Below are 1153433 nucleotides of genomic sequence, written 5' to 3' on the forward strand. Positions count from 1 at the left end.
TTTAGAAAGCTAAATCCACGCGGGCGAAGCTGCGGGCATCAGCTGCTAGTAACGTTATACAATTCAATTCAAATGCTGTTGTCGTGCGTATTTCTTATCCTTGATTGACGGCACTCCCAATGGTTTTTTGTCTACCAAATTAGAATCAGGGGGCACGGCAGTGCCCCCGCCAAGACGAGCCAAACAGCGGCCGGGGCGCTACGTAGTACCTTTTTCTCGAAGTGTTTCGCCGTATTTTCGACCCGTCATAACTTCGGTCTGGATGACGCTAGAAAGCTGAAATTTTCAGTATAAGGTGTCCTCAGCAAATTTACCAAATATACTAAGTATCAAATATCTAGCTTTTATGGTTACAGATTTATTGATACCTAAAATACGCCGTTTTCGTCCCTCACTGATGATCATCACAATTCATAGTCTGTAATTCTAGGGTACTTCCAGAAGTCCTAGAAGGCTGAAATTTGGTATGTAGACTAGAAATTGCATACAAACTACAGGAAAATTAAGAAATTGGCAATGCCCCCCCTCTACGCCTCTTATGAGAAAAGCAAATCTGTAAATTCTGTCGCTAGAATGCTGATATTTTCAGGATAAGATGTCCTTAGCAAATTGATTAAACGCATTGAGTATCAATTGTCTAGCTTTTATAGTTCCAGATTTATTGACAGTCAAAACTTCTAGTCTGTAATTCTAGGGTACTTCCCGAAGTCCTAGAAGGCTGAAATTTGGTGTGTAGACTAGAAATTGCATACAAACTACAGAAAAATTGAGAAATTGGAATTTCCCCCCCTCTACACCTCTTATGAGAAAAGCAAATCTGTAAATTCTGTCGCTAGAATGCTGATATTTTCAGGATAAGATGTTCTTGACAAATTGATTAAACGCATTGAGTATCAATTGTCTAGCTTTTATAGTTTCAGATTTATTGACAGTCAAAACTTCTAGTCTGTAATTCTAGGGTACTTCCCGAAGTCCTAGAAGACTGAAATTTGGTATGTAGACTAGTAATTGCATACAAACTACAAAAAAATTAAGAAATTGGAAATTTCACCCCTCTACGCCTCTGTATGGGGGAAGCAAATCTTTAAATTCTATCGCTAGAATGCTGATATTTTCAGGATAAGATGTCCTTGGCAGATTCATTAAACATATTGAGTATCAATTGTCTAGCTTTTATAGTTTCAGATTTATCGACATTCAAAACCTCTAGTCACAAATTCTAGGGTACTTTCTGAAGTCCTAGAAGACTGAAATTTGGCATTAAGTAGGAATTTCAAGAATTATGAACAACAGATAAATTAAGAAATCGGGTCCCCCTTCATCCCCTCGTATATGAGATGCATATCTGTAAAATCTGTTGCTCGAATACTAAAGTTTATATGATAAGATGTCCGTGGCAGATTTATCAAACGTACCAAGTATCTGTGTTTCCTGAAGTCCTAAAAGACTGAAATTTGGTATATCTGCTTCAAAATTGAGTTGCAAGATTCCACCCGAACAAACATACTTACATACGAGTACATTGCAAGTTGAATAAAAGCTTTTAAAAAAAGAGGTAACGATAGAGAGTGGGCCATGAAAATGATGTACCTACAAGAAATAGATCCAAAAAAAATTTAGGGCACCTGCCAAAAAGAAATGAAATCCCACCAAAAACATTTCATGTAAAAAGTTAGCCAAGACTCACAAGTTCATAATGTTTTCACTGTTAAAAAGTTATGAGATCTCTAGTAGAGCCAAGCCCCTAGCTGAGCTTAGATTTGTGCTGGCCATGGGACCTATCCCAAGTCCAAAGTAATATAGCTCTTAAATGTTCTTGACTATATCACATTTATAACAATAAATAACAAATCACTCTACTTACAAGCTCTGATTCTACAAACCCTATATCTTGGTAAAAAAAGTACGGCTTGGCCGTTTAATGTTCGTAAAACTATTACATGACATAACATATTAAACGTTAAAAGTTATTAAACGGCCAACGTGTAGTCGACCACGCATTCGCTAGTCGAATCGTATATATATCACCAACGAACGAACGCTCGTCCAGTCGAACGACAACATTGTAAACTATAAGATCGCAGACACGTATTAAATATTAAAATAAAACACAAAAATGCGTCAGTCCTGAAAAGTAGGCCTTTTGAGGACCGACTAGCATTCACCAGTGTCGTTATTCGTAGCATACGACGAGTGAGTGGTCGAAAATCTTTGTGTGGACAGAAATGAAACGAAGAACCAATATTTTACAATAATAATTTATATATTAATAATCTAGATATTTGACATGTATTGTATAATATTATGTTTAGGCAATGCTTAGGAGTGCTAGCAGCGCGGCGGCGCGTCCACGGTGTCCCGCGGTGGCGCGTCCACGGCGGGCACACGGCGTCCCACGGCGCTGAGCTGCGTGAGGCGCGCGTGGCGGCGGTCGGCGCGCTCCAGCGCCGCGTCCACGGCGGGCGCACGGCGTCCCGCGGCGCTAGCAGCGCGGCGGCGCGTGGCCGGGCGGCGCGTGGCCGGGCGGCAGGAAGGGCGGCGGCGCGTAGAGCGCGCGCGGCGGCTCACGCATCAGGTCGTGGTAGAGGTTGAGCGCGTCCACCAGGTCGGCGCTGAGCTGCGTGAGGCGCGCGTGGCGGCGGTCGGCGCGCTCCAGCGCCGCGTCCACGGGCGGGCCGACGGCGGCGGCGCGCGCCTCCAGCGCGGCCAGGCCCGGCGCGTCGGGCCCGGCGGGGTCGGCGTCGTGTAGCGCCGCCAGCGCCGCGTCCACGGCCGCCTCGTCGATGCCGCCCGGCGGCTCGGGCTCGCTGAACTGCACGCTCTTGCCGGCCGGCGCCGCCGCCGCCACCGCCTCTGCACAGAGCGACCGTCGTTACCACACGCACGTACTAGCGTAAAAGATCCGACGAGAACAGCCTCCACGGTCGCAGTGTCGCACTGTGACCACCGATCAGGCAAAGCTCATGCGCGGAGTCGGCCACAAGCGGATATGACAATATAATATATTTTATAATATAAATATTTAGGTAATATTTAATTTAGTTGTAATTCAATCTAACATTTATACCAACCAATGGGGCACAACTCTGTGGAATTATGCCACTATGGCATTTGTGGCTGTTTTTATAACAGCTTTTAATGCTTTCATGATCGCATTTTCAGACGAAAAAGGACACAACCGCATTTATGATCCAATGGAAACGATTTGGTTCCGTGGAATAAAGTCCTCATAATTTTAATGCTTGCAATTGAAGAAGAGCCCTTTATAATAACGCTAAAAACCTTACCAGCATTGTGAACTATAAGATTGCTTACATGTATTCAAATAAAACACAAAAATGCTTGTCCTGAAAAGTAGGCCTTTTGCAACAGTGGCGTTATTCGGCGTAGGATACGACGATATCTTTTATATTTATCAATATACTTATAAAAAACAAATTCATTTGGATGAAGTAGAGGGCATTATCTGTGTGCTAGTTGCACAGGGCGGTTGCTGTGGACAAACATATACACTACTCTAAAGAGTAGCTATATAGAGTTTTCTTTGGTACGACGGATCCCTATACTAATTCACTCTGCTATCTGTCTGTCGGTCAGTATGTAGCGGGTCTCTAGTTGCTAGATGAAATGAGTTAAACACCTGAAGATTCGGCATTAGGTGTTAAATTAATATTGACCCAAAATCGAATAATAAATTAGAAATTCAATTATTTTCAAGGGGGCTCCCATACATAAAAAAAAAAAAAATCTTACCCTAGCATATGGAATATCATTATCAAGAGCCAATTGAGTACAGTACTAAATACTAATACATTTTTATTGTTTTTTATCTAAAAAAATAAAGGAATGGGTGGCCGTCAAGGTTGTCAGTTTGCTCCTTCCACCAGTTGGGGTCGCTGCTCTCCGTCACGTGCACGTCGTATAGTACTCACCGGGCGGCGGGTCGGCCAGGTCGGCCGTGACGAAGTTGGCGGGGAACAGCCCCTCGCCGCGCTCCGTGCGCCCCTTCCACCAGTTGGGGTCGCTGCTCTCCGTCACGTGCACGTCGTATAGTACTCACCGGGCGGCGGGTCGGCCAGGTCGGCCGTGACGAAGTTGGCGGGGAACAGCCCCTCGCCGCGCTCCGTGCGCCCCTTCCACCAGTTGGGGTCGCTGCTCTCCGTCACGTGCACGATCTCGCCGGCCGCGAACGTCAGCTCGTTGTCCTCGGCCGCCTCGAAGTCGTACAGCGCGCGCACCTGCCGCGCGGCGGGCGGCGCGGCGGGTGGGGCGGCGGGCGGCGCGGCGGGCGGCGCGGCGTCCATGCGCGGGTACAGCGCGGCCGGCGCGGCGCCCGCCTCGCGCAGGGACAGCGCGATGGCGCGCGCCAGCTCCTCCTGCTCGCGCGCGTCAGCGGCGGGCGCGGCGGCGGCGGCGGGGGCGGGGGCGGCGGGTGCGGCGACGGGCGCCGCGCCCGCCTCGGCCTGCAGGCGCGCGTGCAGCGTGGGGATGAGGTCGAGCTGCGGGTCGTCGCGGAACTCGCCGTCGGCCCACTTGCGCAGCAGCGCGCGCAGACGCGCCTGCACGGGCGGCTGCGCGCGCGCCAGGAGGCGGCGGAACTCGGCCTCGAAGTCGCGCGACGCCACCTCGAGGTGGAAGGCGCGGCCGCAGTTGGCCACGCACGCGTCCAGCAGCGTGGCGGCGTGCACCTGCACGTGCGGGTCGGCGTGGCCCAGGCGGCGCAGCACGGCGCGCAGGCAGTCGCGCGCGGCGGCCGCGCTGGCGCCCGCGCGGTCGCAGATCTCCAGGATCAGGCCCCACTCCTCGCTGGTGTTGTTCTCGCTGGTGGCGCGCTCTGCGGACCAGTAACATCATATTATTGTCTCTGTCGATATTATCAAAGTCAGACTCGGTCTAAGGGAAGCAGTAGTGTTACTTGATATATTTCATACTAATTTATACCCGCGACCTTGTCCACGTGGTCTGCACAAATTTCAATCAAATTGAGGATTGAATTTTCAAAAACCCTTTCTTGGTGAATTTCTGTATGCCAAAGGACCATGGGCATTTTTGTATGAAATCTGGCAATAAGTGATAGCCGATAGAGTTGTAACGTATGTTCCTTTATTACTAGCTAGAGCTACTGTCACACAATAGTTTATCTCATGAAATCACGGAGTATGTACAGTTGAAGACATAAACACTTGTAATTTTGTTTTGATTTATTTTCTTGTGAAAATTCAATCAACAATGGAGAAGTTCTTGCTGTGCTGCATGTGTGGCCAGCATATCGCTTGGGCAATTAACCTGAGAGGAAGCTAAGCAGAACTGTGCAGTGCGGAACGCGGAACATGTTAGTGATTAGTTGGCTTGAAGGGTTAACGCCCACTGAGATTGTAGCCGCTATCAATTTGCGTGGGATTACATAACAGAGAGAGCGCTATACAACTTCTTTCCGTGGAGAGGGATAAAAATATCAAATCCAAGATGGCTGCCACAACAAAATGGTGCATTACTGGATTTAAATTGTAACAAACTAACGGGAAAGAAACCTTGTAATGATGGGACGCTAAATAACCTAGATAGAATAAATATATAATAAATAGAATGAGAAATATTAAGTAACTAAATAAAAGACTAAAAACTTGCAAATAAAAAAAAGTAAAACATGTTTTTAAATTGAAGGGTTTTATTTTTAAACATAATAATCTATACTAATAAATAAAATTGGAGTGTCTGTCTGTAATTTCGAAATAACTACCGCATATTAAGGTCATATGGTTATTTGAACAATACTATAACTGAATCACACGTTTTTAAAATTTTTGTCCGTCTGTCTGTCTGTCTGTTTGAAAAGGCTTATCTTGGGAACGGCTGAACCGATTTTGACGGGATTTTCACAGACAAGTAGAGAATTGATCAGGGCTACTTTTTTAACCGACTTTCAAAAAGGGAGTTGTGTTTTTCTACCTATGTACACCGAAATCTCCGAGATTTCTGAACTGATTTGCGTCATTTCTTTTTTAATCGATAGAGGAACTTTGCGACATTGTTTCATAAAAAATTTGGAGTCCAACTCCTCAATCCTGGTGCTGCAGGGGATCTGACCAATCCACGCGGGCGAAGCTGCGGGCATCAGCTAGTTTATAATAAGGATGCAGATAATGTACTAAAAACTATTAAATAATCAGGTAAGTACTGGGCCTTAGCGATCTAGAGCATTTAGCAGACTAAAATGAAACTGTGGGGCGAGTCAAATTTCTATCTTCTACATAGGATCGCTCCTACCACTGTGGGTATGGTTCTATTGGATGCATCTTCTCAGCAGACAAATCACATTTATTAAAATTTACAAAAGCACAAATACATTTAACTAAAGCTATGAAGTTTGAATTAATTTGAAGGGAAACATTTGAACATCAAAACTAGTCAAACATTATAAAAATTCCATACAATTAAATTAAAATTCCCTAAGACCGATTCATAGTCATTAGATTCAAGATGGATAGTTCATAGTGCTGACATTGGAAGCGGGTCTGAACCCAGCATGCCAGCTCTCAGCTCAGTGAAGCATGCCAGCTCTCAGCTCAGTGAAGCATGCCGGCCCTCAGCTCAGTGAAGCATGGCGGCTCTCAGCTCAGTGAAGCATGCCAGCACAGCAGGCCATGGACACACTACATTCACATTACATATACTACAGAGTTTTGAGTAATAAATAGAAATATTTTCTAAATCAAACAAATAAGTCTAACAACAAATGCTTCTGAATCGTCAACTGAATCTAAATGGGCGTCATAGTCTCGGTGGCTTCCAGAACATCATCCTGCATTCAAGGAGCATGGTGTGACACGGAACTGTCAGGCGGAGGTGGCCGGCGAGTCACACCCCATGCTGTAACAGTGTGACTCCTAACTCTTGTAAACATTACCATAGCTTGATTCATACATTTCACAATATCTCTAAAGTACCTACTGACCAGATACTACAACATGAAATGACTAACTGATACACTTGAGGTGATTACATGTTCTTGTAAAGCATCAATGTACAAACTGTCAGCTCCAGAAACTTGAGATGCTACTCCTCCGCCACTCAGGATGAGCTGTATAGTCTATACAGTGCATTGTGGCTTTGTGCACACTTTACTTACAGTTGCAACAAGACATGTGAGATATTTACAACATACCTACATACATGTGACACAACACACTGGAAGATGGCGATCACTAATCAAGCGAGGAGCTGCACGTACCCACGTCCTGGTCGAACGGCGAAGACGTGCCGAAGATGCCCATCGCTGCCTCCGCCGATTGCCCTCCGCGCGGTGACACAACACACTGGAAGATGGCGATCACTAATCAAGTTATCACTTTACTCGCTCAAACAACAACTGACACGCAAAACTCTCCTTTGTTACACGTTATCTTTTCACTTTGTCTTTGGTTAATTGTTTATAATCATGTTTCGTCCATTGGGCAAGATCGTTTTCAAGCAAGGCAAGAAATTCAATGGTTTATTAATTTTCTAGATCTTCACAGATCACAATGTTGTTATGTTATTGATTACTACTACTAATACTTTGGTCTTTGTTTCAAAATTCAAAGGATCTTTTGGAATTGGCCATGAATTGTCACTTGATTGAGTTTTGAATGACATTGACACTTGACAATGACAGTGACAGAGGACGTACTGTTGTAAAACAAAGGATGTTGGGACTTCGTCTGTGATGGCGTTTGCTGGCGCGCGTGCTGTGCTTGTTTGGAGTGTTTTTTTTTTGTTAAGAGTGGCTGGTTTTTGTGTTAGTTGGTGTTTTTTGGTGGTGGGACTGACTGGGAAGCGCTCTAAATGGGCGCCGCGCGTATGTCGGCGGGCGCCGGCACAGACGGAGTCCATACTTGTAAATATCACATAAATTCAATAACTTGAAAATATCACAAACTTGACATTGGCTAATCAGAGTAAAGCCAGATTTATAGAAAAAAAAAAAAAAAGGATGTCAGCCCAAGATGCCAGCAAATAAATCTCGGTGTGAACAAGGCTTGAACAAAGTGTGAATTCTGGCCACGTCAGTCCTGTCATTATTTTCCCAAGTGGCGTTAGGTTTTACGGCTCTGGGTTCTACCTCTTTGGAGCCTAGTCATCTTTTATTGTTGAAATCATGTTCAAATTATAGAGTACCTAAATGTTCAACTAGAGATTGAAGTAACTATGAAGTATTAAGGCGCATTTTCACTAGGCGACGTGTCGCAGATACTTGTCGCTCGACATTCTCGTAGTTGTTTCTGTAAAAGTTGTGGGACAATATCCCGCGACATATACCTAACTCGTTTTCATTGGCCAGTCGTGATCAGTATGTCGCCCGAGGAAGTAGTGTTGTTCACTGCAGTGGAACACCAAGCGACATCCGTTCTCACTGCTCAAAGCCTGTCCAGCGACTGTCGAGGGACACGAAGGTCCAGTGTTGCCAACTCGAATTTTTAAAAAGACGTAGACCACAGTGAAAAAGACGTAGATTTAGTAAAAATTTCGGATGAAAAGTTCGTAGATCTACGTACTTTTTTTTTTCGAGTAAAATGAAGGGAGTAGGGTAGTTATCTTATAGTAAAATTTAGAAAAATATATATGTGAAGGCAAACTATTCATAACGTGATTGGCTAAAAGCAGCATATAATATGTAAAATGGTAGTTACACAAATATATTAAAATAGAAATAAGTATACATATATGATAAAATGACGTAGTTACGCGCTTACGTGCCAAAAAACTAGTAACTAAATAAAATGAGTGTTTTGTTAAACAATCAGGGGGCACGGCAGTGCCCCCGCCAAGACGAGCCAAACGGCTGCCGGGGCGCTACGTACCTTTTTCTCGAAGTGTTTCGCCGTATTTTCGACCCGTCATAACTGCGGTCTGGATGACGCTAGAAAGCTGAAATTTTCAGTATAAGGTGTCCTCAGCAAATTTACCAAATATACCAAATATCTAACAGTTCGTGGATTTTTTATCTGAAATGACATTTAAGCCCGGAATAGCTTCTGCGACCATCACGAAGTACAATACAAATTAGTAATTGTCGAACAAACTATTCCTTAATGCCTTAAAATATGTTATGTCATGTAATAGTTTTACGAACTTTAAACGGCCAAGCCGTCCTTTTTTTACCAAGATGTAGGGTTTGTAGAATCAGAGCTTGTAAGTAGAGTGATTTGTTATTTATTGTTATAAATGTGATACAGTCAAGAACATTTAAGAGCTACATTACTTTGGACTTCGGATAGGTCCCATGGCCAGCACAAATCTAAGCTCAGCTAGGGGCTTGGCTCTATTAGAGATCTCATAACTTTTTAACAGTGAAAACATTATGAACTTGTGAGTCTTGGCTACCTTTTTACATGAAATGTTTTTGGTGGGATTTATTCATTTTCATTAATTTCAGCCAGGCAAATGAAACTTATAAGTACATAGGTTTGTTAAAAATTTTAAGGTGCTCTAGCGAAGGTTCGTTGATTTTTTATGCTACTTTTTGTAAAAAGTAGGCCAGTTTAGCGTTTCAGTGGAAAGTCTGTTTCTTATGTTTATGCGACGTCGGACGACGTCGCATGGGATGCGTAAATTTCGCGTCGAGCGACAGAGTCGGGCAACAAATGTCCCCTAATGAAAATGCGGCTTAAGGCTCGGCTAATGGAGGCGATTCTTGGTTTAAGGGGCATGAGACGGGCCTGCCCGCGAAATTCAAATTTAATTTGGTTTTTTGCAATTTGTAAACTAATACGAAGGCTTATGACATTTTAATTGCGACACTGGCAGTAGTTACCTATCTGCTCCTCCAAAAACTATTGAAATGAATATTATGCCCACCCGACTTAATATCAGTAACCCTTGAGGTGATGCAGGTAAGTATATAACTCTGCTAAATAATTTTTTGATGATAATAATATAATGAGCATTATTTTCAATCAGGTAATTTATAACAAACACTATAAATTTTGACGTTCTAGATTTCGTCTCCCATCGCGTCGGGCGTCGCGTCGGGCGGCAGCGGCGGCGGCAGCGGCGGCGGCAGCGGCGGCGGCAGCGGCGGCGGCAGCGGCGGCGGCAGCGGCGGCGGCAGCGGCGGCGGCAGCGGCGGCGGCAGCGGCGGCAGGAAGGCGGCGCGCACGGCGGCGGGGCGCGCGGCCAGCGCGTCGGCCACGCGCGCCGCGCTCGGGCGCCGCTCGGGCGCGCGCTGCCAGCACGACAGCACCACTTCGCGCCTGCAACAATGGGTGTATCTTAATCCAAACGGTTAACGTCGCTACAAAACATTTCATTGTGTTACGTTAAAGTGGTGACGTTGATATATGCAGGTACAGGTGTCGTTGATGTCGTAGAAGTTTATTTTATTTTTTATTCAATTTAGAAAGCGGGTACCGCAGCCTACCATCGATGCGCCTACCGAACATAAAATGTTACAGCTTTCTGTCAAAGTGCAGTTCCTTTGTCTTTTTACGAAGACCACTTGAGTAACATGTTTTTCAACACACTTGCTCATAAAATGGCTTTAATTTCACCGCAAATAGGCACATAATGACACCTATAATCAAACTGTGACTTTTTCATTACTATTATTCACAAGTGAGGTAGGTATAGAGTTTTTTTTTTTTAATTTTATTGGTTTTTTTTTCTCTCGTCTGGCTTTACACTGATTAGCCAATGTCAAGTTTGTAGTTACATATTTACAAGTTAGGGAAACTATTTGTATAAGTATGGACTTCGTCTGTGCCGGCGCCCGCCGACATACACGTGGCGCCTCTTTAGAGCGCTTCCCAGTCAGTTCCACCACCAACAAACACAGCAGAACACAAAAACCGGCCACTTCTAACATAAAAACACTCCAAAAAGTCACAACACGCGCGCCAGCAAACGCCACCACAGACGTAGTCTAATTTTATTGGTTGAATTGATTTGTTCTTAAAAAAGTTTCGATACAAAAAAGTTCAATAGTAACTAACTACAAATAAATTAATTTACCTATTGCTTGCTCATTTCATGCAACTTCGTATTTAAATAGTTAATTTCAACTTGTAAGTGTTTAATAAATAAAACTTTCACTCAAACATAACTTTCGTTTTTTCTGTAATAAAAAAACTTGAAATTCCCCATTTTGTTCGTGACTAAAACGTTATCCACAAAAAGCCAAAAAAAAAATCCTCATTCTTTAGTCTATGGCCGATCGCCATTACTAAGATGCGCGCGCATGAAAACTGATTCATTTTTCCCGCCATTGCGAAATTTTTTTCCCAACTCGTTTTTTTTTTCATTCACTATAGGTAAGCGCTTGACCACAATCACACCTGATGGAAAGTGATGATGTGGTCTAAGATGGGACGCGTTTACCTAGAAGGTGCCTATTCACTCTTGTTTTAAATAATCATAATCATAATCATAATCATATTCTTTATTTGCTGAATACAGGTAAAAAAAGTTGTACAAAGAGCATAAAATGAGTCCAATGTATTCACCATTTCTGGCATGCAAATATAGTAATTAATATAATAATTAATTGGTCAAATAGTACAATGTCAAAAATTAAAATATGTTAAAAATTAATATTATGTCACAATAAAATTATTATTATACCTATATTATTTTACAGTGCCAACATGTCATTTATTGAATAAAAACATTTATTTATCAACCACGAAAAAAGATCTTTTTTGAAACGTGCTAAAGAAGTTAACTGACGTAAGCCTGGGGGTAGTTTATTATATATTTTTATGCACATGGCATGACTACACTTTCGGTATGCTGCATTATTGGCTCTATATGTTGTTACTAGTCGATCCCTATTTCTTGAGTTCCTCGGATAAATATCACGTGCTTTGCTAAACAGATATTCGTGTTGTTTAACAAATACACAAATATCAAATATATACATAGACGGGAGTGGGAGAATGTGTAATTGTTGAAATAATGGTCGACAGGAGTCTAAGTAGAAGGCTCCTGTCATAGCCCTTACACACCTCTTTTGTGCTATAAACGCCCTATTAGCTTCACTAGAGTTTCCCCACAATATCAATCCGTATCGGAGGACGGACGCAACGTATCCATGATAAGCTGCAAGAACCGTATTTGGTAAGGCCGTTTTACGCAATCTATAAAGCACGTAAACATATCGATTAATCTTTTTGCATACCATGTCAACATGTTCCTTCCACTTAAGATTTTTATCTAATAGTAATCCTAGGAACTTAGTATGCAGTGCTTCTTCAATTTGATAATCATTATATTTTATATTAAGACTGAAGTTATTCGATCTGTTACTTATACTGAATTGCATGTAGGAAGTCTTGTTGATATTTACTTGTAGGTTATTATCGTTTAGCCAGTTCACGATAGTATTTATTTCATCATTGATGTCTTTTTCATATTTATTAATTTCAGCATTATTATTACCTGTCACGACTATAGATATGTCATCCGCAAATAAATAGCAATCATTTTTAGTCACACAAGGTAGGTCATTAATGTAGGTCAAAAATAGTAATGGTCCAAGGACGCTTCCTTGCGGAACACCAAATCTGTTAAGTTTAAAGTCAGAACGTTGGGGAATTATAGTACCACTATTGTTAATAGAATTTATTTCCACACATTGCTTGCGATTTTTTAGGTATGATTCTATCCAGCTAAGTGCTGGTTCTCTGATTCCATTTTGCTCTAACTTGTTTAAGAGGATGCTGTGCGAAACGAAATCGAAAGCTTTACTCATATCAAAGAATACGACACATGTGGGTTTTTTAGAATCTATGTATTCTGATATTTTGTTAGTTAATTGGAATGCAGCTAGGGTAGTAGACTTGTTCTTTTGAAATCCAAATTGCTGTTTGTTAATTATATTATTTTTTGTAAGAAATTTCGATAGTCGATCATACATTGCTTTTTCGAAGATTTTTGAGAAAATAGGGACAAGTGTAATTGGACGGTAGTTATTGAGATTCTTTCTATCATCTTTTTTATGTAATGGTTTTACTACTGATATTTTGAGAGCATCGGGAAATTCGCCGTTTACAAAAGATAGATTAACTAAGTGTGTCAAAACTGGTACAAGTTCATATACACATGTTTTAATGATTTTTGTAATAATTTCATCATAACCTACTGATTTAGTGTTGCGTAATGATTGTATTAGTTTTATCATTTCATTTTCAGATATAGGAGTAAGAAATAAACTAGCTCCTGTTTTATTTTGGTTTATTTTACTGTTTATTTTGGATTTAGAAGCTTGTGTTTTAAAGGTTTTATCACTATTATTTGTCAAATTTATCCAGAAGTCATTAAAACTATTTGCTATATCTTTAGCATTAGTAATTTTATTGTTATTTACAGATATTGATTCTACACATGTGTCTTTGTTGTCACTTTTTGTCTCATTTTTAATAATTTTCCAGGTGGCATAGCATATATTTTTACTGTTTGCTATATATTTAGTATTAGTCAATTTTCTTGCCGTTGTGATACAATATTTTAATGTTTTTGCATAGCTAGTATACTTACTCTTAATGTTGTCGTCATTTTTTTTAAAAGTTAAATATCTTAATGCTCTTTTTTTCTTACAGCTTATTCGAATCCCTTTTGTTAACCATTTTTGCTTTCCACTATTCTGTACACTTATTTTTAGTCTAGGAAAACAAAGTTTATATAATACAGTTATTAGGGAATGAAAGTTATTAAACGCTGTGTTTAAATTTTGTTCTTCAAAGATCTCTCTGAATGACAAACTTTGTAGGTGATTTTTAAACATATTAATATTATGATTACTGTAATTTCGTTTGTACCTGAACCTTGATATTTTTTTTTTAATGTTGTCAAATGTGAAGCTTAATAGTTGCGCTGTGTTATGATCCGAAATATCATGATGGTGTAATGTACCTAAGGCTCCGTCAATGTTACTTAGAATATGGTCAATGCACGTATTTTTTCTAGTTGGTAAGTTTATATGTAGTTTAAAGTTAAAGTTTTGAGCGAGTTGCTGCAATTCTTCAGAAACTTTGTTGCAATGCAATGTATTTATATTGAAATCGCCTGCTATAATAATATTTCTATTTTTTTTGCAGTATTTCTGAAGTATTGCCCTCAATTTTTTTAAAAAGACGTTAACATCGGAACTAGGTGTTCGATAGACACAGATAACAAATAGATTTTTGTCCACTACTTCTATACCACAACATTCAAATGTTTCGGATTCACTTAAACTATGTAAATATTCTAAGTTTTTTGATACAATTTCTTTCGATGTCAAAATACAAACACCGCCCCTTTTTTTTATTCTAGAATAATGTGATGCTAATATATAGTCATTAAGTTTTAGATTGCTTTCATGTCCTTTAGGAATGAAAGTCTCAGTAAAACACAATATCTCTGGGTTTTTTAATTCCTCAATCATTATTTCTATAAAATCCTTTTTTGCCAGAAACCCAGCAACATTTTGATGCAGGACTTTACAGATTGATGTACAATTGTTAGCTGTTGGCAAGAAAAAACTGTAACTTGTTATATTTGCTATCGTCAGCTTCAGAAATAGTTCCCTTCTTTACCGAGTCCTGAGTAGTAGTCATGGTGTGTTCTGTTTTTGCACTTATGTCCCGAGTTACCTTTTTGAAATAATAAGGAATAGTTCCTTTCTGTGGAGAATGTTTATTAAATCTTGTATTTGGTGTATTTTCCCCCACATTATTATTACCGCCAGGCTTAAGTTTTTTAAAGTTCAAAAATGTTTTATTATAGTCAATTTGGTCAATCATAAAGTTAATTTTAAGGCACATATTAGATAGCGCATTATTGCCATAAATGTTTTTATTCAAGTTAACAAAAGTAGAATTAGGAAATTTGTTACAAATTAGCCGCAACATGTTGTTAAGTTTTCGTTCATTTAGATATTTACTAAAAATTACACTTGTTACAATAATCTGAACTTGTGGTAGAGAGTTTATCTTAGCATATAAGTCAGAAGAGATCTTTATTGGATCACTGTCATTTTCGCCTACCGTAAGTATTAATTTGTCGTTGCATGAAAGATCGTATAAGTCGCACAATTTGAGAATTTCTCCAGTCGATGCATCAGGCTTGGTGAATGCTTGAATAGTATATTTCTCATAAGGATTATTAATTCTCGACTCAATGAGCGCTGTTGACAAGTTTTTGCATTGTTGACTTCCTATGATATAAATTTTTCGTCCTGTACTTTTTTTTTGGACATTATTATTTAGGACGAATCCCTCATTGGTCGTTGATTCTAACGATATTGCTGTTGTGATTTCCATTTTCGGGGGTATTATTTCTGTCGGTTTGTGTAATACCGATGGCGTGGTTATATCCATAGTTATATTTTGTATCTTAGGTGTAGAGAACGATTTTCGTAGAGCATTAGAGGTTGGCGTATTTTGTGTAGGTGTCTGCATTGAAGATGCGTGTTTTGATTTCTTTTTCTTCGTGCGTATTGGTGTTATATTGCCAGAGGTTGTTCCGTCATTTAATATGGTTTTTAGATATTTTATTTGTTTTTCGTGGTCTTCAACTAACTTTCTCAGATTTGAGTTTTCTATATTTAGTTTTTCAATTTCTTCATGGGCACTTTCTAACTGGGTAGATAGTCCTACTATATCTTGTTTAAGGTCTAAAACTTGCGAGTTATCGACTGAAGAGAGGTCTGGGAGACTACAAGTACTGACATCCTTTAAAGATGAAAAGTGTATATCTTCCATTGAGCTACATGTAATATTATCCAGTGATTGGTTATGTAATTTTGTAAATTTTGAAGCGATATTACTGTGTAAATTATCATTTATAGAAGTTTTGTCTAATATGTCACATTGCACAGTAATTTTAGCATGTTTGAAGCATCTATAGTTTCAGCCTGTGTTGGAGTTTTTCTGCATTTGTGACATTTCCAGTTGAGTCTCTTTTCCGTTGTCATTGTGTTGTATCTTTTTAAAGTGACGCTGGCGCATTTCAAATCAAACGAGTTATTGCAACTAACACACTCAAGGTATTCCTTAACTTTAATGGTGTGAGTGCACACTGCGCAGTTCATCCTCCGCTTCGATCTAGTAGACATCTTTGAATTTCACTCGATGTTACCACTACACCAACGTAACCTTAATAAGAGTGACGAAAAACTTGTTGATTTTCTTAAAGACCAGTAGGTTGGAACAAACCTTACTTTTTCTTCCGTTTTTTTTTTTACTTATTTTCCTTTTCTCTTTTTTTTTACTTTTTTTTAAGTATTTTTTTTTTAATAAATTAATAAATAAATAAGTAATGTCTGATTAAACTCTACGTAATAGTTTCGAATCACTTTGTCTGTACTATTCATTCGTCTGTACAGTGATTGACAGGTCCATCTATCAGCAAACTGGGTAATTACTTTACTCATTACTGGTTTTCAGGATCTAGTGATGTAGTTAGGTCTTCGTTCGCTAGGTGGGGTTAACATAATGGTCAGAAATAAGGTAGATTTAAAATTATGATTCACAATACAAGAGTGTCAGAACTAAATTCTTAACGGTCATTTGAAAAATATTTATTGCATTCGTTTAATTTCGGAAACTTTTATTTACACTTATAAGTTTTGAGCGATATATTGATAACTGTAAACTTGTTTATTGTTATTATTAAGGCACTGTTTACGACATAACACTGTAATTCTTGAAATTAAGGAATGATCACTTTCGTACAGTTTTCGTCAAATATTAACTTTATTTTCACTGCTTTTGTTTGGATAACAGTTTTGCTAGTAGATTATGTCATGGTCTAACTGTTTTTACACTTTTTGTTGACTAATAATCACTGTTTTTATTTTATTTATCACTTTGTACATGGAGACTATTGTTTATGTGGCGACACTAGCGCCAACTCTCTAGATAGTAAAGATACCCGGATTGTAATTGGTAGGAAACACAGATCGCGGAAGAGTATTCCAAACCTTAGCCATGCGTATGAGGAATGAAGACGCAAAACGTTTCGTGCGTGTAGATGGAATTCCTTATTTAACATTACGAAGATCTGTCTCACTCAATATTCAGTGATTTGTTTGACCTTAACCTTAATTTGAAATTTCAAACCCTCAATTTTCCCCCTCTTTAAAATAATTATCAATTTATTTAGATTCCAGTGATGTCGGTCCACTATTATTAAGCGCTTTATACACGGTCCATCTTGCTGGACGTCCCGCCAAGGTCATGCACGATGCACAGTGACGGATTAACCCATAATCAAATTAAGCAATTGCCTAGGGCATCACGTCTGAGGGGGCACCAGAAGAAACACACAAAAACCGTCCTTAGGGCATCACGTCTCACTCTCACGTCACCAAAAACCACACCAAAAAAAGTTTCTAGGACTAATTTGAAAATTCGCGCGTTTTAAGTTGACATAGAGTCCGCCCTATGAGTCATAACCCCACTCCAGCTTACCGACTCGCTGCCCGCTTGTGCATTCGACATACGAATGCCTCCGAAAGCCGCAAGGCGCATTTCAATAAATAAATAAATTATGCTTTGGTTTTTATTGTTGTCGCACCTACTCCACTTTTAAAGTACGTTACATCTCCTCATCTTATTTTACAAAAAACTAATGTTTTTAGGCGGTAAAGGTTTAAAGACCGATTCTAGTTGACATACGGATAGGGAGGCCCACAGGCATGGATTGCTTAGGGCATCATGTAGTCTTAATCCGTCACGTCGATGCACGATGCAAAAACACCATGAATAGGCTCATTCGTGCGAACGCACTGGTTTGGAGCGGGCGCTTTCTCAATAATTGATAAAAGTTTTTTGTTTACCCACACCAAAATAATAAAATGGGAATATGAGTGAATTTAGTAAGGAAATGGAGTGCGAACGTTATATTTCGTATGAAAATGAATTTGACGAAAATGTACGATGCGAAAAAAGGCAACGGGAAAAAAGTTTGCGTGACAGTAGCGGCGCGAGTATTGACGAAGAAGGATTTACAATGGTAACGCGGCGGCGTACCAAACGTATCGCTGTACGCAAGTCGGGTAGTAGTGATTTGAATGATGACATCGAGATGGGACAAACACAAGAAAATGAGAAGATTGAGGTGAGTGTTACGTCAAAGGAAATTTTGCCTAAACAAATGGCACTAGCGAAACTATTACGATCAGAAAATATACTAAGCATATTGAGTATTAAATATAAAAGTCCTTTTAAAGTTTTGATAGAGTTTGGTGACAAAGAAAATGCTCATAAACTACTAAGCAATAAAAGGTTTGCGGAAGCAGATTATAGATGTCAATTAACAGAGGGGTTGCAAATGATATTCGGTGTAGTACGAAATATTGATTTAGATGTTCAAGAGGAAGAAATGCTCGCGAGTTTTGAAAGTGAATTCGAAATTTTATCCATTAAGAGATTAAGGAGATGTTTAGAAAATGGTGACTGGATTGAGAGTGAGTCAGTAAGGGTGTGTTTTAAGAGTCCTACCTTACCCTCGTATATACTGATATACGGGTGCAGATTTAAGGTGGAACCATTCACATTTCCTGTCACGCAGTGCTCTTCCTGCTGGCGCTATGGCCACACAAAGAAATTTTGTCCAAGAAAGAAGGATTTTTGCCCAAAATGTGGAGAACAACACTCAAATTGTGAGACCAAGATATATTCTTGCATTAACTGCAATGGGAATCATATGGCACTTGAAAGAATGTCCTGTCCAGTATTTCTCAAAGAAAAGAAGATCAGGAAGATTATGTGTGAGGAAAACTGTAAATATCGACAGGCTTTGCTTATATATTATAATAAAAAGAAATTAAGTGATAGACGTCAGCGTTATAATATGAACGAAACAAATGAAGAATTCAACAATCGTAACGTAAATTATAATGAGACGAATTTGAATAAGACTTATAGAGATGTTCTAGTTACTGAAGCTGAAATTCATAATGAGAAGAAAGAAGAGTCATCAGATAGTGAAATAGAAATGGAGAATATTGAGACGGTACAGACTGGGTCACAGAAAGAAAAAAAAAGGAAGAAAAAAGGAAGTAAGGTAGAACGTGTAGTTGGTGATACAGAATATATAGCTGAAAACACAGAAAGAGAAAGACGCCAAGGAGAAAATAGAGAAGAATATGAGAAAAGACATAAGAGATTTGACTTTGTAAGGTTGCTATTAAAAATTAAGGATGTGTGCTTTTCACAAACAAGTTTGGAGAATAAAATGAAATTAATTTTTAAAGTTATCATAGAGGAGATTAAAATGCTAGTAGTTGGATTGATGAATGATAATGACATGCTGAAAAATTTCTTTAGTATATTTCACAATGGATAGCTGCAACAATAGGTGCACTTTAAACATTATGCAATGGAACTGCCAGAGTTTGTAAATAGTAAAATTAGTAGAAATAAGTTAGTTATAGCATTTAGACTTATATCTGGACACGTGCCGTTAGGCAAGTTTAAATATTTAATGAGGAAAAGGGATTCTCCCAATTGTGAAGTATGTGGTAACGTAGATGATGTCTCACACTTGCTACTGGCATGTGTTCGGAATCACAATTTGAGAGAAACACTAATGTGTGAACTAAATTTAAATTTTATGAATATTGGTAATTTTCAACTGTATTTTAAACAAACCTTTGAGCGTTTCGGTAATGAAAGTGTATGAATTTGTTAGTGATTCTCTCAAATTGTTGTAGTTTTAGGTATATATCTAGTTTAATTTTAATTTAGATTGTACCGATGGGGCTGGCATATAGGACACCTATAAAAGCCCCTTAAAAATAATAGAATAAAAAAAAAAAAAATGAATAGGCTATACGTACGTCGATAGTTATTATTAATTGTTTGCTGGACTTGCACGACCAATCTCTTATCACGTCCACAGCTTCAGTAATTGACTGAAAGTTACTGAAGCAATCGAGTGTGACAAAGAGACAGAGGGGAGCGTACGTGTCGGGGCAGAGGTCCGGCGGCAGCGGCGGGTGTCCGCCGGCCGCCACGAAGCGCAGCACGGCGGCGGGCGGCCAGCTGCCGTAGGGGCGCGCGCCCAGCGTGGCCAGCTCCAGCAGCAGCACGCCCAGCGCCCACACGTCGCTGGCGGGCGAGAACACGCCGCGCGTCAGGCTCTCGGGCGCCATCCACAGCACGGGGAACAGCCCGCGCCGCGTCGTCGCGTACTCCGGCTCGGCCGCGCCCAGCGCGCGCGCCAGCCCGAAGTCCGCCAGCTTGAGCGCGCGCCGCGCGTCCACCAGGCAGTTGGCGGCGCGCACGTCGCGGTGCACCAGCCGCCGCGCCACCAGGTAGCGCAGCGCGCCCGCCGCCTGCCGCGCCAGCCGCGTCAGCGCGCGCGGCGCCAGCTCGCGGCACGCACCCGCCGCCGCGCGCGCGCGCCGCTCCGCCAGGTAGCGCTGCAGGTCCAGGTGGCGCGCGTGCTCCAACAGCAGCGTGGGCGGCCCGTCCGCCACGCACACTCCCACCAGCCGCACCACGTGCGCGTGCGCCAGCGGCGCCAGCAGCACAGCCTCGCGCAGCAGCGCACCCTCCTCGGCCGGCGCGGCGTCCGCGCGCGGCTCCTTGGCCGCCACCAGCAGCGTGGCGCCGCCGGGCCGGCGCAGCTCGGCGCAGTGCACGCGCCCGTAGCAGCCCGAGCCGATCTCGTGTAGCAGCCGGATGGCGCCGCGCTCCACGAGGAACGCGCCCAGCGCCGCGGCCGCGCGCCGCCGCTGTTCCTCCAGGCGCCGCTGCCACGCGCTCTCGCGCCTCCGCCGGCGCGCCAAGCGCGCGCGCCGCGCGGCCCCCAGCGCTAGGGCGCCCAGCATTAGGAAGGCCGCGCTCGCGAACAGCGGCGCGTCGAGGCAGCGCGGCGCGAAGGCGTCGCCCGCGCGCGCGGTGGCGCAGGCGGGCCGGTCGGGCGCGGGCGCCGCGCAGGCGGGCGCGCCCGCGGGCCACTCCTGGCGCACGGCGCCGCGCGAGACGCGCCACACGGCGACGGTGCGGCCGCGCCCGTCGGCCCACTGCTCGACGTACACGGCGGGGTCCCTCAGGGCGTAGTCGTCGCTCTGCAGGGTTCCTGCGACACCCGTCTCGTTCAACTCGTCCAAATATCTAGTTAGATCTCTGTAGTAAGAATAAAGTTTATGTTAATGCTTTAACTTTTATTAAAGCAATGAACCTAAAACTAAAAACCTTAAAAAATAAATACCTAATTATACTTAATATAATAACTAAAATATATTATTAAAAGGAGTCCCTAAAGGCAAGATTCCAACGATTGGCAGCGTTCCCCCTTTGAACAGTTAGACTAACGGCCGTATTCACAAACGTAACTATGAGGTCTCACAGTGCGCTCGAACGCATAGTGTAGGTTCCACAATCAGATCATTCTAACGTTTGTGAATACGGGAGTAATTATTGTTTGTCCGAGGTAGCTGCCATGCTTCGGTCTCGACCTCGGTGATGTCGACCTTAAAAAGCCTTATAACGCTAGACCCCACGGACCAAGGGTCTCGACACCGATTGGGACAAAATGATATTCGGAGCCTAGACCCCTTTATTTTTGCATTCTTTAGCTTTTCAGTATAAAAAAACCGGCCAAGTGCGAGTCAGACTCACGCACCGAGGGTTCCGTACTCGGGTCCGACTTTTTACACGATAAATCAAAAACTATTATGCTTAAAAATAAATAAAAATCTGTTTAGAATGTACAAGTAAAGCCCTTTCATATGATACCGCACTTGGTATAGTTATCTTACTTTGAAAATTAAAGCACTTTAACTTTTTTTTCTGTGTGTTTCTGTAACAAAACGGTTTTCAGATTTATTCCTTCACTTGTGCTATAAGAGAGACACGACGGACGGACGGACGGACGGATGGACGGTCGGACGAGCGGTCGGACGGCCAGACAGACGGACAACAAAATCATCCTATAAGGGTTCCGTTTTTCCTTTTGAGGTACGGAACCCTAATAAAAGAATAAAATTGTGTTATATATACTTTTCATTAAGACTGTAAATAAATAAAATATGTACTTAACTAAAACTCATAACAAGCGACTTGATTCTTTTTTAGTCAACAAAGGAAAAATAAATGACGTCACTCACGAGACACTTCCGCGAAGATCATATCTCTGCGAGGGTCGTTCCCGCAGGAACTTATCGAATGCGAGCGTGATCTGCATCAGCGCGTCCACCAGCGCCGCGGTGAGCGGCGGCCCGAGCGCGTCGCCGCGCCCCCACGCGGCGCCGCGCAGCCCCTCTCTCAGGTCCACCCGGCCGCCGCGCGCCTCGCCGCCGCGCCACGACATGCCCAGCGACAGCACGCGCAAGCCGGCCCAGCCACCAGCGCACGCGGGCGCGCGGGCCTCGCGCACCAGCCACACGCGCCGCGCCGCCGACCCCCGCCGCCGAGCCTCGCACAGCACGGCTTCGGCCAGCGGCCACGCCGCGTTCACGACGACCACGCGCGCGTCGTCCGCGTGCAGCTCGCGCAGCGCGTTCACCACGCCGTCCGCGTCGAGCGCGTAGGCGCGGTGAGTGAGCTCGCGCCCCGCCAGCAGCGCCGCGGTGAAGCTGTGCGAGTACGCCGAGCCGTCGGACAGCACGGCGACGCGCGACCACCCGCACAACTCGAACAGCCACCGGTACGCGCGCGCCAGGTCCACGAGCCGGCCCGAGGGCGCACGCGCGGCGTCGGAAGACGCGGGCGCGGCGCCCACCAGCAGCAGCGGAAGGCCAGTGCGTGCCGCCACCGCGGCCGCCGCGCGCACGCCCGGCGCCGCGCTCCAAGCCACCACCGCGCACGTGCGCCGCTCGCGCGCGCGCCGCCAGACCGCGTCCGCCAGCGCGCGCTCGTCGGAGCAGTTCAGCGCCTCGAAGGCGTAGTGCACGTCCACGCGCGTCTCGTCCCACAGCACGGGGTCGCGCAGGTAGTGCGCGGCGGCCTTGTGCGCCGCCGCGTCGGGGTCGTCGCCGCACGGATAAACGGCGACAGTGTAAACGGTCGCATTAGCTTTATCCTTGTTTTTAACGATTCTATCGAAGAGGAAGTCGACGGTCTCCAGCGCCCAGCGGCAGGCCGCCTCCGTGATGTTCGGCGCCGCCGTGTCGGGCGATGGCTCGGTCTCGTAGGCCAGGATGGTGCGCAGGTCGGCGGGCGAGAAGTCCAGCACGCTGACGACGCGCGCGATGGCCGGCGCGTAGGCGTGCATGAAGACGCCGTTGCCGATGCGCACGGCTGGGGCGGCGCGCAGCGCGGGCGCGCAGGCGGCGGCGGCGGCCGCGGGCGCGCAGGGTGGCGGCTGCACGCGCACCACGAGCGGGTCGTCGCCCCAGATGTCGTCGTCGACGAACAGGAAGGCGCTGCCATTCCGGCGGTACTGCAAGAGGCTCCTGCGGAAGGTGGGATCGGTGCGGTGCACGCGCAGCGCGAGGCGCGCGGTGGCGCGGCGCTGCAGCTGGGCCAGCGCGCGCGCGTCGTCGCCGTCGGCGGAGGTGCTGTCGTTCCGCGCTAGCACCACGAAATGGTCATCGCTGTTCGAATCAAAAAATGACCCCAGGTAAAACGAACTCCCAAATGAAACTCTAAAACTCCCAGTAAAATTTTACAGTAAAGTTCCAGATTCAAACTATTTAAATGGTGGGAGTGGCAACAATGAACCACAAGAAGTTTAACCAGTAATAATACTCCACTTCTATGGTGATCAATTACCTATTAATTTTATTATCAATTCTTAGTCCAAGATACTGGACGGTTTCTCAGTTTGCCGCTCGGAGCAGTAAGCTGCAGTTGCAGGAGGGACGATTCGGGACTCCTCCACAATATCGACTCGCACAGACCTCATAGAGTAGTTACCTCAGCAGGAAGGCGCAGTCCCTGGTCTCGTCGGTGACGCGCGCGTAGAAGGGCCACAGCGCAGCGCGCGCGGCGCAGGCGGCGTCGGGCACGTGCGCCAGCAGCAGCGGCGCCGCGTCCGCCGCCGCGCGCGCGCCCTCCGCCAGCGACGTGAGCTCATCAAGCGCCCACGCGCGCGCCGCGCCGCAGCGGCCGCGCTCCGGCCACGCCGCCGCCGGCGCCACGGCCGCAAGGTCCGCGCGCTCGAGGCGCGCCAGGCGACACAGGTCGGCGCGCTCGGGGCGCAGGCGCGCGCGGTATCCGAGTGCGCCGCTCAGAACCGCCAGCTGCGCCGCGGCCGCCGCGCGCTCCGCGCCGCCCGCGCCCCACACCTGCACCGTGAGCGCGGTGCCATCCACGAACAGGCTGCGCTCTGCAACACGCCGGCAGTGAGCACTCGCTACACAGGTGAGTGAGCGCAAAACTAGTGCTCCAATTTGAAGTTGTAACATGGCGTGATAGTGATTTGTGCAGCTCATAGTATTATGATACAGCTGTCTGTCTGTCTGTCCGCGTGTCACAGCTCTCTTAGACGAATTGAGTTATAATAGATCTGAAACTTTGGTATTTGGTGTAAAGAGCAGCAGCAGCGCGCAGCACATGCTTCGCGTGGACAGCAGCACACGCGCAGTAGTTACCCTCGATCCGCGGCGGTCTCGCAGCACTCAGCTCGCCCAGGCGGAGCTGCCAAGCGCCACGCAGCGCCGCGCAGTGCTCGCTGCGCACGCCCGCCAGCAGCAGCAGCGCGCACCACGCGCTCCACATGCTTCGCGTGGACAGAAGCACACGCGTCGGTCGCGCACTGACCACTGACTACGGATCGCGGCGGCTATCGACGTCGCCACGTTTTCCTGTTTACTGTGGATGCTGCGAGGACGTGACGCGGCGGGCACTACAAGCTTCGCACGCGTATCTGCATACTACTGCAGATAATTATTCAGTTCCCAAAGAACACCTAGATTTACGAGTAGACATTTTACAGCTACGGCGCCAAAACTGTTTAATAATCTTCCTTTGGAGATCTTATCCAAGCTGAATCCTGATGCTGCAGGGAATCTAAAGCTGATGGCATTTAGAAACTGTCATAGCATAAATCCTTAAAGAAAAAACTAAAATTCGATATAAAGAAATTTCTGCTAGAATCTTCCTTTGAAAATTTGTAGTGCCTTTATCTATGGCCTTTATGCACAGTTGTACGTGGGTCGTAGAACTGTGCTTTATGACAAGATCTGTTGAAATTACAATCGCAATAACAATTAGCGCGAAGGCGACGTAGTGCGTAGGTATCGACGGTATCGATCAACCTAAACTTTGCGGTTCGTTAATTAGTGGTGTTAGTTATCGCGGCGTGCGGTGTGCGGTGTGCGGTGCGCGGTGCGCGGTGCGCGTCGGCTCGTTGGGGTTCCGCAGTAGAACGAGGAACTTTGACACTTTCCTGATTCCTCTGCTCGTACTTCTACTTCCTGCTGTAGCGTCTGCTGTGAGCGGACTGCGCAGTGTGAACTCCGCCGACAAAATTAGCTACTATCTCCGGCATTTTCAGAATTATCATTTTTATTTTTGTTTATTAAACTTATAAAATATACCTACAGGCCATGTTTGTTACATTCAGTGCCACAAACACCACAGTCGGTTTTACCGGGCGCTGTGTTAGGTAACTTATTACCTATATAGTGTGGTGCAATTTTAATATTCAGTGCTGGGGTGAAAACTGGTGTGAAACGCGTGTTGTGACCCCTTTCCTCGCGGCATTGGTGGTCGAGCTCCAGGAACTGCCCGGGTGCTCCCGCCTCCCACGGGACAGGACCCACGTCACGTCTGTAAATAGGACGTAGGTGTAGCTAGCGCGTAGTGCTCAGCTGCAAGTCTAGGATAGGTTGCACGTGGTCGCACTTGGCTTTATAGCTTACTAGCTGATGCCCGCGACTTCGTCCGCGTTCATTTACATTTTTCAAAATCCCCTGGGAACTCTTTGATTTGCCGGGACAAAAAGTGGCCCATTTGTTAATAGGTGCTTCCACTGTTAGAAAGTTGTGAGATCTCTAATAGAGCGCTAGCTGAGCTTTGATTTTTGCTGCCCATGGGACTCTCTTTTAGTCCATAAGGAATAGTTTGTAAGCTACATTAAATAGAATTAAATTGTAATGTGCGACCATTTCGTGATTGCGGCACAAGCTATAATCCGGGCTTACGTGTTATATAAACGTGTGATAAAAATTCCACGAACATTAAACGGTCAATCCTTACTTTTTTTACCAAGATGTAGAATTTGTAGAATCAGAGCTTATAAGTAAAGTTATTTATTGTTACAAATGTGATACAGTCAAGTGCACTTAGGAGCTATGTATATACTTTGGACGTGGGATAGGCCTCAGGGGCAGCACAAAGCGAAGCTCGGCTAGGGGTTCCGATCTATTTTAGAGATCTCATATTTTTATAACAGTGAAAAATTTATGAGTCTAACATGAAATGTTTTTGATGGGCCTTAAATGTACCTACTGTTGAAAGTAAACTTGGTGCTTTGTTGCAAACTCACAAATAGGTCATTAATTAGTTGTCTTCTCACTGCGTGCTCTTTCGCTCGCTATTGAAGTGAGCAGGATAGAGCGCGTGGAAGCGACGTGCAATCGCGACGGATTTTTTTAAATCAATCGCGCGCGATCGTCCGCGTACTTAATTTTCATCCGAGAAGAAATTTGGTTTGTTTGTCTGCTCTGCCCGGTACAAACAAATCCTGCGATAAATTCCCGGTCAGCTGGAGGCTTGATATTTTAACATGGGTTGGAACTGGATGACAAAGCAACATTAAATTACTTACTTGTCAAGTCAGTCAGTCAGTCAGTCCAAAGATGTTTGACGCGCACTGCGCACGGGCTCGTAGGATGGAGAGCACGAGTGATTATTGCGCAAGCGTCGTCGGGTGGTCTGACAAGCGATCCCTCGCTCCACTCGCTCCTCGCTCAGCTTTACATGCGCGCTCTTTCCCGCACGAAAGCCGATTCACACGTAAATGAACTTGTAGTATAAGGGCAGCTATTAAATAGGTAATATAAACAGCATCTGAAGCGGCAAGCATTTAATAAATAAATTTTATTTTACAAAATATGATCTTTTTTATAATAACAACATATCATTTTCTTTCTCTCTCGCCGCCGGTCGCCGCCAGCGGTCCGTCGAGACGATATTGGAAGTAAAAAAGTCTATCACACGCGTACATAAAATTGTGACTTCCCTATAGTCTATAGCTTCTCAACATCTTAGCTGCTCAACATCTAACTCTAACAGTGAGCTCCTAAACTTGACTAGAATGAATTGGATTGGAATGGTAGGTAGTGTCGGTCAGTCCGTGCTGAGGTAGGTGGTGTCGGTGGCCTGCGACGCGGGCGCCGCCCACGACGCCCAGCGCGGCAGCCGCCACTCGCCCTCCGGCTCCGGCAGCTCGTCCAGCGCCAGCGCGTCCAGCGGCACGTCCAGGCACGGCGTCAGCAGGCGCGGCCACTCGGCCAGGAACGCGGCCAGCTCGGCGGCGGCGGGGCGCGCGCGCGGCTCGCGCTGCCAGCAGCGCGCCACCAGCCCCGCCAGCTGCGGGCGCAGGCCGGGCGGCAGCGGCAGCGTGCCGCCCGCCTTGACGCGCGCCAGCACCTCGCCGTTGCCGAGCCCCTGGAACGGCAGCGCGCCGAACGTCACGATCTCGTACAGCAGCACGCCGAACGCCCACACGTCGCTGGCGGGCGAGAACACGCCCAGCGCCAGGCTCTCGGGCGCCATCCAGCGCACGGGCAGCATGCCCTTGCGGCTGAAGCGGTAGTAGTCGCTCTCGAAGACGAGGCGCGTCATGCCGAAGTCGGCCAGCTTGAGCTGCAGGCGCGCGCCCACCAGGCAGTTGCGCGCCGCCACGTCCCGGTGCACGTAGCGCTGCGCCGCCAAGTAGGCCAGGCCGCGCGCCGCGTCGCGCGCCATGGCCGTGAGGCGACGCGCCGACACCTGCTCGCGCTCGTCGGCGGCGCCGGCCAGGTGGCGGCGCGCCAGCAGGTAGCCCTTGAGGTCGCCGTGCAGCATGAACTCCATGACGGTGCACACGGGCGCGCTGCGCGTCACCACGCCCAGCAGCCGCACCACGTTCTCGTGCTCGAAGCGCTTCATGGCCTCCGCCTCGGCCAGGAAGTCCAGCTTCTCCTCCGTACTGGCGCCCGCCTTCAGCGTCTTGACGGCCACGGCGCTCCAGCCGCCGTCCAGCAGCGCGTGGCCGCCGTACACCGTGCCGAAGGCGCCCGTGCCCAGCTTGCGGTTGATGACGACGCGCTCGCGCGGCAGCTCCCAGCGATCGCGCCCCAGCGCCTTGGGCAGCAGAGCGTGCAGGCCCAGCTCCTCCAGGCGCGCGCGGTAGGCGCGCTCGGCGCGGCGGCGGCACAGCAGCGCCGCGCCCGCCAGCGCCGCCGCGCCCGCCACCAGCAGTAGCCCCGCCAGCGCCGCGCCCGCCGTGCGGCACTCCACGCGCAGCAGCTCGGCCAGCGGCCGCAGCGCGCACGGCTCGGCGCCGTCGTCGGGCGCGCGCCCGTCCGCCGTACGCCAGCGCAGCGCCCCCAGCGCCAGGCGCCCGTCCGCCCAGCGACCCACCGCGCGGTGCGCGCCGTCATCCCACTGCAGCAGCAGCAGCGGCGCCGCGCGCGCCGGCGCGTCGCCCTTCGTCCACGCGAAGCGCCCCGTTACACCTTCGAACTCGGTCTCCGTGGCGCCGGCGACTAGGGTCCTGCGAACAGACGGCCCGAGTTGAGTCAGCGAGATGCGCACGCACGGCGTCGCGCGTCACCACGCCCAGCGGCGGCGGGCCTCACCTCACGAGAGCGGCGTCGTGCAGGTCGGCCAGCGCGGCGGGGCGCGCGCGCGCCAGGCGGTCCAGCGCGCCGGCCCACAGGCGCAGCGCGTCGTACAGCAGCGGCGCGTGCGGGCCGGGCCGCGCGCACTGCACGCCCAGCAGGAGGCACTGCGCCCGCCAGCGCGCCACCCACGCCCGACGCCGCGCCTCCGAAGGGTCCGCCGCTTCAGCGTCGTTTCCTTCCGTAGCGTTTGCATTCACTTCCTGAAAAATAATAATTTATTTATTTATTTACTAGCCCGCAGCTTTGCCCGCGTGCATTGGTCAGATCCCCTGCAGCATCAGGATTGAGGAGTTGGAATCCAAATTTTTTATGAAACAATGTCGCAAAGTTCTTCTATCGATTAAAAAGAAATGACGCAAATCGGTTCAGAAATCTCGGAGATTTCGGTGTACATTGATAGAAAAACAAAACTCCCTTTTTGAAAGTCGGTTAAAAAAGTAGCCTATGTTACTCCCTGGTCAATTCTCTACTTGTCTGTGAAAATCCTGTCAAAATCGATTCAGCCGTTCCGAAGATTAGCCTTTTCAAACAGACAGACAGACAGACAGACAGACAAAAATATAAACGTGTGATTCAGTTAAAGTATCGTTCAAATAACCATATGACCTTAATAGGCGGTAGTTATTTCGATATTATAGACACACACTCCAATTTTATTTATTAGTATTTTTATTTATTAGTATAGATAGATTTCTATATATATAGACTTAATTATAAAAGAACATTTTACACCAATTGTTGTAGACCAAAGCACTAGACAAAAACTGAGACTGGTGCTTGAAATTTTGCAGCCCAAATAGACCGTAGTGTGCTAGGGCTGTTCCAAGTTCGAAATTTTATGGAGTGGAAATGAAGAATGTCTCCGTAAGAACGGGATTTTTGAAACACGTGCTGGTTTTGTCCGTTCATGTACTCAGTTAGGGGCAAGTCGAGTTTTGATATCATGAAGTTTAACTTTGGGATACGAATAAATTAATTATCTCAGGTTGGGACTTAAATTGACTAAGAAATCAACACCGCTCAAAATTCTCTTCAGGAAAAGGTTCTCAATTGGCGGGATTTTTAAGGTTCAGGAGCCAGTAACTAATCCCTCGCGGTACGTCCGTTCGTTTGTCTGTTAGTGTCTCGTCTGTCGTACCCAATAAAGCTACAAAAGTTTGGTGTAAAAATGTTTACTTTTTATTAAGTCTGTAATTAAAGTAATCTGTACTTTAGGAAAAAAAAAAACAAAATTGAGTTTGGCCATGAAAATTAAAAATGTCATTTCTTGTCAGTACGGTTTTTTAAAGCTTTTCCTAAATATCATTGGTTTTTTTTTTTTTTATGTAAATTAAATATAGGTTTAACCTTTTTATCACCTCCGATTTTTTTTAAATCTTAAAAATAAATTAGCCTTTATTTTATTCAGCCCTAGCGTGGCCCTAGCACAGACTACGGTCTATTTGGTCTCAGTTTTTATCTTGTACTTTGGTCTACAAAATCTTTTTATTAAGTCTTTAATTAAATAATTAAATAAATAAAAATAAAAAATAAATTAAATAATTGCAAAACATTACAAACAAATTTCACTGCTGGAATTCAATCTATTTTTATTTTTATGTGGTAGGTAGTATAGTAGATACTCACGGCGTGGTCGAGCCACGGCAGCGCCCACTCCGGCGCCACGCTGAGGTGCCCGTCCAGCATCTCGGCCAGCTGGCGCGCATCGCACGCATCAGCCGGCTGCGCGTCCAGCGTGCCCGGCGGCAGCGCAGCCGGCAGCAGCCACACGGCACCGCGCGCGGGAGTTAGCCCCGCCGCGTGCCCCGCGCACAGCGCCGCGCGCACGACCCGCGCATCCTCCGCGCACACCAGCAGCACACGCGCGTTCGCCGCTGCCACGCGCTGCGCCCACGCGGCCAGCAGGCGCACTTCGGGCGTGGCGGCGTCCGGCAGCTCCAAGTGCGCCACCACGTCGGCCTGCAGGCGCGCGGCGGCCAGCGCGGCGCGCGTGGCTGGCTCGCTGAGCGCGGCCACGCGACGCCAGCGCAGTTGCACGAATAGCGCACCCAGCACCGTAGCCACCTCACGCGCGTCGCCCGCCGCCAGCAGCGCGGCTGGTGGCGCCTGCGCCGTGTACGCCACGGCGGGCAGCGAGTGCACGGGTCCCGGCGCCGTGCGCGCCACGTCCGCGAACGCGGCGCCGCACGCTGGGCCCAGCACGGCCGACAGGGACTCATACTCGCGCGAGTTGAGCGCGTCGTTGAGGTAGCGGTAGGCGCGCGCCGCGTCGCAGCGGTCGTCGTACGTCTCCACCTTGAAACGTAGCGGCGCGCCCGGCGCCACCAGCTCGGCTTCCGCTAGCGCCGCGGCCGCCGCCAGCGCCGCGCCGTCGAAGGCCTGGCGCCGCGTGTCGGCCGGCAGCAGCACGGCGACGCGCACCTCGCGTGCCAGCGTGCGGCTCGGATGCGCCGCCACGTAGCGCGCGGCAGCTGCGGCGGGGCCCCAGCGGCGCGTCAGGCGCATCAGCTCGGCGTACTGCGCCGCGTCGAGGCGTAGTCGTGCCAGCACGCGCAGCGCGCGGTGTGAGCGCGCCAGCTCGCGCGCGTTCACCAGTTTCACGAGGCGGCGACTCTCAAAGGGGCACTCGTCGGCGTCGTCGGCGAGGTCGCAGGGCGGCGGGCCGAGCGCGCGGGCGGCGGCGCGCGGCTCCCAGTCGCACACAAGGAAGGGCGCGGTGGGGCTGGGCGCGGCGGCGGCCAGCGCGGGCCCCGCGTTGCGCACGACAGCGCACAGGCGGTGCGCGCGCACGGCGGCGGCCAGCACGTGCAGGTCGCCGGGCGTGCCGGTCAGCACGTCTGCGCACGCGGCGCGCTCGCTCACGCACCACGGCGGCACGAACGAGACGCTCGCGTTTCCGCTGGTAACGAAATAAAAATAATTAGAAGTCAGTGGGAACTAACTACCGACAGAAATAAAAACTTCACTGTATACAGACTACGGTCCATTTGGGCTGCAAATTTCAAACGCCATCTCAGTTTTTATCTAGTGCTTTGGTCTACAATGTTTGCTGTAAAATGTTCACCTTTTATTAAGTCTTTTATTAAATTAACAAACATACAAAAATAAATGCTCTCTTGCATAGAAGTGTATGGCTATACTACTGTCTTCAACTATGAACTTACGCAATATAATCGATCTACATATTTGGCATCTCATCAATGTATTACCTGCGCAGTGAGCGATTTGCAGTTACGCGGTGATGGATTCGATGATGCGAACCCATGAGTTTCACTTCAATACTCTACGGGAAGAGCGGAGGGGGGTACTCACAGGTCGGCGAGGCGCTCGGGCGCGACATGGTGGCGCGCCGCCGCCGCGGCGTCCGCCAGGTCGAGCAGCGAGCGCGTGGCGGCGGCGCGCGGCGCGTAGCAGCGGCGTGCGGCGGGCGGCGCGGCGTCGCCCAGCTCGTCCAGCCCCGCGTCGCGCAGCGCCCACTGCATGGCGGGCGCGCGCGCGGCCGGCGCCAGCAGCAGCGCGGCGTGCAGGGCGCCGCGCAGCAGCGCTGCGAACACGGCGTCGCGACAGGCGCGCGCGTCGGCGGCGTGCGGCGGCGCGCAGGCGGCGGGCGGCGGCGCCACGTGCGCGCGCAGCCCCTCCGCACGCAGCGCCAACGCCACCAGGTGCGCCAGCGCCGAGTCGCGCGCCGCGCTCGCCGTCACCGCCAGCGACGCGTCCTCGCTCTCCGCACTCTCCGCACTCTCCGCTCCTCCGCCTGCGACACAGTGCACGCCGTGAACGAGTCCATGTGAAAAATATTTAGTTTCACTTTGTAGTAGTAATATTAATCCTTCAATTTGCTATTAATCAACTTACCTGGGTCCTTTATTTGTATGAACTCAATTGCTATAGAGTTTCCAGGAAAAATCAAATTTTTTATTTTTATTTTGAAAACATGAATGCTCGGAGCTTCCTCGTGTCGTCGAGGATCGCTCGTCCACCTCGGGAGTGCCCGTGTGCTCGAGGCGGCGACCGCTCGCGAAAGCTCGGCTTCAATGTGGAAGAGTATCTCAGCCGGGGACATACAAGGGTACACTGTTCGTGCCCGCGTCTCTCTCTGTGCGAGCGGCTACCTGTGGGACGAAACTCACCATCACGGAAGTTGGCTACGACAAGCAGTAGAGCGAGCGCAATGGTACACTGTTCGTGCCCGCGTCTCTCTCTGTGCGAGCGGCTACCTGTGGGACGAAACTCACCATCACGGAAGTTGGCTACGACAAGCAGTAGAGCGAGCGCAATGGTACACTGTTCGTGCCCGCGTCTCTCTCTGTGCGAGCGGCTACCTGTGGGACGAAACTCACCATCACGGAAGTTGGCTACGACAAGCAGTAGAGCGAGCGCAATGGTACACTGTTCGCGCCCGCGTCTCTCTCTGTGCGAGCGGCTACCTGTGGGACGAAACTCACCATCACGGAAGTTGGCTACGACAAGCAGTAGAGCGAGCGCAATGGACTGCCCCCTGAAATATGGAAAAATATTTGCTTCACCGGAATTTATAAATTACTAGCCGATGCCCGCGACTTCGCCCGCGTGAATTTAGGTTTTTTGAAATCCCGTGGGAACTCTTTGATTTTCCGAGATAAAAAGTAGCCTATGTGCTAATCCAGGATATTATCTATCTATATTCTCAGCCAAATCCGTCCAGTAGTTTTTGCGTGAAGGAGTAACAAACATACACACACACACACATATAAACTTTCGCCTTTATAATATTAGTGTGAAGTGTGATAGTGTGATTATTCAAAAAACGGCCAAGTGCGAGTTGGTCTCGCGTACCGAGGGTTCCGTACTCGGGTAGTTTTTTCGACATTTTTCACGATAAATCAAAAACATTATGCATAAAAATAAATAAAAATCTGTTTTAGAAAGTACAGGTAAAGCCCTTTCATATGATACCCAACTTGGTATAGATCTTACTTTGGAAACACATTTTAACTATTTTTTTAATGATGTAATCACAAATTCACGGTTTCCGGATTTATTCCTCTTGTACTATAAGACCTACCTATCTGCTAAACATGATTCTCAACTCATGAAGACTCATGCAATTTCACGAAGGTCAACGGGAAGTACCCTTTAGGTTTTCTTGGCAGACACAATGGACGGACGGACGGACAGACAGACAACAAAGTGATCCTATAAGAGTTCCGTTTTTCCTTTTGAGGAACGGAACCCTAAAAAAAATGTAAGTATAGGTTTGTATGAAATGTTAATAAACTTTAATTTTTTAAGTCTTTTAAAGCCGATGATTTGTGTCAGCTGGAGCACAAACTACGGTCTATTTGGGCTGCCAAGTAACACCAGATCTCGGGCACTGCCTTTGTTGAGGTCAAAGTCTAAGATTTATATAGAAATCGAAGTTAGGTAATTTAGTTACAAAAAGACATACTAGATGGCGCTGTTTGCTTTTCTGTCGTGCTCTTACACCAGCCCTGTAGGCTGTATAAACATGCTACCGAATTAATAAAGTTAAGTTGTTACGAGATTCTCTGCCTTGTGTTTCATTCTACCTGAGTCTACAACTACAACGTGTGAGCCTACCACGTACAGCCTTTGACAAAATAAATATGGCGGCTATATGGCACTGTTTTCAAATTTTTGACGAGGCAGAGTCGCTTTCTTTCTTAATAAGTAATTATTTGAAGGCCGGCATTACGGCGGCGCTGCACGGCGCGTCGCTACGCGGCTAACTGGTGTTTATGCCGCGACGCGCCGTGCAGCTCTGCGCAACGCCGTGGCACCACCGTTCGGTACCGAGTCCGTGTCGCTCGCGTCATCGGAAGCGTATGGCGTCCGTACCTCATGTGCGGCGCGCGGCGCGGCGGTGCGCGGCGCGGCAGTGCGCGGCGCGCCGGCCTCTGGCTCTGCGGACAAGCGAACGAGCATTTACAATCTGACACTTTCACTGTATGACCTAACTCTAGGCTTCAGGCGTGCACCGCTCGCAGCCGTTAGTGGCCGACGAACTGCACGCTTGAAGCCGATAACGAACTTCAACTACAGGGCATGTACGACGCAAGAGAAGCGAGCTCACAGACTAGCAGAGCGGGCAGGCCTCGCCTGCGTACAATGTGGGACGTGTTCCGGCACGATAGGCCGACGATATAAAGAGGCTGCTAGTGGGAACTGAGTGTGATGGCGCTCTTCAGAGAAGGCCTACGTCCACAGGCTGATGATGGTGATCTGTATCCTATAGAAGACCGATAAGACCGTAACTGAGCACGTATACTGTCCACTGGGGACTCCTCGATGTTAGGGCGTGGCTCCATTGGCGAACATTCGACAAATCTTCGGCAAAGATTCGTTGGTGTGGCCGGCTTCAAATTCAAACGTATGATTTGATATGAACGCAAAGCATTTGCCAAATATTCGTGTTGATTACATCAAAGGAAATGACTCTAGGATCCGGCAGCTCGCTAGGATCCGGCAGCTCGCTAGGATCCGGCAGCTCGCTAGGATCCGGCAGCTCGCTAGGATCCGGCAGCTCGCTAGGATCCGGCAGCTCGCTAGGATCCGGCAGCTCGCTAGGATCCGGCAGCTCGCTAGGATCCGGCAGCTCGCTAGGATCCGGCAGCTCGCTAGGATCCGGCAGCTCGCTAGGATCCGGCAGCTCGCTAGGATCCGGCAGCTCGCTAGGATCCGGCAGCTCGCTAGGATCCGGCAGCTCGCTAGGATCCGGCAGCTCGCTAGGATCCGGCAGCTCGCTAGGATCCGGCAGCTCGCTAGGATCCGGCAGCTCGCTAGGATCCGGCAGCTCGCTAGGATCCGGCAGCTCGCTAGGATCCGGCAGCTCGCTAGGATCCGGCAGCTCGCTAGGATCCGGCAGCTCGCTAGGATCCGGCAGCTCGCTAGGATCCGGCAGCTCGCTAGGATCCGGCAGCTCGCTAGGATCCGGCAGCTCGCTAGGATCCGGCAGCTCGCTAGGATCCGGCAGCTCGCTAGGATCCGGCAGCTCGCTAGGATCCGGCAGCTCGCTAGGATCCGGCAGCTCGCTAGGATCCGGCAGCTCGCTAGGATCCGGCAGCTCGCTAGGATCCGGCAGCTCGCTAGGATCCGGCAGCTCGCTAGGATCCGGCAGCTCGCTAGGATCCGGCAGCTCGCTAGGATCCGGCAGCTCGCTAGGATCCGGCAGCTCGCTAGGATCTGCAGGTATATTTTGTTTTTTTGATAAAACTTGTTTTTTTAAATGATACATGACAGTAGGATAGATTACAGCAGGGTTCATTTTGGCAAAATTTAGTCGCAATTATCTTTGTATTGTAATAAAAAAATTTAAAGGATTTTTTAACAAAAATGAATCACTTAATTGGGGCTAGATGTTGCCAGACAACCTGCTGCCTGCTGATAGAATCTATTCTACTATGATGTATTATGCATAAGAATTAAGTTGTATAAAATAACAGATACCTGCAGATTCAAGGCTCAAGCGGCCAGACCTTAAAGTGTAAAACATTCGCGGAATTTCGAATGTGGCGGCTACACGGCAACTGGTTAGAAGATTTGCCATGTTACGAATTTTCGCCAAATTCGAAATGTGTGCGCAGTGAGGCCACTCGTCGCGTCAAACAGTTGCGTAGTTCGTACAATTAAATTAAGTACTGCACACATTATTTCATTTGTTATTGTAATTGGAACCGTGGTTCAGACGTTTTGTATCTCACTGTTTGTAGTTCTGTGGCTGGAGAGTAGGCGACGCGCGACGCGCGACGCGGACGCGCGGCGTGCGCGGACTGATGCGTGGGAAACTTCATTAGTTATCTATTTAGCAGCGACAGTTTTATTGTTCGCGAGTAGGTAGGTAGTAGGTAGACGCTGTGCAACTTTGTAGTTCACAGATTGTGAATATGTCACATGAAAATAATCGGAATCCACTCCTGTAGCCAACATTAGAAGCTATCGTCGCGTGGCTTGCGGCCTGCGGGTGACGCTGTGATCGCTTTAATTATAAATCTGTCCGTTTATTAACCTTCGATTCAAAAAAGAGATGTTAAGTGGTCGGAGGCGTTCCGCGCGCGCGGCGGCCGCGGCCGATATAATCGGTGACTGACTTTTTGTCGGCGAAAAATTAAACATGCAGATTGCGATATTGAAACGCATAGGTTCTACAATAAGGGCGGTCTACAATTTTCTACGATTACATCGGCCCGATTATTATCGGAGCCTACAAAAAGTGACGTGGGCGGGTGGCCTTACTGTATTTGTGTATCTATGTCTGTCTGTGGCATCGCAGCTTCCCCCAAACCCATGGACCGATTCGAATGCGGTTTCAGCCGTTTGAAGATTATCAGCAGTTTCCTCAGCCGGACGTGCAGCATCTAAGACATGTACCTACCTACTGAGTTGATATTTATATGTATAACTTGCACTAAACTTGTGTTAAGGAGTCGACCTCGATGGCACTTCAATAATATCATGGTAGTTAGTAGTTACCCTTAACCGGTCCTCAATGTGATTATTTTTAATTTACGTAATTTGTCTATTTTTGTGTATTAAGAATCACACTTAATATTATAAAGGCGAAAGTTTGTATGTGTGTGTGTGTGTGTGTATGTTTGTTACTCCTTCACTCAAAAACTACTAGACGGATTTGGCTGAAATTCGGAATGGAGATAGATAATATCCTGGATTAGCACATAGGCTACTTTTTATCTCGGAAAACCAAAGAGTTCCCACGGGATTTCGAAGAACCTAAATCCACGCGGACGAAGTCGCGGGTGTCAGCTAGTGATGTATAATTTTAAATTCATTAAACGAGTAATTAATGGTGATTCTTAGACATGACTGATAACAATTAACAGCATGCTTTTCCCTTCTCCACTCTAAATAAAACTTCAACAAGAAGTAGGTTTGACAGAAGTGCATCGGCGAGGATTGAATCGTGCACGTCGCGCGTCGCGCGTCGCGCGTCGCGTGCGAGCGCGCTCGTCGGCCGCTGAGCTTGTTATTTTATTATAAGTCGGTCCTGTAAACCGTAAAATAAGCTACTATACACTATAGTCAGCATAAACGGCGGTAGTCCAGTGTTACTACCTCGGCTTTCTATCCGGGGGTCCAGGCTTCGTTCCCAGCCATGCGACTAACTGTTCGGAGTTATACGCGTTGTAAGCAATTAAGTAGGTAGGGACAGGGAGCATCACTGCGAGTGAATCTCCGTAATGTTTTCAAAGGTGTAAAGATTGCCAATCCGCACTCGACCAGCTGGTGCAGTTGGCCTACAACAGAGGAGAGCCGGCCAGTGGGGGCCGGTGAGCCGGCGATGGTGATGATGATGACTGTGCACTGTAGCGCCTACCTAAACAATCCGTTCTCGGTAGTTGGGCGGAGAGCCGTGGTTGCGGTCATAACACTGCACTTCCGGCGCAGCTCCCGCGCCGGCCGAGGGGCATGCCGTCGCACTCACCACCAGCACTGCACCACTGGCCCGACACTGATCAACTCACTAAAAATCCAGAAGGTTGCAAGTGCGTCCATATAAATATGGGGTTCAACTCGTCCACTGATGTGGTTCGTCACAGCATGTCGTCGTAGACGACACGAGAAGCGTGCGGCGTGCGTCGCGGCGGCGCGCGGACTGTGGGGCGCTGCGGCGGAGCGGCGCGCGTGACGCAAGCGCCGCTCACTTGTACAACAACAACATCGACGACGCAACTACGACACTCTATTGTATATATGCGGCTCGGTGGCACGTGGTGGCACGGCTCGGAGCTCCGGCAGCTCCGGTGGCTCCGGCTCGGGGCCGGGGGCCGGGAGCGGGGGCCGGCCGGCGCCGAAGTTTTCAATCTGGCCTGATACAGGCTAACTGGTAACCCACTTCTTAACATGGTCGTTGTATAGATTTCTCATTAACTATACTTTAACTACCTATAATACCGGTTACTCAAGTCTTTCTAAAAAGGGATGCCAAAATAAGGGATCTCTCAAAAGGGAAGGGTCTCTGAACGCGTATGTGGTTTGAACCAGCCAAATGTAGCAGGCAGCCGCGACCCGGTTCACGAACACCGTTAGGCAAGTACCTACTAGGTAGATACCTCAGGGTGTTCTGTGCCTCAGGGTTTCCATTACAGAACGGGTAACTTGTGACTTGTGGGGCAACTGAGCTGAGCTAATAAAAAAAAAAAATATTTTATTCAACCGAATTCGTAATTAGATGAAAATTGCCACTAAGCGTCGGTGGTCTCGGCTTGTTACACACAGGTGGGTGCCGGGTGGCACACACAGGTGGGTGCCGGGTAGCACACACAGGTGGATGCCGGGTGGCAACTTGGGGAGGTACTTTGTGTTTTATTCAGCGGAAATCTATTAATTTAAATTACCAACCATGGGATCGCTGCTGACTATTAGCACAGTTTTTACATCGTACTCGTAAAACTGCTATTAGATACTGATCACTAAACTTTACACATACCTAATTATAATTGTTTGTTTGTTAAAAAAAGTGTAATAAATTAAAAATTTATAACACCCCGACAAGTGAAGGTTACAGTAACTAGAATTAACGATTTACTGAATGAATTCAGTACTTAAAGGATCCTGTTCGTATGAATTCTTTGATGATTGTAATGTCTCGAGCTATACATGCGGCGGTTAACGGCTTAGCCGTGAACATGTAGCAGACAGACAGACAGCCTTCATGATGACTATTATCATTTCACCCCATATAGTGCTGACACGCCACAGCACGTGGTGTTGGCGGCCACTCCTCAGCTGTCGAGTTAACCACACTGGAATGCGTTGAAAAATACTGCATACTATAATGAAAAAAATAATTAAGAACTAAATGATATAGACGGAGAAAAGACAACGTCTAAAGAGAGGTATCTTTCAGGTGAAATGCAAAAGTCTGACCTGAAAGATACAGTGACTCTAAAATTACCTATTATTGCTTATTTTTTACTCTCATTTGTTTAATAATTAATTTGCTTATTACTTTTAGAAACTACTTATTTATTTCCATTGTAACAGAATATGCTATGGAAGAGCGGGGCCGCCCGCCACAAGTACTAGTTTAATACTAGTCACTTACTGGGACGGTCCCAATTTCTATGTTATATGTAAACTTGTTTTATACCGAAATAAATATTTTTGTATTTGTATTTGTATTAGTGAAGGAGCGGAGGAGGTTTTTGGTCTATAGGCATCGATGTACATATACCGATATATATCAATGTAGTGTAAGGTTACTTTTAAAAATTGATTTGAATTGTCAACAATAATATAAAATTATTAATTTATCTAATGCAGGTAGTTTGATAAAATCGATATTTGGCTCATTCGATGTCATACAATCTGTTGCTAGGAGGCCAACAAGATTGAACTTGCATAAATACGGGTGTTTCAAAGGTTTTAGTCACGGTAATGGTATGTATAAATATTACCGTGTTTTAGTTCACTCTCCTTCTGAGATTCGGAGCGATATCGCATATTTTCGGTATTTGGATTGTGAACTGAATAATTAGATATTGTGATAGCAATCACGCTCTAATTAAATTATTTAATTTGGCATTAGTTTGTTTAGATTAAAACTCTCGGATAACCTCTACACATTTAACTAGTGTTTTTTGTGTTGGTTTGAGAGGACATTTCAATTGTCCCATCTTCGGCTCCGAGATTTAATATTTTTCACTTGTAAGTAGTCTTCGCTACGCTTCAACCCACTCGCACGTAGTTTAGCTATATAAGAAAGAAAGAGATAGCATGCTCCCTACTTTCGTAGCAGCCATGCCGGCTACAGGCGTCATTCGTTTTCGTGCGCGCGCGACTACCGCACGTAGTAAAAGATAATAAAAATAATAAAAAAATAAAATATTTCTCAAGTTAATTACCATGTCGGAAAGAAGGCACATAGCACTGTGCATAAGCATAGCATAAGAAAAAAAATGGCGTAAAAAGATTAGAAAATATGAAGAAAAATTACGACGCCAGCATTACGGATCGGATAGTGAAGGTATGTACGAAAAAGTTATTCTTTTTGTTTCCATGCTGGCTATTTCTTGGCTACTTATAGCAATTATATCTCTGATCTACTACGTGATATTAGACCGTAAATTAAAAAAAAAACAAAAACAAAACGGCTTCGAGTCAATACGAGATATTGACCAATAGCAATATATTATGAGTTAATACGAGATATTGACCAATAGCAATATATTATGAGTTAATACGAGATATTAACCCTTCTTTTATTTATTTATCTTTTCAACTTTCCCCGGTCCCCGCAACCAACAGCACGACCGCTACCTTCTGTCGTGGAAATTCCACACAGGGCTGACTCGATTGAGCCAGAAGTATGGGGCGTGGAGCCCCCGCCATCACCACCTGCGGCGGTGGCAGCATCTACATACAGTACCCGATCTGACAGAGGTTACAAATGCACCCCCTAGTGCCGACTAGAACTCTTACTCGCTTTAGGGGATTTCGAGAGCCTCCTTAAAGAGGGACTAAAAAAGGAGGTAAGGGGCGAATTATTAAAAAAATAAAAAATAAATAAAAAAAATGCTTATTTCCAAAAATCTGTCCCCTTCTGAAGCCCTCCATGCTCAATCCAGAAATTAGCGCAATGCTAACAGAGTCGGCCCGGAATAGAGATTCCCGTGTTTTAAAAAAGCAAAACCAGCTAGCATGTGCTTTTACAGTACTCAGCAAGACAATGTCGGACATGCTAACTAAACAAATAGAAGCACCGGCGATTCTGAAAAATCTTGCAGATGCGGGTAAATTGACTGCTGACTCCCATTATTTAGAATCTGAAACCAGACGCTCACTCGTGACGCCTATGGTCGACAGAAAAATTGGTTGATTTCATCAAGTCTTCACGGGGCATCCAGAAGACGGGGAAACTTATCCAATCTTCAGCCACATCAAGTGATTTAAACTTCAAGCCCTCCCTGCCGCGTACACACTCGAACTACCGCGGCGGACGTCAGCCGACCCGCGGCAGGGGGGCCAAATTCACGCCGACGCAAGTTTACCAGCGCCGTTCAACAGCGTACCAACCACAGCCGGTTTGCAGCGGGCAGCGAGCGTCAACGCCACCACCATCGACGTCTCGACGTCACAAGCAGTCGTGGCTGGCGAAGCAGAAACGATAAGTTCCCAGGTACATGCGGGTCGTTTAAAATTTTTCATGAGAGCTTGGAAAAATATTACTAATGATGAAGCTGTTCTTAATAGCATTTCTGGGTATAAAATTCCATTCACCGAATTACCAATTCAGGACCCAACATCTTATCCAAAAATATCTCTTCCCAATAATAATAATAATAATGAGTTTAATTTTTCTCAAGCAATTCGTAGATGTGAACCGTGTAAGGGCCAATTTGTTTCAAGGTATTTTTCTGGTCCCTAAAAGTAACGGTGAAAAACGTATTATTTTAAATTAAAAAAAAAAAAAAAAAGCTTAATAAGTTTGTAAATATAAGTCACTTCAAAATGGAAGATATTAGGACTGCAATTAAGTTAATGACCAAAAACTCTTATATAGTAAACCTAGACCGCAAAGAAGCTTACTTTTTGGTACCAATACACAGAAATCACACAAAATATTTAAGATTTTTTTTTTCTTTACGAGTTCTTGGTTTTACTTTTTGGCTTAAGATCGTTGACACGGCTTTGGTCATTTTTGAGCCATTTTGCCGCTTCATATTTTGTTAAACACTGCATTTACGTAAAATATATTCATACTACATTGTAGAATATTTCCTGTTTTATTAAATTGGAAGAAAATATTTCCCAATTTATTTTTATTTTTATTTTATGGCCTGAAATATCAAAAGACTATTAGTGAATTTTGGGTTTCGTCTCATCTTTGACATTCACTACATCAAAAGTTACTAGGTCAATTCATACAAAGACATATATATTTTTTTAAAGATGAGGTCCTGAACTAACAAAGTGACAGATTCAAAGTTTCAATTGGCATTTTTTAAATTAGAAAAATCCAAACCAAAAAGTTATAATTTTATAAAATTATAGTCATGTAAAACTATCATTTAGGTGGATTATTTTTCTTTATTTATAAATAAAATTAAGTACTCATGAAAGTAAAACATATTTACAATATATGGTATGAAGGGGTTAAAGAAAACATCTAAATTTAATTATTATTTGTTACCAAAAATGAACTTGAAATACACCATAAAACTGCGCAAACATGCAGTAGGAATCGAACTAGGAAACTAGTATCGGTCGAGGCTTTTCCGAGAACGGACGTAACACTTGTTTTCTGAAAATTCTTTGAAACTTTTCTGAAAGTTTTTTGAAAATTCTTATTGGATTATTTAGAATATACCTGAAATTGTAGTACGACTATCACATCTCAATACTAGGTATTTTTAATACTCGTAATTTTTTCTTACAGATAGTTTAAAACTTTTGTATATACATATAATATTTTCATTTTTGTGTTTTGCGTATGTAGTTAAGGATTATAGCTGTTGTAAAAATGTAATACATAATTTGAAGAACGAACTAGAGAATACCTATCAAATCTTATCGAACAAGACCATTCTGTACCCAACTAGGGTAAGACAGAGAATTTGGCAGCTATGTATGTGTGTTTGTTTGTTTATCGATTCCCTCATTATTGCCAAACTACACATTAAATTTAATATAAATCCCGTCCCGTATGTTAGAGGCTATATTATGACGTCAAAACAAATCAATTTAGGAGATATAACCAACAAAAAAAACCAAGAAGTGTTGCGAATTTAGAAGTACTTACATACATGATATGGAAAAAAAAAAAAAAAAGAAAAATGTAGATATGTCAAGAAAAAATTAACTTCAGACAGATGGCTAGAGTTTGATATCAAATCCATTATGCAGATTTCGAATATATATATAATTTATACATATAAAGATATACTTAATTATCTACGATGTATTTTTGGAAAAGGGACAGGGAAACCCATCCTCTTCATCGATGCCTTTCCCTGGTGGTGGGTGTATTATCAGGCAAGCTTTCGCCAGGCAACAAGTCCCTCCATCAGCAATGAGTACAATTCTTGCATCCTTGTCGAATAGTACAAAATCCCAGTATACTTCTAGCTTTAAACTATGGTATGGTATGGCTATTGCAATACTAAAAGTTTAGATCCTTTTGATATTCAGGTTTATGACTTACTGGACTTCCTAGCAGATTGCTTCAGGAATGTATCCTCTTATGGTTCATTAAATAATTATCGTTCAGCTTTATCTCTTATTACCATAAATAAGGTGGGCCAAGATGAACGAGTAAAGAGGGTTTCTCAAAGGTGTTTTTAAAATTAAACCAACCTTTCCTAAGTATGATACCACTTGGGATCCAAATGTAGCTCTTAATTACCTTGCAAACTTATACCCAAATAGCTCTCTTAATTTGGAACAACTCACTAAAAAGCTAGTAGTTCTACTAGCCTTGTCTACTGGACAAAGATGTCAGACATTAACGTTAATTAGGATCCCAAATATTAAAATGAGCAGTGAAAGGATTGTTATAACGATTACCGATATTATTAAAACTTCAGGGATAGGCAAATCACAACCGAGACTTGACCTCCCTTATTTTATACAACGGCCAAGCGTTTGGCCAGCGGATACACTAGTATCCTATATAACGATGACCTCGATCTGCAGATCTAGTCACGATGATAGACTTATACTTACTACTAAAAAACCCTTTCATCCTGCTTCGTCCTAAACCATTGGACGATGGATAAAACAAATTCTCACAGCTAGTGGCGTCGATACGGCAATATTTAGTGCTTATAGTACTCGACTTGCAACTGCTTCTGCTGCACTACGAGCAGGTGTCAGTGTCGATACTATAAGAAAGACTGCTACCTGGTCAGAGCAGTCAGCAACCTTTGCGAATTTTTATAATAGACCTTTGACTAACGATAATTTAGGTTTTGCTAATGCACTATTTAATGTTTCGCCTAATTAAGTTATTTTCTTTGTATGGAATACAGATTCAGGTTAATTTTTATGTTAATTTTCATAATAAATAACTACTTATTTTGTTTAATCTAGATTTGTTTTTGGTTTAATATTTTGCCCTCCAACGTTTCCATTTGCTCTGAACATCTTACAAGTGAAAAATATTAAATCTCGGAGCCGAAGATGGGACAATTAAATGATCAAACGAACTTACCAAGTGAAGTTCGATCTTGATTGTCCCATCTTCGGCGAAGAGATTTAAGGTCCCTCCCATCCCCGTCTATAATAATTATTTATTATTTACCCGAAACATCAACGTTGGAGGCCTTGTTATTCTCTAAACTAAATGACGCCTGTAGCCGGCATGGCTGCTACGAAAGTAGGGAGCATGCTATCTCTTTCTTTCTTATATAGCTAAACTACGTGCGAGTGGGTTGAAGCGTAGCGAAGACTACTTACAAGTGAAAAATATTAAATCTCTTCGCCGAAGATGGGACAATCAAGATCGAACTTCACTTGGTAAGTTCGTTTGATCATTTAATAATTCGATAAAAAAATTTAAATAATACCTGCTTTTCTGAGTGACACCAATAGTAGTTTAGTGCAGAGGCCGTTGGGCAGAATCCCTAATGGAGTCGGCATGTCTGGAACGCTGGTATCTATGAGGATTTTCCTACTCCCCAAACCAAAAAATGTATTATAAGTATGAAAACTACTTGTAAAATTTTGCTGCTATAAGGAAGTAAGGAAGTATATTTAAAGTTTAGTTGGGCGTAGGACAGGCTCGCTGCGGAAGTGCGCGTGATGCGCTGTTTGTGACGTGTTGAAGTTAGAACAGGTGTCATATGACGTCACCGGATGTGCGCATCATCATGCGCGTCGTAAGATCATGCATCGACCGGGAGCGGCAAGTGCCAACTGCCAAGCATCTGCCAAGCACGCGGGGATGACACCAGCACCTGCATATGCGGACAGTACAATTCCACTGTTGACAAACCTCAACAGCGATCACGTGCGCGCGGACTCGCACACGCAGGGCTACCACTCCCATCATGGAGTACCGTCGTACAAGATTATGTTCTTACATCGATGTATGCTTCATTTCAACTTTTTAACCGTGACCGACCATTTGAAAATTTCATTATTGTAAAGCAGCCGCAGCATTACGATTGATGAGATACAGTCTTACAGACGGATAGCGGAGGCTGAGTTTTAGGGACCTACTGACACTCTTCGGATACGAAATCTTAAAAATGAGCTAGTACCTACCTAGGTATTCATTACTTGTTGAACCACACGACCTTCCTCTCCGACCACACTCTACTCGTCGCGCTGCGCATCACTTGTCTCCTCGTTCTGCCGCGATAGATTATCAAAAAAGTTATCCAGTTTAACTCGATAGAAGCTAACCCGGAGTAGGGAAATTCTCGGTTTTCCCATGTCTTGGAAAATACAGGCAGTCGATCTCATCTCGCTCCGGTCATGTCGAATTACTGTCCACTCGGACTACGAGTAGCGGGCAGTACCGCTACCCCGCGGTACCGCTGCGCTGACACTCGCGCGTGATTGAAATACTACATCGATGAGAACAATAATATTTTTGTTAGATGATGTTTACGACTTCGTTTGCGAAACTTCCAGTGTTTGTAATCCTGCGGGAACTCTTTGGTTTCCCGGGATGAAATGTGTGCCGGCCTTGGGATATACGCTAACTCTATCTCATCCAAATCAATTCAAGGGTGAGCCGTGAAAAGCATGTCTATTGCCAAAAGATTGCACCTCAATCAATCTACGCAAATAAATGAAGTGAATGAATGAAGATAATATCAGGTTCATCCCCGAAGCTCTCGTCGACAAACGGCGCCAGCTATTGCGCTGCAACTCTGCCGGTACAGTGTCCGCATGCAACATGACGCAAGTCGACAGCTATGTTGTTGTTTACACTCGAGCTGCGAACACGAGTAGTACGCTCTCCGCGCGATAAGCGACACGCGCGTGATGTCCACGCTCCCCTCCGCTCCCCTCCGCCCGCCTCGCGACTGCTGCACAACACTAGCAGCGGCTCTACCTTTGCACTCCGCTACATAGTAGCACAGAACAAATAAGCTCTTCTTGTCTAGTATCAAGTATCAACTACGCATTTTATCTAAACAAAACACTATACCTACTTAGCTAGTAGAGGCCGGTGAGAGCGCGGCCACGCGGCTTTGCGCGCAATGATATTACATACAGCGTAATCGATGTAAGCACCCCGACTTTGCGCGGGGAGCCTGCCATATTCCATCAAAATGGTTAGGTATGTGTTGAACATTCCTCGAGAAATGTTCCGCATACAATGAAGCCCGTATTGAATAGCGCACCTACCATCGACGTGCTCGTACCTATTTTTTTTACCGCAATCGAAGCAGCTACTAATTAAAGGGAAGAAATGAAAATGTATCGTGCAATGTTTTATGGTTCCGAGTCCCGTTTTTACTGAGCTACATTATACTGATCGCGACCGAGTTGCTGTCACCCGTTGAGGAGTTCCATTCACATCTTAACGAAGATTAAACAGAACTTACCTGATGGTACACAATCCATACTATCCATACTTCCATACTAATATTATAAATGCGAAAGTGTGTCTGTCTGTCTGTCTGTCTGCTACCTTTTCACGGTCCAACAGTTTAACCAATTCTGACGAAATTTGGTACAGGGTTAGCTTATATCCCGGGGACGGACATGGGCTACTTTTTATCCCGGAACATCAAAGAGTTCCCACGGGATTTCCAAAAACCCATCCGCTTAACCAATTTGTATGAAAGGTACCGAGGTAGCTTGCGTCCCTGTAATTGTCGTAAGCAACTTTTTATTCCGGAAAATCCAACAATTCCCACGGGATCTTTAAAAACCTAAATCCACGCGGACGAAGTCGCGAGCATCCTCTACTTTCTTATAAAAAAGAATTATTAAAGTCAGTTTAGATTTAACGGAGGATTGAAATAAAATCGAAAAATCCCTAATTTTTTCGGATAAAAAACCATCCTGTATGCTAAGTTGCAGCATCAGCTACCAATTTACCATTTAAATCCGTTCAGCGCAAACAGACAGACAGGCAAACTGAATAGATGTAGATTAAATTTTTATGCAAGTAGACTCTTACAAGTGCTTTTGAATCGTCAAAATAATTGACCACTGCGACCTGCGATACCTCGCCGCGGCAGTTGCAGCAGCCGTGCTGGTTCTGTCACGCGTCCACACGCGAGTATGGAGCATAGCGCAAGTAGACACGTAGGACTGGTTGGAACAACGCGCGACCACGTGCGGTTATCGCGGCGTCCCGGAAACCAATTATTACGATAAAACATTATACTATTTTGTGTTTATAGATTTTTATCCAACTCATACCTACTTGTGGTCAAGTACGCAGAGCCCTACGTGGTGAAGAAGAAATGCTCGTTTTAAATAATGCTTGCCTTATTATAAATAAAAGAATTCTATTTAATATTATTTTTAACCGACTTCCAAAAAAGGAGGAGGTTCTCAATTCGTCGGAATCTTTTTTTTTTATGTATGTTCCCCGATTACTCAAAGACCCCTGAACCGATTTGGAATTTTTCTTTTTGTTTTAAAGGGTATACTGTGCAGGTGGTCCCATATAAAGGTGAAGATCTGATGAATATCTTCGGAGATGGAGAACAGAACTCCTCAATGGATAGGAGCAAATTGCTCGCGATCAGTGTAATAGCTTAGTAAACAGTAGGGTTTTAACTGGGCATAGCATATTATAGTACAGTGGGGCCACTAAAAATTGTGAAATAAAAAAATTTCAAATTTTACTTATTATGAAAGGACTTCGCTGGTATATTCTTTCTAAAATATATTTTCAATTATTTTCAAGCCCTTTCGTAGACTTAATGTACGGTGTAAGAAAAAATACCTACCTACAAAACTGCACTTACACTGCAGGTACATTACCGTACCGAAGGTATATTATAATACTGAAACAATAAGTGAAAAGTCTTCAGTGATAACTCGCACGAGGTGGAACATAGGTACATTGCAGCTGTCGTCAAAATATGCAAAAATAATTGAGTAAATAGCTGTAGCAAAAAAACTTAATTAAGTAAGTAATTAAGTACTTTATTATATATATTAAATGTTTATATTTCTTTATTTAGAAGGCGTGAAGAGCAATAACCCGTTTAAAATAATTATCAAACTCTTAATAATTACCTTCCGTCTTGGTAGATAGGTACTTAACAATACATTGTGTAGCTACTTCTAAACAATAAACTGGCTGATATTATAATTAGGTAACATACAGTGTCGTGGATCGCCGCTTGTCGTATCGCGCAGGTCGTACACCTCAGTAAGAAAGGGTTTACTGAAGCTCCACACGAGCGCAGCCGGGCGGCTCAGCCAGTTCAAGTAATACGTTTCAGTTTATATACAAAGTGTAGAGAGCATTCACCCCAATTACAATTATTATCAATCCATGTATCAATTACCTACTCGTACTTAGCTACAAATAAAATGATATTACACAACAGGGCCGGACTCCGCCACATTACCCCCCATTCATGGCGCCAGGCTGCAAACTTTGGAGCTCCCCTCCACTTTTGCAATTTAAGCATTATTGTGTACTTACAAGCTTTCATTGTGAGTTTTTAAGTAATGTCCGCTTAACGTAGATTTTTTTTAAGGCAAATTAAAACGGTGGCATTTATAGGTTTTTTGATGATAGTACAAAGTTCAGAGCATTTACTTTTGAGTGGGATTTCGTAGCCGAGTTGAACATCAGTCAAGTGGTCAAGTGCGAGTCGGACTCGCACGGAATAATACTATTGTAGTATTAGGAACGCCGAGTCACAAAACGAAGTTCTATGGCAACTCATTCACTGTGCGGGCTGTTGAACTTTGGAATGCATTACCATTGACCATACGCAAATCAAAGTCACTAGACTCCTTTAAAACTGCAGTGAAGAATCTTATCTTACAAATTGAAACGATAATCATATTTTAGTTTCTCCTTAAGTACGATTATAGAGTATATATTAGTCTATTTTATTAGTATATTGGTATTATACATATTATTTAATACATGTATTAGTGGTTTATGTATTAGTATGTATCAGTTATTTGAATGTATGTTTATTAGTAAATTACACACCACCTGCAGTCTAATTTTCCTTATACTTTCCAATCTTTAAGGTTGCCTGGTAGAGATCGCTAATTAGCGATAAGGCCGCCTTTTGTATCTGTCTGTGTTTTTTATTCTTTAATGTAATCCTTCTTGTGGTTGTGCAAATGAAGTGATTACTTATTAATTAATTATTCGAATGACTGAGTCGATATAACGTGTTGGCTTTACTTTGTAATGACTTCATTATACCTAACCCAGACTTGCGAGTCGAGTAGCGATCAAATTGTGTTCTTTTTGTACTCGTTTTAAATATTATGATACTTATCTAACTCGGAAGTCTGGAGGCACTTCATTGAAATATGCTCTTTACGTGTTGGCGACGCGAAAGGCTTACTTTCCTAACTGTGCCAAACCAAAACAATTACATCACATTGTATCGTCCGTTCACTCGAGGGCTATGATTATGAATTCACATGAAGCTTCAATAATTTTACTCATAGTTCCAAAAAAAATATGATCGAACCCTACCCGATTAGACACTCTACAAAATAATAATATTGTTAAGAATGTGTTCGCTAGATGTTGGTCGACGAAGGATTACGCAATTTGTTCGAAGAAATATTGATTTCATAGTTAAGGAAAACTTTTAAGCAAATAAAAATAATTCCTATAAATGGTAGATATACTAAAGTACATCAAGTTCTCAGAACAATCGCAATTGCATAAACATAAACCGCTGAGCGTCGCGCCGCGTGGCGCCGCGTGGCGCAACGCCGCACGCGTCGCAGCACACGGGGAAACATCGCGCCGACAGTCTGCATAGCTGGAGAAACTGGCTGACTGACATGATAATATTATCAACGTTCGGGCGTTCTGCTCAAACTTCAAAGCGACACCTAACTAGAAACTTGTAATTTTTCTCGTAGGCTGAGAAACGCGATTTTCAAAAACCTAAATCAACGCAGACGAAGTCGCCGGCTACAGCCTGTACACGTATGGGACCGGAATCCTATCCGGCCGGATTGTTTGTACTATTGACCGTTGACGATTTAGATTGACTTAGATTGTCTCTAAATCGATGTACCTACAATAATTGCAGTTAGGACTTATGAAGCTACTACTGTTTCAGAGCGCTATGATTATCATATTGTAATATGTGATGGGGTAAGTAGTAGTAACACTAGGTAAGTACCTGCCTACACTTGAATATAATGATAGTCGTTTTATTTAAATACCGATTGGCACTATAGCTACAGCTAAGTATAGCTCTCGGCTCGACCTTGCCAAAAAGGACAACCGTAACTTAATATTCTTATCTACCACCTACCTACTCACAAAGTCGCAGAAAAACCACTAAAAAAACAAGTTTTAAATATACAAAATTTTAAGTTAAGCCATTTATAACCTCTAGCTAGTTTTGTGCGCGAAGTTTCATATTGTATGGGTCGTCATATCATTCGTCATCATCATCATCATCATCATTTCATTGTATCGGTTCAGGAGTAGGTACCTATCTAGTTAAAAAATAAATTCTTCGCCAGTTTTGTGCAAAGTAACACGAACTTCTCTCTACATCGATGTCTAATACTGGACATCGATATCTCATCTCATCTCCAACATCAACATCTCCTCTCCCACTGAAGCAAAAAGCTTCTGTTAGCATCTGTGGCAGCAGATAGTCTAACTAGTGAAGGTGTCCGCTCGCTCCCCGGGCTCGAGCTAGCCATCATCACCATCATAATCAACCTCATCACTGAGGCAGCTCTCCTCCATGAGAAGAGCCACCGTCTACCGCGCTCACCGCTCACCGAGTCCGGGTGGACAGACTTCACACACCGCTGAGAACATTGTGAACAACTCTCAAGCCTGCAGGTTTCCTCACGATGTTTTCCTTCACTGTTAAAGCGAGCGATATTTAATTGCTAAACCGTTGAGCCTCGATAGCTCAACGGTTGAGGAGCGGAATGAATTCCGAAAGGTCGGCGGTTCAAACCCTATTGCACCCGTACCCACCCGTTGCACTATTGTCGTACTCACTCCTGGCGTGAGCTTTACGCTTAATTGGAGGGGAAAGGGGAGTATTAGTCATGATTACCAGCATGGCTAATATTCTTTAAAAAAAACACGCAGATAGCCCGGGATGCGGGATCGAACCCCCGACCTTGGCTAGGAGGTCCTCACGGGCGCTCGATGCACCCCCAGCGCGGGGGAGAGCTCACCGGGATTGCGAGGGATTCCACGAGGCATTGTTCTGGTGAGCCGTGACACTTGACAGTGATACCAGTTAATTAGGTAGGAATAGGAATACCTACTTTATACTTTTAAGTTATCGCCTTTACCTATCATAAGTGTCTACTTCACGCGTTACATTTAAGATCCCATTATACTTACTACTTTTGTGGCACAAATTAGTGTTCGTGATACGATACGTGCAGGTAGTAGGTACGAGCAGATTGATTGCTTCACTTAAACAATATTTATAATTTTTTATCTAACTTTAAGTAATACGCTTGGCCAGAGATCTACCTACTTATTTCATTTTAGCTCTTGGATAGTTTGAAGCAAAAAGAAACACCTACCAATTTTTTGATGTACATAATATTGTATAATAATAATATGTAGGTAAATATGAGCACATCACGAAGCCCGCGTCGCCGATTTGGAGCAGTTCGCCGCAAACAGTGCGCAACAAACAACTAAGCAAAGTATCCAAAATAACATAAACTGTAACGCTGTGTGAATAAGTCTGCTGTTACAATAACGCGCCATATGATGGGTCACTGGCCACACTGTCCATCGGCGCGGCGACTCCGGCTTCCCACGGCGTACCCCACGCCCGCGTCCACGAGGCTACGGCGATGACGCGACGACCTGCCTGCGCTACCGCCGCCTAGCACGGACTCTTCCCATGGTGAGTCGCGTCCGTGGGAAGCTGGTATGAAGCTTCGTTACACTTGTTCGTAGAATCTTCTGAGTGGTGCAGGTCGTCGTCTCGGTTATTGTCTCGTCGTGCGTGACTCTCGCAACGTTCCACTAACGACACGGTTATAGGTATAACAGGCGGAATAGGCCTCTCTACATCGCTATCATTAAACGAATGGGCATAGCAGATCGGTAAGTAAATCAACCTTATCTTATAAAGTAGGTATCTAATACCTAATTTGGTTTAGTGTAAAGCAACAACACGTGGAACGGATGCTCTACCGAAGTAGTAATGGTACCTATGTCATAATAATTATCTATCAAAATATTCGGTGTGAGTAATGTGAGTGGACGGGAGCTGCGGCGGAATTTCTCTGAATAAACGGAAACGTGTTTATGACACGCACCCACGCCCGCGACGCAGTAGCGCGCAGTAGGCGGGCAGGCGGCACCCACTGCGCGTGTCGGCGCGTACCGACGAGTACCTCACAACACAGCTATCTCCATTCAGCTGTTTGTCGTGACATCGTGACACGTGTTCGGGGTACTCAAACACCAAACATCATAATCACTACAACCGAATTCGTCTGTCTGTGCGCGCTAAACACAGAAACTAAGGGGACTTTTTTTTTTCATCAATAAATAAAACTGATCTTATGTCATTGCTATATTACGGGGCAAGTGTATTGCGATTGTCGGCGGAAATAGCGCTAATAGCGAAGAGTCCTATTGTAGCAATGTTCCTCCCGAATTGAAGTCGGTTAATAAAGGAAAAACGACCTGCGCGCTGACAACAATCAATTTACAAATTCCACCCAAGCGAAGTCGGGGTGAGCTCTCTAGTTGATCATATATATCTACAGGTCAGATGAATGATCGCAGCAATTCAACACAACGACTGTGTCATGTGTGTGGCACAAACCATACCCACCTACCACATACCTACTGACTCCACACGAGCATTGTCTCATTGAGAACGATTGAGACGAACTGAAAACATTGTTTTTCGCATCTAGTATTTACCTACCTATCTATAGGAACGGGAGGATGTATCTGGCTGTTATGTCAGTGTTGGGTTTATTTATTTATTGGTCTGTTTGTCGGTCAGTTCCCTCGTAAATGCCAAACTAGGTACTCATTAGAATTTGATGAATGAGGCGGCATCGGCTTCGCGGTCTGAGAGATGTTATCATAGGTTATACTTGTAGTTAATTATTATGAAGTCGAGGTCAAGACCAGTGAAACGACAAACAATTAAATGAATGCATCGAATTTGGTATCAAATGAAAGGTTTGACATTGTCGGATGACATTGTCGGATTCCGAAAATATTACCGAATTCATATGTAAAGTACTATGGTAGGTAGGTACTCACCTACATAATGTGAGTTTAAGGGATGATTTTGATTTTGTATAAGGCGGCATCCAATGGGAACAGCTAGATACGATAGGTAGTCGTTCAACGATAAATTAACCGTTACGACATAGTGGGAAGTTGGGAACGCGCCCCAAGGGGAACACTGCAGCAGCTGTAACGTTATTTCGTTCCCCGATTTTCTCCGATTACAGTTCCTTCAGTCAACAAGGTAAGTACAGTTTGCGAAACTTTTTAAAATTTTCTGATTTGCCTCCCAAAAGTGAACGATAGAAACACTTCATCACCGATCGATGAGTACTTTTTTTTTGTTTTGTTTCGAACAAGTTTTGCCACTTTCCGTCGCTAGAAGTAGAAACCCATGAGTGTCAGTAGGTAGGTAATTGGGTATCTACCTAATGCAAAAATCAAACACGACGGACATTGGACAAGTCTAGACCGACAAGCAGACATTTCAAAAGACCTTGATGAAAATAATAATATTTAGACAGACATTATAATGAATAGGTATCACAATAAATTTAAAAATTAATTCAGGCTTTAGTACAAAATATAATTAGTATGCTGATTATAATGAATATAATATTTTACACTTTTTGTATGACCTTTTGTTTAATAAAAATTAAATTAAAAATTTAAAAAACCCCCGACACATAAACCTCTAAAAAGTAAAAAAATAATAGGTAAGTATGTATGGGCCCTTTAAGAATAGTATAAATAGTAAAGTTTTTATCCAAGCGTTCGTTGCGTCGAGGGACCGCTACCTATCATAAACTATGAAAGTCATCTGTTGTAGAAAGAATAGTCTTTAGCGGTCCCCCGACGCAACGAACGCTTGGATAAAAACTTTACTATTTATACTATTCTTAAAGGGCCCATACATACTTACCTATTATTTTTTTACTTTTTAGAGGTTTATGTGTCGGGGGTTTTTTAAATTTTTAATTTAATTTTTATTTCACGCTTTTTAAACTTTTATGCATAAATTACCGTTTATTTGTGCCATTCTAAAACCAAATTTCTATAATAATATAAATCCAATAAGGCAGCTAATATCTCTTCAAAAGTAACATCAATGTTATGTTAATTATACGTTATAATACGTTAAAAATATTTTTGACCGAACATCACTAAATCAAGAAATATCTGAATGACTCACATAGTTTAACACGTCCAAAACGAAATATCTGTTTCTAACATGTCGTTGCTTTAAAAATGTACCCATTTTACGTAGTCGTATAATAGTTCGCTTTTTTAAGGATTTACGATTAAATTGAAATCGACTTTCACCCGATGAAATAAGGAATAAAGTGGCTTGTATGTCATTTTGTTTGTTATTGCATGTCAAATTTTTATTTGACATAACTTTCAAAAACCGGTCAAGTGCGAGTCTGCCTCACACATGAAGAGTTCCGTACAAGTTTTTTTTTATGTAATGACTATTCAGTTGTCGGATTTTTCTCTTTACTTGGGCCACAGGAGTAGAGTGCTTGGGCTATAAGATATTGCTACCTGCCTTTCATGATTCTAGGTAAACGGGAAGTATCCAATTTATAAGTTTTGATTCTCTTGAAAGATGCGACAGACGGACACACAGACAGACGACGAAGTGGTGAAGGAAAACACCGTCATTAAACCTGCATGCTTGAGAGTTGGCCATAATGCTCCCTCAAAGGTGCGTGAGGTCTGCCAATACGTGCTTGGCCAGTGTGGTAGCTTCTCATTCTGAGAGGAGACTTGTGCTCAGTAGTGAGCCGGCGATGGGTTGATCCTGATGATGATGATTTTTAAACGTATTTTGTCAAAGTAAATAAGCTGAGTTCAAGCAGATAAAAGAAGGTGCGCCTAATGCATCATCCAAACCTGCGCGATAAAGCGACTACGAAGCGGGAACCTCAGCCGCGCGGAGGGTCATCGCCTTCTACGATATTTAATGGTGCCGTGCACACCTACGCGACTACATCAGTCGAGGCTACGACATCTTTTTTTTCTCTACAGATACCTACTGAACCCTAAAAATAGTTTGACTATGGTTTGGGTTTGGGTTGATTGTTCGTGGCCTTTGGTTGACTGCTGTATATTATAATTGAATTGATGTTTTCTCGTTTAACTGTGATTATAATATTTTATAAATTAGAAACTCGAGATTGGAGTTTTCCAAAACATTATTTTCAAATAAATAATTATGTATCTAGGCAACGTCCATCTTATTGACATTTGTCAATTGACATAATATTTTGAACCTCTGTTACAATAGTGAAAGATCCCAGGGCCACCAGCCGTCACGTATTTTCTGACGAACGAAATGTGGACGATTGAGTAGTGTTAGTATGTACTAAGAACGCATGCCTACAGACCTGCTAGCTTGCTTAGACGGCCAATTTTCAGGTATCAGGTAATCAAAGTACATAAAAACATTACTTAACTCACGTAAATTCTCCAATTTTTTTAATTTTTAGCTGTTTTTTTTAAATATTAATAATTAATTGACATAAGTAAACTATAAGAGAGTGAGAGAGAAGTCAATATATCCTAATACATGTCTTACTCAGTCTCATGCGCGTAGATAATGATGTCCTCGCGCTCAAACCCACAGAGGCATTAAAATTGAATTTAGGGGATGATTGGCCCTCTGGATCGGTCTGTCTTCTTGTAAAAGGTTTTAAAATAGTTGTCTGGTGGACATATATAAAAATGGAGCATCAGAATTTACGTGCAGTTAAGTAATCACTTATTTTGGGAGCTTTTAAGCGTCTGCAAAGCAATACGGCCGACGCGGGAAGTGTCTGGGAGTATTGGCGACATATTTTTAAGGATATTGCCTAAAATATACGTAAAAATCAGTTTGGAGAATTTACGTGAGGTAAGTAATGGTTTTATGTACCTTGATTATCAGATACCTGAAAATTGGCCGTCTAAGCAAGCTAGCACGTAGGCTAGGCATGCTTTCTTAGTACTTACTAACACTACTCAATCGTACATATTTCCTGTGTCAGAAAATACGTAACCTCTGGTGGTCCTGGGATAAAAGTAATAAGAAAACCAGAAAAGAGCTGATAACTTCCAAACGGCTGAACCAATTTTTTTGGATTATAGCTAAGAACACTCTCGATCAAGCCACCTTTCAAACAAAAAAAACTAAATTAAAATCGGTCCATTCGTTTAGGCGCTACGAGGCCACAGACAGATACACAGATACACAGATACACAGATACACAGATACACAGATACACAGATACACAGATACACAGATACACAGATACACAGATACACACGTCAAACTTATAACACCCCTCTTTTTGGGTCGGGGGTTAAAAATATGAGTAACTAAGTGGTAGGTACCTACCATAGATTTAAAATACTTATTATTTGGATTTCTGTGGTACCTACCTAGCCTATCGCAGTTCTCGACTGCTGTGAAAATGTAGTCTAAGGGCGCCTGTCCACTGAAGTGAAGCGGAACGGAGATGTGTAGATTGTAGGTATAGTTGACCAATCAGATTTTTATCAGTAAAATTTTCACGGCATCTGCAATCTAATAATAATTATTTGTCGGCTGGACATGTTTCCACTCTGTCCAGTCGGCTCCACTTTATTTGGGACCCTAAGACAGAAGCGAGATGACTCAGATAGGGTATTTGCGTGGCATCGTACTGCAATGCTAAGACGCTTGGCGCCAAGTGTTTACCCGTAGAGAGGTAACTGGCCACGGCCGGAGGCTTCCGTCAGGATAGACGTGACATCATTATTTTGAAATTATAAATTGACGAATTATCCCTCTCAACAATCCGGAAACACCCCCTCACCACTCAACCAGGAAGGTATAATACCTATCTCACATAATTCAGACTGATTGGCTCACCACACGCACACTCGAGTGCCGGAGTCGCTCGTGGTGTCACTACAAGAATGCATCAAACGCTCATTTCGCATTTAGAGCAAAAAAGCTCTACAATTCATAAATAAATATGTTTTCTTTATTTCTTTCTCAACAAATAACCACTTTGTATCAGAAAGATAATATTATCTAAAAATGTTATGTATTCGTTTGTCGTGATCTCATCAGATGATACAATTATGTAAATGACGATCCAGACAGCGGCATGCCATTCAAAATTCCATCGGAAATAGCTGAGCTTGCATGATTTCGAGATTTTTCTGCTAGTTTCTAATAATCCTATCTTATCTCAAGTTTTTGGGCTTTGGCTATTGAATTTTTATTTGATTGAACTGTTAGGTAACCTATGTAACATTCGTTTATCCGTGCTACTAAGATAATAACTTTCTACGGTTCGAAAACATGGGGCATTGGTATAACTTTCGTTAAACTGTGGTATAACCTTCAAAGTGCCATCGATTCCTTTATGTAAAATCTTTTTTGAGTATATCACAGGTAAGAAAAATAATGCCCTTGATCTGTGGAGTACATCTTCTGCGTACAAGAACCTATCTTTCTAGTTTGTAAGCTTTTTGCTTTGCTTTGTTGTTTATTTAAAGAAGATAAATGTCTTCGATCAGTAATTCTTTCGAACTAGGGTGATTTGGCAGCGGCGCACCATTATCAGTTTATTTTTATTCTGGCACTAGGTATTATCATTTTTATTATAAGTGCGCTTGTTTCGCGCGTTCCTCAAATGCGTTCGTTACAAATATTTGCAAAACAGTTTATAATTCGCGAGAGAAAGTTGTAACTCAGGCTCCGCTTGCATTCCTACAGAATTAATGATTACACGAGACGAACTTTAATGTATTAGAAAGTAAATTGTTATCATGTTTATTGAAATTGCTGATTTTTTAGGCGAAAGGTTTACAAATCTGCTAAATAATGTTCGCGACTTAGTAGGTTCGCGTGAATTTAGGTTTCTTCAAAATTCCTGAATCTTCAAAAACATTCTTGTAAATTCAATTTTCCGGAATAATTAGTATTTTCCAATATTAGATTGTAAGATGCAAGTTATCTCTAAACTAAATTTCATCAAAATGTTGCTGATTCATGAAAAGATAGCTGACAGACAGATACACTTTCACGTGTTTTCTAAGCCCGCCCAGGTTACTCAAGACTAGATCAGTAGTAGCGTAAGTACATAGTAGCACTAGATCCGTTTTATGTCATACATAAAACGGATCTAGGTTTATAGGAATGTTGAAAGACTAACTGTACAACTTCAAAGGTTCTATGTAATGATTTCTCTTTGGTCCATTATTATTTATGTGTACCGTTTTGTTTACTAGCTAGGTGCGATACTATACTACATAGTTGAAATGTGGTGAACAGTAGTTTGTAATTTGTGAAGCTCTACAATAAATTAATCACTATAGTATTATAGAGTAATGTTGCTAATTCGGTTCTACTCACAGTACTACGATAATTGAGCTAAACTATATTGTAAGGTTTAAATCTGATGCTATCCTTTTCAGCAAAGAGCAGTATGAAAGGAAGGCATATAGACCTGTCATTTTTGGTTTAGTATTTGTGTACAACGATTGATTTTGGAGCGCTACCTATTATATTTCACCACCACACACATTTATTCTGAGTGTTCAACCGAATTACAATTTCCACGTGGCCCAACACCGGGAATAGCGTCCAACAATGAACGAATAATATAGATGACGAACAAGTACAACAGAATGAGTCACAATGTGTGATGTAGTGAGTGTGATAGTAGAACAGCCGCGCAGGGCGCTCGTGTGGAATACATTGGGTAATGCAAGTATAACTATATATTAGACTAGCTGATGCCCGCAGCTTCGCCCGCGTGGATTTAGGTTTCTAAAAATCCCGTGGGAACTTTTGATTTCTCAGGACAATGTCGCAAATTTTTTCTATCGATTAAAAAAAAAAATTACGCAAATCGGTTCAGAAATCTCGGAGATTTCGGTGTACGTAGGTAGAAAAACACAACTCCCTTTTTGAAAGTCGGTTAAAAAAGTAGCCTATGTTACGCCCTGGTCAATCCTCTATTTGTCTGTGAAAATCCCGTCAAAATCGGTTCAGCCGTTCCGAAGATTAGCCTTTTCAAACAGACAGACAGACAGACAGACAGACAAAAATTTTAAAACCGGGTGATTCAGTTATGGTATCGTTCAAATAACCATATGAGCTTAATATGAGGTAGTTATTTCGAAATTACAGACAGACACTTCAATTTTATTTATTAGTATAGATTTGCACAACGTGGTGTAAACTGCGTGTTTGTGCAGATCGCCTCGTGTTGACATGAACCTATGTATAGAGTAGATTGCTCAGTACTCACATGTACCTAGGTACCTACTCGCGTCTAGGTATATCATGTAGGTAGGTAGGTGATCGGAGCGCCTGCGCAGGGGAACTCCGTCGGAGCCTTCGACCGGCACCTTGTTTGTTATTTTCCTTTATCTCGCGATTATCAACTATATCGTTATGATTATTATCTGACCGCTGGGAGTAATCGCTTTTATATCTCATATACCTAACTAACCACATAGGTTAAACCTTTTAATTCTTAACATTCTGTAAGATTCTGTAATAGTAGGTAGGTAGTAGGTAGATACCTACCTACAATTGGAGTGTTGTGGCGCTCAACCGATAAAACGATGATTACGCTACAAGTAGTTCTCTGTGGTGATAATAATAGAGCTAGCAGCTGCTGCGGCTGCTTTTATTTATCAATTAATTATACGATGTTATTCTTGTTCGTGTACAATGTCACAATGTTGCCTGTAGATCCGTTATAAATGTCATTCGCCCAAATATATAAACGGTCAATGTAACTATGTAAGTACCTAAATAAATGAGTATAATCATTCGTCTGCACGTTTTAATTATTTCCGGATTCGAAACTGGATCTACTTTCGTTTATTAAGGTTTCACAATGTCATTTTGTTACTTTGCTAGATTAGTTTTTATTTTTGAATTTCGAATGTAACGCATTTCGGGATTCGTCATCCGAATGCATCAAAATCACAGAACAGAGCATAGGTATCTCTGCCTAGTTGACTCTGGCGTAGGTAGGTACTAGGTACATACCTACCTGTTTCATTCATTAATTAAATTCAATATTGTATTAATGTACACCTACAAATGTAGAGCTCACGATGTTTTTGATCTATTTAGCAACAATGATAGTTGCGTAGTTGTTTACAACTCGGCGTCGAGGCTGGCGAGTGGCGAGTGGCGAGTGGCGATGACGCGACGCGTGTGACGCGTATTGTTTTCGGACATGGAGTCAAGAGCGCGGACAGAGGTCGTTCCCTCGCGCGGGGAGGAGTCAGCTATATATTTTGTAAACAAACGCATTTTGTCAACAAACTTTAACATGATCCTCAATAGGTATTGATTTTCGAGGAAGAATAATAGCCAGTACTAAATAACTATCGCAAAGCTACCTATCTAAGGCCGGATTTCCACCCAGACGGGGCGGAGAGATGTGTTCAGTCAGCCAATCTTTTTGAAAGATGACGTGATAACTTTTTCACGTTGAATCTGATTAGTCGACTGAACACGATATCTCCTTTCCGCTCCGCTTAGGTGGAAACCGAGCTTTACCGAGGAAATGTGAAAAATAGGCGGTCACAGTTGAAGTTAGATCTGAGAACGATTAAGCATTTAAACACTGATGATAATTTTGTGATCTGTTGCGGGAGATGGAAAAAGTTATGTTAGGTATAAACATATTTACTTACTTACCTATGCCATCATCACACTAATATTATAAAGGCGAAAGTTTGTGTGTGTGTGTGTGTGTGTGTGTGTGTGTGTGTGTGTGTGTGTGTGTGTGTGTGTGTGTGTGTGTGTGTGTGTGTGTGTGTGTGTGTGTGTGTGTGTGTGTGTGTGTGTGTGTGTGTGTGTGTGTGTGTGTGTGTGTGTGTGTGTGTGTGTGTGTGTGTGTGTGTGTGTGTGTGTGTGTGTGTGTGTGTGTGTGTGTGTGTGTGTGTGTGTGTGTGTGTGTGTGTGTGTGTGTGTGTGTGTGTGTGTGTGTGTGTGTGTGTGTGTGTGTGTGTGTGTGTGTGTGTGTGTGTGTGTGTGTGTGTGTGTGTGTGTGTGTGTGTGTGTGTGTGTGTGTGTGTGTGTGTGTGATTTTGAAAAACCTAAATCCACGACGAAGTCGCGGGCGTCAGCTAGTTCAGAAATAAGCAGATGAATGATTGAACAGCGACCCAGGAAATATACCAGAGTACAATCAGTAGGTAGAGTGTAATGTTGTGACGTGTGTGACGTTATGTTTGTTGTAAAGGAGGTGGACGCGACCGCCAGCGAGTCACTGGAGCGGACGCGTGCTGCGGAGACCCTTGCATGAACAGCTGTGGACATTTTGTGGTTGAAAACACGAACACCATGAATGATTTGGAAACCGAACCGGCAGATATTAGGTACCTACCTAGTACCTACTAAGAACTTTGTAGATGCTGATCAAGAGTTTTGAACTCTTGCCCAGCATCACGTCACACTTGATATCAATTGGATTTAATAAAAACTAATCAATGCTGCTCCGCTCGGATAGAGTTCCTGTATTATTCGAGTAGAAGTAGTCTATTTATTTTGTAACTAGGGTACCTATTTATAGATGTGCTCGTTTATTCTAGCTCTCTAGCTTCAATAAATAATTTATTGGACAGGCCTACTATCACAGTTTTGGACCCAAAGGAATTCGGAGGTCGGAGCATAAGACGTAAGTAGGTACTGTAACAATATAATTAAGCCAAAATTATTTTGGAAAGCTGCACTGGAAATCCTTGGAAGTCAAAACTCCATTTATAACTGAGTAGCTGATGCCCGCGACTTCGTTCGCATGGATATAGGTTTTTAAAAATCCCGTGGAAACTAATTTATTTTCTTGGGTAAAAAGTAGCATATGTGTTAATTCAGAGTATAGTCTATCTTCATTCCGAATTTCAGCCAAATCCGTAAAGAGTTACAAACATCCATCCATCGCGTTTATAATATTAGTAGGAAGTTTTTATAATAATCTGTAGCTAGTTATATAAATATCTACTTCAATTATGTACTTATGTATATTTTGTGGTCGTGGGTTTACCGCACGATAAAAAATATTAAAAATTAAAATAACCAGTTTGGCGTTACAGCGGCGTTCACGAGGCGACTTGCTCGAGTTTTCGGCCCGATGTAAATAGGTACCTATTACCTAGGTAGGTAGGTACCCACTAGGTAGTCATCGGACACCACGCGCCAGGCGGTGCCACGAGGTGCCACCGTGCTCCGTCAAGGCCGTCTGCTGAAACATGGCTGAAGCGCCTTCCGCGTCGAAGGTGCGCCAGCACCTTAGGCGTTCTGTGGTGCGCCAGTCATACTATGATCTCTAAGTACACTCTAAAGTAGGTATTCCAAATAATCAATAAGTAAGTACGTAATACTTATAAACTAAGGATAGGACTGTTTAAGATCGATTTTAAAGATTTTATAATCCACTCGCCCGATAGGTAGGTACGCAATAGATATTGTAGCTATTCCTACTTAAATCATGATGCAATGCTACGATAAATATGTCAACTGTACATCAATATGCGCAACTGTAAGTAGGTACCTACATATTTGTTTACGCGCATCAGTTATCAGTAATCACTAATCACGCAAGTGTTTGTATACGACTCGTCGACTGGTGTCTTTAGAAGTGGTACTAACCATAATATTTATCGCGATGCTGGGCTTGCGTGGGCGTCTTGGATTCAAGGAGTCCTTTCCACGTTCGTAGGGAAATACTAGATAGAGACACCTACTTATAATACTTACTTTAGATTCTTAACATTATAGTGAATACTGTCGAAGAAAACTTATCAGAATTTGGCTTATTTTCATTTAAATCCGTGCAATCTCTTCTTGAAGAAAAGGTCAAAAGGAACACAATCATCTAGATTTAGATCTTACTAGGTACCTAACTATCTACCTAGTTGAGTTCAAACTAAAAGGCGAGCTAATCATTATTGAGGAATTTCCTCGCGCTGGACTTTACCGAGAAATCGTCGAAGTGTAAATGACAATAATTATGCCTTCATAATATCTACGAGTATGTTAGGTATTTCAACTATTATAATAATGTGATTGCATTGGCTCAGTCGTAAGTAAACCATTAGGAAATAATGAAATTCCCACACACACACACACACACACACTCATCGGCGGCTACTGAGAACGCCTGAACAGTCCTCTCAAAATAAAAATAAAGAAGTGCGGAGGCAGATTTCACAGACACACACTTTTGAAATATTACCGTGCTAATGGGGAACGCTCGGACACGCAAGTCTCCTCACAATGTGCTCCTCTACAGGTTCGTGCGTGGCGGGATCGAACCTCCCTACTAGGAGGTCCAAGTGTCCACTACACTGTTACCGCTTTTTAACTCCTCTCAATTGGATTCAAATCATAAACGTTATTGCACACTGCACGTTTATGTTGTTGTCATAAACGTTATTGCACACTGCACGTTTATGTTGTTGTCATAAACGTTATTGCACACTGCACGTTTATGTTGTTGTCATAAACGTTATTGCACACTGCACGTTTATGTTGTTGTCATAAACGTTATTGCACACTGCACGTTTATGTTGTTGTCATAAACGTTATTGCACACTGCACGTTTATGTTGTTGTCATAAACGTTATTGCACACTGCACGTTTATGTTGTTGTCATAAACGTTATTGCACACTGCACGTTTATGTTGTTGTCATAAATGCATTAAAGAGTGAAATGATTCTCCATCATGATCATCAGTCAACGATGTGATGTTATCAGTTAGCGCAGATCCGCGTGCTGAGCGCCGTGCTACGCCAGCGATGCTGCTGTTCCTCTAGATGCAGCGCTCCATAGCAACAACATGCTCCAATGGACATCGGTGTTCGCACTCCTGTCAATCGTAACTCGCTTGACCTATACGTTGCCCGTTTCTACTAACAAACAGACTATCACTGCTCATTTTATAATTAATGCGAAAGTGTGTTTGTTCGTTGGTTTGTTCTTCAACCATGTCGCAACAGAACTGCGGATTGACGTGGTTTTTTGTATGGGTATAGTTTGAGACCGGTAGAGTGACATACTAATAGGCTCCTTTTTATTTACGGAAAATCAGAGAGTTCTCTTGGGATTTTAAAAACCTAAATGCATGTGGGCATCAGCTAGTAGGCGCTAAAACTTACCGACTCATATATACAAGTTCAAAGTAACGTGAATTTAGAGTTATCGCCCAAGTTTAATTTCAGAAACGAACTGCATGTAAAGCGGATTACGATTCCTTGTTGATAAACTACGAGTATGTATTTATATGTGTCGCCGCATCTAGTGGAACATTTAGATCACAGTTGTACAGGGAATCATCATTGTTTATCATTGTTGATTCATGTGTCTTTATACTCATGTATGCGCTGTACATGTAGTACCCATTGTCTTTACTACGCTCTTTACTTAGTACCTAGGGAGTTAGGAACCCACTCTTCGGTCATTGCATAAGGATTCAAAGGTTTTCAAGGTTTGGCAGTAAGTAGGTACTGTTACATATGCGGCTTTGCGCGCCGCGTGCCGAGAGCGCCAACCTCGTGCGCACCTGGTAGGTACATGATTTATCGATATTATCGATGGTTATTGGATCAGAATAGTTCAGAACTCGATTATCGCGGATCAGAGCAACGTTTAGTTGGTGCAGTCCGTAGAAGCCTATTCACCATCGTCAGCCTGTGGTGCTATGGGCATTATTCACTAAAATAAGTCAACAGTCTCAGATACTTAACATGGTAGGTACCTACATGATTTATTGGGTTCCGTAACCGAAGGGACCCTATTATTAACCCTCCGCTGTCCGTCCGTCTGTTTGTCAGCGAGCTGTATCTCGTGAACCGTAAAGACACAAAATAATATAATGTAGAGAGTTGAAATTGTCACAGAATTTGTATCTCTATTGCCTCTATAACAAGAAATACTTCTTTATAGGGCTTTGAATATATTATTGGCTATACCACTATACTAATGTAAAGTCATTTTGCTTTTTTGCGAAAATAGCGGCCTCGCATAAAAACTATTACTTACTCAATAGCTGCTGGCATCAAAACAAGTACCTATTGATTGAGACAAAATCTTCCAAAGCGCCACGTTTCTTCTGAGATATATCTAAGCTATCAAAGTTGTAGAGGTGGAGTCATCCTTTCGCGAGGAGATGTCCGCAAAGCAAGCGTCGGAACGTGAGAGGGCGATGGGATCCCTCTCGCACGAGACGCAGCGGGCGCCGAAGGGCAAATGACGACCTCCGACCTGCGGTTGACGGGCGTAAGGGGCGTTCGTAACCGATATATAAACAGATCAGGAGGTAGCGCACCGTGTACCGGGCGCGCTTCTGAGACGAATGTGGTAGCAGCTAGCCTAGCGATGGGACCCGTCCGCTTGGCGGCGGCTCAAGACCTGGCGGGAGTGCGGTGAATACTATATAGTGATACCCGCGCAACCGCCAGTCCGTTGAGGAACAAACACAGGTTTTAGTGGGTGCAAGCCCCACATAACCTCTCCGTTTCCCTTGACGGAAGGGTATGCGTTAGGCATTTTCTGTGTGTAAAAAAAAAAAGTGGTGGAGTCATCGGTGCAGTGACAACAGTCTAGCTACCATAGTTAGTTCAAATCACTTTATATAAATAACCATGAAAACGATGGCACGGAACCCCTCGAGCGCGAGGCCGCTTCGCACTCACCGCGGACCCATTTTTAATAGCCTCTGTTAAATTGGTGATAAGTAATGGATTTTCTCATCGTTGTTCTCATACTTAATTAACCTGCCACATACCTACGTAAGTAATTATTGCAAGTAGTTAGCTACTTATCGAGTTAATCAATTGTTGTCTTGTTTATTGTTTCCAGCGTTTGACGCAAACAGAGAGTATTTTTGTGCTCATAAAAATAAGTTAGTTAGTTAGTATGTAAAACATTTCGGAATTCAAATGAGATAAGAAGTCGCTAACTAGTCGGTTTAAAATACAATGTTTATCCACAAATTAATCTATATTTAGACTGGTATGCAATAAAGAACCACCTACCTATTGTATAAGCTATTATAAAAACGAATTGTACCGTCTATCGTGAATAAAATAAATTTGGCACCTCTTATCATCATCATGATCAACCTATGGCTGGCCCACTACTGAGCACGGATCACTTCTCAGAGTGAGAAGGCAACTGTACGATGGTGCGAAGCCCTTCGTGTGCAGTCGAGTTCGATTCGCAATCGACCGGTTTTTTTTGGGAAGGTCGAGGAAAATAGTTCGATTAAATAAAACACAAGGTGCAAAAACCAAAACGTGATATAATTTAATAACATTAAACAAAATAAGGTACAGCCGAGTTGGCAGCGGCTAAAACCGCGACGCGACGCCTCCGCCGCGACTGTCGGCGTGCGACAGCAGCGCGTCGCCGCGCTGCAGCACGAAGTTGAGCGCGGGCGCGCCGGGCGGCGCGGGCGGCGCGGGCTCGGGCAGCAGGCGCGCGGGCGGCCGCAGCAGCAGGCGCGCGCGCTCCGCCGCCGCCACCGCGCCGCCCGGCGTCGCCAGCAGCATGGCGGCCGCGCCCTGCGCCAGCGCCGCGCCCGCCTCCGCGCCCACCACGTAGCGCGCGCCTGTCCCGGCAGAGCGCGCATCAACACCGACGACCGACCGGCTACACAGCGCGGAAACTGACTCGCTAATCGCCGCGGGGAAGCTCGGCGGCGGGGTTTGCACGCAATGTAGCGCCGCGGGCCTCAATTATAATAAGTAAACCTATATTCTAAGTTCTGATATTTCAAAAAAATCTATCCACTTTGATAAAAGCATTAGGTATCAGTGTGATACAACCTATGTACAACCTATGTACAACCTATGTACAACCTATGTACAACCTATTTACAACCTATGTACAACCTATTTACAACCTATGTACAACCTATGTACAACCTATTTACAACCTATTTACAACCTATGTACAACCTATGTACAACCTATGTACAACCTATGTACAACCTATGTACAACCTATGTACAACCTATGTACAACCTATTTACAACCTATGTACAACCTATGTACAACCTATGTACAACCTATTTACAACCTATGTACAACCTATGTACAACCTATGTACAACCTATGTACAACCTATGTACAACCTATGTACAACCTATGTACCTACTTCATTTTTTTTCTCTGTGGATTGACACACTATGTGTATCGTAAAGTATATTGACGCAGTTTACGATCTATAATATTAGCTTGTTAGAGAATTGCGACGCTAATTCTGTTATTATAATTTCGTCAAATGTCAATGTCGTGTTTCAACTTTTCCTATTCAATGATTTCATTATTTATTGCCATCGTGACATTGACACACCTGAAACTTGCAAAAAATATTTAAATAAGTTTATTGATTGTTGTAATATTATGATGTCACCATCCACCTTACCAGAACTTCACTAGGTGCGTATTTCTCTACTCTACCACGCTCTACTGACAATTTTCAAAAAGTCGTATTTTACACTACAAATAATAATAATTGTGACAAAATATTTATTATTATTATAAGAGGAATCTGTACAAGCTGTATTTGTGTCGTGATTTATGAGAAAACGTGGTGACGTAGTCTTAGTACAGTTAGTATTTTGTGGATGTGTTTTCTTGACGGTACCTACTATAACTGAATCACAATTAAATTAAATTAAAATTTTTATCTGTCTATCTGTTTGAATGGTCTAATCTTCGGAACGGCTGAACCGATTTTGACGGGACTTTCACTGTAAAGTAGAGAATTAGCCAGGGAGTAACATAGGCTAACCGGGAGAACTTTTTTAACCGACTTTAAAAAATGGAGGAGTTGTGTTTTTCTACCAATAAGTATACACCGATATCTCCGAGATTTCTGAACCGATTCGCGTATTTTTTTTTAAATCGGTAAAGGAACTTTGCGACATTGTTCCATAAAAAAATTGGATTCCAATTCTTCAATTTTGATGCTTCAGGGGACCTGACCACCAAAGCTGATGGGATTTAGAAACTGTCCGTTATAAATTGATTTTGAATTGAAAATTACTATCTATATCAATACCAAGTAAAGACTTTGTCGTTGACCCCGAGGTCCCAACTCTCCGCCCTGATGCTGTAAGGAATTATATTCCTAAGTCCTGGTGATCCCACGGGATTTTTAAAGGATCGTTTGAATGTTTTAACGTGGTACAGAAACACGTTACATCCCGGCGACGGGATATTACGGATAGGCTACTTTTGTCGCCCGGTAGCGACAGGTAGATAGCGATACCCACCGCACACGTGCTGGTCCGCGATGATGGCGGGCGCGAGGTCGAGCGGCGCGGCGGGCGCGTCGCGCGCCCACGCGCCCGCGCTCGCCGACGCCGCGCCCGCACCCGCTTCCGAGCCGAACGGTGTCGACAACCCTCTGTGGAAACAAAGGCATCGTTAGCTTTTTATAAACAACACCCTTATCCGTACCAAAAGATTTTAACTGCAACGAACACTCAAAGTACCTAGGTTCTTTTTCTAAAAATGATCTGAGCCAAAAGATGTATGATTTTTAATTACAATATTATCATATTGTTATATACTTACCTCAGAGCCCCGGGCTTCACGCAGTTTATTCTGTCCTACCCCTACACTACAGTGATTTCAGATTAAGTACTTTCTATTTTTCCATGCGTGGTATCATCCTGTTGAACCACTGCTAGGTAGGTATTTGTAATTAATTTAAGTCGAAAATGGGGATACGCCTGTTGACAGGAAGTCTTACTGTAGGATTTTACATGTCATCAAAGTTGATAGAATCTCATAACCAACATAGGCACAGACGACGTTCAATCAACTCTGTCCAAAATGACTTGCAAATGAGAAGGTCATGAGGATTTAATTTACGGAAAAAAAGAAGAAGATTGATGTTATAACCAGATTTGTAATATGTGCAGTAGTTATTACGTTGAACAACCTCGTGGATCTAATGACCAGTTCATCGGGCTGTTTCGAGTGTTTTATTTTGTACCGAGTAAAGGAATAGAGTGCATTTGGGCTTGTGCACAGCATAATAGAGCGTAATTAGTGATGTCGCATGAGATTCAGGAATCATTATGTCAATGAGCATACGTGACGAGCGCCACGTAGGTGTCTCGCGGGTCCACCACAGCCACGCCCGAAGCCACGCCGCCCGGCCACTGCGCCGCGCGCGCCACCGACTGCTGCTGCAGGCTCGATACCACGCTATATACAAACGAAAAATGATTCATTATCTTGAAGGCATAATATTTTCGCAGCAAAAATAAGTAACCGAAGGGAACAAAGTTGCACAAAACTGTGTGATCCCGGGGAATCTGGTAACAAAATAATATAAGTACACTTGGACATCGTTTGGAATAGTGTAATCGTTTGCCGGACGCGCAGCTCCACTTTAACTACGATCAAATACTTATTAGGTAGGTACATGGATAGCTAGTCCATAGCGCAGCTTCGAGTCGGAGTTGTTTTACTTGAACGGCATAATTTATGTACCTCTGCAGCACGCTGTCGACAGTGCTGGTGCTGTTGTCGACGCTCGCAGCGTCCAGCGCGCTCTGCAGCGCCAGCACGGCCAGCGCGCCGCCCGCGCCCGCGCCCCACACGCGCCACGCGCCCGCGCGCGCCGCCGGCACGCCCTCCGCCCACCGCACCGCGGCCGGGCAATGCCAACTTAAGCAGAGCTCTGCAACCATATACAAATAATAACAATCTATAGGTAATAGATAAACTAATTTTATAGTTCGGTTGCGAATCAATAGATGAACAGATCAACTTACTGCTCAAACTCTTGCATAATATACATAAGTAGTGTTCAAAACTTACAGAATGTCACGAGAGGCTATATAATAGGTATGTATGCTTATGTACCAGACCAGTTAAACTATTATAATTACCTAGTAAGTATATAGTATAAGCTGGGGTTTTATTCTAAGAGTATAAGATAAATGGACAAGGCTATCGTAACCTATCGCTACCCATGGCCGCGTCCTCATGACCCCTTACAGCGATTCCAAACCAACTATGTATTAACTAGCAAGATATTGACAACCTTCTAAAGTTCTGACAAACATCTCTAACTTCTACACTGTTATGCTGAAGCACAGTTATTATGCAAATGATCTGTCCTACCCACCACTCACGACGACCTTCTACAACTATCTCTTTCAAAGACCATCACGTAATGAATCTCCGACTAGTCATTTCCTCTCCCGATTCTCCTCTACACTTCTCCCTAAAGCAGAAGTGCGGGGTTTAAAAGCAAATTGGCGTTAACGCCATTTTAAAACCCGTACTCAATTGTTATTGGTCAATTCAATCATGTCAAGTTAACAATTTCGCTCTTGCGAAACTTGACATGGTTTATAACTTAACATGGTTGTTAACGTGACATGGTTTAGGTTGGTATTCTTATACCAACATAAAAATAGTACCTATTGCCATGCTTGTCAAATGCCACTCTGCATTAGTGATTCCACTCAATCTTCATTCAATGCCATTCACACCGATGCTGTGATCAATCATGGCTAGATGGATAGTCAGTCATTACAAACATGATTTAAATTATAAAAATCTCAAAAGTAAAAGACATGCGTATAAACTACAGCACCCCTCTTGTAGAACTGCTCATTTTTCTAAAAGTTTTTTCTCCACTGGGCCACTTTTTAACCGACTTCCAAAAAAGGAGGAGGTTCTCAATTCGTCGGGATCTTCTTTTTTTTTTTTTATTTTTTTTTTTTATGTATGTTCCCCGATTACTCAAAGACCCCTGGACCGATTTGGAAATATTTTTTTTTGTTTGAAAGGGTATACTGTGCAGGTGGTCCCATATAAATTTGGTGAAGATCTGATGAATATCTTCGGAGATGGAGAACAGAACTCCTCAATGGATAAGAGCAAATTGCTCGCGATCAGTGTAATAGCTTAGTAAACAGTAGGGTTTTAACTGGGCATAGCATATTATAGTACAGTGGGGCCACTAAAAATTGTGAAATAAAAAATTTTCAAAAGAAAAATAAAACCGACTTCAAAAACCAAAAACACTAAAAATGTACCTAGGTATGAAGTCGGGCGAGCTTCACTCTTGGATTTCTAATTTTGTTTTAATATGCTCGCTCGACTTCATACCTAGGTACATTACATGTGTAGCTAAACAAAAATTATTTTCTACTTTTTAGTGTTTTTGGTTTTTGAAGTCGGTTTTATTTTTCTTTTGAAAATATTTTGTATAATCACTTGCCCAGCTATATAATTGAGACCCGTGAACTTCCTTTATTTAATAGAAAATTGAAAAAACTATTATTAGAAAAGACATATTACTCAATTAATGATTACCTCTCAGAAAAGTTATAACTGTATTTTCATTTTGGACATTTTGATTTAAATGTTTTTGTGTGACCAATCTTAGTTTATTGTAACATATTGCATGCTTATAAGCAGAATTTGGCTGTACCTTTTTGTCTTTGTAACATCTCCAATATTTACCCAAATTCGTAATAAAGAAATTTGATTTGATTTGATGATTTGTTCAAAACTCTGAATTATAACGGGAGAAATAACAGTAAGTAATTTAATCAAATCACGCTACTACTATGTATTATGTACTAGATAAGTACGTTAGGCCTACCTACGGAGACCCTACGGACTGAGTACTTACTAAGAAAGGTTTTTGAGAAATTCCAACAGGATCAATAAAATTTGAATTTATGTGACGCTTCGAGCGAGAAAAAGTGAGTGTCACACATAGACAGAGATATGATATATGTAGATATATGATGTAGAAATTGACTGACTGAAATATCAACTTATAGGAAACATTTAGGCAGATAGCTCCTAAAAAACTGATGCTAACCTCCTCCTAGGTGGGTATTTTGGATTATAAATAAAATACCAAAATGTGCCTACTTATTGCCTTGTGTAAGATGACCTTTGCGTAATATTTAACAGAATTATTTAGCTTACGATAAGTAGACGTACTTGCTTAATAAATTTATTTAATTGATATCTCGTGAAAGCATGATACTTGAAACGTCCCTTCTTGACCTTGCGATAACAACCAACACAAGCAGCTGAGGTTATCAACTTAATCATAGTTGACTTTAGAATAATAACATCATATTTTCTGCTATTATTGAGCATTAATTATGATTTATTACGTAAATACTAATCCCACACTTATGCAGTAATTGATGTTAAAATTATCTAGAAGCAATGAAACTAAATAAAGATAGTCTGAGAGACGGTGTTACAAAGTATGAAACCTTGTGTACCAACGAATATGACGAGCAACCATAGATAATAATATATTTTGCTGTGTTGGTTACTGGATATCAAAATCATCAGCATCCTTAGCACGAACGGTGTGATATCTCACTAAGTACTAACAGTCGTAACTTTTGTGATTGCCTAAATCTATGGTAAAGTCCATTCATTGACTTAGTGTTGCTACCTACCTTGTGTTTATTATTTATGTTCGTATTTTATTACAATAACCATAAGAACAATATAGTATTCTATTTTATTCTTAGACTAGAAAACATTTACATATTTAACATACATAGTAAAAATTAATAAAATAAAAGCAAAATAATAAGTGCATCTGTGGGTATAGCGACACTATGTTAGCGAACAGGCTTTACTTTTGCTCCAACTCTGCATTTTAGTCGATAGTGGGAAAGTGTCAACCGATCAGAAAACTGCTGTTACTTGCCGCCTTTTCGCAGCAGAATCTGTTTTCCAAACCAGTGGTTATAGATTGTCACAACAGCTCACAGGCTAGCCTACATCCGATACAGATAATAATTATAGTCAGAGGTGTGAACCGTGCCACTGCAACTGCACTGGAGATGTCAAACTGCTCTAGCTTCGAGCCTTGAGTTAGGACATGAAAGAATTTAATAAGTGAGAAACGTGTAGCTTTTTGCGCATATCAGCCAATCACGCCGAAGCAACGTTGACCCATGTCGGTAACGGGACGAGTGATCGTGTTTGAGGTCCGATTTTTTTCTTTTCGTTTCCATTAAACCATCGCGCGTCGGTCCCGGTTATTGTGATCAGATAATAATAGTGAAACCGAGATCTCATTCTCTTAGTCGAATTTTACCTAGAAAATTTGTACCATTGTAATGAATGGAATTCAGAAGGAACCAAATAGCAAGCGCCACCAAGAGCATGATGCTCCGAGGGCGAACAAGCGCCCGCCACGTGACTTTGTCATTCCATAGAGCGCCATAATTAAGAGCTGTTATGACCCTCAGCAATAGGAATGCGATACATCGGAGTGATGCGAAGTAGTACCACTGCTAGTGTTGTGCCGCAGCGCATCGAGGTAGTCGGCCAGGCCGGGGTCGCTGCGCGTGGGCGTCGCGTAGCCGGCCAGCCCCGCCGCCGCCGCCGCCGCCGCCAGCGTCGCCGACACCGGGTAGCCCGCCCTAGAAGACAAGGTTTGGTTATGAATCTGCTGAAAGAAAGAAGAAAGAGAAGGCTGACACACAGAAATGTAGAAGCCTGTAAATAAAAGATTAAAAAAAAGATTATAATAGGTATGATACGAGCCATCCGATGAGATGCGGGCGAAGTATAAATGAAAAAATATGAGTAGATATAATAGCAAATAGCAGTTTCAAATCATCAAACTAAATAACCTAGAACTAATTAGAGTTTTTGATCGTTTAGGATTTTCTTTTTTGGATTCTTCTTAAACGCAGGAACTGAACTTAAATTTCTCAGAGGAGAAGGAATATTATTCAGATATTGAAATTTCCACAAAAAGCTGTTGATTTATGACATGGTCAGGTCAGCTTGTTTCGTGGTCCTCGAGGGGAACGGACGATGTCAACGAAAAGGAAATGTCCCAGACCTTGCGAGGTCTATGGCTGGCTGCAGCAGCTCGGCCCAGGGCCGCGTGCCGTAGCGCTGGTGCAGAGCCGCCAGCGCCACGAGCAGGCGCGGCGGCCGCTCCCGGCTGGCGTTGGCGGCCTCCACGCCGGCGCCCCACTCCAGCACGGTGGGCAGCTGGCTGCGCGATAACCTGTATTCCCAGTATATCAGAGATCCACTCCTGTAACCGAAACACCAGATATTAAGTATTTTGAAGTGAAATTGCGATAGTAAAAATAGTACCCGAATTTGTAGTGGTTTAGTAGACAGTGGTTTCTAATTGGCGCCGACAGCTGGTTACCCGAAGATTATTATAAATATTTGCGTACACGTCGCGTCGCCAAATAAGACAGGAATCTGACTTTGCGTGATAATGCGTAAAAGTTGAAAAAGTATTTACCACAGTTGCTCTACGTGTCACTGTCAACTGTCATGTCTCTATATATCTAAAGCATTCCTTATTCCTTACTCTGTGGTTCTACTGTAATTTTGACACAGTGCAGTGTAATAAAGTTGCAATAAAGCATTGCAGCTAAACACATTTTTATCTTGTCGTAGGATCGCACAGCAGTATGATGGACGCGCGCCGCTTCCGGCGCCGCGCTCCGCTGACGCCGCGCTGCGGGACGCAGCCGATGGAATTGCTCAATGGATCGTGAGCGTCGTGATTTATAGCCATCGGCTCTTGCACTATACACTGGCTGGACTATAGCCTATAATGCATCGCTCGTAAGCTGTTTTATGACGACTTTCATCGTAATACTAGTATGTACATAATTAATATCGTATATTAGATTATAGGATGCCTGCGACTTCGTCCGCCTAGATTTAGGTTTTAAAGATCCTGTGGGAACTGTTTGATTTTTCGAGATAAAATGCCTATGTCAATTACAGGAGCGCAAGCTACCCCGGTACCAAATTTCATACAAATCGGTTAAACGGATGGGTTTTTAGGAATCCCGTGGGAACTCTTGCTTTCCGGGATAAAAAGTAGCCTGTGTCCGTCCCCGGGATATATGCTAATCCTGTAAGTACCTTTCGTCAGAATCGCCGTGAAAAGGTAGCAGACAGACAGACACACTTTCGCATTTACAATATTAGTATGGATAGTAAGGATTTTATTTTCAGTTTAAAATATAAATAAAAAAGAAAAGCTGTTAATAAAATATAATACTTCATATAATTAATTTAAAATATACTTAATATTTGTCTTATAAAAAAGAAAGAAAGAAAAACTTGATTTTGAAAGCCTTCTGTATTACGCTATCTGTTAGCGATTCTCAACATTATGTATTTGACGGAGCTGTGAGTGTGAACCAACGACACGCCGGGCTCAGCCACGACGTCGTCTCTGTGGCTACATAGTTGCAGCCGTCACTCACAGATGGCACTTATGGCTATACAAGTACTCCAGGAGTATATTTTACGTTACACATTGCAGAGCTATTTCCTATATTTATGGCTATTTATGATTACGCACAAATTTCTACACTTTTTTTTAAATTTGAATCAGATCTGCTGGCAAGTCAAGATGTAGCCTGAGATGGTCGCGAAGTCGTCTCTAGCTTCCGCCGAGAAAACTAGAGTTACCATAAACGTCAAATAAAATTATAATAAAAAGACGAGTATACATACGCGTCGAGCGAGGTGCGGTGCGGCGTGAGCACGGCGAGGCAGAGCGCGGTCGCCACGCTGGCGTCCGCCGCGCGGCCGCCGCGCCGCAGCGCCGCCGCGCCCGCGCCCGCGCACGCCGCCGCCGACGACGACACCGAGCCGTGCGGCACCACCTGCGGCCACAGTCGACATTACACCGGCACAGCCGTCGCCGCAGAGCCGCGCCGCCCGCGCGGGTACCCACCTCGTAGTCCCCCGCGTAGATCTGCGTGAGCAGCGCCACGGTGACGGCCAGCGTGAGCGCGGCGAACGCGGCGAGGATGAGCCGCGGCCCGCCGCCGCACAGCCGCGCGCCGCCGCCCGCCGCGCCCGCCTTCAGCGGCACGTCCTCGCGCAGCTCCACCACACCTGCGACACGACACACACCTCTGAAATTACAGGATCAGGTGCATTGGGCGACTACGCCACGCGACCCTGATCGCTGCAACCAGTTAGTACAGTTTCGCCTATGAGTCCTCGCTCAACAGCCAACGGCACCCAGACCCCAGAGCGGCTATGCTTAGCAAGGTCATCATAGAGGTGACTGCAGTACTCCATGCATGACTTGAGATACGAGTACAAAGTAACCAGTTGGTACTTGGTACTGCTTGACCTTGTTGAGAATGCCAAATTTTTTAGCGGCAGTCTTAGCTTAGCTTCGTTCAATCTTCCAAAGTTGATGCCGAGATAGCCGAGAGTGCAGGAACGCCTGCGTTTTGGTAGCGTTGAACTCTACCAAATTGACATCACCTAATCTAATATGTGTTTCATTCAGGATAGAGTTTAGCCGCAGTAGAATCGCCTCACACAGCAGTCCATGCTGGCTCTGTGCTGTCATCTGCGCACCCGAGGAGTGCGGGTCGTTGTTATGCTAACTATGGCGGACCGAACCCTCCCCATGCTGAGGGGAGACGAGTAGTGCGCCGGGACGATTGGTTGATAATAATGAGAACGAGGCATCACCCGGCAAACATTTCAGTGAGCTGAGAGGCGATCAGATTCAGCTTGTCAGGAGTTGTGGAAGCAAGAGATCTGTCAGATTACACAACGGCGGTATAATGATCGACAGAAGTTCGATTCAGCCGATTTAGCTTTGCCTATCACTTGGCCGTGAAGCTTGTTCTCAGTGCACTTAGTGCAGTTAAATTGAGCTATTATGTAACTTGGCAGCAACATTGAACTCCTTCAACTGAAGGAAAGCGAGGATCTTGTACCGAAGTTCTACTTCCAATTATATCAGCTATTATGAGCAGTATTAAAAAGGCGTATTGAAAAGTAATAAGTAGGCGCAAGAGCGTGGCGTGGTGTGCGGGTGCCTACAAGAGACCTGTACCAGCTGTGAAACGTCTGTCGGTTGATTATATCGATGGTTGATCACGATAATGACGATGACGGCCCTCGGTCACAGTGAGTGTAAAGAGAGGGTTCGCATTGCACCTTCAGGCCCAAAATGTTCAATCATCGCAGCTAACCCACCGATCGCAATGGGAACCAACTGTAAGGTAAGGATATAATATTGTATTTATTCTTAGATAATATATAATAGTATACTCGTATTACTGCTAAGTGAGTACCCAATTTGAAGCATGTACGTCTATCAGCTAAATGGTATTTACTTAATTACCAAGTTAAGTAAGTTCCATAAGTTTTGTTGAAGCTCCTTATACGGGAACGAAGAACGTATTCCAATTTCCAAGAAAGCTAAGCGTATTTTCAAAAAGTTTAATTAGATATTCAAAGAGAAACGAATAAGTACCTTTATTTCCCTTCCAAACATTTCGAGTGCGTGTTTAAAGTAAACTTTGTTAATGAAAGTAGGTACCGCTACTTACAAAGAATTTAATGTTTACCATGGAAGTTTCATTTCAAAAACACTAAACTCATTATTTCGCATTATTTTCTTTAAATTATCTTGAATGATATATACACAAATATTACTTTAGCCTAATACCTAAGTAAGTACGTCGGGAAATGAAGCCAAAGAAATGAAGAGATTCCAAGGTATAAGATATTAAACTTAGAAATTATTACGCGGAAGTTCCTTCGATGCGACTTAACATACGCGCTTGCAATTTTGTTACATACCTAGATATCATATTAACGTATTTTGCGTGTAGGTTTATGGATTAATTTATTACTAGGTTCATCATAATATAAGTAAAATTTCCTTGCCTACCTTGAAAGACCAAATCTGATCGTTGCCCAAATCTTTAGATTCTTGGCCAAATTATGAAAAAGAAAATAGGTCAAAACGCTTTTCACTTATCAAGCCTGAATTAAATAGGTGTGTGGATGAGTTTAGATTATGTTTTTTACGTGTGTTCCTGTACTGTGCTACCCTAGAAGATTCAGATTCTCCGTCCCTTCATTCAGCTTAACTTGCTCACCCGTCGATACACTACGGATAATAAGGACGAAATAAGGCAAAGCTCGATGGTCTGGAGTTGGCTGGGCAATTTCAAGCGTGGTACTTGATTTTATACAACTAAAGACATTATAAAATTATTGATATTATAACGGATTGTGACGTAGTTCCTTAGTAAAAAGTTATGTGGAGTCAACCGGCTGAACTTATGGTTGTCCACATGCATGTGAGTTGTAGTTAGATTGTTAGATGTCTTTTATGATTTGGAAAGAGCAACTGTTGAGTTTGTTGCCGTTCTCAGCGGTGTAGAGTCGCAGGCGTAGGAGATACGTTGTCCTACATGAAACAGATTTTGAGTTTTGATGGAACGGATTGTTCGGACGTCCGGCGAGCGATGCGACGCGCGACGCGCAGACATCGCGCCTCGCGCCTTCGTCGCGGAAATGAAACATTTTTGTGGCGATACAGTAACAGCAGCGGACAAATCGGATCGCTGATATCGATCTGTAAAACGGACAATATTTCTTAGCAAAGTATTTTCTTGTCTGTGTTGCTTTCCGACAGATCCAAAAGTAGGTAACATTGTTTCGTCAATATGAGGCCCGGCTTTGCGCTTCTCGTCTCAATATTCGGATATTTTTGGCCCAAAGTACATTAATTAAGGCTGGAACGTTTACTATGTCGCTTTTTGTGATGCCTTTTGGCATCTTCCTAATCATCATCAGCTGTAGTCTGAGGCTAAGCAGTTTATGTTTAATTCCTAATTTATTTTCTATTTTATGGTGTAATTTCTAATTACCTTGTGACCCATTGAGACGATTTTATGAGCTCGTAATCTATCTAAGTTCAAGGATAAGGCGAGAACCGTAATAGCTTAGTATCTAGGGGTCCAACAACTCGTTTACTATATTATATTATTCTGTGACGATAGTCCGTAAAAATAGTTCTTTATTCTTTAACTAGCTGATCCCCGCAACTTCGCCCGCGTGGATTGGTCAGATCCCACTGCAGCATCAGGATTGAGGAGTTGGACTCCAAATTTTTTATGAAACAATGTCGCAAAGTTCCTCTATCGATTAAAAAAGAAATGACGCAAATCGGTTCAGAAATCTCGGAGATTTCGGTGTACATAGGTAGAAAAACACAACTCCCTTTTTGAAACTCGGTTAAAAAGTAGCCTATGTTACTCCCTGGTCAATTCTCTACTTGTCTGTGAAAATCCCGTCAAAATCGGTTCAGCCGTTCCCAAGATTAGCCTTTTCAAACAGACAGACAGACAGACAGACAGACAGACAGACAGACAGACAGACAGACAGACAGACAGACAGACAAAAATTTTAAAAACGTGTGATTCAGTTATATAGTATCGTTCAAATAACCATATGACCTTAATATGCGGTAGTTATTTCGAAATTACAGACAGACACTCCAATTTTATTTATTAGTATAGATTTGCGTAGGATACTGTTTTTTAGGGCCTGTTATTACATCACACGCTCACCCGGCGCGGGCGGCCGGCACTCACCCGCACCAATAGAGAACTGCATTGAAATATTAGGAAGTGTCCCCCTCACCTGGTGGAGATTGTAGGTCGGGACTGCTCGACATGTCGAAGCTTCGGGAAAGCCTTCTCTTCTTACATTAACCTGCAACATAGTTTATTTACAAATATTATCTCCTTCATCCAGTCCATTCGACTAGTAGCCTGCCACGAGCGCCGCTGGGACCTGCGGATAATCTACTCTCTAACGCAATAATTGATGCTCGTATGGCAAATAATATTTGGATGATGTTTTGCTCTATCAATCATTCGTCACTCTGGGTTTGGTTAAAGTGATTCATGCAGAATCTATTGTAGGTGATGTGGGCTCCTTGACACTCCGCTCTACAGGTTTCACTTTTCATTAGACACCGTTCATGCGTTCCCTATAACCACGCCATAACTCAAGTCATTGTCTAGAAGTACCTATGCAAAGAAAACTATTCTTAATAGGTACATGATAATCGAATCGTCTTGAGTTGATTATAGCACTAATACAGGACGTTTTACTAAATAAGTAACTTTGATTCTAGCGCTGTCCGGTTTGTTCGAAATTCATTTCCGCAGTTCACTAAACCGTACCTCGCCAACGCCTGTGCAGTGTGCACAGCGCACAGCGGAGCCGCAAGCCGCACAATCCTCAGCACTTTATCGACACTTCACCATTTCGCTGATAATGAAGCGAACAAACAAACAGTTGAACAAAATTCTCACTCAAAGACATGTCCGCCGCTGGAGCGCGGGCTTCTAACTGTTTACTGCGATGTGCTGCAGTGTGTGTGTATGTGTGTGTGTGTGAGCACGGCGCGGTGGGCAGGTATTCAGCAGCGCTGGTGTGCGCAGGAGTGGATGACGTCAGGCGGTGTTGCAGACGACGCGCCGCTGCGGTCTGTAGCAAAGAGAATATAATCACTACGTTCGGATGATTAGGTATCTCTTGTATCCTATCTCTTGGATCTGCATAATCATTAGAATAGAATAGAATAGATTTTTATTCAAATAAACTTTTACAAGTGCTTTTGAACCGTCAAAATAATGAACCGCTGGTTCGGAATGCCGTTCCTGCCGAGAAGAACCAGCAAGAAACTCGGCGGTTGCTCTTTTCAATTGTTCAATTTACAATAATATCTTACAAGACCAAGTTTAGCTTTTGCCTTTAGCTTCGCCCGTGTGAATTTTACGTCATGCTGTGTGTTTACTTTACATTCTACTCAATTAGCTTTAGACAAACACAAGCTTATATTGCTATTTTATGTCAAACTTGATCCGTACAAGTTTAACTAAACTAATTCGTACCTACCTAAGCTATAATATCACAATGTAAAACAACCTACCGAACCGGCTCTATGGTAAATCTGATGAGGCAATAATACTGTGTGTACCAATATAGTGTAGTAATATACTTAATTAGGTACCAACACTATGAATTTCTGTTAATTAATTAATAATTACTTCTTAACACAATTAGCACTTAAGAATTCCTACATGGACAGTAGTTTGTAGAAAGTATCACGTCTGAAGACGCCTGAGGTGGCGAGGCGTAGTAAGACACATGAAGACAGCGCCGTCTCTGTCCATTGCTGTAAGTGAGAGAGAGAGACGCAGTACGGTGAACGACCAGGAGATGCGCGCGCGCTGATTCACCGCACAGCGTCAAGTTCAATGACGACTGTCGTACTAGCTGGGGCCAGCTAAGCAGCGAGTGGTGATAGCCTAGTGGTTAAGTCGTCGGCCTCCTGCTCGGGAGTCGGGCGTATGATCCGGCAAGCACCTCTAATTTTTTGGAGGTAGGAACCTAGATGTGCATTTTAAATAAAGATATCGGGCAACATCGTGAGGATGCGTGTCTGAGAATTCTCCATAATATTCTTAAAGTCCACCAATCTTTACTGGACTGTACCAGAAGGAGGATAATTTTTGTGTTACTTACCCGGGAGCCTCGGTAGCGTTTAGCCTCGGCTTCCCTGCCCTCCGCCCTCGCTCTCGACCTCCGGCCGGCTTGCGAGATGATACTATTTACTCGAAGTGCAGTGCTTATTGGCTATGTAACTTTTATTGACGAGCTTTGTGTCGCTAGGTCACTGTAAGTTTGGCTAAACTGACGCATTCCGTCGTGTCATTCGTCCGTCCGTTTAGTCCACCACGCTAGCCGAGTGCAGATTGGCATACTCTACACACCTTTGAAACATTATGGAGAACCCTCTGGTCGGTTTTCGTTTCGGTGTTTTCCTTTACCGTTAAAGCAAGTGATATTTAATTGCGAGATCAACACCCACCTTTGGAATAGGAAGCGAATGTCTTAACCATAAGGCTATCACGGCTTCTACTTACCATGTTGTAGGTGTCTGGAAATCGGCTCTGGACTTGCGCACTTTGCAAACTTGTCACTTTAGGGAGAGCCGAGCCGCACAGAAACGAACGCAATGTCGTTTCAGCTAAACATGAGTACGACAACAATGTAGCCGGTGAAACAACGAGCATTGCCTCTGATCCGTACTTATTACTGGTGAGGCTTCTGAGCTTTACTATCTGCTTTCCTGAGAGTGATGTTAGGTGTATTTCCGCTTCTATCCCTCGGATCAGACGTGACAGCGTGGGCGCCACGCGCTCACGTGCCACTAATGAGCCTAACGAGATTACCATAGTAGGTACTCCGCCAGGGAAGCCTTGCAGACCAAATCCTCTATAAATTCCAGCGGCGCACCGCGCCCGACGCAATTCGCACGCCAGTGTCACTACAGTTTACTGCAAGTTATTCAGTGGGTGGACAAAATGGTGTACAATTTCAAAGTGTTTAAAAAGTGTTCCCCGAACGGAAAGATCACGCTGTATATGCCGAAACGGGACTTTGTTGATCACATCTCTTATGTTGAACCGATAGGTGTGTTCTTCCTGAAAAAGCCTATTTAAGACCCTTACAGTTAAAGGATAACTTGTAACGAAAGTTTTGTCAAGTGTAAATTAAAAATTTATAACACCCCCGACAAGTGAAGGTTACAGTAACTAGAAAAGAGCTTACTTTCAAACGGCTGAACCAATTTTCTTGGATTATAGCTAAAAACACTCTCGAACAAGCCATCTTTTAAACCAAAAAAAAAACTAAATTAAAATCGGTTCATTAGTTTAGGAGCTATAATGCCACAGACAGATATACAGATACACACGTCAAACTTATAAACCCCTTTTTTTGGGCCGGGGGTTAAAAATAGGAAAGAATATATAGTGTAGTAAGTCCTCTTAGTAAGTAATTGGATGGTGATGAAAGATATAGCTATTTAGTATATTTTTACTTCAAGTGGGTATTATACTATATATAGCTCAATTACCACTCACTGACTCACTGACTCATTGACATAATTGTTCTCCTAGAAGGAGACGGAAAATGATATAATGATGTGGGGGAGTTGTGTTTGGTTTCGGGAACCCTCTGGGGAAAAATTATGACATTTCAGAAAAACAAGATGGCGGCCGACGTGATTTTTGCAGCTCCGTTGTTTTCCAACCGATTTCGTTGAATTTTGCAATCTTTGAAGAAAATAGTAAACGATTAATGGGAAATGTCGAAAAAATTGAAAAAACAAGATGGCGGCCGAACCGCAGCGTTTTCAAAATTTTGATTTTTCGACCCCGAACCGCGGCGCCACAGATCCGAAACGTGAAATCGATAATAATTATTTTTTTCTTGTTTCGCTCACAATGATCCTGAATTTTGACAGAACGGGAGTGGTTTTTAAAAATTCAAGATGGCGACTGTCATGGCGGCCGTTATGTTAGAGGTATGAAAAAACGCAATTTTAAAAGTTAAATATCTCAAAGTTGGCAACATCGGAGCGATTCGGCTTCTATCAAGCGATTGTACGTATAGGCTCGAGGTATAGATTGGAGGAAAAAAATTACCCCATTTTTTGGGGAAATTTCAAGATTTTCGGGAAATTGTAAAAAATCGAAATACGGGCTTTTTGAAAAATCCGAGTATGAGCGATTACGTGTTTTGCTCGTACAAATGACATTTGGGTATTTTTGTTGCCGGAGACTGGCAACACTGGAATTTATCAAAGTAAAAGTGATTTTCGACACGGTCTTTTTCACGGTATCCCCTTTCGCGTGGGTGCGAGCGAGAGGAAAGATTGAAACGTCATCGGGCGCGGTATATCCTGTAGTTAATAGGAAAATTATGAAACCGTGTAAAATCTTTCTGTGAAACGAGTTGACGGCCATTTTGTATTTTTTTTTATTTTTCGAAATTTTGACCACGTTTTTGAGGCAGTTGGCAACATTTTGGAAAGTCGAGATGTATCAATCGATTGTGTGACTCAACCAGCAGTAACGAATTATGTAAACAGTGCTGCCACATTTGGGGAGATTTTCGAGATTTTCCCCAAAAACTCCTCCTGTAAAATTTTGTATGAAAATTTTTTTTTTCACTGATGGTTTCGTATAGAAAACAAAAAAAAAATCGAGGAAAAATTTGGAAATAGCTGATGATCGAGGATGTCGGAGACGGGTGAAGGGTCCACTCAAGGTATTGAAGATAGGTGGGGGGTGCTCGACCAAATGTCATTCATGACATCATCCAATTGCCAAAAAGCTGAAAAAAAATTCAAAATGGCGAAGAAAAGATGGCCGCCATACAAATTTCGCCGGCGTCCAGCTCGGAGGGTATAAAAGATGGAGGTGCGGTTTCGTGGCAAAAGAGGATCAGGATCCAAAGGTCTAATTGATGAATAGAAAAAAAATTCAAAATGGCGGAATTTATTTTCCCATACGTTTTGTATGGCGAATATTGAATACCTCATTCTCCTAGAAAGAGACGGAAAACGATACATTGATGTATGGGAGATATGTTCGGATGCGCGATATGAGTAGGGAAAAATTATGACATTTCAGAAAAACAAGATGGCGACCGACGTGATTTTTGCAACTCTTTTGTTTTCCAACCGATTTCGTTGAAACTCGCAATCTTTGAAGAATGTACTAAACGATTAATAGAAAAAGTGGAAAATTTTGGAAAAACAAGATGGCCACCGTACAAATTTCGTCGGTGTCTATCTCGGAGGCCATAAAAGATGGAAGAGTGGTTTCTTGGCAAAAGATGATCAGGGTCCGAAGGTATACTCGGTGGAACAAACTCTGCATGCTCGCGGACCACTTTAGTGGTCCGCGCACCCACGCACCCTACTTTATTAACCTCAACTACCCCGTTTTTACAAAAAATGATATGGATGTCGTTTTCAGAGTTTTCCAGGGTGCTGATTTTGATAACGACATTTATTTTTAAATCCAAGATGGCGGACATGCACTATTTAAGAAAAAAATCGATATGGGTGTCGTTTTACGGGGTTTTCGGGGTGAATTGTGTATCTTAATAAATAAATTCAACCTAACCACGTCACGTGAGCTGCTTTAGCAGCTCGCGCACCGAGCAAAACACTAGTTATTATTATATACTATATATAGCTCAATTACCACTCACTGACTCACTGACTCATTGACATAATTGTTCTCCTAGAAAGAGAAGGAAAATGATATAGTGATGTAGAGGAGATGTGTTTGGATTCGGGAACCCTCTGGGGAAAAATTATGACTTTTCGGAAAAACAAGATGGCGGCCGACGTGATTTTTGCAGCTCCGTTGTTTTCCAACCGATTTTGTTTAAACTCGCAACTATTTAGGAAAGTAGTAAACGGTTAATAGAAAAGGTAGAAAAAATTGGAAAAACAAAATGGCGGCCGAGCTGGAGCGTTTTCAAAATTTTCATTTTTCGATCCCTAACCGCGGCGCCACAGATCCGAAACGGGAAATTGAAACTTATAATTTTTTTCTGGTTTCGCCCACGATTATCCTTAATTTTGACGGAATGGGGGTAGTTTTTAAAAATTCAAGATGGCGGCTGTCGTGGCGGCCATTATGTTAGAGGTACGAAAAAACGCAATTTTTAAAGTTAAATATCCCAAGGTTGACAACATCGGAGCGATTCGGCTTCTATGAAGCGATTGTACGTATAGGCTCGAGGTATAGATTGGAGGAAAAAAATTACCCCATTTTTTGGGGAAATTTCAAGATTTTCGGGAAATTGAAAAAAATCGAAATACGGACTTTTCGCAAAATCCGAGTATGAGCGATTATGTGTTTTGATCATACAAATGACATTTCGGTATTTTTGTCGCCGGAGACTGGCAACACTGGAATTTATCAAAGAAAAAGTGATTTTCGACACGGTCTTTTTCACGGTATCCCCTTTCGCGTGGGTGCGAGCGAGATGAGAGATTGAAACGTCATCGGGAGCGGTATATCCTGTAGTTAATAGGAAAATTATGAAACAGTGTAAAATCTTTCTGTGAAACGAGTTGGCGGCCATTTTGTATTTTTTTTAATTTTTCGAAATTTTGACCACGTTTTTGAAGCAGTTGGCAACATTTTGGAAAGTCGACATGTATCAATCGATTGTGTGACTCAACCAGCAGTATCGAAATATGTAAACGGTGTTGCCACATTTGGGGAGTTTTTCGAAATTTTCCCCAAAAACTCCTCCTGTAAAATTTTGTATGAAAATTTTTTTTCCACTGATGGTTTCGTATAGAAAATTAAAAAAAAATCGAGGAAAAATTTGGAAATAGCTGATGATCGAGGATGTCGGAGACGGGTGAAGGGTCCGCTCAAGGTATTGAAGATAGGTCGGGGGTGCTCGACCAAATGTCATTCATGACATCATCCAATTGCCAAAAAGCTGAAAAAAAATTCAAAATGGCGAAGAAAAGATGGCCGCCATACAAATTTCGCCGGCGTCCAGCTCGGAGGGTATAAAAGATGGATGTGCGGTTTCTTGGCAAAAGAGGATCAGGATTCAAAGGTCTACTCGATGAATAGAAAAAAAATTCAAAATGGCGGAATTTATTTTCCCATACATTTTGTATGGCGAATATTAAATGTCTCATTCTCGTAGAAAGAGAGAGAAAACGATACAATGATATTCGGGAGATATGTTTTGGTTCGCGATATGAGTAGGGAAAAATTATGACATTTCAGAAAAACAAGATGGCGGCCTATATGATTTTTGCAACTCTTTTGTTTTCCAACCGATTTCGTTCAAACTCGCAATCTTTGAAGAATGTAGTAAACGATTAATAGAAAAAGTGGAAAATTTTGGAAAAACAAGATGGCCGCCGTACAAATTTCGTCGGTGTCTATCTCGGAGAATATAAAAGATGGAAGAGTGGTTTCTTGGCAAAAGATGATTAGGGTCCGAAGGTCTACTCAGTGGAACAAACTCTGCATGCTCGCGGACAACTTTAGTGGTCCGCGCACCCACGCACCCTACATTTTTAAAGGAAAAATCGATATGGGTGTCGTTTTATGGTGTTTTTGGGGTGAATTTTGTATCTTAATAAATAAATTTGGTTTAGTATAATAAAGTTAACCCAACCACGTCACGCGAGCTGCTTTAGCAGCTCGCGCACCGAGCAAAACACTAGTTATATTATACTATATATAGCTCGATTACCACTCACTGACTGACTCATTGACATAATTGTTCTCCTAGAAAGAGACGGAAAATGATATAATGATGTAGGGGAGTTGTGTTCGGTTTCGGGAACCCTCTGGGGAAAAATTATGACATTTCGGAAAAACAAGATGGCGGCCGACGTGATTTTTGCAGCTCCTTTGTTTTTTAAGGGACTCCGTTCAAATTCGCAACTATTAAAGAATGTAGTAAACGATTAATGGGAAATGTCGAAAAAATTGGAAAAACAAGATGGCGGCCGAGTCGTAGCGTTTCAAAATTTTTGATTTTTCGACCCCGAACCGCGGCGCCACAGATCCGAGACGGGGTAGTCGAGGATAACTATTTTTTCGTGTTTCGCCCACGATTATCCTGTATTTTGACAGAACGGGAGTGGTTTTAAAAAATTCAAAATGGCGGCTGTCATGGCGGCTGTTTTGTTCGAGGTACGAAAAAACGCAATTTTAAAAGTTAAATATCTCAAAGTTGGCAGCATCGGAGCGATTCGGCTTCTATGAAGCGGTTGTACGTATAGACTCGAGGTATAGATCGGTGGGAAAAAATTACCCCATTTTTTGGGGAAATTTCAAGATTTTCGGGAAATTGTAAAAAATCGAAATACGCACTTTTAGCAAAATCCGAGTATGAGCGATTATGTGTTTTGCTCGTACAAATGACATTTGGGTATTTTTGTCACCGAAGACTGGCAACACTGGAATTTATCAAAGAAAAAGTGATTTTTGGCATGGTCTTTTTCACGGTATCCCCTTTCGCGTGGGTGCGAGCGAGAGGAAAGATTGAAACGTCATCGGGAGCGGTATATCCTGTAGTTAATAGGAAAATTATGAAACCTTGTAAAATCTTTCTGTGAAACGAGTTGGCGGCCATTTTGTATTTTTTTTTATTTTTCGAAATTTTGACCACGTTTTTGAGGCAGTTGGCAACATTTTGGAAAGTCGACATATATGAATCGACTGTGTGACTCAACCAGCAGTATCAAAATATGTAAACAGTGTTTCCACATTTGGGGAGATTTTCGAGATTTTCCCCAAAAACTCCTCCTGTAAAATTTTGTATGAAATTTTTTTTTTCCACTGATGGTTTCGTATAGAAAACAAAAAAAAAATCGAGGAAAAATTTGGAAATAGCTGATGATCGAGGATGTCGGAGACGGGTGAAGGGTCCGCTCAAGGTATTGAAGATAGGTGGGGGGTGCTCGACCAAATGTCATTCATGACGTCATCCAATTGCCAAAAAGCTGAAAAAAAATTCAAAATGGCGAAAAAAAGATGGCCGCCATACAAATTTTGCCGGCGTCCAGCTCGGAGGGTATAAAAGATGGAAGTGTGGCTTCTTGACAAAAGAGGATCAGAATCCAAAGTTCTACTCGATGAATAGAAAAAAAATTCAAAATGGCGGAATTTATTTTTCCATACATTTTGTATGGCGAATATTTTATGTTTTATTCTCCTAGAAAGAAACAATAAACGATACGATGATGTTCGGGAGATATGTTCGGGTGCACGATATGAGTAGGGAAAAATTATGATATTTCAGAAAAACAAGATGGCGGCCGACGTGATTTTTGCAACTCTTTTGTTTTCCAACCGATTTCGCTGAAACTCGCAATCTTTGAAGAATGTAGTAAACGATTAATAGAAAAAGTGGAAAATTTTGGAAAAACAAGATGGCCGCCGTACAAATTTCGTCGGTGTCTATCTCGGAGGCTATAAAAGATGGAAGAGTGGTTTCTTGGCAAAAGATGATCAGGGTCCGAAGGTCTACTCGGTGGAACAAACTCTGCATGCTCGCGGACCACTTTAGTGGTCCGCGCACCCACGCACCCTACTTTATTACCCTCAACTACCCCGTTTTTACAAAAAATGATATGGATATCGTTTTCAGGGTTTTTCAGGGTGCTGATTTTGATAATGACATTTATTTTGAAATCCAAGATGGCGGACTTACATTTTCTACAAAAAATAGAAATGCCTGTCATTTTATGGGGGTTTTCGGGGTGAATTATGTATCTTAATAGATCAATTTGGTTTCATATAATAAAGTTAACCTTACCACGTCACGTGAGCTGCTTTAGCAGCTCGCGCACCGAGCAAAACACTAGTTATACTATATATAGCTCAATTACCACTCACTGACTCACTGACTCATTGACATAATTGTTCTCCTAGAAGGAGACGGAAAATGATATAATGATGTGGGGGAGTTGTGTTTGGTTTCGGGAACCCTCTGGGGAAAAATTATGACATTTCAGAAAAACAAGATGGCGGCCGACGTGATTTTTGCAGCTCCGTTGTTTTCCAACCGATTTCGTTGAATTTTGCAATCTTTGAAGAAAATAGTAAACGATTAATGGGAAATGTCGAAAAAATTGAAAAAACAAGATGGCGGCCGAACCGCAGCGTTTTCAAAATTTTGATTTTTCGACCCCGAACCGCGGCGCCACAGATCCGAAACGTGAAATCGATAATAATTATTTTTTTCTTGTTTCGCTCACAATGATCCTGAATTTTGACAGAACGGGAGTGGTTTTTAAAAATTCAAGATGGCGACTGTCATGGCGGCCGTTATGTTAGAGGTATGAAAAAACGCAATTTTAAAAGTTAAATATCTCAAAGTTGGCAACATCGGAGCGATTCGGCTTCTATCAAGCGATTGTACGTATAGGCTCGAGGTATAGATTGGAGGAAAAAAATTACCCCATTTTTTGGGGAAATTTCAAGATTTTCGGGAAATTGTAAAAAATCGAAATACGGGCTTTTTGAAAAATCCGAGTATGAGCGATTACGTGTTTTGCTCGTACAAATGACATTTGGGTATTTTTGTTGCCGGAGACTGGCAACACTGGAATTTATCAAAGTAAAAGTGATTTTCGACACGGTCTTTTTCACGGTATCCCCTTTCGCGTGGGTGCGAGCGAGAGGAAAGATTGAAACGTCATCGGGCGCGGTATATCCTGTAGTTAATAGGAAAATTATGAAACCGTGTAAAATCTTTCTGTGAAACGAGTTGACGGCCATTTTGTATTTTTTTTTATTTTTCGAAATTTTGACCACGTTTTTGAGGCAGTTGGCAACATTTTGGAAAGTCGAGATGTATCAATCGATTGTGTGACTCAACCAGCAGTAACGAATTATGTAAACAGTGCTGCCACATTTGGGGAGATTTTCGAGATTTTCCCCAAAAACTCCTCCTGTAAAATTTTGTATGAAAATTTTTTTTTTCACTGATGGTTTCGTATAGAAAACAAAAAAAAAATCGAGGAAAAATTTGGAAATAGCTGATGATCGAGGATGTCGGAGACGGGTGAAGGGTCCACTCAAGGTATTGAAGATAGGTGGGGGGTGCTCGACCAAATGTCATTCATGACATCATCCAATTGCCAAAAAGCTGAAAAAAAATTCAAAATGGCGAAGAAAAGATGGCCGCCATACAAATTTCGCCGGCGTCCAGCTCGGAGGGTATAAAAGATGGAGGTGCGGTTTCGTGGCAAAAGAGGATCAGGATCCAAAGGTCTAATTGATGAATAGAAAAAAAATTCAAAATGGCGGAATTTATTTTCCCATACGTTTTGTATGGCGAATATTGAATACCTCATTCTCCTAGAAAGAGACGGAAAACGATACATTGATGTATGGGAGATATGTTCGGATGCGCGATATGAGTAGGGAAAAATTATGACATTTCAGAAAAACAAGATGGCGACCGACGTGATTTTTGCAACTCTTTTGTTTTCCAACCGATTTCGTTGAAACTCGCAATCTTTGAAGAATGTACTAAACGATTAATAGAAAAAGTGGAAAATTTTGGAAAAACAAGATGGCCACCGTACAAATTTCGTCGGTGTCTATCTCGGAGGCCATAAAAGATGGAAGAGTGGTTTCTTGGCAAAAGATGATCAGGGTCCGAAGGTATACTCGGTGGAACAAACTCTGCATGCTCGCGGACCACTTTAGTGGTCCGCGCACCCACGCACCCTACTTTATTAACCTCAACTACCCCGTTTTTACAAAAAATGATATGGATGTCGTTTTCAGAGTTTTCCAGGGTGCTGATTTTGATAACGACATTTATTTTTAAATCCAAGATGGCGGACATGCACTATTTAAGAAAAAAATCGATATGGGTGTCGTTTTACGGGGTTTTCGGGGTGAATTGTGTATCTTAATAAATAAATTCAACCTAACCACGTCACGTGAGCTGCTTTAGCAGCTCGCGCACCGAGCAAAACACTAGTTATACTATATATAGCTCGATTACCACTGACTGACTGACTCATTGACATAATTGTTCTCCTAGAAGGAGACGGAAAAGGATATAATGATGTGGGGGAGTTGTGTTCGGTTTCGGGAACCCTCTGGGGAAAAATTATGACATTTCAGAAAAACAAGATGGCGGCCGTCGTGATTTTTGCAGCTCCTTTGTTTTTTAAGGGACTCCGTTCAAACTCGCAACTATTAAAGAATGTAGTAAACGGTTAACAAAAAATGTGGAAAAAATTGGAAAAACAAGATGGCGGCCGCACCGTAGCGTTTTAAAATTTTTGATTTTTCGACCCCGAACCGCGGCGCCACAGATCCGAAACGGGGTAATCGAGGATAATTATTTTTTCTGGTTTCGCCCACGATTATCCTGTTTTTTGACAGAACGGAAATGGTTTTTAAAAATTCAAGATGGCGGCTGTCGTGGCGGCCGTTTTGTTCGAGGTACGAAAAAATGCAATTTTAAAAGTTAAATATCTCAAAGTTGGCAACATTGGAGTGATTCGGCTTCTATGAAGCGATTGTACGTGTAGGCTCGGGGTATAGATCGGTGGGAAATAATTACCCCATTTTTAGGGAAATTTCAAGATTTTCGGGAAATTGTAAAAAATCGAAATACGGACTTTTCGCAAAATACGAGTATGAGCGATTATGTGTTTTGCTCGTACAAATGACATTTGGGTATTTTTGTCGCCGAAGACTGGCAACACTGGAATTTATCAAAGTAAAAGTGATTTTCGACACGGTCTTTTTCACGGTATCCCCTTTCGCGTGGGTGCAAGCGAGAGGAAAGATTGAAACGTCATCGGAAGCGGTATATCCTGTAGTTAATAGGAAAATTATGAAACCGTGTAAAATCTTTCTGCGAAACGAGTTGGCGGCCATTTTGTAATTTTTTGAATTTTTCGAAATTTTGATCACGTTTTTGAGGCAGTTGGCAACATTTTGGAAAGTCAATATGTATGAATCGATTGTGTATCTCGGCTGGCAGTATGGAAATATGCAACCGGTGTTGCCACTTTTGGGGAGATTTTCGAGAATTTCAACTAAGAAACTCCTGTAAAATTTTGTATGAAAAATTTTTTTTTCACTGATGGTGTCGTATAGAGAACAAAAACTTAGTAAGCCAAAATTATGCAGAGAGCTGATGATTGAGGGTTTCGGAGACGGGTGGAGGGCCCGCTTAAGGTATTGAAGATAGGTGGGGGGTGCTCGAGCGAATGTCATTCATGACGTCATCCAATTGCCAAAAAGCTGAAAAAAAATTTAAAATGGCGAAGAAAAGATGGCCGCCATACAAATTTCGCCGGTGTCCAGCTCGGAGGGTATAAAGGATGGAGGTGTGGTTTCTTGGCAAAAGAGAATCAGGATCCGAAGGTCTACTCGATGAATAGAAAAAAAATTCAAAATGGCGGAATTTATTTTTCCATACATTTTGTATGGCGATTATGAATGTCTCATTCTCCTAGAAAGAGACGGATAACGATAATGTAGGGGAGATATGTTTTGGTGCGCGATATGAGTAGGGAAAAATTATGACATTTCAGAAAAACAAGATGGCGGCCTATATGATTTTTGCAACTCTTTTGTTTTCCAACCGATTTCGTTCAAACTCGCAATCTTTAAAGAATGTAGTAAACCATTAATAGAAAAAGTGGAAAATTTTGGAAAAACAAGATGGCCGCCGTACAAATTTCGTCGGTGTCTATCTATGAGGCTATAAAAGATGGAAGAGTGGTTTCTTGGCAAAAGATGATCAGGGTCCGAAGGTCTACTCGTTGGAACAAACTCTGCATGCTCGCGGACCACTTTAGTGGTCCGCGCACCCACGCACCCTACTTTATTAACCTCAACTACCCCGTTTTTACAAAAAATGATATGGATGTCGTTTTCAGAGTTTTCCAGGGTGCTGGTTTTGATAACGACATTTATTTTGAAATCCAAGATGGCGGACATGCATTTTTTAAGAAAAAAATCGATATGGGTGTCTTTTTCTGGTGAATTTCGGGGTGAATTGTGTATTTTAATAACTCGATTCAGTTGAATTAAATAAAGCTAAACATTACCACGTCACGCGAGCTGCTTTAGCAGCTCGCGCACCGAGCAAAAGCTAGTTATTATACTATATATAGCTCGATTACCACTGACTCACTGACTCACTCATTGACATAATTGTTCTCCTAGAAGGAGACGGAAAATGATATAATGATGTAGGGGAGTTGTGTTTGGTTTCGGGAACCCTCTGGGGAAAAATTATGACATTTCGGAAAAACAAGATGGCGGCCGAGGTGATTTTTGCAGCTCCGTTGTTTTCCAACCGATTTCGTCGAATTTTACAATCTTAAAAGAAAGTAGGAAACGGTTAATAGAAAATGTAAAAAAAATTGAAAAAACAAGATGGCGGCCGAACCGTAGTGTTTTGAAAATTTTGATTTTTCGACCCCGAACCGCGGCACCACAGATCCGAAACGGGGTAATCGAGGATAATTATTTTTTCTGGTTTCGCCCACGATTATCCTGTATTTTGACAGAACGGGAGTGGTTTTTAAAAATTCAAGATGGCGGCTGTCATGGCGGCCGTTATGTTAGAGGTACGAAAAAACGCAATTTTAAAAGTTAAATATCCCAAAGTTGGCAACATCGGAGCGATTCAATTTCTATGAAGCGATTATACGTATAGACTTGAGGTATAGATTGAAGGAAAAAAATTACCCCATTTTTCGGGAAATTTCGAGATTTTCGGGAAAATGTAAAAAATCGAAATACGGACTTTTCGCAAAATCCCAGTATGAGCGATTATGTGTTTTACTTGTACAAATGACATTTTGGTATTTTTGTTGCCAGAGACTGGCAACACTGGAAATTATCAAAGAAAAAGTGATTTTCGACATGGTCTTTTTTAGGGCCGATCGGTTCGCCTGGGTGCGAGCGAGATGAAAGATTGAAACTTCATCGCGAGCGGTATATCCTGTAGTTAATGGGAAAGTTGTAAAATTATCGAATTTGCTTCTGCAAAAAAAGTTGGTGGCCATTTTGTATTTTTTTTTATTTTTCGAAATTTTGATCACGTTTTTGAGGCAGTTGGCAACATTTTGGAAAGTCAATATGTATGAATCGATTGTGTATCTCGGCTGGCAGTATGGAGATATGCAACCAGTGTTGCCACTTTTGGGGAGATTTTCGAGATTTTCAACTAAGAAACTCCTGTAAAATTTTGTATGAAAAATTTTTTTTTCACTGATGGTGTTGTATAGAAAACAAAAACTTAGTAAGCCAAAATTATGGAGACAGCTGATGATTGAGGATTTCGGAGACGGGTGAAGGGTCCGCTTAAGGTATTGAAGATAGGTGGGGGGTGCTCGAGCAAATGTCATTCATGACGTCATCCAATTGCCAAAAAGCTGAAAAAAAATTCAAAATAGCGAAAAAAAGATGGCCGCCATACAAATTTCGCCGGCGTCCAGCTCGGAGGGTATAAAAGATGGAGGTGCGGTTTCTTGGCAAAAGAGGATCAGAATCCAAAGATTTACTCGATGAATAGAAAAAAAATTCAAAATGGCGGAATTTAATTTTCCATACATTTTGTATGGTGAATATTGAATGCCTCATTCTCCTAGAAAGAGACGGATAACGATACGATAATGTAGGGGAGATATGTTTTGGTGCGCAATATGAGTAGGGAAAAATTATGACATTTCAGAAAAACAAGATGGCGGCCTATATGATTTTTGCAACTCTTTTGTTTTCCAACCGATTTCGTTGAAACTCGCAATCTTTGAAGAATGTAGTAAACGATTAATAGAAAAAGTGGAAAATTTTGGAAAAACAAGATGGCCGCCGTACAAATTTCGTAGGTGTCTATCTCGGAGGCTATAAAAGATGGAAGAGTGGTTTCTTGGCAAAAGATGATCAGGGTCCGAAGGTCTACTCGGTGAAACAAACTCTGCATGCTCGCGGACCACTTTAGTGGTCCGCGCACCCACGCACCCTACTAAATTATTATCCTAATTTACAAAAAAATAATATGGATATCGTTTTCAGGGTTTTCCAGGGTGCTGATTTTGATAATGACATTTATTTTCAAATCCAAGATGGCGGACTTACATTTTCTACAAAAGATAGAAATGCCTGTCATTTTATGGGGGTTTTCGGGGTGAATTATGTATCTTAATAAATCAATTTGGTTTTATATAATAAAGTTAACCTTACCACGTCACGTGAGCTGCTTTAGCAGCTCGCGCACCGAGCAAAAACTAGTTATACTATATATAGCTCGATTACCACTCACTCACTGACTGACTCATTGACATAATTGTTCTCCTAGAAAGAGACGGAAAATGATATAATGATGTAGGGGAGATGTGGTCGGATTCGGGAGTCCTCTGGGGAAAAATTATGACATTTCGGAAAAACAAGATGGCGGCCGAGGTGATTTTTGCAGCTCCTTTGTTTTTTAAGGGACTCCGTTCAAACTTGCAACTATTAAAGAATGTAGTAAATGGTTAACAGAAAATGTAGAAAAAATTGGAAAAACAAGATGGCGGCCGAGCCGTAGCGTTTTCAAAATTTTCATTTTTCGACCCCGAACCGCGGCGCCACAGATCCAAGACGGGGTAGTCGAGGATAACTATTTTTTCGTGTTTCGCCCACGATTATCCTGTATTTTGACAGAACGGGAGTGGTTTTAAAAAATTCAAGATGGCGGCTGTCGTGGCGGCCGTTTTGTTAGAGGTACGAAAAAACGCAATTTTAAAAGTTAAATATCTCAAAGTTGGCAACATCGGAGCGATTCGGCTTCTATGAAGCGGTTGTACGTATAGACTCGAGGTATAGATCGGTGGGAAAAAATTACCCCATTTTTAGGGAAATTTCAAGATTTTCGGGAAATTGTAAAAAATCGAAATACGCACTTTTAGCAAAATCCGAGTATGAGTGATTACGTGTTTTGCTCGTACAAATGACATTTGGGTATTTTTGTCGCCGGAGACTGGCAACACTGGAATTTATCAAAGAAAAAGTGATTTTCGACATGGTCTTTTTTAGGGGCGATCGGTTCGCCTGGGTGCGAGCGAGATGAGAGATTGAAACGTCATCGGGAGCGGTATATCCTGCAGTTAATAGGAAAATTATGAAACCGTGTAAAATCTTTCTGTGAAACGAGTTGGCGGCCATTTTGTATTTTTTTTAATTTTTCGAAATTTTGATCACGTTTTTGAGGCAGTTGGCAACATTTTGGAAAGTCAATATGTATGAATCGATTGTGTATCTCGGCTGGCAGTATGGAGATATGCAGTCGGTGTTGCCAGTTTTGGGGAGATTTTCGAGATTTTCAACTAAGAAACTCCTGTAAAATTTTGTATGAAAATTTTTTTTTTCACTGATGGTGTCGTATAGAAAACAAAAAGTTAGTAAGCCAAAATTATGGAGAGAGCTGATGATTGAGGGTTTCGGAGACGGGTGGAGGGCCCGCTTAAGGTATTGAAGATAGGCGGGGGGTGCTCGAGCAAATGTCATTCATGACGTCATCCAATTGCCAAAAAGCTGAAAAAAAATTCAAAATGGCGAAGAAAAGATGGCCGCCATACAAATTTCGCTGGTGTCCAGCTCGGAGGGTATAAAAGATGGAAGTGAGGTTTCTTGGCAAGAGATGATCAGGATCCGAAGGTCTACTCGATGAATAGAAAAAAAATCCAAAATGGCGGAATTTTTTTTTCCATACATTTTGTATGGCGAATATTGAATGCCTCATTCTCCTAGAAAGAGACAGAAAACGATACATTGATGTATGGGAGATATGTTCGGATGCGCGATATGAGTAGGGGAAAATTATGATATTTCAGAAAAACAAGATGGCGGCCTATATGATTTTTGCAACTCTATTGTTTTTCGACCGATTTCGTTGCAACTCGCAATCTTGGAAGAAAGTAGTAAACGATTAATGGAAATAGTGGAAAAATTTGGAAAAACAAGATGGCCGCCACACAAACTTCGTCGGTGTCTATCTCGGAGGGTATAAAAGATGGAAGAGTGGTTTCTTGGCAAAAGATGATCAGGATCCGAAGGTCTACTCGTTGGAACAAACTCTGCATGCTCGCGGACCACTTTAGTGGTCCGCGCACCCACGCACCCTACTTTATTAAGCTCAACTACCCCGTTCTTACAAAAAATGATATGGATGTCGTTTTCAGAGTTTTCCAGCGTGCTGACTTTGATAACGACATTTATTTTGAAATCCAAGATGGCGGACTTACACTTTTCACAAAAATTAAAAATAGGTGTCGTTTTCGGGGTTTTCCAGGGTGCTGATTTTGATGATGACATTCATTTCTAAATCCAAAATGGCGGACTTATACTTTTTACTATAAATAAAAACTCTGCATGCTCGCGGACCACTTTAGTGGTCCGCGCACCCACGCACCCTACTTTATTAACCTCAACTACCCCGTTTTTACAAAAAATGATATGGATGTCGTTTTCAGAGTTTTCCGGGATGCTGACTTTGATAACGACATTTATTTTGAAATCCAAGATGGTGGACATGCACTTTTTAAGAAAAAAATTGATATGGGTGTCGTTTTGTGGGTTTTTTGGGGTGAATTGTGTATCTTCATAAATAAATTTGGTGAAATATAATAAAGTTAACCCAACCACGTCACGCGAGCTGCTTTAGCAGCTCGCGCACCGAGCAAAACACTAGTTATACTATATATAGCTCGATTACCACTCACTGACTCACTGACTCACTCATTGACATAATTGTTCTCCTAGAAAGAGACGGAAAATGATATAGTGATGTGGGGGAGATGTGTTCGGATTCGGAAACCCTCTGGGGAAAAATTATGACATTTCAGAAAAACAAGATGGCGGCCGACGTGATTTTTGCAACTCTTTTGTTTTCCAACCGATTTCGTTGAATTTTGCAATCTTTGAAGAAAGTAGTAAACGATTAATGGGAAATGTCGAAAAAATTGAAAAAACAAGATGGCGGCCGAACCGTAGCGTTTTCAAAATTTTGATTTTTCGACCCCGAACCGCGGCGCCACAGATCCGAGACGGGGTAGTCGAGGATAATTATTTTTTCGTGTTTCGCCCACGATTATCCTGTATTTTGACAGAATGGGAGTGATTTTTAAAAATTCAAGATGGCGGCTGTCATGGCGGCCGTTATGTTAGAGGTATGAAAAAACGCAATTTTAAAAGTTAAATATCTCAAAGTTGGCAACATCGGAGCGATTCGGCTTCTATCAAGCGATTGTACGTATAGGCTCGAGGTATAGATTGGAGGAAAAAAATTACCCCATTTTTGGGGAAATTTCAAGATTTTCGGGAAATTGTAAAAAATTGAAATACGGGCTTTTTGAAAAATCCGAGTATGAGCGATTACGTGTTTTGCTCGTACAAATGACATTTGGGTATTTTTGTTGCCGGAGACTGGCAACACTGGAATTTATCAAAGTAAAAGTGATTTTCGACACGGTCTTTTTCACGGTATCCCCTTTCGTGTGGGTGCGAGCGAGAGGAAAGATTGAAACGTCATCGGGAGCAGTATATCCTGTAGTTAATAGGAAAATTATGAAACCGTGTAAAATCTTTGTGTGAAACGAGTTGGCGGCCATTTTGTATTTTTTTTAATTTTTCGAAATTTTGATCACGTTTTTGAGGCAGTTGGCAACATTTTGGAAAGTCAATATGTATGAATCGATTGTGTGACTCAGCCGGCAATATCGAAATATAGAAACAGTGTTGCCACTTTTGGGGAGATTTACGAGATTTTCAACTAAGAAACTCCTGTAAAATTTTGTATGAAAAATTTTTTTTTCACTGATGCTGTCGTATAGAAAACAAAAACTTAGTAAGCCAAAATTATGGAGAGAGCTGATGATTGAGGATATTGGAGACGGGTGAAGGGTCCGCTCAAGGTATTGAAGATAGGTGGGGGGTGCTCGAGCAAATGTCATTCATGACGTCATCCAATTGCCAAAAAACTGAAAAAAAATTCAAAATGGCGAAGAAAAGATGGCCGCCATACAAATTTCGCCGGTGTCCAGCTTGGAGGGTATAAAAGATGGAAGTGTGGTTTCTTGGCATGAGATGATCAGGGTCCGAAGGTCTACTTGATGAATAGAAAAAAAATTCAAAATGGCGGAATTTATTTTCCCATACAAAATGTATGGCGAATATTGAATGTCTCTTTCTCCTAGAAAGAGACGGAAAACGATACATTGATGTATGGGAGATATGTTCGGATGCGCGATATGAGTACGGAAAAATTATGACATTTCAGAAAAACAAGATGGCGGCCTATATGATTTTTGCAACTCTTTTGTTTTCCAACCGATTTCGTTGAAACTCGCAATCTTTGAAGAAAGTAGTAAATGATTAATAGAAAAAGTGGAAAATTTTGGAAAAACAAGATGGCCGCCGTACAAATTTCGTCGGTGTCTATCTCGGAGGCTATAAAAGATGGAAGAGTGGTTTCTTGGCAAAATATGATCAGGATCCGGAGGTCTACTCAGTGAAACAAACTCTACATGCTCGCGGACCACTTTAGTGGTCCGCGCACCCACGCACCCTACTTTATTAACCTCAACTACCCCGTTTTTACAAAAAATGATATGGATGTCGTTTTCAGAGTTTTCCAGGGTGCTGATTTTGATAATGACATTCATTTTTAGATCCAAGCTGGTGGACATGCACTTTTTAAGAAAAAATTGATATGGGTGTGGGTTTTATGTGTTTTTGTGGTGAATTGTGTATCTTAATAAATAAATTTGGTTAAATATAATAAAGTCAACATAACCACGTCACGCGAGCTGCTTTAGCAGCTCGCGCACCGAGCAAAACACTAGTTATACTATATATAGCTCAATTATTATACTATATATAGCTCGATTACCACTCACTCATTGACATAATTGTTCTCCTAGAAAGAGAAGGAAAATGATATAATGATATAGGGGAGATGTGTTCGGGTGGGGGAGTCGACTGGGGAAAAATTATGACATTTCGGAAAAACAAGATGGCGGCCGCCGTGATTTTTGCAGCTCCGTTGTTTTCCAACCGATTTCGTTGAATTTTGCAATATTTGAAGAAAATAGTAAACGATTAATAGGAAATGTCGAAAAAATTGAAAAAACAAGATGGCGGCCGAGCTGGAGCGTTTTCAAAATTTTCATTTTTCGATCCCTAACCGCGGCGCCAATGATCCGAAACGGAGAAGTCGAGGATAATTATTTTTTCGTGTTTCGCCCACGATCATCCTGTATTTTGACAAAACGGGAGTAGTTTTTAAAAATTCAAGATGGCGGCTGTCATGGCGGTCGTTTTGTTCGAGGTACGAAAAAACGTAATTTTAAAATTCGAATATGTCAAAGTTGGCAACATCGGAGCGGTTCGGCTTCTATGAAGCGATTGTACGTACAGGCTCAAGGTATAGTTTGCAGGAAAAAAATTACCCAATTTTTAGGGAAATTTCAAGATTTTCGGGAAATTGTAAAAAATCGAAATACGCACTTTTAGCAAAATCCGAGTATGAGCGATTATGTGTTTCGCTCGTGCAAATGACATTTAGGTACTTTTGTTACCAGAGACTGGCAACACTGGAATTTATCAAAGTAAAAGTGATTTTTGACACGGTCTTTTTCACGGTATCCCCTTTCGCGTGGGTGCGAGCGAGAGGCAAGATTGAAACGTCATTGGGAGCGGTATATCCTGTAGTTAATAGGAAAATTATGAAACCGTGTAAAATCTTTCTGTGAAACGAGCTGGCGGCCATTTTGTATTTTTTTTAACTTTTCGAAATTTTGATCAAGTTTTTGAGGCAGTTGGCAACATTTTGGAAAGTCAATATGTATGAATCGATTGTGTATCTCAGCTGGCAGTATAGAGATATGCAACCGGTGTTGCCAGTTTTGGGGAGATTTTCGAGATTTTCAACTAAGAAACTCCTGTAAAATTTTGTATGAAAATTTTTTTTTCACTGATGGTTTCGTATAGAAAACAAAAAGTTAGTAAGCCAAAATTATGGAGAGAGCTGATGATTGAGGGTTTCGGAGACGGGTGGAGGGCCCGCTTAAGGTATTGAAGATAGGTGGGGGGTGCTCGAGCAAATGTCATTCATGACGTCATCCAATTGCCAAAAAGCTGAAAAAAAATTCAAAATGGCGAAGAAAAGATGGCCGCCATACAAATTTCGCTGGTGTCCAGCTCAGAGGGTATAAAAGATGAAAGTGAGGTTTTTTGGCAAGAGATGATCAGGATCCGAAGGTCTACTCGATGAATAGAAAAAAAATCCAAAATGGCGGAATTTTTTTTTCCATACATTTTGTATGGCGAATATTGAATGCCTCATTCTCCTAGAAAGAGACAGAAAACGATACATTGATGTATGGGAGATATGTTCGGATGTGCGATATGAGTAGGGGAAAATTATGATATTTCAGAAAAACAAGATGGCGGCCTATATGATTTTTGCAACTCTATTGTTTTTCGACCGATTTCGTTGAAACTCGCAATCTTGGAAGAAAGTAGTAAACGATTAATGGAAATAGTGGAAAAATTTGGAAAAACAAGATGGCCGCCACACAAACTTCGTCGGTGTCTATCTCGGAGGGTATAAAAGATGGAAGACTGGTTTCCCGGCAAAAGATGATCAGGAACCGAAGGTCTACTCGGTGGAACAAACTCTGCATGCTCGCGGACCACTTTAGTGGTTTAGTGGATTTGGTTAAATATAATAAAGTTAACATAACCACGTCACGTGAGCTGCTTTAGCAGCTCGCGCACCGAGCAAAACACTAGTATACTATATATAGCTCGATTACCACTCACTGACTGACTCATTGACATAATTGTTCTCCTAGAAAGAGACGGAAAATGATATAATGATGTAGGGGAGTTGTGTTTGGATTTTGGAACCCTCTGGGGAAAAATTATGACATTTCAGAAAAACAAGATGGCGGCCGATGTGATTTTTGCACCTCCGTTGTTTTCCAACCGATTTCGTTGAATTTTGCAAACTTTGAAGAAAGTAGTAAACGGTTAATAGAAAATTTAGAAAAAATTGGAAAAACAAGATGGCGGCCAAGCCGCAATGTTTTGAAAATTTTGATTTTTCGACCCCGAACCGCGGCGCCACAGATCCGAGACGGGGTAGTCGAGGATAATTATTTTTTCGTGTTTCGCCCACGATTATCCTGTATTTTGACAGAATGGGAGTGATTTTTAAAAATTCAAGATGGCGGCTGTCATGGCGGCCGTTATGTTAGAGGTATGAAAAAACGCAATTTTAAAAGTTAAATATCTCAAAGTTGGCAACATCGGAGCGATTCGGCTTCTATCAAGCGATTGTACGTATAGGCTTGAGGTATAGATTGGAGGAAAAAAATTACCCCATTTTTTGGGGAAATTTCAAGATTTTCGGGAAATTGTAAAAAATCGAAATACGGGCTTTTTGAAAAATCCGAGTATGAGTGATTACGTGTTTTGCTCGTACAAATGACATTTGGGTATTTTTTTGCCGAAGACTGGCAACACTGGAATTTATCAAAGAAAAAGTGATTTTCAACGTGGTGTTTTTTCAGGGGCGATCGTTTCGCGTGGGTGCGAGCGAGAGGAGAGATTGCAACGTCATCGGGAGCGATATATCCTGTAGTTATTGGAAAAGTTATACAACGATGTAATTTATTTGTGTAAAACGAATTGGCGGCCATTTTGTATTTTTTTAATTTTTCGAAATTTTGATCACGTTTTTGAGGCAGTTGGCAACATTTTGGAAAGTCAATATGTATGAACCAATTGTGTATCTCGGCTGGCAGTATGGAGATATGCAACCGGTGTTGCCACTTTTGGGGAGATTTTCGAGATTTTCAACTAAGAAACTCCTGTAAAATTTTGTATGAAAAATTTTTTTTTCACGGATGGTGTTATATAGAAAATAAAAACTTAGTAAGCCAAAATTATGGAGAGAGCTGATGATTGAGGATATCGGAGACGGGTGAAGGGCCCGCTTAAGGTATTGAAGATAGGTGGGGGGTGCTCGAGCAAATGTCATTCATGACGTCATCCAATTGCCAAAAACCTGAAAAAAAATTCAAAATGGCGAAGAAAAGATGGCCGCCATACAAGTTTCGCCGGTGTCCAGCTCGGAGGGTATAAAAGATGGAAGTGTGGTTTCTTGGCAAGAGATGATCAGGGTCCGAAGGTCTACTCGATGAATAGAAAAAAAATTCAAAATGGCGGATTTTTTTTCCATACATTTTGTATGGCGAATATTGAATGTCTCATTCTCCTAGAAAGAGACGGCAAACGATACATTGATGTATGAGAGATATGTTTGGGTGTGCAATATGAGTAGGGAAAAATTATGACATTACAGAAAAACAAGATGGCGGCCGACGTGATTTTTGCAACTCTTTTGCTTTCCAACCGATTTCGTTGAAACTCGCAGTCTTTGAAGAAAGTAGTAAACGATTAATAGAAAAAGTGGAAAATTTTGGAAAAACAAGATGGCCGCCGAACAAATTTCGTCGGTGTCTATCTCGGAGGCTATAAAAGATGGAAGAGTGGTTTCGCACGCACCCTACTTTATTAACCTCAACTACCCCGTTTTTACAAAAAATGATATGGATGTCGTTTTCAGAGTTTTCCGGTGTGCTGACTTTGATAACGACATTTATTTTGAAATCCAAGATGGCGGACATGCACTTTTTAAGAAAAAAATTGATATGGGTGTCGTTTTGTGGGTTTTTGTGGTGAATTGTGTATCTTTAATAAATAAATTTGGTTAAATATAATAAACTTAACATAACCACGTCACGCGAGCTGCTTTAGCAGCTCGCGCACCGAGCAAAAACTAGTTTGAATTTATATATAAGCTGGTGATGTTAGTTTAAAAAAAATGAGGAGGCAATGCATCGGCTGATGCTGCAAATGTGCCGCTTGCTTATTTGCTTGCTATATAATTATTATTAAAAAATCTTGAATAGAGGTATTTCGTAAACAATTTTTTTGGTACGAGGCCCTTACGTTCCTATAAATATGTTCTGTACGAGCTCGCGCGTAAGGCTTCTGTTGTTGGAGGTTGGTCGGCTTCATTTGGAGAATTGCTACTGAGTGCGCAACAGCTGTGACGCTCGCAGCTGGCGCTGGAGTCGCGGCTCCGCTAAATGAAGCCTGGCCAGGCTCCAAAGAGCACACGTTTTCGTTTTGCTTGATTTGAATGTGCTCCGTCAATGATCTATGCAATATCTTCTATGATTGAGTTTTCTGGATTCATATAATAGGTTCTATCAATTTATGTTCTTTGGTTGGAGATCCAGATATCTGGTACTATAGCAGAATAGAACCAGTTAAAATATGTACTGTACAAATTTAATGTTTGTTTAGGAACAGATCAGATTTGATCTGAACCAACGTGAAAAATTATCATTCCCTCTTCGATTTTTGGAATTGATTGCTTATAAGTTCTGAAGCAATAGCGCTGCTCGTCAACTTAACCAAAACTAGTGTTTGCGTGAATTCGTGGTCAACGTCCACTGCGACTCCTTTGATGTCGTCTACCTACGTAATAGTGATTTGCCAACACAATATTTTTTGGTGCAAGGTTGCCATTTATTGAAATTATTGAAAGGGTCGATGGACTTTGGGAAGGTTCTAGTGCTTAGGGTTTCGAATATAGATTCGAAACCATAAACACTAGAACCTTCCCAAAGTCCATTGACCCTTCGGATTATGTGGCTGGTATTTTGTTAGAATCGTTTTGATACGAGGCACATGTTGTGGCAGATGGCATCGTGGTGGTGGACGAGGAGTACGTGCGCGAGCGGCGCGTGTTCGCGCAGGTGGTGTGCACGTTCCGCTACGGGCGCGAGGAGGACGAGGTCATGGGGCTCTCCTTCTACAAGGAGCTGTACCTCGCCTCCGAGCAGGTCTACCCGCCGCTGCAGAAGCGCCCTGGGGACCTCACGCGCACGCAGGTAACACACATCACATGCACGATGTTAGCTCGCGCTGATCACGGTGCACCGTTCATGCGTACACCTCCATGGGATCGCATTACCCCGCTTCATGGGAAATCGCCCGACTGGCAAACTCTGCGGTCACCACAAATACCTGACCTCAACGCAGGCATCAGTAGCGACGAACAGGATTACGCAAGAAATTGACGACACCACCGAATTCGACACTACACGGAGAAGATATTTCAATAAGGTTATGTCTAAGACTTGACCTTGGCTTTGAAGCCATAAAAGGATCCAGATAACAAGATTATCTGTGAGGAAGTACCCAACCGAGGAAGCCCAGTCTCGAAGCTCGCACCCCGATGTATTCAGTTGATCGAGAAATTACTTCTTCGAACATCACAATAAAACTATGATTATATAAAATTTAATGACTGTTTCGAAGCTTAAATCGGCTGCAGATCGGGATCTCCCTATATTATATACTTGGTAGGGCCAAAAGTTATTGGGTGGTCCCGTCATGAGTTTCTCAGTTGTTGCCAGCGGGAGTTGGAAAGGTGACTTGTACATTTGTGCTCACGAGTAGAGATTATGTGCATTGGAAATCACGTTATAAAGCCATGGGACCTGTATCTGAGCGTGCTGTGGTCGTGTCAAATGGCGGTCCTATCAGACTAGTTATTACTTATGGAAGGAATAAAGAATAGATACCTACACCTGCTGTGTTTCAGTTTGACTTGTGGCCTATATATTGCCTGTGTAATTAAATGATTGTGTAAAAAAAATGATTGTAATTAAATTATCCGTTAACATTGGATGATGTGTTCAGAATAAATTCCATCAGGTTAAAAATACCGGAAAATATTGGAGGCGGTTTAAAGTAAAAAGTAAAAACGTGTAATTACGTCATGCAGATACGGCCCTTGCGTAGAGTGTAGTGGCATGCTCTTGAATTCCGAAGAAACAGCGCAACGTACTTCGTAATTGAATAATTTAACCGCATTACCGCTTCGTATTAACAAGCTGCGCTACCAGTAATTGCATCAGTCTCGGGCCAGCGCTGCCTCACTCGCCGCCTCATCCCGGGACGAGCAATCAGTGCGGGGGAGCGGGGGGGGGGGGGGGGGGGCAGTCCATTGTTGTTCAAATAATAACTCAAACTGCACTGCCCGGGGATGCGCTCAACTTCTTGAAATTTTAGTACAGTTCCAGGCCGTTTTGCTTAAAAAAGATTTCAGATTTGTATTCATTGCGACAGGAACTTCTAGATAAATAAAAAAAAGTATTTTAGTCAGAGGCATACTCTTACCGTTTTATTCGCCAGTTTCTCGATCGATGTAGTATGAAAGTATGAAATATGGAGTACAGCAATATTAAACAGGCCATGATTGAATACCCTGAGCACGCAAGTTCGAACTTATATTGAATTATCGGGGTGCCCTAATTGGATCGGCTCGGAGCGTCGAATCAAATCCTTTCAAGGATTAATACTCGGCGTGAAGTGAGCGACAGTGCTGCAGGGCTCATTGTTGGACAAACAATTACTCAAACTGCGGACAGACGGGGGACTGCGCCCCGCGGCCGGAGACCCCGCGCGCCAACTGCGAGATGAAATATCAACAATCGGCAGAAACTTTTCAGTATTGTTTGTTTGGTTTGTTCGCGTAGGGATATATGTCCTGGTAGTATGTTGTGCTTATTTTGAACGGTTTTCTTACATATTAAAGTTTTAAAATCTTGTGAGTAGTATTAAGGCACTCCGGGTAGAACGACTAAACAGAGCATGTATTGATTTAGAAAGGCATTAAGCTGAATATTACCTTTACCTAAGAATGAAAAAGTAACCTAGCTGTTAGCTGGTTCGTGGTTTTTCTTTTTTTTTTTTTCTTTAAATCTGGCTTTACTCTGATCAGCCAATGTCAAGTTAGTTTCAAGTTATTGAATTTATACAAGTATGGACTCCGTCTGCGCCGGCGCCTGCCGACATACGCGCGGCGCCCCTTTAGAGCGCTTCCCAGTCAGTTCCACCACCAAAAAACACCAACTAACTCAAAAACCAGCCACTCTTAACAAAAAAAACACTCCAAACAAGCACAGCACGCGCGCCAGCAAACGCCATCACAGACGAAGTCCTGGTTTTTCTTATCTTATCAGCTTTTAGACAAGCGGTCATCTTTCAGGAGCGCCTAGTGCGGAAGCTCGGTGAGAACGCGCTGCCGTTCCGGCTGAGCCTGCCCGCCGGCTCGCCGGGCTCGGTGACGCTGCAGCCGGGCCTGGAGGACGAGGGCGAGCCCTGCGGCGTGCACTACTACGTCAAGCTGTTCGTGGGCGAGACGGAGATCGACCGCACGCATCGCAGGTCTGATCCTTCCTCCTTTCTACATGTCAACAACACATTATCATCATCATGATCACTACTGAGAGCCGGCCTCCTCTCAGAATGAGGAGGATCTCACACGCTGGCCCAGTGCGAATTGACAGACTTCGTACATCTTGAGAACATTATGGGCAACTCTCAGACATGCAGGTTTTTTCCTTCGGCGATAAATCAACCACATAGTTCTGGAAGTTTCTCTACGTGAGCAAATCGGAACTGAGGAGATCCGTAGGAAAAGCAAAGTAACCGACACAGGTCAACTGGTTGCGCAGCTGAAGTAGCAATGGACAGTGACCTATATCCAACAATTGACGTCTATTAGTGATGATATTAATGATGATGATAGGTACTCGAACGCTAAATCATTAGATGGTCTAGATTTGCTAGCTTTCCAATTCCAAACTTAGCAGAAAATTGTTTCTTCATTATCTAATAATGAAATGAAATTCCAGGAGCACGGTGGCCCTGGGCATACGCAAGGTGCAGTTCGCGCCGGACAAGCCCGGCCCGCAGCCCTGCACCGTGGTGCGCAAGGACTTCGTGCTGTCGCCCGGACAGCTGGAGCTGGAGCTGACTCTCGACAAGCAGGTGACATCTTGCCTCTCGCTATCATAGCTTTTTTTAAATTTCGATTAATAAAAAAAAATTAAATCTTTTAATATCCCGGCTTGGCAAATTGTGTTTTTTGATCAAATTACCCTAATAAGATAGAATGTCAATGAAGTCTTGGAGTTTCTCGTAAATTAATATTTGTAGCAGTATATTTCAGAATAAGATTAATCAATACAATATATTTAGCGAGATTGTATTTATGAGATATTTCATTAAAGAGAAAATATTTGTTTCGAAGGTATTTTCAATTTTATTCGAAGTATCTATGAAGCTCTATTATATTTCTTGTTTCGTTTGAAAGTAAATTTATTCCAATTAATTATTCTAATAGGCATTGTGCTATAATAAATAATAAATTAAATTATTGGACAAACTACATTTTGAAATATTGTAGTTTGAATAAATGAGAACACTCATGACAGGATCGACTGCTAATTGTCTTGATAATATATTCTTCTTTTCGGAGTTAATTCATTATAAATAGGCCCTCATCTGTTGTTGATAGGAATTTAGAAACAGATATATAATTTTAAATTAAAACTGTGAAGACAGTTTAAAAAAAATTATAATAGTCCTAATGAATGTAATGAAGAAAGGCAATTTGCCCCTCATTTCTTCCCAGTAGCTAGCATCTGAACCAGAAGAAGTAGTAGTAGTAGTACCTATTACAAAGCTACATTGTAACAAAACACATTACTTACATACAATACAGTATTTATTTAACAATAGAAGATTGTGCTAGGTAGGGTGCAAAGCCTTAAAGTGATCTTTTAAAGGCAACCCAAGCGTATGAAGCTATGAAACACTAAGAATACAAGAAGTAAGAGAAGAGTGTACAGACTGACCTTAAGTTTCACAAAAGTCTGTAAGGTAGGCAGCCAGCTATCAATATTACCTCCTACACGTTTTATCTGAAATAGCCTTGTTTCCTTGCAGCTGTACATCCACGGCGAGACGGTGGCCGTGAACATCAGCATCCGCAACCACAGCAACAAAGTGGTGAAGAAGATCAAGGCCAGCATCCTGCAGACCGTGGACGTGGTGCTCTTCCAGAACGGCCAGTACCGCAACGTCGTCACGGGCGTCGAGACGCAGTAAGTCCACATTTCAGTGTTACTCGTAAATTAAAACTTGAACGTGTGAACAATATTTGTTCATTACATTTAAGCCGTTATATCCCAGGGAATTTGTAAGAGTAGAAAGTTGAAGTTTAGCGAAATGGTGGATTCGTTAGCCTTTAAGAAGAAGCATGAAAAAGCCAAAACAAAGCCGGAATATAAGATTAGGAGATCCGCAGGAGAGTTAGAGTGACCGGCGTAGGCGTATATAGCTTAGCAACAGGCAAGGCACATAGGGATTTTCTAAAGCTGTGCTTGCACTGCGCCTTGGGACCCCCCAAGGGACAGCTTTATCTATCGATTTTTCTGATTATATAAATAGATGATATATACTACAACGGTTCCGCATGTTCTCTAGAGATGGATGCCCGCTGCAGCCGGGCGCGAACATGCAGAAGGTGGTGCAGCTGCGGCCCACGCTGGGCGGCCTGCGCGACCGGCGCGGCATGGCGCTCGACGCGCAGCTCAAGAGGACGGAGACCACTCTCGCCTCCACCACTCTGTATGATCTTCTTGCTTCTTGCGTTTTTCCCAGCTTACGCTAGGATCTTGTCTCATGATCCTTGTTTATCCGTACATCAAAAGGAAAAACTAACCCTTATAGGATCACTTCTTTGTGTTTGTCTGTCGTGTCGGGAGAATCAAAACCTAAGTGATTACCGTAACCCATGAACATTCGCAACCTAGGAAACGCCATGCGTTGTTGACTTATCAGGAATTTCCTTTCCGCCCTTTGAGTGAAACGTGGGATACGTTAATATTCAGTGGAAAAACCGCCAAAACGAGTCGGTTCCACAATTCGCATGTGCGTGGAAAAAGATCTTGTTGTCAATCAGGGTCTGAAGATGGAGCAAGAGCCTGGTATTGTTAACAGTTGTTGTGCAGGCATTGCACGTCATTACTGAGTAGGCTCCTGCGGCAGTGGAACGGTGCGGGAGGTGTGTGCTGACGTGACGCGACGCAGTGATTCCTTCACTTGTGATAAATGACACCGCTCCCGCACCGCTGTAAAACCACAGGAACCTACTCAGTTATGCACTATAGCAGGGAGTGTGTTCCGCAGCTTGCTGGACCCGGAGCAGCGTGACGCGTTCGGCATCGTGGTGAGCTACAGCGTGAAAGTGAAGCTGTACCTGGGCGCGCTGGGCGGCGAGCTCAGCGCCGAGCTGCCCTTCATACTCATGCATCCTAAGGTGAACTGAACACTGTTACTCTTAATTTTCCTTCACTGCTCGCACTGATTCTTCTTATAACTCATATCCCCTGTATTAAAATGTTGAATTTGGCAGGCATTACTTTGGAAATGTCCATAATATATAAGGAACCACTAGCTTAATTCATTACCCAAAATAGACAAATAAGTATTATAGGGTGCCATATGCACTGCCCGCCCTCTTACTATTGAAGTCGATGGAAAAACAATAAGCACACACTATATAAATCTTCTGGAATACACTTCATAATATGTTTCACTCTGACAGCGGTGCATCCTCAGGAGATGTAATCTCCATAATGCACAATTATTGTAGTGTTATTGAGTTGCCATCCGACCTAGAAAGCTGTTTTTAGCATAAAAGTTCCCTTTTCAATATAGACGGAGATGAAGGTCGAATTTTCTGAAATTCCCGCGGGGTAGGGAATCGAAGAGGATTTTTGTGGCGATCGCTAGAAGATTGATAAGATGAATTCTGTGACATATATACAACTTGACCGGCATAATATTATGATGTTTTATACAAGTCCATTGAGAGGATCTCAAGTGAGTGGTTTTGGGATTTGTGCGGTGTTGCGTGATGGTGGTGCGTATTGCTTGCGTGGTGGCTGGCTTTTCCTGCATGTTTAGTAGTGGGAGGGCGGGTGGTGCATATGACATGCTGCATGTTGCACCATACTTTATCTGGTGTAACGGCTTTTGGTTGGTTGTATAATGTTGGCGTTGCGCAGGAGGGGCGCGGGCGGCTGGTTGCGGCGGACAGCGAGGTGGACGTGGAGATGTTCCGCCAGGACACCGTCATGCACCAGGAGAGCGTCGAGGTCTACTAGCAGTACACCGCCGCCCGACTCGCCCACCCACTCAACACTTGTGAATAAATATCCCGAATATTCCTGACTATCACGTTATATATTATTGCTATTTTTTAATTAATTTGTCATAAATAATTATTAATGTTAGTTAAATTATTATTGAATATAATTGATGTTGTTATTATTACTTAAGTTCTTATAAGTTAAATTGTAGATAGGTAGCGTTTGTTTTTTGTTTACGATAGGTTACGTTTAAACTGGATCTCAAAATAGTGAATTATTATTTTATATGATTGAGTAATATTATAATGTATGTAATTGTAGTATACTATATTATAATAGTCAAGTAATATTGTAATTTATTGAACGACTACGACGATTTAATTTAATATAGGTATTTATTTTATGGAAACAGTACAATAATTAAATGACAAAGATTTCATTAAGGATAAATACTCGTAAGAGGAAGAGAAGCAAGTGTTAGCTGTTAATAATTGTTATGTGTGTACAGTGCTTATCTGTTTATAATAATTTAATGTTATTATCTGTAAGTTACATTAGTTTTGAAGTTTAGAAACCGAAAATGTTACAGTATAATATGTATATTGTAATAAAAAATATTTTGCTGATCAAGTTTCAACACTTTTTGTATTATTGCTATGGTAATTACTATTATAACTATATTTATTACTATAATCCAGCTTTTAAAACGTTAATGACAACATAATTTTAAAGCACAATGTGTCGGCCTGTTTTTCTGCTGGTACAGAGATGGCTTATTTTCTGGAGAATGGGGCATAGCTCATAAGCTTTGTAAAAAGAAACAGCTATGCCATCAATAAAAAACTATGCAAAAGAAAAAACTAGAAAACTTAGCCACAAAAATGGCTAAAGTCACGCGCCAGGATTCCATCGCGCGCGCCGGCTCACGACACTCAGCGGACGATGCAAAAACAATGTGCTGGAAACGGTGCGCGGTACATCCGTGCTACGCCATGGATTTAACAACAATATCTCGGCCTTCAATCTCGTAGACTTCACTATAATACAATATTCCTGTTATGTTTTATGAACGTTATTTATGAACTTTGGGATACTGCATGAAATATTCGCGATTTCATACGCGATTCAGTCGGTGAAGGATAATATCGTATAAACCTGCCGGATCTCATGATTCTAGGTCAAAAAGAAGTAGGCACCTTAGGTTTTCATGACAGACACGACAGACGGACAGACAGACGAACAACAAAGTGATCCTATAAGGGTCCCTTTTTCCTTTTGAGCTACGGAACCATAGTTTTTCAGGACTGCTCACTACCAGCTATCTATTATAGGTAGCTGATAGTAGGAGATTCAACCGTTTGACTATTTATTGAAATCAAGTTGAGAAAATCGATATTTAATTAATCGTGTTGCCTAAATTCAATTAATTGTATTGTTTGATTGATCAAAGGCAATTTGTATTTTAGCGTTATCCAGGATACCAGTGTAGCACATGCAGCGTCTCTGTGTGTTTAGTTGTATTGTGATGAGGGGAAACTACCCAAGCATTAGCATTTGAATACGTGTCGCTACCGACAAACATCAGTGTGTTATATTGGTAAACTAGCTAACAACTAGTAGGTAAGTTTCTTGATCTTACTGGCTCACATTAAATTTCACTCACCAGGTTTTTTTTTCAAACCCCCTCGCAATGCCGATCTAAATCATACCTTTGACATGCAAAAAAGTTTTTGACCCAAAAACCAACCTACAATCGATGTGTCAATAATCAATGATATTAGAAGAAAACAGTGACTGTGCTCAGAGACGCCGAGAACTCTCTTTTCTCTAGTTTGTCGCAGCGACAAGAGCTATCAAAGAAAAACTCGCTCAGCGACGCTCTCTTCGCTGTCAAAACACTCGCACAGTTTGCGAAATCATTTGATGGCTAAGAGGCAACCGTCCGTCGCACTCACACACTCGTTCATAACCCAGTGAACTATGACCCAGTGCCAAACTGTCCCAACTACAAACTCGCTTCTCGTTGTTCTCCAAATCGTTTCGAGTTTTCATTTCAACTCGTTATTCGCTAATCGTCGGCAGTCGAACAATTGACTGCCTTTATATAATAATTATTATTGTATAGAAAACTATTTTCAAACAATAAATTCTGCAGGTAATAGGTACCTACCTATGTACCTATTTGAAAATGGTTTTCAATGATACTGCTTTGCTGCGATACCTAGTAGTATGTCGGTACGCGATCACCTTCAATGTAATTACTATGTAGACGTATACTATAGTTCCCTACATATATCTTCTTCCATAGCTTTAGTGGTGGCTTTGATTAATCAATCGTGTAATTATTATAATCAGACAAAGTTACCATGCTATATTACACTGGCTCCAATCTCCTCCTCGGAAATATTATATTAATTAGGAATCATAATATGAGTAAGTATAATTATAACGCGATTGAGATAATGTTATTAAAATTGCAAGTTGAAGGCAGCGTCGCGTCGTCATAGTAGTATAGCTTTTTACTATCCTCCAATAGAGAGTCTGTCGTTAAGAGGGCTCTCTCCGTCACTCGTTTCCACTCGCTTCATACAATCGTAGTTCCAATTTCATTTGAATATTAAGCAACCAAAGTCCATGAAATTTTGCAGACATATGCTAGAAACTAATATCTATGTCTGTGGTTTTCCAGATTTCTGTTAAAATATTCGGTTTCAAAGTTACGCGGTCTTAAAAATTTTCATACAAATCCTGGAGCCCCTGTAATTTTAAAACTACATATTTTTAGAAAAATCTAAAACACCATAGACACAGATATTAGTTTCTAGAATATGTCTGCAAAATTTCATGGACTTTGGTTGCTTAATATTCAAATGAAATTGGAACTACGATTGTATGAAACGAGTGGAAACGAGTGACGGAGAGAGCCCTGTTAAGACTCTGTTGTCCGTCGGTCCGTCCGTCTGTCTGTCTGTCAGCGGCAGCTCGCAACTATCTTTGTTTGGAATGACAAATTGCCGAGCGCGTACTGCGCGTAGTGAGGGCCGAGTTTGTCCTCGTTTGATTTTCTAGGATTATAGTTTTCCGTGTGTGGTGTAGCGAGTGAGCGAGTGCGACGACCAGCAGTGCCGGCTCGGGGTCGGAAGTGCAGCGCGGAGCGGGTCCGGCCCGCGTCCGGCTCGCGTCCGGCTCCGGCACGATTCGGGCGGCGACACAATGCGCCGGAAGCGACGCGGATGCGACACGACACACATTACATTTGTTTAACAATAACTTGAATTTATGACGGAGTGTTTATTGTAATTATAACACATAGCCGATGCCCGCGACTTGTGCCGCGCGAATTCAGGGGTTTTCAACAATATTGTACTTTTTGTTTTTGTAACATTGCATGATTACAATTGATAGTGAAATTAATATCGTGAAACTAATTTCACAATGTAAATTCTGCTTTAGAAAATAACGAAATCTTCTACGAAATGATTCTCCACAGGTAGATCCATGGTAGATCAATAAAACACGTAATGTACTTCCAAGACAACCTTTAATCTCGTCCAAAATAAGTAAGTCAACAGTAGGGCGAACTCTTTGAGTTGTGTTTAAACTTTATATTAACAAATCGCTTACAGTTAGTTAGTTGCTATCAGACATTATCCTACTATGTTCATAAACTTCAGTCGGTCGATGATTACATACAGCTCGACGCGCGACGGTGACAGGCGGTGATGATGACGCGGCTAGTGGACCGATCGATTCCACTTGAATGCACCTATGAATTCCTGACGAATACAGGACCTGTGCTAGTCCCATCCGCAAGAAACTTTAGGTAGGTACAGTCAGCAACAAAGCTAGGTTTGGACTATAGATGGGGGCAAACCTAGTTTTTTTGCTGACTGTACCTGCTACACGATACGGCGTTTAACAAGTATTTTCTTTGATAGGATTTATCCTTAGAATCTAAGAATGGGAACCTTAAAGACTTTGATTGGTCCACTTTTTAAATCCTTCCCTGGGTGTTATGGATCAATCACATCAAAAGGAAATAATAATATTGTTCACAAAACGCCGTATTTTGTACTTTTTCGTCGTGTACAGATAGGATTACAAGTGCAGTTGTGAGAACGTAAAACTGCCGCTACACGACTGTCTCTTGGATGCGTCTGCGCATGGGTATATGGTTACTGCTCAGTAGGTGCCTACTCTTACAAAAGAAAAGCTTGACTGACGAACCAATTCGCGACCAGGTAGAGATCTCGCCGCGCCGCCTCTCATTCTGTGCCACTAATAAATGGTAAATCATCCATGCGCAGGTTCAGGCGGTCAACAGGCGTCGGAGGAATTGTTTTGAGTTTACCTTTGCGAGTTAATCTACGCTCGTGTTTTATGACATTCATAACATTACAAGTCAAACGATCGAACATTCGAACCACAAAATAGTTAAGTATCCAAACAACATTTCGTATCTTAAATAATTATGATTGTGTGAATGCAATAGGTAATCACAAAACGGAAGTTTTAAAGGTTGAAACGAGACCGATGCGTAGCGGCAGCGTGACGCGATTGCAACATGTCTGGCGACTCTACAACTTATAAATATAAGGAACTGTATGAAGGCTATCACAATGACAAGCGCGAGTTTGACGCATCTTGCATTCACACACTGCAACTTGTCAGTTTTTGTTCAGTTCGTGAGATCCTAGTGTAATTTTTCAAGTTAATAATAAGTTTATGTTTAACTAATGCGACATTAGCAATTTAAAAAAATTGAAAAATAAAAAATATGAGATTAATTTATCATTCAGACCACAGAAATCAGAATAACTGTATAATTGGTAACGTACTGCGGCAATGAGCAATGACACACACACCTAGTTAGCGCAAGTAGACTTATTTGCATCGCCTTACACTTTAATTTACTATGCTTTAGATGATATGATGTATTTTTCTAGATATGTTTTATAGATATGTTTCAAATTATTGTTGTACGGGCGAGTCGGTCCCCGTAAATACAACACATTCGTTTATATTATTAAACTTATTTAGAGTTCTGTGATATGGACTGACAGACGTTGTGATTTGGCAGATTAGAACGTTACTGTTACTTGGGTGTTACGTTTGTTAACACGAAAAATTACACTAAGCGACTGGTATTATTTGTGTAAGCTTACGTGCACATTTAGCGTGCATTTTCCGTCACGCGTATTGTGTGTCCTGGCTTCGGGAGGCCACTCACGGCGACTTTTTGCAGCAATTTAAACACAAAAAGACAGCGTTACTGCCGCTGGTCGTGTGGCGACGCCCAACACGTGTGACAAACATCGCACGGGATGCAGCATCGATATAGTCGTGCCTCTGCCTGCGGCACTCCCTTTTCTTTATCTTTTAAGCGGAAGTCACATTACGAAAGACGTTTACAGGTACAATTGATAATGAAATTAAAGTCGTGAAACTAGTTTCGTGCCACTAATTTTGTAATGTAAATTCCGCTCTACCTATGTCGCGAAAAGTCGCGTGTTAGTAGTGAGTGGTAGCAATGCAGAAGCGATGCTGAATTGGTGCTATGCGATTGTACCACTACTGAATTGCTACAGTCGCGCGTTGCAAGTGCAACTAACGGCTAAAAGTAGCGATGTAAACGCGCTACTGAATCGCTGCAAAAAGTCGCCGTGGACGGCCTTGTCGCACCTTGTTGCGGCAACATGGAATGTACGCGTCATGAATCGGATATTGCCCGACACTTGCACCAATACGATCAATGCTGTATATATACTTAGGTAGAATTCTGTGAAAATATAAACTTTCCACTTTCTGAGACTGCAAAGAAAACTTCCCAAGAAATCAACATCTAATAAAGTCATCCAAAAATAACTTTACAAGTTTCACAAAAAAATATAGAAGTATGTATATTTAATGATTGGTTTTCCAGTGCGTAAGTAGGTGGGTACAGTCTGCAACAAAGCTATTTTGCACCCGCCCACAGCTAGTCGCTTGTATACGAACCTAGTTTTGTTGCTGACCGTACATACTGCTCGTTATTTACATTTGTAACTTGTTAAACTTTCATTACTTAGGTATTAAGTTTATTCAAGCCAATTAAAAATAAATATATTATTATTTACTAGGTAGAAGGTTAGTTCGTCTAGCATGTAAATGGATTTGTAGCTCGGTATATCATTATGAATGAAAAATATGACTAAAAGCATGGTTCCGTATTGGTGCATTATTACTTCATTTTGTGAAGGTGTTCACGCGCGTACGACGCCGACGAGCCTGTAGCTCGTCATTTTTCATGCATCGAGCATGTTCGAATGTATGACACCAAGCAAAGAATAGAAAATTAGGATGTAATTGAAATGTTTACAATATTCTCACTTACATTAAGATGTACTATCAAGTAAATTGTCCAGATATGTCGAAATGTATATCAATAGTCTAGGAGTCGCCACCGCGAATGACCGGGTAAATGCTTATCGTACTCGAAGACCATCATTTTGCTCTTTTCAAACACTCCTAGTAAAGTAACGAACCACAGGCAAGTAGTCAATTTGTAGGATATGATAATATACTTTGAATTAAAACAAAAAAAAAAACTTTTTGAAATATCTGAGTCAGTGTGCTCTAAACATAACTCTTTCCTTTCAAAATATAAAATTCTTAGTAAAATGTAGATCAATAATATAATTTAACCGTGCGTCAAAACGTATAACTTTTTAAGTTCACTTGAATGAAAAGGAAGGGCAATAAAAATAGAAAATTGTAGAAAAATATTTGTTTTATCTTGTACCTAGTGCATGAACTACACTACCAAGTAAAAGTTTTTTTTTGCAACATCATTGTTAGAAATCATAGCATTCACATGAAAAGAAATCTTGTAAGTATTCTACTACTCGTAGGTAGCACTCGCCAAGTCGTGCTGAGCATTTGTGTGTGAACAAAGAAAACAAGTTACTTATTAGTTTTTATTTTGAAAAACCTGTTCACCTCGTGGTTCACTACTTCACTTACAACCACTCATACCAGTCGAGTGTTAGCGTTCTCTCAAGCCGACTTTAGACCTTAAAACTGATCGCATACCGAGTAGCGCGCCGCAAGAGCCGCACTCACTGAATGAAATGAAATGATGTTATAATAAGCGATAATTGAATCGGACGAGCTCAATGCGGATTACGACCTGTCCAAGATATTTTCGGTGAAAAGGTAGAATTAAATGTTTAATAACATAATATTGGTAGATGAGTTCCTACTGAGTCACACTCGATCGTGTGACGGTATGAGTCGTCGGGAACGGCATGCCACGATGCTGCAACCGTTTGCGCCGCTAAAGTGGGCATCTACATTTTATTTACTTGCACGCCGCGCCAGAACAATAACTCGTCATGGAGTTATTGATGCGACCGGCGCGTTCGGCGCGCGTCGAAGGTATGCGATCAGCATGACACGGAAGAAGTAACAAATACTATTTACACAGATATGATGACCGTCTATCTATTGTAAGTCGAATTAGTTAGACATGTAAAAAAGTGGCAAAGACTCAGTCGCTTACAACCTACTATGTACATCACAGGATTTATCTAAACCAAATAACAGATAGATCTTTTTGATTTTATTAATTATATTATAGTCTCCGAATTAACACTAATTACAGAATAGTCGGTTCTAGCAATAGCTGTTCTTAATAATCCTTTTAATAGTATGGTACAAAAATTGTATGAGAAATTCAAATTCGGGTGTAATTTTTGACGTTAAAATTATTTGGGGAGTAGGATGTTTCACACACACAAAGCAGATTAACTCCAACTTCTGTGTTGAGAAGTGAGAACGTTTTCTCAAAACTGACAGTCAAGGAAAATAAAATTATCTTATTTTTTTACAAACTACAAAGAAATTATTTACTGTAGGTAAGATGTATATAATTGTCGAAATAAAAATTAAACTTATCGCTACAACCGAACATTCAACTTATTCGAGTCACACAGTAATGACCGCAAGATGGCGTCAGCTACAACATTTACATAGCACATGAAGGGACGCTGCCGTCTCACTTTACACCTGCTTCGTCTCGAGCGCTCCTGAGCCGAGGCACGGGCTCGAGGCGCTCGAGGCGCTCGAGGCGCTCGAGGAGCGCGGAACGAAGGCAGACATGTAACTAGAGGCCCGAGGAGCCGCCTTCCACACCGACCGAGAAAGCCGAGGCAAATAAAACAAACACAACATTGAAACCTCCTTAGCAAGCCAGGAGCCTAGCTCAAGTGCCAAAACTCTTGCTTTTATACCGGTTTCATTACAAATATTACTTTCCCTATAACGCGAAGATATGGAATCTTTTTGTTTTAATTATAGATTCAAAGGAATAAACATTTAAGAATTGAGTTCTTTGAAATCTTGGGCTGAACTTTTCTTATTTTAAAGAATTCTGAATTAGGTACTTCTACTTCTACACAAAAAGCACAATTTTTGTAACATGCAATAGTAAAGAGGCACAAATCTATAAAAATTAGTATAATGAGTTGAAAATGTGATTCAAACCTGTTTTCGCTTCATACTCGTATGTAAGTATAAGATTTGAACTGTAACAAAATTGTGATACCGCCTCGGAAATGGATTGGCTGAAAGATTACTGTAACTGCAATCTTAGAGCTTCATTATGAAGCTTCTGATATAGCTGTTAAAAGCGGCTAAGATAGAGTTTTTCAGCTTACGGCATATTATTTTTCAATGTCGAAATGCTTATGTGGAAGGTAAGTATTCAATTTTAATTTGCCTTTAAATATATAAACTATAAAACAACTGACCATCAACTAATTAATACTTAAGAACTAATCAATTAAGAACTAGGCTACTAGGTATTGATTCTGGTCGCAACTTAATTTTAAAGTAGGTATTCGCATCTTGTTCTTACCTCTCTTTAGGTAATAAGAAAAGGGCAGACAAACTTTATTTAATTTAGATTCTAATTTCACAATTAAGAACTTAGGTGTCAGTCGTCAGTTTATTACAAAGAGTAGTAAATGTATATAGTCTATTAAAGTGTCTATATAGAGTATATAGAGTATTTTTAAAAATGTATTTTTGTATTTTTAGCAATGTTAAAAAAAGATTCCAACGAATTGAGAACCTCCTCCTTTTTCGAAGTCGGTTAAAAAGATAAAGATGCAGATGTTACTCTACACTGAAAGAGAGATCAGGATCAACGCCATTAAGTCTAATATTTCGTTGTGGTTTGGAAGTTAGGTTCGGTGTGGAAGGCGCTCTACACGTGAGTCGGGTCGGCTTAGACGCAGGACTCCGGGATCCGGTTGTCCAGCAGCTTCTCCTTGATGGCGTCCACGTTAAGGTCCTGCGCGGGCCGCAGCGTGGCGGACGCGCTGCGCCCCAGCGCCGCCGCCGCGGGCGCCGAGCGCGCGCCCCACGTCCACGACGCTCCGGGCCCGTTGCACGCCTGCACGTCATGGAAAATCTATATAAATACGTCACAATCAAGTGATTACAGCTCGTTCGCACAGGCTGCGTAAGCGTAGACCTAGCGCGTACCATTACGTTGTAATGTATGGAACTGTATGAAACATGGCATACCGCTTGCGTGGAGTGAACGTTCACGTAGACGTAATGCGTGCAGTTACTATCTATGCGTTGACGCGCGTCACTACGCACGTGTCACGTGTACGTGCTGCATACGCAATTGGTGTGAATCGGCTATAAAACATCAACCTTCTATTCCGAGGTACGATCACGCACCTATACTTTCGGAAATTGCTTGCTTTAGCAATGGAGAAAAGCATCGTGAGGAACCTGTATGCCTGAGAGTTTATTAATGTTCTCAAAGACGTGTGAAGTAGTCCGATGTGGAGCGCACTATAAGTAGCCTAAGCCGTTATCATTCCGAGAGATGAGCTTTGCTCAGATGTGGGCCGACGCGACGATGGGTCGATCGTGATGAAAGGAAACTTTATGAAAATCTATAACCTGTATCTACCACCATTGCAGTACCAACTACCACTGCAGAATAACACGGACGTAAAGACAGGTCAAAACAATTGTGTGAAACAACTATTTGACATTGTTCTATGAATTTAATGCTACCAAATTAATCTTGGTTATGATTACAATTCATGACTGAAGTCGAGTAGTGTCACTGGGCAAACGTACTCGTAACTACATATCAAGTAATGTCAGTAAGTACATTTGTCATAATGAAGTTTTCAGTGGTTCCAGTGGGCGCGAAGAATGGACGTGGTTATACTCAGTGTGACGTGGGGACGCAGTAATTAGTTCACTTATCTCTGCATCTAGTGGGAAGCGGCCGTTATCAGATGAGTGGGGCCACGGGTCGCGCCGAGTGGCGACTTGTTGATGTTCCGATATAGAAGCTACCAATTAAGATTGATTTAATAAACTAGTGATGCTTAATAAACTAGTGATGCCTGTGTGTGGATATGGATATAGATTTTAAAGCATTCCGTGGGAATTCTTTGATTTTCTGGGATCAAAAATGTCCTTTCTGGGGATGCAAGCTTGTATCAAATGCCAGAATCAGTTAAGTAAACAGAAAATAGCCGTGAAAACGTAACAGACAAACAGACAGACACACTTTCGCATAATTTATAATATCCGTACCTACTTTACTACTCGTGGCCCCACGAGCTGAAGAGGGTGGAAGTGGCAAGGGTGAAGTGGACAAGAGGAGCTGATAAAACTATCGCGTTAATTAAATCGCACCCTCTCGCCCTCCACCCTCCCACGGGTCTCACCGGTGACCGCACAGGTGATACGCCCTGAGTCACTCACGGGATGATCTCTTTGAAGCCTCAATAGCTCAACGGTTAAAGAGCGGACTCTAATCCGAAAGGTAAGTGGTTCAAACCCCACCCGTTGCACTATTGTCGTTTTACGTGTTTACGTTTGCTTAGTTGAAGGGGAAAGGGGGATATTAGTCATGATTAACATGGTTTATATTCTTAAAAAAATACTGATCAGGAATTGGTTTTAAAGCAAAGATCACACGGCAAATCGGGAGATAAAAGTAACTTATTATAAACTTCCCAGGGTGGACTACAAGAGTGAAGACCTTTATTTGCGCACGTAGGTACTTTAATAATAGTCCTAGGTGGTTCTAGCCTAGGATCTTGAGTTCGTTTGCCGTTACCGAAATTCGGATAGAACTAGGGAGAGTATTATTTTTCTTCATGTGTTTAAATTGTATAAAATGCAACGAGCAACAGGACAGGAGTTAGGTTAGACTGTGTCTAGTAAGTACACAATTTTTACAGAGTGAAGTGTGCCTAGCTGGGACATATTAAAGTTGGATGAAGTAATAGTACGTGATGTAGACACTGCAGTAGAGGCGATGTGTGAAATAGGGGCGATTCACTAAGATATATGCCACAGTGTAGAGTTATTGGCCAAGGGGGTGCACCGGAGGGGGGTGGGGATAGACCAGCTGCATTTTAGTGTGAAGCGGCGCGTGATCTGGTGTGCAGAGGAAATATGAGCAGCACAGTTAACGGCGATATTGGAAGCACAAATCAATTCGGCGCGTATTTTCTTTAAACTCGACGAGTTACGAGCCTCGGGTGTAAGATACGAGATAAATAGCGCACTTGTAGCACTTAAGCTCCATTTTCGCGCGTTCTTATGTGACATCTGTAATACTTGTAATGCCTTATGACTGGAGTCGAGAAAATATGGCTAGTTTTCGTTTTATTTATGTTTGGAAATGGATTTAAATGTGATGCAAACTCCACTGGGACTGAGTCCGATTCTGGGACACTGTAGCTTTGATACATAATGTTTTTTAAATATTCTATTTACGAGCCAGAAACCATTTAAATAAGGGCTTAAGACCGTGAAATCTATAATTTTAGACTACTTAATAAAATGTGTATAAAATTTTCGGCCAAGAAGCGACGAAGTCTTGGTAATTAAGTCTGTTAGTATCCACTATGATCAACCCGTCAATGGCTCACTACTGAGTACGGGTCTCCTTTCAGAATGAGAAAGATTTGTCTATTGTCTACCATGCTGTACCATGAGTACGAATTAACAGCCTTTGAGAACATTATCGATTATCAGGCATGCAGGTTTCCTCACGATGTTTTCCTTTGCCGTTAACTGCAAGATTTATTTAATTGCAATATTTAATTTGCACATAACTCCGAAAAGTTAGGGATACGTGCACGGGATCGAACCCTCGGCCAGTTATCAGCACTTGATATTATTATTCTTATATAATCGGTTTGAGATTCTTCAGTTGGTAACTACGAGAAACTTTAACGGTAAAAGTGTAAGAGGTTTCGACGAGGCAAGGTCAGCCCGAGGCAGTCTGAGCTCGTCCGTGAGTTTCAACGACGAGCTCAGCGATTAACCTTCGCCGACTGAGCGTCAGATGATCTGCTATTAAAATTATACTCGGTTCACCTTTATCGGCCGCGAACTTAGTTTTAATGAAGTTCGAAGTTTCTGCTTGACGAGTCCTTGGCGAAGCAACTCTCTTTCAAACGCGATAAATTTAATATCGAGATGCTGTCGAAAGGTTTAATTTGGCAGCGAATTATTTGGAGCGGTTTGACGGCAGAGCGGCAAATATTATAATTTGAGACAGCCGCAGAGTTGGCGGGAGAAGTTTCGGGCGCGTGGGTTGAGCCCCGTGGTCGTACTGCGCGGCTGCACTGTGGCGATGAGCCTTCCGACGGGTTATGATTAAAATTAATACAAAGTTATAAGAATCACTAGATAGGTACCCATAATTTGTAAATGCGAGAGTGTGTTTGTTTGATGGTTTGAGAGTGACATAGCTACTTTTTATCCCAGAATATCAAAGAGTTCCCACGGGATTTTAAAAACCTAAATCGACGCAGAGGAAGCATCAGCTATAAATTATATACTAATCTCTCTTATAAATTAAAAATAATCTATCAGTACATAATAAAAATTAGAGACACAATGTTGAAATAGAGAATCTTTCGTAGCACCGACTCGGTATACAATCAAGCAACGGACCGATAAATTTTTATGAACGATCGCCGTTGTCAGCATATTGCTGATAGAATCCATCCGATGAAGTCAAGAATTGAAGTGGCAGACAATATGTAATATCTTGAAAATATAAAACCGGAGCTATCTGTCTCCCCCCGGGCGTCCCCGGGGAGCGCCGCGCGCGCGCGGGGCTCCTCCGGGACACTTAACAAATATTATCGGCTATCTGCGGCGACATCGAGCCGAGTTATTGAGTGACCGCAATAAAGATACCGCCTCGCGCCGCGCCGCTCGCTCGGCACGCATAAACCGAGTGAGGGGTAACACCGGCCGTGATTCCGCTCACGGACTCGTGGGTTTATGCGACGTATTTACGATCTTCCCTCGCTCCGAGGCTTATGCCTTGATCACACGCTCCGAGTACACTGGCGAGACACTAGACAGTGCTCTCGGCCGAGTGCCAATGAACACATCGCTGAGCGCTAGGCCTAGGGATAGGACCCTATTCTAGCAGCGGGAATCTGCAGGAGTCCGCGACCCAATGGCACACGAGGCGGAACAGCTTGGCTCCGTGGTCGTGGACCAGCAAGTGCTTGAGAGAGAGAGAAGATCCGGACCGTAAGTCACGTTACTGCCTGATGCCAAGTTTCGTAATTGTAGGTCAACGGGAAGTACGCCATAGGTTTTTAATTTGATTTTCTTGACCGGTCTTTTTTTATTTATTCAGATACAAATTAGCCCCTGACTGCAATCTCACCTGTGGGTAAGTGATGATGCAGTCTAAGATGGAAACGGACTAATTTAGAAGGGGTATGGCAGTTTTCACTAAACCCGTACCCCTTTATTCTTTATTCTTTATTTATTTGCATTCATGTTTTACATCATAATAGAAAATAATTATAATATTACAACATGAAGCCCCGTCAGCCCTTTGGTTTCTATACGGCATCGTACCGGGACGCTAAATCGCTTGGCGACACGACTTTGCCGGTAGGGTGGTAACTAGCCACGGCCGAAGCCTCCCACCAAATAAACGCGGCAGGTACACAGACTTTGCATGGGTTCTTTTTTCCGTTTGAGGTACGGAACCCTAAACATACGTACTTAAAAAATAACTCACTTCCGTCACTCTCTCGGCCTAGTTGCATTTCGCTGTCTCGCCACGGTACTCGTCACGTGTAACCAAGGCTTTAGTGAATGTTATTGCGACTCGACTCTAGTTGATTTTCTGGAGAGTTTCTGGTAAGAACCACTTTGTATTTAAAAACATTTGACAATTCATCTGTTGTTTACAAACGACATTTAGATAATTTGCGGAGCGCAAACAAAACTGTGTAATTGCATGAAGCACAATTCAAAAAACTTCGGAAAATTCAGATTTAAAACGTAGACCATATAATTCTGCATTTGAATAGGTGGTAGGAGTCACAGAGACACTAGTATAAATAAATTATAATTTTTGTTGTGGCCAAATATGCTTCTTTTTGGACTCTTCAGCACCATCAGCGCCAACATGGCAGACCGAAGCGGCAGGTACGATGGCGTGATGAATTAGATTTTATGATTAATGTGTTCACCAAGTTAAGTTCAGGAATGCTAGTTACCGGTGTGGTCAAGGGCGCGGGGGCGGTTCTGTTTGGCGACGACGCCGCCAAGCAAGGAGCGCTCGACGTTTCACCTGAAACAAATGCTGAGTATTAATCATATGTTAAGTAGTTTTTATTGGTGCAAGGTTAGGTGTTAATCACCAGGAAACTTGCAGTCTTCATCATCGTCATCATCATCAACCGAGAGACGTCCACGCCTGGACACAGGACACCGATCTCGCGCGACCGCCTGAATTGCCAATAGGTCTTATTGCGGCCAAGCGCTAGTTTATAAAAAAGCACTTGTAAAAGTTTGTTTTTAATAAAAATCTATTCTATTCTAAAAAAATACTGTGGCAGGGAGGTCAAATAAGATATGTAACTTTAAAATTATTTTTGTTGTTAAAAATAGCAGCACGAAGTTAAAGTCAAGAATTAATGGTAAGATTCATGAAGGCGTCGCGTCGCTTGCGGCGTGCGGCGGCGTGCGGCGGCTTGCGGCGAGGCTGCGGCAAAAGCTGCATAAATCTTCAGCTTCCTGCTGCACGCGGGGTTTGCTCTCGTCCGACGGAGAAAAAAGATTGATTAATGAGCGGTCCGAGCGAGAGGGACGTAAGCCGGGACCGGACAGTAAGTAATTGGACACGGTCATTCCGGGGCCTACGAACCCTCTATAAATATCTTGTGATTTGAAATTTGGGAATCAATACGAAGAAAATGATTAGGAAAATGCTGAGATGAAGATATTTAGGTATTAAGGATCTAAATATAAAAATAAAAAGTAAAGTTCGGACTCCTAACTCATTCACCGACTGATTCATTAACGCCCAGCCCAAACCCTTGGATCCAGAAAACTTGAAATTTTGCCTTCTAGGTTTTTACTTTTGAGGTTTCCTTGGATAACGATAAAGTCTGGTTTTTCGAAATCTCACCGAGTGAAGTCGCGGGCGGTCGATAGCTTAATAAAAAAGAACAAAAGAATACTTTATAATCTGAACGTGTGCCTGTTCGTGTGATTGAATTTTTTAGACTTCATCACATTAAAATTACTCAACCGACTTCAATGAATGACACAAAATTTAAACAGAGCTTTCATGGTTTATTTTGATTTACACAATTTGCAAACTAAACTAAAATGAGAGCTATAAATAATATATAATCATCCCTTTCATAATGCTTTCTCAGGAAAAGGATAGCATTGGATTATTACCTTTGACATTATTTTATTCATACTTTATCTTTTATCCCGGAAAAATACAGATATCCTACAGAATTAAAAACCAAACTTAAATGCATCAACCATCGCGACTGAAGTCGAAGGCAAAAACTCCAATAAATAAGACAAAGTGGCTAAAACAATGAAGAAAAACGTCAAGGGTAACAGATGAGATATAAGTTCGTGCAAGTTGAAGCAAGTGTTCATTTTAAACTGTAAAATTTTCCGAACAGAATAATAAATAGCAGAATGAAATCTGGAATCAAATGTCCAGTTACATCAACGCCGCCGGTAACATGACAGGCGCATGACAGGCGCATGACAGGCGCATGACAGGCTAAGATAAAAGTTAGCAGCGTCGTAGCATGTTGTAGCACGTTGTAGCCGCGTAGCATCGCGTAGCGTGCCCAGTCAAGTTCTGTATCGCTGCTACGTTCTCACTTGTTTACATTACTTATTCCTATTTCAACGGGGGGAATGTAAAAGCTTTTTTCTTAAATTAAAAAAAAATCATCATCATCATTATCGGCCCATTGCCGGCTTACTAGTCAGCTTGGGACGAGAAGGGTTTAGACCAGAGTTCGCCACGCTGGCCCAGTGTAGATTCTCAGACTCCACACACATCTGAGAATATTATGAAGAGCTCTCAGGCATACAGGTTTCCTCACGATGTTTTCCTTCACCATTATAATGGCAACACACATAACTCCAAAAAGTTAGACGTGCGTGCCCGAGATTGAGTCCCCGACTTCCCGAATGACTAAGTACGACTGAATAAGTTCTAGGCTATCACGATCGCATATTAAATTGTTAAGTTTGTACTACTGGCACATAAATCTTCTCGCCTCATTTTATTTTAAACGAGAAGCACAAAGGACTGGGCTTAAAAGTTAAGGATTTTGGGAAAGTTAAAACCGAGTAATTAATAAGATCCGTTAAATAATTACGTCTAATAAGACTATAGAGTTTTCATTTTACTTAAGAATCTCAGGTCGTTATTTTTTGCAGAGGACAGGTAAACCTCGGCGGAGACAAGCAATTAGCGTTTGAAATGGAATAGTTTTTTCGGCATACAGACGAGGGTGATGGAAGGAGATTTACCGGGATAAGGGATGGAATCTTGATTGATCCGGGGAGGGGGGGTAGTGGGACAGTAATTAATTGCGAGGGTCGGAGTGCAGCGTCACGGTTATGATTAGAGCTGCGCAGGTAGGTGCTGGGTTTCTCGTAATTAGTTGCGAGAGCTGGAGGGGTGTGTATTTGTCTTGGAGCTTCATAAATCTTGGAAGCACGTCTTGTTCTACATTGGAATGATTAATTTTAATGTAGTCTGGATCGGATTATAATTGCTTTGTTCTCTAATTGAATGAGTTCAACTCAAGGTACTTGTACTTGTTTCAAGAAGAAATATAGCAGTTTTAATTTTTCATGTTTTTCAATCAATTTGTTTTTGTTTTTGGGATGTAAAAAAATAACTAAAACAAATACGTGTTCTTTTTATATTCGTTCGAGGGAAGGTTTCAGAGTACCTACTTGAATTAAAAATCTTACTGAGGATCTTGAAATCCACTCGATACAATCATTAATCCTTTGTTGGCCCACTACTCAACATATTATAACCTGTGCTCTCGGTCCGAGAGAAGGGGTTTGGCCTTAGTCCTCTACGTTGACTGAGTGATGATGCACAGGCTTCACTTATTTTTGTAGAAAATTCTCAGGCATATTTATTAAATACTTACTTCAAATGCACATAATATGTATAAAATGGAAGGTGGCCAACGAACTGCTTACGTTTAATTGTTTGACTAACAAACAAACATACTTTCACATGTTTTATAATATGGTTAGTGATTTGTTGGCTGTTTAAAGAAATGGGGCTTTTTAACTTCTACTAAAATAATATCTACGTAGTTTAACGTAATTTTCATCTTTATGAAAACTAAGTTAGCACTGAACCTCAACAAAGTTCGGAAAATCTACTTCCACAAAACCGCAAGCAAGTTTCCGCCGAGCCATCATCCGCCAGTCTCTCGTCCGTCGCGTCATGTCGCTCGTCAGTCGCACGACCATCGCGCGATTAAGTGAATTCCTCGCGTGTTGCACGCGACTCGCGGTTAAATACCACCGCCCGCACCACGCGGCGACGGTACAGTTCAGATAGTCTCTCTATGCGTCGTGTACCCCATTCCTGAGGGTCGTGCTCCCTTCCACCAAGGATCCTTTTGAAAACGATGTCGTGTCATTTTTTTCGGTTCTTTACGAGATGCAGGGCTTCGTGGACCTTACCATCGAGAGTGGTGCGGATATGATCAGAACGACTCCTCAAGGTCGCTCCCGTCCGCCACAATGTTTTCAAGGTCATCTTCCTCCTTTTTGGCAAATGGCCTAAATAATGAAGGGTCTTCTGAAGAAGGGTAGTCGATAGATAGCCTTTGCGTTATTTTTAGCAGTTCCAATATCAATGCGTTGGTTCTGTGTAGACCGTTTGCGAACTGTACACAGTCGATAGTCCGCGGCGGCAGGGCGCGGGGGCGCGGTGAGAGGGGAGGAGTGCGGGGGGGGGGGGGGCGCGCTAACGATACGCGATAATTAAACGCTAATGAGCATCTCCGCGCCAACTAGCTGCGATCGATGCGAAGTTCGCCAACTTCTGTTATTAGCACTTGATTTTATTCGCAAATTGCTTTTATATTTGTTTTGTTGGTCGCGTCGGCGCCGCGCGTCGCCGCTCCAAACACGGCCCGTGATAATACTTTACTTTAAACTGTACTCTACTGTCCTCCTTTCACTTTTATCGAGTACCTTTTTTTACCTACTTTTTTATAATAATAATTGAACATCAATAATTTATTTGTGGTAATAATAAAAACTGAAGATATAATTATACATCATTATAATTATAGGCTCCTGGTTCTTCAGTTTGCATTTGCAGTGTGCATTTTAGAAATATTTCCTCGACATGATATATTTCACAGCGGCAACTCTACTTCTTTCCGACGACGACGAAACATCTTCTGTTAGGGCAAGTTAACCGTGTTACTCTTTACTCACTCCACTTCCAACTTTTTTTATATTAAAACAAGTTAATATATTATATTTCGTAGAGTTACCGAACTCATAAAAATATTATCAAGTCTGAATAAAGTGTCATTGGGAAATAATGTCTTGAGCACCAATTTAGAGCGGCGTAATGTTGGCGCGGCCATTTAGTATTTAACAACCGATGAAGTATGAGGAGCGGTCATCTCATATTCATAGCGGCGGGTGACACGGGGGCGGGCGGCGCACGTCAATTGTTCAGTGAAAGCCTCCAGAACACCTTCCGCATGGGACCCGTGCGGGTTGCTGTGGCAAGCAGGCACTGCATGACGATCTCCCGTAGAACCTGTCTGCCTCGCAATAGGTGTAAGTAACACACAGCTTTACAGTTAAGGCGCCAAAATGTTGAATTTCGGCGAATGATGGACTATTCACATCTAATTTGTCTGCTGTTGTACCGTCTCGAAGGTCCTATTAAGTATTCTGTTTTTATACCTACTAAGAACCACGCGTTTTACGTTAGGTGAAGGAAAACCCAAAACACTCAACTCCTGTTTAACATGTGTGATCTAGTGTAGATTTTAGAAATCTACAAATTCCTGCCGCAAATATATTTATGTCATGTCACTAGCAGTGCGTAGGTAAATCCTCCCAGATGTGAAACAGTTCCTTAGTGTTCACCGAAGCTCACCCGCCAGCCGCCGGGTGCCGGGTGCCGGGTGCCGGGTGCCGGGTGCCGCGTGCCGGGTGCCGGGTGCCGGGTGCCGGGTGCCGGGTGCCGGGTGCCGGGTGCCGGGTGCCGGGCACTGGATCGGCTGACGGCGGAGGGATTTATGTCGGCTCGCGTCCGCCAGCCGCAACCCGCGGGTGTCGCGTGAACTAGGGACGGATTAGCTATTTCACAGGTAGCATGTGAAAAATCACGTGAATCTTTTCATATGTAACACTTGTTACCTCACATAAAGTATAGTCTCTAAAAAATCACGAAGCAAAATCTCAAAAAGTTTGATAATAATTATTACATTTATTCGTGCACGGTCACTGACCGGGCTAAAGATCACGCGAGCGAGAACACTCGCATCGTTCTGTGTTAGAAAGAGATAAACATCAAATTCAATTTTAATGTAATTATTAGCAAACAATCGTTTGCTAAAGCGAATTTTTGGACTTGAAGTTCACTTTCCGTGACATGTGAAATATCAGCCCAATTTATTATAATGATCGTAGTTCTTGGTTAAATTAAAGTAGCAACCAATCGTATTGTGCTAAAATTGAAAATATCACTTTTCATGAAAAATCACCTGTAAAATTACTGTGATGAAAAATAAGCAATGATGTCCATCGCCACGCAGGGAGTCAGGAGTTCCGCGCGACGCGAGTCCGCGGTCTGCGGCGAGCTGCGCGCCGTAACATGCGGCAATTACAACAATCCCCCGCTGATACATTTAACCTTTTGTGGATTTTCAACCGAAATTTGCATGTAAAAGGGTAATTTTCGGGGTTCCCTATCTTCAGAGAAAAAGGATAGGAAGAGAAATAGGATCACTTCGTTGTCTTTTGACTGTCGTGTTTATATAGACCCATCAAGGGAATCAAAACCTATGGGGTACTACCCGTTGACCTAGGATCATGTAAGGCAAGTTGCTATGCCTTATAGCACACTGCATAAGTAAAGGGTAAATAAATCGTGAATATGTGGTTATATCACAAAAAAATATTAAAGTGTTACTTCTTGTACTGTACGGAACCTTTCGTGAGCGAGTCCGACTCGTATTGGACCGGTTTTTTATATGAAATGATAGACATTAACGGGCAATCGTGTCGCGCGACACTAGTGCTCATCCTATTTCAATAATAATAGAGAGGCTGGAGTGCGCGGCGCGAGGCGGACGCAATTAGAGGCCGATGGAAGTAATTATAATGGCCTTCGGTGCGGTGCGGTGCGGTGCGGTGCGGTGCGGTGCGGTGTGGTGCGGTGCGAGTGGAACAATGCCGGCTACGGAGGCCTATACGGTGTTAATTGTGAAATTTATTTATTATGCAGCAGTCCATTAGATTGAGGATGCTGGGGCATTGTTGCGGCGTTGCATTAGCTACCTCACCAACCCCTACTATAAGTACGTACCTGAATTATCACACACATTGTATTCAACCACTAGCCGTGTTTACATACAATTCTAAGATCTACCTGAGGTAATAGGTAATTAGTAGCGACGGGCATGATTGCCAAGTTACCCCATCCAAGTTAGCATCTTTGTCTGCATATAATCACTTACCACCAGGTGAGATCACAGTCAAGGGCTAACTTGTGATGGAATAAAAAACATTTTCATTTGGTGAAATCATTGTTATTATTATTATTCATCATATTAATTTCACAGGCTATTTTTCGCGAAAAGCAATATTTCAATTGTCGTCTGTTCATCAAGTGGAGAATCTTCCAACGCTGCGCTCTCCGCTCCGAGATCGCTATTCTCGAACCTTGGGAGCTAGGGACCCAATATCTATTTGTTTTTTTAACTATGTGCCCTGTCCATTGACACTTCATCTTCGCAACCCACTGAACTATGGCGGTCATTCGGCTTTCCTACGGGTCTCCTCATTTCTCGTTCAATCACGTAGAGAAACTCTAAGCGTACTTTGTCGTATATTAAGTATATTATTATAGTGGATTAATTTACATAAACTAAGACGTAGTAAGGATGGCCTTTGGCCGTCGGAGCCGGAAAATCTTTGAGTGGAGACCGCGTATAAGTAAGCGTATTGTATCGTCGATCCATTTTCCAGCTGGAAAAAAGGCTGGCGGGAAGTGGCTGGATGAGGAAGGTTTAGTCCACAGGCTAATGATGATGATGAAGACGTAGTAAGAGAGCGAAATGGTCGCGCGGCCGCGTCGTCCGCACCAGATAGGATATTATTGAAAAATGTTTAGATATTGGCGCGGCGGCGCTCATGAATATTGATGGCGATGAATATTCAGGGAATATTCAGTGGCACTCGCAATTGAAAGCACGCCGCGTTCCCGTCGCGTGGCGAGGGTGCAGCACGCAACGGTTTGGGCATGAGGTACTGCAGCCAGCACTACGCTTACGCTCTCTATTATTGTACTATGAAGAAACATTTTGAAGGTTCCGTACCTGAAAAGTGGTAACAGGACCCTAACACCTAAGCCTTCACTGCCGTCCGTCCGTTCCTTCTGTCGTTTCGCGGGTTGTATCTCTTGAACCGTAATTGTACGTAACTGTGGTAATAGGTAGAGTTGAAATTTTCACAGAATGTGTATTTCTATTGTCGCTATAACAACAAATAGTAGAAAATTCAAAATCAACCCTTTCACATTATTAATAGATTATATTATGGGCCCTCTAAGTTTCAATTCTGATTTTATAAAAACGCGGAAACAGAAAGCATGTCGAAACTACCTGAAGTTGTCTCTTAATCGCGGCGACCGCAGCGACGTCGCGCGAGGCGGAACGAGGAGTAATTAACGAGTCGCGAGGGGTGAAGGGGATGCACGAGGGGGAGGGCGCTAATGTGCGCAAGTTTATTCAAATTGCGGCCATTAATAAGCGCTGCTTTGACTCCGCGCGATGCCGCCGCGCCCGCGATCACTACAGCCTAACAATCCGCGCCTGTGTAAATCCTATCTTACCTTCCTCATTAGAGATGGGCCATGTGAAGAATCCCGTGAAAAACTTACTACTTATGTAACACTAGTGTCTTAACTTTGGTGAGCTTTGGCTTAGATTACTTTAAGTAAGATAGCAAATGTTACATAATATGAAAAGGCTTTGCACGTAATTTTTCACATGCTATCTGTGAAATGGTCTATCTCGAGCTCTAAACTATTTAAGTGCGGAAACCAGCCCAGAGAGAAGAAGAAGCTTTAAACTGAAGACCTTCATTCACAAGACCACATTTGGAGCTGCCTGCCGGCTGACTGTAACTCAATGTTCAACACTGAATGATAGTAATCGAACTTATTTGACATTGGTTGGTCCTACATTGCAGCTTAACTGAGTGACATTAAAATAATTTTTCGTAAAAATCCTTCAACGGATAGAAAATAAATGTGCAATGAGCTCAGTGGCTATCATTTGAGCACTGAGTTAGCGAATCGTCTCGCCCGCGTCGCAGTTGTCGCGCAAGTTGCGGGTCGCAGGCGTCCGCGTCGTCGCGGCACTAACAATTTAACTTTTCCACTTCGCGCGAGCCCTGCACTCCACACCCCGCTCATTGTCCCGTATATCCCGTATATATCGCGAATATATCCCGTATATTTATAAGCTTTTTGGTTCTCCACTTTTACTGCGCTTTGTTTATTACTTTTCAATATAACTTTTTGATGTTATTAGTAGTTTGGAGTTCAACTTTTAGGACTTCCTACTTCAGTTTGTTTTCTGTGTAGCTCATATACCTAAAACTGTAAACTGATTGACTGGCATATCAACGTATAGTGACGCCCCGATGGCTCTGAATACTTGCGATTTTGTATTTGCCTTTACGACATTGCAGCCTAAACTGAAACATCACTAAACTATAAATAACATATTTTCAATTGAAAAATTTAAAAACCCCTACACAAAACCTCTAATAACTTTCAAACGGCTGAACCGAATTTCTTGGATTATAGTTTAGAACACTCTCGATCAAGCGATCTTTCAAACAAGAAAAAACTAAACTAAAATCGTTTTCATTCGTTTAAGAGCTACGATGCCACAAACAAATACACAAACACACAGATACATATAGATACACATCTCAAACTTATAACCCCCCTCTTTTTGGGTCGGGGGTTAAAAACAAATAAGTGGCATGTCTAAATCTATAGCTATCTTTTTGCACAGGTAGTACCTAACTAGTGTTCAGTACTTTATCTCCAGATACTTAGCTATTGTCCGCGACTTCGCGTACAATTTTTGATAGCCATTTCAACCCTATTTTTTTTCATCCTTTAGGGGGAGAACTATCGCTATGGATCATTTCTTTGTTGTAAGTTTACATTCCCATTGTGTTTTAAGTAGAAATCTGGGAGTTAGTGCTTAGTTGTTGCGGATCGGACTCGAGCGCGAGTGACCGATTAAGCTAGTTAGTTGGTGCATCGTGGACAACTTTCCTCCCAACAAACACCCCCGCGGGATTTAACTTAAATAATACGAGAGCATTATTATCTTGAACCCGTGCTTGTTTTATGACTTCGCCTTGGCATATTATAATAAATAAAATAATTAGTGATACCTACATACTGAAAATCCTTTCTAAGTGGGGAACCCCCATAATAATACCTATTATAAGGCTACTTTTGATCCAGAAAATCAAAAGTTCTCCAGGGGTTTTTAAAAACCCATCCATTTACCCTATTTTGACGGAATTTGGTACTGCTTGTATCCCAAGGAGAGATAAATTATTAGGCTACCTTTTATCCGGGATAATCAAAAAGTTCCCATAACCTAAATCCTCGTAGATGAAGTCGCGGACCTCATCTGGCAATATACGATACCCGCTAAATCAAGCCTTGTCATATTTAGCTACAGTTTAATTTGAAGATGAATAGAGGTTCTGGTGCAGTTAAACTGCTGGGAACGGAAAGCGATCGCGGCAGGAAGCCCGGCCGGTAAGCCGAGTTAGCGAGTTTTGGCAAAATGCACTCGCATGAGTCACGGTAATATTATCTATACAGTATTCTAACTCGGCCGTTTCTTTGAAATAAATACCTACAGTTGCGCGGTACGTAAACATGCGGTAGGGCTGCCCGCCTCCAGTAGTATAATTACATTTGCCTACTTTGTGTTTCCATCTAGTTTTGTGATTGTAAATATACTTTTTTTATATAAACAAATAAAATACTTTGTGAATTGCATAGGAAATGTTCAATAAAAATGCGTGTTGTTTTTTGATTGGTAGATTTAATTAAAAAACCATGTTTATATTTGCGCCTCGACTGAGACGTAGGAAATTAAACGAACGTTACGAATTATTAAATTTTAAAGTTTAAAAATACCCATCCCTATAAAGCTTTTAATCAAAAATTGTTTTGGGGAACATGGGCAAGATAGAGTAAAAGGAATAAATATCTTTTACTTGGTTATAGACACCTGTGGCTACTTTACAATTTATATATTTGGTTTTAAATGAAGTTCGGAACATTTTCTCCATTTTTTATATATATTCCACAAAATCATCGCTGGGTACAATCAAAAAAATTTGCGAATTAATCTTATTGTAGTCCCGGTACCTTAAATACCGACATTCTGAGCTGAAATTGTGGCTTCTTTGATCGGGTTTCACATACAACGAAAAAATCGCGCGGTTATTGTTAGAAAAACAAAACACCGCCCGTTCGTCACTGCGGCACAGTCGCGACTGTCTGCGTGTCGAGCGCCTGCCGACATCGAGGTGCGTAGGTATAGCTCGGGTTTCGTCCGTTTGTATGAAGTTGGAATACTGTACATACCATTACCGTGCATGAGTCGTGGGTGAAGTAATAAACTGTACTTATTAGGGGCCGGGGCCTGAATAATTGAGGCCCTGTTAGAATATAAGCCGCCGGCATTAGGGGACATTACGCATGCATGGGCCGGCCGCATTGTCACCGCGGCACGTGCCCGCCGCGCCGCGCCATTGCCACCTCTACCGCCGGTACCCGCAGAGGCGATAACGCCTCGCTCGGCGCCGCCTGCACCGCATTATGCTAGCCGGATATCAGTACATTTCCATACGGAATACGGCGTTACTTTTCGGTCGGCGAATTGTTGATGTCTTCAGTTTGACTCTGCGACGTTTCGTGAAATATTCTTGCTTTCACTTGAAATTCAATTGGACTCATCATGTATTTATGTTACCTGCTTTGTATCCTGTAAGGTGTGAAATCATCACTACTGTATGACCACTTCAAAAGACTGAGTTTTGTTATAACGCATAGTTTCATCGTAAGTTCCTTGTGAACGATCTGGAGCTTGTTTTGAAAAAGTTTTTATTATTTTACGATTCCGCAGATTGTCGCGGGACGGTTTGTATGACGGACGTCGCAGACATCGCGGGGGTGAAGGGTGCCGCGCGGGGGAGGGGGGGAGGGGGGGCGACAACTGTCACGCCTAGGGGTGACATAATACCTATTACCGTAAATTGTATCCCCGTCTTTACAAGAAAGTAGGTTTATTATAATCTGACTGTTCACCTGTAGGTCGGGTCTAGAACTCAGATTACACGCCCAAGCGAGTGGTAGCAAGCAAGTCAGCGAATAAAGAAGAAGAGAATTGAAATAGACTCACAGTAGTTATTGGGTATGAGGTCGGGCTCCGCGTCGTCCAGCTCGGCGCTCTTGGCGGGCTGCGGCGCGGGCGGCTTGCGCGGCTTGCGGCGTCTGCGCGCCGCGCGCCACGCCGCCACGGCCAGCGCCAGCGCCGCGCTCGCGCCCGCCAGCGTGGCGCCCGCCGCGCTCGCCGCGCCCGCGCCTAGCGTCGTCTCTGATGCTGGAAATTAAATGCATGTAAATGAAGTAATGTATCACTTATATCACATGGAAGTAAAGTTCTCTTGCACATCCTCAACCAGAGACTTCGGCACTTTTTAGACTGGCAGATACCTCAAGAACAAGCAGGATTTGTGAAGGGCAGAGGCACCAGAGAGCAAATTTTGAACATCAGACAATTGATCGAGAAGTGTTACGAGTTCGATACACCAGTTGTGCTGTGCTTCGTCGACTACAGCAAGGCCTTCGACTGTGTGAACTGGCAGCATTTGTGGAGAGTGCTTCTAGAACTTGGCGTCCCAAAACACCTCGTAGCCCTTTTGCATTCCCTCTACTATAACAGCTCTGGGGTAGTAAGGGTAAATGACAGCACCTCAAAGCCGTTTTGTTTCGCAAAAGGTGTACGCCAGGGTTGCATACTGTCTCCCGTTCTTTTTAACATCTACGGAGAGTTTATTATGCGTGAAGTGCTATCGGACTGGGAAGGGGGAGTTAGTATCGGCGGAGAAAGACTAACAAACTTGCGATACGCGGACGATACAACTCTGATAGCATGTGATGAACAAGAAATGACAGCTCTCCTGAAGAGATTGGAGACGGTGAGCAACGCTCTGGGGCTCTCTATAAATAAGTCTAAAACCAAAGTTATGGTTGTGGATAGGTCAGGTAAGCTGGATCTCAGCGGCACTACGGGCCTGGAAATGGTTGAGGATTTTGTTTACCTAGGTTCCAACATAAGCAACCAGGGTGGCTGCGAGCAGGAAGTCCGCCGTCGCATCGGCATGGCAAAGAGCGCCATGGCTCAGCTTTCTAGAATATGGAAGGACAAGAACATATCCCAATGGACAAAAATGCACTTAGTGAGAACTCTTGTATTCTCCATATTTCTCTACGGAGCTGAGACGTGGACTCTCAAAGCTGCTGACAAAAAAAGGATCGATGCTTTTGAGATGTGGTGTTGGCGACGCATGCTCAACATATCATGGACTGAACATCGAACCAACGTCTCAATACTTAACAAACTTAAGATAAAGATGAGGCTAACTAACATCTGTCTGCGGAGGACTCTTGAGTACTTCGGTCACATCGCAAGGAAGAACGCCAGCAATATTGAAAAACTCATGGTCACTGGTAAGATCGAAGGAAAGAGACCCCGCGGACGTAGCCCGAGACGTTGGTCAGACCAAATAAAAGAAGCGGTCAACACACCCATCTGTGATGCAATCCATGCGGCAAAAAACAGAGTGCAATGGAAAAACATCGTAGCAAGGATTGCGTCAAAGGGGAGCCACGATCCTCAAATCAAATGAAGTTACCTTATACACAATAATATAAGTTGTATACACAATTATAATAAACAACATTTTGACAAGAACAGGAGAACGTGTGAATTAAAAGTAGGAGACCTAGTATATGTTGAAAATGGTAATCGTTTAAACAGGAAAAAACTGGATGAATTAAAAATTGGTCCATATGAGGTTTTAGCAAAAATTTCAAACTCAGTCTACAAAATAAATACAGGACATAAAAAGTGTGAATCAAACCTTTTCCACATAACAAAACTGGTTCCAGTGTTAGATTGATGACTAATGTTGGGAGATGTAAATGAAGTTCTTCATTTAGATGGCAACATAATTTGAATTTGCCGCGCACGCGCCACAAGTGTCAACTGTCAACTGTCAAGAGTTGGGCGAGTGTTGAAAATGAACGTTATTTTTGCCGAATGTTTTTAATGTAATTTGGATATTGGAATCTGATTAAAGTGTGGAGTAACAGCTTCGATTGTTGTTTCTCTTTTCAGAGCAACACAAGTTCTTTTATTTCGCACAATAAACACATTGTAAAACAACAAAGTTGAAAAAGTGTCCACAGTGAAGTATTCTGAGTTAGCACATTTAGATAGATAGAAAATCTTTATTGCACGCAAAAACACATTATATGCACTGTATTAACATACTGTAATTTCACTCAGAGAAACCTGACATCCCTTCAGATTATCTTTTTTTCTTTCAAAAGGGACACCTTCCCATTCCGATTTATTTGTATAGGACATCTCTTTTTTTGAAAGGAAATGGTGGGTGGAATACGATCATACAGCTCTTGAGAGCAAACTTTTTTCATTGTTAGACCCATGCTCAGTAGTGAGCCGGCGACGAGTTGATAATGATGATAGTGATTTATCACACAGAAGATAATTTCAACTGTATGTGTTTGGGATATCATGTAAATTCATTGAAATATTATGTACTAAGTCCTTAGTGTAAATTAGAGAGTTTTAACGCCCCAGTATTTATGGCCGCGTTTGTAGATACACGAGTGTAAGTTGTCGGGAGGAGTGGATGCCCGATGAAATTTGCATGGGAGGGCGGAGTGCGGACGCACCTGGCTGGCCCTCATTAATTATTTAGGCAACAGGCCCTCTGCCGGAGGGCGCGCGTCGATACTAAGTTACTGGCGTTACGATGCTAGGGTTATCCATTAACATGGCGTAGGGAGCAAACAATTTGTGGGTTCAATCGCAAAACCCTAAAGACACATTTTTTTCAGAAGGAATGTGCCAAATGTTTTTAGGAGTTTGCATGTACCTTTGTATGTATGTATCAAAAAGTTATTGGGCCAATCGCCTACAGTCTGAACAGGTAGGTTGAATTTAATAAATTCCATTCAATTCCATCAGTCTGTACGCGTCCACTGCTGGACAAAGGCTTTTCCAAGAGCGCGCCCCCAAACACAGTCCTCTGCCTTCCTCAACCTTTCGCGCCCCGCCACCTTCTTTAGGTCATCGGTCCAGCAGGCTGGAGGTCGTCCCACACTGCGCTTACCGGTACGCGATCTCCACTCCAGAACACGTTTGCCTCATCGGCCGTCGGTTCTACGCCAGACATGACCTGCTCATTGCCACTGCAGCTTGCTAATGCTTTGAGCTATGTCGATGCTTTTATTCTTCTGTGAATTTCCTCGTTCCGGATTTTATTTCTGAGAGTGATATCCAACATAGCTCGCTCCATAGCGCACTGAGCGATTTTTAGTCTGTGGACGAGGCCAACTGTCAGTGTCCACAAAGATGCTCTATACGTCATCACAGGTAGGACACATTTAATAAATGAGGCGTCGATATTTAATGCTTAAAACGCACATAACTTCAAATACTTAGTAGGAGTAAGTAAGTAATAATTAATTTCAAGCGATGTCCTTACATTACCTCACTTCAGTCGCACAACATTACACATACATATACATCGGTATGTAATTGGAATACCGCGCGCGTCTGTGTGTCTCCTACGACCCTTCCTTAAATCTGGAATTAATCTGTAACACGATCCTTTCCCTCGACCTTCAATTGCGAAAGTATTTTACGTTACATTTTATTGTAATGTAAGACTCTGTCGGGCGAGGCGAGGCAATTCAGCTTTTGGTCGCAGTTATTATTAGAGATAAGCAGATGTGGTTCTTCATAGAAATTTTCTTTTTTTAACTATGTATATATGATTTGGTTTGATTGTAGTCACACCAAATAGTAGTCTAGCTCTCGATGATGCTACCTAAGGGGGAACAAGTCTGCCTAGAAGATGATTACTTATTCACTCTTCTTTCGAAGGTTCCAAGGAAGGACAAGGTCGTTTGTTAGTGTCCAAGTTTCAGCACCATAGGTGAGTAAGGGAAGGACACACTGGTCAACGACTTTTGTTTTCGGGCACTGAGGAATTGACGATGAGAAGACTTGACTGATGTACCTATTAGAATTTGTAAATTTTAGTAAAACAAAAATTAAGTGCAGCCCTACACAGACCACAAAACTATCACTGTAAAACACCCTAAAACATGTTACCTAGCAGCTTGTAGTACAAATAGGTCAACAGATCAATGGCAAGTTGCAACAGGAGTACCTACTGAGGCGCGCCGGTCACGCGCAGCGGCTAATTACTTCCTTATCACAGCCCGCGCTGCTCTTTTCAGAGCCAACTCTCATTTCGCATGCACTTTGAGCGCTCTAACGCTTCGAGGTCTATGTACAAACTGCCTCACAGCCATTATGCTCACACTATGTGCGTAAGCAATCTCTCGAGCAAGGAACCCAATTCTGAAAATCTACTTTAAATTCAAAAAAATTCAAGGAATTTCAAAAAAATACTAGGAACATTTGAAATATTCCTCACGATCCAGCGCGGTGCACTGTGGTCAAACCTCCCTCATTCTGAGAGGAGACCGGTGCTCAGTAGTGAACCGGCAGTGGGTCGTCATGATGAACAGCGAAGAATTTTACTAAAGCGGCCTGAGAATTCTATAATTGGTCTATATCAAAAAACCTATGCATTGACTTAACCTCTTGTTTGATCAGATCCTGTCCGGCAATTTCATAGTAGGATATGATCTGAAACGTATTGCAGATCTCGATAAGCTCTGTGTTCCTGGCGAGGTGTAGCTACCCGCAGTCGTCGGGAAAGTTTGCACTACGAGTTAGAACAAGGAGGATACAAAAAGTAAAAAGCTAATTCAGGAAATCTTAATGCCCCGAAGTTCCGCGGAGGGGAACTTCTATCGGCAGGATCTTCTACCGGCTAGTTTGTTTTGTAGATAAAAACGAATCCAAGACAAGTTTTTACAACTTCTAAACTTTCTTACAATCAAACTAGTGATCATCGCGATCATCTGTATTGAGTGGTTTTCACAATAACTTGGATACGATTTCCTAGAATATTGAATTTTATAAATACAAAAATAATGCTTTGTAACTTTACTACAGTAGTGTTTTGTACGGGTTTCACTAAAACTTTTGAATCGATCGAGGCTTTTGAATCAATGGGAACTTTAAGGGTTTAAAAGTAGGTAACCTATAATACTGCACCAAAATTGGACACAATAGGGCGTGTAAAGCCAGAAATACAGCTTCGCTAGAATTCCATGCCACAAGAGCCGCGGTCTATACGTGGGGAAATCTCCGAAACGAATAGGTAATTCCATTCCGAAAATTATTTAATTGATACATATATAAGCTTCTAATGGACTGTAAATTATATTACGCGGACGAAGTCGTGGGCAAAACTTAATACTCCTAGTTTAAAACTAAATCGCCCAAGTCTTGCATATCTGTGCAATCTATACCTACTGAAGTTTTAACATGGTAGTATTATATTTTGAGGAAGGTTTAATGTTCAACGTAATATCGGCTGGTCAGGATATAAATCTGAGAAGTAAATAATAGACTACTCAACAATTGTTTCGTAATTAAATCGAGCTATTATACTAACAAGCCTGTAATGAGGTTTTAATAGCTCGCCTGATGTTACCTCGAACGGCTGAGAATTACAGGCAACTATAGCCGAACTAAACTGTGTTAGCCTATTAGCTACAACTAATATTATGCTAAAACTTGGTACGTGCAAAGTTGCTGCCAAGTCTTAACTATTCACTATTCAACTATAGTATGCACAATGACGCTATCAATTTATTAGAGTAACATACTAGTCGTATCGGAAGCTGGGCAACTAATACTCGAATTCTCTTTTAAAGTTTGATTTAAGGGCCCCGTACGTCCGTATTAAAAAACGGAACCCTTATACATATAGGTATGATTACTTGTGCGTCTGTCCGTCTGTGCAGGTCAGTGGGTACGAGGAATGTCGGAGGCTGTTAGTTTACCGCGCGGCAGTTTGCATGGAATTATTAAGCGCGTATTCATCATCAAACTTGTGCGGCGTGCGGGTACTCACGTATTCATTCCAACGACGAGCGCAGTTACGCATGCGCTCCTGGGACAGGTTTAGAAACTAAATTATCCATACTTTATATTATAAATGCGAAAGTGTGTCTGTCTGACTGTCAGTCTGCTACCTTTTCACGGCCCAGCAGTTTAACCGATTTTGACGAAATTTGGTACAGAGTTAGCTTATATCCCGGGAATGGACATAGGCTACTTTTTATCACGGAAAATCAAAGAGTTCCCACGGGATTTCTAAATACGCATCCGCTCAACCGATTTGCATGAAAGGAACCGAGGTAGCTTGCGTCCCTGCAGAGAGATACACAGATACACACGTCAAACGCTTAATTTACGTACACCCCCCCCCCCCCCTTAGCCCCGCCGCGGTCGGCGCTAATCACGCGTCATTATTCAGCTGAAACGGAAGTTGATACGAGCCCAGTTTAATGATAAATAAATTGGTACCCTGCTGCTGTGAGGTGGTAGCTACCTGCTGGGTAGTGGCTGTAGGCGGGTAGCGGGTAGCGGGTAGTGGGTAGCGGATAGCCGCAGTGGAAGCGCTTTATTAATTAACCTTGATGAGGCGAGTTAAATTAGTTTCAGGCATGTAACCTAGCACGAATTTGCCGTTAAAAAGTGTAGGCTCTGTCTATAAATTACTCGTCTACCTTCACGTAATATAAAAAGATTAGTTCTGACTGACTGACTGATCTATCAACGCCTAAACCATAAGTTGAATCTATGAAAATAGGTGTTTTGGCTTTTGTTTAAACAATGAAGAGTTATGTGTTTTAGAATTTTTTGACATTCCACCCTAAAAATTATAAACAGCAGCTGGAAGTTTGAAAGTCTGTAATTTTGTAGGAAAATTATTTGTCTTTGGATTTTCGGGCAAAATGGTCATTACCTAAATTTCTAAATCGCTCGTAGTGACAATCTAGCTTCTAATAGGCTGTAAGATAGCTCATATCATTACCGGCAAGATACACTAAGCGCCAGTCATTTCCTGAAGCCACATATCACGACACGAGAGCGCGTACGAATATACTCGATATGTTATCAGTCATACAAGTTTCAGATGCTAATGTGTGTCTATCCCTCGTTTCCACGATCCGCAAATATTTTTTTGATGCGGTAAAGTTTAGCGGCAACTTTATAAATGTAAGAAGTGATAAAAACCACATGTCGGCTTATTTCTTAACTTTACTTAATTTTACTTAAAGTTCTTACAAGTCAGCGTGCATTATAACTGAATTCTTTTCAGTTCAGCCACAACACGCACTAACAGAGAGCTCATTATTGATCTCTATATTTACCAAAAAAGGACCTCAACATCATAAGCAATATCACCAAACGCCCTCAACAATCGGAAACAATCGGATCCGTATCAACACGCTTTTTGTGTTTTTTGTGTTTCGTAATAATGTTTGTGTACCCTCATCGCAGTAAGCACAAAAAGAGATAAAACCATACACCCATACACCCTACACCCTACACCCTGCACCCATCGCCAGTCGAGTCACGTCTCGAGGGTCTAACAGCGTCGGCTAAATATTTATAACTTCAACTTACAAGGGTCAGTGGGTCGCGTAGAATTTTTTTATGCGTGTGACCTCCTATCTTTTACAAATTGAACTAAGATTTGCGGGCGACTAAACTGTCTGGGGCCTGAATTAGTTTTTGACTTATTAAATGCTGTCCCTACAGGTTTTTTATTACTGATTACGCCTAAACATATTTCTTAGAGTATTATATACTACGATAGATTATGACGCCCAGGATCTCATCCGCGTGCATTTAGGTTTTCTTTAAAATCCCAAGGGAACTCTGATTTTTCGGGATAAAAGTAGCCTTTAAAACCGTATACGGGTTAGCTCTGTATCAAATAGATAAGGCCCACGACTTCATCCAACTGGAATTGTGTTTTATAAGAATCCCGTGGGAAATCTTTGATTTTCCGAGACAAAAAATAAGCCTATGTTCATCCACCGCATGCAAACAATCGATTAAACAGATATAAGCTGAAAAATCTAGCAAACAAACGGACACACTTTCTCATTTATAATCCATACTAATATTATAAATGCGAAAGTGTCTGTCTGTCTGTCTGCAAGCTTTTCACGGCCCAACAGTTTAATCGATTTTGTAAGAGTTAACTTACATCCCGGGGACGGACATAGGCTACTTTTCACCCCGGAAAATCAAGAGTTCCCACGGGATTTTTAATTAACCTAAATCAACGCGGACGCAGCCGCGGGCATCATCTACTATTAGTATGAATATGGATTATAGTGTAAGGCCTAAGAGTATACACATGCAAGTAACATAGCGAGAGCAGAGATAAATGGGATTATTTACGAAGTGCGGCCGCAAGTCGACGGGGACGGATGTCATAACACGACGGCCGCCATGCGTCTCCGTCGCTAGCCAGATGTAGCTTCAGATCTCCGAGACATTAAGAGGGTTGTTCATTAAGCTGGCAGCATCCAAAGCCTTAATTAAAATGGGATTATCTTGAGGCTGCGGGGTCCGTGGGGTTTCCTTGAACCTAATTTTTCCCTTTCGCGCCGCGAGCCGGCTAATGGGGCTTTCGATAAAAGAATGTTGGCGCTACTTGGATAATACTCTCGAGCCTTTCGGGCCTTACGTAGTACCTACTAGGTGTATCTAGTGTATCAGAGTTTATTTTATGAACATTTTTAACCTCCGACTCAAAAAGAGGAGTGTTATAAGTTTGAAGTGTGTAGCTGTGTATCTGTCTGTGGCATCGTAGCTCCTAAACTAATGAACCGATATTAATTTAGTTTTTTTTGTTTGAAAGGTGGCTTGATCGAGCGTGTTCTTAGGTATGATCCAAAAAAATCGGTTCAGCCGTTTGAAAGTTATCAGCTCTTTTCTAGTTAATGTAACCTTCACTCTAACTGTTATAAATTTTTAATTTACACTTGTAGAAGTTTTTAGAAGTACCCGAGTAAAGCCATTTTTATTGCTATATAAACACTCGTATGTCTTACACTTAAGGCTTACTTCTCCTATTTATGGTGAAGTCATAGATTAGTTATTAGGAATTAATTGGTAGAGTAGCGACAGCTTAGTGGTCCACTAAGAAGTCAGCTTTCCTGTTCGGGGGGGGGGGGGGGGGGGGGGGGTTTCCAGAGTTCGATCCAGGGCATACACCTGTAACTTTTCCGAGTTATATAACTTGCTATAACGGTGAAGAAAAATATATGCCTGAGAATTCTACATAATGTTCTCTAAGTTGTGTGAAGTGTGCCTATCTGCACTCAGTCAGCGTGGTGGATAATGGCCAAACCTTTGTCATTTTGAAAGGAAACCTGTGCTCAGTAGTGCACGGCGGCGGGTTGATGGTGATGATGATGGCATATTGTAGATTTTCTCAAACTCAAAGCAATTTTTCAAAAAGATGTACGACTGCACACTGTTTGATTGTCAATTGTTGTATAATAATTAATTACGTTAACTTAAAACTAAAGCTACGAAAATTCCAAACGTGCTATTATATGAGAGCTGGTTGAATGCTCTCTATAAGAAACCTAATTTCGTTTATGTAAAGCAAACCGTAGGGATAAATAATAGAAAAATGGAAGTTACAATTGAGACTGGTCTGCGCAGTGGGAGCTACGCGCAAACACACAGATTGAAGCAATTTTTGACGGGAATTGAAAACAAACATATTGACCGAGGCATTAGGAGCGGCCGGGTCGCTGATCTCTATCGCTGAATGGAAATATTATGATTTTTGCTACTATTTTTAACCCCCGACCCAAAAAGAGGGGTGTTATAAGTTTGACGTGTGTATCTGTGTATCTGTGTTTCTGTGTGTCTGTGTATCTGTGTATCTGTGTATCTGTGTATCTGTGTATCTGTCTGTGGCATCGTAGCGCCTAAACGAATGAACCGATTTTAATTTAGTTTTTTTTGTTTGAAAGGTGGCTTGATCGAGAGTGTTCTTAGCTATAATCCAAAAAAATTGGTGGAGCCGTTTAAGAGTTATCAGCTCTTTTCTAGTTTTCTTGTAGAAAAGAAGGTTACATAACCGTTAGGTTCATAATATTATGTCAATTGACAAATGTCAAGCTGTCAAGATGGACGTTACCTTGATACATAATTATTTATTTGAAAATGATGTTTTGGAAAACTCTGATACTTTGGATCGTAGACGCGGAATAGTCCAAAAAAATCGGTTCAGCCGTTTGAAAGTTATCAGGTATTTTCGGTCTTTTCTAGTTACTGTAACTTCACTTGTCGGGGGTGTTATAAATTTTTAATTTACACTTGTTCTAGAATAAGTAAAGTAAAATGTCTCAGAATTGAACGTCTTTGGCTGTTGTCTCTTGTTACGGGGAAGTTTTTCCGTTTGAACTAATTTAGAAAACTTTATTAATTTCCTCTGCTATGGAAATGAGGGCGACTGGCCATTACTGTTTAAATTCATTATTATGTAAGCTCTTTAAAAAGCAAATATTACGCAATCGAAGATTATAGGTATTTTGGATGATTAAAAGCATGTGGTTTTGACTCGCTTCAGCGATGCGCTGGGCTGCAATTACTAAATACAATAGTGTTATTATTGTGAAATGAACATTTGCAAAAATCAACCGCCGAGTTTCTTGCTTGGTTGGAATGACAGTATTCTGAACCAGTCAGTGGTAGTTAGATTCTTTTGACGATGCAAAAGCACTTCTAAAAGTAAAAATTTCTATTTCAATAATTAAATTATTTTGAATAAAAAAAAATTAATAAGTATACCTACAGAAAAATATAAAATATTATTTTGCAAATAATATTGCCAAACAACTAAACTCACTCTATCTATGCAATGAATAGACAATCCGATGTCTATATTTTCGGCTACTACGTTTTTCAACCAACCCGTCATTAAATTATTTTTGACTAGCTGTGCCCGCGACTTCGTTCGCGTGGAATAGTGACTTTTCGCGCTTTATATAGCCACGGACGCTCAGGCGCGAGGCGCCGTGATTCTTTAAATTGACATAACTTTTTTATTTATGAACCGATTGACATGAAATAAACACTAAATCCTAAGTGAAGCTTACTACAATATATTAGTGAAAACCGTATCTAAATCGAATAAGCCGTTTCTGAGATTAGCGTGCACAAACACACAGACAAACAGACAAACAGACAAAAAAAAATTAATTACAATTTCGGGTTCGGCATCGATATAATAACAACCCCTGCTACTTTTTTTTTATATATTTCCATTGTACAGACACCACTTTTCTACAATTTTATTATATGTATAGATGTAAGTACGTTATTTACAAAAGAAAAACATGGCTCATATTTTTTTGCCAAAATAGGTGGAATATACCCGTGTCACGGTACATTAGGCAGTATATCAATAAGTGGAGTAATGACATCGGTATCAATGAGGGGCAGAGCACCCTCGGCGCGGCTAAGCGGCCAAATGAGATCAAACGGCTGATATTAAAACCTTTTCGTGAGTCCTTCCTCCTCTCAGGCGGGAAATTAAAGTTTGAGCGATACCGCCCTACTTGCCGAACGATTGCGTGGCGGCTGATCTACCGTGTTTAACATTTTTGTCATAATATCCAATAGATTTTCGGCCAATCACCGGAAATTTCTGGATTTCTTAACTGTAATACAAGTAATATTATAATGCACGAATGTCTAATGCACGAAAAGCGCGGGAGCGATGTTCTAACGTATTTGAGGTACGGTGCATTCTTACTAAAATAGACAGTGGCAGAGATGTTTACAATCAGTATAATACCATTCCTCTATATACTTAAGGTGTTAAACAGAATCCTGAGAATAATTAATGTGAATTAGCCAAAATTGTATGGAAATGTTAAATATGAAACGACATGGGAAAGGCAAAGGGCACCAAAAGCAGGAATTGACTCACATGTTCCAACAAGGCGGCACAGTTCATACCGTTGTGTTTACAAACTTGAGATTTTACATGTAAATTCTCCGTATAACGTAGACCTTAAAGACAGGATTTGCGTAAACTTCACTCGAGCGAAGCCGGGGTGGGGCAGCTAGTGAATAATATAATAATGGGTAGCTTTGTTAACAACAGCTAAGTATCAAATTACGGCGCTAAGCTCCCGGACGCTGGATGTAGGTGGTATGAAATGATGATAAAGTTGCGGAATATACAAGTATTTCGTTTTAGCGCCGGCGAGTAGTTCATGCGAGTGCAGCTAATATACAGTACAGAATAGAGTTGCACGCGGCTATATCGTGGATACGAGATGCTAGCTTCAAGTTTCTACAAGCGCCATTCACTAATAGACCTGTCACCTACGGTATACGAACTCTGTCCAACACACTTAGAACGATTACTGGGGCAGGCGTTGGAGACCTTATAGGCAAGAAATTCCAGATTCCATGCTCAGGGACAGTTATATTTTTAAATGGCTTTAGTATTCTGGGAGACTGACATAATCAAAACAAAGAAAGAATCTACGTGCGCGACGTAACGCTAATAGGAAAATGTAGTTCTTCGGGGATTGAACTCGGGACCTCTCATTTATAGGACGTCAAAATAGTTACAATTTCGTGTAGATTTTGTAACTAAAACTGAAGGCTGCCTAGTTACCGGCTGTTGTCATTCCAATGTTTCTAAGCTCCGTGAAATCTGGCCTAGGAATAGATATGACAGTCATGCAACATGGAGTTTGAACCCGTCGACCTCTCGGGTCGCAGTCCGCTCTAACCGTCGCGCTATGGAGGCGTGAATTGACCCCAACATTTCCCGCTAATAATCCCGGATAAGGCGCGGCGCCACTTACGCGCGCCCCGCGGGACCCGGTCTTAGCCCGCAAATTGAGTTGCGCTTAGTGATTCGGGGAAACGAGTTATGTGATCTCTTCGTCCTTTTTTTGGGGAAATAAAAGGTTTTTATTAGTGAGGGAGAGGCTTACGCTTGACGACAACCACGCCTGAGAAACAGAGCAACGATGAGGTCTAGGTCGAGCGCGCTTGCCTGATCATGATTATTATCCGCAGCCAAATATATTATGTTAGCCCAAAATTAGGAAAGCCGTTTTTTTTGTTTTTTAAAATATGCAGCGCCTGATTTCTCCAGATACTGATCAGCGCTGGACTAGAAAACAGAGAGAGTAGAGAGTGCTGCGCTAGTCGACTCCATTATTCTGACAACCTACCGCGCCCCATGGCCCCAATAATGGCCGAATCGTTGGAGAACACCGGCACCGTGCTATCCGGTGGGTAACACAGAAACACCGTATAAAGAGAGACACAGTAATCCGACGCCTTGAATCTCATGGTAAATGACCCTTCAATATAGGGCCCTAACTGCGTAGGCCAGAGCGAAACACTCCTTCATCCCGAACTTATCGCACGATTACTCTGACTAGGTGACTACCTATATATGCTTACACTGTGACAGAAGCTTGGAGTAGGTACCTGTTCTCTTCTCTGGGTCAGGGAACAGCAGGTCGTCGAGGCGCGCGGGAGCGGAGCGGCCTTTGCTGTTGACGGCCACCGCCACCAGCCGGAAGCGCACCTCCCACTCCAGCCCGCGCACCGTCCACACCGGCTCCTCTGACGTCAGGTTTACCCTGGACAACAGCATATTCTTTTATTTAGGGCTATAATTCAAACACAGTACAAACAACAGAAACATTCAGAAGAAACAGAGATCACCAACACAACTTTTCATGCATTTCAACCGAGAAAACCACCACCAGTTCGTAACTCACAAAGCACTCTCAAAGCTACAATATGTTAAAAAAATTAAATTGTTTGATAAGGTAGCATCTTCGCCGCTGAATCATATGGTACCTCAAGGATACAATACGGGGCAAAGTCTGCTGGTGCATTGTGGAGACAGCATTTCCTGAGGGTGCTCCGGTGTCGGAGTGAAACGAACGTTGAGTGTGTTCTGGAAGATGCCATCATGCTTGTAGTTCCTTGTATAGTATAGGATAGTCCGCCAATCTGGTGCATCCTATCTAATACTCAGACACACGTGTTTGTTTACGAGTATGTAACATTAGCTAGATCTAATAGTTCGTTCGTTCGGCCAGCGCGGCAGACTAAACCTACCTTCTCATACTGGGAGGAGGCCCGCGCTCCACTAGTGATAGGTCGATGATGTAATTCGTTCTTATATTGTCAGTTCTAAGTTTAAAAAGTTGTCGTGGTCCATTTAAAGTCATACTTAAACATCGAACAGTTGTTCAGCGGTCGCCATCAGCTGCGGGCAACTTCGCCGACTGATACTCATAACCGTACCGGCATACGGCGGGAGGGGGAGGCTAATGGAGCAGATTACATTGCAAAGTTTTGTTTACAGCAAGAATTAGGGTAATTCGAGGGCTCGTTGCGAAACATTCGGACGGCGAGAGTGGTCGAGCTGGTCCCGGGGGACGTCCCGTTAATATACTGGCGTCTGTTAATGCTATAGGTACTGCGCGTTAAATGTGGCATATTTTGAGTTTCATACGAATATTGGATTAATAATATTCTTCTAAAATATAGATTGACAACTACAAGATGTTCTTGTGTTCCTGTAACGATTAGGAACTGTCGGTATAACCTGCAGTTCGGAAATCTTGACTTCAAATTAATTTGACATGGGTAAAATATTATTATCTGCGTATGTGTATTGCGTATGTGATGTTACTTCAAATATTATTATTTCCAATTTTTCCATCCAAAAGTCACAAGACGTGAAAAAAAAACGTCATGCCGAAAATCGAATGAAAAAGACACAATATGAACACACACAATATGATTTTCCACATAATATGAAAATTGCACCGTGCATTCGTCATATTGATTTTTTTCAAAAAAAATATCTAAAAGTTAACGTCACTCGTCGTCGTAACGGTTGGTATAAAGAAATTCAAAATAATCTTTTTCAATTTTATTGAACTTTTACAAGTAGGTACTTTTGAATCGCCAAATGCATCTACCACTGGTTCAGAATGCATTTTCTACCGGGAAGAACCAGCAAAAAACACGACTAAAGATTCCAAAGGTACCCCATAAATCCAAACATGTTCAGGCATTTAAAAGTTATGGTCGAATGAAGAAACACACACATACACCTTGAGAACATTATACGCTTCGTAGCAAACGCTTCCGACATGTTTAGAATGAAGGCATTCACAAATACACACAGCGTTGTGGTCCGCCGCGCCGCGTAGTTCCCGCGTCCGCACGAAGGTGTTCCTTCAGCGAAGCCAATAAACATAAAGCACTCACGGCCGCCGTTATTTATGTTGCCCTAAACGTTATTGCGCATATAAAGCGTTGTTCGATACCCAATTTCACTGCATTATTCTTTTACGAGCGCAAATAAAGCGGTATTTACTCGCTCTCATTACAACGGAACATAATGTCTTCATTTTTCCTCAATCGCTCCGCTGTAATTTGGTCGCACGATCTCCCTTTCCCTACACTAGGGTAGTCCGCGAGCGACAGACCAAAATGAACTGTATCATTCACTACTAATCTTTATTAACTCATTACGTTTAAGAGCTTCTGTCACGGTATATTGTCATTCTGTAACCTCGACGCTGAATAAGGTGTGTTATGTGTTCAGCACTCCGTTAGACTTGAGAAAATAATTGCCCCGCACTTATGAGCATTCACTCAATATTATTATAGCCTAACTTTAAAACTTTATTTTTTTAATTTAAAAAAAAAAAAAAATTTACTCAATAGGTACACATTGTGATCTTCTTCTTCGTCGTATCACTCTTGGCAGAGCGATCGTGGTCATCACGAAGCAACGTCTTTGAGGGCAGATGTTATACGCCTATAATATGATAATATTATGATGATAATTATGAAAATTACAAACGCTACCGGGAGTATTTAATTTTTTTTCGTTAAGTAAAAAATTGTTAAAGCAAAAAACACTTATAAGTAATTAAACAATGTTTCTAGAGATATTAACTTTTTGTTGCCAAACATACCTACGCTCAACGAACTCATTTTCAAAAGTCTGTATGACTCGTGCTGCAACTGTAAACCAGATTCAGCTGATTCAGTAGTCTTATACGTTAGTCTAACGGATGCATAAAGTATAAGGTAAACAATATTTTTTCCGTCGTTTTCTACTGAACTAAAGAACTGATGAGCTAAGTGGAAAATCATTATTGGCTCAAAAGATAAGTATCTTTTTCTTTACAATAAACCATATCACCAATCTCTAGCCCCCTTAGGTCCTTACCTATATGGGAATATCTTATGATTGGATCGACACACGTATTAATATGTGGAACAGGGGACGTATTTAACGGCAATCATATCCTTATTCGTCTCACATTATTGTTATTCTGTTGTGTGACGATGTCCTTGAATAAATATAGATATTATTTATGGTATTTAAGTATGCTTATTGCTTACTCTATCTAATACAAAGTAGTATGATGATAATGAATAGACACAGTGATAGCATAGGTGAGGTCGATTCACTTGACGTTCCGTTTGCTATTTAGCCATGAGACAATGGCGTTGAGTGCATGCAACAGATAGGTACCTGCGGCGGTACCTATGATGGATGCATGATCATTATGATTGACAACTGAGTCACATACAATTTCATTCCTCTTCTATGTATTCCTCTGCAAATGATGTTATGAACTGTTGTGCGAGTTTTCCAACTTTATTCTAAGCAACGACAGCTACTTATACTACTTCTGCTACTTATCTATATCTAGCTCATCGGCAAGTTAGTTTGAAATCGATTGCAAAGTTTTTTCAACAAACAGACCGACAAGAAAATCAAAAAAAAAACAACCAAGAAAGTAACCAAGCCTGTAGCTCGTGGAGAAGTGGGTTTAAAATCGATTGTGAAATTTGTATCGAACATACAAATAAACAAACAAATAGAAGAAAGCGAGTTAATAAAGCGAGTCAAAAATCGGGGCGGCAACGATTCACTTAAAAAATATAAAACACCGAAGACCATAACGAGAGTTTAGAACCGAATAAGATTAAGTGTTTTGTTGAGTAGTACAGACAATAAACTTAGGGTCCTCGTAAAGTGGAGGGCGTCAGTTAGTCTACTTTAAGCGGATCAAGGATGTCTTAAGCAACAAGGGTAGCCTACTACTTGACCCAGGAAAAGAAATGGGAACGCGATTTATAGAAAGATTTCACGGACTAACAGAAAAAGTTAGACAAGTTTCATATTGCTTTCGGAGGATAAAATTTTTATACAAGAGATTACTCCAGTCACTCTTTATTGAGAAAAGAAGAGATGCTAGATATTATCCAAAACAGTCTTATTCGTAAGACTTGCTTATGGAGCTTCAATAAACACATCTTTAAACACATTTGTTAATATAAACTTGATGTCTACATTTTATGAATGTAAGGCAAGAAGCGGCAATTTATGAAAGAATTTCACAGAGTAAACAAAAATGATAGTCGTGAAAACGCTGCAATATTGAGAAACTTATCTGAAGAATCCGATTTAGTACAAATGATTGTGCAATACAGCACCATATGAGTAAAGATACAGCGCTACGATAAGGAAACGCTATGAACAAGGAGTTTTAGTTTTATTATCAGGTTTGTTTCCATTTTATAACTTCAACTCATCGCCGGCCCACTACTGAGCACAGGTCTCCTCATAGTATGACAAGGATTTTGGGCACCACGCTGGCTGAATGCGGCTTGGCAGACTTCACAACACCTTTAAGAACATTATGTAGAAGATTCAGGCAAGCAGGTTTCTCACGACGTTTTCATATATTTCATTGCTTAAAACGAACATAACTCCGAAAAGTTAGAGGTGCGTGCCCTAGTATAGTTAAGCGCCAGTCGCTTTGTTGCTTACTGGGCCTACTGCCGTGCTATTGCCAAATAGGGGACCGAAGTCTTAAACCACTAGGCTATCACAGCATTTTCCGATTACTCCGTCTGTATTATGTGAGTCTGTGACTACAAAAAGAGGGAATTAATGAGAGGATTTTTCCAAGAGGCAGATAACGCCACAAAGTAAATCCTTGTTGGCGGCCATTGTGGCGGCCATTGCGGCGCGCTATTGTCGCGGTACATTTATAACTTGTCCCCAGAATTAGATGGAACCCTTTCTCACCTCATTACCTCGGAACGAGCTTGGCCGTGTTTTTGCTTTTTGATGTTTAAAATCATAATTTTACAGAAAAGTTGTTTGTTTTCTGGTATTTTTGTTTCAGAGGTACGATGTTGTAATATGTCAACACCGAGCAAGCACTAAAGGCCGATTCACACCAAGCAAGTACAAGTGACACGCGCGTAGTGACGCGGGTGAATACGTAGACATAACTGTAGGCATTACGTCTACGCGAACGTTCACGCCACGCAAGCGGTATGCCATGTCTCATACAGTTCCATACATTACAACGCAATGGTACGTACGCGCTACGTCTTCGCTTACGCCACGCTTACGCAACCTGTGTGAAAGAGCTGTAAAGGTAAGTAGTTAGTGTCTAACCAAAGGTAACGTGGAGGATCGATGGGGCAGGTAAGACAGGAACGTTAAAGAGTCTTAAGCTAGGATACAAATTAGTGGCACCTACCTGTAGGTTTTTAAATTCAGATTCTTTATGCCACATGAGAAGAAGGCAGATTTCCTCGAGCTCCTAACTATAACTTTTCTAAATATGGCCGTTTCTACAATCAGTTCTTTTTTTAATTTATAGTGATGTAATTACTCCTTACATATGAAAATTGTATAAAAAATTTATTCTCCGAAAGCGTTTCACAATATGAAACTTGTAAGTAGGTACCCAAACTAAGTATCATATTTTTTACTTGTAAAAGCTATGCTAGGGCACAGTTACTAGGGTCTCGGAATATCAATTAGGGGTCACCACACGTGACGAATATGTAATAATAACCATAGTCATATTCTGACGCTGTCACCGCGTCCCGGTCGGCGCGCGGGGAGCGCTGCCTGCGTGAGCAGATTGCCTGCAATATTAAAAACAATGTCCCTCCCTCCTTCCTCCCCCTCCCTACTGACACTACAGAGTACAGCCCCCAGCGCCTCGCACACTACGAGGGTAACAATTGGCTTTACAAATATATTTATTATACTACTTCCAGACTGATGTAAAATGTAATAGCTTCTTTAGATTCTCTAATTTATAATCGACTCGTGAAATATTTAATCATCATCATGATCAACCCATCGTCATCCCACTATTGGGCACAGGTCTCCTCTCAGAGTGAGAAGGGTTTCGGTCAGAGTCCGCTACATTGGCCAACGTGCAAATTGGCAGATCTTAGACACCTTTGAGAACATCATGGAGAACTCGCAGGCATGCAGGTTTCTTCACGATGTTTTTCCTTCAGCGTTCAAGCAAGTGATATAATATAATTGCTTAAAAGTCATACCTAGGTATAGCTCGGAAAAGTTAGAGGTGCGTGCTCATAATCGAACACCCGACCTCCCGAATAGGAGATGAATTTCTTAACCACTTAGCTACCACGACTGTTATCTTGGTGAATTTTATGGTTCCTGGAAAAATATCTGGTACAAAATAAAAGGAAATTTCTTCCTTAGCCCAAGTTGGTTTAGTGGTAATTCCTATCCTTATTGTTTGTTAAAATAAGATTTCCGTACAGTGACGCGTAAAAGCCAAAAAGAGGTATGGATATTATCATCCTACCAATATTTTTCTTCCAAAGATTTTCCATGAAACAATGAAAAATACACCATTTTTCCATTAGGCCCATTTAAGATTCTGTGTACATCCAAAAACAGTCGTTGCCATAAAAAAATTATCCACCTATACGCCACGCAGGCAGGTGAAGACAATGCCGCCCCTCCCCGCCCCCCTCACACACACGGCTCCCCCGGCACCCCCGCGGCGCTTATTAGTAAAATGTAGCGTTTTATTGCGCCCCCGGAGTCGCGGGGTGCGATTAGAGTGGAGAGGTGCTCCATTAGCGCAGTTTGCAGCTCGGGTCATTATATATCCGCTATCGTTGAACTTTACTCGTTATGCGCGGCTTATGAACTATTAGAACAATGCATAATAAATAATTATAATATTGAAGTTTATATATTATGTAAAGAATAGGAAGTTTGTCAAGTGTAAATTAAAAATGTATAACACCCCCGACAAGTGAAGGTTACAATAACTAGAAAAGAGCTGATAACTTTCAAACGGCTGAACCAATTTTCTTGTATTATAGCTAAAAACACTCTCGATCAACCTACCTTTCAAACAAAAAAACTAAATTAAAATCGGTTCATTACTTTAGGAGCTACGATGGCACAGACAGATTCACAGATACACAGATACACACGTCAAACTTATAACACCCCTCTTTTTGGGTCGGGGGTTAATAAATGCGGTTGAGTGTGAGTCGCTTGAACCCTTCGTGGTTCCGTACAAAAAATAACTCTTTTTAATATTTTTGTAACCACAAATTCACGGTTTTCGGATTTTTCCCTTACTTGTGCTAAGACATCTGCCTTTCTTGATTTTAGGTCAACAGGAAATACCCTGTAAGTTTTTTTTTCGAACAAATATGAAGATCCAAGATACGGATGAGTTTAACTTTTCTTACCAACTTTAGTTGCAAGTAAAGAAAAGCTTTAGAACACCAAACTGTAAGGAGGTGCTCCGCGAAACTTGCCTCGATAGTTCATTAGGGCGCCAAGGAGTTCGCTGTATAACCTTATACACTTAAACTATTAACTATCTCTACAAGTTTTTAAAATTTCAATAACTCAAACTGAACTTTTCGAAATTCTCCGTATTTCCATCTGGACTATTGAGCTTTCTGGATTATCGTCGAATTTAACAAACTTGTCGATTAAAGTTCTTGTTCTTATCTAAAAATTGCTGTTCTAAGCTTGCTCTCATCTAACAATCTGTCCATAAACTGCCAGATTTAGAATCTGTTAATTTTAATGTAAATCAACATAATCTTATGATATTGTCTACTCAGCCCAAAAGTCTGAACTTATAGTAGACAAAGCGATAAAAGGTTCCGTAGTAGTTTTGGGTTAATGTGATTTCTGCAGAAAGTTAATTGAGGTATAAGGAGAGAACAATGAGAGAAAGAACAAAAAGAGAGAGAAAATCTAGAGAGTTGGCAATGGTGGTTCCGTTCTTAGAAGATTCGAAGATTTTGATACTCTGTTTTATTTATTCCAAGTTAGCCCTTGACTGCGATCTCACCTGGTAGGAAGTGATGATGCGGAATAAAATATAAGGCGTCTCAGCATAGAAGAAGAAACTCTGCCACCAGAAGAAGGACTTTTCCGCCTGCTAAGAATAAAAAGGTAGTGTTGGTGTAGCACCCACCTGGGCTTGTCATCTCCCCCAGAGTAGACCTCAAGCAGGAAGTGCTGCGGCAGGCCGCCGTCGAAGCCCGCCACACACGACACTTCCACGGAGTCCGCCGTCTGGTTCCACAGCGTGCAGTTCCGCGGCGCGTGAGGCTTGCCTGCACCAAACACATACACTTTTGATATATCATACTTAACTGGGGTTCTCTCACGGTGTCACTACCGTTGAACTCCAAAACCCCACCTTATTCCTCATCTATATTATATAAGGGAATATCTGTGCAAAAGTTCAGCTTTTTAGGTTCAAGAAGGTGGAGATGAGTAAATCAGGAGTTTTCTCTTTATTGTATGAACATAATGCTCTTGCAACCTAACCATTTGCTTTTAACATAGCGTGGACCAAATGAAGCAATGATATTCGAATATATTTCGGTATCCATTGGATGTAAGCCAAAAACATACTTCCAGAATTCTTCCGGCGAAGACGTGCAAGACTATGTCTCTTGAGCAGTTTTTGTTGGGTTCAAATTCTACCACCTTACCAGAAGCTAGTTTTGATTCAGATTTTACCATCTCGTGGGGTTTATGAAATTCCCAAGATCATTGCGATTTTGGCTAAAAAGGTCAAAAAAGTAAATAAATGGGATATGCTTCGGTAGAAGATGAACTTTTACAACAAAAGGTAGAAGGCCATACCAGCTGCTACCATCTGGAAGACGCAGGGCGTCAGCTGCGCGCCGACCTCATTGGCCGCGGCGCACGACAGCGTGCCGTAGTCCAGGTCTGCTACTGGCGTGTATCTGCGAACAACAAAAACATTCAAACAGTTTTTCAACCATTCTAGTACAAACCAGATTGTCTCTTTCACGTGCAAAAGTATGCAAGCTATCTTTTTTTTAATGTTTTTTATTCAGATACAAGTTAGCCCTTGACTACAATCTCATCCGGTGGTAAGTGATGATACAGTCTAAGATGGAAGCAGCCTAATTTGGAAGAGGTATAGCGGTTTTCATTAAACCTATATTGTTTTGGTTTCAACACGGCATCGTACCGGAAACGTTAATCGCTTGGCGGCTGTTGTAAAGCGGAGCGAAACATTTGCAGCACCAGAGCCGCTCTTGTACTGCAAACGTTTCTGACTCGCTCTCACTTGCTCAATTACCTAATCACAATTCATATTTCATGTGGTAGTAGTAAGTGAGTATATGTGTTATTTTTTCAGCAGATTTTCTGTATGAATTTGCCATTAGTAAGAATAAACCAAAAGCAAATTGTATGAGTTTTCACGTGAACTGAATTACTGTTTGAAGCGGAGTTTGAACGAGCAATGTTTGTATTTACCTTGCTCGCTGAAGCATATGATACAATTTCCACATTAATATTAATAAATAATTTTTTCAGTGTGGTTTTTCTTTATCATTTTAATAAAAAGGCGTTCTGAACAAATTCAAATAAAATTTTACCGGCTTATGCGAATTTAAATGAACAGGGAATTATTTCACTCGCAGGCACATAATGAAGAAAATAAAAAATGTAGGCGGTTTCAACCAGCAGCGGTGGGTGATTGTTGCAAAAAAAAAAACAATCGAATGAATCGAACAATCGAACAATTATCTGGATTATTAACTAATCTCAGGCATCAGAGGCTCAGCCTAGTTTTGGTTGTAACATTATCGGAACAATAAATAATTTAATTAATTAGTTATTTATAACTAAACAATCAATTTTATCGATCTTCACGAAAACATTCAATTCAATTGCATTCTATTTTCGATTCATGTGTCCTGGATTTGCACGCTAAGAAATAATTGAACAATTGATTGTCTTTCGTTGTTCAATTGATATTCGTTTGTTTTCCAATAATAACAATAGTCGAATAATTCGATTGTTTCGTCTAGTTTCAGCGTCATGCCAGATATAATATTTCTCATTAAAACTAGCTACATTTTGCATCAAAGATCATGTTTCCTTTCTGATTGTCTGATCCATCGATGCCTCTGATCGTGTAATTGACAAGCTTGAAATTCAGTAGAGAATGGCTGACTGACAAACATTCACGCTGATTAAACTGTTCATTTCGACAGGCTTGTTCAACTGCAAAGGCTCGGCATGAGTAGGCTTTACTAAATCTGATTTTGAACCCACTTTTTATGAACCTCGCGATTAATCTTTGACGTTCGAGCTCTAAAACATCGTTTTGAGTATATTATGTATTTTGACTAAAATATTTTAGCGGAATGGGAAACTACACGGTTTGAGGCAATCAAAGAAATTGTTGGAAGTATTTTGCTATTTGAATAATTACCATTTGCCATAAGACCAAAATGTACCTACAGAATGAAAGATGATCAGACATCTACATATGCTGGCCAAATCTAACAGACTTCACACACCATTCTATCAGGCACATTTCCCTTCACTGTTAAAGCAAGTTATAATTACTTGCTAAATCTGAGGGATACCTAACCTAATTATGTCAGCCTCGAATCGAATACCGGGCCCCGCGGTCCGGTATAATACGTCAATATATTATTATCGGTACTTATATGCTTCTCAAGCAATTAAATATTGCTTATTTTAACGTTGGAGGAAAAAATCGTCAGGGAACCTACATGCCTGAGAGTTGTCAATCTCAAAGATGTGCGAAATCTGCCAATCCAAACAGAGCCAGCTTGGAGAGCCGTCCTCAGTAGAGGAGCAGCGATGGGTCGAGGATGATGAAAATACTAACTTCAAGCTGGACGCGCTGCCGTTGGACGTGTACCGGTCGGCGGCGACGTCGAGGGTCTCGCCGGAGTTGTTGAACTTCCACTTGAAGACGGCGGCGGGCGGGTCGGCGTCCACCTCGCACACGATGACCACCGACTCGCCGCGCGCCGCGCCCACCACCGACACGCCGCCGCTGCGGCACGACGGCGCATCTGCGAGGGCAAGGAAATACAGATTACAAATTAGAGTTTAGACTCGCAAACGTATGGGCGTGATGGTTTTACACGGGTATAATAACGGGTTTAACTTATCCATAACTGAACGACTAACAGCCAGATAGTGGGTAGTTTTAAATTAATCCTTGAAAGAAAATATTGGAAAATGACCTTAAATTCGTTAGCAAATTACGTACCGCATGGGTTAAATCTACACGAGCAAAAAACAGACCAGAATCCAAATCATAGAGCGATTTCAGAACATGTTGAGATTGGATTTAAGCCGCGCATTGTTCTTATCAGCTAATAAACTCTCCCTCCAATTTCGCTCGGCGCTGAAATGCGGCGGACAAATCTATATGACCACTGAAAAGATTTCGCTGACGCTCTACAAAATGAAAACCCCGATCTCCGAGTTACGTGTCAATTGTCATTCGACTTCGGCCGGAATGAGGAGGCATTATCGAATTCAGATCTCCAGTTTAACTATCTCTGTAATGCGCGCCGCGCCGCAGATTGAAAATGAGACGCGATTGAGGTAGTCGATAGCGGAACTATCGAGTAAATTGGAAGCGAACTTGGGATCATAAGTATGGCTTTAATAAGCCAAGCTATTTCCACTTCTCGACTGGCTTGTTTTAAAGGCAGTTTTCGCATGAAAAATTTTGTGTTTGAAAGGCTTGAGTCGCGTTGTAAGGATCAATCTGGTATTAAATGGCCGGTGACATGCGATGGCGAGGGTATCGGCGAACTGCATGGAGTGGACCCCTCCCTTGAGACACGGCCATCACGCGACCTTCGCGGAGTATATCGAACTTTTTTATCAAAGGATTGTTCTAGGCAAAATAATGTTGTATTAGAAGCCTCAGTATTTCCACTAACATACTATGGTTACTTTGTGGTGTCGCATTGATAGTTTGATATCCGGAAGGATGCAGGCTTAGCCTCACTCGTTAGATAGTCGCCTTTTTTCGTGAGGAAAATCTGTCATGGATACCACCGGCCACGGGAGTGCACGATGGTTATGTCGGACTCCTACCGACTAAAAACCTCACGAAGTTCCATCCTACTACTGACGACGGAGCTCGACAAACGCCTCCTCACTCCGGTCACATGCCTTAACTTTGCTATTGTTCGTAGTAGAGATAGTAGATACTCAATCTCAACTTAATTCTCGTAAATATTGTATCCTGATAGCGGAATTTAAAACGTAATAGCGACGGGTAACCGAATAATCCAGCTCGGAGCTGTACGCTGTGGGGGGGAGGGGGGAAGGAACAGACAAGACGGATCGCCCAGATCAAGGTCGCGGCTCACAATGGCGGGCGGGCTGCCATCATCTATTGTGGGATTTGTTATTATGAAAAACTGGTGAAATATTGAAATTCTTGAATCCATACCATTCATAAAGAGCATGAACTGCCTGACTGAACATCAACATAACCATCATCATAGTTGGCTCACTACTGAGCACGGGCCTCCTCTCAGAATGAGAAGGGTTTGGCTACCACGCTGGCCGGGTGCGGATTAGCACACTTCATACACCTTAGAGAACTTTATATAGGTACATTGTGGCCGGGTCTGCAATCTGCATTTAAGGAAACCATCGTAAGGAAAGCAGAGATCTTCAGAGATCGAACACAAAACACAATATCATTCTTCTGCAAGTTCATCGCTCTTAATTATATTTAGTGGAAAACCAAGTGTATTATTAAGTTAATAAGAATTGTAAATCACCAAATAAATAAGTATCTAAATCCTCGATCGCCAGTGAAAGGTACTAAGCATTGACTGACGTAGGTATATTGCAATAAACAAATCATTAGGTACGCACTTTAGGTAGGTATACACAAACACTACAGTAAGTTGAAATAAAATAGTGCTCATCAAAATCGATCAAGCTGCTTTCGAATGATGTTCGATCAAACAGTTTGTCTGTCTGTTATATTATTGTGTAGAGGTGGGTATAGAGGTAAAAGTTAGAGTGGATTTCAAACTTGTTTGCACGTGTGAACACGAATAAAATTGTTTTGAAAATATGAATGCGCTTCGCTTTAAAGTTATTCTGAACGTGAAAATTTGAAGGTGAGTTAAAATAAGTTCTTACTAGCCATAAAACAAACCTTTTAACTAAATGAAAAACACGTGTTAGATTAAGTATGTTTTTAATATTTTTTAGTTAAGCTTTTTCCGCTAAGCTATGCTAAGTCAGAGTCGAGACCAAAGTAAGTAGAATATGAGAATGATATCAGTAAATCTGATCGAATGAGAAAGTTGATTAGAACACATCTCGACAGTCAAAACTGTTCTGATTGGCTAAATTTATGGTATTCTTACTACAACGATGCATTTCAACCAATAGTGAGAGAGCCTTGACGAATCACAGAAGATTGCGATCGTCATGATTACGGAAAATTATCAGTGTGACTGGCCAACACTCGCTTACTATTGGCTACAACACATTGTTGTAACAAGAGTATCATCAATTGAGCCAATCACAACAATTACGATTGTAATAGGTAATGATTGATGTATTGTAGGTTTTCCGGAAATGACCAGCACTTATCTATTAAACTACGGTAGGTGGACCGCAGTTTCAAGGAAAAATGTCGTGTTTATTATTTTTTTATCTAAGCGCTTTAAGGTAAGGAAAAAATGGATTCCGTTCTGATAAATCTAAAGAGCTTATCAAGTAATCTCTCATTTTTAATTCGCGAGTTTGTTTCGGAACGAAGTTTACGTAAATTTCTTTTAATCCCATAAATTAATACACTTTAAGTACACGAAATGCTGGTAATTTAGTATGATCTTGTTTTAAGTGAAAGCTTTTGAGCAGACGAGGTTAGGCCACGAGCTCGCCACACCTGCGCCCTCTGGCGGCAGGAGGCAAGACGCGGGGATTTATGCCACGTATCCTTCAGCTTAATCACCCTCACCCAATCTACTGTAATTGACTATTGTTTAGAACTCCTTTAACCAAGAATTGGAAGGGTAAAAATATTGCTTAAAAAAAATTAAATGATGTTGTATTGAGTAAACTACTGTACATAGTAGATATTTACTTATACTATACAGAAGGATTAGCAAGCTGAAGTGGCAATGGGCAGGCCCTATCTGTCGCAGAACCGACGCGACGGCCGTTGGGGCAGACGTGTTCTGGAGTGGAGACCGCGTACCGGTAAGCGAAGGTAGCGGGGAGCGGATGGATGAGGATGGCGGAGGATCGTGTTTGGCGGCGCGCTCTTGAGAAGGCCTATGTGCAGCAGTGGACGCTTACAGGCTGATGGAATGGAACTATACAGAAACCTCAGGAAGAAGAAAATCGGTCAAGTATGAGTATGACACGAAGGGTTCCGAACACCATTCGTACAAGACATAGCACTATGTACTTTTTATTTTTTATTTATTTTGCTTGGCGGCCATTTTGTAAATTCGCGATGGTTTATTGTTCGTTGTTATAGCGGCAACAGAAATAGGTACACACTGAAAATTTCAATTCTCTACCTAGTACGGTTCATGAGATACACCCACTGATAGACAGACAGACAGTGGAAGTTGAGTAACAAAGTCCCGTTGGCATCCTTCAGGCACGGAACCCTGACAAGCAGTTGTACGTAAAATAACTAGAAACAACGCGAGAGCTCACCTGCCATTCCGGAACTATTGAGCTACTGAGTGATTTATCGTTTTATGAACTCTTTATGTTCCAAGTCGGGTAAAAATGAAATGGACCAGCAACGCCGCCCAGCTGCTCGGCGCAAGGACGAGATTAAGAATAACGGCTTCCATTTGTTGGTCGGCGCGGCTTCCTGGCTCTTGTCAGCGAATTATGGCTAATTAATCCATCGCAGCCGCCGTGGAATATAACGAGCCAAGTAAATTACTGCCTTTGTGACGTCTCCGAGCTCCGAGCCTACCTTCCATTACAATGCCTCCGCGGAAATATTCCCTTTGTAGATATTTCAGTACTCCTCCTACCTTGCTACGCGATGATTTTTTAGAGCCAGTATTTTTAGATCATTATATTATAATATTATAATTTATTTTTGTTAGCTTCAAAGCTAATTAATATTCGACAAAACAGAAGCCTCACTATCACTTTTCAAGTTAAGTATGATGATGATGATGATGATTTATTCCCTCGTGGAACTCGTGGACTGCAGCAGTTGTTTTCCATTTCTCCCTATCTTTGGCTGCTGCCTTGACATGGTTCCACGAGAGTCCCATCTCTTTTTAGGTCTGTTTCAATGGACCTCCTACAAGTTAAGTATACTTAACTATCATCATAATCAACCCATCGCGAGCCCATTATTGATCGATCTTGCGTCTAATCTCTCTCCGGTAGTGTCCAATTTCCGTCCATTATTATTGCCTAAAGCACACAGTTGCAGCAAGGATCCAGCCGATCACAACAACTGTGATTGTGGTTACGGATAATTGCTAAGAGGACAGAACTATGCACGAGCAGCTTGAATATTCAGTTATTTTCTTTGTCAGAATTTGCGTTGTACGCATTGATGTAGGATTCTCAAATCACCGGTTGTACGTCAACAATCCCTGTGCTCTAATTTCGGAATAGAATGCCAGTAGGTAGGCTTTGTGTCGCAAATTGTCGCTTCTTAATTTGTGACGTTTCATTAATTCGGAAACGCGGGTCGGGAGGCATTGTTGCGCGTCCGACTGATTGTTTCCAATGGGCCCAGGGACCGGAATGAACCCGACCGTCGACGGGAATTCCATTCCAGCAGGATTACTTACCCCGATAACTTTCGCGTTTTCAACACGACTTATGCTGTTTCCTCGTGCGTGTCCGTTCAGGCAAATTATTCGAATGTAAGATATTTCATAAAGCTCTTTGAGTATCAAGTAGTAGCAAGTCTGCCCCCGTACGTAGTCGAAATTCCACGGATATGTACGAAGCGATTTGCCTCCTCTTTTGTAATTCGAACTTCTAGAACACGGAACGCCCTCCCATCATCAGTTTTTCCCTTTCTTGAGTACCTTCTAGTCAAGATTAGAGTGAATAGGCATCTTCTAGGCAAGCGGACTTCATCTTAGGCTGCATCATCACTTGCCAACAGGTATGATTGCGGTCAATCACTAGTCCAATAAAAAAATTGGAGGTATTTTTTTTCTTCATTTCTATAGTAGAATTGTTTTACACGCTTACGCCATCCACTGATGATTAATATATCCATTAAGTGCGTATATGTTTAGTGTTTCTCAATTAATTCGAGCAAAATAATTATGTGGACACATAATGACTAGCATTAAGCTTCATTTACGCCAGAGCAATATAATGCGACATTGCGGTATGTCACAAAACCGCATGGTTATTATTTAAATGTTTCTAAAGAGATCATCAGCAGACCGTCGCTGTAGTATCATAATATTCCCCACTTGTAGTTTTTCAGTAATATGATGTTTCCGTATAAAGTAAACTGCCGCATGCTGCTTCATCATCGTCATCATTATCAACCGATAGACGTCCACGGCTGGACATAGATCTCTTGTAGGGAGTTCCACACGCCGCAGTCTTGCGACGTCTAAATCCAGCGGCTCCTTGCAACTCTTATGTTGTCGGCGGTCTATCACTTCAGTTTCTAATGTCTGTTACTCTGATTCTCCTACGGATATCCTCATTTCTCATTGAGTCACGTAGAGAAGCCAAAACTCCAAGCAAAGCTCTCTCCATTACTCACTGAATGACTCTGAGCTTTCTTATGAGGATGGGTCTCATAAATTAGAGATCGTGTTATGGATCCATATGTTATAACTGGGAACACGCATTATTCAGAAACTTTGGTCTTCAAGCGTTGAGGAATCTTGGACGAGAACACATCTCGAGATAATTGACAAATGCCGAAGAAGCTCCGGCATGCTCAAATAATAATGAAGCTTCACTGTCGAGTTTTTGGTTTTTGGGCCAGGAGTTCCGTGAGGACTTAGCTTTACATTTTGTGGGTAAATTTTAATATTCAGGATATGAGTGCATCAAGCAAATAAGAAGAACGGGCGCGCCGCCGCGGGCCGTTATTCTGAATTTCCGCTCAGCTGTAAATCATTCTACCTACTCGTGATGTACGGACGGACCGGGAGAGCCGAAAATTCAGCGAAAACATTATTATATAAACGCCTCGTTGCGCCACGGTTTTGGTCCATCTTTTGTTTGCAAGTTAAAATATTATCATATTTATTTAATTTAAACTAATAAAGCTATTAAAATCTGCATTTGGATCAGAGGAACACCTGATTAGGTAATGAGTGATAAGATGGCACGCTCTTGCACCACCTGAATCCAGCGACTCCCTGCGACTCATTCGATGTCGTCTGTCCACCTAGCGAGGGATTTTTCAACGCTGCGCTTTCCAGCGCGGTGCTAGGCCACCATTCTTGTACCTAAACGTAAGGAAAGAAATGTGGTGTGTGGAAGTCCCTACAAGACACCTATCATGCCTGACGATCGACGTCTATTGGTTGATACCTAATAATAATAAATGAGACGCACCTTCTTCTTGTATGGAACTTCAAACATGTAATTGATCGGGCAAAGATACCCGGGTTCCATAGTCTCATCGGGACTTTTGCTGCCATCCTGGTGGAATGGCGGTGCGACAACACTTACACTTGACCCTGAAGTGCAGCTCGTTGGAGACGGTCTCCCCCTCGGCGTTGAGCGCGGAGCAGGCGTAGCGGCCGCTGCTGTGCCGCGTCACCTTCTGCAGCACCAGGCTCTGGTTGCTGTGGAACACCCTGGCCGTCGCGTTGTGTGCTAGCGGCCGATCCTGGGGACAAAATGATCAGGTTAAATACGATAATAACCTGTGATACATATAGACACGCTCGTCACTTTGCAATGAGGCTTTCCAGAAATGGTGGGCATGAAATGGCATTACTGAGTCTGGACCTGGTCCAAGCACTAAATCAGGCATTAAAGCTATTTGAGTGAGCTTTGTTTCGTCAGCGGTGTTAAAGTATTAGAACTCTTATTGACCAGTGAATTTCTCGCCAAATAGCATCAATTGAGGTATTTATCAGAAACTCCCATTGTGGTCTGTAAAAAGGGGATGCTACGAAATCGGAATAAAAATAGTGTGTTTTATAGGATTTGTATTAAATTGCGTGGTGATGATGCAACTTGCTTCCTTGATATCTTGCGTTTTCTGCATATTTAGCCGTGACAAGATGGGTGGTGCACATCGCATGCTGCACGATGTACCATACAGGTTAGTCTGTTGGCGGATTATAATGCATTAAGTTTAGTGTTCCTTGTGTATCATGGACTTCCGAAAAATAACTCCTGCGATAATCCAGCATATTTACGCCATTTAAAGATGGATAATGCTAGAAGGAAGAAGATCCACTTCAGTTTCTTTCCTTTCCTTCTGCTCTTTTTCCTTCCTTTGCGGATGCCAACTTAGCCCATGTTTTTCGTAAGATAAAAATGTTTGAAAACAAGTTGAGTTGTTATGCTATTTATTTTTTATATTGCTTACCAATTTCACAAGCCCTTTTGAGCAGTCCACTTGTATTTTCCCGTAGCTTTTATAGTGGTAATAAATTAGCGGCGCAAATTACCGCAATGAATCTCCCAGCTCCTCGCCACTCACAACTTACTCAGACGAGCGCAGGTATAGGTACAGCTGTACAGCTGTGGAATAGCTGCGAGGAGCTGGGATGAACTTCATAATCATAAATCCTTTAGCGTATAAGTACCTACTAGTTTCGCTCTAGTTTGCTAGTATCACGCCAGTAGATCGGTAGTCTAGAAAAATCCATTTAAAATTAAAACGTTAAATTTTTTCCTACTGTTCCTTATAGGGCCCTTAATAAAATAATCTGTTAAGGTGTAGCAGAGAAAAATATGGGTCTGATTCAACACGCCCAGTAGAGCCTTTCACAAGAATGCCTCCTGGCATTGCAGCAGATTCATAGCCTGTTTATAGTGCATTCAATCATTTTATTTATTAATCTCGTAATAAAATCAATTCTAAGATATGTAATAGGTATAACTTGCTTTGACGATGGTGGAGGAAAACATCGCGAGGAAGCCTGCATGCCTGAGAGTTCTCTATAACCTTCTCAAAGTTGTGTGACGTTTGCCAATCCGCATTGGCCAGCGTGGCAGACTAGTCTAAGGCCTCTTTATTCTGAAAGGAGACCCGTGCTCAGTAGTGGACCGGTAAACTAGTGTCAAGTTGGCGTTTAGACATCGTAATTGAAACGCTCATTAAAAGTTGACAGCGGCAGGAGGCCTACTGTTGTACAATAAAACGGGACGACAAGATAAAGAGCGGAGCGCTTTTTAAAACAAACGCTGAATAAAGTTGCAAACATTCTTGTGTTGGGGGCTGAGGGGGTGCAAGAGGAGGGGGTCGCTTAGCAGAATATGATTATTTGCACAAAAGGGCGGCGCGCACAAAAGCGCTACTCGTGGACAAAGCGGCCGGCTCCAAAGGACTGATTATTTCTTGTTTCTAACAAAAGGATTCCTAATTATTTGAGTAGATAAGTAAAGTGGAGTGAAGTGAAGTGCACATTTCGACGAGCTCATTGCAGGCGAGGCGTGGCTCGGGCTTGTACGCATAGAGCAATGGTGATTCATCATCATCACCCAATAGCCACAGTGTAAAAATATTATCTCAATCAGTCCCTACAAGAGACCTACGTCCACACGCCCTCGCCGGAAGACCTCTTCATATTGAGAGAGACACTTTAAAAGCTGCTGCGTAAGGAGCTTCGTATGTGGATTGAAACAGGCGTGATAGCTTTGGCTAATGGCGCTATGGGACATTTGCATTTAACAACTTTTAAGGTTATACTTCTTTCGCGCTTCTATATACAAACGTATTTATTTTACTAATTATTCCATTTCTTACTGTTCTAGATCTATAATAAATTCTCGCTGAAACGCTCCATACACAGTACGCGGCCTATACGACCCTGTAACCGCAAACTGACAATAAAATCATGATAATACGCAGGGGCGGACTTAATACCGTGGCTGCCCTAGGCCTATGGAAGATTGCCGCCCCCTACTGCTTGTAAAACACGAAAAATTGAACGAGCTATAACAATTAAACTGAATTATAAAACAACGAAAGTCTGTACATGATAAAAATATTATCTCAATCAGAAGTTAATCATTAATCAGTCAAGTTATAGCAGGGTGTAGCTATGGGCGCATTTTTGATATTTTCATAGAGGGCGCTACTGCTAAAAATAAAAAAATATCTCACGAGATTTTGTCGCCCTAGGCGCGGGCCTACTCGGCCTATAAGGAAATCCGCCCCTGATGATTCGAGTGAAAAACCTAAAAATAGAAAATGCGAAAGACCAAAAAAATTAACTTCCCAAACCTATCCTATGTAGCATGCTTTTTTTAGAAACATAATTTCCACGTTATATTTTGACGATAGCTCAAAAACTAATTTTTGCCGTTAACCACTTTTAGCGGTAGAAAGACATGACAAAACACATTTTCATAAACGGAGAATTTAATTCGAAATTATATTTAGACTACAGGCCCATGTTCAAAAATGGATGGGTCATATGAACCACCAGGTGACGTATACAGGACGATATAAGAGCATAAAATAATAAGATTCAGCACTATGCCGTCACTTGTAAGCTGTCCAACAGAGTGCTGGTGAGAATTCAAAAGTGCAGGTAGAGTGAGTACATTTTGGTCATATATTTTTGTACGGCATTTTTACCATCGATAGATCCATGAAAAATAATAAGAAAGCGCGCAGTGCCGTAAAAAAATGGTGCGCCACAAAGTCAGTAAATTTTTTGATTTTCTGATAATTTCCAGGATAAATTTGGTCATTTGATTCTGTACGGCATTAGTTTCATACTGTTTCAATACAGCCTCTAATCCATTATTCCGCAACGCCGTACAAAAATCATACGACAAGGGGAAAAAATTGAGGGTAGCAACCCCCTCTCTTTCCGTGGTCCGGGGGGTGATTTGAAAAAGTACGGCTTTGGTTCCAAAACATTATCTAGCACTCAAAAGTACTATTAAAAATAATGCCGTCAAAAAATTAGTGTTCATTTGAATGTGTATCAATAATTATCTTAATTTCATGGTATACTTGATTTTTAAAGCTGTAAAATCATTTGACTCTATACGGCAACTTTTTTTTTAACATGATAATGTAAAATACTATTGTTATATAGTATTGCCGTTCAAAAGAAACTGTTCTAAAAAAAATTATAGAGAAATACAAAAACTGAAATTTTTCAAATTATTGCAAAAGTTTAAATATTCATAGATTAATAAAATATAGCAATTATCTACGCTTTTCCCTTGTTTTAAATAGTATTAAGATAAATAAATTAGGAAAAAATTATGCCGTACATTTTAACGCAGACCATATCTTTTAGACTGATGAAAATGACGCTACCATTTTAAAGGTGTAGTACTTTATGGCCATCTGATACTGTACGGCATTAACATATTTTTGAAGAGAACAATTGATAATATGATAAAATCACTATGCCGTCTAACTGAAGTGAACGGGTGTGTATATAATATCCACATCCCCTACAAACCTTTGGACCTACGAAAATGTACGGCATGTAAAAAAATATTATCTATGCATAAAACACTTTCAAAATAAATTAATTTTATGTTGTTTCAAATCACCCCCCGGACCACGGAAAGAGAGGGGGTTGCTACCCTCAATTTTTTCCCCTTGTCGCATGATTTTTGTACGGCGTTGCGGAATAATGGATAAGAGGCTGTATTGAAACAGTATGAAACTAATGCCGTACAGAATTAAATGACCAAATTTATCCTGGAAATTGTCAGAAAATCAAAAAATTTACTGACTTTGTGGCGCACCATTTTTTTACGGCACTGCGCGCTTTCTTATTATTTTTCATGGATCTATCGATGGTAAAAATGCCGTACAAAAATATATGACCAAAATGTACTCACTCTACCTGCACTTTTGAATTCTCACCAGCACTCTGTTGGACAGCTTACAAGTGACGGCATAGTGCTGAATCTTATTATTTTATGCTCTTATATCGTCCTGTATACGTCACCTGGTGGTTCATATGACCCATCCATTTTTGAGTGTGGGCCTGTAGTCTAATTATGCTGTTTGAGGACTCCAGTTCCCACCGAATGTTTGCGACGTTTCCATATTATGGCCTCCTTTTAATATATTATCGAGGATAATACGAGAACGATATTGAATTATAATGTAATTGGTTTGATAATTTGATATATTATCGGGAATATTCCTATCTTATTATTGGGAACATACAATGTATCTTTATGTTATAACAATATGTGTATGTTGAGGGTTGCGTGATTACCTAAACTAGTAATTATGATCACTATTGTTTTATGTACATTGTATATAAGATAGGATTTAGGTCAAGTCAATCTAGGTCTAGTCTAATCTATCAAGTAGATGAATCCTTTAATTTTCCATTGATATCAAATTGCATAATACACATATAAGTACATAAAAGCAGAAATTGGATGACCGAAATAATCAACAAACATCTCAAATAACTAGGTCTTCTGAAAACTTGAGATTTTACGCATAAGATTTCTTTAGTATACCTACTAATATAAAATAGGTACTTATCATGCCTACTTTATTTTTTTAACATCCTAGTTTCACAATGGAACCGTAAAAATGCTGCAAATAAAAATACAAACCTATGAGAATTCCAGTTCCAGAGTGAGTGCCTAGGTACGATCTAGTGAAATATCAGTAAAAAAATACATAGAGAAGGATACTAAATATTAAAATCATTTTCAAGAAAAAAAGGCTGTTTCTTTATTCGTTGATGGCGGTTGTTTCGCGCGGGCCCCTCGCAGCAGGGCCTCAGTGGGCCTCGTTTGGAATATAATGAACACTTGATTGAATCTCTCAAGTCTTTCATGTTGCTATTACACGGTTTTGTTGCTGGTTAGACCTCCGCCCACTGGGATGGGAAATAACGGAAAATATAGTACTTACTGTGCGTCCACACACTGCATGCTCTACTCGCGCAATTAATCGCGGCGGCGCCGCACTACGTCGCTTGGCTTTGCAACGCGATGGACGTCGAAACTGTGGCAGCGCGGCGTGCGCGCTATTGCATACTTGCCGACAAAATAGGGAGCGATGGGCGTGAACGAGGAACGCGGCCACACTACGTCTCTGCCTCCGTTCCTCGCTCCTGCCCGCCACACGGGCAGTGTGTGGACGGGGGGTAACAGCTACAAGCGGACTTGTTACGATCGCTGCGTCTCTTGAAGTTTTTGGCAGCAAAGTATCTAATTCTGTTGTACATTTCTAAATATATTGCTATCCCTTTCATGATGTTTTCTGAAAGGAAGGAAGGAAAAGAAAAGCAATATAGATAGGAATAGAGTAGGTAGACATTTTGCTTTTATAAAAATTGCGAGTGTCTTGCTGACTCTTTTCAGTAGAATTTGCTTTCCAAACCGGTGGCAGTGTCTTGACATACTACGAGGGGCACAATTTGTTCTACGTGAAATACATACATTTCATTTCACTAAAGTTAGACCTATCCATCAGTAATTTAGTATCGAGAGTTTATTGCCGGAGAATTAATTGATATCAGACTAATATTATAAAGGAGAAATTTTGTGCATATGTATGTGTCCCGGGCGCGCACCTACAACTTCTCGGAGTTATGTGCATCTTATCTATTTTCATCTAAATCAAACTGTCGAAATTTTTAAAAAAGTCAATCGGACAATTTTCGAAGTATACAGCTGGTGCGAGTTGAAAAATCAGTCATACTGAAACACAACAAACGGACAAGTCAAGTTTAAAAAATTTCAGTATATGTGAATGTCGAGATATCATCAAAGATTATTCGAGATGCATTTCTTCTCGAAGGATGGCCGTAAAAGAAAACATGGCATCCGTGGAGCGTGGCTTCAATCAGTCGGATGGGCGTAATTGCATTGCCTCATAGAGAGTAGACACAGACATGTCTAATACATTAAGAGGTTTCTTGTGAGGCCCACATGAGTAGATCACATCCCTATGTGGCCGTCTTTTCTAATAATGGTTACGTACCTACGTTAATGCTAAACATACGTCATTTTTGTGTCATGGAATGTAAATAATTATGTATCTTTTACATGTTTGTGATGCTCTACTTAAAATGAAATGAATTTACTTACCATAAAAATTATTGTTTGTGACTGAAATGGTTCGTACTGTGCGTCTTTATATCATTATCATTATCAATCGATAGATGTCTGAGACACTCCAAGCTCTCTCCATCACCCGTTGAGTGACTCTGGACTAACTTATGTTTTTATAAAGTAACTACCTACTGTTATTTCCTTCAAGTGATCTAGGTAATCGCAAAGGCGCAGTTATACTTTATTTACAGTTGTGACAACAGTGAAATAGGTAAGAGTCAATTTATCAGTAAAAATATAATCGTCAATCAAAGTGCTATTGGTTTGATTTTTGAAATGCCTCGGTGTAACAGAATTGCGAGGCGGTAAAATCCCGAATATAATCAGGCGCCTGTGATTGGTCGGAGCGGAATATCGAACAGATCCCGACTTTAATCATTGAAACTTCGGAGAGAGCACTGGCCGGAATTAAACAACGAGAAAAACAGGAGTGTAGCTAGCGAGACCATACCTCAATGAATGTACAGGATAATACAATATTATTACATCAATGAGGAATTTTCCAGGGCGTGTTCTTTAAAAGTCTAATAGATGGCGCTATTTAAGACATTCCAAGAAAATTTGTAGATTTTTTAAAATAAGTTTTTTAGGGTTAGAGTTGAGATTGCTTATTCATCGTCTTATAACCTGAAACACAACGAAAAATTTCACTTGTTGCGTTTATAACCTCACTTGGTTACACACAACCACACAAAATAACACACAGTGGTGGACACTATGCCTGTGACTTTGTTCCGGGTTGACTTGGATTTAGGTTTAAAAAACCCCGTGGAATTTAATTTTTTGGCAAAAAAAGTGGCATTATTTTCCCACCTTGGGCTCCCAACGTGTATCGGTTATTCGAACTATGTGCCCGGCCCATTCATTGCTACTTCAGCTTGCAATCCATTGAGCTATGCCAGTTACTCTGATTGTCTGACTCCTCATGATCTCCTTATCACTGATTTCATTGATCTGATGATATGACACGTAAAATGAATAAGGAAATTATAATTTTGTGGAATAGTTTTATCCCACTGAATGATTACTCATGGTGCTGCTAGCTGCATGGCCGCACGTCGCAGTTCGCACCTGGGCAGGGATGCTCACGCCGCGGCGTTTGTTTGCACGGGCGGGCGGCGGGGCGCAGGGGCGCGCAACATTTTGCTGTTTTTGTACCCCTGTTTACTCTCGCCTCAGCGTCACAGCTCACACTTGAGCGCTGCACTACTGATGCGCTTTAGGTGTCTTTTATTTGAGAAACTCGAGTCCAATCACTTAAATGGTTTTCGATACAAAAAAAAATATCGACTTGAGGTCATTTTGACACATCACACAAGACATGGTCACTAACACTATGGGCAATAAGCAAGCGGGCGATGGGAAGAGCTACGCTTTGAGTTTCCCTACGTGATTGAATCAGAAATGAGAATAACCAGAGTAACCGACGTAGCTCATCGGGTTGTGTAGCTGAAGTGTCAGTGGGCAGGGCACACAATTCAAAAAGTTTATAGACGTTGCGGTCCCAAGGTGCAGTCATTGATTGCAGTTAATTGATTAAGCATGAAAACTTCCGCCATTCGAGCCTAGTTCATAATATAATTAATATAATTAGTGGCTGTGAAGTTCCGTAATATTCCAAGACGGAAGTTGCTGCCTCCGGCTCCATTGATGAGATTAATGACGGGCGGGGCTCGTTGATAGACGGATTTCCAATCACGACTGCTGCAACGCTGAATGCGGCACTCGGAGCTCGCTCTGGGAGCTGGCGGGAAATATGGAGGAGGCCCTTGGGATGAATATTTAAAGAGATTTTAGTGCATGTACTCTACCTCAGTATGCAAAAATAGAACGTTGACTGTTCTTTCTTCTAAGCTAAATGTATGAAAGTTGTATTTATTTATTTTGGACAAAAAATTCTCACTTTTCCTATTGTGTGACAGGCTTGTGTTTGATGACAATCATGCTATGAGAATGTCTATCTAGGTTGGAATGCGCTTTCAAAGACTATTCACTGTTGCTCAGTAGTGCCATACAGATTTGCCTTTTTCCGGGGATATAGGAAATTAAGCTTTTGATTTCTTGTATAATATTATTAGCGCATAACGAGAACCTTTTCAAAGTCCCTGCGAGCTCTGTGCGTATAATTCCAGTGGATCGGATGGTTTAAGGACATTAGAGGCGTCGCGGCGCCGATCGGCGAAGTTTCGCCGCAAATCCGCCGGGCCTTTGTGTCGCGTCGTGGATTCCCAGCATCGGATTCGGAATGAGCCAACTTGGAGCCGCTCGGGCGTCAACTTAACAGAGGATCCTTCGTCCGCGCTCCATACAAACGCAGTTCCATTCTCATTGAGTAGACACGTTTGAGAACCTTGAATCCGTGTATATTGCTTACCATATTTCCGTAAAAATATCTGGTTTTAAGTTACAATACATGGGTTTTATGATTTGTACGTGGCCTTGAGGCCGTGTACTTTTGAGGCCTGAAATCTGATAAATTCAAATTCAAATTCAAAATATTTTTATTCAATTAGACTTTCACAAGTACTTTTGAATCGTCAAGAGCATCTACCACTGGTTCGGAATGCCAGCAAGAAACTCACCACGGACACACATACCTATTAGTTGATTTGTTAGTATTCAAATGAGTCAAACTACGTTTGTTTGAGGCGCGCAACGAATAAACCCCTCTTAAGTCGCGCATAGGACTTCTATAATGGAACGTCGTCGGGTTCGCTAATTAGTACCGTACCTTAATACTTGGAAAGCATTACGCATTAATTGGTGGAGACGTGTTCTGGAGTGCGGACCACATACCGATAGCAATAATCGTAGTGTCAGGAGGCGTAGAAGGCGTAGGAACGTGTTTGATGGCGCGCTCTTGGAAAGGCTTAGCAGTTAGATAAAAGCCGATGGAATGGATGATGTTGATAAGTAATTTCTGTGATGACAAAGATGCATGGAAGAAATCCACTTTGTATTCCACAGATATAGAATAACGATAAGTAAATTTGCATTGTTAGATTGTTATGCCAAATTATTATTGGAAAACAGTTCTGCTGAGTTTCTTGCGTGTGCCTTCTTAAAAGATTCTGCTAACGATCGGAGGCGGAAGAGTCTGATACGCCTACATAGAATAAACTATTAATTTTTTTTTAGTAAGTAAATTGAAAAAAAAAAAGTAGTCGTCATCAGTCGGTTAAGCGTCGATCGTCAGTCATTGGCGGCGCGTCGGAATCTGAATAATCGTTCGGATTACAAGGAAGTAAGTATATAAGTAAATTTCATCGGAATTGATGAGGGCCGGAACGTAATTAATGCGGTGTCTTATTATTTTGACGTCTCATTCGTGGGCAGTTAATATTCCGCGATGTTTTCGCCGCTATTTGCCGCGATGGCTGAGGAGCTGGTGGCTAAAATATACATATCATTGGACCTTGTGATGGTAACTAGAGTTTGATTTGATGTGATGATTAATGGTTTTGATTATAAAAACGAGTAAAATCTGCATCACGTCAACATTTCATTACCTCGGTAGTATTTATTAAATTAAAAAAAAGCTGTTTTGATATAATTTGTTCGCGTTAAAGATTTTCATCAATGACATGCAAAATATTATGTACACTAGCAGTCTGTGTCTAATGCATAGTTGAGTAACTATTAGGCCAATATCTGACTAGGACACCATGGCGACGACACCGGCGTGTCTTGACTCTTGAGCTACCAAACGAGAAACATAAGAGCAGACACCAGTATTGTCAGTTTAAAAATGGACGTCGAAGATTCGATATTGCTTTTGCTATATTTACGAATTACGACGTAAAAGAATGTTATTGATATTATAGTGAACTAGCTGATGCCCAAGATTTCATTCTCGTAGACTTAGTTTAGTAAAAATTCGGTGGGAACTCTTTGATTTTCCGGGATAAAAATGTCACTCTCCATATCTTTAACTATAACCCGCAAAAATCACGTCGATCCGATGATGCATCATTTTGATGTTATTGAAAGACAGACCAATAAACTAACTAACTAATAAATCAACACATTTTCGATTTTATAATATGGGTAGCGATCCATCCTATGTGGCATCCTTCGCAGCATCCTTTACTCTATTGCGTTGAAATCGGTTAAGTAGTTGAGGCGTCAAGAAGTAATAAACAAACAGACAAACAGCATGGCAGTACGGTTTACCGCCAGCTCCCCGGCTGCATCAATGCGAGGCTGTAGGATGTTGGCTGGAGCCTAATTGATGGATGTAATTTACGTCGGAGATTGCGGCGACCTCCACAAAGGGCGCTTCGCAATTATGATTCCTGATCAAAACGAGACGGGATGCTGCCTCAAATGGTCTTGTTTTTGAGGAACGAGAAATTGTTTTCGAAAAGACTCGGGTATATTTTCAGAATATATTTTTCAACGCCTGTATCTACGTAATACTGCATAATATAATAGAAGGAAAAGTTTTCAATATCTGTTAATACTTCACTTTTGAAAATAGACCACGAAAGAGCGGTTTATATTTTTTTATTAAATTCTTGTACTAACTTGAAACAATGTACTTTCACAATAAGGTTTCATAATATATACTTTAAAGTCTGATATCAAACTCAATACATTTGCAAACATTTGTCTCAATAAATATTGTCACATACTGGATTTATCATGACGTCATTGATTAGCTCATGATACGGAAAAGCTAAGAAACTAGCGACATCTCATTTATCAAAGTCTAAAGTTTGGCATTTACGAGAAAACGATTGACGGAACCTATCCAATTGTTATGGGATGCCTATGACTCTACTCAAATAATTCTAAGAGGCATGGCTTGTTCCCTTCTGCTAACTTCACTTGAAAAAGTTGTAGAGTCAAGTTAGCAGTAGACGCAAAACCGCACCTTTGACGGATCAGAGAAACAATACAAGAGTTTGCAATATATAAATTAGATGTAGCTAGCCCCGCCCCGCACCTGAGAATTCCATTTAATTTCGCGTCGGCAAGATGTCACGTCGGATCCATCACATTTTTGCTCTGACATGAAAATAAAAATAAAAGTGCGAGTGAATTCGTCAAGGAATATTTGAGTGGTACGTGAGCCAAGGTAGCTTGTAATGTAAAGCTGGTCGCACACCGCACGCTCCGCACGCAGTCTGCGACACCTTACGTATTGGAGCCTGAACAAATACAAAATGATCTTTAAAAACTTACTAAAAAATCCTATTACGATATAAAGAAATGTTTAAAATATGATAAAGAAGCTCGGAAATGATTTGCTTTAGCAACTTTCATAGTTCTATTAAGTTTTAACTTTAATAAGCTGAAATGGTAATAATAAAATGAATACCCGTCTGAGTTTGTGGAGGCCTCTTTTCAGACCAGCGCGTTTAGAACCCTCGCAGCTTTAGTCCTAAGTTTACGTAATGAACTATCAGTATTTCATCAATTATCTTACAAATTCAACAATTGACAATTAAAAAGTGTACCCATTTTACAGGTACTTTGACTTTACTCATCTTGGGGCGATTAGATTAGACTTATTAGAAATTATTTGCAAAAAAATATTTCTCGCACACTACTTGACTCGCACGCACCGCGTTCTTCGGATTGTGCGGCTACAAGCTCGGTATGCATCGAGCATTAAAATTACGAGTAATGCCACCAAGAGGCCGGATACCGGAATGTTAATATCGGTCGGTCGCGCGATCGCGGCGGCGCTGAATTTAATAATTCGTCGTGATTGACGGCAGCCTCCGGGGACTCCGGGGAGCCGGGAGCCGCGGATGCTGGGGCTGGAGGCGGTGTAATCCATACCAAGCAATGCAAAAAATATTCATAATTCTTTTGATTTTTGAAACTTACCTACTTGAGACTTGTCTAAACCGATTTAAAAAATCGATGTATATTATAACTAGATGAAGCCCGCGACTTCGTCCATGTGGATTTAGGTTTTTTAAAAATCCCGTAGAAACTCTTTGATTTTCCGGGACAAAAAGGAGCCATGTCCTCTCCCGGGATGTAATCATCATAATCGGTAAAACTTTTGGGCCGTGAAAAGTTAGCAGACACACTGTATGGATGTACATTGTACAAGCATGTGACCCAGAATGAAATCTGAACACCCCGACGCCACGCAACCTTATCTGTAACCCTTAGTGAGTTTCCCGGAGGAGGAGCTGATGCCCTCCCCTTCACCCTGAACCCCATTCAACCCACGATGGAAGTGGCATGATTCAAAACTTTTATCGAGTACAATTTTGAATGTACAAGAGGATCAGCTAAATTAATGGAATCAATAGACAAGACCCAATAACCTACTTCACTTCCATTGAAGATCCAAGACGGAGGTACAACAATAGCACTCGGCATCAATCCTCAACAATGCCTGTCCCTATCATCTCGAGATATTGACGTACGCGTGCGAGCGGGACAGCACGTCAATTACCAATTAGCGGAGATTATAACCGCTGAGTCTTGCCGAGTGAATCTTGACGAACGAGAGTTCCATTTCTGCCTTCTTTGATTAAATTAAATTTAAAAAATAATTATTCAATTTTGCACTAACCACTGCACCAACCTGTCTCCAAAAAATCAAACCGTGTTTCCAAGCCGAGCATGCTCTAAAGTTGATTTATTATCTTAATTTTTATGAGTCTTTTATTCGACACGTGTACGCCAGTCTCACCCAACCTTAATTACGAGTAATTACTATCTTAATTACTTAATGGAATGCAACAGATACAAATGAAGAGACATTGCTGCCTATGCAGAGTGGGGTTTGAATATTTGAGTATGGAGCCTGGCCTACCCTCATGTCCGCCATTTTTTTTTCAGAATAGCGACCGAGCATATTAAAGTTAAAGTTTGCTAATCATGAAACACAAGCATTTACCTACTAATCAAAGTAATTCACCCAAAAATTTGATGGCAGGGTAAAACTTAATCTTTAAAACTATTTAATTAGAAGTACGAAGCCCTTCGTCAGTGAGTGACACGCCAGCAAACAAAGCGGACAATATAACATACAATGTTACGTAACACAATATAACATTATCATAGTAGCTTTGTTTGACGCAATGAAACCGGAACTATTCATTATTCCCGCTTTTATTATGGTCGCAACGTTTCCCTTTCTATATCTACACTGAATAGGTCGAGAGCTGGTCAAATATTTTCAGAACTGCAGTATACTCAGTCTATTTGAATGAATTTCTTCGTCTGCCTGCATCTTTTTCGGGCTTAAACATCAATATAATATTCTTGGAGTGTGACCACCATTTTTATCAGGTCGGCTATAAAAAGCCGGTTGATTTCTGCCGCGCGCTCATTGACGGCGTGGCGTTCGACAGTGCAACACGTGAAAAGTGTAATCTGACAGTGTTTTAGGGCTTATCGGTCACGTGAGCTATATTTATCTGTTTTTTGGTTTATTTTTGTAATTAATTTTGTGTAGAATTGTGATTATTTCGTGTGCTTTATAAAATGAGGTTAGACTGATCCTTTTTCTTTGTTTTTGGTAATTCCTTTGTGGAATAAAAATAAGGTTCGATTGTTTTGAATTGTTTTTTTATTAATTTCCGCTTCTGGTTCCTAAAATCAGAAGTGGGATAAAGAACTGCTAGAAGAAAACGCTCACATAAAGAATATCAAAAAGGAACAGGTCTACCCACATTTTAGAATTTTTATGTTCATTTTCGTGTTTTGGTTCTACGTGATACGTAAGTACCCTGTGTGTTTTCTTTTAATAATGCCACGAAATAGATCACGTTATTGATCGAAAGATCGATCCAAGGATGGCTCACGTGGCCGGGTTTGCCACAGTTCTCGAAACCCGTCTCGGGTTAGCTAGCGTTGAGATTGAGATCACATTCGCAAAGTTTTTTTTGAGAAGTCGAACGCCATGACGCGCCATGATTACTTATAGGGACAGGGAATTTTCGTGAACTAGGTCCCAATCGACATTGTCATAAGACTCATTACCATCGGTTACGTTCTTGTAATATACGCTCCCGTAGGTCGAGTTGTGATCGATGTTTCAAGTCGTCATCTTTGTTGCTCACATAATTAGCAAAATACCTCCAGTACGAGGAGCCAAAATTGTAACCATAAAAGTTAAATCGAATGGTCAATTTTCATTTGTAAATTTTATTTGTAAAAAGAGTAATCATAATGTAGATGATTGTTTTGTTAAACAATTTTTGCTGCAAGATAGAAGAAAGTCGGTGTTATTTGCACTGTAGTTTTACCGAGGGTACCTGTAGATATTTTGCTTGACAGTGAATCAACGATATCACTTACGTAATTTATCTGAATCGATTGATAACCATTTTCAGTGTACTCAAACTACCGCATTTTGCATATAACGTGCCATTGACAGCCAAGAGGTAGAATGAAATTATTTTACGACGTTGAATTTCCCGAAATTACATTAGAAATCATTTTTTATGAATGCTCAGACCTGTTGTATTAAAAACAGACATACCAAACCAACCAGGAGCTGCTTACATTTGAACAATGTGCTCACATTGATTTTATGTTTCTTTTCTCGAAACAATACTGGCTGCGAGCTTTGGCGTTTCACACGGGTGTGCCGTGTGAGGCTCGCTGGAGATGTGGCACTGTGCTGCGCACGCCGCTGCGAGCTCCTGTGCTCTCCGCGGGCGTGACAGCTCGCTGGTGCGGTGGCGCTTCGCTGCGCTCTCGCCGCGCACGGTGCTGCGAGCTCCTGCGCTCTCCGCGGGCGTGACAGCTCACTGGTGCGGTGGCGCTTCGCTACGCTCTCGCCGCGCACGGCGCTGCGAGCTCCTGTGCTCTCCGCGGGCGTGACAGCTCGCTGGTGCGGTGGCGCTTCGCTGCGCTCTCGCCGCGCACGGTGCTGCGAGCTCCTGCGCTCTCCGCGGGCGTGACAGCTCACTGGTGCGGTGGCGCTTCGCTGCGCTCTCGCCGCGCACGGCGCTGCGAGCTCCTGTGCTCTCCGCGAGCGTGACAGCTCGCTGGTGTTGCGGCGCTACGCCGCGCACGCTGCTGCGAGCTCCTGCGCTCTCCGCGGGCGTGACAGCTCACTGGTGCGATGGCGCTTCGCTACGCTCTCGCCGCGCACGGCGCTGCGAGCTCCTGTGCTCTCCGCGGGCGTGACAGCTCGCTGGTGTTGCGGCGCCACGCCGCGCACGCTACTTCGAGCTTCGGCGCTCTCCGCGAGCGTAACGCCTGGTGCTGTGGCCAAGCCGTGCACGTTGCTATGAAACGCGGTGCCTCATTATGGTGCCTCAGTGAGACCCTCTGTCACATGGGGTGATGTGATAAGCATTTGTATTTGTATCAGCTGCAATTTGGTAAGACCTTTCCTACTTTGTTTTTATCCAGTGAGGATTTATAATGTCGATACCTGTTGTAGTAAAGCACTTTATTTGAATCATTGGTATCATGGAAAGAAAATACCTTGCTCTAGCTTTGCTTGTCTCGCTATGGGTAAAAGTTGTCTGTTGGGATCCAATGACGCAGTAAGTTCATAAATGGTGTAATGTGGATGTGGAAAATGGAGATTCAGTACTTTTGGAAAACATTATAACGAACTTTACCAGTTCAACAAGCTTAGGTATGGTTTTGATAATGTTCTGTTGTTTTACAAAAGAATAGTACTTGTTTACACGTCATGTAACGTGCTGTTTCTGCCAGTTTTCAATCGAGTCAATCTCATTTTACCGTTGAGTTTCAGATTTTATTGGAAAGTACTATTTTGATTGGTGTGTTTGAATGTGTTAAGGTGAAAGGTTGATTTGAATGTGTTAAGGTCAGGTAGACCGAGCACTTATTTAGGAGTTGATCAAGTGAATTAGACTGACTTCGTTGAACTTGTCTTAAGTTGTGCAGATTAGTTTTGTTAGTGAATACCTACTTGCCACCTGATTACATAATTTAGATAGCACTCCTGCAGTTTCAATCAGAAAGGTATTGTTCTTCTACCGTCATGGATAGAAAACTTTGTTTTTATTTGACCGGTGTTCCTGTATGGCTAAATTGCATCATAAGTTATCTACTGAAATGTACATCAGTACCAAAGTGATGTAGTTCTTGTTGCTCTTTGGTTTCACATGCAAGGTTTTAAGTAAGATTCCTCAGTGAATGTCGTTGACACTCTCCCAAAGTTTTTAAGATTAACGACCAGAGTTTGTTGTCAAATACTCCAATTCCGCGGGAAAATTAGAATCTAAGATCCAGAAAGTGGTATCTCGAGTGTTGCGCTGCATTCAACCGAATATTTCAATGCTTCCTTTGTTACAGTAGCACGTACTATGTGTTCGCGTACGAGTGGGTGTGAGGCGAGATGTCTTGCTGGTTGAAGCGTGTGGCTGGTGTGGCCCAGATGCAGCGTGCTCCCAAGTCTGGCGACCTAGTGTCTGGTTCCGGAAGTTGCATCCTTTCGATGCGTATCAGGTTGTATCCTGGCAGTCTTCGTCCTGGGAACATGCTAATGATAGACGCATTCACCAAGTATTGCCTACTGTGCCCAATACCTCGTCAAAAGATGAAATCGCGTTAAAACATGCAGTAACTCAGGGAATTAAGCGTATCAATCTTAATGGTCTGCGATAAAGGGTGAACGCTTGAGTCCAACGAGTTTATCAAATGGATTTAAAGACCTTGTATTTGAAATGAAATTCTCTGTGTACAGGGAAGCTTGATCCCGGTATGTGGGGGTCATACAAGGTCCTGAATATCTTGCCAAGTGGCCGCTACGAGTTAAGGCTGCTGAGTGGGTCATATGGCAAGACCACTCGGGCGGCGGCGGAGCACATGGTGCCTTGGCGAGGAGAGGAGAGTGGTGCCCGGATGCGTGTGCTGCTTTCTTCGAAAGTCCAGCCTGTTGGCTACCTTGTGGTGGTAAAGATTAAAGTCGTGATTTTGTTAACCATAGTGCCCAGCAACTCCCACCCTTTTAATGAAAAAGGCCTCACCTGCCCTTGGATACCTACCTACTTATGGACTGACCCATGACATCTATTTTAGTGCTATGATTAACCAATCACGGTAATGCTTTGCCCCTCAAGGAAAGTTCAACGGTGGCTCGTTGGGATAAACTTTCATCGACCGTTGCCCGAGTCTGGCGGTCTGATGATGGTCATCTCAAGTTCTTGGTTCATGGACGCATGGCCGTATGGCGGTCCATCTGACTGACATGGACGCTGGCCGTATGGCGGTCCATCTGACTGACATGGACGCTGGCCGTATGGCGGTCCATCTGACTGACATGGACGCTGGCCGTATGGCGGTCCATCTGACTGACATGGACGCATGGCCGTATGGCGGTCCATCTACTGACATGGATGCAAGGCCGTATGGCGGTCCATGGGTGCGCGCGCTAGGTTTGAGACGTCTCATAGGTTGTTAGGTATCACCTCTTCTAGGTGACAGGGATACCCCATAAGGCTAAATGGTTTATCTACATGCCTAGCCAATACTAGTCGAATTTCGAATTGCTTATTCGTTTTGTTATTGCCAATCATAGCTATGGGGTTGTGTTATACCAAAGTTGGTTTCAGGCGTTGACGATGCAGCAGACGACCCAGGTGCTGGTCTTTGTTCCGCACCTGAGTCTACTCCGACACCACCGGAGGCGGGGGCAGGGGCGCTGCTCGTTCCCGTGCGCCCCTCGCCGGTCTCCCCTCGTGCACCACACGCCGACGGCGTTGTGGCGCCAGCTGAGAGTCCTAACAGACGGGATCTCGTGACCCTTCTGGCTGTGGCGGCGGGCGAGGACGCCGCATGGTCAGGAGAAGCCGTCTTGGAGTGTGACCACCATTTTTATCAGGTCGGCTATAAAAAGCCGGTTGATTTCTGCCGCGCGCTCATTGACGGCGTGGCGTTCGACAGTGCAACACGTGAAAAGTGTAATCTGACAGTGTTTTAGGGCTTATCGGTCACGTGAGCTATATTTATCTGTTTTTGGTTTATTTTTGTAATTAATTTTGTGTAGAATTGTGATTATTTCGTGTGCTTTATAAAATGAGGTTAGACTGATCCTTTTTCTTTGTTTTTGGTAATTCCTTTGTGGAATAAAAATAAGGTTCGATTGTTTTGAATTGTTTTTTTATTAATTTCCGCTTCTGGTTCCTAAAAATATTATATTAGTACTAGCTAAAATCCATGACTTTGTCCATGTGCGTTAAGATTTTTGAAAATTGCGTGGGAACTCCTGGATTTACTGGACTAAAAAGTAGCATATGTTACTAAATATCCGAGCAAAAAAATCACGTCATTCCGTAGCTCTGTTGCGGCGTGAACGTCAAACCAACAAACAACACACTTTTGCATAATTTATAATATGGGTAGCGAGATTTAGGTATTATGTTCCATAAACTTATTAAAACATTTACAATTTACAATGAATCTACTACTAACTTAGCTAATACTATACTAATGCTCCTTACTAAAAATAATAAGGAAAAATGTTAGTACTCTACTATGTAGTTACTTTACTTTTTAATAGACTAATAATTTTGTCTGAAACCTTTTAAGAATCAATGGTGCTAGGTAATTCGATGGCTAAAACACTAAACTAAATTGACACTTAGAGCAGAATTGACACCATATGAATTGTGTCGGAGTAGACCAAGTTTCATGTATCTAATAATATTTCACGTACTATCTGACACTGAAAAATTGTTCACCTTCTCTCAGTCTATTTCAAACCACATCCACGTGTGTTTAACTAAGCTATTATGATCTCTGTCCCCATAGTGATACAGTGTATTTTGCCATGAAGTCGTTTAGCTCGGTGCTTCGTCATACACTTGTTATACATTATTATCCTGTCCACAGTAATGGGGGGACGATTGTTCCAACGTTTCGCAATAAAGGCTCTTTGACTCTGCTATCTACGCAATCATAATATTATGTCTTTACATAATAAATAGGTCAAACAAATCAGAAATGTGCGTAGGAGAACCAGAGTAACCAACATAACTAAACGTGTTGCGAAGCTTAAGTGGTAATGGACAAGGCATATACCTAGTAGTTCCAAAAACCGATAGATGTCGGGGTCCCAAAGTGCTAGAATGGCGACCTCGCATCAGGAAGCGCAGCATTACAAGACCTGCACTAGGTGGAGGAACCTGGGTGGTTGCGGTAGAAGGAGTCGCAGAGAGCCGCTAGATTCAGGCACCGCAGGATAATGGTGCCCCTACGAGAGAGATCTATGTCTGCAGTTTGTAAGCTGCGGCAAATTAGTGTTCCCGATCAAATACTAAAATGTTTAATAAATCGAATCATAGATGGCGCAGTCCGTCATTAACTTGCAGTGTGTACAGTTATTGGAGCAACCGGTTTTTTGAGAAAAACTGCGTGCTAGTTTGTTGAGGCCAATAAATAAAATAAAATAGTATGAATGGGGGAAAAATAGGTCAAAGAACCGCTGAGCTTCAAAAGCTCATTTTATTCTTATGGGAAAATGACATCAAAAACGCGCCGACACATTTATGTAGAATCAAACGTCCCCGGCACGCGCGCCCGCGGGCGGTGGGGCCCTTTGATCCGGGAATAATGGGAATCATGAATATTCTGATAAATAATAATATTATAGGCAAATGCCTAAACTTGCGCTTTTGTTGACTTCATTGTGCACCGAACTATAAGCCTTGGATCCACACAATGTGTAACTGGAATCAAGTAACTCCCTTCGGCGGTGATTCCACAAGACGATTCCTCTGTTGCTGCAAATGTTCATAGGCGGCGGTAATCACTTAACATTAGGTGCCCCGTCAGCTCGTTTGCTCGGTACTTTTATTTAAAAAAGTCAAAAATTCTAGAGCACATAAGTAATTAAAGTTGGTTCCATATTATGTAATTGGAACAAACTGTTTATATAGTAGGAGTTAAAGGCACTTGTGGTAATATTTTGGTCAGATCGGTCCTTTGCTATTGGTATATCGGTGTTAGGCAAGAGGATAATAAAGGGATAATAACAATGTGGATATCATGCATTAATTGATAATTGAAAATAAATTGTCAAAGTTTAATTGAGTGTAAAATATTTCTATTTCATTATTAACCTACCAGGAGTTGATGAGAAGGTTGCTACGGAAGTCGTCAAAGCAGTGCAGTTTTAAGCTCAAACTTCTAGCTTGGGTGTTATGTTGCTTGAAGGCTCAAAGAGGTAACATATTACGTACTTCACAAGCTCTAAGTTGAAACTAAGTTGTAAAGGAAACACGGAGAATATTGCTCTCAAGTCGAATCTTCAGGAGGCGATAGTGCCGCTCCCAATATCCAATCAATGAATCAAAATTATGTCAAACTCTTGTTTTATACACTGACAAGACATTGTTTAGTTATTCATTAGATAGAAGGGTTTTTAATCGGGTTTTTAACCCCCGACCCAAAAAGAGGGGTGTTATAAGTTTGACGTGTGTATCTGTGTATCTGTCTGTGGCATCGTAGCTCCTAAAGTAATGAACCGATTTTAATTTAGTTTTTTTTGTTTGAAAGGTGGCTTTATCGAGAGGAGTGTTCTTAGCTATTATCCAAGAAAATCGGTTCAGCCGTTTGAAAGTTATCAGCTCTTTTCTAGTTAATGTAACCTTCACTTGTCGGGGGTGTTATAAATTTTTAATTTACACTTGTTAGGGGACTTTTATAGGTGACCTATGAGACAGCCCATCGCGGTTACAAACTACTAAAATCAAACTATAAGTCCAAGGGCTTAGGCTGGGTGTTGGTCATTCAGTGAGTGAATGGAGTCAGATTTTTTTTTTGTATTTAGGTAAACTTACCTATTAAATTTGAATATCAGAAAAAACTATTGATGCGATTCAAATTAGCTTGTACATGCGCAAAGTCGCGGGCATCGCCTTGTGTTTACATAAATTACGTAAATCACTTCCCAAGCTTACGCACTGGGTTTGATCAAAGGAGTGGGGGGGGGGGGGGGGGGGGGGGGATGAACTAATACGGTTGGATGTAAATGAAGTTAAATATTAATATTCATGCTCTCTCTAGGTCAATGCCAGCCGCGCCGCGCTAGTGTTTCGGGTTGTTTCGTCGGTCCAGCAAACGTATACATTAATTTACTCATGCTAAACTGGAACTTGTTTGATGAAGCCTTGAGTGCGGCGCGGTCTAGTAGAGATCGTTCCCTAGGTTACATAAACAGTAATGATCTTGAGTTTCAAATCAATTTAGCGTCTCCAAAGTTAGCATTTCCTGCCGTCGTTATCATCTCAATGTCTGTTACTTGACGTAGGTTTCTAAATAATGTTTAAATACATATCAAAAATTGCGGAATCGACAGAATTCGAAGCTGCGTCTTTGACGTTCTGACTGCTAAGCCACGGTTTCCCTTAGTGCCAACTGCCAGTGAGGTAAATGTAAAACATGAAGTGATATAGTTCACTCAGTACTGAACCGAAGTAGGTTTCTTATATCCGACTGACTGACTGATCTATCAACGCACAGCTCAAACTATTGGACGGATCGGGCTGTTTGATAGCTTTTATGATGTAGACATCCGCTAAGGTCCACGCGGACGAAGTCGCGGCATAAGCTAGTCATCAAATAAGTGCCATTAGCGGTGGGCTCTCTTTGTCCCGCACAGTGCAATCTCCACGTGAACAACAGCGTCGTTACTCAGTAATGCGCCTTATTAGCCTTTTTGTGCCGCGGCTCCGGGGACCTGCTCAGGAGGATATTACATTGTAACGAATTATATGGCGACCGCGAGTGGTCCGTGTGTGGCTGGCTTTTTTTTTTTTTTTTTTTTTTTTTTTTTTTTTTTTTTTTTTTTTTTTATTCACTATAGGTAAGCGCTTGACCACAATCACACCTGATGGAAAGTGATGATGTGATCTAAGATGGGACGCGTTTACCTAGAAGGTGCCTATTCACTCTTGTTTTAAAGATACCCGGATTGTAATTGGTAGGAAACACAGATCGCGGAAGAGTATTCCAAACCTTAGCCATGCGTATGAGGAATGAAGACGCAAAACGTTTTGTGCGTGTAGATGGAATGTCGACGACATAAGGATGGAAACTCGCCCGACGTCTTGCGGTTCGGTGGTAAAATGGTGAAGGGGGGACAAGATCGAAAAGTTCCTGTGCACACTCTCCGAAATATATCCTATAAAATACCGATAAGCCGGCGACCTTACGGCGGTGATCGAGACTTTGAAGTTTCGCCAACAAAGGAGAGTCTTCGCCTATAAGTCTCCTAGCTCGACGGTCAACGGCATCCAGAGCCGCTAGTTGGTACTTTGCGGAGCCATCATAGAGGTGACTGCAGTACTCCATGCACGACCTGACTTGTGCTTGATACAAAGTAATCAGTTGGCGCGGCGTAAAGTACTGCTTGACCTTGTTAAGAATGCCTAGTTTTTTTTGGCTTTATTACTATTTAGCTCCTTTGGAAGGTGCGTGAAGTGCAAGTACAATTGAATACGAAACAACTGTTAAGTATTTTTACCTGACTGCTAAAAAAAGGAGTGTAATGTTTTCACGGTTAATGTATGTATTATGTTTGAGAATTTTTTTATTGCACTATAACTTCTAAATGCCTGATAGATTTGGGTCATTGGCAGATAAGTATACCTATCGTTAAAATCCTTACATCATCCCGAGTGACAGTGGCTATAAATTAGAAAAAAAACTAAGATGGTGGCTGTATGGCGCCATTTTCAAATGTTAAAGCTTTTACTTTTTCAGTTAGTTTTTTTGGCAGTGCAGTCTCTTTTAATTTTTCTAATTAGGTAGGTACAACTTGTTGAAGTGAATCTTCTTTATATGTGACTTGAGAGTAACTCTGATCTTTTTTCAAATAAAAGTAATTCAAACAACCTGGGACACCATAACATTAGGTCCAATAGGTAGGTACGTTACGTGTAAGTATTGCTCTGCGTTTCATAATGCGTTCACAAAGGAACCTCGCGTTTCATTTCCATGGGTCTGGTATAACTGTTACCACGTAAAAGTAGAGTCATTAATGTCTCTAGATAATGAAGAGGCAATGATCGTATGCTGCAGTATGCTGTATGTCCAGTGAGCTGAATGTTTAGCGGCGCGTTGCGAGCAGTGGAGAGAGCTTTAATGTCAACTGGTAACTGCACTCGACTGCCGCTAATGACTGCTCAACGTGCCATCGGATGCAGTTAGTGCACACGAGTTGTACTAGCGGAGCCTTAGAATAAGAACCTTAAAGTAAGCTCATCGCACAAACAAAAAGGCGCAAAACCCAGCAAGACTAACACAATGAATGCTTAGCAAGAAACAGTTAAAATTATTTTGCTATAATCCGCCAACAGAAAAAATCTGTATGGTCAAACATGCAGTTACAAGCTAAGCACCGCTTACCTCCCCAACCAAGCAATAAAGCCAAGTTCCCAAGCAAGCACTGCCACCACCAGTCACATGCACCACCACACAAGACTTTTCCACTACTCTCGACGTACGTTTCGCCCCGACACCGGAGCATCCTCAGGAGATATTGACTTTACAATGCTGTATTGTCAAGTCACAATGAATGCTTCCCTATCGAAAATCCACTTACCGTATTAAATAATGTTTACATAGAGTAGAACAAAATAGAAAGATTTTATTTCAAATAAACTTTTACAAGGTACTTTTGTATCGCAAAAAGAATTTACCATTGGTTTAGAATGCCATTCCTAACCATCAGAACCTGTTAGTTTTGAAATATTCAATTTAGGGGGTACAATATTATAACATGTTTAAGTAATATCCTTTTTTCACGAAAATACTTTTAATAGATTTAATAGAAATGAAAAATACTAAGTAGCTATCAGAGGTTTCCAAGGACCTTGAGAAAACATTATAATCACACACAAACCTACGTAATATATAATTATTATTATTCGCCATTCAAAATATCTGCTTGACAAAATTCAGACCCATAAATTCGCAGCAGGTTGGAAATTTTAACACGTTAGATAATGTTGGCATTAATAATAAAACATTCGGGTCCGAGAGGGAGCCGGGAGGGAACTGAGAGGGCTTTTACGTGACCCTCTTGTGAGATGACCGGCGCCATTACCGGCCGGCAATTACCTTGTTATGATACACCCAAATTGTTCGCGACGTAAAAATACATTAAGTGTGATAGCTCATGTTTACGTGAGGGAAATGAGCTTTCAGCTCACACAATTCATAACTCAGTTGAAAAGTGTAAGGTTGTAAACATAACAGCTAATTTTCACGCTTAGTCACGATTTAAGAAGAAATAAAGAAAAAAGCGGGCAAGTGCGAGTCCGACTCGCACACGAAGAATTCCGTATCATCGTACAAAAAATATCAATTTTTAACTTTGTAATGTATGTAAGCACAAATTCACGACTTTCGGATTTTCCCCTTTACTTGTGTTATAAAATCTACCTATCTGCCAAATTTGATGGTTCTAGTCAACGGGAAGTACCTTATAGGTTTCTTAATATACACGACAGACAGACAACGAAGTGATCCTAAGAGAGTTCCTGTTTCCTTTTGAGGTACGGAATCCTGAAAAGAGCAGACTGTAAAAGACTCGCACAATTCATTCAGTGGGCATAAGCGAGCATTAGCTAACGATCAAACGGTTTGATCCGGACAAAGCCGTGAGCGATGTATTGTATAATACGCAAAAATCCGCCGGCGGTGTCGCTCCGTAACGAGCGCAGTAAATTTGGCGATTTAATTCACGCGTAGCGCTGAGCCGGGGCCGTTTTTCAAAAACAATCACATATAAAACAATGAGGCATGTCGGCGCGAGCCGGACAAATGGGCCCATTCGCGTCGCCAAAAAGCGCAAAAACGATTGCGGTGCGATTGCGACGCCGCCGCCACGTCGCCCATCCCCTAATGCGTCGTTTTGATAATGGTAATTGTAATTGATGCTTCCGCAAATATCCATCGACTCAACCGTGACGACCGACTTCGATCATCGCTCTGGAGTCTGGCGTAGTAGTAGAGCGCTGTAGTCTTATAATAATACGGGCATGGAGTCCTGGGCCCGATTCACAGTAGAAAGACCTTTATAATTGGGTTTGGTATGGTCTTGTATGGTCTTGGGGATCCGGCCATGGCTGGTTACCACCCACTTGCAGGGTGGGTGGTAATAATAACGCGTTGAAGCCATAATAGTATGTTTAGCGAATAAGTAAAAAGAAACAGTTAAGATATTTTGACACAGAAACATAATAATTTTCATTCAATTTCAATGTTTCATGATAATATACATAAATGTAGTTAGACAACTTTATTGTACAAGTTCTGAGAACTACGTAAATTGTTAATCAAAAACTTTCCAAACTACTTTCAAAGAAGAAATGACAAGAAACTTTATCGAAAATGATTTGAAGAAATAAGTAACAATAAGTAGGTACCTACCTAAAGTTCGCGACAGGTCGACATGCACACGCGGGGGTCGCTATAGACAGAACCTACATAAGAAAGGAATTTGAGTGATTCCAAACTCAATCCCAGTCGTAAAAATAAAGCATACCTATTTCGAGATCAGGGATCAACATTTTATGCGTTGCTTTACTACCCGTGTATCATGTAAGCAACAATCGGACTGTGAGGGAGCAAAAAACGTGTTGAAAGTGTTGGCGAGTCAAAGCCGGGGCGGGCGCGTGCGAGCACGCCCGAGCGGGGAAATAAAACCACGCGGGCTCCGTGGGACCCGCCAGCTGTAAGTGCAGACTGGGTTTGCTTTGACAGCCTTCAATATTCACTAGATAAAGCAGTAAAAGTGGAAAGCGGACGAAGTTGCGGACGTCATCGAGTTGCTCATGTTTTGTTACGACATCGTGTTCAGGAGTGTAATCGCGACTCCTAGTTAGTTATAATTGGCTATTTGTTACGGTATCTTATAGAGACGTAGCCAGCAGTGAAGCTGTCGTGGATGCATAGACAGCCAGTGGCTTGCGTCTAACGCGAAACCATCGAGGCGTCCTTAATTACCGCTCGAATCGCTGCGAGTCGTGCTGAGTGCTGACGACTGAGCATTGTTGCTTACTGGCTGATACACAGAGTAAGTAGAATGACACGGTATAACCACTGAGTTATTTGTGGGCGATATCAAATTTTTATCATCATATTATTTATGGGCCTCATAAGAAAGCTTAGAGTCACTCAGCGAGCGATGGAGAGAACTATGCTTTGAATATCTCTAAGTAATCAAATCAGATTTCAGCAGATCTGTAGGAAAACCATATGTGACTGAGCTATCTGTTTACGAAGCTGGTCTGGCAATGGGCAGGGCACATAGTTTGCAAAACCGATAGACCTTGGTGCCTCAAGGAGCTCAAATGGTGACCTTGCTCTGGAAGGCGCATTATTGGAAGACACCCCACTAGGTGGACAGACGATATCAAATAAGCCGTAGGGAGCTGTGGGATTCAGGCGGCGTGAGACTGTTGCGTACGAAAGACCTTACGAGATACCTATGTCCAGCCGTGGACGTCTGTCAGCTGAAAATGATCATGATGCCTGCTGATCCACTACAAAAAACAATATACAGTATCATTTGGTGCATAATCTTTTGCTCCAAAAAAACAGATACATTTCAACAAGTCAAAGTTTACTATCTTGTGCTATTTCGATGCAATCTGATGGTTTTTTTTTTAAAAAAAGTAAAATATCTCAGCCACCATCGGTGAACTAGCTGATAGATCTGCGCTATCAAAGAAGGACGACAAAACATGAAAACAATACTGCGAAAAAATATAAAAGCGGAGCGGAGGAGCGGCGATGCGTGGCACGATCCGTGTAACAACCGGCGACTGATTGCCCCTGAAAGGGTGAGCTGCACGAAAATAAACAACGCTTCTACATTGCTGATTAAAACTCAGTACCTACTACCTACCTCCAGCTCTCCGCACAAAGCGATTATCGGACCGTGTACTGCCTCCTATTACTTTATTCCCCTCCCCTCCCCTCCACTCCCCTCGTCCGTATCTCCAGCAGCCTGAGAACAACCAGTGCGACATATCTCTCCCGCGGATTTGGTCAGGGAGAAACTGACTGTCATTATATCAACGAACAGCTTATTCTGATGAGTCTTGTAATTTGAGATTTTGCAAGGAGACTCTCTCTCGTCATCATCATCATCGTCATATAGACGTCCACTGCTGGACATTGATCTCTTGTAGGGTTTTCCACACGCCATGGTCTTTCGTCTGGCGACCTAATGAGGGGTCTTCCAATCTATGTACCCTACCCATTGCCACTTCAACTTCACCATCCGCTAAGCTTGTCGGTTTTCTTACAGATCTCCTCATTTCTGATTTGATCCCATACAGACAATCCATGAATAGCTCTCTCCATCGCCTGCTGAGTGACTGTGAGCTTTTTCACGAAGCCCATAGTCAGCGACAATGTCTCGGATCCATATGTTATCACTGGCAACACGCACTGTTCGTCGATATTTACAGCAATTTCATACAAACAGCCGGGCCGGGTAAACCGGTAAAGAGAAACCCGTGAGAAAGCGTTGTCATACTGGTTGTGCTCGGGTACTTCATTGTTCGCATCGATGTCGGATTACCCGCTTTGATATTGTAAATCTTTTGTCGACGCTGCAATCCGGCAATCCTAAGTGAAAGCTACAAGACATTTCGCCAACGTCCCCGCAACTGAGAGAGGCAAGCTCGGGTTGTGGCAAATCACAAACTTTGCAAAGATACAACGCTTTGTGGCTGTAATTACTTAGCTTCAGTATACTAGTGCTTTGAATGGTTCGGCAAATTGGTTGTTAAAGCTAACTACGAGACAACTAAACATCTTGAAAATACGATCTATAAGGAGCCTTTAAGATTCTTCTTGTTACACTTTAGCATTATTATCTATTCTGTGGTACTACTATGAGAATGACCTGTAATTTGGGGGATGTCTGTATTTACTATTTTCATAAAACAATCCAGTTCTTAGGCTGGGCTAGTATTTCTTGAAATTCATGCTGTCTGTAAGAAAAAAATCTGGTTTGTCTGTGGTAGCGAGGAAATTCTCAAGTATTTCCGTATGGATAGCTAAACATCCATTGCTAATGAAATAAAGAGCGCGCAGATATATAGAAATACTGGTAAAATACTTTTGACTTACGTCATGTAACCAGGATAGCTTCCTGGCCGGCGGGTTGGCGCGCACGTGGCACTCGAAGTACACGTCATCGCCTTCTTTGATGTCGCCCGCCGCCAGCGAGCTGCCCAGCCGCAGCTTCACTACTGGGGGATCTGAGGATGAAAGGCATTAAATACAATGCTATTCTCTGAGTGCTATCCTAACATCTATTTGCTGATTAGCCTCGTGCTCCCTCGGTCACATCGCAAGAGTGAACGCCGCCACACCATCGCTTTTAATTAACCATGATTGTCGTCAATCTCAAGCCTATTTCGCGATTAAAAAGTATTAACATGAACACTTACACACTACGCTGATGGTCCACGAGGTCTCGAGGAACAGCGAGGTGACGTTGGGGTTCTCGGCTCGGCAAGTGATGGGCTTGCCGTCGTCATCCAGCGTTGGCACGAAGCTCATCACGCTGACAGTTAAGTTGTCACGAAGTTCCTCCTGAAGCAAAGGTTTCGATTAAGTTTGCGTATTGGACGCTAGATGGCGCTGCATCGAGTATGCATTGCAACAATGTAATTTTTAAGTTAACAACTATTTTTGGCTTTGGCATTGACATTATAGCAGTAAATCTAGGCTCTGACGAAATACACTTAAAAGTGTATAATAGAGAATATTGAGTTGTAAGTAGTTATTAAATATATTATTATATATCATGCGTTTAGTTTATGAATTTTTATCGACCCTTTAAAGCCAAGTTACTCGTGAAATTTATATGAGTTGAGAAAAATGGATAAGAGAAAAATTCGTGGAAAAGCTCTCGACGCACGAAAAAATTATTTGCAGAACTTCAAAGCGGTGCTTATTTAAAAATTCAGCACAAGCCCTTTATTTCACTCCAGCGAGAAACAAAACTCTGTGAACATTTGAAACGAGTCGCGACAAGTAAATTGTGGTTATAAGTTATAAGTTAAAATTTAAAATAACCCCTCTTTATTATATTAGAGAGAGTAAAATTGAAATTAGATTTACTTATTTTTAAGGTTGGTCCAATAAAATGAGATTGGTTATGGTTCTACGGAGACGATATTTTAGTCTGTTTGCGAAAAAGTTCAACTTGGCTATAAATTTATTTTTTAGCTTCTTATCTCGCTTCTTATTAGATAAAATTAGACGGGTATTCAGTGAAGAACTATCACCATATGAGCTACTCTCGATGTAAAACAAAAAATGTTATGTCAAAGCAGATTCTACAATTTCTGGTGCAATTGTTACCTAGTCCCAACCATTTCATTTTCATTAAAAGCTCAAAACCAACGCTTTACCAATATTTGAACCCGTGATATTGTACTATTAACAAATAGACTGTTACAAGTTTTTCAGTCGGTTGTTGCGGTTAAATAACGTTAACCCAAGTCGGTAATTGATTGGATAATCCTTTTTGGAGGTCTGAATATTATGTCCTTGCCTTTCTCCCCATACTTCAGAGAGCATTTTATTAAAAGAAGTAGTAAAAAGTAATCAAAAAATGCATTTGCGTATCAGTAAATACAGAAGTAGTTTTCTATACTATAAACCACAATTGTAGAGGTTTTTGACGATTAACAAGGACTTCTTTCTATCCCATGCTATTTTCACTTCTTCCAGAATAGGTTGCTTTTACTTAGGACAGCATCATCTCTTACCATCAGGTGAGATCGCTTGAAGGGAATTAAATTTAAAGAAAAGAAATTGGCTTTTGTAGATATCGGGCAGATGAGATGAGCCGTTAAGAGCGCAATCCACCGCAAGCCTCCGATAGTGTTGACCAAGCACTTCATGCCCCTCCCTCTCCACCCCTCCATTCCACTCCACTACGTCTCGCTTTACGTACCCGGAAGTACGGCAATATGAAGCTAAGAATAATGACATTAACAGGGGGCTCTCCGTCACTCCCTACATACAAACGTAGTTTGGTTCTCATTATAGAATGCTAACCAATCAAACTCGATGCAATTTTGTAGACATTTTCTAAAAACTAATATCCATATGTGTAGTTTGCCAATTTTCCGTAGACCGAGTTAATTCACAATCATTATTATCATCATACCGAATGCTAATTTTCACAAAATGTTTTTAAATATAGCCTATATCTTCCTTAGATAATCCCTCTTTCTATTGGTGAAAACGTTTGAAAATCTGTACAATAGTTTCTGAGATTAATCCGAACAAACACGAACTCAGCGCTGCGGCATTTTTATACTAGGTAGGACCAAAGTTTTGAGGGATATAAAATGACAATGGCCAAAATAGATCCGTTGATAAATGAACCTGCAAATGAATATCACATTGTACAAAATAACTATTAACCTATTCCTCAAATTCAAATTAACAGATCAATATCCAATTATGCTATGATTATTAATTATAATTATTATATTAATATGATTAATATTTGGTAATTAAAATGCAATCAGTTCGCGTGGCATACAAAGTTAATAACATCGTGAAATTTGTAAGTTTGTATGTCACTCTTCAGGTCTTTAAAAAGTTTTGTCTCTCTATTGCGGTGTGATTGAAAGAAAAACCAAATAAACAAACACACTTTTGCATAATTTATGATATGGAAAGTGATATTCGGCAAGAACTAATTCAGTTGTATAATGAGACGTCAGCATATGGGTATGTTAGGTCGCTCGGTTAGAATCTATATAACTAAGCCGAAGCTAATAGATTTCGCAATAATATTGAAATGTACCTAACTCCAAATTGTTAAGCTCGTACGTACTCAGCAAATTGCATCTGGGAATTGTATTAGCGTTGAATAAACACTTGTATTCGATACCTCGCCAACTGTAACTGTTAACTAATTCCATCGCACGGAAACTTGGAGTAACGTAATCTTTGTTAATAGTTCGGGACTTGCGGATATGGGGTCGGATTCAATGGCATTAACGTTAATATTATAACATGGTATTGTTCGGCCAATCTGTGGTTATCGTCGCTACCAACTTCATGCTTGTAAACAGGGTGTGAACTCCTAAAGTTGGGTAAAGGTCTCATCTCAGACAAAGTGGTTTGGACATCGAAATATACAGGCTGTAATTAGAACGCTAGCAAAAACTTAGCGCTATTATTATACTAGCTAAGCGCAATCCAATGCCAACCCGCAATATATAGCATGTAATACTCGGGAACAATGCCCTGCCTACGACACAGCATTGACCCCGTGGCATGTATCTACGCAACGATGTTTTCTTTGAACACATTTCGAACTTTTGTAAATACAGATTTTTAATTTTTTTTTTTGCCTTTTTTCAGTGGTACCTTATACCCTGTAAATAATGGTAAGTTATTTAATATCTAGTCTAGTCATGGGTATTTGTCTGTTATAATGTTACCTGATCAACCCATTTCCGCCCCACTACTGAGTACGGGTCTCCTCTCAGAATGAGAAGGGTTTAGGCCATAGTCTGCCACGCTGGCCCAATGCGGATTGGCAGACTTCACACACCTTTGAGAACACGGAGAACTCTCAGGCATGCAGGTTTCCTCACGATGTTTTCCTTCACCGTTAAAGCAAGTGATATTTAATTGCTTAAAACGCACATAACTGAAAAGTTAGTGGTGCGTGCCCGGGATTGAACCTCCGACCTCCGATTAGGAGGCGGACGTTCTAACCACTAGGCTACCACAGCTTAATTATATCTCAGCTTAGTTATAATGTTAGGTATGGTCGTATGCTGCATAAAAATTTTCTTTACGAATGTTTTATAAATAAAATTAAAGACATTCTCAAGGTACAATAATCATGCGTCTAGTTGATTTATTACATTTTTTGTTACCGATTTCATGAAAAAATATGAATAGATCAACTTCTAGGCTTCTTTTATTAAAATTGCCGCAATATTTCCTAACGTAAGGCACTTTATTTTTGATATATCATCGAATCGACGTTTTATTTGTCCTGTCTGTTATTCATAATCGGGCGAACTAACGAAGCGGCAATCGGCGTCAAAGCGAAAAGTCATTGGACATCGTTCAATGGCCAGTGATTTAATATCGCATGAATCACGAGCAGGCGCCGCGATACACAACGCGCGGGATTTATCGCGTGCCACTCGGCGCGATGATGTTTTATGATTGAGCCATTCGGAACCGCCGCCGTCATACTACCATGGCCAAGCACAATCAGTGCGACAAAGCTTTCTCGAGAACTTTACAACGCTTCGTCCACGCAAAATCCATGGAATCATCATTATCAACCGATAGACGTCCACTACTGTACTTAGCTCTCTTGTGGAGACTTCCACTGCCACGGTTCTGCGCTGCCTGAATCCAGCGGCTTCCTACATGATGTCGCCTGTTCCCCAAGTAGGGGATCTTCCAATGGCGCTCTACGGTGCGAGGTCGCTATTGTAGCACTTTGGGACCCCGACATCTAAAGAGTTTTTTACAGAGCTCTGGGACTATGTCAGTTAATACTATGAATCTATGACATGGTCGCTAACTATGATGGGCTATAAGAAATTTCAGAGTAACTCAGGCGATTGAGAGAACTGTGCTTGGAGTTTCTCTACGTGATCAAATCCGAAATGAGAAGATCCAACCGTAGGAGTAGTTAGTTACCTGAGAATCTGACGTAACGAGGAGAGATGTGTCGCGCTGGTTGTGCTTGGGGCGGGCCATACACCTCGCAGCTTTGTGACATGTTTATATGTCGCGTTATTGCTGGCGTCGCGATCGATAGTGTTTTATTGGCTGTTCATTATTGATTATTACTTGCATCTCTATGCATTGTACAATTACTCATTGCTGAGGGTCATTACCCGTTTCCATTAGTCACATTGGCTGAAATATTTTTGGTACGATAATTGCGGTGGGCTCCCAGATCCTTCCACGGACCCTAATTTAATTATATTCATTGCGAATCTGCCAAAATGAAAAGGACCTCACTTCGGCCCTGATATATTAATTAGTAATTACTAATTACCTACTGTCGTGAATAATGAAAAACCTTGTGAATCGTTATGAGATACTGTTAATTAGACATCATAATATTATCACTGCGAAGATTTATTGTAATTAAGGAATAGATAGACCTACGTTATAGGTACCTGAACATTTATAAGAAATGGAGTGAATTTGAAATGTTAGTCGCCCAGGGGCTTGAGCAAAAATATATTATGTATATTCTGCGTAACGCACACGTGCAAAGTTGAATAGAACCGAAGAACTTCAAATACGGTTTGTTTTGTATGGCGTAGCCGATGTGCTGCGGAATAACTGTGAGCTCGTTCCGTAGTCATATTTCAAATCAAAACAAATAATAACACTTAATTTAACGTTGAAATAAACCTACGCGAATGAGAGTTCTCCATAATGTTGTCAAAGTATGTAGGTACGGTCTATAGTCTGCCAATTCGCAGGCAGGCGTAGTGGACAGTGGCCTAAGCGTTTCTTATTCTCAGACAAACCCGTGCTCTGTAGTAGGCTGGCAATAGGTTGGTAATGAGCGATGATTAAAAAGATACGATTAAGTAATTTGTTAAAATAGATCACTCCGTAGATAAGCGTCAATCCTTAGGAGGAATGCATTTTATCAATTAAACTAAAATTGAACTTCAAGCCACAGACGAGACTGCAATCCTAATGCCCTAGTACACTTGTTAGTGCACTTCAATGACCTACAAATAAAATAACTTCACATAATCGAGTTCCGAAACACCCCCGCGGCAATCAGGACGCATTGAGGGGAATTCCGGCGCGCTGAGCACTTCCGAGTGTCGGCAACTTGGCGGCAACTTGCGGCAACATAGTTGCAACTGGCGGCAACATAGTTGCAACTGGCGGCAACAAAGACTCAACTAGTGGCAACTTGCCGAACCAATGAACGGAGCCGTAATGAGGCTAATAGCTTTGCGCTCATCTGCACTAAGACGTCGGTTCACTTGAATGGCATAAAGCTATATTTCTAACTTCTATTCACGGTCTTGTAGTTCTGCACAAGCAATTGAAATATTTAATTATTATTCTACGACTCTCCTGGCACAGTGGTGATCACATTACAGTTTAAGCGGGAGGTCTCAGATTTGATTCTCGGCAGTAGTAGTACCTGTAGTAAATGCTAATGCTATAAACTAAGCTAAGCTGTCTCTACTCCCAACGAAATAGGTGCAGCCCATTGATGTCGGAGGAATGTAACATCAAAGAGTAGGTAACAAACACCCAAACGTACATTTTATACTTAATTTTAAGTAAGATCCGGTTTTTATTTTTGTGTTTATAAATAAAAAAAATAAAAAAAATATATAAAAAAATGTTTGATTTTGAGTTGAAACAGTTTTAACATAGCGGTGTGATATACCTACAACACTGTTCAAAAACAAATCAGTCACCCCGTCCGCGGCGACCGCGCTGTAAGACCTCTAAATAAATAAATAGGGACTTAATTAAAATACCTGCCACTCCGGGAATAACTTTCCCTTATTAAAATTTGCATTCCGTTCCGTTTCAGCCAGCGCTACTTATTTACTGTATTTTATTAGCGCTGCCCAGCTGCTTTCTATTTTCGCTTTTAATGAGATATTTGCAATTTTATCCCCTTCATACTTGGGACATGTAATATTTTATTTTATTAATTATGGGCGAGCGCTTGACCACAATCACACCTCATGGAAAAGAATATTTTTGTAAAGAAAAAGTGGTTAGTGACAATTCAGAAAAAAAAAAAGAATTTTTCTATTGTTCTTCCACCCACTAGTGGCCCACTAGGTGGACAAATGGCATCACACAAGGCGCAGGGAGCCGCTGGGTTTAGGCGGCGCAAGACCGTTGCGTGTGGAAGTCCCTACAAGACACATCCACATGTTGACGTCTATCGATTGAAAATGATGATGATGAAGCTACTACATAGTTCATCTTTAGAAACTTCACGTCCTTCGAGATAAACAAACTGTATTTAAATACATCACACTTTAATATTATAAAGGCGAAAGTTTGTATGTGTGGTGTGTGTGTGTGTGTGTGTGTGTGTGTGTGTGTATGTTTGTTACTCCTTCACGCAAAAACTACTGGACGGATTTGGCTGAAATTCAGAATGGAGATAGGTAATATCCTGGATTAGCACATAGGCTACTTTTTATCCTGGAAAACCAAAGAGTTCCCACGGGATTTCGAAAAACCTAAATCCACGCGGACGAAGTCGCGGGCATCAGCTAGTAAACTGTATTTAAATACATAAATACATATTATATAAAAAGGAAAAGTGACTGACTGACTGACCTATCAACGCACAGCTCAATCTACTGGACGGATTGGGCTGTTTGGTATGCAGATATCCTGTCATGACGAAGACGTCCACTAAGAAATGATTTTTGAAACTTCAACCTCTAGGAGGGTAAAACTAGGGCTTTGTTTGTGTAGTCAAAGTCGCAGGCACAAACTAGTGGTACTATAATATTTTAATAACAGTAGAAACTGTGCCCACGCTAGACAGCGACAGTAAAGGCGCATAAACTTTAATTAGTTCTGAATGCGGCGCAGAGTTGCAGCTGTAGAACGTAATCTAACGCTGGCAGCGGCCGCGGTCATCGGGGTCACTCAACTTTGCCAACTTTGCTCCACTTTGCCGACTTTACCCAACTTTGTAGCTCCGACCCAGCGGCCGGCGCGCGCGCTCAATGCGAAGCATTGCTGAGAGTCGCAAGTTCACGAGTGGTAGCTAACTAGAAGCGGCGCTTTATATATAGTTACAACATGTTCCAAGGGACGTCGATCTCCGCATTCCTGTCAATCCTGTAGTGTTAAACTTGCGCGATAATTCCAAATTGTTATTATTCACATAGATAGCTTTAGCACCTTAGTGCCTGTAGTCTGTTCTAACTTATCTATACACGGTGTCACCAGAACGCTAGCAAAAACTTGTTATCATTCTACCTTAACACTATCCAATGCCAATAACCATTATAATTATCTCGTAGTTTTAATGATTTAGTATTTTTTAAACCAGCATTGTATAGCGTGCAAAACTCGGGTCAATGTCCCATCTACGACCAACATTGTCTTCCAGTGACTTATTTACGGAGCATTCATTGACCTAAGCATCAGTCAGATGTTTTATTTGCAATGTATGTCATTTTTTTTCGTAGTTTTTTAAAGTATCTTATCAGTAATCATCAGTACTATCACCTGTCTTCGTTTTTGCTAGCGTCCTGGTTACACCCTGTTTGTTTGATGTAGAAACAGACTACATCTAAATTGGATTACGATTGACAGGAGCGCGGACACGGATGTTCGTTGGAACATGTTGTTGCTATGAAGTGCCGCATCTAGCGGAGAAGTTTATATCGCTGGGTACAAGTGTTTTGACCGGATTCGTGGCTCGTAATATAAAGTTTTTTGGACAAAACTTGCCAACCTTGTTTTGGAAACTGTAACGAATTTTGAATCAAAATTTGAATACTGATCTGAAAACTAGGTCTTCAGTGATGATTGTTGTACAACTTATAATATTATCTATTCTTCTATCTATTCTTATAATAATTAAGTACTAAATTATTTTATACGGTGTAAACAATAAAAAAAATTGGCTTTTACTTATTGAGTTGTAATGGAAAATATTCATAGACTTTAGTTCGATGATTAGTTCTTCTCATTTATTTATTATTCTCATTTAAGTACCTTATTTTTAAAAAATGTTTACAAAAATAAGATAACATAAATAAGAAGAATAAATTAACAGAAACAACAGAAAAAATAACAGAAACAGCTAAAAAATTAAGTAAGAAAAACAAAAGAGAACACAATAAAGCAATAGATACGTTCTAATGTTCGTCATGGTTTAGGATGGCTACCATACCAATTAACCACATAATGGTGAGGGATTTCTACATAAGCAGCTAGGATAAATTATACTTAAATAGTTACTACTATTAACTGTCTGTTGATAGATATAATATTAAAATTTATTTTAAACAAAAAACATTAACATCGGGGTGTACAAATAATGAAATGAATACAAAATAACTCGTACCTACCGTGATTTTACAATGACAAGTTATTTTGGTGGCGGTTGAGTCCAACATACTCGTGGCATACCCGCGAGTACCCGGCGAACAGAACTGCCCCGGGGGCAATTAAAAATGCAATTTACGTCCCAAATTGTTGCTAATTAAATGGAGAGCTTCGTTAATAGCCCCCGCCCGTCCCCCGGCCCGCACCCCCCGGCACCCCCTCGCGTTTAATTCGTAATAACATTACCTTTTAGGCTGCGAGGCAGTGATTCATGTTTGCTCTGTAATCAGCGAATCAAAGAGCGCGCGGGAAGGCGTCAACGTAACGTAATAATGACGTTGAGCAACTTGTAATACTTATTTGTGTGCTTTTAAAATAATACTACATGGGTCTTTATGGAAAAGGAGCAGCGCTTGACCGAGCAAACTTGACGCCCTCGGTGATTAACAGAAATGACGCCCTTGAGACGACTTTGTATTAAAATAAAGTAGAAAAAGATGTGAGGTTTCAGTTTTGACAGACCAGTCACCATTACCGCCAAATTTGGGCGCCCTAGGCCGTTGTCGCCTAGTTCGCCCAGTAAAACCTAAATCAACGCACACGCGGTCAAAAGTCGCGGACATTCGTAGGGAATATAGAGAAAGCCGCGGGCGGTCACTAGTCGTATATTAAAAACATTTGTAAATCCGTATTCGAAGCATAATTGCAAGCACGCTTTCTCGTGGTTTTTCCATTCGACGATGTCAGCCTGATTGTCTTCACATAGCTGAGCTAGTTTCACAAAAATTACCTTCGCAGACGATTTAACACCTTAAAAAGAGATTAGAACGTGGAATCGAAGCCAGCAGAATTCTGCAAGTGGTTCCGTATACGGAATTAGGTCACCCAGGCAGGCGCTAATCTTAATCAGGGCTGAGTCGGCGCGCGCTGCGCTCTCATAATTCGGCGTCCCTGGCGCGCCGCCAAGTGACAACCCTAGTGTACCCCGCGCTGAACCAGTTGGGGTTAAATTAAGCCCTGCCTGTTTGTACAAATATCTGGAACACTAAAAGATGTTACTGAATTTTTTACGGTTTCTTTCGCAGGGTTCGAAGCAGTGCCAACGGGACTGTCTGGTTTTTTTTATTCACTATTTAGGCGCACGCTTGATCACGATTTACACTTAACGGGAAGTGATGATGTGCCCTTAAATGGGACGCGTTTGCCTACAAGGTGCCTACCTATTTATTTACTCTTGTTTTTCAAAATTTGTTTAAAAATTATTATTTTCACTTTATTTACCTAGCTTAAAATTGTACAATTAATTTATATTTTATGTTTTCTGATTGAATTATTTTATTTATGACGTTAAAAAAGTGTACATTTGTACCTACTTTGAATAAAACATTTGAATTTAAATTTGAATTTGAAATTTGAAATTTTGTCTGTCAGTAGGCTGTATCCCATGAACCGTAGGTCATCATCCATCCACCTACTGGGATGGTCTTCCAACCCTGCGCTTCCCAGTCTAAGGTCGCCATTCCAGCACCTTGGGACCCTAACGTCTATCGGTTTTTCGAACTGGGTGCCCTATCCATTGTTGTTTCAGCAAAGCCAAAGAAAAACGATCTTAGGTCCAAAGGGTTAATTAGGCAAGTTCACCTCCCATATTTACCTATCTCTTCCATCCTCCTGCAACCGAAGTGAGCTCCTCGTATCTTATAAAAGTTTCCCCACTATATATTACAACTTAAACAAGAATTTCTCAAACTTATAATATCGTATGACCGTTCTTTTAAAAATGTTCATACGTGCTGTAAAACTCTTCCGACAAAATTATGTCTCTTTTAATTGTTAAAGTTTAAGGGCTAGCCTACTCTGCGTAAAAATTAAAAAAAGCGTACAAAATATCGTAGAATAATTTTAACAAACAGTTGACTAGATAGTGGTAACTCTTGGAATCATTCGAACAAACATGCACTGATTCATTCAACGTGCGGAAAATAATCAATAGAGCTTTCTGATTTTATTGGACCGATAGGCAATAAGGTGCAATTTTATTTTGAAGTGAGTGAAAGAAATCATGCGGCTAGATTTTGCAGTGTGGAATTACCCCTAAACATAAAAATTGTGATCGTGGAAAACTCGGTACATTGTCTTTTCTACCTCTACAATTTTTTTTTTTTATAATCACTTATTACCTACTAGCCGCACGCTGCTCTACCGAGAAATCCCGTAAACGTTTATAGTTTTGCCCATTCTATTAGATTTTAAAGCTTAATTGAATGAAGAATAATAATTTTAATACTTTATAGTTTATTAAAAAAGACTAAACATGCCATCTTTACACTTAAAAGAAATCAGAACTCTGCGGATGACTTTAGTCCTAAGTTAACAAAACCTCGCTCTGAGCATGTAAGGCGACCACACGCTTGCCTTTGTGTCGTTAAGGCGCTTAAGCAGTTCGTGGGAATTCCTCCGCTCTATGAAGAAAGCTCGTGTTTAGGCATTAACTTGCAAATGTATGGTAATGGTGCATCTGGGTGCTCGTGTAATCTTTGCACTGACTTCAATCCTGTCATTGTGCTATTTACACTTTGCTAAGTGAGTAAACCTCTTTACAGAGTAAAACTTACTTTACATTTTTTCCACTATATCTTCTTTCTATTTCCCGTAAAAATATTATAGGAATATTTTTAATTTTTCAGGTCTCGAATAAATTATCAAAATTATTATGTTAAAATTATTATAATATTATCAAAATTATTATATGGGGTTTGCGTTCGAAAAATAACTTTGGATTTTTAGTTTTTATAACGGCTGTTTAGTCAAACAAAACATGTAAAAACAAAAAATACAAATTTAAAAAAAAAACTTGGTCAAAGTCTTTGTAAGACCTACAGAGACAAATGCAGGTAAAAATTAATTAATTATTTATTTATTACTGGTTAATCTTAATTAAAAAGGATATTCAGAAATTCTACCAGAGCCAAGCTAGGGGTACTTAGTTACTTATTATTGGTAAGTACGTACTTGGAACTAACTGTGACCAATTTGTAACTCAAAGTTACCCAAACTTAATTGCAAGGTGCCCGAAATACCTGCATGTTCTTGTTATCAAAATCATGTCTTGCATGAAATGGACCGAAATCAAAATCCATTAAAGCTTCCTTATAGCCCATAAGACTGCAGCGTACGTTGTCTTTGTCTTTGTAGTTTCTAGTTTGTGCAGAGACGAAGCAGGGCATAATTCCTACGCTTTATGAAGAGGCCGGCCTCGCTACCGCAGTTTAGTGAGCATACAGTTTGGTAAATATAGCTCCTTCTAGGAGACTGTGGGATTGAGTATGCAGTCCTTCTGCAAGCAGATTTGTCGGGCGAAAGGGTTCAAAGCTGATGTTTTAAAAGACGTATTTCGTTTTAAGTGCCAAATAAATTTGTCATTTTAACATATTTCCAAAAAAAAAAAAAAAACTAAACTATGTTAAGTAGTTCTCATTCAGTTCTCAGTAATGGGCTGGCGATTGGTTTACGATGAAATTATTTGAAAATTAAAAAATGGAGCCTAAAATGTTAAGATTGTGTGTGGTTAAACATTTTAAGCCTACGCCACCTCAGCGTAGACGGCCCGGCGCGGCGCAACGTAGGCTCTTACAAGAGCAGCGTAGCAGTCTTATTGGATTGAAATATTTGAAATCCTTGTACCTTATGGAAATAAAAATATTCACCCTGTATCTACGCATAAATAAGTCACTTTCTATACTATTTCAAAGAAAATGGCAATGGAAATCACGAACAAAATGGTATCCGTTTACAAACTGTACGCTCGCTAAACTGCATTTAGGTGTTCTGCTTTGCCAACAGGCTATAAGGTTCAGGAACGTATGGTAATGGAGCATATTCATTCAGTTGTGTAATCTCTGGGAGCTGGTGCTCCGTAGTGGCTCGTATGTAAATGTCATTGTTGTATTTTTCACTCAGCTGATTGGATATATTCATGCTCCTTACAGGATATGAGTCATGTCTTTACTATGAACGGTTGGGAAGGCGTTATCCGTTACTATGATGCAAAAATCATGTCGGTCCGTTCCTCCGTTGTGGCGCGATTGAAGCACAAGTTACTTCTTCGAAGTTTTTTGACACGCATTATCTTCCCAATAAGGAAATCCCGATGAGTACCACTCTATATGCCGTACGATTCACAGATGGTAATTCGGATGCGGAACCAAAAATGTATCGTGTAACAAAACGGAAAAAGGAATACAGAATAATTCGTAGCATTATAACAGCCATTGAGTCGCGTACGTGACAATCGTCGCCCGGGTGTCGGAGGGACACGGGAGGGGGAGGATTTAGGGAGGGGGAAGAACACACTTGTACTTTAGGATTTATCGCACATACGTGATCGCTCCGGCGATAAAAGGGGCTTTGCAGCCGCGCGGCTCCGCGGCGAGTAATTGTTGCATTATTGATTAGGGATGACGAAATCGCCGGGTTGAGCTTATTTTGGGCAGGTTTTGGTAATCTTAACAGTTTTTAGGGTTCCGTATCCGAATGGTGCCAACGAGACCCTCTTACTAAGCCTCTGCCGTCCGTCCGTCTGTATTTCATGAAAATACGTATAGGTAGAGAGATGAAATTTTCTCAGTATGTATTTCTATTACAGTTATAATCTATACTTCTGTAATTTAATATTATAAATTCGAAAGTTCGTCTGTCTGTCTGTCTGTCTGTCTGCTAGCTATTCACAACTCATCTGTTAAACCAGTTTTGACGACAAAGATAGCTTCCATCCCGGGGAAGTGGATAGGCTACTTTTTATCCCGGAAAATCAAGCAGTTTTCACGGGATTTCTAAAATCCTATATCCACGCGGACGAAGTCGCGGGCATCATGTAGTAAGAAATAAAATTATTACCACCGAATTATTATTTCGAATAAATCTCTACCATCATGTGATCAATTGAACACCACCCATTGATTGATCTGTTTCTTACCAATTACAATCCGGGTATCTTTAAAACAAGAGTGAATTAGCACCTTCTAGGTAAACGCGTCCCATCTTAGGCCACATCATCACATTCCATCAGGTGTGATTGTGGTCAAGTGCTTGTCTATAGCGAATAAAAAAAAACCCTTCAGCAATGAGGAAATGAAGCAGAGAAGCAGTTCTGCTAAGTCTGGTAAGTATGAAGCAGCGCACTGCAGCTGGCCAGCCCGGGGGACGCGTTCAAATAAATGCAGCTCCCGGGTGCAATCGAATTGAATGTCTCAACACATATGTGTTTTTTGCTACAAGCTTGGAGGTATTCTTTGGAAAATAAGATCAGCTTTAACATTTACTTGTTTATTCTTAAAATTGAAGCTAAAGAGCCACCTGGTCCATCTGATTTCACTTCCGTAAAATAAAAAGATATTCCGTTATACGTTTTTGTTTACAACACAAGTTTTCAAATAAAACAAACCAACCATTGTTGGTACCTTTCTCTGTGCCTATTAAACTTCTAAATATATAAGAATAGCTATAAAAATAATTGTGAAGAAAATTACTATATTTTATAGAGTTTTAGAAATGGTTTTTTCCTTTAACAGAAAAGATCTTAGCTAAACTACTTTAAACTTGCTAGATTTGCTTTCTACGGGTCAAGTACTGCGGATCTACGTAGGACGTCTACGAGTGGGACGGGTAGATATACTACCTAGGTATATTTAATGTAGTTTACGTGGGTGTTCGACTCTTCAATATTTGTGTTTGGTGTCTTATCAGTTGTATTCTTAATTTTTAAGGTTGCCGTATAAGCTACTGGCAGTTACCCGCGACTTCGTCCGCGTAAAATTTCCCATGAAATTAGAAGTTTTCCCGCTGCAAAAGGTCTCACTTACCTAGTCACAAGGAACCCAGAATAGCACTATGTAGTAATGACAGTGTCATTAACACTAACTAGACAAGATGATTAATGATAAATTATTATTATACAAACACAAAAGGGACAAAATACGAAAACATAAAACAAATGACACATTAAAGAATTTTTAATGTACACAGAGAGCAGTAAATGCCCCTGTTCATTCAATGCTCTCCGCGTACCTCAGTAACTCCCGAACTAACGATATCCACTCGTCATCGAGTGATGCCATTGACCATTATTGTCCAAGACCGTGTTGAAGGAAACCAGTGGACGTGGTATAGGTGCTATAGCTCCATAGCGGCATAGGTGCTAATACAACGACGAAGGGGTGGCACTCGCTGGCTCTTGGTCCATACGAGATGACCGCGCATCGCAGCTAGGCGGGAAAAGTTCGCAGCATCGCGGTCGCAGCTCCCCCGGAACTATAATAACTTGTCCGATACAGGACTTCACGTGAGCAACATACGATACAATACATTGCTTGTATTCTCTTGTTAGTAGGGTCAAACTCTTTTAAAATGTTTTCAAATATATCACCGCGTGTATTTCATTTACAATTTTCCAGGATAAAAAGTTGCCTCACTCTCCGCGTCTTATCTATGCAAAAAATCTGTCAAGTGCAAGTCGGACGCACATAAAGGGTTCCGCACCATCGCATAAATAACACTTTTTAATTTTTTATGGCTGCTATTTTGCTATTACTCGTTATTATAGCGACATATAAAACACTCAAATCTTAATAATTGTCTCCAATGAAAGATTTACACTTATTACATATTTATACGCCTACAACTAAATAATTGGGTATATATAGCACATAGATAGGTAGTAGGTAGGTTACCAGTTAAAACATAGATAAAAATAAACCAAAACCGAAAAGTATATAGCTGTTATATATTTTTATGCAACACTAACGTTTTAATATAGGTTCTAACAAGGTTCTATGTTAACGAATGTTTCGAGTGGCTGTGAGCTCCACGTTGTATCGTACAATGTTGCACCGCTGTTGGTCACAGGTGCGATATTAGATGCACCCCATTATTTTGATAAGACGGTAACATGCAGTAACTCCACTCTCACGCTGGCTATCCGATGTACACTGTGGCTACACTGTGGCGCTATTATGTTTTCGGTTGTAAGTCTCCTCGCAATGAATATCTTTCGAAGGTTTACGACGGCGAATATAGTTAAATAAGGTGACCATGACTTTTATTAGTAAGGAAACAGTCCTAAACTTTATTATTGGAGTTTTGTTTATATTCAAGGACACTTTTCATTTGAAGCGACGATTTGAAGGCTGCCAATACGCACTTGGCCAGTGTGGCCAACTAATATGGCCTAAGCCTTTTTCATTTTGAGAGGAGATCCGTACTCAGTAGTGCTTTACAAAAGTTCGTCCGAGTTCTATGTACAAAATAGTGCTTGTTTCTTTGATTAAGTTTTTTTAATTGATGGACGTACCTTAGCCGAAATATTTTTCTCGACCGGGCATTTCCGGGTGGGATTTTCCCTTTAGTTTTAAGGTGTCCTGAAAGAGGTAGCTTTAAGCTGGCGTTGCTGCGCCGCGCTAAGCGGAGACTATGCATAAGTAATGTCGGTGTACCTGACAGCTCGTACGGATGCAGCTGCATCGCTGGTGGACGTAAACGTTGGCTCCTGCGACACGTTGACACCTGCCAAATGGCGCTACCGGAACGTTTCACAAGATAAGGACGTACCTACCTACATACATGTAGTTGAGGGGTCTCTCCGGTACTCACTCCATACAAACATAATATTATTAATATTATGTTGATTAAATGTATGTTGTTTATTTTAAATGTTTGCACACTATGAATTTTCTAGAAAGCTCCCTTAGCTTTCTGATTATAAACTTCCATCTTTCTTGTACTAACTTTCTTGCAAATAAATTATAATATCTTATATAGTTTGGCTCTCATTTGAATACAAACCAATCAAACTCAATGAAATTTTGTAAACACGTTCTAGATATGTCTGCGGTTTGCCAGATTATCGTTAAAATATTCAGTTTCATAGTTATACAGTCTCAAGAATTTACATACAAATCTTGTACGTAAAAGCCGTGATGAGATGTATGAAAATCCTTACATCATCCTGAACGACACTGGATATAAAAAAAAATGGCACATCAGTCGAGTATTTAATTTTTTTAAATTACTACTTGTTTATTTTAGTATGTAAATTCGTTTTATTTAAACTATTTATAAGAGCAAAGCAACTCAATTTACACTTGTTACACGTGGTACATAAGCCACTCAGTGAATTACCAAGTGAAGTTTCCAAGTTTAGATAAAAAATGAGCAACAATTTGTAGGAGAATATAAAATAATACTTGTTCTCGCAAATTGAATCTGTAACAAGATATGCTCGCTGCAATCCTTACAAAGTTGCGTCCCGTGACACCGAGTTACAGGCTTGGCCGCCTCCAGGCGCGCCTCCATTGTGTAATATCTTCTGACGGCTTCTTGTTGTAGCGGTGCGATACTATACGAGCAAAAGAGTTTGCTTCCCAATTAACTCTCTAATGTCTGGCGGGAGGCTTCGGCCGTGGCCAGTTACCATTCTACCGGCAAAGCCGTGCCGCCAAACGATGCCGTGTAGAAACTAAAGAAGTATGGGTTTAATGAAAACTGCCATACCCCTTCCAGGTTAGCCCGCTTTCATATTAGACTGTATCATCACTTACCACCGGGTGAGATTGCAGTCAAGGGCTAACATGTATGTGAATAAAAAACTATGACATTGAAGACTTCGAGAACAATGCATGCCCAAGGAACCAAGAGCCTGGTTGAGTGTATAATCTACTTGATACAGAGCTAGCTTGCATCCCGGGAACAGATACAGGCTATTTTCATTCCGAAAAATCAAGGAGTTCCCACAGGATTTAAAAAAAACCTGAACCCACGCAGCCGAAGTCGCGGCTATCACCTAGTCAACTAAGTACATATACTAAATCATACTATCAGATTCCCGTAGGTATATCAACAGAAAGCTATGCTCGGCAAAACATATTATATTATGTTAACAAATAAAAAATTTAAAACACCCCCGACAAGTGAAGGTTACTGTATCTAGAAAAGAGCTGTATACTTTAAAACGGCTGAATCGATTTTCTTGGATTATTATATAGCTAAGAACACTCTCGATCAAGCCACTTTTCAAACAAAAAAAACTAAATTAAAATCGGTTCATTAGTTTAGGAGCTACGATGCCACAGACAGATACATAGATACCTACACACGTCAAACCCCTCTTTTTGGGCCGGGGGTTAAAAATATATGACGCCTTAACCAAAATTTTGTACAACGTACCTACCTATAGTGCCACGTGGGCAAATCCGTGGGGCGATCACTAGTAAATTAATAAACCTGTAAAATATTAGACTTTGCGCTCACAAAAATTATAAAGTAAATGTGTTTTTGTTTGCACGTCACAGTGTCACATTTAGACTCTTAACTACTAAACCGGTTTTGATATTTTTTAACAAAAAAGGACAGTGAATTAAAAAGTGTAACGTCACTAGTGTATTAGGATTGTGGGCGTGCCCATCGCGCCCACATCGGTGGATCCGCGCTTGCTTGATAATGATGATGATGATTACACAGCGAGGCTCAGATAGAAAAAGCAATCGTGTGTGGTAAGTGCGTTCAAGATAACCGACAGTTGTATTACATTTTGAGGAATATATATTTCATATTTGTGAGAAATGCATTTTCATCCCCATGTGTTCGTATTCAGAAACATATTTCAAGACAGTTATTTTAAATTACCGACACCAGATGAAAATATGCAGCTTGCATGCCGTACGCGAGCCACCGATGTATGCAAGCCGACGCGAGCGGCTTTTAAATGATTTACTACTACTCAATAAATATCCGACAATTTGTCCGCGACGCGGCGAAAATACTGAAATTCTGATCAATGCACTTCCAATTATTATTAAAATTGGATTTTAAAATTTTTACTCAAATATTAATAAGTGTGAAAAAATATTAAATTCCGTTTTTCGATGCCATAATTCGTTAGTAAATTTTTTATTAATATGTTTTAATTAGATCTCCGAAAAATCTGACTGAATATAACTTAAAATATATATTTCTTATTTTCTACACAAAAATTCTGAAAAGTTATTGGTATATGTTACATGATATACCGAAATTTCATATTCCTAACTAGTATTCCGCCCTATATTTTGTGAACCGTGGACTTGTGGTTAAGGGCGCTTCGGGGGTGATGCCCAAGAGAGACGCAGGTTCAAAACCAGCCAGTACTGTAACTTAAATTACATATTTACAAACTTCCTCTCCATGTAGGTAGGAAAAATATGGAAAAATCATAAAAATTATAAGTATAATTGGACATTTGTATTTTAATAATGTTTGTGAATTCTTTTGTATTAAATTCCTCCACACTATTTATAGGTACATAATTATTATAAGGCAATGGTATTTTTTGTTACTTGGCAGTGGTACTTTGGTTAGATATTGTATGACCAGTATTGGGTACTCAATTTTATTTAAAAAAAATCTAGGTACGTACGTATTCACAGAGTGAAAGCAAATGTTCCTCACAGAGGACGTCGGGAGTGGGAGTGTGTGTTGAACATAAAAGTCATTCAGTGTCGACGTGACGCCTTGCTTAATTAAAACTGGGAATATTGTGTGAATGCACCGAGCCGTGCCCAGCTGTACCCACTTACCTTAGAAAGCTAGCCGCTTCTTTACATACTGTTATGTTACTCTACTTTATAAAATAAGGAGCAACACGTGTACCTACATACTAATTATACCTACGCAGTTTAAAAAAACTATGGAACTATGAAAATCACTACCCATGCCATGAAAGCGCAGCGTTGGAAGATTAGGTGGGCATAATGAGTTGCAAGGAAGCCTACGTCTTCTTCTACATACTGGCTATCCATCGTTTTAATATTTATCGCTCTAATAATTTTGATCTCTACATAATATGTTTTCGCATGCATATTATAAGTACATGCAATATGCATATAAATTAAATTTGCGTTATCACGTACCGTGGGGAGTGGGGAGTCACCAAAATAATGCTTGCCTTAAACTGTGAGACAGCAGCGTGGCCAGTATATTCGCCACATTCCCACATCGCAGTTACAGTACAAATGGTCCATTGTGCAGTTCCTCAGTCGCAGACAACAATTAATTGAGGGTGTTTTTCACCACCACTGCGGTATTGCAGTACTAAACGTTTGATAGTAGCGCTTATATGTATATAGAAATGAAAATAAATCCTAAACCACAAGTTAATAAACTTAAAAAGATCATACAGATACATCAATAAAGTAATGTTTATTTCACGTTACAAAACGACTCATATTCTGCGATAGTAGTTGAAACGGTTGCATAATGGGTGGAATTAAAACATGAATGTGAGTTTAAAAAACTGGCCGCAGACGAGTTTTTTATTAGTATCATACGAGTATTTCAAAGTCACAAAATCAAAATAAGTCATGAACGTCTACTTTACAGGCTTTATTATTCCAAGAATGCTCCTAATATTATAATGATTAATAGAAAGGGGTCGCAACCCTCAACAACGAGGAATACGAGGCAAAAGAGAGACTTTACAAGTCCATACCCAAATGAAGTCAATCTACCACCCGGTTCGGAAACCAGCAAGGCAACAAACTTACTAGCAAAGTTCTACTTTATAATCCCCCATTAATATTTTACCATGATAAGCCTCTAAGTAACCTCTGTAAAGTATCAACTCAATTACGCCCACTGTTGGGCAAAGCCTGCATTTCCTCGAAGCGCTCTTGATATTTATATCCTCCCACCTGCTCAGAGCATTTAATCTGGGCGCACATTGGCTACAATCATGTGCTGATCCTACCTTTTTTCTCTGACATGGCGATCGGAGACGTGGCCTGTTCTAGGTTGGTACTCTGACAATTGCACGTACCTATATTTTTTAGCTCAACAAGCAGCGCTGTATTTAGTCGAGCAGTTAATCCATACGTTCAATTTTCCTCGGAGAGCGGTCATATTATATTATCAAAAATCCCACATTATTTTCAAATAATAGAATACCTAAAATTTTTCATTATTCATTATTTTTAAATAATAGAATACCTAAAATTTTTCACATTATTTTTAAATAATAGAATACCTAAAATTTTTCATATTAACTCTAAAGTCAGCTAAAGTAAAGTATGTGGAGCTAATAATATGTTTGTTAAAGTGTTATTAGTAGCCAATGAAGGCCAAAAAACAGCATTCCGAACCAGTGATAAATTATTCTGACGATTCCAAAGCCCATGAAAAAGTTTATCACACTAATATAAAGGCGAAAGTTTGTATGTGTGTGTGTGTGTGTGTGTGTGTGTGTGTGTGTGTGTGTGTGTGTGTGTGCGTGTGTGTATGTTTGTTACTCCTTCACGCAAAAACTACTGGACGGATTTAGCTGAAATTCGGAATGGAGATAGATAATATCCTGGATTAGCACATAGGCTACTTTTTATCCCGGAAAACTAAAGAGTTCCCACGGGATTTCGAAAAACCTAAATCCACGCGGACAAAGTCGCGGGCGTCAGCTAGTACTTGAATAAAAATTTATTCCATTCCATTGTAAATGTGCGGTCAGCTTTACTTGTTACTTTACAGCTGAAATTGGAAAATTATTAAGTATCCTTCACTTCAAGTAGTTGTAACAAGTTATCTTGTTGGAAGAGCCGCGGGAGACGAACATCCTTAAATTGACATAATCAAAGGAATATTACGTAGCAATTTTTGAAATTTGATTTGAGGTGTTCTTAAAATGTAATTCAGTATTCGAGGTATTGAAAGTTATGATGTTGGTGAATTAATTTTTCCTAACTTTGCAAGTGTCTTGTAGTGTACGAGTATTTAAGTGCGTAAACAAAGGCTCACTTTTTATTCCTTCACTCTCATAGTCGGATAGTACGGTGGTCTGACATGAGTGGAGTCATTATCATCATCATGATCAACCCATCATCATCAATGAAAAGGATTTGACAATTTAACATGCTGGCCTAGTGTGGATTCACACATCTTACAAAAAATTATGGACCTTCAATATTAAAGCAAGTGATATCAATTGCTTAAATTGCATATAAATCCGAACAGGTGCGTACCCAAGATCGAACTCTGGACGACGAGCTTCACTCTTGGATTTCTAATTTTGTTTTAGTATGCTCGCTCGACTTCATACCTAGGTACATTACACGTGTTAGCTACACAAAAAATATTTTTTACTTTTTAGTGTTTGTGGTTTTTGAAGTCGGTTTTATTTTTCTTTTGTTTTATGAGACCACGACACGGCCTCCATCTAACAGTTCGCGTTTATAATATGAGGAGTGATTATGTCTGTGATATTGTACACTAGTTGAAACAAGCAGTATTAAAATACCGCAGTGGAGAGAAGAGAGCCTCGATTAATTGTAGCTGCGGGAGTGTACTGTGTAGGGGGTCCATTTGTAGGTCGCAGCGACGCGGGAATGCGGCGACACAGTTAGTGGTCGGTGGGCACCAGTTTATGGCGCCGTTTGTACTACGGGCTATTAAAATGTTGATTCGTCAAGGAGAATCAGCTTTACAATACTGTTGAAGTCAAAAGCTTGGAAATATATTATTATGAAGCAAGGAAAATTACTTTTTGCCAGCGTGGTGGCTGTAGCCAAACTCTTCTCATCCTGAGAGGAGACCCGTGCTCAGTAGTGAGCCAGCGATGGGTTGAAATAAGTTAGATATATTATTTTAGTTTAAACTTCTACTAATGATTAGGTAATTTTAAAATTTAATTACCAGTCCTTAGTTTATTTTAATACATAAGTTCACTATCTGTGTGCCAAAAACGGGAGAATTTTCAAAAACGAATGTTCTTCTTTTAGTTAGTTACTTCTTCTTTTAGTTAGTTTTTAGTTTGATCCTACTTACGTAGCAAACTTTATCAGAAACATCAGTTTTTCTAAAATCCCATATTTTTTGTCAAAATCATTTTGTGCGATAACGGCTTTTTAGATATAGGCACCATAACCGTAGACAGAAAATCAAGGCCCAGCACTTAAGTGAAGCAATAGAAAATCCCATAACACAAATGTGTTTAACGTGAAACGTTTGTTCTGAAAACTAATTCCGGAATTGTAGCAATACACTTCGGAAGGGAAAACATTGATGTACTCGTGGAAGTTAATCTGCGAAGAGCCACTTTAGCGACAGCCTGGATGCTAACAACGCCTGACCTTTGCTACTGTCAATATTTTCGCTACTGCAAACGTACTACGACTCTAGAGCAAAGTATATTGAACTTTAATTCAACGAAATGGGTTCTATTCTTGAATCTGTAAAACCTTGCAGATTCAACTGAACCGCACCTTGTAGTCTCTCAAGAACCGCACATGTCTAACGCAATGCATTTATTTTAGAATTTAGGATTAGTTTATAGCACACACAAACATACATAATATATAGAACACACAGAAGAAACTATACATGAGGGTGCAAAGGCGGCTTTATTGCTAAAGCAATCTCTTACAAGCAACCTTTGGTGAAAAATTTAAGAGCGTAGAATGGTGCACAAAGAAAAATTAATAAACTTATAAGTTTAGTTGTAACCATAGACCTTACAAAGTAAGTATACACAAATAACAAATAAATACAAATAAGTACATGTGTCAGTCTGAGGCATCACAAGTTGCTGATGTGCAGATGATGCCAGGAAGAGCTATACATATTACAATACTTGGCGTTTGGGAATCATGCTTTTTGTACTCCAGATGTTTGTTCCTGATAAATGCTTAGTTTCCTAGAATCACGAAAGCCTAGTAGCAATCTCATAAAGCACACGTAAAGGGTAAAATCCGCAAACCATGAAGTGATCTTGCACTATGGTACGGAACCCTTTGTGTGCGAGTCCTACTCGCACTTGACCTGCTTTTTTTTAGATCAACGCCGCGATGCCTCAGATCCTCTATTTGTAATAGTTAAGATACCATGAAGTAACTTTTGCCGAGCTATACTGCAGCGTTGTGAGCTGTATTTAGTTTTGGAGAAGACCTGATAAGCATTATCCTGCCCCGCCGTATCGCCGCAGCCACTTGGACACGTGCAAAAGGTCCGCGGCCGCATCAGCCGCTAACGAGAGTGCAGCGAGGACCCTCCACGACGCGAGGAGGGCTCCCTCACGAGATGCGCACCACTTGCCGAGATATGCCAATCTGACACTTCATGTAATGGAGAAGGATTTTTTCAATGGTTTATACTAAAGTGGCTGATCGTGTAGTGTGTAGTGTAGATGTGACATTATAATAACAGGTACGAGTTGAACTCGCACACGAAGGGTTCCGTACCGTACTGTATAGTGTATGGTCGCTCTTTGTTCCTGCATTTTTTTCTTTGTCATAGTATTAAGCAAGAAAGAAGTTTAAATAAATAAAAATAAAACACTATGTACTTTTTAATTTTTTCATGTGTATGGGGACCTTGGTTTTCTATTAGGTACCTAATTGTTATAGAAATGCACTCTTGTGAAAATTCCAACTCTCCACCTATTACAGTTCATGAGTTATAGCCTACTGACAGAAAGACGGATGGACAGACGGATGGACAGCAGAGGCTTAGTAGGTAATAGGGTCTCGTTGGCACCCTGGTACGGGACAAACAGGTGCAAGCCAAAGGTATTATAAAACTCCATTTTGCTATCCGAGCAAAGCTGGTACAGGTGAGTTATAATAAACTAACAAAAATACTTGGCTCTTATTCATAGTCTGAGCTTTGCCATCAAAATGTCTGTCTGTTGCAACGCTATGAATAGGCCGACCACGGCCACCGTCATCTGTCGGTACACTCTCTCACAATTGGGATAAAAAGGTCAGCCTCAAAGCTCTTGCGAATTGCAATTCTGACATCCAAATAAAGTAAGACCGCCATCCTAATTAAACGTGGCGGTGACGAAAGGGGGTTAAAAGGAATAATGAAACTTAAAAAACCAGTCAAGTGCGAGAGAAACTCACTTTTTCATGGTTCCGTACCGTATTTTAAATGAGAAATAGTAGCCATGTTAAATATGACTCAAGTGGGAGTTACAAAATATGACTACACGAATTTTATAACGCATTAGGTGAGATTTGACCTTCGATGTTTCGAATAAGCTATTTGAATTAAGAAGTCCAGTCAGTGCTAGATCCTAATAGAATCGCTTCGACACTAATTATTTATTATCATAATATGAGGTTATTTATTTATAAGGTCCCTATTATTTATTATTTATTTTTAATTCTTAGGGTCTCTTCTTTAAACGAAGGTGCAAATAAATAATAATCACTTTCCAAATACATAATATCAAAATGAAGCAACATTTGTATTTTTAAATAAAAAGTATTATTTAAAAAAGTATAAAAAGTAGTATTTTCAAAAAAAAATAATTAATTCTTCCTGCGTTTACACGCATACACGAAGGGATTTGTTTCTCACGAATATGTACTTTACATTGGTGGAGATAAAGTTCGGTTTTCTTTGTACCAAGACGTCTTTGACGAACTGAGGTGCGGATCTCCAAAAATTGTAGCGAAAGGGGGAAACGTTTAAAATAAATATCAGAGAGGCTTTTAATTCGCACAAAGAACGGGTTGCAGCTGAGTGGGGGCCATGGGACTTCGGCGGCCCGCTCCGAGCGGCCTACTTCGCCAAGTCTCACAATTGTGACTTTTATTTGATATCATTAACATTTCCATCATTGCGTACAATTTCATTATTAACGCGGACTTTTCCGAGCCAAAAATGTTTAATTATTCTACTCTGTCTTCACAATAATTTGAATTTCATTAAATAGCACGTTCTTTTTTCCGTGACAACTTTTTTTTTTAATAATAAAATAGCGAGCAATTGAGCAGGCGGGTCACCTGATGTTAAGTGATTACCGCCGCCAATGAACATTTGCAGCACCAGAGGTACCGTCGATGCTTTGCCGGCCTTTTGTTGTTGGTTCGCACCTTGAATAAAATTAATGCTATTCAAGGGGCGGACATACTTACATCACTACCCATAATATTATTATATTATAAATGCTAGGGTGTGCTTGTTTGTTGGCTTGTTAGTTTATAGGTTTGTCTTTCGGTCAGGTTCCAACGGAGAGTTTCGACGAGATTTATTAAAAACAAAATCCAGCGGGCAAAGTCGTGGACATCAGCTAGTACATTAAAATCATTCTATTTAGTCGGCCAATAAGCTGTTTCAATATTAATTTTGAATTTTTTACAAAAGCAACTTTCGTTTGAAAAAAAATATTTAAATAGCATGTTTGAATATCGCATTAAATATGAAATCGGTGAAGTGCCCCTAAAGCAAACGACGTATGATTAAGTTTTCTTATGTCCACAAAGGCTTTGCAAGTTCCTAACTTACGTAAAGAGGAGTGCAGCCCAATGAGCCATGCGCGGCTATCGACGAGGGGATGAGAGGGGGTGAGAGGGGAGGTGGTAGGGGGGGAAGTGTTTAGTTTGCGAAATTAACTTTATTGTCGGCCGGAGTACGGGCCTGGCTGTAACGCTCTTGAAATATCGCTCCCCCATGCAGAAGCGATTTGTAGACTTGTAGCAAGACTTGTAGTAGTTGTGTGGCCTAGTTCTGACAATGCATATCAATCGATTGCGAATGTTAAGCAACATTGATCTAAGTCGGTGACTGGATGGGTGGGTGGTGGGAACAATAATAAGGATAGATTTCTTCTCAAAATGAGAAGGGTCTGGTGACTGGTCATAGGCCATCACGCTGGCCAAATGCGGATTGGTAGACTTCACACACCTTTTAGAACGTTATGGAAAATGCTCACACGTGCAGGGTTTTCCTTCACAGTTAAAAAAAGTGATATTTACTTGCTTGAAACGCACATAACTCTGTAAAGCGTGTACCCGGGATCGAATCCCTGATCTCCCAAACAGGAAGCGGACAAGTCAAAGACAAAGTCATTTATTCAAATTGGGTCACTTTCTGATTTTCAAACAATGATGTAGACGTGATGATAAGCTACGAGGGTTCCAAACGCGCCCAGGTCTGAGAAGAGCCCATAACAACCTCAGCTAGGCAGGTATTCTATTTTTTATTTGCTCTATTGTTATTGCTATAACGGCACGGTTATTGATAATAGTTATCTTGTATAAAGAGTGATAACAGATCATTATAATATGTAGTAGGTACTATCTGGACCGTGCAACCGTTATCTTGGTCTCAACCAACGCGGTGTGCGATGACCCTAAACCTTTTTATGTGATCGTAAGAGTCGCTTAAGTTTTACGAGGATTTCATGATGATCCTCGAGGAAACTTATCTCTCCACTTAAGCCCGCTGAGCCAGTTAAACGCTTGTTTGGGGAATAGAGACCCAGCTGCTTCAATAGTTCACGGAACTTAATCTGTAGAGGCAACATTATAAAGAGTCTGATGCATTATCTAAGTATATAAAAGGACTAACTTAAGCCCGCGACTTCGTCCGCCTAGACCATAGATACACTAATACCTGCTGCCTAGAACTACACAAATTTCAAATTCCTGTTGTACACCCATATTGGTGGAATTTTCAAATATCCTTTCTTAGCGGATGTTTAAGTAGCTATCTGCTAGCCAAACAGCCCGAGCCGTCCAGTAGTTTGAGCAGTGCGTTGATAGATCAGTTAGTCAGTCAGTCAGTCAGATTTTCCTTTTATAGTTAAAAAATAAGTATTTTTATTCAATTTAACTTTTACAAGTACTTTTGAATCGTTAAATGCATCTAACACGGAATACCTTGAAATATGGAAAAGGTATATATCGATGAGTAAAGATAACAGGCGACGCCAAACATTTTTTCAAGAATATTACATACATATCTACTTACATACACCCTGATACATTACCCGACTTCTGGTGCAGTCGGGTAAAAATAAAATTTATAGAAAGAAAGCATTTTATATCCATTTATTTAACAATCCCTACTTTGTGGCAAATAAAATAGTGTGCTGTGAAGCATCTAACTGTATTGAAGCAGCACTCTGCATTGCTCGAAGTCGTTGATGTAATTAACTTTATTCCCTCCTCTTTGAGCACTTCCCTCCGCTACCTCCCTCCGTCCCTCCTTGAATCCCGACAGACGATGCTCGGATCCAAAAATACTTTTTAATACTTCTCAATACAAATAAAATAGAAGCTTTATTAAAAAACTAACGGTATTTCAATAATACTTTGAAATGAGTAGGTACATATCAAAAATATCGGAACCGGCAGTATTCGAACCTGGGCTTGCCCTGGATATGGCACCCGGAACTTTTAGAAGTAATTTGTGTTAGGTATATTCGTACTGTCCAAAGATTATGTAGAACAAGGTACTCTGTAAATATTTCCTTTTGTTTCCGTTAAAAATGTAGCCAGTAGGTAACCATAATATTATGTAATTAGTGTATCGTCTCTCCTACAAGTGCATTAGTCGAAATTTTTCAAAAGTTTTTATCGCTGGGCAAAAAACTGTCGGCCATTCCGGCGCTAATGCGCTCGAATGCGCTCCCAGTGCTTAGAGATTAACTAGACTAGAAACTAGCACTCGCTGGGACTGCAACCGCAAAATGTTTCTGAATTTCAGTAATATCATACTACTTTAGAATGCGTATTAAACTTCGTGCAGTGAAATTGAATTAAACGCCGCCTCTCGACGTCTATAGATGTTCTCTCTTCAAGCACAGACTTTGTGGTTACAACTTTCCAACGTTACACTCCAAGTACTTCTCTCCCATAAATCAGATCTACTTTGGCTGGACGCCCATTGGCTTGTGTCGCCTGAATGAGTTGTTGAAAATAACTCGGCAACTGAACGTGTCATTTTGAGCAGCTTAAGCTTCCATCGCTAATTATTATGAGCCTCATAAGTGAGCTCATAGAGAACTGCGCTTTGAGTTTCTCTACGTGATCTGAAGAGATCTGTAGGTCAACCAGTGTAACCGACATAGCCACAACGGGATGTAAAGCTGAAGTGGAAATGGGCAGGGCACATAGTTCAAAAAACTGATAGACATTCGGGTTCCAAGTTGACCTCATGCCTTAGCGTCTAGAACCTCTAGCAGCATCCAAAGAGAAGCTTTTTTAACGACAGGTACAATATGCTCGAATATTTCCGTACGGATGCCCCAGCCTCCCCCGAGCATCTCAATGGAAGCCTCATTATCATCATCGTCAAGCGATAGACGTCCGCTACTCAACATACGAGTGGCTCTTGAAAGGACTTGCACACGCTACGGTGTTGCGCCGCCTGAATCCAGCCCCTGCCTGCAACTTGTTTACTTGTTTGATGCCGACCAGCCACCTTGTGGGGGTGCGACTATCAGTTCTACGAACTATGTGCCCTGCCTCTTACCACTTCAGCGAAATGCATTCAAAATAAAAAATATTACAATATCATTGATGTAATACGACATGCACCTACCTAGTGGATTTTCTACTAGAGTTGCTCCTGGCCAAATACTGAGTCAAGCCGGCTGTAATTACAAAATTCAAAACGCGTTTGGTAGTTTCGGGTTGATTACGGCGTAGTGGCGGCACGCGGGGCAGCCGGCGCATTCCGGGGCGCGCCGGCATGTCCTGGCCGGCCGCCAGCTGCAGCCGCCGAGCACTGCATTAGCCGCGCTCGCGATCGCACTTCCACCTCTTTATTGTTTTAGTGGTTACACTAATACTTGGATATCAATGTTCAACAAGAACACATTATTAAAAACAAACCTTAGATTTAAAATTGCTATAAGTATGGCCCTTGAACATAAAAGCTGTCGTTTCCAAATCATACGATTCCATAAAGTATATTTCTGCTTACATACAATATTTAGAAGTCTGAATCTTAGTGAAATTACATTTAGCGAAAGTTGTTGTCCAAAATGAACCTATAATACGTTCAATAACTACAAAGTTATGTACCTATTAAAAGTTGACTATTAATTACTAAATAACCAATTACACTGATCGCGAGCGATTATTTTCCATCTCCGAAGATATTGACCTGATCTTTAGAATAGGACACGCTACATCCTTTAAAATAAATTCAAATGATCGAATTGGCAATTCGACAACCGCTCTAGAGTTTTAAGGGAAAGGTCCGAGAGACAGCTAGTCATCGGAACATTTGTACGGCAAACAGCTCTTGTCGCCGACAAAGAGGCACGGGATATAGTCGTTTGTCAGAGGGCGAAGTGTTGTGACATAAAAATTAAATTAAAAATTTAAAAAACCCCCGACACATAAACCTCTAAAAAGTAAAAAAATAATAGGTAAGTATGTATGGGCCCTTTAAGAATAGTATAAATAGTAAAGTTTTTATCCAAGCGCTCGTTGCGCCAGGGGACCGCTACCTATCGTAAACTATGAAAGTCATCTGTTGTAGAAAGAATAGTCTTTAGCGGTCCCCCGACGCAACGAACGCTTGGATAAAAACTTTACTATTTATACTATTCTTAAAGGGCCCATACATACTTACCTATTATTTTTTTACTTTTTAGAGGTTTATGTGTCGGGGGTTTTTTAAATTTTTAATTTAATTTTTATTTCACGCTTTTTAAACTTTTATTCATAAATTACCGTTTATTTGTGCCATTCTAAAACCCAATTTCTATAATAATATAAATCCAATAAGGCAGCTAATATCTCTTCAAAAGTAACATCAATGTTATGTTAATTATACGTTCCATGAAATATTTTTGACCGAACATCACTAAATCAAGAATTATCTGAATGACTCACATATATAGTTTAACACGACCAAAACGAAATATCTGTTTCTAACATGTCGTTGCTTTAAAAATGTACCCATTTTACGTAGTCGTATAATAGTTCGCTTTTCAAGATATACCTACGATTAAATTGAAATCGACTTTCACCCGATGAAATAAGGAAAAAAGTGGCTTGTATTTCATTTTGTTTGTTATTGCATGTCAAATTTTTATTTGACATAACTTTCAAAAACCGGTCAAGTGCGAGTCTGCCTCACACATGAAGAGTTCCGTACAAGTTTTTTTTATGTAATGACAATTCAGTTGTCGGATTTTTCACTTTACTTGGGCCACAGGAGTAGAGTGCTTGGGCTATAAGATATTGCTACCTGCCTTTCATGATTCTACGTAAACGGGAAGTACCCAATTTATAAGTTTTGATTCTCTTGAAAGATGACACACAGACAGACAACGAAGTTGTGAAGGAAAACACCGTCAGGAAACCTGCATGCTTAAGAGTTGGCCATAATGTTCCCTCAAAGGTGCGTGAGGTGTGCTAATACGTGCTTGGCCAGTGTGGTAGCTTCTCATTCTGAGAGGAGACTTGTGCTCAGTAGTGAGCTGGCGATGGGTTGATCCTGATGATGATGAATTTTAAACGTATTTTGTCAAAGTAAATAAGCTGAGTTCAAGCAGATAAAATAAAAAGAAGGTGCGCCTAATGCATCATCCAAACCTGCGCGACAAAGCGACTACGATGCGGGAACCTCAGCCGCGCGGAGGGTCATCGCTTCCTACGATATTTAATGGTGCCATGCACACCTACGCGACTACAACAGTCGAGGCTACATCTTTTTTTTTCTACAGATACCTACTGAACCCTAAAAATTGTTTGACTATGGTTTGGGTTTGGGTTGATTGCTCGTGGCCTTTGGTTGACTGTTGGATATTATAATTGAATTGATGTTTTCTCGCTTTAACTGTGATTATAATATTTTATAATTTAGAAACTCCGCGCCAACGATCCAAAGTATCGGAGTTTTCCAAAACATTATTTTCAAATAAATAATTATGTATCTAGGCAACGTCCATCTTGACAGCTTGACATTTGCCAATTGACATAATATTATGAACCTCTGTTACAATAGTGAAAGATCCCAGGGCCACCAGCCGTCACGTATTTTCTGACGAAAGAAATGTGGACGATTGAGTAGTGTTAGTATGTACTAAGAACGCATGCTACAGACCTGCTGGATTGCTTAGACGGCCAATTTTCAGGTATCAGGTAATCAAGGTACATAAAAACATTACTTACCTCACGTAAATTCTCCAATTTTTTTAATTTTTACCTGTTTTTTTTTTTAATATTAATAATTAATTGACATAAGTAAACTATAAGAGAGTGAGAGAGAAGTCAATATATATCCTAATACATGTCTTACTCAGTCTCATGCGCGTAGATAATGATGCCCTCGCGCTCAAACCCACAGAGGCATTAAAATTGAATTTAGGGGATGATTGGCCCTCTGGATCAGTCTGTCTTCTTGTAAAAGGTTTTAAAATAGTTGTCTGGTGGACATATATAAAATGGAGCATCAGAATTTACGTGCAGTTAAGTAATTACTTATTTTGGGAGCTTTAAAGCGTCTGCAAAGCAATACGGCCGACGCGGGAAATGTCTGGGAGTATTGGCGACATATTTTTAAGGATATTGCCTAAAATATACGTAAAAATCAGTTTGGAGAATTTACGTGAGGTAAGTAATGGTTTTATGTACCTTGATTATCAGATACCTGAAAATTGGCCGTCTAAGCAAGCTAGCACGTAGGCTAGGCATGCTTTCTTAGTACTTACTAACACTACTCAATCGTACATATTTCCTGTGTCAGAAAATACGTAACCTCTGGTGGTCCTGGGATAAAAGTAATAAGAAAACCAGAAAAGAGCTGATAACTTCCAAACGGCTGAACCAATTTTTTTGGATTATAGCTAAGAACACTCTCGATCAAGCCACCTTTCAAACAAAAAAAACTAAATTAAAATCGGTTCATTCGTTTAGGCGCTACGAGGCCACAGACAGATACACAGATACACAGAAACACAGATACACAGATACACAGATACACAGATACACAGATACACAGATACACAGATACACAGATACACACGTCAAACTTATAACACCCCTCTTTTTGGGTCGGGGGTTAAAAACGGAATGGGTTAATTTCTTTAGCATTGCGAGGTTCAACTTGAGGTGCGGGCTCCTAGTTTCTACTTTACAGCTGCAGAACCCATCAGTGGAACACATCGACGTATCTATTACTGTTTTTATTTCTAAAGATAAAACTTAAAAACCTATCAAGTGAAAATCAGCTTCATACATGAAGGGTTCCGTATCATCAAAATATAACGCGGTGTACTTTTTTTTTATTTGCACGGTGGACATTTTGAAATACACTATGTTGGTCTTAAAAAAATCGTAATTACAGTCTCAATAAAAATTGGCAAAAACCATATTACGGTTCAAAGTATGAGACACTGCCCGCTGACAGATAGACGGACAGAAGGACGTAGAGCGGAGTCTTAGTAATAAGGTCCCACTGGCACATTCGGGTACGAAACCCTAAAAAAACACCCACAACAAGTTTGTCGAGCACTTAGAATCGCAAAACCCAACATAAACGTTAACATTAAACAAACTGAATAAAAAGCTCAGAAAGATAAGTTGCAGCAAAACTAAATTCATGAGCATCAATTTATTTGACTTCAGCGTCCAGGGAGGGAGGAAATGGGCAGATAATTCGCGCGGGGTAGGCAACGCCGACTTGTGAAGTGGGCTGCCTCGCGCGACGGAGCGGCCGACATCCCGCGGGAAGGCGGACGGCCAATTTCTTCATTTATTCATTTCGTACGCGTCTAACTTTAATATGTCACCTTCCGAGATGACTTTTGACAGATCTGTTTACTATTCCAACCCTAAGCTATAACTACAGATTGCTTTTTTGACAGGGAATAAAAATAGGACTGCAGAAGAATACCCTGTACCACTAACATCTTATTGAAAGTGAACCAAATAGCAAGTGAGCAAGAGTCTCCTTTTAGAATGAGAGGGTTGTAGGTATATGGTTGTATCAATAGTCCAGTCCATTATTTTTACAGTCTGATAAAAACATAGACTAGATAGAACTGACTTTTGTCCCACGGATATACTTGTGTACAAAACTTAGTATAAGGGACACATTACTCTAATCTCACACAATACAAATAAATTCCACTTACCAAGGAGTACTTCTTTTCCGCAAATTGGATTAACCCGTATTCGGAGCAGCGATATTCACAAAAGCCCGCAAAGGATAAGTTTATTCATGTTACAGGTTCAAGGTGTATTTCAGAGCTAAATCATAAGTGCATCCAAAAAGTAATCCTATTACCGCAGCGTGGGGTCCGGAATTGCAAAGCAGGTTAGCAGGAGCAATGCAACATAAAGCTCGGGGTAGTAACGAGGGGTGCACATGTGTTCACTTTATGTAAATTGTTGTGTTGCTCATAACATTGAATGAGATCATTCATCTCAAATGAAAAAAAACGCCGTGATAGCCTAGGGGTTAAAACGTCCACTTTCTATTCGGTAGGTCGAGGGTTCGATCCCAGGGACGCACCTCTAAATGCATCTCTCTTAATAGATCAATGTGTATTGGAGTAAAGTACTGTTTAAGCTAGCAGATGGAAGATAAACAGCACTAGAATATCCATAATAATTATTATAAATGAATCGAATTGAAAATATTGGAGTTTTAACCCGCTTAACTGTTCCAATAGAACGGGTAAAAGCCTATTTTAATGAAGACTATTTAGAGTGAATGAATTAAAAAGGCATCTCCTCATTAATATTGCAGTACGGTTCTCATTAGATTAAGTCGATGTTATTGCTACGCCATCGCGGCCCGATGGAGCGGTGGAGCGGAATGGAGCGGAGCGAAGGAGCGATGGAGCGAGTCTAAAAATACTCTCATTAAGTAATTAAGCCTTATGAACCGATGCGGAGAGCTATCGAACTAATGGATTACTGCTTTCAAATGTACCCTCATTCTTCTGCGTTTGAAGATAACTGCGCAGTTTTTTTTCGCTAACGGATTTGCGTTTGACCACAAACTCACTTAATCTTTATAATTTGAATGAATAGTCAGATTTCGATTTTATTTGTTTTAACACGATTGCCCCATAATATTACACCACTGTGTGGAGGTAGCTATTGGGCGAGTATAAGTTACTGTGGGTACCTATTATTAAACTAACAATACTAACTTGGTAATTAATGAAAAATTGTTACTAACATACTAACGATCTATGGATGGAAACGTCTGAAATAAACTTTTTTTTTTACCCCTTTCAGGACTATCAGGTTTTCAGCGTAAACCGCGTAGTTTTGAAGTTTCTAGGGCTCAAAGATTTACATACAAATCTCTGAACCCATATTATCTTACTTTGAAACCACACATTTTCCGGAAATCTAGCTAACCTGTAAAGTTATACACGCTGACCTGGTGCAGTGGTGAGCGGGAGATACCGGGTTTGATTCCCAACACGGGGTGATTTCGGAATTTATAATTTCTAAATTGTTTTTGGTCTGGTCTGGTGAGAGGCTTCGGTCGAGGATAGTTCCCACCCTACCGGCAAACCTGTGCCAGAAAATTAATTTGGTTGCAATATAATCAACATCAAAATACCTAAGTATAAAGAGCGCACTCGGAAAATTTACTTACTATTTATTTTTACTAAAAATGTATCTAACCTTTTAACTGAATACATAAAAGCTATCACTCTATGAAAATATTTACAAAAGACTCGCCGTCCTTTCCCAATGTACACGTTTCTTGTTATCGATAAAAATAGCTTTATCATCGCGAAATCCCTTCGAATGGTGTCCTAAAAACAAACGACGGGAGAAAATGCGCGAGAAAAAGCGAAGCTACGTGGAAAGTGGATGGAAACTGCTTTGGTTTTTGTTGTTTGTCGCTTCTTTGGTCGCTCCGGGGAGCTCACCAAGGTCGCCTTTGACCGCTGCCGTCTCTCAACTCTCGTGAGATTAAATACCTAAATTGTTTAAGTGGCTTTATTTTTGCGCTTAGCCGTAACCCATTTTATAAATTAATTTGTCCTTAGCTTTGCGCGTCGCTTAAGCAATTGTACGGTGGGCCTCAAAATTCGAGTAGCGATTCCGCAAAGCTATTACATCAAAAACCAGTCGCACTTATGATCTTTTTCTATAAACACGTCACACAAACGCTAACGCATAACCGTGCTACGCGATTATGATTATTGAGGTGCTACACGATTTAGGGCGTTTAACTGTAGTACATGCCACTTTTTGCACCTACGGCGCTGAAAACGCTTCTTCGAGGAGTTACCTATAAGTAATTTGAAGCGAGAGAAAAATAGAATAAACTCAGTAAAAGTACGTATTTTACTTAAGATAAAGGGAGTTGAGTCTGAAATAAGCGGTTAAGTACGTATTAACTTTATTGAAAGTTAAACAAACATTCCAAAGTTCGTGATTTTACTTCGCCCAGAGTTTAAATAAGTTGACAGACTTTAATTATATTTCTAAGTAGGTAGAATTCAGAACCAAATTTTTGGTATCTCTTTATTTAACATAATGCTTTAACCGACTATGAAGGAATATAATATAACTTTAGTACTTATTTTGAAAGTAGGTAACAGCCATTTTTCAAAGTATGCAGTTTTTTTTTCTATAAAAAAATCAAGGACTCGGTTTTTGTAAAAATATTTTTAAAATTCCAGCTTCATAAAACTAGCAGCTAGGTTTTATTGCAAGCTGTACGCAAAGGGGATACCCACGGCGCAGGAATGGGGAGACGAATTTTGTTTTAGCTCCCTTCATCCAGGATAACTGGATATTTTCCAAAACAACCGAATTCACTTTGTGGAAGATTCATTCTCCTTTCCCTATTGTATTTACAGAATGCAATTTTTGTAGCGATTTCTATAAAGTCGGCGCTGGAAAATTTCAAAAAACTCACTTGTTTTATATTTTACCTACGGGCAAACCATTTGCTAACATTCATGAACTAAATCTTTTTAATAATATTTTAATCGAAATATCCGGTACAGACTCAAAAAGAATAAACACGATATAGTCGAGGGATTGTTGTATGTACCCATCGGAGATAAGGATTCATATTCCGTACTTCGTGGTTGTATCCATACGTGACTAATCTCAGGAGTAAGAAGATAAAGGACAAGCGCAAACAGGCAGAGTGGGCTGCAGTCGTCTTTTTGATAATCCCTTAGCTTTTATGACATAATGTCTTAGCTATTACTACTATTACCAAGAAAGACGACGCACCTAGCTCTGTCAGTGTGCCTTCTGCCTAACTAAACCCACAATATTATAAGTTTAGGAGACATGTGGGAAGAGACAAACATACATATTAACCAAACAGTGAGCAGTTTTCAATTACTCTGTCAGGCTGCAATCTAGAAGCACTAGTACGAATAAACAGAAGTTTGAATGGACCTTAACTATAACAAACCACAATCGAGGAGTAGATCGAAACTCACCCGGATTTATTTGCCAAAGCTTCTTGGCCGGGAGTTGGCAAAGGAATTGGCAAATGGCGAGTGTTTGCCGACGTTCCTTAGCCGGGGATTAGCTAACGACGACTGTTTGGGCTTCTTTGACGGCTGTTTGCTGCACAAACTGAGCTGCGGCGCTCGACAGCTGCACTGACTCCAGTCTCAGTGACACTAACTGCTCGAGCTAGCCGAATAGATCTACTATTTATAAGTTCTGAATAGCTCCCTTAAACTCAAATTCATATCATCAATTTTTCAAATTGGCGTTTACAAGACAAATGTGATTATTTTGTGGCAGATTACAATTCAAGTTTTTAACTATTTCACCTTTATGTTTCGTACTCGACAATGTCACAGCTTTTAAAACGGTTATCTAGCTTGGTACAAAGGTTTGAAAAGCATATATAAGTTTTATCTACTGGCAGGCGTGTACCCTGTACAATCAATAACAATCAGAAGGAAACAAGTTTTTACTTCATTCTGTAAAGTCGTTAAAATCGAGAGAGATATCATTGTGATCATAAAATACGACTACTTGAAGATAAGTCGTTCGAAGTCAACGCTATTTAAGCCAAGGAACAGTTAATCTCAGTAGTGGCTGTATTAAATCTAATAAACGTTACGTAACATAAGAGCATTCTTCTCATAACATAATAACGTAAGACAGCGTGTCCCACATAAAAATTTGAGCGTCCTAATATGGATGTCTTCTGTAAACAAGAACCCTTGAGTTGAGAAAAGAACTTTAGTAGTAGAGCATAGAGTTTGTTTTGCATTGAGGTTGTAAAGCTGGTTCGGCTCGCCCTACTGCCATATTAGATCCGAGCTGAGGCAGTCGGGGCGACTTTGAAGCTTAGAGGATGCTGCACATATTTTTTATCGGAATTAGTGCTGGCGTCGCCCGGGCGAGCGGAAACTTGGAAGGTTCGGCTTTAGAGATTGGCATGCTGCGTCGAGTTGGGATGGAAATTGAATAGGTTTCTTGTATCTTACACATTATGGTAAGCATATATTAATTTAAGGATCCACTATCCATATTATAAATTTAAAGGTGTGTATATTTGAAGATTTGTTGGGGTGTCTTTCAATCACGCCGCAATTGAGCAATGATCGACGTGACTTTTTGCATGAATATAGTTAAAAACTTGTGGAGTAACATAGGCTACTTTTGATCCCGGGAAATCAAAGGGTTTTTATCGGACCTTTGAAACGCTAAATCCACGCGAACGAAGTCGCCGTATTATGCGTAGCAAATGTGATTAGTGCTACATGGCAAATGATAATTACGTCACAATTTCCGAGTAAGGTCTTCAGCTGCTAAAACAACATGTAATAATAATTTCTTTAATTTGCTATGATTGGAGTTTTCTACGTGATCAAATCAGAAATGAGAAGATCCGTAAAAGAACCAGAGTAACTGGCATAGCTCATCAAGTTGCGAAGCCAAGTGGCAATCGGAAGGGACCTATATTTAGCAGTGGGCGTCTATCGGCTGATAATGATGATGATGATGAATCTCTTTAACACTGAAGCTGCAAAAAATGAGGTATTTAGCTCATAAGGTAAGAGCGCCGGCTGAAAGAACTAATCCATTAGTCCGGCGGCTCCGATCGCCGCAGCACTATTTAATTACTTAATGAAAGCACTTTTTGCTCCACTACATCAGCCGTGCCATTGAATGTGCCATCGATTTTATCTTTACTAACTCTCGATTCGATCAATGCTCGACGCTTCTAGTACTATTCAATGAAACTAATCTATCGGTTGTACGCATGCAGATACTATTCATAAATACGCATCTCGCTGCGTCGTGATACTCTTTGTTGAGGGAAGTGACTCCTGCCATTAATTACATATTTTTCATCATCACAGCTTTCTCAAACCATCGCTGGCTCACTACTGAGCACGGGTCTCCTCTCAGAGTGAGAAGGGTTTAGACAACAATCCATTGATCCATATCGTTAGACTTCACACACCTTTGAGAAACTCTCAGGCATGCAGGTTTCCTCCCGATGTTTTCAATATTTTACAATTCTAAGTAGGTAAGTAGCATTCAGTAGTAAGTACCCTTACATAACGAGTTTAACTCAAATTATTATATCGTGTTTAGGTTTAGAGTTTCAATACCAAAATCCATATTTCATTTATTTTCCATACAAGCTTTGTTTATTTTTGCCTGATTTTTCCCGCTATTTGTTTTTAGAACGCCGTCCGAAGGGATTTTCCGATGATAGAGCTGTTTTTATCGATAACAAGAAACGTGTACTGTACATACAAGACGGACAAAAGTTTGTATCCTTGGACAAATATTTATATCGATTGAAAGCTTTTACGTGTTGGGTGAAAAGTACAATACATTGTTGTATTGAGTCTCAAAGAATTTAAAAATATCAAGTAGTGAGGACGGACTTCGCGAATGCTCGAGTGCAGCGGCGAGGTGTGGTTCCGTATGATTAGTGTTTTGATTCTAACTTAGGTCAATTTACAAGCGATATTTAAAATTAAAAGATCTGTTATTCTTTTAAAAACTTCGCTTGCAGTTATTAATTACTAAGGTCTAGGTAAGTTTATAAAAAACTGCCAGACCTCTTCCAGATCCCATCTTAGAAATAAATCATTTTTCATTATTCGCCTTTTAAAACCTAGTGATTTAAGACTTCGGCCATCTATTAGTGGCTTGATCTGTAACTTTTCGGAGTTATGTGCATTTTAAGCATCACTTGCTTTAGTGGTGGAGGAAAACATTCTGAGGAAATCTGCATGCCTGCGAATTCTTAAGATATAAGGTTCTCTAAGATGTGTGAATTCTGAATAATAACTATGAATTAATAATAACATACATAAAATGGTGCAAAAAGCAAACGTCACTCCTCAATAAGGAAGCAGGAAGCTTGTTCATCACTTTATGATTTAAGAGAGAAAGGGATGCTGTGACGGGTAGATGCGTCACGACAACTGAGCACTGAGTTATTTGTGACAGAAAGTCTCCCGGGACAGAGGCGACGCGCGTAGTCTTTATCAAGATGGGACCAACTTACTACATGATTTATTTCAATTGGCTTCTGTAAGAACAAACAAAGTTTCTGTGAAAATCTTTTTTCAAAGTAACTTTGTTTTGAGATTTTTAGGGTTTCGTACCTCAAAAGGAGAAACAGAACTCTTATAGGATCACTTTGTTGACTGTTTGTCTGTCTGTTTGTCTATCTGTCCGTTCGTCCGTTCGTCCGTCCGTCGCGTCTGTCAAGAAACCTATAGGGTACTTCCCGTTGACCTAGAACCATGAAATTTGGCAGGTAGATAGGTCTTATAGCACAAGTAAAGAAATAAATCCGAAAACCGTAAATTTGTGGTTACATCACAAAAAAAAATTAAAATGCGTTTCAATTTTCAAAGTAAGATAACTATACCAAATGGGTTATCATAATATGAAAGGGCTTTACCTGTACATTCTAAAACAGATTATTATTTATTTTTATGCATAGTAGTTTTTGATTTATCGTGCAAAATGTCGGAAAAAATACCTGAGTACGGAACCCTCAGTGCGCAAGTCTGACTCGCACTTGGCCGGTTTTTCTAAAAAAAGGCATTATAATATTCCTAGATGATTCTTGCAAATCCTGTACCTTTCGTCAGAATCGGTTAAACTGTTGGGCCGTGAAAAGGTAGCAGACAGACAGACAGACAGACACACTTTCGCATTTATAATATTAGTATGGATGTAGCGTGTAGGGTGCAAACTGGTACTCCACATCAACAAATTATAAACTTTTTAATTTAAAGTCACCGTTTACAGTAACCGCGTTGTTGAGCAAAAAGTTCATAACACAGCATACTTTGTGAAGTATAACAATTTCCAAACTGGGCCTAAACACTCCAGAGCTGTCCATTATTTTATATCAACGAGAAAAGTTGGCGCATTGACGATTTTGTCGGGTACTTTCCTTCGAGTAAGGACAGTAGCTTACCCAAAAACTCACTAAGTAACTTTTTAAATTTCAATGGGTGTACGGACAAAATTGAGGTCTGTATAGCTTCATAGACAGATAGCCTAGTGGTTAAAACGTTCGGCCTTCCATTCCGAAGGTCGGGGGCTCGATTCTAGGCACGTACCGCTAACTTTAAGGAGTTATGCGTTATGCGTTTTAAGGAATTATAGAAGAATTATTAATATCACTTCTTTAACAGCGAAGGGAAACGCCTGAGAATTTTCCATAATGTTTTCAAAGGAATGTGAAGTCTGCCAATCTATACTATAGTGGATATAGCCTAAACCCTTCTCATTCTAAAAGAACCATGCTCAGTAGTGGGCCGTGCGATCGATGGCTTGAGATGATCATGATGATGACTCGACAGTTAATTAAAAAGTGATCCCAGGGTTGCCATTGAAAGACTCACATGTCGTAGTTAAAAATTTAAAAATGACTGACGCCAGTAAAAGAACTAAAAACTAACATTTTCACATTTGAAAATGCCATACAGTCGCCATATTATTTTTTTCATAAAAATAGTCAATGTCAGTCATACATGTTATATATTGTATATATACATGTTATAGTATAGTCAGATATTGTAAGGATTCAGGCATCTCGACGTTTTGGTGGAATAAAAAAAACTTACATTTAAACATGAACCCGGAAAACGTGGCATTTCTTTTTTAGGGTATTCGCGTTAAAAAGGTCTTACTCAAGATCTAAGCGGTCAAAATGATTTCTTATTACAAGGAAAGAACCAACAATTCTATACAATAAAATTATACAATGTCCTAAGTAGTATATTGTTTCCGGATATAAATTTTCCGGTGGAAAGTTAACTGAACCATAAAGTGAAATAGTTAAGAGTACACTTTGCTCGCGCAATAGCCATCTCCTCAGTTTAACGATACTGCGATCGTCCATACAAAATCTTAAGAGCAGTTTAATGTCACCATTATCCCCCGTTTGCTCTACCCCATGTTTGCTCAGTAGCCCTAGAACGAGTTTCATAGTTTTCCGTAACGAAATCCGATGTCTAAATCCTCTAAGAACGTACATTTAAACAGCTAACGGCTCCAGCAAAAACTTATCGATATAAAATCAGTAACAAACGATGTATCTGACCTTAAAACAATAAGTTATACCTAGTACTTTTTTATAATTTTTATGATAGCGTTTACCAACAATTTTAGAAAATCACTATTCATATTATTATATTATTTAAATGTTAGTTAATCGGTTTGCTGATTTGTCCTTCAGTTACGCCGCAATGGAGCTACGAATGGACGTGATTTTTTTATATGGATATACTTAAAGCCCTGGAGTGAATATTTTTATCCCGGAAAATCATCGGAAAATTTCATCGAAAAGAGTGCTTACGGAATTTTTAAAATTCTAAATCCACGTGAAAGAGTTCGCGGGCATTAGTTAGTTTCTAAATATTGTTTAAATACATTTTAAAGTAGTAGATGTGGTAGTAGTTTCAAGTAATTATAGATCCATTTTACACTAAAGTTTTCCTGAACTTTTGGGTGATCTAACAAATACCATTAAAGTTCACGAAACGTGCAAACTGGTGCTAAGGATACAGATACGTTATAGGTTATAGAGCTTGAGCGTTATAATAATGTAGAGGAATAAAGATGTTATTCTCAACAGTCTCATGCTATAACCATATCGTCTTCTTGCGTGGTTTAAAATTTACTTCGTATAATAACAACATACAATTCAAATTTTTATAATATTCTACAATTAGGTACATCACACTTTAATATTATAAAGGCGAAAGTTTGTGTGTAGGTATGTGTGTGTGTGTATGTGTGTGTATGTTTGTTACTCCTTCACGCGAAAACTACTGGATGGATTGGGCTGAAATTTAGAATGGAGATAGATCATACCCTGGATTAGCACATAGGCTTCTTTTTATCCCGGAAAATCAGAGTTCAAAGAATCCAGTAGTTTGAGTTGTGTGTTGATAAATCAGTCACCTTTTCCTGATTATAACAGAAGATAATTAGTAGCAGGGGTGTCAATCACTCAGTTTCTCTTTTTTTTAACTATGTAGGTATGCGCTTGACTGCAATTATACCAAATATAATTAGTAGGTAATAGAAAATATATATTAATTCTCCTTTTCCTGTAATGCTGCGTATAGACTAATTTGCAAAGTAACATGCAATGTAACTTGAAGTGAAATTGCCGTCCACACTAGTGCATCAGTTTATACCGTTTTAGTTTATGATGATTTTGGTAACTGAGCAGTTTGTCTTGGTAGACATCGAAAGTGTTGTAAGGGAATTCGAATAAAAGAGACTTTAACATACAACCTTTTACTATATAGATTTGGTTACGCACCAGTAGAATACGCAAGTCATAAACAATTTAATGGTAGGACGAAAAAACTGGCGGAACGCAAGCGAAACAGAAGGGGAGGAACATGGGAGGGCAGACCTCACTTGAAGTTGAGCGCGGGATATTTAACATAATCATCATTGTGTCAACTTTCCTCGTTAATGCGAGGCTCGGATAAATTGAGTGTTTAGCAAACTGTGCAGATTGTCTAATGAGTTTTATGAGGGTAAGCGGAGGGGTGGTGATGTGGGTATTTTTCACGATTTTCGTAAACCATTTTCATTTTAAGAGGATGTTGATCTGTATTAACGAAGAGCTTGTTGCTATTAATCACACTTCACACTATCACACTAATAATATTATAAAGCCGAAAGTTTGTATGTGTGTGTGTGTGTGTGTATGTTTGTTACTCCTTCACGCAAAAACCACTGGACGGATTTGGCTGAAATTTGGAATGGAGATAGATAATATCCTGGATTAGCACATAGGCTACTTTTTATCCCGGAAAATCAAAGAGTTCCTACGGGATTTCGAAAAACCTAAATCCACGCGGGCGAAGTCGCGGGCATCGGCTAGTTATTTATAACCAATGACTCGCCCCGACTTCGCACGGGTAGGTTATTACTTTTTTCGTAGAGATCTCTATTTTTTTTTAAAGAATATACCTACTAAGTCTATGTCACTCAGAAATAATGTAGCTTTCTAAAGCTACATTATTTTTTGTGAAGGAATTTCCAAATCGGTTTAGTAGTTCCAGAGATTACCCCTTAGATACAATCAAACTTACAAACTTTAAGTTTCCTTTAGAATCCTATTTAATATTATAAACGAGAAAATTTGTATGTTTGTATGTTTGTTACTCTTTAACGCAAAAATTACACGACGGATTTGGCTGGGAATGGAGATAGATAATCCTGGATTAACAAATTATTATAGGCTACTTTTTATCCCGGAAAATCAAAGAGTTCCCACGGGTTTAAATACCTATATCCACGCCAACGAAGTCACGGGCATCAGCTAGTGGAAAATGAAAACGATAGTCTCAGTACGGCATCTCACGCTCATCTAGATTCCACAGCACACAATCATCTCGCGATAGGCGTTCCTATCTCGAGTGAGGGGCGCAGTCGCCGACGGGTGGAATTGTTTGTGACAGCCACTCTCGGGACATTCGTGTTTATCAAGATGGTTCAAGTTGGTTCAAGTGTTGTCTGCTGAATTGCTCGGAATTCACTGCCACTCTCCACGTTCGTTTTGACTTCATTATTATTAGGTTTCGTACTAGCCTCCACTGTCCGTCCGTCCGTTTGGGTTTCTATCCGTTAGCAGGCTGTATCTTATGAACTCTAATAGGTCGAGAGTTGAAATTTTCATGTTACTGTCGCCTATAACAATAAATAATAAATTTTTCAAAATGGCCGCTATGTACATAAAAAAAATTAAAAAGTAAGTAGGTTGTACGCTGGTACGGAACCATTCGTGTCCCAGTCTGACTCGCACTTGACAGGAAAGATTTTCAAAATTGCCAACCGAGCGAAATCGATACAAGCGAGCGAGTACCTAACTAGTTAGTTAAAATCACCTTTCGTGGTTAAACAAAAATGATCACCTATTGTTTGATTAGGTTATAAAATTTCTGGTTTAGTGATCAACTGATCAGCTAAATGCCTTCTAAATAAAAACAGAAAATTGTAAAATAATAATAATGTAATACCGTATCCCATCGAATTCAATTTCACACATGAAATCATATTTCGTTGAGCTACTTGTCAAATGCGCAAATAATTTGCTGTTGTGAATTGTCGAGTCAATGAACAATTCAAGCGACTGTTACAGTGTTTACTTTTATTAGTGTTTAAGGAGAAATTTGGAGAGTTAAAGTCCCAACGAGTCGACGTCGAATTACGTAAATACGAGAGTAACAAGACAAATTGTTGATTTGATTGTTCTTCCGTTGATCTTTGGCATATTTAAACATCGCAAGCAAAGTTGTTTGAGGAAGCTGTTTACTGAGATGTTACTTCATCTGCCGTCACTGTTTCATTTGTTTGATGTCCTTAATAGCTAATTCACATTTTTTACTAATTTCATTTACGGACTTTGGATAGCATCGTCTTTTTTTTGATGACACGTTAATTTTCGATTGCACCTTTATGGGAAAAATCTACAGATTGTAGTTAACAAAAGGGGTTGTACCCCAACCAACACCTTACTAGAAAGTACCACAACTAAACTGAAGGATTTCCTAAGATTTAGGATAGTTGTAGGTATGATTACTGAACACTATTCCTTAAATAAACACCTTTCCATTCTATAGGTTCGGACACTACAGCCACCTATGCAGAGATGCGATGGAGAGTGACGGGGCACTGGAACACGGCCTGCTTAAATCTGAAATAGTTTACATCCCCATTTACTACAGATATAGGCATTTTTTATCCTGGCAAATCCCTTAATTTAAAAAAATCTATAACCACGCGGACTAAGTCGCGGACATCATCTAATAAGTAATAGTAAGCATTGATTACATTAGATCATTAGATTGATGAATCGAAAATATTACACCAATAGTCAGCAATAGTGGTCAATGTTAACTGAACATAATTTCGTTCTTTTTAAACAAATCCTCAAGCAACCACAACAAAGTCATGCAATTCAGCAAACAAAAACTCATTTGAAATATCTCTGATTTGTAACCATTCTCTGGTTTTATCATATTCCCTGGAACGTAATGATATTGGTCGGATTTCAATAAGTCTTTTATAAGCCGATAAAACCAGCCGAGTACACACGGGAGGCAGCGAAGTATTTAATCGTATGCACGACTGATCGCTCCTGAGCACTCGAGTGGATAATCTCCAATATGTTTTAATATCCGTACGGTTTGAGAATTGCCCGCTATGAGAATTGGAAATTTGCCTACTGTGGGGCTATTCTCTAAACGCACAGTCACTTTCAACGGTTACACAGCTGCGAAAATAGCTTTGCTATCAATGGCTCATTTCTGAGAGCAGATTCTAAAGAATAGCCCGCTACAAACGTTTTGATAACTGAGCTTTATTCATCAAAAATTACTGGTTTCACTCCAAATTTTAGTTACTCGGTTTAGCATTCTTAGCAAAAATTTTAATTTATTTCTTCAGGTATACAACACCGCCGTTGACCTTAAAAAAATTGGTTACTTATTCGATGTTTGAACCCTGTCAGAGAAAAAATGTTTTATTATGTATCGTAGAAGAACATCTCTCAGCTTTTTAAATTAGAATGTTACTATTTACCACCTTCTAATTCATGCTACAATGTAGTAAAATTGATTCAGGATGTTCGTATTTAAAATTACCAATACAGACTATAAATTTACGTTTTCTAGCTGAAAGTATATTAGGTATATCCTACGTCATAATATAGTAAACAAAGAAAATTTCTTCAATGTAAGAATGTAAAAGTGGAAAGTTCTACGTTTTAAGGGCGAACTCTACGGTGAACTCTACAACGAATGAAATGGAAATAATATTATCATGATTGGAAGCAACGAATCGAACGCAATGCAACAAATAATTCTGGTAACATATCAAAAGCCGTATTACTAACGAGTTTGGCTCACTACATCATCCAGCGCAATCGCATATCCACTGGATAATTTATTTTCCGAACTGTGTTTTGACTGTAATTTAAAATTACTGAAAGCGGATATGTCGGAAATTATTGACCCACTAAAATAGAAAAGCAGTGCAAATCTGCAGGAGACCCGCTATGAGTCAGCGATGGTTAATACAAAATAAAAAAATATTTTCAATTCATTTGAATTGAAAATATAATATAGAATAGATATTAATCTATGAACAGGTTTTCCTTCTTTTTGGTATAATTGAGTGTATTCTGCGTGTTTGTCCGGCGCGGCGGCGGAGGTGGCGCGGCACTGCATCTTGCACGATAAACGACCGTGGTCAGGGCTCATTGCTGGCGGCCGGCGGCGCCTGGGGGGTGCTTATCGAGTTAATGCCTAGATTGCTCTCAACCGGTATTAGTTCAGCTAAGATAAACACTCTGCTGCATGGGGCTGCGGCGTCTTGGAACGTGTTTGCAGCATTTGGATACGGTCTGTTCCTTTGGAAATTTGATTTAGGGCGTTGCGTTCAACATCAAATATGCCTGATACACCCTCTCTCTTCCTTCCTGACCACTGTATTGGACGTATGTGATGACTGTATTAAAGTGTGTTCAATATAAATGGTGCTTTATTTAAAAATAGGCCTTCTTACAGCTCGTTCACAAAGGCTGGGTAAGAGTTGCGTAAGCGTAGAATAGCGCGTACCATTGCGTTGTAATGTATGGAACTGTATGAGACATGGCATACCGCTTGCGTGGCGTGAACGTTCGCGTAGACGTAATGCGTGCAGTTGTGTCTACGGATTCACGCGCGTCACTACGCACGTGTCACGTGTACGTGCTTGGTGTGAATCGGCCTTTATCGGCAATCTGCCAGAGTCCTCATAATGGTGAATGCAATCTAATCTACACATAGGGACTGATTAACTTTTGTGTACAGTGTGGATAATTCTGTTTCACATCATCATTACCTTAATCAAACCATCACCGGCTCACTACTGAGAACGGGTCTCCTCTTAAAATGAAAAGGGTTAAGGCCATAGTCCGCACCGCTGACGCAGTGCCAGTTACTTACATTTGTTGCCAGTGTCAGGTCATAGCAATGGATTTGAAAAAAATTGACGTACCTATATATTTTTTTTTTAATCTCTTTCCTGTGGATACAAATAGCGTGTAGAGCACGCCTCTGTGTACATTTCGCTAGTGATTGATTCTGAAAGGGACCCCGGATGATTGATGCGGGCGATGTTGGCGGCGGTTATTTTTTTAACGTTTAATCTTTCTTACTATGTTATTTTATTTCTTCTACTCCAATGAATAATGGCGGAAAGGCAAATGACACGTGTTCTGGATAATTTTATCTTGTACAAAATTATCAGAAAAGCTTTAGGCGCGGTGAAAGTTAACGTTAAACACGCGTGTGTAGCATATTTAAACTTAATGTCTGCTTAACTTAAACCGCTGCCGTCTTAATCCTAAGGTGGGAATTTTCAAAAACCACTGTTTCTACAAGGTTTCTACTAAAGAATGCTACGTTTAACGTATGTTTATTTATCGTAGGTACCTAACCTACGACGAAATAAAAATTAACTAAAATCCGTCGTCTTACGTAGCATTCCTTTTTAGATGATTCATTTTCACATTTTATGGCGATAATTCAAAACCTACTTTTTGCAGGTAACCGCTTTTTTAACCCCCGACCCAAAAAGAGGGGTGTTATAAGTTTGACGTGTGTATGTGTGTATCTGTGTATCTGTCTGTGGCATCGTAGCTCCTAAACTAATGAACCGATTTTAATTTGGTTTTTTTTTGTTTGAAAGGTGGCTTGATCGAGAGTGTTCTTAGCTATGATCCAAGAAAATCGGTTCAGCCGTTTGATAGTTATCAGCTGTTTTCTAGTTACTGTAACCTTCACTTGTCGGGGGTGTTATAAATTTTTAATTTACACTTGTTTATTATAATAAATAATTAACGCGAATTTTTTTCTGATAAGATGTTAATACGTACATCATCCAAAGCGGTCGCTTTTGTGTGTATTATTCGATTTAACCAATTCTGTACCTACATTAAAACAAAAAACTGACTGACTGACACCGCTAGGTCTACAAACTTGACATTTTAATATTATCTACATTTCATTTCTTAACTGGTTTATCCCGCGACTTCACCCGCGTGCATGTAGGTAGGTTTGCTTAATAACGTGCTTAGCTAAAAGTAAAAAGTAGGTAAAAATAATTACCACTAAAAATATTTTAAGATTTTTTTTTTCAGCAAAGCAGGGTGTTTTACGCAATGTTTTGTTTCATAAGCCTATTGGGAAATTATAAAACTAACATAATTTAGTTGCCAAAAGCACCTGTTTATCTATGCGAGTGATTTAATCTGGTTGATCATCGGATTTTAATTTATAATACAAATAAAATTAGAGCAAATATTTGAAAAACACGAATCATGTGATTTTCGCGTTTTGGTATAATATTTAGTAAAGCAGTCGTTTTTCGTTATGTAATTATAGAGTTATAATAACGAAATGGCAAATCATTTACAAGTTATAAATACGTCGTGTACTCAGAAGTACATAGCACTATGTGCCAAGCATTGCATTGTAAGAGCAATGATAGCCTAGTGGCTATAGTACTACGGCTAAGGCCTAGTAGTAAGTCTTATTCCATAGAAATTCAGTTTCACAAGTCGATGTTTGTCGAATGCTTTGTATAAAATTAATTCCTTTGTAATGTGCGATCTTCTACTTCATATTATGTTCCCCATTCTATGTAAGCTAAAGTTACCTTTTGCATTATAGGATAGGTGCAGGTAGGATAACTCAAGATAGTGGGAATAATTTTTCTTGTATAATTTCACCATCACTTCTAAATTTCAAAACCGATTTGGAGGTAGGTAGCTATGGGGTATCGCTAGAATTCTTTTTTAAATATCATCCCAAGTAATATTTCTGAAAAAAAAAAACATATTGCGGCCGTATTTTCAAATGTGAAATATTTTACATTTTGTTACGTTTTTTGGTTGTTTTTTAATTACGACTTGCCACAAAATGAAACTTAAATATCTAGTTATTGTTGGTGTACAGGTGCACTGTTTGTTTTAGCACCGGAATGTTTAAAACCAAGAAACAGTTCTCAAAGGCCTTTGAGTCTGACTCCTTTCTCTATAACATTATTGTCCCTTGTTGTTGGAAAAGCGTAGCATAATATTTCAAGGATCAATGAATACGACATAAATATTTATTTCTATCAGCCTTTTCAAGCTCTATACTGCAGAAAATTGAAAGAAAATTCAATACATTTTTTCATATAGGCCAACTAGTTTTTTTTATAGTGTTAGATGAATTCCGCGACTTCGCATGGATTTATGTTTAAAAACTCCATGGGATATCTCCAGGTCTTTAACTATTATCTACTTATACAAAAAATCACATCCATCCGTAGTTCGTTGCGGCGTGATTGAAAGACAAACTAACAAAACAACAAACAAACACTATTTCGTTCTTATTATACCTAGGTATTAATAGAGGTAGTAATTCTCATTCATCTGTTAGGAAAGTAGTTACATTATATGGAGAAGATAGTAACAGAAAACTCCAAGGATCTTTTCGATAATTACTTACAATGAATCACGACAATTTTCAAAATAATATTATAAATTCAGAAGAAAAAGCCGCATAATACACGTATGCTGCTTAGGAGTTGGAGCACACGGCACACAATCTCGGAGACGCAAACACACACTGTTTACTGAAGCCCGTCTGCGCCGTACATTAGAGCAATTTGGATGATAATACAAGCGCAAATATTTTCCCCCGCTATCCTCTAGCCGATATTCAAAAATAATAGTATCCGCTCCGCAAACAACGGCGGGTATTAAAACATATTAGAGTGCTCTCCCACCGTGCGCGATAGCGCGAACTTCCCCTTAGCAGGTAACTTGCGCCATTTTGATTGAGCTCTTTTCCTGTCAGGGGACAGAGAGTGGTCGAGACTGACTGAAGAATTACAGCTGACCATTATTTTTTGCGCTTTAATTCTAACTTTTCAGACGAAACAATCTCATTACCTATCGTCATCATCGTCATTCGATAGTTAAACGTCTCGTCTTGCGCCGCCTGAATCCAGCGGCTCCCTTAGACTTTGTATGTCGTCTGTCTGTGTGGAAGGAGTCCAGCGCTGCGCTTGCTGGTGCGAAGTCGCTATTCTAGCACATTGGGACCCCAATGTCTATAGTTGTTTAGGGTTTCGTACCAAAGGATGCCAACAGGACCCTATTACTAAGCTTCCGCTGCACTGTCTATCCGTCCATCCATCCATGTTAGTAAGCCTTATTCATTAATCATAGTAGTAAAAGAGTTGATTTATTTTTTAAATTGTTGACCACTCTACATACATTCAAAATTTCGGATCAGTCGGATAAGTATTTTTATATGTATAGCCAGATAGATCACATAATATAGTGGATGGACGATGCAAATATTTACTTGGCCGGTTAAGCTCATGCTATTACGCCTGTGAGAAGCTACTATAAGAGATTTTTCGCTCGAGCGATCGGCGGCGATCAATCGCGCGTGCGACTAGACGCTCCGCTGCCTCACCCCGTCCAGGCTCGCTTTCCTTCCATCTGTGTATGTTTATCCATTCAATTAGTAGTTACCCTCCAAATTTTTCGCATGAAAATAGTTTCGTATTTTTTTCATCATCAAAATAAATATTAAAACTTAGATAGGATTCCGTAATACAACAAAGAACCTACGTGCATCCACCTAGTTGGGTCTTCCAACGCTGCGCTTTGCTGTGCGAGGTCGGCAGTCCAGCACCTCGGGACCCCAACGTCTATCGGCTTTTCAAACTATGTGCCTTGCCCACTCACTGACCTATGTCGGTTGGTTCTCCTATAGATCTCATCATTTCTTTGGATTTGATCACGTAGAGAAACTCCAAGCATACCTTCGCTGAGTGACTCTGAGGTTTGTTTATGAGGCTCATAGTTACATAGTAAATAAGTAGTAGTACCATTTCTTAGAATAAAGTTACCTTTTGGTTTCATAAAAGGATATTCTACCTTTTTAAGTACACAAGTTCATTTACCCAGTCCCAGCAATCAAGAATATTTAATATCTCGAGGAATGGGAGAGGAGAAAAGAAAGTGCAAAGCAAAGCACTACAAAGGCCTTTGAGCGCTGTTTAGTGTTAAACATCCCGATGTTAGTACAAAGCTGCGCAGGTGCTCCGGCTGGTTATTGTGGTAGACTGCAGCTAGTCAGTAAAATTGCAGTTCCATTGGCTTTATTCTCGGCCGACTCGCCGGTTGATCAGTGACAAAGGTCGTGAGCAACTTCGCTAGAAATGTGCTGGCGTGTTTATGACAAAAGGTACTTTCACGTCGGTCATCATTGCTTTTATTGCGGTTCTTATTGTTTTATTCATCACTAGTTGATACCCGCGACTTCGTTCGCGTGGATATAGGTTTAAAAATCCCGTGGAAATCTTTGATTTGACGGGATAAAAAGTAGCTTATGTGTTAATCCATGGTATAATCTACCTCCATTATAAATTTCAGCCAAATCTGTCCAGTAGTTTTTGCGTGAATGAGTTGCTTTAACAGCTTTGATAGTTTTGGAATTTGGAAAATAAATGATATGTAAGTAGATACAGGCTTTATTAAAAATCCTAAGCAAATCACGAGGAAGAAATCGCAGGCAAAAGCTAGCTTAACAGCTCGTACACACAGGCTGCGTAAGCGTTGCGTAAGCGTAGCGCGTGCAGTTTTATGTCTACGGACTCACGCGCGTCACTACGCATGTGTCACGTGTACGTGCTTGGTGTGAATCGGCTTTTAACAATAACCTTTGGTACCTTTACCTTTAATTTATAGACTAGCACTTGGCTGCAATCTGACCTCGTGGCAAGTGATGATGTAGTCTAAGATGCAAGAAGATGTCTAAGACGCTTGCCAAGAAGATACCAATTCACTCTCGACTTGAAGGTACCCATGTTAAAATTGGAGGGGAAAACTGGTGCTGGAAGAAGTTCCACATCCTAGCTGTAGGTACCTAAAGACATAGTTCTGCATAGTGAGCGAAAGCGTTTAATAATCAAATATGACTTCAAAATTTGTACATCGCAGAAGTTGTGTGAAAGTTTGCCAACTAATCTACGCTGACAGGGAGGTCTTGAGTCGCAAAACGCTGCGCTGAATTAATTTCTGCCATCAGCCAAACGCTGAGCATATCTCTACAACTTTGTCGCTGTTCATGGGATTCATTACAGATTTTATATCTAAAGCTTACACGAGAAAAATAGCACGTCATATTCATCATATTCATTAGTATTCATAACTACATATTTAAATGATTTAATTTTTTTCGAACACTAAACAACTTATACACTCGTAAAAATAAAAAAAATGAAACGGGGAGTGAAAATGTGAAAGTGACTTTTTGCAATGTTCAATAAACCGATCTTGACGAAATTAGAGGTACCAAGACTATCGTTTATAGTCTAGTGGTTGAATCGTCGGACTTCTTTTCGGGAGGTTGGTGTTTTTAAGTAATAATCTAAATGTCCCTTGCTTGAAGGAAATCCTCGCGAGGAAACCTGTATGACAGAATTTTCCATAATGTTCTCAAAGGTGTGTGAAGTCTGCCAACCTTCAAACCCCTTCTCATTCTGAGAGGAGACCCAACTCGTGTTTTACAGTTGATATTTTTCAAAAATCTAGAAACATTATCTCAAAGTTAAGCTCTCTAGACATATGCTCTCTATAAAAAGTAAATTAAAAATAAACCGTTGCGAAACCAGTTATGAAATAGGTATTTATGAAAGCTGCACTCCCTTTCATAAAATATTATGTTCGTATTTCATAAAAATTCGTGTTTGCTAGAAATCGTAGCTATGCAGAATAGAGCGGCTTTAACAATAAGTATGTATTTGACTGCAATCGTGCATTGTAAGATCTACATCTCCTGAGGATGCTCCGATGTCGGTGCGAAACGTTTGCTAATCCGCACTAGGCCAGCGTGGTTGACTATGGCCTAATTGTTTTTCATTCTAAGAGGATACACGTGCTTAGTAGTGGGCTGGTGATGGATTGAGATGATGATGATGAAGAAACAAAACCTTACTTAAGAAGTACCCTTATTTACTGTCACAGCAAACTATGAGAGCAAAACAATTACCGCTAACGACCCCATCCATCGACGAGCACATTACACCAGTGTGGGGCCATGCAACTGTCGGCCGCGCAATATATCTCTTACAACGTCCTGAATCCAACACACTGTCCTCGTACTTAAGCAGTAATTACAAGTGATGATAGGCGCCAGTGGTTGGCAATAGGCCAGTGCCCACCCAGGGTACCAGCCCATATTTCATATCGATGCAATCGATCTGTTCGGTGAACCATTGAAAATTACAGCACAATACGAAGTTAATTTCGAATCAAGTCTATTGCAGATGGCTATAATACGTAGCCCTATTTAATAAAAATCTACTTCGTTTTATAAAAAACGGTTTGGTTTATTAAAAACTAGCTTATGCCCACTACTTCGTCCGCGTCGTGTTGTACAATAGCTGTTGCATGGCAAACGATCAGTCCAATAGTTAGAGCTGCGCGTTGATAGATCAGTTAGTCAGTCAGTCAGTCAGTTAGTTTAAGGTACTCAGTACAAGACTTTTTTTTTTAATTTTGACAAGCGCTTGGCTGCAATCAGACCTGCTGGCAAGTGATGATGCAGCATAAGATGGAACGCGCTTGCCTACAAGATACACACCTATTCACTCCCGACTTGAACGAACAAATAACTAAGCCCACTCCACGAGATCATAACTTTGCGTTTATTGCAATGAACGTTAAACTCGAGTATATACACTCATGGAGATAGCGTGAAGAAGCAATGCACTGCAACTATTATTTTCCGTCGGCTAACGTATCACATAATGTAGCACAACTTGAGCTACAAGCTCTGGGCACGCGCTCCGCCATTAACATGATCTGCGCGATGTAGTGACGTCATCATGATCAGGGCCTCCACGACACGTGCCAGATTGCACCGCATTGTCCTCAAATTGATACACTTGGCTTATTATGTAATGTGCATAATTGCATCACCTACTAAATCTTATTAGGTTTGCTTTCTTGCACCTACTTCGTTTATACGAGATATATTAGATAGAAAATATTATTGCACACAAAACAAGAAAAAACACAAGTAAACTGAAAACTAAGAAAAATTAAAAAAAAAATTACGTTGTGTAGGTATTAAGAAAAGCTGATTGACTTTTGATTTTTAAAATATTTGTTTTTTTTTCAAATACTTAAAGAAGCGATTCCCGAGCAAGTTTTTCCTAATTCCTACTAATAACAGCCCGGATATCTTTAAAACAAAATTGAAAAGGCATCTTCTAGGTTAACGCGTCCCATCTTAGGCCATGTTATCACTTTCCATCAAGCATTTGCTTATAATGATTTTTTTCAAATATAGTAGTGGTTTCAACAATCGTTTTCTTCGGAACATACCAAAGTGAACGAGGCTATAATACTTGGTCATATAGGTATTTTTACAAAACTGCTCCCTACAGTGCTCGCACCTCGAACGGGTTTTAAATTTAATAGGTATGGTTTAATCCATATTAGAAATTATGCAAATGCTAAATCGTCGTAAGCCAGTGGCTTATCGGCAACTCATAAAGTATATTTAGTGGATAATAATCATGAATACGATATCAGCGATTATGCAGCAATGGAAAAGAAAGCTGGCGGGCGGCCAGCGCGTGCTCGCTAGCACTGTGGCGGTGCGGCCGAATCGAGAATCGATGCGATAACACTTTTATTTGAGCCAATTTGAATAGACTCTGAATTGCCCCGTGAATACCACCTGCTCGATATTATCCAATAAGCGCGATGGAATTACATAGGTATCCTACACAGACTTGATGCATCTTACATTAGGAAGAAACGTAATTTGGTTCTCAAGTTTTGCACTTGACTGCGATCTCACCTAGTGGTAAGTGATGATGCAGTCTGAGTTGGAAGCGGGATAACTTGAAAAAGATATGCAAGCTTTATCAAACATATTTAACACGGTTCTACACGGCATCGTACCGGAACGCAAAATCGTTTGGTGGCTCTTATCAGATCAGACCAGAGACAATTTAAAAATTATAAATTCCCGAACCATTCCTTGTGGGAATTGAACCTGGGACCTCTAAGTTATAAGACATCGCGACCACCGTGCCAAAGAGATCGTCAGAACGCACATTCACTATTAAAATTTTGAACAAGTAGAACAGTGTTTTGCGTAGTCATTTGCTATGTTATAAATGTCGTACGGAAGGCAATCGAAGGACATTTAATTAGGTTAGTAGGTGTATTCCGAGTCAATCGAACTACCCTCCCTATAACCATTAGAGCTCGATCGGCCACAGCGGACCTTATGGCCTTAATAGAAATAATAGAATACACTCTTGGCTGCTATCTCGAGGGTAAGTGGCCTATTTAATGAGAACTTTATTGATAATGGACATCGTTCACGTAGCTACCTATATTATGTATGCAGGGTTAAGTTAGATGTGTAAATAAAATCGTGTAAGTAAAAGGTATTTCAGCAAAATAGACAAGTTTAAAAAAAACTTTAATCTTTTCTAACGACGCGATTTTTGTTTTTATTACAGCCATTTTGAATTTGTCATTTATTTATTATTTGTTGTGTGAGCCGCAAGATTTTGTTAAAATTTCAACTCTACCTTTTACGGTTAACGAGATGCTGGCAGACAAAGGGACGGACAGACGGACGGCGGAGGCTTAGTAATGGTTAGTTGGGGTCCTATTATGATCCATTGGTTACGGTACCCTAAAAATAACGTGAGTAAAAGACACTTCTAAGCTAAGATATCCCTGCTATCCTTAAAATTAATCAAAAATCTAATGTTTTTTAATGATGTTGAGTAAAAACCAAATAGAAAACAAAACCGCCAAAAATAGTGCTAAAATACTTCTTACCGTATTTTACTTTTGTATTCGGTTTGCTAAATCATTTTTTATAATAAGACAGAAAAGTAACAGTAGTTAGCAGAAGTTTAATTACAGAGGCTCGGGAATCTATTACCCTTCCCCGCGGCCCATCACAGCCATCATCTTTTGGACGCGAACGCGGCTCGAGCAGCAATTATGCAGTTAGCGTCGGCGCGGCGGCTCGACTGCGCCAATTACTGCGCTCATTGAAACCCTCGCCGCAGCGACCGCGCGCACTTCCCCGTGAGAACCTACGAGTAGACACGCCATACCAGCCTTGCCTTGTGTTTCAAACAAAAATAAAAAAATCCACTTTGAACAGTGATGTTCATGCTATCATAGCTTTCAAATTATTGTTGTTGTTATTGGTAGGAAAACATTAAATAACTTTTCTCCCACTTGCTCGGGAATTGCTTCTTTATTTGGAAAAATGTCAATCGGCTTTTTTTAGTACGCCCCAAAATAACACGCCAGCAATTTCCAACAGAATAATAAATAATAGACATTACTGGGCAGGTTCATACTGCTAACGAGGTTCTCTAAATGCACACTAAAATAAATTAGGTGTATTTTAGGAACAAGTGATATTTAACTATTATAAAGGCTGAATGCTTTATCTTTTCAAATATGGAATGACTCGCGTGCATGCGTGGTTGAATTATTGTGAATTGAAATTAGTGATGGCATTTTCATACGTTGAATAACACAAGTTTTAATTTTTTCAGTAGAAATGAGTACCTACTCTGTACCTACCTGAGTACCTAGTATGAGTACCTAGTCTGGAAGAAAAATCATTTAATATTACTTAATGCAAAAGTATTTGTACAAACTACACTGCAACTTTTTTCTGGAATTTGTTTACGTCTATTGTTTCAACTAGTTGCAGGTACTCACCGTTATCCTCTTGAGCTGCCGCTTGCCCTTGTACCACGTGATGGCGGCCGGAGGGCGACTACCAGCTGACTCGCACGCCACCTCGTACCGTCTCTCTGCTGTTAGCACTCCACCTTCACCAGTCTCTGATGGCTTCTTGATATCCACTGTGAGTGGTCGCACTGCAATAGAATATTATCTTTGATGCCTTATACTTCTCGAAGCGGTGGTAGAGTTTTAACTGGTCCTAAAAACCACTACTTAGCTGCATGAAAATATAAATAATATAACGTAATTACTATCCCTAGTATGTTTTAGCTGAGATATGGCTTATTATACAAACCTATTGATAAACAAGTTTCTATCTGCTGATCTTAGCAATAGTGATGGAGAGATCAATGCTTGGAATATCTCTATAGGATCAAATCAACCCCATGATTTTGTAAGAAAAACGTGTTCATCGCTATCGTTATCGACGGCGAATTCTGCCCTTTGATTGGTTAATTCGCCGTTTACCTTTTTTTAACAGCCAATCAAGGGGCAGAAATCGTTAGTGATTACGTTAACCATGAATACGTTTTTCTTACACAATTGGGGGGCAGAAGTCAAAAGTCCGTAGAAAACCGATCACGGCTCAATGGATCGCGCGAATAAACTGGCATTGATCAGGTTCTACTGTTTGAGAAACCGATGGACAATGTGGTTTTAAGGTGTTTTCATTGAAACCCTGCACTAGAAAGCGTGGAGTTGGCAAAATATCTCAAACGAGTCGCTGACAACAACCATTGTAAACAAGTCTAATTTTAGATTCAGCAATAGATTATTATTCAAGACGGCTAATCTAAAGTGAAATTGATACCACAAACAGATCTTACAAATCTAATTTCACGTAGTAATATCTCATTTGGCACAACACGGAAGCCAAGTCTGCGCAAGTTATCTCACTAATACAGTGGGTTTAACAGACAAATGCCGTCAAGATGCTCTGCATGCGGCAGTCCAGAGACGGCTTTATCCGAAGCACTTGCTCGGAATTAAATTACTAGTTTTGCTGTCTAAGCAGCAGTTAGAGCGTCTAAGCTAATTCTAGATCTAAATGGATTTGTGGTGAAATGTCTTCGTGATTCGGCGCGCATAAATCCATGTACTTATGAAACTTCTGGTTCCGTCTTTTGTTGCTTATCCAAACATTTCAAGTATTTTTGGTAACGACCGTTAACATTTTGAATGTATGATTTGAGATGTTTTCTTTAATCAATGGCTGTTGTAAATTTTTTTAAATAAATACCACGATAATGGCAAAATCGCATGGCAGGCCGTTCTCTATGACGTCACCCGTGTTATGCTCACACTCCTCGTCCGTGGAAGCTCGCTCGATACTCACAGAACATGTCCAGCACCAGTGAGACCTCCTTGGGCGGCACCAAGTGTGAGTTGGCGGCTTGACACGTGAACACGGCGGCGTAGTCCGCGCGGCGTATGGCGGGCCACAGCAGTCTGTTCTCTATGACGTCACCCGTGTTATGCTCACACTCTTCGTCCGTGGAAGCTCGCTCGATACTCACAGAACATGTCCAGCACCAGTGAGACCTCCTTGGGCGGCACCAAGTGTGAGTTGGCGGCTTGACACGTGAACACGGCGGCGTAGTCCGCGCGGCGTATGGCGGGCCACAGCAGTCTGTTCTCTATGACGTCACCCGTGTTATGCTCACACTCCTCGTCCGTGGAAGCTCGCTCGATACTCACAGAACATGTCCAGCACCAGTGAGACCTCCTTGGGCGGCACCAAGTGTGAGTTGGCGGCTTGACACGTGAACACGGCGGCGTAGTCCGCGCGGCGTATGGCGGGCCACAGCAGTCTGTTCTCTATGACGTCACCCGTGTTATGCTCACACTCCTCGTCCGTGGAAGCTCGCTCGATACTCACAGAACATGTCCAGCACCAGTGAGACCTCCTTGGGCGGCACCAAGTGTGAGTTGGCGGCTTGACACGTGAACACGGCGGCGTAGTCCGCGCGGCGTATGGCGGGCCACAGCAGTCTGTTCTCTATGACGTCACCCGTGTTATGCTCACACTCTTCGTCCGTGGAAGCTCGCTCGATACTCACAGAACATGTCCAGCACCAGTGAGACCTCCTTGGGCGGCACCAAGTGTGAGTTGGCGGCTTGACACGTGAACACGGCGGCGTAGTCCGCGCGGCGTATGGCGGGCCACAGCAGTCTGTTCTCTATGACGTCACCCGTGTTATGCTCACACTCCTCGTCCGTGGAAGCTCGCTCGATACTCACAGAACATGTCCAGCACCAGTGAGACCTCCTTGGGCGGCACCAAGTGTGAGTTGGCGGCTTGACACGTGAACACGGCGGCGTAGTCCGCGCGGCGTATGGCGGGCCACAGCAGTCTGTTCTCTATGACGTCACCCGTGTTATGCTCACACTCCTCGTCCGTGGAAGCTCGCTCGATACTCACAGAACATGTCCAGCACCAGTGAGACCTCCTTGGGCGGCACCAAGTGTGAGTTGGCGGCTTGACACGTGAACACGGCGGCGTAGTCCGCGCGGCGTATGGCGGGCCACAGCAATCTGTTCTCTATGACGTCACCCGTGTTATGCTCATATTCCTCGTCTACCAGCACACCGTTCACCAGCCATCGGACTGAAGGCTCCGGACGACCTGAGAATAAACGAAAATACTGTACTTCTAAGTCTAAAATAATATAAAATAAATTATAATAATAGTAGGATTTGCTTTCTAAACTACTGGTAGAGTCTTGATTACTCATAGGGCCACTGGTTGACCTACTCAAGGACAGATATTTTAATTTGAAAATAGAACACAGGATATTTTACATTAACGCAGGCGTCCTACGAAAAGTTAGCGTAAATTCCAACGGCACTTCTCATAGTTAGTGAGAATGTAGCTTAAGGTGCTACTAAATTACCATTAACATAAACTATAAAAAATTATAGTGTTTTAGCTTAGCGCTTATAGCGTCAGTAGTAGCAGTTTGATTTTGATCGGCATTTAACGGAATAATTGGCAGCTTTCATGATATTCAGTACACAGTATACACAACAGATACTCGCGTCTGTCTGAACGTAATCACATCTGTTCGAGAGCGCTTTGATATCGGCATCAAAAGCACTTGGTTCGAATTAAATCGCTAATAGTGTTGCGACTCGCGTGTTATCTCAATCTAATTCAGAGCGTCAATGGATTCAATTTGGATTTGTGTGGAGCCTCCTCACACCGCATGCATCTATTCATGACTTGACAAGTTACTCGAGAGCGCTAACTTAACATAGGTTTTCACTTCGTTAGCCACTCATCATCAACGTGATCAACCCATCGCCGACCGACCCACTACTGAGGACGAGTCTCCTCTAACGCTCCGGCTACACGCTCTGTTTTGCCCGCGAGAATCGAACCCGGGACCTCCCACTTATAAGACCACAGCACTTCCCACTGCGCCAGGGAGGCCGTCAAAAATAAATGCAGCGACTTTTTTTGAAAAAAACCGGCCAAATGCGAGTCAGACTCGCTCACCGAAAGTTCCGTACTCGGGTATTTTTTCTGACATTTTGCACGATAAATCAAAAACTATTATGCTTATAAATTAATCAAAATCTGATTTAGAATGTACAGGTAAAGCCCTTTCATATAATATCCCACTTGGTGTAGTTATCTTACTCTGAAAATTGAAACACATTATGATTTTTATTTTAATGATGTAACCACAAATACCTGGTTTTCAGATTTATTCCTATACTCATGATATAAGACCTACCTACTTACCAAATTTCATGATTCTAGGTCAACGGGAAGTACCCTATAGGTCTCTTGAAAGACACGATAGACGGATAGACGGACTGACAGACAAACAGACAGACAACAAAGTGGTTCTATAAGGTTTCCGTTTTTCCTTTTGCTGTACGGAACCCTAAAACTGATCTAAATAACTCTCTTTAATGTATTTCTACTTGTTTCAGTATCGTTTACTCGCAAAGCATCGATCGCTGAAAGCGGGTGCTCAATAACTATACATTAACAAATTGATTTGCAAAAAACGGTCTAGTTTTAGCCTTTTCATAATTGCGAATAAGCAGGTCACGAGCGCTCTTCGCGAGAAGTAGCGGCCTAATTCTGCCTGCTACTTGCACACGCGAAACTATACTCTATCAGGACAATAATAAATCCCATTTTGGTGCACACTCTTTTCCAGGCCGATACACAACAACGGCGCTTATTTAAATTAGATTTTGGTGTTAGTACTAACACGGGGGTCTGAAACAATGGAATCATTGTAGATATTTTATTCAATCATGTGTTTTCTGCGCGTTTCGACCGTACAGAATAAACGGTGGAAACGCGCAATTTATTACAATTTTTTTTAAGAATGGTTTAGCAACACATTGTGCAAAACCTGCATCCCGAAACTTATAATGTTCTCAAAGGTATGTGAAATATGCCAATACGCACTTGGTCAGCTTGGTAGACTATGGCCATCCCCTTTCCATTACGAGACCTGTTCTCAGTAGTGAGCCGGCGCGGCTATGGGCTGTTATTTTTTGCTTTTTATCGTTTCGTACCTATCTCAAAAGGAATATTATATTTCATAAACCTTCTGCAGTCGGATATTCACTTATTGCAAAATAAATACTTTGCATAAAAAAGTGATCACATAATCTCTAAATTCAGCAAGGATATAAAGCCTCCAAAAACAGGGAAGGGAGGCTTTAAACGAGTACGTGCAACAGGCGACCCCTCAAAACTGTCCTAAAAACAGCCCCAACTAAGCCCCCGTCATTAGAAAGGCATCTGCCCTTACCATCATTGAATCGTTTTTTTAGGAATCCGTGGAAAGCAGTATAGTAGTAACAGTAAGCTCGTCCGTCTGTCTGACAGAGCCTCGCGTCCATGCAGCTTAGCTTATAGAGTCTATTAGTACTAGAAAGCTGTAATTTGGCATGGGTATATAATTTTATCACCCGGACAATGTGATAAAATATAATCCTGTCATTTTGTATCTTCCCTACATATAAAGTGGGGTCAAATTTTGTTTTTCTCGTTTATCTCATTGTGTCGTATATTGGACCTATCATCCCCATGCCAACTAATTAGTTGATTTTAGATATAATAGGAGGTTACTTATATAATTCTATGAAAATACGAGCCCTGTACAGTCGAATAAAACTCGTTAATTTGTAAATCCTACTTAACTAAAACTACAAGTTTTCTTTTGACTTCGTTGTACGTGTAATATTTAATGTATAACTGTCGACTATAGGTACTGTGAGTCGTCACCAAAGTAGTGGTGTAAAACAGCTAGTATATATAATAGTGACGGGCAACTACGGAACCCTGCGCGTGGCCAGACACACACTTTGCTGGTTTTTTTCCGTTTCTAGTGAAATACGCTTCAATCAATTTCTCGATTATGTAAATTCCTTGCACCCCCACAAATCTCCGGCACTTTGCCGTGATCAGATAAGAACGTCTCTTCAGATTTGATTCGTCTAATTCGAGGAGCGTAATTATTTAAAAACCGGCCAAGTGCGAGTCAGACCTCGCTCTTTTAGAGTTCCGTAGATAATTATGAACATCATATTGTGGGTGTAGAAATATTTCTTTTCCGAGCTAGAGCATCGCATTAAACGGTGAAATAAAACCCAAAAAAAGTTCGTTTGTGTTTGTCATAGTTTACAAACTATTTTATAAATCGTTGTATTCAGTATTTGTTGCTTAAGTACAGTATATGGCACATAATATATCGAAATTTCATATCCTTAACTTGTTTAGTTTTTAAGATAACCCGCGTCATAAAAATGATCTAAAACTGACAACTTCGACTGCCCCTCATTTTCTTATTTTTGCAGAGTGACACTGTTTTTAGCCTTTGGGTACCGAACCCTAAAACGTATCGCTTTTGTGGGAACGAGGGTTTCTTTTCCCGTGGCAAGTTGTTCTTGGTTATTGGATCGGACATTTTCATTACAATAAAAGCGTATTGAGTAGATTGTTCTGTAGCTTTGAGGCCGAATTTCTTAGTATTAGTCGCAAGTATTAACTTTTTTAGGGTTCCGTATCCCAGCAAAAAAGGAACCCGTATAAGATCACCTCATTGTCGGTTTGTATGTTTATCGTGTCTGTTAAGACCCTTCAAAGGAATTAAAAACTATAACGTTTATCTAGAATCATGAGGTTTGCCAGGTCCTATATAGGCTATAAGACCTAGACTTAAAAAAACCGGTCAAGTCTTTACTTGTGCTAAGTTATAGCACAAGTCTTTACTTGTGTTATAACTTATAGCACAAGTAAAGACGCGTTATCTATTGTACGCTGACAGTACCTACTGTCTTTCACGCAAGTGCCAACAACAACTGGAGAAAGTTTCAATTCAATCGGATAACAAACAGACCGACAGAGTTTTTACAATATAACATTTAGAGCCTGTTTCACAATCGCCTGATAAACTTAATCTAACGGATAAATGGTCATTTTGACAGATTCCCTGCCAAATTTCATGATTATAGGTCAACGGGAAGTACCCTTTAATAATGGGTTTTCTTGACAGCAAGACAGACGGACAGACGGACAGACAGACAACAGAGTGATCCTGTAAAGCTTCAGTTTTTTCTTTTGAGGTACGGAACCCTAAAAAACTGTCATAACTGTCATAGTTTGTCTGGAGGTTGAGAAACAGGTCCATAGTATCATTTTTCATTACAAAGAGTGTATAAGTAATAACGTTCTCAATAGCAAATACCAATGTTTTGCGAGTTGAAAGCGTTTCAGTGTCTTCGGCTAGAGCGCGCCGCCCTGAGGCTGGAGAAAGGAAAACCTACGCCGCTTGTTCAGTTTGAACCTTGTTTGAACACTCTTTTCTTTTCTTTTATTATCTTTCAAAAGAAAATCCATAACGGCTTTGAGCTTTTACTAGATTAATTAGGGGAAAAGCTTAACTACGGTGTTTTAGAACGAAATACATATTTTCTAATTAGATACAATTATAATTTAATTAAGAAATGCTGACGTTGAATATAAAAGTAGATTTTCATTGTGAGTAATTAAACAAATCTCAAATCTCTTAATATTACCGTTTTAGTTCTCAAAATCATCATAATATAAGGAATATGACGCATTATTTCAAATTAATGCATCGATAGATGTACCCACCGTAAAAATACTTACGTAGGTATGCGATGGTAGATATACAGGGTGCAACCAGAAAACTAGCAAAAAGTGTAAATTAAAAATTTATAACACCCCCGACAAGTGAAGCTTACAGTTACTAGAAAAGAGCTGATAACTTTTAAACGGCTGAACAGATTTTCTTGGATTATAGCTACGAACACTCGCCATCAAGCCACCTTTCAAACAAAAAAAAAAACTAAATGAAAATTGGTCTATTAGTTTAAGGGCTACGATGTCACAGACAAATACACAGATACGCACGTCAAACTTATAACACCGCTCTTTTTGGGTCGGGGGTTAAAAAAGATCTCGTACATACCTCCAAGCACTCGGCATGTGAGCAGGACGTCGTCACCTTCCTCGTGAGGACCGAGCGTGGTGGCGTTGATGACTCGGCCCCATCTGTCCACCACCACGGGCTTCTCTGGTGGTACTGCAACAAACATCCTCAATCAGTGCTATGATCCATGAGCCTCTTGTTTTTTTTTTTTATAATATGAGTAACCGCACACAAACGACTTTGTATGCCTTAGTGGACTAAGACCCAGCGCGTGCCAGACATTCGTCATTTTTAACCGACTTCCAAAAAAGGAGGAGGTTCTCAATTCGTCGGGATCTTTTTTTTTTTTTTTTATTTTTTATGTATGTTCCCCGATTACTCAAAGACCCCTGGACCGATTTGGAAAATTTTTTTTTTGTTTGAAAGGGTATACTGTGCAGGTGGTCCCATATAAATTTGGTAAAGATCTGATGAATATCTTCGGAGATGGAGAACAGAACTCCTCAATGGATAAGAGCAAATTGCTCGCGATCACTGTAATAGCTTAGTAAACAGTAGGGTTTTTACTACTTAGTAAACAGTGGGGCCACTAAAAATTGTGAAATAAAAAATTTTCAAAAGAAAAATAAAACCGACTTCAAAAACCAAAAACACTAAAAAGTAGAAAATAATTTTTGTTTAGCTACACATGTAATGTACCTAGGTATGAAGTCGGGCGAGCTTCACTCTTGGATTTCTAATTTTGTTTTAATATGCTCGCTCGACTTCATACCTAGGTACATTACATGTGTAGCTAAACAAAAATTATTTTCTACTTTTTAGTGTTTTTGGTTTTTGAAGTCGGTTTTATTTTTCTTTTGAAAATTTTTTATATAAAAGCTGAAAGTTTCTCTGCGTATTGTCCCCAATACAGGAAGGAACGATCAGCGACTATGAAGTTTGGATCATGGTGGCTTTGGCAGATATCAGATAAAAAAGGTTTAAAAAATCTTACGTGTAGTCTTTTTTATTTTCTTCGCAATTTATTACATCAAATGAAAAAAATTAAGTTAAGTATTTGGTTGTAGCAGTGCACAGATTCTTAATAAATCTTTCTGTTTGGTAGAGTAATTACCAAGATGGCTTCAGTATTCAGTTCAGTTATGTATTATAATTCTCGAAACTTTGAAAAAGTTCGTCAATTGGCAAGGTGTAAATTCTCCTCCAGCATAAATATTTAGTTTGTTTGTTTCGCATTTCGCGACAACTAGTTCGGAACTGAGGCGAAAAATTCGAATGTTCTCCAACTTTGGTCTGAGTAGCGTAGTTTTGTTTTAACTACTTTTCCTTTGGATTCGCTTCGTTTGGGAGATTCTTTTTGCCACAAACTAGGTGCCTAGTTGTCGTTCAAGTTTGAGTCACTTCAGGGTTGTTGATTTTCAATCCTTAGAGCGTTATCGTCATCATCAACATGATCAACTCATCGCCGGCTCACTACAGAGCACGGGTCTCTTTGAAGAATGAGAAGAGGTTTCGCTATAGTCTACGTTGGCCCATTGCCACGTCAGTTTCAGGATCCGCTGGACTATGTCGGTTACTCCTGTCTCTACGGATCTCCTCATTCCTGATTTAATCACATAAACTGTAAGCATAGGTATCTCCGTTGTCCACTGAGTGACTGAGTTTTTGCAGAAGAGCCATATTTAAAAATCAAACGAACTTACCAAGTGAAGTTCGATTGTAATTATGCGAGCAGCTTCTTTCGACGCGATTTGGTTTACATATTGTAGAACGCGTCCCACGCATCAGCCTAGCACGGATTTTTAGATCTTTTTTGACTTTGAAATTGGCAACACTGCCTACCCGCATCCAATCCCCCACTAGCGCCCTCCCACCACAGCTCGGACCATTTCACGACCGGCTTGTCATTTTAGTTGATAGTTATAGATAGATACATTTTATATTTGTTTATATATGTATGTATATATATATAAATTAGGGTAGGGTGTACTTTTGTGTACTTTATGAAAATAATAAAATTAGGGAGGGTGTGTATAAATCGCGTCGAAAGAAGCTGCTCGCATAATTACAATCGAACTTCACTTGGTAAGTTCGTTTGATTTTTAATTATGCTTCGCAGCTTCTTTCTTTGCGATTTGGTTTACATATTGTAGATGTTCAGAGCTAACAAATATAAAATGAGTAACCTATTTGGAAAATAAATAGATTACGTAAGTATTTGTGAATATTACAAATAAAAATTTACATTAAAAACATAATAGATTATGGTATATTATAGCTTGTTGAATCAACTTTTTTAATTGAGTAGGTATATACTTATACAATACATTTGTGATCTTATACATATACCTACTATCTACATAATAAATCGGCATGTTAAATATAATAAATAATAATAAATTTAATAAATCAACAAAAGTTATCGTTAACTAAGTATGTTTATCTCTCTTTTATAAAATTTAGCGAAAGTAGCCGATAACTGGCTGTAATCAGCAGTGTTATCATTGTTGACACCTGCTCTGCTGGCTCCAGATGTGGATGCATGGCGTGTTATGTGAGCACTAAATTTTGTCATATCAATAACACTTTTATGAATTGTTATCCAATGACTCAATCATTGGGATGATAACTTTTTGGAAGGCCCTTTGTAACTAATATAAACAAATAATCCTTATTAGTTTCACGAATAGAATTTGTTTTATTAATATACTACTTTAAACATGTATCTGAATATATACTACTTTAAACATGTATCTGAATATATATAAAATTTTCACTAAAGAAAGGTAATTTCAAAAAAGGGTTGAGAATTGAGATGAATTAGGTCAAGAGGTCGTTATCAAATCTGAAATTTTAATAGTAATCTACTTCAGCCTATTGACGTTGCTTATTTTTATCAGTGAAAAAGTAAGCACTCTATGAGAAAGCAGTCATTAAAGCCAACAAAGTAAGGGTCTTTTTTTGAAAGATTTCCCAAGTTGAAGTTCTCATGTGGCCATTGTTCAGATAAGTAACTAGGAACAGTGTCAGTATCCCATGTTATATTATACCTTGGTTGAGTTGGGCTTGACCTGCAACTCCCTTCATAAACTTCCTAATTTGATAGTCATCTAACATATTAGGAAAACCTAATAACAAGGCAGATAAGTACAAATTTACAGTTCCATTTTTTTTTTTTTTTTTTTTGTACTCTTATCAAATATTTTTGTAAGAAAATCTAAAATCACAATAACATTTTTATGACTATAATGATAATCATTTTGTTTACGATATTCTATCTAGGACCTAATACGTGTATCGTATTGTCTGTACGTAATGGTCAGAATGTGAATTAATCACAAGATCAACAATTATTGCTGGTACCGACATTTTCAGATATTGCTGTCGCATAATTTCACGGTGACTAAGTGGATTGTTATGTGAAGATTATGAGGTTTTCTGAAAGGTTAAAAGATTAACGTTAGGATGAAAGTATACATAGGTACATGGTGAGCAGACCGATCTTGTAAACAAAGGAAACTAGGCTTGCGATGGCTAGTTATTATTTTTATCGGTTTTAAGTTATTATTTTTCTTATCATTTTTAAAATTAAAATCAATGGTGGAAACGCATAATAGTACAAATGTTTTTAGGACACCGTAGAGGAATCAACAGTACATGCATCAGGATTGATTTTCTATGTGAGTCTCACATTTTGCATTGCAACGACTAGCGAACAAATCTATTTCAAAACTGTCAAACACTTGAGTCAACGTTTTAAAAGCATAGTCAGTTAATTCCTGGTTAATTCCCATTCGGTGTCCTGGAAAGATTTTCTCGACAAAATATTAGCTTAGGTATTATCTTTAATTAATAATAAAGATGTAAATACATAAGAATTACGGGTACTGCGCGCTTCCCCCGTACAATTTACGTAGAAAATAACTGCTGTACTATCAATCCTTAAAAGGATTGTCTACGTTACAAAGATCATTTGCAAATACCTTCAAAGCTAGGAAAAACTGCCTTTAATTCTAACTCGTTTATATGTAAACAGGAGTCTTTCTTCTTACGACCGGACGCTACACTGTAGCTACACTATACATTATTATAATAAAAAGTACTCCAGTTAAGCATGCGTCCGAATGTTTAATTATCAATTAATTAAAGGTGAAAATGCACTGTTGATACTATTTAACTTTCTCAAATCCTCAAACTCAAATTTAACTATTTCAAATTGCTAAGGCGGTGAATGTTTTTGTTCGTAACTCGGGTTATTTAGTAACAATGATACTTGTGACGTTTGAACATTTTCCTATAATAACCCACGAATATTGGACTCCAGGATAAGCTGAAATTAACGGTTCAACCAATCTAGCAAAATCACGAAGTTTGCGTTTCGATTGTGTGAATATCTTTTCAAAAAATAATAATAATAATTAATTTTAATTTTCTTATCATCAAGAAGTTTTAAGTATCATGTCAGAATGCTCACGACATTTAAAACGTAAATATTTTCGCTGTGATATAGTTATATTAAAAAACATGCATCTTTTAGGCTGATTTAAGCCAAGTGACAATTTGTTGTAATTAATTTTGATGCAGTGCGATAATCCTCTATTTTAAAATTACTACTTTTAATAAACCTAAATAGGTTTATAAGGTTTAAATACTAAAATATACTATAATAGTTCTTATCTAGAACTGAGAGTTGTGATTCGTCATCTACGAATCGCTCCTATTTCGAGTAATTTGTTTAATGGTTTTTGAAAACCTAAAGACTTGTGAGGTGATTTTGGGCAACAATCACTGGGATTGCTATTTTGGATAGGCGTGCTTATAAAAGGAATAATGTAGCCTTCGATCCATTATAAAACAATTAGATCACTTGTAATAAATACATGATCATTCATGTGAGAAAGGACGTAAACGTCATGCGTACGATACCTCGTGTAGCACTAGCGGCGGCTGTGAGCGTTCGGGTGCCGCGGCGCGGAGGGGCCGGCTGCTCTGCTGCTGGTACTGGCGCGGAACTAGCCGACTCTTCCCTATATCTTGTTTGATTTTTTCCGACACATTATCGCCGAATATATACTTGTTAGTATATGAGTTTTCAAGAGTGTCTATAGAAGACACCACGAATTTTTTCCTGCTTCGTTGTGGTGCATATCACATAAGATTCGGCAGGCGTCGTTCGCTATTGCTCTTGGTTTAAACCTTCGTATATTATGATTTCTAGTGCTGGAGTTAAGGCAGTTAAGGTGTTACCGAGTTGTTTGTGCAATTACATAATTACATTTTACAAAGGGTTCCGTTAGGACTGCTTTTAGCCTCTCAGTTCAAAATTGGAGGTAAAATTTTGTCAATTTTCGAGTGACATAATTTCAGTAACCGGGTTTGACTTCTACTTCACGTGCAACCAGCACGTGAAGTAGAGAAGCATCGTCGCTATATTCATCATGAATATTTGAATGAATGAAAACAAAATTGAAATAGCCCTCAATTTAGCTATTCGCTATTTTATTTTTGTTTTGACGGTAAGAGCCCAAAATTTGGCAATTACGCATCAATGTGGTAAGCTTGATGGTTAAAAACCAGGTATTCATCATAAATATTTGAAAGAATGAATATTCAAATTTAAATCAAATTCAAAACATTTTTATTCAATTAGACTTTTACAAGTTCTTTTGAATCGTCGAAAGTATCTACCACTGGTTAAAATAAAATTGAAATAGCCCACAATTTTTAGCTATTCGTAATTTATTTTTGTTTTGATGGTAAGAGCCCAGAATTTGGCAAATACGCATCGTGACGGTAAGAGCCCAGGAATTTGGCAAATACGCATCACTGTGGTAAGCTTGATGGATAAAATCCCTGTATTCATCATGAATATTTGAAAGAATGAAAATAAAATTGAAATAGCCCACAATTTAGCTATTCGCTATTTATTTTTGTTTTGATGGTAAGAGCCCAGAATTTGGCAAATACGCATCGTGACGGTAACAAGCCAGGAATTTGGCAAATACGCATCACTGTGGTAAACTTGATGGATAAGATCCCTGTATTCATCATGAATATTTGAAAGAATAAAATTGAAATAGCCCACAATTTAGCTATTCGCTATTTATTTTTGTTTTGACGGTAAGAGCCTAGAATTCGGCAATTACGCATCAATGTGATAATTATCCATCAAATAAACTGCAGCTATTTATCATGAATATTTGAAAGAATAAAAATTCTTTAAATTAAAACTCAAAATATTTCTAGTCAATTAGACTTTTAAAAGTTCTTTTAAATCGCCAAAAGCATCTACCACTGGTTAAAATAAAATTGAAATAGCCCACAATTTAGCTATTCGCTATTTATTTTTGTTTTGACGGTAAGAGCCCAGAATTTGGCAATTACGCATCAATGTGGTAAGCTTGATGAATCAACTCCAGCTATTCATCATGAATATTTGAAAGAATGAAAATTCAAATTTAAATTAAAACTCAAATATTTCTATTCAATTAGACTTTAAAAAGATTCTTTTGAATCGTCAAAAGCATCTACCACTGGTTAAAATAAAATTGAAATAGCCCACAATATAGCTATTCGCTATTTATTTTTGTTTGACGGTAAGAGCCCAGAATTTGGCAAATACGGCATCATTGTGGTAAGCTTGATGTATACAATCTAGGTATTTATTATGAATATTTGAAAGAACGAAGTCTTCTTTAAAGTTATATTTTTGTATTGGTTTAATTTTAATAAAATGGATTCTACTTACGATTTGTGTTCTCGTTTTCTCTGGCGTTTTTCATTTAGCCTCCTTATTTTTCTCCTAATTCTTTCCTCTGGGTCCTCATTTTTCCTCTTCTTCCCCATGTTCAGAACGATGATTTTAATAATATTTCGCGCGGGTTTCTGTGACGTGCGTAGGCTTCGGCACGGAAACACGTAATGACAAGCCGGTCGTGAAATGGTCCGAGCTGTGGTGGGAGGGCGCTAGTGGGGGATTGGATGCGGGTAGGCAGTGTTGCCAATTTCAAAGTCAAAAAAGATCTAAAAATCCGTGCTAGGCTGATGCGTGGGACGCGTTCTACAATATGTAAACCAAATCGCAAAGAAAGAAGCTGCGAAGCATAATACCTTATTCATATTATAGCAGGTTACCTTTTGCAACTACTACTGATTTCATCCACTAATTCGTGATGTTACCAACATTATTACAAGGAAGTGAAGTTAGCGGGAAGTGGCAAGCAGTGTTTGTATTACATTACTTGATCAATACATAATTATTATTCAAAGAACAGCTCTACAACAACACTATGAAAAGCAGCCACTTCCTGCCTGTCAAGTGGAATCAAAATACCTATAGTCCTAAAATAGATTCAAATGGGGAAGCAATCAAGGTGTACTCAATCGATACACCGCGTAAATAATAAATAGTAATTAGGCACACACAGCCGTTTAATTAAAATGTACACAAGTATAATAAATCTGTGTACTAACACAGCAACTGATTGCGCGCGGTTGATTAATTATAATTTCAAACACTATTGCAGCATTACCCCGGTCGACCAGACCAATGTAATCAGTCTAATCTCCAGCTGATTGTTGCGACCAAACCGACGCACTGGACAATAATTATATTGCGAGATCCCCCAATGTAATTAAACAGTCTATTCCGAACTAAGTTTAGTAATCATTGTTTTAAATAAATATAGCTGACACCGACTGTACTCACGTGGTTAGTCGAACTTAAAGCCCGACTAGTTTCGAACTCATCTGTCAGGGTCCAGGGACTCTGTGATATTATAGACCTTGGTCGATAATTTTTGAAAACAGAAAAAATAATAGTAGGATGAAACCCATTAGAAAAGGAGGGGAATATGATAAAAGGAAAGGAAAAATAGGGGTGGCACTTTCAAAATCAATGGGAAAAATAATACTTTCTCAGTGACTTGTTTTATAATCACAATAAATTATTCTTGGCAATTTGGTACAAGGAACAACAATATTAAAAATATATTTTCAGACACTAAAATTTTGCATTCGTTTCATGCAAAATAAAAATAAATAGTATTTAAAACATATTATACTAGTAAATTAATTTGTACTTAATTTTAACTACATAAGAATTAATTGTTAAAAAATTGATATTTTTTTAATTTTACAGTTAGCATTACACTAAATAGGTACAAAATGAGGAGTAAATAATTGTTACCTTCTCAGTGCTCTAATTAATTATTAATTATCAAGTTAAACTTTGTGACAAAGGCAAGAAACATAAAGACCTTTTGACACTCGGTTAGATTAAAATGTAAATGGTCCACCCACAACCCACGTAGGTAGAGTGAAAGAAAACATGTCGGTAAAGGTACAAACGAGCCAAAAGGCAATAAAAGGAGATGGCCCAAATATAACTGAAAAACCTTCATATCATTATAAAGAAAACCTCCAAACCTCTAGAGTAGGCGTCATTTTAACTTCGGGTATTATTAGCCCTGCGTATAATTATAAACTAGGGCCATACTTGTGCGCTAAGTTGGATAGAAATTGTTTGATGCATCGAAATGAATGCGAAATTGAGTGTGTCTATTTGTCTGCTATATTTTTACGGCCAATGTGGTTCATTGATTCTAAAGCAATTTAGACAGAGATAGCTTGCATCCCGGGAACGGACATAGTAGTTTTATTCCGGATAAAACGAAAATCAAATAGTACCCTCGGGATTAAAAAAAAATCTAAATTCACATGGACAAGTCGCAAGCATCACTTAGTATATTCATAAATTATAATTATACTATAATATAAATATACTTAAGTACATATTTTAGAATAGGTATAGTAATAAAGGATTTTATTAGTAATTTTAGAATAGTATTCAGAATTAAATTAGTATAATAACCACAAACTAATATGCACAATAATTTAAACTGTTGCTGACCGCAGTACCTATTCAAAATTAATAACCATTATTAAAATTATAATTATAGCGCAAATTACTTTCAATCTAGTCTATATCAATATTATTATTGTGAAGATGAAAGATTGGTTTGCTTGTGATAGAAAATACTATGAAATCACTGAACAAATTCTTAGATTTAGATTTAGAAACATTATAGGCTTCAATTGCATATGTACCGCGGTCAAAGTCGCGAGTAAAAGCTAGCAGTTATATAGGCTAAATTAAGTGACGTAGATTGTGAAAGTTTCTACAGGAGATCTATGCCCAGCTGTGGATGCCTATCGGTTGATAACGACAACAATAATTGATGTAAAGTGATCTATTTTGCATATTAGGTAAATCTGTGGAGCCTAAATCCCTACTAAAATATTCTCCTCGATAGAAGGAAAGGACAACAGAGAGATAATATAATCAAATCTGCCCTAACGTTTCCTCCGACGTCTTTGATGGGCTTTCGAAGTGGTTTAAAGTTCGGAACTCTTCGAGAATCAATCGACGCGGGCGCGCTTTGAATACAAACAAGGTTAATAAGAACTCGAACACATTTAAAAGTGCTCTTTGTGAAACTGGGTTAACCTATAAATTGGAGATTAAAGCAAGTAGGTATAGTAGAAGCAAAATATCTCGTGTGAGATCGAAGCGAATAGAAAATGTTTCATTACGATGATAACACTATTGATTAAAACACTCTAAAGAATTGTTATGGTGTATTTTTTTCCTTGTACAATACGTCAAGTTAAAAGTGGCTTGAAGAGAAAACTTAAGGACCGTACTTTGTGGTGGCGCCGATAAGGAACGGCCTGTGGCCTAAATGGTCATTTTAGTCTGCAATGATAATAATGTAATTCTTTAATGACGATTCTTCTTCTCGGACCCCACCCCTTGACTAGCAGGCAGCGTCCATTTTCTAACATTATATTGTTGCTAATATTGCAATCTTAAAAAGTACCAATGCAGTTATTAATTATTTTACTAACTTTAAACAAAACTCTAATATTATGCTAGTGTGAAGACCCAAACGACGGAAATCCTAGAATTTTACAGTAAAATCTAAGATTTACCAACTCTTAATGGTAAAAGTCAGAACTGTTCTGTGACAATCGTTAATGATTATGAACATTTACCAGCATTCACTTGGTAAATCTTAGGTTTTACCATCGACGTGTTTTACTAGAGATAGTATACAAAAAGCTGTTGTGTAAAGTGGTTTTGGTAATACTTGTGTATTTTTATCGTTTTCAGTAATCTGAAAAACAAGACAATTTTCATTTGATTTTCTAGTAGGTATACTTTTTTAATCGACGTTGAGTTCTTAAGCTATTGAATTACCTAATTAAATTATTTAATTATTATTTATTAACAGTGACGAAAAAGAGAAAACGTAATTTTGTTTTAATTAGCAGCTTCATTATCCTTATCCCTATAGAAGTGACTTTTTTCAGGCAAGTAATTAAAAATATGTTTTTTGCTTCGCTGCAAATTGAACTCTAGTCCTATTTTTATTGAGATCAGAATTCAACAGTTAATTAAAATTATGATATTCATGAATACCTGAACGATAATGGTATTATCCTCGTTATAGGAGGCTATGGTTTAACTGACTGCTTGTATTTCACTCATCAGCAAAAGCTGTTTTGTTTATTAAGTCGGGCTGAAAAAGGCACTTAAAGCAAGATCTTCACGCAGCAAATAGAGTCAGGGTCTTAGGCTCAGATCTATAGAGTGCACTTTGATTTTGCTCAGACTTAAGACACTGTTAAAACGAGACAGCGTTATACCTGGCTGGCATAAATCTGTCTCATTTTAGCTAAAACTTATGTCTAAGCAAACTTAAAGTGCTTGCTATAGAATTCAACCTTAGTCAGGCCACGTTGACTTTGGATAATCTCGTGAAATGATAGTTTAATCTGGAACGACTAGCGGATGCCCACGACCTTGTCAGCGCGGATTTAGGTTTTCAAAAATCCCGTGGGAACTCTGATTTTTCGGGAATTATAGAAGCCAGGAGTCTACCAACGCTGCGTTTTCCAGTGTGAGGTCGCCATTTCAGCACCTTGGGACCTCAACGTGGATCGGTTTTTCGAACTATGTGCCCTATCTATTGCCACTTCAGCTTCGCAACTCGTTGAACTATATACCTATGGTTACTCTGGTTCTCCTACGGATATCTCTGACTGAGTTGCAAATCAAGTCAAACCTAATTGCTCGACAATCGCCATGCATCATGTCTATTGTGAGAGGCCGGCTACGGCTAAAAGTTCGCATGCCTGTAGATTTTCTAGCTCATAATATTGCGCTATCGATGCAAAAAGAGCAATCAATGAACGCAAAGGAAATGAATAGGATCGCTGGAGAGAGCTGTAAAATGAGTGATCGCGTTTCAATAAAGGAGCGCGCGATGGAATACGGTTTTGTTTCAAAGGCCGATCCAATGAATGGCAGGAATGTCCGGAGTAATTACATCCCGGGCACGGGGCCGGCACGGGACGGCACTCATTACCGAAAGCACAATAACAGTAATGACACCCACTGTATTTATGGCCCCAATAAAAGTGGCAGAAGTGAGGAGGTTAAAATTAAAACCAATTTGAATGCGATGAATAAATTGTATTTTATCATGTATTTATGCATCGCCATTTTGCCACTCGCCGATACGGTCGTTTGTTTTGTAATTAATATGTCGGTGACTTTTTCAGTGTTAATGTAATGTAACTCAACTGCGGTTCTATACAACAATCGTGGCGGTGTACCTACATATTCTCTCTTGAGTGTGGGAAATATGTATTCCGAAAAAATTGTGATATCAAATTGTCCAAAATATTATTCCATCTTGTTCAGCGTTTTCTGCGTTTAATTATACGTTTACTGCCAAATTTTAGAACGGTTTTGAAGCAGAGAATTTAACTGGAATGTAATGAACAGAGTAATTGACATAGCTAACGAGTTGTGCAGCTGAAGTGGCAATGAACTCGCAAAGGAAAGCGCAGCGTTGGAAGAGTCTAGGTGGACAGAACAGTTGCATTCAGGCAGTACAAGACCATGGTGTTTGGAAGTCCCTACAAGAGATCTATGCCCAGCTCTGTCGATAATGATAATGAACATTGTAGTTACTTGTTGGTCGATTACAATGATAGACATCCACTGTTGAACAAGGTATCGTAGGATCTCCACACAACAGAAATTAATTAATTGCTGTCAATCAAAGAGTAAGAACCTGTTTGAGCCCTGCGTATTCAAAAACTCGTTTACAGTCAAGACATGTTCGGCATCGATTGGTTTGCGAAGGGAGTTTTGAACTTAAAATCACTTTGAAAGGGAATCTGGGAGGCGATCGCAGGGAGGTGTTGGATCTGATTAACACTTTGTTGTCTTTCAATCAAGTGGAACGTCTTCTGAGGAAGTTGATCGCAAATTAAATGAAAATTCAATCGCGCTCTCCGTTTACAAAGTAATTATGGGTACCTGCCTCAATTGGGTAGGTCTGTTTGTTCATGCAAGGCGTCAATTTTTAGGGTTTCGAAGTTTTCGAATAACAAGGAATCCTTATATGTTTCGCCATGTTTTGCCTGTTTATCCCGCCACGGGCTTAGTTCAGAGACTATCAGTACAAGAAAGCTGTAATTTGGAACGGAAAACTATCAGAGGTAAATAGGCTTTACAAGTTATTGTCGAATTTCAATGAAAATTACTTAGATGAAGTTGGAGTTACTGTAACAGCTAGTTTATTGTGCCGGATAATTACGCAACCCCACCTACAAAACCGCAGTGCTTTTAATTAATATAAAATTTCTATTAAAAGTTTGCCTTCAAATATGTTTTCGGTAATCATTTCTATAGATCTACTATTTAGTATAATTGAAAGAGCACGCGAAAAGATGTTATATAATAAGTGTTAATAGATTTATACAGATTTGCTAAATTCCACTGTTCTCTTAAAAACTGACATAATATTATGTAAAGTGTTTCCAAGAGAAAGGGTTAGCAAAAAGTTAAATTAAAAATAACCTATAGGTAGTTTCATTCAATGCTTTCCTTAGTAAGAACTCCGATAGCTACGTTAGTGTGTGTTATAAAATCAGGAAGTTTTCCCCGGAGCTACACAGAATTTATCTTTGACCTGAACAGATGAATTCACACTGTTTTTGCGCACGGTCAATGGCTCGCTTCGGAATTAGAGACTAAAGTTAGATTGGACGAGCCCGCTGTGTCGAATGTAAAACCCAATTGGGCTTTATGCTTTAAACGGGCCCCACCGAAATAACCCTGCGCGGTGTGGCAGGAAACACACGAAAACGAATACAGCTAGAGCAAACGAAACAGAACCTTACCACCTTGATGATAACAACTTGGGTGTCCGCAACGTGTGGGGTAGGAAGGAGTATGGGAACGACTAACGGTAATCGAACGGAAGTGTTAGCAATCACCTGCGTTGTATCGAGCTGATTAATTGCATTAAGGGATCTTCCCATTACTGGTGATCGCGCACATTTATATAGAACACAAGGAGCCTCTTAAGCTGGGATTCATTGAATTGAATCAGATTAAGTTTGGTGTATGAAATAAATAAGACTGTCACCATCATCATTATGAACCCATCACAAGTCCACTACTGAAGACGAGCCTCTTCTCAGATTGAGAAAGGTTTAGGCTATATTCTGCTACGCTGGCCAAATACGGATTAACAGACTTCACCCGGGATGTACTACGCCATTCGAGCGCCTTGGGATTTGAGAGTATTGGTTTTTAGAATTAAGTGCCTTGCCCATTGCCATGTCAGCAACCCATTAAGTTTTGTAGTTTACTCTGGTTCTCTTACGGATCTTCTCATTTCTGATCTGATCACGTACAGAAACTCCAAGCATAGCTCTCTCCATCGCCCGCTGATTATGCTCACAAGTTTTTATACGACACACCTATACGTTTGCCTAAAATAAACTACATTACATAAAGCAGAGAAGTAAAATAAAACATTTAAACGGAAGCACTTTTGCGAAGGGATCGGACACCAAACGGGTCGTAAATTAAAATCAAACGGAATGGAATGGCAGCAGTAAAATGAGTGATCGTATAACAATAAAGGACCGAAAGCAATCGAACGCGGCTTTGTTTCAAAGGTCGCATGATACTCGTACCGGCAACGCTCAGGAAGAGATTACACGGAATCGGGGACGCTCATTATTGAAAATACTTTAATTGACGACCTTCTGGCGCTATGGTGAACACGGTGGGAGTCTTAGGTATACGAATTGAAATCTAAGTATTGATTTCGTACTAAATGGTATCCGCAACTTAGGTTTTCGAAAATCCCATGGGTATTCTTTCTTTTTCCGGGATTTAAAGCAGTTTATGTGCTTCCCCGGTATGTAAGCTAACTCTGAAAATTCGCCATAATATTCTCAAAGATGTGTGAAGTCTGCCAATCTGCACTGAGACAGTGTGGCAGACTATGACGTAAACCCTTTTTGACGGGCTAATCATGATGATGATGGTGACCCCTTTGAAGATAACCCACTTCCATCTAAGACTTTTTGACTATTTGAGATCGCAGTCAAAGGGTAACTTATCTTTGAATAAATAATAAAAAATACAATATATCTGTAATGGCAGCGCCAGAAGTGACGAGGTTAAATTGAAAACCAATTTGAATATCATGAATATATTTTGCCTTTTGCCTGTTTATCTCATGTATTTATTTATTAATTGACATTCGATGACAGATATGATGGGTTTTGCGGAATACTTGCTGGTTTTTACAATAATGGCATTTTTGTCAGTTTGTATGTGACAAAAATTCATATCTACGTCAAAGAATATACTCGTAGCACCATGACCAGCCAAATTATGATGGCTCCATGAATTCATTCAGAAACCTAGAAATTTTAATAAGCGAAATTACTGAATTTGAAACTGAGAAAAGCCTGTAGATTCCAGCCCACACGGCATTCCTGCAATTTGGTATGTGGTTACAGAAATAACTAGAAATGCGTGGATTTAAGTATGTTCTTAAAACCCCGTGGATACTTTTTCCCGGATGAAAATAGCTTATCTTCATCTCCAAGATGTAAGTTATCTCTGTACAAAATTTCGTCAAAACCTGCAAGCCTCGTGAGAGTTCTTTGATTTTCCGAGATAAAAAGTAGTCTATGACCGTCAGACCTGACTTTCTTCTAGGGCTGGACCTTCTTTATTTTATATTTTCTTTGGCAAAATATTAGAAATCCCGTCACACATTGCCAGACACTTAGTATCATGGCAACCCCTAGACACCCTTAAATTTTGACAATAATGTTAACAATTTTATATACCTTTGTTACCTGTTATCTGCCAAAGCCAAGATGGTCCAAACTTCATAGTCGCTGATCGTTCCCACCTGTGTTGGGAACAATGCGCATAGGAACTTTTAGCTTTTATAAAATAAAAAAAAGGGTCTGGCCCTCATGGGCTCTTGCATGGTCAACCCATTGCCGGCCCACTACTGAGTACGGGTCTCTTCTCAGGGTGAGAAGAGTCTAGGCCGTAGTCTGCTGGCGTAGTACCAGCCCAATGCGGATCGGCAGACTTCACACACCTCTGAGAACATGGAGAACTCTCAGGCACGCAGGTTTCCTCACGATGTTTTCCTTCACCGTTAAAGCAAGTGATAAATTAATTGCTTAAAAACGGGCTCGTATAGTCATATTCAATGGAATTATTAGTACGCATATTTCGATAGACATGGCCCGTGCCCTGACATTTGTCAGCGCTTATCACGTCCAGGCGCGAGCGGCGCTACCCATTAGCATTTCCATGGCATTTCTACCATGAAGGTCACGACTTACTCTTTCACACTTCACATTACCGACACTACTTCCAATCCTCGCACTCCGATTGATTTACGACTATCCGTTCCACTATTCTTACCCGACTACCGCAAAGCCAAAAGGATGGGTTGCGATTTTATAGTAGTCTATGTAGGTTTGTATTTATGTGTGTTCCACCGTAGCGCCCAAACTACAGAGCCGATTTTGACGAATGCATTTCCAATCGGTTTATTATTATGGTCTGGGTGACATAGGCTACATTTTATACGAAGATGTTTATCATGACTAATATTCCCCTTTCTCCTCCAACTAAGAGTAAAGCTTGTACTAGGAGTAGGTACGACAATAGTGCAACGGGTGGGATTTGAACCACCGGCCTTTCGGATTTCAGTCTACACCTAACCGTTGCGCTATTTGAGGCTCTTATAATATCTAAATCTTATTGATCTCAAGCACACTACACGAATCTGTAAAATAATTCTTCTTCTTTGTCGTTACACTCTTGGCAGAGCGGTCGTGGTCATCATGAAGTGACGTTTTGGGGGGCAGATGTTACACGCCTCACGAGCATTCGCCACTTCTCCCTGCTGGTTGACATTCTGGTACATTTGTGCACGGCACCGCCCACCGTAAAATAATTAAATGAGCAAAATAGCTTCGATGTACATCTGGTAGCTAAACAAAAGGATTTTATGAAACAAAGTTGTTTTACTGCCACTTTAGTAATTGTGCAGCAGTAGCTACAGCAGTAGGCTAAGTGTAGTTTGGAAACGTTGAAAAGCGCATAATTCAGCTATTAACCCATTTAAAGTTATACCTAGTAATCTACTGTTTATCACTCGCTCTTTAATATAGCTACACTCGGCCTAAGATGAAAAAATATCTTTGAATCTTTGTCAACCTCCCTGGCGCTGTGGAGTTATTAGCGGGAGGTCCCGAGTTCGATTCCCACCAGGGGCTTGGAATTTTATAATTTCTAAATTTTTGGTCTAATCTGGTGGGGGGCTTCGGCCGTGGCTAGTAACCCATTACCGGCAAAGCCGTACCGCCAAGCGATTTAGCGTCCAGGTACGATGCCGTGTAGAAACCAAAAAAGGGTCTAATAAAAACCGCCATACCCCATCCAGGTTAACCAACTTCCATCTTAGACTGCATCATCACTTACCAACAGGTGAGATTGCAGTCAGAGGGTAACTTATATCTGGATTTAGGATTGGTGGTTTTGGATAGATCGAATACGTCTTATGACTTTGAATAATGTATATGTCACATTCAAAAAAATACGGTTAGATTATAATCTATCTCGCGAGATTGGGAACTGTCGAAAGATTGTGAACCTACGTCCCCCCGCCTCATACCCTGATTGCCATCTCAACCTGTCGCGTGCTATAGGCCTATAGGTACTTACGTGTCTTCTCATAAAAGTAGTTTAATTGGCAGAGTAAATTATAATCCGTTGGAGTAACATATAAATATAAACCAAAGTAAGAACCAGATAATGAAAGTAGGGCTTGTTGAATCAAGAGGTCTGCGGTAAAACACTCGTACACACTGAAGCACATTGGCGTATCTTGGAGTACAATGAAGGTCACTTTAATTAAACCCGTCTTACACGAAGCTGAGGCATGAGAGCGAGTTAATTAAATTAATAAGCAGCATACCTACTGATGAATACGGGCATACGGGGCGTACGGGGCGCAAAAGAGACGTTGATTGAACATACCGACGAACTTGGGCGATCGATCACAAACATACACCCTAAATGGAGAACTAGTGGAAAATTTTGGGGAGGTGTTACTTGATAGGAAAGAAATAGTTTGTCATATTATGACTCCTCCTCTCTTTCTTATTATTTTAGGGTGTGCCGAATTACCATAGTCTACCTATCCGCCGCGAAGCCCAAAAGGAGGGTTATGTTTTAACCTGTATGAAGGTATTACCGGCTTTTCTTGCTTTCTTTTACAATATCTTGGTAGCTACTTACTAAATTGTTGTGTTGTCGATTCTTTTTCTTCTATCTGTCTGTTTCTTGTTTTGTGCCTGCATTGCCCCTCCCCGCCGGAGAATTTTTTTAGTTTGATATTTACTTGTTCTTCCAAAATATTTTCTTTTTCAAAAGCCCTCTCAAAATATCCCATCAGCTCTAAAACCAATATGCCTACACCCCAACAACGATTCGAATACTACGTAAGACACTAACGAGATGTTATGCGATGTGTTAACAATGTGCGAGGTCTCTCTGAGGTGGAATATGGTGGAACTTTGTACTCAGTGTTGGATGTAGACTGTACCTACGCGTTTAATGGAAAATTTGTATTCAAAAGCGGTGTTTCAGATGTCAGCTAAATTGGTGGAGACAATTTAATTTCGCACATCTAAGGTGTGACTCATTTAGGAGGAGGGTAAATTCTTAAGTTCGTAAAAGTTTTTTTTAGGGCTTCATACCCGAAGAGTGCCAACGGGATTACAAATGTACGTTGTCCGTCCGTCCGTCCGTCTTGTTGGTCAGCGGGCTGTATTCCGTATATCATAGGTAGAGAATTGCAAATTTCATAGACTGCGTATTTCTGTAACAATCCGGGGTCCTATGAAAAAGGACCCTGGATGGGTTTGAAACTAGTCGGGCTCACATCGACTAAATACGTAAGTATAGCCGGTACATTCTATAGTTAAAATGGAAATCACTCACGATAGTTTACACATTGAAATAATAAAAAAATAAAAATGGCCGCCATGAAGAACCCTTCGTGTGCAAGTTCAACTCGCACTTGACCGATTGATTTTTTCAATTTTTAGAAGACTAACGCTTGGCTGCAATTTAACCTGATGGCAAGTAATGATCCAGTCTTAGATAGAGTGTGCTTGCCTAAACGATGCCTATTCACTATATTAAAAGTGGAGGGAAAACATGCCGAAAGGGCGTTGCACATACCAGCAGTTCGAATCAGAAACGAGGAGACAAATCGCTTCGCACATATCCGTGGATTTTCAACTACGTACGAGTGCAGATCTTGACGATACCTTGCGGTACGATAGTAGGAAGATGGTATTGCAATATTTATTTTAAAGATATTAATTTTACTGCATAATATAATCTTCAAGCAGGGAGATATTCGTCCGAGATTTTATTGGATTGCACGGGGCTGTGTGGTGAGTGAATGAGTATCGAAGATTTGAATACAGATTTCCTTTTAGATATTAGGTGTCAACTTCATGGATAGCGCTGAATTTTGCATTTTGTGCAATGTCGCCAACCAATGTGTTATGACCATTTTTAGATATATTTGGATATTTCAGCTACTTACTCAATTTGGAATTAGTTTCTATTGTTGAGTATTTCTTGTATCATTATTATTGTTTTATTTATCCATACTTCCGTACTAATACCTATTATAAATGCGAAAGTATGCCTGTCTGTTTGTCTGTTTGCTGTCTGTCTGCTAGCTTTTCACGGCCCAACTGTTTAACCGATTTTAATAAAATTTGGTGCAGGAATAACATACGTTCGGTGAAGGATTAAAGCTACCTTTTATTCCGGAAAATCAAAGAGTTCAGAAGGGATTTTTAAAAAACCTAATCAATGCGGATGAAGTAGAGGGCATCATCTATCATTCTGCGACGCAGTTTGGCGAGATATATTTCATAAGGTTGTTTTTGTAATTTATATAAATAAATTTAAAAAAAAAATCTAAGTAGGGATTGTGCGAGGAACGACGGATGCCAGAAGAAGGTTTCGTAGCATATTGATTCTAACTCACGGTGATTGGTGAACTCGTCCTATTTTAATTCTTCCATAACTTTTTTACTTTGATCCGTTTGCGACGTGATTGAAGGACAAACCAGCAAAGCAATAAACAAGCACACTTTCGCACTATAATATGGGTAGTGATACGAAGAACTTACCAACAACAGTAAGGTTGTATCGGAAGCTGGTGGTCTGCGTGTTGCGGAAGTCGACCCGGCAGCGGTAGACGCCCTCGTCGCGTCTCTTCACGTCTCGGACGAGGAGCGAGGCCGGTGGTGGTGACGTGGAGAAGTGGGCACGCGGACCGAACACCTCGGGCGCTGACCAGTGCCGGGCTTCCGAGAGGTGCTTGCCACGGACGTCGAAGCTGGAACAATGGAAATGTGCCATGAGATTCAGAGATGGCTATAGCAATATGGTATTTTTTTTTAATAAAGAATATTAGCCATGTTAAATGTTATAAAAAAAATGGTATTTCTTTATAGATTTCTGAGGGTCGTGATGCCTCCCTATAAAACACTTGATAGTAAGAGTTCTCTTGGCATGAGATAAATCTCTACTCTTGGTGGGTTCCAAGATGCTTCCGCGTACAACTCGACATTGAGAGAACGAGATTTCAAATCTTAGGGTTTATACTAGTTGTTATCAGATATTATGTTAGTGATAATAACCAGGACCCGACGGCTTAACGTGATTTGTTAAATGAAAAGGTCAAATTGAGACCTCCAAAGTCGGTCACCCATCCACTTACTGACTTCGGCCAATTTAACAACTTAGTTATCAATCGATTGATGTGCCTTGTTACAACTAGACCCACACTCCTTCTATAGTCTAGACATAGATTTTTATCCCAATAAACAAGTGCTTTTGAATCAGCCAAACAATTTACTCGCACTGGTACGGAATGCCATGCTTATGACTTAGTTATACACCATACATTTGGGAAGATTAATATCATTTACATAGGTAGGTATATAAGTTATTTATTTTACCATTGTTACAAAGCAAACTATCGACACCACGATCTCTGGCACTATGTAAATATCAAGATGCAATATACAGAGCAATCTTTCATGCCGTGCCGTGCGGTTTGCGGCACTATACCGGTATACGCGCCACGGTGGTATATACCGGTATATACCGGTACATGCCGGTATAAACCGACACTCGATATTCACCTGTCGCTCGCAAATATTGTATTTCGCAAACGTGCGCACTTCTTGACAGGTGCAACTTGGCAAATAGCTTCGGGACTATTTTATGCAACTGCTACTACAGTAGGTAGTAAATTTGAAAATTCAAAGTGTGACTTGTGTGGTTGCTGTGTATGTGTCGAATGCAAACTAGATTCCCTTTGAGAATGTTGGATACCAGCGAGCGTACCGAATCTAGTCGAATTAATTAATAGTAATGGTGTACATTTCAGTCAAAACTAAAGTCATGTCAACTCAATTAAAAAAAAAAACAATATCATGATCAATTCATCGCCAACTCACAACTGAGCAACGATCTCCAAATTCAAATTCAAAATATTTTTATTCAATTAGACTTTTACAAGTACTTTTGAATCGTCAACCACTGGTTCGGAATGCCTTTTCTACCGAGGAAAACTCGGCGGTTGCTCTTTTCAAAGATTTGATATACAACATTATGCATTATGCCATGTATAAAAGTAATTAAAGTCCCGCGCATTGCTGGAGCGAGCTGCAGGTCAATTTTAAACTTGTGTAAAAGCAAGTCCAAACTTAAAACTAAGATGGCAGCGAGGTAACCTTGAAGCGGTATCGCAGTTTTCTTTAAACCCACATCCCTTTGGTTTCTACACGGCATCGTATCGGAACGCTTCGCTTGGCGGCACGGCTCTGCCGGTAGGGTAGTAACTAGCCACGGCCGAAGTTTCCCACGAGACCAGACCAGAGATTTAGAAATTATAAAATTCTAAACCTCCCACTTCCTTTGTGTGTGTGTGTGTGTGTGTTTGTGTGGGAGTGGGAACCTCCCACTGATAAGATCACAGCGCTTGCCACTGCGCCACGGGGTCGTCTAAGTGTTACTTTGCCGAAGCGCGTTTAATTCTGGTATCAAATTTCGCTGATGTAAAAAGGTCGCATACGATCTCAATTACCAAAACGTTATTCCCAAAATGTTTCCGAATAGTAAAAAGACTTGAACATTGAACTTTAATGTACTGTAAAAGGTTTTCTATTATTGGCCGTAACACTAATAATAGGACGCTGGGATCGCTTGCCGGAATCGTGATGGAGATGGCATTCGATCGATTGAGAGCTATTTCATACATAATTTAGCGGCGATATAATGGCTGAGGTTTTGCTAAGTCACAAGCTCCACGAGGCCATACTGCCTGCGATCTACACTAATATTATAAGAGGTAAAGTTTGTAAGTTGTTTGTAGGGGGGTAAACTACTGAACCGATTTTGAAAATTCTTTCACCAGTAGAAAGGCACATTATTCGTGAGTAATATAAGCTATATTTTATTTTCAAAAAACTAGAGGTCCTTATGAAAATTGCGATAAGCCGGGACAGGTCGCTAGTTACTTATAAAATCAGTTAATGATGCCCGTAACTTCGTCCGGTGGATTTAGGTTTCTGAAAACGCTGAGAACGGTTTGTCCATAGTGACCACTAATAGCAGATTGGCAGACTTCACACATCTTCAGAAGAAATTTACTATGAAGAAATCTCAGACATGTAGGTTTCCTCACGATGTTTTCCTTCACCATTGAAGCAAGCACATAACTGGATGGTGGGTGTGTGGGCAAACCCCGGCCCCCCAAACAGAAGGCGAACCTCATAACCACTAAGCTGTTCTTCTTCTTCTTTATATGCCTCTCCATTACTGAAGGTCAGCAGTCAGTTTTTTAAACTTCTCCTTGTCCATGGCTAGCCGGAATAGTTCTCCTACTGTTTTTACGCCAGTCCACTCCCTTATGTTACGTAGCCATGACTTCTTCCTTCTTCCCACCCCTCTTTTTCCAGCAATTTTTCCCATCATAATTATCTGCAGCAGGCGGTACCTATCGTGGCGCAAAATATGGCCCAGGTACGAGATCTTACGCTGCTTGATGGTTTTAACTAACTCGGTCTTCTTCTGCATCCTGGCAAGAACCTCAGCGTTAGACACCTTAGCCGTCCAGCTTATGTGAAGCATCCTGCGATACGTCCACATTTCAAAGGCGTCGATCTTTTTCCTCAAGTCCTCCACTAGGGTCCATGCCTCACAACCATATAAAACTACGGGCCAAATGTAGCATTGTAGGAACTGATACGGAGTTTTAAAGAGAGTTGACGACCACAAAGAACTTTCTTCATCTTCATAAAAGATGTGCGAGCAATTTCAATGCGAACCCGGATGTCGGTGTCACTTTTCCATGAGTCTGTTAGCCATGACCCAAGATATTTGTATTTGTCAACTCTCTCTAAGGTATTATGTCCGATTTGTATTTGTGACAGCAATTGTGGCTTCTTCGAAACAACCATATACTTTGTTTTTGACACATTCATGCTTAACCCCACCCTATTACTGCACTCGTTTACTTTATTAACTAGTTATACTAAGCTGTTAGAATATTATTTTTTATATATTATTAGGGTTTAGAATATTACTACAATATTATGCAATATTTAAACTTATTGAAAACCAACGAGATATGTTATCAAAACAAACCGACCTACAATCCACATAATTCACTTTTGATAAAAATGAAATGTTGATTTATTTATAGCAAAATGTTGTAGGCAGAATAAATGCGATTTCTTTTATCTATCCAGTGAAATCTGCCAACAATCCAAGACTGTATATCTCTGAAAAATTATGTAAATAAGTTGAAAACTGTTTTGAAAAGTAATGAAGCGTTTTCGTGTAATGCTTCACTCCGGCTATAAACCTGAAAATTAAAATTTAAATAAAATATTACTTTTGTCTCGAGCAGATATTATAGTAGGTACGGTTATGTAGAAATGTTTTGTTTAGCTGATGGCCGCGACTACATCTGCGTTGACTTTGGTTTGTCCTTCAATCACGTCGCAACGGATCGCAGGGATTTTTGGCATGAATATAATGATTGAAGACCTGCAGAGTGACATATGACTACTTTTCATTACAGTTCCCACGGGATTTTTAGGGTTCTGTACATCAAAAGGAAAAAAGGACCCTTATAGGATAATTTTGCTGTCTGTCTGTCTGTCGTGTCTGTCGAAAAAACCTATAAGGTACTTTTCAGCACAAGTAAAGGGAAAGATCTGAAAACCGGAATTTGTGGTTACATCACAAAAAAATGTGATAAAAAAAATTAGCTTACAGTGCAGTGTTCTACGTAAAAGTGTTAGGTATCGGTATATCTTGTACGATAGTACGGTTAAGCGTGTGAGACCAGTTTTTTAAACCTAAATCCAGACGGTAGATGTCGCGGGCATTTATAGCTAGTTATTAATATGAAATTTGGTTACAAAATGAAGTTACGAGTAAAGTTAATTGGCCTAAAATCGTACCTGATAGTATTTGAATAAGTTAAAATTTTAATCGGTTGCGCTTGAGACTTGATCCCTATGATCGTGGTAGGCAGGCCCGCAACGAAATGTTATTTGCCCACTTATTACCCCGGACGTATGAATAGCCTCCCGTATCATTACTCCCCATATAGCACGTTATTAGCGTTTCGTTTTACTAGGTATTTTAAACTGTTTGATTTGAATAGGTGATAAAGTTATTGTTTTAGCCAACTTTATCTGAATATCAGGCGACACTGACTGACTGACATAAACTGAATACGGGTTGGCGAGCAACGAGAAGTGAGTGTGTAGCTGGAGATAGTGAGCTATGAGCGAGTTTGCGACTGCCACATACTCATAAATATTATTTGATCCCTGCGCAAAATGCATCAGTATTTTGACCATAGATTTTGGATTTTGACCGCCAAGACAGCGTCACTAAGCGAGTTTTTTTGTTGACAGCTCTTGTAACTGCGACATACTAGTTGAGACTCGAGAGTGGTAGTTCTCGCCGACAATGCGCACCATCGATGTCGGAGGAATCTATCCCTTTAGCGATCAACTAATGATACAACTATCTCTTTAAAATACTCTCAAAGGTTTATGAGGTTTGCTAATCCACACTTGGCCAGTGTGGTAGACTATAACCAAACCCTTCTCATATCAAGAAGTCCGTGCTCAGAAGTGGGTCGGCGATGGCGATACCATATAAGCCTCTGTTAATCAAGACAGGATACTTTACAAAAATATTTTCTGAGCTACGTAAAACTGCACATTATAGCACAGATTAACAGATTATAACAATAAATCGTGAAAAAGAACCTAGTTATTCAATGAATAACTTCCGTGAACAATTTTGTTTGATAAATCTAAATTATTCATACGATAAATAATCTAAACGGGCCGTACCCGAATGTCATAAGACAAAGAAGACAAGGGGCCCGGAAAAACACGACACCGTCCGAATTCTTTCACGGAAGCGATGCACAGATGGGTTATCAGGTAAAATGTTACACGGCACGCTAAGGCTCCACGCAAACGGGCTACCCACCACAGGCACCGCTGGCTGTCGCACGCCACGTTTGCCGCAACCTCCCTGGCGCAATGGTAAGTGCTGTGGTTTTATTAGTGGGAGGTCCCGGGTTCGATTTCTGGCAGGGGTTGGGAATTTTATAATTTCTACATTTCTGGTCTGGTCTGGTGGGAGGCTTCGGCCTAGTTATTACTCTACCAGCAAAGCCGTGCTATCAAGCGATTTAGAGTTCCATTAAGTATACTAACACTTGACGCCTGCCAGTGATTTCGAAGCCTCGACGTTTTGTTAGAAGTTTCCTAACTATCGTGAATTGTCTGACTGAGTCATGAGTGGTCGCCACGTGCTTCACGTGTGCCGCTATTCCATATAAAACGTGTTAAAAATCATGTACACCATCGGTGGCTCTGGTCGGTGGGCCGTTTGCGTGGAGCCTAGAACAAACGCGGGTAACGAACGCCCGACCCCCGACCCTCGTAAATCATACAACTCGGCCACGGTTCCACAATGGCGTAAATTTAAAAGGCAAGAGCCAAGAGGCATGAAATATTTTTGAGCTTTCTGGCGCACCGATGCGCTTAGTGGCCTGCAAACTTTTGCTTGTTTAATCGCTTAGCGGTGCGGGATCTCTGTTGTAATTAGATGAAGGTAATTAGATTGAACTATCTTCTGATTAAGGATGAGCCAAGTTAGATACTAACACTCGATGATTATCCTGGTGCATATTGTATAGAAGCAGGCGTTACTTTGCGGATATCAATAATATAAAAAGAATTTGCTATGATCCGCTAAAAAGGCAAATCTGTATAGTGCGACATGCACCACTCGCCCTCCCACTGCTAAGCATACAGGAAAAGCCAGCCACCAAGCAAGCCCCAAGTACCACTACGCAATACAACACAAATCCTCTTGAACATTCCTCCTGAGTTGTTCAAGGGGTGGACTAACAAATTCCTGAAAGGCCAGCAACGCATTGGTGGTTCCTCTGGTGTTGCAAATGTTCATGGGCGGCGGTAATCACATAACATCAGGTGACCCGCTTGCTCGTTTGCTCGCTATTTTTATTTTTTCAAAAACCTGCTAAAACTGACAAACGGTCGGCCTTATAAATCATATCCGGTCATGATTCCACAATGGCGCAGAAAATACAAAGGCACGAAAAGAAACGGGTGTATAATCTTGAGGAGGATTATAGCGATGATATATACCGGCCCTTCAGGGTCCATCAGGGACTACTTTATTAGGGTTCCGTAACTTTTCTTTAACTTATGTACATATTACTGAGATTTTAAGTTCCTTGTTATAATATCTTTATTTTTTTTATTCTGTAGTAGTAATTTTGCCTTGATTTTTTCCCTAGCATATAGCGGGAAAATAGTAGATAATGATTGTTTGCCTATGGATTGTGACTGCATAGAAAAAAATTGTTTCTATACATTTTATATAATAAACTGTTATATCGAACACTTTTTCTTACTTTATTTAATTTTTTCAGTTTTAAAATTGCAGTCAACTCCTAAAAACCCACATTTTAATGTCCCGTACCTCAAAAGGAAAAAAATAAACCCTTATAGGATCACTTCGTTAACTTTCTGTTTGTCTGTCTGTCGTGTCTGTCAAGAAACCTATAGGTTACTTCCCTTTGACCTAGAATCATGAAATTTGGCAGGTAGGTAGGTCTTTTAGCACACTTAAGGGGAAAAATCCGAAAATCTATGATCCAATAATAACATTTATCTCCATGATGTAATTTGTTTCAACTTCAGGCTGTGACGTTTGAATGACATTGTTTCATTCTGTTAAAAGGCTTTCCAGATTTTGTTTGATTATTTAGAGCCTAACTTCGTATAAATAACGTGGAGGTAATCTACAATATTATACTAAACAAAACCCTTTCCAATTAGTTATGTAAGGTTATTTTTAAAAATTTGATTTGAGTTGTCAAAAATAATATAAAATTATTAATTTAGCTGATGAAGGTAGTTTGGTAAAATCGATATTTGGCTCATTCGATGTCATACAATCTGTTGCTAGGCGGCCAACAAGATTGAACTTGCATAAATACGGGTGTTTCGAAGGTTTTAGTTTAGTCTCCTTCCGAGATTCGGGGCGATATCGCATATTTTCGGTATTTGGGTTGTGAACTGGATAATTAGATGTTGTGATAGCAATCACGCTCTGATTAGATTATTTGTTTTGGCATTGGTTTGTTTAGATTAAAACTCTCGGATAACCTTGCACATTAAACTCGTGTTTTTTTGTGTTGGTTTCGGAGAGGACATTCCAATAATTCGATAAAAATATTTAAATAATACCTGCTTTTCTGAGTGACGCCAATAATTCAGAAGCGGGACGTGTCTCACGTTGTCTTAATTTCGCTGTGGTATCTTTTTGTAAACAACCCACATTTGATTAAAATTTTTATTGGGTTTGATTTGGTGATTAAAATTTTTAGTTTTTTTTTAAGAATTTAGTCTTTTGTGAAGTGGAAAGTAATTTGCAATAAGTGGTTCGGATTTTGTATACATCGAATGAGAAGTTAGTCGTTTGGATTTATTGTTGACTTGATATTAAAACTGAGAGTTCGGCAGTTCAAGGGTAGGTTTTAATAATTTGACGGAGGGCAGGATAGCCCATGATTTGGATTTGACTTAGGGCAAGGAAGCCCGCGACTGACATGACAAGATTAATTAGAAACACGAGGACGTGTTAAATTCAGGACGGCCGAACTGTAAGGTTATTTTTAAAAATTTGATTTGAGTTGTCAAAAATAATATAAAATTATTAATTTAGCTGATGAAGGTAGTTTGGTAAAATCGATATTTGGCTCATTCGATGTCATACAATCTGTTGCTAGGCGGCCAACAAGATTGAACTTGCATAAATACGGGTGTTTCGAAGGTTTTAGTTTAGTCTCCTTCCGAGATTCGGGGCGATATCGCATATTTTCGGTATTTGGGTTGTGAACTGGATAATTAGATGTTGTGATAGCAATCACGCTCTGATTAGATTATTTGTTTTGGCATTGGTTTGTTTAGATTAAAACTCTCGGATAACCTTGCACATTAAACTCGTGTTTTTTTGTGTTGGTTTCGGAGAGGACATTCCAATAATTCGATAAAAATATTTAAATAATACCTGCTTTTCTGAGTGACGCCAATAGTTATATTCAAATTGTTGGCTGTGGAAGGGTTAATCTATTAAATATGTCGTGTATGCGCATTATAATTTTATTAATATGTCTAATGTTTGTGTTCTAAGCTAGTGTTGCAGAAGTATAGGGATAGGTTTGAATAATAGACACTTTCCAATTTCACTTCACTGTATTTTTGAGAATAGTTTTCGCTTACAATTATTATTTCTCAATACCCGTCTTTATACGATACCTTCGCTATTTATATCAGTTTTTCAGATATATTTTTAAGGTAGGTAGGTACTAGTTTTCGGAAAGCTATTTGACAAATTACCACAGAGGTAAAACCATGGTGATGTAATAGACAATTAACGTAACAATTATATCAGCTAAATGTAAAATACGACACAATATGTATTGATCTAAATAGTTAATAACTAAATGTGATTTATAATCCATTCCCGCCAATTATTTATAAATAATAATAATTAATCTGATATAGGTCTAGATGTCTGTGACTCATGATATAAGGCAGCATCTTGAGGTAGTTGTTAACACTAGTTAATCCAACGGTTTCCTTATAATTTAATTGCAAAACTAATTCTTATTAGGTTTTTATGAACGAGAAAATGCCTTAGTCGTTACAAAGAAATATTACATGTACTGTACAGATAGACTGCTAAAGGTTATGAATACCTACTTCTCTACATATCATAAAACAAAGTCACTTCCCACCGTCTGTCCCTCTGTACGCTCAGATCTTTTAAACTTGGTACGCAACGGATTTTTATGAGGTTTTCATCAATAGATTAGAATAGAGTAATTCAAGAGGAAAGTTTACACATATAGTTTAATATTGTTTTGTGTTAATTTGTTGAAATGTGACGACACTATATACATAAAGGCTATAAATACCTATTTCTCTACATATCATAAGATAAAGTCACTTCTCACCGTCTGTCCTATTGTATGCTTAGATCCTTTAAACTACGCAACGGATTTTAATGAGGTTTTCATCAATAGATTAGAATAGTGATTCAAGAGGAAAGTTTATTATAGTTATCTAAACTATATGATAGTAATCATATGGTAATATTATTATGATTTCAATATTTATTGGCACGGCTGAAAGAGTGACAAAGTCGCGCTGTCACTCGCAATAACAATGGAATATTGTAGTATTTGCAGAATATTACAATATTCCGTGAATAATATAATATTGACGCAGCGCTTTGATCGCTGAAGGCTTAGATTCGTTATTTGCCGCCGAAAATAACGGCCTGCGATCGACAGCTGGATATCCATAATTGACAACTTTATGCCGACTATTCTGTAAGTGTTTTTAACGAAAATTTCATGAAACAGAAGGTTATCTTTGTTAGGAGAAATTTTTATACCAAAGTTCTGTTGGACCCTGAAACAGCTGGGTCTACAAACTCAAGACTTTCACTAGATTTTCTCTGCAACATAGACCTTCACAAATAAAGGATTTTTAGAAATCCTACCCGACTGAAATCGGGATGGGTCAAACATTCCTTACTAGGTATATAGTATTTTAAATGCGAAAGTTTAGTTTATCCCGGAGAATCAAAGAGGATTTTTAAAAAACCTAAACTTACGTGGATGTAGTCGTGGGTGTCGTCTAGTTATACATATATAAAAACGTCATCCGTCTATATTTAAATATAACACGAATAATAAACAGTTCCAGCGACAGAATAACATATTATGGGGTGTCTTTTAATAAAAAAGAGCAACAAATAAATTTCATTGGTGTATTAGTAACACGTAGAGCAGGCGAGTCTGAAAACAATTTGTAGGTAGCGGCCAGCGATACAAATGTTCCACTAGATGTGGCACTTCATCAATGTAACCCACTTTAGACGCAGTCCGTTTGTAAATTTATTATTATTCACGTATCACGTATTATTATTATTATTTGAGAGTAGGTATCGGTAAGCCGTGATGACCTAGTGGTTAAGACGTCCGCCTCCTAATCGGGAGATTGATGGTAGCGTTTTAAAAAATTGTATATCACTTTCTTAGCTTTGAAGGAAAATATCGTGTAAACCTGCTTGTCTGAGAGTTCTAAACCGTTCTCATTCTGAAAGGAGAACCGTACTCGTTAGTGAGCCGGCGATGATGGGTTGAGCTTCAGTATCTACTTATGGCCTGCTCTAACTTATCTATGTTTACGAACGGACTGCGTCTAAAGCGGATTACGATTGACAGGACAGGAGTGCGGACACCGATGTTCGCCGGAACATGTTGTTACTATGAAGCGCCGCATCTAGTGGTACATGTAATATATCGCTGTGTGTAGGACATACGCGTGTCACGTAAAGGTGTTTTGTCACGCTCGTCCAAAAAACCTACACATTAAAATGTATAAGGCGGTGCGGAGCGTGCTGAAGTTTATTGCAGAGGAGCATGATATGGGCGATAACGCTTATGTTTATGGTAATGCCATGCTTTACCGCTGTATTAGGGGAAACGTAATCATTTGGAAACTCTAGCGGAATAATTTTAGAAATAAATATCATGACTTTTTTTTAAAGAATATTCGTATTCGATTTCGTGAAAATAGGATTCAAAGTAGACGTCATACAAAACGTAGTATGCGCGTCTACACTCATTCATATTCAATTTATTTCGTATTTGTTTTCGTAAAAATACGATAAAAACGTACCTATATACGCGTGCGCACTTATTAGATTCGTATTTTGACGGACCCGTCTAGTCAGGTCTAGTGGAATCACCGCTGATGGGAGATCATTCCAAGGTCTGCTTGTGTGTGGAAAAAAAGATCTGGCACAACGGGCGGTCGAAGTGCACCAGGCGCCCGGGTGGTGTAAGTGAAATTGCTTGCGGTGGTGTGCAGTGCGGTTGTAGAAAAAGGATGGTGGAATGAGGTCAAACAGCTGTTTGTATGGAGCAAGGCGCTACCTCGCGCTAACGCGTCACGCAGCGCGGCGCAAATGCGTTTGGACCTATTTTTTAGTATTTTTCATGGACTAAAAATATTTGTTTCGCACAAAACCCGTCATCACTCAAAACAATACGCGAATGTGAGGCCGCGTGTGGCGCACGAAACAAAATGGCTCCGCGCTATAAATCAGCGGATGGACTTGTTTGATACTCAATTTGATCCCATAGCGCTCGCCGTGACATTCGGCTTAGCGTGACTAATGTAGTGGGACAAAGTGACCTTTATTATGTCCCACAGCTGGACAAAGGTTTGATGAAAGATTTTTAAAAATTAATTAATTACAGACTTAATGAAAATTGAACGTTTTACACCTGTATAAATAAGCACTAAATAAAAACTGAGACTGGTGTTTACAATTTGCAGGCCAAATAGAACATAGTCTGTGCTAGGAATGACAAAAATCATCGGCATTAAAAGATTAGGTAATTTATTTCAGGACAAACTTGAAAGAAGTTAAAAGTAGGTGGTACTTCTTTTAAATTGTGGCTTAGAATTTAAAAGAAGGAGGTAATTATAACTGTACACTCTACGGTAATATAACTTTTATAAGTCACATTGTCGAAATTCGTTTGTGCCAAACAGCACAACCCAACGCCGATTAACACTAATGAAAAATACAGTAACGTTAGAAGTACGAACGCGGGATTGAACCGTCGACCCTCCAAATGGGAGGCCGAAGTCATAACCACTAGACTATCACCATAGTCACGCGTAATAACAACTTGAAAATTCGGTCAAGTGCGAGTAAGACTCGCATACGAAAGGTTCCGTAACATCATACAAGATCATACAATAATATTTTCATTGATTAATTTTCATGGTTTCCATCAAGCCATTTTTAAGGTTTTATTATTTGTTGTTATAGCGGCAATAGAAATACACACTGCAAATTTCAACTCTCGACCTACTATGGTTCACGAGATATACAGACAGACGGACGGACACTGTGTCCCTGTAAGTGTAGGGGTCTAACTAAGCGCACCGTTCACGCTGTAACTTGTATCACGTTATATTTTCACGAGTGTCTTATTGCCTCATCCATATGCAGGGCGCCGCCCCAGCCGCCTAGGCACAAAACGACGCCTACCCTTTGTCAATTCGCTACAACCTAAGTCGAGAATTGCATGAATCGATCTCTCGACGTGACAACATTCAGCTTTGAAAATGTATCAAAACTGTTGCTGGACGATTAATTTTAATCGGAGATTAAAATCAATTTTTTTGTAATCTTTGTCTGTCTGCCTGTCTATCTGTCTGTGTGTCTTTTAGTTTGTGCATGCTTCTCGCTCAAACTTCTGAACGGTTTTGGACGTAACTTGGCACATGACTCCTTGAGGAGAGATATCTTTGGTTATGTGGGATTTCTACCCACTAAAACTCAGCGCATATAAAGAGGCTCCGGGAACTCTTACGAAGGTGCGCCGGTGCCTCTACAAGAGACCTATGTCCAGCGGTGGACGTCTATTGGTTGATAATGATGATGATGACACCTACTTGCGATTTTCAAAGTGCTTTTGAATTGTATAGCTTCCGACAGACCCTGCGGCTATGATTCATGGCGGTGGCTTACGGAGATTTATTTACGGCTTGTGAAACATTTGCACGCCTCCTTGCAACAGGACTTCCTTGATATTCGTGATAAATGTGCGCTGCGCTTTATTTATGGTCTTCACGTGGTCGCATTGTATGGCTACATGTTTATGATAAAACAGCTGGCCTGACGCGGTTTCGCTTGCGTAAAATTTTTAGAGTTCTGTATCTCAAAACGAAAAAGAAACCCTTGTAGGATCAGTTCGTTGTCTGTCTGTCTGTCGTTTTCTTTTTAGAGCGAATCACCCACTTCCCGTTGACCTAGTATCATGAAAGGCAGGTTAGCAATGTCTTAATGCACAGAGTTAATTTAAGTTAAGGGAAAAATTTGTGGTTGCTTCACAAAGAAAATTAAAGATTTGTGTTCCCGACCACGAATCACAACCACATACCTACGATGTTAAGATTTAGTGCACTTTCAGAAATCCAGCTGAAGATACGAGTATTTGGGCGGTTCTTCTCGAAATGATAAAATCTTTGAATCAATATTAAGTACGTCCCGTAAGCTCTAGTAAACAATCACATTTTGATTACATGCAATATTCAGAACATTTTCATTTGGTGGCGGTCCGATCAACTTTTGCGCAAAAATACCGAATTTTCCAACGAGTATTGGTAGTCTACATCTTGTGCACTTTTTGCTTTGACATGTAAATATTATCAACATGCAATACGCGGAGTGCAATCTTTCATGACGTGACGTTCCTCCTCGCCTCCGATATTCATGTCTCGTTTATGAAAACTACTTATTTCTCGCAAACTTTGCAACTTTCCACGGCAACTTAAATATAATTTTTGTACGAGTCTCTCTCTCTCTCTGGGCGGCCGCATTGCTGAAAGTATTGACTCCTTTACATATAATTACACAATGGTAGAGATTTTCTTTCGATAATAATAATGGTTGATTCCCAGATCCTTCCACATAGATACGACTCCAAGTAAAAATCGTTGGACGGAGTTTTGTTTTAAAGATTTATTATCAAATGTTAGTGATAGTAACCGGAAATGTTCGGGAATTATGTTTTACATATTTTTTTATACTTGTCATAAGAGATTTTCCACTCTGCTTAGTATACTTTACTTCAAGGCTTTTAGGATAAGCGTGTCAACATTAACAGCTATAGAAGCTGAAACAGAAGCGGTAAGCAGCTTGAGCGGATGCGATCGTTTGAGCGAATCAGCCGAGCGGAGTTTTGTCTAAGCGCAGGATTTGCTAAAGCCGCTCTACTCTATTTATACACCAGGTGCTAGTAAGATATTTTGAGAGGGTGCTTGACCGAAGCCGATGGTTATTATACAATGTATAATTGCAACCACTCACTGTGGCAACTTTACCTCATCTGAGTACGGATAATCAACTATGCTAGCTGATCTGTGTAGCTTTTATGTTTGTGTCTAGAGTGAGCACAAAACCAAGATCTTCATTTTCAAAATATCAAAGTCAGATACGGTATCATGGTATTCAAATTATAATATCAAATAGGTATAAAAATCTCAAGATGCTAGTTTAGCTAGACCTCAAGATGCAAAAGTTCTGTAGTAACAAACTCAGTTTTCATTTAAATTTTTAAATTTTTTACTATAGAACCCCTAATAGAATTACACACATAATGTACTACAAATAATATTATGCTTTAAGCTCTAGGTATTTGTGTAACTCCATATCATGCATATTAAGACAAAAAGTAATATTAAATATAGGTGGTAGGTAGGTAGGTATCAAGCATCTCGTCAAGAATTTCCACCAGCTCTGCGTGTAATAAGTGTAGTCAGAGATTTGAGTATCGATCTCAATTCACGGAAATGCAGGCTTTGGATAATATGAGCCTCCGTTTATATTTGGATTGTATAATTTCAATTGGAATGTTCTCGAATGTAGGTATGTTTGTATGATGTGGTGGAATTATAGGTACCTATAGTTGTTTCAGGGGAAAATTCATATTATAGGTAGTTATTTAAAAGCCAGCAGTTATAAAGTGGGGTGATGAAGTATTAGATTAAATGATAATATGTAGGAATAGGTAGGTTTTAATATGAACATACAAAACCTTAATAAAACTAAGTACGAAAATATTGAAAGAGTATCAAAAGTTAAACTTATTCAGTTAGCTTCAAAATAGTTTTCTTTTCAGAATTTATAGAGAACCATGATAGCACTGTTAAACTAAGTCATGTATAAATTCCTAAAAAGATTTATTTTTCAGAATTTTTAGATAACCAATAGCACTCTAGCAAAGTTTTAGATTTTTCAAAATTTAATTAGCAGCTTAGCTGATAGTCTATCTACAAAGCTTTTGACTGGATTTTTTCATAGTTAATTTGCACGATAGAATAAAGAGCAAAATACAATATGATGGCCCAGTCATAAAATGCACGTACTGGGCTATCGTTACAAAATAATTTTTATTTTTATTATATAATTCTTATAATATATTATTATGTCAATAGCTTTAAACTATCAGGGTTATTGAGTTAATAAATAATAGTAAATTACATGTTATGAAAATGAAATTAAAAATTGCCATAAGAAATCATTTTAATCCATACTTCCATACTAATATTATATTATAAACACGAAAGTGTGTCTGTCTGTCTGTCTGTCTAACAGTTTAACCGATTTTGATGAAAGGTACTGAATTATCTTTCATCTCGGGTACGTACCTACATAGGCTACTTATTATCCTGGAAAATCAAAGAGTTACCACGTGATTTTTAAAAAGCTTAAATCCACGCAGACGAAGTCGCGAGCATCGTTTAGTTAATTTGAGAAATAATTACTAAAAGTATCCCACATTTTAAAAGTGTTTTTTTTTTTGAAAAAACGGCTATGTGGCCCTAATTTTTTATTACGTAAATTATGTAAATTACAATTTTTTTAGTCTTTATTTCAATCTGATAGTTTATAAGTTATTGTAATTTAACTCACCCATGAACAGAAATATAAAAAAATCCAATTTTTAGATTATATTTTAACGATTTTGAACCTGATTTCACGTCCTTTCGCTTATACACTTGAAGACTGGGCACATTGTATGAAATCTGCTAAAAAGATATATCCCAATATTTCGTCGATGCTATTCGTTCGTGACGGCGCCTAACTTCCGAATAACTTGGAGCAGGATATTGGTTTTCAGAGATTTCAGACGCTGCCTTTTAATAATCATTTGACAAAAGCTTTTGATCGAAATTCTAATCTTGGATTTGTTGATTGGTATTTCTGGATTTTACAGTTTAATTCAGTTATTTCCGTCATTGTAAGATACTTACTAAATACGGCAGCCTAGCGAAGGCACTTAGGATGAGATCATAGAGCGCACTTTACCTTATTTTTTAATAAAGAATATTAGCCATGCTAAGCATGACTAATACTCCCCTTTCCCCTCCAATTAGGCGTAAAGCTTGTGACAGGAGTGGGTACGACAATAGTGCAACGAGTGGTGTATGAACCGCCGACCTTCGGAATTCAGTCCGTTCAGTTCAGTTGTTTTAACTTTCAGAGGCCAAAAGAAGCCAAAAGAAACTACTTTTTCCTCACTCAACTTTACTTCAACAATTTGGATGGAACGAGCATTTTTTCGCATTTTAGTGCATCCAGTAAACCACTGAGCTATTGAGCCTTTAAAAAAGCAGGTAGGTGTTGTTACGTCAGTATAAAGGAAAAGTAATATCCTGCCACAAGGTGTTCGGAAGTTAGGGGGGTGTAGGCGAACAAATATCAAACAGAATGTGAGCCGTTTTGATTTTTTCACACGTTTTCCCAACAGAGAACATCGTACTCACAAAGTAGTTTACTCGTACTTTTATCTTTACATAAATAAAAGGATAAACTGTCTCTGCCATATTATACCTATTACTAGCTGATGCCCGCGACTTCGTTCGCGTGGATATAGGTTTTTAAAAATCCCGGGGGAACTCTTTGATTTTCCGGGATAAGACGAAGCCTATGTTAATCCATGGCGTAATCTTACATTCCAAATTTCAGCTAAATCTGTCCAGTAGCTTTTGCGTGAAATAGTAACAAACATACGTACATATACACACAAGCTTTCGCCTTTATAATATTAGTGTGACGTACAACTTTGAGGTCCATTAGGAGTGGGGTAAGTCGCTGACTCTCTTGGTGACCTACCGTCGTGGGATATTACAGTGGTCACTTGAATAGTTTATTAGGTACGTATGTAATTAAATAAGTAAACTTAAAACTAAAGCGACGAGGGGTCTGGGTGCCCTGGTCTAAGATGAAGCCAACAACAAACGCAACCTGTTATTTTTTTCATTTGTGGGAGTGCTGAAGTTTATAAAAAAGGTGAAAATCTGTCATCAACAAAAACACATTCTTACATTCAATGAACAAAATTTCCGACGTGCCCAAACTTTTCCAATCCAATACGTCAAAGACAGGAAATCGTTACGTAAACGCGTCAGAGTCTATATTGTGTGCCCCCCTGCGCGCCGCCGTGCCCCATGGGTCAAAATCCCAAATATACCCTGATTGATTCGCCTGATTGGAGGCCGTTAGACACTTTTTGCCCCGTAATGAAATCGACCGAGACTTTCTTTGGGAAACGTTATCTCGAAGAACGATATTGAATGGAATGTTTTCAGATGTTTTTTCCTATCTGAGTTTTTCTTATATTTTATCCAGTATTTTTAGTCAGTTTAACAAGATTTAAAAAGCCCCAGAAAATGGCGGAAATATCTTCAAACATGATTTATTTAAATAGATTTAGTAAAATGCTGTACTCTTTCTTCGTCGTTAACCCGCTTCCATCTTAGGGCCGGCGCACATAATATGGCGGAGCGCAGCGCAGAGCATGCCCGTGAAGTTTTCTAATCGCGTGACTTATTACGCGAATTTGTACCAGAGAATGCGCGAGACTGCACGCGAATGCGCGAGTAAGTATCATAAGTAAGATGAACAATTGATTTTAGATATTATTTCAATGAGGACAATGTCGATAATATTTTGACTGTGAAAAATGCTCTGAGCTGCGCTCCGCCATAATATGTGCCCCGGCCCTTAGACGGCATCGTTCGTTACTTACCACCAGCTGTAACTGCTGTCAACGGCTAACTTGTCATAGCTTGACTACCTATAAGTACTGATATTATAAATGGAAAAATATCGTTGTTTGTCCTTCAATCATGTCTAAACGGAGCAACTGATCGATATAATTTATGGCATAAATATAGGCCTACTACCGTTTATCCCGAGTCATCAAAGACTTCCCACAAGATTATTTAAAACCCTAAATTCATCTGAACGAAATCATGGGCATCATCTATTTGAATAACAAAATGAACAGAATGCCATAAGATTCACTAAAGCTTGTACTTACAATGTACTACGATATCATATTCCATAATTTTACTAAGCGCTTGTCTGTTTAGTACTAAATGCCAGGATTTCCGTTGTTTTCGCTGATTAATCCGATTTGATTTCATTAATTATTCCCAGACACGCGCGAGGATTTCGGCTCTAATTATGTTAACTTGTGTCGAATCCCGCTTTAGTTGGGAAAAGGCTTTGGTAAACAATATAGTAAACTTAATTAGTACTGTCGTGTATGCGTGTTATTCGAATTGTATCATAAATAATATTAAACAATAGCTCGAAGACCGACGCAATCGTTCCATAGACCAGCCTCATCACGGCAGGTGATTCTACTGAACAAAAATTGTATTGAAGCAGTCATTGCCTGGTGGGTAAGACTTCGACCATCTATTCGGTGGGTCCAAAGTGCGATCATAGGCAAGCACCCATAACGCACCTCTAACTTTTCATTACTTAAATATCACTTGTTTTAACGGCGAAGGAAAACATGGTGAGAAAACCTGACTGTCTGAGACTTCTCTATAATGTCTTACAAGTGCGTGAAGTCTGCTCATCCACACTTGGTCAGAGTGGTGGGCATTTTGATGTTGACCCCTTCTCATTCTGAGATGAGACCCATGGTCGGTGTGCTGGCGGCAGTAAGTTGATGATGCGCGAATGCTTTATGTGTTGTACTTTTCTACGTAAGTACTGAGGGAATTTAGGGAGAAAGTGTCAATTTTAATTCTTTTACCAGTTTTCAGTTGTGACAAAGTCATACCTAATGCGTGCTTCAGGTTTTAGGATTTATTGCTTGTAACTCAATAGCTAGAAGTATAAGGTTTTAAAAAATCAGTTGATAGAACAATCTTCGTATATTTTATACAAGTAATATAGTATGAGGTATTCCATTTTATATTCCGCGTGTGGAAATAGGCTAACACACCCGTCCCGTCTTATCGGAGTCGTAAAGATGATAGTGTTTCGTGTTTATTGGTACTGCAAATAACCACATCTATCGCGCCATCTCAAGCTACGCAGAAACGCTTCGGGGTAGTTTTTTATAGGTTCTGTCACTCTCCAGGTGTTTTTATAGCCTAGGGGATGGAACGAGTGTTTGTTAACTCAAATCGGCAATACCTAAGTCATTCAGTAACCGATCCATAGACAAAGTCAATTTTGCTCGTAATAGGAGGATGCCTAATGCTTCGTTCTGTATTCTGAGCATAATATTTTTTGGTAGTAGGTATATTTTAATCTGTGCACTAAATAAAGTTGCCTCTCCACCAGACGCAGATTCGTGCACATGGATTTGAGTTAACTAAAAAGTTCGTTCCGTTCGTAAAAGTTTTCCGAGTTTTTAAGCTTATCTTGCCTTTCATTAAGTTCCCTTTAGTGGTGGAAGCTTGAAAAGACAGACACATTAATGTGAATAAGATTCATTATCATGATAAATTCATTGCCGTCTCACTACTGAGACGGGCCTCCTTTTAGAAAGAGAAGGATTTAGGTCATAGTCTGCCACGCAGGCGCAGTGCGGATGTGCAGAACTTCACATACCTCTGCAGACATCATGGAAAACTCTCAGCCATGCAGGTATTCTCACGATGTTCTCCCTTACCGTTAAGGCACTGTAAAAGCAAGTAGCTGTACGGTTTCCACACAGTTTACGGTGTACGCCGACTGGTTTCCGATTGAGAAGCCGAGGAATAGTCTTTCTGGTAGACATATTGTCCAAAGAAGGAGCTTCTCACTTAACAAAAAGCTCTATAAAAAGCTTGTAATGTCACTGTACTAACACGCAACCATTAATTTTTATTATAAGGTTTTGTGTCATTCTTTTGTGTTATTTCACATAAAAGTTCCGTCAGTGACTGGTTTGGTTTAGACCCGAATCCGAGAGAGATTTTATTGTGTAAGCAAGTATGAACTTCGCGATCCCTTCAAAGCCCTGATCTAAAAATTTACTGGCGCTTTTATTCGCGGTAGTATCTTTTCTCGTGTTTGACGCAGTTGTAAATGGTACCTATATCAATGTATTTTTAGAGTTCTGTACCTTGAAAGAAAAAAGGAAGCCTTATAGGTAGTTTGTCTGTCTGTCGTGTCTGTCAATTCAAGGAAATCAAAACATATAGGATAGGTACTTCCCGTTGACCTAGAATCATGAAATTTGGCAGGTAGCAATGTCTTATAGTACAAGTGAAAGAAAAAATCTGAAAACTGTGAATTTGCAGTTACATAGCAAAAACAAATAAAAAGTGTTATTTCTTGTACGATGCCTGGTACGAAAGTGAGATGCGCAACTATGACTTAATAATAAGAATGCCTAACCACAGAAGCGCAGCGAAGTGGAGATGGGTTTGACAGACCAATCCCATTATAAAATGATGACATGCTAAAACACCAATATAGTTAGTTGGCTTACTAACTAGCAAAACCGTTTTATAGGCTCGATCAGCTCAGGCGCTTTTAGTTGAAAAGGGCCCTAAGGATAGGCCTGAAGTCAGGGAATGAATAGGTAGGTACAGTCAGCAACAAAGCTGGGTTTATACCCATCCATAGTCACTGGTACTAGCAGGTGCAAACCTAGCTTTGTTGCTGACTGTACTATCGTCGCAACGCCGAGCGTCGGAAAGTTGCTAACGAACATAAAAGTATTATTGACGTTTACCTACTCCTCAAACTTAACTTATAACAGACTCTCCTTGTTTGCGGCTAGTCTTCTTTACAGGATTATGTTTTAATTTACTCACTTAACTAGCTTTATAAAAGATTTTCATGCGCCCAGCCAAAGCTAATGTGCGCTTTGTAGGTGCGACTTGACAAATTACGAAGAATAACTCTGTTTCAAGGCCACCATTTTTTATCTAGGTGGTACCAAGAAATTATTCCATAGCTAAAAAGCTTTTTTCACTTACAACATCAACTAATAAACTTTTTGCCTTACCTATATTATTTTTCAAAAAATAGAATCTTATGCGCGTTTTTGCTTTAACTACGCCCAATTTTTTGTGTGTAAGCGAAATAATTGCAGTTCAAAAGCATTTGTAATTAGTTCGCTTTAGCAATTAGTTGATCGAAAACAGTTTGACCCGAATTCCACGCGGACTAAGTCCAGGACAAAATCTAGTTGATAAAGTTTTGAATTCCTCCAAATAATATGAAACTCGTGAAATCTTGTTCAATTCCATTTAGGAAGGAAGCGCCTGGCATGTTCTGTCAAGCGAGGCGTCTCTATAAACTTGCTGGAACTTGTAGTTTCCACTCGAATACACAATGGGGCACTTTGTGACTTCTAAATACCGACACATTGATGACCTCTGACTCAGTGGTGACAATTTAGGTATTTAGGCCCATTTGCACAAGGAAAGTCAAAAACTTATTTATATTTTTTTTATGCTGTCATTTTCTGGCAAGAACATAATGCGGTTGGTAAACAATAACAATATTAAAAATTTTAACTGAATCAAATTACCTAAGTGACCTTTGAGGTATTGTAGTTATCTGGGAGCCAGCTGCATTATTTTCCTAAGAAAGCCCTTACATTTATGTAATGGTTACAAGTGATGGTGGTAGTAACCCACAGTTTTGACTTTAATATTATTATTATTATTATTTACCTGAGCTTTGACTATGAGCAATTAGGGTTAGGACACAGAGAGTGAAAGATTATGTAGTTTTCGTATTCCGTACTTAACTCTGACGTCGGTTTTTTCTTTTAATGGTATGACTTGTGGATAGGCTAGGCGCATACTAGGCGCTGAGGCATTGACAGTCAATATCGCGTCCCACATCCCGCGTTCAAGAAACGCAGGTGTGGCCGTAGCTTTATACGTACTAACAATGGTTCTAAACTATAATATTCTCTTCCAATACAAAATAATATTATTCCCATGCAAAGCGTCAATGAATTAAACTAATACTCATAGTAGTATTAAGAGAAAGTTTAGAACAACCCCTATTTAGCTCCGAGCTCGCACACCACTGGAATAATATCGTTTTGTAACTATTATATTATGGATCAGTTCTATTCCAATAGTGGAAAGATAAGGATAAGGGGTTGAAATGGAAACTGAATGAATGCTGACGTCAGAGCAAGGGACGTTGGTAAATGAAAGGGTTACGATATTGATTGTTTATTATCACCAAATTGACGCGACGTTTGGCTAAAAGGGGTGCAGATGTATGTACTTCTAGCAATCTGTTTTTTTTTTTATTTACAGACTAGCACTTAGCTGAAAGTCCTGTTTGCACGTGCTGATGCAGTCTAGAATGGAGCGCGCTTGTCTAGAAAATGCCTGTTCATTCTTAACTTGAAGGTATCTATACTAAAAGTGGAGGGAAAACTGATGCCGGAAGGGCATTTCATATCCTAGCAGTTCGAATTAGAAACGAGGAGGCAAATCGCTTCGTACGTGTCCGTGGAATATCGACTACGTACGCGTGCAGACCTTGACGATGCCTTGCAATACGGTAGTAGAAAGGTAAAGGTGGAACCAGGGCAAAAAGTTATTGGGCATACTCTGCGATTATTAACAAATCTTACCTATAAATAATTTAATTGGTTTATTAAATTGTAAAAACCAGTGGTAGGTATAGCACTTAAAAATCAGCCCACATTGAGCAATAAAAAGCTCGTGAATTCACAGGGAATCATCTCTTATTCAAAAATATTTTGAACTCTATTTTTAACCCCCGACCCAAAAAGAGGGGAGTTATAAGTTTGACGTGTGTATCTGTGTGTCTGTGTATCTGTGTATCTGTCTGTGGCATCGTAGCGCCTAAACGAATGAACCGATTTTAATTTACTTTTTTTGTTTGAAAGGTGGCTTGATCGAGAGTGTTCTTAGCTATAATCCAAAAAAATTGGTTCAGCCGTTTGAGAGTTATCAGCTCTTTTCTAGTTTTCTTGTAGAAAAGAAGGTTAGGAACCGTTAGGTTCATAATATTATGTCAATTGACAAATGTCAAGCTGTCTAGATGGACGTTGCCTACATACATAAATATTTATTTGAAAATGATGTTTTGGAAAACTCAAATACTTTGTCGGGGGTGTTATAAATTTTTAATTTACACTTGTAGTTATGACTTGCTGATAACTGCGACTTACGAGTAGTCCGGGTAGACGGTTTTTAAAAATCCCGCGGGAACTCTTTGATTTTCCCGGGGTAAAAAGTAGCTTATGTGTTAATCCATGGTATAATCTACCTCCAATCTAAATTTCAGCCAAAACCATTCAGTGGTTTTTACGTGAAATAGGTACAAACATACACACATACACATGTATGTACACACATTCAACGTTCGCCTCTTTAATAGGTATTGTGTGATTTTCTTGTTTTTCTGATAATAATTTATCTTGGGGATCTGTCATAAGACCAGCAAAGACATATTAAAGTAATAACAAGAAATGAAATAGTAATACAATTGGATGATTTTAGCCGGAAATAGCGAATGTACTGCCATTTGCCGCACAATACGTCCGCCCACGCTGCCAAGTCCGTTATCTCGGGGAACTTGAGGACTTGACTCGCTGCAGATACATACCCATAGAAACAGATACAGAGATGTTGATACCTATAGGATAATAAGTATCTACGGTTATTAAAGTACTAGATGATGCCCGCGACTTTGTCCGCGTGGATTTAGGTCGTTAAAATCCCGTTGGAACTCTTAGCTTTTCTGGGATAAAGTCTGTCTGTCAGCCGGCTATTGAAATTTTTACAGACTGGTGTTTCTATTGCCATTATAATAACAAATAGTAAAAATTTCGAAATTTCCGCCATGAAAATGAAAAAAAAATTAAAAGTTATTTCTTGTACCTTGACCGATTTTTCCTTTCATATTAACAAAATATAAAAGTAAATATGTAAATCGGAATATGTACCTACGAGTAGGTAAACAGATATCGTGGAACTCCATGCAGATAGGGCGCTTTTAGTGTCACGCGGATTTGCTCACGCACGCGGGATTGGACCGCATGCGTAGCATCCGCAAAGAACAATTTCATATAGGTATCTATTGTAAAGCGTGATAAACGCACGCGGGACGCGGGGCGCTGTGCGGGGCGTCACCCCGGTGCGGGGTATCCGCATGCGTAAGCGCTGCCTACAACTTCAGTGCCCATTTTAGAGTCGAGCGGGGCGCACGCGCCGTATTGTACTACCGAAATGAATGAACACGTCTATACCGTTACGCAGCCCGTAGAAAACTGAAACTCATGCTGCGTATGATCCGCAGCGTGAAATTTTACGCATGCGGTCCAATCCCGCGTGCGTGAGCAAATCCGCGTGACACTAAAAGCGCCCATAGGGCGTGCCTCAACTGTACGCTCGTCGTAAACTCGCGTAGGTGTATTAAAACAAAGCTCGGGGCCGACACACACGAGCCGCAGAAAGTTTCTGTATTATGTGAGCAATTAGAATATTAAAGGCTGTTTGCTCCAGTTGCGAGCGAAATTTCATAACCTAATGGTGTCTCTCCCATGTCAGGGCTGCCCCTACGCCGTTCATCTCAGTCGTGATAAACTGAAAGAGCAAAATGAGGTCTCCGCGTCTCCTTAGTTCGTCCATCTATCAGAGCCTTATATAAGATCTGAATTTAATAGATGTAAATGAAAACAAAATGAAAAAATCGTTATTTTTCTCTTTACATTGCCTTATTTCCGGGATAAAAAGTAGCCTATATCTGTGTCCGAAATGCAAGCTACTGTTACTGTACTGTAATTTGTCTGTTTAAAGCACAAATTAAGTTGAAATTTAAAAAAAAAAAAACCTCCGTCATAAACACTCTCTAAAAAGTACCTTTGTACAATAATATTTTAATCCAAGCGTTATCGATTCGAGGGACCTCTAAAGTTATTATAAACCGAAAGGGGTTTCCGTTCCATAAAATAATTACAGTTCCTGGTTTCACCTAAGAGTTGTGTTAATAATAAATCCGTGACGGAATCATTATACAAAAAGCATGTATGTATGTAAGACTTCAGGTTTGAGGAAATGTAAGCTAAGTAGTATTTACAAATAAAACAGCATAAGCTAAACGTGAAATATTCTACCTCCGGTTTGTTTAGAAGTCAGTTTTGTTATTGTAAAGTACAACATGGCGGAAGTTTTAACATAAATCAAACATTTTAAAACTTTGAACCTCAACGTTAACGTAGAATTGACTTAGTTATAAAGTAAAACCTAAACATTTTATCTACATAAATATGCAGTAGGTACTACCTTATGACCCCGGCTTTGCTCGCGTTTAATGGCGTGTTTTTAGGGTTCCGTACCTCAAAAGGAAAAATGGAACCTTTATAACCACTTTGTTATCTGTCGGTCCATCTGTCGTGTCTGACAAGAAAACCTATAGAATACTTCCCGTTGACCTAGAATCATGCAATTTGGCAGGTAGGTATGTCTTATAGCACTAGTGAAGGAAAAACTCCGAAAACTGTGAATTTGTGGTAACGTTTTAAAAAGTTAAAACAGACATATTTATATGGAGAGTCTAATAGGCTTCAGCTTGCCCTTCGTATTGTTGTATAGTGTGTTTGAGTGGCTGTTTTTAATCTCCGACCCGAAAAGAGGGGTGTTATAAGTTTGACGTGTGTATCTGTGTATCTGTCTGTGGCATCGTAGCTCCTAAACTAATGAACCGATTTTAATTTAGTTTTTCTTGTTTGAAAGGTGCCTTAATCGAGAGTGTTCTTAGCTATAATCCAAGAAAATGGGTTCAGCCGTTTGAACGTTATCAGCTCTTTTCTAGTTAGTGTAACCTTCACTTGCCGGGGGTGTTATAAATTTTTAATTTACACTTGTTGTATGAGAAAATGCAAACGTCAGTTTGAATCAAAATTATTTAGATCTGACGTCGCGCCGGCCGCGGCACCCCTACGTGGAACGGATTACAGAAAACTGAAAACGACATTAATTAATTTGTGTAATGGAGACCGTTAGAGTTGGAATTGCGTCTATTTACCGCGCGCCTGCTCCTGCCCTAAATGGACTTTTATCCGTGTGATTAGGAACTGTGATAAACACCGAGCCCGATTACTGGAGGGCCTCAGAATGGTATTATAATATGATTTTATTGAATGATAGCTTAACTGACGGATCCAAATATTATCATAATCAACTTATCGCTGGCCCACTACTGAACACGGATCAGAATGAGATTTGGCTATCATAGTCAACCACGCTGACCCAGTGCGGCTTGGCAGACTTCACACACCTTTGAAAACATTTTAATATAGAGAACTCTAAGGCATGCAGTTTTGCTAATGTTTTCTTTCACCGTTAAAGCAAGTGATATTTAATTACTAAAAAAAATATAGGTCGGAAAAGCTAGAGGTGCGTGTCCGGGATCGAAGCCCTGACCTCCCGAATAGAAGGCGGACGTCTAAAGTCTAAACCATTAGGCTATCAAGGCTTATTCATTGATAGATAAGTATACCTACCCATAATCAACGAGCATACATGATGATGTTAGTAGGTATTTGTCCGAAGAAAAAGCATTAAGATTATTCTGGTAAATTCTTCAAATATAAACGCAAAATGATATTATGAGAGTAATAAATTGATATTGTAGGAAACCTCTTCTTTATTACCTACATTTAGATAACATGTCATCGAGAAATCCCCATCCAATTCATGATATCGTCATAATCATGCATTACGAGTAGAAAACAAGTGTAAATTAAAAATTTTCAACACCCCCGACAAATCATTTTCAAATAAATAATTATGTATAATGTATATCTAGGCAACGTCCATCTTGACAGCTTGACATTATTTTGTCAATTGACACTTGAATATTATGAACCTAAGGGTTATCTAACCTTTTTTTCTACAAGAAAACTAGAAAATAGCTGATAACTTTTAAACGGCTGAACCAATTTTTTTGGATTATAGCTAAGAACACTCTCGATCAAGCCACCTTTCAAACAAAAAAAAGTAAATTAAAATCGGTTCATTCGTTTAGGCGCTACGATGCCACAGACAGATACACAGATACACAGATACACAGATACACAGACACACAGATACACAGATACACACGTCAAACTTATAACACCCCTCTTTTTGGGTCGGGGGTTAACAATGCCTCTCAAGGAAAGTGTAGGAAACAATTGAATACTCTGCGAGCCTGCAGAGTTGCGGATAAATCCGTGCACAAGTTTGTGGAGGGGAACTGTAAACTCTAAAGCAAGGATTTCTGTTGAGCGCAGTTACTTCGGAAGCTCGCCACCTCGCCTGTCGCCAACTTTTACATTATATTGTCTGGAATACTAATAAACCGAACCCGCGCTAGAATAAAGCAATGGCTACTAAATATACAATAGCAAAAAAAAATTTTTGGAGACCTAGACCTATTTTTACATACATACATATTATATACATAGTATCTGCTAAAATCATAACCCTTCCTTTTGGCTTTGCCGCAGTCAGGTAATAAAAAAAAATATTCAATTATCCTTTACAAGTTCTTTTGAATCGTCAAATGCATCTACGAGTAGGTACTTATGCTTAACGATAGCGGAATATACTATTTTCATACAAAACCCTAAATAAAATGAGGAATGTTACTAATAACCCAGCTGTCTAAAACACTAGATCAATATCTAGATTATAAACACCACATTTATTCGTAAAGTAATAAAAGTACCGCCAAGTACTCCAGTCTGCGAGATACTAAAGATGGCGCATAGATGTGGATGTGGTTATTTGCGATACCAATAAACATGAGACACTATCATCTTTACGACTCCGATAAGACGCGGCCGGGGACGTAATAAAATGAAATATAATACGACATGTGTAAATAAGATTATTATAGCCACTTCCCTAACGTTATACTTATAGTTTCTCTGACTTCTATCTAAATATGTAAAAAGAAAATTGACTGAATGACTAACTGACTGATCTATCAACGCACAGCTCAAACTACTGGATGAATTGGGGTGTTTGGCATACAGATATTACGTAGGCAACCACTACCTAAAAAGAATTTTTGAAAATTAAACCCTTATGTGGGCAAAATAGTGGTTTATAATTATTTGTGTAGGCATAATTATTTTAAGCTAGGTTTATACAAGGAAAGGGTGACTAAATAAGTGACTGATTGATCAAGGGAAGTTTACAGTTACTAGTTAAGAGCTGATAACTTTCAAACGGCTGAACCGATTTTTTTTGGATTAAAGCTAATAAGAACACTCTCGATCAAGCCACCTTCCAAACAAAAAAAAAAACCTAAATTAAAATCGGTTCATTAGTTTAGGAGCACGATGCCACAGACAGATACACAGATACACACGTCAAACTTATAACATCTCTCTTTTTGGGTCGGGGGTTAAAAATAGGCGTGGTTTTGTATGAAAGTGTGTCAGTTTTAAAGTTCTATAAAAATTAGTATTTAGGCTCTTTCGGAAATTCCAGTTACTCGCTGACTGAAACCTATGCTGAAACAGTAAAATATTATACCGGTACTTACTTCACTATAGGGTGGCTAAACACATTCGTTAAAATGCAGTAAAAACAAAAGTGTATAATGTGGCAATATAAACGAGCCATAAATCGCACTATCCCGCGGCCGCCTCATAAACTTCATTTTACGACTGCCTCTAACTGCTGCCGAACTTGGACCAATACGTGATTTAGGGTCTTAGTTGCTTCAGCATTTTTGGAGATGTTTAGTAGATAGTTTACTGACTATAACATGTCTATTAATATCATATTAAAAGCCTTTTGCAGTCTTCTTTTTATTCGTATCTCGTATTGTTTTCCTGCATATAATTTATGTATGTACAATAAATATTTCTGAATAAAGTTAATAAATAAGTAACAGATATGACCACTGATCAGTGAGTTAACTAGAGTGAGGGAATTCTCGGTTAAATCCTGAATCGACGATAAGTATATCAAATATTAGGCGATGGTGACGTGAAATCATAGAAAAATAGGGTTACTTTAAAGCTACTTGCGTCAAAATTAGTACAACATTTGACGCGTGCCAGTAACGTCGTTTAGTTAGAAGTCCCCTAACTGTCGTGAATGGTGCAAGCGATTTTTAACCCCCGACCCAAAAAGAGGGGTGTTAGAAGTTTGACGTGTGTATCTGTCTATGTATATGTCTGTGGCACCGTAGCTCCTAAACTAATGAACCGATTTTAATTTAGTTTTTTTTTGTTTGAAAGGGAGCTTAATCGAGAGTGTTCTTAGCTATAATCCAAGAAAATCGGTTCAGCCGTTTGAAAGTTATCAGCTCTTTTCTAGTTACTGTAACCTTCACTTGTCGGGGGTGTTATAAATTTTTAATTTACACGTGTACCGAAATAATATAGAGCATAACACATGTGTTATTTGTATATAACCCTCACCCTATATAATACACCTCATCAAATAAATTCAAATTGTAACCGATATCAGCAGTGTTGAGTCTCTTATTATTTGGGTTAGTAATGTAGGTACCTAACACCCCCTCTGGCCCTTATCATTGTAACCGAGCGGAGGCTGTGTTCACTAGAATTTCCGCAAATAAAAGAGTTGGCAGTATTATCTTCACACTCGGTTTGTTGTGCCCCCCGCCCGCCTCCTACGCATTGTTTCTGTTTGTTGGCTCCCGATATTTATCTGCGGAAAGTTTGGTTTTTCGTTGTTAGCTGTCAGTGTTTGCGCTGTGTATATATTTCTCTGGGGAATTATAAATTTGGCATTAGGTTTTGCTTTTCCATTTGTGTTTGAAACGATTGATCGGTGTTTGTTATTATGATAATATTTTTCGAGTGTTATGATAGTTAGGAACTTCAAATTTATTATTTTCAGAACTCACTGTAAGTAAGTAAGAATTGTCCTTTTTTGAAGCTTTAAAGGCTTACAAGAATATTATAAGTGGCAAGAGTTAAAATATTATTTCATAATCGCCTATTAATATTCGTATGTAAAAAATATGTTTGCGTGTTCATTCGTTACCTATGCGTTTGCGCATCGTTCAACTAAGTTGATACTTTGTACAGTTGTTGTTGGATTTGCGGTGCAAGTTTCTGTCATAAAATCGTGTAGATACTTAGCTGGCGTCTGAGTTGTTCAAACAAATTCCTTCAAAATTTACTTAAAAAGTACTTTTTCATTACAAGTCTAGACGGGCATTAGTTAAGAATGTATAAAAACAGATAGATTAGACTTCAAACCGTAGAAACCTCTTCTTTTAGACATCATAATCAAAATAATATTAAAAGGCGAAAATTTGTGTGTAGGTATGTAAGTGTGTATGTATGCTGCCCTTTCACGCAAAAAGTACCGAACGGATTTGGCTGAAATTCGTAATGGAGATAGATTATACCCTGGATTAACATATGGGCTACTTTTTATTCCGGAAAATCAAAGAGTTCCTACATGATTTTGAAAAACCTAATTCCACGTCAGCTAGTAATTATTACAGCAAACTTACTTCTAGAATAACTCATCTCAAAAACTTGTACAGCTCCGTGCAGTTGCTGTATAATGTATTATTGTTTCGATGTAGAAATAAAAGTACGGTGTGAACAGTAGTAAAGTTGGCAGGTGCAATTCTGTTCTAGTTCGTAACTTTCCAGTTTGTACAACATGTCTAAAAGAATATTAATTCTTTTACCTCTCACAATTTTTCTGTTCTTTATTTAATATTACTCGCATTTTACTATTTTATGATAGCTCTAGATTTTGTTCCTGAAAAATTTCATATTTATTTTTAAGGCGCAATGCACACCGGCAGGGTGTAGCGGCCAGCAGCTTGTCCAAGTTACATTAAACGTTACAGTTTAAAATGTTAGCAAACTAAGACTTGGCTCTACTTTACTCCACTAGTACCTACGCGTCGGTTCTAGTATTGTTTCTTGATTTATCGGCAGAGATTCTACATAATTTAAGTAGCCAATAAAGGTGAATTATAGAATCTTAACACCAACAATGTGGAATATTTTAATTTCAAATGCAAATGTAAAATTTAATCTTAGCTTTTAGGCTATTTCGATTAGTTCTAAATTAAATAACCTTAAGTAGACTTTAGTAGATAATACTCGTAAGATACCTATCTAATAAATACTGGGGTAGGTAATACGTACAGAGTATCTAATAAAAATAGTTAATAAAATCTACTTCAAGAAAATACAAGCGTAAAATGCCTCGCTACGGTAGTCTCCATGAGGTTTTAGTTTTAAAATTAATTTTAGTTTTCAATTTAATTTTTTTTTAAAGTTTTGATTTAGATTTAGGTTTATTTAATAGAATTATTCTGTATTGTTGATACTAAATAAAGTTTATACAACAATAATGTTTTTTTTAATGTATGCCTAGCTTACAAATTATTTAGAAGAAGTCAGCAATAATCTCAGTACTAGGTAAGTAGTCACTTTTATATTATACAACTAAAAATACTGTGTGTTAAAAAGCAATCAAAGAATGAGAAGTTTTCAACAACTTCAGTACTAAAGTTGGGAACGAAAACGAAAATCATTACGTCTTACCCAAACCGCATTAGAATATCAAATGAAAACGTAAAGTTTGGAAATCAAAAAGCGAATTTGAAACTTGTTACACTAAGAAAATGCATAATTAAGATAATTCCTGGTGTATCCCAGATATGAATAATGAATTGGTTAGGTTCTTGGGAGTCGAAGTTGGTTTTATGGCGGCAATAAAAGTTTAGGGCCCGGATTTGGAACTAAGCGAATGACTTATCAAAGTACATTTGCTCCCGGCTCCATAACCGACGTTTCAACATGATTTCTGATTTCGGATTCTAGATGGTGTAAGTTGTAAGAGGATGACGGATTTATGACTTCATCATTTCGTTGGAAGATCAAAGATTTTGATTGTTTCATCTACAATAAGACTTTATTGATAATAGGGGTGAGCTTTATTGTAATCTTGCTAAAGCTTGCTCCTAAACTTAGTGGCAATTTAATTGTACTTACTAACTGATAGATGCCCACTGCTGGACATATTACATACTACACGCTACGGTCTTACGTAGCCTGAATCCAGCAACCCCTGCGACTCGTATGATGTCGTCGGCAGCAGTTCCAGCACTTCAGGACCCTAACTTACCTACTACGGTCTAACAAAAAAACTGGGTAGGTACTTTCGTGGCCTTGGTGATAGACATTAAATGAAAGCTATGAAACTCAGTTGACATTGGTTTGTTCTACATTGCTGCTTTACTGAGCGATACAAAAATAAAAATAATGTTTCGTAGCAAAACTTCAATACATTAAATCTTTCAGAGAGTTAGCGAATAGCCCCGCAGGACATCGTATGTAGTTAGATATTTGATAGACACTTCTCGGTAGAGTAACTAAATTATAATAGCAATAGCCATCTTGTAAATACAATCGTGAGATGAAGGCGCGCTACTCTAAAAGCTGTATCTAATAACAGTTAATAGATTCAAACTCAAAAACTAGCAAATGATTTTGAGTTGAGTAACAGCTAACATTGATAATTTCAATTTCATTTATTTATTTATTTATTTATTGTATTTACAATATTCTTACAACTATTTACATTGTATTCTTAGCGCCCTGAAGTCTTGGCGACTTGTCTGTATAATAATGTTGCGTTTAGACAAACGAATCGGGAAATCACTATCTCTACACAATCTTCCACTTCAACATGATTCAATTCATAGTCACGTTGAGTTAACGCCCGGCGGCTTAACACGACCTTGCTTGTCTTTGACCTCTTTGAATTAAGTAGGTTTTTGTGCAAGCAATATGCTGCGCTACAGTTTGTACTCTATAGTATTGCATTATAATAGTTATCTCTTTCATAATAATTGCAAAAACTTTACGTAATGTTCGTCGCACATTATCAAGTCCCACGCAATGGCCGCGTCGAACGTTACTCAATTTTGAGTACTAACTGAAAACGTGTTTGATGTTTTCATTCTCAGGGTTATAGTCTCTACTATCAACCACATTATAGTAGGGGTTTTCTTGAGTAATGCGGTTGGTTCCTAGATCTTTTAATATACCACTCAACTGGGACTGGAGATCTGGGAATAGGTACGGTTTCAATAGTTAGGTTTCAACAGACAGGCTCCAAGTTTTCAGTTTCAACAAATGACATGAGAAGCTTATATGGGAACTAAAGTATAAAATAATAGGACACATTGTAGTATTCTATAACATTCTCTCCTAGAAAAAATCCTAATAGATCTAAGCGTTTATCTCTTTTAAGTGTCGCTTTTCCGTTTTAGTGCTTTTCAAATCTTAATACAGTAGTACTAAAGAAGTTTTCACTTGTTTTTTTTCTATTTTGGCATCTCTTCTAGGTAGGTGTTTCAAATCACAACGGTACTAAAGAAACCTCAAAAACTTTTCTATTATGGTATCTCATCTAGGTACCTACTGAATTTGATGCATTTGGCACTGGCGGCTTTTTGCGAACAAGCTTACGGTCCGCCCCGTGATATGCGATAACCATTAAACTGAATGGATATTACAAGAGTCCATGGTGCGCCTCCAGTGAGCATATTTCACCCAGTTGTCCAGCGGTCAGCGCCACCTGCAGCACGCTAATATTTCACTCGAGGTCAGAGGTCGCGGGTCACTCAATAAATTAATTCCGATCCAGGATTATGTAGGCCGGATTATCCGGCGCTTTGAGTTATTGCGGAAGATTTTAGTGGCCGAGTTGGTGTGGATTGACACTTTTGAAGATCATGAATACATAAATTCAGTCTTTATCAAAATTATTATTATTTATTACATCCTTATATTCTCTTTATTGTTACTAGATGATGTTCGCAACTTTGACGTTTGATTGATAAAATATATGTTGTCAATTTTCTGCTACTATATTTCAGATATGTACCTATAATTAACAAAGTAGGAATATTTTTTACGCATCGAATTTGGAAAATAAATTCTTACAAAGATAGTATGTGAAAAAATTCAACCGTTAAAAGTTCGATCATAATAATATATTGTGCGGGAACCACAATTATTTTTTACGATTACATTTTAACGATAACAAAACGAGAATGATTGCAATGTAATTGAATTCGACACATCCGCATTGTTCAAATATTTATTTTGCGATTTAACGTAATAATCAAAAAACATTAATTAAAACAGCTGGGTATTTAGGTATTGGTTCTGGATTTGTGATGTATTGACACAAAACACCGCGCATTCATCCCCACACCGCAGCTCTAGTTTAATTGCAGCTCGGTTTCCAAAATAATTAAAATTATATTTATTTGTTAGTAGCGAGCAAAATGAATAAATTTGAAAGCTAAGTAATACAATTAAATAAATTAAAAAACACGACTGCCTTGCCCAAAAAGGAACTAACCATAGTGAAATTTTTCAAATTTGAAAATGGTGCCATACAGCGCGAGCGGCGATATTTTCAAAAATTTATAGTCAGTATCATTTAAGATGATATAAGGATTCTAAAGATACCTTGGTGGAATCATCAACTCATATAAATGAACCTTGAGAATGTTACACTCCTTTTTTCAGGGATCCGTACCCGAAGGGTGCCAACGGGACCCTATTACTAAGCCTTCGCTGTCCATCCATCTGTCTGTCTGCCTATGGGAACCGTAATAGGTAGAGAGTTGAAATTTTCACAGAATGTGTATTTCTATTGCCTCTATAAATGATAAAAATTTCAAAATGACCACCATGAAAATGAAAAAAAAAACAGCTATTAATAATATACTTACAGTTGAAATGAATGTAATAAAGCAGTGTTAATGACACACAAAGGTCGCTCGCTGGTGGAATACGTGATGTTTTTGTGTACATTGTGCGGCGTCCACGACCGGCTTTGTGTGGGCGCCACGCTCGTTAGTCATTGTGACGCGGCAGTGGACGCGAGATAAGCTTGAGGACCGGGGGACAGGACTGCAGCAGTGGAGAGGCCATTCAGAAAGATTAGCCATTGCGAGTGTCCTAGTGAGATCAACCCTGGCATGAGGCTGGGTGTGGTTAACTAAATCTCTTTCTCTCTCGCACATCTTAACATTATCAATGATTGTATAAGAATTTGTACACTTTTAAGAAATGTGATTCAGCCCAGTCCTAAATAGTAAAATTACATTCATTTAGTACATATTTTCTACGTAATATGTTTTAATAGAGAAAATGGCGATGAAAAATACTGAATGTTTTCACCATTTTTCTCTATGAAATACTACTAATGTTACAATAGAAATATTTTCTAAAATTGTGTAGGACTTGGCTGAGCCACATTTGTTGAATGTGTATTGATTCTTTCACAATAATTGAATATGTTAGAATGTGCGAGAGAGAGAGAACTAAGGTAACCACCCGGCTAACGAGCCAAATTTTACATGCAGGGCTTTACAACAACAGTGTAAGTGTAGTTAGCAAGAGGCGCAAGTATGGCAGTTTCAGGTTGTAAGTAAATGCGCCCACTGTACGATAGCTAAACATTGTTATTATGGGAAATAAATCAAGTAGAGCCAACAGAGCCTGCGCGTCATATGATCGCTAGTCGTTACTCGCTCGGAACTTTTATCGAGGCGCGCGTGACTTGACGCGGAGTGACAAACGACCTCGCGGCGCAAAAACTATTTATTCTGTCGTGCTTGCCGCCTTCATAACTTTTCAGAGGCACTGGCGCGGAAACTACATGGCCAGAGCGTGTAGTTATAGGGATGTTTGTTGTATAACTATAAAAATCTCAGGGAGTATTTACACAGAACCGTACAGTGTATTGGATGCGGCTCAGTGGTGTCCCAACAAAATAATAGCGTTACATTTGTAATATGTCTAGTTTATGTCCGCAAATTCATTTTTTTAAATTATGTTTGCGTGGAATGAAAGAAAGAAAAGAAAGAAAAAAACGTTTATTTTTGAAAGCTGTACCACACATTACCAGTTATACCTACGGGTTATATCTGCATGCCTTTCAACCCCATCCGTGCAGTAGTTTGAGCAGTGTGTTGATAGACTGCTTTTATGGATTTAGTTGTAGCAGAGATATAGTTTTAGGTCAGGAAATAACGAATGTCCGTCATTTACCAAAGTTGGGGACGTCTCGCCATCCTTGGGGTACCCCTTCACAGACTCCCCAGGTGCTGCCGCGTTAATGCGGCGAAACTGATTTTACATTGCGGCGAATTATGTGCGAAAAAACACATTCGATCTAATGTGCATTGCAAAAAGATGTCTGACTAGGTAAGTGCTTAAAAACTTAATTTTTTCAACTCTGTTGTTAGATATAATAAGTAGGTACTCAAAAAAACATAAAATGGAATATTTTTCTTTTTGTCTTTACCTATCTACAAAGTAAGCGTTCCATCATCCCAACCGCATCTTATGTGCAAATAAACAGAATTGATTACAATTCGATCCCAACAAATGTTACATTGAATATCTCTGGTTGCGATCCATTTGTTGCTGTCACGAGCTTCCATCAATCATAAAACAATAAAGGTAAAAGCTAGCACAAGAGTCCACGGGTAAATGTAACGCGATTGCTCAGTTGCCGAGTTTCTTGCTGGTTCTTCTCGGTAGGAACGGCATTCCGAACCAGTGGTAAATTATTTGACGATTCAAAAGCACTTGTAAAAGTTTATTTGAATAAAAATCTATTGTACTATATTCTATTCTATTCTCAACATTATACATTTTTTTAACTATATAGGCTTGCGCAATGCAATCAGCCCAAGTAGGAGATGATGTAGACTATAAGGTGGAGCAGAAGGTGTTTATCCACTCTTCTTTTGAAGGTACCAATATCATCACTAATGGAAAAAATGGAACCCGGAAGGGCATTCCATATTCTAGCAGTGCGTGTTAAAAACGAGGAAGTTAATCGCTTCGTACGAGTCCGTAGGATTTCCGTGTATATAGGGGTACAGACCTTGGTCATTTACATCATTGATTGTATATCAATATTATACTTTTTCGGGAGCATACTTTTAAAAATGTTTTTTTCACTTTGTGTAAAGCCAAGTTAAAAAATGGTCGCGGAATATTGCTATAAAAGATTACGCTTATTCCAAAATGATAATCTGTGGTAACTAAAGCAAAGCAAAGTATAAAATAACGATAAAAAGCTCTGAATGATACTTCTGGTGACCATCGACAAAAAATATTGTAATTTTTAATGAGACTTTTGACATTGAGCTCTTGGACTATGCGGTGTATCGCGACCACTGGCCGACGAAATTGACTCAATAATTAACTGAACGCAAATCGAAAATTATTTTTTATCACCTCAGTGTCAGCGGGTGGGCATTTTATCAATTTTGAAGTGACGATTTGATGATTCCGCGATCAATTTTATTGCGTGAAAGTTAATAAACGGGGTTAATTTTTCTGTTTACCGTATAATTTTGTTTTTTAATTTCTATAGGTATTAGGTAACTTGCTTCAGTTTACTTACAACTCGAAACTACTAGTATGGCCGCGATCAATGGTGGTTTAATGAAAACTGCCATACCTCTTTTAGGTTAGCCCGCTATGGAAGCGAGCATTAGACTGCATCATCACTTACCACCAGATGAGATTGCAATCAAGGGCTAACTTGTATCTAATAAAATAAAATAAATGCTGTAAAACTCTTCACAAATCTAGGACTCTGCTTGTAACCTAAATTCAACGAAGCAAGCGAACAAATAAAACCCTAGCTGTTACGTTAACATTTCATTATCACGGCACATTTTCACGAATGAAGCCCGCCACAATAAAAACACAGAATAATAAAATACGAATAAAGAGGAGAACACAATAAAGTCCATAAATTGCGGCAGAAATATGACGCTATTGTAATTTGATGTGTTTCATTTGTCACGGAACCATTGGCGTCTGAAGACAGATGCGCTCACTGGGAGGTGCTCCATGGTATTGACTATTGATTGACGACTCTTCTAACCGACTTTACAAGAGGCTGTTGTAAGATGACTTTCGTGTCTAATAGTTATTTCTTTTATATAAATAGCGAGCAGGCAGGCTACCTGATGTTAAACGATTACCGCCGATCATAAAATTTGCAATAGCAGAAGAACCACCAACGCGTTATTGGCTTGTAAGAAATTTGTTGATCCGCCGAAGGGAGTTGGTTCCACAATTTGCATACGCGTGGAAAAAAAATCTTTGCTATAAGGCCTAAATGAGAGAATTTATTCACTCAATACTTATTAATACGCAGTTGGATCGGCCACCAAAGAGGATCTTAATCTCTAGAATTTGCTACTTATATCTTACGTGAGAAGACCCTTGTGAAGGCTGGAAGTGGAAGATTGAATCTATCAATACCTAAGACATAATTAATATATTATGACGTCTATGAAAATTTAAATCCCCTTTCCCAATCTTTTCAGAATTTTAGAAATTCAGCCACATTCCTTGCATATTTTACAAAGACAATCTTTGTGCACAGCTTTCTAGGTCTAAGGGTTGGACGTCAATGAGTCGGATAGTGAGTCAGGACTTTTCTTTACATCTATTTAATCGTAATATCTACCACAAAACAGGGAGTTTACTTCGACCACGCATAGGTCACATCATTACGTGCACTAACGTTTTTTTTGTTTCAGGTTTTGAAAAATTTCTCAAAATAAAATTCCCACAAACTCGGCGCTAACCTCTCAACTTCCGGCGCACTGTTTGGGCGCCTCTCGATTGCCTCGACCATAGCTCGTGTTTCTCTGATAAGATTTATCGCTGCTCCTGACACTTAATCCCGACCGCTTTTACTTCACGCTCGGTGAATATTTTCACATATTACGCTGTTGTGGCTGAGTCGGGTAGTGCGTAAGTGAAGTTAATGTAACTAAATGTGATGTAATGTATTAAATAAGATTAGAACTCTAGAACACATAATCCAGCAAGGTAGGTCCAATTTAAAAATAATAATTGTGAAGGAAAAAGAGGAAGAAGAGAAAAGGAGGGGGAAAAAGTAGTTGAAAAGGCAAAAATGTTGCTGTGTTGTAGGCTGCATAGCGGGCCAACAAAGAGAAAGCAGGGGTTCTAGCCGGTAAGAATCCGGATCTACCCAGTGGGTGTCCATTAGGATTTCCTTTGACACATAGTTTAAAAAATCGATAGACGTCGATCGACGATTGATCCCAAGGTGTTAGAAAAGCGAAATCAATTCGAAAAGCGCAGCGTTGGACGACCCCCCACTGGGTGGAAAGACGACACCAAAACGAGTCACTGAGAGCCGCTGGATTCAGGCTGTGCAAGACCTGGAGTGTGGAGTCCCTACATAATACCTACGACCACCAGAAGACATTTGTCGGTTGATAAGGATGATAATAATTAAAAAAAAATCAAATGACAGCCAAACTACGTTTGTATGCTGTGCTGTGCTCTTGCGTGCGCTCAAGATCAACTCAACGACGCCAAGTAAGACTAAAGTACTTAAAATATCAAAACCATCAAAGCAGTTACTTACCAATATGATGATGTGAATTGAATTTTAAAATCATCGTTACTGAACCACCATAAACGACTGACTGCGTCCAGCTGTAACTATAGGCCTTAGTATCTTTAAGGCAAAATTAAATCTCGATAGTGAATAACGGAACTTTCGGATTATTTTACAGCATTTGCAATGTAGGTTTATTTCAAAACTTGTAGAATATCTAGAGGCATATTGAGTTTACGTAACATCAGCTGCTCGTTATAAGAAGTTCCTAACAAGCTGGGCGCCTACGTATCATCTAATTGTGTCTTTTTGCGACTCCTTGCAGGAAAATGTAGGCTTCTTATGCCCTAATGGGATGGTATAAACTTCAGATGTAACTTGAGATACACAACAAATAATAATGTGATAAAATATTAGTCCATAATATATCCTACCGCTAGAATAGGGAATTCGTTAATGTACTCACTATCTATATCGATACTAATTTATAAAAAAAAATTAATAATAATTATTTATTTATTTACTGAACTTATACATGCATACAACAGCAAGATCGAGTTTCCTACCCTCTGCACTAGGAAAATGTGAAAGTGTGTCTGTCTGTCTGGCTGCTGGCTTTCCACGGCCCATCCGTTTAGCCGATGCCAAACGGCCAAACGGATGGCCGTGGGAATTAAATGTATATTTATTAATCAAAACTTGGTTACATATAACTTTCATAGAGTCCAGGCCCTATAACTAGGAGAGCCCATTAGAATCTGATGGATGGAATTAGGGCATGTTATCATTATAAAATCATCATTATTCAAGTATCATTGTAAAGGGTCAAATGAATGGTCGTGAATTTGTTAGCTGCCCGAGGAAGAATTCATGGGGCACGCTAAAACGGTTTTCATGTTGGGATCATGCGGCCGGACTCATTGAGTTATAGCGAGGCCCAAGAGACCAAGGCCGCGTTATACTGCCCTTTTCAAACAATCCACCACTCCTAGTCTTCAATCTGGAGGAGAAATATGACACGTGTCTTCGCGTCGGCGCGGTGTTTTTAAATATACTTAGCGCTTGGCTACATTAGACCTGTGCAAGTGATGATGCAGCCTAAGATGGAGCGCGCTTGCCAAGAAGTTGCCTATTCACACTTGACTTGAAGGTACCCATGTTAAATTATCCGCATTATTGATTGTCGTCAAAATATTTCCAACTTCCGATGCGGTTTCTTTGAATGATAATAAAATATGACAGTATTGTAATTTAATCTACTGTCGTTTGTCTGCGTCATTATTTCCGTCTTTAATAAAGCGTCGTGGTATTTTATAACAATTGATATCGAAACTCCCCCTTAAGTTTGTTCTGTGTTTATAACAATCAGTGAACCTACCTAAATCTCCCCAATTCTATTTTTAGACGGGAGATGAATATTTCGCTTCACAAATAAAAACAGGTGACGTTCAAAATTACATAAATTTACATCTTCGAAAGCGAAGTGAAGTAGAGATAGCCTAGTGGTAGTTTCTAGAGATTGGGGGTTCAATCCCGGGCACGCACCTCTAACTTTTCGGACTCATGTGCATTTTAAGCAATTAGAACGACAGACGGACAGACAACGAAGTAATCCTTTTTTTCCTTTTAAGATTAAAAATAGGCTAAGATGGCGTACTTAGAATATCCACTGCAGTTTCGGTGCTCAGTTGATTGTTTAAATCTCTCGTGTTCGTCTGATAAGATTTATGTACTGCTCCTGACACTTAATTTCCCCCGCATTTACTTTCCTACGGTCGCGAGACATTTTTCTACTTTTACTTGGCAGGATTTTTAATGTGAGTTAATGTAGTAGTGAGCTCTGAGCTTAGTTTAGATTGACTTGGTGTTTACTTGGCAAGGCTTAAGTTGACTGCAGTTTTGGATATAATATCTATGCTATAAACAGTAAACGGCTAGTTTTTAGGGTTCCATATCCAAAGTGTGCTATTACTACTAGTGTGTTTGTTTTTGTTTTTATATGAAATCGCAGTACTATATGGATAAGCCTCCGCTGTCCATTCATCAGTCCGTACGTCTCTCTGTCAGTGGGCTGTATCTCATGAACCGTAATTTAAATATCCCTTACTTACTTTGCGTGAAAAAAGATGACCATGAGTTCTCCGTAACGTTGGTAACGCTTGTGTGAAATCGGCCAATCCGTACTTGGCCATGGTAGCGGAAAATGGCCTTCGCTTCTGAACAGAGACCCTTACTCAGTAGTGGTTCTTCAATGGAAATCCATGATGACAATTTTATAACATTCATTGATTGTTACACTTTAACAGGGCTCTCTCCCGTCACTCGCTTCATACAATCGTAGTTCCAATTTCATTTGAATATTAAGCAACCAAAGTCCATGAAATTTTGCAGACATATTCTAGAAACTAATATCTATGTCTGTGGTGTTTTAGATTTTTCTAAAAATATGTACTTTCAAAATTACAGGGGCTCAAAGATTTGTATGTAATTTTTTAAGATCGCGTAACTTTGAAACCGAATATTTTAACAGAAATCTGGAAAACCACAGACATAGATATTAGTTTCTAGAATATGTCTGCAAAATTTCATGGACTTTGGTTGCTTAATATTCAAATGAAATTGGAACTACGTTTGTATGAAGCGAGTGACGGAGAGACCCCTCTTAAAAAGCTCTACTAAAGCAAGAATTTTAGGTAAAAAGGTTTCAGTGTATTTAACATTCTAGAAAATGAATGTTTAACACCTAGCTACTATGTTTATCTCAACTTAATACCTTGATATTTTCGACGTCAGGGGATGTACTTTTAATCTAAGTTAGATTAGTTTCATCATACCTGACCTTCACGCTGGTCATAAAGAATTTAGTGCGTCGTTTGCGATCCAAATCGTGGCTAGAATTACATAGAGATGAAATGGAAATTTCGTGTTAATCACAAACATTAATATACTTGATTAACCATGATAGCGTTAGACAGAGCTCAGAGGTCATCGGTTCAAGCCCTTGGAAATTATAACAGACACCTATAATCCCTAAATCGTTAAAAACAAAGTGAAATTCACGTTTTTGTAAGTTCGCTTATAACTTGTTGGTTCTAAATGGATTTCAAATCATGATGGATGGTGAGGTTCTCACTATCATTAATAAGATCACTAGAAAGTTTATAAATACGCATAATTAGAGAGTCGAATTACTCTAAAATAGAAATAAATTCAAAGTATTGAGTAAAAATGCAGAGATTTGTTCTAAAAACTCCAATATAAACAAATATTTCAATATTATATACAGTTTTCAGTCGTATATAAGCTTCTATATAAACTAATAATAATTGAAATTATTCAGATACAAAGACTAAATAAACAATAAATCTTTGTGAAAAGCATTTTTCTTTTCTGTGTCTGCGTCCATGTGAAAATTTATCAAAGCCACCTAATTTTTCTGTAAAAGACATTCATTATTGTATATAATTTTTGAACGTAAAAAGTTCTTTATTATAATTTCAACGAGATTTCGTAAAATGACAAAGAATTTTGAAATATAAAATTATCTTAAAAGTAAATAATATTTTCTTTAATATCTTTTCGTGTGTTTTATATTCATAGGGATTGGATTCTCACTAAAGGAATAATTTGCATTTGTCTGAAGTAATTTACTTTTTTTACCTTTCATTTGTTCAGATTATAATCATTTTAAATGTAGTTTTACCTGTAACAAAAAAAAACAATGAATCATTATCTATATAAATACTTTATAGTATACTACTTAGACTATTTCTTCGTCAGCACAAGTATTATATACTTTGCAAGGTTTCAATCGTCTACAGAACTGTATCTCCAAAACGTTAGCCTACAATAACACCTAATTAGTGTTGCGTACAAGAACAAGCATATTTCAGGCTATAACTACCTATAGATAATAATTATTTTCTAAATTCACTAATTCACTACACAAATTCAATAGTATCCTACACCGAGATCAATATCAACACTTATCGTTCGTCGTTTTCAAACGATAGATGCCCACTGCTGGACATAAGTCTCTTGTAGGGACTTCCACATGCCTCAGTCTTGCGCCGCCTGTAGGTATCCATTTTGACTTTGACTTTAACAAAACGCAGGGAGTACCTATTGTTAAAGTCAAAGCCAAAATCATTTATTCAAAATAGGTACTATTCCTATTGTACACCATTTGTTTGTCCGATTTGAAAGATGATATTATAGTGGTGATAATTACTACGAGCGTTCCAAACGCACCCAAGTCTGAGAAGAGAAGTTTGATGTCGGCTGTCCATCTGGTCGAATCGAGAACCTGATCATTTTTAGTAGGTATCTTTTCAGAGAGCTTTTAAATGCCAGATATTAAGTACGCGACCAGTATACACTTTTTTGAGAAAGCAAAGAAGGCGCCCTTAAAGTGAGCCTATAGTTACAGTGGTATATTGAAATCGATGTCGGGTAATGATAGCCAATGGCCATTATAAGCACCGGCTCACACGACACGGCGAGTTATTGTTGAATTATGCCACGAATTATAGCTTCGCCCGGCTTTAATGAAAGCGTTCAAATTGAAAAATGGGTCATGAAAATATTGTTACAGGGCTTAAATCAGTTTTTGGTATGTATAGCTATGGCGCTTTTGGCTGCAAAGCTTGTTCGAATAGCTATCAATATTCCTACCTAAAGAAAATCAACTCATAGTACGCGACAGGTCGAGATGGCAATCCGGGTATGAGGCGGGGAGGACGCATCACATACCCGCACGTCACCCCCGCTATCCCGGGTTTGTGCGGTTGTGCAGAGCATCCCCATCCCAATTGCCAGATGGAAATGTTTGGCATGGATTTTTCTCTCAGTGACCGCTAACCATTTTACAAATATGTTTTCAAAAACATTTGAAATTCCATTAGAGAACACAGTTTCGTTTGTGATTGGTTAGTGTCTCAAAATGGTTAGCGCCCACTGAGATTGTTGTCTCCGAAAAATCGTAAGTCTATGGTTGTCTCTATCATTTGTATGGGATTACGCAACAGAGAAAGCGCTATGCTAACTTCTTCAAGCGGATAGAGTATACAAGTAGTTCCGAATAGTGACGAGGGTGTAACTCCAGCGGTTTAGACTGTGTGTGGACAAATCGTGGTCGTTTTATATCTTTTATAATAATGTAAGTACTTATAGATTTTGAACACTCAAATTCCTAATTTTATCTATTTGGGAATGGACTACACAAGTAATTTATTTTTGTTGTTAGTATTTAGATTATGTTAGTCTCAACATACATCGCAAAACATGTCATTCGGCGGGGGTTGCGGTTTCATGTGTGCTGGACACTGACACTCGGAATAAGCCGCTTTAATGGCTTGTTTCGGAGGCTCGTGCTGTTATCATTAGGGATTATTATTTTCACCTTTTCTCAGACCTGGGCGAGTTTGGGACCCTCGTAAGTTAAGTTTTAAGTTTACGTAATTACGAATAATTATCACCATTACATCATTATCTTACGAATTCAACAATAATAATTAATTATCAACAACTAGCTGATGCCAAAATTGGTCCGTGTGGATTTAGGATTTTAATAATCCCCTGGGATTTCTTTGATTTTCTGAGATAAAGAGTTGCTTATGTCTATTTCCGATATGCACGCTACCTCTGTAGCAAATTTCATATATTAAGTCGGTTAAGTGGATAGACCGTTGGGAATCCCGTGGTAACTCTTTGATTTTTGTGATAAAAAGTAGCCTATGTCCTTCCCCGGGGTGTAAGCTATCTCTGTACGAAATTTTATCAGAATCGGTAAAGCTGTTGGGCCGTGAAATTTTGACAGACAGACAGACACACTTTCGCATTTATAATAAATATTAGTATAGATCACAAAGTGCATCATGGTACCCAATTTAGTTAAATAATTTGACTTTGATTACCTTATAACACTAGCTTTCCAAACATTTTCTTTGAATTAGTACTTATACATATGAAAGTCATCGATGCATCGATGATGAAACGCCATCATTTTTCATCTAACTATATCTAATTGTTACATTTTGGGCTTTAGCTTAAAAATGGAGAAATACGTATTCCAGGGTTCTTAGAAATTCTACCCCATGGGGCTTTAAATAGGGGATTAAAGTATGTATGAATGTTTGTCATTCTTCAATTTAATTCTATAAGAAAAATGGTTTTATACCCACTCACTGATTTTAAAAAATTCTACTTAAGCGAACCTGGGACGGGTCAGCTAGTTTTTTTTTAAATAAAAAATAGCCAGCAAACGAGCAGGTGCGTCACCTGATGTTAAGTGATTACTGATTACCGCCGCCCATGAACTTTTGCAGTACGAAAGGAACCGCCGATGCGTTGCCGGCCTTTCAGGAATTTGTTGGTCCACCCCTTAAATAACCCCATAATTCCACAGTTTGCATGTGTGTGGAAAAAAGGATCCAATAATATAAAGTTAGCACGATTCCCTAATAGATCATTATCTGGCTATTTGGCTAACATGGGAGCACTTAGGCGATTCGACCTTCCCAGCCGATAAACTAACAGCCCAATTTATAGGTCTGTAAACGAAGGTCAGATGCCAATCGCTGTGTTAAGAACTAATAGCCTGCCACGTGCGCGTACACTGACCCTAATTAAATAAAAAAACAAAAATGCTTAGTCATTCATACTTTACAGTTAGGCTACTTTTTTAATAGGGTTGGTTTGTTGAAGCGCCTACCGCTTTCTTCTTGAAGAAACAGAAAGCGTTTATGAACTATTACCGAAATTCTGGAACATTGAAGAGATTCCAAATAAAGCATACCTTACTAAAACAGAAAAGGCTTGTGAACAACATTTTGTATCCAATACCACTCAATTAAATTCAAATTGCATTACATGATGATAATCAAAATCTCATAATATCAAATCAGTTTACAAGAAACATCTTTAATTTATCATCCACGCATCAACAATCATTGGATAACAAAAGATATTAATCAATCAAATCCATGAAAAAAAATCTAATGTAAAATTATTAAAAAAAATAGCCAAATCCAAAATGATTGTAGTGGTCGCTTTGTTCTCATTGATCCAAAGATTTATAGTTACTAGGATTATTGCTATAGCTCTGTGGAACTGTGTATATAGCCAATAGTATCAAAGCGTAAGCTTTGGTGTGCTTTGGATTCAGGGTAGCGATGACGTTACAAAACGGCAGCTTTTGATAGTACTGAGGATATCTTGTTTATACAAAACGTTTCAATGACTATATTCGGCTTTATATCATGTGACAGCCCTCAGAAGTAGATCAAAAGGCTCTATGGGGATGTTGCCAATTAATCAAATCAGCAACTCTATCAGTCTTGACGATCCACTTGGCGCATTGGTGAACGTTGTGGTCTTAGATGTGGGATGTCCCGGGTTCTATTCCTGGCAGGGGCAATTTGGAAATACATACTGTGTATTTTTTTGATAGGCTTGACGATAGGAACGCAACTATAAAGTCTTAGTTGAAGCGCGCTTGCCTAGAAGAGGCCTATATATTTACTCTTGCCTTGAAAATACCCTACGTGGCAGGAAACATCAATTATAAAATATCAATAATATAATTATAATATTGAGAAAGTTAATAAATCTATCTAATCTAATATTAGATCTCACAAAACTAATAACTTAACTGCAGCAAATTTCGTTTAAACATAATTTAAGATTTAAGATTACTATTATGATTATTTACTTAATCAAAGTTCTTAAGAGGGGTCTCTCCGTCACTCGCTCCATACAAACGTAGTTCCAATTTCAATTGAATATTAAGTAACCAAAGTCCATGAAATTTTGCAGACATATTCTAGAAACTAATATCTGTGTCTGTAGTGTTTTAGATTTTTTTTAAATATGTAGTTGTATCACAGGCACAGATATTAGTTTCTAGAATATGTCTGCAAAATTTCATGGACATTGGTTGCTTAATATTCAAATGAAATTGGAACTACGATTGTATGGAGTAAGTGACGGAGAAAGCCTTGTTAAACTATTTTAGGACAAAAACTCATCTTTTTCTTTGTTAATTGGTTTGCTCTTAATAATGTAAAGAAATAAAGTTATACTTAATGTAAAGTAATTGGACATTTCTACATGATGAAAGTACTGCAATGATTTCCTCGCTCGCAGGAAGCGGCGCAGAGTGCAGGTGGCGTGACCGCCCGCCGTAATTGAATTTCACGACGGGGTTTATAGTTTCTTAGAAATATTCCTATAAACGAACTGAATTAAGGCTGGAGAACTTTTAAAATGAACGACACTGGTGACTTAAGCTAATAGAATGTTCAAAGAGAATGGAACATTAATGAAGAGAAGGAAAATTCATTTTATGCGGAAATCTTAAATGTTTTTTTTACCCGACTACTTTGTATTCATCACACTAATATTATAAAGGAGTAAGTTTGTATGTGTGTGTGTATGTGTATGTTTGTTACTTCTTCACGCAAAAATTACTGGACGGATTGGGCTGAAATTTAGAATGGAGATAAATTATACCCTGGATTAGCACATAGGCTACTTTTTATCTCGGAAAATCAAAGAATTCCCACGGGAATTTTAAAAAACCTACACCCACGTGAATGTAGTCGCGGGTATCAGCTAGTGTATAATATATTCAATGGAACACGATAGACGTTGGGGTCCCAAGGTGCTATTATAGTATGGCAATCTTGCACCGGAAAGCTTAGCGTTAGAAGACCTCCCACTAGGTGGACAGACGACATCAAACGAGTCGCGGGCAGTCGCTGGATTCAGACGGTGCAAAACCGTGGCGTGTGGAAGTCCTTACAAGAGACCTATATGTCCAGCAGTGGACGTCTATTGTTGATAATGATGATGATCATGATATTCCATCGTAGCACCTATATTACTGAGCTGAGTGTTGTTATGAGGAGTCAATCGATTCGTTATCATAGTCCGGGTGACATAGGATACATTTTTAACCCCCGACCAAAAAAGAGGGGTGTTATAAGTTTGACGTGTGTATCTGTGTATCTGTCTGTGGCATCGTAGCTCCTAAACTAATGAACCGATTTTAATTTAGTTTTTTTTGTTTGAAAGGTGGCTTGATCGAGAGTGATCTTAGCTATAATCCAAGAATCGATTTAGCCGTTTGAAAGTTATCAGCTTTTTTCTAGTTATTACTGTAACCTTCACTTGTCGGGGGTGTTATAAATTTTTAATTTACACTTGTTATGAATAAAATCAATATGGCAGATATTAGGTATGACCAGTTTTTATATATTTCGAAGATAATTTAAGCACATTGCATGGTAGTCTAAATATAGACTTTATAAACAGCTAACAGACAGCTCTCGTGTTATAATTCGATTAGGGGTCTGAAAGCTTTGTGGAGTGGAAGCTGGATGCTGGAGCAACGCAGCTATTTCGGGAACATTCAAAGTATCTTATTTCTTCAACAGAACTTGATGCTAATAACAACCTGTCACGTTAAGTTATAACAATTAGGTTTTAAATTAAGTTTTCATTTATAAAGAACTTGTATCTATAAAATATTTATTGTTATAGTGCTTTTCCGTTGGCACGACACGTTTTAGACGCTAAATATTTAAGTAAGATATATTGTGAGTAGTGTTCTCGTCTTCATTCAAAATATTAAGTACTAGAGGATGCCCGCGACTTCGTCCATGTGGATTTAGGTTTTTAAAGATCCCGTGGGAACTGTTTGATATTCCGGGATAAAATACCTATGTAAATTACGGGAACGGGAAAATTTCATACAAATAGGTTAAGTGGATGGGTCTTTAGGAATCCCACGAGAACTTTGATTTTACGGGATAAAAAGTAGCCTATATCCGTCCCCGAGATATAAGCGAATCCTGTACAAAATTTCGTCAGAATCGGTTACACTGTTGGGCCGTGAAAAGGTAACAGACAAACAGACAGACAGATAGACAGACAGCCAGACAGACAGATACACTTTCGCATTTATAATATTAGTATGGATTAAGCATAATATTATTTTGTAAATTCACTGGAAAACGAATCTGGGACCCACCGTTCATCAGACTACTTGCAGTGCTCTAAAGAGGTCACCAAGAACTTAATATTAAGTAACTTACAACAAGTTTTATTTATGACACCAATAAAAATAATTATGCGATCGTTAATTTGAGGAAATTGGTAATATAGCGTGTTCATAAGCGCCGTTTTAGTGGCGCTTGGGCATAAACGGAAATGGCGTTTCCTACTTACTGCGCCAAGCGGGAAGTGGGCCAGAGTGCAGTGCGGTAATTGAATGACGAACAACGGCTATTGCTACCAGGAGTGACGCTTGTACGTACACACATTCGTAAGTTTAAAAAAATATCAAATAGAAGTTAACCCTTGACTTCAATCTCACCTGGTGGTAAGTGATAGTGCAGTCTGAGATGAAAACGAGCTAACCTGGAAGGGGTTTGGCAGTTTTTATTAAACCCGCTCGGAATGCTCGCTCAGGTGGGCGGCACGGCTTTGCCGGTAGAGTGGTAACTAGCCACGGCCGAAACCTCCCACCAGACCAGTGAAAATTTTGAAATTGTAAAATCCCAAATTTCCTGAATTGATCCTGAATCGACATTTGTCAAATATTGGGCTCTAGGGATGATATGAAATCAAAGATATCTAAGGCGTTTCATAGCCTTAGGTAGGCTTTTGACGACGTGAACTGTACCGAAGGTATAGAACGGCAAGGGTTCAGTATAATTGCAGCTATTTTATAGGTAATCTCCACTATTATAAAGATTACCTATAAAATAACCGCGTGAAAGGAGCAGTAGCATATCGCGTGATACGTGTATGGCACTTGGTCAGGTTTAACGGTTTACTGGCTGTTCAGGGCGGGCGGCGTTCAGTGGAACAATCCAGCAGCGCACGCAACTACTTCGTTACCCCGCGTTTATACTACAATCTACAACATGTATTTTACACTAGCGATGCCCGCGACTTTCTGCGTGTTTTTTTTTAGATTAAAACTCTCGGTAAACCTCACACTTTGTGACCTGTCGTCCCTCGCGTATGTTTTGGGAGGATATTCCAATTATTCGTCATGTATGTTCAAAATCCTACTTTTTATCTGAATACGTCTTTACAGTTGTAATCACCGAGCCGTATAGTCCGTCCGATAGCTAAAGATTAAAGCAAAGGTGAACGTCTAACAAGGGTAAATTAAAAATTTATAACACCCCCGACAAGTGAAGGTTACAGTAACTAGAAAAGAGCTGATAACTTTCAAACGGCTGAACCAATTTTCTTGGATTATAGCCAAGAACACTCTCGATTAAGCCACCTTTCAAACAAAAAGAAATTAAATTAAATCGGTTCATTAGTTTAGGAGCTACGATGCCACAGACAGATACACAGATACACACGTCAAACTTATAACACCCCTCTTTTTGGGTCGGGGGTTAAAAACAGGGTCACCATATCGTGGGCGTGTCGTGTTTTTCATTCACTTGAAGTCCTGACAATCGCGACCGTGGCGTGACCAAGTGCAATATCACACGCGTGTAATTGTCTCTGTGAGGGGACATTATGTCACTTCTAGATGCTTATCTAGTCTGTTTAGTGTTTCAAGTGGATTCACGCTATTTTGAGGTTATTTTGTTGTTTTGGTAAAATTTTTTGCTTATGAATTAATTTCAGAAAACAGGTTTGCATAAAATGTGGACATTCCTTACCCGAATGGTAGCTGTAGGTTATATTATGGGAACAAAGTGATTGCATTTGCTTTCGTTCTAACTTCTAAGCAATTAAAATATATCACTTGCTTAACCGGTGAAGGTAAACATCGTAAAGAAACCTGTATAACTGAGAGTTCTCCATAATGTCCTTGAGTTCGATTCATCAAGACCTCTCAGGACAGATCAGCCCTCACTATTGCAACAGAAAGATCCCCAAAAGGACACCTAAACGTCTACTTAACATTTCTGCAAAACAAAACCATGAAACAATTTAACAAGTCACAATAATGTGTCTAAATACAAAGAATTTCGTATGTTCATTCAAACAAAAATATTAAGTAACACAATGTCGTGCTAGTTTGACAGATGTTTCCGAGTTATGGCAATTCGGTGTGGAGTGTTGACCTTGGGCTGACCTTGGGCATGACCCCGGGCATTAATCACCACGGGCCACTGCCACGCGATATCGTGCGATTCTTTGATTGTTATATTCTTGTCGGAAGAAACGAATTTCTTGGCGGAGCGGTGAGCCTGTGGTTTTGTAAATAGAAGGTCTGGGGTTCAATTCCCAGGAGGGGCCATTTATTTGGCAAATTAAATTTTAAGTTAGCGCTGTATGGTGCAAATTCATCCAGTAGTAAAACACGTAAAACACTCACATACACACACACATGACAATACCATAGACTACTTTTTATTTCGGGAAATCAATGAGTTCCCACGGGATTTTTAAAACCTAAATCCACGCGGGTGAAGTCGCGGACCTCAGCTAGTAGGTATTAACTTACTTGAATGTAATGTAATTTACACAGATACAATTATAGGGATAAACAAAACTTTCCGAAACTATGTAACTCTCTCAGCGGCAAATCGCATGACACGGAAACACGGTCGCCGCTCCTCACACTCGTCAAGTGTCCCATTTCCAAATTTCATTAATCGCGTGTACCGGACGTGTCCCGGACACGTCCCGACACGTCCCAGGGCAAGCTCCGTGACGGGACGGCTAAATGTAATTGTAGCTAATGGAGTTTAGCCACGTGGAGAGAAAATAGAGTTACTCCGCCGAGGTATCGCTTTAGACGGCTATTTCGAAACTGTTAGCTACCTGAGTGGGGTTTATAATACCAATTTGCTACGCTTCCTGTCCTACTAAATAAGAGCCCCTCTCTGCCACGGTGGTGGTAGCTGAGGTTTCGGATTCGATTCCTGGATTTTATACGTTGAAAATTTAGAATCCATGTTTAAAACCTATTACGAATGCGATATTATAAATCCGAAGTGTATCTGTTTTCGGGCTGTCTGTTTGTCTGTCTGTCTGTCTGCTAGCTTTTCACGGCACAACAGTTTAACCGATTTTGATGTACATCCAGAAAAAGAACATAGGCTACTTTTTATCCTGGAAAATCAGGGAGTTCCCAAGGGATTAAAAAAAATCCACGCGAACAACAAAAATCCAAGTCGCAGACATCATCTAGTTTTTATAAATCCTAAGTTGTACGGCAGGGATATTTGCTGATGTCAGAAATACGTAGACGTAACTAGGATAGTAGCTCATAGCTACGTCAGGAAGTCGTAGCATGTTTGTAGCAGTGCTACGTCGGTTTATGTCGTATGCTGGACACCGCAGTCATAACCACACAAACTACGAATATGTTCATCTTTTTCTCCAAGCTTTTTCTTTAATAATATTCATAGAAATTTCACGATCGCATATCCAAGATTTTCGAAGCAAGATGCAGTAATTTCATTAAGGCTATAAGCTAAATAGACTGCCATTAAACGCTGAAAGATGATAGTATCTTGAGTCTACTTTAAACAATTAGCGAAATTGGTCTCGATTCAGCGAATAATCCCGCTATCTGGTAATATCTGTTTTTGACGTGGCTAATAATGATTAATGGAGGGACCGGCTCCTTGCGATAATTATTCAAAGGCGGAATAATTCCTTGCTCCACACAAATGCCGAGACTAGGAACAGCCCCGGGCGTGGCGTGATGACTAATGTCTGCAGGTTTTGTCTCCACTTTGACATGGGTCCCTTAGTAATGTAACGCAAGCAAGCAAGCTCGTTCTATAGGCTATAAATACATACAAATACATTGCAAGTGTGATTTTGATGCTTTAAAAGTTCGTTATTTACATGCAACCTTTGCATTCGTAACTGAGCGAAAAATCCGTAATATGCAAAGGCACTAAATAAAGGCGACAAAGCGTACCGGCATGACAAATAGCAGTTTCTTCGCGCCATTGTCTCGGGGTATGACGCGGGAACAAAGCGCGGCGCCGTGACAAAGGGCCTAATTACTGCAGCACTTGCAGGTGCTCGGTACTTCTTAGAGCGCGAGGTGCAAGGGGCTGGAACTAAGCCAATAATGCAATCATAGCTTTATTAGCTTTATTTTGACGACCTTCCTGGCACAGTGCTGAGCGCTGTGGTCTCATAAGCAGGAGGCCCTGAGTTATATTCTCGGTAGAAGCAATGGCCTAATTACTACAGCACTTGCAGGTGCTCGGTACTTCTTAGGGACGCGAGGTGCAAGGGCCTGGAACTAAATCAATAATGCAATAATTTATTAGCTTTATTTTGGCTATCTTTCTGATACAGTGCTGAAGGCTGTCTTCGTCAAAGCCATTTATTCAAAACCAGCGAGCCGCCCCGGCTTCGCACGGGTAGCTTATTAGAATTTTCGTAGGGATCGCTAAGTTCTTGAAAATAAAATGTAGCCACTCACTCAGGAATAATGTAGCTTTGTACTGGTGAAAGAATTTTCAAAATCGGTTCAGTAGGTCCAGATTTTGAACTTTACCTCTTTATAACATTAGTATAAAAGAAGTAAGAAAATATGTAGTATGGTAATACTACATATTTTGATTGTCAAGTATAGTACGCGACAGGTCGAGATGGCAATCGGGGCGGAAATGCCCCGCACATCCGCACAACTCCGCACTAAACAAATGCGCGATAGCGCGGATGACGCGCGGGTGTGCGGGGCGTCTCCCAGCCTCATACCTCGCTTGCCATCTCGACCTGTCGCGTACTATACCTACCAGTAGGTATTATTGTAAGCTTTTTGCTTGCCTGTGTATATGAGTCGGTACATGGTGCCAATGTTTGTTATATTGGATATTTTGCAGCATTAATTGCTATATCTGTTGGCATATTTCATCGGATTATCGATAAAAATTGCATCATGCTCTAACTTTTTGTAACATCGATAACAGTTTATTGAATTTTTTATCAAAAAACATTAATTCTAAGCTTTTAAAAACATGCACATGATTTTTTTTAAAGCTCACGATGTTTCTTTCACAGCTTTTAGAATTTCATTTATTATTAAGAAAATCTCGACATTTGTTTCCTATATTAGAATTGGGAAAAGGGTTTGTTCAAATATTGAATTTTCTTTAATTTATTTAGTAACAATTTTGTAATCAAAGAGTTCGTCTGTTATTTTTAATTTGAATCATTCACAAACGTTATATTTAATCATGTTATTCCTCAACTTAGCTTTCATAATTCTCACGATCAACTCATTACCAGCTAACTACTGAGCACAAGTCTCCTTTCAGAATGAGAAGGGTACCTATACTATACATCTGTCCTAAATAAAATTTATATTTATCACTAAGAGATCGTGTGAACTACACGCGCCATTTTAACTCAACTATTTAATCAAAACGGAAATGTAATACGATAACCATACGATAAATATTTTTAACCCCCGACCCAAAAAGAGGGGTGTGATAAGTTTGACGTGTGTATCTGTGTATCTGTCTGTGGCATCGTAGCTCCTAAACTAATGAACCGATTTTAATTTGGTTTTTTTGTTTGAAAGGTGGCTTGATTGAGAGTGTTCTTAGCTATAATTCAAGAAAATCGGTTCAGCCGTTTGAAAGCTATCAGCTCTTTTCTAGTTACTGTAACCTTCACTTGTCGGGGGTGTTATAAATTTTTAATTTACACTTGTAAACAATGAAGTGATTCTAAAACAAGGGGAAAATGGAAACCAAAATAGCGTGAGATGAAAGCGGCGGATTTTTAACCGATCCCGATAAAGGGCTGCCAAAAATGTTGTAAGCATATTTCCTGTCCCCGTATCTACCGCGCCACAAACGAGGATTGCGTTTGGTTTAACACACGCATGGCTTTCCCGATTTGTCACGTACGTTTTGCTCGTTGCTTTTTATTGCGGAGTTCGCGCTTGACCACATCTCTGGCATGATTTTTTTCCTATTTTACTTCCCTGAGAATTGAATTATCAAAAATCCTTTCTTACCGGATATCTACGTCATTTAGCTGTCTTCATGCCAAATGTCAGCCCGATCCGTCCAGTAGTTTGAGCTGTGCGTTGATGTGAGTCAGGCAGTTACCTTTTTCTTTTATAGATATTATAATATATAGATATATCTAGCAAAAACGAAGACAGGATAGTACATTAGATTTCCCCTCTAGTTTTAATATAGGTTCCTTCAAGATAATATTAAATAAGCATCTTCTAGGCAAGCGCGCTCCATCTTTGATTGTATCATCACTTGCGAGCAGATCTAAATGCAGCCTAACCATAGCTTATATAAAAAACTTCTTGGTTACAACCAGCCAGAGAGGATCTAGCCACAAATAAAATCTAGACTGGTTTGATAGCGCGCGGCACGCACCGCTCGCTCAATTTGTCACGTACATTTTGCTCGTAAAAGGTTTGTCGGCTCTCTTTGATTGCTTCCCTTTTCGGCAATAAGAATCTCTTTGTATGTTACGATATACTAAAATCCTATAATACGATTCATTAAAGAAATTCGAAGTAGAAAGCTTTTTTCGCTAGGCCAAGGCTTTATGTAAAACTTTGTATAACTTACTTTTCTTTTAGGTTAATAAGTTATGTACTAAAAGTTAAAGTTTACGTAGGTATCAATCAGGCTTAAATCCTATCGCATGGCATCCCATCCCATCCAATCCAATCCCATCTCATCCTATCCTATCCTATCCTATTGAGTTAGCGAATCAGTCTGCGTCTCCTTCAACCGGCACGCTGCCATTAGAACCTGATACGCTATGTCATTAATGGATAGGGGTCAGGACCCTCAGCAGTCAGTAAGAAAGAGATACAAAGCGAACAGAGAGACACTGATCTGTCAAAATGCCTATAAAGTATTTGTGAGCATATTTTCCGCCATACCCAATATGTAGCTCATCAAATGAGATTGCTTCGACGAGTCACGCGGAGGCGTCGGTTGTTATGAATTTGTCACGTACATTCTGCTCATACAAAAGATTTGCCACTTGCCTTTGATTGCTTCCTTTTCTATTTATTGCTTTTCATTTAGCCTTGTTTGTCAACATGGACATAAATAAATACCACCCACCATGATGAGTGCGTCCTTGTCTACAGTATCGGTTATTATGATGCTAAGTCATCATAATCTCATCGCTGGTTCACTAATCACTACTAAGAACATTTACATCTATGTTTCCCTTTAGCTGCGTCAAAGCAAGCAAATTTTTATTATAAACTAGCTGATGCCCGCAGCTTCGCCCGCGTGCTTTGGTATTTAAAAATCCCGTGGGAACTTTTGATTTCCCAGGACAAAAGTAAAATAGGCCACTTTTTGTCCCGGAAAATTTTAAGAGTTCCACGGGATCCTATTAGACCTTAACCACTCGTAAAACCTTAGCCAACTTAGAAATGAAAAGCTCCCAAAATAAGCCAGCTAGAATTGAACCTACAACTCAGATTTTATAAAACCCATAAGCTGCGCCAGAGAGGTAATCAAAAGCTTTCAATCAATCAAACACATGTAGGTGTTAAAACATAAAGCGTATCAAAAATAGAAACAAAATGGACACTGACACAGAAATCCTAAATATATAATCGAGAGCGTTGAAACGTTTCGCTTGAACTCGTAACATCGGACGGCGGACTACAAAATCGGTTTATGTCCGAATTTTAATCGCACATCGGATCGCGTTACACGGATTTAGCGCAACAAAGCGATGAGACCGCAGTCACTGCCCGTCATTCAGCGTCAATTACGGAGAGTAGTTTCAACTTGTTTGGAAATGTTTTGACATGATTTAGACCATGAATAATTAATACTAAAATTTTAAATGCTAGGTAAACAATCCAACAATTTGAACATCCTACTAATATTCTAAAACCTACCGATTAAGAGGAAAGCCAATGCGAATGACATAGACGATTTCACCTTCAAACTAGCAATTTTGACATGTCATGACCCTCTATTGACAATTAATCAAGCAGACATTTCAATCTGCGAAATTTACGCGGACTTTTAGTATTTTGACGTAGGAGGGTAAAAGATCCAGTAAATGAACGAATAAGGACTACCCTGACATTGACCTAAAATTAAGGTATATGAGAATCGTTCTATATATAATTTTTATATTTTGTGTGTCTGTACACAGTAGGTATACACTCTTAAATTATTTAAATATCAAAAAATCAAATAAAATGCGTGGTATTAATTATTATAAATTATTTTATTTAACAAAAGGATAAATTGCCAGTAAATGAACTGGGAATTTCAGTGAATGAACGAACTCTATCTAGTGCATAAACTCTTGATTCCTATTAATAAATAAATTCTTAAATATATTTTCGGCTTGGAATTCAAAAAAAATTGTCAGATTTTCACAGTTTTTGACTTATTGTATATTTTTTCTACATTTTTCGCGATAAATCAAAAACTATTTTACATAATAATAATAAATAAAACCTGTTTTAGAATGTATAATAGAGCCCTTTCTGTATAATAGAGAAAATGAAACTTAATGCCCATGTTGCACCCAAGTCGCTGGAAGTGCAACATCAGCTGCTGAATGTTTTGAGAGTAGTGAGAACAATATACCGTAACACATGTTATCAGATTTGTTCCTTTGAGCCGAGAAGCCACATGTTCTGATGCTTTTTAGACAATCTAAGATCTCTCATTAAGTGGTCCAAAGCATTTTGATTGAATAGTCTAAGTTGAGATGTAAAAGTCACTACATCGTCACTACCTTCTGAAAGTTCTTGAAGTAGATTGGAGGTACTGGGTTGGGGCTGAGGTACAGATTTATCACCAGAAGTCAGAATCGTTCTAATTGTAGACTGCAAGTTACAATAGAGTCGCTTGGAACAATTTTTTTGCTGTTTCTTCTGGTTATATTCACAATGCAGAAATAATAATCATCATGGTGTTTAGATGGTTCGCGCCAAATTATAATACTTTTTTTTAGTAAAAGTAGGGTCTATTCTTATTTGCTCATAAACGCAATGAGGAAATACAGCTTCCACATATAAAAATTTGGAGTCCAGGCCTTGCTGTTAGCTGCTAATGGGTTCTCAAAGTAGCCCGAGTATGCTTGTTTTACAAAGTTGGACACACTTGCACGACATTCTTTAATACGTACTCGCCACCAAATGGTACAAAAATGATTGGAATAACTTGCAGATGTTCTTCTTGATGTTAACACCTCGATAAATTTTGGAAATTACTTGTCTGATCCAAATCCAAATGAAAAAAAATCCAAATCGGTCCAGGCGTCTTTGAGTAATCGGGGAACATACATTAAAAAAAAAGATAACGAGGAATTCAGAACCTCTTCCTTTTTTTGAAGTCGGTTAAAAATATTTTTTAAATTTTGGTAACAGTTTCCTTTTTTGTGATGCCAGGGAGCTCTAAATATCGATTTTGAACGAAATCGGTCAATTAACAAAGAATTTCAAAATGGCGATGACTTTTTTAAATTTTGGTAACAGTTTCCTTTTTTGTGATCCCAGGGAACTCTAAATATCGATTTTGAACGAAATCGGTCAATTAACAAAGAATTTCAAATTGGCGTCGACTTTTTTAAATTTTGGTAACAGTTTCTTATTTTGTGATCCCAGGGAGCTCTAAATATCGATTTTGAACGAAATCGGTCAATTAACAAAGAATTTCAAAATGGCGTCGACTTTTTTAAATTTTGGTAACAGTTTCCTTTTTTGTGATCCCAGGGAGCTCTAAATATCGATTTTGAACGAAATCGGTCAATCAACAAAGAATTTCAAAATGGCGTCGACTTTTTTAAATTTTGGTAACAGTTTCTTATTTTGTGATCCCAGGGAGCTCTAAATATCGATTTTGAACGAAATCGGTCAATTAACAAAGAATTTCAAAATGGCGTCGACTTTTTTAAATTTTGGTAACAGTTTCCTTTTTTGTGATCCCAGGGAGCTCTAAATATCGATTTTGAACGAAATCGGTCAATTAACAAAGAATTTCAAAATGGCGTCGACTTTTTTAAATTTTGGTAACAGTTTCTTATTTTGTGATCCCAGGGAGCTCTAAATATCGATTTTGAACGAAATCGGTCAATTAACAAAGAATTTCAAAATGGCGTCGACTTTTTTAAATTTTGGTAACAGTTTCCTTTTTTGTGATCCCAGGGAGCTCTAAATATCGATTTTGAACGAAATCGGCAATTAACAAAGAATTACAAAATGGCGTCAACTTTTTTAAATTTTGGTAACAGTTTCTTATTTTGTTATCCCAGGGAGCTCTAAATATCGATTTTGAACGAAATCGGTCAATTAACAAAGAATTACAAAATGGCGTCGACTTTTTTAAATTTTGGTAACAGTTTCTTATTTTGTGATCCCAGGGAGCTCTAAATATCGATTTTGAACGAAATCGGTCAATTAACAAAGAATTTCAAAATGGCGTCGACTTTTTTAAATTTTGGTAACAGTTTCCTTTTTTGTGATCCCAGGGAGCTCTAAATATCGATTTTGAACGAAATCGGTCAATCAACAAAGAATTTCAAAATGGCGTCGACTTTTTTAAATTTTGGTAACAGTTTCTTATTTTGTGATCCCAGGGAGCTCTAAATATCGATTTTGAACGAAATCGGTCAATTAACAAAGAATTTCAAAATGGCGTCGACTTTTTTAAATTTTGGTAACAGTTTCCTTTTTTGTGATCCCAGGGAGCTCTAAATATCGATTTTGAACGAAATCGGTCAATTAACAAAGAATTTCAAAATGGCGTCGACTTTTTTAAATTTTGGTAACAGTTTCTTATTTTGTGATCCCAGGGAGCTCTAAATATCGATTTTGAACGAAATCGGTCAATTAACAAAGAATTTCAAAATGGCGTCGACTTTTTTAAATTTTGGTAACAGTTTCCTTTTTTGTGATCCCAGGGAGCTCTAAATATCGATTTTGAACGAAATCGGCAATTAACAAAGAATTACAAAATGGCGTCGACTTTTTTAAATTTTGGTAACAGTTTCTTATTTTGTGATCCCAGGGAGCTCTAAATATCGATTTTGAACGAAATCGGTCAATTAACAAAGAATTACAAAATGGCGTCGACTTTTTTAAATTTTGGTAACAGTTTCTTATTTTGTGATCCCAGGGAGCTCTAAATATCGATTTTGAACGAAATCTGTCAATTAACAAAGAATTTCAAAATGGCGTCGACTTTTTTAAATTTTGGTAACAGTTTCTTATTTTGTGATCCCAGGGAGCTCTAAATATCGATTTTGAACGAAATCGGTCAATTAACAAAGAATTTCAAAATGGCGTCGACTTTTTTAAATTTTGGTAACAGTTTCCTTTTTTGTGATCCCAGGGAGCTCTAAATATCGATTTTGAACGAAATCGGTCAATTAACAAAGAATTTCAAAATGGCGTCGACTTTTTTAAATTTTGGTAACAGTTTCCTTTTTTGTGATCCCAGGGAGCTCTAAATATCGATTTTGAACGAAATCGGTCAATCAACAAAGAATTTCAAAATGGCGTCGACTTTTTTAAATTTTGGTAACAGTTTCTTATTTTGTGATCCCAGGGAGCTCTAAATATCGATTTTGAACGAAATCTGTCAATTAACAAAGAATTTCAAAATGGCGTCGACTTTTTTAAATTTTGGTAACAGTTTCTTATTTTGTGATCCCAAGGAGCTCTAAATATCGATTTTGAACGAAATCGGTCAATTAACAAAGAATTTCAAAATGGCGTCGACTTTTTTAAATTTTGGTAACAGTTTCCTTTTTTGTGATCCCAGGGAGCTCTAAATATCGATTTTGAACGAAATCGGTCAATTAACAAAGAATTTCAAAATGGCGTCGACTTTTTTAAATTTTGGTAACAGTTTCTTATTTTGTGATCCCAGGGAGCTCTAAATATCGATTTTGAACGAAATCGGTCAATTAACAAAGAATTACAAAATGGTGCCAACTGTTTTAAGTTTTGGTAACAATTTCCTGTTTTGTGATCCTAGGGATCCTCAGATATTGATTTTGAACAAAATCTATGACAGTTCAAGAAAATAGATTTTTAAACACTATTTAAATTATTATCATTAACATTAAATTAAATGAAAACACGACGCGCGACGTGTACTGCAGCCCCTGAGCTTGAGCACAGGCCGAGCCGGTATAAACCGATTTCTCTCCGTACGCGACGTAGCGCCTGTGCTCACGCACACACGCGCCTCAAGCTTGTAGTAGTGTACCTATCGTAGCGCGCTTGTATGAAGCTTTGACTCTGTTCGCTACTCATGTGGTTATACAACGCAATACCACACTCACAAACGCTCGTACAAACATACAGACAAGTATATACTCTCACACACACATGGACGCACGCACACGCACTTTTGAACGGTTTGAACGGAACACGGTTTTGAAATTGAAATTGAAAAAAGTGTAAGAATTTGTAAGAAAATATTTAAAAAAGGTATATCAGCCGGTTTTTTATTCCAGCTCTTTATACATGTAAAAACGTCCAATCTGTTAATTTACTCGAGCCTTTACCCTAGTACCTAATTATATCGACCGCCCAATATCAAAACAAAGTAAATGTCATTTTTCCGAAAATCGTTTTATGTCATAAGCCTAACTTTCATAGTATGTCCCGTTGTATTGTAAGGACACCCACATTAAAGTAAAATTAAAAGCTAGTAAGTCGCTTTGACCATTTTAAAACATAGTAAGTCTATGAACTCGCTAGGTTTTTTATAGATTAATGCGCCTTACTAAGTTTTTCAAAGGAATTAGATTAAATAAAATAAATATCACCCATTATCTAAATACCATGTCAAAACAGTAAATACTTAATAATGCATTAAAACTTAAAAGTAAGATAGGAAAAGTCAATGACCTCTACATGTCAACTGTTAAATATGGTTTGCAAGGGAAATACTTTGCATACTTACATAATGTTTTTAGGGTTCCATATCTCAAAAGGAAACACGGGACCCTTATAGGATCACTTTGATGTCTGTCTTTCTGTCCGTCTGTCCGTCTGTCGTGTCTGTCAAGAAAACCGATAGGGTATTTCCCGTTAACCTAGAATTATGGGCAGGTAGATAGGTCTCAACTCTCATAGCCCAAGTAAAGGAATAAATCCGAGAACAAATTTCGTGATTCTAGATCAACGGGAAGTACTGTATAGGTTTTCTTGACGGACAGACGGACAAATGGACAGACAACAAAGTGATCCTTTAAGAGCTCCGTTTTTCATTTTGAGGTACGGAACCCTAAAAAAGAAAATGATGCACATGTAATGAATAAATGTGTAGGCCAGTCTTCACACTAAAATATTTAAACCCCTTTAATTTAAAAACTGTCATAACCTAGTGGTTAGAACGTCCACCTCCTAATCGAAGGTCGGGGGTTCGATCCCGGAATCACGCACTACTAACTTTTCAGTTATGTGCGTTTTAAGCAATTTAATATCACTTGCTTTAACGGCGAAGGAAAACATCGTGAGGAAACCTGCATACCTGCAAGTTTTCCATGTTCTCAAAGGTTTGTTCCTAAACTTCTCTTGAATTTAAACCACTTACTAGGTTTTGATCTGAGAAAGAAATTTGACATTAATTGACAAAATTGAGAGACCTAAGCTTGTATAAGAACACAGAAGTGTCATAATTCGTGTTCACTTTGCCTAACGTCTCTCGGAGAGCAGAGAGAGATTTAAACTGTTTCTTATAATCACTGGCCATATTTCAAATGCGAAAGTGTGTTTGTTGGTTTAATATTCAATCACGCTGCAACGGAGCAACCAGTCGACGTGGTTTTTTGCATGGATACATTTAAAGACCTTGAGAGTGACATCTCTCTCCGCATCGTATTCTTTATTATGAAACACGGCCGCCGAAATGGCGTTCCAACCTTTAGGCTCTCCCCATTGCCCGCAGCATGAATCTGAGCTTTCTTATGATGGTTATATTATGTACATATAATATCTCATAAGAAATCTCTAACACACAATCCAGCTAAGTAGGTCCAATTTCAAAAAAAGCTAGCTAGCCGACAAATCTAACTCAGTTAGGCAGCCTTCGGGAACCTTCGAGATGTCTCTCGTCCAAAATTCCTCAATGCTTGAAGACCAGTCTTTGAATAGTGCATGATGTCAGTGATGAAAAATGGATCCGAAATATAGGTCTTTTTTTGTACACAGGAAATGCCTGACGCATACACCTCCGTCATGTGGGGCTTGCACCAAACTTGCACTACTACGAAATCCATTTCGGAACACGGCGCCCGAAACGAGGCGCGCTATCTCCTAAAAAACATAGGTATAATACCTATTTAGAACACTTACTATCTGTCATCATAATCTATGACAACCTCCGAGTATTTACCTGGTAAAACCGTAACTTTAGAATAAATTTTAGTATATAAGCAGGCTTCATTTAGAAATGAAAAAATCCCTATTTTATTTTTCAACGATTATAAACACAACTTTCATTCAAAAATAATAAGCTTAAATTCATTTTAAATAATATTTTGCGACGAAATGACGCGCACAGTCCTTCCGCCATGACAGTCCAGTGGACACTGAATTCCATAGAGCGCCTGCAAGAAAATAAATAGCACAGGAAGTTTTTTGGTTAGTTTTAGATTATTTAAGAAATGAAAAACATTTAGTATAAAACTAACAGTTCAAATTGATTGCTAAACCTAAACATATCATTTTCTGGAGGTTGGCTTCAAAGTATCAAGATGTTAAAGAAAATTTTTACAGAACAAGTTGCGAACAGCAATGTTTTCAACTTGTTTTTTTTATTTATTGGGATAATGTATACTAAATTAAAAGAGGCCCTTATAATCTTCACAAACTGAAGTTTTTAATTGCATGTATTTAATAGCTGTTAATGCTTTAGAAAAATAAACAATTTACTTCAAAGTACAGCATTTTTGCGATTTGTCAAATAGCAATTACCTTAAGTACTTACCTTATCATAAATGCTAAAATGGGTTTGTATATTAGTTTTCCCTTCAATCACGCCGCAACGGAGCAACAGTGTAACCTGATTTTTTGCATGAGTATACTTAATATATTCAAGGCTTCGGATACTTTTCATCCCGGAAAATCAAACAGTTCACTCGGATTTGTTATGATTTGATTAAATAATAGGAGTCATGTTCTTCAGCAATCAAGGACGCAGAGAGTGAGAGAGATTCTAAATAAGAAAGTAATAAACTGAAAACCTTACAAAGTTCCTTTTGTCCAGGATAAACTCAATAATAAATAATTAACGATTCCGTCAAAGAAACTATAACGCTACGCTGCATCTAGGAAAATTAATTTACCGTTACCTAATTAAATAATTTCTTTTAGCATCAGGAAAAGAAAATTTAATTTAAAAACTAACATTTTCCAGTAAGCTTATTCGCATTGACAGATTTAATAAAACGTTCCGCTCGTTCGTTCATTTGAGACAATTTACGGCGCAAATCGCTTTTAAGAGGGGTCTCTCCGTCACTCGCTCCATACAAACGTAGTTCCAATTCCATTTGAATATTAAGCAACCAAAGTCCATGAAATGCAGACATATTCTAGAAACTAATATCTATGCCTGTGGTTTTCCAGATTTCCGTTAAAATATTCGGTTTCAAAGTTACGCGGTCTTAAAAATTCACATACAAATCTTTGAGCCCCTGTAATTTTAAAAGTTATAAACATATTTTTAGAAAAATCTAAAACACCACAGGCACAGATATTAGTTTCTAGAATATGTCTGCCTTTCATGGACTTTGGTTGCTTAATATTCAAATGAAATTGGGACTACGTTTGTATGGAGCAAGTGACGGAGAGAGCCCTGTTAAGCGGTTTTGTGTATAGTACGCGAGTCAGCAATTTAGTTTCGCGGATCGTTGTTTGCAATAAAGCGGCCGTCCTCGGAGGCGTGAACTCGCCCACTTCCACAAAGAAAAAGGAAAATAAATTCGCTTATTCGAGGCGTTTTATTCGCATGCAAATTATTATTATTGTGTCAGCCTCGGTATTAACGGGGTTTTATTGAGGGACCCTTTTCCCTTTTTCCGTCGAAGGGTTTTTGCCGCGTCTAGGAATCTATCAGTTGTCGCCTTATAATCATTTGATATTCGCCAAGATTTACTTGTCAGAGTGGATTTATTTCATCGCCTCATGGGACCTTTTTTCATATCTTTTAAATAAATCTTCTTTCTTTCTATTGAAGTTTTTATTACACTGAGTTCGAATGGGAGGGTTTTTTCAAAAAAATAATGGCACTGTATGTAACAGATTTTTTCTATAAAAATAATGGTAGTTAGGTACATACATTACCAGGCAGAAAAGATTACACATCGAACTTTAGAAAGTACCTAATCATTGGCAGCTTTGGCGTTTTCTCTATCACTCATACCAATATGAGAAACAACGATAGACGAAACCAAAGCTGCTGATTATCTCTTTCTAAAGTTCGATGAGTAAGTAATATTTCTTGTCAGGTATTACAACAAGTAGCAATCAATACAGAAAAATTTGCTTCTACAATAACATTGTTCAGAGGTAAAGTTTGTAAGTTTGGATGTAGGGGGTAATCAAGATTGTAAAAATTCTTTCACTGATAGCTAGAGCTACATTATCTCCGAGTGCTACAGGCTATTGAAATTATACCACGCGGATGAAGTCACGGAAAAAGCTAGTACTTATAATAATATGCCTGTAGGAGCTAGAGAACCCAGTCTTGTCTCAACAGCACTTTGCTCTCAAGAAGGTATACCTAGGTATAAGGAACGCTTGCAAGTGCGATATTTTAATTACCCTTTGTCGACGTCACAAAGCGCTTCGTTTCTTCACGCGACGCTATATTTCCGAGGTTGTGCTCCCAGCAAAGTGCCTGTTTGTCTGTCTGCTACCTTTTCACGGCCCAACAGTTAAACGAAATTTTGACGATATTTTGTACATAGTTTGTTTATACCCCGGGGACGAACATAGGCCCGGAAAATAAAGGAGTTCCCACGGAATCGTTAAAAACCCTAAATCCACGCGGACGAAGTCGCGGGCACCCTCTAGTATTGTTATAACTAGTTTATGCCCGGCATTTCATCCGTGTGGACTACACAAATTTCAAACAATTACCTAACAGCTTAGCTATAAATTACAGCTTACATACATTACATTGCAGCTTACATATAATTGCAAAAGTATAAAGCGCTCTGTGGAAGGTGTTCAGCAGCTGTGCAGCTTTGCTGATATAATTGCTCTCCAGGAGACGTGGTTGCTACCCTTTGACCTATCATATCTGGCGAGCATTCATGAGGATTTTGGAAGTACGGGAACCTCTGCGGTGGATACGAGTGCGGGTGTTCTCAAAGGAAGGCCTTTTGGTGGTGTCGCTTTGTTGTGGCGTAAATCTGTGTTTCAGTGTGTGTCGGTCATTCAGTGTGCGAACCCTCGTATAGCGGCGATTCGTATTACCACGTGCGGTCGCCCTATCGTGGTTGTCAGCGTGTATATGCCTACGGATTGCAGCGAAAATGTACCAGAACTCACGGACTGTTTAAGCTCCATTAGTGCCATCGTAGAGGAAGCTGGCATCGAATCGGTATTTATTCTTGGAGACCTCAACGCGCATCCAGGTGAGCGTTTTTACAAGGAAATTTTAGACTTTGCTGATGAACAAGACTGGCTCTGTGCGGACATAAATAAGTTGAGTATGAATACCTATACTTTTATTAGTGAGGCACACGGGTGTAGGCGGTGGCTAGACCACTGCCTCGTTAGTGCTGCGGCGTGGCATTGTATCACTAATATTTATGTAAAATATGACGTCTACTGGTCGGACCACTGCCCTCTGGTGGTGTGTTGTGATTTAAATGTTATAAGTCAAAAACTACCAGTAAATATTATTGAACGTAGTACAGTGCGATGGGGAGAGAGAACCTTAGAGCAAATAGATGCATATTATAACAAGTGTAACATACAATTAAAAAACTTAGACTTTCCGTGTGAGTTATTGGAATGCTCTGATTATTTTTGTGATAAGGCCAATCATAAAGATATAATTAATAATTTGTACAAAGACATTATAAATGTGCTGCAACAGGCCGCTAGTGAGACCTGTATGCTAAAAAAGTTTAGCCGGAAAAAACCACTGGCGGGCTGGAATAGGCACGTGCGTGACGCTTACTTGAATGCCAAGCATAAATTTGACGTATGGTGTTGGCATGGCAAGCCAGTTAGCGGTCCTATTTTTAATGACATGGCTGAGTCAAAGAAAATTTTTAAAGGAAAACTTAAGTGGTGTCAAAATCACCAGGAACAAATAAAAATGGATATGCTGGCGGCACACCATGCTAACGCTGATTTCAAGAGCTTTTGGAAATGTACAAATCAGCTTAATGTTAGGCCAGGCATTCCAGCAAGCGTCGACGGTATCTCTAGCCCAAAGGAGATTGCCAACTTGTTTGCTAATCACTTTGCTGTTAAGTCGCCTCTTGGGCCGCAGCGACAGAGTTTCGGTGCTGGGCCTCGTGGAACTAAAACATCTGTTATAATTCTGGCAAAAGATATACGACGAATTATCAGTAAGTCCAAGCGTGGTAAGTCACCTGGTCACGATGGACTCAGTATCGAACACCTGAAGCATGCGGGATATCACTTGCCCCGTGTCTTGGCATTGTTATTCAATCTGTGTCTAAGCCACTCGTATTTGCCTCCGGACCTAATGAAAACTGTGGTGGTACCTATTGTAAAAGGCAGGACGGGGGATGTGTCTGACAAGTGTAATTACCGACCGATTTCGCTAGCCACTACCATAGCGAAAGTGCTTGACAGTGTGCTCAACCAGCATTTGAAGAAGCACGTTAAGCTGCATGACGCTCAATTCGGATTTCGGTCCGAACTGTCAACAGAGACTGCAATCCTGAGTTTGAAGCATACTGTCAAGTACTACACTGACAGACGCACTCCTGTATATGCTTGTTTCCTGGACCTGTCACGGGCTTTTGATCTGGTGCCATATGACAATCTGTGGCTTAAGTTAAAAAAGACAGGGTTGCCACCAGAAGTTTATCGTCTTTTTAAATATTGGTACCTAGGTCAGGAGAACCGAGTGAAGTGGGCGAATGAGCTCTCGGACGCGTACAGGCTGGAATGTGGCGTCAGACAGGGTGGTTTGAGCTCACCATTGCTTTTCAGCCTGTACGTGAACGAGCTGATTGAGGGACTCAGCAGTATGCCGGTAGGCTGCTACGTAGACGGTGTCTGCGTCAACAACCTTAGCTATGCCGATGACATGGTGCTGCTGGCTCCTTCAATCAGTGCGCTTCGCAAGATGCTTGCGGTATGTGAGTCATATGCTGCAACACATGGCTTGAAGTATAATGTTAGGAAGACGGAAGTCATGATCTTTGGGGCGGGTACCAAATGTCCAACGTATGTTCCACCTTTAAAACTCAATGGAGTAACTCTTAATAGAGTTCACAAATTCAAATACCTTGGACACTTGTTAACCGAGGACCTTAAGGATGATGACGATATGGAAAGGGAACGCAGGGCATTGTCGGTCCGAGCGAATATGGTGGCCCGAAGGTTTGCCCGATGTACAGATGCTGTGAAAATCACACTGTTCAAGGCATACTGTACATCCTTATACTCAGCAAGCCTGTGGGTTCACTACACGCAAAGGGCTTACAATGCTCTGCGAGTCCAATACAATAATGCGTTCAGGATTCTGTTGCGGCAACCTCGGTTCTGCAGTGCATCGGCTATGTTTACCAAGGCGCGGACAGACGGCTTTGATGCCGTCTGGCGCAGGAAAACAGCCTCACTATTGTGCAGAGTCCGTGGAAGCAGCAACAGCATCCTGCGTATGATTAGTGATAAGGCGGATGGTCCTCTGCTGGGGAAACTCATGCAGAGGACTAAATCCCTTTTAGTAATTAAGTACTAACATAGTTTTTAAGTTTTTTATTGTTACTAACTACTTAGTGTTTAAGTACTAACATAGTTTCTAAGTTTGTATTGTTACTAACTACTTAGTGTTTAAGTACTAACATAATTTTTAAGTTTTTTGTTACTAACACTAATGGATCTGTGTTGTCCGATTATTAAATAAATAAATAAATAAAAATATTAGCTGATGTCTACGTCATAATAACTATCTGTAGGCCAGCCCGATACGTCCAGCAGCTTAAGCTGTGCGTTAATAGATCAGTCAGTCAGTCATCTTTTCCTTTTATAAAATTAGATAATAGAGTTGTTGGAGTTGCCGCTTTTATAGAAGGCCATTAATCAAACTTTCGATGGAGAATTAACCGCTTCATTTGTTTGCCTAATTTGACGATGTCTTTACTCTTTCTAGCGAGGGCATTCTTTTGAAACGTTGACAAGTAACTTTGGAAACTGGGTATTAAAGTAACAAGTGTAAATTAAAAATTTATAACACCCCCGACAAGTGAAGGTAACAGTAACTAGAAAATAGCTGATAACTTTCAAACGGCTGAACCGATTTTCTTGGATTATATAGCTAAGAACACTCTCGATCAACCCACCTTTCAAACAAAAAAAAACTAAATTAAAATTGGTTCATTCGTTTAGGCGCTACGATGCCACAGACAGATACACAGATACACAGATACACAGATACACAGATACTCAGATACACAGATACACACGTCAATCTTATAACACCCCTCTTTTTGGGTCGGGGGTTAAAAATAAAATCTTAATTAGTTAGCTCTTTGACAAAATAATAAAATGCGTAAGAGAAAATAACATTAATACTGCTCGCTATCTGGGATTATTAAATAATTGAATAATTTTACAGACTCAATGCTCTAACCAATATCAAAGCTATAGCTACGAAATATTTTATTTAGAAATAAATTAATGTTTTTGCTCGAGCTCCTTTTTAGGGTTCCGTAACCCAACGGTGCCAACTCTTTGTTAGACCCAATTATTGAACCCCATTACCTAATACATTCTAATTCAAAGTCAAATCACTTGTTCAAATCGGGTACTATTGTATACTTTTTGACTGTCAATTGTTGAATTTGTAATTTAAAAAAAATTGTAATAAATGAAAAATGGCGGCAAAATTTATAAGAAAACCTGCCTACATGCCTACCTACATGCATTTGGTTTGAAGCGTGAAAATAATTTCTCGAACTATAATACCTTACCTTTATATACAAGTGTAAAATAACGCCCCCCACAAGTGAAGGTTACAGTAATAACTAGAAAAGAGCTGATAAATTTCAAACAGCTGAACCGATTTTCTTGGATTATAGCTAAGAACACTTTCGATCAAGTCACCTTTCAAACAAAACAAACTAAATTAAAATCGGTTCATTAGTTTAGGAGCTACGATGCCACAGACTGATACACAGATACACACGTCAAACTTATAACACCCCTCTTTTTGGGTCGGGGGTTAAAAATGCATTAATACAATCAACAGAGCACGATCAAGTAATAATTAATTTATTAGTTTTATTTAAAGCGATCCAGGATTAGCACGTTGGCGGAGGACGCGATGAATTGACAGCAGATTCGGAATAATAAAGCCGGATAAACTGTAGTTACAAAACGTCATGCTCCGTTACGCTAATGAAATTCATTCAAACTCGTCCGACGCGGTGCAAAGTAAAGGAGATCGAGTTTATAGTAAAAAAAATCTTATGTTGCCCCTTATGGTTAACTGAACTGGAAAAGAACAGTTCCTCAGTTCGAGATAAAACTATTCCACATCATAATTATTTACAATCTATCTTCTCTATTATTATAAAACTGACATAACTTACCTGTTTTTGTCAATGCATGTATTTTGCTACAAATCACTAGTACAATTAATTGGTTCCGTAATATGATTTATTGAATAGTCAAATAAACATTGCTTATAAGTATGATAAAACTTATATACCTAACTTTGATAAAACCAATCCACTTAAATCCTAGAAAGAGCCAACCCAAATTATTTAATACCGGTACTCTACTGGTAGAGTCACACACGTAGCGTAAGAAACCCCTGTTGTCCTACATAAATTAAATACATTTGAATTTTTCAAATTTCGGAGGATGTTTTAATCAAAAGATAATTTTTAATATTATACAATTCTGGTCCCTGCGATAAACTTAAAAAATATTCATTTCATAAATATGTTCGCCATATTTGTATGGTTCGCACCACACGGGAAAGCATGCAAATCGCTCGGATGTGCGATCATAAACACGAGTGCGATTCGGGACGTGTGCTAATTATGTGTGCACCGGATTTAGAGCCGCGCGGCGCCGAGCACTGATTATTGCACTTCTGTGTCGTTTGTTTATTTGAAACTACCCTCATGCTCGACTCTGTGGGATGATTAAAATTGGAATTTTGAACGAATCTAGTTTGAACCACTAGGATATGGAACACACATCTGGCATCAATTTTCTCCTGCAATTTAATACGAGTTCCTTCAAGTCATGAGTGAATAGGATAATCCAAGTATTATACTTAAAAAAATAAAAAAGTATTTCATCAGAAGTGTAATCAGGTACACCGTTTCGTTCGCGAACTCTTCAAACTATAATGGACGAAAGCTGCGGCTCTATTTTATGCGTGACTAATAACAGTGTGACGAAACAATTTCAATTTCGTCTCAACATTGACAAACTTGTCTCATAAGCGTCGACGTCACGCGCTCGTTTGTCTCGCAGCGTCTCTCGCGAGGCTCGATCGACATTCAGTACACCACTTTCAATTTTCGTTATGATTCAGCCTTTATGCTCGCTCAACTTTGCAATATTAAGCTACGGTCACACCTGCGCGTCATGAACGCAGGATGCGGGAGCGTCCACGACGCGAATCTATACGTGCACACCTACACGACTATACCTAATTAGAATCGTGAAGCTCATTTTTTAGGATTGCATACCCAAAGAGTAAAACTAGGTGGATAGACGACATCAAATGTGTTGCAGGCAGTCCCTGTACTCAGGCGGCATTAGAGCGTATGGAAATCCCAATACGAGACCTATGTGCAGCAGTGCGTGTCTATCGGTTGATAATAATGATGATGATGAATTATTCCGTAACGATACCGTCACTAAAAAATTTGAGCTCTGCGCCAAAGGCGTCCATCAAGCTCACAAGATTTCCACGATGAATGCCGAAGACACTTTCGTATGTCTATGTTATTAATAAATTAATACAGTAGGGATTAATATCGCCTAATAGGCAGCTCCCCCTTTTACTAATTCAGTTAAAATGAGTTGTTAAGTTACGGCCCAGCAGACGTTTGGCAAGTGTCGGCCTAGTTGTGCGACTCGTGGCCCGCGGGTGTTTGGTCGAGGCTTTGTTTAAGTGCACTTGTTTGTTTAGGATCACTTGGAATCATTGTGTGTCGTGAGACGCCTGTAACGTGTACGTTTAGATTGCTAGTTACAATAGGGTAAAAGTGAGATTGTTTGTACTAACTTAGGGGTCTATAGGTTTTATAAAACTATCCTCATGATCAACCCATCGCCGGCTCAAAATAGACGATTAAATTCAACATAATGATATTTTTTTATTTCATTTGACATGTCAATATAGTTTACATTTTTAAAGCAGATTTCTTTTTACGCGCTCCAAATTTTCCAAACTAAGCCGATCGAACGGTCCCATGAAATAGATAAATCCGACATCAATCAAAATGGATATTTTGATCCATTTAGAATAAATATTTTCGAACGCTTACTACAATTATTATTTTGACGTAAAATCCAAACTCGAGGTTGTCTTTATTCGAATTGACAATGCACAGTTCATTCAAATCTTTTCATAACTTTTTTTTGAAATAAGGTCATGAAGACCCCACTCTGTACGGAAAGCGCAGCTTTTTAAGTGTACGTGGACAAACGACATCAAACAAGTTGCAGGGAGCCGCTGGATTCAGGCGGCGCAAGACCGTGGCCTGTGAAAGTTCCCTCCAAGACATCTATAGTACGCGACAGGTTGAGGTGGCAATCCGGGTATGAGGCGTGGGGACGCCTCGCATACCCGCACATCTTGCCTGCTCACCCGCAGATTAGCGCGGGGCTGTGCGGGTGTGCGGGGCGTCCCCACCCCAGTTGCCATCTCAACCTGTCGCTTAGTATACGAGTATGTCCATGATAACGTATTCCTATTAATTAAAACTCCAAAGCAAACAAGCCATAAATTTTTAAGTCATAAAACAGACATAAACCTTTCTATTCAATAGTTTCAAGGATTAAAAACTACGTTGTTTGATCAAAAACAATTTTGTATCTGCCACATGAGTGGCGTTCACCAATCCGAGTGGTGAACCGAAACCTGGCCGTCCACATAGTTGAAATAGATATAGTTTTTAGGGTTCCGTACTTCAAAAGGAAAAACGGAACCCTATAGGATCACAATGATGTCTGTCTGTCATTCGGTCTGTCCGTATGTCCGTCTATCGTGTCTGTCAAAAAAACCTACAGGGTACTTCCCGTTCACCTAGAATCAGGATATTTGGCAGGTAGGTAGCTCTTATAGCACATGTAAAGGAAAAAATCCAAAAACCGTGAATTTGTGGTTACATCATTAAAAAAAAAATGTGTTTCAATATTCAAAGTAAGATAACTACACCAAGTAGGAAATCATATGAAAAGGTTTTACCTGTACATTCTAAAACAATTTTTTTATGCATTTGAAATAAAAAAATTTATGTTTTTGATTTATCGTGCAAAATGTCGGGAAAAATATCCGAGCACGGAACTCTCGGTGCGCGAGTCTGACGCGCACTTGGCCGGTTTTTCCATGCATAACCTCTCTTTACACGAGCTTTACACATACCAATTTCTCTGAGCCGATTGGGAGCGTCCACGAAATTCTAGCTACAAAACTAGGTGATATCAATTAAAATCTAGGCAACTATGTAATATTTTTTACTCTAGTTTTATCAGTTAGTTTGGATAAGCTTAATCTTTTTTTAGAGTTTCAAACCTGAAGGGCAACAACAACGGGACCCTATTATCAAGCCTCCGCTGTCCGTCCGTCTGTCTGTCAGCGGGCAGTATCTCGTGAACCGTGGGGTAGGCAATGATAGGTAGAGAGTTGGAAGTTGAGATTTTCATACAATACGTAATTCTATTGCTGCTAAACAACAAATAAAAAAAAATAGCTGCCATGGAAAAAGTTAAAAAGTGTTATTTCTTGTAAGATGGTACGGAACCTTTGTGTGTGATTCTGACTCGCACTTAACAAATTTTTTAATCGATTATAAGTAGATAATACAAATCCTCTATATTTTCTATGTGGTGAGAATTTAAACAATTTGTTAAAGGTACCTTATCAGACACACAGAGATTTATTTATACGGTACTTGGGTTGTGCGTCGATAAACCAGGACTTTTGTTTTTATTTATTTTTTAATTAAAGACAGTGAAAAGTGAATATTTTATACCAAACTTTGTAGACCAAAGCGCAGGGTAAAAACTGAGACAGGTGTTTGTAATTTGCAACCCAAATAGTTCGTAGTTTGAGCTAGGGCTGAAAAATCAATGGTTATTATGGTTATTGTTTTGATAATTTTATGTTCTATAAAAATATAATATATCTTGGTCTTCCCCAAGGAAACGTGTAGTAAATACAGTATATCATTTGAGACAGCATACGTTTCTAATCATTCCACTAATACATGTAATACCGCGTCTTAGCCACAAAGTCCTCCCCGCGCTCGGTGTGTCTGCCCCTTAATCCACCGCGTGATTACTCCACTCCGCCTTTCCAATTAAACTTAGGGCGCGTCCTGAACATTTAAATTAGCTTCCCTTAACTTTCCTCGCCGGATTGGGAATGTTAAAAGGTCTGGCGAATGAGGAGCGCGTGTTAATAAACTTATAGCCAAAAGTTTTGAAAATTATCTGTAGGAAGATTATCCCTAGGAGTTTCAAGTATTCTTAATAATCTATATCTATACTTATACTAGCAGATTTCCGTGACTTCGTTCGCGTGGTTTTTTTAAAATCCCGAGGGAACTCTTTGATTTTCCGGGATAAAAAGTAGCCTATGTGTTAATCCAGGGTATAATCAATCTCCATTCTTTTCAGCCAAATAAATCCGCCCAGCAATTTTTGCGTGAAAGAGTAACAAACATATACACATACACAAACATACATAGACACAAACTTTCGCCTTTATAATAATTAGTATGATTAAGTATAAATATGAAAGTGTGTCTGACTGTCTGTCTGTCTAGATGCTAACTGTTCACGCGGCGGTTTAAGCAATTTTAACGTTCAGAGATAGTTTGCATCCCGGGCAAGGACATTGGCTACTTTTTGTACCGGAAAATCAAAGAGAACCCACGGGACTCATCACGATATCTTTGAAACTACAAGGTCGAAGAGAGTGTAGTAAAGTGCTTAGGGGTTTATTTAAGGACACAGATGGTCGATAAGATAGGATTGCGAAATTCCACCCTTAAAATGTCGAATGGGTGCCTAAAATTTTCTGAACACAGGTCTTCTCTCAAAACGAGAAGAGTTTGGCCATAATCTACCACCTTGACCAAGTTGGATTGGCAGACTTCACATTCTTTGGACAACATTGTGGAGAACTTTCAGACAAGCAAATTTCCGTACCCTCTAACCCTCTAACTTTTCGAAGGTGCCTATACCTTTGAAAAATAAAATTAGAGGTGGGTGCCCGGGATCAAACCCCCAACGCCTCGAATATACCTAAGGCAGATGTTTTAGCCACTAGACTATCGCCGCTTACTTTGTAACGATTAAAATGAAAAGATATTTTAGAAACCTAAATCCATGCGGATGAAGGCGCAGGATAAGCGAGTTATTATTATAAGAACAGTGTTAGTAATTACAAGTTTTCGTAGAAGATATACGGTTAGCTGAGTTACCTTACGCAGTGTTGTTCTATCGAATAATATCGGCTCCACCAATATTAGCTTAGGCTCATTTCCGGCGGCTTACATACATAATGGCCGCGCGGATGTGGCAACGACTGCGGTTATGTAATGATACCAATTTTGTTGCTCACTAAACTCCAACTAAACTAAATTTAGAGAGCCGAACTCAAATATTTATCTTGGATAATAATAGTTTATCAGTTTAATTTAAGTTTTATTGGATAAAAGCGGTCATATAGCCTGGTGGCTAAGACTTTAGCTTTCTGTCCGGGGTTTGATTCCAGGAACGCACCTCTATTAAAGCCTAAGTTAAACAATCGCAGTGATATCCATTATAAATATAAATGTTTGTCGGGAACTCACATGTAAAGCTCCGGCTATACTGCAGGCTCCGTCTCATCTGAGAGTTTACCTGCACAAGCCAGTTTGCGCAGTTAAGAGGCAAGAGGATATTCCACGCAGTTTCAAAAACTGCTGAACATTGGACTACGTAGTTCTCGATCTTGCCTGTACAGTTTTAACTGCGCAGACAAGACAAAGTGCGTAGCCGGAGTCGGACCGATAAGTTTTGAATTTATCTATAGGTTCCATTTTCAATGGGCCTCAGCTGCTCGCGATACAGCGCCAAGGACCACTGCCTTTCCTTGGCGCCTATCTACAGATGGGAGTTCTCCGACTAACACGTGAGTTCAGCCGACAGACATTTTATTATGTTCCTCTAACTTTTTCGAAATATGTGCGTTTTATGAAGAAAAACATCGATAGGTATAGCATTTTTTCTGTTTATTCTTTCAATTTATATGCTAGCATTGCAACGTTGTAAGTAACGCTGCAGTCTAAGGCGCAGTGCGCTTGCCTAGCAGCACAGTTTTACACACATCGTAAAACTGTGCTAGAAGATGCCTACACACTTTAAATAAATAATAATATTTTAATTCAATTAAAATTTTACAAGTGCTTTTGAATCGTCAAATGCATTTACCACTAGATCGGAATACCTTTTGAATTGATATTAATGTAAGGGAGAAAACTGAAACCAGAATATTCTATATCCAAGCGGTTCTAATTAGAGAAGAGAATTTATTGTTATTCCTGCGAACTGTTACAAATAGGCTTGTTATTCTTTGTGTATGGTACACAGACCGAATCGCGGGTAGTTGAATAATATTATAATGAAGCGTCAACATGCTCGGCGTACACAAAGCACAATGCGCTAATGCGGATACTGACGTCCGACGGTCATTGTTTGCGTCATGGACGTGGAAATACTCATAGCGCTTTGTTGCTTTGATTTAGGCCATAGTCCACCACGCCAGCAAACCACTTTGTAGATTAAATACAAATAAAAAACCGACTAAGTGCGAGTCCGACTCGCGCACCGAGGGTTCCGTACTCGGGTATTTTTTTCGACGATAAATTAAAATCTACAGAATGTACAGTTAAAGCCCTTTCATATGATATCCCACTTGGTATATTTATCTTAATTTGAAAATAGAAACACATTTTAATTATTTTTTGTGATATAACCACAAATTTACGGTTTTCAGATTTTTCGCTTTGCTTGTGCTATAAGATCTACCTACCTACCAAATGTCATGTATCTAGGTTAACGGGAAGCACCCTATAGGTATTCTTGACAGACACGACAGACGAACAGACGGATAGACGGACAGATAGGCGACAAAGTGATCCTATAAGGGTTCCGTATTTCCTTTTGAGGTACGAAACCCTAAAAATCATCAGCTTGTACACTTACGTAATTAAACTCAAAATTTCTTTGAAAGCAACCAAAAAATAAATCATATCGCCATTTTAATTCCCACATTTATGTTGTAGACGATCTCCCCGACCTCCGTGTGTGAGGCACTTAGGCGCACATCCGGTGTGCGGTCAGCATTACGAATAAATCGTTTGAAACGTATTTTTGACACAAAAGCCGCCGAAACCGCCATGTTTTGTTACAGAATTAAATGTCCATGTTTATTTTACATAAAGGAATTTATGAAACACGACGAAATAAATGAGCTCCAATAGCTCAACGTTCAGGAACTGAAATCCGAAAAGCCCACGATTCGAATCCCATTTGTTACCTGCATTTTTGTCTCTATATTCTTCGCCCAACCTTATTACGCTTAATTAGAGGAGAATATCCGGTTTCACTATATAAAAGAACACATAAGCTGAAACCTAGATTTATCTAGTGGTCTAGAAAATAAACATTTTGCACATAAGTTTAAAAACGTATTCCTTCACTAATAAAGAATTTTGGGAAATTCCAACGTCCACGCGGATTTAAGTTTTTTAAAGTTGCCCTAAGAGTTTTCAAGGTTTTTTGCAAGATAGGCTTGTGCTTGATGCCATTCATGTTTCGAAAAGTAATGTCGTGGAAAAAGCTATTCAGTTACCTATTTCTCTGAATATAATATTTTATAGTAGCTTTTGAAAACATTTTTGAAGTATTCGAGTTTTAGATTTTTTACTCTATCTTGTTTCTATTTTTCAACATAAAAGGATTCGTTCAATCGGAAAATCGAAATTAAAACCCACTCCACAACCGAACATTTTAAATACTTTCAGTTAGACAAACGAAAATGTTTTAATTCCGCAAAAATGATAGCTTTTAGCTCCGAACCTGTTAGAATATCGGAATATTGCGGAACTGGGAACTACAAATATTAGATATGAATTTTCTGACAAGCATTGAAATGTCCATTCGCATATATTGACTCGGCGAGACCCACTCATTCGATTTTATTCCAATTTCCATGTCAAATAACCATTCAATTCCTTTTTTAACCGACTTTAAAGAAAAGAGATTAGTATCAATTTTATTATTATCGATTAATTATTGTTATCAATTTTTATATGTAGTCTAGATGTATGTTTTTAGGTTGACGCATAACTTTTTATTGAATGGACCGGTGTGGACGATTTTTTTGAGTTATGGATCCTAAGGGCACCATCGGGACCACTATTACTAAGCCTCCACTATCCGTACATCCGTCTGTCTGTATCTCATGAACCGCAATAGGTACGGGGATTGAAATCTTCACATGTCTGTTGCCGCTATAACAAAAAATAAAACAAAAAATAAATTATTGGATAAATCGTCCAACTATTTTGGTATTTCTTTGGAGATTTTGTTATTCTGAAATATCTAGATATACTTAAATTTTCCTCAGTTTCGGAGAAACGCGTAACCGACGCAATTTGCCCGGCGCTTTAAACGTTTGGAGTTAGGTTTCACTCGTTTCATGATTTCATTGCATTTTCAAGGTCGTATGTACCTATACATAATATAATGCGCCTCTTACGCATTTCAACTACAAACTACTCGTTTTAAATAAACTAAGGAAAACTAAAGGATAACTACTTGGGTTACCTATTAGGTGGCATGTGCGATCATAGTAAAATGAGGTACACTCCCAAAATACTAAATGTTGTATCATTCGCGTCACACGCAATTTATATGAATGAATTTGCACATTATAAAAACACAAAATGGTCTTTTTTGTTCGCGGCTATTGCAAAACGATTATGGAGAACATAAAATAATTTTTATGAGTTCGATTGTTCTATTTATAACAGAGTGTTATTTGTTCTGGGATATAGGTCAAGCGTTTTATTTGCGCCATTTTCATTGGTTGCGGTGAATTTTGGTAAATAATATAGGATCCTTTGCACACGGTGCACGTATAATAGTCGTTCCGTGAATCAGTCTTAAGTCGTAGGTACACAAAGCAAAACAAATCGGTAAGCAGGCAACACAACGAAGCATTATGTGTGTGCATAACTCGTTTACTTATTATTTTACACCTATCTCTCTTTAATGAATTGTCGGTCTCTTTTCACCATACCTACTTGCAATAATTACAAATTACATATTTCGCTGATTTCCCCACAGCAGGCACTAGGTAGTACTGCCGCTTACCCACGCTGATAGAATCCGATCGTCGAAGCACAATTATGTCAGAGTAAAATGGCCTTAAACCACCTTGAGATAACGTCTAAAATTCACGACTTTAATTAGCAGTTTTCACTTGCAGTGCTGGCTGTAGATATGTGGACGAATTTAAGCTTTAAAACAAGACAGTTAAGGTCTATTATAGTTATACTTCATCACTGAAATGTTTCGAGCCCACAAAACGATAAATTATGCGGTGTAGGTATGTTGATGTCCCATTTTTTAAATCTACCCTACCTATTTTATAAATTATTGTCAAATAGAACTTGAGCACGCGGATTAATAGATCTTAGTAGTTAATTCATTTATGGTGTATTGTGTTATTTTTCACACTGAATAACTACTGAACTTCTCACCACCGTGGAACATTTATTTATCTTTGTTTAAAATGCAGGGATTGATATTTTAGCGGAATATTTCCATAACCGAAATCGATGACATCGGTAAGTAAACAAATATAACCTACTCGTATTGAAATTATGTTTATGCTTTTTACTTATGTGTATTTAGTATTTTCTAAATGTTAGCGTAATGTTTTTAATCCATTTAATACTTTTAATCAGACGCATTATAATATAACAATGTAACCAATATAGTAAATACTAGCTGATGCCCGCGACTTCATTCCCGTGTATATAGGTTATTAAAAATCCCGTGGGAACTCATTAATTTTCCGGGATAAAAAGTAACATATGTATTAATCCAGGATATAATCATTTACAGATGAATACCGTGCGCTTGTGGGTCTGTTACTACGGAGACACGGGGCATGTAGACAATTGTTGACCTGGGCTCAAACCATCAGCTTATAAGATGGAGTAACATCACCACCAAGAAATCGTTGCAATGCATAGCGTGGATTCCTTTTTAAAAACTTGGTTGACAGCGACCAAGCACAATGTTGTTCTACAAACTGTGCGGAAGCATTTGCTTGCTGCCGGTATACATTACGAAGAAAATATTACGAATGGTTTGCACCAGGAACATAGACTTTCATTTTGCAATGAAATATATAAACTTTGACTGATGTAATTACGTTGTTATTTTTACTAATGAAAAATCTTTTGAGTCGGACAAGGATGGACGTAAAATACCATAATAATAGAACAACAGGTAAACGATATATTATACTTTGAATAAAGTGGTAACTTCAACCTGGGAGTCTCTGTGGGGCAGCATATACTTGCTGGAATATGGTTACTAACATGACGAGTCGATTACAAAAAGTAATAGCTTACGAGGGTAGCCTACCTTTATACATTATTAAATAAAGTATAGGTAATTAATTTAATTCTATTTGTGAGTGATATTATTGTTATTGCAGTTAGAAGTTATAATTGATTTTGATTTCTAACTAAGTAATTAACATGTTGATTCATCTCACAAACCTAAAAGTAACCCAAAACGTAAATAAAACATTACGTTCATACTTAACCGACTTTTAGCATACTTCACATTGATATTGGTTTTAAATTACTATAGGAGTAATAGGAGTAGATAAAGTATGTCAATTTTTTTTCCTCTTTTGTATACTTTCTGTTAACTTGATGTGTTAATTTTTTGACAAGCGTCTTATTTATTTCTTGCTTATTATAATAATTTATGAACTGCACAAAAGACAAATAAATAACTTCTAAAATAGAAAAGTGTTATTATTTTTGTTTTTTCTTGCTTATAATTATATTGTTTGAAAGTATGATAATTTTGACTGTATAAAGAAGACAAAATAAATAATTGCAAAAATAAAAAAGCAATCCCCCACTAGGATTAGAACTCACGCCATATTTAAGAACTTCAACACTATTACCACTCGGCCATCAGAACTATGTTGACGAATGTGAAATTTGCAACCCTATACGACTGGTAAGGTTATCTAGAAGTGTGAGTGAGTGTAGTAAGTGTGAGTGTATCTATTATCGGATAGCATCGGGTCGTATCTTTGTGTGTTATACATACGCGCGCATTAGTATGCTCTGCCAAGCGAATTATTTTTCCGAGTGTACAATGGTATCTACATCAATCTGTAAGTATACTTAATATTCAAAATAGAAACACAACTATCTGAAACAAAATTAAAGAACCTACCGCCTAGTCCACAAATTCAAAGTCGCTCAGCAATCTATGGAGAGGGCTACGTTAGGAGTTCCCCTGAGGGATAAGATCCGAAATGAGGAGATTCGCAGGAGAACCAAGGTCACTGACTTAGCCCAAACTATTAGCAAGCTTAAGTGACAGTGGGCAGGCCATGCCGTTAGAGTCGGAAAGCCCTCAAGTGGAGACCGCGTATAGGCAAGCTTAGTGTGGGACGCTGATGAGGAAAGCTGAGGGCAGGGTTCTTTAGGGTAGAGCTATGTCCATCAGTGGACATCCACAGTCTGATGACGATGATGATGAATCTTCAATAAATTATGCCACTTTGTGAAAAGAGTCACATAATAATTTATATTATGACACAAAAAACGGACGAAGTTGAGGATAAAACCTGGTAAAACATAATTAAGAAATCCCTTTAAAAGCACTTAATTTTCACATCGATAAAGTCACATAAAATGCACGCCACGAGAACGTTTCCAAAGAGCCAATCAAGCTGGCAGCAAGACCATTACCGCTAACTGAAACGTTATCCACTTTATGCAACGATCGGAAAATATATCCCTCTGCGATAAATTCAACAAATAACCCCCCTACTTACAAACACCGACTTAACTTTACACGTGCATTAACTCTTAATGCCTCGTGATAAGGTGTAAATTCGGTTGATGTAGCGTTTTAATCTAGTGGTGGGACAGGGCACGTATGGAGTGTATTGGGTCACTAGTTTACGATAATTCGGGATGTTCACGCTGCGAGTCGATAGTCGATACAACGTAACTCGTTATCGGCGAAGTTATTTAGTGGTTCAATTGGCGTTTAAAAATAATACGGTTTTGTATTTATCTGAGACACGAAGAGATTATAAGCATCACTCAGAAAAGCAGCTATTAATGAACAATTGAAAATATGTCATCTTAAATTAAATTGCACGGAGGCACCGTCTACGACGCGTAGAGGTTTACCGAGAGATTTGATCTTTAAAATACTGATAGCGAATAACTGTTTTAATTAGTTTATGATCTAGACAATGACAGTATTTAATAATCGTTTCGAGTCTCGGAAGGAAACTGAAGTTAACAAGTGTAAACTAAAAATTTATAACACCCCCGACAAGTGAAGGTTACAGTAACTAGAAAAGAGCTGATAACTTTCAAACGGCTGAACCGATTTTCTTGGATTATAGCTAAGAACACTCTCGATCAAGACACCTTTCAAACAAAAAAAAAAAAACAAATTAAAATCGGTCCATTAGTTTAGGAGCTACGATACCATAGACAGATACGCAGATACACAGATACACAGATACACACGTCAAACTTAAAACTTATAACACCCCTCTTTTTGGGTCGGGGCTTAAAAACATGAAGGTTTATTGTTTGACCATCAATCACGTCGCAACGGAGTAACGGATTGACTTGATTTTGTGCAAGGGTATAGTTAAAGCCCTTTAGAGTGACTTACAGGCTACTTTTTATCCCGGATAATCAAAGAGTTCCCACGGGATGTTTAAAAACCTAAATCTACGCGGACGAAGTCACGGGTATCAGCTAGTTCAATAAATGAATAATTAAAAAAAAATATCAATGCATAACTGAAATCATAAAAGTTCTTTGTTTTGTTTTGCCAAATAGGCTATCTAACTCGGTCGGGCTAAAAATATTAATTTCGATGAAAAATAGAACTATCCAATACACTTTTTATACGCAACCACATCCAATGAAAAATATTTTATACAATACCTATTCGCTGGTCTGCCGGTAAACGAGCTCGGAACAAAAAGGTATTCTGTGTTTTCATAATCTGCTTTATTTCTAAAAATTGTAGGCGACGCGAATGTAAAAGTGATTCGATATATCGATATTTTTAGATTTTTTAATAGATTTGTATCGATAAATATTAAATACTAGAGGGTGCCCGCGACTTCGTCCGCATAGATTTAGGTTTTTAAAGATCCTGTGGGAACTGTTTGATTTTCCGGGATAAAAAGTTGCCAATGTCAATTACAGGGACGCAAGCTACCTCGGTAGTCGGTACCAAATACCGTACAAATCGGTTAAGCGGATTGGTCATTAGGAACCCCGCGGGAACTGTTTGATTTGCCGGGATAAAAAGTAGCCTATGTCCGTCCCTGGGATATAAGCTAACCCTATACCAAATTTCGTCAGAATCGGTTAATCGGTTAATCGTGAAAAGGTAGCAGTCAGACAGACAGACAGGCACACTTTCGCATTTATAATATTAAGTATGGATTATATCAGTCATTGAGTATAGGAATTCAGTCCGCTCCTCAACCGTTGAGCTATCGAGGCTCTAATTGATGATAATATCTCAAATATTAGGCTATGGCGATGTGTAAGTATAGAAAAATAGGGCTACATTAGGGCTCTCTGCAGCAAATGTACGAATATTTGTCGCCTGCGAGTGACGTCGAAGCATCGACGTTTGGGTGGAAGTTCCCTAAATATCGTAAACTGTGGTTGTTAGTAATAAAATTCAATAAAAGCAATTGTACAGTACTTTTATTCGGTTTATTAGCAAAGTAACAGTGAGCGTTAGTTCCTTGCGTCGGCGAGCGAGTCAAGAATGTGGGAGTGGGGACTCGAGAGCACTATACATTTCACTGCGAGCATCTTACGATTACGTGAACTGAACTTTCGACGAAACTTACACGTAAACTGATGTATTCAATTGATTTTATTGTTAACTAGATGATGCTCCATGACTTAGTCTGCGTGGATTTAGGTTTTCAAATTCCATGGGAAATGGGAACTCTTCGATTTTCCGCAATAAAAAATTGCAAACTCAAAGTTAAGTTAGCCTTTACTCAAAATAGACCACTGGTTGTCAATTGTTGAATTTGTAAGATAATGTTGTTATGGTTCTAAATTATTAACATAAACTTAAGTAAAGTAACGAGGGCTCCAAACGCGCCCTGGTCAGAGAAGACGTTTCGTTCATTTAGCTTTCGACACTCTTGGTTGATCCCAGTTTAATATAATAAATAATTATTAAATTGGAATAAACCAAGAGTGTCGAAAGCTAAATGAACGAAAGACTAAAACAAGCCGGCTCCTGCAGTCCTCGATCTAGTTTCCCAAGTGGAGCGGAGTGGAGCGGAGTGGAGCGGGGAATGGCAAAATTACGAGTTGAAAAAACCCTAAAACGGCCAAAGCAATTTGTCTTAAGTGGGTAAAACAGTGAATTATTTGGGAACTTTCCGAACGTATTAAACTTTCGGACTTTCCAGATGTGGGATGGATACTCGAGGAGTTTGCGAGGTGCGGACGGGGATTCGGCTTTTTAATTAATATGAAAAGTTGCGGGGTCTATTGTACCTCTTAATTATGTAAATGGGGTTACAATTTTAGGGCTCAGACAAATACTAATGTTATATGCGAAAGTGTGTCTGTCTGTCTGACTTTTTTACAGCTCATCCGTTTAACCGATTTCGTAAATATATGGAAATATCTTGCATTCCGGAGGCGAATTTAGGCTACTTTTTATTCCGGAAAATCAAAGAAACCCCATGGAACTTTTAAAAACGCCTAAATCCACGCGAAATTACGGGCACCATCTAGTATAGTAAATGTGAAAAGTGTCATTGTGTTTGTAACCTTTTCATGGTTTACTGATTTTGACAAAAGTAAAAGATATTATTGTATCTCGAAAACGGTCATTGGCTAAATATTTTTTTTTATCTCGGAAAATCAATGAGTTTCACCAGATTTATAAAACGCCACGAGGACAAAGTCGCGGGCATCATATAGCTGCATAGTAGAGTTATAATTAAGAGTCCACGTCACCTCCGCATTACCTTAAATCCTTTGACTTTTGTTAGTAAGAAAATATTTTTATTCCGTAAAATCAATAAGTTTTCTCGAGATTTTTTAAAAACCTAATTCCCTTCGGATAAAGTCGCGGGCGGGCATATAATATAGTGGGGTTATAATTACGAGTCCACGGCACCCTCGCATTACCTAGAATCTGGGGTCACTTTTGTCAAGTTAAGAAAATATGAAAAAAAAATCGTTGAGATAAAACCGTGACGAGGCCGTCACAGTATTAATGGAACTTCGCTTCCAATGAATTAATAAAAAGGCACCTTGAAAACTTATCATTTATTTCTTTTAATTAATTACATCGCCTGTTGTAAAAAGAATATCTTAGAAAATGTAGAAGAAAAGGATTTTTGTACGAAATAATATAGTTAATTGAACACAAATAAAACATTATTTTCTCTTTGGGATTATTTTGTTTGTCTAGATATTTCAGCTTAGTTTACCTTAGACATGTATTCATTCGTTATTTTTACTTTTTAATGTAGTCATGGTATTAAAGGATAAACAATGTATTATTTTCTGATTACCTATCTCAGCAAAAATAAAATTATGTAACCTTAAATAGCTTGTAAAAATTAATGAGTGAGAATATATAGGTACTTTGAGTGAAGCTCATTTCAGACTGGCATATAATAATATATATTAGGTACAGTCCGGTCAAAATAGACATTCAAGGATACAATAATTCGCATAGAGTTAAAAATTGGTACGAATATTGGGAATACCGATATGAATAAACTGTGTAAAGTCCCAATCTTTTTCACATTTGCAAAAAATATATACTCAAGGTCAAAATTCACAAAAATGGGATCTTGGCATTTTGGCATTGGATAGAGGATCTGGGCGATGTGGCCTTTGTAAGGACTTTTTTCCTCGGCAGTCTTGCCGGTCTGATCATCTTCACTCCCGGTAACTAATTTTGTGTCGCCGGGCGCGAGGTCGACCTTCCCGGCTTCTGATTTGCTGGTTGTTTTAGATGACACTGAAACTGTCGCCATCGTCGCTTGTTGATTTTCAGAAAAGTGCTTGTCACCTAATCACCTAAAAGCCTTAACTGGCTTTTGGGTGAGAAGGAAATGAAGGATAGAATTTGGCTTTCTTATAATACGTGTTAATTTGCAAGCCGCCTTGGCAAGAAGCGAGGCCGTACCCGTATGAATTAATTATGACGCCGAACTGGCGAAGTGACGACGCAGTTTCTTGCACTCCGGCCGCCGCGCGCCGCGCCCGCCGGTCGCGGCCTGCAGATGTAATAAACACTGCAACAATTCAGACTTTCGCTAATGAATTTTAAAGTTGGACATAAATAGCGTCGCCTTCTTTACGCCGTTGCGCCGTTCGTTCGCTTTTTGTTGAATAATAAAGAAAGAAAGAATCAGAAAGTGTACAATAGTACACAACTTGAATAAATGACTTTGACTTTGACTTTAATAAACTGAAAAAGCGGTAATATCCTAGTGATTAAGACGTCAGCAATCTAATCGTGGGGTCTGGAGTTTAATCCCGCTTTTTCGGAGCTATTTACAGTTGAAACACCGCCAGGAAACCTGCCTGCCTGAGAGGTCTACATAGTGATAGAAATAGTTCTTGTCACTATGGAGTTCTCCATAATGTTCCCGAATTCGCGTGAAGTCTTCCAATCCGCATTGGCAAGCGTAGCTGACTATGGCGATTGTATAAATCTAGATGCAGCTACTAAGTGGTCATTCTACCAGCAAACAAGCTATTGATCAATACAAGTTTTATGCATGGCCGCTATTTTGGAAAATAATGAAAATGGCTGATAACTAGGAAGGCCAAGGTCTACAAAACCCTTAAGAAATTATAAAATTCCCCCTGTCGCTATCGAACCCGAGACCTCCCGCAAATAAGACCACAGCGCTCACCACTACGCCAGAGAGGTCGAAAAAAAACGTTCAACAAAGTGAATAGCTTTATTTCATGTTGTGTACAAACTACAAAGACAACTTTTGAATGGTTTAAATAACAAGGTAAAAATCCTTCCAATATTCCTTTACTTTTCGTGAAGACATACAAGGCCTTTGTATTCCAACTCGAGATAGTAGAGGATGATATCATGATAACACAATACGGTATCGAGCAGCCATAATTGAATAACGTAGAATAGAAGTAGGTATGAGTATAAAAGCAAAAACGATCGCAGTCCGTGTTCTGAAAACTGTAACAGTGAAGCTCGGAGTTTTGCAGCTAGTTTGTAATTCTTGCCGCGAACTTTATTGTTCGCCTCATTTGATACTTTAATCGTTATATTGCGTTTGAATATTAATATTCGAAGAAGCAATGATAGCCTGGTAGTTGAAATGTTGACCTGTCGACCTCCTCCTATTCGGGGCAGCTCTGCCCCGAAAAGGAGGAGGTCGATTCGAGATGGCAATCGGGGTGGGGATACCCCGCAAACCCGCACAGCCCCCGCGCCAACCCGCGTGCGGGATAACGTGCGTGCTAACTCAGTGTCTATCACAGAATGATATCACTGAGGTTGTTGGTTCTAAATCGATGTTTCACTGAGTGATATTAAAATATTGTTTGGTACAAAACAATGGGTTAAAAATGAGCTTGGTGACGGTGGCTATCATCCATTGTAAGACACTGAGTTAGGGAATCATCCCGCAGGTCGTTAACAATCCAATATCAAAAAGCATGCTGAGATAAATCAACAATTAGAGCCTCGATAGCTCAAATGTTGAGGAGCAGGCTGAATTGCGAAAGGTCGGCGGTTCAAACCCCACCCGTCGTACTATTGTCGTACCCACTCCTGGCACAAGCTTTACGCTTAATTGGAGGGGAAAGAGGAGTAGTGTTTAGCATGGCTAATAATCTTTAAAAAAAAAATTAACCAAGTGTAGCTAGTCTGTGGAGTAGTGTGGAAGCACAATGTTTGTTTTCTGGTAGAGCCCTAGATAATACTACAGTTTGGCCCCGGCCGCGCCTGGCACGCCGCCAGCCAGCGTTATCAGCCGCACGACCGCTAGTGCCAGTTAATGGCACCCCTTGATACGGTGACGAGACAAAAACTGACCCGCTTTGTACAGCTATGACGTAATCGGGTAGAAATTACAAACTTAAGGTCATATACGTAACGTGTTTTTTCTCGTGTTGAAACGGAACGGTTTTTTTAACATCATTGCATATTAAAATACTAGAGCTGATGAGACGGAAAGAAGTTAGTACAGCGCTCTTTCTTTTACATAATCATACAAATGATAGAGCCAAAAATCTCAGTGGGCGCTAACCATTTTGAGTCACCAACCAATCACAAATAAAACTATGTTTTCGAATTGAATTTCGAACTGTACCTACCCTGTACTGTTGAACAGAGCAACCGCCGAGTTTCTTGCTGGTTCTTCTCGGTGGGAACGGCATTCCGAACCAGTGGTAGATTTTTTGACGATTCAAAAGCACTTGTAAAAGTTTAATTGAATAAAAACACTTTGAATTTGAATTTGTACAGTCAAAAATTTTCCGCCCATTTTTCATTCCAAAATAGAACCACTCTCTTGTTTGCATATTTAATTAAGTGAAAACTTTTCCATCTAACTTTGTATCCTAACGTTTAACTCCACGAAAGGCACTGTAAAGTATTCTCATAACATGCAGTGTCAAATTAGAACAAAGAGTGATACACAGCAGTTATAATCTTCGCTTTTGGAATCTTAACGAAGCAGACTAAACTTTAGCTAGGAGTAGACTTAACATAGTTTTACATTCACTTAGAGTTGGAACTTTGTGACATAAACCCCAGTAACGTTGTAGGGGAGTGAAAACTTGTGCATTGTGTGCAGTAGAGATGGACTATTTCATAAATCGCATGTGAAAAATCATGTGAATATCCTTTTAATATGTAATAGCTATCTGTGCCTTACCTGTGAATATTCATGAATCAAAATCTCACTACGTTTGATAATAATTAAATTATATTTAATCATGCTTTAGTGTTTAAATGCATGGAAAGCCGTATTTTAGGTAAATATTTAGATATTTATTTGTAAGTTTTTGTATTTTTTCTCTGTATGCTATTCGGTGTACTGTGTTTGCGACGCGGTCCCAAATAAAGGAATATTTATTTATTTAAATAGAAAATCGCATCACCGCGTATTATAAAGAGAAAACCATGTAGATCAATTAAGGTAGTAAACAATCGTTTGTTGCGTTTCACGAAAACCGAATTTTCGCATTGACAATAACAAAGTGTGAAAATTCATTTTCTGAGAAAAGCAACCTGCGAAATATTGATGGTTAGTATATTTTAATTCCTAGGCAATTTAATGTGGCAAACGATTGTAAATGCGAGAATTGAAAAATCACTTTCCGTGAAAAATCACATGTGAAATCACTGTGAAGAAAAATAATAACTTTACCAAATGAAAATTATTTAATACCCATACCCTACTGTAGTATGCAGTAATTATAGCGTCCTGCCCTGCCTTGCCCCGTCCCGCCCGTCCCGCATTCTGTCCCGCATACTGTCCCTGAGTCCCGCCGCCGCGATCACATAATAACGTCTACGTTATCTTAATGAGGTTTACTTGTTTGAATTATGTTTATTGTCCCAGTAGAACGAAAAGTCACTAAATCAAAAATGGAGATTTTTCAACCCCCGACCCAAAAAGAGGGGTGTTATAAGATTGACGTGTGTATGGGTGTATCTGTCTGTGGAATCGTAGCTCCGAAACTAATGAACCGATGTTAATTTAGTTTTTTTTTTGTTTGAAAGGTGGCTTGATCGAGAGTGTATAATCTAAGAAAATCGGTTTAGCCGTTTGCAAGTTATCAGTTCTTTTCTAGTTACTGTAACCTTCACTTGTGGGGGGGGGGGGGGGGGGGGGTGTTATAAATTTTTGCACTCAAGTATTTACTGACAATCAAAGCTTAGTTAAAGCTCTCAGTCTTATCAGTATACCACTGCAACTAGTCCAAACCATAAAGATAGAATGTATAGATTAGTGGTACGAACGTTGCGTATTAGAAGAGTTATTTTTTGTAAATAGCGAGCAAACGAGCAGGCCTAAACTTAATGTTAAGTGATTACCGTCGAATATTAAGTGATTTCAACCTTTCAGGAGTTTGTTGGTCCGCCCCTTGAATAACCCCATGCCAGAACACCGCAGAATAGGGAGTTGACTCCACTTGAAAAATGGACACAACGCGCTATCGAAGTGCATCAGGCACCCAGATTGTAAGGGTTAAATTGCTTGCGGTGGCGTGCGGTTTGGTTGTAGAAAAAGAGGGTGGAATGACGTCAAACAACTCTTCAGAGCACTCGCCATTATAAAGGAGATAGAACACGCAAATAGAACATGGAACTAAAAGCTTAATTTGCAATAATCCGTTAAACCACACAAATCTGTATGACGCAACACGCAGCATGCGCTATGCAACTACTAAACATGCAGCAAAAGCCACCACGCAAGTAATATGCACCACCACCACGCTAAGAGAGCTTACGCCCCTGCGGTGCTGGATAGTTTGGGATTGTCCACAAATCGAACAGCCTACAGGGTTGAAGACTGTAGAGCATAGTAGTAATAGTATCATAGCCCAACTACAAGACGGAAGTCCGAAGTTATTATCATAACACAATCAACCAGCCTACAGGTAGTAGAGCATAGTAGGTAGTAGTATATAAGACAGCCTCAAGACGGAAGTTCCTACTATTAGTACTCACCTGTACAAGGGGATGCCCGCGTCGTCCCGGAACCAGAACACCATGTACACCTTGTCGTTGGCCGCCGTGCCCAGGTCGCACGGGAACTGCGCCACCATGCCCTCCACCGCCTGCACGTCCACCGTGCGCACGCCGGCTGCAACAATGAGTGTTCACCTTTACACAACTAATCTACTCGTATATGTATATTATGTACACTGTACAGCTATAAACAAATAGCCTAGGCAGGGTCGCTATATGCCGCATAAGAAAGCTCAGATTCACTCAGTGGGCGATGGAGAAAGCTACGCTTCTCTTGTCTCTCTCTAAAGTTTCTCTCTCAAAAGAGTTTCTCTAAGAAACGAGGCGATCCATATGAGTGTAACGTAATGAAACAACCAGGGTAACCGACATAGCTCAGCGAGTTGCGAATTTCAAGTGGCAAGGGGTAGGGTATGTTGTAGTTCAAAAACCTATAGACAATGAGGCCCCAAAGGGCTAATTTTTGTGACGTATTTATGAATTTTTAAGATGTCAAGAGTTGAAAAGTAGTTAAAATTTAAATATTGATAAACAACAAAAAATGACATATATTAGTGACGAAGTAAATCACTAAAAAAACTTTATTACACATCGACATGGGTTTAGCAATACAAAATTCAACAGACACATACAAGTATGATACAAAATTATCGAAGTTTAAGACTTTCGGAACTATCGGGTGTTGCGGGAAGTTCAAAGTTGCGACTTAAATGCGGAACGCTGTCGAGAGGCCCCTCGGGTGGCCGGCAACAATACAACAATACAATAATATGAGCGCCTCGAGGGTCCATTAGTATGCTAACGAGATACGGAAGTCGGAACTCCAGTTCGGAACCGTGAGGGTCTCGATCCCTTCAGCCAGGGCCACCATCCGTCCTGGTTTCCCCGGATTCGTCCTAGTTCGAAGGATGGACGTAGTCGTACTGTCCGGGTTTAAAAATACTAAGTTTTATTTTAACCGTAACTAGATTATAATACTGTAAGCTTTCGCTGATGCGTCTATATTAGAAGTGCATCAAGTTTTCCAAATGTTTGTCCAATCTGTTCTTCAACTGTATAACGGAGTTTGTCAAAACCACATCCTTGGGCAATTTATTCCATACTAGCTGATGCCCGCAGCTTCGCCCGCGTGGATTGGTCAGATCCCCTGCAGCATCAGGATTGAGGAGTTGGACTCCAAATTTTTTATGAAACAATGTCGCAAAGTTCCTCTATCGATTAAAAAAAGAAATGACGCAAATCGGTTCAGAAATCTCGGAGATTTCGGTGTAAATAGGTAGAAAAACACAACTCCCTTTTTGAAAGTCGGTTAAAAAAGTAGCCTATTTTACGCCCTGGTCAATCCTCTACTTGCCTGTGAAAGTCCCGTCAAAATCGGTTCAGCCGTTCCAAAGATTAGCCTTTTCAAACAGACAGACAGACAGACAGACAGACAGACAGACAGACAGACAGACAGACAAAAATTTTAAAAACGTGTGATTCAGTTATGGTATCGTTCAAATAACCATATGAGCTTAATATGAGGTAGTTATTTCGAAATTACAGACAGACACTCCAATTTTATTTATTAAGTATAGATTATGAACAACTCTGTTGGTCAGAAATGGTTTTAAATTAATAATGTATGGATATTGTTACAAAAGTTTAAGGTATTTTCAGTAATAACAAAATATACTAACCAACTTATTTTAGGTTAAAAAGAAAAGACGGAAATTATTATTTTACGCTCGAAAATCCAGCGTTTTTGAGCACCTTGTCCTAGTTTATAGATTTTATAGATGGCATCCTACCTTCAACAAACACTCGACCGAAGTTATTGGAAAACCCTCTCTAACATCTAAGTCATAAGTGTTACAATATATCCATCGCATCATTTTGTCAACTTTGTGAAGTATCCATTCAAATATGATCCTTAAATTTAAATGCGTAAGAGTTTAAAATAGTTGTGTTGTAACCAGAATTTCTTTATTTCTATTATAGCACTTAAACTCTAGAACAATAGTTAGGAAGTTAATTCAAATACATTTTCTTTGCTCTAAATAGTCCTTGAAAAGGAAAATTGAAATCGTAGATCCATACTAATGTGCAAATGTGTCTGTTTTTCTGTTAGCTTTTTACGGTTATGCTGAAACCTGATGCTGAAAGGCATGTTTTGTACTTAACATCAAAGAAAACTATTGATTTATATGTATCTACTCTTTTCAATGTTATTTTTCCCCCATCGATTTGAATCAAATATTCATTTGATTTAAAACAATTTTGGTTCATGTGCGCAACTTTTCGCAAAGGCGGGTCCAAGACCCGATTATTTTTAGCATGGGATTAGCTTACATCCCGGGAAAGGACATAGGCTACTTTTTATCCCGAAACGTCAAAGACTTCCCACGGGATTTTTTAGACTCATCCGTTTAACTGTTTTTGACGAAAGGTTTAGAGATAGTTTGCATCACGGAGATAAACATAGGCTGTTTTAATCGTCGAAAACAGAAAATCAAAGAATTTGCGGATTTTAAAATCCGAAATCCACGCGGGCAAAATCACAGGCTTCATCTAGTATTATAATTGAATTCAATAATGAGCGGCCTGTACAAATGTTATTAGATTGTTAGATAGTAATTGATTTTGAAATCAAATTAATATCAATAGAAGAGCAGGATATACACGTGCGACAAAATAGTCTTAGAAAATTTTAAAAAACGAAATAAGTATCACAGTTTTATTCTAACCGAATTTGATAATGGGGCGTGAGTGTCACTGGGTATATAAAATTCTTAAAAATTCTTATAAAGTCAATATGGCAAATTCTTAAACACTTTGATGTGCGAGCTGAAAGATATGCAGTTTTTCGATTTTTGCTTTAAATTTTAAGGTATATTTAAAACTTTAAAATTATTAAAATAAAAGCCTTTCAGTTATGACAGCCCATAGAGTGCGTAATTAGCTTAACTTTACTTCCTTCGGCTTGACTTTTGTTTTATCTGATGCAATTTAGCCCTTAACTGTGATCTTACTTGGTGGCAAGTCGAAATGGAAGGAATGAACTACCTTGATAGGTGTATGACATAAACCCCGTATCCCTTATCGGCTTCTACGGGGCATTGTACCGGAACGCTAAATCGTTTGGCGATACGGTTTTGCCTGTAGGGTACTAGCCACACCCACCATACCAGAACACAATTCTTGAACTCTGCTTTCTCGAATTGAATTCGGCTTTCTTCGGATTCTTGATTTGACTGGAATATTTTTTAGTTAGACTGTCTTGTTGCAGGTGTGTAGGATTATAATAGCAGCAAAAGGAAAGGGCGTGGCACTGGCAAGGATTAGCGTGTGAATCGGACGGATGGCAACTCATGATTAATATTAGTATACTTACATAAATTAGGAGCACTAAGTCGCACCTTAGTATTTGTGCACAATTAGGCTTTAACTGGATTCCGCTATAATATTGTAGACTTCTTGGATTTAGCTAAATCCATCGAACCTGGATTTTTCAGGATTACCTATTCCCGGATACTTATGCTTAGGTTAAGTTTTTTTGTTATATGAAAATCTCATTTAATTTTATTTTTCTCTCTCATTTAATTTTATAGTACTTACTTGTTAACTTGTTTAATTTTGTGGGGCGATACAATGTTTTGGACGTTGATTCGTCGACGGCCTCCATCCACACTGTGCTTACTCGCTTCGTCAATTTGACGGGCATTATTGCCATATTTAATACCCTTTTTTATGAGCAAAATCCATCATGGATACAACCGGCCACGGGGGAGTACAGACAGCACAGTGGTTCTGTTGGGCCCCTACCGAATAAACATCTCACGAAATTCCATCCCACCGCTGTCGCTGGAGCGCAAAGGGCCGACAACACCTCGTTACTCCGCCAGCGGATGTCCGCCTCAGCAGACACACCACTGCACGGCTCTAACTCTAACGGCTCTAACGACGTTCTAATTCTAACGGCTCTAACGGCTCTAATGACTCTAACCAACCACAGCAAGCCAACCAACCCGAGAACCACAGTGTGAGCGACGGACCGCCCCACATTATCATTAACTATCAGGCTCCAAACACTGCTCACTCGCATCGCCAATTTGACGGGCATTAATGCCATATTTAATACCCCACATTAACGTTAACATGTTCCCAATTTCATTATTCATTCATTTCAATATCGGAAACTCGCTAACATGATGAATTAATTAACATTAAATAATTAACTTATTGATATTTGTTACGGTATCGAGATAAAATTCGAAGAAAAATCCGACTGATATCTTCAGCCGTTGTTTTTTTTTTTTATTTATTTTTTCAAAACTTACATCTAGCATTACAGGATTAGATCAGTCACTCACTTTTTCCTTTATAAATATATTAGCTGATGCCCGCGACTTCATCCGCGTGGATTTAAGTTTTTAAAATCCCATGTGAAATCGTTCTTTTCCAGGATAATCACACTTCAAAGGTGGTCCCATATTTTGGTGAAGATCTGATGAATATCTTCGAAGATAGCGAGATAAGAGTAAATTGCTCACAATCAGTGTAATATCTTAGTAAACAGTATTGTAACTAGGCATAGCATATTTTTACCCTTTTTAGGGTAAAACTTTAGCAAACTTTGAATGTCGTATAAAGCCAAAAAAATAAGTTACAAACTTACAATCTTCTAGCTTTAAAAATGACGTAATTTCCATGCAAACTTTCATCCCCTATTGCAGCCCTTTACAGACCTTTTTTCGCATAAAAAAATAGCCTATGTCCTTTCTCAGGCTCTAGATTCTCTGTACCTTTAATTTAAATCGGTTCAGTTCATACGTGATTTCGTAACACACAGGCAGACACTTTCGCATTTATAATATTAAGTAAGTATTAAGAATATTCTCTGTTGAAAATTATGGAAATAATTGGACTAAACGCATCGGAATTCGAAATATTGAACGCGTAAAATTTTCAATGTTTTGATAAATTTGCCGAAGGACGACTGTCCGTTGACGTCGTTCAATTTGACTGCCTGTTATCATGTTATTATGGGGAATTATCGAGCTGCCTTGTTGTGAATTCTGGAACAATTATTTTATTGAAATGATATTATATTTATTTCCGTGTCGACTGCTTATTATTACACGACTGCACAAAAAAAGGAGTGTTATATTTTCAGGGTACATGTATTGTATGTATGTTTATGAATTTCTTTATTCTACTGAATAGATTTGTCTGTTTCGATGGAGTATCATCAGAATCCATGCTAATATTAAAAATGCGAAGTGTGTCTGTATGACAAACAGATGGTTAAACAAAACTGTGGCTAAACTGTTGAGTTTAACCGATTTATATGAAAGGTACAGAGGTAGCTTGCGTCCGGGAACTTTTTATCCTGGAAAAGCTAAGAATTGCCACGGGATTTTAGTAAAAACTTAAATCCACGCTGACGAAGTCGCGGGCAACATCTATAATTAAAAAAAAAAACTAAAATAGCAGATGAATGGCGCCATTTTCAGATGTAATTTTTTTCCTTTTTATTATGTCGTTTTTTGGCAGGGCAATCGTGTTTTCAATTTTTTTAATTTTTTAAGTAAGACTTGATTTCATATTTATATTTGCATGTGGAGTCCCGTATATATTTTCATGTGTAAGTATATTAAGAAATTCATCCTCAGTAAGTACACAAGTCCTTAGATTAAATATTAAAATGGTTTGCCCTTTGCAGAAAACGTCCTACGCGCTGTACACCGTATTTTCTCTAATGTGAATCAAAATCCAGGCTTCCTAAAATAACTTTACCTACATACATTATACCGTCTATTAGCTGTTGTTCGTTTGGATGAATGTACATTTTTATACAAAATCCTGTACAAAATCTTTTATCTACCTGAATAAAAAGTACCTAAGGGCTGTAAAAAGAGAACAGATAAACTTTTGCCTTTTAATATTATAAATAAATGATGATAATCAATGGAATTTAACTAAGAATTATTAGTATAGGCATTTAAATTTTTGTAAGGTATTTTTTATAAATTCTTCACTAAATATCACTACTACCTACGTAATTTCTAATTTCAGCTTGATAAAGATCTTAATCCTAGATGGACGATTAAAAGTTAACCTTTGATTCCGAATAAAGTAGGAAAGTAGAAATAATAACAAAAAAAAATAGGTAGGTAATACGAAGTAATATAATAAGTCTAATATGGTAGGTAAGTATATAGAATTTCAGAATACCGACGGAAAGGTCTTTACAAATAATGGCGAAGACAGTAGTTATGTATTTTGTGCTATTTTGTGATTACTAAATATACCAAATGTACGAAACATCAAAGGTTTATTTGATGGTAGAACATGCATTGCAGCTACTTCGAGCCATCACTCAAATTACACATGCATTTCCACTCGTCTTTGTCCGGTTCTCACTTCAATTAGCAAATGGAGTGACAACACCGCGTACGCCTTTTATTACCCCCGACCGACATCACAGTCGATTTCCCACCTCGCAACAATTTGGCATGCATTGCTGGATTTACATGGCCCCAATCACACAATGCGCCAGTCAAAGTGGTTAATGTATGCCGCGTATTGGAGGTCACACATAAATGCAGTTCAAATTCAAAATTGGTTTCATGGATGACTCATGAATAATTATTGAATGAGGTTTATCATAGAATTACCTAATCATTGTTGTTGTGTTGTGTAATTTTCGAATTTCTTTATGTTGACGATCCCTGACCCGTATAAATAGGGGGTTTCGGGTTCATAATATATTTTTAAACTAGTTGATTCGCCTTGGTTTCGCTTGCGTGAAAGTTCTAGGTCAGATTGTAAGCTTTGTATGTTAGGGTGTTAGGGTCTCCTCTCAGAATGAGAGGGGGTTGACCATAATCTACGTGTACCACGCTGGTCTGATGATGATGTCTGTAATAATCGCGAAATATTAATAGAAACCAATTAGATAATTAACTATTCATTCTCCAATACAAGAAACTATTTTGGCATTCCGATTGCAATAAGTCTACTCAAAGTCAGCAGTCGACTTACGTCGTACATTCACTGGAGTGACTGGAGACTTGGTGATTCAGGTCGTGTTTATGGAGCAATGAATGTCGAAATGCAACAGTGAATTGTCGACAAGGAGAGGTAATTAAAGTCTCTCGAATGTATGTTACATGTTATGGTCTCTGTGTTACTAATTGACATCGTAACGCTGAAAGACTATGTGAAATTCAAGTTGATGTAAATTGCAATTTGAACATGTAGTGCTTTGAATGCTATTTATAATTTGTCATAGAACATAGAAATACGATCATCATCATCATCACTATCAACAGATAGACGTCCACAGCTGGACATACTTAGGTCTCTTGTAGAGACTTCCACACACTACAGTTTTGCGCCGCCTGAATCCAGCGGCTCTTTGCGACTCGTTTGGCGTCATTAATTCACCTAGTGATCTAGGTTCTAGTATCTTGGGAGCCCCAACATCTAACTGCCCTTTTTTTTTTTTTTTTTTTTTTTCTTCGGGGGAGGGAAAATCCCTACGGACTTCTGCCGGCTGGCAGGGTGTGTCCGACTTGCACGGACTAAAATAACCTCCCCATGTCGTCCAAGGTGAGCACGGAACTGCGTGGCATTACTTCGTGCTGACCTCCCAAATCTCGGTCTTCCTCTTTTCTTCTTTTTCCCTCTCTTCTCTTCTAATCATTATAGCTCTCAGCATTTGGCTGTATCGCTGCCAGGCGTCTTCGCTCGACAGCATGCGCGGTATAAGGTTTCGGGCATTCACACCCTCCGCGTCGGTCGATCCTAGCGCATCTACTCTTAGGTTAGCACAACCCGGACATTCAAAAATTGCGTGTCTCGGGGTGTCTTCCTCTCCGCAGAAGTAGCACCCTTCGCTCGGTGCTTTCTTAATTGCGTAGAGGTAGGTGTTAAACACCCCGTGACCGCTCAGAGCCTGCGTTAGCCACCGATCTACTTCTCCATACTTTCTCTTGTGCCACTTTTTTAGGTCTGTAATCAGTTCCCTTGTCCAGGCCCCCTTCCCTAATCCTGTCCATTCGCTTTGCCATTCCGTCAGGGTACTCTCCCGGACTTCTGCAGGCGTCTGTTCCTTGCTCATAAATAGCTTCGCACGCTCCTTTACCAGCTTGGCTATAGGAACCAGCCCTGCTATTACCAGAACGGCGTCAGTGGAAACCGTTCTATATGCTCCGCAGATGCCTATTGCCAATCGCCTTTGAACAGCTTCCAGCTTTTTGCGGTAGAGTTCCACTTTCATAGCCCCTTCAAAGATTGGCGCCCCGTACAGTATGACGGAGTGTGCAACTGATGCCAGCACCCTCCTCTTGCTAGCTCTGGGACCTCCTTTTGTTGGCATTAGCCTGTATAGGGCTTCCGTGAGCTTCTGCGCTTTATTAGCTACCTCCTCAATGTGCTTCTTGAAGTTGAGGCTTTTGTCGAGCCATACTCCCAGATACTTCACGTGATCCTTCGGAGTTACTATCGCTCCTTGAATTTTGAATTCTATAGGATCTAGCCTCCGCCTTCCACTAAATACAGTCGCCTCCGTTTTCTCTGGTGCAAGCGCCAACTGCTTTCTTTGCATCCAGCAACTTATTCGCTCGAGCACCCTGTTTGCCCTGATCATGAGGGAAGCCTCAGTTTTAGCCACCACTACGAGAGCTAAATCATCAGCAAAGCCCACCAGTTGGATGCCCTCCTCTTGTTTCGAAACTGCCCTGTCCATAGCAATTTCAGCTCCGCAACCCGTTTAACTATGTCGATTACTCTGGTCCTCCTACGGATAAGTATCCTCATTTCGGATTTGAGCATGAAATAAAGTTGTTACTTGAATCGATTTTCCGAAAACTCTATTGGAAAGTAGCGTCCCAATTTTCATCTTCTAATACCTCCTACAGATTAAAAACACAACGAAATTGCGGAATTGAGAGCCCACTCAAAATGAAAACCGCAGTATAGCTTCTGTCAGAGCAATGGCTCTACAATTACTGGCACGATTTCGCTATTGTTTCCAACGACTACGTGCAATCGAAACCTTTTATCCCCATTGAATAGAGAAGCTCTTGAAATCTTCCTTTTGTAATGAAATCATAAGCGATGATAGCCTTGTGGGCACCACTAACCTTTCAGAGTTACCTATTTATTTATTTTTATTTTCATGTACCAAAATTGTAGTTACAAGGTTATCTAAACAGAGAATTCTTCCAGCTTCCCATTCAAGGTTGTAAGTAAAATGTACTAATAAGTGGAATAGGTATTATAATTATAAAAGAATACAAGAATTCATATTCTTAATTAATATAATGTATAAACAATACACTACATAAATATCTTATTAATAAATATCTAAATAAATAAAATACTTAGAGATAAGTATATACAATAATGAAATTATAATATTAGTTAGAGTGAAAGAAAACATCGTGAGGAAACCTGCATGCCTGATAAAACTGAGAATTCTCTATAATATTACCAATAGTGTGTGAAGTCTGCCAATCCGCATTTGACCAGCGTGGTAGACTAGGACCAAGCCCTTCTCATTCTGAGAGGAGACCAGTGCTCAGTACTGAGCCGGCAGTGGGTTGATGATGAAAAGGAACTCATAAGGTGGTTCTAGTTTCAGCTAAGAGATCAAAATGACCGTGACTTTTTAAATGGCTTGAAGAAAATTTTCCCGAATAGTTTTTTTTTAAATAAAAATAGCGAGCTAATGAGTAGGTGATTCACCTATAAATGTTAAGTGATAACCGCCGCCCATGAAGATTTGCAGTACCGAAGGAACTGCCAACGCGTTGCCGGCTTTTCAGGAATTAGTTGGAGATGAGCGTTAGATAAGTATTTTCATGAAACTAAAATGAAATTAAAACGTTTTAATAGAAAATGCAACTTTTTAGTTAATCCGAAATACCTCTGGCACGGAAATATTTACACTGTTTCATCTCGGAAAAAGTTCGAGTGCGAGTATGCACAAAAAAAAAACAATGGCTTTCATTGGATCCCGATGCTCCTGAATTTCGAATGGCGATTGTGTTTTACGGAAAGAATTGGAATCCAATATTATGATAGGCATTTTATTCCGGCAAATTTTCCGGAATTTATCAGAAGAGATGTCTGTTAGCATTGCGCGTCGCTCGTAAAGAGTTCATTTTGTTGATTGGCGCCTGCAACTTTTCAGAAAATCCGTAAATATTTTTCAATTCACGTCACGGAATCCAAATCTCAGAAATGAATGGATGAAAAGTGAAGTGAATAGAATCTACTGAATGATACAACATCATCATGATCAACCCATCACCGACCCACTACTGAGCACGGATCTCCTCTCAGAATGAGAACGGTCCAGGCCTTAATCTGACACGCTGGCCAAGTGCGAATTCGCAGACTTCACACACCTTTGAGAACATTATGGAGAACTCTAAGGCATGCAGGTTTCTTCACTATGTTTTCCATCACCGTTAAAGCAAGTGATATTTAATTGCTTAAAACGCACGTAACTCCGAAAAATTTTGAAATGCGTTCCTGGGATTGAATTCTTGACCTCCCGAATAGTAAGAAAAGAAAGAAAGAAAACTTTTTTTATTAGGTCACTGTAACACTACAATGTATCTTAAAACTAATCGAGTTATACTACATAATATTATACTTATGAGCTAAAATGTACTAAAATGAATGTGTCACATGTGTGTAGTAGAGTCAAGTCTTGATGATTAGGCTATCACCCTCTGAGGGATATTATTAACCAAAAAAAAATTGGTTGTCCGTAAGTCGGTTTACTGACGATAGTTGAACGTGACAACAAAGGCCGATTGTGCTTCTTTGTCGCTCGTTCCGCGCTCTCGCTTGCACTTCAAGCCTTACATGGAACGCCTCAGAGCTCGCTCTAAAGCGTTCCATGCGGCGTTACCTCGGTAACGCCGCATGAGTCATGTTTTTTCGTGCGTGCAGCCGGCTCTATCGAATTATAAGACGTTGTCACGTCAAAAATGATTCCCCACCGTCATGTGAATGATGTGAGTTATACAACGCAAAGAGAAAAGGCATGGAGTGACTTACTAGCTTTGAACTATCCATCATGTCACAACACACATCATCAAATTGCAAGATTACTTGTGTGTATCACAGCTGAAATCCACATTCGCAGCTTTACTGAAACTCGCAATTTCCATCCGCAATAGTGCAGAGACGTAGAGGCATTAGATCTGGGCAGCTCCTAACATACGTGATTACGTAGCGAGAAACTACGCCACGAGGTTATATTCGGTATGCAAAAGAGCATGTAAAGTTACTTTGAATAAACGTTATTTCGTATTCGTTATCCAATGAAAATTTATATCAGGAAACGTAAAACGGCCAAGTGTGAGTCAGTCTAGTGTACTCAGGTTTTTGCACCTTGGAATGATATGTTAATTGTGTTATGGTGGTGATATTACGTAAACTTAAAACTAAGGCTGAATCTGGTACAAAATCCATAAGATATGAAAGCTCTTTTCCCACCAAATAAGGAGACGTGTCGTTACTTAAACTTAAAACTAGCTACGAAGGTTCCAAACGCGCCCAAATCTGAGAAGAGCCCACAACAAATTGAGTCCTAGATAAGAACCTACAGTCATAGTTCTCAATGAAAGAGCAAATCTAAGATGGGTTTAGATTTCATGGTAAAAAAACCAAAATCAATTGCCACCCGTATCTCCTTTCAATATAAACATTCTGATATCAGGGCTGTCACACAATAAAGTCATGTAATCGATGAAATAAATGCTTTTGACCTGAATATGTTGACGAGGCTTATTAATACTTTGAACGCGGCTTATCATGTCGTTTAATATGACAAGTATAAATAATATTATCACGATATTGTGACGACGAATGTATTGTCATCACAATGTTGAAATATTGAGTTGTGAATCACGGTCACTTTATTTTTTACTTTGTACGGCATTTAAATGATAATCATCATCATGACCTGAGAACGGGTCTCTTCTTAGATTGAGAAGGGGTTAGGCTATTGTCCACCACGCTGGTCAAGTCTGCCAATCCACATTTGGAGCATGCCTGGTAGTTCTCCACAATGTTCTCAAAGGTTAGTAAAGCCTATTAATCCGCACTGGACCAGCGTGGCGGACTATGGCTTAAGCCCTTCTCACTCTTAGAGGAGTCCCGTGCTCAGTAGTGTACCGGTGATGGGTTGATGACGAAGGTGAACATAAGTATAATCATTCATTACCTTCCTTTACGCGATATCACACTAAATCGAATCGCGGGCAAGCAATAAATTACGAAGCGAAATCCGCCATCATTAAGCAGTAGAGGCTGAACTGCGGTGTTTCTTTAACTGGATTATGAATATTAATTACCAACCCACCCGCTTAGGCAAAGAGCTGGCGGACGATTTATCGTAGGCCGTAGCGATGGAATATTTGATTATTTTTTTGAGGTAAATTATTAGCCTTTGACTTGGATAAAAAAGCAACATTTTAGTGTAATGTACCTGATATATATACTTTATACCCTATTTTAGAGCCGAGAAACTATGTAATGCTAGTGGCATGTTTACCAGGTCAGGACTGATGGCTTTCAAGCGATCATCTCTAAGAACAAGGCCAGCGCCTTCATAAGAGTAACAACAGAATTCTGGATGCCATTAGAGATAAAATAGGCCACCTAATAAAAATTATTATTAAGCATTTGGCTTTGCATTGGTTGGCTGTGACCACCGGGCGCCTAGAATTATCATGGTACTAACATAATATTGTAAGGAAATATTGTTACAGTTAAAAAAAATTTAACCTAATTCTATGGACCTACTTTACTTTACTTTTCCTTGTCTGAGCTAAAAGATTATTTGTTAATTATAAGTGCATCACAACGACTTATAGAATTATAGATCGATGGCACGGTTCACGATAGTTAGGACACTTGTAACGAAATATGGAGGTTTCGCTTACACTGGCAGGCGTTAAAGGTCGCTTTCATATTTGACGCAAGGTAGGCCATGAAACGACTAAGTATCTTGGATTTCACGTCACCCGTTAGTATAAGATTTATTATATGTCGATTCAGGATCAAAACTGAGACTCTCCTCACTCTAGTTCACTATGTCGATGGCGAAAACTCGTCACCTGCTCTCAGACTATGTTCACCTCGTACCCCACGCCGCCTCTCCGTCACCTCGCGGACAAACAAAGCAGATGCCTCAATTGTTTGTCCCGCCTCTTCACAAACATCCGAGGGTGCGGCAGGGCGCAAATCTCGCGTCTATCTAACGTGAATGCTCAGTGATGCTCAGTAAATACTCCAATTGTGCTAATTGCTTTGATTTATTATAGGACAAGTATACTAAAATCCCATCGAAAAATAAAGCAATACTATTCCACTCTCTGCTTCGGTGGCAAGGAATGTGCTCAGTTGTTTTTTTTTATTATTCATTAGCTATAAGGCAAGCAATCACACCTGAATGCAAAGTGATGATGTGGCCTAAGATAAGACGCGTTTGCCTAGAAGATGCCTATTCACTTCACTTCCCTTTTGTTTTAAGGACACCCGGATTGTAATCGGTAGGAAACACACATCGCGGGAGATTATTCCAAACCTCAGAGCCATGCGTATGAGGAATGATAAAGCAAAACGTTTTATGCGTGTAGATGGAATGTCGACGACATAAGGATGGAACCTCGCCCAACGCGATGGTGGCAAAATTCCTAGAAGTGGTGCTAGGTCATTCAACCGACACAATTAGCCTGCAATAATCCCAGCAAATCCATCAACAAAGACTATCCCGTTACCAGATAAACCACTCCATTCAGCTGCCGGGTAATAAATCATCATTTACATATATCACGACTCAAGAGGCAGACAGTAACGGTTATTGATTGCGAGCCACATACAGCTCGAGCACAAAGAGCTTACGCACTGACGCGATAGAGCACGTGTCCTTGTTTCCGGACAAAAGGACCATGAAGGGTCCGCAATTAGGTCAGATAGATAGATTTACCTTAAGACTTGTTAGGATTGCTATACACACAGTCGGCTTGGCGCAGCGGGCGGTAGAAACGGATATATTATATACCTTGTTCACTAAATCGAATTAACATCGGGTGCTCTCTCTTGCACAATCATTGTATGGAAGTGAAATGGATGCTCTATGATAGTTATCATTTCCTGAAGGGATGCGTGCTTGGTTTGAAGGTTTGCCTGCACGTACACATATTCGGTTCGACTTCAACCCGCTCAGTCGGGCGAGGAATCAACAGTATAACTTCTCAAGAGATTTTCAGGATGTCAAGCGGATTCCGCTCTAGTAGTATCTACACCTATTATTTGGTGCAAATAAATAATTTAAAAAAATCCAGATGGTTTTGCCCACCGGGCGAAGTTAATATATTGGGTCAATTTTCTTGTTAAACAAAAACTGCCGAATCGAATTTGGTGACTCGAGTGTGTGTATAGCAACCCTTTGAAAATAACGTTTTAAAAAAGATGCAATAAAAAAACGTGAAGCTTAATCGTCTGGGAGTGGACTGAAATCTGAAAGGTTGACGAGGCGAAGCGGAGCGGAGACGTCGAAAATCAGATGAATTTATAATTAACTAGATGATGCCCGCGACTTCGTCCGCGTGGATTTAGGTTTTTAAAGATCCCGTGGGAACTGTTTGATTTTCCGGGATAAAAATCCCTACTCCTATGTCAATTACAGGGACTCAAGCTACCTCGGTACCAAATTTCATACAAATCGGTTCAGCGGATGGGTTTTTGGGAATCCCGTGGGAACCCTTTGATTTTGCGGGATAAAAAGTAGCCTATGTTCCTCCCCGGGATATAAGCTAACCCTGTTCCAAATTTTGTCAGAATCGGTTAAACTGTTGAGCCGTGAAAAGGTAGCAGGCTGACAGACAGACAGACAGACAGACACACTTTCGCATTTATAATATTAGTATGGAAGTATGGATATGGAAGTATGGAAGTATGGATGATGAGAATTTTTTATCACGTCATTTCTTAATCATCCCATTGGTCGAAGCACACCAGCTATGCTGCGCTATTTCTCTCGCTAAGTAACCTATAGTAAAGAAAAATTATGCAAGGACAAAGTTTTTCTCAGTATGGTTAAAACGCTAAAGCATAGAGGGCCCTCACGCACTACGCGATAGCGCACGAATGTCCTTGTTCCCGGACAAAAGAGTGCCACCGAGTATCGGTAATTAGGTCAGGATATGGAGTTTAGTGACCTCTTTAGAGCTACGGTTCTATTCGCCTTGACCCCGGTAAGCATGAAAGCCCAGCTCACTCCAAAAATATGAATCAATCGAATGAATCAGACTGTATAAGCAAAAACGAGTAGCAGCCCGCAAAAATTGTGTTTGGAATGTTTCATCTTGTACTTATTAGGTATAGTATGTTCACTAACATAGTGTCGATGCACCCGCAGGCAGTCTTAACATTTTGCTTTCATTTTTCTATTTGTACTATGTTTGTTAAGTTAATGTTTTTCTATTTTAAGAATAATAATAGATTACTGTTTTATCATATGGTTATTGCTATAATATACGAATATAAAAATAATAAACAAAAATTAGCTAGCAAAGAGAGTTTAATGAAAAATATGATGCCAAATTCACCTGCAGGTGTACACCCCACGCGGCATACAGTCCGACAAGGTTCTTTTGGCACATGGCCAAAATCGGAACTAAAGCCACCATCTAGAGAAGTGCACCCCCACTCAAGTGCCAAAAGAGCCTTGTCAGATTGTACTTTTTTTAATAAAGAATATTAGCTATACTAACCATGACTAATACTCCCCTTTCCCCTCCAATTAAGCGTCAAGCTTGTGCCAGGAGTGGGTACGACAATAGTGCAACGGGTGGGGTTTGAACCGCCGACCTTTCGCAATTCAATCCGCTCCTCAACCGTTGAGCTATCGAGGCTCTATACTTTAAAGTAGCGGCAGCGATTTTGACAATTTACGGCACGTGCCAAGCGGCGCAGAACAAAGGCGACCGTGTCTAAGCGAACAGACTTTAGTACATAGAGATTGTTACTTGTTAGTAACAAGTCCATAAATATTCACAAAAGAAGCGACAAAACAAAGGAAAGTAAAGCAAGGTCCGTCCACCGGACGTGCGGCACAGCTCTTTGATCATTTGCGCATATCGGTCTATCAACGTGATTGACATGCGGCTCGAAGGAAAAATATGGCTTTCAAGCCTTTATTAAGATTGATGGCGCGGCCCCCGCCTTAGATTACTATCGGGTGCTTTTAGCGTGTAATGATCGGTGTCTATTTCACGATTACTTTGAGCGGCATGTAGTTAAAGCAAACGAAAATAACAGCAGTTTATTCAACTATTTTGCATTTATATAGTTTTATAGTCAACATCCCATCGCCAGCTCCGTGCACGGTGTTCTCTCAGAATGAGAAGCTGTTAGACACTGAGTTAGCGAATCACCTAGCTGTAGTGAACGTCAAACCCGTGACCCCTAGACGAGGGAGCGCGGATGTCAACCACTAGGCCTACAAACACAAAGCCTTTTGACAAAGGTTGGAATCCCATGAATAATAATAAAGGAAGTAAAAGACAAAGCGGGCCGGAAGTGTACCCATCGTCGACTAGACGTCCGTGGCGACTGGCATTCGCTTTGATCCTTTTTAGGGTTCCGTACCTCAAAAGAAAAAAAGGAACATTATAGGGTCACTTCTTTGCCCGTCTGTCTGTCTGTCAAGGCTCAAGTTCCTTTTTGTCAGAAACTCATATAAAAGTATCAGGGTGACATTAATATAAAATTTAAGCTTCAAAGTCAATCACATTAGATGATTTAGGGTTTTAAAAATCCCGTTAGAACTCTCTGATTTTCCGAGACCAAAAGTAGCTTATGTCCGTCTCTCAGATGTAAGCTAATTCAGTACCAAACATCAAAGGCCGTGAAAACCTAGCAGATAGACTGACACTTTCAAATAAAGAAGTATTCTTTCTTTCTTTCTTTCGCATTTATATAGCATCAGTACTATGGATAAAAAATATTTTTGTTTAATTATAATTTTCCGAGACCAAAAGTATCATAAGCTACTTTTGGTCTCGGAAGCATAAGGTACTTTTGGTCCATCCCTGAGAGGTAAACTAATTCTGTACCAAACATCAAAATGGGTTTAACAAAAGGGCCGTGAAAAGCTTAGCAGATAGATGGTGACACGTTCAAAGAAATAAGTTTTCTTTCTTTCCTTCTTTCCTTCTTATAATATCATCAGTATAGACAAAAATACATTTTTTTAATACAAAGTTATGTATATAGTTGGGAGATAGTTGATGCAACTAAGTGATTACTCTTTCTTCCAAGATACGGGACCAACGGTTCGCGAGTCCGACTCGCACTTGGCGGGTTTTCCAGCAGTCTATCAATTTGATTGACACGACTGGGGGGAAGGAGAAATATGGCTTTCAATCCTTTATTAGGATTGATGGGCCTCGCCTTGGATCACAATCGCGGCTGCTTTTAGCATGTAATGATGCGGTGTCTATATTTAGATTGACGCGATTATACTGATCGGTTTCCCCATTATTTTCTTGGAGATATATTTCTTTATTCCTGAATCACTTTTGATTTATTTTTCTTTATTCTGGCCCAAAAAATTAATGTTTTCAGCGTAGTGAGTTTCTTTATTCCACCAAACTTCTAAATGCCTCAATATATTTTGATGTATAGGGTATAATTAGAATTCTTATATCATTCCAAGTAACACTAGCTATAATTTTATTGAAATAAATCAATATAGCTGCCGCTGTATTCTAAGGTATTTCTATGGCTGTAGGCATGGCTTCCGAACTAGTGGCATTTGACGATCCAAAAGTACTTGTAAAAGATAAGTGGATAATAAATATTTTAATTTTTATTTACTTTATTTTCACTTACTTACAATTATTAAATTTTTTACTTACAATTATTGAGTTCGTGTTTTGGTAGGGCAGTCGTGATTTTAATTTATTCAATACCTACCACTTGTTTATAACTTCAACTTTCGTTTCAAGTTATTTTATTGCTGGAAAATCATCTTATGTTTATAGCAACCCACGGATTTAGAGTAAGCTCCTAAAACTTATATTGAATATTGAGATAAATTGTTGGTCCGAAAGTAAATCGATTGGTATGATAAAAGTCTAAATTTAGAAAAACATAGGGATTTTAACAAAGAAAATCTATTCCAAATAGATTTTTAGGCTGTTTTTCCTCTTTACAATAAAAACGACGTAAAAATAAAAATCAACAAGCGAGCCGCGAAAATTATCGCGGCTCTAAATCAATCATGTACCGCGCTAATAAATACAATTTCACAAAACTGCGCCGACAGAAAGCCAATAAAAGGTCCGCATTCAACAGTGACAAATTTCAATTAAGAGGAAAGCCAATGCGAATGACATAGACGATTTCACCTTCAAACTAGCAATTTTGACATGTCATGACCCTCTATTGACAATTAATCAAGCAGACATTTCAATCTGCGAAATTTACGCGGACTTTTAGTATTTTGACGTAGGAGGGTAAAAGATCCAGTAAATGAACGAATAAGGACTACCCTGACATTGACCTAAAATTAAGGTATTATGAGAATCGTTCTATATATAATTTTTATATTTTGTGTGTCTGTACACAGTAGGTATACACTCTTAAATTATTTAAATATCAAAAAATCAAATAAAATGCGTGGTATTAATTATTATAAATTATTTTATTTAACAAAAGGATAAATTGCCAGTAAATGAACTGGGAATTTCAGTGAATGAACGAACTCTATCTAGTGCATAAACTCTTGATTCCTATTAATAAATAAATTCTTAAATATATTTTCGGCTTGGAATTCAAAAAAAATTGTCAGATTTTCACAGTTTTTGACTTATTGTATATTTTTTCTACATTTTGCGCGATAAATCAAAAACTATTTTACATAATAATAATAAATAAAACCTGTTTTAGAATGTATAATAGAGCCCTTTCTGTATAATAGAGAAAATGAAACTTAATGCCCATGTTGCACCCAAGTCGCTGGAAGTGCAACATCAGCTGCTGAATGTTTTGAGAGTAGTGAGAACAATATACCGTAACACATGTTATCAGATTTGTTCCTTTGAGCCGAGAAGCCACATGTTCTGATGCTTTTTAGACAATCTAAGATCTCTCATTAAGTGGTCCAAAGCATTTTGATTGAATAGTCTAAGTTGAGATGTAAAAGTCACTACATCGTCACTACCTTCTGAAAGTTCTTGAAGTAGATTGGAGGTACTGGGTTGGGACTGAGGTACAGATTTATCACCAGAAGTCAGAATCGTTCTAATTGTAGACTGCAAGTTACAATAGAGTCGCTTGGAACAATTTTTTTGCTGTTTCTTCTGGTTATATTCACAATGCAGAAATAATAATCATCATGGTGTTTAGATGGTTCGCGCCAAATTATAATACTTTTTTTTAGTAAAAGTAGGGTCTATTCTTATTTGCTCATAAACGCAATGAGGAAATACAGCTTCCACATATAAAAATTTGGAGTCCAGGCCTTGCTGTTAGCTGCTAATGGGTTCTCAAAGTAGCCCGAGTATGCTTGTTTTACAAAGTTGGACACACTTGCACGACATTCTTTAAAACGTACTCGCCACCAAATGGTACAAAAATGATTGGAATAACTTGCAGATGTTCTTCTTGATGTTAACACCTCGATAAATTTTGGAAATTACTTGTCTGATCCAAATCCAAATGAAAAAAAATCCAAATCGGTCCAGGCGTCTTTGAGTAATCGGGGAACATACATTAAAAAAAAAAGATAACGAGGAATTCAGAACCTCTTCCTTTTTTTGAAGTCGGTTAAAAATATTTTTTAAATTTTGGTAACAGTTTCCTTTTTTGTGATGCCAGGGAGCTCTAAATATCGATTTTGAACGAAATCGGTCAATTAACAAAGAATTTCAAAATGGCGATGACTTTTTTAAATTTTGGTAACAGTTTCTTATTTTGTGATCCCAGGGAGCTCTAAATATCGATTTTGAACGAAATCTGTCAATTAACAAAGAATTTCAAAATGGCGTCGACTTTTTTAAATTTTGGTAACAGTTTCTTATTTTGTGATCCCAGGGAGCTCTAAATATCGATTTTGAACGAAATCGGTCAATTAACAAAGAATTTCAAAATGGCGTCGACTTTTTTAAATTTTGGTAACAGTTTCCTTTTTTGTGATCCCAGGGAGCTCTAAATATCGATTTTGAACGAAATCGGTCAATTAACAAAGAATTTCAAAATGGCGTCGACTTTTTTAAATTTTGGTAACAGTTTCCTTTTTTGTGATCCCAGGGAGCTCTAAATATCGATTTTGAACGAAATCGGTCAATCAACAAAGAATTTCAAAATGGCGTCGACTTTTTTAAATTTTGGTAACAGTTTCTTATTTTGTGATCCCAGGGAGCTCTAAATATCGATTTTGAACGAAATCTGTCAATTAACAAAGAATTTCAAAATGGCGTCGACTTTTTTAAATTTTGGTAACAGTTTCTTATTTTGTGATCCCAGGGAGCTCTAAATATCGATTTTGAACGAAATCGGTCAATTAACAAAGAATTTCAAAATGGCGTCGACTTTTTTAAATTTTGGTAACAGTTTCCTTTTTTGTGATCCCAGGGAGCTCTAAATATCGATTTTGAACGAAATCGGTCAATTAACAAAGAATTTCAAAATGGCGTCGACTTTTTTAAATTTTGGTAACAGTTTCTTATTTTGTGATCCCAGGGAGCTCTAAATATAGATTTTGAACGAAATCGGTCAATTAACAAAGAATTACAAAATGGTGCCAACTGTTTTAAGTTTTGGTAACAATTTCCTGTTTTGTGATCCTAGGGATCCTCAGATATTGATTTTGAACAAAATCTATGACAGTTCAAGAAAATAGATTTTAAACACTATTTAAATTATTATCATTAACATTAAATTAAATGAAAACACGACGCGCGACGTGTACTGCAGCCCCTGAGCTTGAGCACAGGCCGAGCCGGTATAAACCGATTTCTCTCCGTACGCGACGTAGCGCCTGTGCTCACGCACACACGCGCCTCAAGCTTGTAGTAGTGTACCTATCGTAGCGCGCTTGTATGAAGCTTTGACTCTGTTCGCTACTCATGTGGTTATACAACGCAATACCACACTCACAAACGCTCGTACAAACATACAGACAAGTATATACTCTCACACACACATGGACGCACGCACACGCACTTTTGAACGGTTTGAACGGAACACGGTTTTGAAATTGAAATTGAAAAAAGTGTAAGAATTTGTAAGAAAATATTTAAAAAAGGTATATCAGCCGGTTTTTTATTCCAGCTCTTTATACATGTAAAAACGTCCAATCTGTTAATTTACTTGAGCCTTTACCCTAGTACCTAATTATATCGACCGCCCCATATCAAAACAAAGTAAATGTCATTTTTCCGAAAATCGTTTTATGTCATAAGCCTAACTTTCATAGTATGTCCCGTTGTATTGTAAGGACACCCACATTAAAGTAAAATTATTAAAAGCTAGTAAGTCGCTTTGACCATTTTAAAACATAGTAAGTCTATGAACTCGCTAGGTTTTTTATAGATTAATGCGCCTTACTAAGTTTTTCAAAGGAATTAGATTAAATAAAATAAATATCACCCATTATCTAAATACCATGTCAAAACAGTAAATACTTAATAATGCATTAAAACTTAAAAGTAAGATAGGAAAAGTCAATGACCTCTACATGTCAACTGTTAAATATGGTTTGCAAGGGAAATACTTTGCATACTTACATAATGTTTTTAGGGTTCCATATCTCAAAAGGAAACACGGGACCCTTATAGGATCACTTTAATGTCTGTCTTTCTGTCCGTCTGTCCGTCTGTCGTGTCTGTCAAGAAAACCGATAGGGTATTTCCCGTTAACCTAGAATTATGGGCAGGTAGATAGGTCTCAACTCTCATAGCCCAAGTAAAGGAATAAATCCGAGAACAAATTTCGTGATTCTAGATCAACGGGAAGTACTGTATAGGTTTTCTTGACGGACAGACGGACAAATGGACAGACAACAAAGTGATCCTTTAAGAGCTCCGTTTTTCATTTTGAGGTACGGAACCCTAAAAAAGAAAATGATGCACATGTAATGAATAAATGTGTAGGCCAGTCTTCACACTAAAATATTTAAACCCCTTTAATTTAAAAACTGTCATAACCTAGTGGTTAGAACGTCCGCCTCCTAATCGAAGGTCGGGGGTTCGATCCCGGAATCACGCACTACTAACTTTTCAGTTATGTGCGTTTTAAGCAATTTAATATCACTTGCTTTAACGGCGAAGGAAAACATCGTGAGGAAACCTGCATACCTGCAAGTTTTCCATGTTCTCAAAGGTTTGTTCCTAAACTTCTCTTGAATTTAAACCACTTACTAGGTTTTGATCTGAGAAAGAAATTTGACATTAATTGACAAAATTGAGAGACCTAAGCTTGTATAAGAACACAGAAGTGTCATAATTCGTGTTCACTTTGCCTAACGTCTCTCGGAGAGCAGAGAGAGATTTAAACTGTTTCTTATAATCACTGGCCATATTTCAAATGCGAAAGTGTGTTTGTTGGTTTAATATTCAATCACGCTGCAACGGAGCAACCAGTCGACGTGGTTTTTTGCATGGATACATTTAAAGACCTTGAGAGTGACATCTCTCTCCGCATCGTATTCTTTATTATGAAACACGGCCGCCGAAATGGCGTTCCAACCTTTAGGCTCTCCCCATTGCCCGCAGCATGAATCTGAGCTTTCTTATGATGGTTATATTATGTACATATAATATCTCATAAGAAATCTCTAACACACAATCCAGCTAAGTAGGTCCAATTTCAAAAAAAGCTAGCTAGCCGACAAATCTAACTCAGTTAGGCAGCCTTCGGGAACCTTCGAGATGTCTCTCGTCCAAAATTCCTCAATGCTTGAAGACCAGTCTTTGAATAGTGCATGATGTCAGTGATGAAAAATGGATCCGAAATATAGGTCTTTTTTTGTACACAGGAAATGCCTGACGCATACACCTCCGTCATGTGGGGCTTGCACCAAACTTGCACTACTACGAAATCCATTTCGGAACACGGCGCCCGAAACGAGGCGCGCTATCTCCTAAAAAACATAGGTATAATACCTATTTAGAACACTTACTATCTGTCATCATAATCTATGACAACCTCCGAGTATTTACCTGGTAAAACCGTAACTTTAGAATAAATTTTAGTATATAAGCAGGCTTCATTTAGAAATGAAAAAATCCCTATTTTATTTTTCAACGATTATAAACACAACTTTCATTCAAAAATAATAAGCTTAAATTCATTTTAAATAATATTTTGCGACGAAATGACGCGCACAGTCCTTCCGCCATGACAGTCCAGTGGACACTGAATTCCATAGAGCGCCTGCAAGAAAATAAATAGCACAGGAAGTTTTTTGGTTAGTTTTAGATTATTTAAGAAATGAAAAACATTTAGTATAAAACTAACAGTTCAAATTGATTGCTAAACCTAAACATATCATTTTCTGGAGGTTGGCTTCAAAGTATCAAGATGTTAAAGAAAATTTTTACAGAACAAGTTGCGAACAGCAATGTTTTCAACTTGTTTTTTTTATTTATTGGGATAATGTATACTAAATTAAAAGAGGCCCTTATAATCTTCACAAACTGAAGTTTTTAATTGCATGTATTTAATAGCTGTTAATGCTTTAGAAAAATAAACAATTTACTTCAAAGTACAGCATTTTTGCGATTTGTCAAATAGCAATTACCTTAACTTCAGCAGCCCAAGTGCGACAACGCTATGTCGATTCAAAACCGACCGAAAGATTGTCGCACGGATAGTGCTTGGACTGCACTAATTACTAACGAAATATCAATAGCAATTTTAAACTAATAACCGCGACTTCGTCCGTGTGGATTACACAAACAAACCGCTATTTTACCCCCTTAGAGGTAAAAATTCCAAAATCCTATCTTAGTAGATTTCTTCGTCATATTATAATGGCTGTTTGCATGTGAAGTTTCAGCCCGATCCGTCCAGTGATTTGAGCTGTGCGTTGATATTGAGGATATTGCTGATGCCCGCGATTCATCTGCGTGGATTTAGGTTTTAAAATCACGTGGGAACTCACCGATTTTCCAGGATAAAATGAAGCCTATGTCTCTCTCGAAGTCCAAATACCTATATCACACTAATATTATAAAGGAGAAAGTTTGTATGTGTGTGTGTGTGTGTGTGTGTGTGTGTGTGTATGTTTGTTACTCCTTCACGCAAAAACTACTGAACGGATTGGGCTGAAATTTAGAATGGAGATAGATTATACCCTGGATTAGCACATAGGCTACTTTTTATCCCGGAAAATCAAAGAGTTCCCACGGGAAATTTAAAAAACCTTCATCCACGCGAACGAAGTTGCGGGCATCAGCTAGTAATAGATATTTACTAAAATCCCAATACTCGTATATTTGGTCGCGTACGTACTGTTCGCAAACCAATCCGAAGCTGTCATATCGAGTTAGGAGCACGTTTCAAAGTTTTTAGATAGATTCAAAATTCATGCAGTCCATACTCCATACGCCGGCGGGCTGCGGAGCGGAAAAATTATGTTTTCATTCGCTTCAGTGGAAAATACACGAACTGAGCGACCGAGCTGATTCCGTTTCGATATGAAGCCATGAATATTCTTTTTCAACCCGACTACGACAAAGCAAACGAATGTGTATAGGTGTCTGTTAAAGATGACAGAAACTATTCTTTCTACAACATATGACTTTCATAGTTTCTGTTACATTTAGCGGTCCCCTGACGCAACCAGCGCTTGGATATTAGAAACTTTACTAAGTATTTATATTAAACTTAAAGGGGCCACTTTTTTACTTTTTAGAAGTTTTTGTGTTAGGGGTTTATTTAATTTTTTATTTGATTTTTTGGTTACAGTTAAATTTTCTCGTCATACTAATTTTAATAGCTTATGAAGGTGCATTTTTGTTTGAAGTAGCCCTTCAATAGGTACTAATTTATTTCAGCGGATGTCACCACTCACGATGTCATGAAAATTTAATAAGTATTATAAAAGAAATTGGTAATTAAGTTTTTTTTAGTTTTGTAGGGCTCTTTATCTCGTAGCAGTATAAGGTATTTTTTTTGTTAGTATATTATGCAATACAAGTGTAAATTAAAAATTTATAACATCCCCGACAAGTGAAGATTACAGTAACTAGAAAAGAGCTGATAACTTTCAAACGGCTGAACCGGTGTTCTTGGATGATAGCTAAGAACACTCTCGATCAAGCCTCCTTTTAAACAAAAAAAACTAAATTAAAATCAGTTCATTAGTTTAGGAGCTACGATGCCACAGACAGATACACGCGTCAAACTTATAATACCCCTCTTTTTGGGTCGGGGGTTAAAAACATGCATAATCCTAAATTATATAAATATTTATGTATTTAAAGTTCTCGTTAGGTTTGGGTATGAGATTTGTACCTAAGTCAAAAAGTTAAAATGTTAGGTATTCGTGATATTAAACTGTATAAATACAAATTCACCAGTGAAAGAGTATTCAGAATTCCTCTAAAACAGGCTGAAAGTAATATGACGAAAGTTATTACGTACAAAAATATTTGCAAAGCCCCAAAAGCTTACAAAAAAATAATAAAAACTATTGCGGGCTGCAAATTAAAAAAACACAACATCGCTTCAAAATATAATTTTTCAATATTTTTGTACGAATACGTGTTTTCTAGTATTTTCTAAACAATCCAAAGCGGTCATATCACGTTACCAGTTGAAAAGTTGTTAGATAAATTGGAGTTTCATCCACTTCACTCGCTCGCCCGCTCTGCATCGGGTGAATAAAAAATATGTTTTCATCCAATTGAGTGGAGAATAAGCCAACTAAGCGATTTGAAACGATCGCGAGAGGATCCGGTTTGAAAGCGAACTGTTCGTAGCTAAATTGTTTAGAGAATTGCACTTTACGCAGATGAAAATGACATCATGCCATCAATGGTTTCTAAAAAAGTTTACTTTCTTTGCCATTGTACAGACAATATTATGTGCTAAAAATGCTCTGCTGTCGGAGTGAGTTTTGGAAAGCTTGTGTGGTGTCGCGCGGTGGTGGTGCGTACTGCTTGTTTTATACGTATGTGTTACCGTGAAGGCGGGCGGCGCAGAGCTCATGCTGCACGTTGTACCATACTTATTTATATTAACTAACAAATTATAGCAAATTTTCCTTATGTACCACGGACTGCCGCAAAGCAACGCCTGCTTCTAACCAACAGAAGTTTATTTTGACCGAACGGAAACCGAATCTAAAGCCGAGGAGATAGTTTGAAAGGCCTTGAGCGGGCTATTCTGTTTGTCGCATTGCCGTCCGCCCCGGAACCGCTCCAATAATATTAAATATCCGCCCCCCACCCCCGCACCCCGTACCCCGCACCCGCATAGTATCCTTAGTATGAGATTGTACAACTCGCCAACGTTAACTTTGGTCGCTAGCTATGGGTGTCATGAGAAAGCTCAGAGTCACTCAGTGGGTGACGGGGAGAGCTATGCTTGGAGTTCCTCTTCGTGATCAAATCAGAAATGAGGATCATTGAAGAATCATAGTAACTGATATAGCTCAACGGATTGCGAAGGTGAAGAGGCAAAGGACATGGCACATAGTTCGAAACACCGATAACCGTTGGGGTCCTAAGGTGCTAGGTGCAATCTCGCTCCAGAAAGGGCAGCGTTGGACAACCCTCCATTAGATGGATAGATGACATCGAACGAGTTGCAGGCAGTAGCGGCTGGATTCAGGCGGTGCAAGATCGCACAGTGGTGTGGAAGTCCCTATACAACAGCTATGTCCAACATCGGACCTCTTTCAGTTGACAATGGAAGATGTATTTAAGGATTCAAAAGTACTTGTAAAAGTTTAATAAATAAAAATCTTTTTATTTTTTTATTAATGATGATGATTGATGACGAAACATTTTATTGTTATATTAAACTGGATCGAAATTGCAGTGTTTTGAAGCTCAAGTTCGTCCACACATCTCCAGGTAGCGCTCCAAGAGGAACGTTACAAAATTAAAATCAGTAGCACTGAATTCGTGACTTCATATCAAGGATCTTTAGGTCCATTTCACTTTAACGTTATCGTGTCTCGATACTCGAATTCTATCAACGTTAGTGAGATGTGAAGTCTCATACTAATCACAGGCAAACCGCAATAAGTACGCCACGCCTCGCCAATACTATTTGTATAAGGACCTCATTTGCTAGTGATGTTACTGCATCGATATTGTTATTGCAATGGTTATAATTACATGGGGAACATTTAGGGATTTGAATCTTGGTAACAAGTAGAAAGGAGGTACAACTGCTGATTGATTTACATCACAATTATTGTAACACAATACAATGTCATCTGTTTTTTGAAAAATTGCGTGGATTTAATCAATTCTAATTTAAATGAACAGCTCTTTTTATCATTTTAATACTGGTTAAAGTCAGTAACTTCGTCGAAGATACAGGTTTTTGAAATTCCCGTGGGAACTTTTGATTTTCCAGCATAAGTAGCCTATGTCCTGAGTAGCTATCTATCTCTTTACATAATTGATGATGTCCACGCTGTAAGAGTAAGTCAGTAAAATATTAATATAAGTAGAATGACGAAAATAAAAAATTTAATTAATTTTATTTATCGATAACAGCAATAGCTAGTCCACATCTCGCGGTAGCAGTGCACAAACGTGGCGAACGAACCTGTTTTCAAATTTGAACTCCTTATTTAGAATGACTCCATGTTATGTATTTAAAGTGCGCCCCGAGTGCAGGCGCGCCACCATACGTGACGACACGGAGTCGATACGGTTTGAATATTTAACAGAGCTCTCTCCGTCACTTACTCCATACAATCGTAGTTCCCATTTCATTTGAATATTAAGAAACCAAAGTCCATGAAATTTTGCAGACATAGTCTAGAAACTAATATCTGTGTCTGTGGTGTTTTAGATTTTTCTAAAAATATGTAGTTTTAAAATTACAGGGGCTCAAAGATTTGTATTTTTCTTTAAAAAAAGGCCCAACTTTGTGCTCGTTTTTCTAGACAACGAAACAATTTAATGAAATTTGGAAAAACCACAGACCTAGAAAATTTAATGAATATTATGTAGTAAAAAAATTATCGTTATATATTTTATATTGTTATAATTATGTGGGAACTACGAAAAGCAGAAATTACACCCAGAAATCTTGAAAATTTCGTGCTGTCTCGATTTGTGCAAGCGGGGTGGTGAAGTGCGAGGGACGACACGTGAAACTGACAGAAACTGACAGTCTTAACACACGGGCCACATTTAGACTGCACCCAACTCCAAACTTGTCGATAGGTCTAACTAAATACACTGGTACATTTCAACTTGCGTTAGACGTATGCGTTACCTACCGTTATGCGTAGACGTTGCCTGTAGATAAAAATATGTCTCATGTTTGCTGGCAGTAGCGCATGCATCAAACCCTGCAAGTTGCAACTCTCTTGCAACCTATTCCTCACGCAATACGCACAGCTTTAATATTATAATTTTTGACAATGTATACTATATGTAATGCCATATCACAGGTCACTCTCTGATTTATTGCTAACAATTTACTTCCAAATGCAAAGAAATCTAAGTGTGTTGAATTCACACTGCCCAATACCAGGACCTTAAATGACATAAATTCATTGATAAATAATCATATGTTGAAAATAAAGGAGAACCCCGTGTTTCTCGGTATAATGTTAGATGCAAAGCTTCTATGGAACACCCACATATCAACACTTGATGGTAAACTCAGCTCTGCTGCTTACACTGTTAGAAAAATTCGACAGGTACTGACGTGGAAACTGCAAAAATTGTATATTTTGCTTATTTATACTGTATTATGTCTTACGGACTCTTGCTATGAGATAAAGCGGTAGATATTGAGAAAAAAATGTATTACAGAAAAGGACAGGACGTGCAATTTATAATTTAAAACCGCGCGCTGCCATACAATAAAAATATAAGGAAATAAGTACCTTATCTATTATCTTATAGTAGCTTCTAAATATATTTACAACTAGCTAATGCCCGCAGCTTCGCTCGCGTGGATTTAGGTTTTTAAAAATCCCGATCCTTTCATTTCCCAGAACAAAAGTTGCCTCTCCGTAATAGCCCGTCCCCGGGATGCAACTTGTTTCTGTATCACGTAAGAATATTTAAACGGATGATCCTTTTCAAATCCCGAGGGATCACCAGGATTTAGGAATGCAATTTCTTACAGCATCAGGGTTGAGGTCAACGACAAAGTGTTTACTTGGTATAGATACCTTCAATATCAATTAATAATCGACACTTTTTAAATCCCATTAGCTTTAGTAGTCAGGTCCCCTGCAACATCAGGGTTGAGGAGTTGGAATCCAAATTTTTTATTGAACAATGTCGCAAACTTTCTTTATCGATTAAAAAAACTACCCAAAATTACGCAGTTAGGTTACCTGCCAAATTTCATGGTTTTGAGTCAACGGGAAGTACCCTAGAGGTTTTCTTGACACACACGACAGACAGAGAGATAGACAACAAAGTGATCCTATAAGAGTTCCGTTTTTCATTTTGAGGTACGAAACCCTAGAAAACGTAGGATCGGCATTCCGAACCAGTGGTAAATTTTTCTGACCATCCAAAAACACTTTGAAGTTTACCTAAAAGTTTACAGGAATGAAAATTTATCATTGTATTCCATTCCATTTCATTCTATTCCATTCTGTTCAAAGATAAATAGATAATAAAAATATTTGTCACCGAAACAATAATTTACGATACATCGACCAATATCAATTTTACTGATGACAATCTGACTATTACCAAAGTGAACGACTACTATAATATCTATTATATACGACTAACATAATATGTATTATAAATTGTGTGCCGTTTGCATTCTCACTAGGTTCTCATTAAGTTTGTTTTATTTGGTTAAACTTTCTGGCATTTATATTGTTATGACGTTTAATTGGCAAACAGTCTGTTTATTGGCTGAAACTCAAAAATTCAGCCAATCACAACAAAGAAAATATTGTAAAATGATTGATGCAGCTTTCTGTAATTGAAAACAAAATATTTGACATTAACTTGAATGTGACAGTGTTTTCCGAATAGGGTTGCCAGAGGCCCCGTATTTTACTGGTTACCCCGTATTTCAGGATACAGAAACCTGTAATTATGAAAATAAAATACGGGGCAAATAAAACTAAATATTTTTAGGGTTCCGTAACTCAAAAGCAAAAAAGAACTCTTATAGGATCACTTCGTTGTCTGTCAGTCTATCAGTCTTTCCGTCTGTCCGTCTGTCCATCTGTCCTTCTATCCGTCTGTCATGTGTTCATGAACAAATATTAGTATTTTCAATTTTCAAAGTAAGATAACTACATATATCAAGTGGGTTATCATATGAAAGGGCTTTACCTGTTCATTCTAAAACAGATTTTTATTTATTTTTATGCATATTTTTTTAATGCATAACAGTTTTTGATTTCTCGAGTAAAATGTCGGAAAAAATACCCGAATACGGAACCCTCGGTGCGTGGGTCTGACTCGCACTTGGCCGGTTTTTTACAAATTCAGCAGGAGCTGGCTGGCGAAATCAAACACTGACGTTATGTCCAGTAGAAAGAATATTTTCCTTTTGCGGCAATGCGTAGCCGAAACCCACTCGATATTGATCATGGTCGTAGCCAAGGCGGTGGGGCTTGGTTTGAGGATGTAAGCCTTTTTTTATACAAGTTAGCCCGTGACTTTAATCTTTTCTAGTGGTAAGTGATGATGCAGTCTAATTTCTTGGCCGTTAGGGCCATACTAACCATATAACTAGCCATGACCGAAGCCTCCCACCAGACCAGAAATTTCGAAATAGCGACTGCGCCTGGGAAGCCGTTAAAAACCTAAGCCTAAAATAATACTTACACTATTTCTTGCATTTGCTTACCAATTTTTTTTTGGAAATATATCAAACATTTCGCGCTCACTTCACTCGCGCTTTGAATTTCTATTACTTGGTGTAAACCCCGCAATTTCGTTTGCATGAATTTAGATTTTTAAAAATTCCGTGGGGGATTTTCCGGGCTAAAAAGCCGCCTAAAAAAATGTCTGGGATGCAAGTTACCTCTGAATAGTAAGTACCAAAATTTTGGTAAAGAAGATGGGCCGTGAAAGGGTAACAAATAGATAGGCAAATAGATATACTGTCGTATTCGTAATATTAGTATGGATAGGAAGCTTTAAAAATAAAATCTTGCTATGGCTACACTCGTTTCCCTTTCATTTTAATTTTTTCTGTATTGAACCAAAAACACTTACGCTCACTGCGCTCGCGCTTTTTTATTGTTGTATTTTATCTCACTGTCAAATTGAAAGGCGAAATTCCACTAACCAGGTAACTAGCCCATAAAGTTGAGCGAATGTTTTTTTCCTCATGACAGGATTCAGTTCCGGCCCTAATAAAACCTCTCCCGCAATCGATTCCTGGCTACGGCCATAGTATTGATACTGTGAAGGTGGAATTACAAATTAAATGTAATTTTAAGTTGAAATGAGAAGATTGTATGCATGAAATGTATAACATTTTGCTTTACAACACTAAGAGTTTTTAAAAGCTATTTAAATAAATAAATCTTTTATTTAAAACCACATTGCAAACACAGTTCACCAATCAAGATACGGCAACATACAGAGAAAAAATACAAAACTTATAAATAAACTGAAATATCTAAATAGGCTTTCCATGCATTTCAGAGAGAAACACCGCCTATATATATATTCTTCAAATACTTCAAAATTTCAAATTTCTTCAAATCTAAACCCCGTATTTTTGATGGTGGTAGCCTGTAAATCAAAAAGAGCCAGGTGGCAACCCTACTTCGACCTAGACAGAATAAAAAATTGTTTTCATTACTCGGTATGCCTACTGCCATAGTGTGACAGAAAGTGTGACGGTAGTTGTGACCTCTGATTGGCCGACTCTCTTTCACTATTTGCTAAAATTGATGATTGCAACAACAATTTTTTCTTTTTTGTAATCGAAAACAGAACACGGACGTCAAACAGGTTGACTAATTGCAATCATTTCTGACCGGCTAACATTGTTCCGCTAGTGGCTCAAACTCACTGTCGCAGCAAGAACATGGTAAATTCAGCCAATCACAGCAATTTGAAAGGAGATCATTCTAGCTCCATACATTTTTGGGCCTTTTCTGAAAGTGCCGGCCAACGAAAAAAAATGGTACGGATCGTTAGAACTAGCCATTTGGAGTAATAGTTAATATGGCAGAAAAGTTGTAGGATTGCTCTGAACCAAGTTATACAAGGTCGAAGATTCGTCATTTTCATACATTTTATTGATTTCTAAAAGTGCTGGGAAACATAAAATAATGTTAGATATTGCTAGAACTAATGATTTGAAGCAATTGTCATTATGACCCGAAGGCTGTGGGGCCATTATATGTCGTGTTATACAAGTTATACAAAAAATTAATATACTTTGTATAATTACTTGCAACCGATTTTATGATTTTGTTACTGTTCTGATTGTTTTATACGAATTTGAATACACGTACAATTATTTTGACTCCCACGAAGTGCTGGATCAGCTGCAATGTGGACAAAATTCGTTTATACATACCTGGATTGTATGCGGCCTTGTAATACTAGGTAATCTCATCCAGCCATCTCCCAAACTTCTGCCACTGGGAATTGGGATATCTCCAGCGAGCTCTGTGATGAATGCACCATTTGGTTATACGTACTGTTCACCATAGTAACTACGGGCTTGCTTCAGTCGATAGCTGCCCAAAGCAACCTGCGTCAATTCTTCTGAGAATCTAGGAAAGTCATTGAACGGAGGATGTTGGCTTCCATAGCCTGGAAATGAGCTCTCCTTCTATTATAATTACATATTGTTTGTGACAACAAGTTCTGCTCACTGGCCGTTCATCACGTGCATGCACGTTGTTGTCTATCAGAACATGATAGCCGTTCAGCAATGCTGACAAAATCCTGAAATAATCGATCATGTTACTTAATGTCCGGTTACAAATCCTGAATAACCCTGAGTAAACAAAAATCTCTTCCAAAGCGGTCGTTAATCATTTACATTATCCAGCAGCAAATGGTAAAAAGTCTAGATTTATTGGCTTCGTCAGTAGTTAGCTGGGTTTTTACTGATGTTTTGTTACTAGCATTTGTGCCACATAACCGCACACCTCAAGAAAGAAAGATTACCTCAAGATTGTTTATGGTATCTCTAAAACTATGGACTAAGATAAAAATCCAGTAAAAATCTTCTATATCATTTAAGGTATCATTTAAAATCTAGGCATTGTAAGTTGCTGCAGCGTGTAGATTATTATTCCATCACAACAAATATAAAGGCATTTAGTGGTTTCGGAACTTGTGGTTAGGGTATGATTTTCACTGAAAAAAGTAATTAGAGCTTTTCTGAAGATATACATATGTACATGCCTGTATCTATCTGTACATGTCCTTTATAGATAGCCTTTCTTTCTTGAGGCATGCGGTTATGTGACACAAATGCTAGAAACAAAACATTTAAATGACACCCAGCTAATTACTGACCAAACTAATAAATCTAAGCTTGTTACCATTTGCCGCTGGATGGTGAAAGTGATGAACAATTGCTTTAAAAGAGATTTTCGTTTGCTCAGGATTGATCAGAGTGACCGGGCATTAAGTAACGTGATCGATTATTTCAGGATCGCGGTAACATCGCTAAACAGCTATCATGTTCTGATAGACAATAACGTGTACTACAGACATGATTTCCTTGACAAAATCCATGAACTGGTCAATGCGCAAAACAGTTTATCAGAACTTGTTAGCACACACAATAATTATAATAGAAGAAGAGCTCATTTCCAGGCTATGGAAGCTGACATCCTCCGTTCAATGACTTTCCTAGATTCACAGAAGAATCGACGCAGGTTGCTTTGGGCAGCTATCAACTGAAGCAAGCCCGTAGTTACTATGGTGAACAGTACTTATAACCAAATGGTGCATTCATCACAGAGCTCGCCGGAGATATCCCAGTGGCAGAAGTTTGGGAGATGGCTGGATGAGATTACCTAGTATTACAAGGCCGCATACAATCCAGGTATGTATAAACGAATTTTGTCCACATTGCAGCTGATCCAGCACTTCGTGGGAGTCAAAATAATTGTACGAGTATTCAAATTCGTATAAAACAATCAGAACAGTAACAAAATCATAAAATCGGTTGCAAGTAATTATACAAAGTATATTAATTTTTTGTATAACTTGTATAACACGACATATAATGGCCCCACAGCCTTCGGGTCATAATGACAATTGCTTCAAATCATTAGTTCTAGCAATATCTAACATTATTTTATGTTTCCCAGCACTTTTAGAAATCAATAAAATGTATGAAAATGACGAATCTTCGACCTTGTATAACTTGGTTCAGAGCAATCCTACAACTTTTCTGCCATATTAACTATTACTCCAAATGGCTAGTTCTAACGATCCGTACCATTTTTTTTCGTTGGCCGGCACTTTCAGAAAAGGCCCAAAAATAATGATCTCCTTTGGTTATCACAAATGTACCGATCTAGGAACCGAGAATGCACGAACCAGGGCAGATAGAGATAAGAACAATAATATCATACGTAGGAAATCGACGGGGGATCGTTGGCAAGGATAGCCTTAAAGTCGTATACTTCATACGTGATATCGACTTGGGTAACTGGTAATGACAGGCAAAAAGGATGCTGGGGCTGACACACTTCGAATCTTTTTAACCCCCGACCCAAAAAGAGGGGTGTTATAAGTTTGACGTGTGTATCTGTGTATCTGTCTGTGGCATCGTAGCTCCTAAAGTAATGAACCGATTTTAATATTTTTTTTTTTGTTTGAAAGGTGGCTTGATCGAGAGTGTTCTTAGCTATAATCCAAGAAAATCAGTTCAGCTGTTTGAAAGTCATCAGCTCTTTTCTGTAAAATTATTCAGCATTATGTAAAAATTTTAACTCTTTACTAATAACGGTTCACGAGATACAGCCCGCTGAGAGACAGACGGATGGATGGTCAGTGGAGGCTCAGTAATAAGTTACATGGTAATCTCAACTGTCTACTATATTTGTATGCAGACATGGCTAATCTGCTGAACTACGTTTCTTAGATTTGACACCTTATGTACTTAACACATTATGCAAATAAAGAATTGTATTGTATTGTAAGGTCCCGTTGGCACCCTTCGGAGAACCCTAAACGGAGTCCTGTGAAGTGAGTTGTTGCGAAGAGCAGTAATGTATGCGGGGCGCGCGACCGGAATGGATTGTTGGTATCGCGATCTGGCGAGCACGTGTTCGCGCATCTTATCGATGTAACCATAAATTGTTTCGGCAATTTCGGCTCCTTCGTCTTATACGCAACCTTATACCTCCGTACAAGTTTTCTTTAAAACACTTTGATGGGCTCAATCAGCTCCGCTCAACGGTCAAGGCTTTTTTTTTTAATTTATCAGACAATCTGCAATCAGACATGTTGGCAAGTCATGATGCAGTCTAAGATGCAGTTCCCTTGCCTATATGATGCATATTCACTCTTGACTTTAATGTACCCCTATTAAAATTGGAAGTGAAACTGATGCCGGAAGAGCATTCCATATCCTAGTTTCATAGGTAGAGGTACCTACGTACGTGCTTATGGAATTTTGACTACGTACGGGTGCAGGCCTTGGTGGACTAAAATCAAAAAGGGAAGGTTGAAATCGTACCCGAAAGTCGAATCGTAGAGAAAGGTTACCTATCCTTTTGTCGTAGACATTTTTATAATACCATGACTCAATGGCTAATGTGTACCTACTTTTTTTTTGTGTGGAGGAGGAAAAATCCTCATGGATACCTTCTGGCATGCCCCACTCCACTGCAGATGTTGCGCAGTGACCTACGGACTAAAAACCTCCTCCACTCTTCGATGTCTCCGCTCACGGCTTCCCGGCATTGCCCGAAGCATTGCGTTAGAAAGGCTAATGTGTACTGGGGGCTTACAAATTGTGTATTCGAGAAAAGTCACGCGAATCAAGCTGTCTTGACGGGAGCATGTTCTCATGCAAATGCCCGTTAGTACAAACGCATTCAAAATAGTTTCGTATCCAAATTGCTCTTTTATTTTCGCTCGGCCATTCCGCCGTGTTTTCGCTCACATCTAAATTCGCCGGATATATTCCGGATATGCTCCGGATACGCGCCGGTCCGGTGTAGTTAACATCGTGTTATCGGAAAACAATTCGCGTCCTATATTAGCTAGTTTTGGTTCCATGGTTTTAGTTTTGGCTGTTACAAGGATTTTGGAAAAATTTCAATCGGGACTTTTTCGGGCGGAAAATAAAAATGTAAAGTCGGACCAATCACTACTCATATTATAAAAATCCGGCCAAGTGCGAGTCAGACTCGGGCACTGAGGGTTCCGTACTCGGGTATTTTTCCAATATTTTGCACGATAAATCAAAAACATAAAAATAAATAAAAATCTGTTTAAGGATGTACAGGAAAAAAAGCCCTTTCATATGATACCCCACTTGGTATAGTTATCTTATTTTGAAAATTGAAACACATTTTAATTTTTTTTTTTAATGATGTAACCACAAATTCGTGGTTTTCAGATTTATTCCTGTACTTGTGCTAGAAGACCTACCTACCTACCAAATTTCATGATTCTAGGTCAACGGGAAGTACCCTATAGGTTTCTTGACAGACAGACAGACAGACAACAAAGTGATCCTATAAGGGTTCCGTTTTTCCTTTTCAAGTTTGTTGGTTTGTTCTTCAATGACATCGCAAACGGATGACGTGATTTTTTTGTATGGATAAGTTAAAGATTTGGAGAATGACATAATATTTTAATGCTAAGAGTTCACATGGGATTTAAAAAAAAATCTAGTCGTGGGCATCAACTGTTTTATTTTAATGTAGCTTTTTCATGTATAAAAGATACTAATAACACGCTGTAACTAGCCACGGCCGAAGCCTCCCAACAGAGCAGACCAGAAATTATAAAATTCCAAACCCTGCCCGGAATCGAACCTGGAACCTCCCACTAATAAGACCACAGCGCTTACCATTGTGCCACTGAGGCCGTCAAAAGCATAAATTAATGGTTTCGACATCAGTCGGCCGGACAGTATAGACAATTTAGGATGCGTAGAAAAAAAATGGACAAGTGTAAATTAAAAATTTATAACACTCCCGACAATTGAAGGTTACAGTAACTAGAAAAGAGCTGATAACTTTCAAACGTCTGAACCGATTTTCTTGGATTATAGTTAAGAACACTCTCGATCAAGTTACCTTTCAAACAAAGAAAACTAAATTAAAATCGGTTCATTAGTTAAGGAGCTAAGATGCCACAGACAGATACCCAAATACACACGTCAAACTTATAACACCCCTCTTTTTGGGTAGGGGGTTAAAAAGGAAATTCCATTTCGGAAGTGCGTATTACAAACGAGATAGCGAAACTCGTCGCACGAATTTCTGGAATGTCAATTTCGTGAGGGTGCCAACTTTTGTGCCATTTGGTTCGATTGTAAAAAGGTGAAAGAGGTCGTAAAGGTCCCGGTATTAGCTCGGATTCGCTGTTAGTAACACAAAAATATTATCTACTGACCTTTTGCAGATATTGTTATACTTTTATACTGCACTTTGATGCTTTTATTGGTCTAGGATTTTTATAACATCAAAGGAGCAAAGCTTAATAGCAGTAAACAAATCATAATAATCTTACATCGATGTTTACTGAAAAAGGTCAAGTGAATATTGATGTATCTAAGGTTATCATTAGATTAGATATTAAAAGAAAGGTCATAGTTTTTTTTTCTGAGAGAACGACACAATGTCACGTTAATTTCTTTTATTATTCTCTGGATACAAGGCGTTAGGGGCCTAATTTTAGCTACTATATGTCTTCACAATGTCAAGTCTTAGCGAGGCTAAGGTTCACAGAACCTACGCAAACACTTAGTAGATACAAAAACTTTTTCCAAAAAAATACATTTACACACTTTAGCTACAAGTGTAAATTAAAAATTTATAACACCCTCGACAAGTGAAGGTTACAGTAACTAGAAAAGAGCTGATAACTTTCAAACGGCTGAACCCATTTTCTGGGATTATAGTTAAGAACACTCTCGATCAAGCCACCTCTCAAACAAAAAAAAAACTAAATTAAAATCGGTTCAATAGTTTAGGAGTTACGATGCCACTGACAGATACACAGATACACACTTCAAACTTATAAAACCCCTCTTTTTGGGTCGGGGGTTAATAAATTGATATGAAACAAGAAGAAAAACCCGTATTTTTGATGTTGGTAACCGTAATTGTTGTAGTTAAAACAGACGACCTTTCGAACTGGCCGCTCCCTGACTCTTGAGCTAATGAGGCTTCAACTTACTACTAAGGACTTGGACAAATAGATATTACCACTGTAACTTAGCCACACTAACTATATTGTTTGCACACATATACCTCCAACATTATATGCCCATTACGTGATTCCGGTAGGCCTGAGTCCCTCTTCCGTGTCTTCTTACTGAATTAAATAACTACAAACGAATGATTTTAGGCTTATTTCATGGTTTAACACATATCCCTACATAGTACAAAACACAATCATCCCCCGCCGTCTGTTCCAATGTACAGTCCTAGACCTATCCATAGATACCGCCCCACACGTATGGGTTTAATGGAAAAAAAGATTAGTTTTGGAAAAAGTGGCTGTGACATACGGACACACATGACGAATCCATAAGGGTTCCGTTTTTTGCCATTTGGCTACGGAACCCTAAAAATTGTTGTTGTTGTTGTAAAACAAAAAAATGTCAATTTATAATGTTTAATCTATTTTTTCGGCAGTTACTACTATAAGTAAGTAATAAGAAATAATTTACTTCTCTGATCTTACTTAAGATGCAGATGAAAAGGAATTACAGATTTTCACGTTACAATAACGAGCTCAGTTACAATGAGATTAGATATCAAAGCAAAAATAATCTCATATTTTACTTAGTCGTGGGATTTGGAAGAATGCTATAAAAGACTAAAGTAAAGGTATATTCATGTAGAGAATTTAGTCAGTTAAATAGCGCATACATAAAAGCAAATCTAAAATTGAGTAAATATTTAAAAACCTCTTTTGTAACGAGGCAATCGATTTACAAGAAAATAAATATTGAATTCAAATAATTATTTAAAAAAATTATAATATTATATAATCTAGCACTTTTGGAACCCTCTGGACACTAGTAGGTAATTAGATATTTTTGTAACATTATAATATACCATCATAAGGATCCATACCATCAATAGATTATGTAAGTAGGTATGTATTTTAGTGTGATTAAAAATCGGTCAAGTGCGAATCAGACTTGCACATGAACGGTTCCGTTCCATCGTAAAAGAAATAACACTTTTTAATTTGTAAAAATTTTCGTGGCGTTTTGATTTTTTTTACCATTTGTTACAGAACACACTAAAATTTCAGCTCTCTACATATTACATACAGTTCACGATATACAGCCCGCTGACAAACAGACGGAGTGTTGAAGCTTAGAAATAGGATCTCTATGACACCCTTGGGGTACAGACGAGAGCCTTAGAAAAAAGTACCTATTCAAATTAAATTGACCGGAATAAATCGCAAAAAAAACATGGCGGACGCGGGCGGCTCTACAAAACACAAGCGAGTATCAGGCCCGCATAATTAAACTTCCAAGTGGTGTTATCATGCGTAGTGGCTTTTACGCCTGATATGATAGCTCGTTAAAATGCAAATCGTCCCGTCCCCGTTCCGAACACGTCACGTTACTTTATTTTGACAGCTGAGTGAGCTTTTATGTTTATTTTCGTCGTGTAATGACTTTTAGTCATTTAGCAACGGCCTGTAGAGCTGTGTGGGACATTTACCTAATTGCTTTTTAGAGGTTTTATAGTAAAACAAGGAACCCTTATAGCACTGTGAAAATTTTACCTCTCTACATGTTACGGTTCGTTTGATATATAAAAGATTTATAAAAGACTTTTTAAGCTCCTCAAAATTGTATTTAGGCTATGATAAAATTTTAAGTTTAGGTCTTAAGATCGTAGAGTAATCACTGCCATATTATGAATGCCAAAGTGAGTGGGCTGTAAAAGTTTAATGATTCAATAAAAATAGTTCTATTATATTTAATTCTATGTAGAAACAGGCTTATTCCGTTAAATAACGGGTAGCTGTAAGTGTTCGCTTAAATATACGTCTATAGGTACTTTTGTCGCTCCTTCACAAAAGTTTTATAGGTATTATGAACGTCAAAAGAGTATTTCAAAATAATGATACTAAAAATATACAAAAACGTACGAAATCTTGTGAATTTTTGTTCAGAACGATTTTGCTTTGATGTCTAATCTGATACAAAATAAGCTCCTTACTGCGCACCGTATTACAGCTTACTTATAGTTTTTTATCTTTTGATATTTTTAGGGTTCAGTATCTCCAGAGAAAAAAGGAAACCTTATAGGATCACACCGTTATCTGTCTGTCTGCCTGTCTGTGAAGAACCATCAAGGGAATCAAAACCTATTGGGTAATTCCCATTGACCTAAAATCATGAAAGGCAGGAAGCAATGTCTTGTAGCAAAAGTAATGGCAAAAATCTGAAAACCGTGAATTTGTAGTGACATCAGAAAAAAATTAAAAAGTGTTATTTCTTGTACGATTATACAGTACGGAACCCTTTGTGTGCGAGCCTGACTGGCACTTGATCGGTTTGAAAAACATAGGTATTACCTACAGCTTACTAGGTACCTACTAGAAAAAGATGAATTAGATTTTCATTTTATTTTATTCATACAATACACAATTTTTATTCAAACGAGTAACTATGAGTGGGACGTCCTGGGATTAACTCCTGGCTGAATCAATTTGAGAATTTATATTTTTTAGAACTAGCTTAGGTATAGTCTGGTGGCAGGGTCGGTGGAACTATGGTTACCATCCAAAGGGTAAGCCCGCACTGCGAAATTTCACCGCACAATTTTTTCCGCAGGATTCTGTTACTTGGACTTTGACGACCTCCGATGTAGTAATGTATTATAGTGATAGATTCGGCAGGGGAAATTGGGAATTTTTTAAATTTCCACATTTTCTCTTGTCTGAACTGGTGGGAGGCTTCGGCCGTGGCTAGTTACCACCCTACCGGCCGCTAGGTTAGCCCGCTTCCACAATAGACTGTATTATCATTTATCACCAGGTGAGATTGCAGTCTATCTTGTATCTGAATTTCGAAAAAAGGTATGAAGCTATTCACACACAACATACAATTCCCATGTTTCATAGAATTCTGTGGATAAAATCGCGCAGTGAAAAGGGTTGATCCTTGAATAATCTCAATGTTAGTGCTTTTGAAGGAACTTCATGCGTAAATAAAACTAATAACCTTTACTCATATTATATGCTCGTAATTCATAATTATATAAATTATTATAGTTTGATTAAAAATATCAACGTAGTAATACAATACCCAACATTGATTTTCAGTAGCTGCCGTCAGAAAGAAAAGTCAAATAGTAGCCGTATGTATTCCGATAAAGCCAGCGGATGGGAAACATATCCGGAATTGCCGGCAAGTTTAGAGGTGAACGAAAACACGGCCAAAATGGCTGAACAGGAATAAAAGTTCAATTTGTGAACCACTGATATGCAAAACCCAAGATAGCTCCTCCGAAAAGTGACAACTAACACGTACCTATTTAAATTTCTACAAGATTACACAAAAAGTACAAAAAATAAAAAAAAGTAAAAATACAATTTCGATGGTGCTGAAAATTCGTTCAAATTTAATTTAAGACTAGCCATAGGGTATGTTGGTATTTATTCACTAGAAAATATTTACCTCTGTTCAAAAGTAAATGTCTTTAAGGTGATATCGTGATGGAGCTGAAAATGTAATGTAATTCTTCATTATAAATTTTTTCATTTGTAAAATGGAGTTTTACAAATTAATCAGTCTATCTGTAATTTTTTTATAAGTTACTTAGCAACATCATTATTCTTCAAAGACATTTTTGACATCAATTTTGCTAAGTAACTTAGCGACAGATGGCCGATAGATTGATAATAAAATTAATTTCGGGGGTAAGTTATTAGGTTTCTTCTTCACTATTGTTACATTTTTAACCGACTTCCAAAAAAGGAGGAGGTTCTCAATTCGTCGGGTTTTTTTTTTTTTTTTTATGTATGTTCCCCGATTACTTCAAGGCGAGCTTCACTCTTGGATTTCTAATTTTGTTTTAATATGCTCGCTCGACTTCATACCTAGGTACATTACATGTGTAGCTAAACAAAAATTATTTTCTACTTTTTAGTGTTTTTGGTTTTTGAAGTTGGTTTTATTTTTCTTTTGAAATTTTTTTATTATATTCTTAGTTTCTTCTTCGCTAATTGTCGTATTTCAATTAGGTAAGTTTCAATAACACAAGAAAAGAGACAATGAAGTATTTTTCGAGTGGGTCTGTGGACATCTTGGAGTTAATTATATCAACGATGAGCCCGAACAATTGCGATACGTTAGTACAACGGCCATTTGCATGAGAAAATGGGTGTGTCAAGTGTGCTCTGGTAGGCTCTGGAATGCCATTTGTATTAAACGCTCTGTTCAGTGGCCGAGTGTTAAGTTACAAATAACTGCCTGTTAGCATCTAAATCATCAAAAGTAGGTATATCATCATCATCAGCCGGTGGACTTCCACTGTTGGACATAGGCCTTCCTTAAACAGCGCCACTACACCTCAGCTTTCATCCAGCCGCTTTATATTGTCAATTGACAAAAGTATACGTAGCATGTAGCATTAAAAGTATGCTCCTAAAAAGCATATTAAACAATCGGATGTAAATGATAGCATTGATTAGACTCACTCCAGCAATGCGCGGGCTTTGAAAAGAGCAACCGCCGAGTTTCTTGCTAGTAGAGGCATTCCAGCGGCATTTGACAATTCAAAAGCCATGAAAATAAAAATCAAAAAGTGTCAAGTATTTTCAATATGATGGTATGGGACCCTTCGTGTGAAAGATTCGCACTTGACCGATTTTTATCACTAATTGACCTATCTAATGTAATTTTTGCCTAATTGACGATCACCCCAACGGTAACTATTGACACATACTAGCGATGGTACCTATAGTACCTACAAACCTGAAAGCTACACGCATAAAAATTGCGTGAATATGAATATCCATTTTTTAATGATTTAGCATGTAAAAATAGTCAAATAAACACATTTGTGTACATTTCCGTGTGTACAAAGAGATAACGACGCCCATGTTAACTGAATCGTGTGTCAAAGCTCGCGTTACTGAATATAATGATCACTTATGTGCTTTGAAGGAGGACTTCCATTTTGCGATCTTTCTTTTGAACTCAAACAATTGTCACATTTTGATATTATGTTTAGGTATATTTGTTAGCCATGCTAACACTCGTTAATACGTCCGCCTCCTAACTAAAAAGTCGGGCGTTCTATCCCGGGCAGTTTTCAGAAATATAAGTACTTACAGAAATAACGGCTATACTCACTCATTTAGTCGATGTAAGCCCGACTAGTTTCGGACCCATCCGGGGCCCTTTTTCATAAGGACTCGGAATAAAATTTTCCTCTTTCGGAGTTATGTGCGTTTTAAGCAATTAAATATCACTTGTTTTAGCGGTTAAGAAAAATATCGTGAGGAAACCTGAATTCTCCATGATGTTCTAGAAAGTGTGTGAAGTCTACCAATCCCCACTTGGCCAACTTATGGATTTGGCAAGATTATGGCCAAACTTCTTCTCATTTTGAAACATAATTCTTAAAACTTCTAGCCATTGATGACATATATATCCGAGACATGGTCGCTAACTATGAGCCTCATAAAAAAGCTCACACTCACTGCGGCGATGGAGAGGGCTATGCTTGGAGTTGCTCTAAGTGATCAAATCCAAAATGAGGAGATCCGTAAGAGAAGCAGAGTAGCCGACATGTTCAGCAGGCTGTAAAGCTGAAGTGCCAATGTCGCAAGGACTTTGGGGGAATGGAGACCTCACAAGACCCGCCAACAGGTGGACGGACGACATCAGGCGAGTCTCAGGGATCTATAGAAAAACTGGATTGGTTGTAACTTATCACTCAATAATTAAATAAATACACTTGGGGAATTTCTAAGGACGCTCTCATGTTGAGAGAACAATAGTAATATTTATGAAAATTGTCATAAAATTGGCCCTTCATAAAAAAGATCATATTTATATTGTTTTTACACTTTTTCTGAGTCAACGGTTCGTGAAATTCGTTTTTAATAGACATTTGAAGCAGGTAAATGGAGGAAATATCAATTTTCTGTATAATTAAGAAGAACTCTCGGAAAAACAACACTCGTCGAAACGAAAAATAATTCTTTTTGATGTTAATTAAACCTTTTCACTTGAAAGATTAGTATCGAGCAGTATTTAAATATTTGTTCCGTTTTTCCTTTAAAAGTTCAGTAACATCTTGTTTCTTTACTGTATAAATAACGAAAATCTTACAATCCTTTTAGTTAAAACAAGATCAAATTAAAAAAATCAATCAAGTCCGATTCAATCTGTTAATGCAACGGTATATAATTATGTATATTATTTCTAAAAATTATTTACACATTTCGGGTGAAGTATTATTTCACCCTGTAGAATTTTTTGGTCATCACTTGTAAATTGGGCAACTTCAAGGCAATAGTGAACAAGCTGCTTTTAGGTAAGTTCTAATGCCGAAAAAACTGAATAACTATTTTATCAAGTTACTTAATTCTCTTGGTAGAGACCCATTTGTGTATTTAGTGCTCTAATTTCTCCGACCCAACTGGCACAGGGTAAATTTTTACGGCCCTAAAACAGCAGAGGGACCTCCCGGAGGTCTTATATCAACACTCATTTGTGTCCAAAAGCTCTATTCGGTGTCTATTCAGTCTACAAAGAGCTTTCTGAAATATTATATTTTGGTACTTTTTAGGCTCAAGGGCAAGGCCTTGACCTGGTTTGCTCAGTTGGCTGGCTTTAAGAGCTAAAGTACAGAATGCCTGTATGAAATAGAAGAAATGATACAGTTGAGTTTCTTGCCAGTTTTTTTCAGTAGAATCTCCTTTCTGAACCGGTGTGGTGGTAAAGTTTTTGGCCTGTCATTAGTACATACTTATTAAAAAACCGGTCAAGTGCAAGTTGGACTTACACACGAAGGGTTCCGTTTCACCTTAAAACAAATTACCTTTTTTAATATTTAATAATTTACATGGCAGTTATTTTGAAATATATTTTTTTTGACGACTCTATCTATCGGAGTCTCGGTCTACCTCTCTACCCATGAGATACTGCCCGCTAGCAGACAGACGAACCGACAAACAGAAGAATGGACTGACTTTCAGATGGACAGCAGAGGTTTAGAAATAGGGTTCCGTTGTTCCCCTTCGGGTACGGAACTCTGCAGAAGCCCTACATTAAAATAATAATTATATTTAGATTTTCATATTGTAGCGGAAGAAAAGCTATTTATTTCCGACCATCCATTATATTCTTATTTCCATACAGTTAATAGCTTCTATGCAGGTAGATTTTTAAACTTATTGAACTTATTTAAAGCCAATAGAACGTAGCTTTCAAATGAACGCTTGAACAAAATCGAAACAAAAAGTGAAAACTCCCTGTTTCTTACAAGAAAAATATCTCTCATTCTGGAATCAATTTAATTTCTCTACGATTGCATTTCCTGCGACGTCAAGTACAAAGCGAAATAATAATATACTCCTATTATTTAATATTCGTCAGGCAATTCTGTGTCTTTTGTCCTGTGTGAAAGGGGGTACATTGCCGTGTGTTATGTACAATTTGCGTCCTTTATACTATGTGCATTTCTCGTAAATGGGAAGGCACGTAACATTTCGAGTTACCTGTTTGTATTGTGTTTATGCCCTGTTCGTACTTGACTGAATTGTTGAAATATTTGTTGATTTTGTAAAGAGAACTTTTTGTAAAGGCTCCATATCTCCAGACAAAAAAGGAACCTTTATAGGATCACTTCGTTATCCGTCTGTTTGTCTGTCCGTCTGTCGTGTCTGTCAAGTCCCGTCAAGGGAATCGAAACCCTTAAAGGTTTATTACCCGTTGACCTAGAATCATGAACTTTGGCAGGTAGCAAAGTCTTACAGCACAAGTAAAAGGAAAAGCAGAAAATCGTGATTTTCTGTTTACATCACAAAAAACAATTAAAAAGTGTTGGTTCTTGTACGATGGTATGGAAGGTACGCTTCTTGTGCGAATCTGACTCGCATTAGTTTTTGAAGTAAAACTTTTATAGTCATCTTTATTTGGACGGAAGTAAGGTGGACGTTACGGACACATAACAAGTAGGTACATCTGTTTTGAGATCTTTAAAAAAATTATTTTAAAGCAGCAGTGTTCAATCAGCTAGTAGGATACTTATAGAACAAGTCTACCTACAAAACTAGTCCGAATAAAACTTGTGTTTTGTAACGCTATAAAATTAATATGACTATGGCTATCAAATTATAAGAAAAAACGAATTCTAAGAAAAATCTTCGGAATGGCCGTTCCAGTGGGTAGTACATAAAGATCGCAGTAAATAACCCTTTCTATTTTAACAGTCAGTATACGGAACTATACAAAATAGTCAAAGGAAGTAAAGGGGTACAAGCTAGACGTCTCAAGCCTTTTCAAACTTCAAAGGAATAAGAAACCTTCTTGACGAAACCACATAATTTGATAGGCCCTATATTATTAGCACACGACTTTGTCCGACTTGATGTATTCATTGAAGTTTTAATTACCTACATTGGCACCCTTCGGGTACGGAACCCTAAAAAGGGTTACCTATTGCCACAGTTTTGTGCTATTGCGTAGTAAAACGGGCAACTACTTTAATAAGAGCAGCGCTAATCATTACATCTCACTTAGCCAGTATGGCTGTGTATAGTGTGTGAGTGGGATAGAATTATTAGCACCGCTTCGTTTCGATTCGTTTGTTTACTAGCATGTCACCTTCATCATCATCATCATCATTTTCCACCGATAGACGCCCAGTGCTGGACATGGGTCTCTTGTAGGGACTGCCATATGCCACGGTCTTGCGGCGCCTGAATCCAGCGACTTCCTGCGACTCGTTTGATGTTATCTATCCATTTAGTGCGGTTCTGCCAATGCTGCGTTTTCCGGTTTGAGGTCTCCATTCTAGCAACTTGAGACCCCAACGTCTATCGATACGTGATAATATAGTATATGATGATGATAAAATGTGTAGAATTAAAAGTTAGATTGTAGCCTCTACTCGTAGCTTCCAAAAAGTGATTAAATCGCTGATCACTATCCATATTATGCATGCGAAAGTATGTTTGTTTGTTGCTTGCTTGCGTTGCTTGTTGTTAACCAACAAGCAACGGGTCGACGTAATTATTTGCATCAGTATACAGTTAAATACCAGGAGAGTGATATAGGCTACTTTTTATCTCGGAAAATCGAAGAGTTCCATGAGGACAAAGTCGCTCTATCAGCTAGTTATCAATAATGCCAATGCTTTGAATATTGTGTGTGCTTTGATCCTTAGGTAAATCGGTGCGTGGACACGAATCCAATACGTCGAGGTTCCTCGAGGCAGACACAACATGATTACAATCATTGGTAAACGGGCCTCGTCCGAGAGTGTAACCATGCATAATATCCGCATGTCGAGCGTGAGCGGTGCGGGAGAGGCGTCTGAGAGGCGCAATTGTGGTAATTGCAGTCGCTTTGAGGCAAATCGCGATGAAATTAAACACCTCTCAACCCCTCGCCGGAATCACAGAATATAATAATTACTATGTGCAGAGGTTGCACTCCTTTGATCTTGTAAAAAAAAGCCGGCATATAGTAGCCTACATAATTCTTCTTCATTATTATCATCAGCCTGTGCATCCACTGTTGGACATAGGCCTTCCCTAAAGAGTCACATCACACCCGGTCCTCAGCCTTTCTCATCCAGCCACTTCCAGCCAGCCGCTTTATAACATCGATCGGCAAAAGTATACGGACAGACAGACAGATAACAAAATGATCCTATAAGGGTTTCACTTTTCCTTTTGAGCTAGGGATCTCTAAAATCCCTTCCATAACCAATAACGATAAACGTCAACACGCTTCATCACGTGACAAGATATCCGAGCGCAGTATTAATCACTGTCACAGATAATGTGACGGCGCGATAACGGTGGCTGTGACACGAGTGTGACATGCCTGTGACATGTCCGTGACACCGCGGTGACACGTTATCTGTGGAACTGATAGTTTTTCCTGATTACACCACAGTGCGCGCAGGCTGTAATTAATAACAGCGAACTACTACAGCTGTAGTTGTCGACGCGACAACGGGTTAATCTATAAACTACAGATAACAGAAAAATGATAGATGATGTCTTCGCGAATAAACTGAACGACGTCGCTCTAAGCGAACATAGTTTGGTTCCCATTTGAAACTTGGTAAAGTAAGTACAGGCAGACTTTGAAGCACTCAAGTCGCGACCTGTGAGACACGCTGCTTTAGACTGCCTCAAAGGCTACCTTAATTGGATTGTTTTCGGCTTCTCTGTTTACAGTTTTTCTCAACCCGCTTGTAACTACTTGAAAGCAGGCACCTTACAGATACAGAAGACTCACATCGCAAGTAACTTTCTCAGCTTCTCTTTTTGAGATAAGCATTTTCAGAAAGATAGATAGAGGTTACCAGAGTGAACTAGAGTGAGGAATCTCTCGGATTTGATCCTGAAGCGGCATCTGTCAAATATTAGACTAGGAGTGACGTGAATTTGCTAAAATCAAACATACCTATAGTACGCGCCAGGTCGAGATGGCAATCGTTATTGGAACGGAGCGCGAGTGGCGTGCGGGTGTGCGACGCGTCCTCCCGCCTCATATCCCGATTGCCATCTCGACCTGTCGTGTACTATTAGTTGTTTCATTTTCATAGCCTACTGTGCAGGTGAAACCGTGAAGCCTCAACATTTTTTTATAAGTTTCTGACTGCCATTATTAACTGTGACGTTACTATGGCTAACGATATAGTCATTATGTTATAATGTAACAGCAACAAAATAAGCATTAGCTGTTTAATTAGAAACCTAACTGTTCGCCTTTTACGAGCATTACAAATGACGCCTATAGGTACAATGTTCAATTTTACAGCTTCGCAATAAAAAGCCTACAACATTATGGATTAAGAGCCAGCCCGAGCCAGCCCCTCGGTATTTTATAAATCTGAAAGTTTCTCTATGTATTGTCCCCAACGCAAGGAGGAACGATCCGCGACTATGAAGTTTAGATCATAGTGGCTTTGGGAGATATAACTGGTAATAAAGCTGTAAAAAATTGTACGTTAAATTCTAAAGTCTATTTTTTTATAGTTTCTTACACTTTTAAACTTTAAGGGCGTTTGGTGAGGGGTTGCCACGATACTAAGTGCCTGGCAATATATGACGCGATTTCGAATACAATTCCGAAGATTATATACTTTGACGAAAGATTTTTTACAACTTTATTACATATCTCCCAAAGCCACCATGATCCAAACTTCATAGTCGCGGATCGTTCCTCCCTGCTTGGGAGCGATACGCAGAGAAACTTTCAGCTTTTATATAATAACGAAGGTCTGGTACGCGCTGGCTCTCTCTCTATCATAGGCAGTACGTGTTCCCGAACAATCAACGTGCAATATAATGTACAAAAAATCTGCCTAACGACTTGCATGTTTCCCGCATTCAGAATTTATAGTCTTGCAAAAATTATATCGGTTAATGTACCGGCGGTCTTAGTTTCATGTTCGAGGCATGTAAAGCGGGATTATTGCCTGTCATGAATATTGTGATTATAGGCGGATTTTTTAAATTATCGTTCTTGTTGCATAAACAATACGATTGCTAATGGTGCGAGACATGCACGGCTCTTCCACGGAAGTTATTCAGATTTTTTATTCTATTAAGTACTTAAAAAATTATAATGTTGAGTTATTCACACACTGTAAAAGTGCTAGCACGCATAAAGCGATGATAGTCTACTGGCTAGTACGTTGATCTTATATTCTGGGGGTCGGGAGTTCAATTCCAGGCCCGTTTGCGGAGTTACACTCGAACTGAACTGCAGCGGAACGCGTCGCGGCTGGAGAGAATATCGTGCGGGGCGCTGCCGCGACGCGCAGTTCCGCTGCAGTTCGGTTCGAGTGCGTGGGCACCTTTAAGCAATTAAAACATCCTGAGGAAACCTGCACGCCTGAGAATTCTCCATAATGTTCTCTAAGATGTGTGAAGTCTGCCAACCTGCATTTTTCCCCGACTTTCCTGATAGGAGGCGGACTCCTTTGTATTATTTGTATGCTTTAAAAAAAGTTTAACTGTTGATTTCATTGCCTGTTTCTTATCAGAGACCGACCTGGCAGTAGAGTTGCTACAAACTGACAGACTTGTCGGTTTAGTAGTGTTTCTAAAATACCTAAACTTACTTGAAATAAAAATCATAAGTTGTATATTTGGTCAGCTGGCCGTGTCTAACTGGTTTAAAATCTCTCTGTCATTAGCTACTCTGCGTAAGGATAAGAGCAAAAGCTTACATAATCTCTGAAACACCCGCGAACAAAAAACAACCTGCCTCTGAATGGCTTACAAACTTTTAAAGGATTAATGTTCCGGACTTGAAGGCGTGCACATTCACAATTCAAGAGATTTCGTGAGGCGCTAAGTGGAAACGTTTCAAAATAGCCTTGACTGCTTTATTCTGTTGTTCTGTCGTCTCGACTCTTACATCTATTCGGTGAGGACTAGACTTGGCATTTATTTTAATTCAAGTCAAAAGATTTTTTTTCAGCAAACAATTTTTAGGGTTCCGTACTCAATAGGAAAAGCGGAACCCTTATAGGATCACTTTGTTGTCTGTCTGTCTGTCTGACAAGAAAACCTAGAGACATAGAGCACTTCCCGTTGCCCTAGAAAAAATCCGAAAACCGTGAATTTGGGATTACATTCCAAGATACAACGGTAGGACCAGCTGGTCCTTGGGCATGATACCCGCTCAGAGAATGTTCTTTCTACGTATTAGCTGTGGTATTAGGACGGTCGAGCCTACATTACACTGCACCACTACAAGTTGACATGCAATCTGGACCCGCATTACTCAAGATGCTTGTATAAAATTGTATATATAACATATCTATACATAGTAATGACTTGCAAAAGGTCACAGAGGGTTCGTGGAAAAATACAAAATAATGTTTTTCTTCCCTTTCGCTTTCCCTCTCGCTTTCCTTCCAGAAAGGCGCTCAGTTGATTTAATTCACTGTATTTGCGGGCAACATTTATAACCTGGTCAGGGCCACTCCTCGCTACCCTGACTTAAAGCTTTACACACGTACCAACTTACTCCAACGAAACCATGAATGCCTTCATTTTAGCGGGACCATGAATTGCCCAAAATATTTTTTGGCGCATTTTTTTACTACATCTATATTTAATGCATTTACGTTCAAAGGATGGATTGATCACTACACAATCCTGCAGTGTTGGTAAAACATCTGACGAAATAAAATCATCTGTGCGAGCGAGAGGGGTAAGAAAAAGTGAAGTGAATACGACGTTCAAGGACTCTAGTGTGTACTTAAACGTGACATGGTGTTGTAGTAAAGGCGGAAACAAATTATATCTTATACTTACTTACAGATATCTGGATAATAAAATGTACACTAAACTGTGCAAACTATCGGACATAAGTTGGACGTAACCTTGGGCCGTCCTTGAGCGCTCGGACGTCCGATAGAATTCTGGCCCGCTGGATGTTTTTGGAGTCCGCAAGCTGTGTTCCAAACGACTGTGCAGGTGCACACCTGTCTTTGCGCACACATGCGATAGTTTGTTCTCGCCTTTATGCTACGTCTGTGACTCTACCATCCGTTCGGAATGCAAATTCCACTAAAAAAGCCGACGAGACATTTAGGAGAAACTTTCTTTACAATTGTGGCTAACAACAGTCCCGTAATATTTATAGTTGTCTCATTTTATACATTGCGCAGGTAGGAATTATCTCTAAGTCGGCACGTATGTAGATGGTTTTATGCAAAGATTTCTTAGCGTCAGTTACTCGGGATGAACATGACGTAATGATATCGTACACAGATGATAAATGATAGGCTCTTAAAGGCGCTCAATTTCACCCGACCTCACATAATCGCTTACCCTTAAATGCCTCATAATGTAGCCGGGATTTTATTTATGACGTCATCGATTATGCCTTTGTGGGTAGGTACTGTGTCGTTTAAGTTTGTGTCGCTGAAGAAACTTGATAGCATGTCAAAGAGCTCTTTGACGTACCAATAACTATAGTAACCAATGTTATATCTAGTATTCCTTCCAGCATTGTCCTTATTCGTATCGGTTTGGATAAAAAATATGCTTTTCAATTTTTATTTGCCATTGTGTAGAAAGAGGCTTCAGTCGTAAAAAAGGATCATCTTATAACTACACGACTACCACAAAATGAGTGTAATGTTTCTAGAGTGTATGTATGTGAGTTCATTTATTCCACCATAACTTCTAAATGCTGTAACTGATTTGGATAAAATCCTTACTTAAGTGTATATCATTCCAAGCGATACTGGCTTGAGTTTTTGAAAAAAAAAAAAAAACAATATGATGAACAAATGGCAAAATATAAAAATAAACTTTTCCTTGCATTCGAATTTATTTTGGCAATAAAGGTCAATAAAACCGGTGATAAATTATTGAAATCTCGTCCAATATTTTCTAACAAAAAAATATTGGCTAGGCATTAGGAACTTACAAGTAAAATTATAAAGTACCTTCTTACGCAGATCCAATTTCGTTAGGTACTCTCTTTTTTCATAATATTTCTCATTGCTGAGGCTCTTTACATTAATCATATAATGACAGGGGTTTTCTTGGGATGATAATGCGGTGGGTTGCCAAGCATTTCCACATAAAATCAGTAGAATAAAACGCCTTAAAACATCGAAATAAAAACTTTAAGAAAGGTCTTCTCAGGGGAATAAATTGGGTTCTCACGCACTAAGTTACCAAAGAAACACAAAAACAAACTTTTGTTTGGCCTAAAATGTATAGCTTTTAAATTAATTATTTATTCTAAGGGCACGGTCTCACTAGGCGTTAATTTGCAGCTTATTGTTTATAATGTAAAGCTTTTAAATGAATTATTTATTATAAAGATGTATATATTATCTTGCGACAAGTAACATGCTTTTACAGGATTCAGAAAAGTTCACCTCTGACTTTTCAAGTTGATGCGCATTTCAAACAATAAAATACTTATCACTTGCTTTAACGGTGAACGAAAACATCTTGAGAACACCTGCATGGCTGAGAGTTCTCCGTAATGTTTGTGAAGTCTGCTAATCTACATTTGGCCAGCGTGGTAAGATTATGGCCAATCTCGTCTCCTTCTGAGAGGTGATCTGTGCTCAGTAGTGGACCGCCGATGGGTTGATGATGTGACATCACAGCCAGCAAACCATCAGCTGGGAACTAAACGCCTAGTGAGACCACGGCCTAAGAGTCAAAGACCCGAAACAAAACTTCCAGAAAGTAGATCTGAAGAGTGATAGGCTCTCGAAAAGAAATTAGTTGAAGATGTTATTAGAGGTACTTAACAAGCGTTTTAGTAATTAATTGAAAAAAAAACTGACTGGTTTTCATGAACCAGTCGGTAGGTAGGTACTTCTTCTCTTCAATTAATTAATTTTCGAAGGGTTATGAAAGCATTTATTTTATTTGTTGATTCTGAAAAAACAGTACAGAAAGATGTAAGTTAAGGAAAATAATAATAAAAAACCGGTCAAGCGCGAGTCGAAGGGTTTCGTAACATCGTACTTTTTTTTTTTTTTTATACACAGGAAATGCCTAACGCATACCCTTCCGTCAGGGGAAACGGAGGGGTTATGTGGGGCTTGCACCCACTAAAACCTGTGTTTGTTCCTCAACGGACTGGCGGTTGCGCGGGTATCACTAATGTAGTATTCACCGCACTTCCGCCAGGACTTGACCCACCGCCAAGCGGACGGGTCCCATCGCTAGGCTGGCTGCTACCAGCTCCGTCTCAGATGCGCACCCGGAACACGGCGCGCTACCTCCTGACCTGGTTATGTGTCGGCTGACGAACGCCCCTTACGCCCGTCAACCGCAGGTCGGCAACTCATGGAGGCCGGAGGTCATCATTTGCCCTTCAGCGCCCGCTGCGTCTCCTGCGAGAGGGATCCACCATCGAAATTTCCCTCTCACGTTCCGACCTATAACATCGTACTTAGAAAATTATGTAAGTAATTACCTACTTAATTTTTAATTTGTATTATATTTACATGGCAGCCATTTTAATTTTTTTATTATTTTTTGTAAAAGCAGCAGTAAAAATATACAATCTGTAAATTCGACTTTCTATCCAAGTTTTTTTACAATATTTTCTTTCACAGTTAAAGCAAGTGATATTTAATTGTTTGAAACTCTACATAACTCCGGAAACTAAGCTAAGTGCGTTTTAAGCAATTAAAAATAGATTAGTGCCTCGGATCGAACCTCTGACCTTCACTGGGAGGCCGAGGTTTTAACTACTAGGCTATCACCTCTTATCTCAATATATAATATGTTGATTTAAGTTGAAAGGATAGATCAACGTTCGATCACTTCCCAATAAAATGAAAAAAATCAGTTCCGTGCTCTAATTCATTATTCCGATTAACATCCTTCGTGACAACGAAATATGACTTACGCTATCGTTAATCTTGTTTTTTGTTCGCAATGCGATTCAATATTCCGTCTAGAAATCGCGATCGCCTTAAAAACGAACGGTAAAACGGATCGCATAAATTTGCATGACAAGCGGTCGCCGCACCGGGGGACATTACGGTTTTTTTTAAGAAAAATATGACAACCTTCCCTCGATGGAGTTTCCCAGGTCTATTTCCATAAATAATAAATAACGATCGAGGACGAAGCAAAAAGTATTCGGCGATATTTATTCTGTTCGCGAATTTTCATCCACTTATCGAGTTCCATTCCGAGAGCGGAACCCGCGACGCTTGCAATCGACACTTATATTGTAAACTAGTATTTTGCTCGGTGCGCGAGCTGCTAAAGCAGCTCACGTGACGTGGTAAGGTTAACTTTATTATATAAAACCAAATTGATTTATTAAGATACATAATTCACCCCGAAAAACCCCATAAAATGACAGGCATTTCTATTTTTTGTAGAAAATGTAAGTCCGCCATCTTGGATTTGAAAATAAATGTCATTATCAAAATCAGCACCCTGGAAACCCTGAAAACGATATCCATATTATTTTTTAAAAATTAGGATAATAATTTAGTAGGGTGCGTGGGTGCGCGGACCACTAAAGTGGTCCGCGAGCATGCAGAGTTTGTTCCACCGAGTAGACCTCCGAAGGTCCGAACCCTGATCATCTTTTGCCACGAAACCACTCTTCCATCTTTTATAGCCTCCGAGATAGACACCGACGAAATTTGTACGGCGGCCATCTTGTTTTTCCAAAATTTTCCACTTTTTCTATTAATCGTTTAGTACATTCTTTAAAGATTGCGAGTTTCAACGAAATCGGTTGGAAAACAAAAGAGTTGCAAAAATCACGTCGGTCGCCATCTTGTTTTTCTGAAATTTCATAATTTTCCCCTACTCATATCGCGCATCCGAACATATCTCCCATACATCAATGTATCGTTTTCCGTCTCTTTCTAGGAGAATGAGACATTCGATATTCGCCATACAAAATGTATGGAAAAAAAAATTCCGCCATTTTGGATTTTTTTTCTATTCATCGAGTAGACCTTCGGATCCTGATCATCTCTTGCCAAGAAACCTCACTTCCATCTTTTATACCCTCCGAGCTGGACACCGGCGAAATTTGTATGGCGGCCATCTTTTCTTCGCCATTTTGAATTTTTTTTCAGCTTTTTGGCAATTGGATGACGTCATGAATGACATTTGCTCGAGCACCCCCCACCTATCTTCAATACCTTAAGCGGGCCCTTCACCCGTCTCCGACATCCTCAATCATCAGCTCTTTCCATAATTTTGGCTTACTAAGTTTTTGTTTTCTATACGACACCATCAGTGAAAAAAAAAATTTTCATACAAAATTTTACAGGAGTTTCTTAGTTGAAAATCTCGAAAATCTCCCCAAAAGTGGCAACACTGTTTCTATATTTCGATATTGCCGGCTGAGTCACACAATCGATTCATACATATTGACTTTCCAAAATGTTGCCAACTGCCTCAAAAACGTGATCAAAATTTCGAAAAATTAAAAAAAATACAAAATGGCCGCCAACTCGTTTCACAGAAAGATTTTACATGGTTTCATAATTTTCCTATTAACTACAGGATATACTGCTCCCGATGACGTTTCAATCTTTCCTCTCGCTCGCACCCACACGAAAGGGGATACCGTGAAAAAGACCGTGTCGAAAATCACTTTTACTTTGATAAATTTCAGTGTTGCCAGTCTCCGGTGACAAAAATACCCAAATGTCATTTGTACGAGCAAAACACATAATCACTCATACTCGGATTTTGCTAAAAGTGCGTATTTCTATTTTTTACAATTTCCCGAAAATCTTGAAATTTCCCTAAAAATGGGGTAATTTTTTCCCACCGATCTATACCTCGAATCAATACGTACAACCGCTTCATAGAAGCCGAATCGCTCCGATGTTGCCAACTTTGAGATATTTAACTTTTAAAATTGCGTTTTTTCGTACCTCGAACAAAACGGCCGCCATGACAGCCGCCATCTTGAAATTTTTAAAACCACTCCCGTTCTGTCAAAATACAGGATAATCGTGGGCGAAACACGAAAAAATAGTTATCCTCGACTACCCCGTCTTGGATCTGTGGCGCCGCGGTTCGGGGTCGAAAATTCAAAATTTTCCAAACGCTACGGTTCGGCCGCCATCTTGTTTTTCCAATTTTTTTCACATTTTCTATTAACCGTTTACTACTTTCTTTAAAGATTGTAAAATTTCATGAAATCGGTTGGAAAACAACGGAGCTGCAAAAATCACGTCGGCCGCCATCTTGTTTTTCCGAAAAGTCATAATTTTTCCCCAGAGGGTTCCCGAATCCAAACACATCTCCCCTACATCACTATATCATTTTCCTTCTCTTTCTAGGAGAACAATTATGTCAATGAGTCAGTGAGTCAGTCAGTGGTAATTGAGCTATATATAGTATAATGCGAAATTTGTGTCTGTTTTGTTAGCCGACAAACAGAAGCGTTATGATTTTTGTGTATAATGGGTAGTTACGATATAAAGAGGGTGGGGAAAGGGCAGGATAAAGAAGGCTGAGGACTGGGAGTGGTGGCGCTTTTTAGGAAAGGCCTGAGTTCAGCAGTGGTCTGAAGGCTGAAAATATGATAATGTTGAAACTTTTGACCTGGTAACTTTTTCACCTTTTTTTTAAAATTTAGATACAAGTTAGCCCTTGACTGCATTTTCACCTGGTGGTAAGTGTTGGTACAGTCTAAGATGGAACCGGCAGGGTATGGCAGTTTTCATTAAACCCATACTCCTTTGGTTTCTACACAGCATCGTCTGGAACGCTAAATCGCTTGGCGGCACGGGTTTTCCGGTAGGGTGATGATGATGATGATGATGAAAAAGGGTATTCGTAGGTTCATGGATAAAGATGTAGGTCTCTTGCAAGGCCTTGATGTTGCTGATATTATTGTAACACTAGCACTTCATTTAGCAACTTAGGACCCCAACTGCGAAAATATATCTAAACTAGCTTATTCTCGTTACTTTGTTTACGTGGACTACACAAATTTCAAACCCCTTCTATAGGGCTTGAATTTTCAAAAATCCTTTCTTAGCGGATGTCTACGTAATTACCTATAGTTATCTGCATACCAAATTTTAGTCTGATCCATCTAGTGGTTTGAGTTGTGTGTTGATAGATCAGTCAGTCAGTCAGTCAATTTCCTCTTCTAGACTTAAATTTTATATATTTAATGAAAATTATTTGTTTCCCTGAAAAAACGAATTGGGAAGACGCGTAGCACCCTGTACAAAATAATATTATTGTATTGTAACAAGAATCGATTATTTTCCGCGACTCCCGGCTTTTGCTTTGTTAGCGACTTCCTTTATGCAAATTGGAGGAGGAACTTTTAATAAAACCTCTTTTATCTTTTTATGTTTCGAGGAATTTCTGTCTGTGTGAAGTGTTGAGGTTCGCTTCCCAGAATTATTGTGGGCATAAATGACTTCTTTACTATTTTTGACCCCCGACCAAAAAAGAGGGGTGTTATAAGTTTGACGTGTGTATCTGTGTATCTGTCTGTGGCATCGTAGCTCCTAAACTAATGAACCGATTTTAATTAAGCTTTTTTTTTGTTTGTAAGGTGGCTTGGCTTGATCGAGAGTGTTCTTAGCTATAACCCAAGAAAATCAGTTCAGCCGTTTGAAAGTTATTATAAAGTATAGGTACAGCTCTTTTCTAGTTACTGTAACCTTCACTTGTCGGGGGTGTTATAAATTTTTAATTTACACCTGTATTATAATATCGCTATGGACTTGAAATGTCCTAAATTTTATAAAAAAATATCTATAAGTAAGTTCATTGTTTAAGTTATCTTTAGAATATCATTTTATGTAACATTTCAGAAACCTTTAGGTATTCGTGGCATCTTTTTTGCAATTTTGCTCTTTAATCAGACTGGATTTAATTAATTAAATAATTAATTAATTAAAATTGAATGGAGATAGCTCATACTCTGACTTAACATAATAAGCTACTTTTTATCCCAGAAAATCTAAGAGTTCCCGCGAGATTAAAAAAATCTTTATCCACACGGACAAAGTCGCGGGTATCACCTAGTGATATAATTGTAACACCAACCACCAATGTTATTACTGCACGAGGAATCGATACCATGACTATATTTTCATAACAACCGTATCAACGATTTCGTCCAAAACATTTCGATATGATTGAAAATTAATATTCGAATCATAAAATTGTCATAACAAATACAAAAACCATTACACACTGTGTCACGCCTCCGAAATGAAATAAGCCAAAATTCCAATAAACGTTTATTTCCAACGCAGTATTTATTTTGCGAAAAGCAAATAAGTGCAAAAACAAAATGGCAGCGCAACCGCAGCCATGGCGCCAGCGAATAGGTAATTGTGATATTAAAAGTTAAGAGAAGTTTATCGTACAGCGTGCTTCAAACAAATGAAGTTTGGCTATCGTTTGTATACTAGCTTAGCCCGCGACTTCTTCCACGTAGACTATACGAAGTTCTTAACGGACATCTGCGTCATAATATTCGTAGCTATCTGTATGCTTTTTAACCCGATCCGTTCAGTAGTTTTAACTGTTCGTTAATAGATCAGTCAGTCAGTCAATCAGTCAACTTTTCCGTCAAAATATTTTGTTTTAAAATTACATAACTGCAAAAACAAAATGGCAATTCGTCCGCAGCTATGGCGCCAGCAAAGAGGTAATTGTGATATTAAAAGTAATGGAATAAAAAAGACGTATCAAGCGGGGCGAGAAAAGTACAATTGGAAAACGCCAGCGGCAGAGACGAAGAAAGCTTTTGAACGCTTCTGAACTAAAGTGTTCGTACGAGCGAGCTTCCCGCGACGCGAGACGGGGCCTCGCTAAGTTTGCTTGATTTCGTAACCTTCTGACACGGGCGCTTTACAAAGCCGGCGTGATATTAGCTTTTTATCTTCTACAGCATATTTCGAACTTAACGATCTTCATATTTTTTCTAAGTTATGGATATTTTGATCAGTGTGTTTACGTGTATTGAGCCTAATTCTATATATCTAATAGCAATCCTTGTCAATTTGACATTCACTCATAGAACAACCAATTTCTAATATTAAGGTACTATTTACAGAGAATCGTACAGTACTTGCGAATCATTGCTGTCATAGAGTCTCAATAGCTCAACGGTTGAAGGAGCGGACTAAAATATCAAAGGTCGCGGTTCAAACCCTATCCGTTGCATCATTGTCGTACTTAGTCCTAACACAAACTTTACGTTCATTTGTAGGGGAAAGGGTAATATTAGTCATATTTAACTTAAGAAATATAATATGGAACTATTTTATTGATAATGCGCTGTCTTACAGTCAAATAACTTCTACAGCAGTGTGACGATCGCAATCAGCTCTGTTTCAATGACACTTTCTTGCTATTGGCTAAAATGCATTGCTGCAGTAAATAGCACTTTAACCAATCATAACAATTCTTTCGTAATCAACCAGCTAGCATGTGGCGTCAACACACAATAATTCATATTCAAATAGCATAATATGCAATAAATGTTCATTTTAAAAGAAAACTTGACTTACACGTGGCAAAAATAAATCTTCCATTTCTATTCTAGCAAACCAACAAAGAATCATGAAACACGATTAAGCACGTACAGATACCTATTGAAAGCTTATTCTAAATCGTTCTCAAGGATGCTGGGTGAAGAAATGAAGAGACGTTATTGTATTAAATAACAAAATAACGTGACATTGGAGAAGATCTTTACGCACTACATTCCAAATCCGAGAATTCTCGATTCTAAGTACAGTATGAAGCGCTGCGCCCAATATCCGAATTTCGTTTTCCGAAGCCGAGAATATTGTCTGTCATTCACGGAACAAATTACAATTATCTTCGCAATCATAATTAGAAAGAAATACTAACGTGTGAACTAAATTTCATTTTATACATATTGGTATGTTCAACTTTATTTTTAGTACACCTTTGAATTTACGTCAATCAAAGTTTATGTTAATGATTCTCTGAAATTGTTAATGATGTATATTTAATCGTAGTTTGATTTTAATTTAATTTGTTACAATATGTACGATACGTGGCTGATATTTAAGTCGCAAAATATAATTACCGTAAAAATATACATCAAATTGAAAAAAAGTACAATACTACTTGTAGTGACGCTTGCACACTGCATCTGATCCAAATCCGATTCAACCATCCTCAAGAATGCGCGAGCAGCATTTGTTACAACGGACGCTAGATCTGAACTTCCTCGGATTCGGAGGAGATGCAGTGCGTAAAGAGGCTTATTGTGCCGCCCTCTGGCCGTGTCAGCAAATAAATCACGCCGTTGTTCCGCGGGTCAGCTGTATTAGCTGACAGCCTGGAATTGTCTTCGTGGCCACTTAAGCTTCGATTGTTCTTTTGAACAATACTTAAGTTTTGACCTGGATTTTGAGACGCATTTCGCTTCATTGGCTCTCTTTAAAAATAAATGACTCATTTTTACACGACTGCCCATAAAAAGAAGTGTGTGTGTTTCCAGGTTCTTGTACGTGAGTTTCTTTATTCAACTAACTAAATCGCTGAACAGATTTGGATGTTCGAGTATGTGGTATTCGTTAGAATCATTACATCATGGTCACTGGGTATTTATGAAATGAAATGAAATTTTATTTAATTACTGAATATGAATATTTTTTTGAAAAGAAAACTCTAGGTAGTATAATATTGTTTCATCGTCATCCAGTATCATCATCAACAACGGATAGACGCCCACGGCTGGACATACATAGGTCTCTTGTAGGGACTTCTACTCGCTACGGTCTTGCGCCCCGCCTTAATTCAGCGGCCATCTGTGACTCGCTTGGTGTTGTCCGTCCATCTAGTAGGGGTCTTCCATCGCTGCGCTTTCCAGTACGAGGTCGCTCGTATTCAAATTACACAAATCATTACAAACTCTATGAGGCATATCTTAAAATAAACACAATTTCCAATTAATGTTTATTTCATCGCGAATAAATGCAGGACGAAGTGAAAATGGCAGTCGGACTGCAAAATACTGTCGCTCGCGAAAAGGTGGGTAATTGTAATATTAAAAGTAAAGCGCGCTTCGCAGAATAATAAAAAGAGGCGAGCGGTACGCGAAATGTACAATCGAAAAATGACAAAGACGGGCGAAGAAAGTTTTTATAGCGTTCGTTAAAAAGCAGAGACGTGTAGAAATTCCTTAGGTAAACGAAGTAGTCGGTAAACTGCACAAAAAAAAGGGTGTAATGTTTTCAGGATTCATGTTTGGTTCTATGGATACTAACTACTAATTTATCAATGCTATACTTAGGTCAAGAATTTCACGTAAGGCTTTTTACAAAGAACACTAGAGACCTCTTAATCATCCATTGTTCTTTTCAACAATACTTATATTATGATCGAGAAAATCTACAACGAGAGTATCCTTAGAGCACTTCACAGTAGATCTATTTAATGTTACCTATTTAAAATAAGGGCCTTTTTACTTAAAACAGCTTTTACTATATTTTGTAAATTGAAGAAACAAAACAAGGTTAATTCAAAAAATGTACTTAATAAATTTAAGCACATTGGTATTTCTTTCTTTTCCTTTGAGTAAAATATTTGACTTTGACAAGTGATATTAAATATACAGTATACTTCCAAAAAGTGAACACTTCGACTTTAGTTTCTAAAATCACAGTATTTTTTTTTTTCAATAAAAAACACTTCTCCTGAAAAGTTTTCTACATTTCCGAAGTCCAAAAGGACAATGTGACCGGTGCGAACTATACACAGTAACGTTCAAAAGATCAGCCCTGCAAGTGACAGGCTAACTCGTTTCTCATTTCGCTCCACATTGCTCCTCGTTGCTCAACGTTGCTCCCTGTTGCTCCCGTGTGTGGAGCATTGAGATATTGTTGCATCGTGAAAGGTATTCGCTTGGTTATGACGTGGACTCGATTTTATTTGGAAAACGAAGTGAGAGCTCAGTGTAGTCGAATGTCGATGCGTTGTTTTTTTTAATATTTTTTTCAAGTTTGCTTCTCTATCACTGAATTTAACGATATTTTGGGATTTGTGAAAATTGTGTGAGAAATTTGTATTTTCTTTATCGGATTGAAAATTCTAAAAGTTTTAGTTCTTGCTATACTTTTTCGACACTGAATGCCACTTTGCAAAAGAAAAATCTAAATATACAATCGATTTTCGAACATCCAAATATGGATCTAGTAGACTACGGCTTATATCTCATTCTGAGAGAAGCCCCGTGCTCAGTAGTGAGCCGGCAATGGGTTGAGCTAATGATAACTATAGAGTATTCTTCATTATAATTGATAACAAGCTGATTCGCGTCGGTTTAGGTAGACAAAATTTTTTCCAAATAAAAAGAATAACTCTACATTACTCTACATTAAAAAGAGAACCAACTTGTAAAATTTCAAATTTCTAGACCTGCTGTTTGAGCTACACATTGATATGTCAGTCAGTCAGTTTCTCTTTATATACCTACAAATGGAAATGCACACAGAAAAAGTTATAGTATAGTTTCAATTGCGCGTCTTCCTTGACTACGGAAACAATTTACATCAATTCTTTTCTGAATCACAGAAGTGAGTAGTCACTTATTCTTTCGCATAGACAAAAACAACTTTGAGGTAAAAAACACAGAAATACTATTTACTTTTCCTCTCACAAGGAAACATCGTAACGTTTATCACTTCCAATATATTATATCAGCTATCATCAGCGCCAACAGGGAACGGAGGGAAAGTAAGTGAAATCCTCGTTCGGAATCCTCTAGGGGTTCCGCGTTACAATGGATCCGAAGGATTTATGTGCTATCGACTGCTCTATAATATACTGTGTATGAAATTCCATGGGATATATATTAATACCTACAACTTATTTATTAAAAACAGTTAACTATTATATTGATGGCTTAGTTCACAATCACCATCATTGCCGGCCCACTACGGACCACGGGTCTTCTCTCAGAGTGAGAAGGATTTTGGCCATGAAATACACAGGTGTGACGTCATAAACGTGTGACGTAATTAGACATGCCTACCTTTTTAGTTAAATCTGTAATTTAAAATGGATTTGCAAGTTTAACTAACAGTGGACGTGGATTCTTCGAATTTTGGAAGACCCTCATAGTTCCTTGAAATAATTTAGTTTTGACGTAGTCATCATCCCAATTGTATAGTTGGCCAGCGTGATGGATTATGGGGTTTCAAAAACCACGAAACCACATGGGTTAATTACTAGGAACTCTCGTAACTAGGCCACACCACTCTTGATATCCAATTATTACGGTACATAATGACGCGAGTGAATGTAAGAAATAAATTCAAGTGAACGCAATGGCGGTTTTTACTGCAACTGATTTTATAAACGGAACATGAATATTGGCGCGCGGCGTAAATCCACGCTGCAATTTGTAACCTATTGAATTCTGATACAATTGTGGGCGGTTTTAAATCCTCAGTGCGTGCTCTGTAAGAGGATTTGCGGTTATTTGCAAGCAAGTAGGTAACTGATAATGATCTCGTTGCTCGCTTTTTATCATATGACAACTTTTGTAAATTTTGTACTTTGACTTATTTGATATGAAAAGTGTTCCTAGCCAGATTTGTCAAAAAAATTGTTACGATGTGATATATTTCCTGATATTTCTTGTGACTTTCCAAAAGGGAAAACTTTTCCTATAGGAATTTCATAGTTTTCTGATAAGATAGGTAATCGATATAGGAAACGCTCTTCTTTTTGAAAGGAAACAGTTTTGGAAGAAGAAAATATAAGGACATTTCTTTTAGTACACCCTTGAAACCGATAGACGTTGGGGTCCCAAGGACCTTGCACCCAAAAAGCGCAGCGTTGGCAGACGCCCCATTACGTGAACAGGTGACATCAAACAAGACGCAGGGAGCTGCTGGATCCAGGCGGCGCAAGACCGTGGCATGTAGAAGTCCCTACAAGAGACCATTGTTCAGCAGTGGACTCTTGAGCCTTCATAGAACTGTGTATTATTGCATTACAAAAGTTTTCTTACTTTGGAATAAATACTGAGCTTTGTACCACTGTTTTAAACATTGTCTTCAGCCAGAAGAAAACAGCTCATTTTTACTGAAACAATCCTAATGGAAATCAAAATTGCTTTCAAAAGTAAGCTCACTGAATACACACGCTGATATGGAGATAAAAGTATCTTTGAAAAACAAAAACATAAAAGGCTGTATGATATAGCGTGTGACTCAAACGCTTCAACATTAGGGGGTTGACATGAGACATTATGGTCGTTTAACATGATATATGATTGTTTATTTTTCAGGCTGAAAATGGCGCTGTAGACACCACAAGTGCAAGTCAGTTAGCGTTCGGAATGTTTTTGTGAAAGATGAATTTATGGGGGCGATTTATCTGGCGGTGACTTTATATTGTGATTACGTATATGAATGAGATATTTAGCGCTCATAATATTAAATAAATAAATAAATAAATAAATCTTTATTATCTTAGCAGAACATTATTTACAGACTTTGGTGTGAGGCCCTGCCTCCTGATGAAGTGAAAACTGTGTTTCAGGAGGCAGTGTCTTCCCATAATATAGTGTACAGCACAATATAATATAACCACTTATAATAATTAAACTAAATTTAAATTTAAAACACGTGAGTACTTAATAATTAAAGATATACTTAATATTTAAAGATAGTTAGAATTCTAAGAGCTTTGTGTAGTGTGTGTGTGTGTTTGTATGTGTAATGTGTCTGAGTGTGTGTGTGAATGAGATAGAGACACTAACTATCGGTCTCATAAGAAAGCTCGGAGTTATTCAGCAGGTGATGGAGAGAACTATGCTTGGAGTTTCTCGACGTGATCAATTGAAGAGATCCGTAGAAGAATCAGAGTAACCGAGGTAGCTCAACGGGTTGTAAGCTGATGTGGCATTGGGCAGGGCACATAGTTCAAAAAAACCGATAGAAAGTGGGGTCTCAAAGTGCTAGAATTATGATCGGAAAGCGCAGCGTTGAAAGATTTTCCACTAGGTGGACAGAAGACATCAAACGAGTCGCAGGGAGCCGCTGGATTCAGGCGGCGCAAGACCATGGCCTGTAAAAGCCCTGTTGTCCAGCAGTAAACGTCTATCGGTTGATGATAATGATGATAATAACATGCAACGCACCACACGACGCCCCGCGTCTCCCTGAACGAGGCTATAAGCTGTAAAAATTGTCTAAAAGGTGAAAAGTAAATTGTGTTTGGTAAGCCGGCCATACATTCCCGTGCGCATTTCCACTTTTATGAGTGACAGCGCCGCTCGCGCGGGAATCTCGCTCATATTTCACGCGCTATCAGGACCACACGCAAAAAGAGCAGCCAGTTGAGTTGAGGCGTTCGTTGCCGCAGAAATGAAAAACTGTGGATTTATTCGCCGATAAACTAAGCCTTGTGTAAGTTTTTGAAGGTTTGCTTCAAACAAACGTGTTTAGTCAAAGTCGAATCGCTGATTCAAATTGGACTTTTTGACTGTCAACAGTTGAGTTTGTAAGAGATCATTATCAAAATTAATTACGCCACTGCGCCAAGGAATTCGTAAAAAAACTGTGGATTTATGAGCCAATTTGAGTGGATTTTTTTAAATTAGGTGAGAGGATGAAATTTCCGTAAATCCTGAAACACGTATTTCTTCCCTATTAAGCGAAATTGAAAGCTCAAATACCAATTATCATGGATATAATCAATTGTTGAATTATCAATGCAAAAGTGTGTGTGTGTGTGTGTGTGTTGGTTTCACGCCGCAATGGAGCAACGGATCGGCAAGATTTTTGCACGGAAATAGTTAAAGACCTGGAGAGCGACAAAAATTACCGTTTATTTCGGAAAATCAAAGGGTTCCCTTAAAATTTTCAAAATTTAAATCCACGCGGATGAAACCTCAAAACGTTCTTTTAGAATTTTAACCTCAATCTACGTTTACGAAGTCGCGGGTATTAGCTAGTTGGGCTATAAATGAAAAAACTCATTGAAGTGAACTATGATATATTAGAAACGTTATAAAACAAAGGCTGTCTAGAGATACAGGCCGATAATTATCGCATTGTGTCATTGGAAGCCAACGTCGGTACTGCGGCATTGCAGCATCGTATAACCAACTTAAACCTGCAGTGGCTACCATCTTTATTCTTTTAACAATAAGAGTTAAAATTGAATGTGAACTTTTGCAACGGTTCTGTAAAATCATTTAAAGTACAAAGCTAGAGATGGACCATTTCATGGATAGCATGCGAAAAATCACGTAAAAACCTTTTCATATGTAACAATTGCCATTTTACTTTAGCTTGTGAATAATCACGAAGTAAAAACTCATAAAGTTTGATAATTTTTAATCCACTTAATTATTTGAATTTAGCGCGCGCACGGTCATTGAGTCGACATGAAGAGCGCGTGAGCTAGAACACTCTGCATTTTATAAAATTAATGCATATACCTATAAAGTAAATTTTCACACCTACAACAATAAGTACGAAAATTCATTTTTGCGAAAATCTGCAAAATACTAGTGCTTGACCATAATCTTAATTCCTAGTTAAATTAATGTAGCAAACGATTGTAATTGTACGAAACTCGGAAAATCACTTTCGTGATGAAAAACGTTTAATAATTTCACCAAGAGCCTTTGACCGTGGCTATAGTTACCTACCATCCTAATACCGGCAAAGCCGTGCCGCCAAGCGATTTAGCGTTTCGGTGCGATGCCGTGTGGAAACCAAAGGGGTATGGGTTAAAACTGTCATATCCCTTCCAGGTTAGCCCGCTTCCATCTTAGACTGCATCATCACTTACCAGCAGGTGAGATTGCAGTCAAGGGCTAACTTCTATCTGAATAAAAAAATGAAAATGATTCAAAAGTAGCAATACAGTGGCCATCTCTGGTACAAAATCAGTGGCGTGTATGTGCATATATTACGAAAATATGGCGACGCAGCTGGTCGCCCCGTACGCGATTTATTAATATCGCGCGATTATCATCCCGGGTATAATCATGCTGTTAAATCTATAGTGAAAATTTATAATGTTATAAATAATTTTCGATATCACCGCTATCATAAACATGTTTTAATTTATATGCTCTTTGTTATTGTGTCGTTAAGTTTAATGATGGTTTTTTCGTAACATTTATTTAATAAATAATAACGCTATTGTAACCAAACTTAACAATTACTATTATAATAAATCGTAAAATGTTTGTTTTTAACTTAACAATGCAAACATTTGGCATGAAGCTTATGTAAATAGTACTTCTCCATGGAGAAGGACATTGTTAAAAACCGGCCAAGTGCGAGTCAGTCTCGAGAACCGAAGGTTCCGTACTCGGGTATTTTTTCCGACGTTTTGCACGATAAATCAAAAAATATTATGTATAATCTGATTTAGAATATACAGGTGCCATTCCATATGATACGCCACTTGATATATTATTAAATCAGCTTACATTGAAAGTTGAAAATACTAATTATATTTGTTAACCATTGATGGGAGTTGATTTCACGGTTTGCATGTGCGTGGAAAAAAGAATCTAGCACAATGGGTCTCCAGCACCATATTTAGCACCATATAGTTTAGATACCACCTTATTTGTTTGTAGAGCTCTTTCCAAACAAACAGACTTTATATAACCAAGACAATAATAATCTGTTATACACGTTGTTTCATCCCACTGGGCCTGTGGCCGGGTAACCTCCCACGCTTATCACTTGATATTTCAATGTTATATCAGTAATAGACAGGACTAAATTATTCAGGTTGTTACCTAAGGCATAAGGGCCACTTGGCTTTTTTAGCTCGGATTGTCGATGAGGCAATTCGTAGACGAGTCAAGTCTAAAGGATTATTGCTCGATTGGTCAAGAGGATGGCTGGAAGAGAGTAATACAAAACCGCATGTAATGGCAAGGTAAATAGTATTTAAAAGAAAGTAATAGATGCCCTTGATGTGTCTAGATGAGTTTAGTTTTTTTTTTTAAATATCGTGGATATTCTTTGATTTTCCAGGATAAAAAGTTGCTATGTCTGAGATATAACTCACATACTGGATTATCTGAGCTATCTCTGTAACTTGCATTAAAATCGATAAAGCGGATGGGCAGTAAAAAAGTAACAGACAGAAATATAGACTGATACACATAATATTGTGAATATGCGCCTTTTGACAAAACTAAGATGAAAGAAAACAAAATGCGGTAGTTTTAATCCCAATAGATACAAATTCGGCTTCAATCTAATCAAAATCATTGCAACAGAGCTCAAGATAAAGCTCAACACAAATTAGTTAAAATTTGTTTTGGTATGAAAACAATTTAATAGCTACTCTATTTTTGACGTAAATCTCTTTGTTTTTGCCGATTAACAAACATGCAGTTGCTTTGACGCTGACGCCACGGTTCGCCTGTAGTGCAATTAAACGGGTGCGAGGCCGAATGGACCCTTGTTTGATTTCGACCGGGTCGAAGTGACCCCTTGTTTGATTTAAACTGGGTCGAAGTGACCTCATATTTGATTTCGGCGTATATCGACCGGACATGTTCCGCAGATAACGGGTTGAGGTGTGAAATATCTCAAATTGTTTCATGATGCAGGAACGTTTGACTTTTAGGGTTCCGTAAGAGTGCCAACAGGACCCTATTACTAAGCCTCCGCTGTCTGTTCGTGTACCTACTTATTTGTTATTTTGTGAACTGTACTAGATAGAGAGTTGAAATATTCACAGAATATGTATTTTTTGCCGGTATAACAACAAATAATAATAACTTCAAAATAGCTGCCATGAAAAACAAAGTGTTATTTCTTGTACGATGAACCCTTCGTGAGCCAATGCGTATAGAAGTAATTAAAAGAAATTTCAAGATTTTAAAAATCTTACTTAAAATCAGACTATACCTAGTCAGCTGTACTATTATGTATTCTAAGCTATAGTTAAGAGCACGCTTATAGTCATTCAGTAACACAAGGTTAACAAACTCTATGTCTATATGCATAGATAGCGGTTAGTACAATTCATAAACAGAAACGTTTAGTTTGGTACAATTATAGCTCCATTTCCGGCGCACAGTTCGATTCCTAATGCACCGCCGCAGCTACCTGCCCACTAAATTGCTCATTACAATAACCAACAGTCAAGATAACGATGGTTTATTGCACTAATTATACGACGATTTATGATTCTATTACATACCACTACATATATTACGACACTATTGTACATTGGTGTAATGCGAATGTCTCTGACCAAAACCTTGATCATTTTATCTATAGACTAGCGACCCGCCCCGGCTTCGCACGGGTGGACACTACCACGAAAAATCCTATCTATTTTCCGGGATAAAATATAGCCTATACGGATTCGGAAGAATCCCTCTAAGTAATGGTAAAATAAATTTTGAAATCGGTCCAGTAGTTTTTGAGCCTATTCAATACAAACATACAAAAATACAAAGGTTTCCTCTTTATAATATTAGTATAGATTTCCAAAACTTAGGTACCTACCTACTACTTACTTCTAATTGCTTAGTCATGGTCTGTTTCTATATGGTTTTAATATTTTATTGCGAATCCCTAAGTTGTCACGGAATCTCCGAACTTTGATAAATAGGTACAAAAAAGTCACTTAAATTTTTTAGAGTAACTCAAAAAATGCAATTACGAAGTTAAACACATTGAAATGTAATTTAGGCCGTTCAAATATTTAAATCAAATTATGATTCCTTGGAGTTTCTTTCTGCTTGCAGAAGCAACTTTCTTTCCTTCACATTCGAGCACATTTCCTATCTAATAAGTTGTTACATTTCGCCACTCACTCACTCTGAATTTATACTTGAGCGTCCAAGTCCCAGCCAAATAGAAGTTTTAACAAGATTGCATTCACTTCCAAGCTGCTCCTGTTGCCCGGTCGGTACATTTTATTCACCTCTCTTAGTATTGCACAAAATATTGTCACAACTTTAAAACTTAAAACCTTAACTTCTAATAATAATATATTCTTAAAAAAATTATTAAATCCAGCTAATAATAAATCGAAAAAGTTTAATTTTTCAGTTAAAAGCCAAAAGAGAAAAGCTGAAAAAATGACGCTATCTATGTATATTGAATACTCTCCCATAAAATGCAAAATATAATATTCACAACAGCAATTCCTGCTTCGTTACTAAACTATTTCTAAAAATAAATACTGGTAAAAAAATCCACGTAAGAATAAAGCGAAATAGTTAAAACTTTTTAATTAAAAGCCGCACACCAAAAGACAAAAGGTGAAAATTTAAAGGACGCAATGGATATTAAATATTCTGTCATAAAATGCAAAATATAATATCCAGAACAGCAATAATTCGTGCCTTTATTCAGAATCGGGACGGTAAAGATTGAAAAACAACGGAGCGACAAAAGTCCGCTTTTGTCCCGGACAATGCATATTGTGGGTCTCGCGCTCCCGGATCTTGTTGGCCGCCGGACAAATGCGAGGATTCGATTTATTCTACTATACGATTGTGGAATATGATTTAGTGCTGGTTTATATACATTGTAATGTTCGTGGGATTTTATGAGGTCATTTCTGCCGCGCACATGTGAGTAATTTGTAAAATCTGCGATGTTTCCTTTACATAATTAAAGCTGGGGTTATCTCGTTCGCGAAAACAGCTTTTGGGCATCAAATTATTTATTTATTAATAACTCAGATTGTAGTGGTTTACAACTACACCAAAATTACAGCGGTGATGTGTGAATTTTATTAGATATAGGTGCCTACTTGACCATTAATGTCGAGTAGATATATCTAATAAAATCAAAATTTTTAGGGTTCCGTACCTCAAAAGGAACCCGTATGCCCTTTACTATGTAACTTTATCTGTCTGTCTGTCTGTCTGTCTGTCCGTCTGTCGTGTCCGTCAAGAATATCTGTAGGATATTTGCCGTTAGCATAGAATCATGAAAGGCTGATAGGTAGGTCTTATAGGACAAGTAAAGGAAAAATTCCAAAATCCCCGGAAAATCAAACAGTTCGCATGGGATTTTGAAAGTCCACTAGGTATACTCGTAAATCTACGTATACGAAGTCGCGGGCATCAGCTAGTAGAAAATATAGTAGTACCTACTACCTAGGTTCACTTACTGACCTATTTCAAACGACCAGCCAGTAAACGAAAACAACAAACTTCCTTACGCCTAAAGCTTAAAGCTTTGTGAGCTTCACCTTTTTTAACTCAAAAAGGAGAAGTTGTAATTCGAGACGAGGTTCAAACGCCGTAACTGCCACTGGGGAGAAACATTGCAGTGGCATTTTAAATTCAGCCGCCGCGGTCGGGGGATTTGCTCAAGTTATTTCCAGAGTTGGATAATGCGCTTGTTGCGATACAGAACCCACTCAGAGCATACACACGATATGTATGAGAGCTGCAAACGTATTGCAGCAAAATAAAGATAAACAGCACTTAAACCCGACTACTACCCGCGAACTGCCGATAGAAAGCGAGAGATATAGCATGAAATTATTATATATAAAGTATTTAAACATTGTACTATATTTATATTTAGGAACTCAGAGTTTTTTCCTCTTTCATATTTTGATATCCCACTCAACATAATAGCAAAAGTAATATTTGGGGACCCCCACTTTTTTGGAAGTAACATCCGTCAAGTCAATTTTTTCGTATAAAATGTAGCCTATGTCACCCGGGCCATAATAACGATTCAGTTGACACCTCGTTTATCAAAATCGGCTCAGTATTTAGCTGCTACGGTAGAACACACATAAATACAAACCTACATACATACATAGACTGCTTAAAATCATAACCCTTCCTTTTGGCTTTGCCGTAGTCGGTTAAAAACGGGGTTATTCAAGGGGCGGACTAACAAAATTCCTGAAAGGCTGGCAACGCATCGGCGGTACCTCTGGTGCTGTATTCATGGGCGGTGGTAATCACTTAACATCAAGTGACCCGCCTACTCATTTGCTCGCTATTTTTTTTCCTCGGATTGGCACTGGCCTGTTTTTGAAGGCGAATGAAAAATGGAGCAAGTTTCCACCCCAGCGACACGGAAGCGCCGTTGGTCCCGGGCCGTAAGCGTCGCGGGCGCTAACGAAATTGCATTTTGATTGTGCCCCGGCACTCGGATACACACGGGTGGACACAATTATTTGATAATATTACTTTTATTACGGCGAGATGGAATTTTACAATGTCGGATTCCTTTTGTGCTAAAACGATTGCTATCTCCCGTTCTCTCGCTTCAAGAAACGCGGTATCATTTGGCGTAAGTACTTCAGATAACGATGTTTCTGCAATATTTTAAGAGTTTAACGTAAAATGTAATTCTTAGGGTTCCGTACCACAGAAAGAAAAAAGGAACCCTTATAGGATCACTTCGTTGTCTGTCTGTCTGTCCGTCTGTCGTGTTTGCCAAGAAAACCTATAGGGTACGTCCCGTTAACCAAGAATCATGAAAGGCAGGTAGGTAGGTCTTAATAGCACAAGTAAAAAAACTGAAAACCATGAATTTGTGGTTACATCGCAAAGAAACATAAATAAAATGTGTAAATGTGTTGTTCATGAACAAATAATTCGTATATTCAACTTTCAAAGTAAGATAACTATACCATACTTACTATACCAAGTGGTATTACATAATATTTTTATGCATAATAGGCTTTGATTTATCACGCAAAATGTCGGAAAAAATACCCGAGTACGGAACCCTCGGTGCGCGAGTCGGACTCGCACTGGGCCGGTTTTTAATTTTGTATAAGTACATCATTGGCATGCATTGTTCGAATATGGAACGCTTTTCAAGCTTCAGTTTTTCCCATTAATTTTAAAATTGGGGCCTAACCTTCTAGACAGGCTCGCTCCACATTAAGGTTGCATCATCACCTACATCACCTACTGTTTGACTGTCCAGTCAATCACATGCCTATTTAGTTAAAAAACCCGGTATGTTATGACAATGTTCCGAATCCATATGGTAATATGGATAAAATCACTGGTAATACGCATTATCAAAGAAGTTCTAAGAAACATCATCATCATGATCAACCCATCGCCGGTGCACTACAGAGCACGGGTCTCCTCTCACAATGATTTGATAACGTAGAGAAACTCCAAGCATAGCTCTCTCCAAAGCCCGCTGAGTGACTCTAACCTTTCTTATGAAGCCTATAGCTTGCGACTATATTTCAGACCAAGTTAAATTAGCATTCCTAAAAATGAGTGACAATAAGCCCTAGTTCGCACGAGCGTTAAAAAAGCGTTGCGTTAAAACCCGGCGTTGCGCTGAACATTCAAAGTGCGCGTTAAAAAAGCGTTGACGTGTGACGTTTGAAACGTTTTTTTAACAGATGTTAAAAAAGCTCTCGTGCGAATGAGGCCTTACGTCAAAACTTAATTTAATAACACCTCTTACGTATTGTGAAAGCTTGTCCGTAGCACGCCACATGGCAGTCTCTCCACAGCAACTGCATTACAACCAAAAATAACACGACAAAAGTGTAACCGCGTCACTCTACCTGAATTTTAAAACGTTCCTGCAATGTTACTCCCCTGACGCGACGATTTTTGACGACTTTTTTAGACTTTTGAATATCAAAAGCTTTTTAGCTAAGCTATATGAATAATTATTAAGCTGTCATTTATTTATTCGTATATGTAGTTTATTTATTCGGATTCTTACATTATACAGAAGTAAACTATTTTAGTAGTAGGTATACCTAGTAGTTTTTAATGCATCGTTATATTTAACTTTTTAATTTTCGCTTGGTCAAATTGTTTACAAAAATGGGATTTTTGCATTTTCCAGAAAAACAGTAAGTTGTATACATTTTTTAAAGTATGTCGGACACAAATTATTGTAGATCATATTTACTATCTACAAAAAATATTGTAACAACGCGTAAAATGAGCTTTAGGCCGGCATCGCCGACCTGCGCGATTAAATTCAAAGGCCAGCTGTTCATCATAAAAAAAAATTGAAAGCAACACATGGATGTGACATCAAAGGATGAGTTTAATTATTCTTTACGTTTCTATTCCGTATATTTCCGTAGCATGTGACGTGACACGTAGCACGTGGCGCGGCGCGCTCCGCAACTGCATTACCACCAAGAATAACAAGACAAAAATACGACCACGACACTCCACCTGAATTTTAAACCGCCCCTGCAGTGTTATTTCCGCTGAATCTAGCTTTTCGCTACAACTTTTTAGCTTTTTAACCTCTGGGGGTTTTTAATGATAATTTTTATGGGCTTATTTTTGATACAAACACGTCAGCACCATAGTAGCCCAATAGTAATTTAGGCTACATTAATTTAGGCTAAATCACATATTAATATAATGCAATATAATATACAAACCTTTAGTTATAGCATATTTTTCCAACAATTTAACATTACTTATGTCCCGGCTGGTCCCACTCCAGAACACGTCTCCCGCAACGATCATCGGTTTTTAACATACTTACCCCCCGTCCATACAGTGCTCTACTCGCGCCGCCACACTAGGTCGCTGCCTTTGCAACGCGATGGACGTTAATAGGGATGTGAACGAGGAACATGCGAGTAACGCGGCCACACTACGTCTCTGCCTCCGTTCCTCGCTCCTTCCCATGCCACACGGGCAGTGTGTGGACGGGGGGTTACATTTATTTTACGATTGAAACATCAGCTCTTACTTGAATAGAAATACTTAATTCAAATGTTACTGCTAATAAAATTCCGAATACGAGGATTAAACCAAATCGTTTTGATAATTGAGTTAGTGCAGTTAAAGCGTGTAATCGCTCACTTGATTACAGCTTAACTTTAATCGCTTCAGCAACTGTAATTAAGAATTACAAAGCTCAAAGTTCTTGAATCACACTCCGTTTGCATAAGGTCGATTCGTATTTTAAGTCAATGTATTTGAAAAAAATACACGAATACTGCCAAAAACGAACTAAAAACTAAAAAAATCACGCTTGAAAATGATGCCATAGAGTCGTCATATTGTTTTTTTTTTTTTTCAAAAAATTTATACTTATGTAGTACTAGCTGATGCCCGCGACTTCGTTCGCGTGGATGTAGGTTTTTTAGAATTCCCGTGGGAACTCTTTGATTTTCCGGGATAAAAAGTAGCCTATGTGCTAATCCAGGGTTTAATCTATATCTATTCTAAATTTCAGCCCAATCCGTCCAGTAGTTTTTGCGTGAAGGAGTAACAAACATACACACACACACACACACACACACACACACACACACACACACACATACAAACCTTCTCCTTTATAATATTAGTGTGATCACTCGGGATGATGACTAAGGATTCTAACGATACTGCATAGTGCTACAAATCTGATGACTGACTTACTGACTTAAAAACTCACATGACATACATACAAGAACCCTGAAAACCCTGTCCCTGGTTATTTTGGCCTGTCGTGAAATAATAGCCACTTCACATGAATGTAAACGTTCTCTAATATAGCCTTACATTATTAAGCAACCGAACGGCCGATTAAAACAAAAGCCCGTTTTGAGCGATTATGTGCGATTCAGAGTTATAATAAGACTTTCATGATTATAGGGCTTCGTAATAATTACATTTATTTGCGCGCGAACAATTAATATTCGCATGAATATCTTTATTAATTATTATCTTAACAGACCTTGTAAAATAATAATATTTCAACTGGAAAATTTAACTGCAACATTACGTTACTCTACATCTCATAAAACACAAGTGTAAATTAAAAATTTATAACACCCCCGACAAGTGAAGGTTACAGTAATAACTAGAAAAGAGCTGATAACTTTCAAACGGCTGAACCGATTTTCTTGAATTATGGCTAAGAACACTCTCGATCAAGCCACCTTTCAAACAAAAAAACTAAATTAAAATCGGTTCATTAGTTTAGGAGCTACGATGCCACAGACAGATACACAGGTCAAACTTATAACACCCCTCTTTTTTGGTCGGGGGTTAAAAAATATAGTAAAGTATAATTTAAGTTTATAAACTAAAACTTGACTGATAGCTTTTAAAAATACCACCACGTTAACTTTTCCCGTAGATATATTATACGAAATGTACTTCTATGAGAGTATTTAATTTTATATTCCAGGTTATATCTACCTCTTCCCATTTCTACCTACTTCCAACATTAAAATATACCAAGCGACAAAAAAACAATTTTACTCTAATATTTCTGCGTTTATTAAGACGATCGCAGTCGGGTTTTAGTTTTCAACATTATTATGTTCGAAATATGTATAGAGGTTAGTGGAGTGTAAATTATTGGTAACAATAGCGCAACTCGTTTAATGACTTGGAAAACATTTTAGGATGGAAAACCAAACATTTTCATTCAGCTATATTGTCGGTGAAGATCAATCGCCTGTATGTTTTATTCAGCGCCAGGTCGGAGGTGCGGCGGGGGCTGGCTCGCCGCCAACGACCTCAAGATTCGATTCCCAGCGAGCTATCTGGTTTGACAATTTTCCTAGCGAAACTTTAAAGAAAAGTTCAGTATTTAAATTGAGTAGGTAGAATTTGTTTTGCAGATTCTGCTTCATAATTTATTAGTTTTTAACCGACTTCAAAAAAAGGAGGAGGTTCTCAATTCGACTGTGTGTATGTTGTTTTTGTATGCTTGTTACGCGATTACTCCGCCAAATATGAACCGATTTTCATAATTCTTTTTTTTTTTGGTAGGTTATCATACTTCAGAGAACCAACCACATCTGAAGTTCATATGAACTACCAAACAAAAAAGAATTATGAAAATGACTTCATATAATAACATTTTTTGGAGTCGGTGCCAATGACGTGCCAATTTAGAGACAAACCATATTAAGAGTAGACGGTTCATGCGGCTAATTGGCACCGGCTCCAAAAAATTTTACTATGTCCAAACTGACCGCCACGCACACTATGATAATGTACGTGTGCACTCACACAAACATACCTAAACGGTCTTCGTGAAATACAATATCTGTACTAGGATGATTGTCGTGGAAACATACACAGCACGATATAAGCGCTTCAAGCACTTCGCAAAACCAATACGTTGTTGGCCGGTCGTAGTTGCTGGGAGCTGATTATTTCAACTCGGCCGAGAGGCAGTTGCGCCATTGTTCGCGGGAGTTTCGTTCGAACAAGGTGTGATACGGGCGAAGTTTCTCGATTTTCTATTTTCTTTCGCGATATAAAGTGCTAAGTTGCGAATAAAAATGCAGATTTGATCGCATTAGCGTGAGAGTAAGCCTGAGATAAAATGCTGAGCGATTCTGTCGTTTTCTTTTGTTGGACGTTTCTTACAGAAGAATGGTGATTAATTTAAAAGTAATTGAAATCATAAATATACCGTTTCACTGAAGAAATTTAGTTTGTTTTAATTTGGAAGACTAGCCGACCCACTCCTGCTTCGCACTGGTGGAATTTCTAAAAATCTTGAAACACAAATGCATCTTTATTTTTAACCTAAAACCCCAGTACTTTAAAGACTTTATAAAATGAACTTTTAAAAAAGAGACAAAAATTTGTGTAAAAGTCTTTCCTTCCCTCTAGGAATGTACCTACTTTGAAAAAAATATTTCTTTGTCTGCCCACGTCTAATTCTTCTAATATTTTTTTACAATGTATTTAAGAAGCAAATGATGTCAATAACTTCGTTCATCAAAAACCCTATGGAACCCGTTTAATTTTCCGGGACTAAAGTAGCCCTTGTCCTACCCCGGGATGGATCTCTGTACCTTTCATTAAAATCCATTCAATGGATGGGCAGGAAAAAACTATCAGACAGACAGACACACTTTTGCATTTATAATATTAGAATGGAAGTATAGATATGGATATGGTACATTTAGAATGCGAAATAAAATATGTAAAATGAACATTCGTTTTGATACCCCAGAACAGAATCAGATTATAATCTCGGCGAATTTGAATTCATTTAAATTCTTGAACCAGCACGCAGGGGCCCTGTTTTACGATTGTATTACGTAGGTTCCGTAACGGATATGACATGCGTAATTTTGTTAAACAATAATGTTATCCCCTAACTTTTACCTTGCCTTTTACAAATCGAGTGCCATAATAATTCATCATGATCAACCCTTTCCGGCCCACTACTAAACACAACTCCTCTTAGAATCCGAAGGGCTTAGGCCTCAGTCCGCCACGCTGGCCACGTGGGGATTGGAAGACTTCACATACCTTAGCGAACATTATGGAGAACTCTCACGATGTTTTCCTTCACCGTAAAAGCAAGTGATATTTTATTGTTTAATACGCACATAACTCTGAAAAGTTAGAGGTGCGTGCCCGGAATCGAATCCCCGATCTCCCTCAATGTTAACTTAGAGCCTCGATAGCTCAACGGTTGAGGAGCGGACTGAATTCCGAAAGGTCGGCGGTTCAAACCCCACCCGTTGCACTATTGTCGTACCCACTGGCACAAGTTTTACACTTAATTGGAGGGGAAAGGGGAGTATTAGTCATGATTAGCATGGCTAATATTCTTTAAATAAAATTGTTAACTTATTAATTGTGAACTTAGGTCCTTTATTTCATAGTCCAGCGTCGCTTTACTTTTTGGTAGAGCATTTTAAAATTCGCGTCATGTCTCGTGGTGGGATTTATCTCATGTTACCTATTCCTAGTGCTAATGCACTCGCTGGCACGAGGGCACGGTTCGTTGAGGCATTCCGCTCGCATGCTACGTGGACCTACGTGTCATGTTATGAATGCTAAGCTTTAGAAGTAATATTGCAGACTATTTTTTTATATCATTATATAATTATGTAAAAGGAAAAGCTGACTGACTGATCTATCAACGCACAGCTCAAACTACTGGACGAATAGGGCTGAAATTCGGCATGCAGATAGCTATTACGACGTGTGTTTCCGCTAAGAAAGGATATTTGGAAATTCAACTCCTAAGGGGGTAAAATAGGGGTTAAAATACGCGGACGAAGTCGCGGGCATAAGCTAGTTCAAGATAATCTCAGTCCTCGTCAATTGACACAGGCAGAATTTATTACAAACATAATGCGGCCATCAACTAATTTTATAAAGGCACGTCAGACGAATCTTACTCACGGCGAGTAAAGGCCGATTCACACTAATTGCGTACACGCGCCTCGTGCGTAGTGACGCGCGTAAACCACTAACACACCGGGTTACGCATACGTCCATGCTTTACGCAAGCGGTTTGCCATGTTCCATACAGTTCCATACATTACAATTTACAACGCAATGGTACGCACTACGTCTACGCTTACGCAACACTGTGAACGAGCTATTAGTATCGAATGCAGCTTGAGTTTTCACGCTCGGTGAGACGCTACCTTAATATCTTCGGTTAAAAAGCAATATAAATTGTGAAAAATGGGGACGAGGCAGTGCGCCTTGGCTTGAAGCCTTGTTCCAGCGAGGGGCGCCTTGCTAACGAAATTGCATTTTGATTGTACTCCGGATTACACACGGGTGGGCACGATTATGCGATAATATTACTTTTATCTCGAGTCCCAACGGGATTTAAGAGGATTTAAATTTCGCTTTTAAAATACTAATATATTTTCACACTTCAGGTATTCTTTGTGATAAAATTATTAATGCTAGAGCAAATTTTTTCGATTTTTTATGACACCTCAAAAAATGAGCTATCATTCGACGCGTCTGTCGTTTTTAGCGACGTTACTCCTTTCCTTCTAAATCCTAGTCGATTCGATGAATTTTTCATTTATTAAAAGTAAATGATTCCCTTTCTATTGAAAATAAAGAAGGAGAGAAAGCGTAAAAAAAAGCTTCAAATTCACATAGGATTTGCAAATTTGATCTGTTATTTAGTTACTACGTACTTAACGGCCGAAATTAATAATCCATCGATAGGTTACTTAGCACCGATGTTATTAGTTCAAAATAGTTTGGTCTTCTTTGATCATTGCCTTATAGTTTTTGATACTTAGTTAACAACGTCGCTAAGTAGCTTATGAACAAATTACGGATAGATTGATTGTAATTTCAGCCGTAAATAGCTGTTGACATATTCAAGTATAGTACGTGGCAGATTGATATGGCAATCGGGGTATGAGGTTGGGGGAGGCCTCGCACACCCGCACGTCACCCGCGCTATCCCGTACGGGGTTAGCGCGAAGGCTGTGCGGGGCGTTTCCGATTGCTATTTCAACCTGTCGCGTACCTACTATACATATATAAGCGACAGAAATTGCGTGAAATAACATGAGGTTCTTTAGGTACACTGTACAAAAAACTGTCGGTAAAGATCAATCGCCTGTATGTTTTATTCAGCGCCAGGTCGGAGGTGCGGCGGAGGCTGGCACGCGGCCAACGACCTCGAGATTCGATTCCCAGCGAGCTATCTGGTTTGACAATTTCACTGCGAAAACCCAAAGAAGTGCAGTATTTTTTACATTTTCAATTGGGGTACTTTTACCTACTAAAATTATAAAGAAGTAAATTTGTAGGAAGTAATCTCGGGAACTAGTGAAGCGATTTTGAAAATTCTCTCACTAGTAGAGAAATACATTATTCCTGAGTGACATATTACAAGCTATATTTTGTTTTAAAAAAATTAGAGATCCTTACGAAAATTGTAATAAGCTACCCGCGGGTCGCTAGTTTAATAAAATAAAGTTTTGAGAGGAGACCCATGCTCAGTAGTCGGCGATAGGTTTATGATGAAGATGATGATGAATGATGCAGACTACGGTCTATCTACTGAAAAGTCATCCTGCAATCAAAGGTGGAAGCGGACGCGTCGCGAGCAGAGATCCTTTGAAAAAGGACCCTGGACGGATTCGAAACTAAACTGGCATAACAAATTCTTGAAAGGCCGGCAACGCATCGGCGGTACCTCTGGTGCTGCAAATGTTCATGGGCGATGGTAATCACTTAACATCAGGTGACCCGCCTGCTCGTTTCCTCCCTATTTTATTATTTAAAAAAAAAAAACACTTGAATCCAGTTGTTAGTTATTTATATTAAGATGGATGTCACTTTAATAAGAAAAATATCTCAAACGTAGGTGTGATACGCTCAAAGTTTCGTGGTCTATTTTCTTCGGGAGTGGAAAACAAACGCGAGCGCCTCAAAGCGCTTTTGTAAGCGAACGTATTGTTGGATTTAGTTAGCATGAATAGTTCCAGTTTGATTATTTCAACTCGGCCAGCAGCTTTGCATGCGCTATTGTTGAGGAGCGAGTTTATGCTCCAGATATGTAAGGGTCAGTGCAAACTGGCGGACACGACCGCAATATTTATCAATTCAAATTGTATTTTGTCTAAATCTAGATATATAAATAAAACCGACCAAGTGCGAGTCAGGCTCACACACCGAGGCTTTCGTACTCGGGTATTTTTTCGACATTTTGCACGATAAATCAAAAACTATTATGCATAACAATAAATAAGAATCTGTTTTAGAATCTACAGGTAAAGCCCATCGATATGATACGCCACTTGGTTTAATTATCTTACTTTGATTTGAACTTTTTTAACAATTTTTTTGTGGTGTAACCACAAATTCACGGTTGTCGGATTTTCCTTTATTTGTGCTGTTATAACAAGCTAACCAGAATAGGTTAAACTGTTGGGCCGTTGAAACGTAGCACACAGACAGACAGACACACTTTCACATTTACAATATTATTAATATAACTATGGAAGAATGGAGTGAAGCCTTTATGCCAGAGAGGTAGTCATAAACATAAACAACTTAAGAACAGCAGGTCAGAGCGACCCAATTCCAGAGCGCCCAGTCGATTAACCGATACTTATCAGTTAATGCAATTGAATGGACAAACGACTCTACCTTGCTACCCTGCCCTACCTTCCGACCCTGCCCTACCCAGGCCCTAAAGGACCACCCTTTTCTACTTCATTTTATTGATTTCGTAAAAGCAATCCATAATAGAACTACTTTAACTTTTAAGTTAGATAAAATCTATTTAAATTGTTATATTCGATGGTTTTATGGGCAGATACTAGGTATTCAAACCTAACGTTTTTAAAACCACCGGTTTTTTTACGAGAAAAGCTAAAAAAACGGTAAGTTAATAGCGGTTTCTGTTAAATATTTATCAACAAAAAAATTGAACTATTATACAAATACAAATAGGTAAGTATGTGCTATCGTTCGTCTGCGATATTTCTTACCGTTCATTTTGATGTTTTATTTAGAAACGTTCCGAAGATTAGCCAGTTCAAATAGACAGACAGACAGATAAAAAAATTAAAAAGTGTGATTCAGGTGTGGGATAGTCCCAATATTTCAAAATTACAGACATACACTTCAATTTTATTTATTAGTAGGTATAGATAACCGCTCAAGTGCGAGTCTCACAATACATTTGATATGTCGCACGATACAGTTTGCAATTTTTTTCTGATTTGCCCCAAATATTACGCCCAGTATTCAAAATTAATGCAGGCAGTGATCCTATAAGGGTTCCATTTTTTTCATCCAGACGCACGGACCCCTAAAAAGTTGCGCATTGAAAATACCAAAGAGTAATTCACACTCCGTTTCTCTTTAAACGGTGCTGGATGCACACTGAACAGTTTTTCCTTATTTGCGTTTGTTCCGCTGCTCTGAATTTACAGTGCAGACGTGCTTTTCGAGATTTGGCTGCAAAATGCAGGATCCTTTATTCCCGGATCGGCTTTTTGCGGACGACTCTAAGTTATGAGAGTTGTATCCAATTACTGGAATTTTGTTTACTATAAAGACCAATTCACACCAATTGCGTACACGTAACACGTGCGTCATGACGCGCGTAAATCCCCTAACACACCGGGTTACGCATAGGTCCACGCTTTACGCAAGCGGTGTGCCATGTTTCATACAGTTCCATACATGCAATGCAATGGTACGCGCTACGTCTACGCATACGCAACGCAGCCTGTGTGAACGAGCTATAAAGCCTGAAGCACACGCAAGTCTATCGCAGCCATCGATGATCGCAGCTCCTTAAAGTTGCAATACACGTTCAAAGAAGTTTTTTATGGTATCTTATCTGTAATCATCAGTACTTCGTTTTTGCTAGCGATCTGGTTACAACCTGTACCTGTTGTGTTAATTCAGAGAATAAGCAATCTTCAAACCAACGTCATAAACCTTGATACATCAAAGATATTGCTATGAAGATTTGGTCATAATACAACCTGTAACAGGCAACAAAGGTTACGAACTAGTTAAACGTAGTTCACACTCCGCTTAACCTGAAGCGGTTGGATGCACACCGGGCATTCTTCTTTATTTACGGTTGCCTCGGATTTACTGGGCAGACGTGCTCTGCGAGATTCGGCTGTGAACTGCGGGGTTTTTATTCAGTGGGTAATCAGCTTTTGTGGTTATAAAGTAGAGGACGACGTGCAATGGTTGAGTCAATTACTAGAATGGTTTGCACTTAGCTTAAACAACTATTTCGCTTCTTACGCTCGTTCGGTTTTCTTTTTAACCCCCGAACCAAAAAGAGGGGTTGTTATAAGTTTGACGTGTGTATCTGTGTATCTGTCTGTGGCATCGTAGCTCCTAAACTAATGAACCGATTTTATTTGGTTTTTGTTTGAAAGGTGGCTTGATCGAGAGTGTTCTTAGCTATAATCCAAGAAAATCGGTTCAGCCGTTTGAAAGTTATCAGCTCTTTTCTAATTATTATACTTAGTCTAGCTGATGCCCCGGGTCCGCACGGATTGGCTTACTATTCTATAGATTAACTTCAAAGATGTTAAAAAATCTTCCTTGTAAAATGTTCAAACCGTGAATGTGTTATTAATTTATTATGCATGTTCGGTAAATATCAGTAAACATTTGGTTTGCGTGATCCATCTACTAAGAGGTAACTATGGACAAATTGATAAAATCATTCCATTTTATGAAAATTGAGAAGAAATCTACCTTTTTAAAGTTTTTAATACAAGAAAAACACGGAAAAACCCCTGACATAAAAGGCGGAAGAGAAAACCCCGTAAATTATCCGCAAATTTTCTTAAGCGCAGCTGAGCCTTGTTCCGAGAGTGACATCAAGTATTTATACAGCCCCGTCCTAAATGAGCATAATAAATTATGAATTGTGAGGTTAACATAATTCTGAAGATAGACTATAAAACATGAAAGTGTAATACTTATTGTAAGCTCTGAGTTATTTTAAATGTATTTTTTATTTAAGAATTGTGAGTTTAAAACTACAAAACATGAAAAGTATAATACTTATTGTAATCTCTGAATTATCTTAAATGTATTTTTAATTTATGAATTGTGAGTTTAAAATGTGATTAGTTAATTGTTTATAAAAACTTACTTTTAGAAAATCAACTAAATAATTACCTCATTTGCGTTTAAAAGTACATATAATATCTATAAAATAATTGAATAACATCGCAACTTTAAATAACTTGATTAAATATCACTTAATAAAAAAAAAAACCCATATAAAACAAATTTCTCACAAAATATTTTATAAACTAAATTCTTAATTAAAACAAATTCCAATAAAATTTAAATTAAAATTAATTTAAAAAAAATTATTAAATTCAAATTAAAAATAGAAATTGGAGGACCAATTTTTTATATTCAGATGGCCGAAACGAATCTCGCACAAAAAAAATATACTTAAAACAATAAGTGTTTTTTTTTTCTCCCTGCAGAGTTTCTTGCCGGTTCTTCTCTGTAGAATGTAAGTTCCGAACCGGTGGTAGATTCACGCGAGGACTCGAGTAACCAGGACGGCCGAACTGTTAGCTTTATCATTGATCATAAATTAATATTTGATGCTAATTTGACTAAAATATAGAAAATGTAAAGTCTTGATTTGACTCAAATTTAAATGTAGAAAATATAAGTCTTGATTTGAATAAATTCAGTAAAAACATTTTTTTACGAGTCATGATACTAAAATCGTAACGTCTATAAATAAGAACTTTTGGCGGTATTGACGACCAGTTTTTGAGCGTCAGTGTTGAAGCGTTTTGTAATGCCGGCTCACGGCCAAAAATCTATAAACTTCCTAATAAAGTGAATAATCAAATTCTAAACAAGTAAACGAAATAAATCACCACAAATAACTAATATAGTGTTTGGGAGAAATAAACGCTACTAAATGGATTATGTCTATCATTTCATCGAGGAACCTGACTACGATTTAACAGTTGCTTTATACAAAATTGATGAACGTTTGGCAAATTTTCAATAAAAGACAAATTGTTTGATTCACCTAACAATATATTTAAACCTAACCTTAGCTTAGTGTTTTTAAACTGTCGGGAGTGATATCCATTACAAATATTATAAATCTCCGACGGCTGAACTCGTTAGTCGAAGTATACCTGCCGACCCAAAAAGAGGGGTTTTATAAGTTTGACTTGTGTATCTGTCTGTGGCATCGTAGCTCCTAAACGAATGAACCGATTTTAATTTTGTTTTTTTTTGTTTCAAAGGTGGTTTGATCGAGAGTTTTTAGCTATAATAATAATAATCGAAGAAAATCGATTCAACCGTTTGAAAGTTATCAGCTCTTTTTTAGTTTTCTTATAGAGGTTTTTGTGTCGGGGGTTTTTAAATTTTGAGTTATTTAACGATCAACCTTATTGCTTGAGGTTAAGAATTCAAACAAAAGAACAACAGAATCTCGTGCTATCTTGCTCATAATTTGCGCGTAACAACCAATAGCGAACGGACGCGTTCTATGATTGGCTGAGATATTTTCGCGGCATTCAAAACCAAGATTTCTGCGCAAGTACACTCTTGTGAATTGTAGCAAAGTAACCTGACAATATGACGTGGAATTTTACAATGTGGCGGCCGTCTTTATCAATCGTTAAAAAAATGTTACGATCGTGAAAAATTGGCGAAAAAATTTGGCGGTTAAAATTTTTAGTACACGGCGGCACTCGTAAAACGATCACACCAATGCCGCAGCGCATTTAGGAGTAATAAAAACTAGTCAAGTGCGAGTCGGACTCGCGTGCGATAGGTTCCGTACCATAGTAAAATATATGCCTAACACCTTCATGTAGATTTCTGCAAGTTAATAACGGTCTGCGCCATCTATATGTGATTGTATGAATTAAATTTTTTGTGAACGCATTTTAATGTTCTTTTTTGTGTTATATGACCACAAATTCACGGTTTTTGGATTTTTCCTTTACTTGTCATATAAGATCTACCTACCAGCCAAATTTTATGATTCTAGGTCAACGGGAAGTACTTACCCTATAGGTTTTCTCGACAAAAACGACAGACGGACAGATTGACAGACAGACAGATAACAAAGTGATCCTATAAGGCTTCCGTTTTCCCTTTTGAGATACGGAACCCTAAAAAACAGACATTCACAATCATAATTCAAGTTTGAAAATTTTTTCACCCATAAACCACTGGGGCGGCATCTGTTTTGTGTACTGAGGCCCCCAGACTCGTAACAGTGGGGTTAATGTCTCGATGTAATCATAAAGTCGTTTAAATTGGCCTAAATTATGCAGAAAGTAACAATATTCTTTACTGGGCCGTCAGACTTTATAGCGATGCGGGGAAGACAATATGGGACGCAATTTGAAGAAAGCTTGTACCGTGGCTTGGAGACTGGGCTAATAATACTCACAAGTCTAATAACATTTTGCAATAACTTTGTATCAACATGACAGTATAAATTCTTATAAGCCAGCCTGTGTACTGAATTGTTCTTCATCATCATCAACCCATCGCTGGCTCACTACTGAGCACTGGTCTCCTCTCAGAATGAGAAGCCATATACCATAGCCATAGGCCATATATTTAGCAATAATCCACCACGCACACCAAGTGCGAATTTAAATTATGGAGACCTCTCGAACATGCGGTTTTCCTCACCATGTTTTGATTCACCGTTAATAAAGCAAATGATATTTAATTGCTGATTTTCTCGTTTGTTGTGCTGATCAGCCTTTTTTACAGTGTGGAAAATAATGAAATCTTCAATTTTTTTCGTTTGAATTTTTCACCATCATATTATTACCGTACTCAAACCGAAAAAATTTGCGTCGTTCCGGAAGTACTCGTACTTAAAGTCCTGTTAGAAGGACTCCACGTGATATACAAATTAACAAAATGATTGGAAGGACAAATATTTATAAGATCTTAGTCTTGACGTGTATGAACGATATATGTGTAGAAGGAACTTGAAAAAAAGCTCATTATCCATCCATACTATCCATACTAATATTATAAATGCGAAAGTGTGTCTGTCTGTCTGTCTGTCTATCTGTCTGTCTGTCTGCTACCTTTTCACGGCCCAACAGTTTAACCGATTCCGACGAAATTTGGTACAGGGTTAGCCCCGGGGACGGAAATAGGCTACTTTTTATCCCGGAAAATCAAACAGTTCCCACGGGATCTTTAAAAAACTAAACCTACGTGGACGAAGTCGCGGGCATCCTCTAGTATGACATATTATACAGGTAATAAAGTGGGGTTAATAGGGCAATGGAAGCAAATAGCTCGTTGGCAGTATACCGTAAACTATCAGGAACAGCAGTGAGGTAATGTAGTGTCACAGGGCTTATTAATGCTCGTCCTTGTCAGGCCAGCACGGCCTCGGTGCGGCGTCTGGCACTTCGCCAGACCCTCGTTTGTTGATAGCGCGTGCGTGGCTCCCGTACTGCGATACACACGGGTTCCTGGCAATTACTAACTGAATTATAGGTGGAGTAATGCGTTCTATAAAGCTACAGTGGGTAATTTGAATGAGTTGGGTATAGTTAGCGTATTTGTCTCTTTGTGAAGCTATAGACCCAATGAGGGAAGGATTACGACTCTATACGGTGAAGAATACGACTCGAAGAGAGATTGTATTAGAGCCAGACGTGTTGTTGGCAATATACCATAGACTACAAGGAACATCAGTAAGGTAATCTAGTGTCACAGGGCTTATTAATGCTCGTCCTTGTCAGGCCAGCACGGCCTCGGTGCAGCGTCTGGCACTCCGCTAGACCCTCGTTTGTTGATAGCAATTGCGTGGCTCTTATACTGCAATACACACGACTTTCTGGCAATTACTGGCTGAATTATCGACGATGTAATGCATGTTACTATAAAGCTGAAGTGCATAATTCAAATGAGTTGTGTATACTTAGCGTATTTGTCTCTTTCTAAAGGTATAAACCCAATGAGGGAAAGATTACGACTCTACATTCGACGCACGTTTCGCCCCAACTCCGGAGCATCCTCAGGAGATGCAGTACCGGTCTCTCCACTGCAGCCCCATCTACCTACCCCCCACTGTTTTATACAAATAGAGTAGTGATGAATTTCATAAAATTGTTCGTTTAGTAAAAACATTTAACAGTAACAGGTAGTAATGCAGCTTGTTGCATGGCGCAAAGTTGCACTATTTTCCCCTGACTCAAATGAGGCTTTGGCGAGTCGCCCGAGTGAATCGACTCCGCCGTATTTTATCCGGAACCGTCGCATCTAGTGTAATAACTTCCCTGAGTTATCAAGAATGATATCATTTCCGAGTAAGTCGGTTCAATTTCATGTGACGTCCTCCGAAAACTTCGAACCCGCTGCAGAATTATGGCGCAGCTCAGTTACTTCCAAATCTCATTACTCGAGACACTCGAATTTATCCCGACTGTACTCCGCGCTGAATTACACCCGCCTGGTTTACTTACAACTTTCGTGAGACCTAAAATATAAGAGGAAAGTTTATGGAAGTTTATTTTTGTATTATAGACTCAATTATTCTTAAGAATTTCTTTAATACAATAATTGATAATGAATTCCCAAAGTTATACAAAATTTTTGTTTTTAACCCCGACCCAAAAAGAGGGGTGTTATAAGTTTGATGTGTCTATCTGTGTATCTGTCTGTGGCATCGTAGCTTCTAAACGAATGAACCGATTTTAATTTAGTTTTTTTTTGTTTGAAAGGTGGCTTGATCGAGAGTATTCTTAGCTATAATCCAAGAAAATTGGCTCAGCCGTTTGAAAGCTATCATTATACAGCTAAACAAGTGAAGGTTACAGTAAAATAAATTATAATCGGTTCATTAGTTTAAGAGCTACGATGCCATAGACAGATGTACACAGATACACACGTCAAACTTATAACACCCCTCTTTTGGGGGTTAAAAAATAAGCTAAGCTAATAGCTAAGCTAATAAGCTAAGTGGTCATTAAAATCGTAAAATAGAGTACAAACAAATATTAAATTACTTAAGTTCCTAAAAATAATCTATTCCATGAACTAGCAATTTTAATATGCTAGAAATAATATTTCAGTTCGAATAAATTTACATGTCGCGAGTTATGAGAATTGGTTGCCAGTGAGCCGCGTCATAATTCTGCAGCGGGATCGAACTTCGAACTTTTCGTAAAACTGGGCTCAAATTGAACCAGTCTGCAGCTGAATTACATCGTCTGTGTTAGCTTTCAGAAGTTATCCCACATCGATGTTAGAAAATTTAGTCACAAACAGACTTTCATTTATTTTTATGCATAATACTTAGTTTTTGATTTATCGTGGAAAATGTCGGAAAAAATACCCGAGTACGGAACCGTCGCGTCGGTGTGCGAGTCTGACTCGCACTTGGCCAGTTTTAAGGATTCCGTACCTCAAAAAGAAAAACAGAACCCTTGTAGGATCACTTTGGAAAACCTATAGGGTACTTCCCGTTGACCTAGAATCATAAAATTTGGCAGGTAGGTAGGTCTTATAGAACAAGTAAAGAAATAAATCCGGAAACCGTGAATTTGTGGTTACATCACAGCAAAAAAAGGGGTTTAATTTTCAAAATAAGATAACTATACCAAATGGGGTATCATATGAAAGGGCTTTACTTGCACATTCTAAGACAGATTTTTATTTATTTTTAAGCATAATAGTTTTTGATTTATCGTACAAAAATGTCGGAAAAAGTGGAAATTCCTTTATGGAACTAATAAAAGTCTTAAACCAGAAAAATACCCAAGTACGGAACCCTCCGTGCGCGAGTCTGACTAGCACTTGGCCGGTTTTTTTAATGTGTGTTAAGTCTGCCAATACGCACTTGGTCTTTGTGGTATATTATGGCACCCTTCATATCCTGAGAGGAAACCCGTGCTCCGTAGTGAGCCAGCGATGGGTTGATCGTGACGATGATGATAATCATTATTTGTTCAGGCTCATTTCATTAAAAAATGGTGCACACAATCATAAATTCATACAAATTTTATGAATATTATAAAAGTTAACTAGCAGAGAAGATTCAAGTTAGACATACCTATTCACCTGACGCGAGTAATAGGATTTGCAGTAAGTTCGCCGTAATTCTTCAACGAGTTCCAACTTCTTGGAACATGTCTTATAAAATTGAACTTGTTGGGTATGATACTTCATACTTTCTATGTTTACCTACTTCAAATTAGATGCAATATAAATTTCTACTTTAAATCTGCCTTCAACAAGCTGCCTTCAATTACTTTTATTTATGGCATAATATTGTATACCTATCTAATCTTTGAAAAGAGCAACCGCCGAGTTTCTTGTTAGTTCTTTTCGCTAGGAAAGGCATTTCAAACCAGTGGTAGATGCGTTTAACGATTTAAAAGTACCTACTTAAGTAGTAATTAAGATTCAAATTAGAAACGAGGAATCAGATCGCTTCGTACGTGTCCGTGAAATTTCGACTACGTAGCTGGGTATGTACGGGTAAGTATATAGGGTATGATGCCTTGCAGTACGACAGCAAAAAGATGAAGGAGGAACCAGATTAGATTATCTAAAAACCAAGAAAGTTGTGATATGCATGAATGAATAAAATATTGTATAAAAGAAATAAATTACTGAGTAGACTATATCCAATAATAACACAGACGATATATTTATCGAAGTAGCTCCACTAAATGCAATACAAATCAATTCCCTGAGACGTAACACAACACTGTGTCATGGCGTGCTTAACGACACTATAAAGATTAATTAACAACGCTTCGACTACACATAAACCATAGCATTGATAATGTAAAATAGACTTAACAGGTATAAGAATAAGGTTGTATTTAGAAGTGTGGAGCTGAACTGACGTGCAAGATCCTGTAATTCAAATGTGTTTCGCGTGGATTGGCCCCAGGAGCATTACATCCGCCTTCGATATTAGGACTGCTAATGAACGTTCTCGGTTGCCGTTCAAAAATAAACGAATTGATGCCAATTCAGTAGATTTATAGGTCAACAGAACTCTTCTACTTTATCTTCTATATGTTTTTACTTTATTGACTAGCGCTAGGCTGCAATCAGACTTACCTACTGGCAAGTGATAATGCAGCGCGTTTGCCTAGAAGATGCTTATTCACTCTTGACTTGGGGAAAACTGATCGTGGAATTGGCGTTCCATATCCTAGCGTTTGAATTAGAAACAAGGAGGCAAATCGCTTCGTTCGCATCCGTGAATTTTCTTCAAAGTAGATGTAATACAAAACAAAATAAATTTGATATCAGATTAAATACCTCAGAAAATAAAAAAACATGTCCAGTCAACAAAGGAGGTTTGGCTAAGATACGTCCATCAATGAAATAAATTGTAGGCGTTAGGATTAACATCATAGATAAAGGACCAAGCATTTCCACATAGAACTACAGGACGAAGTTATGTACAGTATAAAAGAATTAAAGTTGAAATAAAACAAACGTATGGTATTATAGGAATTGTTTAATAATAACTGTGCCTTTGGAGGATTTCGATCACTCCTTATTATATTTCTGTGGTCACTGGCCACTAGCTAGCATAGCTAGCACTATCCAACTAGCAAGTTAGGATAGCTGTGAAAATGAAGGGATCCTATCGGTAGTAATTCACGACTGCGATTCTTGTATTATATTTGTGTATAAACTGCTCGCGTACCGTAAGGCCACTTCACTTACCCAGCTTGTCCTGCAGCACGGTCTTGGTGTCGCAGCGCACGAGGCACAGCAGCAGGAACAGCGCCACGTGCGGCGCCATGCTGCAGCCGAGTATCACGTGCACGCCGCCGCGCGGTGGTGTCGCCACCGGCGCATCTTCCACCACTGCAACAGAAGAGAAAGCGTCAACTTTATGCCACAAGAGTGCCCAAGAACTTTTGACCTGGTACCTCCTTCACCTTTTTTTTAAATTCAGATACAAGTTAGCCTTTGACTGCAATCTCACCTGGTGGTAATTGATGATGCAGTCTAAGATGGAAGCAGGCTAACCTGGAAGGGGTATGGCAGTTTTCATTAAGCCCATACTCCGGTAAGGTGGTAACTAGCCACAGCCGAAGCCACCCACCAAACCTCGCCTTTCTATTATCGTACCGCAAGGCATCGTCACCCGTGTGGTCAAAATTGCAAGAACATGTACGAAGCGATTTGCCTCCTGGTTCCTAATTTGAACCGCTAGGATATGGAATACCCTTCCGACTTCCGTTTTCTCCGTTAGCTAAATATTGGTACCATCGAAAGAAAGGTAAATAGGCGCCTTCTAGGTAGGTCAATCTTAGGCTGCATCGTCTCTTCTAGTTAGAAAAAACGAATGTAAAAAAGTTTGCCTATCTGAAGTTTCATAATATCTTTGCACAAATGAAAGTACGTGTAGCAAATATTGCGCTGCCAGTAAAAACATGATCGTGAAACCAGAAACGAAGTATCACTGTTCATAAGTCCTCGTATTATAAAGCACTCGACCTCCAGAGATAATAAGTAACTTCGGGCACAGTCCAAAATCTTTATCTTCCACATAATTTAATATCTAGACAGTAGAGCCTTGCCAAGTCGTCTCCCGTACTAAATTTCAAAAAGGAATTAACCTGGCCGGCCAGGCTACGCGGCCTGTACGACAGCTTTTATTACAGCCATGAATAAATTCCCCCACTGGAAAGCCCTCGCACCTCGTAAATTATAACGATGGTTTAAACCATCAGCCCGATTTACGGCGACGGCTTAGTATCTACCGTTATAAACATATGACGTATAAAACAAGCGATGGATGAAGTACAATTTGATAGCTAAGTTATTTCTACATCTCTCTTATTTAAAGGATATACTTAGTCAATAGGTTGTACTGTCCGTGTAAAAGTTTACGGGTTTTTATTTCAGAACTGAATTTATGTTTATTTCAATGTTTACGAGCTTATAATAGAGTTCTCTAGATGGGGAAGAGTTTCGTTCATTTTTTTTAGAATATGTATCATTTGAAAGTTTGTGTTTTATTCCGGGCAAAGGGATGATATTCTAAAGGGTCATATTTTATCAATCTGTAAACGCAATTTACAGGCTCTATTTACAACACAGCAAGATGCATCACATCGCATCATAATATTGTATAGAAGCAGGCGTTACTTTGCGGAAGTCCATGATGTTTGTATGTTTGTCCTTCCTTCACGGCCTAACTAAGCTACAAATAGACTTGGTTTTTGGCATAGAGATACTTAAAAGGACGGAAAATAACATAGGCTACTTTTTATCTCAGAAAATCAAAGAGTTCCGAAAGATTTTCACAAACCTAAATCCACGCGGATGAAGTCGCGGGCATCAGCTGATTTGAATGCAAACCAGTATTCAAATATGTGAGAAAAAAGAAAAAGAATGGCATCACATAATATTATGTGCAAGTTTTCCCAAGTTCCAAATGTATCAGCGATTTTCCAAGGCCCGTAAATAAATCTCGGAGAGCGGGGCGTGCGGTTATGAGGCAATTTTTTTGTCTCTCACACATTCACGATTTAATTCACAGGTGCTCCGCCGCCGTTTGATTCATGCCTCAATTTATTCGTAATTTATTTTGTTGCGAGGTCACTTATAGGTACGTGAATAATTTTTATATTGCTTGCCGAGTTAGATTTTGTGAAGCTATTTGAATTTATATAGAACAACAAAATTAAAGATGACGATTTTTTTTTTAATTTATTGATTAGTGCTTGGCTGCAATCAGACTTGCTAGCAAGTGATGATGCAGCCTAAGATGGAGCGCGCTTACCTAGAAGTTGCCTATTGACTCTTGACTTGAAGGTACCCATATTAAAAGTGGAAGGGAAAATTGATGCCGGAAGGGCGTTCCATATCCTAGTGGTCGCTTTTAACAAAACTCTCTCCCTCTCCCACATTGCTGTGCGTGGGACGTTGGTAGTGACTAGTGACTAGTGAACAAGTAACCGCATAGAAATAATAAGTAAAATTAACTCATACACTCATGGATATATTAAATTAAATTCTGGATTTGAACAGACCAATCAGATAACATGATAATTTGATCACGTCGTCTCTGAAGTATCTGACTGGTCGATTAACTGAAGTTGTGTCTAGGGGTTGGACAATGGGGGTTGGACATCATCATTATCAACCGATAGAATGTCCACAGCTGAACATAGTTCACACATAGAGCTAAAGTGGCGAGTGTGATCTCAAAATGTATGCACTATACACCAGAACATCTTCAAACGGGTTACAATATTTTTCTGACATTTGCATTTTCGAATTGAACACTCCGAACGGAACAACATATTCAAACGAAATATACGAGTATTTCACGAAATAAGCTTTCAATACTTCTGTTATATTGTTATACACCTACAGCTCTTAGAATAGCGGAGAGTCGGAGAGAACGGAGGGAGATAAGGCAAATTGCATTTGTGCTTTAAATAAACGGCCGGAGGCTGGAATGGAATAAACATCGTCGTCGCATTGAACCTATATTTGTCTTGTAGTTACTTGTCGAAGCGAAATGAGAAGTTAATTCTTTTTAATAAGCGATGCAATCAATTTAGCTGGATATTCTATATTTAGATTTATAATAATAGCTCCTCCTGAAATTTGTATGTAACTTTATTTCGAGTTCAACGATATTTTTTTTGTTAATATACCTACTAGGTAAATGACGCCCGCGACTTTGTCGGCGTGGACTACACGAGTTTCTAACCCCTATTATTTTTCCCCTTTAAGGGTTCAATTTTCAATAATCCCTTCTAAGCAGATGACTACGCCATAATAGCTATCCGCATGCCAAATTTCAGCCCGATCCGTCCAGACTGGACAAACATATAAACAGCGCGCGAAGGAGCTCCCTACAGCCATTACTGTTGAATTCAACAGTATGACTTTTTATGACATCCTGCCTTGCAATTGCGTTTTCAGGAAAACGGAACTTCTAGGATCACTCTGTTGTCTGTCTGTCCGTCTGTCCGTCTGCCGTGTCTGTCGAGAAAACCAGAAAAAATCCAAAAACCGTAAAGTGGTTACATCACAAAAAAATTAAAATGGAGAAATAATAGTATTTTCAATTTTCAAAGTAAGATAACTATACCAAGTGGGGTATCATATAAAAGGGTTTTATTTTAATTTTTTTTCTATACTAGTTGCGTTTCTGTGTGTCCGAACCTTTACCATTAGGTAAGGTTTCAGCCAAGCGTTAATTTGTCATAAAGAAAGCTGAGAGTATAGAGAAAATGGGGAGACATAAACCAAATTGCATTTCTGCTCAAACACCGACGCAGCGCGGGAATAAACAGTGTCGCTTATTGAAAACCTATATTTGTCTTCCCGAAGTCTTGCTAAAACACAAATATTTGCGGGATGAGAACTTATAAGCAGGAAAATCAATTTAGCTGCAGATTGTGTTTACTTCTTGCTTCACAATGCTGCTAATTCTGTTGTACACAAAACTAATCCTAATTCCTAACTGAATTACAGGGACTGCTATATCAGTTATTCTGGTCTATGGAGACTAGACTATTCTATTCTACTATTCTATTATGGAGCATTTGTGATTTGATCACATAGAGAAAGTTTATATGTTGAGGTGTAACATTTTTACAAGCTTTTAACTTGCAATGTTCGTAAGTATGTTAGCTTGCTTGTCAAGGTCAAATTTTGCAAGCTGAATTAACATCCTACGGAATTTTATACATTGAAAATTAGGTACACATTTAATTATGATAAGTCAAGGCTGAGATCAATTAATTAGAGCGTCTAGTCTATCTCTACTTTGACTTTGCTTCAGTTAAAACGAGACAGCTTATGTCAGCACTAGCCGATGCCCGCGACTTTAGCTTTTTCGACATCTCGTGGGAACTCTGATTTTCCAGGATAAAAAGTAGCCTATGTGCTAATCCAGGATATTATCTATCTCCATTCCTTTCAGCCAAATAACTCTAGTAGTTTTTGCGTGAAGGAGTAACAAACACACACACGCACACACACACACATAATATACACATACACACAAACTTTCGCCTTTATAATATTAGTGTAATTATAGCACTGACTCGTTTTAACATTATCTTGCAATCTAAATAATAATTAGTTAAATTGTCTAAGCAAAGTCAAAGTGCGGTCTATAGATCTCAACCTAAGTGTCACCATAATATGGCTAATGCACTCTAGGTTGACTCCTAACAAAAGAACTTCTCAATGGTTAACAGCACACTTATAAATCGTTTTTTTAATCAGTTAAATAAAAGCTTGTTTTAAATAATATATTTTTTAACTATCAATTCAATGATTTTTCCGGTCACAAAGCGTGTATTTGTATTTGTAGGGCAAGTGTAGCGGTATGCCAGTAACCTGCAGTGTTTATGCCGTTGTCTGCACAACAAATGAGGCGCTGCAAGCTCGTTCAATGCCGAAGCAATGGCCGCTGTCAGTTGTTACTTGGAGCGAGCTATAACCGTCATTGTTATAGATGCGCCTCTGAGAATGGATTACAATAGGATTGTGTAGATGTAAAGTTGAATAGGAGGTAAAAGTTTATTTTTATTACGCTTAGAGCTAGCTTATACCATTTTAACTGGCAATGACCTAATTTTGAATGTACATTGTTTGTGTTTTGAGGTGCGATAAAGTATGCATGCATACAGTACATATATGTATACGTACCTACATTACCTTTGATTTAAGGCAGACTTTTAATGGAAAGTAGATGCGTTAAAGTATTAAAATATTAAATATTGCCCGCGACTTCGTCCGCATGGATTTAGGTTCTTAAAATTAGGTTCGATAAGAAGATTATTCGGGATAAAAAGTAGCCTATATCACTCCCCAAGTCCTTAGCTATACCCATACAAAAAACCACGTCAACCCGTTGCCGCTACCCGTACCCGCTCCGTTGCGACGTGATTGAAGAACAAACCCACTGACCAATAAACCAACAAATCAACACAATTTCGCATTTACTATTGCCGGTTGTATACTATAGCTCTTAGGCACAACACACACCAACAGATAAGTAGAGCTAAGAGCAATAGCTATTCAAAGTACTGTTTAATTTACTTTAGCATAACGGCAGCGAGTCCTTTGAGTTGATAAATTTCTGTACATCAATTTCAATCCTCTGTTAAAGGTCACAAAGCTGAGTTTAAGTTGTTACGAAAAGAAACTCGACTCCACTCCACTCAGTATGTGCATCGGCCCAAAGGATAAGCGAGGCCTGTTTTCCCCTCACAATGTAGGTATGCCCAGGCGATTGAGTTGGGTCATTCTCCAAAATAACAATATCGGTTTTCGATCCTCCGCCCCTTTTATTTTCAGTAGCTTCGATTGAATGCATAGTGGTGCGTGGGCGTCCATAGACTGCAGCTGGTGTTTTTTAAAGTCGTGATGATCTAGTGGTTCAGACGTCCACCTCTTTTTCGTGAGGTCAGAATTTCAAATTGAGATGTGCACTCCTAACTTTTCGGAGTTATGTGCATTTTTAGCAATTAATAACTCAAAATTTTAAAACCCCCAACACAAAAACCTCTATAAGAAAACTAGAAAAGAGCTGATAATTTTCAAACGACTGAACCGATTTTCTTCAATTATAGTCGTTTAGGAGCTACGATGCTACAGACAGATATATTGGAATACATCATTCTGTTGTATTGTAATATACTAGTACAAAATAAACAGTCAGTTCAAATCATATTAAATATTATTTTCACTGTAATTTGGACAGTACAAACCAATTCAGATATTAAGACAATTTTTCACACTCACAATAAACCCAAACAAAAAGCTAAGGCGAAACTAACTTGATTTTTGCACTGTGTTAAAAAAGGCAGGGAAAAAAGCAACGTTAAAGGCAGCAACGTTTTAAGCTCAGTCCGGGGTAGGTAAAATCTAGCGTGACCCATTTCCAGGTCGCATTAAGGCACCCGTTTAAAAAGTTGCTTACCTAATTCACGGCTTAAACTTAACGACTCCGTTCATTCGGTCACTAACGACTGAGCGTATAGCACCTGCTGGCTGCACTAATGCTATAGTCGAAGAGCCAACCAATATAAATGTATAAAGGAAAGGGTTAACTGACTCACTGTCTGACTGACTGACTGATCTATGAACACACACTAATAATAAATCAACTATTGGATGGATCGGGCTCAAAGCCATGCATATACATCCTGACGTAGACATCATTTAAAAAAGGATTTTTAAAATTCAACCCCTCACGGGGTAAACTGGGAGTTTGTAATTTGTGTAGCCCACGCGCATGAAGTCGCGGACATGAGCGGATGAGTCTGTACATATAAAAGTAGCTTACCTAATTCATGGACTCCGTTCATTCATTCATTCGGTCACGTTAACGACTGAACGTATAGCACCTGTTGGCTGCACTAATATATAATATTTATATCTATTATCTATACATATAAAAGTTGTTTTCTTATTAACGGCATAAAGTTAACCACTCCGTTCATTCGTTAATTCAGTCAGTTGAATGACTGAGCCTATAGCACATGCTGGCTGCACTAATGCTATAGTCGAAGAGCCAACTAATATAAATGTACAAAAGGAAAAAATGTTTTTGACGTTTGATATAGCTTTTATCCTGAGGAAGAACTTATGATACTTTTTATTCCAGGAAAGGTTCCCTCATGAGGTTTTCCTTCAAAGTTAAAGAATAAAATTGGAGCTCGACATCTTAACCGCTAATGGTAAATTAATAAGTTATCCCAATTTATTTCAACTTTCTTACAAAACTTGAGTAAAAAGATAAATTAAGATCATCCGTTAGTTAACAAGGTACGATACAATAAGTAGCCTATTTACTTGGACGATAAACGTGCTTTGTAAAAAAGCAGCCACTTTTTCAAAGAACTTTTATATTTAGAAATCTGTCTGCTAGTTCTTGTACTACAAACCATTACTAGAGGAAACTCGCAACACAAACTAATTAGCCAATGAAAAATGCACCTAATCTCAGTACAAATAAACGTCAACTTAAATCAACAAGCTGCCGGATTCATTACAGCTATCAGATTAAAAGGGAAAGAATTATTAGTCGTGACAAAGAGTGACGAGTCCACTGTTGCATATTGTGTAAAGTGGAAAATCGAGTAATTACATACAAGTACAACATGTAGAACACGCGAACACGATTTTTATATTGATATTTAAGAGGGGTCTCTCCGTCACTCGCTCTATACAAACGTAGTTCGTCTCTCATTGGAATACTAATTAATCAATGGAATGGAATACTCAATGGAATTTTGTAGAAACGTTCCGGGAACTAATCTATGCCTATGGTGTTCCAGATTTCCGTTGAAATATTCGGTTTCAAAGTTACGCGGCCTTAAAAATTCACATACAAATCTTTGAGCCCCTGTAATTTTAAAACTACATATTTTTAGAAAAATCTAAAACACCACAGGCACGGATATTAGTTTCTAGAATATGTCTGCAAAATTTCATGAACTTTGGTTGCTTAATATTCAAATGAAATTGGGGCTACGTTTGTATGGAGTAAGTGACAGAGAGAGCCCTAAGAGTGGTCTAAGGCTTGAAATAAAAGTTAATTTCTTTATTTAAACCCCAAACGGCGCTTTTTACTCCTGTAAATGATGGCTAGAAGATTAGATTCAAAGTCCTAACTTTGAATCTAATCTTCTACACCAAAGATTTAGGCACGCTACCTAGTCCTATCTAGGTAGCGTGCGTAAATCTTTGGTGTTTGGTACATCTTGATTTTATTGATAACTTGAGACGCCAGTGTCACGGCTTATCTAATTGCATTTATTACTTCCGTGTTGAATAAAATAGACATACCTTTATTAAATAAATTCTAAGACCAAGAAGAAAAGTACCTTATGATTTTAAGCATATTTCCTGGTTTAACGACATATTATATCGTAGATATGTTGTAAAGAAGTTCCAGCGAAAAGAACAAAAAAGCCGGTAGATCGGTAGGTGCCTACTAACTGCCTATGACAGCTGGAAATTCATCTCTCGCAGCACTGCAGTCCCGTCGTCACCACGACTCGTGCAACTGACACGGAACATCGACAAATAAAAAACATCAATTTAATCCTGGTATGTACCCGTTATCTACAACATAATATGAACAGAACTACAGCCAGTAGAAAGTATTGATTCTTTTCTACAAAGCATCAGCACGAAAACTACAAAAGATCTCAAATACAACCAACGAACGGTGTTACGATTATTTCCGCTAGAGGCACAAGGCGTCGGAAATGGAAACGTTTTGGCGGGAAAACTCATCTTTCCAGCCGACACCCATAAATCATCTTTTCAAAACACCCGTCGAGCTCCGCCGATAATCTAATAAACTTTACTGAGCTGATCCCTCGCACAAACTCGCTTTTATGGGAGTGTCGATGCAAAAAGTGTTATCCACTTGCGAAGTTGCGAACCAATATCTTCAGCTCAGTGAAATAAATTATATTACGCTGTGGAAGTTCCAATCTTTATCTATCATTTTGAGGACCCCGTATTTACTACTAGCGACCACCCGCGGCTTCGCTTCGATGGAATTTTCGAAAAAAATAGAATGGTATAGAAATAGTATCTACGATTTTTTATTTAAATAAACTTTTAAAAGTGCTTTAAAATCGACTTTTGAGATGATTTTTCTGTCTGACAATTTCCGTTTTTAACCCCCGACAAAAAAAGAGGGGTATTATAAGTTTGACGTGTGTATCTGTGTATCTGTGTATCTGTCTGTTGCATCGTAGCGCCTAAACGAACGAACCGATTTTAATTTAGTTTTTTTTGTTTGAAAGCTGACTTGATCAAGAGTGTTCTTAGCTATCATCCAAGAAAATCGGTTCAGCCGTTTGAAAGTTATCAGCTTTTTTCTAGTTACTGTAACCTTCACTTGTCGGGGGTGTTATAAATTTTTAATCAATAATTAATCTGCTACTCAGAATTGTGCAGTTCAAAAAATATTGTCCTGCTTTAGACCACAGTTTTCATTACTTAGCTATGGTACTTAATAACTACTTAATAATAATAATAATAATGGCCGTGTGGCACCGGCAGAGTAGAATGTTGCCACCCCCTCTCATCCCGTGGGTGTCGTAAGAGGCGACTAAGGGAACTGGGGAACTGATCAACATCCAAGTTCCCCAAAGCTCGGCGCGCTGGCCGCAAACAGCCTCCTCGGGGACCTGAGTGGACCCCGAGTGATGTAGCCGCCACTCACCCCCCCCCCCCCCCCCTTTTTATATGATGGATAACAAAACAAGGAATGAGCGAATAGGGCCGCTGCCTGGGGGTCGCCAGGGCGCGCCTGGAGCTGGCGCTGGGCGTGGCAGCATGCGGGCCGCCAGTGCCACCAGTCGACCGGCGCTGCCACCTAGCCGGTCGACATATCCATCATCCCCACCAGATGGCTTGGCTCCGACAGGGTCCACCAGGGCCCAATCTTCGGCGCCCGCCGCTGGTGGTGTACGCCGCATGCGCTGGACTTCTCTCATGAACGAGAATGTCATGCGTGCGTACTACAGGGCGACAGGAGGGGAAACCGGACGGACTGGCTACCGAGCGGCAATGTACCGCGAGTTCCTGCTGCTCGAGCCGAACTTAACTGTCACGGAACAAAACCTGGCAGACCGGGCTCGGTATATTCAGCGTTCTAACATCTTCAACGCTACCGAGCTCGAACGATTACGACGTGAGGCTGTTCCGGAAGTCTCAGCACCTACCGCAGAGCAAATCGTCTCCCAGGCGGCGCCTGTCCGCGAGGAGACAATTACCACGTCACAAGATTTGCCTGTGGAGGAAGACACTGAGGGAACAGTCTCCCTTGATATAGAGCGGATGAGAGGGATTCTGGAAGAGGCGATTTCTGAAATCCGGAGCGCTCCTCTAGAGAATCGTCCGCGGCTCTCCCGACTTACACTAAATGTAGCGACGCGGGATGTCATTGAGGCCATAAACAAAATGCTGCCACAACATCTGGAGAGCAGCACTGGCCTGGGTGATACGGCTTCTATTATCTTCGGTGCGGCGCTAGCCGTGCACCGATTCATCGGTGCCAAGACCCCGGGACTGGGGCGTGCTGCTGCCACAAGGCGCAGCGTGGAACCGGCCTGGAAGAAGAGAATAGAACACCGTATCACTCTTGCCAGAGTCCTCATTGGCAGACTGCAAAGCTTCAGGTCGGGCAACACTAGGCCAAGGATTGTGCGATCTGTTAGAGTTGCGTTTAACGGGTGTGGGGTCAGGTTGGACCAGCCCGATATTGCGCAAAAGCTAACAGAGCGCATCGACGACCTGAAGCAGAAAATCGCTGCATGGGGGAACCGCATCCGACGATACTCGGCAAGAGTCGAGCGATTTCAGCAAAATCGTCTCTTCTCGAGTGATCAGAAAAGGTTCTACAAAAGACTGGAGTGCCCAGCAGTCTGCTCTACCTCTCAGCGACCGGACCCGGCCGACCTAGTCGCTTTCTGGCGGGGGGTGTGGTCGAGAGAGGCGGAGCATGAGGAGGGCCCTTGGATTGCGGCGGTAGAGGAAGCATGTGCCAGAATAGAACCGATGAACCCGGTAGCCATCTCTGCGGAGGATGTAGCTGGTGCAGTAAGGCGGGCTCCGAACTGGAAAAGCCCGGGACCCGACGGACTGCATCACTACTGGCTGAAAGGTTTTTCAGTTTGCCATGCGACCTTGGCTCGACAATTCCAAGAGGCCCTCGAGCAGAGGGCACTCCCGAGCCTTTTCACTACCGGGATCACTCACCTAGCTCCAAAGTCCACCGATGCCACCGACCCGGCTAAGTATCGTCCCATTACGTGTCTTACTACCATCTATAAGACACTGACATCCGTTCTGAGCCTCAAGATCTCCCGTCACATAGACGAGAATAACATCATGTCTGGGGCTCAGAACGGATGTCGGGGCGGTAGTCGTGGTACTAAGGAGCTCCTTCTCATCGACTCCGTTGCGGGCCAACTGGTCAAACGCAACCGTCGGAATTTCTCCGCCGCCTGGATCGACTACAAAAAGGCATTCGACTCGGTGCCCCATTCATGGCTCTTGAGGGTCCTTGAGCTGTACAAAGTTGACAGTACAGTTCGAGACTTCCTTGAGGCATGCATGGGGCAGTGGAGCACGATCCTGTGTCTCCATGGTGAGCGGTTGGCGGCTGCTGATGACCGGATAAGGATAGGACGGGGTATCTTCCAGGGTGATTGTCTGAGCCCGCTATGGTTTTGCCTGTCTCTGAACCCACTTAGCACCCTGCTGGAGGGCTCGGGGACAGGCTTTCAGTTTCGGAGAGGAGGGACAAAAGTACCTCACCTTCTGTACATGGATGACCTCAAACTGCTGGCACCCAATGCCACCCGCCTGAGGGAGCTGCTGAACATCACCACTGAGTTCAGCAATTCCATCAGGATGGAGCTTGGACTGGACAAGTGTGCGGTCATACATGTGGAGAGGGGACAGGTTACTCATTCGGCCGAGATTAGTCTCGAGCCATCCAACATTAAGACCCTCTCTGAAGCTGAGTCATACCGGTATCTGGGCATGTCACAATCCCTAGGTGTAAAAGAGGCGGACATGAAACAGTCTGTTTGCGAGGCCTTTTTTGGCCGTCTGACAAAAATCTGTAAAAGTTATTTGTCAGGCGCCAATAAGGTCCGAGCTTATAACGGCTGGGTTATGCCCGTCCTCATGTACACCTTTGGCGTGCTCAGTTGGACTCAGACCGAACTTGACGCCCTGGACAGAAAAGTCCGCACGACTATGACTCTCTATCGCATGCACCATCCAAAATCGTCTGTGATGAGATTGTATATCCCCCGGAAGTGTGGAGGTCGAGGCGTATTAAGCGTCAAGACCATGCATAACCGGGAGATATCCAATCTCAGAACCTACTTTGAGACGATGAGGGGGTCCCCCATGCATAGAGAGGTCATAGAATGTGATAAAGGACTCACTCCACTATCCTTAGCCAAAACCGAGTGGCAGAAACCGGTGGTACTTAGCACCTCTGACCGGGAGACCGTATGGAAGGAGAAGGAGCTGCACGGACGCTTTTTTAAAGCTCTTAATGAGCCACACGTAGATAAAAAAGCGTCCGTGCAATGGCTGCGTTTTGGTGACCTCTTCGGGGAAACCGAAGGGTTTGTCTGTGCGATACAAGATCAGGTGGTTAAGACGCGGAACTACCGAAAGTACATTCTGAAGGATGGCACTCACGACATCTGTCGAGCTTGTCGCCATCCCGGCGAGTCGCTCAGACATGTGCTTTCGGGATGTTCGGCGCTTGCCAACACTGAGTATCTGCACAGACACAACCAAGCAGCCAAAATCCTTCACCAAGAGCTTGCTCTGAAGTACGGTCTCCTGGATGAGAGGTTGCCATATTACAGGTACACACCGGTGCCGGTACTCGAGCGCGACGGAGTCCGGCTCTATTGGGACCGGTCCATCATCACGGACAGGACTATTCTAGCGAATAAGCCTGACATCGTGGTGGTGGACCGGGCACAGTCGAGGGTGTTTTTGGTGGACATCACCATTCCATATGACGAGAACCTCGTGAGAGCTGAGACGGAGAAAATACGCAAGTATCTTGATCTGGCTCACGAGGTTTCCGACATGTGGCATGTGGAGTCCACCGAAATCGTCCCAATCGTCATATCTGCAAACGGGTTGATCCCAGTCAGCCTCGCTCACCATCTGAGGCGACTGGGGATCCGTGGCAGTTCGCTCGCAGCCAGGATGCAAAAAGCGGTCTTGCTAGACTCGGCTAGGATAGTCCGCCGCTTTCTCAACCTGTCGCCCTGACCCCCGGCCGTTTGGTCTCCCCTGCCGGGGCGTAATCCTCCGCCCGGTACAAATATGTATTTATGTAAATGTGTATGTAGGTTTATTTATTTTTATGTATGTAAGTATATTATATTCTCTTTGGCTTTTATATATATCTATTTTGTAACCGGGCGTGAGAGTAAGTTATATAGATAATAATAATAATAATAATCTTTATTCCAGATATTACATCCATTTTGTTAGTAATACAAACAATTGCTTAAGACTATGTTAGTAACTAGGTTAGTTTATTTATTATAATATAAATTTATTTGACTAGATACCCATCCATGAGACACTAAGAGTGCATGTGCAAACCAATCCAGTGTCTCATAAATGGATTATCTAGTTTTTCAGACAAAGTCTTCAGAATGCCGTTGGAGCTACCACGGACTCTGCTCATCACCGATGCTGCTCTTTTTCTCATAATTGCATAAAAATCGTCGGTACGAGCCTCAGCAAACATCAGTGACGCACTGCAGAATCTCGGCAGCCCCATCAGCACCCTGAATCCATTATTATATTGGACGCGCAGGTCATTGTAGGTCCTCTGCGTATATGACACCCACAGGCTGCACGTGTAGAAAGTTTGGCAATATGCCTTAAAGAGAGTTATTTTTACTTGTTTGTTGCAACGTGCAAACCTGCGAGCTACCATATTGCATCGGACTGCCAACGCCCTGCGCTCCCTTTCCATATCTTTTATATCAGACATGTCTTCCGTAACAATATGCCCTAGATATTTAAACTCTGTGACTCTTTTAAGAGGAACTCCGTTAAGAGTCACAGGAGGGATATCATCCGGCGAGTTACCTTTGCTCTTAAAAACTAATAGCTCACTCTTTTTTACATTATACATGAGTCCATGTGACTCAGCATACGACTCGCACATCTTGAGTAACTTTCTCAGTGCGCTAATTGATGGACTCAGCAGAACCATATCGTCTGCATAACTCAAGTTATTAACCATAGTGCCATCAATAGAGCAGCCAATTCCGGTTCGGCGGAGTCCATCAATCAGCTGATCAATGTAGACGTTAAACAGGGAGGGAGATGTTAGTCCACCCTGTCGAACTCCGCATTCAAGGTGATATGGATCCGAAAAAGCACCAGCCCATTTGACCCTGTTCGTTTGTGAGCTATACCAAAACCTTAATATATTAACCAATTCTGGTGGCACATTAAGGTCCCTCAGCTTTGTCCACAGCTGTTCGTAACAAACAAGGTCAAATGCCTTAGAAAGATCGAGAAAAGCGGCATAGACAGGTGTCTTCCTGTCAGTATAGTATTTAACAGTCTGCTTGAGCGCCAGTATAGCACTTTCCGTGGATACATTTCTTCTAAAGCCGAACTGTGCATCATTTAATTTTATATATCCACTGAGCTGGCGGTCAAGCAGACCATCAAACACCTTTCCCAATACTTAATAGTCGAACTGTAAAACTTAACAACTTCATCATCAAACTATCGCCGGCCAACAGACGGATCTCATCTCAGAAATAGACAGGTTTCGGCCCTGTCCACCACGCTAGTGGCTGACCGAGTGCAGATTGGCAGATTTCACACACCTTTGATAACATTATGGAGAACTCTCAATCACAGCCATGCAGGTTTCTTCCCTATATTTTCCATCAACATTATAAATATATTATCTTTCCCTTCATCGTTAAAGCAAGTAATATTTAATTGCGTGCGGGATCAAATTTCCGATCTCCCATCTCAAACTTATCAACTTCAATTTACATTTTTTTACATAATAAATTACTCGTCAACATAATGCGAGTCTTATGATGTTAAATACTTTAAAAAAATTGTGGAAATACATTGGGAACTCTTATTTCGGTTACAAGTAGAGCATAGCAAAGGTGGACTCGACCTTGCTTCCCATCGGTATTCGACACGCGTCCACATTAGCGACCACACGCGACCCCACCGACTCCACACAACCCAATTCACGAACACGCGGTATGATGGACGGTGAATATAGAAAAAACGAATCAAAGCCTGCATTAAATAACTCGGGAGTGATGTAAATGAAAGCGATAAAGAAATAATCTATAATGATATAACATAAGAATTATAACATTTATTTTTTATTTCTGAGGGTTGTGATCCTTATAATTTATCACATTATTCACACTTTTATGATTTTTCCACATTTTCCTGAGTTCTACCTTAAATGAACATCTTTGTGAAATATTGTAATGCGAAATTGTGTCTATCTGTCTATTTGTTAGCTTTTCACGGCTAATCAGTCTAATTGACGAAAATAAGTACAAATATAGCTTAAATCCCAGGGAAGAACATTGGCTACTTTTTATATATATTTAAAATCAAAGAGTTCCTACGGGATCCTCAGAAACCGAAACTTACGCGAACGAAGTTGCAGGCACCACCTAGTACCTACCAATAGACCATAGAGTCATCTATAAGACTTCTAAAAGCTAGTTTTCCCAGAAAGATCAAAACTACCAGAACTTTTGAAAATAGTAAAAGTAGCCCTAAGTGATACATACCACGGACAGGTCAGGTCACGGGTTGACCTTTCTTGCTTTTACTAGTGATTTTTACAAGCGACCTTCACAGACCAATTTAGGAGCATACGGAAATTACGATGTCAGATTAGATGTAATTTCTTTTAGGAGTTAATTTTGATTAAGTACTTAAATTGATGGCAATATCATTACCTCTCGACTGTTGTGATCCCAACGCAACTCATTGCCTACCCACTAGGTACTGAACACAGTTCTCTTCTTAAAATGAGAAGGACCATAGGCCCTATAGGCCATAGGCCATAGTCTAATTGTGGAGAACTTTCAAGGATGCAAATGATTTAAAAGTTAAGAACACTCTCGATCCAGCCACCTTTCAAACAAAAAAAAAACTAAATTAAAATCGGTTCATTAGTTGAGGAGCTACGATGCCACAGACAGACACAGAGATACACACGTCAAACTTATAACACCCCTCTTTTTGGGTCGGGGGTTAAAAACTACCTACTAATTATAAATTACCTGTATTTATTTAAATATTAACTGTACTTATATACTATCATAGCTTTAATGCATGTCCTTACTAACGACTTGCTTTTCGAAAGTGGATAGAGGATATTGCAAACGACTTTGTCAAACTGTCAGCTGTGTAATAGCTCGTCAATCAACGGCTGTCCGTCCATAGCGTCATACACGGAGGATCTATTGGAATTTTTCGCCGGCCCTCTATTTTCGTTCGGCTTCTACAAAGGATTAAAGAGGGACGATAAATTGCTTCGTGGTCCGGCTTTGCTGTTATGTCGTTGCGATCAAAGTTTAAAAACACCGCAAGATTAATAAGAACTGAGTTGGTTCAGAAAAGTTCATTTTCCGTAATTTGTGAAACTGGTAACTCGGAAGTTGGTTCACGCTACGGGTAACCTAAGAGCTGGCGGTTATTTTAGCCCAACTACTTAGCTCAGCAATGCCACCAGTATCTTGTGCACCAGGCCCATAAATGTTCATTTGGAAGGCTAAACCTATTTATTTTTTAGTAGAGTTCATATCAACGCCAACCTCTGCTGATATCAAACAGTAAAAGTTTTTTTAACACTCTCGATGCGATCGAATCTTGCTGATAACATCACACACATTTCTTACAAGACGTGGTGCTTACGTTAGAGCCTCCTGCGGGTCTTGAAAAACAAAATTTTCAATTACTGGAAGATGCAACTTTGAAGATTTTATACATCTCGAAAGCGCTATTTGAACAAAGAAAAGTTTAAAACAGAAAATATCCTTTCACATTCAAATAGGTCCTTCATTAAAACGTCCGGCAATTACAGCAATAATTACTTATACAATCCGAAAACCTTCTCAATCCGCAGACAGTTCCTTGTCATTAAATAATAATGTATAAATTTGTTCAAAAGAATTTAATGGTCTTCCCGAGACGGTTTCCCGACTCGGATACCGAAACTTTGCAAAGTCAAGCAAATTCTGCAGAATCTTAATTGTTACAGTTAAGTCCTCTGGTTTCATTTAGGTTAATGCTCAACGTCATCCGCCTTATTGCGTCTGTTTACTTTTACTATCTCTCATTTCTCATATTATTATTATTTTCCTAATATAACTCATAAGTTATAGATTGAAATTTAGTTAAAAAAGGAGTTAATAGATTGCACATTCAAAAAACCAAGAAAAACTCTAGAGATGACAGTCCAATATACAACATAAAAATACTTTTTAGTTACAGATTTAATAACCTATTACTACTACCGGAACACCGGTCTGTTCGCACACGATTTGGCTAGCACGAGTCGCAGGCGCGTGTGGAAGTCCCTACAGAGACTTAATAAGTGGAGCCGTGGACGACGAACTATACAAGTTCCTCTCAGTGCCTCTAGTAAAAAAAGGGAATATAATATAATAACAACTTCAAAAGAGGAAAAACATAACTCATTCGAAAATGTGCCAGTAACATAGTTTTTTTAACTATAAATCACACCAAACAAAGACCTTCTAGACAAGCCGAGAACCTTAGGTGCTGATTCAACGGTGATGATGTTGAATCAGCACCTAAGGTTCTCGGCTTGTCTAGAAGGACTTTTGAAGGTGCCAATATTACAGTTAGCGTTAAAAACGGAAACAATATGAACAAACTTTATATTTCCCGTTTCATTTTAAACTCATCGCATTTCTATCTTCGGACGAGATCGCTGTTGAGCTTAAGCCAATTAAGTATTGATGAAATTGCGCTATTGGAAATCTTAGTTAATCAAATCACGAGCTCTTCTTTGAAAATGATAATAGGATACCTTTCATGAATTAGTCAGAAATTCCGAGTATTAAACTTTAACAAACATTTTGCATAAAAAAGTCCTAATTTATTAGAATCATCTCCCACGAATACCTAAAAAATAAAGATAACTTTTATTTCGTGGGTGTATTTTAGACTTTTGTAAAACATTGACTCTGTCCGTCTGTAGCGAATTCTAACTCCCCGGTTCAAAATACTTTTCTTTCTTTTTTGTCACTACAGGCACAAGCTTGACCACATTCATATTTGCTGGAAAATGATGATGTGGCCCAAAATGGGACGCGTATGCCTAGAAAATACCTATTCACTCACAAGAGTCTCAACAACAATTACAAGAATTTAAAGATACCCAGATTGTAATTGTTAAGAAATACAGATCGGGGAAGAGTATTCTAAGCCTTAGCCATGCGTATGAAGAATGATGACGCAAAACGAGATGGAATGTTGACGACATAAGGATGAAAACTCGCTCGACGTCTTGCGGAACGGTGGTTATAAGGTGAAAGGAAGGCAAGGCCGAAAAGCTCCTGCGAGGTGATTTGCTAACTCAGTGTCTAACACTGAATGATAACCATCGAGCTCATGTTTAAATCCATTGAAGGTTTTCTACGAAACAATATTTTATATCACATAGTGAAGCAGCAATGTAGAACCAATCAACCTCGGTGTTTGTTGTGGGCTCTTCTCAGACTTGGGCGCATTTGGAACCCTCGTATCTTTAGTTTTAACATCTTTCAAATCTAACAAATCTGACAAACAAAAGGTGTACATTAATACCTACTTTAAATAAATGATTTTGACTTTTGACATTGACTTTAAGCAAGCGAATCAACTAGCTGAGCAACACCGATAAATTGGCGTATCTGCAAGTTACAGACAAACGGACGGACGCACAAATGGACAGCGGAGGCTTAGCAGTAGGGTCACGTTGGTATCCTTCGAGTACGGAACCCTAAAAAGTGACACGTGCGGCTCGGTTTACAGTGTGCTATCAGCTTTACTCTAAAAAATTCACAGAAGAGCTAGCAAAAATGCAACCCAGAGATTTTATTTCGTCCATGAATTTCAAAGAAAAGGAACAAGATTAAAGTTCAAGAATTGTAGACAGGCTTGGGATTTGCAGAATCCAGGAGGAATTTACAAGTGGGGAGATGTGCCAAGGATACGATTGAAAATCTGGTAAGCTCGCTTGTCGATACGCCCGGGCGAAGTTTACACTTTTCAGCGGTTCCCGGCGAAAATGTAAAGGTGTGTCTTCAAAAAGAGTAACTGTGTGCTTAGTACGAGGTTTTACATCTCACCCAACGTTGATAGAATTCGAAATCGAAACAACAACGTCAAAGTAGAATGGAACTAAAAGTCAGTTACTTAATTTAAAGTCAACAAGTAATTTGAAAAACATCAATAACTCCGACTTTGCACTGCATCCTTTTCAGCTAGCACATCTAAGCACATAAAATTCATCATTTTAATTTTTGCGTAGCTTGGTGACACCCGTGCCATCAAGAGAATTTTATGGGGTATTACCTATCTACCAAAATCGGTTAAACCGTTGAACAGTTACAGTGGACATACTTCGAATGGACATACATATATAAATACAGGTCAAACATATAACCCTAATTTGGGCTTCGCCGCAGTCGGGTAAAAATTCAATTGCATCGATTTTAGTTTGCGCTTAAAGTGCTGCATCTGCATGCATGGACGAACTTGAGCTTTAAAGCTAGACAATTAAGTCCCATTTACTTTAATACTAAAGTGTAACGACCTAAATACACTTTATTTGTATTCCATTGCAAGTTAGCCCTTGACAGAAATCTTACCTGGTGGTAAGTGATGATGCAGACTAAGATGGAAACGGTCTAACTTAGAAGAGGGTAGCAGTTTCATTAAATCCAAGCCGTTATCGGTTTCTACACGGCATCGTACTGGAAAGCTAAATCGCTTGGTGGCACGGTTTTGCCAGTAGGGTAGTAACTAGCCACGGCCGAAGCCTTCTACCAGACTGCCAGGAATCAAACCCGGGATCTCCCACTGCTAAGTCCACAGCGCTCGCCTCTTCGCCAGGGAGGCTATAAAAAACGTGTGATGTAATGTCTCATACTAAGCATAAGTACTGTAGTTTTTTGTCGGCGCTTTGCGAAGTACTGACGGTGGAACGGAATTTTTCGGCGGTAGTTTGGAGAGCCACGCAGATGCTTGAAAAAAGTTGGTTTTTAGTTTTAGTTAGGAACTTGTTAAAAGTGTATAATGTAGCTTGGGTTGAATGATCGCATCCGTAAGCTAAGCAAATAGCCTTTGCCTATGATTTTGCTTGCTTTATAATATTTGTGTCTAGCTGTATTAGAGTTCGCAAATGATTTCGGATAAATGCAATACTAGGTATACTCCTTATAATAATAATAGGTATACTCCTTATAGTACAAGCCTGACTAAATTGTTCTAACTGAAAATCCCAAAAACGTTTTTAGCGTTCTGTTCCCGGAGGGTGCTAGCGGGGCCCTATTACTAAGACTCTGCTGTTCGTCCGTCCATCCGTCCGTCTGTCTGTCAATGGGCTATATCTCGTGAACCACAATAGGCAGAGACCTCAAATTTTCATAGAATGGGTGCCGCTATAGCAACAAATACCTACTAGAAATTTCAAAATTGCCGCCACGAAAAATACAAAAAGTTTTCTTTCTCAAACGATGACACGGAACCCTTCCTGTGACCGAAGTCACACTTGACCGATTTTTTTATGTAGACTACATTAAAAGTCAGTTTTAAATAACGTATCTCGGGGGCCGTGTTTGAACGGATCGCGCCCAACAAAAGTCCCGCAAACTTTGATGGGCCGATACGGATTTTTCATCTCCGTATAATTTGCAATTATAATGCCTCGCGAAGGAATCAAATCAAAATTCCATTTAAAGTTGGGATTTCAATATTTATTTTGCGCAGCTGTGGTTTTCCTATCGTGGACAGATTGCGTTTTGCCGTTATCTCACGCGATGATGATAACTTATGAAGATAATAATTAATTAGCAAGTAAATAGTAAACCAACAAGGTGATTTTTCGATAACCCTTTTGCTAATTCAATAAGCTATTAACTAATATTTCTAGATAAGATCTTGGTCTGACGTATTCTAAAAACAAATACTCGGTTAAAGACCTGAAGAGTGGCATAAGTTACTTTTTATTCCAGAAAATTCCAACGGGAATTTTAAAACCCTAAATACACGTGGACGAAGTCGCGGTCATCAGCTAATATAAAATAATATTACTATGTTGTTTTTTTACAACAAAATTATTATTTTGGTTTTATTTCCCACAGCTGTCAGAAAGTATTATGCTAATAGCGATCATGTTGACCGGTGTTATTTGTACTCATTATCATGGAAGGGTTGCGCCTCCGAGGGTACGAAGGACGCAGATGGATCTACACGGGTTAGTCTCCAGTAATAATAATAATACGCTTGTAGTTATGCTTATTTAGGGCAAGCGACGACCTCCTTGGCACAGTGCTAAGCGTTGTGATCTTATTAATGGGAGTCCCGGATTCATTTCCCGGGCAGGGGTGGTCTGGTGGAAGTCTTCGGCCGTGGCTAGTTACCACCCTAACGGCAAAGCCGTGTCCCAACGCAATTTAGCGTTCCGGTACTATGCCGTGTAGAAACTTGAATGGGTTTAATAAAAACTGCTATACCCCTTCCAGGTTAACCCACTTCCATCTTAGACTGCATCATCACTTAACACCAGGTGAGATAGCAGCTAAGGGCTAACTTTCACTTTGACACTTACCTTTCGGATATAATAACATGGGTCACCGGTTCAATTGTAGATCACCATCACTTATCACCAGAGGAACCATAAAAACACTAGTTGAGAGTCCAGAAAGAGATTACTAATTAATTAGTGAAATACACTGGAGCGCGTATGTATATCGCGATATAGCCAATCAGAGATGCGCAATAGCTTGCTATCGGCGCTTGGGTGCATAGGAAGGTCAAACCCAATCAAATTAAAATAAACTTAGATAAATTACTTAAAACATCCTCCAGATTGTTTTAACTTTAAAAACAATTTACGACAATTTCGCGATTCAAGTAGGTATAATAACAATAATTACTACAGGCTTTTCAAAAATTTGACGAACGATGCAGCAACAACGGTTGTCTCCAGGTTGGCGGACCCAATGGCCACAGGTATTCGGGGGATGCGAAAGTAGGAGGGGACTGTAACCTTCACTTGTAGGGGGTGTTATAAATTTTTAATTTACACTTGTTATAATCTTTAATTTAAGGAGTTCTTTTCCTTTCGGAACATGTCACTCCATAAGGCATCTACATTTGTTAAATCACCTACTTTCGTAAGGCCTTCGTGTACAACCGTAGCAGACAGAGGTAGGGCAGAGATAGGGCATTTTTGCCGCCAATCTGGTGAAGTATGGGAATTATCCAATGAATACCTCCCAATCTCGTTACGAACGAGGCGGAGGGATGGGAGATGGAAGGAGGGAGAGATAGGAGAGGATGGGGATGGAAGGATGGCTGTTTATGGTTACGAATAGAGTGTGGTCGCGGGACAGAATCCTACCATGAAGCAGACATGACATACCTTTGAGATTATGCCGCCACCTATAAATGGAACTGGGAGTGTCAGAGCCTAGTTTGCAAGTCGGTAGATTCCAAGATGAAATTTCGACCACTTGCACCCTGAAAACTTCGAACTTTCGTGCAAAGCTGCAAGCATTGTAAAATAAACCTCAATTTAAATTAAAATCACCGACAAGATTTCAAACTTAAAAATGTAAAATATGAGTGTGTTAGATTTAAATTACAGAGTGGGCTTAAATGATGATGATTAGTAAAAGTTATCATCTATCTTTTATTTAAACTTGTAGGTAGCTATGATTTTGTCAGGTAAAGCCTAAATGTTAAATCATTTAACAATTAAAATCAAGCAAAGCAACTACTGTATTATTTAGTAAAAGTAAGAATCCTAAACTGTTTTCTAAAATTAAATAAGTTAAAAACCTAATTTGTACTTTTACTTCAATAGGTAAAGTTAATTAATTACCAAGAGAGGGTAGGTAGTAAACACATAAGTAAAACAAACCAAACTGAATAATAATAATTAGTCGTTTATTCAGATATCTTTCTCACTTTAATCTTTATAGATCTATCTGTATTTTATTGTATTGTTCAGCATAGATCTATTTATTTAAAGATGACTCTACTGCCCGTTTCGCAAAGGTGTTTCGTCGTGGAGAAGAAAGGGCAAAGAAACTCCACGACACACGTCTTTTTAAAACCATTACAACATTCAATACATAGTACTAAAACATATTTGGTACACATTTATGGCAATCAGTTATAACCAGCAAATACTTCTCAATTATAATAAAATATAAGAATACTTAACTTTGGTATAGCCTGCCGCCCTTGTTTGCTCTGAAGTGAAGGACTTCACCGTTTGGATTATAATACAAGACTGAAGTCTTTACTATTTGAATTACAACACAAGAAGGTGTTCACTGTTTGAATCACAATACAAGACTGTCCCCCTCTGTCGAGGTAGGGTACTTTTATAAACACTGTCATCGCAAACAAGGTGGAAGTCGGCAGTCACGTGATCTTAATATTTATTTGAAGGTTGGTACATTGTATCAACAATGTACCAACTACCAACCTAACTGTACGTTGACAATATTTAATTAACATTAATAATATCACTAGTTACATTGTATTTACGGATTACATATTATTAATTTGACAACAATAATTAATGACATAATAAATGGAAGGTTTACATATTATTTCACATAATAACTTGACAACTATATATTACATCCGGCAGTATAATGTCGATCTTAGTATATTGACAGTATTTAATTTACAACTAATAATTAGTGACATGTATTGATAATTTGCGTCATAATATTTTACATATTGTCTTATTCCTAAATACTATATTAAACTGCAGTAAATAATATACGATATGTTTTATAATATCATAACAGTGACTACATTGACACCGTATAGGAATAACGATTCCGTTGAAAACAATTCTATGAATATTTATTTGAGACTCAAAGTTTATGATTGGGTCAATTCATATAAACATAATATCTTATATATGACACGGCCATACTGACAAGTACTTCGCTCTCGAAGTACATAGGGGAAAGAAAGGAAACGAAAAGAAAAATGCCTAGCTAAAAGCTAAAAAAAAATATATCTGTAAGCTACCAAAAAAAAAAAAAAAATATCTGTAGGCTACAAAAAAAAAATATATCTGTAAGCTACAAAAAAAAAAATCTGTAAGCTAATAGCTAACCTATTAGTTAGAGACCCCCTCTCAGTCCTCTCACCTGCTGTGCGTGAAGATCTAGACCGAGTGGGTCAGTAACTCAGCAGACTACTGCCTCCGGCCTTTATTGCAAAATACCTATTCCCGCTGAGTGGAACATAACGGTAGAGCAACAGGGCGGTCATCAGCAGCCTAAATAAACTACCTAACTATCTGCCCCCCATAAATATTATGGGCTTGTACCAGAGACAATTACTAGATCACAGTACTAGCATTTGTCAGGTTCAAGACGTCTAACATTATCAAACCAAAAACTTCTTTAGAAAAAAAAAAAGAAATATTAAGAGAAGTTAAGAATTAGTACTGATAATGATTAGTACAAGCAGAACTAACTAACACCTACCTAACAATCTGCCCCCCATAAAAATATGGGCTTGTACCAGAGACAGTTACTAGATCACAGTACTAGCATTTGTCAAGTTCAAGACGTCTAACATTACCAGACTAAAAACTTCTTAAAAAAAAAAGTATTAATAGAAGTTAAGAATTAGTACTGGCAATGATTAGTACAAGCAGAACTAACACCTACCTACCTAACGATCTGCCCCCCATAAAGATATGGGCTTGTACCAGAGACAAGTACTAGATCACAGTACTAGTATTTGTCAAGTTCAAGACGTCTAACATTACCAGACTAAAAACTTCTTAAAAAAAAGTATTAATAGAAGTTAAGAATTAGTACTGGCAATGATTAGTACAAGCAGAACTAACACCTACCTACCTAACGATCTGCCCCCCATAAAGATATGGGCTTGTACCAGAGACAATTACTAGATCACAGTACTAGTATTTGTCAAGTTCAAGACGTCTAACATTACCAGACTAAAAACTTCTTAAAACAAAAGTATTAATAGAAGTTAAGAATTAGTACTGGCAATGATTAGTACAAGCAGAACTAACACCTACCTACCTAACGATCTGCCCCCCATAAAAATATGAGACAATTACTAGATCACAGTACTAGTATTTGTCAAGTTCAAGACGTCTAACATTACCAGACTAAAAACTTCTTAAAAAAAAAGTATTAATAGAAGTTAAGAATTAGTACTGGTAATGATTAGTACAAGCAGAACTAACTAACCTAATTTACTATTTGTCCTTGTCATTTGGGATTATTAACCTTTTGACCATTTGACACTAAAAGATTTTTTTTTTGTTTTTTTTTTTTTTGTTTTTCTTCTTTGTTTTTCCTTCTTTCTGTCATTTAAAGTATAAATTATTAGTATATTATATCTCTTATTCGGCCATTCTGATAAGTACTTCGCTCTCGAAGTACATAGGAAAATAGAACATTGTAGCTCCAGTGAAAGTGAATCAACTGCGGTAACAAAATACCGACATGAAAAAAAAATATATAAAATGATGTCATTCGTAACAAAGTACCGACGTATATAAAATAGATTATATTTATATAAATACGATTGTGTTATTCGTAACACAATTAATATTCAAAGATTCAATATCAATGTTACTGCCATGAAAACTAAGATAGCTAGACGTCAGACCGAAATTGGATTATTATAGAATTTGTTTTATTTGTTGTTATAAAACATTGTGCCTATCTTTTGCTATGTGAATAAACATCGTCTTTATTTTATGTTATTGTATGTGATTTCTTCCTTCCTTCCTCTTTCAAAACAACTCGAGAAAACAAAAATTATAAAATGTTATAATGTAGTTGTTCCTAGAATAAAATGGATGTATTACTATTAGTAGGAAGACTTATTAAAATTAGGTATCTATATTCTATATACTTGATTGGTTTGCTAAATATAGAAACAGTAAGGATATTTTATTAGTAAGATTAAAAATCAAACTATATTTAAAGGAAATAATTTTTAAGCAAAGTTGTTTGAAAAGAGACAAATGAAAATACTCGAGTGACAAAAAAAAATACGTAAATTGTTTTAAGAGAGAAAAGAAAGTGAAGATAAAATAGTTCTTTTTTAATGCTTAGGTTATGTAAATCATAATTTAGAAAATACACACAGCCTTCAGACTTTTAGCTGAAGTAAATGGATATGATAATATTCTTGAAAGCAAATCTATTGTTTTGTTGTTATTTTTGCTTTGATAGAGTATTATAATTTTGTGATTATTTCACAAATACATTTTATATAAATCGCTCGGCCAATCTGACGCCTAACTAGATTTACCATTATCTAAATAAAATTATCTTAATCTAGATTTGTCTTATTAACTAAAATTCTTGTAACCACCCTCACTAAAAAAAAAAAAACACTAGAACTTAGCTGTAGCATTGAATTTCACCAATGGAGAAACGTTTTAACTAGCGGTGCCAAACTAGCATCAAGTGCCACTGACGACAGGGTTGTCCATCGCTCTCTGGCCTTCGGATTACCAGCACCAAGTGCCGTTGACGACAGGCAGAAGCCTGTCGCTTCGAGGAGAGGCCGCATCCACGATTACTGAAAGCATTTGAAAAGTATTAGTATTAAGACAAGATCTTATCGAATCCCACTTCTGATGTTAGATTTAAATTACAGAGTGGGCTTAAATGATGATGATTAGTAAAAGTTATCATCTATCTTTTATTTAAACTTGTAGGTAGCTATGATTTTGTCAGGTAAAGCCTAAATGTTAAATCATTTAACAATTAAAATCAAGCAAAGCAACTACTGTATTATTTAGTAAAAGTAAGAATCCTAAACTGTTTTCTAAAATTAAATAAGTTAAAAACCTAATTTGTACTTTTACTTCAATAGGTAAAGTTAATTAATTACCAAGAGAGGGTAGGTAGTAAACACATAAGTAAAACAAACCAAACTGAATAATAATAATTAGTCGTTTATTCAGATATCTTTCTCACTTTAATCTTTATAGATCTATCTGTATTTTATTGTATTGTTCAGCATAGATCTATTTATTTAAAGATGACTCTACTGCCCGTTTCGCAAAGGTGTTTCGTCGTGGAGAAGAAAGGGCAAAGAAACTCCACGACACACGTCTTTTTAAAACCATTACAACATTCAATACATAGTACTAAAACATATTTGGTACACATTTATGGCAATCAGTTATAACCAGCAAATACTTCTCAATTATAATAAAATATAAGAATACTTAACTTTGGTATAGCCTGCCGCCCTTGTTTGCTCTGAAGTGAAGGACTTCACCGTTTGGATTATAATACAAGACTGAAGTCTTTACTATTTGAATTACAACACAAGAAGGTGTTCACTGTTTGAATCACAATACAAGACTGTCCCCCTCTGTCGAGGTAGGGTACTTTTATAAACACTGTCATCGCAAACAAGGTGGAAGTCGGCAGTCACGTGATCTTAATATTTATTTGAAGGTTGGTACATTGTATCAACAATGTACCAACTACCAACCTAACTGTACGTTGACAATATTTAATTAACATTAATAATATCACTAGTTACATTGTATTTACGGATTACATATTATTAATTTGACAACAATAATTAATGACATAATAAATGGAAGGTTTACATATTATTTCACATAATAACTTGACAACTATATATTACATCCGGCAGTATAATGTCGATCTTAGTATATTGACAGTATTTAATTTACAACTAATAATTAGTGACATGTATTGATAATTTGCGTCATAATATTTTACATATTGTCTTATTCCTAAATACTATATTAAACTGCAGTAAATAATATACGATATGTTTTATAATATCATAACAGTGACTACATTGACACCGTATAGGAATAACGATTCCGTTGAAAACAATTCTATGAATATTTATTTGAGACTCAAAGTTTATGATTGGGTCAATTCATATAAACATAATATCTTATATATGACAAGTGCAAGAGTCAAGTCCGTCTCAATTTATCCGTTTCTGGGGTATAATTAAGAAAATTACTGCCAGCTAAAATAAGACTGTACTGGCGAACAGAAAATCGCGAAAAACCAGGCACTAATATTTGGCTTTTACGATTTACCTTAAAATGCGAAAACGATTGTCTATTTTAGAAGAAAATAAGTAAAAATAGGTCAAGTGCGAGTCGGACTTGCACATGAAGGGTTCCGTGCCATCGTACGGACATTTTGAAATTTTTATTATTTGTATTATTTTAACGCCAATAGAAATATAGGTACACTCTGTAAAAATTTCAACTCTCTACAGTCTACATATTACAGTTCATGAGATACAACCTGCTGACAGACATACAGATGGACGGGGAAACGGATGAACAGACGGATAGGGTCCCGTTGGGTAGTTACCACAACTAGAAACGGCCGAAGCCTCCCGCTAGACCAGACCAGAAATTTAGAAATTATAAAATTCCAAAGTCTATAATCAAACCAGGGACCTCCCACTAATAAGACTACAGCGTATGGCGTACTGCGCCATGGAGGTCGTCAAAACCGACTGTATAGAGAATGGCGTATGAAGTTTCCTGCACACTAATATCCGTTTCATGCTCATTGTTATTTAGAGCAGGCGAGTCAATGGCCGCCTGTAACTCCCTTATCGTCCACTTTATCTAAATGCCCACGCCCGTAGATCTACACTACAGAACAACATTCCTTATCGTATGGATCTTACCAAAAACCAATGTGTTCATAAATAACTCCAGGATTAAATTGATAAAGTTTCTATTACCTACGAATATACATCGGTGCCTACGAATACGTATAGAATAGAATTGAGTTTACAATAAAAAACAATTAGGTATGTGAGAATGGCTTATTATGAACGTGATGTCGTCCGTGTGGACTACACAAATTTCAAACCCCTATTTAACCCCCTTAGGGGTTGGATTTTCAAAAATCCTTTCTTAACGAATGTCTACGTCATTATAGCTCATGTCAAATTTCAGCACGATCATCGAGTACTTAGTACAGAAAACTTCAATTTCATTTAGTGTCATGCGCGTTATCTTGAAAACAAAGTCAAAGCCTTATATTTAAATAAATTGTAAACTATTTGATAATCAATTATAATTATTGTTGAATTTATCAGAATATAATTATTGATTATAATTAATTATATAATCAAACCTTCACAAACAAAGGTTCCCTTCTTGCCAACAGATATTTTACATTCTATTTATTTAATCTAATTAACCCCAAATACTACGGAAAAACAATATCCCTTACAGAGATATCTTGAAACAAACTTAAACGAAGTGAATAAAAAGAAAAACCCTTGTCTTGTCCGTGATTTTATCATACTTGTTCCAGTTTTATCTTCCATGAAAAACTTGAGAGTTTTTATTGCTGAGAAAAAAGAAACATTAAAAACTCTTATAGATTTGATCAAAAGCACGAGTATGTACCTACCACAATTCCTTCCGCGGAAAGTGGGAAAGTTTTCGAAACTTCGGTCCGAGTGTTAAGGCATTGGCTTTGCTGGGGATACAATGCGCCAAGAATTAAAAAGTTCCTTTGTTATTTTCGTTTCTAACAGCCGCGGTGGCTTAGTGATTGAGGCATTCTGGTTATTACCAAGAATAACGGATAAGAGCCCTAGAAAAAACATTATAAGGAAACCAGCATGTTTAATACAAAACTTTATTGCACACAAAATATGAAATAACCATGACAAAACACATAAACTAAAAATTAAAAACAATTTTATGCAAAGGTGGCCTTATTGCTCAGAGCAATCTCCACCAGAAAACCTTTGGGGAAAGGAGAAACTAGGTGTATTGGATAGTACTAGATGATGCCCGCGACTTCGTCCGCGTGGATATAGTTTTTCGAAACTCACGGCATCTTTTTTTCGGGATATAAAGTTCCTACTTGTATCTAAATTCAAGGTATAAGCTATCTTTATTTTGAACTAGAGGATGCCTGCGACTTCGTCCGCGTGGATTTAGGTTTTTAAAGACCCCTAGGAAACTGTTTGATTTTCTGGGATAAAAAATGTCTATATCAATTACAGGCACGCAAGCTACCTCGGTACCAAATTTCATACAAATCAGTTAAGCGGATGGGTTTTTACTTTTTAGCAATCCCGTGGGTGGATTTCAGCCAAATCATCGAGAAAACCTGCATGCCTGAGAGTTCACCGTAATGATCTCAAAGGTATGTAATGAAGTTTGCCAATCCGCACTTGGTCAGCGTGGTGGACAATGGCCGAACCCGTCCCATTCTATAGGGAGTTCCGTTATCACTGGACAGGTGAGCTGGCGACGCATTGATTATGATGAAACTCTTCAATTTCCCCGCTGTAAATGGTACCCAGAACCGCCCAATTATAAGAGCACTAGATACTTACCTCTACACTAGTGCGGTCGTTAAACAGTTGAAACAATGCTCTGAAGAGTTTATATAGAAATAACTCAGCAACCTAACAATTTCGCAAAAATATAATGGAATAAGAGCCCGTGAGGGACAGACCTTCGTTGTTTTATAAAAGCTGAAAGTTTCTATGCGCAACAACCTATTCTAAACCTCGAAAGAAGCTTAAAATCGTTGATTGGACACTAGTCCAAAGAAAATATCATAAAAAATACACTTTATACTTAGACGAAAGATTTTATACACCTTTGTTGCCTGTTATCTGCCAAAGCCACGAGGAACTTCATAGTCGCTGATCGTTCGCCCTGTGTTGGGAACAATGCGCGAAGACTTTCAGCTTTCATTAAGTAACGATGGCCTGAGCCGCACAGGCTCTTTCTGTATAATATAACGGACAGAATACAGATTTGTTTTATTCCAATGTGGTCTATTGTTTATGAAATAAAAGCGTCCAAATATAATTTCCATTTCGCAAATATTGTGTTGTATATGTTTGTCCTACACTCGGTTAACCTTTGTCTAACATTCATAAAAATACACCAAAATACAGTTCGGTATTTTTAAAAAGAATTCCTCTGTTCTAAACAAAAATTGTTACGAAAATATAATATGGTTACGTCAGTCCGTACCTAAATGGATTTTTTTGGGATATATAGACTTGTTAAGGACCTGGAACTAATGATAAAATTTTAATCAGTACTCAATACTTATATTATGGCGGTTCGGTGGTTCCTCTGGTGCTACAAACCATGGGTGGCGGTAATCACTTAACATCAGGTGATCTGTCTGCTCGTTTGCTCGCTATTTTTATTTAAAAAGGATATATATGGGCAGTTAAGTTCCGTTCCATCACCCGCGCTATCCCGCACCGGGTTAGCGCGGGAGCTGTGCGGGTGTGTAGGGCGTCCCCTGCCACATACCCTGATTGCCATCTCAACCTGTCGCGGTTTATAGAGTTAGTAGAGCCCTAACATAGCATAAGTATAGTTTCGACAGGTCGAGATAGCAATCGGAGTATGAGGTGGGGGACTTTCCGCGCACCCGCACACATAGGTACCACAAGTTTTCCTACATGAAATACAGTCAATTCATTTTACTTCATTCAACGATAATAATTTAAAACAAAATTGCACAAAAACATCTGAAAACACATTACACACAAATCTAATTCCTTATTTGCTGCATACTCAATTATCTTAATTCCATATAGGCTTTGAGTAGTCTAAGAGATGGTGAAAGATGTACAAACGCTTTTATATTGCAGCGGTGGGAATTCCCTCCTCAGGCAATTTCCTTTACTTAATTGGGGATAAAAACAAATTCATTACCGCAAACTACCTAGTTTATTTTTTTCATTCTACGTTTTGTTAAGTTTAGGTTATAAATGACTCTACTCAATACTTTACTGTAAATGAGGAGCTGGGAAACAAAACAATGTAATCTAATTACATACACCTCTGATCAAAAGCAATTCCACCCTCACCACCTGGATGCCTGGTGCACTTCGACTGTGCACCGGTTATTCAAGGGGCGGACCAACAAATTCCTGAAAGGCCAGCAACGCATTCCTCTGGTGCTGCAAATGTTCATGGACGGTGGTAATCACTTAACATCAGGTGGCCCGCCTGCTCGCTATTTTTTATGTAAAAAAAATGATGATGATGATAATGATACTCGGACATGGAGTCTTTCCAAGACTTCAAGCCGCCTCTAGCACTAAGAGCGATCGATACCACAATGGGTGGAGGATCCATCTTTATGTTAAACTCGCAAATCAGATAATCTAAATTGGTTTTTAGGCGTAAACTCAATTTTGACGTGTATTTCAGTTTATCGAGCCGCCAGATAAATTGAGTGAGATACCGCGCCTGTTATATGGGAGGAGGTAGCTTCCCTCTCTGATACCTACTTCGTTCAAGATCAGCCACGTGCACGCCGTTATGTGAACTGTCGGCAGTCCTCGCGATTATGGAACATGCAATTTCTAGCAAAGTGTAGATGTAATATCATTTTTTTCGTACTACCCATACTACTAATAATTGAGCCTCAATGGCTCAATGGTTATAGGAGCGGTCTGAAAACCGAACCACACGATACCTGTAAAATTTCATGATTGTAGGTCAACAGGAAGTACCCTATAGGTTTTCTTGACGAACAACAAAATGACCCTATAAGGATTCCATTTTTATTTATGAGGTACCTACGGAACCCTAAAAAAGGTCTTCTAGATTGATAAGGACTTGGTATCAACAACATCGGCGAGTACATCACTCACCTTCAGTTTATCGATGACATAGGAGTAATATACGTATATCGACATAGTCTCAAATTAAGTGTAATATTACATCTGGATTATGTCCAGTAAATAGCTTTCTATATAAACTCGTATAAGAATAATAGGTTGTTGGTACAACCCTCTAAAGCCCTTACGGAAAAATACTGCAAATAAAGACACTGAAGATGAAAGTAATGATATCTTCTTTTCAATATCTAGTTAAGAGGGTATACCCAAACACATAAGGATAAGGTATGATATTAAATTGTAGAGGTCTAGTTACACTGAGGGGTTTGAAGGAGAAAATAAGGTTTTCACTTTTGACTTACATCTACTAGGATGGTTGTTTATCATTCATTGTTATGAAAGCAGATATTTACTTGCAAATAATTCTTCAGGTAAAATATTACAAGACACTACTGCGTCCGTTTAAAATTCCTTTATTTTCTAAATAATAACAATAGAAACGATGAAAAAAGTAATTCCTTTTATTTCTTTACCATAAATCTCCAATTAAAAAATAGGAAACACGGTACAATGAATTCTATCCCGTTCCCTCGCAGGCTAAATCCTATAGATGTATGTTTTTGTCTCTTTTTAGTTTCTTTCATTGAGTTTCAAATCACAACGATATTAAAAAAGTTTTCATTTCAAAACTTTGTTGCTAAGAAATGTTCCTTGTTCCTTAGCAAAAAGTTTTGGAATTTTTCAACTCCCCAATTAAATGCTTACCACAAACGATTTATATCGAATTGAAGATCAGATGTATTTTTTTTTTCTTTAAATCTGGCTTTACTCTGATTAGCCAATGTCAAGTTTGTGATATTTTCAAGTTATTGAATTTATACAAGTATGGACTCCGTCTGCGCCGGCGCCCGCCGACATACGCGCGGCGCCCCTTTAGAGCGCTTCCCAGTCAGTTCCACCACCAAAAACACCAACTAACACAAAAACCAGCCACTTTTAACAAAAAAAAAAAACACTCCAAACAAGCACAGCACGCGCGCCAGCAAACGCCATCACAGACGAAGTCCGATCAGATGTATCTGAATTAATGCCAGAATGTATTCATTGAATACCCAGCACTTTTTCGAACCGCGTTTCCTGCTCCTCAGCCGCCCGTGCCGTTAGATAAGACTACAGACGGAACCGACTTCCGAATCCAACTTACTTTGCAACTCAATTGGTATACCTCAGGATTTCTATAATGAAATTGGTTCCATGCATGTAATAGACTAGTGGTTAGGGCGTCCGCCTCCTAATTGTAGGTCGGGGATCCGATCCAAGGCACGTACCTACTCCCAACTTTTCGTAGTTAATTAAGTTTTAAGCAATTAAATATCACTAATTGCTTTAACGGAAAACAAAACATCGTGAGGAAACCTGCATGCCTGAGGATTCTTAATCATGTTTTCGAAGATGTGTAAAGTTACGTGGCGGACTATGGCCGAATCTTTCTCGTTCTGAGAGAAGACTCGTGCTTAGTAGTGAGCCGGCGATTGGCTGATGATGATGATGATGATAGATATAAACCTCAACTTTCTTGTCATGCTTTTTCTTGAAGGTCAAGTCAGCGCGGGTCGCTCTTTATACAAAAACTTTTTTCTTCTTCGCGGGAGGAAAAAAATCCCACAGTTTTCTCCATGCATCCATCATGCATGATCCGACTCTAAGCTCACTCTTAACGACTAACTGGCTCTTAAGTTGGAGAAGGAAGTCCGTCCAATCTGTAAAGGCTTATATAAAAAGATCAATACGAATCGGCAGCATGTAACGCGCAGTAAATTACTCGAGCCCAGATTCGGGCGAACCTTTTTGTTCGGTCAATGGCTAGGTGCGATCCAATATGCCGCCACTCAAACTGTCTAAGATACAGAATGCCCGCTTGATAAATTCACTTACAGATCCGAGGAGCCTTTCACTCCGATGCCGATGTTTCTTTCGGAATTAGTACTTGTAAGGCTAAAACACACAGTTTGTAAGTGTATACTTCTCTGCGTAAATATTTTTACTACCTTTGAATATTGAATTTTTATTCAATTCTTCCTGGGTTACATTTTGATCAAAATTGCCTTAAGTGACCATTTCATAAGACTGTATTTTATGAAACGTGCATATACCATGTATAAACAAAGTGACTGACATTATTCAAAGTAAGGTAGATGCCTCTTACATCAAGGGTTACAAAGGATTAGCAAACTGAAGTGAGCAACGGGAATGTCATCTATTGCAGAAGCGATGGCCACTGGGGGTGAAACAGACGCATACTAGAGTAGAGTACGCCTGCCTGCCGGCATGTAGTGGAGCGTGGGACGGCTTCCAGCCAAAAGACCGATCGACTGACCTTAAGAAGACCTGACAATGTCATCGCGGATCACTAGATGTTTGAGAAATGATCATGCGGGGGTCTACGTGATTGTGAACGTCTGCCCCAGAAAGGAAAGAAAGGCACAAGGGTCCAGCACAGAGATAATAATTAGCAGGGAGTCAAGAAGGCTCCCGGAAAACATGCCAAGAGTAAGTACTGTGGAGGGCTCTCCCTCTTAATATAACTGAGGGATCGGTGAGGCCATGGGAGGCGGAGGGTGTGGAAGATGGTGGGAAGCAGCTTGATGAAGAAAGTGGACGATCGTGTGTGGTTGTGCGCTGGGTGGTGGTAGCAACAGTCTATGTCATCAGATAGACTTATGATGGGTTTAGCTAATTATAAGTTCGATATTAGGTAGGTTGACAGATATTAATGGCATTAATTAGTAATCAGTCGTTAGAACTCATAAAAACGTAAACAATAATCTTTAAAGACCATTAACCCTAAAAACTCATACCATCCGTTGTATTCGTAACCAAGATTAAAAAGCTATCCAATAATTTATTTACACCCAATAAAGCAAGGGTCCTAATCGTCCCAATCAGCTTGAAAGTTAAATTAAACACATCCTCGCTGAAGCAATTGAGCGGGTCCAATTTGTATGGCTCTCTCGCACACTTATGTACGGGTATACTCGTATCACTCGTATCTACAATCTCAGCGATTTGAGTATCAACAAGGTTTGTAAGACGGAGGTCACACGCTCATTCTGGCATCATTTCAGTCCGTCACCTTGATTCATGATGCCAGATTGATAGTTTATCAAGAGAGAGCCCGAAAAATAAAAGGAATTACCGTAGGTACATCAAATAATAATAATTAGTCAAACTTTTAGACTTATTGCTTAGGAGTTAAGTTTTATTTAAAATGAATATCTTAATTCTCATTTATAAAAAAAAACTAATATTTTGAAATTTACACTCGATGCCAAAGGTCAAATACAAATATTTTGCAAACTTTTGACAACTTTTGTGACTAAGACCCCCCCCCCCCCCCTCACCCCTCCCTCCTCTTAAACAGGAGACCGACGTATAGATGTAATACCTTATGGGTGTGGTCGTAAAAAAATGTATAGTTGCATTCATGACATCGTAACAAACGTTACATACCTGACTCAATGATACATTCATGATCAACATAAAGCTTAGTTCAGAATCATATAATATTATGATTAGAATATTATATTATTTTTACAATATTATATTATTATTGAGATCGCATAACGATTTCGCGACCCTGGGGTCCCGGTCCTTTAGTAGGCGTACGAGGGGCCAAAGCCAACTCGCAGACTTAAACATTATATACACTAGTTTTTTTTTTACATTAGGTGATACCGCTCAGAATGGTGACACTTATTTTTTTTGATTTTGATTTTGAGTTCGCAACTTTTCCCGATATTTCTTTTGCCTTTCGGCATTGGTCATTGGTGCCATCTGAAATATAAATTGCACTCTTCGCAATTTTGTGGTCAAAACGACGATAAAAGTTGGACGAACTGAATTAATACAAGAGCTAGATAGAGAGAGAGATTCTATATAATTAATAATTCGAAAATTATTTTTTTAAAGCAAAATTTTAATTTAATATTTTTTAACTTTACCAGCCAATAACAGACCAGCAAACCAGAAACTTTTGATGGACACCAAACACGATAAATATAAATAACTGTATGTACTAAGTATTTCAGGCATAAAGAATCCTACGGTTATCATTAACAGGGCTCTCTCCGTCACTTGCTCCATACAATCGTAGTTCCAATTTCATTTCAATATTAAGCAACCAAAGTCCATGAAATGCAGAAATATTTTAGAAACCAATATGTATCAGTGTCTGTGGTGTTTTAGATTTTTCTAAAAATATGTAGTTTTAAAATTACAGGGGCTCAAAGATTTGCATGTGAATTTTTAAGACCGCGTAACTTTGAAACCGAATATATTAACAGAAATCTGGAAAACCACAGACATAGATATTAGTTTCTAGAATATGTCTGTATGTCATGGATGTATGTCATGGATGTATTGCTTAATATTTTCAAATGAAATTGGAACTACGTCTGTATGAAGCGAGTGACGGAGAGACCCTTCTTAAGAAATTAAATTAAGTCAATATTGAATTTCTAAAGGAGTGTACTCTCCGCCTTACAATCGGTCATGACCGTAACGTAACACATTTCGTTACATATGTTACAATCATGACAGAAAAAAGCGAACGACATAGCCTCAAATCAAAATATCACTGTACAGCGAATAATTACGGACAGATAAGTAGTTTCATTGTTTTACGCGATAACAAAGCTTTATTAACCTTTATTTATGAGTTCGAAAGAATGTCCAATACTCGCCCTGCTATTCAACATAAGAAAAACAATTTTTGGCGACAATTCTCGCGTCAACACACACTAACAATTTTCCTCCTAACAAACATGGCCGTTTTTATTTTCTGAATGTTGGCGCCTTGTTCAATAGTGTTGCCAATAAATGAAAGGCAAAAGCAACCAAATTATTTATGTAGTATGGCAAAAATAGGCGTTCTAATGTCGTTACATTCAGGACGTTACACACGCACAAAAAATTGGACACATTTTTGAAGTTGAAGAAAATTATGGTTATTGATAAAAGAATGGTAACCTTTTGTAAATACGTTGAAAAAGTAATCAGAACTCGAACCCAACTTACAAATGCAACATTAGGACAAAAGTTTTGTTAAAATGACATGTTTTCGATAATAGTGTAGTAGTTGGACAAACTGTTTTTGTATGGAGCAAAAATTTTGCCAATCGGAAAAAAACTAAAATAAATACAAATTTGTAAGGATAGCTGAGATTTCATGGTTTTATTTAAACTACAGATAGGTTATATTTAGATCAATATGGAACATATATTCGTAACTAAAACAGCACTGATTCTATGACAAAAATAAAACCAGGACAACAAAAAAAAAACTAATGTACATTTTTTTGCGACCGAACCCTTATCTCTAACTACTAGACCATCAAGGCTTTGCTTTGAAAAATACTATAGAATTCTATTCAAAAAGTCTTGCCTGCATGCAAAATATATTTTCGATTTACTATATTTGCAACTTCGCCATTTTCTCAAAGTCATTGGTAGAGCTTTGAGACGGATCCGCGCCGAATTTCATCCGCGAATCTATTGACAGAGTGAGCACGTATCTCGTATATTTTCATAGCCCTAAGTCGTAACTTTCATCTAGTATTTATTGAGAGGTTTCCCGCTCTTTGAGTGAAAGCTTTAATGGCCTCAAATAATTAAACGTTGCGAAGCTGTAAGAGTTTCTATATGCTATACACATATTAGTCGGGACAGCACATTTTGATTCGGCTATTTTTATTGACCGAAAGGATGTAACATTTAAATATTTTCGGCTTTCATTTGGCTCACCTATCGTCAAAACCACCTTAGTTTATTCGAACTCCATTCGGTTTTTAGCGAGATTTAGGTTTGATGCGACTAAATATATGCCACATGCCACATATTTGTAGTATTTAAGATAGTCGCGTCAGCCGTGGCGCGTTCATCGTGCGCATCATTCGCTTCAGCCGCAATCCACAGAAGCCTACCTTTAAGATCATCATTACAGCCACGCAGCACCCAACATTCACCACTTTGCCTCGTCCTTACATGGACTTCTATGGACATACACTCACTACATCAACGAACACCAGCGAGCGAAGCAACCCGCTGAAGCAGAACTGAGTATGATGTATAATACACAACAGGCTAACTAGACACCGTAACAGGCTTGCGACTCCTATGCTATGCCTCAGAACAGGTCCAGAAGTCATTTCTGGGAATGGGTAAAATCTTTTATAACAAATTTCCGCAATCAATTTTGGACTTGCCTTTACACAAGTTTAAAAAATCCATTAGAACTATGCTCCTGAGAAAAGCATATTATACAATCGAAGATTATGTAAATGATAAAAGAGCGTGGTTTTGCTCCAGCAATGCGCGGGACTTCAATTACTACTTTTATACATGGCATCTTTGAAAAGAGCAATGTTTTTTCACCGAGTTTCTTGCTGGTTCTTCTCGATAGGAAAGGCATTCCGAACCAGTGGTAGATGCTTTTGACGTTTCAAAAGTACTTGTAAAAGTCTAATTGAATAATAATATTTTGAATTTGAATTTGAATACGTGCTGGCATTCCAAGCCGACTATGCGTATAGCAAGCAACCTGAATAAAAGTATTCGCTTTTATTTGACTTGATTTTAGAATCGGTTTTTCTAAGTAACGTATTTTTTGTTCAAATTATTACATATTTCCTTTTTATTACTCTATTACAAAAACGTTGAATGTAAAAGTCCAAAGTAATTGAAAGCTTCAACCATAATGTACATATTTCTTTTGTTTGAAACATTTTTATACAACTTCTTTGATTTACAATATAATTTATGCTGTCATTCACAATGTATTGTATGTAAACGTTTAAGTACTATGGTCACACAAATGAATAAATCAATCTCGTTTTTCATGAAAAGTAGAATTATTAGCTTGAAATTTTATTACTAACCAATTTAAAAAATGCTCCATTTTAAATTGATTTAGGTATTACCAAACACTTTAACTTGTCGAGTAGACAAAAAAGTTGTATTCATTATAGATACTATAACATACTATAATAGATATATACTATAATAGATACTATAATGATTTAATTGCTTAAAACGCACATAACTGAAAAGTTAGTGGTGCATGCCCGGGATCGAACCCCCGACCTCCGATTAAGAGGCGGACCCTTCTCATTCTGAGAGGAGACCCGTACTCAGTAGTGGGGCGGAAATGGGTTGATCATGACTATAATGATTAAGAGGGATTCTGCATCCACGCGGGCAAAGCCGCGGGCATCCCCTAGTACATATATATTTTGACGTTTGATAAAAAGTAGTTGATTTGACTAGTAGTCGTCATCCCTATTTTAAGGGATGAAAAGATGTACACTCTATAAGGAGAGAATCGGCTGAGAAATCGCACCGGTAAACATCACACATTTGAATATTTCATCCGACAAAATTCCAGCGAAATCCAAGCAAATAAGGAATTGTTGTCAACCGAATGCCCCGGAGGCTCGATCTGATTCGATTTGTAGAGGGTCGGCCACATAAGCACGCCCTTTCTTAACTACCCCACTCGAATATACAATTAGGGGTTGTTTATCTATACCTAGTAGTTTTTTTTTTACAATTTCTGGGTTCACCTCAATTTGCTCGGAACAATTCGGAAAAAGCCGTACCTACCTATATATTATTTAACCCCCGACCCAAAAAGAGGGGTGTTATAAGTTTGACGTGTGTATCTGTGTATCTGTCTGTGGCATCGTAGCTCCTAAACTAATGAACCGATTTTAATTTAGTTTTTTTAACCCCCGACCCAAAAAGAGGGGTGTTATAAGTTTGACGTGTGTATCTGTGTATCTGTTCATGGCATCGTAGCTCCTAAGCTAATGAACCGATTTTAATTTAGTTTTTTTGTTTGAAAGGTGGCTTGATCGAGAGTGTTCTAAGAACCTATAATCCAAGAAAATCGGCTCAGCCGTTTGAAAGCTATCAGCTCTTTTCTAGTTACTGTAACCTTCACTTATCGGGGGTGTTTTAAATTTTTAATTTACACTTGTGCACGACTGCATAAAAATGAGTGTGAAACTTACACTCCTTTTATCAATAGTTGTATCAGTCAGTTTATGTATGTATACATAACTTCTAAATTCCTCAACAGATTTGGATGTCGAATTTACTATCTGTTCTTTTAGATCTGTCTTTTACATATCTTCCGAGATTTTTTTTTATCCAAAGTAGCCATAGTGCTATAATTTGTATTAAGTGTTGCGTATTCTATCCGAATTTCACTGTACGGAGGCGTAAAACTAAATTCGAAACTAGTGCGCATCATAAAAATATTACTACGGCTAATTAATATCTTTGAATTGGCTTTAACAAACGTAAACACAAAAATGTAAATGACCTTATATAATTACAATTATTTCGTATCTATAATACAGGAGTAGTCATTATCATTACTAAGGCTTCAATAATTAACAAAATAAATTCCTATCTAATGACATACTTTGGAGGCTTCGTATTAATTGGATACTTCTGACGCTGTTCTAATTAAGTCACTTTTATATATTTAGTTGCTATTTGTTGTGGAAATAATACCATTTGTCAAGGAGACGATGCCTTTGTGGAGGATCTGTTGATTTTTCTTGTTGGTTTCCCGTTCTGATATCATATCGTAAGACATCTGTTATGTAGTACGTCTACCTAGCGTAGCATAAAATAAATCTGTTATTTTACCCTCACCGATTGGTACCGACCTGAATTAGTACCGAAAACCTGCTTTTTTTTTGTCTCAATTTATATCTAGAGGTCGAATAGATTAAATCTATCTATTCGACCCTCCCACCCTCCAATCACTTGAATTTGACAGCTTTTAGTTTCTTGGAATTATGTTTAACGGTAAAGGAAAACATCGTAAGGAAATCTGAATACCCGAAAGTTCTCAATAAGCTCTAAACCCTTCTCATTCTCAGAGGAGACCTGTGCTCAGTAGTAGGTCAGCGATCGGTTTTGTTGATGAACGACTACGAAATACTGGTTTACAAATCAAACTTAATCAAATTCAAAGAGGTTGAATAAATTTACTCATTGGTAACCGCCACTCGCAGTCTCCAACATTTGAATGTCTGTCGGAAAACCAAAGAGAAGGCATTTATCCGAGTGAACATAACCACGGCGTTAGTAGCTGATGCTTAGTGGCGAACATCAGTGGAACGGCCACGGCTGTAATGTTTACTTTTCTAATCTACACTGATGCGTGTGACCATGAGTTCTTATTTATTTCGGACAGTTTTTAGGGTTCCAAACCTCAAAAGAAATTTCTGAGGTACGGCAGACGCATGGATAACGTATTATTTAAAATTGTGAATTTATATTTTCAGAAATAAAAGGCTATTATGATTATATTATTACCTTAAAGGAAAAAAGGAACCCTAATAGGATCACTTCGTTGTCTGTTAAGAAAAACCTATGTGATACTTCCCAGTGACCTAGAATCATGAAATTCGGCAGGAAGATAGGTTTTATAGCACTAGTAAAAGAAAAAATTCGAAAACAGCTAATTTATGGGTACATCACAAAAAAATTAATATGTGTTCATGTTTTTTGTCTACGAGATACATGGCCATCCTGGCGTTCAGTCACATTTCTGTAAGTAAAGCAAATTACAAAGGCAGAGCGCTGTTTGATAACATCTAGGTAGATACAGAAGCTACTTGTAAAAAGCTCTAAACTCCGAAACTGGCTCGTTCCTGGCGCTCGAAAGCACTCGGTAGGTATTTCAAACTTGAAGCGATCTTATTGGCGTAAACTGAAGACTGAAGGGGATCAATGTTTTATACTGGAAAGTTATTGGGTTACTTTGTTTTGCTCGTTATTTACAAAAAGATGAATAATTACCTACTTTGTAATTTTTGGTGAATTTTAAGGTTCCGAAGGGTGCCATCGGGACCATATTACTAAGCCTCCGCTGTCCATACGTCCGCCTGTCTGTCTGTCAGCGGCTGTATCTCATGAACTGTAATAGTTAGGAAGTTGAAATTTTCACAGAATGTGTAGGTATTTCTATTGTCGCTATGACAGCAAATAATAAAAATAAATCTAAGTGGATGATGCGCATCCCGGGAATCATCTATATGGTACAGGGATAGCGTGCATCCTGAGACGGGGATAGGTTACTCTTTCTCCCGGAAAATTAAAAAGTTCCTTATGGAATTAAAAAAACTAAATTCACGCGGACGAACTCGTGTGTGTTTCGTACTACTACGTACGAAACTAAAAATTTCTGCACTTTATTTCATATTTTACGAAAAAACTTCCAAAAATAAGTATTAATTCTTTCATCTCGGGTTAACCGAACGGCACATATTAATCTACAAGTAGGTCGGCGAATTGCCGCGTGGGATCCTTACTACGTAAATTATTGAACCAGTAGTTTACGTTTCAATGCAATACATTGCTGATTTAAAACGAGAACTACTCAAATATATTAAACCGTAGCAGCAATGTACTTAAAAGTTACGTTTTATAAAATAGTGCTACGAAATGACGATATATTATTACGTGTTTTTATAATTAAAGGAAAAAGGCGTGAGCTAAGTATTATTTGCTCTTATTAAAACGAACGACATAAATTTCTACAAAGCAGGTTTATGTTTCTGCATATAATTTCGAAATAGGAATTATACTGGGGCAGGAAACTGCAAATCTGACAGGAGAGGGTTTTTTGAAGGTTTTTTAGGGTTCCCTACCTCAAAAGGAAAACGGAACCCTTATAGGATCACTTTGTTGTCTGTCTGTCTGTCCGTCGTGTCTGTCAAGAAACCTATAGAGTACTTCCCGTTGACCTAGAATCATGAAATTAGGCAGGAAGGAATCTGAAAACCGCGAATTTGTGGTTACATCATTAAAAAAAAAATTAAAATGTGTTTCAATTTTCAAAGTAAGATAACTATACCAAGTTGGGTATCATATAAAAGGGCTTTACCTGTACATTCTAAAACAGATTTTTATATATTTTTATGCATAATAGTTTTTGATTTATCGTGCAAAATGTTGGAAACAATACCCGAGTACGGAACCCTCAGTGCGCGGGTCTGACTGGCACTTGGCCGGTTTATTAAACGGTTACGGTTATCTGGGATAATGGATGCGTGAATTCTAACCCCATAAACTATCGCTATACAAAACATCACATCATTAATTTATTACCACAGTCCAAGACCCTATTAGAAATTTGAAAATATAAATCGAACCCGAGACCTATTAATCCACAGCGCTCACCACTGCGCCAGGGGAGTCTTAGGGCCGGAACACATAATGGCGGAGCGCAGCGCAGGGCATTTTTCACAGTCAAAATATTATCGACATTGTCCTCATTGAAATAATATCTAAAATCAATTGTGCATCCGTGCGGATACTCCGCATGCTCGCGCATTCTTTGGTAGCAATTCGTGTAATGTGTCACGCGATTAGAAAACTTCGCGGGCATGCTCTGCGCTGCGCTCAGCCATATGTGCGCCGGCCCTTACTCACTTCTAGTCTAGTCAAGTCAAATCTAAAAATAAAAGGGTACAACACCCTATCACCGTCCATTCCGCCCCGAGGCCGTTTCTCACGCCCTCATTCCTTTATTCCATAATATCATATTTATCTTGTTACGTTTTGTCGTGATTCGCTAAGATAAAGCTCAAACGGTCGAGCTAGGATCCTGGGATGATTTTTAATAATATACCTACGTGTCCTGAACATTGATACACAAATCCACAGATAAATTTGAAAAGAAAGTCAAATCATTTATACGAATTGTGTACTATTGCACACTTTTTGACTGTCACTGTTGAACTTGTAAGATTTGTAAAAGTAAAAGTAGGTGCTCTGAAGATTTATATAATTGTGATACATAATAAATGTGTTAGTTGCTAAAAAGAATAAAAAATAAATAGCTGATTAAATTTTCCACGCTTAAAATTTGTGTTAATTTGTATAAACTTTTATTTTCCGATATTTCCAGAAAAATTTACTCATATCTATTCAATCGTTGTAGAACCAATAAGCAAAGTTAGTTTGTTGTTTAATAAACGTGACTTCCAACAATTTCTGAATAAATTAACGTTTGCGGAAACGTTGGTTGGATGTACCAAAAACTACGAAAATAGTTCGGTATGCTTCTTCTTCTTCTCTCTGGGCTGGTTTCCGCACTTAAACGTTTCCGTCTGTTGTGCGTAATGCGGTATGCTTTTTATTTTAATAAAATGGGGTGTTTTTCAATTTTTAAACGCAAGTTAAGTTAGGGTATATTAACTAGAGGGTATATGATTAACTATGAGGGTTTCATGATTAACTAGATGACAACCACGAATTCGTCCGCGTGGATTTAGTTTTAAAATGTCATAGGAACTCTTTGATTTTCCGAAATAAAAGTAGCCAATGTCGTCATGTCATAGCAAGTTTTTTATTTATTTATTTATTTTATTTATTTATTTATTCCATTGCTGTCATGTACTAATAACTATATAACTTAAAGCTAGATAAGTATAGTTACATGACGCCCTATCAGGGCATCGCAATTTACAATACATTACATTATTATATATACACAATCATTAAATTATTTTCTACGACAATTATAATCATTATAAATTAAGATTAATTTTAATGTTACATTATTATTAAATTATTAAATTAGTAACGTTAATAAATTAATTTTCTAGTTTCATCAAAACTAGACAGACTTTTACATTTTAATATTAGCATGGTTTATTCTGGATTTCGAATATCATTGGTCCTGCCCTGGTCTGCCCTCTAAATCGATTTAGCCCTGTTTTTTGACGGTGAATAAATTTGTTTGGATGTTTGGCAAAAAGTAGGGTAAAGTGTGCGATTTACATCCCAAATGTGCGGGTGACGGTGACGGGCCCTACGCTTGATAGATATCGTGATTACCATCGATCTACTTCTAGTAGATTTTCCTAGTTCTTAACATACCTGATGTGATCGTATTTATTATGATCACTCATGGAGATGAAAAATACATAGAAAAAATTGTTGAGCTTCTTACACGACACGAAAAAAGAGAATGTAATCTTTTCGGGGTGTATGTATGTGAGTTTCTTTATTCAATTATAACTTCCAAATTCCTAAACAAATTTGGATGTATGGGTTGTCGTTAAAATTTTTACACCATCCCAAGTGACACAGGCTATAAATTTTTGGATAAAAATCAATATGGCAAATAATAATTTTCAAATGTAAAAAAGTCTTTTTAGCACGCTTTTTAGCACGGCAGTCGTGTTTTTAATTTTTTTCATGTAGGTGCGACTTTACCCATACAATTTCTACAGTAAAAAGCTACCGACATATTATCTTCATAACAAATTTTGTTCTGATGATGCTCCGGTCGCAAACTAAAAATCACCACTAAAAATATGTCTGCTGACGAATCAAACAATGTGGTGGTTGCAATAAGCTAAGTAAAATCAAAAATAATTAATGATTAAAAGATTATAAGTAGTAATGAAAAAGTAATTTCTAAAAGGGTTTAATAAAAACTGCTATACTTACCCCTTCCAGGTTAGCCCGCTTCCATCTTAGACTGCATCATCACTTACAACCAGGTGAGATTGCAATCAAGGGCTAACTTGTATTTGAATAAAAAAACTGTGCAGTGACCAGAACATTACAGTGAAAGCACAACTCAAAGTAGGTATCTAAATTCAGAATCGACTATAGAGAAACATCTGTAAGTATAGTTTTTGTTACAAAGCTACACCAAACAAAAATCTGCATACACAAAACAGGGTACTATAAAATCCAAACGGGAAAACTTTGCAAACAACGAATGAATACAAGAGAAGAAAATACAATATTTAAAACCCGTTCCTCTTTTAATATTAAAATAAAAAAAAACCGCTAAAAGCGACCAAGTAAGCGGGCGCCTTATTCAAAAGTATTTTCAACTTCTTTAATTTCACTCGGCGGATTAAGGTAAATGTGTCTCAATTTATGCAGGTAGGAATAAAAAGTTTTATCGCTTTAAAAGTTCTCGATTCGTCGCAGTTCCGTCCGTAAAGATTTCGGCCGCTTAATTCACGTTCTTTTAACGCTTTCAACTCAACTTTGTGTTGGAATAATTTGGCATACGACTTTGTAGCTTTTGATTGTATTTTTAGGGTTCCGTACCTCATAAACTGTGTTATGTAGAGTTAAAATTTTCACTATGTGTGTGAGTGTTATTTTATTGCCACTTTAGCAAATTATGCAATTTCCAAAATGGATTACCATGCAAATTGAAAAAAAAAATGAAAAAGTGCATAGTGTTATATCTTGTACGATGGTATGGAACCTTTCGAATACGAATCTCATTCGCACTTGACCAGTTTTTGAAAGAGTGGAAATGGTGCAATGGAGGGGTTCGATTCCGGGCACCTCTAACTTTTCGGAGTTAGGTATGTGTATTTCATGCAATTAAATATTACTTGCTTTAACGGTGAAGGAAAATAACGAGAGACAACCTGCATGTAGAGTGATTCTGGGTTCAAGAGACTATTATCACTATTTTAAGCCAGTGGACGTCCACTGGTTGATGATGCACGTCCACATTAGATAGGCCCACCCTAATGGATCACCGCACCCTTTTCTAAACCTTCATCCAGCCACTTTCCGCCACCCTCTTTTTATCGTGTATATGGCTAAGCAAATAGCTATAACAAAAGACTCAAAGACTCAATAATTAACTAATTCATTCTACTGTCAAAGTAAATTTCAATACGTAAAAGTTGGAAGATAAGCGTTGCATGAAAAGTATGCTATTGAAAGTATTCACTATAATTTTTAGGTTTCTGTAAAAGTATTCGAAACCGGTGGTAGACTAAACTAATGCTAGATTCAAAGGATTCAATAGCTTTTAAAGAACGATGTCAGTGCTCATTTCATATATGGTCTGAAACTCACTCATCAGTTCTAGACCATATAAGAAATAAGTCCTACTTTTTTATTAAATAGGTAGTGAATATACCAACAAAAAGCTCTCATTTTTTAATTGACGTCGTTCGTTAAGAATAAGGCAAATTATATTCCACTACGCTTTTATCGCTTAATTATAAAATTACGCAGAAAACTCGCTTAGTTTTCCACAGTTTTCTGCGTCTGGTAATTTGATATACATTGCTGAGATTTAAAGCTGTATTTCTTCACACCGCTGTACAAAACCGGCATTATACAGTGAATTAAATGAAACTATCACTATTTGTATAGACGATGGTATTCCACGTGGCAATTCCCTGACCCAGTTTTGAGATTGTACGTTTTGACCCAGAGATATAAAGCATTAAAAATCTTTTTTTCAAAGAGTTTAAATCTATGCAGCCAAGTTATTCTAGGATGGAAAGTTTTAATATTTTAACGTGACTGCAATACGCGAGCTATTGTTATGATTCTGGAATCTTAAAAAGTGTTATATTATGCGTTTTAACCGATTAAAAGATGGCTAAAATCAGAAGTTGGTCTTTTACATACGGATGGATTTCGAGATAGTATTTGCGTGTACTCGATATACTCTTCTCAGTACAATTTACGTTCTAAGCCGGTGATAAAGTCAAAGACGATGTATCGTCTCTAATGTATAAGAGACACTAATTATTGTCCTAGATGAAATATGTATGTATGTATGTATTACTTTATTGCACCACAAAATACAAATGACAAGTTACAAAAAAGAAAACTTTAAATGTAGGTAGGTACAACAAGGCGGTCTTATCGGTAAACAGCGATCTCTTCCAGACAATTATTATAAAATAGACATTTTTATTTGATTTGATTTGATGAGAAATTAGTTCCTTTGAATTAAATTTATTGAATAGGAAAGGGGAACAATCTTATTTAAATAAAAAAGAAGCGCCCTCGGTAGAGCACACCTGTAATCCGTCGATTGGAGACCACCTGCCGGTTGGAGTGCGGTCGGGAACCGCCGACGCGCAATTAAGGCTAAGTTCATATGGCCGCGCGGTACCGCGCGGAACTACGAACCGCGCGGCACAAGATCAATATAAACGATAATTATCGTCTACATTACCGCGCGGTACCGCACGCCAACGCGCGGCGCGCTCTGACCCGCGCGCAAGATCTAGAACCGCGCGCTGCCGCGCGGCACAAGTATTTCAAACCTGTATCGACCTGTTCAGTTGATCCGCGCGCCTTGAGACGGAAAGACACATAGATCGATGCAATGAGTACCGAAGATGACATTGTGCCTATCGATTTGCTTATCGACGAAATCGAAAAAAGAGATGCGATTTGGAATCTTAACTCTAAGGATTATTCAAATAAAATATTAAAAAGAAGGTCTTGGGAAGAACTAGTTTTAATTTTTTGCAAAAATGATGATTCCGAAGAAAAAAAGAAAAATTTGGGTAAGTTTTTTTTTAATTAGTTTTATTTATTTAAAATAAGTTTTATAAAATCATAGGTAGGTACCTATTACACCATTTTATCTTGCCAATCTAATTTACCTTCAGTAACAAAATAATTTGTGAATTTAGTTCGAATATTATCTACTTCATGGATTGCTCGTCCACTGTTAGTTGGATTCACATTAGGTAATGGCGCTGGATTGATCATATCATCCTGATTTATACCATCTCTCATCCTTACCAAGTTATGTAAAACACAAATAGCTTTGACGATATCAACAGCAAAATCTATCTTCACGTCTATTGGCCGGTGTAAGATACGCCACTTGTTACACATTATGCCAAATGTACATTCGACATACCTTCGTGCTAAAGAAAGGCGGTAGTTAAATATATTTTTTTCTTTTGACAACATTTTACCACCATAGGGTCTCATCAAATTTTTAGTCATAGCGAAAGCCTCGTCAGCTACAATTACGTATGGTAGTTTAAATGCATCGCTCTCATTATTTGTGATAGATCTAGGCTCTGGTAAGTTCAACGAATTTTCTGAGAGTTTTTTGAATAATGACGTTTCCTTGAAAACACCCGAATCACTGTCTTTTCCGTAAGCTCCAACGTCTATCCATATGAAGCAATAGTTAGCATCACATAAAGCCATTAAAACTAATGAGAAAAAGTGTTTGTAATTGTAATACATTGATCCTGATTCTGGTGGCTGTATTAAACGAACGTGTTTGCCGTCCAACGCTCCAACACAATTTGGAAAATATGCTTTATTTTCAAATTGTATAGATATTTGTGTCCAGATTTCTTTTGTTGGTGGACTCATGACCAAAGTTTTTAAATTTCTCCATAAAACTTGGCACACTTGCTTAATTATACCCGATATCGTAGACTTGCCAATTTTATAACCATATTGTAACTCTGCAAATGAAGAACCAGTTGCTAGGTACCTGTAACATAATAGTTATTTAAGATACACGTGCATAAAGTAGATCTTTACCGAATAAGTGCTACAGTGAAAACACAAGCATAGCGAGTGTTTACAGTGTGGCACGCGAGCATAAAGTGCATATGCTCACGTGCCACGATAAATATTCCATTTCTATTCCTACTCCTATTCCTCGTCAAATTCCTATTCCCATACCTATTCCTACCCCTACTTACTCCTATGCCTACTCCTATTCCTATTCCTAATTCTATGTCTATGTCTATTTCTTTTAAGTAAATCTTTACTGAATAAGTGCTACAAAGAAAACACATTCATAGCGAGTGTTTACAGTGTGGCACGTGAGCATAAAGTGCACAAAGTACAATTTGCATAAAGTAGGTCATAAGGACTCTTTATGCACCCGTATCGTACAACATTTTTCAATAGTTTTGCAATGAAAACTAATAATTAATTATTTACTTTCTAGGATCGATTTTGCAAAAAAAATGGAAAAATTTACGAGATGCCTATGTAAAAGAACTTAAGAAAACAAAACATTTGAAGTCCGGTTCCTCAGCATCAACACCATCTTCATTTGCGTATTTCCAAAGATTGTCATTTCTTAAACAAGTTGTCCAGAAACGAAAAACTGACAACAGCCTTGATGTTGCGGAAGTTACAGAGAATCCTGATTTGGATAGTGCAGTTAACAGCAGCGGCGTTCAAGCTTCAACAGAAAATGTGCTCCGGAAAAAATTCAAACTTCACCCTGCCGATGAACATTTTGCAAATCTTTTACAACAAAGCATAAATACTCGAAATAATAATGCAGCAGAAAAGAAAGATGACGATGAAGATAAATTATTTTGTCTTTCATTGGTTAGGGAAATAAAAAAAGTTCCTGAAAACCGGCGTTTAAAACTGAAAATTGAAATTTATAATTTATTAGAACGATACCAAGCTACACGAGCACAGCCACTTGAAGATTTTAACTACCCGTCTACTTCATATAGCTCACAACGACCACCCAGAAACTATCATGCTTCATTTCAAAGTTCTCAATATAGCAACCCAATGCAGTACTCTGATAGAGAATCAACACAATATGGCTATACAACTAGTTCATACACTTCACCTCCCACAAGTTCATCGCAAGTAACATCACCCCCGGGTGATGTTACTTGTGACCCGTCATACGAAGATTCTCAAGAATTAGATCTGTTCAATTAAACTAAAAGTTAATTTGCCAAGAAGCCTCGCTCATAATTTCTTATTTTTTATAATTTTTACTGTGATTATGATTAATAAACAGTTAACTTACCGCAATGTTACAATGAGTTTTTCTTTTGGTGATATGCAATATCTTACAGCATTTTCACTGGATTTTAAATCATTTTCAATGAAATCGTATAAAAAATCAAAGGTTGCAACTGACATACGGAAATAATTAAAAAATTTTTCTTCATGTAACCTCAACTCAGGGTATAAGGTGACAAACAGGCTTGAAGAAAGTCTGTCACTTAATATTGGATGCACCCAGTATCGCCTTTGTCGTCTTCTGCGACGTCTCAGTCTTCTATATAAAATCCACAAGCAAATTGCCTCCTCCACGTCCATTGTATATCAATGTTAGGCTAAGTTCATATGGCCGCGCGGCACCGCGCGCCGCCGCGCGATGTTAGAGTTCACATGACAGGGTATATACGAGCGCCAGTCTGGCATTAACATTGATATACAATGGACGTGGAGGAGGCAATTTGCTTGTGGATTTTATATAGAAGACTGAGACGTCGCAGAAGACGACAAAGGCGATACTGGGTGCATCCAATATTAAGTGACAGACTTTCTTCAAGCCTGTTTGTCACCTTATACCCTGAGTTGAGGTTACATGAAGAAAAATTTTTTAATTATTTCCGTATGTCAGTTGCAACCTTTGATTTTTTATACGATTTCATTGAAAATGATTTAAAATCCAGTGAAAATGCTGTAAGATATTGCATATCACCAAAAGAAAAACTCATTGTAACATTGCGGTAAGTTAACTGTTTATTAATCATAATCACAGTAAAAATTATAAAAAATAAGAAATTATGAGCGAGGCTTCTTGGCAAATTAACTTTTAGTTTAATTGAACAGATCTAATTCTTGAGAATCTTCGTATGACGGGTCACAAGTAACATCACCCGGGGGTGATGTTACTTGCGATGAACTTGTGGGAGGTGAAGTGTATGAACTAGTTGTATAGCCATATTGTGTTGATTCTCTATCAGAGTACTGCATTGGGTTGCTATATTGAGAACTTTGAAATGAAGCATGATAGTTTCTGGGTGGTCGTTGTGAGCTATATGAAGTAGACGGGTAGTTAAAATCTTCAAGTGGCTGTGCTCGTGTAGCTTGGTATCGTTCTAATAAATTATAAATTTCAATTTTCAGTTTTAAACGCCGGTTTTCAGGAACTTTTTTTATTTCCCTAACCAATGAAAGACAAAATAATTTATCTTCATCGTCATCTTTCTTTTCTGCTGCATTATTATTTCGAGTATTTATGCTTTGTTGTAAAAGATTTGCAAAATGTTCATCGGCAGGGTGAAGTTTGAATTTTTTCCGGAGCACATTTTCTGTTGAAGCTTGAACGCCGCTGCTGTTAACTGCACTATCCAAATCAGGATTCTCTGTAACTTCCGCAACATCAAGGCTGTTGTCAGTTTTTCGTTTCTGGACAACTTGTTTAAGAAATGACAATCTTTGGAAATACGCAAATGAAGATGGTGTTGATGCTGAGGAACCGGACTTCAAATGTTTTGTTTTCTTAAGTTCTTTTACATAGGCATCTCGTAAATTTTTCCATTTTTTTTGCAAAATCGATCCTAGAAAGTAAATAATTAATTATTAGTTTTCATTGCAAAACTATTGAAAAATGTTGTACGATACGGGTGCATAAAGAGTCCTTATGACCTACTTTATGCAAATTGTACTTTGTGCACTTTATGCTCACGTGCCACACTGTAAACACTCGCTATGAATGTGTTTTCTTTGTAGCACTTATTCAGTAAAGATTTACTTAAAAGAAATAGACATAGACATAGAATTAGGAATAGGAATAGGAGTAGGCATAGGAGTAAGTAGGGGTAGGAATAGGTATGGGAATAGGAATTTGACGAGGAATAGGAGTAGGAATAGAAATGGAATATTTATCGTGGCACGTGAGCATATGCACTTTATGCTCGCGTGCCACACTGTAAACACTCGCTATGCTTGTGTTTTCACTGTAGCACTTATTCGGTAAAGATCTACTTTATGCACGTGTATCTTAAATAACTATTATGTTACAGGTACCTAGCAACTGGTTCTTCATTTGCAGAGTTACAATATGGTTATAAAATTGGCAAGTCTACGATATCGGGTATAATTAAGCAAGTGTGCCAAGTTTTATGGAGAAATTTAAAAACTTTGGTCATGAGTCCACCAACAAAAGAAATCTGGACACAAATATCTATACAATTTGAAAATAAAGCATATTTTCCAAATTGTGTTGGAGCGTTGGACGGCAAACACGTTCGTTTAATACAGCCACCAGAATCAGGATCAATGTATTACAATTACAAACACTTTTTCTCATTAGTTTTAATGGCTTTATGTGATGCTAACTATTGCTTCATATGGATAGACGTTGGAGCTTACGGAAAAGACAGTGATTCGGGTGTTTTCAAGGAAACGTCATTATTCAAAAAACTCTCAGAAAATTCGTTGAACTTACCAGAGCCTAGATCTATCACAAATAATGAGAGCGATGCATTTAAACTACCATACGTAATTGTAGCTGACGAGGCTTTCGCTATGACTAAAAATTTGATGAGACCCTATGGTGGTAAAATGTTGTCAAAAGAAAAAAATATATTTAACTACCGCCTTTCTTTAGCACGAAGGTATGTCGAATGTACATTTGGCATAATGTGTAACAAGTGGCGTATCTTACACCGGCCAATAGACGTGAAGATAGATTTTGCTGTTGATATCGTCAAAGCTATTTGTGTTTTACATAACTTGGTAAGGATGAGAGATGGTATAAATCAGGATGATATGATCAATCCAGCGCCATTACCTAATGTGAATCCAACTAACAGTGGACGAGCAATCCATGAAGTAGATAATATTCGAACTAAATTCACAAATTATTTTGTTACTGAAGGTAAATTAGATTGGCAAGATAAAATGGTGTAATAGGTACCTACCTATGATTTTATAAAACTTATTTTAAATAAATAAAACTAATTAAAAAAAAACTTACCCAAATTTTTCTTTTTTTCTTCGGAATCATCATTTTTGCAAAAAATTAAAACTAGTTCTTCCCAAGACCTTCTTTTTAATATTTTATTTGAATAATCCTTAGAGTTAAGATTCCAAATCGCATCTCTTTTTTCGATTTCGTCGATAAGCAAATCGATAGGCACAATGTCATCTTCGGTACTCATTGCATCGATCTATGTGTCTTTCCGTCTCAAGGCGCGCGGATCAACTGAACAGGTCGATACAGGTTTGAAATACTTGTGCCGCGCGGCAGCGCGCGGTTCTAGATCTTGCGCGCGGGTCAGAGCGCGCCGCGCGTTGGCGTGCGGTACCGCGCGGTAATGTAGACGATAATTATCGTTTATATTGATCTTGTGCCGCGCGGTTCGTAGTTCCGCGCGGTACCGCGCGGCCATATGAACTTAGCCTAAATGCCAGACTGGCGCTCGTATATACCCTGTCATGTGAACTCTAACATCGCGCGGCGGCGCGCGGTGCCGCGCGGCCATATGAACTTAGCCTTATGCTGAGCACCACTCGCCGCCGCTGAGCCGACGTTAAAACACCCTTTACATTAACCGGCCGGAGATAGGCACTCTTACCCTATTGCGTAATTGTTCATTTGCGATTTTCAAGTTAGGCCAACTATGGTTAGGTTAACCAAACGGGTTGCGAAGTTGAACTGACGATGTGATATTTAAAAACATGGCAGATTGTAGCTCGAAACAAAAAAAAATTGTTGTTATGGCGGCAACAGAAATACTTATAATTCTGTGAAAATAGTAACTCTTTACCTATTACGGTTCACGAGATACAGCCCACTGACAGACAGATGGACGGATGAACAGACGGACAAACGAACGGAGAGCGGCATCTTACTAATAAAGTGCCGTTGGCACTCTTCGGGTACGGAACCCAAAAGCAAAGTAAAACGAGAGAACTTATTAATAACGCAATAGGTACTTAAAATATATGACTATAATCAAAATGTTTAATAAAGTACGTACAAGCTAAAGTGTCGTTCCAGCATTTAACTGCGGAATCCTAATTAGGAATGCCCTCATAAAGTTTTTACTTTCACAAAGTTTAATACTTAGATGGGCGTGAGAAGGAAGGCAGCTGAAAATTTTTATTTCCATTCTTTAGGACGGGCGTCCTTACTCATTACTGAGTCCTTTTCTTGTGTTTTCATGGAAATCCGTGTTAGGTCTATCTACATGTAGCTGGACTGGTGTACACAGACATAGAAACATCCATACTAGTAATACTAATATAAGTACTAATACTAATTTACTAATACTAAGAATACCTATACTAATTAACTCCCTCGACCCAAAAAGAGGGGTGTTATAAGTTTGACGTGTGTATCTGTGTATCTGTCTGTGGCATCGTAGGTCCTAAACGAATGAACCGATTTTAATTTAGTTTTTTTTTGTTTGAAAGGTGGCTTGATCGAAAATGTTCTTAGCTAAAATCGAAGAAAATCGCTTCGGCTGTTTGAAAGTTATCAGCTCTTTTCTAGTTACTGTAACCTTAACTTGTCGGGGTGTTATAAATTTTAAATTTTGACTTGTTTAATATTAATCTTAATACTAATGAAAGCTGACTGACTGTACTATCATCATCATCATCATGATCATCCTATCGCCGGCTCACTACAGAGCACGGGTTTCCTCTCAGAGTGAGAAAAGTTTTAGCCATATTCTACCACGCTGGCTGGCCAAGTGCGGATTGGTAGACTTCACATACCCTTAAGAACATTATGGGCTATGAGATAAGCTTAGGCTTGCAGGTTTGTGGTAGGCTGTGGACGTCTATCGGTGGATAATAATGATGATGATGGCGATGACTTATATTTTGTCTGTCTGTCTGTCTATCCGTCCGACCGTCCGTCATGTCTGTCAAGAAAACCTATACCTAGGTTACTTTCTGTTGACCTAGAATCATGAAGTTTGACAGGCAGGTAGGTCTTATAGCACTAGTAAAGAAATAAATCTGAAAACCGTGAATTTGTGGTTATATCACAGAAAAAAAAATGTGTTTTAATTTTCAAAGTAAGATAACTATACCAAGTGGGTATCATATGAAAGGGCCTTACTTGTACATTCTAAAATAGATTTTTATTTATTTTTAAGCATAATAGTTTTTGATTTATCGTGCAAAATGTCGGAAAAGTACCCGAGTACGGAACTCTCGGTGCGCGAGTCAGACTCGCACTTGGCCTGTTTTTTCTAATAGTGCCTGAAGACCAAATTTGAACCGCTAAAGTCAATCACCCTTCCAGTTATTGATTTGGGTCAGCGTAGGTATTCTTGTTTTTCACATAGGCCTATTTGAATGGGACATTAAAATTGATTTGAGTAAGACATCATCTGCGTAGGTGGAAAGGGACCGATCCGACTTTGACGAATGATATCATTTATTCATGTTTTAGGTGTATGGGAGCGCGACGACCTGATTTATTACAAGCCTCTAACGTTAGTGTTCACTTGTACCTATTTATTAAACATATCTAGGCTTAGTGGACTAAAAGGCGACATCAATCCAATGTGATAGACAGAGGCAGGTTTTGAGGGAACTGAGTTCTGGTATACTAGCAGATAATATATATTATTACCTGATTATGTCCCGCTATCCCGCGGGATAGCGGGACAGGGCGCAACAGTGCACTGATTAACATCAGCTCCGTACCAAAAAGTGTTTTAAAATAAAAATATAGATTATTATTGCAATAAAAAGTGATAATATGTTGCATTAGTGGCTAAACTATAACAAGTGATAATAATCTAGTGAAATCACAGCGATTTTGCGATAAAAAAAACATAAAGAAATTCTCAACGGACAATGGAGTTCCAGTACCTACAAAAATCATCTTAAGTTACAAATTGTTTTGAATTTTGAGCTAATATTTTAAATGCAATAATCTCGCAAGTTTGTGTACGTAAATTTTGGACGTGAACAGAAAAGTAAAAGTGAAATATAACTATTATAACCTAAAAATTTAACAAACGGTCGAATAAATAATTCGTGAATAAGATTAACTCTGACGCCATCTACCCACAAATGCAGCAGGCAGTTCCAATGTATGACGTTCGAGGATTTTGATACGAAGCTATTGAAATTATCCAGGTACTTACCTACTTATCGAAATACCGATTTATGATTGCCTAGTTTTATACCTCTGCAGTTCTCGTAGTTTACAACGTTTTTTATTAAAAATGGAAGAAATTACACAAATACTACGTGAAATACAAGTTCAAATGAACACACAAAAACAAGAATTACATAATATACAACAAAACATAAATGGCATAAATGATAACATCAATGAGAAATTTCAAAACATGGAACTTAAAACTAAAATGCTGGAAGAAAAATTAGAAAAACAGCAACAATCCATTAACTATTTCGAAAAATTCATAAGGAGAAAAAATTTAATATTTTTTGGAGTAGAAGAAAAAGAAAATGGCTACCATGATTTAGAAAAATATGTACTAAATATAATAAACAACAACATGAAAATGAACTACAGCAATGATAGTCTGGAGTATGTGGGAAGACTTGGTAAAAAGGCAGGCACTGTAAGACCTGTAATTGTAACCTTAAAAACAGTAGGAATGAAAATCAACTTGTTAAAAAAGAAGAAAATGCTTGACAGTTCAAACTACTATATTATGGAAGATTTTCCAAAAGAGATTCTTAATAAGAGAAAACAACTTAGAGAAAAACTTACTGAAGAAAGAAAAAATGGAAAAAACGCAAAATTAATTTATGATAAAATTATAATATTAGACCAAATTAAAACTGGAATGGAAACAAAAATCACCAACAATAAGATGAATTTTCCCTTGTTTTCCCAAGAGGTAGTAAGTAACCATAATTTCAAAAGCAACAATAAAAATAGGAAAACACACAAAAATAAGACCAAGAATTAAATATTCTTGATATTATACAGATGCACTAACCTAGAATAATAAAACATGCTAGAAAACCATTGTATAGACCCTCTCCACCTCTCAATCCGGCTGGTCCCCGTGAGAGGTTAGACCACTACCCTTCAGTGCAAATAACAAGTTCATAGGTCACTTGACTACCGTCTGTTAAATGAACACAGCAAACATCTGAGGGAGGCCTCACACCTTAAGGGTGTACTGAACAGCTAGACAGTTAACTAGGTATCTACTGGAAATTAATTAGCATTTAAGTAATTTGTTCACTGATTAAAGATTATAGTAGGAATTTCCAATTAAAAAATATTTTTATATAATATTATACTTGCAGTATGTTACTAAAAAGCTTACAATATTATAATTATACATTAGGATAAAAATAATACAACTACTTAACATACAGTTTTATTGTTAAAAGTACTTTCTTGGATTACATATCAAAAATAATATAAGTAAGTAAACCAAATAATTTGTTTAACAGATTTTTCTAGGTGTAATCAATGTAAAAAAAAAAAAAAAAAACAAATTGTTTGTGTTGCTTTCCGTTTAGTAGACAAGTACATAAGAATGAATATTACTTATAACTTAACTTGCAATTTGTATATCTACTCATTGTAAAATATAAAAAGAATATTTCAATCAAAAAGAAAGAAAAATAACTTAGAGTTTTAGCACCTACCTATTATCATATTTTGAGATAAAACTTTGTTTGAAACTGTAAGCTAGGCCAAACTCTGGAATGTTATAAAGGAAAGTAGGTACTTATACTAAAATTAGAATAACTGAAGATAAAATAAACAAAACAAAAATAAAAATGTATATATAGAAAAAATATAATAATAAGTAATTAAGAAAATAAGTGCCTACATTTATGTTTATGTTAAAATAATAAAATTTATGTTAAAATAATAAAATTAAAAAAATGTACTAGTTAGATTATACCTAGGTACTATAGTTGTATACAAAACTTCTGTAAAACTTCATTTTGTTGTTCAGTAATAAAGGGCTTTATTATTATTATCTATATAACTTACTCTCACGCCCGGTTACAAAATAGATATATATAGAAGCCAAAGAGAATATAATATACTTACATACATAAAAATAAATAAACCTACATACAAATTTACATAAATAAATATTTGTACCGGGCGGAGGATTACGCCCCGGCAGGGGAGACCAAACGGCCGGGGGTCAGGGCGACAGGCTGAGAAAGCGGCGGACTATTCTTGCCGAGTCTAGCAAGACCGCTTTTTGCATCCTGGCTGCGAGCGAACTGCCACGGAACCCCAGTCGCCTCAGATGGTGAGCGAGGCTGACTGGGATCAACCCGTTTGCAGATATGACGATTGGGATGATTTCGGTGGACTCCACATGCCACATGTCGGAAACCTCGTGAGCCAGATCAAGATACTTGCGTTTTTTCTCCGTCTCAGCTCTCACGAGGTTCTCGTCATATGGAATGGTGATGTCCACCAAAAACACCCTCGACTGTGCCCGGTCCACCAGCACGATGTCAGGCTTATTCGCTAGAATAGTCCTGTCCGTGATGATGGACCGGTCCCAATAGAGCCGGACTCCGTCGCGCTCGAGTACCGGCACCGGTGTGTACTTGTAATACGGCAACCTCTCATCCAGGAGACCGTACTTCAGAGCAAGCTCTTGGTGAAGGATTTTGGCTGCTTGGTTGTGTCTATGCAGATACTCAGTGTTGGCAAGCGCCGAACATCCCGAAAGCACATGTCTGAGTGACTCGCCGGGATGGCGACAAGCTCGACAGATGTCGTGAGTGCCATCCTTCAGAATGTACTTTCGGTAGTTCCGCGTCTTAACCACCTGATCTTGTATCGCACAGACAAACCCTTCGGTTTCCCCGAAAAGGTCACCAAAGCGCAGCCATTATTATTATTATTATTTATTATTATTATTATAGATATAACTTACTCTCACGCCCGGTTACAAAATAGATATATATTATTATTATTATTATTATTATTATTATCCCGCGGGAACTCCTTGCTTTTTCGGGATAAAAAGTTGCCTATGTCAATTTCACGGACGCAAGCTACCTTTGTACCCATATAAATCCGTTAAACGGATGGGCCTTTAAGAATCCCGTGGGAACTCTTTGATTTTCCGGGTTAAAAAGTAGCCCATGTCCGTCCCCAGGATATAAGCTTCATTCATGTCTTTCTGACTCTCTATACAGAGCATTCCCGTTGACCTAACCTAAATTTACTTGTTTGGCAGGTAGCACAAATAAAGGGAAAAATCCGAAAACTGAATTTGTGGTTACATGAAAAAAAGTTAAACGACGGTCCTTTTGTGTGTGAGTCCGACTCGCACTTACCCGGTTTATTTTTTGCTGAGTATACTTTTCATTGTGACTATATTATTGTTTGGAGAATTCGGCTGAAGATAGAGTTACCTACTTAATGTAAGAAGTACCTTAGTGTGTACTTTCATAAACTCTTTTAGCTGACAGTTGGTGACAAACTTAACTATTCTATGTCTAATGTGGAAAACAATAAATTATCCTATTGAATCTTAAAATATTTATCCTATTGTCATTTCGAAGTTCTGTTTCGAGGTTCAACCTTGAGTTGTAACGACATTAAAGTAATTCGATTTGTATAATTCATCCGCCATTTTAAACTGAAATTTGTACTAATTAGCCGGATTAGCCAGCCGTGCTGCTTAAAAACAAATTAACGTAGATCAAAGAACAGTGTGCTTAGTACGAGACTTTACATCTCACCAACGTCGATAGAGTTGAGACGAACTAACGTCAAAGTAAAATGGACCTAAAGGTTATTAATGTATACTCAAAAAGTCAGTACCACCAATTTTAATGTCACAATGTTTTCGCTTGGAGCACTGGCTGTAGATACGTGGACCAACTTAGGCATTAAAATAGGGCTATTAAGGTTAATTTTACTTTAACGCTGAAGTGTTTCTATCAACATTAGTGAGATATAAAATCTTATAAATATACGAGATGAGGCGAGATTTTACTTTTCGCCAAGTCGATAGTATTGGAGAGTCGAAACGCTTTAGCGTTAAAGTAAAATGGCCCTTAACTTCAAAAATCAATGCAATTAAAATTAATGGTACTGAATTTTTAACTTTGCGTCCATGGTCTTTGGGTCCATTTTACTTTGACTTTATTTTGTTTCGACTCTCGAATACTATCAAAATTGCTGGGAAGTAAAATCTCATACTGAGGGCACAGAACTGTCGTATCGGAGTCGGCCGGGCGTCGGGCGCTGTGCAAAAAGGCTAATTAATTAGAAAAGGGTTGGCGAGGCTCGACAAAATTACCAGTATCGGACACAAAGCAACTGGCTTTCAATTAATGACGCTATTTGATACCCACACCTTTACAATCTTACCAATTAAAAGGATACAGCTTAGGTATTAAATAAGCACAGTCTTCCGATGGAAAGACCTCCACAAGGTAGACCGACGATATAAAACGAGTCCTTATATGTATTATTTTACATGAAGTTTACATGTCAAAACTTTGAAAATGGCGGTCGCCGTGTTTCTAGTTAGTTCTTCTGGATAGGGCAGGCATTTCGAACGAGTGATAGATGCATTTGACGGTTCAAAAGTACTTGTAACAGTAATAATAAATATTTCTATTATATTGTATTCTGTTTGCTTACAAAAATGAAATTTGAATATCACTCTTCAAGAGCAAAGTCAATTCAGTCAATCCAAACAGCCTGTATGCACACTGCTGAACCCTATGTCAAGCCATGTCTATTTAAGTATTTGTTTCTGTTCGGTTTTACAAACTTTGACATCTTTTTCAGGGATAAAATCTGGAACGAGGAAATTCGCAGAAGGCAAAGTAGCGCAGATCAAAGTGCGACACTGTCCCATGGAGTGAGCGTCGCGAAGAGCCTAATTAATTGGAAAGGGGTTGAAAAAGCCTAATAAAATTAACAGTATCGGGCATTGATCGTGATCGGCCAGCCGATATAATCAATTGCCATCTTGACTTGAACGCTTCAATTTTACTCAATTGATAATTACCTAATTGACGGTTCCTCTGTTACTGCAAAATAATGTTCATGGCCGGCAGTAATCACTTAACAACAGGTGACCCGCCTGCTTGAATGCTATAAAAACATTTTTTATTCAATTAAACTTTTACAAGTGCTTTGGAAAATTGATATGTGACGATATAAAAATTAAATTAAAAATTTAAAAAACCCCCGACACATAAACCTCTAAAAAGTAAAAAAATAATAGGTAAGTATGTATGGGCCCTTTAAGAATAGTATAAATAGTAAAGTTTTTATCCAAGCGCTCGTTGCGCCAGGGGACCGCTACCTATCATAAACTATGAAAGTCATCTGTTGTAGGAAGAATAGTTTTTGTTAACTTTAGCGGTCCCCCGACGCAACGAACGCTTGGATAAAAACTTTACTATTTATACTATTCTTAAAGGGCCCATACATACTTACCTATTATTTTTTTACTTTTTAGAGGTTTATGTGTCGGGGGTTTTTTAAATTTTTAATTTAATTTTTATTTCACGCTTTTTAAACTTTTATTCATAAATTACCGTTTATTTGTGCCATTCTAAAACCCAATTTCTATAATAATATAAATCCAATAAGGCAGCTAATATCTCTTCAAAAGTAACATCAATGTTATGTTAATTATACGTTCCATGAAATATTTTTGACCGAACATCACTAAATCAAGAATTATCTGAATGACTCACATAGTTTAACACGACCAAAACGAAATATCTGTTTCTAACATGTCGTTGCTTTAAAAATGTCCCCTTTTTACGTAGTCGTATAATAGTTCGCTTTTCAAGATATACCTACGATTAAATTGAAATCGACTTTCACCCGATGAAATAAGGAATAAAGTGGCTTGTATTTCATTTTGTTTGTTATTGCATGTAAAATTTTTATTTGACATAACTTTCAAAAACCGGTCAAGTGCGAGTCTGCCTTACACATGAAGAGTTCCGTACAAGTTTTTTTTTATGTAATGACAATTCAGTTGTCGGATTTTTCTGTTTACTTGGGCCACAGGAGTAGAGTGCTTGGGCTATAAGATATTGCTACCTGCCTTTCATGATTCTACGTAAACGGGAAGTACCCAATTTATAAGTTTTGATTCTCTTGAAAGATGACACACAGACAGACAACGAAGTGGTGAAGAAAAACACCGTCAGGAAACCTGCATGCTTAAGAGTTGGCCATAATGCTCCCTCAAAGGTGCGTGAGGTGTGCCAATACGTGCTTAGCCAGTGTGGTAGCTTCTCATTCTGAGAGGAGACTTGTGCTCAGTAGTAAGCCGGCGATGGGTTGATCCTGATGATGATGAATTTTTAACGTATTTTGTCAAAATAAATAAGCTGAGTTCAAGCAGATAAAATATAAAGAAGGTGCGTCTAATGCATCATACAAACCTGCGCGACAAAGCGACTACGATGCGGGAACCTCAGCCGCGCGGAGGGTCATCGCCTCCTACGATATTTAATGGTGCCATGCACACCTACGCGACTAAAACAGTCGAGGCTACATCTTTTTTTTTTCTACAGATACCTACTGAACCCTAAAAATAGTTTGACTATGGTTTGGGTTTGGGTTGATTGTTCGTGGCCTTTGGTTGACTGTTGGATACATTCGATGGTTGGATATTATAATTGAATTGATGTTTTCTCGTTTAACTGTAATTATAATATTTTATAAATTAGAAACTCCGCGCCTACGATCCAAAGTATTGGAGTTTTCCAAAACATTATTTTCTAATAAATAATTATGTATCTAAGCAACGTCCATCTTGACAGCTTGACATTTGCCAATTGACATAATATTATGAACCTCTGTTACAATAGTGAAAGATCCCAGGGCCACCAGCCGTCACGTATTTTCTGACGAACGAAATGTGGACGATTGAGTAGTGTTAGTATGTACTAAGAACGCATGCCTACAGACCTGCTAGCTTGCTTAGACGGCCAATTTTCAGGTATCAGGTAATCAAGGTACATAAAAACATTACTTACCTCACGTGAATTCTCCAATTTTTTTTATTTTTAGCTGTTTTTTTTAAACATTAATAATTAATTGACATAAGTAAACTATAAGAGAGTGAGAGAGAAGTCAATATATCCTAATACATGTCTTACTCAGTCTCATGCGCGTAGATAATGATGCCCTCGCGCTCAAACCCACAGAGGCATTAAAATTGAATTTAGGGGATGATTGGCCCTCTGGATCGGTCTGTCTTCTTGTAAAAGGTTTTAAAATAGTTGTCTGGTGGACATATATAAAAATGGAGCATCAGAATTTACGTGCAGTTAAGTAATTACTTATTTTGGGAGCTTTAAAGCGTCTGCAAAGCAATACGGCCGACGCGGGAAGTGCCTGGGAGTATTGGCGACATATTTTTAAGGATATTGCCTAAAATATACGTAAAAATCAGTTTGGAGAATTTACATGAGGTAAGTAATGGTTTTATGTACCTTGATTATCAGATACCTGAAAATTGGCCGTCTAAGCAAGCTAGCACGTAGGCTAGGCATGCTTTCTTAGTACTTACTAACACTACTCAATCGTACATATTTCCTGTGTCAGAAAATACGTAACCTCTGGTGGTCCTGGGATAAAAGTAATAAGAAAACCAGAAAAGAGCTGATAACTTCCAAACGGCTGAACCAATTTTTTTGGATTATAGCTAAGAACACTCTCGATCAAGCCACCTTTCAAACAAAAAAAACTAAATTAAAATCGGTCCATTCGTTTAGGCGCTACGAGGCCACAGACAGATACACAGATACACAGATACACAGATACACAGATACACAGATACACACGTCAAACTTATAACACCCCTCTTTTTGGGTCGGGGGTTAAAAATTATAATACTTATGTAGAAAACTCAAAAAAATAATGACACACCATTACTTCTTAAAATTTAACACTCAAAATTTAAAAACCCTCCGACAAAACCTCTATAAGAAAACTAGAACAGAGCTGATAACTTTCAAACGGCTGAACCGATTTTCTTCGATTATAGCTAAGAATACTTTCGATTAAGCCACCTTTCCAACAAAAAAACAAAATTAAAATCGGTTCATTGGTTTAGGAGCTACGATGCCACAGGCAGATACACAGATAGACACGTCTAACTTATAACACCCCTCTCTTTGGGTCGGGGGTTAAAAATTAGATGAATATAATTAGTATCTAATTAACTCTTTTGTTACCAAAAGCACTGAATTCATCGCTGTAGCTGTAGGTAGGTAAGTACAATACAGAGCCATACTTGGCTAGAAAGATATAAAGTGAAGTTTGCAAAGTTCAATAAAAAGAGAGCTTCTTTACTAAAGTCCTTGGCGCAAATGAACGCCGTGGGTACGTAGCTAACGATCCCTTAAAACTGCTAAGTTTCGCTAATAAGTGGCGCTCGCTAAAACACGCGAAACGTTCATCATGGCCCTGCTTCGCTCGCGATATTACCACTATAGAGAATATTAATTTAGTCATAATGACTGTGAATGTATTGTTGTGAAAGTACGACTATTATAAATCCTACCCTAATATCCTACATTATAAATGCAAAGTGTGTTGATTGTTGCTTTATAGGTTTGTCCTTCAATCCCGCTTCAACGGAGCAACTGATCGACCTGATTTTATGAGGTAAAATAGTCAAAGATCTGTAGAATGACATAACCTACTTTTTATCCCGGAAAATCAAAGAGTTCCCACGGCTAAATCCATGTAAATAAAGTCGTGGACTTCAGCTAGTATTTATACCTAAATGCGAAAGTGTGGTTATTTTTGTTGCTTTGGTAGTTTGTCCTTCAATCACGTCGCAATGAAGCAGTAGACCCATGCGAGTGCTCATGAACATACTTAAAAACCTGAAGAGTGACGTAGTTTATTTTTTATCCCGGAAAAAATAAAAGTTTAACTTAAGCAGCAACGAATCAATGGTGGATCCGTGATTGTTCGCGTGTATAGAGGATTGACAGAGATTGACACACTAAGGCTACTTTTCCCCTAGAAAAGTAAAGAGCCCCCATGAGATTTTCAAATACCTAAATCCATGCAGACAAAGCCGCAGGCATCATCTAGTTACGTAATAAAGCTAAAATCAAATGTAACATCCTGTCACCATGTTTATGCAAATTAAACCGCGGGATTCCTGTATTCCGTCATAAAAGTAATATTACATTCATGTCAAATTATAACGCTGGGGCCTACCTGCGAAAAAACGTCAGGCACAAAAGGTATGAAAGTTCACGAGCGAAAGAAATTGATTAAACCGATGTATCACGCGCGAGCAGATCGTAAAATATCTGCCTCCCTCACTACAAACCCTCACAACTCCTCACATTGAGGACAACTCGTAAAAAGCAATCATACACTAGGGCTTGAACTCCGGAATTCAGGTTTTGACGTATCTCCGGAGGTTCGAAAGATTACAGATTCGTTTGTAAAACCGGAGTAATCGTGAACATTACCAGTGTTTCGATTTTCATATATTTAAAAAAAAAGTCGAGCTTTTTCAGCGTTTACATAAACAGTATGGAGTCTTTATTAATTCTACATACGAAATAGGGTAAAATTCATCCAATATTATCGATGAAAAATATAATAAAAAATTTGAAAGAAAATTTTTACTAATTAGTTGTCATTAAATGTAATTAATTGTAATTATAAAATTAAAATTAAAATTTCTTCTAAAAAAGATTCCTCTTCATTTTTCTAACTGTTTCATTTCATTTCAAGCATAACAGACTTGACCATTTATTTAAACGCAACAAGTATTCAAATCAAACGCATTAATCACAAAAAAAAAAATTAATGAAGCTTCGAAACTCCGGAACTCCGGATTTGGGACGCTCAGCATCAAAACCCGATTCCGGAGCTGAAAAATAGTCCAGTTTTCAAGCCCTATCATACACCTACGAAAATGAGAAAACTAATAGAGAAACAGGACGAATCGTGAAAATGATTTTTTTTTTATAATTCATAAAGGATTCTTATAGAAAACCTAATTTATAAGAAAAGCAATATGTTATATATTATTAAAAAATAAGCTACTTTTTATGAAGACATCTGTTTTTGTTGTGTTTTAGGAACCTAGAGGACAAGGTTTTCCGAGGCATATCCCGGAAATGGTTGAACATAACAAACAAATGTATATCTTATACGTATACCTACTTGCCTATCAATTATTACTTATGCTCGGATTTTGTTAAATTATAAACCATTCAGATGCAGTGTGTTATGCGCAAATCATAAATCAAAGATTCCTTTCGTACCGTGGACTTCCGCAATAAGTATTGCCCGATTTTATTTGAAGTCTAATTAAGAGCTATTTTCTAAAATATATAATAGAATATTTCTCAAAGGAAATCTTTAAAATTAATAAGCCCATTCGAACCAATCAGTTTTTGGAACTACATACTCAATGGCAGATCATATCGATAATTTTGTCTAAACTATCCACAGGTTCCATAATCTTAGCTACCCACGGTCCACCTGTCAAACAAATCTAGAAAGATATTCACGCGAGCTGTATGCAGAACACTCGTAAGAAAAGCACTAGTTGCAAACGTGGATTCGAAGCTCGTGAAATAAAATATTCAGCACTTCTTGGATTCATCAGCGCCGGTTTCAAGGCTGTATAGCTGTATACAGACTGACAGATATTACTTAACATGTTCTAAATTTAGCGCTAGGTTGTATACTAGAATAGATTATCCATTTTCTAGGTCTTCACTAGGTGGACAGATGACATCAAACGAGGCGCAGGGAGCCGCTGGATTCAGGCGGCGCGGCGTAAGGCCGAGGCGTGTGGAAGTTACTACAAAAGACCTATGTCCAGCAGTGGACGTCTATCAATTGACGAGGATGATGATGATTCTCTAATGTTTGGCGAATGTGTCATCATCATCATCATCATCATCAGCCTGTGGACGTGCACTGTTGGACATAGGCCTTCCCTAAAGTTCCCGCCCGTTTTTTTAAGCGGTGGGGTGACGGGACGCTACAAATCTGCGCTATAAGAACATATTTAGCCAGCCACAACGTGTTTTTCCCTAGGCCGCCCTTAGTGGACGGCCTAGAGGTCAACTTACCGAAAATGTTCAGGGTAGTGCAGGAGCTTGGGGGATTTAAAGAAGTTTCTATGAAAAAGAAATGGAGCAAAGTAGCAGAAAAAATGAATTTTATAAAATTGGCAAACCCCGAAAAAAAACTTGACCATTTATATGTCAAGTACATACTCCCTTACGAATTTTTGACCAACGATGAACGGAGAAGTCTATACCATAAGGTAGAGGCGAGGTGGCACGCCAAGCAGCAGTTGCTGCAAAGGCGTGCGGACAATCCTCTGCACTTAAGGAAGATCTACCTAAATGAGTCTGAGGAGTCTTCCGACGAGAGAGAGTTAAGTGAGGAAGAATCCAACGTTCGAGACTCAATACTCGACGTTGAAGAATGTGTCAAGGCCGGCCGCCAGATGCCGCTGGCTACATTTAGGAAGGTCAGCCGCACGGCCCTAAACATGCACTTCCCTAATGGAGAGCACACGGTCGATGAGATCGAAAGGGCCTATTGGGAAATGGTCCATCAGGCCACGGACCACATAGGAGTATAATATACGGCTATGCTTCCACAAATTTTTATGAATAACAGTTCATTAACTGTTATTCATAAAAATTTGTGGAAGCTTTATTAGCTTGTTATAAGCAAAAACAAACATTATTCATAAACGTTCAATAGTGCTAAAAGTGTTCAATAGCGGCTCCATAACTTATAATAGGCTGAACCCTACTATAAACCCTTATTAAAGAACAAGATGGCTGCCGTCTTGTCTTAACAGCTGATAATTTGTTTGATATACAAGATTGAAGTGAGATTATTTTGTTTTGGTTGATTGTAGTGCCATTGCATTGTAATTATTATTTAAGTACGTTATTTATTATGGATTCGAGAGGCTGTGGTAATTGACCAGAGTTGCAAGTTTTAACTGCCATAAGATGCTAGGGACGTCGTGAAGTAGGTACCTAAAAGTTCCTACTTAATTTCGAAGTTTCTTTTCATGTAATCATTCCTTTACATAGGTCTGTGATTTCTTCTAACGTAAGAAATATGGCGGTGATGCAGCTCAGAACTTAACTACATAAACCGGGAAGGATTTGGGTAAAAAAAGGGCGCATTTTTTGCGCAACGGATCAGCCTGGCTGTCCAGCGTGGAAATGCAGCCAGTATTCTTGGCACCATTCCACACGGGCATGATTTGTATAGTAGTTAGATAAAGCTAGCTTTAAGTTTTACTGTAATATTTTCAATTAAAAAAAAGGATTTTATTCCATGAATGTCCAGGTACTGTATCTAATACATACTTTTACCTATTATATGTTTTTTTTAAATAGTATAATAAAATCTAACGCTAATTTCTAAATTCCTTTCTGTTTCCATTTTTAATTAAATAAATCGGAACAAAACTCCGAACGATAATACCTAACCACAGAATACTTATCCTAACTATCCTCCAGAACGCAGACAATTGACCGAAAACAAATGTCACACCTGCGTCACTTCTCTGTGTAGAGCCCAGTTTTTTTGCAATTTTGTCTATGAATTCATCAGAACGACAACATAACAAAGCGAAACTAGCCTATAGTGAGAATTTAGTTGTGAGCGGTTTATTGAACCTTTATGAATAAAGAAAGTTATGAAACGTTTAATAGGCCTAATGAGCATTTTAGCTAATGAACGTTTTAAACCTATAATAAGGGATTTTTATGAATAAGACTGATTAAGTTTACAATATATTTATCTAAGTTAGCATGTTAGCAGCAATATTTTTTTTATAAGTATCATATTACTAGCGGCCCGCCCCGGCTTTGCACGGGTGCAAGTCAAAGTTATAATTTATAATAAAATAACATAGTTAAAGTCCACGGCTTATGTACCGATTTTACAAATAACCTGCTTCATAGATGTGCTCCCCCCTTCCCTGCGGTTTCGCCGTGCGAGTCGTGCGACACCATCATTCATTTTAATACCAATTACAATTTTAAATTCGTAATATCTTTTGAATGGATTGTCCGATTGGAATAAAATAAAAAGTAATTTATAGCTATTGAAACAATCTTGCTCAAGAAATAGTTTATTTGGATAAGGATTAGTATTTGACGATAATATGATCAATAAACATAGGCTAATAATTTTAATTACTTTTATTTTATGGAAAAGTGGTTATAATGGCTAAAATATAAATGTTTGGTTTATACTATCGCGGACTTTTTTGTAGGCATTATTGAGTTCTACAACTTTTCTATAGAAGTCAACCATACATCTCTAACCATTTAGGCAGCGTTCGCGAGAATCGTTAACGTACGGCAGTTTTTTCGACGCCTTACTCCACAATTTTCACAACCATGAAAAATCCTATCTATTTTCCGGGATAAAATATAGCCTATACGGATTCAGAAGAATCCCTCTAAGTAATGGTAAAAGAAATTTTGAAATCGGTCCAGTAGTTTTTGAGCCTATTCAATACAAACATACAAAAATACAAAAATACAAAAATACAAAGGTTTCCTCTTTATAATATTAGTATAGATTAGTAATTTTACTAACTTTATTAAATGAATTAAAAACTTATCTACCGGGGCAACTCTAGGCGCCTGGTGGCCCAATACCCAATATTTAAATTATTGCCTTCTATATACCCTACTATATATAGCCTACTATATCTCTAATGGCACCCAAAATGCTATTGTGGCTGTAGAAGTGAGGTCATCTGCTTACGGATGATGGTATAAAAGCCATCAGTCCAGGCTTCTGTAAACATACCACTAGCACTTACAGTCTCGATTTGACAAACCGATAATAATTTTTCATCACGTAATTTAATTTCAAGGCAAGCCATCAAAGATAATTATGGGGCATAAGGTATGACCACAGTAAAGCTTTATTCCATACAAGAGCGAAAACAACTAAACATCAATACCACTTCGATGAATATGCAATAACTTTCTTCCATCAGGTATACAAACGAAGCTGCAAGAATCGCTGTGGCAACGCTTTAGTTTAGTTTTTCTCACATTTGCTCGCGAAACTTCCCGCGCCGGCTCCTAACTACGTAACGGGAGATGGATGAGTTTTCTTTTAACTTTCTACCTCACTGACTTATTAAATTAGTTTACCAACTGTGCAGTTCGGGAAAAAACCTCTTTTCGTTTGTTGTAAGCCACTATTTGGGTATAGATTTGGAAAGTGCTTAGTAGAAGATTGAGTGGAAAACAGGTATTTGTTGAAAGCCTTAAATACCTTAAATTCCAACATGGATACCACCAGCCACGGGGAAGCACGGTGGTTATGTCGGACTTCCACCGACTAAAAACCTCACGAAGCTCCATCTCATCGTTGACGACGAAACACAAGGAATCGGCAACTCCTTGTTACTCCGCCAGCGGGTGTCCGCTAACGCAGACTATTACCGTTTTAAAGGCTTGGTGGAACCACAGCACGCCAACCAACTCAGCGTACCTTGTCAAACAATAATGATGGTGGATTAACCTAGACCACATGATAAAAAATTATGAAGAGCTTTATACCCTAAAGGAGTTAGTAAAATATTTTCGTCACGATCCCCACCCTGTCTCCATTACCCGCCCTTGTTCTGGAGATAAACCGGTTCCTCTCAGCGATAATTACCGCCATCTATTACTGCTGGGCCACATTTTCTGCGCCTAATGAGATGGAACACGCATGCCTGCAGAATTAGGTACTGTACGGTTTTGTTGCTGCCATTTTCTTTATTAATTTTTATGGAGTACAACCTGGTGCCCGCGATTTCGCTCCCGTGGATACAGGTTTTAAAAATCCCGTGGGAACTCATTAATTTTCTGGGATAGAAAGTAATCTATGTGTATGTAACACATAGATCCCAAATCCTCCATTCCAAATTTCAGCCAAATCCGTCCAGTAGTTTTTGCGCGAAAGGTCAACTTGTGGCCAGCACTGGTTCGGAAAATAGATTCTACTGCAAAGAACCAGCAAAAAACTCAGCAGTAACTTTTTGAGTGATGAGATATTATAGTACTTTTCATGTAATTTTTACGATTTAAACAAAAACTTAACATCAGATTGTTAAGCTAAAGCACGAATCGTCTTCCCATTAAAAATGCCATAAGCCCCCCTCCCCCCTCTCCTCGATATCATGCGCGTAACTAACTTTTAATTAACGACTCTTGCGTGACGTGTCGGTTGGTTGTTCCACGCAATTTATCATGGTTATGTTATACATGATACGTGGTACTGATATGAATTTGCCGATTGAAATTATCATACATTAGTCGTAGAGTGTTCCGTACCCGAAAGTTACCAAGGGGAACTCTATTACTAAGCCTCCGCTGTCAATCTGTTTTTATTTTTTTATCATTCAGATTCAATTTAGTGATGATGAATTCTAAGGTGGAAGCAGGCTAACCTGGAAGGGGTATGGCAGTTTTTATTAAACCCATACCCCTTTGGTTTCTACACGACATCGTACCTGAACGCTAAATCGCTTGGTGGCACGGTTTTGCCGATAGGGTGGTAACTAGCCACGGCCGAAGCCTCCCACCAGACCAGACCAGAGATTAAGAAATTATAAAATTCCAAACCCCAGCCGGGAATCGAACCCGGGACCTGTGATCTGCAATGGTGCGTAACGTCAGGCGTCAAGTTATAGTGAACAGTCAATAGTCCAGTAGCTTTATTTGAACGCTTACCACATTCTACGCTGGTATGTTGGTGTAGTGTGTATGTTTTGCGTTCATACTCGTACATAGTAAGGAACCTTGAAACTCTAAAGGTTAAGTTCATCAATTCTATCAATACTGCCTAAATTACTAACTCTATCAATAACTAAATCGCACTAATTTTCCTTAATAGAGGCTAAATAACATGCGTCAAGCTGGCAACACTAAACAACTCCGAACTCGGCTAATAACCACTAATTTATCATGATTGTTCGCGAAATCGCGACTGCCGCTCTATATTTCACCTCACGTACACACTGAAGATTTGCTACCGAAAACCGATACGGTACGACTTTGGAAAACAGTATTTTCGCTGTAATTTGAACCTTATGGCCCAGGATATAAGACCTGCTCACCCGTGTAATTCATGTGATATTTGTTTCTGGTGAAAAGGAGTGTAAGTGCAGTATTGGTACATTTAGCTTTGTTCCTGGACCAAAGTGTAACTGAATTGATTCACGTAAATACATTAGTCCTTGAGTTAGTACGCACTTTTAGAAATTTATTTATTTTTACAATAGTTTTTCCTAGCTCTTTTGCGAAGAAACCCTGATTTTTACGAAATAGCGATGATAAGTAAATAATAATTATAAAAAAATGTAATGTAAATATAAATAATAAGAATTGGTTGTCTGTAAAGTCGGTTTACTGACGATAGTTGAACGTGACAACAAAGGCCGATTGTGCTTCTTTGTCGCTCGTTCCGCGCTCTCGCTTGCACTTCAAGCCTTACATGGAACGCCTCAGAGCGAGGTAACGCCGCATGAGTCATGTTTTTTCGTGCGTGCAGCCGGCTCTATCGAATTATAAGACGTTGTCACGTCAAAAATATGACGTGTTCCCATAGAGTGGATTCTGATATGACGTCACAGAAAAGAAATGCATTTTATGAAAAATCTGAATTATTCACGTGTGTCTTTTGATTTTGCAACATAACATCGTAGTTTTCTTAGCAAAGTCCTCCAGACAAAGTTGATTGTGTGTTTATTGGGTCTCTTGACCCCACCGCTATCTGATTTCACCTGAAAAAGTGTCACACACACGAGCCAACTAATTCCAACGCAAAGCAGACTCGGCTGTCCAATTTGGCCGTTGTCTTAAGATACAAACTAATGACTATCAACCAATCGCCGGCTTCTCCCAGAATGAGAAGGGCTTAGGCTACGCTGCCACGCTGGTCCAGTGCGGTTTGGCAGACTTCGTACACTTTTGATAACTTTATATAGATATAAACTTTTTTATACTTTTGATATAGAGAACTCTCAGGCATGCAGGTTTCCTTACGATATGTTTCTAAGAAGGGGTCCGTGTTTAGTAGTGGGCCAGCAACGGGTTGATCATAATGATGATGCTGATGGGGCTTATTAGTCCTTGTGTAAGTGTATAACTTCTCGACAGAGTTTGATCCTGAAAATAATGGTTTTTGTACATCATTTTCGGTAGATAGAATAGGTTAAAATACATTTTTTTAGTCCATTACAAGTTACGCCCTTGCGATCACACCTTGTGTTAAGTGATGATGCAGTCTAAGATGGTAGCGGGCTAATTGGAAGAAGTGTAGCGGTTTTTATTACACCCATACCCCTTATCCATGTCTACACGGTATCGTACTAAAATGATGAATCGCTTGGCGACACGGCTTTGCCGATCGGGTGCTAACTATCCACGGCCGTAGCTTCCCAACCAGACCAGAGACACTTTAAAAATTATAAATCCCCAAACTGTCCCTGCCTGGAATCGAGCCCGGGACCTCCCATTTATAAGACAACAGCGCTCACCCCTGCACCAGAGTCAGGGACACATTAGAAAACATGTTGGCACGTGTGTAGAAGCTTTAACAAAAGCTAGCAGTAAAGTGGTGCTGGGTACATGCATTCGTGAGTAGAACATCATTTATTAATGGCCGCCGGAGAGCTTGTTTTGAGATACGTTTTTAAGGTTCCGTACCCGAAGAGTTCCAACGGGACAGTATTACAGTGCCCAGCAAACAACTTGAGTATTGACGCAATTGGCTGGCGAATGGCGGGTTCACGCGATTGGTTGATCAGTGGGCGCGGGTGCACGTGATTGGTTGATACGTCGCCTTTCGCTTCCCGGATTCGCAATCTTTCTCCCACTACGCTGCTTCAGTCAGACACCCCTGTTGGATAATCGTAAGATCATTCTTCGCGCGACGAAAACGCATCGTGCCATCGTACGATCGTTGCCCATTAGGACGACGGGTTAGACTCCGCTGTCCATCCGTCCGTCCGTCCGTCCGAAATGGGCGCCATGAAATTAAAAAAAGATAGTTTTATTTCTTGTACAATGGTACGGAACCATTAGTGTGCGAGTCCGATTCGAACTTAACCGAGTATGTTGGTTAAAGTAAACAATGCTTGCCCAGTAAGAATTGCATTAAAAATTGATAAGGCGTTGCGAAACTTGAATGAAATGTGTTGAGATTTTGTTTGTAATATTTTTTTTTGTTTACTCTAGATACTGAAAGATTATTATGTCGTAAAAGTTTGTTGATTTAGTCCAATGCAGTAATCGAATCAAACACTGAATAGCTATTAGCTAACAGCCTACAGGGTAACTCAGTGTTGAACATTGAGTGATATACCCACCCAGGTCATATTTCGATATTGGTAGGTTCTATGTTAGAAACACTATGAGATAGCAATGTAGTCCGTACACCTGGTATAGGCTGACATTGGAATTTGCGAGGTGCGGAGTGGAGCTATTTGAACGAAAAGCATGTACCTAATAAAGTACACAAGTATGTTTTAATTATTAAATTTAACACACACTCACACACTAACAAACCAACAAACACATAAATACATACATACGCGTGTACACACAACAGCTGTTAAACGTTAAGAGTAGTGGTTAGTAGATAGGTATTTTCCATTTCTGTGGAAAATTTTAACAGATCTGGAAACACGTCATAACAAAATTATTACTATGAATAACGAATTTCTTAGGGCTCTACCATTACATAATATCTGAGAAAACAACTTGGGCTCTAATATAAAAATAACAAAGTAAGTGATAGGTACGTGATTTGCCCAAACATTTCTTAACAATTCTAGGTTCTAGGCTACCTACAAAAACATTTCTGAACAATAGCCTTTCAAGCCTGGACTAGACTATGACAAATAGTATTCTTACAATAATACCTAGCCGTGGAGAACTTATCAAAACCTTTGTATTATTACAGGTGAATAAAGCCTTTAATCTATCATCAATCAGAACTTGTTATAACCTACTTAAGATACCTAATACCACTTGAGTAGTGCCTATAAATACCTACCTTTGAACATTGAACATAGATATTATTTACTTTGCTTTTGTTGTAGTTTAAAAAAAAAAAAACAATATGACAATCTTTTTCCCCCAACTATACGTGTAAGGCTTGAAAAATTCAAGAAAAAAGTGCAACGGGATTTTGTTTTATTTTATTTTTATTTTTATTTAAAGGTTTACTAGCGATTTAACATAAACTTAATAACTATAATAAATAAGTAGGTACATTGGTTTTTCTATCATGCTCAACGATGTTAAATCATTTAAAAGTAGGTAAACACTGCATGCAAATTCCGTGGCAGCTTTTTTTATTGATGATGATAATGAAAATGAATAAATGAAAATCGTCAATAACTTTCATTGCTTTTTTGTGAATAAATAATAATCAATGATTTACATTTAACAATCAAAGTAATGAAATGGACAACAGATTGTGAAATGAAAATAAAATAGTCTGTATTGTGGTTACACACTCTTAATATAATGAAATAACTATATTGCCTCTCCAGTCGCCGGAAATCCATAACGTAATTAATATTTAAAATAACAATAAAATAAGTGAATATCATGCATTCAGCCAGACTTTAAAAATGAAATAAAATATACGATAGAATTTGAAAGATTCGAGAAAAGGCTTAAAAAGAATACTCTTGGAGCTCAGCCTACAATGAAGAAACAAAGTTTAAATTTTGTTTATACTATCAGTAATCAAAATCAATGATGTAAACACGCTCAACAGGTGAGTCCTATGTCTGGGGTTTGTTAGATTGCAGGGGTGGTGGTGGGGTTCACACAAAATTACATGATACTGAACGTCAAATCCAGTGTCATACTAGTTTTGATTCTTAGAGCATAGAACACGATTTTTGTTTACAAGTGTAAATTAAAAATTTATAACACCCCCGACAAGTGAAGTTACAGTAACTAGAAAAGACCGAAAATACCTGATAACTTTCAAACGGCTGAACCGATTTTCTTGGACTATTCCGCGCCTACGATCCAAAGTATCAGAGTTTTCCAAAACATCATTTTCAAATAAATAATTATGTATCAAGGCAACGTCCATCTTGACAGCTTGACACTTGTCAATTGACATAATATTATGAACCTAACGGTTATGTAACCTTCTTTTCTACAAGAAAACTAGAAAAGAGCTGATAACTCTTAAAAGGCTGCACCAATTTTTTTGGATTATAGCTAAGAACACTCTCGATCAAGCCACCTTTCAAACAAAAAAAACTAAATTAAAATCGGTTCATTCGTTTAGGCGCTACGATGCCACAGACAGATACACAGATACACAGATACACAGACACACAGATACACAGATACACACGTCAAACTTATAACACCCCTCTTTTTGGGTCGGGGGTTAAAAACAGCCCGTCAGAGTAGAGCAAGATCCCACTGCCGCTATAACTTCCTTATTTTCTGAGTAACAACATTTTGTTCATTTAATGTCTTTAAGAAAAGTAATTTTTCAAAATTGGTACTTTCAATAGCTGATACCTATTAATTCGCCCAAGGTACAAGCTAGCAAATATGCGTACATTAAAAGTACGTACACTAACACTACCACACATTTTTTCTCAAAAAAGAATGAACGTCTGGTGGCAGTGGGATCTTTGAACATAGGTATAGTACGCGACAGCTCGAGATGGCAATCAGTGTATGAAGCGGGGAGACGCACACGCGCACTTCACCCGCGCTATCCTGGACCAGGTCAGCGCGGGGGTTGTGCGAGTGTCTAGGGCGTTCCCACCCCGATTTCCATCGCAACGTGTCCAGGTACTCACTAACTTATCTCAATAGAGGTTATATAGGCTGGGCAAAATTTAAACAGCCTCCAGTCCCTTCAGATAAGTACTCCGGCTTATGCTCTATGGGTCGAGTCGGGTACTTATGATCGTCTTAACTAAAAATAGTCTACATTATCTCTACTTACATTTAGGCGCCTAAACAGGCCTGATTATAACCTTAATCCCCATTAGTCAAACACTAAAAGCGGGTACAGATTTTCCACAAGTAATGAGTAATCCCCAAAACAAAACAACGTAATCCTGATACGCTAACTCAGTGTCTAACACTGGACGATAGCCACCGAGCTCGACATTTTTTATCTTTAAATCAGAAAGAGTACAAAAGTACAGGCATCTTCTAGGTAAACGCATCCCATCTTAGGCCACATCATCACTTTCCATCAAGTGTGATTGTGCTCAAGCGCTTGCCTATACTGAATTTTAAAAAGTTCCCAATTTGAATAAATGATGTGATTTTGGCTTTTGACTCATACTCAAATCTCTGAATTACAAAAAATTTCGTAACTGTTTCGCGATTTCGCAAAGCGGAACGTATAGCGGTTTCGCTATATTGATATCGCGGCGGTATATGTTATACAGGCGTAAAGGACCCAAACGTGAGTCGTTAAGGGTCGAGTGAGCGGGAACTATCTGAAAACACTTCGGCGTAATTAATGTTACTTAGCGCACGAGTATTATGACGCGAGTGTGGGCTGGTTTAAGTCATAAGATTTTCGCTTATGATTTTTTGCCTTAACTAAAATTTTAATGTTTGAACTATCGTGAGTAATTCCATTTATAATATAAGTATAGAATGTACCAGCTTTACTCACGTATTTACTCGATGTCAACCCGACTAATTTCGAACCCATCCAGGTTCCTTTTTCATAGCTTTAGTTTTAAGTTTACGTAATTAATTATCACCACTATATCATCTTACAAATCTAATAGTTCTGACCATCAAAAGGTGTACAATAGACACTTGTACTTTGAAACTTGGTGTACTTTGAATAAATGATTAAACTTTTGACTTTTGTTTTACTCAAATTAATGGTGGAGCTACTAACTGACTGACAAGATGTTTTAGAAAAACCTAAATTAGGTCTGTTATAAATAAATACTTATATTTTATAGGAAAATAAAACATTTTGTATCAAAATAAAGCCCAGACATAAAGCGTCTTTGATCTTTTTAGAATAATTAAATATTTGATGTGGGTACGTACTTGAGCCACTTTTCTATGGATGGTCTAATTAATGATGATTAACACCTATACCGCGAATGAAGTTGTGCAATTCATAAGCGTAAAACTGTGAACTTTTTAAGCACAAATTATAATTAAAAGTAGTCGTACAAGTTTTGCTAGGGCACAAGAGGGCATAATATGCATGAGGCAAATTTTTATCGTACGTGCCCTAAAAACTCTTAAAAAAGCTACGTAGCTATTAATCTTTGTGAACTGTATCAGCATTTCTCCGATACATTTTATGCGAGTGAATCTTGCTGCTATCATCACATTTTCAGTTTTTAACCCCCGACCCAAAAAGAGGGGTGTTATAAGTTTGACGTGTGTATCTGTGTATCTGTGTGTCTGTGTATCTGTCTGTGGCATCGTAGCGCCTAAACTAATGAACCGATTTTAATTTACTTTTTTTTGTTTGAAAGGTGGCTTGATCGAGAGTGTTCTTAGCTATAATCCAAAAAAAATGGTTCAGCCGTTTAAAAGTTATCAGCTCTTTTCTAGTTTTCTTGTAGAAAAGAAGGTTAGATAACCCTTAGGTTCATAATATTTTAGTGACAATTGACAAATGTCAAGCTGTCAAGATGGACGTTGCTTAGATACATAATTATTTATTTGAAAATGATGTTTAGGTAAACTCGGATACTTTGGATCGTAGGCGCGGAATAGTCCAAGAAAATCGGTTCAGCCGTTTGAAAGTTATCAGCTCTTTTCTAGTTACTGTAACCTTCACTTGTCGGGGGTGTTGAAAATTTTTAATTTACACTTGTATAAAGTGCGTTGCTTGTACTTAAACTATGCAAGATAAGCTAATTCTATCTAAAAGTTTGTCACTTGCACCAGCACAGCTACCGTTAACAGCGAGTTGACTAAGCGTTATTTGCTGTTAAATATTAAATAACGCGGTGCTACAACGTCACGTATTAATCGTAATCATTCCATTTTGTTCTACTCGCGGCTCTAATTAATTACATGGCATTACATGCGAAAAAAATCAGGTCAAGTGCGGTTCGAACTTTTTGCTGTAAACAACTTCATGTATGTAGGGGATTTTTTTTAGTTTTTGCGTTACACAACTTTGGTTTTATTAGTGGTGTGTTCATAGACTTAAGAACTGTTACAGAAACCTCATAAAATTTTTCAAATCAAGGTTTTCAGATTTTCCCTTTAATGTGCTATAAAGATATTGCTGCCTGCCTTACGTGATTCTATGTCAACGGAAAGCACCCTATAGGTTTTGATTGCCATGACGGGTCTTGACAGACATTACAGAAAGACAGACTCGACAGACTGACAGACAGATAGACGGACAGACAAACGGACGGAAGACAGACAGATATCGATTCTATAAAGAAATTAAAACATATTTTCTATAAAACAAGTGTAAATTAAAAATTTATAACACCCCCGACGATCCAAAGTATCTGAGTTTTCCAAAACATCATTTTCAATTAATAAACAATTATGTATTTAGGCAACGTCCATCTTGACAGCTTGACATTTGTCTATTGACATAATATTATGAACCTAACGGTTATCTAACCTTCTTTTTTACAAGAAAACTAGAAAAGAGCTGATAACTCTTAAACGGCTGAACCAATTTTTTAAAATTATAGCTAAGAACACTCTCGATCAAGCCACCTTTCAAACAAAAAAAACTAAATTAAAATCGGTTCATTCGTTTAGGCGCTACGATGCCACAGACAGATACACAGATACACAGATACACAGATACACAGATACACAGACACACAGATACACACGTCAAACTTATAACACCCCTCTTTTTGGGTCGGGGGTTAAAAACTAACACATTTAATATCTCATAGGAGTCAAGTAGGTACACAACAAATGGATATGAAGTAGGTAGGTTAAACAAACGACGTACATAACAAACGGAAGACGTTCAATACATAAAGTGATGCATCGATTCTTGTGGCTTCGGCATCTGCGGGAATGAGTGATGACCTCCACCCGAGCGGGCGCTCTGTAAAATGTATAAACTGAGTTTTATGGCTGTGCTCTATATTATGTCCTATTCCAGGTCATGGACTTTTGAAAATAGGTACACCATTCGGCCATCTTTGGCTGTTTATCTTCAACTCTTTAACCTTTTCAAGCAAATAAAATAAAAATTATGAGCTTATGTACATATCCGAGACACTCAGCGGGCGATAGAGAGAGGTTGTCGGAGTTTCTCTACGCGATCAAATCAAAAACGAGGAGGCAAGGGAACTATAGTAACCGACATTGCTCAGCAGGTTACAAATATGTCAATGGTTAGGCAGGTAGGCTACATATTTCGAGAAACTGATGGACCTTGGGGTCTCAAGGTGCTAGAATGGCGACCTCGCATCGAAAAGTGCAGTGTTGGAAAACCTCTCACTAGGTGAACAGCAGGGAGACGTTGAATGAAGGCGGTCCAAGGTCGTGTCATATGGAAGTCCCTACAAGAGACTTATGTCTAGCCTAACCTGACAATGATGATGACGATATTATACATCCATTTAACTTTTTTCATACTTATCAGAGTATGAAATGAGCTATTTTATAGAGTTCTGTATTTGTTATACCAGCCAGGTTGTATTAATTTTCTTTACAACAAATATAATCTCTGATCACTTTTTTTTTTACTAAAAAAATTCTTCATCTTACTTGTGTGTTATAATATTTCCCTATCCCCTCATAACGTAAGCTTGTGGCATGAGAAAGAATTTTCGTGACTTAACTATGATCTAAATCTTGTCTCTGACATATAAAATAGTAATTTTATTTTATTTAATTAAAATTTTAAGTTACGTAATTAATTATTACCTCTATATCGTACTTTAACAATTCCGACCATCAAAATACAGAGTACAATTGTACATACTTTGAATAAGTGATTTAGACTTTGACTTTGACTTTAATATCCTCCCATGCATCCTCCATAGATTTTTGTCAATATAATCACATAGGTATCTACCTCCTAGTTACTGCTCGGCAAACATTCCTTCCCACTTGCGTCGAGTAAGATGGAGCGGGCAACATCGATCTCAAGCGGTGTGTCGGAACAGCGATGCATCATCTCACCTTGTATCCGGGAAGTCAACGTTTCTAGTTACGTCATAAAATCGGGGGCATGACTGTACATTAATATCTCTGAAGCAGTTTTTAGGGTTCCGTACCTCAAACGGAAAAACGGAACCCTTATAGGATCACTTTGTTGTCTGCCTGTCTGTCAAGAAAACCTATAGGGGTACTATCCGATGAACTAGAATCATGAAATTTGGCAGGTATAGGTAGGTTTTATAGCACAAGTAAAAAAAAAAAAACCGAAAACCGTAAAATGGTTACATAACACGAAAAAAATTAAAATGTGTTCGTGAAAAAATAATTTGTTTTCAACTTTCAAATATTTGACTGCAATCTCACCTAGTGTTCCGTAAGTGATGTTGCAGTCTAAGATGGCAGTGCGCTAACCTGAAAGGGGTATGGCAGTTTTTATTAAACCCATTCCCCTTTGGTTTTTAACCCCCGACCCCAAAAGAGGGGTGTTATAAGTATGACGTGTGTATCTGTGTATCTGTGTGTCTGTGTATCTGTGTATGTTACAAGGCATCGTACCGGAGAGCTAGATCGCTTGGCAGTGATCGATTGTGCTTGGACTGCGGTCTTGTAAATATATGAAAAGAAAAGTCCTAACTCCAATGACTTCTCACTCCCCGACTGACTCGACAAAGGAATAAGGCTGGAAATTTCGAAATTCCCTTGGGAACAAAGCAGCTGGAGGTTGCTAATTCTTAAATATACTTCCTTTCCGATTTAAGGCATATATTATGATGCTACAATTTTGTATATCTGCCATTTAAACATACAAAATACAAGTCTTTCCTCTCTATTCATAATATTGTTTACCATCATGAATTATTATTAAAATATCTAACAAACAGTCTTATGTAAGTATAAATCGAATTAATGTGACCATTACATAATAATTACATATTATATTATGTTGGACTTAGTATTTAACGCTCCACTTAACAAAAGGTTTAGTTATAATGCGAATAGGTACACTCGGAAAAATAATTCGCTTGGCAGAGCATACTAATGCGCGCGTATGTATAACACACAAAGATACGACCCGATGCTATCCGATAATAGATACACTCACACTTACTACACTCACTCACACTTCTAGATAACCTTACCAGTCGTATAGGGTTGCAAATTTCACATTCGTCAACATAGTTCTGATGGCCGAGTGGTAATAGTGTTGAAGTTCTTAAATATGGCGTGAGTTCTAATCCTAGTGGGGGATTGCTTTTTTATTTTTGCAATTATTTATTTTGTCTTCTTTATACAGTCAAAATTATCATACTTTCAAACAATATAATTATAAGCAAGAAAAAACAAAAATAATAACACTTTTCTATTTTAGAAGTTATTTATTTGTCTTTTGTGCAGTTCATAAATTATTATAATAAGCAAGAAATAAATAAGACGCTTGTCAAAAAATTAACACATCAAGTTAACAGAAGGTATACAAAAGAGGAAAAAAAATTGACATACTTTATCTACTCCTATTACTCCTATAGTAATTTAAAACCAATATCGATGTGAAGTATGCTAAAAGTCGGTCAAGTATGAACGTAATGTTTTATTTACGTTTTGGGTTACTTTTAGGTTTGTGAGATGAATCAACATGTTAATTACTTAGTTAGAAATCAAAATCAATTATAACTTCTAACTGCAATAACAATAAAATCACTCACAAATAGAATTAAATTAATTACCTATACTTTATTTAATAATGTATAAAGGTAGGCCACCCTCGTAAGCTATTACTTTTTGTAATCGAGTCTAAGTCTATGCTGCCCCGCAGAGACTCCCAGGTTGAAGTTACCACTTTATTCAAAGTATAATATATCGTTGACCTGTTGTTCTATTATTATGGTATTTTACGTCCATCCTTGTCCGACTCAAAAGATTTTTCATTATTAAAAATAACAACGTAATTACATCAGTCAAAGTTTATATATTTCATTGCAAAATGAAAGTCTATGGTCCTGGTGCAAACCATTCGTAATATTTTCTTCGTAATGTATTCCGGCCGCACGCAAATGCTTCCGCACAGTTTGTAGAACTACATTGTGCTTGGTCGCTGTCAACCAAATTTTTAAAAAGGAATCCACGCTATGCATTGCAACGATTTCTTGGTGGTGATGTGACTCCATCTTATAAGCTGATGGTTTGGGCCCAGGTCAACAATTGTCTACATGCCCCGTTTCTCCGTAGTGACAGACCCACAAGCGCACGGTATTCATCTGTAAATGATTATATCCTGGATTAATACATAGGTTACTTTTTATCCCGGAAAATTAATGAGTTCCACGGGATTTTTAATAACCTATATACACGGGAATGAAGTCGCGGGCATCAACTAGTATTTAGTATATTGGTTACATTGTTATATTATAATGCGTCTGATTAAAAGTATTAAATGGACTAAAAACATTACGCTAACATTTAGAAAATACTAAATGCACATAAGTAAAACCATAAACATAATTTCAATACGAGTAGGTTATATTTGTTTACTTACCGATATCATCGATTTCGGTTATCGAAATATTCCGCTCAAATAACAATCTCTGCTTTTTAAACAAAGATAAATAAATGTTCCATGGTGGTGAGAAGTTCAGTAGTTATTCAGTGTGAAAAATAACACAATACACCATAAATGAATTCACTACTAGGATCTATTAATCCGCGTGCTCAAGTTCTATTTGACAATAATTTATAAAATAGGTAGGGTAGATTTAAAAAATGGGACATCAACTTGATATTGCCATTCTGTAATCTATAGGTATACCTACACCGCATAATTTATCGTTTTGTGGGTTCGAAACATTTCAGTGATGAATAGACCTTAACTGTCTTGTTTTAAAGCTTAAATTCGTCCACATATCTACAGCCAGCACTGCAAGTGAAAACTGCTAATTAAAATCGTGAATTTTAGACGTTATCTCAAGGTGGTTTAAGGCCATTTTACTCTGACATAATTGTGCTTCGACGATCGGATTCTATCAGCGTGGGTAAGCGGCAATACTACCTAGTGCCTGCTGTGGGGAAATCAGCGAAATATGTAATTTGTAATTATTGCAAGTAGGTATGGTGAAAAGAGACCGACAATTCATTAAAGAGAGATAGGTGTAAAATAATAAGTAAACGAGTTATGCACACACATAATGCTTCGTTGTGTTGCCTGCTTACCGATTTGTTTTGCTTTTTGTACAACAAAGTTACTATAAAACCGTTATTATCATAACTAAGTAGGTCAAATATGCCTAGACGGGCTTCAGTCAATGACTAACTATATTTATTACCTACTACCAGCTTATGCTCGCGTCTTTTCTTATTATTAGGGTTCCGTACCTCAAAAGTAAAGGAAAAACCCGAAAACCGTGTATTTGTAACCACAAATTCACGGTTTTCGGATTTTTTCCTCACATCACAAAAAAAATTTGAGTGTATTCTAGGTTAGGTCTAGGAGTTATACCAATAACTGGGATTTTCAATTTCAAAGTAAAATAACTATATCTAATGGATATCATATGAAAGGACTTTGACTGTACAGTCTAAAACAGCTTTATATTTATTTTTATGTATAATTTTTGATTTATCGTGCAAAATGTCTGAGTACGGAACCCTCGGTCCGCGAGTCTGCCTCGCACTTGCCTGGTTTTTTTAGATTATCGCTTTCAAACATACAAACATGCTGTCTATAATTTATATAAGATTATCCGCAATTCAGCAACCAAAAGTTTTTATCTGCGTACCTACTAAGCGTGAAATTTATACAGGATGATTCCACAGTTTGACAGTTGACGGAATGAAAGAGGGCACAGAAGAGGGTAACGGAGGAGGGAAGAGGGTAGCGGATGAGGGATATTTAGCGATAATTAGCGAGGCGACGCGCATCCATCATAGCGGCCATTGTCTCCTGACAGACACGTTGTTCCACTTGAGGGAGTGTTTTGGCTGTCTGCTTCTGTACTGGTTATGTTGTTTAAATATTGCATACAAACAAGATGAGGTTAAACCCGACTACTACCCGCGAACTTCCGATAGATAGCGATAGATATAAAATTGTTTTTCTGTCGCTTGGTGTATGTATTTTAATATTGTACTTAGTATATTTATATTTATGAATTCAGAATTTTTCCTCTTTCATTTGATATCGCACTCGATAAATTAATATATAATAATAGCATTATTATAATAATAGCAAAAAAATTTTGGATGCCACCACTTTTTTGAATGTAACATCCGCCAGATCGATTTTTTTCATGTAAAATGTAGCCTATGTCACCCGTACCATAATAACGAATTGATTGACAACTCATTCGTCAAAATTGACCCAGTAATTTAGGCACACAGAATCTGATACAAACATACAAACATACCTACATAGGCTGCTAAAATCATAACCCTTTGTTTTGGCTTTGCCGTAGTCGGGTAAAAATAGCAAAATAAGTAAGTGTTGTGACCTAGTCTGGTGAGAGGCAACGGTCGTGGCTAGTTACCACTCTACTGACAAAGCCGTGTCGCCAAGCGATTGTACATTCCAGTAGAATGCCGTGTAGAAAGTAGAAACTCAGTCATATTGCAAAATTGCCGCGTTATATCGTGGAAGAAAAACTCGAAATGAACTGTAAAGTCAAATAAAAAAATTCGCGCGAATTTTAGAAATTTTAACAAAAATTTGTTATTCAAAAAGTTTTTTTTCTGTAAGCCGAGCGTGAAATTTACCAGAATAGAATTAAATTGGGGAAATTGAAGAGGGTAGAGATGAGGGGATTTGATAATGCTCGCAATTTTGATAATTAGCGAATACGGGAAGCTATCGTAGCAATTGTCTTCGAGCTTCTCAATTGGAATAGTTATACTCGACTCGAGTCAACCGGTTTCGACGAAGGCACTTAGATGATAATTAATTCTTAATGCCCCTTAGCTTTAAATATTCTATTAATTTACCAAAGATAAGCAATTAGAATGAAATTTGACGACCTTACTGGCGCAGTGGTGAACGCTGTGGTCTTATAAGTGGGAGGTCCCGAGTTCGATTCCCAGCACTCGCACGGGCAATTTGGAAATCTAAAGGCCAGTGCTGACTAAATACGCGCTGGATCGCTAGCGTCTACGTTCAGCGTGACTAAAAATCGGTCAAATGCGAGTTGGAATCGCACAGACGGATGAACGAACAGACGGACGGACAGTGGAGTCTTAGTAATATCACAGGTAATAAGGTCCCGTTGCCACCCTTCGGTAGCCTTAAATAACCTCACTCTGTCGCATTGGATACCTAACCGTGTCGCACGTTGTTGAAAATTTTAATACAATTTACTGAAATCGTTTACATGAACGCTCATGTAAAAATCGCTCAGCGCGTGCCTGACTACACTAAATCTAAACCGAAATTACTCCCCGAAGTGTAATTAATTCCACAACGTTATTCGAATTATATTACGACGAAATAATATACAATTAAATAACTGGTTTGATTACAGTATTTGGTGCAATAGCTATGTAATTTATTACATAGGAGGATTTACTTTAACGTTTATCAATTCCTAAAACCTCACGTAATAATTACACTTGTAATTGCTCTACCTACAGTCTTAAGGAGCTGGAAGAAATATCTACAACAATAAACAATGCCCACTTCTACAAAGAGTCTATCCATACTAAAATGCAAAGTTTGTTTGTCCATCTGCTACCTTTACTCGGTCCATCCTCTTAACCGATTTTGATGAAAGGTGGACAAAAGCTACTTTTGACCCTTTAAAATGAAAAAGTTCCTACGGGATTGCTAAAAAACCATATCCATACCGAAGAAATCGCGGGTGTCATCTGATTAGTATAGAGCTAGCTAGCCTTGCTTCCCGGAGATGAATGAAAGTTGATTTTATCTCGGAAAATCAAAGAGTTCCCATGGGAGTTATAAAAATCCGAAACTAATACTGGCAAAGTCTGGCATCATCAAGTAGTTAAGTAGTAAGGTTCCATTATAATATTTTAAAAATCATACTTCTAAAGTAGCCAGTCTGAGGACCAAAAGGTACTTGTGTTTAGTCCATTGAAACAATTTGAAAATACATCTCAAAACAAGCGGAAACAAGTTTGAATTGTTTTCATCGTCCTCGTAGGTAAGGCGTTGTGTTGGCTGTCGGCTGTCGGGAGTCGGTGTAAACCCAACAAACGAAGCTGCTACTTGTTATAACTTCGCGGCAACTTTTAATTGGAATTATGGGAATCGACTGCGCGTGTATAACGGGAATTATTAATTGAACTAGGACGCGAATTGATGACATAGTCGTGAGAAATTGACCCCAGAACACAAATTGAAATCGAAAACTTTCTTTATTTAAACAGATTTTCAAAAGCAAGTCGTCAAACGAAAATATTTTTGACTAACTTTTTCCCGTGATTTCATCCGCTAGTTAAAAAGAACCGTTACAATTTCACCTGATTCCCTTTAATCCCTTTAAAAAAAGCGACTGTCATAATGTAATTATACGAGAAATAAAAATAGACTTGTAATGCCCACTTCTAGGCTAAATAAACTTTGTAAATTAATTTATTGGAAATTGTGTACTTGTGTACAATAAACTCCCAGAATACATATTGAAGTTCAAAGTTATTATTAAACATAAACTTATGGAAAAATTCTACTATAATGTAAAGGATTATTTAAGACATCATAAGAAAGCTTGGGAATGAGTTGCTTAACAGCTTTGATAGTTCTGATAAGTTAAGTGAAGTGATGATAGTAAAAAGAATACCCGGCTGAGTTTGTTGTGGGCTCTTCTCAGACCTGGGCGCTTTTGGAACCCTCATAGCTTCAGTTTTAAGTTTACGTAATTAATTATCACCACTATTATAATCTTGCAAATCTAACAATTCCGACCATCAAAAGTACCTACAACAATAGTACAATACAATAGTACAATAGTACCTATCTACTTTGAATAGGTTAATAATTTTGAGTTTAACAATAAGTATCACGATGTATAGATAAAGTAAAGATAGTTAAAACAGATGAACCAAGGAGTATAACGTAGTTAGATACCCACTATAGATAACAATCGTGGAAGCAGCGGGAGTTTCCACACAAACATAAAACTTTAGCATTGTGTGCACAGGGATTCCATTAAAACTAGTTCCAGATAAAACTAACTGCGGGTAATATAACTAAACATCCTGAATACAGTAACTAGATAACTACATACATTCAGTCACTTATAATAACATCCATTTAACGATTTAACTTGATGGTGATCATTTAGCACTCACACTGCATCCGATCCGAATCCGTGAAAATCCGTTCCGAAGTCATAGAACTATTTGTATGGTAGCTTGACGCACTAGCTCAGACTTCCGTCGTCCGAATTCTCTCCGTCATCCGTGAAAATATTGTTATATACGTCAAATTGGACGTAGATATGTCCAAGATGTCCACTGTATAGCTTGGATTTGGATCAGCGATCGGATTAGTGCGTAAGCAATATCCGAATTCGGTCCGAGTTTCTTATATCCTCGGATCGAATGAGTGCGTAACCGCTCTCTTATACTACGAAAGAAAGATGAAAAAAACTGTACAATATTTACTTGTAACTAAAAATGCTACTATTTATTACTATTTTAAGCACACTTAACAAAAATTTAAACAATAGAATAGAATGAAAATATTTTTTATTTAAATAAACTTTTACAAGTGAGTATTTTTGTGGACTGGTAATATTACCGTCATACTACTGGTTGGGAATGCCTTTCTCTATAAAACTAATTGAAATATCAGCAGATTTATTTTCAGTTGATTGGTTTAATCTTATGATCTTATCTTGCAATTTAAGTTTTTTTTTTTAGATTCTGTTAGAATTTCTCAAAATCCTTTCTGAGGGCACTCACTCTCTTATTATTATTATTTTAAAATCTCTAGTATTCTCTCCTATTCTTTTTTGAACAATGGATTCTTGTTCTTTATATTCCGTAATTGGTTACATTTTATACTGAATTAATTCTATAAATAGCTAAAATGTTAACCACCCAGTAAATATTGTAGCCCTCCTACCTATCTATTTTTATTTTCTAGAGGAGTTATTATAGCTTGCCTTTCATTTGAATCTAACCAATACAACTCAATATTGCAGATACATTCTAAGAACTAATATCATGTCTGCGGTTTTCTAGATTTCCTCTCAAGTATTCAATTTAAATATTATATTCGGTCTCAAAACATGAAAATAATTAAACTCGTGTTTCTTTTGAAACTAGTTATTTTTACGAAAATATGGCAAACCACAGATACCAGTAGGCACGTGTCTACAAAATTACTATACCTCGAGTTTGATTGGTTAATATTCAAATGAGAATCAAATTACGTTTGTATGGAGCGAGTGATGAAGAATGGAGTTAAGCTTCGTGGGAGGAGAAAAGTTCAAAGAGCATATTCGCCATTTTTAACCCCCGACCCAAAAAGAGGGGTGTTATAAGTTTGACGTGTGTATCTGTGTATCTGTGTGTCTGTGTATCTGTGTATCTGTGTATCTGTGTATCTGTCTGTGGCATCGTAGCGCCTAAACGAATGAACCGATTTTAATTTAGTTTTTTTTGTTTGAAAGGTGGCTTGATCGAGAGTGTTCTTAGCTATAATCTAAAAAAATTGGTTCAGCCTTTTAAGAGTTATCAGCTCTTTTCTAGTTTTCTTGTAGAAAAGAAGGTTAGATAACCGTTAGGTTCTTAATATTATGTCAATAAACAAATGTCAAGCTGTCAAGATGGACGTTGCCTAAATACATAATTATTTATTGGAAATGATGTTTTGGAAAACTCAAATACTTTGGATCGTCGGGGGTGTTATAAATTTTTAATTTACACTTGTACATAATTTTACGATCTCTAATTAGGTGTGTACTATTAATGGGATAGAGAAATTTTATAAATAAATGTTATTTAGCGAATTTTTATTTATAACAATTTTTGAAAATCCGTAGAAAACGTACTGTTTTATTTATTTAATTACAGATTCAATGAAAATTGAATATTTCACACAAAATTTTGTAGACCAAAGCACTAGATAAAAACTGAGACTAGTGTTTGCGACTAGTGTTTAAGAATAAAAAAATCAAGAATAAGATATTTCCAAATATTTTCTTTCTATGTCCTGGCCTCTCTATAATCTCTCTCTACCAATTTAAAATCTTGTTTGTTTTTCTATTTATACCTTTATGCGCACATCAAGCTACAATTACTACTAATTGAACTGAGACAAAATGTTCGCATTAGTATCCATACTAATATTATAGATGCGAAAGTGTGTCTGTCTGTCTGTCATTTTCACGGCCCAACAGTTAAGCCGATTTTGATGGGTGCTGAGTTAGCTTGCACCCCGGGAAAGGACATAGGCTACTTTTTATCAAGGAAAATCAAAGGGTTCCCACGAGATTCCTAAAGGCGTATCCGTTTAACTGATTTCAGTATAGACTGATTTGGTACAGAGGTTGCATCCCAGGAGAGAGCTTGCATCCCAGAAACTGACATAGATAACTTTTTAATGCGGAAAATCAAAGAGTTACTACGGAATTTTACAAAACCTAAATCCACGCGGACGAAGTCACGAGCAACATCTAGTATTACATAAATTGGTCAACCTAGAGATTCGAGATATGGCCGAATTTCGTACGGACGAAGCCGTTAGGACAAAATTAAGTAAAAGTTTAAAACAGATCTTTCCGTGGAAACAATAAATTGTTTGGAAGACGAGTTTAAACTTAGTTTTCTCATAACGGAACTTTTTAACATTTCCCAGCGTCTTTATAATATTTTTTTTTCGCAAGGTCGCAAGGTTAAAGTTTTGATCCCCGTCTGGAAAACCAATGGGGCAATAATATGATGACCTCCCTGGCGCAGTGGTGAGCGCTGTGGTCTTATAAGTGAGAGGTCCAGGGTGCGATTCCCAGCAAAAGCAATTTGGAATTTAATAATTTCTTCTCTGGTCTGGTCCCGTGGGAGGCTTCAGCCGTAGCTAGTTACCACCCTACCGGCAAAGCCGACTATGAGTTTAATGAAAACTGCCATACCATTAGGTTAGCCCGTTTCCATCTTCGACTGCATGGACTTACCACCAGGTGAGACTGCAGTCAAGTCAAGGTTTTCTGAATTTAGATACTAAATTCAGAAAAAAACATTCCACGCGGACATGACCTGTCAGTACAATAATTACATAAGGTTAGCTTTAAATTTTATTGTAAAGTTATCAATTTAAAAAGAATTGAACTTGAGTATTACAAACTAATATTCAATGGGATAAGAATTTTTTTTCACTATTTTTATTGTATTCTATTCAAACTACAACAATAAAAACTTAGACCAAGTTCTTCACAACGGAACTTTGGAACACTTTGCAGCGTCGTTGAGGTCGCCAGGTTAAAGTTCTGATCCCGGGGCTGGTAATATCAATGGGGAAATTATCGACGGCCCACAACTTCGGTTCAAGTCAGATTTAAAAGTAATCAACGAGGCGAGGGCGGTGATTCGCAATTCTTGCCCGTCTAACTTTATTCAAATATGATCAAAGTTTATGTATATGTTGCCGGGAAATTGGGGGAGGGAATTTGCATGACTATTTTATTTTTAACCCCCGACCCGACGCAAAAAGAGGCTGCCTCCTTATAAGTTTGACCGCTTTTTCTGTCTGTGTATCTGTGTATCGTATCAAAAAAACTCCTACCATTATTAGAAAATACTTTTATTTTTGGGGGCTGTGCCACACATTACCAGTTATACCCACTAGTTAGGTTATTCCATCGCCTCTAATACATGAACATGTGTGGCACAACCCGAAAAAAAAACAAAAGAATATCAGGATTTTCTGTAGGAAACTCAATAAGAAAGACTAGTAGTGGATAGTAATCAAGGTCTGATATTGAAGTTAATCCCCTGAGGAGGGTCCTCAGCAGCCACTGCTGGCTGGTTTGCGTGAACATGTTTGGTCCCATAGCCCAGCCACCAGGCGATGCGTGGAACACCATGGGGCCTTAGTCTGTAAGAGTCCGACATCACCTCCTCGAGCGTAGTGGATGAAGGATTTCCCCACGAAAAAAAGGAAAGTAGTGAGTGACAGGAGGTCAAGTTTAGTGAACTTAGAGTAAGTAAAGTATTAACTAACTTCATTGTCTCCTTCTACGGTAAAATTTTATTTTCTGTTGAATATTTATTCATTGGTATTGTAGATACAGTATAGTATATATTATAGTTAGTTCTACTACTGCAGACTCTACCTTATCAATTTGCAGTAAAATTATTATACTAGTAAAATATATTTATAACGTCGTGGCGGAGCGGATCGACCTGTTTTGTTGTACTCGGAGTGAACTCACAAGGGTGGCAATGTGGATTATCTGTTATGATAGGAATAAATAGATAAATAGACTTACACGCTCAACTCTTTAACTTAGCTATCGCATTAGGTTAGCCTGTAATGATAGTTTTAAGTGGTGAAAATAAATAAATAAATAAATAAATAAATATTGTTTTTCATTCAAAGGTAACAAGTTTAAGATCAATTGAAACTAAGTTGAAATTATTTTATTCAAAGAGTTTTTTAATTGTTCATTAAAATTTTTATTGGAATAAAGACATATTTACGTTAAGTATTTTGATATTAAACATGCTAAGTTAGTATAAAGTCACCCAGGCACAGCCAAACTAATTCAACTACTAATTTAATAATTTAGTAAAACATAAAATTACCAGGGATTTCAAAATTCTCTGAGTAATATGTCACATATGAAATATTCATAGAGCGGTCTCTACATATTTCATGAATGGCAAATATTATAATGCTAACATTGTTAATAAATGCTAAACGTGTTCAGCATACCGGTACAAACTAGATCCAAACCCAAAATATCTTTCGTATAAATTGCGAGCAACCCAAGGGATGCTTCGAACTGTCCTTCTAATAAATTGCCTAAATACTTACGCATTATTATAATATTATATCGGCCCGAGGCTCACATTGCCTGCATAGCTCCCTAAATAAACATCAATTTGAATTTGGAATAGCAATTACAGTTTTTCTAAGTTAGAAAAGGTTGAATATGCCAAGGGTCACTGTTAGATATCTTAAGTGATTCCCTGTCCACTTTTTCGTTCTTTTTCTCTTTACTGTAACAACTTTCTGGTACAAATAAATAAATAAATATAATTTGGTCACTAATCGGGCGCCACTTATGTAATAGAGTGGCGCCCAACGTGGGCCATTTTTTTCATACAATAATAATGATTATTTATGAGTTATAACTAGCATATATCGCTTTATAATTTTGCTTATTCATAATTAATTATTAATCGTTGAATTTGTTACATAAATTATGAACTTACAAATTTTAGAAGTTAACGTGGAGTCCTCTCCTGCACACGGATCACATTACATTAGTTTTAACAATCCAAAGTTGGGATATGGGATACACTTGTTTGAACTCAATTAGTTTATCAACGTAAACTAACACACGTGCACGTAACACAATATCTAAATCCACAGCACAGCACCTCACTCGGTAGCGTATCGTGAGCACTAACCACTCGGGAGCACGCGAGACGCGAAAACGCGACACGTCCGTCCGCCACGGCGTCGCGGCCACTACTGAGGCCCGCGCCGCGCAAGCCTCTTCTCTGTCAAAGAGTATTTCAGCATTCAAGTTGGCAGAATTGTTAGCCAGCTAAGCTCGAGCTTTTTCATAAGATAATAAAGTCTTATTTTCCTATCCATCGGTTTTGAACTCTACATTTATCCCTCAAAAATTTCAAAAATATTAGGCACAATATTTTCAGACTCTACTTTATAAGAAAAATTAAAATTACAAGCATACATATTGTCTCTATCACCCTGTTCCTATTACTAAAGGTGAACAGAAAGATAATACCTCTAGGTATTAAATTCACCTTTGTACATTTTATTTTTGATGTGTAATAAATTATTACTTTGTACATTCTAAGTTTGATGTGTTCTAAACGAAACAAACAAAAGCATGTCAATACAATTAAAAAAAAAATGACTTGATTAATTAATGTTTTGGTCAATAATAATAAGAATTAGTGTTGACTATTTAAGAGTTTATTTATGACATTACTTTTAAAACATTAATTCAAAAGTACCAGCCCTAATCGATTGGATTTCGATTGCTTATCGTAGAGTAGTGCGCTATAGTGCTACGTGCTACGCCACACTGCTACGAAGGTGCTACGCGAACCGAATTGACATTATTCGACGGGTTGATTTCGTAGTGTGCTCCAGACGAACGTAGTTTGGCTCTCATTTGTTATCTCATAATTTTCTCGACGGTGAGTGAAGTAGAACTTTCATGCATGCAGGTTCCCTTAATAAATAGGTGGCCTTAATTTGCACGAGTGTTAAAAAAGCGTTGCATTAAAACCTGGCGTTGCGCTGATAATTAATACAAAGTGCGCGTTAAAAAGCGTTGACGTGTGAACAGGTACTAATTGGGAATGCGTTTGTTCTATGTGAACACTTTTTTAACGGACGTTAAAAAAGCTCTCGTGCGAATGAGGCCTTAGGGAAAAGGATAAAACTTGAGGTGCATGCCCAAGATCGAACTTCGAGCCTCCGGATTAGGGAACTCCGGAGGGGGCTGTGGACCGCTTCGTATTAATATGGATTATTAATCACTTAGTCGCAGGGAGCCAGGCGGCCTTAAGACCGTGGTCTCTACAAAAAACCTACATAATAATTATGTCTAGCAATGGTCACCGGTCCTCCTTTCACCAAATGTTGCCTAGTGGAGATTGCTCTGAGCAATAAGGCCGCCTTTGCCTACAACTATTTTTAGTTTTTAGTTTCTTTGGTTTGTCTTGGTTATTTCAGGTTTTGTGTGCAAAAACGTTTTCTATCTTATATATCTATCCGTCGGTTGATAATGACGGTGATTATTCACCTACTTAAAATTTTATAATCTACTCAGGCCCATATAATTATACCAATTATTATTAATGTCATTACAGACGGATATGGGTACGTTCTATAATAATTCATGTAAAACAAGGCGCGCTTGTACTCAGCGCTGCTTCGAACCTTTCGAACACGATATTAATACGTAAAAGCAAAACATGTACCTGCCCCTAAGCGGATTTGTCGGCTACAGGCAATTTGAGGCTTAATTTGATTATGTATATTAAGGTAGAGTATATATAATACGACATGCACCAAATTGTATAGAAGCAGGCGTTACTTCACATTGTACAAGGACCAGACAAATTTGTATGGTGCAACAAGCAACTTGCGATATGCACCGCCCGCCCCCCTACTGCTAAACATGCAGGAAAAGCCAGCCAGCAAGCAAGCAATACGTACCACCACCACGCAGCACCACACAAATACCAAAACCACTCGACGCACGTTTCGCCCCGACACCGGAGCATCCTCATGAAATGTAGACAAATCTGTATGGTATCACCAAATAATATAATATTGAGGAAATGATTGGAATCTCTGATAAATTATATTTGCGGATAATCTCTGTACCTTTCGTCAAAATCAGTTAAACGGATGGGTCGTGAAAACTACCAGAGAGACAGACACACTTTCGCATTTACAATAATAGTGTGGATAATGACTATGGATCGCGTCTATCTTGCATGTTAAATTCACATATCTAGTTGGCGGCATTTTTCCCATTCGTTTTGGCAACTTTTATAACAATAATTTAACTTTCAATTACTAGTATCTATATTTTGACGTCATATTATCATTATTATCTAATATTTCGAATAATCAATTTTATTTTTAGAAAATCTTTTTTTGTGATGAGTAATAAGAAATTACGCATATTATAATAACCCGAAAAACTTCCACATATTATTTCTGATCGCGAAATTATTTTTCGTAGCTCGAACCGATTTCGGATAAATCATTTTCCTTGTACGGGCTTATCTTAATTTTTAGGTCAAGTGTATTTACGCTTTAATAAAAATATCTGCCGTAATATCCGCATATGTATGTAATATGAGTATGACTCATAGAAAGATAAAGTGAGTCTATACACTTTTGTTTTTAACCGACTTACAAAAGCACGTGGTTCTTAATTCGGCCCGTTTTTTTACACCAATTTTCTAGATTTAGAGATTTAAATGTATGTATGAAGTCGACCGACCATAATAAAAGGAACTAGAAATCCGTATAGCTCGCGCGACTTCGACATAGTACATACATTTACATACACCTGTAGAAACAAAAAAGTATTTTTTACTTTGTAGTAGTTTTGGAAGTCGGTTTTATTAATAATTTTTATAACTACCAAGATAATGCTTGTACTTACGAAAGCATGATATTATTTAGTTTAATAACCTTAACGAAAAGTTGCTAAAAGTTAAAGTGTCATGAACTTTGCTTGTTACTATACGCGCATAGAATAAGTTTAAAATTAAAAGTGCAATATTTTGTTGCTTTATTGGAATGTTACAAAGAGGACCGTCATAGGTATATAATTTCTTCCAGAATAATGCTTTAAAAAAAGTGCAAGGTGCGTACTGATGTGTTATATATTCAATCAATCAATTTGTTGCTTTGGGTTATATATTATATACAAGTCTTATTATAAACTTATAATCTTAGTACTGCCATATTTTGCCATACGGCATGCAATATTTTACACTAAAATAAATGAAAATTATAATGATTAAAAAATAATAAATGAAATATAATGTCTAATAAAAATAAATTTTAATGTCAAGGAAGAGAGATTATTTTCACAATTATAATTACATTGCTCGGTGACAAGCTGACTTTACCACTTCTATAATATCTGCACAGAATTCCGTGAGGCGACCTCTAGTGAGGCGTTTACATTAAGCTAAACCAACACTCACGCGTGTGTGGCTCACGCACACTACACGAATATACTCGTATGTTCTGATTTCAAATGTAAAACCGAGCTAAAGTGGCATAACTTAATAAGTAGCATTTTTCATGAATACTTTCTTTGCTGTACCTATTCTACTCCCTTTACAACCTCTCGCACTGCAAAGGGTCACTGGTAGAGATCTCTTATAGAGATAAGTGCTTCCCTGTCCACTTTTTCTTTCTTTTCTCTTTATTGTTACAACTTTTTGGTACAAATAAAAAAAATATTCGATGATGATTGATTGAAAATAAGCCTCAGCAACTCAATGGTTAAAGAGCGGAATGAAATCCGAAAGTTCAAACCCCACCCATTACACTATTATCGTACCCACTCCTAGCAAAATATTTACGCAAAGTTATAAGGAAAAGGGGAATATTAGTCTAATTAACATTGCTCATATTCTTTTTGTTTTGTTTAAATATGATGTCTTTGTTGTTAAATGATATTGCAGTCTAAATTAGAAACGCTATATAAAACAAAAGAACTTATAAAAAATATTTATTAAAAAAAGCATTGTTGTGGAAAAAGTTCTAAGTCAAGAAAGCAAATGAGAATGAAATGAGAATGAAATGAGAAAATGATGCTTAAAGCTAGAAAATACTAATAATCATTTATTTGTTTGTAGCGTTTTTCTACGATTTAGTGTAGAAGCCATACTATAAAGGTTTTCAATTGTCTCTATAATAATACTTCACCCCACATAATATTAAAAAAAATGATTATTTTTCCACAACATACCTAAACAGTTTTATTATAAAGACTAGAGACCCGCTCCGGCTTCGCACGGGGGTTCCGGGATAAAATATAGCCTATACGGATTCGGAAGAATCCCTCTAAGTAATGGTAAAAGAAATTTTGAAATCGGTCCAGTTGTTTTTGAGCCTATTCAATACAAACATACAAAAATACAAAGGTTTCCTCTTTATAATATTAGTATAGATAAGTACGTGCATTAAAACAGTTGCAGATACATAAGCTAGTCATCATGTCAGTACCGACGGTGATGACGGATGGACAGACAAGGTTCCCGTATTAATCCATCGGTTAGGAAACCCTAAAAAGGAACAAATGCGACTTACAACACTTTACGCAGTCACGTAGGATACAGAACACATAAAACCCCGTCAACTCACAGTTAGCTGAGCAAACGCGCCAACGGAAGGGAGATAGGCTTTCTTTGAGTCTTTATAGCACCGGCCAGAGCTAAATAGGATGCAAACAGAGATACAGGCGGATGCGCGGCTGAATGCCGAGTTAGTGGGGCCGCGGGCATTTGATGTTCGCAGAGAATGAGTGCTTTACTTGCGTTTTGTAAACGATTTGACCGCGCGCGCTCTTGTGGCTTTCATAATGCAGAGGACGCGCGCTTGCTGAGGATCTGTGTTGATATTGCGTTGACGAGTTGCTGGTATTGATCTACTGTGTACTGCACCAAGTTAGATAGAGATAATGTGTCCGTGGTCCAAATGGATACAAAGCATTCCACCGAGCGTAGGTACTGGGAATTACAAGTGTAAATCAAAAATTTATAATACCCCCGACAAGTGAAGCTGATAACTTTCAAACGGCTGAACCGATTTTCTTGGATTATAGCTAAGAGCACTCTCGATGAAGCCACCTTTCAAACAAAGAAAATTAAATTAAAATTGGTTTATTAGTTTAAGAGCTACGATGCCACAGACAGATACACACGTCCTCCCTATCCTCTCTACCCCTCTTTTAGGATCGGGGGTTAAAAATTGACACTTTGTGTCAAATGGTCTTCGTATTAGTAACACCCAAGTAACACCGTATTTTATACAAATAACCATAGAATTATTATGAACCTTCCAAATAACCCACCCGATGCAGAAATTGACAACTGTCAGAACTCTACTGAGTTAAAAATCCGACTATACATTTCAGTTCGGGCCTTTTCGCTGGCACTACACATAATATAGACACTATTCAGTTAATTTTACGAGGCGTTAAAGTCAGAGTCAAAAGTTGTCTTTTTTGTGTTTAGTATGTTATCTTTGTGTACATTATTTATTTGTGTTTAATATGTGTTGGATCAACAAATTAACCTTATTCTATTCTAAAAACTAGTTCTATTCTAAAAATACAGACCGTCCATTTAGCTAATATGCTTAACTCTATTTATAGACGTTAAATCTTGGTAAAATTTAAGGCTTTCATAGGCCATTAATAACGGAAAAAGAAAATAAACGGTTGGATAAATAGCGTTTAAGTATCTCGGAGTGACATCGCGTGCTGCAGTGTGTCAGGCGGATAAGGTTAGCCGTCATCGCCGTCGCCACTGACGGGTTGACTAGCTGAACAGAGGAAAAATTATACCCTTTATCGCTATAAGGGCACCTTTTTAGGGTTCCGTATCTCAATTGTGTAACAGTGTGACCCTACTACTAAGCCTCCGCTGTCCGTCCGTCCGTGTGTCTGTCAGCGGGCTGTACCTATCTCATAAAACGTAAATAGGTAGAGAGTTGAAATTTTCACAGAATGTGTATTTCTATTGCCGCTATAACAACAAATATTAAATACTTTAAAATTGTCGCCATGAAAAAAAATAAAACCGGCCAAGTGCGAGTCGGACTCGCAGACGAAGGGTTCCTTACCATCGTACAAGAACCTAACACCCTTTATGAGAACTCTGCAAGTTAATAACGGTGTGCGCCATTTATATGTATTTTTTAGTGAATTAAATTTTTCGTCAATACATTTTAAATTTTTTTTTTTGTGTGACATAAGCACAAATTCACAGTTTTCGGATTTTCCTTGTGCTATTAGACGTACCTACCAGCCAAATTTCATTATTCTAGGTCAACGGGAAGTAGGTACCCTATAGGTTTTCTTCAAACGGACAGGAGGGACATACCGACAGACAACAAAGTGATCCTATAAGGGTTCCATTTTCCTTTTAAGGTACGGAACCCTAAAAAGTGTTATTTCCTATACGATGGTACGGAGCCCGGAACCCTTCGTGTACGAACCGGACTAGCACTTGGCTGGTTTTTATTAGGGCTCCGTACCCATAGGGCAAAAACGGCTATTATGGTTCACGAGATACAGCCCGCTGACAGACTGACGGGCGGATAGCGGAGGCTTAATAATAATGGTAACAGTGTCCCGTTGGTACCCTTCGGTGCCCAACCCTAAAAAAGGTAGGTATATATCTAAAACCTTTGACCTAAGCTTAGACAAAATCACGCACAAGTGATTATTTCTTCAATAATTTCAAACCATATACAGTCAAAGTATCTAGTATTTACCGGTGGTAAATAAATAATGATCTTCATGAATCTTTGAGTGATGGAATGTATGTCGTCTTGAATCTATCACTATGATAAGGTCACTCATAGCTCTTCTACCTTAGATATTACATTGATGGCATGTATAGTACGCGACAGGTCGAAAAGGCAATCGGGGAGACCCTTCGGCTCATACCCCAATTGCCATTTCAGCCGGTCGCGTACGATACACGCATTCTGGGTGATAATACAGGTAATGCTATTACAGGTATTGGCGGTGATAGCGCAGTGGTTAAGACGACGGCCTCCTGTTCGGGAGGTAGGTACCAGGTTCGGTCCCAGGCACGCACATCTAACTATTCGTATTTATATGTATTAAAATTCACTAGCTCTGACGGTGTAGGAAAACATCGTGAGGAAACCTGCATGCCTGAGAGTTCTCGAAGGTGTGTGAAGGCTGCCAATCCGCACTTGTTCAGCGTGGTAGACCCTTCTCGTTCTGAGAGGAGACCCGTGGTCAGTACTGAGCCGGCGATGGGTTGACGATGATGATGATGTCAGCTTGTTTGCTACCTGGGAAGTGGGCGGTCAATTCTGAAAGGCAAATAGAATTCGTGGATTAAGGCCTTCCTTCCTTACTAACAATAAATACAGTAGCCGGCAGAAAAATATTGTACATCGACCTTAAAAAAGGGATTTCGGCTTCGTAAAGTGTTATGTCTTCACTCATACCTATGTGACGTTTTGTCGGTTTCAACGACAGAGACAACGCTCTACGAAATCGATATCTCTTTCCAAAGGATGATGTACAATCCAATATTTTCTTCTCATCATCTTTTTCTCTTATTTAAGTAAAAAATATGCAGAGGTCAAGACGAAAATGGATTCATAATATTATTGCATGCGGCGTATCAATACAATATGAATAAATAATGAAATAAAATGGCAACGGAGAAATGAAATCCGATAAATAATTTCATTTGAAAGCAAATACGAGGGGACGCAGGATAAAGGTGTTAAGCTCGGAATTATGGTCAGCTCTTTATATAGAAAAAGGCAGAGAGCCCGTGGGATTATATTAGAAGGTGCTTTATAAAAGATAATAGATTGTAATTAAATACTTTTACATTAAACGAGTATGGCAAACTAGCACGGTGGACCTAAATTGTATTTTGGATCGGTCTCATAATAGTCACTTGCCTTCGTATCACCTCATGCGAGAGCAAAGAGTCATAAAGCTTCAATTTTTATTTACTTGTTTCATTTAACTCATGAACGCTTATTTTATGGTTCCACGACATGGTTTTGGCCAACAACGTTTTTGAAAAGAATTTATAGATGGTCAAACAAAAATTATTTCACCTAAAATCAATTAAAACATCTTGATTTCCATAAAAGCGTTATCCAAGTTTTTAACGTAATGACTCCTATTGCCTTTACTGTCATCTATCAAAATAACGAAAGAGAGTACATATTAATCCTGAAATTTTTATTTCCATCAGTTCTGAAAGAAAATCCAATTCACTAAGTCAAAACTAAGTAGAAACACAAAAATATTTCAGAAACTTTCAGCTATTATCAAGCACCTTTGCACATTTTGCTACCAGCTCTCAAGCTACATCGTCGCGAGGTAATGAAAACCCTGCTAACCCCCTCCCTGCCCCTCGCCCCTCTGTACCTGCCACTAACCTACAGCTGCTGATTAGTTTTATATTACGTGTGAAATAGTTTCCACAGTTTTCTGCAATCAGCACTTCCGGTTTACTTTATAATTATAGCACTATTAGGTTTTATGGCTTCAGTTGAAGTGAATTTCTTTCTGCCTCTTTCTCTTACACTGCATCAAGCCTTACCAATGACAAATTTGCATGGAATCGGTTGGCTTTGCATTCAGCTGCCTAGAAGATATTGTAGTAACTTGTTACATTGTTTTGTTACTACATAATTGTACTTAATATTTTGTTTTTGAAAAGAGTTTCTTACCAGATCTTTTCATTTTACACCCTTTTCTAACCAATGCAGGGTCTGGACTCTGGAGCCATAAGATCATTTTAAACTCAAAGGTCTTCAGTGAGGATTCGAATTCTGGAAAAACCGCAAAGCTCACCAACCAACCCTAGACAGGCGTGTTGAATCAAAATTGCAATAAATAACCTTTACCAAAATGTTTAATAAATGTTATCAATTTAGAAAAATTGTAACATGCGTAGTAGAATATTATACCTACGAGAGAAACTCGAGGGAAAAATCAAAGGCTACTTTTACATTATCATTTTATCTGAATATAAAAAAAAATCTAAAAATAAACGCCTTAAAATACGTATGGCAACGAAAAAATCAAACGTTAATGGGTGTACGTACTACGCGCTTACAAAAAAAAAAATACCTACGTCGCAGTTCGTATTTCTTGCCGCAATTTTTCAATTCGGAATATCCGGGCTTACCAGATAAGCTCCTAAAAACATCAAAACCTTTGCAAACATTATGCAAAGCCGCTATTAAATTTTTAACACCATTATACTAAATCCGCACTGAGTTATGGCTAACTTGAATTTCAGGTTTTCCAGACCTCTACATTTTAAAATAAGTTATCATTATCAACAAGTGATCAAAGTAAACGTTATCATTCTTCTATTTATTACGCACTTTTCTTTATAGCTTTATTAAGACCACGCGTGGGCTTAGCTAATCGGTTTTAAGTGGACTTCTTTTGATTAATTTGTCTCCACACTAGGTAACATGTATCGTGGTGACCAAGTATGACCTCCTTGAATGTTTACAAAAAAAAAGTCAATAACCTAAGAAAAAGATTGCAGAAAAGATCTCAATATAATGATGTACTTATTCGAACAATTTTAAAAAGCCTCGAGAAGTGATAAGTGTGAGTGGCCGACCGGGGCGCGCGTTAATATTTCCCCGGGGACGCGTGAAAAATGCCGGGTCCAGATTCCGCGTCCCGGGAACGATCTTTTGCCAGGACCTTTCACGACTTGATGCAAATATTTGTAACAAGACGATGCCCGCGAATTCGCCCGCGTGGATGAATGAATTAATGAATATAATAAGAACCCACCAAAAACATTTCATGTAAAAAGTTAGCCAAGACTCACAAGTTCATAATGTTTTCACTGTTAAAAAGTTATGAGATCTCTAGTAGAGCCAAGCCCCTAGCTGATCTTAGATTTGTGCTGGCCATGGGATCTATCCCAAGTCCAAAGTAATATAGCTCTTAAATGTTCTTGACTATATCACATTTATAACAATAAATAACAAATCACTCTACTTACAAGCTCTGATTCTACAAACCCTATATCTTGGTAAAAAAAGTACGGTTTGGCCGTTTAATAACTTTTAACGTTTAATATTTTATGTCATGTAATAGTTTTACGAACATTAAACGGCCAAGCCGTACTTTTTTTACCAAGATATAGGGTTTGTAGAATCAGAGCTTGTAAGTAGAGTGATTTGTTATTTATTGTTATAAATGTGATATAGTCAAGAACATTTAAGAGCTATATTACTTTGGACTTGGGATAGGTCCCATGGCCAGCACAAATCTAAGATCAGCTAGGGGCTTGGCTCTACTAGAGATCTCATAACTTTTTAACAGTGAAAACATTATGAACTTGTGAGTCTTGGCTAACTTTTTACATGAAATGTTTTTGGTGGGATTTCATTTCTTTTTGGCAGGTGCCCTAAATTTTTTTTGGATCTATTTCTTGTAGGTACATCATTTTCATGGCCCACTCTCTATCGTTACCTCTTTTTTTAAAAGCTTTTATTCAACTTGCAATGTACTCGTATGTAAGTATATTTGTTCGGGTGGAATCTTGCAACTCAATTTTGAAGCAGATATACCAAATTTCAGTGTTTTAGGACTTCAGGAAACACAGATACTTGGTACGTTTGATAAATCTGCCACGGACATCTTATCATGTAAACTTTAGTATTCGAGCAACAGATTTTACAGATATGCATCTCATATACGAGGGGATGAAGGGGGACCCGATTTCTTAATTTATCTGTTGTTCATAATTCTTGAAATTTGTACTTAATGCCAAATTTCAGTCTTCTAGGACTTCGGAAAGTACCCTAGAATTACAGACTAGAAGTTTTGGCTGTCAATAAATCTGAAACTATAAAAGTTAGACAATTGATACTCAATGCGTTTAATCAATTTGCCAAGGACATCTTATCCTGAAAATATCAGCATTCTAGCGACAGAATTTACAGATTTGCTTTACTCATAAGAGGCGTAGAGGGGGGAAAATTCCAATTTCTCAATTTTTCTGTAGTTTGTATGCAATTTCTAGTCTACACACCAAATTTCAGCCTTCTAGGACTTCGGGAATTACCCTAGAATTACAGACTAGAAGTTTTGACTGTCAATAAATCTGAAACTATAAAAGCTAGACAATTGATACTCAATGCGTTTAATCAATCTGCCAAAGACATCTTCTCCTGAAAATATCAGCATTCTAGCGACAGAATTTACAGATTTGCTTTACTCATAAGAGGCGTAGAGGGGGGGCATTGCCAATTTCTTAATTTTCCTGTAGTTTGTATGCAATTTCTAGTCTACACACCAAATTTCAGCCTTCTAGGACTTCGGGAAGTACCCTAGAATTACAGACTAGAAGTTTTGACTGTCAATAAATCTGAAACTATAAAAGCTAGACAATTGATACTCAATGCGTTTAATCAATTTGCCAAGGACATCTTATCCTGAAAATATCAGCATTCTAGCGACAGAATTTACAGATTTGCTTTACTCATAAGAGTCGTAGAGGGGGGGCATTGCCAATTTCTTAATTTTCCTGTAGTTTGTATGCAATTTCTAGTCTACATACCAACTTTCAGCCTTCTAGGACTTCGGGAAGTACCCTAGAATTACAGACTAGAAGTTTTGACTGTCAATAAATCTGAAACTATAAAAGCTAGACAATTGATACTCAATGAGTTTAATCAATTTGCCAAGGACATCTTATCCTGAAAATATCAGCATTCTAGCGACAGAATTTACAGATTTGCTTTACTCATAAGAGTCGTAGAGGGGGGGCATTGCCAATTTCTTAATTTTCCTGTAGTTTGTATGCAATTTCTAGTCTACATACCAAATTTCAGCCTTCTAGGACTTCGGGAAGTACCCTAGAATTACAGACTAGAAGTTTTGACTGTCAATAAATCTGAAACTATAAAAGCTAGACAATTGATACTCAATGAGTTTAATCAATTTGCCAAGGACATCTTATCCTGAAAATATCAGAATTCTAGCGACAGAATTTACAGATTTGCTTTACTCATAAGAGGCGTAGAGGGGGGGCATTGCCAATTTCTTAATTTTCCTGTAGTTTGTATGCAATTTCTAGTCTACATACCAAATTTCAGCCTTCTAGGACTTCTGGAAGTACCCTAGAATTACAGACTATGAATTGTGATGATCATCAGTGAGGGACGAAAACGGCGTATTTTAGGTATCGATAAATCTATAACCATAAAAGCTAGATATTTGATACTTAGTATATTTGGTAAATTTGCTGAGGACACCTTATACTGAAAATTTCAGCTTTCTAGCGTCATCCAGACCGAAGTTATGACGGGTCGAAAATACGGCGAAACACTTCGAGAAAAAGGTACTACGTAGCGCCCCGGCCGCCGTTTGGCTCGTCTTGGCGGGGGCACTGCCGTGCCCCCTGATATAAGTAAGTACAAAGAATATGGTCAATAGATAGGACTAGTATAATAATAATAATTATCATTGTATGTCATTGTAAAATACAGTGTGCTATCTTGGAGTGCGCTCATAAAGTTCTAAGGTTGCCATAAAGGTTGGGCCACATGTGAGCGTCACGCGATAAGTGCGAATAAACGGAATGATGGGCCACTAAAATGACCGCTTGTAAAACGTGGAAGCTTTACCGTGTTTATCGTATTAACGCCCGACCCAGAAAGAGGGGTATTATAAGTTTGACGTGTCTATCTGTGTATCTGTGTATCTGTCTGTGGCATCGTAGCTCCTAAACTTATGAACCAATTTTAATTTAGTTTTTTTGTTTGAAAGGTGGCTTAATTGAGAGTGTTCTTAGCTATTATCTAAGAGAATCGGTTCAGCAGTTTGAAAATTATCAGCTCTTTTCTAGTCACTGTAACCTTCACTTGTCGGGGGAGTCATAAATTTTTAATTTACACTTGTCAACAACTAGTTTTATAAAGGCTTCTCTCTCTACCTTACTATTACTAATCGATCAACGTACGAGTAGAGCCCGTATAGGTAGACGCATTGAGCTTTGAAACCTCGGTTGTTATTATAGGTTGATTAATCGCTAAGAAAAGTTATTGGAAAAGTTCTGAGCGGACGGGAATATGGAAAAAATTAAATTACTAATCTTAAACTCATTTCACATCTAGTTCTAAAAAACATTCTTGTGAAAGCTGTATGAATATGGCTTAAATAGTGTCTTTATTTTTCATCCCCATCTAAGTAAGTGTTTTTCTTCCCGTTACCCAAAAAAGGATAAGGCACGACAAAATATTCAAGGAACTACAAGCTTAATTTGATATAATCCACCAAAACAGATGCATCTGTATGGTACATGCAGTATGCAATATGCACCTCTCGCCCTCCCACTACTAAAGCAGCAGGAAAAGCAAGCAACACACAGCACCACAAGATAACACACTCAACGTACGTTTCACTTCGATACCAGAGCATCAGATGTAAATTCCACAGTGCACAGTTGCAAATTTTATAATGATGTAACCACAAATTCGCGGTTTTCAGATTTATTCCTGTATCTGTGCTATAAAACATACCTGCCAAATTTCATGATTCTAGGACAACGGGAAGTACCCTATAGGTTTCTTGACAGACAGACCGACAACAAAGTGATCCTATAAGGGTTCCGTTTTTCCTTTTGAGGTACGGAACCCCAAAAAGGAATATACATAGTTGAATTTAAGGATAGAATCTTAGTTCTACAATCCTAAGATTCAGTTATCAGATTGCTTGCAGCTTGAATTGGAGACGAAGCTAACATTAGCTGAGGAACTAATATTTTCTTAGCGCTTAAGTCTTAGGGCTCGCGCAGACGAAAGACTTTCGCAGAGCACAAAATGTCCGAAGCGTAGATAAAATACTACCGAGACTTTTTTTAATATTCTTTTTTCAGACACTTGTTAGCCCTATTTTTTTCGAGGACTTCCCTGCACTTTTGTGTGGTCCAGTCTTGAAGTCCTAGGCTATTTGGGAGATTTTTAGCACGGGGTACATTAAATCCCTCGTTTGCGTTATTTTTGAATAAATAGCAGTTGTAAGCAATGTATTTTGACTGACAAAATTAGTCCTTGGGGTACTTTTTGTCCGTCAAAATAGATCGCCCTGTCTCTCATCTGCGCAGGCCTTTAGTGGCTATAAGATTATTCGCACGATTAGCACCGGTTGCAATTGGTACCAGGATACGGTTCTTTCCGTTTGCAGTGGTAGCGTTTTTGAATCCATTGCTTCTTTCCTACTCTATATACCAATAAATTTTAAGATAGTAGAAAAACGTGAATGCTGGAGTTACTTTGTCTCTGTACTTGAGAGTACTTGAGAGGTCTCCCAACGCCGCTCTTTCCGATTCGAGGTTACCATTGTAGCGCCTTGCCATTCCAACTGGATGGGTGGATTAAAAAGAAAAAATAGTGAGTAAACTAGCGGGCGGACCATCTGATTTTAAATGATTACCGCCCTCATTAACATTCGCAGCACCAGAGGAACCGCATTTGCGCGCGCCGGCCTTTCAGGAATTTGTTGGTCCGCCCCTAGAATAGCCCCTAAACCCATGTTGTAACCTAGTGGGAACACCGACGATGGGAGTTGATTCCACAGTTTGCATGTGCGTGGAAAAAACGATCTGGCACAACGGGCGGTCAAAGTGCACCAGGCACCCCGGGTATGGAAATAATCCGAAAACAAATAGAATATCTCTATGTTGCAACATAAACCCTGCACTACAATTACGTATCGCCCACTCTCCTATTTATATAATCAGAACTTCAATAAACTACAGCATAGAAGTTTATACAAGCTACAACTATACGAAGATAGTAGGTAATTGTATTTCCGGTCGAGCGTTTACGGGTATTCTCATGAGATTGAAGAATTTTCAAATTTTTCGAGATAAATGAAATATTATACCGGTATTGTAAACCGCTGGCCGCCGTGGAAGTATAGGGGCAGACCTAAGCATCGTATATTGTTAGAACATGGAGGAAGGAAAACTTTAAAAGGTAAGGGTATTAGACTTTAACATTTGAAATCTAAATCTAATTCATACTAGTACTTAACTATAAATGCGAAATTATGTCTGTCTATCTGTCTGTTGAAATTTTTGACGAGATATAGAGATAGCGTGCATCCCGGGGATGGACAGAGGTTGCTTTTGTCTATGCAGTCTAGCCGTGTGAATACCAACATGCCTGATATTTATAAATAAATGTTTTTCTTAACTCCTTTCTTTCATTTTCTTGTCATTCTTTATTTCCTTTCTTTTCCTTCTTTCCTTTCGTTTTTTTCTGCCCAGCGCGGTCAACATGGGCAGCACCTTATAATGGGGAGGAAACTTTTGGAAGATTATATTATTACTTCTTTCGTAACTCCATGTCCAGTAAACGATAGAGCCCCTTAGTCGGACCGATTTTCATTTCCCGCACATCTTTCTCAGCAGATCTATTTTAATACCAGAGATACAATAGACATAACAGTAGTATAGTTCTATCCACTTAGTTCACAAACCGTTTATGTAATATCGATACGATTATTATTAAGTGTATATAGGTATATTCCTATACACTTTTGTCCATGTATATTGTGTCTGTCTGTCAGTTATCGTTTACAATCTATCTGTTTAAGCGATTTTAATGTTTGGTATATCTTGAATCTCAGGGAAATTTAATTGACCAGGAAAATTAAAAAGTTCCAATGGGATTTTAAATAATCCACGAGCAGTATCTGTTTAGTGCATACATCATAATTATTATGCTTTTTTTTGTCATTCATTTGTTGTTGTTTGTTCACATAAACGAGAAAACACTTTAAATAATGAAACTATATTAACCATAGAATTATTATAATGTACAAGTTACAAAAATTCCCCAAAGTATTTTATCGTCGGTAGGTACCTATTAGCTTGCTTTTTCGAACGCAGAATTTAGAGCTCATTAAAACCTTCGGTGAAAAAATAAAATATGGTTTATTTATTAAGGATGGGATCATTGACCGGATGGGTACCGACCTTGACGTGCCTAGTTCTTAGAATTATAAGTCTTAGAATTTCATTATTATAACTAAGAATAATCCTGCTTCACATTATGTATTGAAGTTAATTAAACTGTACATCAGATATTAATAAAAAAGAGCTCTTTGAACAATCCAAAAACCTTGTTTAATATTTTGAATATCCTAAACTGCCCGCGACTTCGTCCACGCGATTTTTCAAAATAGATAGTCTATCCCAAATCAGTCAAACGATTGGGCCGTGGAAAGTAGCAGACAGACAGGCACACTTTCACATTTATAAAATTAAGAGTGGATATGGAAGTATAGTTATACTATAGATAGGTCTAGTACTAATACCTAGTAGTAGTAGATATAGTACAAATCCGTGGTACTGCTCAAGTATCTATCACAAGTGTTAGATCTACAACATCAAGTAATTACATAACAACTATTAAGTGGTCAAGTCAACATAAATTAATCACAGCAATGTGTGCTTAATGTCAAGTGCAATAAAGTCTACATGGATGTTTGTACAAGGATAGGTCAGGAGAGCACGTCAGACTTGAGTATTGGTGTGAAGCAACCTATCCAACCGGTCAATCGCGAGTCAGACTCGCACATGAATGGTTCCGTACCATCATACAAGAAACAACAATTTTTTTTTTTAAATTTTCATGGCGGCCATTTTGATTTTTTTATTATTTGGTGCTAAAGCGGCAATAGAAATAGATAGAGATTCTGCAAAAGTTTCTTCCACTTATCTATTTTACAGTTCACGAGATACAGCCCAATGACAGACAGACGTACGGACGGACGGACAGCGAAGACTTAGTGATAAGACCCCATTGGCATTGGCCAAATTACAGCTTTCTATCCATACTAATATTATAAATGCGAAAGTGTGTCTGTCTGTCTGTCTGTCTGTCTATCTGTCTGTCTTTCTGTCTGTCTGTCTGCTACGTTTTCACGGCCCAACCGCTGAACCGATTTGAATGAAATTTGGTACAGACATGGGATACATCCCGGGGAAGGACATAGGCTACTTTTTATCCCGGAAAATCAAAGAGATCCCATGGGATTTCAAAAAACCGAAATCCACGCGGGCGAAGCCGCGGGCATCCTCTAGTTACTAATAATCTCTGATATAAGCCATGGACGGACGGACGTTTGGGCATACAGACAGACCCTAAAAATGTACAATGTACACTTTTTGAAGTCAAGTGAGTGAATTAATATAGAAAGTTACACACAATTTGATTAGTAAGCAAATAAATTCAAAACTCAAAGACAGTTTTGGGATCTGTTTTGACTTATCTCTGACCGCTTTCCAAAGTTTTGAAGGGCAATAAATTTAATGCGTTTATACAGGCTGTAACAAAAACGCAAACTAAAATGAAACCAAGTGACAGTACTGATGATTATTGATAAGATAATACAAAGAAACGCTTTTTTAAACCTGTATTTTTTTAAATTTCGCAATGTGTTGCAAATAAAATATCTGACTGACGTTAGAGGTCAATGAACGTTGCATAAATAGATACCGCGCGATTCCGGTCAATGCCGCGTCGTAGGTGGGGTATTGACCCCGAGTATGTACGCTATACATTGCGGGTTTGAAAAATACTTAAACACCAAAACTACAAGAATAAGGTAAATGGTTATTGGTATTGGATGGTGTTTAGATACTATAATAATAGCGCTAGTTTTACTATCGTTCTGAACACCCTGTATACGCAATCATCCCCTAAAAGCCGGGCTAGCTGTTCCGAAGTTGAGTGCAAAATCTTTGCTTATATCAGCAGTTCGGATTTGATGACTGAAGGTAAAAAAGTTTTGTCTTGATCGCTCCTTCGTAGCTTGCGTATTTAGTCTGATTAATTATAACTTTATTTATACCCATACTAGCTGATCTTCGACTTTCACTCCTGCGAAACAAACAAACACACATTCTTATTTATAATATTGGTTATACGAGCAAATAAAACAATTTTTATCTTCGTCTTTTTACCAGGTGGTTTCCATAATGATCTGGCTCAATATACGACAGGTAGTGACTTATCGTTTTATACGAGATACGTAGAAATAGGTAAAGATAAATAATAAGAAATAATATTATTACTGATCTTAATATTAATTCAGGAAGTACACTTAGAGCATTCTTGAAGAGAATGTTAACAGTCAAGTAATTGCATAAGCGCTATTGAGTTTTCAAGTTGGAATAGTTATCAGAGCACTATACACCTAAAGAGCATTGCCGTCCTCACTAAAGATATTAACGTCATATTATTGGGTATCCGAGAGGACTAAATTAGTACTGAATCAGAGGCCTTTTGGTTATTTATACGACTGCTCAAAAAAGGAGTGTAATGTCTTCAGGGTTCATGTGTTTTTTATTTCACCATAACGTCTTAGTGACAAAACAAATTTGAATAGGTATATGTGTGGTATAGTAAGAATCCTTAGATTATTATAAATAACATTGACTATAATTTTTTTTTTTCATTAAATATGGTGGCTACAGGACACCATTTTCGAATGTGATTTTTTTTTTTTTTTTTTAGTTTTTTTTTTTTTGTCAGGGCATTTGTTACGATTATTAGTTTTTTGCTAGTTATTACTTCAAAAGCACTTAGTAAAAATTTGTTTGCAACACAGTTTTTTCTATTCTATTCCAAATAGTATGTTAATAATACAGTATAGTACTTAATAACTAGATACTATTTACTAACTTCGAAGAGTTGACATACAGTAAATCTCCTCGGTGCAAATCTAAGTGAGTAGCACACGTTAGAGACCCTGTTGAACATTAGCGTGGAGCATGTTTGCCTTCTGCACTTGACGAGTATCGATCGCGCAAACATTTGACTAGCTTTGCTGTGTGCATAGCTTTGTATGAGAGCGATGTTGAACATCTTCACTTTGGCGCAATTATATATTATTAAATAGCAGGAAATTTTAGACGAGTATGTATGTATATCTGGGGCACATCACAATCCAGCTAGGCAAATCCGATTTCGAGAAGCTAATCGACTGAGCAGCATTTGGGAAGCTTTGAGGTGGCTTCTTGTCCAAAATTGCGCAGTGCTTGAAGACCAAAGTCATCGAACAGTGCGTGTTACCAGTGATGACATGGATGTGAAACATGGGCGCTAATTATTTATTGGGCCTCATAAGGAAGCTCAGAATCACTCAGCGAGCGTTAGAGAGAGCTATGCTTGGAGTTAATGGTAATATGTAGAGAACATATTCAAATCAGAAAAGAGGAGATCCGTAGGAGAACTAGAGTAAATGACATAACTCAGCGGGCTGTGAAGTTGAAGTAGCAATGACATGGCACATTGTCCGAAAAATCGATAAGTAAATGTTGGGGTCTCAAGATGCTAGAATGGCGACCTCACACTGGCAAGTGCAACATCTCCCACTAGGTGGAGTGATGACATTTAAAACTAAAAATACCCTTTGTTTACCTATAAGTACATTTTATGTTAATTTTAGAACAAAAGTAAAACTAACGTCATGTTTCCAATTAAGTCCGCGTAATAGTAAAGTGTTGGAGCCTTTAAACCATAACTGGTGCTAAGGGTCTACACAGACGGTTTGCATTTGGACTGAAAAATCCTAGTGTATTGCTGTTAGTTGCCAACTGATACAACGAATTGCTGGAAAACCAGCAACGTATTGGCAGCTTCTCTGGCGCTGCAATTATTAATGGGTAGCGGTAATCATTTAACATTAGGTAGACTCTCTTCACTGCCGCTGGGTAATGGAGACAGCTGTGCTTGGAGTTTCTCTACGTGATCAGATATGAGGAGATCCTTAGGAAAACTAGAGTAACCGATATAGCTCAACGGGTTGTAAAACTGAAGAGGTAATGTACAGGGTATATAGTTCGAGAAACGATAGACGTTGGGGTCCCAAGGTGCCAGTATGATGACCTTGCACCGGGAAGCGCAGCATTGGAAGACTCCTAACAACACCTAGGGGACTAAGTGGCCGGTCTACATCAAACGAATCGCAGGGAGTCGCGGAGATTCAGGCGGTGTAAGACCGTGTTACGGGGAAGTCCCTCCAAGAGGCCTATGTCCAGCTGTGGACGTTTATCGACTGCCGATGATACATAATTATTAGACGATGATTCTCTTGACGGCCAATTCTGATGGATGCTCATAATGTTCTCAAAGATGTGCAAAGTTCGCCAGTCCACACCAGCCAGCGGTGGTCTAAACTCTTCTAATTTTGAGAAGAGATCTGAGTTCAGTACTGGTCCATTGATAGGTGGTAGGTAGAAAGTCGGAGATGTGTTACCGGCTTTTGAAGAAATGAAAATTGAGCTGCAAATATTCATGTGCGGCAATAATTGCTTAATTTCAGCTGACCTAATACGCCTGCTCGTTTGCTGGCTATTTAAGTCTATAAAAAAAATCGGCTTGCAGTTTTAATGTAGACCGTGTGTGTAGACCTTAAATCGGCCGGCAGGTGTATGTGCGGTACAATTAAAACCCGTTCTCGAGGTGTGAGCGTTAATTTTCCGCCCTCGTTCGGTTCAGAGCTATTCGCTATAGCGCCGTCACTAGCTGTGTCCTTAAACCTACGCGAACATACGGGGGCGTAGATTGATGAACTTCCCATTTTTAACGGTCTTCTAAAAAGGTTTTTTTAATTCACTATAGGCACACGCTTGACCACAATCACACCTGATGGAAAGTGATGATGTGGCTTAAGGTGGGACGTGTTTACCTATAGGATGCCTATTCAATACCCGATCGCTCACTATTGAACTTGGGTCTCCTATTAGAATGAGAAGGGTTAAGGCTATTGTCCGCCACGCTGATCAAGTGCAGATTAGCAGACTTGACACACCATTGAGAACATTATGGAGGACTCCCAAGCATGCAGGTTTCCTCAAGATGTTTTCCTTCACCGTTGAACCAAGTGATAGGTACTTAATTGCCTAAAACGTGCATTACTCTGAAAAGTAAGGGATCCGTGCCCGAGATCGAACCGCCGAACCTCCTGACTAGGAGACCGATATTTTTAACCACTAGGCTATCAACCCAGCATTTGATAAAGTCATATTCTCAGTTATACAAATTATGCAAGCTATGTATAACTTTTTCGCCGTGCCAAGAGCCTTGTCTTAATGCTACTTTATGGAATAACTAGACGATGCCCGCGACTTCATCCGCGTGGATTTAGGTTTTTCAAAATCCCATGGGAACTCTTTGATTTTCCGGGATAAAAGTAGCCTATGTGCTAATCCTGGATATTATCTATCTCCATTCCAAATTTCAGCCAAATCCGTCAAGTAGTTTTTGCGTGAAGGAGTAACAAACATACACACACCACACACACAAACTTACGCCTTTATAATATTAGTGTGAAGTTGTCGTTCTTAAAAGCAGTGTGTATGTAGGCAGCATTAGAAGTGTAGGCACGTAATGAACCGCCTGCAGGCGCCGCGCGCCGCGCTGGGTTGCACGCGGCGACGTCGACGCGAGCAAACGGCATTTATCAATATTTGTATCGACGGCCCGCTCCAACTAATGCTTAGCCGTTTTAATATATTCCGACGTTTATGTGCCGTACGAAACTGTAGAATTAAGCTACGATGAAAAGACTGTATAGAAAGAGTTTATGCTCATCAGCATCATTATCATCATAATGATCAACTGATCACCAGCTCACTAAAAAGAAAAAACCGGCCAAGTGCGAGTCAGACTCGCGCACCGAGGGTTTCGTACTTGGGTCATTTTTCCGACCTTTTGCACGATAAAACAAAAACTATTATGCATAAAAATAATTAAAAATCTGTTTTATAATATATACGGGCAAAGCCCTTTCATATGACACCCCACTCCTGTTATCTTACTTTGAAAAATGAAAAAAACCTTTATTCCTTTACTTGTGCTATAAGACCTACCTACCTGCCAAATTTCATGATTTTAGGTCAACGGGAAGTACCCTATCGGTTTTCTTGACAGACGTAACGGACGGACGGACGGACAGACAGACAGACAAACAACAAAGTGATCATATAAGGGTTCCGTTTTTCCTTTTGAGGCAGGGAACCCTTATAGGTTAGAAGAGTTTGGCTATAGTCCGCCACGCTGACCAATTGCGGATTAGCAGACTTCACACACTATGGGTAGAAAAGTATTCCGAACCAGTGGTAGATATGCACTTGACAGCTCAAAAGTAATTATAAAAGTTTAATTGTATAAAAAAATACTTCTATTTATTGATAATATTATGGAGAACTCTCAGGCATGCAGGTCTCCTCGCGATGTTTACCTTCAATCATCAAAGCGTGCTCGAGATCAAACCTCCAACGCCAGAATAGGTGGCGAACGTATTAACCACAAAGCTACCACGACTTTTTGACTTCACCTCACTTTTATAGAATTGAATTTTTGAAGCTTCGCTCAGCCAATTGATTGAAGTTTTAAAGTTTCAAAATTTTAATTAACGTAATTATTATAACAAAATGCAATATTAATTAATTAACCTATGAGGTTTCATCGAAATTCTATACTCAATTTGAATAATATATAATTAAAGAGTGTACATAGTAGTCAGCTTATTTATAGTATCAAAATCTTATCGCAATAAACTATCTTGTAGAAAAATATGTTTTTAAATACGTTTATTACAAAAAACGTAATTATTTATTTTCGCTCTAAACTTTGTAATGTGTTTTAGTTTACTAAAATAGGCTTGAGCGCAGTTAAGATGTTAAACAACCCTAATTCAGCAGGTGTGCAGATAGCGCTAGTCAAATGTTTGCGCAGTCGATACTCGTCAAGCGCAGACAGCAAAGCTAGAGGTGGTTTTCAGGTAGCATATGAAAAATCACGTGAAACGCCTTTTTATATTATGTAACACTCCACATTTTAGACTAACACTGGGCCAGCGTGGCAGACTATGGTCCTTCTCATTCTGAAAGGAAACCCATGCTCAATAGTGGGATGGCGATAGCGCTAGTCAAATGTTTGCGCAGTTGATATTCATCCAACGCAGAAAGCGAAGCTAGAGGCGAACCCTTTCATAGAAAGCATGTGAAAAATCACGTGAAATGCCTTTTCATATTATGTAACACTGCACATTTATAATTCACACTGGGCTAACGTGGCAAATTATGACCATACCCTTCTCATTCTGAGAGAAGACGTATTTAAGCGCAAAAAATTCACTTTTCGAGAAGATCAATCTGCGAAATATCAGCGTCAATCTTGATCATAATAATTCCTAAATTGATGATTGTATGTGCGAAAATTGGAAAATAAAATTCCGTAAAAAATCACGTGTGAAATCACTGTGAAATAAAATAATTTCACCAAGTGAAAATGGTTTAAAGTAAGCAATCACGGCCATCTCTAAAGCAAACTCACATCGCGCTAGTGCCAGTGTGAACTACAGTCTTGTCTGACGTGTTCTACTGACCTATGCTTGCGCAAACACCCGTAGCCTTTATTGCACTTGACATTAAGTCCACATTGCTTTGATTTATCGGTGTTAAGTTGAGAACTCAATAGCTCTCGGGTAATTACTTGATACTGCAAAGCTAACTCTTGATATATGGCCAACATTAATGTTAGGATGTTCAACGATTAAGTGGATCAGATGTCGATTTGTAGCTTTAAAAATAGAAGAATTTCTCTAACTTGTTTAAAGATAAAAAAATAAAAAAAATCATTATAAGTGATTTTAACCCATATTATGTAGTTGAATATCTTAAAAGATTTACACCTTTATAAAAGCTAAATAGTATCCGCAACTTCTTCCGCATGGAAATTCCTAGATATTTTTAAAAACTCGTGAGAACTCTTTAAATTCCTCGATAGCTCAACGGTTGAGAAGCGGACTGAATTCCGAAAGGTCGGCGGTTCAAACCCCACCCGTTGCATTATTGTCGTACCCACTCCTGCACAAGCTTTACGCTTAATTGGAGGGGAAAGGGGAGTATTAGATATGATTAGCATGACTAATATTCTTAAAAAAAAAACACAAAGATTAAAAAACATATGTCACTCTCTACATCCATGCAAAAAATTACGCAGATCCGTTGCTGTATTGCGGCGTGGTTGAAAGATTCAAGATTCTTTATTTGTATTTTTTTTACAATGAGAGGTTATTACATATTGTTCAGTAGAAATGTTTCACCTTACATAATCAGTCATGCACAATTAGTACAAAAACAAACCAACTTATAAACACACTTTCCCTGTTATAAGTTAGGTTAATAGTTAAGTTAGGTTAGTTAGTTAAATAGATTTAAGTTTTTGGAAAATCTTAGGGAACTCTTTTATTTCCCGAGATAAAGAGTAGCCCGTCACTCTTCAGGTTTATAACTAAGTAGACACATCCATGCAAAAATCACGTTTCAGATCCGTTGCTCCGTTGCAGCGTTATTGAAGAAAAAGCTAACAAATTAACACAAAAATACACTTTCGTTGGGCTATGAATAAAATGGTTATAGGTTCTCGCAAAAATCTGCAAAATTACAGTTTGTCACATAAAAGTTCCCACACCGGAAATCGAGTTACTTACATATTTTATCTCGACTCTTTATATTTCATGTGATATCGTAAAGTACGAATAAGGGAGTCGCTATGCCGTTCCCGCGATTTACAGTAATAGAAATATGAGTTAGTGAGCGCCGCCAGGCGGAGCCGTTATCTTCACGATTATATTTGCCGTATCTGGCTGAAGATGTTATTGTTAGCCGCAGGGAACTAGGGTTACTCGATGTTTTATAGTTATAGAATCATTGCAAAGAATTCATGTCTTAGTGGTTATAATACCTACTAGATGATGCTTGCGACTTTGCGAGAATTTGTAGAAATATGAGTTAGTGAGCGCCGCCAGGCGGAGCCGTTGTCTTCACGATTGTATTCACCGTATCTAACTGAAGATGTTGTTAGCCGCGGGGAACTAGTGTTACTCGATGTTATACAGTTATAGAATCACTGCGAAGAATTCATGTTACAGTGGTTACTGGTTATACAAACATATACTAAATGATGCCCGTGACTTTGCAACGATTCAAAATTTTACAGTATTAGAATTATGAGTTAGTGAGCGCCGGCGGGTGGGGTCGTTATCTTCACGATTGTATTCGCCGTATCTGACTGAAGATGTTATTGTTAGCCGCAGGGAACTAGGGCGTAAGTTATAGAATCATTGCAAAGAATTCATGTTTTAGTTGGTTATACCTACTAGCTGATGCCTGCAATTTTACGAGGATTTGGTGTTTTACAATAATAGAAATCATATAATATGAGTAAGTGACCGCTGGCGGACGAAGCCGTCACGATTGTGAGTGATCAGTCACTTTCTCCTTTTATGTACTTTAGACGTCAGTTCGCCATGTCTGTCTGTTTGTGAGCACTAATGCCCAAATATGTTGAATGGATTTTACTCAGATTTTCACCAATAGATAATTTCCTTCAGCATTGTTCTACAGGAATTTCATTCCATTTACAAAAATTATTTGCAAAAATTACTGCCTTTAGAAATAACAATGCAATAGAGTAGGTTTGTACAAAAAAAAACCTCGCTAAACTTTAGAAATACCTAAGTTACATACCACGAAGTTGGAGTCTACTGATCCCTTTGCGATAAATTCCGAATTTGTCTCAAAAGAAGACAATACCTATTCGCTAAAAGGTTTTCAATTGTTGCTAAAGGAACTTTGCTGTGACAAGTTTCTGTTACAACAAAGTTCCTTTGTGTGTTCTTATCCTGGAGGAATTAAATTTTCTTGTGTATGGAAATTTTGTGAACTTTTAATGTTGTGTTAATGTCGATAATATTTCGGCCATTTTTGGAAAATCTCCATAGCCGCCATATTATAAGTGCACAAGTGTGTGTGCAAACACAGGCGCACTCTCTATTCCCTCACTCTCATAGCCCGATGGGACGAAAACGGACCATGAATATACCTATTTCATAAAATTTAGTGGTATTGTGGTGATATTAACGTGGTCGTAGTTATATGGCTATGTGTGCAGTATTAGTATAGATTTACTGGGCTCCGGGTAGATGCACGTGAACGAAAAGCGGTCTGACTAAGAGGCTATCGTTTACTGAAACGAGACCACGAGCTACGAAGAACTCCCAATAAGCGCTTCTCAGAATAGGCAGGTATTAATGAAATACTTTTAACAAATAATTGACAAGTGTAAATTAAAAAACTAAACCACCCCCGGACAAGTGAAGGTTAAAATAACTAGAAAAGAGCTGATAACTTTCAAACGGCTGAACCGGATTATAGCTAAAAACACTTTCGATCAAGCCACCTTGCAAACAATAAAAAAAACTAAATTAAAATCGGTTCATTAGTTTAGGAGCTACGATGCCACAGACAGATATACAGATACACAGATACACACGTCAAACTTATAACAAAATAGGCAGGTATTATTGATATACTTTTAACAAATAATTGAAAAGAACAATATAATAATTATATGTAGTTAATAATTTTTGCATAGGTGTATGAAAATCCTTAATTTTTCATGTCATGAAAGTTTGTATTTTGTTAGTTTAATTTTAATTTTCAGCAATTCTACCCCCAAAGAGTTAAATAATATGGGGGTGGAAATTTGTATGAAAGTCCGAAATTTTTCCGATTATACTCTATCTATGAAAATTGTTATTTGGGCTGTCGGTCGAGGGGAAATGAACAAGTACGTGTTTCAGGTTTTTTTTTTATTTCCATCCCCTCATTAGTTTTCAAAAATTTCACTCGGTTAGTTAAAAATAAAATGTATAAAATGTCCACTCCATTGGTCTTCCTACTCCAGGTGCAAACAATGCACAATGCTTAGATCAGCCCTATATCTCTGAAGCGGCCAGCGGTATACGATACCGGTATAATATTTCATCTATCTTTTAAGATATTTCGAAAATCTTTAAAACTTCTTTTATAAAATCCACCAGGAATTTTTTACGGGAAGATTATATTTTCTTGATTTTAATAAATGTAATCTTGTGTATGAAATGAATTTATTCGTTTCATGTACCTAGGGCAGCATGTGCCACTTATGATATGTCAAGACACTACCACTGGTTTGAAAGGTAGATTCCACTGAGATAAGCCGGCAAGAAACACAGTAGTTGGTCTTCTTGTATAAACAAAATAAAAATAAAAATATAAAACAATTTAAACTTATAATAGGTACTAAAAGCTTGTAAAAATCGGTCAAGTGGAAGTTGGCCACGAACACGAAGGGTTCCGTACCATCGTAGAAGAATATTTTTTTATTTTCAAGGCAGTCATTTTGAAATTTTTATTTATTGTTATAATAGCGGCAATAAAAAAATAAAAAAAGTGAAAATTTCAACTCTCTACCTATTACAGTTCACGAGATACGAGTACAGACTGTTGACTGATATACGGATGGACTGACGGACGGACGGTCGGACAGCGGAGGCTTAGTAGTAGGGTCCGTTGGCACTCTTCTGGTAAGGAACCCTAAAAACAGCAGTAAAAACATAAGACTGTGGAATACAATTGAGCTAACGCTAAAAGAGCAAACGTTTGCTCACCGTGGAGATAAAGCGAGTTTTTATTGAGGAACTAATGTTTTCTTTGTGCCCCGGTTACAGTAACCGGGGGATTATTTCCCCGATTAGCGCCGGAAAATTGGTTCCGGGGACGCCGCTGTAAGCGTTTCACAGATGGTCTTAGTTCTTTGTTTGGTATGTACTATACCTAGATACTCAGTTCAGTGCCGGGACTCCTTGAGAATGAGAAGGGTTTAGTCCACATTCCACCACGCTGGCTCAGTGTGGATTAGCAGAGTACCTTTGAGAACATTATGGAGAACTTTCAGGGAATCAGGTTTCCTCACGATATTTTATTTATTAATTAGGTAGGAAAAAGTATTAGTTAAGATTTAGACCTCGTATTCAAGGGGATCCCGGGCACAAATCTCCAACTTTTCGGGGCTATGTGCATTTTAAATAAGTAGAAGTCTTTATCATCAACACAGCCTGATGCCGTAGTAATATATTTCTTTAAGTTTTCAGTAACTTAAGTGAGTAATCTAAAGTGTTTTATGACTTTAAACGAGTGTACAATTTCTGCCGTAGGTGAGTATTGCGAATATGTCTAATTCCGAATTGCAAATCTGGCGAATCCAGAATCTGTTTAATACCGTACAAAGGCCATAAAGGGGAAATTGGGATCCCCAAAGACGGTCACCCATCCCGTTACCAATCGGAGTCAACGTTGTTAACCAGCATGATCGATTGACATGCACTGTCACAACTAGGTCACACGCCCCTCGTCCGTATATAATCCATACAAATATTATAAATGCGAAAGTGTGTCTGTCTGTCTGTCTGTCTGTCTGTCTGTCAGTCTGTCTGTCTGTCTGTCTGTCTGTCTGTATTTCACGGCCCAACCGTTGAACCAATTTTAATGAAATTTGGTACAGGCATGGGATACATCCCGGGGAAGGACATAGGCTACTTTTTATCCCGGAAAATCGAAGAGTTCCTACAGGATTAAAAAAAACTTAAATACACGCGGGCGAAGCCGCGGGCATCTTCTAGTATAGTGATAATAAGTTGGTCACAAACTTTCTTGTTAGGTATTTCATACACTAGGCGGCTACATCATGCTAGGTCACGACTGACGTCAAACGCAGAGGGAACCGCCACTCCGTCACGACGCCGCTCTCGTCCCTCAGTCGCGTCAGCCGGGAATCGAACCCATTACTCACAACTTGGAAACAATTTGTCCGGTGCTGCCGAGCATTTATAATATTGTTGAAAGTCTGCGATAAGGTGTGAAGTATTTCCTATTGAAATAAATTGATGGCTGCCGATTTGTTATGCCTTCGTGGGGCAAACCTGTCATTTTGAGCTACCTGAGCTATTACAGACAATAACTCCTTATTGCTTATTGTTCCGAAAAGCTAGTTGTTCGAACATGAACCCCTAGCTTTTTGGAACTGTGCATTCATGAAATTAAATACTTATCACTTAATTTAACAATATAGGAATTACTTTAAACAATATAGGAAAAAAATCGTGAGGAAACCTGCATGTTTGAGAGTTCTCCATAATGTTTTCACTATGGTCACACTTCTCATTCTGAGAGGAGACCCGTGTTCAGTAGTGGGGCGGCGATCGATTGAGATCATTCTATCCCGGAAAATGACAGAGTTTCCGCGGGATTACAAAAAACTATATAATATATTAATAAAAATCAGAATCATTTATACCTATCTACATACATAGTTTATTAACTAAACAAAAGGGGAATTACGGCGAAATCGCGCCCAAACTTGGATAATTAGGTCGCGGGGAAGCTTCCCAACAGAGAGGATCAGCAAGTTTAATTGCTGCCCACATTAACCCTTGCCAATTTGAACTGGAGATACTGCAGTCGATTCTTTAAACTTTGCCAATGAACGGCTCACGGCTCAAGGCAATCTGCCTCAATTATCTCAGGCTTTGAAGCTTATGATTCCGAATTTGAGTTAGTATTGTTATAAATTGCCGATTTTTGATTCCAAACTAAATATTATGAAATGGAAAAGTCCTATATCGTACTGGTAAAAATGGTCTGATTTTGTTTATTAAACGTTAAGCGTTCATGTTTTAACATAAGCATAGTGAACTCCTCCTAATCGTGAATACTAGACTATGGTGAATTGGTGATGTACAATCAAAGAACTAGTGTAAATTAAATATTTATAACACCCCCGACAAAGGTTACAGTAACTAGAAAAGAGCTGATCACTTTCAAACGGCTGAACCGATTTTCTTGGATTATAGCTAAGAACACTCACGATCAAGCCACCTTTGAAACAAAAAAAAAACTAAATTAAAATCGGTTCATTAGTTTAGGAGCTACAATGCCACAGACAGATACACAGATACACACGTCAAACTTATAACACTCCTCTTTTTGGGTTTGGGGTTAAAAATAGGCCTACGTTAGGGCTACCTGCATCAAATATTATGTTAACATGTGACGCCTGCCAGATAAGGGTTCCTATACGGAATCCTAAGAATGTTTTTTTTTATTCCATTACAAGCTAGCCCTTGCCTGCGATCTCACTTGGAAAGGTTGTGGCAGTTTTTATTAAACCCATAGGTACCCCTTATCGGTTTCTACACGGTATCGTACAGGAAGACTAATATTTTACTTGACGGCACGGCTTTGCTAGTAGGGTGGCACCTAGCCATGGCAGAAGCCTCCCACCAGACCAGACCAGAGACAATTTTCCACTGCGGCTGCCGGGAACCGAACGCAGGATCTCCCGCTTATAAGACCACATCGCTTAATATTGCGCCATGGAGGATGTTTAAGAAAATTAATTTCAACGTCTCTATCAGAATACAGCTGCAAGAAGGGTGGTACTTAACTAATTCGTTGGATTCTACTTTATAATGCCGCAGCCTTGTCGTTTACTAATTAGTTTTAAATTGAAAACAACGATCGACTGGCTGAAATTCTCAAAGCTCTCGAGATGAGTTGAAGTTATCCGATTGAGAGTTGTAAATCTCTTATTTTATTGGATTTCGTCGTATCTGTGGCTCTTAGTTTATCTTTTGCTTATTAATTGCGCATTGAAATAAAAAGAATTCAATTTATTTCACATGTAGGCCAGCCTGTGCCACTTATGATATTATGTCAATACTCTACCACCTGGTTCAGAAAGCAGTTCTACTGAGAGGAGCCGGCAAGAAACCCTATATATTTTTTAATGAAGTGAAACAAGCTGTTATGCCAAGCTCTAGCTGTTGTTTTGTAAATATTGAAGGCTAAGTACGACGTAAAGAAAAATAATTATAATGAGGGCTTCAAAATTTCCAGTAGAAAAATTTGATCGTTAATAGGTATTATATGTATTTATCTTCCAATTCTTTTAGAAAATCCACGGGAGAAGACAGTTCCCGCGGAATACGGACGAAGTCCCGGCAAAAGCTAGTATGAATATATTTCTCGTGATGCTTATACATTTAAAACTAGATTTTAATTCAGTACGTTAGTCGTTTATAGAATAGAGACGAGCACAGAATCCACCAAACCTCGTCGTATTCGTAAAATTAGTGCGCGCAGTTAATTTGGACGCAAAACTCAAACAAAAGGGAGCCTTCAAAAGGACTCATTAAGTTACCACTCAAATAATTGAGGTGGTACAGAGTACAGACATTGCCAACGCTAACGCTGAGCGTACACCAAAAGTACGAAGCGATAAATATACGTTCTGAAAGAAAGAACGATTTTTTTTATTTGATCACTTCAACACTACTACTTACAAGGAAGACTACAATAAACCTTAAAACTAATTGACTTAATCTACATATTATACTTATTAGTAATAATATACTAAATAAAGTGTCACATGTGACCAAATATAGGTCTCCCACTCAGCATCATGCTGCAGCGGTGGTTTTCAATGGGAGCCTTAAACTTCGTTTTTCGTAACTTTTACTAACATATAGGTATTAATTTCAGTGTTGAAATCATCCAGTATCATATAAATGGGTGCGTTTGAAACCCTCGTAGCTTTAGTTTTAAGTTTAAGTAATAAGTTATGAACATTATAAATCCAAAAATTGACATTGAAAGCGTGCAATGTTACCTATATTTAACCCCCGACCCAAAAAGAGGGGTGTTATAAGTTTGACGTGTGTATCTGTGTGTCTGTGTATCTGTGTATCTGTGTATCTGTGTATCTGTCTGTGGCATCGTAGCGCCTAAACGAATGAACCGATTTTAATTTACTTTTTTTTGTTTGAAAGGTGGCTTGATCGAGAGTGTTCTTAGCTATAATCCAAAAAAATTGGTTCAGCCGTTTAAACGTTATCAGCTATTTTCTAGTTTTCTTGTAGAAAAGAAGGTTAGATAACCCTTAGGTTCATAATATTCAAGTGTCAATTGACAAATGTCAAGCTGTCAAGATGGACGTTGCCTAGATATACATAATTATTTATTTGAAAATGATTTGTCGGGGGTGTTGAAAATTTTTAATTTACACTTGTCTTGTGAGTAAATTATTTGACTTTTTTGAATGAAATGAAAAAGAATAGAAACTAACCTTAAAATAATACGTTGTACCTGGTATTTAACGGGTGGTAGAAGAAAGTGCACCAGGCTCACATGGGTGCCTGGTTAGAAAATAATAATAGAATAAGATTATTTGCCGATTTCATCATGTCGGGGTCACCACTTTAGGAGATATAAAGAATACCACACCTTCCTTATAACCTCATTTATTATACAAATGTGTGTAACCAATACGGGAACGTAGTACAGACTGTTCATAAAATATGGAATAAAAAAGTATTCCTACGGCGGCCGCGGTGGTCCGGTGAGTCAGGTCCAAGCATCGTGTTACATTGTGTCCCTACATGATCCACAATAAACATTTACAATAATAACGCCTTAAAATGTAACTTAACTTAAACACTACGTGCTCTTCACATAAAAAACTACAATAATGTATTTGTTTCAATTGAAAAAAAATATTTTTGCTTAGCATAGCATGGAGTGGAACGGTGAGCGAGCCCCGGTATTCTCGTGAGCGAGGATGCACACATATTATACTTAGCAGCATAATATTTTGCACTGAAATACGTGCTAAACTAATATGAAGTGTTCCAACCTAAGTATTCCGAAACACTCTCTGAAAGGATAACTTTTATACGAGACTCTTGAGCGAGCGAAATTACTCTCAAAAGTTAACTTGAAAGTGTGGATTAAAATATTTCCGAAAAATTTTAGTAAGTTTACCTACTAAAAGGTTGCATAGAATTTTATAAGTATAGCATATGCCCGCGGCTTTGTCCGCATGGACTACACAAATTTCAAACCCCTATTTCACCCCCTTAGAGGGTGAATTTTTAAAAATATTTTCTTAGCAGATAATAATATGTACGTCATAATAACTATCTGTATGCCAAATTTCAGACCGATCGGTCCAGTAGTTTGACCTGTGCGTTGAACGTTCAGTCAGTTAGTCAACCAGTCAGTTATATTTCCCTTTATTTATTTAGAAGAACACCAGGCTTTGAAGGGGTGGATTCATCTATCTATACAAAACTAAACTCGAATGACGCGACTTAGTCAAAATATTATAAACACGGTCGTTTATTTTATCAGTTGAAAGACCAAGTCGCTCTACCCATCTCAACCTGTGAAAACACGGCTTACCTCAAAATATGTTCTCACAATTTTTGTAAGGGCTTAGCTCAAAATCTACCAGAAGTAAATTTCAGCCAAATCCGTAAGTTTTTACGTGAAGGAGTAACAAAGATACACACACACATACACACAAACTATCGCCTTTGTAATATTAGTGTGATACAAAATTCAATAAAACCCAATTACCAAGCTGTAGTGTAAATAGTAAACAGTTAAAATTAACGAACACATGGTGGTCCCCTAAACAAATGGAAGGCTTTATTTGCCCAACTTATCTGCCCAATAACTGCCCGGACATACCGCTAAACTAAAACATAAGGCTGGATCACATCCAGAGGTAAATTTTGTATAATAACTATGCTTGTTGCATCGGTAAGGACTACGTATTTGCGGTGTTTGCGTTTGAGATTCCGGGCAAATGATCATCGGACACGAAAATTTTTGGGGTTTTGTACCCGAAGGAAATTTACGTGGACCTATTACTAAGCTTTCGTTGTCAGTCCGTTTGTCTCAGTTATCTCATGAACCGTGATAGGTATTATTTATTTATTATTATTTATTTAATTAATTAATTATTAGGTATGAGTAACCACTATCTTATAAACAAAATTATTAACTAGAAAGCGAATAATTAAATAAGATATTCACTGAACGTATCTCTCTATGTACATGTCACACGCTGTCGTCCGTCCGCCTGTCTGTCTGTCAGCGGGCTGTACCAGTTACCAGCAAAAGAAAAATGAATATGCACTCCTACGTATATTTAAGGACGGGATGCGAATTATGGATTTTGTATGTTCTGGAAGTACCAAAAACAATTTTTTTTTTGAGTTTAGTTTTTTTTTTAATTTGTACCAGAAAGTTGTAACAATAAAAAGAAAAAGAAAGAAAAAGTGGACAGGGAAGCAGTTATTTCTATAAAAGATCTCTACCAGTGACGCTTGGCAGTGCGAGAGGTTGTAAAGGGAGTAGAAAGGTTTAGTGTGGCGCTGCCCGTACAGTAAGCGAAGCCACTAAAATGGCGCATTCAAACAATCGCTTGTCAAACTGGTGCGCCGCGGCGCAAAACAAATGAATTGTATGTAAATGAACGAGTGATTAGTGCACGCCCGTGATCGAGTTATAGCGTAACGAGCCCGCGCTAAGGCGCTCCGCCCACGTCAGACTTATAATTGTGGCTCCGATATAATCAGGCCACCTGACTTTTATCATAGATTTTTTGACTGATTTTTTTGTAGGCCGTGTGTGTTTCAACATTGCAATCTAACATTGCAATCTAAATAAAGTTTAATTTTTTACGAGCTATCGATCTATCGATTGTCGGACTTGGGCGGAACGCCTAAGTGTCCACACAGATGGTCACAGTTCACACTGCGTGCCTTTCTGCATGCCGACTGCATGCCAACTGCGTGCGAACTGCGCAGTCAATCGACAATCGGTATGCAGTTGTGATATAGTATATGTATAATAGCGTAACGAGTCCGCGCTAAGGATTCGAACAGACGGTCTGCAGTCCACACTGTGTGCCTGTACTGCATGCCAACTGCACGTCGATTGCATGCGGACTGCGCAGTCGGTCAGCAAGTGTGATGCAGTTGTGTCAATTGTATGTAAATGAACGAGTGATTAGTGAACGTCCGTGATCGAGTCATAGCATAACGAGCCCGTCCTAAAGCTCCAACTACACGCTGCGTCTTACCTGAGAGCTTACCTGCACAAGCCAGTTTGCGCAGTTAGTACGTGCGTGTGGCCGGCAAGACGGTAACCCACGCAGTTACAAAAGCTGCTAAAGATTGGACTGCGCAGTACTCCTGCACTTCATCCCACCCCAAGTGCCATGTCGACATGTCGCGAACTATAGTTGCCTGTCAACACTGGTCATAATATTGTATCGATGATATTAATTAATAGAATATAGTGGTTGGACCGTTCGCAGTGATTAATACCGGGCCTGCCGCTTGATTACTGGTTCGTCTGCAATTATCGTCGGCTAATTTAATACACAGCCGCAATCAAACTGCGATTTGAACTACATTCAAAATGTATAGGAACAGCCTGTGACTTTCCCACAGCTGGGCAAACCTTTCTGACTCTCCCAACAACTTACTCACTTTTTCTTTCTTCCTCCTAGGCTGGTTTCCACACTGAAAAGATATTACCTATACAGTCGAAATTCATGTAAATATGATGAAAAAAACCGGTCAAGTGCGATTCGGACTCACTCATAAAGGGTTCCGTACCATCGTATAAAATATAACATTATTTACTCTCTTTCTAATTGATTAAAGCTGGCCACTTTGAAATTCGCCATCCTTGGTTTATATTATTTATTAACGGCAATAGAAATTGTACACTTTCTGTAAATTTCTACTCTCTACCTATTAGGGGTCATGATAATATGACGGAAGCTTAGTAACAGAGTCCCGTTGGCCCTTCGGGTACGGAATCCTAAAAAGGGGGGAAGAGGAGGTTCATTAAAAGAGCATAATTACTGTTCAGAGAAATGGAATCTGATATTCAGACCATTATTTTAAAATACTACGAATTATTTTACATAATTGTACCTAGAAAAGAGGAAATATGTAAAAGATCCAAACTTTCAAATTATTATTGGTTAGAAACTCTACTTTTGTAATTAAAATGTGTTTGTTTATAATATTCGCAAATTTCATAAGGCAATGACCACAGTAAAGATGTGAGGTGAGATGAAAAAGATGGAAAAGATTTCAAGAGATGAAATATTCAAAAAGTAGTAAGCATAATATAATTACATAGTTGGATTTTTTTATAACTTCGATCAAAACTAGTTCCTTATGATCCAAGTTGACCCAAATTATCTGTATATCAATAAATATATCAATAAATTATCTGTATATAATAAAGCATAGGGTGAAATCTAGTTTCTAAAAAGCTAAGACCTTGAGGATACAAGCCAACAGATTTTTTCTGACAAATCTTTTTTCACCTCATTTTGTTCCTAATCTTACTTCTATAAAAACAGTAAAATAAAAAATTAAGTAAATACTTAAGTAAAATTTACAAAAGAGGCACAAAAGTCATCCGCAGTCGGTAGGATTCGAACCTACGCTCCCAGAGGGAATCTGATTTCTAGTCAGACGCCTTAACCGCTCGGCCACGACTGCCTGCTGACGGACATGCAGTAATTACTGTTCACGCTCAGTTATACACGCTGCGTTACTTTCACTTTGTATCCAACTAAACGATCGTGCTACTTTAATTTTAATTATGGCATTTTGCACAACATGTATATTATGATACGTAAGCATTATTTCTAAGGTTCTGTACCCTGAGAGTATTAAGTCTCCGCTTTCTATCTGTTCGTCCATATGTCCATCCGTCTGTCCATCAGTGGGCTGTACCTACATGGTATAGACCGTATTAGATAGAGAGTTGGAATTTCTATTACCACTATACTATATACCTACTTCGATAAGAAAAGCAGTAAAAATACAATTTCTTTTATAAAATATTATATGCATTGCAATATTTCACTGCATTATGAGACACTGGTTGAGCATACATGCACTTTCAGTAAATACTAGAGAAAAAAATTATGTTGTTAACCTACGAGTACTAACTTAATTCACTCCTAAGCGATAAATTTTATTAGTACAATTTTTAATTTCCTGTTATAACTCTTATGAAATAATTTTTGAAGCTCATCAAATTTGCGTCACAGTCAGTTTTGTTAGCGAGCCAAACTGAAAGTAATAATGTAACGTATAATAATATTAAACGGACCCGCGTGACTTGACAAAACAAACGTGTAAATTACCACGCGCTGACTAGGCCACATCTCGGCTGAGCGCTTATTCTCCACGCTGTATTCGACGTTGAGTTCGTCGTAAAGTTTTTATTCAATTTTTACTGATCACTCGGCTGCGATCCTTCCTATAAGCGACACAAATGACAAGTTACCTAAATAAATGTATTTTAACCCCCCACCCAAAAAGAGGGGTGTTATAAGTTTAACGTGTGTACTGTGTATCTGTGTGTCTGTGTATCTGTCTGTGGCATTGTAGCGACTAAACGAATAAACCGATTTTAATTTAGTTTTTTTTTGTTTGAAAGGTGACTTGATCGAATCCAAAAAAATTGGTTCAGCCGTTTAAAAGTTATCAGTTCTTTTCTAGTTTTCTGTATAAAAAAAGGTTAACTAACCGTTAGGATCATAATATTATGTCAATTGACAAATGTCAAGCTGTCAACATGGGCGTTGCCTAGATACATAATTATTTATTTGAAAATGATGTTTTGGAAAACTCAGATACTTTGGATCGTAGGCGCGGAATAGCTATAATACAAGAAAATCGGTTCAGCCGTTTTAAAGTTATCAACTCTTTTCTAGTTATTGTAACCTTCACTTGTCGGGGGTGTTATAAATTTTTAATTTACACTTGTTTGTCCATTATTCATTTTAGGTGCCATAATCAATAAATTCATATTTATTACAACAATAAACAGCGCGGCGACACTAGAACTAAACGTTTATCGTATGAGGGCTGTGAAAAGTAGTGAGACGTCAGCTTTCACGCCGATTTTTTGTATAATTGTTCGTTTTCAAAAAGCACTTTATCACCAACCGCCCTGTTAAACAAGATTTTCATGCCCAGGTGCAAGGGTAGATGAGTATCTTATATTGATGGAATGTGTCCGAAGTTACGGACAGGACGTTGGGACACGTCTATATTATTTTGGAAAATCCGACTTCCGAGGCAGCAAAACGTATATAACTACGATAAGTCGTAGAAATAGTATTTAGATACAGTTTTAAGTAGGTATTACAATAATATAGTCTAGACTCTAGACCTACAAGAGCCACATGGTCGCATTAGCGATCCAGCTCTCTAAATGAGTATTAAAAAAAAAATTTTCATCCATACTATAACTACTATTACTATTTTCTTTTACTATGTACTATAAATTACTACTTACTATTTTACTATAATATTATAAATGCGAAAGTCTGTCTGTCTGTCTGCTAGCTTCTCACGGCGCAGTAGTTAAACCAATTTAGATGAAATTTGGCACAGAAGTGGTAACTTGTAACCCGGAAATTGACATTCGCAACTTTTATTCCGGTAAATCAAAGAGTTCCTACGGGATTCCAAAAATACCTTAACACACGCAAACTAAGTCGCGGGAATCATCTAGTTGTAAATATAAACTATTTCCATCAACACGCACTAGTTTGTTATATTTTGAGTTTGAAACATTAAAGATTAATCCTTTCGTCGCTGATACAGCGTTGAAAATGAGGTTGCAGGTTTACATTACTAGCAATACTAGTCGGCGGGAAACCGCGGCGTTAGCGCTACGCAACTTTCATTACTTAGATACCATAACTTCCTCAAACTATTTGTTATTTTTTGACGACCTCTTTATTGCTCTCAAGGCTTGTGTAACTATTATATTATCATACTGGTAGGTGCCCGTGACTGAATCCACGTAGATTTAGGTTCTTAAAAATCCTGTCGGGGCTGTTTGATTTTCTGGGGTAAAAAGTATGTCACTCTCCAGGTATTTACCTATACCTATGCAAAAAAAAAAACTCGTCGATCTGTTGCTCTTAGTGACGTGAATGAAGGACGTACCAACCAAGAGAAATATCTTATTCAAAATTTGATAAGCGCATAAACGTGCGCGAATATTTTTTACCATTAAACTAAATTGAAAAAAAAAACAATCAATTTGATGTTTTATTTGCAATAATATTGGATATCCAATCAAAACTTCCACTGACCGTTGCTAAAATATCCGCTGCAGTACCGGCCGGAACATTTAAAGATGTAGAGTACTCGTCACAATCTCCTACAGAATCGGAGTTAACACCCACTATTCCTGAAGGATGGACAACGGGACCACCTGAATCGCCTCCGCAGATCGTGGTTTGTATGCCACACTGTGGCATAAGACATAACTCATAAATAGAATCAGTATACTCTTTGTTGCACTCATATAACATTCCCTTGAGTACTTGCAGAGGTTTACGATACTCCGAAGCATTAGTTCCTCCAAATCCGAGAGTATAAGCCTCATGACCAATCAGGGTTCTATAGTCAACTGGACTTAACTTCCCGTAATGATTTACCACGATACCTTCGCTCCGAAATAAGCATAGATCATTCTTGAGTTCGTTATCAATATTGTGATCTTCTACATAGCCTAAGTAAGATGTATATGTGGGATGTATTTTGGCTTCGAAAATAGTACTTGTTTTTCCCGGATATTTCGGAAAATAGCTATTATATCTTGCAGCCAGTTTTTTATTTTTGTTGTTAAAGTCATCTTCTTCGACGCAGTGTGCCGCAGACAGAATCCAAGATGAAGTGAGGGCGGCACCTGTACACCGATTCCAAATTTCTCTCTCTGTCTTTCCATTAAAAAAAAGAGTTGTATGCTCCTCTATTCGAACTACATAAGGAAATTCACCTCTAGCAGCATCTCTGCCTCCATATATACGCAATGAAGTCTCACATTGTGTAGTAAAATAATAACTTACAAGTAGCACAAATAGCAGACACATTTCTAAAATATTATGCTGTCTGTGCAATCACCAGCTAGAGCCAGATTTTTAAAAATGTAAAATACGTTTGAAAATTTTGTAGTACGTACTAAGTCTGAATGATAAAGTATATTAAGTGTATTGTTTACTTCTGAAAAAAACCTTTATTTACCTGTAAATAAATAGTTTTAGGAACTGTAAAATGTTGTTAGTAATAAAAAGGTAGGAATCTGTTGAATTTATTGAATAAAATGGAAAAGTTATCCTTTATTTTTATGTGTAGCAATATTTAATTCAGCTATATATTTTTATGGTCATTGTGATTTTTATTACATTTTTATCGAACTACGTTCTGACATGGCCTACTTCAGTGTTAAATCTATTCAATAATATTCTTAAACATTTTTTTCAAATATTTAAAACTTTATGAAGTTTGAGTCTCGTTGCTCCGTTGTGACGTGATTGAAGAACAAACCAACAACCAAGCACACTTTCGCATTTATGATAGGGGTAGTAATTCACACAATAATTATAAACTCACGTCTAAGATAAACCGAGCCCACTTTGCTACAAATTCGATTATAATTTTATTTTTTTGGTATTTTAAACTTTAAACTGAAACTCAAACTTTGAGTTTGAGTTAAGCACTGTGTATTTTTTCAGTGTGCTAACATTGCCATGCAAGCACGTTTTTACGTAAACGCATACTAGATATTTTTTTTATTCGCGTATAATTACGGTAAATTACTATGCTAAAAACCGGCCAAGTCGAGTCAGACTCGCGCACTGAGGGTTCCGTACACATTTTACCACTTTGGAAGTGTCTCTCGCACAAACTATTCAGTTTAGAAAAAAAGGTATTAAAAACCTCAATATCATTTTTGAAGACCTATCCATAGTTACCCCACACGTATGGGTGTGATGAAAAAAATTTTTTTGAGTTTCAGTTCTAAGTATAGGGAACCCAAAAAATTTTTTGTTTTTTTTTCTATTTTTGTGTAAAAATCTTAATGCGGTTCACAGAATACATCTACTTACCAAGTTTCAACACTATAGTTCTTATAGTTTCGGAAAAAAGTGGCTGCGAGATACGGATAGACAGAGAGACAGACAGACATGACGAATCTATAAAGGTTCCGTTTTTTGCCATATGGCTACGGAACCCTAAAAAGCAGTGATAGCCTAGTGGTACACACATCGGCCTCCTATACGGGAGGTCTGAGGTTCCAACTTGGGCACGTACCTCTAATTTTATGTGTGTTAAGCAATGATTAAATATCACTTGCTTTAACGGTTAAGACAAACATCGTTACGAAACCTGCATGCCTGAGAGTTCTTCGTAACATTTAAAATCCACCAATCCGCACTTGCGCAGCATGGTGGACTGTGGCCTCAGCCCTTCTCATTATTACAGAAGACCTATGCTCAGCAATATAGGCCGGTGATGAAATGACTAGCTAATATCAATTAGGTATTTTTTTGCCTCACAGATATTTCGATCTTATATGTATAATATACCATGGAGGCAGATACCAAGAATTGAATATAAACCGAATAAAAGCGAGTAAGACTCGTGCACTGAGAGTTCCATACTCGGGTATTTTTTCCGACATTTTTTTTATACTATAAATCAAAACTAGCATGTACAGGTAAAGCCGTTTCATATGAAAGTTATCTTTGAAAATTGAAAATACATTTTTTTTTTTGTTTATAAACACATTTGATTTTCTATGTAACCGCAAATTAACGGTTTTCGGATTTTTTCCTTTACTTAAGCTATAAGACCTACCTACCTGCCAAATTTCATGATTCTAGGTCAATGAGAAGTACCCTATAGGTTTTCTTGACAGACACAACAGGCGGACAGACAGACAAACAGACCACAAAGTGATCCTATAAGGATCGGTTCGGAACCAAAAAAAAACCTTGTCAAAAGCTTGCTTTTATCACAAATCTGCATGTTGTGCAAAATGCTTCAATTAAAATTAAAGTAGCACGATCGTTTAGTTGGATACAAAGTGAAAGTAACGCAGCGTGTATAACTGAGTGTGAACAGTAATTACTACATGCCCGTCAGCAGGCAGTCGTGGCCGAGCGGTTAAGGCGTCTGACTAGAAATCAGATTCCCTCTGGGAGCGTAGGTTCGAATCCTACCGACTGCGGAATACTTATGAACTTAATTGTATTTTGCTATTTAAAAGTATAACTTTTGTTCTATTAATGAACAATATTAGTTATTATATAATTATTATACATAAGTACAATATTATTTTCATTTTGATGACCCAAAAGCTGGCGCTTATTTCACTCATCGGTTAAGCCATTGCAAATTCACACGGACGAAGTCGCGGATATCATCTTATCTAAATATCTATCAAAGCACAGCTCAAACTTTTGAACGGATATGTTAATAGCCTATTATGAAGTAGACATCCGCTAGGAAGGGATTTTCGAAAATTCAACCCCCTTTAAATTCATTTACTTCGGACATTTTTCGGACGATGTCGTGGGCATAAGCTAGTCTTCTATAATCATATTTACCTCGCAGGCATCATCTAGTGATGATGCCCGCGACTTCATCCGCGTGGATTAAGGTTTTTTAATAATCCCGTGAGAACTCCTTAATTTTTTTGGGATTAAAAGTTGCCTATGTCAATTTTCGAGACGCAAGCTACTTCTGAACGTTTCATTATAAATCGGTTAAACGGATGCACCTTTAAGTATCCCGTGGGAACTATTTGATTTTCCGAGATAAAAAGTACACTTATGCCCGTCTCCGGGATGTAAGCTAACACTGTGCCAAAAATCAAAATCGGTTAAACTGTCGGGCCATGAAAAGCTAGCAGACAGATAGACAGATGCACGTACACATAATCCAATCCATCAGCCTATATATGTCCACAGCTGGACATAAGCCTTTCCAAGAGTGCGCCACCAGAAAACGGTCCTCCGCCTTCCTCATCCACCCGCTCCCAGCCACCTTTCTCGTCATCGGTCCAGCGGGCTGGAGGTCGTCCCACACTGCGCTTACCGGTGTATAATATAAAGTACCTATGGATTATAAAGTTTATATTGTTATTGTGTCAGACATCAAAGCTACTCTAACAGATTCCCGGGCCGAGCCGCAATCCAGCTCCGGATATACAACTACCGGCGTCGCCCGGTTGTACCGGATAATTGGCTTACCGGGTATCTGGTTGAACCGCCTTTTGAACTGTCCTTTGACGGTAATTCCTTATTATGGAATACTGTTACACTAACTACTTACTATAACCACCTACAATACAACTGTTTTGAGTTCCTCAATTTAGACTTTGATCTACACTATCAATGCAAAAGATATCTGTACAGTAGATACGGATTTGTTTACCACGACGCGCGATCAAATGAACAGCGCTTTTTTTAGGGTTCCGTAGGAATTTGTCGTAAAATATAATTCGTAATCAGTAGTTTGACTTTAAGTCTAGTAGAGTTCTACGTTATGCTTTCACGGTAATCTGTGTTATGCAAGGTGCTAGGTAATATCCGTAACATGTCAGTGAGCTGAGTTAGGACCGATGTGTAGATGTACATACCGAAAAAAGCGATTTAATAAAAACGTGTTACAATAATGAGCCTCATAGCGTGATACCCATGGAAGATAAGAAGACTTACAGAATTTTATTAAAACTCCCCTGAAAATGTGACAACCCTACAAAAAGCTGATCGTGGAAACAAACTCGTCAAAAACTTCTGCGAACTCGTTTGAATGTTTAGGTATCAAGTAGCAGAGACAACTTTCATTGGAAGAAGGAAGAAAGGATTTTCTGAAATTGCGACCGAGCAAAAACGTGGCAGACCAGCTAGTTTCTCTATAGTAATAGAAAATAAACTTCAACAATAGAGGTTTTCACCAAATAACTTTATGGGCAAACTAATTAATTTTAGGTCTAGAACAGAGTAATCTAAGCACTCGGGCTTACAACTAAAAGGCCAATGGATGCCGCCCCGAACATAACTCCGGCCCTAATCTTAAACCGACCGCCTCAAACTAAAACACTACAACAATAAATACAATACTAAATTAAAGATGTCACTCAATGTTGGGCCATGAAATTAGCGATTCACACTAATTTTATAATAATGCAGAAAATATGTCTGTCTGTTTATTATCTTTCAGGAGGCGGACATATTTATGTATTTTTTGTATAGTTATAAATGAGTGGTGATAATCTAGTTGTCAAGACGTTGGCCTCTTATTTGGGAGGTGAAGATTCGATCCCAAGCACGTACCTCTTCCTTTTTGCAATGAATATGTGTCGTGTAAGCAATTAAAATACACAAACAACGTAAGAAAACCTGCATGCCTGAAATTTCTGCATAATGTTCTCAAAGGTGTGTGAAATCTGCCAATCCGCACTTGGCCAGCGTGGTGCATGATTGCGAACCCATTTTCATTCTGAGAGGAGAGCTGTGCTCAGTAGTGGGCCGGCGATGGGTTGATCGTGATGATGAACTCTAACTCTAATATCGTGGCCACACTGCAAAGTACACTTTAATTCTGGGCTTACAGAGGCCTATTTGCTTTATTTACGATGCCCGCTAAACAGTTTAGGAGTAACAGTTCGTTACAGTTTTAACCTCCCCACTCCCACTCCCACTCCCAGCCCCACTCGTGGAGATTACACTTCAATGGATCGCCGTCTGCGATCCCGACTTCCAAAGTAAATACATAAATCAGAGCTGACCCTTATATAGTTTACGTTCTAATAAACCTCTAATGGGGCCCCCAATTTAGATGGCGTTTTATTTTACTTTCGCTGATGGAATTGTAACGGTAAAGTTCGGTGTTGTTTCGTTTAAGTATTCAATATCAGAAAAAAACAGGACATCTAAACTTAGTTTATTTAGGGTTCCGTACCTCAAAAGAAAGAGGGATCCTCCCTTTTTGAGCTACGGAACATAATTACAGTATAGAGGTATAGGATCCCTTTTAAAGATCACAAAAGGGACCCCTGATGAGTTCAAAACTAGTCGGGCTTACTTCGGCTAGCCTCTTGAGTCTAGCCAATTTCAGCTACCTACTCGTATATCAAATGGAAAGGTTTTTGAATGATTGACTGATGGTATTTGACGACCTCCCTGGCGCAGTGGTAAGCTGTGGTCTTATTAATGGGAGGTCTCCGGTTTGATTCCCGGCAGGGGTTTGGAATTTCATAATTTCTAAATCTCTGGTCTGGTTCGGCCGTGGCCAGTGACGGATTAACCCTTAATCAAATTAAGCAATTGCCTAGGGCATCACGTCTGAGGGGGCACCAGAAGAAGCACAAAAAAAATTCGTCCTTAGGGCATCACGTCTCACTCTCACGTCACCAAAAAAAGTTTCTAGGACTAATTTGAAATTTCGCGCGTTTTAAGTTGTCATACAAACCGACCTAGAGTCATAACCCCACTCCCGCTTGCCCACTCGCTACCCGCTTGTGCATTCGACAATAATTCGAATGCTCCCGAAAGCCGCAAGGCACATTTCAGTAAATAAATAAATTATGCTTTGTTAGGGTTCCGTACCTCTGTCTGTCTGTCTGTCCGTCTGTCCGTTCGTCCGTCCGTCCGTCCGTCCGTCCGTCCGTCCGTCCGTCCGTCCGTCCGTCCGTCCGTCCGTCCGTCCGTCCGTCTGTCTGTCTGTCTGTCTGTCTGTCTGTAACAGATTTTTATTTATTTTTCTGTATAATAGTTTTTGAATTATCGTGCAAAATGTTGGAAAAATACTCGAGTACGGAACCCTCAGTGCGCGAGTCTGACTCGCACTTGGCCGGTTTTTGATTGTTGTCGCACCTACTTCTAAAGTACGTTACATCTCATCATCTTAATTTACAAAAAAACTAATGTTTTTAGGAGGTTAAGGTTTAAAGACCGATTCTAGTTGACATACGGATAGGGGGGCCCACAGGCATGGATTGCTTAGGGCATCAAATAGTCTTAATCCGTCACTGGCCGTGGCTAGTTACTACCCTACTGGCAAAGCCGTTCCGCCAAGCGATTTAGAGTTCGTGTACGATGGCGTGTAAAAACCAAAGGGTTTAATAAAAACTGCCATACCCCTTCCAGGTTAACCCACTTCCATCTTAGACAGCATCATAACTTACCACCAGGTGAGAGGGTGACCAAGGGCTAACTTGTATCTGAATAAAATAAAATAAAAAGTACCTAAACGACGATTAAGTCTGATAAAAGTGGGTTCAAATCAATAGATCATGGTTCTTTTATACGAATTTTAATTTAATACCCGAAATTCTCGCTTCTCTAAGGGCTATAGTAGGTAAGCACGGGTTCAGCGAATTCGATTAAAAATGAGAACGACGGTATTTTTAATAAAGCGGCGCGCAAAGCCCTCAAACGAAATATGCCTTTGTGCGCGTCACCCAATACCTACCTCTGAGGATTACAGTTGCCTTCGCTTCACTCCGTGTCTTTGGGTACCAGTTCACCACACTGGGAGGCGTCAAATGTAGGCTATGAGACGACTATGGAGGTATGGCATAGGCGTTGTGGCCAGCGTTTCAAATATTATCAATCAATCAATCAGCCTGTTTGCACCCACTGCCGGACATACCTACTCGTAGGCTTTCCCAAGAGCGCGCAACCACACTCAGGCTTACATTTATAGAGAGCACTTTAACTTTCATTCATTCATTTATTGCAAGATTGTATTGTACAGAAAAGATATTACATAAATTTTCAGACTTAAGGCACTGTTAAAACGAGACAGCTTTATATCGCTGGCATAAATCTGTATCGTTTTAACTGAAACCTAAGTCAATGTGCGGTCTATAGATCTCAGCCTATACTTTTTTATTTAAAAGTGTTTAACTTTAGTATCGAATGAAATCAAGAAACTTTAATATGCATTAAATTAATATGTTAGTATAAAAAGGAATCACATTTATTCAGGAGCCCGCTGCTCCTCTCTTTTCAAAGCATAAGGGGCCCTCTGATCTTCGAGGCCCCGGTGCACTGTAACACCTGGCTATATGATAGCTACGCCACTGTTTCACATACATATAGTATCTTAATTATTAACCTCCGACCCAAAAAGAGAGGTGTTATAAGTTTATCTGTGTATCTGTCTGTAGCATCGTAGCTCCTAAACTAATGAACCGATTTTAATTTAGTTTTTTTTGTTTGAAAGGTGGTTTGATCAAGAGTGTCCTTAACTATAATCCTAGAAAATCGGTTCAGCTGTTTGAAAGTTCTTTTCTAGTTACTGTAACCTTCACTTGTCGGGGGTGTTATAAATTTTTAATTTACACTTGTTTTGCAACATGTAAAATACTCAAGATACAATATTGGAACCTTCAAAAGAAGAGTGAATATATATTATTTGCACCTTCTAGGCACGTTCGCTCCATCTTAGTGCATCATCCCATACTTCAGTGTGAATGCAGTCAAGCACATGCTTATTTAGTTAATTAAAAAAAGATTCTAGGCCTGTAAGGGCTATTCAGATTCGTTACCGCATGCAAATACATACTGACAAATAAGGCAACATTTCGAATGAAAGGAAAAATGTAGTTTAAATAAGTACTCTGTTGTACTTGTGGTTGTATTAATAAAAATAATATCAAAAAATTACGCAGCCGGTAGGATTCGAACCTACGCTCCCAGAGGGAATCTGATTTCGAGTCAGACGCCTTAACCACTCGGCCACGACTGCTGTGCAATGACGGCTAAAAATAGCAATTGCCTTATAATAAAAGTTCCTACTCCTCTATACTGTAAAACCTAAGAAACGAAATCTCGTTCTCTTAGTGAGTTGTATGCGGAAGGACCTGGAAACCCACCGCATTACTATCCCAAGAGAACTCCTGTCAATACGTAAAGGAGTCACGACCCTCAGCGATGAGGAATACGACTTTAAAGAAAGAGACTCCTCTATGCTACGTTTCCAGGCATCCGTGCATGTGTAACTAAGAGCAGTTTTAAATAAGTTTTTTTTTTTTAATTCAGATAGCGTGAAAAGAGTGAGTGGGTCACCTGATGTTAAATGATTACCCCCCCATGAACAACACCGAGGCCCTTGTATAGCTAGCTACGCCACTGCTTTGAAATTTCAAGTTTCTTACCCCAGACTGTGTGGTGATAAATCAGTCAGTCATCACGAATATTTGTATATCTATAGGTAGATCAAATTAGTAATTTATTTAGGATACCAATATGTTCTGTTCCACATCGACCGGTGTTAGATAGTGTAGTTCAGTAATTAAGTGGATAGCGCGAGCATCGCGTCGACGCGCGATCGCGCGATAACGCGACTGATTGTCGGCGCGCACGCGATCTTTAGCGGCTTTAACTGCTAACGGTTCGCTATCACTTACAAGGTTAAAACAACCATTGAAACATTTGTTACCAGTCTAACACTTGGAATAAACTTCAAGAACTTCGTTTTACAAAGCTGGGTACACACTCATTATCAAATTCGCAATCGAACCAAAACTTTTTTCATCATCGTCACCGGCTGATTATTGAGCCTAAACCCTTCTGATTATGAAAGGAAACCCCTCTCAGAATCAAAAGAGTTTAGGCTATAATCTACCATGCTGGCTAAGTGCTACAACTGGACCAGATGCTTAAAATGATCTCCTATTTTTGTGCTGGTCATGTCTGAACTTTTTTTTTACATTTTTTTTTAAATTATTATTTGAAAATATTACAATAAAACTTAAAGCTAGCTTTATCTAATTACTATTTTTTTTTCTACAATAAAGTTGTAACAATAAAGAGAAAAAGAAAGAAAAAGTGGATTGGGAAGCACTTATCTCTATAAGAGATCTCCACCAGTGACTGTTGGCAGTGCGAGAGGTTGTAAAGGGAGTAGAATAGGCACAACAGAGATAGAAAGTATAGTACTTACGTCTTAAATACTTTAAAAAGCTCTCCTGTAAAATCGACAATCGTATAGTTATACTGCAATTGTGAACCAAGCCATCGATATACCTATTATAATAAACGATATTTAATGCGCTATACATTCAAAGAGCACGTCGATCCCCTACTTACATTTTATGACCTTCATATTATTATCAAGATCATAAAATTTACTTGTTCTCGGCTTTACTGAACGGTACTCCACTTTTTACTCAATAGCTTCCATAAACTTTAACCTTTCGTTAAAAAAGAGTCAATAACACTTAAAGTTAACAAACGATTAGATCTCAACCTCAATAAACTTGGCCAATAAAACTCGGCCTTGGCTCGAATTCGGAATGACGAATTGTTAAAATTCCGAAGTCGTAACAATTCCACAAGTCAATTGGCTGATACCTGGGGGAAATTACCCAGCAATGGTAGCTGCTTAGTGCCACAAGCTTTGCTACTCATTGCAAAGATATTTTAATGTCCTCCTTATGGCCTGCGCAGATGAGGGACTGAATTTTCCGTTGCGGACAAAAAACCGGTTAAGTGCGAGTCGATCTCACACATGAAGGGATCCGTATCATCGTACAAAATAATGTACTTTTTATTTTAATTTACATGACAGCAATTTGGAAGTTTTAGTATTTGTACACATTCTCAATTCCCGCCTATTACAGTTCATTAGGTACAGCCCGCAGACAGACAAATAGACGGACGGACAGACGGACAGCGGAGCGGACGAAACAACAAACAAACAGATCGACAGGCAGACACATGTTCACATTCATACCTAATATTAGTATGGATTTCCAAATTTTCCCTAGCGGGAAAAGAATCGGGGATCTATCTACTCACCCTCGCCATTACGCCAGAAAGGTCGTCAAAAGTTTGCGACCATAGATACCCAAAACCGTTGAATTACTCTGTGCTTACTTTACGTTAGTACAAAGTATTTTAATGGTTAAAGTCAGTTTGAAAACCCATAATGTACTGTATCCCGGTATAGGGATAGGGGTACACCCTAGTTATCTCCCACTTGGCTCCGAATTCCGCATACATTATCGCTGTCATGTATGTATGTATGAACTCGGAGCGCGTATTAACATACGGAACGCGTCAAGCACGCCGTTCGGTTTGTAAATGCGCTGAATCCTAATGTCACATCAGTTTTCCAGTTTGAAGACGTCAATGGATGGAAACTGGGGCAGTTACATCTTGATCTAGGCGGGCGAGATTCTAAAATAAGTGCTGTGCTTAATGTAGGTTAAGCCGCGTTTTTTCGAACTATCATCGAAAAAGACTTATATTTTACCTACTTGGCAAAAGTGTTCATTGCGACGCAGTTTGGCGAGACATATTGTATAAGGTTTTTTTGTATGTCTTCAAATCAATAAATTTAAAAAAAAAAGTTTTCATTAAACCCATACTCCTTTGGTTTCTACACGGCATCGTGCTAAATCTATATCGCTTGGTGGCACGGCTTTGCCGATAGCATTATTTGGATTTCTGTGGCCGGTAGGGTGGTAACTAGCCACGGCCGAATCCTTCCACCAGACTAGATAAGAGAAATTATAAAATTCCAAACCCCTGAAGGGAATCGAACCCGGGACTAGTGAGACCACTGCGATTACCATGACATAGCGCCAGGAAAAAAATTACAAAACGCATCAAACAATAAATGTACCGCTTTCCACTACGACATCAGATTTCCGGCAGTAATTATTCACTCTCAGCGCAAACACGACACGCTGTCTCATCGAGTGTCAAGTGTCGGGACACTGATAGTGTATCGCGTCATGTCCCTCATCAACGACAAGAGAGGTTGTGTGTTCATGTTTTATGTTTGCCTAACTAATATTAATAGTTGTATAGAAGCGGAAGCTTTGCGGAAATACATAATAATATACAAAGACCCAAAAGCTTAATTTTTTGCTATAATTTTCTATACCAAACAAATTTGTATGCTGCAACGTGTATCGTGCGATATGCAACGCCCGTTCCCCCAAGGAAAAGCAATAAGGGCGGGTCGTGCATATCGCATAATGCATGTTGCACAATACAGTTTTGTCTAGTTTAACAAATTAAGCTTTTGGTTCCTTGTATAATATTAATAGTTAGCAATTTTGATCAATAGAAACTCAACCACAGGCCCCTCCATAGCCTGCTAAGTTACTCAGAGCTTTCTTACTAGGCTCATATTATTATCATCGTCATCATCAACTCATCTCCGGCTCACTACTAAGTACGGGTTTCCTTTTAGAATGACAAGCTCTAGGTCAAAGTCCGCTAGCCTAGTGCGGATTGGCAGACTTTACACCTACATCCTTGAGAACATTATGGAGAAACATCAGGTATGTATCTTGTGGTGATGTTTCTAAGCATTATCATTCGCAAAATCAATTATTTTGTTTTAACTATGAATAAACTAGATGCAATCAATGATATTTTATTCTAAAGTGCTTTCATAACAATACAACCATTATCATAAAATAAATGTTATCAGTTTACACATACTAAAATAATAAACTGTTAAACAAATAATAGGTTGGAAGTTTGAATCGTTTGATTTGAAATAAAACTTCATGATTAATATTCTACTACCATCTATCCTATAGTCTGAATATCTGTTTGAATTACTCTTTTTGTAACTAATAACCCATTTCCTGATACTGCAGGGTTCAGCACTCTTGAATTATGGCTATTTAGGAACTGTTAACGGTAAAAAATACTATTTGAAGTACCAATCAACCTGTTACCAAACATAATCACTAATACTATTGTAATAGTAATGTATACTTGCACGACCTATTTATAGCTATATCCTTTGGACCATTTTGGTTGCCTGGAAGAGATCGCTAGGTAGCGATAAGGCCGCCAAATTGTACCTATATTTTGTTGTGCTTTGTATGTGTTTTTCTGTACTAATTTTGTGGTGTACAATAAAAGTATACTCATTCATTCATAATCAAAATTTTATCAAGCTCCTGAAAAAAAAATTCCTGAACTAATGACGCAAAATCCTGATGCTGCAGTTTACTACACTTTAACTACGGCAACTAAAAACTGCTAATTGTGAATTGATATGAAATTTTCCTAAAAAGTATTCCTAGTCAACTGAAAACATTCTTTCAATGTTCCAGCAAACTTAAACAAAGTTGTTATACCGTAGGCATCAAATATGCAGATGTTTGGCAACTTGTAACGAAATATCGTGTCGCTTATGAACTGTAGTCAAACGGACCTTATGGCAATAAAGATAAGGTTTATATTTGAGTGGTGAAGGCGAAAAGTTGCACATGTGGCCGGATATTGGGTGCTCAAAAATGCAATAAACGCACCGCGTGGACCGATGCATTGTCAAGAAGTGCACTCAACGGGCTTATGTACGGCACACGTCTACATATATGAATTTTATAGCCTTAAATATGGGATATATAATGCAACAAAATTGCATAACGTTGAGGAATTAATTTTCTTTTCTTTTTTGGATTCATCGTCATACGGTCGGCCTCAGAATTTGAGTAGCAATTCCGCGATACTATGATTGAATCGAAAACTCGACACACTCACCTAACGCATGTGTATAACCGTGCTACGCGAATATGATCATTAAGGTGCTAAACGACTTACGGCCTTTCACTGTACTATATGCTACGGCTAAAAACCGAAGTACGAATACACCTAGTTTTAGCCGGCTACAACTAGGTGCGGCTGGTAGCAGTTTTACGTGGTGGTAGTGCGCATTGCTTGCTTGGTGGCTGGATTTTATTGCATGTTTAGCAGGGGAGGGCAGGCGGTGCATATCGCACGCTGCATATTGCACCATACAGATTTTTATTGGATTATAGCAAACAAAGTTTTGCATTTCTTGACATTTGACAAATTGTACCTATTGTATTCCACCCTCCTTTTTCTACAACCGCACCGCACACCACCGCAAGCAATTTCACCCTTACCACCTTGTTGCCTGATGTACTTCGACCACCCGTTGTGCCAGATACTATTTTCCACGCACATGCAAACTGTGGAATCAACTCCCATAGGTGGTGTTCCCACTAGATTAAACATGGAGTTATTCAAGGGGTGGACCAAACAATTCCTGAAAAGCCGGCAACGCATCGGCGCTTCCTCTGGTGCTGCAAATGTTCATGGGCGGCGGTAATCACTTAACATCAGGTGACCCACCTGCTCTTTCGTCCGCTATTTTTTATTTAAAAATAATAATGTAGAAACGAAACTAAACCAGAATATTCATCACAACTAACTTCTTGAGATGTTGGCTAGTCTCCTTTGTTGGTATTGGCTACAGTGGCCGAAAATCGGTCAGGGTAACATTAATACCTACTAGGGACGGTTGATTTTGAATTCATGAGGCTAATTTCCAAGGTGTGGAATCCAAAAGGTCAAATTAATATCAAACGCCGTGGAACATTCTCTACTCGGCCTCAATCAAACTTCAAAGTCAAAGTAAGTATCAGATAGAATATTCATGTCGCCAACCATTGAGTTAAATAACCCTGGAGGAGCTTACCACATACATAATATTATTATAGATGTCAACAAAGCGTCTATGGCCTCAAGAATTGTTACTAAACTAGACGATACCCGCAATATCACCTTTGTGGATTTAGATTTGTAAAATCCCATAGGGAACTCTTTGATTTTCCGGGATAAAAGTAGCCTATGTCTGTCTCCGAGATGAAAACTATCTTTGCACCAAGCTATGTCTGTCTGTGTATCTACTGTCTGTTACCTTTTCACGGCCCATCCACTTAACCAATTTTGACGTTTATTTATTTACTAGCCGATGCCCGCGACTTCGCCCGCGCGGATTTAGGTTTTTCGAAATCCCGTGGGAACTCTTTGATTTTCCGGGATAAAAAGTAGCCTATGTGCTAATCCAGGATATTATCTATCTCCATTCCAAATTTCAGCCAAATCCGTCCAGTAGTTTTTGCGTGAAGGAGTAACAAACATACACACACACACACACACACACACACACACACACACACACACATATACAAACTTTCGCCTTTATAATATTAGTGTGATTTAAACAAGTAGATACTATACTATAGATAGATTTCCCTAAGTCTGATATATACTGTACTATGTCCCCACAGGATTTGTAAAAAAACCTCAGCCCAGTAGATGAAGTCGCCGGTTATCTATATTACTAAAAGGTGGAAAATCCACAACTGGTCCATTTTACGTTTACCAGCCAAGTTGAATCATTTTGCAAAAACATCACTGACTCTAGTACTTGGCAACTCTACGTCGTCAAATCTCAATTTTCCATGAAAAGTTTAAAACTCCGCAAGTTTTTTCCAAGTTGCAAGGATTTCTTGCATTTTAATGCTCGTTTCAAAAGTATGTTCAACGATCGATTCAAGGGATGTAAAGTCTGACCAGAAACATAAAAAACTTGCTCTGGGGGCGCCACTAGTACCTATTTACTCGTATTATGGTCACTAAGTAATATGGTTTTGTCTAAATTAATTATTATTAGTTCCATGGGTTTTCTGCAATATGGCGAGGTATTTTATTTTTCTGTTCAGGCTTTAATGTCTTGATATTCGGTCAGTCGGTCAGGATAAATCTTTTTATAACATATTGTATGGATTGCCTGGTCACGCCGATGACATATACGGTCAGCCTCAGAATTCGAGTAGCAATTCCGCGAAACTATTGCATCAAAAACATGTTGTACTTATGACCTTTTTCAGTGAACGCGCCGCACACGCCTAACCATTGCCATCTCGACCTGTCGCGTACCATTTGCCGTGGACTATTGAACTATTGAGGATAAATAATCACATTAAAATAGTGTAATGGCTCTTTGACTCAAAAAAATGTATGTCTCTCTTCTTATTCAGTAAACTGTTTCAGCACACAGCACTAGTTCACGCTCCTCACTTTTTCCGAGTCACAGCGACTTCTTGCATTTTAATGGCCGCTCTGAATGCATCGCCAATGAGTTCTATGAATCCATTATCGACGCGAACTGTTATAATTTTTTTGTACTGCGGCACTTTTAAGTTTCCTTGTAAAAGTTGTAAAGGCTTGGTCAAACGCAAAGCGCGATGGCAGCGACACGCAACGGTTGCATGGCAGGTACTTATCCACAAGTACGCGGTAGGTACGGCATTCCGAACCAGTTGTAGATTATTTTGACGATTCAAAAGCACTTGTAAAAGTTTATTTGAATTAAATCTATTCTATTTTAAATGTGAAAGCGCTTTAATTAATTTAAATAAGCCATTTTGTTATCAAACAAGCTGTTTGAAGTACGTCACACAATAAAATTAGAGTCACATGAGTAGAGATGTTAGAGCGTTCTTAAATATTTTCGGTTTGAATGTTTGTTTAAGTAGGTAAATATTATTAGCAATTAAACTATCCAGAGTACAGTACTGTCCAGTGACTATCCAGTTTTCCGTAATCTCAAATCTCGGTCTCGTAGTTTTAGCAAATTACTCGCAAAGCTTTTGTGAGAGCCGATCGAATAGTTCGGAGTTGGTAAGTGGGGGACTAGAGTCACCATACATAATGACAGTAGGTATATGTTTTGGAATCCCGATATCTTATTCAGTTTTTAGGGTTCCGTACCTCAAAAGGAAAAACGGAACCCTTATAGGATCACTTTGTTGTCTGTCTGTCTGCCTGTCTGTCTAAGAAATATAGGAATTGCCTATTATTATAGCTTATTCACCACTGAATATAGGTATCCTCTCAGAATGAGAAGGGTGCTTTGCCTACATAGCCCACCACGCTGGCCAAGTCTGGATTGGCAGACTTCACGCATGTTTGAGAACATTACGGAGAACTCTCAGGCATACCGTTTCCCTCACGAGGTTTCCCTTCACCGTTAAAGCAAGTGATATGTGCTTACAACGGATGTAACTTCCGAAAGTTTGAGGTGCGTGCCCAGGATCGAATCAGCGACCTTCTTAATTGGAACCTATACCATCTTCGTTTACCACGGCAACGTTTAAGTGCGGAAACCAGCCCAGAGAGAAGAAAGAAAGAAAGAAAAATGTATACCACTATGGGAGCATCATACTTACGACATACTTACCCACGTTGTTCCTGCACATTCGCCACCCGCCGACTACCGGTACCTATACCTTGGACAAGGATTTAGCGGGAAATCACACTAATATTATAAAGGCGAAATTTTGTATGTGTGTGTGTGTGTGTGTGTGTGTGTGTGTGTGTGTGTGTGTGTGTGTGTGTGTGTGTGTGTATGTTTGTTACTCCTTCACGCAAAAACTACTGCACAGATTTGGCTGAAATTCGGAATGGAGATAGATAATATCCTGGATTAGCACATAGGCTACTTTTTATCCTGGAAAACCAAAGAGTTCCCACGGGATTTTGAAAAACCTAAATCCACGCGGACGACGTCGCGGGCGTCAGCTAGTGAAGAAATAAAATCACGTCGGGATCACCACTTGTAGCATGTTCATTATTTGACAATCGCTAGTTTCATTCAGAACACGGGAATAATCCCGAAGTAGATACCCCGCATCATGGTCGCCCCAGTGGTGGATAAAGCGGGCCAAGTTTAGAGCTGGGAGCCTTGCAAGTTTAGCTGTCCCCGCCCCCCGCAGCTCTGTCGTGCACAAGTTTAATTGCCCCAAGAAACTCGGCGCCGGGGGAGTGGTCAATTGGCACAATTTGACACGATTTGCGGCGGGCTGCAAGTTCCCAGTCGATAGGTGATCTAATTCCATTACTTGCTGAACTTCCTCGACTCACATACTAAGGAGCTTAGCTGTAGATTATACTCTCTCTCTCTTTACTTCATATCCTCATTGCTTTTTTAAAAATAAAAGTAGCAAGCAAACGAGGCGGGTCATCTAATGTTAAGTGATTACCGCCGCCCATGAACATTTCAGTAGGTACCAGAGGAACCGCCAATGTGTTGCCGGCCTTGCTGAAGATTGGGACTCCTTTCCATTAATCACACTGTACAGGTTTTTTATATGGAAAAAATAGGAGAGGAAAATCAAAGAAAAAGTGGATGGATTGCCCGAAAGAAGGTATAATATGCGGGTAAAAGGGGTGGATAATGCGATGACGGATGAAAGAAGTGAGCGAAAGGAGAAGAGATGTTTGACCCCACGCAGCATGGGATAAAGTTAGAAAGATGAATGCAGGTTTTTATAGACTAGCGCTTGGTTGCCATTAGACTTGCAGCTGGCAACTTGTGCAAAAGCGAACAACCTTTTTTTAAATACCTACACATTCTTAGCTGATTTTAATTTCTATGTAGTTTAAATCGTTTGTTTTTATCCTCCTAAAAAAAAACTTATTATACAATCGAAGATTATCTATGACAAAAAAGCTTGGATATGACTCGCTCCAGCAATACACGGCGCTGCATTGCTTTATACAGTATGGCATATGATTGTAAATTGAATATGTACTTGAAAAGAACAACCGCCGAGTTTCTTGCTGGTTCTTCACGGTAGGAACGGCATTCCAAACCAGTGGTAGATTTTTTTTACGATTCAAAAGCACTTGTAAAAGTTTAATTGAATAAAAACATTTTGAATTTTGAATTTTTATTCTGTCACCGTAGTTCTATATCTAAGCTGTGTGGTTGATTGCCAATTTTGTTTGATAGATTTAAGTTATAGTTTTAATACATAATAATATGTAATTGTTTACTATCCCAAATAAATAAAAATTAAATTAAATGATGATGCAATGATGGAGCGCGCTTGCCTAGGATACAATTTCTCGATAGACTTTACTGAATTCACAATATTTTAAATTGAAAACACTAATCCTCCTACAAAGTTTGTACAAATAAATACTAAATAGTCGCACAAAGTAGAATGGAAAAGCTACCGCGATCCGAGACACCGGTCTTATGAAATATCAAAACGAGTTTTTAATAAGATTCCTTTCACTACGACCAAAGTACTTTAACAGGGCTCTCTCCGTCACTCGTTTCATACAATCGTAGTTCCAATTTGATTTGAATATTAAGCAACCAAAGTCCATGAAATTTTGCAGACATATTCTAGAAACTAGTATCTATGTCTGTGGTTTTCCAGATTTCTGTTAAAATATTCGGTTTCAAAGTTACGCGGTATTAAAAATTTTCATACAAATCTTTGAGCCCCTGTAATTTTAAAACTACATATTTTTAGAAAAATCTAAAACACCACAGACACAGATATTAGTTTCTAGAATATGTCTGCGAAATTTCATGGACTTTGCGTGCTTAATATTCAAATCAAATTGGAACTACGATTGTATGAAACGAGTGACAGAGAGAGCCCTGTTAATAACTGCAAGCTATCGTCGACAGCTTAATATTTCCTGATATTAATTAAAAATCCCCATCAAACATTTTCCCGGAAAATTCTTTGCTTCCCCTGAAAGCGGTTTCTGCGAAAATAAAATCCACAAATCTTTCCTCCAATTTTATTTAGCGCTTAAGAAATGCATTGGGATAAAATTTGTTTTCACTATCGTTAGTCTGGTTAGTGCTTTATTAATTTTCCAGTATTTACAAATGAAGGTTTATGTTATACATGTGTAAATTAAAAATTTACAACACTAAAATGTAAAAAATAATTTTTGTTTCTACACATGCAATGTATGTATGAAATTGGGCGAGCTTCATGTATGAAATTGGGCGAGCTTCACACTTGGATTTCTAATTTCTTTTATTATGCTCGTTCAACTTCATAGATACATTACACGTGTAGAAACAAATTTTTTTTTTTACTTTTTAGTGTTTGTGGTTTCTGAAGTCGGTTTTATTTTTCTTTTAAAAAAAATTATCCATCGCTTATTCTGTTTTGCTCAGGCTATCTGTAAACAGCCATAATTCTTGTGCAAATTAACCCCTTTATATAAAAAATTCGGTGCTTTACCGCTATCTTTGTTTGCGATACTATTTCACGATGATTAATCAACAACCTTGCTGTTTACTTTCAGCCTACCTGCAACACCTGAGTGCTTACCACAACATCATCGCATTACACGCCATCCAATGCCAGCTACACAGGAATTTATACAATTCTAGCATTGGCAACGTGCATTGGATGAGAAACTTTTGCTTTTTTACCAATAGGATCGTCTATTCTTACATTTCGTGGTAAAAGGAGCAACCACGCCTCCCGTTATCAAGTTAAAATCAGGCAGTCTTTTTACGTTGGCACCCCTTTCGAGTTTTCTGTTTACGGCAAAAGTTTTAGGCCTTAATGAATTCTAGTTTTTCGCAATAAATAAAGCTTCGTTCCAAAGTTTCGACTGTTTCCGCTTAATTTGATCTTTTAATTGAAAAGTAATGCGAAAATATTGGGCATTATGGTTGACTTATTAATAATTTTAATGTAGGTAATTTGTAGAATATTTTCTGATGGTAGTTTTCAAAGTTATGATATAGAAATTGTATCTACCAATTTAATTCAATTCTATTTTATTTTATTTATTTGCTGATACAGGTATAGGTACATATTTACGTTAATAATTATAAGTTTGTGTATTAACTAATTTTTAGGATTCCGTGTATGAAAGGGAACCTATTACTAAACCTCCGCTATCCGTCCATCTGTCTGTCTGTCTACCAGCAGGTTCTATCTCATGAACCGTAACAGGTATTGAAATTTTCATAAAAACAAATAGGTAATAAATATTTCAAAATGGGCACCATGAAAATAAAAAGACTGTTATTTCTAAAATTAAATGAGAAAGTCACACAGAGTACCTCTCTAGACACAATCAGATATGCGCAAAATAAATCGTCAATTCCGTTTCACGAAACCGTCACACGCTGTCCGTCCGTCCGTCTATCTGTCTGCCTATCTGTCAGTGGGCTGTATCTCATATATTAGCTAGAGAATTGAAATTTTCACAGGGTGGTTTTTATTGTCGCTATATCAACAATTAATAAAAAATTCAAAATGGATGCCATGCAAATTAAAAAATAATAGTCAAAAAGTTATGTTTCTTTTATGATGGCACCCTTTGTGTGTGAATCTGACTCGCACTTGAATTCTATTTTAAACATATTTATAACCAACAGCCTTATAAGTAGAATTATTAACTAGAATGCGAAAAATTAAATGAGAAAGTCACAGAAGTGCCTCTCTAGATACAAGCATCGCCCGTGCCCCAGATGCGCAAAATAAATCGTCAGTTCCGTTTCACGGACGCTCTCATATTTTTTCCTAAACACCACCTCCTTTAGAGAGGACTGTAATTTTCCCCCGTAATAGGCTGCTCAGTTGAATTTCAAACTGCCTTGTTTATGTGCTTAGATTTATTCTTTCTACACCCATTAAAATGGTTAAGAACTTTACGTAAAATATTAGTTGAAGTTTTTAATTTAAATATTTTAGAAAAAGAAATTAAAACAAGTGTAAATTAAAAATTTATGACACCTCCGACAAGTGAAGGTTACAGTAACTAGAAAAGAGCTGACAACTTTCAAACGACTGAACAGATTTTCTTGAATTATGGTTAAGGACACTCGATCAAGCCACCTTTCAAACAAAAAAAACTAAATTAAAATTGGTTCATTAGTTTAGGAGCTACGATGCCACAGACAGATACATAGACACACACGTCAAACACCCCTCTTTTTGGGTCGGGGGCTAATAAAGCAATCCTATACGTGGGATGCAGATTAGTGATAGCCTAGTGGTTAGGACGTTGGGGAGGTCGGGTGTTCGATCCCGGGCTTGCGCCTCTAACTTTTCAGAGTTATGTGCGTTTTAAGCAATTAAATATCACTTGCAATACCGTTGAAGGAAAGTATGGTCAGGTAACCTGCATACCTGACAGTTTTCCATAATGTACTCAAAAATGTGTGAGGTCTGCCTATCCGCACATGGCCAGCGTGGTAAACTATGGCCTAAAACCCTGCTAATTCTTAGAGGAGACCTGTGCTCAGTAGTGGCTTGATCATGATGATGATCCATGAGTCAGCGTTTATACGACGGCATTTTGATCTATTCTGAATCCATACAAAATTGCCTCTACACAGTCTACGTACAGTCTACAAGACATCGTAGCACAATGCTACGAACGTTGCTACAAAGTCTTCTAAGGATCAGAACAATCATAATCATTATAGAAATCACTGAAGTATAAGAAATATATACGAAGTATTTATCGACCTCATTGACCAAGAAAATCACAAAATAATAAAATAATAAAATAATGAACAAACTTACAACCACATAATATTAAGTTTACTAATAAGCTAATGAAAAATACTGAGAGATAATATTTCCAATAAAATAAAAACCTCTAATATCGATCTAATCTCTATCTTATATGCATTTACAATATGTGTATATATGAAATACGGGTAAAATCTTCATATAATTTTTTCCGAGTACCGCATTCACCGCAGCGCTATCAGTAGCCTAGTTAAACCTACACCGGTAGTTATATTCCATAAATAACATTAAGAGGGGTCTCACCGTCACTCGCTCCATACAAACGTAGTTCCATTTCATTTGAATATTAAGCAACCAAAGTCCATGAAATTTTGCAGACATATTCTAGAAACTAATATCTATGTCTGTGGTTTCAAAGTTACGCGGTCTTAAAAATTTACATACAAATCTTTGAGCCCCTGTAATCTTAAAACTACACATTTTTAGAAAAATCTAAAACACCACAGACACAGATATATTAGTTTCTAGAATATGTCTGCAAAATTTCATGGACTTTGGTTGCTTAATATTCAAATGAAATTGGAACTATGATTGTATGAAGCGAGTGACGGAGAGAGCCCTGTTAAACACTCGCTTATATAAATTACATACTTACTTGATACTAATGTACGTGATACCTACTTCTAAACATAATTTATAATGAAGAACACGAAACTAGTACCTACCATGATGATAATAATTTTATCAGTAAAACTTTATTCTTGCATAGATTATCATGATCAACTCAGTACTGAGCACGGTTCTCTTAACAGAAGGAGAAGGGCTTAGGTCATTGTCAACCACACTGCTCAAATGCGGATTGGCATTTGGTAGTCTTCACACAACTTTAAGAACGCGATAAAGAACTTTCACGCATAGGTTTTCTCACGATGTTTCCTTCACCGTTAAAGCAAGTGATATTTAATGCTTAAAACGCACATTACTCTGAAAAGTTAGAGGAGCGTGCCCGGGATTAAATCTCGTACCCTCCGAATAGGAAGCTGAACTATTAAGCATCATCACTGCTTCTTTCTTCATCACCAACGTTGGTAAAGTGTGATACTGTCAACTCTTCAGTCCATAAATGGAGTATCACTGCTTGGTGGAGTTTGAGCTACGAAACGTGTTTGCTCAAAGTTTCTGATACGAGCCACAAAGGTGTTGGATTTCCTTCCTGCTTCCGTATAATCTCCCACGCCAAGTTATTAAGGTTAGGTTATCTAAGTACCTTGGGAGCAAGAGGAATAGGCATCTTCTAGGTAGCCCCTACCCCACATCATTGCTTTTTTAAGCATGTTTATCGTCAAGTGCAAGAATATCTCTACTTCTTCTTATCCTTTATCCCAAGCTATGTGGGGTTCGCACAACATATATTTTTCTTCCACTCACTTCTGCCATACATCAACACATTTTTTACCCCTTTTACACGCACATCCTCTTTCACGCAATCCATCCACCTTTTCTTTGGTTTCCCTCTCCTCTTTTTTCCTTCCACATGCATACTTAACATTCTTCTAGCGACATGATTTTCTTCAAGCGCAAGACTATCGCGCAATAAACAAGTGTCAAAAATTTATAACACCCCCGACAAGCGAAGGTTACAGAAATAACTAGAAAAGAGCTGATAACTTTCAAACGGTTGAACCGATTTTCTTGAATTATAGAGAACACTTCGATCAAGCTTCACTTTTCAAACAAAAAAACTAAATTAAAATCGGTTCATTAGTTTAGGAGCTACACGCATACACAGATACACACGTCAAACTTATAACACCCCTCTTTTTGGGTCGGGGGTTAAAAAAATTATACGATAAGTACCTACAAAGTTAATTGAAACCTCATTCGTGGCATATAAAGAAGCGGCATAGTATATGTTCCACAGTTTATGGCGGTGTCTGCTCAACGCTCGCGTGCGATGCTCGCGGTGATGCTATCGCACAGATCTACCATTACACCACCACGCCCACTGCTGGCCTCGGCGCCGCGGACGACTACCCATAAGTGTTCACCATACATTGAACATTGGGTAGAAGCCGTCATAGTAATGACTTACAGAAATACAAGAAAATTCATTGAACAAAACATAATTAGCGTTTCGGCATACCCGTCTATCTGTTTGTCTATCCGTCCGTCCATCCGCAGCTAAGCTCAGAAATTATTAGTGCTAGAAATATGTAATTTGTAGTGACTACTAACATTAATCACGCATACAAAGTGGTAAAAAAAAATTAACCTCCCTATTTGGAACTCTAACCTACGTGGAAAATGGAGTCAATTTTTTTTTCTCGTCTATCTCGACGTGCTGTGGAGTGTCATTGGATAGGTCTTTCAAAAATATTTTGAGTGTATAACAACCATTTTTCGATTCCGGGATTTGTTTGCGAAATATTAAGCTTCATAGTGTAATTTAGTGTAATGTTTGTTGAATAGAGTCAAGCTTATCGTCACTTACCAGCAGGTCTGATCGCAGCTAAACGCTAGTCTATAAATAAATAAAAAGCGGGACCCCAAAACCCATTAGTGATCCAAGCTATTTGCTTTATAATATGTAAATTCATATGAGTAGTTTGTATTGTTTATTCAAGCAATGTACATCAAAGTTGCAATAAAATCGTAATGGTAAGCGATTGAGTCAAACCTTGGTAGCGGGTAGCGTTTCGCATTTTCTGTACTACAAATTATATCGCTTCATCTATTGCTGTTGCGTCATACATTGCTTGTTTTTCGTGATTTATACGTTTTGTTATTTGATAGCTAGTGAACGTATTTGCCTGGTTAATTTATTCCATTTGTTATCGTTCCAAGCGAGCATGGTTCGATCGTAGCTTATAATCTGACGTGAAAATACGCCGAGATATCCTGGATTCGATTTCCGGCTAAGTAACGATAGGCCTCGTTGATATATGGCTCGCTGATTCGTCTGCTAATTATGAGATCCGGGTTCGAATCATGGATTGGGCCAAAGTATTTTTTTTGTTTTTTGGGGTTATCTTGCAAAAAAAAAGAATTTGGCGGTGTTTGGCGGTGCCTCACAAAGCACTTAGCCGTTAGTTAGTTAGTTTTGCACCTAATCTCTCTCCAGTCGTGTCGAATTGCCATCCTATCGAATGAGGAATTAGAGAGTGCACTTGTGTTTGTACCCACTTGAGTATTTACTGTAATATTTCCTGCGTAGTTGGCTAGGGTATACCCAACTTATTAATACTGGCTGTCGTGGATGAAATTCTACCTCATTATTTGCAGTTGATCAATGCGGGTAACAGCAGCGCTTGGGCCGGTGTACTCTGGTAACATGGTTAACGATTTCTCTTCATGATATTTTTTGACCTGGCAGGGGTGTTGTCCTGAGTGTCCCGAGCAGAAGGCGCAGTAGACGCACCCATGGAGCATAGCCCCAGGAGCGAAGTGTGTGGCTGTGTTGGGTGGTTGGTGGTACGGTTTTATCATCCATCTAGTCACTGGCTGCCCCACCGGTCTCTCGCCTGTCCAGTTTGGTTGCGAGTGACATGTTGAGAATGGGGAAAGTGAAGAGGGTATTGCCCTCCCCGCGGACCCTAGCCCTCGGGAGGAGGATAATCACTGAATGGTGGATTTTCCTCACGAAAAAAAGGGTAGCCACTACCAACGAGGCAGTATTTTAGTATCCTACCTAATCTTATACGTCACTGACTTCGCCCGTTTTACTCCTATCCCCTACGTGAAAGTAAAATTCACTACTAATAAACTAAAAGTGAATGTCATAACTACAATGACGAACATCGACACAATCAAAGCGCGGCGGCGTAACGAAGCGGCGCGGCGGCAACGCCCTAGAGATGCCGATAACGTGCCGATAACGGCGCGTTAGCATTTGTATGGCGAGCTGTTTGCCGCTAACCTGCCCTCACTAACGACCGATGCACTCCCTTCGCTACAGCAGAGTGCAAGCAATACAGAAACTGGCGGACTCTGCCTTCCAAATTGATAGTTTTTTATTTATTTCATTACTGACTTAATGAAAAGTGACCATTTTACACCAAACCGGGTATCTTTAAAACAAGAGTGAATAGGCACCTTCTAGGTAAACGCGTCACATCTTAGACCACATCATCACTTTCCATCAGGTGTGATTGTGGTCAAGCGCTTGCCTATAGTGAATTAAAAAAAAAAAAAAAAAAAACCTTGCAAAGCAAAAACTGAGACTGGTGTTTACAATTTGTAGCCCAAATAGACCAAACAACCATCGGCCTTAAAAGATTAATTACAGTTCAAATATTAGAAATCCTGCCATCTGCTGTTTGTATTCTTATAGGGCATTATATCTACTTTATACGTATAAAGTAGTATAGGTAGGAAACATTCAGTTTCAAAGCTATACGATCTCAAGGATTTACATACAAATCTTTGAACCCGTGTAACTTTAAAACTAGTTATTTTTAGTTAACCACAAACATTAGTTTCTAGAACGTGCCCAAAAAAAATTACATCGAGCTTGCTTGTTTAATATTAAAATGAGAACCAAACTACGTTTGTATGGAGCGACGGAGAGCTTCTTGTTACATGACGATTTAGAATTCACGCACTATGTGTAAGCGAACGGCATGTAGGAAGGCAACGTCGATGCACTCGATGCGGCGTGCATAATGAGCGGTAACGAGTCGCATTGTCGCACCTGTCGACTGACGCGTGTCACACTCTTTCAGATCCCTATCGTCTATATGTCGCAGCGAAATGGCATAAACCGGGAGTCGTTTATATCCCTCAGGGATATGGCTAACTCCCGGCTAAAACTACCACTCAATTAGACCATTTAACTAAACAAATCTAGTGATATCATAAAATACTGATCATAGTTTAGTGACTAGTGAAACACCTGATTCACCTAATAGAACCCAAGAACCATGGATATTTGTGTTCTAATCTAACCTAACCAAACTTTAGATTTTCCTTCCTTCTTCCTCTGTGATTTTGCGATTACATTGAAAGTGGTTCAGAACGAAATCTGAGTACCAAAATCTATTTAAAGTTAGGTTAGGTTAGATTTGAACATTGATTGTGACGATAACACGTGTTTTTTAATAGAAAAAAAGTAGAAAATATAACAAGTGTAAATTAAAAATTTATATCACCCCCGACAAGTGAAGGTTACAGTAACTAGAAAAGAGCTGATAACTTTCAAACGGCTGAACTGATTTTTTTCTATTATAGCTAAGAACACTCTCGATCAAGCCACCTTTCAAACAAAAAAAACTAAATTAAAATCGGTTCATTAGTTTAGTCGCTACGATGCCACAGACAGATACACAGATACACACGTCAAACTTATAACACCCCTCTTTTTGGGTCGGGGGTTACAAAATTAGACTTTGTACTTTAACGTAAGATTTTTTACACCTTTATTGCCTGTTATTTCCCAAAGCCACCATTATCCAACAAGTCCAAACTTCAAAGTCGCTGATCGTTCTTCCCTGTGTTGGGGACATGATTAACGGAGATAAACTTTTAGTTTTTTTTTTAATAAAGAAGGTCTAGCACGCGCTGGCTCTCACTCTCTATAAGTAATATTACCATGTAACGTTAACGATAGTGAGAAACTTGTTTTTTTAATAACCGACTTCAAAAAAGGAGGAGGTTCTCAATTAGGCAGTATGTTTTTTACATCAACCTTTTCAATCGAAGCTGTATTAAAAGGTTTCAACTGAGTTTTTGTCTGTTAAAATTAATTACAATATTATTTGCTTTATTAGTTTTTATTAATCACAACATTATTAATATTACCTACACAATATTAGTTATATAATTTTAGTTACATGATAAATTGCTCTTGCTCTATAAGAGGAAGAAAATTAGAATTAACTTTTCGGCCAGTTCTAATTGCTTCCTTGTACATTTAGGGACAAAAAGTTATAAACCAATAAATCGTTTCGTCCTTAATGAATCACAAACCCTCCGTCCTATCATTTGTACAGTCCCGAGTCCAAACAAAATTTAATTACGCTTTTCCTCAGACGGCTACAACTTATTTACCTTCTAATTGAATCAGGTGTTTTTGGGAATAATGAATTCGCGAGAGAGTTACCTTTTGTCCCGTCCCGGGGACAAATTGTTTCTTATTATTCTCCACGTTATTGTTTTTGAAAGTTGCCAGTTGCCGCCCTGCCGGCTGGCAGTCAATCAAGGGCACAAGAGCGAATGCTCTTTTTCCTTCCACTCAAATTGGAATTTGTGCTAAGAATTTCTTAATAAAGACTGTAGAGGTATTCTCGCTGTACCTACGAGTACTTGAATAAAAAAAACCAGCCAAGTGCGAGTCAGGTAATTTTTCGACATTTTGTACGATAAATAAAAAACTATTGTGCATACAAATAAATAAAAATTTGTTTTAGAATGTAAAGCCCCTTCATATGATACTCCACTTGATACAGTTATCTTACAATGAAAATTGAAAATACTAATTATTATATTTTGTTCATGGACACATTTTAATTATTTATTTATTTGATGTTACGTGGTGATGCTAAACAGCACCATCATATTCGACGTCCGATATAACTTCCGAACCGAAGTTCCAAATTTTTGGAATACGAATCACACCTCCGTAAGATCCTAGTTTTAAGTTTTCACTTCTATCGGTAGTTTCCGTTGACTGAAAATTTGTTTTTATCCAGTTATCATCAAGTTTAACAAACACATTCAACCGATTCAATTCAATTTATTAGCAAACCACAGCACTGATCGGGACAAGATGGCGTGCGTCTTAAACTTTTTTAATTTCACTCGGAACCACGGGCCGGGTGGCACGGAGTAGACGTTTTTATAATCAAGTATTAGCAATTGATTAGCAAGTTGTTTACAAAGTGAGTTCGAAATTAATCTTATTAAAAAGTAAAGTAAGGAAAACCCTTGAAACTTGTTTATTCGATAGACGTTATGAGCTAATAATCGTCTATATTTTAGGGTTCCGTGTCTCTAGATAAAAAGGAACCCTTATAGGATCACTTCGTTGTCTGTCTGTTGGTTTCTCTTGTAAGGAATCAAGACCTATGGAGTACCTGTTGACCTACAATCATGAAATTCGGCAGGCAGCATTATTTTTGAAGAAGAGAAGAGTAAATTAGATACCTTGTTGGTATTTGAATATTCAAGTATTTGAGAGCGATCTAATTATTATAAAGTATATTTTTGAAATTGTTTGATAAATTCCAAAAAGTTAAACAATCCTGACCGAATTGAATTCCGAAGTTCTCAATACATAGTAGCAGTATACGTATAATGGGTTGCGCACTCGTTCCGAATTATTGTTTACTAGTTGATGGCCGCAGCTTCGCCCGCGTGGATTGGTCAGATCCCCTGCAGCATCAGGATTGAGGAGTTGGAATCCAAACTTTTTATGAAACAATGTCGCAAAGTTCCTCTATCGATTAAAAAAGAAATGACGCAAATCGGTTCAGAAATCTCGGAGATTTCGGTGTACATAGGTCGAAAAACACAACTCCCTTTTTGAAAGTCGGTTAGAAAAGTAGCCTATGTTACTCCCTGGTCAATTTTCTACTTGTCTGTGAAAATCCCGTCAAAATCGGTTCAGCCGTTCCGAAGATTAGCCTTTTCAAACAGACAGACAGACAGACAGACAAAAATTTTAAAAACGTGTGATTCAGTTATAGTATCGTTCAAATAACCATATGACCTTAATATGCGGTAGTTATTTCGAAATTACAGACAGACACTCCAATTTTATTTATTAGTATTAGTATAGATATAGATTAAACGTACAAATTTTTTTCGTATAAAATATAGCCTATGTCACCCGGACCTTTACATAATCAATTGACACCTCATTCGTCAAAATCGGACTAGTAGTTTAGACGCTACGTTGGAACACACAGAATCTTGATACAAACATACATACATACATACCACACATACATACATACATACATAGACTACTAAAATAATTGCCCTTCCTTTTGGCTCTACCGTACCTACTTGGGTAAAAATATCTTAGATACGAACATCTGAAAATTGAAAGCTTTCTTTAGCTATCAAGGCTTTTAAATCAAATAGTTCATCGCTACGAATCATGATGAAGAGGTATTAATCAATTTTTACCCTTATACCTTTCCGGGTAAGAGTGGAATTGCCAGGAAACTTTGCTGATTGAATCGTGCAAAAATAGGCAGGGAGCTAGTGAAAGGGTTATTCTAAAGTTTGACAGTTTACAGACAACATGAGGGTGAGATCTATAGACAGTGCTTTGGCTTTACTCAGCCTATAAGTTTTTGTTCAAGTTGAGAGAAGTGTAACATGTATGAATGTGTAGTCCAATTTATAAAATAAATATTTTTTCTTCTTTTCTTTTACTTGAAAGTAAAACATTTACCGATTTACTCTGTCAGGCTGATCCGTTGCGCAAAAATGAGCCAGCCCTTCTGTCACCCTTCTTTTCCGGGATATAAAGTAGCCTATGTGCTAATCCATGATATAATCTACCTCCATTCTAAATTTCAGCCTAATCCGTCCAGTAGTTTCTGCGGGAAAGAGTAACAAACATCCATACATACATACTCGCGGTTATAATATTAGTATGATAGCGGTGTCTATCTATTTGTACTGGTACAAATACACTGAGCAATCCGCTGGCCGGCTCTCGCAGTAAAATCAATTGACACGGAAAAAGCGTTTTTTAATCAAACGGAATAGAAAGGGGCGTTCGAAAATCGGCCATTAAGTTTAACGAGGAGCTTTGTCATATTCTCTTTTGAACGCGCGCCGTTGTAGCGAAATACAATTAATTCGCGGTTATCCTTCAAGTTTTATCCTTAATTGGAATTGATTGTGTTCCAGAACGACAAATAATCGAATACTTTTTGTGGAATACCATTCGAAGAAAACTCTGGTTCGTATAGTATACTATCTGATGTCCGCGACTTCGTCCGTGTGGATTAAGGTTTCTCAAAATCTCGTGGGAACTCTTCGATTTTCCGGGGTAAAAGGTCAGTTACACTATGTCACTTTACCGACGTTATTGAAGGACCAACCAACAAACAAATACTTTCACATTTATATTCGAGTAGTGATTATTTTTAACCCCTACTGTCTAATCTGCCTCGGAATTTCTTAAAATTATATTGTAAAGAGACGGTATATTATTATGCATTTGGCGTTAGAATTCGTGTGTGTGCGTTACAGAATATACATGGCCGCGATCCCAGGCACTCACCTCTTTCTTTTCGGAGTCAGGTATGTGCGTTTTAAGCAATTAAATATTACTGCTTTAACGGTGAAGGACATCGTGGGGAAACCTGCACGTCTGAAAGTTCTCAAAGGTGTGTAAAGTCTGTCAATCCGCACTTAGATAGCGTGGCGGAATTCGCCCTAAGCCCTTCTCATTCTGAGAGGAGACCAGTGCTCAGTAGTGGGTCGGTGATGATCATGATGATGATTATGGTAAATGATGTAGAAGATGAAGTAAACGAAAAAAAATAACGTCATATTTAATTAATTAAAGTAAGGTATATAAGGCCGCTGGGGCAGATGTGTTCTGGAGTGGAGACCGCATATCAGCAAGAGCAGTGTGGGACGACCTCCAACCCGCTGGACTGACGACCTTAAGAAGGTACCGGGAAGCGGAAGACAGAGGACCGTGTGTGGTGGCGCGCTCTCGGGAAGGCATATGTCCAGCAGTGGACGCAAACAGGCTGATTGATTGATTGAAGATATTTTCCCATGTAAACTTTTGTTCTAAGACAATATTGATATAGGTATACTTTCTTCAATATTTAAATAGAAGAGGAAGTAATATGCATCAAATATCTCGGAAGGGCTCTGAAGAGTTCCCATCTAATCGCAATATTGTTTCATTTTGGATTTCCTTGATCAGTTGACTGATACAAACTGAATCTTATATCTTTGAGACTAAGGTTGGTAATTCAAAATATACTGCAGTGTAGTCATAGCTCATCGCGTAGGAATATTTTTCTACATTCATAATAATGTAATAACATAGAAGTAGTCTTGTTTACCTTGGGAACATGTAATTTCGCAGTAACTAAAATACCTACCTTACGTGTTATTTGTTTATATAGGTAACAAGTGTAAAGTAAAAATTTATAAAACCCCCGACAAGTGAAGGTTTTAGTAACTAGAAAAGAGCTGATAACTTTCAAACGGCTGAACCGATTTTCTTGGATTATAGCTACGAACGATCAAGCCACCTTTTAAACAAAAAAAAAACTAATTTAAAATCGGCTCATTAGTTTAGGAGCTACGAAACCACAGACAGATACACGTCAAACTTATAACACCCCTCTTTTTGGGTCGGAGGTTAAAAATGGAAAATCTTGATTATTGATTTAATAAGCCAAACTTATTTAAGCAGTATGATATGAATTAATTTTGACGCTATTTTCAATTTTGTTAAATACTGTTTCTATGTTTGTTAGGGTTCCGTATTCGAAGGATGCCATGGGACCTTATTACAAGCCTCCATTGTCTGTACATCTGTCCGTCCATCCGTCCGTCTGTCAGACTGTATCTCAAAAACCTAGTTGTAGTACCTACAATAGAGTTTATTTCTATTGTCATTATAATTATACCCATGAATAAAAACTTCAAAATGACCACCAAGTTATTTAATAAAATTAATAAAATACATAATCTTGTACGATTGACCATTGTTTTTTAATTATTAATTAAAATGTTTTCAGCACAATCGACGTGCTAAGTGATTTAAAGTTTAAAACCAATTAAATTGATTAAAAAAATCGGTTTCCTCATTCTTTGTCCAGGCAAAGAAAGAAAATCTATATTTAATAACTAAGGACGAGACGAAAGAAAAACCGTGAATTAATTGCGTTTTTGTATTAACCAGCCTTTTCTAAAGAAAATATGACAAAGGTCCGTCGTTAAGTCTAATCGACGGTTATCGAACGTCTTTTCCAAGAACATTTGATTAAAAAAGACGTGATTTTTCCTTATCAATAGATTTCCTTAGCGATTCAATCTATAACTCATATTGAAGTATTTCCTTCAAGAGGGTGGAAGTATTATTCTGAAACGTGACACGATTTGTTTTCTGTATTTCTTTCAGTTTGACCAAAAAGAGAAGAACAGGAAGATTTAGGGTAGCAGTAAAAATAAAATAAAGACAGTGAAAAATCATTTATTGAGCCAGAATTATACAAATAAATCTTACAAACACAACATAGAGAATTCAGACAGAAATACAGTAATAAAATTCAATTGCACCAACATGCATGGCTCTCTTCAAAATGTGCAGGATCGTTCTACCTGACAAGTTTAAATAAGCAAGCTGATATACCTAGAGAGACCTAAAGGTACATGACCCTGATTCATGAGGAGTAAGATGCCAAAAAAGTGGTCTATGGATTTAGTCGAACTATTTACGACGATGCTTTGAAGGAACTCAAGTTATATAATGGCAGGAAACACGGACTCCAGAAGCACGCAGCGGTTCTTATCAGAAACACACGAATGAAGCCACGGCTAACAGCTAGTCCTAAACTAGAGATTACCGTCTTGTCTTTTTGATATCATCTCAGCTTTAAAGTGTCGTAAAATGTTAATTGCTCGCTGATTCCCGGCAGCAATTAAACCCGTCTTTCTTTTGTTATAATTTTAATGACGACGCTGAATTCTTGCAATAAAAGAAATGAGTTCTAAATCATTCATTTCTTTAGTCGATAAAGGTTTTGTGTAATAAGCAGGGAATCCCGAATTTTTGAAGTCCTCTTCAAGGGGAGTTTCATTCTTTTGAGGAGTTTGAATTAAGAACTTCAGAATTTATTTAAACTAAGTAATTTTCCTGGCGTGTTTGCATTGCTAGAATGCTTCTCAGCTGGTGGTAAGTGCAGCGTTCACAATAAAAGCGGGTTAGGAAAGCCATCTAATATATACAGTTTTTAAAGTCGGGTGTATAACTTATTTTAGGCATCAGTGGCTCAACCTAATTTTTGGATGTATTTATTGAAATAATAAATAATTATTATTTCGTTATTTTATTAGGATTGAGTACCTCAAAAGGAAAAATGGTCTGTGTCTGGCAAGAAAACCTACAGAGTACTTTCCGTTGACCTAAAATCATGTGGCAGGTAGGTACCTACTAGATCCTATAGCACAAGTAAAGGAATAAATTTGTAAACTGTGAATTTGTGGTTATATCACAAAAAAAAAATGAGTTCACGCAAAATTTATTTCCCTAAATCACATATAGATGGCGCAGACCGTTATTAACTTGCAGAGTTCTTTCTAGAAAAAGGTGTTAGGTATATTTTGTACAATAGTACGGAACCTTTCGTGTGCGAATCCGACTTGACCGGTTTATTTACAAACAACAATTTTCGCACAAGAAATACCTCTTGTTCCAGGAGCAGCTTGGTCCAGCGTCGTAAAAGATTAATATCCCAGCGTCGCGTCGCTCCACGGTGACAATTAAACCTGCCTTTGTGTGGAACTTAATGACGACTAGGAAACGCTTCCAATGGAAAAATTAATCGACTCCCTATCGAATTTTTCACATCGTCGGGAGCTTATCTTACGTTTTTACGCCATCTTATATTAATTATAGATTTCGGAATAAGTACTTTCTGTGCTTGGGTTTTTCTTTTCAAATAAATCTGCTCTTTGTAAGAAATCGCCTTATCGAATTATCTACATTTATAGAGTTCCGTACCGAAGAGTGCCAATAGGACCCTATTACCTACTAAGCTTCCTCTGTCTGTCCGTCTGCCCGAGCGAGCTGTACCTATCTCATAAACCGTAATAGATAGAAAATTGAATAATCACAAAGTGCACGTATTTCTTTTGCCGCTAAACAAGTAGGAATAATAAAAAACCAAGATAGTGAATTTCAAAATGTCCACCATGCAAATTAAAAAGCACATCTTTTACAATGGTACGGAACCCTTGGTATGCGAGTTAAATTCGCACTTGACCGGTTTTTCTTTTGAGCTATAGAGTCCTAAAAATACAGACGATTCGAATTTAGCTAAAGAGAAAAATATCAGAATCGACGCCAGTATTCGAGTAAATTAATAAAAGGGTTTCATTTCCCCAAAAAGCTGTACCTACGTGCTCTCAGTATGAGATTTTACTACTCACCAATTTTGATAGTATTCGAGAGTCGAAGCAAAATAACGTCAAAGCAAAATGAACCTAAAAATCATTAGTCTAAAATTAAAAATTCAATAATATAGATTTTTTGTTTCCGCTTGGAGCGCTGGCTGTAAATATGTATATTCGTGCAAACTTGAGCATTAAAACAAGGCAGTTAAGAGCCATTTTTCTTTAACGCTAAAGTGTTTCGTCTCTCAAATACTATCAACGTTGGTGAGAAGTAAAATCTCATACTGTGGGTAGGTACTGAAACAAACTTATTTTCGTACAAAACATCTTCAAGCCGTGATACTGTCAAGCGGAGTAACTGGCGAGTTTCTCTGCAATTCTTTTATGAAGCTTGATTTTCCCTTTTTTGGAGCAAGTTGTCGGTTTTTATTGTGTGCCGTGTAGAGGCACATTATTTTGTATTGTTTTCAAACTGAATTATTTCTCCAAGCAGATTGTCACTTGACCATTTATATATAAGTAGGTACTATTTTTTTTTAATTCCATTACAAGTTAGCCCTTGGCGCAATCTCACCTGGTACTAAGTGATGAAGCAATCTAAGATTCATACCCCTTATCGGTTTCTACACAGCATCGTACCGGAAAGCTAAATCGCTCGGCGGCACAACTTCGCCGGCAGGGTGATAACTAGCCGCCGTAACCTCCCACCAGACTAGAGACCTTCCATATGAAAGTGTGTCTGTCCTTCGAAGATTTCATCCACGTGAAGTCAGGGTAGTAAAACACCGCAGAATGCATTTAGCAATTGACAGTGTGTATATGCCTTTAGGTTAAAGAATGTAAGATATCAGTCATAATAACCGGAATCGACAGTACAGAGCCGAGTCAGGAAGCGGACGCAAAGGCGGGATGCAAGCGTGCAGGCAGCAGGACGTCTTCAAAGGAAATCCTTCAGCACTTTCAGGAACTATGATGCAAAGGATGATTCTAAGAAAAATCTTTTCTAGAAAAAAGGGATATAAAATCTGTTTCCTAGCTGAACTCTTACCTCTATCTCTATCCATACCAATATTATAAACTAGACCCGCGACTTCATCCGCAGAATATAGGTACTTATGTTTTTTTAATCACGTGGGAACTCTTTGATTTTCCGGGATAAAAATTAGCTATCATTCTCCAGGCTTTAATTAACTATACCTATCCATACATAAAATCACGTTCGCGTCGATTCTTTGCGATGTGCCTAATTAAAAGAGAAATCAACAAATAAATATGGATTTCTTAAAAATTCCATGGGAACTTTGATTTGATGGGATTTTTCGTTTTTTTTTCGAAATTTAGACATGATCAGTGCTGGGGCTGAGCCATGAAAAGGTAACAAACAGACAGACAAACAGGGTTATTTTCACAGGGTTTATATAATATCATTATGTAAGTATAGATCAGTTTCAGTAATAACTGATTATTATTATGTATAATGAATTCCCAACAGAAATAGCAGTTAATCTCGTATCCACAGATCCAATATTGTGATAACAGTCGCGCTAGATTTCAGCAAACACAAATATCCGCTGTAGTTCATACAATTGTTTGCTGATTTCCCGTGACAATGAGCCGTCATTACTGGTCAAAGGCGGACTATAATATATTATGACGATTATGACACGCCTCCAACACGTGTAGTACGCGACAGGTCGATATGGCAATCGGGGTGGGGACGCCCTGCACACCCGCACAGCCCCCGCGCTCACCCGGTGCGGGATACCGCGGGTGACGTGCGGGTGTCGGGCCGTCCGCCCGCCTCATACCGTCCCATGGGATTTTAAAACTAAACCTTACACTACTACCTACGACGAGTTTATGGAAATATCAAAGGGTACTTAACTCCACAAAACAATCTGTGAAAGAGATGTGTCGCTTTGATTGTGCTTGGCCGGCTGATATTATGTTTTGACAAAAAGATGGTTTTTTACAACCAAACGGCCTGGCAAAGCATCGCCGACCATTAAGTTAACAAGCGACAGCTTTGTCGTGTTTCATCTCAAGAGCTCGGTAATATCGCCGCGCAATCAACCCGCGGTGTTCCCTTACAGATGCCATTGCTAATTGGAATCGATTGCATTCGGATCCGTCGATGCCTGTCGCTTACAATAGGCTTAGCACAAGTTTTTACCTTACAGTCGGCTTCCGAATTCGAGTAGCAATTCCGTGAAACTATTGCATCTAAAACCTGTCGTACTTATGACCTTTTCTCTAAACACGCCACACACACCTAACGCATGTGCCACGCGAATAATTGATAATTAAAGTGCTACACGACTTACTTCTTTTGACTGTACAATGGGTTATTACGTCTAAATGCGAAAAAGAAACACAGTAAGAGAGAAAATAAAGCAAGTGTTTACACCTCGACAACGTTAATATGATATCATAACTCAAAATTTAAAAAACCCCCGACACAAAAACCTCTGTAAAAAACTAGAAAAGAGCCGATAACTTTCAAACGGCTGAACCGATTTTCTTCGATTATAGCTAAGAACACTCTCGATCAAGCCAACTTCCAAACAAAAAAAAACTAAATAAAAGTCGGATCATTCGTTTAGGAGCTACGATGCCACAGATATACACAGATACACACGTCAAACTTATAACACCCCTTTTTTGGGTCGGGGGTTAAAAATATCATAATGTCAAGCGATAGTTTTATCCTGTTTCATCTCGAGAGCTCGGTAATATCGCCGCGCAATCAACCCGCGCGGTGTTTCTTTACACACTCTATCGCTATAATTGGAATCGATTGCATTCGGATCCGTCGATGCCTGTCGCTTACACAGTCTTAGTACAAGTTTTTACACCTCGAAAACGTTGATAACATAATAATTTGTGTATATGAGGGCCTTGCGATACGACGTCGTACTGCAAGTCCCTATTGTGGAAGGGGTCTTATTCCAGATTTAATGAATTAATAGAAGCATTAATACCTAACGTCACGCAGATCTCGTTAGCATTCAAACGGCACTAGAATTTAGATAGGCGTTAGATGAGACCTAATCTTGATACTAGGCCGAAAGTTATTCACCTTGGGACTACATTAACCTAAACGCACTGTCGTTTTATTTAACGGTTATTTTTGTTGCTTAACTTAATAGGAAACAACAAAATTGAAAACATGATAAAATCTACAATCATCACAATCATCAGAGAAGTAAGTTCTCTTTCGTCTTCATGATGGGGAGTGCTCTGAAGAGTTGTTGACCTCATTCCACCCTCCTTTTTCTACAACTGCACCGCACGCCACCTCAAGCAACTTCACCCTCACCTCCTGGGTACCTTCTACCGCCCGGCGCCAGATCCTTTTTTCCACGCACATTCTAACTATGGAATCAACTCTCTCCGCCAATCAACTTGGCGGTACCTCTGGTACATACTGCAAATGTTCATGGGCGGCGGTAATCACTTAACATCAAGTGATCCACCAGCTCGTTTTCTCGCTATAACAATCAACCCATCGTGGCTCACTATAGAGCTCGACTCTACTCTCATAATGAAAACGGCCCCTAGTCTACCACGCTGGTCGAGTGCGAATTGGCAGACTTTACATCTTTTAGCACATTATGGAAAATTCTCAGGCAAGTTTCCTCACGATGTTTTCCTTGAGCGTTAAAGGAAGTGATATTTAATTACTTACTTAAACGCACATAATTCCGGATAGTTAAAGATGCGTGCCCGGGATTGAACCCCCGACCCCCAAATAGCAGGCTGACATCAGACCACTATAGGCTGTCACTATTAATTAAAACACTGAATAAAAATTTGTATCAGAAATATATTGTTGAGTTTTATTCTAATCATTCAATCTTTCCATTGTTTATTTTTACAATATCTATTCCATAAAATATTATTTTCTTTATAGAGAATTGTTTGTTTAATATTTCCAATAGTTATTGTGAGAAGGATTTACAATCAACAGCCAATCAGCGTCGAGCGATTTTGAGCGGAAGGAAAGTAATAACGGGGCCATCTACTTCTGAATAGTTAGGTATAGACTAAGAGCAAGCGAGGGCCAGATCTTCTTTGTTTTATAACAGCTGAAAGATTCTCTGCGTATTGTCCCCAACACAGGGAGGAACGATCAGCGACTATGAAGTTTGGATCATGTGGCTTTGGGAGATAACAGGTAACAAAGATGTAAAAAATCTTACGCCAAAGTATGAAGTCTAATTTTTTATTATCGTGGTAAACCCCTCCTAGGCACCCTTAAATTTTTAGCAATTTATTAAACTTTAAGGGCGTCTAACAGGGGGTTGCCACGACACTAAGTGTCTGGTAATGCATGACGTGGATCCTAATATTATTCCGAAGAAAATATAAAAAAATAAACTTAATACTTTGACGTAAGAAATTTTATACCTTTTGTCACTTATTTGACAAAGCCACCATGATCCAAACTTCATAGTCCGTCATTGTTCCTCCCTGTGTTGAGGGCAATACGCAGAGACACTTTCAGCTTTTATAAACTAACGAAGATCTGACATTTACTGGCTCTCTCTCTATTATTTGTTGAAGTTTATCAGGAAACGTAATAAGCAGAGTGCATGAGTGACTCTTAGGAAAAATAAGAATATTGATTTGCTGTTTTTACTCTATAGTAGGAATTGTACTAATTCTTCTGATTCTAGAGAATTTACATTTTGCACGTAGGTACGAATACGTACTCTTTCTAGCTTAAACTTCCATACAGTAAAAAAGGGTTTGCAGAAATTCACCCCAAACGTAGCGGGGGCGGGTCGGCTATTTTTACCCGACTGTGGCGAAGCCCAAAAGAGGGTTATGTGTTTGACATATGGATATTATAATTAAGTCTGTTCCTATGTCCGCTCGCAACTACTCAACGGCTCAACCAATTTTGATAAATATTACGTCATTAGATTCGTCATGACGGATGGGACGAGTATCACTGGATAGTTGGATACATAAAATTCTTTTTAAAAAATGGCCGATTTTGAGCATTTTATTGTACGGACTGAAAAAGATGCATTGGAACCGCAGTCGAGGATTTTTTTAAACTTTTTTAAATTACTCGTTGTAAGATTTTAAGCACACCATAACAAAAAAATGCAGGGTTTTTTTGAAAACTAACAGTTTTCAGTGTGCCGAGTGGGAGATCCACAAAATTATTCGAATGACTTCACTACTGCGTTAACCGAGCTAACGTCAAACGCATCGAGAATCGCGAGTCAGCGAGTGTGAGATACCACCGAAGCTAACCAGCCCATACGCGTGTACTCACCGTGAATGGCGTTTATTATTTTTGTAATGTTGGCGTCGTGATATAAACCAACCAAATTTAGAATGAAATTTCTATGAAGTGATTGTATGGAAGCAGCTGTCTATCAAAATTTAACTGGTTATATCTACTCTCTATGTTTATGTTTTGAAATCATCGTCTTTGTAGGTAGGTATAGTATGTACGTCATCATTATGTATTAAAAATGAGTCAAGGGTGAGTCGGACTCGCACTCTAAGGGTTTCGTAGCATCGTACAAGATATTTTAATAATTTTACGTGGAAGACTATAAGTTAATAACAACAGCGCCATCTATATGTGATTTATAAAACTGATTATGTTTATGAACACATATTCTTTTAGAGCCTAGAAAAGTAAATTAAAAGTAGTTTTGACTAAAATACCGCCCTGCCATAATTTTTAAATCGTAGTCCTTTAAATTAAACTTGAAAAATGCAAATAAATGTCTTTAAAATTATCTCCTCACTCAACTTTCACTGTAAAAATCTATGCGACAACTTAACTATCGCGTTAGCGTCGTGTTTACTCGATTTACTTCGCGGATTGTCAAAATTTGATACTCGCACTCGCATAGTTCTTGAATCAACCAATCACGTGCGCTCACGTTGTCACTTTCGCATGCGAGTTGGTAAACAATAGTCGGTCCCGAGGACGTAAAAAACTCGCACTCACAAATTATGTTTCCACTTCTTGTCACTAGATGGCGCTATTTCAATTCCATACAAAACGCAGTTAACTTTTACGCGATCGAATAGGTTAAAAAACTCCGACTAGGCACACAGCTTAACCTTTCAAAGGTTTATTTTATGTCGAAAAAGCCCGGTAGATGGCTACGTGTTAAAAATTCCCACAGTTTGAATATGTATGCCGGATATAGTTTGGAATCTGTTCAGAGTGGAAATAGATTGAGGGGCATAGATATCTTTGTCCATTTCGGTCTTTTAAAACCCTTTGTGGTCTATTTTTACCCGACAACGGCTAAAGCCAAAAGGGAGGGTTTTGATTTTAGCAGTCAATGTATGTATCATGTATGTATCAGATTCTGTGTGTTCCATCGTAGCACCTAAATTACTGAGCCGATTTTTATGAATGAAGTGTCAATCAATTCGTTAATATGGTCCGGATGACATAGGCTGCATTTTATACGAAAAAGTGACCTAAGGGATGTTACATCCAAAAAAAATTAGTCTCCAAAAAATTTTTTTGCCATTGAAAGGAGAAACAATTCTGACTTCATAAATAGGTATTATGAATGTAAATACATTTCGACCTGTCGCGTACTACAGGTAATATAAACACTATCACAAATATTAGGGAGTGAAAATGTTTATTAAAACTTATCCCTACCCCACCTACAACAAGTCTACACGAAACATGGCGTTATGCATCAAAAATTCGCACCATTTGAATATGTATGGCGCCGGTTGAAGCCGGAAATCTGTTCGGAGTGCCTGTGGGTTTAGGCTGGCCGGTATTTTTGTTTAGGCGATTAAAAAGATCAGTAATTTTTCAGTTTGCCGCTTGGCTATAAAATCGGAGTATTTCGTTACTTAGTTTACATATTTGAAAGGAAAAGGTGGCTGATTGGCTGATCTATCAACGCACAGCTCAAAATACTGGACGGATTGTGCTGAACAGTATGCAATCCCAGTTCTGTTTACATAGCTCAAAGGATTAGCTAGCTGATTAAGTGGCAGCCTTCACACACCTTTGACGACGTTATGGAGAAATCTCAGGCATTCAGATTTCCTCACGATGTTTTCCTTCGCCGTTAAAGTAAGTGAGTGATATTTAATTGCTTATAACGTACGTAGCTTCGAGTATAACATATAGCATAGTAATTAAATGAATACGCTTGTGTGGAGTTTACGATGCTGCACACATACAAATTTAATTCAGGCAGGCCGGTACTACTCTAGATGGATTTTTAAAATACTGATACAAGTTAGCCCTTAACTGCGATCTCACCTGATGGCAAGTGATATTGCAGTCTAAGATGGAACTTGGAAGGGGTATGGTAGTTTCCTTTTTACTTGACCAGGTTGAAAACTGGTTATGTAAGAAGCTTTGCTCGGCCGCAGCCCAATTCTGCAATATTCCGCCATCATCCGTTAATACGTCGCCGCGGCGGCGTATCCTGACTCGCACCACCATAGCCTAATATTTTACATATCATCGACTCAGGTTCAAACCGCGAGTTCTCTCAGTCTAATTTACTCTGGTAGAGTGCCTCACATTCGATGGTCCTTTAATGCTAATCCCTAGTATTGATACGGAGCTCACGTCTCACTACTTTAATGCCTCGGTACACTTGCGGCTCAAATATTATCACCGGAAATTATACAAACCAATCCTTCGTCGATAACTTACATGAAGTTTCCTTTTGGAAATTGCATAATGCGGGTTAAAAGTTCCTATATGTACCTATTAACTTTGGATCGCTTTGCGCATGCTATTATTATCAATCTGAAGGCCATGTTTATCTTTAGGGCATGACCATATGATCACATGTATCATACTTAGCTCTAATGGTTTTCGCAGATATTACAAAAAACTACAAATGAGCAGACATTTGAGGGGAAGAAGGGCAAACAGGCAATTAGGGGTGGGGACTTTTGAGTAGATACATGTAAGAGCATACGGAACACTAATTGTGCCAAAAATGAAAACTAGGTACGTTATTTATATCGAGGTTTCACTCAAGTTTAGCCAAAAGAGGCTAACATTATGACGACTCTTTATTTTGACGGATCGTCACCATTTGTGGGACGTTTATTGACGTGAAAACTTGCACTTAAAGGCTTAGTTAAGATTTAAGCCTCGGAAATCAGCACTGAAGACTTCGGCTGTAATGGCTGACGATAGGTCGGCGCCGCGCGATAAGCTCGCGTCCTTAGTATCGCGCGATTATGGCGGGGCGTGCTTTAGTACCGGCAATGAAACAATTAGAGCCGCATCGCGCTGAGGCGTCTTTAGCGAGCACAGAGGCGACTACGCACAGATTCATCAAAGTTTTTTTATCATACATTCGTAAGAAAAGTTCTGACTCACTCACCGACTGTCTCATCAACACCACAGTCAGTCCGAACCCTTTGACTAAAGCTGGGATCAATAGAAGGTAGCAATCTTTGACTTTTACGGCCCATCCACTTAACCAATTTTTAAAATATTTGATATAGAGACAGCTTACATCCTAAAGATGAACATAAACTTATCATCCCGAAAAATCAAAGAGTTTTTATGATAATTTTAAAAACCAAAATCTTCACGAACAAAACTGCAGACAACAGCTAGTTCTAAATGATGGAGGTATAAAAAGCTTATTTATGATTCGAACTTCAAACGTTAGTTTTTTAAACAGACCGAAAAAATGCTTAATTTATCTGTGCATTAACTACTCTATGCCCTGTTGCTTGTTGCTATTTGCCGTCTCGGAGACGCATATTAATGGTGTCCTTATTTTAAATCCTACTCGGATGTAGAGCGGTTAAGTCGAATCCCGGATAAATTACTTAGCGGGCCGGGTATGGCGTCGTGTAACGGGGTATAACAGGGTACGTTACCGGGTACAGCCGGGTATCGCGAGCCACGCACCCGCCTGACGGAATAGATAATGAAGGCACTCTCATTTTAGCCTGGGAGCTGTGCGACATTTTAAGAAGGTTATCGATAAAACCTAAAAGCACGTACAAATAAAAGTGCATTTTTTAGTGTATAAGTTTCCTGTGGCATCGTGATCCACCCATTACAGGTCCTCTATTGAGCACAGGTCTCCTCTCAGAATAAGAAGGGGTTAGGCCATAGTCTGCCGCGCTGGGCAAGTGCGGATTGGCAGACTTCACACAACTTTGAGAATATTATGGAGAACTATAAGACGTACAAGTTTTCCTATACCGTTAAAACAAGTGATATTATTTATTTTAATCGCTATAGACACATATAACTCCGAAAAGTTTGAGGTGCATGTCTGGAATCGATCCCCGACCTCCCGAAAAGAAGGCGGACCTCCTAACCACTAGGCCATCATGAGAGTCATGGCTCTGAATGCCTTAATTGCACATTTATTGTTTTTTTTAAAGTAGAAGAACTACGGTGGAATTCAGCGGCGTTCCTACTAGATTACAACATGGGGTTACATTGGAGTTCAAGGGGCTGACTTCAAATTCCTTAAAGACCGGCAACGCAGTGGCGGTTCCTTTGTTCATAGGCGGCGGTAATCAATTAACATCAGGCGACCCACCTGCTTGTTTGCTCGCTATTTTTTTTAAACCATAGTAACAAGTTTAAGCTTTTATCAACTACCTCTTCGAATTACTCACCAGTTCTTGGATCGTATTTAATGAAGACCCGGATTATTACGTTTTTAAGTCTCGAAAAAATGTTTAAATAAATCCATTAGCTTAAGTGTGCGCAGGACGTGGGAAGGGTAGATTGGGGGTCGAGGTTTGCTTTATTAGTTGATTTACTCATTTTAATGGATCCCGCGCTTACTCTAGGGGGTTAAGATAACGAACGAGATGGTTTCATTTATATTAATAAAATTTTATTAATTACTTGTGACTTGTTTCCTGCGACTTTGCTCGCGTGGGAGTTCTGATTTCATTGCCTAAGTAGGTATCATTTTTCCATGGCAAGGCCGTCTTACTTATATCCGTATCCATAAATGTGTAACTTTTTAAATATCTATCGATTATATAAGCTGCGGTTTTGCTGCGAAAATGGGGCATAAAAGAAAATGCATGATTTTTTTTAATTTAATTTTTTTCAAATGTTTATTGTAAAAGCTATCGCTATATTGTTAATACGAATTACTAGTAGGTACTAGGTACTCACGACACAGGATTTTCTAGTGTGGGTATCATCGGACAGAGAAAAATTGCCAGGTTATAATATTTGGTTAAATAAATATTTTCTAATTTTTTTCTATGTAGTCTTTTAGATTTACTTTTAGAAATTAGTGGCATCAAATTATTTTCTCGTTTATATTATGATATTAGTTTCACTATCAATTGAATGTGTAAACGTCTAATTTTGTAATGCGTTATGTTACTTCCCGCCGAAACCAAAAAAATCATTGTAACAAAAACAATAGAGCTTTATTTAAATATTACAATAACAACGTACATTCCCTTAACGTTCACTACATATGAGGTTTTAAGCCTGCGCCAACCGGGATTAAGGCAATAACAGTGAAATCAAATGACTTCGCGAAAGAAATTGGAAAAAGATATTAAAATGGGCGAGCACCTTTTTTTAACTGCGTCATGTTCGGAACACAAATAATATGGCGATTGCTATGAAGCTGTTGGGTGGGAATTGTTTGGATAATATTATTGAAGTTTTATTTTGAATGCTATAACTAGGCTACGCTACGGTTTGAACTAGTAACAGCAAAGATATTCCGAAATAAGATTAGATAATATTACGTTTAATTTTGTGCCGAGTTAGTAGGTATGATTCATTGACACATAAACAAAGTTTTTTAATTGTAGACTAGGTCGACTAGATCGGCTGAAATTAGACCTGCTATCAAGTAATGATGCAGCAAAAGATGGAACGCGCTTGCTTAAAAGATGCCTATTTATTCTTGACCTTAAGGTACCTATATAAAAAGTGGACAGGAATACTGATGCCTGTAGGGCGTTCAATATCCTAGCAGTTTGAATTAGAAACAAGAAAGAGAAAGCAATTCCCGTCGTACGCGCCATGACTATACGTACCTACGGGTGTAGATCTTGATGATACGATAGTAGAAAGGTGAAGGAGAAACCAAGTCAAAAAGTTCTTGGGCACACTCTCCAAAATACATCCTGTAGAATACCGATAGATAACAGGCAACTTTGCACCAATGTCACAGTTCACTTTGCAGATGTTTCAAGCTTTGAAGTTTAGAATTTACCAACGCTCGTCACCAATGAGTCTTCTAGCCCGACAAAACACCAAATCCTGCCAAGCATCACCTGCTCCTGCAAATCACATTAGCTTTTTATTCTTTGCAGAAACCTAGGCATGCAACTACAATTAAAATGTCCATTAATTTATCTATTAAACTGTAGTATCGCTTAAAGTCCACCTTAAGAGGATTATCAGGGCGGAAGAAATCCACAGCAGGCGTAATTAATCTTAGTAATGACCCGGCTCGAAGCCACGCCTTTTTTGGATCTGCTTAAGAGAATCAAGGGCTCAGCTTGAATTTAAAACGAGTGAATTTTCTTCATTTCGCAAAACAGTCGTGATTAAGTGCCGCGAGGCTCTTCTGAGACATGATTGATGGCGTGGCCGAAACGACGAAATGTATCTGGGGTTCAGTGTATTCAGTCAGGTTTACTTGCTTTTTCAGATTTTCCATGGCGGGTGGTAGCTCCAAAATAAAAATTAAAGGGGGCCTTATGCCACCATACTTGAAAACGTGCGGTCAAAATTATTTTTGATTTTAATGGACTGTATTTTGCGGTTAATTGCCCCATAAAAACGTAGCATTTAACGAAGGAGAAAAAATGGGTGTGTCCTCCAGGGAGTGGTTAGGTAAATTTGGACTTACGTGGCTGGAATGGTTCAAAGTCTGTTCCGAACTGCAGCTTTCTCGTCACCACACTTTTACCATCACTGATCCCTGGCCAGGGTTTTGTAAATCGCTGTTGCACTATGTGTCGTGTTGGGTGTAGCTGTAGGCACAGTTTTCGATGAGCGGTATGTATAACTTCACAATGGCGGCGCGCACGTGGTATTGCGGTGGTTTATTATGCACGAAAAGTAGTGTCTCACGCCGGCGATGGATTATGTTGCACTGACTCTCAGCTTAGCGCATTACACTTGCGTATGCTTGAAGTCCATGAGTGGGAAAAGAAAGGATATATAGGATAGAGTGAGTGCGAGGATCTATGATCTATGAAGACCCGTTATGATACATTAATTAGTACAGTAATTTGAAGTATGTGGCGCCATCTATTGAGATTTACCACGCCCCTCAGCATGAAGGCTCTGCTTCATCAAATTATTAAGTAAAAAGGATATAAAGTAGCGTTAAACTTATAAATTAAAACCCATATTGCAAGGGTGCGTAATATTGCAGATAACTTAAGACTAAGTAAACTACAACTTAAATATAAATTAAAACTACTGAGTTGGCAACGGACAAAGCTTAACTATAGGCCTGTCGTAAGTTCCAGACTTAGTTCTAACTTGCGCGACACGAACCACTCCGTCTCGACCAGGCATCACCTTGGTAATAATTCCAATTGGCCATTGGAGGGGTGGTGCGTTTTCAACAATAAAGAAAACTACAACTCTTTCCTTAACTGGATGCGAAGCGACTTTGAACTTTATGTGAACTCGCAATGAGTACAAGTGTTTAAATTTTAAATGTTTCCAGAAGGACTGAATTATAGAGTACAATAATAGAAACCTATTTAATAATAGCGAATATAATCTCGCATTTAGGTAGCCTTTTAACAGAACTAGCACGTATGTAGCGGTTTTCAGATAAATAAGTCGAACTAAAATTCTTTTACTCAAATCAATTACTGAATTATAATCAAAATATTGAGAGGTGTTAATTAAACCTTTAACGAAAATAGAGCTCTTAGCGGGTGAAAACCCTTGAAAAGAAAATTCATCGTCAGGTAAGTATGAATTATCATGAGGTGAGCGCTTGGTTAGAAGCCATTCTTCTGAAGTTACAGAAATCAATGAAGGACCCTCCAACCGAAGAGCGTATCCTGAGGACTGTGTGGGCATAAGACCACGAGATACACAGTCAGCAGGACTTTGAATCCCTGCGATATGATAAAAATTCATCTTATGTGGCGACAAATTCGTATGAATTTCAGAAATACGGTTAGCTACATAAATACTAAATTTTTGCGGTGACGAGAGTGCCCAGGAGAGGGCGACTTCTGAATCTGGGAATGCGAGAACTTCTTTTATTTTTACGCGAGAGGATATTATATTGTAGACCGAACTTACTAGATGAGTAAGCAAAACAATTCCATTCAACTCAAGTCTGGCGAGTGTGACCGTTGGCTTCAGTGGTGCTACACGTGATTTCGAACAGACCAGTGTGACTATAGGCGGCTGACCTTCGTTTTCAACGTGTAAGTACACAACACAGCCATAGGCCTTCTCACTAGCGTCGGAAAACGCCAGAATTGAAACTTGAGAATTTTCTTTAATTCCTGTATGCCGCGGAAATTGAAGAGTGGAAATGATTGGCAATTCGGAAATATAATTTTGCCATTGGTCAACAATGTGTTGCGGCGGAGAATCATCCCATCCCATATTCAGAAGCCATAACTCCTTTATGAGTAATTTAGCGAATAAAATGACTGGACCTACAAGGCCCAAAACATCATACAGGCGTGCGGTAGCTGAGAGGATAGCTCTTTTTGTACAAGATGTAGGCGGTTGCGAGACTTTGAAAACAAAATTATCAGAAGCGGGAAACCAATGTAAACCTAGAATCTTGAAGGTGTGCTCATCTTCAAAGGATATACCTTCAGACTGTCGGTGAGACTGCGGTATATGTCGTATGAGTTCAGGGGAGTTGCTAGTCCACTTGACTAGATCAAACCCTCCAGACTTGAACATCTGGATTAGTTCGTGCGCTATCGCAACTGCTTCCTCAGTGGAAGAAGCAGAGGAAGCAAGATCATCCATATAGATGTCCCTTTCGACAATCGCAGCGGCAAGAGGCCATCTCTCTCTCTCCTGCTTAGCAACTTCGCGCAGAGTGCGAAGCGCCAAGAAGGGTGAGGAGCGCAATCCGAAAGTAACGCGGTTGAATTCATACGTCTCAAACGGGTCATCACTATCAAATCTATATAAGATTCTTTGGTATTTACGGTGCGGGGGGTGCACTTGAATGCATAAGTACATTTGCCTCACGTCGGCAAAGAACGCTATTTTAAATACTCTGACGTTTAGCAAAATATTAAAGATTTCTGCCTGCAGGTTACAACCCGTGTGGAGAATATCATTCAGAGACAGGTTTGAGTCTGACTTCATCGACGCATCTAGAACAATTCTAAGGCGGGTGGTCGACTTGTCGTTACGTATGACAGGATGATGCGGTAGGTAAAACCCAGGTGAGGTACATTCCTCAGGAGGAACCCTTGAGATAATACCCTTGTCTAAATAGTCCTGAATGACTTCATTATACTGTACGCGTAATTCGGGGGATTTAGCGAATTTCCTTTCTAACATTAGATATCTCCGTTTGGCAGCGATGAAAGAGTCACCTAGCCCTTCAGGGCTCTCCCTAAACGGTAGATCAACGGAAAAGCTACCATCCGCGTTACGAGTTGTTGTCGAGGTATATATATCTTCGCATTCCTGCTCAGCGGGGCTTAGAAATCTCCTTTCAGGTACCTCCTCTACAGTCCAAAATTTTTCTAAAAGATTATCAAGCGGTTCGGGACTGGTAGTGCAAAAGGCAGAAGTGTGCGAAAATAGCGAAAGAGTAGGCGCATGACCTAGGATAACATACCCTAGAGATGTCTCTATGGCCGATGGAGAGTTATCGTTACCTGTTATTTTATTAAAAAGCAGTATATCACAATAAAGTTTTACTCCAACTAATATATCTATGCTTCCTGGCTCAGAAAAACTATCATCAGCTAACGGAATGTCTTTAATTAAGTGGTCTAAAGCAGACACATCGACTCGTGTATTCGGTAGCTGAGAAGTAATTTTTTCTACCACCAGGGGGCGTATGTGATATTCTTTAGTATCATCAAAACGAGATTTGAATTTAAAGTCGGAAATCCCAAGTATCTTTTGAGAAGTCCCACCGATTCCCTGAACTTCAGAGAAGCGGCTTTGCGTGTGAACAGGTAATGATAATCTCTTGCAGCAAGTCATAGAAATATAATCACTTTGTGAGCCGGGGTCAATGAGACAACGCACAAAGTGAGGGCGATTGTACTTATCTAGTACTTTAATTTTAGCGGTGCCCAACAAGGCGGTTGTAGCGGGATGGTCGTGATGTTCACGAGATATAGTACATATAGAAGAGGCAATGTTAGCGGATGAATCATTGGACGATTCTGATACATTAATTTTTGCGGGAGAACTAGCGGACGTCGAAGCGGACGTCGGAGCGGACGTCGAAGCTGACGCATGAGCGGGTTGAATTACATTATTTTCAGAGTGATTGCTCGGCACAGTGCGAGACATATCATCCGAATTAGCGGGTTGCGACAGTGTGCAATTATAAAGGTGCGGACAGATATGTGACGTTGGCGCATTGACAACGACACTACAGTTTGATTTACTAGATTTAGCGAAACACAAACTTGAATGGTGACGTTTAAGCGGAAAGCAATTTGAGCAGTTTTTAGTGCTGCTACAAGCGGGATATTTATGCGAGGTGCTTAAGCAGTTTGTACAGTATGAATTATTTTTAACAATTTCGTACCTTTGCCTAGGAGTTAATTTCATAAACTCAGTGCACTTGTATAAGTGGTCATGCTTTTCATTTTTACAGATGACACACTTATGATTTTCATGTGAGCTACGAGCGCTTTCCGTATTGACAAAAGACTTGGTAGACTTAGTAGACTTAGTAGACCTCGTGACAGGTGTAGGTATGTGTCTAGAGCGAGCTTTATTTTGCAACTGTGCATTAACATTGCTCCCTCTAGACAGCAGCTTGCTCTGTTCCTTCACGAAATCTATAAGACTTTTATATGTTGGAATTTGTTTTTTACGATTAATAAGCTCAAACATTTTAACGGTATCTTCATCTAATTTAAGCGTAGCTAAATGAAGGAATATAAAATCAGTTAAATCAATTTTTAACTGTTTAAGTGCTTCTACCGATGAATCAAAAGTGTTTATGAAATTATCTAGTGCGGTATCATTATTATTAGCAAGTGGCTTAAATTGCAACACTTGATTTAAATATGCGGAAGCGAGCGAGCGGGGGTCGTCGTACTTCTGTGTTAAGGCATCCCAGATGATATTATAATTTTCAGCTGTTGCTGGCAACCCTGAACAAACTGCGGCAGCCCTATCAGTTAATTTTCCGACTAGGTAAAATACCCTTTCACTATTATTTAAATTCGGGTTATCATGAATCATACTTTTAAACTGCTGATAAAACAACGGCCATTTCGTTAAATCACCATTAAATGAAATAAGATCAATAGGCGGAAGATGCGATTTTAATTTAGGGAATTTTGACAAAGACGCCATGTTAGATTCAGATTCTTTATTGCTGTTAGTCGCTAAGACTTGTTTGACATAACAAAATAATTCCTCGAATGACATCCATGATTGATAATTAATAGGATTTTTAGGATTTAATCTTAACTGTATAGCGTTATATGAATCCAATGTTTGCTCGAATTCCTTCCGTAAAGTGTCTAGGTTACCTGACTGGCATAAAAGATTAGGTAGTTTACTAGCATCAATTTCTACTTGCAAGGCGGCATCGTAGATTCGTTGCATTCGGGCAAACATCGCATCGCGTTTCGATTCCAATATTAACATTTGACATTCGTCATGTGTACGCGGTAAATCTGAATCACCCTTTGTAGTCATTTTTAAAACTCAAAGTACCTAAATAAATCGAACACAAGGTAATATGGTATTTAACTATGTTGGTTAAATATGTCAATTAAAAAATATCGATATTATGAACCAATATAGTTTAGCGGTAAATATATACTATAAAATGCGTTGATTTTACTGTGAAAACACACAACTCCTATATTTAGGCGAGCGGTTAAATTATTGCGTTGCAAACGTAAAAATATTATTTACGGAACGCGTATTTGAGTGCAACAATAATCACAATGCTGGTTGAATACCTACTCCGCGCGCAATGGCTCGTACCTACATTAGTCTATTCATAAAATCGACAGCGGAACTTATGTAGGTACCTTATTTGCGTCTTATAAGTAACGACAACTTAAAATGTTAACTACTACGTACCTATAAGTAGATCTATACGTTTTATTTTCCAGGTTTGCGGGATTATATTATTATGGTTAAATCTTATACCGAAATAATAAAGCATGCGGGTAAATATGAAATTTTATAAAAAATACTTTATTACTTCTAACCTAGAATATCAAACGATAGAATTACGTAGGTATATCGTAGGCCGTACTTATAATCTAATAATTCTGCAATATTACGACACAATGCAACATTAGGTATCCATAAATCGTGAATGCTACTTGAAATAATTCAAACTTATTGACTCGACGTAGGTAGGCGGTACTAAAAATTATATTACTATAATTTGATTAAATTAGAGTCGAGTCAATTTTATTATGAAATCGGATGGATAAGCCCATAAATCCGATTAAAAGATTATGAAATCCGGTTCGAGAATGGACCATAAAATATGGTAGCTCCAAAATAAAAATTAAAGGGGGCCTTATGCCACCATACTTGAAAACGTGCGGTCAAAATTATTTTTGATTTTAATGGACTGTATTTTGCGGTTAATTGCCCCATAAAAACGTAGCATTTAACGAAGGAGAAAAAATGGGTGTGTCCTCCAGGGAGTGGTTAGGTAAATTTGGACTTACGTGGCTGGAATGGTTCAAAGTCTGTTCCGAACTGCAGCTTTCTCGTCACCACACTTTTACCATCACTGATCCCTGGCCAGGGTTTTGTAAATCGCTGTTGCACTATGTGTCGTGTTGGGTGTAGCTGTAGGCACAGTTTTCGATGAGCGGTATGTATAACTTCACAATGGCGGCGCGCACGTGGTATTGCGGTGGTTTATTATGCACGAAAAGTAGTGTCTCACGCCGGCGATGGATTATGTTGCACTGACTCTCAGCTTAGCGCATTACACTTGCGTATGCTTGAAGTCCATGAGTGGGAAAAGAAAGGATATATAGGATAGAGTGAGTGCGAGGATCTATGATCTATGAAGACCCGTTATGATACATTAATTAGTACAGTAATTTGAAGTATGTGGCGCCATCTATTGAGATTTACCAGCGGGTATTTTATAATTTTTATTATTTGTTATTATAGCGGCAATAGAAATACACATTCAGTGGAAATTTCAAGTCTCTACCTATTACGGTTCACGAGATACGGCCCGCTGACATACAGATGGATTGATGAACGCACAGCAGAGGCTAGGGTCTTGTTGGCACTCTTCGGGCACGGTACCCTGAAAACAATATTTCAAAATGGCAGGTTTCTTTACAATATTTTCTATCACCGTTAAAGCAAGTGCAATTTAATTGTTTAAAACGCACATAATTCCGAATAGTTGGAAGTGCGTGCACGGGGTCGAATCCCAAATCTCCCGACTGGGAGGCCAACGACGACTTAACTACTAGGTTATCACCGCTCTGGAACATATTCATATCCAAAATCTAGTAAATAAATCAAATCTACGCAACTGACATGAAAAGGTCTATTAAACATAACAGTTACCAACCAATAGTGGAGATTACTCCATCCACATTAGCCGGGCGTACCTATTACCCCGTTCCACGTTACCCACACATAGAACTACAAATTGGCTATCGGAATAACCCACTCCTAATTCGACTTGGCAATGTTATAATCGGATTTCTCTTAACCAAAATGTCTGTACCACTTATATTATGTCGGATAGTAAAATCTGTGATAGTCTTGGAAACAGAATATTGGTATTGCTACATGTTCATGTAGTTTCATCTTTACGAAATAAGGTTTCAAGTTTTATCACCATCATCATGAACAATCCATCACAGGCTCACTACTGAGCACTACAGAATGAGAACGGGTTGGCCATGTTCCACTACGCTGGCTCAGTGCGGATTGGCAGACTTCACACACCTTTGAGAACATTATGGAGAACTCATAGGCATGTAGGTTTCCTCGTGATATTTTCCGTTATCTTTGATAAAACAAAATGGTGCGTCTAACTTGATGGTGGCTTGCTTTTCCTGTACGTTTAGCAGGCAATGCTCTACATGCTTTTCATACAGATTAGTCTATTGGCGGATTTTTTCCCTGTGTGTACAGTTGGATTTGCGAAAAGTGTTAATCTAATCGGATGAAATGGTCATATGCGTAGGTGATGAACGGACAGATTGACAAACAAACATTAATTTTTATACAGGTATAAGAAGTAAGTATTAAGAATATTACAGAGATAAGAATATTGGGGGTTGTAATGTTTTGAATTATTAGGTTAGCGTGTCGCTTAAACGGCTCTCCAGGCAGCTATTGACACTTTAGCGCGGCGGAACATTATTGGTGCTGAAATTACTTCCAAAGTTCACTACACTTGAATAGCCGACGTTACCGCGTACACCACATTTGTTACTTTAATTTATCCTTTTATACTCCTTAATAAGGCTTAGACTTTTATCTCGTCAAATACCCACGGGATTTTCAAAAGAACGAATTCTCACGGACAAAATCATCTATAAAAAAATTAATATGAAAAAATTTCGATACTAAGTCAGTTAGTTGTGTTAAAAAATTTTAACAACTATAAAAAACGATTGACCAGTTATGGTTTAGTTATGTTTATTCAGTGTCGGACTAATGTAATTAAATCCTCATTTTTTGTCATCGTTAGCATTTTTTATTCAATCACTCGCTTTTGCAATTCCGCAAATATAATATACGGTATATATCGGTGTTCAAAATGTTATACAAATAAGGATTACAGTTGGCTATGTTTGTGATAAAAATTAATGACGCGCCTACATTATTAAAATAGCAAGAAGTCAAATAGAGAAATGCTCTTTAATAATTAAAGGAATCTTATAAAATCATCATTACAATCGTCAGCAGACAGACGTCCACTGCTGGACATGGGTCTACCACACATGTAACAAATGAAATGTAACAGGTTACAGATACAAACACCTATATTCTAAAAGCTTTTAATTTCACTTTTTGAAATGGTAAATGGGCGTATACAAAACACATAGTGTTTTAAAAAGTTCGCAAACTTTCGCTCCCGTTGATCTCAATTCCCCGACTAGATCCGATTATCCGGCACTATTGAAACAGGTTCCAAGTTTAAAGAGATTACATTAAGTGGCTTCGCATTGTACCAATTCAAGCACACAATCTACAAAGTACCTAGGTAATTTTATAGGGATGACTGACTGACCCATCCCCGTATCGCGCCCTCGACATTCCTAAAAATACTTTATTCAAAGGGGTATCCGTTCTATAACACTCTTTGACGAACTTGATAATTTCAATGTAGTTTTTCTGTATAATTTAATACAAAGTCAAAGTCAAAATCAGAGTCATTTATTCAAATTGGGTACTATTGTACACTTCCTTATTGTCAAATAATGAGAAACAGGTGATAATAAATTACGTTAACTTAAAACTAAAGCTACGAGGGTTCCAAATGCACCCACGTCCACAACAAACTCAGCTGGGTATTTTTTATTACTATCACCACTTTACAAAAACACTTATACTTATTAGATCTATCAAAACTGTTTGGCAACTCATACCCATTGAATCAAGCAGTATATCCTATAGATACCAATCTTGATATGTCGTCGTTTTTAGTCTATTAATCCTGACTTACTGATACATCAATTTACAGCTCAAACCACCTGGGTCTAGCCTCTCGATTATTATAGAATTTTGTATATATAATATATACCTACCACATTTAGAATTATTTTTCAGAGATCCCAAACGTGAAAAGCCTGGGTAAGTTGGCTAGTGACTAATATTATGAAAATAAACATCATCATTGTAGGCGAGTCGACTAACACAAAGAAACATTGTTATGATGAGCGAGATTTAAGCTGTAAACGGCCGAGTGCCCTTCCATGTGACTGTTGAACTGGAAAAAGGGATTTTTGAGTGAGAACTGAGGATCGGAGAGGAGGGAGCTTCGGACCTTTTGTGCGCTTCATTGTTCAGTGGATTTAAATAGGTTCTGTGTCGCACGGTTTTGTTTAGATTATTGCATTAGCTTCTTTTTATGTTCCAGAGACTTGAAATGAGGTCAAGACTTTTCTTTCAGTTCCATCAATGATAAAGTTTTTTTAATTATGTATCTCGAAACTATAGTAGTATTTTAAATTTTATTTTTTCAATTTAAACACAATGAAAATTGTTAAGGTATATAAAATACCTGAAAATTTTGAAACTTTTGCTTATGAGCAATTGTCTGTTATAGACATATCTAACTATCCCCACGCCCATGTCAAATTACGTTGAACAGGATTTTGTTTGACATTTCATCTAATCTTGAAATCTGAAAATTCATTGCCAAAGAGAGGAAAAAAACCGGCCAAGTGCGAATGAGACTCGCGCACTGAAGGATTCCATACTCGGGAATTTTTTTCGACATTTTGCACGATAGATCAAAAACTATTATGTATAAAAATAAATAAAATCTGTTTTAGAATATACAGGTAAAGCCTTTTCATATGGTATCCCACTTGGTATAGTTATCTTACGATGAAAATTTAAACACATTTTAATTTATTTTTAAAATGTACCCATAAATTTACGGTTTTCGGATTTATTCCTTTATTTGTCCTATAAGACCTACCTACTTGCCAAATTTCATGATTCTAGGTCAACGGGAAGTACCCTATAGGTTTTCTTGACATACACGACGGATGGACGGACGGATGAACAGACGGACAGACAGACAGACAGACAACAAAGTGATCCTACAAGGGTTCCGTTTTTCCTTCTGAGGTACGGAACCCTAAAAAACATGATTTATATGAAAAAAATGTAAAGAAACTAGCATATCTCCAATATAATTACTAAAATGTAAAACCCCGATGAATCACACATCTTTTCACTAACATATCTTTGTTTTAATATTTTATGTGCTTTAAAGGCCTTTCTCTCCGTCTACGTACGCTTCAAACTACCCCTTTATTATATATTTTACAAAAGATTGTCTATCGCTGCATTTCCAAAAAGTTTGAGCTGAAAGCTTGAATAATAAAAAAAGAGGTCGGTAATTACATAAGCACTGTTATATACGGTAGGGGAAATCTAGCGCAAGGCAAAAAGTGCCTTTGTGAGTGGCGCAGTTTTAGCAAACGTTTATAATGCGCGGTGCTAAAAGGATAATATCCGCAAAAAGCCCTGCCCAGTCGCTATTATAACCCTATAACAGAGCTAGGTAAAAGTGCAATAGGCTAGTGGTACATTGAGAGTGGTGGTTGCAAACAAACGCCGCATTTTTAATTGTTCGACAAAGTATCCCATCCATTGAACTAAATAAGTACCTACCACCTATATTATAAGTACTTTTTTTTAAGTCATATCCTATGAAGCTGTCAAAACTAGTATCACTCTGGACATAAGTTGTAAGCAATAAAGAATTGCAGCCCATGAAAAAATTTGTTTGTTATCAAAAATATTATATCGAGGCTAAACCTAAAACTATTTACTAGTGATCTAAGACTAGACCTGCCAGTTTAGTTTTATTAAAAAATAAGTTAACAAGTGTATATTTAGAAGAAAGTAGCTAAGTAATCTTACATACTTAACTGTACATAATATCATGAATACAGGCTAAGAAAACTGGGCGCCTGTGAATTTATAATAGCAATGATGATCGCTTGCACTGACTACGAATTTCCAACAGGCACTAATCGTTTTCTCAAATGCCTGTAAAAAATTGGCGACAGATTCCCAACGAGTCACACCCACAGCTACATTGTGACTCGTTGGCAATTACGAGTATAATGGATAAGAAGTTGCTACTAGTACTATGACTCGATAGGGAAATAATTGGATGATCTTGCACTTCCCAACGAGTCAAACTATCCCACGACTGGGTGATAAAAATAATAGGGTTTGAGTGAACACGCACAATAAGTTACATGGACAGAGCTCACAGTGTCCCAAGCTTATGCAACGCGCTGGTGTGTGCCCTAATTACCGGCCATTTATAACGCCCGCGGACCGTCCGAGCGATTTTTATATTTTTTGCCACTATCCCACATAAAATATTTTAAGACAATTCTCCCGCTGAACTTTCCTTGCTTCGCGTTGAAAATTTTTATAATTCCCATAAATTACACGGAACGACCGGTTGTTATACTTAAATGGCCTCTTGCTTCTTTCTAGGCCTGCTTTTTTAATTGTTTGAGGCGAAGTGGCGATTTTTTCATATTCTTTTATTATTCATTTTATTGCAAAATTGTTTGAAATTTTCGTCCGAAATTTCAAAGGTCACACCTTACTTCTTTATTTCTTAACGAAATTAAGACTGAATTTTACGCTGGAAATTATTATCATTTTCTGTAAATAACTCCTACTTTCAGGTAACGATAGATTTAATTTTACTGCAAAATAGTAAATTGGAGGATCGATCTGAATGGAATCGGAAGTAGGTTTTTTATATATTATAGTTTAAGCAAGTATAGCTTTCACCGCAAACGGGTAATTTTTTCCAAAGCTGTAAACGGTGACCGCTTGATAAGAATTTATTCATATAAGCCGCTCTGAAATATGTGAAAATAGGGAAAGCAACAAAGAACGTATATGAGTGGCACTAAAACAATAAACTTCACGCTGAAAACACTTCATCTTGCGTTCTTTATGCATAGTTGCGCTGTGCATTGTCTATTCTTTGAGAATTTTTAATATTTTAATGTCGCACGGACTGTAAACTAGCGGGCATGATCGTTACACCAACGTTGCACACTTGTGCTTGTGATGTACAGTGCACTGAAAGTGTTCTAATAATTTATTCATATGCATTGTTAAAAAAGCGACGATAAGCCTTGTGGTTAAGAGGTCGGTTTCTTATTTGGGTGGTCTGGGGTTCAAACTTGGGCTTTTCAACTTTTCAGAATTATTTATTTTATTTACTTATGAATTATAAACAAATAAATATTACTTGTTCCAACGCTTAAAGAAAACATCGTCTTGAGAAACCCTGCAAGCCTGAGAGTTCAACATAATGTTCTCAAAGGTGTCTGAAGCCTGCCTCTTTCCATTCTGAGACAAGAACTGTTCTTAATAATGGATCGATAATGAGTTTATGATGAAGCAGTGAACATTTTTATCTTAAATTTTGACATTTTATTTTTAGCATTTATTTGATAGTACTATCAAGCCCTTCTAGCGATAGACTATTGTATGAATAAGAAACTGTTTGCGAAAAGTTACATCACAGTTTTAAAATTTAAGTTTAGTATCAGGAATAGCTTTGACGTATCTACTTCTATTCATTGAAATATCTAGTTAAGTTTCCATTGGAAATCTTGCTTATTCCCCCTTACTGTGAGATATTTCAAGTCAACTTCTTGTTGGATACCACGCAAGTCGGTAACACATTACGTAAGTACAGAAATTACGCGCTCCTATTTCGCATAAACTATGCCTAAGCGGTATTCCGTGATTATATCAGTCGGCGCTATGAGGCGACACCGACTTAGTTCACCGACGAGTTAGTTTCAAACTTTAATCTGCCTTATATTAATAGCGGCAATTATACAAGTTCTTAGAATTAATCACCGAAATATGAGCCTTTCAAGGGATTTAATTAAACCTTCGGATCACATCTTCGAATATATCTCGGGTATGTGAAATTTATGGATTTTCTATAACCCATATTACGATTTCAACTCTAAAGGAGTTAGGAGCTTGGAATATAAAATAAAATATGCAGACAGGAATGGTATAAACCACATAATATTGTTATATTATGTGATTGGTTAAATATTGACCTAAACGTAATAAATGAATAGAAAGTATTAAACGTTGCCTGCTTAAAAATATGATTGCTATAATTGAACACTTGAAAAGAGCAGCTGCCATGATTCTTGCTGGTTTTTCTCGGTAGGTACGGCATTCCAAACCATTGGTAAATCATTTTGACGATTCAAAAGCGCTTGTAAAAGTTAACTTAAATAAAAATATATTTATTCTTTTCTATTCTAACCACTATGACCAGATTTTATAGTAATTATTAAGTTAACATCATCAAAGTTTCATAAAACAGAAGCTAATTTTAATAATGGGACAGTTAAATAATAATCAGGCGATTTTGACGCCGCCCGCTCGCGTTGAACGCTCAAAGCAAATCGTAACGGCAAAGCCATGAAGTGAACATTGAACAGTGAACAGCGTGAAAAGTAATAGGATTAAAAGTAAATGCCTTTCATTGCGGGATTACGAGCATTATGGCGGCCGGTATTACAATGCTATGAACAAATCCATTAAGTACTTTCAAACTAGCGCAATGGTTTTGTTGACACGTTTTAAAGTGAAGTGTCATTTTTCAAAATATGGTAACGGTGCCCAGCCCTGTCCATTGAAATGGGGTGAAGATCAGATATCTCCAATAAACTTATCAGATTAAATGTGATGTCATGATAAAATTATTAAGTCATATAGGTACTTATCTATGATAAGTACAGGTCGATTCTGCAAAACCTGTAAAATCAATAATCACTGCAATCGCAATTGTTGTAATTGGCTGAATTTATGGAATGTATGGTATTTTTGTGCCATTATAGCCACAAGAAGTGAGTGAGTGAGTGTCTACCATTCAGAAGTGATTGCGATCGTCACACTGTAGATATCATTTTACTGTGATCGCGCATTGGACTTGTCTGCTAAAGACCTCTTCACTTAGGAAATTATACTAAGTTGAGTATATAAAACTTTAAATAAATAATTCTTAAATCATTATAAAAATATCATAACCCCTGTGAATTTATAATAGCAGAAAAAAAAATTATATAGGCATGAATATTTTTTTTTAATATTACATTTATTCGAAGCTTAAAATACAAGCATTAGAGTAAATTATTGCTATTACTATTGGTTTTAAAACAAAAGGTTTACCGTTACAAAACGTAACAAAACGTTAATCTTTTTATCTTTTTGTAATATTTTTCTACTCTACCGTTATTAAATTATTAGAAATTCTCAAAGGATATAAAATGCAGAGCATAGGAATGCACAAAGCGCGCACGGCCACGCCGAGGCATTTTTAGTAGGACTTTTATTGTTTTAGTGGCACTCATATCGCTCCTTTGTTAGGCTTTACTTATTACCGCTTACCACTCTGGTGTTATGAATAAATTCCCTCAAGCCCAGTCCGTTGGCCTATTCTGTTTGCTTTTTATTGACAACGGCTAAATCCGATGCAGTAAAATTTCAGAGTTTCATTTTTCAAATTTGACTTGAGTATATTTTATTTTCTGAATTTTATTCTATCACAACATTTTAGGGACTTAAAAACAAAATGCCGGCAAGAAACTTGTAATATTTTGAATAACCGATGACGTGATAATAGCCATAAAAACTTGTATTGAACAACAGTTGAAATTTTAGACATCTTACTTAATAATATTATAAACGCAAAAGTTTGTATGTATGTTTGTATGTTTGTTACTCTTTCACGCAAAAACCACTAGACGGATTTGGGTGACATTTTGAATGAAGATAGATACCCTGGATTAGAACATAGGCTACTTTTTATCTCGGAAAATCAATGAGTTCTCACGGGATTTTGAAAAGCTATATCAATGCGAACGAAGTCGCGGGCATCAGCCAACAAATAATATGATCAAACCAAAATAACCTATGCTTCCCGGCCATAGGAAACAAGCTGTCTCCAGTTTTTCCTATAACACAAAATATTGTAAAGCTCATGTAGGCGTGTCGGCTAGTCCCGGTTTATCTTTCCGCTACATTTGTCCGGCGCCCGCTGACGCGACCAAATGCGGCCGTCCATTGAAGACCACCCATACTGTCACTATCACTAGTTTATGTTGCCTCCGTACCTCTGGTTTTATATCTCTACGCCGTAGATTGTAAAGTAATCATGCAGTTTGTAATATTAAATCATAATATTCAATAGCCGCGACTACGTCCGCGAGGATTTATCTAGGTTTTTAAGAATCTCATGGAGTTTTGGTTTTCCTCGCTTAAGAGATAGTTAAATTAATAGATTGATAGCCTATCAAAAGTTTAATGGTTTATGGTAGAGTCTGGGTAGAGTAGGTATTTATTTATTTTGCGCATTCTCTCGTAAATATTAAAAATAAATACAAATACTAGGTAAATATGGAAAATTTGTTCTTGCTAGAACTTTAGCTACCTACAAAATTTAAAATTGCCTAGCATTTTTATACAACTGTGGCCTTTACATTTTTTTTATAATTTACCAAATCTAAAACGTATCTTTTATTGAAAAAGAAATTGTTAAAGATCTGTAGATATTTTCCCCAAAGTAAAAAGATTACAAGAGGATTGAAATTGTTAAAATCCGTAGAAATTCTTATACAAAAGAACCAAATAATAAAATAACACTTTCAAGCGTCATTCTCAGACAGTATCATCTCTACGATTGCACTTAAAGAAATTATTTCTTCGTGAAAATTAGCAACACCAATAGAAATAGTGAGTTGTCATTAACTTTTGATAATGTGTCTGCAGTCTAGACATTTTACGACTGAGTACAAGCAAAGTTAGTTTTTAAGTTTAAAGGTGCGCTTCTCAATAACTTAAAGTCAGGCGTGAGAGCACGCTTTTTCAATTTGGATTTACAGGCGTGACATACTCAGGAGCAAAATGTGATCTTAGACATCGCAAATCTATGTTTAGTATCACATTATTATTATTTTTTGTAAAATTTATTAATATTTTTACACAAACGGAATTTATTATAAATAGTGAGTTAAGTTAAGTATGACTTCAATTTATCAGTTTTAATTTTGTATTTTTCTTATTTGACGTTTATTTTCGCACAAAGTTGCCATTTGTTACAAAGTAGAGATATTTTAAATTTCAAATTATCAAATATAAAGAGTTTTAAATGTTGCTCATGTTAATGCTAGTTTTTTCATCTAAAACCAAAAGTAATTTTATATGTTTGTATGGAATGAGAAACGAGTAGTGTAATCTTAAGAAAAGCTAAAATAAACTGCGGTCAAAAGAGTAACTTTTCTATTCTATTAAACTTTTTAATTATAATAACTTTTGTAAATAAGTAAGACTGGAAATGTGTTGTTGGTTATTCATAGAAATTGCTTTACAGAATTTCTCACTGGTGAGATTTAACCTCATCTTAACTTTGTGAAAATTATTCTTAGTCTGAACTAGTAGTGTTACCAGGGTGCAGATTATAGTAATTCAACAAATAAGTAGATAAGAATATTATTTTCAAAATAATAATCCTGGCTTTATATTGAAACAAGGGAAAAATAATATATTGTTTTTCTTATACATAAAACTCATATAATTAGGTACATTGTAACAGAACTGGAAACAATATTTTCTCTTGAATTATAAAACTCCTTTTTCAATATCATTATTACTAATATTATAAATGCGAAAGTGTTCTTGTTTCTTGGTTTGTCCTTCAATCACGACGCAACAGAGCTACGGATTGACGTAATGCTGAAGACCTAAAAAGTGACATGGTCTACTTTTTATCCTGGATAATCAAAGAGTTCTTGTGGAGTCGTAAACAACCTATATAACCTAAATCCACGCGGACGAAGTTGCTGGCATCACATTCTGATAATGAAATATTTTAATGATAATTAGGTACTAATAATTATCAAAACAAACCACAATTTCCGTACTTCATTAAGAACATTTCCTGCGGCAGTTGCTGGTATGATACACAAGAGATCTCGCATTCGCTTAATTAATTTGACAACGAGGGCTGTAACAAATTAATTAATTTAATGATAATAAAGATGATAGGGACAGAAGATTCAGCCCCATCGACCATAGAATGTGTTATTTTTCCAAGCAATCCCTACGTTAATTATTATTATGATAAAATTAGTTTTATCATAATAATTTACCTCAATTTGTTATTCGAGAGCTATACTTATAGTCTTGAATTTATTTAATAACGATTTTACAATGAAACCTTATCGCTCAATTCTGTTCTTATCGTACTATGATAATAAAACAAAAAGCAAGATGAAACTTAAACACAAAGTTTCATTTCATTATAGTATTATGATTAATGGACTTTCAACAATGAGAATTGTTATACTATGGTAAAATAAATAAAATAAAATAAAAAATTAAATAATTTAAGACTAAGAGAGATAAAACTATCATCTTCGTCATCAATTTCGTACTTGCTCTGAGGAAAATTAAACGCTTAGTTAGAAGGAGGAAACATGCTAAAATAATAAAAAAGTCCACCAAAATTCATGAATAAACAGCTTTGTTTTCATTGACCCTGATATCAATACAAGTAATATTATAAATGCAAAAGTATTTCTATTTGCCTGCGTGATACGTTTAGTCGGAGGGGAAAATCCATAATATGATTATGTATGTCTGTCTATCGTTTTCTTACATTTTTACGGCCCGATTTTGACAAAAATTGATGCAGAGATACTTTGAATCCCACAGACATGGGTATGAGCTACTTTCAACCTCAAAAAATCAAACAATTCCCAATTAATACGAAGCTGTGTGAAGCTGTGGGTCTTGCATTACGTAAACGCTGTTTAAATATTACCACTGCTTAAAAATGCAGGATGGTAAATAAAGCAGAAAAGATAGAGGCAACAAAAGAAGCAATAAATAGCGCTCCATAACCGCACGTCCGCGATCGGGAGTTTAATTTAATATATCACAAAACACACCAACCCGCCGGTTTTAATTAAACAATATTGCTTGCAAGCTAGATACATTCCTCCGCCAATGCTAACCAATTGTAATGTTATATCCTTGCTTATATTGACTCAATAGAGAAAGTCTATGGGGTGCTTCTATAAAAAAATATCGATCTAACCCTTTAATCCTGATGCTGCAAGGTTACTGCCCGCCTAAGTTATGGAGATTCAAGAACATAATATCATTATAACAATCCATCGTCGACTCACTACTGAGCACTTGATTGTGCATTGTAAGGTGAATTAGGGTGGTGTTGCGTGGTGCTTGTGGCTTACTTGGTGGCTGGCTTTTCCTGCATTTTTAGCGGTAGAAGGGCGGGCGGTGCATGTCGTATGCTGCATATATATATAGATATGCCTTTTTCAGTGGATTATAACAAATTAAGCTTTTGATTCCTTGTATAATTCATATAGGTATACATATTATATATGTGACTTAAATAAAAGAATAGCAATCTACAATGAATACCATTGACTGCTATTTTTGATCAGGCGCTCACAAGTTTATTATTATTTCTGCACTTAGGTAGATAAATGTAATATGGTTCAATGTTACTGACTATGTGTGAATAGCAACAAAATATATGCTCTTACAATAAATGGCAACACATTACGGTACGAATGCGAATTTATTCGAGGCGAACTGCGACTTGCGCGTCGGAGGTTCGAGTCAACTTTACGACAATTGTTATTGCGCTGGATGGGAAGTGAATATTATTGAATTATAAAGTTTCCGCGCCCGCAATTGCCACGTTTCCCCGGCTTTACAGTTTATGTACTTACCTAGGAATAATAAAACTTTTGCACCCTTTCAGAGCGTCTTTCATACACTTCTTTAATAGATAAATCTTATTTTTTTAAATAAGTACCTACTTTAAGTTTATATCCACTACGCTATCACTGCTATTTGTACAGCATCCTGTGTAGAGGATCTGGAGATCGATCCGGGCACGCATCTCTAACTTTCAGAGTTACGTGCAAGTATTAAATATCACTTGCATTTAAGTATCGCTTACATTAACGGATTGATACAGAATATACAATTTCAAACCCCTTCTCATTCTGAGAGGAGAGTCATGCTCATTAGTGAGTCGATAATGGGTTGATAGTGATGAAATGAATTTAAGTTTGCTTGGGTAATGCAGCCAATCACTACGCCGCTGGATGAAGGCGACGTAAGCCCGTGGGATGTCAAAGTCACTGCAAGAGACCTACTCGTATTTCTACAGGGCATTCATGGGTGATGATAATGATGAAGATAATTTGTTAATTTGCTTAAAAATCACAAGGAAAATTGAATAACATTATAAATACCTATACAAAAATCAACAAAGAGACAGTATTTATACTTTCTTAAAACGCTTTTGGAGTGGGTCTTCGTATTATATACGAGAAGATTTCATATTTAATTAATTTGACAAGAGGATGCCGTAACGAATTAATTAATTTAATGAATTTAAATTTGCCGGTGACGGGAAATGACGTTAACCCTCATTTTAACGACGGATTAACTTGGACTTTACGGTAAGCAAGGGGTCTTTGCGACCAACGTGATCTAATTATTCTGACATTAAAACTTTAGCTGTGTGAAATTAATAGGACTGACAATCAAAACGGTTTTACTTTCCAGAAATAAAATTGTGAAAACATAACACTTTTTAATTTCTATATTACTTTCACTTACTATTTAGTCAATCGCCTTTTTATGATCACTTACTAATTAAAAAAATATGTAATAAGGCTCAATATTATTTTAATTTTGTAAAAAAGCAACTGCTGATATTGTTGCTGGTTATTTGTGGTAGGAAAGGTATTTCAGACTAATACAAATTATAATGCTAGATTCACTTGACAATCATAATGTGAGTATTATTCATTATAATATATTTTTATACCCTATAAACCATTATAATATATTTATAACCTACAAACACATTCAAGCAAAGCACGGTGGAATTTCAGTGAGTTGCATGCCACTCTATCATATTGAAGATGAGTTCCGCAGTGCAAATAATATCAAACAATTTATTGCCCCATGTATTACCAATGTAAATAAATAATCGAAGACAAAAGACAAAAACTCACATTTGACGTATTATTTATTATCCGGCTAACCACGTCAATTAATAACGGGCTGTCACGCGTGCATGACAAAATAATAGCCTATAAACTGAGCCATCCTTGCCATATTCCGCTTTATATGTTACAAATTTAAATAGGGTCATTATTTTGAAAATGGTTTAGTGTAAATGTTACTAGTTCATATTTGGTGATAATAATTTATGGGCTCGCAGTATTAGTAGATTAAAAGATAGTATTTATGATTTACATTAATGCATTAAATCGCGATAGAAATTTCGCTATTTATAATTAAAGTTATATTATATTACTTGCTGGTTTAACAGCGTTTTAGTATACAAAAATTATAATAATTATTCATAAAAATCTTTAGAAAACATACAGTCACAAACAAAAAGATTGGAAATATGAAGTTTTACTATTATTTACAACAAATTATAGGCACAACTTTGAAGGAATAAATATAAGTACAACTTAATGTTGTAAATCTTTTGCAAAGAGATTTTTGGTTTAGATTTATTATTTATTTTACTTTTCACAAAGTACCACTAAATGTCAAAAAAAATTAATATGGTTTTAGTACCTAAGATAACAATAAAAATTGGTATTTCAGACCTAAAACTAGCAGTAGCGGGTTAGGTGATAAATATGCAAAGTTTGGGATCATTTCTAGACAAATCCATATCTATAAGGAGGAATGAAGGGTAGCAAACTTGGGCAGGTGCGTTTAATATGAATTTTAGTCTCAATATTACCTCTTTGTTACCCCTGTTTGCATAATAACTATCAAATGCCAAAGATTTCCTTATAACTTAAATTGATACGATTTTTTAGCTATTGTTGCTCTGGAAGATATTTAAATTATCTTTGTATTAAAGCATTTTATGGGCTCAAAGATTTATATGTAAATGTGATTTGTATGTTTATTCAAGGGGTCAATAATTTCCTGAAAAGCTGGCGACACATTGGCTTGTAGCCAATAGACGTCCACAGCTGGACATAGGTCTCTTGTAGGGACACCCACCGCTACTTTGCACCACTTAAATTCCGTGGCTCCCTACAACACATTTGACGTCATCATTCTGCTCTACCTACGCTGACCTAGAAGGGAATTTTTCAATTCTGCGGTTTCCGGTGCGAGTTTGCCATTCAAGCACCTTGGGACCCGAACGTTTATCGGTTTTCAAAATTCGAACTGTGAGTTTAATCACACTAATATTATAAAGGCGAAAGTTTGTATGTGTGTGTGTGTGTGTGTGTGTGTGTGTGTGTGTGTGTGTGTGTGTGTGTGTGTGTGTGTGTGTGTGTGTGTGTGTGTGTGTGTGTGTGTGTTTGTTACTCCTTCACGCAAAAACTACTGGACGGATTGGGCTGAAATTTAGAATGGAGATAGATTATACTCTGGATTAGCACATAGGCTATTCCGGAAAATCAAAGAGTTCCCACGGGATTTTTAAAAAACAACATCCACGCGAACGAAGTCGCGAGCATCAGCTAGTAAAAATTAAATTTCGTTTGTATTTAACGCACTTGAAATATCCATAGCTATTTGAGCCACCAGATGTTAAAGAATTGCTATGTTACTACTTAATGTTTCAAACATTTACCGTCCGTCTCTACATTCGAATGCATTTTTAAGCCATCGGTATTTGTAGCGCAAACATTTGAATTAGCTTTCGACTTTGAATTATTTAATCACAAAGGCAACTTCAAAAGTAGTTTGTCTAGTCTTTCAGCGTAGTACTTTTCATTGATTTCTTTTTATTCAACCTCAAATAAATTTATATTTTTACCACTACGTGACACGAAACAGTCATGTGATTCTAGCCTGTGTTTGTGGGTTTGTTGTTATGTACTCATGAACTAGTCATAGATTTGAAAAATGAGGTGATTACTGATTATAGTGAACTACATCATGGGCAAGATGACCTCATGATTTAAATTTAAAAAGGTGAATATAAATGCAAACACAAAAAAATGTTAGCTAACTTTTAAACGTTGGTATCAATAACTCTAATTTAATGAAATACGTAAAATACGTTAATTTAATAAAATTTTAATTTAATACTGTTTTCAAACTTAACACAAATATCCCCATACACTTATTTATTGAATACAAATTATATTATTTTAGGCACTATCCTAAAATCTACTCGGAAAGGATAAAATGAAATAGGTAATATTATGTATGATGTAATACATTTCTCTCAAATAAATACAAAAAATATTCGTATCTATTCGTATTTCCCTTTTGTTACCATGGTAGCACGAGATAAAAGAAGACAAACAAAATAGCTCACTGATTTGTAACGGAGAATTTCCACTTGTGAAACGTTAAATTGATTAAAAGCTTTAAGACAAAATTTAATTGGAAAGCCAATTTCAAAGATTCAAAGTGGCATAAAAAGTCGGACAAAGGTTGGGCTTGAACTGATCGCACATTTTTTACACCGCGCGTGCCGTATGCTACTATTTTTCAATTTTTTTCATCCATAACGCAAGTTTCCCTCCTTTCTTGGTATCTATATCAATCGTTTTCCATCAAGATTCAGTTTTCAACTACACTTAACAGATATGGGGCAAATAAGTGGGTGTGCGAGGATGTATAGAAAAAATGAAGAGGAAAAATCATTTTATTCCTAAAATAAAAAGAGATGTACACTAACTGATGTATGAACGCATAACTCAACCTCTAAATGTACAAACTTGTGAATGATTTATCACCTTTTAATGTAGATTTTCTCAAGATTTTAAAAATATGCAGAGTGATTTTTAAAACACAATTAACTATTTGTGGATGAAGTTTTGACCATCACATCTGGCTTGCATGAAAATAAAAGAAAGCCATTGTAGATAGTTCAACAAGTTTTGTTTTCTTCTTCTTTATTCTGGTAAAGTCTATAGTTACGTAGCCATAGCTAAAGTGATCCGCTCTTTACGTGCGGCATATGTTAAATTCTGATAGGCGATCTGCATTAAAAAGGCAAAAGCGCAAAAAATAGACGAAATAATCAGTTAGCTCGCAAAGAGGCGAGTCTTAATACATTCACGAGGATTAAATTAAAATATTTTATGCAAGGAGCGTGCAGCTTCGCCTCGAGAAATAATTAAACCAGCCGCAAATCCTGGCTCGCCATAACTCAGTTAAGTCGTCTGATTTACATATCGCCGTGCGCTAATATGGATAACTTGTCTGGCGGATTGTGGAGTTCTCAACTGACTCTAGTTCAAACTTATTAGGGGAAGTCACCTGCTCTTGATGCACTTTGTCGATTAGGAATATTCTTCTTCATCTTTCTTCTTTTGGGTCTGTAACTGTCTGCGATCTATCACTTCCCGCTGTCTTGTTCTTTTCGCAGGAACTTCATGAGCAGTCCTGCCAAAATATTTATCTTAGAACTTACTCGGTATTTACATTATATATTGTCTTTAAACCACGAAATTAGCATTAAATCATAAATTGACCATGGTTAAACAATAAAAATAAATTATAGTGAATATTATAGAACTAAAAAGAATAATACTAAGCAAACAGCACTCTCCAACAACCTGGGATATATTTTTCTGAAATTACATCTTAACATCCTGGAAATCCTGCAAGTTTCCCGCCCTAACGATATATTTTTAATTTCCGGCGCGCTGTGCAGTGTATGTATAAACAGAGAAAACACATAATTCTGCAGGGATTTTGTACCCAGGAATACACTTACATTGCATATTTAATAACGTTTGCGCTTACACATACAATATACATACAGCTGATGTTGAGAATAGGAATTAGTTTTAATTTAGCATTAGCAAAAACATAGTAAACACAAAACTTAAGCAAAAATTGGTAAATTTACGCGTACGTATAATATAGACGTATATAATAACCAAAGCAGACGGATATTGTTTAACGCCTGCAATAAATAAATAGCAACAATGATCTGTCACATTTTGCTCACATTATATATGCAGGCCCTTAAACAGACATAAAAGCAAAGTTATTTGGATTACCTTTATTACATTACTACATGTTGCTGATCTTTGAAAGTTTTTATGTGAGTAAATTTCAGAATTTGAGTTATATCGTGGAAGTTATATTTTTCGCCGTTCGTCGATCGTCTCTAGATGGCAAACTATGATCTCTCACTCTGGATCGTATTCCTCATTGTTGGGGGTCATAGCTTCTTTCAATTAATCACTTTTTGGAAGGATATTTCTTAGAGCAATAATGTGCTAGGCTTTCTAAGCTTTTCACAAATCACATCAGTTCGAATATCAAAGGTAGAATAAAAAATTTTCAAAAGAAAAATAAAACCGACTTCAAAAACCAAAAACACTAAAAAGTAGAAAATAATTTTTGTTTAGCTACACATGTAATGTACCTAGGTATGAAGTCGGGCGAGCTTCACTCTTGGATTTCTAATTTTGTTTTAATATGCTCGCTCGACTTCATACCTAGGTACATTATATGTGTAGCTAAACAAAAATTATTTTCTACTTTTTAGTGTTTTTGGTTTTTGAAGTCGGTTTTATTTTTCTTTTGAAAATTTTTTATTTCACAATTTTTAGTGGCCCCACTGTACTATAATATGCTATGCCCAGTTAAAACCCTACTGTTTACTAAGCTATTACAGTGATCGCGAGCAATTTGCTCTTATCCATTGAGGAGTTCTGTTCTCCATCTCCGAAGATATTCATCAGATCTTCACCAAATTTATATGGGACCACCTGCACAGTATACCCTTTCAAACAAAAAAAAAAATTCCAAATCGGTCCAGGGGTCTTTGAGTAATCGGGGAACATACATAAAAAAAAAAAAAAGATCCCGACGAATTGAGAACCTCCTCCTTTTTTGGAAGTCGGTTAAAAACAAAAAGAATTGCTTTCATTATATTCAACATACTCGTAACTTCACATGGATTAGGTACAATTCCCAAAGTACAATTTAAACTATGGAGGTAAGTATTCCTCATTCCAGCTTGCACAAAGTGGATTGGTCGCAAGGACCTCGGACCACATTATTCTAATATCAATTGGCGACCATCTTTTATATTAAACGGCGTACCTATACTAAGGCTTTGGCTGTATCAATTGAGACAAGACAAGCATATTATCTGTTACATTTTTTTTGTATTAAACTGGATACTATTAAAATTAGATTGGCTAAAAGATTGATTGCTATTATAATTATATAGCAACAATGTTATGAATAAATTAAGGCCTGTCTCGACAGTTGATACCATTATCGACGTATTATTAAGCTAATAATAACTATTCATTGCTATTTTTTCTACAGTGTAGCTCATAGTATAAATCTATAAACAAAATGTTCAAATTATAGTCATAATTTGTTTAATCGTTGTATAAATAAAACATAATTTTTAAATCTGCATTAACTAAACCGTTCAAGATGTAATGAACGTATCCACCATTTACCTTTAAGTATGTCGGTTAGCCACAAAATAAGCTAAAATTACTAGCTGAACCGTTAAATATCGTGAGTTAATACATAGAACTGAATACTTAATTTGAAAGCTTCAAGATGCAACTACATCTTATATTTAGTAGTAGTACCACGTCTCAATAAAGACCAGACACGGGCAGCTCATAATACGACTACGATAATAAATTCAGTATTACCTGAAACCATTCTCTTTGGAATTGAAAAGCCATTATTTTATGAGATAACACATGGGGACTAGATCGTAGGATCTTTTCGGATAACGTGGGTATAATTCCGTGCAAAATTAATGCGCACTCTCTATTTTAGTCGGCTTTAGTACCTTTTTGGCTGTGTAATACTTTGATGGTGGCTGAAATGTATTTGGAATTTTGCAAATCTCAACTAAGCACTCGACACACATTTTATACGTACCTAACGTATGTTTAACATACTTTTTTTTCTATTTAACCCTAACCATTGCACCTATGTAAAGGGGACTACTACATAAAAATATAGTCGCCTAAAAGTGTATAGGATTAAGCAAAACTGATTTTCTATTTGTCTTAACCATAAAAGTGCCTAAACATAGATAGTAGGTATATTTTACTTTTGGTGTATATTTACTTAGAACATATGAACGACTGGCTGCTGAAAACAAATACCGATAACTTTCTATTACCTATTTCTCATAAGTACATATCTTAAATTTTAAAAGCTATAAGCTTTGAAACTCACACGCTAGTCTCTAACAATTTCCGCTGAAATTATTTGCATTAATATTCACTTACAAATATACCAACTGCCATGTCTGTGATTATGATTATGTCGCGAGCCATTTTCTTCACATAAACACGCGCACTCGTAGCGAAACATTAATAGGTCTCCTTCACCCGAATATAAAATCTAGTATGAGCGAAAACCCTCGTAGGCAAAGAGCAAGTAATTGATTAGTTTTAGAGTCTTGTATGTCTAATTTTTGCGTAAAATGCTCCCTCTCCTATAATATAAATTGTACTTGCCTATTTTTTGTTTTGCTTTGTATGTATTTTTTCTATACCATTTTGCGGTGAACAATAAAATTTTTCATCAAAACAACATTTCTTTATAAGATTTGTATAGCGCCTGTCACTTTTAATGCTAAACTTATAAAATTTTATTTATCACTAATATATTTTAACAAGCTTTATTCATTTCTATAATTCTTAGTAAAACTACTGATAAATAAATTCCTTATCTATTAAAGAATTCTTTTTTAAAGTAATCTGAGAACAGACAGTTTATGAAAGTTGGTAAATAACTGGTTTATTTTTAGAAAGATTGATCACGTTAAAACCCCTATTAGTAAATCTATGTAAAAACACTTTGAACATTTAAAAAAATGAATATTTTTAACGTAGGCAGATTTTTTTTTCAAAATCATTACGTTTAAAATTTTGTTACGTTTTGTGGGAAAATAGGTTAGGCTATGGTTATCCACAGCATGCACACTGTACTAAATGCCAAGATTAATTAAGCAGATTGGCCCTGAAAAGGTATTTTTAGAATTTATTTATTTATTTTTAGAAACACAGTTTTTGTTTTTTTAATAAAAATATCTAACAAACGAGCAAGCCGATCGAGTCACCTGATTTCAAGTGATTACCACCTCCCATGAACATTTGCAGCACCAAAGTAATAATATTACAACATGGATTTTTGGTACTAATCACAAGCCAGTTCTTAGACTAGCACGGCTTATCTCATTAAGCGATTAAGTCTACAGGCGAGCCCGTTTCGGAATAATAAAGCTCGAGATAAGTTTTATTGCGCCCCACCCCTTGAATATCGCGATAGCTGAAGATACACGATCGCTTTGCTGTATACTGTCTTCCAAATTTACTGCAGATTAACTAATACAAAGATTTGGAACCACAATGTACTTAAAAGTATGTTTATTTGGTTTTTCCTTCAACCACGCCTTAAAAAAGCAACAAATCTAGGTCATTTCTTGGATGGATAATGGGTGTACTTAGTGTAGACCTGAAAAGTAAAAAAGGCTACTTTTTATTCCAAGAAACCAGAGAGTTCCACGGAATTTATAAAAACCTTAATCCACGCGTATTAAGTTGCAAGCTATATCATAATATCATCTAGTAAATTAATATTAGATACATATCATAAATTTTGCAATCGGCAGGATTCAAACCTGCGTCTTGCATGCATATCGTGCCTGGCACACCTTTGACAGCTTACTAAGGTTCCTTACTACCAAATGCTGAAACTCCACAAAAATTGAAGGAAATACTCTCATAAAAATTTTAAATAAAAAAAACGTTGTTCCTAAACCCAATTATACGGAATTCTATTAACTCTATCCCTCTTTATCCCTTATTAAATCTCTATGCACGCTGCCAGTTTGTCATTATCAAATTATACGTATAGGAGGTGATTACACACAGAAAGTATCTAACTAATTAACAATGTGCCATTCGCTGAATTTATTATAACCGAACTTGACGACGTGCTACTCCACGCGATGAGAGGCTGAGGTGGAGTTTCCTGGGTACTTCTTACTTACATGTAAGCCAAGAGCTATTCAACAAAAGAATTTTTTAAATTTACTATAGGCAAGCGCTAGACCACAATTACCCCTGATGGAAAGTGATGTGATGTGACGTCTGTGACATTGATTTTTTTTCATATTAATTTTAGCTTAGGTCACTCGAACCATACTGATCCATACGGATACAAGATTCAAGATTTGTTAACCTTAAACCTTAGTTTTTCCTTATCAACTGCAGGCAAAATAAAACCCTGTTTTGTTACACGAGTATTAAAACTCTCACTAAGTATTATATCTTTATAAAGCCACAGTCTGTTTTTTTCCACACATCCTCTCACATTTCCGTAATCTTTTTATTGTCTGTGCCCAAACAAAACTGCAATAAAAGATTATTTTCATTACAATTTCAAAGGACACCAAATCCTTCCGACGCTTCTGAAACTACATGATAATAACGCCAAGTAGGTGGCGTTGGTTACTGTTCACATTATACAAACGTTTTCTCAATAATTTATCTTTTTTTATGTTGAATATTATTAAGTTAAAGAAGGCCTTGAAATTATGAGTTCACGTGGGTAATATTATTCCTGGTGACATGAGAAATAATAATTAAATACTAATAATATTCTTCTCCTGAGTCCTGTGTTAATTGATCTGGTTAAATAGAAGGCTTCTACCGGTGCAAGTTACTGTGCTTGGCTGTGTTAAAAGATGAACCGTTACAGGTGGATCTGGTATTATGTACCACATCTGTTTTTAACACATTCCATGGTAGATTGTTTCTAATTAGCCTAAAGGATTACTTAACAATGGTAAAGTTAAGTGAGACTATTATTAAGTGATAACATGTCCACAAATTAAAAAATGTATGTTTAAATAGTATATTTCTACGCAATATTGTTTGGCCTGTTTAAAATCCTTTACACGTCTTTACCATAAGACGTGTCATAATGAAAACAAACTTGTATCAAATTCGTGATGGAGTCAGCTCAACGTCTTTAGAGCTATAAAAACATGAGCTCACGTGTGTCATAAACGCTACGTTGTCTCAAAGAATTCAATTTCTCCACTTACCTACTGTGGAGATAAGCTGAGCTATGTATACATTGTTTCTTTGTTTTTAGTAAAAGGTGTTCTTATTTTCCAATCACGTATAATTGTACGTATATTTTAAAGAATTGCGAGAAGAAAAGAAATGCCTGTGAAAATTATGCGGCACTCATGTGAGAACTCGTTATTGCTATTTAGAAATATAAGGCGTTCGAACAATTTTTACTGTCACAAATTCTCATTCAATACCGACATAAAAATATATCCATTCCTTGCGGAAGGTTTTCGCTTACTTATGACTTTAATACTCAAGTATAAAGGCCCCGGGATAACCTGACCCGTAGGTATAGCTGATAATGTGTGGCACAGCTTTCCAAAACAAACGTTTTTTCTTTCTTTTCTTTCTTTCCTACTTTAGCTAATACAACTTATAAATGATGATTAAAACATGAAATACCACTACGAATATTAATATCAACTAGCATGCCTCTTCTTAATTAAATTAAAGTATCATTCACCAAAGATATACGCTTAGTAAGCCGCAAAAGTGAAAACAATGAAAAAATTATTCATAATAAAAATTGTGTGAACCGTTTGTATAGCAGTTATACACGAAAAATATGAAATTGCGGAAGTGCAAAACAAAAGCATACTTCCTACTCTTTTATTTAGTGCATCATGCATGAATAGTTTTAATACATGCAACATTGAACTGGATATTTTATTTTGAACAAGATCGCAAAATGAATAAAATTTATTTTCATTAAATATTTTATTTTTAATTAACTTGTTTAACTAAAATGTTATGATGTTCAAAAAAATTATTATGGTTATAATTAGTAGGTTAAAAAAGGCTAATTTTTAGTAAACCAGTGAGGACCAGAAATCTTACTATCAACATGTTTTATATTATTAAGAGGAGTTTCCCTAGTGCGCTATCCAGCGCTGTCCACACAAACGTAGTTTGGTTCTCATTTGATCACTAACCAAACAAACTCAATTATATTTTGAAGTTACGTACATAGAAACAATTATTTGTGTCTATAGTTAACTGCTTATTTTACGGGAACGTGTCCCATAAAATAAGCAGTTTTGAAGTTACACAGTAAATTAATATTCAAATGATAGCAAAGCTACGTTTTTAGGAGCGCTCTACGGATAAACTACTACTTGTAGAGAAACTACGTCCGACAGCCCACAAAGTATAGTACGCGACAAGTCGAGATGGCAATTGGGGTGAGGATGCCCTGGATGCGGGATAGTGCGGGTGACGTGAGGGCGTGCGGGGCGTCCTCCCGCCTCATACCCTCATTGCCATCTCGATCTATTGCGTACTATATTGTAATTATTACTTTGCTTTTGTAAATACTATATCATATACTGTAACATTTTTTTTTAAAGCAACTGTTAAATTTCTAACCGGCTCTTTTCAATAAAATCCGCAGTTCAATTGCGGTTGAATGACAGCTACAATGCATGTCACGATCGCAATCACCTCTGATTGGTTGACGCTCGCTCACTATTGGCTACAATGCATTGTTGCAACAACAATAGCATAAATTTAGTCAATAACAACATTTGCGCTTGAAATAATGATTGATGTAGGTTTTACGGGATTGAGCTACTGCTTTTCAAAAGTTTTGACATATCATAAGTGGCACAGACTCTCCTACATGAAACAAATAAGTTCAATTCATTCATAATTGTACTAGTATTTAAAAAAATTATATTATAATAATATGAGAGTGGTATATTATCTTTGTACGCTCATAGCTCGTCGCGGAAGGCAACGCTCACTGCACTCATTGTTTCGGTGCTCATATTTTTGCCGCGCATTGTTAGTTTTTCCTTATTACGCTCCGCCCGCCGCGTATACGACCAATAAATTAATTCACATACAACCGCCCGTATTCAGCATTTTTAGCCAAAAATGTTGCCATTATTATTTTTGTAAAACTAGGCAATATTTACGCCGAAAGCATGCATAATTAAATAGTATACAACTAGGCAAATACACAAAAAATATGTATTGTTTCGTACCAAATTTCTTCAAATTACCGGTCAAGTGCGAGTTCAACTCACACTTGACCGTGTTTTTTTTGCTATTAATACAGGAAAAGCATTCCAAACTTGTCGTACATTGAAAATGCTTTTAAATTTTTCACTATATATCATCACTTAACAATTCGAAAGCAATTTGCGAAAGTTTACTTCAACAAAAAACTTTTCTAATCTATTCGATTTTAAAAAGAGCAACTGTCGAGTTTCTTGTTTGACCTTCTTGGTAGGAAAGGCATTCGGAACCAGTGGTAGATGCTTTTGACGATTCAAAAGTACTTGTAAAAGTCTAATTAAATAAAAATGTTTTGAATCTTGAACTAGTATGCAAGTTTGCTTATTAGATTTTTCAACCATTAACTTTCCAAATATTTGATGTTCTAAATCAAACTTTTTAAATAAAACTGATAGAAATTCTCTTGAAAATAACTCGCATTGTAACTTGTAAAACATGAAGAGTACACAGTGTACAGTTTACTCCTACTGTTCGTTTATGGCAACACTGATATTATATTTCTTGTCCAGTGTTCGGCGCAGATGCCGCGTCCTCGAAGCACAAAGACTTATTGACTCGCCTCCACTCTCTAGAAATGTAACTTCAACGTGTAGTATCGCTTGTGTTTGGAATTATTGCAGCTTTTAACAACACTAACAGTCGTGCTCAGTGTGTGAAAACATACGCGGCATTTGAAGCAATCTAAGAGTTGCTGAATAATTTTGTTGATGGTTTATCGAGACACTGTGTTTACCGAACTCTGTCAAACTCGTCAGGCGCCGCGTCAGCAGTTTACCATCTAACTATATATTGATATCATAGGAAAATACATCATATCAACGAATAATCTTACAACGGTTGCAAAGTGCCTTAAATATTATTACACTCAAGGTCAATAAAATCTTTGCTAGTATTGTTTTCTAGCTGGTACATAAACTAAGCAATAAACGATCTTTAAAAAAACTGACTGAAGCATTGTAGCCTAAAATGGAGACCGCTAATAATTCATTACTGTTATCAACCATGTCATAAACAGAGCACCTAAAATAATATATATAAAGATAAAAATAGACTGACTGGCGTATTAACGAACAGTTCACACTCCTGAGTCTAATTACTTGTTTTCTCTATTAGGAACGTGAATTCATCTGGATTTATGTTCCTTTCAAAAGGTAAAATATATTTTTTATAGGTGCAGCGTCATTGAAGGGCAAACTAACAAACAAAGATATATTCGTATTCATAATAGTATAGTGGTGACTAGCGGTGGTTTCATTCTCAAACCAAAAGTGTTATTAAGTACTCCCTAGACTCTCCAAGACGAAAAATTAAATAAGAGCAGAGGAACAGATTTGTTTTGAAGCGCTCCGCCATTTCGCAAACAAATGGCGTGTCGTAAATAAACGTTTTATTCCGCGGAGCGCTTTATCTGGCGCGCCCGCAGTGATCGTTTTGTTTATGGCGCTATTGCGTATAACTTACTTGGACTTGAAAAATCAAAAATGGCTTGCTTTTTAGGTGTAATGGATAACACAATAGCTTGAAATTTGAAAGCTAACAACAGCACGAAGCAAAGAAAATCTTCTGCATTTCAAACCTGTAGACCCAAAAACTCGTTGGTTTCAAAATTGGATAGTACGTAGGTACTTATTTAAAAAAACAAAAAGTCGAGGATATTATTTATTAGACTGTACATCGTAATACACTTGGTCTGTAATGTCTGAATATGGCTCACCCAAGGCTTTAGCACCAATAATGATAATTATGGTGACGATAATTATGATCATGACTGTTAAATTAGAAGATGATCAATTTGTATTTAGTTCAAAAAGGACATTAGACATTTCAATTAAGATGATGATAGACTTTAGTTGATTTCAAACTACGGAATATAATATAATATATGACATTTAAAACAACAGTGACATTTAAAAGTAGGGAGAGCGATATTTACATATTATATTATATTTCCGTAGTTTGAAGGCAACTTGAATCTACTATTTTATCAAGCTACTTTTTTGTATAATAATAGTGAAAAATGAGTAGATCGTTTATGATACAAAGATTCAATTTAACTTTCGCAATTTTCTGCCTAATATCAATGCTTCTAAATGAGGAGGTGAGCATGTGGAGGTGAGTGGTAGATATAAACTACAGTATTTCATCAGCATGTACCTACATCACAAGAACGCGAGAGGTACTTTTAAAACAATTCTCAGAATAAAACGTTTATAATATACGGCATGCGATTTGTTTGCGAAATGGCGCAGCGTTTCAAAATAAATCTGTTTCGCTGCACTCATTAAATTTTTTGTCTTGAAAAGTGTGAGGGGCACTTTATAAATGCTTCTTTTGGTTTTAAGGCTATCTTCCATTGAAAGATTTATTTAAGACTGACTGATTTATCAAGGCACAGCTCAAACTACTGAACAGATCGGGCTGAAACTTGGCATGCAGATAGCTGTTATGATGTCAAATTAATCGTAAACGTATTAAACGTATATCGTTTTCAGATAGCATGTTTACCAAAGGCATGAACCAAAACTTCTATTAAGAAAACTATACATGACCCAACAGATCCTGCCTGGCATTGACAATCTAACCATTGCGCTCAATAAATTAGCAATAAATATAATTTTTCAGACAACAAGTATATTATAGCAACGCTTTAACTGGAGTCGCGCATTCCGGAGTCCCATCAAGTTGATACTGAATGATTTAGGTGGCACAGGTCTTCTTGCTTTTTGCCTTTTTATCTTTCCGGAACATTTGGCGCCGGCTCCAACCTTCCGCTGGGTGCTCGCTTATTTTGTTGAAACTTAATACATTCCCGGCCATAATAGCTCAAAGGGTTCGCTGAATATTGTTATTATTCTTACTATTGTCTATATTTTATTTTAAAGACAAATTTTCAAGACAATATTACTTTCAATGTTAGCACACTTTCTATTTCCTACGTAGGAATATACAAAACGAAAATAATACTTATAATAATTGTTACTTCTTTTATTATTTTAAAATCTATCACTTTAAGAAACTAAAATATAATGCGGCGCCCGCATATTAAAGAATACTAATAGTTGACAATACGAATTGCTATTACAATATTACAGGTGTCAAGACCTTTTCCACATATTTCTACTATTTTTTTTAATTATTTTTATATTCATTAAAATACCAACATCATTCGCTGATTTTTCCGATTTAACATCAGGTGGCCCCACCCGCTCTTTTGCACGCTATTTTTATTTAAAAAAAAAGAACTTTAATCTATTCAGATGTAAACATTCAATCAAACGGTCTCTACCTCTTTGAAATGGACACATTCCACTAACAAATGATGCACGTAATAATTTTATAAAATCTTGAGTAAAATGTTAAAATAAACGTTGCTAGACGTTTCGTAATAATTAAAACAAAGAGCCAAGGAAATGCTCAAGCACAACAATTTAGAGACAGAATATTGCATTATTTGCGAAGGAAGGCAGTCAAGCTGAGTGCATTTCCTTCCTCGCTCTGAGCTCACTCCTCACTGCCACAAAGCCCCAGCCGCCGCGCGCCGCCGCGAGGTGAGACCTCTTCGTAGGAAGCTAGCGAAATGAGGGTTGTCGTTTCGAATACTATTAATTTTGTTTCCTTTGGAACGAATTGAGAATTGTTTTTTATTTAAATTATTTTATTTTAGTAAAACTGTGTAGCAAGTTTTTCTGAATAGTTAAAGTGATGTTTAATTTTCTACAGCTAAATAATGCAAGATAGCAGATAACAATAAAATTTTCTTAAACCACATCATCGCTCTTAGACCACATGTTCCATCAGGTGTGATAGTGGTCAAGCGCTTGCCTATAATGAGTAAAAAAAATACGCAAATGATAGAAAAGTTTCAGAAATTAAGCTCAGAGATAGCTCTCATACTAGAAACGACTATAGGATGCTTCGTTTCATCCACAAATATTTAGATTTTTTTTAGGATATTTAGGATCACGGGATTATATAAAAACTTTAATCTACGCAAACGAAATCATTAGCTGGGCACGTAGTAGAAGCACACACTTAAACACTAAAAAAACATGAAATTATCGAGAATATTGCAAGTTTACGGAAATATCCCACGAATCTAATCCTTGTGTTATCGCATAAAATAATAGCTTTTCAATTCAAAGGAAAATGGTTTCAGGTAATACTGAATTTATTATCGTATTCCTTCTATGAGCTGCCCGCGTCCGGTCTGTGTTAGGACGTGGCTGTACCACAAGCTACGAGATATACAATATTGGATGAACTATAGATAGATAAAATTTGTTGTTACTTTTTATTGGAGTAGATAATATCTAGATAAATCAATTATTAAAAAGAAGTTCAATATGGATATATAGAGGTATAAAATTGATTTCAAACTACGGGATATAATAATATATAAATATCGCTCACCCCACTTTTAAATGTCACTGTTCACACTTAGATGTAATATAAATATTACAGTATTAAATATTACAGTGACATTTAAAAGTAGGGTAAGCGATATTTATATATTATATTATATATTCCCGTATTATTTCCGTAGTTTGAAGGCAACTTTAGCCGTTATTATCAATTGGTCAAGTTGAAGTAATAATTTACCACTGCCCTAATATGAATGAAATAAAAACAGAGTCTTAATATGGAGCAAAGCATCGTCGATAAGACATTTAATGTAGACTTTTGTCGGCGCTTTCACATTCTTTTTATGTCTCTACGGTCGGTCTTGTGCTGCTTGTCCAGTGACGTGAGCAATCATAATGAGCACATCTTATACTACGATAACTAACAAGTGCTTTCTTCCTGGGTTTCATATTCGCACTCAGACGTAGCCGTCCGTTGTACGTGAAGACTGATTGTGTGAGAAGATATATTTTTTGGGTAGGAGTATTTTTCTGGTATTTGCTTCTTTCACCAAGAACCTTTCATCCATCCATCTATTCATCCATCCATCCATCGCTTCATCCATAGCTTTCGGTGAGACTGTTACCTAAACCGATATGCACCATTTAAATACAAAAGATAGTCCTCAATTGATATTGGAATAATGCGGTTGGATGGAGAATGCGTTTTAAATCCACTTCGTTCACAAAGTTAATGGGGGTCGTTACAGAAAAGTATTTTGGCTTAAAATATTGTGAAAAGTATTGTAAGCGCTTAGAAGACATTTTATAAAATTTCTAAAATTACCTACTTGATAACAATTCGTTATTACTTGATACTTTGTATAAAAGAAATAAAGGTGCTCCGTTTTAGATATACGACAAATTATAAGTAGAAAACAAAATTGATGTAGCTTTGAATTGGCGGCAATTCTGTGACAAATAGACTAACTAGGTCTCTTTATAGTTATAGTATAGTATAGCTATGAGTAAGCTATACTATACTATAAGCTATACTATACTATGAGTAAGCTATGAGCCCTGCCCATAGCTAGCTGATGCGCGCGACTTCTTCCGTATAGATTTAGGTTTTTATAAATTCCGTGGGAACTCGTTCCTTTTTTTAAACCGACTTATTTTCGGTGTACAAAGGTATAAAAACACAACTCCTCCTTTTTTGTGAAAGTCCTGTCAAAATAGGTGCAGCCGTTCCGAAGATTAGCCCGTTCAAACAGACAGACAGACAAACAAAAATTTTTAAAACGTGCAGTTCAAATAATCATAAGATATGAGCTTAATTATATGAGGTAGTTATTTCAAAATTACAGACAGACGCTTCAATTTTATTTATTAGTAGTATAGATAAACACGCAACATATTCGAATTCTTTAAATGTAGCGAGTAGATTAAAGCATGCATAGTTAAAGAGGTAGCTGGAAGGGTTGCTCGTACGTTCTAGCTCTTCATTCGCCCAACATCAAATATTTAACCTGAAACATGTAATTTCCGATGGTTTTGTTTCGTTTTTAAGTGAAAAATCACAAAACTCGGCATGGCGAAATTTGTTCTTGTGACGGAAACACGAAACGGAAGTGACGTCATATATATAGCTCTTGCTCATAGGAAGAAACTTCCTCTCATACTAATTTTTTCGATTACAGTGACATCATAATATATAAGCACGGTTTAATTCATTTATTCATTCCATCACTTGCCGACAGCTTCTTATGTTGTGCATAATATACATGCTGTAAGTTATTTTGGCGGACTATAGGAAATTAAGCTTATTGTAAAAGTAACGCTTACTTCTAGATCCAACATTTTTTTTAAATCGTTAAATTAAAAACTTCCACTTTTTCTAATTTTGTTAACAAGTCAAGTAAAACTTAAATTGCACAGATAATAATGTCGAAAACTTTGTTTCTTCGCTCGTCAAGATTGACTGTAGGATGAGAAATTAAATTACAGGTGAAATAAAGCATTGGATCTTTTATGGGGGTTCTCACGAGGGGATTGAGAAGGCTTCCTTATTGCCACATTTGTTACGGGCTGATTATTGCCGGATAATTTAAAAGTTGTAGAAAGTTTTTGAAGTGAAACTTCTTTAGGCGCAATTTGAGAGATTGCTTAAGTTTAGGTAAAAATAAACTTCCGTGGGTCGCGGCCGAAGCGACTGATGGCACAATTAATGATAATACTTCATCATGTAATAAAGTTTGTATTGTATATTAGATATATAATATATTTGCTCAGCATTGCATGGCACATGTGGTGATAGGTACTACTAAATAAATAATACCTTTGTTAAACTGCATCTATACAGCAAATAAACGATTGATTGATTGATTGATTAACTATCTATATCTATCTATCTATCCATAACGGGCTCACTACTGAGCACGGGTTTCCTATCAGATTGAGAAGGGTTTGGCCATAGTCTACCACTCTGAAAAACAACTGAAAAGAGCAACCGCCGAGTTTCTTGCTGGTTCTTCTCGGTAGGAACGGCATTCCGAACCAGTGGTAAATTATTTGACGAATAAAAATTTTATTTGAATAAAAATTTATTCTATTCTATTCTATTCTAGTCCAAGAGCGGATTGGCAGACTTCACGTACCTATGAGAATATTATGGAGAACTGTCAAGCGTGCAGGTTTCTTCGCGATGTTTTCCTTCACTACTAAAGCAAGTGATATTTAATTGTTTGAAACGCACATAACTCCGAAAAATTAGAGGTGCGTGCCTGGGATTGAAGCCCGTACCACTCGGCTAGGAAGCTGACGATTTAACCACAAGCCTATCACCACTTATAAAAGTATAGTCCGTGCCAAGTTGAGATGGCAATCGGGATATGAGGAGGGGGGACGCCACGCACACCCGCACGTCACCCGCGCTCGCCCGCATCGGGTTAGCGCGGGGGATGTGTGGGTGTGCGGGGCGTTCCCTCCCCGATTGCCATTTCAACCTGTCGCGAACCATACCTATAGGTTTTAGGTTAATAAATGTCTAGGTTACGTTTGAAAATGTCTAGCATATCTCAAACTAGCTGATGCCCGCGACTTCGTTCGCGTGGATGTAGGTTTTTTAAAATTCCCGTGGGAACTCTTTGATTTTCCGGGATAAAAAGTAGCCTATGTGCTAATCCAGGGTATAATCTATCTCCATTCTAAATTTCAGCCTGATCCGTCCAGTAGTTTTTGCGTGAAGGAGTAACAAACATACACACACACACACACACACACACATACAAACTTTCTCCTTTATAATATTAGTGTGATACCATTCAATGAGCGAGTTCTTTCACTTAAATGCAGCGCAGCGAACGTCGGTAAAGGATGCCATTACCTTTGACACAGACAATATGTCTACTATCTATTAGACTATTACCCAAGTACTTACTGTAAAGATCTATAAAGTACTGTGAGGACTACCACAAACCACACATTTTTGCATGATTAAACTGCATAAAAAAGGAGTGTACCTAATGTTTCATGGGTAAATAAATAAATGAAAATATTGCATGGTATGCATGCTATGCATCTACCAATGGTTCGGAATGCCTTTCCTACCGAGAAGAATCAACAAAAAACTCGGTGGTTGCTCGTTTTTAACATTTGAAATACATTATAATGCCATGTACATAAAAGTACTTGCAGGTATGTTTTTTATTCACTCTACTTTCTAAATACCGGAACAGATTTGTATGTATGGGATGTCATTAGAATCTTTATTATCATCCCGAGTGACACAGGCTATAATTTTTTTTAAACTATTAGGTATGGCACCATTTTCAAAAGTGAAAACGTCTAACCGATAATCGAGACGAAGTGTCCGCGTCATCCGCTTGGATATACGTTTTCGGAAATCCCATAACTCTTTGATTTTATGTGGAAAAAATATTCAGGATTCCAGCTATTTCTGTACTAAATTTCGTTAAAATTCGTGTAGCTATTTTAACTGATTTATCCCTTACAAGTTATCCTGCTCTATCTTAGACTGCATTATCACTTACCACCATGTGAAACTGCGGTGAAGGGCTAACTTGTATTGAATAAAAAAAAAACCGTTCAGCCATGAAAAAGTATCAAATACTCTCATCGTCAATGAGGCAAGGCTCATAAGCTTTTCCTAGGGTCTCGGGTTATCAAAAACGTGTAGTCTGCGGCGCTCTTAGTCTTCTCCTAAGTATGGGGACGGTTTAGAGTCGTCAAAGGGGTCTGATGCACCGGATGTGCGCTGCACCTAACTTCCTGCGGATAATCACGTCCGCTCCACATCGACTGAAGATGCTGTGCTCATCTAGTCTAGACCTACTACTCATTGGTCTAGTGGTTAGCATGGTCTGCGGTTGATGATGTCTGGGGTTTTATTCCCAGCATTTATCCATACTTAATATTAAAAATGCGGAACTGTGTCTATCTGTCTGTCTGTCTGCCTGCTACCTTTTCACGCCCAAAAGTTTAACCGATTCTGACGAAATTTGGTACAGGGTTAGTTTATATCGCGGGGACGGACATAGGGTACTTTTTATCCCGGAAAATCAAAGAGTTCCCGCGGGATTCCTAAAGACCCATCTACTTAACTGATTTGTATGATAGGTACCGAAGTAGCTTGCGTCCCTGTAATCGAAATAGGCAACTTTTCATCCCGGAAAATCAGACATTTCCTACGGGATCTATAATAATCTATATCCATTATCCACGCGGACGAAGTCCCGTGCATCCTCTAGTAGCCTATATACCTAGTCGTGCCTTCTATTCGGTAGTACAGATTTCGATCCGAATACGCACCTCTAACTTTATATACCTACTTATATGATTTATATACTTACTTATTAATGAATACACTTTTATAAAACACCACAAAATTAGTAGCGAAAACATATACAAAGCCAAGCAAAAATTTAGGCGGGTACAATTTGGCGGCCTCATTCCTAGCGATATATGTCTATAAACCAAACACTTTTTTTTTTAACTCAGTTACAAGTGTTAGCCCTTGACTGCAATCTCACCTGGTGGTAAGCGATGATACAGTCTAAGATGGAAGTGGGCTAACCTGAAAAGGGTGTGGTAGTTTTCATTAAACCTATACTACTTTGGTTTCTGCACAGCCTCGTACAGAAAGCTAAAACGCTTGGCGGTACGGTTTGCCATACCCTTTCCAGGTTAGCCCGCTTTCATCTTAGACTGCATCATCATTTACCACCAGGTGAGATTGCAGTCAAGGGCTAACTTGTATCTGAATAAAAAGAATAAGAAGAACTTATAAATGTGATACTATACGGGTACGCATACAATAGGGATTATGACTACTAATCAAATCAGCGACTTTTTATCAAACTTCAAAAGGCTTGCATATTAAAGGAGCTTGTATGAATTATACACAGATGTGACGTAATAAACGTTTGACGTCACGTATCGCTTCCGTCCCGCGGAGTGTCTGACCAAGCCTGCACTCGCTAGGTGGAATGCCCGGCCCACGTCACTCGCCGACGCATGGTATTGGTAATTGATCCCGGAATGCGAGGCTTGCCGCAATATCTATTGATTGAGTGTTAAGTGCTGCATTGTTGCAAGGCACAAGTTACATTACGATTAATATGGGAGCTGCTTCTTAGCTAACTCTTGCTAATAATAATCCATACTATAAATATTATAAATGTGAAATTGTGTCTGTCTGTCTGTCTGTCTGCTAGCTTTTTATGGTCCAACAGTTTAACCGATTTTGATGAAATTTGGTACAGAGTTCGGTTGCATCCCGGAAACTGATAAGTATAGACAATTTTTTATCGCGGAAAATCAAAGAGTTTTTAAAAACCTAAATCTAGATGTTGTAGATGTTGCTACGACGTAGACTTCGTAGCTGTCCGTAGATTTGTCAAAATTAGTTTTTAGGATTCCGTATCCGAAGGGTGCCACCCTATTACAAAGCTTCCTCTGTCTGCCTGTCTATCCGTTCGTCTGTCTATCAGCGAGCTGTATCTCATGGACCATAAAAGGTAGAGTCGAGATTTTCACAGAGTGTATTTTTATTGCCGCTATAACAACAAATAATAAAAAACAAGGGTAGCGAATTTTACAGTGTTATAATATATTGTACGGTGGTACGGAACACTTCGTGTACGAGTCCAACTCGCACTTGACCGGTTTTTTGTATAATTTCTAGGTGATTCAAGTTTTTTCTTCTTGTAGGTACCTACATTTACGTACCCCTCAAATAGTCTGCGAATTAAGCAGCCCAAGCTTTACATAATACAATAACAATAATTAAGTAAGATTATAGTATAGATATGATGAAAGTTAAATGAGTTTTACGTGTAACGAACGCTCATTATACTTCTAATTTTAAGGTTTACTCAAAATATTATCCCTGAGCCACCTCTCTCGCACCCAATTACTTCAACATAATACAATAACGTTCCCCATTAGAGATGTTATTATTTTGTGAATGCGTTTAATTTAAAATATAATTTATTTTACTCGTACAAAAACCTTTCAAGCAATGGAATAGAAAAGGGACTATTCATATATTTGAATTGAATAGAATGAACACAGATTTAGACGCAGTTGTTTGATTTAAAAATTAACTAGAGAGTTTATTCAAGTTCATTTCCCATTTATATTCATTTGAACCATGATATTATAGCGTGTTCTATCATAAGTTTATGATAGAACACGCTATAATATCATGGTTCAAATGAATAACAATAACAAAAAATTGTTGATTTCCTTAAGAATTCTTGGGCTTTACTTGCAAAACGTAACAAGTTTATATTTTGACTACCTCCAAATAGGTATCACACAAAATCTAACGTTCAAATGAAATCCCAAAAACACACAAAGGTAAAAATTTACGATGCATACGAGTCAGAATTTTTGGCGGCGCTGTAAAACTTGTACAGAGCACCCAATTCGTTTATATCGCTTAACTTACAGACTTTACGCTGATAGTTTTAAGGGTTATAATGCATCTCACTATGGTGCTTCCGATAGGAAATTCGCTAGGTGTATGGGTAACAAATGCGTGGTGGAATGTGGGACGCGTTTGACAGCTTTATATAGTGGATATTCTAGGGTTCGGGTAAAACTGCTGCATGCACTATTAATGTTTATATAGGTATCGACATTCGGTGGAGGTTTGTAGGTTGTAAAGCCTTTAATGTAAAGATGAAGGACCAAGGATCATTGAACATTAACACCTATAAATGAATGTATTCATCCTAAAGATTAATATGAGTAGGTATTACTATAGGATACTTATTAGGATGCATGCGTTATCCCGCTCTAAAAAGTGGCCTACCCATCACCCATCACCTGAACAGTTCTGCTCTCAGAATAAGAAGGGCTTAGGCCATAGTCTGCCACGCTGGCTTAGCACGGATCTGCAGACTTCACACACCTTTGAGGGCATTATAGAGAACTCTCAGGCAAGCAGGTTTCCTCACGATGTTTTATCTGCCCGCCATTAAAGCGAGTGATATCTAAATAGTTATGTGCGTTTTTAAACAAATGCTTTAAAACGCAAATAACTCTGAAATGTATAGGTGCGTGCCCTGGATCGAACTCCCTTCCTCCCAAATAAAAGGTGGACGACTTAACCACTAGGCTATCAAGGCTTTTAGTACAAGAACAGTATATATTACCGGATTTAGAATTATGTGGTTATCACAATTACCTGCTTTATAATTAAGTCACCGTATTTCGTAAATTGAAACGGTATAATCGGATATTCCGTGGAATTGATGAGCTTTGTAATCATGACTGATTGAACTTATTACCGCGCACAATTTGCATCTGTTAATTTTGGAAAATGACTTCGGAAAATATGCCTTTATCCGGGATGAGTTTCCATGGTTTTTGTTCCATAATTCATTCCGTAATAAAATAATTGATGGAGTGTTTTAATTCTTTATCACTGTAGATGAAGCTCGTAACTCGGTCTGCGTGGATTTTCTTGAATCTTTTACAAGTTAACCCTTGACTGCAAGCGCACCTGATCGAAAGTGATGATGCAGTCTGAGACGGAAGCGGGCTAACTAGTATTGTTTGGATTTCTGTGGGGCTAACTTAGGGAAGTATGGCAGTTTTTTTTATTTTATTTTTTATAAATTTTTATTAATCGGAACGCTGAATTGCTTGGTGGGATGGTTTCATCGATAAAGTGTTTTAACTAGCCACGGCCAAAGCTTCAAACCATTTCATAAAAATGCCGTGGAATCTCTTGATTTTCCAGGATGAAAAGTAGCCTTCTGTGCACCAAATAAATGAAATCTACAACTTCTTTTCGAAATCCCGTAGAAACTCTTTGATTTTCCGGGAAAAAAAGTAGCCTATGTCCTCAAAACACAAGCCATCTTTGTGGGTACTAATGAACCGTGAATCAGACAGACAACAACGTCGAACTTTCCAGAGTAATGCAGGTTTTGAGAAATTAAACACCACTTGCTTTTACGATGAAGAAAAACATAATGAGATCATTTACCTAAACTTTTTCACAAAAAGTCCCTTTGTCAGTTTATCAGGGGCCTATTTGGTAACAAAATAAAAGTGCTAATGCTAATACAATGAGGTTAATATTAGAGGTAGAGATGTAATAAAAACAATAATAGCGGAACCTCTGTGAGCGGAACGCGGCTGTGGAATGATGTTTGCGAAGCCTAAGCTAACATGCGGCCCGGCGGCGGCGGCGCGGCGAAGTCGTCACTCGCGATACCCGGGTAATAACACCACCGGACCATTACATAACTAAATACTGTTCTCTGGTTCAGGGTTCCGTACCTCAAAAGGAAAAACGGAACCCTTATGATCATTTTGTTGTCTGTCTGTCTGTCCATCTATCCGTCTGTCTTGTCTGTCAAGAAAACCTATAGGATTGGGCGGTTTTTGGACAAAAAATCTGGCAGTAGGGGTATCTGGTATTAAAAATGCCTACTTTTTCTGCGAAATTAACCAGGGTAACAGAATCTCCCAAGAGGTAAAACGCCCAGCGACAAACAAGGTATAAAGATAATGGGTTCCCTAAAAAACGTTACGGGAAGCTTTATTTCACTAATGGATTGTTTTATGATATAAAAACCTTCATAGAGATTAACTTCATCTTATCTTTTCTTTAATCTTTTATCTTTTATGTTATAGTAATCTATTTATGATGATGTGAACTTTAATCTTTCATTTTGACTTCCTTTGAATATAGCCCTTTTTAGGGTTACGTACCGAAAACATGCCAATGGCACCCATTATAAGTCTCCGATGGCCGTCGGTCAGTCTGTTTGTCAGCGGGCAGTGTCACATGAACCGTGATATTTAGATAGTTCAAATTGTCACAGATTTCAAATATCAAAACGGACGCCATGTGAATTAAAAAAAAATGGTACATTAAACCCTTCTTGTGTGAGTCTGATTCTATCTACTCATGTGGTTGAACTTAAAGTGTTAACTACTTTGCACTTAAAGTTCCATTAGGCTTTGTAAGTATGTATAATAATTATGACTGTGAGATTTATACACACTATAAAGCTAGCAGACAGACAGACAGACACACTTTCGCATTTATAACATTAGTATGGAAGTATGGATTATTATGAATTGGTATGAATGTCAATGACAGAAAAATATAAAATTTTCTAATTAAATCGAAGGCATTTTTCCATCCGTTTTCCATTTATTCCGTGATTAATAGAGACTGAGAGATGTAAAGTCTGTCCGGAATAATTGATCTCTCATTAATTTATCTAATTCGGTAATTTATATTCCGTCGAAGGGAACGCTTAAGGAAGTACCGAATGGCAGTTTTTTTTAAAGATGCTTCGTTTTAATTAACCGATATTGGTGGAGATAACTATAAGAAGAATATTCGGTGAATGGTTTTTGGCGCTTCGTTACAAGCACGAACTGTACGAACTTTTTAAGCAACTGAATGTTGTCTGGAACTGTCAAGAATGCGATGAGTAGGACATGTGCAACGCATGTGGACGACACACGAGCCCCGAAAGAGTTGTTGGACATCAAACAAGAGGGCCGCAGAGGCTGAGGAAAACCTAGAGGTCGGTGGGTTGATAGACTGGAGAAGGGCATGAGGGTTCTTGGGGTTCGGAGCTGGAAGGAAGCTGCATCTTACCGGCCCCAATGGCAGAGTTTGCTTAAGCCAAGGGCTGTAATGCTTTGAGAATGATGATGATGATGATTAGTAGAAATAAAATATCTGTGATGTGTTTAATTTGCAAGGACAAGTTGATTGAAGACAATTTGGATCAAACTAATTTCAAACCCCTATTTTACCTCTTTAGAGCTTGTGTTTTCAAAAATACTTTATTAGGGAATGACTTTGTCGTAATAGCTATCTGCAGCCTGATCCGTCCAGCTGTTTATCTAGAGGACTTAACTGCTCAACCCTGATGCTGTAAGGAAATGCATTCCTAAATCGTGGTGGTTTAAATGTTTTTACGAAATTTGGTACGGAGATACCTTGCAACCCGGGGACGGATAGGCTACTTTTGTTCTGGGAAACCAAGTTTTCACAGGATTTTAAAACCCTAAATCCATGCGGGTGAAGCTGTGGACATCATCTAGTAAGGAATAAAGCTATTTGTACCGCAGTCGACAGTAAAATACATTAATGTAATAAACAAGAAAAGTTTATAAATTACACGTAGCGGGCGCTACGAAAACAAGCGCTACGCAAAAGTAGAGTAGCTACGCCGCTATCGTTACAAAACACTATAATAGACAGTTACAACAAATGTTTTCACGATCAAATACTAACAGCAGCTGCAATTGGAAAGTTCGAGTCCCATCTCTAAACCACATCTAAACTGTTAATTCAGAGACCTTATCTCGATTGACTCACTACCACTAGTGATGTGCTTTTGAAAGTTTACCATTACGATTTTCATAATCGCACACGAAAACTGTTGAAGCTGTGATAGCCTAGTGGTTAGGACGTCCGCCTCCTTATCGGAGGTCGGGTATTCGTTCCTGGGCACGCACCTCTAACTTTAGGAATTATGTAATGCGAAAACATTCGCATTCTTCTTCTTTGTCCGTCTTTTTTCGCGTTATCTATCAGTAAAGGTTGCCTATAAGAGATCGCTTTAACAATAAGGCCACCTTTGCACACTCATGTTTAGTTTCTTAATAGATAATAAAGAATTCTAAAAAAGAATGAAATTTGGCAGGTAGGTAGGTTTTATAGCACAAGTAAAGGAATAAATCTGAAAACCGTCAATTTGTGGTTACATCACAGATATTTTTTTTAAATGTGTTTCTATTTTCATAGTTAGATAACTGTACCAAGTGGGCTATTATATGAAAGAACTTTACCTGTATATTCTATAACAGATTTTTATTTATTTTTTTGCATAAAAGTTTTTGATTTATCGTGCAAAATGTCGGAAAAAATTCCCAAGTAGGTACGGAACCCTCATTGCGCGAGTCTGACTCGCACTTGGCCGGTGTTTTTCATAGTGTTTTTATGGTATCTTCAATAATCATCAGTACTATCACTTGTCTTCGTTTTTGCTAGCGTTCTGGTTACATCCTGCATAGAAAATACGAATATTCACGAGTACGAAGATGAGTTGTTAGGGTAAGGTACATCACTAGCGCCGCCTCTCGACTGCTCTCGACACCAGAAGGCGCTGGTCGTGTGTGCGCAACACTCGAGCGAGAGTGACAGAGCACAGGTATCCTCTTGTTGGAACCATGTGAAAGGGCTTGTTTATAGTGTACAATATAGATATACTGTCTATGAATGTTCTAGCATTTTCTACAACCACCTTCAGTTTTTTGCTAAATTATCGTTGTCAAACGGTAGACGTATATATAAATCCCTTTTAAGAATTTCTATAAGTACTCCAAGATGCAGACTTATTCGCTAACTCTAAGGCTGGAACATAAGAGAGCTCGTATGAAATACATAGATGTGACGTCATAAATATTTGACGTAATTTACGTACTTTTCTAATAAAATCGATAATTTAAAATGGTTTTTACTTAAAATTAACAGCGGACACAGATTTTACGAATTTTGAAAGACCCTCTATTTAATAATTCCCAAAAATAATCTATACTAATATTATAAAGAGGAAACCTTTGTATTTTTGTATGTTTGTATTGAGTAGGCTCAAAAACTACTGGACCGATTTCAAAATTTCTTGTACCATTACTTAGAGGGATTCTTCCGAATCCGTATAGGCTATATTTTATCCCGGAAAATAGATAGGATTTTTCGTGGTAGTGTCCACCCGTGCGAAGCCGGGGCGGGTCGCTAGTATTTAATAAGACCGCCTTTTGTTATTTGTGCTATGTAGTGCAATAAAGTATATACATACGTATATACATACATACATATTTTTAATATAGGCATCAATCCCCATTATTCTTCAGGCGTAGGATCTATGGAGTCTAATGCATCGTTAGTAAATAATTTTTTTTCAACAGAGATCTTATTCACGACAGTAGTGAAGCCTGCAAATAAATCTAAATTCAATTAACCCCACTGCAAGTAGCGTGATTATAACGGCTAATTCCCTACAAAGAATGCATTATGCTAATTCGCGTTAATTCTTCCTGTGCATGACCGCACGTTGTGTGGCGCATTGAAATACATATTACCATGATTGGCTGCAATTAGAAAATAATTAGGTACGCCGCGATCGTTTGCTGCACATTTTCATGATGAATGGCACAATGCTCATGTGTGATGCATATGTGATGCGATTTTAAACTCAAGCGTTCGACAGTTCAACAATTGTGCATTGTAAGGTCTATATCTCCTCAGGATGCTCTGGTGTCGGAGCGAAACATGCGTCGAGTGTGTTCTGATCTCATGACGCTTCCAAAATCAATGGTTCTGGTGGATGTTGTTGCGTGGTGGTACTTGGGACTGTCTTGGTGGCTGGTTTTTCCTGCACGCTTAGCAGTAGGAGGGCAAGTGGGCATGTTGCATGGTGCATGTTGTTCCATTTACCTTTTAAGCTTTTGATACCTTGTATAATATCATGAACTTCCGCAAAATATTTAGAAACAACCTTTAATATAATTTAACATTCTCCTCCAAATAAAATTGCAGTTAACTTAACTTAACTTAACGCGCTCACTCGTAGTAGGTACCATTGTACACTTTTCGACTCTCAATTATTGTTGAATTCACTAGATAATGAAGCTACTCAAGCTACAAGGGTTCCAAACGCGCCCAAATCTGAGCGCACGATTTTACGAATGAAACTCATTTTTACATCGTTAAACGAAAAAATTCACTATAGTGTTGGCAAGTAGCGGTACCTTTATATCGATAAATCATCAAGTGCTATCGATATAGCTGAAATATAAGGCCGTTATCCACAGCGCGCGGTTTACGGCGTCGTATTGTCGGCGGCGTGCGGCCGACAGCGGCTCGTAAACCGACGACACGACTCGCGCCGACACTGATAGATAATACCTATACTTTATACCATCACATCGTAATATCACACTAATATTATAAAGGAGAAAATTTGTGTGTGTGTGTTTGTGTGTGTGTGTATGTTTGTTACTCCTTCACGCAAAAACTACCGGACGGATTGGGCTGAAATTTAGAATGGCAATAGATTATACCCTGGATTAGCACATAGGCTACTTTTTATCCCGGAAAATCAAAGAGTTCCCCCGGGAATTTTAAAAAACCTACATCCACGTGAACGAAGTCGCGGGTATCAGCTAGTATTCATATGCTATACTGTACTCTATCCCCGGAAAAAACTTAGTATAGGGCTCCCTCTGTTATGCTTGGCCACATTAAAGTTAACATCAATGCCCAACGACGCCATAATTAACGCGTTAAACTAAGTGGCCACACTTGAATTGTTAACCTCTAATGCCAACTGAATTGGGGTTAAAATCATCTAACGCCAAACGGCACTGTGAATGCCGTTGTGCGTTGATCATAGCTACATCTACGTTTAACGGGAAACGCCGTTGCACACCCCGTTATTAGCTTTTAATATGGCTGGGATATTACGTTACAAAATCTCAGTGGACGTTAACTTATTTGATACTCCAACCAATCACAAACACGTTTCCAAAAACATTTGAAATTAAATTCGAGAACATAGTTTCAACTGTGATTGGTTGGTGACTCAAAATTATTAGCATCCACTGATTTTTGTCTCTATCATTTGTATGGGATTACGTAACAGAGAGAGCGCTATACTTACTTCATTCCGCGGATAGAGTATAGTGCGTAGACAGAGTTAACTAGAATAAAGGTAGTTGGGAGTAGAGTCCAAACAACCACAAACAAATATTGTGGGCCCGGCGGCGACAGACTACATGAAACTTTAATTATTTGTTCGCTGTAATCACAAAGGATTGTGTGTTTAAAGTTCTGAGGTACTCTGCGTAGGTGATATTTAAATACTGTTGTTTTAGCAGTTATTAACATAGCCTACGCTTAAATCATCATCATCTCAACCCATAGGAACTGGTTTATTACTGAGCACGTACTCAGAATGAGTTTAGGTCATTTTGCACCGTGCTGGCAGTGGCGTGGACAAGTTCGAAGCCGTAGGCAAAGTTACGTTAGTAGGGTTACTTATTTAGTGATTGTCATGATGGAAAATGCGCATGCATCTATTTCAACTTGGGACTCCATGATCTATTCAACATGTTGGCCAAGTGCAGACTGGCAGACTTCACACTACTTTAAGAACATTGTAAAGAACTTTTAGGCATGCTACAATGCCTGAAATGAATGAATGAGCCATGTTTCCTCGCAATGCTTCCCTTCGCCGTTAAAGCAAGATATTCAAAACAAAGATATGTAAGGCTGATACAATGCTGGGTTTAATCGATAGATAAAATAGCGGATAGCGGTATTATACCTAAGTCTTGCATTCTAGGATTATAAATATATAAATAAATTATATTATCATGTCGTGTGGTGTAAAACTTACCTTCTAATTAGCATAAAGGTAACAAATAGAGTTATTGTAACAACACAGTAGTGTTTCAGCAGCATTATGTTGTATCGCCAATATTTACTATTAATCAAGTTAAATCGCTGATAACATGGAGGCTTATTCACTCGTGCGTAAGGTAGGTAGGTATTATGATTTTAGATTAAACTAGCTTTTGACTACGGATTCGCCACTTCTAATATGAATAGAGGGCCAGTTTTTGATCTTTCGTCAAAAAAGATCAAAAACTGTGAAAAATTCGTCTCATCATTGTAGGGGCACCCCTTTAATCCTAATACACATACCCCTGATCGATTCCTACGCGGTATTGTACCGGAATTCCATGTTACTTTGTTTTGCTTGTACTTAGGGTGATAATGGATCCGTTTCTTCGTGATTGAAGGACAAACAAACACACTTTGGTATTTATAAAATGGGTAGTGATAGGTAGCGCTATATGTAAGTATGTAAAGTTAATTCAACAAATGGTATGAAGGTATGGCAGGTATATTTAATACGTCGTTAACGTTAACGTCTAGTGACTGGACCAACGAGAAGTTAACGTGCGTTAGGCTGTAAGGGTGTACGAGGCGTCCCCACCCCGATTGCCGTGTCGAACAGTCGCATATATACCATACCTACTCAATAATACAATAGGTATTGACATCTCCCCGGCGTATTAGCATATGATAATGGAATTATACCAACAATATTATATTCGTGACGCTAATCCCTATATGTTTTGATAGCAATCGCCATCGATTGTGCGCCTGTAATTGTGTTACAAGCTACTAAACGTACTGACTACTGCGTACAGACTCTAGCAAAGGCCATTTTACTCCGAAGCAACAACATGCGACAACGTGGCATGCTACAAATGGAAACATTTAAAATTTTCAGCCTTTAGCAGCATGACGCTTTGTCGCATTTAAATATGAATGGAATAGAAGCAACAATAGAATCAAAAAGCAAAACACATAAGTACCTAGGCAAAAGTCAAAACTGCATATATCTGACAAAAAAAAAAAAAAAATTTGGTGCTGCAAATCCGTTTTTTAAGATATAACTACTCGTACGTTTAACAATTTAAATAAGAGCCCATATTACCTTCTTACATTACCATTTTAATGGGAAACAATATGAGAGCACAAAACAAACATATTATTTAGGTTAACGAGTTTTCTTTTGCGGGTTTCGTTGACTTTTCCAGTCCGTGCACATTGTTGTTCGTATGTATTTTTATAATGTTGAAGAGAATGATGTTCCTCCAATAAGGTACATGTTCCACTACCAATGAGTAAGCGATTAGATATCCACTGTTTTCTCTGTTGATAACTTAGACAAAAATCTCAGTGGGCGCTAAACATATTTTTTCCACAAACGAAACTATGTTTTCTAATTGAATTTCGAATGTATTTTGAAAAAATGTTTGTTTTTATTTTATTACAAGTGTAAATTAAAAATTTAAAACACCCCCGATAAGTGAAGGTTACGGTAACTAGAAAAGAGCTGATAACTTTCAAACGGCTGAACCGATTTTCTTGGATTATAGCTAAGAACACTCTCGATCAAGCCACCTTTCAAACAAAAAAAACTAAATTAAAATCGGTTCATTCGTTTAGGCGCTACGGTGCCACAGACAGATACACAGATACACAGACACACAGATACACAGATACACACGTCAAACTTATAACACCCCTCTTTTTGGGTCGGGGGTTAAAAATGATTAGCGTTTCGTAGATCGTAAATCACCTGCTCCCGTACACACAAAAACATTGAAAAACCCCTCAAAATCGCATTAGAATAGATCTACCTTCTCTAAAACCTTCCTATAAGGAAAAGGATATAATCTTAAGCAGACTTACTCACACAGGTATAAATATAGAATTAAATAACATAATCCACCTTACGTCCAAAAATAAGGTAAACACAACGAAATATCAATAGGTACTTCCGGGCCAAACTTAACACATTGTGTTTTTCCTGCTTTTAAAGACGATGAAATCCATGTAGGGTAACCACAATATCTCTTTAGTAAGTACTAGATGATGCCCGCGACTTCGTCCGCGTGGATTTAGGTTTTTAAAAATCCCGTGGGAACTCTTTGATTTTCCGGGATAAAAATTTGCCTATGTCAACACACCGCCAACTTTTTAACTCCGGGCTAGTTATATTAAGAACTAGCTGATGCCCGCAGCTTCGCCCGCGTGGATTGGTCAGATCCCCTGCAGCATCAGGATTGAGGAGTTGGAATCCAAATTTTTTATGAAACAATGTCGTAGAGTTCCTCTATCGATTAAAAAAGAAATGACGCAAATCGGTTCAGAAATCTCGGAGATTTCGGTGTACATAGGTAGAAAACACAACTTCCTTTTTGAAAGTCGGTTAAAAAGTAGCCTATGTTACTCCCTGGTCAATTCTCTACTTGTCTGTGAAAATCCCGTCAAAATCGGTTCAGCCGTTCCGAAGATTAGCCTTTTCAAACAGACAGACAGACAGACAGACAGACAGACAGACAGACAGACAGACAGACAGACAGACAAAAATTTTAAAAACGTGTGATTCAGTGTTGGTATCGTTCAAATAACCATATGAGCTTAATATGAGGTAGTTATTTCGAAATGACAGACAGACACTCCAATTTTATTTATTAGTATAGATTAGTATAGATTAGAAAACTCCAACACCCAGGACCTCGTCATCTGTAACTGACCATGCTAACCACTACACCAGCGAGCCCCACACATATGCGTTAACCAAACATAATATATCACAGCATACAATAACCGGCGTACCCACCTCAATACAACTGATCGGAAAGTTGCTCACGAGATAACAATTTACAATGCCACATCACATTGTATCGCGGAGAGTACACGCGATTCTATTATGCCCCGTCCCCTCAGTGAGCTAGTGTAGTTCCTGGCAGTTCCACGAGAAAGTTCCGTAATACCTACTCGCCTTAACCGCCAAAGTACAATCTTACACGCTTTGTGTTCGAACTTGCAAACAATTGGTTATTTGTAATTATGTACTTTGCGTATCTGTGTATGTAACATCTCAGAGAGTTTGAAGCGACCTATACCAAAGAGTCATAATAGCCTAATGGTTAAGATGTCCGCCTCCTAATTGAGGTCGGCGGTTCGGTCCCAGGCACGCACCTCTAGCTTTTCGGAGTTATGTGCGTTTTAAGTAATTAATGAATATCACTTGCTCAAACGGTGACGGAAAAGATTGTTAGGAAATCTGCATGCCTGAGAGTTCCCCATAATGTTGTCAAAGGGGAACTTTCCGGTACGAGGTCTCCATTCTAGCACCTGGGACCATAACGACTATCGGTCTTTCAAACTATGCACCCTGACCATTAACACTTCAGCTTCGCAACCCGTCGACCTATGTCGGTTACTCTGGTTGTACACGTCGGACGGTCTGGTGGTACACGTAGAGAAACTCTAAGCATAGCTCTCTCCATCGCCCGCTGCGTGACTCTGAGGTCCATAATTTTGCATAATTTCTTATGAGGGCCATAATTGGCGACCAAGTCTCGGATCCATACATCATCACTGGTAACTCGCACTATTTGAAGACTGGTTGTACGGGAGCTGTGTCTGTGTGCTCGCTACATGGTCATCAAGCACTGAGGAATTTTGGGCGAAAAGACATCTCGAAGCTTCCCGAACACTACCTTGCCGAGTTGGATTCGGTGCTTAAGTAGCTTTACTCTAGAAATTGAACCTACCTAGCTGGAGTCTGTAAACCTAACAAGCTTAATCAATTTAAACTTTACCTCACAGATAACACATAATGACACCTTCGCACCTAGTTCATATTCACAATTGTATTAATTACCAAAATTCCTCGCGCAATTCTATACCTTCTCCATTCTACTCGTATTCTGCGAGTACAGAACTTTAATTATTGTAAAATCTTCCCGCTATTGTGCTGCTGCGTAGTGACTATGACTTATTATTTTAATTACCCACTTGAAGTTATATTAATTTTGAATACATATACCTCCTAATGATGCCTGAGAGTTCTTCATCATAATGTTCTCATAGTTTTGTGGAGTCTGTCAATCCGCACTGGGCCAGCGTTGCAGACTGCGGGCTTAATACATCGATGGCTAAATCCTACTCATTATTCGAGAAGATCCGTACTCAATAATCTATACTTCTATACTAATATTATAAAGAGGAAACCTTTGTATTTTTGTATGTTTGTATTGAATAGGCTCAAAAACTACTGGACCGATTTCAAAATTTCTTTTACCATTACTTAGAGGGATTCTTCCGAATCCGTATAGGCTATATTTTATCCCGGAACACCCGTGCGAAGCCGGGGCGGGTCGCTAGTATAAAATATTATGATACCTCCTTACTTGGAGCATTCTCCATATAGAATTACGGACCGGCTATGCAAATACAATCTTTCTTGAAAAAATTGTTGTAGAAGAAAACTAAAATAGTAACTTTTTAAATACTTGCCTAATTAGGTTACGTATTTGTAATCCACAAATTTTATCACAAATTAAACTATTGAAATCGGTTATTAAATTAGTTCAATTTAACGAAATACAATTCACTTGTACGCGTGTAAGTTATAAGTAATAGTGTGAGGATGATCGCCCAATGGCTGTACCTATTAGACCGTACCTATCGCCGGAGTACGGCTAGAGCGGAATGATTATTTAGTGTTTCACTAAATGATAGCCAGCAAGCTCATTCGATTTCTTAGATTCGATTCATTAGTTTGTTCTACATTGCTGCTTCACTGAGTGGTATTAAAATATTTTTTCGTAAAAACATCCAATGCCTTAAAAATAAATGACAAATGAGCTAGGTCGCTTTTTTCGTGTGAGGCGAACGTCGCGCAGCTGACGTTCCCGCTTCGTAGTCACTTTGGTCACCCAGGTTTTGATGAGGTCTATTAAAGACCTACCGTTTATTAACTAAGACGATAGTAGGTACTGTGGCTAATTATTCTGTTATTTCTAAACTACAAAAATAAAGCCTAAACCCATTCTTTTCCGCAGGTAGCATTATGAAAAGTATAGCAATTCATTTAGATCTGTCGTTTTAGTTTAGTTTAAAGATTGTGTACAACAAAATTAGCCACTATTTGCCACTATGTGCATTGTGCGGTCAGCCTAAGTAGGCATAATTTTAATTGCTCCGCAAAGTTGCCTCGTTAGTTCGGTTCGTGATGAAAATCTGTTATAATGGATGGAATTCTGCGTAATATAAGTTTTCTTGTAATTATTTTATTAAAACCTAGCTGATGACCGCGACTTTGTCCGCGTGGATTAAGCTTTTTAGATCCCCTGAGAACCCTTTGAATTTCCGGGTATTAGACTAGCGCTTGGCTGCAATCAGACCTGCTAGCAAGTGATGATGCAGCCTAAGATGGAGCTCGCTTGCCTAGAAGACGCCTATTCACTCTTGACTTGAAGGTACCCATATTATACTGTGGAAGGGAAAACTGATATCGGAAGGGCGTTCCATATCCGTGTGTGTTGCACAAGCAAATGCAAAAATTACTGTTCCGTCTATTCCAGCGTACATGTATGTGTCCATGTCAGTGGCTACAGTGCAGGAGGCAGTATGGCGGACGGCTTGACACAATTTGCATATCTTAATCCGGCCGGCCGCTGCTGATTGACGACGGATCGGAACGGGATTTCTGGTCCTTTCCGAAGCTGCCAATGTCATTGCTTTGATTTTGAAATGTGAATTGTTGGAACTGTTCAGGGTTATGTGGGCTTAATATAGGTAGGTTCACGTACTTACTAGACTGAAAGAACTCCCGTTTGATCCTGAATTGATATGTCGATTATTAGGCTATGGTGACGTAAAATCAAAAAAAATAGGGCGCTACATTTGACGCCTGCCAGTGACGTCGAAGCGAGAACTCACAGTTCACGAGACAGAGCCCGCTGACAGACGGACGGACGGACAGACAGACAAATGGGCGGACAGCGGAGGCGTAGTAATAGGGTCCTTCGGTTCCAACTTGTGACCCTGCGAAGTCTCATAACAATCAACGCAATTCAGCATCAATGGAAAATACCTATTCAAAATATATTCGATCAACTTCAAAGGAGTCGAGAAAATGTTCTAAAATATATACGATTAGCTGATGACTTCACCCGCGTGGATTAAGGTTTTTTAAAATCCCATGCGAACCCTTTGGTTTTCTGGGATAAAAATTAGCCTATGTTACTCTCCAGGTCATTAAATATACCCATGCAAAGAATCACTGTTGACGAACCGTTGCTCCGTGATTGAAGGACAAACCAAAAAAGAAACACACTTTTGCAATTTATAATATGGGTAGTGAAGTGATCAATGGAAAAATACCTATTCAAATTACATTCCATCAAACTTCAAAGGAGTCAAGAAAAAATTCAAAAATATACACGACGAAAATATGCAGCGATTTTCCAGCGAGACTCTTGATTAAAAATCACTTTCCACACCGTCCCCGCCCGCGGATGCTCTTCATTAAACGGTAGGTATACTTCAGAGATTAGATCGACACCTCCCACGTAAGTTGTTGTATCCCCAAAACTACAACTTTTCAGTAGAGCGTTTTAAAGATATAAATTGAAATTAAAGCTCCATTTTTCAATATATTTTTGTGAAATTCGGTATTTAGTTATAGTTTACAGTACTTTAACATATTCTGAAAGATAATTTATAGAAATACTTCACATTTCTGAGATTTTGTTCATACAACATTTTACGGCGTGTTTCATCTTTGTAAAATGTTGTATAAGATACTTACAACAAATTACGCTGGAAAAAACGGGTTGAGTGTCATCGTATGTGTTAAATACAACAGTGTACGTTGTTTAAAATTAAAAAAAAATGTAGTATGTGTAGTCCGATTCATCATTTCCAACCAATGGATGTCCACTACTGGACATAGGTCTCTTGTAGGGACTTCTATATGCCACGGTCTTGCACCACCTGAGTCCAGTGGCTCCTTGTGACTCGTTTGATGTCGTCTATGCACCTAGTGGGAGTCTGTCAACGCTGCGCCTTACAGTGCGAGGTTCCAGCACCTTGGGACCTCAACGTCTATGGGTCCTTCGAATTATGTGCCCCGGCCATTTACACTTCAGCTTCGCAACCCATTTATGCCGGTTACTCTGATTTTCCTACCGATATCCACATTCCAGATTCGATCACGTAGAGAAACTTCAAATATAGCTCTCTAATTGCCCGCTTAGTGACTCTGAACTTTCTTATGAATTCCATTATAATATGTGACCATATTATCTCGGATCCATAATATGTCATCACTGGTAACACGCACTGTTCGAAGACTAATTTAGTTTCCGTACGCTGCCGCCGAGTTGGATTCGTTGGCTGACCTGTTTCTTGAAATTGCACTTACCTACCTGGTCCAGGTACCTGTTCCAGGCTCACACTTTTCTATAATTTCGAGTGCAGAGCCCTCAACGATTACTGGGTGGGCCGAGACATAAGAATCAGACATAATTTTCGTCTTACTCATGTTCATTTTCAGGCCCATCTGTTGTGAAACTTTGCAAAGGTCATTGAGCTGTAAATGTAGAAACTCTGGGAAACCTAATGAGGTTTCCCAGAGTTTCTGTGATAGTGACTATGTCATCGACAAATCGAAGGTGAATTTCTTTTGATGTTAGTGTCAAGTTCATTCCAATCCAAGCTTAAAGATAAGGACGTCTTCCAAAGCAGCGGTAAAGAGTTTCAGAGAATTACGTCTCAATGTGCACTCTGTCACTGCAATTGGACTGGCCTAGTCTGGTCCTATATGTCGACTGACATGGTGTTTTCGTACAGGATTCTATTTCAGCATTTGTATGAACAGGCAGTTGTTTCAGCATCTCAATAGCGACCTTAATACAGCCCCAGTTTCCACCAAATCAAAAACTTTCTCATAGTTTACAAACGCTTAGCAAAGAGGCAGATTATTATAATAGCCTTCAGTTATATTATGCATAACATGTCGCAGCTTATGAATGTGACCTATAGTGCTTAAGCTTTTTCAGAATCAAGCTTGTTAGGGATGCTGAAAGTCATCGAACTTATTATTGTGACGATTCATAATGACTTACGATAACAACAGTTTATAGACATGGCTTAGCAGCGAAATGAGTCTATGACTCTTATTGAGTAATGTTTGTAACTTTGTAATTTCGTTATGCAATGTACTAGATTAATTTGAATATAAGATTCACTAACCTTTTGTGCCCACATTGCAACAAATAAACCATTACTTATTATTTATTACGGCATTATCGCCATGACGGGATTGAAAATCCCATCATGGCGATTGGGAAATCGCTGAAAGACCTTAAGTACTGGTTTGCCACCCGCTTTTAGGAATACTACTGTGATTCTGATATCGCCGAGCGAATTTTTATCCTTGAGTTGTTTGAGAGCCATACTTATCTCGTATAAACTGGCATCTGGGATATCTTGGGTATAGTGTCCCGTCAATTTAGCTCTGGGATCATCTTTAGCCAAATCTTCAACAAGTCTTTGTATTGTGGTGTATAACTGTCCATAGAACTTCTCCACTTATTTCAAGAGCTCAAGTTTAGCTGAAATGAGGTATTGTCAGTTTTTTGTCGTATCAGCAGGCCCTGTTTAGTAGACAGATCTTTCGTGAATACTTTTGAGTTCCTGTTCCGCTCTATAGTATCTTTAAAACGAAATTAAAGATCCATAAGTCATGTGTTTGTACAATAGAGATCTGTCAGTAGGTAGGTGCATCTGCTGGAGACTACAGTATCATTTCTGGCCTTTTTCTGGCCATGAGCTTTAAAATCATAAAAAATATTTGTTATTTTTGGACGATAGGCTGTAAAGAAATTGGACTCCACCACCTGGCAGGTTCTACCAACCTATTTATTGGAAAGGTAGGCTCTGAAATAATATATTGTAGTAGTGATTTTTTTGTTAATTATATGGTAACCTAGTGGTATGATGAGCCGATTAGTTATTTCATTGACTATCATAGGTTTACGTCGCCATCAAACAAAATTTTAACATAGTTTTATTGTATACAATGTCGTATGTAAGAAAAAAAACAATGTCATAGCAACGTAAAATATAGCATGTAATCATACAACAAAATTTTAAGAAATAAATGCCGAAGTAAAATGTTGTATGTATCACTTAACACAAAATTTATTATAATTCTGCAACGTAAACGGTTGTATGTCATCATACAATACTGTTTTTGGGTGTGCTCAACGACGTAAATTGTTGTATGTAATCTATACAATAGTTTAGCTTGGCATCACTATTAAATTACTAAAATACGATAATGAAATAAAAAAATGCAAACACAACCGTGACATATCAGTGTCTTGAGTTACAAACATTTCATTTGAAGTCCGTCGTGATCTGTTGTATCTGTTACATACGAGGCGCAAACGTGCGACTTCACCCCACATAAAACGTTGTAAAGGTCGATATGATATTTTACGTCGTCCTCGTTTGAAAAATACAACATTATACGCCTCATAAGTACTTTAAAAAACAACATTTTTAGGATTTTTTTTAATTGAACATATAAAATAGATAAAAATAGACATTGTTATGTAAAAAACGCAAAATGGCAATTTTGTGGCTTACAACAACTTACGTGGGAGGTGTCGAGATATTCAGCAGCTAATGATCATGATGCTGCTATCTCTCATCTCCGATACAATAGCTGCTAGTCGGGGCAGAGATATTTACGCTTACGGACAGAGAAGATAAAGTCAAGAGAAAGGAAACATTTTGGGTGACAATAAAGAAGCTGGCAAACAAAACGGAGTATTTGCCAGAAATTCACCACAAGGACCAAAAACGAAATGAAAACTCTAAAAACTTTACTCAATTTTAGCACAGTTTTAGGCTGTTCTGCTTGGAAATGAGGTCAGATTTGCATTCACTCATCAAAATCACGAACTTTGGGCTCAAGTTTAGTACAGTTTTAGGCCGTTTTGCTTGGACATGAGTTCAGATTTGTATTCGATGGGAAAAAAATGGTCGGATTAAAGAAAACATTGATCAGAGTGTTGTGTGAAAACTGTATAAATAAATAGATAAAAATACTTTTTATTCAATTAAACTTTTACAATTACTTTTGAAGCGTCAAATGCATCTATCACTGGTTCGGAATGCCTTTCCTACCGAGAAGAACTAGCAAGAAACTCGGCGGTTGTTGTTGTCGGGTGGCTAGAGATAGATAGCCGCTCTGTCAGGCAAGTAAGCCTCTCTATATCCCACCACTCAGTCGCCGATAAAGCCTGCTCGCTTCTAATAACATTTGCATATCTTAATGCGAACTCCGCGCCTCAAGCCCAGACGGATGTGTGCAAAACTGTGCGACACTGACGTCGATATAACACCAAACACCAACGCGGGAATAATGATTAATAACAATTAATCCCTACAGATTAATGAAATGAGTCGTGATAGCCTAGTTGTCAAAAGGTTCGCCTCCTATTTGGGAGGTCGGTGGTTTGATCCTGGGCACACACCTCAACTTTTCGGAGTTATGTGGTTTTGAAACAATTCAATATCATTGTTTGTGAAAGAGATATGGTGAATAACATAATAGTGAAGGAAAATATTGAAAGGAAACCTACCTGGAGAACTCTCAGGTTCTCCATAATTTTCTAAAAGGTGTGAGAAGTCTGTCAATCCGCTCTTGGCCCACGTGGTGTGAAATCTAAGCGAACGTAACGTAGTTGCCGATATAAGTTAGTTTGAAAAATAAAACCGTAGAGACATATTGAGTATATGGGTTAAATAAACAGTAAATATTACGATGGTAACAGTAATCATGGATTAATTATAACGGATCGCGTTAATTGACTGCGGCTGCTGTGGATTTTCACCACACACGAGTAAGTAATTATCTAATGAAATCCAGTTCAATTAATGTTTATCGGCTATAATAATAAATGGGTAATGTTAAAATTATCATTTTAATAGTATCCGTAAATAGGGGTAACCACTAGATTCCTCCTCAATCGATGATAGGAATTGAAAGCTATTGAATTGAATTCGGTTCCATCTTTGGTGACACTCTTTTAAATTCGGTTAAAAATTGAAACATCCTTTTCACAATCCATATTGCTGTAAAAGACGGCACGATTTCTAGTTTTCCTTTTGTCACAGACGATATTTTGTAATACACTAATTTTTAATTTTCTCAGTTCATAACATTTAGACATCGATGCATTTAGGTGACCACACCACACCACACTGATTTTTTTGCGTCAGATCGCATTTGGCAAGTCATACAGCCTGCCTACGTAAAACAAACTAATTCGTTACTAAGTACATATATACTTCAAGTATTCCATATTCCTACTGATTCCAAAATAATAAAGAGCATCTTGAATTTAAGTCGTAATTGAAAAACATGCATTACGTGTATTTACATTATTTTACTAGTACACCCCTTCCACTTTCTTTAATTTTTATTATCTCCTCACCCTAAGGTTGCCTGGAAGAGATTGCTATTTTAGCAATAAGGCCGCCTATTGTACATAAATCTATTTTGTTATTTATACATCTTTATTTCTTGGTGTGTACAATAAAGAATATTTTACTTTACTTTACTTTTACAAAAATGAATTAAAAAGTTTAAAATATTCACATTTGAAAATAGTGCCATAGAGCTGCCTTATATTGACTTTTTTTTCAAAAAAATTATAGCCAGTGTCACTTGGGACGGTGTGAGGATTCTAATGATACTTCATATATCTATCCTTTGTTCAGGCATTTCGAAGTTATCATGGAATAAAGAAACTTACACACAAAGCTACATATTACATGAACACTGAAAATACTTAGTATAGGTATACTAGTAATATACTTTTTTCGGCAGTCGTGTGAAAATAAGGGGGGTTTTCACTAATCAATGGTTTTTATTTATTTATTGAACAAGCACTGAACAGAGCAAATGATTTAATTGGAGAGTTTCCTCACTTATTGTAATTAGCCGCGATTGTGTCGCTCATACTTTCAAATGAGTGCATTTGCATTCCAATGAAATTAAATCCGCCCCGGGGAAATTAAGGCGAGCGAATCTGTCAATACTACGTGTTTAATCCAGTTGGAATTCCGAATTAGAATTTATAGTTGTGGAAATTAGACAGTTTTGTTGCTTTATGTTGACAATATATAATTGTGGTTGAGAGTATTAAATATACATAGATACTTCATAATATATATGCAAGTATAGAATAACTCCTTACACGGTCTACTTTTAAATATTGGTGTAGATATTTATGTGTATATAAGTAGGTAACCAAAATGTTATACAATACCATTTGAAAAGTGTCCTTATTTCTGTCAAATGGGAGGTGTAACTTGACTTGTAACTATAGGTAGGTACAGGTACCTACTGCTAAGTAAATGAGCTGTTAAGCACTGATTGGCTGTTCGTAAAAGGCTTCCGTTCTTTATCTCAAAAGGTCGGAGGTTTGGTCATGACCTGCCTGCTGCTAAACTCTTTCAAATGATTAAAAAAGCATCGTATAGTTTTAGATCAATATATTATTATAGTAGGTACCTCAATATTAAATTAACTAAACCTTGCTTTATTACTCTCTCTCTTCTCTCTACCGTAAACGTATAAAAAGTAGTAAATATGTAAATTGGATTAGCTCACATTTCCCGCTGGAGCAAAGTCGCGGGCAGCCGGCACTGTTTGTAATATTACCATGTCCCATGAATTCCGATTTCAATAGAGATTAGGCGAAGTTCCAAAGGAAATATAGCCTCGTAGAGAGTAGGCAGGACAGAAAGCCCAACTAGGTATAAAGCTTTTTTGTTCGATATCAAGTTAACGCTTGACTGTGATCTCACCCGGTGATAATTCTGGTGATGCAGTCTAAATAAAATCTGACTAACTTAGAAAGCAAATGGCAGTTTTAATCAATCCGATTAACTCCTAATCCGATAACTCCATTTTTTCCACCACTCCCTATTGTGTGCTTCTTCTAGCTTCGAGCCACCTAACAATTTTATGTAACCTCGTTGCCTCAGACTACTACGCTGGCGTTTAATGGTTCTGGAGAGTCTAGAAAGAAGCTTTGGCCACAAGTCGTATGGCATACGGCACGTATGTGACCTATCCAATCCCATTAAAGCAAGCCTGCAAGGCCAACGTTGGCTACTCGCGTTTTGGAACGTAGTTATAGCAGTTTAAATCCAAGAACTCTGTAAAGTGTAAGTCAGAGCGCCATACTATGTTGGTAGAATACACATGTCCATTAGCTCTCGTTTAAGATCCAATGGAAACCCTGGCTAGGTATGAGTTTTTTAAAATTCTACTCAAGTGAAGCCGGGTAGATTAGCTAGTTGTATAATATGGGATGTCTTCCGAAATATAAATGAAGCCATACTTGTGTCGCTGGCTACCTAGTTGCTAACTATTTTAATCTAAGTTGCAGGCCCTTTCGGCGCGCGGGAGCTTCCGGGACTTGTTTAGCGGTTAATAAGTTTACAAGGCAAAGTTTTCCCTCCTTTCTAACTTGGAGTTTTTTGGGGGAAACTAGAACGGAGCCGATTTTGGCCACGCAGTTAAAATACAAGAATCGTTTTGATAAAAATTTCCATGATAATATAAAATAAGACCTTACCTAAGAATGAGACAGGTACCTACCTAAGTATAGTTTACTCCCTTTAGCTTTGTACGATACGAGTGGACTTTATTGTAATAGTAATAATATTATAATACATACTTAAGTATAACGATTCGTATGATGTTTAATAACATAATCACAGTTATTACGTCGATAAACATCAATTACGTCGGATTTCGTCGCATAATTCCGCCTCGCCCGACTCCGCGGCAGCCGCCGTCGATTACCGCGCTCCATTATAATTAATCCGGTAATCATTATTCCCGCGGTAATATTTGGTGTGTATTGAACGACGTTAGTACTTAGTGTCGCAGAACTGTCAACCTCCCTGACGCAATGGTAAGCGATGTAAGCTCATACATAGAAATAGAAATAAAACATAATACTGATAAGTGTTTGAATCATCAAATGTATCTATCACTGGTTCAGAATGTCATTACTACCGAGAAGAAACAGCAAGAAACTCGGCGGATGCTCTTTTCAAAAATTTGATTTATATATTTACCATTAAAGTAATTGCGATCCCGTGCATTGCTGGAGCGAGCTACAACTGAAATCCACGCTCTTTTAAGAATTCATTGTAAAAGAGTGTGGTATGCGTAGTGAGCCATAACGCCTTCTAACGGTGCTATGGTAGCAACTAGCCACGGCCGAAGCCTCCTAGTTTTTTGTATCGATTGAAGTACCTAATATTGTAGGTATCGAAGGAGAGACACCGGGCGTCCTGATCATTATTTGCTGGATATTCTAATCTCAAGAAAATAAACTGTTTGATGAAGAGCATAAACGAGCGAAACACGGTAAATTGATTTTTAATCAAGACGATAATATCTTGATAATGGGCTGATTTTATCGTGGGTTCTACTCGTTAATGCCCGGGCCCGATTTATTGAAAAATCTTTCATGATCATCATCATCATCATCAAAATTGCTAAACCTAAATCCGCCCGGATGAAGTAGCAGGGCTCGCAGCTGTATCGTCTAGTACCCTAAATATTACCTACGTTTCTACTTAAATTTAACGATACCTATAACAATTTTCTAAAGTTCTATTTTAATTTTTATTACATGTAGGTACGTTATTTTTACAAAGAACAATATTATAGGTACTTATACAGGGTGTAACCAGGACGCTAGCAAAAACGAAAACAGATGATAGAACTGATGATTATTGATAGATACCATAAAAAAAACTACGATTTAAAAAAAAAACCTGTATTGCAAATAAAACATCTGACTGACGCTAGAGGTCAACGAACATTATGTAAATATTAGGTCACTCGAAGTCAATGCCGCGTCGTAGGTGGGGCATTGACCCGAGTTTGCACGCTATACAATGCGGGTTCGAAAAATATTAAATAACTAAAACTACAAGACAAGGCCAATGGTTATTGACATTGGATTGTATTAAAGTAGTATAATAATAACGCTAAGTTTTTGTTAACGTTCTGGTCCACATCCTGTATTATACCTACTCGTACGTTCAACAAAATTCAAGTGAAAAATATAGCAAAGAATACCCATTGACGGTGCACCGTGCAACAATACCCACAACGTACCTGCATGTACAACAATGTACAAGCTCCATACTGGTACAGTACTGGTACATTACAATGCTACACGTTCCATACACTCAATGCCGGCAGTCGATGGAGCGCGCTCTTTCTATAAAATTCAAAAGTAGAACGAAAGAAAGCGCTCCGAACATTCTGTTCACACAATGACATTACCCCATCTGAAGTTTTTGTTAACTACCTTCATGAATTTTACAAATAATTCATACCTACCTTAGTACTCTTTTTAGGGTTCCGTACCTCAAAAGGGAAAATGGAACCCTATAGGATCATTTTGTTGTCTGTCTCTCTGTCCGTCTGTTGTGTCTGTCAAGAAAACCTATAGAGTACTTCCCGTTGACCCGAAATCATGAAATTTGGCAAGTAGGTAGTTAGGTCTTTTAGCAAATGTAAAGGAAAAAATCCTAAAACCGTGAATTTGTAGTTACGCTCCGCTAGGAGTATTAAGTATTCTGTGTGGTTACGTCACAAAAAAAATGTGTTCATGAACAAATAATTAGTATTTTCAATTTTCGAAGCAATATAACTATACCTAGTGGCATGGGGTATCATATGAAAGGGAATTACCTTAACAAACAAAATCTCTGCATCTGCAGAATACGTATACCTGCAACGGTAGCTTTCTTCTGTACAATATGCATTCCATTTTGGAATTTATATAAAGCACGCGCCGTCCGCCATTGATGTGCATGCACGATGCATGCATTGTTGCCGCATGAATGCCCATTTTTTGATTTTTCCACGTGAATTTTGCTGATGAATCTTTTTTGTAACAATGCGGCGTACCTTTGGCTACTCATGTGCCTTCTATAGGTAGATACTGTAAGTAGGTAATAGAGTTACCTAATACGTACCTCCTGATATCTTCTTGCGTCGCTTCCTCAATTTTGAGGATCGGGGCTCCACTTATATGCAATCTTTACTACGATGTTCATATTGATATAATGGACGCTGTGGTCTTATAAGTGGGAGGTCCCGGGTTCGATTGCCGGCAGGGGTAATTTAAGAAGTTATAATTTCTCTGGTCTGCGGGGCAATTCGCTAACTCAGTGTCTAAGATTGGTTGGTTCTACATCGCTGCTTCACCGAGTGACATCAAAATAATTTTTCGTAGAAAACTTCAACGGATTAAAAATAAATGTAAAATATATGCGGTGGCTATCATAATATCTTTAGCCACTGAGTTAGCGAATCGGCTGGTCTGGTTGTAGGCTTCGGCCTAAGCAATTTAACATTCCGGTACGTTGGTGTGTAGAACAAGGAACAGCTATGTATCAAAATAAAACACTAATTAATACATAGACATTTTATTCAGTGAGTATTAATTTATCACAAACTAAATAGGACTGCGATACTTAAGCGGTACAGATAGGAAAAAAAGTGTGACTAAAAACTAAGACTATAAAAACAATTTGTCTAAAATACGTAATAGTTACAATAGGTAGCGTATTTCAAACTAAATAAAAACCCTAAGAAAGGTTTTTTTTTAATAAAATCACAGAATAATTTGAGTTTTGAAAACTACTACTATCATTATAAATATGTAGATATTTAATAATTTTAGTTAGTATTAGGTTTCATAATTTTAGTATTATTGTGATATGAGATGGACCATTGTACATATTTTAAATAGATCGAGCAAAATAACATTGTAATATAAGCGCACCTTAGTTTTGCACAAACATATTAAAAAGCGCCGCTTAAAATTTTAAGGTGACGTTATAATGAAGAAGCTCTCAAATAGTAAACGGCGGTTCAGATCATATTTATTGCTGTAAATAAATTTAAATAGGTATGTGCGTTTTACAATTATAGTATTATAATAATTTACAAAATATATTTTTATCAATAAAAAATATATTTTAAGGAACTTCAAAATAGCCTCAACTTATTAAACTAACAAAATTGACCCCTAACGAATTAAATGCATAAAATGGCGCTAGCTAAAATTTTATGAGTATTAATTTAAATTAATAGGTCGATAGGTACCTATTCCTTTCGCAAATATTTTTATTTTAACAAAGTTTATGGAAAACACTCATAAAAATATTGTCCTTGTTTTGAGATTTATCATTTTTCGTTTTCCAAATTGTCCATTATAAAAGACATTGAACTATTTGTTTACTCTAGTCAATAATAATCTAACTATTTCATTTCACAAAATCCTTTTTCAAAACGGGACATAGGTAATGCTTTTTTTAATATTATTTTTTACTGTTGGTGCTTAGTAGGTATATTATACTGTACAAGTCAATTTCCATTGAAAAAGAAGGAATAGAAATTATGATACCTACTTTCATAAATAAAATAATTGTATTGTGACCAAAACATTGTGCCAATAATATTATTGTAAGGATGAAGTGGTGAGATTTTTGGTGCATTTATACTAAAATAAATTATTTCTTTTTACTGTGTTATAGTTTTGGGCGTGCCGCATGAGTATTTTATATTTTGGAATGTTATAGGGCGAGTTGTTCTTTTTGTTTCATTTTCAATTTTTTACACTTTTTTATTTCTAACAACTATATTTAGTTTAATAAATTAATTTTATTTAGCTTACATACTAGATACATGTTGGCTTGGCTGTCACCATGATAATTATATCCGAAATTAAAAAGAAACTCATTCCATCCCAGCATTGGTTTGCAAATGCAAAAACACTGATCACCCTATAATGGGTACTAGTTTTCACCAATTTCGTAAGATTTTCACTTTCATCACAAACTTTTTTACCTAACTTGCTTTAGACTATCCACATTAACCATTTCCAAAGTGCTTTTGAAATAAATCTAAAACTTTTCGGGTTTAATTCTTCACTTATCACTAAAACTAATACAGTTAACACTTTGCTCACCAATATTGAAGAAAAAGAAATTACTTCAAAACTTTTGGCAAGAAAGTTATACAACTAATTTAGACACTTAGAATATTTAAAGTGTGCCACAAACGAGATATACCACGATATCAGTGGCATAAAAGATAGATAGGCCATTAGCCAAAAAGGCAATATCTTGCCTGTTTAGAACAAGTATGGGATCTACGTATGGTCTTCGCGTTAAACAGTTCTGATTTAGGTACATATTTAAGCTTCTAGTAAAAAGTAAGATGGACAGAAATCTGCAAGCATGGTTTCAACCTTAGACAGTTCATCAATAGTCGTAGCAATTTTTAACTTAAGGTCTTAAGAATAGACCTTCCAATTTGAGTTCTACTTCCAAGTTTTTCTTCTCTGGAATTTCAATTCGTCAGTGACGAATGACGCACGAAAGTGTCATTTTTGTTCCTCATTTTCTTTTCCATTATTGAAAGTCAGCGTCAGTGTTCCAAACTTCTTGTCCATTGCCCATATTTTTTGACTGTTTTTATGCTAGTCTACTCATCATGTTTCATAGCCATGACTTATTAAAGAAAGAGTCATTAGAATAGTTTAACGCAAAGCTCAATCTTGTAACACCCATTAACCTAATATTTTTAGTTGCCCTTGATCTTCTTCTCGTAAGCGAGTATCTCGGGCAGGTTGTCGATCTTCAGCTCGAGCACGTGTTTGCCGGAGAACTGGATGTAGTCGTGTTTTGGGTCGTCGGCTGAACGCTTGCGGACTGAAATACGACAGGAAGGATTGTTGTAACTTATTTGACGCAATTAGGATCAGAAAAGACCAAAGAGACCCAATCGGTCAGGGTCTTGTCGTCAAGACCCCGACAGATTGTACTATGATTGTACTATCGTTAGTACAACCAAGTCGATTTAGAATTTTTGTACGCTGCCAAGAAACCGTTATGAAGAGCTTATACAGTATTAAATGAGATAACAATCAAAAGCAACCTATAATCTTAAAATATAGTGACCTCTTACGCGGGGTTACTGAGGGGAAAAGGGGGAGATACAATTATTATTAATATTACAATGTACATCATTATGACATCATAAAACACGCAAAAGGGTAATCATTGTGACGATAAGTCTATGATATGCACTCGATGAAAGATTTTCCGTCCAAGTGGAGTAAGAGCCTAAGATGGCGGGTTTTATCTTTCTCTAGGTCATATTTAACTTTATTCTGTTGCTCCAAAATCAAAATGAGCTGTGAGAAAGGAAGGAATATTAGCTCTAAGCCCTAGAAAGGAAAGTAGGAGATACACTTACTGACAACGCCTTCATCTCGGTACAGACGATAGATCGGGCGGGAGAAGCACTTGGCAGCAAGCTCGGTGGCGGCGCGGGACAGCTCCTGCAGTGCGGGCAGAGCCGCTTTCACGTTGCTGCGGACGCGCGACACGTCGAACTGGCCGCCCTGCTCCAGCCCCGTGATGAACAGCTCCGGGGACAGCACCAGCTCCGGCTCCAGGTCCATTATGAAGCAACGCTCATCGTCAACAATACCTGGATAGATATTTATATATTAATTTCTGGTTCCACGGAAGACCAGCGCTGTACCTGTGTTCTTGCGACAGTCACAGCAAGTGCTCAGTGGAGTCCATTTTGGGACCACAGACCACGCATCTTATTTGGAGTGATTATTTTGTCTGTACTATCTTTTCACACTTTTTTCTTTCTTTCTCTCTTTATTAACCCATCCATCAATATGATTAGTATTGATGGGACGTAATTTTTCATCAATTGATGATATGGTGATTTGATCGATTTAGCAATGAATTGAAGCAAAATTCTAAAATTTTACATAGCTGTTCAAACCAAGAAAAAGACACACGAATGCGCGTCAATATGCTGTGTTAAATTTTGGAATTTTGCTTAGATTCGCAGCCAAAGAGTATTTTTAGCGTATGGATTACCCTTTATTATAGAAACTGATAATGGGAGTCAATTTAAACAAACCAATAAATAACTGTAAAAACTCAACCAATTCTAACAAGTGATAAGTATAATTGAATATTTGGGCTATTACAAAAGAATAACCGCCCATAGAAATAAAATCATTCACCAGTAGTATTATCGTTGAAGTCATGTATAAAGTTGACGCGATGTCCGTTGTTGAGGACGGATATCTTTTCCACCGAGTCCCCGAGGTCCAACTCCTCGCGGAGTGCGTTGACGAAGTCCTCCCCGGCTTCTTCGTCCACGGTGCTGACAATCTGCACGTCAGCATCCGTGGACCAGCGCAGTGGGAGCACACGGTAGTTGGTTTCCATAGAGTTCTGAAAATGTACGGTTCAGTTCTAACCAAATTTTCAATCCAAGAATTCCTAAGCCAGTCTCAATTAGCCAACTAAGCAGGACATAATATTTATTATATAATTATTATTAGGGTTCCGTACCTCAAAAGGAAAAACGGAACCCTTATAGGATCACTTTGTTGTCTGTCTGCCTATCCATCTGTCGTGTCTGTCAAGAAAACCTATAGGGTATTTCCCGTTGATCTGAAATTTGGCAGGTAGGTAGGTTGAAATATTAAAACTGTTTGGTGGTATTAAATGATGGAGAGACGGCGTTGTAGGAGACGTCTTTATTTGGTGGAGGCTTATGATCGACTCCTCTTATGGACTAATATTAATTATAATGAAATCTTACATGCTATTGTTTTAATAATATTTCTTAATCTAACCTAAATAATTTTGTATCGCCTTTTGTTCAAATTCAACGCGCAAGCAACCTACATATTACAAGGTCTTATAGTACAAGTAAAGGAAAAATCCGAAAACCGTGAATTTGTGGTTAAATATTACACAAAAAAAAATTCACTAAACCGGATATAGATGGCGCAGGTCGTTATTAACTTGCAGAGTTCTACATAAACTGTACATAAAGGTGTTAGGTATATCTTGTACTATGGTACGGAACCTTTCGCATGCGAGTCCGACTCGCACTTGACCGGTTTTTATAAAACGGCTTTCATGATTGCCGATGACATGCATACGGCCGACGCCACTTAAGGCAGACCACTTGACGTCTAATTCTAGGATAGTATCGTCGCAGCCAATCGTAGACTAAGGTCAAGCGGTTGACCCCATTTGTGTTAGCAAAATCAGTAGGCGGTGGCCGACGACATAATTTAATTTATAATAATATTTTTTCTACATAAGTATGTATAGTATTTAAAACAGTGATAGCATAGGGTAAGGCCTCGGCCTTCTAGTCCGAGATCCGTGATTCGATTCCAGCCACTGCTCCTCTAAATTTTCGGAGTTAGTGCGTTTTACGCAATTAAATATCACTTGCTTTAACGGCGAAGGAAAATATCATGAGAGTTGTCGATAATGTTTTCAAAGGTGTGTAAACAAGCCACTTCGCACTTGGCCAGTATGCTCTATGTCATAAAACTTTCTTTTTCATTCTGAAAAGAGACCCGTGCTCAGTAGTTGGCTGGGGATAAGTCGATGAAGTGAGTGAACCACTAGGTGGACGGACGACATGAGGCGGTTCGCCGCAGGGAGCCGCTGGATTCAGACGGCGCAAGATCGTGGCGTGTGGAAGTAGCTACAAGAGACCTATGTCCAACAGTGGGCATATGTTGATGATGATGATGATGAGCTGATGAAGACGAGATATACTTACCTCTCTGATGTCATTAGGGATGGGTATGGAGCAGAAGCCCTGGTAGCGGCGCACGGTGGCGGGCCGCATGAACTGCTGGTATAGCATCAGCCCCACCACGAAGCCCAGGAACATCAGCATCATAGCGCCGAGCAGGATGCAGCACATGCCACTGCCGGTGGACCTCTTCGGCCATTCTGGCTGGATCTCAATTTTCTCCTGTATTTGAGAGATTTTTTTTTAATATTACATTAAAACTTAAAGCTAGCGTAATAATTTAATTCTGTGATAATCAGGCTCGCGTGGAATGGTGCCAAATATACTGGCTGCTATCTACGCTGAACAGCTAGGCTGATCCTTGGCGTAAAAATGAGTCAACCCTTCTTTCACCACAATACCTACCTGGGTAACCGTTGTGTAACTTCGATTTTAAAAACTTTTTAGTTACGGCAGTAACCTAACTACCAGATGTCGCTAACGGTCACTTTTCGAAATATAAACGCACTCGGTCTATGTTCTTTAAAAAGGACAATTTGGCAACAGGAGTATGACGGTCGATCGAATTACTTAATCAAGTTTATAATAATTTTAGTTAAATAATAATTACTGTACTATTTATAAAAAATAAAGTAATAAATACCTACCTTTTACCTAATGAACTTAAAAAAGTCGGACTTACACGCTTACACCCATAAAAAAAACATTATTCCTATTTTTAAAAGGAGAAAAATTTATATTGCGCAGTTAGAAAAATATACCTATATATATATAAATATTTTATTAAGTACTTACTTACTTATTCTGCTTAAATTAAAAAAAGACCTCCATCTACTAGGAAATAAAGGTTTTCTGATATTTTTTAATAACATTCCTCTAACTTCAAGGATTACCTACATAACATTTCAAATAAATATTAAAATAAGTAAGTATGTAAGGAAAGATACGCACCTCGTCGCAAGCTTGTTTACCATTTGGCTCAAACTCAAGCTGAGGAGGGTTTATAATAACCTGTTTTGTCAGTATGCCGCTCGGTTTCGTTATAACTGTCATTGTTGCTGATTTTATCACCACTTCTAACGCGATAGTAAATTACCTATTACAATACAGGGGATATCCGTTGTTATTCCGTGATCAATTTGATCGATCGCCCACTTGCCCCTCCGTCCCCAGTCCCCTCTTACCACCTGCGTAGTTAACTTTAGGCCAAGATTACGCTATCAACTTAGTAGGTATCAAAACAATAAAATTATTATAATATTGATATACAAACAAACAATATTATTAAAACAACTGTACATAATTTTTGTTAGTACTTTATTTCGCTTATCATCAATAGAATGGATTTTTCCATTATATCGTAAGTCGGGACGTGTAAGTGCGACATAAGATTCCATAGACAAAACTTTGAGATCAAAATTCAAAAGAAAAAATAAGTTCGTGTCTATGATTCATAAAAAAGCAAAGAATTCAAGAAGTGAGAAAACGGACGGTTTCATTTTGTAGAATATTCTGTGGATATTGGAAAAGGTTAATGAATCAGCAACGCCTATAGTGCTAATAAAACATGTTCGATTAGTTTCTACAAAGTTATTTTAAGTTAATTCTTTATTTCATTGTGTAATACGTACGACCGTTTGGCCATCACGACTACTACCACAATAAAATGGCGACGGACCCAGCGAAACACCGCATGCATGTTTTCAAGAATACGGGCAAGGATGTGGACGTGAGTATAATAAATAGTCATAGCTGTCGACTGATTGGTTTGATAAAAAATCTGATTCGGTATAACTTATGTTTGGGCGGTGTATTTTAGGAAATGCGCAGGCGGAGGAACGAAGTGACAGTCGAGCTGAGAAAGAATAAAAGAGAAGAGACTTTACAGAAACGTAGAAATGTGCCAGCTAGCTACTCGACAGACGAAGATGACCTGGATAGGACGTTGGCGCCGAACGATCTGGAGGATTTGGTGATGAAAGCGGCTAACGTGGATAACCCTGAGGTGCAGATCGCGGCAGTGCAGCAGTGTCGAAAACTGCTCTCCTCCGACAAGAACCCGCCAATCGACGATTTGATAAAGACTGGAATCCTACCTATACTCGTGCAGTGCCTTTCGAGGGCAGACAACCCGACCTTACAGTTCGAAGCGGCGTGGGCGCTCACGAACATCGCCTCAGGAACATCGGCACAGACAAACAAAGTCGTCCACGCTGGTGCTGTACCTTTATTCCTCCAATTGTTAATGTCTCCACACGAAAACGTCTGCGAACAAGCTGTCTGGGCCCTCGGTAACATCATTGGTGACGGGCCAGTCTTGCGTGACTTTGTCGTGGAACTTGGAGTGGTCCGCCCTCTCCTCAGCTTCATCAAGCCAGAGATCCCTATATCGTTCCTGCGCAACGTGACGTGGGTGATTGTGAACCTGTGCAGGAGTAAGGACCCGCCTCCACCAGTTAAGACCATCCAGGAGATTCTGCCAGCGCTCAATGTTCTCATCACACATTCAGACCTTAATGTGAGTATATTTTTGCCACTTTGTACACACACAAGTGTGTGTGTATACCTATGTGTTAAAAATAAAAAATAAACATTGCACACAAGTTCGTATCACAAATCCTTCCATAGAAACTTACTGACCATTTTAAATTGTCACTGAATCTACCACTGGTTTAGAATAGTCCTCTCTAGAAGGACCAGCAAAAAACTTGGTGGTTGGTTTTTCAAATATTCAATTTACACATGCAATTTATGCATGTATTAAGTAATTTCAGTCCCAAGCATTGCTACAATGAGCTACTAATCAAATGCTAAATTACTTTACTTTTACAGATAATCAGCCAAACTTAGTATTGTTTATAGTATAGGAATTTTTGTCTCTTATAAAAAACTTGGTTATAAAGAGTATTTACTTAAATAAAATGAAAACAGCAATCAGCATTTTTATCTTTAAGGCTTTAAGTTAACCTTCCTTTGACTACATAACCCTGAAGTGAAACATTAGAAGGATTAGTGAATATTAAAACAGAAGATATCTAATTATAAATAGATCCTCCATGTTCTCTATAACTAGATATTACTGACCAACCTTGCTATCATGGTGAATTAGTGACAGAGTTACTGACTCACACAAAAAATATGATAATCACTGTTTTTAGTTCATTCAATTAGAATTATAAAAAATCTTGTATATCAATGAATCTTAATTATTACTTTTTATTTATACTTGATTGATGATGCCTGCAACTTTGTCCACATGGACTTAGGTTTTTAAAATCCTGCAGTAGCTTTTTTTCCAGGATCAAATTAGCCTATATTGAACCCTGGGATACAAGCTACCTTTGCATATTATAATATGCATTAAACTTAGATTTTATGAAACATGTTTACAGGGTTAAAAAACTGATATTTTTTATTTAACCCTGTATATGTAGTCTTTTTACATTATTATATATCATTTACATGTTTGCACCCTTTATTTTAAGTCAATAAATAGATGAGAAAATTCAAATAGTACTGATTGGTCACTCTTTACTTAACTTTAACTGCCTTTTTTGTCTTTGTCATTTGTATGGGATTATGTAACAGAGAGGTCCCTGTACTAACTTCTCTCCGTGGATAAAGTATGGCAATACTGTATATACAAGAATGGAAAATCCCACTAGCCTAGCATTAATATAATTTTCATTCTAACATTCCAGATATTAGTAGACACAGTTTGGGCAATAAGTTACCTAACAGACGGTGGTAACGAGCAAATCCAAATGGTGATTGATTCGGGCATCGTTCCCAAACTGATACCATTGCTGTCGCACAAGGAGGTGAAGACGCAAACGGCAGCTTTGAGAGCTGTGGGGAACATTGTGACTGGGACGGACGAACAGACACAAGTTGTGCTCAACTGTGATGCTCTCTCACACTTCCCTGCACTGCTGTCACATCCAGTGAGTAACTTGATTTTTGGCTTTCTTCTTTTGAGGCTGTGCAGATTTTTTTTAAATTATAGACTAGCGCTTGGCTGCAATTGAACTTGCTGGCAAGTGATGTGCAGCCTTGTTAGCCCTGAAAATGCCTATACACTCTTGACTTGAAAGTACATATTACAACTGATTGATGCCAATTTTAAATTTCCTCACCAATACTTGTCATCAGTATCAACCCATTGCTGGCTCACTACTGAGCATGTGGAGTCTCCTCACAAGGGTTCTCGCAGGCTGAATGCTGTAAATGTGTGTGTAGCATCGCTTGTTCGTTTCATCAAATTTCTTTTCAACTTTCACTTGAACAACAAAAAAATAATTACTTGTAATCAACTAATAATCACTGCAAAAGTTTTCTCTCTAGGTCAATTATTTTTCAAACATTTAAAGCATTAGGTTTAAAGTTGTTTTCTTTTTTCTTTTTTTTTATTAGTATGACTCATTCCACTCTGGGTGAATACGGCACAGAAACGTGCATGACGTCATCAGTATGTTGCATATCTTTACGCGAGCCAATATACTTGCGCGATCAGTTGTGTACATAGGAATTTCAAATTCCTAATAGTTATTTGAACTATTGTGAAGTATGCAGTATAATTTTATCAATGCTTAGTAGATTTTTATACTTACTGATATAGGCAGGTTAGGCACTGGTAGCCTTGTGGTTGAGAGGTCGGCCTCCTATTCGCGTGATCCAGGGTTCAATCCCGGGCCACTACTACCTAACTCTTGCAGATTTATGTGCAGTTTATGAAATTAAATATCACATGATTTGATAGTGAAAACAACATTGTGAGAAAATCTGCATTTGGCTAGCAAGGTAGAGTATGCCTAAATCCTTCTTATTTTGAAAGGAGCCCCATATTCAATAGTGGGCTGCAATGGGTTGAAATGATGAGTTAACTGATAGATTTGTCTCATATCATGTGAAAGCCATTACTTGTTTTTAAATTTAAAAAATGTTGCCCCTTTACAGAAAGAGAAAATCTGCAAAGAGGCAGTGTGGTTCCTCTCCAACATCACGGCGGGCAACAAGCAGCAGGTCCAAGCGGTCATAGACGCGGGTCTGCTCCCCAAGATCGTGGAGAACCTCAGCAAAGGGGAGTTCCAGACCCAGAAGGAAGCTGCCTGGGCCGTGTCCAACCTCAGCATCAGTGGAACTAAGGAGCAAGTGGCTGCCCTGATCCAGTGCGGAGTCATACCTCCCTTCTGTAACCTCCTCGCCTGCAAGGATACACAAGTCATCAATGTGAGTTTGTTACCTGCCTTAGGCACAATGCGCATCTGCAATAGGACCATAGAGAGTTGAAATTTTTACCATCTGCATATTTCTATTGCTGCTAAAACAGCAAAAAACTTAGATGGCGTATTTTTAAATAGTCATCATGCAAAATAAAAAACAATTAGACTCCATAGTGTTATATCTTGTATGATGGTACAGAACCCTTTGTGTGCAATTCTGACTCACACTTGACTAGTTTTTGAATATGATTGTTTGGTTACAGGTGGTTCTGGATGGCCTGAGCAATATGCTGAAGATGGCGGGCGACAATGTGGACCAAGTGGCCAATATGATAGAGCAGTGCGGAGGCATCGACAAGATCGAGGAGCTGCAGGGCCACGAGAAGGTGGAGATCTACAAGATGGCGTACGACATCATTGAGCAATACTTTGCTGATGAGGTAATGTTATACAATATGCTGAAGATGGCGGGTAATAACGTGCACCAGGTGGCCCACATGATAGAGCAGTCATGCGAGGCATGATAGTGCATACATTCATATCAATGCCCTGCCATGACGCGGCATCTATCTACGCAACGTTCGTTGACCTCTAGCTTCAGTCAGATGTTTTATTTGTAATTATATATTGTAATTTAAAAAAAATACAAGTTTTTCAGATATTTTTTTTTCTTTGTGGCATCTTATTATGAATTATCATCAGTACTATAACCTGTCTTCGTTTTTGCTAGCGTTCTAATTTTATTTATCATGATCAACCCATCGCCGGCTCACTACAGAGTACGTGTCTCCTCTGAGTAGAAGGGTTTTGGCCATAGTCTACCAAGTGCGGATTGGCAGACTTCACACAAACACCTTTGAGAACATTATGGAGAACTCAGGCACGCAGGTTTCCTCACGATGTTTTCCTTCACCGTTAAAGCAAATTATATTAAATGACTTAAAACACACGTATCTCCAAAAAGTTAAACGTGTGCGCATCGAACCCCCGACCTCCAATTTAGAAGCGGGCATCCTAACCACTAGGCTATCACAGCTGTTTTTAATATACACCTGTATAATTGTGTAATGTATCGCTTGCAGGAGGAAGACGCGACGCTGGTGCCAGCGGCCGCAGACGCAGGCTTCCAGTTCGAGCCCGCGCCCGCCGCGCGCGACCCCTTCCGCTTCTGAGCCGCCACCCCGCCGCACCCTAGCGACACCACACGGACTATTGGGGCAAATGATGGACTATAGGCTCAACACACGCTATGGAATATCACACAATGTAAATAAAATAAAATTTGCGAACTATAACGCGTGGACTATTCACGGACTATTGGGAAATGATTGGACTGCAAGCTATTATTATGCTATGAAATAATACAGAATATAAATAAAATGAAAATGTTTGTATTATAATTAATTATAATGCGCGGACTATTCACGTGTGTTTTCCAAACATTGGTAAACTCTTTGAACACTGAAATATCGCAGAGTGTAATTCAATTTAATTTGTGGACTATCTAGAAATGATTGAAAAGCTTTTGAATTTCTATGAAGTATCTACGATATTATTAAAATATAATTCGTGAATTACATGTGGACTATTCACAGACTATGTGACTGAAAACTACAAGACTGAATGTCAATATTTTTACAGACTAGAAAATGGGACTGAACTAACTGAATAAATTACCAGATATTGGACTATTGGAAATACTAATCGAGTGATGACTGACGACGCAGAATTATATTTTAAAATAATATGTTAATTAAAAACAGATTCTGTCAGTTTTGTAGATTTCTTTTTTTTTTTTTGCAAGAATCTTGTATTTGAAAATTATAAACTTCTACTTGGAATGTAGAATTTATACAGATTTTATTGAAAACAATGTTTCCAGTCCAAGGTTGTTTGGATGTTTTGGAAATGAGCAGACTAAAGTTAAATGAATAGTCCGAACTGAAATCAATAATAGTAAAGCCACGGGCCGACTGTGCGAACTATCGTTATATTATGTCGTCGATTCTTGTTATTTGAATAATATTTAATAATAAAGATTGCTCCAGGTACGGTTCGCGTACTCTGCACGCGGCTTAAAAAATACTTCAAAATCTGGGCCTCTGTTCGCTATGAACTTAAAATTTTGAATTACAACTGATTTGATGTGAGCTTAAAATGTCTTGAATGTTGGTGTCAAAATGTATATTGCGCATATTTACGGTTTTAATTTCGGATAACTTCGATAAATAATATAATGACGGTTAAACATGATGACGTTTGACGTCAAAATATCCGTGAAAATCCCAGAATGAGAAGGATTTAAGTCATAGCCCTGCCTTGGCCGCCTGGCCAAGTACGGGTTGGCAGACTTCATACACCTTAGGGAACATTATGGAGAACTCTCTCATGCAGGTTTCCTCACTATGTTTTTCCTTTACCTTTAAAACAAGTACATAAGATTGAATTAAATATCACTTGGTTTAAGGGTGTGCCCGGGATCGAACTTCTTAGACACCAGGTTATAATTTTACAATGTAATATGTTTAAACATTTACGTATTTTATTATAAAGGACTCCTGTAATTTATGCAAATATTCTTTATTTTTATATGTAACAAGTTTTATTCATTAATTATTTTTTCTAAAGTTGTTCTTTTTTTTTGCGAATAAATATTAATATTTCAATTACTTATCCAGTGCAATTATTTATGATGAGATATCAGAACATTAGGGTAGTACCAAATGAATTTGGTAAAACTATTTTGGCCAACAAAGCGAACAGTCCCGAAAAGGATTGCAATTATTGCATTGATAATAATAGATTGCCATCAAACTTCCGCGCTAGGGTTGAATTGTCGGTCCGTGTGTGTATATCGTTAGCAAGTGGTGGATTTTACGGAAAATCATTATCTTAGGACCCGATGGATTGACGATCGAGACTTGTTTTAAATGTAATTTATGATGGTGACGCGGACGCGGTGATCACTTGTTATTATATCGATCGTCGGTCCACGGGGGACGTTAAGCAAAAAGGCTGCAGCACTGTCGATAGACCGGCTCGGGTCTATGTGGCGATCCGTTGAAAATTATAGGTTTATCGAGTAATAGTATCGACAAGACGAACTATATTAGTAGTTTATGAATTTTAATACAAGAGTGCGGTACGCTTAGTACAGGTTGTACGACGATTTTGATAGATTTCGAGTGTCGAATCTACACTATATCAAAGTAAAATGTAACTATTCTGCCCTGTTTTAAGGGTTAATTTTATCTTTATATCTAAAGCAGTACCAAATTGTAAGTACGTAATATACAACTTAACATGTCTGTTATATGTTTATAATATACATTGAAGAATTATAACAGTAATTGCCATATTTTTTAATTTATAGGCAGTCAGGATAATATGATCGTTTTAATGGTACATCAAAGAAGTTATGGTGGAATAAAGAAACTCACATGCATAGTTGTAACATGAACCCCCTGAACATTACACCCTTTTTTCGGGCAGTTGTGTAAAAAGAAGGGGTTTTAGGTCCATTTTAACTCTGACGTTTAAACATTTCGATACTCGAAGTCTTGATAAGATAGCGAAATGTACGAAGTTGTACTAAATTTTGGTAGCTAATATCGAGAAAGTATTGAGCCCGAGCCGTGGGCTAGGGTTTTTGAGAGAGACTATAATTCTCTCTCTCACAAACCTACGACTATGGCTTGCTCACTTAATGCGTTTTTCAATACATTTGTATGTAAGTAAAAAGCTCCTTACGACCAAGTATTGATACTAATAATATTGATGTTATTGCACAGTTGGTTTATACTTTTAGGCCCGGTTTCCACCTAACCGGAGTGAAGCGACCAATCAGCTTTTTAAAAGATGAAGTGATAATTTATTCACGTCATCTATTAAAAATCTGATTGGTCGAATAAACCCGCTTAGGTGGAAATCGGGCCTTAGGATGTAATAATGACAATCATAAGTTTTTATGAGCAAATGTATTGGAAAAGGTACATAAGAGAGTATATAATTATACTTGGGATGCTTATAAAATACATTGAGTATTGTTAAGTTTGGCGGATCACTACACGTGTGTACATATGTATATGTTGGGTGCTGCAGTTTCGTTGTGATACAACTCTATTGTGATGTTTGAATATTTCATTTGTTTTTCGATTTCGTATAATTATAACGGACGAAACAAAATTGGATAGCTTTAAAGTTAAGTGCCGCGAGTTCCGTGACTAGTGTACTCAGGGCCTTAGTTCTCTGTGATGTCGAAATCGTAAATACCCGTAAAACGTATATTTTGACATCAAACTATCACAAGAACTCAAGCTTAGGGAGCTTTATCACAAGAACTGTGAAAAGACAAATAAATCACAAGAACTTTCAAGTTTAAGAACGTTGTCACAAGAACAGTCAATTTTGACGCAAATTTGTCACGAGAACTCTTTTCAAACTTAATTTGTCACAAGAACAGTCAATTTCGACGACTTTGTCATGTGAACTATCAAGTTTAACGGCAAATTTGTCACGAGAAATATCAATTAACAATTTTGACGCTTCAAATTGCAGTCAAGGGTGTGGTGGTTACGTTTTGGATGTCACAGAGAGCAAAGGCCTGCTTTCGATTGAAATGCTTTTTGATATAACATAGTATTTATGTTTCGATTTTAACCGAGCGCCCGACGCCGCGTGTGCTGCGCCGGGACTGTATTAGGAAATTATGTTTTTTCAAATAAACACAATTATTATTATATCAATAAACAATAATTCTGTCCAAACATTACTTGATCTTATTTCATTTACGAAGAGCCCCTTTTGTGTGATGGAAGAGGCTATTCCGTTTATCCCCCCTCGGGTGGATACTCGGAAACGCGAGTTCATCTATCCCCACAGACGGGGTGGATAGTCAGAATTTATAAATTATTTTTCTTCCGTTTTTCTCCCCCGGCATTTTAGTCATTTAGAGGAAGGTTCCCCAGTCTGGGGGTAAAGATGAACTTGCGTTTCCGGGTATCCACCTTAGGGGGGATAAACGAAATAACCCGACAAAAGACTTGACATGTATCTTAATTTGATTGGTCTACTGAACGCATCCGCTCAGCTCCGTAAGGGCCTGCAAAGACTGAAGTATTTGCCGCGGAGAACAAAAGTCCCTCATATTTTACTACCGTGCGGTGCAGTATTTTGCCGTGTTTTTAGACCATATCGTTTGCGCACTTTTTTGAGTGCGTCAAAAAAAGACAAATAATTGACTCGCCTGATTTCAGGACTGAAACAGGCCTCGGGTTGAGGCAGTGTCTCTATGGTTGCCTCTGGTTGAGGAGAAATTGGTTGTTTATAATATAATTATAATACATTGGTTCAAGTCTGGTGATGAAGGAGGATTCAAATAAAACAACAATATCATATTGATGAGTTTAATACATATTTATTGGGGGTAAGTCTATTGAGTCATCGTTGTCGAATGCCAACTCGAAGGGTTGTTTGCTTCTCTGAAACAAGAACACCCATTTATTCCAATAGGAAAGCCGCAAAATATCTAAAGCCAAAATTTCTACTAGCAGCAAAAATTGTAGTTTGCCTGGTCACTTTCACTGTGTAAGGACAAGTCGATTTCCGCAAGTTTTATTTAGTTTTAGTGGACTATAGAAACTTGGCAATTGGCATAAGAGTAAAACCATTATTATTACTACACACGCGCTCTCTGATGCTGCCCGAGTCGAAGAACTGACCCACTTTCTTGTGGAAGCTGGAAGAATGATCTCACCATCTTGCGATACTCGCACGCGTAGCACTTGACGCTGCTGTAGTAGGAGTCTGGCGGCGAGGGCTGCGCGCGCGCCCACACGCGCTCTCTGACGCTGTCCGAGTCGAAGAACTGACCCACTTTCTTGTGGAAGCTGGAAGAATGATCTCACCATCTTGCGATACTCGCACGCGTAGCACTTGACGCTGCTGTAGTAGGAGTCTGGCGGCGAGGGCTGCGCGCGCGCCCACACGCGCTCTCTGACGCTGTCCGAGTCGAAGAACTGACCCACTTTCTTGTGGAAGCTGGAAGAATGATCTCACCATCTTGCGATACTCGCACGCGTAGCACTTGACGCTGCTGTAGTAGGAGTCTGGCGGCGAGGGCTGCGCGCGCGCCCACACGCGCTCTCTGACGCTGTCCGAGTCGAAGAACTGACCCACTTTCTTGTGGAAGCTGGAAGAATGATCTCACCATCTTGCGATACTCGCACGCGTAGCACTTGACGCTGCTGTAGTAGGAGTCTGGCGGCGAGGGCTGCGCGCGCGCCCACACGCGCTCTCTGACGCTGTCCGAGTCGAAGAACTGACCCACTTTCTTGTGGAAGCTGGAAGAGACATAATCCTCATTTATGAGATCCTGAGCGAAAAATATAGTTGCCATAGGTAATTAGAACCTGTCTACTTATCAATAGGTTCGTTCAATAAGATTACTTTTGATTGAATAAAAAGAATTAGTAGATAACTAGGTGATTATAGATAGAAGGTATAAAATTGTTCGTAATCATACTTAGGCAAGGGTTTCTGCCAGTGGTTGTCGAGGCGGTTGACGCGCATGATGGCGCCGAGGCGCTGCAGCAGGCTGAAGTTGTCGCTCTGGATCTTGTGCTTGCGGTCCAGCTCGCGCTGCCACTTCTTCAGCTTCAGCGCCACGTGCGGCCGCGCGGCCGGCGCGCGGTCGTCGATGGCTGGCAACGCTGACTTTACCTGATGGGGCATATAAGTACCTACCTATAGTCCTAATACCTACCCGTTTAGTGAATACTCTCATGAACTCGTGTTTCCGAGTGTCCAGCCTAGGGAGGGTAAACGGCGCCGTGGTAAGTAAGTACTTAGGTACCAGCTATAAAACTAGTGCTTATAGATACCAACTGTACGATCGGTTCAAATGGTAGTCCGGTTTCAAGCCCGCAAGGAATTCATCCAAGCGACTCATATAGTTCAGAGTTGTGAGACCCTCGTGCACCGGGTTTTTGGTACATTATTGAAACTATACAAACCTTGGATCTATGATCTTTAAATCTACGATCTTCCCAGGGTTGCACGAGTAGCTTGTCCCTTCTGGATAACATAATAACTGTTTCTAAATAAACAAGAAAAGTTTGCTTTCTCAATCGATGCCGTTGCTAGGAAAATCTTTTTGAGCACTTATACCTACCTATAGATAGTTGTTCAAATATTGTTGGTAGGTACAAAGCTTAGTAATTGGCATAGCACAGGGCGCATAGTCAGTATTATATACGTACCTGCCTACACTGGCACTAGCTAGACAACGCGACGCAACCGAATCTAATATATTTTTCCTTACTTTCTACCTAGGTTATATCAACGTAGGTACACGATTTTAAGAAAATAGGTACTTAAAAAATTTATACTTTCAGCAAAAGACAATCTAGACTGCTTCAGTTAGGTAATTACCTACTTATTTACGGTTGGTGTCTCGAAATGGTTAGCGCCCAGCTCTAACTTTCGTATGGGATTAAGTAATAGTATGGCGCCATAGATTTAAAATAGTAATATTATTTGGATTTCTGTGTATGGCGCGCTTCATTCCGCGTATAATTCAAGTCTATTACGTATTCTGAACTCAAGTTACGAGCCGTCTCAGGTAACGGTATCTATATATAACGGTATAAAAGCCTCTTGGTTGATAGGTTCACGAAAATCAACTATCTATCTAGGGTAGGTTTGAAATAAAAACACAGTTTGCAAATTAATAAATAAATTATAATGTTAAATATTATACACTGCCCTTACATTGGTATCATAATATGCTCGTTACATCAGATATATATAATTATACACGAAAACATACAAACGCATGGTTACACAATCAATATACATACAAATCAAAAATATACCTCGTTGAGCAATATAAAAAATAAAAACTCATAATCACTCTTTTAAACTTAAATCTAGTTTTGTCGTCGAGTTCTATCGATTATTGTGTAGCTTTTTAGTTTATGGAATTTGGTAAAATGGCGCACACTTTCGTATTAAAGAAAAGTATTTTAATTAGTACAGTCAGCATCAAATATTTGTATCATGCCAAAATAAAGCGCATGACTTGTAGAGGCGTATACCAAGGTAACTACGATTACCTGTTGAAAGAACAAACGTTATAGGTACGCTATTCGCGGAAAAAAGTTAGTATAGCTCTGTGTTATGTAATCCCATACAAATGATAGAGGCAAAAATCTCAGTGAGCGCTAACCATTTTGAGTCAGTCATAAACCAAACTAATTCCATTTGAATTTGGAATGTTTTTGAAAACATGTTTGTGATTGGTTGGTGACTTAAAATGGTGAACACCCACTGACATTTTTGCCTCTATCATTTATATGGGATTACGTAACACAGAGAGCACTTTACTAACTTATTTCCGCGGATAGAGTATAAAATACTTACGTTTTATACAGTTTTGGTATTGTAATGTAAGTTGTAACAAAATTCGCCATTTAGTTTATTTGGCGATGCAGAAATCAACTCTTTAAATAGATTACAAGTATTATTTATTACGTAGCCTATCTTATACAGTGATTTGAATATATGAAACTGACTGCACAAATATTAGTTAAAAAGCGTAGGAATGTAAGTGAGAGTTAATTTTCATACATTTTGATTTTTGGCAATAATTTCAATGCAAAAATTAAATCAAACCAGCGTATAGTGTAGTAACTACATGTACGTATTATCTTTTTAAACAACGCAAAATCCACACACACTCCAACGTATAATTAAATTTACACTAGGTATTTGTATAATTTATTTTATCATTTCCAATTAATTATTTAAACACAAATAAATTAATGTACCATCCACTGACCTCTGTTAAGAATGAATTACACAAATTACAAGAATTGATTACAAAATTATACTACAAAAAACACTGCTTAAAGTCACAAGAAAAAGATAAGAATACTTTAAAATTTAGTTGAACACAGAATCAGTAAAATAGATTCTGTTTCGTGTAAATTCTAATTAGCACCAATGTGTAGTAGTTTACTCGGACATTCAGCAGTCATTGTATACCGTAGTAACTGAACTTACTCGGTTTCTAGCACTGTGGCGCAGAACACGAGGCTGACTGTACCTTATAAATTTACTGGCTTTCTTTTATTTTTATAACGGGAACTGAAATCAATTTACAGTCAGTCAAAACAAGCGAACTATTTATTTATTTAGAGGTCAGTGATCTCATCCCATTTATCCGTCAGCTTTCCAACGTAGGTATTTTTTTTTAATTATTTTATGGGAAGACTGATTTGAATAAACGATATAAATATGTGGTGGAAACAGAAGATGGATGCATTAAGCTTTGGTCACATCAAACTCAGGGCGGCAGCGGTACGCTAATCAAGCTGGGCTGTCGGATTTTAATACAAGGATCTAATACAATACAACATCGAATGCTAACACTGTTGAATAAGTCCCTGAATAGATCTTTAAAAAATAACTCCCTTTATTATTTATAAAGAATATTTTTTTATATTACCTGTTGTAAAAAAAATTAAGATATAAATTGCGCGAAAGATCTTTATAATATAACTCTCTAAATTATATAAAATTGTTTTTTTAATTATTGCAAAAAAAAATTATGATACAAATTGCACTGTGCTAACACATAGGGCTCATTTTTAATTGCGTACGTTTTAGCAATGTTAAATTCTTGAAAGAAATGCAAAAGCGAAAAAATGTACGTGGACAAGATTCGTGGTTTGTAAAGTCATTAAATTAGATGAAGTACTATAATTTACTGCAATAAATACTTGTTAAAAGCTTTGTTTAAATTCAACCTTAGCTCTTTGTATTAACAAAACACAGTAACCCGCTTGCGCAACGCGCGTCTGCCGCTTCGCGTTCGTTGTGACCAAGCCTTTTGATATTTAGCTCTTTACCCTATACGTCTATTTTGTTCGTAATAAATCTCTAAGTTACGTGAGTTTTGCCTCGCTTTACTTTAGGTATATTTAAACACTAATTACAATATTGAGTATAAAAACGTATTAAATACATCAAAAAGATCTAGTAACTTACGATCCCTCCGCTTTGAGATATGACTAGAAAATTCATTGTACAACTCCTCTGTACTCTATCCACGGAAATAAGTTAGTATAGGCCTCTCTGTTACGTCCCATACACATGACAAAGATCTCAGTAGGCGTTAACCATTTTGAGTCACCAATCGATCGCAAACAAACTACCTACATATGTTTTCGAATGATTTTTGAAAACACTTTCGAAAAATTTTTATTTGTCTTTGACATTTGTATGGGATTACGTAACAGAGAGAGCGCTATACTCTCTGGATAGAATATAGTGGTTATCAGTCCCGATAGTTGAGAAAGTGGCACTTGAATTGTACCTCGGAGCACACCTCAAGCTTTAGTGGCCTTAAAGCTAAATCCCATCAAGGTTGCTAATTGCTATACACATAGTCGGCTGTCGTGGCTGGGCATATTGTCCGTCAAAAAGGACGCTGTCCGGATTTACCCTCTACGTGCGCAAAGATTCAAGCCATATCTCAAATGTATCACATATTATAATTAATTAAAGCCTCTCCCAGACATGTGTAGAATTCGAGTCGGAATTTTTGTACCTATTACCTACGATATAGGTAGGATTTTTGTAATAAAATATTTACGACGATTCAAGGACGCAGAAATATATCAGGGGGTTTTCTGGGAAAAATAAAAAAAACAATTTCAATAATCTAGTACGAAATGTAAGGTTATTTTTAAAAATTGATTCGTGTTGTCAAAAATAATATAAAATTATTAATTTATCTAATGCAGGTAGTTTGATAAAATCGATATTTCGCTCATTCGATGTCATACAATCTGTTGCTAGGAGGCCAACAAGATTGAACTTGCATAAATACGGGTGTTTCGAAGGTTTTAGTTCAGTCTCCTTCCGAGATTCGGAGCGATATCGCATATTTTCGGTATTTCGATTGTGAACTGAATAATTAGATGTTGTGATAGCAATCACGCTCTAATTAAATTATTTATTTTGGCATTAGTTTGTTTAGATTAAAACTCTCGGATAACCTTACACATTAAACTTGTGTTTTTTTTGTGTTGGTTTTGGAGAGGACATTCCAATAATTCGATAAAAATATTTAAATAATACCTGCTTTTCTGAGTGACGCCAATAATTCAGAAGCGGGACGTGTCTTACGTTGCCTTAATTTCGCTTTGGTATCTTTTTGTAAACAACCCACATTTGATTAAATTTTTTATTGAGTTTGATTTGGTGATTAAAATTTTTAGTTTTTTTTTAAAGAATTTAGTCTTTTGTGTAGTGGAAAGTAATTTGCAATAAGTGGTTCAGATTTTGTATACATCGAATGAGAAGTTAGTCGTTTGGATTTATTGTTGACTTGATATTAAAACTGAGAGTTCGGCAGTTCAAGGGTAGGTTTTAACGATTTGACGGAGGGCAGGATAGCCCATGATTTGGATTTGACTTAGGGCAGGGAACGCCCGCGACTGACATGACATGATAAATTAGAAACACGAGGACGTGTTAAATTCAGGACGGCCGAACTGTAAGGTTATTTTTAAAAATTGATTCGTGTTGTCAAAAATAATATAAAATTATTAATTTATCTAATGCAGGTAGTTTGATAAAATCGATATTTCGCTCATTCGATGTCATACAATCTGTTGCTAGGAGGCCAACAAGATTGAACTTGCATAAATACGGGTGTTTCGAAGGTTTTAGTTCAGTCTCCTTCCGAGATTCGGAGCGATATCGCATATTTTCGGTATTTCGATTGTGAACTGAATAATTAGATGTTGTGATAGCAATCACGCTCTAATTAAATTATTTATTTTGGCATTAGTTTGTTTAGATTAAAACTCTCGGATAACCTTACACATTAAACTTGTGTTTTTTTTGTGTTGGTTTTGGAGAGGACATTCCAATAATTCGATAAAAATATTTAAATAATACCTGCTTTTCTGAGTGACGCCAATAGAAAGGAACGGTTATCGGTCGGTATTCCGTCCGAAATTCCACACACATATCGGTGAGCATAAATAATAATCAGAGGATGTTCCCCTATCAAAATAAAAAATGTACAAAAAAATATTTTCATCTGTAAATGCTTGCCCGTGTAATGCGCGTATCACAAAATAAGTGTGGATTGACCCCCCCTACTACTATTGTACAGTGTTCGACCTTAACACTATTTCGCATACAAATATCCCCCGTTGGGTTGCCACTTCCAAAAAAGCTATAGTTATTCGATATGCAATATTACAAAATGGTACCAAAAAAAAAAGTAACGCTCAGTAAAATAAAATTAGTTTTTTTAAAGATATGGGATTCTCGGAAAAGGATAGAAATAATAACGTTTTTTTTTATAAACTCTCTGATAATATGAATTAGCAAATAAAAAAAATATCAAAGCTCAATATTTAAGCTACTTGGCGCTATCCATTCCAAAGAAAGTTTCCGAAAAGAAGGTAAAAACAAAACCGGAATGGCCATGCAATAAAGAGATAAACATCAAATGAAAGTGACAGCCCTAATTACAATAATGGCAATTGCGCTGAAAAGTAGCCCTTGTAGAAAAATAAATTGTCCCATTTTGATAATACTAGCCTTACGGGGTCAGTCGCTATGTGGATTATTTTATTTTTGGACGAGTCCCTAATTTGAGACATCACAATTTTCGGAATCACGAAAATCACTCGTCCTAGCACTGTTGCTAGGACATTGGACAAGAAGCAGAATCATCAGTCAACACAACCGGAATGGACTAAGAGCTGGGGGACTATTTACTCAAATGATTTCAAAGCATATCCAACTTTACATTGATCTTATAGTCTACAGACAAATAAACGACGACGTAACAAAGTAACCCTGAACTTCATAGATATATTTTACCATTTATTTTTCTAATAGCCAGTTGCAAAATTATGTTTTGTTTGTCAAAATAAATTAATACTAAGACCGATAAAAACACTGAAAGATATTGCATTTCCCAGCTCTTGGCCACAGAATAATAACTCAAAAATCATTATAATTTAAAAAGAATAACAAAATACTGTGTTTTTAAGTCATTACGGATTCGTATATAAAGTAATAAGTATAAACTCATAAAAATGGCGAGAATAATAAATAATCTAATATAAAATAGGGATAACAAATAAAAACAACACAAAAGCTGCCGCGGTTAATGGTCATACTACAGCCACTATCCACTTAGGCTGAGATCTTGGGACAAAGTTAAAACGAGATAGATTTATCTGAGAAATAACTCTGTCTCGTTTAAACTTAAGTCTGAGCAAAGTCAAAGTGTCAAATCTCAGCCAGAGACCTATAGAGCACAGTTTGATTTTGCTCACAGTTTATTTGGAATAAAACAAGTCAGATTTTAACTGCAATGTTTCAAGTCTGAAAGTCACTCTATAGATCTCAGACTTAGCGCCGCTTCATTGACGCTTATTCCTTTTTGCACGCTTACTGAAAGCTTACATGCTGCTTTCATAAAAAATTCCATATAACTAAAATCAGTTATAGGTACTCAAGTCGAAACTGTAAACTGAATCAAATTGACAAGTCAAAACTTTAAATGCAGTGCTTTATATATACTATACTATAGGTACTTTTTTACAATGTTCTCAAACGAAAAGGCTAGCATTATTTTAAGAACTGTCAATTTAGTTTGATATCTAAAAATTCGATATGGAAGCAACAGCAAGCGCACAGCATATAGTGACGATTACGCGTAAGTGAAGCGACGCTATGTGTCCAGTGGCGTTATTTTACAATAATTATGTCTAAAATAAACGAAATAATTGAACATGTTGGAAGAATACGAATCTTAATTTAATGTTATAAAACAATTCACCTAAGATTTTGACACATGAACGATTGCAAAAATAACTGTTTTAAAAATGTATGCAATAAAAATTTAGCAAATAACTTTTACACCAGCTCCTACACTATAAGAACGGTATTTTTGTTTTGGAATTCATTGGTATACTGTAAAATCGATCATGTGTGGTTGTATTTATTATTTAAACAAAAAAAAAATGTAACTGACTCAACACAATAAAAATCAATAACAAAAAAAGTCAAAAAATAAAAGGATGAAAGTCAAGATTTTAGAAAATCTAGCTGTGGTATATTTAACAAAATGTAAATAATTTTGATGGCATCATAAGGGGGGAAAGGGCCGAGAAATGGTGTAAGGAGATACTGGACAACTGAAAGTTTGAAATATCCCTCGCCCTCGAGCGCCGGATGTAGGTAACACAGTTATAGGCCTCATTCGCACGAGAGCTTTTTCAACGTCCATTAAAAAAGCGTTCAAATAGAACAAATACATTCCCAAGTATCTGTTCACACGTCAACGCTTTTTTAACGCGCACTTTGAATTTTCAGCGCAACGCCGGGTTTTAACGCAACGCTTTTCTAACGCTCGTGCGAATTAGGGCTAAAGATCAATTTTGCTTCAAGGCTCGAATTCTATCAACGTTGGTGAGATGTCAAACCTCATATTAAGCCGAAAGAGAGCCTGTGATGGCCAGACCTTCGTTAATTTAAAAAAGCTGAGTTTCTCTGCGTATTGCTCCCAACACAGAGCGGGCTCTTAGTCCCTTACATACTATATTACAAACTTTCAGCTTACATCAAGCGCCCAAGGTCTCGGACTAGGAGTTTTAAAGCTAAAGGTGGAGGGAAGGTAAAAAGTTGTAGAAAAGCGAAGCTTGTGATGGCGGCGTATTGACTAGCGACAGTCACGTGTCGAGGCAGCCCTGAGATTCCGACCAGGGGCGCAAGTTCAAACTACCCGCAATTTTTTTATTTGGCTTCACAGCCATAGGTTCCAGCCATTTTGGGCAAAACTGAATTATTAAGTCCTGATTGGTTACGATTTATGACATCTAAATCACTACCCATATTATAAATGCGGGTTTTTAGTGTTGTTTGTTGGTTTGTCTTTAAAACATGTTGCAATGGAGCAATGGATGGACAAGATTTTTTGCATGAAAATAGGCCTGGGAAGTGACAAAGGCTACTTCTAGGATAATCTGACTGTTCCCAGGGGATTTCAAAAACCTAAATCCACGCGGACAAAGTCGCCGGCATCAACTAATTATTCATGGATGCACGTACGAAACGCATTTTAAACCGACTTCAAAAAAGGAGGAGGTTCTCAATTCAACAGTACGTTTTTTTGTGTTTGTTATGGGATTACTCCACCATTTATGAACCGATTTTGATGCTTGTTTTTTTTTGTTTTGTAAGTCATACACCAGAGGTTTTGTTTTGTACAACCTACAAAACAAAAAAAAAGATCAAGGTATTCTTTTACACATATGCCAGGTACATTGATCATATTATATTAAGACAATTGTAGTATTTTGGGTGGATAATTTAAACTTGCGCCACACATTCAACTACGGGTATTCTAATTCGTTGTAAAAATCACTAGAATAAACATTCTAAGTCCAAAATCAGCATTTATTTTATCAATGCTTGAAAACCTTTTTTTTCAAAATTATAAATAAACAAACTTGTTAAGTAGGTAAATGCTCTTACATATAAAGTTTTACTGTTTCCATACTTTAAAAAAAATTACATTGCATAGTTACAATATGTACATACAATGTCGATTATAACTCTGTCGTTCTCTAACCAAAAAGTTGTTAAAGTATAATAAATATTTTTTGAGTTATCCCCCAAAAACGTAGGTATTTTTGAAAAAATAATGCTATGTAGTACCAAACTAAAAATCTGGGTGTTACGTAACGTTATTTTTTTTTTGAAAAGTGCCACATTTTTCGGCAAAAATTTTAATTATTATTTTTTGCATTTAACAGCTTTTTAGTAAAAGGACGGCAGAAATAAGAAATATATAATATAGGGTGAAATCAGAGCCAGTCAGGTATGTGAATGAAAATAAAAATTAATGCCACAGAATTTCGTAATTGAAAAAAGTATTGTTTCAAAACTTCCCGTCTTCTAACCACTTTCCTTTAGTGACTTACAATATCTTATTTTGCCAAACATCACATTGCATATGCACTTGCATACAAGTACACAATATCACATACCTGTACGAAGTACTTTATTATTGGAGAAAAATCTTAAGGACTAAAGTCTAAACGCGCCTTACCAATGAAATAATCGGCTTAATCGATTAGCCCAATAAACTGTAAACATATATTTGGACCAGATTTTTTATTATTATTAGGCAATAAATACAGAATGTTATTTTGAAAGTGATATTATAAATCGAATTTTTTTCTATAAGAGTTACAGGAGCTTGATCTTAGGAACCATGGGTTTGATTTTGTAGAAAATAACATCTGCATTCAAAATTCTCTCTTTCTACAAATTTTATATAAGTCAGAAAATCATACCCACAGTTTTTGTAAAATAAAAAAATTGACATAACAACCTGTCTATTGCAAGTATTTTAGCAAAATGTGTCTAGAAAATCTGGTGACAAATATCAAACTTACACTTTATTCAAATGAAGGACCAATTTTGTAATAGCACCGATTATTATCAAATAAGTTATGGGCGCTTAGATTAAGACAATTTAATGTCAGACTACAGTTTTAAATATTCAATTTTGTTATCAATATTAAAAGTAACAAACTAGAAAATAATTTGATAACTTTGATCACATAATTGAATATCAAAATGCATTGCAAGATTATAGACGTTTTGTATTATATATGACGGCTGAAGAGTCTCGGAACCGTTTTTAGAAAGAGTGACGTCAGCATAGCTGACGTCACGATGTTCAGTATCTTCATCCATCATGAATGAGACCACAATGGTTGTTGAACTTTGCTTTTATTGCAATGATTTCGAGAGGTCCGAACAGCACGACGTCTCAAGCAATAATGCCGCTTGAGGCATCGGCTGCTTGTATTTATACCAAAACATGAATCATTCACTTACAATAACAACAATTAGTCATGTCTAAATCAACTTTACAAACTCTGAGGGTATTTTAACATTTGATTGACAAAGTAATGTGTAACTTTTGACTTAAATAGTTTGATTATTATTAACTATTAACGCCTTCGCGCCGACACGGCCATTCTGACAGGCGGTGCGCGCTCTGCACCTGCCTGACGATTGATGTTGATTCTGAAACAAACATACATTCTCTTCTGAGTTTGGTATCTGTGAGCATCAAATGATGCTTAGTTATATTTTTGGGGAACCAGCACCTTTTTAGTGTTTCTGATTTTTGAGCTTATTTAGTAATAAGTGAAATCTCGTTAGTATTTGTGTGCGTATATGTGGCTCGTGGATAACTCGTGGATTGACTTGTAGATGATCTCGTGGATTGTCTCGTAGATGATCTCGTGGATAAACTCGTAGATAGAACTCGTGGATTGTCTCGTAGATGATCTCGTGGATTGTCTCGTAGATGATCTCGTGGATTGTCTCGTAGATGATCTCGTGGATAAACTCGTAGATAGAACTCGTGGATTGTCTCGTAGATGATCTCGTGGATTGTCTCGTAGATGATCTCGTGGATAAACTCGTAGATAGAACTCGTGGATTGTCTCGTAGATGATCTCGTGGATAAACTCGTAGATAGAACTCGTGGATTAACTCGTAGATTTTGTAGAGTATGAGGAAGGAGTAGTGCCATGCACAAGGTTTTGGATAGTTGGGTTTTTAGAGTATAGTAACTCACCGTTTTTATTCTGTTGCATTTCCCATGGTTGCTTCTTGAGTGAGTTGTTCCAGCGACTCCTCTCGAGAAGTGGATGATCCGGGATTCATGTTCAATACGTCTTCTGGCGCCGACACGGTTTCTTGACTACCAGGTTGAGGGGCTCGACGAAGTTGGTCATGGGCGACCTTCCGTGGTCGTCCTCTGCCAACTACTTTCTTTACTAGATAGCGATCATTTTCTAGTATTCTACAAACTTCATATGGTTCACTGAATTTGAGGTCTAGTGAAGTTTGATTGCGTGGGTTGTTCTTAATTAGAACATAATCTCCTCTTTGGAATGGGTGTATTTTGGCTTTGCGTAGGTTGAAGCGTTGTCTATCAGTTTCAGCTGATTGAGACATTTTCTGATGTACGTATTGAGTTAGTGCTTCAATATTGATGGTTTGATTGTCAATGTCTACTAAGTTCAGCAGCTCAGGTGGAACACAATGTCTTCGCTGAGTGATAAGTGTTAGTGGCGCAACCCCAGTGACCCGATGGGCGGTACAATTCATTGCTAATTGGAGTTCTTCGAGTGTTGTGTGCCATTCCTCGGTTTCATAGTTTTTTATCATTGTTAGTGCATTTTTGAGTGTTGCCACGACTCTTTCAACTTGGCCATTTGCTCGGCTGACTCCTGGCGCTATAGCATGAATTTGAATTCCGAGGTTGTCACAATAATTTTTGAACTCGCCCAAGAATTCTCGTCCTCCATCAACGATGATTTGAATAGGTGTTCCGAATAGGTGCACACTCCGCTTTAGGGCCGCCAGCGTGCTATGCGGATTTTTATTTGTTGCGTAGTAGAATAGAACGTACTTCGTGAAGGCATCGATTGTTACGATTACGTACTGTTGATCATTTGGAGTGCCCAGCTTACCTGTGATGTCCATGTGAATAACTTGGAATGCAGCTGTCGGCTTCTGGATTGGGTGTAATTGTGCCTGAACAGAACCCGACGTCCCTTTGGAAGTTCTGCATATTACGCAGTTTTCAACAAATGTTCGAACCAAGGTGCTCATCTTCTCAAACCAGTAAGTTTCTTTGATCTTGTGTAGTGTCTTTTCCCAGCCGGAATGTTTGAGTGCACTGTGAAAAGAGTTAATGATGCTCCATTGGAACGACTTTGGTACTACTACGCAATGGTGTTGTCCAAAGACTGGATCTTGAACTGTTTTCTTTAGAACGTCTTCTTCTAAGACATAGCCCTCTACTGGGTTATTGTCTCTTAAGGTATTCATTAACTGCCTCAATTTTTCATCTCTTCGTTGCTCAACTTTAAGCCAATTTAGGTCTCTAGTCATCACATTGACCGCGAGTTCACCTGGGTTTCTGCTGAAGAAATCGGCGTGTTGGAGTCGCTCACCTTTTCGGTATTCCACTTCAAACTCATAATTTTGTAGAAATGCCCACCAGCGATGAACTCTTGGTAAGAGGTCCTTTTTATGCTTGGATGCTTTTAATGCATTGCAGTCTGTTATTACGGTAAACTTGCGCCCGTAGAGGTACTGGCGAAAATGTTTGATGGCCCGGACTACTGCTAAGGTTTCTAACTCGTACGAGTGATAGCGACTTTCGGCGTCAGTTGTCCTCATACTCATGAATGCAACTGCGTGTTGACGTCCTTCAATCACTTGAACGAGTACCGCACCAAATCCAAGACTGCTTGCGTCCGTGTACAGTTGTATGGGTGCTTCCTCTTGGAACAAAGTTAGTACTGGAGCGGAGGTCAGACATTGTATTATTTTGTTCCGTGCTTCTTCATGTCGGTGGTTCCATTCCCACTTTGCACCTTGTTTAGTCAGTTCATATAGGGGTAACATGATGCGGGAAAAGTCAGGAATGTATTTCCGAAAATAGCCCGCCAGGCCGTTGAATTGTCTTACTTGCTTGGCAGTTTTAGGCACAGGGGCTTTTACGAGAGCTTCTACTTTCTTTGGACTTGGTTGGACATGTCCGTCTGAAACTACATGACCCAAATATTCAATAGAGCGTTTAAAAAAACTGCACTTACCGGCATTGATTGAAAAACCAGCTTCCTGCAGAGCCATTAGGATCCGTTCTATGTGAGATAATCCTTCAGGGAAATCTGCACATTTGCTCAGAACATCATCGACGTATACCTGTGCGGCAGTTCCCAGCAATGGTTGAAGAGCTCTGTTGATACATCGCTGGTAAACAGAGCTAGCATTGCTCAGACCAAACGGCATGGTGTTGTATTCATATAATCCGTCGGGTGTAACGAAAGCGGTTTTCTCTATTGAATTTTCTGATATTGGTATCTGGTGGAAGCCAGCAGCCATGTCCAAACTTGTGTAGAAACGACCATTCACCAGTTGATCAATCTGATCAGAGATCAGTGGTAGTGGATAATGGTCTCGTAGGGTGTTGGCATTGAGTTCTCGAAAATCTACACATAGACGATCATCGCCGTTCTTCTTTTTGACCAATATGATGGGGCTTGAGAATGGTGATTTGCTTTCTCGTATGATTTTGTGTTCCAGTAATTCTTTTACAATGTTGCGGACTTTTTCTCTTTCCACTGGACTAAGACGATAAGGTCTTCGTTCCACATATTTTTCAGGATTCTTCAGTCGAATCTCTAATTCACCAGTGTTAACTCTGGTCTTAGGATAACCATGGATAAACAGATGTTCGTATTTATTTAAAAGTCTTCGTAATTGTGTGATTTCATCATCATTGGTTAGATCGCAGTCTAGCGTGTTAAAAATAAAATTATTCGTGCTCACATGGTTGATACCTTGTTGGTGTACCAGCCTCGTTCCGTTAGACGTAATTATCATGTTTAGGTTCGTGTTATGTATCAAATTCATACCTACTAGGGCATCTGTAGACATTTCATAATCGGGTAGTATGTAGAACTGTAATTCGACATTTATGTCGTCTATGACACAAACAGTCAAAAGCTTATTTAGTGATAAGACTGGAAACTGTCCAATGCCTTTCAAAAATTTGACTGTTTGTCGTCGCTGTCCAGGTAATTTAGCAGCAACTGACTCTCGGATAACTGAGCATTCTGCTCCACTGTCAAAAACAGCTTTTAGAGTATTCGTACCTATTTGAACGGTTATGGGTGCTAAATTCGCTCCTGCAACGCAATTTACATTTGAAGCTAGTGAACGTTCACGTTTGCGGCACACCTCGTATGTATGACCTGGTATCTTGCAGAACGTACACGTGGTCACACTTGCTGGTTTAGAACCCTTCTCATCTTCTTCTGGCTTGGTTTCTTTTGGCTTGTATCTGCAATCGCTCGTAGCATGGTTAGTCTTCTTGCATATGCGACAAGCTGACATCGATGGATTGCCATCCGAAACACGTGGACGTTTGCTAGGTGGTCCTTGATGTGAATTCGGCTGTGGACGCTTTTTCCGTATGGAGGATGCAATGGAAATGAGTTCAGGTACTGTAGTTGCTCTTGCATTTAATAATTCAATTCGTAGACGTTCATCATCGATGCATCCGATTACGGCTTCAACCGCATGTTCATCATCTAATTTGTCCTTGGTGACTCTTTTCCACAGGACCCAGGCTCGAGATAGAAACTCGGCAATATCTTTTGATGAGTCATAGATATGTTCCCTGAATCGGAGGATGTCTCTGGAATATCTGTTTTCGGGTTCGAACGTGGTGATAAGATTCTTGCGCAATTCATCCCATGTGGAAGTTGTCACCATCCAGTCATCCACCCACATTTTAGCTCGTCCTTTCAGCAGGCTACATGCCTTCATTCGGATGTCAAAGTCACTGATTTTGTATGCCTCGACTGCTTTGTCTACGTGCTGGCACCATTCACGTATACCGACGCTGGTGTCTGGGTCAAATGATGGTAAGTAGATATCCTTGATCCTGACCTTCGATTCAGCAGGTGGGGCACACATACGTTCCGACATTGTTTGCATCATCTGCATCATTTGCATGAAAAACTGAGGCGGAACCCCACCCATAGACTGATAGGTTACTTCACTTCGAGGTTCGACGACATGTTGGTTTTGCTGCGGCATATCTGATGATCGACCTGGTGGAACGGCGGTCGATCCCACTTCTGATGACGGCTGAAGAGTCTCGGAACCGTTTTTAGAAAGAGTGACGTCAGCATAGCTGACGTCACGATGTTCAGTATCTTCATCCATCATGAATGAGACCACAATGGTTGTTGAACTTTGCTTTTATTGCAATGATTTCGAGAGGTCCGAACAGCACGACGTCTCAAGCAATAATGCCGCTTGAGGCATCGGCTGCTTGTATTTATACCAAAACATGAATCATTCACTTACAATAACAACAATTAGTCATGTCTAAATCAACTTTACAAACTCTGAGGGTATTTTAACATTTGATTGACAAAGTAATGTGTAACTTTTGACTTAAATAGTTTGATTATTATTAACTATTAACGCCTTCGCGCCGACATATATTATTGGATACACTTAAAATCTGTGTACATTCCGTGAGTTTAATTTTTTTTCCTCATGATTCATAATATATTATTGATCAACTATACAAATCGTCGTGTACACAGGCTAAATTATGGGACCATGAGTACATCACGTAAAACGCAGATTATCTATAAAAAATCATTTAAAAATTACGCTACATTACTTATCAAATTATATGATATAGAAATTGCCCTTATTTTAATAATTATTATTATAGAGAATGCAAAGCCGTTTTTTGGTTTATTATCGTTATAATTATTATATTTCCGGTGTTGCATCAACGCCGCATTAAACTACGTAATATTACATAACTGTATACAGGGACCCCAGCCGACTATATCCCACTCCATGAATATTTACTAAAGATCGTTCATTACTAACAATTTTTTCGCAAAATATTTACTTTTACCTGTCACTTTTAGAATATGTTACATTTATCTCGAGTTATTGTAACAGTAATTTTGTCACATCCTATCAACAATGTAGGATCTGAAAAATCCACAATTTTACAGGAGAGCGATTTTAAGTTAAAATATACCATTAAAATGTTATTCTAAAGGCCGAAACAAATTACTGGACGTGGCTGACCACCATGACTTATTGGTATCTGGATAACAAAATGCACACTAAACACTAACCTGTGCAAAGTAGCGAACTAATGACTATGCACACTTATTTGTCGCGGGCACGTCCGATAGTTAGTTTCCGCCTTAATAGCTCGTTCACACAGGCGGCGTAAGCGTAGATGTAACGCGTACCATTGCGTTGTAATGTATGGAACTGTATGAAACATGGCACACAGCTTGCGTAAAGCGTAGACGTATGCATAACCCGGTGTGATAGGGGTTTACGCGCGTCACTACGCACTTGTCACGTGTATGCAATTGGTGTGAATCGGCCTTTAGGGTTTTGAAATGGACATCTTAATAATTGTGATTTCCTTACCATTAGGATAACATTCTTATGGTACATGCTTTTTTACTCAGTTGCTCTCCTGAAAAGCTGCTCATGTGCAGATTCGACGTTGTTGATAGCACATGGTGATTTATTATTCCCTGTCACATCGTCAAATTTTACCTGTACCTTTAAATCCCAATTATTTGATATCATTAGAATTTAAAGGTACAGATAAAATTTAATTTTTCGTTGTTGCCACAATTTTCAACATAATATAATTGACACATTATGTGACAGGTAACAAGAAATTCATTGTTACCTGTCACATTGTTCATCGTTACCTGTACATTTAGTTCCAATGACTCATTTTTCGTTGCTCACATTTGTGTAGTAATGTAAATCACGCTGGACCACTTTAATATACAGTTTCAAATGTTGACACTGTGCGCTATCTTACTATATAATGTGTAAAAGCAATTGTGACTTCCTCTTTGACATATTATATGTCAAAATTTTACTAAGGTATAAAGTTACAGTCATTTTGATAAAGTGATTCTTTAGCCCTAACAAAATCTAAATATTTTTGGATCATCGTTCCTTTACTTGGCGTATCCTCTAATTACTACAGCAGTAGCAAACTCAAATAGATTAAATGGAATGAATACATTGTTTCACATATTTCATTTTTTTACCCCAAAAAATACACATAATATAAATTTATTATTAGACCTAACTAAATTTTTAAGTATTTATTATCAACTAACAATAGTTTAATTGAGTATCATTTCAAACAAAAGATTATTTATTTTATTTCATAATAGTTAATATAATTTTTAAAAAACTACAAGAGAGACTAGAAGCAATGTATTCGATTCCATTAAATCGGCATTCACTAAAATTTCTTGGACAAACTTAATAAGTACCTATTTCTATAGGAAACAAAGCGCTTACCTCTTGGTTCAATATTCTATGTTACTTTTCCAAGAAATTGGAGTGACTGCCTGCAGAACAGTCAGTGTAGGACCCGAGCGCACACCAACACGTGTGATTGAGACTGATGCTGCAAGCATCCAGATAAACTAGTGCCACATTCAGACCTCAGCCTTAGACTAGACGCGCACTGGTGATTTTTTACCCTACACTTTCACATTCACTATATCCACATACCACACATGTATTGAGCTTCAGTACAAGTACGATGTCACCATTTCACATTCGTATCACGAGTGTGCGAGAGGTCTAACGCAGTCGTTCATCCGCGCGCCGGAGGGTATACATAGAGCCTCGCACGGTTTCCGCTCAGCAGTTCGCGGCCGCGCGTGGCAGCGGACGCACGAGGTAAAGCTTCTCTCCTTGTTTATTGGTGTATATTGGTGCTCGCTGGTAATGCGCGACCAGCTGATCCAACGTTGTAAACTTCCGCTGTCCGATGCAATATAAGTTGCCTTCGACTTGCACGCGGAAATGCTTGTTGCGGCCCGGCGCTTTCAATGACACGGAGAAGTCGCCCACCTACAATTTAAAAGTTACATCTCTTAATATTAAGTACCTATGAAGTTTTTTGACCAAGCTAAGCCTTATACAAGGTTGTGACTTGTAACATTTGGTTGATAATAATGACTATTGTTTAATGTTACCTCATACCTGGTTATATTAACGTAACATGCAACAGGTAATTTATTACCTGTACATTGTTGATGTTCATTTGTACCTGTTACATTGTTCATCTTTGCCTGGAATTTTTTACTAACACTAACAGTCAAAAGCTCAACTGGTTACGAAATGGCACATATTCCGAAGAACCGATAGTAATTGGGATCCCAAACTTATAGAATGACGACTTTGCACCAGAAAGCACAGCGTTAACAAGACCCCCACTGGGTTGACATTCGCAGGAAACTACTGTATTCACGTGGCGCAAGACCGTGGCATGTGGAAGTCCCTACCTATGACCAACAGTTGATGCCTATCGTTGATGACGACAGTGGAAAAAAGAAATCAAAAAGCAGACCGACAATCTCCCCGCATTAGGTTGAGTTGGAAAAACAAAAGCGCAATACAAAGTACTGGTGCCGCCATCTAGGTGAGGGTCACAACAACTCACATTGGTCTCGGAGTCTCGTATGAGGAAGTCGCCATCGTGTCCGTGCTGATTGAGCAGCGCGTCGCAGTGCGTGCGCGTGATGGCGCCGTAGTACCACGCGCGCCCAATCGCGCCACCGCCGCGTGTGCCCGGCCCGCCACCCGCCGCGCCGCCCGCCGCCGCGCCAGCACCGGACGGACCACCTTCATTAGCTTCACTGCAATATACGAATTTGTCAAAATCGAAGTATTCCATGTAAGACCAAACTGTGAGTAGATTTTTGACGGCTCAGCATGTACAACATAATTAATCTCAGATATAACCTAATAGTGCATGATGTTTTTTTTTTAATTTTTTTGTAACTTGTGACAGTGTTAATTTTAAAAATTCAACCTCTAAGGGAGTAAAACAGGGAATCTAATTTGTGTAGTCCACGCGGACAAAGTTGCGAGCATAAGCTAGTAGTAATATAAGATCCTGGTTCCTATAATTGAAGCAATATAGGAAGTATTTTGTTTATTTTAGTTTGGTTACTCCCTTAGAGAATGTTAACTACTAGGTAAAGTCGTACTCAATACAAAACTTATCGCCAAAGAAAAAAAGTGTGTGCAATTTGTAGACTATAATGATGGTCAGGTCACCTGTACGGCTGCGTGAGGTACTCTGCCAACTCTTGGAGATAGTTGCGCGGCACGAGACCGATTTGTCCGCGATTGTCGCGCGCGCGATACCACTCAGGGTCGGATGGCGGTCGCTCGATGATCTCCAGTCGGTCGCCTTTCTCGAACGATAGTTCTTGCTCGTTATTTGAAGTGAACGAGTATAGAGCCACCTGAAATAGAAATATTCTTTATTCAGTTAAACTTTTACAAGTAATTTTGAATCGTCAAGTACATCTATCACTGGTTTGGAATGCCTTTACTACCGAGAAGAACTAGTGAAAATTACAAAACCGTTACTGTGACGAATGCAAAGTTAGTAGAATACAATAAAAATATTCTTATTCAAATAAATTGTTACAACTACTTTGAATTGAATCGTTAAACGCATTTATTGGTACGACTACGATTGGTATGGAATGCCTTTCTATCGAGTAAAAAAACTATTGAGTATCTAGTACAAAATCAAGAAGCAAAATATAGGGTTTTAATTTGTATTTCAAGCCACTTGTAATGTCTAGAATAATAGATTTGATTGTTTAAAACTACATTTTATACTCAAATTCAAATTCAAATTCAAATTATTTTTTTATTCAATTAAACTTTTACAAGTGCTTTTGAATCGTCGAAAATAATCTACCACTGGTTCGGAATGCTTGATGCTATAGATCAAGTAAATAATCTCTGCATTGATAGATAGTTTTTAATTAAAGTGTGATAATATTCAATGTTTTATCTGTATGCAGGAAATGAATTTCTTCTTAAACAAAGGTGACAAACATCTTCATAAAAGTTCTAACAATGGAACTTACTACAATGTCTAGAACATTCTCTGCCATAGCATATGTGTGTACAGTATCTTCACTGTCTCCTTCTTCACTGGTATAGTTTGATGGAAACCTGAAATTAAATAATTAGTAAGCTTGAGAAATAAAGAAAATTAACAAAAAGATTCTTTCCATGTGTATCGGATACGCAAATTTCTACTTATTTATCATTTCAAAGATTTCTTTCATTTAAAATTTCCTGCATTTTAATATAAATTACTCATCAAAAGAAAGAAAGAAAGAAAGAAAGAAAATGTATTTATTTGTTGTTGGTGTCACAGATAAAAACAAAGTATACAAATATACATTTTCATCTGTGACACCACCCCAAATGGGTGTACAGCTCAGCATTATGTCCTGCATTATATGCAGGACGCTGATTTGTAAATAATTGCATGGAGTCAGCCATTTATGTGTTATATGCTCACCATCCAGTATGACCCTGGTACTGTCCTCGCCACCAGCCATCATTGCTCTTTTCCAGGATCAGAATGCGGGTGCCTTTCGTCAGAGACAACTCATCAGGCTGCTGAGCCTGGTAGTTGTACTTCACCACCGCAGTACCCAGAGCTTCGGTGGGCTCCACTCGACGCGCCCCCGGTGACTCTGGGCCCGCTGCCCCACGGACTGGGGAACTGTTTGAGGGCAGGGTTTTGGAACCAGAACCTTTTTTCACTTTCTTCTTGATGCTAGTTAACAAAATAATAAATGAATTAATTAAACATTATACTATATAAAACTTGTAAGGAATTGTAAACAGCTGAACCTTGAATGTGAATAATAAAAGTAGTTCTTAACAAACTTGAATATTTGCTATAACTGTTTGTATCTTGGTCATTATACTTATTATTGAAAGTAAAAAAAAATTGTTAACATTGTGGTACACAGCATAATACATTTTTACACAATTTCAATTTTTACCAACCTATCGAACAGGGATGGCTTCTCTTTCTTGACATAGTTGCTGGGCACGTAGCCAGACTGGCTGCGCGCGTTCTGCACGCGCCACCAATGCTTCGAGTCATCGAGCAGCAAATATCGCTCGTTCTTTCGTAGGTCTAACTCCTGCGCGCCTTGCGCGGCGTAATCATACTTTGCGACTACGTAGCAGACATCATCCTAGAAAAATAAAATACGTTAATTGAATTATGTACTAGTTAGTTAAAACTGAAAATCCTAAAGTCTATGCCTTAAGACAGTCTTTGATCAGTGGGTGCGAAAGGCCAAGGACAGGTAATGTTGGCGCTACCAAAAAGGGCCATTTCCAGCAGTAAATTTTAGAGGCTGGCAACACATTTGCGGTTTCCTTGGTTCTACAATGGGTGGCGGTAATCATTTTACATCAGGTGACCCACCTGCTTTTTGCTCACTATTTTTATTTAAAAAAGATGCATATCATTTGTTGATGATAATGATCATAATTCATATCTTTCTATTTAGTTTATAGACCAATGATGCAACCTATGGTGAAGCGTGCTTGCCTAGAAGATGCTTATTCATCACTATTTTGTCTAACTTGCAATAACTGTTAAAAACAACAGGCAAAGAGAAAACCGACCAAGTGCGAGTCAGACTCGCACACTAAGGGTTCCGTACTTGGGTATTTTCTTCTATAAATCAAATCAAATTTCTTTATTGCGAATATGGGTAAACAGTGGAGATGTTACAAAGACAAAAACGGTACAGCCAAATTCTGCCTATAAGCATGCAAACTGTTACATTAAATTACAATACATTTTTGTCATAAAAAAACATTAAAATAATAGTAGCAAAATGTTCAAAATTAAAATACAATTAAACCTTTCTGAAAGGTAATCATTAATTAAGTAATATGTCTTCTCTAACGATAGTTTTTTCAATTTTCTCTTAAATAAAGGAAGTTCTCGCGTTTCAATTATATAGCTGGGCAAGTGATTATACAAAAGTAACCCAGTGAAGAAAAAACTTTTAGAAAAATGAGCAAAAACTACTATGCATACAAATAAATAAAAATCTGTTTTAGAATGTACAGGTAAAGCCCTTTCAAATGATATCCCACTTGGTATAGTTATCTTATTTTGAAAATTGAAATGCCTTTTTTTTGTGAGATGTAACCACAAATTCACGATTTTCGGATTTATTCCTTTACTAGTGCTATAAGACCTACCTATATGCCAAATTTCATAATTCTAGGTCAACGGGAAGTACCCTATAGGTTTTCTTGACGGATGGACGGACAGATGGATGGACAGACAGACAGACAGTGATCCTATAAGGGTTCCGTTTATCCTTTTGAGGTATGGAGCTTGGTTTTTTTTTAAATTAAGTACTTAATTAGTAACCAATTTCGATTTTATTTTAACGCTCAAAAGATACCGAAAATGTAGTGCTAAAATAATAAATGATATGTATGTTTTGGCAAAATCTGGTATCTCTTATCAAACAATGTGTAACATTATAGCTAGTGCAATATCTATATTTTATGCAATATCAATTTTTTAATAATATGTTAAGCTACTTTGTGAGGTAGTGCTAACTGACAAAATCAACATACAACTTATAAACTGCTTGGTTTAGAAATATAAAACTTTACATGTACAAGTAGATCTTGTCTATGACAGAATCCTATATTAAGAAAAGATTTTCAGACATACCACTGAGGCATTCGTATGGAATGGAAGGCCAGAAAGATTCATGAGCCAATTTCATTTTGTAAAAATAATTGTGGCCTGTAAGCCAAAAATAAATAACAAACAGACATAATGTAAGGACACTAAATCAGAATTGATGTATTTGGCTACAATTCATAATATAATAGAACCTTGATAACTCCTACTCAAAAAAACACTTTATGCACAGTGCAAGGAAGTAAGGAAGGTTATGCCCAAGTGAGAGCAGAGGAAATGATGCCAATTAACATTTGCGTAATTGTGTAATTACACACATGCCACTGTGTATCTTGTTTGTACTATATTTGCATTGGGATGATGACTATGTCAAAAATAATTTCTTAGGAAATAATAAATAGATTTTCGTACCTGAAAAGAAAAAAAGGAAGCCTTATAGAATCACTTTTTTGTCTGTCTGTCGGTCCTTCTGTCATGTATGTCAAGAAAACCTATAGACTATTTCCCGTTGACCTAGAATCATGAAATTTGGCAGGTAGGTAGATCTTATTCCTAGCACAAATAAAGGAAAAAATCTGAAAAACAGGAACTTGTGTTTACACCACAAAAAAAAAATTAAAATGTGTTCATGAAAAAATTAATTTACTAAATCACATATAGATGGCGAACTCCACCATTATCTTGCAATTAAATACATAAAATTGCTGAGTATATAATATCATGTATGATGATACAGAACCCTTTGTGTCCGAATCCGACTCGCACTTGACCAGTTATTCTATAATAATTTATTTTACTATATTTTTTATACCATATGTGACATTTTAGGTCTACTTGACTGACTTTTAGGACTGATTGATTTTCCAATTGGAATTTTTTATATTTTATATTATGAATCTATGAATTTTTGAATAAATAATAATGAGTCAAATATACACAGGTACTTATTTAACGTAGTTATTAAATTAAATAATAAATAAATTGTGAAATATTTTTGACCAATTTTTTTATGGTAGGACTTGGATTGTTTTGTTTTAGCTTGAATTTCTGGGCATCCAAATCGATCGTAAGCATTACCTGGGTGTTCTTCCCGTGTCTGGAGTTGGCCATCGCGTGCGGCGCCGGCAGCGGCTTGTTCGCCCACACCGAGTCAGCGGCGCGCACCGACCGAGTCTCCAACATGACCAGACCCTCGCCTCACTGATACATGTCGCCACGAGCACCGACCCCGCACTGCACCACACACTGCACCAATACTCCCTTCGCACCCCTCGACACCTAGCACTCTTGCACAACAACACGGCACGATAATCCTGCAGCAAAAACTCCCTATTGTTTGTCTGCAGGACGTGCGAAAATACGATCGAAAGCTATTTCACGATCGACGAGAAACGATGGTTGTCACTCCATCGCGCCGCACGAATAAACAATCTTTAATAAAATGGGAACCCTACAAAAACACTTTTATTACACGTTTTGCAATTTTTGTGTAATATTCAGGCAATTTTATCACATTTGTAGTTTTTACAAAAAAAAAAATTCACATCAGTCGGTGGGGCACAGCAACGAATCAATAGACAAAAGAAAGGATTTATTTTTATTGGCTGTTCCTGTTCTGCCATAGACAATAATTATTTTATTACCTATATTTTCATGTATAATAAACTTATTATTTTTTTCTGAAAATAGAGGATTAGCCATACATGAGCCTTACAAGGGAGAAACAAGCTAGCAACAAAATGCAGTTTCTTTACTTTCCCAAAAGCTTTGTATAACACATATTTATTTACTATCTGTTCCTTGACAATTAAATTGTTCATCTGTGGACTGCAATGTCAATCTAGTGTTGTGACCATGTTGTGATCATATTCGGACTAAATAAATTATAATATTAAAATAACGTAATAATTATTTTTATATAAATGTAGTTGTATAAATTGAAAGCATATAATTTGAACTAAGCAAATAATTTAAGGCTTTGACATCACTGGCAGGCGCGTCAAATGGTCTTACATTTGGTGCTAAATATACCGTATTTTTCTTTAATTTCACTTGACACACATAGCCTAATAAATATTTAACAACTTACTCAGGATCTAACCGAGAGTCCCCTCACTCTAGTCTCTGACCGTAGGAGCGCAGTCAAGGGCAACTTGTAATCGAGTAAAAATAAAAAATAATCGATTTTAAACCGTTTTCAAAGTTTTACTTACCATTGACGCGAGTACGGTACAACACTACTTGTCACGTTTGCTATCAGCTATCGACGTATCGCTGATTTCGCTGAAAATTATATTTTGTTTTAAAAATATTGGCTACAATTATATAATAAACACCTATGTTAATCTAAAGTGAGGTGCAGTGGTGACCATGTCGGACTCGGAGGCCAGTGTTTATTCGGGCAGCGGTTCAGACGCGGGCAGTGTTGCATCGAATCGGTCAAGACGAAGCGCTGCTTCCAACCGTTCTGCTAGGTCGGCCTCTCGCTCCCGATCGCGATCGCAGTCAGGAAGCCGAGCCAGTCGGAGCCGAAGCCCCTCAAGATCACCCTCCAGGTCGCGATCTCGATCCCGATCCAAATCCAAATCTCGGTCGCGATCTCGCTCCAGGTAATCAACTAATTAACGAAGCATATAATTCTTTCCTAGCATGTTTCCGATAGCTATTTAAGCAGGATAGTAATTTTTTTAAGTCCTTTAGTAACTTATCCCATTTATTTTTTGAACAATTCTTATACTTATTAGAAAGTTTTAAAATAACCTCACTAATTTTAAATAGTTTTTTCACACTTGTATGCATTTCATGAAAGCATATTATTTAAACATAAAGATGTGGTCTCTCATAGTATTAATCAGTTACCAATTTTCATCTCATGGCACAGACTAGAGGAGAAAGATAGACAGGAAGTCTGCTTTTTCTTATATAAAAAAATATATTTGTGCAATGCAACACTATGCATGCAGGTTGTGCAAGAGACAGAAGCACTTTCGCTTTTACTATGTATTTACTGTGTATATATTGCCTTATGGTTCAGACATCAGCCTCTCATTTAGGAGATGTTAGATGTGCGGTGGCCAGAATCAAACCCCGGACAAACATCTAACTTCTAGAGTTATATGTTTTAAACAATTGAATATAACTTGCTTTTACTAATACAGTGAAGGAAAACATTGTGTGCCTGCATGCGTGAGATTTCTCCATAATATTCTCAAAGGTGTGTCTGCCAATCTCCATTTGACCAGCATGGTGGACTATCTCATTCTCATACTTCTCATTCTGAGAGAAGTCCCATGCTCAATAGTGAGCCAGCAACGATTATAATGCTACCTTTTGTATCACCATTCACCAGTGATTAAAATAAGAGTAATTAATTAAAAAATTAAAAAATCTCATACTTAATATTAGCTCATGCTTGCGACTTCATCTGTGTGGATTTAAGTTTTTAAAATCCTATGGGAACTCTTTAATTTTCTGGGATAAAAAGTAGCCTAGGTTGCTCTCCAGATCCTTAAATATATCCATGCAATAATTACACCAATCTGTTGCTCTGTTGTAGCATGATTGAAGGACAAACCAACGAACAAAAACACTTTTGCATTTATAATATGGGAAGTGAGAAGTAAGCTTGACATTACAAATAAGTGCTTTTGCATATTTTGTTACTCCACATCTTGTCCACCTGTTTTCTTCAAGATTTACTGTGATGTTTTTACTGTGTTTTTCTTAAGTTTTTACTGTGATCTTGTAATTAATATCTGTATTATAACAGGAGTGGCTCTGTTGCATCCAACACCAGTCGCAACAAAGATGATGAAGCAAAAGAAGCCTCAGCCGATGAGGAAGTCGAGGTACTTTATAAGCTTATCTTAATAAGCATGAACTGGTTATCAGTTATTATTGTAAGTTGTTAGGGTTCAATTGTTTTTACTTATCATTAAATATAAATAACAGACATAAATGCATTCAATATATGTATTATATTCAATTCTTGAAATTCAACACTACAGGGGTGTGATGATGTGACTTGAGAGCTCAGTGATTTGTCAACTTGTGACTACAATACAACCTACTCAGTTATGCTATAGATGTCTGTGACTTCATTCATGTGGATTTAGATTCATGAAAATCATGTGGGAACTTTTTGTCTGTGATAGAAAGGAGCCTAGTCTAAGTAACACAGACAGATTCACATTTATAATATTACAATGGATAACATGTAAACACATTTATTTATTATATATAGAAAATGTAAAGCAAAACAATCTTTTTTGTGCAGTGATTTAGAAATTATAAAATTCCCAACCCTGCGGGGAATCGAACCAGGGACCTCCCACTTATAAGGCCACAGCGCTTACCACTGCACCAGGGAGGTCATCACAAACAGTACACCACCTTCATAATATTCTTGTAATTATGTTGGTTATAGTAAAACCATTGTATTCCATAGGATGAACAAGAGCCGGAAGGTGAAGACCTGGTGGACTCGGAGGAGTATGATGAGGACGAGGAGGAGGAGCGCAGGAGGAAGAAGCGCAAGAAAGACAGCCGATATGGAGGCTTCATTATTGATGAGGCTGAGGTAACGTTTTGCTCACTTTAGAGGCTTTATTAGAATAGAATCAAAATGTTTTTTATTCAAATAAACTCCATATGGTACGTCTGTCTACTGTCTACAGATGGTGCTTTATGCTGTGTGATCTTCTGCAATGTTACACTATTTTGCTCTGGCGTAAAAGAAATATTTATGTAGTATAATACAATTTAATAAAGTAATGGATTCACATTTCTGATCCAATAAACTTTAATCCAAGCGTTTTCTTTTTGTTCTTATTAAGGTTGACGATGAAGTTGACGAAGATGACGAGTGGGAGGAAGGTGCTCAGGAAATGGGCATTGTGGGCAATGAAGTTGATGAAATTGGTCCCACTGCTAGAGAAATAGAAGGACGACGCAGAGGAACTAACCTCTGGGACTCACAGAAAGAAGAAGAAATTGAAGAATATCTGAGGAATAAGTATGCAGATGAATCCGCTGCGCTTAGGCATTTTGGCGAAGGTGGAGAGGAAATGTCTGATGAAATCACGCAACAAACCCTACTCCCAGGCATTAAAGACCCCAATTTATGGATGGTTAAATGCAGAATTGGAGAAGAAAAATCTACAGTGTTACTTCTTATGAGAAAGTACATAACGTACCAGAACTCACCAGAACCGTTCCAAATCAAATCAGTTGTAGCACCAGAGGGGGTTAAAGGCTACATTTATATTGAAGCATACAAACAGACGCATGTTAAAGCTATTATTGAAAATGTTGGGAATCTAAGAATGGGGATATGGAAACAAGAGATGGTACCTATTAAAGAAATGACAGACGTTTTAAGAGTAGTTAAAGAACAGTCAGGTTTGAAACCAAAGCAATGGGTCAGACTAAAGAGAGGACTTTACAAAGATGATATCGCCCAAGTTGACTATGTGGATTTAGCACAAAATCAAGTACATTTGAAATTATTACCTAGAATTGATTACACAAGGCTGAGAGGAGCTCTAAGAACTGTTCAAAGTGAAAGTGAAGCAGCTAAACGTAAGAAGAAGCGTAGGCCGGCCGCGAAGCCGTTTGACCCTGAGGCTATTAGAGCTATCGGCGGTGAAGTCACTTCTGATGGTGACTTCTTAATATTTGAAGGCAATAGATACTCCAGAAAAGGTTTTTTGTATAAGAACTTTACAATGTCAGCAATTTTAGCTGAAGGAGTTAAACCTACTTTGACAGAGCTAGAGAGGTTTGAGGAACAACCGGAAGGGATTGATATTGAACTCGCGGCTCCCGCTAAAGATGATCCCACAAGCTTGCACTCATTCTCCATGGGTGATAATGTTGAAGTATGTTCCGGTGATCTGGCCAACTTACAAGCGAGAATTATCGCCATCGATGGATCTATGATCACTGTTATGCCAAAACACGATGCTTTAAAAGACCCTCTCGTCTTCAAACCAAATGAATTAAGGAAGTACTTCAAGCAGGGTGATCACGTTAAAGTTTTAGCGGGTAGATATGAAGGCGATACAGGTTTAATAGTCCGAGTTGAACCTCACAGAGTTGTGCTGGTTTCTGATTTAACTATGCACGAATTAGAGGTTTTGCCGAGAGATTTACAATTATGTTCGGATATGGCAACGGGAGTAGATTCTCTGGGACAGTTCCAATGGGGCGACATGGTGCAACTCGATCCCCAAACAGTTGGAGTGATCGTTCGATTAGAAAAAGAAAATTTCCACGTTCTCGGCATGCAGGGAAAAGTTATCGAATGTAAACCGCAAGCGTTACAAAAACGTCGTGAAAATCGCTTCACGATGGCTTTAGACTCCGAGCAAAATACTATACAGAAGAAAGACATAGTGAAAGTCATAGATGGGCCTCACGCAGGCCGTGAAGGGGAGATAAAACATTTATATAGAAACTTTGCGTTTTTGCAGTCAAGAATGTACTTGGATAATGGTGGAATTTTCGTTTGTAAGACGCGTCATTTGCAACTGGCTGGAGGTGCCAAGAATAATGCGACTACTAATGGTTTGGCTTTAGGGTTCATGTCGCCGAGGATACAGTCGCCGATGCATCCTTCGGGAAGAGGGACACCCAGGGGTCGCGGGAGAGGGGGTAGAGGGGGGATGGTCGCTCGTGATCGGGAGTTCATCGGGCAAACCATCAAGATCACCGGTGGGCCGTACAAGGGCAACGTGGGGATAGTGCGGGACGCGAACGTCAGTACGGCGAGGGTGGAACTGCATACGGCGTGTCAGACGATATCGGTGGACCGAGGGCACATCGCCGCCGCCGGAGGCCCCACTGGAGCCGTGAGGGGAGGCGCTTCCAGGCGAGTTGTTATACTTGTGTATTATTTGGATATTTATTTTGTAGACTTGATGATTTTGAAAGGAGTATTTTTATTTTTAACCAGCATACATCTTCTAGTTTTGTCTCTTGATTATTATAGACAGTTGATGATTTAAATAATTAATTTCACTGTCCATCGGAAATATTTTGGCACCTCGAAAAAGTGCGTTCCTTTCTCTCCTGACTTCGCACTTTACTTTGCTGGTAGTATGTACCTGAGCCACTTATAACTAAACATGTGTATGTTACAGCTATGGTCGCACCCCCAACCCTCGTGCGGGTGCAAACACGCCCACATACCGCGAGGCAGGCTTCAAAACGCCGCTCCAAGGCGCAGCCACTCCTGTCTACGAAGCAGGGAGTCGGACTCCTCACTACGGTGCCTCCACGCCGGCGCACGATGGCAGCCGAACCCCAGCGCATCCCGCGTGGGATGCAGCCGCCCACACCCCACGCCCAGACTTGGACATGGGGCTGGGTTTGCCTGGCTCGCCGCCGGCCTACGACTCTGCATACTCACAGGTTACTGACGCTTGTAAACTTACAAGTTTCGTGCTCCTCAAAATATGCTACCATTATCTGTGCACATTTCTATGGGCGAACCTCGCCTAGGCATATCTTCACTAATTTGCTAGTAAAGTTTCAGCAGTAAGAATTGAAACTAACTTTAAACTTTGGAGCGCCGCCATAATGTATTTCTCGAGTCACGTCACGTGACTAAGTGAGGGCGAATCGCTAAAGCTCAGTGTTCCTCGCAGGGTCCGTTCACACCTCAGACGCCGGGCACGATGTACGGCTCGGACCACACGTACAGCCCGTACCGGCCCAGCCCCAGCCCCGGCACGTACGGGCCCGGCTATCTGGGCACGCCGAGCCCCGCGCCCTACTCGCCGCGCTCGCCCTACACCGCCGACGAGGACGCGGACTGGCACACGCCGGATTTAGAGGTGATTCATTTAGAGGTCATTTTCTAGATAAACGTAGAGTTTTCATATAGGAAACTTGTCTCGTGATTTTTCACATGCGACCTGTGAAATAGTCCATATTTACTGAAAACTAATTCTTATTAATTGTAATGAAAGTAACTTCGGACTTCATTTACTGAGTGTAATTTTTTAAGGTCCGCGTGCGCGCAAACGCAGAGCCATCCCTGCGCGGTCAGACGGGTGCCTTACGAGGAGTGTCGGGTACATCGTGCACCGTGCTGCTGTCGCAGGAGGACCGCGTCCTCAACATCCCCTCGCATCTGTTGGAGCCCGTCGTGCCGCAGAGCGGGGACCGCGTCAAGGTACAGACGTTCTATTTCACGAAGACGCATTTATAATATCCTTTTCTAGAGGGAGATTGCACGAGCAGCAGCGACAACCACTCTGTCAAAAATGAACAGTTGAGAAGAAGAAGAAATCTGAGTTTGTTGGGGGCTCTTCTCAGACCTGAGCGCGTTTGGAACCCTCGTTATTAATTATCTCTACTATATTATCAATTTACAAATTTAACTATTCTGAAATAGTTCCTACTTTGAATTAAAAAAATTGAGTTTTGTTTTAAAGATTATCTTTTTCGAAAGTCAGCTACTAATTATGGCTATGTTGCAGGTGATAGCAGGAGAGGACCGCGAGGCGGTGGGACAACTGATCTCCATCGAGAACCAGGAAGGGCTCGTCAAGTTCGGCACCGATGACATCAAGATCATGCAGCTGCGGCACCTCTGCAAGATGGCCGCCGCTTAGAGTACATATGCCTCTAGGCTCTAACAGCGGATATGATCACATGTACGTATACATTGAACGACAAAGATGAACGCGACGGAACCCGAACAAATTAAAAACTAAACTCTATCCACGAAAAGAAATTACTGTAGATGTAGTTGGTGACTTAAAACGTCACTGAGATTTTTGTCTTTGTCATTTGTATTCGATTACCGAACAAAGAGAGCGCTATACTAACTTCGTTTCGTGGATAGAGTACCTATATAACTAAAACCTACTATGACTAGACGTACTCTGTGAAATAAATAAAATTAAACTAAAAATGGTTGATAAAAATTATGAAATAAATTGAAATTAAATTAATTTATTTATTTCATGTGTCTATGACTGCATGAGCCACTTATTTTACTTAAAGATTACCATTCACTTGATCATTTAAAAACTGTACGATTGACTAATAGTATAACGAAAATCATGGTAAAACTAACGGTTTCTTGCCCTCTGCGGACAATAGTCCTTCGTCTGCGCAGACCTTAAATTCCACAATACTACTTATAAGACGCGTTATTCAGAACAAACATTGCGGGCTGCAACTCGTTTTTAACCGACTTCCAAAAAAGGAGGAGGTTCTCAATTCGTCGGAATCTTTTTTTTTTCTTCTAACTTCATCTCCAGTGTCATATTTTTTGACAGCTTCATAGAACACAGTTTTCCTTTGATCTCTTCTTCTTGAGGTCTTTCTGTAATGGTTCGGCTCCACTATAGGGATTCGTTTCCCGTTCTGTGAGCAGTACAACCAATCATGTGCAGGTCCCTCTCTTCGTTGGGAAGAGAGGGGACCGTTACGTAAAACGAAATGTAGGTACTTGTATAATTGTCTGCACAGATAAAGGACTTGTCCGCGGAGGACAAAAATATGTCACTAAGAAATTCATCGTATAACGCATACGATGGACTAATAGCACGGCGTTACATCTTACTACAACATGAGGGACTTTTGTCCTTCGTGTACAACAGTCCCTTATCTGCGCAGGTCCTTAGGGTCTAAAAATCAACTTTTACTACGATCTTTCTCCTTACTAATAGTCCATCTCGTGTGAGTTATGCAGTTCTTTGTGATTCATTTTTGTCCTCCGCTGATAATAATAGTGCGTCGTCCTCGTCTGCGCAACCCGTAAAGAATCTAAAATATTCCGATTTTATAGTAATTACTAATTACAAACGGATCTCATAAGTCCTTGAAAGCATTATTTAGACATTAATGATTTTAGACATTGGAGGTATTGCATGATTTGATATTTGTACATGTTTCTCAGTTCATTGTTGTTACAGAGTTTATTTTATCCTTGAGTCATCAATGAATAACCACATACATAGTTTATGTGCAAGTGTTCTTTTATCCAAATAAAACCTATTTTAAAAATTACAATTTACTTGCTGTTTTATTTTGTCCTATTCGTGAAAAATACTTATAATATAATATTATACTGATTTGAATCGGTCATTTTTCAAAAACCACATAAATCAATACTTTTAGGGTTCCGTACCTCAAAAGGAAAAACGGAATTCTTAAGCACCCTATAGGTTTTCTTGACAAACACGACTGACGGACAGACAGACAGACAACAAAGTGATCCTATAAGGATTCCGTTTTTACTTTTGAGGTACGAAACCCTAAGAATAGAACACTTAGGGCTACCTGCGTCAAATGTTAGTATATTTGACGCCTGCCAGTGACGTCGATGAAACCGACGTTTTGTTAGAAGTTCTCTAAAGCCTTGTTTATACGAAGCCATCGCTGGCGGCAGTCCGCACTGGCTTGGCATTGGTCTTGCATAGACAGTTTTTCAAGCCAAGCCAGCGTTGGCGAGAATAGAGCGCTCGTCATTTCTCAAGCCAGTAGGCCTGGCGCCAGCGCACTGGCTTCGTATATTTATTTCACTAGATGACGCCCGCGACTTCGTCCGCGTGGATTTAGGTTTTTCGAAATCCCGTGGAAACTCTTATTTTCCGGGATGAAAAGTAGCTTATGTGCTAATCCAGGATATTATCTATCTCCATTCCGAATTTCAGCCAAATCCGTCCAGTGGTTTTTGCGTGAAGGAGTAACAAACACAGACATACACAAAAACTTTCGCCTTTATAATATTAGTGTGAAATGTGATACTTAAGGTAATTGCTATTTGACAAATCGCAAAAATGCTGTACTTTGAAGTAAATTGTTTATTTTTCTAAAGCATTAACAGCTATTAAATACATGCAATTAAAAACTTCAGTTTGTGAAGATTATAAGGGCCTCTTTTTATTTAGTATACATTATCCCAATAAAAAAAAAAACCAAGTTGAAAACATTGCTGTTCGCAACTTGTTCTGTAAAAGTTTTCTTTAACATCTTGATACTTTGAAGCCAACCTCCAGAAAATGATATGTTTAGGTTTAGCAATCAATTTTAACTGTTAGTTTTATACTAAATGTTTTTCGTTTCTTAAATAATCTAAAACTAACCAAAAAACTTCCTGTGCTATTTATATTCTTGCAGGCGCTCTATGGAATTCAGTGTCCACTGGACTGTCATGGCGGAAGGACTGTGCGCGTCATTTCGTCGCAAAATATTATTTAAAATGAATTTAAGCTTATTATTTTTGAATGAAAGTTGTGTTTATAATCGTTGAAAAATAAAATAGGGATTTTTTCATTTCTAAATGAAGCCTGCTTATATACTAAATTTTATTCTAAAGTTACGGTTTTACCAGGTAAATACTCGGAGGTTGTCATAGATTATGATGACAGATAGTAAGTGTTCTAAATAGGTATTATACCTATGTTAGGAGATAGCGCGCCTCGTTCCGGGTGCCGTGTTCCGAAATGGATTTCGTAGTAGTGCAAGTTTGGTGCAAGCCCCACATGACGGAGGGGTATGCGTCAGGCATTTCCTGTGTACAAAAAAAAGACCTATATTTCGGATCCATATTTCATCACTGACAATATGCACTATTCAAAGACTGTTCTTCAAGCATTGAGGAATTTTGGACAGAGACATCTCGAAGGTTCCCGAAGGCTGCCTGAGTTAGATTTGTCGGCTAGCTAGCTTTTTTCGAAATTGGACTTACTTAGCTGGATTGTGTGTTAGAGCTTTCTTATGAGATATTATATGTACATAATGTAACCATGGGTCTCATAAGAAAGCTCAGATTCATGCTGCGGGCAATGGGGAGAGCCTAAAGGTTGGAACGCCATTTCGGCGGCCGTGTTTCCTGCCATATATACCTTAGATACCTGCAAGCCAAGAGTGAATAGGCATCTTCCAGGTAAGCGTGCTCCAACTTGGACCTCATCATTGCTTTCTTTAAAGCATGATTGTCGTCAAGCGCAAGCGCAAAGATTCAGGCGGCGCAAACCCGTAGCATGTGGAAGACCCTATTAAAGACCTATGTTCACTGTGGACGTCTGTCGGTTGATGTTGATGATTATGTCTTTAATGCAAGTAGTTCAGTAGTTTCAGAGTTTATCGATAACAAACAAACAAACCTTTCCTCTTCATAATATATGTACTTAGTAGCGAAAACTTGGAAAAAATCTCGTGGAAACTCTTTGATTTTCCGAGATAAATGTCATTTTACCTGGCAGCCCTAATCAATTTTATCACTGATAATAATAACTAATTCATAACCGTTAAACCTAAGAGTCAAAATCTCGTTTTTCTAGTCGAGTTCCGTAGGCTCTTTGAACTCATCGCATCCCAAGAAAACCTACCATTAGATGTAGGAATAATGGAAAGAGGTCACAACCCTCAGCAATAAAGAATACGATGCGGAGAGAGATGTCACTCTCAAGGTCTTTAAATGTATCCATGCAAAAAATCACGTCGACTGGTTGCTCCGTTGCAGCGTGATTGAATATTAAACCAACAAACACACTTTCGCATTTGAAATATGGCCAATAATTATAAGAAACAGTTTAAATCTCTCTCTGCTCTCCGAGAGACGTTAGGCAAAGTGAACACGAATTATGACACTTCTGTGTTCTTATACAAGCTTAGGTCTCTCAATTTTGTCAATTAATGTCAAATTTCTTTCTCAGATCAAAACCTAGTAAGTGGTTTAAATTCAAGAGAAGTTTAGGCCGTAGTCTTCAACAAGAAACTCGGCGGTTGCTCTTTTCAAAGATTTGATATACAATATTAAATTGCTTAAAACGCACATAACTGAAAAGTTAGTAGTGCGTGATTCCGGGATCGAACCCCCGACCTTCGATTAGGAGGCGGACGTTCTAACCACTAGGCTATGACAGTTTTTAAATTAAAGGGGTTTAAATATTTTAGTGTGAAGACTGGCCAACACATTTATTCATTACATGTGCATCATTTTCTTTTTTAGGGTTCTGTACCTCAAAATGAAAAACGGAGCTCTTAAAGGACCACTTTGCTGTCTGTCCATTTGTCCGTCCGTCCGTCAAGAAAACCTATACAGTACTTCCCGTTGATCTAGAATCACGAAATTTGTTCTCGGATTTATTCCTTTACTTGGGCTATGAGAGTTGAGACCTATCTACCTGCCCATAATTCTAGGTTAACGGGAAATACCCTATCGGTTTTCTTGACAGACACGACAGACGGACAGACGGACAGAAAGACAGACAACAAAGTGATCCTATAAGGGTCCCGTGTTTCCTTTTGAGATATGGAACCCTAAAAACATTATGTAAGTATGCAAAGTATTTCCCTTGCAAACCATATTTAACAGTTGACATGTAGAGGTCATTGACTTTTCCTATCTTACTTTTAAGTTTTAATGCATTATTAAGTATTTACTGTTTTGACATGGTATTTAGATAATGGGTGATATTTATTTTATTTAATCTAATTCCTTTTAAAACTTAGTAAGGCGCATTAATCTATAAAAACCTAGCCAGTTCAAAGACTTACTATGTTTTAAAATGGTCAAAGCGACTTACTAGCTTTTAATTTTACTTTAATGTGGGTGTCCTTACAATACAACGGGACATACTATGAAAGTTAGGCTTATGACATAAAACGATTTTCGGAAAAATGACATTTACTTTGTTTTGATATGGGGCGGTCGATATAATTAGGTACTAGGGTAAAGGCTCGAGTAAATGAACAGATTGGACGTTTTTACATGTATTAAGAGCTGGAATAAAAAATCGGCTGATATACCTTTTTTAAATATTTTCTTACAAATTCTTACACTTTTTTCAATTTCAATTTCAAAACCGTGTTCCGTTCAAACCGTTCAAAAGTGCGTGTGCGTGCGTCCATGTGTGTGTGTGAGTGTGTTGTATGTTTGTACGAGTGTTTGTGAGTGTGGTATTGCGTTGTATAACCACATGAGTAGCGAACAGAGTCAAAGCTTCATACAAGCGCGCTACGATAGGTACACTACTACAAGCTTGAGGCGCGTGTGTGCATGAGCACAGGCGCTACGTCGCGTACGGAGAGAAATCGGTTTATACCGGCTCGGCCTGTGCTCAAGCTGAGGGGCTGCAGTACACGTCGCGCGTCGTGTTTTCATTTAATTTAATGTTAATGATAATAATTTAAATAGTGTTTAAAATCTATTTTCTTGAACTGTCATAGATTTTGTTCAAAATCAATATCTGAGGATCCCTAGGATCACAAAACAGGAAATTGTTACCAAAATTTAAAAAAATCGACGCCATTTTGAAATTCTTTGTTAATTGACCGATTTCGTACAAAATCGATATTTAGAGCTCCCTGGGATCACAAAATAAGAAACTGTTACCAAAATTTAAAAAAGTCGACGCCATTTTGAAATTCTTTGTTAATTGACCGATTTCGTTCAAAATCGATATTTAGAGCTCCCTGGGATCACGAAATAAGAAACTGTTACCAAAATTTAAAAAAGTCGACGCCATTTTGAAATTCTTTGTTAATTGACCGATTTCGTTCAAAATCGATATTTAGAGCTCCCTGCGATCACAAAATAAGAAACTGTTACCAAAATTTAAAAAAGTCGACGCCATTTTGAAATTCTTTGTTAATTGACCGATTTCGTTCAAAATCGATATTTAGAGCTCCCTGGGATCACAAAATAAGAAACTGTTACCAAAATTTAAAAAGTCGACGCCATTTTGAAATTCTTCGTTAATTGACCGATTTCGTTCAAAATCGATATTTAGAGCTCCCTGGGATCACAAAATAAGAAACTGTTACCAAAATTTAAAAAAGTCAACGCCATTTTGAAATTCTTTGTTAATTGACCGATTTCGTTCAAAATCGATATTTAGAGCTCCCTGGGATCACGAAATAAGAAACTGTTACCAAAATTTAAAAAAGTCGACGCTATTTTGAAATGCTTTGTTAATTGACCGATTTCGTTCAAAATCGATATTTAGAGCTCCCTGGGATCACAAAATAAGAAACTGTTACCAAAATTTAAAAAAGTCGACGCCATTTTGAAATTCTTTGTTAATTGACCGATTTCGTTCAAAATCGATATTTAGAGCTCCCTGGGATCACAAAATAGGAAACTGTAACCAAAATTTAAAAAAGTTGGCACCATTTATAATTCTTTCTAAATTGACTGATTTCGTTCAAAATCGATATTTAGATCTATGGATCGATATTTAAAGATCGATATTTAAACTAAGCAAACACAACAAAAACAAACTTTACCATCTTGTTGAACAAATAACTATTGTTAATTAAATTGTATCCTCCAGTGCCAACCCTACCAAAATAGTTATAAAATTTGCTCGCTTCTTAGAAGCTTTGCCTCTGTTTGCTACTCTGTGGTATAACACCATGTTAGTAAATCTTAGTATATTTTTAACCGACTTTAAAAAAAGGAAGAGGTTCTGAATTCGTCGGTATCTTTTTTTTTTATGTATGTTCCCCGATTACTCAAAGACGCCTGGACTGATTTGGATTTTTTTTTGTTTGATAGGGTATACTTTGCAAGTGGTCCCATATAAATTTGGTAAAGATCTGATGAATATCTTTGAAGATGGAGAACAGAACTCCTCAATGGATAAGAGCAAATTCAATTTTTTTTTAATGTATGTTCACCGATTGCTCAAAGACGCCTGGACCGATTTGGAAATTATTTTTTTTTGAAAAGCTAGGTATACTTTGCAGGTGGTCCCATATAAATTTGATGAAGTTCTGATGAATATCTTCTGAGATGGAGAACAGAACTCCTCAATGGATAAGAGCAAATTGCTCGCGATCAGTGTAATTGCTTAGTAAACAGTAGGGTTTTAGCTGGGCATGGCATATTATTATAGTACAGTGGGGCCACTAAAAATTTTGAAATAAAAAATTTTCAAAAGAAAAATAAAACCGACTTCAAAAACCACAATAACTTAAATTATTTTTTACTTTTTAGTGTTTGTGATTTTGAAATCGGTTTTATTTTTCTTTTGAATTTTTTTTATATTTATTCTGGTATTCTTCTTTCTTGGATATGGATCCCTCTTGGGTATCCCCATTTCTCTCTGTCTTTGGTACTATCAAGCTAATTTTCTCTCGCGATTTGCACAATAGCATTAGACCAACGCGTCTTCGGTCTACCTACCTGTCCTTCTTTCATCTGTAAAAATCGATACAATATGACCATTTGCATTTCAGTTTTAGGGCATGTCTCAAGGTGTCTGTAGGCTTTGTCTTTTTTCTTATGTCTTCAATTCTCACTTTGAATATTTTTTGCTTAATTTATGCAACTTGCCATCGCCCTTTAGCAAGTTACTATTTCTTTTTATATTCTTTGTCTGGACCCATGTTTGGCTGGCATAGGTAAGGCATGGCAGGATGCATGTATCTATAACGGATCTTTTAAGATGTACTGGGTAAGCTCCTTTCATTCTTTCCTTTTGTGCCCAGTAAAACAAGCATACTCGGGCCACTTTGAGAACCCATTAGCAGCTAACAGCAAGGCCTGGACTCCAATTTTTATATGTGGAAGCTGTATTTCCTCGTTGCGTTTATGAGCAAATAAGAATATTTAACTACTTTTACTAAAAAAAATTTTATTATTTGGCGCGAACCATCTAAACACCATGATGATTATTATTTCTGCGTTGTGAATATTACCAGAAGAAACAGCAAAAAAATTGTTCCAAGCGGCTCTATTGTAACTTGCAGTCTGCAATTTGAACGATTCTGACTTCTGGTGATAAATCTGTACCTCAGCCCCAACCCAGTACCTCTAATCTACCATTTCAAGAACTTTCAGAAGGTAGTGACGATGTAGTGACTTTTTTACATCTCAACTTAGACCATTCAATCAAAATTATTTGGATCACTTAATGAGAGATCTTAGATTGTCTAAAAAGCATCAGAACATGTGGCTTCTCGGCTCAAAGGAACAAATCTGATAACATCAGACACTTGTGTTACGGTATATTATTCTCACTACTCTTAACACATTCAGTAGCTGATGTTGCACTTCCAGCGACTTGGATGCAACAAGGGCGTTAAGTTTCATTTTCTCTGTAGTCATTTGGACTGTTTTCCAGAAAATTTAGGTGACTTTCAAACTAAGATAACTATACCAAAGGGGATAATATCATATGAAAGGGCTCTATTATACATTCTAAAACAGGTTTTATTTATTATTATTATGTAAAAGAGTTTTTGATTTATCGCGCAAAATGTAGAAAAAAATATACAATAAGTCAAAAACTGAAAATCTGACAATTTTTTTTAAATTCCAAGCCGAAAATATACTTAAGAATTTATTAATAGGAATCGAGAGTTTATGCACTAGATAGAGTTCGTTCATTCACTGAAATTCCCAGTTCATTTACTGGCAATTTATCCTTTTGTTAAATAAAATAATTTATAATAATTAATACCACGCATTTTATTTGATTTTTTGATATACTGTGTACAGATACACAAAAAATAAAAATTATATATAGAACAATTCTCATATATCTTAATTTTAGGTGAAAGTCAGGGTAATCCTTATTCGTTCATGTACTGGATCTTTTACCCTCCTACGTCAAAATACTAAAAGTCCGCGTAAATTTCGCAGATTGAAATGTCTGCTTGATTAATTGTCAATAGAGGGTCATGACATGTCAAAATTGCTAGTTTGAAGGTGAAATCGTCTAAGTCATTCGAGATGGTTTTCCTCTTAACTGTCGTGAACTATGGTACTGTACTGAATAAAAGACCACATACTGATTTTATTAACATTTATTGAATAAATAATACAAAAATGTTCATTTTATTCCATTGAAATTTTTAGGAATTTCAAACACAAAACAAACTGAGCAATAACGACTCCTACTTACAATAATATAATAGTTATATGAAACATCCAAATTGTATTCGATTCGAAATTATTTAACATTGAAAAGTGTGACGCTACCTGTGATGGTAAGTGACACCTAACTTCACATTTTTTTTTATTAATATTATTTAAAATTGGGACTTTCATTGCTGTCGTACGAAAATTGAATAGTTATTATTATTACATCATTAATATAGTCTACAATGTCCAAGAGATGGTGAAGAATTAGTTGAAAGTATTTTGTACGTCATTAATAAAAACTTTCATAGTAACTTTCAAACTAGGTATCAACAAAAAAAAATAAAGAAAAATATAAAAAAATCGAGTTTTTTTGTAAGGGGTAGAGCGTTCCCCTATAAAACCTGTTGGCCTAATTAATTAATAAATTAATTAATCAATTGTATGTATCTGTCGATAAGTTATTGCAATGTTATTATATTTTGTCAAAAATCGTTTGGTACTTTAATTTGACGAATAAAAACATTGTTGAGTAACTTATCGACAGGTTACGCACAGATTGACTATAACTCCAGCCATTAATCGACGTAGTTTGAAGGTGTACTATAAAGGTTCAAGAAATATTTTCACCTGTATAAAAACTTTGATCAAATCGTCCACCACCTATCAGTCATACAGCAATGAAGTCACCCACATAGTATATAATTGTATATTTATAATTTAATATATTACAATATGTAACGGATAATAATATCGGGGTTTAAATGCGCGGCCAAATGCGACAAGCGTCCGTAAAATGCTACTCGACAGTCGACTGCCACTGCGCTGCCCAACATTGCCATCGTCTCCTGTACTATGAAACATGGCATTGGTGGTTTCAAATCAAAACAACAGAATTGAAATTCAGTCGATAACAATGAAATCATTATGGCAATCACTATACATTAATGCTAAGTTTCGTAACTGGTTTTCTATACATATTTAATAATCTACTTAGCAACATTGTTATTTGTCAAAAGAGATCATATAATTGTTGATAAATAACATCATTGCTAACAGATTGCTAACTAATCGCCAGATTACAGTTTGATTATATTATACTAATTTCGGCCGTAAGTCTGTAAGATTACCTATTTTAATTTTAACACAAATTTCGACAGCGCAGTCGCATTATATCACCCACATACTTGATTATACAATTTACAAATAACAACTTTTCACTCACATACATGCTCATATCAAACAATAGTAACAGACTCGTCTCTATCGTATTCTCTAAGCGCCGTCTTGCCTACAACGCTGATCCAGCGACGAAATGAAACATATTTGATAATCAAGGATAAGAAATCACTCGTATATGAAAGGAAATGATGGCCTAAAATCTAAATTTAGGCCCTAATCAGCTAACTACGTTTGAAATGTCAAATTTAGTAACATTGCATACAGGAACTGAGAATATACATGTCAATCGTCAACTATACATACAGAAACTGTCAAATTTGACATTTTACATACAAAAGTTCTTTAGATAAAGAATGTTTCATCGACGAACTCAACGGCGAACGCAGCGTAGAGAATACATAGACACACGACAGAAATAGATACTAACTAAAACAGTTTGGTTAATCCAATATCCTCGACTCGCCACAAAATATATTATATTACAGTATATGAACAATAAAATAAAAGCATAATTGCGGAATAGTTCACAACAGCGGCCCCCCACTAAGTACTAAAACAATAACTTAGTCTAACATATTCCAATTTTTGTTTTATATTCTCGCCACGGAACCTACTTTCAGTCTTTCTCTATTTATAGATAAAGATTTAATTAATTCTTGGGATTTATTCAAGGCTGATATTTATACTCATAAGGTTTACAAAAAAGTGAATCCATTTCTTATCGATGGTCAAAAATTACACAAAAACTTTGATAGATTAGATACATACCTAATATACAACTAAAATATAATAATTTCTAAAAGGCCACAAAAAAATGGGTAAAAAGGTTCATAATCTCTTTCAATACTGCTTGCGCTATTTTAGGGAGTATAGGCTGAAACTTGGTTTACCACATTCAAAGCCAATATTGCTTTATAGAATAGGCCACTCCTGAATACTCCATACTAATATTATAAATGCTAGAGTGTCTGTCTGTTAGCTTTTCACGGCCCATCCGTTTAACTGACTTTGACGAAATTTGGTACAGAGATAGCTTATATAGATATTACAGCATATGCTGAAGCTTGTTTAGCAAATACAAATTAACAGAATTGTGTTTTCTAGATGGTGAAATCATGTTGATGATTTTTCATTCTGATGGGCTGTGAAAAGCTACAAATACACGGACACACTTTCGCTATTATATTAGTATATTTAATTTCAATAATCATATATTTATTGCTACATAATGGTGTCGATTCCTTTTCTTTTCTCTCTAAACTAAATTTAGAGTATCTGCATCTTTTTCTTTTTAATATTGCTAAAAAGAGACGGAAATACTTAGTGCACGCTACAAAATTAAACAATAGGCTCGCGACTGACAACTAAAATCCGAGTTTGGACTCTAAATTAAGTTTATATGTCCTTTTATTGTTACATTGGAATGAAAGAGATGCGAATACTCTAAATTTTAATTGCGCTCAGAATCAATACCAATGCCAATGGGGCTAATTTCTTGTACATAACCTTTAAACCAAATTGACAGATTTAAATCTAGTGCTATCCTTTTCTGCAAAGAGTATGATGAAAAGGAAGGCCAAAATTAATATAACCAAACTAACCTAAAATCTATTGAACATTGCTAACTAACGTTATTTGTTCAAAATTGTATGGTGAAAAGTAACTTATCGAGGATTACGGATAGATTGATTATCATTAATTTCGATTAAATTTGCTCAGAGATTGTGTAAACAGAATAAGTCACAACAGGCACTTTTTATACTAAACTTTAGTAAAACACTAAGCATACTAATTCCCAAATATTAAAGTGACCCGTGGCGAGAACATAGCTGCTATCTATACAAAATGTGACATTGCGACACAGACAATCTGTCTATGTTTCATATTAATTAGACAAAAGTCGTCTACAATTAATTAATTATAATAATAATTAAACGAACATAATTATTGCATTCAAATTATTAATATTCCCACTACTTCGTGCAAATTATTCTATACATTTTATTTTTCATTCTGACGTAAAAAAAAACTAAATACCAGTTTAGTTTATCTTTACTTGTGTCACCCGACATCAGATCTAATTAATAACTAATTATTACTCATTCCTAATTTCTGTCTAAAATTCTGACAAGAAAAGCTTTTTTTTATAATGCATACATTTTGAGGAAGGACTCAGCATATTTGATCTATGTGAACTGTCAAGTCACAAGTACTGTTTACTGCTGGTCTATTGCGGAAAAACTGGATCAATCAATATTACAATCTCAATAGGGAATGTCCAACTAGTTAAATCAGTAACTTTTTATCAAACGTTAAAACACGCGCTTGTCTGAAATTCTGGAGTGTCACAGTGGACGTCACAATGATTTGACGTGTTTTTTAGTTTAATCGATAATTTAAAATGCTTATTACACTTAAAACTAACAAAGGACATGGATTTTACGTATTTTGGAAGACCCTCTATTTAATGATCACTGAGAAATAATTTATATTTGACACAGACAACATCCCAATTGTTGTAATTGGCTGAATTTATGTGTTCTTGTTGCAACAATGCATTAACCAATCAGAGGTGACTATGGTACTCAATAATAATTTGACATGACAGTTGAAACATAGACCAAAATTGGTGAGTCCTTCTCAAAATGTATGCACTCATTGTTCATTTGTGGGTACATGACAATGAGGCTAATTCGTTTGTACACAACCTCTCTAAAATGACAGGTCTCAATACATTGCTATCCCTTTCATAATTCTCCTTACTGACAAGGATAGCAATAGATTTATATCTGTCAGTTTCGTTTAGAGATTGTGTATAACAGAATTACCTACAAAGGCTGCATATTAAAGAGCCCATTACACATTAGCCGTTGGACCAAATTGGTCATGGTGATTTAATTATGTTTATTAGTTTTACAACATTTTTGTTTTACATGTAAAAACTTAGGCCCCACATAAAAAATATTAGTTAATTTTCAATTATTATTTATTAATTAATACATATAAGGTCATGTACCCACCGCGCGAACAACACAATATTTCACGAATAATATCATACAAACTACAAATTTTAATATAAACATAAATAAATATGTACAAAGACTTATCAAAGATTTAACAAATAGAAACTGGACCGAACCTAAATGTTTTTCAATATTTTCTTTCAATGTAAGACGTAAAACTATTTAAATTAATAGTTTTGCTAGTTATAGTCCGTCTCATGATTGCATGGAGTAGAATGACTGGTGTAGATGAGGATTTTAATTTTTAATGTAAAAATCTATTTGGTGCTTGAAACATTAAAATTAAATACTGTGATTTTAGTTGGAAGACCTACAGTCACTTCGTTACGGTAGCATTTTTAATTATATCCGTCAATTTTTAAAAATTAAATGACAAAGTATCGCTTAGCTGTTATCTCGTCTGATGGTGAGTAACGAGTCTATGATAGTCAACCATACCCCTTTTTTTATATTGAGATGCAATTATGTCTAGGTAGGAGCGCGATTGCCTAGAGGATGCATATACTCTTGCCTTCAAGGTATTTAGGTTACTCAATTACATACATACTTTTATCCATAGCATTGTAAATCGAATCTTTAAAAAGAGCAACTGTGGAGTTTCTTGCTGGTTCTTTATGATAAAAGGTATTCCAGACTAGTGGTAAATCCATTTGACGATTCAAAATTACTTTTTGTTCTATTTCCACCGAAGCCGGCCTTATAGATTTCTAAGCAGCATCGTACTCTCTTGTCGGTACGACAGTCTAATTTCAAAAACCTGTCAAATCCCCACGCAATTATAGACCGGACTATAAAAATCAATAATTCTCAATTTTGGCATATCACTACATTTACACGATATAATTTCTTTATACAATCTCTTAGTTCCATGTGATGTGCTCGATATACAGATAACTCTAAAGTGTAACTCAAACTCAACTCAATCTCATTAGTTCGATTCGGAAAAGCGAAAATTTACAGAAACACCTATTTATACAAGTAACATGCAAAATTACTTGCGAGTGAAACTTCTTTGACAATCGAGAACCTAAAGCACAAGTTTGGACGTTTCGATAACGTTAAACGAACATCGAAAGCGCTCTAAACTTCAGCACTTAAGATGGTCTAGAAGTTAAAAGTTGTAAAGTCGTACTACTGATTTTTGTTCAATTTTTATGCTTGGAACGCTAAGGACTATAAAATACAGGTCTATTTTGTAAATTAAATTAGTGGCAATAAACTTTTAGTAGTGAAATCTGTAATAAACTTTCTGATTAGTTCAATACTAACAAAAACGACGACAAAAAAAAAGTTTCACTCGCACTGCGTACACTTCGTACGCGTATTTCTAAATTTTTGTTTAAACTAACAAAAGTAAATACCTTCGATCATTAAAGTACAAGATATTAGTTTGCAAAAAATGTTTTTGCAAACAAAGACTTTGAAATAACTATAATGTCCCTTAAATTGTAACACCACGTTAGTCAAAATTAGCACCTTTACAGGAGAGCGAAAAGCTTTCTCTTTCCAGAAAGAAAGAAGAAAGAAAAACGTTTACTTTTTAATTTTCCAGACGTTACATTTTATTATTGGACATTTTCTTGTATCTGATTGACAGAAACCCACATCTCCCGATTTTCTAGCGAATTGCATCAAAATATCGATTCCGACAAAAAAAAATACTTAGTTACGTGGTGAAGTATAAAGTGAAAGCGGACCCTCGTTAATCCGATTGCGTATGGAACTGCATATGTTGTTGTTCAATGATCGAAGGTGTAACAGGTTTAGTAGGTATCGGCCAGATCTCACGAGGCGTACATGCGTTTGATGTCCTCCTTGTACCGCTCCTGGATGTCCTTGCGCTTGATCTTGAAGGCGGCAGTCACCAGCCCCATGTCCGGTGACCACACTTCCGTGCACAGCTTCACTGCTGCTGGGACTTCGAACTTCTCCAGCCCACCTGTGGACAAGAGGACAAGGTTCAAGTACACGCAAAATAGGTGTCCAAGATTATTGCACATTTTGGGCTGCACAACTTATTAAAAAGTTATAATATCCTAGGGCTGTATATAGTCATCTAATAGGTAGAGATATAAGAATTTGGAACTAGTTTTAGTTATGGATACAGTGATAAACGGCCGGAAAATGAATTTTAAATTAATAACAACTTGACAACTTAAAATTTTAGTATTACTCTACGAAACACTATGTTCAGAATTGGCACTTATCTTCACAAGGTAGTTATTAAGTTTTTCTGTCCTTTTCTTATTACATCGGTAAGAATTTAGTTACCTTGGGTTGGCACTTGAGCACCAATATCTATCAATACCACAGAAGTCACTTACATTTCCTGGCATGCTCAGCCAGCTCCTTGACCACCGCCTTCTCGACTGCACTGTTCTGGCACAGCTGCTCGAAGTCAGTCTCGGTGACGCCGATCCTGGCCGCCAGCTCCTGCAGATGCCTCGGGTTGGGCACGAGCAGCGCCACGGTATACGTCTTGGAGCTATCCCCGTAAACGCAGATGTTCTCCACGATGGAGCAGGTCTTCAGCTCCGCCTCCACTTTGCCGAGGGACACGTATTCGCCCGCTTGCAGTTTGACCAGGTCCTTCTTGCGATCTGAAGTAATTAACCAAAAATTTCTATTAATCAAAGACAACATTGTTCTCTGTTTGTTTAAGGTAATTAATATTTGACAAATCGCAAAAATGCTGTACTTTGAAGTAAATTGTTTATTTTTCTAAAGCATTAACAGCTATTAAATACATGCAATTAAAAACTTCAGTTTGTGAAGATTATAAGGGCCTCTTTTAATTTAGTATACATTATCCCAATAAAAAAAAAAACCAAGTTGAAAACATTGCTGTTCGCAACTTGTTCTGTAAAAGTTTTCTTTAACATCTTGATACTTTGAAGCCAACCTCCAGAAAATGATATGTTTAGGTTTAGCAATCAATTTTAACTGTTAGTTTTATACTAAATGTTTTTCGTTTCTTAAATAATCTAAAACTAACCAAAAAACTTCCTGTGCTATTTATTTTCTTGCAGGCGCTCTATGGAATTCAGTGTCCACTGGACTGTCATGGCGGAAGGACTGTGCGCGTCATTTCGTCGCAAAATATTATTTAAAATGAATTTAAGCTTATTATTTTTGAATGAAAGTTGTGTTTATAATCGTTGAAACATAAAATAGGGATTTTTTCATTTCTAAATGAAGCCTGCTTATATACTAAAATTTATTCGAAAGTTACGGTTTTACCAGGTAAATACTCGGAGGTTGTCATAGATTATGATGACAGATAGTAAGTGTTCTAAATAGGTATTATACCTATGTTTTTTAGGAGATAGCGCGCCTCGTTTCGGGCGCTGTGTTCCGAAATGGATTTCGTAGTAGTGCAAGTTTGGTGTAAGTCCCACATGACGGAGGGGTATGCGTCAGGCATTTCCTGTGTACAAAAAAAGACCTATATTTCGGATCCATTTTTCATCACTGACATCATGCACTATTCAAAGACTGGTCTTCAAGCATTGAGGAATTTTGGACGAGAGACATCTCGAAGGTTCCCGAAGGCTGCCTAACTGAGTTAGATTTGTCGGCTAGCTAGCTTTTTTTGAAATTGGACCTACTTAGCTGGATTGTGTGTTAGAGATTTCTTATGAGATATTATATGTACATAATATAACCATCATAAGGAAGCTCAGATTCATGCTGCGGGCAATGGGGAGAGCCTAAAGGTTGGAACGCCATTTCTGCGGCCGTGTTTCCTGCCATATATACCATAGATACCTGCAAGCCAAGAGTGAATAGGCATCTTCCAGGTAAGCGTGCTCCAACTTGGACCTCATCATTGCTTTCTTTAAAGCATGATTGTCGTCAAGCGCAAGCGCAAAGATTCAGGCGGCGCAAACCCGTAGCATGTGGAAGACCCTATTAAAGACCTATGTTCACTGTGGACGTCTGTCGGTTGATGTTGATGATTATGTCTTTAATGCAAGTAGTTCAGTAGTTTCAGAGTTTATCGATAACAAACAAACAAACCTTTCCTCTTCATAATATATGTACTTAGTAGCGAAAACTTGGAAAAAATCTCGTGGAAACTCTTTGATTTTCCGAGATAAATGTCATTTTACCTGGCAGCCCTAATCAATTTTATCACTGATAATAATAACTAATTCATAACCGTTAAACCTAAGAGTCAAAATCTCGTTTTTCTAGTCGAGTTCCGTAGGCTCTTTGAACTCATCGCATCCCAAGAAAACCTACCATTAGATGTAGGAATAATGGAAAGAGGTCACAACCCTCAGCAATAAAGAATACGATGCGGAGAGAGATGTCACTCTCAAGGTCTTTAAATGTATCCATGCAAAAAACCACGTCGACTGGTTGCTCCGTTGCAGCGTGATTGAATATTAAACCAACAAACACACTTTCGTATTTGAAATATGGCCAATAATTATAAGAAACAGTTTAAATCTCTCTCTGCTCTCCGAGAGACGTTAGGCAAAGTGAACACGAATTATGACACTTCTGTGTTCTTATACAAGCTTAGGTCTCTCAATTTTGTCAATTAATGTCAAATTTCTTTCTCAGATCAAAACCTAGTAAGTGGTTTAAATTCAAGAGAAGTTTAGGCCGTAGTCTTCAACAAGAAACTCGGCGGTTGCTCTTTTCAAAGATTTGATATACAATATTAAATTGCTTAAAACGCACATAACTGAAAAGTTAGTAGTGCGTGATTCCAGGATCGAACCCCCGACCTTCGATTAGGAGGCGGACGTTCTAACCACTAGGCTATGACAGTTTTTAAATTAAAGGGGTTTAAATATTTTAGTGTGAAGACTGGCCTACACATTTATTCATTAGATGTGCATCACTTTCTTTTTTAGGGTTCCGTACCTCAAAATGAAAAACGGAGCTCTTAAAGGATCACTTTGTTGTCTGTCCATTTGTCCGTCCGTCCGTCAAGAAAACCTATACAGTACTTCCCGTTGATCTAGTATCACGAAATTTGTTCTCGGATTTATTCCTTTACTTGGGCTATGAGAGTTGAGACCTATCTACCTGCCCATAATTCTAGGTTAACGGGAAATACCCTATCGGTTTTCTTGACAGACACGACAGACGGACAGACGGACAGAAAGACAGACAACAAAGTGATCCTATAAGGGTCCCGTGTTTCCTTTTGAGATATGCAACCCTAAAAACATTATGTAAGTATGCAAAGTATTTCCCTTGCAAACCATATTTAACAGTTGACATGTAGAGGTCATTGACTTTTCCTATCTTACTTTTAAGTTTTAATGCATCATTAAGTATTTACTGTTTTGACATGGTATTTAGATAATGGGTGATATTTATTTTATTTAATCTAATTCCTTTGAAAAACTTAGTAAGGCGCATTAATCTATAAAAAACCTAGCCAGTTCATAGACTTACTATGTTTTAAAATGGTCAAAGCGACTTACTAGCTTTTAATTTTACTTTAATGTGGGTGTCCTTACAATACAACGGGACATACTATGAAAGTTAGGCTTATGACATAAAACGATTTTCGGAAAAATGACTTTTACTTTGTTTTGATATGGGGCGGTCGATATAATTAGGTACTAGGGTAAAGGCTCAAGTAAATGAACAGATTGGACGTTATTACATGTATTAAGAGCTGGAATAAAAAACCGGCTGATATACCTTTTTTAAATATTTTCTTACAAATTCTTACACTTTTTTCAATTTCAATTTCAAAACCGTGTTCCGTTCAAACCGTTCAAAAGTGCGTGTGCGTGCGTCCATGTGTGTGTGTGAGTGTGTGTGAGTATATACTTGTCTGTATGTTTGTACGAGTGTTTGTTAGTGTGGTATTGCGTTGTATAACCACATGAGTAGCGAACAGAGTCAAAGCTTCATACAAGCGCGCTACGATAGGTACACTACTACAAGCTTGAGGCGCGTGTGTGCGTGAGCACAGGCGCTACGTCGCGTACGGAGAGAAATCGGTTTATACCGGCTCGGCCTGTGCTCAAGCTCAGGGGCTGCAGTACACGTCGCGCGTCGTGTTTTCATTTAATTTAATGTTAATGATAATAATTTAAATAGTGTTTAAAATCTATTTTCTTGAACTGTCATAGATTTTGTTCAAAATCAATATCTGAGGATCCCTAGGATCACAAAACAGGATATTGTTACCAAATTTAAAAAAATCGACGCCATTTTGAAATTCTTTGTTAATTGACCGATTTCGTTCAAAATCGATATTTAGAGCTCCCTGGGATCACAAAATAAGAAACTGTTACCAAAATTTAAAAAAGTCGACGCCATTTTGAAATTCTTTGTAAATTGACCGATTTCGTTCAAAATCGATATTTAGAGCTCCCTGGGATCACGAAATAAGAAACTGTTACCAAAATTTAAAAAAGTCGACGCCATTTTGAAATTCTTTGTTAATTGACCGATTTCGTTCAAAATCGATATTTAGAGCTCCCTGGGATCACGAAATAAGAAACTGTTACCAAAATTTAAAAAAGTTGACGCCATTTTGAAATTCTTTGTTAATTGACCGATTTCGTTCAAAATCGATATTTAGAGCTCCCTGGGATCACGAAATAAGAAACTGTTACCAAAATTTAAAAAAGTCGACGCCATTTTGAAATTCTTTGTTAATTGACCGATTTCGTTCAAAATCGATATTTAGAGCTCCCTGGGATCACAAAATAGGAAACTGTAACCAAAATTTAAAAAAGTTGGCACCATTTATAATTCTTTCTAAATGGACTGATTTCGTTCAAAATCGATATTTAGATCTATCGATCGATATTTAAAGATCGATATTTAAACTAGGCAATCACAACAAAAACAAACTTTACCATCTTGTTGAACAAATAACTATTGTTAATTAAATTGTATCCTCCAGTGCCAACCCTACCAAAATAGTTATAAATTTTGCCTCTGTTTGCTACTCTGTGGTATAACACCATGTTAGTAAATCTTAGTATATTTTTAACCGACTTTAAAAAAAGGAAGAGGTTCTGAATTCGTCGGTATCTTTTTTTTTATGTATGTTCCCCGATTACTCAAAGACGCCTGGACCGATTTGGATTTTTTTTTGTTTGATAGGGTATACTTTGCAAGTGGTCCCATATAAAGGTAAAGATCTGATGAATATCTTTGAAGATGGAGAACAGAACTCCTCAATGGATAAGAGCAAATTCAATTTTTTTTTTAATGTATGTTCACCGATTGCTCAAAGACGCCTGGACCGATTTGGATTTTTTTTTTTTTTGAAAAGCTAGGTATACTTTGCAGGTGGTCCCATATAAATTTGATGAAGTTCTGATGAATATCTTCTGACATGGAGAACAGAACTCCTCAATGGATAAGAGCAAATTGCTCGCGATCAGTGTAATTGCTTAGTAAACAGTAGGGTTTTAGCTGGGCATGGCACATTATTATAGTACAGTGGGGCCACTAAAAATTTTGAAATAAAAAATTTTCAAAAGAAAAATAAAACCGACTTCAAAAACCACAATAACTTAAATTATTTTTTACTTTTTAGTGTTTGTGATTTTGAAGTCGGTTTTATTTTTCTTTTGAATTTTTTTTATATTTATTCTGGTATTCTTCTTTCTTGGATATGGATCCCTCTTGGGTATCCCCATTTCTCTCTGTCTTTGGTACTATCAAGCTAATTTTCTCTCGCGATTTGCACAATAGCATTAGACCAACGCGTCTTCGGTCTACCTACCTGTTCTTCTTTCATCTGTAAAAATCGATACAATATGACCATTTGCATTTCAGTTTTAGGGCATGTCTCAAGGTGTCTGTAGGCTTTGTCTTTTTTCTTATGTCTTCAATTCTCACTTTGAATATTTTTTGCTTAATTTATGCACCTTGCCATCGCCCTTTAGCAAGTCACTATTTCTTTTTATATTCTTTGTCTGGACCCATGTTTGGCTGGCATAGGTAAGGCATGGCAGGATGCATGTATCTATAACGGATCTTTTGAGATGTACTGGGTAAGCTCCTTTCATTCTTTCCTTTTGTGCCCAGTAAAACAAGCATACTCGGGCTACTTTGAGAACCCATTAGCAGCTAACAGCAAGGCCTGGACTCCAATTTTTATATGTGGAAGCTGTATTTCCTCGTTGCGTTTATGAGCAAATAAGAATAGTTAACTACTTTTACTAAAAAAAAATTTTATAATTTGGCGCGAACCATCTAAACACCATGATGATTATTATTTCTGCGTTGTGAATATTACCAGAAGAAACAGCAAAAAAAATTGTTCCAAGCGGCTCTATTGTAACTTGCAGTCTGCAATTTGAACGATTCTGACTTCTGGTGATAAATCTGTACCTCAGCCCCAACCCAGTACCTCTAATCTACCATTTCAAGAACTTTCAGAAGGTAGTGACGATGTAGTGACTTTTTTACATCTCAACTTAGACCATTCAATCAAAATTATTTGGATCACTTAATGAGAGATCTTAGATTGTCTAAAAAGCATCAGAACATGTGGCTCAAAGGAACAAATCTGATAACATCAGACACTTGTGTTACGGTATATTATTCTCACTACTCTTAACACATTCAGTAGCTGATGTTGCACTTCCAGCGACTTGGATGCAACAAGAGCGTTAAGTTTCATTTTCTCTGTAGTCATTTGGACTGTTTTCCAGAAAATTTAGGTGACTTTCAAACTAAGATAACTATACCAAAGGGGATAATATCATATGAAAGGGCTCTATTATACATTCTAAAACAGGTTTTATTTATTATTATTATGTAAAAGAGTTTTTGATTTATCGCGCAAAATGTAGAAAAAAATATACAATAAGTCAAAAACTGAAAATCTGACATTTTTTTTAAATTCCAAGCCGAAAATATACTTAAGAATTTATTAATAGGAATCGAGAGTTTATGCACTAGATAGAGTTTGTTCATTCACTGAAATTCCCAGTTCATTTACTGGCAATTTATCCTTTTGTTAAATAAAATAATTTATAATAATTAATACCACGCATTTTTTTGCGTTTTTGATATTTAAATAATTTAAGAGTGTATACCTACTGTGTATAGACACAGATAAAAAAAAATATAAAAATTATATATAGAACGATTCTCATATATCTTAATTTTAGGTCAAAGTCAGGGTAGTCATTCATTTACTGGATCTTTTACCCTCCTACGTCAAAATACTAAAAGTCCGCGTAAATTTCGCAGATTGAAATGTCTGCTTGATTAATTGTCAATAGAGGGTCATGACATGTCGAAATTGCTAGTTTGAAGGGGAAATCGTCAATGTCATTCGCATAGGTTTTCCTCTTAATGCCATAGGTTTTATGGCATTAAAAAAACAGAAGTAGAGTGGGAGCGAAGTGTGACTTTTTGTAATCAGATTTTCATTAATGATTGTAGCTCAGAACTTCAACATGCTCACTCTCAAACTAAATTCACTTGCGCTTAAAAATAAATTGATGAAATGTTTCATAATGAATGCCCACGCGAAATTCAGGCAAATTGCACTCTCGGTTTGTGGGTTTCAATCCATCATTTTTTTGTCAAACTCAAATAATTAAATATCCAAGTCTTATATTATTTCATACACACGCGAACAAGCGAAAGTTTGATCCTAATCGTACTCAATGGTTTTGCGCTGTCTCACACTTAATATTATAAAGGCGAAAGTTTGTATATGTGTGTGTGTGTGTGTGTGTGTGTGTGTGTGTGTGTGTGTGTGTGTGTGTGTGTGTGTGCGTGCGTGCGTGCGTGCGTGCGTGCGTGCGTGCGTGCGTGCGTGCGTGCGTGCGTGCGTGCGTGTGTGTGTGTGTGTGTTTGTTACTCCTTCACGCAAAAACTACTGGACGGATTTGGCTCAAATTCGGAATGGAGATAGATAATATCCTGGTTTAGCACATAGGCTACTTTTTATCCCGGAAAACCAAAGAGTTCCCACGGGATTTCGAAAAACCTAAATCCACGCGGACGAAGTCGCGGGCGTCAGCTAGTTATACATATTGTTGTGTCTTCATTACAGCAGAAATAAATTTACTCTGTATAATAATTACTCTGAAATGAAGATGACGGTTCAACTTCAATTTGAAGATGTCTTCCGCAGATGCTGACAAATATGTATATTACCTATGATCTTGAGGCAGCCATCGTGGTGTAACTCCGCAATGTCTCCGGAGCGGAACCAGCGTCGGCCGGCGATGTCGAGGAACTCTTCGCGCGTCTTCTCCGGGTTCTTGTAGTAACCCTCCGCGACACTGTCGCCGCCGATCACCACTTCGCCCTGGGGACAACAACAACAATAGGTATGGGGCAGGGCTCGGCAAGTAATTTTAAGTGGGGCCCGAATACTGTTAGCATTTTTTTTATCGAGGTCCAGAAAAAAACTCAAACTGCTGATTCGTTTTTATTTAGCCACATTTAGGTACTTACTTAATTTATAAATCACAATTGGTAACAATGATTTATAATGATTTAGTCATTGATGATGATCGATAATAAAGAAAACAAGAATTGTTATTTTGTAAGCCTACTGTCAGATATTTCGTCACTGGTTTGTGTAAAGAGTGAATAAGTCCTTATTTTTACCCGACTACGGCAAAGCCAAAAGGAAAGGTTATGATTTTTAGCAGTCTATGTATGTATGTATGTGTTGTATCCAGATTCAGTGCGTTCCACCGTAGCGCCGTTACGACGATTCGTCGTAAGATTCATCAAAATCGGCCCAGTAGTTTAGGCGCTACGGTGGAACGCAATGAATCTGGATACAAACATACATACATACATAGACTACAAAAATCATAAATCTTCAAAAAAAAATGTTTAAAATAGACATGATATAGCACTCACCTGTGGGTACGGCTTGTTGTTGACGCGGTAGTTGCCTTCGACCCAGTTCACCAGCTTGATGTCCGTGCCCGTGGTGGGCGCACCCACACGCCCCGTCGACCTGACGACAAAACACGATCTTAGTGAGGGGGCCAATCTTGCGACCTCCGGCTTCGAAATAGCTGTTCTGTTTGGCGGCCATTTCCGGCGAAAATAACGTTTGAAAGATACTTTTTTTTTTAAGAATTTTAAAGCTTTAGACTCCTGCCTTATTTTTGGTGTAAACAAAAGATTTCAAGCATATGATAGCTATCTATGTGGCGCTGAAAAAGGTTGTTCAGAATGTCTTGGACCGTATTTGGGACAAAAAGTTTCGAAAGACGTGGTTGGTGCGTGCCTACGTATATCGTTCTATACTATACGTACCTGTCTCTAATTCCTTGATTATGGTGGAGTAAGTTTATCCTTCCAGCACACTACACAGAGTTTCTTGGTTAAGTGAGTAACTGTACCTGTCTAGTAAATTTAGGTAAAGTAATTATTACCTGTCCAGCGGGTCCATAACAGTGGCGCAGGAGGTGGTCTCGGTGAGGCCGTACCCCGCTACAACGTCGCAGCACAAGCACAGCCGCACTTGCGTGTGTGTGTCGGGCGCGAGCGGCGCGCCTCCCGAGATCATGAGACGGACGCGGCCGCCCAGCAACGCACGGACCTTCTTGAATACCTGACAATAATCACAAGTTCAAAATACTACAGTATGAAAATGACTACAACTGCCAAGTTTTAAATGGACTTCGCCAAAAGTGAGAAAAATCGATTCGTTGACCCTTCATTCAATTTCTCGAATCTCGTTTCACTACGGTTGTCGTGATGTTATCAAAAAATGTTACCACTCCATCCTACCGCACTCTACGCCTATGTACTAAGGAATAGTTACGTTTGTGGAACAAATGAAATTAGTCAGTAAATGTGAAACAGTGTACAATGCCCGGCAAAAATGTTGAACATTGACGCGATTGGCCAATCAGTCGGTGCGGGTGGATTCGCCAATTTTTCTCCACTACGCCACTTGGTGTTCAAGTTGTTTTCTGGGCACTGTAAAATTAATCAGCACGATGGATTGACGATATGAAGCGACTGGCGGGCAGTGGCTGGATGAGGAAGGCTGAGGACCTGTTGTGGTGGCGCTCTTTAGGGAAGGCCTATGTCCGACAGTGGACGTCCAAAGGCTGATGATGATGATAAAATGAATCAACTCACAATGCGGTTGAGTATGGGCGTGTCGTAGCCGCGTCGCATCCAGCCCTGCTTGTACGCGTAGGCCCACTTGAAGAACGCGCTCGCGAACGGACCGCTGCGGGACACTTTGTCCGTTATTCCCTTGCTGATACGGTCCATTATCAACTGCAACAAAATATTCCATTATTGCTTCGCGTAAAACTTCTTTAAGCACGACGTTTTTTGAAGTGAAGACTTGAGCCATTTTGAGATGTGTAAAAAGTCCAAGGCCACATCAGCGACATGCTAATTTTTACAACTGTGTGGTAGTTCATTAGCTTTGAAAAATTAATTTTAAGTACGGAGAAATAAGGTTTAAATTTAATTGCAGCAAAATCAAAAACTATTACATATAAATATTTTTTTATTGTATTTTCGTAAAACTCACCGGTACAGTGGTGATGCAGGTCGGTTGCAGTATGGTGGCGTCGCCCATGGTGCCTTTCATGATCTTGCTGGAAGAGTCCAACATTGTGAGTGGAGTGGAGTAACCGATCGGAACACCTGCAAGATAAATAAATTCATTAGTTTTAAAATGTCACATGAATATTAGTAATATCTATGTATGGGAATGTCTGTTTATTTATATATTTTACTGTCTCCTAACGCTGGTAAAGAAGTTTCACTTAAATAAAGCTAACCTCCAATAAGGCAGAGACTCTCAGCCAGCAGCTCGAACACGTGCGCGAGTGGCAGGAACCCCATCAGCATGTCCCCCTCGTGTATGGGCATGGCGTCCGCGAAGGCCTTCAGCGTGGCCACCATGTTGCGGTGGGACAGGATGACGCCCTTCGGCACGCCGGTGGAGCCCGACGTGTACATGATGATGGCTGTGTCGGAGGGAGACGGGGGTACGGCCTCTGCAATACAAAAATAATTTTTGATTAAGCTTTAAGTTACCTTCCACCTACTCTCATGAGAATCCAGGCACTGTCAGAGGAGTTAGTTTGTGTACGCTCTACGTGTGGAAATTCGCCGACACACATAGCATCACCGCTAATTCCGCTCGCATCTGTAAGTGATCTCAATGTAACCAATAGCTAGACATGGCAGAAGGGAATCGCACATAAAACTGAAGGTTTAGCCAATAAGAGATCATTATATTTTAGTATAGTAAACAAGATTGTCACTTAGATAAGGTAGTTCAAGAATAAATTTAGTTAGTAAAAAGCCTGTTTTCTTCAGCCCACCCTGGACGCTACCGCTTACGTTAATCAAAATATGTATATAAAAGGAAAAAGGTGACTAACTGACTGATTTATCTATCAACGCACAGCTCAAACTACCGAACGGATCAGGCTGAAATTTGGGGAGATCTTGGGGAGAAGCTCATGCTCTTAATATCTTAGCAAGACTAAAACATCACTCACCAATTTTAGATTGTTTGCCCATCTCAAGCACTTCTTTGTAAGCCACAATCCGGATGCCTTCCTTAAAGCCGTCTCTTGGGGTGTCCTTGAGCTGGTCTTCCATGAAGATGATGGTGTCTACTCGAGGTGTCCTCGCGAGGATCTTCTTGAACTTGGGAAGAAGCTCGTGCGTGGTGATGACCGTGGATACTTCAGTCTCGTTGATGCCGTGGGCGATCGCCTCGTCACCCAGCGTGGCGTAGATGGTTACCACTGTAACAGGATTAATAAAGAATTAATATTGATGAACCTGTAGGGGCTATTTGAGCTCATAATTTAGGGGAAAAGAGCTCTTAGAGGACCACCTGACTGAAGAACATCATAGCTCAAGAATTTACGCCAGTGGTAGGGGAAGAGTACCCGATCTTTATTCCGCGCAGCAGCGTCCAAGCTGCAAATAGCCCTAAGACTAAAGGTTACCAACCTCCAACAGGAGACGCACTACAAGAAGAAGAAGAAGAATGGGGGGCTATTTGGGAATTTAAAATTTCTAGAAATAAATCCAACATGGCCACTTACTAAGGGACTCATATGCAAGACACTCAGCGGGCGATGGAGACAGCTATGCTTGGAGTCTCTATGTGATCAAATCAGTAATGAGGAGAACCAGAGTAACCGACATAACTCAACGGGTTGCAATGCTGAAGTGGCAATGGGCAGGGCATAGATCGAAAAACAAATTGGAGTCCCAAGGTGCCCCCCCCCCCCCCCTCACCCCACTTTGTCCGGTCATGAGAACCCTTTTCAGACTTCTTTCACTCTCTTATTGGATCTTAGGTCTACGCTTACGACGGAACTTTGTTGGGCGGCCTCGAGACTCGTATAGGGACACGCTAGCAAGATAAGGAGGTCATTAAGCTGGTCTCTCACCGGGTATGCTCTGCGTGAAGCAGCCGTGCGCGGCCAGCATCCACTCGGCGCGTGTCTCGGCGAACATGACCACGTTGCGCCTGGGCGCCGCGCCCAGCGCGCGCAGCCCCGAGCCGAACTGCCGCGCCTCATGCTCCACATCGAGGTACGTCCGCCATACGTAGTCACCCATTCTGTACTGCAACACACATATTGACACTAGGATAACATTTATTTTTCACCTTTGTGTAACTGGAGAATAGAATTTCGGCGATTATAACCAACGTCGTCAATATTTTACAGGCGCCCGCTAAACGCCAAGGCTTATAAAATGCATAATCCTTATTATAATATACGAGCACCTCGCCTTGCTAGATGGCTTGCTTGGATTCTAGATGGACTAAACTCACGTGAGATCACTCCAGCCGTTCATAAAACTCTCTGACGATTCAAACATCGTTTACCGACAAACTATAGATTTCCGGAGTACCGAACTACGCAAGAAGACTCACTCTTCATCCCTTCATTAAATACGTTGACCTTCGTTTGCGACAAGGGCCAGCGGCTCGACACGCTCGCCACTTTCCTTCTTCGCTCCACCCGGATCTCGTAGGCTTCGTTCAGGACTTTCGTCACAGCATAGGGATAGTTAAAAGAAATCAGATTGTACTCTTACCTTTTTGAAGACGCGGCCGTTAGGCTGTGGCTCGTCCTCCTCGCTCAGCACTGTCCTGGTGCCGAGGCAGCGCCGGTCCTGCCAGCGCGCGGCCGCGGCTCTCAACATGGTCTCCATGCTGGACACTCCGTCGCGGACCAGCCGCAAGTGCAAGTCGCATGGTGTGGACACCGACCGCACTGTTATGCTGTCTGCGTTTGACTCTGTGATGCGGGCCTGGAAACAAAACATTTTTACTAGCTCTCATTTATGGATTTGTGAAGTTAACCTCATTGCATGAGCACGTTAGACGTAGGCGCTTCTTCAAAGAGGCGTATGTCCAAAAGGAGGTACATATTGGCTGGAGACTTATACCGCTGACACCCACCGCATGTCGATGCGAATGACACCGCCGAAAACTGTGACGCGATTTACTGCAATGCGATTTCGTGCGGTAAGACGGTATCCCGCGTAGTTGCAGTCCCCAAAAGCTGCTGACTGCGGGGTTCTCGGTCATGCCTGTGCAGTCTTAACTGCGCACGCTTGACGGGGCGTGTAGTGTGTATTGTGGAAGGGCCCTTACCTTGATGCGTCTCGATAAGGCGCGCTTCCTCCAGGGCCGCTGCAGCAGCAGGTGCAGGGGGAAGGTGAGCACGTCGAACACCAGCACCACCGCGCGGATCGTGCGCAGTACCGCCGACACCCACCACGCGTCCGGCCTAGAACAACACAAAAATCGTTTATACTACAGGCATAACTCATAAATGAGTAGGTAGTTTTTTTTTAATAAAAAACTAGAGGATGCCCGCGGCTTCACCCGCGTGGATTTCAGTTTTTTTAAATCCCGTAGGAACTGTTCAATTTTCCGGGATAAAAAGTAGCCTATGTCCTTCCTCGGGATGTATCCCAAGTCTGTACCCATTAAAATCAGCTCAGTGGTTGAGCTGTGAAAACGTAGCAGGCAGACAGGCAGACAGACAGACAGACAGACAGACAGACAGACAGACAGACAGACAGAAAGACAGACACACTTTCGCATTTATAATATTAGTATGGATAGCGAGCAAACGAGCAGGCGAGTCACCTAGTGTTAAGCGATTACCGCCACCCATGAACATTTGCAGCACCAGAGGTACCGCCGATGCGTTGCCACTTGCCGGCCTTTCAGGAATTTGGTGGTCCGCCCCTTGAATAACCCCATGTTGTAATCTAGTGGGAACACCGGCGATGGGAGTTGATTCCACAGTTTGCAAGTTCCTGCGATAGTGGAGCGGTGCGGTAGGGGTGTGATGAGTGGCGCAAGAGCTCAGTGATTCATCAACTTGTATCAACTGTCACCCCTCCGGAGCCTCAAAATCGCCGATCGCTGATGAAAATACTACGACTAAATGATGGATGAATTTTTCAAATAAAGTTTATTAAAGTTATATTTTTATTAAATATAAAAATATTATTTTTAGTAAAGTTTCCACCTATTATTTCGTTTAAAAAAATCTAATGACAAAAACAGACAAGGCCTGGGTTATCGCTCACAGCGTGCTATTAGTCTGTACTTTAGCCTAGTTTCATCATAAGCACCTTCATGTCACAAACTGTTTCAAGGTTTCATTATTGATATTCTTCATGAATTACTTAATTAGTGTTATCATTCGCTTTTACAACGGTTGTACACGCGCTTAGTACCCTTTAGAGTTTAGTATACCTGTTCTAGGTAGGTAAATACTAAAACCTTTTTAAGGTCATCCAAATATTAACCTACTGTCTTTTACGATTGCGTTATGAACAAAATGCCAAAACCAGATAAACTAAAAGTTTTACTTAAATAAGATATTATTCAGTAGGTATTCTTTGCATTAAAGGTAATCGGACATTTTGGATCTGCTTTGCGAAAAGTTGTGGACATAAACCTAAATAGTTTTAAATCAAAGATAATATTGTAACCAAAAGACCAGATTCAAAATCAATGGGAGAAAAAGTTATTAAACTTTAAAAAGGTTATAAATCCATAGGTTTGTCTTTCATGGTACAAGAATTATTTCAGTTTTTCCGTTATTCCCATGACCCACAAGAACGCGACCTATGTCAGTGTAGATCAGAGCCGTATTTGATAACCGTGGTGAATAAAAAAAGAACACCCGGCTGAGTTTGTTGTGGGCTCTTCTCAGATTTGGGCGCGTTTGGAACCCTCGTAGCTTTAGTTTTAAGTTAACGTAATTAACTATCGCCACTACATCTTGTTTGACAATCAGAAAGTGTACAATAGCCTAAAGTGATATATGAAGTGAATAGCTGATGCCCGCGACTTCGTTCGCGAGGATGTAGGTTTTTTAAAATTCCCGTGGGAACTCTTTGATTTTCCGGGATAAAAGTAGCCTATGTGCTAATCCAGGGTATAATCTATCTCCATTCTAAATTTCAGCCCAATTCGTCCAGTAGTTTTTGCGTGAAGGAGTAACAAACACACACACACACACACACACATACACATACAAACTTTCTCCTTTATAATATTAGTGTGATAGTAGAAAGTGGTCTATTTGAATATATGACTTTGACATTGACTTTACTGTTAATTTCGCTGGTGTCCGCCGCAGCGGGTATGTTTCCATACTAAAGCGCCCGTTCACCTTCCTATTCATAATTTTGTATAGCTGAATTAGATAGGCTGTTGTTATCAGCAATAGTTCTCAAGTACCATGCACTTACACGTTTAACAACTCTATATTTGTCAAGAATGAGTTTATCATTTACTATCATTTACATTATCACTTATTAGCCACTCGTAACGTTTATAAATAAACAAACAAGTGGCCGAAAGGTCCTTGCCCCAAGTCGGATAGATTATGGCTGGTACACATTATTCCAATATGATTTCAGTCCACTTCAGTATTGCTACTGAACAGCGTTCCATTCTATTCTAATGAACTAAAATTTTGTCAATTTTATCTCTGAAACTATCCAGTCCAGTGATGATGCTGTCTAAGATGGTAGCGGGCTTTCTACACTGCATCGTACCGGAATGCTAAATCGCTTGGCGGCACGGCTTTGCCGGTAGGGTGGTAGCCACGGCTGAAGCGTCTCACCAGACCAGACAAAATTTAGAAATTATAAAATTCAAAATTTCTCCTACAGGGAATCGAACCTGAGAGCTCCCACTAACAAGACCACTGCGCCCGAGAGGTCATCTAAATCTCGAATCCAACCAATATTATGTCAGTCTTTAATGTTTCCAACACATAATCATTATCACCTCCATCCGGCTCACTACTGCACACGGATCTCTTCTTAGTATGAGAAGGTTTAATACCATAGTCTACCACCGAATTTGAGGCCGACTAGGCTAGACTATCACCACTTTTTACTATGGCTTAAAAATACAGGCATATCCATTCATTTTAGTATAGCGCTGGTACAGAGTTATTGAATTCTACGTCCAAGACAGTGCGAACATACCATAAAACTGTCTACAGTTTTTTAATCTAATTAATATTCAATTAAGTAACGTTTACACACATCAATATGCATGATACCGTCTGCTGTCGCGTAATAAAGAACTCATCAGCTGTCCACACGCCCCACTACTGACCTTTCCAACTAGTCCTCATTTAGACCCCAGTGTGCAATTAATTTCGTTTCGATCAGGTGTACATAATATTATATCACCTAGCTTTTTGCGTGCGTTTTGCCGTTTAAAATTCTTGGTTAGCACTGTTGTCTGTAAATTACTTGTTTGGAATTGCAGAGTCCATTCCAGCAATAGATAGACAAACAGACGGCAAAGTGATCCTATAAGGATGTTTTACTTTCAATTTTTCCTTTTGAGGTACGGAACCCTAAAAAGGCCAAAATGCCATGGCCAGCAGATAATGCTTATTTAGATATAAATGCACCAAGATGATGCTACTTATTAGGCTATTAGTATGTCTCCAACTTGATGACTCCCCATCATGCAAACTCACATTTACCTGATGGTTTAGCCGTTTATGGCATATACTACACCTGCCTGCATTTATAATTCATTATTATATTTACTGACTAGCTGATGCCCGTCGCTTCGCCCGCGTGGATTGGTCAGATCCCCTGCAGCATCAGGATTGAGGAGTTGGACTCCAAATTTTTTATGAAACAATGTCGCAAAGTTCCTCTATCGATTAAAAAAAAATTACGCAAATCGGTTCAGAAATCTCGGAGATTTCGGTGTACATAGGTAGAAAAACACAACTCCCTTTTTGAAAGTCGGTTAAAAAAGTAGCCTATGTTACACCCTGGTCAATCCTCTACTTGTCTGTGAAAATCCTGTCAAAATCGGTTCAGCCGTTCCAAAGATTAGCCTTTTCAAACAGACAGACAGACAGACAGACAAAAATTTCAAAAACGTGTGATTCAGTGTTGGTATCGTTCAAATAACCATATGAGCTTAATATGAGGTAGTTATTTCGAAATTACAGACAGACACTCCAATTTTATTTATTAGTATAGATGATGCCCGCGACTTCGCCCGCGTGGATTTACCTAGGTTTTTCCAAACTCCCGTGGGAATTCTGATTTTCTGCTATAAAAAGTATAGGTCTCGGATGCTAGCTATCTACACGTCAAAAACAGGCCAAGTGCGAGTGATAAATCAAAGATTACAATGCATAAAAATAAATCAAATCTGTTTTAGAATGTAGAGATAAAGACCTTTCATATGATACCCCACTTAGTAGGTACGGCAGACTATGGCCTAAACCCTTTCATTCTGAGAGGAGGCCCGTGCTCAGTGGGCAGGCGATGAGTTGACCATGATGTTGATGATAATGATCCTAGTTCGGATCCTCTATAACCTTCAATATTTGCAAAACGCGATAAAGCAGTGTATAAAATCCGTGCTTAAATTGAGGTTCGGTAAATAGAACGGAGCATTTGCGATCCCATTATGAGCGTCAGTGCAAACTTGCAAAATAGCAGTATGTGGGTCACGGTCACCCGTGGGATTTGCCGGGTGCATCCCACGCTAGTGCTCCGCTTTCATCGATCCATCGCTAATTAGATACACACTACAAAATAGCGCGAGGAACACAGGTCACAACGCACAGAGGCTAATCGATATTTAATCTTTAAAAAAACTAATGATGGATAAATTATTTAATTAGAGCGCGATTGCAATTGCAACATCTAATTATTAAATTCACGATCTAAACACCGAACGTATTCAATAATCATTCCGAGTCTCGGAGGGAGACTACTATAAAAACCGTCAAAACACCCGTATTTATCAATACAAATTCTTTTATGGCCTCCTCGCAACTCATCTATCGACTTTTTATGAATAAAGTACATAATAATCTTATCATTATCAATTATCAATAATATCATTTCTAACAATTCAAATAATTTTTTAACAATAACCTAACATTATCATTAATAGTAATATTAACGGGTTGACAATGTTACCATGTATGGTCGACCCGTTAATATTACTATTAACGGGTTGACCAGCAAAATAATTGATTGTAAGAGCTGATTTACACAGGGTCAGTAACTGACTACAAATTCGAGGCAAGTCAGTGCTGACCCGAAAAAAACCCTGTGTAAACTGATTTGAAGTCAGTACAGTGGCTTGAAGTCAGCGCTGACTTGAATATTCGGACACGAATATTTTAAAGTCAGTTGGCGCCCCCCGCCACCCGCGCACCCCCGCGCCAGCCAAATAAACTCCGTGTAAACAGACAAGCCAGTGCGTGGTTAGTCACTGTCGCTGCGTTGTAGAGTGACCACGTTTTTTTCGCTGGCGATAAAAATGACGCGTAAGCTTAGCGAAGACGAAACCTTAAAATTGGTGCAATTATATGGCGAAAACGAGTGCCTTTGGGATATTAAATCCCTAAATTACCGCAATAAAGAAATGCGGTCAACAGCGTTACAAAATATGGCTCAACAAATGCAAATCCAAGGGCTCACTTCTACTGAAGTAAAAAATAAAATTAAAGCCATAAGGGCTACATATTATTTAGAGCTCGACAAGATACAAAAATCCACCAGATCTGGCGCTAGTGGGGACGTATATGTCCCAAAAGTCAAGTGGTTTCAAGAACTGGACGGCTTTATAAAAAATGCTATTGTAAAAAGGAAAACAATGGTAAGTATTTATTGTAACTTATTTATTTTATTCCATCCTAGGTACCTATACAAAATTAATGAATTCTATCCAATTGCCATGGCACACGTCCAGCACTTATGAAGAAGTTCCTATATAGGTCTCTTTTTTCTTTAGCAGTCATGGAATGGTTGCCTCTTTGTTGTTCTGAAATGCTTGATAGTGGATTTATTTCCGATCTCCATGTTCCTTCTATTATTTGTCCATCATTGTCCTCTCTGTCTACACAAGTAGATGTTATGTAGGAACTTGAACGCTTTCGCAACCAATTATGCAGGGCACAGGCTGCACAGACAATGGCATCAACTGTGTCCACATGGGTTGGAATTGCTTTTTCGAACACTCGGAATCTAGAAACCAGTATACCAAAAGCATTTTCACTTATGCGCCTTGCACGCGACAACCTGTAGTTAAAGACTTTCTCGGCAGTACTTAGCTGCGTACCTGGATAGGGTTTTAGTAAATAATTCTTCAGTGGAAATGCTGCATCACCAACTATTACTCCATTTGTAGGAAGCAATCCATCTTCCAACCGACGATATAATGAGGAATTTTTGAAAACACCTCCATCAGAGGCGTTTCCATTCGCTCCAACGTCTATATATGAAAAACAATAGTCGTGGTCTACAAGTGCTAACAATACTGTACTATTGGTTTTTTTATAATTATAAAATTCACTTCCACTATTTGGAGGAGCTTTAATTATAATATGCTTCCCATCGATTGCTCCATAACACGAAGGGAAATTCCACTTGGTATTGAAACCGCCTTCAATAATTTTCCATTCTTCCTCTCGTTCTGGAATCTGTAAACAAAAAAAAATAATTACAACCTAAATACGTATTATCATCAACTAATGATTTATTAAACATAACATTTTATTCTCATTAACAGGATAACTCAGGAACCAGCAACGATGACGCTGAGTTGGGTGAAGCTGAGGGTGTTGGTGACGGAGCTGAAAATGTATCAAGATCTACTGAAAATAATGATAATTCTACTGAAACGCCAACTCAAGCCATCCAGACGCCAGTTCGAAATTCTGTGATAGCTCCCAATCAACCTGGGCCTCCGCGATCAAAACGCTCCAAAATATCTCAGATGGCCGCCATGATAAAGGACTTAAAAAGTGTGTCAAATGATGTTAAAATGTCACCATCTGAAGAAGAGTCTGACGCTGATATTTTCGGTAAACATGTGGCGGCTCAACTAAAAAAACTGTCTGAAGAACAATCTGTTATTGCACAAGAAGAGATCCAAAAAATATTATCTAAAGCTAGATTGGCTAATATACAACAAAAGAAGTATACAGAAAATGCACACTCTTCATCCCCTAACTATTTTATCCCTAGTCCGGCAGCAACTACAACAAGCAGCACAAGTAGCATGGGATTTTACTCCCTGGAGCCCAACCCAATGACTGCATCAAGCGACAACACCATAACATTTTACCCGCCAGAGGTTGCCGAGCCTGCCACTAGCAACAGCTCTTTAGGATTTCATCCTTCCGATCGATCAACGAACCCCACATTTGTAAACCCCAGGCAGGTTATTATTACACCCTCAGGTTTGAATTACAACACCACGATCAACGAAGAAGCTGAAAGTGAAAATAACACTGCTGTTAACACGATTATGCGTGCTTATGAAAATTCTTAATACTATTTTGATGTTGTATTTCTTAATTTTCTAATAATTTAATAATAAAAATTTTCTTACCTTAATATGTGTTTTTAGTGCCGTATATATTGCCCAACACACTTCTGGTATTAGTTTAGAAATTGCTGGTTTTGAGACACGATAAAAGTGACTAAGGAACCGATAGTACATTCCTGAAGCCAAAAATGTCAGCGTTATTTCCAGTTTAATTTTGGCTGGTAAAGCATCTCTCATGAATGTATCATGTCGTTGAATAGAGCTCGATATCATTGACAGCAATTCGTCAAAATTCTGTGGTGACATCCTCATAGCCAGTTTGTACTCCGCAGGATCTTCAAATCGCAATTGCTTCAGCAACAAAGCAGAGCCACCAGTTTCGTTTCTATCGTCAATCCATTTTCTTACCCATTGTCGTTTATTTTTAGTTGTCTCATTTTCTACCATTTCTATTAACTCATTCAACAGCAAAATTGATAAATTTTTCAACAAATAATTAAATCGTCGTTTCAGTTGTTTTCGCGAATTCATTTTTCCCACTGACTTCACACACGTGTGCTCACCGTGAGAAACGCACCACTACTACTTACTTCATGTAAACAGTTAAAGTCAGTCGCGGCGCCGACATTGGCGCTGCGACTGACTTTTCTACTGACCCTGTGTAAATCAGCTATAACATCGTATGATTCAGTTGTTTACTCATAACCTGGGATTAACTTCCGATTAATCTGTGATATGCTTTCATTTCGACAAATAATGAATTAATATTATTTCAATGCAGTGATTAGCGCCTCATTCATTACAATCAAATCATACATGTTTGTGGTTCTCAGGAATTTAGATAAAAGATAAGAATCCTTACTTTGCAGGGAAAAATCTGTACTTATTTAAAAAGAGACACTGGCTGACTGACAAAAAATTAACCTACAGCTCAAACCGCTTAAGATCTTCATTACATCCATAATATTATACTTAAATGCGAAAGTGTCTGTCTATCAATTCATGAATTGTTTACCTAATAGCTTCGACCTAGTAAAAGGTCTGTCTGAGTTCATGATTTAAAGTATTATAGACTCGATTTAGATTTAAGACAATGATTAAAAAATCTTTCAGAACCATTATAGGTAAAAGTGTAAAAGCAAATACTCAGCCCCACAAAGGGTGTCTGTACTTTTTCTGTGCTGTTCGCAAGACATACTTGCTCTTCAGAACCAGTCTAGCTAGTCTATACGGAAACAGGTAAACACAGTCATAGCTAGGTAAGTTAAAGTAATTTATCTAAACACTGACACACATAATAACGTATGATTATATCTATTACCTATTCCATACCACAAAATTATACGTGCTTATACAGACAGACCTTGCAGGTATATCGCCTTGCAAAACGGACTTTGCCCTATATTATATCCGCAGGACCACTTCTGCGATACAAATTGCTAACCTTGGATTTGCTATAATTTGTCTAACAACAAAACATGTTTCAGTCTAGGATATCAGTTTACCACAGTACGTCCAGACTACTTAAATACAGTCGTAGCTATATTTGTTATGAAAATTCTGATATTTCCTCTTATTTTTCCCTGCAACACGAACGGAGGCAAAGAATATGAAAAAAAGTGAATAGTACCCTGAAAGAGGAAAGTAACTCAAAATAAATATTAACATCGTATACGACGCTGAAGTGGGACTTGGCAGTAAGTACAGATTTAAAAAATCTAAATCTATAAAAGGAAAAGCTGACTAACTGGCTGATTTATCAACACACACCTCAAACTATTCGACGGATCGGGCTGACAATGACGTAGGTATCCGCTAAAAGAGTATTTTTGAAAATTCGACACCTATGGGGGGTAAAAAGGGCTTTAAAATTTGTGCCGTCCACGCAGACGAAGTCGCGGGCATAAGTTAGTATTAACTATAGTTAATAAGAGGTAAGTAAGATCTTCAACCAGACAACCCTATCGATGAAAATAAAGTCTCGATTAAAAACCTGTAAACATTGACCGTTCAGCGGTTGTAGTGAAAGTCGCATAGCAAGAACCGTTCGGCATGGCAGCGCAGCATCGATGGCTCATTGCATTGCGGCTGCGGCAGATACGTGCCAGTAGGACAATTGCGTCACTGATAACATCAGCAGAAATACAAATAGAAATACAAAATTTAGACGATACAAGACCGTAGCGTGTAAAAGTTCCTACGAGAGACCTATGTCCAGCTGGTGGACGTTCATCGGTGGATGACGATGAAGACGATTGGAGATGCTATAGATTAGAAGGTTGGAAGAAACAAATAAAGGAAGCGATCCACATACCTGTCGGCAACGCTATTCGCATGCCTGCATAATGTATACCTAGATAGATTACAGAAGTGCCGTAACAGCATAAAATCAAACAGTGTTGTCGATTGGGAACCATATTATTTTCCTCGAGAATGAGGGAACAACCCAGGAAGATTTAGGAGACAATTTATAAAAAATCAGACATTTCACGGATAAATAATAATAACTTGGCAGCATTTAGTGAATGTCTACGCAGAGCTAATGGTGTGTTCTTGACAATGACCAGTAATGGATGTTCCGTTTCCAGACATTGGTTCTATTCATCACCATGTCAATCCAAGCTGCAGAGGCCATCGGTATTGCGCCTGAACTCTCCCCATTCATGTCGGATTTCTATTCAATCGAGCTATGAGAGTGAGGGAATGAAGAGTGCACCTGTGTTTGCGCACACACTTGTGCACTATAATATCTCCCGCGCAATTGGCTAATCTCTATGGAGATTGGCCTCCGTGGCCGAAATTCGATCGAGAGGACACAATTGAACACGGGTCTCCTCTCAAAATGAGAAGACCCCATTATGATTTCTCAATTTGTCTAGACTCTATATCCTTATCAATAATTAAGTGATTAGCAGTAATATTGATCACGTCGTACTGGCCTGCAAGTTGCAACACTTGACTAGTGATTACGAATGTAATAATTAATTACTAACAAGTAATACGCGATAACGCTACTTGATTACACGGTAGGATTCCGCTAACATAATCAACCTTTTGATATACAGGTATTTACAGTTGCACAACCTTTGATTTTTACGGATCCGTACCTCAAAAAGAGAAAAAGAACTTTTAATCACTTTCTTGTCTGTCTGTCTGTCAGACTGTCGTGTCTGTCAAGAAAACCTATAGGGTACTTTACTTCCCGTTGACCTAGCACCATGAATGTTTAAACATTCGCGAGTAAATACGTGAGTATAGCTGGTACATTCTATACTTTAAATGGAACCATGTTTGGCAGGTAAGTAGCTTATAACACAAGAGCCAAAGGGAGCCGCTGGGATTTAGACGGCGACAGACCGTGGTGTAAGTCCTTACAAGAGACCTATAGACGTTAATAATGATGATGATGATGATGAGATAGAGGATATAGGTAGAATAAACGCCTCAATAGCTCAACGGTTATAGGAGCGGACTGAAATCCGAAAGGTCGCCGGTTCAAACCCCAGCCGTTGCACTATTGTCGTACCCACTCCTAGCACAAGCTTAACGCTTAGTTGGAGGGGAAAGGGGAATGTTAGTCATGATTAAAAATGGCTAATATTCTTTTCTTTTTTTTAAAAAAAACTTACATTTTATAAGAATACACTCCCATATCCAGAGGTCACTAATAATAGAACTCCACAGTAAGTACACTAGCAAACCGCGTATTAAAATTAAAAAGATGAGACAGTTATATTAACCAAGTGTATAGTGAACCGATCGCACACAGTGGCACGGCATAACTGAGGATTTGTAGTTATCATTAGTTATATACACTCGCTGATAAGCTATCAGATAGTAAATAGGATCAGATGTACTTAAGGGTAAACAAAATTATTACGGATCAACTGGACGACCTCTTTGCCATAGAGCGGGAATCGGGATGTCCGGTTCGAAAATGTTAGGAAATCTTTTGAACGTTGTTACGTAATAACTTAAAAAAGAACAAGTGTAAATAAAAAAATTATAAACACCCCCGACAAGTGAAGGTTACAGTAACTAGAAAAGAGCTAATAACTTTCAAACGGCTGAACCGATTTTCTTCGATTACAGCTAAGAACACTCTCGATCAAGCCACTTTCAAACAAAAAAAACTAAATTAAAATCGGTTCATTCGTATGATGCCACAGACAGATTCACAGATACACACGTCAAACTTATATCACCCCTCTTTTTGGGTCGGGGGTTAAAAAGAATCCTAGCCACACCTACAGAGTTAGTTTTTGAGATGCTTAACCCTTGTTGACGACCTCTCTGGTGCAGTGGTGAGCGCTATAAGTGGTCTTATAAGTGCCTCCCACTTATGTCACGGGTTTGATTCCCGGGAGGGCCATTTGCGAGTTAATAAAATTTCAAATGTCTCTAGTCTGGTTGGAGGTTTTAGCCGTGGTTAGTTCTCAGTTACCACCCTACCGGCAAAGCCGTGCCGCCAAGATATTTAGAGTTCCGGGACGATGTCGCGTATGAAAACGATCAGGGACTGCCATACCCCCCTTCCTTACCCCTCTTCCATCTTAGAAATATTTTCATCATTTGTATATTTTTTTTAATTTGTGCTTTGGGTTTTGAACTTACTAATTTTTTTATTCTTATTAGACTCATAGATGTTCAAAATTTATTTGAAAAAGAAAGATGGGAACTTACGTCTCATTCTCGTCTATAAACATTTCTTTTCGCCTTCAACCTGCAACAAAATAATCACATATTAGTAAAATTCGAAACGAAGTGTACAACATAATGATAGACATCACAGAAATCATCATAGGGCTATATATCATCAGCGATAGATACACAAAAATAAAAGGATTTAATGAGTTGATGACGGCTTATAATCATAAAATAATAAAGTGTTTGCATAAATCAAATTTTATTTGCTATCATTAATCACACAAATAATAATAATAAAAATCATTAATTATCGGGTTTTTATCACTTTTCACGAACATCGCCGTGATTTTCACATTAACAGCAGTGAATCACTTTCTGTGTGGTGATAGGATTGTATCTCGTATTAATTAATTAATATCTTGTTAGTCAGAAACACATTTTTTTTAGATTCAATGATAAATGTACCTACCTAATCGATATTAATATCGAAGTGGCCACGTGTTCTGCAAAAATATCCATTTTTAGGGTTCCGTACCTCAATAGGAAAAACGGGACCCTTATAGGATGACTTTGTTGTCTGTTTGTCTGTCTGTCAAGAAACCTATAGGGTACTTCCCGTTGACCTAGAATCATGAAATTTGGCAGAAAGGTAGGTCTTATAGCACAATTACAGGAATAAATCTGAAAACCGCGAATTTGTGGCTACATCATTTGAAAAAAATTAAAATGTGTTTTAATTTTCAAAGTAAGACAACTATACCAAGTGGGGTATCATATGAAAGGGCTTTACCTGTACATTCTAAAACAGATTTTTATTTAATTTTAAGTATAATAGTTTTTGATTTATCGTGCAAAATGTTGGAAAAAATACCCGAGTACGGAAACCTCAGTGCGCGAGTCTGACTCTCACTTGACCGGTTTTATTTATGCAAGATAGGCTTCCGCTTGACGACAATCATTCCTCATCATCATCGCCATCGCCACGGGTCTCCTCTCAGAATGAGAAGGTTAGACGAAATCTATTGGAAATAATGATAAGATTCAGGTTGGTGATGTGCGCAGGCCAAAGTGTGTCTATTCTCTTTTACCTAGTACTTACTTACTCTAATTTAAAAGAAGGAAACTTGAACGCTGTAAAATTGTTTTCCATCTAAGCAGTTCGTATCAGAAAATGAATCATCAATACTATTGACGCCAATAAAATCCTTAGCCATTTAGATCAACCGGTCAGATCTTTTATAGAGTTCTGTCATAATATTATATCTAAAATCTAAACAGGGGCCCTATTCAGGTCATAAAAGTATTACTAGTTATTTACCGTAATCAGTAATTCTACTACTTTATACCTACTCTGTCATGAAGCCATCGCCCTAAATATACGAGGTAGCCACTAATTCTTTTATCAGCTTAGCACGGACTGCACTTTGTACGTATAGATAATTAATTATATTCCACTAAACTTTGATCGAAATGATAACCATGACGATACCCATGATGACTCGTCCATAAAAGCAACATTATATCTAACTAGCTGATGACCGCGACTTCGTTCGCGTGGATATACGTTTTTTTAAATCCCGTAGGACTCTAACTTTTCGGGATAAAAAAGGTAGCCTATATATTAATTCAGGGTATAATCTATCTCTTTTCTAAATTTCAGCCAAATCCGTTCAGTACTTTTTGCGTGAAAGAGTAACAAACATACACACATACACACTTTCGCCTTTACTCGTATATTAGTGTGAAGTGTGATATTAGTGTGATCAACTAACTGATGCCTGCGACTTCATCCGCGTGGATTTATTTTATTGAAAATTCCGTGGGAATAAAAAGGTGGTGGAAGGAGGGGTTGGGATTTTCCGGAATAAAAAGTAGCCTCTCCCAAGATCATTACATCATACATAGCGATTATTATTATCGATGATATCCATGCAACAAGTGTAAATTAAAAATTTATAACACCCCCGACAAGTGAAGGTTACAGTAACTAGAAAAGAGCTGATAACTTTCAAACGTCTGAACCGATTTTCTTGGATTATAGCTCAGTACACTCGATCAAGCCACTCTTTCAAACAACAAAACTAAATTAAAATCGGTTCATTAGTTTAGGAGCTACGATGCCACAGACAGATCACACGACAAACTTATAACACCCTTCTTTTTGGGTCGGGAGTTAAAAAGTCACTTTGCTCCGTTGCAGCGTGATTGAAGGACAACCCAACAAACAAACACAATTTCGTATTTATAATACGAATACGAATCGAGCATGAGTATAAATAAACATCACTCGTACTCGTAGGTCGATGGCACCATTACGCCATGATTGTTTAGACGTGTTGCCTGCACAGCCACAGACGACGCACGCCCCGCCGAGCCCCCGCTCTAATTATAGACCAAAATGTACATAGGCAATAGGCATGCATGGTGTGCATGGAATGTTGGCAATAAGTAGCGAGCAAATTAAACTGTGTTAGCGGAATATTGGTACAGAGAAATGGATGTTCCTTTTTTCGGGTTCCGTACCCAAACGGTGACAACGGGACCCTATTTCCTACTAAACCTCCGCTGTCCGCCCGTACGTCTATTAGCGGGCTGTAGAAAGTTGAAATTTTCAAAGGATGTGTATTTCTATTGCTGCTATAACAACAATTTATATATTTTTATTAAATGACGGTTATGTAAATTTAAAAAATTTAAAAGAACATAATCTTACACGATGGTTCGGAACCCTTTGTGTGCCAGTCCGATTTACATTTGACTGGTTTTTTATGTAATGTGTTTTTAAAAGTGTTCAATGTGTTCAGCACATGCAAAATTATTATACTCGTAACATCCGCGCAAGAGACGTTAACCCCAATTTTTTTATACATTCAAAGATTATAAAACTCTAGATAGGTAAAGCTTATGCAGTCGTATTAAAAAAATATATGGGCCGAATTGCGAACCACCTCCTTTTTGGAAGTCTGTTAAAAAGTGAAGACGTACGCTTGCGTAACACGGACTAGGTACAATATACTAGCAAAGTGTTTACACACTTTTGGGTAAAATTATTTATCAAACATACTGTATGGTAGAAGTCATTGTTCCATCATACAAATAAAATTATCAGTTATCACTTATCAATTTCAGATTTAAGATATAGCGTATATAAGACAATTATTATTATCTTTTGATAACGTAATCAGTCGGAAACTAGATTTGAAATCATTATAAGAACACATGCTTTGTGAGGATGTTGTAAATTTTGAAACCGACATAAAAACCACTTCATATGACTTGTTATTGTGACACAATCAAAAAATGATAAAGAAAGTAATAAAATCCTTAGATTGTAAAGGCTGAATTTAAACTCAAGTACTTGAATATGAAGGAACTGATTCAGAAACAAAACTGTCAAGAACTACCTACCAAGAAAGCAAATATTGACCTATACAGCACAATAACACCAACAGTCTTGTTCTATTTTGAAACTTCAAAAAAAATGCGCATTCAGCCTTAATAACCTCTTTGCTTTATAATAATAAATGTCACGTGTACTTAAAACACCTCATTTATGGTAGAGTACATTCAGAGAACCTCTAGTATTTAATAGAGTATTTATGGTAATATTACTAGTACTAAAATTTCCAGCAATTTTTATTATCGTCCTTTTTGATATTGCTGACGCTACACGCCAGCAATCAACAATCAACCCCAGAAGAGTCAACGGTTTTTTTTTTTAAATAATGAAGCAACATCGGTACAAGTGGAAGGAAAGATATAATTGTATGATAAACAGATGTCTAACAAGTGTAACGCCCTGGATACGCAAAGGGCGAAGTACAACTCGGCGCTTGCAAAACAAAGGATGTTACTCCATTGAACAAACTTGATCTACGAGTACATAAAGCAATTTTTTAATTTAGCTTTAAATAGAAAAAAATTTAGCTGTAACATTGAATAAACAATTTCATTTAAAACAGATATTTTAAGACAATCTCTCAATTTAAGACAAACATTCGTGAAAGTATGATAAGATACGCAGATGTATGATAACAGAGATGTCTCGCAAGTGTAACGACCTGGATACGCAAAGGGCGGAGTACAGCTTGGCGCTTGCAGAACAAAGGATGTCACTCCGTTGAACTAACTTGACCTATAAAGTATAAACAAGTTATGCTAGTCCCACTGGGTAGTCAGAAATTGTTTCATGACGAATTTCTTTGAATTCCTACATAAGACATATAAAGTCCAAGGAGAACATGGTGAAGAGAGTAACATTTTAGCCCTAGACAATGTAGTTTAGTTTGCACTTTGCCCTATTCCTTTCACAAAATGTTCAAGATTGTTGCAATATAGCCGCTATGTATGCAATTGTCTGCAAGTGATGTGTGCAATTTTTTCCAAGAAGAACCAAGAAGTATCTTGGTCTTAATTTTGGTACCCAATCGAATCAGAAAAATGATTGCCACCAATAGTAAACCACCAGATATTACAGAGTAGGTACCTATCAAAGGAAAATGCCTAAATGCGTATACATGCAATTATAACATTGAATCATAAATGATTTGAGATTTTACCTCATAGATCAATAAAAAATGAAATCCCAGCTCTATTTACCGAGTAAACACCCTAAGTGATAAGAGGTGAAATGACACATCGAACTCATTTGGATTTTATGAACAGACATACCTACACAGGAAAATACAAAAAATCCATATTAACATTAGAAATGCGAAGGTGTGTCTGTCTGTCTGTCTATACCTATGTCTGCTAGTTTTTCACGGCCAAACAGTTTAACCGATTTTGATGGGTACGGAGTTAGCTTACATCCCGGGGATGGACATAGGATACTTTTTATCCCGATAAATTAAAGACTTCCCACGTGATTTTTAAAGGCCCATCCGTTGAACAGATTTATATGTTTGGTATAAAGGTAGTTTGCGTCCCGAAAATCGACATAGGCTACTTTTTATCCCAGAAAATCAAAGGGTTCCCACGGGATTTTTAAAAACCTAAATCCACGCGGACGAAGTCGCAGGCATCATCTAGTAAATCATAATTGCGAAGGCACTAGTGTAAAGTCACGTTCGCCGGTGGAACTTTGCCTCGTAACGAATAACCGCTCCGACTTCCGAGCTTTGTAATTATAACGCAGTATAAGGAGTTAAAGGTAAAAACCTCAGACGTCACACCAACATGACGATGTAAGAATGAGAGGAAATCTAACAAAAAACACGGATAACCAAAAACATAATAGCCTCTGTTGAACGATGGACAATCAAAAGTCATTTAGAGTGAAAAAATAACTCATGGCTTTGTCCACCACTATGCTTTGGATACTTACAAAGGCGAAGCCAATTCTCATTCCCAAGATTAGTGTTAGAAGGATGAATTATAGGCAAGAGAGGTCTAGACCGCTAAAGACGCATGTGGATGGACAGAGCTAAGCTAGCCAAAATTAAAGGAAGCGCTTTAGAAACAGAAGTTTCGTGCTTCACTGTAACGATGAAGTTTAAGGACGAATTTACCACTACGGCATTTGTAGCACATAATATTTGGTCTGCACGCTAACCTATTACCTAGTATGATTTAATTTAGAGGTTTATTTATCAGATTTTTTTTTGTCGATAACACAAACTTAGTCATCATTTTTTTTTTATCGGCACAAACAGTATAATCGAAACTAAGTAAGTATTGCACGTAAAATGTATATAGCTACTGATATAACTTCAAAAACCTAGCAAATATTAATTCCGTTAAACGCACGAGCACGACACTTCTGTAATGAGTCTGATAAGTCTCAATTAATAATGGAGCCTGTAACTGGTTTAAATTGTAACACGTCCGTGGTAATTAGCGAAGATCGAGTGACGTCACACACGAAATTATAATGGAAATGACCATGACCATAAAATACGCCTATATGAGTATTGAAACAAGTGCAAACTTTGTAATATGTATCTAATTTAATTATAGAAAAAAAAACTGCGTAAGTAATCTAAAGTATGAAAAAAAAAGTATGACCTAGCCATAATTTTCCAGCGATAATAATCATACCTGCATAGTAATAGATATCATGCAATTATATTGTATAACTAGCTGACGCCCGCGACTTCGTCCGCGTGGATTTAGGTTTTTCAAAATCCCGTGGGAACTCTTTGGTTTTCCGGGATAAAAAGTAGCCTATGTGCTAATCCAGGATATTATCTATCTCCATTCCGAATTTCAGCCAAATCCGTCCAGTAGTTTTTGCGTGAAGGAGTAACAAACATACACACACACACACACACACACACACACACACACACACACACACACACACACACACACACACACACACACACACACACACACACACACATACAAACTTTCGCCTTTATAATATTAGTGTGATAGTGTGATAATAAGACTGTTGCATAATTGCTGACTTCAATGATAATACTCACCTGACACTGTAATCCGATGTTCGCTAAAACCTACCCAGAGGAGGTTATTCGCTGACTCAGTGAACATCACTGAATGAAAGCCATCAAGCTCATTAGATACCTTATTTTTAATACATTGAAATTTTACTATGCTAACTCAAAAGGAAGGTTTAAAACGAATCTCAAATTAGTTTGTTGGCTTTCATTTAGAATTTGAAAATCCCAGCGCAATTTGTCAGCGTTATTCTAATGCATGTGCCGCGTAGTTCAGCGTTGTCCCTAGTCAGCGCTGACGGGTCAGCGTTGCTCAGGAACGCCTCATGGAATTAGCCCGACTCCGATGACAGAGTACACGTAACCCGATGGTAGTCAAGTCAGCGGAGTTACAGACAATGTGGTCCGAAGTCCACTAAGGCAATTGTCGCGTCGCGGATGCACGGGCCCGCCCGGTGGTTATTAGGGTTGGCACTTGGTAACTCTTGAAATGTTTGCTTTGTCTTTAAATAAAAGAAGAAACTGGCGGACAGCTTACTCCACGTTGATAAACCAAGTCTAGAAACTTGAGAGATTGAACCCCTGTTCTGGCATCAGTGTTTTCTACGTATAACTTGAGCAGCTGCAAGGCAAGATTACATAGGCATTTTTTAGGCAAGCGCTCTGCAACCCAGACCGCATCATTGCCTTCCATAACGCACGATTGTTCTTCCATCTTGTAATTTAAAAAAAAGGTTCATTTATAACGTAGACTCCCGCTAAGAAAGGATAACGTAAACTAAAAATCTAAATTCACTGGTCATCAACAAGGTTTATCTAATTACTAGCTGATGCCCGCAGCTTCGCCCGCGTGGATTGGTCAGATCCCCTGCAGCATCAGGGTTGAGGAGTTGGACTCCAAATTTTTTATGAAACAATGTCGCAAAGTTCCACTATCGATTAAAAAAGAAATGACGCAAATCGGTTCAGAAATCTCGGAGATTTCGGTGTACATAGGTAGAACAACACAACTCCCTTTTTAAAAGTCGGTTAAAAAAGTAGCCTATTTTACGCCCTGGTCAATCCTCTACTTGCCTGTGAAAGTCCCGTCAAAATCGGTTCAGCCGTTCCAAAGATTAGCCTTTTCAAACAGACAGACAGACAGACAGACAGACAGACAGACAGACAAAAATTTTAAAAACGTGTGATTCAGTTATGGTATCGTTCAAATAACCATATGAGCTTAATATGAGGTAGTTATTTCGAAATTACAGACAGACACTCCAATTTTATTTATTAGTATAGATTATAGGGTAAACTATGATATTATGATGAAATGTGGTTCTGACATCTGAAAGCCAAGGAACTATTTACTACTACTATCTTTATTTGTTTTTGATGGCGGTTTGAGATAAAAAATTTGACTGGCTAAGTATTCAGAGAGGTAATGCAGCGTTCTGGGTATCTTGCCTCGTTAAAGTTATAGCTTCAAAAATTTAGTTTTAGGTTATCATAACTTCATTTACTTGTACATAAGCACATAATTTAGTGTTTGTTTTTTGTCTCGGTTGTCAACCCTGATGAGTACACGGAACAGGCGATCTTGAAACGAAAACACGGACTTTGCACCCAAGTGGAGCAAGTGTTTGTACTCTATTGATAAAACACCGCCATTCATCCGGCAATCAGTGTCGTGGGCTGCGTGTCACACGAGGTGAATCAGTACATGGTATGTATATACTTGGACTTTGTTTAGGAATTCCAGCTTTGTGTTAACAAGCCTCGATAGCCGTGATAGCCTAGTGGTTAAGACGACCGCTTCCTATTCGCGAGGTCAAGGATTCGATCGGGCACACGCCACGCATCTGCAAATTTTCGAGCCAGACTCGCGCACCGAGGGTTCCGTACTTGGGGTTTTTCCGACATTTTGCACGATAAATGAATACATGAAAATAAATAAAAATCTATGTTAGAATGTACGAGTAAAGCCCTTTCGTATGATACCCCACTGGGTATAGTTATCTTACTTTGAAAATACAAATTATTTGTTCATGAACATTTTTTTTTAATGATGGAACCACAAATTCACAGTTTTCAGATTTATTCCTTTACTTGTGCTATAAGACCTACCTACCTGTCCATGACTCTAGGTCAACGGGAAGTACTCTATAGGTTTTCTTGTCAGACACGACAGACGGACAGACAGACAACAAAGTGATCCTATAAGGGTTCCGTTTTTCTTTTTGAGGAAAGCGTGTGCAAAGTAAGTTGCGATAGTCCGTACCTAGGTACATAGTTACTTTGTTTGCATAATATAGGGGCAGTTCGACGTAGTACGTGGTAGTACCACACAAATAAAGTATGTGGTAAGTAAGTTTCTTTAGCGATTACAATGAAACAATCCGATAATTCTTTTGTTCATTTCGAGCGGGTAGTGCGGGTGAATCAGTCGATTCTCGTTATTTCAATAATGCTCTTCATTGGCCTCGTTCCAAAATCATGTTCTGCTCGTATCTGCACGCCTTTTGCCGTGTAATTTATTTACGGCATAATTTTACTTTCAGTCGTTCAAACTTATTCAGTCAATAGTAGGTACAGTCAGCAACAAAGCTACCTCTAGTACAAACGACTGCTATAGGCGGGTGCAAACGTAGCTTTGTAACTGACTGTACCTAAAGGCATCTTTATCACTAGCCATGTTATAAATGCAAAAGTGTGTTTGTTTGTTGGTTTATTGGTTTGTCCTTCAATCACGTGGCAACGGAGCAACGAATCGACGTGATTTTTTACATTGATATAGGTTAAAGACCTGGAGATTGACATAGGTTACTTTCCCTCCCGGAAAATCAAAGAGTTCCCACGGGTTTTAGGGACATAAATCCACGCGAAGTCGCGGGCATCGACTTGTATAATATAAGAAGCAACCTTTTGTTCTTCAAACTCAAGTTAGATATCCATGCGGACAAAGTCGCGGGCATTATCTAGTATCTACTTAGGTATTTTACAACAGTCTAAAGTGCGAATATTGACCCAGGCGGCGAAGAAAGAAAGAAAGCAAGCAAACAAGTACAGAGATGTGTCACGCTTATAATATAAATAATGGGGGAATATCGGAAATCACCAACGCCATCCATCATGTCAGAAAAGGCAAGTTTTCGTCGTTTTGTTGGTTCTACGACGTTCTTAGATGCCCGACCTTGACATCAAATGTCATGAAATGAAATTGGAGCCACGAGTCATGCCAGCAGTTTGCCTAGTCAGCTTTGTTATAATAATTAAACTAGGCATATACCTACTATCTAGTATTTTTTAATTTTTTATTCAGATACAAGTTAGCTCTTGACTGGTATCTACCGTGGTGGTAAATGACGATGCAGTCTAAGATGGAAGTAGGCTATGCTGGAAGGGGTACGGAATATCCTGCATGACAGTAAAAAAAAAAAAAACAAAAAAAAATCCAACTTCAATAACCACCATACACGATATTTTCATTTGCACGACATTTTGGGAATTGAAATTCAACATTTTGGGATTCAACATTTCGCAATTCCAAAATTCAACACTTTCCAAATTCAACATTATAGGACTTAACATTTTACAAATTCAACATTAGATATAAGAATGCAACATTTTGGGCCTGAAGGTCCCCGTGCGATATATTGCCCTTGCGGCGGGTATGTGAGTAGCCTGCTTTAGTTATTACGATATCGACACTATGTCATAGTGTCACGCCACCAACATATAATACGATCCATCAACACTGTAAACGAGACGTAAGCACAATTAGTCGATACTATTCAGTTAGTCATAGATTTGGCAAATTCTCCAATTTCATACAGCAAAAAGCTGATAACGCTGCCACAAGAGCCGCTCGCAATGCTTTTTAGGGTTCCGTACCCAAGGGTGCCAGCGAGAACATCACCGGTTCCCGCCCAAAGGCAAAGGAATATTTTCTCGCTCCCACTGTAGTAGAAAGTTTGTCTTCTTTTTCGCATTAACTTATGTTAAACCTTTTGAGGATTCCATACCCGAAGGCTGCCTACGGGACCCTATTATAAAGCCTCCGCTATCCGTCCGTCTGTCTGTCAGTGGGCTGTATCTCTTGAACCGTAATGGGTAGAGGGTTGAAATTTCACAGAATGTGTATTTCTATTGCCAAAATCACCGCTATGATTTTATTGCACTCGTAAGATGGTACGGAACCTTTCGCATGCAAGTGTGCCTCATACTTGACCAGTTTTTTAGTATTGAAACATTTTTAGCTGCTTTTCTGCTGCCACGATGTAAGTATGAAGTATCGTAATGAAAAAATATGAGGGCAGTGTAATTAAAGGGTTCAAAATGGTTCAAGTATTTCAATGAGGAATGAAAATGTCTCAAATATTTGGTATGTGATGATAATATAATGAATTGGATCAATTAGACGAGATGATGACTTGTGGTTGGACTTTGACAACACATTAGGTAGGTACCTACATGTAACTATGTAGGTCGCACGGATTGTTAAGAGGGCTCTCTCCGTCACTCGTTTCATACAATCGTAGTTCCAATTTCATTTGAATATTAAGCAACCAAAGTCTATGAAATTTTGCAGACATATTCTAGAAACTAATATCTATGTCTGTGGTTTTCCAGATTTCTGTTAAAATATTCGGTTTCAAAGTTACGCGGTCTTAAAAAATTTCATACAAATCTTTGAGCCCCTGTAATTTTAAAACTACATATTTTTAGAAAAATCTAAAACACTACAGACACTACAGACAGAGAACTACGATTGTATGAAACGAGTGACGGAGAGAGCCCTGTTAAGGAAACTATTCGGTTTATCGCCTTTTTCTATTTTACTGGGTCAAGTACAGAATGTTATTTATTTTTCATAAGTAGCTAAGTACTGATTATCACATTTTGTGGCTTAAAAATTATTTAACTCTTAGAGCATAACATTTTTCGTCATACTATGTTTCTTAACACCAAATAACTAGTGTATTGTGAAGGAACTATAAATCCAAAATAACCCAACTTACGACCGTGATAAAGCCACTTAGACATTGGAATGTAAGACGTTATTGTTTATATTGGAATTATAAAAGCACTTAGACATTGGAATCGGGTTTCAGACATAAGACGTTATTGTTTATATTGGAATTAGATCAGAGAAGTAAATAAAACTGATATTCTGACCTAATCTGGAGACAGGAGATCCGTTGGGGTCCCAAGGTGCTGGAATGGCGACCTCGCACTGGCAAGCGCAGCGTTGGCAGATTCCCTACTACGTGGACAGACGACATCAACCGAGCTGCAAGTATACATGTCTGACTCAGGCGGCATAGCATGGGGAAGTTCGTACAACAGACGCTATATCCAGCATTGGATGTCTTTCAGTTGGCAACGACTAATCTGATATTCTTTTTTCTGAACAACAAACTAGGTATTTTATTTTATATTTTAGAAACAAAATAAATATGCATATAGAAGGACACAAGAGGAGAGGAAGACCAAAGAAAAGGTGAATGGATTACGTAAAATAGCAAGTAAAAGGGCTGGCTAATGCGTCGACGGATGAGTGAAGCGAGTGGAAGAAGAAGACAATTGCGTCGACCCCACGCGCACGTAGCGAGAGATAAGTACCGGAAGAAGATTATTCTCTTTATTGCTACAACTTTTTGGTACAAATTAAAAAAAAAGATTATAATTTAGGAGCAAAAGCACTATTTTCTTTGTCATTATAATATGTACCTACTACGTAGGTATTTGCACGATAATAATGTTAATTCGTCACACTCATTGTTCCTGGCAGACTCGTGAGACTGCACGTAATTCCGCCGGTGCTGAAGGTCAAACGCTGTCTTGTATCCAATTAGTACCGAGATCACCTTACTTCTACGATGTGCTAAGTGTAACGAACTTAATTGAAATAAATGCGAATTACTTAATTGTAGTTTGTTTTCAAGTATCAAGATTGTCCAATACGATGTTATCTTGTCCCATGCAAGTGAATCAACTTGCTGAAATTGTAAACATTATTCCAGAAACAGGTAAAGTTTAAAGCCTTGTGGATCGTGGACTGTGGTGCTTGAAATGCTTTTAAGAAATATTTGTCAAAAAGTGTCACTTTTGTTTACCTAAACTACTCAAAACAAAATAGGGCCCACCACATTTTTTGACTGTAACTAGTAAATGCATAAAATTATGATCTTTTTTTTAATAAGGTATGTTGACGTAAAGATTCTTAAATTGTGTAAACATAATTAATTGCAAAAACAGTTTATTTTGTTTACTTAAATAACACACAAACAAAAATAACACATAAACAAGAAATGTAAAAGTTTAACTTAGTTCTGGTTTTTGTCACGTTTTCCACTAACTGCTAAAACTGCTGTAAGTTTAATAGCGAGTAGGGCCTCCTCTACTCCGTATACACTCTTGGAGCCTGTTTGGCACACTTTCAATCAAGTGAACCACATTTTGCTGGGGTATCTGCTCCCAACAGACTTTTAAAGCTCTTATGAGCTCTTCTTGACTGTTGATGTCACTAAATCTCCCTTTGAGGCTTCTCTTCGATTGATCCCATAAATGTTCAATTGGATTGAGGTCGGGACTCATCGCAGGCCAGAGCAAAACCGTTATATTGGCGTCCGAGAGTGCTCTTTGTGTGATACGAGCCGTATGTGCGCGTGCGTTGTCTTGCATTAAAACAAAACTTTCACCCACTCTTTGTGAAAAGGGGATGACATGGGGTTGGATCACACGTTCGACATAACTGGCAGCGGTTACTGTTCCCTCATTCAGAATTACCAGCTCTGTTTTGCCAGTCAAGCATATTCCGCCCCATACCATCACACTTGGACCCCCCAACGATCTGTTGCGTAGATGCAAGGATCGGAAAATCGTTCGCCTTCTCTTCTCTACACGCGTACACGTCTATCATCACTGTGAAATTTAACTTTACTCTCGACAGTAAAGAGTACAGACCTCCAATTAGTCATGGTCCAGGCCGCATACTCACGAGCAAATCTTAACCGTGCTGCACGATGAGCCCTTGTTAGTTTAAGGCGGACCAAACGCATTGGGGAAAATTGTTCTTCTTCGTGGAGTCGATTCCGGATAGTTTGGTCACTAACTCGGGTTCCAGTTGACGTCAGTAACCGATTTTGTAACGTCCGGGCAGTTACCGTGCGATCCCGACGTGCAGTTAGATGGATATAACGGTCTTCCTGAGCAGTTGTGGCTCGAACTCTTCCTGATCCACGTCTTCTTGATACACTGCCTGTCTCTTGAAAACGTTCCCATACATTTCTGATAGCGCGTCGTGACACACCGAGTCGTATTGCTACAGACCTCTGAGACATTCCCTCCTGAAGCAAAACTACCGCTCTAGTTGCAGTTTCCATATCCATATGATGACGAAAACCAGGCATTGTAATCGGGACTAGTACGAAATCAAATAAACACAGTGATATTCAACAGCAAACTTGTAAATGACACTAGGAAAACAAGCGACTGAATCTATGCATAGGGGTAAATTTCAAGCACTTGCATTTTTTTGGCTGTCCACTTAACGATAACGTGTGAGTTATTGCTTAAAATATCGTTAAGGATTCATAAACAAGCCTACTTGATGTTAGAATGCATAACTTTGCTTATGATTGACATACCGCATATTTATAAACAAAATTCGAGATTAACTCGTGGTGGGCCCTATTTTGTTTTGAGTAGTTTATATTCGATTTCTTGAAAATGAAAACGTTGTCCCGTCTCAAAAGTTTGAGTTAAGCCGTTATTTTCGATAAGCTACGAATAGCGATACATAATTAATTCTTTATAAAGACGTCGTAAGTCTCGTAACTCAAGACAATATGATGCTTTAGATAATTCTATCTAAAAATTCTGTAAGTTAAAATTCGGTACTTATTTTCGATAGACAACGAAAAGCGATATAAACTTTATGAGGACGACGAGCTGCTTTAAATCCTTTTATCTTAAAATTCTATACGTTTTAGTTGGAGCGTTATTTTCGGCAGAAAGCGTATAGTAGCTGTATAGTAGATATACATATAAATTCTACACACATATCAAAGTATCCTAACTCGAACAAATTGTAATTAATATGTAATGAATCTGATATCATTATCTTCGGAGACAGTTGTGTAACAGTAATTAAAACAGATCTATTTTAAAACCAATTTCTGCCCACTTTAGAAAACATGTTTGCTATTTATCAGTTAGTATCCTCCACTCGACCGTTGAATCTTTGAACCCTTGGGTAGCGGGTTATCGGAACTGATAAGGCGATAAAGTCCAATTCATCACCTATAAACGCCCGATAACCTGTGACCTGTGGACGCGAGCATATCCTATGCAGTTACTGATAATACAATTGACTAGCTGATTCGCCTGGCTTCGCTCGGATGGAAATTGGAAATTATTTCTTAGTGAGGACTGGTGATCTATGTTTAGAGTAAACCTACGCGCTAAATCTTAAGTTGGTTGCGGAGACGTTAATAATAAGATAGTTTCTTATAAATATTTATAGATTGTCACAGTCTTATGTCTTATGTAATAATCTAAACTTCACTACCCATATTATAATTGCGCAAGGGCGTTTGTTTGTTGCTTTATTGGTTCGTTGTTTTGTCTTTCAATCACGTCGCTACGAAACAACGGATCGTCGTGATTTTTTGCATAGGTGTAGCTAAAGACCTGGAGAGTGACATAGGCTACTTTTTATTATTCCTGAAAATCAAAGAGTTCGCATGGGATTTTTAAAAACCTAAATCTACGCGGACGAACGAACTCGCAGGCATCATCTAGTAATACCTACTTATTATACTTGCGAGTGTCTTTCAGTCTGTTTGTTAACTTTTCACGTCTCGTCTGCTTTAACTGATTTTGACAAAATTTGTTACAAAATTAGCTTACATCCCAGGGACAGGCATATGCTACTTATTATGCCGGAAAAATTAAAAAATCTCCCAGGATATTTAAAATCCCAAAAGGACGAAGTCACGAGCATAAACTAGTATCATATAGTGTAATATAGTTAATTGAGAGATGACATAACTTATAAACGGTCATAAGTTACTCTTATCAAATAATTGATGTTTAGTCTAAGTACTTTGTGCTTTGTCAATATAAACAGTAATAAATGTGTTAGAAACTACATGTTTTTAACTGTTATAATTGGACTATTATCTCTTATTTCTTATTGCAGCAGAGAAATTGTTGCTGTTGGGCAATGTCAATGGCAGGGGCACTCTCGTGCCCTCTGATAAGAATTTTTTGTAAGCAATAGTGACATTTCTTCTCAAGAATTTAAAGAGACATTTTGAGTTAATGCATTATTAATTTTGAATTTTGAAACAGTATAATGTTTTATGAAAATGAAATTTTTACTGTTAAATGTATGGTAATAAATGGTAAGATTTCTTTTAAAGTAGGTATTCTGAACAACGTTAGATAGTAGAATTATTTAAGGTCCAAGCGCAAAAGTGACACTTGGTCTTATTTCAAGCGATCCTTTATGCAAGTTTAGTTGTTAGTAAGTTTTTGTGCTAAAGATGGATTACCACGGTTTTGTGGACGATACGGCTATAAAAGTTTAACATTCGATGACCTTATCTCAAAATGACCTTTAGCGAGCTCAAGATGTTTGACCTCTAGAATCCTTTTAGGGTAAACCAGTAAGTAAAACCTCATACTGGATATCATTTCCTTTCGAAGGTTAAGGATTTAACATCCTCGATCGTATAAGGCATCGATAGGTTGTTATTTTCAAAAAATCCCATTTATGTATTTATAGCACTCATACTTTTTAAAATTGAAATTTGAAATATGGTTTATTATACACCATCATAAAAGGAAACACATTAATTAAAAAAAAATTGTAAGTAGTACAATTTGGTGGCCTTATCGCCTTGAAGCGATCTCTGCCAGGCAATCACTTTACAGAGGATAATTAATGACTAGTGAGAGCGGGTAAAATGTTTAGATACAAAAGATAAATAACGAACTTACAACGGATTGGCGGTATTACTCTTGAACCTGCCTAAGTTTGCCGTTGGTCAGGGCTCCAGAGTGAAGAGCCTCCGCACAACTATACCCCGTCTCATGAAGTACCGCTTTTTCTATGCGGCATTTGACCCAACAGCTAAGCGAAAGTTTCTTAGTGTTATGTTCTATGTTAGTCGGAGCTTTTCGCTATAAGATCGTTGACCGAAACAACGGCCGGAACAATAACCGTTGAATCAACACTCCAAATCGTGGCAAATCCTGTTCTAACTTTTTTGTGTCGTTGAAGTGTCACGAAATAACAGAGCATAATAATATAATTTTTTTAGTCCAAAATAGTTCGCAGGGGAGGCTTCTGAATATTTCTATAAATTCATCAATGTATGAATTCCTATAAATTATATTTAATACCTACCTATAGTGTCGACGACCTGTTTGGTTGCGCACTCTTGGAAAGGCCTATGTCCAGCAGAGGACGCATCAGGCTGATGGAATGGAATAACTATTAAGTAGCCTAATCTGGACAAGAGGCGTATGACTCTGCAATGTATGAAAGCATAATAATATGCTGGAGTCCTTGGTTGTACCTGCGCAGACCACCATGTTGCAACTTCAGATTGCAAATGCTAACGCCAGGATATGCAAAACCCTTAAGGGTGATATAAGACCACAAATCATTTAACATCATCATATCATCGACATGTTTTTTCCCCGAATGTTAATTTGATTACTATTGTCCATAAACATTTGCAGCACCAGTTAGTTACCAGCTTTTTAAAAATTTATTTAAATTCGTATATTTCGCACCTTCAATAAATTGTAGTTTTGAGTAAACACAGCAAATGGAAGCTGGTACAACAATTTGCAGGTATCTACTTAGCAGAAAATACCTGGAATAACGACAAGTGGAAGAAAACAAGGCACCCAGTTGGTGAGGATGAAATTTGTTTTTACGATAGCAAAAGCAACCAGCAAATTGAATACTAGTTAACTAAACAACGACGAACAGAAATCCATTACAAACTGCACGCTTGATGGCGCATACACATTACATACACGTGCTCTAATTCCTGCACATATTAATGCTTGATTGCGTTTATAAAATACCTACCACTAATGATTTTTGACTTATTTCGCGGTAATGCATCAGCCTACATGTATCCCACTGCTAGACATAGACCTGAGAGCTAGAATTTTCTTTTTTTGCAAAAATAGCGAGCAAACGAGCAGTCGGGTCACCTGATATTAAGTGATTACCGCCGCCCATGAACATTTGCAGTACCAGAGGAACCTCCAACTTAATTGCTCCAAATATCTGGATATTTTAATCGGAAATGATAATTAATTTTTCACTAGTTTTTATATTGAATAAATCTACCCTTCTCAAATTTTTTGCTTAGTTCAGTCCTATTAAGATGAAGGATAAATTTTTGCGACTATCAATAAAAATTTAACCACCTACGCTTCCGCAGTTAGGGTTATTTATAACCATAATACATATATTTATTGTATATACATGTAGGTACTTCCCCACTCAAACTTAACATAAATATTATGCGTATTTGCATACGAGACATGGAAGTTAACGACCCGAGCGACCTCTGATTCATATTTAAAACTTGGAAATAATCAAACATAACACCTATCTACAAAGTCACTATACCCGTAAGGCCACGTCAGAATTTTACATATTTTACGAAAAGACGTAAAATATTTCGTGGTTTAATTTTATATTTTTGAAGATTTACCTACCTATTTAGATTATTTTTTTACCTTACACAACTTACTAGATTTTCCGCCAATACGCCCATGTGAAATGATAAGGTTTTCTAAATCCCGTTTACATCTGAAAACTCTCTCAAGCATCTAGATACAGGAAAACTGTCATAAAACAAATATTGTCAATGCTCAATACCGTCACAATACGAAAAAAATGACCGCACCTGAAAATTATTTCTCGAAGGTTATTGTGTTTCTTGCTCCGAGAGCTGTCATCGAAAACGCTGCTATTCCTTTTAAATGTAACAAAACAAGTGTAAATAAAAAATTTATAACACCCCCGACAAGTGAAGGTTACAGTAACTAGAAAAGAGCTGATAACTTTCAAACTGCTGAACCAATTTTCTGGGATTATAGCTAAGAACACTCTCGATCAAGCCACCTTTCAAACAAAAAACAACTGAATTTAAATCGGTTCATTAGTTTAGGAGCTACGATGCCACAGACAGATACACAGATACACACGTCAAACTTATAACACCCATCTTTTTGGGTTGGGGGTTAAAAATAACCACACTGACGCCACATTTCTAGTATTTTATAATGCAATTGCTCGCTTTATAGGTAAGTATTTAATATGTACCTACTACCTACCACGTGTAACAAAACTCAACAGCAGTGGTACAGATCTGTACAACATTGTACAAACTGGGTCGTGCCCTTGACATTGCGAATGCGGCGGTGAGGGCTCCTTGCCTATTATGTACTTACCTAGTGTAATTTTATGTTATTTGTTTTCATCTGCTATACTCTATCTACGGAAAGAATTTAGTATAAGGCTCTCTCTGATACGTAATCCTATATGAATGACAGAGAAGAAAATCTCAGTGGGCGTTAACCATTTTGAGGCACCAATCAATCACAAACGAAACTATGTTTTCTAAATGAACTTCGAATGTATTTAGGGTTCCGTACCTCAAAACGTCTATCTGTCCGTCTGTCGTGTTTGTCAAGAAAACCTATAGGGTACTTCCCGTTGACATTCATAATGTCAGTATGTAAGTATGGATTGAAAAATTAAATAAGGGTTGAAAAATCAAAACATTCAAAGCTACCCAGGTACTCCTAGAAGCAAAAATATTGCGATAAGGAAATAAGATATTAAAATTAACATAATGACTGCCACAAGCAAATCACAATTTTTTTATGTAAAAATTATTGAGGAAATATAAAATTAAACACAATAATACTTGTCCTAATGGCACCATGATGACTTGAAAAGCAGGACATGTCCTGAAGTACAAAAATCTATGTCCTGGGTTACCGATTTTTGAATAGTAATTCTTAGGAATCTTACAACAATTAATATAAAATAATTATTATAACCGTATAACTATTATAGCATATAGCATTGCAACACGATAAGCAACAAATATTTTTTGAGTTAATGCCAATAAACATGGGAATTTCCAAAAAATCATTTTTTTAAATGCTTTTGTAGGACCAAACTAAAAACCTTGGTCTCCTACATACCATTATTGTTTTCGAAAGTTTCTAAAATTTCACTTTTTTGCCCACTCAAAAAATATATTTTGCAGTTAGGCTTTTTAATTAAAAGACTACAGAATGTGATAAATTAATAATTATTATTATAATTATTCATCTAACAAGTCAGCCCAGGCAAACTAAATAGAATATTTACCTAGTAATTTATAATTTTTGTTTACGAGTTTACGCTCACGTAATCTACTAACAGTAAATAAAAGTTTGAGGCTCAGTATTTATAGAGTCAACGACCTACCGTAAATTATTATTTGAAATGATAGATAGATAGATAGATAGAAACTCTTTATTGCACACAAAAACACATATAAGGATAACAACACAGTAAGAAGAAAACAGAAAAAAAAAACAATTGTGTGCAAAGGCGGCCTTATTGCTTGGAGCAATCTCTACCAGGCAACCTTTGCTGAAAGGAGAAGTTCTAGGAAGGAGGTTGGATAGTACCAAGTCGCAAGGATTTTTTTACAAAGATTTATATATATACTAATAAACATAAAAAAGTAAATATATATATATGTATAATATATAAATATATATGTATATGCTATATATGACAATATAGTTACTTGCATATAATATAAAAGGGATACATATAATATAAAAAATAATAATATAATAAATAAAAACAATATTTAAACTATTATGGCATAGATAAGTAGAATTCTTTCAAACGATTTTTAAAAATGGGCAGGGATTTCGAACTTCGAATATTCTTGGGGAGGTCATTCCATAGTTGTACTGCATGTACCGTAAAGGACCTCCCGTAGAATTTTGTGTAATTTCTTGGGGTTTGGAGCTTGTTATCCGAGCAAGAGCGCAACTTCATGTGGCGATCAGCAGCACCGAGGAAAGTGAAGCGATCTTTAAGGTAGGGAGGAGTGTGAGGCTCATAGAGAATAGAAAAGAGTAGAATGAGGACGTGGAAATTTCGTCGCCGTCTAATTGGCAACCACTTGAGACGAGAACGGTATTCGCTGACATGGTCAAATTTTCTCAAGCCAAAGACAAATCGAATGCAAAGATTTTGCAACCGTTCCAGCTTGTTTAGTAACTCCTCGTTCAAATCCGTATAGCTGCTATCGGCATAATCAAGAATGGGTAAGAGCAGAGATTCAGCCAAGGATATTTTTGTTTTGATTGGGAGGAGATTCTTCCATCTTTTAAGGGAGCCGACAGCAGCGAAAAGGCGTCTGCTTACATAATTGATATGCGGAATCCAGGAGAATGACGAGTCAATAAACAAGCCGAGATTCTTGACAGTATGACTGAAAGGCAATGTCGAGTTATTCAGCACAATCGAACCTACTGAATTGGGATCGATTTTACAGGTTAGCTTAGGGTTACCGATGATAGCAGCCTGTGACTTACTAGCGTTTATAGTTAGCCCGTGCGACTCACTCCAAGTACTAATTTTACATAAGTCTGAATTAATTTTACAAATACCCATCATCACTTCATCCGCAGGTACGGATAAGTAAATTTGTAGGTCATCGGCGTAAAGATGGTAAGACGAGGAGAGGGAATGGGAGATAGAATTAATAAATATAGCAAAAAGAAGTGGCGAAAGGACACCTCCTTGAGGCACACCAGCACGGAGACAGGAGACGGAGGAAAACTTATTATCAATACGGATACGTTGCTGACGATGCCATAAATAAGAGTGAAACCAGTTCACAACGTCTTGCGATATATTAATAGACTTAAGCGTGGCTAGCATTATATCAAAATCAACCGTGTTAAAGGCATTACTAAAATCAAGAAGAACAATAATTGTCACAAGTTTGTTGTCAAGACCGTAACGAATGTCATCACAGATCTTAGTGAGCGCAGTGACAGTGCTGTGTCCTGGCCGAAAACCTGACTGGTGAGGATTAAGTAGGTTATTATAGGATAGGTAAAGGCGAAGTTGAGAGGAAACTATACGTTCAGCTACTTTAGAAAGGAACGGAAGAATAGAAATTGGTCGATAGTGAGAGAAAGATGAGGGATTAGTTGTTTTGGGAACAGGAATAACATACGCTGCACGCCACGCGCTGGGAAAAGTACTGGTCGATAACGAGTAATTAAGAATATGACAAATAATCGGGGTCACTTTTTCCAGCACAAGCATTATCATTTTCCGGCTTATACCATCACTGCCAACAGCATCAGATTTGATTGCCAAGATGTGTTTTTTGACGTCATCAGGAGTAATTGAGTTAAATATAAATGGGGGAGAGTCAGGAGTAGGTGATGCAGTAATACGGTTTAAAGTATCATTAAAATTGATCAATAACATATCATTGAAACATATCATTGAAATGATTATTTACTGTCGTTTCAACTTATGTAATGTCAAACTGTTACGTTTACATTCGAGATAATATATTTATGGCTCTGGTAACTTTTTACGTTATTATTATATTTTTTGCTATCTTTAAAAATAAAAACAGGTTTAGGTAATCGAATGAAAAAAATTGTTACAATAATGGAAAGTATAATTAATTCAATAAGTAAGTATAAAGAATTATTCAGATATTATATGCGAAGAACCTACCTACCAGGTTACCTTACCTACCATACGTCTACCTTCCGAATCGGTTTCTTTATTACAAAACTATGCATAGCAAACAAGTAGTCAAAAAATTATTTTTCTCATAAAAATCAACCTACCCCCTCTTTTCTGTAATCAATGAATTAGAAATGTGTTTTATTAAAAAAAAATAACTTCAATGCTTGATTGGAATACCAAGAAGAAAAAACAAGAAAACACAATGTTCCTTAAGAATTTTAGCATGAAATATAATATAATTCATACGTCGTCATTTTAATGACACGTGATTTATTTGAAACCAGATACAATTTTTTGCACACTCGTGTGGTGTAAATCAAATTACGGTAGAATAACCACAGAAGTAGACACCACGTAATTATAGGAAGTAGACCCAAGAAGAGAAAAAGACTTACCGCAACAACTCTTGAATAAAACGTAACTACTGGTTAACTAGCACTACTAAACTATCACAGACACTTGGTTAATTTATAAGCGAAAATAAAAAAATAAAAATTTATATTGGACGCACGAAATGCGTGCGACCTGCCCGACTGCCGTTCGGCAACTGGTTAGTAATTTACTGCTGGTTAGTGGTTTCGAAACGAAATTTCGTTTTCAGAGTTGTCATTCGCCGTTCCCGCAGTTAGTGATCCGTGGCCATGATCTACGTTTAGGGTTGACAGCTGTCGACAGCTTCACAAGTCATTGAAGAAACCCATATGAATTTCACAGACGGTTCGTCTACACTTATTTAACTAATGACACCACATGTGAAGATTTGAGTAGAATGTTCCAAAACGCATACACATTATTGTCTAATGTCTAGTGACGTAACGCAACAACGCTTGCTCCTTTTTTTTAATATATGACTAGCGTTTAGTTACAATCAGACCTGCTGGCAAGTGATGATGCAGCCTAAAATGGAGCGCGCTTGCCTAGATGATATCTATTCATTTTTAACTTAAAGTAATGCTAGGGCTAGCTAAATCATGACGTGTCCACTACATTTGACGACCTCCCTGGCGTAGTGGTAATCGCAGTGTTCTTATTAGTGGAAGTTCCCGGGTTCGATTCCCGGCAGGGGTTTGGAATCATATAATTTCTAAATTTCTGGTCTGGTCTGGTGGGAGGCTAGTTACCACCCTACTGGCAAAACCGTGCCGCTAAGCGATTTATCGTTCCGGTACGATGCCATGTAGAAACCAACGAGATATGGGTTTAATGAATGCCAGACCCCTTCCAGGTTAGCCCGCTTCTATCTTACACTGCATCATCACTTACCACCAGGTGAGAATGCAGTCAAGGGCTAAGTTGTATCTGCATTTAAAAAAAGTCAATAACTCTATAGTTACTAAAAAAACTTTATTGTGACGTTCTAGCGCGCTCCGATTGGTTGATCGTTACATTAGATTGCGTTGCGACACAGCACAACACTGCAATAATATATCTGCAGCTCAAAAAGTTTGATATTTGTACCTAAAAGGGCTCCGCATCTATTATTAGTGTAAGACAGTTCGGACTTCCGATATCCGATATACAAAATGTATGAAATTGGATTGTGTAGTTATCCGATATCTTTGCGGACAATGTGAAAGGGAAAGGCACATTTCACAAATTCAATATGTTTGGATATTGGATAGCTATTGCGTAGAAAGGCTGTTAGGGCTCGTGGTTTAATGTGGGTCGCGTATTATACACAAAAATATTACAAATGGAAATCTTTGTGTTTACACTTTTCGTAGCATTAGGGGTCCATTAGGCGATAAGGTCAGAACTCAGAGCCTTTGCAGACATAAGTCAATTCTTCTACGTGAGTGGTGAATGACTGGTGGAACTTAGTATCATTAAGTTACTAGCTTATGCCTGCGACTTCCCCTCTTCCTGCTTACCCCCATATGGTTTGAATTTTAAAAAACTTTTTCTTACTACGTCATAATAGGCTATCTGCATGTAAAACTTCAGCCCGACCAGTCCAGTAGTTCGACCTGGGCGTTGATAGTCGATAGATCATTCAATTTCCTTTTATATAAGTAGGTACCTATTAATATTTGTCATGCAAACACCATATTCTATCGCATTAGCAATGACTGTGCAAAACAGCAAAACCTATCTAACTTAATGGGTAACCTTAAAAGCGTCATTGATCCGAACAAAATACAAACATTGGACTTTGGAGTTTATTTTACAAAGGAGTGATAAATTAAAACGACTATTTTCAATAGATACCTACTTCCGTATTTTTGAAAATTGCCGAAGCTGTAGCAGAATTTGCTGTAGCAGAATCCGCTACTGCAGTAATAATAATAATGTCCTCCCGACCGAATTTCGGCCACGGCCTACGAAACCAATCATCTCGGGGGAGGATATTATAGTGCACGAGTGTGAGCGCAAACACAGGCGCACTCTCTATTCCCTCACTCTCATAGTTCGATGGGACGGAAATCCGACACGACCGGAGAGAGATCAGACGCAGGACCGACGGCTTTACGAGCTCTCCGAGGCACGGGGCTGCCACACCACCAACTTCATAACTCCGGGCTAGTACTTAGAATTTCTTAACACCTATCAACATCCTGATACGGGAATCGAACCGAGGACCTCGTAATCCGCAGTCGAACATGCTAACCACTAAACCAATGCCGCAGTTACTGCAGTACAGACTTTAGTAACTTTTATCGTTCTACTCACTACTGCAGTACTTTTTTAACTTTTACCACAAACACGTTCGTGTTTCTTTTAGCTATCAACTCATTTTTAGTTAGAAAAAAGTACTGTACAAATATACACTTTCATAATATTTACACAATCAGCGTGGAGAAGAGAGCGCCAACCATAAATGATACTGTTGACATAAGTGGTCTATTAAGTGCAGAAAAAAGACAAAATACATAAACCTGCTCAAGGTGGTCGCAACCGATGATGCAAAAACAAAGGATGGATTTGTTTGCAATATTTTAGTATCACAAAATATAATAACCACACACAAAATAAATATGAACATAAGTGTTTTTGGGGTTTATCTCCAGACAATAAATTAAAAGGAACCCTTATAGGATATAAATAATTTATAGGATCACTTCATTCACCATTTTGTCTGACAAGACTTATCGAGTGATTCAAAAGTCAAACCTATAGGGTACTTCTCGTTGACCTAGAATCATGAAATTTGGCAGGTAGCAATGTCTTATAAAACAAGCAAGGGGGAAATCCGAAAATCGTGAAATTGTGGTCACATTACAAAACCAAAACTGTTTTTTCTTGTACGACGGAAAGGAGTCCGATTCGCATATGACTTTCCGAGTAAGTAGGCGTAGCCAGCTCTGCTTTTCATGAGAAACGAAAGAGCGAAATTCTATTTTCAAACAAACTGAGTGCACTTGTACTCGGATGACCGTGACGTCACAGAATATGGAACGAGATTCGAAAATCGAATCATGCTCTCGGGCGCCACGCGAAACAAATTATGGAAGGTTATGGACGGGATATCGATGTCTGTGAATCGAAAGCTTGCTAGTTCCAACAGATTTATTGCGGAGTTGAGAAATCCAACAGATCATGGTAATGCACTCTTGGGATACCAAGAATAACAAACTGAGTGCACTCGTACTCGGATGACCGCGACGTCACGTCACGGAACAGGTACCTATAGGTATGGGGCGCGGGCGGAATCCAAAACCAACTCACGCCCTCGGGCGCCCGCGAACCTTATTATGGAAGGTTATGGACTGGATGTTTGAGAATCTAAAGCTTGCACGTTGTGATCGATTTATTGCAGGGATTTGAAAGATCCAACGTATTCACTCATGCACTATCCGAGATCGATGATCGATTAGTTCAAAAAAATCACTCAACGGAAACCGTTAATCCGGATGCTCGAATTAGGGAATCGAGAATGTTAAATTAGTATGCGGGCCGCAACATAAACAAAAACTATTGTAAGAAACGCGTCAGAAAAACGGAAAAAAATCAAATCTCACGGAAAGGCAAATGAATTGCGAATTGAAATAACTGATTACACTTAACACAGAGTTGTGATTCGCGAAAACATTGTAACACATATTCTGTAATCGTACGATATCGATCTATCATCGATTTAGTTAACCGATTTGAATAATATCAAGTCGCAATCTACAGAAAGAAATCACTGCAAATGAGTCTGATAATTTGAAATCCCTGAAAATTCCCGAATGTACCTACCTATTTTAATATCTCAATTTTTGTATGAAAATAATTTTCTTGATCATTGGTATTTAAAACGGGGTTTTCGTACATGTTTTAAAAATTAATTTTCAGGTTAGCACTTCCAATCTTAGACCGGATCATTAATTTTCATCAGCCCAGAACGCAGCCAAACGTTAACCTTACACCGATATGAAAATATTTAAGCCCTAAATCATATAGAACATTAATGACAAAAGATTTCACTGCGCTAAAAAGTCCGTAATATGTGATTTTGATTAAAATGGTACAATTTACAGTAAAGTTTCAACAGCTTACCGTCTTGTCTCTTACCTCTAGGTATTAAGTTCGCCTATGTAGGTACATTCTATTTTTTATGTGCTATAAAGAATTCAAAACAAACAAGCCTTCGCAAAATTTAATTTTGCGCTGTTATGTAAGCCAGCTCCTCAAACCTTCAAAAAAAACTAAAAGTAACCATCTATCTATACCGTAGATCATAACGATCATAAATTCTGATGATCTACCACATTGTACATGTTACAAATGGAAAAATTAACCTCCTACTATATTCTAGGATAGAAAATCACGGACGAAGACTAATGGCATAAAATAGCATAAATACCAATAATCACAGCCGGCACACCGCTACGGATACAATAATCTGAGACTAAAGGTTCTGAACAGAGGAAAATGATCTCAATACAAATGGGAATAAGAACCAACGCGTGAGAATGACGAATAAGCCTTTTTCATCTGGACGACTCCTACACGCGTAAGACAATAGTGAAGTATCTGAGGAATGACCTAAGCAAGGAACGTCGTGACAGGGCAACCATGCTGCAAATATATGAAAAAACTCCAAACAAAAATCACAAGTCATAATTACTAAAAACGGCCAAGCGCGAGTCAAACTCGTGCACCGAGGGTTCCGTACTCTGGTATTTTTCAACATTTTCAAACAACAAATCATAAATTATTATGCACTAGCTGACGCCCGCGACTTCGTCCGCGTGGATTTAGGTTTTTCGAAATCCCGTGGGAACTCCTTGATTTTCCGGGATAAAATGTAGTCTATGTGCTAATCCAGGATATTATCTATCTCCATTCCGAATTTCAGCCAAATCCGTCCAGTAGTTTTTGCGTGAAGAAGTAACAAACATACACACACACACACACACACACAAACACACACACACACATACAAACTTTCGCCTTTATAATATTATTGTGATGAACAGATCTCCTCTCCTCTTCGCTTAGGTGGATACCGGACCTTAGGTAGGCGTGTAGGGTGCTAGATGTAGCGATGCCATCCGGAAAGTGATTGTAAGGACAATGATGGCGCTACTTAAAAGAGGTCTATATTTTTTTAACTACGGAACGTAAAACGTATGCGAAAATAGAAAACACAGAAATATGTTCTTAATCGGTGGCTACTGGCTAGCAATAAATCACACTAATATTATAAAGGCGAAAGTTTGTATGTGTTTTTGTGTGTGTGTGTGTGTGCGTGTGTGTGTGCGTGTGTGTGTGTGTGTGTGTGTGTGTGTGTGTGTGTGTGTGTGTGTGTGTGTGTGCGTGTGTGTGTGCGTGTGTGCGTGCGTGCGTGCGTGCGTGCGTGCGTGCGTACGTGCGTGCGTGCGTGTGTGTGTGTGTGTGTTTGTTACTCCTTCACGCAAAAACCACTGGACGAATTTGGCTGAAATTCAGAATGGAGATAGATAATATCCTGGATTAGCACATAGGCTATTTTTTATCCCGGAAAATCAAAGAGTTCCCACGGGATTTCGAAAAACCTAAATCCACGCGGACGAAGTCGCGGGCGTCAGCTAGTATTAAATAACACTTTTTATCAGCTACTTTTTATTTGTAATCTTTAAGTAATTAACGAGTTATTTAAATTCTCAGTTGCATTTGACATAAACATGGCTATTATCACGAAATGTAATACATATGTTTATTGTTTATGTAATAGGTAGTATAGTAGAGAATAGATCTCGCTACCTACGACTTTCAGGGACTGTCCCCAACAACCGAACGACACGGCACCCCTACAAGCGGATGGTGGATAACGGAAGGCAACACTCGGTCGCCTGGAGCATCGGGAGTCGGGACGCGATGGGATAATGGCGGGGCGAAGTCCAATGTCCCGGACGAGAATAGATCTCGCTACCTACGACTTTCAGGCTAAGGCGCCATCTCCACGGACGAGAGGATCGCGGCGATAGTCTCGCCATGTCACAAAACTCGACTTCTTCACCCTGTGGAGAATTGGCCAATCTCCACAGGCGATACTATCGCGGTGATACGACGGGTGACTCTAGACGAGTATTATAACGTCACGGACTCGTCGCGTCTTACGATACTATTGCGTCTGGCGACGATACCTAGCAAGTACTAGTGTATTATCTTTGACGATACCGACGAGACTAGCGGCGATATCGCCACGTTACGCGGCGATCCTTTGCGGTCTCATGCCGTTTCGCCGACGACACGCTGGCGGAACTATCGGTGTACCGTGGAGATTAAGCGGAATTTACATTACGAAATTAGTGGCACGAAATTAGTTTCACGATTTCATTATCAATTGCATGTGTAAACGTCCATTCTTTGTACTAACTAGAACTCAGCTGCGTCGCAGCATACGTTCGTGGCCTATTATATGTCTGCCTCAACTGCCCTGCCCTGCAAAATCCGTACTGTGTGCTGAGACGTAGGTAGGCATAGGCCTACCTACGTCTCAGCATACGCTTAGACTCAAAGCGCGATTTGATACGATTTACCTTTAAAGGACTTGATAGTTATAAGTAGAGTCTAGAATCTATATTCTAGAATCTAGATGGTCAAATCAGCAAACCGCTAGAAGCATAATTCATACTAATATTATTAATAGCCTTGTCGTTAAGACGTCCTCCTATTCGGGAGGTCACACATCTCTAACTTTTCGAAATTATGTGCATTTTAAGCAATTGAATATCTTGCTTTAACGGTGAAGGAAAACATCTTGAGGAAACCTGCATGCCTGAGTCCTAAATAATGTTCTCAAAGGTGTATGAAGTCTGCCAATCCGCACTTGTCCGGCGTGGCGGACTTCAGCCTATTCCTTTCTCATTCTGATAGGAAACCTGAGTTAAGTGTGAGTTAGGGGCGCGATTTTAGCCGCAGAGGTGCATGGCAGTGCGCCAAATTATAAGTGGGCAACTATTTACCAACATAGTTTAGGCTTTGGGCTTCTTTCGTAATAAGTTAAATGTAAAAGCTTTTTAAAGTCTGCGTTTTTTTATGTAATGCTAACAAGTCGTGATTAAAAAAATTAAAAAAGACGACTGTCCTGCTAAAAATGAATAAATGAGTAAAATTCCTTTTTACTTTTTATTAAAAATTTTCACTTTTGGAAATGATGCCATTCAGTCGCTAAATAGTTTTTTTTTTTTCAAAAAATTTATAGACAGTGCCAGGTTGATGTAAGGATTTTCCCAATAGGTACCCCATACCACCAAGTTATGGTGCGACAAAGAAATTTACATTCCTACATACATAAACCCTGAAAACATTACACTCCTTTTTATGGGTGGTCCTATGAAAGTAGGGCCATTTAGGTTAGTTTATTTTGACACACCCAAACAATAATAGTTTTATTTATACACTATCATTGCACCCACATAGAATAGATCAAAACCTTATACAGCACTTCACCTTGATGCCCTTGACCTAAAATCATGTTTGGCAAGAAACAAGAATTCACAGCACAAGTAAAACCGAAAATTGATAATTTTGTAGTTATACTTATAATATTTAAAAAAAAATGGGATTACAAACTTACATTTGCAGTTGGAGATAATAAGCAACAAAATAATTATACACATTGATGTAGGTGGAATTTACACTTATCTCTTATCTGAGGTGCACAAGACCGACCGAAAAAAGGAATCCAAATAGTTCACCTAGAATCACGTTTGGCAGGTAGGTTTTATAACACAAAGTAAAGGAAAAAATCCAAAAACCAAGAATTTGTGGATACATTACAAAAAAAATGTGTACACAAAAAAAAAATTTAGTCAACAAATCACAATATATGACGCAGACCTTCATTAACTGGAACCAGTCCGACTCGCACTTGGCTGGTTTTCTTTGTAGAAATCAACAATAAGTATTTATTATAAACATTTTTATTCATCGTCCATGAACTCGGCCCTTTTATCACCCGAAGGGCAAAAGATACCTTATCACAGGCCTGGAAGAGCTGTCTGGAGCGATAATGTAATCTTGTTGTTACTCAAAGGGCTAGTGATAGTCATTTTTCATTTCACTTATCAAAGGATGGGTAAAGTGCATTCAGAATAATGGATGCTTTTTTTTAACCCCCAACCCAAAAAGAGGGGTGCCATAAGTTTGACGTGTGTATCTGTGTGTCTGTGTATCTGTATATCTGTGTATCTGTGTATCTGTCTGTGGCATCGTAGCGCCTAAACGAATGAACCGATTTTAATTTAGTTTTCTTTGTTTGAAAGGTGGCTTGATCGAGAGTGTTCTTAGCTATAATCTTCTTCTATAATCCAAGAAAATTGGTTCAGCCGTTTGAAAGTTATCAGCTCTTTTCTAGTTACTGTAACCTTCACTTGTCGGGGGTGTTATAAATTTTTAATTTACACTTGTTGTATCACAATACAAGCTCGCCCTTGCGATCACCATCAGATGTGGTAAATGCTGATGCAGTGATGATAGTGGCAGGCTAACTTAAAAGGAGTATGGCAGTTTTTGTTACACCCATGCTCCTTATCAGCTTCTACACAGTATACTGGAACTCAAAGTCGCTTGGCCGCTAAAGTGATAAGCTGTAAAGGTAAGAAGGCAGTAAGGTGATAACTAGCCATGGCTGTAGTCTCCCACTAGATTAGACCTGACTCCAGAAACCATTTAGAAATTATAAATTCCCAAATTGGTTTCCCACCTATAAGACCACAGCTCCCACCACTGCACCAGAAACTATTGTCTTATATTTTTCAAGATACAACAATCTAAGGATACCCTCATTTCAATGGGTACATACTTAATTTTTAATGCTAAAAGTACAGGTCTAAAGTCTAAGGCATAGAGAGTTACATTAATTATTATTCAGGAAAATGTGAAATTTTATTGAGTAAACTCTGCAAGCCATATGCCGAAAGGTAAAACATTAAAAAATACAAGAGGTTGTAGTTAATAATAGCTATGTTAAACAATAGTTGTTTTTTAATAATATAATAAAAAATCAAGGTTAAGATGCTTCAACATTTTCTGAATGTATCGAGAATAATCTAATACTATTCTTCATCAGTAAATAAGGTACATAACTTAGAATCACATTAGGTAGTTTTAGAAAAGTGGGTAGATTTCGCGTCTATTAATAAGGTATTGCACTGCCTTTCAAAAAATTTTCCGATGTGTAAAGATAAATAACATTTTCCACGATACTTAAGCTATTTTTAATGAAATTAAGGTTTATTAAAGTATTATACTTCAAGTGATTTACGAGAAATATCAAATTATTAACGTTTCAACACGAGATAGAGGTTATAAGCGTAGAATCGTCATAGAAAGTAACACGCATTTTTTCGTGTAATTTTGAGAAAAGTAAATAATAAAGCATCGACTTACCGCTGGGTTTCTTTCTTCTGTCTTCGCAAAGTAAATATCACTTGTAAATTATCACCAGATTTTAAATTCAACTTGGTAAACACTCGCAGAAAATACGTAAATCTTCTGCAATCCGCACAAGTACCTAGTGACGTCCAATTCGAAATTTTACCAAATGTCAATACATCGATTCTGATGTATCGACTAACTTTTTTATTTATTTTTATTACACGTGAAAAGATGCCTAGGTATGGTGAATGACTTTGAAACATCTGTAATTTCAATCATTTTATATATTGGAGCATCATTTAATAGGCCCAATAAGTAAAGTTGTTAAAATAGAAAATAGCCATTCGTGTTTTACTCGATTCTGTTTGCACGGGACCATCGATTCGTAGGCACACCACTGGACATGTTGAATGTGCCGTGTTTTCATTCGGGGTGGGGAATTCCTCCAATCAGAAAACGGCAAGCAGTCTGAAAAGGTGGCGTGATCACTACGTCACATACTACATACATATAAACCTATTACACACTGACCGGTATTGATCAATACTGAATACCCTACAATTTTTGAAACTAGTTACATATTTGTGCAAGATTGTACTTTATTATTGTTTCATTGATCAATGTTTTATTATATATTTCGTCAAAAAATAATCGCTGTACTCATGTTAAGTTCCTCACATCCACAGTTTACAATAAACTGGGAGCCATCTATCGCTTGCAATGTGAAATAATATAAGAATTTAAAAGGCGTAACGAAACAAAAAGTCGGTCAAACGTGAGTCAGATTCGCACACAAAGAGTTCCGTACCATCGTAGCAAGAGAATATAACTGCTAGGTACGTTTTCATCGTACGAGAAACAACACTTTTTTTTTTAATTTTTATGGCGGCCATTTTAGCGGCAATAGAAATACACATTTTATGAAAATTTCAACTCTCTACCTATTAAGGCGTTTGTGCACTCATACGTACCTACTTATTCGTTATTAGTTCGTTTTCGTGATTAGTGAGAATACAATTCGAAGAACGAAGCCGTCATACAAAACGTAGGTAGGTATCTAGTTACGCGTGTTATTTTTTTATTACCTCATTCGATTCGTATTTTGCCGGATCCGAATACGATTGAGTGCACAAACACCCTAGTTCACGAGATACAGCCCACAGCCCACTACCAGAGGGATGGACTTGACGGCAATCTTCGGGTACAGAATAAAGAACCCTAAAAATGTTTCTATTCATTTTTAATGCAAAAACTACAGTTGATTAAAGAAAAATTTACAAATTAGTCCACAACTTCGAAAAGAAAACATTAAAAAAACGGTCCGAATTGAGATCCACCTTCTTTTTGGAAGTCTGGTAAAAACTAAAAAGGGAGTCGAATTTCCTACTACAGTGGGAGCGAGGAAACCATGGTGCTTCCTTCAACATTGAGGCTACAGAAGTAGACCTCAGGAGCTGAATTGATCAAGAGTGTAGAACTCTGAGGCAATCATCGCAGTCGCTTTGCAGCCACCCCAAGCCGCGCGACCGGGTTCGGAGATTTAGCACAGCTCTCCGTTACTGCTTTACTGAGTAGAAACGGACTCCCGGTTACTTGGCATTAACGATGTCTTATATATGCTACAAGAGTAAAAACTTCTATATCGCGAGTTAGGAATATAAGGAAATTCTTATTGAGAAGATAACAAGGGTATATTATATAAATTTTATAATACTTCGGCTTCGGCCCTAAGTTTCTAAGATCGAGAGTACATACAATGTCTGAAAAGGTGGATAAATACGAGAAAGATAATTTCTTTGATAAATAGCCTATTTATTTGGTTAGTTTCTATATTGCATAAAATTTAACATTCAAACCCTGCAAGGACGACGCGACGTTCAAATCCCAAGTAATTTATATAATTTTATGTACCTACGAACCTATACATAGTCGATAATAAAAATAGTGTACCTACCAACTTAAATATAAATTAAAAATTAACTAGACATCTTTTGCCTTTATATTATTTAATCGATTTTATATTTTAAAATGCCAACATTGCCATCTAGCGGCAAACGATAACTGCGCGTGCCAAAACCATCCAAACCACCATGACCAAAATATATATTATGGTAGCGTCAACCCTTTACTACTAGAGCCATCTGGGCTCTACTAGTACAGGGTTTTCAATTTTCAGCGAATTCGCCACAAATTGAATGAAATGTTCAGAATGATGAATTGAAAATGAAACACGATTTTGGGTTTGCCCCAAAATTTTTCCATTTCATGACGCCAATTTCGTTATTTGTATAGTATTGGTAGTAAAATAATAAACGAGACTGAATGATTTCTTATTTTTTTATTTTATCGCTTAGAAAAATTAGGTACATAAATAAAAAATTAAATAGACATTATTTTAATTATAATTTTTAATCAATGTATTTACTGTCTACGAATTTTATTATGATCACATAACAGAAATAATCCAATTAGATACAATCATTTTTAATCAATTCTTTAGATTTTTCCAACCAGGAGATTTTTTATAAATAATATAAATGAATATAAATGAATATAGGTAGTTACATGCTCCATAGTATTTAGTTCACAATATTAGAGAAATATTAGCAAAAAAACAATTCTAAATACGGATTTATAATGGAATCAAGAATGTAAAACTTAGTACACCAAAGATATGGCTAATTCTTTTGTAAATACATATTTCATATTTTTTTAGAAGTATTATGAAAGGGATAGCAATATATTTAGAACTGTCATTTTAGATATTGTGTAGACAAGAATTACGCGAAATTCAAATTTTATTTGGTTTTTCGCAATTTGTAAACTAATACGACAAAGTAGGCTTATGGCATTCTAGTTGCAACAATGGCAGTATCATTTCCACGTGTTTATATAAAAATCTTTACTTGATTTAATTCATATCATTATCATTTCAAGTAGATTTTTATATAAATAGGTGGGGACGATACTGTTATTGTCGCAAATACAATGCCATAAGCCTACTTTGTCGTATTAGTTTACAAATTGGGAAAAACCAAATAAAATTTGAATTTCGCGGGCAGACCCGTCGCATCCACCTTAAGTATAAAAACCCTTTGTGGGCCCGAGTATTCACTTTTCCGCCCCCAAGAATTGTTTTCTTGTTATCTTTAATATTATCTTACCATATATTTTATTTTGAAAAAAGTAACTGCCGAGTTTTGTACCGGCTTCTCCCAGTAGAATATGCTTTCCCGACGCGCGATAGTGCCGCAGACGTAGCATAAGTTACACAAGTTTTCCTACATAGAATAAAGAGGAACTTTTGACTTTTAAAAGAATTAGCCACTCATATCAGATTTTACCTCAAATATTTACTACCTAGATTCTTCCAATCACATGGAACTAAGACCGCTTCCGGACTGACATAAGCATTATTTCCCCTAGCACTGAACTTTGATAGCATCAATGCGATAATCGCTTTCAGACTAGTTACAATACTACCACTTTTATAAGTTACACCAATGTACCTGCGCAGAAAACTTATTTGCGCGAAAACTCTGCCGATAGTAATTTAATTAATAACATTAAAATTACTATTGCAATCGCAGGATTCATACTAACTAGTGGTGCAATTTTTAATTCAAATCGTAATAAACTAAATTATTTCATAAATACAATTAGAGATTCCGTCAGTCCGAACGCAGTCCGAGATATAAAGTACAAAAAGTTGAAACTCCACCTCCATAAGTACACCCACACTAGGGCTGAGATCTATAGAGCGCACTTTGACTTTGCTCAGACTTGAGACACTGTTAAAACGAGACAGCGTTATACTGCTGGCATAAATCTGTCTCGTTTTAACTGAAAAGTCCAAGTAAAGTCACAGACTTGAGACACTGTTAAAAAGAGACAGCGTTATACCGCTGGCATAAATCTGTCTCGTTTTAACTGAAACTTAAGTCTAAGTAAAGTCAAAGTGCGCTCCATAGATTTCAACCTGGGACACATGCAATGGGGTGATTTCTAAGTCAGTGATCACCATGAAGCAAAGAAATACGGAAGAAATCAAAGGGACTCCGCACGCTATACGGTATCGTCAATGAATTAAAAATTTCAACTTCAGATTAAACAAATGTAAAGTTAATGGTGGTAGTTTATAAATAGTTATGAAAAAAAACTTAAACTTTTCCATTTGACCGAAGCATAGAATTTTCAATAACAAACAGGCTCAAAAATGAAGCCATCAGTAATTTACTCGCAAATCTGCCGAACTTGTAGTTTGTATCGCCAACGACAAAAATATTCGTTTGATTTATAATGTATGTTTTTTTTTTAAAGAAAACAATAAAGAATTGTTGAATTTGAATATAATGCGTTAAAAATTAATTCTCACGCGCCATTTTAACTTTATGTGTCAAATATTATGTCAAAAGTACGATTATAGTCCTTATTTTAAAGGAGAACCGGACTTCGTCTGTGTTGGTGTTAGCTGGCGGGCGTGCTCCGCCTTTTAGGAGTGTTTTTTTTGTTAAAACTGACTGGAAAGTGCTCTAAGGGGGTACCGTGCGTATGTCGGCGGCCGACGGCACAGACGGGGTCCGTTCTTGTATAGTTTAACTAACTTGTTACAAATAACTACAAACTTGACACTGGCTAATCTTTGTAAAGCCAGATAGAGAGAAAAAAAGAAGAACCGTACTTTTGACATGACCGTTGACGGATGAGTTAAAATGGCGTGTGAGAACTCATTTTGTACGGACTATTACTGACATTACATTAAACGCAGATGTCTTAGATGAAATAAATTAGTTGTGTTCGTTTGCTTTTTCTATGAATACGAATTGCACATGCGCACAAATAAACATAAGACAGTCACTTTTTGTGTAAATATAAAATAATAAAAAAATTAAGTTGTCACGCGCAACTGCGCATGCGCAAATCGCGGACATGCGCACAAAAAAAAAGCAAGTGAACACGACCACAGTATCAGAGGTGCGCCTAAAGTATCTAACCACTACATTTTATGACAAATATACTGAAATATTTAGTAGGTATGTATTTAGTTTTTTTTTTTCACTAACGGAAGAACATAATCGTTCTAGAGAAATATGTACAGCTAAATTAATGTTTTAAACTATTCCTTTACTTATATCTAGCAAATACCATAACATCTAACATTCGAATCAGTCTTGAAATATACATAGTATTATTTTTATCTTGTTCATAGTTAGGAATAAACAAGCCTGATTAGAATCGTTAGAACAACATATACACACAATCATATCCAAATTTCTGAGTCAGTGTGGTTTTGAAATAACGTATTTTACCCTTTTTTTTGGGTCTTATTTTGATCCTTAGGTGATAATAAACTAAAAAATTCACTCAAAAAAGTTCATTCAAATTTTGTATTTCATATTTCCCCGCGAAAAATGAAATAAACAAAATACCAATTTATTTCAATGGAAATTAAATTGATTTAAGTATTTAAAACCTACAATGCTCAGATTATTCTGTCATTTTCACATACTGACTTATTTAATAAATACAAGGGTTCCTCATGTAAATTATTTCCATTTATTTCTTACAATTTTCGAATAAATTATTTGAAATGTGAATACACCTCTAAGAATACATAGTTGGTATCAGCAGGACTATGTTTTCAACTGAATTATTATATTGTGTATTGTGTACACTACAACTTTTATAAGTTACTTCGACGTACCTGCACAGAAATCTTATTTCTCAATGGCGTTAAATATCTCAACCAATCATAGTGCGCTTCCACCTGCTATTGGTTGTTGTTTGTACTCGCAAATATTTATACTGAGCAAGATAGCATGAGTCTGTTGTTTTTGTGTTTAAAATCTTAACGTAAAGGAATAAGGTATTTCATTGGTGCACATTCGCTTTTAGTCTGCATTAGACATGAAGAAGTAATAGAAAGTTCACTTTTAATACTTACTTGGAGCAAGTACTTACTTATCGCTATCCCACTTCCACTATAAAATTAGAGCGAGAGATCGGATCCCAGTGGGGTGCGATCGCTTGCTCTCCCTCGGCAGTTGAAACGGGATAGCGATGAGTAGGTTTTGCTTCAAGTAGGTGTTACGGGTAAGCAATCCGGACAATGTGTACGAAATGAGATCTCACTCGCCATTTTAACTTTGTGTCAACTGTCATGTCAAAAGTACGATTTTAGGCTTTATTTTAAAGGTGAACCGTACTTTTGACATAGAGTTAAAATGGCGAGTGAGTTCTCATTTCGTACGGACTATATACGGTGTCACCAGAACGCTAGCAAAAACTAAGACAGGCGATAGTACTGATGATTACTGATAAGATAGCTAAAAAAAAACTACGAAACAATCCTGTATTTTTAAAAGTTCACAATATATTGCAAATAAAACATCTGACTGACGCTAGAGGTCAACGAACTTTCCTGTAATAGGCCACACGAAGTCAATCCCGCGTCGTAGGTGGGGCATTGACCCGAGTTTTGCACGCTATACAATGCGGGTTTGAAAAATACTAAATCGCTTAAACTACAAGACAAGGCAAATGGTTATTGGCATTGGATTGTGTTATGGTAATATAATAGTATCGCAAAGTTTTTGATAGCGTTCTGGTTACACTTTGTGTTTAAAGATTCATGGCGTTATTTCTGCGCAAAAGAATTATGACGATGCGACTTATAAAAGTGGTATTACTGTACGCAACTATTAGTATGACGTTTTCAACAGAATTATTATGTTGGTGTAACAGTTTGTGAGAGCAGAAGAAGTTAGGTGCACTCGCCGCCAAGTGGTCACAGCAGCAGTTTCGCCTGCAGGATCTCGAAGGCGGCCTTGCGCCTCAGGTAAGGCATGTGCGCTTGGGTGAAGGTGTAGGGCGCGTTGCGAGCGCTGAACTCTGCGAATGTGCACGCGAACATGCCACAGTCGCTGCCGTTCATTTGCTGCGGGATGTCCTGTGACAATATAATAGCAGTTTTCAATACATTTGCTCGTAAAGTCACTAATTTCACGGTTATCAAAAATGTAATGGTAACTTTTACAAACACATTATAGTTTCTATTCAAATATCATAAAAAATTAATAAAATTTTATTTATTTTTAGACATAAGATACTATTAAAACGAGACAGAGTTATGCAGCTGGCATAAAGTCTCATTTTAACTGAAAATTAACTCAATAGTAATAGTCAAAGTACTTTGACTATTGAGATCTATAGATCTTGAGCTGACTCTCAAAGCTGAACGATCTTGCGCCGTTATCAATCAATCAATCAGCCTGTTTGTGTCCACTGCTGGACACAAACAGGCTGATTTCCGAGAGCGCGCCACCACACACGATCCTCCGCCTTCCTCATCCACATACTTCCTGCTATCTTCTTGAGGTCATCAGTCCAGCGGTTTGGAGGTTGTCCCACACGAAGTTGCGCCGTTAGCAGCATACCATTCTGGCTCAAGGCGTCTATGGTTCATGGGTAAATACATCCCTGCGGCCATCGGTTTTGCGACAGACATGACCTGCCCACTGCCACACCAGCTTGTTCATTACAGTAAAACACAAACCTTGAGACTCTCAGTGCGCCACCCGCTGTCGTCGAAGGGCTGCCCCTTCTTGTCCTTGTGTTCGTCGCGCAGGTACTTGAGCAGCGCGTCGAGGCAGGCTTGGTTGCGGCCGCCCATGCTGTCGAGGTAGTGGATCTTCTTCTCGCGGAACTTGATGAGGCTCAGGCACCAGTGCACGCCCAGGTGCACCGGGACCACCATGAGGTCGTGCGCGAATATGTCCACCTGGAAAATTACAATACGCGATTAAAATAATCTTTTTCAATATTCTTACTCGTAACGGGGCCTTTCTGCCACACATATCCGATAAAAGTATTACCGCATAATTGGCCACTTATAAAGACCGTGCGGTAATATTTAAGTATCACAAATGCTACAATGAAACCTAGGCAAATGCTAACAGGCACAGCTAATAGTTACACCCTGTAAAAACTGCCACACATTATGTGCAATAAAACTATTACTGCATAAATGGCCACTTACAAAGATTGTGCAGTAATATTTTTAACCCCCGACCCAAAAAGAGGGGTGTTATAAGTTTGACGTTGTATCTGTGTGTCTGTGTGTCTGTGTATCTGTGTATCTGTGTATCTGTCTGTGGCATCGTAGCACCTAAACGAATGAACCGATTTTAATTTACTTTTTTTTGTTTGAAAGGTGGCTCGATCGAGAGTGTTCTTAGCTATAATCCAAAAAAATTAGTTCAGCCGTTTAAGAGTTATCAGCTCTTTTCTAGTTTTCTTGTAGAAAAGAAGGTTAGATAACCGTTAGGTTCTTAATATTATTTCAATTGACAAATTTATGTCAAGCTGTCAAGATGCCTTTTTTTGGGGGGGGGGGGGGGGGGGGGGTGTTATAAATTTTTAATTTACACTTGTATTATCACACAAGTGCGGTACAATAAAACAATTGAACATACATACAAGTTTGACTTGTAGTTCAGATCTGCCAGGGTTTGGAGGTGGTGTGGAAATGTACTGACCTTCCTGGTCCACCTCTTGAGACCAGCCTGGCCAGTCTGCATGAGCTTGGGGTAGAAGAATGTGTTGGTAGCGTAAACACGCGGTAAGTCCTTGCGCTCCTCACTTCGCTGCATCAGCAGGTTCATGTAGAAGTTAATCACTTCATCATTCAGCCAGTTCAGTCCTGCTAGGGTTTGGAGGTCGCGCCTGGAATATAGCATAATAGTTATTTATTCCGCTAGTGTGCTAACAGATAAGTTGGAAATTACATTTTAAGCTGCATTGCACTTGTAGGATTGTATTTAATATAATTGAGAAGCTGGTGAACTGAACCGGACTAGCCCACAAAATTAAATTTTACTGGACAGCAAAAAACTGAGGCTACAGTTGCATTCTTAATATCTAGACTATATAAATGTATATATAGATTTTTACAGTAACCTAATCAAATTTCATTTGATAAGACACTTTTTCAGGTTATTATTGTCTCACTTCATTTATAGCTTGTTGTAAAGGACTTCTTTTCTTTATAGATTTAATAATGGTAATACAGGAGTAGGAGTAATTTTATTTTTATTTATTAAAAAAACTGTTTCAGATGTTTTGGAGATAATCTAATAAATACTTTGCAAGCAAATTAGAAAAATTAAATATTTCAAAAAAGCGAAAAGAATTTAATGATTTACAAAATAAAGATTTTCACATTGATTTCAATATTATATTTTTAATTGTAGAAAACTATAGAGAAAAGTACAAATTGTACGTACCTGTGTATCCTTAAATTAAATTTCTCTACTAGTAGTTGGCCGGCAGGGCCCGGGCCGATTGCTTTTTTAACTAATTTCTCTTGCTCAAGAGTCAAAGGAGGTAACTCTACCGTAGGCTGAGGTACAGCTATTAGACTCTCTGGTAGACTAAGTTCATGTTTCAACTTATGCTCTAAATGCGCTAGGTTCTGTTCATAATTCACTTTAGATATTATGTCAAACTCCCGTTTTGCATCTACTATTTTGCCTGTAACATCACTATGTTTTTCTTTATACTTAGAATCTAGCTTGGAAACCCAGTCATTCGAAGTCAATGCTTCATTTCTTAAGGAATCTTTTAAAGAGTTAGATCTAGCAATTTTAACAGACGATGAAGTTGATGTTTCGGAAGGAATGATTTCGACTTCTGAATCCGACGAGTTTATAGATGCGATTGTGATCGGATCGTACTCTTTGGAAGCTTCATGAAGCTTTTCCGCACTCAAACCTTTTTCAACTAACTTTATTTCATTCAAGGCATTTCTTTGTGCTCTTTGCGTTAACCGAAATGAAGCAGAATTGTCGGCTAAATTGTAAATATTTAAAGGTTTTCCTTTCGACGAAGGTTTCATAGAATCACCTACTTTCTTGATTAGTTCTTGGTAACGTCTTTTCTCATCCAAATTGAAAACTTCCGATAATGTCGATCGAGCATTTCCGTTAAGAGTTGAGAATCTATTTCGTGATTGTGAGGTGTTTGGTTGCATCCATTTTGGTAACGGTGTAGTTTTTTTGTATTGCTTTGTGATACCAGCTGTGCCTTTAAATTTGCTATGTTCCCTGGGTGAATGGTTTGCACCCCTTTCGTTAAGGTTTCGACATATCTTGTAGTACTTAAATCCGTCATCCCTATGTTCGTTATTTTTATTGGCACTGTGGTAGGGGATTGTAGAGACTTCTTTGATGAATATGACGTCATCGTCATCATCATCATCTTCGTTCTTGTTACTTTGTGCTACAGCTTTGTAATAGTGTGTCTGTTTTTTAGGTTTAGTTTCAACCAATATAACCTAAAAATGCAAACAGTTTAGTTGGATTACTGTGCAACTGAATACAGAAGTTTTATGCTGCACACACAGACAGGATAATAATATGTGCGGTTTATCTTGTTTTGTACAGGTAACCTTAAGTTAGTTACCTTTACAGTGAAAAGCAAAAATACTATTTATTCAGTAAGGATCAGATTGTGTGTGTGTGGTAAAATAGCAGCTTTGATTCATCATACATCATTAAATCAGCAGTGTAGTTCAGGTCTTATGGTGGAACATACGTAAATACAAACATACATACATACACACACTGCTAAAATCATAACCCTATCTTTTGGTTTTCCTATAGTAGAGTAAAAATAGATTAAACAATCACAAATAACTCAAATGATATAGCCACAAAAATTATTTAAATAGGGTTGTAATCAGGGGTTTATTCTAGATTTTGTACCCTGTATAATTTTTTTCTGTGTGCAATATGATCAGTTTCCTGGCTATGTGGTTTGTAGAATTATATTTAACTTATTACCTCTTCATCATCATCTTCTGTATCATCAACATCAGCTCGAAAAATCGGCGTCACGGGCTGCAAGCGAGGTTTTCGTGATGGTGTGGACCGCCCATTAGAACCGTCTACCAATTTGATAGGGACTGTTCGTACTCTGTTGTTCCTGATTGATGCTTCATTAGGTGTGGATGTGCTCGGATGGCCTGTTTCTACTTGAATTGGTATGTATCTTACATTTTTAGCAGGCCTGTCTTCATTATCCCACATATCTGAAAACGTTTTAACTTAAGAATTAAGTGTACTGATTCAGGTGTACAGAAAAGTTAAACTTGAAGGCTTGCCAGTTGAAGGCCAATGGCGACCCTATATCTAAACATCACACTGAAAGGGATTATCAAAAATCCAAACTAATACTATAAAGATTGTACAGTTTGCACATAATATTAGGTGCCTATACAAAATATTTGCACGCGAATGATGGCTATAAATAAGTAGATACTAAAAATGTGGTGGTCCTAGAAATGTAAACACAATTTTACCTCTAGTACTCAATATATCGGGGAAGGAAGTTTTCCTTAGTTTCTTTTGTCTCTTTAAAGTTGGAAGATCATCATCAGATGAGATATCATCGTCATTTCTGTAACAGAACAAGCGTTAAGTTCGAGCGTTAGACAAACCACGTTCTATCAGTAAAATGTGACCACGCACTTCCAAAACCTGGAAGCAACGTTCAAAGGTATCTTGATCATGTTGTTTTACTTAAATTTCAATGCCTATAGCAAATCTTTGCGACTTTGCCGCCATAACTGGGAAATATTGTTCAATGTTGTAAACAAGAGATGTCAAATCCGTACCTGTCTCTTTTGAAGCTTGTCTTGCTCGGGATATCGTCTTCACCAACTAACCAGTTTAGATAACTGCGCACTCGAGCCACTACGGACTGCATTTTACTGTAATTGTATTTCCATCACCTTAGTTACCGTATACTATTAGTAAAATTAATTTTAGAAACTGAAAAAAATTCAAGCCGCAATTTTATCGCAACGACGGCAACCACAGACCAGCAACAAAGACAACCACAAGACAACGTAGAGTGTCACAGATGAATAACCTTCAAAAATCAAAAATATTACTTTGTTCATAGATAATAATAGAAATACAGATAAATAACGACAATTATTGACAGACAGGCAACCTCTTCAACGTCCGGCGAACATGATTAGATCATAATTGGATTCATGTCAGGGTGTTTGTATCCAACTTTATAACCATAGACTAAAAGAATTGTATTGATTTTAACAGCTGTGTATGGATCTGTGGTGTGAATTTAATCGCGGTAAATTTAACCTCACTTTACAAGTGCTTTACAATTTGAAATACGTAATAGTTTTTTTATAAAATTCCCTTTGCAGATGAGATGAAAACATTATTATGAATTGTGTGAGAAAGGTGGAATTAAGTGTAACTCAATCTATACATATATAAAGATTTCTATAATACAAAATCCTTGAGAACTCCATTTAGTTGTTAGTAATAAATGAACAATGTTACAACCAATAAAGCATGTTTTAAAACGAAAGAAGATTATTCTTGCGAGTGGTTCACCAAGAAGAAGAGAATTAGTCGAAAATATTGTAAGTTTTACAGTTCCAAAATTTTTATGATGTACAAAAAATGTATCACATACCTAAACCTATATATAACTATTATAAACAATCTTTGTGTGCTTTGATAATAATATGATTAAGGCTTAAATCTAAACTCTACTAAAATTAAGTGATTGTCAATTCCAGGGTTTAACAGTAGAGCTCTGTCCCTCATTATTTGAGGAAGATCTGGATCCGAAGACTTTTAGCAGCTTTTCGGCGTTTGTGGAAGAGACAGCATTGCAGAAAGTTCTAGAAGTAGAGACCAGATTGAAGTCACAAGCCATGGCTCCAGATGTACTCATTGGAGCTGATACTATGGTTACTTTGGATGGGGAAATGTTTGGCAAGCCAACATCGGAGAAGGAAGCTTTTGATATGTTAAAAAGGTATATATACCTGTAACCATACTATTATAAATCTGAATGGGTAAGTATTAGTTTAGTTAGTAGTAGTATTAGTTCTGTAGTTCTTTAATAAACTAGGTGAAAGAATAATTAAGCCATAGTTCTAGTTATCTTCTGTAACATGTTTAATTGTAAATCTGAGAAATTCACAATCTTCCTGTTGTATCTACTGATAGTCTAGTCATTATGCTGAAGGATCTGAGATCCTAGCCTATCTCATTATTATTTACAAATTACAAAAGATAGGTATCTTTTGTAATTTGTACTATTATTCCACAAAAACCCCTAAAATGGTGTGATTAATGGAGAACAGTAATGATCCTTTTGTGGATTAGCATGCAGAGAGAGAACAATAAAACCTGTCAAGTGTGTGTCCACTCGCAAACATAGTGTTCCTATCATCATACAAAATATTATAACACTATACATACTTTTTAATTTGCATGGTGGCCATTTTGGCACTCTACCCATTATGGTTCATGAGATTCAGCCCACTGAAAGACAGACAGACGGGTGGACAGTGGAGGAGTTCCGTTGGCCTTTGGGTACATAGCCCTAAAAATGAAATGGTGTATTTTGCAGTTTATCAGGTCGGAGTCACACAGTGTACACAGGAGTAGTGGTGAAGACATTGGACAAAGTAGTCAAGTTCACAGAGAAGACTAATGTAGTGTTTGGCAAACTGGATGATGAGCAAATCAAGGGTTACATTGCTACGGGGGAACCTATGTGAGAATACATTCATCATCGTCATGATCAATCCATGGCATACATGGCAAAATATTGTATATCAAATCTTTGGAATGAGCAACAGCTGAGTTTTTTGCTGGTTCTTGCTTTTCAAAAGTACTTGTAAAAGTTTAACTGAATAAAAATATTTTGAATTTTGAATTTTGACAGCTCTCCTCTCAGGATGAGAAGGGTTTCGCCATTACATAGTCGGTCACACAATGTGGAAAAGCCTCAGACATAAGGGTTTCCTCACAATGTTTTCCTTTATCATTGAAGCTAGTGATATTTAATTACTTAAAATACCTACACATAACTTCAAAAATAATATTAGAGGCGCATGCCCAGAATCGAACCTCCGGACGCCGAAAGAGGAGGAGGATGTCTTAACCCCCAATCAACAAAAAAAGCTAATCTCGAGCAAAGGTTTAAGCAGATGTATTCTCCTGTTTACTTTATGGAATATTACCTTTTTTTGCAGGGACAAAGCCGGGGGCTACGGTATACAAGGAGTGGGAGGCACATTTGTGGAGAGAGTGGAGGGGGATTACTTTACCGTGGTGGGGCTGCCACTTTACCGGCTTTGCTCAGTGCTTTATGAGCTGTTTAAAGATAAAAATTTGTGAATTAAGACTTAGGGCTGGCGCACATAATATGGCGGAGCGCAGCGCAGCGCAGAGCATGCCCGCGAAGTTTTCTAATCGCGTGGCACTTTACGCGAATTTCTACCAGAGAATGCGCGAACACGCGCGGGACTGCGCGCGGATGCGCGAGTATCCACACGGATGCACAATTGATTTTAGATATTATATTTCAATGAGGACAATGTCGATTATACTTTGACTGTGAAAAATGCTCTGCGCTGCGCTCCGCCATATGTGCGCCAGCCCTAAGGGTGTAAATAAGTGTAACCTACTTCATTTATAGACCTAGTTCATATATTTTATTGTGTTAGGTGTTTTTTCATACCTAAGTGTTTTATTCCTACATATTGTTTTCTTTTTGTTGTTACCTAATTCTATTTTTAAATAAGTTTAGGTTAGGTATCTACATGTACAAATAAAATTATAATAAATATTATTTTAACTTTTTTTTTTTTGCTGTATAAGATGGATCTGTACCTACACTACCTACCAGCGCCTTCAAAAAGTTTGTTGACGCTATGTTTGCTATAAGATTAAGATTCTTTAGATGAACAAGTGTAAATTAAAAATTTATAACACCCCCGACGATCCAAAGTATCTGAGTTTTCCAAAACATCATTTTCAAATAAATAATTATGTATTTAGGCAACGTCCATCTTGACAGCTTGACATTTGTCAATTGACATAATATTATTAACCTAACGGTTATCTAACCTTTTTTTCTACAAGAAAACTAGAAAAGAGCTGATAACTCTTAAACGGCTGAACCAATTTTTTTAGATTATAGCTAAGAACACTCTCGATCAAGCCACCTTTCAAACAAAAAAAACTAAATTAAAATCGGTTCATTCGTTTAGGCGCTACGATGCCACAGACAGATACACAGACACACAGATACACACGTCAAACTTATAACACCCCTCTTTTTGGGTCGGGGGTTAAAAAGCGTTCGAACGCATATTTTAACACTTAACGTGGTGGAACGACACCAAATAAGGAATGTACGTATACCTACTTATTTCTATTTGGCGCAATCTGTCATAATGCCTCGTTATGGGGAATTTGGCCATTAGGTAGGAAAATTGGCCAATCACAAAAATTGTCGTGAAATAAGGAAGTGGAAACTTCGTATTATCCAATTGAGTTCACGCATCTTGAGTTACCTGACGAGTGACGAACAGCTAAGCAGTTTCTATTGATTCTCTTAATTTAAATTGCGCTCCCTAGACGAATATTTATCGAATATATACCTACTATACACTCCATACACTCTATCCACGGTGACATGTTATTACCTATAGAGCTCTCTCTGTTACATAATCCCATACAAATGACAAGGACAAAAAACTCAATAGGTGATAAACATTTTGAGTGACCAAGCAATTCCATGGCTCTACGTCAACGGGAATTACACTATAGGTTTTGCTGTCCTTGACCAGTCCCGATAGACACGATAGACTGACAGATAAACAACGAAGTTGTAAGGGGTTCCTTTTTCTCTGGAGATACGGAACCCTAAAAATTGAATTCTATTTCTGTAATAGATATATTAGGTATATACCGATAGAGGGATAAAATTCAAAATATTTTTATTCAATTAGACTTTTACAAGTACATTTGAATCGTCAAGAGCATCTGTCACTGGTTCGGAATGCCTTTCCTACCAAGAAGAACCAGCAAGAAACTCGGCGGTTGCTCTTTTCAAAGATAGATAGGTCTACTAAGTACTAAGTACGACCAAATTCAAATCATCGTCCGTGAATCTCCGCATTGCAACGTTAATTCATGAAACTAATCAGTGTCTGAGTCACGCGCCTGCTCTATTGTTGGTTTGCTGCGCGGGCGCAGTGCAAAGTGCAGTAATGACTAGACTCGTTGAGATTCATACAAAGATCTTAAGGTCATGGAGTTGTTTGTTTGCTTCACCTTTGACACCCTCTGGTGCTGTGGTGCGTTTGGTAGAAGATGAGTACGGGTTCAAATTAATTGCTATTTACTTAAATTATATCTGAATAAAAAAAGAGCCCGTGACTTGTTCATATAACTCTCCAGATCATTAACTAAGTATAATAAAGACTCTTTAACTGTATCCCTCCAAAAATTCATGTTGATCAGTTTGCTTCGAGGGGGCAATTCAAGGGCATACCAACAACAAACACTTTCGCATTTATAATCTATATATACTAAATAAATAAAATTGGAGTGTCTGTCTGTAATTTCGAAATAACTACCTCATATTAAGCTCATATGGCTATTTGAACGATACCAACACTGAATCACACGTTTTTAAAATTTTTGTCTGTCTTTCTGTCTGTCTGTCTGTCTGTCTGTCTGTCTGTCTGTCTGTCTGTTTGAAAAGGCTAATCTTCGGAACGGCTGGACCGATTTTGACGGGGTTTTCACAGACAAGTAGAGAATTGACCAGGGAGTAACATAGGCTACTTTTTTAACCGACTTTCAAAAAGGGAGTTGTGTTTTTCTACCTATGTACACCGAAATCTCCGAGATTTCTGAACCGATTTGCGTCATTTCTTTTTTAATCGATAGAGGAACTTTGCGACATTGTTTCATAAAAAATTTGGAGTCCAACTCCTCAATCCTGATGCTACAGGGGATCTGACCAATCCACGCGGGCGAAGCTGCGGGCATTAGCTAGTAGGTAATATGGCCCAGTGTGGATTGGCAGACATCGCACGCCTTTGACAACATTATGGAGAACTCACAGCAAGGAAGTCTTAAGCAACAATCTGTATCTACGATGTACCTAACCCTAGTGTTAGTAGAAGCATAATCTTCGAGTTTCATGTCCGACGCATGCGCAGCCGTGTGAATGAAACATTAATTAGAACAACTTCGGGGAACGTGGAACAATGTGTGTTATGTGTTCATGGGGATTCGCTGAACTGTATCAAAATTGTAATTTATAGCGTAAGTAAATAGATAGGCAGGTAAATAACCGTGATAGCCTAGTGGTTAAAATGTCCGTCTTCTTCTCATCGGAACGTCGGAGGTACGATCCCGGGCACGCACCCCTGTCTTTAACGGTGACATACCTGAGAGTTCTCCATAATGTTCTCAAAGGTGTATGAAGTCTGCCAATCCGCACTTGGCCAGCTTGGCGGACATGGCCTAAACCCTTCTCTTCTGAGAGGAGACCTGTGCTCCGTAATGAGCCGGCCATGAGTTGATCATGATGAAGTAGGTATTGGCTAATTAATTTTCAATTTTCGCACATTAACCCGGCCCTACAACCTACATGTTATGTTATTCCCATCGCTACCAACTTATTGTTTTTTTTTTTCACTTGTAAGAGATGCTACTTAAGAGGGCTCTCTCCGTCACTCGTTTCATACCATTTCATACAATCGTAGTTCCAATTTCATTTGAATATTAAGCAACCAAAGTCCATGAAATTTTGCAGACATATTCTAGAAACTAATATCTATGTCTGTGGTTTTCCAGATTTCTGTTAAAATATTCGGTTTCAAAGTTACGCGGTCTTAAAAATTTTCATACGAATCTTTGAGCCCCTGTAATTTTAAAACTACATATTTATAGAAAAATCTAAAACACCACAGACACAGATATTAGTTTCTAGAATATGTCTGCAAAATTTCATGGACTTTGGTTGCTTAATATTCAAATGAAATTGGAACTACGATTGTATGAAACGAGTGACGGAGAGAGCCCTGTTAAGTGTGTCGTAAATAAAAAGCTATTGTGTGTTGTGGGAACTGGAACCACCGAGATTCGCCACCTGTCACCTCATCTTGGGCTTAACGAATACAAACAATTTTATCACTTATTTTCGAAGTCGAAAGGGCTATTTTAGCTTGAATACAAGCTTTTATCGATAGTTTGCATCAAACTATTCCCAAACTTTAAAGCCAGATATTTATACCCATGAAGTTACATCCTGTTATTGTCTTTTGTAAAACGAATAAGAGCTTGAGTGTATCTTTTTTTAATAACACGTCATTGGAGCCAGAATTGTCCTTCAAAAATTAAACGGCGCATGTGTCGGAGCTCAGAAGAAACTATAGTTTTGGTCCGAAGTAATAGATCCTTTGTAGGGTGCAAGTAGAACGCTAGCAAAAACGAAGGCAGGTGACTCTACTGATAAGGTACCACAAAAAAAAAACACCAAAACTTTTAAAACACCTGTATTTTTTAAAAGTTCGCAATGTATTATTACTATTACATATAAAACATCCGACTGACGCTAGAAGTCAACAATGAGGCTATCCCGGTTATGACGCGTATTAGGCATGTTTTCTGACTTGACATGCGCAGGCATTTCTCTGGTCAGATGGCTGTGAGCCAGCACATATAATAAGTATAAAGAATCCTAGGCATTGATGCTGACCTGGCATTAATTATCAACACCATTATCAACCAACTAGTCGATGCCCGCGACTTTGCCCGCGTGGACTTAGGTTTTTCGAAATCCCGTGGGAACTCTTTGATTTTCCGGGATAAAAAGTAGCCTTTGTGCTAATCCAGGATATTATCTATCTTTATTCGAAATTTCAGCCAAATCCGTCCAGTGGTTTTTGCGGGAAGGAGTAACAAACATACACACACACACACACACACACACACACATATACAAACTTTCGCCTTTATAATATTAAGTGTGAAGTGTGATGAACGTTCACAGCTGGACACACGTCTCATGTAAGGACTAGGTCTTGTGGCGCCTGAATTCTACGGCTCCCTGTGACTTGTTTGATGTCTCTGTCCACCTAGTGGAAGGTGTTTCAACGCCGCGCTTTCCGATGCTAGGTCGCCGTTCTCGACCCTTGAGACCACAACATGAAACATTTATCGGTATTTCGAACCATATGGGCGCCCACTTCAGCCTTCAGCCACTTCAGCTTTGCAACCAATTGAACTATTTCGGCCTGGCATTAAGTTTTGTTTATTATCCACTATATCGACCTACCGTTTGAGAAGCGCTGGTTTTTTGGAATGCGTGCATACTCCAACGCCTGCGTTTTCGGATTTTGTGGTTTTGGTACAAGGTCTTTAATTAAGTATTGTGGTTTTGTTGTTCTTATGTGTTTGGGTACCGTTTACTTACAATTGAATAAAGTTTTATATTTGGTGATCATCCCAGGTTACATGATGTGTTCATGGTGTGATTAAGTAGTTTTGTTTTATTGACAATGGAATATTAATATGGAATACATAAGTACAGTAATTTTTCCCCGATTGCAAAGGTAATAAAATACTTTAGTGGGATTCCCATGAAGAATGCAACCAGGCATGTCGTAGATTAATTAAATTATAGGTTGGTAAGTACCTACCTAAATATAGGTATCATCCAGGTATTATATTTTACGATTTCTTGTTATTATTTGCGTGTAGCAAAAGGTAGGTCACGCCTTAAAAAACTAGTAGAGACGTCTTTATGTGTTTGTAATTTTTCCTTTTTTGAAGCCGATTAGTTCGAATTAGGCGAAAGTTTGTATGTGTGTGTGTGTGTGTGTGTGTGTGTGTGTGTGTGTGTGTGTGTGTGTGTGTGTGTGTGTGTTTGTTACTCCTTCACGCAAAAACTACTGGACGGATTGGGCTGAAATTTAGAATGGAGATAGATTATACCCTGGATTAGCACATAGGCTACTTTTTATCCCGGAAAATCAAAGAGTTCCCACGGGATTTCAAAAAACCTAAATCCACGCGGGCGAAGTCGCAGGCATCGGCTAGTCAAAAATAACACTTAATAGGTATGTATTTTCATGATTAAATAACAGTTTCTTAAACTCAACAACAATACAGTTTACTTCCGATTACAGATCTAATAAAAAAATGGTATAAATACAAATCCCTCGGGGCGGGTGTGGGAACGCGAACAGATGCTCCTCTCCCGAGTCCCGACTACTACCGGATCTGCGGCATGTGGCGCCGAGCTCCATTCCAAACTGCCGAACCCGACTGTCGATTTAGCGAATTGGTAATGATTCTACTTATCTAGGTACTTACTACTTATCAATGATTTAAGTTGTACCAAGTTGCAGTTAGGGAATAAAGTTAGTGACAAAATATTTTTTTAGTTTATTAGGTAAGTAGGTACCAGCTGAGACGTTAGAGCTGAAAGTTTGCTTATAGATACAGTGTACAACTAATAATTATATTGTGTTAACTATATTTTATTATTTTATTTATTATTTTTTTAAATTATTCTGTCGCGTATCCGTCAAAATGAGGTAATAGACTAGTGGTTAGACGTCGGTTTCCTAATCGGAGGTCGGTGGTTCGATCCCGGGCACGCACCTCTAACTTTTCCGAGTAATATGAATTCCAAGCAATTAAATATAGTTATTATATCATTTGCTTTAACGGTGAAGGAAAACATTAGGAAACTTGCATGCTTGAGAGTTCCCCATAACGTTCTCGAAGGTGTGTGCAGTCTGCCAATCCGCACTTGGCCAGTGTGGTAGTCTATGGCCAAATTCTTCATTCTGAGAGAAGACCTTGGCTCAAAGTAACCGGGCGACGGGTTGATGACGATGAAGTGCGATAAGAAATAGTGCTTTGGTCACAAAGGTGTAAAATGTTCACTTTTCATTAAGTCTGTAGTAATTAAACAAATAAAAAGAAGCCGGCATGTTTACAACAGTATTTAATTTCCTCATGAACTTTCTCCTAATCAATCATAGTGGGCGATATAGTTACTACCTACATATATGTTAATACGAGATATCAGAATACAAGGTTCGGCCCTTTGTACCACTTAAAGCATTTACGAAACCCTTCCACCCACCAGTGGGCAGTGGGCGAACTGTATTTAGCATTTAATAACAATTATCTAGTTACCGTCTGCTTAACCGTGTTCAATTTTGAATATGAGTTCAAAATAGAAAACAGTTTTTAGGGCCGTTAACCCAGACGCCCATACACATGAAGCATATGCATTAATAATTTAGTAATTAATGCATTAGCAAGTCTCTTTTAAACACTTAAGTACCTATCTAAATATATACCGACCTACCTAAAACATGCCTAAAACTTAGGTATGAACACTGGCTGAAATATGAACGTAGTACTTGAACTCTTTCTAGGCAGAGTCTTAACTTATCATCATGCAGCCCTATATTTATGATGAAATATATAATTTCATTTATTTTCAATTCATTTCTTGAGATCGATGTTTCCTCTATAAATAAGTATCTTCCTTGGTGGTCTCTCAAGGCTAAAGAGAAAAGACACAAGAACTCATTTTGTTAGTGAATTTCGCTTGAGATGCATCCTATATTCCGTGGTGCGTTTTCCACAGTTCATTAAAATATAACAGGACAGCATTCAAACACAAAATACATATTATGCTAATTTTAACACTGAGCTGTTGAGGCCGGTAGTGGCTTCGGCGGTCGGCCATTATTTAGGTGTTCTTGACGAGGATACGGAGGATAATTCAGATTCTGGTCTGGATATAAATCCCAAAAAAAGTAGGTAAGCTCTAATCTTGTAAAGTTTTGGGTTCCGTACTTCAAAAGCAAAAACGGGACCCTTATGGAATCACTTTGTTGTCTATCTATCTGTGTGTCTGACTGTAAAGGAGAAAACCGTGAATTTGTGGTTACAATATTACGAAAAAAAATTACTAAATCACATAATATAGATGGTGCTGTTGTCATTATATTGCAGTGTTGCACACAAAAATGTTAAAATATCTTGTACGATGGTACGGAACCCTTCGTGTGCGAGACTGACTCGCACTTAACCGGTTTGTTCATCAAAGCAGAAGCATTATTTTGTCATTTAGATCCGTTTACGTGCGCAAACGCAAACTTGACATTGCGCGGCCGGAAGCAGGCGGCGGAAACAGCCAAAGGGGTTACAATGTTTCGTGGAAGGGCGGCGAGCTTTGTTCAGCGCAGGAGAGCTACTGGAGCAAGCACTATTTTCTTTTCTAATCTAAATAAAGCACACGACTCCATTCTTTATTCTTTTCAATCAAAAGTAAGCCAGTAGACCATTGAAGGAAAACCATGCAATGGCAGACGATATTGGTATTAACAGAATAAGTAGGTAAGTAGTAAGTACTCTACCCAGCAGTGTTTTCTTATTCAGACGTCCAGTATAAGACTACCTATATAAAAATAAAAGATATTTTAATCAAACCAATGCGACTCATCAATGTAACGGCTCTGTTGCCAAAAACGAATAAGAATCGAAAACGCAACTAAACTATTATAGATGCGGCACTAGTGACACACAGCATACATGCAATAAAAGATTCTCAATCTGTACCAAAGGATTTCAATGTGTAAGGTACTGTAATGAGTTCATTGTTGGACTATTTCAATTACTAACTGGACCCAGCTGCTCGACCAGTATGAGCGCAGCACCAGCGCCACAGAAAGTAGTAACGGTGCAGTAAAGTCATCTAATTTTGTACTGTAGGGTTTGTTAGTGTAAACGTGTAAGCTAATAACATTGTATTGTAGGGCGCGCCGCCTGTATGTGTATGCACGGCTAGTAAAAATAAAAGGTGGGTCAGGATCCGCCTACTACTTTTAGGTGAAAAGCAATAATATGCACTGTTAGGTGTGCTCTTCATAACGTTATAACGTTAGACAGTCATGCTCATAAAGTAGGATGTATATAGGGTAGGGTAGGGTAGGGTAGGATAATAACTAGTTAAACAGGAGTATAACTAGTTATTAGTAGCTGTACTACTACTTAAGTAGCTAGTCTTGCATCGTACGACTATAGTTTATTATCCCAAAAAATCAACGAGTTCGGGCGGGATTTAAAAAAAACATGCCCAGTGCCCACGTGGCTAAAGTCGTGGGCATCAGCTAATCCATACTTGATATTATAAATGCGAAAGTATGTCTGTCTGTCTGTCTGCTAGCTTTGCACGGCCCAACAGTTTAACCGATTTTAATGGGTACAGAGTTAGCTTACATTCCGGGGACGGACATAAGCTACTTTTGTCCTGGAAAATCAAAGAGCTTTCACGGGATTTTTAAAACCTAGGTCCACGCGAACGAAGTCGCGGGCATCAGCTAATTTACAATGGCCAAATTTTAAAAGGCCATATGGCGCTGAAGTTAAATTTTGTAACCTTTTGATACCTTACACAAAAGTTACGTAAACTACGTAGGCAGGGTAGCCGTAAACGTCGGTTTAGGATATTTGCCTTAGTACGGGCGCGGTGGGCGGCGCCCACGACGCTATCGGAAGGTGATAATAAATATTAAACTATGCCATTGTAGGTCAAGTTGCCACACACGTGTCGAAGCGATTGTTTGTTTACATACTTAGTTATATTAGAATTATTATGAGACAGTATTTTTATTGATAAAATTCAATACTTCTCATCATCTTCTCATCAACAGATCTATTTTTAGCCTCATTTCCAGGTTAGGCTACTTCTTTTGCGCTTACTAAGCATAATATCTAGGACCATTTACTTGTTTTTCAAATTTTTTTTAAATTCCTTATCCCTAAAGCTAAACTCATAATTTAAAAAAAGCAATACAATTTTGCCAATGAAGTTATACTGGCATCAAGCAGTCCATAATGTTAATCAGAAATAAATAATGATTTTTAATTTGTTGTTGTTGGGCCCTACTTAAGGTAAAGGGTTTTGAAGGTTGATAAATTAATGTCACATGGGGGCGTGCGGAGGCAACGAGAGACCCAAATATGGTGTTGTGGACATTCGACAACATTCGTGAAATATTATGTCGTAAAAAATAAGATAATGATATAAATAATTCGGATCCAGTATTTAATATTTTGACACCTTAATGAGTCGATTTCTCATTGAGATGCAGAAAATATGAAACAGTAAAAAAATATTTATTTATTCCACAGAGTGGGTTGTTAAATTCGTATAAAGCGAGGTCGCGATGGCAATCGGTGTAGTGTCTAGCTCTAGACCCAGCACAGATTGATCTCTGTTCTCTACGTGGTTTAAATTATTATGTCAGTTAGTCAGTTTTTTAATATTACTAATACCTATAGGTTAAACAGTGCTGTAGCATGCACAATTTTGACCTGGAACAAAATCTCTACTTGACACCTGTTTATATTTCTCATGGTCGTAACAATAAAGTTACGGTTACAAAATGGCGATAGCGCAAATGAAACTAATCAGTTTAGCAATGACCGCCACCGGGAGTCGAACCTGACACCGCTCCCACACTGCTCCAGATAAGGTAACACGAACCGCGAACGAGAGAAACTAATTAAGTATGCATAGGTATTAGGTACCTTTGATACATTAGAGATTGTGTGTCTGCAATCTTTATTTTCTGGAAATTAGGCGGAACGCACACCGGCAGAGCAGAGTCGAGGTGTCTTTCGAAATTTCATGTAGGACAGCAAGTGCCACTTATGATATGTCAAGACTCTATCACTGCCAGTTCGGAAAGAAGATCCCGTTCCAATCTATGTTTAATATTACATTATCAATGTTTAAAATTTCAAGCCGCTAACTCATCGGGAAGTTTGCAAAATTTGTATAGAACAGACTGTTAGACGTTTCACTTCAGTTTAGATTTAAAACATTTATTCTAATATAAGATTTCAGTCACTTACATGAGAACTTAATTTTGAAACAATGAAATTAATATAGGTACAAACTTAGCCATTGGGTGCATTTAATTAAATACTCCTTCAATGCATTGGTTTAATTCAAAGTGATTTATATTACTCATAATGTAAGCAACTATTGAATGAGTGCACATTTTTTAGGTGTGCAGACGTATTCTGTTGTATAATTGTGCTCCTTCATAGGTAAGGGGTTTTCTGCCGTAGTTTGTTCTAGTTTTAGGTAGAACAAGGGAACTGGCTCGACGAGTTTAATAGTTTTAATTTAAACTTCTCTCTGTAAGTATGCGTTGGGTTTTAATTTTAAGATAAGAGGAAGTTATAGCTACATTACATCTTATTTCATTAAGTTTAAACCAAATCTAATCCGAAAGTATAATATCAGTTAGTGTAAACTATCACCAACCCGTAACATCCGCTCTGGTTTAGCAACGATCGGTTTCGGTTATTGCATTAAGTTATCCTATTACTTAGGTAGGTGTATTACAGAAATAATCATACGTAATCTTATGACAAACGTAACACAATAAATTGTACATACTTTTCCGGCAGTATCATTGCTTCACCATTGCAGATAATATAAGTAGATACCTAAGTAGGTATATATATATTTTTTTAATTTAAGTCTGCAATCAGACCTGCTGGCAAGTAATGATAGTACAGCCTAAGATGGAGCGCGCTTACCTAGAAGATGCCTACATAAAATGATGCACTAAACTGGGATTACGGGTCTCCTCTCAAAATGAGAATGGTCCAGGCTTAGGCCATAGGCCAACGTTAAGGAGAACTCTCACGCGTGCTTAGGTTTTAGGTTTAAAGAGTTTATTTCTCAGAAGAACAATGTTCACTTATATGAGAATAATTCTAAATATAAATATAGTTAAAACATAATTTTTAAAGGTACGGTGACTTTATACAATAATGATATTTCAAAACATGCTATATCCTAAGTTTACAAAACTAAAATATATATCTATCTATCTATCAATCTATTGTCTGACAGTACTTTTTTAACTCGGTTTTAAATTTTGGAAAAGATTTTTCCTCCGATATGTGTTTTGGCAAGTCATTATACAGTAGCGCTCCCTCAAACTGTATAGTTTTGGTACCATAATTAGTCCTAGCTTTAGTTAATTGTAGCTTGTGCTTGTTACGTGTACCATATTTATGAGATTTTGTTTTAAAAGTGATTTGTGTATGTACGGATGTATGTGCTTCGTGCAGGTTTCCATGATGTCATCTATTTATTTGCTTTTAAACGTGCGTAACTATACCACCGCCATAAGCAATTTCACTCTCATCACCTGGGTGCCTGATGCACTTCGACCACACATGCAAACTGTGGAATCAACTCTCCCACTAGATTACAACATGGGGTTATTCAAGGGACAGACCAACAAATTCCTGAAAAGCTGGCAATGCTTCGGCGGTTCCTCTTTTGCTACAAATATTCATTTTAATGTTCATAATGACCTTCAACACATCATCATATGGTACTTACTTACCTATTGTATCTTTAAACAAGTGTAAATTAAAAATTTATAACACCCCCGACGATCCAAAGTATTTGAGTTTTCCAAAACATCATTTTCAAATAAATAATTATGTATTTAGGCAACGTCCATCTTGACATCTTGACATTTGTCTATTGTCATAATATTATGAACCTAACGGTTATCTAACCTTCTTTTCTACAAGAAAACTAGAAAAGAGCTGATAACTCTTAAACGGCTGAACCAATTTTTTTAGATTATAGCTAAGAACACTCTCGATCAAGCCACCTTTCAAACAAAAAAAACTAAATTAAAATCGGTTCATTCGTTTAGGCGCTACGATGCCACAGACAGATACACAGATACACAGACACACAGACACACAGATACACAGATACACACGTCAAACTTATAACACCCCTCTTTTTGGGTCGGGGGTTAAAAAATGCGCGAAAGAATTTGATATAATTTTAAATGTAAATACTAAGATAGTATGGTGTCATCATTAGTGTGTTACGTAATAGTAATCGAGACTCTTGAGACTGCGGAGGACAGTTACGCGACCGGTTCATGCGTAGTGTGATATCGGCCGCATTTACACCGATAGCGAACACTTCCAACTATCAATATCTCAGCCAGTATCAGTTTCTGGAACTGATTCCATACAAAGGCCGAAACAGCTGCTAACAAACGTAACATAGTGTATTAATTTTAATATATTTTGTAGTGTAGTATCATAAATAAGCTTACTTAATTCTATGATCGTTATCAAAGGTTTTTTGTACACAAAGCAAAACAAATCGGTAACCAGGCAACACAACGAAGTATTATGTGTGTGCATAACTCGTTTACTTATTATTTTACACCTATCTCTCTTTAATGAATTGTCGGTCTCTTTTCACCATACCTACTTGCAATAATTACAAATTACATATTTCGCTGATTGTGCCACAGCAGGCACTAGGTAGTATTGCCGCTTACCCACGCTGATAGAATCCGATCGTCGAAGCACAATAATGTCAGAGTAAAATGGCCTTAAACCACCTTGAGATAACGTCTAAAATTCACGACTTTAATTAGCAGTTTTCACTTGCAGTGCTGGCTGTAGATATGTGGACGAATTTAAGCTTTAAAACAAGACAGTTAAGGACTATTATAGTTATACTTCATCACTGAAATGTTTCGAGCCCACAAAACGATAAATTATGCGGTGTAGTGTTGATGTCCCATTTTTTAAATCCACCCTACCTATTTTATAAATTATTGTCAAATAGAACTTGAGCACGCGGATTAATAGATCTTAGTAGTTAATTCATTTATGGTGTATTGTGTTATTTTTCACACTGAATAACTACTGAACTTCTCACCACCGTGGAACATTTATTTATCTTTGTTTAAAATGCAGGGATTGATATTTGAGCGGAATATTTCCATAACCGAAATCGATGACATCGGTAAGTAAACAAATATAACCTACTCGTATTGAAATTATGTTTATGCTTTTTACTTATGTGAATTTAGTATTTTCTAAATGTTAGCGTAATGTTTTTAATCCATTTAATACTTTTAATCAGACGCATTATAATATAACAATGTAACCAATATAGTAAATACTAGCTGATGCCCGCGACTTCATTCCCGTGTATATAGGTTATTAAAAATCCCGTGGGAACTCATTAATTTTCCAGGATAAAAAGTAACATATGTATTAATCCAGGATATAATCATTTACAGATGAAATAAAGTAGACTGTCCAAGTTTACTTAGCCAAATCAATTTCAGAGTGCCGCGTAGATATCCACGCGCTGCCATAACTCCCTTAGTGCCACCACTCAGTAGAACAGTCTTTGGTGCCAACGCTACTCTGCCCCGGTTGTGTAAACTATACAACGAGCGTAGTCGGTCGATAGACATAAATACAAATTCGCTCGCTATGTTTCGCAAGCTAGTGATAAGCGACCTAGTCAAATAGCTGTACACGAAACTGAACATATATATTATAGTGTAAATAAGGTATTAATTTATTTTTGTATTCTTAAAATTAATGAATTTATATTTTAACTTTTCATATTGTTATTTTAGTCACTATTCAAAATTTATATAATATATATATTTTGTTTAACTACCATTAGAAAATGAAAGTAGGTTTTATGAATTGTAAACTTATTTTAGAAATAAGACCATAGTATGTTTAAAATATAAGAAAACAGTAACAGTATAAACTTTAAAAATTGTATCATTAGATAATGTACCTAGTTAATTTTAATTTTTTATCTTGCTTATTCATTTTAAATATAATATGTATCTTTCATACTGCATTGAACTAGAAAAATCGTTAGTTAGCATAATATCCTCTTTGTAACTCTTTGTGGTATTTGTACGGAATTTGCATGTAGTGTTTACTTTTAAATGATTTAACATAGTTAAGCATGATAGAAAAACCAATGTATTTATTATAGTTATTAAATTATTTATGTTAAATCGCTAGTAAACCTTTAAATAAAAAAAAAAAAAAAAAAAAAAATAAAAAAAAAATGAATACCGTGCGCTTGTGGGTCTGTCACTACGGAGACACGGGGCATGTAGACAATTGTTGACCTGGGCTCAAACCATCAGCTTATAAGACGGAGTAACATCACCACCAAGAAATCGTTGCAATGCATAGCGTGGATTCCTTTTTAAAAACTTGGTTGACAGCGACCAAGCACAATGTTGTTCTACAAACTGTGCGGAAGCATTTGCTTGCTGCCGGAATACATTACGAAGAAAATATTACGAATGGTTTGCACCAGGAACATAGACTTTCATTTTGCAATGTAATATATATAAACTTTGACTGATGTAATTACGTTGTTATTTTTACTAATGAAAAATCTTTTGAGTCGGACAAGGATGGACGTAAAATACCATAATAATAGAACAACAGGTAAACGATATATTATACTTTGAATAAAGTGGTAACTTCAACCTGGGAGTCTCTGTGGGGCAGCATATACTTGCTGGAATATGGTTACTAACATGACGAGTCGATTACAAAAAGTAATAGCTTACGAGGGTAGCCTACCTTTATACATTATTAAATAAAGTATAGGTAATTAATTTTATTCTATTTGTGAGTGATATTATTGTTATTGCAGTTAGAAGTTATAATTGATTTTGATTTCTAACTAAGTAATTAACATGTTGATTCATCTCACAAACCTAAAAGTAACCCAAAACGTAAATAAAACATTACGTTCATACTTGACCGACTTTTAGCATACTTCACATCGATATTGGTTTTAAATTACTATAGGAGTAATAGGAGTATATAAAGTATGTCAATTTTTTTTCCTCTTTTGTATACCTTCTGTTAACTTGATGTGTTAATTTTTTGACAAGCGTCTTATTTATTTCTTGCTTATTATAATAATTTATGAACTGCACAAAAGACAAATAAATAACTTCTAAAATAGAAAAGTGTTATTATTTTTGTTTTTTCTTGCTTATAATTATATTGTTTGAAAGTATGATAATTTTGACTGTATAAAGAAGACAAAATAAATAATTGCAAAAATAAAAAAGCAATCCCCCACTAGGATTAGAACTCACGCCATATTTAAGAACTTCAACACTATTACCACTCGGCCATCAGAACTATGTTGACGAATGTGAAATTTGCACTGAATGTGAATGAGCCGGTGATGGATTGATTATGATAATGATGACTGGTACACTGTTTATTACGACATTCGCATCGGTGTGAACGCACCCCCTGACGACCTCGCAAGGCCACGCATCCGGCGTCACTCGTCACCCAATACGGCGGAGTAGCAAGCGAACTGTTTTTGTGGCGCTTTTTTAGCGCATTCCCGGCACTAGCGGTACCCCTGCCACCTTTATTAGGTTTCCCAGGCATTCCGCGTCCAGTCTAGGCGTTGGTCGCTCGATGATTATGTAATTAAGGAAGTTGGATATACGATAGCTTGGCTAGATTAGTTTTAGGTATAGTAGGGGTCAATAACCAGACACTCAATCTCTTTTTGATATTAAAAGTGATTTAGATCACATTAAGCCTTCGGTCCTCTTTTCTGGACAATGAGAGTGAGGGGATTGACAGTGCACCTGTGTTTACATACATCGTAGTATCCTACGAATAAATACACTATTACAAAAGGCTTACTTTTCAGGAGGAGCATTTTTGGAAACCAATAGAGTAGGTTCTCCCCGTTGAACTACAAAAAAAAAATCGTGTGAGACCGACTCGGACTTGGCCAGTTTTTTCCAACCCTAATCATAAATTCGTACACGGTAGTCGCAGGATGTCGCTAGGCAGAAAGTTACATTCATTGCACTTGACCGGTTTTGATAAAAATATTGTAATTTATTTTTAAATGCCTTTCCGTGGGAATCATGCAAATGATGCTGATATTAGCGACCGGTAGGAATGTTATCTTTTTTACCTATAATTGAACGGATTTAGCAATGTCTAGCGTTTTTTAGATCCCTTCGTGAGTTTCCTGAGAATTTAAAGAGTTATTTCTTATTTTCTTTTAATTAGCATTTTTTTAATATTAATAATACTAGCTGATCTGTCCGGCTTCGTTCACTTCATCCGTCTGTTTACACTGACCCTTAGTCCTAAGAAGGCATAACGGCTACGTATACCTTTACTGCCGCGCGATTGGTTCGTCAGTTACCATCCGATTCTACCAGACGTTTGTAAACACAGACGTTTCGGTTAGTTTCAAGCATAGATTCAAAACCATTTAAATTCAAAGTAGGTAGGTACTGTTGTACACCTTTTGATGGTCAGAATTTATAAGATGATATATAGTGGTGATAATAATTAATTACGTAAACTTAAAACTAAAGCTACGTGGGTTCCAAACGCACCCAGGTCTGAGAGGAGCCCGCAACAAACTCAGCCTGGTATTTACCAACGTCGTCTTTCATTTTTGCCAAATAACGATCATGATAACGGATTAAAAAGCGTTTCCTTTATGGTATGGGTAATTAAAATCCGACGATAACTTTTATATAAATCACAATTATTATGACGACAACAGCTGGTTTCCCTTGAACTTTAAATGGACGTTTTCCATCGGATGGCCAAATGTTTGCAACCCGTAATGGGGACTCATCAGCCTTCGTACAAGTGGAACCATGTCGCCGGGGAAATTGTTGCGAAACATATTTTGATTAAAAACGTTGTAAATTGTGTGGAAGTGGCCGGTTTTGCGCAATTAACCGTTTCGCGTAATCGATGAAGTCATACTTTTGAAATGTTTATTGGTACTTACAGTACGCGACAGGTCGAGATGGCAATTGGGGTATGAGGCGGGGGGACGCCTCGCTCACCCGCACGTCGCTGACGCTGTCGAATTTCGGTAAAAAAATTGATATCTTTTCTCAGTGCAATTCAATACGGGTTTCATCAATTTCCTTACCATTCAGAACATTTCACGAGGAAGGTTTAATATAGGTACCTACGTATTCTAATTAATAGCCCAAATAATAATAAAACATACTTGCCAAAATATTTGTATAAACTAATTAAGCTTTGAATTAACATTATTTTCAAGTAATCTTGTAATCTTTTCCCATAGCACTGGTTGGTTCGGATAGACAGCGGGACAATGGGCGAATCAGCCGCGGCCGGTAATGAGCTATTAGCACGAGGTCGAGCGACGCGCCACGGTCGAATGGACCTTGTGCTGAACAATGGACGGGGGTTGATGCGACCACTGATAAGTTTTGGACTTCAAAAACTGCCTGTTCCCTTTCCACTATTTTTATCAAAATTAAAATAAGTACCAAATGTTAAAGTTCCTTATAATTACGACTTTTTTAATGGCAACGTACGGTTTTACGAGGATATTCTTTTCCCTCTGTCGTTCGCCTGCGGCCCTCCACTGCATGTGCGGCAGTAGCCTTTCTCAAAGAGTGCGACCAAATCCAGTCCTCGGCCTTTCCTCATCCAGCCACTTCCCGCTATTCTCTTTATATTATGACCTTGCTGGAAGGAGCCCCACTTACATTATTTTACACAAGGGTCTCCCGACTTTCCGGCTGCAACGGCCTTTACTGCACCTCCCACTGTCATTTCAACTTTCTGAAGGTTTCAATGGTTTCAGTGACTTTAGTTTTTCTAAGGATCGGCCCGACGCGACGCACGCTACAAGGAGAAATCAAAACCACCATAATTATTTTGCTCAAACTAAACAAAATTTTGATTGTGCCATGAATTTCTATAAGTAACTATAGGTGAAGATGGTAGAAAGGATACATTTACTCCTTAATTCTTTCGCAGGAACCATCACTCGGCGTCTCCAAATATATGCCACTGATGTCTGTTGCAGTCAACAGTAGGTACAACTTTACACACATCCGTTGTGGAGTAAACTTTCTTAGAAATGTGACTCTAAATAGATAGTTTTTCTTGGTCTTTGATTTTGTATCGAATTAAATTACCATGCTAAGCCTCGGGATTCGGGACCGATTTCTACCAAAGTTGGTTCATTGTTATTGAATCTGACATCATGACATCCTACTATTGCAAACTGCAAAATATATGCTTACGGACAAACTACAAATTACAATTTTACAGTAGTAGATATAAAAAAGCTTACGTCTATAGACGCCAGATATGATAACTTCCGGAAGGAGGAACGTTGGAAGACAGCCCTCCCGTTGGTCAGACGACATTACCAAGCTGGCGGGAAAGACTTGGAGGAGGCTCGCACAACACCGAGAGGAATGGCGTGCACGTGAGGAGGCCTATGTCCAACAATGGATTAACAAAGGCTAAGAAAGAAGAAGAAAGATGATAACTTCCAGTTTTAAATGCATTATTTAGTATCATTTATAGCTTGTAATGTCTCTGACATTGTTGTAACTCGTTCCCACGGGCACGCGCGTCGCTCCCAGGCGTATTACAGACAGGTTTCCCTGGTCCCACAGGTGTAGTCCACGGCACCTGATACTCGGTCCACATTCCCGGCCGTCCGTCCGTGCGAAACGGTGTTTTTGGGGTCGGCGGGTCCATGCGACCGAGTGTTGCGGTTACGTGGTTTGTATTCGTAGGTCTATACATGGCGCTCCCACGGGTTAAAATACATACTAACATTACTAACCCTTCTTTGTTTTAATGCAACTTCATAATTTATTTTAAACGGGGTCGCCCTCGTCTACGACAGGTGATGGATCAAATCTAATTCTTTATGCTAATTGGTGAACAATGAATTTGAAAAACTCTCTTTTCAACAAATTTTGATACCTCTATTAGATGATGTCCGTGCGTGCTTAGGTTTTAAAACCCTCCTTTGATTTTTCGATATTAAAGTAGTTTATATTCATCTACGGAATTCAAGCTAATTATTTTCGTATCTTTTCGTCATGGCCCGTGAAAAAGGAAAAGTAACAGACAGACAGATATGCAAACAGACTTTGGGAGAAGCTTCAGCTTCGGCTAGTTATCTTTACTTATATGTATAGGTACGCTTAGTACCGGTCTGGCTTTGCTAGACTCGTTATATTTAGGCACTATTAAGGTAATGATATAGTACTCTTTTCCAAAAAAATACTAGACACGTAATATACCTACCTAGGTACAGCCTTTAATTATTTTTTATACAATGATGAACATGATTCTCCCTATGTTTGATTGACACTTCAGCAATAATTTTTCAGCACCCAGCCGTAAACGTCAACTACCGTTAAATAGTCCTGGAAATAGACGGACGGACGTGCGGTAGTGTAGCAGGAGTTAATATATTATTTATGGAGATCGCACGTGATGCAGGGGGTATAGCGTAATGCGATTATTGTTTACTGCGGGTTAGTGTAGGGTGACCAGCAGTTAGACCCTAGAGACAACAAGTCCCATATTTTTCGAACCTATATTTTTGTTTATTAGCGTTTTGAGTCACCAGAAGAGACCCATTTAAGGATAACAAATAGCTCATAAAGTCGGTCATATTATTTAAATTTCGAATCGAAATTTGAAATCAGTGTTGGCATCTGGTCCAGTTCTTCACATTCATTTAATCCATTGCGCACATTTGCCAGTGCCTTTTTTAATTTTTATGGTTCCGTACCCGAAGGGTGCCAAGGGTCCGTTCGTCTGTCGGTTAGCGGGCAGCATCTTGTGAACCATAATAGGTTGAACGTTGAAATTTTCACGGAATTTGTATTTCTATTGCCGCTATAACACTAAAATAATAACAAAATAGCCGCCATGAAAATTATTTTTGTACGATGATACGGAACCCTTCGTGCGCGAGTTCGCCTCGCCTAGGCCTGGTTTTTTCCTACATCGTATACCAAGTTTCATTTTAAAAGAAAATCATGGTCACCCGAGTCCAGGTGGCGTTTAGTGTGGCGGCGCGCGCGCACGTTCTATTTTCAGAGCAATTAGAAAAAGCGCGCGCATCTCCGATTTCAAACGCGCCGTATTCCACATATCGAATCCCTGACATCCGAACAACGTGATCTTTGACGCCTCTGTGCATGCGATTCAAGGGACTAATGAACACATTCTTTATAGTTTATAGTATCTGTACACATAGCTTCCGGCGTCAGATTTTTACCAAATTACAGACGAGGACGTTGAAGGAAGCCAATGAAAGCGGTATAGGTATAATATTAGTCATTAACAGGGCTCACTCCGTCACTCGTTTTATACCATTTCATACAATCGTAGTTCCAATTTCATTTGAATATTAAGCAACCAAAGTCCATGAAATTTTGCAGACATATTCTAGAAACTAATATCTGTGTCTGTGGTGTTTTAGATTTTTCTAAAAATATGTAGTTTTAAAATTACAGGGGCTCAAAGATTTGTATGAAAATTTTAAGACCGTGTAACTTTGAAACCGAATATTTTAACAGAAATCTGGAAACCACAGACATAGATATTAGTTTCTAGAATATGTCTGCAAAATTTCATGGACTTTGGTTGCTTAGTATTCAAATGAAATTGGAACTACGATTGTATGAAATGGTATAAAACGAGTGACGGAGAGAGCCCTCTTAATATAGTCTTTCTCATTCTGAGAGGAGACCCGTGTCGGTCCTACTGAGCCGACGATGGGTTGATGAAGATGATGATGATGATGAGTGGCTTATAGCTGCAGTGGTCTGTAGTGTAGCCTGAGGTCAGGAATCAAACGAGTAGTTTTTAATCAAACGAGTAGTTTTTAAACGATTTAGGTATTTACCGCTGATATAATAAATACTTACTTATGTTTATTATCTTTCTTTGACATGACAACCAAGTAATTTGTATGTAATAAACAAACAGATATTAATAACGGTTGTTGGTCGTGAAGCAGATTTATCGTAGCGCATTAAAACGCCTACAAATCGATATTTGGGTTAACATTTATTAAGCAATGTTCAGATACAGCGAAAGAACGAGAACCAACCAACTTCTCATTTGTCTCACAGCACAGTTACTCTTTAAAATTCCCCAATTTTTTCACTCCAATCCAATCTATTAGCCTGTATGCGCGCCTATGGCAGGACATAATATGTAGGTCTCTTGTAGGGACTTTCACGCGCTACGGTCTTACACTGCCGCATCCAGCGGCTACCTGCAGCTCGTTTGATGTCGTCTGCCCGACCCCCCAGCGCAGCGTTGGAAGACCCCCTAGGTCTTCCAACGCTGCGTTTTCCGGTGCGAGGTCACCATTCTAGCACCTTGGCAGTGGCACCCCTGTCCCCAACGTCTATCAATTTTTCGAACTATGTGCCCTACCCATTGCCACTTCAGCTTCGCAATCCATTGAACTATGTCAATTACTCTGGTTCTCCTACGGATCTCCTCTATTGATTTGATCACGTGGTTTTATCGCACGCTGAGTGTCTAAGCTTTCCTATGCAGCCAAGCACTAGTCTATTTAAATTAAATGAAAAAACTTAAGAAATCAAAAGAGTAAAATATATTTGCGCGTAGTTTTCATCTTGTCTGGACCAGGCTTAACAACTCATGTACTATACTGTTGATAAACTTAACAAAACGAGTTGATATTGAAGGGTTCGTCCCACGCATCGTGTAATTGAAGATGGCGCCATTATCGCCTACGTAACGTAAACATAACCGTATTGGGTTCTCTTTTTCTACGTAACAACAATCTAAGCGTAATCGTAAATTAGCTTACGCATGTCTTACGTTTTTACGTCTATGCTTGCTATAATTATCAAGATATTATTATGATCATGGTCCGAACACAATACAATGAACTTTATTCACATAGATTTCATTATGATCATCATCATCATCCGATAGACAAAACATAACTATAGTATAGTATATTTTGAATTAAGTCTACGAGTAGAGTTGCAATGATGTTAGGTATTATTCTTCTTACATTTTATTGCGGTCATCAAACCATATGGAAATGAAAACACAGCCTTGACACGAATGACTTTCGTCTGAGCGTCATATTGATACTTTTATTGCTTACAGATGTTCTGCACTCGCATACAGCATGGGTGCCTAGCCTATACAGTATACTGTCTAAGTATAGATAGGTTTCTATCATATTTTTCAGACTATATCGACTTAAACTTCGCGATATCTATTACACAATCAATAGATCTCATTTTGGCGGTTTTGATGGGGAATCACACTAATCACACTAATATTATAAAGGCGAAAGTATGTATGTGTGTGTGTGTGTATGTTTGTTACTCCTTCACGCAAAAACTACTGGACGGATTTGGCTGAAATTTGGAATGGAGATAGATAATATCCTGGATTAGCACATAGGCTACTATTTATCCCGGAAAATCAAAGAGTTCCCTCGGGATTTCAAAAAACCTAAATCCACGCGGGCGAAGTCGCGGGCATCGGCTAGTATTATAAAGGAGAAAGTTTGTATGTTTGTGTGTGTGTGTGTGTGTGTGTGTGTATGTTTGTTACTCCTTCACGCAAAAAGTACTGGACGGATTGGGCTGAAATTTAAAATGGAGATAGATTATACCCTGGATTAGCACATAGGCTACTTTTTATCCCGGAAAATCAAAGAGTTCCCACGGGAATTTTAAAAAACCTACATCCACGTGAACGAAGTCGCGGGCATCAGCTAGTAAGTTCATATTTCTCAAGTGGCTGCTCTAAAGAGAAGGACCGAGGTCCTTGTGTTTTACTCATTGACTGACTGATCTATCAACGCACAGCTCAAACTACTAGACGGATCGGGCTGAAAAGCATGTAGACAGACAGCTATTATGACGTAGACATCCGCTAAGAAAGTATTTTTGAAAATTCAATCCCTAAGAGAGTAAAATAGGGATTTAAAAGTTTTCAGTCCACGCGAAAGAAGTCGCGGGCATAAGATAGTCCATACTAATATTATAAATGTGAAAGTATGTCTGTCTGTCTGTTTGCTAGCTTTTCACGGCCCAACAGTTGAACCGATTTATTTATATGAAATTTGGTACAGAGGTAGCTTGCATCCCGGAAATTTACATAAGCTACTTTTTATCCCGGACAATCAAAGAGTTCCTACGGGGTTTTTAAAAACCTAAATCCATCGGTCGCGGGTATCATCTAATATTTTCATAAAAATCGGTTCACTGGAATCTAGAAGCTTGTTGGTACAAGCTCTAGGATCAAAATCCTCATAAGCCAAACAACGGAAAGTGTTAGGAAAACAATTGAAATGCAGGAATTGTGCAGAATTGTTTAGTGGAGCACAACTTCCCCCTTCGACCACTGTTTGGCGTTTCCTTTGAAATTACGAGCAGGTGGGAGCGATTGTTATTAATTTATTAGGTGTTTGTTAACTCCTGAATATGTATACGGATTGCTGTTTCCGCTACAAAAGTAGCTCTACTGAGAACTGCCAAGTGCCAAGTACGTAGAGGTTTTGGTGCCTATTTAGCACTGTGTAGCTGTCTATGAGCTTTAGTAATGTTCTAGAAAATACCCTGGTCTGAAAAGACGCTTAGCTATCTACCTCGCCGTTTCATAAAGTTATGTGCAAGTTATGTGTTTTATGCTATTTTTTTATGCGTCATCACTTATCAAGCCATCGCCGGTTCTACTGAGTCAAACCCTACTGAGAAAGGGTCTGCTCTCACAAGGGTTTGACCATATTCTACCACGCCGGCCAAGTACGGCTTCACATACCTTTTAGAACATTATGGAGAACTCTCAGGTATGCAAGTTTCCTTACGATGTTTTGCTTAGCAGAAAAATTAGATGTGCGTGCCCGGAATCGAAATTCGGACCCTCCAATTAGAAGGTCGACGTCTTAACCACTCGGTTATCACCGCTTTTTGGATTGGATTGACATTGGATGATTATTGTTATTCAAATATTTCAAATATAAAGTAGGTTTCCACTACTATTGGCACAAAATCCAGGCAAGGGATAAAATAACATTTCGCCAGGAAATGTGGTTGCTATAAAATTTATATTAGTTTGATACAGTAAATAAACCTGAGTTTGCAGCTCGAATTTGATACAAATATTAAGATCCTGTACACTTTCTCTCTTCGCCTTGTAAAGGTTTGCGAATTCAAGACCTAAATGTCTATAATACGATGTTATTCACCTAAACAGGACTATGCTCAATAGAGTACATATGTATTATTTAAAACTATATTCTTACTGGTCCGTATTATCATATTAAGTAATATCATGACGTCAGTATGATAAACCCACATCATGGGTGTGTACCTAAGTGTACTTATGTAAAAATAGAGCTTTTATGGACTAATTAAGTACTTGGATAGCGGCATCAAATGAGCGATATTACTTCGTCCGAAAAAGGTCTATACTTATTAGGTATTCTCAACAGCAATCATTCAAATCGCACCTAAAGAAATTTATACTTCAAAGAAAATATAGCGATTTTTCGACAAAAGATAATTTTTTTAATATACCTAGACCGAATGAATGGGAAAAAGTTAAAAATCCACGTTTCAAGGCCACTTTCGCGGAATTTACGAGATTTATAATCCATAACGTGTGCATCGATGGTTTCTCGTCGTAAATCAGCCCGCAGCGACTGTCCGCTCGTTTACTGCGCTCTAAACTCTCAAACTGCTCCAATTCATCATTTCACGCACGGACAGAGCCAGGAGCTCGTAAACACTGTCTTGTTGAACACAAAGTAATAACTTATGAGATAATAACGATCTTTATCTTTTAATTTTTAATAGATAGTTAACTATTAATAAATTATTCTCCGTGTATCAACATCGTTAATTAATAATAAATTATATTTTGTTGATGTTTTTAGTTTACGACGATTTTTAAGACAGTTTTTACGCGACTGCCGGAAAAAAGGAGTGTAATGTTTTGTTCTTTATATTAGGATGTATTTTTTTATTCAGATACAAGTTAGCCCTCGACTGCAATCTCACCTGGAGGTAAGTGATGATGCAGTGAGCAGTCTAAGATGGAAGCGGGCTAACCTAGAAGTGATAAGGCAGTTTATATGAAACCTACACTTTGGTTTCTACACGGCATCTTTTCTACATGTCATTTTTTAAATTCATTATAGGCAAGCGCTTGACCACAATCACACCTGATGGATAGTGCTGATGTAGCCTAAGATGGGCGTTTACCTAGAAGATGACTATTCACCCTTGTTTTAAAGATGGGGTTTATCTTTAAAACAAGAGTGAATTTCAGGGGTTTTCATTTTATGGCAGGGTGTTTTTTTGGCAGAATGGCCTTGCAAGAGATCTCGGAGGGATAACTGATTTTTCAAAGGCGGGACATCCCGGAAAATCCGTGACGGATGGCAATAGTGGGTAGTTGTAGAGGTAGAGTCGGTCACAGTGCTGTGAGCGTACGGCCGCTCCTCGTCACGCGCCTTGCACACCGTAATGACTATAGTTCCACTACCATTGCATCTATACGTTTTTAAGGCGACTGAATATTATTAGGACTTACGTATGGTGCTGAAACATGGACACTTACAAGCGGTCTCATCCACAAATTCAAAGTCGCTCAGCGAGCTATGCTATGGCGAGGGCTATCTTAGAAGTTAGATTATCTCTCCATAAATAATGCTAACTTTGCAACAAATGGCGTGGTTTACATTCTTCTTTAGCTCAGCATTTCCAGCAATAGTAGTAGTTAAATTTCTGGAGATACTTTTATTTATTTTAAGGGATAAGATCTGAAATGAGGAGATCCGCAGAAGAAACAAGGTCATTGATCTAACGCAAACGATTAATTTTATTAGCAAGCTGAAATGACCGAAAGCGCACCGTTGCCACTGACATATTGCAATAAAATTAGCATTGGGTAGGTATAGAACTTTATTTCTTTTTTTAAACGTCAGATTTTAAGGCTCATTAGGTATCAGACATAATTAGTAATATCGATAACTGGTTTGCTATTGTAATATTCATGATTTTCGACATGGATTCAAAGTGAAAAGCGAGTGAGTTAGTAAACCTTAGTAAGGCGGTACTCCTACTCACCGCTCGGTATGTTCCGTGTTGTTATTGTTGGAATGGAATCAGAAGCACTTATAGCACTTATAGTGCGAAGTTCAAGGGAACGCGACATTGTTGCGATGAATCCGAGGAAATCATCTTCCCTAATGGCGTCGTTAGAACGCTAGATTATCTCTTCATAAACAATGCTTACTTTGCAACAAATTACGTATTTTTACGTTCTTCTTAAGCTCAACTTTTCCATCAGTACTCGTTGTAAAATTGTTGGAGATCCTTCTATTTATTTTCGTCTTCTCTGCCACATACACGCATGTTGACGCTAAATATCTTAAAATTCCTTAACTGGACATTAAACTAAGAATATTGTAATGTAACGTTAAATTGAAAAAGCATTTAAGTAATGTTTTAATGGTTCTATCGGTGTTTAACTACCCACTGGACTAAGAGCCAAAGCGTGCCAGATCTTCGTTATTTTATAAAAGTTGGAAGTTTCTCTGCGTATTGTCCCCAACACAGGGAGGAACGGTCGGCGACTATGATCGTTCCTCACTTTGTTGGGATAATACGCAGATAAACTTTCAGTTTTTTATGAAATAACGAAGGTCTGGCACGCGCTGGCTCTTAGTGCAGTAGGTAGGTACTAAACACCGATCTCTAAAGTTATCGGAAAGTAAGTAAAAATCTTTGAAAAAATAACCGATAGATACTGTAGCGTTGCTATAAACCACCTATAAACTGCTGAGGATGTTTTATTTTGGCGCAAATCGCGCCGGTCCATTGTCTTAATGCTGATGTATCGCCGCTATTGTTGAGGATTGATAAATTTTAACTGTTTAACGAAGCAACGCAACCGTGAAGGCAACTGCGTAATTCAGCGTTCTTTTGTATTTTGTTGAATTCTTTGAAACTAAAGGAACTGTTTTTGTAGGTTATTTAGTGTTAGCTAAATTATATAAGATTTGTTATTTTATTTTATAACGTCATTAAAGATATTATTAAACTCTAGATAAGTGAAGCTCATACAATTGTATTTTAAAAAGCGAAGACAAAGTTGTATGCTTGTGTATACAGTGACACGTAGGTACCCGTGCGTAGTGACACGTAAACGCGTGCGCTAACCTTTTGACACCTAAAAGCGTGCGTAAAAAAGCACAAACGCAAAAAGCACTGCGGCCCGTTACCATTCAGAATTCATCATCATCATCTTCAACCCAACGTTGACACACTACTTTTTTTTATAAAGAATATTAGCCACGCTAACCATGACTAATACTCCCCTTTCCTCTCCAATTAAGCGTAAAGCTTGTGCCAGGAGTGGGTACGACAATAGTGCAACAGGTGGGGTTTGAACCGCCGACCTTTCGGATTTTAGTCCGCTCCTCAACCGTTGAGCTATCGAGGCTCTAACTACTAAGCACGGGTCGTCTCTCAAAGGGGTTGGCCATAGTCTACCAGTCAAATGCGGATTGGCAGACTCCACACCCTATTTACCTATTCAGTGCTCACACACCTTTGAGAACATTATTATAGTTATACTCTATAGCAAGTAGGTTTCCTTACGATGTTTCCCATCACCTAAAATGAGTGATATTTAATTGCTAGAAACATTACAACTGAAAAGATTTAGAGATTCCGTAGTGGTGTACCTACTACATACTTGGTGATAAACTGATGATACCTAATAATGTTTCCTAGCATCAGAATTTTGTCCCCCACAAAAAATGACCAGTGAGACTGTATTATAATTTGAAATGTTGATTTTTTAATATGTTTGTACCTACCTATAGCAAGTTATATATTTACGTGTATAGGGTACTTATTTCCGGTAACATGTACCTCGACATGTCAGACTATGCAATGGAATAGAATGGAAAACATGTACCTAGTAGTATTATGTAGTATCTGTTTTGGTTGATGTGGAACGCTGACCTCATTTATTTCACAAGACTAGAGCAAACTAGCTTCATGTCCCTCACGGTCTTTGTTCCACTTCAAGCGAACTATTTCGTTCAAATAGGAAGACCATTGTAGTGCAGGTAGGACAAAATGAAGGATGAACGAAGGACTGAAAATATTGGCCAAAAACTTGTAAACTTGGATTGGATAAATCATGTTAAGATATTCAATAAACCTTCATATTAAAGAAATAATAATAGGAGTAGAAAATGTCTTGGATTCATATTTGGAAACAATTTGCAATTTAATGAAAAAAAAATTGTTTTATGATTGCTATCAAGCTACAAAGTAACCACCTTTCAAACAAAAAAAAGTAAATTAAAATCGGTTCATTCGTTTAGGCGCTACGATGCCACAGACAGATACACAGATACACAGATACACAGACACACAGATACACAGATACACACGTCAAACTTATAACACCTCTCTTTTTGGAACAAATTCGTACTCCTAAAATTCACCGCTCGACTTTTTGGGTGTGAAAATATTTAGGGTTCGCAAGCGATCGAGCTTTTAATAGGTATTTTAACACGTTCACTGCGTTACGCGGTGGATTAGACCTGATACGATACTGCCATTCAGTGCGGGAGCTAAAAACTCGTGTCGTCTCGTTTTTGCGAAGCAATTTTTTCGTACATTTTTACATTTTAGAATGAAACGACTAATGTAGGCCTATATAATGACTTCTAACCTACTCAGATTTATAATAAAATTGTAAGAGATTTTTTCCACCTCAGACCGACAGAACAGCAAAATTTTACTTTTGGTGCGGTACGAGATGCATTAAATCTCTAAGCATCTCGGACGCGTTGAGTCGATGAATTATGACTAGTGTTGGGTTTGTTTTAACAAGTAACGAACGTAATAATTACCCTTGAATATGAATTTTAACTTGACCGCGCACAGGAAAAGCGCATTTTTGATTATAATGCTAACAAAAAAGGTATTTATTTATAGCGATCAAATGTCTGCTTATTACAGTACATTAAAAGGGGGTTAAAAATGGTACCGAAAACTGATGATAGAAATAATTTTTGGAACAGCCGTAACAAACGCTTGGGTTGTTTTTAATATGAAAAACGAAAAAAAAATAACCAAAAAAAAAGTTTCTCGAAGATATTATTAATATTTTTACTGGAAGTTTGACGAATGCAGAACCGTGTCCTAATATTTCAAATACACATAAATATTTAATCGGGAATAAAGTAAAAGATGCGTTGGTTGTTACGAAAAACATAGAAAACTATTATCAAGCAGAGAAGCAGAAAAAAAAACAAAAAAATTAAGGGTTTCTGTCAAATGTGCAATAAAGCTTTGTGTCTAAATTGTTTCAATGAAAAACATTAAAATTCTTTAATTTTTTTTGATTAAAACATTTCTCGATACTTTTTATTATTTCATTTCCCAGCCCTATTTTTTTATCGATATTTAAGAATTAAGTGCGATACGTGATCAAGATCACCTCGTATTTTTTTGTCATTATGTGCGGTACGAGATGAGAAACGACTCGTAAAAGTTTTTTACTTATTTTCAAGGTAAAATTTTAAAATATCTTTAGGCGGGGCGGATTACATACTAAAGAAACATTAATCTATCGATTGATTTGATTAAATTTTATTTGTCATTAAAATTCATAAAAATCTAGATGTTCAAAATAATCTTAGCATACGAGGTGCCTTACATCGCTTTCCGATCTAACGCAAAAACCAATACGCAGTGATTTCTGCCTCGTAACGCACCTGCTTATAGATAGCCAAAATTGTACTCGCAGTAAACGTGTTAATAGATAGGTCTTATAATCTTACCTATAATACGTTTACTGCTTTTTATAATAGTTTTCGATGTTTCAAATAAAATACATAAAAAGTTTTTAAAATTTTATAGTCTACATAAATTAAAGGATAATTAGTATTACTAATTATGTATTTATAAGTACTTAGGAGCTACTGATTTTTTTTAGATATTTTTTTAGCTTTCAATGGATGGTCGACTTTGATGTAATATTTTAATAGCACATGTGATAATGTTTATTGACACAACTGCGAATAAAATGATGAGGCTTTTGTTCACACGACTCAGGACAGCTTTAGAATGTTTACGTTGGGGTGACCTGGATTTTGATTCTTTCCCAGATATTATGTAGCTACCTACAGACTACAGCTGCAGTTTAAAATTACATATTATCTATATTATTTTTAGTAAATCGGGATCCGAATTTCAGATTTTTTGCATAGTTTTCACTCGGTAGGTGTATCATTATGTATCTATACTAATAAATAAAATTGAAGTGTCTGTCTGTAATTTCGAAATAACTACCACATATTATGGTCATATGGTTATTTGAACGATACCATAACTGAATCACACGTTTTAAAAATTTTTGTCTGTCTGTCTGTCTGTCTGTCTGTTTGAAAAGGCTAATCTTCGGAACGGCTGAACCGATTTTAACGGGATTTTCACATACAAGTAGAGGATTGACCAGGGTGTAACATAGGCTACTTTTTTAACCGACTTTCAAGAAGGGAGTTGTTTTTTTCTACCTATGTACATCGAAATCTCCGAGATTTCTGAGCCGATTTGCGTCATTTCTTTTTTAATCGATAGAGGAACTTTGCGACATTGTTTCATAAAAAATTTGGATTCCAACTCCTCAATCCTGATGCTGCAGGGGATCTGACCAATCCACGCGGGCGAAGCTGCGGGCATCAGCTAGTGTATTATAAACAAGCTGATGTCCGCGACTTCGTTTGCGTGGATTTCGGTGTTTAAGCATGCCATCGGAACTCTTTCATTTTCCGAGGTAAAAGTAGTCTCTATGCATCCAGATCCAGCATGCATGGAAACTATTACGCCGATTAATTATTGCCCCTTGTGGTGTGATTGAAGAACAAACCAACAAGCAAACACACATTCGCATTTATAATATGGGTACTCATCACTAGTGACTAGTGATGAGTACCTTACTTACCTAGTCATCAAGTGTAGATTTAGTTGAGTCCCAAAGGCACATCTTTGCAACTTAAATTGATGTGCTTTGCCTTAATACATGGGTTAAAAATTGACCAGAATATACTTAGATAGGTATTAGTGCATTTTTCTTTCATGACTTTCATATTTTCCAGCATTTTCCTCTGATTCACAATGTTTGCGTCGCGGTCGGCTATTTACGCCTGTGGTTATATTTTGTAGCGTGACATAACAATGATTATTATTATTGTGTTTTAAAATTGATTGCAGGACTTGTTTTTCCCCTATAGAATATAGGTACTAGTAACTACTAATAATATATTATAAGTATAATTATAGTCATGTAGCAAAAGTAGAGTAGGCTCAGTAGGTAAAACATAGGTTCAGTAAGTACTATTATATAGTTGTCATGTCCGCACTCTCCATTCGGAGAATCATGTACAAAAAATTTACAAAGCAACCAATTTACTTCAGAAAGTTTTTCAGGAGCTAAAAAATTATGAATTGAGGAGCTAAAAAAGATTGTGGCGAACCTTAAAAACTGATTGGATTTTCAGTACGACGTACTTAGGTACCTACCTACCTAATCGTTGTTAACAGAGAATTTTGCCCATGTTTAATTAACGTCCCTTGTGTCCCTTTGTAAGTTTTTCTCCATCCCTCGTCTTTAAGAAGATTCGCATCAAAACGTACACATACATCATCTTTTGAATATTACAAGCGGCGCGTGCGCATGTCACCACTTAAAAGACGTCAAGCGATGACTCAGCGCCACGGTCCGCTGCCACCCGAAGTACTTATACCTACCTGGTACCTAAATACTAAGTTCAGCGGCCTTGTGATTTACCAAAGCACCTCTTGAACGTTGGACTCGCAAAAAAGCATTTTAATAATGTTCTGCTTTAGAGGTATGGAGCAAAAAATGGTACCTACGTTATACGTGGTTTTACGCTTGGGCTAGCGTAAGTTGCAAAACCAGGGTGATCGACTGATATTAGCTGTCACAACTGGCCACACGTCCCTCAACGTATCATCATCAGCATCAACCTATTTCCGTCGGCTTATTAGTAATTATATTATTACCGAGCACGGGTCTCCTCTCAGAATGAAAAGGATTTGGCCATAGTCCGCTGGCCAAGTACGGATTCAGTTCATCAGGATCATACGATGTTTTAACAGATATTTAGTTTGACGCTTGCGCGGTCTCCGACCTCTGATTAGGAGGCCGATACGTCTTACTAAATTGCAGTTGCATGCAGATAGCTAATTATCACGTAGATAATGATTTTTCAAAATTCAACCCCTGAGTAAAATATCGGTTCGAAATTTGTGGAGTCTACGCGGACGAAGTCCCGAGAATGAGCTAGTTGTGGTATAAAAACACACGGATTTGTAATCGCTGCGCAGGCGACCGTGCCCGTGCCTCTATCGCGCACGTGATCGGCAGACCGAGTCCTGTAACAATGCTATTATTTTTTATAATAATATATACCTACGTAGCTACCTATTGCCACGAGACTATACGCGTGCTAAATAATTGGGTAGAAGCCAGTGGCACGGGGCTAGTACAACAAGGTTCTTAAGAAAACTAAATAAAGTTTTTTTAATTAAAATGTTTCAATAAAACTTACCGCCGGTACTTACACATGCCGGTGTAAAATGGTGCCAATACTGGCTACATATCCGTACTGGACAGATAGATTCACCCTTTACGCCAAAAATGAGCCAGCCCTTCTTTCACCAGACAAGGCAAAAATGTCTCATGAACGTTTTATTTTAGTAAAGTTATGGTTTTGTGTATTACAGATCAATTATTTATTTATGCATTTGCTAGCGGTTCTGAGGTGATGATTTCAAGGATTAGAAAGCTTCCTTGTGATCAATCTATTAAAATTAAAATTGAATAAAAAAACTATAAGTGCCTAGTTACATATTTCGCAGGGCACTGCTTTAGTTATTATTAGTCTTTAGAAATTTTATAGAGCCAAGTTTTTGTTAAAAAGAAACATATATAATCATATTATTATCATCCTTAGGTAGGTATGGTCTATGCATAGGTAAGAAGTCTCAGTTAAGCGACTGCTGGACACCGCCTTACAACCTTACGTATTATTTTGTGACCTCTATTCTGAAACCCGTTTACGCATGCTTCACCAGACTTAACAAGTAATGTCAATAATGCAATTTGTGTCTAAAAATACAGTACAAAGCAAATTAAACATTTCCCCTTTAGCGCGGGTCGTTGACCCGGGGGCCACACACGGCGACATTGTTGTTATGAGGACGTCCGCTCACCGATTTATTATCTGATCATAGGAGCTGTTCGGAAATCTCCATGCGGAATACGGTATGCAAATCGATCGTTTTCTTATTCCACATCTAGAATATAAATAGGAAGAGCGGTGTTAACCTAGTTGTCAATACTGGCCTCCTATTAGGAGGGTCGGAGGTTGCATCCTGGGTAGGTACACACCTCTAACTTTCGGAGTTACGAGCGTTTTAATCAATTAAATATCAAGAAAAACAACAACAGGAAACCTGCACGCCTGAGAGTTCTCCATAATGTTCTCACAGGTGTGTAAACTCTGCCAATCCCCACTTGGCCAGCGTGGTGAACTATGGCCAAACCCTTCTCATTCTGAGTGGAGACTTATCCTTAGTAGTGAGCCAGCAAAATGATGAACTCTGAAATGTTAGAGATGGGTGCTCGGGATCGAACCCAGTGCCCGAATAGGGGGCCAATACCTTAAACTAGATCCTAGGTTATCATCATTTCAGTATCAACTGAAAATTCAAGTGATGTAATTTTTCTTGCATTTTCAGTATGGGAAAATGCGCTGCATTCTTATTTATTACGCCTCTTGTGACGCTGGGAATAAATTAGGAACATCATGTGTGATGTTCCGTTCATGTTAACAACATGTTGTTTAGCCAAATTTCACAAAAAATCCGATAAATACAGTAGCATCATTTACGTTTTGGTCAGCTCCTGATCATTTGTAGCGAAGTGCAAAAAGTTATTACAAATAACGTTTATTTTGGGTTTTTAACGCGATAATTGGTTTTAAATGAATCTTTCTGTGGTTGAACCATTGAACACAATGATTTCCATGTTCAATGCCTGATATGTGAAATAACATTTGAATTAAGTAATGTTGCTTTTCAGAAGCGTCGCACGCGCAGGCTCTCGCGGGGGAGGGACAAACGCGCGAAGCTTGGTCATTTCGCGCCGAACCTCCGCGCGCGACGAACGTGTCGCGACGCTTGCAGTGCTGAGCGCGTTTCCGATGTTTCCGTGTTGTCCGTTGTGCTTCTATTGACAGATCTGTGTGATTGTGCTATGGAATCTGTTTGTGTGTTTAGGTCCTCCTGAAGGGCTGATTTTGTGTGATTTACCCGCCACTGGAATTATTGTAATCGGTAAGTTTTAAAATTTCCTCTGTTTTCTAAACTTTTATTTCGTGTCATAAATTTTACACTTGATTTGTGATAATATCTTTGTATTTCAAGGCTCCGTATCGTAGGGAACCTTAATTTGGATGTTAAGAATTATAAATTAAGATACTTAGCTCCGAAATATTTTAAACGACTTTACGCACTAACGTATGTTATCTAATTATGATCTTGTTCATTAATTTAGACTGCTTATTTACAAAAAAACTATTACATATTATACTATTCTATTAGTTAATTATTATTTAAGTAATTCGTTGTAAATTTTAAAGTTCCTTGTGTAATTTATTAATGCCTCTACAATTGTAAACGTCTGCTCTTACAAACTACTCTACACCAATTTACTGTAGCTTTTCGAATCTTAAGTGAACTATTAAATTTAATTGCCTTAAGTATTTCTGTTTAGTCTTGACCTTCAGCTGTACCATAAAATGTTTCAGAGTGTGCAACTATTAAATCTGTTTAGTTACAGTTAATCTTAGAACTTAGAATGTAGGGCTTTGTAAAATATTCATGGTTATGCTTGAAATTTTGTATTTTCAGTTACATTTTATTTCTATTGCTTGTTATATTTGCATTGTTCAGCTTTCAACATAACAAGCTCAACTCAATCAAGCATGATTTGAATAACTAATCGGACTGTATTATAAGCATAATATGTTTCCATAGTTTTATACAAATTGTAAGTCAATTGTTTTAAGCCTTTTATTTTAAAACAGCTCTCCCTGCCTCATTTTTAAAGACTTATTATCTTAATATATTACCGTTTAACGATGATTATATCTTTGATTACATTCGTCAATTGAAGACTACATCTACGAGGGTTCCAGGCACAAGTTCAGAAGTTTACAATAAAATTGCAATTTCGTTATAAAACCCATTTACTCGCTTGATTTGTTACCTATAACTTCAAATTCAAGGCCTACATTAATCCCACTCGCATCCCACTTGATCGCTAACTTCACTTGGCAACAGGGCCACATGCACTGTTGCTGTTGTACCTACCTACTTATTACTTATCTTTTTCCTGGAAAGAAGATAACTGAGCTGGCGTTTAGTTAAATTGCCATTTTAGAAGACAGTTAACAGATGACACGTCTTTTATGATTTCATATTTAAAATATAGAGTTTAGTATAAATAAATATAAAATAATTTGTACTTATATCTTTTCAAATAACTAAGATTATGCATTCGGAAAAGTGTTGACTAACTTTAAACGATTAAACAATTCTTATCAATTAATAGCATAGCTATTACATTATAATGATTGAACCTATTTGTAAAAACGAAAAAAACACATTTCTGTTAATGGATAAAAAATCTCATTAAAACAATTTAAGGGCTATAATACCTTCCAAAGACCTACATCGAGAATTTAACGATGTAAATGAGTCGTCAAAGAAAGATGAAGATGCACTTTATAGTTTAGGAAATCGCAGGACTGGGTATAAGATAACGTGTTAATCTTTGTACGCGAATTGAATTAATTAAGCTACCCAAGTAGTCACAGCTTGTGAAGTTGTAAATGAATCATTATTGAATCCGTCACGAATTTAGTACGACAAGGTGTTTAGTGACTCACTCTTTTACGTTCATTTCTTGGGGTTTTTAACCGACTTCTTTTCATTCTTTTCCGGAATGTCACCAAGTGAATTTTTAATTACAATTATATGGAGCTCCCTTTAAGGTAAATACCAGTAAGCCTTTATACGGTATACGGTTAACCGTTGAACAGGAGTGGCACTTTGAATTTTATAATTGCTGCAGCTTTTTCTTTGGCAAAGCATTGCTGGCCGCAAAGAAATCCTACGAGTCGCAGTGATTATGCTTGAACTGCTGCAATATAATCTTCAGTTTTTACTTTTATCATCCTCAGCATCTGAATTGACTGTCTCATTTTATGATACTAGCAGATCGTAAAACTGTGCTAGCAGTGTAAAACGGTACTTGACGTTAGACCTTAGATTAACATAATATGCACATCAGACAGTATTTAAATATGTTGCTGTTACCTTGTCTTACATATTAAAAAAACTCTGATTCTTTGTGGTAGCACTGTTAGATGTTTAGCCCCAGTTTAAATTCTTCTTAAATCTTTCCATATTTTAAGACCTACAATAAAATCTCCATTGTTATACATATTACAGTTATTCTCAGTGTTCAAAGGGTTGATTACGTACCTTGGGAAAACAATAAAAGTGTACGCTTTACAAATGTTTAAAGGCATCTTTGTCGGCACTATAATTGCTGAGAGCAATAAATACAATTTAAGTAATGATAATAGAAGCTGGTTGTTTGGTGAGAACACGAGAGAGCATCTCAAAGATCCAATATCTATAAATCTAATATGTTGAGACGATTGTTTATGTCTACACGTTTGATGCTTTGTTGAAAACGGAAGTTCTCCGTTCCGCAGAATTGATGTGATGAACGATTTCGATCTTTTCATCTCTCCCGGTTACTTTTAAGCATACGCCAGACATACCAACAATGTTCATAATTCTAAAATTAATAATGAGTTTAGAATTGGTATGTCTATAGGAATGCTAATAATCTTATTGCAAAGGCTCTCACCCTTGGAATGTTCTTCAAGAGCTCAAGATGGGTCTAGACGTTAAACTTAAAAGACAAGTGGATCGAATTTGTTTGCAATTTGCTCATTGCTAATAGAACATACAACTTAAGAGTGTAATAGAAATCCGTATAATTGGAATCAAAGGATCTAACGATGCAGGTGGTCTCGTCATAAAAGTACGATTAATTAAATAGATGGGATGGAAACATGTAAGAATTAGTAAAACAGTGCCGATATAAGGATTTAAAATCTGTTAGAAATACATGGACTTTGGATCAGGTATTATCAAATAATGATCGGTAAAAGCTATGATAGCGTAGGTTAAAACGTTTGGATTGTCCAAGATTCGATCGATCGAAAAATTAGAGGTGCGTGCCTGACGCCCTCTAATTTTTCGGAGTTACGTCCGTTTTAAGCAATTAAATATCACTTGCTTTAACTGTGAAGGGAAATATCGTGAAGAGACCTGTATGCACAAGAGTTCTCCATAATGTTCTCAAAGGTGTGTGAAGTCTGCCAATCCGCATTTGGCCAGCGTTGTGGACTATGGCCAAGCCCTTCTAATTCTGAGAGGAGTGGTTGGCGATTGATGGCTGAAAGGATGAAAGCGATACTATTTTTATCGCTACGCAAGTCAGAATAACTTGTCTTTAATGAGTACAAACCTTGTTTAATTTTAATGAGACTTAAAGGCTTAAAAATTACTTCGATAACAATATTTATTACATTAACAATTGAAAGGTACCTTGCTCTCAATTAATTAATTGCATGTGCATTCTGTCACTGTCAAGTTGACCTTCATAATTTCATCTGTGTTTTTTCATTATAGGTAAATACTTATCACACCACAAAGCACAGTACCCAGCAGGAAATATTGTACATCGACCTTTCGAAAGAGATAGCGGTTTTATAGAGCGTTGTCTCTGTCGTAGAGACCGACAAAACGTCAAATTGGTACAAGTGACAGAGACAACGCTTTACAATGCCGAAATCTCTTTCGTAGCATTCTTTAAACAAATGCAGTTTGGTTTTCATTTGAATATTACCCATCATATTATGTCAGTGTTTTACCAAATTTCAATAGAAACATCTAGTATTGAAGTTAATAATCACAAATCTTGGGGGAAAGATGTAGAATTTGCAATGTATGTGTACTACATACCTGCACAATTATAAATAATGTAAAACGATAAGTTTCTCTTGTTTGTAATAGCTAGAAATCCTTTTGAATATATTATCTTCTTTGTAATCAATAATCATACGAATTCCAATTCGCATTGCAACAATATTCAATGTGGCTGAGCAATATTTCTAGCTTCACTGGTCACTGATCTATGGTCATGCTAGGTCAATCGCCAATACTGCGGTTGCAATTTAGTAATTGATTCAGCTGTTTGGTAAATCGTTTCCTTTAAAGACTAACGTTTAACTGAATAGTTTGTGTAGTCTTAAAAGGATCTCATTACATTTAATTGATCTTTGAGTTAAACTTCCAGTTAAACTATTTTATTTAACACTTAGTTAAAGATTTTATGACTTATCTACTTGATGATGACCGCGACTTCATCCGCGTGGGTTTTTAGAAATTCCGTAAGAACTCTGGGATAAAAACTCGCCCGTGTCTGGAATGTAAGTTATTTCTGTACCTGTAATCATAATCAATTAACCTGATGGGCCGTGAAAAGATAACAGACAGACCGACATACCATCGTGTTTATAATATTGGTATGGGTTTTTGAATAGTCATAATACATATTATGGTAATGGCCATATCGCAAAAACAGCATACTTAACGTTTTTATCACAGAAGTAAGCAACTGCATGATTTTTGGAAGGTTCATTTCCAGTAAAAATTGTTGGTAAGACTTGTAAATAGGCATAAAAGGAAAATTTTAGGTAAGGCAAAGTTAGGTATAGATAAATATAAGATAAAAAAAAGGTCTACCCATTTGGGTTTAGTAGGGAGCTGCTAAATCAGGATAAAACTTGCTAACATTCTTTCCATTAATAGTTAAAATATTCTAAAATCATCTAAACTAGCCGATATTGAATATCTTATCATTATTTGTATAGTGCAGTTGACCGCATTTTTACCCGTCTACCAGTCATAACAAGTTTACCTTCAAGATTGTTAACTTTACATTATTTTGCATCGTGAACCAAGTCTTGTTTTTATATCGGTTTGTAGGTATGTAGTACCGGTACCTACGTGCGTGCAAATTTCTATTTCACGGCTTGTGCCGTGTTTAATTGAATTAATCGTAGATATTATTTATTGTTATTGTTCAAATATTGTTGGTGCTATTAAAAATATTTGATTGATTTATTCTATTTTTTTAACATACCAATTCAATCGTTAATAGACACAAAGTAAATAACTTAAAAAGTTGTGTGTTTTGAGAAAGTTCCTTTTTCTTCAAAGGTCCTTTTAATTATATTGAAATTATTGAAAACAGTCATGTCGCTTAGATGTAGCGGCTAATAATGATTTTATCAAACAATTTGCAGTTCGAATAGTAGCTTTTAATTTTAAAAACAAAAAAATAAAATAAAATCAGTGAACATATAATAATTATATTGTTATGATGAGACTGTTTTTATCGTAATAACACGTTCAGCTACTGTCGATTGTATACTGAATAGTAATTGTAAAGCGGTGCTATGCTCCATTTTCTATGGGACCGAGAGCGAAGAAACCACGATAAGAACAGCAATTATTACTGTTTCACTTATTCATGAGACGTGGGACTGCTTGACAGTTTTGTAATCGATAACATAGTGTAGGTAGCACGACTATAGTTAGTGCAGTATCTATGGGAATTGAGTTTTTCCAAATATAGGCTTGCGCTTGACTGCAATATCACCAAATAGGAGATGATGCAGCATAGGGTGGAGCGCGCTGTCCAGAATGTCCAGAAAAACAAAAGCCGGGAGATCAATCCAAATTCAATCAGTGCGTATTAGAAACGAAGAAGAAAATCTTCTTGGTACGAGTCCGTAATTTTAGCTTCTTTACTATCTATGTGATTGCAACTTTAGAATATGTGCGCGTCTATCTACCGGTAAAACAGTATCGGCAAGCGTTTGAGCATTCCTGCATTTACTACCCAAAACTGCTTCCTATTCTTTTTCTTCCTGTCCCTATCACACGTATGTGAGTTCAGCACAACATGACATCTTCTTGCACTAGCTTGATCGATTATTATTTATCAATGAACTATCCTTGACTATTGATTATGAAAAAGACTAATTTAGTCAATTTTGAAGAAAACCTCTGTATATATTACAAATTTTTTGTCCTAGCTATCGAAGTAATGATATCTTAATTACTGTTGCACTTAACATTTTAGAACAAAATTTCTTTAACTACCAAATATGTTTTACTTTTGCTTTAATGTTTATTTAGGATATATTTATTTTTTACTGCAGTAGTGTGCAGCGAGGTAGTTTGCTCGCCCCTGCTTGTTTAGTGCAGCGTCAATATTAACTCGTTTTATTATGGAATTCCATTTCACGCTTTTAAAATCCAGGAATTTGATAATAAAAAATGTGTTTTTGAGGTTTGCTGTACTTTTATGGCATCTATAAAATCTTTTAATTTGCATTCTTTGATGAAAGATTGATTTGTATACACATTTAGTATTAATAGATGTTGAACTTATTTTTATGAGTTAATATAATTTTCTATCTCGTGTTTGCTTGTTCTCCCTATCTTTGGCTATTGCGCTGCAAGAATAAGATTTTTTTAAGAGAATTTTTTAGCCAAATGTTTTAATTTTAGCTTTTAAAATGAATAACTGCTGAGTTTCTTGCCAGCATTAGAATCTACTTTTCAGAGCAGTGCGGTGGTAGAGTCGTTACTTCGCAAAGCTGCCTTTGCCTTAACTTAACCTAAATTTCATTTTCTCATTTGTTTTTGGCACAGGTTTTTGCACACAAGCAAAGGCTGTATGGTTGAAAATTAATTAAGCACGATCTATTTAAAAAAAATTTTTTTGAAACAATAATAATCGTGATGCTTTTTTGAAACTTTTATCCTTTTCCCACATTTAATATTGCATTTTGTTATTACATAAAGCTGTCTAGCAAGACGACCTCTCTTACAAGTTACAACTTGAAACAAAAACTTGTACTACGTTGTTCATTGACCAGCAACCAGCATCTCTGCAATCTTGTTTCTCGAAAAAAATATGTTTTGTTCTTGAGCAAGCGGCAGCCATTCTCGCGGTTTCTGCATTTTGCTCCACTATTACAGATGCGTTGCACATTTTTGTGTGAGAACTGCCTCTACAATGGCTTCGAAGGCTCTCACGCTCTCATGGGCGGTTCTTGCGACAGTAGCTTGGATTGTCGACGTGTCACAAACCTTTGTGCTTGCGGTTTGAAGCCTTTTGAGGCTGTATTATATTTCTCTTATCTCTCTTGTTTTTCATTAGAGGTCATGGTTTTTAAATAGTTAGTTAATAAGATTGGTAAGAGATGCGCTCTCAATTTTTTATTACGAATTACTTCATCATCTCAACCCATCGCTGGCCAACTACAGTTGAGCGTGGCTCTCCTATCAGAATGAGAAGAGTTTAGGTCATAGTCTAGCATGCTGGCCAAGTGCAGACAACGTTTGAGATAAATTGAGAACATTGTGAAGCTTCAGGCATTCAAGTTTCCTTACGGGTTTTTCTTTACCGTTAACGCAAGTATTATTTAATCAGATTAAAACGTACATTTACTCCAAAAAAATACATAGTTACCTACCTATATCTACCTACAAAAAATACATCTGCGATTTCGCTCGCACAGAAGTGACTAATTTGAACTGTGGTTGGACAGTGGACTATAAAGAAAAGGTTTATCGGGCCATTTAAGTATATTTTTATATTAATTTTATCACAAAAGTCACAAAAGTTTCTATCTATTTCAGAAACAAATCCAGATCAATTGCTAACAAGTTTATTAGCAAATATTGTGTCCACATCTCAGTTAGACCCATACTTACTATAATCTACTTCAGTCGCAAGGCAAACTGGTAAGCCAGTTTAAAAATAACAAAGTTTTTATTTATTTAGTGAGATCCAATCCAAAAAAATGTATAAAAAGGCAATTTAAACACGACCAAATAAACTTGAAGGGTGAAAAGAAAAAACGATTAGGAGCCAAGATAAAACTGGTTAAGGAGACCATTTTTTAGGGTTCCGTACTTGACGAGTGCTAACGGGGCCCTCCTACTAAGCCGCCGCACTGTCCGTCCGTCTGTCTGTCATTCCTCAAGCTGCATTTAATCTATAGGGAAGAGAGTTAAACTTTCACAAAATACCGCATAGTTTCTAAAGTCAAAGTTAAATCATTTATTCAAAGTAGGTACAACTGTACACTTTTTGATAGTCAATTGTTGGATTTATAATATGATAATAGACTGGTGAAAATAATTAATTACGTAAACTTCAAACTAAAGTTACTACTATTACCACTATAACAGAACTATTGCTACTTGGTACTATTGCCACAATAACAACAAATAATAAAAAATGCAAATTCAAAATAAATAAAAGGTGCTTAATGTTATTTTGTACGATGATACAGAACCCTTCGTGTGCGAGTTCGAGTCGCACTTAACCGGTTTTTTTATCTTATTGCATAAAAAGTTACCACATTATAAGAAGTAGTGACGTTATCTTATGATGATAGGCGAGACGAGATTGAATACATCAATAGATCATTGGATCTATTGCCTTATTGATATTAATCAGATCGATCACTCTCGTGATCAGACGGTGACGAGTTAAAGCCATTTATAGTTTGATTTATTGTGATTCTACATGTCTTATCATTGGCGCCTTTTAAATGTGTGTCAATTAATTGAACAACTTTCAATTATTATTATTAAGGCAGTGAAAAGGGTTTCCAATTAATTAATATCACTTGCTATAACGGTGAAGGAAAACATACTGGGAGGAAACCTGCATGCTTGAGAGTTCTGCATAATGTTCCCAAAGGTGTGTGAAGTTTGCCAATCCGCACTGGACCAGCGTGACGGACTATGTCCTAAACTCTTCTCATTCTGAGAGGAGATCTGTGCTCAGTTGTGCCCTGATCGATTGATTTCTGATGATAATGATGATGATAATTATGATTTTTTGACTTATTGTGATTTTGTTTTGTCGTCTTACTTTTGGAAATGTTTTCATAAAATGTTTTACTTAACATAGCTTGTCTAATTTTCCAGTTTCAGGATTTAACATTAATTATTTTCTTTACCTATGGAACTCTTGGATTGGAAAAATTCCATACTGTTTAAACGATTTTATTAGCATCATGAAATCTTATTGATTCTAAGAACTTGCACTTTAGAATCATCGATGATTGGTGATTCATGATCAGCAAATCATCTGTGATTCATTTCGCGACCTTTGCTTAGCAGTTATAGGTACGGCCTGTCGTAAAATTTTAAGTGCGTGTGGAATGATTTCATAGAATAAACAAAAATTTGTTCGATTACAAAAATTTCGTCAAAAAGATGAGCCGTAAAAAGCTCAGACAGACAGACACACTTTCGCATTAATATTGGTATGGTTTAATAGATATTCATTGATGCGTAACAAGTATTTTAGGCCATCGTAATTTTCCACTACAATTTAATTTCAAAACTATTTTATTTAAAGTTAACTTTTATAAGTACCTACGCCATTTCTAAATTGTCATACCTACTTTCTGTCCATTTCTCTTTAGTAAAAAACTTTAGAATGTTCTATTGGATATCGAGAAAATTGAGAAAAGAATTTGGTTGGTTCCTTTTCGTCTTTTTTCGTCGCCATCAAAAGTGAAATGGCGACATCTAGATCAGCTTGGTCTAGTTTAGAATGAATCATAAGTTTTTGTTTTTATGTTGTTTAAGTGAAGTTTAGAAATAGCTGTTTCCTGCGAAGAAAATATAATATAATCATCATCATTATAAGTTCATCGCGACCTCACTACCAGATTGGGTCCCCTCCCAGTATGAGAATTTGCCCCCTTCGCACAATCCGTACTTGGCCAGCGTTGTGGACTACCACGCTGGCCGAGTGCGGATTAATAGACTTCACAATCACATACATTTGGGAATGTTACGGAGAACACAGGCATGCAGGTCCCTTCACGATGTTTTCCTTAACAATTAAAGCAAGTTGTGATATTTAATTGCTACGTTATACGTATTTATACGTACTCTAAAATTTAATTTCTCTCAGAATCAGTTTTGGTTCCTCGTAGCAAAATGTTTGGGGGCCAAGATTTCTTTGTTAAAAGTGTACGTAGTTAAGTTCTATAAACTATTTCAATGAAAATTAAGAGTAGTTTGCTGTAAAAAGGCAGCAAAGAGACAGAATATAAGTAAGTAAAAATTAAAAAGTTTCAATCGACTTCAGTCAAGCGTAAAGAAGTCTTAAATATTAGTCATGAAGTCATGTAACTGTTGAAGTATCATTGTTTGCGAGAAAGCATATTTTATTCGACAGCAGAAATCGCGTTATTCACGCACCGCGAGGTGTCGCGTGTTGACTGCTAATATTAATATTCTGGAATTTCACACTATGTATGACGCTCTTAATAATAAGTAAAGAGCTATTTATCTTTGTTGCTAACCTGATTGGGTAGTCTTTCTTTTTGATCTTTTTTGGGTTCCATTCCATACCTCAAAAGAAACCCTTATAAGATCACTTTGTCGTCTGTCTGTTTGTCGTGTCTGTCAAGACAAGTGAATCTATAGGTTTGGTACCTACTTCTCGTCGGCCTAGAATCATGAAATTTTTCAGGTAGCAAATTGTCCAATAATACAAGTAGTAAAGGACAAAACTCGACTCGAACTTGACCGGCTTTAGATCAGCTCGTTATGTGAACTAATTTCTAGACATATTGTTTTTGTTCTTCAATGTGTTCTCTATACTGTCTGAACTTGACCAGCGTGTAGGTCTAATGTCTATAGCAAGATCTCATTTTGAGAGGAGACTGTGCTTTTAAGTAAGTATCAGTATGTATTGTATTTTTTCATTATTCTTTAATTTCAATTTTGTGAGCAGCATTATAAATAATAATTAGTCTCATACCATTAATTTATCTTTCAATTAAAATGGAATTCCTACATAATGACATGCAAGTGATGGATTGGTTGGATCGCAAAGATTTTTTGCTGTTGTTTAAAAATAACTTATCTTCGTCATACTAAGTTACTTTGTAAATAAGTCTTATTTATTTTACTTCGCAGAGTTAAATAACAACATAAATTAGGTACAATTCTATTCAAATAATGGACTGCCAGTGTTAAAGGTTGAAGTTTTTGTGATTATAAACAATTTCACAGTTTTTATACAGATGTTATTTATTCTGAATAAAGTCTAAATATAGACTCAGCTTAGTCTCCATTGTCTGAATCTATGCACCTCTACCTACCTATCTATTTATATTTAAAAACATATTCTCAGATTTATATTACAATTTTCTTGACGATGATGACAATGATAACTATAATTAGATAGAGACGGCTCTACATAATTATTTTTATAGTTTAATAAGAATAATTTAATTAATGGACAAAATAATATAATAAATATTAGTCATATTAATAAACTGTTGATGTTTCGACTTTCGGATACTGAACTAAAGACAAAGTCCGTGCAAGAAGTGAAGCAAGACAATAATAAATTTTCAATAAACAAAAATTGTTGGAATTTTAAAGACGTAAGTTTGTACGTTATCCAAAAACAGTGTCATTATACCTACATATATTTTTGTAACTAAAACGATTCCCGTTGTGGGCGAAGTTACAAAAACTAACTATTTATAGTTTATACAGCTCAAGTGGAGCAGTTAAAGAGGCCTGATTAATAACGTGAAGTTGAAACATTCCGACGTGTTAGTAGTAGGCGAGATTCATTTGTAATACAAGTACCGAATCCGGCGGGAAGGCCTTTTGACTTCACGACTACTAGAAGAAGCCGACACGACAAAGCATGAACTAACAACACTATTATTAACTATAATTATAATGCAAAACATTATTGATTAGATATAGGTAGGTACCTAGCTTATAGGTATCGTTTGCATTGTGTTTGTTCTATCTTGTGCCCTGTTAAGTACAAATTTCTTCTCTCTCCTTCTATGAAGTATGAAGTTTTTCTGCAACGACTGTTAAAATACTGAGCCTTTTAAAGTCTAAGATAAATTCAAAACAATACAGAAAGTTTTTTTATTATAGTGTGGTCGTGCATTATAAAAGAGATCGTGATTGGACGGTTTTCTTGCCGCCATGCGCAGGCGCAAGCACTTGACCATTGTTCGCTCTCGCGGCATTCCAGCCGTGGACGTTGCCCTTCCCATTGCATTGATTACTGAAACCAAAGTATAATATGAAAACATGTATTATTTATCAGCCGTTGTCATTGTATGGTGAAATTTAATATTTCATCTGTTGATTCTGTTGCTGAATACAATAGATTTTTTTATATGCTGGAAAGGTCTAAAGCACAGGTCTAAAGCTACAATTATTATTGTAACCGGCTAATGTCGCACTTTGTTGATTTATCCTAAAAGCTTGTAATATAAGAAATTCGTTGAAATGTAAATACATTTAAGAATTATATAATATTTCCGATTCGGAAGGTTTCCTGCTAATAACTAGCCTTGTTAAATATTTGGTTAGTATTTACCTACTTAGCTATCGTGGGCAGCATCCGTTCGGCAAGGCTGCGCAGGCGCACTGATAAGCATCGATTTATTAGGGTTCCGTATCTCAAAAGAAAAAAGGAACCTTTGTAGGATCACTTCGTTGTCTGTTTGTCAAGACCCTTTGTGGAGGTATCAAGTTGAAATTAATGTGAAATATCTACTCAAATCTAAGTATAATCACTTGCAACTGTGAAAAAATCAAATTAAGTTAAGGAAATCAAAACTTACTTGCGGCTAGACTGTATGCTGCATATTTTGACTCTTGCAAGAGAAAATAAAAAAATTGGTTGTCTGTAAAGTCGGTTTACTGACGATACTTGAACGTGACAACAAAGGCCGATTGTGCTTCTTTGTCGCTCGTTCCGCGCTCTCGCTTGCACTTCAAGCCTTACATGGAACGCCTCAGAGCGAGGTAACGCCGCATGAGTCATGTTTTTTCGTGCGTGCAGCCGGCTCTATCGAATTATAAGACGTTGTCACGTCAAAACTTCCATAAACTTGTAGTTTTAAAATATGCCACTAAAAATTTAGATGTATGTATTTGCAGTTGGAGATGAAATAATTACAATAGGTATCCTTTCCACAGAACGGAACCCTCGGTGCGTGAGTGCGACTCGCATTTGGTTAATTTTTTATTAGCTGCAAAGTCAGTTACAAGAAGTGGGTACCCTTTGGATATTTGAATATTTGTACTGATAAGAACCATAAAGTGTCTAACCCATTGATATAAAAAACAAGATAGAGGTGCACTAGTGTTCGAAAAAATAGCGCTAAAATTATTATTAAAGCCAGCCACGTGCGAGTCGAACATTCCGTAGAAACAAAATTTGTGTAATTATTGTAAATTATCTCCATTTGCAAATAATGCAAGTTTGTAATCGCCAAACAATATTTCAAGTATGTCCTACAAATTACCGATTTTTGGTTTTTTCCTTCATTTTGATGCTGTAAGACCTTGCTTCTTACATTCCTCTTGCATCAATACTTTTTACCACTGATTTTAGATTCTAGGTCAACGGGAAGTACCTACCAGGTTTTTGATTTATTTACGACTCTCAAAATATGCGGCATACCTACATCATTATTCTAACTTTTTTTTTAAACTCGACGTCGACGAAGCTAGATTTTTAACAGGTCTAAGGGAATATTATTAGTTAAAGTTGCTGAGAAAAAAGGCCTTGACAGACAGACAGACAAACACATGAAATTTAGGTGGTCTTTTAGGGGTTCCTTTTTCCTTTCGATGTACGTGTGCAAATTAGTGTCAAACCAAGCCAAATGTATTTTTTAACTCCCGATCCAAAAAAGGGGTGTTATAAGTTTGACGTGTGTAGGTATCTGTGTATCTCTGTATTTGTCTGTGGCATCGTAGCTCCTAAACAAATGAACCGATTTTAATTTAGTTTTTTCTGTTTGAAAGGTGGCTTGATCGAGAGTGTTCTTAGCTATAATCCAAGAAAATCGGTTCAGCCGTTTGAAAGTTATCAGCTCTTTTATCTAAATTTTTAATTTACACTTGTAGCTGGTAAATAGTATCCTTTAAGATCTATAATAGTAGAGATTAGGCAAGACGTCTGTCGGATGAGGATGAGTAAGCGTCCGGAGGGGTCGGCAGATGTGGGCAATTGAGCAAATGAACTCGGCGCCATGCCTTTACCAATGGTACTTATGCTTGGACAAATGTTATAAGATAGGGATAAGAACGAAGTTTGACTATCATATTATCATACTAATACTAGAGATAGATTACATAAAAAGACCCTTAGGTATAACCTTTAGGTAATGCCCGGGACTTCGTTCCCGCGATTTTTAAAACCTATATCCATATAGGTTTTAAAAATCCCGTGGGAACCCATTGATTTTCCGGGATAAAAAGTAGCTTATGTGTTAATCCAGGGTATAATCTATCTCCAATCCAAATGGCCAAATCCGTCCAGTATTTTTTGCATGAAAGAGTAACAAACATCTATAAATACATACATACAAACTTTCGCGTTCATAATATTAGTAGGATTTGTAAACAAAAACTCCATAACCTTTTATCTTCCCAGATGTGTAATTTATGTCCTGTTACATAATAGTAAACTTTCCTCTGCGTCTGCGCAGCGAACCGTTATGGAAAAAGTAATGGCCTCTATCTATAGTTTATCGCTGGTGTCCGACAGACAAATAGTTGGCTTTATCAGTTCTATCGTTATGAGTGTAGGTTATATCACAGATATGGACTTATACAAGTACGCTAGAACAGATGTGGCATACAATATGAGTTATTTTTTGTGCCCATGCAAAACGCCCGAAAATGTTGTGTCAAATGGTCTCCGGGTTGACACTACGTTATTAGATGTCGCATCAGTCATCACCAACATTTAGTTCCAAGTACACTTGTCTGGTTACGGCCGTGGCTAGTTACCATCCTACCAGCAAAGCCGTGCCGCCAAGGGATTTATCGTTCCGGTACAATGCCGTATAGCAACCGTGGTACGGTTTAATAAAAACTTCCATATCCCTTCCAAGTTAACCCGCTTCCACCTTTGACTGCGTAATCACTTACCACCAGGTAAGATCGAAGTCTGACTTGTAATCGAATTTAAAGAAAAATGCTCACATGACGCTCACTGCTGCTATCAGCACCAAAATGGCGTTAATCAAGTTGCTTCAAAAATAGGTCGGCAATAGCAAGTCCAGCGTACTTGGTTAGTAGAGGTCGGTGGTGCATAGTGATTGCTTGCATAGTTGCGCGTTAGGTGCATCACACACGCGTTGAATATTGATGATTTATTATAACTGGATAGCTATCCTGTCACCTTAGCATTATCGTAGTGTGGGGAATTCAATCGGGTTATCCATTCAGAGATTCAGAACTAAATAGGAATCAGAGAAGCTGATCAAACGAAGGAAATGGCGGATCTTCCTTTGGGATGGTTCATTTATTTATTACGAAATACATATATTATGACCGCAATTTCATCCGCGTGGATTTAGTTTCTTTAAAAATTCAGTGGGAACTCTTCTCTGGAATAAAAATCACCCTATGTCAGTATCTACGCTAGGATGCAAACTACATATATCTGTACCTTTAGACAAAGTCGGTTACTATCGATTAACATTATTAAATTATTCCCAAGTTACATCAATTTTGATAAGATTAACTTTTTTTTTATCAAATTTATTTAGAGGGGTTGGTCACAAAATGAACATGATTTTAGAATCCAAACCGTATACAAAATATTTTACTCTCCACGTGTCCAAGTTTAACTTGTTTTACAGATATGATTCTTGAGTTACCGATAAAAATCTAAAACTGGTAAGATGCATAATTATTTTGTATCTGCTAGCTACATAAATAACCTAAAAGTAAGACTAACTACCAACACTAGGGCAGCAAACTTACACTATCAATACACTTATTACACAGTACACATTAGCTCTTTACTGACCCTCTACTCGTATATGGCTATCTTATCTGGTATCCAACTGGTTTCGATTACAAGGCGTATGTACAAGAACAATGGCCAGTTTATCTAACTCGATGCCCTGTTCTGGTAAGCGTTACTTATTTGGAGCGTAACGCGAATAAGCATCGCCGAGATAGCTGGATTCTGTGGTCTTAATTTTGTGTGTTTTGTCTGTTTCTGTTTACTAAACCGAGTAATTAATGCAGTTAACAACGGTTAAGTTGTTGTTTTTGCTCCTTTCTGCTTATTATTAACTTGCCAACTATTTTGGTTTTTGATATCCGCTTCTGATTTACAAGAAGAGCCGTTACTAAGGCCGTCTATTGTCTTGTTTTTGTCTAGAGTTATTTCTTTATTGTGGTATTTAATAATGAACAGTAAAGTTCCTTTATTACAATACTTTAACTTCACTTCAAAATTTTCTCTAGACATTCCATGTTGTTAAGTTTTATTCCTTTGATAATTTTAATCATAGTCGCCTATTAGAATAATATCAGATGAACTTTTTGATTTAACATTATTCATCGAAGTTTAACACTGAAGACACTAATCACTATGAGTTATTCTTCTTCTAATGTTATTCCTTCTTCTGTTATTTGAACATATTGCTTTCATTACAGTAATTTTTTCTTATGTTTGGGATAATTCTGTTTATTGTGCAGGCATTCTTTTAACCTTTTTAGGGTTCCGGACACGGAGAGGACCAACGGGACAAGAGCAGTGATAGCCTAATGATTAAGACGTCGGCCCTCTATTCGGGATGTCGGGGGTTCGATCCCGCAATTAAATATAACGCTTTAACGATGCACGAAAACATGGTGAGGAAACCGTCACACTTGAGAATTCGCCATATTCCCAAAGCATTTAGCATTTGTGAATTAAAACATATATCCCTGTATCAACAAACAACATATATCATATGTATAAGATTTCTGACATTTTGCGATACAAAGTTATGACCCGGAATCTTTACCACACCCACGCGATATTGTCACGAGGTCTTCAAGTTGCACCAATTATCTCAGTTTGGGAGTAATTCGTAACAAACCGACGCACAGTGGGAAGCGAGCGAGGAGTGTTAATTGTGCTTTAATTGAATGGAATTAACCGACAACACAGATAGCCTCGCTGATATCTTGTTTGAACTAAGAAATGGCTTTAAATGGAGCTAACATGGCGTCATCTTGCTCTCGTATTTAAGCATCGTAAAATGCACCATTTAAGTATTAGGTATATTAGGAGATATAAGAAAATACAAGCTTAAAATTTGCTATCATCTGCCAAATCAGAAAAATCTGTGAGGTACACCGTGCAGTATGCGATATGCACTTCCCGCCCTCCCACTACTAAAGTAGCAGGAAAAGCCAACAATACATACCACAACTAACACCACACATGGTATTCCAGAACACACTCAAGGTACGTTTCAACCCGACATCGGAGCATCCTCAAAAGATGTAGGCACCACAATGCAGAATTGCAAAGTACTGCACTTTGCAATTACCCATTATGGAGTCATGATGAGAGATATATACTCCATAATGTACTCTTTTCACACTCTTCACTTCCTATTTTATAATCTGGCAAGTGACATAGACTACTTTTATATCCCGGGAAATCAAAGAGGAATGGGAAATCAAATTCTCATGGGATTTTAAAACCTAAATACACGCGGATGAAGTAAATACCTACCTACATCATCTAGTAATTAATAGCAAAGAGGTTGTTCACATCGATGCATCAGAAAGTCGCATGGATAGTTTTAAATCCGCTACAATTCACAATCGTGGCAGCCGTTGAAGATAATACTGTTTGACATAATGAACTAGATCCGCGTGTAACTAATCCAACCGCAATCATCGAAGCAACTTCAAAGATCACAAGCAAACATATTGACTTATCATTTCTCAACCACAAGTTGTTGGTGCGTTGCTACTCCGTATTAATAATGTATACGTAAGTACGATGGGAATACATTAATTGAATGTGTTGATGGAATAACAATTAATAATACTTTCTATTATGTAGTTTACTAGCTCTAGCCTGAGTTTTTAAAGTTACTCGTAGCTTTATTTTAGATACTGATTGTGTATTTATGGCAATTTCAACTTCTTCCGCTGTTAACAGGGCTCTCTCCGTCACTCACTCCATACAATCGTAGTTCCGATTTCATTTCAATATCAAGCAACCAAAGTCCATGAAATTTTGCGGACATAGTCTAGAAACTAATATCTGTGTCTGTGGTGTTTTAGATTTTTCTAAAAATATGAATTTTAAAATTACAGGGGCTCAAAGATATGTATGTAAATTTTTAAGACCGCGTAACTTTGAAACCGAATATTTTAACAGAAATCTGGCAAATCGTAGACATAGATAGATAGATAGATAGATAGATAGAAACTCTTTATTGCACACAAAAACACATATAAGGATAACAACACAGTAAGAAGAAAACAGAAAAAAAAAAAAACAATTGTGTGCAAAGGCGGCCTTATTGCTTGGAGCAATCTCTACCAGGCAACCTTTGCTGAAAGGAGAAGTTCTAGGAAGGAGGTTGGATAGTACCAAGTCGCAAGGATTTTTTTTTTACAAAGATTTATATATATACTGATAAACATAAAAAAGTAATTATATATATATAATATATAAATATATATGTATATGCTATATATGACAATATAGTTACTTGCATATAATATAAAAGGGATACATATAATATAAAAAATAATAATATAATAAATAAACATAGATATTAGTTTCTAGAATATATCTGCAAAATTTCATGGACTTTGGTTGCTTAATATTCAAATGAAATTGGAACTACGATTGTATGAAACGAGTGACGGAGAGAGCCCTCTTAAGTCGAAACTTGTCATTTCATACACTGTAATATTGACTAGCGTCTTAATATAAAAGATCATCATCATCATCATCAACCGATAGACGTATTCTGCTGGAAATAGGTCTCACGTTTGTCCACCTAATGGGAGGTTTTTCCTTGCTGCGCATTCATAGCATCTTGAGACCCCACTGTCTATCGGTTTATTGAACTATATACCCTGCCCCAAGAAGATATTTGCAAGATATTTGAATTGGATTGAGTAGATGGCGATTCTTGCGCGAGAATTGCTAGAAGTCATAGAAACGGCGGTAGATTAATCTGTCTTCGGTACAATGATTACTGTTATCCATTTCGAGTACTGTGATCTTACTACGCATCTGCCAATTGTTTTAGGGAGGCACTCTTCATTTTGGTATCATAACCTTAATGTCGTTTTCCTAATAAATAATTGCTTTAATGCGTAGCGGAACGGCATCGTAACGGTGATTGCCTCCGTACAATAAATCTCGATTGAATGCCCGTCTCAAACTACATTGTGATGTGTACTTGACTTTTTATTTATAGATTGGAATCTCTGATGTAGGTATTTTAAAGCCATTATTGTCTTACGCTGTATTTACTTTTTGCATTGTTGAGTCTTTGTTTACTTTTATTATTCCACTTATTTCTATTTTTATCCTGTATTTTTTGTAAGTATACTTTTCTAGACTATGTCCGCAAAATTTCATGGACTTTGGTTGCTTGATATTGAAATGAAATCGGAACTACGATTGTATGAAACGAGTGACGGAGAGAGCCCTCTTAAGTCGAAACTTGTCATTTCATACACTGTAATATTGACTAGCGTCTTAATATAAAAGATCATCATCATCATCATCAACCGATAGACGTATTCTGCTGGAAATAGGTCTCACGTTTGTCCACCTAATGGGAGGTTTTTCCTTGCTGCGCATTCATAGCATCTTGAGACCCCACTGTCTATCGGTTTATTGAACTATATACCCTGCCCCAAGAAGATATTTGCAAGATATTTGAATTGGATTGAGTAGATGGCGATTCTTGCGCGAGAATTGCTAGAAGTCATAGAAACGGCGGTAGATTAATCTGTCTTCGGTACAATGATTACTGTTATCCATTTCGAGTACTGTGATCTTACTACGCATCTGCCAATTGTTTTAGGGAGGCACTCTTCATTTTGGTATCATAACCTTAATGTCGTTTTCCTAATAAATAATTGCTTTAATGCGTAGCGGAACGGCATCGTAACGGTGATTGCCTCCGTACAATAAATCTCGATTGAATGCCCGTCTCAAACTACATTGTGATGTGTACTTGACTTTTTATTTATAGATTGGAATCTCTGATGTAGGTATTTTAAAGCCATTATTGTCTTACGCTGTATTTACTTTTTGCATTGTTGAGTCTTTGTTTACTTTTATTATTCCACTTATTTCTATTTTTATCCTGTATTTTTTGTAAGTATACTTTTTATTGATACTAACTTCAGCATTGCAATTACGATATTTAAGTACCTACTCAATTTTTTCTTTTATGATGTTCCTTAAAAATCTTTGCATTTTTAACCCCCGACCCAAAAAGAGGGGTGTTATAAGTTTGAGGTGTGTATCTGTGTATCTGTGTGTCTGTGTATCTGTGTATCTGTCTGTGACATCGTAGCGCCTAAACGAAAGAACCGATTTGAATTTACTTTTTTTTGTTTGAAAGGTGGCTTGATCGAGAGTGTTCTTAGCTATAATCCAAAAAAATTGGTTCAGCCGTTTAAAAGTTATCAGCTATTTTCTAGTTTTCTTGTAGAAAAGAAGGTTAGATAACCCTTAGGTTCATAATATCCAAGTGTCAATTGACAAATGTCAAGCTGTCAAGATGGACGTTGCCTAGATATTATTTGAAAATGATTTGTCGGGGGTGTTGAAAATTTTTAATTTACACTTGTAATTCTTAATTAAAAAAACTTTTTTTTCAACATAATATGTCTATTTATATATTTATTTCATCTTAAACAATATCTCGTTTTTAAGTAAGTAGTCTGATGTTATTTGAAAAGTTTCTCTTCGGTATCTCTCTCTACATTTTCTTTCTGTTTCTTATGGTCTGTTTTCTAAATCTCTATTTCGTACACGGGTATGTACATATTATGTCTGACTTATTATTCTTTTCTTAGCATCGGTTCTTTTGTTTACTTAATCTCTACAAAAATAAACTAAAACAGCCTCATTAAAACCGGTCAAGTGTGACACATTTTAATATATTCGTTGTGATGTAACCACAACTTCACGGTTTTCTTGACTGACAGACAGGCGGACAGGTGAACAGACAGACAGACAGACAACAAGTGATCCTATAAATGTTCTGTTTTCTTTTTGAGGTACGGAACCCTAAAAATCAACTGAACCCAAGTTATTCAAGTATTTCGTGACTGGACTTGGATATTTACTAATGTCAATATGCTTGTGTAGAAAGTTAATCCACCAAATTAAAAATTTAGCCTTAGCTAGCCGAATCACGCGCACGCAAGGCTAATGGTTCTGAAGTTTGTCTAATTGCATTGTCTTGTTTAATCAAGATAGTCATTGTTTTAGAGTATAAATGTTTATTTTAGACATATAAATACACAATAACTACAGCATACAGTAATAAAACACAACAAAACAAAATTACTTAAGTATGCGAAAGTTAGTTGACTTAAAAGACTTCACTTGTAGTTTTCACCATCGCCTCGTAAAGTGTTTGCTTTCGAAGCTAATCGTATAATTGCACTACCCTCAATCTGTCGAACAATGCGAACTGTCGCAAAACCGCAACGCTCCCACGGCACGAACTTAATCGCTATATAAAAAGATCTTATAGCTGTCTGTCTCAAACCATGAGATTATACTTATATTTTTATAGATATGTTGGCAAAGAATAATTAATTTGTATAGACATGACACATAATTTTCACTGAGATCACTTGATTTAGGATACCTATTAAATTACACAGTTTCTTCCAACACTGTTTTACTTGAGAAAGTCGTGGAAGTGCCGAGATAACTTTCTTTAGAAATAACCTAATTGTGATGTGTGGCACAACTTACGTCAATAAACATTTTTTCTTTCTTTCTTAAAAATTATTCTTTCTCTATCTACCTTGCCGATTTTAAATGTATATTCGAATAATTGAGTAGTAAAAAGGCCAGAAAAATAGATGAAAATCTCAAAAATACAGACGTATGAACAAGATAGTAGCATCAATTAAGCGCACACATACATGTGTAGGTACATACCTACACATGTATGTATATGTAGGTACGTATGTATGTACATGTAGGTACATATGTAACATATACTAATAAAGTGACACATCTGAAAATATGACATTATCTTTGCAAGATATTGTTAGTTCATTCAACGGCACCACATTCCTAGGTCCGCTTTAGGACTCATCTCGGCGTCGAGAACTAATTATAGGCCCTGATTAAGATAATCGCTTTATAACGAGTGTTTTATGGACTCTATTACTGTTACTTACGTCAAAGTTTGCTTTTTATAATGCAGACAAAAGGTTGTAATTTTAATAACTTACAAGTCTATTATAATATGAGAGATAGGTAGGCAGGCGGAGAATAAAATTATAAGAAGGCTGGCGAGTAATTCGGTGTAAGTACGTAATCACGATTCTGATCAAAATATTACTTGTCTGTTTTATTTGGCTGTTTACAGAGTAATGTATTGAACTGATAAAAAAATTAGACGTTAAAATCATTTCATCCCGCACTAAATCTGGTATATCTGGTTCTTTATTGTGATATAGATAAACTCACAAGTACCCAACAAACAGGTGTGGCTACCATTAAACTATTAAATGAAAAACCTTCGTTCTGAAAGTTGGTTGTAAAATCTGATCTTCCAAGAAACAAACGCAGCTAAACTGCAGAAACCAGATCCAGGTACTCGACATTCAATCCTACACTCTGAAGGGGCGTAGAGTTCCTACGTGACATCGCACACAATAGGTCTTGCCCTTTGCATAAACCACGACGAGTGCTGCGAAGGAAAATAGGCTTCAAGGTGAAGGTCACATGATTTGAATTCCCATGAGGTTTTGCACATTCTCACAGTTAAGGCTGTCTACATACGAGAATATAGTTTAATTGAAATTTCATTTTCGTTTCTCGGGGTACTAATTTACGAAAATGACATCAATTCTCAAATGAAATCCGTTCGCGAATTTTTTTTCAAACATTGATTTTTTAAACTTTTTCGGGGCGCTGAAGATGATTACAAAAGTAACGTCTGATTTCAAATCGAAATTATTTGATTTCAATATGTATGTAGGTATTTCATGCATAGAACTATTAAGACTAAAGTTTTTCTTGTAAGACAACTTGTGCTCGGAAAGCAAATTCTACTGAGAAAAGCCGGTACGAAACTCAGCAGAAGATGGTATAGGTAGTTATATTTATTTTTTGAAAAAATCTATAGTTTCACTTGAATCCTGGGTAAACATATTGTACAAACTTGTATGAATAGATACCCCAGTTTCTATAGGTATATTTACACGTGTGTTCCGGAAACTATAATACTTTAGAATCGCTTGTATACCTAATACCTAGCTCAACTTTCGAAGAATTGAGAACGTTTCATATTAATTTTTATTTCCCAAGGTCGTTTACAAATTGTCTCTTCAAATTACCCGATAAACCGGACGAGGTTTTGATATACCGAAATGGTCATTGCGTTGTAATTTAAAATGTATGTTTGTTTTAAAATGAATAAATAATAAATAATAAAATCTACATTAAATATACCTATCTAGGTAACAAGGAAGCCTGGATTCAGGCGACGGAAGACGGCAGCGTGAGGAAGTCTCTCCAAGAGATCTAGACATTAGCTGTGGCGGTTTATTGGTTGACGACGACTAGGTTTTGAAATAAAGAGTGTGTAATCGCCTTTATATTCGTATATTCAGATTCGCACGCGATTCGCATATTAATCTCGTCTTTGGAGATTCCATTTAATCGTGTGCTTCGCTCGTTTATCGCTACTTGAGTTAAGCGATTATTTTGACAAACGCTAAATTGGCATGTTATTAAAAATCCATATTATAAAATTTGTCCTTCAATCACGCCGAAACAGAGAAACGGATCGACGTGATTTTATGCATGGATAAAGAGCTAAAGAAGTGGAGACTGACGTAGGCTATTTTTATCTCGGAAAATTAATTAAATTTCATCAATTATAATAAATTCCCACGAGATTTTTAAGAGCCTAAATCCACAGAGACAACGTCGCAGGCATCAACTAGTTTTAATTGATTAATTAATTAGCATGATGTAGCTTGAAAGATCGGAATCAATTGGTTTCAGTAGCGATTAGAAATCATTTTCAAAGAACATAATATGACGAAGATAATTTATGTACACCGTATAATCTTCGATTATACATTTTTTGATTAATTGATTTTATTTTAAAGTAGATGATGCCGCGATTTCGTCCACGCAGATATTTTTGAAATCGCGTGGGAACTCTTTTATATTCAGGGATAAAAAGTAGCCTTTGTCCCCATCATATTCATGAAAAAAAAAACGAAAATCCGCTACTGCGTATTTGAAGGATAAGCCAACAAACGAACACACTTTCGCATTCATAATAAAGTTTTTTAAAGTATAGAAGTCGAAGATATTACTCTACATGAACATTATAAAAAAATTAACATGAAAATTCTAACATAGATCATTGCTGGGTCGCCTCATAATTTGTTTCAACGGAAAAAACTAAAATAAGATTAACCTCAAATTTCTTTCTTTTGAATTGTTATTTCTAAGTAACTTAATGCGGGGGTTTTAAGGCTAATGATAATTCAAGCCGCAGCGAGCGGAAACGCCGTCAGTCCGAATGTTTGTTCGCAAAAAACACCTAAACCGTCGTGGCCCATACCAATTACACGGAACGGGACCCGAATGTTAAACCAGTGATTTAAAATGACAGTGAGTCATTGAAGTGAACTGTCTCAGTTGACTACTGATAATCACACTAATATTATAAAGGCGAAAGTTTGTATGTGAGTCTGTCTGAATGTTTGTTACCCTTTCTCACAAAAACTACTGAATGGATTTGGCTGAAATTTGGAATGGAGAGAGCTTATACCCTGATAAGTCAGGCTTTTTAAACTTTTAATCTCGGAAAATCAAAGAGTTCCCGCGGGATTAAAAAACCTATATCTACGCAGACGAAGTCACGGATATCAAATACTAAATAATAACAAAATGGTCGCCATGAATAGGAAAAGAAATTAAAAAGTGTTATCTCTCGTACGATGGTACGGAACCTTTCGTGTTCGAGTTCGACTCGCACTTGGCCGGTTTTTATTACATGTAAAGTTTCTGCACCACATCACACTGGGCCTTTCTCCCTCGACATCGATCAAATAGCGGTAGGTAACCTGATCCCTGATATGATATACATACAAGTACATATTTTTACAGCATGACCGAGCATCGCGTTACGTGTGTGTGCACCCGCCCTAACGCGGGTGCGATGACCCGGTGAAATCTTCTGAAATAACCATTGGTTATAGAGTTACCTACTCTGGTATCACTTAATACAAGTTTTGACGTATTGATTGGTTTTTAGGGTTCCGTACCTCAAAAGGAAAAACAGAACCCTTGCAGGATCACTTCGTCTTCTGACAAGACGCGGCAAGGGAAAGGTTGCTTTAAGTTGACTTCGAATCATGAAATGCCAAGTAGCAATGTCTTATAGCGCATAGCACAAGTAAAGGGAAATTTAAAACCGTGAAGTGGGTTCACAAAAAAAAAGTGTTACTTCTTGTATGGTACGGAACCCTTCGTTTGCGAGTCCAACTCGCACAAGTGTTTCTTTTTCTTTTATTAAATTGCTTGATAAACTTCTACGTGTTGTGATTGGGAGTTAGTTGTATTGCTCGCGGAAGTTTTAGGAGGGCATCTAATATGTAACTACTCAAAACAAAATAGGGCCCACCACATTTTTTGACTGTAACTAGTAAATGCATAAAATTATGATCTTTTTTTTAATAAGGTATGTTGACGTAGAGATTCTTTAATTGTGTAAACATAATTAATTGCAAAAACAGTTAATTTTCTTTACTTAAATAACACACAAACAAAAATAACACATAAACAAGAAATGTAAAAGATTAACTTAGTTCTGGTTTTTGTCACGTTTTCCACTAACTGCTAAAACTGCTGTAAGTTTAATAGCGAGTAGGGCCTCCTCTACTCCGTATACACTCTTGGAGCCAGTTTGGCACACTTTCAATCAAGTGAACCACATTTTGCTGGGGTATCTGCTCCCAACAGACTTTTAAAGCTCTTATGAGCTCTTCTTGACTGTTGATGTCACTAAATCTCCCTTTGAGGCTTCTCTTCGATTGATCCCATAAATGTTCAATTGGATTGAGGTCGGGACTCATCGCAGGCCAGGGCAAAACTTATATTGGCGTCCGAGAGTGCTCTTTGTGTGATACGAGCCGTATGTGCGCGTGCGTTGTCTTGCATTAAAACAAAACATTCACCCACTCTTTGTGAAAAGGGGATGACATGGGGTCGGATCACACGTTCGACATAACTGGCAGCGGTTACTGTACCCTCATTCAGAATTACCAGCTCTGTTTTGCCAGTCAAGCATATTCCGCCCCATACCATCACACTTGGACCCCCCAACGATCTGTTGCGTGGATGCAAGGATCGGAAAATCGTACGCCTTCTCTTCTCTACACGCGTACACGTCTATCAACACTGTGAAATTTAACTTTACTCTCGTCAGTAAAGAGTACAGACCTCCAATTAGTCATGGTCCAGGCCGCATACTCACGAGCAAATCTTAACCGTGCTGCACGATGAGCCCTTGTTAGTTTAAGGCGGATCAAACGCATTCAGGAAAATTATCCGTCTTCGTGGAGTCGATACCGGATAGTTTGGTCACTAACTCGGGTTCCAGTTGATGTCAGTAACCGATTTTGTAACGTCCGGGCAGTTACCGTGCGATCCCGACGTGCAGTTAGATGGATATAACGGTCTTCCTGGGCAGTTGTGGCTCGAACTCTTCCTGATCCACGTCTTCTTGATACACTGCCTGTCTCTTGAAAACGTTCCCATACATTTCTGATAGCGCGTCGTGACACACCGAGTCGTATTGCTACAGACCTCTGAGACATTCCCTCCTGAAGCCAAACTACCGCTCTGGTTGCAGTTTCCATATCCATATGACGACGAGAACCAGGCATTGTAATCGGGACTAGTACGAAATCAAATAAACAAAGTGATATTCAACAGCAAACTTGTAAATGACACTAGGAACACAAGCGACTGAATCTATGCATAGGGGTAAATTTCAAGCACTTGCATTTTTTTGGCTGTCCACTTAACGATAACGTGTAAGTTATTGCTTAAAATATCGTTAAGGATTCATAAACAAGCCTACTTGATGTTAGAATGCATAACTTTGCTTATGATTGACATACCGCATATTTATAAACAAAATTCGAGATTAACTCGTGGTGGGCCCTATTTTGTTTTGAGTAGTTTATATTATTTCAATAATATCTGGCTTTTTCCTTGTGATGTTGTGACCTATGTTGCTCGCGGAAGTCTTAGGAAGACATCTCAGTTAAATAATATAATTATTTCAATAATAATCCTACCTTTTCCTAGTGATGCTTACAATAGGTTTCTTCATGATGCACGCACGATTCAACAGATAGGTAATCTAATGATGCTATCATTATTTGTTCTTCATGTACACACAAGTAGTAAGGTACTAGGTAGTTAGATCTCTGATGATTAATGCCTAGGTCTTGCGGGTAATTCCAGTATTTATCAATTGCTGCAGTAGGTACGTGGTGACCTGGATGCACTAATCAGAGGAATAGGCCACTTGTAGACATAGGTACTCGTATCTAGCTAGTAGATACTCACGCTTAGCGTGTTAGCACATTGGGTTGTATGTTTATTTTTGCGATTAAATCCTACTTCCCTGACGACCTCATTGGCATAACGGTGATTGGTGACCGCTGTGGTCTGATGAGGTTTGATTTTCGATAGGATCAACATGGGAATTTAAATATCAAACCAGAAGACAATTTAGAAAAATTGTTCGGAAACGGTTCGGAATGCTTTTTGGTTGGATAAAATTATACCTACACGCTATACTAAAACAGTTAAATGGATTCAACCGTGAGCTCAAAAGTCCAATCGAATCGTGTTTATAATTTCGTAAACATGCGCCACATCCCGTCTCCGTTTATGGTTTCCTTAACAAATTCCATTAATTATTACCTACGTGTTTGGACTAAATCATATTTTAATATGCATTCATGCGTTTAGTAAAGTTTTAGTTCACGTCGGATATTTTTATATAATGTTTAAATTGACTAAAGCCGTATACCTAATAAAAGTTCAAAGAGAGAAAATGTTCATTAAATTAAGCTAGGTACCTACCTACTACTGTTTTTTAACTGAAATAACAATAAATAATTATTTAATTTAACTATTTAAGTGACCTCAAAATATTCATCTGTAGACTAGACGCAAATGTAGGTAATTCTTGTGCCTCTATTAAATCATACTATACTATAAATGCGAAATTGTCCTTCCTTCACAAACTAACTAAGTTTTGATACGATTTTTGCATAGAGATAGTTGAAAGGACGAAAAGTAACATAGGCTACTTTTTATTTCGGAAAATCAAAGAGTTCTCATGGGATTTTTAAAAACCAACATTAACCCATCAGTCCACTGCTGAGCGCGGGTCTCGTCTCAGAATTAGATGGTCTTAGGTCATAGTCAAAATATTTTCATACAGCGTAGAAGCTTTGGCAAATCACAATAAGCCCGAACCCATTTCTACCACATGCCAAAACAAGCAACGCATTAGCATACTTCAACAGTAAATCGAAAGGAACATGGCGTCCAGGCAAATAAATTCGCATTAATTCCTAACTCAGACGTATTTCCAAACACAAAACAATGGAAAGAGCTAGGCTTAATGCAGAATGCCTTTATGCTTTATGGTGCTCAGTCTAAACAACTAATGTTGACTCGGGGATCGGAAATCTACATCATAATATGGATACAGAACATGAAGAGTAGATGAATATACTACGAGTATGAGTATATAGAGCCGGGTCACCTGATGTTAAGTGATTATCGCCGCCCAAGAACATTTGCAGCACCAGAAGATCCTCAAATGCGTTACGGGCTTTCAGGAATTTGTTGGTCCGTCCCTTGAATAACTTCATGTTGTAATCTAATGGAAACACCGCAGAAGGGAGTTAATTCCACAGTTTGTATGTGCGTGGAAAAAACGATCTGGCACAACGGGCGGTCGAAGTGCACCAGTAAATATGTAATTAATAAAGAATTTAAGGATAATACTATTTATATGAAACGTGACTTATCTTACACTGAATCAGCATACTCGTAATCACACCTGCTTAGCTGAGAATATAGACGTGTACAAAATTAGTCAAACAACACAATATACAATGAACATTAAACATCAAACAAAATGTTTTCTCTCAGAATGAGACAGGTTTGGCCATAGTCCACCACACAGGCCAAGTGCAGATTGGCAAACTTCACACACCTTTTAAGAACTTTATAGAGAACTAGAGAATGCCCGCGGCTTCGCCCGCGTGGAATTTGGTTTCTTTGAAATCCCGTAGGAACTCTTTGATTTTCCGGGATAAAAAGTAGCCTATGTCCTTCCTCGGGATGTATCCCAAGTCTGTACCAAATTTCATTAAAATCGGTTCAGTGGTTGGGCCGTGAAAATGTAGCAGACAGACAGACCGACACACTTTCGTATTTATAATATGTATATTCTTATAAAATGAACAAAAAGGGCAATTTGGAATAATATAATCGTAGGAAGATATCGAAATTGTAGAGCTTGAGATATCAACAATTAATTAATGATTGTTTGACGTGATGTATCCATGACAATCAAAAGATGACAGCTATCTTCATAAGTCTCGTTGCACTTCTAAGGAGGTTCTTCATAACACGGCCAGACTGACCACGGCGCCGTCCTCGGTGCCCTCTTCTTCCGCTATTCATAGACTGAGCAGTCACCACAACCTGTAACCAGAACAATCATTTAGCACACAATCTAGGTGCTGATTTCACCAACGTTGAGTGATGTTTAACCGTAGAACGTAAGCATAAACGTAGACCGTAGGCGTAAAGACAGTTTTATATTGAAAATCTGTCAAAATTTCAGATTTAACCTCGGATAAGACTTATTTTATGTTGATGAAATTGGTTCTTAATTACATTTTTTTTTTGTTCAATATGTAAAGCTTTCGAAGAACTTGACGGTAATTATTATTAATCAGCAATTAAAAAGCATTTAATTATTATGCTTCAACCTATTTTGTCTATGTCCAGCCTATGTACCGAACAACACAATCAGTCAGTCACACGCGACAACTCATCACAGTTGAAAGTATACTTACGAACATAATCAGACAGTCGCACGCAACAATTCAGTCGCACGCAACAATTCAGTCGCACGCAACAATTGTGTCGCACGCGACAATTCATCATAGTTGCAAGTACACTTATGACATTAAAACACACAAAATAACACGTCTCGACGATCACAAGAGTAGGAATTACACGGTGGTATATTCCCACACCGAATGCCACGTGCACTAAGGACTTACTCCAGTTAAAGTAGGTCACCCACACGATACCTACCGAGGATTTATAACGCAGGGTCAGCATGGGCCCCTACTGACACCTCGCCACCTCGTCTGCCAGACCCTCAACTGGTAAGACTCACAGCCAAAACGCAAGCCATACCCTCAGCTGGTATGCTCACAGGCACAAAATGGGCCACAACGGTCGATCCCCTTTCCAAACACGGAGGCCTCCACAAAGATTCTGTTAAAATAATGTTTTATTTCATCTGTAAGTATCAAAGATTCTGTTAAAATAATATTTTTTTTTCATCTGTAAGTATATCCTCTCTAATACGTCATTCTGACATTTGACTTATGCTGTCAAGCTGACAGTTTCCTTCAATCTCTCTTCCATCGGCTATAGCACGGTTCACATTGTTCGTTGCATCATGTAATTATATCCAATGTAATCTTTACTTCATTTAATTAAAACAATGACATAGTGATATCAATAAACAGTATAGTAGTTGATTGCTTTTCGACGAGTAAACTTCGTTACCACACCAGTTTCATTGCGTGCAACACCACATTCAATTCAATTCAATTTCATTTATTTGCACATTTTTATGATTTTCACATAGCACTAACTCTGCTTAGGGGATCACCAACAACATCACAAACAGAAGAACAGAACGAAGAGACATGTATCACAAAAGACGAAAGCAACTTATGATTGTTTGGTTGGTACATAGACTGTAAAATTTATAATCACTAAAGCAAACGAAAGTTGGGTTCAAATAGTACTTAATTTTAAAACTCAGGAGGTTCTCAACCATCGATGTTCTTGACTAACTTTCAAAATACTAGAACATTGTGTAAGGTGTCATCGCTCAAAGCACAACACCATGAACTCAGTCAGTACTGCTCTTGCCATAAGCATCAGCACAAAAATCCACGATAAGTAGGTATCACATATAGCTAAAAACTTCATAGCCAAAAGTCACATAGCTAAAAGCCACGTTCAAAAGACACGTTCATTTCTAATACTTGAACCAACTTCATTTACTTTATTCGGACCTCTCATGCCGCTGTCTAATTAACCAGTACGAACGTTTATAACACAAACATATTCATTATTATGAACCAAATCGTTAATCAGAAACATTCAAGAAGAATTAGAGCCCAATTTTGTGTACATAGTCGTCACGACTATCTAGCAATACCTGGTAATATGCACGTTGTCAATGTAAAACAAGCATCTGTCAAGTTTTAGACAGACCTGTACAAGTTCTCTAACTAAAAGTTCATTAGATACCCAGTATTAAGTACTCGTATTGACATATTCACAACGATATTTGTCTCCACTTCGATGAGTTCATAAAACTATTAAACCGATAGGTTTGCTTAAATAACCAAAACAATTAGTTGAACTGATAGAGTTTACAACCCCAAAATTAGTAAAGCGTTGTTCAAATTCGCTTTTATTAACCATTCGAGTATGATCGCACCCTAATTGCTTAAAAGTGCTAAACAACGAGATAATTCTGATCACAGTCTTGTCATAGACCGTATAGCAAGCAATATATGGACACATCACTTATTTATCGGAATGTACTTAAAATCCAGTTGAAACTATTTAATTATCTCATTCAACCGAGTTGATCGGCATAATTTTCGTTTCGTTAGTACTTTCGAACGATACGAGCCTTTTGTCATGAAGATAACATAAGTTGCAAAGATGCAATAAGCTATAACGATACACGAGGTATTTTATACGAAAAAGTTACCTAAGCTTTCTATGCCTGTTATATTTCTCTACAGTAGTGAAAACATTATCCTGGTTTGCATTGGCAGGTATATCAAAAACTTGCATGAAAATTAAATACTTCTACAGAAAGTAAGACTTTACATCGTTACGCATTGACATTCATTTTCGCTTTGTTGTGTAAAATATTGTAGTTCCGTAGGTATAATTTTATAATATTGAATTTAGTCAATACAGGATCGGCGATGAAATAAAAATAAACTTTCTGTGATGAGAGTGTGAAAATAAAAACTTCAACTACCTATATAAGTTAATTTCCAAGTAGGCGTATAACAGCATACGCTAACTAGACTAGCCTGCGTAACTGAGGACATGATTAGGTATCATTAGTCAGTCTGATTAATTTTAGAACCGTTCGGTCTACCTGACCCTAACTATTATTTGTCTTTTAATCTTGTCATTCAGTGGAGATAAGTCAGATGCATAGGATTAGATTCATACAAGTACGCGAGAAAAGATGTAAATATTACACAAATTACAATATTTTTTGTAATAACTTGATACGAATTGAAATTGTCACTGTTTCAGTAATTGGTAGTCTTCTCGTCGACACTACATTGGCGTTGGCAGATAGATATCTCAACACTAACGTTTAGTTCACCTTCACTCACTGCTGCTAACCGTACCAGAATGACAAAAATGATTTGCTACAAAACTAAGTTATTCAATCGCAAATCCAGCGTACCTACTCACTTGTAGTAGAGGTTAATGGTTACATGTATACATAAGCGCAATGGTGATGATGCCTATGTCATCATAATAAATTATTTCTTAGTAATTATTCAATAGAGTATCTTCCAAAGTTCTTAAAATGCGCATTCGATGCTAGTTATAATATTGCTAACCATTTTAAATTATCGATTTAACTAAAAGAAATATGTTAAATTACGTCAAATGTTATGACGTCACATCTGTGAATTTCATTCGAGCTCCCTTACTAAGCGAGTAAAAAGCAAGTAAAAAGTCGCTGATTTGACTAGTAGTCATCATCCCTATCCTTTCATAAGACAATGCCACTAGGTTTCTCAAAATCATAACAATAGGTGCCTAACTGGTCGAAGGTGTTAACAAAAGCTGATACCAAAAATTATTAAATGATGTCATCTCATACGATTTTTAAACCGACACAAAGTGCGTAGAGCAGACTTACATCTATGGGACTATGAACTCGATTGGAGGAGTTCCTGAACTGATTTTCGTTGAAACATACTGTTACTATGAATCGTCCTATCCGGTAGAATGTATAAATTGCTGACAAAAATTCATTGACAACATTCCTTGGTAGACCAATATTGAATTACTCATCGCTTAATAAAATTAGATACTTTTCGATTATGAACTTCACTACTTAACTTGACCATGTATTTTAGATCTTACATCTTCTAAATCTGCCTTCAGTCATTTTCGGACAAAACAGTGTTTTTATTTGGACTAATACACACACAAGGAACAATATTTTTGATGTAATATAATGCATACTTCCTAACACGCCATTATTTGAATTGTAATAAATCACAACTAATTTGAAGATTGGTTGACTGGTTCAAAAACATTTAACAACTGGTTTGATTAGACACGTTATGAGAGTTTGTTACCTCAGCAGTTTGACAAATATTCCACAGTGCTATCAATAATAGTAATCAATTCATCTAAGCATAGGCACAAATCTATGGGTCAGCAACATGATGTAATCCGTGGATCACATTTCGATTCGTCAATAAAATAAACAGCAAACAGCAAAATTTTAAAGCAATTTGACATGCATATTTTCAGCAAAAATCTCAAAAATCGCATCGCAAGCATTCTAGAAAAGTGGGAAGTTTGTCTGGTTTACTGAGTCTAAACTATAAGCAAACAAAGAATGTTCGTAATATCGGCAACTCGTGAGCATAACTTATAAAAAGAGATAAAATGTGTACAGCGCTAGTCTGTTCACATTCATTGAGCTAGGTATGTTTCACCTTTAAAGCAATGATTGTGGTTTTCTATTTTCCCAATGATACAAAGCAAGTATTTTACCAGACCATATCGATATCATGAACACTCGTAGTGATAAAAAGGGAACGATAGGTTTATACAAACGGTCTGCAGCGTTATGCATATCGCTGCACGGCGCGGCATCGATGTTGTAGCACTCAGATACCCGTTGACTGCAACCTGGCGCTGGCGGCGCGCACTCGGATACCGTGACGAGGCGTTACGTCTGGCAGTGACGTGCAGAAGGCCTCGTACTATCGGAGAGCGTCGAAACCCGTAGCGATGTACTCGGCGTCGTGCCACAGCACAACAAAGCCTCGCGCTCCGGAGAGCGCTGAAGCTCGCAAAGACATTCGTGGCATCCCGCCACGGCACGACAGCAAGGCCTCACGCCCGCGGAGAGCAGCGAAGCTCACGGCGACATGCTGTGCAGCACCAGAGTCTGGCTAGGCTCCGCAATCGGCACCGACACGAATCGCGTCTGGCTGCTCCCATGCATCAGCACCACCGAAGCTAGTAACAGCTACCGGAACCGTACCCGCACGTGACATTTCTTCAAACGTGAAAACACTGTAAAAGCTTTTCCAAACAATTAGTGGTTGAGAGAGTCCGCAAAGGACGTCCCTCTTTACTTTTACTACGTCTGCTAGATATCAGACGGTATTGTAAGTATCTCTGCTCAGTGTTAACAGAACAATGAAAAAATTTCTCGAAAATTTAAGAACATATCAAAATTTAGATAATTCTTCATTTATAAAATCAGAGATGGTATCGAACGAAATAGGCCTTCAATCCCGCTTCTGATCTTATAAAATGAACAAAAAGGGCAATTTGGAATAATATAATCGTAGGAAGATATCGAAATTGTAGAGCTTGAGATATCAACAATTAATTAATGATTGTTTGACGTGATGTATCCATGACAATCAAAAGATGACAGCTATCTTCATAAGTCTCGTTGCACTTCTAAGGAGGTTCTTCATAACAATATATATATTAGTATGGATATGAATTTTCAGGCGTTTTCCTTCACTGTTAAATCAAGTGCTGTTTAATTGCTTAAAACACATATACGAGTAACTCCGTAAAGTTAAATCCCGAATTTTGGTGAGTTCATAAGGCATATGTACAAATTAGTCAAAGAACAAAAAGGTACAAAATGAAACAATGATGAACGAACCGTATCATTATAGCGTAGTTCCAATCAGTAGGAAGAACATACGGACTTCCTCTAGTGATGTAAACTGACACGCAACGCACGCAGCACCGCAGTTCCCAGGGAAGCGTTTGTTACGTATTGACGAGATTGCTGATGCGTTCAGCTACTAACTACCAGGTATTCATAATGTACAATATTTTCAAAGTAGGATAACTATACCAAGTGGAGTATCATTTGAAAGAGCTTTACCTGTACCTATACATATTCTAAAAAAGATTTTTATTTAGTTTTTGATTTATTGTACAAAAGGAAAAAAAATGGCAGAGTACGGAATCATCGGTGCGTGAGTCTGACTCTTACTTGGCCGGTTTTTTGTCATACAATGTAGGGGGTTAGACAATGTAGGGGTTTAGGGCTATGGTTCTACCAACGATTTGTGTGTACAGTCAGCAACAAAGTTGGGTTTGCACCCGCCCATATTCGAATGCACTAGCTCCTACCTACCTACCTCTGTGTACCTACTGTGTAATAACATAGCTCATTCCAGTAAAGAATTTTTAATCTAAGTTGATGGCCTACAAATAGAAATATGCCACATATAAAAAAAATTGTATACAAGCGCTTGGCTGTAATCAGACCTCAAGGGATGATGTAGCCTCAAAATTAATGAAGACTTTGCAGAATCGTGTATAAGTACTTCAAGATAATAATTAAGAAGAAGTAATAGTATTATTTGAAGAAATATTATTAATTGGTACCTTGAAGGAGACCCCTATTTTAGATCACAGCAGAAATACATTTATTTTAATTCGCTTCAGGCCAAATTTTTAAAACATACATAATAAAACAATACATTTATTCAAATTAGGTATGATAGGCAATAAAATTAATCGTCGCTCATGAATTCATTTGGTCTTGACCAGGTGCGCGGTCTTTATTTGGCCTGTACAAATCATATGGCTCTAGTTTAAAAGAGTTGATAGCTGCTCACAATAAAACAATGTATTACCATATTGAATTATGGAAACTGGTTGATAATTGATTGTACACTAATAATTAATAAGATACAGAGATAAGATAGGTATTGTATACCATACCTCATTTATTGAACAAAAAACAATGCTAAGATGAAAATACGTTTTCAGGTATGATGTTCTTTTCAACTGGCTGTTTTAAAACATCGATGGTTTTAAATTTAGAGATAGCTGCTATTTGTAACCTAGGCTTAAAATGTTCTTGGTAATGTCTCGTAACTGACAACTATTGATTAACAGAAGATTACGATTGCAACAATTGCTATGATAGTGAACTATTTCACAACACGTGAACTGATTCAAATAGAACGTGCAAAAATGAAGAAGCACATTTAGATAATTTATCGATAAGTACGCGTACACTTTTCATTAATTAGCATTACAATTTATAAAAGAAACTACAAGAATGTTTCAAATTAATCGAAATCAATGTCGCTCACCGCGATGTCACGCAGATGGAAATTAAAGTAATAACTTTATACGCAACATTAGTTCTGTGACGACTTTTAATAATTCATAGATGAGTAATAAAAGCGTATCGTATTAATAAGAAAACATTTTTTACAGTAATTGTATTAATGCCTGCTAGAAATAAAAAGATGGGGACCTGTTTTCAAGGACAATTAATAATATTGTACTAGTTTCTTTATTCATAGAAGACTAGTCATTCTGTTGTACATAGTGCATACGAGTACCTACCTACATAATATATCACCGCAACTGATGAATATTTCTTAAAGTGATGCTCTTTCTGCAGGTTTTTTTTGGAAAGAAGTTTTTTTTTTAATTCCACGGGATAGTGAATAAAAAGGACTTACACCGTCGAGCAAAAATACAGGTGGATTAGTTATGACTGATTAGACTTTCCAGAAACTAAAATGCCTAGCATGTTCACCTCTCAGCTTTGATACGACATCAAATAAATTTTGTAAATTACAAAAACAAATATAAATTTGATATCCTAGCCATGCTAGCAAACATGTTACACTGGTATTTCATCGTATCAGTACGATGTCTAAACTGTAAACTGGTGGGCGTGCTCCATTGTTCAGAGTTTTGCAACTGCCGAATTTACAACTGTAAATGTTAACGACTTGTTGATAGTTGTTGCGGCCGAGTTAAGGCTCTATTGCTTTGATCTATTGTTACGAATATCTCTTACACCTATTGTGATGTTATGTATTTTTATATATTTTACGATTGTCTTTCTCAAGTCTCCCTTCATTGAGTTCAAGATGTGTTTTTCAACGTTCCATTCAAATTTATTATTATTTCTATGTACTTTTACTAGTGTCATTTATCACTACATTTCTAGAACTCTGCCACTGGTTCAGAAAGCAGCTTCTACTGAGAAGAGTCGGCAAGAAACTGTGGAGTTTACCTAATTCATCACCTATTAATTTGTCTTATTTCTAAATGTCTTTCTCCGTCTAACTTTAACTAAACTTTTTACTAAACTTTATCTTACTCACCTGATGCATATTTTTTTCTGTTTGATCCCTCGTTATAAGAAAAATTGCATAACTCTCAAATCATTTTGCTAGTTCTAGAATTCAAACGGGTGTTTGGAAAAAGAACTATAGAAATTGTAGAGGTAAAAGAAGAGAAGTTTTACCAACTGGACTTAAAAATATAACATGTTCATTAATTTAAAGTCAGTTAATTGTAACGAACAACCATAACGATTCATTAATATTCAAATTATTACTAAATCTGTTCATAAGAACGAGTACAACACAAGAAACCAATTAAGATACCACATCAGATTAAGTCTATCGATGATATCAAACTGAGATTTCAAAGAAACAGACACACGTCAAAACTCAGGATACAAATAAGAGATCATGTCGAAAGATCCCGTCGGCCAATGACGAACGAAAGTGATATTAATGGTAAATGAATTAAATCCTACGGATTCCGAGCGTGTGAACCCCGGGAGCTGTTTATTGATCCGGTTTTTGTAACCTCCGAGGTGTTATCATAGTTTAGCTAGTATACAGTTCGGAAGGTAGTGAGTATTATGAGATAATGACAGCAATCCGCAAGTTTTGAACATTTTTAAATCACGACTGCAGCTTTTTGCACATTTGGTCTTCCAAATTAAAGTGAATTAAAGCAGGTTTTTTCCACTATATCTCTTCATAAGAACGGTGTTTACGACCTGTATGATCGCTAAGCTGTGGTATTACTATAATATAGTAGGAAATATTGGTTGCTGATTTTTTACGATTTATTACTTAATACTGATAGGATATTGTCTAACACTAGTGATTCAATTAGCGTTTCTGTAACATTCTGTTATTATAAGACATTAGGAATTAGGATGGCCTCATTCATCGATCGAAAGGTTTAGCGAAACTTTTATCTCGTTCAAGATTTCGTAAACACAGAGGATTCATTTAGGTTTTAAATTAGAGAAAATAATGGCTGCCGTGTTGGCCCCAGCAGAATCAAGAAAATCGTAAGACTTTCTTTCTTTCTTGCTTCTTGGCTGGTTTCCGCACTTAAAGTACTGATACCTTTCATTTGATTCTCTCAATTCAAGCTCAAAAAGGAGTCAAAAGCGTGCCTCCTCAAGGGCAGTAAGTATTCGAAATAATTTTCATACCAAGAGTACAAGCAATATTGTACTTGTGGACTTATTACTTATTAACTGCTTGCAATGGAATGATATATTGTGTTAAATCATAAGTCAAGCTGACGATGCTAATAACTGATGGTAATAATTTCCCATCGACTGTATGACCTTTCCCAGTACAGTATTGCCGTGATTTATTGCCATTAGCTGTTCATAATTACATATTGAATTCTTTTATTGCTGCGTAAACACCACTATTGTTTCCGTTACTTTGGTATTAATTGCGATTTTTACTGCTACCATTATTTATTAACACAAGTGTGTATTATTATATCAATTTTAATTTACTAATGCAAGATAATGAGCTACACTGGTTTTGACCGTAATTTTGATGAATGTTACTTTGGCCACTGCTGAATTTTTGAAAGACATGTATAAATATTTACCTGAACATCAAACTAAATTAAAATCTGGAATGGTAGGTGTAACTGTATTTGATTGTGTTCAATTCTGATTATTTTCAGTTGCTAGTTTTTATCGATCATTAGATCATCGAATTAGATTGTCGTCGTCTTATTTAGCTAAACTTTTGTACAAAAGCATTACAAAATTAAAATCAGTGTCGGTCAGTGCATCAGGTAGCGTTTTCCTAGAAGGCCCATCTCCGTCGTCTGGCAAGTGGCCTAACCAAACAACAATTGCAACGTCTGGGTCATGGTTTTAAATGTTAATGGATCGCACGTGCTGAGATTTACTTTTTTATCTGCTATTAACTTGTATAGACAAACATCATATTATCTACTTTCTCTTAAAACTTTATTATTGTTATTGTATTGTTGATATTTAATTGCTTAAAACGCATATGATTCTGGAAAGTTGGAGGTGTGTGCTCAGGATTCCTTAAACTTGCTAGGTATCTGTAGTAGCTAACTTTATTGTCTTTGGTTGCAGGTACAGGCAGTAGGAATGCTGAAGCACGTGGCGGTGTCGCCGCACCGTGCGCGCGCCGACTCTGTCAGCCTCTCCTCCTCCGCGTCATGCTGCAGCCTCGGCAGCCTCGAGAACCGACACGACTCTGTCACCGACCTGTCGCATCGCACGGTGAGTTCCCACTACCCAGTACCCACCTACTAAAATTGAGAAAATAGAGAGAGGACACTAGCTGAGACGTTGATCTGACCAGATACAAAATGCGGACGACACATCTATCTGGTACGAACACCCATCCACTCGACTGGAAATAGAGGAAAATGGAAGAACTTCCATTTTCCTCTATATTTTTGGAGTGGAATAGATCAGCAGCCACTATCCTTAAATTGAAGGTAACGACGCAGTTAGAAGAGAGTATAAAGAGAGCACCTGATGTTCGCAGTTTGAATGCACACTTGTCCTTCGTAGTTGGCTAGTCTCCATTGAAATGTTCAGTCAGCAGTCTGAAAACATTCCTCCTCAGTCCTCTTCCAAAAGCTAACTTCTAAAACCAAGAAAGGAGAGATCCTTGGTTTTCGAATTTCTGCCATCGTTATTCACCATCGTAACCAATTTTACCCTGGATATTAATCAGTTCTTCACATCATGGTGACCGTGACTGTCTGATGAATATCTGCTATCATTATGGCGTATGGTCGATGAATCGGTTATGCTAAGCCCAGTTTGTGAGCCTGTATCTATGCTATCAATTTGTATGTTTGTAACAAAATTTCCATTCCTGAGCTGTGACTTCTTTTTCTATGTGACTAGAGGACGGTTTCCAAATCGCGTGATTTCTTCACATTACATTCTCGTTCTGGTTCAGGGAATATTTAATCTTCTTTAAGAATGAAACGATAAATATCGCAGATTTCAGATAAATTATTTGATCTTGGTATATTTCATACATGTATCGTTATTCGTTATTCGTTACCAAACGAAACTTGATTTAATGAGCAAAATCTCAAATACAATAGCGTTTTCAACCAGTTAACAATGGATTGGCTAAGTGGTCAGTTCTGCGGTTTATATTCGACTAGTATTTGTGTAATTGTATACCAGGCCCGTTTGTTCACATAGTTTAACCCACGTTCTTAAGAAATTTCCGCCGTGTGGGTTTCAAAAGCACTTGCTGCATTCGGGCATTATTAAATTTAATGGTGTGTTATGGGAAATATTGTGTACTTCAATTACTTCACTACAGCATAGTACTATAGAGACAAAAAACACTGTTTTCTCTACCTACGTACTTTAAAGTACTTAAATAGTTTGATAAAAGAAAAAATTGGTTGTCTGTAAAGTGGGTTTACTGACGATAGTTGAACGTGACAACAAAGGCCGATTGTGCTTCTTTGTCGCTCGTTCCGCGCTCTCGCTTGCACTTCAAGCCTTACATGGAACGCCTCAGAGCGAGGTAACGCCGCATGAGTCATGTTTTTTCGTGCGTGCAGCCGGCTCTATCGAATTATAAGACGTTGTCACGTCAAAAATAAATACTTAAATATAATATTTGCATTTCTTTTACGGATTATTAACTTTTAAGTTTTATCACCTTTTTATCTGGTTTAAGACTTTTATTAGTTCCATAAAGGAATTTCCACTTAAATGAAACTTACAGGCTATGTTACAGAGTTCAAAATTACATTTTAGAGCGCACAATAATTATAGATATGTTAGTAGACAATTAAGATATGTTATTTCAATTTCTAACTTCTAATACATACATAATATTATAATATTACACTAGTGGGTAGATTTATACTTTAATTCTTAAAGTACCATCGCAACAAAAAACATACGAACGCGCGAGGTCCAATAGTCAGCGCGAGCCACGGCTGAGCTGACTGAGCTGACTCACTATATATGTAGATTACATAGATTCATAAACGAACTAGATGTGACATGAAAAAATATTATTTATATTTGACAAGTTATTACTTATTTTTGTTACGTTATTTTTATAGTTTAAGGCTTATTCATAAAATGGGTTTTTAGTAGTTTTTTAAAAGTGTGTATACTTTTGCACTCTTTAATATTTTTGGGAAGTTTATTATACAATTGAGCACTTTCAAATGTAATATTTCGTTTACCATAGTTAGTTCGTGGTGCGCGTAAGATTATGTTGTTGGCATTTCTTAGTCGTTGTAATTGAGGATATTTATTTTTAATTGTAAAGGTTATGTTTGAGTGTATTTCTTTTGTTAATAATTTTCGGATTAGGATACAAGTGTAGTATTTGTAGGTATTACTTATGTTCATTAATTTAGTTTCTTTATATACTTTTTCTGTTGAGGTTAAAAAATCATAGTTAAATAATACTTTAATCAATTTATTTTGTGCCGTTTGTAGTACTTTAAGATTAGTATTAGCTGCTGATCCCCAAACTTGGATTAGGTAGTCTAAGTGTGGCTTTATAAGTGAGTTGTAGATTAAATAACGAACTTTATGGGGTAAGCAACGTACAATACTGCGAATGGCTCCAGTAAGAGATACTAATTTTGTTTTAATATTTTTAATATGTGGTTTCCATGTAAGCTTATTATCTAAAGTTAATCCCAAATATTTTTCACAATCTGATCTACTAATAGTAATATTATTTATTTTAAGTGGTTCAAAGTCGTTAATTTTTTTGTTTTTAGCTGCAAATATTACATAGTGAGTTTTGTTTACATTAAGGGTAAGCAAATTACATTGAAACCAGATATTAAGTATGTTAAGGTCATTTTGGGCATCCTGAATTATGTCTTCTATTTTATTTCCATAATAAAACAAGGTGGTATCATCGGCATATAGCGAAAGTTCTCCTTTAAGCCCCAGTTTACTTATATTGTTTATATAGATAAGAAATAATATAGATCCAAGAATGGAGCCCTGAGGAACTCCATACGTTATTAAATTGTGTTTGCTTTGGTATTCACCAATCTTTACTATTTGAAATCGATCAGTTAAGTAGGATTCAAAAATTTTGTGAGCGTTATCGGTGATACCTATATCTTTTAATTTGTTCAGAAGAATTTTGTGGCTAACCGTGTCGAAAGCTTTTTTTAGGTCTATGAATATGCCTAGGGCAATTTTTTTGCTATCTATATTATTTTTTATTTTAGTCACTAAGTCAACGGTAGCAGATAATGTATTGGATTTCGATCTAAATCCGTATTGTTTAGGATATAGATAATCAATAGAGGTCAATAGGATTCTAGCCGATTGTAAATAATTTTCTCAAAGATTTTGGACAATACCGGGAGTACAGAAATGGGTCGATAATTGCTAGGATCTGTTTTTGTTCCAGATTTATAAATAGGAGTCACTTTGGCTATTTTAAGAGACGATGGAAAGTTACCATTTTCTAAACAGGTATTTACGCACCGAGTAAGTTCGTCAGCTATATAGTTTTTAATGGACTTTATAACTTTAGTATTTATGCAATCAATTCCGGAACTGGTATTCACGTCCAAGTTATTTATTATTTCCGTGATTTCTTTTGTTGTTACAGAATTTAGTTTACTGAGGCCAAAATTAGGATTATTATCGGTAGGCGTTGCATTGGTATAGATTTTGTTATTATGGTACTTTGTTTGAATAGCCTCCGCTAGCAATAAACCAACAGTCGAAAAAAAATCATTAAAATATTCGCAAATTTCATTTCCATCTTTTAATTCCTTGTCCCCTTTTTTCAGTTTAGCTGGTATTGAGACTTCTCTTATCTTATTGTTAGTTAAGCTATCTATTAGGTCCCACATCTTTTTTGGTTTCTTGTTACATTCAGAGAACTTTTTATAATAGTAATTACTCTTCATAGTCTGTATTTCCTCTGAAACTATTTTTCTTTCTTTTACGAACTTTTTTTTAATATCTTCATCTTTTGGGTTGCTTTTATGTTGTTTCCAAAGTGTGTTCTTTTGATTTATTTTTTATAAATATTTTATTCCTTTGCCCTAATTATCTAACTAAACTAAAATTAGGTAACTTTTTTGACCCTATGTATACAAATTTTACAATACAAAATCATTTTTAAATCATCAGATTTCGGTTTTCATAACTTGCATTGTTCTTTAGGCTTATTGCTAATACCCACAGAAATTGAGATTTCAACCGTTTCAACAGCTAGAACCGTTTTATAATAATATACAATTATTACAGTGATACTTTAATATAATATTAATACAATGGTATTACAGTAGTATAGGTATACAGTAGTTGTTCTTTGTATTTTATCTAATCAGCCCAGCTTGTGGTGCTATTGCAATCTCTCTTCCTTATTTCAAGGAATTTCCCTTTTTCTTCTGTTTCCGTCCTGTAATGACTTTGTTCTTGAGGCGTAGGTCCGTCTAGGTACTTCACTGTATACCTGTGTACTATTGCGGAAATTATAAAACTAATCTATTTTTTTATAAAACATTCTCAGCCCTATAGAATTCATTTTTATTTTTAAGCCCTTTTGCTTTACTCTTTGATAAGGAGTTTCATATACGAGTATTGCATTGAAATTCAAAAATTATACAGTACATTGCACCAAATTTCGAGAAATAAATTATTTGAATGTTTCGACATTATACAACTGGTACCTAAACAGGCTCATTCATTACTGATTACATCATAACGATCTAGACTTAGACTAGACCTTGCAATCAAATGTAGACATTACCTTTCTCTGAGAGCGAAAGTTTATTATAAAGTTCAGCTTTCGCGCTGCTAATGACAGAATTTTCTCCATTCTTTGCAAGTAATTATAATCGTGAGAAAAGACTGTCTGGCACCTAGCGGTAGACTATGGTACCATACGAGTACAAAAATGTCCGTTTTATCATACTTTGAAAAACGAAAATTGGCTTTAGAGGATAGCGGGAATCAAATTCTATTTTGTTTTATGGGATGTTGAGCTTTCTCTCTTCTGACTAGTGACAAACATGTACCTACCTAACCCATATTTATAAATATGTTTTTTTTTCATAATTATTTGTGTTTAATCTGTACTTAGCCAGCGTGGTACGAGTAGATTATGGTCAGAAAAATGTGAGAAAAATACCCGCGAGCTGTGAGCGGAAGCATTTATTTACTTTTTGATAAAGCGTATACAAATAGGTATTAGTTATTTATTTAATTTATCAGTTTCGATACGAGGTAAAATTACCGTGGTAAAAGGGTTCGTAGAACTAATGTTCAAAATTTGACATTTACCTACTGAACAGTTAGAGGTATTATAGGTATTTATAACTAAGTTATAGCTTAGGTATTGTGCAAAAATGACTTTGTATAAATAAATCGTTAAGTTACTCGCAAATTGATATTTAAATATTTTAAAGTCAAAAGAGCTGATAAAACCGCTATAATTCCAAGTTAATAGCGATTTCATTTAAGCGATGAATTAATGAATTATTTTATTCTGGAAAATGCAGGTTAGTACATAGGATCCAATGAAAACGATACTTTTACTTGTCTTTATTTTCGTCTGCTTCAATACTAATCGAGAGCAGGGTCTCGAATAGTATTGAATTCTCAAATCCAAAACTAAAAAAAACTTCTATGCGTTGCATTGAATTTGCTCTGAACAGCATTGCTCAGTGTTCAGCTCGCTAAAACAGTTTATTGCTAACATGTGCTATCAGATCGCTTAGTGACTATAAAACTTGCGTGGCCGGCATTCATAGTGTAAAGAAAACCTTCCACAGTGCACTTGGCAAACGTGTACTTTACCCACGGACTTTACCACTGGCGTAGGTATAGGTACAAGCCGCGTGTGGCTCACAGGTTTGCCCATTTTTGTGGGTTTTCATACAAATAATATCACACTAATATTATAAAGGCGAAAGTTTGTATGTGTGTGTGTGTGTGTGTGTGTGTGTGTGTGTGTGTGTGTGTGTGTGTGTGTGTGTGTGTGTGTGTGTGTGTGTGTGTGTGTGTGTATGTTTGTTACTCCTTCACGCAAAAACTACTGAACGGATTTGGCTGAAATTTAAAATGGAGAAAGATAATATCCTGGATTAGCACATAGGCTACTTTTTATCCCGGAAAATCAAAGAGTTCCCACGGGATTTCGAAAAACCTAAATCCACGCGGACGAAGTCGCGGGCATCGGCTAGTTATAACATAAATAAAAAAACAGTGGTATTTGACAAAAACATTGCCTGGCTTTAACCGAATGCAATGGGCCATTGTGTATAGGGCCATTTTGTGCGTAGTAGGTACTTAGGTACTTTGTAGTTAATACGCTTTTCGGTACAGCTTTGCTATTAAAATTTTGAATAGTTTGCAGTTTGCACCGGGCTTTGAGGGCGAAAATTCATACTAAGTACATACTTATAAGTACATAAGTTCCAATAAGACTTAGGGCGATGTTCTAAAGACTTGGGAAGTTGGACTGAGAATCTGTAGGATGTGAGCTATTGGCGAGTTACAGTCATAGAGATTCCGTGTTTATACGTTTCCGCTTGCTAGACGTGTAAGGTATTAAACTCGATGTTTTTACACGCTTACTCCTATGTATTTAACAGTCGTCAGGCTTGCAAGACAACCTAGGTAGGACTATGAATAAATGGTTAGGTATGTTCTGAGAAATATTGATAAAATAAGAATGTACTTAATAGTAATATTATACATACGAGAGTATGTCTGTCTGTCTGAAAGCTTTTGAGTACACGAGACAGCTTACATCCTGGGAATGTCGGAAAATCGAAGCAAGTTCATATTCCCACGGGATTTTTCAAAAACCTGAATCTACGAGGACAAATTCATGGGCATCATCTAGAAGTGCTTCATAAACGAGATACTATCAAAAATATGGAAGCATAAAACAGTCATTTATATAAATGCATATTATGTATTATGCATTCAATGCTCAAGATCGCAATGGGAACAGCTCACATTAGCTGACAATGAGACATTTTGGGCATTGTTCGCCGACACACGCCCGCGCCGACATCAGCGCGGCTTATTAATAAGATGGCCGACATGATAGCGGATGATTTCGCGATTGTCTGCGCACATGGGAACCGTACCGGTTGGAACAGTATTATGGGGGTGAAAGTCGGAAAAAAACTACTTTTTAGAGTTCCGTAGGTACCTAAAAAGGAAAAAAGGAACCCCACGCTTTGTTATCTGCCTGTCTGTCTATCTATCTGTCTGTCTGTATGACGGGCGGACGGACGGACGAAAAAATTAAAATGTAATAAAAAAGTCTTTTAAGAATTAGAAGTCACATATAGATGGCGCTGTACCTACGTCATTAACTTGCAGTGGTCTACATAAACGTATAATCTTGATGGTACGGAACCCTTCGTGACTCTCACTTGACTGGTTTTTATTTTTCATGTCTTGCCCACGACCTTTCCACTTTGCGAATTAAACAAATGTAAGTAGGTATGAAGAACAATTTATCACAATTCTCATGGCTGCCATTTTTAAATTTTTAAGCGGCAATATTCTGTGAAAATTTCAACTAACCGATTACGGTTCACGAGATACAGCCCACTGACAGACAGACGGACGCACGGCTTAGTAATAGGATCCCAATGGCACCTTCGGGACTGTGCTTCGGGCTTCGGGTATGGAACCCTATAAAGACATATTGCTAATGTTCTTCTTATTTGAAACGAATAGTATGTAGGTACTTACTAATCCATATTCCATAATTACTAACACAGTGATAGGATAGGACAGCTAGTATTTTCTCTGGCACATCACGTCCCTACGGCGGAAGCTGACGTCACTTCCGTGCATTATTACACGTCGCTTTCACGTATCAATATGACTCTAATTACGATGGCAATTATGTCCATAATCGCGCTAATTGTTCTTGTGCATTGGTGGAGAAAAGTGGGTGAGAATGTAGCTGTTATGGGATATGTTCCGGGATAATTAGCTGTTTAATGAAGTCATGTTGAAGTTTAGCAAATATCTTTTTAATTCAAATACAAGTTAGCCCTTGACTGCAGTCACACGTGGTGGTAAGTGATAATGCAGTCTAAGGTGGAAGTGGGCTAATCTGGAAGAGGCTTGGCAGTTTTCATTGAACCGCTAAATCGCTTGGCGGTATGGTGTTGCCGGTAGAGTGGTAACTAGCCACGGTCGTAGCCTCCCACCAGACCAGGCTAGAGGAAATTTAGAAATCATAAAATTTTGAATTTCCCCTGCCGGGAATCGAACATAGGAGGAGATCCTTGGATCACTGACAAAACCACAGCACTCAATACTGCGCCGGAGGTCGTCAATATTCTTATAAGTAGTATAACAAAAAAAACTACTTAAAATCGGTTCATTACTTTCGGAGTTACGATGCCACAGACAAATACACAGATACACAGTCAAACTTATAACACCCCTCTTTTTGGGTCGGGGGCTATTTTTAAAAACATTAGTTGTAATGTATCTGTATTCTGTATTATCAATTATTTGTAGCTATAGCTATAAGCTAAATAACAGGTCTATAATAAATATCTTTTTAACATTAAAGTGTATAAAGCAGTCAAACTATTTTGCAATTCAAATCAAACGGTTAAGAATATTCTCTGAACGAATTAAACGAATACAATAGTCGACTGTGTATGAATCTCGTATCGTCTGCAAGCTAGCAAACAAATAATTACTCCTAAGAAAACTCCAATGGAATTATATACAGTAGCTGTATAGCTTAGCTTGAGAAAAATGAGCGTAATATGTTCGGAATAAAGCTCAAAATTCTATAAATGCTTGTAGGTTGAACATTGATACATAAAACCTCTAGATAATCAGGCCCAACAAAGTAAGTTAAAGAAAAATCCGTTTTTTCTTTCGAGATTGCAGCTTGATTCGTGGAAAAATTATAATTTAGCCTAGCAAGAAGCAAGCATTTATCTAAACCTATAAACATTAAAGTTTATCTAAATCTATACTAGAAAAGACTTGACTCACTGACTTATTTATCAATATTTAGCCCTAAAAGCTGAAACTTTGGACAGAGGTTTCCTTTATGTATACAAGAAGGATTTTGTGATATTTCCATTGTTAGGGAATATAGAGGATTTATATTTTCGCCAAATGAAGTCGCGGGCGGTCGCTAGCTAGGCATGAAAATGAAAAATAATGACATGCAAATAACATTTATCATGTTGTAAAGTATTTCGAACCAGTGGTAGATTAGTTTGCAAAGGACCTACTTATCCTTGATGATTCTTAATATTTAAAAAAGTAAAACCTATGTGTATATTATAAGAGTTTACGTCTATGCTAAAATTTATATTGTACCAGAAAATAGGCACACGCTTTTGTATGGAAGTTACATTTGAGAGGAACTGTGAGTCTTTACTTCTCTATATCAATGGGTATGGTCCATCGTACTCGAGACAAATGCGACTCATTACTGTAATAGCTAGAACAATGCAATATCTCGGGTGCACATGTCAACGTGGCCGTGGGAAATGCACCCGACTTTGCCGCTTTACATTGTACGACTTATCGCAAGGACGATCGTACGATCTGACTTTATAAGGCTTTTGTGTTACTGACACCTGACACCAATGTAGAGTTCTGAGTTCAGAGTTCTGTGCTCCACTCTCATAACTGAACATCAGACCATCAGAGTTAATTGGATCGGTTCAGATGATGGTGATCATAAACTATTAGCTTATAAAAAATTTGCTTAGACTCTAAAGCTGAAGTTTCCTAAGATAGAGGTTCTGTAACAGCTGCTACTAAATATCTGGTCCAAAAACACATCTATGCTCCTACTATGACTTATGAATTTTTGAAAATATTTTTTGGCTTTGGCCTGTGTAATTACCTAAAATTCAATTTATCCAGATACGACAAGATTGCGTCGTATCTGGTCCATTCCAGCGTCGATATTATGTCATCGTTTTAGATAATCGGTCGATATCGTCTCTTACTCGTCAGATACAAAAGCACGCAAGCACACATGCTTCCGTACTCAACTGCATAAAACACCGCCATCTTTTTATAAGTTTCAGCTGTAACGCAACAAATAAGTGCCTTTCTTTATACGTTTAATCTGAATTAAGCTTTAATTAAACCGGATTTACAAAGCTCTTTTAAAAATCTGCCACTGGTTCGGAATGCTGTTTTTATCACAAGGAAACGCAAGAATCGCCATAATTAACAACTTACTGCCCGGCTAGCATGGGCAGTAGATAAAAATTATATCCCCCAATTATATCCACTGATGTCAGAGAAATCAGTGGATATAATCGGGGATATAATTTTTATCTACTGCCCATGCTAGCCGGGCTGGATGACGAAATTTTATACATTCTTTTGAATGATCGAATGAAATTTTTCTGAAATTGAGCATTTTTTAAATTAAATGGAATAAAATATTCTATTTCCAAAACGCAGAGTAGGCATCTTCTACAATTTGTTTTGATATTTTTTTTATGTAAATAGCATAAAGTTTAGAAACAAGTTCATAAATCTACTTATTATAAAATATAAGTATGGATAAAAAGAGAGGGTATCCAATAAGGCATCCGATTATGTATATTGTCGCCGGCCGAGACCTTTTATCTTCGGTCAAGAGCGATCTATCCGGTCACGTAGTTCACGTAATATATTGAAAAATATTGTGACTTTGTATTTACTGGGTAGTCACTATTAATAATATTATTATGTACATGTAAGTACCTATTATAAACGCAGAAGTGTAATTGTTTATTGGTTTATCTTCAATCAAGCCGCAACGGGGCAACATATTTGCGTGATTTTTTGCATGGATATGTAGTTAAAGTCCTGCAGGTCGACTCTGATAAACCAATAATTATTAAAATCGCAATTGTTGTGATTAGCTGAATTTATGCTATTCTTGTTGCAACAATGCAACGTAGCCAATAATGAGCGCGCACCGAGCAGAGTTGATTGCGATCATGACATTGTTGCTGTCGTTCTACCGCAATCGATCCCCAGGAGTTACATTATCTATATTTTGTGTCAGGAAATTAAAGAGTTCCCACGGGATTCAAACCTAAATTCACGCGGACGAAGTCGCGAGCATCAGCCAATCGGCTAAGTATAATTTTAAAAACGGAAACGAAAAATCTCATTAATAATTCCCTGTAAAAATCCCAGAGGTGCCCTTTCCCGTGCCAAGTATTACATATTCAACATGCACCCGTATGTCAATAAACTAATAAGGCACCTGCCACATCCGTGTGATATAATGATGTATTCCGCGCACACCCGGGATACGCCGCGACATTGAAGGCTGTTGGAATAATGGAGAATATATACCTACTTATACTTAGTATAGACTTGTAAAAGTTGTAATATGAATTAGCAACGAATTTTATATATCCACAAATGCCGCCAGGTTCGGCCGGCGATATATTGTGTGGATCCATCGTTATAAAATCGTAAAAAAATACGATTATTTCAAAAACCTGTTACCGCTCTTTTGTTCATTAAATAGTGCGCTTAAGTTCAATCAAACCAATTAATTCACAGTAGGTGATGTTAGCGTGCGTAGTGGTTAACACGTCGAACCCCCGACCTCCTGGGTCGGGGATTCGATCCCAGACACGCACCTCTAACTTTGGAATATATATGCGTTTTAAGCAATTAAATATCACTTCATCGTGACGAAACCTGTATCTCTAAAAGTTTACCATAATATTCTCATAAGTATGAAAGAATCTGCCGCTGCAACTTGTACGCAATGCCGCTACTACCGAGAAAAACTAACAAGAAACTCGGTGGCTGCTCTTTTCAAATGTTCAATTTCTAATAATATTACTATCATTAGCCATTGAATTATTTTTTCACAATAATACCTACTATGAATTAAAAATAACTGATTACCTGTCTAGGTACGTAAATTATCAGAAATTAGTGTCTTACTCGCAAAGATACTACGAATTCTATTAATACGAAAGGATATCGCGAATAGGCCATACACATATGTTTTACACACAGCAAATAATAACCGTAGTGCGTCACAGAGTTGCGTCACGCCTCCTTCGATATATTGTGATGTCATGTCACATGTGATAACTTTGAGAGGCGGCATCCGTCATACATTGCGTCCGTCTGGAGAGGATAATAGTTATAGTAGTTTCCCAAGCACGATCGTAGGTACGTAGCTTTTGCAACTCTGTATAGTGAGAAAGCCCCGAGAAAATGTTAGATCGTACCCTATGTATGTACTTGGACTGCGGCAGTATCTTATAACCACAGAAATAGTACTTGAGCTATTTTTAATGATTAGTCAAAGTTTGCATCGCATACAAAGTCCCATCAAGTACAGACGTCAGAAATTGCGGTAAGGAAACTTTTATACAATGCTTCTAATGTTGCGGCTACATTAAGGTTATTCAATGCCCAACAACGCCATAATCAATGCGTTAAACTGAGTGGCCACGCTTGAACGGTTAACATCTAATGCCAAATGAATTGGGGTTAAAATCGACATACGCCAAACGGCATTGTGAATGCCGTTGTACGTTGATCGTGGCTACATCTACGTTTAATGGAAAACGCCGTTGAACATCGCGTTGCTGGCCGTTAATGTGGCCGGGACATAATAAGTATAATACATATTATCACCCGTGGCATATGCATCGTGGTCATTTCTATCGTTCTTAGAACAACAAGTGCGCACGCGCAGGCGCCAGATACCTTATCTTGGTTACGAAATCTGTTCGTTATTAATGAACTTTAATTGGATCAACCACGTACTTAGATAATCATATCGGTTTTTCTTTTTAGTCTTATTCATCATCAATATAATCATCGTAATCGTTCACTTTGCTAGAATATGGTACTTACATGCATATTATTTGCATGGTTTTAAGGCTTAGATACCTAAAATCGCATATCCTGGCAAGTGTGCGTGCAAAATTTATTGAATCCAGCATCTCATCTAACCTTCTTAACATAATAGAATTATTATATAACTAGCTGATGCCCGCAGCTTCGCCCGCGTGGATTGGTCAGATCCCCTGCAGCATCAGGATTGAGGAGTTGGAATCCAAATTTTTTATGAAACAAGGTCGCAAAGTTCCTCTATCGATTAAAAAAAAAAAATTACGCAAATCGGTTCAGAAATCTCAGAGATTTCGGTGTACATAGGTAGAAAAACACAACTCCCTTTTTGAAAGTCGGTTAAAAAAGTAGCCTATGTTACACCCTGGTCAATCCTCTACTTGTCTGTGAAAATCCCGTCAAAATCGGTTCAGCCGTTCCAAAGATTAGCCTTTTCAAACAGACAGACAGACAGACAGACAGACAGACAGACAGACAAAAATTTTAAAAACGTGTGATTCAGTTAAGGTATCGTTCAAATAACCCTATGAGCTTAATATGAGGTAGTTATTTCGAAATTACAGACAGACACTCCAATTTTATTTATTAGTATAGAAGTCAATAGATATTATTAGATGATCTCGATTTTCTTTATTTTTGGAGATTATAGCTAGATACGTAATAAATAAACCATAGGTACGCCACTTCGGCGATTTAATAATAATAATTATTGTGTAACTTTATTAATAAGTAAATAACTTTTTTATAAAGCAACAATTCATATTCATAACTTTGTTATGAGGACGTCATAATTATATTTCTAGACCTTTGGAAGATAACCTTTGTTGGCGGCGGCGCGTGCGCACGCACTTCGCTTACTAGTTACGCTATCGGAAGTCTATTATTTAACATTAACTATGACTAGTGAGGTGCATTATGTCGATAATTTGATGTCGATAAAACATTTCAAACAACAAATGATGATGTTATATTGTAAAAGTTCTATGTCAAAAATTAAAAACTAGTCGCACACGAAGGGTTCCGTACTGTCGTACAAAATATAACGATATGTACTTTTTTATTTTTATTTGCATGGCTGATGGCAGCTATTTTTAGATTTGCCATCTTAGGTTTTATTATTTGTTGTTATAGCGGCAAAAGAAAATTTAAACTCTCTACCTATGACAATTCATGATAGACAGACAGACAGACGGACGGACAGCATAGGTTTAGTAATAGGACCTCGTTGGCACGCTTTGGGTGTGGAACCCTGAAAATGCATTAATAAAAATGAGTTTTAAACACATTAAGATAGCATAAGCTGATTAGTGCACACACTAGTTTATAATATTTTGAGAACAAACAAAATAATTTAATATGCAATAAATAATATCTAATAACCACAGCATCCCATACGAAATGTGTTAAAAAATTTATTTTACTAAAATAACTACCGAAAGTTCCGTTAGCACGTAATTGGTAAATGCATCCTGTTACACATCGACTCCAGAATGTTTACTTTCACCTCAGGAAGTGCTCGCAAAATTCACGATTGCTTTCGATTGTAGGTAGATACACTTTAAAAACAATGAGTTTAAGAGAAGTTCAATTTAATTACCAATATTGCCAATCTAGCACAGCTAATATTTATTATCCTCTGCGAAAAATATACAAAAATAACTGATGCCTGCGACTTTGTCCGCGTTGATTTAAGTTTTTAAAGTCCCGTGAGAATCTTTTGATTTTTAGAAAAAGATGTAGCATTTCGCTCTCTACGCCCATGCAAAAATCCGTTAATCCGATCCGTTATTCCGTCATGGCGTGATTGAAAGACAAACCAACAAATAAATATACTTTCGCATTCGTAATATGGTTAGTGATTTTATTGACAAAACTTTCACGGTTCTAAAGTAGGTATAATATGTATCAGACTTAAATGCCTATTTGTCCAAGTTGAGTTAATATAGCTGCACCTTAGGAAGTTTAGGTGCCTGACAATATATAGGTAGTTTGAAAATAATATTGTGCATGTAAAGCTAAGAGAAACAGGTGGTACAAAATACTGTTTTTGTTTTACATCTTGGAAAACCAAGTAGGTAAAAGGAGCATATTATTAGCATTTTTATCGATGTAATAATTATAATAGTGCTTTTTATATACCTAATATGTATTTTTCTCTCGCAGCATAGTATCATATTCCTCATTGTTCTAGGTCGTAACTGACTTCGACATATACCGGCGATATGTTGGGAAGAAAAAAAAACTATCGATAAGTTCATTCAGTCATAGTTTGTCCCATCACTAACCCGGATGGGTAGTGTAGGGCGTCGGGCCCTTTATATTGGCGGTCAATTTGGATGAGCACGGGCCGCCCTGCGCCTGCGCCGGATGTCCCATTGTTTACTTGCCGCCTCCGGGCGGATATTCAGATGTTATGCCCCCAAATATGGCGCTAATGATCACTTAGTTATGCTGTCGTGTAAAATGCAACGCGTGATTTTCAGCTACTGCAGGTCCATAGATTATTTATTATTTAACAATTATGTATCGGTAAGAGACGTTATAACCGCTTCTTATTCGAGAGGTTGGGGCTTCGATCCTGGGCATGCACCTCTAACTTTTCGGAGCTACATAATAATTGAAACGTAGGTACCTAGGTACCTATTTATCACTTACGCACATTTGGAAAAATCTATGCACCTATTGAATGTTGAAGTACCTATTTACTTACCTAAGGCACTCCATATTACATTAATCACGTAAATACTTTTAATAGGAAATTTAACCCATCCTTACCGCTATAATATGACTCACTGCTTTTATTTTCCTTATGTAGTACCTAAGAGGTAGGTACATAGAATAACGGCACAAATAAACGTCCAAAGTTCATACTATGAAGCAGACATTGCACTCGAAGAATTACAAAATGTTTAAAAATTTCTCATGCAGTTTATTTATTTACTTAGCATGCTGCATTGTGATAATCTGATTTTAAAGTAATGTACCTATGCAGTATTTCCTGCCTATTATACCTAGCTATATTAGATGATATTTTTAACCTCCGACCCAAAAAGAAGGGTGTTATAAGTTTGACGTGTGTATCTGTGTACCTATCTATCTGTGGCATCGTAGCTCCTAAACTATAAATGAATCGATTTTAATTTAGTTTTTTTTTCTTTGAAAGGTGGCTTGATCGAGTGTTCTTAGCTATAATCAAAGAAAATCGGTTTGAAAGCAAAAAGCTGTTTGAAAGTTATCAGCTCTTTTCTAGTTACTGTAACCTTCGCTTTTTGGGGGTGTTACAAATTTTTAATTTACACGTGTCTCTGTATTGTGTTGCCTCTTTCAAAACGTACATAATATCACTATTAGATGTAGATTTATAATTTTGTACTTGTACCTATATGATATAATATAGGTAGGTAGAACAGACGAAAGCAGCCCAGTGAGAAGAAAGAAAAAGAAAATGAGTAATAATATACATATATGTATAAGTACATCGAATCAAATGTTTATAAATAGGTTTACCTAGATCAAATCTTTAGACAGTAGGTACAGATAGATACATTGTAGGCTGTGAATGCACAATGAAAGTGCACAGAGCGTACAGAAGCAAGGTCAATTGTACGATACGATCTAGACAACTCATTCGACATACCTACTTACTACGCACAATACCGACTACTATGTTTTGCGAACATTCTCGTTTTTACATCCGGATTCTGGTTAGATACATTGGTATCTACGTGATACGAATATTAACAAGTACTTAGGTACGGAACTGTGAAAATGGGTGCTAAAAAAACCAAAAAATAAGCTGTTTTACCAGCTAGGTAGGTATATGTAAGTATTGCTTTTCGACGCAGCGGTTTTCGTTTAATTGATCACAAATCAGCTCTTAACTGACTGCGATCTCGCCTGGTAAGTTTAGGCAGCCTAAAAGCAGGTTGAAGTCCAGTGGAGATATTCTAATTGGTAAGAATCTACCTAGCCATTACTGAAGCTAGATAAAATATTTCACTAAAAGAGACCTATCTTTTCATCGACCTTTGTAACAAAATCTTCATTAGTGATTTTTTAGAATAGTAAGTAGATTGATACAATATTGATGAACAGCATTAATACAATTAGAATATAGGTCATAATTTACTCTTTCCAGCAAAAATTCAAAGTTTCTAAAACTGGGTAAAACCTGCTACCAACTCCGGTTAAAGTATGCAATAATTTTAATAATATACACCTTCTAAACAAGCGAAATTCCCCGCAATGTCGTCGTCAAACCCACAAATTGTGCAATGTGTCTTACGACAAGGACTGGTCATTTCCCAGAACGCCGAGGTCGTTGCGGACGCGTGCCACCGCAAAGGCTTTAGTCCGCATTACGTTGGTTGAATAATAACTGGCCCAGATTATTGGCTGATTATTTTGTCGTAGCGACTATTCGGGGTCGGGGATTCAATTCCGGACACGCATCTAACACTTTTAAAAGTTATTTTATTTCCCGATTATCCATACTTAATATTATTAATGCGAAAGTGTGTCTGTCCGTCTGTCTGTCAGTCTGCTAGCTTTTCATGGTCCAACAGATTGACCGATTTTGATGAAATAAGTAACCGATTTATACAAAGTTTTGTACAGAGGTAGCTTACGTCCCGGAAATTGACATAGGCAACCTTTTTATCCCGGAAAATTAAGTAGTTTCCACGGGATTTTAAAACACGCGGACGAAGTTGCGGGCACCATCTAGTTTCTTAATAATTACTTTAAAACTGCATCGATAGTATGAAATCGAATTCCGCATAGCATTCGGTCACCTTTGCAATATTCCAAGAAGCGAGCGTGTCGCAAAGCTTTCGACTTTGATTCACTTTGAAAGGTGAATGGTTTCATAATAACTGTATCTATCAGAAAATACTTGGAAATTGTGATGCCGTTTTGGAGGTTTTTTCTTGAATACGAATTTAAAAGGACAATACCTACCTAGAATTTAAAAAAAATCCCCGACTTATTAATTTTATCGATTAGTGATGCGAATTATTCTGTTGTACACTTTTGTGTTAATCTTCTGTTAATCTTTGTAAATCAATTCCATTTTGATAACAATGTAAAATTTGGATTGTATTCGTTATGGTCCAAAGACAGTCGCTGATATACGGCCCATTCTGGCTACTTCTTCAACCGTGAAGCTTTCATTCTAAACTGGATACCTGCCAATTATAGAAATCCCTGAAGCTAAGAATCCACATGCATTAATTATGCAGCACAAGACCCACTGCCTGAAAAAAGGAGTAATATATTTAGGGTTTATGACGTATGTATCATACATACTACGTCATGAACCTCACATACAATATAACGTATGTGAGTTTCTTTGTTCCACCATAACTACTAAAGGCCGGAACAGATTCGGATGTATGGGGTAATAATGCGAAAATACCTGCGTGTTTCAGGAGTTTCAAGGGATTTTCAGAAATCCCACGCGGAGGAAGCAAAGCAGGCAATGTGTTTGGAATTCCTATAGAGAGAACCTCGGGACACATCTTATAGTTGGGCGTTGTCTGTCACGGTTGACCGACTCAGGCGCCGCATTCCGGGGAACCCTCCGACCGTGACTGTTCCTTGTAATTTGTAACCCAACCCGAATATCAAAGCACACCTACCTTCGGAGATGAGTTAGTATAAGGCCCTCTCTCATAGGGGTATCTACTCGCGTCTCTGTTACGTAATCCCATACAAATAACCAAGACAAAAAAGTCAGTGAGCATCAACCATATTGAGTGACCAACCAGTCACTAACGTAGGCTATGTTTTCCGTACTACTCTTACAGCAGTATAGCGGTTTTCCGTACTACTCTTATTAACTTATCGCCGTGGATAGAGTGCAGCTACTACTAATTGGACTTTTTGCAGCAAAATACTGGATAGGGCAGAGAATCAAGATCAGATAGTCAAACAAGTTTCAAGCACAGCCAAAAAATAAGTACATATTTATTTGTGGTAGTTCTAAATATACAATTATCGATTTATCTCTTCATTATTTTATGCCCGACAACGATGAATCCAATACAATTATAATATTTATTAGAGAAAAGAAATTTGAAATACATTATATCATATCTATTTTGGATCAAGTGAGACAACTTCGTTGGAGGTAATAAACAACAAAATTGCAAAACTAACAGCAAACTTTACTTAATTTTTGAATTGTTTTGAATTTTTGGTTTGTTTAAAAATATCGATTAGTTTTCAAAGTAATGACGTACAAGCCATTGGTGCAATTGATTTGCATTGTAAAACATCGTCCATATCTCACTCTTGAATATTCCCACCCGTAAATGTCGATTGGAACAGTATGCCTTCACGGTCAACTCTGAGCGACCATGGAGTGCACTTTTAACTTAGTACGCTATGGTGAAATATATAGGTCGCTACCGCCCGCCCACCGTCTCGCCGACGTAAGATCTTAACTGCTCAAACGTGCTTACAGTTTATTGCCGAGCTTAAAGCCTACATAAAATGTATTGATATAAGATAGTCGCTATAAGTTAAAGTCAGATGGTACTTAGACGCCTTTCATTGCAAGCAAAAACGCCTACAGTTGACATATAATAATCTGATTCTGCCTTGAATATAAGATTTTGAACTTTTATAAACAAAACATTTTTTACTTTTTTTATTTTTATTCACTATAGGCAAGCGCTTGACCACAATCACACCTGATGGAAAGTGATGATGTGGTCTAAGATGGGACGCGTTTACCTAGAAGGTGCCTATTCACTCTTGTTTTAAAGATACCCGGATTTTAATTGGTAGGAACAGTTAAAACCGTGCTCAAAATAGCCCTGACTCACAAACTAGGCCCGTATTTTGAGAGTCAGTCTCTTCACTTATTCTAATGATGGCAGACAAGAAATGAAAAAATAAAGCAATATACTTACTTAGTTCTTATTAATTATTTTCTATGTATAGGTATATAATATTATAGTAGTGATAAATAAAAAAGAAGCAGCCAGTTTGCAGACAAAAAGAAACAAAAACTGGTGGTAGTAAAAGTTATAATAAGTTGTGATGGGTTCTTGGAAGAGTAAATCGAGTGTCCACGCGGTTCATATCTCTTCGGGCATGCTCACATCACTGCGGCTTCTTTGTGCTATTAGGGTTGTCACATTCAGATAACATTAATTTATGTAAAACTTTTTTCACACACTCACAAGTCCACGTGGACTACTGTACCTATAGTAATTAGAAAAGGCTAGCGTTAAGTTTTATTGTAATATTTACAATTTATTAGTTGAGAGAATTAGGCCAAGGTGCCAAACCGCACTGGGCGAGCGCGGTGGTAGACTATGGCCTAAAGTCCTAAACCCTTTTGACGATGAGTTGATCATGATGATGATGAGGCATACATTATTATAGGATGTAAATAGGCTTTCACGAGTTGTTTCTTTTTTATTATATAGATTTGGTTCACATCACATAGGCAATTAAGCATGTATCTATGGTATATATTCACTCAAATACTATATTAAGTATCTTTTTGTTTATTGATTTCATTTTCTGTTTTGCCAACCCTATTTATTAAAGACTCAATGATCTTGTCTCTGGCGTTGTGGCTCTCGGGTTTCCCGCCCTCTAGACCTTTTGGCTTTGTTTAATTATTAATAATATCTGAGTGTTAGATTGCAAAGTAGGTAGCCAACTTTTTGGAAGCCGCTTTACATAGTTTCGCATCTTTTTCAAAGAAACTAAATTTATTTTATGTAGTACAACGTACAACAGCGATTTTACGAGTGTATGTTACTCTTATTTATTCAGGAAAGAGTTTCTACTGAGACAGACGGACAGACAGACAACGAAATGATCCTATGAGGGTTCCTTTTTTTTTGAGGTACGGAACTCTAAAAATGTAACTATGTACATTGTACATATTATTGTTATGAACATGAATGAGTAGCGTTATGTAAAATAGACAGGGTACAAGTTCCGTTCTAACGAATTCGTTATCAACTTCCAAGTAACACTGACTTTTGTTTGCAAACAACGCACTTTTTAAGCCAAAACGCGTCTTTATTAGCGGACGATCTCAATTCTCAATAAGTATTATATATGAGTAACAGTGACAAGTTGTGCCAATGTTAAGGTCTTTGATAACGCATCCGTTGTGATAACAGAATAACGGAAGCGTAATATCTACTCGTTTATATAACTGTTTGCTTAGAACGGGAAAATGGATAATCCCGTATTTTTTACCAAATAATTATTTTATTTGACTAGGAAAACGAATAGCTTTTTACACGACTGACCAAAAAAGGAGTGTAATGATTTAATGGATGTACCAGACGTACCTACTATGCTACATACTCGGAAGTATGTAAGTATGTGAGTTTCTTCATTCAACCATAACTACTAAATACTAGAATAGATTTGGGCATCGTTAGGATTCTCACATCATCCCGAGTTATGCAGGCTATAATTTTCTTTAAAAAAAATCAATAGATATTTATTTATTTATTTATTGTCAACCAAAACAGATTACAATAACTACTTTAACTTAATTCTTAAATTGATACATATTTTGACCTTATTGTAATCCTATATGGTCGCACAACATGACTATGGTTTTTTAGGCACGCTTAATTATTATTTAATATTAATAAATTAAATTTAATATAAACACTTAATAAGTACACTTATACTACAATAAATAATAACCTAAGAATTCGACGAAATAACAATGTTATTCTATTATTTTACTTAATTATTTTAACTACTTTTCTAGCAAATATATTATATCTATGATCAAAAATATCTAAGTCTATATCTGTTATATTATTATAGGAGCGGCACATTCTTATAACAGGATTATAAAATGAGGTGTTATTTTTATAAGTTTCCAGTATAAAAGTTTTTGGTTTACGATTTACATATCTAACATTAAGGTTTATCTGAGAAAGTAAAGTGGGGGAGTCTATATTGGAATGTAGTATTTTATGTAGGGTTAGCAAATCTTGTCGTTTACGGCGAATATGGAGGGGAGTCATGTTAAATTTAGTAAGACGACCAGCATAGGACGGTATTTGCCTGGAGATTCCACACCGGTAGGAGAGTATTTTCAGGCATTTCTTCTGAACGCCTTCAATGTTATTAGAATGAACAGCATAGCAAGGGGACCAAATTATTGAGCAGTATTCCAGCACCGTCCGTACAAAAGTGCTATACAGTAGGATAAAGCTATGTGGATTTTTAAACATTTTCGTGGTTCTTGCTATGAAGCCCAGATTTTTGTAAGCCTTATTTGTTATACTGTTGTAATGATCCCGAAAACTAAGCTGGTCATCAAACAGTACACCGAGATCCTTGATAACAAATTTTCTCTCAAGAAGTTGATCATTAATTTTATAATCAAAGGTAACTTTAGAACGTTTTTTAGTAAATGAAATCACAAAGCATTTTTTTATATTAAGATACATTTGATTTTGTGTACACCAGTCCAGTAATGTAAATAAATCCTTCTGGAGATACAAGCAATCACTAAGTTCATTTATTTGATTAAATATTTTAAGATCATCAGCGTACAGAAGACAGGGTGAAGACAATCTTTCGATTAGGTCTATAGATATAGCGGCTGTATTTTCAAATGTACACATTTTTACTTTTTAGTTCGTTTTTGGCAGAACTTTCGTGTTTTTAATTATGATTTGCACACATAAGCACATTAATCTCATAATTTTTATCTTATCTTTATCTTTTTGAATTTAACCAATGTACCTAATAGTTTTGTTATGTACCTATTCGTACATGTCATTATAATACTATGGAAGTGCGTATTTTTATGATCATTGCACGGTGCGTGCCCGCATAATGTTTCGTAACAAAGCCGTAACGAATCGAACCGACCCATAAATCCGGTTAAAAGTCAATAAATTACCTCCGCCATTCCCACTTGACTCTAACTACTAACTGGTAACTGGAACTGTGAAATGGATATTATCATTTCTATATTATAAAATAATTATTGTTTCTGGATGGATAGGACTCTATAATAAATCACTTACCTAGCTTTTTTTAAAAAAAAAAAATTCTGATACAAGTTAGCTGACTGCGATTTCACCTGATGGTAAGTAATGATGCAGTCTAAGATAAAAGCGGGCTAACTTGAATTTATATACTGGCAGTTTCATCCCTGATCGGTTTCTACACGGCATCGTATCGGAATGCGAAATCGCTTGCACGACTTTGCTGGTATGATGGTCAGCCACGGCTGGAACCTCCCACCAGATCAGAACAGAGACCATTTAGAAAATATAACTTCCCAAACTGCCCTTGCCAGAATCAAAACCGAGACCTAACTACCCTAACTACGAGACCTACTTATAAGACCACAGTGCTAAGCACTGCGCCAGGAAGGTCGTCGTAAACTTTTGCGTTATAAGTCCTCTGTGGTAGGGCAGTGCATGGAGGTGTACACGACTGGTTGAGCCGGCAATCGGGGTGGGGACGCCCTGCACATTCGCCGTTAACAGCCCTCGCGTTAACTTGGTGCTGGATAGCACAGGGTAGGTACTATAGATGATACACCGACTGCTAAAGTGCACGGCGGCAGCAGATTACGCGAGCTCTACTTGAGTTCTGTAGCCTCGCTCCGGAAAGTCCTCGGCAACCTGGCTGGTCTACTTGGCTTCTGATGCGAGCTTGAATGGCTGGAGTGACACGTGGAATGGTGCCAAGAATACCGGCTACATTTCCGTCTTAAACAACCAAGTTAATCAACTTGGTTGAATCTTCGCGCCAGCTTTGTGGAAAAAGTCTTTATTTGTTTTGAAAAATGCATATATTTTATATCCGAGTTTTGGTTACTTAATTTATCAAGATCTTGCGTCATTTAGTTTCTAGTTAGATAACTACAAATTATTAATGTATCGAGAAATTAAATTCATGATCTACAGTTGTGCTACAGTTACCGAGCCTTATTGAGTTACAATTAACAGCATCGTGTTTACGCCATTACATAATAAAATTATTCAACCATTAACTGCCGTATTATGTGATCTCTATTAAATCTACATACCTGCCTACAATCGTACAGAGTTTACCGTAAAATATCCTACAAATATTATAAAGTTTGCAAATATATGTGGATGGATGTTTGTTACTCTTTCACGCAAAACTACTGGACAGATTTGGATGAAATTTGGAATGCAGGTAAATTATACCCTGGATTAACACATAGGCTTCTTTTTTATCCTGAAAAATTAATGAGTTCCCACGGGATTTTTAAAAATCTATATCCACGGGAACGGAGTCGCGGATATTGGCAGTTCTTCTGGTGTTACAAATGGCCATGGGCGATGGCAATCACTTAGTATCAAAGTAACCCACCTGCTCATTTGCTCGCTATTAATACATTTTAGAAACATATCCCCATAGAATTGCGTCCAAGTATCCATAATTCAAAATCATCATATTAATTCAAACTATTAGGTACCTATTAATTCACTAACGTTTAATCATCGCTGTATCATCACTTAGTCTATTCTTAACAGTCCCATCACCTGTGTATCAAAAGCCGTATGATTAACATACATAACAATTACGTACAAACAGGTTTACTCGTACATAATTACATAAACGCCGTACACTTTAAGGCTGTTCAAATGGACCCAGCATCCTGTGCACCTGGCGAACAGCACGTGCTCTCAACCCTGTGGTTATGAGTTTTTTGCTGGACCCTCGATCGAGTGCTCTGTATTTGTAAGCTAGGCATGTGCTTCTGTAGGCAGGGGTTTGTAACAGTTCATAATCATTAGATTGATTTTTTAAATCTATAGATAGTCCTCTTTATCTATGGATTTCAAAAATCAACCTGATAATTAAATCTTCTAAATTTTAAATCTATAAATAGAGAGTAAAGAAGAATATTTTAGTAGAAATGGAAACATTTGTTATTCAAATAATAATGTTTATTCTAGTTATTGAGCTAAATTAGTAGGTATATTTCATACAAAAATTATATTTTACTAGAGGATGCCCGCGACTTCGTCCGCGTGGATTTAGGTTTTTAAAGATCCCGTGGGAACTGTTTGATTTTCCGGGATAAAAAGTTGCCTATGCATTGGCATAGGCAACTTTTTATCCCGGACTTTATTGTAACTGTACAGGGACGCAAACTATCTCGGTACCAAATCCCAAACTCCTCGTTTAGTGTTTGAGGTATCCACCGTCATGCATATGGTCTAAAGCTGACAACCTTGACGGCAAGTCTTTTTTAGGTTAACATTTTAGGACTCAACATTTTGCAAATTCAACCCTTTTTTGGAATTCAACATTTTGAACCTGAAGGGTCAGGTAGATCAAATTACTTTCATTTCTTACACTGCAGTCCATCCAAATTCTAAATATCTCTCGGTTTAATCAACGTTAATATGTAATTGTATTATTTATTAATATTTAATATACCTAAAAATAGTTTTTAACCCCTGTCTACGAATGTGGTAGTTGGTTCACTTAGGTACTGCTTTACCCAAGTTTTACCAGGTGATACCGACTGACAGCTGAATAATTAATATGATCTTTTTGTTCTAAATATAGAATAAATACTATACCTACGGTATTTCTAAAAATACTGGATTTATTTTCGTCGATGGGTTAAGTTTTTTATTGATAAGTAAGTAGGTAGGTACATCACAATTTAGAAAAAAATCGATTTTTTTTTAGATATTTTGGAAAACGTATTTAAAAAAAAAATTGCTATATAGGACCAAAGTTTTAGTTTGGTGTTCCCAAGCATTAATTTTAAGGAACAATAGTTTTTGAAAATTATAAAATTCGGCAATATGTTAATCAATTTTTATTACACTAACGAATTAGTTAAATAACAGCAGAATACTATTTAAACTAGTATGTACTTATAAGTCGTGGGACATAACTTGGTTTTATAACCACTGAAAATAGAAATTTTAAGAACTTAGTAAGAAAACAAGACTAATGAACTTTAGAAAGACTTAAGTGTATTTAAAAATATTTTATTACCCCAGAAAGGAGTGGCTACAACTGGTTAAACATTGTTAGGTACAATAACGTTGGTGGCCTTTTGGAAAACGTCAATAAACGGGGGTTTAATAGCCCGATTCTGTTGTCGATTTCAAACAACTCAAAAAACAAAAATAATTTTGTTCAAAAAACTTGGAACAGAGTTAGCTTACATTGCTGGCTACTTTTTATCCCGGAAAATCAAAGAGTTCCCATGGTATTTTTAAAAACCTAAATCCACGCTGACGAAGTCGAGGGCACGATCTAGTATGTATATTATTCTGTGTTATATCTATGTAGATTTTAGATTTTGATTTATGGAAGTACATGTATTATTTAGTTTTAATAATATCCTTTTGAAAAGATATACTTAACTAAAATCCAGATTTTTTATATCGACTTTAACATAATCGTATAAAATTATAGGCTTCATGTACCTACCACCTATTTACTTTTTTTCTTTCTATATGCCTATCGGTGAAAATATTGATCAATCAAGATGATGATATAAAATGATGTATCTACTTGTAATGTGAAGTTGTAAAACATTATGTTGATATGAAAAGCACATGAAAGCAATTAGTTACCCACGATGCGTGTTTCCGACTCGGTTTTCCGGCCAACAATTACAATTAGAATAACCTTAATAATTTCCTTATTTACACTAACTCCGAGCACTTATATAATCGTCGTAAAAGTAAAAGTCATTAGTTTGCCTGGCGACATAATGCCCGGGATCGAACCCCTGCCCCGGTGTGATTGTGGCCAAACGCTTGCTTGACCACAATCACGTCTGATGGAAAGTGATGATGTGGGCTAAGATGGAACGCGTCTACCTAGAAGATGCCTATTCACTCTTGTTTTAAAGATAGTCCGATTGTAATTGGTAGGAAACACAGATCGCGAAAGAGTATTCCAAACCATAGCCATGCGTGTGAGGAATGATGACGCTAAACGTTTCGTGCGTGTAGATGGAATGTCGACGACATAAAGAATATGGAAACTCGCCCGACGTCTTGTCTCCTCCGTATTTTGTGTCAGTAAACCAATTTCAACCGTAGGTCATGTATTGTTACCTACAAAAGATGAGCTATCAAAAAGATAAGACAACGAGTATGGAACCTTTCCAAGGCGTGAGTGCTTTTACATTATTTTCGAAGACATCTCTATCGCAAAGGTGTATCCGTATCAAGTCAATCTATATTTTATTTCCATAAAGAATTTCCTTTCAAGTCAAGATGAAAAGGATTCGATAGGAAATATGATTTCTTGGTTTTCCCTTCACTAATCACAAATGATCGCGTACAGATCGCGTCCGGATGTACAAATTAAGCCAAACTCTTTCGGCTGCATTCTATTAAAAACACCATGTTTGTCGAATTGTCGCCCTTATTTTAAAAGCCATAGGGTTGGTTACGAATTAGTTTTTTTACTTCCCATTTCCTAATTTCCTGGCCCGTCACACCTCATTCGCCCAATTTAGGGCGTCCTGTCGCTTGTGTTTCGGATTTTATAAATATAAGCAACTCTAATTGTATTAATCGGGTATTAAAATTATTGAAAGGTTAACTATCTAATTTGGAACCGTAATTCCGTAGAATTAAGTTATCCAACGTTATCTATACTAATATTATAAAGAGGAAACCTTTGTATTTTTGTATGTTTGTATTGAATAGGCTGAAAAACTACTAGACCGATTTCAAAATTTCTTTTACCATTACTTAGAGGGATTCTTCCGAATCCGTATAGGCTATATTTTATCCCGGAAAATAGAAAAAATAAATGTCCACCCGTGCGAAGCCGGGGCGGGTCGCTAGTTTTTAATATTTTACTCGTTTCAAGACTATTTTGTGGCCATGAACAACACATTCATCGTTTATGTTAATGAACGTACTTTTCCAAATTGAGCTGCCGTATTCATGATCAAACGGTTTTCACTTGTATCGATCGACCCGCATTTTTATTCCGCTTTTTAAGTCTAATATACACTTTCCTAATATGTAGTTATGTAATGACATGCATTATCTTCAATTTTGTCTTTTTCTTTATCAAACATTGCCAGGTCCATTCAAAGTTCTGAATCTCTAATAAGTACTTGTGTCTTCCAAAATTCCTATCCATACTTAATTTACTTATAATGTTTTGTTATTAATCTATTATATTCACACGTTTTAAATTCTTGTAATAAAATCCTATCTTACATGTACCCTTATATGTCCACTGTTGGGCATAGGTATGCCTTTTCTACCGCGATGCACCATACACAGCTCTTCGCCTTCCTCACTGCACAAAATGCCAAGCAGTAATCAATTAACAAAATACATCGCGATTCTAGATCTTATTCCGTTGAGTTAAGGCTCATAAAATATTGGTCTTTTAGATGCGCCGGCGCATAATCACTCGGATTCGATTAGCGTTAATTGATCTAGCATGGGCATAGTTTATGGGTCAGATCAGAGTAATGTTCATAATTTAAGCTTATAGACTTTGTTATCTAATCGTTTAGAGTTTAAATAGGTCGAGGACGGTTAAAGATCAGTTTTGAAGATAACTTCACTGACCATAATTTTCTTAATTAATTACCTCACATAAATATCAGTTAATAAGATTTCCTAGCAGGCATAAATCTAGAATGTTTTTTCTAGTACTGATTTTTAGAGTAGATTTATTCACGAATTATAAGAGCAAAAAAAAGATTATTTACTATTAACCGTATAAAGTCTTAAAGTATGGATTTATCTCGCAGCTCATAACAGCAATGGGCAGGTCTGCAATTTACTTATATGCCACAATATTATTTTAAATCGAATCTTTGAAAAGAGCAACCACCGAGTTTCTTACTACACGAGTTCTTTTCAGTAGGAAGTGAATTTTGAATTAGAGGTAAATAATTGCTTTGATGACTTGTAAAATTTTGTTTGAATGAAAATATAAAAACTCTATTTCTAAAGATCAATTTTACACTAGTTAACAGTAGCTAAAAACAAAATCTAGATATCTAAAATTAACAACAGATAATGATAATCTATGACTGAATATAAATAATTTAAAAATAGTATAAAATGCAGATGGATATCGATAGCATAGCGCCATCTATGCGATACACGTTGAACTAACTCGAGGAAAGGTCAAAGGTGTGCGCACGCGCATAGCACGCGGTCACTGCACGCACACAGGGACAATTAACGCGTCGAGATTAAGGGCTTTTGGTTCAATTAGACTAATTAGAGCATAATTAACAGGAATTCGTTCGCGGCTTTGTTTTGTTCTGGTTATGGTTTTATTGATTACTTGACCTACTATTTCACCTGAGGCTTAGTTATAAATTGTAGGTACGTATCGCATTGGCTTCACTCACGTAAAGTTTCTGAAATATATCTCTACATTGTAAAGGAGACCTACATGCAAATTTTATCGTACCTCATCTTTCTAGACCAGCAATTCGAGCTTTGCATTGATAAATCTGTTAGTCAACAACATTCATTTGAAAATAGCTTACCTAGTCTAAAATTGCAATCAGAATTAAAGTCCAAATTAGTAGCTTATAAAAAACTTTTACATTAGAATCACCCAAGTATCAAGTTTTTTGCAATTATACTGAATCAAAACACCGTTAATTAACGGTCTTAGATTTTTTGTTAACTAAATGTTGTACATTGTTTCAACTTTCTTTTGTCTAATTCTACAGCTAACAGCTTTAATTCATGCGCTATACTCTAAACTACTCTTAACAATTACCTAAAGAATTTCAAATATAAACCAAAGGGAAAATCCACTAGCCCTTGATGGCTTATTTTGAAATATTTTGATTATTTTGGCCCAAAAAAAGATCAATACACTTTTTGGGCCTTTCTATTATGAGTAGCGAGAAAAGTAACGGGCTGCGGGTGCTTATCTACATTTTGATTCCTCAATTAAATTACTTCTTAGTAAAATGGTTTCATCATCATCACCCTCCTCCTCATCCTTGTGTGACCTCCTAATCTCCTCAACTGTTTTTTGGATTTGTGGGGGTCTACCGAATTTTGTCCATCCTTCATAAGATTCAATAATTGCAATTGTATAAAATAGTGATATATGTTGGATACAAAAAAGCGCAACTTACTTGTATTTATTTACATAAATCTATTCATTCCTTCCTGTTGGCGAGTAAAAGACGCATACCATGGTCATCCGTTGACGCTTTTTCTGCTTCCTCCGAGACGAGTCCACAACCTTCACTGAGATTACCATTCGCGGAGACCACTTTTACCGACACTTTCTTTCTTTATGTTACGCTTCAATAGTTTTGATTTGTTTATCTTGGAATCTGAGTTGAAATCTGCATAGAAAACTTCCAAGAAAGGCATGTTTATCTAAAGAAAGGGGCATGTAGTTCCAAAAATCGATAGACGTTGGGATTCCAAGGTGCTGGAATCCCAACCAACCAACCACCAACCATCTGGAACCACCACTAACCAACTGGAAGGTGGTGGACCTTGCACCGGAAAACACAGCGTTGGAAGATTCCCCCACTATGTGGTGTGGACAGCGACATCAGAGCCGCTCGATTCAGGCGGCGCAGGATTGTGGCGTGTGGAAGTCCCTGCAAGAGACCTATGCCCATGACGTCTATGGGTTGATGATGATAATGATTAATTCAAAGTTTTTACTGACTACAAAAACTGCAAAAAACAAAACAAAGCAAGATAGATGATAAAGCTAAAAAAATAGAGCCTTTGCATACGATTTTATATCGGAGTCTCAGAATTTTCTCACGATTAGATGCTATTTCCAGCATTTCTTTTGCAGGTAAAAAAACTAGAACTCCTATAAAATTTGATGATAGCTATGTAGACTTATTAGATCAATTTATTTAACCCATTGTTACAATAATAGTTATCTCAAATTAAAGGCTGAGGTTAAGATTCATATAAATTTTTATGGCAAACTGTTATCCTGGATTTTATGTGGTGTGCCGAATTTTAGGTTTTGTAATAAAGATAAAAATCTTCTAAAGTAATGATTACATAAGGTTTACCTATTGGTTATAACAAATTGTAATTCGACCCAGCATTGTTAAATTTAATGTGTACCTAGGTACCAACTACCACGATCTTGAAAGATGGCAGTTGCGATACCTCATAGACAGGGGTAAGACAGGAGCTATTACCTCTGGGACGAGCTCATACACGTTACACCATTGAATTATTATGTACTAAATATTTCCTCAATGTCACCGATGTGTTCGTAAAAGAAATCGAAGCCTCCTAATATACACCGAGAGTATCCATCGAAGGGGTTTTAGTACCTAGGTAAAAATACTACATAACCCGATGTCATGGCTCAGAATGTCTGGTATCTTATGAAAAGTCTCCCACTGTTAACAAAAAAAAAAGACACCAACTACCAAAAGTATTTCCTATAAGTACCACAATTTTTTAAATGCCTAAGAAACATAACTTTATACTGGATGAACAAGAATGATTTATATTCTAGACACATTCTGGATATCCGCAAACACCTGTTCAATTTGATATAAAAATCTTGAGTTGCTTCCAAGTTCCACAGTAAATCAATTTTTGCGATCGATCGTCCTTCGAATGACAATCATATGTTTCCTGTTAGAGACAACAGGTGGGCCCTTACCCTCTGAATAAGACTGGGTACTTCCGTACCCAGCTCCCGTAGTTCCCATGGTGTTCTGCTTCAGTACGTAAAGGCTAATACCTTAGTCAGTGTTGTTCACGCGTTTCGGTCGCACGCGTCATGGCCGCACCGGTGCCTGCCCCTCGAATGCGTTTAGCTTTCCATCCTGAAAACATCCACGTAAGTTCGTGTTTATCACTAAAACTAACTATTTTTAACTCTCCATATTCCAACTATATTAAATTTGGTATTTTTATTGCCCTTCCTTGTGTGTATTTTAATTCTTTGCATAAAGAAAAGGTAGGTTTTTTCAAGTTCGCAAACGCGGCGCGTGGGAACCTGATTTTCTGCATTGCATTCTGATACCTTGAGTAATAATGGCTTTATAAATGAAGTGGCTATGACCGAGTGGCGATTTTGAATCTGTGCTGTGGAATTTTGAGTGAATTTCCGGTTGAATTTGATAATAAATTTAGGTCACGCATTTGGGTTGAACCTGTTTGGGGTGTTCGGTGAATTTTGTCACTTCTTAGGGTATTTTACTTTCTGCCAGACATATCCCACATCAATGTGGGACACGTAATTATAAAATCGAATATTTTTCATATGGGTAAATATCTATCCAAGAATTGATTAGTCGATAAATTTATTATTTGTAAGTAACGTTCTATTTGAAGCAACCAAATTTATTAACATAGGTATTATTCTCTACTTAGATCTCAATGTATCTATTACTAACTATCCTAAATCTTCTTTTTTTGCCTTTGCACGCCTTTTCTTCTTTTTAATTTTATTGTGCCTTTCAGTGTTGTCATACAAGTGCCTACAATAAGTACAAGTACTTCTTGAATGTCGCATACTTGTGGTTTAGAGAAGGTTCAAGTAACTCTATAACTTGTCAAAGGTATTGTTTGTTTTGTATCTGGCTATTGCAGTGCCTGTATTGATTTCCTAGGGTGGAGTGGTATGTTGGTTGGTTTGCGGTTAGTCAATCCTGTACGCACAGGAAACCAAGTGCAACAGGATGGGTACTTGGGTAACTTCTGTCCATTGGATAGAAATTTTCATAAAATCATCATTATGTGCATCCGAATCACCTCGTTTAGGTACTTGTAAAACGATGTGCAAATGAATGTAGGGAAATTTTTAATGATTTTCCGGTTGTATAAGCCAAGTGACTATATTGAATAAACATGCACTTTGCTATTAGCGGCGTGAAATATGATTATGATTCATTGAAACATGATTCTTCAATGAGACATTCCGTATAACCTCGCTAGGGTGATAAAAATGCATAAAACATAGTTCAATTAGAAGATCGTGAGGTTTATCTCCTAACACGAACAAAATATACTAAAAGTTATCGTCAGAAGAATCGCCGCAAGTTTCACTGACTTTAAAAATACAGCTCTAAAAATCAGTCAATGATTCAAAATGCCTTTAGCTCATTTTAGTCTATAGAATTATAGAAACTATTACAGCGACTATGAGTAATAACAATGTTATCTATAATTTCATCAGCATCAGATTTATTTATAACAATAGATTTTATTTCACATGGAGCGCAGAATTTGCGCACATTTGACTGCATTGAATGTTTAGCTTGGCTCCACGTTTTACATTTTCTTATCTCTCATTCTCTCCTTTCATCATTTCTGAGGGTCGTGACTTCTTGAACCTTTCCATCAAATTGAACACAAATTACTAGTGTCCATGCAGAGGTTGCCCCCTATGCAGAGGTTCTTAAGGTATTCTTCATTGATTCTGCGCTTTCTCTATATTGCTCATTTTACCAGTCGGTGCACAGTCCTTTGGTCTAATACACTACTTGCTACTAACTTCATCTGACTTAATTACATTTCTTATACCTACGAGTACCTACGCCATCTCTATCGCTCTAAACATCGTCTTTATAAATTTCAAAAATCAACTTAAATTCAACACTATTTTTGGTATATGTTATGTTTAGATCTGCTATCAGGTGTTTATTTTCTATCACTTTATTCATGCACTTGGAAACGTAAAGGTTCATCGTAATACACGTCAGTAGATCATTGTATGGCTTGTAAATCGATTCCGTTTCCCGCAACAGATGGTTAACCAACAACATTGTGTATGTGCGTTTTGCCTTTGTTCGATATGCGTCCACGCAAAACCGGCACCTAACTTGTGAGTTTGTGTGAAAATGCAATTGTAGTTATTGAACTTACAGTGCCTTTTTTTGAACAAAAGAGCAGACGGCTTATCGAGATGTTATCACACTAATATTATAAAGGTGAAAGTTTGTATGTGTGTGTGTGTGTGTGTGTGTGTGTGTGTGTGTGTGTGTGTGTGTGTGTGTGTGTGTGTGTGTGTGTGTGTGTGTGTATGTTTGTTACTCCTTCACGCAAAAACTACTGGACGGATTTGGCTGAAATTTGGAATGGAGATAGGTAATATCCAGGATTAGCACATGAGCTACTTTTTATCCCGAAAAATCAAAGAGTTCCCACGGGATATCAAAAAACTTAAATCCACGCGGACGAAGTCGCGGGCATCATCTAGTGTAATATAATTACTGCCGCCCATTTGCAGCATGAGAGGAACTACCAATACGTTACCGACTTTGACTTTCCTAAGACTATTTTTTGCTAATAATAAATGGATATAAAAACCAATTTTTGGCTATCAAAATTTAGGCTGATTTCTTCGACTAAAGGGGTGTTTCATACGATGACAAGGTCCCTGGAATTTTACTTGGATTTTAGTAGTAAATGACGATACAGTCTTATCTAGAGGGGGTAGGTATGGCAGTTTAAAATTTATATCCTTGAATCCTTAATCAGTTTTTCCGCGGAGTCGTACTGAGGCGCATAGTCTGGGACTACGATAACCGGTAAGGTTTTACTTTGACTATTCAGAATAATATTATTATACCTACTTTTAAATTGGATAGTCTTTTCCTCCAATCAGAGCAGCAGCATCCTTTTATACATCACGCAGCTGTTGCCTTTCTTTGGGTTTATGTGCTTTTTACTTAATCCTGTTTCCTTTAAGAGGATCATTGTCAACGATCCCCCGTCGATTTCCTACGTATGATATTATTGTTCTCATCTCTATCTGCCCTGGTTCGTGTATTCTCGGTTCCTAGATCGGTGCATTTGTGATAACCAATTCTAATTGCTGTGATTGGCTGAATTTACCATGTTCTTGCTGCGACAGTGAGTTTGAGCCACTAGCGGAACAATGTTAGCCGGTCAGAAATGATTGCAATTAGTCAACCTGTATGACGTCCGTGTTCTGTTTTTGATTACAAAAAAGAAAAAATTGTTGTTGCAATCATCAATTTTAGCAAATAGTGAAAGAGAGTCGACCAATCAGAGGTCACAACTACCGTCACACTTTCTGTGAAACTATGGCAGTAGGCTTACCGAGTAGTGAAAACAATTTTTCATTCTGTAATGTCATGTGGCAAGTAGGGTTGCCACCTGCCTCTTTTTGATTTACAGGCTACCACCATCAAAAATACGGGGTTTAGATTTGAAGAAATTTAAAAATTTGAAGTATTTGAAGAAATAGGCGGTGGTTCTCTCTGAAATGCATGGAAAGCCTATTTAGATATTTCAGTTTATTTGTAAGTTTTGTATTTTTTCTCTGTATGTTGCCGTGTCTTGATTGGTGAACTGTGTTTGCAATGTGATTTTAAATAAAAGATTTATTTATTTAAATAGCTTTTAAAAACTCTAGTTTTGTAAAGCAAAATGTTATACATTTCATGCATACAATCTTTGCATTTTAACTTAAATTTACATTTAACTTGTAATTCCACCTTCACAGTATCAATACTATGGCCGTAGCCAGGAATCGATTTCGGGAGAGGTTTTATCAGGGCCGGAACTGAATCCTGTCATGAGGAAAATAACATTCGCTCAACTTTATGGGCTAATTACCTGGTTAGTGGAATTTCGCCTTTCAATTTGACAGTGAGATAAAATACAACAATAAAAAAGCGCGAGCGCAGTGAGCGTAAGTGTTTTTGGTTCAATTACAGAAAGAATTAAAGTGAAAGGGAAACGAGTTTAGCCATAGCAAGATTTTATTTTTAAAGCTCCCTATCCATACTAATATTACAAATACGACAGTATATCTATTTGCCTATCTATTTGTTACCCTTTCACGGCCCATCTTCTTTACCAAAATTTTGGTACTTACTATTCAGAGGTAACTTGCATCCCAGACATAAACTTTTTAGCCCGGAAAATCCCCCACGGAATTTTTAAAACTCTAAATTCATGCAAACGAAATTGCGGGGCTTACACCAAGTAATACAAATTCAAAGCGCGAGTGAAGTGAGCGCGAAATGTTTGATATATTTCCAAAAAAAAATTGGTAAGCAAATGCAAGAAATAGTGTAAGTATTATTTTAGGCTTAGGTTTTTGACGGCTTCCCAGGCGCAGTCGCCATTTCTAAATTTCTGGTCTGGTGGGAGGCTTCGGTCATGGCTAGTTATATGGTTAGTATGGCCCTAACGGCCAAGAAATTAGACTGCATCATCACTTACCACTAGAAAAGATTAAAGTCACGGGCTAACTTGTATAAAAAAAGGCTAACATTCTCAAACCAAGCCCCGCCGCCTTGGCTACGACCATGATCAATATCGAGTGGGTTTCGGCTACGCATTGCCGCAAAAGGAAAATATTCTTTCTACTGGATATAACGTCAGTGTTCGGTTTCGCCAGCCAAGTGCGAGTCAGACTCACGCACCGAGGGTTCCGATTCGGGTATTTTTTCGACATTTTACACGAGAAATCAAAAACTGTTATGCATTAAAAAAAATATGCATAAAAATAAATAAAAATCTGTTTTAGAATGAACAGGTAAAGCCCTTTCATATGATAACCCACTTGATATATGTAGTTATCTTACTTTGAAAATTGAAAATACTAATATTTGTTCATGAACACATGACAGACGGATAGAAGGACAGATGGACAGACGGACAGACGGAAAGACAGACAGACTGATAGACAACGAAGTGATCCTATAAGAGTTCTTTTTGCTTTTGAGTTACGGAACCCTAAAAATATTTAGTTTTATTTGCCCCGTATTTTATTTTCATAATTACCGGTTTCTCTATCCTGACATACGGGGTAACCAGTAAAATACGGGGCCTCTGGCAACCCTATTCGGAAAACACTGTCACATTCAAGTTAATGTCAAATATTTTGTTTTCAATTACAGAAAGCTGCATCAATCATTATTACAATATTTTCTTTGTTGTGATTGGCTGAATTTTTGAGTTTCAGCCAATAAACAGACTGTTTGCCAATTAAACGTCATAACAATATAAATGCCAGAAAGTTTAACCAAATAAAACAAACTTAATGAGAACCTAGTGAGAATGCAAACGGCACACAATTTATAATACATATTATGTTAGTCGTATATAATAGATATTATAGTAGTCGTTCACTTTGGTAATAGTCAGATTGTCATCAGTAAAATTGATATTGGTCGATGTATCGTAAATTATTGTTTCGGTGACAAATATTTTTATTATCTATTTATCTTTGAACAGAATGGAATAGAATGAAATGGAATGGAATACAATGATAAATTTTTATTCCTGTAAACTTTTAGGTAAACTTCAAAGTGTTTTTGGATGGTCAGAAAAATTTACCACTGGTTCGGAATGCCGTTCCTACGTTTTCTAGGGTTTCGTACCTCAAAATGAAAAACGGAACTCTTATAGGATCACTTTGTTGTCTATCTCTCTGTCTGTCGTGTGTGTCAAGAAAACCTCTAGGGTACTTCCCGTTGACTCAAAACCATGAAATTTGGCAGGTAACCTAACTGCGTAATTTTGGGTAGTTTTTTTAATCGATAAAGAAAGTTTGCGACATTGTTCAATAAAAAATTTGGATTCCAACTCCTCAATCCTGATGTTGCAGGGGACCTGACTACTAAAGCTAATGGGATTTAAAAAGTGTCGATTATTAATTGATATTGAAGGTATCTATACCAAGTAAACACTTTGTCGTTGACCTCAACCCTGATGCTGTAAGAAATTGCATTCCTAAATCCTGGTGATCCCTCGGGATTTGAAAAGGATAATCCGTTTAAATATTCTTACGTGATACAGAAACAAGTTGCATCCCGGGGACGGGCTATTACGGAGAGGCAACTTTTGTTCTGGGAAATGAAAGGATCGGGATTTTTAAAAACCTAAATCCACGCGAGCGAAGCTGCGGGCATTAGCTAGTTGTAAATATATTTAGAAGCTACTATAAGATAATAGATAAGGTACTTATTTCCTTATATTTTTATTGTATGGCAGCGCGCGGTTTTAAATTATAAATTGCACGTCCTGTCCTTTTCTGTAATACATTTTTTTCTCAATATCTACCGCTTTATCTCATAGCAAGAGTCCGTAAGACATAATACAGTGAAAATAGGCAAAATATACAATTTTTGCAGTTTCCACGTCAGTACCTGTCGAATTTTTCTAACAGTGTAAGCAGCAGAGCTGAGTTTACCATCAAGTGTTGATATGTGGGTGTTCCATAGAAGCTTTGCATCTAACATTATACCGAGAAACACGGGGTTCTCCTTTATTTTCAACATATGATTATTTATCAATGAATTTATGTCATTTAAGGTCCTGGTATTGGGCAGTGTGAATTCAACACACTTAGATTTCTTTGCATTTGGAAGTAAATTGTTAGCAATAAATCAGAGAGTGACCTGTGATATGGCATTACATATAGTATACATTGTCAAAAATTATAATATTAAAGCTGTGCGTATTGCGTGAGGAATAGGTTGCAAGAGAGTTGCAACTTGCAGGGTTTGATGCATACGCTATTGCCAGCAAACATGAGACATATTTTTATCTACAGGCAACGTCTGAGTAGGTAACGCATACGCCTAACGCAAGTTGAAATGTATTTAGTTAGACCTATCGACAAGTTTGGAGTCGGGTGCAGTCTAAATGTGGCCCGTGTGTTTAGACTGTCCGTTTCTGTCAGTTTCACGTGTCGTCCCCCGCACTTCACCACCCCGCTTGCACAAATCGAGACAGCACGAAATTTTCAAGATTTCTGGGTGTAATTTCTGGTTTTCGTAGTTCCCACATAATTATAACAATATAAAATATATAACGATAATTTTTTTACTACATAATATTCATTAAATTTTCTAGGTCTGTGGTTTTTCCAAATTTCATTAAATTGCTTCGTTGTCTAGAAAAACGAGCACAAAGTTGGGCCTTTTTTTAAAGAAAAATACAAATCTTTGAGCCCCTGTAATTTTAAAACTACATATTTTTAGAAAAATCTAAAACACCACAGACACAGATATTAGTTTCTAGACTATGTCTGCAAAATTTCATGGACTTTGGTTGCTTAATATTCAAATGAAATGGGAACTACGATTGTATGGAGTAAGTGACGGAGAGAGCTCTGTTAAAGCCTTTCTACAGCTACTCGTCTTATGATTTACTTTTTGTTTTTATTTTTAAACCATTGAAAAAACTGGTATGTTACTGCTTTTTTAAGGATTTTATTATTATCACCTTAATAAACTCTGCCATTATTATTATCCTGCGCTCTTATAATTTAATTTAGGTGTTTTAAGTTAACATTATCATGATTTATAATTACATCATCATTATGATGAACCCATTGCCCGTCCACTACTGAGCACAAATCTCCTCTAAGAATGAGAAGGGTTTATGCCATAGTCCACCACGCTGGCCAAGTATGGATTGGTAGACTTCACACACCTTTGACAACATAAAGAGAACTCTGAGGCATGCTGGTTTTTTTACGAGTTGTACGCGTTTTTCTTTATCGTGATCTCCTTACTGATGAAGGTTTTTTCTTCTTTCGCAGACTACAATAAAAGTGTACGCGCGCTGTCTCCGACCAGACATCGAGTACAAGACCCTGTCAGTGACCTGGGGCACCAGAGCCAAGGAGGTGGTAGCCACTCTCCTGGGGAAGTTCCGCATGAGGCACCGAGACCCTCGGCTGTTCTACCTGAGCATGGAGGTGCGGGTGCGAGCGGCGGGGCTCCGGACCACCCTGGTGTTGGATGATGATGCCAGGCCTGCCGCTTTGCAGGCTTGCCACCCTAAGGGATACTCTAAGTAAGTCGCTGTCTTATTTTTAACTAACTGATGCCTGCGACTTCATCCGGTATTTGGGATTTAAAAAAATCAGTGAGAACTCTTAGATTTTCCGGGATAAATAGTAACTCTTATCGCTATTCAGGTATTAAGCTATACTCATTGAAAAATTCACGTCGATCCGTTGCTCCGTTGCAACGTGATTGAAGGACAAACCAATAAACTAACAAAGAAATACATATTCGCATTTACATTAATGTTGGTACTGATAGATATCAAGTTAATAATTACTCATTTATAATATAATTCGAAGGACAATAAGTAATCAAGAATAGCACGCGAAGTTAGAATCTAGGGAACTGTTGACTGTCTGTGTTCTAATCGCAATTAGCTATGCGTTATATCGATGTCCTAATAACCGAACAATTGAATAATATTCATTAGGAGAGGTTGCGACCTCAATATTGTTTGTATTTACAAAGTTGTTGTAGTGTTTTGTGTTCATATTATTATGCATAATCATGATCATATTTCCCAATTCACACAGTGATTGGCATATTTAGGTACGATTTTCTGATTAGTCTCTGCTTTGCTCAGATGGAAAACCTTGGTCTACGCTTTAAAGGAAACCTACATGCAAAATTTCGTGTTTCTAGACTATGTCATAAGTCATGAGGGGTCATGATAAGTTAGTCTTTCAAGAGCCCAATCCCAGTCACTTTGCAACGATCTGTCGTAGCCAAAAGTGCGAAAAAGGGGTGTTGCACTAATTTTGATTGGTTTGCTGATAGAATGATCACGATTTCTTCGACTCCAACCACATACGATTAATCAAAACAAAACGGCATATATCACAGCAAGATAACAACAAAGCGTCCCGTTAGCTGAACGCCAACGGGACCACCGGCCGGTGTTCTGAAAAAAGACTCGCTTTTGTCCCTTTTTCCGTCCCCTTTCCGGCGTCTATTCCTGTCTTCCCGTCGCACAAACACGCGCTTAAGTCATAAAAAAGTTTTAAAACGCCAGGGCGCTTTGTTGACCGAATGGATCACGTTACGTCCTACTATGATGACACTTGGACTTGTTTACGTGATACTAAGTTACATTTGTATAGGGCTGGGGTAAAAAGCGGTAATTATAGCCTAGTGGTAAAGGCGCCTCTTACTTTAATAGATATGTATTTTATCCAATAGGGATGTTACCTATGTCAAAAATAAATAATTTCTCAGTGATTATTAAATAAGTGTAGGGTTTTTGAAATTGAAATCAGTTTTTTTTAAAATCCAGTGGGAACCATTATTTTCCGGAATATGAAGTACCTAGGTCCTAGATCATAAATTATCTCCTGTATGTCTTAAACTACGTAATATGTCCATGCAAAAAATAATATCAATCCATAGCTCCGTTGCAGCGTTGGAGGATCTTAAGGATTTTTTAAATTTGGAACTACACGCAAAAAGTTTTTTTTACCTAAGTCCGAGATTATTTTAGAACAAATAGAATTACTGAAAACTATGTGTCTACCTACTTAAAAACATATTTTATTCAAATCACTACGCTCGTTATAATTTAGCCTCTTTACAGTTATTTTTTTGCATTCCCAAGGCGAACGGGTTTTTGTGGAAGTCAACTTCCTGGAGCTCGAGATGATGTCTCGGTATAAATATTCCATTTTAATTAAAACGAAGCGATTAATCTACACATATAAAAAACCTTTTTAATATTATATTTTGATTGCGTCGTATATTTTTTTGTACTTTTTAGGTACGTACCTAATTAAAATTAATTAAGTTAGGTACCTATGCTTATTACTTTATTTGGTGTAAGTAGATATTGACATTTATTGATTGGAATGCCAGATCAGAAAATGATTCATAATATTCTCACCATACATCATGTAAATATTGTTTTATAATGATTTAATTAGACGTGAGAATGACAGCGATATTTTCTATATTAGAAAAGTTGCGAAAGAAGAGATGGAGTAGGAATCACACTTCACACTAATATTATAAAGACGAAAGTTTGTATGTGTGTGTGTGTGTGTGTGTGTACTCCTTCACGCAAAAACTACTGGACGAATTGGGCTGAAATTTAGAATGGAGATAGATTATACTCTGGATTAGCACATAGGCTACTTTTTATCCCGAAAAATCAAAGAGTTCCCACGGGATTTTTAAAAAACTACATCCACGCGAACGAAGTCGCGGGCATCAGCTAGTGTACTTTCAGAATTACATGCAAATTCTATTAAAAAATTTAAAACCCTATAATAAAACTGAAATAAAATGGATGACTATAACTGCCTGTTGTACCTACCTACATAAACTTAATCTGTTGTTTTCAAACGGGTTACTCCTTCACGCAAAAACCACTTGACGGATTTGGCTGAAATTTGGAATGACGCAGATTATATCCTGGATTAGCACATAGGCTACTTTTTATCCTGGAAAATCAAAGATTTCCCACGGGATTTCGGGATTCGATATCGAATTAGGGATTTCGCTAAATCCACTTTGACGTAGTGGCGGGCATCAGCTAATTAAGTATAGGTAAAATAAGAAGGCGAACAATATTACGTAATTATAAAAAATATTATGTACAGTCGACTGAAACAGTTTTTAAACAAAGTCGACAATATTATATTTTATACATCACTAGAAAATTATAAATAGTGATGTAGAACTACAAAACGTCTATAAAGGAATGCTCTGAGTGCTAATCGGCAATCTCGTGTAATCCGTTACCGATTTACGAGTCAAAACAACTCGCAAACAAACATATTTTAACAAAACAAGCATTCGAAATAGACCATTATGTATTAGGGCTTCAAAATATTTGTTCAGCTTTTATTTACTGTGTTGGAATCATGTATTTGATTTCTTAATTTATATTTTAAAATGTTCATCTAAAAATCCACACTAATATTAATGTATAATGCGAAAGTGTGTCTGTCTCTATGGCTGTTATCTTTTCTCGGTAGGAACATCTGCTTAATCTTAATTTTATTAATGTACCTAAGAGTTATCATCACCATTATCTCAAATTATCGCTGGTCCACTACTGAGAACACGGCTCTCCTCCTAGAAATCGAAGGGTTTGACTATAGTCCACCACACTGGTCAAATGCGGATTGGCAGACTTCAAAACTTTTGAGAACGTTTTGGAGACCCCTCAGGCATGCAAGTTCCTTCACGAACTTCCTTCTCTGGCACTGAATACTCATGATAATCATCGTCATCATCAACCAATACACATCCACTGTTGAACATAGGTCTCTTACTCTTCTCTCTTACTCTGGCTCTCCTACGAATCTCCTCATTTCTGATTTGATCACGTAAAGAAACTCCGAGCATAGAATACATCCCCGCTGAGTGACTAAGCTTTCTTATGAGGTCCATAATATCTGATGATATATTTTCTTTATTCCAGGTTCTCGCTACAAATGCGTCCAGGTGGCCTCGTGAAAATCTACGACTCTGCTCTGATGTCCTCCTCCCAGTACAAGTGTCTGCTGACCAGTGAGCGGACCACTGCTGATGAGCTGCTGGCGATACTGCTGCACTGCTATGACTCTACTGAGGGTGTTGAAAGATTTTCGCTATATGAGGTAAGTAACTATAACTTTATGAAATTTTTCCGACTATTGTACTCATTTGGTTCTGGTCTCGTTGGACTATTCATTTTATTTTGATCAATTGTGGCAACAGATCTGCATCTTAGACGGAACCTTTAACTTTCCTTGTTAATTTTTCTAGTAGGTACTAGTTATAGAAACTAGTTGTGGGAACTTTATTTGAAATCACAAATATATTACTTTCTTGACTTGACGCTGTTGTCTAAAATCCACATCATATTATATCCTCCAAAAAATCTAATTATTATGTAGTCTGTACTCCTTGTAACTCTGGATTTGCTTGCTTTTTGCGACTTATTCTTACCTTATCTATATAAGACCAATAATAACTTTTAAATTATTCCTTTGTTTGATTACAGGTGTGCCCATCCCAAGAATATGAGCGAAAACTTCACCCGGACGACTTACCTCTATTAGTGCAGCGTTCCTGGCCCCAGGATACTGACTGCCACTTCCGCGTCAGAAGAAATCCAAGGGCTCCTCCGCTCCCTCCAAGGATGACCCTCCCCTCACTTCCTCTTTCCCTTCCCTTGCCCTCCCCAACAGACTCCCAAGAGGACGACGAACCTTCTAGAGCCTTATCAGCCTTATCCTTAGAAGCTGACGACAAAAGGTACAGCCCAGTATACAAGTTCCCCAGCATTAGCTACTGCAGGGAGACCAAGAACGACTACCTTTACATCTGACTAGCAATCAACCTAATCAGGATGAAAGGTCTTATGTCTAGAAAAAGGACAGGGAAAAAGAGACTCTTGTGATGTGTAAATAAAGAACAGTTTCGTGTTAAGTGTAAATAAGGAGTGGTGCGGTCAAACCAAAGAGGTTTATGTGTAGGAGTAGGTATAAAATATGGCTTGCAATTTGTGCCGAAAATTATGAGAGGTTATGTAAAAATGAGGGTATTTTGAGAAAAGTTTGTAATATGCAAGGAATATTTATAGTTTATCTAATTTTATAATGCCCCTATAAAATTATAATGTTAGATCTAATCATATGGCATTTTTAAATTGGATTTACTGTACAATTCGCGATGATATTCCTTTGAATTTTGTTGAATAATGTGTGTCAAAATGCATTATAGCAGTATCTAAATGTAAACACCTACCTATGTATTTTTACAGAAAATCCTGTACGTAATCAATTTAAAACATTTCAGTAAATTTTTGGTTTTTATAGCAATCTAGTCTTCTCAAATCTGCACCTAATTTATCAAAGCAACAGGGTTACTTTGAGTTTTGCAAATGGTACACTCTCCTGATATTTTCAAGTTGAACTACAATTTTTAAATTAATTGTTACAGGTAAAATTAAATATCCTTTGCTTTAATGGTGAAAGAAAGCATTGTGAGAAAACCTGCACGCCTGAGAGTTCTTCATAATGCTCTCAAAGGTGTGTGAAGTCTGCCGATCCGCACTTGGCCAGCGTGGCGGACTTTGGTCTAAAACCCCTTCTCATTTTGAGAGGTTGCGCCGGCGGCGATTGGGTTGATTATGATGACGTAGAGGCTAACAAGTAAACGTTTTTTTTTTTTAAAGAATATTAGCCATGTTTATACTTTTTTTTTTATTGAAAATATTACAATAAAACTTAAAGCTAGCCTTATCTAATTACTATGCAAATCATGCCCGCGTGGAATGGTGCCAAGAATACTGGCTGCATTTCCGCGTTGGACAGCCAGGCTGATCCGTTGCGCAAAAAATGAGCCAGCCCTTCTGTCACCCGATGAGGCTATTAAACGCGGTGAAATGTCTCGTAAAAATTTCTTTGCACTAAAACTCCATGTTAAATGACTAATATTCCCTCCAACTAAGCGTCAGGCTTGTGCCAGGAGTAGGTACGACAATAGTGCAACGGGCGGGGTTTGAACCGTCGATCTTTCGGTTTTCAGTCCACTCTTTTACCGGTTGAGCTATTGAGGCTTTAACAACGTTTACAAAACTTACAAGAAGCCCCACAGTTTTATTTAAACCATACCTAAAAAGTGCACGGTATTTTAGACAGTATTGCTTTGTAGATAAGGAGTATTACTGTGTACTTTGAACGTATGGACAGCATATAAATGTACATAGATTAATTTTAATTTAGCTAGTAGACACCAAAGAGGCAAGCGAGTTATAATGAAATTATACTTTGTTCATTATACTGTTTTCTATTTGACATACCTTGATCGCCTCAAGGCGTATTCACGTAGCGAAAGCGGTTGCGCCAATTTTTAGGGTCCCGTAGCCAAATGGCAAAAAACGGAACCCTTATGGATTCGTCATGTCTGTCTGTCCGTCCGTATGTCACAGCCACTTTTTTCCGAAACTATAAGAACTATACTGTTGAAACTTGGCAAGTAGAATATGTATTCTGTGAACCGCATTAAGATTTTCACACAAAAATAGAAAAAAAGTATCATATGAAAGGGCTTTATCTGTACAGTTTGAAACAGATTTTTATTTATTATTATGCATACGACGTCAATCGATAGATGTCCACAGCTGGAGGACCAAAACGTTACCATAGTTTTGAATTTTGACAGATACATTGTGACGACCGCAAATGATACCTAATATGTCAATTAGAACATAGTATAATGGAGCGGGTTATAGATTTATTTATCTGTTATGTATTGTGATGTTTAATTTATTTATGGAGGTCGCGCATTGCGTGCGCGCAATGTGGGACTTGAATACTTTATCACACCTGTAATGAAATATATGAAAGTTTCCTTCTAATAATTGTGGTTTTAATTTGTTCCTTCGTACCTACAATTTTTTCGGTGATAGCCCAGTGGTTAGACGTCGATACTAGTCGGGGGTCCGAAGTTCGATTCCGGGCACGCACCACTAACTTTTCAGAGTAGTGTGTGCACTTGCTTTAACGGGGAAAGACAACATCATGAGGAAACTTGCATGTTAAGAGTAATTCTCCATAATGTTAGTAATAATAAAAATTAAGCATGTACTTACTTAACACATTTTTATGGGTTAAGTATAATAAACGATTATAAAAGTGTTATAATGTGTGATAATAACTGTCATAACATTATTATTTTGTCGTTACTGAACCTTGGAAAGACTTGAATTGCCGTAAATCGTAATTATAACCGCAATTTATTTAGGAAAGGATAGTTAACGACGTAGGTACTGGTAGGTAGGTACGTAATTAAATCTGTTATTTTATAACGTAATGACGTAACATAATACTATAATTAATCGCTAGTGCCCCTACAGGAAATCGAACCCTATCTTTTTTTTTAAATAGAATATTAATCATTTTAACATTCCCCTTTCCCCTCCAACTAAGTGTAAAGCTTGTGCTAGAATACGACAATAGTGCAACGGGTGGGGTTTGAACCGCCGATCTTTCGGATTTCAGACCGCTCCTATAACCGTTGAGCTATTGAGGCTTCATATCTGTTACTAGCCAGAATGGACCAGAGTGAGGAAACCTTCGGTTTTGATCCTGAATCGACGGTATGTCAAATATTAGGCTAAGGGTGAGACGAAATCAAAGATAAATAGGCGTTTCATAGGCTACGTAGTCCTTGCGTACCTAGTAGGCCACGTACTACCTGGTCTCAAAATAATATGTAGGTACTAGTATTAGACATCTGCCAGTGACGTCGAAGCCTCGACATTTTTAACCCTCGACCCAAAAAGAGGGGTGTTTATAAGTTTGACGTGTGTATCTGTATATCTGTCTGTGGCATCGTAGCTCCTAAACTAATGAACCGATTTTAATTTAGTTTTTTTTTTTTGCGTTTGAAAGGTGGCTTGATCGAGTGTTCTTAGCTATAAATGAAGAAAATCTGTTCAGCCGTTTGAAAGTTATCAGCTCTTTTCTAGTTATTGTAACCTTCACTTGTCGGGGGTGTTGTAAATTTTTAATTTACACTTGTGTTAGGAACTGTGGTATAGGTCCCAGGTTAGGGTCACATGACTATAAATGAAACTGCCGAGTCGATATATAAAGTATTTTTTATTTACAAATGATTGCAACAATGAAGTACAGACGATGCATTATAATTACAAGAGTATGTATGTCCAAAAAATGGGGAACCGATAATAATATCTAAGGGCACTAAAATTACAATATTTCAAATTTTTATACATTTTCACGCGAGCTTGCGTATCGCCAGTGACGACCGTCGACTCGAACGACATTTTTGAGTTGAATACTGGCTCACTATAGTTTACCTTAATTTTCAAAATATAAATGTGCGAAAATGACTAGCACTTCTAGTGAGTTCTAATAAAAACTCTTATTTTCCTCTTATTGATGGTAATTTTTTTTTGTTTATGGACTAGCGCTTGGCTGCAATAGAACTGCTGTTCGTAGAAGATGTCTATTCAACCTTGACTTGAAGGAAGAAGGAAAGAGACAAAGATAGTGAACGCATGAATGATTTTTCTTTGCACAAGCTTTCTGCCAAAACATTACAATTATTTTAATAGATGACGCTAACTCCACCGCAATTAGAAATTAATTAGTTTTAAATTAAGTAGTTAGTTAAATAATATTGAAAGTTAGCGCGAAATTCAGTGAGCGAGTTTTCTACTCAAAAATGACAGTCAAGATTGAATACTTACATTTACCTGGATACATCCACCACACATACAAAGATACGAAAACTAAAGGCCGTACCCAGCCCAGATGTAGAGTTGAAGGTCTGTGGACACCTGCTTCTACTGTGCCTGAGTATGAGAATTATTTACGTCTCATCAACGTTGATAAAATTTGAGCATCGAGATATGAAGTTCAGAGTAAAATAGAACTAAAGGTTCCTGTACAAGTTGTAGGTTTTCCTATACAAGTATACAAGGCAGCTAAAGTCGATTTAAAGATAACGCTGAAGTATTTCGATGCTCGAAATCCACCAACGTAGGTGAAATATAAACTCTACTTACACTAACCCCGGTGATTGGAATTTTTTTCGAGTTGTTCTAATGTTGAAAATATGAGACTATACCGCTAGGCTGGGTGTTTTTTTAATGCTCGACATAATAGATTTGACGAGACTGCGTAAAATCGCAAAATATGATTGCAAAAATGTCAAAGGCATATTGTATTAGGTACGTCACAGTTTTTTTCTCCTTATATACTTATTTTATTAAAGTATTTAAATTGAAAACGTCTTTTTCATTTGAAATGGAAAGTTACAAAATAAAATTTAATTTAGAAAATAATTGTTTTAGTAAGTAATGTTTGATTGTCTCATGTAAAAAGACCACTGATCGACAGTAGAGGGATGTTACTGAACAAACCAATGCGCGGCCGCAAAAGACGTCCCACTTCGTACCACCCAATACAACAAAACTGCGCAAGTACAAGGTCAACGGTCTTCTTAAGTGAAACGAGCCTTATCATAAATGTCAACTAGCAATAAAACTTGCAAAATCACTCATCATTATCATGTAAAAGTCAATTTTTAGTATTTCAACTTGCAGAAAATGACTTGGTGAATTCACACAGTGTACCTATACCTAAGTGACGTCTGATTTACCAGAGCTTACAGTTTCTGCAAGTTTTGTTGCTCGTGGATAATTCAGGCTAGTTGCACCACAAAAAGTTAAGCGGGAAATATTATACTATATTGTGTCGTGTGACGTGTCGCGTCAGAAGCATTTAGTATGGTTAAAGAATTAGGCTGAGATAATAGAGCGCACTTTGGCTTTGCTCAGATTTAAAATACTGTTAAAAAGAGATAGTGTTATACTGCTGACATAAGACCGTCTCGTTTAAACTGAAGCTTAAGTCTGAGCAAAGTACGCTCTATAGATAGATGTAGCTCTCTCAGCCTTAGAAACTCATAAGTGGCGTGTCGTGACGCCTTGTGTCATTTCTCTCTCTAACCACACTAAATGTATGAAACACACATGCCTCTGACGCGCCACAACACAACACGACACGCTAGTATATTTCCGACCTTATCGTTACAATTAAATTTATCCACCAAAAAACAAAAAAGAGGATGGCGCAAGTCAGTGTTTTAGGTACCTCCTGACTTGTACAACCTAGTTAAAATAGTTTTTTTTAGTGGTCAAACTTAACTTTAACTATAACTGCCTGTTGTGCAACCGGCCTTTAGCTGATGATATTAAAGGCATGGAGACACCACAGTGAAATTTAATTTCGAACGATACCCGTGATTGAAGCAAAGCTGAAAGTGAAATTTTCTATACTATGGTGCTTTTAGAAAATTGGAATATCATTCTGATCAAATTAATGACCTTTGTATAGATAAGTACCTACTTAATTATATTGAAAGAAACAGTTTTCACCGTGAATTGTTTTGACCTTCTCAGTGTGGTGTGACCATCCCGAAAAAAAAAGAGTTTTAGAAATCTAAGTACCTTCTTTATCTATCTCAAATTAATTCAATGATGAAAGAATAAATTTAAAAACCTGAATTTTTAGTACAGTACCATAATTTGCACATTTCGATTTAGTTCATAAAGATTTTTTCCGTAGGATTTATATACCTATATATTATATATTATACCGATTTATATATTATACTTTAACGGTCAGACCCTTGTCAATTTATAAGAACTTCAAATCAATAAAAATTTAATGAAATCTTTAAACCAAATTACAATGGCAGGTTTGAATGTATTGTTATCTCTTTCATAATTTTCATAAGAAAAGGAAGGTAGATAATCTATGGTAGATTTAGACCTTTCATTATTTAGTTCTATAGAGAGATTGTGTACAATAGAATTAGCCGCAATACCTACCTGTGGTAAGTACTAAAAATTTAGATTTCATGATACAGTAACATTTTCAGCAAAGTTTTATCACATGGAGCATATTATAAGGGCGTTTTCCACAGATAACCGCGCGACACAAAATGCGGGAAACATGGGTTATATTGAAATTTTTGGAAAATCAAAAGCTGAATGATGTACGAACCCGTTACCTAATATTACTTAATAGTAATATTAGGTAACCCGTTATTATTACTTGCTTCTCCTTTCAGCAAAGGTTGCCTGGTAGAGATTGCTCTAAGAAATAAGGCCGCCTTTGCACACAATTGTTTTTTTCTGTTTTCTTCTTACTGTGTTGTGTTCCTCTACATGTGTTTTTGTGTGCAATACAGACTTCTATCTATCTATCTATTATAATGAGGATAACGGGTAGGTACATACCACAAATGTTTTGATGATTTCATTTGTCGATATTTCGACCCAGTTGCATGGGTCATTAAAGTTCGAAATTCATCTCTCGCAGCACTGCAGTCCCGTCGTGACCATGAAATTATGTCGTACGGCGACCCGTGAAAAAGCACCCTAAAAGTAAGTCCACACTGCGGAAATTCACCGTGCGATTGTTTGCCGCAAAATCTTATGACATATGAAAATTTTATGAAGCCGGACGTAAAAAAAATACACACGAACGGTTTCATACAATTTTCATATCACAGAGTTCGACAGAAAACGTACCTGGTGACATTCCGGAGTGCGGCCTTACTAAGGGGTAAACTTCAAGGGCATAGAGACAATTATCTTATCATTCCTATAAAGTAACACAAGCAGATCCTCCATATACACAGCACTCGCCGCAAAAGCGTGCCACTAAAGCTCAGCAAATCGAAATAGCGTCCGCGAAATCGCCGCGCAACTCATACGAAAATAATACTCATGGCGAGATCCATAGAGCACACTTTGACTTTGCTCCGACTTAAGCTTTAGTTACAAGTGTAAATTAAAAATTTATAACACCCCCGACAAGTGAAGTTACAGTAACTAGTAAAGACCGAAAAGACCTGATAACTTTCAAACGGCTGAACCGATTTTCTTGGACTATTCCGCGCCTACGATCCAAAGTATCAGAGTTTTCCAAAACATCATTTTCAAATAAATAATTATGTATCAAGGCAACGTCCATCTTGACAGCTTGACATTTGTCAATTGACATAATATTATGAACCTAACGGTTATGTAACCTTCTTTTCTACAAGAAAACTAGAAAAGAGCTGATAACTCTTAAACGGCTGCACCAATTTTTTTGGATTATAGCTAAGAACACTCTCGATCAAGCCACCTTTCAAACAAAAAAAACTAAATTAAAATCGGTTCATTCGTTTAGGCGCAACGATGCCACAGACAGATACACAGATACACAGATACACAGATACACAGATACACACGTCAAACTTATAACACCCCTCTTTTTGGGTCGGGGGTTAAAAACGAGACAAAATGCCAGCGATATAGCGCTATCTTTGTTTTAACAGTGTCTTAAGTCTGAGCAAAGTTCAAGTGCGCTCAAGCTCAGTCTACATTGCACCGATTGCACTCTGGTCTGGTTTACATCAGACCTGACATCGTAGTTTATCAACTACTTAATGCATTTTTATTTTATTTTATTTATGACGTTCAAAAAGTGTACATTTGTGTACTTTGAATAAAACATTTGAATTTGAATTTAGCCATTTTAATGTCGCGAACCAAAAGAGAAAAGTGAAGTAGGTATAAGTTTAACTAGCCTTGCGACCCCTTCATTATAAAATTCACTATAGAAGCTTCTATGGTGCACCTAATTCAGTTTGTGCTTGATTTTTATCTGAGCTATTATTGATTAGAGTCATAAATTAAGTAAGTAAGTGACGACACTGCCAGATAAAATTCTGTAAGAAGAGAAAAGGTCGTAGCTCATTTACACGACACCGTTCCCACCAGTTCCCACACAACACACGCTCGGCTCTGCCTCAGATCGAAGTGACCGCTAGTTGTCCACGCGCCAACAGCTAGCAGACAGCTCACTGTCCAAAGGATGAAAGCTCCCTAAGCTGCGCACGTACAACTTGCTCAAGTGGTCTGCACGCTGTAGACGCGTGGGCCGTTTGGAGCGCGTGGTAAGCCAGACGTCAACCATCGAGTGGCTAGATTGCGGCAAGTTCGCTCGCTGCATGTTGTTAGCAATTGTATGTTGTCACTGTTAAATATATGTACAGAATCCGACATTCAACCCATATTTGAATGTTAATTCTTTTAGCGTGCAGAAGCGGTGTCGTGTAAGTGAGCTACGACTTAAAACGGATTTACATGGAAGGGGGTATAATCTAAAATGTTTGTTCAGTATCGGATATTATGCAAGTTCTCCAATAAGTTTAAGGATTATACATCGAAACTGTTCGAATATTTCACATAATTTTATCACTAGAGAAATTATAGTAAATATTGATAACTATAACCCGTCCCATAACAGAACCAGAACACAAAGTAGGACCAGAATGCAACCGTACAATGTATAAGTCCGAGCAGAAGACATAGGTACGAATAAATCGCAAAACAATCCGTCACTATAGCACCACCTGCGTACCGATCCGCATTGCATCCCTACGATATATTATATGACTTTTTAATAATATGCTATATGTACAATATATGTACATATATTGTGTTTGGTACACGTGTTTCATTCTTATTACAATAGAAGTATTCTTGTATTATATACAGGTACCAAACCCAGATCGCTAGAAAAAAACTTACTATACTATCTAAACACAATCCAATGCCAGAACCTTACTAGGGTAGTATATAATTTGCCTTATTTTGAAGTTTTAGTGATTTTTACTCATTTATTGCGTTTTTTTGTAGTATCTTATCAGTAATCGTCAGTATTATCACCTGTCTTTGTTTTTGCTAGCGTTCTGGTTACAATCTGTATATGTATTGTATGTATAACCGGCTAAACTCACAATATTTTTATCAGCGTATGCGCACGACCCTTTCCCACGAGTTTCGAACCTTTATGCAATGGGCACATGACGGGGTGCCAAGGGCGAAAGTCGCGCGCGCTGCGTCACGCAATGCACTCTGTGAGCAGGCTCATCGAATAAGGAGTCTATTAAATTTTTCTATTAGACTTGGAAGCTGTGGCGCCAGTTACTCAAACGTCACTAATGTCGACGAGATGCGTCCCAACTCTCACTTCCTGTATTACCAGACTTTCAATCAATCAATACATCGATCATTTATTTCCTGTTAATGCAGGTTTACAAACCGTTTTATTGTCCCAAGAAAACTCTTATCATTTTCATCAATAAAAGGGGTCTCAGCAATGAAGGTTCAGTTTTGGTGTTTTGCTCTGCCAAGCATTCAACCAATCACAATTTTGCTACTTTGCTATGCCAAGCATTCAACCAATCACAAGTTTGCTATGCCAAGCATTCGACCAATCACAAATTTGGTAATACAAGCAAGGAAGAATTCGATGGTGACGCAGACTCGTTCTCTCACTACTTTCACTGGCGATAAAATTGAAGCGACAATGCGAGATACGGCAAAATGTAAAGTTCCTGGTAGGGATACAATGCGGAGCTGAACTACACGTGTAACAGTTCTAACGGACGACATAGACGACCACCAAGACCAAAATTACCATAAATAATAAGGTATGTATAACCCTACTGTTTATTGAGATGTTTCAAGTATGGTTAGTATGAGATTTTACACCTCACCAACCTTGATAGAATTCGAGCATCAAAACACAATAATGTCAGGGTAAAATGGACTTAAACGACCTTGATTTAAAGTCAAAAATTCAGTACCACTGAGTATAATTTATGAGGTATCCGCTTGGAGCGCTGGCTGTAAATGTAATGGAGGAACTTGAACTTTAAGACAAAAGGTCTTAAGGCCAATTTTACTTTGACGCTTAAGTGTTTTGACGCTTGAATTCTGTAGTTGGTGAAATTCAAAAACCTTGTACTTAAGGTTACTGAGGTAGCTTCGGTGTGCTAAAAGAGTGACTTCCAAAATCATCCCTCTCGTACCACGCAGCTACCAGAGGTACCATCTCAGATAAACGGCAGGACTTTAACAACAAATCGAACAAAACAGAAAAAGTTCAGTTTTTTTCCTCTTTAGTAAGAAAAGAGGATTAAAACCAGATTAAAATTCTTTTGTATCCCCGTTTTCACTGAAGTGGAAGGAATTGGGAACTGAACTTCTTCACTTTGAAACAGTTTAGATTATAAGAATCATGGTTCTAATAGCCGGATGGTTGGCAGTCAGTTCGTCCATTAGTGCCATTACACCGCGTTGAGCGCGCGACGGGATGCACCATATTCGTCCGAGGGTTCCCGATCCCTCGCCCTTTCTCTTCTTTCCTCCCTGGATTCCCGGGGATACGGCTCCCGGGGGTAGTCCCGCGGGTAGTCCCTCGTGTAGTCGTGTCCATACGCCTCTCGCTCGTACGGGTCCCCGTGAGGGTAGTCGTGGGAATACCCCTCGTGGTACTCTCGCGGGTATTCGCGCGGATACCGCCGGTAGTCCTCTCGCGGGTAGTACTCCTCCTCCAGTCTCTCCGGCCGCGGGACGCGCGCTCTACCTGTGACACAATAATTGAGAGTAAGCTTTGATAATGCGCCGGGATGAGCGATTTTACAAGGAACAATAATGTAGTAACTTTATTATAATTTGCATTTAATTAACCACCGACCCAAAAAGAAAGGATGTTATAAGTTTGACGTGTGTATCTGTCTGTGGCATTGTAGCTCCTAAACGAATGAACCGATTTTAATTTAGTTTTTTTTTGTTTGAAAGGTGGCTTGATCGAGAGTGTTATGCTATAATCGAAGAAACTTGATTCAGCCGTTTGAAAGTTATCAGCTCATTTCTAGTTTTCTTATAGAGGTTTTGTGTCGGGGGTTTTTTAAATTTTGAGTTATTGATCTGTCGCTATGCCGCTGTATTGAGAGATAAGGGTTAAGAGAAAGACCATCAAAATACCATTGCTATAATTTGTAAATCTTTGTAGTGGATGGTCTACTATGCCGCATTGTTGAGGGTTGATAGAAAGGAAAGCAGAAATAATATGTACATTGTAAGTATGCAGGTTGGTTGTTGTTCTTGCTCTTTTCAGTTCAATCATTTTCACTTGCCTTCCTTTCGTTTAATCAGTTTGTTGAATTCCCAATAAAACCCTTATCTTTCAACAATTTGGCAATAAACAATGTAAGGTGGGCGGCCGTTACTATCGGTTGCATCCAGTTCAGCTTATTGTTCCCTGTAATTCTATCAATCAATACATTTGACGCTCCAATTCACCCATGCAGATTACGATCATCGTATGAAAAGGCAGCATGATTTGTGAGGTAATGTTACAGTAATGTGTCCGAAATGTATTAGTTTTGAACTCGCAGCACAGCACAAATAGGGGAGGGGGGATAGTTAACAAAAGACGAAAGTAAAGACACTCTCACATGGGCAAGCACTTACTAAGCCCGGGATAACTCAAGACGGTGGGGCCTTTCCCCAATTGCGCACTTTCCCCGGGCAAGGCAGCACCGCGATATCCGGCGATGGCGGCGCAGACTTGGCTGGGAAGAAGCAAACCTATTGAAGTTGCTTCCGAAGCGATCAGTTTCGACGAAGAATTGATAAACGTTGATTTTGTCAGTGTTGGAGTGTATGGACAATGACATGTTAATGTTGTAAAAGATTTGGGCATACCAAATTAATTGACATGGATTTTGAAGCAGAGCTAAATCAATATGAATCTTTTTGGTACTTTTACAATGAATGGGTAGTTATATACAGTGGTTTTCAGGAAAATACAGGATTGAAGAAAAATTATTGTTTTCAAGCAATTTTATCAAAGGTACCAAGGTATCCAAGTTTGGTAAAAAATACTGAGTAAGGGAATTTTGTTAGTAAAAGCGAACACTCTTGTTAGATGAAGCTCAATCAAGGGAGCTGATAAAATGATTGGAACCTGAAGGGGCTTCGGCGATGCTGCTAAAATGTATCTGGAATTTATGGTCTTCGGCGAGGCTAATGCGCTTGTCCATAGGCTTGTACTGAAATGAACAGGGTGACGTCAGTGCTCTGCGGAGTGGCTTGTGGGCGACATACAGTCTATTTTTCTTTAGCTGACTTAAAAGGTAAACAAGTATTTTTTCCTCAAAAATTCTAGTCTATTTATTAAAAAAAAAAAAAACAATGCACATTACCTATATGACGTTTTTTTCTACCAATTTGCAACGAATCAGTGATCTGAGTGAAAATCTAACTTTAGAACGTCTAAAACGCCGAAAAATCTTCCTTTACGCGTTACTTCTAGAAAATTTCTGTGATTTGTTTTTTTTTAAGTCAGTTAAGAAAATATAGATAACTATAATAACACTATAGTTTAACAATCATACAATAAAGGTAATTGTTTTTGAGCAATGTTGTGTCGACATGTAACATTTAGTAACTTGTGATTTTTAAGTTTGAAAATTTATCGTTTATGACTCTTCTGGTATGCTCTGCTGGCACTTTTTTGAGAGTTCTGGGCTAGTTAATGTCTTTGTTTTATAGCTTTGTCAATAATATTTAAGAAATCGAGGAGTTCTAGCCTCTGACATCAGAGTTCTAGCAGCTGGAATTTTTTTCATGGCGTATGATAATAAGTTTGAAAATTAGTGCATCATGACTCTTCTTGTATGCTCTGCTGGCACTTTTTTGAGAGTTCTGGTCTAGTTAATGGCTTTGTTCAATAGGTATGTTAATAATCTTTAAGAAATCGAGGAGTTCTAGCCCCTGAGATGAGAGTTCTAGCAGCTGGAAATTTTTTAGTAACTTGTGATTTTTAAGTTTGAAAATTTATCGTTTATGACAGTTCTTGTATGCTCTGCTGGCACTTTTTTGAGAGTTCTGGTCTAGTTAATGGCTTTGTTCAATAGGTATGTTAATAATCTTAAAGAAATCGAGGAGTTCTAGCCCCTGAGATGAGAGTTCTAGCAGCTGGAAATTTTTTAGTAACTTGTGATTTTTAAGTTTGAAAATTTATCGTTTATGACTCTTCTTGTATGCTCTGCTGGCACTTTTTTGAGAGTTCTGGTTTAGTTGATGGCTTCGTTTTATAGCTTTGTCAATAACATTTAAGAAATCGAGGAGTTCTAGCCTCTGACATCAGAGTTCTAGCAGCTGGAATTTTTTTCATGGCGTATGATAATAAGTTTGAAAATTAGTGCATCATGACTCTTCTTGTATGCTCTGCTGGCACTTTTTTGAGAGTTCTGGTCTAGTTAATGGCTTTGTTCAATAGGTATGTTAATAATCTTTAAGAAATCGAGGAGTTCTAGCCCCTGAGATGAGAGTTCTAGCAGCTGGAATTTTTTTAGTAACTTGTGATTTTTAAGTTTGAAAATTTATCGTTTATGACAGTTCTTGTATGCTCTGCTGGCACTTTTTTGAGAGTTCTGGTTTAGTTAATGGCTTCGTTTTATAGCTTTGTCAATAATATTTAAGAAATCGAGGAGTTCTAGCCTCTGACATCAGAGTTCTAGCAGCTGGAATTTTTTTCATGGCGTATGATAATAAGTTTGAAAATTAGTGCATCATGACTCTTCTTGTATGCTCTGCTGGCACTTTTTTGAGAGTTCTTGTCTAGTTAATGGCTTTGTTCAATAGGTATGTTAATAATCTTTAAGAAATCGAGGAGTTCTAGCCCCTGAGATGAGAGTTCTAGCAGCTGGAAATTTTTTAGTAACTTGTGATTTTTAAGTTTGAAAATTATCGTTTATGACTCTTCTTGTATGCTCTGCTGGCACTTTTTTGAGAGTTCTGGTTTAGTTAATGGCTTCGTTTTATAGCTTTGTCAATAATATTTAAGAAATCGAGGAGTTCTAGCCTCTGACATCAGAGTTCTAGCAGCTGGAATTTTTTTCATGGCGTATGATAATAAGTTTGAAAATTAGTGCATCATGACTCTTCTTGTATGCTCTGCTGGCACTTTTTTGAGAGTTCTGGTCTAGTTAATGGCTTTGTTCAATAGGTATGTTAATAATCTTTAAGAAATCGAGGAGTTCTAGCCCCTGAGATGAGAGTTCTAGCAGCTGGAAATTTTTTAGTAACTTGTGATTTTTAAGTTTGAAAATTTATCGTTTATGACTCTTCTTGTATGCTCTGCTGGCACTTTTTTGAGAGTTCTGGTTTAGTTGATGGCTTCGTTTTATAGCTTTGTCAATAACATTTAAGAAATCGAGGAGTTCTAGCCTCTGACATCAGAGTTCTAGCAGCTGGAATTTTTTTCATGGCGTATGATAATAAGTTTGAAAATTAGTGCATCATGACTCTTCTTGTATGCTCTGCTGGCACTTTTTTGAGAGTTCTTGTCTAGTTAATGGCTTTGTTCAATAGGTATGTTAATAATCTTTAAGAAATCGAGGAGTTCTAGCCCCTGAGATGAGAGTTCTAGCAGCTGGAAATTTTTTAGTAACTTGTGATTTTTAAGTTTGAAAATTTATCGTTTATGACTCTTCTTGTATGCTCTGCTGGCACTTTTTTGAGAGTTCTGGTTTAGTTAATGGCTTCGTTTTATAGCTTTGTCAATAATATTTAAGAAATCGAGGAGTTCTAGCCTCTGACATCAGAGTTCTAGCAGCTGGAATTTTTTTCATGGCGTATGATAATAAGTTTGAAAATTAGTGCATCATGACTCTTCTTGTATGCTCTGCTGGCACTTTTTTGAGAGTTCTGGTCTAGTTAATGGCTTTGTTCAATAGGTATGTTAATAATCTTTAAGAAATCGAGGAGTTCTAGCCCCTGAGATGAGAGTTCTAGCAGCTGGAAATTTTTTAGTAACTTGTGATTTTTAAGTTTGAAAATTTATCGTTTATGACAGTTCTTGTATGCTCTGCTGGCACTTTTTTGAGAGTTCTGGTCTAGTTAATGGCTTTGTTCAATAGGTATGTTAATAATCTTAAAGAAATCGAGGAGTTCTAGCCCCTGAGATGAGAGTTCTAGCAGCTGGAAATTTTTTAGTAACTTGTGATTTTTAAGTTTGAAAATTTATCGTTTATGACTCTTCTTGTATGCTCTGCTGGCACTTTTTTGAGAGTTCTGGTCTAGTTAATGGCTTTGTTTTATAGCTTTGTCAATAATATTTAAGAAATCGAGGAGTTCTAGCCTCTGACATCAGAGTTCTAGCAGCTGGAATTTTTTTCATGGCGTATGATAATAAGTTTGAAAATTAGTGCATCATGACTCTTCTTGTATGCTCTGCTGGCACTTTTTTGAGAGTTCTTGTCTAGTTAATGGCTTTGTTTAATAGGTATGTTAATAATCTTAAAGAAATCGAGGAGTTCTAGCCCCTGAGATGAGAGTTCTAGCAGCTGGAATTTTTTTAGTAACTTGTGATTTTTAAGTTTGAAAATTTATCGTTTATGACTCTTCTTGTATGCTCTGCTGGCATTTTTTTGAGAGTTCTGGGCAAGTTAATGGCTTTCTTTTATAGCTTTATCAATAATATTAATGAAATCGAGGAGTTCTAGCCTCTGAGATCAGAGTTCTATCAGCTGGATTTTTTTTCATGGCTTATGATAATAAGTTTGAAAATTAGTGTATCATGACTCTTCTGGTATGCTCTGCTGGCACGTTTTTGAGAGTTCTGGGCTAGTTTATAGCTTTATTTTATAGCTATGTTAATAATCTATAATAAATCGAGGAGTTCTAGCCCCTGAGATGAGAGTTCTAGCAGTTGGAAATTTTTTAACAACTTTTGGTGTGAAGTTTGAAAATTTATTGTTTATAACTATTCTTCTATGCTCTGCTGGGACTTCTTTGTGAGTTCTGGGCTAATTAATAGCTTTATTTTATAGCTTAGTTAATGAGCTATAAGGAATCGTAGAGTTCTAGGTTCTGAGATTTGAGTTCTAGCTGCTAGAATTTTTTTAAATTACTTATGATGACTAAATTTGAAAATTTATTGATTTTTTCATTTGACTTTTTTTAGGTTTATATGCCAGAACTATCATTATAAAGTATGAGGAACTATAGAACTGAGATATGTGCGTACAGAGAACTCTTTTTTTTTCGCTTTGCTCGAAAATGATCTGCTACCGGAAGTTAGCAGAGCATTATTTCAACTGCGATTTTTTTAGCAAAAACGCCAGAACTATCTTTAAAAAGTATCAGGAACTATAGAACTCTTCTGCATGCGAAGGGAACTCCTTTTTATTTTTGATCTGCTGGCATATGCTCTGCTAAGTTCACGGGCACAGGTTCATCAAACTCCGGCTACATTGACGGGAAACGCCATTTATAAACGCGTGTAACCACGACCTAACTCGATAATTTTATAACGGCATTCACATTGCCGTTTGGCGTTAGACGTTTTTAATCCAAATTCAATTGGCATTTGACTGTAGGGGAGTGTAGGCTTTAACGGCAGCGGTTAACCTCTTGCAGGATCGCCACAAGACGTAAACCGCTTAAGTGTGGCCACTCAGTTCAACGCGTTGATCTTATCGGCGGAATTATAGCGATAATTATGGCGTTGTTGGGCATTGACGTTAACCTTAATATAGCCCGAGCATGAAGAGGTTATCTATTTTTCTTTAATTGACTCAAAAGTTAAACAAGTAGCTTCTTGCTGAAATGCGTGAAGCGCACTAGATCCGCACATTTGACCTTTTTAATACGAACTGACAATGAATTCACCACTCGCTTATGTGTTTCTTCCAGAAGGCTTCTGCGATTTGTTTATCTTGTAAGTCAACTAAGAAAAACTAAAGTATACAGCTAAAGTGGGACATAAACTATTTCAACAAAACAAAATGGTCCCGACTCCGATTAAGTAAAATATGCAGGAAATCTAAGCAATGGTACTCCGCCGGGACCAGATTCACAGTTTTAGTTTGATAAAAGGTAAGTAAATGATTTTCACAATGCGTCAAAGAAAAATGATCAATGTAGTAATAGAATTGTCATAAAACTTAATGATTAGATTTGGTAAGTAATTTTAGAAACTGAATACTAGTGAAAATGAACAAGAGAAGGTACAGGCACCTACTACCACTTTTATAAGTTGCATCGATAAAGTTCCAAAGCGCAACCTAACGTTAACTAAAACCGAATGTACGCTAATGAAATACAGATCTTATGGCTCGATGTTAAGATTTTAAATACAATAACAACAGGTACTTGTGCTATCTCGCTCATAATTCGCGCGTACGAAACATGGCGCGTAGGAAACAACCAATAGCGGGTGTACGCGCGTTATGATTGGCTGACATATTTCGCGCCCTTCAAAAATCAGATTTCTGCGCAGGTACATCGGCGTAACCTATAAAAGTGGTAGTAATATATTGTAGTAAATAAGAAAAGTAGTATAGGTAAGAAAATCTTTTGTTTATATAGAATAGTTTGTCTACTGAAGATCTACTGCCTAAGAAGTTGCTATCACAGAATATTCTAGCAAAGGTTTTGAAGTAGTTTAGGGTTCCGTAATTTGAAAGTGAAGATAAGCATTAACGCTACCTTTACGTTACGACATCTATAATTTAATCTATCGGTACCTGAGACAAACTCAGTCAGCCTTTGGCCTCGGCCGATGTAACCTATTCAAATAGCTATTTTTATACACGGTCAACCGGAAAGGGGGGTTCTAACCCAGGTTTTACAGGAACCCTTTTTTAACAGCTAAACCAAAAGTTAACCGTTAAAAAAAGGTCACTGCACTTATCCTTAAAAATAACTGCCTTAACACTGCTGTTTTTTTTTCAAAAATTTTTTTTTTTTCGATTCTCAGTTGGAAACCGATGACTGAGAGGTCTAAAGTAGTGCCTTTTCACAATGTTTTTGCTAGTAGAAAAATTTGCCTATCAAACTTCTAGAGATTGGTTATTTATATTCAAATTGATATCTCATTATATTTTCTCAACTCTGAAATTAATTATTACCATTAAATCCATACGGCCCCCTAATCGGTTTCACTGCATCGTACCGGAATGCTAAATAGCTTGGCGGCGGCGCTTTGCCAGGAGGGTGGTAACTAGCCAAGGCCGAAATCTCCCACCAGACCAAACCAGGTTTTTTTGTAGAATATTTGCCACGTTAATCATGATTTTTCCCTCCAACTAAGTGTGCTGGAGTAGGCACGACAATTTTAGTGCAACGGGTGGGGCTTGAACCGCCCACCTTTCAGATTTCAGTCCACTCCTTTAACCGTTGAACTATTGAGGCTCTAATAAGAAGCTCTTTTGTCAGATAAAAGTGGTGGATAGATCAAGGAGGGGGTGCTCACCAGGTTGCGCCTGCTGCGAGTGCGGGTGCGGGTTGGGGTGCGCGTGCGGGTGCGGCAGCGGCGCGTGCGGCGCGCGCGCACTCGGCGCCACCGGCGGGGGGTGCGTGGCTGCCCAGTATTTCTGAAAAGAACACAATCCATATCCATTCTTATGTAATACTAGATGATGTCTGCGATCCGCATATACTTACCTAGGTTATTTTAAAAAAAATTGGTACATAAAGTCCATCCCCGGGATGCAAGCTACTTCTGTACAAACGTCAAAATCGGTTCAGCGGATGGACCATGAAAAGCTAGCAGACAGACAGACACACTTTCACATTTACGATATTAGGCTGTGGATCCGCGTGTATTTAGGTTATTTAAAAATCCGTGAGAACTCCGGGTCTAAAAGTAGCCCATGTCCATCCCTGGGATGCAAGGATATCTACACGAGCACTATCTGCACCGACAGGTTCTTGCCCTGCCCCTTGCCGCGGGGCTATATACCCCACCTCTAAGTGTTCCGCGATGCGGCTACAAGCCTCCTCCAGCTGGTTCTCGTCCAGGATGACGTCGAACATCTCCGGCGGACACTGCGCCAGTTTCTCTGCCGCCACCATCTGCACCGACAGGTTCTTACTCTGCCCCTTACCGCGGGATTTTATTAACCGCTGTAGCACCTGAAATATAACGAGGCTGTGTCACGACAATTCATTACACATCCAAGTACGCTGTCGAATGTGGATGTAGATAGCGCACACCCTGTGCCCTGATGCTTTCAGTCTGAAAATGTAATCCTAGTCCCCATATAGGCTGGGAATTGTAACTCACACAACCAAAAAAGAAGAAGACCGAAACAAACATGGTAATGCATAGATGTGGATCATAGTGAAAGCGTAGAAGAATAAAAGGTTTTAATAGAGAAGCGTTGCTCGTGTTTACGGACCTTAAACCCTTTAGAATTGTTAGTCAATATAGTTGAATAGTGTAGAAGAAAAATGAGCAATGAACTAAGCAAAGTAAAAGCTATTAACGCTTTTCATCACCATACATGAGACAATAGTACTCTCAAATCTACTGCTCTCCCCTATTACCAAAGTAACTTAAACTCGATGACTGCCCTCGCGTACAGTTGAAGCGTCAACTACATAGTGACTACAGTAGTTGAAGCCTCAACTATAAAGCAATCAACAACATCTCTGTCGATGACTGCCGTGGCTTTGCAGTTGGCTCTGTCGTCCACGAGTGGTTGTTTGCAAGAGTGGTAAATGGGAATCTCACCTTTGGACTGGATATCTTCAAGTAGACGATCGTGGGTGCTAGTGACGTCTTAGCCAGTTGCGAAGGATGGTTGATAGTGTCACAGTCTAACACAACCAGCTGTAACGTCCGCGCCAGGTCGAATATCCGTTCGATTTCCGTCTATTGACAAAATAAGTTGTTTAAACTTCTTTGAGCGTCTTTTTCGGTGAAAATTTTCAAACACCAAGTTAGTGATTACAGAACGCGACATAAAAGTTGAAAGTGGTGTTTACTAGTTCAGTGACACTTTAAAGATTTTGTCTCTGACTCCACAATTAAATGTGGATGATATCAGCAGACCAGCATATTAGGTAAATGTTTCAAGAATGATTGATGTCCTATCTGTCGTCCGTTTCTTAAAAAACGGCAAATTCTAAAAAGTTTGCTTGTGAGCTATCACCAAAAACATAGAAATTTAGAAAAACTGATGTTTCTAAAAATATTTGCATAAGATCAATCTAAAAATCTTGTAAGTACATTTATGTATCTTTTTGGTGATAACTCAAAAATATTTTTCGTAGCTAAACGGTTTTGAGAAGAAGACTGCAGTTATGCGATCATTTGTGTTGTTGAAAACATTCAAATTTTCAGCACGAAAATGAGTTGCTTGTGGAAAGCTTAAAATGTATTCAACTTTCATGCTGCGAGCTGTGTTTTTGTTAAAAGGGCAAAATGCAGAAAGCGCCATTTAGTTTTTGCTGACAGTGACCAAACGCATTCAAGGAGTTGCTTAGCTAAAAAGATTGTTCAAAAGATTCTTGCAGTGAACCGTAATCTGTGCAGATGTTATAAAATATAATGCTCAAACAACCCAAGTGCGCCCAATGTTATTCGGTATATAATGACAAATGAAGTTAAGACAGTTTTGCGAAGATAATACGAAAATATCTGAGAAACCACCACGTTATTAGTAAAACGCAAAATAATGTGAATAATGAAAGGGACGACCCTTAGCAATGAACATAAAGATGCAGAGAGAGCGAGAGTTTTGGAAATTTTCAGACCCTGAGTATTGATCGTAGATGCTTAATCCATGCTATGGAATATGGGAATTGAACAAACCCAATTATCAATTTTATTATATGACGTGGCAAAAGTTATTTAGAAAATACTCCGTAAAAGCGGATAGACGTTCAGTATGGTGTTATGTAAGATGGAATAAATGGTAAATTGGAACATTCCATGTTAGCACGAGGTTAGGTTAGTTCACCAAACTGCTCGAACCTGTACTTCAGCCAGACAATTGGTTCTGGAATTGGTTCTGTCCATTATGGGTTTCTTTGTCGGGTTATTGAGCAAGGACCGCTTCGCCAAGGAAATATCCGCGGTCACCCGGGTGATGATGATCCTGGAAAGGCATATCGTGGTGAGTGTACCTGGACTTCGGCGAGGCAAGTGGATCGCGAGTTGGAACGCTCCACAATCGCTCGCTTCGAAGCGTTGTTGAGTAGCGACCGCTTGGCGAGCGATATATCCGCCATCACACGGGTTATTATTATCCTGAAATGTTAGTTTATTTGCTCTTAACCTCGTAACACTATATGCAGTAGATGATGGTATTATCTACTGGATCCAGACAGATTTCAATATTTTAAATTGTATAGTGCTACCTCACTTAAACTTCCGTAATTTTATCTATGGTCTTATGAGGTTAAAGCATATGAGGTTAGTTGGTAGTTAGTATAATAAAAAAAATCATTAAATAAAGGCGTTATACACTGGTTTAACGTTGTATTATCTAAGTGTAACATCATAGATCAGAACCAGTTTCGTTGGGCTTTTCGTTATACCCACTTCTGGAAGTACAATAGTTACGCTTAGTAAATAGAGTGAGATTAGTCATGTTAAAAGGTCATGCAACATACTTTAGATCAACATGGACCTTGTTCTTCAATACAATATCATTGATCGTATCGTATCGTATCGTATCTCTAAAAACTCTTAGATATGTTTTATTTTCTAAATTTTTTTAGATAGTTTTAGTATACTTCCAAAATTGAACATTGAATCGCCATAAAATTTTCCAGTATCTATTCCTTATGATTTTTGAAAATGATTTCTCACCTGCCCTCAAACCGTCTCTTGAGAAAATCGAACAATGCCTTCTGCATCATATCCGTGACCTCATAGCCCTTCAACGACGGTCCTACAAGAACCACGGGCCGCATCGAAGGCACCACGTCATATGGCGTGCAGGCCTCCTGCTTTTTGAAGAACGGTTTTCTTTTTTCCTTACTCGCGGGTAATGCTCCTGCGCCGCGACCTCTGCCGGCTGAGTCCGAGTCTTCACCTGAAAATAAAATAAAATTATCAACAGTTTGTTTTACTATCGCTTTTCATTCATCCTTCATTCATGTCAGCCATTGTATCTTATTTGCTTTGAGTTTCTTTTGAAGATTCATTAGTTGTTATTGATACACTATAACTGAATTGGGCAATAACTAAATCATCTTTTTAACATTGACTTCGGTTATTTGTATCATAAAATTACTTGAATTAAGACTAATAAATACCGGGAGATTAAAACGGGGGTATTTTTTATATTTCTAGGTTAAAATTGGTTTTAATCTTAGAATCTTTATATCGGAGACTTACACAGTACAGGAAATTGCAACAGTACTGTAGTGTAACTGCAAAACATAGTGGTTTGATATAATTGAAACAGGTTATTCAAAGTATTTCCGAAGGCAAACATCATTTCAGGGAATGTGAATACTTAATCAAAATCAACAATTAATACAGTAGGTATAAGAAGTTTTTAACAACAACAGACAGCATGCTTTTTCTTAAGCTTTTAACTTGTCGTTTCAGTATTTCATTATTTTTATTGCCATAACATAGGAAATAACGGGGCTTCAACTACATTACAAGGACATAAAACATTTTCCATTGACAAACAGTACCTTAATTTTCACAATACGATAAAAGAAGACAAAACACTTGACGACATCAACATTCATTCCATTAAAATACATACCTGAAGAGTGAAATTTCAATAGAATATTTTAAAATAGATAATTTAAAGGACAAAAACTTGTGTAATAGAGATCAGTCTTTTGAAATTTCACGAAGAAAGAAAAGAACATAATAAATTAGGGTTTGTAGAAAGGACTTAATTTATGCTTACGAAAAATGTAGGCATAAATACAGTTCTTTAAGAATTCAGAGGGATAGAAAGGGCAATGGAGCATGATATGGAAGATGCGAGCAAAGTATATTATAAAGAAGAATAAAATAATTGTATTAAGTAATTAACATCCAAGAATAAATTCGACAAAACCAAGGCCAAATTAATAAATTCAATACAATATTTGGGTGAAAATTGATAACATTTCCTGGTCAATGGATGTATGGTGGTCTTACCTCGATCGATCGTGGGCACATCTGAAATAACGTCAATAATCAAATGAGTGCAACATATCAGACCAAGGAAATAGACAACTTTCACCAGTTTCGTATTATGCGTGAGTGAATTATGGGTTTAGTATGATTATTGATTATGTTGTTGTACAAAGCAGTTTAGCATTCAATTGTAAGTAAAAAATAAACTATAACAGCCTTTGGAAACATCGTTATTGGATCCGCTTGTAGATTAAAATAATTTATCATTAATCATTTTTTCTTTGGTTTAGGACTCTAGATTGTAATACTAAGTATGTTTTTGTTGTTGGGTTGCTTAGAAATTTTCAGTAGGTATTATTTTCTCAATTATAAGTTAATTCACTATCTAGATTTTTAAATCTCTCAAATAATTTTTATTTTAACACCAAATATAAATATGAAATAGTCATTCTTCATTATGTTACTATTCATAGTTTTAACTTTTTGTACTGAGCAATTATTTTTAGGTAAAAAATGACTTTCAGCCATTAAACTCCAAACCCAAATCATTTATTCAAAGTAGGTACTATTATTGTACACCTTTTGTTTGTCAGATTTGTTAGATTTGAAAGATGATATAGTGGTGATAATTAATTACGAGGGTTCCAAACGCGCTCAAGTCTGAAAAGAGCCCACAACAATCTCAGTCGGGTATTCTGTTATTTTATTATCACCGCTTTACAAAACTGCGTTGTATATTTTATTAGCACAAGTAGAAATTCACAAAATTGATTTATTTGTAAGTTTATTAATAATAGGTCGAAGCTGTACACATATTTTGTAGGTAGAATTTTATCATGATCAAAAGAAAAAGTGGACATGGCGGTTGTATTAGATCTGTGGTTATAACAGGGAAATTGGATTATCTGTTTTGCAATTTCATCTTGTGCTAAGCTTTCCAAGAAAGAGATGTCAACAACTCTCTTTAAAGGCCCCAAAACAGCTGACAGGCGCTACAAGTGTATTGGTATCCACGAAATAGGAAGCAGAAATCAGTCAAAGCCGTCTCCGCGGCGACCGTTAGATACCCAATCCCGTGGTGGTTGCTGATATAATACTACCACTTTTATAAGTTACGCCAATGTACTTGCGCAGAAAACTTATTTTTGAATGGCGCGAAAATATTTCAGCCAATCATAGTGTGCCTCCATCCGCCATTGGTTGTTGCCTACGGGCAATGTTTTGTACGCGCGAATTATGAGCTAGATAGTTAGATAGATAGTGAGTCACTGTTGTTCTTGTGTTTACAATCTTAACGTCAAGCAATAAGGTCTGTATTTCATTGGTGTAGGTATTTTGTTTTAGTCGGCGTTAGGTTAAGCTTTTCTGCGCAACTTTGTCGCTGCGACTTATAAAAGTGGTAGTACTAATACACAGGTATATCTTTCCCAAGTTAATGTTTCCTTTGGATTTTCAGAACATTATATACAATAGAAGAATTCACATGTTTTTTTCTCCATATTTTTTTTAGCTTTTTTGATGTAGGTAAGACAGTCAGCAGCATCAAGACGTTATACTAACATGCAAAACAAGAGCGTTGTTGATTTTAGTTGTGGAGTATCACGACTTAACTGTACCATTTTGACTTTCTGCAACTTTAGTTTCTGTTATGTCCCGACTAAATTAACGGCCAAAAACGCGATGCTTAACGGCGTTTCCCGTTAAACGTAGATGTAGCCATGATCAACGTACAACGGCATTCACAATATTGTTTGGCGGTAGACAATTTTAACCCCAATTCAATTGGCATTAGACATTAACCGTTCAAGTGTGGCCACTCAGTTTAACGCGCTAATTATCGCGATAATTATGGCGTTGTTGGGCATTGGCGTTAACTTTAATGTGGTCTGAGCATTACATTATACAGATTAATGAATGTATTCCAAGTATAGGTGATATAGGTCACATGAGCGGTCATAGCCTAGTGGTTAAGTTATCGCCCTCTCATTCGGGAGATCGGACTTCAGTATCAAACTGCAGCAAGCTAGGCACGCTGCAACATGATGCTAAGTGGGAGACATTTGACCACACATAACGCTTTTTTTTAAACTAAGTAGTTTCATTGTGGTGATCAAATAAAAAGTTTTCTTTCTTTCAGAAGTTGAGTAGTGATTCTCCAGGCGTGTGTTGTGATGAGTGGTGGGATGACAGCGCATGGCTCGTCGTGAGCTGGGTGAACGTACCGGGCGTGGGAGGGGTGCTACCTCGGCTGGGGAGCGGCTGGCCCGCGGACTGCGGGCGCGCGTAGCGGCCGCGCGACTGCAGCCCCGTGCGCACGGCCTCCAGCTTTACGGGCGACGGGATGAAGCCCACGTCCTCGCCCTCCTTCACGAGCCGCCCGATCCACCAGTTGTTGTCGTACTTCTCCTGAAACGTCCAATTCACATCATTAGTGAAAGGCCGACCTCCCTGGCGCAATGGCAACCGCTGTGGTCTTATTAGTGGGAGTAATTTCTGAATCTCTGGTCTAGTAGGAGCCATTGGCCGTGGCTATCGTAGTTGCTCCCGCACCGAAAAGGCCGTACCGCCAAGCGATTTACCGTTCTGGCATTCCGTTACGATGCCGTGTAGAAACCAAAGTATGGGTTTATTGAAAAACTTACTCCATCTCCTACCCCTATCACTATAACTAATCCATATCATATTAAAATCATCCACAAATCAAGGTATATTATATTACGATTTGTGGATATTATGTTTTTGAAGGAGGTCTTTGATGAAATAGATTGGGTAAAGCGGTAGCAACTGAGCAGGGAACTAGGGCACGGATGGAGTGACGGGAGACAAACGCTAGGAAGAACAAACAAGGAAGATTTATCATGAAGGGAGATTTACTTAGGAAGAAGAAAGGAAGATTTACCTTGATATGCAGGAAGTCACGCACTTCGAAGGAGATGGCGCTGCCATGCACGGGCGAGTCGTCGTCCAGCGTGCCATCGTATGCGACGTTCGTGCGTACTGCAAACGCCACCGGTTTCGACTGAAAACATTGAAGTATGCTGATAAGTTACTTTTTATTTATTTATTAGTGATCGAAGAAATCAATCAATATAAAGACAAACATCGGGAGCGACTACAAAGACAATTCACTGCCAATTCACTGGCAAACAGCCTATTAACTGCTAAAAAACTAAAGCGACTGAAGCGGGCAAATATATGCTCGATACTATACAGACATGAGGACAGTGGCCATCTAGTCTGGCAAAGTCACAGACAATACAACAAACCTGCTTAATAGTCTGTCGACTGATTGCAGCTACAACCACAGAAAAAAAAATATAGACTAGTCCTTGGCTGCAATCAGACTTTTCTCCTCTTTCATTTGACATCCCACTTGATACAAGAGCAAAAAAATATGGAGATCCCCACTTTTTTCATGTAATATCCGTTAGGTCAATTTTTTCGTATAAAATGTAGCCTATGTCACCCGAAACTCTACGATGATTCGATTGACACCTCATTCATCGAAATCGGCCCAGTAGTAGTTTAGGCGCTACGGTGGAACATACAGAATCTGGATACAAACATACACAAATACAAACATACGTAGACTGCTAAAATCATAATCCTTCCTTTTGGCTTTGCCGCAGTCGGGTAAAAAAGTTGAGGTGACTCACTCGGGCCTTATCCAGCTGTGAGAGAGCCTGCGCTTCCTTCTCGCGGCGCAGAGCCTCCTTGTCTTCGTCCAGCGACAGTTCCGAGGATGGCTGGGAGTAGTTTGAATCTGCCGAGCCCTGGAATCACAGATGAGCTTATATTAGCAACCATACTTGAATAAACGTGACTGAGACGCACTTGTATTAAAAAAGCTTTATTACTCTTCCATTGAAATACAATCCAGTTAGTCCAACTAGTCAAGTTAGTGATTGCCAACCTCCAATAGGGAATGATACTAGAAGAATACTTTTTCTTCCTTTGAAGTCAAGCCCTTCCTTTTACACCGAACAGATATATTAACATCTTAGTGTACAAAGTACTAAGGAACATCATAATTATCAATGGGAAGCTTAAACATATTGAATCCCCAAATTAAGCCATCCACAAAACAGGAAAGCAGAACAGTAACCGAACAGTTTGGTACCCGATCCCGTTAGGTGCCTGATTTTTTACGCAAGATTTACTACAATTATTGTTTGATTTTTGTAACATTTCAACTTGAAACAAGGTTTAGTTATAAATCATTTTGTGGGTAAAATGTGTCCGTACTTCTACGCCCTACTTGAAAGGATTGGTCTCTACTGCGCTCCCGTAATTTTGCAGTATAAAGTTAGAAAACTAAAGAGATTCCATGGATTCTAAAAAAACCTAAATCCACGTGAACGAAGTTGCGGGAATCAACTACTTAGTACCTATTTACTACATAGATAGAATTGCATTCCAGAGTCTCATAGAATATTTTTTATCCCGGAAAATCAATGAGTTCCCAAGGGATTTTTAACAACTTAAACCCACACGGTGATGCCCGTGACTTCGTGCAAAAATCCCATCGAGCACCCTGCCCTATTAGGGAATAACAAGTGTAAATAAAAAATTTACTTCACCCCCGACAAGTGAAGGTTACAGTAACTAGAAAAGAGCTGATAACTTTCAAACGGCTGAACCGATTTTCTTGGATTATAGCTACGAACACTCTCGACCAAGCCACCTTTCAAACAAAAAAACGAAATTAAAATCGGTTCATTAGTTTAGGAGCTACGATGCCACAGACACACACATACACACGTCCAACTTATAACGCCCCTCTTCTTGGGTCGGGGGTTAAAAATTTATTCAAATTATACGTTTTCACGCCCCTAATGTAGTCCAACTCTATTATGACAGTAATTTTCCGACGCCTCGTAGTCATCGTGGCTTGATCAAAGAAGTTAATTATTCACGCCGCTGGACAGGGGTTAAAATAAATATAGGTCATCGGATATAGCCTGGCGACCCCCTTGGCGGAGCGGTGGGGATGCTTATAGTTTATACAACACTAAAATAAAAGGTTACGCTTTTGTTCCTGGTTGTAATAATGTGCCTACACTATATTTTGGAATATCAAAGCTCAACACGTCTTCGTATCGTATGTTTCATCATCTCACTTTGCCCAATAAAACTGAAAGCTAGCCTTATCTATTACTGTACAAATCATGCCCGCGTGGAATGATACCAAGAATACTGGCTACATTCACGCGCTGGTCAGCCAGGCTGATCCTCTACGCGAAAAATGAGCCAGTAATCTGTCACTAGATGAGAGCATTAACCGCTGTAAAAAGTCTCGTACATGAGCTAAGACTCCATGACCTCAGGTTCTCCACGGAAAATGGAACGAAAATGTAACTCTCGATAAGAAAGGCATACTTGCGTTGCTTGCCGGTTTCAGACATTTCTGCGATGGCTCCCAGTCTTGATGCTGTCCTCTGATATTATGACACGGGGCCAATGTGTCAACGCACGTTGCGTCCTACATTAGGGTCCGTCCCCGTCCCCAGGAAACCAGCGTCCTAACTCCTAACACTCGGTAAAGGCATTTTTTGCGGGCACCCGTAATCATCAATCAAAGTCAAAGCCAAATAATTTATTCTAAGTAGATATAGTTCGCGACATGACAAACGAAAACGGTGTGCGGGGTGCCCCCATCCCGATTGTCTTCTGGACCTTTCGCGAACTTACACTATTGTACACTTTTTCATTAACAATTGTTGGATTTGTAAGATATTATATAATGGTGACAATCAATTAAATTACGTTAACTTAAAACTAAAGCTACAAGGGTTCCAAACGCGCCCAGGTCTGAGAAAAGCCCATAGCAAACCCAGCCAAGAGTAAAATCCTAGTCTGGCTTGTATGCCGATAAATATCTAGCCTGATATTTTTAACGTTTACATACTATTTTTAATCCAGATGATATCACAATAAACTAAATCTAATTAAGCTAGTCAGTTCTGATCCAATTTCTATAATGGACTTACACTTATACGATTCACACCTCAGTCTATGACGTAAGAAAACTTTTTACTGGCCATTTTAGAGGATATTTTTAGCAAAAGCAATTGCAAAGATTACTATTTTATTTATGTGTGTTTGCAATTTGCAATTTGCTTTGGTATGTTTAAACGGAGTTCAAACGATTGAGAAGATGTAACTTTTTTATTGCTATTTATACGTATAAATAGTAAAAAATATTTGATTTCTTAAGGCTCTTTTACGCCGGAGCAACAACATGTGACTGTAGCATGCCTCGGATGGCAATATTGATGTTGCGGCCTTAACAGCAATCTATTTATTCAACATCGTGCTAGATAAACTTCATACATAGTGTTGTCCATCCAAAAAAAAACATAGGTAGGTAGTTACAAAGTTTAATTTTGTCGACTCGTGCAGTAATAAATAATTAACCATGCTAAAAGGGTCAGATAAAAAGAACTCTAGAGGACAGTACAAGGGATGTGTCTACGCATAAGTATAGGTAGGTCCTGTACCTTTATTGTAGGAACCTCACTTCGCCAGCTCGATCGATAAATAAATTACTCACTGTGCAAGTATAAGGTGGGAGTTCTTTTTACCTGACGCCAAATAAATAGAGAAATTAAATGAGAAGCAAAATAAAAACTAACGTTCCTTACCAAGGGCTTGTAGTGTTTCATTGGTCGGAGCCGGCCACTCTTGCTGACTGCATGCAACGCACAACAACAGACAAACAGACAACAAATCAGACAAACATGCAGTAAAATAGATGCACTAAAACATCTGAAATCATAAATGCATTCCATGACATTCTAGGAAATACAGACATTCTAGAAAAGTATAAAGCTAGGGGCATATCAAAGCGCAACAGCGATGGTGCCTAATAGTCAAATCAGCAACTATTTATCAAACGTCAAAACGATCGCTTTGTATGAAATACATAGAAGTGAAACGAACTTTTTTAGTTGAATTGATAATGTAAAATGGTTAGCAAACTTAAAACTAATAGTGGACTTGTATTTAACGAATTTTGAAAGACACTCTATTTAATTTATTTTTGACAAGGCACCACCCCAACTGCGCTACATTGGTGTCGATTACTATATTGAAAACAAAATCTAGATAACTCAAAATTTAAAAAACCCCCGACACAAAATCTCTATAAGAAAACTAGAAAAGAGCTGATAACTTTCAAACGGCTGAACCAATTTGCTTCGATTATAGCTAAGAACACTCTCGATCAAGCCACCTTTCAAACAAAAAAACTAAATTAAAATCGGTTCATTCGTTTAGGAGCTACGATGCCACAGACAGATACACAGATACACACGTCAAACTATAACACCCCTCTTTTTGGGTCGGGGGTTAAAAAAAAATCTAGAAAATCACTGCACATTCACTGTACTCTGCGAGTGTGCAAGTTTTGTATATAAATATGTAGCTATAGTAATAGAATTTCCAGATGCCTAAGATTAGAAGCCAAAGTGCAAGCTATCTACATTCAAAGAAAGTACAAGCTATCTATAAGGTTTCTACGTAAAAGGATTTCTGCTAATACGAACTACTTCCAGCAATAATAAAATGTAAATAATCAGCTATATTCCAAGAGTATAAGAAAACGGTTTGTAAAGCAGCATCTGTACCTACTATGAAACTTCTGATTGCAACTGTCACAATAGCGATGGTGCCTATGGAACTAGTCAAATCAGCAACTATCAACCGTCAAAACGCAGGCTTAGTATGGGAGCTTGTATGGAAAACATAGATGTGACGTCATAACTTCGTCTTCTTTTCGTCGTACTTTTTAAATCGATAATTTAAAATGGTTACCAGACCCAAAGCTAACTATGGACGTGGATTTTACGAATTTTGGAAGACCCTCTATTTAATAATAAATACTAAGAAATCATTTATTTTTGACATAGGCACCATCCCAATGGTGTATCCCTAAAGTCTAAAATCCAACTAATAGGTAACTATACCGAATTCTGTTTATCTAATTTTGTGTTTGCATCAAAATTTCGTAATCAGCCCACTAGGAATTTAAAACGTAAACGAACGAATTTTCCCTCTTGAACGAAGAGGAAAAATTTAAAAGAATTTTCAAAGGGAAAAATGTTAAACAATTTTCTGGGAACTCCTTTGGCGGATCTTTCGCAAAGTATTTTTGTTCTCAGTGAAATCTACTGTGAAATATTTTAGCGTAAGCTCTTAGAAATTTCATTTTTATAAAGTTCCCACAAGGTAACTTATGCGATGGTTTGGATCTCTATACAGGCGAAAGAAGTTTGTTCTTGAATCTGTAAACTTAGTTTTAATTTGACATACCTATTACTCACTACATGACATACCTACAAATAGAAACCATTTTTTTAATTTATTTAGCGTTACTAATTTAATAATTTAATAATTATGTAACATTAAAATTAATCTTAATTTATAATGATTGAAATGATTGTGTATAATAAATGTAATTAATATATTGTAAATTGCGATGCCCTGACAGGGCGTCATGTAACTATACTTATTTAGCTTTAAGTTATATAGTTATTAGTACATGACAGCAATGAAATAAATAAAAATAAGAAAAAATAAGTTGACCGTGACGTTCAAATATGCATCCAGTATTTGAGGTATATTATGTCATTGACAAGCGCAGAACTCCAGAACTCAGAACTTTAGATAAAAAAAGAAAAATCTCAACTGTTCTATGAGACAAATTAGGATAAAATTGTCGCATTTCGTCCGATGACGTCAAGTTCTATAGAACAAATGAAAGGACAAAATGAAAATCCACAAGTGTGTGTGTGTGTGTGTGTGTGTGTTCTTGGGTATTAGACTCAAAACTTCAGTTATGAAGGCATTATGAAGGTGATAACTCTACATTAGTTTAGCTTGAGAAGATAATAAATAATATTCAGTAATGATTTTTTTATATTCAAATGAGAATCGAATTACATTTGTATAGGGGGTCTTTGGAGCGCGCTGGGGAAACTCTAACATTACATAAACTGAACAGTAACTGTAACTTCGATTGTTATTCGAATCAGTTGGAATACTACAATGGGATGCTCTGGGAAACAGGCGGGTGGATCGAATAAATGACGTCATCCCCCCCTGAACCTAGCTTCTGAATATTTGGCATGTTTTGCATGGGCGGCTTGGTGATTTATAGCTATTTTATACGTAATAACGTGGCACTTTGGGCGGAGAGGCGGGGGATGGAAGGAGTGACGTCATACTTCAGTCTATGCTTATTATGGCTTATTGTAAGAAAAGTTTTGCTGTTAGGTACCTACTTTATGGGTCTCAGAACTTTAGATGTTGAAATTATTTTTTGTACAACTAAACCTCTCTAATAAATAAGCTCTAAAATAAAGAGAACATGGAAATAGTTTTTTTTTTTAAACGGATTCCTCTATTTTGGACCGCAAAAATTCTTTTGGATATAATAATTACTGGTTAAAACCTTGTTAAAACATAAAAAACAAGACGATCGACTTGCCATAATGAACCTTTTTCAACAAAATTATAGCCAGTGTCACTCGGAATAATGTAAGGGTTCTAGAACGATACCCCATATTATATCCAAATCTGTTCAGGCATTTAGAAGTTACTAGCTGACGCCCGCGACTTCGTCTGCGTGGATTTAGGTTTTTCGAAATCCCGTGGTAACTCTTTGATTTTCCGGGATAAAAAGTAGCCTATGTCCTAAGTAGCTAATCCAGGATATTATCTACCTCCATTCCGAATTTCAGCCAAATCCGTCCTGTGGTTTTTGCATGAAGGAGTAACAAACATATACGCACACACACACACATACATACAAACTTTCGCCTTTATAATATTAGTGTGACGGTGTGATTAAAGATAGGTACGTATGAACCCTGAAAACATTACACTCCTTTTCTTGGGCAGTTTCACTTATACGTATTTAGCGAACAGTGGACAAATATAGGAATTTTATTTATAATAAGCTTATTTTATGGGTAATGAATGAGTAATGAGTGTATAATAGTTTGAGTTGGTTGCCATTTTGCTGGTAATCAATGCTGCAATAGGCGCGCGTTTCCGCTAGGTCTTGGCAGGGTGTCAATACCACATCAAGTGTTTTCATTGCATTAGTAGAAAATATCTGATATTTAGTCGTGATAGCTTAGTGGTTAAGATGTCCGCTTCTTATTCGGTCGGTCGGGGGTTCGATCTCGGGCACGCACTTCCAACTTTCCGGAGTTATATGCGTTAGCAATTGAATGTCACTTACTTTTTTTTCTCTCTCGTCTGGCTTTACAAAGATTAGCCAATGTCAAGTTTGTAGTTATTTGTAACAAGTTAGTTAAATTATACAAGTATGGACCCCGTCTATGCCGGCGCTCGCCGACATACGCACGGCACCCCCTTAGAGCGCTTTCCAGTCAGTTTCAACAAAAAAAAACACTCCAAAAAGCAGAGCACGCCCGCCAGCCAACACCACCACAGACGAAGTCCGTCACTTACTTTAATGGTGAAGAAAAACATCGTGTCAAAACGTGCGGGAGTGCGAGTTTTCCATAATGTTCTCAAAGGTTTTTGGAGTCTATCAATCCACACTGGGCCAGTGTGGTGGTCCGGAATCAAACCCCCGACCATCCCGACCTTTCCAATAGGAGGAGATCGACTTACAACTAAAAAATACGATTGCTACAATCATCTTACTCCTTTTAGCTTAGCTGTAGTTGGCTCAAATAAGGAATTACTTGCATTATATAAGTGAGGCGTCATCATGCTCTTAATTTCTAAGTGATCTTATTAAGTGACCTCATTGAGTGAGCTTCTTCGACAAGCGCACCAGGTCATGCTAATTGGATGCCGCTGCCAGGAGCACCGCCTTGTAACAACGGTGTTAAAACTAAAGGTGCGTTAAATAAAATCTATTAGAGATTGTTGCATAACAAGTCAATTAAAAAGTTTAAGAAGTGTAAATTAAAAATTTATAACACCCCCGACAAGTAAAGGTCAAAGTAACTAGAATAGAGCTGATAACTTTCAAACCGATTTTCTTGGATTATAGCTAAGAACACTCTCGATCAAGCCACCTTACGAACAAAAAAAAAACTAAATTAAAATCGGTTTATTACTTTAGGAGCTACGATGCTTCAGACAGATACACATGTCAAACTTATAACACCCCTCTTTTTGGGTCGCGTCGGGGGATAAAAAAACCCCTGACTGTGATTTGTACTGCATCTTTTTCAGAGCGCATACAATCAGCCATTTTGACTTTTCAAGAATTTTATATTTAGTGACCTAGCGCCATCAAGACGAATCTAATGTCGTATAATTTTATCGAAATCGGTTGTTAGTAAACAAGACGACATAAGAACGGACATACATACATACTTAGTTTAAAAACATAACCCTGCTTTTGGGCTTCAGGATATGTAATAAACCCAATTCCACATGAACGAAGTTATTGACGTCATTTGAGTTCCCTCGGTATTTTTAACAACCTAAATTCATTATAAATATATTATCCACCCGGACGAAGTCGCGGGCATCATCTAGCAAGAAATATATCAAAGAACGCTGTCCAAGTTTACATTGTCTAGCCAAGGCATCAAAAAGGACTTTATATTCCATTAGGTTGGTATGATAAACAGATACACTTAGTAATTAAGGTAATTGCAGTGCACCATTATCATATCCAACTATTGTAGGGTGACCATGACATTTTTGAAAAAACTCCGAAAAAATATATCTATTGCACGAAGTTTAAAAAAATGATTTTAACCGTCAATATAGTCTATTGTGAGACTTCGTCTATGTTGGTGTTAGCTGGCGGGCGTGCTCTGCCTTTTTGGAGTGTTTTTTTTTTGTTAAAACTGACTGGAAAGCGCTATAAGGGGGTGCCGTGCGTGTGTCGGCGAGCACCGGCACAGACGAGGTCCATACTTGTATAGTTTCCCTAACTTGTTACAAATAACTACAAACTTGACATTGGCTAATCTTTGTCAAGCCAGACGAGAGAGACAAAAAAAATAGTCTATTGTGCCAGAGATCACCACACATTACCATGATAGAAGTTTCTGTTTAGCTTCTCGATGAAATGACGGATCTGAATGTTAATTTTGGAGGTCATGTACCAGCTGGTCGCAGAAGTATTTCAGAGCAACAATTAAGTTTGTCTAACAATATTTTCGAGCTTTTTTAACTAGATTTTTGCATACAGTGCATCCCACCTACGACCAAGTATCGAAGAACAACTTTCTTGATCCTTTATATCCCTGTCCCCCCCAAAATGCGGCAGAAGGCGTTTACGGGCCGTCCGTTTGCCGTACCATCACAAGCTGTCTTGACTCTTGAGCTTTACTTTTTACTTTTTAACCCCCGACCCAAAAAGAGTGGTGTTATAAGTTTGACGTGTGTATCTGTGTATCTGTCTGTGGCATCGTAGCTCCTAAACTAATGAACCGATTTTAATTTTTTTTTTTTTTTGTTTGAAAGGTGGCGTGATCGAGAGTGTTCTTAGCTATAATCCAAGAAAATTGGTTCAGCCGTTTGAAAGTTATGAGCTCTTGTCTAGTTACTGTAACCTTCACTTGTCGGGGGTGTTATAAATTTTTAATTTACACTTGTTTATGTCCTATGCTCGCAAATTCCACTAGAACCGTACGCCACAAAGTTTCTTTGGGCCGACCGCACTTTCTCCTGCTCTTAGGGGTACAATCTAGAGCTTATCTTGCGATTCTCTTAGGTTCCCAGTATAGGGTGTGGCCAATACAACCTCATTTGCGATGTTTGATCGATTCATCCATTGGTGATTCCTTACAGTGCAGCAAACGATTTTAGTTAGGTATTATTTTCTAGTCACTGGATATCTAGACGAATCGTTGAGGAACACGGGTCGAAGAACAAAACAGACTAATAAGAAAGAATGAAAGAAAAACGTTTAGTCTATAAATTGTGCCACACCACGCATGCCCTTCTTAAGAGTTCAATATCCTGGCGCTTCCTCTAGCATAAAAGCCACAATGCCTCAAGCAGAAGAAGTGTCGGAATAAACTGTGGCATATGTAGCGCAACCTGAAAAAAAGCTAATAAAGAATTCATGCAGTCTTTGTGGTAATCTTACAGCCGATTCCACGGAACCATTACCGAGTTGGCTCGCTCATTAAACGCGGGCCGCTGACAGGAGAAACAAACCAGGCGCGCGATAGCTCGCTCCACGGAAATAGCACCAAATACAAACAATGTGAAATCCACAGTGAAATTCTGATGTACTAGTCCAATATAATGGATGAAATTTACGACTGAGATTCGGGAATGCATGCATTTTATAGTTATTGCAAAGTATTGAATAGTTTTGCATGAATTTAGAGCGTGCTGCACGCTGAGAGTTTTGGAAATTTAGAAGAACACTGAGTTCAGAAGACTATTAAATAAACCAGTCAGACAGGGAAAAGAGTGGCTCTATCATAATAATTTTACATACATATCGTACTCCTAGATAAAAACTGTTTCAACTTAAAGAACACTTTTTTTACTAGAATTTAAACTTAATGAAGGAGCCATAATCTATACCTATCATAATGTTCCATTCCACACAGGAATAAAAATACTCAATCATCATAATATTGCGGTTTATTAGTTTTAGATTGACGGGAATAGCTTCAATGCAAATAACGTTAAATCTAGTGAAATTATGATCTTCAGTAGAACGGATAAATTTTATGACTGAAATTCGCAATGCGTGCATTTATAGTTATTGCAGAGTGTTGGATAGGTTACCTACATAAATTTAGAACTGGAGATCATATGGAGATCGTATGGTAGATGCTGCTTTACAAGTTGCTTTAGAAGAATTTATGGGGAGCGAAGGGGAAATGGTCTACTAAATAAAACTGAGAAGAACAAGAAGGAAAAATTTGGACAGGAAATAGAATGGATCTATTGTAATGTTCCTCGGACGAATAGTAGGCACCTAATGAATATCAGACAGTAAATGAGTTATTGGCTAGTCCTATAAAATTCTATATAAAAGCAGTAGTGTACTTACTTACCAACCAAGATTTTTCAAAAATGCATGTTTTGAAAAATCTTGATTCAGCAGTCAAATTATAATATTATGCAGCAACTAGCAAGGCAACTAGCAAAATCTACACAAAACATCAAAACCATCAATCTTAAAAGGATCTAACTACTTGAAAGATTAGCAGCTGTTATCATTACTATGTAAATATTGGTACATGACATTTACAATCTGTTTATTAGCTATGTAGTTAGTACTTGTAAAAGTTTATTTGAATAAAAATCTATTGTATTATTTGTTATGATAATTTACTTTACTACAGGAAGAGACTGAATTGTTCGTGGATTTCTCTTTAAAGCTTCTAAATCTGCTTAATTGGATTCGGCACTTAAAATGCTTTTATCATTGTCATCGATTTCTACACCATTAGCAATATTGAAAACAATAATTTACATTTCTGGAAATTCATTCGTATTTAATATAAGCTGATGCCCGAGATTTCTTTCGCGTGGATTATGGTTTTCGAAAATCCCGTGGGAACTCTATGATTTTTTCCAGGTCTTTACCTACAACCATGCAAAAAAATACGTCGATCTGTTGTTCCGTTGCGACAAACCAACAAACTATCGCACTTTTACATTATTTTATGATATGGGCGATATGGATAGTGATTCGAATTTAGAATCCAATTCTAACTATCCATTTTCATCATTCCAATTCTATTCTAGAGGAGTTCTAGCATAGAAAATAGCTAAATCACACTCAACGTAAACCCTTTTCGTTTTACCCAAGTTACCGATATTCTTGAAAAATTTCCATATACGTCCTCTCATGGTCACACTACTTTAAGGAGGTGCCTATAGGTTATAGAGAAAAGCGTCACCAAAACAAAAGTATTGGCCGACGAGTTCACTGTCGGATGTAGGTATATTAGTGGGGTCGCACCTGGGTGAACAACTTATTGTATCCGTGGCCCTGGTTGTTGTAGCCCATCATGTTACGACATGGCGGCACGGGGAGGTGGTGGCCACTCTGGACCACCAGTGGGATTGCGTCGTGGTCGGCCGTCGTGGCCTCGCATCGGCCGCGCGGGGACCGACGGCCGCGAGCACTCCCGACGTCGTTAGAGCCGCGTCCGGCTTGGAACACTGAACGTTGAAGCCCCTCTCGCCTCTACTCGCCTCCTCCCTTACACTCCCCGCCACAGACGGAACCAACTCCCAGCTACAATTTTCATCCCAACATAATAAAACTAAAAGGGAAACACGGTAGAAAACGGCTCGACAAAAACTCGGTGATTAGGACTTAGCTATGAGAATTAGGTTGGTTTTAATCGTCGCGCATTTTCGTGGTGGCAACCATAATTTACTGAACATTCTGAAAATCTTTTATTATTGGAGTCTACTTCCTGGGAGACAGGCTACATGCAAAATCTCAATTTTCTAGACCCAATCGATTTGAATTTGCATGGCCATATCAGGCAAATGTATAGTAGGTATGTAATCACTATTCTCCGCAAGTGCAACTTAACAAAGTATAAAAATTAATTTAATATATAAAATTTGCAAACGCTTTAAATGGGAATTTGTTCCCTGGGTAACTTTTAGATCAAAAACTTGAATGGATCCAATGGACTCATACCACAAGTTTTCCTAGTAAGAGCGTTAAAGCACTTCTTCAGGGCTGAAAACTGTTCACGCTTTTCTTTTTACCTGTTCCTTGTTCCTAGCGGCTTCATCGAAAAGCTCGTCAAATCTACGCCGACATGGAGCAACCACGTTGGGACGTAAGTTGGATCAGGAAGTTGGCTCGTCTGTAGAGGCTTTATTCCTGTTGGTCCCCGCCCCCCGCGCCCCTGGCGGGTGAATGGGGTGCGCGCGCATCGGCAGCCGATCACAGCGTAAATATTACAGCGGGATTGCCGATACACGTCAATCTCTGACGTAACACCCGCTTGCTTTGATGTAGGTACTGTCGACTGAGCGTATTGTTTAACTTGACTGTTGTTTTGATTTGGCTGTACGAATTGTTCACAACCATGTTTGGCTGTCATGTTTTTTTTTTACTCTTTATTGAAAAGCTTAGTCACTAAGTGACTATGTCGCTTTATTATTTACAATCATCATAACTTACCCTCGAATCTTAAAAAATATTCTACTTAACTTATATAGCAATTTAGCCCGATCACACGCAGGAAATGAAAGAAACAACTGCAAATGCGAAAGTTGGTTTTTCCTTCAATTACACTGCAAGTTGGAAAGATGCAACAGGCCGACGTCTTTGATATAATTAAAGACCTGGACTTGGACTGAAGTGAGTAGGCTACTGTTTATCTCCGAAAATCAAAGATTTCCTATATGATTCTTAAAAACCTAAATCCGCACGGACGAAAATGATTAAAACTTTTAAGTTGCCGTACAAATCGTCAAAGACAGGTTCTGGAGATATCATAATATGTACATTTATACCACAAGATGTTTGTTTTTTATAGGGGTGGGTGATGAGCATTCAGTCATCGTAAGGGACCTATTGAAGGGAGAGGTTTTTGTGTAGGTGGTAACTGTAAATATTACTGTGTGATTGCCGATAGACGTCAATCTCTGACGTAACACACGTTGTTTGGCGTTTTGTTTTGATGTCCTGTCGGCGCTGTTCGATTTTCTGAGATAAAGAGTAACCTATACCCAGGATATGAACTATCTCTGTACAAAATAGATGATGTCTGCAATTTCAACCACGTGGATTTAGGTTTTGAAAACTCCGCTGGAAATCTTTCAGATTCCGGGATAAATCATAAAACTGATGGACCGTGAAAAGTTGGCAGATAGACATTTTTGCGTAAAGTATAGATTGTAGACGAAAAACTTATTTATCATAGAAGTAGGAAGTACTAGTACCTACTACATAATATACGTAGACATTATGTAGTTAGTAGAGTATCTATGCATCTTGAAAAAATGAAAAAATGAAAAATCTTTATTTAGAACTCTTTACAATTCTTAGATGAATTATTAAATAATATTTCTATGCTATGACTGGTTCGAAACTTTGACAAACACCTGAGTTTAGTTGTCATACTGATTTAACATTTATATTTATAACTCTTTCGTTGAGTAAAAATAGTTCTCTTGAAACAATAGAACTGAGTTTTCCTGAACTAATAATAGCGCGAGTACTGAAACAGCTTTCGCTGACAGGTGCAATTCTCTGCAATTCTCCACGTTTGGGGAATAAAGTTACGATGTATATAGTGTGTATAGTTCGGGCAGGGATTTATGATGTAAAGCCGTTGACACACTCGACATCAGTAACGGTGCGGTTTGTCAAAACAAGAAAATGTTGGCTTTTTCTTGCAAATATGTTTTAATTATATATTTTGTTAATTAAGTTAGTGTAATAATTTAAGTAAATATTTATTTATTACAAGAAGAAAGGCTTTCTTGTTTGACGAATCATCCCGATCTATACTACACAAACTAGCTAAAATGACATGAAATGGATTTATTTATTTTATATATAAAATATAACATATAATTTATATACAAAAATAGACTTTCAAAAAGGGAGTTGTGTTTTTGTACCTATGTACACCGAAATCTCCGAGATTTCTGAACCGATCTGCGTCATTTCTTTTTTAATCGATAGAGGAACTTTGCGACATTGTTTCATAAAAAATTTGGAGTCCAACTCCTCAATCCTGATGCTGCAGGGGATCTGACCAATCCACGCGGGCGAAGCTGCGGGCATCAGCTAGTCAGTAATAATTCAAACGCTGACGCTACGAAAGATATCTGCCATGACGTCTCACTAGTCCTTATTCGTAGCACTTCCGTAGCACCCGTAGCACCTTGTCAAAAGTTAATTTCATAAGATCTTTAAAATGAAGTTAATAACAATTTACAAAACTTTGAATTGACTGAGTTGACTACTATACCTATAGGGTCAACTTAGTCAACGAAAATCTCATATTACTAACCCTATTGGACTAAAAGGTAGAATTTTCACAATAATAGAAGATTTCTAGTCCTGTTTTTTTAATTCACTATAGGCACACGTTTTAACACAGTCACACCTGATGGAAAGTGATGACGTTGCCTAAGATGGGACGCGTTTGCCTCTAGAAGATGCCTATTCACTCTTTTTAGGGTTCCGTACCCAAAGGGTAAAAAAGGGGCCCTGTTAATGTTACTCTGCTGTTTGTTTGTCTGTCTGTCTGTCCGTGGGTCACAGGTGTCTAGCTCGTAGACGAAATGAGTTGCAAACCTGAAATTTGGGTATTTGGTGTAGAATGTTGACCCAAAACTGAATTATTGAATTTGAAATTTAATTAAACTATTTTATAATATACTAGCTAATACCCGCGACTTCGTTCGCGTGGATGTAGGTTTTTTAAAATTCCCGTAGGAACTCTTTCATTTTCCGGGATAAATAGTAGCCTATGTGCTAATCCAGGGTATAATCTATCTCCATTCTAAATTTCAGCCCAAACCGTCCAGTAGTTTTTGCGTGAAGGAGTAACAAACATACACACACAGACACACACACACATACAAACTTTCGCCTTTATAATATTAGTGTGATTTAGACCAGCGTATGCCCGCGACTTCGTCCGCGAGGACTACACAAATGTTAATACCTACCCTATTTTACGCCCTTACCTGACTGCGGCAAAGCCAAAAGGAAGGGTTATGATTTAAGCATTCTAGGTATGTATGTATGTGTGTATGGTTGTATCCAGATTCTGTGTGTTCCACCGTAGCGCCTAAACTACTGGGCCGATTTTGATGAATGAGGTATCAATCGATTCGTCGTAAAGGTCCGGGTGACATAGGCTACATTTTATACGAAAAAAATTGACCAAACGGATGTTACGTGAAAAAAAGTGGGGGACTCCAAAATTTTTTTTGCCATTGTATCGAGTGGGGTGTCAAATGAAAGAGGAGAAAATTCTGAGTTCATAAATATAAATATATTTCAACATTAAAATATATCAAGCGATAGAAAAACAATTTTACTATAATTTTTCAGCGTTTATTAAGACGATCGCAGTCAGGTTTTAGTTTTCAACTTTATGAATACTTAGAGAATTGAACCCTAGTCGCCAGATTTATAAAACCAACCAAAATACGTACTTTTCAAGCAAACCTACCCACTATCGAGTTCGTTAGTTAAACAGTAGCGATTCCAATGTAATCGAACAGTTAATATAATTTTCACACAAGGATAGATTAATGACCAATAGACTGCAATATCGACTTAACACCCCTATAATAAGACTCAATTTAGAATGTACTCAATTAACTATGAATTAGACACACAAAAATCAATCTATTTGTGACGAAATAAAGTATAAATTTGCTTGATTATCTTTCGAATTGCAGTAAGCAGTAAATGATTGACAGTTTAAAGGAATTTGTATTTTATTACTGTTTTATTGAGGTTGGTTATTGAATGGCAAGAGGGACGCATGCGTGAGGGGTCGATCGATGAGGGCCGCCGCGACGGAGACGTCGTTGACCTAGTTGTGACGTCGCTGCCGTGTTGATAATATGGACTTACGGCGGCTTCACACTGACTGCGTTTACGCTGCGTTTGCACAGTATGTGTGCACGTAGCTTTAGGTTTTACAAACCTGATCAAAACTGTTCCTACTATTATAAGCGTCACTCAAAAAAGGCAGGTATTATTTAAATAATTTTATCTAATTATTATTGGAACGCCCCCCCAAAACCTACTCGAAGAACACAGATTCAACGCGTAGAGGTTATCCGAAAGTTTTAATCTAAAAAAACTAGTGGCAAAATATTGAATAAATAATCCAATTAGAGCCTTGGATGAATAAATACTCATTAGAGCGTGATTGCTCACACAACATCTAATTAATACTATCCAATTCACAATCCAAACACTTCAAACATCGAGAATATGCAATAATCGTTCCGAATCTCAGAGGGAGACGCAGCTAAAAACCTCCAAAACACCAGTTTTTTAAAACTTTTATTGAACTCATTGATTTATTGATTTGTTTTATTGAACTTATTGATTTTATTTATGTATGTAACTTATACATACTACATACAACAGCAAGATTGATGCAAGTTCCCTCTTGGCTCTTGTTGGCCTCCTAGCAACAGACTACATATGACATTGAATGAGCGAAATATCGATTTTTGAAAATTTTTATATTATTTTTGACAATTCCAATCAATTTTTAAAAACCTATAAAAAGTTAAAAAATTCACACTTGATAATGGTGCTATAAGCATATGGATAATGAATGTAAGCATTCGATAACCATTCGATCCAAATAGTGTTAGAAGTTATGCTGGAATAAAGGAACTCTTGAAGCTTGAAAATATGATATCGGGGGCGTCATCTAGGTACCTAATCCATACTTAATATTATAAATGCGAAAGTGTGTTATCTGTCTGTCTGTCTGTCTGTCTGCTACCTTTTCACGGCCTAACAGTTTAACCGATTCTGACGGGTACCGGTTAGCTTATATCCCGGGGACGGACATAGGCTACTTTTTATCCCGGAAAATCAAAGAGTTCCCACGGGATTCCCAAAAACCCATTCGCTTAAGCGATTTGTATGTTTGGTACCGAAGTAGCTTGCGTTGCGTCCCTGTAATTGACATAGGCAACTTTTTATCCCGGAAAATCAAATCACGGGATCTTTAAATACCTGAATCCACGCGGACAAAGTCGCGGGCATCCTCTAGTCATTTATATATCAACAGCTATTACCACCATTCCCGACTTCTGAACACCTAACGCATTCATCAGAAGTGACACGCGATTCCCCAGCATCGCAACGCAACATCTGATTCTGTTTACACCCGATGATTCACCGCCCCATTCATGAAGCCGGAACTCATTCCAGCCTTTCAATTCACGAGTCTTTGCCCTAAACGTATTTCAATTTTATTTTATTGGTTTGCCAACAGATAAATATAAAATACCTACACTCGGCATACTACGTCTAAGTACAGAGTTGCATACTATAACTTAAAATTTAAAAACCCCCGACACAAAAACCTCTATAGGAAAACTAGAAAAGAGCTGATAACTTTCAAACCGCTGAACCGATTTTCTTCTATTATAGCTAAAAACACTCTCGATCAAGCCACCTTTCAAACAAAAGAAACTAAATTAAAATCGGTTCATTCGTTTAGGAGCTACGATGCCACAGACAGATACACAGATACACACGTTAAACTTATAACACCCCTCTTTTTGGGTCAAAGTTGTTATAACTGTCAAATTGTATGGCTTCTTTGACAATTAGCAATGTTGGGAAGTACCTACATATTACAGATAGATTGATTATTAATTTCGTACGTAATTAAGCCATCAAGATTTTGTTTTTAGCAAGAATTTATAAAGTTATGTATATCGCTAAACACAGTCAACCCTCAAATAATGCAAATACTTATCTACCTACAAGAATTTTGTCAAATACCTAATCTATTAAGAAATCCATCAGAACAAGACTGATTAACCTTACATTATTTTACCTAACAGTATCAGAAGAATCCTTGGCATGTTTACAATGTCAAAATATCTCAATCTAACCTATAAGAGAAAACTGAAAAAAATTGGACATACCCGCCGTTTCCCGCCCCTGAAGCGCGGGCGCCGAAAATGATTCAAGCCCTTCGTCATAATGTCCACATTTCACTTTATTTCACTAGTTAAATAACACACTATTTTACACACTAATCAGTATAAATCACAGATGCATCGTAGCTTTTGGTTTTGGTTATAAAACATCTGGTGATTGTAAGAGCGCGAGCGGTCGACGCGGTCTAAAAATACGGTTGTACTGGGTTGGCTGGACGTGTGCGATGGTATTGGTCTGTTTTGGCGGTAGAAGTACATTGAAATGTCTTTGGCGGCTAATAACAATAATTAATGTTTTAATTAATTGTAAATCGTTTCCGATTGTCTATTTTAATTCAAACTCAAACTGAAAATCAAAACCTTTGTTCAAAACTAGAGGATGCCCGCGGGTTTGCTCGCGTGGATTTCGGTTTTTTAAAAATCCAGTAGCAACTCTTTGATTTCCAGGATAAAAAGTAGCCTATGTCCTTCCCTAGGATGTATCCCAAGTCTGTACCAAATTTCATTAAATCGGTTCAGCGGTTGGGCTGTGAAAACGTAGCAGACAGACAGATAGACAGACAGACAGATAGACAGATAGACAGACAGACAGACAGACACACTTTCGCATTTATAATATTAAGGTTAATGAGGTAGGGTATAGCTATTATACCTACCTACCTGGATTGAGTTGAAATAGAATATGCAGATAGTTTGCTATTTGTTATGAGCTAGACATCCGTTACTTACAAAGGATTTTTGAAAATCCTTTTGATAAAATAGGGGTTTGAATTGTTTGAAAGTGTAGTCCGCGCTGATGAAATCGCGGGGGCATTTTTAAAAGCTACTAGTTTAAAAAAATTTAAATAAAATGTTAAATAATTTACCGCCATCTATCGAAATGTAGGTGAACAAGTACGATCGTGGTTTTGCCGTTAACTGTGACCTAACTGTTGCTCAATATTAACGATAGATGGCGTTGCTTCATAGTTCATTGTGTACAACATAGATGTCGCCTAAAGTTACTCTTGTCGCTGATTAAATTTATTTATTTTAAACAAAATTGTTTTTTTTTTAATAAAAATTAAAAACACGGTGGTAAAAATAGAGGTAATAAAGAAAACAATGATATTAATATTGTCTATTCCTAAAAGATTAAGACTATGGTGTCCATAACCACAATTATTAATTAATCAATTATTTTGCTCGAATATTGATTGCTAGGTACATGAATATGTCCAGGGTTTGGACCTAGAAATTAATATCTGGGTCTGTGGTTTTTCAGATACTTGCCTACCTAGTTGAGTAGGTATCTATAAAAATGCGTACGATTTACCTATATACCATCGCTGCGCATCAAAATTCCGCTTTGTGGAAAACCACAAGTTTAAATTTTTTGAAAAATTATTCTTTACTTTTAGATCAAAATCACAAAGCTAAAAAGATTAGCTCTTCAACTAGCATACATGTGACAGAATGGTTTCTACATGAACACACGGCTTTTAAAACGAAACAAAATAACATCAATAAACGAAAATCCTTAAAAAAATACTAAGCGAATTTTGCAGCGACGATGCCTACCTATTTGTGTACCCGTGTAACTTTGGAACCAAAAATTTTTACGGGAATCCATGGATACAGAACAAAGTATCGACTTAAGTAATAATTCTTCGGAAATCTGGCAATACACAGACTATCGATACAGACTAGGTATAACAATTTCTAGAACGTGTAGACTTTATAATTTCATTGAATTTAATTCGTTAGTAATAAAATATTATAAGTATAGATATAACGTATAAATATATGTTACGGCTATACTAAACGTATATAGTCGACGTAAGCCCGATTCGTTTAGTTAGGATAGCCGTAAGAATAAGAATCTAGTAGGGGCGCCAGCCAGGTAACCTCCCAGTGTGCCTGGATGCTGCTGGTCCCTTTTGGATGCGTCCGAGGGGAAGAGCAGTGTTCGGGCCGGTGCGCCCCGGTAACATGGCTAATAATTTCTCTTCGGAGATATTGTTGGCTATGGCTAATGACCTGGCAGGGGGGGAGGTTTCTCCGCGTGTCCCTCTGACTAGCAGAGGGCACAGTGGATGAAGCGGAGGATGGGACGCGGGCGACGTGCGCGTCCCTAGGTCGGGGGACGCACTTCGTTGGTGCGTCCCGGAGGTGCGTCGATGGGGACCGAGCAGGTCCCCGGTCAGTGGAGGGTCTGCCTTGGCAGACGTCGTTGGCTGGGTCGCGGTTGTTTGCTTCGGCCGTTCCCGTGACCCAGTCGCCAGGCGACGCGCAGTAGCGCCGCTGGGGTTTAGTGGGTATTCCGGTCGCCTCTCGGCCGGCGAGTCCCACATACCCTCCCTCCGGGGGGGATGCGTAAATGCATTCCCCAGCGTCAACAAAAAAAAAAAAAAAAGGTAAGTACCTACTTATAATGGAAATCACTCACGATAGTATAAGCGCTAAAATCTTTAGTAATAATAACTACCTACTTATTCAAATGAGGTCCAAATCGTTTGCTTGGAGCGCGCTTTAAATAAACTCCTCTTAAATCTATTTCAATTTTTAATAGCAGTAGGTAGGTTAGTACTACCGCGAGATTTCTCAAGACTACGTAATATAGTTAGCAGGAATGTTACAAACAGACCACAGCGCGATTATGAATGAAGCGGTATTAAAACATACAAGAATCCCGCATTTCGCTGGCCGCTGTCCAGGAAACGTGTTACAATCACCCAATAACGTGGAGAATATCAGAAATCTCTACATAGTCATCCATACTTTATACTACTTATATTATAAATGCGAAAATGTGTCTGTCTGTCTATCTACTAGCTTTTCACGACCCAACAGTTTAACCGGGGAACCGGGGAACCGGGTTTAACATCCCAGGGAAGGGCTAATTTTTGCCCCGGAAAATCAAAGAGTTCCCACGGGATTTTAAAAACCTAAATCCACGTAGATGAAGTCGCGGGCATCATCTAATTGTTTAATATTGTTTTGTGTTAGTTTGTTTAAATATGACCATAATAACGAAATTATGAAATTAATAATATACTTGTAATGTCGAAAGAAATCAAGCAAAGCAAGTTTTCAGCGAAAATGCTGTCATATTCTTTTGAAAAGATACCACATTAGTATCTACAATGCACCCGTACAAAGCCGGGGCGCGTCGCTAGTAGGTATAGTATGATTACTGCTCTATACGTGAACAAGATGTAGGTAAAGTAATAAAATTGTGACTCAGAAAAAATAAATTTTATCAAATTGGCTCGCGATTTGTTACACCGTGACAAATAGATACTGTAACGTCATTTTTATTATTTCAAGCAATCGCCGGCCCACTACTGAGAATGGGTCTCCTCTCTGTATAATCGGTCAGACTGATCAAGTGTGTATTGGCAGACTTCATAGGCCTTTGAGAATATCATGGACAACTTCAGGCATGCAGGTTTCCTTTTGTGGTATTCAATGGCTAACGCTCCGAAAAGTTGTGTTCCTGAAATCGAACCTCGAACCCATCGAATACGAGGCCAAAGTCGTTACCACTACCACTAGACTATCACCGCTTTTTACACAGAAAGTAAATTCGACTAAAGATATTATCTATGAAAGTTTTCATCAACTATACCCAAGTCTAGTCCTCAAACCGGGGAGTCGCTGAAGCGTGCTCCATTCACAGACAAGTCATTCCCTCTTCCACATATAATTATAGTTATTTAAGCACTGAAATAGACGCCGAGTCGTTCACCCGGGCGACATATTTGGTTAACGCTACTTGTTACGATTCTGTAAGTACCTGCTTGCATTTGATATGGCCCTGCCGCTCGCCGCGATTTAGCTCTCGTCGCAGGGTTGTGGCGGGCAGACATTTTAGTACAGTTTAAGTAAATAGTCTTTTGAACAACATACCTACTAAACATATAATTCCGAACCAGTGGTAAATTATTTGACGATTCAAAAGCACTTGTAAAAGTTTATTTGCATAAAAATCTATTCTATTCTATTCTATAACCATATGAGCATAATGTAATTTTCTCATTGTATGATTTTAAATTAGCGAAAAAAACAACCTAAATGTTCAGAGATTTGAACGGAGATTATAGCGTCATAGCTATTCAGAGGCAATCTGGTGATTGATACCTACCTAATATTTACTGCCAAATAAGTAAATACATAGTAACAGAGGCTGTTTATTCTTTTTTTTTGCATTCATGTTTTACGTCATAAAAACATTACTATTAAAATTCTTACATTATAATCACGTATAATATTATTTTGTATTAAAAAAAAAATAAGCAAAAAATATCATCGCAACCTGAAAACCCCTTCTCATTCTGAGTGGAGACCCGTGCTCAGTGGTGAGCCGGTAATGGGTTAGCCATGATAATGATGAACCTGAAAAAAAATATCAGGTAATAGGTATATTTCCTAGCGACAAAAATCAAGATGCTAGGTAAGATCCACGCCCCGCTTAGGGCGGCGCGTGCGCTTGTGCACGTCTCTACGGGACAGTGGAAATTAATGGAAACTTGTACGCTTCCTGAGTGCGTGTGCCTACAGAGTAACACAGTAGACGTGACATAAGACCCATCGATAACAGATTCCGTGCACGTGAAATTTAACAACTCTCTACCACGAGTACGGTGAAAATAAGTGCACAATTGCAAAGTTGCAAAGTTGCAAAGTTGACTTTGTAATTGTGTATTGTAAGGTCTATAACTCCTGATAATACTCCGGTGTCGATTGTGTTTTGGTGGATTTGTGTGCTGGTACCGAGTACTTGCTTGCTTGATGGCTGACTTTTCCTGCAAGCTTAGCAGTAGGAGGGCGGGCGGTGAATGCCGCATGCATGTTGCGATTAGAGATTTGCCTTTTCAGCGGATTATAGCAAATTAAGCTTTTGATACCTTGTATATCAGGAACTTCCGCAAAGTACTAGTGCTTCTATACAAGATTTACTTTGGGTTAACAACTTAAATGCCTACGCCCTACGGAATATTCTATGGCGGAGACATGGGGACACACGGGCCACGGTCTATTTCTGTGACGCTGCAATAACAGTACGGATGGTATTTTTATTGAGCGCGCTGCTGGTTTTATTTCAGCTACAATTTGACAAAATAAAAATAAGGAGGCCCGAGTGGCGGCGTAATGTGACACTTCTTTAGGGATGTTACGTTGGTTACTGTGAAGTATCTGTCGATATTTATTTTAACGTCTTTCAGTATCAGCGACGTATGGTTTATGGTTAGAAACAAGCGTTACTTTACTCGGTGCATAACAGTACGTAGGTACTTACTTATACATAATAGAGACTTGGCTTGACTGACTGACTGATTTATCAACGCAAAGTTACTATACGTCTATACAGAAAGCTACTGCCAACTAGAAACTTAAATATTGGCAACAGGTTCTTTTTATAAAATAGGCATTCTCTAATTCTCTAAGAAAAGATTTTTGCAAATTCTACTATATTTTACTTTTCAAAATTTCACTCGAGCGATACAAAAACGGAACAGCTAGGCAGAAATCAAAATTAGCTGTTATTATCTTATCGGCTTCCTACTCTGGAGGGCGGGAGTTTGATCCCGGGAAATCTCTAACTTTTCGGAGTTAGTATATTTTGTGCCGCCTGATTCCAGCGGCTCCCTGCGACTCGTTTGATGTTTGTCTCTTCAAATCTCTGTATTGTCGTATCTGTTTATTACCTTTTTACGGCCCTTCCCCAGATTTTGACGAATAGGTACAGTACATCCAAATTAATAATGCGCATGCAGATCCGATCCGATCAGATATTCCGAATCATTGAATCGTAAGAGCCCTAAACAATGCACTTGCATTTTGTACCTTGTTATAAACAAATAGGAGTCAATATCATGTGTATCATACGACCGTTGCCGAACAGTGACGAAGATTTCTATGCGCATTATTAATTGTTGTACTGTACAGAGATACGACTAGCTAGCATCCTAGAGACAATTTTTTATTCCGAAAAATCAAAGATATTTTTAAACACTTAAATCCACACGACAAAGTCATAAACATCGTCTAGTTAAGTATAAATATCGATAACTTAATTAACACCACGTGTATAGTTTTCTAGCGCATCACTACAAAACTATCCACGAGTAAACTCTCATACACTGCCGCTTCAACTCACAAACTTATCAAACAATCCCATACAAGACCAGCGATGCACTCAAAGCTCAGTAAAACTTTGCCAAGCCTTTAATGAGAGTGCATTCACCTCACCGTATTTAAAATGTAGTGCGTTTCGGAAAATAGACGACGTTTCCGTGTTGTCCACACTCAGAACAGTAAGTGGGTATTATGTATGTGTAAGGAAAAGGGTGATATATTTAAAACTAGCTTATCTTTAGCTTATGCCCGCGACTTCGTCCGACAGATTTCAAACCCCTATTTTAGCCCCATAGGGGTTGAATTTTCAAAAATCCTTTCTAAGTGGTTGACTACGTTATAATCTGCATGCCACAGTAGTTGGAGCTGTGCGTTGATAGATCCTTTTATATGATACTAGCTTATCCTCGCGACTTCGTACGAGTGGGCTTACACTTTCAAACCCCTAATTTAGTCCCTTGGGGGTTGAATTTTCAAAAATACCTTCTAAGCGGATGTCTACGGTATAATATCGATGCTTCAGCCCGATCCATCTACTAGTATGAGCTGTGCGTTGTCAGTCAGTTAATCAGTCGCAGTGGAACCAAAGGCCGGAAGTGAATAGTGGGGTTGGATAATGTCCCTTACGCTAAGTACCTGAGAATATACAATTTGCCAACCTACAGTTAGCCCCATGTAGTTTTCACTTAGCAAGTTTGTTCGAATAAGTTCTTTGCAGTGCTACAGTGTATAACATTAGTGTGGGTTGCATGTAATAATCTATACTAATATTATAAATGCGAAAGTGTGTCTGTCTGTCTGTCTGCTACCTTTTCACGGCCCAACAGTTTAACCGATTCTAACGAAATTTGGTGCAAGGGTTAGCTTATATCCCGGGGACGGACATAGGCTGGAAAATGAAAGAGTTTTCACGAGATTCCTAAAGACCCACCCGCCTAGCCGATTTGTATGAAATTTGGTAACGAGGTAGATTATGTCCCTGTAATTGACATAGGCAACTTTTTATCTCGGAAAATTAAACAGTTCCCACGGGATCTTTAATAACCTAAATCCACGCGGACGAAGTCGCGTGCATAGTCTAGTATGTATATAAGTTTTAGTGTCGTGTCGTGTCCGTCGCACGTTAGTCGGTACCCTTCACGGACCGCGTTTATTGCGATAATAAACGTTAACGGCATGTTAGGGGTTGTTCCGACGATTGAGCTGTTACTTTTATACTTTTAAATTTTTATAGTTGTATCTGGATAATAACTGATAATTATACGCTGTCATTGCATTAGTGGGTATGTGTGTGCGTGTATAATGCATAAAAAATTACTGTTTTAACTTTGTGCGTCAAATATCATGTCAAAATTACGATTATAGCATGATCTGAGTCCTTGTTTTAAAGGTGTGTTTACATTATGAAGAACATGAACTCTCTTGTAGGTTTTCTCATGATATTTTCCTTCACCGTTAAAGCAAGTAGGAACATAAATAGTATTTAATTGCTTAAACCGCACATATCTCCAAAAAATTAGAGGTGCAGGCCAGGAATCTCCAATCCTCGGTGGATATATTAACCTAGAAGTTATCACAGTTTTTCAGCAAACTTTTATATCAAAGTAAAAAAGTCTCATTAAAACAATTCAGAGTTGTCCAAACTAGTGAGGAATAAATCAGCAGGCAAGCAACATAGAGAGGTGAGTCAAAAGGTGACTGGATATCTATTCCACGCACTCTGCCCCGTGGTACCAACTCTGCTGAGGTGTGTAAGTGTGCTCTGCACGCACTCCTTCCAGACCTGTTTATAATTGAGACAGTTACTGGATCAAGTTCTCTTGCGTTTGTGCTTTTAATAAATCTTTTTTGTATTTTATTTGTTCCTTGTTGTAGTAACACGTCGTCGTCGTCGCCTGTAACTGAAGGCTCTGATTTTTTCCATTTGATATTGAGCATAAATAGTTGTAGTAGTTATACGAAAGGTTAGATTTAGGTAAGTAGGTACTTAGATAGAGCTTTAACACTGTTGATGAAATGTTTCTTTTAATGGGCTAAAACCTTAGGTCTAAAGAATTTCTTAGCTCAGAGTAAAGACAGAGTTAAAACGAGAAAGATATTACGTTTCTACATAGTCTCGTTATAACTCTTTCCGAGCAAAATAAAAGTGCGCTCTATAGTTTTTGGCCTAGTTTGATTTCAATTTTCTCGTTTCAAAATGTCTGTGATTAAATCGATGGTTTCTAATTCGACACACGATCTATTCAATAGTAAGTACATAATCAGGGTATCGGGAATATAGTTTGTAGAATTAAGTGGAAAGAGCATAACCACTCGCTCAAGTAACTCTCCCGATGCAAGTTAGTCGGGAAAGTCGTGAAATACAGCGAGTTGTGCAATTAGGCGCGCACGCGAGGCGCCGACGTCGCCGCCCCCGCCCTACGGAGCCCTAATAGCGCCCGCCACCGCCACGCATAGTGTTAACGCCGTATTGATTGTAAATACCTACTGCAAGATATCGTGATCAAATCAGAAATGAGAAAAACCGTAGTAGAACCATAGTAATCGACATAGATCATATGATGTATATAGAAGCAGGCGTTATTTTACGGAAGTTCATGATAACCAAAAGCTTAATTTGCTTTTCGCTAAACCAAAGTAATCTGTGTGGTGCAAGACACAGCATGCGATATGCACCACCCGCCCTCCCACTATTAAAAATGCAGGAAAAGCTAGCCACCAAACAAGCAATACGCACCACCACCACGCAGCACCACACAAATCTCAAAACCACTCGACTCACGTTTCCTCGCTTTTGGTTCCTTGTATAACCGACATAGCTCAAGATGTTGCGAAGCTGAAGTACCGATGGGCAGGGCACATACCAGTTCGAGAAATTGATAGACGTTGGGTTTCCAAGATGCTGGAATGATAACCTCGCACTGGAAGACGCAGTGGTGGAAGATACCCTACTAGATGGACAGACGACATCACGGAGAGCCGCTGGATTCAGGCGGTGCAAGACCGTAGCGTGTGTTACTGTGCCTACTGTTTGGTGTGATTGCAGTCAAGCGCAAACCTATAAACCTAAGTACGCGACAGGTTGAAATGACAATCGGGGTGGGGACGCCCGACTCATACGGGGGATTGCCATCTCAACTCTCATTGCAATATTATTGTAAATTGAACAATTGAAAAGAGCAACCGCCGAGTTTCTTGCTGGTTCTTCTCGGTAGGAACAGCATTCCGAACCAGTGGTAAATTATTTGACGATTCAAAAGCACTTGTAAAAGTTTATTTGAATAAAAATCTATTCTATTCTATTCTATTCTATTCAACCTGTCACGAATTATAGTAATAAAAAAGTTTACAAAATTAATAAAAATTATTTTCAAACTTTTAAATACAGTCGTTAAAAAGTAGCTACCGTGTTAACTATCTATATCGAAAAAAATAATAAAATGATCTGAAATAACAATCACACTTGAAATGCTTCTAGAAAAGTGGCGATTAATACGAAAACACACGAAAATAGTACATTGAGTAACAATTTCATGAGTCAAATCATTTATTTCTTGGTAAACAGATTTTGTAACTACCGTATGTAATACTGTGTAGGTAAGTTTGTTCTACAAGATGTAATAGATCGGAATGTGCCCAAGACCTTTTTGTCCTGGTTTCTCCTTCGCTGTTCTACTATCATACTGCAAGGCATCGATAAGGTCTGCACACATCCTATACAGTCGAAATTCCTGCACGGACTCGTACGAAGCGATTTGTCTCCTTGTTTCTATTTTTGTCCGCTAGGATATGTAACGTTCTTCCGGCATCAGGTTTCCGCTCCAATTTTAATAAACTCAGGTACCTTCAAGTGCAAGCAAGTGATGGTACAGCCTAAGCCGCGCTTGCCTAGAAGATTCACTCTTGATAATATTATGGTACAGTGAGAACAAGTGTAAATTAAAAATTTATAACACCCCCGACAAGTGAAGTTACAGTAACTAGAAAAGACCGAAAAGACCTGATAACTTTCAAACGGCTGAACCGATTTTCTTGGACTATTCCGCGCCTACGATCCAAAGTATCAGAGTTTTCCAAAACATCATTTTCAAATAAATAATTATGTATCAAGGCAACGTCCATCTTGACAGCTTGACATTTGTCAATTGACATAATATTAAGAACCTAACGGTTATGTAACCTTCTTTCCTACAAGAAAACTAGAAAAGAGCTGATAACTCTTAAACGGCTGCACCAATTTTTTTGGATTATAGCTAAGAACACTCTCGATCAAGCCACCTTTCAAACAAAAAAAAAACTAAATTAAAATCGGTTCATTCGTTTAGGCGCTACGATGCCACAGACAGATACAGAGATACACAGATACACAGATACACAGATACACAGACACACAGATACACAGATACACAGATACACACGTCAAACTTATAACACCCCTCTTTTTGGGTCGGGGGTTAAAAACAGGTGGAGTCGCGGGTAAACTAGTAACGTAATCCATGCAGCATTGACAATATTAGAAAGGGCTGGAAATAGCATCATTACGGACGTGATTCAGCGTGAGGGCGACAGATTACAGGACAGACGAAATTAAACGCGTTGACGCGTAGTTCAACTACTATTGTGCGCTATTACATTTATATTTTTATGTTCACATCGTCACAGTTTACGACAGTTATAAAGCTTATAACAAAACCTCGAAGCTTCACCTACACTGGCAGGCGTCAAATGTAGGTAGGCTATGAAACAAATAGGTATATGACATGGCAGAGTGATCTAGAGTGAGGAAACTCTCGGTTTGATTCTAAACCGACATTATGTCAAAATATTAGGCTATGGCGACATGAAGTCATAGAAAAATAGGGCTACCTGCGTCAAATGTTCCTACTAACATTTGACGCCTGCGTGTGACATCGAAGCCTCGATTTTTTGTTAGAAGTTCCTAACTGTCGTGAACTGTGGTATAAACTTAGGTGCCATGATGGAACGCACTTGCGTAGAAGATGCATATTCACTCTTAACTTGAAGGTCAAATTGAAAACCCGAACTCAAATCTTTTACTGAATCCCGATAGTGCAGCCGTATCATACATGATACAAGTTACAATCCAATCGTCCGAAGCCTACGCGAACAAACAGAACGTGTGGTGGCGCTATGTGGCAGTGCTACGCTAAAAATACGAATCAAAGGAATATGACCCGAACGTGTCATTGGAGCGAAAAGAGGAATAGTAAAAGTAAAAAGTGTAAATATATCGTTCAACGGACTCGTGAATAATCTTAGAACCAAGATAAACTTTACTGAGACATATAAAATTACAACGAGAGACGAAAAGTTACGATAGGTATGTTGGATCTGGCTGTTTTAATTTATTTTCATGGTGCGTGGGTGCGTGGCTCGCTGAAGCGGACCTCGGGCATCGTTGGACACCGTAAGGCACCGTTGGGTACCTTTAGGTGCCGTTGAGCTTCGCCATCATGTATTTCCATGAAAAATTTATTAAATTTATGGCAAACTGAAAATTTTTCCACACAGAACAAATCTTGCAAAAAAAACCATGCATATTTCCTAACTTCTACTCTTTTCCTATAACTGTACCTATTTTATATGATTTTTGCTGCTCATCAAGTAGACTAAATAAATCCTGATCATTTTCTAGCCGAAAACCATTCATTCCTCCAACTTTTATACTTGCTGAGCTTTTAAGGTTTTAAGGATCTTAAATCCGCTATTTTAGATTATTTTTATTTCAGCTCACTGCCAATAAAATTGGATGAGGTTTCGAGTATTTTTTGTTTGAGCAGCTCCCACCTATCTTTAAGGCTATCGTTGTCAACGATCCCCCGTCGATTTCCTACGTATGATATTATTGTTCTTATCTCTATCTGCCCTGGTTCGTGCATTCTCGGTTCCTAGATCGGTACATTTGTGATAACCAATTCAAATTGCTGTGATTGGCTGAATTTACCATGTTCTTGCTGCGACAGTGAGTTTGAGCCACTAGCGGAACAATGTTAGCCGGTCAGAAATGATTGCAATTAGTCAACCTGTTTGACGTCCGTGTTCTGTTTTCGATTACAAAAAAGAAAAAATTGTTGTTGCAATCATCAATTTTAGCAAATAGTGAAAGAGAGTCGGCCAATCAGAGGTCACAACTACCGTCACACTTTCTGTCACACCATGGCAGTAGGCATACCGAGTAATGAAAACAATTTTTCATTCTGTCTAGGAAGTAGTAGGGTTGCCACCTGCCTCTTTTTGATTTACAGGCTACCACCATCAAAAATACGGGGTTTAGATTTGAAGAAATTTGAAAATTTGAAGTATTTGAAGAAATAGGCGGTGGTTCTCTCTGAAATGCATGGAAAGCCTATTTAGATATTTCAGTTTATTTGTAAGTTTTGTATTTTTTCTCTGTATGTTGCCGTGTCTTGATTGGTGAACTGTGTTTGCAATGTGGTTTTAAATAAAAGATTTATTTATTTAAATAGCTTTTAAAAACTCTTAGTTTTGTAAAGCAAAATGTTATACATTTCATGCATACAATCTTTTCATTTTAACTTAAAATTACATTTAATTTGTAATTCCACCTTCACAGTATCAATACTATGGCCGTAGCCAGGAATCGATTTCGGGAGAGGTTTTATCAGGGCTGGAACTGAATCCTGTCATGAGGAAAAAAACATTCGCTCAACTTTATGGGCTAATTACCTGGTTAGTGGAATTTCGCCCTTCAATTTGACAGTGAGATAAAAAAACAAAACAATAAAAAAGCGCGAGCGCAGTGAGCGTCAGTGTTTTTGGTTCAATACAGAAAAAATTAAAGTGAAAGGGAAACGAGTTTAGCCATAGCAAGATTATATTTTTAAAGCTTCCTATCCATACTAATATTACGAATACGACAGTATATCTATTTGCCTATCTATTTGTTACCCTTTCACGGCCCATCTTCTTTACCCTTAAAGCCCTTAAAAAGCCCTTTAAAGCCCTTTCATATGATAACCCACTTGATATATGTAGTTATCTTACTTTGAAAATTGAAAATACTAATATTTGTTCATGAGCACATGACAGACGGATAGAAGGACAGATGGACAGACGGACAGACAGAAAAACTGACAGACTGACAGACAACGGAGTGATCCTATAAGAGTTCTTTTTTGCTTTTGAGTTACGGAACCCTAAAAATATTTAGTTTTATTTGCCCCGTATTTTATTTTCATAATTACAGGTTTCTGTATCCTGAAATACGGGGTAACCAGTAAAATACGGGGCCTCTGGCAACCCTATTCGGAAAACACTGTCACATTCAAGTTAATGTCAAATATTTTGTTTTCAATTACAGAAAGCTGCATCAATCATTATTACAATATTTTCTTTGTTGTGATTGGCTGAATTTTTGAGTTTGAGCCAATAAACAGACTGTTTGCCAATTAAACGTCATAACAATATAAATGCCAGAAAGTTTAACCAAATAAAACAAACTTAATGAGAACCTAGTGAGAATGCAAACGGCACACATTTTATAATACATATTATGTTAGTCGTATATAATAGATATTATAGTAGTCGTTCACTTTGGTAATAGTCAGATTGTCATCAGTAAAATTGATATTGGTTGATGTATCGTAAATTATTGTTTCGGTGACAAATATTTTTATTATCTATTTATCTTTGAACAGAATGGAATAGAATGAAATGGAATGGAATACAATGATAAATTTTTATTCCTGTAAACTTTTAGGTAAACTTCAAAGTGTTTTTGGATGGTCAGCAAAATTTACCACTGGTTCGGAATACCGTTCCTACGTTTTCTAGGGTTTCGTACCTCAAAATTAAAAACGGAACTCTTATAGGATCACTTTGTTGTCTATCTCTCTGTCTGTCGTGTGTGTCAAGAAAACCTCTAGGGTACTTCCCGTTGACTCAAAACCATGGGCAGGTAACCTAACTGCGTAATTTTGGGTAGTTTTTTTAATCGATAAAGAAAGTTTGCGACATTGTTCTATAAAAAATTTGGATTCCAACTCCTCAATCCTGATGTTGCAGGGGACCTGACTACTAAAGCTAATGGGATTTAAAAAGTGTCGATTATTAATTGATATTGAAGGTATCTATACCAAGTAAACACTTTGTCGTTGACCTCAACCCTGATGCTGTAAGAAATTGCATTCCTAAATCCTGGTGATCCCTCGGGATTTGAAAAGGATCATCCGTTTAAATATTCTTACGTGATACAGAAACAAGTTGCATCCCGGGGACGGGCTATTACGGAGAGGCAACTTTTGTTCTGGGAAATGAAAGGATCGGGATTTTTAAAAACCTAAATCCACGCGAGCGAAGCTGCGGGCATTAGCTAGTTGTAAATATATTTAAAAGCTACTATAAGATAATAGATAAGGTACTTATTTCCTTATATTTTTATTGTATGGCAGCGCGCGGTTTTAAATTATAAATTACACGTCCTGTCCTTTTCTGTAATACATTTTTTTCTTTTCATCTCATAGCAAGAGTCCGTAAGACATAATACAGTGAAAATAGGCAAAATATACAATTTTTGCAGTTTCCACGTCAGTACCTGTCGAATTTTTCTAACAGTGTAAGCAGCAGAGCTGAGTTTACCATCAAGTGTTGATATGTGGGTGTTCCATAGAAGCTTTGCATCTAACATTATACCGAGAAACACGGGGTTCTCCTTTATTTTCAACATATGATTATTTATCAATGAATTTATGTCATTCAAGGTCCTGGTATTGGGCAGTGTGAATTCAACACACTTAGATTTCTTTGCATTTGGAAGTAAATTGTTAGCAATAAATCAGAGAGTGACCTGTGATATGGCATTACATATAGTATACATTGTCAAAAATTATAATATTAAAGCTGTGCGTATTGCGTGAGGAATAGGTTGCAAGAGAGTTGCAACTTGCAGAGTTTGATGCATGCGCTATTGCCAGCAAACATGAGACATATTTTTATCTACAGGCAACGTCTGAGTAGGTAACGCATACGTCTAACGCAAGTTGAAATGTACCAGTGCATTTAGTTAGACCTATCGACAAGTTTGGAGTTGGGTCCAGTCTAAATGTGGCCCGTGTGTTTAGACTGTCAGTTTCTGTCAGTTTCACGTGTCGTCCCCCGCACTTCACCACCCCGCTTGCACAAATCGAGACAGCACGAAATTTTCAAGATTTCTGGGTGTGATTTCTGGTTTTCGTAGTTCCCACACAATTATAACAATATAAAATATATAACGATAATTTTTTTACTACATAATATTCATTAAATTTTCTAGGTCTGTGGTTTTTCCAAATTTCATTAAATTGCTCCATTGTCTAGAAAAACGAGCACAAAGTTGGGCCTTTTTTTAAAGAAAAATACAAATCTTTGAGCCCCTGTAATTTTAAAACTACATATTTTTAGAAAAATCTAAAACACCACAGACACAGATATTAGTTTCTAGACTATGTCTGCAAAATTTCATGGACTTTGGTTGCTTAATATTCAAATGAAATGGGAACTACGATTGTATGGAGTAAGTGACGGAGAGAGTCCTGTTAATATCTAGCCGTGCTCTTCACTAATCTACCGAACTCTCGATAATCATCTTCCGAAGGGGACCGTTCGCCGCGCCGCTGTGGGTCTGTATCTCGCTCGAATTACGTGACCACTCAAGAGCAGACAAACGAGCATTTGTGTTGTGGGAGGCTTCGGCCGTGGCTAGTTACCGCTCTATCGGAAAAGCGGTGCATTCAAGCGATTTACAGCGTTCAGCTCCGATGCCGTGTAGAAACCAAAGGAGTATGAATTTAATGAAAAATTACCATACTCCTTCTAGGTTAGCCCGCTTCCATCATCACTTACCACCAGGTGAGATTGCAGTCAAGGGCTAACTTGTATCTGAATAAATAAAATACCAAGTGCACCTCGTCCCGGATAATGCCGCGTCCACGTTCCCTCTAACATCCCAGCAATCGAGTGCATCCCACCCACACTCATTTAGTATTATTTTGGTTGGGGACAGCATTGCCACACCGCGGTGAAATATGCCCGCGGTCTATCTACTTACCGGGCTCTTTATAGCGATACGGGATACTGTAACTGCTATTATAACTCCAGTTGCATCATTTCATGGGTACAGTTGAGTGTAGGTACTATCTTTTACCTGGCCTTTTCACGAATTTCTAAAGATTAGGAATCTATAATAATATTATAAAGAGGAAACCTTTGTATTTTTGTATGTTTGTATTGAATAGGCTCAAAAACTACTGGACCGATTTCAAAATTTCTTTTACCATTACTTAGAGGGATTCTTCCGAATCCGTATAGGCTATATTTTATCCCGGAAAATAGAAAAAATAAATGTCCACCCGTGCGAAGCCGGGGCGGGTCGCTAGTGCCATAATATAATTCGAGTTGTATCATTTTGTAGGAGCCATAAATTAATTTAGATTACTTATTATTGCGTAGGTTCTCTACATCAAGACGTTGGGTTTGAAATGTAATGGGAGAATTTTTGTATTACAAAAAAGGGCAATACGCGCAATTTATAACTTAAAACCACGCGATTCACTTCGAGAAAAATTTAAGGAAATAGGTATCCTTACCGTAGCCTCTCAATATATTTACAACAACATAATTTTTGTAAGACAAAATATTCTTAGTTACAAGAAGGTTGGCGATCTACACAACAGGCTGACTAGACACCGTAACAGGCTTGCGACTCCTACGCTCCGTCTCAGGAAGGTCCAAAAGTCATTTGTGGGAATGGGTATAATCTTCTATAACAAAATTCCTCAGTCAATTTTGGACTTGCCTTTACACAGGTTCAAAAAATCTATTAAAAATATGCTCTTGAGAAAAGCATATTATACTATCGAAGATTATGTAAATGATAAAAAAGCGTGGATTTAAACTTCGATTCGCTCCAGCAATGCGCAGGACTTCAATTGCTTTTATACATGGCATAATATTGTATATCAAATCTTTGAAAAGAGCAACCGCCGAGTTTCTTGCTGGTTCTTCTCGGTAGGAAAGGCATTCCGAACCAGTGGTAGATGCTTTTGACGATTCGAAAGAACTTGTAAAAGTCTAATTGAATAAAAACATTTTGAATTTGAATTTGAATTTGAATGTTCTACAAGTGTAAATTAAAAATTTATAACACCCCCGACAAGTGAAGGTTACAGTAACTAGAAAAGAGCTGATATATAACTTTCAAACGGCTGAACCGATTTTCTTGGATTATAGCTGAGAACACTCTCGCGATCAAGCCGCCTTTCAAACAAAAAATCAAATTAAAAGCGGTTCATTAGTTTAGGAGCTACGATGCCACAGACAGATACACACGTCAAACTTATAACACCCCTCTTTTTGGGTCGGGGGTTGAAAATCAATGCAATTGGTTTAGCAGGCAGGGATATTTTATCATAACTGGGCTTTGCGATCAATAAGGCAGGCAAATACACCATATAGCCTACCAGCCATGAGGGCAGGGAAGTACATACTCCAGGATGAGCCCAATATGGCACGTTGCGTTGGCAATGGCACGTTCTTCAGAATTCCCGGAGCTTCTCAATATATGCTGAAGAGGGCCTCCGAGGGTGCTTTAGTGAGTAGAAATCTCACATAACACGATCGGGTAGGTACCCTAAGAACATTTCCCCCTAGCCAAAAAAAAGACATTCCTACAGCCTTCATATTCAGCATATTTTCAGAAAAATTATCTACGACTTACCTGTCGTAGATAATTTTTCTGAACAGGCTTTTATATTATTTTTATATTTTTTATTACTATGAATCTTAGTATTGGAATGGATAACATACTGGTACTTTGACTGCTCATGCTCAAGTTACATAAATCTCCAGCATACAGCATAGTTCGTTGTAGATATTAATTGTCTATACATACCAGGTTCTATCACGTATTTATAAAGATTACGGATGCTATACCTCGAATTGCATCATTTATTGGTGAATGTAGCGGTACCGAATCATAAAATTTATTACATTTTAGATTATATAATAGCATTTTAGATTATAGGTGCGTAGGTACGTCTTTTAGTTTTATTTTCATTGGCATTTTTGGTATTTTGTGCATTCTTTTACGGTCATTATTTGTATGAGATCTTATAAAGTTCATTCAGGGTTTCCATGTACCGTCGTACAAGAAAAACTTTTTTTTAAATTTACATGGCGGCCATTTTGAAATTTTGTTATTTTTTGTTATACCAGCAATAAAAATACACATTCTGTGAAAATTTCAACTCCCAATCCATTACAGTTCACTAGATACAGCCCGATGACGGACAGACGGATGGATGGACGGACAGCGGAGGCTTAGCAGTGGCAATAGGGTTAAGTTGGCACTCTTCAGGTAGGTACGGTAAACCTAAAAACCTACCAGTTAGTCGGATAATCGTATCCCACTGAATATAATATAAGTAAAAAGAAAAAAACGTAAGCGCCACGTGCTCGACGGAAGCTGTAATGTCCCCTGCTCACTCCCCCCTCGCTTCCCCCTATCGTCTTAGTGCACTGGCTATTTCTAGTGACAGAGACACTTCGTACTACCGGGCATGCGGCGGAGTAGGCCGCATCCGGTGTTAGCGCCGGCTCTTGACTCATTATCAAAGCACTTTGATACTATTTTCTTTATGCCAACTAGCTGACCTAACCCGGCTTCGCATGAATGAAATTTTTGAAAATCGGTGAGGGATAAGAATTTCCTAAAATCTTGAAACGCGGTACAACTTACTTACAAAATTCCGCGGTACAACTTCTTCATTTTTGTCCGAAAGCCCAAGTACCAATTTATCATAGACATAACTTGAAAAATGTAGATATTTAAAGATTTTTTAAATAAAAAATAGCGAGCAAACGGGCAGACGTGTCACCTGATGTTAAGTGATTACCGCCGCCCATGAACATTTGAAGCATCAGAGACACAATGCGGTGCCGAACTTTCAGGAATTTGTAGGTCCGCCCCTTGAATAACCCCATGTTGTAATCTAGTTGGAACACCGCCGATGGGTGTTGATTCCACAGTTTGCTCCAGCAATAAGCTGGACTACCTACATTGTTATGTAGTCCAGCTTATTGCTGGAGCAAATTTAAGATTTCCTGATTAATTTTACAGTCCAACAGTTGCACCTAGATAGCTTACATCCCGGGGATGGACATAGGCTATACTTTTTATCCCGGAAAATCAAGAAATTCCCACGGGATTTTCAAAAATTTGAATCTAGGCGGCCATCAGCTATTAAAATATAAAATACAGCGAGGTTTGTTTATAATACAAGCAAAGGTCGAGTACCAAGTGCCATCGAAAAATTGCGAAATAAAACGCCCCTAATTGCTAGTGCTTGGCGCAATTAACCCACCCTGATTCAGTACCAGAACCAAGCTAGGTCATTAAAGTAATAAGAGCACGATGACCTCTATCTAATTACTAATTCAAGTAAATCTACTAAAACATGGGCGCCATAAAAATAGCGTAATTATTAAATACTAGCTGATACCCGCGACTTCATTCGCGTGGATGTAGGTTTTTAAAATTCCCGTGGGAACTCTTTGATTTTCCGGGATAAAAAGTAGCCTATGTGCTAATCCAGGGTATAATCTATCTCCATTCTAAATTTCAGCCCAATCCGTCCAGTAGTTTTTACGTGAAGGAGTAACAAACATACACACACACACACACACACGCACACACACACACACACACACACACACACACACACACACACACACACACACACACACACACACACACACACACACACACACACACACACACACACACACACACACACACACACACACACACACACACAAACTTTCTCCTTTATAATATTAGTGTGATTTAAAAAATTCTTAGGTAAAAACACTATTGTAAAAATTAAACTAGCGTACTCAACATTCCGCGGCGGAGACGAGTGGCGACATAACGGTAAGCGATCACCTTACTTGACTTGTTTATCCAAAGGTCAAATCGCCGAACATTACGATATCTATGCTATTTTTCTATTCCGGTAGAGAGTATTTATTTTCGTGCGTACTTCGTAGAGATTGTTGATTATTTACACAGGGGACAACAAGCTTAATCTATACAAATACATATAGACTACAGGCCCATGTTCAAAAATGGATGGGTCATATGAACCACCAGGTGACGTATACAGGACGATATAAGAGCATAAAATAATAAGTTTCAGCACTATGCCGTCACTTGTAAGCTGTCCAACAGAGTGCTGGTGAGAATTCAAAAGTGCAGGTAGAGTGAGTACATTTTGGTCATATATTTTTGTACGGCATTTTTACCATCGATAGATCCATGAAAAATGTACGGCATGTAAAAAAAATACTATCTATGCATAAAACACTTTCAAAATAAATTAATTTTATGTTGTTTCAAATCATCCCCCGGACCACGGAAAGAGAGGGGGTTGCTACCCTCAATTTTTTCCCCTTGTCGCATGATTTTTGTACGGCGTTGCGGAATAATGGATTAGAGGCTGTATTGAAACAGTATGAAACTAATGCCGTACAGAATTAAATGACCAAATTTAACCTGGAAATTGTCAGAAAATCAAAAAATTTCCTGACTTTGTGGCGCACCATTTTTTTACGGCACTGCGCGCTTTCTTATTATTTTTCATGGATCTATCGATGGTAAAAATGCCGTACAAAAATATATGACCAAAATGTACTCACTCTACCTGCACTTTTGAATTCTCACCAGCACTCTGTTGGACAGCTTACAAGTGACGGCATAGTGCTGAATCTTATTATTTTATGCTCTTATATCGTCCTGTATACGTCACCTGGTGGTTCATATGACCTATCCATTTTTGAACATGGGCCTGTAGTCTAATAAAAGGATAAACTGACTGATGATCTATCAACGTACAACTCAAGCTTCTTGTACGGATTGGGGCTTGCAGATAGCTATTATGACGAAGACATCCGCTAAGAATGATATTTTTTAATATAAGTTTGACGTGTGTATCTGTGTATCTGTCTGTGGCATCGTAGCTCCTAAACTAATGAACTGATTTTAATTTAGTTTTTTTTTGTTTGAAAGGTGGCTTGATCGAGAGTGTTCTTAGCTATACTCGTAATCCAAGAAAATCGGTTCAGCCGTTTGAAAGTTATCAGCTCTTTTCTAGTTACTGTAACCTTCACTTGTCGGGAGTGTTATAAATTTTTAATTTACACTTTTTGTCGATATTACTCCATAACTCTGTCAAACCTTAATTGATTCTGACAATGGTGTTCATACAAAGAATGTAGTAAAAAATAAAAGCGTTTAAGTAAATTAGTAAAAAATAAAATTTAACATAAAACATCTATCCATGACAAGCCCGTAAGCCAACACGGCCGAAGCCGAGGCGAGTCAACTAGTCCAATATAAAATTCTATTACGAAATACCATTCTTCAACAAAATAATCTCTGCTTAAATACAATAACCACTCACTTACTTAAGCACTTAGTAGAATCTTACACGCAATAACTTACAATGACTAATACCCAAACTATACCAAGAAATGAAAAAACCGGCCAAGTGCCAGTCGGACTCATACACGAAGGGTTCTGTCATCTGTGCCATCTTACAAAAAATAACACTTTTTAATTTTTTTGTGATGTAACCACAAATTCACGGTTTTTGGATTTTTCCCTTTCTTGTGCTATAAGACATTGCTACCTGTCAAATTTCATGATTCTAGGTCATCAGCAAGTACCCCCAGAAGGCACGAGTCTTGACAGACACGACAGACAGACTTGCAGACAACGAATTGATCCTATGAGGGTTCCTTTTCCCTGTAGGTACGGAACCCTAAGAAGAATGACGAAACGAGCTTTATAATCCGAAGACACGAAACCGGTAATGTAAAAATAAAACCGAATATGATCTCGACAATTGCAGGCATGTCCGGACGCCGCATTACTCACCGCCTTCGGGTAATGAGTAAAAGTGAGTAATATAATGTGAGACTTAATAAATGATCCATACTTCCTCCGATTTCTACGATAAAACGAGGCCCGCGAGACATTATTGTATTGGTGATGTCATGGCCGTAGCCAGGAAGTAGGAACATGGTAAGCTTTGATACAGTCTAAGATGGAAGCGGACTACCCTGGAAGATGTATGTTTTTCATTGCACCCATACTCCTTTGGTTTCTACGGCATGGCTTTGCCAGTACGGTGGTAAGCAGCCATGGCCGAACCCTCCCACTAGACCGCACCAGAAATTTAGATATTATAAAATTACAAACCCCTACCGGGAATCGAACCTGAGACCTCCCATTGATAAGACCACAGCGCTTACCACTGCGCCAGGGAAGCCGTTAATCACATTCCATCAGGTGTGATTGTGGTTAAGCATGTGCACATAGTAAATAAAAAAAATTACAGGATTACCGCCATCATTTCAACTTGCTACAACACCGCAATGATTTGATGACTTATAAAGTCTTGTTTCGGAATAGGAATAGAAAAGATTTTATGTCTCTACTTGCCTATACTTTGGTATGGCTATCTTACATCAGCGAATGTCATTACCCGCCGACGCGGCGATGCTCGATGAATAAGCAGACAGGACATAAAAGCATCGAAATGATTTCATAAGTTAATCCATTTTCCCACTTTTGGGTAAAACATAAAAATGTAGCTCCATACTAGTTTAATTTTATTCGCAATCACTCAAAAATAAGGCTGGTTGTCCACCAAAGATTTAAGATGAAGTCGACCATTGAAATAATATGAAGGCTATTATAAAAAGGAATATATTTTATAGAGGAAACATGTGTTTATTTGTAATAATCAATAGGTAAACTTTGAAATTAATAAATCAATATTTTGAAACATTTACTGAAAGACCTAATTCTTTCACTGAGTCCCGTCTCAGAAGAAGGATGGCTTAGGCTATAGTCTGCCACGCTTGCCCAGTGCGAATTGGCAGGCTCCACACACTCTTGAAAACTTAATGGAGGCATGCAGATTTCCTCGCGATGTTTACTTTCTCAGTTAAGACAAATTATATTTATTTGCCTAAAATGCAATTATAGCTCCGAAAAGTTACATAAAGGTGTGTGAACCCCGGACCCCCGGATAGGAGAGCTTTTGCAATCTCCACCAATAAAGGAGGTCGCCGATGCTCCAGCCATTAGCCATTAGGCTATTAACAGGCAATTATATTAATGTCTCGAGTTCATAAAAGAGGCTCTGACATGAGATAGAGATCAGGTTTGTCAATACTGTTAGTAGTCATAAAGTAATTTCATTAATTATTTTACGTCTCATTAAGTCCGGGCCCAATATATCACGGGGAAGAAAGTCATAAGGCACCACCCACGGCACAGCCTCCACACAAAGCCTACCGACATCGGGTCAGTTTTAATTAAAATAAATTAAGCCAATCAAATGATCTGACAGGAAGACCACGTTTATATTATAGCATCGAAATCGATTATTATTTAACCAATTATTCTTTAGCAATAGAAATAATTTACCAATCATTCTTTAGCATGTCTTTTCTACTCCAAAGGTTATTGGAGAAGTTAATTGTATTCATATTTTGTGCAGGAAATTAGTGAAATTAAAGCTGCATGTCATAAAAACAAAATTGAGTCTTTTACTGTCCTGTACCGCGAAAACTTTAGACGTGGTCTATGACGCGGGGTATCGACGTTGACACCCCTATTGCCACATAACTACACCCAAAGCGATTGTGGCAAGTGTACTTACTGAAGTCCTTTTTATTATTAAAAGAATCAATTTAAAATAGAAATCACTTTATATTATTACTTTTAGTAAGAATTTAAAAAGGACCTCGTTTCATTTGTGTTTGTATGAAAAGTATATTTAAGTAAATAAATTATTACAAACCTCTCCTGAACTTTTTGTTTAGTTTATATTTAGGAAATTAATAATAATTTTATTTAAGTGTAGTCTATTATGTATTTTAATTCATACTTTACCAATAATTTTTGAATAAATTGCCATATTATTTACGTGGTTAGGTTTTATCAAATAAATAATAAGATTAAGAGATCTGTAATAGTTTTGCTGACACGATGTTGTTACGATCTTTTGCAAACGCGTTACGCCTAGTCCACAGTATGGACCAAATTCTGACAGATTGACGACTTTTCTAAACATATCAGAATAAATTCTAAGCCATCAATCTTGTGAGTGTTTATTTGCCTTATAATTAACAAAATCTCTACTAATTCTCTCGTGATAATTAATTTGATCCGTTTATTTTTTATAGCACTAAATATTTAATGCATTATTAATCTTATTTACTTACCTACTTATAATACCTATTTTAGAATTTTTAATTCGGTTCTGCCTTAGACCAATAATACTCGGTACTGCCTATTAATTATTATATTTTTTACTATATCTAGGTAAAGTCAAAGTCAAAATCATTTATTCAAAGTAGGTATAATACTCCTTTTGATGGTCGAAATTGTTAAATTTGTACGATATAGTATAGTAGTGGTGATAATTAATTACGTAACTTAAAACTAAAGCTACGAGGGTTCCAAACGCGCCCAAGTCTGAGATGAACCGACAACAAACTCAGGTACTTACGTACGTACTCACGTACTTACTACAGTATATTGTCTAGAATACAAAAATATGCTATCTCTATGAAACAACCTGTCAGGATAGCGCGGCTGATGTACGGATGTGCGGGGCGTCCCCCCGCCTTATGCTCCGATTGCCATCTTGACCTGTCGCGTACTATACCTAGGTTTAATCAAGTGGAAGTCTCTACAGGAGACCTATGTCCAGCCGTGGACTCCAACGGCTGGTAATAATGATAATTAACTAAGTCACAATATAAACTTATTTTAGTGAACACATACAAAGCCTCTAGCGAAAGCTCTATACAAATATTTTATCTACAAAAAAAGTACATTTTAGCTAGGTACAAATAATTATAATATAATTATATAATTATAATATAATTATATAATTATAATATAATTATATAATTATAATATAATTATATATAATCATACATATAATTTAGCTGCAAATATTATTTTGTCTCGCAGAAGTAAGCTGTGCTGAATGCGTTTTTTTTTTCAAATTTTCTCAAAATAACGCACGCGATGTCATGCTGTTTTTATGTTAGTACATTAATTCGGACGCATGATCTGGGAGTGACTGATCGCCAATTTGAATCATTTATCCGTACCGTGATAAAAAAATCTCAATCGACCACGCGGATGCTAAAGGCGATTTCTCACATACCGAGATAGTACGAGCTCGTTCGATACAAGTCTTCAGACTCGTGATGGCTCGAGTTAGAAAAAAGACGGTTGCGGAGTGCGACACAGTCATCTGTTTTGCAAAGATTTGTCGATGAAAAATCCGTGAGAAAACGCTGTCTCACTGATTGTTCTTAGACTATAGGCAGTATCGTAGCGTAAAACTTATTTTTAACCCCGGACCCAAAAAGAGGGAGGAGAGGTGAGTTTGAGGTGTGTATCTGTGTTCTGTGTATCTGTCCGTGGCATCGTAGCTCTTAAAATAATGAACCGATTTTAATTTAGTTTTTTTAGTTTGAAAGGTGGCTTGATCGAGAGTGTTCTCAGCTATAATCCAAGAAAATCGGTTCAGCTGTTTGAAAGTTATCAGCTCTTTTCTAGTTACTGTAACCTTCACTTGTCGGGGGTATTATAAATTTTTACTAATTGTACCTATTGTAAGTTGCTGGACTTTCGACACGCGACTTGCGTTGAGGAAAAAATTAGTTCGTCTATTATGCTCCGTGAGAGGTCACCCTTACAACTTGAGACGCTTCAGGGGCTTATTATATGAACTTAAATACTGGTAAAGATGTACTGTATGTATTTATTACTACATAGTTACTATATGATTCATATACCTTCGCGAGTTTCAAGGATTAAATCGGTTTACCTCATGTACCTATTACCTATAGGTACAATAACTTAGTTCTTTACAGCTAAAGTAGGGATTTTTCTAGGTAGTTCGTTATCCTATAATTTGTACTTGAAGAGCATTACCTAGACTGAAAAACTAAACTAGCCACGGCTGTGGCTTCCCACCAGACCAGACTAGAGATACTTTAGAAATAATAAATTCCCAAATCGCTTCTGCCGGGAATCGAACCCGGGACCTCCCATTTATAAGACTACAGTGGTCACCACTCCGCAGAGAGGTTGATAGGGTCTGAAACTAATCAGCCATACTCCGACAAAACAGATAGACAGACAGACAACGAAGTGATCCTATAAGGGTTCCGTTTTTCCTTTTGAGGTACGGAACCCTAAAAATGGAGACTTCTGACACATTACAATGTATTTACACTAGAGTTCGCGCGAAAATAGGTTTATTTCAAATTCAAATTGGCGATAGTATTCTGCTTGAATTTAGATGGATTTTGCGATTAATTTTGTGTGACTTACCTTTGACGATATTAGCGTCAAGGAGGGCGTCGACTCCTGCGAAACAAAAGGGGCCTGCTTTAGTTGCTTTTTGGAAAAACGGAAGCGAGATGAAACGGAAAATTATAGCGAATTATAGCGACGAAAAAGGTTGCGATCATAATCTTTAGCAAATGAAGTGCTAAGATTTACTTGTGACTTTATTGTTATTATCACTTATTCTTTATGTAAAATTTAAAGGAAATCTCTGCTAATTCTGATAATTTTATTAATTTTGCTAAACTTTATCAAAGCATAAAAATGCTAAACGAACAAAATTGCAAGTGTGATTACGTGAAAGAAACATAATAAAATGAATAATTGCATGAGTCAACTGAGAGCTTTCGAGATTCGAGTAGTACAAGGATCTTCCAAGAAATAGCTTCAAAGTATATTCTGTAGAGCAAGAAGGAAAATGTGTCATCATTTGCAATTGAGGAAAACTTCATTTCTATATGGATCATATTGTGCCTATAAGTATATTTACTTAATGAATAAATGAATGTACTTTTATTATAAACCATAAAAATTATTAGATACAGAGAAAACACATAATAATACAGAGCGAAAACTTGAAAATATGTAGTGAGATCTAACTTATTTCTAGCTTATTTCGAACACTATCTGATAGAAGCCTCAATAGCTCAACAGGTTGAGGAGCCGACTGAATTCCGAAAGGTCGGCGGTTCAAACCCCACCCGTTGCACTATTGTCGTACCTACTCCTAATACAGCTTTGCGCTTAGTTGGAGGGGAAAGGGGAATATTAGTCATGATTAACATGGCTACTATTCTTTAAAAAAAAAAAAAAGAAGCATCATGATAAATGAAGCAGCGGAAGTCCATGATACACAATTGGGACTGATCATCACCATCAACATTATCAACCGCTAGATGTCCACTGCTGGACATAGGTCCCTTTAAATGTAGGGATTTACATACACTAGTCGTGACAGTCTTGCGAATCAAAAAATCTTGTATTGGAGCTTAATTTGCAATAATCCGCTTAAACGGACAAATCTATAACATGGCGCTCTCCGTCACTCCTTTCATACAATCGTAGTTCCAATTCATTTGAATATTAAGCAACCAAAGTCCATGAAATTTTGCAGACATAGTCTAGAAATTAATATCTGTGTCTATGGTGTTATAGATTTTTCTAAAAATATGTAGTTTTAAAATTACAGGGGCTCAAAACCACAGACATAGATATTAGTTTCTAGAATATGTCTGCAAAATTTCATGGACTTTGGTTGCTTAATATTCAAATGAAATTGGAACTGCGTTTGTATGAAGCGAGTGACGGAGAGACCCCTCTTAAGTATAACAATGTGTATTCGTAGATTTATTTGGTGCTGAGTAGTGGTGTTGCTTGCTTGCTTGGTGGCTTCCTTTTCTTGCATGTTTAGTAGTGGGATGACAGGCGGTGCACCACATTTTGTCATTTTTGGCGGATTATAGAAAATTAACTCACTGTTCACCGTCTAAATTCGGACGTCTGCGCTATTTTATAATCATAGGAAAAAGATAGTCGTGTCTTAAAAAACTTAGAGCTACATTTAAAACTGGTACTGAGTACCTGTATTTTTATGACCTATTTTTTGTTTGACCTTATAAACCATATTTTTTACGAACTTGAATCTTGGACAAAGGCTATAAAACTGACATCAAACAATCCACAAACCAATAAATAACACGAAGGTCTTGCCAGTTAACGTTTAACCTATAGTTATATGAGTGGTACCTATTTCATAGTTACAAGTTGGCATCGAGTTACATTTACGGAGTAGCAACGCCCATAACATCAGTAACGCGAGGATGATCAGTGAGACATTTTACAATGACTTCTCAATAACAAACCATCTCTAAAAAGTTAACATGGTGTAAAAAATTGGTACCTACTCGTACCTCCCAATATCAAAGCCAAAAAAAGCCGTATCTATGTGTGAAATAATAGACACTCATCAATAACTTTTAGGTATAATTTGCTCTATTACCGTAAAAATAAGCAAATTACGATAAAAAAAGTAATATTATCGACAGACAAAGGAATACTCTTTAGAATTTAAGTTGGGATTTCATCAAATTGCTACAGTCGCATATTATGTTGTGATTGTTAAGCGCTCCGTGCACGTTAAACAATTGGTAACTGATTTTCGTCAAAAATATACAAACTGCAATATTTAAACGCACAAACCCTACAAAAAGTCAGTCAAAAACCAAAAACAAAGGTAAAATTAGATGAAATTATCGACCCGATTACTATGGGAGTTACAATAAGTCATTATGGCGGTTGGCGAACTGAGGTACTAGCGTCGTAGTTTGACAGCTACAGTGTGACGATCGCAATCACCGGTGATTGGTCAACACTCTCTCACTATTGGCTGATATGCCTATTGCAACGACATTACCGTAAATTCAGCCAATTTCAACAACTGAGATTAAGCATTGATGCAGCTTTTCCGTAATTGACCAGTTGGTCCAGCATGATATCTCTTGGAGTAATTTTGCGAGATATTGGTACTGATTCTGAGTGCAACTAAAATTTAGAGTATTCGCATCTATTTCTTACCAATGTATAAATACCTTACCAAAAATAAAAGGACAGACAAACATAATTTAATTTAGAACTGTCAAACCTCGTAACTTATGCTGCCAGTCGCGAGCCTATTGTTTAATAGCATGCACTAAAATTTTGTGGTTTCAAATTTAAAATTCATGTTCCGACCTTTTTTTTTTCTTTAAATCTGGCTTTACTCTGATTAGCCAATGTCAAGTTTGTAGATATTTTCAAGTTATTGAATTTATACAAGTATGGACTCCGTCTGCGCCGGCGCCCGCCGACACACGCGCGGTGCCTCCCTAGAGCGCTTCCCAGTCAGTTCCACCACCAAAAAACACCAACTAACACAAAAACCAGCCACTCTTAACAAAAAAAAAACTCCAGACAAGCACAGCACGCGCGCCAGCAAACGCCATCACAGACGAAGTCCTGTTCCGACCTTTTAAGCAACCTCAAAAAGAAAAAGATGCAGATACTCTGAAAGTTTAGAGAAAAACAAGAGAATCGACGCCATTGCTCGCTCCAGTGATACAACATCTCTTTGGGTACAAGTAGGTATGGAAACGTTTTATGATTTCAAGAGCTTCGATGCGGAAGATTATCCTGACGTGTAATTACACACTACATGTGAATAATCATAATATTGCGCGCTCTCAGATAAACTGACTTAACTCAGAATGTACAGATTTTCAGTACAGATTTGATGACCGTAGTGGCGAGGGCTGTCGTCTTATGAGAGGGAGATCCCAGATTCAATTCCCAGTTAAACTGCCACAATATAAGTTTTTGTATTTTTTTTGTAACTAGCTTACCAAGTGATTTAGCGTTCTGGTGCGATGCCGCGTAGAAATCGGTTAGGGATATGGGTTTGACTGAAACAGCCACACCCCTTCTAAGTTTGCCAACTACCACCTTAGACTACATTAATACTTACTAGCTGATGCCCGCGACTTCGTCCGCGTGGATTTACGTTTATCGAAATCCGCGGGAACTCTTTAGGCGAGATAAAAAGAAGCCTATGTGTTAATCCAGGGTATAATCTATCTCCATACCAAATTTCAGTCAATACCGTCCATTACTTTATGCGTGATTGAGTTACAAATATCCACACTTTCACATTTATAATATTAGTGGGATTAGGAATTAGGATTCGGATTAGCAAGCTAAGTTTGCCAACTACCACTAAGATTGCATTACCACTTACTATCTGGTAAAATTGATTTATGTCATCAAATAACAAAGTTTTCTTTGACGAAAAATTACCTGATCCTGAGCGAAGTCGCCTTTAAGAGTACAATTTTAAAAATAGTTAAAGAGATTGGCTTATCAAGTTTTTACTATGGAGTCAGCGTCCCAGCTGCCATACCTACTCGTACATAATATACCGTATCATTGCATGGGATAAATCATAGACATATCATATAGAAATTGATGAGACTAGACATCGGTAGGTAAGTACATATAAAATACCTATAACATTACATTTTTACAGTTTTAGAACATTTCCTTTCTCTACTTTTTTCTTTATCGCTCTCCTTTTATTGATCTACACCGTCTACACCCAATAACTTTGTTTGAACCAGTCTCTATAATTCATATCAATTTTGAGTTAGGCCACTGTCGCTCGGAGCACGCGATGTAAACAAACTAACAAAAAGATCCATTACAGACGGACGGACAAAAACGTGGCGGGCGCAATTATCTTCTACAAACGAGTATTTAGCATTATAAACAATTGCTTTTATTACTATTAAACGTTACGAATAATTACAAGAAAAACATTGATATACGAAACTTAGACAGTTTTAGATATAAATATGCGTAGGTGGTACACGACAGTTACGTACTGTGGTTACGTATGAAGAAAATGTAAGTCCCTAGTAATAGTTATCACAAAAAATTTAAAAATGTTTAAAATGATGTTTTTAAAATATTTTTTGGGTGGATATGCTTTAAAGACCTGATACAGTCTAATTTTTATCTCGGAAAATCGAAGAGGTCTTACGGGATCTATTAAATCCATGAGGACGAAGTCGCAAATATAGTAGGTATGTAATACAAAAAATTAATATCTTTTTGATAGGAACAAAGATAAAACTCGTAAATTGTAATCTAGAGCGTCTTAGCATATCGTTGATTTTTGATTTTTTTATATCAAATACTTCAAAAACGAAACACCGCAAAAAACATGGCCGACAAAAAACGAAATCGCATGAGCAAGACAGTTTGGGAACTGCAAAAAGTCCGAAACTCTTCCTTTCTTATTATTATCCTGTCACGGGCAACTATAAAATGCAATTGGCCCTCAAAAAATTCAAACTCGTTAGAATAACGTATTGGTTAAGGCTCACCCCACAAAAGGGGTATGTGCAGGAGAATACACCTAACCTCTTACGTGATAGGGTCTATGTAATTTGGCGGTGTTATTATGGGCACACATTTGCCAGGCGATTTGAATTTCCGGGATCGTCCTGTTTTTGTTATTGTCTAATAGTGGAAATAATATTATAATATGTATAAGTCGAGATTTATAAGTGTGGTTTTCGTGTTTGTCACAAATTATATACACAAAATAATTATAAAAAACTTGACTGACTGACTAATTGACTGTTCTATCAACGCACAGCAAGCGCACAACTTAAAAAGCTGAGATTAGAAACTGGAAATTTAGACGGTAGGTGTGTCTTAATATGGAGTTAGCAGAAGCACTCAATAAGAGAGAATCTTTTAGAAGTTTTACTCTTCAGGAAATTAAAAAGGGAATGAAAATTCGTCAGTTTTCAAGTTAAGTATATCTTATAAGATTGGTATTTGGGCTTTCGGTTAAAAATGAAAAAAAAAAAATATGTGTACACGTCAGGATTTTTTAAATGCCACCTCAAGGCAAGGCAAGGCAAGGCTTTTCAGAAATACCTACAACCCGAGTAAAGCAAGGGTAGGTTGGTTAGTAATTCATAATTCTTACTCTAGGTACCTATTTGATAATAATAGTAAAGTAGTTTTATCAACTTCACGAAATCACACTAATATTATAAAGGCGAAAGTTTGTGTGTATGTGAGTAAGTGTGTATGTATGTGTGTGTGTGTGTGTGTGTGTGTGTGTGTGTGTATGTTTGTTACTCCTTCACGCAAAAACCACTGGACGGATTGGGCTGAACTTCAGAATGGAGATAGATAATTTCCTGGATTAGCACATAAACTACTTATTATCCCGGAAAATCAAAGAATTCCCACGGGATTTCGAAAAACCTAAATCCACACGGGCGAAGTCGCGGGCATCAGCTAGTAATTCATAATTCTTACTCTAGGTACCTATCACACTAATATTATAAAGGCGAAAGTTTGTGTGTATGTGAGTAAGTGTGTATGTGTGTGTGTGTGTGTATGTTTGTTACTCCTTCACGCAAAAACTACTGGACGGATTTGGCTGAAATTCAGAATGGAGATAGATAATATCCTGAATTAGCACATGGGCTACTTTTTATCCCGGAAACCCAAAGAGTTCCCACGGGATTTCGAAAAACCTAAATCCACGCGGGCGAAGTCGCGGGCGTCAGCTAGTAATTCATAATTCTTACTCTAGGTACCTATTTGATAATAATAGTAAAGTAGTTTTATCAACTTCACGAAATTATTTATTAAAACCCTGGCCACCCCAATTGATATTGAGTGTCAGGTTGCACAATAGACGCACGCGCATGTACCTGCGCAAGGTGACCCGGCGAAGGGCACGAGGCTGCCCTTGCGTCCCTCCCCCCCCCCCCTCCCGCGCCGCCCCTCCAGCCTCTAGTCCCCTTGTCCCTTGCATTCGCATGCATTACCCGACACGCCATAGCTGGGATGGCTAGCATGGAAAATAGTGATGGGTGTAAATCTAGCTAGAAAAATATATCGATGTATATATAGTCTGTTTTTCGTTAGTCTTCTCAAAAGGTAAACAAATCGCGGAAAAGTCGGAGAAACGCGTAAGCAAATTGCTTTAGACCTTCTGGGGTTAGGTTTTTTGTTATGATTTCACTGTCAATTCGCAGTAACACACTATTTACCGCATCAAATGAGATTGCATGCGATAAATGGTCAAATTGTCATAAATAATTATAACTATAAATGCTCTCGGCTGTACCCACGTGGTTAGTCGACGTACGCCCGACTAGTTTCGGACCCATCAGACTAACCATGTGAGTACAGCCAGCAGCATTTTTATATATTATTTATGAAGGCAATCACTCATGATAATTGTGTCATACAAATATTCAAGATAGGGGCTTCTTTAGAGGACGATTCAAACGACATGTGTCTCATTCAACCTTAATGCAATTCATTAAGGTTGAATATCTTGTAAAGATGCTCCTATCTTGACTATGAATTCCGGTGATAGTGTGATAGAAGTGATCTTTTTTTATTCTAGGTTTATAAAGACCATTAAAGTATCGATACATTGCATCGATACTTTCAGGCACGTGCCTAATTATTATTACTTATAGCCTTAGCCCAAAATCGCGCCCGACAGCTAAGCTCGCAGGGACAGGTGCGAACGTTTGCAGGCCTTATAGCAAGGCTTGGGCCCTAACACATCGATTGGGAAAATAAAAGAGCCAAGTTTCCTTTAAAAATGGTAGGTAGAGACGGTCAAGAATTGCCCAAGAAATACATAGATTAGGTGCGAAGTAAGAATGTCGTTTATTTGCCACTTAAACACTTACTTCTGGATAAAGTAGCATTTTTATGGCGAAAGAATCAGTGAAGTCGGGTCAGAGTTTCAGAGTTTATCGATTACAAACAAACTAATCTTTCCTCTTCATAATATTAGTATATCAAACACCCGAGTAAAGCCGTACGGATCAGCTCGGAGGAGAGGTAATAAATGTATGCGAGAATAAGTGTAAAAATTTATAACACCCCCGACAAGTGAAGGTTACAGTAACCAGAAAAGAGCTGATAACTTTTAAACGGCTCAACCGATTTTCTTGGATTATAGCTAAGAACACTCTCGATCAAGCCACCTTTCAAACAAAAAAAACTAAATTAAAATCGGTTCATAAGTTTAGGAGCTACGATGCCACAGACAGATACGCAGATACACACGTCAAACTTATAACACCCCTCTTTTTGGGTCGGGGGTTAAAAATGTACCTATTCAGTTTATCCGGTCAGTCGATATGAACCTTCCTCAAAGACTCACAAAATTAGCTCGCAGTAAAAACCCAATTACTATCGTCGTATTTGATACAATAATGGCTTTATGGAAATTGCCTATTCCTTGCACAATTGTCGAGGTTTCGTGTAAAAACCTCTGATTCACGTAATGTTCTGTTCACGTAATTTTGAAATCACCTATGAGCTATGACTTTCACTCTCATATTACATATAATATTCTTATAGTCTAATAGGATATGATTCAGATTTAATGTAAAATTTGGTAATTTTGAACTGGATCAATGTATTATTATTGCGTAGGCTAAACAATATGTAACGTTTTAAATAAACGTGGGCGGCGATTTAAATAAAAACAATGTCTTTGTGTATCGTTGTAAAAACAAAAATATTTTATTTTTTATTGCTTATTCGACTGCTCTCTCGGGAATCTTTACTTGAGTTGACGCTGTTTCGCATTTTGAATAGCATTAAAATGATAGAAAATTGTGAAAAAGTCGAAAAATCATCATAATGACGATTTCCGGGAAATTTGTACAAAATAGCCTAATACTTAATTGTATTTAAATTACTTGAGACCCAAAATCGAGGTAAAATATTATTTAAATCCCTATTTCAAGTTCCACAAGTACACTAAACTAAGAAACTATTAAATGTGGTTACTAGATACTTAGAAACTTCATGCTTATTTAATCGCACCTACTTATAATAATAATTTTCATTTGATTCAAAAGAACTTCGTAAAAGCTTACTTGCATAGCAACAGTTTCTGTTCCACTCACTACTGTATGCTATCTTCTAAGCCTACGTGTAAGGTTTTACAGGAGTGACCTAGTTTGAGCTTTGAGATACGCTTCCGGTACCTTTCAATCACAGAAGTGGGCCGTCCGGAAAAAGGCGTGGATAGACATTTTGTATTGTTCTAAAACTTCTAATAGATGATGGTCGTACTGAATGGTTCTAAATAATCGTATGTTTATTTCAATCACCGATCGCGTGGTGCCAACGTTGATCAATTCTATCTACTTATGGATTACTAGATGATGCCCGCAACTTCGTCCGAGTGGATTAAGGTTCCCGTGGGAACTCCTTGATTTTCCGGGATAAAAAGATAGGCAATTTCTGGGACGCAAGCGAACTTTTTACCAAATTTCACATAGACTAAACAATGGGCCTTTGATAATTACGTAGGAACTCTTTAATTTTCCGGGATAAAAAGTAGCCCTATGTTCATCCCCGGGATGTAAACTAACTCTGCCAAATTTCGTCAAAATTGGTTAAATAATAATTATTGGGTGATGAAAAGCTAGCAGACAGACAGACAGACAAACAGACACACTTTCGGATTATTTAAAGAAAGTTAGTACATTTTTACTTAAATCAAAGAATTACTTAGCGGGAACTATTTATTTGCTAAAATCAAAGAATTACTTAGCGGGAACTATTTATTTGCTATAATCAAAGAATTACTTAGCGGGAACTATTTATTCTCTAAAATCAAAGAATTACTTAGCGGGAACTATTTATTTGCTATAATCAAAGTATAACTTAGCGGGAACTATTTATTTGCTTCGGTGATAGCTCGCATCCAGTCAAAATCGCAACAAATGGGCCGTGAAAAGTTAGCAGGTATAAGACACATAAGACTATCGCAGTATTATATAAGTATAGATGGTCGTTAGTTAATAAAAAGTTCATCATATTTCATTTCATACTCTCTTTTACATTGGGATTTCATAAAGCGCGGCCACAATGCGTAACCTCCGCATCTCCGCTAGTTCCGCTCGGCACAGTTCCGTAACTGAAAGCCGCCGGAACTATACCTCGGAACTGGGTCGCTCCCGTGAAACCTAGCATCAGTCAGGGACGGCTACCGTTACCTACTGTATTTGTAGCGTTAAAACTACCAAAACATTTCGCTATTTATTTATTTTTAACCCCCGACCCAAAAGGAGGGGTGTTTTAAGTTTGACGTGTGTATCTGCGTATCTGTCTGTGGCATCGTAGCTCCTAAACTAATGAACCGATTTTAATTTAGTTTTTCTGTTTGAAAGGTGCCTTGATCGAGAGTGTTCTTAGCTGTAATCTAAGAAAATCGGTTCAGACGTTTGAAAGTTATCAGGTCTTTTCTAGTTACTGTAATCTTCACTTGTCGGGGGTGTTATAAATTTTTAATTTACACTTGTCATACTAGATGATGCTCACGACTACGTCCGCGTGGATCTAGGTTTTTAAAAATCCTGGAGGAGCTTCTTGATTTTCCGGGATAGAAATTAGCTTATGTCACTCTCAAGGTCCTGAATTAGATATCTATGCCAAAAATCACGTCTATAAGTTGTTCTGTAGGACGAAGTGATTCACAACTTCCTATTCGAAAAAGTCACAATTTTTCCTCCCTTTATTCTAACAAGATTTTAACAACCCATTAATATTGTGAGCATAAAAAAAACTAAAATCGTATAAGTAATCGGAGCACAGATTACATTTCGAAGCAATACGGTTTCGATCATTAAACGAGTATAAACGCCTCCAAATACTTCGAACAACCCCTCCCCCCACTTTCCCCCCTTTACCCTTCTCTAAGCCGTCAATCGTAAAACTTACCCCATTAAATGTTTAGAGCCTTCTAAAACTGTAACACAGAGTAAAATGATATAGAGCAAACTATAAAAGTAAAACACCCTTTTGGAGTTTATGGCGTAAAGAAAACTATAATGTTTTTTTATAGTAGGTACCTTACCTATTGAATGAAAAGGATTACATTGTATATTTTACTTTCCAAGCTTTAGATTGCAAGGCTTTTCAAGCTTCTTTAACACTGGAATTAATATATTTTCATCGTTAAGAAGATAGGGGCTTCTTTAGGGGTCCATTCAGACATGTGTCATATTATGTATTGCATAAATGTTCATAATCTATTTGTTAACCCCCGACCCAAAGAGAGAGTATCTGTCTGTGGCATCGTAGCTCCTAAACTAATGGACCGATTTTAATTTAGTTTTTTTTGTTTGAAAGGTGTTCTTAGCCATAATCCAAGAAAATCGGTTCAGCCGTTTGAAAATTATCAGCTCTTTTCTAGTTACTGTAACCTTCACATGTCGGGGGTGTTACAAATTTTTAATTTACACTTGTATATAATGTGTTTCATATCGATTGAGGGGAAAATATCGAAAACTTATGAATGTAATTTTATGTTTGTTGATTTAAGTTAGTTAACAAAAAACTTCTGGGATAGCCTACTCTGTGTCTCAGACGATAGAAGGAATAATAACAAAACGCACAGTGCAGCTAACTGCAGAGGTTGCGCTGTACGGTCGCAGGACATGCTCACGAGAAACGGGAGTAAGTCAAGTATTTCAAAAAAATTTTTTTTCAAAAAGTACTAAAAGTACAAAATAATAATTTATCATCATTATGATCAGCGTATCACCGACTCACTACTGAGCACGGGTCTCTTCTCAAAATGAGAAGGGCTTGGCCATAGTCTACCACGCTGGCCTAGTGTGGATGGCTGACTTGTGAAGTGCCAATCCGACACTTCTGGTAAGGCCAGCGTACCCATCTTTGAGAACATTATGGAGAACTTTCAGGCGTGTAGGTTTCTTCACAATGTTTTACTTCACCGTTAAAGCAAGTCGTATTTATTTGCCCAAAACGTACATAAGTAGCTCCGAAAAAGTTAGTGGAGTGACCATAATTAATTATGATTACCTACTATTTTGTTATTTTTTTTTGTATTTAATTAGTCTTAATTCCTCTTTTTTTTGTAGAAAATATAATTTAACTCAATAATGATTAGTTATAACAACTCTCATATTTACAAATATGTTTTTATTGAAAATATCTACTTAAGTAAATAATTAACTGTAAAGTTATTGGTAAACATATAATGAAATTTTGGAACATAATAGTAAAGCCAATAACTTATATAAAAACCCCCAAAACAAGATCATTATTAAAACATACATATTGATAAGATATAATAAAAAGTATTTATTTGAATCATAAAATTAAAACAGAAAAGTCGTAAAAATAAAGTAAAATTAAAACTGACGTCAACTAACTTGTAGGTTACCTATATTCTAAGAATAACAGTGCATTCAGACTTCTGCCTTTATAAACTGGCCTAGATCCAAATTTCACCTAAATTTGGTAATCCAATATAGGAACAACGAAGCTAAAATTATTTTAGTCCTGCCCAAAAATGCGAGTCTTGATCAATGTTGCAATAATGTGATAAAATTGAATAAAGATGAATCCTGGGTTACAGCACAGCACGCTTCCTTAGAAGATGTCAGATTCACTCTTGCCTTGAAAGCATTTAGATTGTACATTGCTGAAAAATTTCATCAGCCTTCTTTTGAAAAAAAAAAATTGTCATAATAATATTATTTTGTCCGTAATCATTTGAGAATAAGTTAATCGATATTTAGGTAGAAAGTTTTTATGGGCGTTGTGGAGTTTTCTTACCGTAAAAACCCTTGAATTCATCAAAAAATAACTTATACCGTTTCACATGACCCAATATGTAGGGTACGCAGGCTATATCCGTCCAAGGACGCCCGCTCCTCAAAGTGACCCAATGAGCTACATAGCTGACCACCCGCGCCAGTGCGATTGCGATCGCAATCGGGATCGATTCCATCCCTAACACAATATTATTATCAATTCAATTAAGTTTACTCTTTCAAATTTGATTTAAATCTATTTTAAAAAAACCTCTTGTAGGAAAAGGGGGAGGGGGAGGGGGTATGGGGGGGGGGCACACACGACACTTTCTTCGCATTCCGGTCCGAGGTCGCCATTCCAGCACCTTGGCAGTTGGCACCCCAACTTCTATTGGTTTTTCGAACTACGTGCCCTGCCCATTGCTAATTCAGCCGTTTTTGAGCTATGTCCGTTACTCTGGTTCTAAAAGAAACTCTGAGCATTAAGATACAGCCTCCGATCCCGATCGTGGAATCACAATTCGGGCGTTGGTCTGGATTTGGCTTAGCGCAAATTACAATTGTAATTCTCGGAACCGCTATATGAGTGGCACGGCCATGGCGGGAGAAAATGATTCCTTTGTTTACTTTTTATAGGCTTTGATTTTTAAATCTAGGGTTTCGAGAGACGGACGGTATATTTTAAGTGGTACTTTACATTTTAGATTTGAAATGGAAATTAGAACTCGGAAGGTATGGTATTTTAACGCGACTACAGCAAAGTCAAAAGGAAGAGTTGTGATATGATAAACCATTTTATAGGCAATTCCCTTTTTTGTAATTTACCTTTACCGGGGCAAAGTATACCTATATAAATGCACATTTTGAGAAAGGACTCGTCATAATATTTGCTCTAAGTATATGTTAACTGCCAGGGGCGCCGGTTTTTTAAAATTCCCGTGGGTGCTCCAGCCATTTTAATGACATACCTACCTAACTACTTATATTTTTGTTATTTATATCAGTACTAGCTGACCTGGGTGAACTTTGTACAGCCGCGCCGTACCTAGTAGAATTATTTTACATAGTCGTGGGTGCTCGGCACCCACGGAGTCGGCGCCCCTGTTAACTGCCATGTACAATCCTTGTATAAACCGTACTTATGACAGTCGACAAATAGAGTAAAGAGTCCTTTCTGAAAATTTAAGCACTTTACCTACGAGTAATTGATTTTGGGTGCATAAAGTGTCATCTTACCCGTTATACGACAATTTGGGGTACATCTTTCTTTGCTATATGGGGCAAAGATTTAAAATATCTGTGGAAAGAGATTTACAATAAAAAAATTTCAAAAGAAAAATAAAACCGACTTCAAAAACCAAAAACACTAAAAAGTAGAAAATAATTTTTGTTTAGCTAGACATGTAATGTACCTAGGTATGAAGTCGAGCGAGCATATTAAAACAAAATTAGAAATCCAAGAGTGAAGCTCGCCCGACTTCATACCTAGGTACATTACATGTCTAGCTAAACAAAAATTATTTTCTACTTTTTAGTGTTTTTGGTTTTTGAAGTCGGTTTTATTTTTCTTTTGAAAATTTTTTATTTCACAATTTTTAGTGGCCCCACTGTACTATAATATGCTATGCCCAGTTAAAACCCTACTGTTTACTAAGCTATTACAGTGATCGCGAGCAATTTGCTCTTATCCATTGAGGAGTTCTGTTCTCCATCTCCGAAGATATTTATCAGATCTTCACCAAATTTATATGGGACCACCTGCACAGTATACCCTTTTAAACAAAAAAAAAAATTCCAAATCGGTCCAGGGGTCTTTGAGTAATCGGGGAACATACATAAAAAAAAAAAAAAAAAAAGATCCCGACGAATTGAGAACCTCCTCCTTTTTTGGAAGTCGGTTAAAAAAGCAAACAAAAAGCACTGATATAATATATACATGTATCGTAATGTCGGCGTACTGTAATCATTAAAGTATATTTAAATATTACAGTGTATGGATATAAGAATAAGTTAAGCACACTACGTTTTATCGTCGCATCTTCGTATCCTCGTATCCTACCCTAAATAAAACATTTATCCAAGAAGATTCCAGTAAAAAAAGCACCCAACCCAAATGCAACAGATACACCGAGCAATATCACATTATAACACCCATTAGAGTACTTCGCGAACCCCCATACATCTAGATACACCCTTCTCGCTCGCACGAGCACAAAAAACGCGTACCTACATGACCCGCGCAATCCTGCATTCCATAAACAAAATTACAAATGCATCCCATACGAAAATCGCCCCACAGACTATTAAAATTAGAACCATAGAGTCACAACTCTCATTGTTATATTTTCTTTTTTTACAAGCCAAGTGCGAAGGGTCCCGGCAATTCGGCCTTAATATAAATAACAATAACAAGTCGGGTCGGATCTTAAAAGTTAAAACCTTTTTAGAAACATTAAGCAGTTTTGACAGATGAGGTCTGAGCTCGTTGTCTCTGGTACTGATTTTAAATTGAGAATGATTATTATTTTGATGAGGGTAGGTACATAGTTAAGTATTATTATTTAAGTACTAGTTGATGCTGTGTGGGAACGCTGATTTTCTGGGATAAAAAATTAGCCTATGGCACCCTCCAGGTATTTGCAAAATCCAATAAAGCTTTAGTGACTAACTCAAACCAAACCTTTGCTTACATAGAGATAGAAATAGCTACTTAATAATATTTCTAACTCTATGTTTGCTTAGTTTTGCCCAAAAGATTTTCACACACTGTGTTTTATAGATACTAATCTATATTTCTATCTCTATGAATTCGGACGTATCGACTATCTTTGCTTTATATTAATTAGTATAAAAACCATTAACTTTGTCTAGACTGCATAAATACTAGAATAACTGGTAATAGGTAAAACTCATACTGTCTCCCATTTACATAAAACTATAAAAGCTCATAATAGGAGGAGCTTAGTTTCGTAACGCGGAATTCTAAATTTCAATCAAACCAACAAGTACCTAATATGTAAATGTTTATAGAAAAACGACAGATAAATGCGAGTGTTCTTCGCGCCCGGAGGGTTCCGTACCAGAACTTATGCAGCAAAAATTAGATATTAGCCAGACCCACGAACTTACAGCTTCATTTCTCAACCCATCGCCGGCCGGTCCACTAAGTACCTACTGAGCAGGGGTTTAGGCCACACTATATGGGATATGGTTGGTCAATGCGGATTGGCAGACTTCACGTACCTTTGAGAACATTATGGAGAACTCTCTTTGCAAATTATTATGCACTAGCTGATGCTTGCGACTTCGTTCGCGTGGATTTAGGTTTTTGAAAATCCCACGGGGATCTCCAGATCCTTAACTATATACCTATGCGAAAATCATGTTGATTCGTCACTCTGTTGCGGCGTGATTGAAGGACAAACCAACAAACAAACACATTTTCGCAGTTATAATATTATGGGTGCTGAGTAGTGATTGTAAAAAGGTCTACATTTACTGAGGAACTCTGTGTCGGAGTAAAACGTGCGTCGTGTGTGTTTTGGGCGGGGATCTGTGTGTTGTAATGTTGAGTTACAGGTGGTCACAGTTGAGTGGTGGTGGTGCGTATTGTTTGTTTGGTGGCTGAGTTTTCCTACATGTTTAACAGTGGGAGGGCGGGCGGTGCATATCGCATGCTGCATGTTGCAAATACAGATGTCTGTTTCAGAAGATTATAGGCTATAATCTATAATTTATAGCAAATTAAGCATTTAATTCTTTGTAACTCTCAGACATACAGGTTTTCTCACGATGTTTTCTTTCAACGTTAAAGAAAGTGGTATTTATCTATGTAGCAAGGAACTCTAAAAATGCTAAGTAAATTTCCATATGTGGACACTTTGATCGCCATGCCCGCAATTGTAGGAATATTATCGTCATTTTATGCTAATGCCGCGTCTTCGGCCATTAGGCGAGCGCCGAGATAAATTATTATAAGATGCGCGGGCGCAAATTTAGTATTATTTCTAAACTTTTGACTCGCATAACGGTTCTGGCCGTGTTCATGGAAAGTATGTTATGGAGGTATATTGTGAGTTAGCTTTGGAATGTCGGTACGACTCGTTTGTCCTTATTGTTTATTGGTTTAATGGTATTTTTAGAGCAAGTATAAAACGCCATCCATGGTAATAAAATGATGACGTCCTACCGGAAAGCGCAGCATTGTAAGACTCACCACTGAACAAATGACATCAAACGGGAGCCGCTTTTTGATAAAATACCTAAGTTTAACTTGGGTAAATACTTGGGAAAAGACGAGAAGTTCTTTAAAATGTCTACTTTAACTGTATTTTCTCGTGCGTCGTATTTCCTCATTACTCAGAGTAGTGATCCCTTTTCTATAATTATATGATGGGAGAGGCCTTCTTTGAATAATGATGCTGTGTAGATCTCCCACTTCCCCGATCCTTCCTACATTTATTAAATTATAAGTAAAACGAACTAAGTTCAATAGGTCAACAATCATTATTTGGGTAAAAACCCTCACAATAACTGAAAATTTAAAAGCTCGAATAAATCTAGATTAGTAAGTCAAAATTTTAATTAGAAATCTTTTCAATAATTTGGATATTGAACGTGAATCATTCTAAGCTTCTTCATAAATCTATGCGCTTCCGGTGCCTTATTAAATAATGTGTAGTAAAAGAGCCTTTTCGAAGTTATTAAGTTTTGAGCGAATAAAGTCACTTGCTTTGGAAAACATCGTGGCCACCTGCATACCTGAAAATTCTCCATAATGTTTTCAAATGAGTGTGAAATCTGTTAATGCGCTTCGTCAACGTAGTGGTCTATGACCTAAACCCTCTTCATTCTGGGAGGAGAACCGTACTCAGTAGTGGGCCGGCGATGGGTTGTGATGATGATTGTCACGATCATTTCGTGACTATAATAATATTATACACAGAGGTTTGACGAAGACGTTTAGAATTAGTAAATGCTGGACAAAGGAGCGACCGGTAAGGTTATTCGTAGTGTCACGCTCAATGAGAGCCACCGAGGTTGGTTGGTTCTACATTGCTGCTTCACTGGGTGATATTAAAATATTTTTTCGTAGAAAACCATCAATGGATTAAAAAGTGAGCTTAGTGGCTATCATTCATTGTTAGACACTGTGTTAGCGATACAACCCACACGATTGGCCTACGTAGTTAGGGACCTATGTTGTAAATGTGATGCAAAGCCATTGGACTACTGTGTCTTTCTTTATGCTGTGACGTTGAGCTACGATTTACGGAACAGTCTCTTTAGATAAGTCTTATTGAATTTTGTTTTTATATTATTAAGTGGGATTATAGCCAAGATATACATTTGTCCAATATTAGCATACCTGTTCATACAATATCGAGTATGATTTCGTAAAAACTAGCGTAGACATGAGACCAGAGTCTGGTCTCTAGACACGAATGCGACAAACGCACAGCCGACTTTTTTAAACCAAAAATGCAGATTTTTCATTGCTAGATGTGTGTAGAAAATGAATAATAGAATGTGTGTAGAATATTTATTTCATTGAGGAGAGTGATATGAAGTTTATGTAACACGCCAATCTGTTCTTCCAAGAGGTGGACTGAGGTGGACTTGGTCTAAAATCCAAAGAATGAGTTTGACCTTAGCACAATAGCCAAGTAAACAATTCCAATTGTAGATTTAAAACGTAAATGTTCGTAGCCTATGTCACTCTCCAAGTCTGTATCTATGCAAAAAATCAAGGTTGCTTGCTCCTATGCCTTTTTTGTAACGTGATTGAACGACAATCCAGCAAATAATCATGGTGTTGCTACGTATGTGGCGAAATCAAAATAATATAAGTAGGAACTGCCAATTTCCGATCGACTCTACTTTAATACGAGCCAAATACATGGTCAACTGTCGTTATAAGTGTAAAGACAGATTGAACTTGAGTGAGGAAACTCTCGGTTTTGATCTTGAATCTACATCTGTCAAATAGGTATTACTCCTTTGCCTCTAGGTAGCCTCTGAGCCTTTAGGTATTAAATCAAAGATACCTAATAGTAGTAGTAGTTATGTAGGTAATGTGCTACCTACGCAAAGACGAGGTAACATAATCTACTCGTGTGCATCGACGTTTTGTCGCAAGTTTCCCAACTGTCGTAAACTGTGGTACAGATCAGTCGAATGTCTGCGCTAATCGATACAAGCAATACATGACGTTTTATTGTTTCACCCCAAATTCGCTTTGCCGCCATTCCATTTCCTCTTTTATTATTAGTTTTTCATTGCTATTTCACAAACATAACTTGCTGATCTATGTCTTTTTTCATATCAAAAATTGTAACATATTTTATTGTTGTTTTTCAATTTATCTTTTGAATAAAAGATAAAACAAAATATGGGCCACTCACAAAAAAAGTTTACTGAAACAGAATAATGTCTAGTATAGTATATCTATACATACTAATATTATAAAGAGGTGAAGTTTGTACTTGAGTTTGTTTGTATTGTAGGAAGTAATATCTGGAACTAATGAACTGATTTTGAAAATTCTTTCACCAGTTGAAAGCAACATTATTCCTGAGTGACATAGGCTATGTTTTATTTTCAAAAATATTAGAGATCCCTACGAAAATTATAATAAGTTACCCGAGCAAAGCTAATAGTGTTGCTAGTGCGAAAAAAACTTTGAATTTTATATTTTGTAAAATTTCTTTGAAAATAATAAACAAAAATATATTTAAACAATAAATAAAGCTGCATAACAAATTAAAATAAACAAAATAAACAATTGTTTATTTATTCTAATTCGAATTAACATTTCTCTGCAGATTTGATTTCATAAAGCATCTTCATTGATTATTTATTTTAATTTTTAACACAAATATGACACATATTTTTATATCCAGCTGTGACTAATAGGTTTGCGTTCGCAATTAATAAAAATACAATAGATAAATAATTGTATCAAAATAGAAAAAGAAATAAGAAAATAGAACGATAAAAATCAATTTTTACTTCCAATTTTAAATTATAATCACAAAGAAGGGTTGAAATTTGCACTTTTTTTCTTTTTTCTTTTTTTCTTTTCTAATTAAAAAAAAATTGCCTCCATGTTAAATAACTAAAAAGCACATAATATGAAGCGCTATATGAAATTATCTTGTACGATGTATTATCTAATTCGAATTAACATTTCTCTGCAGATTTGATTTCATAAACCATCTTCATTGATTACTTATTATAATTATTTTAATTTTTAACACAAATATTACGACACATTTTTATATCCTGCTGTCACTGATAAAATTGCATTAGCAAATTAATATAAATGCAATAGATAAATCAAAATAGAAAAGAAAATCAGACCAAATAGAATGATAAAAGTCGACCTTAACGACCGGTTTCAAATCATAAACACAAAGAAATCCAAAATCATAATTTAAAAAATCAAAATGATACATCGCAGTTTTTATACAGACTATGCCATTACGTTGCAATAGACAAGTGAAGAGAAAAAAGTTATTCCAAATTCAAAAGAGGGTTTTTTTCCCGCCAGAAGCAAGGCTGGCCGCATAGACAATGGAGACCCATTATCCCTTGACAGTGCGCTCATTACCGCGTTTTTGCGTCTGAATTAAAAAAAAATCGAACAGGTATTGTTCGGGCGCGTCTACCTGTGCTATCGAGATCAACGCTGCACGATTTAAGGTTGAAAACACACATGCGACGTACCTAGGTTGATATATTTCGAAGAGCGTGCTAAGAAAATGTTTGACCTAATTCGTGGACGAACAAAAAAGGGCGAACGGATTGTTGGTGGTCATCACCACAAGACACTCAAATAAGCCAGCCTTTTGACGATTATTATTGTAAGAAATACATTATCACTTGCTTTAACAATGAAGGAAAACATCTTGAGAAAGTCTGCATGCCTGAGAGTTCTCCATAATGTATATATGTGATTAAAGCCTAAACCCCCCTCATTCTGAGAGGAGACTCGTTATTAATAGTGAGCCGGTGATGAATTGATAATGACGATGATGATGATAAAAGACAGATAAACACGACAGTATTGTCGTCGGTTTTAGCGCCCATGCAGAACAGTCGCTAGTATGGTCCAAACCTGCTAAGCTCTGGTCGTCTTATAAAATGTTTCTATACGCATACTGTATAGTCAGTAGTGACAGTACTTTAAAAAAATCGCTTTTGTAACGCGGATGACACAAGTTGACCATTGTGTGGGCGAATCGTAAAGTTACAGTCATAAAAGAAAGTTGGATTGTGTACAAAGGCTTATAAAGAAACAGTTTACAAACAGTACCGTATGTTGCGTTCATATTTTACGATCAACACTGCTTCAATCCCGGGCACGGACCTCAACTTAAAACCACTTTAACGGTGAAGGAAAACATCGCGAGGAAACCTGCATACCTGAAAGTTTTTAATATTTAAATTATCGTGAGTGATTTTCATTGTAAGTATACAATATAAGGGCTATATTCACGTAGGTATTTAGTCGATGTAAGCCCGATTAGTTTCGAACCCTTCCGGGGCCTATTTAATAGGCACTCGGCCTTCGGCCGTTGCTAGTTATCACTAAACCGGCTATGCCGTGCCGGCAAGTAATTTAGCGTTTCGGTACGATGCTGTGTAGAAACCAAAGGGGTATGAGTTTTACTAACCCCCGACCCAAAAAGAGGGGTGTTATAAGTATGACGTGTGTATCTGTGTATCTGTATATCAGTCTGTGGCATCGTAGCTCCTAAACTAATGAACCGATTTTAATTTAGTTTTTCGTTTGAAAGGTGGCTTGATCGAGAGTGTTCTTAGCTTTAATCCAAGAAAATCGGTTGAGCCGTTTGAAAGTTGTCAGCTCTTTTCTAGTTACTGTAACGTTTACTTGTCGGGGGTGTTATAAATTTTTAATTTACACTTGTGTAAACTCCCAAGAAATTGCCATAGCCCTTCCAGGTTAGCTCGCTTCCATTTTAGATTTACCACCAGGTGAGATTGCAGTTAAGGGCTAACTTGTATCTGAATAAAATAAAATAAACTTGGCCAGCGTGGTAGAACCATTCTCATTCTGAGAGGAGACCCGTGCTCAGTAGTGAGCCGGCGATGGGTTAATCCTGACTCTGACTTATCTAAAAATTAAATCAAAAGCAAAAAAATCTTCGATCGTTGCAACTAAAACACTTAAGGGTCCCTACATCACACATACACACACAAAGTAACTATAATACTAATACGCGTAATAAAAATAAATTCCTCTGCTATAATCGGTTCGGGTCGGTTTTTTTGTCAATTAAAAATTACCGAAGGCAAGCAGGTACTCGACAATGGATTTAAGAAAAAATTGGGTAAGTGCGTGTTAAACACACATGAGATAAGGGTTCCGTAGCGGCCATTATTTCTTAACCCATAGTTTTAATTCAAAGTTCAAAATTATCTGATAATAATGATTTTTAAATACCTATTCAACGAGGTAAAACTCGAAGTAGTTGACTAAAAAGTTTTTCATGGTTTTCAATCTACTCTAATTTTTTTTTTAACTTTAAATAATTATACTTCAGTGTAGTACAGGTACAATACATAATAGTACAGGTACCCACCGCTAAGATATGGAACGTCCTTTCGGCATAACTTTTTCCCTCCACTTTTAATATAGGTTCAAGTCAAGGAGTGAAAAAAGCCTATTCAGGCATTTTTAGGAAAGCGCTCCATCTCAAATTGCATCATCACTTGCGAGCAGGTCTAACTGCAATCTATCATAATTAATAATAAGTGTAAATTAAAAATTTATAACACCCCTGACAAGTGAAGGTTACAGTAACTAGAAAAGAGCTGATAACTTTCAAACGGCTGAACCAATTTTCTTGGATTATAGCTAAGAACACTCTCGATCAAGCCACCTTTCAAACAAAAAAAACTAAATTAAAATCGGTTCATTAGTTTCGAAGCTACTATGCCACAGACAGATATACAGATACACAGATACACACGTCAAACTTATAACACCCCTCTTTTTGGGTCGGGGGTTAAAAAGGGTTTTTGTTTCACTGCGGAACCCTAAAAAAGATGGCCGTCCATTGCAGCTCTATAGATTTTAATTGGTGTATCAATTATTTTGGAGATTGAAAACAATGTCCGTAGTTTTTTTAACGATCAATGTGTTAGCAATCATCTTCAGTAAATACACGTTTACCTAAAAAATATTACCTTGTAGCTGCTAGTAGGTAGTAGTTCTAGTAATAGTAGTAGTAGTAGTGTTTGAGGTAGAATTAGTACAAGTTATACTTATTACAAAAGAAGGAGCTGTCAACTGACTGACTGACATATCAACGGAAATATTTCAAACCACTGACTGGACCCGGATATATAAACTGGAGATTGTGCGTATAGGTTCTCTAGTTATAACATAGAAACCCACTAAAAAAAGGAGATTCTAGTTATAAAATAAAGACTTCTATGTTTACATAGAAGAAGAACAAAGACTATGTATGCATAGAAGTCTTCGATCAAAAAAAAGATTCTGACTAATTTGTGAATCTACTCCTTTTTGAAGTCGGTTTAAAAGAAGTTACTTAATACGAACAAATCAACCCATTTGAGCAAATTTGACGGATCCAGATTAAAACAAAAACGCAAAATAAGTACATACTTTACTTTCTAAATAATCATGAAAGAAAATTACTGAAATTATTAGGTTGTTTTTTTTAGAGAAAGATTATTAACAACTCGATTACTAAAATACCTACAGCAGAATTCATACCGGTGTTCATTAAAGATTAATATATATTAGTAACAAAGTACCTCTCTTAGACGATAATAATGACGACTTTAAAGTACAAAAGTATTTAAATAAGCCGCCGGAATGGCAACATTATTTCGTAAAAAAATGTATTAGATATTAAGCATCACATAAATTTCCGAGCCCATTAAAACCAAGACGATTTATCTTGAAACCTTACCGTATATAAGATTTTATAATACCTCTGTTTGCGCAAGTGCTACTTCTAATGTTGAATTAGTCTGTAAAACGTCCTTCCTAAATTAGTTGTTTAATATCCATTGCTTGCTACGACCTGTACTACAATAAGCCTCCTCGCATACATGCAGCAATCCATACAATACATGTTAAAAGATTCGTCGATTATTGTAACAGATCTCACGCACACACATGTGAAGGTATTAGGCGCAGTTCACACATGTGTAAGCAGGTACCAAAAGTTAATTGCCTTCGTATACGTACAATGTTCATAAAATTCTACCTGAGAATGTCAGTGTGGACAGGTCAGAATTTTTTTTCTTAAATTAAGGTTCAATGTTAGTTATTACTTCTATTGTGTAACCCATTTCATTTGGAGGCAAAAAATATTTTGGTAAAAATGTTGCATCTAAGAAATTTGATAGGTAAGATTGATTTCCTATCTTTCCTTTTTTTTTTAAAAAAAAAGGTTAACCTTTTAAAAAAAATAAACTCGAAATTGATCGTGGCTCATTAGGTAGTTAGGTAATAGGTACCACCTTGCCAAAAAATCCCACTTAGTGCTTTAGTATTCTGGTAAGAAACCTGTCAGAAACCGATTTTTTTATTCTGTCTGTATTCGTTTTGGTAAAAATACGATTCGTAGATGCCATCATACAAAATGTATGTACGTTTGTGCACTAATTTGGATACAGATCCGTCAAAATACGAATCAAATGAGTGCGCAAGCATAGGTATGTACGTTTTGTATGACGGCCACTTCGAATCGTATTTTGAGGAAAACGAATATGAATCTAATAGGTACGAATTAGTGCACAAACGTTATATTCACAATACGAGATTAAGTTTAGTATTATAATTATACTTTATGATTCTACACAAATTCGGAGACGCTTAGACAAAATGATTGCTAGAAAAGAAGCGATAATTTTGCAGCCTGTCACGTCAACAATAAGAACATGCGGAGTCGGAAGCTCATTGCGTTTTTGTTGCATTTCTAAGTTTTTTAACGCATTTTGCCTGATTTTTTGGGTTCCGTACCTCAAAAGGAAAACTGAACCATTATAGGCCTACTTTTTTGTCTGTCTGTCTAACCGTTTGTCTGTCCGTCCGTCAGTCTGTCCGACCGTCCGTCGTGTCTGTCAAGAAAACCTATAGAGCTTTTGGATTATGAACCAAAAGTCTAAATCAAAACTAGACGACTTTCATTTTACTTTGTCACAAAATCGCGATTTTGGCAATTCAGGAATTTTTTTAATCATGCCTTTCTAGACTCTAGAATACATACTTAGTTAATTTTTTTATTAAATTTCTAGCAGGTATATTCAAGGACTTCTATTCTTTTTTACTTTGTTTAGCTAGGTAAGTATTGCTAAATAACAATAGGGTACCTACATAGTATAGTTCTAACCATAAGCAGTGCAAAAACTAGGCATTAACTATGTTATTCAGACAGCCGTCATTGCGAGTTATAATAATACGATGATCAATGGCCGTCCATAAATTTACTGCCACATCACTGCACTCACTCTACATTACCTACCAGGCGCCACGAGCTCTATTGACCGTTTCAAAGCTTTCATGGACCAGAAAAGACTCCTTTTTGACCTCTTTTCTGCAAGTGCATTGGTTAGTAAAGTTCAAGTAATTCTTTGGACCCTAGTAACCTTGGCAGTGGAGAGAATAAGGCCAAGGACAAATCTAGCGAAACGTAAAATGTGGTGGCAAATTTGAAATAAATCTTATGGACGCTACATAACATCGCCGGAGGAAAATTCTGCGCATGTCTTTTCGCTACATTTGTTCCAGCTTAGTAAGACATCAAGCTTTTTTTTTAATTATTTGTGATTTTTTGATAGCCACGCCTAATAGAAAGCAATGATGAGGTCTAGATCGGAGCGCGCTTGCCTAGAAGATACCTATTCACTCTGTTCCTGGGACTATAGATAGATAGATAGATAGACAGAAGAAACGAACAACACAGAACAGAAGGAAGAAAACAGAAAAAAATATTGTGTGCAAAGGCGGCCTTATTGCTTAGAGCAATCTCTACCAGGCAACCTTTGCTGAAAGGAGAAGCTAGTGCAACTAGACTAAGGTGCAACTCTCTACGTAAAAGTTCGTTTAGAAAGTCTTCCGAAGGTTCCTCGAGAAGAAACTAACATTGCTCCCGATTTTGAAAACGTCTGAACAGATTTTAATGTAAGTACATACTTAATTTTAACAGATTCTACTTAGGTTTGAGAACAGCTAACACTAAAAGGGAGTCACCAACCAATCACAACCAAAACCCTCCCGAAACTATGTTTTCTAATTGAATTTTGAATTTTTTGAAAACATTTCGAATTGAACTTCGAATGTTTTACGAAAACACGCTTGTGATTGGTTGGTGTCCCAAAATGGTTAACGCTTAATGAGATTTTTGTCTCTATCATTTGTATGAGATTGCGTAACAGAGAGAACGTTAATACTAACTTTTTACCGAGGATAGAATATAATCAGGGTGTGCATATGCCTCCCATACAAAACGGACTCTTTTATTACGGTAATCGTCTAGTAATGGTACCACCCGCGGCGTACAGATCCGAAATGTTGCAATTACCGCCCCCTATCTCGAAATTTATGCGAACCAGCTAAAATAACAGGGCGCCATGCCTGATTTACGAGTGAGCTGGCTTCTAAGAACGGGTCAGGTAAAAACCTTACTTGTTTTACCGTCATTGCTTTGACTGAAGCCGCTATATGATCTCTATTTGACTCATATTTGTAATGCAGGCACCCTGGTATTGGATGAAGTCTAGACTCCGAAGGTCTACTAAAAAATGTTTGGATTTAACAAAGAGGAAGTAATTTAATTTGAATTTTTTTTCAAGCCTGATTTGTTAATTAGGTAGTTCTTTCGTTAAGAACTGAACAGAACAGAAAATTATGTTGAAATTGAAACAGATTGGTATATTTTTACTGTGAAGGAAGGAACTTTATGATAGGAGCCTTATTTTTCGACTCTATCATGAGCGAACTTTTGGAACAGAATAGGTACAAGGAAAGGGCACTCATTTATTGTGAAGGAAAAGCAAAGGCATTTCGAACGCTGAAATTATAAAGAATTTGATATTATTTCGATGGAGTCAGCCTTATGCTTTTTTCAGGAGCATACTTTTAATCGTTTTTTTACACTTGTGTAAAGGTAAGTCTAAAATTGACTGCGGAATTTTATTATTTAAAATATTACACTCATTCCCACGAATGACTTTCCCACTTTCCTCAGGCGGAGCGAAGGATTTGCGAGCGATGATGTCAAGTTCTTCAACAATAGACTTGTGAGACAAACATGGAACATCATCATCATCATCATCGCCTGTGGACATCCACTGTTGGACATAGGCCTTCCCTAAAGAGCGCCACCACACCCGGTCCACAGCCTTCCTCATCCAGTCACTTCCCGCCAGTCGATTTATATCGTCGGTCCATCGAGCTTGGAACATATCGCCATAATTAAAGAGATTTTAATAAATAACTTCATAAATTATTAAAGACGAGTTTATTCAAAAATTTACGGTAGGTACTTATACCAAAAGATACAATCAGTGCTGCCTTTGTTTGCAACCATGAACCAAGTCATGATTCATTTATAAAGTACTCGATTGGATGACTAGACGCGAAAAAAATTACCAAAAAAAAGTTCACTTTCCGAAGGCCGCATACATCGTGTGTGCTCGCGGCAATTAAAAATAATTAGGCAGCAAGATGGCGTGTTCTCGGAAGGACCCGTGCATTTACATATGGCATCTAAGTATAAACTAAATCAAGCGATTAAGGGCAATAGTGGTTGAAGAGGGTAACCGCTGTTCGTAGGCCATGTTCTGGTTATCGTTATATTTGGATGCTGTTTCTTTTATTACGGTGTAATTATTATTTGGTTTCGGGTTGGAAACCATAAAAAACAAGAGATGGTCCAAGATTGTTATATTGGTATGGGTATGGGTTTAATAAAAACTGCCATATCGCTTCCAGGTTAGCCCGTTTCCACCTTAGACTGCATCATCACTTATCATCAGTTGAGATTGCAGTCAAGGGCCAACTTGTATATCTACATAGTGATAAAATTATCATGTAGTTTTCAAGTTTGTTACACTGTAATTTTGTTTATATTCTTCAGATTTTTTGCCCGCGTCTTTATCTGCGATTTAGGTCTTTTAAAACTCTTGGATCTTTTTCCGGGAAAAAAGAAGCGTATATCCGTCACCAGGATGCCTGTGTCAAATACATATTCAAGATCAGTTCAGCTGTTGAATTGTGAATATTTAACAGACAGACAAACTCATATTTTAATATACATGCAGTAGTCTTGCTCTTCTTCTGTTAATGAAGTAAATAGTTTTTTTGGAAACGGTGGATTTTGGAAGATCTGGTTTATTTTGATATTTGGTGAAGTAAATATTTTAAGTAAGTAAGTATTTTTCTTTAAATAATAAAATAATAAATAATAATCCTTTATTTGCATAATGTGTGTTACACGATGTTGGTAATTATTACATAGTTCAAACACATTAGCCGTAGCGGCGTACAAATATTTTGAATGATAATTTATAAATGAAGTGATATAATCATTATTTCATTATTTCATGCAGTTTATATGACATGCATTAATTTATTATTGGATACATTTGGATACAAATTGATCTAGATTTTAACAACTTTCTTCACGAAGTCTGATTTTCTTCTACTAGAACAGAAAAGATTACTTAGTTGGGTAATACATATTAGAATAAGTATGTTAAAAATTATTATTATTAATTGATCGTAAGTAAACTTGCAGAATATTTAAAAAAATAATCAAGGTAGGGGAAACTGAAAAGAAGACTAGCTTCCATTTTCCTCTATAATTCAAGCACCAAAAAGCGTTTCCTTGAAAAGCTTGCGAGTACAATAAAATAATGAGCTCAAATTCCGTAATTTTTCGTTTGTGAATCATTCACTGAACACGTCGTCGTGAGAGAGTACTTGTACCTCGCATTCCCACTCAAACAGGTTGACGGGGGTGTGAGGGGGAGGGGACGATTCATTCATAATGCCTGAATTTTCCTCCTCCGGCCGAACAATGAAATCCTCCTATATTACACACAAACGTCACACACAGAATTCGACTTTAGCTCGCCAACAATAAAACTCATTTTTGATTACGATACCTTTTATATGTGACGATGTGTATTTGAGAAAGTCGTAGTACGAATTTTGGTGTGTTTTTTAATGCCAATGAATTCAGGATGAGTGAAAGTGGTCCGTTGAAGCCTTTTTGTACGGAGGCTTTGAATCATCGATGACGTCATACAGTGACGTCACTGAAGCTGGTCACTGTTGCTCAATTTTTCGCGCACTGGTAAGTTAAATGTTGTTAGTCATAATGAGGAATCTAAATCGGAAATTTTGGTTGAAATATCTAAATTACCTAAGATTCTAATCGCATACTTGGAATCGAAACTATTAATAATTATTTTTTCCTTGCAAAAAAATAAATTTATGACTAACTAGCTGATGCCCGCAGCTTCGCCCGCGTGGATTTAGGGTCTGAAATCCCGTGGGAACTCGTGGGAATCGATTAAAAAAAAATTACGCAAATCGGTTCAGAAATCTCGGAGATTTCGGTATACATAGGTAGAAAAACACAACTCCCTTTTTGAAAGTCGGTTAAAAAAGTAGCCTATGTTACTCCCTGGCCAATTCTCTACTTGTCTGTGAAAATCCCGTCAAAATCGGTTCAGCCGTTCCAAAGATTAACCTTTCCAAACAGACAGACAGACAGACAGACAGACAGACAGACAGACAGACAGACCGACAGACAGACAGACAGACAGACAAAAATTTTAAAAACGTGTGATTCAGTGTTGGAATCGTTCAAATAACCATATGAGCTTAATATGAGGTAGTTATTTCGAAATTACAGACAGACACTCCAATTTTATTTATTAGTATAGATATTCTTACAGTAACACATTATAACCGGTACAATTGCAACTATTTCTGATTTGATCTGAACATCGATGTATCTGAAGCAATTCAATATCACTTACTTTAACAGTGTAAGAAAACATCGTGACCTGAATGTCTAAATTAAATAAAAAAAACTAAATTCTCCATAATGTTCTCAATTGGAGTGGAGAGTGGAGTAATATTAACCACTGTGCCAGTGAGGTCTTCCACTATACTAAGCTGCAGTTAAATCGTGTATAACTTGAGTGATCACTCATTCGCTTGAAGCAAGCCTTGCTGAAGCCGCAGAATGCACTGAAAGATTTCTCGCCTGAACGAAGCCTTTGATCATGTCTACAGGCCTAGCTATCCTAGGATAGCTAAGCCTTTACAAGTCTGCTCATTTTGAAATCTATTTGTATCTAACTCCATGATGCATAAAACTGTAACTCTACCACTCATTTCAGTTCGAAGAAAAGTTCATTTCAAGATTTTCCCAAAATGCATCACCTGAAATAAATAAATAATATAAATGAAAATAAAAATAACCTTTCTCTCTGTTTTTATACTACTTATACAGTATACACTACTTACTAATTAACGGTATTACCTACTAGTTTCCTAACTAATATTATTTAATAATTTAATATTAGTCGGTAAAACAAATATCGATATACCTCCTATGGATATTTTTTTATGAAAATTTTAATATCGATATCGATATTTCGATATTGAAATTTCATTGATTATAATATATCGATATTTATTGGCAATTTCAACATCCCTATCATGATGATGATGAAGTAGGTATAGAATAAAGAAGCCCCGTGCGGATCCGGGGTGAGTCGGTCAGTTAGCAGGACAAACATTACGTCGCTCGTCGTGAAGATACTAATGCATGATCAAAGGCTCATGGATGTAACCAGTAGGTATATTGAGCGATGCGGTTGCATTCGACCGAATTGCACATTGCACATCGAAGCCTCGCCTCTTTGATCGTCTTATCGTAAAAATTATAGCACAGAATAGAAGCCTTTGATAGTGTTCATTGCCTACTGATTAGAGAAAGGAGAAAGAAATTGTGACGACCTCCACTGGCACAGTGGTAAGCGCTGTGGTCTTATTAGTGGGAGATCCTGGGTTCGATTCCCGGCAAGGGTTTGGAATTTTATAATTTCTAAATGTCTGGTCTGGTCAGGTGGGAGGCTTCGGCCGTGGCTAGTTACCACCCTACAGGCAAAGCTTTGGCGCCAAGCGATTTAGCGTTCCAATACGATGCCGTGTAGAAACCAAAGGCGTATGGGTTTTATAAAACTGTCACACCCCTGTACAGGTTAGCCCGCGTCCATCTTAGACTGCATCATCAATTAACACCAGGTGAGATTGCAGTCGTGGGCTAACTTGTATCTGAGTTGAAAAACAGTTTTATTCCAACATTCATAGATTGAGAGCATCACTTGCCCTACCTAGAAGCAGGCAGGTACTGTAAAGCCTAAAGCGTATATACATTGAAGTGTATTTGCACACGTACAGCATCTCTCGGAGCCTATTTTATCTCCCTGCTTATAAAAAAATCTAGGTCGTGCCGACTCTGTCTATATCTGACCTGCTTTCAAAGACGCTCTGCTCTATATCTGAACCTAAAGGCTAGACTTTAAACTACCTATTAACTGCTGAATTATAAAGCTAGTAAGTAACGAACTTCGGTTTTATTTTGTCATTAAAATCTTTACTTTTTGAAATAAATATAACATTTTATTTTACTTAATTATGTAGGTGTTACGTATTAAGTGTATAATTATTTATTATTATTATAATGTTACGCTATTTATTCACAATGCAAACTTCATGATGAGAAATCTGTGTGCAAAAGGCTTTAATTACATCAATATATACAAGGAAATCTCGTCTTTATGTAGTTAGCAGTAAATGTTTAATTTCTATTTATCATTATTTATTAGTATAATTATTTATTAGTATAATTCCTTTAATTTTACAGAGAAAAGTTTCACGAAGTTTCGTTTGGAAATGAATTTCATTACATTAAAATAGAGCCCACATTTATTGAAAGTTATTCACGTGTATTAGTGTAACTAATCCCTTTATCATTACGACTATTTATTTACGATTCATTTTCAAGCTTAAGCTCATAGTAATAAAGTAGGTTTTTGAATGAAGAGCGAGATGTATCAGTAATGGTATAAAGGCACAGTGCAATTTTTTATAAAACTGTGCAGTCACGTAAAAATTCAAGAGTAATCGCCTGCAACGGAGCTTATCGAAGTAGAAATAGTTTATGAGATTATAACACATTTTTATTTAATACACTTCAATAGGTAGGTACAGTCACCAAAAAAGCTAAGTTGCACCCATCAGTACTTGAGCGAGTATGGACACAACACATACACACACATCTGCAAACCTAGCTTTGTTGCTGACTGTACCACCTATTGATACTTTTTCTGGTAGATATACATATTTTTTTAACCCCCGACCCAAAAAGAGGGGTGTTCTGTACATCTATCAGTGACATCGTAGCTCCTTAAGTAATGAACCGATTTTAATTTAATTTTTTTTTGTTTGAAACGTGGCTTGATCGAGAGTGTTCTTAGTTCTTAGCTATAATCCAAGCGGTTTAGCCGTTTGAAAGTTATCAGCTCTTTTCTAGTTATTACTGTAACCTTCACTTGTCGGGGGGTGTTATAAATTTTTAATTTACACTTGTTAGGTTTATGTAGATGACAGCCATCAGGTAGATACAAGCGCTTGATTGATGCTTTATCATTTCAATCCATAGCGCCGGCCAACTACTGAGCACGGGTCTCGTCTAAAGAATGTATTTTAACAGGGCTCTCTCCGTCTCGTTTCATATAATCGTAGTTCCAATTTCATTTGAATATTAAGCAACCAAAGTCCATGAAATTTTGCAGACATATTCTAGAAACTAATATCTGTGTCTGTGGTGTTTTAGATTTTTCTAAAAATATTATGTAGTTTTAAAATTACAGGGGCTCAAAGATTTGAATGAAAATTTTTATAACCGCGTAACTTTGAAACCGAATATTTTAACAGAAATCTGGAAAACCACAGACATAGATATTAGTTTCTAGAATATGTCTGTAAAATTTCATGGACTTTGGTTGCTTAATATTCAAATGAAACTGGAACTACGATTGTATGAAACGAGTGACGGAGAGAGCCCTCTTAAGAGTTTTAGCCATAGTCCACCATGCTAGCGAAGTGCGGATTGGCAGAATTCATACACCTTTGACCACATTACGAAGAACTCTCAGGCATGCAGCTTTCCTTACGCTGTTTTCTTTCACCGTTAAATCAAGTAGTCACACTAATATTATAAAGGAGAAAGTTTGTATGTGTGTGTGTGTGTGTGTATGTTTGTTACTCCTTCACGCAAAAACTACTGGACGGATTGGGCTGAAATTTAGAATGGAGATAGATTATACCCTGGATTAGCACGTAGGCTACTTTTTATCCCGGAAAATCAAACAGTTCCCACGGGAACTTTAAAAAAACCTACATCCACGCGAACGAAGTCGCGGGCATCAGCTAGTAATTTATAATTGCTTAAAATGCACGTCATTATTTAGAAAAGTTAGAGGGATCGGACCCTTGAATCCCGAATAAGAGGGCATGGTCTTAAATCTTAATTATAAAGTTCTTTTTATAAATCCGATTTTAATGTGGAGTGCATATCTAACAAAACTTTATAAAGACCTCCGATTCACCTTTCGTAATAAAATCGGCATCCAATTTGTAATTTAAAACGTTGGAACATTATTATAAAGTTATTTTACTTAAATCGGATTTTAATGTGACTCTGAAATATAACAACACTTTATGAAGAGCTCCGATTCATCTTTGGTAATAAAATCAGCATCCGAATTCCGATTTGTAATTTTAAAATTTTCAGTACATTTACCTCTGGCAGGCTTATTTGTTAGTCAAAGATGATACCGCGGTCATTGTATCACATCTTTATATTATTAGTTAGAGCGACTCTATGGTTACTAGGGGCGATTGGAATGACATTTTTAGAGTTCCGTACCAAAATGGTACAAGGAACCCTTATGGTGTGTTATCCGTCTTCCAAGATAGCTTCTTATTTCAAGAATCACTGATATCTACTTGAAAGGAATTGTTTAAATAACGCTTGCCCTCTTTAATTTTAATATATTTTTTATTTTCATTCAAAAGCGATCGAAATGAAGGGGTTGAAATTTTACAGTGGGGTTCATCATCATCATCGTGATCAACCCATTTCCGCCCCACTACTGAGTACGGGTCTCCTCTCAGAATGAGAAGGGTTTAGGCCATAGTCTGCCACGCTGGCCCAATGCGGATTGGCAGACTTCACACACCTTTGAGAACATGGAGAACTCTCAGGCATGCAGGTTTCCTCACGATGTTTTCCTTCACCGTTAAAGCAAGAAAGTTAGTGGTGCGTGCCCAGGATCGAACCCCCGACCTCCGATTAGAAGGCGGACGTTCTAACCACTAGGCTATCACAGCTTACGCAGTGGGGTTACTATGTCAAAAAGGTATCAAAAGTGGGGTTACTATGACAAAGGCTTCATTTGCACATTCTAATTCGCATTGCACCGGGTAGGGGACAAGTACAATTAATAACCTAGTCCACCATCCATCAGTTTGTATGCGTCCACTGCTGGACATAGGCCTTTCCAAGGGCCTATTTCTAGGAGTATATTTTGGGGCTATTGTGTCATGTGCTGAACTGGGTCGCAACTCGCATCCTCCACACGGGGGCGCAAGATGTCACTCACTCCAATGTGAACTCGTTAATTATGTCATCTTCACGCCGTATTTAATAAACTATTACTGCTATAAAATATTGCAGTAAGGAAGCTGCACTTGTAAACGGGTAGGTTTCACTTCCGATGCATGCTCAGGGCTATTGTGTCATATGTGGAACTGGGTCGCATCCTCCACACGAGGGCGAGAGATGTCACTCATACCAATATGCACACGTTTATAGTGTCGGCTTCACACCGTATTATAATCAACTAACACTGCTATAAACTAGTGCAGTAAGTAAGCTGCACTTATTTACATGTAGGTTTTACTTCCGAGATGCATGCTCGGGGCTATTATATTATGTCATCTGGGGAACTAGGTCGCATCCTCCACGCGAGGGCGAAAGATGTCACTCACTCCAACGTCAGCTTGCTAATTGTGTCTACTTCACATCGTACAAGAAAATATGATGATATATGATGATATTATTGCTGCACCGATTTCATTATAGCTAACCAGACAATTTTATTGTAGCTTTTTGAAATATATTTAATTATTTACACATTCTTACAGCTTTGAATCACCTCTGATTGGCTTTCTTTCTTTCTTCCTTAAATTATCTAGATTCTAGACAGAGTCTGGATCTCGATAGGTATTTAGTAAGTACATATATGTATTTTTAATGCGTAAATAAGTTGAAACTTGGAATAATTAAGTTTTAGAAACATCGAAGGTTACGAGGACTTCGTCTGTGTTGGTGTTAGCTGGCGGGCGTGCTCTGCTTTTTTGGAGTGTTTTTTTTTTTGTTAAAACTGACTGGAAAGCGCTCTAAGTGGGTGCCGTGCGTATGTCGGCGAGCGCCGGCACAGACGGGGTCCATACTTGTATAGTTTAACTAACTTGTTACAAATAACTACAAACTTGACATTGGCTAATCTTTGTAAAGCCAGACGAGAGAGAAAAAAAAAGGTTACGAAGCAATATGCGCATTATATTCCTGATGTTATGTAGTTAGTGATTTAGTTTCTACGCGTAGTGTTGAAATCTACGAGAATCTGCATCTGTTTTTGTAATTCAACGAATTATCAAGAGTTCAAAAAAATCAAACTCGCAGATCCTAGTGACAATTACTCAAGGCAAAATGGCGGGGTAACTGTATAAACAAACGCTAGCTTAAGTTTATTTAGGACGAGGGTTTCGATACCGACCCCCGGTATTTGCTCCAATTATATCCCTTGTACTTATTACTACGAATATTTTTTTAACATCTAACGTCCTAAAGATATGACATCTATATGAGACATTTGCAGGTAAATTTTTAAAGATTTCGCCTGTTTTATTATCGGCGGGCAAATAAAGATTAAGGTTTGTTTATATTATAATGTATGTGTTAATTTTCGGTTTATGTTATGCAATAAATTATCATTTACAGGAGTGGTGGCTAAAATTGGAATAAATTCAACTTTTAAGTTTTATTACAAACTCAAATTAACCAAACATAAAATAACTAATAGTACTTTTTGTTAAAACAATAAATTGGCAATTATTGAACTATTTGCTGTCGCCCGCGACTTGTTCGCGTGGATTTAGGTTTTTCGAAATCCTGTGGGAACTATTTAATTTTCCGGGATAAAAAGTAGCCTATGTGCTAGTCCAGGATATTATCTATCTCCATTCTGAATTTCAGCCAAATTCGTCCAGTGGATTTTGCGTGAAGGAGTAACAAACATACACACACACACACATACACACAAACTTTCGCCTTTATAATATTAGTGTGATAATACCTACTCACATATTGGCAATAGGTACTTTTAATTAAATTTTATTGCATAAGTATTTTTTGCGGTTCGGATACGGCAATTTAATGCATGCATGCATGCATGAGTAGGTATCACTATTTGAATTTTGTCACATATTTAGGTATGACCAGCAACCTATCGGCCATTTAATTCTGAACACGGGTCTCCTCTCACAATGAGAATAGTTTGGCCCTAGTCTACCACGCTGGTCAAGTGCGGCTGTTTAGATCGTCAAAGTATTAAGTCTCCCCAAATCGTAATTATTTCAGGTCAAATAGCTACTCAAAAGAAGGAACGGGAAGTCAGCTAAATAATCCTAGCAGATGCCAGTATACACAGCAAAAAGGTTACAGGTTGCCCATAAATCATACGTTATTGAACAAAAAAATTAAATAAAAAGAGTCAACTATTGCACAATGCGACAAAAAGTCGCAATGTCCGACACACGTGCATTTCATGCGATCGGCGGACGCGGCGACTTCTCACGTCCGAAGAAATAAAAAACCGGCCAAGTGCGAGTCAGACTCGCGTACCGAGGGTTCCGTATTTGGGTATTTTTTCCGACAATTCGTACGATAAATCAAAAACTATTAGGTATGTCTAAAAATAAATAAAAATCTGTTTTTGAATGTACAGGTAAAGCCCTTTCATATTATGATACTCCACTTGGTATAGTTATCTTACTTTGAAAATTTAAACTATATAAAAAAAAAATGATGTAACCACAAATTCACGATTTTCAGATTTATTCCTTTATTTGTGCTATAAGACCTACCTACCTACTTTTCATGATTCTAGGTCAACGGAAAGTTTCCTATAGGTTTTCTTGACAGATACGACAGACGGACAAACGGACAGAGAGACAGACAAACAGATAGACAGATAGACAGACAGACATGATAATATAACACTAATGCTATATTTTTTTCATTTGCATGGTGGGCAGTTTGAAATGTGTCATCCTGGATGGTTTTTAACCCCCGACCCAAAAAGAGGGGTGTTATAAGTTGGACGTGTTTATCTGTGTGTCTGTGTATCTGTGTATCTGTCTGTGGCATCGTAGCTCGTAAACTAATGAACCGATTTTAATTTAGTTTTTTTTTGTTTGAAAGGTGGCTTGATCGAGAGTGTTCTTAGCTATAATAGAAGAAAATCGGTTCAGCCGTTTGAAAGTTATCAGCTATTTTCTAGTTTCTGTAACCTTCACTTGTCGGGGGTGTTATAAATTTTTAATTTACACTTGTATTAGTAGAAATACAGAGTGTGAAAATTTCGACTCTACTTATTGTGGTTCATGGGATAAGTAGATACTTACAAATTCAATAATAATTGTCGATCACAAAGTGATCAGCGGTACTTATTTTTAATAAATTATACGACTTTGATTTTGAATTTGAATATACAATGATACCTACTTTGAACAAATGCTTTGAAGTTGAATTTAAACCAAATTCTGCTGAGAAAAACTAGCCTAGTCAGTTGCAAGGCCCTTAATTACACTCTCTTCTAGAGCACCTTCACTTTGTACCGCGGAACCCTAAGAGCGACGTGATTTATCGCCGCTCGCCGCTCGCATCGCCCCCGCATAAAGCACCCTTGCAGCCTCGCACTCTCGTTGTGGACTGCTCGTTCGCTATCGCTGCATTCACAAGTAGCTGGGAGCATAGTGTTCGAGAGTACTTCAGAATAGACAATACTTGCACTTTTTTCTAGAATAGGCAATGGTATTACAGATTTGTGTTTAGAGTTCCATACCGATGTGTGCCAACGATTTCACCCAATATATCCCTTGGCTAAGCTTCCTTGCTTTTGCTTGATAGAAATGCAATGGACAGCATTAGGATAGGAAGCTATAATCGACTTAATGCTGCTATCTATAGTACTTAATAAATAAAATTGGAGTGTCTGTCTGTAATTTCGAAATAACTACCGCATATTAAGGTCTAAGGTTATTTGAACGATACCATAACTGAATCACACGTTTTTAAAAATTTTGTCTGCCTGTTTGTCTGTCTGTTTGGAAAGGCGCGGCTTCGGAACGGCTGAACCGATTTTGACGGGATTTTCACAGATAAGTAGAATATTTACCAGGGAGTAACATAGGCTACTTTTTTAACCGACTTTCAAAAAGGGAGTTGTGTTTTTCTACCTATGTACACCGAAATATCCGATATTTCTGAACCGATTTGCGTGGTTTCTTTTTTAATCGATAGAGGAACTTTGCGACATTGTTTCATAAAAAAATTGGATTCCAACTCCTCAATCCTGATGCTGCAGGGGATCTGACCAAACCACGCGGGCGAAACTGCGGGCATCAGCTAGTTGAATAATATAGTGTTTGAAGTACATTCTGCTTTCTTAAGAGCATATATCTTTCATGATTGAAATATCAATATAAATATAAAATGTAAATCTTGTAAGCCTCCGATGTCCACCCGTCCGTTCGTCGTCTGTCTGCCAGCGGCCTGTATCTCGCGAACCGAAATAGGTAGAGAGTTAAAATTTTCACAGAATGTGCCACTATAACAACAAATAATAAAAAAAAAACTATATGGCTGCCATGAAAATGAAAAAAAAAATTAAAAAGTTTTATTTGCAAATCCGACTCGCATTTGACTCATTTTTTTAATAATAATGATTTAAGTACTTTTTGAAATACATATAAAAATCGATTAATACCGCCATGCACGGGTCGTAGGTACGTTTGAAGGTGAAATTAATGTATCTGTATCGCTGCCAAATGGGAGGAGCTTATTATTGCCACAAGCATACGTAGACATGTATGTGCTTTTAGTACATAAAGTATTGGTTTCTTTTTGCAAACCATAGTCTTATTTTCGTATCCTTAATTATAACTAACACCCATATTAAAAATGCAAAATTATGTTTGTTTGTTGGTTTGTCACAATCACATCGCAACAGATAATTGGATTGATGTGATGTTTTGCATGGGTATAGTTAAAGACCTGGAAAGTGACATAGGCGACTTTTTATCGCGGCCAATCAAAGAGTTCCCACGACTCACGAGATTTTCACAACCTACGAGTAAATCCACACGGACATAGTCGTGGGTATTTAGTAGGCATTTTTACAAAGCACTAGTTGGAGAAAATTCATTGTCCATAACGCAAATAGCACCACTCCACCCTCGCAATATTTTTAACAAAAGTAATCGCGATGTAATTGTAATCCCTTATAGCGTCACTGTACGCGATTTCTTTCTTATACGAATCAAAGAAGTTTGTTTTTAACCGACTCCAAAAAAAGGAGCTTCTCAATTCGTCGGAAACTTTTATTATTATATTATGTAAATTCCTACTAGGCACACTTGCACTCTTGCTCGCTTCCTCGTTCCTTAATTTGACCCGCTAGGATATGAAATGCCATCTTCTAAGCAAGCACGCTCCATCTTAAACTGCATCATAACCTGCCAACAGGTCTGATTGCAGCCAGCTCCTTTGAAAAAGGACCCCAGACGGGTTGAAAACTAGTCGGACATACTCCGACTAATCACGTGAGAGGCAAGCCGAAATATAATTATTACTAGCCGATGCCCGCGACTTCGCCCGCGTGGATTTAGGTTTTTTGAAATCCCGTGGGAACTCTTTGATTTTCCGGGATAAAAAGTAGCCTATGTGCTAATCCAGGATATTATCTATTTCCATTCTAAATTTCAGCCAAATCCGTTCAGTAGTTTTTGCGTGAAGGAGTAACAAACATACACACACACACACACACACATACAAACTTTCGCCTTTATAATATTAGTGTGAAGTGTGATAATATTGTTTACAATGGATATCACTGACGATAGTTTAAACGCCAAGAAGTTGCAAAACTCATGGAAACCATGAAGCAGGCGCCCCAAAAGTGATAGGCCTAACAAAGTCGCCTGAGGTCATGGCACAAAACTAAGGCAGTAATTTATACATCCATGGGCAGCAATAAAATAAAAAGCCAAGTGCGAGCTAGACTCGCGCATCGAGGGTTCCGTACTCGGGTATTTTTTTGACATTTTGCACGATAAACCAAAAACCATTATGTATTTTATAAATAAATAAAGGTAAAGCCCTTTCATAAATGATACCCCACTTTGTATACCTATAGTTAGTGATCTGACTTTGAAAATTGAAAATACCTACTATGTGATTATTTGTTCTTGGACACATTAATTTTTTTTGTAATGTAATCACAAATTTAGGGTTTTCGGATTTTCCCCCTTATGTGTGCCATAAGACTTACCTACCTGCCAAATTTCATGATTCTAGGTCAATAGGTTTTCTTGATAGAAACGACAGACAGATAGACGGACGGACAGACTGATGGATAGACAGACAAACAGATAGACAGACAGACAAACAAACAGACAACCAAGTGTTCGTTTTCTCCTTTTGAGTTACGGAACCCTAAAAACAGTACGAATACGTTACGCAAATGTAGAAAGCTGTGATGCTGTGAGCTGTGGGGCGCACAACAGGAATCATATCAAATAAATCTGCCATACCTACTCACTAGCATTTGAATTGCAATGTTAAGGCTGCGTCTACACCTCTCAAAGATAGATTTAAATCTGTATTGAATAATTTAAATTTTCAAATAGTACAAATTTTCGTTAATGAGGTGAATTGATGGACATGGATCGTGGTGTGTAATGAATGGTGTGGTGAATAAATAAAACCGACTTCAAAAACCACAAATACTAAAAAGTAAAAAAATACTTTTTGTTTCTACACGTGTAATGTATGTATAAAGTCGGGCGAGATTCACACTTGAATTTCTAGTTTCGTGAAAACGTGTGGAAAAAAAAAAATTTTTACATTTTAGTGTTAGGGGTTTTTGAAGTCGGTTTTTTTTTTTTTTTGTTTTTTTTTTTTTTTAATTTATAGACTAGCGCTTGACTGCAACTGCAGACTTACTATGTACCTAAGTATCATTATAACCAATACTTACCAAAATAAATGATATTTAAACCTACCTACCAGTGCATACACAGGCTTACGCATCCGATTGAAAGAATCGAGGAAGCCATTCAGATTAATTCAATGGTCGATCGTTATTGCGCCGCCGCGCCGCAGCCCGCCGACACCACGATGCCGCGATTCACACGATACCTTAATTATCTTATCACCTAGTTTGCACGATTATTCATTTATTTAATTAACGCGCATTTTGTAATTAATACCAGCCAGCAAACCATAGTTCATAGCTTCATGCTGTCATATTATATACCTACTAGCCAATGCCCGCGACTTCGCCCGCGTGGATTTCGGTTTTTAAAGATCCCATGGGAACTATTTGATTTTCCGAGATAAAAAGTAGCCTGTGTGCTAATCCAGAGTATAATCTATCTCCATTCTAAATTTCAGCACAATCCGTTCAGTAGTTTTTGCGTGAATGACTAACAAACATACACACACACGCACACACATACACACATACCTACACATAAACTTTCGCCTTTATAATATTAGTGTGAAATATTAGTGTGAAGTGTGATTAGTGTGATATCTCGTCGTCCATACCCATTAACTACTCAAATGTTAAACTTTATAAAAAAATCACTGGACTGGAATTCGTCATTGTTATCATCATCAGCCTGTGGACTTCCACTGTTGGACATAGGCCTTCCCTTAAGAGCGCCCCTGAAGGTCCTAAAGTGGAGACCGCGTATAAGCAAGCGTAGTGTGGGACGCCCTCCAGCACGATGGACCGACGATCGATATGATGAAAGAGGCTGGTGGGAAGTGGCTGGATGAGGACTGTTATTATAGCAATGTTTTCTACTATATCGCATAATACACATAATATTATTATCGCTGCGCGTTAATTTACCAACGTACATAAAAACAACCCCATACCGCTGCGTGCAAAGATAATACCCGCCATAACGACCCCGTGTTATATCCGTAAATACCACAAAAAACGCTACCTGTTACTGTCAACTCATGGAAATTGAAATATGCCTTCGAATAACACCATACAACATAAAATAAACAAAATTGAACTTTAAGCGAACGCCAAAGGATTCAATTTTAATTAAAATTCAATTTATGATAACCTTAGATGCAGCAAGCAATTTCGATAACGCAATTCGTTGTAAAGCCGACTTTATTTGAAAGAAATAAAACGCAAGTGTAGACTATTTGAAATAGGGTGTCTTCAGGGCTGACGCCTGACACATGGCGGAAGTTAGTCTTTGACATAAAATAAAATAAATAATATGTAATTATAAAAGAGAGTTAAAAGAGAAGTTCACTTTTATTTGCAATAAAATGAGAAAATAATCACAAAAAAGTCCGTTAAAAGTTAATATAACAAGTCGTCATTAATTAAAAAAACACGATTGCCCTGCCAAAAAATGAACTAAAAAATTCAAAAATTAACATTTGAAAATAGCCACAATATATGGATTTTTTGCAAAAAATATAACCCGTGTTACTCGAAATGATAATATGATTCCAACGATATCTCATACATCAAAATCTGTTCAGGAATTTAGATGTTTAAGGGTGGAAATAAAGAACCACACTCCTTTTTTTGGGCAGCCGTGTAAAAATAGGCCCATAATCTATTTTTGCACAGAGTAAAATAACTTGTTTTACGTTGATTTTTTTTCCTGATGTTACGTACTTGAGGAGCTACCTATCTACTTGAATTGTGTGCAAAAACGTAGGACTTTAGCATACTTTCGTAATTCAGATATTTGTAATTTTGTGGCAATCACACTAATATTATAAAGGCGAAAGTTTGTATGTGTGTGTGTGTGTGTGTGTGTGTGTGTATGTTTGTTACTCCTTCACGCAAAAACTACTAGATGGATTTGGCTGAAATTGAGAATGGAGATAGATAATATCCTGGATTAGCACATAGGCTACTTTTTATCCTGAAAAATCAAAGAGTTCCCGCGGGATTTCAAAAAACCTAAATCCTCGCGGGCGAAGTCGCGGGCATCAGCTAGTATATAATATAATAACAACGCGACCAACTGATTGTTTCCATATTAGCTTTTGACAACCCTAGATAATTGATACAATGCATATCAAGTAGACGTATTGTAAATTATACTGTATTGGTAGAGAGATAGAACATGAAATTGCATGCTCAAGTTAAAGATAGTAACAGGTACAATTTTGACATAAGGCCGTAATATAATATTGTGCACGACCCGATACAAAAAGCCGAGACAATGGCAGGTTTTTATTTTATTAAAACGATTTCGCTGGTGGCCCTAACTGTTTTATCGTCGAAAATAACGCGGGCAAAAAGCTTCTTTAGGGATCCTTAGGTAGAAATCTATAGTTAAAACGAGATAGATTTATGCCAGTGGTATAACGCTGTCCCGTTCTAACAGTGTCTAAGTCTGAGCAAAATCAAAGTGCGCTGTATAGATTTCAGTCTTAGATTCCTTACGTTTAACTTTAAATACAAAAACTGGCATCCGTAAAAACTGGGCAATGGTGAGACCTAGGTTGGACCGCGCTTGCCTAAAAGATGCGTATTTACCTTGCCTTGAATGTATTCAAGTTATACCTACTTACCTACTATATCTTTGCGGTTCGTTTAAGAAACTTTTATTTGATTTTACGAATTTTTAATTGTTAAGTTGTATTGATTTTTAAGATTATTCTAAATATATAAAAACAAAAGATGACTGGCTGACAAACTGCAACGCATAAACTATTGACCTGGGCATGCAGATAGCTATTATGACGTAGACATCCACTATGTAAGGATTTTTAAAAATTCAACCACTAAGGGTGTGAAATAAGGGGTTAAAATTTATGTAGGCCACGCGGGTGAGGTCATGGGCATGAGTTAGTTATATTTTCATACGGAACCCTCACGCTTATAGACCCTATAATATCACCATTACAAAAGAGACAAACGCCGTATCTCGGTGATATCGAAGGGAACTCAAAATGTTTAAAAGCATTGCTTGCAATGTACCTGACTCGGACACAAAAAAATATGATTAATGAAGGTCAAAATTATTTGATTTCGTCTCAGCTCTCAGGTACGTAGGTGTCTACCGAGGGTGAGGTTTTAAGTTGTGATTTTTTAACGAATGCTCATAGGACTCCATTAAAACACGCAATTTTGAAAGTATAATTTGATAGAGCGTCTCACTGCGAGTTTTACAACTGTAAACAACAATTTCTATATAGATACCTACTGCATTTATTTCAATACATAGATACTTAGTTATAATGAAAATAGACGTATTTTTACTCTAATGAACTTTTACAATTTTTTTTTTTTTATCTTGATTTTTGGGAGTTTTTTCCATCTGAAAAATGCCACTCCGTAAGGCCACATTATATACTTAACCACTTATTTGCGTAAGGCCTTCTTGTACAGCCGTAACAGTGCCCTAGCCTCATCCGACAGAGGTTGGGATAGGGCACCGTTACAGCCGCCGACCTGGCGAAGAATGGGAAATCTTACAATACATACAATACAATAAATAATATTATTTTACAATAATTGTGCTCTCGAATCGCAAATTGAATCTAACACTCATTGGTTAGCGCTCGAAACCAGAAAAATAACATTTGGTAGAACATTACCTATACCTAAGTAGAAAACTCTCCTGTATGCAGCTTGTTTCGTGATGTTTCAATATCTGTATTGGTACTATAAGTAGGTGTAAGTATATTTGCTAAAAATCTATCTACATTATCCAAAATATCTAGGGTATCCTAAAATGTTCGTATCTAACGTAGCTTTAGGTTAGTACATACATAATACACTGTTTAAGTTAAGTTAGTTTTTAAGTTTTATATGTTAAATTTTATATTTTAGGTTTTATATTTTTTATTTTTTTATTTTTATTTTTTATTATTTTTTATTTTTAGTTTTGTTTAAGCGTCATTATTTGTAATACTATGTTTATGTGTCGGTTTCAACGAATAAATTTTATTCCATTCTATTCTATTCTATTCATAGATTAATTACTTTTTCTAATTTTATTAACGTTACTTTTTTTACTTAACATCACTCTTTAAAGTAACATAGGTTTAAATGCCGTAGGTTAACGAATTGGTATCCTCGATAAATCTCAATCTCCTAAAGTAGATTTGCAATTATTATTTACGGACTGGTTTGATGACACACCCGTCTAATCAAATCGAGATGCTGTAAATCACAAAATATTTACATAATGTATTAATTTTTAATGACAAAAAATAATCATGTAATAATGTTGGAACTAACATGAAGGTCGTTCGGCACTTAAACAATATTTTAACTATAATACTAATTATTTAATATATATTTATTATGATTAGTCTGATTTCTTGAAATAGGCTGTACCTACACATCGACGAGCGACTTCGTCCACATGGATTTAGGTTTTAAGAGAATTCCGTGGGAGCTCTTTGAATAGTTTCTCTGTCTTTAGGATACAAACTATCTCTGTACCAGATAAATTCTGTTTCTTTTTTTCTAAATCCTAGAATCCGTGTAATTTTAAAACTACGCCCTTTTATGGAAAACTAATCACACAGAACGTGTGATTTCGAGAACGTGTCTACATTTGATAGACTTGATTAGTTAATATTCAAATGAATACCAAACTACGATAATGGCGTTAGTAAGTGAGATGGTGCTTTCCTTGCTTCTGTATAAACTAAAAACCATCTTAGTCAAGTCAAAGTCAAAGTAAAAATCATTTATTCAAAGTAGGTACAATTGTAGGTACTCCTTTTGATGGTCGAAATTGTTTTTGTACGATGTAGTGGTGATAATTAATTATGTAACTTAAAACTAAAGCTAGGAGGGTTCCAAACGCGCCCAAGTCTGAGAAGAGCCCACTACAAACTCACCCGGGTATGTCATCTTGAAACTATAATTTTAAGATTATCTTACCATAGAAGTTATGTAATAATTGTATTCAATCTTTATTACCTTCAATAATTTCCCATACACATTACACTACAAAGAACTATTTTATCCAAAGCAAAAAACCTTTACATTGAATAGTAAGCGCAAAATCCGATTGAATGCATTCCGCAAAATAATGCGATTCGAGACGCACCAGAGGATGCGGATAAAACGTCAAAAATTGCGTACACGACGTACGAATTACGTTTTTTTGTGATGTGTGAATCGTGTTGTTTAAATGTTTTATTGCCAGGTATTAATTTACTAGTTGTATAATTGGTATAACTGGTAATTGAATGCGATTCGATGTTACATTTTATTTGTTGATGAACGTTGGCCAAGACGGGTTTTTACTTGAAGATAGGTACGTTTTAGAAACAAATAGGTATTTGTATCTGGTTAAAATATGTAGTTTTATTTGTATGTAGTTGTAGTAACACCGGCTCAAAGATTTGTAACTCTTTGAACGTGAAACTCACATTTTTATAGAAATCTGGAAAACCACAGGCTAACTTGAGTTTGATTGGTTAAATGGATATTCAAATAAGAACCAAACTGCATTTGCTTGAAGACTTATAAACTCTTCTTCATATTGGCAAACCAGGCTAATTTTGGAAAGTGCACTTAATTTCCCAAACTGACCTAATCGGGAAACGAGTTCGGAATCTTTAACTTACCTATAACTTACAAGGCTATAACAGCATCGCTAGAGAGGTCCAAGTATTAATTTATATTTTCTCTAAAAGGTGTTCATGTACAAATTTTATAATGTTGCCATCACACTAATATCACACTAATATTATAAAGGCGAAAGTTTGTATGTGTGTGTGTGTGTGTGTATGTTTGTTACTCCTTCACGCAAAAACTACTGGACGGATTTGGCTGAAATTTAGAATGGAGATAGATAATATCCTGGATTAGCACATAGGCTACTTTTTATCCCGGAAAATCAAAGAGTTCCCACGGGATTTCAAAAAAACCTAAATTCACGCGGGCGAAGTCGCGGGCATCGGCTAGTAAAAAATAAATCCGATTTGTTACGAGATACTGCAAATAAAAACCAGTTGTAGCATCCTACAACGTCAATTACGGCCGGCAAGCCGCGCAAGAGGGCCGATTATAAACATTTACAATTTCGTCTATAGGTATCCAGGTTGCGATTGTAAAATTTTATATCTTCAAAAAGCTTACGCGGAGTAATTAGCATGTGTCCGTTATAAATGTACTTCCATTTTTTATTGGCAGCTTTAGAGATCCTCACCACGCATGGTAAAATCACCACACATATCTACCTTGAGAGAAGGTAGATACCTATGAGGATTATTCTGTTGTAGGTATGAAATCTCTAAACATAACTAAAACGACAAGTCCATAAAACTATTGCTTTTCATTTCATTATGCTCTCTGTGGAGAAGGATAGCACTATGTTGAGATCTGTCAACAGAATTAGCCACACTGTTTATCACGCATAAGTAGAGAAGGATAAACACAGCGATAGTATCGTTGCATTTAATAGCTTAGGCACCTATTAACTAATTAGACCCTTTTCTGCCAGGGATAGATGAACTAAGCTTTGATAATCAAGGCTTTACTTTTGTTGTCATTAATAGGTACACAATTCCATAAAGATTATAATTATTTCTACCTACATTTCTCGATTCACCGGCAGAATCTCTTTTACGTCAAATTCCTTGTGATTCTCAAATAAAAAAAAGGTTTTTCGTGTAAGAAAAATATGCTTTTTCTTTTTAAAATTTTACAACTCGTTTATCCTGTATCATACGGAACCATCGCAAGTTGACGAAAATTCACCTTTGACCTTTTATTATTTATTGTCGTGTGATTCAACTTTCAAGTGTTGAATGGGCAGTACAATGGATGGATTTAGCGTATGTAAGTAATTGACTATTTGGTATCTGCTAGCTATCACTTTTTCATTATAATTTCGAATATTGATAGTTAAATATTGTATAGAGAGTCGTTGAACTGGCCTCTCACTTAGGTATATCATAAGGCTTTGTTTCTTAGTAGCAGTATTAGAGTAGGTATTAATCGAAGAAAATTCAAAAGGTTTGTACTCTACCACGCTCATACTCGCAGTACCTATCTATGTGTAACTCATTAATATAACCTTCTCTTAAATTCAGACTGCTGGATAAGAGCTGCCTAACTTTCGCGACTTTTTAAACTGAAAAAGGGTAAAATTATTTCTGGTGAGTTTAATTAATACCGATTAAATAAAAGAGCCAAACAGACAATGGGTAGCCTGAAGTTATTACTTAGATAGAACCAACTTAAAAAGAGAGCACGAGTATCCTCTCAAAATGAGAAGATACTAGTACTTAGAAGTGGGCCGTCCATGGCTTGATGATGATGAGAAGAACCAGCAAGAAACTCAGCGGTTACACTTTTCAAAATGTTCAAGAAATCATGCCAGCTTTAAAAGGTCTCCGATCATCATATCGGAGGACAAAAAAGCGGATAAAAAATCCTACTTATATACCTAATAATATTATGCCATTGGCTGAATGATGATGGCATGATTTGGCTGAAATTCAGAATGAAGATAGATTATACCATGGATTAACACATAGGCTACCACTTTTTATCCCGGAACATTAAAGAGTTCCTACGAGATTTTCAAAAACCTATTTACATGCATGCTAAGTCGCGGGCATCAGCTAATATTGTGTGAACAGTTGCAGCTTTGTATTGCAATTATTATGGTACCTACTTATGCAAAACTAGAAAGATGCAACTCTCCCTCGGTTTGAATCTAGGATATAGCATTCTTGTTTGTTTAGAGTAGATCTCAGAAGGAGCAAGGGGCAGCGGGCGGGGCGAGGGGTGAAGGGTCAAATTGATAGTTGTAACACGATCCGCCAGATGGCACGCTCCTTGCACTTCCGAAAAGTGCCGCAAAAAAACTCGGGTAGAGACTAGAGGCCGACGCGCGTCGACTGTTGGCACGTACGCCATACGCATGGCGTACGTGCCAACATGCGGAGGGTTCTGCATCTTTACAGGTTTTTCTAACTACATTATACTATCGGGTAAATTATAAACCAATGGGAAAGATGCCTAGAAAAAATTAATTATTTCTTAGTAATTAAGTCATTTTTTAAGGACCATGTCTAGGACTGCACGGATTTTAAGTTATGTTTTAGCAACTTAAATATACCTATTTCAATTAATTTTCATATAATTTCTGGTTCGTGAAAAATATGAGGGGTGGAAATACGTACAGCACGTAAATACATACGTAGAGGTAGGTATAACCTATCTCTAGAATATAGGTACAAAGGTAAATGATGACTGACTTTGTTTATAGCAGATATTTATTTTTGTGATAATTTCACTACACATCCCTGGCACATGTAATATGTGTAACAATCTGCACTTGTCGGGCTCACGTGGCGCACATTTGGCAATATCCGTCCATCTGTCGGTCCGTGTGTCGCAAAAACTGCGCTACTTGCCATAATGAACGTCTTCATGAAACCCGTGCATGTGTTGCAGATTAGTCACAAGTAAACTACATGGAACGATAAAATATAATGTCACTTTATCGTCTTTGTCCTTACAGTCTTGATAGATCTGTAGCTCGCTCCAGCAATGCACGGGACTTCAATTACTTTTATACATGGCATAATATTGTATATGAAAAGAGCAACCGCCGAGTTTCTTGCTGATTCTTCTCGGCAGGAAAGGCATTCCGAACCAGTGGTAGATGCTTTTGACGATTCGAAAGTGCTTGTAATAGTTTAACTGAATAAAAATATTTTGAATTTTAGAGCGGTTGTGGTTGTTATTTGTCACTCCTCCCTGATGGCGCTGTTGCGTCCTCTCTCCTCTCTGATGGTTGCTTTCCTCGTGCACTCATGTAAGGGGACGTCCATCGCAACCCTCACTTGGTCTGTCCATCTCATGGGCGATTTACCAGCTGCAGTGGTGCCCTCTACTCTTTCTTGAACTATTAGTAATTCAATGGAGATTTCGTCGCGTGTAGATACATGTGACCAAAGAAAGTGACACCACTGTTACTACAGTTACTGTACAGTAGAAATTGACTGTCAGTACTCAGTACTAATATTACTAGAAAAAAGTGTCTGTAGGTATACCTACTTGTCTTAAGGATGTCGGCCTGAACTTGTGGTGGGAGGTGTCTATCGTGGCTATAGTTACCACTACCGGCAAAGGCATACCGCCAAGCGATTAAGCGCTCCGGTACGATGCCGTGTAGAGAACGGTAAGGGTTTAATAGAACCGGCATACCCTTTCCAAGCTAGCATGTATGTCTTTGACTATATCATCACTTACCATCAGGTGAGATCGCAGTGATCGAATGAAAAAAAACTTGCACAATTTTTGTAATCCTATTATATTTTCCAAATAAGCATAACATATTATTATACCATAATTTAGAGGCTTTGTAAATAATAGTAGTATATTTCCATTAATAAACCAAAATACCGTTATGAAGATGAGACAAAATGGAGTCGGGTGTGTCGTGTGTAGAGCAAAGTATCTCTTTGCTTAATTAAAATCATTTGATCCGCAATCTGAATACATTATAGCGATATACTGGCCAATAAACCACGCTAGGGGCAAAAACACACGGAAGCTAATCGCGCGCGTGACTGCTCAATAAACATTGAACGGTTATTTAATTATATAAATCATCAGTTGTACTTAAATGTGTATAAACTATTTCCTATTGTTTTAGTTTAATTACTATCATTTTCTTGAAATATGTTTTGAAACGTGATGCTTGAAAAACTTAATGGTTAAAGTGTGTGGAATCCTTGTTATTATAATTATTATCGCTTTTAATTTGTACAATTTAAAAGTTGTTTGAAGTAACAATTATTGAGCCTAGATTAATTTATGTAAAGTAAAAACTATACTCAAAATTCACATACTTTTCGGTAAGCAATTTCGAAATGACTTAGTTTTCCCTCATTGTGTTTTAGCTATAACATAAGCCAAAAATAAATAATTAAAAATTAATTAAATATTATGATTAAAACTTTTACAACGCATTCAAATTAAGAATGTACGAATAACAAGGTGATGCCTGAGACTTCCGCGTGGTTTTAGAGGCCTCTGAATATTCTGTAGGAACTCTTTGATTTCCTGGTGTAAAAAGTAGCCTGTTTCATTTACGAAACGAGCATTAGCTACCTTTCTTCATACCAATTGGGCCGTGAAAAAAAAAAAGAAAACAGACACACAGGCAGGCTCTCTTTGAACAGACAGACGTAAAATAACGATATTATTTTTGTACCACTTTCAGAAGTTAGGAAAAGCTTGCACCCCGGGCTTGCTTGCTCGACGTAAACGTCCGAAATATTATGCCCCCGTATATTTTGTATTTAAAGATATTCTATATTGGTAACATGGTCATAATAGCCAAGTGTTTCCGCTAAGAGAAATGATATCGACGAAATCGGAATTTTAAAATTAAATGTACACTCCCCACTATTGAAATCACCTATTAGATCTCATTTTAAACGCTCAAATATTAGGGTCTTTATTACAAAGGAATAGAGTTTAGAATACAATTTGTTATTGATGTTAAAAACGTGTGGTTAAAGTTGTTTGGAAAGTACAGTATTAGAATGTTTTTAACTACTGAAATACGCTTGATCTAAAAAGCGGACAAGATAAAAATTTATTTACATATTAAGATTTGGATGAAACTAATATGGTTGAGATTAAGGATGCAACGATACGAGATTACCGATTCGATAACTGAACTGATTCTACGTAAAAACATTTAAGAATGTCATCGATATTATCGACAAGGATATAATTTATTGGACAGATGTTATATAAGTACCTATATATAATTATTATATTACGTCACATAAAAATATTATTTAACATAATATTATAACAAAACCTATTTATAATTCGAAAAGATTTTAGAATTACTATTAGATATTATATAGATTCTACATGTTTTGAGATATTTATCTATAGACTTCGGAGAAATATCTTAGTTTTTAGATAACTAAGAAAAGATAATACAGTAGTGGTAAAAAATATATATACCTAGTTGATAAGAATTAATTAATTTTGAGTATAGGTACTTCTTTTATCTAATATTCTGTATTAATTTTTGCTTTTCTAGAATTTGAATCAGTTGAAGATTTGATTCTTGATCCATCGATATCAGATGTAAGTAATAATATCATTTGCTACATCACTATTTGAAAAAGATGATACCAGTGTTGATTAAAAGATGATTTATGTGAAGAAATGTAGAACATGTGACTTTGGTAGTTTTAAGAATCATTTTGTTTTTAATTAATTCTATAAATATTTGATTTGATTAGAGGTTTTATGGTGATGACAATAATATTAATGAAGATAGTAAAAATTTGGAATGTATACAATTTATGTAAATAGATTAAGTACAACTTAAGCCAATTTTACCAAAATTAAAAAATGAAAATAATTACCTATGCTGTTTAATTTGTAGCCTCACTTAGAGATCTTCACAGAAGTTGTTAAAAATGTACATATTCCAAAAAGTTGGAGGTCCGTGCCCCGAAGCGAACTCTAGACCGCCTGAATAAGGACGCTGACGACGCGCGTCTTATTTACTAGGCTATACCAAAATATCTCGATTACTCAAAAATCTAATAATTTTATTCAAAGTAAGTAGGTCCTTTTGATGGTCAGAATTATTAGATTATTAGAAGTTGATAACATAGTGGTGATAATTTTAATTACGTAAACTTAAAACTATGAAGAGGATACTATTCTCTAAACCAGTTAAATAGAATTAATCATGTAACCAAGTAAGTAGCTAATCTTTCTATTCCACGCAGTTAAAAGCTTCTTTCTCTTAGCGAGATACCTAATTAATTATTGACCCGACCCCGGAATTAATTTTTTAAGTACATCCATTTAACATTAAACCATTCCGTGTTGTCACTGATATATGACAACAAGAATGTCACAGATTTTAAGCCTAAACTAATTCACCTAATCAGAGGTCATCTTTCAAGCGGGACACCATTTGATGTGGAAAGCCATAAATTCGAGGAAACACGGCAATCAGTTTATAGAGCATCGAAATGATATATCAATGGTTGAATGACACTGCATATTAAAATTTTTCATTGAGCTTGCTATCCACTTCGATATGGAAGATATATACCTATTATATACGAGTATTATTAATAAGCGCCGATAGAAGGGTAATTTCAAACATAAATCGTGTTATATGATGATGTCAAAATTAGTATATACCTACTGAACTTGAAAGTAATCAAAATAATTCATATTGCAAGCCAAATCAAAGCTCAGATGACTGGTTTGCTAAAAGATGTTTTGCTAAGCTGTTGTCAATAGTAGGTACCTATAGATTTTTTCAATATCAGATTAGGTATATTGAAGAAAACTATGCTCTCCTGCCTGATCTTTCCCTAAGTTTTCTATACGATTCACGCAACCTTGTCTTCTGAAACTGTTCCAAATAAATGATCCTTTTTTTGACTTTACCTGCTTATTTTGAAACTGTAGCGTTGTATTTCTTTTACCCTTTCCCTAAGATACTTTATTGTCATTTACATATATTGTGATATACGGATCTTCTTTCTATATCTTCTCAAATCTTGGAACTTCAGTTGGTTGACTTGGTTAATAGACACAAAAGTGATACCAATTCAACCAACAACGATCACATTTCAGATTAATGACTTTTAAATAATGCTATAAGAGTTTACAAACTTTCTACAATATGGAAGAGCTTTTGACGCAGGGTGAACGCCTTTTGGATAGGTGTCTGTTATGTTTGCCTATAAGATATAATGCCTATATTATAGAAATCCATTGCGTATCCAGACTCTGTATCGCAACAACTGCCTACTGTTGTCACATTTTTGTTGGTAGTTTACATCTTGAAAGGAATAGGGTTCGTTCGACATAGGGGATGAAAAGGTCTGGCAAGGTTACAAAAATTGAAAAATTTATAGACCCGTCATCAAAGATAAACTGACTAACTGATACTTTTACCTTTATCTATAGAACCTTGAGATTTTGCTTGTAAGCAACTTTCTTTTTAAACCTCCAAAAAAAGAAGAGGAACGAAGTGAGACAAGATGTTCAAACATTCCATCCGAGAGGAGCTGGGATGGGTGATGCTAGTCGAGTTATTAATTAACGAATGACTGAATTAATAACGTAATTATCCTTCAACATTGATAACACGGTGAAAGGAAACTCATCAACAAATTGCGCGTAGATTCAAAGTGATGCGCCGATCAAACAACTTTAAATCATAATGTCGACATTTGATCTACTTACAGCCTTGTGAATAATGGGCTGCGCGTACTGGTAGCATGCCACGCGTCGCGTTTGTAATCTTGGATCATCATCACTAATCCGTTACCGGCTCACTACTGAGTACAGGTCTCCTCTCAGAATTATAAAGGTTTGAGCATTGTCTACCATGCTGGTCAAGTGCATAATTAGGTTTATAATAAGTGCATAGCCTTTTTATTAGGTGTCGACCATTTACCTACCTACACCTAGCTTTTTGTTTTTGACAGGTTATGTGGGCGTTTCTAGCCACTAAAACCCTCTCGGTGGCCATCTTCAGCGCATTTTAAGAGGATCCGGGAACTCTAAAAAATATGCGCCGATGCCTCTGTTGCGCGATGGCCATTGAGCTCATCCTAGAAGATGGCCACAAGAGTACATCTTCTTTGCATATAGGAATGACAGCTTGTGCCACAGCAAGCTGCAGTCTTCACAGGTTCGCCGGCCAGATCCCACTCCAGCCACTTGTATAAGTCGCAACCAATCTTGAACCTACCCCTACGTCTTATCCACTAGACCCTAGGCGATCGCCGCAATTTTTCTGGACTGTACAGTGTACAGTCAAAGGCCGTAAGTCGTGTAGCACCTTAATGATCATATTCAGGCACGGTTATGCACATGCGTTAGGTGTGTGACGTGTTTATAGAAAAAGGTCATAAGTGCGACAGGATTTTGATGCAATAGTTTCGCGAGATTGCTACTCGAATTCTGAGGCCGACCCTATATTGAACGTTAATAAGTACCTACCACGATTTTATCGGACTTAAAACGCACCGCGAGACATTAGGTCAGACGGCGCGTTAAAATTTAAAAATATGTTTCCGGCCTAATTGACCATTGACATTAATTGAATCTTCCAAATGTCAGTTTGTCTATTAATTTGTATCGAATCTCTATGTAACGTGTAATAAGGAACAGATTATTATTGGTATAAAATATGATGTTGTTGATGCACTGGATCGCCTGGGGGTTCGTTTGTTTGATGAAGTTAGCCTTTATCTATCCGGATCTATAATATTTTTTAATAAAATTGCCAAACTCAAACATACATGCACAGTGTAACCTCCACTGATGACAAAATTGCTAAGTAATAAATAACAATAGAAAATTTCAAAATGGCCGCCACGAAAATTAAAAAAAAAATTAAGGATGTAGGATGGTACGGAACACTTTGTGTGCGGGTCCGACTCGTAATTAACCGGTTTTTCATTTTTTTTAATTGCGCCATAAGTCAACGTCCCTGTGCTCTCCGACCTACAAAGTACAGTCGGCGTTATTTATGGTTCTTTATCCGGAATTAACCGGTTTCAATTACAATTAATACTTTACGAGTTGTCGACTATTCTAATGCTCATGGCGACGGATAATTTATGGCCGAGTACATACTAACCGTTATAAGATTTGGCTTCATTTTAAAGCTATCGTTTTGTAACCGAGGCAGTTATCTTTAAAGATGTCTTTGAAATGCAAGTGTAATGCAAAATGTAGTATAGAAGTAGGCGTTATTTGGCGGAAGTCCATGATATACAAGGAACCAAAAGCTTAATTTGCTACCGGTAAACCAAATAAATCTGTATGGTGCAACATGCAGCGTGTGATATGCACCGCCCGCCCTCCCACTGATAAACTATGCAGCACACTGCACACAACTGCATGGTGGTGGTGCGTATGGCTTGCTTGGTGGCTGGCTTTTCCTGCATGTTTATCAGTTTGCATGTCGCATGCTGCATGTTGCACCATACAGATTTGTTTGGTTTAGCGGATTATAGCAAATTAAGCTACCTTGTATAAGTGTAATGCAATTTCATGATACTTAAAAAGAAATACACGTTCTGTATATAATTTAACTCTCTACGGTTAACGAGATGCAGCCTGTTGGCAGACGGACGGACAGATAGACGGACAAAGGCTTAGTCCCGTTGGCGCCCTTCGGACACGGAACCCTAAAAAATCGGTGGAACCCTAAGTTGCCGATGCAAAATCTAATCGGGTGCATGGCTACCTAGATCATAGCTATTTTCAGAACTCCACAAAATATATCTATCATATACTTACCTAGCTTTTTAACCCCCGACCCAAAAAGAGGGGTGTTATAAGTTTGACGTGTGTATCTGTGTATCTGTCTGTGGCATCGTAGCTCCTAAACTAATGAACCGATTTTAATTTAGTTTTTTTGTTTAAAAGGTGGCTTGATCGAGAGTGTTCTTAGCTATAATCCAAGAAAATCGGTTCAGCCGTTTGAAAGTTATCAGCTCTCTTTAGTTACTGTAACCATCACTTGTCGGGGGTGTTATAATTTTTTAATTTACACTTGTTTAAAGTTTGTGAACGATGTATAGTAGGTTAGACAATATTTCTCACACAGCTCATCGTTTTATACCGAGATTTTTCTCGGAGTAGATCTAATTAGCGTGGTTCATAAACGTCGCTATCGCGTTTAGTATCGCATAAATTATTCATTTCGTTATATTATCTATGTTAAATGCGAGTATTTTGATAAAGTATATGGCTCTCTGATAAAATGTGGTCCGTTTTATGTTTCATTTGACAGCTTTTAATTTGACAGCATTCTTTGTATCTGTAAGGTCCGACGCATACCTACCTAGTATGTACCTAGTGAAAAGCCAAGAGGTTGCATTTTTAGGGTTCCGTATCTTCTTAGAAAAAAAGGCACTCTTAAGGTTGTCTGTCTCTCTGTCAAGACCCATCAAGGGAACCAAAGCCTAAGTATCGGGTACTTCCCGTTGATCTAGAACCATGAAATTTGGTAGCTAGCAATGTCTTACAAGTTACAGCACAAGGCAAGTGCCTATTCACACTTGCCTTGAAGAAACATATTATTATTATGTCATAGTACGTGGCGGGAAACACAGAATGGTGATAAACTTTCAGCTTCGGCAAAGAATCATAAATTACTTAAGCGCTCCTCTCGCTAAAACCAAGTCCGTCTGATTGATTAGGCATTTTCTAGGGAAGCGCGTTCCATCTTAGGCTGCATCATCACTTGCCAGCAGATCTGATTGCAGCCAAGCGCTAATCTATAAATTAAAAAAAAACCCGGAACTTCAATTCTTCACTATTCTACCAGAGAGGTCAGCAATCAACATAGGTATAGCATCATAATAATAAAATCATAGTTAAAAGTAGTCCATCCGTGGGCAGTCTGTGACACCGCCGCATACTAATGTATTAACAACTTACATGAGGTTATTAGGCATATATCATATTTTATGTTGTATGTTGTGAAAGTAACTTGTTTAGGTGCCGTTGCCAATATTGAGGATGACTTCTCATGTATACCTAATGTTATTAAGTAATAAACTTTTTTAGTGTTTTACAACGGATCTAATGTTTCATTTTAGTGTTGTCATTATCACCATCTTAAGTATAGAATGTACCGGCTATACTAACGTATTCAGTCGATGTGAACCCGACTAGGGTTAGGGTTCCGTACCTCAAAAGGAAAAACGGAACCCTTATAGGATCACTTTGCTGTCTGTCTGTGTGTATGTCCGTCCATCCGTCGTGTCTGTCAAGAAAACCTATAGGGTACTTCAAAGTATGATAACTATACCAAGTGGGGTATCATAATATGGAGAGGCTTTACCTGTACATTCTAAAACATATTTTTTTAATGCATAATAGTTTTTGATTTATCGTGCAAAATGTCGAAAAAATACTCGAGTACGGAACCCTCGGTGCACGAGTCCGACTCGCACTTGGCCGGTTTTTCATAGGGACTCAGCTCGCTGCGCGTCGAGTCCCTATGCAAAAGGACCCTTTTACGTGAGTATAGCCGGTACATTATATACTTAAAATGGAAATCACTCAGGATAGTCTAGACATTAAAATTATCATCATCGTCAATCGATAGAAATGCACAGTTGAAAATGGGAACATAGAATCTCTTATAGGAACTTCCACACTGCTCGCAGCTTCCTGCGACTCGCTTGATATCATCTGTTATCTGTTATCAGATGTAAACCAGGGTAACCGACACAGCTGAACGGGGTTACGAATCTGAAGTGGCAATGCACAGACCACATTAAAAACCGATACGATGTCGTGTAGAAACCAAAGGGTGCATGGGTTTAATAAAAACTGCCCGCTTCCATCTTTGCCTGCATCATCACTTACCACTAGGGGAGATTGCAGTGGGCTAACTTGTATCTGAATTTAAAAAGAAACTACACATTTAAAAATTTATAACATCCCCAACAAGTGAAGGTTACAGTAACTAGAAAAGAGCTGATAACTTTCAAACGGCTGAACCGTTTTTTTTTGATTATAGCGAAGAACACTTCGATCAAACCACCTTTCAAACAAAAAAAAAACTAAATTAAAATCGGTTTATTCGTTTAGGAGCTACGATGCCACAGACAGATACACAGACACACACGTCGAACTTATAACACCCCTCTTTTTAGGTCGGGGTTAGTAAAATGAGTCGCAGGGAGCCGTTGGATGGCGGCGGGCAAGACAGTATCGTGAACTGTGGAACTCCATACAAGAGACCTATGTCCACTGTGGACGTTTCTCGGTCGATAGTGATGATGATGATGATGCAATTTTTTGAAATTGGTTGTGGAGGTCTAGTAAGAGGATCTTCCAAATTTCAAGCAAATATTATCTATAGGATATTTTTTTTTAAAAAACAAGGAAAACTATTTACCAATCCGCTATTCGCACAACGTATAGGAAAACTATTATACTAACATGCAATCAAGGACGTAGCATCCAAAGTCAGTTAAACAGCGCAACATCCAATCATCTCTGAAGAGTTAGAGGAAATTGGTGTGCAAAACAATTTGCACGATTTCAATAACATCAATATCCGCGCGCTGCCATAAAATCACAATTTTATTGCTCTAATCCAACATTGAGAGACGTTACAGCCATCTGTAATAGCCAAGGTAACAACTAATTAATTTGAGAAACATATGCATAAGGTCTAAGGGGCGGACTCAGGGGTACAGTTTTACGAAGAGATGGGTCATTTTGACCCCTCTCCTTGATCAACTTAGTTTGGAAAATGAGGACACAAAATAATATGAGAACAGCGATGATTGCATTCTTCAATCGATGGAAAGATAAAAGAACTCACATGGCTATACCTAAGCCTAATTTTTAACATAACATGTTCACATCTACGTGTTGCTATATAAAACGCAGTAAAAACCAATAAACGGTCTAATCAACATTGAGAGTCGTGCACAACCACCTGTACGGTTAAAACTAATTATTGTGAGAAACATTTATGTATTACATCAAGGGGACGGACTCTAGAGTGTAGTTTAGAACTAAGAGAATAAGTTTAGTTTAGAGTTTGGGGATAAGAGACACGAATAAAATGATAATTTAATGTCGTAACTTTTGACCAAAGACGACACAAGCGTAAGCCTAACTAAACATCAGTATTTGCACGTGAACCAACATCAAGATTAATTCATTTCTTTCCTTTTTTAGGCTTCCGTATCTCCAGAGAAAAAAGGAACCCTAGGATCACTCCAATGTCTGTCTGATTGTCGTTTGTCGTGTCTGTCAAAACCCTCCAAGCGTATCAAAATTCAAAACCTATAGGATACGTCCCGTTGACCTAGAATCATGGCAGGTACCAATATCTTATAACACAAGTGATGAAAAAAATCTGAAAACTGTGAATTAGTGATTGCATCACAAAAAAATGGCAATTTCTTATGCGTTGTCATATTATGGAACCCTTTGAGTGTAAGTTCAACTCGCACTTGACCGGTTTTTACTATGAAATTAAAAATATTAATAGAAAGACCACCCCCCTAAATCCAAAATGGATCCGCACCTGTCCTAAACGTTGACGCAGATATTAATTAAAACCAAAAAAAACCAACATCTAAAGAGAACTGAGAAGTACACCAACGCAATTATGTTTACGTCAACCGGTTTGGAAGTCATTTGAATAATAAAGATATGGGATTCTCATAAACAAGTATGCCACATACCTACCTAGTACCTACTTATCAAATTCAATTCTAATGGCGCTAAAGACTAAACGAATTGTAGATGCGACATGCCTATTATGCCTACTAATATACTATTGGGTATTATGCCCACTGTAATGGGAATCATTTAGAGAAGTACATATCAAGTGGGACGTGTGGTCTAGTTACGAGAGCCGATTGTGCTGGGTAAGTAACGTTGACCAGTAAGCCAGTAGCTGGATGGATGCTCGAGTTTGAAAGTCATTTGAGGCAATTTTGTATTTACGTTTCTCTCGTGTCTCAGAGAGACGTTAAGTTGTCAGGACCAGTTGTTATCATTAACATTTAATAATAAGGAATCATTAAAACTAGAAACAAAATCATACGAGTCGAGCAAGATCTGGGAGCCCTTATTATTACTTATACCAAAAACTGTGATTGATGGAAAGATTCACGGCCCACAACAATGGTTATTATTACCTATTTTTTCTGTAAAAAATATTAAGATTATGTTTCTAGTATGATACAACTGAATTTTAATATTTGCCGGATTACTGTGCATCATCATACAAAAACTCAACATTAGGCGCCATGTACAGTCAAAAGCCGTAGGTAAGTCATTTACCTTAATGATCATATTCGCGTGGCACGGTTATGCACATGCGTTAGGTGTGTGTGGCGTGTTTATAGAAAAATGACATAAGTGCTACAGGTTTTTGATGCAATAGTTTCGCGAAATTGCTAAGTAGGTACTCGAATTCTGAGGCTGACCGTACAACTGTTAACAGGGCTCTCTCCGTCACTCGTTTTATACCATTTCATACAATCGTAGTTCCAATTTCATTTGAATATTAAGCAACCAAAGTCCATGAAATTTTGCAGACATATTCTAGAAACTAATATCTGTGTCTGTGGTGTTTTAGATTTTTCTAAAAATATGTAGTTTTAAAATTACAGGGGCTCAAAGATTTGTATGAAAATTTTAAGACCGCGTAACTTTGAAACCGAATATTTTAACAGAAATCTGGAAAACCACAGACATAGATATTAGTTTCTAGAATATATCTGCAAAATTTCATGGACTTTGGTTGCTTAATATTCAAATGAAATTGGAACTACGATTGTATGAAATGGTATAAAACGAGTGACGGAGAGAGCCCTCTTAACAATAATAGTCATATCTGCAAGCGCGTTAATCTTTGACAGTTTACCGTACTAAGCGTTAAGTTCGGCAATTGGCGGTGTCGCAACCATCTTGGCCATAACATTATGTATTCATACAATAAAACAGAAATAACGAGATGTGCCCCAAAACGAGAACCACCGTAGGCACATACCTACCTACTTGTTTATTAGAATGGTGTTGCTACATAATATTTTGTATTGAGTATAATATTATATTTATATGAAATATCATTACAGAATCGGGCATACCGCATAATGTTAAAATACTTTTTGCGAGCTTAGACGTGCCATATTGGTAAAAAAACCGGCCAAGCGCGATCTGGACTCATTTAGGTACCGTATTCCATTCATTAGAGGGTTCCTTGGATACGTGTAATTATTTCATTGCTTGATTAAGAACTGCGAACGTAAAGCGCATTCTCCTTTTAAACTCTTAAAAGAATAAAGTGATAGCACGATGTCTGTCAAACAATCCATAGCAAGTTTTGCTCTCTCCTGTAAAGTTGCTCATTTTGACTTACCTACGTGGTGTTAAAACTAAAGCGACGTGTGGGACTCTGCGTTTTAGGGATGGCGCTTCCAAAACCAATGGCTTTACTCGTTTTTGGCATTGTGCATCTAAACGCTCATAAGGAAGTTTTGTATTTATTAGAAGGAAAAACGTTATTTCTTAAATTGTGCCACATATTATCACAATATGTTATATCTAAGAGTTGGTTATCACGAGACAATATGCTACCAGTGATCAAACTGACCGCAGCGTCAGACGGTAATCTAGATCCTGAATAACAACAGCTATTACACGAGAGCATTAGATATAACACTAAAGATGAAATAGGCCAGATACATTAACAAGAGGCTTTTCCCAGAAATAGTCCATAAAACATTACATTAAGTATCGCGTTAATAAAATCGGTCATTACACACAATATGCCGGACTATTCACGTGGCCGAATAAACCGAACTATTCGTGATCTGTGAGATAGAGTGGATCGCATCAAAACCAAATAAAAACGCACTTTATATCTGTTATTATATAGCTATAAAGATCGGTCAGTTTACGACGCACCCCGCAAGACAATCTTGTCTGATAATAGACTGTTAGGTTGGCATTAAAATTGTTTACCACGGCAAGTGGTGGTGTATCGTATTGGGCTTAGATTTTATTAGATTCGATTGGGGTTAGGTAGAGAAGCTGTTAAATCTATTAGTAATCAACTATCATCCCTATGATAATGAGGTTCTACGCTTTACAAATCACAGAAATGCATTGCAATTGAAAAAATTGAACTCCATTCAATGTCTAGATATACAAGCTGGCCAAGTGCAGATTGGTAGACTTTACACACCACTTAGAATATTATGGACAACTCTCAGGCAAGCAGGTTTCCTCATGATGTTTTCCTTCATCGTTAAAACAAGTGACATTTGATTGCTTAAAATATACTAGGACGCTTGACCACAATCACACCTGATGGAAAGTGATGATGTGGCCTAAGATGGGATGTGTGATGGAATGAGAATTAATTAATTTATACGGGACCACACGTTCTAACCGATCTACTTACGAGGTTCTGTAGCTTCCACATATCACAAACAGCCATCATAGAACATTTAATCGTCCCGGCTAATTAACCTAACTAGGCGTATATGTATAAAATTTTGATAGTAAAATTAGAATCGTTAAAACGTTCAATAAAAACTTCGGTATGGAACAGTAAAGCACCTATAAATCTACTATAATAATATAAGGTGGAGTCCTAAATTCTCCAACTTACTGGTGATAGCGGCAACTTGCTTTATAGTCAGTAAAAAGTTTCACATAGTAAACTTTTTTGATTTTGGGCCTAAAAGAGGCATTAAATATAATGTAAATCGCTTTTTTACTATCTAGTTCATCTGTAGGACAATTTATACGGCGTTTCGTGAACAAAATATATCCTTTATTAGGGTTCCGTACCCAAAGGTTGCCAACGGGACCCTATTACTAAGACTCCGCTGCCCGTCCGTCCGTCCGTCCGCCCATCCGTCCATCTGTCTGTCTGTCAGTCAGCGTGCTGTATCTCGTGAACCGTAATAAGTAGAGAGTTGTCGCAGAATGTGTATTTCTATAGCCACTATAACAACAAATAATAAAAATTTCAAAATTTCAAAATATTTGATTATATCTTAACAAAACAGTTAGCTACCTAAGATATAAATAAAAATTTCAAAATTATAATTAATTATTAATTAAAATTACTACTAGTTATACCTAGTCGTCAAAAAGACCACCCCTCATACCCCAAATATTTGATAGTGTTATTATTCTAGTATGGTACGGAACCCTTTGTATTTAAACTCCACATAGGTATGTAAGTCTGACTGAAACAAATAGTTTCATATGGTAAGTCCGCCTTTATGCAAAAAACTTATTGTGTTTGGTACATATAATTATTATATTTTTCAGTTTACCAACATAGCTATGATGTAATAGTTTAGGTACCTATCTTGTTAGTGTCTTGTCGAGACCAAAACGACAAATTAGAATATGGCTTTCTTGAATGTAAATCCAGCAAATGAGGTGAATGAACAGCTTTATTAATATTTAATACTACGAGAATTCACGACAATAAAAAAACGCCTAATCGATTGGGAAATTTCTGATCTGTTTGTTCGTGTTAATGGTCTGTGAACATTATTGTTTATTATTTGAATACTTATTCTTTAAACTACAGATAATATATTTTTTCTTGATTTTAGTTTATATCTAAGTTTCATAAGGAAAATTTTAAATAGGCATATGATACCTAGGTACTTTAGAATCGTCAAATGCATCTACCACTACTGCACTGGTACGCAATGCCTTTCCTACCGTGAAGAACCAGCATCGACGATTGCTCTATTCAAAGATGAGATAAACAATTACATCAATTACAAAATAGAATAACACTAGTAATTTTACACTCTCTTTTATTTTTTTTATTTTTTTAAATATGCTAAATGAAATTTTACTAAATAAAATCAGACAAGGACCTACAGAATATGGTCCAGGGTCCTACGTAAAGATCGCAAATATTATTCAAACACCTAATTTAAAATAAAATACCACGTCCTCGTACCTCTATTTATTACGATCAAATGTAATTAATACAACAGAACAGGTAGGTGTCATTGCGTCCTTAAACTTTATACAGAGACGATCCGATCTTACCAAAAAATACAATATTTTATTACCGATACTTACCAAATAAACGAATTAAATGCAAATTGAACTCTACAGCGATATAAATAAGAGTGGACGGCTCATTAGGTTTGGCCGTCCGTCCGTCCGTATTATTTATTGCGCATTGCGTAGATACTCGTTCCCAGACATTATTCTAATATAATTCGTATAACGAAATGCCGAATGGTTTTAATAGAAATCACTGACATTGTTTATGTTCGAGTACCGTCTTCTTTGTAGCTCTCAAAGTTTTCTAAATTTTACCTAATTTTTTTTTTGCTTTTTCGTTTTAGTCAATATTAAAAGGCGATTGACACGCGCAGACGTCCACATGACACATAACTAACTGCACGCATTACGTCTACGCGAACGTTCACGCCACGCAAGCGGTATGCCATGTCTAATACAGTTCCATACGCCATTTCAACGCAATGCTACGCGCTACGTCTACGCTTACGCGACGCATACGCGGCCTGTGTGGCCAGCGCTTTAAAGAGCGGACTGATCATGTACCCTTTGTATTATTATCGCACTCATGCACAAGCTTAATGCTTAGTTGAACTTGGTTGGTAAGGGGAAATATTACTCTAGGTCCTGTACCATAACTGATTCAGTAAAACGTTTTTTTAAATTTATTTCTGTCTGTCTATTTGAAAGGGCTAATCTTCGAAACGGCTGCACCTATTTTGACGGAACTTTCACGGACAAGTAGATTAACCAAGGAGTAGCATAGGCTACTTTTTTAACCGACTTTCAACAGGGAGTTGTGTTTTCCTACCTATGCACACCGAAAATAAGATCGGTTAGAAAAAGGTACGAGCTCCCACGGGATTTTCACAAACCTAAATCTACGCGGACAAAGTCGCGGACATAGCTAGTAAGTAATATTAGTGTGCAAATAAGCTCGGAGCAGTAAAAGCTACGAGAACACCTCGTGTAGACGTGCTACGCCACTGTCCCACTTTCATCGATCAGCATTAAACAGCATCCAACCACTTTGGGAACCGCTGCCGGCACTCGGAGCTCTCGTGTTTTATGGCGTATTATGCTATAATAATATTTTTTACTTAGCACATTTGTTTATACCTGCGCCGCGTGTGTGTGTGCGCGTCTGTGTGAGATGCGCGGGCGCAGGCCGCTCGCTTCGAAATATACTCGTAAAAATGTCGTTTGTTAACGTAAGATTACATTAGCGATATTGGTATTATATGACGCTACACAGAATTTTGATGTAGATCGTCCATTTTCTATTTTAGATTCAGCTAAAGTCCGCTCACCATAAACTTTGCATCAAGATGTGTACCTATATCATTTGCTTTTTGGCCTTTTTGGAATACGTAAGGCTTCATAAGTCGAGGTTCTTCCTGCGATTCTTAGTTTAAGAATCTGCTTTCCCAACCGGCACAATGGTAGAGTCTCACAGCTTTGCCTACAATAATTAATAAGTAGATTTAATTTAATGTAACCGCTTTAAAAGAAACTTAACGCACTGTGGACTGCATCATATCATCTAGATTCTAGAACCCATCGCCAGCCCATTTCAGAGCATGGGGCTCCTTTCAGAATAAGAAGGGTGTAAGCCATAGTAGCCATAGCCACACACCTTTGAGAACTTTATTGAGAACTCTCAGACATGCAGTTTTCCTCGCGATGTTTTTCTTCACCGTAAAAGTGATATTTTTTACGCATATTTAATCTAGAAAATTTAGAGGTGCGTGCCTGAGATTGAACCTAACACCTAAAATAATAATCAACTCAACAACTTGTAGGTATACCGCGTTTTTACTCAACGTTTTAGATACGTCCCGCTAAAGGGGTAGAACCTCCTTCAATCTAGGTTAAAGGACCTGAGGACTGCTATTAGGAGTTTCAAGTTTTCACTTCTGTAGGCAATCCCCATGACTGCCTATATATTTTTTTTCACAATATTGTGTATTGTTTTTAATGGATGCTGGGGACCTTTTGTACCCACGGGTTCCTGGGTTGCAGCCCAAAAAGCCCTTAAATAGATCTGCCCCTGTAAACCTTTTTCACTTGGCATAATTTCGTAGAATGAAAAACTATAACCGAGTGCATTACTGCCGTCCTAACAAAGAGTGCAATAAGTCGAGTTTTTGGGCAAATTGACTTAAGACCATATCCGTAATCAGGAAAATGAGCTCTATATTTTCGCCTTAGACGTCTTTTTTGTATCTTCAGTAGTTTCGGTTCTGTTGGTTATCAAAACTGCAATAATATGTAATATTACGATTTGTAAGTAGCTAATCATAACCGCGAATATCTCGAAAGTAGTCGAAACCTAGTTATTGCTCTCTTCGTTAGGACGGCAGATTAGCTAGTTCAAATACGTATTACGTATCTAGTGTGTTCTACGCCGAAATCTAATAGCCACTGAGATTTTATGTTCTTTCGCGGTACAGTATAGTGTTACGACTTACGGCCTGTTTCGGAGGTCTTTGTCGATAGAGGTCGATAGGTACCTCTACCTACCTCTTGGCGGCTCGCGGCGACACCCAATTAGCAATGGAGTTGGAAATGAGGTTTTTGTTACCAGTGATTTATGACAAATGTGCTATGTATTTCGGTTACAAACGCAATGCTGCAGATTAGCGATCATACAGTTTTGACTAAGTGAAGAAACCTGCATGTTATAATAATCTCAAAAATGTTTCAAGGAATGGCGAAGGAAAAATCTATAGGAAACATGCATGCCTGAGAGTTCTCCATAAGCGTGGTGGACTATATCCTAAACCCTTCTCGTCCTGACAGGTAACCCATGCGTATGGACCCATGATCCTTCTCATCCCGACAGGAAACCCATGCGTATGGACCCATGAAACCCATGAAATAGGAAGCCGGTGAAAGGTGATGATGGTAATTTTGATTATAAACGCAATATTGTAGTAAGCACCTTAGAGTTCTCCATAAGGGTCTAAAAGTGTTGTCTGTTAATCCATAATTGGGCCAGCGTGGTGAACTATATAATCCTAACTATATCCTTAACGCTTCTCATTCTGAGAGGAGACCGTACGCATTAGTGGACCGGCAACAACTTGAGATGATCACTTGTGATGATGATCACAGTTTTGACAACCAAATATCGATCTTGACGTGACACAGAGGTAGTTTGTACATCCTGTTGGACATCGGATAGAATTTTTATCCCAGAAAATCTATGACTTCCCGCGGGATTGGATAAACCTTAATTCATGCGGATGAATCAGCTAGTTTTTTATCATACAAAATTTTCTTTTATCCTCCGTCATCGTGTAGATATACCTAAGTCTCTCAACAAACTGTATAATAGCTACACTGTGGTAATTAATACTCACTTATTTGTCGAGGTCGACTATAAATGTTATTGTAGCGTTTCCCCGTAAAAAGATGTTACAGTTACACAACTGACCAGTTACCACAATTAGTTATTGACCAACTCAAATTGCCAATGAATTTATCGATCTCTAGTAATTAATTATTTCAAAATTGTAGAGCTTTCAAGGTTCAAATTGAATGAATACCTATTACCTACTAGCGACCCATCACGGCTTCGTTCTGGTAACTTATTACAATTTTCGGAGGGATCCCTAATTTTTTGAAAAAAAAAATACAGCCTATGTCACCAGGAATAATGTACCTTTCTATTGGTGAAAGAATTTTTTAAATCGGTTCAGTAGTCCCACGATTATTTCCTACAAATAAACTTACAAACTTTACCTCTTTATAATATTAGTATAGATAATAGATAAGTCGCAAGCCATGCATTTTTAACCGACTTTACAAAATTCGACCCTAATTCGAAATATGTAGGTATGTAGGTAGGTATGTACCCTATGGCCGCAATAATCTCAAAGACTAGTGAACCGATTTTGATAATTGCGAATTCACTATCGTATCATCACTATTTAAAAAGATTTTAGTAAGTATATAATACATCTAGGTATAATTCTTTAGAGATGGATCATTTGAAAATCATGTCAAAAGCCGTTTCATAATTTTATGACGCAACACTTGCTATCTTACTTGCATGTGAATATTCACTCATATGCCGTTTTACGTTTCTTTTTTAAACTTTATGAACCCGGAGGTCCCTGATTTTTCATAAAATAACATTACGCCTACGACTCTATAGTCCAATAGCCAATACATAGCCGGGCACTATAACAGTTAAGACTAAAGAAATCAATAGATTGAGCTGAAGCGAATAAATGTTAAAGTGAAGCCAGTATAGTATATACGTAGTATACACGATAAATTAACAGACTGAGCTGCTCTCAACGCATTTTCCAAACATTTTATTCGGAAAAATTATCCAATATGTAAATTCAGAATTTGCTCATTATTAACTTACTTACTTCTTCAAAACCAGCTTTGAGTCAGCCAGCTTGTCTACCATTTAAACCGTCCACTTTCCTTCTTTAGTCTTAGAGAACATGCATAAAAGTACTATACTTAGGCTGGTATAAATTAGAAGATGTCTATGCACTTTTATTTTAAAAATGCCCAGATTGTAATTGGCAGGATTGTAATTGTGGTATTACTGCAGAGTCACTCGACTGTCACACGGCTTCTTTTGGTAAAACTGGCTTCTTCGAAACTAGCTTCAAGTTCTCGCGTATCGTTTACCGTCCACTTTGTTTATTTGGTCTTAGATAACAGGCATTCACCGACATCAGTTAAAAAGTACTATACTTAGGCTGGTATAAATTAGAAGATGCCTTCTAACGGCGGGACCACACGCGATGGTAGTTAATAGCTATTTACTTACTTGAAATTAGCCTCTTTAATTCATTAAGAACCGACTATCAAAAAATCTTTCTTTTTTTAATTAACATTAGATTTGTAATCAGTTGTTATTATTGATTTGATTTTTTTTTTAATGAATAAACGAGCAACAGAACAGGCGGGTCACTTGATGTTAAGTGATTAGCGCCACATTCGCGCCAGAGTAACCGCTATAGGTACGTATTGTAAGTAGATACTAAATTGAAATATGGCAAAGTACGGGTCAGACTTGCCAGAGGGTTCCGTAATTCGGAAAAAACATATTAATAGTTATTATGTTAAATTAATATACAGTCGAATTGACCAACTTAAACTCTAGAAAACTCTTTAAAATTTTCGACCGACCCGAAAATATATTTTGAATTTTTCAATTTGCAATAAGATAGGGGAAGCATTTTTTAAAACTAGCATTTTTTACAACAGCATTGGCAGTTATTGAAATACGCAGGTATATTATGTCGCACCACACCATAATGGTTTTCTTTTTATACATATGGAGCCCTTAAATAAATTAATAAAAAATGAGTCAAAAGTATAATCAAAGCTTAGTGGAACACTGCAGAAATAGATCAAAAAAATTCATGAACGTGAATTTTCCTTTTATATTGGGTCTTGTATTTATTTGTTTTATTTATTTTTTATTTGTACCAGAAAGTTGTAACAATATAAATAAAAGGAAAGAAAAAGTGGACAGGGAAGCACTTATCTCTATAAGAGACCCACCAAAAACATTTCATGTAAAAAGGTTGCCAAGACTCACAAGTTCATAATGCTTTCACTGTTAAAAAGTTATGAGATCTCTAGTAGAGCCAAGCTCCTAGCTGAGCTTAGAATTGCGCTGCCCATGGGACCTATCCCAAGTCCAAAGTATATAGCTCTTAAATGCTCTTGAGTATATCACATTTATAACAATAAAGAACAAATAACTCTACTTACAAGCTCTGATTTTACAAACCCTAAATCTTGGTTAAAAAAGGACGGCTTGGCCGTTTAATGTTCGTGGAACTTTTATCTGATATGACATTTAAGCCCGGAATAGCTTGTGCGACAATCATGAAGTATAATACAAATTAGTAATTGTCGAACAAACTATTCCTTATGACCTTAATATAATATGTTATGTCATGTAATAGTTTCACGAACATTAAACGGCCAAGCCGTACTTTTTTAACCAAGATTTAGGGTTTGTAAAATCAGAGCTTGTAAGTAGAGTTATTTGTTCTTTATTGTTATAAATGTGATATACTCAAGAGCATTTAAGAGCTATATACTTTGGACTTGGGATAGGTCCCATGGGCAGCGCAATTCTAAGCTCAGCTAGGAGCTTGGCTCTACTAGAGATCTCATAACTTTTTAACAGTGAAAGCATTATGAACTTGTGAGTCTTGGCAACCTTTTTACATGAAATGTTTTTGGTGGGATTTCATTTCTTTTTGGCAGGTGCCCTAGATTTTTTTTTGGATCTATTTTTTGTAGGTACCTACATCATTTTCATGGCCCGCTCTCTATCGTTACCTCTTTTTTTAAAAGCTTTTATTCCACTTGCAATGTATGTAACTATGTTTGTTTGGGTGGAATCTTGCAACTCAATTTTAAAGCAGATATATCAAATTTCAGTCTTTTAGGACTTCAGGAAACACATTTTTTAAATGTACAGACTGGGAAAAGTTTATTTTCCTGTTGTTTGAATGAAATCTCTAGCCTACATACCAAATTTCAGTCTTCTAGGACTTAGGGAAGTACTTTAGAACTTTTGACTAGAGGGGTTTTGAATGGCAATAAATCTGAAATCATAACAGGTAGACAATTGATACTTGGTACGTTTGATAAGTCTGTCAAGGACATATTATCCTGAAAATATCAGCATTCTAGCGATAGACTTTACAAATAATTTGCTTCCCCCATACGTGGGAGTGGAGGGGGAAAATTTTGAATTTCTTAATTTTCCTGTAGTTTGTATGCAATTTCTAGTGTACACACCAAATTTCAGTCTTCTAGGACTTCGGGAAGTACCCTAGAATTACAGACTAGAAGTTTTGACTGTCAATAAATCTGAAACTATAAAAGCTAGACAATTGATACTCAATGCGTTTAATAAATCTGCCAAGGACATCTTATCCTGAAAATATCAGCATTCTAACGACAGAATTTACAGATTTGCTTCACCCATAAGAGGTGTAGAGGGGGGGCATTTCCAATTTCTTAATTTTCCTGTAGTTTGTAGTCAATTTCTAGTCTACATACCAAATTTCAGTCTTCTAGGACTTCGGGAAGTACCTTAGAGGTTTTGAGTAGAGGTTTTGATGATCATCAGTGAGGGACGAAATCGGCGTATTTTAGGTATCAATAATTCTGTAACCATAAAAGCTAGATATTTGATACTTGGTATATTTGGTAAATTTACTGAGGACACCTTATACTGAAAATTTCAGCTTTCTAGCGTCATCCAGACCGAAGTTATGACGGGTCGAAAATACGGCGAAACACTTCGAGAAAAAGGTACGTAGCGCCCCGGCTGCCTTTTGGCTCGTCTTGGCGGGGGCACTGCCGTGCCCCCTGATCTCTACCAGTGACCCTTGGCAGTGCGAGAGGTTGTAAAGGGAGTAGAATAGGTACAACAAAGATAGACAGTAATTATGAAAAAAAAAAAATAGTAGATATTATGTTATGATATATACTTACAAATATAATTTGTAACTTGTAAGAGAGATATTAAGTAGGTATCTAAGTAGTTCTGTGGTCATTTTTTTGTTCCAAGCAGTATGTTATCATCAATTAGGGACGATTTATCAGTGGTTAGTAATTATAGACCGAGAGGTGGTAGACAGTTTGTTACAAATATTATTTTTAACCGACTGCGGCAATGCCCTAAAGGAATGGATATGATTTTTGCAATCTGTATGTATGTATAATGTATATACGATATAAATATGTCTGTACGTATGTGTGTTTTGTTTATGCATGTTTTACCATACCACCTAAGCTACTAAACCAATTTTGACGAAAGGTGTCAATCGATTCTTTATTGTAGTCCTGGTGATAATTATATGGGCTACATTTTATCTGAAGAAAATCGATATGTGGATGTTATATCCAAACAAGTCGGGGTTTTTAGCTAGTGGGATGTCAAATGGAAGAGGAAAAATTCTGAGCTAATTGTTAAAATTAATGTGTTAAAAATTTTTGATTGTCTTTACAAAAACCTACAATTCTACATACGTGTATACGGGAAAGTATATTAAAATAAATTAAAAATATCATAAGTTATATTAAAATATTAAAAAAAAACCTTTTTTTAATTTTAAAGTTTGACAACAAAAACATGTAGGTACAAACCTGTTCGCTAGCTCTGAGACTAGTAATGAAATTACTGTTGAAATTGAGAAATTACATGCAATTACAGCCGATGTGCAAACACATTTACTCGAGGATTACATGATGTTTAATTATGTGTAAAAAATAACGGATAGGTAGCTAACTACCTACACTTCGATTTGGTATTCCCACAGAGATAATAATATAATCTGCATACCCAAGATTCTTCCATTAAACTTTTTTTAATTTTAAGTTATTTACTTGATTATTTCTACTAGCTGATACCCGCGACTTCATCCGCGTGGATTTAGTTTTTTAAAATCCCGCGGGAACTCTTTTTCCGGGATTAAAAGTAGCTTATATCACTCTCCAGGTCCCATGCAACTATACCCATACAAAAAATCACATCGATCCGTTGTTCCGTTGATGTAAGTAGGTGAGTATAATCCATACTTACCTACATACTTACTTACTAATATTAATTATTAATGTGAAAGTATGTCTGTCTCTCTATCTGTCTGTCTGTCTGTCTGTCTGCTTCGTGTTCAGGGCTCAACCGCTAAACCAATTAATATGAAATTTGGTACAGAGGAAGCTTATAGGCCCCGGAAAGCAAAGAGTTCTCATGGGATTTTTAAAAACCTAAATCCACGCGGACGGAGTCGCGGGCATGATCTAGTTTTATTATAATTAAGTAAAGACAGCTTCTAAAATAATCAAGAAAAAGTTAAGTACTTAAGTAAGTAATAATTATTGGACTTTGTATGAAAAAATATGGAAATTCGATGTGAATCACTGCCTCAACTTTGCAGCTGATTGTAATTATTTTATTTTTATGATATTCGCACAAATGTCACGGTCTTCTTACAAAAGTAAATTATTATTGTTCTGTTTACGTCATCGATGTATTAGTTTATTGTTAACTCCCGACCCAAAAAGAGGGGTGTTATAAGTTTGAGGTGTGTATCTGTCGTATCGTAGCTCCTTAACTAATGAACCGATTTTAATTTTGTTTTTTTTTGTTTGAGAGGTGGCTTGATCGAGAGTGTTCTTAGCTATAATCCAAGAAAATCGGTTCAGCCGTTTGAAAGTTATCAGCTCTTTTCTAGTTACTGTAACCTTCACTTGTCGGGGGTGTTATAAATTTTTAATTTACACTTGTTACATAATAGAAGCCATGTTTTGAAATTAGATGAAAAGTGTGTGAAGTCTGCCAATACGCACTCGGCCAGCGTGGCAGACTATGGCCAAAACCCTTCTCATACTGAGAGGAAACCCGTGCTCCGTAGTGAGCCGGCGATGGGTTGATCATGAGGATGATGAAAGAATATACCATATACCTAAATTTAAGTAACATAATATTTATCACGGTGTATATGGATATACTAATAGTTCTGATTGGCACACCCACGTTACTAAATTAATATGAAATAATATTTCATACCGGAAACATTTATTTGGCTTATTATATGAATGAATCATATTGATCCATATATTTTAAATCTTCGGGTCATATTATATACAGAAAAAAAATTGTTGGATGGTATTTAAAAATAACTACTATTAATTATAGTTTTTAAGAAGATGTTTATATATTATTTTTTAATAAGTACATACATATCAAAACCTAACTATTCTACTCCCTTTACAACCTCTCGCACTGCCAAGTGTCACTTGTAGAGATCTCTTATTAACCCCCGACCCAAAAAGAGGGGTGTTATAAGTTTGAAGTAAGTATTTGTGTATCTGGGTATCTGTCTATGTTTCTGTGGTATCGTAGCTCCTAAACTAATGAACCTACTTTAATTTAGTTTTTTTGTTTTAAAAGTGGCTTGATCGAGAGTGTTCTTAGCTATAATCCAAGAAAATCGGTTCAGCCATTTGAAAGTTATCAGCTCTTTCCTAGTTACTGTAACCTTGACTTGTCGAGGGTGTTATAAATTTTTAATTTACACTTGTAGAGATAAGTATTTCCCTGTCCACTTTTTCTTTCTTTTTCTCTTTATTGTTACAACGTTCTGGTACAAAAAAATATACGATAATAATCAACTACTTTCACATGATATAACTACACTAGCTAGATAGAAACTAATCAAAAACAATAAATGAAAACTAAAAGTAATTACTTAAATTAATCTAAAAGGTACTTCAGTGGGACCACCGCAGCAAGGCAATGTAAGATACCGATGGTTTTTATAAAAAATGCTGGCAACATTGCCCCTTTGGATGGCCAAACTAATTCTTTGTACTCGTACAAGGTAGCTGCAGTAGCAGCTGGGTCCCATCTCTTGGGTCCCCGGTCGACTCGATAGCCCTTTTGGAAATTTCTTCAAAAAGGGCTCGAGTCCCCAGGACCCACGGCTCCAAGGTCTCCACGCCAAAAGGCGCAAAATATATGAATCTGTGCTCTGTAGTAGTCTGTCAATGGGTTGCTCTCTCTAATAATAATACATGTCCGCTAATAAGTAAACGATTTAAAAGGTCAGATTACATCCGTCTTATAGGCAAAAAATAGGTAAGTACCCACCTATAACTTAAGTAAAAATAAAAGCTTGTCCCTAAAGCTTATATTACATAGATCGTGGTGCGTCTCTATAACACAAGTGAGGTAATTATCAAAAATAAACTCACCAAATTTAATGTCACTTAAAAAAACACTTGAAAAAACATGAGTAATGTTTCCCTGTGCCATTTAAATTTGTACATTAAAATATTATTGTCCAAATTTCCATAAACCATGGCAATATATTTATTAGTATTTAATTTTATATACGGGGTGTTTCATTTGTTTTGAACAGTTTTAAAGTGGAGAAATTTTAGACAAAGAAATTACAAGAAAATAGCATCTTTAAAAGATATAAAAAAATATAGTTAACTATAATATTGAATAATGTGGAAATTTCTGACATGAAATCGGAAACGGCATTAGATAATGAATAACAAAATACAGTTAATCATGAAAACTAAAGTAAGTAAGTAAACTATCATAAAAAAATTACTCAATAAAAAATATCATACCGGACATTGAAACCAAAAGTGATCACTAGTGGCATCATAAGTCACAGAAATGATCAAGACCAGGATCTTTACAAAGGACCTCGGGGTTCCGGTAGAATTACAGCTGATGTAGTTGTAACTTAGAAAAGCCAATTTTTGAATAGTGCCATTCTGTTTTCAGTGTGCAAATTATTGTTTTTAAAAATTGATTTAAAAACTCTACCTATTAGTAAATTATAATTGGACATTTTTATAATTTTATAGCACATTTAATAGCATTCAATTCAGGGTTAAAGAAACATACAATACAATTCACTCATTTATCTACCTGAATGGCAGTGATTTTTCCCATAGTGTACCGTACTAAATAAACCATCCTGTATACGAAAAATTAAAAAATAAGTATGGGAGTGCGGTGACACGAAATGGAACCGGTATTAAATATATTTCGTGTAAAACAGGCCATGCCCACACTTAGCCGAATTGGTTATTATCTCATTCCATAGGTACTCATCGGATTCATTACACACTTATTGGATAGATATCGAATGAAACTATTTTTGTTTGTGCGCTAGTGAAGGAAAAGTGTCGATGGTTTTAAAAATATCGATTGTTTGGCCGCGACTCTTCGAGCGACGTGGACGTCAGTCAGCGCCGTTCTATTCCTGACCGCCACATTAGAGACATTGGAGCTGGTTTAAGTACCTACAGTTCTTCTTGTAAAGGTCCACGTCTCTGCACCATCATAGTGTCATTATAGTGGTTATAAGATATTGGGTGGAATAAAGGATAGTATAGGCTGCCTAATAAAGAAACATTAGGTAGCTGTGACCACCGGAGACTAGAGTTGCCACGATGAGCTACTTTATTTATTTACTTTATACTAACATTTACTAATATAAATCATAATAAGGAATTATTATTGTTACTAACAACACTAACTTTGTAAATGGACTTCTTTATATGGTCTGAAATAAAACATTATTCATTTATGTATTGGTCAAAATCTTTCTGCTTCTTTCTTAAGCATACTGGAAATATCTTTGTTCCATAGTTTTCTAAAAGTTACCCAGCCGAGCTGAATGAAAAGATTTTTTCATTCAAAATTACACTATAGAAACATCGATACATCGATCGATACAATGTAGGCGGCGCATCACCAAAAACCAGTTCGCGTGTTAATTGCGGTACCGAATTCGTATCGAAACGATTTGAATATCCGTAATTTATGGCAACGACACCGAGTATCATCTCCGCGGTCTACTTGCTGGACAGTGTTCGGGTGTTTTGTACTGCATTGGTGTGTATTTGTGTTAATGTACGCATACATTAGACATGACTGGTTCGTTATGCTAGCGTATTCCACTGCGGGTTTTGACGGCCTCCCTGGTGCAGTGGTTCGCAGTGTAGTCTTATTAGTGGGAGGTCCCGGGTTCGATTCCCGGCAGAAGTTTGAAATTTTATAATTTCTGAATTTCTGGTCTAGTCTGGTGGGACGCTTCGGCCGTGGCTAGTTACCACCCTACCGGCAAAGCCGTGTGCCGCTAAACGATTTAGCATATCGGTACGATGCCGTGTAGAAACCAAAGTAGTATGGGTTTAATGATAACTGCCATCCCCTTCCAGGTTAGCCCGTTTCCATCTTAGACTGCAACATCACTTACCACCAGGTGAGATTGCAGTCAAGGGCTAAGTTGTATCTGAATAAAAAAAAAGGATAACAGTCACGGGTCGGGTTAGAAGAGGTTGTTAATTAGTTTTCTTGTCAATAAATTCTAATGTGGTAGAGTACTTTAACTACATTTATTATAGAGAACTTATAAAGAATACGACACGGCCAAATTGCCTAACCGATGGGTTAAATTGCCACCTTAATCACGCTAATTTGCCTTTTTTAGGCAGGGCCACGACATTGCCACTAAAGCGGAATCTTAGGCTGATATATAAAAGCGTACTTTTATTTAGCTCTGAATTTACTTAGAGATAGCATAATATTCAGCTGGTGCTTGGCTGGAAAAGTCGCTAATCTAGGGTCGGCCAACATGTAATGTAACAGACGAAAGCCCATTTACCTATGCGAAAAATGCATACTGCGTATGACATCATTCTTTAGCTGTAACTTGTATTAATGTGATTCGCATTTTCAGTGTTGAAAAATGCTGTAAATCTGGCGAGTGCAAATTATTATATTCTGTTATATTATTATAGTTATGTTATATTATATTATTGTTATGTTATATTATCTAGGCATGTGCGGCAAATTGCATAATGCCTCTTTCAAATTTATTTGTAACTAGCTTAGACTCGCGACTTTGTTGGCGTGTATTTCAGCCCTTTAGGGGTCGAATTTTCAAAAATCCTTTCTTAGCAATCTGCATGTTAAATTTCAGCCTTTCCATCTAATATTTTGAGCTGCGCCTTGATAGATCAGTCAATATACAGTAGGTAGTTGTTTTCATCGCTTGTAACACTTGCCAGTGTAATTAATACCCTGGCAATCTCACGTACGACAAAGCTATGGCCCTGCAACACTCATGTCACAGAACGTGCCTAATACCGCGGCCTATCGCTTATTTCACTCAACTGTAATTATTATTTAATGATCTATTTTGCATACTATTAGTTCTGTGACAGAAAATCGATGGGTTTTGTAACTTCGCTATTTATTGATTTACTAGTTGACCCACAGCCCGGATGAGCTTATTTTTTTCCTCGTGAAATGTTCTGAAGGAGTAAAAGGACCTCCAGGCTCCAAGGAACCAAAAGTTTAATTTGCTCTAAGCAAACTTATAAGCCTATTTGGGCATCGCATGTGGCATGTTGTACCATACAGATTTGTTTGTTTCAGCGGATTATAGCAAATTAAGCTTTTGGTTCCTGGTAGGTATATCATGGACTTCCTACCTGCCTAGATCAACGGGAAGTATCCTATAGGTATCTTGACAGACATGGAAGACAGACAGACAAAAAAGTGATCCTATAAGGGTTCCTTTTTTCATTTTTAGGTATGGAACTCTAAAAAACATAGGTTATGTTTTAGGTATACTTTGTAGTAGGTGTAAGTGAAAGTAAATAACATCAAGAATGTTAACATTCGTGGAAATTAGGCGGATTTTTATTATACTCATTATCTCTGAATAAAAATGTCTCTTAAACTTTATGCTAATGAGACAGTTGCGTTTAAGAAGAAGCAATTCGTTACCTACATGATTTGGTATCATAATAATTGCTAATAAGCGACAAAATTAAATAGTACCTGCCTAATAAAATAGTAAGCAAAAAAGCGGGTGGACCACCTGATGGACTTACCTAGTGACTCTCATATCTGCAGTATACCAGAGGACTCCTAGCTACTAGCTACGGCCGAAGTCTCCTAACAGACCAATAGCCATTAGTTTGATATTAAAATCTTTCTTGCTGTAGTAAGTATTTTTAGGTAATCTACTTCGATGAATAAAATGGTAATCTAGGTACGTACTTAGATACTCAATTATTTTAAGTGTCACTTAAAACGTGCTTAAAACTAAACCAATCTAATATGTAACAGCTATTTTATAGAAGCAGACGTTACTTTGCGGAAGTCTATGTTATACTACTTATAAGAAACCCAAAGTTTAATTTGCTATTACCTATCCGCTGACTTCATTCAGTTTACAATTGTGCAACTTGTAAGGTCTACATTTCCTGGAGTGTGTTTTGGGGGATTTCTGTGGGGCTCCGTGGTGTTGGTGCGTAATGCTTGCTTGGTGGCTGGCTTTTCCTGCATGTTTAGCAGAGGGAGGGCGGGAGGTGCATATCTCATGCTGCATGTTGCACCATACAGATTTGTCTGTTTCAGCGGATTAGCAAATTAAGCTTTGGGTTCGTTGTACAATGTACCTAATATCTATAACTAAAATAAAACTAGATTTGATCAGCTTTCACATTACGTCGCGAAAATAAAAAAAGTTATACAAAATAACGCGTCCCCACAACAATGGCGTGCCATGAGCCCGTACGCCATAACCGCGCCATAATGCACGATAAAAACGATGCGATCCTTTCAAAAAACACCAAAAACTCCAAACTACACTTTTTTCAAACGTGACTTCCACAACTTTTTATGTGGTGCGGAGTTTTTTTTTTGTTTTTAGGGCCCCGTAGAAAATCGAAGAACCCTTATTTTAATATGTACTTATTTTGATACAATCCATCTGTCCGTCTGTTTATTGCAACCTTTATTAAGTTAGTTGAAACTTAATACAAAAAATATACTTAATATTAATTATTAGAATAGAATAAAATTTCAGGATTCTTTTGAATCCTTTTTGTTGAATTAACAACAAACTCATATGAAATTAAATGGACAATCCGTCTCAATAAGAAGAATGAGACATCCATAACAAGAAAAGTGAGAAACGAAAAAAATTAATTTACTCCTTCGAGTGATAGGATAATACCTCAAATAGATATTTTAAAGTCATTACTTTTGAAAAATCTACCGTTTAAGAAAATGACCTCCTAAGTTTTTAGCAACTATCAAGGCTACGGAACTCTACCTTATGCGTGTTCTTACTCACGCTTGGCCGGTTTTTTGATATTTACTGGCACAATGCAAGGCAGCATTGACCGTAAAGATAAATTGAGTGTGCTCGAAAAAATGCAGGTTGCGACGTCCAATTTGGCCCGGACTGCATAAAAACGAAAGTGCATTTAGAAGATGCATTGTCGGGTTTTTAAAGTGCGTGAAAGTTGGATGCGCTATTTTTTGGTATGTCATCATTATTGATTGCAAATAATAATTATGTAGAATATAAAAAATAGCACGTTTTAACAACGAACAAAAAAAAATCAACGTATCAAATTAAAGTTTAAACTCTCTAGCACAACGGAAAGTTACTTCGAAACACAGTTTGAAATCACTTTGAAATAGATTGCAAACTTTGGTTTGATCAAACAAACTAACTAACAAACAGACAGACAGAAAAACAAGTTAATATTGCAATGTTATCAATTATTTTGTCATCCAGTTACGATCGATAAACAAGGCTCGCTCAACGCGAAGTTAGTTTAAAATCGATATATTTGTAGCTTTGTACCGATAAGACAAAGAGACCAACAAAACGTGTAACAAGTGTAAATTAAAAATTTGTAAACCCCCGACAAGTGAAGGTTACAGTAACTAGGAAATAGCTGATAACTTTCAAACGGCTGAACCGATTTTCTTGGATTATAGCTAAGAACACTCTCGATCAAGCCTGCACCTTTCAAACAAAAAAAAAACTAAATTAAAATCGGTTCATTCGTTTAGGCGCTACGATGCCACAGACAGATACACGGATACACACGTCAAACTCATAACACCCCTCTTTTTGGGTCGGGGGTTAAAAATAACAGCCTGTCGATATAATTATGAATAAAGACAAAGTTATTTGGCAAAGTTTTTTTAATTCAGATATTGGTTAACCCTTGACTGCAATCTCACTTAGTGGTAAGTGATGACGCAGTCTAAGATAGAAGAGGAATGGTAATTTTTATTAAACCCATACCCCTTTTGTTCCTACACGGCATCGTAGCGGAACGCAAAATCGATTCGCCAGTAGGGTAAGTGACTAGCCACGGCCGAAGCCTCCCACCAGATCAGACCAGAGATTTATCACACTAATATTATAAAAGCCAAAGTTTGTATGATGTGTGTGTGTGTGTGTGTATGTGTTTGTGTGTGTGTGTGTGTGTATGTTTGTTACTCCTTCACGCAAAAACTAATGGACGGATTTGGCTGAAATTCGGAATGGAGATAGATAATATCCTGGATTAGCACATAGGCTACTTTTTATCCCGGAAAACCAAAGAGTTCCCACGGGATTTCGAAAAACCTAAATCCACGCGGACGAAGTCGCGGGCGTCAGCTAGTAAATTATAAAATTCTCATCCCCTGCCGGGAATCGAACCCGGTGCCTCCCACTGATAAGACACAGCGCTTACCACTGCGCCTGGGAGGTAAAAGATGATGATGAGATCACTAGAAACTGGTAGTTTTGGGAATGTTCTTCAATTTTCTTTGAACATAATGTATCAAAACATGCCTTCCACGGTATGGTTTAAAAAGTCGCATCCAAAAGTCCCTACATCCTCACTTAGTAGTAACAAAGGATAGATTCGGTTAGAAGATTTGATATTATTTTTGGGTCGTGTGTGGACCGCGGGGTGCCGGGGGTGATTGCGCGGGGTGAAGGGGGTGCTGTCAGGTGCATTGTGGGTAAATATAAAACTTTGCAACACATTGTTATATTTTAAATTTATAATATGCGCTATATGTTGCAGGTACCTACTCTTTTAGAAGGATACAGAGTTTGATTTGATTTTATTAACCCCCGACCCAAAAAGAGGGGTGTTATAAGTTTCACGTGTGTATCTGTATATCTGTCTGTGGCATCTTAGCTCCTAAACGAATTAGTTTAATTTAGTTTTTTTTTTTGTTTGAAAGGTGGCTTGATCTAGATAGCTATAATCGAAGAAAATCGGTTTAGCCGTTTGAAAGTTATCAGCTCTTTTCTAGTTTTCTTATAGAGGTTTTCTATCGGGCGTTTTTTAAATTTTGAGTTATAATCCTCTACAGAAAAGTAAGAGGAAATTTCCTTTTAACTCGGGGAAAATCTATCTAACGCAAACTGACTACGACTTAATTGGACCTTCGCGTTTTTAGTGTGCTTTGAAGTGGTGTGCACTTTTTAGATGTCAAAAGGCAAATCTTATACGATAAATATGTACTTGATATGTATATTTTTTGAGTCGAATTAAATAAAACGAAAATATTACTGTCGTGGCAACCCCTTAAAGTATAAATGTTTTAGGATGTCTGGCAGGGGGTTGCCACCAATGTATACCTACTATACATAGAAGTCATTGGTTGCCACGATACTAAGCGTCTGGCAAAGCATTACGTGATTTCTAACAGGTAAGTTATTCCGAAAAAAAATTAAACAAAATAGACTTTATAAGTACTTTGACGTAAGATTATTATTATTTACATCTTTATTACCTGTTATCTCCCAAAGCCACCATGTTCCAAATTTCATAGTCGTTGGTCGTTCCGCCCTGCTTTGGGGACAGTACGCAGAAAAACTTTCAGCTTTTATAAATTAACGAAGGTCTGGCACGCGCTGACTCTTTGTCTATCACACTTCACACTATCACACTAATATTATAAAGGCGAAAGTTTGTGTATATGTGTGTGTGTGTGTGTATGTTTGTTACTCCTTCACGCAAAAAGTACTGGACGGATTGGGCTGAAATTTAGAATGGAGATGGATTAGCGCATAGGCTACTTTTTATCCCGGAAAATCAAAGAGTTCCCACGGGATTTTTGAAAAACCTACACCCACGCGAACGAAGTCGCGGGCATCAGCTAGTTAACAATATGTATACAGCCTTGCTTATACTATTATAGATAGTAGGCTATATATTAATTAACAGGTAGGTACAAAAGTCCTTATGGGCAGAAGCGCGTGGGATGAGTGCGATGCCGCGAACGATAACATTACAATAATAATAAGAGGATAAAGTAAAACATTAAAATCAAAGCGTGGCGTGGCTCGGTGTCGGTGGCGTGCGCATGCGCAGGGAATCTTAATGTCAACTCATACCGGTATCATTTTTTGCATTAGGGCTGTCAACAAAAAAAAACTCTAAAACTAAGGGTTGCAAGATTGATGTAACACTGTGGAAACTGTAGTCACTGTTCACGAGTCACGACAAACTCAAAATGATTTATTTAAAGTAGGTACTATTGTACACCTTTTGACGCTCAGAACCCAGAATTGTTATATTTGTATGATGATATAAACTTGAACGTGAGACGTGAACTTAAAATTAAAGCTACGAGAGTTCCAAACGCGCCCAGGTCTGAGAAGATAGTTAGGAAACTTGTAACAAAACGTCGAGGCTTCACTTCACTCGCAGACGTCAAATGTTACCCACATTTAACACTGGTAATCTATGAAACGAGAAGGTATCTTTGATTTCACGTCTCCCTTAGCCTAATATTTGACAGATATCGATTTAGGATCAAAGCGAGAGTTTCCTTACTCTAGTTCCCTTGCTGTGATGGCAACGAAAAGGGCACATAATATTTGATCAAGAAACTAATACACGTTGGAGTCTAATAACCAATGGATGTTTAGGTGTAATGTTGCATACAAAGGAAAAGTCCTTTCAACACCAAGTTAATTAGAATAATCTGATTTGGATCATTTCATCCTAAATAGTACCTACGAGTATTATAAGTTGAGAGTTGAAATTATAAATACCTACTTAATTATATTATTATGATGATCATTTTATAAATCAACATTAAATTAAACATTTAATTATTCTTAATGTGTGTTTAGAAATAATTTAGATGAATAAATCTAGTTGAGTATTAAACAATAAAGAAATCTCAATCAACATTTATTTAGTTTGTGACAACCCTACATTGTACTCTCATCACAGGTACCTACCTTCTTTTATCGCGCCATCTTTCCACTCAAATTATTTATTTCCTTCCAACGCGAACAAACTTAAATACCAATCAATGCAAGCAATTACGACCCTTATTATTATATAATACAGAGTTTAATTAGACCGCACGCTATTTTTGTAAGGGATCATGAATGTTAGTCTTTGTCGCCCCGTGATATTTCATTAGAGTTTTAAGATTAACTTATTAAGGCGTGCCCGAGGTTTTTAGGGTTCCGTATTACGGGTATCAACGGGAACCTATTACTAAACCTCCGTTGTTCGTCCGTCCGTCTGTCCGTCAGTCTGTCAGCGGGCTATATCTCGTAAACCGTAATAAGTAAGGTAAGTAGGAATTAAATTTTTTACAGAATGTGTACCGTACCTATTTCTATTGAGCTGCTTCAACAAATATTCTATTATAAAAAGTGTTATTTCTTGCACTCTGGTACGGAACCCTTGGTATGCGAGTCCAATTCGCACTTAACCGATTTTTTGTGTGTGTTTGTGATCGCGCACTCTTGGGTTTCAACTGAGGATCAAATGCCTCATACCGGCACTCCTTTCAGGTGTCTCTATCTCTGAATCGTAGGTGATGAATTCCTCATTGCTCCTTTTCGGTTATCACAAAATCCATACTTACAAACTCTATATACTTACTAATAATATTAATGCAAAGGTATGTCTGTCTGTCTATCGGCTAGCCTGATTTTCATAAAGGTACAGTGTTAGCCTGCATCCCAAAGGAACGAGGGAAGGAAAATAGTAGCTCGCAAGATCCTTGAAATCATTATAAAAATTTGTAGTACACAAAAACATTATACATGGACCTACTTATATGTATTAGAATCTCATTCATAATGAATCATGATCCGTATTCCGTATCGATTGATTAGTAAAAATGCTTGGGTAGGTACTTAAATTTTAATCGTATTATCCGCCCCATATCAAAATGTGAGACATCCAAACATAAAAGATTTACGAGTATAATAATTGTATGATGACATTCAAATGCCTTTATTATATTTAGTACAACATGGTTGCAAGTTGCAACTTGCAACTTATTACTAATGTACATACATTGTGTATGACTGTGTTTTGTTTTATTGGAATGTGTTAAGAAGTACCTACTTATGTATTTTTTTTATGTATGTACACCGTCATCATCAACTCGTCGCCGGCCCACTATTGAGTACGTATCTTCCCTTAGAATGGGAAGAGTTTAGGCCATAGTTTGCGACGCTGGCATAGTGTGGATGGCAGATGGCACACATCTTTGAAAACATTATGAAGAACTCTCAGGCATGCAGGTTTCCTCACGACCTTTTCTTATAAACCATGTGGATATTTAATTGCTTAAAATACACATAATTCTGTAAAGTAAGAGTTATAAAACCTGTCAAATATTTAATTGGCAGATTTTTATCAACACTAATTTCTATATGGCTATTTTCCAGAACAATGCTTTTTCTGGGTATGCAAGACAAAAGGCAGACGCTTGGCGGCATGCGCAGGCGGCGGTGCAGTACACCTGTCGCGTTGCGGCGCTGCAGGGCGGCTATTGGCTAATAATAACAATTATCGCGTGCGCCGCGCACTGAAGGTGACCCTTCAATATGGGGATACCATTACGTCAACACTTTTCTGCCAAAGAATTGGGACTTCGGCAATGAAAGTGTTTGAATTTGTCAGTGGTTCTCTCAAATTGTTGTAGTTTTAGGTTTAACTATTTTTATTTTATTTAAATTTGTTTGTTTAGATTGTACCGATGGGGCTGGCATATAAAACACCTATACATAAATCTTTATTGTTATTTATATATTACTGTCTTGTTGGTGTACAATAAAGAATATTTTACTTTACTTTACTATAAAACCCCTTGAAAATATTATATGTATTTTTAAAAAAATTGGGAGAAAATTCAACAAAATGTTCAATTAAAGTTCGAGCCAAAGCTCAAACACTATTTGGCTACATACTGCAATACGCTTTGAGAAAACATATGATACATTTTGTCCCGAAAAAATGGTTTTCTACAGAATAACTTTGCTCAATAATTGGTCTAAAATCTGATGGTTTAACGACTCGAAGAAGCTCGAAGTTAAAACTGCATCCAAAAATTACTTATAGATTACAAAAAATATCCCACTTTAGGGGAAGAGGTAAAACATGGCACCACAGTATCATACCCGCCAGTCAAGGCCGCGTGGTCGTGGTTGTTTTGCGGCGCGCAGGCCCGACGCAAGTTAGGGCACGCTGACCTACTTCCCGGCGAGCCTTCCGCGCGGGCGCACGTGCCGCTCAGCTGGACGCTCTCCCATTCCATTGGTAAGAAAATTAGGGACTTTGTGACCCTCTCTTTACCCTCTAAGTCTACTAGCTGATGCCCGCGACTTCGTTCGCGTGGATGTAAGTTTTTTAAAAAATCCCGTGGGAACTCTATGATTTTCCGGTATAAAAAGTAGCCTATGTGCTAATTCAGGGTATAATCTATCTCCATTCTAAATTTCGGGCAAATCCGTCCAGTAGTTTTTGCGTGAGGGAGTAACAAACATACACACACACATACATACATACCTACATACACACAAACTTTCGCCTTTATAATATTAGTAAGTATGATAGTCTGAAGTATGATTTCTACAATGGTAACTGTTATGACAAGCTGCATTTCAGGTATTTTTGCTGCAACTGCTAGAGGTCCAATATTGAGATAATCAGCCAATCAGAGGTGATAGCTACTGTGATTGTCATCGATAGTAGTAGAGTGAACTAGAGTCAGGGAACTCTTGGTTAGATTCTGAATCGACGATAATATGTCAAATATTAGGCTATGCAGGTGACGTAAAATAAAAATAACAAGTGTAAATTAAAAATTTTCAACACCCCCGACAAATCATTTTCAAATAAATAATTATGTAAGTATATCTAGGCAACGTCCATCTTGACAGCTTGATATTTGTTAATTGACACTTGAATATTATGAACCTAAGGGTTATCTAACCTTCTTTTGTACAAGAAAACTAGAAAATAGCTGATAACTTTTAAACGGCTGAACCAATTTTTTTCGATTATAGCTAAGAACACTCTCGATCAAGCCACCTTTCAAACAAAAAAAAGTAAATTAAAATCGGTTCAATCGTTTAGGCGCTACGATGCCACAGACAGATACACAGATACACAGACACACAGATACACACGTCAAACTTATAACACCCCTCTTTTTGGGTCGGGGGTTAAAAATAGGGCTACTTTGGGGCAGGCGTCAAATGTACCAACATAATTATGACACCTGCCAGTGCCGTCGAAGCCTTGATGTTTTGCTAAGAGTTCCCTAACTGTTGTGAACTGTGCCCATATTGAGAGAATGACCCAATCAAAGGTGAAACTATTATCATCGAAGAGTACTTAGTAGCCAAACAGGTCAAAGTAGCCAAAAGACAAAATATTTGTTACATTAAGCCAACTCATGGGCATGGCACTTTAAGACATAATCAAGACTCTACTAAATGTTCGGAAAGCATAGTCAATTGAGGAGAGCCAGCATGAAAATCAGCAGTAAGCCTTTCAAAAGGCAATAGCTAGTCATAGTTGTACTGGTGGATGTAACGACTTTGGTGTGTCCTAATAAATGAAATAAATATGGATAGCAATGTAACAAACCATTATACTATCTTTATTAGGCAAAGCATAACATTATTTGAAATTTAAAACAGAAAACGGCCTTTTTATAGCCTCAGCTAAACCGGGGATAAATTCATAGAAAGGCGCGGCAAAACATAAATCTAGTAGAAAACAAAATAAAAATGGTCGCCGTGTCGAGTTACCGACGCTGCTGGTCCGATTCGGCGACTATGAATTATTCATCGGAGCTATTGAAATAGCTGGGCCCGGACCCGTTAATCGATTGTCCATTGGTGCCAATAATTTAGCCAATACTTACGTAAAATATTGTGCTAGATAATCTCTTGGAAAATTTGCGTCAAGTCTTCAATTGTCGATACCGAGTGAACTAGAGAGAGGAAACTCTCGGTTTTAATCCTGAAGCGACATCTGTCAAATATAAGGCTAATGGTGGTGGAAATCAAAGAGTCCTAGGTAGGCTAGGAAAATATAGTCGTTTCCGAGCCTACCTAGCGTCAAATGTAGGTAACATTTGTTGCGAGTAGTTCCCACTTCGTTAGAAATTTCCTTGGTCGTCGTGAACTGTTCCCCAAAGCCTAAAGACAAAAGTCTTGGGATAACATATCACATATGGCGCTAAAACGGGGACACTGACGTCTGACAGTGAACCTTGTCCATCTGTTCAAAGTCGCTCAGTCTTCTCTCTCTCTAAGGGACAAGATCCGTAACGAAGAAATCCGTAAGAGACCCACAGTAAACGACATAGCCCAACGAATTAGCAAGCAGAAGGCTGGGGCAAATGTGTTCTGGATCGGAGACTGCGTAACAGTAAGCGCATTATGGTACGACTTCCAACTCACTGGATATTCATATCATATGACAGTCATATCATATGAAGATGGCTGAAACTAGGTGGATGAGGAAGGCGGAGGACCGAATAAGAATTTTCCATACATCCAAATCTATTCAGGCATTTAGAATTTATGGTGGAATAAAGAAACTCGCATACATACCCTGAAACATCACACTCCTTTTTTAGGGCAGTCCTGTAATTACTAGTAAATAAACTAATTAGGAGCGAGATCTGTTGAATCTCACTTATTTCACTTCACTTTGGATCGCGCATAAACAGCGCAAGCCAAAATAACAATTGTATGTGTCATTGTAATGGAGCGGTTAAGTGAATTCAAGTGTAAACATGTCTTATTACTTTGCTTCGTATATCGCGCCGCGTGGGAGCGGGTTTGCATTGTTGCTGTACGATTTCTAATACTTTATCATCATTTTTTGTTTTTATCCTCTTTATTTTGTTTTGCCAATCAATAACTCTGACAAGGCTGGTCTCTATGGTGGTTTTCACCAAAATAATTGTCTGTCTTGTCTTACCGACATAGATAAACGAATGTCGTACCTCAAAAAAACCTAGAAGCTAGTAAAATCGAAGAGTTATAGAATTATAAACAGACATGAAGATGGTCAGACGAAGAAGAAGATGGTGCTTTGCAGGAGTCCACGAAGAATGAGAGAATTCTAAGAACAAAATAAAATAATTATGCTATTCTTGGTAGGCGAAGAATGAAATTTGCAGATTTGACGTTCAGAACAAGGCTTTTACATACCTACTAATATTATGTATACATGCGAAAGTATCTGTCTGTCTGTTATCTTTACTCGGTTCAATCGCTGAACCCCTAAAGGAAGACTACACACACCCTTGAGTACATCATGAAGAACTCTCAGACATGCTGGTTTCCTCATGATGTTTTCGGATATTTGATTAGTTACAACGCACACATAACTTCGAAAACTTAGAGGCGCCTACCCGGCATCGAACCTCCGACCTCTCGAATATAAAGCAGACGTCTTATCTTACAAGTTATCATTTCAATTTATTTCTTTGTGGAATGGAGACGAACTCTTACATACACAAACCCAAACGCAGTTAATGCTTTGTTTTTGCTGTGAGGGCTATTTCGAGGTGCACTCGCGACTCTTAATACGTACAGTACGTCTGACACGACACATTTGATGCGCCCTTTGATGTTGATTGAACCCCGAGTGAATGTTCTAATGAGCACTTGCATCTCCTCCGCTTTAATTATAAGTTGGTAGATACTAATAAGTACTTGGCGCTTTGGAGCGAGCTATGTTGGGTATCATTCTCAGGGATAAAATCCGGAACGAGGAAAGCAGAAGAACAAAGCGACCAACATAGCTCAAAGGATTATCAAGCTGAAGTGGCAATGGGCGGGTCATGTCTGTCGCAGAACCGATGGCCGATGGAACAGACGTGTTCTGGAGTGAAGGCCGCGTGCCGGTAAGCTCAGTGTGGGACTTCTAGCCCGCTGGACCGATGACCTGAAGAACGTGGTGGGAAGCGGGTGGATGAGGAAGGCGGAGGACCGTGTTTGGTGGCGCGCTCTTGGAAAGGCCTATGTCCAACAGTGGACGCATACAGGCTGATGTATTAAAATAAATAAATTTTCCTAGAACATAATCACCTTATTTTACGTTGCGATCCACCTACGAAGATCTCGTTATTTAACTTTTATCATTTAAAAACGACTTTCGACTATGAATATTAATTTATTTATGTATTAGTTATATAAAAGGCTGAATCTCATAAGGCGTCTGGCTGTCTGCTGTGGACATAAAAATTAAGATTGAATGACATTCTCGTTCGATTTTTTCTTCTACCACAAATCATTCATTTTGTTTTAATTAGCGACTCTTGATTAGGCGGCGTGATGGAACCATAATATCGAATAATCTGTCGGCCATAATTTTTAAAAATTATCCGCGGGAACTGAAACGGATGGCAAAGTACGCTTAGATCCATAGAGCGTCCTTTGACCTTGCTCAATCTTTACAGAGTTAAAACGGGACAGATAATATATCAAAATTAAAAAAAAAAACATTTAAACAAATATAAATTAAAAAAAAAACGAAATACTTATATCAAAAATATTTTTTTATTCAATTAAACTTGTACAAGTACCTACCTACTTTTGAATCATCAAATGCATCTACCATTGATTCGGAATGCCGTTCCTACCAAGAAGAATCAGCAAGAAACTCGGCGGTTGTTCTTTTCAAAGATATGTCAATTGCTGGAATATTGCAAAATCTCTTCCTGTGCCAGACACCTCGACACTAAGTGTCTGGCAATGCATAACGTGATTTCTAATACTTACTATTTTACCGAAGAAAATATTTAAAAAATTTACTTTACTTTAACGTATTATTTTTTAAACCTTTATTACCTACCTGTTATCTCCCAGAGCCACCATAAACTTCATAGTCGCTGATCGTTCCTCCCTGTGTTGGAGGCAATACGCAGAGATACTTTCAGCTTTTATAAAATAACGAAGATCTGGCACGCGCTGGCTCTGTCTATATAGTTTCATTAACCAGAATCGACGGATTAGCCTGTATTTATTCCGAGGCACGAAGGAAACAATTCAGACCAGCCACGGCTTCAGCGTCCCACCAGACCAGACATGACTAGAATCAAGTTAGAAAGAGTAAATTTCTAAATTGCTCCTGCTGAAAATCGAACCTGGGACTTCCGCGCAGAGCTTAGGTAGGCACCTGCGCCAGAGAGGTCGTATTATAAAACTTAGTTTTCAATTTTTTTATATAATAGTGATCAATATTTAAAGAGCGTGCAATACTTTTGATAGAATATTTTAATAATTTACGCATTAGGTAAAGTAGGTATTAGGTATAATATCAAAATTTCTAATACAAATATGAGTCATTATAATAATATGGCGGATTCTGGTTAAGGCAAGCTATAAAATGGACAGACTGGGTTCGTAGACCTGTCGTAAATATAGTTATAATATTTTAATAATAGGTAGGCATCTATGTACCTGAGTTATAAAGGTTCCGTACCCGAAGGATACTCACGGGACCCTATTATAGTTAGTCTCCGCTGTCCGTCTGTCTGTCAGCGGACTGTATCTTGTGAACCGTAATAGGTAGAGAGTTAACCTTTTCACAGAATGTGACATTTACATGATGCTATAACAACAAAATAATGAAAAACCAAGATGGCGAATTTCAAAATTTCCCCAAACACAAACTAATTTTTTTAAATTTTAAATTCCATTACAACTTTACGTTAGTCCTTGACTTCAATCTCACCTTGTAGTAAGTAATGATGCAGTTTAACATTTGAAATGTAAGTAAGTAACTAACTATACAGTATAGTCTTCATTTCGAATCTTATGATTCAGAGAAACTCCTAATCATCATCATCATCATTCACTTTCATGACGCGCAGGTGTGGCCGTAGCTTTAAATGATAGGTTAGCGTTAGTTACAGAAATATAGTAAAACTGACAAGTATCATCTGATGGACGGTTATCAATCAACGGTATAAAAACTAAGGAAACCGATAAGTTAGTTAAAAATAATAATCTACTAAATCGCAATCATATATTAATTTTATAGCGTTATCAATTCATTTTAAAGTTTTAACTATCGATTTAAACTTGTTAATTATAATTATTCTTAATTGACAACATTCAATTAACACAAAATCAGGTCTATAAAACAAAATACCACTTCTTCACTGTGCGCTTGGGAAGTAACAGTTTTTTTTTTTGGGGAATGAAATTTAAACCATAGGAATAAGGCCTAGATATCTAGGTAGGTTATAATCAAACTGTTATCTAAAAGCAGTGAGAACCTAGCGGTTTTAAGATATCGACTTCATGTTCAGGTGGTTCGATCACGCACTTCTTACTTTCAGAGTTAATATTATGCCATTTGATTTATATTTTAATTATGATGTGCTTTATTTGTGTGTAATTTATTTAGATAAACCTACTTTGAATAAAATCGTCTATAGGAAGGAAATAAGAATATTGGACTTTAAAGCTTTTTAGGGTTCCGTAGCTCAAAAGGAAAAACGGAACCCTTATAGAATCACTTTGTTGTCTGTCTGTCTGTCTGTCTGTCCGTCCGTCCGTCCGTCTTGTCTGTCAAGAAACCTATAGGGTACCTACTTCCCGTTAACCTAGAATCATGAAATTTGGCAGGTAGGTAGATCTTATAGGAAAAGTCCAGGAATAAATCTGAAAACCGCGAATTTGTGATCACATCATTTAAAAAAAAATGTTTCAAAGTAGGATAACTATACCAAGTGGGGTATCATATGAAACGGCTTTATACCTGTACATTCTAAAACAGATTTTTATTTATTTTTATGTATAATAGTTTTTGAGCTATCGTGCAAAATGTTGCAAAAAATACCCGAGTACGGAACCCTCAGTGCGCGAGTCTGACTCGCACTTGGCCGGTTTTTTTTATTTATTACTCTGAATAAAATTAATGCCTAAGTAATAAAAACAATTAAAAGCTTTGCAACATCACTTCATTTCATTTTATAGCTATTGGGACAAATTCTCGATTCATGTACCACCGTGTAAGTCGGTAACACGTAGATTCACGCGGCGAACGGTCATAGCACGTATGTATGTAACAATATTTATTGCCTATAAATCTTCGATGGCTCATTAGCTCATGTGTGGGCACCTCTACCATCTCGCCCAAACGCGTTGACTTGTTTTACTCTAAGAGCTAGACAAAGAACTTCGTTAAGTCTTTATTAAAGGCCTAGCCTTTTCCCACGTTAAAGTCAAAGTCAAATAATTTATTCACAAGTAAGTATAAATTAAAAATTAATAACACCCCCGACAAGTGAAGGTTACAGTAACTAGAAAAGAGCTGATAAATTTCAAACGGCTGAACCGATTTTCTTGGATTATAGCTAAGAACACTCTCAATCAAGCCACCTTTGAAACAAAAAAAAATCTAAATTAAAATCGGTTCATTAGTTTAGGAGCTACGATGCCATAGACAGATACACAGATACACACGTCAAACTTATAATATCCCTCTTTTTGGGCCGGGGGTTAAAAATAGGTACTATTGTACACTTTTTGATTTAGCTGGGGTTGGCTCTCCTAACCATATCTCTCTAAATTGTTGTTTTGGATCGTCACTGTTCGGATTCTATTTAGATAGTTTATAGCTCGTTCAATTTTAATAACATCCAGTCTTCCTCGTTGGCTGAGTCCAGCGCTAACATTATTACACTTCTGGTCATGTAGGTCTTCTCGTAACATGACCATACCACCGCAGCCGACTCTCTAAGATTTTATCTTTGATTGGTGCTACTTTGAAGGTGCCTAGAAGATGGCTATTATGGAGCTCATTAACTCCACTTGCCCATCTCAGCATCTTCATTAATTCAGCTTGGGTTAAGTTTATATGTATAAGTAAACTACTAGAAGTAAAAAATTACAAGAAGTAACCAGTGTTAAGTCCCGGATAAGATTAATTGACTAGCTCTCAGAGCAAAAACGCATTTACTAATTTAATTTAAAGTTTTTATTCTTTCCATCGCCATTTTGGTCGGGTTCAATGTTATGGCGACAGTTCGCGTTCTATTAGAGCCGTCGTAAAACACTGAAGGTCTCTGTTTGGCGCACAGATAGCCTTTGTCGACAATAATAACGAGATACTGGTATTTCATAAACCGACCTCCTCGAATTCACAAAAGAAGGCCGAAAGTATTTGTAATAACAATACGTTTTAACAAAACCTAGAGGTATATACGAGAAGGCACTAGAAGAAGAATATTAGCCAGAACGTATTTTATAAGCCATGTCATATGAATGTAACATTCTATGGTACAATATCACACCAGACCTCGTGCGTTTTGGCGTTCTCGTGGAAGCCAAGCTACTAAAATTAGTTTCAGTTTCAGCAGTTCAGTTTTAGTTTTAGTTCAGTTGCTGAAAAATGACGATCATTCAAATGATAGCAGAAATAGGCGTCTGGCCTAACATATCCGATTAAAAATATAATTTAAAATTGAAAAAACGCTTGAAACAAAAACCTTTATAAGATAATTAGAAAAGAGCTGATAATTTTCAAACGACTGAACCGATTTTCTTCGATTATAGCTAAGAACACTCTCGATCAAACCACCTTTCAAACAAAAAAAACTAAATTAAAATCGGCTCATTCGTTTAGGAGCTACGATGCCACAGACAGATACACGGATACACACGTCAAACTTATAACACCCCTATTTTTGGGTCGGGGGTTAAAAAATGAATAGGTACGTAGGTACCTACCTACGTACCTACCTACGTACCTATTCATTTTTTAACCCCCGACAATCAAATTCGATAAGCTGTAATGGTTTGATTACAGTTTTCTTCGAATTGTGAAGGTCTCAACAACGGTACTCATCAAAGTAGGTAGGTACGTCATGTTTGATGTTTCTAAGAAATAATTCGTTTATTTGGAGATGGCCAAATAAGTGAACGCACGGGCCGAGCCGGGGTCGGTTAATTGTAGTAGTAATTGCGCAAAATTCGCGAATCGCCATATTTTAATTGCCCCGCGACGAACGATGACGTACAAAATGTTAAGGCGATGCACCGATTATGCACTTTAAATCTACGGATACAATTTTTTAGTTTCATTCCAAAAGGAAAAACGGAACCCTTATAGGATCACTTTGCTGTCTGTCTAATCGGTCTGTCTGTCTGTCCGTCCGTCGTGTCTGTCAAGAAAACCTATAGGGTACTTCCCGTTGACCTAGAATCATGTTTGGCAGGTAGGTAGGTCTTATAGCACAAGTAAAGGAATAAATCTGGAAACCGTGAATTTGTGGTTACATCATTTAAAAAAAATGTGTTTCAATTTTCAAAGTAAGATAACTATACCAAGTGAGGTATCATATGAAAGGGTTTTACCAGTAGGTGCATTCTAAAACAGATTTTTATTTATTTTTATGCATAATAGTTTTTGATTTATCGTGAAAATGACGAAAAAAATGCCCGATTACGGAACCCTCGGTGCGCGAGTCCAACTCGCACTGGGCCGGTTTTTATTTATTAATAATTGCTTCGCTGATTGACTACTGTTTAGTGAATTTAATGGTTACATGATATTGTAAGTGTTATCTATAGTTAAGGGCACAGGCGAAACCTTATTTATGAGCTCGAAATCGCCAGTAAACTGATGTGCAGTTTGCCGAGATTTAAGTTATAAGTTCATGTGCATTATCTATACTAATAAATAAAATTGAAAAGAATTTTTTTTCTAAAACCGGTTTGCAAAATTTCATTTAGTTTGACTGGCTAGTATTCAAATGAGAACCAAACTAGGTACTTTTGTATGCAAAGCGCGCTGTTAGGGAAACTTCTCTTAAGCTTGAGCAGTGTAAGCCACAAAATAGATAGGTAGAGCTAAATAAAATTACACTTCACATCACACTAATTATATAAAGGCGAAATTTTGTGTGTATGTGTGTGTGTGTGTCTGTGTATGTGTATGTTTGTTACTCCTTCACGCAAAAATCACTGGACGGATGTGGCTGAAATTCAGAATGGAAATAGATAATATCCTGGATTAGCACATAGGCTATTTTTTATCCCGGAAAATCAAAGAGTTCTCACGGGATTTCGAAAAACCTAAATCCACGCGGACGAAGTCGCGGGCGTCAGTTAGTAATTGAATATAAGAGTAGGAAGATAGTAAATGTAATAATTAAAAAAATCCATTACAGGATTTATGAGTATCTAGTCTCCCCTTAACAGACCACGAAAAGTGTGGGTGGTGTAAAATGACCGTTTATGTAATTTTAAATTTGTTTTTCGACGCGTCAATGACTATCACAGATAATAGTTATTGCGAACCCAGATTGCTTTATACTCCCAATTAAGAGAAAAATTCATAAGAATAACGGATCTTAGTATTACATACTACCTTGTATTGAATGATGGTGTCATTCTTCAAAAGACAGAAGGCTAAGCGGTTTCTCTATGCCCTTCTGCCTCATAAAATATTCTCAATTCTTCATCATTTTCTGTCATCTGGCAAAGGCGAGCTAGGCGATTAAGCGTTTTGGTACGATGCCGCGTAGATCACATCACACCAATCAGCACATCTGCATCATCATCATCAGACTACATCGTTCCTTAACACCAGATGAATAGAATAGAATATATTTTTAATCAAGTAAACTTTTACAAGTGCTTTTGAATCATCAAAATAATTTACCACTGGTTCGGAATGCCGTTCCTACCGATTAAAACCAGCAAGAAACCCGGCGGTTGCTCTTGTCAAGTGTTCAATTCACAATAATATTAAGCCATACCTACAAGCAATTGCAGCCACGCGGATTGCTGGAGCGAGATAAATCCATGCTTTTTATTATCATCTACGTAATCTTCGATTGTACATATACTATGCTTTATTTCAGGATAAAATAGCAGTTACGGGCTAACTTGTTTCGGAATAAAAAAAGTTTGAGTCTTATTTATTTTGTTATACATTCGTATCCAAAAAGCAAAGACCTTGGATATTATAAATATAAAATAACCATAGACTATGATGAATATAACACTAAGGATAGTGTGACTTATGAATGGATTTGATTTGATTGAGTCATCGTCGGGCTTAGCGCCGTTCCGGCGTATTGGCCTCGGGATGACCTTTAAAGATTACCTATATAGACAAGCGATGATCTATTTTAAAATATGTATTATAATATTAAAAGGAGTGTCTTTCGAGCGCGCCCCTTACAAACGAAGTTTTATTGTTATTTTAAAGCGATTGTTATGTTCCTATTTTAAAATCGGCTGAGTTTGTTGTGGGCTTCTTCTCAGACCATAACTCAGTATCTAACACTGAATGATAGCCACTGATTTCATTTGACATTTTTTTTTTTAATCCATTGAAGATTTTCTACGAAGAATTATTTTCATATCACTCAGTGATTATCCCGCAGGGGGCTGATTCGCTAACTCCGTATCTAACACTGAATGATAGCCACCGAGTTCCTTTGACATTCATTTTTTAATTCATTGAAGGTTTTCTACGAAACATTATTTTCATATCACACAGTGATTATCCTGCAGGAGGCTGATTCGCTAACTCAGTATCTAACACTGAATGATAGCCACCGAGCGCTCATTTGACTTTTTTTTTAAACGAATTCGTCCTCCGATATGACTTCCGATTAAAACTTATCGGAAGCTAAATGGGAATCAAAGGTGCAAAATCAATCGCAAATTCCTGGAAGTTACGAACTATCCGAATCGGACCTCCGCCCGTAACATCACACTTCACACTAATCACACTATCACTTTAACTATAAAGGCGAAAGTTTGTGTGTAGGTATGTGTGTGTGGGTGTGTATGTTTGTTACTCCATCACGCAAAAACTACTGGGCGGATTTGGAATGGAGATAGATAATAACCTGGATTAGTACATAGGCTACTTTTTATCCCGGAAAATTAAAAAGTTCCTACGGGATTTCGAGAAACCTAAATCCACGCGGGCGAAGTCGCGGGCATCGGCTAGTCTCAAATACACAGCCAACAATTACTGATCTCGTAAGTTGGCAAGTTTGTGTAAGCTCGCGCACAATTTCCCCTGCGCCGACGGCGGCGGGCGGGGCGCGGGGGTGGGCGTGTCTGCGCGCGCGCCGTTCCGTGAACACTGCAAGGTCGTCTGACCCGCAGCTATGTGATTTGAGCACTTCGTAGCACGTAGCGTCTACACAAGGTAACTAGACCGGAAAATTATCTGACCAGTTTTTCGTAAGGGTAATTTGTGGAATAATAAATTATTTTATTTATTATTACTAGATTCGTCCGCGTAGGTAGGTATACCTACTTCACACATTTCAAACCCCTGTTTTACCCCTGTAGGGGATGGGTTTTCAAAAATCCTTCCTTAGCGGATGTCTACGTCATGATAGCTTTCTGCTAGCCTAACCGTCCAGTAGTTTGAGCTGTGCGTTGATAGATCAGTCAGTCAGTCGCCTTTTCCTTTTCCAGTCATATTTAGATGATGAGAATGATCAGGTGGGAAAAGGAATGTTTTGATTTTTCGGGATAAAAGTAGTCTATATCCGTCTATATGATGCAAGTTATCTCTCATAAATGATGCCCGTAGCTTCGTTCGTGTGGATTAACGTTTTTAAGATACCCGTGGGAACTTTTGATTTTCCGAGACAAGAAGTAGCCTAATTCCGTCCCCGGGATGCAAGCTACCTTTCTAATATAGACCTATGTTGTGAAAAGATAACTTCTTTTAAAAAACTCCCCTTAAGTGGAAACTGAGCCTTAGCCCCTAAAGCACATTCTACATCTACCTATACGAATACAATGTCATACACATACAGTCGACTCTTTTTGTTTAAATAAAAAACAAATCAAATATCTCCCATCAGATAGTTACCAGCGAGCTACCTACAAAAGAATAGTTATACATCATTAAAAATCATCTCATTCCCGAATCCCATGGCACCGTCAACCCGTTACAATTTCCTATGGCGACGGAGGCGGTTTTTTCCCCCCGGTTACCATGGTTACGTAAGAATAGCGAACATAACTGTGCCGGCCGGCAGCGCGCATACCGCGGCCGGCGCGGGCGCAGGATCACCACAGTTAAGCAATTGTACAGAAGGGCGACGCCTTTTCAAATAGAAATAGAAATATTTTCACTCAATTTAACTTTTGAATCGCCATGCATCAATCACTGGTTCGGAATGCCTTTCCTACTTTATTTGAAGGTGTGTAGAGGCGATATATCACCTCATTATCTGCGGACGAGTTAGTGGCCGGTTCCAGATTTCTGTAAAATCGGTAAAGTCGGACTTGCACAGAAAGGGTTCCGTACCATTTCATACAAGAATTCTTTGGCTTCCTTTCCTTTGTGGGCGGAACCCTAAAAATGTTCTCAAATTATAATGGGCTCAAAGATTTACATACAAATATTTCAGTACGTGTAATTTTGAAACTACATGATTTTTACGGGGATTGGCAAACTACAGACACAGATATTTCTAAAACATGTACAAAACTTAATTGATTTGATGGGTTTGTATTGAAACGAGAACCTACCTACGTGCATATGGAGAGTAGGAAAACTTTTCACAAGGCAATTAAAATGAGAACGATTTACGTCAATAATATAAATGTCTCGTTTTAATGTTGTCTTATTAACCCCCGACCCAAAAAGAGAAGTGTTATAAGTTTGACGTGTGTATCTGTATATATTTTGTGTATCTGTCGAGAGTGTTTTTAGCTATAATCCAAGAAAATCAGTTCAGCCGTTTCAAAGTTATCAGCTCTTTTCTAGTTACTGTAACCTTCACTTGGGTGTTATAAATTTTTAATTTTCACTTGTGCTGTCTAAGTCAAAGCACGCTCTAATACAAGCCTTCGAGTCCCTTCATTAATCTACCCCTACGCAAGCACACTTACTGTCCTACTGTACGGTAGCTAGTCTGTGTCATAATACAGTAGTGGTTGTGGTCTTTTTACCCGGTAGTTTTCTCGGAAAGATCGCACGTATAATAAATTTCGGCGAGCACCGACGCCTCATTATGCGGTACGCCCTACATTCCGCGGGCGCACAATTTGACGAAAAAGTTCGCTTTGTTTTGGACTATTGTTTCACTTGATGAAGGCTAACTAATGTGTAGAAATGACACACTAAATAAAACAATAAATGAGCGAATGATGATGACCGAAACCGAAACTGAAACCGAAACCGAAACCGAATATTAAGTCCTATATAACAACCAATCTACTTATTCTGGGGTTATAATGGTTGTTATCATCTGCAAACAGTAAGGCAAACTATTTTTGCAATAAGTACATATGTTTTTTAGGAGAATGTTACACCGAACGGTTTATATTTGTCTCCGTTTCTTCGTGAATGTAAAGTTTCTTTCGAAAATTCATCACTGAAAATTACTGGCCAAAAGTACCAAATATAGAATTTGTTACTTTCTATTTATATCGCAGTAAGAAAAGGCAACATTACGTAGTAAATGTAAAGAAAGTTCATTGATTTTGCAATTTTCATGGTTAAAATATTCTAGTATACCCAAAATTAGTACTTATGGATCTGCTAAACAAAACGGTGTAACTGCATGAAATAAAATTTTAAAGGAGGAACAAACAACAATGAAAGCTGTTTAAACTTTACTGTAATTGTAACGTTTTGATCAAAAACATGAACTTTGGACTAAATTTCAGCACAGTTTTAAGCCACTTTTGTTTCAAGTTTATACTCAGTGGGCAAAAAACGTGCGGATTAAAGAAAATTAAGTATTTTGAACACAAGTGTAATTACAGCGTTTTGTTCGCCAGTTTTTTTTTTTTTATATTTGCATGTCACAATTTGAATATTTTATTGAAATTACTAAACTTAAGATTTGTAACCATTTTAATAAGCCACTTCTATAATCTATAAACCAGCAAATAATACTGAATACGGAACCGTCGTCGGTTCAATTCTAAGTCCAAAACACTCGTCCTTCGAGACAAAATAAAACATTAAATTATCCTGAACATTTTTCTAAGTCAATTAAATTCCCCAAGATGGCGACCGCCACTCGTCGGTTTTTTGGAACAATTTGAATGTTTTACTGTTATTAGTTATGCTATGTAGCGGTCGGCTGGGTATTCTAGGTATAGGTATTAGAAAAAGTTTAATCTATGACTTTCCTGTAACTCGCTAAAGTTACCGCGCTGTTGATATGTTAACAATGTGTTTCGGTAAAAGATTAAAGTTATACAAGGAGTTTCGGCCTTTGTTTTTAAGATACCTACTAGGTACCTACGTTTACGGATGAAATTATACTATGGCGGTAAACATAGGCAGTAACATATTACTTAAACGTAATAATTTATTAGTATTAATTAAAATAACTTAATAAATAAAAAACACAGAAAAAAATATTTCATTATTTAATTCAAAACTTTAATTATTAATTATTTAATTTAAAATTTTGCACCACCCATGCTACGCTCATGCCACGGCGCATGACGCGCCGCCGCGCTGCAACAGTAGTAGTTACCTGTGGGGCGGTGGGGTGGGGTTGGGAGCGGTGCTGGCGCGGCGGGTCGCGGGGCTCGTGCGCGCGCGCACCGCTCATGCTACGCTCATGCCGCGGCGCATGCCCGTGACGCGCCGCCGCGCTGCAACAGTAGTAGTTACCTGTGGGGCGGTGGGGTGGGGTTGGGAGCGGTGCTGGCGCGGCGGGTCGCGGGGCTCGTGCGCGCGCGCACCGCTCATGCTACGCTCATGCCGCGGCGCATGCCCGTGACGCGCCGCCGCGCTGCAACAGTAGTAGTTACCTGTGGGGCGGTGGGGTGGGGTTGGGAGCGGTGTTGGCGCGGCGGGTCGCGGGGCTCGTGCGCGCGCGCACCGCTCATGCTACGCTCATGCCGCGGCGCATGCCCGTGACGCGCCGCCGCGCTGCAACAGTAGTAGTTACCTGTGGGGCGGTGGGGTGGGGTTGGGAGCGGTGCTGGCGCGGCGGGTCGCGGGGCTCGTGCGCGCGCGCACCGCTCATGCTACGCTCATGCCGCGGCGCATGCCCGTGACGCGCCGCCGCGCTGCAACAGTAGTAGTTACCTGTGGGGCGGTGGGGTGGGGTTGGGAGCGGTGCTGGCGCGGCGGGTCGCGGGGCTCGTGCGCGCGCGCACCGCTCATGCTACGCTCATGCCGCGGCGCATGCCCGTGACGCGCCGCCGCGCTGCAACAACAACAATACAATCAGTATGGACAGATTTCAGATGCTGGGATGGGTTGCAGGAAAGGCGAGCCGGGAAAGTATTTGCAGTTCACACGGCTTGTGATTATTATTGGTGAATGATAATTAGTTCACTCGATAACCTCTACGCCTTGTGACCTGTGTCCTCGCACAAGTTTTGGGAGGGCATTCCAATTATTTGTTGAAATTATTAATACGCGCCCGCGTGACAAAAACGCCTTACAAAAGATTCTTCGTGCAGAGTTCTCTACAGATCCCATCGCTCGCAAAGTCTCCTTGCAAACAAAATGGTGTAATTACACTTTTGATTAAAATACTTTGCTTTTTTTTTCATCCGCACGTTATTAGCCCAATAAAATAAAAAGTCTTTTTTTAAAGCAAAAGCCCTAAAACTATGGTAAACTTGAGTCCAAAGTTAGTAAGTTCGATCACAGAGTACAACTCTAAAGTCATTTCCAAACAAAACGACTTGAATCCAAAGTTCGTTATTTCGATCAAAACGGCATGATTACAGCAAGGTTTTGCCGGCCTTCTTCAGTTTAAATTGCTCCTCCTGTAAAATTTAGTTTCGTGCAATTACACCGTTTTGTCAGAGTGAAACTATCCTGAATCGACGATATGTCAAATAGGTATTAGGCTATTAGGTGACGTGAAATCAAAGTATATTTCGAAGAGTGTACACAAGAACTCTTTGACCTGGTTCCTCCTTCACCTTTCTACCATCGTACCGCCAGGCATCGTCAAGGTCTGCATCGATACGTAGTCGAAATTCCTCGAACACGTACGAAGTGATTTGCTTCCTCTTTTCTTATCCGAACCGCTAGGATATGGAATGCCCTTCCGGCATCAGTTTTCCCTTCCACCTATAATATGGGTACCTTCAAGTCAAGAGTGAATAGGCAACTTCTAGGCAAGCGCGCTAAAAATTAAAAAAAAAACAGGCTATACTTAGGCTACCTAGCATGAAATGCTACGCTGCTAGGTCAGACCCTGTTAATGACGCGTTAATGCTCGACGTTTAGTTACAGGGTCTGACCTAGCTAGGACAATAATTGAGAAGGTTGCTTGGTAGCTCCTCAATTATTTGTCACCAAAATCTGAGCCAATAGTCAGAATAAGCGAAGATCACGTTACACCCGGACGAGCAGGCAAACAACTTTCAAATGTAGCTGCCGACGTTAACCTTTGGTCCCCCGCGCAGCTCGGTGCGAGCCGTCTCTACTGTTACCTTTATAAGTTATCTCTATAACGCTGATATATGGTAAACCAAAGACGTGTAAGTCTTCGTGCTTTTGTAAAGTGGTGATACTAAAAAAGAATACCCCGCTGAGTTTGTTGTGGGCTCTTCTCAGACTTGGGCGCGTTTGGAACCTTCGTAGCTTTAGTTTTAAGTTTACGTAATTAATTATTATTATTATCACCACTATATCATCTTTTAAATCTAACAAATCGGACAAACAAAAGGTGTTCAATACTACCTACCTATTTTGAATAAATGATTTTGACTTTCACTTTGACTTTGTGATTGATGCCTTTCGCGTTTGCTACTTAGTCTAACTGCATTTACCAATCCACCTGTTTAGTTAATTAAAAAAAAATATATTTTGGGCTTAAGGTTTTAAATGGCGTCCAGGTAACAACGATTAATTTTTTTTACAAGCTGATGCCAAAAAAGTGCAACAAATTATTTTGGTACCTAACTAAAAATTTCTGTTCTAGCGTGAGTGATATCCATTCGTAAGAACAGTCCAGCCGTAAGATATTTATATTTTTCTGTTCTGTCAGTGTATTATATCTTTGGTTGTAGTATATCAACGTTTCATTTATCCGATCGTCCAATACTACTTTCCTCATATTGTATCGTATTATTTGTGAAAGTCGGAATTTATGTGCGTTACGTTTCGCCTATTCCATTTGACATTTTTATTTGAACATCGTGTCTCGTAAATTAATATTACCATCATTGTTACTTTATAAGAGCTACCTACTTAAATATTATTACTGCAAAGCTTATTTTAACAGGGCTTTCTCCATCACTTACTCCATACAATCGTAGTTCCAATTTCATTTGAATATTAGGCAACCAAAGTCCATGAAATTTTGCAGACATGTTCTAGAAACTAATATCTGTGCCTGTGGTGTTTTAGATTTTTCTAAAAATATGTAGTTTTAAAATTACAGGGGCTCAAAGATTTGTATGTAAATTTTTAAGACGGCGTAACTTTGAAACCGAATATTTTAACGGAAATCTGGAAAACCACAGGCATAGATAGTAGTTCTCGGAACGTTTCTACAAAATTACATTGAGTATAATTGGTTAGTATTCAAATGAGAAACGAACTACGTTTGTATGGAGCGAGTGACGGAGAGACCCCTCTAACTTCTTTACGCGTGTTGAGAGAGAGAGCAAAAAGTTGGCACGTATCGGCCTAATATTTTTTTAGGGTTCCGTACTCCATTCAGCCCTTCAATTAGCCTGTATATCCCACAACGGACGTACAAAAATCTGGAAAGTTTGAAACAAGTTTTTTTTAATAATTTTCATTTTTTTTTAGAACATCATATTCAAAATTTAAATATTTTTCAATATTCAAAGCGTTGGCTCTCATCTCTCTTCATTTTATAACATCTGTCACTTTGCGTGAACATGACCGAATCAAAAAGACCTCCCTCACGCCTCTGACCTTTTCTAAGTCATAATGAAAGACAGAGACAACTCTATAATGAAAACGCATCGTAAGCCTCACGGCAGGTCAAGTTATGCTGGTGGAAAAGTACTGCATCCGCCAGGGCTTTCCCGGTCAAGGTCGAGAGATCTGCAGAAGCTACTGCAACCCTATCTCTGACATTATTTGATACAATTTTATTACTTGCTAGCTTTTGCCCGGGACTTCGTCCGTATGATGTGATTTATAGCCAACTATAGATGATGCCCGCGACTTCGTTCGCGTGGATTTTTTTTTATTCCCGAGGGAACTCTTTGGTTTTCCGGGATAAATGTTATCCATGTGGATTTCCAGGATACAAGCTACCTTTGTACCCATATAAATTGGTTAAGCGGCGGTCTTTCAGAATCCCGTGGGAACGCTTTGATTTTCACCGGATGCTTATCGTTAAATGATTAATTATTAATTTCAAATTATCTTTTATTTTATATTTACACACTATTATATCTTTAACTTTATAATATTTAATCTGTGTTTTGACTAAGTATAAGTAACCATGTTTATATGGGTCCCTGAGCTACAATAAAATGATTTTATTTTTTTTACTTTCCGGAATAAATAGTAGCCTATGTCCGTCTCCAAGATGTAAGCTATCTTGTACCCAATTTCAAAATCGGTTTAGTGGATGTGCCGTGAAAAAAGAACAGACAGACAGACACGCTTTTACATTTAAATACTATTAGTATCTACTTATGGACACTGTAGACATGGATTCATTAAAAATTTTACCTAATTTAAAAATATTTTCACAGTAAAGTAGGTATGGAAAGTGTTACAGAATATGGAAATAAGCTATTCTGTAACATAAAAATAAGCTATTAAAATAAAACCTCGTAAATATAGACATTAAGATTATGATGATAATACTTTTAAAGTGTTTTTAGTTACATCGATAAGAGGTCGTATGCTAATTTCATCGATATGAGAAAATTTTGATAACATTCCTATAGTACAGAGGTGAGCATTTACAAGAAGTGGAAGGTCCCAGATTCTACCAGCAGGAGAAAATTAGAAATTCATAAACAGCTTCTACATAGCCTCAGGTCTGGTTTTGTGAAAGACTTAGTAAGTACTTACCTATTGAGAAAGACGTGCGGCTATTTAGCATTCTAGTACAAAAACCGTCATAATATTATCAGCAAAAGGGTGAGGTAGGAGTGTAGCTCACGCCAGAGTTCAGTTCCTCCCATAATATCTTCTTTAACTTACTCTATTGTTAACCCCCGATCCTAAAAGAGGGGTGTTATAAGTTTGACGTGTAGATACAGTATCTGTCTGTGGCATCGTAGCTCCTAAACTAAAAAACCGATTTTAATTTAGTTTTTTTTGTTTGAAAGGTGGCTTGATCAAATGTTCTTAGCTATAATCCAAGAAAATCGGTTCAGCCGTTTGAAAGTTAGCAGCTCGACGCACGTTTCGCCCCGACACCGGAGCATCCTCAGGAGATTTCGACTTTACAATGCTGTATTGTCAAGTTCACTTGACAATACAGTAAACAGTCGAGAGTAGTGGAAAAGTCTTGTGTGGTGGTGCATGTGAATGGTGGTGGCAGTGCTTGCTTGGGAACTTGGCTTTATTGCTTGGTTGGGGAGGTAAGCGGTGCTTAGCTTGTAACTGCATGTTTGACCATACAGATTTTTTCTGTTGGCGGATTATAGCAAAATAATTTTTAACTGTTTCTTGCTAAACATGAACTTCCGCAAAGTAACGCCTGATTCTATCCAATAGCTCTTATCTGGTTACTGTAACCTTCACTTGTCGGGGGTGTTATTTTTTAATTTACACTTGTTACCTACTTTATCATTAAATTATCATACTAACCTTAAATCTATTAACTACATTTGTACTTAGATACTTATAATTTATCTTATCTTTTATACTGTTCGAAACTTTTGGCTCCACGGAAGACCAGCGCTGTGCCTGCGTTCCCGACACAGGCGCAGCAAATGCTGAGTGGAGTCCATTTTGGTACCACACACCACACATCTTATTTCGAGCGATTATTATTTTATCTGTACTTTCTGTGGCACCAAGTAACATTTTTTCTCTCTTTTTTTAAAACCACCATAAGTATCAACTATCATGATCAAGCCATCGCTGTACTAAGCATGTAGCACTGCTCTGAAAATGGGAACGTTGTAGGTCATAGTCCGCTACGCTGGCTAACTACGCTACGCGGACTCTGCATGCAGGTTTCCTTACGATGTTTTCCTTCGTTATAGCAAATGATATAAATAAATTCGAAAAGTTAGAGATGCGTGCTCGGGATCGAACTCCCGACCTCCCGAATACCAGTCTTAACCACTAGGCTATCACCACTGTTCCACCTATAATATGGGTACCTTCAAGTCAAGAGTGAATAAGCATTCTTGGCAAGCGCGCTCCATCTTAGGCTGCATCATCACTTGCTAGCAGGTCTGATTGCAGCCAAGCTCTAGTCTATATAATTAAAAAAAAACTCTTCATATAAAACTAATATATTATATTGTGTTTCAGGTTAGCCCGCCTCATCTGAAACTGCATCGTGATAAACCAAAGGAGATCGCAGTTAAGTCTTGACTTAACACCGAAACAAGTGTAAAATTTATAACACCCCCGACTAGTAAAGGTTACATACAGTAATAACTAGAAAAGAGCTGATAACTTTCAAACGGCTCAACCGATTTTCTTGAATTATGGCTAAGAACACTCTCGATCAAGCCACCTTTCAAACAAAAAAAACTAAATTAAAATCGGTTCATTAGTTTAGGAGCTACGATGCCACAGACAGATACACAGATACACACATACACACGTCAAACTTATAACACCCCTCTTTTTTGGTCGGGGGTTAAAAATAGAGTAATAGACTATTTACCTAACTAAAAACTAAGATAGTTTAGATCATAAATAGTTGTTTTAAGTCTTATCAACATATTTATATGGCGCAAAGCTGCGATAGACATGCGCAGTAGCGTCTTTATATCCAATTATTTATCAAAAATACTATTTTTTATGTATTAAAACGATTACAAAATAGTTTATTGTTAACTAATATTGGATTAAAATTAATTACCCAATTTTTTCTATGAATAAATCTTGAAAATTAAGATATTTGGTAAAGAAAATGCATTTGTAAATGAAAATCGTACAGTATGTTGCATCGAAAACATCGATTTTCTTTCTTTACAATTGTTGCGTTAACTTATTCTTAGTAGCTCTATGACCTTATGTAATGTTTCATGAAAAACATGCATAGGCGTAGTGATAAAACGTTTATTTACGTTCGCTGATAATATCGAGCCCAAGTAACACAACAAGAATCATCAATCAATCAACAGTGTAACAATACTTACACTAAACACTGGTAGCACTGAGTCTATGTGGAACTGAAACTATGAGAGTTCACTACACTATAGTTTTTCACTTATTTAGCTAGTTTATCACTCAATGCACTTTTTTACTGAATTTTCACGGGGCCTGCAGTTTTCAGGCGGTTTCACTGACATTTGTCATGTGCGGGCTTCGTTCGGGCGTGTTCGGGGCCGGTCGGGCGCTTTCGGCGGTGTTCGTAAGTCGTCGGGTGATATTGATCGGGCGCTACTCTCGGGCGCCCGGCGGTCCGTCGCCGGTGGCGCCCCGGTCGGCGTTAATGAAAGCTGATGGATCTCTATTATTTAGCCTCCGAGATGTTACAGATTATGTTATTAGTGACAGATAGGATAAAGCGACTTTCGAAAAAAGAGGCCATTTGTCCACTTTTATACATTATGTTCAAAGTCATCATCATCAACCGATAGATGTCCACTGCTAGACATAGGTCTCTTGTAAAGACTTCCACACGTCAACTGAATTTAGCGCCTCCCTCCGACTCCTTTGATGTCAGCTGTCAGCATGAGTGGGGTCTGCCAACGCTGCACTGTCTAGTTAAGGTCGCCATCCTTACACCAAGGAACTCCAACGTCTACTGGGTGCCTGTGCCCTGCCCATTGCCACTACAGCTTCGCAATACTTTGAGCTACATCGCGGTTACTCGAATCTGGTTCTCCTACGGATCTCTTTATAATATCAGATTTAATCACGAAGATAAACTTGTACGCTGAATGACTGAGCTTTCTTATGAGGTCCATAGTTAGAGTTACCGACCATAATATCTCGAATCCGTAATCACTGGCAATCAAAAAGAAACTTAGTAAAACAAGTAGAACCCTATACTTGTTTTACTAAGTTTCTTTTTCCTAAGGGTCCACATACTCGTATAATACAGACAGAGTGGAGTGGTGACTAGTTTTTTGATAACAACTTACTCATCAGTCTACAGAAAACAAAACATGTAGGACACGCACCGTACCGGGTGCGCTAGTAAAGCAATAAAAGTTAATGCTTTGTTTGAGTTGTTATCCAGATTCAACATAAGTCGTTCAAATTTTGGCTGAAAGCAATGATGCCGCTTAAATTCTTGTATTTATCAAATACCTAGTGGAAGTAGGAAGCAATAATTCAAGGGCCTATATAAGTACATACTTGTTATTTCTATGGTCATAAATTATGAACAGATCCTGTGTCAAACCCTGGAGCAAATCAGAAAGAAGTAAATTGAAGTACTATACAGAAGGTCAGATACATAACATCAAACGTTTGGTACAGAAATATTGTCAATATCCGCTCTATCTATAATTCAGCCTCTGAGTCGAGGCTACGCAAAATTAATGGTTGTTTTATTGATTTATTGGTCGCTAAATTAATGATTGATTCGGGAAAACTTCCCTGAAATCCCTTGCACTGCCGGCGTGATGGATGGACCACCAACTTGATCTTACTTCCTGATGTTTTGGTGATAATAATATTCAACTTTTCTCGTTTTAAAAATTAATTTCTCATCCATACTAATATTATATCCATATCCATACTAATATTATAAATGCGAAAGTGTGTCTGTCTGTCTGTCTGTTTGTCTGTCTGTCTGCTACCTTTTCACGGCCCAACAGTTCAACCGATTCTGACGAAATTTAGTACAGGGTTAGCTTATATCCCGAGGACGGACATAGGCTACTTTTCATCCCGGAAAATTAAAGAGTTCCCACGGGATTAATAAAAACTCATCCACTTAACCGATTTATATGAAATTTGGTACCGAGGTAGCTTGCGTCCCTGTAATTGACATAGGCATTTTATCCCGGAAAATCAAGAAGTTCCCACGGGATCTTTAAAAAACTAAATCCACGCGGACGAAGTCGCGGGCATCCTCTAGTTATTCAATAATGCTATACGTACTAGCCGATGCCCGCGACCTCGTCCACGTAGTTTTTTTTTTTAATCTCTTGGGAACTCTTGAGATAAAAAATAACCTATGTCACTTTCCAGGTCTTCTACTATATTATCCATGTTAAAAATCAGGTCAATCTGTTGCTCTGTTGCGGCGTTATTGAAGAATAAACTAATAAATCAACGAACACACTTTCGCATTTATAATTTACAGTAATAAGTACCTAGTGATTCGTATTAATTTTTTTTAAATTAAAAGTATTCCAATAAAACTTTAAATTACTATACAAATCATGCCCGCTTGTAAGATGTAGATTGATGATTGAAGAAAATACTGACTGCATTTCCACACTGGACAGCCAGGCTGATCCTTCGGGCAAAAATGAGCCAGCTCTTTAAATGTCACCAGATAACCCACGCTGAAATATCTAGGAAGACTTAAAATAAAATTCTTAATAACCCATACTGAAAGCCCAGTCTGACAGTCAATAAAACTCCGTCGGGTAAAATACAAGTGTTAAAACTTAAAAGTTGCTTAAAACTCTACTTAGGATAAAATCTATAGAGCACACTTTGACTTTGCCTAGACTTAAGTTTCAGTTAAAACGAAACAGATTCATGCCAGCGGTATAACGCTGTCTCGTTTTAACAGTGTCTTAAGTCTGAGCAAAGTCAAAGTGCACTCTATAGATATCAGCCTTAGTTCCCCGCGTAGCCGCTAGGAACGCTGCATCCACATTAATTTTATTATTTACTAGATGATGCCCGCGACTTCGTCCGCGTGGATTTAGGTTTTTAGAAATCCCGTGGGAACTTTTTGATTTTCCAGGTAAAAAGTAGCCTGTGTGCCAATCCTGGGTATTATCTATCTCCATTCCAAACCGCCAAATCCGTTCAGTAGTTTTTGCGTGAAAGAGTAACAAACATACACACATACACACATACACACAAACTTTTGCCTTTATAATATTAGTGTAATTATTTATTTAATTTTGTGTACCTACACTAACAACTAACAAATGTTAGTTTACTAGTTGTTAGTGTAATACATTATGTAGTCATATAAAATTTTTGCCCCCAAAATGTCACACTTATTGACCACAATCAGCTATCGCCACTCACCGGATGGAGTGCTCTTGTTTTTCACTGTCTACGCAACTAATTACGCTATTATTCTTTCCTTCATCCCCCTCTTTACTGGTCAGTAGGGGAAATGCGTGCTAAGGGATCATGACTTAAAGTAATAAGTAAGATAAGAATTGAATGTACCTAATTATTACTACATGCTTAGTAAATAAATCGATATATTTTATACCGTAGTACCGTACCGTACCGTATAGTACCGTAAATAACAAAAAAGTGGTAAGCGCTTGGTCTTATCAGGCAGGGGCTTGCAATTTTAAAATCTCGAAATTTCTGGTCTGGTGGAAGGCTTCGGTCGTGGCTAGTTACCACTCTACTGACAAAACCGTGCCTTCAAGCGATTTAGTGTTCCAGTACGATGCCGTGTAGAAACCAAAGGGATATGGGTTTAATTAATTAATGGCATATTATTGTAAATTGAATACTTGAAAAGAGCAACCGCCGAGTTTCTTGCTGGTTCTTCTCGGTAGGAACGGCATTCCGAACCAGTGGTAGATTATTTTGACGATTCAAAAGCACTTGTAAAAGTTTAATTGAATAAAAATATTTTGAATTTTAATTTGAATAAAAACTGCCATAGCCCTTCCAGGTTAGCCCGCTTCCATTTTAGACTGCATCAGCCATCATCACTTACCACCAGGTGAGATTGCAGTCCAGTTGTGTCCAAATAAAATAAAACATCGCATCGTGTCAATCAAAAAAGCATCGTGAGGAAGAACCTGCACGCCTGAGAGTTCTCCATAATTTTTTCAAAGGTGTATGATGTCTAACTGTTTACCACGGTACTATTATTGGACTTTTATTTAAATTCAAATGTATGCAAGTAGAAAATATATAATTCAATTAATTAAATACGATATGGCGGTGTTTGACCTGTGTCGTGATTCTGTGTTACTTAATTCGCATAATCTTCAAATAATTCAGTTTGACCGGGTAAAGTGGGATACTACCTTCGTATTATCATTAACATCACCAAAATAATAAATGGCACGAAATGCTAATTAATGAATATAACAGAAATAACGTGATATTTTTTGTTTCTTATTAATTTTACTGCTTCAATAAAAGTTAGAGAACGATATTATTATGATTTATATTAATTGTACGTAGTTTTATGTACATACCTACTTATTACATCTGATGATGCAGTTTAAGAGAAAATCCGTTAAGCCGTTGAGAAGTTACGTGCGGGCATATGAACGGACATACACTTAGGTCAAACGCATAACCCTCATTTTGGGCTTCGCCACAGTAGGATAAAATAACAACAAGTGTAAATTAAAAATTTATAACACCCCCGACAAGTGAAGGTTTCAGTAACCTCAAAAGATCTGATAACTTTCAAACGGCTGAACCGATTTTCTTGAATTATAGCTAAGAACACTCGATCAAGCCACCTTTCAAACAAAAAAAAAACTAAATTAAAATCG

General features: G+C 38.2%; 23 protein-coding genes, 6 long non-coding RNA genes and 3 other non-coding genes across 61 annotated transcripts; 13 read left to right on the forward strand and 19 right to left on the reverse strand.

Annotated features, from left to right (window-relative positions):
• Positions 1 to 2259: 2259 nt before the first annotated feature.
• Positions 2260 to 7640, reverse strand: LOC123879074 (signal transducing adapter molecule 1). The gene is made up of 3 exons (XM_045926630.1): positions 7232 to 7640; positions 4061 to 4834; positions 2260 to 2853 (listed from the first exon to the last, which is right to left on the reverse strand). The coding sequence occupies exons 1-3, from the start codon at positions 7272 to 7274 to the stop codon at positions 2483 to 2485; spliced, it is 1188 nt and encodes a 395-aa protein (XP_045782586.1). The 5' UTR covers positions 7275 to 7640; the 3' UTR covers positions 2260 to 2482.
• A 2006-nt stretch (positions 7641 to 9646) lies between these two features.
• Positions 9647 to 25209, reverse strand: LOC123867087. Its single transcript, XM_045908961.1, has 6 exons — positions 24506 to 25209; positions 23829 to 24240; positions 22079 to 23506; positions 19929 to 21095; positions 10089 to 10232; positions 9647 to 9698 (listed from the first exon to the last, which is right to left on the reverse strand). The coding sequence occupies exons 1-6, from the start codon at positions 24630 to 24632 to the stop codon at positions 9647 to 9649; spliced, it is 3330 nt and encodes a 1109-aa protein (XP_045764917.1). The 5' UTR covers positions 24633 to 25209.
• Positions 25210 to 26928: 1719 nt separating this feature from the next.
• On the reverse strand, positions 26929 to 38376 carry LOC123878826. 5 transcript variants are annotated; one of them, XM_045926507.1, is made up of 7 exons: positions 38079 to 38376; positions 34586 to 34650; positions 33193 to 33245; positions 32060 to 32501; positions 30374 to 31646; positions 28703 to 28947; positions 26929 to 28617 (listed from the first exon to the last, which is right to left on the reverse strand). In XM_045926507.1, exons 2-7 carry the CDS (start codon positions 34588 to 34590, stop codon positions 27207 to 27209), a joined length of 3429 nt encoding a protein of 1142 aa, XP_045782463.1. In that variant the 5' UTR covers positions 34591 to 34650; positions 38079 to 38376; the 3' UTR covers positions 26929 to 27206. The 5 variants fall into 5 exon arrangements, with proteins under 5 accessions (XP_045782463.1, XP_045782233.1, XP_045782293.1 ...); XM_045926277.1 differs by having other exon boundaries at positions 32878 to 33245; XM_045926337.1 differs by lacking the exon at positions 38079 to 38376 and adding an exon at positions 37817 to 38066 and having other exon boundaries at positions 32878 to 33245.
• On the reverse strand, positions 34657 to 37358 carry LOC123879149 (tetra-peptide repeat homeobox protein 1-like). The gene is made up of 2 exons (XM_045926748.1): positions 36194 to 37358; positions 34657 to 35929 (listed from the first exon to the last, which is right to left on the reverse strand). Exons 1-2 carry the CDS (start codon positions 36291 to 36293, stop codon positions 35112 to 35114), a joined length of 918 nt encoding a protein of 305 aa, XP_045782704.1. The 5' UTR covers positions 36294 to 37358; the 3' UTR covers positions 34657 to 35111.
• Positions 38377 to 67391: 29015 nt separating the features above from the next.
• Positions 67392 to 83065, reverse strand: LOC123867094 (glutathione hydrolase 6-like). The gene is made up of 11 exons (XM_045908974.1): positions 82884 to 83065; positions 81135 to 81441; positions 80587 to 80658; positions 76853 to 77016; positions 76630 to 76781; positions 74975 to 75175; positions 74413 to 74546; positions 70612 to 70801; positions 70210 to 70323; positions 69381 to 69514; positions 67392 to 67709 (listed from the first exon to the last, which is right to left on the reverse strand). Exons 3-11 carry the CDS (start codon positions 80618 to 80620, stop codon positions 67450 to 67452), a joined length of 1383 nt encoding a protein of 460 aa, XP_045764930.1. The 5' UTR covers positions 80621 to 80658; positions 81135 to 81441; positions 82884 to 83065; the 3' UTR covers positions 67392 to 67449.
• Positions 83066 to 83242: 177 nt separating this feature from the next.
• On the forward strand, positions 83243 to 113066 carry LOC123864325 (arrestin homolog). The gene is made up of 8 exons (XM_045904685.1): positions 83243 to 83433; positions 106119 to 106309; positions 108475 to 108653; positions 109124 to 109259; positions 110220 to 110377; positions 110760 to 110903; positions 111465 to 111594; positions 112346 to 113066. The coding sequence occupies exons 1-8, from the start codon at positions 83325 to 83327 to the stop codon at positions 112442 to 112444; spliced, it is 1146 nt and encodes a 381-aa protein (XP_045760641.1). The 5' UTR covers positions 83243 to 83324; the 3' UTR covers positions 112445 to 113066.
• Positions 113067 to 119168: 6102 nt separating this feature from the next.
• On the reverse strand, positions 119169 to 490008 carry LOC123867060 (nephrin-like). The gene is made up of 18 exons (XM_045908906.1): positions 489870 to 490008; positions 487909 to 488157; positions 468173 to 468316; positions 375197 to 375332; positions 282988 to 283196; positions 263392 to 263505; positions 258348 to 258551; positions 255899 to 256059; positions 198199 to 198343; positions 197876 to 198006; positions 169250 to 169409; positions 162432 to 162621; positions 160397 to 160500; positions 159717 to 159858; positions 151855 to 152009; positions 138511 to 138711; positions 127003 to 127076; positions 119169 to 121865 (listed from the first exon to the last, which is right to left on the reverse strand). The coding sequence occupies exons 2-18, from the start codon at positions 487973 to 487975 to the stop codon at positions 121698 to 121700; spliced, it is 2505 nt and encodes an 834-aa protein (XP_045764862.1). The 5' UTR covers positions 487976 to 488157; positions 489870 to 490008; the 3' UTR covers positions 119169 to 121697.
• LOC123867080 lies at positions 461179 to 478618 on the forward strand. Its single transcript, XR_006796324.1, has 3 exons — positions 461179 to 461441; positions 477026 to 477029; positions 478609 to 478618. It is a non-coding gene; the product is annotated as an uncharacterized LOC123867080 (long non-coding RNA).
• Positions 490009 to 516898: 26890 nt separating the features above from the next.
• Positions 516899 to 519588, forward strand: LOC123867015. The gene is made up of 2 exons (XM_045908855.1): positions 516899 to 517323; positions 518745 to 519588. The coding sequence occupies exons 1-2, from the start codon at positions 517140 to 517142 to the stop codon at positions 519485 to 519487; spliced, it is 927 nt and encodes a 308-aa protein (XP_045764811.1). The 5' UTR covers positions 516899 to 517139; the 3' UTR covers positions 519488 to 519588.
• LOC123867002 (protein ALP1-like) lies at positions 517325 to 519883 on the reverse strand. The gene is made up of 2 exons (XM_045908830.1): positions 519579 to 519883; positions 517325 to 518279 (listed from the first exon to the last, which is right to left on the reverse strand). The coding sequence occupies exons 1-2, from the start codon at positions 519872 to 519874 to the stop codon at positions 517391 to 517393; spliced, it is 1185 nt and encodes a 394-aa protein (XP_045764786.1). The 5' UTR covers positions 519875 to 519883; the 3' UTR covers positions 517325 to 517390.
• Positions 517325 to 526799, reverse strand: LOC123867078. Its single transcript, XR_006796323.1, has 2 exons — positions 526639 to 526799; positions 517325 to 517387 (listed from the first exon to the last, which is right to left on the reverse strand). It is a non-coding gene; the product is annotated as an uncharacterized LOC123867078 (long non-coding RNA).
• Positions 519995 to 522544, forward strand: LOC123867008 (protein ALP1-like). The gene is made up of 2 exons (XM_045908842.1): positions 519995 to 520290; positions 521590 to 522544. Exons 1-2 carry the CDS (start codon positions 519995 to 519997, stop codon positions 522476 to 522478), a joined length of 1185 nt encoding a protein of 394 aa, XP_045764798.1. The 3' UTR covers positions 522479 to 522544.
• LOC123867023 lies at positions 520287 to 522959 on the reverse strand. The gene is made up of 2 exons (XM_045908867.1): positions 522546 to 522959; positions 520287 to 521124 (listed from the first exon to the last, which is right to left on the reverse strand). The coding sequence occupies exons 1-2, from the start codon at positions 522727 to 522729 to the stop codon at positions 520382 to 520384; spliced, it is 927 nt and encodes a 308-aa protein (XP_045764823.1). The 5' UTR covers positions 522730 to 522959; the 3' UTR covers positions 520287 to 520381.
• Positions 526800 to 577591: 50792 nt separating the features above from the next.
• On the forward strand, positions 577592 to 595968 carry LOC123867074. Its single transcript, XR_006796322.1, has 3 exons — positions 577592 to 577774; positions 583313 to 583317; positions 595958 to 595968. It is a non-coding gene; the product is annotated as an uncharacterized LOC123867074 (long non-coding RNA).
• A 2313-nt stretch (positions 595969 to 598281) lies between these two features.
• Positions 598282 to 603041, reverse strand: LOC123867101 (kallikrein-2-like). The gene is made up of 2 exons (XM_045908987.1): positions 602034 to 603041; positions 598282 to 598413 (listed from the first exon to the last, which is right to left on the reverse strand). Exons 1-2 carry the CDS (start codon positions 602814 to 602816, stop codon positions 598282 to 598284), a joined length of 915 nt encoding a protein of 304 aa, XP_045764943.1. The 5' UTR covers positions 602817 to 603041.
• On the reverse strand, positions 599331 to 599412 carry Trnas-aga. Its single transcript has one exon. It is a non-coding gene; the product is annotated as a tRNA-Ser (tRNA).
• A 1834-nt stretch (positions 603042 to 604875) lies between the features above and the next one.
• Trnas-aga lies at positions 604876 to 604957 on the forward strand. Its single transcript has one exon. It is a non-coding gene; the product is annotated as a tRNA-Ser (tRNA).
• Positions 604958 to 610406: 5449 nt separating this feature from the next.
• Trnas-cga lies at positions 610407 to 610488 on the reverse strand. Its single transcript has one exon. It is a non-coding gene; the product is annotated as a tRNA-Ser (tRNA).
• Positions 610489 to 717035: 106547 nt separating this feature from the next.
• LOC123867034 lies at positions 717036 to 722222 on the reverse strand. Of its 2 annotated transcripts, none has more exons than XM_045908882.1 (5): positions 721986 to 722222; positions 721059 to 721256; positions 719488 to 719638; positions 718692 to 718928; positions 717036 to 718144 (listed from the first exon to the last, which is right to left on the reverse strand). In XM_045908882.1, the coding sequence occupies exons 1-5, from the start codon at positions 722085 to 722087 to the stop codon at positions 718017 to 718019; spliced, it is 816 nt and encodes a 271-aa protein (XP_045764838.1). In that variant the 5' UTR covers positions 722088 to 722222; the 3' UTR covers positions 717036 to 718016. The 2 variants fall into 2 exon arrangements, with proteins under 2 accessions (XP_045764838.1, XP_045764832.1); XM_045908876.1 differs by having other exon boundaries at positions 719488 to 719701.
• A 245-nt stretch (positions 722223 to 722467) lies between these two features.
• Positions 722468 to 731027, forward strand: LOC123866997 (importin subunit alpha-4). The gene is made up of 6 exons (XM_045908800.1): positions 722468 to 722763; positions 722854 to 723552; positions 724736 to 724978; positions 725991 to 726263; positions 726520 to 726696; positions 727339 to 731027. The coding sequence occupies exons 1-6, from the start codon at positions 722701 to 722703 to the stop codon at positions 727426 to 727428; spliced, it is 1545 nt and encodes a 514-aa protein (XP_045764756.1). The 5' UTR covers positions 722468 to 722700; the 3' UTR covers positions 727429 to 731027.
• Positions 731028 to 731661: 634 nt separating this feature from the next.
• On the reverse strand, positions 731662 to 733341 carry LOC123867052. Its single transcript, XM_045908893.1, has 4 exons — positions 733270 to 733341; positions 732780 to 732976; positions 732465 to 732597; positions 731662 to 731736 (listed from the first exon to the last, which is right to left on the reverse strand). The coding sequence occupies exons 1-4, from the start codon at positions 733339 to 733341 to the stop codon at positions 731662 to 731664; spliced, it is 477 nt and encodes a 158-aa protein (XP_045764849.1).
• Positions 733342 to 733980: 639 nt separating this feature from the next.
• LOC123867068 lies at positions 733981 to 740297 on the forward strand. The gene is made up of 2 exons (XR_006796320.1): positions 733981 to 736994; positions 738256 to 740297. It is a non-coding gene; the product is annotated as an uncharacterized LOC123867068 (long non-coding RNA).
• Positions 740298 to 748714: 8417 nt separating this feature from the next.
• LOC123866998 (cytoplasmic protein NCK1) lies at positions 748715 to 757076 on the reverse strand. Its single transcript, XM_045908816.1, has 7 exons — positions 756585 to 757076; positions 753827 to 754020; positions 753330 to 753590; positions 752887 to 752974; positions 752057 to 752247; positions 751437 to 751632; positions 748715 to 750844 (listed from the first exon to the last, which is right to left on the reverse strand). Exons 1-7 carry the CDS (start codon positions 756687 to 756689, stop codon positions 750632 to 750634), a joined length of 1248 nt encoding a protein of 415 aa, XP_045764772.1. The 5' UTR covers positions 756690 to 757076; the 3' UTR covers positions 748715 to 750631.
• A 657-nt stretch (positions 757077 to 757733) lies between these two features.
• Positions 757734 to 765540, forward strand: LOC123864297 (transcription elongation factor SPT5). The gene is made up of 8 exons (XM_045904641.1): positions 757734 to 758116; positions 759277 to 759355; positions 759955 to 760086; positions 760343 to 762378; positions 762650 to 762920; positions 763157 to 763345; positions 763519 to 763686; positions 763994 to 765540. The coding sequence occupies exons 1-8, from the start codon at positions 757878 to 757880 to the stop codon at positions 764126 to 764128; spliced, it is 3249 nt and encodes a 1082-aa protein (XP_045760597.1). The 5' UTR covers positions 757734 to 757877; the 3' UTR covers positions 764129 to 765540.
• A 7732-nt stretch (positions 765541 to 773272) lies between these two features.
• Positions 773273 to 837155, reverse strand: LOC123869220 (long-chain-fatty-acid--CoA ligase 4). Of its 4 annotated transcripts, XR_006796842.1 has the most exons (15): positions 837016 to 837155; positions 805030 to 805069; positions 793138 to 793273; positions 792576 to 792791; positions 791921 to 792098; positions 791012 to 791263; positions 790283 to 790501; positions 790030 to 790145; positions 789624 to 789767; positions 788909 to 789087; positions 788385 to 788484; positions 787665 to 787818; positions 779873 to 780148; positions 775306 to 779487; positions 773273 to 775180 (listed from the first exon to the last, which is right to left on the reverse strand). XR_006796842.1 is itself a non-coding variant. In XM_045912042.1 (14 exons), exons 2-14 carry the CDS (start codon positions 805050 to 805052, stop codon positions 779333 to 779335), a joined length of 2148 nt encoding a protein of 715 aa, XP_045767998.1. In that variant the 5' UTR covers positions 805053 to 805069; positions 837016 to 837155; the 3' UTR covers positions 773273 to 779332. The 4 variants fall into 4 exon arrangements, 3 of the variants coding, with proteins under 3 accessions (XP_045767998.1, XP_045768016.1, XP_045768006.1); XM_045912042.1 differs by having other exon boundaries at positions 773273 to 779487; XM_045912060.1 differs by lacking the exon at positions 837016 to 837155 and adding an exon at positions 827610 to 827775 and having other exon boundaries at positions 773273 to 779487.
• LOC123869238 lies at positions 798471 to 801011 on the forward strand. Its single transcript, XM_045912078.1, has 2 exons — positions 798471 to 798672; positions 799585 to 801011. Exons 1-2 carry the CDS (start codon positions 798475 to 798477, stop codon positions 800347 to 800349), a joined length of 963 nt encoding a protein of 320 aa, XP_045768034.1. The 5' UTR covers positions 798471 to 798474; the 3' UTR covers positions 800350 to 801011.
• A 5381-nt stretch (positions 837156 to 842536) lies between the features above and the next one.
• On the reverse strand, positions 842537 to 848905 carry LOC123864361 (sentrin-specific protease 1-like). 3 transcript variants are annotated; one of them, XR_006795758.1, is made up of 8 exons: positions 848678 to 848905; positions 848363 to 848460; positions 847845 to 848092; positions 846288 to 847336; positions 845541 to 845727; positions 844559 to 844783; positions 843732 to 843952; positions 842537 to 843688 (listed from the first exon to the last, which is right to left on the reverse strand). XR_006795758.1 is itself a non-coding variant. In XM_045904729.1 (7 exons), exons 1-7 carry the CDS (start codon positions 848767 to 848769, stop codon positions 843791 to 843793), a joined length of 2061 nt encoding a protein of 686 aa, XP_045760685.1. In that variant the 5' UTR covers positions 848770 to 848905; the 3' UTR covers positions 842537 to 843790. The 3 variants fall into 3 exon arrangements, 2 of the variants coding, with proteins under 2 accessions (XP_045760685.1, XP_045760698.1); XM_045904729.1 differs by having other exon boundaries at positions 842537 to 843952; XM_045904742.1 differs by lacking the exon at positions 848678 to 848905 and adding an exon at positions 848532 to 848648 and having other exon boundaries at positions 842537 to 843952.
• Positions 845928 to 865387, forward strand: LOC123864380. Its single transcript, XR_006795760.1, has 3 exons — positions 845928 to 845937; positions 861240 to 861243; positions 865046 to 865387. It is a non-coding gene; the product is annotated as an uncharacterized LOC123864380 (long non-coding RNA).
• LOC123864367 (dTTP/UTP pyrophosphatase) lies at positions 849143 to 851337 on the forward strand. 2 transcript variants are annotated; one of them, XM_045904764.1, is made up of 5 exons: positions 849143 to 849159; positions 849236 to 849457; positions 849617 to 849858; positions 850459 to 850605; positions 851087 to 851337. In XM_045904764.1, exons 2-5 carry the CDS (start codon positions 849368 to 849370, stop codon positions 851229 to 851231), a joined length of 624 nt encoding a protein of 207 aa, XP_045760720.1. In that variant the 5' UTR covers positions 849143 to 849159; positions 849236 to 849367; the 3' UTR covers positions 851232 to 851337. The 2 variants fall into 2 exon arrangements, with proteins under 2 accessions (XP_045760720.1, XP_045760712.1); XM_045904756.1 differs by having other exon boundaries at positions 849150 to 849457.
• Positions 865388 to 885854: 20467 nt separating the features above from the next.
• On the forward strand, positions 885855 to 970366 carry LOC123865710. The gene is made up of 5 exons (XM_045906925.1): positions 885855 to 886063; positions 925852 to 926001; positions 965122 to 965378; positions 968790 to 968967; positions 969354 to 970366. Exons 2-5 carry the CDS (start codon positions 925867 to 925869, stop codon positions 969678 to 969680), a joined length of 897 nt encoding a protein of 298 aa, XP_045762881.1. The 5' UTR covers positions 885855 to 886063; positions 925852 to 925866; the 3' UTR covers positions 969681 to 970366.
• Positions 915547 to 916462, reverse strand: LOC123865742. Its single transcript, XR_006796038.1, has 2 exons — positions 916404 to 916462; positions 915547 to 915782 (listed from the first exon to the last, which is right to left on the reverse strand). It is a non-coding gene; the product is annotated as an uncharacterized LOC123865742 (long non-coding RNA).
• A 7055-nt stretch (positions 970367 to 977421) lies between the features above and the next one.
• LOC123865607 (voltage-dependent L-type calcium channel subunit beta-2) lies at positions 977422 to 1142306 on the reverse strand. 19 transcript variants are annotated; one of them, XR_006796023.1, is made up of 14 exons: positions 1142192 to 1142305; positions 1040813 to 1040848; positions 996285 to 996401; positions 995528 to 995647; positions 994851 to 995034; positions 992650 to 992670; positions 991351 to 991576; positions 990511 to 990634; positions 989266 to 989406; positions 988497 to 988664; positions 988003 to 988123; positions 987275 to 987316; positions 981706 to 981790; positions 980185 to 980319 (listed from the first exon to the last, which is right to left on the reverse strand). XR_006796023.1 is itself a non-coding variant. In XM_045906854.1 (13 exons), exons 3-13 carry the CDS (start codon positions 999291 to 999293, stop codon positions 980021 to 980023), a joined length of 1542 nt encoding a protein of 513 aa, XP_045762810.1. In that variant the 5' UTR covers positions 999294 to 999319; positions 1040813 to 1040848; positions 1142192 to 1142235; the 3' UTR covers positions 977422 to 980020. The 19 variants fall into 19 exon arrangements, 15 of the variants coding, with proteins under 15 accessions (XP_045762810.1, XP_045762726.1, XP_045762719.1 ...); XR_006796024.1 differs by lacking the exon at positions 980185 to 980319 and adding an exon at positions 981235 to 981310; XM_045906854.1 differs by lacking the exons at positions 981706 to 981790; positions 987275 to 987316 and adding an exon at positions 999273 to 999319 and having other exon boundaries at positions 977422 to 980319; positions 1142192 to 1142235.
• Between the last annotated feature and the right edge of the window lie 11127 nt (positions 1142307 to 1153433).

This window comes from Maniola jurtina, chromosome 1 (genome assembly GCF_905333055.1).
Source record: "Maniola jurtina chromosome 1, ilManJurt1.1, whole genome shotgun sequence".
NCBI lineage: Eukaryota > Metazoa > Arthropoda > Insecta > Lepidoptera > Nymphalidae > Maniola > Maniola jurtina.

Bases quoted from the DNA above. Each gene is read 5' to 3' on its own strand.
- LOC123879074 (XM_045926630.1), bottom strand. From the start codon at position 7,274: ATGGGCATCTTCGGCACGTCTTCGCCGTTCGACCAGGACGTGG. The intron at 4,835-7,231 runs GTACGTGCAGCT...ACTGGTCCGCAG, and splicing joins GCCGTTCGACCAGGACGTGG to AGCGCGCCACCAGCGAGAAC. The intron at 2,854-4,060 runs GTGAGTACTATA...CGCTCTGTGCAG, and splicing joins CCTGGCCGACCCGCCGCCCG to AGGCGGTGGCGGCGGCGGCG.
- LOC123867087 (XM_045908961.1), bottom strand. From the start codon at position 24,632: ATGTGGAGCGCGTGGTGCGCGCTGCTGCTGCTGGCGGGCGTGCGCAGC. The intron at 23,507-23,828 runs GTAACTACTCTA...TGATTCGAACAG, and splicing joins GACTGCGCCTTCCTGCTGAG to CGATGACCATTTCGTGGTGC. The intron at 21,096-22,078 runs GTGAGTGACGTC...TTCTTACTACAG, and splicing joins GATCTTCGCGGAAGTGTCTC to AGATCTAACTAGATATTTGG.
- LOC123879149 (XM_045926748.1), bottom strand. From the start codon at position 36,293: ATGGCAAATCTTCTAACCAGTTGCCGTGTAGCCGCCACATTCGAAATT. The intron at 35,930-36,193 runs GTATCTGTTATT...ATATACCTGCAG, and splicing joins CTTGAGCCTTGAATCTGCAG to ATCCTAGCGAGCTGCCGGAT.
- LOC123878826 (XM_045926208.1), bottom strand. From the start codon at position 38,128: ATGACCGCAACCACGGCTCTCCGCCCAACTACCGAGAACGGATTGTTT. The intron at 33,246-38,078 runs GTAGGCGCTACA...TCCATATTTCAG, and splicing joins ACCGAGAACGGATTGTTTAG to GGGGCAGTCCATTGCGCTCG. The intron at 28,618-28,702 runs GTGAGGCCCGCC...GTCTGTTCGCAG, and splicing joins CACGACGCCGCTCTCGTGAG to GACCCTAGTCGCCGGCGCCA.
- LOC123867094 (XM_045908974.1), bottom strand. From the start codon at position 80,620: ATGTCGAGCAGTCCCGACCTACAATCTCCACCAG. The intron at 77,017-80,586 runs GTGAGGGGGACA...GTCGTGTCGCAG, and splicing joins CGACCTACAATCTCCACCAG to GTGTGGTGGAGCTGCGCGAG. The intron at 76,782-76,852 runs GTGGGTACCCGC...CTGTGGCCGCAG, and splicing joins TCTACGCGGGGGACTACGAG to GTGGTGCCGCACGGCTCGGT.
- LOC123864325 (XM_045904685.1), top strand. From the start codon at position 83,325: ATGGTGTACAATTTCAAAGTGTTTAAAAAGTGTTCCCCGAACGGAAAG. The intron at 110,378-110,759 runs GTAAGTCCACAT...CATGTTCTCTAG, and splicing joins GTCACGGGCGTCGAGACGCA to AGATGGATGCCCGCTGCAGC. The intron at 110,904-111,464 runs GTATGATCTTCT...TGTGTTCCGCAG, and splicing joins ACTCTCGCCTCCACCACTCT to CTTGCTGGACCCGGAGCAGC.
- LOC123867060 (XM_045908906.1), bottom strand. From the start codon at position 487,975: ATGAAACTGCTACCCTCTTCTAAGTTAGACCGTTTCCATCTTAGTCTG. The intron at 468,317-487,908 runs GTAAGATTTCTG...CTTCTGTTGCAG, and splicing joins GCATCATCACTTACCACCAG to TGGTGGAAGATGCGCCGGTG. The intron at 256,060-258,347 runs GTGAGTATCGAG...ATTCTATTGCAG, and splicing joins ACTGGTGCTGGACATGTTCT to TGCGACCACTCACAGTGGAT.
- LOC123867015 (XM_045908855.1), top strand. From the start codon at position 517,140: ATGAGTACCGAAGATGACATTGTGCCTATCGATTTGCTTATCGACGAA. The intron at 517,324-518,744 runs GTAAGTTTTTTT...TTTACTTTCTAG, and splicing joins AGAAAAAAAGAAAAATTTGG to GATCGATTTTGCAAAAAAAA.
- LOC123867002 (XM_045908830.1), bottom strand. From the start codon at position 519,874: ATGGACGTGGAGGAGGCAATTTGCTTGTGGATTTTATATAGAAGACTG. The intron at 518,280-519,578 runs GTAAGTTAACTG...ATTATGTTACAG, and splicing joins AAACTCATTGTAACATTGCG to GTACCTAGCAACTGGTTCTT.
- LOC123867008 (XM_045908842.1), top strand. From the start codon at position 519,995: ATGGACGTGGAGGAGGCAATTTGCTTGTGGATTTTATATAGAAGACTG. The intron at 520,291-521,589 runs GTAAGTTAACTG...ATTATGTTACAG, and splicing joins AAACTCATTGTAACATTGCG to GTACCTAGCAACTGGTTCTT.
- LOC123867023 (XM_045908867.1), bottom strand. From the start codon at position 522,729: ATGAGTACCGAAGATGACATTGTGCCTATCGATTTGCTTATCGACGAA. The intron at 521,125-522,545 runs GTAAGTTTTTTT...TTTACTTTCTAG, and splicing joins AGAAAAAAAGAAAAATTTGG to GATCGATTTTGCAAAAAAAA.
- LOC123867101 (XM_045908987.1), bottom strand. From the start codon at position 602,816: ATGTGTCTGCTATTTGTGCTACTTGTAAGTTATTATTTTACTACACAA. The intron at 598,414-602,033 runs GTCAGTGGAAGT...ATATCTTTTCAG, and splicing joins CAGCGGATATTTTAGCAACG to TGTGGAAACCAGCCTAGGAG.
- LOC123867034 (XM_045908876.1), bottom strand. From the start codon at position 722,087: ATGACAGTTATAACGAAACCGAGCGGCATACTGACAAAACAGGTTATT. The intron at 721,257-721,985 runs GTGCGTATCTTT...TCTCAAATACAG, and splicing joins GTAAACAAGCTTGCGACGAG to GAGAAAATTGAGATCCAGCC. The intron at 718,145-718,691 runs GTAAGTGTATCT...GTCGTATTTCAG, and splicing joins CCGAGATGAAGGCGTTGTCA to TCCGCAAGCGTTCAGCCGAC.
- LOC123866997 (XM_045908800.1), top strand. From the start codon at position 722,701: ATGGCGACGGACCCAGCGAAACACCGCATGCATGTTTTCAAGAATACG. The intron at 722,764-722,853 runs GTGAGTATAATA...GGTGTATTTTAG, and splicing joins ATACGGGCAAGGATGTGGAC to GAAATGCGCAGGCGGAGGAA. The intron at 726,264-726,519 runs GTGAGTTTGTTA...GTTTGGTTACAG, and splicing joins AGGATACACAAGTCATCAAT to GTGGTTCTGGATGGCCTGAG.
- LOC123867052 (XM_045908893.1), bottom strand. From the start codon at position 733,341: ATGTTATCCAGAAGGGACAAGCTACTCGTGCAACCCTGGGAAGATCGT. The intron at 732,977-733,269 runs GTTTGTATAGTT...ATGCCCCATCAG, and splicing joins TTAAAGATCATAGATCCAAG to GTAAAGTCAGCGTTGCCAGC. The intron at 731,737-732,464 runs GTGAGATCATTC...TTCTTGTTTCAG, and splicing joins CGTGCGAGTATCGCAAGATG to AGAAGCAAACAACCCTTCGA.
- LOC123866998 (XM_045908816.1), bottom strand. From the start codon at position 756,689: ATGTTGGAGACTCGGTCGGTGCGCGCCGCTGACTCGGTGTGGGCGAAC. The intron at 752,248-752,886 runs GTAAGTTCCATT...TTTCTATTTCAG, and splicing joins AGAATGTTCTAGACATTGTA to GTGGCTCTATACTCGTTCAC. The intron at 751,633-752,056 runs GTGACCTGACCA...CGTATATTGCAG, and splicing joins TACCTCACGCAGCCGTACAG to TGAAGCTAATGAAGGTGGTC.
- LOC123864297 (XM_045904641.1), top strand. From the start codon at position 757,878: ATGTCGGACTCGGAGGCCAGTGTTTATTCGGGCAGCGGTTCAGACGCG. The intron at 758,117-759,276 runs GTAATCAACTAA...GTATTATAACAG, and splicing joins CGGTCGCGATCTCGCTCCAG to GAGTGGCTCTGTTGCATCCA. The intron at 763,687-763,993 runs GTACAGACGTTC...GCTATGTTGCAG, and splicing joins AGAGCGGGGACCGCGTCAAG to GTGATAGCAGGAGAGGACCG.
- LOC123869238 (XM_045912078.1), top strand. From the start codon at position 798,475: ATGCAAATCCAAGGGCTCACTTCTACTGAAGTAAAAAATAAAATTAAA. The intron at 798,673-799,584 runs GTAAGTATTTAT...TCTCATTAACAG, and splicing joins TTGTAAAAAGGAAAACAATG to GATAACTCAGGAACCAGCAA.
- LOC123869220 (XM_045912042.1), bottom strand. From the start codon at position 805,052: ATGTTTATAGACGAGAATGAGAC. The intron at 790,502-791,011 runs GTGAGTGATGTT...TTTGTATTGCAG, and splicing joins GGGCAAACAATCTAAAATTG to AGGCCGTACCCCCGTCTCCC. The intron at 787,819-788,384 runs GTGAGTGCTATA...TGTTGTCCCCAG, and splicing joins ACAACAAGCCGTACCCACAG to GGCGAAGTGGTGATCGGCGG.
- LOC123864361 (XM_045904729.1), bottom strand. From the start codon at position 848,769: ATGCAGTCCGTAGTGGCTCGAGTGCGCAGTTATCTAAACTGGTTAGTT. The intron at 847,337-847,844 runs GTAATAAGTTAA...TTGCATTTTTAG, and splicing joins CAGAAGATGATGATGAAGAG to GTTATATTGGTTGAAACTAA. The intron at 844,784-845,540 runs GTCAGTACATTT...GTAATTTTCCAG, and splicing joins TCAAGAGGTGGACCAGGAAG to GTGGACATATTCGCGCACGA.
- LOC123864367 (XM_045904764.1), top strand. From the start codon at position 849,368: ATGTTACAACCAATAAAGCATGTTTTAAAACGAAAGAAGATTATTCTT. The intron at 849,458-849,616 runs GTAAGTTTTACA...TGTCAATTCCAG, and splicing joins GAGAATTAGTCGAAAATATT to GGTTTAACAGTAGAGCTCTG. The intron at 849,859-850,458 runs GTATATATACCT...TGTATTTTGCAG, and splicing joins GCTTTTGATATGTTAAAAAG to TTTATCAGGTCGGAGTCACA.
- LOC123865710 (XM_045906925.1), top strand. From the start codon at position 925,867: ATGCTGAAGCACGTGGCGGTGTCGCCGCACCGTGCGCGCGCCGACTCT. The intron at 926,002-965,121 runs GTGAGTTCCCAC...CTTCTTTCGCAG, and splicing joins CCGACCTGTCGCATCGCACG to ACTACAATAAAAGTGTACGC. The intron at 965,379-968,789 runs GTAAGTCGCTGT...TCTTTATTCCAG, and splicing joins CACCCTAAGGGATACTCTAA to GTTCTCGCTACAAATGCGTC.
- LOC123865607 (XM_045906770.1), bottom strand. From the start codon at position 1,142,269: ATGAGCGGTGCGCGCGCGCACGAGCCCCGCGACCCGCCGCGCCAGCAC. The intron at 996,402-1,040,812 runs GTAAGTCACACA...CTGTGATTCCAG, and splicing joins TGACGCTAATATCGTCAAAG to GGCTCGGCAGATTCAAACTA. The intron at 995,035-995,527 runs GTAAATCTTCCT...TGGACGTTTCAG, and splicing joins GTGACTTCCTGCATATCAAG to GAGAAGTACGACAACAACTG.